Raw genomic sequence first — 1,153,433 nt, forward strand, 5'->3', positions numbered from 1 at the left:
GACACACACACAGGCAACAAACTGATTTAGGCGTAGCTATCTATTAGTGTGCCGCACCTGCTCTCGCAGTGATAATGGCCATGTGTCATGACATAACTTCCACAAGATACTGAGACGCCATCCTGATCCATGGCCACTCATCTACCACCCACAAGTGAGGGACATTGTTCAGGGTCATGTCACAGTACACAAATATCATTCAGTCACATCATGGACTGGACTTGGTATTGAGGTCAGGTGATCTAGACAGCTGAGTGTGTACTCTCATTTTCATGGAGTGTTCATCAAACAATTCAAGAGCAGTGGAGTAATTTATTGTCTCATTGAAGGTACAGGTCTTGTCTGTGAGGTGTAGCAGACAAACAAATGGATGTACAGTATCAGAGAGTGTTCCATTTGCCACTGATTGGCAGTGGCTGACAAAACAGGGTTACCATTTCATACCATATTGACATCCCCCCACATGTGAATAACCCCATCACTTGCTTGAATTGTTTCCTGCTGGAAAGTGCAGTGCATCAACTGATATGGCTTTCCATATACTAGTACTAATGTATGAGAGATAGAGGGGGGGGGGGGGGGGAATAAACTTTGCACAGCTTTTTGGAAATTTCTGAAGACGTCTGACTCTACGTTGCCTAACCGCACAGCTACTTGCATGGCTTGCACAGCCGCACTGATGCTCATAGGCTGAGAAGCTGCGGTGTGCACAAGCTCATTGCTCTTCTGTGTTTCATGCTGTGACATGACGGAGCTAACTGCCTTGTTTCCATTAATGTGTGAAAGGAGCCACACATTTGTTAGGTTGCATGTAGCGAGTGCTAAAATGTTGAAAGGTAGTGAGACTGAAACTCTTAGAGTGCAAGTGATAAGAAACAACTGCCTCTCACTTGGATTAGCCATGCAGATGTAGTGCTGTATCACATCGTTGTGTGTGAAAGTTTGCAGAACTGCCAGTTAATTATCTGGGTCACATAATTTTGGTCAGTGGAGTCTGAACCAATCTACAGCTAACCAATGCAGTAAAAGACATTCCCTCCCCTCCTAACATGAAAGCATTACAATTTTTTCTGGATTTAGTGAACTATTATTGTCATTTTGTACTAGAATATGCCACTACTGGCAAACCTTTCACCAGACAGCTAAAGAAAGTAATAGTATGTACATGGGTCCTTGAGTGACAAATAGCCATGTTAAAAAATTGAAGAACGTCTAACTCAGTCACATGTTTTGGCATATTCAGATTTTGAGAAACCATTGACATACTCCTGTAATGCCAGCAGTTTTGCAGTTAGGTGTGTTCTCAGTCAAGTTCATAGGGAATTTGTACATCCTATTGGTACAATCAAGCTGTGTTTAATTACAGCACAACAGAGAAGAAGCGATTAGCTCTTGCATGTGGAGTAAACTTACTTATATGGGAGAAAGTTTACAGTCATGTCACATTAATGTGGTTATTAAGCCTCAAGGATCCTAGTAGTAGACTGCCTAGGTGGACTCTTTAAGTTTAGCAAATATGATTATTCAGCTAGGCACAAACCAGGAAATCTCCATCAAAATGCTGACATCTTGAGTTTAGAAGTTCGGTGTAATCAGGTCGATGAAATTCTACATACTGAACTAGAGAAAGAGCAACAAGAGGACAAAGAATGCAAGCATCAGTAGACTTTATGGACATTGATAAAATCCATTATCATAAAATACCACAAGGCAGTTGGCTGGTTATTATGAAATTCCTTAGAGAAAGAATTTTGCACCAATTACATGGCAAAGTACAAACATGCTACAGTGAAAAGAAATCAACAAATGTGCAAGGAGCCACACATTACTGGTGGCCTACTTGTATGTGTGATGTTGAAAGTTGTGTATGGCCTTGTTTATGATCAGTGTAGAGGGCACAATATGTAAAACTAAATATCCCTCTCCAAACACTTCAGAAGCCACTAAACATTCTGATTTGGTTGCCCTTGACATAGTTAGACCATTCGCTATTTCAGCACAAAGCAACTATGTTTCATCAATTATTGATCACTTTTCACATTTCTTAATTATGGTTGCTCTGGCAGATACAATTGCAGAAACAGTGCTCAAAGCTTGCATGACGCATCTTATTTTGAAGTTTGGGCACCATGAGGCCATCATAACAGATCAAGGAAGTAATTTCAACTTATTAAAAATAAAGAACTGACAAACTCCCACCTTCCATCTGCAAAGTAGTGGCTGCGTGGAGCATGTCCATAAGTCTATTCTAAAAATGCTATCATGTTATGTAATCCAGAGCCACACAGACTGAAATATGCTGTTCCCCTACAGTGTGTCTCATATAATGTGAAAGAGCATGAATCAATTGTTTGTACTCTGTACAAGGAGGTGCATAGACGCGAAATGAGTACATCATTCAAATTAGATAATTTCCTCCTAGATGTTCATGCTACATTGGTAAAATTGTGGTTGGTTGGTTGGTAGGGGGGAGGGGACCAAACAGCGAGGTCATCGGTCCCATCACATTAGGAAAGGATAGGGAAAAGACAGTAGCTGTGCCCTTTCAAAGGAACCATCCCAGAATTTGCCTGAAGCTATTTATGGAAATCACGGAAAACCTAAATCAGAATGGCCAGATGCGGGTTTTGAACTGTCGTCCTCCCGAATGCGAGTCCAGTGTGCTAACCACTGTGCCACCTCACTCGGTGGTAAAATTGTGTCCCAACTTAAAAACCATTTGGAAACAGATACCAGCAAGCATTGCAGCTGCTGTTTGCTATAAAAGTAAAACAGTTTCAAAAGAATGAGAGAATTCCAGATTATAAGCCCGGACAATGGGTTCTGCTTAGGAATCTGGCTATAGCAAAGCAGAAATGTAAAAACTGCACTCCTCATTGAGGATGCCACTGCTAAATATTATGACTGACCTCAATAATCACTGCAGAATTACAGCTTCCAGACCAAATAGTTATGATACACCTCCACTGGCTGTAACTTAACCATTGATGACACGGTAGTGATCATTAGAAGTCAACTGTCACAGCAGCAAAGCTCCATAAAATCATATAATTTATGGTAGATATCTCCATATCAGCTCTATTCCAAGGACTGAGCAGCTACTAAGTATAAGAGCAATTGGATTACAACTATTATTGCTAGCAATAGAATGTTACTGTTTACAATGGTATTTAATTACTGACTCATATGTACATGGTTGAATGCATACCGCTGTGGCAGATACTCTGCACCAATGGCACCTCTCACGACAACCCTGCCAGCGCACCCACACAGCAGTGGTTGCACTGCGGCCACAAGGCAAGCATGAGTACAAGTCATGTGCTTTGGTCAACAAAGGGCAGCAGACATGGACTGGCCAGCACTTAGACACTGTAATGAACCTTGCCTGCTCGGAGCGTTTGTATGTCAATTGAAATATTCGATTCCGTATAAATTTTGGCCTGACTTGAGTTCATTTTCATACTGAAATTATATATTCCACATCTGAAAATATTTTGCATATAGCTAATCGCCAAAACACTATTTTTCTGATGATATATTTTTATTTTTCATATTGATCCAAATCACAATATCGATTTTGAACCATGAAAAATAGAAATCAAAAACGTCAACTTAAATGATGCAAGAATTATTAGTGCAGTAAATCTAATACCATTATGGTTCAGTTTTCATATAAACAAGATTTTTGTTTTCATTTATAATTATTCTTATTTTATTATCAATAATACAGTCATCCATGTACAATCACAGGAAGCTGCTATTTTTCAGTTTGTCAACTTTGTTATTAACTATTAGGTTCATAAATCTTCACATGAATAATTATCTGCAGAAAACATTATGTAAGTTGTTTATGAAAAGCAGTTTCAATTGGGACAGTAAATATAATTCTAAATTGACTACATTCTGTTCTAGAAGGATATGGAAGCTGTGTTCAAAATATACAGGGTGTGTCAAAAAAATGTATACACACTTTGAAGCGTCATAGAAAATTTATTCCTCATTCTACAATGTTACATTTCTGGAAACGGAAAGCTTAAAGTCCAATTGGAAAAATAAATGTACTTTGCAAATGTGATTAATGTTCAAACTGGTGGCCTTCAGCATCAATACATTTCTGAGTACGAGTCACCACTGATTCCGTACATCGTACCAAAGTGTCCAATGAGATTTCTGCACACACCGCCTGAATCTCATTCCAAAGTGTGTCCAGGTTGCGTGGTTTACGTTTGTGCACCTCATCTTTTACTGTGCCCCATAAGAAGAAATCCAGCGGCGTGAGGTCTGGAGAGCGTGCAGTAAACTCGATTGGTCCCCTGCATCCTATCCACTGGCCTGGCACATTGTGATCCAGGTACACTCATATGTCCCAATGATAGTGCGGCGGGGCGCCATCTTGTTGGAAATAAAACTCATCATTACCGTATAATACACGAATGGCAGGGAATATGGAGTCAGCAAGCATTGTTAGGTACGTTTCTCCAGTAACGGTACCTTCAAAGTGGAAAGGCCCAATGAGTCCCTTTGCAGGAAACCACACCACACATTTACACCAGGCAAATTCACAGCCTTTTCAACTGTAATGTGAGGATTATCTTCAGCCCATTACACACAATTGTGCCTATTGACAGTTCCATTGAGTTTGAATGGGGTTTCATCCGACCAAATTATGCTACCCATACATCCCAGTTCACGTCTCACCATTTCCTGAACCCATTTACAAAATTCTAACATTCGATCTGGATCGTCGTCACTTAGCTGTTGCACCAGCCTTTGAATGTACACACGAAACTTGCCTTTCTTTAGAATGCGTAGCACACTACTAGCACTTACATTACTCTCACGTGCCGCTTGCCTTGAAGATTTTTGAGGCGAATGCTAAAACACTTCCAAGACCGCAGTTGTGGAATCACCACTTGTAGCTGTACGAGGTCGTCCTGATCGACCTTTATGCACATCACACACTGTTCCATGAGTTTAGAATTTGTCTCGCAGATGTGTAGTTGTTAACCTTGAAGGTGGTTCTGTACTATACTCACTTCTCCACTGTCTTCGAACCGCAGCTACATTCTCAAACTTCCAGTACCACTTAATTATCTGCTTCCGCGCTTCAAAGCTCAAACGCACGTCCACCATGTTGCAGTTACTTCCTTGCCACTGCTGCCACCTGTTTAAGAAACACGACATTACTTTCTCACAGATATTTAACCTTGTAGAACGGGAAATAAATTGTCTATGACAGTTCAAAGTGTGTATACATTTTTTTGACGCACCCTGTACATAGAAATTTTAGGCACAAAGCATGCCGGTGTGGTTTCAGTAGCTGAGGAGGTTGACCCAGGGAACAGTCTGATGAATTACATTCTTTGTCTTGTGTAAAAAATTGCACAGCTTTGGTTGTGAACAAGTATGGTTGTAAAAAATGTTTCAAGAACTTATAAATAAATACAAATGATGATAAAAACAACAATATTCCAGCAACTTTCATTGAAACACCTTGGACTAATAATTTTGGAAAGGTTATACATGAACAAAGAAGATACCCTAGACAACAAAACAGCCATAGCAATATTTGTCTGCTAATATATTATTCTAACCTTCTATCTTTTATAAACTTTGATAAGACTACAAAAGAAGTAGTCAGTACAGCATTCTGTGTATCCGTTAACGTTTAATGAAAGAGAGGAACTTCATATGTGCGATCGTCATCTGGGATAAAGACAGTATTAGCTGGAATATTAATACTGCTTTCATTTCAGAAAAGATGATACCAAATAACCAAAGAAACATAACATATGGATCCAGACAAAGTAATGGTGCAAATGGGAAAGGTGTAACGAAACCTCAATTGTACATTGACTACGAGTAAATGAAAATCAAGAAAAACGATGCTCATCGTCACCAGAGGCAACGGAGGAAAAGACAAGATAAGTACAATTTGTAAGTAAAAACTACAGTGCTATAAGGAAGGTATCTCTGCATAAAATAAAAATGCTACAATCAGCAAGTGAAATTATGGGGGGGGGGGGGGGGGGGGGTGAATGCAGATGCTAGTCAGAATATGATTTTTTGACAATACAAGTGACAGTGCAATGGATAAGAACGTAGATCAGGGGACTATTTTAAATATAATGTTGGGGAAATAGGGAGGAATGGTCACACAACAGGAAAACATGAAAACAGAAAACAAAAATAATATTGACAGTTTAAAAGAAAGTAATAAACAGTTAACCTCCAATTTGAAAAATCAAATATTAGAAATGAAGAAAGGATTAGAGGCTGGGCTGAAGTTACAGTATATAGAAGGCACATTCGGACAGTTGCTGCCTTTTTAAAAAAATTCTACATGGTTTTTATTAGATTTTGATGACATTTTGTTACGAATAAGTGATATGGAATGATATACTGAATTTTATATATTATAGATAAGTTTTTATTTTGCAGGAATTTAACTAAAAATTTTTTACAGTTCTTAGCTGAAATATTAGAAACAGACAGAAACAAACAAAGTAATTTAACTAAAAGGCCAAAATAATTTTTCTCTTTCATCATTCTAAATTAAATTGCAAACACTTTAAATAAATGATTGTCTTCGAGTCTAAAGCACATCTTCTCGAAAAATGAACATTCCTCTTTTCTCAACTGGTGTGGGAAGCATTCTCGAAATTTGCAATTTTTGTATTGTATCTTCATCAGGGACATTAGGAAACACATATATGTTTTTACTGTTCTCGTGTGGGCGCAAGAATTTCACACTTACTTCCGTCACACCAACATTTGTGGCCACTCCAACATACTCCCTTGTTTGCTCCTTGTTTCCATGTTTATATTTGTACTCTGCAACAAGAAAAGCCTCTTCTTTCAGCAGTATAACTTCACTGGATGATGTGTCGTTTTCACTTTCACTACTGCTAGAAGCACTGTCACTTGTTTCAGCACTGTTTTCGTTTCCTTGAAAATCTCGGCCAGTGATTGATTTTCCAGGCTGAACGTCTAGTTTGCAGCGGCGGCGGGAGCTACCAAGCTTATTTGGTGGATAACGAATTTCTTTGAGCATTTCTTCAAAAATGGAAGACAATGCATCTGCGTCGCTTTGCTGGCTCTTCTCATTATCAGGCAATTTTCGTAAGACATGATATGGATCAAAAGGGATTAGGCCCATGGCGCGAAATCCACCCTTTATGTTTTCCTTGGAGTTTGCAGAAATCTTAAGTCAGTATCTGCTTCAGAAGATATAGGAAGGCATCCTTGGAAATGGTCCCACGAGTGTGTTTCTTCCAATCAGTTAATACAGCTTGCCACGCTGCTTTCATTGGCCTGAAGAAGCTTACATCGAGCGGTTGGAGGAGGTGCGTGCTATTGGGGGGAAGAAGAATGAATGAAATATTGTTCTGTTCACACTCTTCAATACCACGTAAAGACATGTGACTGGATAAGTTGTCTCCAATCATGACTGTTGGCCCATTTTGCCTCTTCAAATAGGGCAAAGACATTGTAAAGAACCAGTCTTCAAATTCTGGCAGGTCACACTATCCACTTTTTTTCCTATTGAAACGGGTTCCTTGTGGTGTACCTTCTTTCCCACATGTCCCACAAATGCTCCGATTTGTAAAGGACATACGGAGGAAGCGATTTACCCTCAGCACTAGCTGCCATCATTATTGAGACACTAAATTTTGATGAGTCAATCACTTTTTCAGCATGCTTACTCCCTGCTTGCCTGGATCATCTGACATGTTGGTTTCATCATAGTTGATCATGTTGCCAGGTGGGAGATTTTCCAGCTTTGCCTTGATATTGGAGAAAAACATCTTAACAGTCTCTTTGTTCACTTCTGCACGAGCTCGTTTAATATTTTCGCTTAAGTGAATGGAAAGATATTCTGACTGTTGTTTGAGGAGTAAATGCACCCATTCTTCTCCTGCCAAATTGTTACGAAATTTCTTCTCTTTTCGGCCAGATTTATTAAGGTAGCCCTTAACTAGATATCTAATATCCAATTTAGCGAAGAAAATCCCCAATGTGCAGCCCTCAAGATACCTTGCTTCAACATTTCTTCTTCTTCTTCTTCTTCTTCTTCTTCATTTAGCACTGGCTGTCCTCCCATTTTTTTCGGGTGTGCTTCCTGCAATTTATTTTGTAGGGTTGATTTAGGTATATCATACAAATCACACACTTTTCTGAACAATAATTTACCACTCTGAATATCATGAACAGCTTTATCTAAAAGTTCTGGGTCATAATTACACCATACTGTAGCACCTCTCCTGCTCTTATACGTTCTTGGCATTGTCCAAAATCACCCCACACAGTACACAGTTTTACAAAAACCGTCATTATTTTATAACCTTGCACGGGAAACTCGACAAACTTGTACAGAAATTGTCTCAATGCTGTTAGCTACTGAGCGCATCAACAATTACAGTTACAATAACTTCCCGCTAGGCGCACCAATAGAAAGTTTCTACTTTACGATAATGCATGGATTTTTAACACTGAGAGTGTTCGTCAATTATTCACCCAGGGAAACAATTGATGCAAAATAAAAGGTGTGGAAAGCAATAAATGCAGTCTTGCACTTAAAATAACTGGTGCACAGATGTTAAAATAAGTAACTCTTTGTTTCTATGCAGTGGCAAAGAGAAAATAAGCCATACTCTCCGAATTCGCCCCGGTGTCCGAAATCACCCCGTTTGGTGGTACTGAAACTGATGAAGATCGTTGTCTCCATCTCTATTATGTTGGTGACTTATTTGGTTTCCTAATTAGTTCAAACTGTGTACTTCTTCAATTATTCTGTTACTGATAAAAGTTTCTGATGCAACTGGCTCAACTCCTTTAAATGTCATTACCTTCATTTTATTAAATGAGATTTCTGTTTTTTATTCTTTGCCCAGCAGGTACAACTTGTGTGTGGCACATTATAATTTTTTTCTGTCCACCTAGGTGAGACCTGCGAGTAGGTACACTACCAACATTATAGATCTCAGCTTCATCAAAGCACACACACTCCTGCTTGCCCAACAGTGTTTAATAAGGCAATGCTCTCTCTCTGTTGAGTATTTGTAGTATAGAACAACTACTTCCTTTTAAGATATTTCTATCATGAAATCAAAATATGTGGTTTCAACATGTGTATTTTTTTTTATCACATCTGATTTGTACAGTAATGTCAGACCTACAAAATAGCTAGCTGAATCACTATCACACAGATTTTTTTTGAGTGACACAATAATACTTTCAAGATTTACCTATAACTACACTGTTAAAATAAGATGTTTTTTTCCTTATTTTCCCCTGAAGAGCAGAAATAAGATGCATCAATTAGTAGAAATCACTGAGTATGTCGAATAGCTGTTTTCTATAGCAATTTTCAATGTTGTGTTTATTTGATGTATGTATGCCACACTTACAGGCAAGTTGCCCAGCACTGTTAGGTCAGAGCTGTTATGCAAATCAACTGATTGCAAATGCTGCACCAATGCACGGAAGCACTGTGTCACTGTTACACTACTGTATCTTGTTCCAGCTCAGCTACTCTGGCATTGCTAAGTATTGTTGTACAATCCCTAGCAGCCACCTACTCCTACTTCACTTTCACACAGTTTCTACCACATTCTTGCATCATGCTAACAATACTAACAGTGAAATTCTCTTCCTTCACAGTCACATACTTATGAGAATACAGGCAATCACCAGTCTAATACTGGAGAGTCAAACAGATGGCCTTTTAGGAATAAGGATATTAACAAAAATCTTTTTGTAAACTGTCTATACTACTTCATATCATTTTAACAATTTTAATTTATATTCTCTGGCCCTGAATGTGTAGTGCTGTACATTGTCTCTCATGTTAGCATGCCACTGATTGGTTGTTTTGATATGATATTGTAGACAATTAAGCATTGAGATAGTGATAAACATGGGTTTGTATTCAGGAATTGATTTACTCTTAGCAATATATCTATCAAATACTCTTGATGTTGACACAATTTATATACAGGGTGTTTCAAAAATGACCGGTATATTTGAAACGGCAATAAAAAGTAAACGAGCAGCGATAGAAATACACCGTTTGTTGCAATATGCTTGGGACAACAGTACATTTTCAGGCAGACAAACTTTCGAAATTACAGTAGTTACAATTTTCAACAACAGATGGCGCTGCGGTCTGGGAAACTCTATAGTACGATATTTTCCACATATCCACCATGCGTAGCAATAATATGGCGTAGTCTCTGAATGAAATTACCCGAAACCTTTGACAACGTGTCTGGCGGAATGGCTTCACATGCAGATGAGATGTACTGGTTCAGCTGTTCAATTGTTTCTGGATTCTGGAGGTACACCTGGTCTTTCAAGTGTCCCCACAGAAAGAAGTCACAGGGGTTCATGTCTGGCGAATAGGGAGGCCAATCCACGCCGCCTCCTGTATGTTTCGGATAGCCCAAAGCAATCACGTGATCATCGAAATATTCATTCAGGAAATTAAAGACGTCGGCCGTGCGATGTGGCTGGGCACCATCTTGCATAAACCAAGAGGTGTTCGCAGTGTCGTCTAAGGCAGTTTGTACCGCCACAAATTCATGAAGAATGTCCAGATAGCGTGATGCAGTAATCGTTTCGGATCTGAAAAATGGGCCAATGATTCCTTTGGAAGAAATGGCGGCCCAGACCAGTACTTTTTGAGGATGCAGGGACGATGGGACTGCAACATGGGGCTTTTCGGTTCCCCATATGCGCCAGTTCTGTTTATTGACGAAGCCGTCCAGGTAAAAATAAGCTTCGTCAGTAAACCAAATGCTGCCCACATGCATATCGCCGTCATCAATCCTGTGCACTATATCGTTAGCGAATGTCTCTCGTGCAGCAATGGTAGCGGCGCTGAGGGGTTGCCGCGTTTGAATTTTGTATGGATAGAGGTGTAAACTCTGGTGCATGAGACGATACGTGGACGTTGGCGTCATTTGGACCGCAGCTGCAACACGGCGAACGGGAACCCGAGGCCGCTGTTGGATCACCTGCTGCACTAGCTACGCGTTGCCCTCTGTGGTTGCCGTATGCGGTCGCCCTACCTTTCCAGCACGTTCATCCGTCACGTTCCCAGTCCGTTGAAATTTTTCAAACAGATCCTTTATTGTATCGCTTTTCAGTCCTTTGGTTACATTAAACCTCCGTTGAAAACTTCGTCTTGTTGCAACAACACTGTGTTCTAGGCGGTGGAATTCCAACACCAGAAAAATCCTCTGTTCTAAGGAATAAACCATGTTGTCTACAGCACACTTGCACGTTGTGAACAGCACACGCTTACAGCAGAAAGACGACGTACAGAATGGCGCACCCACAGACTGCGTTGTCTTCTATATCTTTCACATCACTTGCAGCGCCATCTGTTGTTGAAAATTGTAACTACTGTAATTTCGAAAGTTTGTCCGCCTGAAAATGTACTGTTGTCCCAAGCATATTGCAACAAACGGTGTATTTCTATCGCAGCTCGTTCAGTTTTTATTGCCGTTTCAAATATACCGGTCATTTTTGAAACACCCTGTAAATATCTTCCAACGGATTTTGCAGTGATTAAAGAGGCGACAGTTATTTGATCATTCAATGTTGACCAAAACCAGTAAGAAATCACATTGCAGTTAGCCAAAACTGCAATTCCCTTTGATCGATAAGTGATCACTGCCTTAGTTCAGTCAGTTTTTACTAATATTGGTAATAGTTGGGGCTGTACACCACTGTCTGTTGCCTACAAATTTAAATAACTTGTTATGAGAAAGTAGAATTACACATACTTATTGCTTGTCCCCAAGTGACAGTGGATTGCTTTTCAACAGATATAAGTGTTACATTGTCGACACTGGCTTCATGTACTCTGCCTTGCTGGGACACTCTTTGAATAATGTTGTGCCGCCATTCTTGTTATATGTCCATATTTTTATATTCAGTTTAGAGTATCATGGGCCTGTTGTCATAATTGCCTAAGTCTACTAATAATAATTAATTATTTCTGTTATATAAAGACAAAGAGCAAATATCATAGGAAAGGACAATTATCTGTACTGTAGATTTGCATTAACACAACAAAATACTCAAATCAAAGCTACATGATACTTCATTTACAAATGGAATTTTATTAACTGCAGGATTGTTTGGTTATTACTTACATAAAGAATCAGCAGGTACTGGTACTAGTGTTTAACAGTATATGATTAATACAAAATTGCCTATGTATATTATTGGAGTGTGAGTAAAAGACTTGTGAAATGCAGCCCCACATTTAAGTTTTTTGAAAGATATAACCACAATCTGACTGTACAACAGGTTCTATTTCACAATCCAGATTTCGGCCTCACACCATTATCGAGTGTTACAGCTTGTAGTATCTGGTGCAAATTCTTCTGCGTTTCAGCTTAAGACTGTCGCTAGAGAAGTCCAGGATCTTGATCATAATGCACATGGAGATTACCAGCATTATTGATACTGCTTTGTTACACATGTATGAGCTCTCGTAACATATATTTATCTCTGATGCGCAACAACGTGTCCATTAATTTGAATTATGTATACATTTTGTACTCAGTGTTCACAAATCAAGTTTTGAACCCAACTCTCACCCCACTGTCTTGATTCACAAGTATATCACAAATGATCACTTAATATCTACAGACATAGTTTCTTCCAATGCAACGCAGTCTCGTCACAATGCACAGCCTTTTGATTCGTCACAACAAAAGTACCACCAATAAATAAAAGTACGAAGAAGACACCTGTCACAATGTCCTGCACAACTACAAGAAAAAGGACGGTGGCTCACAACAAGAACAGTAATTGCACAATTCTAATAAAAAGGCAGTCTGGAAGCGGTCCCATGACAAACATTAACCAACAGCTGCAACAACTATGAAAGTCAAATACTCTTCTAACATTAGACAGTCCTATTCTTAATTCGATAAAAAATGTCCCTAGACAGTGCATATGCAAAAAAATGCCAGTGACAAAAAAAAAAAAAAAAAATGTAAGTACTGTCCCTGAAATACAATGTTTATCGGAATAAAACAAATTTTTCTCTTTTTGTACACTGATTAACCCAAAACATCTCTGAAATGTGCGTAACTAGAAACATGCGGTCTCTCAGACCACCTAATATTTTATATCACAGAACTCCACATAAGTTGACAGAAATCAAGTAAATAGTTAATTTATGTTATAAGTAAATTTAATACTTATAAACACTTTGTTGTTTAAATTATGGTATATAAAATAAACACGAAATATCACAAGTACGTGCAGTCATTCAGTGTCAGATTTCATATGGTTTTCACCACTGTTATAGTAGACAATATATTCCTAAATATCAATAAAATATTGCAAAAAATGTAAAAAACGATAATAATCAACTGAACTGAAGTATTAAATCACAACTCTTTTGCACAGTCGACACACATCTTTCTGCTGCATTCCAGGCAAACTGGGTGACCACATTTGATGCACTTATATGCCGTTTTCCTCTTCTTCTATGCAGGGCACTTCATAAACGCCTTCCTTTTGTCCATTCTATCACTTGGTATGCCTTCGCTTGATTGCTGCGTATCTCCCAGAACTTTGTGGATCATTTCCTTGATATTTCTAGGTAAATTTTGAATTTACAGGCGTCTTCTTAGACGTGGCTCTATCAGTTCCATGGCCAGACTTTTGATGAATCTGAGATGAGTGGGGTTTCCCATGTAGCACAAATACAGAACAAAACTATTCATGCAACTGATGTTCACAACTGTGTAAAATACTGCCATTGGTCAGCACCTTGTACGTCTGTTTGATGAGAATTGGCATATTTCATGTCAAGCAAATCTACTCCAGATTTTGTTGCATAGTAGTAACAAATAATTTCTGGCTCTTTTTTTATGGTTTCATTTTCAGTGGAATGATGCACTGAGGACACAAGAATTACTGCCTTGTTTCTCTTAAGAACAAATGAAACCAGTGTTGTATTCTCAGAGAATCCATATAATGCTGACCCTACTGTCCTACTTTTATCAGCCAAAAACTCTTGGGGAATTTTGTGTTCGTTCTTTCTGACCGTTTCTACGTGTTTTTCCTCTCTTTCTCAGCTCATGAATGAGTTGTATAGATGTAAACCAGTTGTCAGCAGTAATGTTTCTGTTTCTTCCTTCTATTGGTTTGCACTGTCGTAAAACAGCCTGAGTTTGTTTGGCAAGCTTTTTCTTCTCTTCTGTCAGGCCACATCCATCACTATCTTTTCCTGGATATATGTAGGCATTGAAGAGGTACGCACTTCCAGAGTCTGCTAGGCACATAATTTTTTTGCCGTATTTGGCTGGTTTGCTACGCATATAAACGCGGAAAAGACATTTTCCACTGAATGGTACTAACATTTCATCCACTGTAACGTTGCCTTTTACACGGTATAATTGCTGAGAATTGAAAATGAATTTATCAAAAATGTTTTGATATTGGAGCTGCGCGATCTGACTTCTTTGTTTCATCTCTGGGAGCCGCATTCTCAAGTCTCAGGCTGCTTATAAGTATTTCAAAGCCTAAGAAATAAATCTCGGGTGAACAGCCTTGTAAGAGTGTGCATAGGACACAATATTTCGCAATCGACCACGTTGCCAACATCAGGTGCACTGAGGTACTGACCGGCGGTGGGCCGGCACCATGTATATATAGGACAATCCCCCTCCCGCTCCTCCCTCAGGCCCTTCCTGTGAGTCGGTGTGGTCCGTGCCCTGCGCGTGGTCCAGGTACAACGTCTTTTCTCCCGCCGTCTGGGCACTGCGTCCTAGGTCTTCTCGTTCAGGAGGGTCTGCCGGCACCATTCTCGCTATTCTTCCCTCCTCCCCCGAAGTCGGTACACTCTGGGAAATATCCTTTTTCTTCTTAATCCGGGTGATTGCGGGTTCCCACACCTTGCTAAGGATGTAACCGCTGTCACAATTTAGTTGTGGCTCCCTTAGTCTGATCTCTACGGTTTCTTTGATGACACAGTCCCAGTATTTGGAAGTCTGTGTCAGGACTTTGGTTTGGTCATAATCCATGCTGTGGAGTTCCGACAGGCAATGCTCAGTGATTGCAGACTTACTGGGCTGCTCCAGTCTAGTATGCCGTTGATGTTCTCAGGATCGGTCCTCAATGGTACGAATGGTCTGCCCTATGTGTACACTACCGCATCGGCAAGGTATCTGATAAACCCCTGATTTACGTAGACCAAGGTTGTCCTTGACACTACCAAGAAGGCTCTTGGGTTTGCTTGGAGGACAGAAGATGGTTTTCACTTGGTGTTTACGTAAAATGGGTCCAATTTTTCCGGATAAGGCCCCACAAAACAGAATAACAGCCAAGGCTGCCTCCTCCTGAGGTTCATCCTGTTTCCGTGAGTGCTGCAGGTGTGGGATGTAGAGCCTACCAAATTTGCCCTTCCTTGTAACCGTTCCTCCGAAACACGTTCTTCAGATGGTCCAATTCTTGTTGGAGACTGTCCTTGTCGGAGATGGTGTGAGCTCTGTGTACAAGAGTTTTGTGCACGCCATTCTTTTGTGCCGGGTGGTGGCAGCTATCCACATGTAGGTACAAATCAGTGTGCGTCTTCTTACTATACACACTGTGGCCCAAATTGCTGTCAGCTCGTCTTCTAATCAAAACATCTAGGAAAGGGAGCATCCCATTTCAAAGCTCTTTGCCGACATTGTCACTACAAATATAGGACAACCAGTCAGATCCTTTTCGAAAAGAGACAACATATGTTCATGAGATGATTTGAATATTGATCTCATCATTAGAAGGCCTATGGAAGCTTTGATTTCAACGTTGTCAGTATCTCTGTAATTGAACGGATTAGTTGTTTCCTACAACTTTGCCCTTATTGTATTCAGTTTCACATTTGTCTGTAAAACTGTTTTATTTATCGTGTCACCGTCAAATAAACTTTCCCATATTTGAGATTTAGTAGGACTTTGCCCCAAACTTCAACTTTTGGCTGTTAGGCCAGGCATTCCTCCTTTCAGAATGTTGTGCTCTGGTGTTCCCATTGGAAATTATTTTTACCATAAAAGTACTGTGTTTGCTGTGAGGTACTATCTGTAGTATAAACCGCTCCAGGCTCTTCTTCCAATAAAACACTTTCATGGTGACTATCAACTATCACGAAATCTGGATCATCATCATAATCGTTAAATGTGTCGTCATCGATCCCGTTTTCCTCTTCATCTAAATGCTGTAACTGCACTTGTACCCAAGCTTCCAAATCTGGATTAGCTGCAGATATGTTACTCTTAGAAAGTCGATCCTGTTATACCTGAAATATGACAAATTCATGCATAGAAGAAGATGCTATAAAATAACAATAACTGAAAGCAGAATACATTGTAATTAGAAACATGCGGTCTATTGGACCTACCAAATTCGTGTACATAATACGAAACATGCGGTATCTCAGGCACACAACTTCGCGCACTCGTCTAAACAATACTCTGGACGTCTTCACTGATGAAGTAAAACTGATTGTTGACTGCTGCTTTATACGCAGCAAGCATTGCGGCGAAGGTATTGGGAAAGTGAAGCCGCACTTTTTTACACTGCTACCACACTCGACATTTAAAATAAATGAGGGGCTGAGAGACAGATGTTTTGGGTTAAAATAAGTTATCATAGCACTATATCACAGGCCTGCCTTGCGCATTTGTACTTTTTTTGTTTCTAAAAACGACAGTCACTCTCTATTTTTCCGTTGACAGTTTTGTGAAGTAATGTCTTTCAGCTGTGCAAAGACAAAAAGAGTGTACGAAAACACTGGTGTATAACAGTCTGAAAAGCTCTGGTGAAGACATATGATGAAATGCTAGCCAGGCTAGTCGACTGTCAGCTCCTGCTGACAGTGGGGTTGCGGGTGAGGATGCACACAGTAAGTAAAATCATTAACATTTAAGTTTGTTCCCACGTATGTTAGTTGTCGCACCTGGAAGATTTTTTTCCCGACATATTTTATTTTGGTACTTCATTTGCTAGTGTATGTGTTTCTCTATTAACCTTCGAGTGGGCACGCTGGTTTTCACAACACAAGTGGATGCAAGGAGCATATTGTACACTTGTAAAGAATAGCTGTCTTTATGTTATGAAGGTAAACAAGTATGAGCGAAACCACAGTTTAATCTTAGTTTAATTGAACAATGATAAAATAAATTTACTTTACATAAGATAAATTGCTGTTTAATAAATCAATAATATAATAAACTTTTCACTGTATCACCCTGTTGCTGCATATAAGTGTTACCCCACATTAAAGACCCACTCGAAGCATTAAACAGTGCAGTTGTGTCAGACCCTGACAATGATTTACTTGTTTACTAATTATTTCGTAGCTAGCTGCCTCATTGTGAGATTGTGCTAATGACAACACAACTTATTACTGTGTTAGCTGAAGCAATTATAATGGAATACATGTGGGCTCACAGTTGTAAAGCAGCAATGAGGCAGCAGAAGACAATATTATTTGTGATTGGTATACTTTAGGGTTAAGGTACAGACCGTGCTGCATTACTTTTAATGTACCTAGCACCACCTTACTGGCGTACTTCTTTGAGAGATGGGTGTACTTAAACCTGCAGGCATGGTATCGAAAAATCAATGTTAGCATTATATTATCTGCTTTTCCCTTGTCACCCGAACTAATGTGGGATGCTGAGTGCATGTAATGCTCGAATACAGGAACCTACGCATATTCTACTAGTTTCAAACTTACGTTAACATTGGTCTAACCTCAGACTTATTTCTACATCCATGTGCTTTCCAACACTGCCTCATTGCTGATGAGGTCATTTCTTACATTGTCTCATGATTGATTTTCTGTGAGGATGAGTAACTAGAAGAGAACACTATGGCTATTATGGTAACTGCAATAGGAAACCTCTCACCCTTTTTATCAGTTTAATTATAAACATAAGATTGATCATTTTATTACACTAATCTATTCTTAGATATCTACAAGAGATCAGTTTAGTTTCTACTTATTTTCTCAGTTTCAGTCAGAGTTCTGACACTAAAAGGACACTGGGATTGTGTGCCTAGTTAGGTGACCTAATCTGTCACATTATTGTTAATTACCATAAGTAGATTTAGCTGATGTCACTTTTCCACCATTCCAGTTAAGTTGTATGATTTATTTAGCTGAGATCTTGTTATTGCTATTCTTAACACGTTTTCATCTCATTTTTGAAGCAGAACAGTAAAAATTAGAGCAATTACTGTGAATTTATAACTTCTCTGGGTCAGCTAAAAGCTCACAGAAATGGATCTTGTGAATGTTTTAAACCACAATGTTCTACAGTACTCCCTGTAGGCTGATAGTATAGCGATTCCTTAGCTGCAATGCTCATTCGAGTTCCAGCAAATTTTGGTGCTCAAATGTAACACAATCCAACTTTTTCTTTTTTATTGTATCCTTCCTCCATCAGTTGTTTGCTACCAATCAGAGCATAATCACCATGTCACATGTATTTGTGAAGTGGGAGGAACTTAAGATTAACTGTCAATAACAGAAGTGTAACATTCTCAATACCTTCTGATCCTTTCATCCAGGCCAAGACAGGGACCCGTATGCCCTACTGCCAGTGCTGACGGAATATCAGCACTGATCTTGCAGCACTACACGGATAACCAATTAGCTTCCCGCAACCAAATCTTTTGATGTTTGCTCATAGCAGGCCCGTGAGGCTGCTTGCTCTTTTATTCTTGGCCGCAACCCAAGACCAACCTCACATTCAAGAGACTGAAGTCTTCCATTATGCTTTCCTCTAAGTAGGGTCCTTGTAGCCCTCTCTAAATAAACCACCTGTGTGTCAGGTATACATTCTTATAAACCCTAAACCGTACTTCTATTGTTGTGGCCCACTGTCTAACTTGATCGCTTGGTACACTGCTTTGAACTGCATAGGTAAGAACCGTGTGCATTGTTACATCACAAATATCTGCAGGCTTCAGTAATTCCTATCCTATTCCTACACATATGCTCTGTAAGCTACCTTATGGTAGCTGGCAGATGGCATTTGGACACCCCTATTGTCCCCGCCCCCTTTCCAGTTCCATTTGCAAACTTTGTGTGAGAAGAATGACATTCAGTAAGCTTCTGAATAAGCTCAAATTCCTCTGATGTTCAGTATAGGCCATCTCATAACTGCACCAAAAATGCTGCTTGGCGTTTTTTTTTTTTTGGAATGTGCACTCTCATAATTCGAATAGTTAGCCTCTCCATGAGGCACAATGCCTGTCTAATGAACCTATGATGAAATGTGCCACACTTCTTGCGATATTTTCTAGTTCCTCTCTTAATCTTGCCTGATAGTGTGTCCAAGGGGGAGGGGGGAGAGAGATCAAATAGTGAGGTCATCGGTCCCACTTTTTAAGGTGACAGAAACTAAGGGAGGAACAACACAAACAGCACTGTCCAGTCGACAGGAAAATTAAAACAGGCAAAGACAGAGACAAAAGTAACATTTGGGCAGCAGGAAGAATAAAGAACAGGAGGGGGGAAGGGAGTGAAGGCCAACCACAAGGGTCCCCCCAAAGGCACTAAGCACAGTGGGGTGCCAGCACTGTTACCAATCCATCCCAGTCTCCACAGCATACCATACTGCATGGCACAAAAGACAAAACAGGAAAAGTGGAGGAAACATGGCCAGCACGGAACCAAGACTGAAGGCCTCCCTAACCAATGCCAGTACTCAGTCACAGCTGTTGTGTAAAAGCACAAGAGCATATAAACACCCTAACTTTTTACACCTTGCAATTTTATTGGTTATTTTTCTTTGAATGCTGTTAAACGTAATGTAGATGCAGTAATCTGAAATAACATGGCACTAAATCAACTGCGCTGTGCTACATTGCTCCTCTAGACTCAGTGAAACTTGGCATCAGGGTCGTGAGCACATCTTCACTTGTACACTTTTTAAGGAGCTTCTGCGCATGAACAACTGACGTGACATAATTGTCTTACAGGCCATATACATATGGATTTGATAAGCAATGTGCACAGTTCGTGGCATGCACTGCTAGCCCTTACCACTCAACTACAAGTTTACGTCATGCCAACAGGTGGCAGGGCACTGCAGAAGACTTTTATCCATGTTTGCTTGCAATAAATCCTGCTAGGCAGCAGCACACTCCGCAGATATGCCAATTCACTCACTATATAGTAGCATTAGACTGGACATCAGTTTATGTTACAGTTATACTGAAAGAAAAACCTGTTTTGTATATCGATTCTGAATGAGATATAGTACATTAAGGTTTGGATTTTATCTCACAGTAATCCATTTGAGGCTCTGAGAACCATAAAGCACATCATTGATTAAGGGAATGTAGCATTTATTCATGCTTCTGATGTCTGTTGATCTTATGGTGGGTCAGGTTTATCTGTACTGTAGGCCCACATTGTATGTATATCTGAACATTCACAAAAAGCTGTCTCATTGGTTTCTTTGATATTCACTTAAATATGGGGGTCGAAGATGGTGTGGCTCAAATGGCTCTTAGTACTATGGGACTTAACATCTATGGTTATCAGTCCCCTAGAACTTAGAACTACTTAAACCTAACTAACCTAAGGACAGCACACAACACCCAGCCATCACGAGGCAGAGAAAATCCCTGACCCCGCCGGGAATCGAACCCGGGCGGAAGATGGTGTGCATTTGTATTCTAGTCAAGTGAGCTTGTTGAATTTAATAGTTTCTGCAAACATTGGTTTGTGTTTGGAGTTGGTTGTTTATTGTACAGGAATCGGCTTTCCTGTGCAGTGTCAACATGAACTCTGTTGAACCTGTATTGAGTGCTATCAGAATAGAAAATTACTTGGAAAAGTTAGCCGTAAAGGAAGTAGGGCCTCACTGATGGAGATCCGTTGTTTGAGAAAGTGACGAAATCAAGGAAGCAGGTAAGCGAACATTTAACATAGCAGTGTATAATAAGTGTAAGTTGTTGTACAGATGCAATGTAAGAATGCCTGATTTTCAGTCTGGAAGTTAATTCATTAACTACTACATGAAAAGGGATCAGCACATTTTTCGAAAAAAATAAAAAAGCACGAGAACTCCCATATACACAAAAATGCAAAATGGAGAGCACTGAAAGCTTAAACATTATTTCATTCTTGCCATAAACTGTACTTAATTATGCACAAAACAACAAAATTCCACAAAAATGATTCTTCATTTTTTCAGACAAATTATGCATGTTATTAATTATTGTTGTTGTTATTATTATCACCGACAGCAAAGAAAGCTGTATAAATATGTTAATAAGCACAAGTGTTATACAGCAGATGCTATTAATTTTGCACTCCCGCATTTATCTGAAATTAAAAATTTGTGAACACCCAGAACATATACCTAAGAGCCACCACTGCCAGTACTAAATGAGGGACTCCAATTCCAGAAGGAAATTCAGGTACCCAAATCTGTGAGGACAAACCAGTTTTGTGTAGGAAACCAAGGATGGGTGTAACCATACGAGGGTCGGCTGCTAACACGCATGCCAAGAAAGGTGAGAGGGCATACTGAGTGCAGCGGACTAAAAGGTGGCGGCAGCCCAGCAACATATGGATCACTATGAGGGGGTGGGGGATGCAGTTACAAAGGGGGGAAGGGGCAGCTCATTACAGAGTAAAAGACAATGGATTAACCATGTATGGTCGATACGAAGATGGCCGAGGATGATACGACTCCTGCTGGGAGAGGCATAGGGAAGAACGCCACATGGTAGGAGTCGCTTTGTTAGCACAAATTTTATTAGACATGGGTGGCCCTAATGCCACATGGTAGGAGCCCCTTCGATCGCACGAAGTTTACTATGCATCTGAGTGATCTTCCAAGAGTCAGCTCATGACAGCAAAAAGGAATATGACCTGAAGCCGCAAATCTGCCCCTGGAGGGGTCGCGGAGACCAGGCTGTTATAGGTTGCCCTCCAGTCAGACGACTGGCAAGCTCATTAACCAGGATATCCACATGGTCAGGAATCCAAAGGAAATCAACCGAACAAGCAGCACAGTGAAAATTGGTGAGAAGGTCATGAATGACAGAGATCGATTGGTGGTGGGAAAAACATTGGACGAAAACCCGATGACCATCGAGTCCGTACATAACTAAGGAGGGAAGACTGTTTAATAAATCATAGGCCTCAATAAATGGCCATCAATTCTACAGTAAACAACACATGGCAGACAAGAGATGGTTTTCCATGCCAACAGAATATGTGAAGGCATATCCCACGTGATCAGTGGAATTAGGGCCATTTTGTAAAAACAAATAGCGTCCCAAAAACCCATAACAGTGGGCAGAACAAACAACAGAGCACCACTCCATGGAGGCTTTTGCACCCATTCAAATCCAGGGCTGGGAAACTAAGAAAAGGGGGCTGGTGTTTAGGAGAGAACGTGGGGAAGAGGGCAAAGAGGAAACATGGAAATTACAAAGGAGAAAATGAGGTGGAGCCCAACTGATAAACCCACCCGAGAGAGGGCAGGGGTTGGTCAAGGTCCCAAAGCCACGAGAAGAATAGACTAGGAAGAGTGAACAGAGGAAGAGCAAGAGCAGATAATGATGGCTTAGGAAACCAGGAGTTGGGACCACTACACTGAAAGGGTGGGAGGGGGGATCCATTATCAATAGGGCCAGTGCAAGAGGCACTGGTGGCTAAACGGAAACTACATGTTGGATCAAGTCCAAGAGAAGCAGTGTGGAAGGGGCAGCTGAGCCATAAACTTGACAACCATAGACCAGACAGGACAGAACTAAAGCCAGAGGAAGGCCGAGAAGAGTCAAACGACCCTCACCCAAAGAGGTGTAGGCTAGGAAGCAAAGGACATTGAGTTTACAGAAATGCCAATCTTCAGAAGGTGGACATTGGGCAACAAAATAGCTTGTTGACTTAAAAAAAGGGGCCAAGATATGAAACTGGGGGCCCACAGCCAGGCACTGGGTGTTGAGGTAGGGCTCTGATGGATGGACCGTAGTATGGCGACAGAAATGCACCACCCCCGGTTTAAGGGGGGGAGGATTGAAAACCATGTGAGAATGAAGATGCAGAAGTGTGCTGGATGGCACTCTGGAGTTGTCATTCTGCAGATATCACCTAATGGGATCCAGCACAGATACACAAATCATTCACATACAGACAGAGGCGACCAACAGTCCAATGGAGGCTACGAGTCCATTAATAGCAATGAGAAGAAGGCAGCTCAATACGGAGCCCAGTGGAACACCATTCTCCTGGGTCTGAAGACAACTGATAACATTGCCAACCCGAACTCTGAACAACCAGTGGGACAGAAACTGGCGAATAAAAATTGGGAGGGGGCCTTGAAGACCCAACTTTTGGAGTGTAAAGGTTCATTGTAGGATTCTGCCTGACAAGGAGTAAAACGTAAGTGGGAAGCTTCAGCACTGTGTTTCCGGAGGAGAAAGGTGGTGGCTGGTTAGGAGGCTGACACCACTGTCATTGCAAAATGGATCACAAAGGGTTCTGTGAAATCAGATGGATCCACACAAAGGCCACCTAGAAGGGCAAGGCCCGGGATGGAAGACTGCCATTGGCAACCTTGGAGGGTGTGGAGCTACCTGAAGCCCATGACAAAGGTACAGAAGAACCTAGAGTGGAAACAAAGCATTCCCAACACAGTTGCTTGCTCTGTTGGATTATGTAATGGGCTTTGGCATGAAGACATTTAATGGCAATAAGGCTGGTGGAGGACGGGTGCCAGCTAAGGCATTGCAAGGCCCGATGGCGATCACAGATGGCAATGGCAATACTCCACCATGGGACAGGCCTGCAGCAAAATGGGCCCATCGGGTGGGGAATGCTAATGCTGACAGCACGAATAATTGTATTGGACATGTCACAGACAACTTCGTCAATATAACCTGACAAAAAGAGGTTAAACATGACCTGGGAGTTATGCAGAAGCCAATCAGCATGCTGGGAAGCCTAGGGGATAAACTGACCACAGAGGCAGGAAGGGAATGAGAGAATTAATGTGAAGTGGTCACTATTGGGGAGGTTATCATGCTGTGACAACCGTATTGGATGGAGAAGGGGAGAGGAGTGAGCGAAAGATCTATGGGAGGGAAGGTGCCGTAAGTGGCACTGACATGTGTAGGGGAACCATCATTAAGAAAGCACAGGCCGTGGTCCACAAGAAACTGGGCTATGAGGAGGCCCTTCTAGATGGGGAGGCACTGCCTAACAAGGGATCATGGGCTCTAAAATCCTCAAAGAGAAGAAAAGAAGGGGGTAGTTGCTAAAGGAGGGAAGTTAGGGAGGTGGGCATATGTGACCTGTGAGGAGGGAGAGAGCGATTGCAAAATGTGACTGCAGAGTCCAAATGGACATGGATTGCACCCGCTTCCAATTCAGTATGAAGGGGGATCTGTATACTAACAGCGTCCATACGGACCAACACACAGACGCCACCAGAAGCCCTCCAAGGACTGACCCACTTCCGACAGAAAGCGTGAAACCCACACAGGGTCAGTAAGTGCACATCAGTAAAACGAGATTCCTGGAGAAGGATACAAGCTGTTTAGTAAAAATAAATAAGAGATTGCAACTCCAGAAGATGATGGTAGTATTCAGTACAATTACATTGAATAAGCATTGGATAGGGATCCAAATGGGAGGCAAATGGGTCAAAGCCGTCATACTGCCGGGTCACTATCCATCACCAACAAGGATGGGGTGACACCCATAAATACAAGGGTGGTTTGAAAAGTTCTCGGAACCGAATAGAAAAAAAGTACTTGCATCACTGAACCTTTTTTATTTTTCAGTGTAGTCTCCTTGCAGGTTAATGCACTTGGACCAATGATCTTCCAATGCCTTGGGTTGTCAACTCTGGCTATCAGTTCTTCGTTTGCAGTGAATCTTTGTCCACCAACAAAAATTTTCAGTTTTGGGAAGAGATGGAAGCCTGACAGAGCCATATCAGGTGAATAAGGTGGGTGTGGCAACAATTCATACCTTAGTTTGTGTAAATTTGCCAGTTGCAATTTTTCCAGGAGGTTAGCATAGTATTCTCCAGTAACTGTTTGCCCAGTGGGGAGATAATCTACAAACAGAATCCCCTTCACATACCAGAACACTGATGCCATGACCTTTCCCACTGAAGGAATTGTCTTTGCTTTCTTTGGTGGTGGAGAATCAGCACGTTTCCACTGCTTTGACTGTTGTTTTGTCTCTATGGTGTAGTAGTGCACACAAGTTTCATCTGTGGTCACAAACCGGCGTAAAAAATCTTGTTCGTTTCTCCTGAAATGGGCCAAACATTGTTCCGATATGTCCATTCTCATGCATTTTTGATCCAGCATCAAGAGTCGCGGTACCCATCTTGCAGATAATTTTTTCATTTCTAATTCTTCAGTTAAAATGTGATATACCCTTTCAGATGACATCTGGCAAGCATGAGCAATTTCATGTACTTTCAATCAGCGATCCTCCATGACCATTTTTTGCACTTTTGCAATGATTTCTTGGTAAGTGACACATCTTGGCCGACCACTGCACGGATTATCATCTAAGCTCTCCTGACCAAATTTAAATTCATTTGTCCACTTGGCAACAGTTGAATATGAAGGAGCATGAATGCTCTTTGCTTTCACATCTCTCTTTACAAAGTACTTAATCACTGCTCGAATCTCAATTATTTTCCATCTTCGCAAATCACTATGTGAGAACAACTACAGCTCTCTTCCAAGAGCACTGATGTGACATGTGTTTATAGGCAACAGTCCAATGAATATCACGTGAACAACTCGTTGCGCTAGCGCTGACCTCTCATGGTAATTACAAGGATTTTTCAAACCATCCTTGTAAAAGGTCTGATGCACAGAGGGAGTCGTCACCTAGAGAGAGAGAGAGAGAGAGAGAGAGAGAGAGAAATGTGAGCCTCAGTATAGGATAAACGATCAAGGGTTTATACTCCTGTATCTTCTTCTCCTTCTTATAAACTGGACAATCTGGCGAGCGTCGAGAGTGATGGTCTTGACAATTAACACACGTGGGCAGCGAACACAGGGGCTTCTGTCATGGAGTGGGTATCCATGTTCACCATGCGGGTTGTCCGCTGTATTGTGGGGAGACATCCCTGAAATGCAAACAACAAAAACACCTCATGGGTGGTGGGATGTACGATTTCACATCACACTGATACCACATAACCTTGCCCTTCTCCAAGAGGGTATCCCCCTCCAATGTCAGAATAAAGGCAAGATGGTATCAATCCGATTGTCCTTACAGCCTTTCTGAACACACTGAAAAAAGTGAATTGCCTGCTATTTCAGATTGGCCTTTGGACCCTCATCAGTTTGAAGTCCCTATGAAAAATGACACTCTGAACCATATTCAAAAACTGGTGATGAGTAATAGCAACTGGGAGGTCACCCAAGATGGTCACAGGCACAAAGGCCCGCAGGCTGGGCAGCAGAGGAAATTCTTATCAAAAGCCACCCTGACTGCACCTTACACTGAGAGTCCACTTTGCCAAACTTGTCTTCAATAATTTCCACGAAAAATAGCGTCTTGGTGCTAGTGCAAGTGTCTGTCAGTGCTGATGCAGACCAGGTAGCAGGGAAAGGGTTTCACCCCAAGCTGTTGAGCTTTGCACTCCTCCCAGGCTGTAGCCAGGAAGGGAAAGGTTATAGGAAGCAGCATTAAAAGGTCCATTGCCAACTAAAGAGATGACAGTAGAAAAACAGCCAGCTTGAAGCTTAATGCTTTTCATTTGCAAATTGTCTGCCCGCATGGTGGCCTTTGCCGGGAGTTTTGATGCTCCAGAATGACAAACAACCAGTCTAGGCATGCACAGAGAGGTATCAACTAAGGCAGGGGCGGGCAAACGTTGCACGCGGCTCATGAGCGCACAGTGCCGCACGTGTGCTGCTTGCGTGCAAATGTCGACTGGGGCAGTGGCGACAGCCGGCAGGTTGTGGCAGTGTAGTACCATGCTAAGCTGCGGACGTTGATGCGAAGCGACCACTACATAATGAACGTTGTATTTCAAGAACCGGAAAATGCAGAGTGAATCAAGGAAACAGAGAAGTGGAGATTTGCTATCTTTTAGAAAGGAATGGGAGAATTCTTTTTTCTGTGCAAAAACATGAAAATTCGAAACATTTAATATGTAGCAGTATTCTCGCTGGTCAGCGGAAGTTTAATATTGAACGCCATTATAATAAATTTCACAAGGACGGGTACAATTTATTGTCAGATTCTGAGCGGATGGGGCAATTGACTGAGCTTAAGAAGAACGATCTGACAATACTAGATGAATCTGACGTAAGTTGCTGTTGCCACGAGAGATCTGCGACTTTGTTTCATCGTGTCTCTCATCTAACTGATTTAACATTTTATGGAGCACTGTTTTCAATTTTTCAGGACGACAACAATGATAGCCCAGCGGTACGTGCAAGTTATAAGATTGCGCTTAATACAGTGAGAGCTGGAAAACTATTAGCCGAAGGTTAGTTTATAAAGTAGTGCATCAATGATGCTGCTGAGTTACTTTGCCCACTGAATGCAAATCAGTTTCAAGCTATTAGTCATTCTCGACGGACTGTAAGTAGTCGTATAATTGCCATGGCAGGTGACGTTTACCCTCAGTTAAGGAGTGCAGTGCAGGAGTTTATTGCATTTTCCATCGCACTCGATGAGTCCACAGGTATTTCAGACACCACGGAATTAGTGGTTTATGTCCACAGCATGGACACTGCTCTGCACATAACAGAGGATTTTTTAGATATGATATCTTTAAAAAGCACGACCACTGGCGAGAACATCCTAAAAGCCGTTGAAGAAGCTGTCGATTCAGCTGGCTTAAACTGGGAACTTTTGGTGTCAGTGACAACAGACAGAGCACCTGCAATGATAGGGGAACAAATGGGATTTGTTGGATTACTAAGAAAAATGCTACAGTGTGCAGAAGAATCATTGTACAGCATCCACTGCATTTTGCACCAAGAAGTACTCTGCAAAAGCAGCAAAACTGGGGGACGTCATGCAAGTGGTTATTCGGGCAGTTAGTTATTTGAGATCCCACAGGCTTACACACAGACAGTTTCACACAAATTTAGCGGAAATTGGGGAAGAGTACGGCAACATACGATACCACAGTTAAGTCCAATGGCTTAGCCGCGGTAATGTACTCAAAAGATTTTTTGAGCTGAGAATACCAATAAATCAGTTTTTAAAGGACAAAGGAAGGTACGACCCCAAGTTAGAAGAGCCAGATTGGGTTGCCGATCTCGCATTTTTAGTGGACATTACCGGACACATGAATGGATTGAACACAAGTTTGCAAGGAGAATATGAGCTAATTTTTGAAATGGCTGAAAAGTTGCAAGATTTCACTAGCAAGCTTGAGCTGTGGGAATGACAGCTCTTGTCAGGGAACGCAGTGCATTTCCCTATTCTGTCTACTGTGCGAGAACAGAATTGCAAAGAATATGTTTTCGTACTTTGTGCAATAAAAGAGGAATTTCTCAAGCGATTTGGGGATATATCATATTTATCCAAAGCTTCTGAATGGTTCTCGAGACCATTCGCTGTTTCTGTAGATGATATTCATCCCAATTTGCAAATGGAATTAATAGATCTACAGTGTAATTCTTGTCTGAGAGACAAGTTCCTCTTGGCAAGAAGTGAAAAGGACTTTTATCACGACTTTCCACAGCAAGAGTTTCCTCGTTTCCATCATGAAGCCGTGAAGATAATGTCAATGTTTGGCTAGACATTATAACGATATGTTTACGTAATGTGTATACATAAACATACAGTTATAAATGTCCCCGTTCATAGTCTCTAATTATAACAATATGTTACTTTTGTGCTGTAACATATAGCTATAATCAGCGGTGGAAACATATTTGCGAACGCCGACCGTGTGCGGCTGTTTCTTGTTGGATCGTCTGATCAGTCGGAAGTTGCATTGCAGAGGAGAGTAAATGCCTATTCAAAATATAATTATTTTGGATAGCTCAACATGAATTTCCTAAGGGACCGTAGTTTATCATGCATTTACCAGTAGAATATGGCGCGGAGAAAATATTTCGCCGCATGCAACTTCCGTCCGAACTCGACGAAAGAATTCGTGATTGTGAACTCTCTATTTGGCAGAAACATATAGAAAATTAAATAATTTCATGAAGAAGTGAGACATAGATTCTATAGTAAATGAATAGTCCATACACCAGCTCCATTTAACCCTGAATTTATGGCAAGTAATAGACAAACTTACACTGCAATGACGGATTTAACATGGATGCCGTTTTGACTGGCGCTTCTCTTAATGAAAACAATTCCTTTGACGTTTTCACATACACGTCGCACAATAAATCTACTGCTAGGCACGGGTCAACAGAAAGGTCCGATCTTACTCGTCGGCTTTGACCCGTGACGTAAGCGTGTTGTGGTGTGTGACGCCATTACGGCGCGGAAAACCTAATACATGGTTTGATGTACTCTTGTTTAAAGAACATGTATACGTAATATGAAGCAATTTGATGAACATATTGATCTGTAGCGTAGCCCACTTGAGGTTAGGTTGGGAGTTTTTTTTTTGGAATGCGGCCGCGGCAGCGGCCGCCTATGATTCGAAAATATTGATTTGACACTAATGAAGCCTGTGGGGGGATGGGGGGGCACTGCAGACTCCCCCCACCGCATAACGACATATTTAGTTTCTCCCCACCCAAAAACCCCCAATTTCCCACGCTTGTCCCGTTACAGTCATTAGGCTTTTTGTGAAACTTGTTTATTTCAGTGTTTACAATACGTATTCGATGTTTTTATATCCGCCATATTGGAATTGTTGTTTATGGTCGTTTCCGCGGTATTTGTGACGTCATGGGTCAAAGCCGACGGGTAAGATCGGACGCTTCTGTATTTCCCTAGGCACTTTTAGTATTACACATTTACTTTACACTAGAACAATATTAATTTTGACAATAATAATACGGCGGCAAGACATGCGCGTCCGACACAAGTTACAGGAGACAAGAGAAGAATGAGAAACTGTTCATCGAGAATATCTTGTACCTCAAAAAAAATGTGTAAAAAAGTGTTCTTCTTCTGTCCGTTTTTCGCGCCGCGGTTTTCAAAGTCAATAACTCACAGCATCTCTGACGGCGCTTCGACAATAAACAAGTTACGTCACAGGTCGTTCACCTTTTACATTCTCGCAACATTATTTGCTAACTGTAGCTGTTGCCGAGCGACTGCTCGATTAGTGAATGATTTAAAATGATTAGGCAATCACATAATGTTACAACATACGTATGTGAGAGATTTTTTTCTGTTATGAAAATTAATAAGTCTCGGTTAAGAGCAAACATCAGTGATGAAAATTTACGTAACTGTTTGCATTTGTCTGTATGTAGAAATTTCTTATGCTTAAACTGGGATTTTCAGTCTCTTTCAGAAAAAAAATGTAACTGGCAAAAATTCAAAAATTCAGATTCCTGTGAAAGTAGTGATGCTGTTAATTACAGAAAACTTTACCTGTCTGAAAATTAGCCCATATTATCTTACCTACTTCAGTGTAATTATTGCTCAGTCTCCCTTCCTTCAATCACAAGAATATCATTAGTTGTTGTGTCTGAATTTAGTGACTTCTTTGTCCAAGCATTTCCACTTGGAGGCATTTGGCTACTCCTTGAAACAGAACCAACCTATGCATTCGTAAGTCACCAAAAAGTCTGCAGTTCAACAAAACATCCATTTGTTTGTAGTGAGACAACCTTTAAGCCCCCTCCCCCCACTCAAGTGCCTCAGGTCCTGAGACAGCTTGGCAGTGGGTCTCAGCTGTGTCAGCCTTCGAGCATGACATCACTTTCAGAGTGAAGCACATTTGTAAACTACATGTACATATTGTGTGGCTTGGTGAAAGTCTCATAACAATGAGGTGCAGCTTAACTGGAACCATTTTGTTCAGAGTGTTGGATTGTAGAGACATTGTAACTGTGATTTCAAAGCGACAGTTGTAGTATGCGCATGCACGTGTCTTCGCTTGAAGAAAGCATATACCTTGCAAATTAAGTCCCTCACTTCCTTATGTGGAATGTGTCACTTACCACCAACATCAATGATGACAGCTTGCAACAGATGGAACAAAAATTCACCAAACAACTCGCTGTGATAATGTTTAATGCTTGCATTAGCTACGGCATTCACAGTAGAGAGCTCAGAATACTACAGAATGTTCACTGGGTGTCGGAGAATGCATGACGTAGGTGTGCAGAACAAGCCTAAGCTCGGCCATCATTGTTCGTGACTCCAACTATAGTTTGGTAGAGGTTAAGGGATTTCTAGAGATAGGAGCCAAGCGAGGAGGGGCTGATTACTACAGTGGGAGGAACAAGAAGTTGTAAAAGGGTGGAGGCTGTATAAGGTGGGGAGTGGAACTGTCAAATTTAAAAATAGGTAGACACATATCCTAAGACAGTATTATAGGGATGGAACTGTTAATGGTGCAAATAAATGATTTGGTGGATTTTGGCTGTTTGCAGGTGATAATACACATAGGAAACTATAGCAAAATGCAGGAAGACCTGCAGAGGATTAACATCTGGTACAGGAACCAGCTGCTGGTGCCCAGTAAAAATAAATATAAGTTTTTGCACATTAATAGTTCGAAAGACCCAGTGTGATTTGAAGATACAATAAACAATCAAACACTGGAAACAGCAACAGCCATTATATATAGGAGTAAATATCTGGAGTGAACTGTAACAGATGAACTGCATAAATGTAGTTGAAGGAAAAGCAGTTATAAGACAGAAATTAAATGGAAGAACACTGGCACCTACTTCGCCTTGTTGCGGACCATCGATGGTCGAACCTGGGACTCCAGTTGGCAGAGCTGAAGCCTGGGCCCACCGTGCTGGTTCTCGTCAGGAGGCGAAGCATATTCAATAGCGTCAATGGGCAGTGCAGAGTGATACAGTGGTATTCAGAAGTATTCCTTTATTCAGCTAATTTACAGAAGCGTAATGTCAGTGTGCCGCCCGCGCACTGTTCCGCGAGTCTGGCCGTCTCAGCACTCCTGGACTGCCGACATCCCTGCTGCGGTCATCAAGGCTGCCCGACGATGAGAGTCAGCCGCACTCGCCCAGTTGCTGCCCGATGAGGTGTAGCGACAGGTGCTGCTCTACTGCCCATGATTCCAGAAACTGTACAGTCCCTGGTCCCCCCCTTCGCCCCATTTGGCCTGCTCTGTCCGACCGTGGGACGAAGGTCGTTGTACTGGTCACCTGTGGCCCTCGGCCCCTGCTGCTCCCAGGACGGGACCGGACTCGAACCTGCGCCCTCCTGGACGCTGTGCCACAACTTGCCGCTAGTGGTGCTTGCTGGTTGGCAACACCCGCCACCGTCCCTAACGCTGTTTCAGCGCTGCTGCGCCTCCTGTAGCGTACGCCTACCCGGACCCCGGTACACCAGGTGGGAAGCGAACATCGTCCGTCCTGGACACGCTGCAGATCCCTGTCACTGCCCTCCTTCAGGCAGACCGTGCAATCTCCAAGTATCTGGCTGCCATTTCGTCCCGCCCCGGTGTTGCGTTACCGGAGGCGGAATACAGCCCAAACAAGTACAAGTTTACACAGAATATTTAACACATCGCTGCCAGACTGGCCCCTATAAGTGTAGACCAGCACAGGTCCGACCTGAGTCTCGACTGACCTGGCACACTCCTCAAGCTAAAAGTGCCTGACTGTTTATACTGCTTTTCCCCTCGCTTCGTACATAGTGTCTACCTATTTTTAAATCCCAGTTTAAGCATCAGAAGTGTTGCCAGGAAATACAGACTAAAAAAGGACTTGTTAGTTCCTCTTCTCAAAGATCAAGAAGATGACTAAGCTTTTTATTATGATTTGGTTAAAGACAAAATGGAGTGACTTGCTATAAACGGCACTGCAAAATGTATTTACAATCTTGATGAGACCAGTTCTACCTAGATCCAACTGCAACAACAGAAACATTTGATGACAGCTGAAATGAGGTTTTTAAAGTGGTTATGTTGGGATAGGTTTTGGTGACCACTGAAACAACAAGATTATGATGTTTCAAAATCTTTCTTGTTTTTTGGGCTAATCAAGACAGAGTTGATTGACCTGTTTAATATTAAAGCCATTTATGATGTGAACACTCCAATGTCAAAAGGTATCTCAAAGAGCTCTTTGAAGCTTAGAAACATTAAATTGTGGTTCCGAAATACTATTTTTCTGTTTTATACTCATTTTATCTTTTTATACTCATTGTTTCACAAGTGCCTGATAAATACCTCAATATAGTGTTTTGGCTGTACATATTTTGTCTTGCAGTTACTGCAATTGATACTTGAAATGATTCTTTAAAAAATGCAGGAAGTAGCTGTCTGAAAATTACTCCACGAATTTCCGACATTCTTCCATGGTGTTATTTTCAGACACATTATTATTTTTTTATGTAGCAACTTATGTGTTTTAATAGTGTCAGATTTTCTCCCGATAATCATTAAGTCATGTGAGGACATCACACAAAGTATTAGAAAAAAACGATTGGTATCAGAGTTACATTTCAGTCTGAAAATAACCCAAGACTACCCTACATGAATGAGATCATCTCCTGATTTACTGTTGCTAGGGTTGTTTCACTTGGTAATCAAAACATTATTGTCAGCTAGGGGAGAGAGGGTGAGTGTGGAGTGGCAGAAAGTACATGAGTTTCAATGCTACTCTTTTCAGTATAGCTCCTGTTAATCTACTGACATGAACTTTATGGGAGTCATTGCTTTTCTTCCCTTTTATTTTTCACACAACACACTTCCTTTACACACAGAGCTTCACTTTGATGATAATCATTTTGGTGCTTGGTAGAGCACCAATGTGATAATACAGAAAAAAGTAGTGTTTGTACTTACCAGGAACAGTAAAAATCTTTGATTTCTATTTCCAATGATATATCAATCTCTATACTGATCTGTATCAAAATATGTAGATACTCAAAACTTTGACAAATTCTCGACTCTGTCCACAGACCCTCATGGACCCATCTGTACCGTCTTGACTGTCATGTTATCCTCCACCAATGGCATCATTGGATGTGGTATGGAGCGGTGTGGGCAGTTCAGCACACAGCTCTCTCAGCCATTGTCAGTTTTTGTGGCCTCGAGCCACTGTTACTCAGTCAAGTAGGTTCTCAATTGGCATCGCGAGGCTTAAATGCATCCCATTTGAGTCCTCCCACGGAAAAATCCCTGGCACTACTGGGAGTAGTGAGAGTGAGGGCAGACAAGGATCTATGTCTTATCAGCAGGACTAAACATTTTGCCTCCTGAAGATAAATAAAGGCCAGTAATCTTGTCTCACAATTCGTTAGCTTTCTCAACTGAGTTTTCAATAATGGAAATTCTGGGATGCAAAAAAAAACACACACACACACACAAAATAAATTCCCATGGCCACGCTAGTGCATATTTGGGTGTGTGTGTGTGTGTGTGTGTGTGTGTGTGTGTGTGTGTGTGTGTGTGTGTGTGTGTGTGTGTGTGTGTGTGTGCTCGTGTGTACTTTTGCTAGGAAAAGAGCAAGAGCTCGAAAGCTACTGTGAAAACTGTTTTCTGCTCCATGTCTCTGTGCTCCACACATTAGTCTGCTATATGTGAGTGACTGCCTTTCAACTGAAATACTACAAAAAATACTTTTATTACAAAGATCTTCACAGTTACTGAAGTACATAATAATATACATATGTACAAAATGCTGTGTTTCACCAAAACTGATACAAAATAAAATATTGTATTGGATCTGGCAATCATGAGCACACTACAGCATAGTGCAAGTGGAAGTTAAGCAGAATCTGAACAAATTTTGCCACTTTGAATCACATTACTCTCCACCTCTCATTCTACACAGCAGTTATTTATGTGATTACAGTAAAGGATGCACAATCTGCTATGAGATATACATTCACTACAAATCAGAATTAGTGATGGTTCTCTCATTACATACACAGTCTCACATAATAACAAGGCTTTTATTCATCACAGTGATCTCCTCTTCACAAATTCTTCCAAAAGCCTCTCTGCCATTGCTCCAGGTGATTCTTCCCTTTGGGAATTTCCCCCACTGTTGTCACTTTCATGGGACGACATAACATTCCTTTTCTTTGGACTGTCCTTTTTCTTGATTTTAACTGGGGTTTTAGTCACTGGTCTGGAGTTGCTTGCTTCCGTCTCTGTAGTACTCTTTCTTCTAGGTGTCTTTCCTGAAATTTTAGCTTGCACTGTAACAGGACTTCCTTCTCCCAAATTGTTTCTATTCCTATCAATTACTTGCTCTCCAGCTTGGGCTGTGGAAATACTAGAGAGTTTTTCAGCAGAAGGTTTGAAGTAAGCTGTAGCATCCAGCTGCTGCATATTATCTACTTCTCTAGCAGCACTTTTCATTCCTTTAAGTTTGTTGCTCTCCTTTCTTTTGTGACTCTTCTTGGATTTGGAGCTGTCTAGCTCACTATCTGACACAGTATCCTCCTGTTTACTTTTTCGCCTTGCTTTGACAACTGAAGAACCTAATGGTTTATGACTTTCATCTTTCATAGAAAGATCTTCTTTATTCCCATATTCTAACTTTTTGATCATATCAGCAAGAATTTTCATCCTTTCAGCTTCCAATGAGCCATCTTCTCTTAAAGGTCCTATACTGTCAGTTTCATGTCTCGAAGGTTGAGAAACAGGACTTTCTTTTTCCTTCTTGATCCTATGTTTGACAGTCAGATGACTACCACCTTCCTCAGCATCCGCCATTTTCTTTCTTTTAGGTGTCTTTGGTAGGATTTTGGTCTGCTCTTTTACATGTCCTCTATCTTTGGAAAATTCTGCACTGTACTTGTAATGAGCATCTCTTTTGCTGTCTCTACTTGTTAAATTAACTGAATCTTTTTCAGCAGATGTTGCTGACAAACTCAAACCACTGTCAGGGCTACATGCTCGATCAGAATTTTTTATAGTCTGGCTGGAGGACTGATTAATTGCAGCTACTCGCTTGTGTTTGGGAGATCTTTCTGATGATGGAGTTCTATTTAATTTGAGAATATTTTTTAACACATTATCCTCATCTGAGTTGTTCCCTTCCTCTGATGTATTTTCACTCCGTACCAAGCTAGATGTTAAACTTTTCCTGGTAAAGGAAGGTTGTTTTTTAATATTTGTCATGTATTCAACTAGTCTATTGGACATTTGTGTTTTTCCAGGTTCTCCACACTGAGCAACCATCTGATTATAGCTATTATTTCCATAATCTTGATTATCACAACTGTCATTAATGTTACTATCTGTTTTCATTGTTCTCTTGGGTTCATTTCCAATACTATTTTTCTTCTTTGCAGATAAATGACTCTCCTTCTTGCTGATTTTCACTTTACTTTCTACAGGTGACTCCAAAACACTTTTTGACAGTTGTTTACTAGACTTATCAGCACTCTCTCTCATCTTATTTTTGTGTTCTGTTTCTTGTATATCAGCTACTGATTTGTTACTCGAGTTTAGATGTGTAGTTGCACCTTTCGTCTGATTTTCTATGTCTGAGCAAGGTAAGTTGCTTTCTTGGTGATACGAAACACAATGGCTTCCAGAAAATTGACAATCCTCTGAAATTTTATCTGGACTCTGCTGAGTCGAACTAAGCCTCTTCTCTTTCTTTAATTTTTTTACTTTTACTGGGACATTATCACTTTGAACAGCAGGACTACTTTCTTTCTCCTTCTTTGTGTGTTTTGCTTTCAAAATAGGAGAATGCATGAGTGAAAAAGGGGCCATCGACTCTGATAAATTTGTTGGTTTGAAATCTGAGTGACTTTCTGTGCTACTAGTAAAAGAAAATTTGTTCTCTTTGTTGGTTTTATGTTCAACAGGAGTTGATGTTACAAGTTCAGTTGTCACAAGTGGTTTCACTTTCTTACATAATTTTTTAAAATGTTCTTGGCTGAATTGCATTTTCAACATCAGTTCTTCAGGAGTGTTATTAACATATGGACTAGTAGTTTCTTCACTCAACTCTGCAGGTAGTTCTTCCGTAACGTCCCTTTTATTTTTCTTTTTTCTCTTCTTGTCCTGATTTGTAATTTCTTTTGATGTATCTATGCTAAAATCATCTTCAACAGGTTCATCAGCATTAGCTATTTCAATGACATGTTTTTCTTTCTTGCTTTTCTTCTTTCTATGCTTTACACCTTCATTTTGTGTACTGACAGTATGATCATCATCATCATCATAAAATGCTTCACCATATTTTCTCTTTTTCTTCTCCAAATTAACAGTACTATTTAAATGATCAAATTCTGATAAATGATAAGAGCTATCAATTTGTTTTTTACTGAGTAAGATCTTTTCCTCATATTGTTGTTGCTCTTCCTCTTGTTGATTTTGGTACAAAGTGCCCCTATCATTGTCTAGCCTATATGTCTGCTCTTCCTGTTTTATTGGATCAATCTGGTCAGCATTTTTCCTTTTCTTCTTCTTGGGTGTTTTCAGGAGACTGCCAGATTCGTTATGCCCCTCATCATCCTTCTCATGAATACTATTGTATTTTTCATGCTTCACAAATACTGAGTCTTGGACATTTCCTCTACTTTTTAAATCTTCATACTTCTTATGTTTCTTTTTCTTTTTGTGTTCTGTTGTGGGTACAGATGCATGAGTGTCTTCATGCTGCTCCAGAAATCCATTACATTTACTAAAGGGAGCAAAAATTTCTTCATTTTCTGTGGTCTTTTGCTCATCAAATATTTCACTGGGAGGGCCGGACAATGACCTGTAGTGAGAGAGAAAGATCACTATGGAGAGACGACATAAAAATTTTAGACTGCACTACAGCCAATAACAAATAATGATATGTTCCCACATTCTGATATACGCAATTATAAAATACCAAGTTAATGCTATGAAATATTTCATACTGTTAATCTTTGTCTGCTACACCTTGACAAAAATAATTACTGGCCAAATAATAATCTATCATGCATCAGTAACTACATTGTTCATTAGTTTTTCTGGGCAAAGGAAAAGAAACAAGCAATGTTCTGGTTTTATCAGGCAAAGCATGTGTGCAGAATGCTACACGTACTGTGTGATGTAACCGCATGTTTTTCCATAACGGGTATGAATGAAGTCATCTTACAAATTGCACTATTATTTACTTATAATAAGAAAAGAAACACAATCCTACTCCTACATACAATTTCTAAACTGAATATAGCTGCAAGATAAATAGTAATTACAAAATTTGTGAAACATACATCCATTCTGCCATACAAACGGTCCATACAGAAATAAATTAAGGGAAAAAAAAAAGAGAGAGCGAGAGAGAGAGAGAGAGAGAGAGAGAGATTTGGAGGGACAAAAATACTTTACTCTGCTTGACAATTATCTAAGGAAAGAAAAAAAAAATGGGTATGTTAGCATCCATACTGTGTTTAAAGTCTATGTACAACAAGCATATTCATCCAACGTGACTTGCATGAAAACACAAATGGCAACCACAGACATATATTAACAATAGTCGCTAAAGAAGGTGAACATACAAGCCAAAAACAATATGAGAAAAATAGTTCTGGGAAACGGAAATGTAAAAATAAAATACAAGATTAGCTGTCGCCACAGCGAAAGAAACTACATGTTGACGAAATAGTTCACAGGTGAAGGTCTGCATGTCAGTGTCCAATGGGCACATTGCTTTGGTAAGCGACCACATTGCCGACTGTTTAGGGGTCAGCTTGCTGCTTTTATCTCTTCTCCCCCCCCCCCTCTCCCTCCAACCTGCCGCTCTATCCATTACCTGCTCCCAGTGTCTCCCTCCACCTTCCTCCTGCCAACACATTGTTCTGCCCTTGGCTTGTGCCCAGGGACACATGATGGTGGCATATATGCTGTTACTCCACCCATGCCCAAACTTAGTTCATTGAGGAATATCTCCTTCTGCTTCTTAATCAGACCAGGTGTATATTCCTGGGCCTTAATAAGGATGTAGCCACTATCAAGACTGATCAGAGGTTCCCTTCCTCAAATTTTGACAGATTCTTTAACGAAACAGTCCCAGAAGTTAAACGTCTGTGTCAGAATCTTAGTGTGTTCGTAATCCATTTTGTGTACTTCCGATAACAATGTTCCATGACTACTGACTTGCTAGGCTGCTGCAGTATGGTATACTGTCAGTGTTCTTGGCAACAATCTTCAGCAGTACACACCATTTGACATATGTATGTCCTGTCACATTACCAGGGTATCTTATAGATCTCAGGTTTTCATAATCAATGGTCGTCTTTGATACTACGAAGGAGTTCTCATGTTTTAGCTGGTGGGAGGAAGACTGTCTTCACTTGATGTTTGCAGAGAATTTGTCCTGTCTTTCCAGATAATGCACCACGAAATGGAATAAACACAATGGCCACATCCTCATGAGCTTCCTTCTGTTCCTGCCAGATGTAAAGTCTGTGTAGGACACAGTGCTCTCTGAATTTGCCACTCTGTGTGGCTGCACTTATGGGCAATCATCCTCAGATGTTTAAGTTCTTGTTTGAGACTTCTACTGTCATTTTTTGAGCACCGCATTCTTCTGCACTGTACGGTGGCAGCTGTCTGCATGTGGATATATGAAGTGTGAGAGGAAAGTGTGACACATTTTTTTTATCTATCTAAATTTTTATTTTCTTCAAACAACAACATCACTCCCTTCAAAGTAGTTCCATTTGGCAGCTATATACTGGCAGAATTGTTTTTCCCCATCTTGGTAGGCTTCTACTGGTAGGACCTTTAACATGTTGGTCACATTCTTTAGAATGTTCTCCTGAGTCCCAAAATGACATCCTTTTAAGGCGTTTTTCAATTTTGGGAAAAGAAAAAAGTCACAAGGACTCACACCAGGTGAACAGGGGGGCAGTGGGACAACAGGAATGCCTTTTGAGGTAAAAAATTCCGTGATGAAACTGACTGTGTGACATAAGGCGTTGTCATGATGCAGCATCGACTTGTCTGCAATATCCAGGCTCAAGTGATTCACCCTTTTATTGAGCCTTTCAAGGATATCTTTGTAATACACTTGCTTGATAGTTTGTCCTGGAGGAACAGATTCTTTATGCACAATACCCCTTACTGTCAAAAAAAGAAAATCAGCATTGTTTTGATCTTTGATTTGCTGATTGAGCTTTTTTTGGTTGAGGAGATGTCTCAGTGTGCCACTCCTCACTTGGCCAATTTGTCTTAGGATCATATTAAAAATTCCAAGATTCATCAACTACACTGCAAAAGTTTCTTCGATCGTCATTTTGCTCAGCATCTCTGCACAAAACTTTCACATGTGCATATCTTTGGCCAAAATTTGAAGTAGGGTGAAAGTGTTCAAGTTTAAGTGGTCACCCATCATCCTTACTGTTAAATGTTGGTCTGATCTTAAAAGAGCAAAAGCACGTTTGGGTCTTTTCAAAGTTGAAGTTCTCCCTGAGAGAAGTTCATCTTCAACGTGTTCTCAGCTTTCCAAAAATGAGTTGTGCCAGCAAAAAACATGTGCTCTTGATAAGAAATGTTAGTGGAAACTAGGAAGCACCTGGAAGTGAGGAACACACCGGTCTGCACAAGCAGAGCAACACGGCATTGCCAGATCGCTCACAGTGTTCTCAGGCTCGTTACTTTTCTCACATATCTTATATGTCACTGCATGTTTTCTTCTGGCATATGTTGTGGCCCAATGTTCCATCTGTTCGTCTCTGCACCAGAACATCCAGAAAGGGGAGCATCCATTCACTTTGACTTCCATGGCAAAATTGACGTTCTGGTGTACAGAACCGAAATTTATGAGAAAGTCATTCAACTTGTCTCTTCCATTTGGACATATGTTGAAAGTGTTGTCTACATACTGGAAAAACAGGTAGATTCCAAAACTTATTCCTCAAAATGTTCCGTGTACACATTGTCAACAACTAGTGAAAGTGTACTCCCCGTGGTTACTCCTTCAGTCTCCCCGATGTAACCACCGTCAAAATGAAAGTATGTCAATGTCAAGACAAGCCTAAAAAGTTTTGTCATCTGTATGTTAATTCTGGACAATAAGTTCCAAGGATTCTCATAAAGTCATTTTGGTGAAAAGAGAGACAACGCTGAATCTCACAAGGATGTCAACGTCTTAAGCTTAAGGTCATTAAAGCTTCCAATAAATTTCACACAGTTGCGAATATGATGTGAAAACTTTCCGATGTAAGCTATTTAGTGAGAGAGTATGTTGGGGCATCAATGCTGCGAACAGTAGGACATAAAGACACCCCATCTTTGTGAACCTTCAGGTGCCCAGGAAGTCTTGGCAGAACTGGTACTCTCTGTCACAGCTTCTTAATACATAGTCTGGTAAGCCAGTTTCTTTGGGATGCACCATAGTCTTCCTCTACACCCTCTTGTTTGGATCAGAGTCTTCTAGTAGACTCCACATCTTCACAATGTAATCTTGGTGTGATAAGACCACAGTTGCTTTGTCTTTGTCAGTTGGTGACAACTCATCATCTGGATCTTCTCTTAGTTTCCACATAGCCACCATCTCCCTGTTAGAGATTTTTTAAACTTTTTTCTTTGCATATGAGCATAACAGGTTTCAAAACATATTTCTTCACCTGCTTCATATGAAAGATGATGATGTCCATGGTAGATATGGATTTAGGAGTGAGTGCAAAATTGAGGCCTTTTTTAAGAATGGAAATTGGGTGTCATCCAGTTGCTTGGCCGTAAGATTGATGGCAGTCTTGCTGGGAGCACCAGAAGGCTGTCTCTCTGATATACATTCAAATTTTATTTGACATGCAGAGTTCAGTGTGGACCATTTGACACCATCAGTCTATTCCCACAATCAGAGAATGAACTGGCTGGCCTGTTGTAGATGTAATTTGAATAGTTCTCTGAGTCAATGTGATGCATTACCTCGACAAAGTTCGGCACCACATGTTCTTCATGGAATCTCATAGGGAATGCAAGGCACTCAGCAAACAACTCATCAGGTGTTTCAGCTTGTCAAGTTTTATTGTGCCGCAAAATATTTGCCACCTTAGCTGAGAGGCCAGCTTTGCTGTATACCAGCAAGGAGAATGGGTTTGATTCCTAGCCGGATCAGATATTTTCTCTGCTTGGGAATGGGGTGTTGTGTTGTCCTGATCATCATTTCATTACCACCAACACGCAAGCCACGACAGTGACATCAAATAAAAAGACTTGCACCAGATGGCCAAACTCTCTGAAAGGAGACTCCCAGCAAAATATGCCTTACCCACATTTCATTTTCTCCCCATATAGGTGGTATGAAAGACAATCACACACTATGGAAATCTGGGGTCTATCTGATACCCTGCCAATGTGGCAAGACATACGTAGGACAGACGGTGTGTACTGCCGAAGATCGTTTCTGAAAACACCAAGAGTGCACCAGACTGCAAAAGCCTAACAAGACAGCCGTCGTAGAACATTGCCTATTGGAAATACACAGAATGGATTGATCATACTAAGGTTGACACAGATGTCGAACTTCTGGCCCTGTGGCATTCAAGAATCTATCAAGATTCAAGTAAAAGAACTGCTGATCAATTGTGATAGTGGCTACATCCTTAGTACGGCCTGAGAACTGCATTCTGTCTGATTAAGAAAGGAAGGAGCTATGCCATAACGAACTGACTTCAGAAGCAGGCGGAGCAACAGCAGAGGTGCCACCAGCACACTTCCCTGGCTGCAAACTGAGAATGTGTCAGTGGGAGGAGGGGTAGACGAGATGTTGGCTGACAGGTCAGAGGTCGGGAGGGAAAGAGAGAAAACTTGCCAACTGCTAAGTCATCTGTTCATCAGTGCACCTGATGATGGCAACATAGTCAGTTACTAAAATATTGTGCCCATTAGACCCTGATATCGGGCTGCTCATCATGAACTATTTTGTTGTGAATTACACTGGAAGGTGGTGATGAATCACAGCTGTCATGGTGACTGCCCATTAAGCCATCAAGTGGACCGAGACAAGGATTAAAGATTAGGGTTTAATGTTTCATTAGCAAATAGATCATCAGAGATGAACTGAAGCTCTGATAAAACAATCAACTGTAGCTCTTTCAATGGAATCATTCTAGCATTTGACAGAGCAGCTTAGCAAAAACACTGAAACCCTAAATCTGGATAGTAGTACAGAGATAGACTGATTTAATTTTTGCTCAATCATCTATTTCTATCATGAAAGTCACGAACACATTTTATCGAAATATGAAACCCTATAATGAAAAGGGCAATGTACTTGAGGACAATATTATGGAAATGGAAGAGGATGTAGATGAAGATGAAATGGGAGATACGATACTACGTGAAGAGTTTGACAGAGCACTGAAAGACCTGAGCCGAAACAAGACCCCGGGAGTAGACACAACATTCCATTAGAACTACTGACAGCCTTGGGAGAGCCAGTCCTGACAAAACTCGACCATCTGGTGAGCAAGATGTATGAGACAGGCGAAATACCCTCAGACTTCAAGAAGAATATAATAATTCCAATCCCAAAGAAAACAGGTGCTGACAGATGTGAAAATTTCCGAACAATCGGTTTAATAAGTCACGGATGCAAAATACTAACGCGAATTCTTTACAGATGAATGGAGAAACTGGTAGAAGCCGACCTCGGGGAAGATCAGTTTGGATTCCATAGAAATATTGGAACACGTGACGCAATACTGACCCTACGACTTATCTTAGAAGCTAGATTAAGAAAAGGCAAACATACGTTTCTAGCATTTGTAGACTTAGAGAAAGTTTTTGACAATGTTGACTGGAATACTCTCTTTCAAATTCTGAAGGTGGCAGGGGTAAAATACAGGGAGCGAAAGGCTATTTACAATTTGTACAGAAACCAGATGGCAGTTATAAAGAGTCGAGGGACATGAAAGGGAAGCGGTGGTTGGGAAGGGAGTGAGACAGGATTGTAGCCTATCCCCGATGTTATTCAATCTGTATATTGAGCAAGCAGTGAAGGAAACAAAAGAAATAAAAACTCTGAGGTTTGCCGATGACATTGTAATTCTGTCAGAGACAGCAAAGACTTGGAAGAGCAGTTGAACAGAATGGACAGTGTCTTGAAAGGAGGGTATAAGATGAACATCAACAAAAGCAAAACAAGGATAATGGAATGTAGTCGATGATGCTGAGGGAATTAGATTAGGAAATGAGACACTTAAAGTAGTAAAGGAGTTTTGCTATTTGGGGAGCAAAATAAATGATGATGGTCGAATAGAGAGGATACCAAATGTAGGCTGGCAATGGCAAGGAAAGCGTTTCTGAAGAAGAGAAATTTTGTTAACATCAAGTATTGATTTAAGGGTCAGGAACTCATTTCTGAAAGTATTTGTATGGAGCGTAGCCATGTATGGAAGTGAAACATGGACGATAAATAGTTTGAACAAGAAGAGAATAGAAGCTTTCGAAGTGTGGTGCTACAGAAGAATGCTGAAGATTAGATGGGTAGATCATATAACTAATGAGGAGGTATTGAATAGGATTGGGGAGAAGAGAAGTTTGTGGCACAACTTGACTAGAAGAAGGTATCGGTTGGTAGGACATGTTCTGAGGCATCAAGGGATCACCAATTTAGTATTGGAGGGCAGCGTTGAAGGTAAAAATCATAGAGGGAGACCAAGAGATGAATACACTAAACAGATTCAGAAGCATCTAGGTTGCAGTAGGTACTGGGAGATGAAGAAGCTTGCACAGGATAGAGTAGCATGGAGAGCTGCATCAAACCAGTCTCAGGACTGAAGACCACAACAACAATAGCATAATGAAAAGAACACTGAAAAGAGTAACAATGATACACACATCTCAACAATGAGTCTGCAAAGGTGATGAAGTGAATCGATAAACTGGTAAACACTTCCTAAATGGAAATTTAGTTTAAGTTCACTGGACAAAAATATAGTTGCCCCAGTGCATGTGCAAGCACAGGTACCTGTTATGCCTTTACAGATGGCACAGCAATCAAGTCATGCTCAACCATGCGTGCACTGTCTCTATGTGAGCATAAGTAAGTAGCGATCAGCTAGACATTTATGTTTCAAGTGGACATTCTATGTAAAAATGGGTAAATGTAAGGATGTGACAAGAGTGGCATAAACTGCAAATCTTGTTTGGCCATGTCCGTGACCATACAGTGTGTAAAGTTGCTGGATTTGTTGGTGTTTCGAGGCAGACTGTTCAATGTACCTACAAGTTGTGGTGTAATAAATGTGGCCACAAAACACAATGTCAGAATTGTGGTCAGAAAAAGATTCTGACTGAGAGAGACCAAAGACACATCACATGGCTCGTGAATCAAAATCACTTTCAAACATGATTGGAATTGCTGCAGGCAGTGAATGAAAGTCCATCCCAACCTGTTAGCAAAAGAATACTGCAACGGGAACTGAACGCAATGAACATTTGGAGTTGATCACCTCCAAAGATCACAGTTCAGACAGGCACATAAAGCTGCACATTTTCAATGGATTATAAATTATCAAACTGGACAGTGGCTGAGTGGCAAAACATAATGTGGTCTGAAAAATCATATTGTTGCCTTTATTCAAATGACACATCATCGAGTGCACCACAGGCCGAATGAAACATTTCTGTCTGTTTGTATGCAAGGTCACATGCAACCACGAGGTAGGTCTGTGATGTTTTGGGGGTGTTTTTCTTATTATGAATTAGTCCCACTCACTGAGATGGTCACTAGTTGAAGTAGCGTGTTTAAACATTCTGAATGATCATGTGTTGCCTTTCAGTCAACATCTGGATCATGAGTATGTACTGATGCCCCTATTTCTCAAGTAGACAGTAACAAAGTTCTTTAGGCTGGAAGAATATTTGACTGGTTTTCCGAACACTCCCCCACCCTATTACATCTCAACTGATCTGTAAAAAATGTTCAAATGTGTGTGAATTTCTAAGGGACCAAACTGCTGAGGTCATCAGTTCCTAGACTTACACACTAATTAAACTAACTTATGCTAAGAACAACACACACACCCATGCTCGAGGGAGGAGTTGAGCCTCCGGCTGGAAGGGCCGTGCAGTCTGTGACATGGTGCCTCTAACCGCGAGGCGACCTGTAAAATCACCTGGTTTGAACCCCATAGAGAATCTGAGGGACATATTGGAACAATGGGTAAAACACCAACTTCAGAATTTCCACAATCTGCTGGAGTTGCAAGAACAAATCCTCAGGTGATATATCTGCACAGCCTTGTGCACTCACTTCTATAACTGTATCCAGGTGTGGAATTACACAGATTTAACGATACTTGTAGTGTTTTCCCTATGCTTGCTAATCAAAATCACATTCAAACATGACTGGAATTGCTGCAGGCAGTAAATGAAAGTCCATCCCAATCTGTTAGCAATGAACATTTGGAGTTGATCACCCCAAAAGAGCACAGTTCAGACAGGCACGTAAAGCTGCACATTTTAAACACTGTGGCACCTTGTTAGGTAAGGATAGTACAAAATACCTAAGATACTTCTGTAAAAAATGACAAAGCAACAAACTGTTAAATGAAGCAAAATACAGGATATTGGACAACAATAAAATGGAAATTAAGTAATTTGAAATACCCCATGAGACAGAAGATATAATGTAAATTGTGGGAAAAAAAAAAAAAAAAGCGGATTTACTACATACTATAGATGTTCAGTTGTACTGGAAGGAAAGAGTGGGTGAGGGGGTTGGAGAAGCATACAGTATGAATACAGTATGATATCTATCTCTCTCTCTCTCTCTCTCTCTCCCCCCCCCCTCTCTCTCTCTCTATTTCTCTCTTTGGTTTTCTTGGCATGACTGAATATTGGTGTGACTTCAGGTGCTCAGCCGACTTCTTGACTCCATATTCCAGCAGAAAATGGACTCAGCAGCTTAACTGACCAATCGAAAACACATCATTAATTACACATATGGTAATTACTGTAAGCTGAATATACAACTAACTAGGGTTTATCCTGAAAATGCTCAACACAGATCTCATGTATTACAGAAATCCCAAAGTCTTTTCAAAATGTTTACAAATACATGCTAATACAAAATTAATCATATGACAGCAGGAAAGTCCAATAAACTTGTTTCACAGAATACATACTGAGGTGATGTGACAATCTATCATGTCCTATATGAGTACTATATCTGTAAGCTTTTAAATATTTTGGAAAAGTACTGATTTTTACAGTGGCTGTATGCCACTTTCTTAAAACTAGCAATTTTGGTCAAACAACAGACCATCGTCACTTACAAAAATTACAGGGCATGTGTTTTTTATGACAAAATAGTAATTTTAATAAATACACATACAGCCATTCCACAAATCATTATTTTTCAGAAATATTTACAAGGTTTAAATGATAATCTTGTTAAAATAATGTTAAAAATAAAGTGAAGCAGTCATGTAAATTAGGTTACAATGTGTAAAAAATAAAAAGTGTCTGTCGACCTGCCAGCATTTTCATTTGGTAATTCACATCATCTTTCTTTTCTAGCGCTGGCAGGTCGATAGAAACACAAACAAACACATATATACACACACACACACACAAAATTCTAGCTTTCGCAACCAATGGTTGCTTCGTCAGGAATGAGGGAAGGAGAGGGAAAGACGAAAGGATGTGGGTTTTAAGGGAGAGGGTAAGGAGTCATTCCAATCACGGGAGCGGAAAGACTTACCTTAGGGGGAAAAAAGGACAGGTATACACTCGCACACACACACATATCCATCCGCACATACACAGACACAAGCAGACATTCCAGGCACACAAATATATTTTTCCCACGTGGAATGTTTCCCTCTATTTTATATATATATATAGCGCTGGCAGGTCGATAGACACACAAACAAACACACACACACACACACACACACAAAATTCAAGCTTTCGCAACAAACGGTTGCCTCATCAGGAAAGAGGGAAGGAGAGGGAAAGATGAAAGGATGTGGGTTTTAAGGGAGAGGGTAAGGAGTCATTCCAATCCCGGGAGCAGAAAGACTTACCTTAGGGGGAAAAAGGGACAGGTATACACTCGCACACACACACATATCCATCCACACATACAGACACAAGCAGACATATTTAAAGACCTGCTTGTGTCTGTATGTGTGGATGGATATGTGTGTGTGTGCGAGTGTATACCTGTCCTTTTTTCCCCCTAAGGTAAGTCTTTCCGCTCCCGGGATTGGAATGACTCCTTACCCTCTCCCTTAAAACCCACATCCTTTCATCTTTCCCTCTCCTTCCCTCTTTCCTGATGAGGCAACCGTTGGTTGCGAAAGCTAGAATTTTGTGTGTATGTTTGTGTTTGTTTGTGTGTCTATCGACCTGCCAGCGCTTTCGTTCGGTAAGTCACCTCATTTTTGTTTATATATATATATATATATATATATATATATATATATATATATATATACAGAAAGAAAGTGATGAGACTTACCAAACAAAAGCGCTGGCAGGTCGATAGACACACATACAAACACAAACATACACACAAAATTCTGGCTTTCGCAACAAACGGTTGCTTCGTCAGGAAAGAGGGAAGGAGAGGGAATGATGAAAGGAAGTGGGTTTTAAGGGAGAGGGTAAGGAGTCATTCCAATCCCGGGAGCGGAAAGACTTACCTTAGGGGGAAAAAAGGACGGGTATACACTCGCACACACACACATATCCATCCGCATATACACAGACACAAGCAGACATTGGAATGACTCCTTACCCTCTCCCTTAAAACCCACATCCTTTCGTCTTTCCCTCTCCTTCCCTCTGTAATGTCTGCTTGTGTCTGTGTATATGCGGATGGATATGTGTGTGTGTGCGAGTGTATACCCGTCCTTTTTTCCCCCTAAGGTAAGTCTTTCCGCTCCCGGGATTGGAATGACTCCTTACCCTCTCCCTTAAAACCCACTTCCTTTCATCTTTCCCTCTCCTTCCCTCTTTCCTGACAAAGCAACCGTTTGTTGCGAAAGCCAGAATTTTGTGTGTATGTTTGTGTTTGTATGTGTGTCTATCGACCTGCCAGCGCTTTTGTTTGGTAAGTCTCATCACTTTCTTTCTTTTTAGATATATTTTTTCCACGTGGAATGTTTCCCTCTGTAATATATATATATATATATATATATATATATATATATATATATATATATATATATATATATATATATATATATATAAAAAAGATTATGTGACTTACCAAATGAAAGTGCTGGCAGGTCGACAGACACACAAACAAACACACAAAATTCAAGCTTTCGCAACAAACTGTTGCCTCATCAGGAAAGAGGGAAGGAGAGGGAAAGACGAAAGGATGTTGGTTTTAGGGGAGAGGGTAAGGAGTCATTCCAATCCTGGGAGCGGAAAGACTTACCTTAGGGGGAAAAAAGGATGGGTATACACTCGTGCACACACACACATATCCATCCACACATATACAGACACAAGCAGACATATTTAAATATGTCTGCTTGTGTCTGTATATGTGTGGATGGATATGTGTGTGTGTGCGAGTGTATACCTGTCCTTTTTTCCCCCTAAGGTAAGTCTTTCCGCTCCCGGGATTGGAATGACTCCTTGACCTCTCCCTTAAAACCCACATCCTTTCGTCTTTCCCTCTCCTTCCCTCTTTCCTGACGAAGCAACCGTTGGTTGCGAAAGCTAGAATTTTGTGTGTATGTTTGTGTCTGTTTGTGTTTCTATCGACCTGCCAGCGCTTTCGTTTGGTAAGTCACATCATCTTTGTTTTTAGATATATTTTTCCCACGTGGAATGTTTCCCTCTATTATATTCATATATATATACATATATTGATAGAGAGAGAGAGAGAGAGAGAGAGAGAGAGAGAGAGAGAGAGAGTGCGAGTGGGGCGAGAGAGTGCGAGTGGGGCGAGAGAGCGAGAGAGAGAGAGAGAGAGAGAGAGAGAGAGAGAGAGAGAGAATAAAACACTACAGCTATGGGACCCACTACCTCTATACACCTGAAATAGCATGTTACATGAGCATTCATTTTGTTTGTTTCCTTAATATTTGCAATTACTTACCCCACATCAAGCAAACAGCCTAACATATATGGAAGGCTACCAGTAAGGTCCAACGATTCTACTCTAAAAGTGACTTCCTGTCCAATTTCAACATAATATCCTTGCCAGTCTCCATCTGTTTCACATTCTGGTCTAGGTATAGACACGTTGAATGCCTTGTGCACAAGACATCCAACATGATCTGCACTTCTTTTATTTACAATACCTGCATACAACAAATAATGTAATATTATTCAGCAACAAATAATTTAATAAGCAATTTAATAAGCAGCAGGATTACATGAAAACAAAATAATTACCACGTAGAACACATCCTACTTCAGGCCTAAACAGATAAAAATCAGCTTGGATAGTAAGGTAAAGTCGAGAATCATCGTATAACACATTTGCAATATTCTTCACAATTTTTATGTTCTTGTAGCTCAAAAGTATTCCTTTCAACCTGAAAATAAGTACTAATGAGAGCACACATTTCAGTATTTCATAAAGTATCAATACAAATATATTATTTACACCAAGCTGCAGTGTGAATGTCAGTAAGTGCTCCTGTACAGAATCAGTAAGGAGACGTGAGGTAACTGAGCGATAATTTCACAACATGAACGTAATTAATCCTTTTTATTTTAAAGCCAGGCATTTCTTATGTTTTATTCAAAATAGTCTTTAACATAGTGTTTTATTTTAGAACAATTCGTTCACACTGAAATTTTCCCTGAGTGTCTGAGTTAAAGAAGAAATCAAAGAAAAAATTCTTTTCAAGTGGGCATAGTTATTTCAAGATACTCCATATAAACAGTGTTATTCTGATTTGGGATATCTTTGCCTACTGAAGAACATTATTAACTTAAACAGAAAGATCACACTTACTTCAATAATTGAGTTATTACCAGCGTCAAAGAAATTGCAGACAGACAGTTGTTTATAGCAACATGATGTCGAGGTGCTATAAGACATGTGATGTGATGCGGCAGGTTCAAGATGGTTGCAAATTGGAAATTTGTGGTAAGTAGTATGGGACCAAACTGCTGAGGTCATCAGTCACTATGCTTACACACTACTTACTCTAACTTAAACTAACTAACACTAAGGACAACACACACACCCATGTTCAAGGGAGAACTCGAATATCCAACACGGGGAGCTCCACGAATCGTGGCAAGGCGTCTTAGAATGCATGTGTTCCTGAGCTATCCAGATCAATTTATTTTATTATCGATTTACTTGAAATGTAGGTTGTGTATCCACCATACATCAATTATGCTGGCTTCTATGTTCATTTTCTGACATTGCAGTCTGTGCAGGTACTCTGTTGATCCAGTTTTCCATTAGCTACATTTCCTTTAGTCAAACAAAACATTTGGCATCATTTCATTATCTGCTGATGAACACAATAAGACTAGTGTTTCCTCATCCAGAAGAACCCATCTTATGTTTGCTCTATGTGCCAACTGCTCCAAAAACTCTAGCTTAAAGGAGCCATGAAAAAAATGAGGTTTAAATCACTATGTGATCTAGCTTTCCTGGCAAATTTAGTTCCATCACAGTGGCAGTAAGCTTTTAAAAAGTCATAAATTACCCATAAGTTGGTCTGATCAAAATGATGATGTTCAATACTGCAAAGTGTCTTTATAAAAAGCAAGTGCCTATCCCTGATGGAAAAAGCATTCCATGCCCAGTCATTGATGTTCTAATTGTGACTGAAGTTTGTTTTGTTTGGTATAACACTCAATGGTATTCAATCTTCTGATTCTCAGCACAAATCCAGTTTTGTCTCTTGTTTGATTATATCTGCCAGTTGTCCTTCATCTTTTGGAGATAGATATGATGACATGACCACCGCCACTGCCTCCTTGTGGTGTTTGCCCCTTCCCTTGTTTATCATTAAAGTAATGATTTGAAGTAGGGTGAGGGATGTTGCAGAAATGTCTTATTTCCATTTTTCACAACATCTAGTGCATGCATCAGGTCTCCAGCACTGTTAGTAAGTTCAGCTTACTTTGAGTTTTACTCCTGTATATCCACACAATGACCTATGCTGGATGAAAGTTGTGTTAATTTTATTGCTAAGGTTATCCTTAAATTTATTTTTAATCCACATTTACTAATTGCAGTAGAGCTAAATAAATTACTTTTTTAAATGGGGTAACTGCCAGGTGCTCCATTTCATAAATCTGTAGATGAAAAGTCAGGCATGCATGCTAGAATTATCTAAAGAGTCAGAAACAAACATTCATGTGAAAACTATTCTGTCTAGCCTATATTTGGAGGGGGGGGGGGAATGTGGAGGGGGAAACCTGGGGAAATGTGAGTATGACAGACACTACAAGGGTCTCATACAAACTTAATTATTTATAATATAGATAGTTCATCCATCCTAGGAATCGAGAATGTTCCCATCCTAGGAATCAAGAATCTTGATGATTTTTGCCATTACTGATATCAGTAGTGTCAAGATATCCGCCTTAGGAATTCCAAGACTTTCCCGAATGTTTTAATTTTAGGTCTCAGTTTGAAAGTTTGTCTAATTTTACATTCACTATTGTAAATTTTCATTTATTTTATTAATTTTGGTTTTATATTAACACACTATGCTAACTGGCAATCACAGGCATTAAGCTTGTCTGCTCCTGCCCCTACTGTGGTTCCTGGTAAGACCTGGCAAAAGTCTCCAGAAACGAAAATGGTACAGTCGGACCATTGGGCTATTGTTACACAAATGTCAAATTGTTCTGTGGAATACTTCAATGGAGTTTTACAGGACGTAAGAACCTCATACCAAACAAGGGAAGTGCAATGCTACACCAATTACCAGTGTTAGTTTGCTTTGAAACATTTCAGATGATGCATGTATCATAGGCACAGACTGTCACAGAATGTTTTGGATGCAGAATGAGTGATTCATCAAGGTCCTGCAATGCTAGTGCCGGAGATACATAATAGGGCAGCATTATGCCTATCACTACTACAGGGCAAAGGCATCGTTTTCACAGCAGCAGGTGACTTCACTTCATTGTAGTTCAGCCAATTAGGATGAAACATTTGTAAATTATACACACAAATCTTCCTTATTAACCCTTTAACTGCTCTGGACGTGTTAACGCGCGCGCCTTTGTACCTGTCCCTGTGTGCTCTGAATGTGTTTACACGGGCCACGTGTCTGTTCAGAGTACCACGTAGAAGGACTGGTGGCACGTGTAAACACGTTCAGAGAACACAGAGACAGGTACAAAGGCGCACGCGTTAACACGTCCGGAGCAGTTAAAGGGTTAATCACCCCATCAATTACTGAAAACCAGATCAATATCTCTCAGAATTTCCCGAGATTTTTAATGGATTACAAACACAATGTAAGTTTGTTATGGCAAAAAATATGTTTGTGTGGTTTAGTTCATATAAAGACCATATCTTTTGACTGCACCAAGTTAGAAGCTTAAATTTTTACGCAGCCAAGGGACCATATATCTTATAAATTTCAACAAGCCTCGACTCGTTCCTCAGAAAACTAGGTCTTCACAGGCAGTCAGACAGACAATGAAGTGATCCTTAGGTTTTATTTTGACCAACTGAGTAATGTAACCTTAAAAATAAAAACAGAGTTAAAATCTTGCACAGAACCATGTTGTTATGGAGTAAAACAAATGAAAACTTTACTATGCCTGGCAAATGCTTTTGGATGAGATCCTGTGTATTGTTTTAAAGACAAAACACTTAATTCTGCTCTGGCAACACCGTCAGAATTAAATATCCATCTCCTACTTAGGGAAGATACTGTGATCCAGGTACCTTACACTTCCTATATCTTTCAGACTACAGAATAACGTTTTGCATGGGTTCACTAATGTAAATCGTAACACAGTTTGTAAGGTTCTCTTTCTCTCAATTCTTCTATTCTTTTTACGGAAATACGGAAGCGTCCGATCCCGCCCGTCTGCTTTGACCCATGACGTCACAAATATGGCGGAAACAAAAAGAAACACACACACTTTCCACAAGAAGCCTAATGACACTAACGGGACAAGCGCGGAAAATGGGGTGTTTTGGGTGGGGGGCAAACTAAATGTAAACAAATTTAGACGCCTTGCGTAGCTACAACGTGTAAGTGAAGACAGCCATGCATGAATACCCACCCACCTCCCCAGGGGTCGTAACCCCTGCAACCCATAGAAGACAAAGATGCTTCAGTAGCTGATTAGTGTTTTTTTGTCTTTAAAAAAAAAAAAAATTCTCACGGGATAGAACGAACAGATCAGAAAGATAAATATAATAAACTAAAACAGAAATTGAAGGAAACAGATAATTAAAATAAGCAATAAGTGTTTTTAAATTAAAAAAAAAAAAAAAAAACTCACGAGATAGAACGAACAGATCAGAAAAGTAAATAAAATAAGATAAAACAAAACTGGAGACAGCCACACTCAAACCAAACTCCGCGCCGTCATGACGTCACACACGACAACACCCTTACGTCGCGGGTCAAAGCCGATGCATGGGATCGGACGCTTCTGTCGACCCCTTTTTACTTATAATAGTGTTACCAAATGGAGAGTACCAATTTCTTCCCATTTTTCAAATTCTTCCTGATCCAAAACAGATGAATTTCTTCTCCCTTTTTTGCAGTGTTCTCTCACAGTAAATCTTCAGTTTCTCAGCTACAGTTATGTTTTAGCACTGTCTACCCCTCACCATCTAAGTTTTTTTGCAGTGCAAAAAAGACCACCCTGCCCTTATTTCCCAATTACCCTTTTATACCACAGAAAGTTTGTAATCGCATCTCCAATGTCCTCGAAATAAAAATCACAATTATCCTAATTATCTTTCTTCCCACAAATCACCCCTTTAAAAGTACTTTAAATAAACAGACTACTGAGAGAAACTATATCTTTCACAAAAAAGCATGCTTAACTATACAAAATCTCCATCACTAACTAGCTAGAAAGTGTAATTTTAATAACATAATGCTAGACTTCGTTCTGCAGCATTAGCACTGGTGATAATTTTATCAGTGAATTGTTCACAAACTTGTTAAGTGGTCTTAAGCAGCTGAAATGCAGTCTAAATAACATAAACTGATTCATAACTAATTATTATGAGACTGGTCATAATGTGCCTAAGAGTTGCAAGACCAAAATATCAGTGTTCAACTTTACATGACTCTACATACCAACAAGGTCTTTTACCAGAAAACCATGCAGTACCAATCTTCTATGAAATAGAACCTAGACAGGTAAAGCAACATTTGCTCCAAGTAGCTGTAATTACTGATTTTGGAGCAGAAAGTTCCAGTTCTAGCTACACTTATACCAGTCATTGATGACATAGGAAAGAATAATTTGAGGCACGTGTACTGTTATACAAGATGCTGTTGTGACAAATAGACTGTAGACTTATCTGTTACTAAAACCTATATTAGCATTCACCTTCGTGGTTTGCCATCCCATTAAAAATTATCACATTTCAACCTAACCTAGACCTTGGATTAACAGATCGGTCTGTAACTAACAACAAGATTTCAGGGAAAGGAGGAGGAAGGGGAAGAGTCCTAATACCACACTCTGCCGAAATTTTTATGGGGCATGCACACACTGCAACACTAAAAAAGTGGATAGTAACTTGAATACCACATATCAGTTAACAGATAAATAAATACATTAATGTTCGTTCCACATCAGTGATTAACATAACTACAATATAATAACGACAGTAATATTTATAACAACGTCAAAAGTCTAGAGAAAAATCATTTCCATTACCCACTTCTTAACCTTCCTGGGTACGTACGGGGTCATTCCATGTCAAGTCACCCAGGCCTTGACACCAACCATGTCATATTTTGATGAAACTTTGTACAATTAATTCTTTTATCATCCTGAAAGCACTTGTAAAATTTTTTTGCTCTATCTCTTATAGTTTTCTTTTTTTAATAAATTTTTAAAGTTTTTAGATTTGGTGTTGTTTCAGCAGTCAGAAATCGTAACTTAAACATGGCCTCACAACTAAAAAAATTTGTATATTAAAGAATACTCAAGATATCAGTATGAAATTTTGGAATAAGTTTGTGTATTATATCTAAATGTTAAAAATATTACCATAAAGATATATTAAAATCTTCCAAATGAAAACAAATTTACAAGTTTTTTTTTTAGCTAATGGATGTTTAGTTTTACAAAAACTGCAATATCTAGAGTCTCAGACCTGATAGAAAGCTCAAATTTGTTTTAAAATACTCTTAATTGTATAGGCTATTAGATAAAAGAAAAACTATGTTGGCTTTTTAACCTGTTTAATAGTTATCTAATTTTTAAAATAATATTAATTATATTATAAAAATAAAAAGTACCAAGTAACCGAAAATAAGTTTTTGTCTTCTTGGAGTAACAATGTACGCTTGGATTTTGTTTTGTTACTCCTGCGTTTTGAAGTAAAAAATTATTACAGTGTTAAATAGTGCTTGGATAGTATTTTATTAAGTTTATTCGAACTTTCAGTAAGAACAGAGATTCTTTTCCAATATCCTATAAAAGTAACCAGAACAGTAATCAGACCAAAAGTGAAATCAGTATGTCAGATATTCAGACCTGTATCGTAGGGTTATTTAAAAAATCTGACTGTTTCCAAACAACCTACACACCTTCAAAAACGTTACAACTGGTATCTGAATTGAGTGAGGAAGAAAAAGATTTGATCCACTTACGATCTGGAATTAATCTGTGTGAATTTAAGAATATATGTTCACACCACAGCTACTACTTTTTAAATGTTTTTGAAAAGTATCAAACAACATGTGTAGACCCACTAAAAAACACAAAAAGCCCATCAAAAAATTGTTGAGAAGTGTAGGCTTGGATCTTTCTAAACAATTACTGACAAAAAATATTAGCATAAAACCTGGTCAAAAGCTTTGCTCAACATGTCGTAACTTTTGTGAGGAAAATTTAAGAGTTGAAGTCAATGAAAGTGAAACAGATGATCAAGTCATGGTTGAATTAGAATCATTGGAATCCAGAAATGCATCCCTCGTACAAACAAACATTGCTCTTTATAATTTAGGTTTAACACCGATAAAGCTTCATGGCTTGTCAGAACAAAGTAAAGGGTCTTATTTTAAAAGGAAGGTTGGCAGTATTGAAAAGACTGCAAAAAAAAGGTGGCTTCAAAAGCATTAAAATATGATGCACCAAGTTCTGATGATGACGAAGAAGATACAAGTGTGGTTGAGAAAGCAAAGGATTTTGATGTAATGATTCCTTTTATGAAAGAGAAGATTTAATCTTTTGGGAGGTCTAGAAAAATCCAGATTCTGACCTTGGCTCCAGATTCTTGGAGTCGAAATAAAGTGATGAAAGAATTTAATGTAAGTGAGTACATGGTGCGACAAGCTAGAAAGCTAAAATCTGAAAAGGGTATTTTGGAAACTCCTGGTCCAAAAAAAGGTAAAACTCTTTCTGAAAATACAGTAAGACTTGTAACAGATTTTTATGAAAAGGATGAAACTTCCAGAGTGCTACCTGGAACAAAAGACAAAGTAAGTGTCCAAAAAAATGTGTACATGCAAAAAGACTCATTTTGTGTAACTTGAGAGAACTCTATTATTCTTTCAAATGGGAGAATCCCGATGTAGAAGTAGGATTTTCAAAATTTTGTTTGTTGAGACCTAAATGGTGTATCCTTGCTGGTGCCGCAGGCACACACACTGTATGTGTATGCAGTATCCACTAGAATGTTAAACTATTACTGGATGCTGTGAAAATTGAAGAATCTTATAAAGGCCTAATTAAGATGCTTGTGTGCAACACGGAAAACCAATACTGCATGCTACATCATTGCGACAGCTGTCCTGCAAATACTGCACTAACTGAGTACTTAACTGAAAAACTAAGTGAAGATTATGATTTAGAAGAAGAAATTGTAATCAGTCAGTGGGTTAACACAGACAGGGCAGAAATGATCAAACAGTCTATCAGTGTTGAAGACTGCATTTCTTTATTGGTTAGGTCATTGGAAAAGCTCACCCCACACTCGTTTATAGCAAAATCCCATTGTGATGGATTTCAGTGAAAATTATTCCTTTGTTATACAAAATGAGATCCACAGTTACCACTGGAATAGAGGTGGCTGTACTCTAAGAAATGAGGAAAACAATGTTTTTGTTTTCAACCACTGTTATATTAGTGATGACCAAGAACATGACACTGGTTTTCAGATGGTTGTGCTGGGCAGTACAAAAATAGAAACAGTTTTAAAAATTTGACTGAACACTTGAGAGACTTTAATTTGAAGGCCCAACACTTTTTTTGCAACAAGTCATGGGAAGTCAATTTGTGATGGCCTAAGAGGAACTATTAAAAGAATTTTAAGGAAAGCCATTCTACAGCTTTCAGATGAACAAATAATGACAGAAATCGATGTGTACAAGTTTTGTGAAAAAATTATTGAAAACATTGATTTTCACTTTATTGACCAAAAAGAAGCTGATTTGCTATGGTTAAAACTAGAAAAACGATTTTCAGCAACCCAAACCATTCCTGGAACAAGAAGTTTTCATAACTTCAAACCACTTCCAAGAAACAACTTTGAAATTAGAAGAACTACAGATAGTGTAAGACCCTCCTTAGTCTTTTCTTTCCATTCTTCTTCTGATTGGGTTCGTGTTGAACCATCCATAAATAGCTATGTGGCTGCAACTTATGATGGTAACTGGTACTTTGGACTGGTAAAAACAATATTCAATGATGAAGAAGATGCAGAAATCCTATTTGTACATCCTTCAGGACCAGCTGCATCATTTTATTGGCCTGAAAGAGAAGATTCTTGCATAGTGCCTTTGGAGCACATAGTCTGTGTAGTAGACGCACCTCAATCAAGCGGCACTGGAAGAATGTATTAAACTTCAAAAAAGAATGTATCAAAAGAACTGAAAGCTCTTGGATGAAGTGGAAAAACAGTTTGAATCAGCATTAATGTTCATTAGAAAGACAAAATTACTCAAAAAATTCAATGTTTCAAGCAATCAGTTGGGTTATACATACGTGTCGTAAGTACACTATCTTTGTACATAATTCTAATGTAATCTACTATAATTAATAAACATGTTAAAAAGCCATCATTATTTTTGTTTTATCAAGTAGCCTATATGTTTAAGAGTAAATTAAAACAAATTTGAGCATTTTATCAGGTCTGAGACTCTAGATATTTCAATTCTTATAAAACAAAACATCCGTTAAGAAAAAAAATACATATATATTTTTTTTCATAGAAAATATTAATATATTTTAATAGTATCATTTTTATCTTCAAATATGTATAATAAATAAACTTGCTGCAATAATTCATGATGCTATCTAAAAGAGTTTTAAAGATAAGCAATTTTAAAGTTTTGAATACAAATTAAATTTACAATTTCCGAAGGTTCGGAAAAAGCAAAAGATAAAAAACTTTAAAAATTTATTAAAAAAAACTATAAGAGATACAGCAAAAAAAAAATTTTGCAGGTGTTGTCAGGATGGTATTAGAACCATTTGAGCCAAATTTCATGAAAATCTAAGGAGGTGGGTGTAAATTTTTTTTTTTTTTTTTGGGTGATTTGATATGGAATGACCCTACGGGTACGCTTGTATATCGAGGTAAAAGGGCTGAGGGACAATAGCAATATTTTTATAATGAAACTAAAATCAATTCTACGGAGAAATAATTTCCAAAACAGTACTTACTCGTGGTCAAACTTGGCCAAGTTTGCATCCAAAACCTCGTGTATAGAACCTTGCAAATCACTTAAGCTGTAAGGTTGGAGAGGTAGTTTTCGGATACTCCTTTGCAGCACAACACGGGCCTTTTCATCCTGTATCAAAGCATTCAACTCCTTCAGCGTAAAGCGTAAAACAGATTTTTTCGACATTATTTTGACCACCAAAAACAATAACAAACAACGGTGCTTCCCGATGCAAACATCTCCAATACGAAGAAACGTCACTAAACCTAAATTATATTCCTTGAAATTTCACAATGGATCAAAGTTTTATTTCCTAAATTATATTGCCACGATACTCAAAAATCGTAATAAAACTCAAATAAATACAATGGTGTCATTAATAGGATGAGAGAGATGCTGCAACGCTCAAGGCGCTAAAATCTTATTTGGGAGGAGCACAGTTCAGTCACCAGGAACTCTATTAAAAAATAATAATACAACCATTATGAAGAGCATGGCAGAGGGTACTTCCAAATGAACTCAATAGTAAGGTTTTTTCCTGTGGCTGCTTAAATGCCTCTGGGGGCACTGGAATTGATCTGGTCTCTTCCCCACTGTCCCTACAGAAGCGAACCGAATTATATTTTTTGAGTTCTAACTTAATGCCTGTTCCCGAATCTTTGAAAGCAGGTTTGCACGGGATTGTTGAAAGCTTCGTAACAGATTAGTGTGTTCAGCATTTTCGTGACGCTTTTCTTTTTGTCGAACAAGCAAACCAGTGACCATATGTCCTGCTCTTCTGTCAATACCTTCAAATATACCCTGACAGACATACTTCCTACTGAGCCCACACACTAGAGCAATGTTCTTGGAGGGAATGCACAAGTGTTTTGTAAGCAATCTCTTCTGCAGGCTGAATGCATTTTCTTTACAGTAGAATTGAATTGATTTATTCACCTTTGAGCATTATATCGGCGTTGTCAAAGTTTACATGCAACTATGATTACAGAAATACTTGCTGTTTATACATTAGACTTTAGACATTTGTAGGTGACGATACTCATTTTACAGCTGTGTATCTCATGAAAAATGAATCGGTAGGACTGGAATATATTGAACAGTGTGAACCAATGGCAACTGCTCATTTCAGTTTGAGGATCACTAGCTTTCACTGTGATACCGGAGGTGAATATCTGTCAAATGAGATGAAAAACTTGTTTAACTCAGGATCGCACGCACCTACTGTTGCCCACATTCCGGTGATACATTTTTTTCTAACAAAGATATTTATTTACGCTTTCGGCTGTCGGTGCCATACAGAGATAAAATTAGCAAGTAAATTACTTATTTATTATTACCAAAAATTATAATTACATATAAACATTAGATGAAAAATATATTTTGCTGTAGTTTTAAAAATTCAGTATGTAGTGGCTACACACAGTTTATCATTACATCACAACACATCTCCTAACAGCACTTCGAAACAATGACTGAAATTGAACATCCAGGGTCACCATGAGACCCGTTTCACTAATCTGAGTCAAATCCAGCTTCATGTGACGAACAAACATGGCAAGTAAAAACACTCGTTGCTGTATGTTCCTTACGAATGGAAGTGGAAAAAAAATGGCAGCGATGCTGTGTGTATCTGTTTTTTCTTTTAGGGCAGTAGTGACATCTTGTTTTTTCTCTTGATTCACTTGCTTCTTCTGCTTTTATTTTCTCCTTCAAGTGTTGTGATTTGCTAGGAATTTGCATACGTTTAATCACATGTGCTTTCGTAAGCATCACACTCTGTTCTGTTACGACTCTTCTCTTGGCATTAAGTCATTCGTATTCATCTTGCATATTATTTGAGCATTTATCGCCCCTATGTTCAGCAAGGTGAAAACAGCTTAAGGAGCTAACAATTGCTTATTTTTGTAACAGAATATTACGATTTCAGACGGTCGACAACATCTGCGCCTCCTTTTCTAAGATTTTAAAATGTAATCACTTCAGGTTTATTTGATTCGCCACTTTCCACATCTGTACTATCGTCTCTCTGCATGGTAGATATCATTAGCACAATCTTTTTCTGTTTCTTGTTCTAAACATATGAGCAAAGGAGACAATTGTTACCTGGCTTCTCTACAAACGCGAAAATGATGCTTTTTATTGACCTATTCTTTACAGACAGTAGTTCTGGTGGAATTTATCTCTTATTTGTCCGTAGAGTACCTACTACTGTCAGTCGATGATTAGTGTATAGTTCGTTAGCGACTGGCATAGACGTAAAATAACTGTCCAACGTCACTGTGTTTTAAATGGGTCGAATTAATTGTAACATCACATTCCTAGCATCATTAAGTACTTGATACGGACCAGCAGGTTGTTTGCCTGCATCAAGCGTCACATAGGGGATATACTTTTATTCCACATTTTGCTGGCTTATTGGGAATATACTGCCTGAATTTGCAGCGTCCACGGAAAGCTCCCAGCATTTCATCTATTGTTTCAGTGCTCCTATATCGTAACTATCCTTGCAGACGTCAGCAAACGCGTCGAATATTTCCCTAATCGGTGCCAGATTATCTGCTTCCATCGTCCGCACCCTCGTAGACTTGTCATCAAATCATACAGCTTGTAGAAGAGTATAAGATCTTCGTCTGCTCAGCTATACAATTAAAAAAAAAAAATCTGGGCAGTTCCATCAGTGGCCCATAGTTCATAGGTATTGAGGTGCTGTGACTTTTTTACTCAAGCGAGATATAAAACACCTAGCAAAGCAGATAATTCTTCAAAATCTGTCTGTGGGCAGTTTCGAGCACCCTGTGAATAACATGCTGCCATTCTGTCTAGTTCTTGGTTTGTGTACTTTACAATGCGATCAATTACACACTGTCTAGAAAAAATACTTTCCAGCAGTTGAGAGCAGTTTCCGATTTTTTTGCTTCCCCCTTTATACCTCGAAGTTGTACCACAATATTCTGACGATCAGTTTTTGATGGAGGGGCTTTATGTTTGAATCATTTTGTTTTCCTATCCCTACCATGATAAACATCACGATAAGCAGATGTTGGGGCCAGTGTAGAAGCAGTTTCAGATTTGCTGTCAGACTGCTCTGTTGTTGTGTCTTATCTCTTCATGTTCAGACTGTTCATCGGTATCTGAATACAGGCCTTCTAAATGGACAGTCTCATCCAGCAGATCCTCTACCCACATCAATATCGTTTCGTCTGATGTGACACCTATCCAGGGACATTTTATGTACACAAATCAAAAAAACGTTTGCATCACCTTGGTTCTGAGAGTTCCAGAACCTGTACAGAAAATAGAAATCAACATAAACATGATTTCTGCCCTTTTTATGGCTCACGAAAACCACACATTGCATGTTGTATCACCATCCAGCGAGACCTTCAGAGGTGGTGGACCAGACTGCTGTAGACACTGCTTCATCTATACCCAGTAGCACGTCCTCTTTCATGCATGCCTGTATTCGTCGTGGAATACTATCATCGAGTTAGTGTTGGTCCAGATTGTTCACTCCTCAACGGCGATTCGGCGTAGATCCCTCAGAGTGGTTGGGGGGTCACGTCGTCCATAAACAGCCCTTTTCAATCTATCCCAGGCATGTTTGATAGGGTTTATGTCTGGAGAACATGCTGGCCCCTCTAGTCGGGTATGTCGTTATCCTGGAGGAAGTCATTCACAAGATGTGCACGATGGGGGCGCGAATTGTCGTCCATGAAGACGAATGCCTCGCCAGTATGCTGCCGATATGGTTGCACTATCGGACGGAGGATGGCATTCACGTGTCGTACAGCCATTACGGCACCTTCCACGACTACCGGCGGCGTACGTCGGCCCCACATAATGCCACCCCAAAACAGCAGGGAACCTCCACCTTGCTGCACTCGCTGGACAGTGTGTCTAAGGCGTTTAGCCTGACCAGGTTGTTTCCAAACATGTCTCCAACAATTGTCTGGTTGAAGGCATATGTGACACTCATCGATGAAGGGAACGTAATGCCAATCATGAGCAGTCCATTCGGCATGTTGTTGGGCCCATCTGTACCGCGCTGCATGGTGTCGTGGACCTCGCCATGGACGTGGACTTGGCCATGGACGTCGGGAGTGAAGTTGGGCCTCATGCAGCCTATTGCGCACAGTTTAAATCGTAAAACGACGTCCTGTGGCTGAACGAAAAGCATTTTTCAACATAGTGGCGTTACTGTCAGTGATCCTCCGAGCCATAATCCGTGGGTAGCGGTCGTCCACTGCAATAGTAGCCCTTGGGCGGCCTGAGTGAGGCATGTCATCGACAGTTCGTGTATTTCTGTATCTCCTCCATGTCCGAACAACGTTGCTTTGGTTCCCTCAGAGATGCCTTGACACTTCCCTGTTCAGAGTCCTTCCTGACACACAGCAATAAATGCGAACGCAATCGAACCGCGGTATTGACCGTCTAGGCATGGCTAAACTACAGACAACACGAACCGTGTACCTCCTTCCTGGTGGAATGACTGGAACTGATCAGCTGTCGGACACCCTCTGTCTAAGGAGGCGCTGCTCATGCATGGTTGTTTACATCTTTGGGTGGGTTTAGTGACATTTATGAACAGTCAAAGGGACTGTGTCTGTAATACAATATCCACAGTCAACATCTATCTTCAGGAGCTCTGGAAGCTGGGGTGATGCAAAACTTTTTTGATGTGTGTATTTTCACATCTGACAGAACATGTCATACTCTGTGTACAGAGCTGCTTCATTCAATATATAAAACCAAATAAGCATACTTACCTTTTTCATAAAATATGTAATATCTGCAGAATACGTCCAGGAGAAAAAAATTAATCCAAGCTCACGTCACTAGCACTGGCAAACAGACTAAAAGAGGAGCAAGACGGTGTTTCACGAATGTACAGGCATTATTACACGAGAACTTCGATGTGAGAAGTAATCAAACAATGCGCACCGCTTCAAACAAAGCCGCTAATAGCAGGCTTTACTTGTAATTAAACCGACGAAAGCCATGTGAACTGAAAGTAGAGATATCAACACTTCAACATCTTTAAAATATATTGTAATATTTCAGTAAAATCATGAATGATAGATTTTTTCTCACTCGTGAGTAATCCTGGATTAACAAGAAGGGAATTCAATACAAATTGACGATGAGATACACACCGTCTAGGCATGGTTGAAATACAGACAACACGAGCCGTGTACCTCCTTCCTGGTGGAATGACTGGAACTGATGGGCTGTCGGACCCCCTATGTCCAATAAGCGCAGCTCATGCATGGTTGCTTACATCTATGGGTAGGTCTAGTGACATCTCTGAACAGTCAAAGGGACTGTATCTGTGATACAATATCCACAGTCAACTGCTGTCATCAGGAGTTCTGGGACCATTATGGAATATGGGGAGTAGCTCACAATTGATTCACCACTTACTTTAGCAACAGACAGCAAAAGATCATTATCCATTATGTTGAGAATGGCTGAGATGTGAGGTCTGAGTGGGGTACGGTCAAGTGGGGGTGCCCCAGGGAACAGTGTTAGAGCCACTTCTGTTCCTTATGTATATAAATGATGTGTGTTCTAGTATTACTGGGAACTCTAAAATATTTCTGTTTATTGATGACACTAGCTTGGTAGTAAAGGATGTTGTGTGCAACATTGGCTCAGTTTCAAATAGTGCACTTCATGACATAAGTTCATGGCTAGTGGAAAATAAATTAACGCTAAATCACAGTAAGACTTGGTTTTTACAGTTTCTAACATACACTTCAACAAAACCTGACTTTTAATTTCACAGAATGGGCATATAATTAGTGAAACTGAACAGTTTAAATTTCTAGGTGTCCATGTTCAGGATCTTGTTCAAAGACATAATGCTGCCATTTTTACTATTTGAACAGTATCTGAAGTGAGTGATTGTTCGACACAAAAATTAGTGTACTTTGCTTATTTCCATTCGCTTATGTCATATGGTGTTATATTTTGGGGTAACTCCCATTCTAAAAGGATATTTTTGGCTCAGAAATTGGCTGTTCTGGTAATAAGTGGTGTAATTCATGAACCTCTTATCGACCCTTGTTCACGAGTCTGGGTACTTTGACATTGGCCTCTCAATACATATATTCCTTACTGTCATTTCTTGTTAACAATACTAGCTTATTGCCAAGAATAAGCAGCTTTCACTCAGTTAATACTTGAAGAGTTTCCTCATGGGTCACTCCTATTCTGTCGAGGAGTTTCTTGGAGAAGTAAGCTGATTGTTGTTTTATTGTTGATTGTGTTTATTTAAACTTATGAATTGACTTTTTTGGGTTCATACACATTTTATTTTTATCTGTTATTAATTTTATGTTTTAATTTCATTTACTGACACATTCCATGACCTTGGAGATTTGCTCCACAATTTGGTCCTACGGAACTTATCGTGTAAATAAAAATAAAATAAAACTGAGTGAGTGAACGTATGAATAGGAACATTGTTGTTGTTGTTGTTGTCATCTTCAGTCCTGAGACTGGTTTGATGCAGATCTCCATGCTACTCTATCCTGTGCAAGCTTCTTCATCTCCCAGTAACTACTGCAACCTACATCCTTCTGAATCTGCTTAGTGTATTCATCTCTTGGTCTCCCTCTACGATTTTTACCCTCCACGCTGCCCTCCAATGGTAAATTTGTGATCCCTTGATGCCTCAGAATATGTCCTACCAACCGGTCCCTTCTGCTTGTCAAGTTGTGCCACAAACTCCTCTTCTCCCCAATCCTATTCAGTACCTCCTCATTAGTTATGTGATCTACCCATCTAATCTTCAGCAGTCTTCTGTAGCACCACATTTCGAAAGCTTCTATTCTCTTCTTGTCCAAACTATTTACCGTCCATGTTTCACTTCCATACATGGCTACACTCCATACAAATACTTTCAGAAACGACTTCCTGACACTTAAATCTATACTCGATGTAACAAATTTCTCTTCTTCAGAAACGCTTTCCTTGCCATTGCCAGTCTACATTTTATATCCTCTCTACTTCGACCATCATCAGTTATTTTGCTCCCCAAATAGCAAAACTCCTTTACTACTTTAAGTGTCTCATTTCCTAATCTAATACCCTCAACATCACCCGATTTAATTTGACTACATTCCATTATCCTCGTTTTGCTTTTGTTGATGTTCATCTTATATCCTACCTTCAAGACACCATCCATTCCGTTCAACTGCTCTTCCAAGTTCTTTGCTGTCTCTGACAGAATTACAATGTCATAGGCAAACCTCAAAGTTTTTATTTCTTCTCCATGGATTTTAATACCTACTCCGAATTTTTCTTTTGTTTCCTTTACTGCTTGCTCAATATACAGATTGAATAACATCGGGGAGAGGCTACAACCCTGTCTCACTCCCTTCCCAACCACTGCTTCCCTTTCATGTCCCTCGACTCTTATAACTGCCATCTGGTTTCTGTACAAATTGTAAATAGCCTTTCGCTCCCTGTATTTTACCCCTGCCACCTTTAGAATTTGAAAGAGAGTATTCCAGTCAACATTGTCAAAAGCTTTGTCTAAGTCTACAAATGCTAGAAACGTAGGTTTGCCTTTCCTTAATCTTTCTTCTAAGCTAAGTCGTAAGGTCAGTATTGCCTCACGTGCTCCAGTATTTCTACGGAATCCAAACTGATCTTCCCCGAGGTCGGCTTCTACTAGTTTTTCCATTCGTCTGTAAAGAATTCGTGTTAGTATTTTGCAGCTGTGGCTTATTGAACTGATAGTTCGGTAATTCTCACATCTGTCAACACCTGCTTTCTTTGGGATTGGAATTATTATATTCTTCTTGAAGTCTGAGGGTATTTCGCCTGTTTCATACATCTTGCTCACCAGATGGTAGAGTTTTGTCAGGACTGGCTCTCCCAAGGCCGTCAGTAGTTCCAATGGAATGTTGTCTACTCCGGGAGCCTTGTTTTGACTCAGGTCTTTCAGTGCTCTGTCAAACTCTTCACGTAGTATCGTATCTCCCATTTCATCTTCATCTACATCCTCTTCCATTTCCATAATATTGTCCTCAAGTACATCGCCCTTGTATAGACCCTCTATATACTCCTTCCACCTTTCTGCTTTCCCTTCTTTGCTTAGAACTGGGTTTCCATCTGAGCTCTTGATGTTCATACAAGTGGTTCTCTTATCTCCAAAGGTCTCTTTAATTATCGTGTAGGCAGTATCTATCTTACCCCTAGTGAGATAAGCTTCTACATCCTTACATTTGTCCTCTAGCCATCCCTGCTTAGCCATTTTGTACTTCCTGTCTATCTCATTTTTGAGACGTTTGTATTCCTTTTTGCCTGCTTCATTTACTGCATTTTTATATTTTCTCCTTTCATCAATTAAATTCAATATTTCTTTTGTTATCCAAGGATTTCTACTAGCCCTCGTCTTTTTACCTACTTGATCCTCTGCTGCCTTCACTACTTCATCCCTCAAAGCTACCCATTCTTCTTCTACTGTATTTCTTTCCCCCATTCCTGTCAATTGTTCCCTTATGCTCTCCCTGAAACTCTGTACAACCTCTGGTTCTTTCAGTTTATCCAGGTCCCATCTCCTTAAATTCCCACCTTTTTGCAGTTCCTTCAGTTTTAATCTACAGGTCATAACCAATAGATTGTGGTCAGAGTCCACATCTGCCCCTGGAAATGTCTTACAATTTAAAACCTGATTCCTAACTCTCTGTCTTACCATTATATAATCTATCTGATACCTTTTAGTATCTCTAGGGTTCTTCCATGTATACAACCTTCTATCATGATTCTTGAACCAAGTATTAGCTATGATTAAGTTGTGCTCTGTGCAAAATTCTACCAGGCGGCTTCCTCTTTCATTTCATAGGAACATTATAAGCAAGGATCTTTGCATGTTGTTGAACAGTAAACTTGAAAAATGTTTTTGGTAAGAAGTAGTGAAGACTGCTGTTTACTTGATGAACAGAACACTGACATGTGCATTAAGAATTACAGTTCGTGGTACTTTGCAGTATGGTGAAATGCGATAGTTGCAGAAACTTAGAGTGTTTGGCTGTGCGGCATATTTACGACTTCCTGCATAAGTGATTGCTGGTGAGTTTAATTCGAGAAAAAAAGTGCTTCATGGTTGGATACTGTGTTAATGGATATTGGCTATAGTGTCTGGAAGAGATACGAATCATAATTGTAAAATTTGTCAAATGTCAAGTTTGATGAAAATAGTTTTGATTTCAATAAAGAAGATTGGTTTTCTTACAAAAAAGAGACAGACAATGAAATTCTCATAGATGAAGAGAATATCTATGCTTGCAGAAATGACTCCATATCAACTGAAAATTAAGCTGAGAATGTTAAACTTCCTGAAATCTGGAGAAGTGCCAGAGGAGGGGAGTGTCCTATGCCAATGTAAGACTGTGCTGCATTAGCATTAAATGCAGGCATGTACGTTGACGTTATTGTGGTGATTTTCAGTGACATTTACAGCAGATGGGATGAAGAAAAATGGTTTCACGCTGTAAGAGACGAGATGGAAGTAATAAAGGAAAACAAGACCTGGACAGCATGTGAAGTACTCGAAAACAGGAGGGCGATTGATACTAAGTCGGTCTTTAAAGTGAAACGTGATTATGTAGGCAACATTAGTAGTTATAAAACTGGACTAGTTGGCCCAGGTTGTTCTCAAAGAAAAGAGTGTGACTATAATGAAATGTATACTCCAGTAGCAAGGTTGATAATTCTGAGGACAATATATTGTTGATAAAGGGCAGCATCAGTCATAAAGATTTATGTAATTTATTTTACAAATCAATTTCTGTAAATTAAAGGATTTCAATCTTTATGACCAATGCTGCCATTAATCCAAATTATACTGACAACAATACAGCCATGGTGCACGCAGCTCCCAGTGGAATTAGACATCAACTGTGAGAACATTACTTGCTGTTATGAATCAAGAATAATTGGCTGCACATCTGTTGGATGTAAAATATGCCTTTCTTCATGGAAATGTAGATTAAGAAATTTATCTAAAGATACCAGTGGAATTTAATGTGGAACAAAGTACTGTAAGTAAGCTCAACGAAGGAAGTTATGGATTAAAGAAGGCTTCAATATTTGAGAATTTAACATTTGAAAAATTTGGTACAGATTCAGGTATTTTTTCCAGAGCAACACTTAAGGGTGTCTGTATACTTACAGAAACTTAAACACAGGTATGTTTTGTCATATGAAGGTGACATTGTCATTTTAGGTAATGATAAGATGAAAACTGAAGAATCCAAATTAGCTTTAAGAAGTAAATTTAGACTGAAAAAATTCGAGTGATTTGACACTGTTGTTGGGAAGTGAGATAGATAAGAGGGAAAATGGAATAATTTTGGTCCAGAAAACTTATTTGCAAAATCTGTTGAAGACTTTTGGTATAAATGAATGTAATGCAGTCAACACACCTGTGAAACTGAATTAGAGAGACGTAGAAGTTCGCGAGAGATTCCCTGAAAAAATACCATACAGAGAATTAATAATATGTTTGCTGTATGTAACTCAAACAAGACGACCTGGTTTAAGTTATGGTGTTATTTATTTCAGATGTTATTAAAGTGATCCAAAGGAATCATATTGGAGCATTTTAAAGAGTATACTGCATTATATATAACGCTCAGTTGATTATTGGATGCATTATAAAACTCAAGAGAACAATGAAACTTTAGTAGCTTATGCTGATGCTGATTGAACCAAATGTTCAAAAATAAAATCAAAATCAGGGTATGCTACCAAGTTCCTTCGTAACATTAGAAATTCGAAACCTAAACGACAGAGTGTTGTAGCTTTGTCTTCCACAGAAGCAAAATTCGTATCACTTGCAACTTGTACAGTACTTGCAGTTAGGGAAGCTGTTCCAAGACTTAAAATTTTTAAAAAATGAAAAACTTATAATCGATGAAGACAATCGGTGTTGTATTGCCTTTTTTTTTAAACGTAAATATAAAAGACAAACACACATACATATTATATAAGAGTTTGTTAGGCAATGAAACCAGATGTCAAGTAGGTTTGTATTGCTACAGAGAATCAGTTAGCTGATATTATTACAAAATCCTTATGTACACAGAAACTTGATTAATGATCACAATGATTGGAAATATGCAAAGCTGTAAATTAGCATTACACAGAATTGAGGCAGAATGAAGGAATAGTAATTTTAAATCACGTTCCTTGTGAGCTCTTTGATATCTTAAATCTCTGGTCATCAAGAGTCTTTGCTTTTTGCCTTTCTTTGTTATAAAGCATACTTGTAAGTATATTGTTGTTATGCATGTCAAGGGCTGCCAACTCTCCCATATTATATAGGAACTACCATATTCCTCTGAATTTTTAAGCCTACTCCCGTCTCCGCATTTAATTTTATACGGGAGATTAATCGATAATGTTGTTGTGGTCTTCAGTCCACAGACTAGTTTGATGCAGCTCTCCATGCTACTCTATCCTGTGCAAGCTTCTTCATCTCCAAATAACTACTGCAGCCTATATCCTTCTGAACCTGCTTAGTGTATTCATCTCTTGGTCTCCCTCTACGATTTTTACCCTCCACGCTGCCCTCCTATACTAAATTGGTGGTACCTTGATGCCTCAGACAATCCCTTCTTCGAGTCAAGTTGAGCCATAAATTTCTCTTCTCCCCAATTCTATTCAGTGTCTCCTCATTAGTTATGTGATCTACCCATCTAATCTTCAGCATTCTTCTGTAGCACCACAGATAGAAAGCTTCTGTTCTCTTTTTGTCGTGCTATTTATCGTCCATGTTTCACTTCCATACATGGCTACACTCCATACAAATACTTTCAGAAACGACTTCCTGACACCTAAATCTATACTCGATGTTAATAAATTTGTCTTCTTCAGAAATGCTTTCCTTGCCATTGCCAATCTACATTTTATATCCTCTCTACTTGCTCCCCAAATAGCAAAACTCATCTACTAGTTTAAGCATCTCAGTTCCTAATATAATTCCTTCAGTATCACGCGATTTAATTCGACTACATTCCATTATCCTCATTTTGCTTTTGATGATGTTCATCTTATATCCTCCTTTCAAGACACTGCCCATTCCGTTCAACTGCTCTTCCAAGTCCTTTGCTGTCTCTGACAGAATTACAATGTCATCGGCAAACCTCAGAGTTTTTATTTCTTCTCCATGGATTTTAATTCCTACGCCAATTTTTTTTTTTTGTTTTGTTTCCTTTACTGCTTGCTCAATAAGATTGAATGACATCGGGGATAGGCTACAACCCCATATCACTCCTTTCCCAACCACTGCTTCCCTTTCATGCCCCTTCACTCTTAGAAGTGCCATCTGGTCTCTGAACAAACTGTAAATAGCCTTTCACTCCCTGTATTTTACCGCTGCCACCTTCAGAATTTGAAAGAGAGTATTCCAGTCAACATTCTCAAAAGCTTTCTCTAAGTCTACAAATGCTAAAATCGTAGGTTTGCCTTTCCTTAATCTATTTCCTAAGATAAGTAATAGGGTCAGTGCTGCCTCACGTGTTCCATCATTTCTATGGAATCCAAACTGATCTTCCCTCAGGTTGGCTTCGAGTTTTTCCATTTGTTTGCAAAGAATTTGTGTTAGTATTTTGCATCTGTCACTTATTAAACTGATAGTTTGGTAATTTTCACATCTGTCAGCACCTGATTTCTTTGGGATTGGAATTATATTCTTCTTGAAGTCTAGGGGTTTTCCACCTGTCTCATATGTCTTGCTCAACAGGTGGTAGAGTTTTGTCAGGGCTGGCTCTGCCAAGGCTATCACAGTTCTAATGGAACGTTGTCTACTCCCAGGGCCTTGTTTCGACTTCGGTCTTTCAGTGCTCTGTCAAACTCTTCATGCAGTATCATGTCTCCCATTTAATCTTCATCTACACCCTCTTCCATTTCCATAATATTGTTCTCAAGTACATCGTCCTTGTATGGACCACCTTTTTTGCTTTCCCTTCTTTGCTTAGATCTGGGTTTTCATCTGAGCTCTTGATATTCACACAAGTTGTTCTCTTTCCTCCAAAAGTCTCTTTAATTTTACTGTTGGCAGTATCTATCTTACCCCTAGTGATATGTGCCTGTACATCCTTGTCCTCTAGCCATCCCTGCTTAGCCATTTTGCACTTCCTGTCGATCTCATTTTTGAGATGTTTGTATTCCTTTTTGCCTGATTCATTTTTATATTTTCTTCTTTCATTAATTAAATTCAATATTTCTTCTGTTACCTAAGAATTTCTACTAGCTCTCGTCTTTTTACCTAGTTGATCCTCTGCTGCCTTAACTATTTCATCTCTCAAAGCTACCGATTCTTCTTCTACTGTATTTCTTTCCCCTGTTCTTGTCAATCGTTCCCTAATTCTGTCTCTGAAACTCTCTACAACCTCTGGTTCTTTCAGTTTATCCAGATTCCATGTCCTTAAATTCCCACCTTTTCGCACTTTCTTCGAGTTTAATCTAAAGTTCATAAGCAATAAATTGTGGTCAGACTCCACATCTGTTTCTGGAAATGTCTTACAATTTAAAACCTTGTTCATAAATCTCTGTCTTACCATTGTATAATTTATCTGAAACCATCCAGTGTCTCCAGGCCTCTTCCATGTATACAACCTTCTTTCATGATTCTTGAACCTAAAGTGATAGCTATGATTGAGTTACGCTGTGTGCAAAATTCTACCAGGCGGCTTCAAAAATGGTTCAAATGGCTCTGAGCACTATGGGACTTAACTACTGTGGTCATTAGTCCCCTAGATCTTAGAACTACTTAAACCGAACTAACCTAAGGACATCACACACATCCATGCCCGAGGCAGGATTCGAACCTGCGACCGTAGCAGTCGCGCGGTTCCGGACTGCGCCCCTAGAACCGCTAGACCACCGCGGCCGGCCCAGGCGGCTTCCCCTTTCATTCCTTACCCCCATTCCATATTCACCTACTACTTTTTCTTCTCTTCCTTTTCCTAATATCGAATTCCACTCACCTATGACTATTACATTTTCGTCTCCCTTCACTATCTGAATAAATTCTTTTATCTCATCATACATTTCATCAAAGTAATCGATACGGCATAGTATTATCTATAGTTACTACATAGATATGTAGGAAACAAAACACAACACGGTGTCGCGAGTCACATTGTGATTATGTTTTTTGTTTGTCGTTCCCTGTAATCAGAGTTACGCGAAATGGAAGTATTCAAAACTCTACCTAAAAACAGAGGAAAGAACTTCTGTACGTATCAGCAGAAATGGGAAGAAACTCATTTATGGATTAATCCTGTATTATACATGACAATCGGACTAAACTATTAATTGGGTCGTTTTACCGACACCCCGACTCACAAGACATAGTTGCTGAACAGTTCAAAGAAAACTTGAGTCTCATTTCAAATAGGTACCCCACTCATACAATTATAGTCGGTGGTGACTTTAATCTACCCTCGATATGCTGGAAAACTTATATGTTTAAAGCTGGCGGCAGGCATAAAACGTCATCCGAAATTGTACTGAATGCTTTCTCAGAAAATTATTTTGAACAATTAGTTCATGAGCCCACTCAAAGCCTAAATGGTTGCGAAAGCATACTTGAACTCTTTGCAAAAACTAATCCTGGACAAACAGTCAGTATCGTGACGAATACAGGGATTAGCGACCACAAGGCAGTAGCTGCTAGGCTGAATGCCGTAACTCCTACAACCATCAAAAAGAAATGCAAAGTATATCTGTTTAAAAAAGCTGATAAAAATGCTCTTAACGCTCTAAGCGACAGTCTGCACTTCTTCTGATCTGATCATGTAAGCGTAGAAAAGTTGTGGAATGATTTCAAAGAGATAGTATCGACAGCAATTGAGAGATATATACCACATAAATTAATAAGTGATGGTACTGATCTCACATGGTACACAAAACTGGTCAGATTGCTCTTGCAGAAGCAGCGAAAAAAGCATGCCAAATTAAAAGAACGCAAAATCCCCAAGACTGGCAAAGTTTTGCAGAAGTTCGAAATATAGCGCGTACTTCAATGCGAGATGCTTTCAATAATTTCCACAACGGAACTCTGTCTCGAAATCTGGCAGAAAACCCAAAGAGATTCTGCTCATACATAAAGAACACCAGTGGCAAGATGCAATCAATACCTTCACTGCGTGATAACAACGTTGAAGTCAGTGGTGACAGTGCCACTAAAGCAGAGTTATTAAACACGATTTTGAGTTATTAAACACGATTTTCCGAAATTCCTTCACAAAAGCAGACAAAGTAAATATTCCTGAATCCAAATCAAGAACGACTGCCACGATGAGAAACATAGAAATAGATATCCTTGGTGTCGCAAAGCAGTGTAAATCACTTAATAAAAGCAAGGCTTCCGGTCCAAATTGTATACCAGTCAGATTCCTCTCAGAGTATGCTGATACACTAGCTCCATATTTAGCAATTATATACAACCGCTCGCTCACAGAAAGATCCGTACCTAAAGACTGGAAAATTGCTCAAGTCACACCAATACTCGAAATGGGAAGTAGGATTAATCCGTTGAATTATGGCCCATATCACTAACGTCGATTTGCACTAGTGTTTTGGAACATATACTGCATTCGAACATCATTAAGTACCTCGAAGAAAACAATTTATTAACACGTAGTCAGCACGGATTCAGAAAATATCGTTCTTTTGAAACACAACTAGTTCTTTACCCTCGTGAAGTAATGAGTGCTAACGACAGGGGATGTCAAATTGATTCCATATTTTTAGGTTTCCAGAAGGCTTTCGACACCGTTCCTCACAAGCGTCTTCTAACCAAACTGTGTGGCTTTGGAATATCGCCTCAGTTGTGCGACTGGATTCGTGATTTCCTGTCAGAAAGGTCACAGTTCGTAGTTGTTGTTGTTGTGGTGGTCTTCAGTCGAGAGACTGGTTTGATGCAGCTCTCGATGCTACTCTAATGGACAGAAAAACAGAAATAATATCCGGCGTTCCCCAAGTAAGTCCTTTAGGCCTTCTATTGTTCCTGATCTACATTAACGACATAGGAGACAATCTCAGTAGTCGTCTTAGATTGTTTACAGATATGCTGTCATTTACCGTCTTGTAAAGTCATCAGATGATGAAAACGACTTGCAAAATTATTTAGATAAGATATCTGTATGGTGCGAACAGTGGCAATTGGCCCTGAATAAAGAAAAGTGTGAAGTTATTCACATGAGTACTAAAAGAAATCCGATAAATTTCGATTATGCGAAATGTCACACAAATATGAAGGCAGTAAATTCAGCTAAATTACAATTAAATAACCCTAAATTGGAACGAACACATAGATAATATTGTGGGTAGAGCCAACCAAAGTCTGCGACTCATTGGCAGAACACTTGGAAGGACAACAGGTCTACTAAAGAGACTCATTACACCACGTTTGTCCTCCCTATTCTAGAGTACTGCTGCGCGGTGTGGGATAGGCATCAGATGGGACTGACGGATGACATCGAAAAAGTACAAAGAAGGCCAGCTCGTTTTGTATTATCGCGAAGTAGGGGAGAGAGTGCGACAGACATGATACGTGAATTGGAGTGGCAATCATTAAAACAAAGGCGTTTTTCGTTGCGACGGGATCTTCTCACGAAATTTCAATCACCAATTTTCTCCTCCGATTGCAAAAACATGCTGTTGGCACCCACCTATATAGGGAGAAATAATGAGCACGATAAAATAAGCGAAATCAGGGCCCGCACAGAAAAATTTAAGTGCTCGTTTTTGCTGCGCGCCGCTCGAGAGTGGAATGGTCGAGAGACAGCTTGAAGGTGGGTCATTGAACACTCTGCCAGGCACTTTATTGTGAGTAGCAGAGTAATCAAGTAGACGAAGACGTATTGCACCCTTTGTATGCGTGAATTCAGCTTAGCACATGGTGGTAATACAGACTGTCAGCAGCACGCCAACACCGAAGGACACAAAAGCAGAGCTAGGGAAAGTAACACATAACCAGCTATTTTCACTGCCTAATTAATAGTCCCACTATTGGTGAATCCGACAAAGTTGCAGTGGGTGAGTTGTCGTTTGTGTGTCATACAGTGAAACACAACCTATGTTATATTAACGTGGACTGTGCAAATAAATTTGTAAAGATCATATTTATGGATTCGGATGTGACCAACAAAATATATTGTGGTCGGACGAAAGCAGAGTCTATTGTAAGAAACGTATTAGCGCCTAGAAGTGCAAGTGATTTCTTAGATGTGCTTAATGATCCAGAGATGTGTAGCACCATTTTTTCTGTGGGTTCAGATGCGTTGAATTTCAAAAATAGGAAAATGTTTCCTGTAGTAATCAGGTACTTTGAACCTTGTGTTGGCATCAGAAATAAACTCTTAAGTTTTTTGGAACAAGCAGATGAGAGAGAGGAGGGGGAGCTCACCATCTACAATAAATTTGAAAAAAATGCAGACTGCACTCGTAAGAACATTACCCCCAATGCTGCACAATGCTTGCGCTTTATTGTACACATCTGTTAGGTTTAAACTGCCACTGACTAATTAATGTCAGTGTTTCATATTTCACTTTAAAGACATATCTGCAGCCGACAATGTGAGCAAGAGTGGATGAGATTCTTTGGCCGTGATCCACCCCACTGCCTCCAAACTACCCCCTGTTAACTTTCCAGAATTTCTTAACCTCGAACCTTGTCTCAACATCATTCCCCAAATCCCTCAACATGCAAACTAACCTAACATCCACAGAAAGAACCGCAGTCCACCATCTAAAAAGTGATCCTGACCTTATAATCCTACCTGTTGACAAAGGCTCCACCACCGTTGTTTTGAACCGCAAGCATTACGTGGCAGAAGGACTCCTCAGCTGTCATATATTTCCACCTACAAATCATGCCATAGTGATCCCATTCCAATAGTCCAGCAGGATCTCCAGTCACTACTCAAATCCTTAGGCCCATGCCAGAACCTCTCCCCAGAGTCCATCTCTCTACATACCCCTGCCACTCCCCACACTCCCACCTCCTACGTGCTTCCTAAAGTCCATAAACCCAACCACCCAGGACGCCCCATTGTGGCCGGTTACTATGCCCCCACTGAGAGAATCTCTGCTCTCGTAGATCAACACCTTCAACCTATTAACTGGAACCTATCCTCCTATATAAAAGATACCAACCATTTCCTCGACTGACTCTCCACAGTTCCTGCCCCTTTACCACACGGTGCCCTGCTTGTCACTGTTGAAGCCACCTCCCTGTACACTAACATTCCTAATGCCCGTGGCCTTACTGCTGTCGAACACTACCTTTCCAGACGCCCTGTGGATTCCAAACCAACCTCCTTCCTAGTCTCCATGACCAACTATATCCTCACCCACAATTACTTCTCCTTTGACGGCATTAACTACAAACAAATCCGTGGTATGTCTATGGGCACCCACATGGCACCATCCTATGCTAACCTATTCATGGGCCATCTAGAGGAATCCTTCCTAAAAACCCAGAATCCTAAACCCCTCACCTGGTTCAGATTCATTGATGACATCTTTGCTATCTGGATTGAAGGTGAGGACACCTTATTCACATTCTTCCAGAACCTCAACAACTTTTCCCCCATTTGCTACACCTGGTCCTACTCAACCCAAAAAGCCACCTTCCTAGATGTTGACCTTCACCTCAGAGATGGCTACATCAGTACCTCCGTCCATATCAAACCTACTACCCACCAGCAGTACCTCCACTTCGACAGTTGCCACCCATTCCATACTAAGAAGTCCCTTCCGTACAGCCTAGCCACCCGTGCTCGTCGCTGCAGTGATGAGCAATCCCTCTCAAACTATACCGAGGGTCTCACTGAAGCCTTCACTGACCGTAATTATCCTCCCATCCTTGTACAAAAATAAATCTCCCGTGCCTTATCTTTCTAGTCTCCCACCACCTCCCAAAGTCCCACAGTCTGGCCACAGAGGAGCATTCCCCTTGTAACTCAGTACCATCCGGGACTGGAGCAACTGAATTACATTCACCGCCAGGGTTTCGACTTTCTCTCGTCGTGCCCTGAAATGAGGAATGTCCTGCCCACTATCGTTATCACCCCTTGCACAGTGGTATTCCACCGCCCACTGATCCTACACAATATACTCGTCCATACCTACACAACCCCTGCTCTCAACCCCTTACCTCATGGCTCATACCCCTGTAATAGACCTAGATGCAAGACCTGGCTCATACATCCTCCTTCCGCCACCTACTCCAGTCCGGTCACTAACATCACCTATCCCATCAAAGGCAAGGCTACCTGTGAAACCAGTCATGTGATTTACAAGCTAAGCTGCAACCTCTGTGCTGAATTCTATGTAGGCGTGACAACCAACAAGCTGTCTGTCCGCATGAACGGCCACCGACAAACTGTGGCCAAGAAACAAGTTGACCACCCTGTTGCTGAACATAGTGCCAAACATGATATCCCTCATCTTAATGACTGCTTCACAACCTGTGCCATATGGATTCTTCCCACCAACACCAGCTTTTCTGAATTTTGCAGGTGGGAACTTTCCCTGCAATACATCCTTCGTTAGTCACTGTCCTCACCCATCCAGCCCCCCCTCCCCCCCCCCCCCCCCCCGTCCATGGTCCCATTCCAGCACTACACAGCCGTCATTTCACTGCCACACCCAGTCTTTTCTTTTATTTCTCTCCTTTCCACTACTTACCCGCTTCCCCCTCCGCACCTTCTCTCCTGCCCTCTGTCTAAACTGCAACACTTGACTGTCTGCCACTCCCACCATACTATCCCTCCCCCCTCCCCACCCCAGCCTCCTCCTTACCCCCCACCCAGTCGCCACTCCCATCATGCACTGGTACTGGTGTTCGCAGTGTGGTCTCAGCTCTCTGAGACTGCAGACATGAGTGCAAGTTGCTTTGTGTGTGTGTGTGTGTGTGTGTGTGTGTGTGTGTGTGTGTGTGTGTGTGTGTGTCTACTGTTGGCAAAGGCCTTAATGGCCGAAAGGTTTAATTGTGTGAATCTTTTTATTGTGCCTATCCCGACTCAACATCTCTGCTACATGGTGAGTAGCAACTTTCCTTCGCTGGTACTGAAACAGCTATTTAGCTAGGTAAAAAATGCACACCATACTTGATAGTTCTATTCCCTTGCAGCTCCATCTACAATGGAAATCATGTGTGCTCATCAATAGCTATGCTTTTTCACTGTAGATGGCCTCAGAAAAAAAGAATAACTAAAGATTTATATAATCTTACACAAGGAAACAGCTCACACTCAAATTAGTTGTATAGCAGGGTTGGTTGGTTGGTTTAAAAGAGAGGGGAAGAGACCAGACTGCTAGGTCACTGGTCCCTTGTTCTGAATAAAACAATGCCACAAGGGTGAGAGTAAAACAAGCAAGACTGACAACACAAAATGAGAGAAAGGAAAAATCACAAGAATGACAGAAGGGCAACAAACACTTAAATGGACAAAAGGAGAAAAGAAAACCGCCGAAAAGCAAAAAACAGGTAGAGGAGATTAAAACGAAAAAACAGATTACCATGGCTGGCTGACCATGAGAATAAAAGGGAGAAGCCAGCCACTCTGCAACACATTAAAACCTCCACCACTCTGCAACACATTAAAACCTCCACCCTAAAAGCACTAGGGTGGAGGACACAGAGGGACAAAGGACACGTGCTAAAACTCTGATCAAATGATAAAACCCACCCTCATGAATCAAATGTAAAACTAAATCAGCCCATGAGGCTTTGTCAGATGAAATTAGCGGCAACGAGTTCGGTAACTGAAGATTTCGTCGCAGGGCTGTCAAAGTGGTATAGTGCGTCAGAATATGGGCCACTGTCAACCAGGCACTGCATCAACACTGAGGCGGGTCTTCAGGGTGCAGAAGGTAGCTGTGGGTCACCCAAGCATGGCCAATGTGGAGCTGGTAGAGAACCACAGAGTCCCTGCGAGAGGCCTGCATGAAGGACAGCCACACATTTGTTGTCTCCTTAATGGTGCACAGTTTGTTGTTTGTGCTGAGACTATGCCATTCCACCTCCCAAAGCCGAAAAACCTGGCGGCGTAAAAACGAATCCAGGTCAGTTATTGGAATGCCGATCTCCATAAGTGGTTTCCGTGTATCCTGTTTGTCCAGCCTTTCACCAAGTTCATTGCCTGGGATTCTGATGTGTCCTGGGGTCCATACAAACACCACTGAACGACCGGACTGTTCCAGGTCATAGATGGACGGATGTGCTCAAGAGTATGAGATACAGCTACAAGCTCTGCAGTGAAAACACTGCAACCATCGGGTAAGGAATGCTGTTCACTATGTCCTCCATGGACATACGCAAATCCGAAGTGACCCTCAGCCATCAAGCTGTCAGTGTAAACCACTTCATGGCCTTGGTACATGTGAAGAATCGAGAGGAAGTGACAGCGGAGAGCCATGGGGTGAACCGAGTCCTTTGAGCCATGTGAAAGATCCAGGCGAAGCCGCGGCCTAGGTGTACACAATGGAGGTGTACGCGAATGGACCTCGAGTATAGGTGGTAAAGGCAAGGACTCCAGTTCAGATAGAAGGGATCTGACACAAACTGCAATTTTAAGCCCCGACCTGGGCCGCCAATGCGGGAGATGAACCGCTGTGGGTGGGAAAAGGAGACAGTAGTTCGGATGCACCGTAACTGGCAAGCAATTGCCCACGCCTGACCTGCAATAGAGGAACTCCAGCCTCCGCCAGGATGGTAGTCACTGGACTCGTCCTAAAAGCTCCCGTCACTAGTCGAATGCCACACTGGTGCAGTGGGTCAAGTAAATGCAACGCTCAGGATGCCACCGAACTGTAAACCAGACTCCCATAGTCAAGACGAGATTGAACAAGGGCTCTGTAGAGCTGAAGCTGCCTAGAGCGATCTGCAGCCCAGTTGGCGTTGCTCAGGCAGCGGAGGGTGTTGAGGTGCTGCCAGCACTTCCACCTAAGCTGACGAAGATGAGGAAGCCAATTCAGTCGGGTGTCGAAAACCAGTCGTAAAAATCGATATGTGTCCACTAAAGAGAGGATACCATCAGTAAGGTAAAGTTCTTGTTCTGGATGAACGGTACAATGCCGACAGAAGTGTGTAACACACAATTTTGTGGCTGAAAACTGGAAGCTGTGGGCTACAGCCCATGACTGCACATTGTGGATGGCTCCCTGTAGGCGTGGCTCAGCAACACCAGTACCGGTGGAGCAGTACGAAATGCAGACCGTTAATGGCCACTAAAAAAATAGATGCACACTCAATACAGAGCTCTGCGGGACCCCATTGTCCTGGATATGGGGGGAACTATGGGAGGCACCAGCTTGGACACAGAAAGTACAAAGCGACAGGAAATTCTGGATAAAATTCGGGATGTGGCAAGGATAATGTATAATGTGGCAAGTATATGATGTTCCCAGGTGGTGTCATACGCTTTTCATAAATCAGAAAAGACAGCAACAAGGTGTCGGCGTCTGATAAAGGCTGTTCGGATGGCTGACTCGAGAGACATAAGATTATCAGTGGTAGAGTGACCCATGCAGAAACCGCCCTGGCACGGAGCCAGAAGGCCACATGACTCCAGGACCCACCCCAACCGCCGACACACCATACATTTCAGCAGCTTACAAAGAATGTTGGTGAGGCTGATGGGCTGATAGCTATCCACATCAAGCGGGTTTTGCCGGGTTTGAGCACTGGTGTGATGGTGCTATCCCACTAGTGAAAGACACAATCGCACCAGATCCGGTATAAGATCATGCGGAGATGTCGTTTGTAGTCAGACAAGAGATGTTTAATCATCTGACTGTGGATCTGATCTGGCCCAGGAGCTTCGTCGGGGAAAAGTGCAAGGGCACTGAGGAGTTCCCAGGGGCGTTAAAGGGTCCACTGTGACACGTGGTGAACAAGAGGAATTCCCCTTCCATCCGCCGTTTGAGAGTGGGAAAGACTGGGTGGTAATTCTCCGATGCAGAGGCGCGAGCATAGTGCTCGGCAATCGTGTTTGCGTCGATAGATAACACACCATTTATATTACCACGGGGAACACCTGTTGTGGTCTGGTACCCAAAAACTTGTTTGATCTTTGGCCAGACTTGGGAAGGTGATGTATGGCATGCAATGGTCGAGATGTATCTCCCCCAACACTCCTGTTTCCATCTTGTGATAAGCTGGTGAACGTGGGCACGGAGCCGTTTAAAGGCTATGAGGTGCTCCAGGGAATGGTGCCACTTATGCCATTGTAGAGCTAGCCGACGCTCCTTAATTGCCTCAGCGACTTCCGGCAACGACCAAGGGACTGTCTCTCGCTGGGGCACCCGAAAGAATGAGGGATCGCAGAAACGATTGTTGTAGTTACCTGCTCAACCACTACATCGATGTTACCATGTGGGGGAGATTCAATGGTGACAGCACAGGTGAAAGCATCCCAGTCTGCCTAGTTTAAAGCTCATCTGGGCAGGCGTCCGTGGGCATGACGCCTGGACAGTGACAGGAAGATGGGGAAGTGGTCACTACCACACAAGTCGTTATGTGCTCTCCAGTGGATAGATGGGAGAAGGCCGGAACTGCAAACCGAGAGATAATGGCCAATTATGTGCCATGTGCCACACTAAAATGTGTTGGGGCACCTGTATTAAGAGGCAGAGGTCGAGTTGTGACAGTCAAGTTTCGACATCTCTGCCTCGGCCAGTAAGCATGGTGCCACCCGAAAAGCGTTATGGGCATTAAAATCTCCCAAAAGTGGGAAAGGTTTAGAGAGTTGATCAATCAGTGAAGCCAATGCGTTCAGGGGTACTGCACCATCTGGAGGAAGGTATATGTAGCAGACAGTTATTTCCTGTGTCGTCCTTATCCTGACAGCCACAGCTTTAAGAGAGGTTTGAAGAGGCACCGGTTCACTGCATACTGAGTTCAGGACATAGACACAAACTCCTCCTGACACTTTATTATAGTCACTATGGTTCTTGTAATATCCCCTATAGCTGCAGAGGACAGGGGTCCGTATTTCTGGGAACCAGGTTTCCTGAAGGGCAATGCAGAAAGTAGGTGTAAAGCTTAACAGGTGCCATAGCTCAGCCTGGTGGCGGAAAAAACTGCAGCAATTCTACTGGAGGATGACGTTATTGATAGGCTGGGAAGGCATGAAACATGCAAGGAGGCAGGTTATGCCTCAGGGTCACCTGCTGCCACCAATTGAGTATTTGTAGCCATTTCTATGGTGGATAAGACATGAGTGAGATCCAGGTCTACAGGGGACACTAAGATCTCCATCACATCCTCAGATGAAGAATTGATAGGGAGTGGTGGTGTTAGGGCCACCAGAGGGGCCTGTTTTATAGCAGACAACTACTTAGTTTGCTTGCTCTCTCACTTCTCTTTAGGGGCTTGCTGAATATTTCTCCGAAGCAGCTTCAGGCCACGGAGGAAGACCATGAAGCTCTTCGTCCAGCAGCTTTTGGCTCCTTGAGCCACTAACCAAGCAACCCCTTCCGCACAAAAAGAGCTGGAGGAGGCTGTTGCTTCTCTGGCAGGGAGGAGGGGACCGATGTCCCCTGCATTTGAGAGGGTAGGGGGGCGCCTGCTCCTGGAAAGTGCAGCAGGAAGACATGTTCCCAAACTTCCAGCACTTAAAGCACTGCATAGGGGGGAGGGACATATGGTTTAACGCCACAGCGGTAAACCAGCACCTTGACCTTTTCAGGCAAGGCATCATTGTCTTTGGGTCCCCTGTAAATGTGCTGCATGAAATGAACACCCCGCCCTTCTAAATTGGCACATAGCTTGTCAGACTGCAAGGGGAGATTGCAATGGAAAATTATCCCCTGGACCATGTTGAGGCTTTTATGGGGAGTGATGGAAACAGGAATATCGCCCAGCTTGTCACAGATGAGTAACCCTTGGGATTGGGCTGGGGATGCTGTCTGAATCAAGACTGTGCCGTTTAGCATCTTGGACAGCGCTGACACTTTTCCAAACTTATCCTCAAGGTGTTCAACGAAAAATTGAGGCTTCATAGGTAGAAAGGAGTCCCCATCAGTTCTGCTACAGACTAAAAACCGAGGTGAATATGGCTCTCTCCGTTCTGTAGCCCTATGTTCCTCCCGTGGTGTAGCGAGCAAGGGAAACGATTTAGGGTCATACCTGTTGGCATTATATTCGATCTTGCCCTTGTTAGAGACTGCTGGTGCCATATGGTCACCAGCAAGAGATGACTTAGTCCAGTTCATTGTAGGTCACCTGCCCTGATGCCGCCCACCCAGATCAGGAGCTCTCCCCATGGGCACTACCCAGCCACAGCAAAAACCACCTGGCTTGATGGCCATTGCCAGGAGTCCTGATGCCCCAGGAAGACAGTCATCTACTCCTTGGCATACGTGGGGAGTTTACAGCTCAGACATCAGCAGTGCGATCCCTGTGTTGTCAGGCGGCTACCACCAAACGGGTACACAGTGGCCCCACCACAACCGACTGGCTAGTATGCTGGATGTTGTGCGCAAAGAAATCCAATAGTCGCGGGGGCGAAAGAGGACAGGAGACAACGGAAGAAGATGACATACCCTGGAAAGTGTCCTCGCCCAAATAGGTGATTGCAGGTGGAGATGCAAAGCAATGACAAGAGGTTCAGGATATCGAATCTAGGGGCACTATGGATGACTCGTGCACCACATGAGGTGTCCTTCCGCAGATGGCCCGCACTTCTGTAGAATTTGGAATGTGGCAGGTCAAATCATAAAATGGGACCTGAACTTACAGGGCCAAAAAGTGAGACACTCGTTTTAATCACCTCTTACGACAGACAGGGATGCCTCGGGCCTATTCTAATGCCTGGACCCGCAGGGGGGGTGGATAGCAGAGTGAACATAGTAATGTCAGATAGTGTGTTGTGCAATTAAATATGCTCCTCTCTTGGGTTAATTCTTTGAATTTCAAGTGTAAATTGTAACTTTCTTGTGAAGACTCTGTGGGCATTTCCCGAAGTCTTTAACTATGTACTTTAGATTACTAAAATGTGTTATCTAGTCTTAAGGGAGAGCAAACAACTACAGTCAACGGAAAAACTATTTGTCCATAATGTCTGATGAAGAGAGGGCTATGTCATCTTTAACACGTTGACTGCCATGTGGTTGTTGGCAGCCACAGCAGAGCCTCACATCTTAAGCTGTGTGCCTGGGATAGCCTGTTGGTGAAAAATCCCTCATCATCGCCTATTCCCAGTACCAGAAGGTGCATAGATGTTTACAAAAATGCATAACATACATGATGCCCGCTATGCATCTGGCGTTGGTTCGTTTCTCTAAATTCTTTACCATGATACCTTCTTTAGTAAAGTATCCGTTCCGAGTTCACTACTGTTTCTTGGTTTTATAACAGAGTTATATTCTTTTATTGTGTCCAGTATAGTATGTTATTTTCAAAACAAGCGAACAACAAGGTTTAGTAGGCTGTGGATTAATCACATGATTCTTAAGCTTGCACTGAAGACGTGATGAGTTATTTAAGTTCATTCTTGCAGTTTGTCATCAATGACTACTCATATTATTCATTTATTATATTTGAACATCTCCTCTTCTCGCAAGGCAATAACATGCCCCTTTTCAGATTTGTGGTGAGACCTGCATATCTGATGAGTCAGTGTGCGGAGTGGCATTCAGCTGGGAGGACGTGTTGCGTGTCCACAGTGATTTCAGTAATCCTCTGTGTTTGGTGTGAGCAGAACAGTGCATGTGTATGAAACTCTGTGCGAATCTCTGGAAAAGTGCTACAGAGACCCTCGCTATGATTCAACAAGTGTTTGGGGGACAGAGCATGAGCCGTACGCCTGTGTTTGAGTGGCATGCTCTGTTCAGGGCTGGCCGTACAGACATCAAAGATGATGCTCACACTGGAAGGCCTATTAGCCGCACAGTACCAGACATTGTTGCCAAACTTCAACAACTGGTTCGTGCGGATCAACGTTGAACCATTCAAGACCTTGCAGATAAAGTGGATATTGGTTATGGGACGTGTCAACAAATGTTGACAGATGAATTGGGCATGCATCGTGTCACCGCGCAAAATTTGTGCCAAGGATCTTGACTGCCGATCAGAAGGCACAGCATGTTGAAGTGTGCACGGACCTCCCTCAGACTGAATCTGATGATCCGACCTCCTTGCCATGGGTTATCACCGGCAACAAGATCTCGATTTACGGTTATGATCCAGAGACAAAGCAACAATCATCCCAGTGGAAGATCCCGTGCTCTCGAAGACCCAAAACATCAAGACAAGTGAAGAGCATGATCATTGTTTTCTTTGATACCAAGGGAATTGTGCACAAAGAACTTGTCCCACCCAACCAAACAGTGAATTCCATGTACTACTGTGATGTTCTGCGATGGTTCCGTGAAAACATGTGGCGACGGCGGCCTGAACTTTGGCGTCAAGGGAACTGGCTGCTGCATAACGACAACACGCCCTGTCACATGTCCTTGCTCACCAGGACCTTTTTGGCAAAAAACAACACAGCAGCTGTACCCCACCCACCGTACTCGCCAGATTTGGCACCTTGCGACTTTGCGCTATTCCCAAAACTGAAACTGAAGTTGAAAGGCCGTCAGTTTGACACTCTAGAGAGGATTCAAGAAGCATAGCTGGTGGTGATTAACCCCCACAAAGAACAGTACTTCCAGAAAACGTTTTACTAGTGGCAGAAGTGCTGGGTTCGGCGGATGGGAACTACTTTGAGGGTGATGGTGACCATTAGTCCAGAGGTAAGGTTTTTAACAGATAGCAGCACCAGTCCCGATAATTTTGGATAGCACCTTGTATATGTTGTTGGCAACATTGACACCTGCATTGAAGTCAGGCAGCAAAGAGAGTGGTGACCTGTCAAAACAGTGAATGGCTTGCCAAATAGATATGGCTGGAACTTGTTAATGGCCCGGACAACTGCAAGGCATTCCTTCTCAGTTACACAGTAGGTCATCTCAGACGTGGAGAGTACTCTGGGAGTGTAAGATATCACCAATTCAGCACCTTCCTGAATTTGTATTAGAAGGGCCCTCTCCCAGTGTGTTAGCACCAGTGATAAGTTCTGCCTTGGCACTCTTGTCATATAATATTAAAACGGGAGATGTTAGCATGTCCTAAATCACAAGGAAAGATCCTTCTTGTACCTGGTTCCAGGAAGATTTGGTATCTCCTGCATATGTTCTTGCAAGATATGTGCCTTTGTACAAAAGTCCTTTATGAATTGCCGGTAGTAAGTGTAAATTCTGAAAAAATTTCTCACATCAAGAATGTGGCAAGGAGTCGGAAAAAAAAATCTGTCACTACTCTCATTTTCTCTGGATCTGGATGGACTCCATCATCATTCACTAGATGCCCCAACATTTTTATTTCTTGGGTGACAAAAAGGCCTTTCTTTGGATTCAGATGGAGCCGTGTTGGCTGAACATACTTCCTACAAGGTCTTGAGGCAGCTTAGATGTTGTTCTGATGTCTTTGAAAAAACAATAATGTCATCCAGACAGCAAAGACATGTTGTCTGTTTAAGGTGTCACAGCAGGTTATCTCCATCACAGATTCAGACATGGCTGGAGTGTTACACAGTCCAAACAGCATAACTTTGACCTCATAGTTATGAAGGCAGACATTTCCTAGTCAGCCTCATTTTGCCAGTAGCCTGTCCATAGTTGCTCATTTCATGCAATCTAGTGTGTGACCAACACACAACAATGGATAGAAATATTTCTTTGGGACTTTGTCCAGTCATCGGTAGTCAACACAACAGCTGTGTGTCATCCTCCTCCTCCACTAGGACCACAGGCTAGAGCAAGAATGCTCTGAAGGATCAATGTCGTCAGAGCAGCATCTTCTCCACTTTCTCCCTGACTATTCATCCTTCAGTATAATCTCCAGCATCCCAAAGATTGTTGCCTTGCTTACTTTTCTGAATCTGGCAGCTTGATGAGCAGCTGATACCTCTGTAAGGTGACAATAAATGAGTAGGGTGCATTGGGGAGTGGCCTTGTCCAAGATATGGTGATGGGCTTTATACCACAGTTGACTGTACACATCTGCAATCAGCTGGCATGGACAGGAGTGTTGTTATGTTTGACATCTTGCCCTGTAACAGTCGTCGAAAACTCTCCTTTTTCTGCAGTAGGGCACAATATGTACATGGCGTTCCAGCAGAAACAGACTCACTTTTTATCTTCCGGTCTCCAAACATCTGTTCTTCTCCAGGGCATTTCACTTGATGGAAGAGTTGGTTGTACCTGTGTTGGTTGGACATAGGGTTGTCATTTGACAGTAGCAGTGTAATTTCAAGTTCTGCATGACATAGTCGACTGGTGGTGAAGATTGATGCCAAAAATTGACACACCATCTCTTCAACATTCTCTATTACCTCCTGAAGTATAGGGTCAATGTTGATGGCTGCATCTCTTGTGTGCTCAGTCCAACAGTTCTGGCTGCCATGAAAAGCTGTATCTCTTCTCTTACAACCTGACATGCTAGAAAAGCGAGGTCACTGCTGTCTTTCGTAACTGCTATAGCGACCACACTCAGGAGACGGTCGTACCTCTTTTATCTGACTCTTCTGTTGCATTTCCTCGATGTACAGGCGTCACTTCTTTTGTTATGAAGTCCTTTACCAGAGCAGCTTGGCATGTGTCTTCTGCAACTCCTTTCATCAAATGTGAGATTTTGTGACTGTCATCTTCGAATTCACAATGTTTAAATGACCAAAACATTCTTCATTTCCCCACGACACTGGGACCTATTCTTTAATTGTCCTCCTGCTAAGTAAACTTGTTGATTGAGGCCAAACGTTTTTGTTCCAGCTATAGAACTTCTCTTTGTTACTCTTGAACCATTACTGGATTGCACTGGTAAAAGTATACATTTGTCAAACACATGTAGTCCAACCTGTTGTATTTGGCAACTCTGTGGAATCTTTACAACCATTTTGTCAGGTCCTGACCAGCATCTCCAGGAAACACTGAAGGATGCCTGATGTGCAGCTGACTTAATGATGTTTTGGAATCCATCTCTTTCCTGAAAAGCAGATATTATGAATGATGTATTGCTTCTATTCCAGTTCCTCTCGAAGTGTGCGACATCTTTTACATTTCATAACTGGACCTACAGCAATGCAGATGTATTTAAGAACACGGCATCTCCAGAAAACAATGTCACGTCAAAACTGCAATCAAGTCCAAATCCAATGGCAGAATCAGTGAATTACAACACCTTACATTCAAAATATGTTCATTACGGACACAAACGTACACCCAGAACAGAACTGACTTCGTAGTTGGAGAGTGGGACTATTTATACAAACAAACTACTCCAGAATTCTGGTATTTATACAAACATCAAATATATCAGAAAATATAAACATTAAAAAAATGAGATATTTCAAGAATCTCCCAGAAATGATAATGGCGCCTGCAGCACATTAGGCAGTGACACTAACCACTCCATTACACTGCATGCACAACAGCCCACCACAATATTACTTGAATTAAAATTTTTGCTTATCCATCAGTTTTTGTTTTAGAAGGTTGGTCCCATATCCAAGGACCATTCGGCAGATCTACAAAGATATTCAGAGAGAGAGAGAGAGAGAGAAAAAAATAAATAAATAAATAAAAAAAAAATAAAACAAAAAAATTCTGGTAGGTGTACTTCAATTCTTTTGAGGTAGTCAGTAATCCATTAAATAATGCTTTATAAAGTAGTTTATTCAAGGGCCACAAAATGTTAGGTATGAGAAAAATTGTGGATCAAAAGTGGTATATGGTGGGGTCAACTAAAGAATAAAACATTATGGGGTCCACAGTCCATTCTGAAGCACGTATGTAGTGATCTGCAAGGTCCCAAGCTATAGCAGTATTATTGCCTGTGGTTCTGCTGTATTACACAACTAAAAATAAAATTCTTATACTATTGACTGTCATAGAAGGAAAAAGACTTAAAGGTTAACCTAGAGACTAAGAAGTTGTATAAAGAAAGAATGTTAGGAATATACATTGAAGTGCCAAAGAAACTGGTATAGGCATGTGTATATGTGTATTCAAATACAGAGAGATGTAAATAGAATACACCTGTGCTGTCAGCAATGCCTATATCAGCCAAGTGTCCGGAACAGTTGTTAGATAGGTTACTGCTGCTGATATGGCAGGTTATCAGATTTAAGTGAGTTTGAACGCGGTGTTATAGTTGGCGCATGAGCAGTGGGACACAGCATCTCTGAGGTAGCGACGAAGTGGGGATTTTCCCTTATGACCATTTCACGAGTGTACCACGAATATCAGGAATCTGGTAAAACATCAAATCTCCAACATCACTGTGGACGGAAAAAGATCCTGCAAGAACAGGGCCAATGACAACTTAAGAGAATCGTTCAACATGATAGAAGTGCAACCCTTCCACAAATTGCTGCAGATTTCAATGCTGAGTGATCAGCAAGTTATAATGTGCGAACTATTCAATGAAACATCATCGATATGCACTCTCGGGGCCTAAGGCCCACTCGTGTACCCTTGATGACTGCACGACACAAAGCTTTACACCTTGCCTGGGCCCATCAACACTGACACTTGACTGTTGACTAGAAACATGTTGCCTGGTAGGACGAGTCTTATTTCAAATTGTATTGAGCAGATGGATGTGTATGGGTATGGGTATGGAGGCAACCTCATGAACCCATGGACACTGCATGGAGGCTGTATAATGGTGAGGGGCATGTGCAGTTGGTGTGATATATGAGACCCCTGATACATCTCTGGCAGGTGACATGTTTGTAGGCACCCTGTCTTATCACCTATATCCATTAATGTCCATTGGGCATTCCGATGGACTTCTGAGTTTAAAAACTACTTCTGGCCACCAAAATCCCCAGATATCCAGGATTCATGGTTTCAGTTTCCTCCAGCACTACTTCAGACATTAGTTGAGTCCATTCCACATGTTGCAGCAGTTCTGCATGCTCACAGGGAGCCTACACAATATTAAGCAGGTGTACCAGTTTCTTTGGCTCTCCAGTGTAGATAGAAATAACAGACGTAAAGTAATGACCTGCTGAGGATGGTATGGTCCCATGCTGGGTGCCAAAATGTAATGAATTAAATTCAAAAATCATAAATATGTGAATACATAACTAGGAAAACTCAGATACTTGAAGATTCAAGTGTTGGACCACAGCAACATCCACCTGACATCGAATGGCACGTGATGTCATATAGTGACAATACACATTGGAATGAATGCAGAAATCTGACAGTTTGAAAACTACATTGTCAATAGGCTGATATGAATCCATAAGGCAAGTTAGAATGCTTTGTGTGAAGTAGCATGTCAGTCTCTTCTTCAGGCATTTCTGGGGCCACCTCTCACTGACAGATTGTCATTATCTTCACACACTGATTGACACCATGGCTTCCCTCACTCAGCAGTTTTGTTCATTTTCCCCCACTCTGCCCTCCATGGAACTGAACTGCTAGTCATATCATCTATCATTTGAAGGTAAATTTGCAATATTTCCCGATGAACAATTTTGGGACTAAAGGAAAACTGGTAGGTGTGGTTATGCTGAAATAGCCACACCTAACATTTCAACTTTTGCAATTCGTAAATCTATTGGGAAGTGGCTGGCATATACTGTGGGAACTTCCACACTGTTCTCATGCTTTATTGTGTTGCGACACTTTATGCTGTGTGCTGCATGTTCCCTAGTGGCTTCCATGGCAGATTTTGTCATGAACACCACTAGAAATTACTTAAAGTGTTCATCTACATTCTTGAATTTTCGAAACGACTAACCCAACATAAATATCACTTGTTTGTAATGGAAATACCTATAAGCATTCACTCAAGTGTCATAGTGTTTGGGGACTCAGCAGCCTCTGCTGTCAATCTGTCTTAAGTGAACCAACACTTTCAGAGCAAAGCAAACACTTCAGTTAACGTGTTGACTGCCACGATTCTGCCGGCAGAGACAGCAGAGCCAGAGAAGTGCTGTCTGAATGTATAAACACTGCTTCATTTTCAAACTTATATTCTGTGTTATCAAACAAAATTGTTGACTTATGCATGAAAAAAGGATATATTACAAAAGGCATAGTTCTACAACTGTGACAACAGAAATATGGGTATATTTGCAATTTTGCTTTCAAATCTGAAGTAGGCTAGCTTAAAATCGAAATGAAGAGACAGCTATAGCACAAATGAAAATTGACTTTCTATTGTCACTTAATCGATTTTTGATATGACCAGAGGAAAAATTTATGTTGGTGTCAAAAAAGTTTAGAAGTACAGGCAGGTTTGTGATAACATGACCGCAGCAGGTTCATAATATAGGTAAAAAAAGTTTTGGAATGATATCTGCTACTGCAAAGGTTATATTAATATCAATCAGTGATAAAAGGTATTTTCAAAAGTTAGACTGAGATTTCTATAATGTAGAAAGATTGAGTAATTTTAACACTTCAAAAAATATTTATTTACACCCTATGAAAGTAATAGATGTGAAGACAGGAATGGCACATATAAGAAGTTTATCACCAAAACTTTTATTTGCACATCAAAAAAGCTTCGGTATTGTCTCCTGCCTTTGACTTTTATTATTGTGGAATGTGCTTTTTTCATTCGAAGAGGTTGTGTTTCCTCATGCAAGTTATAGGCAATCCCCTGATCCCTGAGTGAAGATGTTTAGGCAATAAACAAACTAGAAACTGTACACACAAAAATCAGAACGAACAAATCTGCACTAATTACCATCTCTGTTTAGTCTTTGCAATGCTGTTTAAGTTTAGGGGGAAATCCCAAGTGGACTGAGATGAGAATGGGAATTTGGACCATGGAAGGAGGCATGCTAGGGTAGTCTCTGCAGTTGTGCAAAGTCACTGTGCCTGGGTGTGTAGTGGTTAACATATCTGTCAGTGAGCAGGAGATGCACATTCGAATCTCGGCCTTGGTACAAATTTTCATAGACCTGACAAGGTCTTTGGAGCCATATAGTTTCATTTGGTTAAATCATTTTAAGTTGATAATAACAAGGCAAATATTTGACTAATGATGTGCAATATCTATATGGGCAACATGAAAGATGAATAATTACTTGTACGAGGTGTGATTGGAAAGTTTTGAGAATGGATCCACTACTGCTTACTGGTTTGGTGGGCAGGTACATGGAGGGTGGGGAGTGAGTCATTGCCTTGTCCTTGAACGCCCACTGACAGGAAACTGCATTTTCTTTATTCAGTTCGTTGTGGCAGCTGGTTGATTGTGGGTCTGTTAGGGTTTGTTGCCAGATTCTGTCTGCGTGAAAATGGACGTGAAAACAGAGCAACGAGTTTGTGTGAAATTTTGTTTTAAAACCGGGAAATCAGCTCCCGAGACTGACGAACTACTAAAAACAGCTTTTGGAGATAATTATATCAGCCAGCCAAACGTTTTTGTCTGGTTCAACAGATTTAAAAATGGTTGTGAATCATTTGAAGATGAACTACGGTTTGGCCGTCCTTCCACCTCAAAAACGAATGAAAATGTCATGAAAGTTTGTGACAGTGTGCTCTGATCATAGGCTTACAATTGGGGAGATAGCTGATAAACTAAATTTAAGTTTCTATGCAGTTCAATAAATTTTAACTGAAGAGCTGAACAAGCGTCAAGTGTCTGGAAAAATGCATTTCAAAAGTGTTAAGTGACCAGACACAATACCAACTTGAAGTGTGCCAAGGACTGATTAATTGGGCTGAAAATGACCCAGATTTGTTAAATTGGGTAATTACAAGTGACAAATCATGGGTACATGGATACGATCCTGAAACCAAAGTGCAGTCTTCGCAGTGGAAGACTCCAGGTTCACCACGAACAAAAAAAGCAGGGCAAAGTTGCTCAAAGGTGAAGACAATGTTAGTGACTTTTCGATTCTACCGGTATTGTGCATCACGAATTTACCCCTGGAGGACAGACAATTAACCAGGAATACTACAAATGTGCCCTTTAGCGTTTGCACGAAAAGGTGTGGAAGAAAAGACCTGCATTGTGGAAATACAGGAGTTGGGTGCTACACCATGACAATGCTCCGGTTCATCGTGCCTCTATCATTGAATTTTTGACCAAATTCAAAATTCCTGTTCTTCCACAACCACCATATTCCCCTGATTTGGCCCCTGCAGACTTCTACCTGTTTCCTAAACTGAAATTTTCACTGAAAGGGAAGTGATTTGACTCTAAGGCAACCAGGCAATTACGGAAAGCGTCATTAACACACTTCAGGAAAACAATTTTCAGGAATGTTTCCAAAAGTGGAAACACTGTTAGAGTCTGTGTGTTCAATCAGAAGGGGACTATTTTGAAGGAGATGAATCACAATAGCTTGTAAGTACCACCATTGTACAATTACAAGCCACTCTTAAAACTTTCCAATCACATCTCGTACATGTAAAAGGTAGCAATCATAGGCAAAAGTGCCTCATGACATGTATGCGCCTTAGTAATGAGACAATTTATTTGTGGGTCTGGGTCCTTGTGGTTAGTCCATGAAAATAAATTCACTAGCTGAGCAGCAATTTTCGATTTCTTGTTTATAAGCCTACTCACTTCGATACCTCTGCTGTAAGGTCAGTAAAGGTGTTTCCTCATGTTGCATTATATTATTTTAATCATTACTACAGACACATCTTGAGGTCCACATAATTTTTTGTGAGGTAATAATAACATGAAAAGTCTACATTCATATGCTGTCTGCCAGTTCTCTTACCTTTGTATAATGTAATCTTAAACAAGCACTAAGAAATGCAACTCTTGTCCAACAAAATGAATAAATTTATTTTTTTCGCACATTGTCTATGAAATATGTAATCTACATATGAAACATATTTTCTGGACATTTGAGGTAATGACTTGAATAGATCTCAACTTTCGAAACAACAGATGACAAGGTTCTTACTATTTACAAAGGTTATAGTCTGCACCAGAGTTAAGTGGACATGATTTCACATCATGAATATTTATTTCAATACAGAAATTCATTTCTTTACAGGTTTGCCGTTTTGCACAGCAATAATGCTATAATTAAAAATACAATCTTGCCAATCACATTGAAGATTTGTGGTAAGTTGTTCTCAAAGTTAAGAACTAATGATGCCACAGTACAATCCAACTGATTGTTTTACATGCTTTTAAGCCCATCCATTTCAGTCAGATACCACAGAAAGAGGTACAATAGTATATTCTGTTAAGTGTTTCATAACATTTTGTACAGTAAAAATAATACATAGGCTTGACTCACTGTTGTTGCACTCATACCAGCACACAATGACATGAAAAATGGAAATAAAATATATAATTAATAATAAGTGACTTTGTGATGGATATTAAAAATAAAACGAAGTGGAACTCTTCACTCACCCAATTTCATGAGCTGCTATCATCACAGACATTGTTCACATTCTTACACTTAATTTCACTGTTGTTTCACAAGTTCACTTCATCACAGTCTTTGCTACTCTATCATAGACACACTTTACATCTGATGTGCACGTAGACCCATGAGGCAAGAGGAAATTGTCCAAAAGGAACCTTTATTTGCGATTTTGAAGGGCATTTGACAACCAGTCCATCGCCGCATCAAGCCCTTCACCTTTTGTTGCTGAGGTTTTAAATATCTGGAAAGTTCTGTTCTTCAGAGCATCGAGCCCAAGTGCCTGATGGACTTCTGCTACACTCAGTGCTCCTTCAATATCCTGCTTATTAGCAAGAACTACTAAAATTGCTCCCTGTAGTTCATCTTCCTGCATAATAATGCAACAATATCATTTATGGGTATTAAGATACTTAATAAATGAAAAATTTAAAAAGTAAAAGTTTGAGAAGTGTCACACTGGAATCTACTAATCATAAGTAAAGATTAAGATAATGTATATTAGGAAAATATTAATATAATGAAGTGTCTTATGACAGCCTGTTAATCCAAAAACTAGCATTAAAAGCACAGTATCACACACCCAACATCATTCCTACAGGAAAAATTCGTTAATTTGAAAAATTACCAAGCGAGACATAACTGACAACATAGCTGTTATGTTGTTAAGCAAATATTTACAACTAGTTTTAAGAATGGGAACATGTTATTTCAAGTAACAGTTACACACACATTTCATAATGAGTTTATGTAACAACTAGCTATTCCTGGCCATGTGTTGTGGATCAGTATGGTTAAATAAAAAAGACGGAAGAGAAAGCACACATTTCTAATATGCATGGGAATTAAATATGTCCTAATCTTCTCCCCCTGTCTCTTTCCATCTCCTCACCCTCTCTTTGTCCACCCCCTCCTCCTCCCTCCTCTCTGTCCATCTCCTCTTTTCCACTCTGTGTCCATTTCCTCCCATGCCTTCTCAACTTCAGCCTTGTTTGTTGTTATTGCCAATTCAGATTATGTTGAGGCATTCAAAATCATAGGCTGATAAAGCAGAATTACAACTTCCTTGTTTTCTGTGAAAACCATCTGTGAGGAAGAAAAAACAGCTCATTGTTGTAGATACAAATTATGTTGAAAAATATATATATAATGATAAAGAATATATATGGGAGAAACAATTTGACTAACAGTTCAAATGCCCCATGATCTTGGTTTAAACTGCCTGTGATAAAGGAAACAAAACTGCACATTCCTAAAGCAGAACATTTTCTTTCTTGAAGCTGGTTTTAGCAGAAAACCTGGACACTGTTGTTGAAAAAATACATCTACACGGATACTATTCAAATCACATTAAAGTGCCTGACAGGGGGGTTCATCGAGCCTCCCTCACAATTCTCTGTTATTCCAATCTATTACAGTGCGCAGAAAGAGCAAACACTTATATCTTTCTGTACGAGCTCCAATTTCCCTTATTTTATCATGGTGATCGTTTCTCCCTATGTACGTCTGTGTCAACAAAATATTTTCGTATTCGGACGAGAAAGTTGGTGATCGGAATTTCGTGAGAAGATTCCGTCGCAATGAAAAATGCCTTTGTTTTAATGGTGTCCACCTCAAATCCTATATCATTTCAGTGACACTTTCCCCCTAGTTCGTGATAATACAAAACGCACTGCCCTTCTTTGAACTTTTTCAATGTACTCAGTCAATCCTATCTGGTAAGGATCCCACACTGCACAGCAGTATTCTAAAAGGACAGACAAGTGTACTGTAGGCAGTCTCCTTAGCAGATCTGTTACATTTTCAAAGTGTCCTGCCAATAAAACACAATCTGTGGTTAGCCTTCCCACAACATTTTCTGTGTGTTCCTTCCAATTTAAGTTGTTTGTAATTGCAATTCTCAGGTATTTAGTTGAATTTACGGCCTTTAGATTTGACCGATTTATCGTGTAACCGAGTTTAACGGATTCCTTTTAGCACTCATGTGCATGACGTCACACTTTTTGTTATTTAGGGTCAACAGCCAATTTTCGCACCATACAGATGTCTTTTCTGAATTGCTATGAAATTTGTTTTGATCTTCTGATGACTTTACTAGTCAATAAATGACAGCATCATCTGCAAACAATCTAAGATGACTGCTCAGATTGTCTCCTAAATCGTTTATATAGATAAGGAACAGCAAAGGGCCTATAATGCTACCTTGGGGAATGCCAGAAATCACTTCTGTTTTACTCGATTTTCTGTCAATTACTAGCAACTGTGACCCCTCTGACAGGAAATCATGAATCCAGTCACATAACTTAGACGATATTCCATAAGCACGAAGCCATTTGTGTGGTGCAGTGTCGAAAGCCTTCTGGAAACCTAGAAATATGGAATCAATTGCAAATCCCTTCTCAACAGCACTAAATACTTTGTGTAGGTAAAGGGCTAGTTGTGTTTCGCAGAACAATATTGTCTAAATCCATGTGGATTATATGTCAACAGATTGTTCTCTTCAAGGTAATTCATAATGTTCAAATACAATATAAGTTACAAAATCCTGCTGCATATTAATGTTAATGATTTGGGATTGTAATTTATTGGATTACTCCTATTCACTTTCTTGAATACTGCTGTGACCTGTGCAACTTTCGAGCCTTTGAAATAAATAGGTCAACAACTTTGAGATGTTTGCCAACAACTTTCCAGAGTGTGAGTGTAAGTGAGAGAGAGAGAGAGAGAGAGAGAGAGAGAGAGAGAGTGTGTGTGTGTGTGTGTGTGTGTGTGTGTGTGTGTGTGTGTGTAAGCGCGAGCGCATGCGCGCACATTTAAAAATTTGAAGTAAATTAATTAAGTACTTATTGAGATGTTTGGAAAAGAGTTTCTCATTTATATATTACACATATATTTAAGTGTTATATATATTAAAAATATACAGCCTACTGTCCATCTGAATGTTCCATTAGAATATCATGTAAAATTTTATGAAACTGTCAAGACTGTTTCGAGATTTTTGGTAACAACATTTCCCTATATACCGTATATTACACATTTATTTCTATACACAGGGTGTATCAAAAATAATCATCTGATTTGGCATGTCTATATTTCCGAAACAGACGAAGATATACAATGAATTTGTTTTTTGGTGAATGGGAAACTCAAGAAGTTATTTTTTCATATCTTCTCATTGTTATTGTTGTTGTTGTTGTTGTTGTTGTTGTCTTCAGTCCAGAGACTGGTTTGATGCAGCTCTCCATGCTACTCTATCCTGTGCAAGCTTCTTCATCTCCCAGTACTTACTGCAACCTACATCCTTCTGAATCTGCTTAGTGTACTCATCTCTTGGTCTCCCTCTACAATTTTTACCCTCCATGCTAAATTTGTGATGCCTTGACGCCTCAGAACATGTCCTACCAACCGATCCCTTCTTCTTGTCAAGTTGTGCCACAAACTCCTCTTCTCCCCAGTCCTATTCAATACCTCCTCATTAGTTATGTGATCTACCCATCTAATCTTCAGCATTCTTCTGTAGCACCACATTTCAAAAGCTTCTATTCTCTTCTTGTCCAAACTTTTTATCGTCCATGTTTCACTTCCATACATGGCTACACTCCATACAAATGCTTTCAGAAACAACTTCCTGACACTTAAATCTATACTCGATGTTAACAAATTTCTCTTCTTATGAAACGCTTTCCTTGCCATTGCCAGTCTACATTTTATATCCTCTCTACTTCGACCATCATCAGTTATTTTGCTCCCCAAATAGCAAAACTCCTTTACTACTTTAAGTTAAGCTCTGTGCAAAATTCTATCAGGCGGCTTCTTCTTTCATTTCTTAGTCCCAATCCATATTCACCTACTATGTTTCCTTCTCACCCTTTTCCTACTCTCAAATTCCAGTCACCCATGACTATTAAATTTTCGTCTCCCTTCACTACCTGAATAATTTCTTTTATCTCATCATACATTTCATCAATTTCTTCATCATCTGCAGAGCTAGTTGGCATATAAACTTGTACTACTGTAGTAGGGGTTCCTGTCTATCTTGGCCACAATAATGCGTACACTATGCTGTTGGTAGTAGCTTACCCGTATTCCTATTTTCCTATTCATTATTAAACCTACTCCCGCATTACCCCTATTTGATTTTGTATTTATAACCCTGTATTCACCCGACCAAAAATCTTGTTCCTCCTGCCACCAAACTTCATTAATTCCCACTATATCTAACTTCAACCTATCCATTTCCCTTTTTAAATTTTCTAACCTACCTGCCCAATTAAGGGATTTGACATTCCACGCTCCAATCCGTAGAACGCCACTTATCTTTCTCCTGATAATGACATCCTCTTGAGTAGTCCCCGCCCGGAGATCCAAATGGGGGACTACTTTACCTCCGGAATATTTTACCCAAGAGGACGCCATCATCATTTAACCATACAGTAAAGCTGCATGCCCTCGGGAAAAATTAAGGCTGTAGTTTCCCCTAGCTTTCAGCCGTTCACAGTACCAGCACAGCAAGGCCGTTTTGGTTAGTGTTACAAGGCCAGGTCAGTCAATCATCCAGACTGTTGCCCCTGCAACTACTGAAAAGGCTGCTGCCCTCTTTAGGGACCACACGTTTGTCTGGCCTCTCAACAGATACCCCTCCGTTATGGTTGCACCTACGGTACAGCCATCTGCATTGCTGAGGCACGCAAGGCTCCCCACCAACAGCAAGGTCAATGGTTCATGGGGGTAGGATCTTTTCATAGGTGTTCAATATTAGATGCACAGTATGTGTCAATGCAGTATTCAAATTGTTCCCACACTGCAGCAAGCATGTCTTGAGTTACAACTTCCACATCTGCTGTTCTGCAATGTGTCTGTTGATTCATTGTTGCTGGTAATGGAGGCACATAAATAGTCTTTATAATCCCCCCACAAGAAATAATCACACACAGTCAGGTCCAGTGACCTTGGAGGCCAATAATGTGTGGGCTGAATCATTTGGTCCACTGTGAGCGATCCATCATTCAGTAATCCTTTGATTTAAAAATTCCCACACTTCCAAATGTCAGTGTGACGGTACCTCATCCTGTTGATTAATGAAGTCATTCAAATCAGTCTAACTGTGAGAAAAGAAAGTTTCAAGCATATCGAGATATGTGCTTCCTGTAACAGTGTTCTCAGCAAAGAAAAATGGACCATACACCTTTTCCTGTGAAGCTGCACAAAACACATTAAATTTTGCAGAGTCCCTCTCATGTTGTACAACTTAATGTGGTTGTTCTGTACACCATATTCACACATTAAGACAGTTCACCTTTCCATTTAAATGGAATGTTGCCTCGTCACTAAACGTGAAAGAAAACTGTCATCCTCCATCCTGCCAAGAAAGAAATTACAGAACTCCACACGTTGTTGTTTGTCACCTTCACGAAGAGTTTGCAGTAGGTGAATTTTGTATGGTTTCATGTGTAAACGTTGATGCAACACACGACAGATGGACACTGGGGGCATGTTGCCCTACTGAGCTGCACGGCGAACAGATTTCTGCAGATTCCTTGTGAACCTATGGCAGATGTGTTTGAAGTCTATGTCAGACACTTGGGGACAGCCTGGCAATTTGCCTTTACACAAACCAACTTTCTCAGAATTGTTCATGCCAAAGTCTAATGCTCTGTGCTGTAGGAGGATCCACACCATGATGATGTTGTTGTTGTTGTTGTAGTGGTCTTCAGTCCTGAGACTGGTTTGATGCAGCTCTCCATGCTAATCTATCCTGTGCAAGCTTCTTCATCTCCCAGTACCTACTGCAACCTACATCCTTCTGAATCTGCTTAGTCTATTCATCTCTTGGTCTCCCTCTACAATTTTTACCCTCCACGCTGCCCTCCAGTACAAAATTGGTGATCCCTTGATGCCTCAGAACATGTCCTACCAACCGATCCCTTCTTCTAGCAAGTTGTGCCACAAACTCCTCCCCAATTCTATTCAATACTTCCTCATTACTTATGTGATCTACCCATCTAATCTTCAGCATTCTTCTGTAGCACCACATTTCAAAAGCTTCTATTCTCTTCTTGTCCAAACTATTTATCGTCTATGTTTCACTTCCGTACATGGCTACACTCCATACAAATACTTTCAGAAACGACTTCCTGACATTTAAATCTATACTTGAGGTTAACAAATTTCTCTTCTTCAGAAACACTTTCCTTGCCATTGCCAGTCTACATTTTATATCCTCTCTACTTCGACCATCATCAGTTATTTTGCTCCCCAAATAGCAAAACTCCTTTACTACTTTAAGTGTCTCATTTCCTAATCTAATTCCCTCAGCATCACCCGATTTAATTCGACTACATTCCATTATCCTCGTTTTGCTTTTGTTGATTTCATCTTATATCCTCCTTTCAAGACACTGTCCATTCCATTCAACTGCTCTTCCAAGTCCTTTGCTGCCTCTGACAGAATTACAATGTCATCGGCGAACCTCAAAGTTTTTATTTCTTCTCCCTGGATTTTAATACCTACTCTGAATTTTTCTTTTGTTTCCTTCACTGCTTGCTCAATATACAGATTGAATAACATCGGGGAGAGGCTACAACCCTGTCTCACTCCCTTCCCAACCACTGCTTCCCTTTCATCTCCCTCGACTGTTATAACTGCCATCTGGTTTCTGTACAAATTGTAAATAGCCTTTCGCTCCCTGTATTTTACCCCTGCCACCTTCAGAATTTGAAAGAGAGTATTCCAGTCAACATTGTCAAAAACTTTCTCTAAGTCTACAAATGCTAGACACGTATGTTTGCCTTTTCTTAATCTAGCTTCTAAGGTAAGTCGTAGGGTCAGTATTGCCTCACGTGTTCCAACATTTCTATGGAATCCAAACTGATCTTCCCCGAGGTCAGCTTCTACCAGTTTTTCCATTCGTCTGTAAGGAATTCGCATTAGTATTTTGCAGCTGTGACTTATTAAACTGATAGTTCGGTAATTTTCACATCTGTCAACACCTGCTGTCTTTGGGATTGGAATTATTATATTCTTCTTGAAGTCTGAGGGTATTTTGCCTGTCTCATACATCTTGCTAGAGTTTTGTTAGGCCTGGCTCTCCCAAGGCTGTCAGTAGTTCTCATACATAGTATGAAAGTCACGGTAAACAGTTATTACTGACCCGCACTGTGCAAAACATAGAACACCAAATGCTTTTTACTTATAATCTGTCTTGATTGAAAAAATGTTTATTCACATGACTGGTTTTGGTTCCTCTAGAACCATCTTCAAGATCTGAAATGACAATGATACTAATTTACTACTTCACAAATGCAAGCCTATTTCGTCCAACCTGATGAACATCAGATGTATCAGAATGTACCTGCAATTTCTGCTTACAGGAGTAACCGCCCACACTCAACAACGTTCACATGCTGCGTCACATTAAATTGGTTGGCACAGTACACGTCATTTATATTAATTATAAAACCCTTACCGACAGGTGGCGTCTGGTACATTTGTTACTTTACATATGCACATACTGTATTAAGTAGATTTTTCTAATTTGCTTTTAACTCTAAAAATACTTAGTTAAGATCTATAGTTGTCAAGGTTAAAATCTGTGCTTGTCAAAATTAAAATACACAATAAAATTAGCGGATTTGTATGATCGCTCGACGGCACAACACCGAAATAGCGGGAATCATGGAAACAGACCATGGAGCAAAACACATCTGCATCAGCGCCATGGATATAGAAATCGCCCTCTGTTTTCAATCGTTGTTTTCATTTGTGAAATAGTAAATTAGTATCATTGTCATTTCAGATCTGAAGATGGTTCTAGAGGAACCAAAACCAGTCATGTGAATAAACATTTTTGCAATCAAGACGGATTATATGTAACAATTATAAAAAGTGATTGCGGTATCCCTGCAGATATTATGCCTGTTTTTGCAAACAAAATGCTTTGTTGATCCGACACCATTTTTACTAGAACTGGAGTGGGCGCACACTGCTGCTACCTAGCAGGAACCATGTACAACTCTAGAGCTTGCTCTTTCTAACAGTACGTTGTTTATACATGTATCTCTAATAACATAATAGTTATTATTTTTTAAAATCTGATGACACATCCTGTACTTAAAAAATAGGTATATAAAAATGTGCGTATTCACATGCACATTCACACTGTGTCAAAATTTCAAAGCATCTGAGTGACAACTTTTCGAGTTTTGTGAGCATGAACATATGCAAGCTGAATTTTATATTACAAAATCATACTGATGAACCCATTTCTATGAGTACTTTTGGAAAAGAATTTTATACTTCATTTCTTTCTGAACAATTTTAGATTCACTAAAGCATAGTTTAGATCATTTTTGCTCTTAGTAACTTATCTGTGAACATTATTCAGACCCAAATGAGTTTTGTAACCAAATTAGTATGAGTGATAATTTTTTTTCCTGAGATGGTTAATTATCTTTCTTGGATTCTGACTGAAAAATCGAAACATCCATTTATCAAGATACACTTCAAAGGTTGCAGCCAATACAACTAAGTATATCTATTACACACAGTTCTAAATATGTTCTCTTGTGTAATGTCCGAAGTTAGAATTTACTGCATAATATAATTTATTCTATATGAGATAACTGAATGAAAATTAGTTAATTTACTAATTTCTACTGTCGCCAACTTGACAGTATAAAAAGTAGATGAAACTAAACCTTTCAGTGAGCTTAATCCATGGTTTCATCAATAAGCATGAAAATGGACCTACAATTTCTACGTTTATAATTTCTTATTAAAATGTTACACTAAAGATATCTGACAGAACAAAGCTAAATGAAATGCATTTTTCACATTTTAAAGCAAGTTGATTTCTGCAAAATCTGATTTCCAAAAAAAAACTTTTTCCTATTTTTCTTTATTGAGTATTCTTTGCTCAGCTTAATAATAATACTTTTATCGCTTGTAAAATAACTACTCTATGCTCCAATTCTAGCAAAGTGATGACACATTGAGAACAAATGATGAAATTATGACAGATAAGTGTCCACCTGTGATTAATATGGTTACAATACACAAAATCAACAGTTGTTGCTCAGTGTGTGCATGCTAAAGAATTACATAAAAAACTGAGTTGATATAATTTACCTAAAAACAAGAGAATTACACCAAAAACTCCAAAAATCACTTATATTCGATATGATACTGGCCCTCAACGGATCAAAATAAGGTACTCCACCTAATAGTTTGATTAGAGTACACACAACATATAATTTCTGCGTGTACTTAGTATACGACATCCTTCTGCAAATAACCATCTGAACTACCTAACCCAACTCCTTGTATTATTTTATTTAAAAAAGAACGAAGTAGCCACATGTTCAATCATAACCAACATATCTAACAACCAATGGCATTATGAGGGTTTGACATAGTACTCTTTTCTGTCAATGCAATTGATACAATGTTTTCGTGTGGAATAAGTCATGACTCAAGTTTTATTAACTTAAGATGTCATGACTGTCAAATGCTATTAATGTAAAAAGTTTCACGGACCTATGAAAACTAACAAGTTGGTGCAGAGCTGGGAAGGCATGATGCGAGTAATGTTGGGTCAGTGAGAGTGGAGCAAAAGTAACAGTGTTCCCACACAGAGCCAAAAGTGAATAGTTCACAGCCATGGTCACTGACAGACTAACATGCTTGGCATGCAATAGCTATAGCAGCAGTCACAACGCTGAGGCAAACACTGAAATCTTAACAAGACTCACGTTTGACAATCATTTCAACTGAGGATGGAAGCCTCCAGAAATTAGGAAGACCTTCAGTAGCATTAGGCAAAAGCAATAGTGCTAGAGTAACTTGGCCAGAAGTCCCTGAAAACAGCACATCAGCAGCTAGCACACAAGACCATGTCAGTTAGTCACAGTCTGCATCAGTACCAGGAAGCAAAAGAAGCAGTACTACAGGACAGCCTCGGAGTCACTACAGCGACACTTAAATGCTGCTGCAGTAAAAACTACGAGTAAGTCCATAGATATTTGAGAGCATCTACATCAACACAATTTCTCTGCAATTCACAGTTGAATGGCTGGTGGAGGGCTCAACAAACCATCTTCAAGTATTCTCTACTGTTTCACTCTCTAAAAGTGTGCGAGAAAGACGAGCACTTAAATCTTTCTGTGCAAGCTCAGATTTCTTTCATTCTATCATCATGATCATTTCCCCCTATGTAGGTGGGTACCAACAGAATATTTTCACAGTCGGAGGAGAAAGTTGGCAATTGAAATTTCGTAAGAAAATCCTGATGCAACGAAAAATGCCTTTGTTTTAATGACTGCCACCCCAATTCATGTATATTGTCCATGACACACACACACACACACACACACACACACACACACACACACACACACACACACACACACACACACACACACACACACCCTTATTTCCTGACAATACAAAACGAGCTGCTCTTATTTGAACTTTTTCGATGTCGTCTATCAGTCCCTTCTGATGTGGATCTCCCACTGCACAGCAATAATCCAGAAGAGGGCAGACAAGTGTTATGTTAGCAGTCTAGTAGACCTGTTGCACCTTCTAAGTGTTCAACTAATAAATCGCAGTCTTTGGCTTCCTCTACCCGTAACATTACGAGATTATTCAAATTTAAATTATTTGTGATTATAAACATTAAGTATGATGAACTGGATGACTTCGCACTTTTCATTATTTAGAGTTAACTGCCACTTTTTGCACCATAAAAATAGCTTGTCAATCATTTTGAAATTTGTTTTGATGACTTTATGAGATGGTAAATGTATGCATCATCTACAAAAAAAAATCAAAGAAACACTCAGATTGTCTCCTATGTCATTTATGTATATCAGGAACAGCAAAAGGCCTATAACACTTCCTTGGGGAATGTCAGATATTACTTGTGTTTTACTCAATAACTTTCCATCTATTACTATGAACTGTGTCCTTCCCGCTGGAGAAGCACAAATCCAATCACGCAACCGAGGCAATACTCCATAAAAGAAATTTGCGTAGAAGATGCTTGTGAGGAAGAGTATCAAAAATTTTCTGGAAATCTGAAAATATGGAATCAATTTGGCACATCTGCTGATAGCACTCATTACATCACGACAATAAAGAGCTGTTGTGCTTCACAGGAATGGCATTTTCTGAATCCATTCTGATTATTTGTCAATAAATTTTGACTAAGAATGTAAGAAGGCAAAGCATCATGGCAATAACATCCAACAAAATATACTCAGGCTTTCAGCTGTATCATGTGACTAAAATGCCAAAAGTTTTCGGCCAAGTACTCTTTAGCCATCAGCATGCAGAACAGCTGCTGATGCACTGCTGGTACACCATATAAGGGGCTATGCAACAACACGATTGAGTCACCAGACCTCTCAACAACTAGATCCCACACCACACTGAGCTGTAAACTGCTGCTATTGCGAGTTATCTGTGTGTTTTTTTTTTATTACACTGTTCCAGAAACCATTGGGATGAGCATGAGAGCTCTACAAATAATGTCTCAAAATTTGATCTGGTGACCGTTTACTACAGCATGTTTAGCTAAGGCAGAGATTTCGGTGTAGTGTAAGTGATAAATCTCTCATGTTCCTTCCTGCGTTGTTCTAGAGAGTGCACTGTATGTATTACTTAAGGTTGGCTGCGCTCTCAAGGCATCTGTACATCCCAAGTTTTCTAAAGTCTGCTGGATCTTTAACATGTCTAATTGCCAGAGTTTCGACAGGACGTTTATCTTACTCAACACTGAGCTACAGAGTGGCTGATTCTCGTCAGTGATCATACTGTGATCCTTACTTGATGTCTTAATTTATTTTGTTATTGTTTTAACTACTGTTCCTGAAGACCTTGAATAGACGGCTCAGCTATGGGACAGGTTATCAGTATGTAATATCATTCTGGCTCTGCACTATGTACCAATGTTTGTATCACCGCCACTTTCAAAGAACTTCAATGAGAATCTTTTACAAACAATGCCTCTACATAAAAAATGACCACATCACCACTATCAGCAAGTCAAAGACTTAATTCAACTGATAAATTTGACCAGATTCTTTATGTGGTGTGCATAGTCACACACATGCAGACAAATATTAGCCAAGCAGTACACTAGTTTGTTCATCAGTGAACCAACAATGGATGCAATGAGACTGGCTAGACGGAGACTAGACATAAAATTGGCATTCTTTATATAAATGAATTGGTCATTTTCAAGACATGTCATGCCACAAGAAATATTTTGCAGGAGACAGACAAAATATTTTATCCTAGAGAATTGACGATTATCCGCTAACTTCTAGAAGTGTAAGAGTTCTGTAACAAAGATACTGTAGTCCTCATTCCTAGTGGACAGGGGAAAAGTTCCCTCTCAACCCACACACATCACCAAGTGGGTGCCTATGCTAAAAACATTTAATGCTGCCACATTTTAGTGCCTAACTGTAAGATTTGTCCAAGTCTGAGACTGTTTCTGACTTTGGAAGGAGCAGTGCGAGAAGCAATGAAATTTATGGAATTTGCCAAGTATAGATTTACATTTTTCTGACTATTCTAACCAATTACCTCACCCATTTTAAAAATATAACCACTATAATTGCCACCAGAGAAGAACTGTTGTTCACAATGTTCTTACCTTCTTTAACAGAAATAATTCCTTTCCAGTAACATACCTTAGCAAGATTTCGTGTAACACTAATTATCTGTGTTGTCTATTTTGAAAAAAGTTACATACTACTACTTGACTTTTTCAGCTTTTTGCAGTATGGCTCAACACTAAAAATTTATACAAATTCACCTAATATGCATAAGCCTTTGAACAGAAGTCCATTTAAACCTCACATAAAATTCAGATAATTTTTGTGCAACACTACAAACATTTTAGTAAAAATAATCTCTTACCCTTAACATATAAAGTAGCTCGTCCTTAGAAATTCCTATTCTGTCTCTATCTGCTGAATCAACTACATAAATAATTGCATCAGTATTGGAATAGTAGCAACGCCAGTAGGGCCTGAAATAGTCAAAATTAAATTACAATTAATGGCTGGAAATAGGTTTTTAATATCAATGCTTAAACACTGTAGTGCAATATTTTTACTCTATGGAAGGAACATATGATTTTATTCTAAGATGTGCCTGTGGGATACCCACACTTCAACAGTAAGTAAATGCTTGTCTGCCTTTTTTTTTTTTTTTTTTTAAAGTTATTTCTATTTTTTCATAGAGAGCACCAGAACAAGAGGAATGTTTGATATGAGTCGTTGGCTTTTGACAGTGACATAATATTAATGGCTCCTGTCATGTCACCTTACAGTGCACATATTCACAGTTTTGTTGTTAGCCATTGAAGCCAATGTGATACTAAGAAAAAACTGGTTGGGGTGACAGACTGACCTGTGGTTTAGCCCATTTGGGGGGGGGAGGGGGGGGGGGGGAAGGGCCACAATCAAGTTATAGTCACCATACTGTTTACGGCATTTGTCGCATGTTTCCGATGTTACTGGTCAAAGCCTACAACTAGTATCTAACATTCCTCTACATTCGTGTGCATCAAATTCATTAAAACTGAAGAAAATCTGTGACCCAAAAATACAGCAAATGTCAAATCTTTGTCAAACTACCCTGCCAAATGCTGTAACTGACAACAAAATTTAAATATTTTCAGAAAAACTTATATTAACAGGACATTTCAAAAACAAAATTTAAGACTACAGATGTTCATCACATTATGAAGGCAGTTATTAATCAACAGAAACTCTCAAATGAAATATCAACAACATAAGGTAAATATTTCAAAAAGTATAGTTGCTACTCACTATATAGCAGAGAGGCTGAGTCACAGACAGGCACAACGAAAAGACTGTCAAATAAAGCTTTCGGCCAAACAGGCCTTCATCAGAATTACACACCACACACAGTGAACATTATTAAAGTCAACAAACTGCAGGGACGAATTCCTGACTGTAAGAGAGAGGAGAAAAAAAAAGACGACCTATGAACATGAATCTGGAAATGTATCGTTGCCATGGAGGATGGTGCTGATGGATGAAAGTTCCTTTTAGCATGTACCATGTGTCCCTTGTGTGCTGCAGACTGTGTGATTGATGCAGCGTACTGTAAGCAGCAGAATGGTCTGGTATTCATGTTGCAGCAACAAGCCGAGATGATGATTATGTACGCCCATGCAGATGGAAATGGTCAAGAGGAAGCATGGCTATACCAGAAGAAGTATCCTAACAGCCACCAACAACATCACACATTTCAAGCCCTTTCTGGGCTTTTGTGTAATGGATGAATGTCCGGGAAGTGACGTGACGGACTGTGTGTACACCAGATTTAGATGACTGGGTTCTGCCTCTCGTCCATTTCCTTGGCCACACACACACCAGGTCAATGGAAGCGTCCGATTCCATCCATTGGCTTTGACCCGTGAGGTAAGGTGGTGGTTGTGTGTGACGTCACGTTGGTGCGGAATTTAGTTTGCGAGAGTGGCGTGTTTGTATGTGTCATTTTTATGTGATTGGTGGTGCTCTCTGGTAGTGTGTTTGTGTGTTAGGTGATGTTTATGGTTTATCTTGCTTGTGTGGCGTGTTTGTAGGTGAGGTGGTGTTGCGGTCAGAGGTTCTCTCTGGTGGTGTGTTTATTGGTAGCGTGTTATGTAGTGTATGGGATTCACTTGCATGGTAGCATTGCACGTGTGTGGTATCGGTAGTGACTGTGCTTTTAGCAGAATATTTTTCAGTGAGTTAACAATTTTGGTTTTGTTATGTCGACATTATTGTAGTTTTTTCTGTTCATTGTGTGTGAATTTTGGTAAATTGCTTTGTTTATGTCTTTGGTAGGTATGGATATGACTGACAAGGTCAACAGTATTCGGTTGTCGGCGATGATGGGGGACAGTGCGTTGTTTCTAATAAAATTTTTTTCAACTATCCGGATTGTTGGATGAAGTTGTGAAGTGTTCAGTGTGACGTGAAGAAATTGGGCTTACTAAAGTTTCGGTGTCTTGGACCAGGTACTTCTATACGTGGAGATGTTGTAAGGATAGCAGGTCAAGTGAAGTGTTCGATTCCAATTTTGATTTTCTAGGGCTTTTTTTTGTGGTAGGATTAAGCATGGTGGTGGTGAAATTGAGATTTCCAGTGTGGTATCGGTTGCTTCTGTTGACATATATAGGTCAAGGGAAGTGATTGATTCCGGTGGATTTTGTGTGTAGTGGAATTTGGGAAGATTGTGGGGTCTTGTTATTTTAGTGTTTTTTATCATTTGGTGTAGTGGCGTGTGTTTATATTTAGTTTACCCCACTCAAAAACCCCCAATTTCCCCCACTTGTCCCGTTAGTTTCATTATATATTTGGATGAATACCTGTTTGGTGGTTTTCGATCTATTTTCGTGTTTGTTGCCAAGTTTAAGTGATTATGTCATAGGAACGGTATGGGATTAGTTGTGAACGGTCGTTTCCGCTATATTGGTGAGGTCATTGGTCAAAGCAGAGGGGTGGAATCTGACGCTTCCATGAATATTGGACCATTCTGCTGCACACAAGGAACACTCAGGACGTAGTCAGAGGAACTTTAATTTGTCAGTGCTCTCTACTGTGGTACTGACTGATTTCTGGATGCATGCTCAGAAGACCTTTTTTCCTTCATTTACAGTCAGGAATACATCCCTGCAGTCTGTAGGTTTTATTAACATTCACCCTATATTTATTCACATAAGAAAGCACATCTTGTGCACACTGGCTGAAAGCTAAATGTGTAGCTGTATTTTTTTGTGCCTATCTGCAACTCAACATGTCATCTTTATAGTGAGTAGCACTATCTTTTTCTTATACTACTGAAGGCATTTGGTAGTAACTGATGAACTGTAAACATATTTAGGCCTACACAATTTAAATATGGCCCTGAAACGAGAAAGCACTGCTATGTAAACATAACAGAGAGAATATGTGCGATTTGCAAAAGTTGTCATGGCACATTTACAGTTCCAGTGATACGTAAGTAATTTCTCATACGGGAGCCCACAAGAAGATCACTATGATCTGTATAGGCCTACTTTATATAAAAAAGCTTTTGCATCCTAATACTGTACAAGGACTTTCCATAACAAAGACTTCCTCAAATCTAATTTTGATAAATGTAGTTCACATATTCTTTCAAAGCAACTACTGCACGATTTTTGGCATGTAACCATTACCATGTGAAGTGTTTTTTTAACTGGAAAGAAAAAAAAATGTTGCATGATGTAACACAGCAAGCAGAAAAATGCAATGTTCAGCTGTTGAAGTAATGCATAAGATACCAGTATTATAGATATATGAAAACAGTGATTAAGTACATTTAACTCTGAGCATCAGTTTTGAAACGCGCTACTTAGTTACAATGTGCAACAAAATTTTATTTATGTACAAAGTATCTATACTGTACCCAAATGAAGATAGCCACACTGATTTTACATCCTCTGAAGTAATAACTTCAAAACAAAAACAAAGGCATGCAAATAAACTGCTTTAATAAACAAACACTCTTGCATAAGCATTGATCATAGTAATTTAAAACTAGTGACCAAAAAACAGAGTGTATAGGCCTAAACAGTTTCTGCTGTCTAGATCACTATGAATCTCTTCTTATAGCTTTTCGAATAGCAGGACACTAATAAGTCGGAGGCAAACATTAAGTCTATCAGAAACCAATATGCTCAAAGTTCAATCCAATTCTTGAAGAACTTGACATTCTTCTCACCTTATACTCGTCTGTCCACCAAGATCCCACACTTGGAATTTCAAGTTCTTGTATGTAACCTGCTCTACATTGAATCCAATGGTAGGAATAGTTGTCACAACTTCGCCTACCTGTAATCTAAAAGGAACATCCTAAATACAAGATGCAGAACATAGTAATCATCAGTTGCTAAATAGAAAGCGTGCAGAAATATTTCAAGCATGTGCTAACCTGTACAGAATAGTGGTTTTGCCAGCACCATCAAGTCCTAATATGAGGATTCTCATTTCACGACTGCCTAACAGGTTTCGAAAGTAACTAAACAATCCACCTAAACAAAAGGAGAAAACAATTATCGATTTCAGATGCCGGCAAATTGAAAAATTTACTTCAGAAAGGTGTGTCCACACAATAACACCGCCGCGCTAGTAGTAGATCATATACTTCTTTAACTTTACGGGCTGTACAACACAGATAACATGTAACTATCTTAATCCACAACGCACGCTTAAAACAGTGAAGAAAGACTTACCCATGGCGCAGAAAACTTGTTGCGCACTTTAATTAGTAGTTTCTTGGGCTAACTCCTGGCTTCACCAACAAAACTGCGGCTCACACCTCCTAGGCGTCAATATATTTATCAAAACCAACACATGCGATTTGACGTGTCTGCAACACTATAACCAACTGTGAACTGTGACAGCAAGCTTGTCTCAAAGAACTTCCACTTATTACACAAGTATAGTTGGCTACACTGTCTCGGCACAATGTAATTTCCATGGAGGTAAGAATAAGTTACCTCCATGGTAATTTCCATGGTAATTTCTGTGGGGACACACGAAATGTGTCTCCAGAGCAGTGTTGCCGTTCGAGCGACAAGGTTGCTAGAACTAGACGATTGTATGAACTTTTAGCGGGCAAAATTGTGGCTTTAGCGGAAAAAAATTATAGCGACTCTTTAGTCAGTCAAGACTAAGTTACCTTTTAAATCTTCTGTGCATATGAGTTGGTCTTAAAACTCAGATACTTTCGGCTATGAGCCACCGCTACATCCTAAGTGTTGTGCTAATTTTCTCTTCCTAATAAATATCAACATTCATTTACTTCCCTAATTCCCCTTGTGGGGAGCGAAAATAAAAGATTAATCTACGGAGAAAAACTCAACGCATGCATATTGTACAGCAAAATACTTTTACACCACCAGTATCCGCTAGAGACTTTAATAAACTCTTCGTTTATACTCGCATAATGTAGTCAATTGAGATTCAAAAACCTTCCTTGTTATCATGAACTTTCTTACAACCTGCTAATTATGTCCATTATAATTATCCGGGCTGTTATGCCGTGGTCGGTTGATGAATTCTGAGGTGATTCCCAACGTTTCGTCTCCGACTGCGGGAGACATCTTCAAGGGGGTCCGTAGCTTGATGGAAGGTCCAACACACACACCGGCTCGCTACTGACTGAGTAGCGAACTAATTCCTCAAAATAAGCAGCTGACATTTTCTGCAGTATCAGTGAAAACATGTAATTCATGTGCAAGAGCTGAGTGTATGTTAGCGTTGTACATTGCTGAACATTGCTCAATTTCCAACATTGATCACTTGACTGACGTGTGTAAAAAATGCTTGAAGGATTCGAAATCAACAAATGACATGAAATTACATAGAACCAAATGTACGGAGCTAATAAATTATATTCTAGCACCTCATTTCAAAAGGAACTTTTAAGTGACATAGGTGACCAAAAATATTGTTTATTATTAGATGAATCAACAGATGTAAGCATCAGGAAATATCTCGGGATCGTCGTAAGATATTTCAGTTTAAATAATAAAAAAGTAGTGTCTGCGTTTTTAGCTTTGCAGTCCCTGGAGAGTTATGATGGCGTTGGAATGGTATCGGCACATTTACAGTGTTTAAAAGCTGAGGGCCTCAAACTACAAAATTTAATTGCAATAGGAGCCGATAATGCAGCTGTTATGGTTGGTTCCACCCACAGAGTGTTTACAATTCTGAAAAAGCAACACAATCTTCCACATCTCATTATGATACCTTGTTTGTGTCACTCATTACAGTTGGCAGTAACGCACGCATCAGAAATCACTTTGCCATGAAACGTAGAGTTTCTGGTCCGTGAAACCTACACCTGGTTCTCACACTCATCAAAGCACCAAACTGAGTATAAAAATATTTTTCAGCTAATTAATTGCGGTGATGCACCGTTAAAAATACTGAAAGCGTGTGACACTCGATGGCTATCTATCGATCTGGCTATAGCAAGAATTTTATCCCAGTGGGATGAATTAAAATTGCAATTTAAGACTACTAAAGATCGATGTTACACAGTGGAGATGCTTTATAATATGTACTCAGATGAACAGAATCCACTCTATATGTACTTTTTGAAAACAATTCTTGGTGAGGTACAACAGACAATTAAAATCTTTGAGAGTGAAAAAGCAAACCCCGTAAAACAGTTAAGTTATCTGATGGCTTTGCTACGTTCAGTCTGCCAAAGAATTCTGTTGCCGACGGCAGCAACAACTGACCAAGACTACATAGATCTCAAAATAAGAGATTACCATAATCCCGTCCCCTGCCTCGGATATCTTTTTGAGTCACATGTGCAGAAGCTTCCAGTAAATCATAATGTTAGTATTGCTGATTTTAATGTAAAGTTAGGAGAAGAAATCCAAAAAAGACTTCCAGCCGACTACAAAACTTAAGAAAAAATGACACTCTTGAGTGAGGAAGAAACTTTGAAACAATCAAAAGCCACGTCATTAACTAATCTTGTAAAGGAAATGGGATACCCTGACGAAGAAACTGACAAAATCTTGCAGCAGTGGCAAACCATTCACTTCGTTGATTGGAATCTGCTAAACGGGGACACTATTAGCTTCTGGGCGAAAGTAGCCGAATATAAAAATGCGATTGGAATAAACACCTTCAAGGATTTAAGTGATTTCGCTATTGCTGTTCTCTCTTTACCACATTCAAACGCCGAAGTAGAAAGGGTGTTTAGCTCCATGCATATTGTGAAAAATAAGCTTCAGAACAGACTTTCTGAACAAACTGTAAATTCTCTTCTTCTCCTCAGAAACCAACTCAAGATTAAAAACATGAGTTGCTCGACTTATGATCTCGCAGATGTTATTAACCAAGTCGGCAAAGGAAGACCAAGAGAAACTGGAGAGGCTTCAACTTCTTCTTCAGTTAACGCAATTGCTGATCCTGGAGACTTCTTACATGATTTTGAAATTTAGGTAAAAGCATTCAGCTAATAATTATATTTTATTTCATGAAAGTGCAGCATAATACATACATCGTGACATGTTGCATCAAAAGTCGAAATAAAGTTGCTCATCGTTGTGAACAACTTCTGCTATGGGACCAGCCATGAAATCGCAAAAAAATTAGCTATTCCATATATTTTTTGAGTGGCATTGGTCTTTTTATGTGAATCAGCCGATTTTTTCCACGGTTTCAGGAATTGTCTCATAATAAAAGTTGGAGTTACGAGTAGCTACATTATTTGGGCTTTCAATGTAACACTTTTAAAATTTCACAGTGTATGTATTTTATTTTATTAATAATCTCATGTACATAGTTACAAATACAGAATTTTAATAGCTAAAAACATACTTTTCATTTTGTCTTTTCAGATCGGAAGCTTGAGGTACAAATAATTTCGATTGAGTGGAACATTTAATAGCTTCACTTACAAATTTAATTTTTTTTCAGATTTTTCTAACTGTGGATATGTCAGACTAATTTTGTTGTTGAAAATAATAAACTTTCAGTACCATTTATCAATAAATTAATGTGATTTATAGTGTTTCATACCAAGTTTATAAAATATCGCTGGAATAAAAGCAAAAAGGACCATTAAAAATATGTTGTAGGCGTTGTAGTACATTATTGTCTGTCAATACCCAAGAGCTGAAAATAAATATAATAATCCGCCCGCCGACATATCTTTGCATTTAAGAAAGTTTAGCGACGTCTAGCGGAGTTTTAGTGACTTTATATATTATGCAATGGCAACCCTTCTCCAGAGTCCAAACTGTGTCTCTGAAGTGTATCCAAGATGACTTTTTGTAGGAACCAAATTAGTACTATCTCTCTCTTTATTAAGGGTCCCGCAGACGTTCAAAATATATTGACAATACTAGTTTATCAAACCATCAATATATTGAAGTTATCTCACACCATCAATAACATTGACAAAAACTGTCAGTTGGAATCGCGATTTCAAAAGTTAAGATGTCGAATGCCCAGAAGAAAGCGTATTCTGCATTTATCCTAGCTATAGCTTGCAAGCAACACAAAACAACGAAAAACAGGAAATGGATCCGAAATTGATTGAAAAAAGGAACCACTGGTCGCATGTTAATTTACTGACAGAAATCAGTTTTACGGACCCCAAAAGATTTTATATATTATTTTCCGATGAGTTCTGTATTGTATGACAAGTTATTAGTGTTGATATGAGATAAAACAAAAAATCAAAATATGTTAATGAAAGAGGCAATCACATTCGACAAGGAGTAACTTAGAGATATCTGGCGACAGACAGATTCTAATACTCGATGTTTAGTTGTCTAATATCAGCAAGCACAATTAGTGAAATTCTATGGAAACATATGAAGCAATTCTATCTGTCTAGCAATAACTTGGTTGGGAAACTAACATCAAACTTTTTGCACTTTCTGATAATTCGGTGAAACTGACATGCATTTCCAAGTCACATCAGATATAAGGCATATTTTTTGAAGTGGGTGAGTTATTCAAAACTGCTACGTAACAAAACAATCTATACTATATTTTCAAATTAATGATGTAAGTAATGTTATAGAGAATCCTCCATCAACCATCCAAAAGTGGCATATACAATAATTACCCCTGCATACGCCTATTAAAAATCTATTGTGTTAAAAGACTCCTTAAAAATTGACCCTACAATATGATATACACCACAGCTAGTTGAAAAAATAAGCAATGATATACACCATGCCGAGTTGAAAAAATAAACAGTGCACACTAACGCCACGTGGCTGGTTCTTGAAGCTCTGGCAACATCTGAATTGAAAATATTGTTAAACAGTCAATATTTGACCTCAGACGTTCAATGTGTATTGACAGTATTGAGAATACATTGATGTCCATCAATACTGCTCGTCAAAATTTCTAGGATTGACAACACATCAATACACGCCCTCAGGCAGTCAATATATTGACAGATTGACTATATTATTGAACATGTGAGGGTCCCTATAGGAACCCATTCTGCAGATTTCTGCGGCGAAAGATTTGCCTAAAACCAGCGAATTCCTTTAAAGTGCAACCTTCAGTATTTCATCAGATAGAAAGAAACCACAGACATACATTACATGTCTGTCTGTAAAAGAAACAAACTCATCTTGAGTAATTTGTCGTTCGAGATATTGTTGGACTATAGAAATTGATGTCGACAGTGATTTGTTACTTATGTTACTCTGTGGTTGTGTGTTCGTGAATATGTGTAGACATTGTGGTGTATGCGCTGATTTTTCATTTAATGAAACGTTCCTTCACAAAGCTTTCACTTTAATTAACTAAAAATTCACCACAAAATGCTATATCCCAGGTGTGAAAACAATGTTTTGTGTTACATATATGTAGAAGCAATGGAGCCATGGGCGGAAATCCGGGTTCAGGTTCTAACTAAGGAACATGTGTGCCGATCTTGCCTCCACCCAGTACACACACCCGATTGATCATTCACGCTAGCAAGACTGCCTGGTATTTCGCACACACAGACCGAAAAGTGATTGGCACAGTTCATCTGTACTTATGACAGCTGACTGGACATGAAAATATTCGACGTGGCAGTTTGCCATGAAAGATAATCCATGATGGACTGTGGAATGTTATTCAAAATTCTCCTTTAGATTCGACGAAACTCGACGATTCTAGGAAGAAAAGAGACAAGATAATTAATCCCTTATGATAGAAATGAATACGACAGTAGAAGCTTGAATGATCCTATAAAAGCATTTGGACACTCTGGACTCTTATGTAGAGTGGGCTTGCTTAGAACAATTTTCACAATGAAGTTAAGGCCAATCCACACTGGCCATCATGTTATGTCAAAACATTCCAAAATACGTTTCTAATGGTGGCATTGGCGCAGACCTTCAACGGGCAGTCACGTCACGGCAGGGTATCTCAGGAAAAAAGTTTTAACGATTGTGTCGCCTGCTAATATTTGCAGTTAACCCTTTTTCGCCGTGCTCACTCATGTGAGCTTCCATACTTTTGTGTCTTCTTAATCTATATTTTATTACTGTGCTTTATTTTCGCGATAAATTGTAAATGTTCCATGATGACTTGTGTATTTTTTCCACTGAAAGACGCCATGTATATCAACAGAATAGAGCTAACACCCACACTCTATATAAATAAGAACATAAGTTGATAAAGCAACTGTCATTAAATAACATTTCACATGAAAGAGGTCAGCTCTAGTGGAGGATAAAAGTACAGTTGTTTATAACATTATCAGTTATGTGAGAGAAAAAATGCAATGGATAAAACAAATAGGTTATATTTACTTCATTATAAATATTGTTTGATATATTGTCGCAGGAGAAGCTGAGTAGCACCGTGATGTACTGGTTATGGTACTAAACTGTTGCATGGAGCGTCATGAGTTCAAAACTCACTTCGACTGTACAATTTTAATTTCTAAATTCGGTTCGAGTACATTCTAGAAGTATCCACAAATGTCAAGAATCATTGTACTGGAATGTTCTGCAGCTGCATACAGGGTGGTCCACTGATCGTGACCTGGCCAAATAACTCACGAAATAAGCGACAAAAGAAAAAACTACAAAGAACGAAACTTGTCTAGGTTGAAGAGGGAAACCAGATGGCGCTATCTTTGGCCCGCTAGATGGCGCTGCCATAGGTCAAACGGATATCAACTGCGTTTTTTAAAATAGGAACCCCCATTTTTATTACATATTCATGTAGTACGTAAAGAAATACGAATGTTTTAGTTGGACCATTTTTTTCGCTTTGTGATAGATGGCGCCTTAATAGTCACAAACATATAAGTACATGGTATCACGTAACATTCCGTCAGTGCAGACGGGATTTGCTTCATGTTTCATTACTCGTGTTCTTTGTAGTTTTTTCGCTTGATACTTATTTCGCGAGATATTTGGCCCAGTCACTATCAATGGACCACCCTGTATACACTGTATGTGTTCTGGCCGGAGGCAGTTTGCTCCGCGCTCTTGTATGTTCAAGTGCTGAATAAACTTTCGCCAAGTGAAGTTAGTGTTCGTCATTCATCTAATTACACCTTCTTCTACGTGACATTATTCTGGTGGAGGCGCTGGGTACTGGAACTTGTGATAGCGCACATTATCGACGACATAGTGGCTCCCATCAGGCCACGACAGAGCCGCCGTTTACGTGGCGAGAAACCAGAGTTCGAGCCGTATTCAACAGATCGCAATCTACCGGAGACAGAAGAAGAAGAGGACGTTACGACGAAAGCAACTGTGTGCTACCACATGAGACATCCTTCCGTGTTCTCTGGTGACGATGGCCAATATCTAAACAAGTGGCAGAAGGAATATGAGCGTATAGCGAAATTTAACAAATGGGATGACACCATGTGTTTGGCTAACATATTTTTCTACTTGGAGGGCACTGCCAAGCAATGGTATGAGAACAACGAGGAGAAGTTCACAAACTGGTAAGTATTCCAGGTGGAACTGCGCAAGTATTTCTGCGACACACAACGACAGAAGTGCAAGGCTGAAGATAATTAAAGTGCATGCACAGCGTCCAGGAGAAACTACAGCATCCTAAATTCAAGACGTCTTGGAGCTGTGTAAAATAGTTGATCCTAGAGTGAAGGAGGAAGATAAGGTTGCACATCTCATGAAGGGTGTTGCTGAGGACATGTATCAATCCCTACTTATGAAGGAGGTTTCGACAGCAGACGATTTCATAAAATGGTGCCACTATATCGAGACAATGCATCAAAAAAGAATTAAACACAAGAAGTTTGAACGGCTTCCAAATGTCGTATCGATGTTTGTGATGGAGGAAGCGACTGATTTCACAAGTGTTCTTCGTCAGATAGTGAGAGAGAAAGTTCAGAAGGCACTTGGATTCCATGGCGAGCAAAAAACTGAGACGCTTCAAGACGTTATAAGAGAGGAAGTGGAACAGACATTGAACCCAATCTCTAGTCCTTCATTTCCCTTTAAAACGGTGAAAACTTAGAGACCCAGGCGGAGGTACGTTCCTACAATGAAGCATGAGGAACCTGTTTGGGCACCAAGGAAGACTGACGTCTGGAGGACCCAGGATAACCAACCAGTATGTTTCCACGGCAGACAACGGGGACATGTGGTGCTTTATTGTCGAGAAAGGCGGTGGATATTTGATGAAGCCCGCGCCAGAAGACAGCAGACCGATCTTAGCCGATGCCAACTCCATGGCAACGAAGATGAACAAGAAGATGTGAGTACAGGACGACATATGTCACCATCGCTGCAAGCTAGCCGCTGGATAGGACGTCCCCCAACAAGCCGATCTAGGTCTCCATCGCCATTTACAAGCTCCAGCCGATCACCTAGCCGCCGCAACCAGGAAAACTTCAGGGCGTGACCTTCCTTGGAGGTGAGGCTGCCGAAGAGAAAAATCCTCCGCCGTCGATCACTACAAAAATGATAGGACACTACGTCGATATTCTCATGCATGGCAGACCAGCCCAAGCTCTTGTGGACTCTGGAGCATCATATTCAGTCATTTCGGAGAAGTACCGTTGCCAGTTGCAGAAAACCGTATTCGTCGACAGGAAAATATCTCTGCTGGAGGTGGCTAATCGGAAATACGTAAAACCTACAGGAAGATGTACCATTCGTGTGGGTATAAGTGGCCATACACAGCACTTGGAATTCATCCTCTTACAAGAGTGTAGTCATGACGTCATTCTCGGATGGGACTTTTCGAAAGCTTCTCAGTCAATTATAGACTGTGGTCGCCCGAAGATGATGCTAGACGGGATGAGGCAGGAAGATGCGCATCCGAGTGTGTGGAGACTATGTGTGCTGGATGAAGTGATTATTCCTGCAGACAGCGCTAGAAAGGTGGCTGTCATGTGTCATGCCATGCATCAACCCATGGCTCTTATAGTGGAATATAAGAGAAGCATACCACTGAAGAATAACCTGGTCATCCCAGCCCCTGTCGTCTCGTTTATAAACGGATTAAGTGAATAGTTAACGGTCGCTGAGAACTGCAGATCCTTCCAAGATCCATCTGCAAAGCAAACGCTGAGCCGTTAATTGAAGAACAGCTGAGCATCATAGAAACCTCCCATGCCGAGTCTGTGGGCGAAATTAGCGCTACCACTATGAGACAAGATTTTCTAGCTCGACTATCACCACATCTCACTAAGGAGCAACAGAAGAAGCTACTTGTCATTCTTCAAGAGTTCTCAGAATGCTTCAATCCACAGATAAAGAACAAATTAGACAAATCGACGATGAAGCACCCGATTAGCACTGGAGACCATCAACCAGTAAGCCAGAGAGCATACCAGGTTTTTATGTTGGTAACACCACGTAGCGCTCTGTATGAAAATCACTGACTGTGCTGTGTGCAGTCTGTGGCTGGTTCGCATTGTTGAAATATTCGCTATTGTAGTGTTGGGCAGTTGGATGTGAACAGCACGTAGCGTTGCGCAGTTGGAGGTGAGCCGCCAGCAGTGGTGGATGTGGGGAGAGAGATGGCAGAGTTTTGAGAGCGGATGATCTGGACGTGTGTCTATCAGAGAGAGTAAATTTGTAAGACTGGATGTCATGAACTGATATATATATATATATTATGACTTTTGAACACTATTAAGGTAAATACATTATTTGTTCTCTATCAAAATCTCATTTGCTGACTATGTCTATCAGTAGTTAGTTCCTTCAGTAGCTAGAATCTTTTATTTAGCTGGCAGTAGTGTCGCTCGCTGTATTGCAGTAGTTCGAGTAGCGAAGATTTTTGTGAGGTAATTAATTCATGAAAGGTATAGGTTATTGTCAGTCAGGGCCATTATTTTGTAGGGATTTTTGAAAGTCAAATTGTGTTGCGCTAAAAATATTGTGTATCAATTTAGTGTTGATCAGAATAAGTAAAGAGCGAAATGTCTGAGTGCGTTCAGTTCTGCTCAGCTGTTTGAAAATCAAATAATGTAAGAGGTTTATCAGCACAGTAATTCACTAATTTTTCTAAGGGGACGTTTCATATGCCGACCCTTAGCCTAGGATACCTCACTGGAATCGTCTGATTTTTCTTGTAGTTGTGTAATTAGTGTAGCTATTGTTTTTTGCTAGTGCGTAATTATAGAGAGAATTTCCTTTGTAGTTGTAGTTTTTCGTTGTTGTACAGTAAAACAGTTGTGGCATGCATGTAGATTTGCACCATGTATTTTGCAGCTGCGCTTGCAATTAACTAGATATTACTTTCAGTGCTATATTAATGTGTTTTCTTATTTTTGCTCTTCAAATTGTGCTTTTCTTGCTATCATGTGAAATACGTGATAATTATGGCGTGTGAAAAACGTAACACTAAGCTCCAAAGTAAATTGAGAAATGATAGTGACGACGAGCGTAGCTTATCAGCACCACCGTGTAATGAATTAACAGACATTCAAAGTAGTAGTTTGGTAATTGTGCATAGGGAAATGAAGCGGGCGGCAAATAATGGTGTAGACAGTGAAACAATTAGTGAAAAGGAAAGCATTATCAATCGATCGGTCGGCAACAGCTCGCCTCAGGAATCCGAAATGACAGGACACAATCTTGCAAATACTGTAGATTCAGGTTTTGCGTCCTCACCATTTTCTCAAATAAGTCAAGACACATTTTCTGCTTTTCAAAATGCGATTATTGCCGGTTCAAATGCACTGCCGAATAGCACTGAGGAACATGTTTCAGACACCAGTGCATTGTTATTACAATTAATGCAACAAATGGGACAAAAGCTTCAAAAGTTAGACACAATTGAACAAAATCAGTGACAAACACAGCAAAAGTTAGACACAATGGAACAAAATCTTCAAAAGTTAGACACAATGGAACAAAATCAGAGACAAACACAGCAACAGCTTCAAAAGTTAGACTCAATGGAACAAACACTTGAACAAACACGTCAACGTTTAACTGCTGAGTTACTTAAAATCGAATCGAAATGTCAAAAAGTCTGTAATGACACAAATTTGTGAGCATTTTCAACCTATTTTTTCGCGTCATGAAAATGCATTACAGAATCACGAAGCAGCCATAAAAGGACTGCAAACTATTCTTCATGAAAATCACAACACCTTGCAAGCTAAAATCGACTGAGTTGCATCTACTGTTTCGGTTACGTGACTTGCAAAACCTCAGGAAAACTTAAAGGACGTGGTAGATACGCTTTCAACACAAATGGACACTCTGAAACTTGGTTCAGAAAAACACATTGAGGAAATCAGTTCACTATCGGAAAAGGAGCCGAACTTTCAGATCAGTTCACTAACTTATCTACAAAGGTAGATGACGATCTGAATGACACAAGACCCGTAGCCTTCACTGACACAGTAGAGTATGAACAAATTAGAAAATTCAAACAAAATCAAAATCAAATCAATACACAGTACAAAAGAGAAATCCGTGGAGTACAAGATCGGTTGACACAGGTGATACAAGAATCACATATTTCAGAGGACACTCGCACTGCAATACGGGAGGAGGGACATAGAAGTACGGAACAGCCACAAAATACGAGGGCTATTCACAAAGTACATTACGTATTCTTTTGTGTCCGTTAGGGGCGGGGCTAGCGCGGCCATCTTGGTGTCATGGCATTCCGCCGCTCAGTCGGCATCCTGCCGTGCTAGTGAGAAGTTCGTGCTGTACTCCGTTGAGTTACTGTGACAGTTTGAAATGTCAGCGTTAATTGAAAATGCCGTGAAGTGTGAAGTGCGTGCTGTAATAAGGTTTCTGACTGCAAAAAACTGTACACAGATAGAAATCTATCAGCAGCTTTGTGAAGTGTATGAGGACAACATAATTGCTGAAGGTGGAGTGCGTCAATGGGTCATAAAATTTAAAAATGGCCGAACTTAGTTCACGACGAAGAGCGAAGTGGAAGACCCAGCATAGTGACTGCCGAACTTATCGAAAAAGTCGATTCCGCGGTCCGTGAAAACCGTAATTTCACAATAACGGAACCCTCTATGAGTTTTCCACAAATTTCACGAAGTTTGTTGCACCAAATCATTACCGAAAAGCTTGGTTACCACAAGTTTTATGCAAGATGGTTACCAAAAATCTTGACAGAGATTCACAAAAAATCAGCGAATGGCTGCAGCATTAACGTTTTTGGACGCTTACGAGAAAGATGGCGACTCATTACTCGATCGCATCGTTACTGGTGACGAAACATGGGTTAAGCATGTGAACTGCGAGACAAAATTGCAGTCAATGCAGTGGGGGCACACAAATTCCCCCCAAAAACACAAGAAATGCATGCAGACAATGTCGGCAAGGAAGATGATGGCGACTGTCTTTTGGGACAGAAAAGGTGTGATTTTTTGTGGATTTCCTGGAAAGAGGCACTACAATAAACTCTCAAAGGTATTGCCATACTCTGCACAACCTCAGAAGAGCAATACAAAACAAGAGCAGGGGAGAGTTGGGCTCAAAGATCTTGCTGATTCAAGACGACGCCCGAGCCCACACAGCAAATGCCACTCGTGAAGTTCTCGAATCTTTTAAGTGGGAGTTTTTCCTCATCCGCCTTACAGTCCCGACCTGGCACCGAGCGACTTCCACTTATTCCCAGCAATGAAGAAGTTGTTGGCTATGCAGCGTTTTGATGACGACGCACAGCTTCAAGAAGAGGTAACCACGTGGTTGAAGGCGCAGGCGGCCGAATTTTACGACGAAGGAATTTCCAAGCTCGTCCATCCCTTCGATAAGTGCCTTAATTTAAATGGCAACTATGTAGAAAAGAAGTATTTAAGTGTGGTTTTCATCTGTATATAATAAAAAAAATTTCCAATACTTTATTTATTTTTAATTCCAAAACGTAATGTACTTTGTGGATAGCCCTCGTAATAACACAGGGCACTTCGGAAATTATGAAAGAAATTGACAAGGTACACCGAATTTTGAGATGGAACCGCCGAAACGACGTAACAGTGACCGACATGCGATTCGCCGACATGATGATTTTGGCTATAAGCTGTTCATTACTACACGTAAATTCAAAACATTTAAGAATTCTGGCAACGACATTCATCCACAAGCATGGCTTCATCAATTCTCTCGTTGTTTTCCTCCCAACTGGTCATTAGAGCACAGATTAGAATTTATGTGTGGCTATTTAGAGAATGAACCAGCTGTAAGAATGCGATCGGTCATCCACGATTGTCACAGTGAAGGAGAATTTTATCATGCCTTCCTCTCAGCATATTGGTCTCAAGCTATGCAAGACCGAGTAAAACATAGCATCATAATGATGAAACATTTCGAACAGTCTTAATTCTCCAGTCTTGTGAAATATTTTGAAGACATGTTGCACAAGAGTCAGTACCTGTCAAACCCATACAGCCCCTCAGAACTCATCCGCATTTGCTTAATCAAATTGCCTGAACATTTACGACATATTATTTCGGCAGGACGTTGCAAAGACGACATTGAAGCGTTTCAGGGACTCTTACAAGAATTGGAAATTGACACTGACAGTCGCGGGACACGAAAACAGGAAAACTATCATTACAGGTCACATCCGTCACAATTCCGTGACGACAGAAACAATAACTGGGCACGACAAGTCTATTCTTACAACGCAAATCGTGACCAAAACAGACACCACCCGTATGACAACCGTTGGCAGAATAATAGTTACAGAGAAAGATCGCGTTTCTGTAGTAATGAATATCACAGAGGTAGCCATAGAAACAGACAATATGGGAACCAAAACAATTATTATCAAGGGAGACATAATAACTACAGACACAACGGTCCACCGTGCAGTTACGACTCATGGAGAAATTCTCCACCACGTGACTGACAAGAAAGAAACTATGGAATCTACCAACATGACGACAGACGATATAATCGTAACGATAGACCTGAATTTCATAAGAACTGGCGGGATTCAAACAGGGCAGAGCCCTCTCGCGAAGGTGAATTTGTAGAAGTTAGATCTCCAAATCCCAGTAACGACGCGCGACAACAAATATAACAGACAATGACTCGCACCGCAGGCATCCAGGTGCGCCGGCTGGGCTTGAGAAAAATAACATAAGCCAACCTTGAGAAAAATTCCAGTATTGGCTCTGAGCACTATGCGACTCAACTTCTGAGGTCATTAGTCCCCTAGAACTTAGAACTAGTTAAACCTAACTAACCTAAGGACATCACAAACATCCATGCCCGAGGCAGGATTCGAACCTGCGACCGTAGCGGTCTTGCGGTTCCAGACTGCAGCGCCTTTAACCGCACGGCCACTTCGGCCGGCAATTCCAGTATTCTTTACCGACGTATACCGCATGATAAATGCGTTCAAGTTGAAACTCTGAGTACTAGGAAGAGTAAAAGATTGCACCACATTTGGCATGTAAAACCGTTGATTGAAAGATAATCTGCTTTTTAACTTAGTCTTTGCTATAAAATTTTTCACTTCACGTTACAAGTCTCTTTGTCACACTTAGAGACTGTTAACATGCAAATATGTTTTAAAATTAACTATCCAGTCAAGAACCTAGGGAACTTATTTAGACAAGTAATTACAAATGCACTATTATAGTGAACAGAGGACACAATGTAATTGTGTGTGTAGATTCTTGCTTGTTAGTTGCACGATTACGTAACGACTATAAGGCTTACATACTTAGAACATATACCGGTACTGCTAATGAGATTTTAATGCAACATTTTGGTTTACTTGAAAAGATATTCTTTATTTGAAGTACTGACAAATTTACATTGTTGCTTTTGCGGTGTATCTGTTTTATATCTACACAGTTTTTCTGTATTAGTCTGGAAAGTAAAACATGTTTTATTAGTAACTTTGTGGTATAGCTACAATGAGACAGCCTTTTCCGTAGCACAACAATATGTTACAGTACAGTACTTACTTCATCACGGCAATAAGCGTTATAGCTACGATATCTATACGCAAAGCATTTCACTTTTGTTTATTACGAGGTAAGTACATTGATTTCTACATAACTTTGCTTACGGACGACGATAATTACGACACTTGGCACATTTTTTACCCTTAAGTAATGACAGAAATTATCTTACAACAAGACGCATAGTTTAGCTCTACAGTATTCGCATTTGAGTGATTAATTTTGTACTTAAAACATTTATTTTTAAAGATTTTTGAATAACAAAGATACAAAGGTTTTCTGTGATACATTTCATTCCATTGCTGTAATCGGTAACACCTGAGGGTATAATTACATTAATCTTCAGGGGGTACTTGCTGCTTTGTGTGCTAAGCGTATAGCGAGCGCTAGCAGCCCTAGCTAATATGGTATTTGCTTATACAACTTTACACATCGGTACCATATTTCTCTAACACAGAATTACACAGCTATCTGATTATTTAACAGAGAAACAAACATTTTTTTACTACGTCGGTGACACATGTTTACACAATTACACAGTTGAGTAACTTCATACTTATGAAATTGTATTTTGTCTGTACTTTGTGAACTGCTCATATTTTTTCGGAACCATTGTGATACTATGAGAGCTTTTTAAAGTACGTTTGAGGTAGATGACACTATTAAAATGAGCAGAGAATTTTTTTTAGGTTTTGAAATTATTGCAGAAAGCTACGACCTTTTTGAGATTTCGCTGAGGTGTTATGATGTTATTATTATGACGACGATGTGTATTATGCAGTTGAGGTACGTTTATGGTTCAAATGGCTCTGAGCACTATGGGACTTAACATCTGTGGTCATCAGTTCCCTATACCTTAGAAATTCTTAAACTTAACTAACCTAAGAACATCACATACATCCATGCCCGGCAGGATTCGAACCTGCGACCGTAGTGGTCACGCAGTTCCAGACTGAAGCGCCTAGAACAGCATGGCCACACCGGCCGGCCGTATGTTTATGATCAATAAGCTGATGCTATATGAGGAATTTGATTATACTACGTATTTATAATGATGAAATATTGAAGAAGTGTTGATGAATATGTATATGTGTAATAAGGTAAGGAATAATGAGTAGTGGTTAGGGACTCTGATTTGTAAAAACGGATATTGGAAACGAAGAATCGTACTTTAAGAGTTATGAAATGTGTATACATGCGTGAATGTTTCACAATGCCGTGAAATTTTTTTTTACACTGTTATATTTATAGGATTTTGTTTCTACACATTTGTAGCGCAAATTCTCAACCTGTGAAATTTTTTTATATGGGACTGTCACTGCTGTCGTAAATATTTCGGCAAGGAAACTAAGTGACATTGACGTCATGTGTTATGGGCGCCCAGCTGTGCCAGTCGCCTGGAGAAAAAGCCATTAGGTGAAAAAAAAGAGGCCATTAACCTCGCTATTGACATTTCTTTGTAGAAAGCATTTCAAATAAGACACACTCATACTTGAGACGTATGATTACAGTTTTGAGCTCATACTTTCTGATATTTACTGAAATGCCTAATGAAATGATGAGAAATATTTTATGTCTATACACCTGATTATGACTACTGTCTTTCTAGTTGAGAGATTTTTTAACTGCCTTATGAAATGCCATATGGATAGTGAATGATGTTTCATGCTTTGATTTGTATATATATTTGCCTATTTTGTTTAATATCTAGTTTCTAGCTGCACTGCAGCATCGGTTAAAATAAAATTTAATAGATGTACTAATGTAAATATTTTCTGTCTACAGATCCATTAAACAATAATTTTATGATCTACTTTCTTAAAAAAAGGGAACACAAATAGACATTTCTCTTCACAGGAATTGCATAAATAATTTTTTAACGATTTGGTAACTTGTCTGCTAGAGTAAGTTATTGTGATGCATCTCTCTAGTGTTACAATGTGACATAGGTATTAGACATGGCCATCTTACTGTAATATTTTTTCTGCTTGAGCTCTGTCATGTTTAGGTATAAGTTAGAGCATTTGCTGCTGCTGTTTGCCAGGCATAGTGCTACTGAATGTTACTTTGTATTACTCTGTTAAGCCAGTTTTACTACTGATTTATATTTCTTGTTTCTCCACATTGGCTCATATTAGTTGTGATGATGCATTTGCTCTGCTAATTTAGATTTACTGCTGCTAGCTTTGCCAATTAGCATTTTTTTGTAATTGCAGTTTGTGTTAATTGTTTTGTGCTGCTGCATTGCCTCATCCCTTAGTATATATATCTGAGCACAGTAGATTTAAGTTAGCTTAAGAGGGGGTAGACTATATAAGAAACTAACGATGAAGAATAGGGATAGAATGCAGTGAGAAGTAATGTGAAAAAGATTTGGACAAAACTGAGTATTGTACAAATAGAAATATTTATTTTGAAAGAGGATATGAACCAAACAGTAGGGTTTAGGGATGACAGGTTCAGGTAGGATTTTCTTGGAAATAAATTATGAGGTAAGATAATGAAAAATAAATAATGAGGTAAGAAATAAGCGAACATATAAATACAGAAAGCATGTTTGGACAGGATTTTTTTGGTGGAAACAAATGTTGAAATAAGAGGAAAGATCTATGGAATGAAGTTTTGTATTGGACTGCAGTACTAGACGTCTCACTGAAAACAAACCCTGTCCTTTCCTTTTGTGTTATTCCGCTATGTGTTTGTGTACCCTTGTGTATTCGTGTTCATCCTGTCTTTATATGTTTAGTGATAAGAGTTATGTTGTAGAATTTTTCTAATAATACGTTATTTTCTTTGTAAAGATGTTTAGACACTATTTAACTGTTTTGTTTCAAAGCTCATGTGTGAAATTAATGTTTCGAAAACTATTCTCATTATTTTATTTATTTACTTATGTCATAATTCCTGTAACACTGATGTACATGTTTATTTCTATTCTTTTGTAAAGCCTGTATTACTACAAATGTTATCTGTATTATTATGTTTTTAATGATGTTTTCTGTACCTTTGTGATTGTATTCTCATGTTATAAAATTATAATTGACACCAGTTCATCAAATTAAGTAACTTGTAAGCATTCATTTCACTGGACACATTTCTGTTGGTCATATACATGCACAATATGTGAGAAGTCCGGACTGTTAGTGTTTGCACATGTGTTAATAATTCAGCAAGGGACTGGTTAACAGCATTGCTGGTTCTAAGGACAATTCCAAAAACTTTGTGAGTGCACTAGTGGTGGTTTATGGACTTGCTAAATTGTCTGCAAGACTTGTTAATGGTGATTGTGCACCTGCACAGTCGCAACAGATGGCTGCTGGCCACCTCTACAAGGACTACAGTGGGTCTACACCTTTGATGACCCACCAATACCATAATTTCTACAAGGACTGCAGTGGGTCTACACCTTTGATGACTCACCAGTACCATTATTTCTACAAGGACTGCAATGGGTTTGCACCTCTGGTGGCCTACCATTACCATACTCTCTACCAGGACTACATTGGGTCTGCTCTGTGATGACCTACCTACCAATATTCTTCAAAACTTCGACTGACTCTGTTGTGGGTTCCTCTGTTGTGGCCCATTACCTGTCTGCATGTCAACAGTCAGCATTATCTTTCTGTTGGAAGGACAACACTACTTCTTCAAGACTGCATGGAAATCCACTACTTCCATTTGCATTTTCTTTTACTGCTCAGACTTTGTACATAAAATTGTAATTAATACTGTGATGAATGATCAGGACTGTCTTTATGGACTGTGAGAAAATCTTTGCTTTTGACCAACAGTATATCAATAAGTGTGTGCTTTTGATATCTTTGTTATTGTAATTATGAAAATTTTTATCAAATTATTATTAGCCACTGCCCAAAACAATTTGTAAAATTTTTTGTGGGGAGCATGGGCGGTATGTAAGTAGGCTGTTCAGTTTTTTATGTTGGTAACACCACATAGCGCTCTGTATGAAAATCACTGACTGTGCTGTGTGCAGTCTGTGGTTGGTTCGCGTTGTTGAAATATTCGCTATTGTAGTGTTGGGCAGTTGGATGTAAACAGCACGTAGCGTTGCGCAGTTGGAGGTGAGCCGCCAGCAGTGGTGGATGTGGGGAGAGAGATGGCAGAGTTTTGAGAGCGGAAGATCTGGACGTGTCTCTATCAGAGAGAGTAAATTTGTAAGACTGGATGTCATGAACATATATATATATATATATATATATATATATATATATATATATATATATATATATATATAATGACTTTTGAACACTATTAAGGTAAATACATTATTTGTTCTCTATCAAAATCTCATTTGCTGACTATGTCTATCAGTAGTTAGTTCCTTCAGTAGCTAGAATCTTTTATTTAGCTGGCAGTAGTGTCGCTCGCTGTATTGCAGTAGTTCGAGTAACGGAGATTTTTGTGAGGTAAGTGATTCATGAAAGGTATAGGTTACTGTCAGTCAGGGCCATTCTTTTGTAGGGATTTTTGAAAGTCAGATTGCGCTGCGCTAAAAATATTGTGTGTCAGTTAAGTGTTGATCAGAATAAGCAAAGAGAGAGATGTCTGAGTACGTTCAGTTCTGCTCAGCTGTTTGAAAATCAAATAATGTAAGAGGTTTATCAGCACAGTCATTCATAAATTTTTCTAAGGGGACGTTTCAAAAGTATTAGAGATGTGAGAAGCTTCCTCAGATTATGTTCTTATTACTATCGTATTATCTAAGACTTTGCATCAAAGCCAGGCCACTCGAAGAGTTGTTAAAAGCTGATGCTAAATTTATCTGGGTGGTGCTCAACAAGATTCTATCTACATCTACATGTACATCTATGTGACTACTTTGCTATTCACAATAAAGTGCCTGGAAGAGGGTTCAATGAACCACCTTAAAGCTACCTCTCTACCGTTCCATTCTCGAACGGCATGCGGGAAAAACGAGCACTTACATTTTTCTGTGCGAGCCCTGATTTCTCTTATTTTATCGTGATGATCATTTCTCCCTATGTAGGTGGGTGCCAATAGAATGTTTTCGCAATCGGAGGAGAAAACTGGTGATTAAAATTTCATGAGAAGATCCCGTCGCAACGAAAAACGCCTTTGTATTAATGATTGCCACTCCAATTCACATATCATGTTTGTAACACTATCTCCCCTATTTCGTGATAATACAAAACGAACTGCTCTTCTTTGTACTTTTTCGATGTCATCCGTCTGTCCTACCTGATGTAGATCCCACACCGCGCAGCAATACTCCAGAATAGAGCGGACAAGCGTGGTATAATCGGTCTTTTTATTAGACCTGTTGCACCTTCTAAGTTTTCTGCCAATGAATCGCAGTCTTTGGTTTGCTCTACCCACAGTATTATCTATGTGATCGTTCCAATTTAGGTTATTTGTAATTGTAATCCCTAAGTGTTTAGCTGAATTTACAGCCTTCATATTTGTGTGACTTATCGCGTAATCGAAATTTAGCTGATTTCTTTTAGTACTCATGTGAATAACTTCACACTGTTCCTTATTCAGGGTGAATTGCCACTTTTTGCACCATACAGATATCTAAATCATTTTGCTAGTCGTTTTGATCATCTGATGACTTTACAAGACGGTAAATGACAGTATCATCTGCAAACAATCTAAGACGGCTACTCAGATTGTCTCATATGTCGTTAATATAGATCAGGAACAATAGAGGGCCTATAACACTTCCTTGGGGAACGCCGGATATTACTTCTATTTTACTCGATGACTTTCCGTCTATTACTCCGTAGGCACGCAGTTTGGCGTGAAGACGCTTGTGAGGAACGGTGTCGAAAGCCTTCTGGAAATCTAAAAATATGGAATCAATTTGACATCCCCTGTCGATAGCACTTATTACTTCACGAGTATAAAGAGCTAGTTGTGTTTCACAAGAACGATATTTTCTGGAACCGTGCTGACTACATGTCAATAAATCGTTTTCTTTGCGGTGAATGATGTCTGGAATGATGTCAACCTTTCTTTCGATGTGCTGCGAAAAGCTCTGACGACTGACCCTGTACTTGGTCTGTATGATGAGAGAGCACCTACAGAACTACACACACAGATGCCAGTGGGCATGGGATCGGTGTTGTTCTGGTGCAAATTTCGGATGGAAAAGAGAATGTTATAGCCTATGCTTATAGGACACTTAGAAAATCCGAGAGAAACTACTCAACTACAGAAAGAGAATGTCTTGCTGTGATCTGGGCCATGTGCAAATTTCGACAGTATCTCTATGGAAGGCCATTCACAGTTGTTACAGACCATCATTCACTTTGTTGGTTGACAGGTCTTAAGGATCCAACAGGACGACTCGCCAGGTGGCCACTACGTCTTCAAGAGTATGACATTACCATAGTGTACAAAAGTGGAAGAAAACACCAAGATGCCGACTGTCTCTCAAGAAACTCTGTGCAAGACCATCAAGACTTTGATGAAGATAGTGACTGTCTCGCTGCACTCTAGGATCTCTCTGCTGAGCAGAAGAAGGACGCCAAGATATCTCAAATTACGCTTGCCTTTAATCGATCAGAGGATGTGAAAGGACAATTTGAGGTAGTTAATGGATTACTTTGCAAGAAAAAGTTTGATCCGTTTGGAAAGAGGTGGCTACCAGTGATTCCTAAACACATGCGCTTAGATGTTCTACAGAAATTCCATGACACACCTGAGGCCGGACATTTAGGATTTATTAAGACCTACGATAGAATCTGCAAGAGATTTCTCTGGCCAGGTTTATTTAGGAGCGTCCGTCACTATATGTTGCACTGTAGAGAGTGCCAGAGGAGAAAGGCAGTTCCTCAGAAACCAGCTGGCCGACTCACACCAATTTCACCAGCCGAAACGCCTTTCCAGCGTGTTGGGATTGATCTCCTCGGACGATTTCCAACGTCTGCTAGTGGGAGTGGATGGATTATTGTCTGCACTGATTATCTGACACGCTACGCCATTACAAAAGCCGTGAAAACAGCCGAAGCATCCGAGGTAGCCAAATTCATCTTGGAAGACATTGTATTAAAACACGGTGCTCCAAGGTCGTTAATTACGGATCGAGGGAAAGTTTTTCAATCGAATCTTGTGACAGAGATAAACCGTTGGTGTAACATTACTCATTACATGGCGACTGCCTACGATCCTCAAACTATCGGGCTTACTGAACGCCTTAATAAGACCTTGGCCGACATGCTATCAATGTTGAGCAGAGCAACTAGGATGAGGTGCTATTTTTCGTGACCTTTGCCTACACACCCTCAAACAAGACACCACAGGATTTATGCCATTTTTCCTGGTGCATGGGCGTGAGGTGACTACGACGATGCCGGCCGGTGTGGCCGTGCGGTTAAAGGCGCTTCAGTCTGGAACCGCGTGACCGCTACGGTCGCTGGTTCGAATCCTGCCTCGGGCATGGATGTGTGTGATGTCCTTAGGTTAGTTAGGTTTAAGTAGTTCTAAGTTCTAGGGGACTGATGACCACAGATGTTAAGTCCCATAGTGCTCAGAGCCAACTACGACGATGGACACTGTGTTTCCGTTACACCCTGATGACGCGGACGACGACTACATCGGCCAGGTGTTAACCAGAGCTGAGGAAGCTCGGCAGTTAGCTCGACTCCGCACGCTGCAGGCTCAAGAAAACGATCACCGAAGGTATGACGCGAGCCACCGCCCCGTTTACCAGCCCGGTGACCTCGTCTGGATCTTCACTCCTGTTCGGAAGGTTGGTCTCTCTGAGAAGCTCTTCAGGCGCTACTTCGGACCTTATAAGGTTATAAGACAGTTGTCTGATGTTACTTACAAAGTTGAAGATTTCGACCCCGACGTAAGACGACGAAAGATCAGAGATGCGGTCCATGTCTTTCTAATGAAGCCCTACAAGGATCCTGCAATCCAGGGTAAATTCGAAGCTCCAGCGACGGGCAACAAGCGGAAAGGTGACGAAGAGCGTAGTGTCAAAAGAAGTTATGAGAAGATCACCGCCATAGCGAGCATCAGCCATCAGGAGTCAAGAGTATGCAGGACCAATGACTCGTTCCCGGACTAGGACGACGTAACACCGAGACGCTGTTCTATGAAGGACGGAACAAGTTCGCAGAAGAAGCTGAGCAACACCGTAGTGTAGTCGTTATGATACTTAACTGTTGCATGGAGGGTCGTAAGTTCAAAACTGACCTGGACTGTACAATTTCAATTCCTATATTCGGTTCGAGTACATTCTAGAAGTAAGAATCATTGTTCAGGAATGTTCTATAGCTGAATATATACCGTATGTGTTCTGGCCGGAAGCAGTTCGCTCCGCGTTCTTGTATGTGCAAGTGCTGAATAAACCCTCGTTAAGTGAAGTTACTGTACGTCATTCATCTAATTACACCTTCTTCTATGGGACATTATTTCTACGCATATATTTGCTTATGTAATTATTTACATACACTCCTGGAAATTGAAATAAGAACACCGTGAATTCATTGTCCCAGGAAGGGGAAACTTTATTGACACATTCCTGGGGTCAGATACATCACATGATCACACTGACAGAACCACAGGCACATAGACACAGGCAACAGAGCATGCACAATGTCGGCACTAGTACAGTGTATATCCACCTTTCGCAGCAATGCAGGCTGCTATTCTCCCATGGAGACGATCATAGAGATGCCGGATGTAGTCCTGTGGAACGGCTTGCCATGCCATTTCCACCTGGCGCCTCAGTTGGACCAGCGTTCGTGCTGGACGTGCAGACCGCGTGAGACGACGCTTCATCCAGTCCCAAACATGCTCAATGGAGGACAGATCCGGAGATCTTGCTGGCCAGGGTAGTTGACTTACACCTTCTAGAGCACGTTGGGTGGCACGGGATACATGCGGACGTGCATTGTCCTGTTGGAACAGCAACTTCCCTTGCCGGTCTAGGAATGGTAGAACGATGGGTTCGATGACGGTTTGGATGTACCGTGCACTATTCAGTGTCCCCTCGACGATCACCAGTGGTGTACGGCCAGTGTAGGAGATCGCTCGCCACACCATGATGCCGGGTGTTGGCCCTGTGTGCCTCGGTCGTATGCAGTCATGATCGTGGCGCTCACCTGCACGGCGCCAAACACGCATACGACCATCATTGGCACCAAGGCAGAAGCGACTCTCATCGCTGAAGACGACACGTCTCCATTCGTCCCTCCATTCACGCCTGTCGCGACACCACTGGAGGCGGGCTGCACGATGTTGGGGCGTGAGCGGAAGACGGCCTAACGGTGTGCGGGACCGTAGCCCAGCTTCATGGAGACGGTTGCGAATGGTCCTCGCCGATACCCCAGAAGCAACAGTGTCCCTAATTTGCTGGGAAGTGGCGGTGCGGTCCCCTACGGCACTGCGTAGGATCCTACGGTCTTGGCGTGCATCCGTGCGTCGCTGCGGTCCGGTCCCAGGTCGACGGGCACGTGCACCTTCCGCCGACCACTGGCGACAACATCGATGTACTGTGGAGACCTCACGCCCCACGTGTTGAGCAATTCGGCGGTACGTCCACCCGGCCTCCCGCATGCCCACTATACGCCCTCGCTCAAAGTCCGTCAACTGCACATACGGTTCACGTCCACGCTGTCGCGGCATGCTACCAGTGTTAAAGACTGCGATGGAGCTCCGTATGCCACGGCAAACTGGCTGACACTGACGGCGGCGGTGCACAAATGCTGCGCAGCTAGCGCCTTTCGACGGCCAACACCGCGGTTCCTGGTGTGTCCGCTGTGCCGTGCGTGTGATCATTGATTTTACAGCCCTCTCGCAGTGTCCGGAGCAAGTATGGTGGGTCTGACACACCGGTGTCAATGTGTTCTTTTTTCCATTTCCAGGAGTGTATAAATATAGGCCTATTTTGATCATGTTTTTATGTGGTATGAACTAATAAAGGTTATATAACAAACAGTTCAAAACAATTCCATTATACTGATTATTGGCTTCTTATCTGGGCCCCACAAGCGAAAATGGGCACTAGCTGCCACTGCGCGATGCAGAAAGTTGGTGTATACTATCGGAATAGAGGTACTAAAAACGACAAAGTTTATTAATGGCCAAAAAGAACTTCATAGTGTGTGTTCTTGATCAGTTTTGCGTGGTAAAGTGCTAGAAGTAAAATAACATTTCAAAACATCGACATTGATGCAGAAGAGAACTCAACAATTTTTTGTTTCTTTTCGTGTAGTGCATGTAATATTATATCTGGTTGATATGCAACTATCTGCTTGGTGTATAGCTTCTCTTCCATATTTAGTAAATAAAAGGGCATTTTTAGCAAACAATCTACTTTATTCATTTTAAAATCAGTGTAAGAATACTTGAGTTTCAACAAAACAGCGCCAAAATATGGAAAGTGATGTGAGTGAAAATTAGGTCTACAGGCAGGGATGTACCAGGGCCGTGGCGAGATATGCCCCCCCCCCCCCTCCCGCAGGGGCGCTAACATAGAGAGGACAAAAAAAACTGACAAGTTAAAAAAAATGAGGACAACGATTTAAGAATTAACTGGTAAAGGCATGTGAGTTTTCCTACCTCACATATTCGTATCTGCGGCTCTAGATAAGAATCCCTTTCCTTAGCAGGAGAATGGAAATGTACACTGTTGTCACTATGTCATTTCGTCCAAGCAGCATGTAAAGAACACGCATCACTTGGGTTGTGAGTCAACAGTATGCTTGGTTCATACGGCTGTTGCCCAAGGGTGTCCATACCTGGGGCAAAGGGGTGCTGGCCCTCCGCAACCCCTCCCAGCTCTCAGCAAAAGGAAAAAAATATAGTGTAATTATTTGTTTTTCGTTCAAGAAAATGATTTAAATGTCGGTAGTTGGTATAAGGTAGGTTTATGACAGTGGTGGAACTAGAACCCAACAAACTACCTTACAATCACTTTTTCTGTTGGCATCACGTTCAATAACGGAATTTTTGCTTTTACTTTACTACATTTTTGTAGGATATCAAAGATTGACCTCTGGGTCTTCAAGCAAATTAAACGTTGTGTAACTGAAGGCTTCCAAGAGTTGCTGATTCCTGCGAGCTGAGGACTGGAGTAAATCTTTTTAAGCTAGATTGCTCAAAAATACTTGAAAAAATAATAGGTGAAATGAGAAACAGATATCACATACATACACCATTTCATCTCAAATTAATTTCCTACCAGAAAAGTGTTAAACGAAAGGTCAGTATCTTATTTTTTAAAATATACAACAGACTTTGCTGTCAATATAACAGAAATATGAAAACAGCAGATGTAATTAACGAAATAGCTGCTTTCAGATTCCAATAGAAAAAGCTGGTGAAGAACACTACGCAGACTTCCATTTGGGTATTTCGAATTTTCTTTCTTGCAAGGTACGGCTTAAGAGGTGTCTATCCAAACATCGAAATAGCTTTGAGGATATTTATGACAATTTCAATGCAGTTTCAGCAAATTAAAGGTGATGTGAAGCTAGTTAAGGTCGGGTATAGGTGAAGCAAACAGTCAAATTTAGCTATATTGTCGGTAGAATATGACACAGTTGCTAAATTTGACTTCAATAACGATATCAGTGAGTCTGCTGCACTCAAAGCAAGGAAACTGAAAGAAAAATTAGAATAAGAACATATTTCTTGGAAAGAAATGTGTTCTCAACATTTAATAACAGTTTCTTTTCTTTTATTACCTGTTAATGATTCTTACTTGGTTAATAATTTAATAGGAGCAAATAAAATCTGTTCTTTTTTATACATTATGATAAAATCAATATACAATAACTGCCACAAATAATAAGACATAGATTTTATTATACTTGCAACAGTTCTTTTATATTGTTTGACAGTTCCTATTTACTACAATGATAGATTTACACTACTGGCCATTAAAATTGCTACACCAAGAAGAAATGCAGATGATAAACGGGTATTCATTGGACAAATATATTATACTAGAACTGATTACATTTTCACGCAATTTGGGTTCTTAAATCCTCAGAAATCAATACCTAGAACAACCACCTCTGGCCATAATAACGGCCTTGATACGTCTGGGCATTGAGTCAAACAGAGCTTGGATGGCGTGTACAGGTACAGCTGCCCATGCAGCTTCAACACGATACCACAATTCATCAAGAGTAGTGACTGGCGTATTGTGACGAGCCAGTTGCTCGGCCATCATTGACCAGACGTTTTCAATTGGTGAGTGATCTGGAGAATGTGCTGGCCAGGGCAGCAGTCGAACATTTTCTGTATCCAGAAAGGCCCGTACAGGACATGCAACATGCGGTCGTGCATTATCCTGCTGAAATGTAGGGGTTCGCAGGGATCGAATGAAGGGTAGAGCCACGGGTCGTAACACATGAAATGTAACGTCCAGTGTTCAAAGTGCCGTCAACGCGAAGAAGAGGTGACAGAGATGTGTAACCAATGGCACCCCATACCGTCGCGCCGGGTGATACGCTTCCAATGTGCGTTCACCGCGATGTCGCCAAACACGGATGCGACCATCATGATGCTGTAAACAGAACCTGGATTCATCCGAAGAAAGGACGTTTTGCCATTCGTGCACTCAGGTTCGTCTTTGAATACACCATCGCAGGCGCTCCTGTCTGTGATGCAGCGTCAAGGGTAACCGCAGCCGTGGTCTCCGAGCTGATAGTCCATGCTGCTGCAAACGTCGTCCAACTGTTCGTGCAGATGGTTGTTGTCTTGCAAACGTCCCCATCTGTTGACTCAGGGATCTAGACGTGGTTGCACGATCCGTTACAGCCATGCGGATAAGATGCCTGTCATCTCGACTGCTAGTGATACGAGGCCGTTGGGATCCTGCACGGCGTTCCGTGTCACCCTCCTGAACCCACCGATTCCATATTCTGCTAACATTAATTGGATCTCGACCAACGCGAGCAGCAGTGTCGCAATACGATAAACCGCAATCGCGATAGGCTACAATAAGATCTTTATCAAAGTCGGAAACGTGAAGGGACGCATTTCTCCTCCTTACACGAGGCGTCACAACAACGTTTCACCAGGCAACGCCGGTCAACTGCTGTTTGTGTATGAGAAACCGGTTATAAACTTTCCTCATGTCAGCACGTTGTAGGTGTCGCCACCGGCGCCAACCTTGTGTGAATGCTCTGAAAAGCTAATCATTTGCATATCACAGCATCTTCTTCCTGTCGGTTAAATTTCGCGTCTGTAGCACGTCATCTTCGTGATGTAGCAATTTTAATGGCCAGTAGTGTAATTTGTTGTGTGCACCTGCCTGGCTGTACTGATGGAACAGGCCAAGCCAAAGAGGAAAATATCCGGTTTTTATACCGTTTAGTAGCCGATCAGTGGGGTTATGTTCGACTCACCTCCTAGATCGACTCAGTTAGTGCCATATGGTCACATTTTCAACAATATTTTCACCATCCAGCACGTTACCAAAACAACCTCAGTTCCTGCCAGAACAACCACAAACTTTGTTCGCCATTGTGGAATCTGTGTTTTCCATTCACAACATCAGTGACAAAACTGCAAAATATTTTTCAGTACTGTACCTTATAGGTGAGCATCAATCCATTATCAGCAATTTAATCCTATAATCACCTGTCTTTTGCAAATTTGAGATAGCTAAGGCACCATTATTACAATTATTATGCAAGTCATTTTAATAACAAATCTACGAAGTAATTTTCTCACAGTATTTGAACAGAGAGATACCTTTGCTATTTTGGCACCTTGTATGTACTACTGAATCATAAACCAATATCAGACAGAGCACTGCAGCCATAATGGTATGGAAACTGCTTCACAGAACCCAGTTTCCTTACTAACTAATAAAGGACTCATGCAACAGGTGACCATGTTTTCGCACTACAAGACGAATGTCCTTGTTACCCTGCAGCCACTAGTGGACATGCACCTGGTAGCCGCACTGTGCTACGACATGACAAGCAGTAACCGTGCAGATCCAAATGCTCCAGGTGTTTCATAAAAAACTGACTACAGAGCCACGGCAGCTATCTTGGCCTACACCGCGGCTGGTGGTAACCGAGCAGGACCAAACCTGTCCAAAGATTCATGACGCTCCCACCACATAACAAGGATTGCTGGTTACCGAGATGAACCACGGTCGGCTGACAATAACGAACTAGCCAGCACCACACACTACCAGGGGAGTGCTAGCGGCAACTGACAGATTACGCGATAATGCTTATTCCGTACCTGTTTCAGTGCATCCACGCGCAAGTTCACATCTCCATGCGAGCACGCAAATGCTACTGGTGATCTTCACTAGGCGTCAGAGGTCGCGAAATTATTAAAGTACGCTAAGCCTCCAGACATGTGAATCACGCTAGTTTGCTTCTCGCACCTTACCATTCTGGCCACCTCTGCGTATTTGACATTAGTACCAACCATCATTTTCTGATCGTGTCGGGTTTCGAGATAAGCACGATTCCAGACAACATTATCTGTCCTCACACTTCAGAATCTTTGCCTCATGTCAAGGTAGCAAGTGGTCTAATTATTACGTCGTATGGCTATACTACCTGCACCATTGACTTCGGCCTTGGAAATACATTTACGTGGGCTGTTTGCTGGTAGAAGACAATGAAACCATTTAGGGACAGACTTTCTGCTCTGCAGTCATCGGCGCCCTGATTTGAAAGACGGAGTCCTTTTCAACAGGCCTGTGGCTAGAGCATTCGGCACCAGTTGTTCTGTGGCACACAGAAGCATTCAAACCTCTTGTTCGAAAACTTCAACTGTTACAGCCCTCAGTGAGCAGTCAGGTGATAGCAACAAGTCAGTTATACACAGACACCAAAAAAGAACGTCTAGCATTGCAAGAGGAGAATTCCTTTTTACGCGAGACCCTTCTAAACGTAAGCTATCATTATCGAAAAACTCCTCAGTCACCAACACTAATCGTCAACCATGACATCACTTTCACCACAGGCATTCTGGAAACAGTAGAGAGCTTATAACTGCGCAGAGAAACATCTATGAACTTCAGTGGGTCCAAAATGAATACCAGACAAAACACTGCGGGCCATAAGGATGAGCAAGAAGCCTCACAGAATTCAAGTGTCCTTACTAAGTGAACCGAAAGTACTCTACAGTTTCCGATGAGTGAGTTTTCGAGTATCAAAATATATGGCTTAAAGGGTGTTATCTTAAGATTGCGTTGACTTAGAAGTGTCAATTTTATACACCGCCAAAGGACGATAGACTTTAGTATGTGACCAAAGTATTAAACCTGATACCTCTACCTATTCCTGAAGGCGTGTTAACTGATAGACGGACAGACCGACAGTCAGACAACAAATGACAAAAGAGATTGCTTTTTCGTATGGTATCATTGTAAATTAACATTTTTTGTGTTTTCTGGCGTATTTTTGCTGTTGAACTATGTTTCTTTCCAAATTTGACGATCCTTGGTCAACTGACAGTACCCTATAGGTTTCGGTGAGTGAACAATCGACGATCGAAATATGTGACATAAATGGCCATATCTTTTGATTGCATTGACTTCGAAGCTTCAATTTTGTACATCATCAAGGGGCCGTAGACCTTAGTATGCGACAACAGTTTCAATTTGATACCTTTACCGATTCCGGAGAAGAACGAGTGTTAAATGCTGGACGGACAGACAGACGGACAACAAATGACAAAAGACATACTTTTTTGTTTGATATTTTTGCAAATTAACGCTTATCGGATTTTCTCACGTATTTTCCCTGTTATACTTTCTTTGTTACCAAATTTGAAGATCCTAGGTCATCCAACAGTACCCTATAGGTTTCGATGAGTGAGTTTTAGAGTATGAAAATATGTTACTTAAATAGCCGTATCTTTTGACTGGACTGACTTAGAAGATTCAATTTTGTACACCACCGGCGGAGCGTAGACATTAGTAAGGGACATAAATTTCAACTCGACACCTCTATCCATTCCTGAGAAGAAACGGTGTTAGTTCTTGGACGGACAGAACGGACGTCGCGCAACAATTGACGAAAGAGATATTTTTCGTGTGATATAATCACGCACTTTACATGTAGTTTTGCAATTAAACCTTACTTCTTGTCGACTTTGACGATCCTAGGTCAACTGAAAGTACACTGCAGTTTTTGATAAGTGAGTTTTCGAGTATGAAATACGAGACGTAAATAGAGATAACTTTTGATAGAATTGACTTGGAAGCTTCAACCCTGTAAACCACCAAGGGACTGTAGGTCTCAGTATGCGATATAAATTTCAACTTCTCTATTCATTCCTGTGAGCAAGCCGTGTTACCTCATGGACAGGCAGATCGACAGCCGGATAATAAATGACCAAAGAGATATTTTTTCGTATGATGGACCTTGTTGTGGTGTGGCTTGCGTGCCTCAGCAATACAGATAGCCGTACTGTAGGTACAGCCACAAAGAAGCAATATCTTTTGAGAGGCCAGAAAAACTTATGGTATCTGAAGAGGATCATCAGCTTTTTCAATAGTTACATGGGCATCAGTCTGGATGATTGACTGGTATGGCCTGGGAACATCAATCAAAACGACCATGCCAGCATCTCGTGGTCGTGCGGTAGCGTTCTCGCTTCCCGCGCCCGGGTTCGGTTCCCGGCGGGGTCAGGGATTTTCTCTGCCTCGTGATGGCTGGGTGTTGTGTGATGTCCTTAGGTTAGTTAGGTTTAAGTAGTTCTAAGTTCTAGGGGACTGATGACCATAGATGTTAAGTCCCATAGTGCTCAGAGCCATTTGAACCATTTGAACCAAAACGACCTTGCTGTGCTGGTACTGCGAACGGCTGAAAGCAGGCAGAAACTACAGCTGTAATTTTTCCTAACGACATGTAACTCTGTTCTTTGGTTAAATGATGATGGCGTTCTCTTGGGGGAAATATTCTGAGGTAAAATAGTCCCTCATTCCGATCCCCGGGTGGTGACTACTCAGGAGGATGTCGTCATCAGGAGAAACAAAACTGGCATTCTATGGATCGAAAGTGGAATGTTAGATCCTTTAATCGCGCAAATAGTTTAACAATTTAAAAAGGGGAATGGATAGATTGAAGTTAGATGTAGCAGGAATTAGTGAAGTTCGGTGACAAGAGGAACAGGACTTCTGGTCAGATGAATACAGGGTCACAAATACAAAATCAGATAGAGGTATTGCCGGGGTAAGTTTGATAATGAATAAGAAAATAGGAATGCGGATAAGCTAGTATGAACAGCATGGTGAATACACTATCATAGCTAAGATAGACACAAAGCCCACACTTACCACAGTAGTGCAAGTTTACATGCCAAGTAGCTCCGCAGGTGATGAAGAGGTTGAGGAAATGTGTGATGAGATAAAAGAAATTATTCATAAATTTAATGGAGGCGAAAATATAAATATGATGGGGGAAGACTCATAAAAAAAGTTTGTATATGTGGAAGAGACCTGGAGACATCAGAAAGTTTCAGATTAATTATATAATGGTTAGACAGAGATTTAGGAACCAGATTTTAAAATTGAGATATTGGAAAAAGGAAGGAAATTAAGGAGTGGGATCTGGATAAGCCAAAAGAACCAGAGATTGTTGAGAGCTTCTGAAGGGACGTTATACAACGGTTGATTAGAGCAGGAGACAGGAATATAGTAGAAGATGAATGGGTTGTTTTAAGATATGAAATACTGAAGGCAGCAGAGGATCAAATAGAAAAGAAGACAAGGCCTACTTGGAATTCTTGGATAACACAACAGATACTTAATTTAATCGACGAAAGGAGAAAATTTAAAACTGCAGCAAATTAAGGAGGCCAAAGGGAATACAAACGTTTAAAGAATGAGACAGGAGGTCAAAATGGCTAAGTACGAATAGCTAGAGGAGAAGTGTAAGAGTTTACAAGCATACATCACTAAACCAGTCCTAAGCAAAAACGGGGAAGCTGAAAGGTCGAAGGGAGATGAAATTGAAAGCAATGTTATAGAAAGGGAAGCGGACATAGATGAAAAGGAGATGAGAGACATGAAACTGCGAGAAGAATTTGACAAAGCTCTGAAAGATCTAAGTCGAAACAAGGCCCTGGGAGTAGACGATATTCCGTCACAACTAATGATAACCTTGGGGGACTAGTCATGACAAAAGTCTTCCATACAGTGTGATACATGTTTGAGACAGGCAAAATACCCTCAGACTTCAAGAAGAATGTAGTAACTCCAATCCCAAAGAAAGCAGGTGTTGTCCATAGCTCGTGGTCGTGCGGTAGCGTTCTCGCTTCCCGCGCCCGGGTTTCCGGGTTCCATTCCCCGCGGGGTCAGGGATTTTCTCTGCCTCGTGATGACTGGGTGTTGTGTGCTGTACTTAGGTTAGTTAGGTTTAAGTAGTTCTAAGTTCTAGGGGACTGATGACCATAGATGTTAAGTCCCATAGTGCTCAGAGCCATTTGAACCATTTTGAAAGCAGGTGTTGACAGGTGTGAAAATTACCGATCAATCAATTTAATAAATCACAGCTGCAAAATATTAGCACGAATTCTTTATGGAAGAATTCAAAAACTGGTAGATGCCGACCACGGCTCATTCAGAAATTAGGAACACTAGAGACAATACTGACCCTACAACTTATCTTAGAAGATAGGTTAAGGGAAGGCAGACCTACATTTATAGCATTTGTAGACTTAGAGAAAGCTTTTGACAATGTTGACTGGAATACTTTCTTTGAAATTCTGAAGGTAGCAGGGGTAAAATAGGGAGCGAAACGCTATTTACAGCTTGTACATAAACCAGATGGCAGTTATAAGATGGTTCAAATGGCTCTAAGCACTATGGGACTTAACATCTGAGGTCATCAGTCCCCTAGACTTAGATCTACTTAAACCTAACTAACCTAAGGACATCACACACATCCATGCCCGAAGTAGGATTCGAACCTGCGACCGCAGCAGCAGCGCGGTTCCGGACTGAAGCGCCTACAGCCGCTCGGTCACAGCGGCCGGCGCAGTTATAAGGGCAAGGGGCATGAAAGGGAAGCAGTGATTGAAAATGGAGTGCGAAAGGTGTTGTAGTCTATCTCTAATGATATTGAACATGTACATTGAGCAAAAAAAAACATTGAGGTTTGCCAATGACATTGTAATTCTTTGAGAGGGGGCAAAGGACTTGGAACAGCAGTTAAATGGAATGGGCAGTGTCTTGAAAGGAGGAGACAAGATAAAAACCAACAAAATGAAAACAAAGTAATGGAATCTAGTCGAATTAAAACAGGTGATGCTGAGAGAATTAGATTAGGAAACGAGACACTTAAAGTAGTAGGTGTGTTCTGCTATTTGGGCAGCAAAATAACTGACGATGGTCGAAGTAGAGAAGATATAAAATGTAGACTGGCAATGGAAAGAAGAGTATTTCTGAAGAATAGAAATTTGTTGACATCGAATGTGGATTTCAATGTTAGGAAGCATTTTCTGAAGATATTTGTCTGGAGTGTAGCAATTTAGGAAGGTGAAATATGTACGAGATACATTTTAGGTAAGAAGAGAATAGAAGCTTTTGAAATGTTGTGCTTCAGAAGAATGCTGAAGATCAGATGGGTCGATCACGTAACTAATGGGGATGTACTGCATAGAATTGGGGAGAGACAGAATATGTTGCAGAATTTGACCAAAAGAAGCAGTTGATAGGACACATTTTGAGATATCAAGGGATCACAAAATTAGTACTCGATGGAAGTGTGGGGGTAAAAGTCGTAGTGGAGATAAACAAAGTAATCAGATTCAGAAATATGTAGGTTGCAGTAGTTATTCAGAGATGAAGAGGCTCACACAGGATAGAGTGGCATGGGGAGCTGCATCAAACCAGTCTTCAGATTGAAGACCACAACAACAACATTACTTTATTGCAGACTAGCACTTTTCGGATTTTCTAGTGAACTTTTGCTGTTAAGTCTTCCTTCTTGCCAAATTTGACGATCCGAGGTCAATTGACAGTACCGGTAAGCTATAGGTTTCGAGGAGTTTGTAGTCGAGAACAAAATACGTGACTGAAATGGCCATATATTTTGATTGCATTGACGTAGAAGCTTCAGTTTCGCACGACCTTACTACACAATAGTTCCAACTTGATACCTTTACCCATTCTGGAAAGAAGGCGTGTAAGGTGATGGATGGACAGATCGACTGCTGGACAACAGATGACATAAGAATTTTTTTCGCATGATAGTATTGAAAATTAACATTTCTCGGATTTTCTCATGTATTTTTCCTGTTAAACCTTCTTTCGTGCCAAATTTGAAGATTCTAGGTCGACTGTCAGTGCACTATAGATTTAGATGAGTGAGTTTTCGAGTGTCAAAATATGTGACTTTAGTAGCTGTACCTTTTGTTTGCGTTGGATTACAAGCTTCAATTATGTATATGTGACACAAATTTCAATTTGATACCTCTATCCATTCCACCCCCCATGAACCATGGACCTTGCCGTTGGTGGGGAGGCTTGCGTGCCTCAGCGATACAGATAGCCGTACCGTAGGTGCAACAACAACGGAGGGGTATCTGTTGAGAGGCCAGACAAACATGTGGTTCCTGAAGAGGGGCAGCAGCCTTTTCAGTAGTTGCAGGGGCAACAGTCTGGATGATTGACTGATATGGCCTTGTAACATTAACCAAAACGGCCTTGCTGTGCTGGTACTGCGAACGGCTGAAAGCAAGGGGAAACTACGGCCGTAACTTTTCCTGAGGGCATGCAGCTTTACTGTATGATTAAATGATGATGGCGTCCTCTTGGGTAAAATATTCTGGAGGTAAAATAGTCCCCCATTCGGATCTCCGGGCGGGGACTACTCAAGAGGACGTCGTTATCTGGAGAAAGATAACTGGCGTTCTACGGATCGGAGCGTGGAATGTCAGATCCCTTAATCGGGCAGGTAGGTTAGAAAATTTAAAAAGGGAAATGGATAGGTTAAAGTTAGATATAGTGGGAATTAGTGAAGTTCGGTGGCAGAAGGAACAAGACTTTTGGTCAGGTGATTACAGGGTTAAAAACACAAAATCAAATAGGGGTAATGCAGGAGTAGGTTTAATAATGAATAAAAAAATAGGAGTGCGGGTTAGCTACTACAAACAGCATAGTGAACGCATTATTGTGGCCAAGATAGACACGAAGCCCACGCCTACTACAGTAGTACAAGTTTATATGCCAACTAGCTCTGCAGATGATGAAGAAATTGATGAAATGGATGACGAGATAAAAGAAATTATTCAGGTAGTGAAGGGAGACGAAAATTTAATAGTCATGGGTGACTGGAATTCGTCAGTAGGAAAAGGGAGAGAAGGAAACATAGTAGGTGAATATGGATTGGGGGGAAGAAATGAAAGAGGAAGCCGCCTTGTAGAATTTTGCACAGAGCATAACTTAATCATAGCTAACACTTGGTTCAAGAATCATAAAATAAGGTTGTATACCTGGAAGAATCCTGGAGATACAAAAAGGTATCAGATAGATTATATAATGGTAAGACAGAGATTCAGGAACCAGGTTTTAAATTGTAAGACATTTCCAGGGGCAGATGTGGATTCTGACCACAATCTATTGGTTATGAACTGCAGATTGAAACTGAAGAAACTGCAAAAAGGTGGGAATTTAAGGACATGGGACCTGGATAAACTGAAAGAACCAGAGGTTGTAGAGAGTTTCAGGAAGAGCATAAGGGAACAATTGACAGGAATGGGGGAAAGAAATACAGTAGAAGAAGAATGGGTAGCTCTGAGGGATGAACTAGTGAAGGCAGCAGAGGATCAAGTAGGTAAAAAGACGAGGGCTAATAGAAATCCTTGGGTAACAGAAGAAATATTGAATTTAATTGATGAAAGGAGAAAACATAAAAATGCAGTAAATGAAGCAGGCAAGAAATGAAAGAGGAAGCCGCCTTGTAGAATTTTGCACAGAGCATAACTTAATCATAGCTAACACATCTCAAAAATGAGATCGACAGAAAGTGCAAAATGGCTAAGCAGGGATGGCTAGAGGACAAATGTAAGGATGTAGAGGCTTGTCTCACTAGGGGTAAGATAGATACTGCCTACAGGAAAATTAAAGAGACCTTTGGAGAGAAGAGAACCACTTGTATGAATATCAAGAGCTTAGATGGCAACCCAGTTCTAAGCAAAGAAGGGAAGGCAGAAAGGTGGAAGAAGTATATAGAGGGTTTATACAAGGGCGATGTACTTGAGGACAATATTATGGAAATGGAAGAGGATGTAGATGAAGATGAAATGGGAGATAAGATACTGCATGAAGAGTTTGACAGAGCACTGAAAGACCTGAGTCGAAACAAGGCCCCGGGAGTAGCCAACATTCCATTAGAACTACTGATGGCCTTGGGAGAACCAGTCATGACAAAACTCTACCATCTGGTGAGCAAGATGTATGAGACAGGCGAAATACCCACAGACTTGAAGAAGAATATAATAATTCCAATCCCAAAGAAAGCAAGTGTTGACAGATGTGAAAATTACCGACCTATCAGTTTAATAAGTCACAGCTGCAAAATACTAACGCGAATTCTTTGCAGACGAATGGAAAAACTGGTAGAAGCGGACCTCGGGGAAGATCAGTTTGGATTCCGTAGAAATGTTGGAACACGTGAGGCAATACTAACCTTACGACTTATCTTAGAAGAAAGATTAGGAAAAGGCAAACCTACGTTTCTAGCATTTGTAGACTTAGAGAAAGCTTTTGACAACGTTGACTGGAATACTCTCTTTCAAATTATAAAGGTGGCAGGGGTAAAATACAGGGAGCGAAAGGCTATTTACAATTTGTACAGAAACCTGATGGCAGTTATAAGAGTCGAGGGGCATGAAAGGGAAGAAGTGGTTGGGAAAGGAGTGAGATGTTATTCAATCTGTATATTGAGCAAGCAGTAAAGGAAACAAAAGAAAAATTCGGAGTTGGTATTAAAATTCATGTAGAAGAAGTAAAAACTTTGAGGTTCGCCGATGACATTGTAATTCTGTCAGAGACAGCAAAGGACTTGGAAGAGCAGTTGAACGGAATGGACAGTGTCTTGAAAGGAGGATATAAGATGAACATCAACAAAAGCAAAACGAGGATAATGGAATGTACTCAAATTAAATCGGGTGATGCTGAGGGGATTAGATTAGGAAATGACACACTTAAAGTAGTAAAGGAGTTTTGCTATTTAGGGAGTAAAATAACTGATGATGGTCGAAGTAGAGAGGATATAAAATGTAGACTGGCAATGGCAAGGAAATCGTTTCTGAAGAAGAGAAATTTGTTAACATCGAGCATAGATTTAAGTGTCAGGAAGTCGTTTCTGAAAGTATTTGTGTGGAGTGTAGCCATGTATGGAAGTGAAACATGGACGATAACCAGTTTGGACAAGAAGAGAATAGAAGCTTTCGAAATGTCGTGCTACAGAAGAATGCTGAAGATAAGGTGGGTAGATCACGTAACTAATGAGGAGGTATTGAATAGGATTGGGGAGAAGAGAAGTTTGTGGCACAGCACAGATGAAGAAGCTGGCACAGAATACAGTAGCGTGGAGAGCTGCATCAAACCAGTCTCAGGACTGAAGACCACAACAATAACAGGTAAATATATATACAAAGCAAAGCATGAAACATCATTCACTAGCCATATGGCATTTCATAAGGCAGTAAAAAAATCTCTCAACTAGAAAGACAGTAGTCATAATCAGATGTATAGACAAAATTTTCTCGTCATTTCATTAGGCATTTCAGTAAATATCAGAAAGTAGGAGCTCAAAACTGTAATGATATGTTTCAAGTATGAGCGTGTCTTATTTGAAATGATTTCTACAAATAAATGTCAATAGCGAGGTTAATGGCCTCTTTTTTTTTCTCCACCTAATGGCTTTTTCTCCAGGCAACTGGCACAGCTGGGCGTCCACAACACATTACATCAAGGTCACTTAGCTTTCTTATGAAATATTTACGACAGCAGTTCGCGCTACAGTGACAGTCTCATATAAAAAAATTTCACAGATCGAGAATTTGCGTTACAAATGTGTAGAAACAGAATCCTATAAATATAACAGTGTACAAAAAATTATCGCCGGCTTTGTGACACATTCACGCATTTACACACATTTCATAACTCTTAAAGTACGATTCTTGGTTTCCAACATCCTTTTTCACAAATCAGAGTCCCTAACCACTACTCATTATTCCTTACTTTATTACACATATACATATTCATCGACACTTCTTCAATATTTCATCATTATAAATATGTAGCATAATCAAATTCCTCATATAGCATCAGCTTATTGATCATAAACATACCTCAACAGCATAATACACATCGTCGTCGTAATAATAACATCATAACATCTCAGTCAAATGAAAATGAGACACTTACAGTAGTAAAGGAGTTTTGCTAATTAGGGAGTAAAATAACTGATGATGGTCGAAGTAGAGAGGATATAAAATGTAGACTGGCAATGGCAAGGAAATCGTTTCTGAAGAAGAGAAATTTGTTAACATCGAGCATAGATTTAAGTGTCAGGAAGTCGTTTCTGAAAGTATTTGTGTGGAGTGTAGTCTAGTACTGCAGTCCAATACAAAACTTCATTCCATAGATCTTTCCTCATATTTCAACATTTGTTTCCACCAAAAAAATCCTGTCCAAACATGCTTTCTGTATTTATATGTTCGCTTATTTCTTACCTCATTATTTATTTTCCATATTCTTACCTCATAATTTATTTCCAAGAAAATCCTACCTGAACCTGTCATCCCTAAACCCTACTGTTTGGTTCATATCCTCTTTCAAAATAAATATTTCTCATTGTACAATACTCAGTTTTGTCCAAATCTTTTTCACATAACTTCTCACTGCATTCTATCCTTATTCTTCATAGTTAGTTTCTTATATAGTCTACCCCCTCCTAAGCTAACTTAAATCTACTGTGCTCAGATATATATACTAAGGGATGAGGCAATGCAGCAGCACAAAACAATTAACACAAACAGCAATGACAAAAAAATGCTAATTGGCAAAGCTAGCAGCAGTAAATCTAAATTAGCAGAGCAAATGCATCATTACAACTAATATGAGCCAATGTGGAGAAACAAGAAATATAAATCAGTAGTAAAACTGGATTAACAGAGTAATACAAAGTAACATTCAGTAGCACTATGCCTGGCAAACAGCAGCAGCAAATGCTCTAACTTATACCTAAACATGACAGAGCTCAAGCAGAAAAAATATTACAGTAAGATGGCCATGTCTAATACCTATGTCACATTGTAACACTAGAGAGATGCATCACGATAACTTACTCTAGCAGACAAGTTACCAAATCGTTAAAAAATTATTTATGCAATTACTGTGAAGAGAAATGTCTATTTGTGTTCCCCTTTTTTTAAGAAAGTAGATCATAAAATTATTGTTTAATGGATCTGTAGACAGAAAATATTTACATTAGTACATCTATTAAATTTTATTTTAACCGATGCTGCAGTGCAGCTAGAAACTAGATATTAAACAAAATAGGCAAATATATATATACAAAGCAAAGCATGAAACATCATTCACTATCCATATGGCATTTCATAAGGCAGTAAAAAAATCTCTCAACTAGAAAGACAGTAGTCATAATCAGGTGTATAGACATAAAATATTTCTCATCATTTCATTAGGCATTTCAGTAAATATCAGAAAGTATGAGCTCAAAACTGTAATCATACGTCTCAAGTATGAGTGTGTCTTATTTGAAATGCTTTCTACAAAGAAATGTCAATAGCGAGGTTAATGGCCTCTTTTTTTTCACCTAATGGCTTTTTCTCCAGGCGACTGGCACAGCTGGGCGCCCATAACGCATGACGTCAATGTCACTTAGTTTCCTTGCCGAAATATTTACAACAGCAGTGACAGTCCCATATAAAAAAATTTCACAGGTTGAGAATTTGCACTACAAATGTGTAGAAACAAAATCCTATAAATATAACAGTGTAAAAAAAATTTTCACGGCATTGTGAAACATTCACGCATGTATACACATTTCATAACTCTTAAAGTACGATTCTTCGTTTCCAATATCCGTTTTTACAAATCAGAGTCCCTAACCACTACTCATTATTCCTTACCTTATTACACATATACATATTCATCAACACTTCTTCAATATTTCATCATTATAAATACGTAGTATAATCAAATTCCTCATATAGCATCAGCTTATTGATCATAAACATACCTCAACAGCATGATACACATCGTCGTCGTAATAATAACATCATAACACCTCAGTCAAATCTCAGAATCATCGTAGCTTCCTCCAATAATTTCAAAACCCAAAACATTCTCCGCTCATTTCAATAGTGTCATCTACCTCAAACGTACTTTAAAAATCATGATCGCATACCAAATACATCATTCAAAGCTCTCATAGTATCACAATGGTTCCGAAAAGAAATATGAATAGTTCACAAAGTACAGACAAAATACAATTTCATAAGTGTGAAGTTATCCAACCGTGTAGTTACGCAAACATGTGTCACAGACGTAGTAAAAAAAAATGTTTGTCTCTCTCAGTTAAATGATCAGATAGCTGTGTAATTATGTGTTAGAGAAATATGGTACCGATGCGTAAAGTTGTATAAGCAAATACCATATTAGCTAGGGCTCATTGTGCTTGCCAAACGCCTGGTAAACAAAGTAAGCGTGTTCCCCCCTGAGGATTAAAGTAATTATATCCTCAGGTGTTAAAGATTACAGCAATGGAATGAAATGTATCACGGAAAACCTTTGTATCTTTGTAATTCAAAAATCTTTAAAAATAAATGTTTTAAGTTCAAAATTAATCACTCAAAGCCGTGTCCTGTAGCACTAAATGTGCATCTTGCTGTAAGATAATTCTGTGGAAGTGTCGTAGTTATCGTCCTCCGTAAGCAAAGTTCTGCAGAAGTCAATGTACTCACCTCATCATAAATAAAAGTGAAATGCTTTGCGTATAGATATTGTAGTTATTACGCTTATTGCCGTGATGAAGAAAGTACTAACTGTAACGTATTGTTGTGTTACGGAAAAGGCTGTCTCATTGTAGCTATACCACAAAAGTTACTACTAAAACATGTTTTACTTTCCAGACTAATACAGAAAAACTGTACAGATATTAAACAGATACACCGCAAAAGCAATAATATAAATTGTGTCGTGGCATAATCGTGTAGCTGTCAAATAAACTAACCACTGTGTCATCTGGTATCTCTCAGAAAGTACTTTAAATCCAGAATGTATTTTCAAGTAAGCCAAAATGTTGCATTAAAATCTCATTAGCAGTACCAGTATATGTTCTAAGTATGTAAGCCTTATAGTCGTTACGTAATCGTGCAACTAACAAGCAAGAATGTACACACACAATAACACTGTGTCCTCTGTTCACTATAACAATGCATTTATAATTACTGTCTAAATAAGTTCCCTAGGTTCTTGACTGGATAGTTAACTTTAGAACATAGTTGCATGTTAACAGTTTGTAAGTGTGACAAAGAGTACTAGTAACGTGAAGTGAAAGATTTTATGGCAAAGCCTAAGTTAAAAAACAGATTAACTCTCAATAAACGGTTTTACATGTGAAATGTGGTGCAATATTTTACCCTTTCTAGTGCACAGTCTCAACTTCAAAGCAATTATCATGTTGTATATGTCGGTAAGGAATGCTAAAATTTTTCTCAAGGTTAGCGTCGTTATTGAGATTAGGAGACCTAACTTCTACAAATTCACCTTGCCGATAGTGCACTGCTCTGTTTGAATCCCGCCAGTTCTGATTGAATTCTGGTCTATTGCTAAGATTATATTGTCTGTTGTCATGTCGGTAGTTGCTGTGATTTCTTTCTTGTCGGTCACGTGGTGGAGAATTTCTCAATGAGTCGTAACTCGCGGGGGACCGTTGCGTCTGTAGTTATTCTGTCTCCTTTGATAATAATTATTTTGGTTCCCATATTGTCTGTTTCTCTGATTGTCTATGCCATAGTCATTACCACGGAGAGGTGATCTTTCCCAGTAATTATTAGTACTCTGCCAACAGTTGTCATATGGATGGTGTCTGTTTTGGTCACTATTTGCGTTGTAATAATGGCCTTGTCGTGTCCAGTTATTATTTCTTTCATCGCGGAATTGTGACGGATGTGACCTGTAATTGTTGTGTTTCTGTTTTCGCGTCCCGCGATTCTCAGTGTCAATTTCCAATTCTTGTAAGACTCCCTGAAAAGCTTCAATGTCGTATTTGCAACGTTCTGCCAAAATAATATGTCGTGTCGGTGATTCGCATATCGGTCATTGTTACGTCGTGTCGGCGGTTCCATCTCAAAATTCGGTGCACCTTGCCAATTTCTTTCATAATTTCCGAAATGCCCTGTGTTATTATTTTGTGGCTTTTCCGTATTTCTAAGTCCCTCTTCCCGTGTTGGAACGCGAGTATCATCTGAAATATGTAATTCTTGTATTACTTGCACCAACTGATCTTGTACTTCCCGGATTTCTCTTTTGTGCTGCGTATTAATTTGATTCTGATTTTGTTTGAATTTCTTAATTTGTTCATACTCTTTTGTGTCAGTGAAGGCTATGGGTCTTGTGTCATTCAGATCATCATCTACCTTTGTAGATAAGTTAGTGAACTGATCCGAAAGTTCGGCTACTTTCTCCGATAATGATCTGATTTCCTCAGTGTGTTTTTCTGAACCAAGTTTCAGAGTGCCCATTTATGGTGAAATCGTATCTACTGTGTCCTTTAAGTTTTCCTGAGTTTTTGCAAGTCGCGTAACCGAATCGGTAGATGCAACTGAGTCAATTTTAGCATGCAAGGTGTCGTGATTTTCATGAACAATAGTTTGCAGTTCCTTTATGGCTGCTTCGTGATTCTGTAATGCATTTTCATGACGCGAAAAAATGGGTTCGAAATGCTCACAAATTTGAGTTTTTACGTCGTTACAGACTTTTTGACATTTCGATTCGATTTTAAGTAACTCACCAATTAAACCTTCACGTGTTTGTTCAAGTGTGGAGTCTCACATTTGAAGCTGTTGCTGTGTTTGTCTCTGGTGTTGTTACATTGTGTCTAACTTCTGACGATTTTGTTCCATTGTGTCTAACTTTCGATGATTTTGTTCCATTTGTTTCTGATTTTGTTCAAGCGTTGTGTCTAACTTTGGTAGCCTTTGTCCCATTTGTTGCATTAACTGTAATAACAATGCACTGGTTTCTGAAACATGTTCCTCAGTGCTATTCGGCACTGCATTTGAACAGGTAATATACGCATTTTGAAAAGCAGAAAATGTGTCTTGACTCATTTCAGAAAACTGTGAGGATGCAAAACCTGAATCTCCAGTATTTGCAAGATTGTGTCCTGTCATTTTGGAATCCTGAGGCGAGCTGTTGCCGACCGATCGATCGATAATGCTTCCAAGTTCACTAATTGTTCCACTGTCTACACTATTATTTGCCGCCCGCTCCATTTCCCTATGCACAATTACCAAATTACTACTTTGAATGTCCGTTAACACGGTGGTGCTGATAAGCTACGCTCGTCGTCACTATCATTTCTCAGTTTACTTTGGAGCTTAGTGTTACGTTTTTCACACGCCACAATTATCACGTATTTCACACGATAACAAGAAAAGCACAACTTGAAGAACAAAAATAAGAAAACACATTAACATAGCACTGAAAATAATATCTAGTTAATTGCAAGCGCAGCTGCGAAATACTTGGTGCAAATTTACATGCATGCCACAACTGTTTTACTGTACAACAACGAAAAACTACAACTACAAAAGAAATCCTCTCTACAATTAGACTCTATAAATAAACAATAGCTACACTAATTACACAAACTACAAGAAAAAATCAGAAGATTCCAGGTTCGTATCCTGGAAGGGTCGCCATATGAAACCTCCCCTTAGAAAAATTTATGAATGATTGAGCTGATAATCCCCTTACGTTATTTGACTTTAAAACAGCTGAGCAAAACTGAACGTACTCAGACATTTCTCTCTTTACTTATTCTGATCATCACTAAACTGACACACAATATTTTTAGCGCAACACAATCTGACTTTCAATAATCCTTACAAAAGAATGGTCCTGACTAACAATAACCTATACCTTTCATGAATCACTTACCTTGCAAAAATCTTCGTTACTCGAACTACTGCAATACAGCGAGTGCCAATATTGCCAGCTAAATAAAAGATTCTAACTACTGAAGTCACTAACTACTGATAGGCATAGTTACCAAATGAAAGATTTTGGAAGAGAACAAACAATGTATTGTGTTCAAAAGTCATAATATATATATATCAGTTCATGACATCCAGTCTTACAAATTTACTGTCCCTGATGGGCACACGTCCAGATCATCCGCTCTCAAAACTCTGCCATCTCTCTCCCCACATCCACCACTGCTGGCGGCTCACCTCTAACTGCCAAACATGACAATAGCGAATATTCCAACAATGCCAACCAGCCACAGACTGCACACAGCACAGCCAGTGATTTTAATACAAAGCGTTACGTGACGTTACCAACATAAAAACCTAAACAGCCTACTTACAGTTCGTAAAGAAATATGAATGTTTTAGTTGGACCACTTTTATCGCTTTGTGATAGATGGCGCTGTAATAGTCACAAACGTATAAGTACGTGGTATCACGTAACATTCCTCCAATGCAGACGCTATTTGCTTCGTGATACATTACCCGTGTTAAAATGGACCGTTTACCAATTGTGGAAAAGGCCGATATCGTGTTGATGTATGGCTATTGTGATCAAAATGCCCAACGGGCGTGTACTATGTATGCTGCTCGGTATCATGGACGTCATCATCGGCATTATGAGAGGAAGGATAATTGGCCCCCATTTTATCGATGGCAGTCTAAATGGTGCAATGTATGCTGTTCTACCGATGTTACTACAAGATGTTTCACTGCATGACAGAATGGCGATGTACTTCCAACATGATGCATGTCAGGCACATAGCTCGCGTGCGGTAGAAGCGGTATTGAATAGCATATTTCATGACAGGTGGATTGGTCGTCGAAGCACCATACCATGGCCCGCACGTTCACGGGATCTGACGTCCCCGGATTTCTTTCTGTGGGGAAAGTTGAAGGATATTTGCTATTGTGATCCACCGACAACACCTGACAACATGCGTCAGCGCATTGTCAATGCATGTATGAACATTACGGAAGGCGAACTACTCGCTGTTGAGAGGAATGTCGTTACACGTATTGCCAAATGCATTGAGGTTGACGGACATCATTTTGAGCATGTTGTTGTGTTGTTGTGGTCTTCAGTCCTGAGACTGGTTTGATGCAGCTCTCCACGCTACTCTATCCTGTGCAAGCTTCTTCATCTCCCAGTACCTACTGCAACCTACATCCTTCTGAATCTGCTTAGTGTATTGATCTCTTGGTCTCCCTCTACGATTTTTACCCTCCACGCTGCCCTCCAATGCTAAATTTGTGATCCCTTGATGCCTCAAAACATGTCCTACCAACCGATCCCTTCTTCTAGTCAAGTTGTGCCACAAACTTCTCTTCTCCCCAATCCTATTCAATACCTCCTCATTAGTTACGTGATCTACCCACCTTATCTTCAGCATTCTTCTGTAGCACCACATTTCGAAAGCTTCTATTCGATTCTTGTCCAAACTGGTTATCGTCCATGTTTCACTTCCATACATGGCTACACTCCATACAAATACTTTCAGAAACGACTTCCTGACACCTAAATCTATGCTCGATGTTAACAAATTTCTCTTCTTGAGAAACGCTTTCCTTGCCATTGCCAGTCTACATTTTATATCCTCTCTACTTCGACCATCATCGGTTATTTTACTCCCTAAATAGCAAAACTCCTTTACTACTTTAAGTGTCTCATTTCCTAATCTAATTCCCTCAGCATCACCCGACTTAATTTGACTACATTCCATTATCCTCGTTTTGCTTTTGTTGATGTTCATCTTATATCCTCCTTTCAAGACACTGTCCATTCCGTTCAACTGCTCTTCCAAGTCCTTTGCTGTCTCTGACAGAATTACAATGTCATCGGCGAACCTCAAAGTTTTTACTTCTTCTCCATGAATTTTAATACCTACTCCGAATTTTTCTTTTGTTTCCTTTACTGCTTGCTCAATATACAGATTGAATAACATCGGGGAGAGGCTACAACCCTGTCTCACTCCCTTCCCAACCACTGCTTCCCTTTCATGCCCCTCGACTCTTATAACTGCCATCTGGTTTCTGTACAAATTGTAAATAGCCTTTCGCTCCCTGTATTTTACCCCTGCCACCTTCAGAATTTGAAAGAGAGTATTCCAGTCAACATTGTCAAAAGCTTTCTCTAAGTCTACAAATGCTAGAAACGTAGGTTTGCCTTTTCTTAATCTTTCTTCCAAGATAAGTCGTAAGGTCAGTATTGCCTCGCGTGTTCCAACATTTCTACGGAATCCAAACTGATCATCCCCGAGGTCGGCTTCTACCAGTTTTTCCATTCGTCTGTAAAGAATTCGCGTTAGTATTTTGCAGCTGTGACTTATTAAACTGATAGTTCGGTAATTTTCACATCTGTCAACACCTGCTTTCTTTGGGATTGGAATTATTATATTCTTCTTGAAGTCTGAGGGTATTTCGCCTGTCTCATACATCTTGCTCACCAGATGGTAGAGTTTTTTCAGGACTGGCTCTCCCGAGGCCATCAGTAGTTCTAATGGAATGTTGGCTACTCCCGGGGCCTTGTTTCGACTCAGGTCTTTCAGTGCTCTGTCAAACTCTTCACGCAGTATCTTATCTCCCATTTCATCTTCATCTACATCCTCTTCCATTTCCATAATTTTTTCCTCAAGTACATCTCCCTTGTATAAACCCTCTATATACTCCTTCCACCTTTCTGCCTTCCCTTCTTTGCTTAGAACTGGGTTTCCATTTGAGCTCTTGATATTCATACAAGTGGTTCTCTTCTCTCCAAAGGTCTCTTTAATTTTCCTGTAGGCAGTATCTATCTTACCCCTAGTGAGACAAGCCTCTACATCCTTACATTTGTCCTCTAGCCATCCCTGCTTAGCCATTTTGCACTTCCTGTCGATTTCATTTTTGAGACGTTTGTATTCCTTTTTGCCTGCTTCATTTACTGCATTTTTATATTTTCTCCTTTCATCAATTAAATTCAATATTTCTTCTGTTACCCAAGGATTTCTATTAGCCCTCGTCTTTTTACCTACTTGATCGTCTGCTGCCTTCACCACTTCATCCCTCAGAGCTACCCATTCTTCTTCTACTGTATTTCTTTCCCCCATTCCTGTCAATTGTTCCCTTATGCTCTCCCTGAAACTCTCTACAACCTCTGGTTCTTTCAGTTTATCCAGATCCCATCTCCTTAAATTCCCACCTTTTTGCAGTTTCTTCAGTTTCAATCTGCAGTTCATAACCAATAGATTGTGGTCAGAATCCACATCTGCCCCTGGAAATGTCTTACAATTTAAAACCTGGTTCCTGAATCTCTGTCTTACCATTATATAATCTATCTGAAACCTGTCAGTATCTCCAGGCTTCTTCCATGTATACAGCCTCCTTTCATGATTCTTGAACCAAGTGTTAGCTATGATTAAGTTATGCTCTGTGCAAAATTCTACAAGGCGGCTTCCTCTTTCATTCCTTCCCCCCAATCCATATTCACCTACTATGTTTCCTTCTCTCCCTTTTCCTACTGACGAATTCCAGTCACCCATGACTATTAAATTTTCGTCTCCCTTCACTACCTGAATAATTTCTTTTATCTCGTCATACATTTCATCTATTTCTTCATCATCTGCAGAGCTAGTTGGCATATAAACTTGTACTACTGTAGTAGGCATGGGCTTTGTGTCTATCTTGGCCACAATAATGCGTTCACTATGCTGTTTGTAGTAGCTAACCCGCACTCCTATTCTTTTATTCATTATTAAACCTACTCCTGCATTACCCCTATTTGATTTTGTATTTATAACCCTGTAATCACCTGACCAAAAGTCTTGTTCCTCCTGCCACCGAACTTCACTAATTCCCACTATATCTAACTTTAACCTATCCATTTCCCTTTTTAAATTTTCTAACCTACCTGCCCGATTAAGTGATCTGACATTCCACGCTCCGATCCGTAGAACGCCAGTTTTCTTTCTCCTGATAACGACCCCTCTTGAGTAGTCCCCGCCCGGAGATCCGAATGGGGGACTATTTTACCTCCGGAATATTTTACCCAAGAGGACGCCATCATCATTTAATCATACAGTAGAGCTGCATGTCCTCGGGAAAAATTACGGCTGTAGTTTCCCCTTGCTTTCAGCCGTTCGCAGTACCAGCATAGCAAGGCCGTTTTGGTTAATGTTACAAGGCCAGATCAGTCAATCATCCAGACTGTTGCCCCTGCAACTACTGAAAAGGCTGCTGCCCCTCTTCAGGAACCACATGTTTGTCTGGCCTCTCAACAGATGCCCCTCCGTTGTGGTTGCACCTACGGTATGGCCATCTGTATCGCTGAGGCACGCAAGCCTCCCCACCAACGGCAAGGTCCATGGTTCATGGAGCATATATTGCATTAATGTGGTATTGACAGGTAATCACGCTGTAACAGAATGCGTTCTCAGAAATGATAAGTTCACAAAGGTACATGTATCACATTGGAACAACGGAAATAAAATGTTCAAACGTACCTACGTTCTGTATTTTAATTTTAAAAACCTACCTGTTACCAACTGTTCGTCTAAAATTGTGAACCATATGTTTGTGACTATTACAGCGCCATCTATCACAAAGCGAAAAAAGTGGTCGAACTAAAACATTCATATTTCTTTACGTACTACACGAATATGTAATAAAAAAATGGGCGTCCCTATTTTAAAAAAACGCAGTGGTCCTACGGCAGCGCCATCTAGCGGGCCAACCATTGCGCCATCTGGTTTCCCCCCTCAAGCTAGACAAGTTTCGTTCTTTGTAGGTTTTTTCGTTTGACGCTTATTTCTCGAGATATTTGGTCCGGTCACGATCAATGGACCACCCTGTACAGTATAGTTTTCCCTCCACCAGGAACTCCACGTCACGCCAGTAAGTTTAAATTTCTTGCTGGTACAGAGCATATAATTTAGATCAGTGCATTCCTGTTTGAATGGTTACCACGTGCAGCAGCTTTTGGATAAGAAGAGTTTGTAGTAACAGGTAACTGGAGATACAGCCATTTCAGCAGAGAAATTTATTTCTATTAAGAACTTGCCATCTCAGGGTATAGTGACAAATGGACAGAGCAGTTTTTGGTGTTTCTTTATTCTGCTAGGTATATTTTGCGACATTCCAAACTCAATAGCGCCATTTCAGATCGTATATCTATTTTTTACGCACAACGATATGGCTAGGGATTGTGCTTGTTGTGAGCGGACCCAAGGATAATTGGGTGCTGATTGTAAACAGCTGGAAGCTGCCTTCGCTACTGTCGACACGCTTCTGGCTAATGCTCGAAGCTGCAGTGACATCGGGGCGCTAGTGACGGGACCTGTGACACCTTTGGTGCCGCTGGAATCCCCTGGTGACCCAGCTGTTGCTGCATCATCTGCCGTGCAACATCTGACTGGTCTGACTTGATTTGAGAGTGGGTGGCAGACAGTTGAGAGTTCGCGTAAGTAGTGGGGAGATGGCTGTACTGGCGCTATTTTGACATCAATTTGATATTAGATATGCAAATTAATTAAATTGATCAATTAATTACCCCCACCCTCACCCCACTCCCACCCTCACCCCCAGAAGACTTGATGTATTTTCCTCAGATAGCAAGTGGGTTCCTGCCCCCCTCTACCTCTCCACCCCTGCCCCTCCCCCATCTACCTTATTGGCGGGAATTTCCATTTTGGCAGAAATTACGAATTTTCGTCGTAAAATTCAGTTGTCGATTCAGAGACGAAATATTACGGAAACTGTTTATAAAACAGAGATAGGTGATAGAAATCGAAAAAGATTCAAAGGTCGGGAAATCGGGGAATTATGCACTACAGAGGTCATAATTTGCATTTCATAAGACAGCGATACTCTTATTTATCTTCTGATCGCATCGTATACTACAGTCGCTCCCATAGGTGTTGCACTTAGCCTGCCACGCAGTAGTGATTGTCAGGCGAATGTTCTCACTCGCAGGGCGGCTAGCTGTCAAGAAATGAAGCGGGCTGGACCACAGCTTCCCTGCCTTGTGTGACATTATGGACCACGCATACTGGACCCATCTACTGCCTCTCGCTTAGCCTCACCATCCTCTGATACTGCTCAGCACCACAGGGGTGCCTGCAGTGGCCAGTTAGCAGTCAAAGAGAAACCGGTAGATATTTGTAATGTGAGCTGCCGTTCTCTAGGCGCGCGGCAGCGGGTACCTACCATGGACAATAGACTTGTTTTCAAACGTTAGGGCCTTCCTCCCACAGCTGAGCCATAATGAACAACATCTTTTTCGAGGGATACAGCTGATGTGGGAAGTGTTTGTTCCAGAATGAACAAAGGGTATTTCTCTAAACATGGCGTATGGGGCCAATTTTCCAGTGACATGCAGTCACTTGCCAGCAAACAAAGGAAGTCATTTTCCCAAAATTTTTCTTCTCGCCCACAGCAGTGTTCTGTTTCTCCGTCACCTGCACCAAGCCTGCTTCAGCCTGCTTGAAGAAAAAGAAGGCAAGTTATAACTTGCTGGTATGACATTCTGAGTTCCTATTGGTCCTCTGCAAAATAGAGGGTGGAGTCTGAAGGTGTATAAAGCCCAACCCCCCCCCCCCCCCCCCCCTCAGAACGATCATAAGTCTTTGACAGTGTCTAGTTGCGTCCATGTGATTCTCACAATATGAAAGGGTCATCCAGTAGCGATGGCAGAGGCAGTGGTGATGGGAAACAGTCAAACTTGGGGCAATTGCCACGTAAGTGTTTATAAAAAAAATTATGAGTTCAAATTGCGACAGTTATAAAATTTTGTAGCAAAGCCTAAGAGTTTGTGCTACCATCATGTAAGTACACCTCAAAATTTTGTGTGTGATAGTTTACATGTTCAGAAAATGTCACTTAAAGTGTTCAGATCGTAACAAGCGCTTATAACATTCCTACTGTTCTTCTAGCATTAGAGCAGCAGCAGCTGGATAGTGAAAGTCAACAGTAGCAGCAAGCCGAAGAGGTTATGCTACCATCGTGTGAGTACATCTACAAATTCTGTGTGACGGTTTACACGTGAAACGTCCCCTTTTAAACATTTATACACGACTGTGCTTAAACTGACGCACAATATTTTTTTTTTTAGCGCAACGCAATCTGACTTTCAACACACAATATTTTGTTAGCGCAACGCAATCTGACTTTCAATAATCTCTAGAAGAGAATGGCCCTGACTAACATTAAACTATCTCTTTCACAAATCACTTACCTCACAAAAATCTTCGCTGCTCAAGCTACTGCAATACAGCGAGCGCCACTACTGCCAGCTAAATAAAAGATTCAAACTATGGAAGGCACTAACTACTGATAGGGATAGTTAGCAAATGAAAGATATTAATAGAGAACAAACAATGTATTTACCTTGATATCATGACAAATTACAAAACTCCGCCATCTCTCTCCCCACATCCACCACTGCTGGCGGCTCACCTCCAACTGCCCAGCGCTACGCGCTGTTCACAGCCAGCTGCCTAACACTACAATGGTTGAGTATTACAACAATGCAAAGCAGCCACAGACTGCACACGGCACAGCCGGTGATTTTCATACTGAGGTGGCGTTATCAATAAAAAAACCTAAACAGCCTACTTACATAGCCCCCATGCTCCCCACAAAAAATTTTACAAATTTTGTTGGGCACTGGCCAATACATATTTGTTAAAATTTTTTTTCACAATTACAATAACAAAGAAATCAAATGCACACACTTATTGATACAATGTTGGTCAAAAGCTAAAATTTTCTCACAGTCCATAAAGACAGTCCTGATCATTCATCACATTGCAGTGTTTTTCTCAAAGTCTGAGCAGTAAAAGAAAATGCACACGGAAGTAGTGGATTTCCATGCAGTCTTGAAGAAGTATCGTTGTCCTTCCAACGGAAAGACAGTGCTGACTCTCGACATGCTGACAGGTAATGGGCCACAAGAGAGCAAACCCACAGCAGAGTCAGTCGAAGTTTTGAAGAGTATTGGTGGGTAGGTCATCACAGAGCAGACCCACTGTAGTCCTGGTAGAGATTACGGTATTGGTGGGCCACCAGAGGTGCAGACCCACTGCAGTCCTTGTAGAAATAATGGTATTGGTGAGTCATCAAAGGTGCAGACCCACTGCAGTCCTTGTAGAGATAATGGTACTGGTGGGCCACCAGAGGCGCAGACCCACTGTAGTCCTTGTAGAGATGGCCAGCAGCCATCTGTTGTGACTGTGCAGGTACACAATCACCATTGAAGAGTCTTGCGGATAATATAACAAGTCCATAACCACCACTTGTGCACTCACAAAGTTGTTGGAATTGTCCTTAGAACAAGCAATGCTGTTATCCAGTCCCTTGCTGAATTATTAACACACGTGCAAACACTATCACTCCCTACTTCTCACATATTGTGCATATGCTATGACCAACAGAAACGTGTGCAGTCAAAATATACTTAATTTGAAGAACTGGTGTCTATACAATTATAAATTTACAACATAAGAACAAAATAACAAAGGTACAAAATACATCATTACAGAACATAACAATACAGATAACATTTGTAGTAAAACAGGCTTTACAAAAGAATAGAAATAGACATATACGTCAGTGTTACAGGAATTATGACATGAGTACATACATAAAAGATCAGAATAGCTTTTGAAACATCAACTTTACACATGAGCATTAAAACAGAGCAGAATTACTAAAGTCTAACATCTTTACAAAGAAAATAACATATTATTAATGCCAATTATAGTTGAGGAGAACAGTATTCCTCATCATAGTGAATGTAGCTTAGTATTAGAAGAAGAAAAAATTCTATGAAACTACACAGAGACAGGAAGAAAACAAATACACAAGGGTACACAAACACATAGGGGGATAACACAATGGAAAGGACAGGGTTCGTTTTCAGTGTAACTTTTGGTACTGCAGTCCAACCCAAGACTTCATTCCATAGATCTTTCATCTTATTTCCACATTTGTTTCCACCAAAAAAATCCTATTCAAGCATGCTTTCTGTATATATAGGTTCACATATTTCTTACCTCATTATTTATTTTCCATTATCTTACTTCATCATTTGTTTCCAAGAAAATCCTACCTAAACCTGTTGTCCCTAAACCCTACTTTTTTTGGTTCATATCCTCTTTCAAAATACTGTTTTGGCCAAACCATTTTCTTATAGATTTTCAATGTATTTCTTCCAATTCATCACAACTTGTTCTCTTATATAGTCTACCCCCTCTTAAGCTAACTTAAATCTACTGAGCTCAGATATATATACCAAGGGACGAGGCAATGCAGCATCACATAAAACAATTAATATAAACAGCAATGAAAAAAAAACGCAGATTTGCGAAGCAAGCAGCATTAAGAAATTAGCAAAGCAATTGTAATATTACAACTAATCTAAGGCAATGTGCAACAAATAATAACAAGAAATCATTAGTAAAACTGGCTTAACAGAATAATACAAAGTCAAATTCAATAACACTATGCCTGGCAAACAGCAGCAACTTATACCTAAACATGACATAGCTCAAGCAGAAAAAATATTACAGTAAAAATGGCCATGTTTAAAACTTACGTCACATCTTAACACTAGAGTGATGCATCACAAAAACTTACTCTACGAAAAAAAATTAACAAGTAGTTGGAAAGAAAATTATGTAAGCAGTTCCTATTATTAGTCCTTTCTTATTGTTCTTTCCATTCCAAGAGCTCCTTTTTCGAAGAATGTGGGTCATAAAATAATTATTTAATAGATCTGTTGACAGAAAGTGTCCACATTAGCAAATGAAATTTTTTTTTTTTATATATAAAACCCATGCTGCCACACACCTGGAAACTAGATATCAAATGAAATAAGCAACTATGAAAGGCAAAGCATAAAAATATCATTCAATAGTCATGTGACATTTCATAAGTTAGTAGAGATTCCCACAACTCTCGTAGAAAGACGCTTGTCGTAATCAGGTGTGCAGATGTAAAAATATTTCTCGTCATTTCATTAGGCATTTCTGTCGCCATATGGCATTTCTCTCAACTAGCACGACAATAGCCGTGAACTGTTGCGATGCTTTCTACAAAGGAACGTCAATAGCTCGGACAATGGCCTGCCCCCCCTTTTTTTTTCTACCTGTGCCGCTGGAAGGCTAATGGCCTTTTTTTTTTTTTTTTTTCGTGCGGCTGTCGCCCAGCTGTGTGCCCGCGACGCATTAAGTGCAGGTGGTCACTGAACTTTCTTACCGAAATATTTACGACAGCAGTTTCCGCTACGACAGTCTCACATAAAAATATTTCACAGGTCAAGAATTAGCGTTGCAAATCTGTAGAAACAAAATCCTATGAATATAAGTGTCCAAGAAATTTTCGCCGTCATTGTGATACATTCACGCATTTACACACATTTCATAACTCTTAAAGTACGATTCTTGGTTTCCAACATCCTTTTCCACAAATCAGAGTGCCCTAATCACTATTCATTACTCCTTACCTTATTACACATATACAAATTCGTCGACGCTTCTTCAATATTTCCTGTTAATAAATACATAACATAATCAAATAACTCATATAGCATCAGCTCCTTGACCATAAACATACATCAGCAGCATAATACACATCGTCGTCATAACATCATAAAACCTCAGCCAAATCTCAAAATCGTCGTAGCTTCCTGAATATTTTAAAACCTAAAAAAAAATTCTCTGCTCATTTCAAAAGTGTTATCTACCTCAAACGTACTTTAAAATCATGCTCCCTTACCAAATATATCATTCAAAGCTCTCATAGTATCACAATGGGTCCAAAAAAATATGAACAGTTCACAAAGTATAGACAAAATACAATTTCGTAAGTGTGAAGGTATCCAACTGTGTAATTACGTAAACATCTGTCACTGATGTAGTAAAAAGAATGTTTGTTTCTCTGTCAAATAATCAGATAGCTGTGTAATTTATGTGTTAGAGAAATATGGTACCGATGTGTAAAGTTGTATAAGCAAATACCATATTAGCTAGGGTTCCTTGTGGTTGCCACACACATGGTACACAAAGTAAGCGTGTACCCCCCTGAGGATTAATGTAATTATACCCTCAGGTGTTACAGATTACAGCAATGGAATGAAATATCTCTCGGAAAACTTTCTTTGCAATTTAAAAATCTTTAAAAATAAATGTTTTAAGTACAAAATTAATCACTCAAATACGTGTCCTGTAGCGCTAAACTGTGCGTCTTGTTGTAAGATACTCTCTGTGTAAGTGTCGTAGATATCGTCCTCCGAAAGCTGAGTTCCACAAAAGTCAATGTACTTACCTCATGATACACAAAAGTGAAATGCTTTGCGTATAGATATCTTAGTTATTACGCTTATTGCCGTGATGAGGAAAGTACTGTCCTGTAACGTATTGTTGTGCCACGAAAAAGGCTGTCTCATTGTAGCTATACCACAAAAGTTACTAATAAAACATGTTTTTCTTTCCAAAAGAATTCAGAAAACTGTGCAAATATAAAACAGAAACACCTCAAAGGCAACATTGTAAACTGTCACTCATTAGTAGCGTCGTGATAACATCGTGTAGCTGTCACATAAACTAACCACTGTATCATCTGGTATCTCTCAGAAACCACCTTGAATCCATAATGTATTTGCAAGTAAACCAAAATGTTGCATTAAAAAAAAAGCAGATTATCTTTCAATAAACGGTGTTACATGTGAAATGTGGTGTAAACCTTTACTCTTCCTAGTACGCAGAGTTTCAACTTCAACGCAATTATCATGTGGTATACGTCGGATTCTGTAAGGTCCATTGTAAACTAGAAAGAATTTGTGGCTCAAGTGTTTCTTCTTATGTGACAATGAATGAGCTTTAATGAGAACTTTCTGACCCATATACAATTTCTTTGCATTTGCTTTTCCGTGTAGTTTTCTCCTTTTGTCTGCTGCAGATTTTATATTTTTAAGAGCCAAATCAATTATGTCTTTGTGTCGAAGTTTACGTGTATTCGGGAAAGGTACAAGTTCTCTGATTCTGTTCGGTGGTTTTTCATTCTTCAGCACAAGAGTAGGTGGTAAAGCAGTGGAGTCATGAGGCATTTCATTCAGCACGTTTTGAAATAAGTGTAAATATCTGTCCCAATGCTGATGCTTTCTGTGACAATAAAGTCTGCAAAGCTTATTGATTTCTTTCATAATCCGTTCGGAGGGGTTACAATGTGGTGAGTACAATGAAATAAAAACAGGTTTGATTTTATGGTTGCGAAGCATGCGAGACCAAACAGCAGATCTGAATTGCGGTCCGTTATCTGAAATGACTTTAGCAACGTGGCCAACTTCACGTAAGAAATTTTTAACAAAGGCGTTGGATACAGATCGTCCAGTGGCTTTACGTAACGGAGTGAAAGAAACAAATTTGGAAGTAAGTTCAACAGCGACTAGAACATACGAAAATCCATTCGATGTTCTGACAAGGGGTCCCAATAGATCAACTGCAGCAAATTCTTTTAATTTAGAAGGAACAATAGGAAACAACGGAGCACAATGTGAGACAGTAGATGGTTTCGCCTTTTGACAAAGTTTACAAATAGACAAGACTCTTCGAATTCTCTTTTCCATATTGTTAAAATAACAAGTCGTTCGAAGAATATGATAACATTTTCGTGGACCAAAATGTGCGTAGCTGAAATGAATGTACCAAATGAGCTTATTAACAAAATCGTCAGGAATGCAAAGTACCCATAGCTTGTCATCAACAGTGCAGCGTTTGAACAGTATGTTGTTTCTAACCAGATAATAATGCCGAATCTGTGTGTGTGTCTTTTCATGCCATTTGCTTTTGATATCTTTCCAAATCGGATCTTTATCTTGTTCATGAGCAATGTCCTTTAAAGATGTGGTGATGAAGTTTTCAAAGGCGACTTTCTGAATGTAAAGAATACTGAAATTTTTCTCGAGGTTGCCTTCTGTGTTACTTTTCTCAAGCCCAGCCGGTGCGCGTGACAGTGCGTCCGCAACAATGTTCTCCTTGCCGGGAATGTAGACTATTGTGAAGTGGAATTCTTGCAGAAACAATGCCCAACGTTTTAACCTGTCATGATTTAATTTTGAAGACATAAGAAATTGTAATGCCCGATGATCACTGTATACTTTTACGTGCTTACCAGAAAGAAAGAAACGGAATTTGTTAAATGCCCAAACGATAGCTAAAGCTTCTAATTCAGTAACGGAATAATTTTTTTCAGATTTTGTTAGCACTCGGCTAGCAAAAGCAATGGTTTTCTGAACAGTAGTGTCATTTTCTGTGGCTTCTTGAAATAAATGGGCACCAAGACCGACTTTAGAAGAATCCGTGCTAAGGCAGAAATCTTGTGACAGATCTGGATGAGCTAGAATTGGCGCGTTAAGTAGCGATTCTTTCAAAGAATTGAATTCCAACTGTGCTTGTTCGTCCCAGTTCCAAATAGTATTTTTTCCAGTGAGAGAACAAAGTTTTGGTGTAACAAGGATTTGCATATTCAGAAAACGACGGTAAAAATTTACGAGGCCTAGAAAACCGCGGACTTGTCTTTTTGTGGATGGAACTGGAATGGTTCTGATTGCTTCTAACTTTTCAGGATCCGGCTGAATGCCTTCAGAAGAAATAATATGTCCTAAAAACCTCACCTTTGACCTACCGAATTCAGACTTTTCCAAGTTAACTGTAATTCCAGATTCTGCAAAAATACGTAACAAACTGTTGAGGATGCGATTATGTTGTTCCCATGAAGCTTCTGCTATTAGAATATCGTCCACATATAAGGTGATGTGACGTTTTAAGAACTCAGGTAATATGGAATTTAGACCGCGAATGAATGCTGCTGAAGAAATATTCAAACCAAAAGGAAGTTTCCGAAACTGATAACAAACGCCGAAACAAAGGAAAGCTGTGTATTTTCTACATTCTGGATGAAGTTCGATCTGATAAAAGCTGGATCTGAGATCAATGGAAGACAACACGTTTACACCATTGAAATTTTGAAGAAGTTCTTCCAACGTTTGCGGCCTGTCTGTTTCAGGAATAATGATAGTATTAATTTGTCTCGAATCTAAGACAAGCCTGATTGATCCATTTTTCTTCTCAACAACATGTAATGGATTGTTGTATGAGCTTACTGCAGGCTCAATAATGCCCTCGTCAAGCATAGATTGTATTTCTGTTCTAACACGGTCCCTATAATGCGCCGGAATTACGTATGGTCTAACACAAAATTTAGTATGCTCACGAACACGAAATTGGTATTGAAATCCCTTGATTGTTCCTGTTTTATGAGTAAAAACTGTGGAATGTGCTTGTAAAATCTCAAAAAGGTCTTGCCTATCATTGTCATTACAATTCTCAATTGTTTGAATTTTATTCTGAATTAACTCATTAGTATCAAATGCGCCGTCGATATCACCCCTGTCAGTACTTGCAGAGTGATTGTTAGTGTCTAGTTCCGTAGAAAATTCCGAACTGTTGTCTAACAGAAGGTAAAGCCGATTAATTTCCTCGTCATGGTTTGAGAGCCAATCTTCAAATTTCAAAGCTAATGACTTACCTTCTTTTTCTAAACTTATTTCAGCATCGTGAAAGTTTAAGATTGCTTTGTATTCATTCAAAAAGTCTACTCCCAATATAATTTCCGTCGACAATAATGGAACAATAAGAAAGTTCATAAAGAAACTGTGGCTTTGACAAAAGAATTCTAAGTTGGTTTGTTGGCGTACATCTACACTTTTTCCAAAGATTGCACCTTGTAATTTAATCTTACGTAACGGAAGTGTGGGGCAATCGTTCGATTTGTTGCATTTGCTAAAGGCTGTTTCACTAATTACTGAAATGGGACTGCCAGAGTCAAGTACTGCCGTAAATTTTACGTCATTTACTGTAATGTGAATCACAGGATATGCAATGTTGTTATGTTTTACGTCGTGTTCTTGGAGTAAGATGTCCCTAATGTCTTCCATTTTTACGTAGTTACTAGCTACGGCAGCTGCGTCGTTAGTCTCATACGAACGTTTTGTGGCTGCCTGTGGTATGAGTCATTGCCTATTGTCTCTCTGTTGGCGTGCGTCGTTATTGGGATTTGGAGACCTAACTTCTACAAATTCACCGTGACGAGAGGGCCCTGCCCTGTTTAAATCTCGCCAGTTCTGATGCAATTCAGGTCTGTCGTTACGATCACATCGTCTGTCGTCATGTCGGTAGTTTCTGTGGTTTCTTTCTTGTCGGTTAAGTGGTGGAGAATTTCTCCCGGAATCGTAACTGTGCGCCGAACTGTTCCGTCTGAAGTTATTCTGTCTCCCTTGATAATAATTATTTTGGTTCCCATATTGTCTGTTTCTCTGATTGTCTCTGTGATGGTCATTACCGCGGAGAGGTGATCTTTCCCTGTAATTATTACTACTCTGCCAACGGTTGTCATACGGGTGGTGTCTGTTTCGGTCTCGATTTACGTTGAAGGAATAGCCTTGTCGTGTCCAGTTATTACTTCTTTCATCGCGGAATTGCGACGGATGTGATCTGTAATTGTTGTGCTCGTGCGTTCCGCGATTGTCAGTGTCAATTTCCAGTTCTTGTAAGAGTCCTTGAAATGCTTCAATGTCGTCTTTGCAACGTCCTGCCAAAATAATATGTCGCAAATGTTCAGGCAGTTTGATTAAGCAAATGCGGATGAGTTCTGAGGGGCTGTATGGGTTTGACAGGTACTGATTCTTGTGCAACATGTCTTCAAAATATTTCACAAGACTGGAGAATTCAGATTGTTCGAAATGTTTCATCATTATGATGCCATGTTTTACTCGGTCTTGTGTGGCTTGAGACCAATATGCTGAGAGGAAGGCATGGTAAAATTCTCCTTCACTATGACAATCATGAATGACCGAACGCATTCTTACAGCTGGTTCATTCTCTAAATAGCCACACATAAATTCTAATCTGTGTTCTAATGACCAGTTGGGGGGAAAACAATGAGAGAATTGATGGAGCCACGCTTGTGGATGAATGTCGTTGGCAGAATTTTTAAACGTTTTGAATTTACGTGTAGTAATGAACAGCTTATAGTCAAAGTCATCATGTCGGCGAGTCGCATATCGGTCATTGTTACGTCGTGTCGGCGGTTCCATCTCAAAATTCGGTGTGCCTTGCCAATTTCTTTCATAATTTCCGAAATGCGCTGTGTTATTATTTTGTGGCTGTTCCGTATTTCTATGTCTCTCTTCCTGTATTGGGGCGCGAGTGTCCTCTGAAATACGTAATTCTTGTATTACCTCTGTCAGCTGATCTTGTACTTCCCGGATTTCTCTTTGGTGTTGATTCAGATTTTGTTTCAGTTTCCTAATTTGTTCGCTCTCTTCTGTGTCATTAAAGACTACCGGTTTTGTGTCATTCAGATTTTCATCTACCTTCGTAGATAAATTAGTGAACTGATCCGAAAGTTCGGCTACTTTCTCTGATAGTGTACTTATTTCCTCAGTGTATTTTTCTGAACCAAGTTTCAGAGTATCTACTGTGTCCTTTAAATTTTCTTGAGTTTTTGCAAGTTGCGTAACCGAATCGGTAAATGCAACTGAGTCAATTTTAGCCGACAAGGTCTCATGATTTTCATGAACAATGGTTTGCAGTTCTTTTATAGCTGCTTCGTGATTCTGTAATGCATTTTCATGCCGCGAAAAAATAGGTTGAAAATGCTCACAAATTTGTGTTTTTACGTCATTACAGACTTTTTGACATTTCGATTCAATGTGATGTAACTCAGTAGTTAAATCTTCACGTGTTTGTTCAACCGTGGAGTCTAACTTTTGAAGCTGTTGCTGTGTTTGACTCTGATTTTGTTCCATTTGTTTCTGATTTTGTTCGATTGTGTCTAATTTTTCAAGCTTTTGTTGTGTTTGTCTCTGATGTTGTTCCATTTGTTGCATTAGCTGTAATAACAATGCATTAGTGTCTGGAATCTGTTCCTCTACGCTTTTCGGCAGTGCATTTGCACCGGCAACATTCACATTTTGACAAGCAGAAAATGTGTCTTGACTTATTTGAGAAAACGGTGAGGATCCAAAACCTGAATCTACAGTATTTGTGAGATCGTCTCGTGTCATTTCGGATTCCTGAGCCGCGCTATTGCCGACCGATCGATCGATAATGCTTCCCTGTTCTCTAATTGTTTCGCTGTCTACACCATTGTTTGCCGCCCACTCCATTTCCCTATGCACAGTTACCAAATTAGTACTTTGAATATCAGTTAATTCATTACACGGTGGCGCTAACACACTGCTTTCGTCTTCGCTGTCATTTCTCAATTTACTTTGGAGCCTAGTGTTACGTTTTTCACACGCCATTATTGTCACAGTATTTCACACGACAACACAGAAAAACACAATTTGAAGAGCAAAAATAAGAGAACACATTAACATAACACTGAAAATAATATCTAGTTAATTGCAGCTGCGAAATACTTGGTGCAAATCTACATGCATACCACAACTGTTTTATTGTACAACAATGAAAAACTACAACTACAAAGGAGATTTTCTCTAAAATTACGCGCTAGCAATAAACAAAAGCTACATTAATTACACAAACTACAAGAAAAAATCAGAAGATTCCAGTGAGGTATCCTAGGCTATGGGTCGACATATGAAACGTCCCCTTTTAAACATTTATACACGACTGTGCTTAAACTGACGCACAATATTTTTTTTTTTAGCGCAACGCAATCTGACTTTCAACACACAATATTTTGTTAGCGCAACGCAATCTGACTTTCAATAATCTCTAGAAGAGAATGGCCCTGACTAACATTAAACTATCTCTTTCACAAATCACTTACCTCACAAAAATCTTCGCTGCTCAAGCTACTGCAATACAGCGAGCGCCACTACTGCCAGCTAAATAAAAGATTCAAACTATGGAAGGCACTAACTACTGATAGGGATAGTTAGCAAATGAAAGATATTAATAGAGAACAAACAATGTATTTACCTTGATATCATGACAAATTACAAAACTCCGCCATCTCTCTCCCCACATCCACCACTGCTGGCGGCTCACCTCCAACTGCCCAGCGCTACGCGCTGTTCACAGCCAGCTGCCTAACACTACAATGGTTGAGTATTACAACAATGCAAAGCAGCCACAGACTGCACACGGCACAGCCGGTGATTTTCATACTGAGGTGGCGTTATCAATAAAAAAACCTAAACAGCCTACTTACACACGTTCAGAAAACAGCTCTTGTATTAAAATCATAACAAGTGTTTATAAAATTTTTGATCTCGCTGTTGCAGCATTAGACCGACCTCGAGCGGCTGCTGGATGCCAAAATGCAGCAAGAATATTTGTAAGATATTGCTGTTAGTCAGGGGACTTCATCTAGAAGTTCGCGGATATTCACCTTGCGCCAACTACAACAGAAATGCCGCGAACACGGAGCGCCATTATATGTGGCTTTTGTTGACCTCAACAAAGCCTTTGACACCGTCAGTAGGGAAGGACTCTACAGCATATTGGAAAAAATTGGATGTCCCCCAACTTTGCTGTCTTTAATAAGATATTTTCATGACAATATGCGTGGCTCTGTAATCTTCGATGGCAGTACATCTAAACCATTCAGTATGATCTGTGGCGTAAGATAAGGCTGTGTGTTGGCACCTACACTTTTTGGAAATTTCCTCTCGGGTCTGTTCCAAGTGGCTTTCGAGAATTGCAATGTTGGAGTACATCTGCATACTAGGAAAGATGGAAGGCTTTTCAATGTCAGTCTTCTGAAGAGTAAGACAAAGCGCTACGACATAGTCGCTCGTGAACTCCTGTATGCTGATGATGCTGCAATTGTTGCGAACTCCGCAGAAGAGCTGCAAGAGCTAGTATCAAGATTTAGTCACGCATACCACCTATTCTCGATGAGTGTAAACAGCAGTAAGACCGTAATTATGGTTCAAGGTACACTAGATGGCACTACTCTGCAAGTCGTAGATAACTTCTGCTATCTTGGATCTACTATAGAATCGAACATGTCTGTTGACAAGGAAATTGATGCTCGCATTTGAAGAGCTGCGACAACTTTTGGCAAACTCTCTACACGCGTTTGGAAAAACAACAAACTCTCTTTGACCACCAAAATTCGTGTATATCAAACTTGCGTCCTCAGCATCCTTTTCTATGCATGGGAAACATGGACTACCTATGCCAAACAAGAACGTCGCCTTAATGCTTTCCACATGCGGTGCCTGAGATCCATCCTCGGAGTAACGTGGAAGGACCGAGTGACGAACGAAGCAGTGCTATCTAAAACTAACTGCAACAGTATTTCAGCTATCTTGAAGTAGAGACGACTCCGCTGGCTGGGACACGTCCACCGTATGGATCCTGACAGATTACCACGTGAGGTGATGCTTGGAGAGATCTCTATAGCCAAAAGACCTGTAGGACGTCCTGTATTGAGGTTCAAGGACTCCTGTAAACGAGATATGGAGAGCTTTGGAATCGACACAGACAGATGGGAGGCACGGGCTAGCATGAGACCAGAGAGGCGTGATGATATATCATCTGGAATGTCGAAGCATGATGAAGGCTTGTTAGACAGATTAAGGCAGAAAAAGCTTCGCAATGCTACCACTGGTCCTGCCTCAGCAGCCAGATACACTTGTGACAATTGCGGCAAGAGATGCCATTGGCTTGACAAGTCATATGAAAAAATGCAACCCATAAACACACAGACACTGCAACAATCATCTACCAAGATGTCGTGGCTGTTAGGCATTCTTTTAATCGTATGCAGTTGTGCGAGGCATATATTCTTCGTTGTTGTAGATGTTTCTGTGGGGCAAGAGGAGGATGAGAATCTAGAAGGAGTGTGGCTCGAGAATGATGACCAGAAATCATAACTTCTTTCTGCTATGAACTTTTTATTTTAATTTTTTTCATAGTTATGTGTAATCAAAATCTCATTGTAGGCAAATTCAGTAGAGATGTTTCTTTGTTGCTGTTTCTTACAATCAGTATCTTGTTGTAGATGACTTCTGTAAGATGAATCAGTGGCTCCACAACAACAATTCTGGCGAGGGTGAAATATTGGTGTGGGTGCCTGAGTTGGCGGCTGCTGAAAGGCAGTACCATGTCGCTCTTTTGAATGAGGAAGAGGAAATAGTTAATTGGGTGGGAGGACTAGCAGAAAGATCGACTGCTCAATCCTGCGACCCAGAGTGTAAAAGGTGATAATAATGCAACCGTCGTCGTTACAGAGTGTCTTTATTATTCTGGGATGCTGAGCTACTTAATTGTTATTTGTTTACAGCATATATTTAAAAAACTCTTGAGCATTGTATTTAATTTTTTTCAATATTCGTATGTTACAGAGGTGCCACCAACAGCTCTCGATGTATTCAAATCATTACAATTATTTATAAAATTTTTGATCTCGCTGTTGCAGAATTAGAGCGGCAGCCTACGGACCTTGAGCGGCTGCTGGAGCCTGAAATGCAGCAAGAAAGTAACTACATTTGTAATATATTGCTGTTAGACATTTTCATCGTATACACTTGCGTGAGGCATATATTCTTCATTGTTGTAGATGTTGCTATGGAGCAAGAGGAGTATGAGAATCTAGCAGGCGTGTACGTCGAGAATAATGACCAGGGGTCATCACTTCCAACTGGTACGAACTTTTATTTATTTATTTTTTTTTCACAGTTGTGTATAGTCAAAAGCGTACGTTACAGAGGTGCCACCAACACTACCACCGCAACATGTCTCTGTGGCACAGAGGCACTTGGTGGTTCGGAGAGGGGGGGGGGGGACATGCACTGGAGTGACATGCACTGCCAAGCAAAGCACTGCTCATAGCTGCACGAGAGGCAGCAGAAGCAGCTGAGGGTGCTGCAGTGTCGGTCCCCACACCATTGTATACCCTCTGGCATCCATGGGTGGTTCGTCCAAGCAATGATCAGCCACCCCTCAGGCTAGCTGGTGAAGGCTCCAGCATGCAGCAGCATCAATGAGCGTCCTCTCCACAGCCTGAGTGTTCCCACAGGAGCTCACCACCGCCACCCCCTCCTACTCCCGCTCAGACTGTTCAACCTTGCTGGCCGCGTAAGGTAAATGTATCTTGAGGCATACCCCTCACCTCAGAGGGCACCTCCTCCTGGTCGCCGTCATCCACCAAGTGAACACAGTCGTCTCCTAGATGGAATGTTATTGATAACGAACCTGTGGCTAGCAGTAGCGATCTCTCCCGACCTGATAGTGATGGACATTAGATTAGTGGCATCATGACCCTTCTCGAATTCTCAGCGGTTGCTAGGGGCTTTGAGGAGCACATCTCATTCACTAGAGTTCAGAATTCAGCTGGGGGCTATTGTGACCCAATCAGGATTCTAGAAGCATGCCTCCTGGTGCTGGAGGCAGAGCTCCTCAGAGCCCTAGGTGATCCGAGATTTAATGCCATTAAATATATTGTATGTACACTACTGGCCATTAAAATTGCTACACCAAAAAGAAATGCAGATGATAAACGGGTATTCATTGGATAAATATATTATACTAGAACTGACATGAGATTACATTTTCACGCAATTTCGGTACATAGATCATGGGGAATCAGTACCCAGAACAACCACCTCTGGCCGTAATAACGGCCTTGATACACCTGGACATTGAGTCAAACAGAGCTTGGATGGCGTGTACAGGTACAGCTGCCAATGCCGCTTCAACACGATACCACAGTTCATCAAGAGTAGTGACTGGCGTATTGTGACGAGCTAGTTGCTCGGCCACCATTGACCACACGTTTTCAGTTGGTGAGACATCTGGAGAATGTGCTGGCCAGGGCAGCAGTCGAACATTTTGTGTATCCAGAAAGGCCCGTACAGGACCTGCAACATGCGGTCGTGCATTATCCTGTTGAAATGTAGGGTTTAGCACGGATCGAATGAAGGGTAGAGCCACGGGTCGTAACACATCTGAAATATAACGTCCACTGTTCAAAGCGCCGTCAATGCGAACAAGAGGTGACCGAGACGTGTAACCAATGGCACCCCATACCATCACGCCGGGTGATAATGCCAGTTTGGCGATGACGAAAACAGGTTTCCCATGTGCGTTAACCGCGATGTCGCCAAACACGGAGGCGACCATCATCTACATCTACATCTACATGATTACTCTGCAATTCACATTTAAGTGCTTGGCAGAGGGTTCATCGCACCACAATCATACTATCCCTCTACCATTCCACTCCCGAACAGCGCGCGGGAAAAACGAACACCTAAACCTTTCTGTTCGAGCTCTGATTTCCCTTATTTTATTTTGATGATCATTCCTCCCTATGTAGGTTGGACTCAACAAAATATTTTCGCATTCGGAAGAGAAAGTTGGTGACTGAAATTTCGTAAATAGATCTCGCCGCGACGAAAAACGTCTTTGCTTTAATGACTTCCATCCCAACTCGCGTATCATATCTGCCACACTCTCTCCCCTATTACGTGATAATACAAAACGAGCTGCCCTTTTTTGCACCCTTTCGATGTCCTCCGTCAATCCCACCTGGTAAGGATCCCACACCGCGCAGCAATATTCTAACAGAGGACGAACGAGTGTAGTGTAAGCTGTCTCTTTAGTGGACTTGTTGCATCTTCTAAGTGTCCTGCCAACGAAACGCAACCTTTGGCTCGCCTTCCCCACAATATTATCTATGTGGTCTTTCCAACTGAAGTTATTCGTAATTTTAACACCCAGGTACTTAGTTGAATTGACAGCCTTGAGAATTGTACTATTTATCGAGTAATGGAATTCCAACAGATTTCTTTTGGAACACATGTGGATCACCTCACACTTTTCGTTATTTAGCTTCAACTGCCACCTGCCACACCATACAGCAATCTTTTCTAAATTGCTTTGTGATTGATACTGGTCTTCGGATGACCTTACTAGACGGTAAATTACAGCATCATCTGCGAACAACCTAAGAGAACTGCTCAGATTGTCACCCAAGTCATTTATATAGATCAGAAACAGCAGAGGTCCCAGGACGCTTCCCTGGGAAACACCTGATATCACTTCAGTTTTACTCGTTGATTTTGCCGTCTATTACTACGAACTGCGACCTTCCTGACCAGAAATCACGAATCCAGTCGCACAACTGAGACGATACCCCATAGGTCCGCAGCTTGATTAGAAGTCGCTTGTGAGGAACGGTGTCAAAAGCTTTCCGGAAATCTAGAAATACGGAATCAACTTGAGATCCCCTGTCGATAGCGCCCATTACTTAGTGCGAATAAAGAGCTAGCTGCGTTGCACAAGAACGATGTTTTCTGAAACCATGCTGATTACGTATCAATAGATCGTTCCCTTCGAGGTGATTCATAATGTTTGAATACATACAATTCTCCAAAACCCTACTGCAAACCGACGTCAATGATATAGGTCTGTAGTTCGATGGATTACTCCTACTACCCTTCTTAAACACTGGTGCAACCTGCGCAATTTTCTAATCTGTAGGTACAGATCTATCGCTGAGCGAGCGGTTGTATATGATTACTAAGTAGGGAGCTATTGTATCAGCGTAATCTGAAAGGAACCTAATCGGTATACAATCTGGACCTGAAGACTTGCCCGTATCAAGCGATTTGAGTTGCTTCGCAACCCCTAAGGCATCTACTTCTAAGAAGCTCATGCTAGCAGCTGTTCGTGTTTCAAATTCTGGAATATTCCATTCATCTTCCCTGGTGAAGAAATTTCGGAAAACTGCGTTCAATAACTCCGCTTTAGCGGCACAGTCGTCGGTAACAGTATCATCGGCACTGCGCAGCGAAGGTATTGACTGCGTCTTGCCGCTTGTGTACTTAACATACGACCAGAATTTCTTCGGATTTTCTACCAAATTTCGAGACAATGTTTCGTTGTGGAACCTATTAAAGGCATCTCGCATTGAAGTCCGTGCCAAATTTCGCGCGTCTGTAAATTTGAGCCAATCTTCGGGATTTCGCGTTCTTCTGAACTTCGCATGCTTTTTCCGTTGCCTCTGCAACAGCGTTCGGACCTGTTTTGTGTACCATGGGGGATCCGTTCCACCTCTTACCAATTTATGAGGTATGAATCTCTCAAAATTCTGTTGCTACTATATCTTTGAATTTGAGCCACATCTCGTCTACATTTGCATAGTCAATTCGGAAGGAATGGTGATTGCCTCTTAGGAAGGCTTCTAGTGACACTTTATCCGCTTTTTTAAATAAAATCATTTTGCGTTTGTTTCTGGTGGATTTGGAAGAAACAGTATTGAGCCTAGCTATAACGACCTTGTGATCACTAATCCCTGTATCAGTCATGATGCTCTCTATTAGCTCTGGATTGTTTGTGGCTAAGAGATCAAGTGTGTTTTCGCAACCATTTACAATTCGCGTGGGTTCCTGGACTAACTGCTCGAAATAATTTTCGGAGAAAGCATTTAGGACAATCTCGGAAGATGTTTTCTGCCTACCACCGGTTTTGAACAAGTATTTTTGCCAACATATCGAGGGAAGGTTGGAGTCCCCACCAACTATAACCGTATGAGTGGGGTATTTATTTGTTACGAGACTCAAATTTTCTCTGAACTGTTCAGCAACTATATCATCGGAGTCTGGGGGTCGGTAGAAGGAGCCAATTATTAACTTATTTCGGCTGTTAAGTATAACCTCCACCCATACCAATTCGCATGGAGTATCAAATGGTTCAAATGGCTCTGAGCACTACGGGACTTAACTTCTGTGGTCATCAGTCCCCTAGAACTTAGAACTACTTAAACCTAACTAACCTAAGCACATCACACACATCCATGCCCGAGGCAGGATTCGAACCTGCGACCGTAGCTGTCGCGCGGTACCAGAGTGAAGCGCCTAGAACCGCTCGACCACACTGGCCGGCATGGAGTATCTACTTCGACTTCACTACAAGATAAACCACTACTGACAGACACAAACACTCCACCACCAATTCTTCCTAATCTATCTTTCCTGAACACCGCCTGAGACTTCGTAAAAATTTCTCGAAACTTATTTCAGGCTTTAGCCAGCTTTCTGTACCTATAACGATTTCAGCTTCTGTGCTTTCTATTAGCGCTTGAAGCTCAGGGACTTTCCCAGCAAAACTACAACAATTTACAACTACAATTCCGACTGTTCCTTAATCCAAGCACGTCCTGTATTTGCCATGCGCCCTTTGAGATTGCAGCCCAACCCGTACTTTCCCGAGGCCTTCTAACCTAAAAAACCGCCCAGTCCACGCCACACAGCCTCCGCTACCCGTGTAGCTGCCAGCTGAGTGTAGTGAACTCCTGACCTGTTCAGCGGAACCCGAAACCCCACCACCCTATGGCGCAAGTCAAGGAATCTGCAGCCAACACGGTCGCAAAACCGTCTGAGCCTCTGATTCAGACCCTCCACCCGGCTCTGCACCAAAGGGCCGCAGTCGGTTCTGTCAACGATGCTGCAGATGGTGAGCTCTGCCTTCATCTCGTAAGCAAGACCGGCAGCCTTCACCAAATCAGATAGCTGCTGGAATCCAGAGAGAATTTCCTCAGATCCCAAGCGACACACGTCATTAGTGCCGACATGTGCCACCACCTGCAGCTGGCTGCATCCTGTGCTCTTCATGGCATCCGGAAGGACCCTTTCTACATCAGAAATGACTCGACCCAGAATGCACACGGAGTGCCCACTGGATTTCTTCCCCTCCTTAGCCGCCATATCCCTAAGGGGCCCAATTACGCGCCTAACATTGGAGCTCCCAACTACCAATAAGCCCACCCTCTCCGATTGCCCGGACCTTGAAGGCTGAGAATCATCCTCTGAAACATGGCAGGCAGCTGCATCTGGCTCAGCCAGAGACAGTACCTGAAACCTGTTTGTCAGACGCACTGTGGAGGCTTTCTGATCAGCCTCCGGGGACGTCTTTCGCTGCCTGCCACGCCTTGGAATGACCTCCCAATCAACCACAGGCGAGGGCTCAGCCCCACTGCGGGCAGCAACTGGGGCAACCACAGCAGCAGACCGATCTGGGGACAGATGGGACGAGGTTGACATCCCCGTGATACCCAAGTCTGGCTCCCCACAGTGGTGCCCATTGGCAACAGCCTCAAGCTGCGCGACCGAAGTCAGCGCCGCCTGCAGCTGTGAGTGAAGGGATGCCAACTCAGCCCTCATCCGAACACAGCAATCACAGTTCCTGTCCATTCTAATTGATGTTGAACAACAGTTACTGAAACACGAGTGCGTGCCTAGATAACACAAGGGAAAGACGCAAAGAATGTATGCACTAACCTGTACAAATGCCTAACGACTGCGCTACAATCTTCCTGAAATTACGATTACAGTAACTACAACTCGAAATTACGCCTCATATACGAAACTCACACGCAATTTAAGTAAGAATCTACGAAGTAAACACAGAAAAGAAGCTATATACGTATCTTTCTGCGCTGTCGATGTGCACCAAGTGGGAGCTCAGGCCACATGATGCTGTAAACAGAACCTGGATTCATCCGAAAAAATGACGTTTTGCCATTGGTGCACCCAGGTTCGTCGTTGAGTGCACCATCGCAGGTGCTCCTGTCTGTGGTGCAGCGTCAAGGGTAACCGCAGCCACGGTCTCCGAGCTGATAGTCCATGCTGCTGCAAACGTTGTCGAACTATTCGTGCAGATGGTTGTTGTCTTGCAAACGTCCCCATCTGTTGACTCAGGGATCGAGACGTGGCTGCACGATCCATTACAGCCATGCCGATAAGATGCCTGTCATCTCGACTGCTAGTGATACGAGGCCGTTGGGATCCAACACGGAGCTCCGTATTACCCTCCTGAACCCACCGATTCCGTATTCTGCTAAGTCATTGGATCTCGACCAACGCGAGCATCAATGTCGCGATACGATAAACCGCAATCGTGATAGGCTACAATCCGACCTTTATCAAAGTCGGATACGTGATGGTACGCATTTCTCATCCTTACACGAGGCATCACAACAACGTTTCACCAGGCAACGCCGGTCAACTGCTGTTTGTGTATGAGAAATCGGTTGGAAACTTTCCTCACCGGCGCCAACCTTGTGTGAATGCTCTGAAAAGCTAATCATTTGCATATCACAGCATCTTCTTCCTGTCGGTTAAATTTCGCGTCTGTAGAACGTCATCTTGGTGGTGTAGCAATTTTGATGGCCAGTAGTGTAGTACTCTGATGTGAGATGACTCACCCTCACTAACAGCAGGGAGCTGGTGAGGAGAAAAGCCTGCACTACATCAGGGGTGATAATAGCGTTATATCTCAGAGTATATCAATTGCCGAGTTGTATCATGAATACACCTTGAGTGCTACACTGGAGTAATAGGGCAAAGAGACCATCAGGACAATTTGTTAGTGCGAATTACGTACACGAACGGCAAATGTACATTCAGGGGCAAACCTGTTGTTCTTTTTCGACTGACAGGTCCTTATCCTATCGTTCTGCTAAGAGGATTATGACCCCCTGAGGATAATCCATCATTCAGAGAAACCCTCACCCTTCCCCCTCCTCCTCCCCCACCACTCTGGGAACTCCCCTCACCAATACAAGCTCACATTTAATATGAATTTGATTGTCTAAGTAATTAAATTGATCAATTAATTAACCCTCACCCTTTTGGATACCCCCCAGCCCTCCCTCTCCCCCCTCCACCTGGAATTTGGCGCGGAAAAGACTCAGTTTATTGGCCATTTGGCGGAAAACGATTGCAGTGTACGGAATATTGTGCAAACAATTTAGGCAATATGTGGAATATTGTTTATTGAAGCAATTTATAGGATACAAGGCAGTGTTTGGAATATAGTTTATTTATTTATTTGAAGAAATTGGCGGGAAATCGATTGCACTGTATGGAATACCGTTTACTTAAACATTTTGAGGGCGACAAGGCAGTATGGAATATTTAAACAATTGCAGCGCTTTTTCTATCCTAATCGCACAAGGAATATCATCAACATAGCTCACCGCACATAATTACACTGTTACAAATCTTTCACACCAACTGCGCTGCGCGCCAGCCCAACCGCTTCGTCCATCCACACCACGTGTCAATGTGCAAGAGATCGCACTACACCCACTCGGACCCCTCAGCTGATTGACTGGATGTCGTGCTAATCTCTAAAAAAAAGCATCAGGTAGCGGCAACCATTTGATACTGTCACTGAACAGTTACTGTCGAATCACGTGCTCTCCCTCTCAATTGGCCAAGCCCTGTCACGTGCCGCTGCTGGGCCTGCATGTGCTGTCGGTTGTAGTCCAACCAAAGCGCAAACAAAGCAGTCTTTACGTGGTAAATCACCAGCTGTCGATGTCTTGAAAATATTCCCTCACTCTATCAGATTGATTGGCTAATTAATTAAATCAATATCATTTGCGTGGGACAATTTCTCCTTGCTTCCCATTAGTGGATACTAGGACTGAAGTATTTGCTGGGATTCGATCCTGCAGCTGCCTGGTTTCCAGACCCTACTGGATTTGTTTTCCCCTGCCTCCTACCAGTGGATAGTGAGATAGCTAGGTCATTTGGTAGGAAGTCCGTATGTTGGAGGTAGCTGAAAATTTCACATTTCAGCTCAATTGATTTCTATGTCCTTAAACAATCTCTCGAGGGGTTGGGCATTTCTGAGTTCATAATATCACTACTGGAAACAATAAACTGGTCAGTAGGGAATTTGGTGTTGCGAATGGATTTTTAAAGCACTATATAACCCCTAAGATTGTTCTGTCTGCTACACTCAGAAGGAGGAGGAAGGGTCTACTGCGTGATGGGATAGATACAACAAAAACAACAACAACAACAAGTAGCCGTGCAAGACAGAGTCCACTGCAATGTATTGAGAAGCACTAAACAACGACACACCTAAACCACGATGTAATTCGTAGTAGTAGTAGCAGTAGCCGGCCGAAGTGGCCGTGTGGTTAAAGGCGCTGCAGCCTGGAACCGCAAGACCGCTACGGTCGCAGGTTCGAATCCTGCCTCGGGCATGGATGTTTGTGATGTCCTTAGGTTAGTTAGGTTTAACTAGTTCTAAGTTCTAGGGGACTAATGACCTCAGCAGTTGAGTCCCATAGTGCTCAGAGCCATTTGAACCATTTTTAGTAGCAGTAGTAGTTGTCGTGGCTAGACGTCGTAGATCGCTATCAGTCGGGAACTGAATGTCGCTATTGGGTTTTTAAAGCATTATGGAATTCCTATATTGATTCTCTCCGCTATATTCGAAAGGAGGCGGAGGAGGAAGATCGACTGCATGATTATTTGTACCCAACTGCCTGTCAAAGGCTGAGCTAATCCATTACTTCCGGTTGCCAACTCCTCGTGACCAACCTTGCAGCCATCTGCAGTGCACTGCGAAAAAACAGCGTCAACTTGGATGTATACTGTAGTTCTAACCAATTCCACCCTGACATAGACCCCGCCCCAGTTTATAGAAGCCACTTTAACCAATCCAAGACAGCAATGTCGTTGACCATAAACCTCGAAAATCATGGAATACACGCTTTTTCACATCGCTTAAGTATCGTTATTTGTAATGAAAATCTTGTAACAGTATGGCGTAGGCTACATTTCCTCCCATTTCTCATCAGGTGTAAAAAATGTGTTCTAATCTGTTATGGAATGCATACAAGACTAGAATATTAAACTCGTTTTTGGCTCATAAAGGCGTGCTAAGATCTACCTCTGCCACAGTATACTTCCTCACTTTCGAACTTTCTCTTAAAGTAGCCAAATGCGTCACCACATACGAAGTCTCTTAAGGTAACAGCGCAGAGAAGTTGTAAGTATCAGGTTGATACCATGTATCGCTTTATAAATTCGGTAATACAACTGATTTTAAGACGATGGTCATCTCTCCCTGTGCAGGTGGGAGATTGAAATTTCGTTAAAAGATATCGCCGCAATGAAAAGAAAGCCTGATTGCCGCTCCAAGTCAAGAATCATATCCTTGGTACCCTAGCCATCGCTTCCACCTGCCAGGTGGTATGTCATTGATAAAAAATTGATTGGCTAATTAATGAAATTGATCATGAGAGAGAGTTTGGATGGCGAGTATTTTTTTTTTTTTTCAGCAGTCGGATTACGCTGACCAAGTGGCTCAAGTGGGAATCAAATGGCTCTGAGCACTATGGGACTCAACTGCTGAGGTCATTAGTCCCCTAGAACTTAGAACTAGTTAAACCTAACTAACCTAAGGACATCACAAACATCCATGCCCGAGGCAGGATTCGAACCTGCGACCGTAGCGGTCTTGCGGTTCCAGACTGCAGCGCCTTTAACCGCACGGCCACTTCGGCCGGCAAGTGGGAATCCCTGGAGGGTAGGCGATGTTCTTTTTGAGGAACACTATGGAGAACCAACAGTTGAAGCTGACCACGGAAGGATTCTACCGCCGGCAATATACATTTCGTGTAAGTACCGCGCTATTAAAAGCTCGATCACCATGACTATGTTAGCGACACCCTGGTTATACAGGCGCACAGAAGAGTCTCTGATAGCATTATGGCCTCTGGTAAAAATGCTGTCTGCAATTTCGAATCAAGTCTATACATTCAACCGCATACTTGAATTGGGTCCTACGGAGATGTTTTTTAATGATTACAGCCATCGGAGAATCATATTCGTGCCACTCTTATATATCGAAATGATTCACTTTTTTCGAACCTATCTGCTAAGGATCCATTTCAGCAAAACTCCAGCGTGTTCTTTTGATAGTCCCCACGCATCTTGTAATTGTTCCTCAGTCTCTGCCCCCCCCCTTCCTCCCCTGCAGTTTTGTCATTGTGATAACTCCAGTTTAAGTTAGAACGGAAAGCGTTAAATCTAAGACCTTCTGCAACCCATGGAGAAACATGGTGAGCTGCGTTAATGCGACAGGACCATGTTTTGATCACTCGACGGAAATGGGAACATCATGTCCTAGCTCAGCCAACCGTGTACAATGTGTAACGCCAGTGCCAAACGAAACTTTCTGCTGCAACATGAGCTGGTACAAAAGATATTACGAGCGGTTATGGTGGTTACAGGCACATAGATCGATGAATGTAGGAAATGTCTTAGTATTTTTGGTAGGTTAGCGAATAAGACAGGTAAATATCCTCGTACAAAATATTTATTAACTCCTGCATGTACATTTACACAGAGAAAACAACTCTTTCCTTATTTTCAACTCTTTCCTTAATTCCACTTTATGTGATGTAGCCATAAAGCTGTTTAAGTGTATTAGACACCAACAAGCGGTATTTACAATATGCTCCACTTTACTCTGTGCCAGATGCATCCATGTGGTGTCAGCTAACTAATAATTTACAGAACAGTTGCTGTGTGGTGTTTAACAACGTTCTACAGTTTGTCTACTGGGGTAATAAGAACACCCGAAAATTGACAGGTGTGCAAGTAAGTCTGCCGGACTCTAAGGACCGAGAAAAGCTTATAAGTTATGCTCTGTCTGCATACTGTTTTAATTATCTACCTGTAAACTACGTAGAGGTTCTTAACTCTGACTCCAACAAAGATATTGCCGAATTGGGACTGGTTCCTACAAATAATGTTATACCTCAAGTCTTAAGAAAAAGGACCAATGTACCAAACAGACTTAAACCATTCCCCATTAAATAAATTGCTCCTTTAAGTGCCGTTAACGTATTAAGTGCACGGAAACGAAAACTGGAAATGGACGACGTCCAAGTAAAGAAAAGGAAACTAGAGTATATGGAGAAGACAACTGCTATGAAGGAAGAACATTAGCTGCAATTGGAAAAGGAAGTAGCTATTGTCGCTGTGCAGGCCCCGTTTACGTACGGATTTAAACATTCCATGGAAAAATCTAGGTACGAAAGGGGAATAGAAAATATTGGCACTTACAGTAAACAGCCATGGAAACTGGTCGCGTGTTGGTGTACTGGCTGAAATCAGCTGAATCGAGAACGTTTGCTATATTAAGGGATGCACGAAAAATGTGTTTATTAAGCTCTATTCCCATCTGGATCGGCTTAAAAAGGATGGTTATATTCTAAGTGTGGCGAGCTGGATGTTGCCCACCTAGCAACAGAACAGCCATTTGCCGAATTTAAAACTGATTGAATAACTACATTTAATGGCAACTTGTTTGCAAAGGTTGTAAACTTGAAGTTCTATACAGAAATCCCGCAAGAATGTGGAGCAGAAGAGTTGCCGACATACACACAGGAAGACGTGGAACTCTTTAACAATAGCGTCATGGAGGAGATACGAGGAAAAATTAAAATCCTCGAATGCTCTCACTTAGAAGGACTGCAGAAGGGACCAGAGCTAATGGTTAAAGCCATAAAATAAGTATTTTACAGGAAGAAAATTAGATATGTATTAGAATTCGAGAATATACCTTCTTTGTATTTGTCAAATTACTGGTTGGAGAAAGAAATAGATAATTCTGATGTGGATTTAGGTTATAAGTTAAATTGGACATCATTAAAACTACACCGAACAAAAATAAGGAAAGAGTAGTTTTCTGTGAGTAAATGTATATGCAAGAGTTAATAAATATTTTGCACGAGGATATTTAGCTGTCTTATTCGCTAACCTACCAAAAATCCTGAGAGATTTCCTACATTCATTGATCCATGTGCCTTTGTTTCAGATGTTGGAAGCAAGGGGTAGTTGAAACTAGGTAGTTGAAAATATAGTGAACCCGTTTTCTTACCTATATGAAAGTATAGTGAACCCCTTTTCTTACCTCTATGAATCCTCTAAATTGTTGAAATAAAGAATATTCAACACACAGCAATCGATTTCCCTCAAATGAGGGATCAACTGAGTCTTTTCCCGCCAATTTCCGGGTGGGAGGGTGGGAGGGGAGGGGGGTATAGCAGTGGAGGAGAGGTTAATTAATTGTTCAATTTAATTAAGTAGTCAATCAAACTGGTAAGAGTGAAAGGGGGGTCTATTCCAATAACTGAGACCTGAAAGTGTACCTGTAGCAATGAGGGGGGGGGGAGGGGTTGGGGGAGGGAGTGGTGAGAGAAATAGATTAAGTGCCTGTCAATTAAAAGGTAGGATCCTTTTAGCAGAACAATAGGTTAAGTACCTGTCAATCAAAGGGGAACAATAGGTTCAGTACCTGTCAATCAAAGGAGAACAATAGATTTGCCTCTGAGTGCATACCTGCCCCTGAGGTAGGCAACCCACACCAACAAAATGCTCTGGCACTCTCCTAGTCCCACTACTTACAGTGATGTCTTCGTGCCTCCTGCAGTTGTTCGTGAGAGTTGTGTGCATCACTGACTCTCCTGGAAATAGCCGCAGCACCCCAAGCCTGTGAACCCACTGCTGAGAGACTGGCTGAGGCAGGAATGAAGAAGGTAATAATTCCACCCAACGTCTTGGGTGGTGGTAGAACCCTGGGTGGTTTAGCCGATCTTCCTTTTCTCGCTCCTTTCTGCTACAGGACGCTTTTAGCTGCATATATCGGTGTCAGGGTGCAGTTTTTCATGCGCCATTTGGTTGTCTTCTTCTTCCTTACCGCCCTATGTGCAGTGCTCATAATTTGGCTGAACTTTTTCACTTCCAAGCCCAGCTTAACTTTGCCATGCATAATTTTTTCAAATATAAATGTTGCAATGCGACAGTGTGACGATCTTTATTTGCTGTGCATGCGATGTCCTGTTCCATGCACGCTTCGTCGAGCAGATTTATCTCCTTATCACCACCTGCCAATCATTTCATAAGTTTCGTTCCAGCTCCACAGTAGTTATACACTGGAGGTGTAATTCGACTGGTAGTTTGCCGAGAATACTGCCCCCTTCTCTAATATGTCTCCTATCACGCATGTTATGCTACTGAGGTAGTTGTGGTCTGCACATCCGCCCCACTTTTGAGGTTAACAACTTTTATGCAGTGTAATAACTGACGTATTTAAACGCATTAAATAACTAAAGTATAACAAATGCCATGCACTTTAATGGAATGTGTCATTTTAGGGTATACAATTAACAATTAACAGCTTACCTGGCGTTGAAATTCACCAAACGTTAGAACAACGCAAGCGGTAACGTGACGGACAACAATTCACTTAGATCTCGCACTTCAAACTAAATAAAAATGGCTGCCCTAACTTCCATTCGGAGAAATAGTTACATGTCCATACAACAGGTTGCAGCTCTGTGTAGTCTAGAAAAGAGCAATTTCCTATTGTGCCCTGCTATCCCGTTCTGCCCCGACTTCCCCTAACTCTTCTGTCTAAAAGCATCCTGCAATTTCAGCACCTCTGTTGTCCTTTAACAGGTGGGTTCTGGGATTCGTTCTGTGCACTTTGGAAACCGTGAATATTTCGGTTAACCAGTTTGGCATGTATGACTTCTCAAACGCTGTCTTGTGTGTCACCTACATTAACCTGCTGTTTCTGTGGATCTAACATTTTAATACGATTATATACTGTTTCTAGAAGTCTATTATCACGAATGTCGATTGGTCTCACTTTTATTGTGCGATGTTTGGTTTGATTATACTGTGCAATTATTTGTAATAGGATACCGTTCCATTTGTGTGAGTCACGGAGATTATATCGCATCCACGTTTGGGCTTTCATTGTACTGTTCAGACGTTCCACGATACTCGCCTTCAGGTGGGTGAATGTCGAGTAGTGATGCATTCCTTACAGCTTCATCACACTGTTGAAATATCTGTAGTAAAACTCGTCACCATGATCTGTTTGTAGGTTGTCTGGGCTTCGATTCGTCACCGTGTGCAGCGATCCGTCGCCGTGTGCAGCGATTGCTCAAACACATGCGCGACATTCTTCCCTGCTTCTGTTTTCATGGGTAATGCCCAGGCAAATTTAGAACAAGTATCAATGACCATTAACACATATTTGCATCTATTATTCACACGTGAATATTCCACCGTGTCGACAAGGTCCGCCTGTCACAGTACCTCCAAACCTATAATCATAACATATATTCGAGGGTATGTCGTCCCCAATAGCTGAATGATCAGCGTGATTGACTGGCGTCCTAAGGGGCCCGGGTTCGATTCCGGCTAGGTCGGGGATTTTCTCCGCTCAGGGACTGGGTGTTGTGTTGTCTTCATCATCATTTCATCCACATCCGGCGCGCAAGTCGCCCAGTGTGGCGTCCAATGTAGTAAGACCTGCACCAAGGCGGCCGGACTTGCCCTTGTAATGGGCCTCCCGGCCAATGACGACAAACGCTCATTTCCATTTCCGAGGGTGCTGGTTTGTGCAGTTCTCGAACTACATCTACATCTACATGATTACTCTGCAATTCACATTTAAGTGCTTGGCAGAGGGTTCATCGCACCACAATCATACTATCCCTCTACCATTCCACTCCCGAACAGCGCGCGGGAAAAACGAACACCTAAACCTTTCTGTTCGAGCTCTGATTTCTCTTATTTTATTTTGATGATCATTCCTCCCTATGTAGGTTGGACTCAACAAAATATTTTCGCATTCGGAAGAGAAAGTTGGTGACTGAAATTTCGTAAATAGATCTCGCCGCGACGAAAAACGTCTTTGCTTTAATGACTTCCATCCCAACTCGCGTATCATATCTGCCACACTCTCTCCCCTATTACGTGATAATACAAAACGAGCTGCCCTTTTTTGCACCCTTTCGATATCCTCCGTCAATCCCACCTGGTAAGGATCCCACACCGCGCAGCAATATTCTAACAGAGGACGAACGAGTGTAGTGTAAGCTGTCTCTTTAGTGGACTTGTTGCATCTTCTAAGTGTCCTGCCAACGAAACGCAACCTTTGGCTCGCCTTCCCCACAATATTATCTATGTGGTCTTTCCAACTGAAGTTGTTCGTAATTTTAACACCCAGGTACTTAGTTGAATTGACAGCCTTGAGAATTGTACTATTTATCGAGTAATCGAATTCCAACGGATTTCTTTTGGAACTCATGTGGATCACCTCACATTTTTCGTTATTTAGCGTCAACTGCCACCTGCCACACCATACAGCAATCTTTTCTAAATCGCTTTGTAATTGATACTGGTCTTCGGATGACCTTGCTAGACGGTAAATTACAGCATCATCCGCGAACAACCTAAGAGAACTGCTCAGATTGTCACCCAGGTCATTTACATAGATCAGGAACAGCAGAGGTCCCAGGACGCTTCCCTGGGGAACACCTGATATCACTTCAGTTTTACTCGTTGATTTGCCGACTATTACTACTAACTGCGACCTTCCTGACAGGAAATCACGAATGCAGTCGCACAACTGAGACGATACCGCATATGCCCGCAGCTTGATTAGAAGTCGCTTGTGAGGAACGGTGTCAAAAGCTTTCCGGAAATCTAGAAATACGGAATCAACTTGAGATCCCCTGTCGATAGCGCCCATTACTTAGTGCGTTGCACAAGAACGATGTTTTCTGAAACCATCCTGATTACGTATCAATAGATCGTTCCCTTCGAGGTGATTCATAATGTTTGAATAGAGTATATTCTCCAAAACCCTACTGCAAACCGACATCAATGATATAAGTCTGTAGTTCGATGGATTACTCCTTCTACCCTTCTTAAACACTGGTGCAACCTGCGCAATTTTCTAATCTGTAGGTACAGATCTATCGCTGAGCGAGCGGTTGTATATGATTACTAAGTAGGGAGCTATTGTATCAGCGTAATCTGAAAGGAACCTAATCGGTATACAATCTGGACCTGAAGACTTGCCCGTATCAAGCGATTTGAGTTGCTTCGCAACCCCTAAGGCATCTACTTCTAAGAAGCTCATGCTAGCAGCTGTTCGTGTTTCAAATTCTGGAATATTTCATTCATCTTCCCTGGTGAAGAAATTTCGGAAAACTGCGTTCAATAACTCCGCTTTAGCGGCACAGTCGTCGGTAACAGTACCATCGGCACTGCGCAACGAAGGTATTGGCTGCGTCTTGCCGCTTGTGTACTTAACATACGACCAGAATTTCTTCGGATTTTCTACCAAATTTCGAGACAATGTTTCGTTGTGGAACCTATTAAAGGCATCTCGCATTGAAGTCCGTGCCAAATTTCGCGCGTCTGCAAATTTGAGCCAATCTTCGGGATTTCGCGTTCTTCTGAACTTCGCATGCTTTTTCCGTTGCCTCTGCAACAGCGTTCGGACCTGTTTTGTGTACCATGGGGGATCCGTTCCACCTCTTACCAATTTATGAGGTATGAATCTCTCAATTGCTGTTGCTACTATATCTTTGAATTTGAGCCACATCTCGTCTACATTTGCATAGTCAGTTCGGAAGGAATGGTGATTGCCTCTTAGGAAGGCTTCTAGTGACACTTTATCCGCTTTTTTAAATAAAATCATTTTGCGTTTGTTTCTGGTGGATTTGGAAGAAACAGTATTGAGCCTAGCTATAACGACCTTGTGATCACTAATCCCTGTATCAGTCATGTTGCTCTCTATTAGCTCTGGATTGTTTGTGGCTAAGAGGTCAAGTGTGTTTTCGCAACCATTTACAATTCGCGTGGGTTCGTGGACTAACTGCTCGAAATAATTTTCGGAGAAAGCATTTAGGACAATCTCGGAAGATGTTTTCTGCCTACCACCGGTTTTGAACAAGTATTTTTGCCAACATATCGAAAAATGGTTCAAAATGGTTCAAATGGCTCTGAGCACTATGGGACTCAACTGCTGAGGTCATTAGTCCCCTAGAACTTAGAACTACTTAAACCTAACTAACCTAAGGACATCACACACATCCATGCCCGAGGCAGGATTCGAACCTGCGACCGTAGCAGTCGCACGGTTCCGGACTGCGCGCCTAGAACCGCGAGACCACCGCGGCCGGCCAACATATCGAGGGAAGGTTGGAGTCCCCACCAACTATAACCGTATGAGTGGGGTATTTATTTGTTACGAGATTCAAATGTTCTCTGAACTGTTCAGCAACTATATCATCGGAGTCTGGGGGTCGGTAGAAGGAGCCAATTATTAACTTATTTCGGCTGTTAAGTATAACCTCCACCCATACCAATTCACACGGAGTATCTACTTCGACTTCACTACAAGATAAACCACTACTGACAGACACAAACACTCCACCACCAATTCTGGCTAATCTATCTTTCCTGAACACCGTCTGAGACTTCGGAAAAATTTCTGCAGAACGTATTACAGTCTCCATACTTCTTCGACGATACCTCTCTGTGTAAGCTCAAAAATAACTGTATCAACTTCATTCGAATGAATTGTATTACCAACGGCAGCCGATGCCATGAACAGTCGTAGCCGATCTTTAGCTCATTGGGGTCGTCGTAATATACTACATACTGCAGGAGTCGATTGCTCACTCTTTTATGCTGAATGTTAATACCATCACTGCTGCTATTTTTTTCACCATCCAATACAGGTTTTAAATGGATTTGTATTTCACATTGCTCTTGTTTTTTGCATTCTTATGCAGATCAGTCAAAAGCAATATTTCACGATACATTTCCAGATATTTAGGCGAGTAATTTACAATTTTTGTGGGTCTTAGGAAAATAAAGACCGGGTGTTCTTTGAAACTGTTTATCGCCGATCTTTATTGAGTTCTCAGTTAAAGCTATAGGCTGCGTGCCCAACATGTATGGTTTTTCACCATTGACACCGAATGTTTTGTCTACCCTAACCTCGCTGTGACGGTTTATGAAATCGGCAATAGCGTCATCGTCGTCGTTGTGTAATCTCGCTGAGAGTTCATGGAGAGATTGAGTAACTGGTTTAAAGGTTTCTTGCAGTGTCTGCTCCAACTTCAAATGCTCTAACCTCAGCAACCGTAACTTCTCTCTAACGGCCTTTCATGCCTCGACATCTGGCTGTATACTAATCGGACTTCTATGCAGCTTCTTATGCTGCTCCCCCTTTTCGGTAACAGCTATTTTCCCTTCAGTTAAGTCGCTTACTTTCTTTTAGATTGTATTAACCCCAGAATTCAGTGAATTGTTCAGTCTCAGAAGGGTATGACAACACGTCTCTAGTTTCTTGCGTACGCCACCAACTTTCCATTCGAGAGTTTAAATTTTCGCGTCAATGTACAAGCGAACGTTTCGTCTATGAACGCCTATCTTATCAGGCTGAGCTCCCAGCATTGCGTGTGAATTTATCCATGGTGATGCGTATACTGATGTACTCATCTCTTCCCATGGCTATTACATATAGGAACTCCTGGAAGTTCCGCTTTTACCTGCCATCATACAATTTTCTTGTTTATCAATAACGAGAAACCCATACTGTGAGTGATTCTAGCAATCTGCACATATGTTTAAAACATCATTGAACAACATATAGGTTCCTACATGAGCCTGGTAAACCTATTTTAAATTCAGATAGTCCTAATTAGTGGTATAATTAGGATTGCATTATCCCTCACCAGCTGTTTCGCGATTCTGGAATATGTGTGTCTCAGATAAAATACGTCAACAGTAGTATGTCGACCAAATATCGTTGAATTTGATCTTGGTTTTCCACAGCAACATTGTCAAATATGAACACTGTGTTTGGCTTTACTTTTTCTGGTGGAGGGATGTCTCTGCTCTAACTGAACGTCGTGTATGTCACACCATCTACACCTCGCAATATCTCCTGTAATAGTTGGCATTTGGGCTGAAACAGTGTTTTGAAAGTTAGCATACATGGTCGAAGCGGACTCCATGCGCATGTGTTAGCAGCGACATGAGAATATTTGTCTTGAAGTATTTGGATGGACCTACAATTATTGCACGTATGCTGTCACAAAGGAGTACGCCATTCTTCTGGTATTCTTGCACAACATCACAACTCCAGTCACTTACAACAAAGTCTTGAAGCTTCACCCACCCTGCCATGATCCTGCTACGTCAGGTATTAGCGTGTAATGGGTTTTTATCGAAAATAATGAACACTGTGGCCTGTCATGAAACCGACTATTTCAAACACTGGTGTGCAATGGGCATTTACGGAGGGTTCAGTTAAATGACATAATTTTCTGCTGTTGCCTGTTTGCAGTGAAAATACTGGTAGCAAATCTTCAGTACTTGAAATATGATGAGAGGTAAGAAATAAAACATATACATGGATACACACCGTTTTATTCAGTACTTATACACAGAGTGCACTACATCAACAGGTTCTTTCCTTAATACCAGTACAGAATATAGAAAATTAAGCCTTCTTGCAATCAGAAAATTCAGCATGTATTTCTCTCAAACTTATTGGCAGTATATTAGTTTCCGATGGTACCATATTGACCCACTGTTCGAAGTCGTCTACATGCACACTGTTCATATGGAGACACTCTGCAATGTCCCTATACACAGCTTTAACACAAGGCAGCCATCTGTTCAGTCTTTCCGACACAATGGATAGCACCATTGTAGACCGGGCAAGGTTGTAACAGTGGAGTGCTGTAGATGAATGGATATGTCACCTGATTTCACACAGAGTGCAGAATCACCATACACTGTTGTAATGGATAGAGTTAGAGCAGCACAATAAATGTCAGGAGGTGGACGGCTCAGATGATAATCGACGAGCAACTGCTGCTTGATGTAGGCTTTTGCACCTCCGTAAACCACGCTTTAATACTTTCAGCTGCTTCCTCCATCCCTATCACTACACACCAGTCTCTGTCTATGAATGCTTCTATACTAATATGTAAATGCTTTGAACCACTAGCGGTTAAATTATACACTGAAGTGAACAGAAGTGGTACATAAGGCTTAACTGGCATCTTCTCACCCACTGCATCCTCACTTTGTCCATGCAGTATCACTGGAATATTCTGCGATGGCGCGTACGATGGGCTCCTGCACCAAGACGTGTCATGCTGATTAGGACCCCCAGTGCATCTCTTCACGTCAGGGGGTGGCTGGGTGTCTTCAGCTGACAACAACAGCTCAGTGCCCTGCTCCAACAAGCTGACCAGATGCGCGACAGGATCCCAGGGTGCTGCCGCTGCTGCAGACCCCGACAGGCTGCAGGACAAAGCATCCACTGTTCAGCAAAGAAGAAAAACCGTTACAAGCGATAATAGCGGCACGAAGACTTCATCTTTCTCGTGTGACAGTAATAACATTAATTAAGCAAGGGCTACTTACTCTTCTGCAGCTTCTTCCTATTCTGCTACTGCTGTGGCTGGGCATCTCTGGACAATCTCGGCTGGCGCTTTACGCTGACTGACTGACTGCAACTGAGGCTGCAGAGCTGTTAGGTCCACCATATATCCCGAATGTGATCGAATGCTGCATTACTATTGACTAAACCCAGTTACAAGCGCCTCTGGTGGTGTAATTGTGTTGGGGTGTGCACTTGGTATTTCCGTCCAGAAAGACCGGGGTGCGAGTTGTGGAAAGGGTACCGCCATTTTGGATTTCCTGCCGATTCCCGGATGGGGGTGGGGTGGAAGCTCAGCGCAGGCCTGGGACAAAGAAATTCCCGCCAATATTCGAAATTCCCTCCAAAATTCGAAATGCACGCCAAAATTCGACATTCCTGCCAAAATTCGAAATCCCTATCAAAAGGGTAGGTGATGGAGGGGAAAAGGAGGGAGGAGGGGCGGGGACGTGCCGCGGTTGAAGCGACGGTGGGGGGAAGTTAATTGATCAATTTAATTAATTTGCATATCAATTTGATATCAAAAGTGCCTCTGGAGTCCTATTATTCCTCTACTCGCGTGTCCTTGGGTGCAAGGCGGAAGAGGGAGCAGGTTGCGTGGCTGACTCCCTACGCCTTAGCAACAGGTGCGACGTGCTACCCAGTGTTGATGACAGCTCTGAGCCAGCACGGGATGCCTCTCCTGTTGGGCCAGCGGCCGATTTTCCTGCCGAGTCCGGACAAGAGCAGAGGATGTGTATGCTTGTCAATGGGAGCGCCAGTGTTGGGCAGGTTGATGGACCACCCTTAGGAAAATAGCAGGCAAGGCGGGAAAGAATGTCAATGTCCACTCGGTATGTTTCCTAGGGGTCCCATCCACGATGTGCATGAGGCCTGGCCGGCGGCTATCGAACGCACTGGGAGCAACTGACTGGATGTAGTGGCACATGTCGGCCCAAATGACGCCTACCGCTTGGGTCCTGAGGGCATCCACGGTTCGTTTCGGTGGATGGCTCATTTGGTGAAGGCAACTAGCACTGTACGAGGGGTGCAGGCTAAGCTGTCTATTTACACCATCGTACCAAGGGTTGATCGCGTTCCTCTGGTTTGGAGCAGAGTAGAAGGTCTAAATCAGAGGCTCAGACGACTCTGCGACGGAACTGGACGCGAATTTCTTGACCTCCGCTATAGGTTCCCCTTAATAGGCCAGGCGTGCAGTACACACAGGAAGCGTTTACTAGGGTGCGGAGTACGTGTGGCTTACATATGGGGCTTTTTTTTTCAGATAAGAGGAACCCTCCATTGGGATCAAAGACGATTTGCTTGATGAATTAGCTGTAATGTCCTCAGATAATGTTCGTCGTCGCAGATCAGAGATAGAAAAGGTTAATATATTAGTAAACTGCAGGAGACTCCAAGGGACGGTTTCAGATTTACTATCCCTTTTGTGTGGCGTCCCCGCACTCCAACCGCATGCTGATATTGTCGACGCCGTAGAGCTGCTACTGCCACAGCTCTAGCAGTGGAGTTGAGACACGATGCGCGATGACGTAGGTCCCCGTTGGTGAACGGGATACAGAAATGCGAACTCGTACGATGGATGCTTCTTCTGATTTAAGATTGAATGATTCATTGCCCAGATATACAGTAGTTGTTAAATCTTATCTCATCCGCATCGTACACACCACCAATTGCGAGGTAACATTGTAATTATCAGTCTTCTCGTACGTTGTTGGCTCGTTGCTATGGAGTTGTTGAACCTGTATGAAGCGAGATCCACAGATACTCTTTGATCACGTCTGAGTGAACCTACGCCGTAATGTTGAAAAAAAAAATGTTCAAAAGTTCTCTTTTCAATTAATGAAGTAGGTATTTTGATATTCAGATTAAATTGTCCCTGCTGAGCAGTCGTTGGTTAACTATCATTGATTAAATCACTTAATAATGTAGTCCACGCTTGATAATGCACTTGGAAGGAACAGTTTATTGTTCCTTGGCCACTTAATACTTTATAACTTTCGCGCCACACGCACACGCAGTTGGTTGGTAAAGTCAGTTCTATTAAAATTAAGTTTCTTGACAATTACGACAACTTGACTCTTCAGCGTAATTGTATAATCTTCGTGAAGTCGTGTAATTGTGTCCTACTCGAGACTAATTGAGTGTAGTCCTTTGATATACTATCCACTCTTCTTTTAGTTCCAACTATTTGAAAGTCAAGTCCAATATTCACTAGTTTCGTCAATAAAGTTCAATTAACCCGTTATGCACGGTTAAACGCGTTTATCAGTTCCTGTCTCTGCTTAGAAAATCAGTTTCCGAAGTTCGTGAATCACGTCACGCAAGAAACACTTCTGAACGCAAAACAATCTCGTCGCGTTCCGTACTCTCAATAACTAAGACAAGAATTGTTCTCGCACGTCTTTACAGGACGAGAGCTAGCAAGCGAATTCTTCTGTGAAAGAGTATTGTAGGCTCATTGAATTTCTTCGTTGCGCTTACAACTCTCTTCCTCATAAAAGTTATCTCTGACTAACATCACCTTGGACTTAGCTTTCAAGATATTAATTGCAATTATCACTTGGATATTTGTCCATTAATTAAATCTGAGGTTTCTTCCTCCTCTTTTCATAACAAAAACTCTCAGTGATGTATAATGTTGTTGTATATATGGTTCTCGGGCGAGACGTCGGATGTCATAGTGAAAACTCCACAATATTTCGTCAGCGCAACTGGCCCGTCGGGAAAGCCTCAAGCAACATATAATGTTGTTGTTATCAAAACTTCTTGGTGTTAGCTTATCGGAAAAGATATTGTATTTGCCAAGATAACTCTCCCCTACTTCATATTATGATATTCTGTCTTAATTGACTTTAAGGGGGTCATTGGGGTGTTATACCTTGTAACCTCCCAACAGTTTATATCCGTAACCTTCCAATAAAAATGGTGACTAACCTCTCAATAAAACTGTGACTCATATACACTCCTGGAAATTGAAATAAGAACACCGTGAATTCATTGTCCCAGGAAGGGGAAACTTTATTGACACATTCCTGGGGTCAGATACATCACATGATCACACTGACAGAACCACAGGCACATAGACACAGGCAACAGAGCATGCACAATGTCGGCTCTAGTACAGTGTATATCCACCTTTCGCAGCAATGCAGGCTGCTATTCTCCCATGGAGACGATCGTAGAGATGCTGGATGTAGTCCTGTGGAACGGCTTGCCATGCCATTTCCACCTGGCGCCTCAGTTGGACCAGCGTTCGTGCTGGACGTGCAGACCGCGTGAGACGACGCTTCATCCAGTCCCAAACATGCTCAATGGGGGACAGATCCGGAGATCTTGCTGGCCAGGGTAGTTGACTTACACCTTCTAGAGCACGTTGGGTGGCACGGGATACATGCCGACGTGCATTGTCCTGTTGGAACAGCAAGTTCCCTTGCCGGTCTAGGAATGGTAGAACGATGGGTTCGATGACGGTTTGGATGTACCGTGCACTATTCAGTGTCCCCTCGACGATCACCAGTGGTGTACGGCCAGTGTAGGAGATCGCTCCCCACACCATGATGCCGGGTGTTGGCCCTGTGTGCCTCGGTCGTATGCAGTCCTGATTGTGGCGCTCACCTGCACGGCGCCAAACACGCATACAACCATCATTGGCACCAAGGCAGAAGCGACTCTCATCGCTGAAGACGACACGTCTCCATTCGTCCCTCCATTCACGCCTGTCGCGACACCACTGGAGGCGGGCTGCACGATGTTGGGGCGTGAGCGGAAGACGGCCTAACGGTGTGCGGGACCGTAGCCCAGCTTCATGGAGACGGTTGCGAATGGTCCTCGCCGATACCCCAGGAGCAACAGTGTCCCTAATTTGCTGGGAAGTGGCGGTGCGGTCCCCTACGGCACTGCGTAGGATCCTACGGTCTTGGCGTGCATCCGTGCGTCGGTGCGGTCCGGTCCCAGGTCGACGGGCACGTGCACCTTCCGCCGACCACTGGCGACAACATCGATGTACTGTGGAGACCTCACGCCCCACGTGTTGAGCAATTCGGCGGTACGTCCACCCGGCCTCCCGCATGCGCACTATACGCCCTCGCTCAAAGTCCGTCAACTGCACATACGGTTCACGTTCACGCTGTCGCGGCATGCTACCAGTGTTAAAGACTGCGATGGAGCTCCGTATGCCACGGCAAACCGGCTGACACTGGCGGCGGCGGTGCACAAATGCTGCGCAGCTAGCGCCATTCGACGGCCAACACCGCGGTTCCTGGTGTGTCCGCTGTGCCGTGCGTGTGATCATTGCTTGTACAGCCCTCTCGCAGTGTCCGGAGCAAGTATGGTGGGTCTGACACACCGGTGTCAATGTGTTCTTTTTTCCATTTCCAGGAGTGTATAATGTTTCAATAATTAACTGACTGTGAATCTAAATGTCATCAGTGCTGCGTCATGGCCCTGAATAAACTGACAATTCTTACCTCAGTTATGTCGCCGGATAACTCGTATATACCTGCTCTTATAAGAAATTTTTCTCTCACATCCCAGTGCAATGCTGGCCACTATATTTGTTATGTATAAAAGAAACAACTGATTGTTCTTTATGATAATCGGGATGACCACGGATAGGAGAAATTAGTAAAATCTATAAATTCAGATGAATAATTGTCAAAAGTTATCTTTATAACAAAGATTATTATTAAAAGATTTTTAAAAACATTTACATGGGACTTGATATAACAATAGTACAAAATCAGTTGTTACAAATTACATATGCGCACGGTTATGAATAATAATAATTTTTGCTTTTACCTTATACTAGTCTACATCGCTCAGGCATCGCCATCGTTCTCCACGACCGGCCTCGGTAATTCCATACAGGACACAAGTGCTCTCTGTGAGCTATACAACTCCACAACTGCTCTGTAAGAGCGACCTAACCCAACCGGCCGACTGCGAGCTATTACCACAGTTATATTAGACTGTGCTATTACTACTACTGCTACCGACACTGCTCTCTGGTCTGCGATTCTGTTATAGCACACACATCGCAGGCAGCGAGTGAGCAACCCATTGAAGTTACATCTGCTCGAGTGCGCTAGCAATAAATTCCCTACTCATGGACCTCTTACAACTTACTTAAGGATATAATGTACAGACAGCATTAGGAACAGGAAGTTGGTTGAAACCGGACGTTAATGACAACGAAATCCTAAGTTCAGACTGAAATGTTTATCGTAAGGATAGGGAAGTCGCCAGTGGTGGCGACGTGTTTATTGCAGTAAAAAATCGATAAAATCTACCGAGATTATGAGGGATTCCAGTTGTGAATTAATTTGGGTGAAGTTAAGTATCAAAGAATTGTCGAAAATTGTAATCGGATGCTTTATAGACCGCGTGGGTCAGGAGATCTAGTGGTAGAGCGCTTCAGACAGAACTTGCAGAATATCGGTAATAATTTTCCTGATCATGCCGTTGTAATAGAGGGTGACTTCAACTTGCCAGGTATAGAGGGGGAGTGTCGTGCTATCAAAACTGGTGTCAGCGACAGGGATTCGTGTGACATGGTTGTGGATGTCTTCACCGCGGAAGATCGTAACACGGTTCCCTCCTTTCAATTGTCGTACTAACATCGAAATGGCAGATACTGAGTAAACCGATCGCTTGGTAGTAGAAAGACAAGGTACCAATAAGGATCTACAAAAATTATGCGAAAGAACTTGCTCCCCTGCTAGCAGTAATTTATCGTTGATCGCTTGAGCAACGAAGGGTAACTAGCGCCTGAAAGAAAGCGCAGGTCATTCCCGTTTTCAAGAAGGGCCGTAGGACAGCACACAATTGCAGACCTATATCGTTGACGTCAGTCTGTTGTAGAATTATGGAACACGTTTTATGCTCGAGAATTACGACTTTTCGCGGAATGAAAATCTCCTGTATAAAAATCAACATGGATTATTCAAACAGAGATCCTGCGAAACACAGCCCGCTCCGTTCCTACATGAGAACCACAGCGCAGTATACTATGGCGCTCATGTCGCCGTTTTCCTTGACTTCATGAAGGCATTTGACGCCGTCCCGCACTGCCGTTCAGTGAAAAAATACGAGCTTCTCGAGTATAGGAGCAGATTTGCGACTGGATTCAAGACTTCCTTGCAGATAGACCTCAACACGTCGCTATTAACGGAATAAAATCGACAGATTTAATTTCCGGAGTACCCCAACGAAGTGTGATAGGACCGTTGCTGTTTACAATATTGTCACGTAGAACATGGTGTAAGTAGATGAATGACGAACACTAACTTCACTTAACGAAGGTTTATTCAGCACTTGCACATACAAGATCTCGTAGCGAACTGCCTCCGGCCAGAACACATACAATATACTGTATATACAGCTACAGAACATTCCCGTACAGTGATTCTTCACATTTGTGGATACTTCTAGAATGTACTCGAACCGAAAACAGAAATTGCAGGCTCTGGCAGTTGAGCCTGAACGTAAGTAAACGTAAAATTTGCGCATACACAGGAAAAGAATTCCACTACTGCACAGGTACCCTACTGATGACAAACCGCTGCAAAAAGTATCTGCCATAAAATATCTAGGAGTAACTATCCAGAGAGACCTTAAGTGGAATGACCACATATAATAAATAGTGGGAAAAGCTGAAGTCAGATTCAGATTCATAGGAAGGATTTTGCGGAAATGTAACTCATCCACGAAGGAAGTGGTTTATAAGGCTCTTGTTCGACCGATTCTTGAGTATTTTTTATGCATTTGGGATCCGTACCAAGTAGAACTGATAGAAGAGATAGAGAAGATGAAACAAAGAGCGGCGCGTTTCGTCACGGGATCGTTTAGCTGGCGGGAGACCTTTACGGAGATGCTCAACAAACTCCATTAGCAGATGTAACAAGAGGGGCTTTGTACATGACGTCGATGTAGATGTAAATGGACGGACAGACCGAAACTCGGAGAATAAATGACAAAAATAGATTTTTTTCGTTTGTTATTATTGCAGATTAGCACTTTTCGGATTTTTCTGGTACTTTTGCTGTTAAATCTCGCTTACTGCCAAATTTGATGATCATAGATCAACAGAAAATACTCTACAGGTTACGGTGAGACTGTTTTCGAGTATCAAATGCGTGACAAAAGTGGCCGTACCTTTTGATCGCATTGACATGGAAGTTACAGTTATGTTTCACCACCTAGGGAGCGTAGATCTTAGTACGTGACAATAGTCCCAACTTAATACCTCTACCTGTTGATGACAAAACGGCGTATTAAGTGATGGGCGGAAGGACCGACAGTCGGACAACAAATGACATAGAGATTTTTTTCGTATGATATAATTACAAATTAACACTCTTCGGTTTTTCTCGTGTGCTTTTGTTATTAAATCTTGCTCCTTGCCAAATTGACAATCCTATAACAACAGATAGTGCCCTGTAGGTTACGGTAAGTAAGTATGTGATATAAATGGCCGCATCTTTTCATTCCATAGACTTAGAAGCTTCAATTTTGTACACCACCAAGGGATCCTATACATTAGAAGATGACATAAATTTCAACTTGATAACTCTAGGGGCGAGAAGAATGCGTTTTAAGTGAGGAATCCATAGTGCGAGTTTATTTATGAACTTGAGTTGCAAATTTCGTGATCTTCTGTGGAGAGCTAGAATTTCATAGCCACCTTCGGACTAGTTTTTGTTTTGATGATCGATAGACTTGCTTTACAGGTCAAATCCAAACATTCAGATTAAAGCCTACAGTAATTAGAAGGCTTATCCAATGCCAAATGCCGCCAGTTAAGATGGATGTTATTGTCGTTCTGAATACTAACAGTCGGAAACAAAGCATAGTTATCGGTAATTTCGTAGTAGTCGTAATTTTATAATAGTGCCCGGTAACGTTTTCCACGGAATACTTTAACACTTGATAAAATAAGTGGGTGATAAGGACAGACAAGCAAGCAGTTGTTCCCATGTACTTCAAATTATATTTGCTGAGTCTGTTAGCCGTCTTTGTCAGATGTTTTCAAATTTTCGAAAGTTGTAGGCTTATATCAGTTTTTCAGTTCTGAAATTTGCGTTACGTTACTGGTTTTCATGAATATGACATAGTGGCGCACCTATGAAATATGTAGGGAGCAAAAAAAATTCGCGCCTTGCCCCCTTCGTCCTATCTCGACCAACCGCCTGCTCTCGACACTCGGGAGTTACCGACTAGTGCTGCCATCAGGTGGACGAGGTGGAAACAGTGCTGCCGCCCACCGCGCGAACTAGCAGTGCGTTTGCCGCCTGCTGTCACGAGGACTGCTGAATCGCTTTAGTTGTTTTCATAAGTAATAACGTGTTATAGGTGTGGATGAACATTTTGAAAAAAGGAAAACCGTTTTTAGTAGGATACACTTTGATTTCCGTGTTTCGAAGAAGTGTCCGCTGGCTGCTCTTGCAAGAGCACATTGTTTACATCCATCGTTGTCAGTGCCTCCGCAACTGCATAGGGTGACAACCCGACATGGTTGCATGCGATGTATCGCGAAACAAAGTGCCCGTAGTTTCTTCTCACACCAGCGAGCCAGGCAATACGTGTGATACGAAATTGCAGAAAACACCGACGATGGCCCTAGCAGGACGCAGAATATAGACGGTAAGTAATTGTGAAATAATAATTCACTGCGCAAATAGTGTTTGCGGTGCTGCGTTTACTTAACGCACGGTAGTAGTTAACACAAGATGGTGTGATTGCATTAGCGTAAGTTGTTCCTCGTAGCAAATAATTACTGCTCGTGCCTTTGGACACCCCTGTGGAATGTCTTGCCTCGGGGCACAATCAACCCAACGGAGGCAGGCTGTCTTGGGGCACGCACACGGAAAATTCCTGTTTCGATTAAAACATATTTCGAGACTGCACTTGGTGTATGCACTGTGTATTGTTATTGCACTGTGTTTTGTATTGTTATTTCGAGAGCGACGATCTTCCTAAGTGGCATCGCATACTGCAGTTGCTGTGGTGATTATTTAACTTTATTTTCCGTACTCAACAGTCTTCATACGTCGAGTTATTAGGTTGCGTTAAATACTTTGTACAGTGCCTGTTAGCAACATCAGATTTCTGAGAAGAGACAGAGCCGACTTCAATTCGTATAGTCAACCTACTATGCAAAGGTAGTTTTGAAATATAAGACATGAATATACGTTCGTGGATTGTTTGAAAGCGAGAGTTCTGATGTTAAGGAAGATTTCTGTACTACCCTCTCACGTTACTGCCATTCAGATGCATAACCAGACGCGCAAACGTGTACACATGCCACTCAATAATTTTTATGACAACTGTGTATTTTTTCTCGATAACAGTTTACTAGCCCTGTGGTAATAAGTGCAACAGATTGTGCAATAGACAGTACGCAATAAGTGCAGTAATTGTTGCAACAAAGAAAATTGTGTCAGTGTCAGTACAGAATAGCGCACCCTGATGTCGTGCTCGTTGCTAACAACACTGATTCTAATCGTCATCCAAAACTTGGAGCAGACGAGACTGTAGATCATGTATAGCGGTGGATGCAATTTTTCTTAACTTTCGAAGAGCATTAAACTCAGTAATACATAAAATCGCACTGAAGATTTGCACCAGTATGGGACACCTATGTCAGCTGTGAGACTGTGTCGAGAGAATTTGATTAGCAGAACAAAACGCATTATCCCGAGGCAGATTATTACCAACAGGCACAGACGTAACTATCGACGCGCTCCAGGAAAGCGTATTTGGACCGTTTCTCTTCATAAATTACATTTATGGTTTAGTCAGTAAAATTATTTTTATGATTTAAATAATGAAAAACTGCATCAGTTGCTTATTTTTTCATGCTTAACATACATAACACGTTTCGAGAATTTATTCTCATTTTCAAGTGCATTTGTTTACATGAATATTCTGCTGGTGTTTGCAATATTCATGTAAACAAATGCACTTGAAAATGAGAATAAATTTTCGAAACGTGTTATGTATGCTAAGCATGAAAAACTTAGTATCTGGTGCAGTTTCTCATTATTTAAATCGTGAATGACACAGTTGCAGACTTCCCTAAAACATCGTTTATGATTAACGAAATTAAGCAATTGGGTTATTTTAACTGTATATGGGCCACAGTAGAAGCGTAACTCAGAAAAACACGTTATGGTAACTTAAAAATGTAACAGCATTACAGGATTAGAGAATCACAACTGGATACAGGCCACTTCACCCGTATATCTGAGAGTAATAGTACTTAAGGATATAAAATGTGGTGAACAAACAGATTCATTTGTGGGCTGAGCAAATGATGTCGTAAATATAGCATTGAGGTGCTACAGATTCTGTACGAAGGGGACTGGGGAAAACAAAAGAGAAATCACCAGTGCAGTGTATAACAGAGTCCACAGGTTTGCTACTTAACAGTGTATCTGCAGGGGGTCTCGTGTGCATACAAAAAATGGCAATACGGTTGATAGCTAGTTTGACACTCGAGACAGTTTCAAAGAAATGTAGAAAAGTTTGAACTGGGGCGGGGGGGGGGTGTTTCTATCAGAAGAGTGCTAAATTAGATGCGAACGTAATTACAAAATTACAAGAACCAGTGACGAACATTTTGCAGCCACCTCCACATTATAATGATCGTAAAAAAAATTGGAACAACTACAGCTCACACCCAAGCATTTTCTTGTTATACCCCAACCTTGAATGCCGAAAGAACCGTTAAGAAAACAAGAAATTCTTTGTGGCACGGAAACTCCACATCGTTGGCACATAATTGCCAATGTACTGAGCACCTATTGCCCACGTACATTTAGCGGAGATTGGAAGTTGGTGATTTGTGACCTGTCATGCTGGAAAATGCCATGTTCAGTGGGGAAGGAATTAGCTACGAAGTGTCGTAGTTGAGAAGCTAGAGTATTGACGCCAGCAATTTTTTATATATCTTCTGTAATACTGGTACACTAAGGCCCCACAAAAACGTAATGCAAAGTTGTGTCCCTGGCATGTATATGCTCATGGCGCACGTCTCCCAGAAGACAGTGTTGAATTGTAGACACTTCCTGACACTTCCATCGAAGTGACTTGACACTAAAAGAGATTCACCTAACAGGGCAACTCGTCTTTGTTGCTCAATAGCCCAATCACAATATTTTTTTCAGTACCGCAGTGGTAACACCGTTTCCCATCAGATCACCCAAGTTAAGCGCTGTCGGGCTTGGCTAGCACGTGGATAGGTCACCATCCCGGTGTGCCGAATGCTGTCGCAAACGGAGTGCACTCAGCCCGTGTGACGCCAATTGAAGAGCAACGTGAGTGAGAAGTAGTGGTGCCGGTCACTAAAACTGACAACAGCCGGGAGAGCGGTGTGCTGATCACAAGCCCCTCCGTATCTGCATCCAGTGACGCCAAGGATGACATGGCAACCGTCGCTACCATTGGACATTCAAGGCCTGTTCAGGCGGTGTTTGTTTGTTTTTGTCCATTGAACTGAAAATTGCCGGTGATGTTTGCTCAACATAAACTAGCTCCATTTGCCCACAGACACTGAAGCGCCCAAGAAACTGGCATAGGCATGAGTATTCAAATACACAGGTATATAAACAGGCAGGATACAGCGCTGTTTCGACAATGCCTATACAAGACAAGTGTCTGACGCAGTTGTTAGATCTGTTACTGCTGCTAAAATGCCAGGTTATCAAGATTTAAGTGAGTTTCAACGTGGTGTTAAAGTCGGCGCAGGAGCGATGGAACACAGCATCTCCGAGGTAGGCATGAAGTGGGGATTTTTCTGTATGACCATTTCAAATGGCGCTAAGGACTATGGGACTTAACATCTGAGGTGATCAGTCCCCTAGACTTAGAACTACGTAAGCCTAACTAACCTAAGGACATCACACACATCCATGCCCGAGGAAGGATTCGAACCTGCGACCATAGCAGCAGCGCGGTTCTGGACTGAAGCGCCTAGAACCGCTCGGTCACAGAGGCCGGCACGACCATTTCACTAGTGTACCATGAATATAAGGAATCCTGTAAAACATCAAATCTCCGATATCGCTGCAGCCGGAAAAAGATACTGCAAGAACAGGACCAACGACTACTGAGGGAAATCGTTCAACGTGGCAGAAGTGCAGCCCTTCCGAAAATTTCTGTAGAGTTCAATGCTGGGCCATCAGCAAGTGCCAGCGTGCGAACCATTTAATGAAACGTAATTGATATGGGCTAGAGCGACATTAGACTGTCGATGACTGGAAACATGTTGCATGGTCGGACGAGTCTCGTTTGAAATTGTATCGAGCAGATGGAAGTGTATGGATATGGAGACAACCTAGCCGGCCGCGGTGGTCTTGCGGTTCTAGGCGCTCAGTCCGGAACCGCGCGACTGCTACGGTCGCAGGTTCGAATCCTGCCTCGGGCATGGATGTGTGTGATGTCCTTAGGTTAGTTAGGTTTAAGTAGTTCTAAGTTCTAGGGGACTGATGACCACAGCTGTTAAGTCCCATAGTGCTCAGAGCCATTTTTGAGACAACCTAATGAATCTATGGACCCTGCATGTCAGCAGGGTACTGTTCAAGCTGGTGGAGGCTCTGTAATGGTGAGGGGTATGTGCAGTTGGAGTGATACGTCTAGATATGACTGACAGGTGACACATACAGTGGGAGTGATACGTCTAGATGTGACTCTGACAGGTGACACATACGTATCCTGTCTGATCACCTGTATCCATTCCATGTCCATTGTGCATTCCATTGGACTTGGGCAATTCCAGCAGAACAATGCGACACCGCACACATCCAGAATTGCTACAGTGTGGCTCAAGGAACACTCTTCTGATTTAAAATACTTCCGCTGGCCACTAGACTCCCCAGATATGAACATTAATCGGCATATCTCGGATGCCTAGCAACGTGCTGTTCAGAAGAGATTTATGGGCAGCTTGCAGGATTCATGGCGTCAGTTCCCTCCAGCACTACTTCAGACATTAGGCGGGTCCAGGCCCCGTCGTTTTGCGGCACTTCTGCGTGCTCGCGGGGTCCTACACGATTTTAGGTAGGTGTACCAGTTTCTTTGGCTCTTCAGTGTAGAAGGCAGCGGTTCAGGCCGTAATCATTGACGTCTGCAAGGTATTTATTGCAATTCCAGGCTGATGCCAAGTGAACCAAATGCTAGAGTACAGGATATCGGAGCAGTATTATTATTTTATTCAGAACTCTCTAGTAGATAGAACTCATCGCATCATTGTTGCGAAACTTACTGTTGTAAAAGTAACTTCGGTAATACCCCAAAGGCTGATACATTTCACGAAATATTTAAGTGACCTAGTGGATAATATCGAATGCTCTAGGAGGCTCATTGTGGTGATTCTGCTGTGCGTAGGAACTATGCCCAATACAGGAAGATTTGCAGACAGTCGAGGCTTTTTGCAGGGACTGACAACTATTGAGCTTCACCAAAATTATACAGTACTGTACAAACAGTAAGAATAGTAAGAAAGACTCCTTATTGTTACTTACACTATTTGCGAAAGGCTCTGCATATAGCACCAATAGTTACTTCCTTAGTTGCATGAAAAGTGAATGCTAAACTGAGAGTCATTAGGAGATTCGTAAGGGAGTGTAATTCATCCATGAAATTACATAATCGATCGAGCCTTGTTCGTCCGTCTGGGATGTTTACCAAATCGAATTAATTGGGAAGACGCAAAGTGCCCAAAGAAGATTAACGCTTTTCCTAATGTGTTTGTCTGATAAGCGCGAAAACGTCACGTTGTGCATCTTGTAGGAGAGATTTGCATTTAAAATTCCGAGAGCTTATATCCCGAGATTAATCAGGAATCATGTTACATCCTCCCACGATTATGTAGCGAAATGACCATGACCAGAGAACACCAAGTACTTACCGGCCGTAAGGTGGCTCCTGGAGTATATACGTAAATATACACTGCCGCCGGCTGCTGTGGCCGAGCGGTTCTAGGCGCTTCAGTCCGGAACCGCGCTGCGGCTACAGTCGCCGTTTCGAATCCTGCCTCGGGCATGGATGTGTGTTATGTCCTTAGGTTAGTTAGGCTTAAGTAGTTCTAAGTCTAGGGGACAGATAACCTCAGATGTTGAGTCCCATAGCGCTTAGAGCCATTTGATCACTGCCTGACAAGAATTAGTACACCCTTTCAGAGGTTTCCTGTTCACTCAAAATTTATTGTTGCAACAGTGCATATGAAGTCCATGAAATGATTACATTTACAGATCAATAGCATAAGCGGCTCTGAGGTACCAGGTATCGACCCACGCTGAAATACCAGTATTAGTACGGGTGGCATGGAGGTGCTGGCTCTGATATCCAGTCGATTGTACAGATGGCGAATACTGTCCTGGGATACGTTATGCCTCGCCTGCTCGACTTGTTCACGTAGTTCTGTAACACTTGTTGGTTGACGAGTCACATATGTCATTCTCGTCCCATCATATCCCACACGTGCTTGAGTGGAGGCAGGTCAAGAGACCATGCTGGCCAAGGAAGTTGCAGAACGTCATGCAGAAAACGTTGAGTGTCATGGACAGGGTGTGGGTGAGCATTATCCTGTTGGAAAAACACATCGCCTTCCTGGGGCAAGAATGGCAAAAGAGCAGGTCTGAGAACATTGTGCATGTACCCGGCGCTGGCTAGCGTCCCCTCCAGAAACACCAAAGGTGAACCACAGTCAGGCCCCCACAACCGCACGAGTGGTCGACTGTGAAGATCGGACAAATTGAATAGCTGGCCGGCGGCCATTAGAGTGGTAAACTGACGCGCGGAGTTCGAATGTTTATACATCGCTTTTGGTTATAAAACGCCTTCCCTTGAGTTAGGTCACAAACATAATGCCTCATTTAAATACGTTACTACAATATACTTTTTAATTTATGAACAAACAGCAACTAGTCACTGTTTATGAATTTATCTTACGTACTACATGGAATCTGCCGTAGCTAAAAAGTTACGTACTGGACCCCTAGCATTTTTCGTAGTTCATTTACGATAGATGTACGCAAAATGCATCAAAATACTCGAAGATTTGCCCACTATATTAATAGATATTTTCTGACTCTACCTTGCTTTAGATTTTATGACGAGAAGTGCGTTATATATGGCATAGTGCTTTGGCAACTCACGACCAAATTATCAAGTTTCAACCTAACCTAGACCATGAAAACACTACAGATCAGCCAACTTTCTTCAAAATGATCAGAACATATAAAATGGTATTCTGCCGGTCGGAAATATTGCCCCCTGACAGCGTGTAACCATTTTTTGTAACAGCTGTGGTTTTGAGAAAGGAAACCTGCAAATAGATGCACAGACCTGATACTAATACCGTGTTACAAAAACATTTATTAAGCAAGTGCACTGACATACAAAACAATTTAAAATATTCACTTACCTGTGAAATGTAATATTCGTTCCTTTCTCGAATTTATTTGTACAATTAGTCGCTGCAAGACTCTTCACCATTGTACTTCTTTTGATTGGAACGTACAGACAGTAGAATTACGAGTAACAAATACTGTATGTTCGTCTCAACAAATATACAACGTTGAATCAGGGTCTTCGTAAACAACAGTACTACACAACACATCAGATTACAACCACTATAATGGCGTCCAGCCGAAGGTTCAAATTATCCCGCGACTGCAGCGCCATCAGTGAGTCTAGTTATTTTTTACAAGGTCTTTGACCACAGTTGTAGCTCATCGCACTCCAGACCACACGGCATGGGGCGGGGGCCAGTGCGTCTTGGGTTAGTGCACTCAACGAGACAGTGCGCACCAGGTCCATGTCGTACACGCAGGCAGAATATGCGTTCATTGCTGAAAACCAGGGCGTGCCATTCCATCTTCCAGTGATCCTCTGACAGCGCCAATCGAGCTCTCCAAGTCGATGCCGCGGCGTAAGTGAAGACAGGCTATAATCCGTTCACCATGAGGATAAACCTGATGAAAACATTGTATTATGTATTCTTGCGCGTTTTCTGGAACCTCGTTGGATTTCCGTTTCACTTGGGCTGCAGCCAAGCTGTCTCGAGTACTGTCAAGTACGGGGTACGTTTTGTACTCTGCTTTAGTCGCACAGCGGCTTAGCGATAATACGTGACAACAGCTTTACCGGCTCATTTAACTTGGACAGCACTGGCCGGTCAGCTGGTACAGCTACCCTGCAGTGGCGTGGCCAGCTGCAGTTCACACGCAAAAAGAGACAAGCAGAGGTGGAATAAAGCTTCGAATGTCATTTAATTTTTAAGCAGAATGAAATAATACACTGCAAATATCCCACAATACGCTCCTTAGACGACTAGACGAAAACCGCAACACGTTATCGTTTTTAGCTAACGTACTATTGTAATTAAAAACAAGAATGATGAGAATTTCTGACTTAATCATAGGGTAATTTTTCTGCATAAGCTGTGTGTAACGTAAGAGAGTACTGAAGGATTTCACTGGTAATCTCTTAGCTCCTTATCCGAAACAGAGAAATACATTTCAGTTCTGGAAGTGTCATCTGCTACGTTGTTAACGAGCCTATCAACAACAGAAACCATGAAGCCAACCAGGCGCAGCTTTTTCTCTTCTTCTTTTATGACGAGCCGTTCTATATCCCGCCAGAGTTCGGCAGTGACGTGTGAAAAAGCTGCGTGCGTTAGTTCCAGTACGTCTGGCAGCTTAACAGTCTTGTTACTTCTCGGGTAAAATCCCGCAGCTTGGCTCCAGATCAGTTCTGTTGGGTTCATATTGTAATGGTATAGCAGCAAATGTAAAAATGCAGCGTTAGTACAATGTGTTCGATGCTGTGAAAATCATTGTCGTTCATGTTTCTACGATACGCATCTACCTCTGTTGTATCAAACGATGGGCATAGTCAAAATAAAGAGGATTTGGTTGTTCATTTTTGCTTTAAAAATTAAATCGTTATGTTTTCTTAATTTCAACAACTTATACGAACAGTCTTTCATAAAACATCGATAGTTAAGAATTCGTATTGGAAATGAAAACATGAATTTCGCGTCCAATATGTAATTAGAAACAAGAAGTCGTGCATTATTCATAAAAAATGATGATGAGTTTTATAATTACGAGATGTAGGTATTACAAATCGAACGAGGAAAAAAAATGATATCTCGAGGTTTTAAATCACAGGAAGAACATCTGTAATTGGATCACGTTCCATAACGCTACCGGCTGAGCTACAGTTTCAACAAAAGGTAGTATATTAAGTGCTGTATATACAACTGGGAAAACTTCAGAGCCGATTATCTCCGTAAATTTATGAAAAACATTAAGAACAGCCTATTTCTCTGCACTTTTAACCGTGTTCCACGCGCGTGTTTCACTACGGAACAGCCGGCCGCTGTGGCCGAGCGGTTCTAAGCGCTTCAGTCTGGAACCGCGCGACCACTACGGTCGCAGGTTCGAATCCTGCGTCGGGCATGGATGTGTGTGATGTCCTTAGGTTAGTTAGGTTTAAGTAGTTCTAAGTTCTAGGGGACTGATGACCTCAGATGTTAAGTCCCATAGTGCTCAGAGCCATTTGAACCACTACGGAAGAGAAAAGCAGCCTCAGCCATTTTCATACTGCACATTATCAGCGCGACAATCAGAGCACAAAGCGGCAGAGGCTGTGACTACACGATTTTTTAAATAAAAACTACGTAGCTAAAGCGTGATTAAGGAAAATGTTGATTGCTATTAATACATTTGAATATCTTAAAGTTTCATTTAACGTAACTTAGTAATAAGATATCTAATACATAGGTAGGACCTACTTCCAAGAGCGTAACAACACCAGTGTACGTGTGCTACGGCTTTTGACCAATCATCGCGATTGTGTTACGGCTTCTGACCAATCATCGCGATTGTGTTTGTTTACATCAGGTTTATTCTTATGTTGAACGTATTAAAGAGGTGTGTGTGTGTCCGTAGTCCGACTCAGTTGGCTGTAGGAAGCCCGAGCACGACTGCGTGGTACGGTCGCCTACTCGCTTCACACGTTCGCACGACACTGAGCATTATGGCCGTGAGCATTCCGTATTAAAGGATAGACACAGATGGCGCTCTACGCTCTCTGTTGGGGGACTACGCTGAAACCGTTATCAGTACATCTACTATCCCCCAGGTGGCATGTGCCGTCATCGGATCGAAATATACGTCAGTTTTCCAGGTGAACAGAATTTTTTTCCGGCAGTGTAGATATGCACACATTCTGGCAATAAGATGTGGAGATTATGTAGTCAAAAAAGCAGAAGATTCGCATGTATAAAACCGACAGCTGCTGTCTGAAAATGATCGAGATGGGTCTTTTTTGGGCTCCTAGTCGCTGCTTCTGTCTGCCGAGATTGGAGGAGTCAAGAGTGGCCACCACCAATGCCTGGTCGACCCATACCGTTACCTGAGCTCGTCACGTGGAGGCCCCTTTCTTTTACTCTTTACTTTCTTCTGTTTTTTGTTGCAACAAATTTTTGCTTACTTAAAACAAAATAACCGTTCGTGAAATGGTAATATAATTAAATTGTGTGACAATTTATAAGGAGAAAGAGAAGGTAAGCTAGATGACATGTTAGAATTTCCACCTTGGTATCTTTGATACCTGAGGGTGAATACCTCGTATTTGTCATCGAGCCGTTGATCCGCAGACACCACACCTGATTGTGTGTTAGTGGTAGATAACTTGATTAAGGTCATCTAATTTGCTGGGTGTAATATACTTAGAACTAAGGTTATGTCGTTGTTCTTGTTGTTGCTGTTGTCTTCGGTCCAAAGACTGGTTTAATGCAGCTATCCATGCTACACTACCCGAGTAACTGCTGCAAGCTACATCATTCCGAATCTGCTTAGTGTATTCATCCCTTAGCCTCCCTCTACGATTTGTACCCTCAAGCTTCCCTCCAATACTAAGCTGGTGATCCCTTGATGCCTACCGAGCGAGGTGGCGCAGTGGTTAGACACTGGACTCGCATTCGGGAGGACGACGGTTCAATCCCGCGTCTGGCCATCCTGATTTAGGTTTTCCGTGATTTCCCTAAATCGCTCCAGGCAAATGCCGGGATGGTTCCTCTCAAAGGGCACGGCCGACTTCCTTCCCCATCCTTCCCTAATCCGATGAGACCGATGACCTCGCTGTCTGCTCTCCTTCCCCAAACCAACCAACCAACCTTGATGCCTCAGAACGTGTCCTACCAACTAATCATTTCTTCTAGTCAAGTTTTGCAACAAATTCCTCTTCTTCCCAATTCTATTTAGTACCTCCGTATTAGTTACGTGATCTACCCATCTGATCTTCGGCATTTTATGTAGCATCACGTTTCAAAAACTTCTATTCTTACGTAACAATACGCGGACACTGTTTAAAATACTACCTTATACTTATGTACTGTTTAAAAGCGACCTTTCGGTAACAATGACCGATCTCTGTTTAGCCTAATATGTCAGTATGTAACATATCTGTCGTCCAGAGTTCATAGTCGGTTAATTTTTCGGTGGGTTTTCGTCCTCCTCCTCCTCCTCCTTCTTGTTCTTCTTCTTCCACCCTATGAAGTCCCACGTTTTGTTGCATATTGACTTGCTCTCTGTGTGGCCAATTGTGTAGGTATCCTTTGTAAGTTATTTTAGAAATTTTATCTGCTAGTTTTTTAGATGCTTCCACTGATCAACATTCCTAATGGCTTCATGTATTTCGCGTTCAGTGGTTGTGTTGTGTACCTGTGATGTTCCCCTGGTGTTTTTGTAATACCCGCTGATTAGGACTGTATGTTCTGGGTTCTTAATACCCCACAAGTGCAATTTTGTGTCTGACCTTGTGGACCCACGCGGTTGAGATAAGGTCTGTTTCTAGTTAGTAAGTGCAACACGCCGCTGGTAGGGTCGACATGATTCGTTGTCAACCGCTCCGAGATGTCGGGGAAAATTGCGTCGGCTCTTCTTCCCTTATTGCTGACCTCTCGTTCACCTTGCTAGGTCTCCTTACGCCAGAGTTTAAGTTGGTGCTTGGTATTTAGAGGTACACTGGTTACCGCTCTAACCTGGTCCAGACCAGCCATCTTTAACCAGTACGTTGCATCCTGGTATCTAATAGTAATATCAATCGAGTATCTTTCAAGTACCATCACTGAGTGGTTGCTAATCCCCCTGATAGTCTAAGCAAGACACTCCTAATTCCTTTGTCTCGTCTAAATGGCCCTTTACACACTCAGGTTTGTCTGAGCAGACCATGTTCTCAACGACCGTCTACACATCTGGTCTGCGGTGTAGTAGTCAATTCACATTTACATCTCCCAACTATGTGTTGTTGCGGTATGTTACACCATGACATAAGCAGAAATGCCACAGAAATGAGAAAAACGATAACTTCTTTTGAAAGAGTTTCAGTAACAATTAGGCAGTAACACCGAGGTACGTGGCAGCTGACTGAAGCAACGGTTTGTCTCTACAAACACTGTCAGTGCAAATATCTGAACGTGTAAAGGGCCCGTTTAACAGCTGTTCTGTTCGTGATGAGAGTTAGTCGGTGCGTCCATGTACTGGCTGCAAAAGCAAAGTACTGATTCGAAGATTGCACAGTTATAAGTTCTTGTAATTGATAAAGGTGGTCTTCAGGTATGCCACATCCCTCTGAAGACACTCATTGTTAATTCGATCCCACAGAGGTGCCTGATTGCGGGGATGTTCGTGATTACATTTCGGTATTAAAAAGAAGAACACTCCCACTAATGTTCTCCAAAATTACATCTATTTGGTCACGAACCAGCTTTCGACTTCTCAGGCCCATCTTCACGTGACAACTGAAAGTCGCAAACACAGGTAAACATGATGTGCGACTTACACAGATATTATGTGTACAGAAGATACAAAATGACAAAGTGTGTACCTAATATAATATTACAATAATTACATTAACTAAAAAGGGGGGTAAACAAAGTTTTTATTTGGAAATAGGTATAATTAATTATCAGAAATGAAATGAATTTACAGTTTGAATCTGGTATTTGTAACGAAAACATAATTTAACAAAAACGGAAATTGAGACTGATTATTTTGTACTAGACTGACTTTCTTCATTCTGTTTGTGTCATCTGTTTGTGGATTTCCCATGTTTCCCGTAGGGTAATCTTTCTGGACCTTTTTTTTTTGACAGAATGTAGAACTTCAAGTTCTGCTAAAGATGAGCAGCAGAAGTCGACTCTTTCTTCTTTAATGGCCAGCATCTCTCTTGTTTACGTAGCCTTATTGCCACAGATCTGCCTGACTTACCAATGTGCACTTTTTCAAACTGCTTGCAAATTATTGTACATACAGCACTCTTCGCCAAGGGTTGCATTTTTCTTTAATATTCAATAGCAATTTTAATATGTTATTGGTATTGTAAAATGCAGGTCTGTAGCTACGAGACTTTAAACTTCTTTGCAAAATTGTAAAAAATGTTGTCAAAGTATGGAATTTTGCACCAGGCTTTGAAACTATCGAGCGATTGTTGTTGACCAGCGCACAGAAGTGGTGCAATTCTCTGCTTTTTGTAGAATATTATCAATCAAGGTAGAGCCATACCCATTGCTGGAAGCGATTTGTTTGATGGTTGGTAGTTCTGTTTGAAAGGCTGATTTGGATAATGGAACAGATGTGAGGCGATGCACCACTGAATGGAAAGCTGCCTGTTCGTGGCTGTGTGAACGCTGTGAGCTTGCAGGGATTACTGTACAGGAGCTACGTTTTTCCTGTAAGTGCTGAATACGTGTTATCTTGTATTAAAGGTACGTTTACACTGGGATACATGTATCGCGACATGTATGAGCGACATGTCAATTTGACATGTCGCGATACATCACCTCATACAAAAATTCACGGAACTTGTATGCGGACCCTCGAGCTCATACATGTCGCGTATACATTTTGTATATCGCTTTTTGGCCATATACGCGACATGTATGAGCGACATTTGAAGAACTCGCGCATGCGCAGTACTATCATTTCCTGTCGCCTTGTCGACTGCCGCTTATTTCGACGATTAGCGCATGCGTAGTACCAGGCTCTTTGGCGGCTGTTTGAGTTTTGAAGGTGCCGACTGTCGTTTCGACGTTAATGTATCTGCATAGAATATCAAAAAGTGCCATATGCAACATTATTCTTCATGTTTGCGAGGCCATTGTGCAAGTTTTATCCCAAGAAGTGAAGGTAAAAGTTAATATATATCAGAGTATGTAATACATTATATAATTTTTTCATGCATCTGGCACGTATATCAATGTTTTGCTGTTATTCCGGCGGCCTCGCGTGATAATGTTGACAACGGATGCCGACAATCGTGTGTGAGACGTTGGCATTAGCAATCGCACGACAATGCAAATGTTTTGTCATGAAATCTTCGTTTTACGAGGAATCCCCAGTGGCTAAAAAACGGAGTGTTACTGCCAACTTATCCTCTGGTGGAATCGCTTCCCGAAAGTTTGTGTTGGTTTTGGACACAAGAGGAGCCACAAGTGATAACAAACCGCGGAAATCCTCCATACTCATCCTAACATAATTTCTAAAATATGCGCCATCCTCTAGCGTTAATTCGCGAGAAACTCTCTGTGCCACCATCTACGCTTCCTCCGCCTTTTCTTCCTATCATCTTCCAAAAGAGCAAGTGTATCAGCACATAAAAATGTGAAAACTTCCAAATCGTCGTCGGAAGCTATCGCACAGTGATACATATCAACCAGTGTAAACGCACGCTCATACATGTATGAGGTTGATACTTGTCAACTCATACAAGTCGCGATACATGTCGCAAAGTCGCATATACATGTATCTCATACATGTGCCGATACAAATCGCAGTGTAAACGCACCTTAATATCTACATTAAGCAGAAATATGACCGTACTGGACATGAAAAAAACACATGCCGCGTAATTCCAGCCTAGTATTAAATGATCAGACTCGATTTCCGTTTTCCCATTTGTTAAATTAAGTTTTCGTTACAAATACTAGATTGAAACTGAATAAATTTTATTTCATGTTATTTGTTATATGTATCTCCACATAAAAACTTTGTTTACCCCCTTTTTAGTTAATGGAATTAATGTAATATTTTCGCTATGTAAACACTTCGTCATTATTGTATCTTCTGTACAAATAATATCGGTGTAAGTGGTACATCATGTTTATCTGTGTTTGCAACATACAGTTGTTATATGAAGATGGTCTGAGAAGCCGAAAGACGGTTCGTGACCAAATAAATATAATTATGTTTTCCTTTTTTTAATATTCTTATCATGTTCTGCCAAGCATCGACGGAAAAAAATCAGTTAATGTTACGTTTCACCTTCTGTTTCAAATAGTTACAGACGTTTTCTATGGCATTCAGATTGCATCATTATTTAGCGAGCCAATCGAAGTGCAGTAGGATTTCTCAGTGTTCGTCAAACTAGGAACGTAAACTCTTTTCTGCCATTGCGGAATTGTGTTTTATTCATCTCACGACGCACATTTGCAATCCATTTGGTTTGCGTACAGGAGGCATGTCAAAAATTTATATACAACTACAACGATTCTTACACTAATAAATAATAGCACTAAAATAAATAATAAAACTATAAGGATATTTCTTGGAATGTGTACACATTGTTTCCAGCACAAATTTCCAGTTTGTCCCGCAGGAATTCATCCACTGAGTAATAACATTTCAGTGTCAGTGCGTCAAATAGCTTTCTTTTAAGTGGACCTTAATTCATCTGCATTAACTTGTTCTCTTTTAATTTATTACAAATTTTCATTCCCATGTTTTGAAGCCCCTGGGAATACAGTCTGAGGCGGTAGGTGGGCAGCATAAAATTTTCTTTGATTCTAGTATCAAGTGAATGTAGACTGGCAATGGCAAGGAAAGCGTTTCTGAAGAAGAGAAATTTGTTAACATCGAGTATAGATTTAAGTGTCAGGAAGTCATTTCTGAAAGTACTTGTATGGAGTGTAGCCATGTATGGAAGTGAAACGTGGACGATAAATAGCTTGGACAAGAAGAGAATAGAAGCTTTCGAAATGTGGTGCTACAGAAGAATGCTGAAGATTAGATGGGTAGATCACATAACTAATGAGGAAGTACTGAATAGGATTGGGGAGAAGAGGAGTTTGTGGCACAACTTGACCAGAAGAAGGGATCGGTTGGTAGGACATGTTCTGAGGCATCAAGGGATCACCAATTTTGTACTGGAGGGCAGCGTGGAGGGTAAAAATCGTAGAGGGAGACCAAGAGATGAATACACTAAGTAGATTCAGAAGGATGTAGGTTGCAGTAGGTACTGGGAGATGAAGAAGCTTGCACAGGATAGAGTAGCATGGAGAGCTGCATCAAACCAGTCTCAGGACTGAAGACCACAACAACAACAACAACAATCAAGTGAATGGACAAAATGGATTCCTTCAAATAATTCATGTCTGGTGTACAAAAATATAATAATCTCATATATGTATAGGGATGGTAGAGTTAATATTTTGTTTTCTAAATAATGGACGACATGGTTCTCTGTGATTTACAGTGGATATATTTTGAATGATTTTTTTTCTGTATTTTTAGTACCTGTACTATGTTTGTTGAGTTACCCCATAAAACAATATCATATCTAATAATGGATTCAAAGTAGCTTGTATATGCTACTTTTCGTGTGTCCATGTCAGTTGCAGTTGATAATATTTGCATTGCAAATGCAAAGATGCTCTGTTTCTTTGCTAGGTGTTCAATGTGTTCCTGCCAACTCAAATTTTTATCTACATTTAAACCTAAGAAACTGACTGAGTCAACTTCTATATCTTGGGTGTTGTGAACAAAATTTTGACTGTCTGATTTTGAATTGCATCATGTGAGTCTTAGATACGTTTAGATTCAACCCTTTTAGCTGAAACCAAGTTTCTAAGGTCCTGAGAGTATTGATCACAGATTTGGGAATTTTTTCCGAATCCTGATTTTCAACTAAGACAGAAGTATCATGTGCGAACAGAAGTGATGGGGAGCTGATGTTTAATGCTAAGTCATTAACATAGAAGAGAAATAGAACTGGACCTAATATGGAGCCTTGTGGAACACCCTGAGATATTTTTTTTTTCCAGTCAGGAAAATAATATAAGCCATTAAAATAGATGCTAACTCTTTGCTTTCTGTTTGATAAGTTTTCGCGCCGACCCTTCTTATTGCCCTGATTCCATACAAGTGACGCGCACGTACACGCCACTTCACTGTTATGATTTACGCCGGCAGTGGAGGATCACTTTGAGTGACACCTACACCATCAGCAGCGCTCCAAATTTATCAGTGAATTCTTTGAATGGGCAGGTGGGTGGGTGGGCGGAGATTAAAATTTTGTACGGTGAACTTACGAATCCAAAGCGAGGTTCAGTTCTCCATTGGTCCGGAGTAGAGTTGGAAAACTACAGGCTACTGTAGACTATCACAAGTAAGCGTAGACTGCGGCAGTTCTCCTAGTAGCTTCGTTCAGTTAAGTGTTGCGTATCTATCGGATGGTACTTCATTTCGATTGCTTTGTTTGCGTATGTCAGTGTCTTACTAGATTTCCCTGGAAATCGGAATATTTATAATTAAACTGAAATTTTCAATATTTAATTCGTATTTTACCTGAAAATTGTTGATTTGTAGCGTGAAACAGATGAATGTTGTATCAAAAATAAATAAATTTACAGATTTATGATCTAGCGCTGGAAAACGCAATTTCCTCGAAAAACGGTATAATTAAAATGCAAAAGAAAAACATATCAGATATCGCTTCAAAACTTCGTCGCGCCTATATGAAACATGTTTCGCATTTATCAGTGATAAAAGGAAACTCTTGCCTTCGATCATGATGAACGTTCTGTTGAGTACAAAAGTCAACAATAATAATAGATTTGTTTTATGTTTGTGCATGTAAACTGTACTTACAACAGAAGCGCGGAAGTTTCGGTATCAGATAATTTTTATTAGTTATAAAACGGAATTTATATCTTAGAAAGAAATAGAATACGCAATGGAACGAAACGCGGTTGTAATTATGTGCAAATCAAACAATAAAAAAAAAGTTGTTGGCTACATGTTTCTACCTCACACATTCACTTATCCTTCTTTCTCTACCAGCGCTACCAATTCTACCTGTAACCGTAGCATTTACTATGTCAATCATGTATTTGACCAAAACGACCGCACCGCAATTTTGATAGAGCGCAACTCTAGTCCTGAGACATTGTCACTTACTGTTTCTTCCACTTCTGGAAATGACTAGATAATTTCTGGAAATGACTAGATAATGTAAAACAGGCTTACTTGCACCGTGGTACGAAACTCGCCTTAAATTGTAGCCCCCGTCCATAACTGGCTGGCTGAGTTCAAATGGTTCAAATGGCTTTGAGAACTATGGGACTTAACAGCTGAGGTCATCAGTCCCCTAGAACTTAGAACTACTTAAACCTAACTAACCTAAGAACATCACACACATCCATGCCCGAGGCAGGATTCGAACCTGCGACCGTAGCAGCAGCGCGGTTCCGGACTGAAGCGCCTAGAACCGTTCGGTCGCAGCGGCCGGCCTTATGCCGTTCGTTGGCAGTCGAGCAGCAAATTATTACTACAGACAGAACGCAAAGCTCCAGCCTCTATGTGTCTCAGATGACAGAATTTCGCTCACGAGCAGCATACTGTCGCAGAATACTACAAAACTACACTGGTGTGCAAAACTCTCTCTCTCTCTCTCTCTTTGTGTGTGTGTGGGGGGGGAGGGGTGGGGTGGGGGGTGGGGCGCTCAACTTCGAGATTATCAGCGACCATACGAAAATTGGTAGAAACGAATGTGGATAAAAAGTAGAAAATAGGACAAAATTAAGAAGCAGTCTGAGCTAAAACTGCTGATACTTTCTCCCAGTTCACTAATGGTCACTCGCACAATCACACTAGCCTATATCCTATAAGATAGGTTAAAATGTTCATATGTTCTAAAACTGTCACTTAAAACACTAAAATAGATTCACAGGACTATGTGGCTGGCTGACCACGTAAAAAAAAAAAAATGAATGAACCAGCCACCGTGCAAAACTTAGGGAGGAAAGTAACTTCGCGCGATATGTCACTGCCAAGTAACACTGCTCGATCAAACTTGGATCAAATGGTTCAAATGGCTCTGAGCACTATGGGACTTCTAAGGTTACCAGTCCCCTAGAACTTAGAACTACTTAAACCTAACTAACCTAAGGACATCACACATATCCATGCCCGAGGCAGGATTCGAACCTGCGACCGTAGCGGCCGCGCGGTTCGAAACTGTAGCGCCTAGAACCGCTCGGCCACCCTGGCCGGAAAGCTTGGATCATACATGGAAAGAAATGCAACAATGTACTACAGGAGGTAACACAAAGAAACACGCCACATGAAAGTACGTAATGCACCCAGGAACATTGTCGAACATTATCGTTTTGGCGGCTCAGGTGTTATGATGCGTGGAATGATAATGTTGCATGCGTGTACTGACCTCCAAATCTCTCACTGGTCAGCGTTACTGTAACACTGTACTCCTTGCCCATGTGTGCCTTTTGAGGGGTGCATTCAGGCCTGATTTCACTCTTAGGGATGACAATGCGTTGCCGCATCGGACAGCGCAGGAGTTCTTGGTACAAGATGATATTCGGCGGATATACTGGCCTATCCGTTCCCTCGACTTAAATCCCAATGAGAGACGTGTGGGATGCGTTGGGGAGACGTATTGCAGGAAGTTCACATGCAACAACGATCGTCCAGCAATTGTCAAGTGGAGCGCCCTAACACAAGAACTCCTTACTAACTATGTGACCATCATGAAAGCACATCCCAGGGCATGCATTGCCGTCCTTGTTGATCACACAATCTATTAAGAACCATGTCCCGCCTTTTTTTATGTCCAGGAGACAATCACAAATCGCACTGACTCCAGTGAAATTGTTGTTGTGGTCTTCAATCCAAAGATGAAGCAACTCTCCATGCTACTCTATCCTGTGCAAGTCTCTTCGTCTCCGAGTAACTACTGCACCCTACATCCCTCTGAATCTGCTTATTGTATTCATCCCGTGGTCTCCCTCTACGATTTTACCCCCACGCCACCCCACCCCACCCCTCCACGCTTCCCTCCAGTACCAAACTGGTGATCCCTTGATGCCTCAGAATGTGCCCTGCGAACCGATCTTTCCTTTTAGTTAGGGTGCACGACTAATTTCTCTTCTCCCCAGTTCTATTCCTCCTCATCAGTTACGTGATCGACCCATCTAATCTTCAGCATTCTTCTGTAGCACCACATTTCGAAAGCTTCTATTCTCTTCTTGCCTAAACTATTTATCGCCCTTGTTTCAGTTCCATACATGGATACGCTCCATACAAATAGTTTCAGAAAGGACTTCCTGACACTTAAATCTATACTCGATGTTAACAAATTTCTCTTCTTCAGAAACGCTTTCTTGCCATTGCCAGTCTACATCATATCCTCCCTACTTCAACCATCATCCGTTATTTTGCATCAAAAATGGCAAAATTCATTTATTACTTTAAGTGTCTCATTTCCTAATCTAATTCCCTCAGTAGCACCTGATTTAATCCGATTATACTCCATTATCATCGTTTTGATTATGTTGATGTTCATCTTATATAGTCCTTGCAAGACACTGTCCATTCCGATCAAAAGTGTCATGTCTGTTCGTCTCAAATGGTTCAAATGGCTCTAAGCACTATGGTACTTAACATCTGCAGTCATTAGTCCCCTAGAACTTGGAACTACTTAAACCTAACTAATTTAATGACATCACACACATCCATGCCCGAGGTAGGATTCGAACCTATGACCGTAGCGGTCGCGCGGTTCCAGACTGAAGCTCCTAGAACCGCTCGGCTACACCGGCCGGCTTCTATTCGTCTGACTGCATATATCTTCCAGTTGCTTTCTGTACTATACTGCAGCAGTTCTTCCTATGTATGGACAAGTTTCATCGAGCTACGTTAGTTGGCAGTGGGAAAGTTACTGTCGTCTTTAAGTTTTGCTCACAAGTGGTAAAAAACATTAGGACCTATTTGCAACAAAATAATATTCTCCACGGAAATCAGCTTGGTTTGTGTAAACACCGACCACGCGAAAATCAACTCGCCCTCTTCTAACATAATGTTCTGCAGACAGAGCCAACTAGTTTGATTCGATGTTCCAGAACTTTAAAAAAACTTTTGATTCAGGACCACATCGATGCATTTTAAAGAAAATACGTATCTGTGCTAAGTCTGTCCTGATTTACGACTGGATCGAAAATTTTCTAACAAGCAAGACGCAGCACGTCATCAAGGACAGACATTGTAGTAATATCTGGTGTGCCCCAGCGGATTGTAACAGGACTGTTGTTTTTAATACATGACTGATTTAATGCATGTTATTAGTTGCAGTCTCAGCCTTTTCGCAGACGATGTTTATGAGAGAATTCTATCCCGCAAAATTTCGTGTAGTAAGACAATATCCTGGTACAAGAACTGGCAACCTACTTTTAATGCAGAGAAACACAAAGTTGAGCTCTTAACGAAACTTAGAAGTGTAGTATCATTTGACTGCCGAATTAGCCCTGTCGATGCCACCTCTTTTTCAGGAACGCGTACCACAGTGGCGGGGGCTATTTTATGACCACCACGAGAATAAATTTAAAACAGTACAAATTTCCACTAATTATATTTCGCTTTTATTAACAAGGAACTGTTTAAAGGGTTACTGATGTCTTATGTACGGTCCAGAATTAAAAAAAAATTTCAGCGCTGTCTTAACAATACCAAAGCATTTTCAACAACGTACCAACGTACCAGTGAACAACCCCCCCCCCCCCCCCCAATCACGATCGAACTTTCATGTGTAAAACAGCTTCAAACGCCTGAAGCATGTAAGCAGAAGTAGTTTAGAAAATGTTTGAAATTATGTTTAAAGTTTGTTGGAAGTGGGTAAGTGCTCTCATTACAAAACACTTGATGAGTAGTTAAAGGTAGAGGGGCGTTCAACAAGTAATGCAGTACCTTTCTTTCTCAGCCAATTTCGGTTGAAAAGACGCTGATGTTGCGGGACGTCCTGTAGTATTCCCGCTTTGGTCCCTATAGTTTCATAAAGTTCCGATAGGTGGCAGCGCTGTACGTAGCCTTCAAAATGTTTTTTGTAACGAAGGTGCTTTCCAAGCAGAGAGCTGTCTGAGTTTCTTTTGGCGGAAAACCAGAGCATCACAGATCTACCTGGGCGCTTGCAGAATGTATACGGAGACCACCCTACAACCTGGATCTCGCATATTCCGACTTCCATCTGTTTGGCCCAATGAAGGATGAAAACGGGAAGCAGTATGTGGATGATGGGGAGGTTACAGATGCATCAACACGTTGGCGCCAACGTCGACCAGTAGAGTGGTACCATGCGGGCATACCGACCTTCACGGTAACAAGGCGTAAGGTCGTCGCATTGAACGGACATTATGTTGAAAAACAGAGTCTCGTAGATCAAAATTGTGGGGAATAGTAAGATGTATTGGAATCCGAATAAAACCAACTTGCTTTCAGAAAAATAATGGATTGCATTACTTATTGAGCGCCTCTCGTAAAGTTCCGCCCTCTGGCGCTAGACGGACCGGTCGGACTGGACCGACCATCGTGCTGTCTTCTGCCAAAGGCGCCATTGGACGCAGTGTGAAGGGACCTGTGGTTATTGCACCGCTTTCCCAGTCGTTGTCAGGTTTCTTGACTTTGGAACCGCTACCAATCGCTCAAGTACCTCCTAAGTTGGCCTCCCAACGCTAAGTGCTCCCCGAACCATTCCTCCCATCAGTGGCAGTACCGGGAATTGAACCTGGCTTACCCGCGTGGGAGTCAGCCGCGCTGACCGCTCAACTGCGGAGGCGCATGCTGGCTGAGTGCAGTCTGGGTAATTTGCGCTAAACTAAAGTTACGTTTCATGCATGTCAATGTTTATTATGTAATATCTCCTAACCTGTGAGGGAGGATCGGAAGGTACACACAATTATTTTTTCCTCCCCTAGCACTGCAGCTAGAATATTGAAATTTTACGACGATATACACACTCGCCATCAAAATTGCTACACCAAGTAGAAATGCAAATGATAAACGGGTATTCATTGGACAAATATATTATACTAGAACTGACATGTGATTACATTTTAACGCAATTTGGGTGCATAGATCCTGAGACATCAGTACCCAGAACAACCACCTCTGGCCGTAATAACGGCCTTGATACGCCTGGGCATTGAGTCAAACAGAGCTTAGATGGCATGTACAGGTACAGCTGCCCATGCAGCTTCAACACGATACTACAGTTCATCAAGAGTAGAGACTGGCGTATTGTCACGAGCCAGTTGCTAGGCCACCATTGACCACACGTTTTCAGTTGGTGAGAGATCTGAAGAATGTCTGGCCAGGGCAGCAGTCGAACATTTTCTGAATCCAGAAAGCCTCGTACAGGACCTGCAACATGCGGTCGTGCATTATCCTGCTGAAATGTAGGGTTTCGCAGGTATCGAATGAAGGGTAGAGCCACGGGTCGTAACACATCTGAAATGTAACGTCCACTGTCCAAAGTGCCGTCAATGCGAACAAGAGGTGACCGAGACGTTCACGCATACCATCACGCCGGTTGGTACGCAGTATGGCGATGACGAATACACGCTTCCAATGTGCGTTCACCGCGATGCCGCCAGACACGGATGCGACCATCATGATGCTGTAAACAGAACCTGGATTCATCCGAATAAATGACGTTTTGCCATTCGTGCACCCAGGTTCGTCGTTGAATACACCATCGCAGGCGCTCCTGTGTGATGCAGCGTCAAGGGTAACCGCAGCCATGGCTTCCGAGCTGATAGTCCATGCTGCTGCAAACGTCGTCGAACTGTTCGTGCAGATGGTTGTTGTCTTGCAAAAGTCCTCATCTGTTGACTCAGGGATCGAGACGTGGCTGCACGAGCCGTTACAGCCATGCGGATAAGATGCCTGTCATCTCGACTGCTAGTGATACGAGGCCGTTGGGATCCACACGGCGTTCCGTATCACCCTCCTATACCCACCGATTCCATATTCTGCTAACAGTCATTGGATCTCGACCAATGCGAACAGCAGTGTCGCGATACGATAAACCGCAATCGCGATAGGCTGCAGTCTGACCTTTTATCAAAGTCGGAAACGTGATCCTGTCAACTGCTGTTTGTGTATGAGAAATCGGTCGGAAACTTTCCTCATGTCAGCACGTTGTAGGTATCGCCACCGGCGCCAGCCTTGTGTGAATGCTCTGAAAAGCTAATCATTCGCATATCACAGCATCTTCTTCCTATCGGTTATATTTCGCGTCTGTTGCACGTCATCTTCGTGGTGTAACAATTTTAATGGCCAGTAGTGTAGTTTGAAGTTTGGACTACAGAACGTATTTTTTCTTTATGTGCAGCTCTAGTGAGAGGATTGTGAACTATGGAACGAAAATGGTGCGCATGTTACCGTGGTCAGTTTGAGAAGAGCAGCGAAATGTATTTCGATACTTAACTCAGTGAAATTTACAGGGACATGCGTGGCGTGTATGAGAAGAACTGTATGAACCGTAGCACGGTCTCTAGGTGGTGTGCATTCTTCCAAGATGGCCGCGCGGACGTTAGTGATTCGCCACACACCAGGCGGCCGGTAACACCTGCAACCCCGCATACTGTCGGAGCTGCTGGCGCAGCAATTTTGAACGATCGGTGTGTGCAAACTGCGAACCTTATCGCAGCGGTTCAACTTTTCCTCTGGTGCGGCGTTCTATATTGTTGTCGACACGTTGAAATTTCCTAAAGTTAATGCTCGCTGGGTGCCTAAGAACCTGACAGACAACCACAAGAGCCAGCAAATGATGACAAGCTTCGGTCACTTAGTGCGTTACGCCGCAGAAGGACGTGACTTTTTCAAAGGAATCGTCACCGTTGACGTTATACGCCCGAAACCAAGCAGGCCCCTCTGGAGTGGAAACATGCTGGTTTCCCAGTACGAAAAAAATTCAAAGTGACAGTCTGCTAGGAAAGCGGTTGTGACAGTGTTGTGGGATATGCAGGGTGTGTTATTGGAGGACATTGCTAAACACGGAATTTGTGAATGCTGCAGCCTACATTAAAACTTTGGTTAAGTTGCTCTGAGTTCTAAACGCCACGACACTGATGCTGACGGTGTCAAACTTTATCACGACAGTGCTCGTCCCCTTGCAGCTGCTCCTATTCTCGAGAAAATCGCCAGATTTGGGTGGGAGGTACTCCAGCATCCACCACACAGTCCGGATCGTGTACCGTCGGACTTTCACCATTTTAGTCCCATGAAGAAATTCCTGTCCTGCCAACGCTTTGTGACAGGTGCGAAAATGAAATCAACAGTCCACAGATGACTATACTTCAACCATACGGACATCTACGAACAGGGCATATTGAAACTTGTACCACAATGGGAGAATTGTGCTGAGAACGTTGGTGACTATGTACAAAAGGAGGTAAAAGATGTAAGTTCGTTTGTGATTTTTTTGTTTTGTTACCTATGTAACTTTTTGGTGATAAAATTATTCTGCGTTACTTTCCGACCTTGCATCGGATGTGACGTAAATGTTATACTATTGCAGTTATGTTCAGTGGTATACATGGATAGCATGTGGTAAATGTGTTGCGAATAGAGTTAGAAACAAAGAAGTAACGAACTGACACGTTATGCCTGATGCGGCGTCTTACTGCATTAACAGTGGAAATGATGTAATGAGCGATAAACTTTTCTCCTGTCATCACTTTGTGGGGGGAGGGGGCGGGGGAGAGGTGTTAGCGACAAAAAGTTTCGTAAAGGTTTGAAATTATAAGGGCAAACAAAATGAAAAGCGGGAACATAAAGACATGCTTATATTTCGTAAATAGAGATGCAATGCGACGCCCGCATCTCGTGGTCGTGCGGTAGCGTTCTCGCTTCCCACGCCCGGGTTCCCGGGTTCGTTTCCCGGCGGGGTCAGGGATTTTCTCTGCCTCGTGATGGCTGGGTGTTGTGTGATGTCCTTAGGTTAGTTAGGTTTAAGTAGTTCTAAGTTCTAGGGGACTGATGACCATAGCTGTTAAGTCCCATAGTGCTCAGAGCCATTTGAACCATTTTTTGCAATGCGACCTCCAGCATGTGACCGGACGAGAGGAAACGCAGATACCAACCAAAACCGAGAATAACTTTAAGTAATCATTTGTTTACATAAAAAAACGAAACATGAACTGTTTTATAATCTGCAAATAACACATGTCAAAATAAAATTGTATCGTTCTAGGTACCGCTGAAGATGCCTTAAAGTGAAAAAGGCTAATCACGTCTGGGAGAAATAAAATACAGTGCAGCAAGAAAAGGCTGTTTTTATTTATAAAACAAATATTTCTGTGCTTACTGCGGATAATGGCTACGGCAAACGAACTCATTAGGACACGACTAGATTACGGTATTTACAAAACACGGTCACAAGGTTTTCCCACAGTCCTTGAGTCATTTCCGTAAAATGCAATGCCCTAAAGATACATTTTCAGGAAAGTCCTCCTCAAATTAAGGTTAATGTTTGATACTAATAGACTTTGCCTGTGCCAGTCTGCTTTTTATGTCCTTTTTGCTCCTTCCATCATGGGTTATTTTGCTGCCTAGGTGGTTACTTCAAGGTTCCCAATTTTGACGTTAAGTTGATCGCTGTTCTCATTTGTGCTGCTCCTCATTGCATTTTTCTCTCTTTGGTGTACTCTTAGTCCCTAGGTGTGCGTTCATTAGCCTGTTCATTCCATTCAACAGATCTTCCTCACTTTCACCGAGGATGGCAACGTCATCAGCTGATGTTATCACTGATATTCTTTGACCTTGAGTTTTAATCCCACTCCTGAACCTTTATTTATTTCTGTCATGGCTTCTTTGACGTATGTAGGGGCGCAAAACTGCCTCACTGATTTAGGTTTTCCGTGATTTCCCTAAATCGCTTCAGGCAAATACCGGGATGGTTCCTTTGAAAGGGCACGGCCAACTTCCTTCCGTAATCCGATGGGACTGACGACCTCGCTGTTTGGTCCCCTCCCACAAATCAACCAACCAACCTGCCTCACTGTCTTACGCACTTTCTAGTCCGAGCATTTCATTCTTGGATTTCTACTCTTATTTTTCCCCGTCTTACTTCTTACACATATTGTATATTAACGCCTCTCCCTACAGCTTACTCCTATTTGCTGACGGTTTCAAGCATCTTGCACCAGCCTTTTTACTTTGTCGAACACATTATTTAGGACGATAAATCCTATGAACTTTTCTTATTTTTAATAAATCTTGCTTTCATTATCAAGCGCAACGTCAGAACTGCCTCTCTACCTTTCCCAAAACCAAAAGGGTCGTTGTCAGATTCTCAAGGTCCTTTCCTGTTCTTCTAAATATTATTCTTGCCAACAACTTGGATGCATGAGAATTTAAGCTGGGAACTGCTACCTTCGGGATTGTCTGAACAATATTTTATTTGTTTCCGGAGGTCTGATCGAATGTCCCCAGAAAAGAGCAACTTGAATAAATCTGACGGTAAAACTTCCTCGGGCTATTTTTCGACATATGTACTTGTTAGGTTATCCACGTTTACCCAACATTTTATCCAGAGATAAGATCATGAAAGTCTAAAATATTCACGTAGAGCTGTGGTAACATCTGGACTCAAAATGTTTCTCTACCATACATTTCCTCACGTGGGAGTAAGTGTAAGTCAAGAATGCCAATTCTGGTAACGAAAGCCGGTGGGTGGGTGGGGGGGACACCTTCTGATCGGAATGAGCGAAATTCAGATGGCGCGAGTAATGAGTGGATGGGCAAATATCTATTAGAAACATTACGTATGTACATTGTGGACACTTGGGAATGTGGGTCTCACGGGAAGCGTGCAAGGGGTAAGTCCCTGCAGTCGCACTATTCATCTGTGTCCTCGGTGGCTCAGATGGATAGAACGTCTGCCATGTAAGCCGGAGACCCCGGGTTCGAGCCCCGGTCGAAGCACACATTTTCAGCTGTCCCCATCGAGGTATATCAACAGCACCTGTCTGCAGTTGAGGGTTTCAATTAGTTGTCATTTATTCTAGAGAAGCTGCACGCTCATCAGTGGTACCTGTTCTTTCGACAACAGCTACTATCTTCATACATCGGTACACGTCTGCGGTGACAGTTCCAAAACAGCTACAGGAATGCAGGTGTCAACACAAACGATACGAAATAGGCTCCTGTGAACAGGGATTACGTGCCGGAAGATCGCTCAGGGCTCCTCCCCTAAACCTGGCTCGGAGAAGGGCTCGTGTCGCATGGGCACCAAACGACTCTTTGTGGACTAGGCTATAATGGGCCACAACCCTGTTTGCTGATGAGATCCGTATCAATCTCCACACTAACAATATGGATACCCTAACTGTATCGTAGATCGCCGGCCGGGGTGGCCGAGCGGTTCTAGGCGCTACAGTCCGGAACCGCGCGACCGCTACGGTCGCAGGTTCGAATCCTGCCTCGGGCATGGGTGTGTGTGATGTCCTTAGGTTAGTTAGGTTTAAGTAGTACTAAGTTCTAGGGGACTGGTGACCTCAGAAGTTAAATCCCATAGTGCTCAGAGCCATTATTTTTTGTATCGTAGATCGCCACTCTCATCAAGGCAGTTCAGTCCTGTTTTGGAGTGAAATCAGGCGTGACCGCAGGACACCACATGTGCCAATACACGGGAAGATGACTGGTGTGAAGTATCGGGACGACATTCTTGCACACATTGTGGCCCCATTTTGTGAACGTACTGTGGAGCAGGATCCACGCTGATATACGACAATGCACGTCACCATCGGCACAATATGGTGAACACCTTCCTAGTGAAGCATAGAATCATATGGATAGCAAGGATACCATATTCTCCACATCTCAACTGCATTAATAATGCATCGGCGACGCTAAAACGAGCGGTTTGCTATCGTTCTGTGCCACTAGAGACCATACAGGCCATCACAGACACCGCTGTCGAGGAACGGGACAGGCTAATCTGTACAATTTGGTAAGGAGTATGCCTAACTGCTGTCAAAAAGTGCCTCCAATTACGAGGAGGACCAATTGGTGAGTAAACTGTGTGTTATGCAAGATTGCGGCGAGTAGAAACTGTAGTGTTTGTAGTGGAATCTCGTGGAAGCTATTGTTTTTGTCTTTTTGGTTGTGTTTATAAAGTGGAAATGGGGTTATCTTCTTTGTTTTTGTTTTCTTATGATTGTGTGTGTGACAGAACAAAACCAGTTTTGTTTCCTATTATGCCCAGTACTGACACGAAACAATGTGCAACACTTATTTTGACTACTGTAGGTTTACTGCTGAAGGGTTGAGCGATATGCAGCACGTGTGAGGGTCGACTGAATCCAGTGGAAGAGCACCGCAACGACGTATCCCGAGTTGTCCTCGGAGCAGTGACAACGACATCACAGTAGAGATTTCTCATCCACATTTTTACTTCCGTTGTACATTTTAGAGGCTGAATACTGCTGCGTTCTTCATTGTGCTAAAGGTATTTTCACAGAAACAAAGGTAACTCAGATGACAAACAGAATAAATCAGCCGGACGGGGTGGCCGAGCGGTTCTAGGCGCTACAGTTTGGAACCGCGCGACCGCTGCGGTCGCAGGTTCGAATCCTGCCTCGGACATGGATGTGTGTGATGTCCTTAGATTAGTTAGGTTTAAGTAGTTCTAAGTTCTAGGGAACTGATGACCTCAGAAGTTAAGTCCCATAGTGCTCAGAGGCATTTGAGCCAAGAATAAATCATAATTACATTATTATTCTACAACGATCCACCGGAGACTTGGCGTCGATTATACGAAAATACTCGGAAAATATGCCTGAACGATCTCCAAAATTTTGCCAAAGGAGTTCGTCTTCTCCCTGTATATGAATACAAACTGAAGTTCTTTAACTAATTCCTATGCTTTCTTTCATATTCACATATTAAGTGTCCTCAATTTCTTATTTTTGTCCTCAATTTTTGAAAATTCCAAAAATAATTGAATAGGAAGAATGTGCTGAACATTTTAAACTAGAACTCAACTGAATATAGCAGTGCAACTAAATTTGGCATCAATTACTTATTTTATTAAATTGCAAGAAAATGGACTAATAAAGGTATGGCACAATTCTCTGGTGTGAACGACTTTAGAAGCTGTGCCATACTGATGCGAGACATGCCGAAGCATCAAACTTAGGTCATCTGGATAATAGTGATGTTATTTCGTTTAAATGAAATATTTTTAGAACGAGAAGAGAATCACATCTTTTTCAACATTCACTTTCTTGCGATTAAACAAATAATTGAAGCATTGCTTGCATTTTCTGTTAAGAGTTCTATAACTTTTATTGGCCGCCCGGAGGAGAAGCTGTCTAAGTGATTTCCGTTTCGGACTCAGTAACCGCTGTTTTAGCTTTCAGGTTGATAGAGGCGATGTGTTTACTTTTGTCAAACTAAATAAAGACTTATCAGGCAACTGTTCCGTATGCTTTTAAAAACAATTCCAAGTTTTAATTTTTCTCTTTGCCATTTTCTCTCCTCATTTGCTAAATTCTCTCGATGTATGATTTTAAATTAATTTTTTCCGCCCCAATATTTTGCCGCCCTATGCGCCGCCTAATTTTTCCTAATGGCAGAAACGCCCCAGGCGTTCTGTGTATGTGCTCATAGAACATCAATCGTCTCTTTCTTATTGAGGATGTTATTGTTTCTACGCTTGTGTATAATTCCTCATTAGATGAATCGCAGCTGTCGGTCTACCCAATTGTTACCCCTTTTATCAACTGAGTGACTGCTAGCTTTCTGCTGATAATCGAGGTCTCTTCGTGATCCTTCTGGTTTGAAAACCGTATTGTGGCGTCTTGACTTGGTTCCATTGTGATAATGACCCCCTGTTATAGCCGAGGACGAAAAGTTTCCAATGCTAATTTACGCATTACTTACTTGCATATTACTGCATGATTGCGTGCAGGAGCCCAAAACTAGGAAACTCAGTATGTGATATTGTTAGTTACATATACGTCAATTGGTTCTCTTAAGAAGTTCATCAGTGGTGTAGGAGTCGGCTACCAATAAAGCAATAAATATTTCAGGTTATGCTTATCCATTACGGATATTTTAGAACCGTGACTGTATATTGAATGTAAATAAGTTTTACACAACTGCAACCAGTCACTTTTTTTAAATAATAATGCTTTATTCCATGAAACGGTTTTCGAACCTTTTCAGATTCATCTTCAGATGGTTTCGGGAGGATCCGGAAAGTTACATCATTACTGGTAGTAGCATAATGCTGGGTGCTGGTTTGCGACAGTATATAAAAAAAAGCCGCCTATACTGTCGCAAACCAGCACCCAGCATTATGCTACTACCAGTAATGATGTAACTTTCCGGATCCTCCCGAAACCATCTGAAGATGAACCTGAAAAGGTTCGAAAACCGGTTCATGGAATAGAGCATTATTATTAAAAAAAAAGTGACTGGTTGCAGTTGTGTGTAACTTATTTACAATATTTCAGGTGTTCCTTAACTATGTTATTAGTTAAATTTTTAATGGTTTCAGGTGGTTACTTAAAATGTGCATTCTTGAATAATGGGCACCTTTCTAGAGCAAACTGCGTTACTTTGTCTTTATGCAGACTCTTCTTTTTACTGGTATGGATTTCGTGATAGGTGCTGTTGATTTGAAAGAGAGACTTGCGACAAATTTCATTAATTAATAAACAAAATGGTTCAAAAGGTTCTGAGCACTATGGGACTTAACTGCTGAGGTCATCAGTTTCCTAGAACTTAGAACTATTTAAACCTAACTAACCGAAGGACATCACACACATCCATGCCCGAGGCAGGATTCGAACCTGCGACAATTAATAAACAGCGTCATAATCAGTAGTAAGTAGGCCCAGTTATTTAAATAGGTTTCTGGAGGATGTTCTTGAATTCACAACACAGGTAATTAGTGTTACACGCTATTGGATTCGGGAGACTTTAGTGTGGTGTGATGGGCCGCTCAAAAGCCTTTATTATAGACGTTCTATATCTACATCTACATCCATACTCCGCAAGCCACCTGACGGTGTGTGGCGGAGGGTACCTTGAGTACCTCTATCGGTTCTGCCTTCTATTCCAGTCTCGTATTGTTCGTGGAAAGAAGGATTGTCGGTATGCCTCTGTGTGGGCTCGTATCTCTCTGATTTTATCCTCATGGTCTCTTCGCGAGATATACGTAGGAGGGAGCAATATACTGCTTGACTCCTCGGTGAAGGTATGTTCTCGAAACTTAAACAAAAGCACGTACCGAGTTACTGAGCGTCTCTCCTGCAGAGTCTTCCATTGGAGTTTTTTCGCGATTACTAAATGATCCTGTAACGAAGCGCGCTGCTCTCCGTTGGATCTTCTCTATCTCTTCTATCAACCCTATCTGGTACGGATCCCACACTGCTGAGCAGTATTCAAGCAGTGGGCGAACAAGTGTACTGTAACCTACTTCCTTTGTTTTCGGATTGCATTTCCTTAGGATTCTTCCAATGAATCTCAGTCTGGCATCTGCTTTACCGACGATCAACTTTATATGATCATTCCATTTTAAATCACTCTTAATGCGTACTCCCAGATAATTTATGGAATTAACTGCTTCCAGTTGCTGACCTGCTATATTGTAGCTAAATGATAAGGGATCTTTCTTTCTATGTATTCGCAGCACATTACACTTGTCTACATTGAGATTCAATTGCCATTCCCTGCACCATGCGTCAATTCGCTGCAGATCCTCCTGCATTTCAGTACAATTTTCATTTTTACAACCTCTCGATATACCACAGCATTATCCGCAAAAAGCCTCAGTGAACTTACGATGTCATCCACAAGGTCATTTATGTATATTGTGACTTGTGACTTCTCTAAATAACTCCGGAACGTATCCTGCAACAAGATCAAGGCCCCTTCTTCAATCCTTAGCTCATTCTAGTTAGTGCTTAGTGCTACGTCTCAACTGACTACAGTGTCGACGGCAAGATCGTACCAAGGATATAAACTAGAGGATGGAGGGGGAGGTGGGGGTGGGGGGAAGGACGCGACAAGTCATCTAGTTTTGCGATGCGCGACGAAATGGTTGTGAGATTTCACAATAAAGGGCTCTGCGTATATTTAGTGCTATGTAGTCTGTATCCGTTAAGTATTCTGGCTTTCTTCAAACTAATGTTGAAAGAGTACGTCCGTATGTTTGGCGGGACAGGATACGAGTTCAGTTTGAAAGGGGGGGGGGAAGGGTAGTGACCTCCTCTGCCTCTCGTTGTGTACTGTACGCCCGTGGTCTCCAGATTCCCTTCCTTCGCTTTCCGCGTCATTTTATTCTGTTTCCACACCGGCAGCCTGGTACCGAGAGACGCCGGTTCCACAGACGTGTGTGTCTGCCGCGTGTCCCCCCGCAGCTGTGGAGCGCGGAACTGGCCGCAGCCTTGAGTCTGCGTCGCGGGGCATTCACCCCTGCCTGGTGCCGCCTCTCCAGTTGCCGGGCCCAAATTTCGCTTCAGAAACAACCGCCTCTTGCAGACCGAGCTCGCAGCTGTATCTAAATAGTACGGATGTCCTCGTATAAAAACCTCGTTCCTGGAGCTAGCTACTCTGGGGTAACACTCGTTTCACAACACTCCCCGTATACGTGACGTCATTCAAAAGATACTGTGGTGACCAAGACAGTTTCATACGACAAAGTATTAGCGTGATGGATAACGTCGTGGCTTCTGGAGTCGGAAGATGTAGGTTCGCAACATGCAGTTATTATTATTATTTTCCATGTTAGCGTTGTTAGCACGTGCTGGGAGTTTCTCATGAATGTAATACAAGTGTGTTCTGCAATATTCGATATTATTTAAATTTCTGTCTGACTAGAGAATAAACGATAAAATAAATATTTAACGATTTCCAAGTACTGTCTTAGGTCAGGCAGGAACCTAAGAGGAGAGATTGAATTGCTGCGACAGAAAGGTGCAGCAAAAATATCGTATTCTTCCTTCTCAAAACATTTGGGTCTTTATTTCTGACTATGTGGCGACTTCCAATATGGGGCTAGGGAAGAACGTAAGAGGACGCCTTAAATTGCTGCGAGTGAAACGAATGTGTGACAATTTCCGAGTTTGTAGTTAGGCAGGGACCTAAGACGACAGCTTAAATTGCTGCGAGTGAAACGAGGAGCAATAATATTCATATTCTTCCTTGTACAAGTATTTCGCTGTTTTTTTTTTTCGAATTTGCGGCGATTTCAAGAGTGTGTGGTTAGGCAGGAAACTAAGAGGACAACTTAAACTGCTGCGAGTGAATCTAAACATTCTTATTCGTGTCACGAAGTTGATATTTTGCATGATGTCAAAATGACGTCACGTTTGCGGGAAGTGTTTTGAAAAAAGTGTAGCCTAGCTCCTCTGACTTTTCTATAACACATTAAGCGTTTCTATTATTTCCCCCTTTCTACTATCTCTGGAAATGTCCGTTGAGTAGGAACATTTATGCAGTGAACGTAGAATACTGCGTATGCCACCAGCGTCTACATGAAACTATCACTTGATGTATGTATAACCACATCTAAAGTTAACAATCAGGACACTCCGCCTCGTTTTTGTTTTGTTACTAACGGCAACAGCAGCGCCCCAGACGACCACCAAGCAATACTTCTGAATACGGTATCGGATGACTGCGAGTACTAACGTTTGTATTGATTTGTAACAATGTTTACGATAGGGAGTATGTGCTGTGTCAAAAAAATCAACAGTAACAAAAAAAAAAAGACACCACATTTGTCGTTATCTAATTTCCTAAAGACTTTGGGACGTACGAAACGATACATTACTGGTCAGTGTATTTAAAATACTTTGTAACGTGGAGACATTTGCTGAATAATGTCTTTTTCCTTTAATAACAAAAAAATTGCTAGTAAATACCAGAAGACACGACCTTTTGCAGAAAAATGTCGTATATCTATCTCTCAAACCATGGTTTTGTGCGATACACTTTCAGCCAAATTATTGAATGTGGAATGAAGGAAACCTATATGGAATGTAAGATTTACATTATTTAACGCACGAAGTAAGCCACTACTGTAGCTTAAGGAAAAACCACACACACGTGATAATAAATCCACAAGAGCAATAAAGCTGTTCCCCAGCAGAGAAGAAAGCAATTCCACAATTGTTGCTAAATCTGAGGCACAAACGGCAAGAACGTTCAACTCATTCGCGTTTCCTCCAAAGTCAGAGTTGCAGATTCTTGTTGTGCGTCTAGTTGCAGAGTATCCATGACGTCAAAGCCGAGGTCGGGAAGACAAGCTCCCAAACGACCTGAGCTCTGTCCTTGTCCCCTTGGTACACAAGAAGGTGGACACGTCATACCCTAACAGCTGTAAAGGATTCTCTTTCCTTTCAGTGACCTACATTATCTTCCTAAAGGCAACACTCACAACAGAGGAGGGTCAAATATACTCTGGCGTAGCACGGTATGAAACCAAAAAAAGGAAATGCAGACCAGCCACTGAACCTCAAAACCATCCTCACATGCAAGAAGAGCCTCTCTTTACGTAGGAATCTTCGTCGACTTCCAAAGGCCTTAAGAATCGTTAAACAGCCATTCCTTCTTTCAGACACTATTCGAACTGGGTCATGATAACAAAACCTCCAACCTCATAAAAGCAACGCTTGCTAATACGATGTCCAAAGGAAAATTCAGAACAAAGTTGCCAAGGAATTTAGAGTTTAAGAAACGGTCTGCTTCCAGTTCTCTTCAACTGCCTGGTGGAGAAAGTTTTTTGCGAATCGACGGTGACACAGATAACAATGGACTGAAAATCGGTTTCAGAAAGGACAAATTATTAGTCAATTACCTAGCCTTCGTAGATGACCTCATACTTTTACCATTCAGTGTAGAAACAACTAGTTATCAATTCTTCTCCCTCCCCCGTATAACAGCGGTTTGTTGGTTTCAATATCTCCATCAACAAGACAGAGTTAATCACAGCCGGCCGCTGTGGCCGAGCGGTTCCAGGTGCTTCAGTCCGGAACCGCGCTACTGCTACGGTCGCAGGTTCGAATCCTGCCTCGGGCATGGATGTGTGTGGTGTCCTTAGTTTAGTTAGGTTTAAGTCTAGGGGACTGATGAACTCAGATGTTAAGTCCTATAGTGGTTGGTTGGTTTGTGGGATTAAAGGGACCAGACTACTACGGTCATCGGTTCCTTTAAGTCCCATAGTGCTTAGAGCCATTTGAACCATTTGAGTTAATCACAAACATCAGAGATGCATCTGACACGATCCCATTGGGTAACACGTTAATACAGAAGACTAACTCCTTCGACGTTTCAGAGCGTGGTTAACCTCTAAAATCATTAAAGATCAGGCCATCAACAATAGGGCACCAAATTGGAGAAAGCCTACCATTTCTATAAAAAATTTACCGACATAATCCCTTTGCTTAACCTAAAATTCTGGCACGTCTGTCAGTCTGCCTGAGGATTTCGTCTTGGCCCAGAAGGACTTTCGGCCTCCTGTGGCATGTGTCCAAAACCGAACGCTCCAACTTAAGCGCCGATGGCAATGTAATGCTGCCCTACCCAAATTTCATTTAGCTTGAACCGAAAGTGGCTTGAATCTTAGACAGGTGTGGCATTGTCCTTTAGAAGTCCCGCGATGCAACCTCGACGTTCAACAAGTTTCCTGTCCCCTGGAAAGCGCCCGGACGACCTCGGGAAGTTAGCTCTGCCGTTGCTGATAAAAGTAATTACTTGCACGCTTGCCCTTCGCAGTGCCGGTGGAGACTCTAGATCTTCCTCGGCTGCAGGCGACAGAGTCAGGTATTTCAAGGGCATTTCACTACACCAGAAGAAGGAAGACGGCCCATACAGGTTCGATGTAACTTAATAAATTCCCAGGTTCTTAATTTTTCAGAATATCTCCATTCGAACGCTAAACTGGTACATTCCAGTGCTATGTGCGTAGTCAGTAGTGTAAAATCTGAACGCTGTTACTAATATTCTACGGAAGTTCTGCATGTTATGTTTCAAGTGTGCATACGGGTCGCGTGAACACTGCTGACTGCGCGAGCAGATTAGCGTTTAGTTTGTTTTGTTATGTGTGATTATGGAATGAAGAAAAATTTGATTTAAATTGATTCAGACACGATTGGTTTAAATATATCAACTACACGATAGCGAAAATACGTTCTGTTAAAAAATTATAACTAGTTGTTGTAACTGTCTGGAAAACAACTAAACAAACTATGTTCATAACTCGGCACGGAAAGATACGTTTCTTGCATTTACTTGTTTCAATAAGTATTTCTTTCACTTACTATTTTGTATGTTAAAAAATGACGAAATGTCTCCAGCTGTATTAAGGTGTTGGGTTTATTGGCAACTAGTTTCGATGTTGTTTCATCATCATCTTCAGGCCCATACTTGTCTGACAGCAACCGCATGGAACACGCCCATCTCACCACTGACTACTAGTGTTACACACATACGGTTGCTGTCAACATGTATGGGCCTGAAGATGATGATGTAACAACATCGGAACTAGTTGCCAATAAACCCAACACCTTAATACAGCTGGAGGAGTTTCGTCATTTTTTAACATATATTATACTAGCTGACGTCCCAAGTCGTCCGTTTCAATTATGGATATACGAACATTACTATTTTGTAAGTTAACAAAAAAAACCACCTTATCTAAAACACCGTTTATACTCCGTAAACCTCTTTAGAATTCCAGCTGAAGTTCCCTAGTACATGTTACTTGTGTAAAGAGCGACAGAAAAATTACTGTTGGTATGGCTCGGTAAGTGTTCTAATCTCTCTCATCTGTGCTGATCCCTGGCGAGCGATGGACGCTGTAGAATTGTTGCACAATCTTACCTCGACCACTAGTTCACTTTCAGCAGCAAATTGAAAAGTAAGAATGTAGGGAAATCATTAAAGAGAAAGAAAGTGTTGTTGTTAGGTAGTTCCCATGGAAGAGATGCTGGCTAACTTTTGCAGGATGAAATAGGATCAGAATACCAGGTCACTTATTTTTTTAAACCTAGTGCTGGTCTGGAGCAGGTGACAGAGGATTTAGGATCACTTTGCAAAGATTTCACTAAGGAAGACATTGTGGTTATAGTGGGTGGGCTAGGTAATAGTATTGACAGAGATCCTGGGTACAGTATAGAGTGTGACCTGGCAAAGATTGCATCAGCATCAAAGCATACTAGTGTTGAGTTTGTATCTGTTCTTGGGCGCCATGACCGACCCCATGAGAACTCTTCTGTCAAGAGAGTTAATTTGGAGTTGGAACGGCTGCTAATGTCTGGTGCAGCGTCACACATAGGTGTGGTTCCTGTTGGTTCTCTCAGTATGTGGGATTATACTAGGCATGACCATCACCTCAAAAGGAAAGGAAAAGGTAAACTGCCTGGGAAAATAGCAGGAAAGTTAAAGGGGGGAGGCACTATCATGAGTGATAAAATACCAGTGGTTATAGGGTTCAGAAAAGACCTAGTGGGTATGATGAAATATCAACAAAGTTAATTAAAGAATGTGATTCTAAGTAACATATTAAGCTATCTGTGTAGCCAGTCGTTTATCAGTGGAATATTTTCTGAATGGTTGAAATATGCTGAAGTTAAGCCACTGAGATAAAGAAATAGCTTCAAATTTCCTTCCAATTTCACTTTTGCCAGCATTCTCAAAGCTTTTAGAAAAAGCCATGTACAATCGGCTTTATAACCATCTTATCTCAAATATAATTCTGTCAAAGTCACAGTTCGGATTTCTAAAGGATTCTGATATTGAGAAGGCTATCTACACTTACAGTGAAAATGTGCTTAATTCATTAGACAAAATATTGTAGGCAACTGGAATATTTTGTGATCTGTCAAAGGCATTTGACTGTGTAAATCACAATATCCTTTTAAGTAAATTAGAACATTATGGTGTAACAGGAAATGCTGCAAAATGGTTCAAATCATATATCTCTGGCAGGAAACAAAGGGTGTTATTAGGAAAGAGACATGTATTAAGCTATCAGGCATCATCCAACTGGGAACCATTTACATGTGGGGTCCCACAAGGTTCCATTTTAGGGCCCTTACTTTTTCGTGTGTATATCAATGACCTTTCATCAGTAACATTACCAGATGGCCAAGTTCGTTTTGTTTGCCGATGATACATGCATGGCAATAAATAGCAAATCAAGTGTAGTCTTAGAAAGATCGGCTAATATAATGTTGTGGACATTAGTCACTGGTTCCTAGCAAATTCTTTGTTACTAAACTTTGAAAAAACACACTACATGCAGTTCAGAACTTGTAAGGGGTGTCCCAGGAGTATATGCCTAACATACGATGACAAGCAGATAGAAGAAGTGGACAGTGTTAAATTCTTGGGATTACAGCTTGATAATAAATTCAGCTGGGAGGAGCACACCACAGACCTGCTGAAGCGTCTTAACAAATCTTTATTTGCAGTGAGTACAAAAAAGTGCAGTAAGAGTTATATGTGGAGTGAACTCAAGAACATCCTGCAGAAGCCTGTTTAGGGAACTAGGGGTACTAACTACTGCTTCCCAATATATTTATTCCTTAATGAACTTTGTCATTAAAAATATGTCACTTTTTCAAACCAACAGCTCAATTGATGGACTCAGTACTAGAAATAAGAATAATCTTAACAAGAATTTAAAGTCAGTTACTCTTGTACAAAAGGGTGTGCATTATTCAGGAACACACATTTTCCATAACTTGCCAGCAGCCATAAAAAGCTTAAAAACCAATGAAATTCATTATATATATATATATATATATATATATATATATAGCACAAATTCAGTGCAGTAATGTGTTCATTGTAAATAAATTTTTTAGTAGTTCTATTACATGTTTATTACCTTATAAATAAATAAAAACGTTTTTATTTTAAATTCAGTGCATTAGTGTTTGTAAAATGATTCTTTCATATAGTGTTCATTTAAAAAATGACGATCATTCCACTTGGGACCTGTGGAATGGTACATTAGCTTATTTGTTTGAGCTGTAAATATTTGTCAAGTATTGTTGTTTTTCTGACATGTTCTACATCCTGGAGGACCTCCTCACTACGGATCAACTGGAATGAAAGTAAATCTAATCTAATCTTATCTACCTTTGGCCGACAGATATCCACGTGAATGTCGTCTTTCTCCTCACTATTCCCGTTTAGATTCCCCTACCATTTCGTACAATTTGGAATGGACTATAACGACCTGTTTGATCCGGACAGCGCCCGTATGAGGAAGTTTAACTTATCCTTTTAAGTTGACTTGACAGCGATTTTTAACACAAGTTGATGACAGTGCTGTTACAGAATATTGCCTACAAATCAAAGTCTGCCATGTGCCTTCCCACTCTTCGTCAGCTGTTCGCCTTCCCTACAACTGATCTCGCTTCTTTTGATCATATGGATGATGGTGGTTGTGGTGGCCGTGGTGGTGGTGGTGCTGACATCAATTTTTATTGATCCATACCCATCTCCGAAGTAAGATGAGAAACTGCGACGTCCACTTTTCAAGACTGGGATGCTACACTGAGAATACGAAAGATTTCTTTTATGGTCGGCTGCCGTTAACACCAACGAGCGTCTCTTCATCAACGAGTGTCAGTTTGGGATAAGTTACGTAAATTATCACTGGTTTCATAGACATAAATTGCAGAAGGATGGGATAAACACAACCACATCGCTCAAAATGGAAGGAAACTATCTCAGGAATCGAACCTTACTCGCTTTTGCAAGGGAAAAAGGGTTCAGCACATCCTGGGCTTGGGTAATGTCTCGTCCTAGGGAAATCAACACGGTCGTAACAGTCATAAGAAAGGAATTTTCAACTGTTGGTCCAAACGTAATGTCACGCAGGTTCTTGTTCGTCGCCAAAAAACGCGAAGAACATGTACAGGCGACTCTGTCAAAGGATGAACTGACGTCGCTTTCTGTACCTGTTGCATTTTTCGTGTAAATAAATGTCTGCAACGACGCTTCCATTATACCGGCTATCAGCTCAGAGGGGCGTATGGCCAGGCCGTCATTATTCGTCGTCCTCTGAGGCAGTTTTATTACTAGTTACAAAGTGGCACCATGGCATGTATGACAGCAGGGACCGATGACCTCAGTAGTTTGGTCCCGCAAGACCTCACCACAAATTTCCTATGCGGTTGGGAATCAGCATAATGACTGACCCGGCGCCGCAGCCTCCTCTGCCACGGCTGTTATGCCTGACAGCAAGTCACCTTCACGGTAGCTCAGAGCAAGCCTCCAAGTCTTCAGCCCAGTCCTGTTTACCATCCCTCTTCTGTTTTCGAAAATGACATTGAAAGACAGTGTATAACACATCGTCAGTTAAGTCCTCAATTGAGATGACGCTGCAACTCTAAAACATATTCTACAGTGTTTCGTGTGATTAGGAATTTACCCATGGCGTAGGGTTGCCAACTTCTGTTACACCACAATACAGGACACCAATGGTAACTTTGACAATTATTACGCCGATCAGCTCCTATTTTATTAAAGGGCGGACATACTCGATTTAGTAACTAGAAAACATACGTTAACCACTTTTGTGTAAAATATTATACAGTGTGAGTCAAAAAGGACTTTGAAAGGTGGCTACACTGAGCCACAGCGCCAGAGATCGCGCTAGAGAGTATTGTTCCGCCGCCTCCACTGGCAGTGATTATTGAGATGTCGTAGTGGGCAGTGGTTGTTGGGAACTCATAGTAGTCAGTGCTTGTTAAGAACTCGTAGCAGAGAGTGTTTGTTGAGATGTGCTAGTAGGGAGTGCTTGCTGAGATGTGATACTGAAAAGTTCTTGTTGAGATGTGGTAATAGCGAGTCGGTGTGGAGATATATTGTAATGATTAGAGTGATTTTGGTCAATATATGAAGGTAACGAAACTTGATTTATTTTCCATTATTTAATGTCGTAAATAATGCTTCATTACAGGTTCAGTCAACAAAGCATCTGGCTTGTGTTCTGGGGTTAGAGTGTAATTCTGGTTTTCTTGAGTAATTATGGTATTTCTATTTCCTTTAATTAATTCAGTATAAATGATATTTAAAATTTCTTGTGTTGTTGAAGAAGAACCGTGCCAGATGCGTACGTTGAGTCATACTCCCACACACAGAACAGTTACACTTGTGCTTTGGTTTCGTAGGTTTTATAGTTGCTGGGGACTTAATTAATTAATTGTGTTAACGAAAATTTTCATTTCAGTCTTTGTTGTTGTTGTTCTATGCAGTCAGATTGCGTAATAATACTAGTCAGGGCCAACCGTTTACGAGACTTCGTAATCGAACAGACAGCTACTAAATCAAAAAAATAAAATTATTGGCATTTTATTTTAATTAAGCCCCCATGCACGTGGCGACCGCTGCTTCGGATCGTCCCTTGGAATTCTTCTGATTGTAAAAATAGTAGACAGTAGCATTGTTGTAGTAATTTGTAGTTTAGTAATTGTAGTCTATATTGCATGTGTAGATTGGGTAATTGGCATTCTTCTAATGGTATTTTGCAAAATTTCATTTCTGTTGTCTTGTCTATGGGTTGACAATTTAGTGCAATTATTTCAATTGTTCGATTAATCGTGTTTGAGGGAAACATTTCGTGTGAATGGTATTGTTGGAAATATAGTGTCATTGTGTGTAATTTTCGTATAGTGACGAGTTTTGTATATTTTGTAAATGATTACGCGATCGATGAAAAAGGCAAAAATGATGGATAGTGAGAATGACGAAATTGTTAACATGGCGAACTCGCCAACAGAGGAAAACAGTATCATGAATAATGAAGTTGAAAACAATTTAATAAGTCGGGAAAATAGTCCGGAACCATTTCAAAATTTTTCTCAATCAGAAAATTTTCAGAATACGAGATTAATGACAGAAGATTCTGGAATAGTATCGAACACAGATAGCTTTACAGCTATGACGAAGGAAGCTGGTTTTGTGGGAAATGTTAGGGGCGAAAAGAATTTTGAAACAGTTAACATGGAGCAGTTGATGAATGCAATATTAAATTTGGGATCTCGGTTAGACTCACAAGGATCTGAATTAAAAACACGGTTAGACTCACAGGGATCACAAATAGGAACAATTAAAACAGAGATAGGAACAATTAGAACTGAGATGGGAACAATGGAAACACGGTTAGACTCACGAATAGGGACATGTTTCAAAAATATGAAGGATGAATTAAAGAAAGAAATTAGAGAAGAAGTACAACCGATTTTGAATGCTCACAATAATAGATTAATTGCGGTAGAGATTAGACAAAGGGAACAGGATAGAGAACAGGAAGAAAGAGATCGCGTGATAGTACAAAAATTTTCAGAGTTAAATTTACTACGTGCACATGATAAGGAAGAAATATTTGAGAAAATCGAGGAATCCGTACCAAATGACAGATTAAATAACCTAACACAACAATATGAACAGTTAACTACCAAATGTGTCAATACTGAAACCCGAGTCGCGACACTTACGGAAGACGTAAATAAACAGAAAGAAAAAATAGGTGACTTATCGGAAAGAGTTGAGGAGATTTCAGATAAATTGACAAGTCTTAGTTTAAATGGGGATAGAGATTCAGATGATACAGCTCCATTACCATTTGCAGAAACCGAAGAGTACCAGAACATAAATAAGCATGTTGAAAATCAGGGAAAATTTAATGAACGCGTTAAAAGGGAAGTTGAGGCATTACGAAAGCAAGTCAAACAAATTGAAGGCGAAATCGTAGGAAAAGACAGCAAAAGAAATTTTGAATCACAGGTAGCGGAGGGGTTTGAAGAAAATAATTTATTTCATTTACGGGATGCAACAAGAGAGCGCCAGGCGCGTGAATTTAACAATAATCGTCATTGTGACTGGGACAGACGCGGTAGGTCTTTGTCGCCACGAGGCGAAAACTTTGACTATAAACACTTTTTGACTGTTCGGAAATTTAAGATCTTCCGCAACTCTAAGAATGACATACATCCATGTGCATGGTTAGATCAATTTATGTATGCACTCCCACCAAATTGGCCACAAAGTCACAAACTGGAATTTATGTGTGGATATTTAGAAAACGAACCGGCGACGCGGATGCGCGCACTCATTAGAGATTGTAATAATCTGAATGATTTTTATCATGCATTTCTATCGGCATATTGGTCCGAAAACACACAAGACAGAGTCAAACATAGTCTGATTATGCAGCGTAATTTTAAACAGTCTGAGTTCCGCACGCCGGCAGAATACTTTGAAGACATGATTCGAAAGAATCAGTTCCTGTCCAACCCTTATAGCCCGACTGAATTAATTCGCATTTGTTTAACTAAGCTGCCACAATCCATACGACAAATTGCTTTAGCTGGAAGATGTAAAGACGACATTGAGACTTTTAAGACTTTTTTACAAGAACTTGAGTATGACAACGACGACGGGACTTCTTGTAACTTTTTCAGTAACAGTAATTATAATAGATTTTCAGAGAAAAGGGATAGTGATCGGAACGGGCGTTATATGGGTAATTTTGAGAATGACAGACGTAACAGACAGGACAATAGATACCAGCCTTATGACAATAACAGACGTTCTAACAGAAATTACACAGACAATTATAATAACGGTAATTCCTACCGGAATGATCAATCATACGGAAACAGTAATCGGTATCATCAAGACAGAAATTATTCATACAGCAATAGAAATTCTTACTACAGAAATAACCAGGGTAGTAGATACAACAATAATTTCAGAAGTGACAGTCGAAATTATACAAGAAGTAGCTATGCAGACAGACAGGAAAACAGAAATTTTAATAACAGACACAACCAAGAATTTGCATCTAACAGACAGGAAGGACCTAATTGGCATCCTCCGCGTGACAGAAATTCAGAGAGACAAGTGGAAATAGTAGAAATTGATCCGCGAAATGACGGGAATAATCAAAGACGTGACGCAAACAATCGACCATAACTTGCAGCTTCGGCTTCTGGCAGCAATATAGACGGGTCAGAAAGTAATGACACTACGACTTTACACTACGTACGCCTGGAAGATATGAGAGACATTTTGCTAGGCGAAAAGGAAAATAATGTAGACGCATTTTAACATCCTGTTATTGAAGTATGTGTGGGTAAGAATAAGTTCACTGCAGTTTTAGATTCTGGGAGCCCATTGAACGTCATTAGTGAATCAGTTTTTCGTATATGTGAAAGAACTATTGCCTGTCCTGTGTTACCTATTTCTAGAACTACAATTCGAGGAGCGATTTCTGGAAAAGGTGTGGAAGTTAAACAACAGACCAACCTAAATTTCATTTGTCAAGGATACGAATTGTCTGCTAATTTTATTATTGTTCCATTACTCAGTACACAGATTATATTAGGTATGGAGTGTCTTAACACACATAAGGCAATTTTGAACTTTAAAGAAGGAAGTGTGAAATTGACTGTTGCCGGAATGCCGAAATGTTTGAAATTTTTCGAGTGTTTAGCAAGATCTGAATCAGATACAAAATGTTTAAGGTTTCTTACTTCTGATGTTTTCGTTGAGCATTATGACGACAGTGTGTTTATTCATGACAATGACAATAGATACAGAGACGCGATGGAGGATATAATTAGTAGCGAAGAATTAATTAATGAAAAGGTTAAAAAAGCTGAAGTGCCAGATGACGTTGCAAGAGAAGAGCTGCACCATATTTTGACTTCACATGCTACAGTGTTTAGTCATCACACAGGAACTATACAAGGCTTACAATATTTATTTAAAGTAAAAGAACACACACCATTTCGAGGAAAAACGTACGCTATTCCTTTGGCTTACAGAGACAAGGTTAAGAATGAACTTCAATACATGTTAGATCAGGGCATTATTGAGCCAGCAGTCAGCCCTTATACCAGCCCATTACATGTCGTTCTTAAAAAGGATGGGTCAATTCGTTTGGTTCTGGACTCCAGACAGATAAATAATATTATTATTCCTGAAACTGACCGTCCACAAAATTTAGATGAACTTCTTCAACATTTCCATGGAATTAAAGTTTTATCCACGATTAATATGCGCGCAAGTTTTTGGCAAATAGAACTCCACCCTGATTGTAGAAAATATACTGCCTTTTTAGCCTTTGGTAACTGTTACCAGTTTCGGAAATTACCGTTTGGACTTACTGTATCTTCTGCAGCATTCATTCGTTGTTTAAATGAAATTTTACCTGTTTATCTTCGTGACAATATTACTTCATATGTTGACGATATTCTTATTGCTAAACATTCTTGGAGTGAGCACAACAAAATTTTGGATTCATTATTACGTATTTTTGCAAGAGTTGGCATTACAGTGAACTTGGAAAAATCTGAATTTGGTCGTTCACAGGTGAAATTTCTCGGTCACATTATTTCTACAGAAGGTATTCTTCCTGATCCAGAAAAGCTAGACGCTATTCGTAATTATGCTGTTCCTACCACAAAACGTGATGTTCGTAGTTTCCTTGGTGTCTGTAATTTTCTTAGACGCTTTGTTAGATTGGACAATTTGGCCACACCTCGTTTATGTGAACTATCTGGAAAAAATTCTAATTGGTGTTGGGATGAGGAAGCTCAGTCAGAATTTGAACAACTTCGTGATGCTTTAGTTGCTGCTCCACTTCTTTCACATCCGGATTTATCTAAAGATTTTTGTTTGGCGACGGACTCATCATACAAAGGCCTAGGTGCACATTTATTTCAAGAGATAGAAGAAAACGGCGTTGTAGTACAGAAGACTATTGCATTTGGAAGTCGTGTTCTCTCTAAATCCGAAAAGAATTATTCGATTACGGAACTTGAAGCTTTGGCTGTTGTTTGGGCTTTCACAAAATTTCCCACATTTTTGTTCGGTAGACATACTAAGGTTTACACTGATCATCGAGCTTTGGAATTTCTTATGTCGACAAAATTAACTCATGGCAGATTGTCATGATGGGCGTTGTACCTACAGGAATTTGATTTTAGTATTGTTTACATACAGGGATCTTCAAATATTGTTGCTGATGCTTTATCACGTGCACCTATGGGTTTGAAACAAAGTGCTGAAGAGGACTGCAAAGAAAACCATTATTGTTTGATGTACATTCAAGGTGTTGCGTTTGAGAATTTTATTTCTTCTTCGCTCCAGGACATCGCTAAGGAGCAAAATAAGGATCCCATCTGGAAGGACATTAAGGAGAAGTGGAGGAGAAAGGAAAGCGTAGCGATCAGACAGTATTATTTAGTTCGCAATGACATTCTTTTCAAACGAAAATCGGTCGACAACTCTGTTTGGTTAGTTTGTATTCCTGATGAGTGGGTCAATAAATTGATTTGGTACACACATTTCAGTTATGCGCACTTTGGTCCCAGAAAGTGCTTTCATAAATTACGAGAAAATTGCTATTTCAGTAATATGGAAAAACGTATTCGATCTGTTCTTGCCAAATGCAAATTATGTCAAAAGGCTAAGCCGCCAACTGTTTCTCACAGAGCACCGTTGTTTCCTATCATTCCAGCGAAATTAAAGGAGATGGCTGCAGTTGATTTGTTCGGTCCAGTGGTTCGTTCTACTAATGGTTTTGCGTACATTTTCGTAGCAGTGGAATTGACATCAAAATATGTGTGTTTTACACCTTTACGCAAAGCAACAGCTCGTTCAGTATCTAATGCTTTCATCAAACATTTTCTTAAAGAAGTTGGTCATGTTGATAAGGTTATATCAGATAATGGATCACAGTTTCGCTCTAAAATTTGGCTTCGTACTCTACGGCGTCGTAAGATTAAACCAATTTTCATTTCACTTTTTCACCCTCAATCTAATGCTTCAGAGAGATGGATGAAGGAAATCAATAAATTGTGCCGTCTTTATTGTCATCAGAATCACAGAACTTGGGATCAGTATCTTCATATTTTTCAAAACATTCTGAATGAACTTCCTAATGACTCAACTTCTTTACCGCCTCTATTGATATTAAAAAATAAAGCACCGATAAATCGCATTTCTGAAATCGTTCCTTTTCCGCCTTCACGGAAACTGCGGCATTCTGAAGTTGTCAACCTGGCTCTACAAAATATTGCATCTGCGGCTGCTAGAAGAGAGAAATCAGCTAAACGTCCTGGTCGTTTAAAAATTTTGTCAGTTGGTCAAAAGGTGTTAATTAAGTCTCATCGTTTGTCTCATAAAGGAAAAGGCTTATGTCGCAAATTTTTTCTGCTTTATAACGGTCCATACAGAATTCGCAAAATTATCCATGATAACACTGTTGAAGTAGAAACTCTTAAATCTCGACGCTCTAAGGGAATACATCACATATCTAACGTTAAACTTTTTGTGGAATGACATACTTTTGAGAAACCAACGGTTATACGTAAACATGCGGAGAATGCAAGGATACCGCGCCGTGTTCCGGCGGCGGCAGATACTCAAAGCAACAGTGAAGTCTGCGCGCCGCACAAGGCAGTCGTTGACCGCAAATAATTACTTCCTACGTCACGCGTCTACAGCTGATCGAGCGCTCAGTGCGAATGCACTGACAGCCGTAATCAAATACACAGTCTAAATTCTCCGAATAAGTTCTGTATAAAGCTATGGTGACTTTATAAATTATGTTATTAACGTTCAGTATTTTTCAGGATACGGTTGTGTAAAATATTTAAGACCTTCAGGTAAATTCTGTGCGTGTCCGACGTTAAGACGACTTGCTTTGGAGAAAATTTCAGGAAGAATGTAATTTCGAAAAAAAAGTAATAAATTAAAAAGGGTAACTATTAATTGAGTTTATTTTTCAGGTAACATAATTCCACTTAGGTACGTATTTTAGACGTAATTTGCTGCTTGCGATTACGTGATTCATTCTTTGTGCTAATTTCATGTTCTATGAATTTACTTGTGAAGCGACGTGCTTGTGTACATTTGCTGATTTTGACAATTATTGATTAATGAACAGTGTTATTACTTGTGTATATTATGCATCGCTTGGCTGCTATGCTTTTTCACTGATGTTATATTTTTTTATTATGTGCCTGCTGTGCTTATTTATTTAAATTGTAATTGTCAACTGATTAATTGTGCTGACTGTGGTTATGTATGTAAGTTATACTTTGTGATTTATCTGCTTGCGCCTTCATGTTTACTTATTAAGATTACGTATGAACATTTATTTGCTTATGCTGATATGATGATAATGGCCTGTTTATTATGTAAGATACATATTTGCTGCTTTGCGTATGGATTGTATATTAACACATTTCCTTTTGTTGTCATAACTACTCTTCAATTTAGAATATAGCAGTGCTGATGTACAGTGTACAAACATAAAGATTAGGTTACACTATTGTATTAATTGTAGATTGTTCGCTTGGCAGAGCCTCGTTATAGGGATTGTGCTGCATCCACTTGTTGACATTCTGTTCGCTACTGGTATATTGTCGCGATATTGCATGTATTGCTTACGCTCAGTGCCTTATATTTTTAAGATAAGAAAATGAACTGCTATAATTCGACGAACGACATTAGTACGAGAAACTTCATAGAATTCACATGAGCTGGAGGTTTTATGGAAGCTGTATAAATTTATGCTAATAGGAAGGAAGTTAACGACATGACATACCAACACTAGGTTAGACCATTGACAGTTATTACACTGCATTCTTCGTGAGCAATTGAAATAGGAAGTGACACTTGACACAAGAAATACTCCACATGTTTGCTTCTGTTTGCCATAATTTTTGAAGTGGTGTACACACTGAAATATCACGATCATTAACACTTCGTAATCGTACTTAATTACTGAGAGTTATTCGAACTAAGTCTGTTAGAGGTCATGTATGCATTTCTTTTATTTAATGATGGACAAGGAACCAAAATGTATCTTATAATTTATAATGAGTAGAAAATTTGGGTCAGATGGATTACACAGAGGTTGTGTGTGGACACTGTGTCTTCGGATTGTATGGGATGCTGAATTGAAGTTGCACTAGGATTTTGTCTGTACTTGTTCGAGGAGACTGACTAGAGGAAAGAGTTCTTATGGAAGTGACATGATATTGGTGCTGAGGTTTATATATATCGACGTATTGAAGAGGTATGATTGAGGTATTGAGATTATGTGAAGTTGATGATTATTGGAGTTTTTGTGGACAAGAGGTAAGGTAAATGATATTGATGATCGACGTATTGAAGAGGTATTATTGAAGTATTGAGATTATGTGATGCTGATGATTATTGGAATTTTGGTGGATAAGAGGTAAAGTAAGTGAGGAGCATATTTATTTTTGTTGGTCTATATGGAACAAGGAGGATGAAGATAGCAGACTAGAACACTAAAGTAGAAGGAAGATAGTCTATACACACACTTTGTTAAATAACTAAGCAGTATATACTTTTTTTAAAGAGAGGAAGTATTTGCATATCTTGGCTCACTGACTGTTGTTCAGCAACAGTACATTTGATCTGGCTTGGCAAACATTGGTCTTGACATGATGACTATGACGTTGACTTAACTACTATTGACTGTTATACATTGCTGCCACTACTACTTGATACACATGATGAACATCAAATTTTGACAGAATTACATTTACACAGTTAACACTATTCAATTACACAGTAGCACTAATGTGGATGAAAGATGAGTGAGTGTGTTTTGTGTGTTTTCCTTTTATAATCCCAGAGAAGTGATCCCAACCTATCTCCTAAATATTAGTTTACTTGTTTGTTGTGGCTTGCACTGACACCCATAAATATTATAGGTTTACTGCTATTTGTGTATTGTAATAGTTAATGTGACAATTATCTGATATCATTTGTGTGTTTGTTATGATTTGTATGTTTAGTGTAAAAGCATTGTATGTGTATTCAAACTATTGTTCATGCCTGAACTGTCTGATTAGTGATGGTGCTGCACTTTTCAACATGATGTGTGAGATTTAGTCATGTTTAATTTCTGCTGATGAACTGTGTGATTAGTGATAGGGAATATTATGGACTGTTATTTGCACTTTTTCTACATGATTGGTGCCACTAGAACATGTTTAATTTCTGCTGATGAACAGTGTGATTAGTGATAGTGAATTTTATGGACTGCTGTCAGCACCTGGTCAACATTACTGGGTGCCACTGATGGACTGCTTCTACCGAAATGGTGTTACTTGTTGATATCTGCACCTGTTCAACATTGCTGGTGCCACTAATGGAACTGCTTATACTGAAATGGTGTTACTTGTTGATGTCTGCACCTGCTCAACATTGCTGGGTGCCACTGATGGACTGCTTCTACTGAAAAGATGTCACCTGTTGATGTCTGCACCTGCTCAACATTGCTGGGTGCCACTGATGGACTGCTTCTACTGAAAAGATGTCACCTGTTGATACCTGCACCCGTTCAACATTGCTGGTGCCACTAATGGAAATGCTTATACTGAAATGGTGTTACTTGTTGGTGTCTGCACCTATTCAACATTACTGGGTGCCACTGATGGACTGCTTCTACTGAAAAGATGTTACTTGTGGGTGTCTGCACCTGTTCAACATTGCTGGTGCCACTAATGGAACTGCTTATACTGAAATGGTGTTACTTGTTGGTGTCTGCACCTATTCAACATTACTGGGTGCCACTGATGGACTGTTTCTACTGAAAAAATGTCACTTGTTGGTTTTTGCACCTGTTGACCATTGCTGGGTGCTACTGCTGGAACTGTCAACTGCTTATTCTTGAGCTATGGAAAGCGTTTATGTGAATATTTGTATAAACTGATTTTTTGTGTATTACTGTTTGTGAAAAGTTATGAGACTCTTACCTGCACATATTCGTCATTGCTGACGCTATTGATTGAACTGTTTAACCATGTAATATTTGTGTTAACTGTTATGTAAAGTCACATGTATGAAAGAATTTGTATTGCTTACTGTATTTTATATATTAGGTTATTGAAAGGTCAGTGCAAAGCCAAAATTTTATCTAGTTATATGATATTTACGCATTAATATTATCTTTTATTTCTGTCTGTATTTTTTTGACGAATTTGGTGGTATTTTCACCACCAATGCTGGCAAAAATACTATCAAATTCTAGCCTGTGGAGGAAGGGCATATGAAAGGTGGCTACACTGAGCCACAGCGCCAGAGATCGCGCTAGAGAGTATTGTTCCGCCGCCTCCACTGGCAGTGATTATTGAGATGTCGTAGTGGGCAGTGGTTGTTGAGAACTCATAGTAGTCAGTGCTTGTTAAGAACTCGTAGCAGAGAGTGTTTGTTGAGATGTGCTAGTAGGGAGTGCTTGCTGAGATGTGATACTGAAAAGTTCTTGTTGAGATGTGGTAATAGCGAGTCGGTGTGGACATATATTGTAATGATTAGAGTGATTTTGGTCAATATATGAAGGTAACGAAACTTGATTTATTTTTCATTATTTAATGTAAATAATGCTTCATTACAGGTTCAGTCAACAAAGCATCTGGCTTGTGTTCTGGGATTAGAGTGTAATTCTGGTTTTCTTGAGTAATTATGGTATTTCTATTTCCTTTAATTAATTCAGTATAAATGATATTTAAAATTTCTTGTGTTGTTGAAGAAGAACCGTGCCAGATGCGTACGTTGAGTCATACTCCCACACACAGAACAGTTACACTTGTGCTTTGGTTTCGTAGGTTTTATAGTTGCTGGGGACTTAATTAATTAATTGTGTTAACGAAAATTTTCATTTCAGTCTTTGTTGTTGTTGTTCTATGCAGTCAGATTGCGTAATAATACTAGTCAGGGCCAACCGTTTACGAGACTTCGTAATCGAACAGACAGCTACTAAATCAAAAAAATAAAATTATTGGCATTTTATTTTAATTAAGCCCCCATGCAACTTTAAACTTTGGAGGATGCAAAAATTTATTGAGATAACTTACGGAATCGGTAGATGTGCCAGTTTGTAGCAAACAACCTCAAGTGTCGGTTTGGTTCGATGTGACTACCATTTGTGATGCGGTAAAATCCCATCGGTAATCAAGTTCGAGTCCTCCCTCGGGCATGGGTGTGTGTGTTTGTCCTTAGGATAATTTAGGTTAAGTAGTGTGTAAGCTTAGGGACTGATGACCTTAGCAGTTAAGTCCCATAAGATTTCACACACATTTGAACATTTTTTGGTCGGTTCCGAGTTGTCCATCAGGGCCAGAACGCGGAACTTTTCTTTCGTTCTAACATTTAACATGACATTCCACATGAGACTAACTGTGACTATATCTTACAACTAACGCATTCCATTAGTTTCTGTGGAAATTTGAGTTTGGTGTTTTTGTGAGCCTATTTTTCATTGAAACTTCCTGGCAGATTAAAACTGTGTGCCCGACCGAGACTCGAACTCGGGACCTATGCCTTTCGCGGGCAAGTGCTCTACCAACTGAGCTACCGAAGCACGACTCACGCCCGGTACTCACAGCTTTACTTCTGCCAGTACCTCGTCTCCTACCTTCCAAACTTTACAGAAGCTCTCCTGCGAACCTTGCAGAACTAGCACTCCTGAAAGAAAGGATATTGCGGAGACATGGCTTAGCCACAGCCTGGGGGATGTTTCCAGAATGAGATTTTCACTCTGCAGCGGAGTGTGCGCTGATATGAAACTTCCTGGCAGATTAAGTGTGCCCGACCGAGACTCGAACTCGGGAGTTCGAGTCTCGGTCGGGCACACAGTTTTAATCTGCCAGGAAGTTTCATATCAGCGCACACTCCGCTGCAGAGTGAAAATCCATTCTGGTTATTTTTCATTGTCCTGAAAAGGTTATCTTGTTTTGTTCTTGTGGATATTATCGGCGGAAGGAGGTGGGAGCCAGTTGGAGGCGGTGTATAAACTGTCAGCGGTGTATCTTTCCAGTCCTGTGCTTGGATCTCGGTAGTTTTACCTAAAGTAGTTAGTTTCAGGGCTTTAGTTATTGAGTAATTGTTAAGTTTAACGGATTCTCGCGTGTCAAAGAGAGGCTAGCGACCGTTTCATAATCTGATGTAGCAGAATAGCAACTCAGAAAATTAAACCGGGTCCGCCAGTAAACATTGCCGAGTATGTAACAGTACATCACGTAATTCGACTCGCGCGCCGCACGCTTCTGGCAACGGCCGTGATCGGGACTTCGCGCCACGCCACGTACTGAAGGACGGACGAAGGGAGGGGAGACCTTGAAACTTCCTGGCTGATTAAAGCTGGTGCCGAACCGAGGCTCGAACTCGGGATCTTTGCCTCTCGCGGGCAAAGTGCTCTACCATTGGGTAGCTCAGTCAGTAGAGCACTTGCCCGCGAAAGCAAAGGCCACGAGTTCGAGTCTCGTCCAGCATACAGTTTTAATCTGCATGGAAGTTTCATATCAGCGCGCATTCCGCTGCATTGTGGAAGACCCATTCATGGGAGACTTGTTTTCAGCCGAATTGCAAGTGGCAGCGACATCACGCTGGTGTCGAACGTTCTCGATGTGCTACATGAAATGTATTCGCAGTTGCGAATGTGGACAACCATTAGCTGTTGAACGGAATGACGAAAAGGAAAATTGTGCCGGATTTCCCGGTTATCGCGAGCGGTCGCATTACCATTTAGCTATCCGAACACGACTCACGGCCACACCCGAACTTACGTATGTCGTCAACCATGTGTCTGTAACATGTACTTGTACATCCATTATGTATATTCCCGTACAGGGAGACATTTTACTTGAAAGTCGTTTGCCCGGTATCGGCGAATAAATATGATATTGCAGCGCCTGTGTTATTCCGAATTACGATGCATGTCCGAAGGAACATTGCATCGTAATTCGGAATACAGGCACTGCAATATAGTACCTGTCGTATAGTTCTCGACGTGTGTTGCCGCGCGGGGTTCCCGCGCAGTCTAGGGCGCCTACATACGTAAGTTCGGGTGTGGCCGTGAGTCGTGTTCGGATAGCTAAATGGTAATGCGGGGTTCCCGCGCAGTCTAGGGCGCCTTGTCACGATTCGCGCGGCTCCCCCCGTTGGAAGTTCGAGTCATCCCTCGCGGCCTGGTTGTGTGTGTTGTCATTAGCGTAAGTTAGTTTAAGTTAGATTAAGTACTGTGTAAACCTATGGAACGATGACCTTAGCAGTTTGGTTCCATAGGTACTTACCACAAGTTATCAAATTTGTGGCCGAAAGGCGTCGACGTGTGTCGACTGGCGAATGCAAGTGGAGATAATGTGAAAGTCGCATAGGCGGGCTCCGGACTGTCTGTTGACCAGGCCGTATTAGTTTTCCGTATGTGAAGTGCTTAGTCATTATTATTTTTACTGTGTTACCATTCACAAATAAAAACGAGTGGGTAACACGTGGGCAAATCATAATGCCTTCTCTCGTCGTATTCGTATTAATTAGACTGTCTGTTGATTGATCCGTGGTACAATACCCATTCTACATATGTCTTCCAGTTGTAATTACAAAATTCTGCGTGCTCTCCATGCCTGAATAATGAAATGCTCGAACTCGAGAAACAGTACATATAGAATCCATAAACGTATGCAACTGCTTTGGTACAATGTGACAAGGCAATTTGTTGCTAAGTATACACTTCAGTCAGATTAAAAAACGAGAGTTGTCACACAATTCAAGTACTTTTATATAAAACTGCTAGTGAACATATGAAACTACCTGCATCAGCATGTGATTTATAAGATTTATTGTCACTCTGTCTTCGCAACTTTCGCAGTTAATGTTTGTGTGGTTGAGATGACCATTCTTGCATCTTCACAAAATCGAAACCACTCGCAGCTGAGGCAGGACCCTCTGATCGTACATCACACAGAATATTACAGAATGTATTTCTATTAAATTAATAAGATAGTCCCACAATCTTTTAGAAACGCAAAAAAAAAAATCTTTGTATTCTGCCTTCCGGCAGGTCTTGTCATGGGGGAAGCCTCGTCAGAGAGGTCCACCGCATGAGCGTCTAGGGAAGTGATTCCAGTGTTGGTTTCCCGTTGCCTCCCGCTGATGATGAGGAAATGATAATGAGGACTACACAACACCCAGTCCCTGAGCTGAGAAAATCTCCCACCAAGCCGGGAATCGAACCCGGGCCCCTTGGCGTGAGAGACCGCCGCGCTGACCACTCAGCCATCGGGGTTAGAAACGCAAAGGTACATAAAATAATATTTGGAAATAGCAGAACCTGAACGATACGCTGATCAGCCAGAGCATTATTACGATCTACCTAATAGTGGGTATGCCCACCTTTGGCATGGATGACAACGGCGATGCGTCGTGGCATGGAGACAATGAAGCTGTGCTAAGTCCATGGAGGGAGTTGGCACCACATGTGTGCAAACAAGTCACCTAACTCCCGTAAATTTCGTGGAGGGGGGCTATGAGCTCTGACGCCACGTTCAGTCACATCCTAGACATGTTCGATCGGGTTCAGACCTGACGAGTATGGGAGCCAGCACATCAACTGGAACTCGCCACTCTTCGAACCACTCCATCGTGCACCCGGCGTTGTGACATGGCGCATTATCTTGTTGAAAAATGTCACTGCTTTCAGGAAATATTATCGTCGTGAAGGGGTGTACGTGGTCTGCAACCAGTGTACGATACTCTGTGGTCATTATGGTTTTTCTGGAGGTTTCAGCCAAAAATATTTTCTAAATATTCAATCTAAACAGGCTGAAGGCCTTAGCAATTTAATTTTAATGGAACTTGCCTGGAGGCCGCATATTAGGCAATAAGAAGAGTTTCGATAAAAAGGCAGAAGGTCTTATCTTAAAACAAAAGCATAACAATCTTAGGCCTTAAGGGCAAGACAAAGACAATAATTTAAGAGACATTAAAACTCAGCTGAAGGCCACACATCAACCAAATAACAGGGAAATTACTACATTACACACAAGGAACGGCGCTCATAAGTTTCCAAGGGTCAGCCTGGGATTGTAACACTAACGCCCGTTTAGGCGAGACAGGCAGCCTGTCCAACGACTTCTTAATCTGAAGGCAACCCAACCGACAGACAGCCGACCGATCAATCAACAAATCGGTTCCGCTCCACGCAACCAGCAAAACTACCATAAGATTTAAATACAACGACACACAGAATATTGGCGCCCACAACGACCAAGAACACCTCAGCTGTCGAACTACACGTCGTGCTGGACAGCAACAACACGACGAGGAAAATACACCGCGGAAAATTACATCAACGACCAATGCAGGTAACCGGAACGTCAACGGCCACAAGGCAGAAGATACCCCTGGTCAACTTCAATAACAGGGAATAAATTAAGTTAAACTCCACAGTAAGACGTCTGGAATCTTAGCCGGCTTAAATACACACACGTTATTGCTGGCGGGAATGTCCCAAAGCGACAAGCAGGATCAAACGAAGAAATGTAAACAGTTGAGACTCGATAGTAGAGGCTTTCATGCCCAAGATCAGTGGGCGACGCACTTCGTAGCACTCGCAAGCAGCACGTCACACTCCAACCGCGTGTGCACGCCGCCAGTGGCTCCGGCCCGACTCCGCACGACGGGGACTTCCTTGCTACTCCACGCCAACTGACCGACTGCCCAGCCGCGGAAACGGTGGAAGGACCAAATTTGCGTCGGCCGATGAGACGACCAACCGAACGACCAACCAACGGTCGTTCTGCTCCAATCTCCCTCCGCCGGGCAGTTCATGCGTGTCTCCAGCGTGGGGCGACCACTGGCTGCCCGTGCCTCACTGGCGCTCTGTCCCCGACTTCACTGCTGCTGCATCCCAACTGCACTGCTGGTCCGTCTCCAGCTTCCAACTCCAACCGCTCCAGGTCCGATCTCCCACTGACTTCCTTCGGACGGACGACGTACCGGAGACACTGCCTCGGACCCAACCATGCAGAGGGAACGCAACCGACATTTCTGCACAGGAAGGAACCGACCCAAACACACGTCGTTGATGAGGCGACCGACCGAACGACCAACCCCGCTGGTACTAGCTGTGCGGACCTCCATGGGCTCCGTCCCCGACTTCACTGCTGCTGCGTCCCAACTGCACTGCTGGTCCGTCTCCAACTGACTGCCAGACACAGAACGACCGGAACTATCGGTCGCTCCAGAGATGGTACGACAGTGCACTTATTGATACGTGCTGCTGCTGCTGCTGCTCACGGGCAAGTAAGGCAGGAAGTTAGTGACGCCAGTAAATCGAATAAGAAAACGAAGCGGCAGTACCGTAATAGAGGATGTCAAACAATAAATGGCATGAACACGAGCCGTGAATGGGTCAACCTCCCCGCCCCCCCCCCCTTAAACATCGACCCGGGGGTGACATAGCAAAATGAAATAGACCGGCAGCTCCTTAACGAAAGAAAAAGACAATGGGCATGAGAAAGCCGCAAGCGATACGCTCACTCGGACCCGTCCATACAGAGGGAACACGCCCACTGGCTAACGACATCTCTGCACCAGGAACGGGAAACAAGCTCGTGTTTGATTCATGTAGTGCATCAGTACCCCATTCCACCACCAGGAGTGGTCACATAGTGCACAATTAAAATGGCTTCTTTCACTGGTGCAAAGCGTGGTCACTGTGTGGTTTGCCGGCCGGAGTGACCGAGCGGTTCTAGGCGCTACAGTCTGGAACCGCGTGACCGCTACGGTCGCAGGTTCGAATCCTGCCTCGGGCATGGATGTGTGTGATGTCCTTAGGTTAGTTAGGTTTAAGTAGTTCTAAGTTCTAGGAGGCTGATGACCTCAGCAGTTGAGTCCCATAGTGCTCAGAGCCATTTGAACCATTTTTTGAACTGTGTGTTTTGGTTTCATGAAACGAACTCTGCAACAACTGTTCAATGTTAATGTCGCATCGAATACATTAAAGAATCTCCGGCCACGTGCTAATTTCCTCTCGGAAGTTCGAGGTTTGCTCGATAATCGCTTCTCAGGTCGGTGGATTCTGACTTCGCTCCTCAGACTCGACACCGCTGGGTTTCTTTCTCTGGGGTTCCATTAAAGACAATGCGTATGTTCCTCCCCTACCAAACAATTATCCGACCTGAAAAATCGAATGTAGGCTGCCGTTGCGCAAAATACGCCCGGTTTGCTGCAACGAGTGTGGGGAGATATTGATTACCGGTTGTTTGTTTGCCGCATCGCAGATGGTAGTCATAAATGACACATCTACCTATTCTGTAAGTAATCTCAATAAATTTCTAAAGCGTTTCAAAATTGTAAAGTCCTTTTTCACGCACCTTGTATAAACATTACCAACTATAAGCTTCAGCTATAAATGAAGAAATCCAATATGGCGTCTCCGAACTTCTACAGAGTAATAGATACAATCGACGTAAAAGTCGAACATAAAGTGCTACCTTAAATGGCTGTTTCCCGGAGTGCAGGATATGACGCAGGAAATGAGTATTACGTGTGGTTTGGTAGTTGCCGTTTGCTGTGAAGGGAGCGAGGCGTGGCCGTCGGCTCTGTGCGCCGGTGAGCGCGTTACGTCATCGCCTTGCCATAGGCGCGGCGCACCACTTGGTCGAGGCAGCACTCCACTCACTGTGTTTCCGGCCCAGGGCGCCGGAAAGTGAATCACTGCTCAGCAGTCATGCTTCCCTTCTCTCAGCAGCCATGTTCACTGCCGCGGTTTTCTGTGAAACCCCAACACGTAAGCGGAGGAGGGATGCCGTCTTATCATTTTCACAAACTTCTATCGTACGTACCAAATAGTTTCGGAACAAAGTCGCTGGAGTAGACAACACTCCCTCAGAACTGCAACTCTAATCATTTACGTACCCGCCGATGGTCTGTGGGTGTACGAAGTTACATTTCTTTATATATTTACTCTTTCGGCATTTCCAAAAGCATTCATCTCGTAATAAATTAACTAAAATGGCCTTGCCGCAGTGGACACATCGGTTTCCGTGAGATCACCGAAGTTAAGCGCTGTCGGGCGTGCTCGGCACTTGGATGGGTGACCATCCAGGCCGCCATGCGCTGTTGCCATTTTTTGGGGTGCACTCAGCCTCGTGATGCCAATTGAGGAGCTACTCGACCGAATAGTGGCGGCTTCGGTCAAGAATACCATCTTACGACCGGGAGAGCGGTGTGCTGACCCCACGCCCCTCCTATCCGCATCCTCCACTGAGGATGAGACGGCGATCGGATGGTCCCGGTAGGCCATTCGTGGCCTGAAGACGGAGTGCTTTATTGTAGTAGCTCTATACTGACTTACAATATTCTTTACAGATGTTCTTACAATCTATACGATATTACAAATATTCTTGAATCACTCTATGGCTGAGTCAGATAGTCTGTGTATGTCCTTCAGATCACCCTCATAGCTACGCACAACACACACAAGCAAATGGTCCATTGCTCGGATTTCCCCGCACTCGCATCCAGTAATGTCGGATAGGACACATTTGATCATTATGTGCTTACGCCTATCAACACTCGTCCTGACACGGTTCAAAGTTGTCCACATTTGCCTCGGGAGGTTGAATCCATGTATATTCCTGCTGGTGTCGTCCACCAAGTTTAGGTTCTTATGTCAACTTACTCCAAAGTTCTTTCCAAGCTGTCTTCGAGTTGAAGCCTTGAAGTTCTTCGGCGATTTACCATAACGGTGACCTGCACTTAATTCTGTTTGGAAGTGCTATATCTTGATGAGTAGTAGGGAGTTCTGTGATGTCTAGGATTTTACTGTATGATATTGTGGCTAATTATGATCGCCTAATTTGAGTTTGGCTCTGAGCACTAGGGGACTTAAAATCTGAGGTCATCAGTCCCCTAGAACTTAGAACTACTTAAACCTAACTAACCTAAGGACACCACACACATCCATGCCCGAGGCAGGATCCGAACCTGCGACCGTAGCGGTCGCGCGGTTCCAGACTGTAGCGCCTAGAACCGCTCGGCCACTCCGGCCGGCTTAATTTGAGGGGGCCCTGTGTTTGCTAGGACGGGGAGCCAGGCACATGGGGTGGTCCGGAGTGTTCCAGAGATTATCCGCATTGTCTCCTTCAGTTGAACGCCCACTTTAGCTACATCTGCATCCAGACTGGCGAGCAGTATTCAGCCACGCTGTAGACAAGGACTACTGCTCAAATCCTCTATGTACGGGCTCCACAACCTCATGTCTTTCCATATAGTTTCCACTGGATAACATAGTTTCTGTTTTGTGTCTTCTAGATCTGAGCTATACGTTAGAGTGCGGTTTAATTTCCCTCCCAAGTATACAGGTTTACCCTCATCACTGATGCTTTGGCCATTCATAGAAAATTGTAATTTTCCGTTTCAGTCTCTACTGTTAAGGTACTGGTCATTTTGTTGGGATTTGGATGTAGTTGCCACTTGGAGTTGTAGGTGTTCAGTACTTCCAGGTCTTCACTCAATATTTTGTCGAGGTCCTTAAAATTTTTACTTTGATGTGCGATGGCCACGTTATCCGCATACGCAAATTTACATAATTTTGTGTCTGGCATGCCGGGAGTATATAGAGGGAAAATTGAAAAGAAGGGTGCTAGTGCCGAACTCTGTGGCGGGCCATTATTCAGAACCATGCTCTTGCTGTTCATCACATGAAGTGAAACCTTGATTATCCTTTGTGTCAGCATGCTTTTGAGTAAGGCGTAAGTCTGTCTACATTTAATTACTCTAGTTAGCTTAAGCAGTAGCCCCTCAGTCCATATTGTATCCTACATTGACGTAAGATCCATGAGAAGGAACAGCACTTGATCGCAACAATTTCTACCTGCTCGAAAACCCGCTTGGTATGTTACGAGCGGCCTTTGGAAAAAAAAAAAAAAAAAAAAGGAAGACTGTTTGGGGTAAACCTTTTTTTTTTCGACATAGTCTCCTTTTAGAATTATTCACTTCGTCCAACGCTGTTCTAATTTGTTGATCCCTTCCGAATAATAGGAATTGTCCAAGTCTGCAAAATAGCTATTAGTTGCTGTAATCACCTCCTCGTTTGAATAAAATCTTTGTCCCCCAGCCATTTGTTCAAATTGGGGAACAAATAGTAGTCCGAGGGAGCCAAGTCTGGAGAATAGGGGAGATGTGAAACTAGTTGGAATCCTATTTCGATTAATTTTGCGACGACAACTGCTGAGGTGTGTGTTGGTGCATTGTCGTGATGGAAAACGACTGTTTTGCGGTCCAATCGCCGACGTTTTTCTTGCAGCTCGGTTTTCAAACGGTCCAATAACGATGAATAATATTCACCTGTAATAGTTTTACCCTTTTCCAGATAGTTGATGAGGATTATCCCTTGCGAATCCCAAAAGACAGTCGTCATAAACTTTCCGGCCTAAGGAATGGTCTTCGCCTTTTTTTGGTGAAGATTCTCCCTTGGTAACCCATTGTTTAGATTATTGTTTGGTCTCAGGAGCGCTACGGTCGCAGGTTCGAATCCTGCCTCGGGCATGGATGTGTGTGATGTTCTTAGGTTAGTTAGGTTTAAGTAGTTCTAAGTCTAGGGGACTGATGTCCTCAGATGTTAAGTCCCACAGTGCTCAGAGCCATTTTTTTGTTCAAATGGTTCAAATGGCTCTGAGCACTATGCGACTCAACTTCTGAGGTCATCAGTCGCCTAGAACTTAGAACTAATTAAACCTAACTAAACGAAGGACATCACACACATCCATGCCCGAGGCAGGATTCGAACCTGCGACCGTAGCGTTCGCTCGGCTCCAGACTTTAGCGCCTAGAACCGCACGGCCATTCCGGCCGGCCATTTTTTTTTCCTCAGGAGTATAGTAATGTATCCATGTTTCATCCACAGTGACGAAATGACTCTTAAAGTCCTGCGGATTCTTCCTAAACCGCTGCAAACCATCCTTGCAACACTTCACACGATTCCGTTTTTCGTCAAGCGTGAGCAATCGCGGAACCCATCTTGCGGATAGCTTTCTCATGTCCAAATATGTATGCAAAATATTATGTACCCCTTCATTCGAGATGCCCACAGCACTAGCAATCTCACGCACCTTAACTCTTCTGTCATCCATCACCATATCATGGATTTTATCAATGATTTCTGGAGTCGTAACCTCCACAGGGCGTCCAGAACGTTCAGCATCACTTGTGCCCATATGGCCACTCCGAAAATTTTGAAACCACTTATAAACTGTTCTAATCGAAGGTGCAGAGTCACCGTAATGTTTATCAAACTTCTCTTTAGTCTCCTGAGCCGTTTTGCCTTTCCTAAAGTAATGTTCAATCACCACACGAAATTCTTTTTGGTCCTATTTTTGACAATCATTCGACTTCCTTGATTCACACGAATGCCAAACAAAACAAAAAATAGGCCAATATGGCTGAAACTTGGTGTGCGTTCTTTCTAAAGATGCTGCTAACTAAACATGACCTCGATACGCGCCAGTGGTGCCATATCTCGGAATTTTCAAACGCCCCTCGTACATTGACATCCAACGATGTCTTCTGGATGGTGCACTTTTGCGTTCCTACAAAAGAGATTCTTTGTCTCCAAAGGGCCATAATATATGAGCAAAAAGCTTGTTCGAAAATTCTACGACAGATTGACGTCAACGATATAGACTTACAGTTGTGTGTGTCAGTTAAACAACCCATCTTGGAAAAAGGAATGACTTGTACACTTTCCTATTACTTGCACGCTTTGTTCTTCCAACAACCTACGATAAGAAGAGGAGAAACTTCTTTCTCGTAGTCTGTGTAGAATGGTATAAGTTGCTCACCAGGCCACGTTCTTTTTGCTGAGCGTTATATAGACATACACTCCTGGAAATGGAAAAAAGAACACATTGACACCGGTGTGTCAGACCCACCATACTTGCTCTGGACACTGCGAGAGGGCTGTACAAGCAATGATCACACGCACGGCACAGCGGACACACCAGGAACCGCGGTGTTGGCCGTCGAATGGCGCTAGCTGCGCAGCATTTGTGCACCGCCGCCGTCAGTGTCAGCCAGTTTGCCGTGGCATACGGAGCTCCATCGCAGTCTTTAACACTGGTAGCATGCCGCGACAGCGTGGACGTGAACCGTATGTGTAGTTGACGGACTTTGAGCGAGGGCGTATAGTGGGCATGCGGGAGGCCGGGTGGACGTACCGCCGAAATGCTCAACACGTGGGGCGTGAGGTCTCCACAGTACATCGATGTTGTGGCCAGTGGTCGGCGGAAGGTGCACGTGCCCGTCGACCTGGGACCGGACCGCAGCGACGCACGGATGCACGCCAAGACCGTAGGATCCTTCGCAGTGCCGTAGGGGACCGCACCGCCACTTCCCAGCAAATTAGGGACACTGTTGCTCCTGGGGTATCGGCGAGGACCATTCGCAACCGTCTCCATGAAGCTGGGCTACGGTCCCGCACACCGTTAGGCCGTCTTCCGCTCACGCCCCAACATCGTGCAGCCCGCCTCCAGTGGTGTCGCGACAGGCGTGAATGGAGGGACGAATGGAGACGTGTCGTCTTCAGCGATGAGAGTCGCTTCTGCCTTGGTGCCAATGATAGTCGTATGCGTATTTGGCGCCGTGCAGGTGAGCGCCACAATCAGGACTGCATACGACCGAGGCACACAGGGCCAACACCCGGCATCATGGTGTGGGGAGCGATCTCCTACACTGGCCGTACACCACTGGTGATCGTCGAGGGGACACTGAATAGTGCACGGTACATCCAAACCGTCATCGAACCCATCGTTCTACCATTCCTAGACCGGCAAGGGAACTTGCTGTTCCAACAGGACAATGCACGTCCGCATGTATCCCGTGCCACCCAACGTGCTCTAGAAGGTGTAAGTCAACTACCCTGGCCAGCAAGATCTCCGGATCTGTCCCCCCTTGAGCATGTTTGGGACTGGATGAAGCGTCGTCTCACGCGGTCTGCACGTCCAGCACGAACGCTGGTCCAACTGAGGCGCCAGGTGGAAATGGCATGGCAAGCCGTTCCACAGGACTACCTCCAGCATCTCTACGATCGTCTCCATGGAAGAATAGCAGCCTGCATTGCTGCGATAGGTGGATATACACTGTACTAGTGCCGACATTGTGCATGCTCTGTTGCCTGTGTCTATGTGCCTGTGGTTCTGTCAGTGTGATGATGTGATGTATCTGACCCCAGAAATGTGTCAATAAAGTTTCCCCTTCCTGGGACAATGAATTCACGGTGTTCTTATTTCAATTTCCAGGAGTGTATATACATGGCGTTTGTTTTAATTTGAGACAGCTTAATGTTTCGAAAACGGCGCATCGTTGTAGGCGAACAGCTAATATTACTAAAGGAGACATCTATCTATGTTACAACTGGCCACCGGGACACCCCCCCCCCCCCCCAGTTTTTATTACATGTTTGGATCCTACGCCATACCATTGCTTTCCATTCATGGTAGATGGCGATGTGGGCGATATATATTAAGTGAGGCTGTTTATGCAATTAAGAATCGAGAATCGACACATTTCATTCTAAATTTCATTTACGATGTAAATGTAAGTCTTGTATTCTAACGGTTGATATTTATGTTCGACATTTACTTCTGTGTTGCATATTTGAATGTACAGTACAATATGGTTAGCCGTTTCAGTGTCTGGTTAGAAACTACGTTTAGCGTGATCCAGGAAAAACAACGTGGATGTAATAGTTTTCTGTTGCCGTCGGGATGCTTGATTTCGGTGAGTCCCCTTGCCTCTCACCATTGAGGTGCTTGATTTCAGTGAGTATCCATGGTAGGATCATCCTGGACAGTTTAACTCATTACAGAGGTTGTGTTTTGTATTCCGCCGGTAGCCACGTAGCGGCTAGCGCGAGAGTTACGACGGCTGGATGGAAACACACACCGAAATCAGTCACGATGATGGCGGGGTTCAAGGGCGGACACCGAAAAAAGCATCCCGATGGCTTAGGGTCTCACCACAATCAACCCCGTAGGGAACAGCAAAATACATTACCATACAAGTTGAAACTTTCTGGCAGATTAAAACTGTGTACCCGACCGAGACTCGAACTCGGGACCTTTGCCTTTCGCGGGCAAGTGCTCTACCATCTGAGCTACCGAAGCACGACTCACGCCCGGTACTCACAGCTTTACTTCTGCCAGTATCTCGTCTCCTACCTTCCAAACTTTACAGAAGCTCTTCTGCGAACCTTGCAGAACTAGCACTCCTGAAAGAAAGGATACTGTGTGCCCGACCGAGACTCGAACTCGGGCGTGAGTCGTGCTTCGGTAGCTCAGATGGTAGAGCACTTGCCCACGAAAGGCAAAGGTCCCGAGTTCGAGTCTCGGTCGGGCACACAGTTTTAATCTGCCAGAAAGTTTCATAACAGTGCACACTCCGCTGCAGAGTGAAAATCTCGTTCTGGAAACATCCCCCAGGCTGTGGCTAAGTCATATCTCCGCAATATCCTTTCTTTTAGGAGTGCTAGTTCTGCAAGGTTTCGCAGGAGAGCGTCTGTAAAGTTTGGAAGGTAGGAGACGAGATACTGGCAGAAGTAAAGCTGTGAGACCGGGCGTGAGTCGTGCTTCGGTAGCTCAGATGGTAGAGCACTTGCCCGCGAAAGGCAAAGGTCCCGAGTTCGAGTCTCGGTCGGGCACACAGTTTTAATCTGCCAGAAAGTTTCATATCAGCGCACACTCCGCTGCAGAGTGAAAATCTCATTCTGGAACCATACAAGTTGCTTATTTGCCACAAATGTCAATGTCTAGCATATTATCTGTACTGTACATCATATTTGTTACGCTAAACTGACGTTTGAATATCAATATCAGTCATTAGAACAGCAAGGTTTACATTTATGCCGTAAATGAAATGTAGGATCAAATGCGTCGGTTGTTAATAGCAAAAACATGTAGACTTGATATTTATCAATTACAGCGCCATCAGCCACGAATGGGAAACACTGGTTTGAGCAAACCGTACGCGATTTTTGGAGTAGAATCCGAATATGCAGTAAAATGGGGGCTTCCGATCTGAAAATTCAAAGTTGACTCCACCCACGCAGAAGAGGTGGGTAGGAGGTGGCCAGTTGTATCACAGACAGATGTCCACTAGCATTAACTTTTCACATGGAACATTTTTTTCGTACGATGCTTTGTTTTCCGGGTGTTTAGTTGGTCAAATTAAAACAAATATGTTGTGTAGACCTATACAAGGCGGTCCATTGATAGTGACCGGGCCAAATATCTCACGAAATAAGCATCAAACGAAAAAACTACAAAGAACGAAACTCGCCTATCTTGAAGGGGGAAACCAGATGGCGCTATGCTTGGCCCGGTAGATGGCGCTGCCGTAGGTCATACGGATATCAACTGCGTTTTTAAAAATAGGAACCCGCATTTTTTATTACATATTCGTGCCGGACGTAAAGAAATATGAATGTTTTAGTTGGACCACTTTTTTCGCTTTGTGATAAATGGCGCTGTAATAGTCAGAAACGTATAAGTACTTCGTATCACGTAACATTCTTCCAGTGCGGACGGTATTTGCTTCGTGATAAATTACCCGTGTTAAAATGGACCGTTTACCAATTGCGGCAAAGGTCGATATCGTGTTGATGTATGGCTATTGTGATCAAAATGCCCAACGGGTGTGTGCTGTGTATGCTGCTCGGTATCCTGGACATCATCCAAGTGTCCGGACCGTTCGCCGGATAGTTACGTTATTTAAGGAAACAGGAAGTATTCAGCCACATGTGAAACGTTAGCCACGACCTGCAACAAATGATGATGCCCAAGTAGGTGTTTTAGCTGCTGTCGCGGCTAATCCCCACGTCAGTAGCAGACAAATTGCGCGAGAATCGGGAATCTCACAAACGTCGGTGTTGAGAATGCTACAACATCGATTGCACCCGTACCATATTTCTATGCACCAGGAATTGCATGGCGACGACTTTGAACGTCGTGTACAGTTCTGCCACTGGGCAGAAGAGAAATTAAGGGACGATGACAGATTTTTTGCACCCGTTCTATTTAGCGACGAAACGTCATTCACCAACAGCGGTAACGTAAACCGGCATCATATGCACTATTGGGCAACGGAAAATCCACGATGGTTACGACAAGTGAAACGTCAGCGACCTTGGCACGTTAATGTATGGTGCGGCATTATGGGAGGAAGGATAATTGGCCCCCATTTTATCGCTGGCAATCTAAATGGTACAATGTATGCTGATTTCCTAAGTAATGTTCTACCGATGTTACTACAAGATGTTTCACTGCATGACAGAATGGCGATGTACTTCCAACATAATGGATGTCCGGCACATAGCTCGCGTGCGGTTGAAGCGGTATTGAATAGCATATTTCATGACAGGTGGATTGGTCGTCGAAGCACCATACCATGGCCCGCAAGTTCACCGGATCTGACGTCCCCGGATTTCTTTCTGTGGGGGAAGTTGAAGGATATTTGCTATCGCGATCCACCGACAACGCCTGACAATATGCGTCAGCGCATTGTCAATGTATGTGCGAACATTACGGAAGGCGAACTACTGGCTGTTGAGAGGAATGTCATTACACGTATTGCCAAAAGCATTGAGGTTGACGGACATCATTTTGAGCATTTATTGCATTAATGTGGTATTTACAGGTAATCACGCTGTAGCAGCATGCGTTCTCAGAAATGATAAGTTCACAAAGGTACATGTATCACATTGGAACAACCGAAATAAAAAGTTCAAACGTACCTACGTTCTGTATTTTAATTTAAAAAACCTACCTGTTACCAACTGTTCGTCTAAAATTGTGAACCATATGTTTGTGACTATTACACCGCCATATATCACAAAGCGAAAAACGTGGTTCAACTAAAACGTTCATATTTCTTTACGTACTACACGAATATGTAATAAAAAATGGGGGTTCCTATTTAAAAAAACGCAGTTGATGTCCGTTTGGCCTATGGCAGCGCCATCTAGCGGGCCAACCATAGCGCCACCTGGCTTCCCCCTTCAAGCTAGACAAGTTTGTTCTTTGTAGTTTTTTCGTTTGAAGCTTATTTCGTGAAATATTTGTCCCGGTCACGATCAATGGACCACCCTGTATATTTACTCTTTCGGCATTTCCAAAACCATTCATCTCGTAATAAATTAACTAAAATATTGTAATAGCTCTATACTGACTTACAATATTCTTTACAGATGTTCTTACAATCTGTAAAATATTACAAATGTTCTTGAATCACTCTATGGCTGAGTCAGATAGTCTATGTCCTTCGGATCACTGTCATAGCTACACACTTCACACACAAGTAAATGGTCCATTGCTCGGATTTCCCCGCAATCGCATCCAGTAATGTCGGATAGGACACATTTGATCATTATGTGCTTACGCCTATCAACACTCGTCCTGACACGGTTCAAAGTTGTCCACATTTGCCTCGGGAGGTTGAATCCATGTATATTCCTGCTGGTGTCGTCCACCAAGTTTAGGTTCTTATGTCAACTTACTCCATAGTTCTTTTCAAGCTGTCTTCGAGTTGAAGCCTTGAAGTTCTTCGCCGATTTTTCATTACGGTGACCTGGACTTAATTCTGTTTGGAAGTGCTACATCTTCTTTGTAGTTTTTTCGTTTGACGCTTATTTCGTGAGATATTTGTCCCGGTCACGATCAATGGACCACGCTGTATAGGCAAGTGGATGACTCTTTACAGAAATGTATATCAGACGTCCTACACGCCATCATTTCTCCTACGGTTATAGCTTGTGCAGCATCGTGCTAGAGCCGGTGTGGAGAGTGGAAAGCCGTCCTGGGCTAACTTTTCTGGTAGAGGGTGTTCACGACAAGGTCAATGTCAGAATGCGGTCTGGTGCGTAACCTTAATCGAAACAGAGCATAGACCCCGGTGTCCGAGCCCGCGCTGTGCGAGGTCGGGAGCTGGTGCCAGCTGATCGCCCGCGGCATCCTGTCAGCCTCAGAAAGGCGCTGAGTCGTCTCTGGTGCCTTAGCAGTCCGACCACAACTACGACCGGAAAGTGACTGGTTGCTGGAAATTTCTTGCTTATTCATGCACCCCCTCTGCCCTCAATCCAAAAGCGTTCGTGACGCATTTGGCCTCGAAAATCGGGAAGGAAACGCTACTGCGTGGCGTTCATTCCGCGTTAAGGCACCGTCTTATTATCCGATCCAATTTGATTCTTGTGCATGTTACAGCCTGATATCTTCTCTCGATAAAGGACCGAATTTCTTTTCGTTATTCGTCGTGGTTACTTGCTGTAGCGCATTTACGCAAACCCTTACGCGAAATTTTAATGCGTGTGCAGAGGTAAAAACGCATTGCGTGGACTTTCCGTACAGTTCATTTTAGGTAATACATTATTGCTTATGAAATTTAGTCAACATATCGAGATTGTTTTTAAAGCTAAGAGCAGAACGATAGCTATCACCGTTCTCGAGATATTGAATGATATGTCGGCGGACGGGCTGTGCGGTGGCCGCGCGCGGGTCGCTCGCTACGCGACCGATACTTTCGTCCTGCTCGCCGTAAACCATGTGGTTGTATCAACTGGAAATTTCGTAAACGGCTCAAGAAATCGAAACGTGTTTTTTTGCAAACGATAACTTGTAAAAAGTCATGTATTTCGTCGCATGATAAATATCCAAAATGTGTTTATCTACCGAGATATGAAAGAAACTACAGTTTTTTCGGAAGGGATAGATGAATTTCTTTAAACGGCATATAATAGCATGTGGAATGAGAAGTTAAACGGAAACTAATTTGCTGGTATGTCATACGATGTGATTTGCTACGTATCTACAGCTATTGATTATTTCCTTTGGTAAGTAACAAACGTTTTTTTCTTGATCCAGTGTACTTTATTGGTTCAAGACGCGTTTCGCCTTTTACTTTAAGGCATCTTCGGTGGAATCTAGAATGATTCAGTTTTGTTTTGATATGTGATACTCGCAGATTATAAAACAGTTCACATCTTTTTTTTACGTGAATAGCTGATTACTTACAGTGAATCGAGTTTTTGGCGGACATATACGTTTCCCCTCACCTGGTCACATGCTGAAGGTTGAACTAAAACTTAGATTATGGAACATACGCACATTTTCATGTTCGCTCTTTTTTCTTCTGTCACTAGCAATAGACATTTTACCGAAAACTCTGGTTGAAATGGCTCTGAGCACTATGCGACTTAACTTCTGAGGTCATCAGTCGCCTAGAACTTAGAACTAATTAAACCTAACTAACCTAAGGACATCACACACATCCATGCCCGAGGCAGGATTCGAACCTGCGACCGTAGCGGCCGCTCGGTTCCAGACTGTAGTGCCTAGAACCGCACGGTCACTCCGGCCAGCCCGAAAACTCTGATTTGAAGTCGCAACTACAGTGTGTTCACCTCATGTCCCTTCCTGTTTGGTTTGTTTATGTAATATTGGCAACCTAAAGAATTATATGCTGAAAACTAATGTTTGTTTATTTCTGTTCTACTTATATCTGTATGTGTGTGGCTAGCCAGTGATAACAACACAAACCCTTTTATTTCAGAGTTATGCCTCCCCTCCCCCTTTTAAATTTAATACCCTTAACACATCTAAGACCTCAAACAAGTCATTCACTCCTTACAGCTCACTATTCAAAACTCTTACAGACAGACCCCGATAACAAGCATAAAGTCTAGAGAAGTTAACAGCCTGCCGACCCAAGATCATAAAAACTCATAATACAAGACACCAAAGTCACGGCCCCTACAAACGCAGACCACAGAATAAGTCATAAGACAATCAAGTAAGATTACAAGCACACTGTCTTAACACTAAACATGACCTGCGCACTATCCTAGAATGACTCGTGCAGCGACATACTATTCACGCTTGGTGCTCCCGTCACTGAGCGGTGTTTTACACTCTTAACACCACTACTCAACATACACCGAAACAAAGGGTGAATTCCTTATTCCCATCACGGCGGGGATAATCACATACAAATCATTGTTTCCGCTCTTGAACACAAATGACAATCAGATTCAGCACAAAACAGAACTTCAAAGAAATAGTAGATGCCCACCTTTAGTAGCAGCAAACGACGAGTATCCCCATTACATACATAGGCATCCAGCATCAGGTAGTACAATATACTCACTTGCTAGTGCATTGGTGGCCATCACCGCCAGCCCGCTGACGACACACTCCTCTAATGATAAAACAGCGCCGGGAGCAACCACGCCCCTCCGTAACGGTCACTCCAAGACTCCCCAACACATTTATCCCGAGAAACGCGCAAGCACGACCACTAGGGCCCCGGAGCGGACAAACAAGAGAGCGTAGCCGGAAGCGCCGCGCTTAAATAGCGGCCAGAATAGGAAAACCAAAGAGAAAACGCGCATGCCAGAACGAACGGGATTACTAGATAAGAGACTCACTGGCGCCAGCGACTCCCACAAGGCTCACGGCCTACTTTCATAATATGCAAGTTACAATGATCCCGTAACGACCAATAGGACGTTACCCGTCGTTTTATTACAACAAATCTTGCAATTAACTACGGGGTTTCGAGAGATCTCAATTTTCTGATGCTTAGAAACGGCGTATATACGCATGGGTTTCGACTGAAAGTCAGTATGGCATCCCGCGTGTCTGTACTGAAGAGAGATGACGTTTTTCCATCTCACTGATCGACGTTCAGAAGCATGTTCAGAATATTTTTCATGTTAGATATTGCTCTGCACATTCAGAAAGTCTCCCCAACGTGCTTTTTCCACACTATGACGTCAGAGACACGGCACGCTCAACGCCAACGTTCGAATGCACGGTTCGTGTGCCGACGCACGTTTTAAAGCAGGCGACGCAGGGCAGGCTGGGCGCAGGAAAAGCTGCGACAGTCAGGGAAGAATTCTGATGAGGAAACCGCCTGCCGATGTAGTTATATGACACTTTAAGACAGAAGATATCAGAAAGTATAGGCAGATACAGCCGGCCGGTGTGGCCGTGCGGTTCTAGGCGCTTCAGTCTGGAACCGCGTGACCGCTACGGTCTCAGGTTCGAATCCTGCCTCGGGCACGGATGTGTGTGATGACCTTAGGTTAGTTAGGTTTAATTAGTTCTAAGTTCTAGGTGACTCATGACCTCAGAAGTTAAGTCGCATAGTGCTCAGAGCCATTTAGGCAGATATATGTTGTCGAGAAAAGCTCTTGGTTAAAACCATTTTCGTGTCTTAATTTCCTGATAAACGGTTCATTAAATGCTTTCATTTAGATCGGAGTCAATTCCACGAAGTTCAGGAATCTGTGCAGAAATCTGACTTCTCTGAGGGCTGTAATCAAATACCAGTTGACAGTAAAGAAAAACCGGCTTTGTTCTTCATATAAGTTTGACATCAATTTCTTGCACAAATCACCCCAATATGAAATACTGAATATGGAGATCCGAAAAGGCTTCACATGCGGCGGTCACCAGCCCGCAGCCGGCCGGTGTGGCCGAGCGGTTCTAGGAGCTTCAGTCTGGAACCGCGCGACCGCTACGGCCGCAGGTTCGAATCCTGCCTCGGGCATGGATGTGTGTGATGTCCTTAGGTTAGTTAGGTTTAAGTAGTTCTAAGTTCTAGGGGACTGACGACCTCAGAAGTTAAGTCCCATAGTGCTCAGAGCCATTTGAACCATTTGAACTATTTTTTGAACCAGCCCGCAGCCTAGTGTTCACAGTGCGTGGCGACCACGCGCCCCCTCGCTTCTTGTCCAGAAGAAGATGGGCTTATAATCGCCCGAAATCTGGCATATTGTTTAACCAATAAAACTGTCTACAACTGGAGCGGTTAATTGTCTGATTCTACTGTGAAACTGAGTTGCTAGTGTCCTTTCTACCAAATCTTACGCATAGATGTGAAAGTTATTTTCACATATCGGCATTTGAAAAAAAAATTACTTATCTAGCTTTAGAAAGCTAATTACGAAAATTGTTGACTGTTTAAGAATCAAGCGTGAGGTCCAGTAGATAAAGTCAGGCACGTCTGGGGAATTGATAAGTTAAAGGATGAACAGCTGTGTAACGTCGTAAGACCAAGCATTTAGGTTGAGAAGGAAGACTCTGGAATACCCAGGACGAATATTTTAGTTTGCGACGTATCATACATGTTATTTCTCAAGTCAACATCGCTTTTTCTCAACACATACTAACCATACAGGGATGAACGAGATATCGTTAGAAAGGTTTTTCAACCGGCTCCTTACATTGCATACCGTATTTGCGCTAAAACGTACTATTTGTGGAAAATTTTAGTATAAAAGAGACTTAGAACTATCATAGGCAAACGGTCATCATGGATGCCCAGCTTCATTCCTATATTTACGAAGCTAAGTTATTAATCAGGAATAAGAGACTCCCTTTTCACATCATCTTGTTATAAATACTGTTTTACTTGTTTAAAGTCCGCCTCCGTAGCTGGGTCGTCAACGCCGCTGACTGCCATGTAGGAGCCTCTGGTTCGATTCCCAGTCGGGTAGGAGATTTTATCCGATTGGGGACTGTGTCTTATGCTGTCTTCATCATAATTTCATCATCATCGACACGTAAGTCATCAAATTGGAGTCAAATAGAAAGACTTGCACTAGGCGGTCGAACAACCCCAGACAGGTGTCCCCTGGCCAATAACGCCTTATAATCATTTAATTTCATTTGTTTTAGAGTACTTATTAACGGATAATTTGCAAACAGAATTATCATAGATAGTAACCGTGACCACTGCTATAATCCATTATCTCAGCCCGTGGTATAAGTTGACTTTCCTAAACGATAAACATCTTGTAGAAATCTTACACTCATTACGTACGTCAGGATTACCGTCACACGAACTTGTACTAAAAATAAACATGATAAACATTGTTATGATGTTGCTAAGAAACCTGAACGCTAAACACGACTTAGTCAGTGGAGCACGTATGGTTGTAACAAAACTCAATGAAAATACAATTCATGCTCATTTGACTGACACCGCCAAAACTCCTGTAATACGACGGATAAACTTAACACCCAAGCATGTGTTTTCAATTGACAGAAAGACAGGTGCCTATTAAAGCTGCCCGCATCTCGTGGTCGTGCGGTAGCGTTCTCGCTTCCCACGCCCGGGTTCCCGGGTTCGATTCCCGGCGGGGTCAGGGATTTTCTCTGCCTCGTGATGGCTGGGTGTTGTGTGCTGTCCTTAGGTTAGTTAGGTTTAAGCAGTTCTAAGTTCTAGGGGACTTATGACCACAGCAGTTGAGTCCCATAGTGCTCAGAGCCATTTTTGAGCCTATTAAAGCTGCATTCGCGATCACAATGAATAAGTCGCAGGGCAAACGCTACAAGAGCAGCATAGGAAGCTTCATATCAGCGCGCACTCCGCTGCAGAGTGAAAATCTCATTCTGGAAACATACCCCAGGCTGTGGCTAAGCCATGTCTCCTCAGTATCCTTTCTTTCTGCAAGTTTCGCAGAAGAGCTTCTGTAAAGTTTGGAAGATAGGAGACGAGGTACTGACAGAAGTAAAGCTGTGAGGACGGGGCTTGAGTCGTGCTTGGGTAGCTCAGATGTTGCCGGCACGGCAACTCAGCTTGTTCGGTCAGAGGGTTAGCTGCCCTCTGTAATAAAAAAAAAACTGTGTTAATAAAAAAACTGAGTTAATGGGTCAACGACGAACTGAAACGGGTGTCTTGCGACGTTCGCCCCGAGCAGATACAACGAACGAAAACGAACAAAATGAGATTAAAAAAAAAAAAAAAGATAGAGCACTTGCCCGCGAAAAGCAAAGGTCCCGAGTTCGAGCCTCGGTCCGGCAAACAGTTTTAATATGCCAGTAAGTTTCACAGCAGCATTGTGTTTACCAAATCCCATCTTTGCTCACGGGCAACTGTCTGTAGCCTTTTCAAGGGTAACTAAATCCAGTAACATTTTTGTATACCTTAAAGCAGGGATCCCCAAACTATTTTGGACAAGCGACCCCTTTTCCAAAATGAACTGTTACCTCAGACCCCCATGGCCAAATTACCTACTTTTAAGATCAACCCCCTTATTCATAATGGTCCGCTAACTTAAAACAGCTGCTACAGTGTTATTTTTCATTCTGACTAAGTCAATAGAAGAAGACAGAGTGAGAATTAGCAATGCTTTAAGTTAGCAGACTATTATGAATAAGGGGGCCTATCTTTAGTTTTTTACTATTGATACAAAATACCTAGGTACTAAGGTACCAATTGGAAAACTTTGCACTTGGTTAAGTGAGTAAAGTTGACTTCATTTTCTCATCAAAATTTAACAAAATAAAAAGACATACAATTCAGTAAATATCAAGTTTAATTTATAATGATTATTACAAATTAAGTACTTAAAGAATCTTAAGTAGGTAGGAAATTATATTTAAAAAAGTATTAATTCGCAAAGAGAAAATAACATTCAGTGTGATGGATGAACCTGGTGACTATCTACCTATCTAGCTACATCCGGTTCAATATTGGTGAGCTGCAGCCTTAAATCTCCACGTTCGTTGATTTTCAAACGGTTTCTTTGTTTCGTCAAAATGTTTGTTACCACACTGAAGCTTTTTTCAACTACGTATGATGATGGAAAAGCGATAAGGTATTTTTCAGCAATGTTCCACAATGTAGGGTACTGTGTTTCAATGTTGCGTTGCAAACAGAACTTCTGATAGCCTTGGTTGAACTTCTGCTTAAGCTCTTCGTCTGTGCTGATGGTAATCAACTCTTCTTGCATTATCTCATTGGCTTCTTCTATGGCTGTGGTATTGTACGGATTTATTATCCATTCAGGAATTTGTAAATTTAAAAGATCCTCAAACCTCTCCGTAAAATCCTTGTGTAACGCGTCCAAGTGAGTGACATATAATAAAATGTCATCATCTTGAAGCATTTATGGTAATTTTGACAAATGCGGAAACTGCGAATATTCTTTTCTGCCTAAATTTTGTTTATAAAGGATTAGTTTACCCACGAAGGCCGATATTATTGATTTTGTTTTAATCAAGTTAAGATCGACACCCTGCAGTTGCAAATTAACTTTGTTGAACATTCCAAAAATATCAGTCAAGTAATAAATATCTGTTTTACAATTGTTCAGATTTTCTTTCAAATTCGAATCTTTTTCTTGTAAAAACTCCAACACAGATTCAAAAATGGCTGAAAATCCTTCTAAGCAATAGCTTCTTGGTAGCCAGCGAACTTCAGTGTGCAGAAGTAATCGAGTAAAGGCTTCGTCGTTTTCCTCACATAGCTGAGCAAATAACGGAGAGTTCAAAGAATTGCTTCGAATCTTGTTGATTTATTACATATTGTAAAGACTTATGCAATCTAGGACTCAGCTTTTTTGCTACTAAATGCTGCCTGTGAATCACGCAGTGAATGACCAGTACATCAGGCAGTTGTCGCTTTAAGTGAGCTATAAAACCACGATGACGACCAACCATAGACGGTGCACCATCAGTCGCAACAGAAACAATGTTCTTCCATGGAATAGCTTTGTCAGTAAAAAAATGTTCCACGGCATGAAAAATCAATTCTCCTCTGGTATCAGTCTCTAAATATGTAGCAAAAAGCGGTTCTTGGCACATATTTTCATCTTTGATAAATCGAACATATCCTAATAACAGAGCTTCATTGCCGGGTAATGTAGACTCGTCCAACTGGAGAGAGAATCTGTTGGTCTGTAAGAACTTGCATAAAATGTTTTCCACATCGCGTCCCATCTCGTCTATGCGTCTCTGAACGGTGTTATTGCTCAAAGGTATTCTCTTTAAAATATCATGTGCGGGTTTGTGCAATACATTGTTAAGGACCTCCGGAATGGCTGGTAAGATACGCTGCTCTCCAATTGTGTGGGGTTTCCCCGACTTCGCTATTAGTAAAGATATATTATAGCGCGCTCGTAAACCATCATCGTCTTTAATAGATGACGACGCAAACATCGATCTTATGGATGGCCTTTTGTCTAGTTTTTCTTTAAGTGCTTGAAAAAATGACAAGGGCTTACTTTTTATGTCAGCATGTACTCTTGATAAGTGGTCATCCATTTTTGAAGGCTTCATGGCATCGTTAGTGAATACTTTTTCACATATGAGACACATCGGCAAGTGTTGATTTGGTGGAGATGCAATAAATCCGAACTTCAAGTAGTCCAAACTGTATTGTCTGCATTTTTTTTCGTGTCCGCCATCATAAAACTCTCAGTAATCCTGCAAATAAAAAAACTACCTAAATAAAAAACAATAATAAACTGTTAAATTTGCTCACTATCTTATTTTTATCACACCCAGGTAATGGATTCTTGTTAGGTATTACTGACTTACTCATTGATAAACTTGGTTCAAATGGCTCTGAGCACTATGGGACTCAACTGCTGTGGTCATAAGTCCCCTAGAACTTAGAACTACTTAAACCTAACTAACCTAAGGACATCACACACATCCATGCCCGAGGCAGGATTCGAACCTGCGACCGTAGCGGTCGTGCGGTTCCAGACTGCAGCGCCTTTAACCTCTCGGCCACTCCGGCCGGCCGATAAACTTGGATACCTATATTAGGTAAGTAACTATAGTAGGTAATTAGGTGTAGAAAATTCGTATTAGGTAAGTAGGTATCTATCAGCATAAGAACGAAAACCAAAGCAAACTGAACACTTCAAAGTTTAGGTACCTACCTACTTAACAACTTAAGTGTAAGTAATTTTTACAAACACTTTTATACCTACCTATTTAAAATATGTTGTATGTTGTGTATACCACTTTTTCAGTCACTTTACTCCACTTAATTTAGCTATGTAATAACTTTGTAATCTCTTGAAATAAATGGGTACTTATATGAGTTATTATCGTTCAAGCTCCAACGAATTTCAAAACGCAAATGAACTTTCAACCTAAGTGCAAGCTCGTTAAACAGTAAAATATCAGGAACATGTTTGGACTTGATCATGAATTCGTTCGTGTTAAATCGCGTAAGCGTCAAATAGAGAGCAAGTCAAAACGCTCCTGAAAGACGTACGCTCGAACTCATTATCTTGCACAAACTTGTCAAAAAATGGTTCAAATGGCTCTGAGCACTATGGGACTCAACTGCTGTGGTTATCAGTCCCCTAGAACTTAGAACTACTTAAACCTAACTAACCTAAGGACATCACACACATCCATGCCCGAGGCAGGATTCGAACCTGCGACCGTAGCAGTCGCACGGCTCCGGACCGCGCGCCTAGAACCGCGAGACCACCGCGGCCGGCACAAACTTGTCCACACAGACTTGCCGAGTTTTTCATCTTGTACGAACTTGAGACTTTACATTACTACAACAATGCTATTTCCTACAAAATATTAATTATTCTTAGTACACGTAACACAACAACTTGAGTTAATTTAATAGGGGTCGATTTTTAGACCTCATCGACCCCCAAAATCAGTTTTCGTTTATGTCGACCCCTAGGAAACCGATATCGACCCCAAGGGGTCGATATCGCCAATTTGGGAATGTGTGCCTTAAAGAAAATGAAAAACAAAAAGTACACGAAGGTTACACTCATGCGTCAAATGTTGTTTACAGAGGTACTGTAATGCTCTGTAAAGACGTTTGTACAAAATTATGTGTATGGAATTGTATGTACAAGGATGTATCATAAATTCATGATTATTGTTTCACGTCGTTCGTTTTTATTTTTCAAGATATGTTCTCTTTATTTCCAGAACTACCCTTATTGCAACGACTACTCTTATTCCAAGTACTGTATTATTTAAAAATATAAAACGGCGTAAGTTTCGCACGGGTCCCGTAGTCTTCATATCATTTCCCTAGCACGAAAGTCTACAAGCACGCACGCGGTGAACTGTGTTGTCTTGCCTGCGCGCCACTCGCGCTATTGCATCGAAAGAAACCTGCCCCTAGCTCGCGTCCCAAAGTGCGCCTAGCCTTATATGTTGTATGTTGTGTGTTAACCGGGGGCCTAGAAACGACGGAGAGGCTCCATCCCCGCCGCAACCTCAGTGGTCCACAGCCCCACGACGACTATCGCAGTCCACTTCACCCTTCCGCCGCCCCAAGCCGAACCCAGGGTTATTGTGCGGTTCGGTCCCCGGGGGACCTCCCAGAGAACGTCTCACACCAGACGAGTGTAACCCCTATGTTTGCGTGGTAGAGTAATGGTGGTGTACGTGTACGTGGAGACAGTGTTTGCGCAGCAATCGCCGACATAGTGTAGCTGAGGCGGAATAGGGGAACCAGCCCGCATTCGCCGTTGGAGATGGAAAACCGCCTAAAAACCATCCACAGACTGGCCGGCTCACCGGACCTCGACACAAGTCCGCCAGGCGGATTCGTGGCGGGGACCAGCGCCTGGTCTTACTGCGACGTGGGCGGAGAACTCTGCAAGCAGTGCGGCCGCAGCTCGCCGGCGAACCGTGGCCTTTGCTGGATGCGCAGCTCGTGACAGGCCGGCCGGAGATATTGGTGCAAGCGGGTAACCTGCCGCGTCACGGTTCGGCAACTGGGCGCGCGTCGCCCTGGCCAGTTTACTGAGATACTGCTCCCATACTCTGCTGGGAACCGCACGGGACTACTTCGTACAAGTTTCACTGAACGTCCCTCGTGTTGATCCTACATCTATATGGCTACTCTGCAAATCACACGTAAGTGTGGGCGCGTGTGACCCCAGTTGTTTTTTGCGCCCTAGAGCAAAATAAAACACCTAAGTGTCTGGCAGAGGGTTCGTCTGTCTATTATTCCACTCTTGAAAAGCGCGCAGAAAAAAAAACACCTATACCTTTCTGTGCGAGTTCTGTTTTTCCTTGTTTTATTATGATGATCGTTTCTCCCCATGTAGGTCGACATCAACAAAATATTTTCGCATTCGAAGGAGGAAGTTGGTGGTTGAAATGTCATGAGACGATCCCGCCGCAACAAAAAATGCCTTTGTTTTAACGAGCCCCACCCGAAATCGTGTATGATATCCTTGACACTCTCACCCTTATTTCGCGATAGTACAAAACGTGCTGCTTGTCTTTGAACTTTCTCGATGTACTCCGTTAACCGTTTCTTGTAATGACCCCACACCGCACAGCAGAACTCCAAGAGAGGACGGAAAAGCATAGTGTAGGCTGTCTCGTTAGTATAACTGTTGCATCTTCTAAGTGGTTTCTCAACAAAACGCAGTCTTTGGTTCACCTTCCCGACAACATTTTCTATCTGTTCTTTTCAGTTTAATTTGTTCGTGATCGGAATTTCTATGTACTGACCTCTTAAGTAATAGAACCCAGTACGTTGTCCTCGATGGTGAGTGTTCATCGGAGGTGAGGGTATCATCTGGAGTGCCCTAGGGAAGTGTGGTAGATCCGCTGTTGTTTTCTGTCTACATAAATGATCTTTTGGATAGGGTGGATAGCAATGTGCGGCTGTTTGCTGATGATGCTGTGGTGTACGGGAAGGTGTCGTCGTTGAGTGACTGTAGGAGGATACAAGATGACGTGGACAGGATTTGTGATTGGTGTAAAGAATGGCAGCTAACTCTAAATATAGACAAATGTAAATTAATGCAGATGAATAGGAAAAAGAATCCCGTAATGTTTGAATACTCCATTAGTAGTGTAGCGCTTGACACAGTCACGTCGATTAAATATTTGGGCGTAACATTGCAGAGCGATATGAAGTGGGACCAGCATGTAATGGCAGTTGTGGGGGAAGGCGGATAGTCGTCTTCGGTTCATTGGTAGAATTTTGGGAAGATGTGGTTAATCTGTAAAGGAGACCGCTTATAAAACACTAATACGATCTATTCTTGAGTACTGCTCGAGCGTTTGGGATCCCTATTGTGGTGTCACCGCCAGACACCACACTTGCTAGGTGGTAGCCTTTAAATCGGCCGCGGTCCGTTAGTATACGTCGGACCCGCGTGTCGCCACTATCAGTGATTGCAGACCGAGCGCCGCCACACGGCAGGTCTAGAGAGACTTCCTAGCACTCGCCCCAGTTGTACCGCCGACTTTGCTAGCGATGGTTCACTGACAAATTACGCTCTCATTTGCCGAGACGATAGTTAGCATAGCCTTCAGCTACGTCATTTGCTACGACCTAGCAAGGCGCCATTACCAGTTACTATTGATGCTGTAAAACATGTACCGTCAAGAGCGATGTTCACCAATTATGGATTAAAGTTAAGTATTCCAGCAGCTACGTACGTTTTTGGCTATTCTCATTTCCGTGTCCTGTTCCAGACCTCACGCCAGCCTGCGTGAGCTTAAACGCGTGCCTTTCGGCTTCCTCCTAGTGGATTGGCTGTCTTGCCAATCCACAACACCTATCAGGTCGGATTGAGGGAGGACATAGAAGCAATTCAGAGGCGGGCTGCTAGATTTGTTACTGGTAGGTTTGATTATCGCGCGAGTGTTACGGAAATGCTTCAGGAACTCGGGTGGGAGGCTCTAGAGGAAAGGAGGCGTTCTTTTCGTGAATCGCTACTGAGGAAATTTAGAGAACCAGCATTTGAGGCTGACTGCAGTACAATTTTACTGCCGCCAACTTATATTTCGCGGAAAGACCACAAAGATAAGATAAGAGAGATTAGGGCTCGTACAGAGGCATATAGACAGTCATTTTCCCCTCGTTCTGTTTGGGAGTTGAATAGGGAGAGAAGATGCTAGTTGTGGTACGAGGTACCATCCGCCACGCACCGTATGGTGGACTGCGGAATATGTATGTAGATGTAGATATTTAGTAGCACTCAACACGTTGTGTGAGTATAGAGCTAGTTGTGTTTCACAAGGATAGCGTCTTTCACTGAGAGATCGCACACAGTAAGATGTACCGACATGAGGACGTGCCAGAATGACAGAAAGGAGCAATGGTGTTTGGACGTGCCCATTCCCACACGGGGAATGAAGTAGTACGATCTGTTGGTGTGTATCAACGTGGACTATCCAACGTGTCTCCAAGGAACAGTATTAACATTCGCAGCCATATAAGTCGGCGTAAGATAAGTCGTCGTTAAAAGATTCTTAACCGACAGGGACCGTAGACGAGTAACACGTCTTGTAAACGATACTCGGTTTCAAACCCGACAGGTATTGCCGCTGTCAGTGAATGCAAGTCTATCTCAATCAGTATCCGAGCAATAACTGCGAGGAGAACTGCATGCAGCGAACATTTGGAGTCGGATACTTCGTGAAAGGCCATCGCTTACGTCGTCACATAAGTTGCAGGTCTTCAGTGGGCCAGGCACACAGAAACAGGACAGTAGTTGACTTGTGGTCCAACAAGTCGGGTTTTTGCCTCATTTCCAAATGATGCAGGGCGTCCAGGATGCAGTATGCGCAGGATGCAATTTTTAGCCTCAAGAGAAATTCCTGACGAGCTAAGTAAGCCGTTTCTCAAGGACAACATTGGAAGTTGAATTAATGGCGAACATGAAATACTGATTTCTTAATTTACGTGCCAGTAATTTCATCGTTTTCTTGACAGGGAAGAAGCGGAGGTTGCACTAATAAGATTGAAAAGCGAGCAGAAATATCAATAAGATAATATGCAGTGCATTGCTACAGTTCAGAATTGTTATAGTGTTATCTGTGTCATCATAATACTTCAAAGATTAAATACTGAAACGATATTTGTAGGAAATATATTCTAATTTTAGCTATGTATGTGTTAATTGTAATCTGAAAGACGTCAGTCTCGAAAAAATCTCGGCTTCGTTCAGTTTACAAGTGTCAACACACTTCGTAGAACAAATCTTATTGTGTCTTACACTTTTCATAAACTCATATTTCTCGAACCACAAGTTACTGGTTACTTCACCTTGTGTGAAAAGACTTATCCTTAAAGTAGCCAGTGTGATCCCATGTTAACACACTGCTTGCCTTCTTCATTCTCATTTATCCTAGTTATCCACCATTTTAAGCTCTTTTCAGCGGAGAGTTCGCAGGACCTGAGTAACGATATGGGCAAATTAATGTGATACGAAGCACACATGTTGTTACTATTAGCAACAAATTCGGTGGTATTTCAGACACCTTGTTCATTCGTTTTTAACCCTGCGGCCCAATGCCGACCCAAACGTCCACAGGCTCCAGCGCTACCTCATCTTGCACACCGCACACCTTTGACATTTTCGTAATGACGTCAGCAAACCGAGTATTCGGTGGGGGCTGAGTGCCTTTCTCCAAGAGCGACTACTGGTTAAGTAAGCTTTATAGCACACGCCTGCTTCGTTCATTGTTCATAACTTCATTTAATATAAGTCTGAAAGAACTGAACATATTTAAGGGCACGTCTAAGTGATACAATGAGTAAGACATTGGATTCGGGAGTAGCGACTTCATATTCTCAACCGCCCATCCTGATGTCGGTTCTCCGTTTCTTTCCTAAACATAATGGTCGTATTCGGTGGTATTTCCTCCTAATGCTATGATTTATTTCCTCGGTATATGTCAACGAAACTTGCAGCTGACCTTATTCCCTCTATTTGTGCCCCATCGGTTACACAGATACAATAATATTGTTTCTTGTGCAGAACTAGAACAGACCAAAGACAACGTCTTGTTTCTGATATATTATACTTTTATTGCCTTCCGAAAGGAACCGAGGGAAGGTCGAAATCGAATTATTTTGTAGCATAAGGCAGTCAGAATGTCACTGGAATTTACTTTTCTGTACAGTAAAAAGCAAACAAACTGTCTTTCGCTCCAATAATATTTGTTTATTACGATCCTGTTTTCGGGTTGATACGCCATCATTTATGACAAGCCGGCCGAAGTGGCCGTGCGGTTAAAGGCGCTGAAGTCTGGAACCGCAAGACCGCTACGGTCGCAGGTTCGAATCCTGCCTCGGGCATGGATGTGTGTGATGTCCTGAGGTTAGTTAGGTTTAATCAGTTCTAAGCTCTAGGCGACTGATGACCTCAGAAGTTAAGTCGCATAGTGCTCAGAGCCATTTGAACCATTTATGACAACTGATTAGCGACCACAAAAACACTAATGTGCGAGAATCCAAACCTTGAAATTAAAAGCATTACCGGTTACACAAAACTTCTGATCAAGACATTACGCAAGAAGTGACATATCTAGTACTCACAACTGTTTACTGCATCTGTAACCGCGGACAATAACAGAGGAACGTGTCCTCTTTAGTTTACTGCACTCTGTAGGTCGTTTGCAATAGCTAAGAGTTTACATTAGGAGGGATGTATTTCGCAGTAGAGAAGATGAAGTGTGCTCACAGATCTCAAAGCGTGCATTTTAGAACGCATGTACACTGGACTTTTTTTCTTGGTTTGGTCCATACTACCACTTCTGAAAGTTGGTATGCGGCGTTCTGGTTCACCCCGTATAACACATCACAACGTATAACGGCAGTATCACAGTTGGAAACACGCTAGATTCCCGCAAAGAGGTGAAAATACCATAAACATCCCTATAAATATTTACGATATTTATTTATAAATGTCGAGTGTTAAATGGTACCTTCCTTTAGTAATTGAACAGGCTGTCAATTTGCAAATATATTAATTTAATATACTATTTCTGAGCTCAACATCTCACTCATTATGGAGGGATGCTGACTCAGGTTTTCAGGATAGCAAATGGGAAGTTACGGTACAGAAAATGGCCCAGAGATCACCAGTGTGTGTGTGTGTGTGTGTGTGTGTGTGTGTGTGTAGTGAGTGAAGTGTTATGAAACAATGTGTGTATAGTGTGCGCAGTGAATGATAGTGAGAGATGAGTGAACAGTGTGGCATTACACTATTTAATAAGTTATTTGTAAAAAAAAGTATACCAGGAGTAAATCTAATGATTGTCTGTTACTAGAAGTCTGTAAATATATGTGCATACCAATTAGCTTATTTTAAATTGATCTAAATTTGTAAATACTTTGACATGTTCTACATCTTTGTAAAAAGAGATCTACGGATGAATAAAGCTAATACTACTACTACTACTACTACTTTTATAAATAGTTTCACAGAGAAGGTACATAACAACGAAGGATTTCTGTAAATTTTCTAAGAGAAGAGTAACATCGATATTTGCACAACATTGTCGACTTTAAAATTTTGTATTGACATCAGCTGACACAGCCAATAAATATGTGGCTAGCGTCTCTTCTGTCAGTCACAAAATCAGGACACAAGCAAGCCACTGAGTGATAAATTATACTCGCAAGGCCAACGACCCAAGTTGCGTTTCGATAGGATGGTGAATTATGGCGCTGAGCTAATGCAAACCATTCTTCAGCTGATTGATTATTCAGCGAGAGATGCTTGATTGGAGTCGTTATTGATAGAGAGGAAAAGAAACAAAAGCATCCGGGAATAACCTGGAATGGAAGACAGCAGGCAAGATAAGACGATGGTAGACGTCTTTGCTTTATTACAAAATATAATTAAAGGTGGAGACGAAGATCTAACAGAACTTCGCAGATGCGCAAGCCTTGGTAGCTCAGTGTGTTAGATTTCATACAGTAGATACAGATCTGGACATAATCGTTCTGGCTACAATGAAGTGACATAAAGTTCAGTACAACCGATTATTCAACCGTTTGATCACAATTTCCCAGATCTTTGCAAACCGTTTAAAGTACTGTTTCTATTTCAGGCTTCAAGACTTTGTAACTAAAAGTCTAAAAAGTCGACTTCCCTTGGGTAATGGACGGGGTAATGGACGGGTCACAGGTGGCGGATAGTGAATGTCCTGTCAGATATGGTGGACAGCTCCGAATACAGAATAAGCAGTCCCGGACCAAGGCAAGACAAAACCAAATCCATTTTGCGTCTGTCTTGTAGCAAGTGGCGAAGTGATCAGCGTCTGTTCACCAGTGGCGCGGCTGAAATGTATATTCTGGAATTAACCCTTCCACTCTTAACACTCTGAGTTCATTCAGTGGATCTACTCAACTCCATCCGATTCCAGGCACAATCTTCATGAAGCATTTTGATAATCACAATATTACGCCAGGTGGTCAACCCACCGCCAGTGTTACTGGGGAAACTGGTCTTTCTGATTCTGGGGCGGCCAGGTTAAATACAGTGTGATTCAACAGAGGAAATCGGAGTCCTCTGGCCAACATAAAACCAAAACAAATACATTTTTTGTAAAACTGAACATAAAAACACTTTTGCAACCAAGTAAATTTCATAAATTGGGAGATACATTAAAAGATCAGAAGATTCAGATTTTGGCACTTCAAGAAACACGAATGACAGACAATACCACCATGGATTTCGGCAATTTTTAACAGCAATACTGATAAAAGAATACTTAATTATACACAACATCTCGGAGTTGCTTTTGCAGTCTCCAAAAATATTTTAAATTCAATAACGGAGGTAAAACCCATTAATAGTAGACTAATGACAATTTCTCTAAAATGCGTAAATAAATCATACACTTCAATTAATGCCCAGATGCCAGTCAATGCGGATAACCGTAAAAAAAAAAAAAAAAAAAAAACGTGAATAAGCTAACGAAGCTTGGGAAACGTTCGAAAGTACCATCTTGAAAATTCCCTCAAACCACGTTAAAAATTTTAATGGGTGATTTTAATGCTCGATTACGTAAAGATAAAAAATATAGGAAAACTGTGGGTGGATTTCCTGTGCGTAAATGTACAAACTAAAATGGCTAAAGACTTGTTGAAACGAGCAAAAATTTTAACCTTAAAATGATGTCAACACATTTTGAAAAGAACCCTTCTAAACAAAAAACTTGGCGGGCACTCGTTACATTTATTGGGGAATTTCAAATCGATCATGTAGCAACTTCATACCCTAACTACAAACAAATTTTAAATGTCCAGGTTGGAAAGAGGCTAATATTTAATTCTGACCATTATTTAATGCAAAATTAACCTCAAAAAACTCTTCAAAATAAAATGTTATCCCAAAATTTGACACTGCTAAAATAACCCCTACTCTAACAAGCGAACCTGACAAAAAACAATCCAACAATTGTAAAGCGTAAAAGAAAAGTTCATCAAAACAACACAAAATTTAATTCCGCTTCGAAAGAAACAAAAACATCCTTGGTGGAACGCGGATTGTGTAACAGCAGTTAAGTCTAGGCATGAGGCATTCAAAAACTGGAATAGTAACAAAATTGAAAATACGTATAACACATTTGTAACTGTTACAAAAGAAACATCTAAATTAATCCGACAGACTCAAAGAAACTACGAAAATGCCCAACTTTTAGAAATCGAAAAATTCTTCCAATTGAATGGCACAAGAAACCGGTTACCGACCTCAAAATCTTTGCTTCAAAAATGAAAATGGCAGTTTGGCTCTTAACAACCAGGAAAATTTTAAGGAATTTGGTAATTATTTTGAAAAACTGTTCAACTATCCAGAACAAGCCAACAAATTCCACCCTCATCAAAGTAATAACACAACCCTAACTCTAAAGAACCTGACGAAATCGAAATAATTGCTGAACTACTAAAATCAGTTGGCCCTAACACTATAAAAGAGATCATTCAACTAACAGGGCATATCAGGCCAACTGAGAAAATACCTGAGGGCTGGAAAACTGCCCTAATTCAGCCATTGCATAAAAAAGGGATGGAACCGATGTTAATAATTATCGAGGAATCTCTCTTCTCCCGGTCACATATAAAATCCTCTTGCAATGTTTACTTGATCGAGCCCAAGAACAGTTAAAACCTACAACTGGTGAATACCAAACTGGCTTTAGACCATACAGATCCCGTCCAGAGCAAATTTTTAATTTAAAACTAATCCTTCCGCACCAAATGATTTCTAGTAGCGATATTGTATGTAAATTTATGGATTTTAAAAAGGCTCATGATTCAGTTGATCGTGAATCTCTTTTACAGATTTCAAAGGAACAAGGGCTAGACAATAAAACTCTAACACTGATTAAGGAAATGTTAACCGACACTGGCTCTAAAGTTAAATGCATGGGAGAAATTTCTGAGCCGTTTGATATAAAGACTGTTGTAAGACAGGGAGATGGACTCTCCCCATTGCCGTTTAACTGCGGTTCGGAAAAGGTAATTACAGAATGGCGAGAGCATAAGTGAAGTCACAATATAGATCAATCAATCAAGTTAGATAGAAATAATATTGCCTCGCCTTTGCAGATGACTTGGCATGTTAATAAGGGATATTACCACAGCTCAAAAACAAATTGAAATTCTTAAAGAAGTTGCAGAACACGTAGCAATACAAATATCATTCGAAAAAACGGAATATATGACATTCGACTAACAAGCACCAAAGTTTTTGAACACGAAATATGGGAAAAATAAGGAGGATTTCTCAATTTAAATACTAGGGGAAATCATACAAGAAAAAGGTATGGAAAAAGCTGCACACGAAGTTCGCTGTCAAAAAATAGCAAATGTATTCAGATTAACAAAAGATATTTATAATAAAAAATCACTTTCTAAAATCAGTAAACTTAGACATTACAGCACTGTAATTAAACCTGAATGTCTTTATGGAGCAGAAACTTTAATTTTGAAATAGAAAAAGGAATACTGAAATAATTCAAAAGAAATAAAGAGAATTAGGAAAATATTAGGCTCCAAAATTACTGACGAAGAAACTTATAGGGTGAGAAGTAATAAGGAAATAGAAGATTACAAACTAATTTTATGGCCACATTAAAAGAATGTCACCCACTAGGTTGACAAAATTCTACGACAACAGCAGTAAGACCAAAACCGGGCCAATTAAATGGATCGCTGCGATTAAGGAGGATCTTAAGGCAGCCGGTATAATTCAGGCAGACGTTACGGATAAAAAAAAAAACTTTCAGACAAAAGATATGTAATTGGAAGTTGGTCAGTGGCAAATTAGAAAACAGACTGGAACACCGTGGTCTGATAAAAAGAAAGAGACTTCATTCTGAAAGGATGAAACAGATTTGGACACAAAGGAAGGCCAACCATCAAAAGCGACATTGATTGATTGTACCTCTGGTGGTCCTGTTGGGCCCATACGTGAATAATAATTGTTTCTATTTCATCTCATAAGTTTAACACGATGTGGCATTATACCCAGCAAGATTTTAAGATTTTGTTCAAGTTCACACTCACCCTTGTAAGTTCATGGTAGGGTCTTATATGGTTCTAAAGTGGAGGGGGGGGGGGGGAGTCTCTCTCGTACAATTTTTTTTTTTCCAGCAGCAAAACTGCTGACACGCGAAAAACAAGTAGCGAAGTGTACGTGGTTCTGATGTCATATAAAACGATACTACCCAAGTAATCTTTCATATCTGACTGGGTGAAACTGTTCTCAGTTCGGAGAGCACCTTCGCCGTGGAGACTACTTTGCATTACTTACATGCATATGCGGTGTCTGTTCTCTCGGACATGTCCAAACGAACAGACACCACTTTTGATCCAGTAGCCATTGTGAATAAAGACACAAATGAATTACAGACACTGATTGCGAGCGGACATTGACTGATATCAGTGGGGAAGTTGAAAATTTGTGTTGGACCGGGCCTCGAACCCGGGTCTTCTGCTTACTAGGCAGATGCTCTGATCACTAAGCCATCTTGACAAAGTGGTCATCACAACTGCACGAATTACCCTAGCACGCCTGCCGTCAGACCCAAATTCTCAACTTATCCTTACACCACTAATGTATTCCGCCCCTGGTAACTGAGTGGTCAGCGCGACAGAATGTCAATCCTAAGGGCCCGGCTTCGATTCCCGGTTGGGTCGGAGATTTTCTCCGCTCAGGTACTGGGTGTTGTGTTGTCCTAATCATCATCATTTCGTTTCCATCGACGCGCAAGTCGCCGAAGTGGCGTCAAATCGAAAGACTTGCACCAGGCGAACGGTCTACCCGACGGGAGGCCCTAGCCACACGACATTTACATTTAGCACTAATGTACTGTTCGTAGCCCATTATCCTCTTTACACGCGGCATTTCGCCAATTCAAATGGCTCAAATGGCTCTGAGCACTATGGGACTTAACATCGGAGGTCATCAGTCCCCTAGAACTTAGAACTACTTAAACCTAACTAACCTAAGGACATCACACACATCCATGCCCGAGGCAGGATTCGAAACAGCGACCGTAGCGGTCGCGCAGTTCCAGACTGAAGCGCCTAGAACCGCTCGGCCACACCGGCCGGCATTTCGTCAATGCCCGTAAGATTTCGAACCTGGTGTATCTTAATTCTATGTATCTTGAAATTGAGGGAGTTAAAATTTTTAAATGTTTATCGATTTCTACGTTGATTGCAGGAAATAATAGCAATAAAAAAACCGAAAATCGTTTCTTTCTGAAACCGGTTATTCTGAGAGTTGTTAACATTCGGGTTAAACTGGCGTTCCAAAAAGAGATATAACTGAAAATAGTTGTTTCAGCGATAACCGACATACTTACAATATCGTATACCGTTTCCACACACCACGTCTGGGCAGTCTGAACTAATCCATCCACTGCATATTGGATTCCTAGAGGACAGGATATCTATTATTATTGTTACTGTTATTTCATGGTTGTTGTATCTTCAGTCCGAAGGCTGGTTTCATACAGCACTCCAGCTAGTCTGTCCTGTGCAAGTGTCTCTAATATCTGCAAACCTGCTATCCCTCTGACTTATTTTCTGTATCGATTGAAACATCATGTTTACTGTAACCAGATGCGAATTAAGATATTTCCACTGCGCGTTTCAGAGATTTAAACCATCATCAGCAGGTGGATGTACGTCGTTAACACGACTTGTATTTGCTGTCTTCGCGCCTTGTGGTAAACTGGGACTGTGTCTTGCAGAAGAAGATAAAACAAAACACTTATTTCAGTACGTGGCAAATAGTTTTGTGGAAGTCTTTGATTGAAGGCATGAAAAAAAATATAACTGCAGAAAGTCAAAATAACTCCAGTGCCGCCGGCCGAAGTGGCCGTGCGGTTAAAGGCGCTGCAGTCTGGAACCGCAAGACCGCTACGGTCGCAGGTTCGAATCCTGCCTCGGGCATGGATGTTTGTGATGGCCTTAGGTTAGTTAGGTTTAACTAGTTCTAAGTTCTAGGGGACTAATGACCTCAGCAGTTGAGTCCCATAGTGCTCAGAGCCATTTTTTGAACTCCAGTGCCCACAGTCTCTTTTTTGTCGTGTTACATCACGTTTAACACGAGATGCACTTCATAGATACTGAAATGAGGAAAGATGGCGTCTAGAATCTAATAAGTGGAAAAACGACCAAAATAAAAATGTTGCCAACTTAGGGGATTGATGGAAGTTTAGACCAGTGAACCACATAGTGGAGATAAAACAAAGAGTGACTGGTAATAGTAAACTTATTCTTTGAACCGATATCAATAACTGTCACGGCAAAGTTTAATTTCTGTTCCTTGATGTGTCCTACCAAGCGACTCTTTCTGTTAGTCAAGTCGTTCCAGAAATATCTTTTTTCCCCCGATTCGATTAAATATCTCTTGATTAGTTAGCCGATCTAGCCGTCCAATCTTCAACAATCTTCCGCAATACCACAAAGTAAAAACTTCCGTTGTCTTCTTCGCTGTACTTCCTATATCCGTGTATGTACTCCAAATACATTGTACAGTTCATGGCGGTGAGAACTTCATACTGTTAGTAGCCATTTTCTGTCCTATTAACGTATTATTCCAATATAAGATATCCATCCAGCAGGATGATCACGTAGTCTATTTCGAATACAATTTCTCTAAAGTTATCCTAACTGGGTATTGCTAGAACAACGTCGCCTTTCTCGCAAAGATTCCTATTTAAGTTTTTCCAACAAACGTAGGGCCTGATGAATTGATGGTACAACGCCTGACTGGAAACCAAGCGGTCACGGGATAACTCCCAGTTATATGGCGATCCATAAAGAACGGGACTTGGTTCTGATTCCACGTTAAACTGACGGGCCCCTTTCACCGGTAGGATTATTGGGGTAGATTAGACACACTCAAGTCACCGAAGTTGCGGCCGATTGAAAGACCAGGTCGTTCAGCTGCAAGAAATTGTTATACCTATCTCTGTTACACTTACGTATGGGCTTTTACGGTCCTAACAGGGTCGCTTAGAATTCTTCTGACGCCCGTTGGCATGCCTTCTTAATACAGGCTGCAAACGCTGAAATAATACTACAGCTTCTTTTATGCTATTTCCTTAACAGATGCAATGCAGTATTCTACCACCCTTCATCCTAATCTAAGTCTTTCTTTCGTTTGCGCTAATACTGGTTTTACGTGTTCGCCTCATCTCGTACTGATTCTTCGTATTACACCTGAATATTCGAACTAAGTGGCCTGCTCCAGACGTTCGACAACAATCCTGTAATGGGATACTATCGCCTTGTTTCTGCTTGGTACGGGTATTATATTTACGCAAATTTAAAGAGAGTTGTCATTCTTTAAACCGAATGGAAACTTTGCCCAAATCTTTTTGTATTTCCGTACGAACTTTTCTGTAAGTAACAGCAATGTCAGCGAACAACCTGACAGTTCGGTTGATCCTATCTCATAAATTGTTTATGTACATTGAGAAAATTACAGGTCCCTTGCTTCCTTGAAGCGCATCGGACGTTACTTTCGATTCTGCTGAATATTCGCCGTTCAGTATAACGTTATGAAAAGTTCTGGGAAGGGTTGTCCCAACTGAAGACATGCTGTGCATGGCGACATTATGTTGTGGCCAGATGATACGTAAGCCGCGACTGCAGCCTATACACAATACCTGAGCCGTCTGTTGCAGACAGCTGCGTAGTGAACGTGTCAGAAATTTGCGAGTTAATCGGCTTTGCAATTAGGATGTTAATCACTACAAGAAACATGGTTCCTAGCCTATCGTAGATAACATAATAATTCGGCTTTCCAAGCTGAATACCGTCTAGGGTGGACTTTCAATGTTACAGAGACAATGTTTTCACAAGCGCATAGCCATATATTTGCTTTCCTATATCTCCCAGTAATTTGCAGCCAGGAGCTATCTATTAGTTGATGAGCCATCCATGTTTGATGGTCATGAGTTAAAACTGTTAATGCGAACTGTTTGTTAACATTTAGTTTCATACACATTAAAGGCTTCGTTTTGCAGAGTTACTCAGTTTACCAACAGTACTCAAGGTCAGATTAATCTCCTATTTATTACTTTTGCTATCCATCCAGTGCTAGTAATCACGTACCATCAGTAATAAATTCCAAAAGCAGGTATATTTTCACAATTACAAAATTGAGCTGGGATTTAAGTCCAGTTTTAGTGGACGAAGGAGTATTTTCAGGTTGCGAAATTCGCGCCAAGGTACACTTTCTTGGACATTTCAGAACTGGCATTGTTTTAGCGAACGGCCTATCGTTAGTAGCTGTTATTATTGGAACAATTCTTAAGAATACTAATTCCATTCGCCACAACTTACAGGTGTAAAAATAGACTTTCGGCTACAATAGAGCGGAGAAAACATTAGTGGAGAACCAAATGAACTTTGTACATGACTTCCGATGTGAAATGGCGAACACCAAACCAAATATCAAAAAGGATTGTTAGAAATAAGCAGAACCAAACATCCCACTGACTGATTATTTTTTGGTTTCATTAAAAACGTATGAGTTTATTTTCTTTGACCGTTAATTAAATATTATGAATAACTTGTCACTTTAAGAAATAAGATTTGTATTTCTTTACATTCTAACCTCATTAGGTTCCAAACTTTGTTTATGGTGTTAGATGGTATCTGACCTCGTTCGGGGGTAATGGTCGCAGAAAGTTTGGGAACCTACGTTCCACGGTGAGACTTGCCGCCACTGATTTCATTGGGTGATCATCTCAGAGTAGCACTTGCAATCTATTTGCTGGATATATTCCGATCTCTGTCTTTCTCTACAGTTTTTGCCCTCTACAAATGGCTCTAAGTACTATGGGACTTAACATCTGAGGTCATCAGCCCCTGAGACTTAGAACTAGTTAAACCTAACTAACCTAAGGACATCACACACATCCATGTCCGAGGCAGGATTCGAACCTGCGACCGCGGCCGGCAATTTCCACATAACTCTATCAAAACGCATATTTCCTCCACTGGCCATAGGCTAGCCAGCTAGTTACGTTGTTCTATATAATATACACAAATAAAAACTTCAGTATCCATGTACATGTTTTAAGACGAAAAGGAAAGTACCATGCCCAATAAGTAAGGACACAGGCCTATAAAAGTTCTATTCCAAATAGTGCGATACAAATTTGCAATAGTTCTCCACATAAGATAAGCATTATTTCAACATTCCCACATTTTAGAAAAACTCTAAGCACATTCTTACTTGATCACTGTTTCTACCCAGTAGGAGAAGTTTTGCAACATGTGAAATACGAAACGTAAAAGAAAAAGGAGCAAAATATCGTTATACAAGTAGCGCAAGCTGTCCAGTAGATTAAGCCAATCGAACAAACGCACTCCTCAAAAAAATTTGAACTTATATTTACATAACGTCAAATGCTATAGTATATACTTATATTAATCTTATAATAATGCGTCAGAACCTATTACGCGAATGTTAGGAAGAAAAATTTAGACGTGGTGAGACACGAACCAGCAGCATTTCATACATTTCGACCGCAGTCGGTAACGCTACTCACTACGCAAAACCGACGATAGTCTTCCCACACCCAGTCTTAATATATTCCCACTTGCTAAAAGCGTCAATCGTAGCTATGTTACTAACTGAAATGGCATACTCTTAAAACACGCAAGTTACAATAATACTTTTGCCACGGAATATGATGTTCCTCATTATTTTTTTTGCAACGAATCACACAGTTAACAACGGGTTTTCAAGTGATTCTCAATTTGCTGGTCCTTGAAATGAATGCCAATATGGTGCCTCAAAACTCTGTGCTGAAGGGAGATGGCGTGCATGTGACGTAGGTGGCATTATGCCATCTCCTTGGTCAACGCTCAGACGCACGCTCAAAATATCTGACCTGCTAGATATTGTCCTGTACGTTCAGGAAGACTCCCGAACGTACTGTTCCACGCTATGACGTCAGAAACTCGGCACGCTCAACGTTCGGATGTACGGTCCGATTGCCGACGGCTTAAGGGCCCAGGTTCGATTCTCGGCTGGGTCGGAGATTTTCTCCACTCAGGGACTGAGCGTTGTGTTGTCCTAAACATCATCATTTCATCCCTATCGACACGCAAGTCACCGAAGTGGCGTCAAATCGAAAGACTTGCACCTGGCGAACGGTCTACCCGACGTTTACCTTATCAGTCCACCTATTTTTCAACATTCGTCTGTAGCATCACATCTGAAATGCTTTGATTGTTGGAGGAAACGGAATCGTTCTGCCGTCAGCTTTAAATACCGGTTCTCTAAATTTTCTCAATAGCGTTCTTCGAAAATAATGTCGCGTTCCCTCCCGGAATTCCCATTTGAGGTCCCAAAGAATCTCCGTAACACTTACGTGTTGTTCGAATCTATCAGTACTCAGCCCGCCTCTGAAGCGCTTGGTGTCTTCCTTCAATCCGACCTGGTAGGGTACTCAAGAATAGGTCGTACTTGCGTCCTGTATGCGGTCTCCTGTACAGATGAACCACACTTATCCAGAAATCTCCCAATAAAACGAAGTCGACCTATCGTCTGGCCTACCACAATCCTCATATGCTCGTTCCAATTCATCTCGTTTTGCAGCGTTACGCCCAGGTATTTGAAAGACGTGACTACGTCAAGCAGGATACTACAAATGCTGTATCCGAACATTACTACGAGTTTTTTTTTTCCTACCCATCCCATTAACTTAAATTTTTCTACATTTAGAGCTAGCTCCCATTCATCACACCAACTAGAAGTTTTGTCTAAGTCGTGTTGTATCCTCACACAGTCACCCAACTTCGATACCTTACTGTACACCACAGCATCACCAGCAAACAACCGCAGATTGGTGCCCACCCTGTCCGCCAAATTATTTATGTATATAGATAATAATAGCGGGCCTATCACACTTCCCTGTGGCGTACCTGACGATACCCTTGTCTCTGATGAACACTCACCGTCGAGAACAACATACTGAGTACTATAACTTAAGAAGTTTTCGAGCCACTCGCATATATGTGAACCTGTTCCATATGCTCGTACGTTCTTTAATAGTCTGCAATGGGGAACGGTGTCAGACGCTTTCCGGAAATGTAGACATATGGAAACTGCCTGAACCGTTGTTAGGGATATTGGCCTGTAATTTAGCGGGTCCGTTCTTTTGTCCTCCTCATACACAGAAGTCACCTGCGCTTTTTTCCAGACGCTTGGGACCTTGCGCTGGGCGAGAAATTCGCGGTAAGTGCAAGCTAAATATGAGGCCAACACCGTAGAATACTCTTTGAAAAATCGAATTGGGATTCCATCCGGAGCTGTTATCAACTCCTTCAGTTGTTTCTCTACGCCATATAGACAATCATTTGTCCGTCTCTCCATATGTGAACAGAACATGGCAGAAAGTAGCTCATAATCGTATGCGAGATACCCTCCATGAAGCTGTGCACAGTTACTCGCTGTGCGTATGTGTAAACGTCGAACAGAGATGAGGTATAAAACTACGTTTAAATGTACTCAAAACGAAAAGCTTAAGGCCTGTGAATGCGATATTAATACGGCAGAGAGTCGGCCTTGACTTTAGAGTCGAGGCAGATAAGAAAGGACAGCCGCGCTTGCGCAGAAGCTTCGTGCCGGGGGCCAGCCGCCCTCGTGACAAAATCCCTGGCGAGCGCGTCCCGTCACGGACGGAGCTTCTTCCAAAAAGGCCAGGGTCGCCGCTCACTTCCGCCCCGGTGCATCATCTGGCCAACCCCTCTCTCTCCCTGAATGTTCTGGCTGCAGCAGCACAAGAGGGTGCCACTCAGCGTCAACAGTCTCAAGTAGGAGCGGGGGTTTTCCCCGTAGGAAGCACCAACCCTTAAAATTCTTCCAATCCATATCTGGCATACAGCAAACCAGTTTTTACTGAGTTTAACGAAGGCGATGTTTGCCTGATGTATTCGACGATGCCCTTTGGCTACACTGTCTAAAAGATCGCTCTAAGAAATACCAAATTAAGGTATTTGCTTTTTCAGTATTTGATCTGTTTATACATGCTTTTATGTTATCCAAGTCTGCAAAACGCGATCGCGGTTCTTAAATAGATGTATTTGTTCTCTGTTTTTTTTTTATGTAGATCAACCTGAAGATGCCTAACTAAGGCGAAACGCGTAGTTGAAAAATAAAAAAACTAAAATTGCAACCAAGACTGTTTTTAACCAATTGCCAACCCATAAACTTTTCGTATTGAACACGTTTGAAGGTAGTTTTACGCTTCATCTCCAGTCCACATCTCCATAAACGCACAGTGTGTCACTGTGCTTCACTTGGTGGAGGGTACTTCGTAAGATTATTAGCTACTTTCTGTCACATTCTATTCGCATATGGAGAGACGAACAATTCGACATAGATTTGCAATTGGAAACCAACTGCCATTTTTAGATTTCTGGGTCTATGTTGCAAACTGTGATGGAAATGTAAAGCATGTTATGCAAAATAGAACGAAGTCCATTCCATAACTTGCTGCTCTCTAGAGAGGTCTGAACCAACTACCAGTTGCTGTATCCAGGTGGCAGTTATTTGCTATATGGAACCAAATCCACTTATGAATGTCACACGTTTTTCTTGTGTACGTGTTGGAGTTGAAACATAAGTTATTAAGTGGTAATTACCAACAGTTTATTTTCTTGTATGTTATTGTTTAAAAAGACATACTGTTTTCATAGAGACGTTATCCAGAGGAAATCCTTGGAGTCTTTGTGTTCGGCAGAAAATACGAGTTAAATAACTAATTTGTGGTATGGTTCTTATGGAGGGCAGAACAGAAACATAAAAATTGCTTCGGTGTTAAAGACTGCCACCCACCCTTAAAACGATTACCCAAAAATTTCTTATTTCCGGTCATTCATTCTTACCGAAAGACAGTGGCTCCGGTGGTATAGAAAGTGCACTAAAATGCAACAAAGTCACATTCCTCAGGAAATTACGTCACTGTCAAGCAACAAGCCAGAAAAAACACCCTCTTCAAATACAATGGGAAAATTTTTGAGTGCTTCACCGTTAGAAAAAAACATATAGTCAACAGAAAGCATGCGGTACACAACAAAAAAGTTAATTGGCCGGAGCTTCGTCAAATAAGAATAACCAAGGAGGAACCTTATTCAATATTCATCAACAAGAACTTTGTTGAGAATTTCGTTCATGCAAAATTCAGGACTTTACTGCAGAGCACCCGAAGTCTTCGCCAGACCTAACACCACTCTTGGTACCTTTACGTCCGAATAGTAAACCAGTATCATTGCCAAAATTACGGGACATAAAATAGATAATGCATCTCATTCAACGGGATGCCAGACAGTTTTATGAAAACTGAAGTTCAGCCCCTGACATTGTGGTTGATATTGATGGCATTCATGGTAAACTTGATTTCACTTTGGAGTAATTTTCAAGCATGTTAGTGTATAAAAGAATCATATGGGCATAACTTATTTATACAATTAACAATAGTAATAATAATGTTACCTTAAGTGTTGAAGTATCTACTTTCGTAAAACTGTTTCAAAAGCAATAAAACAGTAATGAATGTGACATAATGTTCCAACTATTTTTGTATTTACTTCCTCATCTAGCTGCTTTTGCATTGACAATGTGAATCAAAAATTGTTCAAACGTGAATTCTGAAAATTCTGAAGTGTAGTTACCTCTGTTATATAAGTGTTGCTTCGTTTTTCTTCTTTCCAGCCACAAACCACAAGAACCAAATCCAGGTGTTAAATTTTAAGATCGCCAATAAAGAACCAATTCTAGTTTCGGCCTCCTACCCTCGGTGGAGCAATAAGTATTGAGATCTATAGTATTAACCTGATAGACCATAAGAACATTTTTATAAACCGACAGTTGCTTTTGGGATAATGTCAAGTTTGAATTTTGTATGCAAAGTTGTGCTAAAATACCATTAACTCGAGATGTAGATTTTGTAGGTGGTTTCATATTGAAAAACCACCTCCAAATGATTGTCTATATGCCTTGGTGCACGAACTTATCTCTCGCACGTTATTCTCATGATTCCTGCGCGAGACATGTTGATACACAGTCTTCCTCGAATACCCAGAGTGTTTACCCAAAACTGTTTACTAACAATGTCTCTTTTCACCCTCACATATCTTGCAAAAATTAAAATATTATGAGATAGTAGACACAGCACAGCACCATTGTTGAATTATGGGATGAGCACGCTGTTTGTATGCAGAATATTATCCAAACCAAAGCACATTTGCTGCCGTGGGTCGTCGTCCCGTGAAAAGGGCACATTAGAGGTTCATATGGTTCAAATGCATTTCTAGCATTTGTAGACTTAGAGAAAGCTTTTGACAATGTTGACTGGAATACTCTCTTTCAAATTCTAAAGGTGGCAGGGGTAAAATACAGGGAGCGAAAGGCTATTTACAATTTGTACAGAAACCAGATGGCAGTTATAAGAGTCGAGGGACATGAAAGGGAAGCAGCGGTTGGGAAGGGAGTAAGACAGGGTTGTAGCCTATCTCCGATGTTATTCAATTTGTATATTGAGCAAGCAGTAAAGGAAACAAAAGAAAAATTCGGAGTAGGTATTAAAATCCATGGAGAAGAAATAAAAACTTTGAGGTTCGCCGATGACATTGTAATTCTGTCAGAGACAGCAAAGGACTTGGAAGAGCAGTTGAACGGAATGGATGGTGTCTTGAAGGGAGGATATAAGATGAACATTAACAAAAGCAAAACGAGGATAATGGAATATTCTGAGGCATCAAGGGATCACCAATTTAGTACTGGAGGGCAGCGTGGAGGGTAAAAATCGTAGAGGGAGACCAAGAGATGAATACACTAAGCAGATTCAGAAGGATGTAGGTTGCAGTAGGTACTGGGAGATGAAGAATCTTGCACAGGATAGAGTAGCATGGAGAGCTGCATCAAACCAGTCTCAGGACTGAGGACCACAACAACAACATGATTCAAATGGCTTTGAGCAATATGGGACTTAACATCTGAGGGCATCAGTCCCCTAGAACTTAGAACTACTTAAACCTAACTAACCTAAGGACATCACACACATCCATGCCCGAGGCAGGATTCGAACCTGCTACCGTAGCGGTCGCGCGGTTCCAGACTGAAGCGCCTAGAACCGCTCGGCCACAAAGGCCGGCCACATTAGAGGGAGATTTCCATACTTGAGGTCTACCACGGAGTGTGCGCAATCCTGGTTTTGAGTAAGGAGTACTAAAAATGTTCGACTACAATCCTTCAGATAGCTAACGCTCCGTTGCTCATGCTGTAAATGCTAGTTCCAGCAGTGTTCGGAGAACTCTTCGCGATGTTCATCGTCATCCCGATGAGTTGTCGCCTTACATTCTTCCACGCCGTCTAACTGGTAGAGCCGGCCAGGGTGGACGAGCGGTTCTAGGCGCTACAGTCTGGAACCGCGCGACCGCTACGGTCGCAGGTTCGAATCCTGCCTCGGGCATGGATGTGTGTGATGTCGCCGGCCGGAGTGGCCGTGTGGTTCTGGGCGCTACAGTCTGGAACCGAGCTACCGCTACGGTCGCAGGTTCGAATCCTGCCTCGGGCATGGATGTGTGTGATGTCCTTAGGTTAGTTAGGTTTAATTAGTTCTAAGTTCTAGGCGACTAATGACCTCAGAAGTTGAGTCGCATAGTGCTCAGAGCCATTTGAACCATTTTGTGTGATGTCCTTAGGTTAGTTAGGTTTAAGTAGTTCTAAGTTCTATGGGACTGATGACCTCAGAAGTTAAGTCCCATATAGCTCAGAGCCATTTGAACCTTTTTTTTTTAACTGGTAGTATTTACCGTGTGTTTCTCGAGCACGTACTTCACGGTGTTCTCGAAGATGTGCCGCTTCAAACCAGAAGTCGAATGTTCTTCAAACATGATATGGTACAGCCTCATTTCACAAATCGAGTGAGAAGTTCTCGGACAGACAACAGTCTGCACGCTGGATTTGACGTTAAGAACCTGTTCACTGGCCCGCTAGATCCCCGGATCTCAGACTGCTTGATTTTCACCATTGCAGCCACGTGAAGGCTCTTGCGTATCAAAGTGCTGTAAACACTGTGGAAGAACTCGTAGCTCGAATTACTGTTGCTGCAGGAGACGTCCGTGATCAAGCAAATGAAATATTACCCAATGTCCTCCGTTCCGTGGTCCGACGACATGAGTTATGCCATCAAGTCAGTGGCGCACAGTTCGCGTATTTACAGAAGTAAACACGATGTATAGTGATGTTTCCTCCAGGCAAAGCGAATGCGCTATGTCGGAGTCTAGCGCCCTAAATACGAGTCAGAGACCCCGTGCTCGTATGCTTAAAATGGTTGCCTGTATCCGGCCTATCATTCCACAAAATTCTACACATACACAACTGGTCATAAAATTGTTACACCAAGAAGAAATGCAGATGATAAACGGGTCTTCATTGGACAAATACGTTATACTACAACTGATATGTGATTACATTTTCACGCAATGTGGGTGCATAGATCCTGAGAAATCAGTACCCAGGACAATCACCTCTGGCCGTAATAACGGCCTTGATACGCCTGGGTATAGAGTCAAACAGAGCTTAGATGGCGTGTACAGGTACAGCTGCCCATACAGCTTCAACACGATACCACAGTTCATCAAGAGTAGTGACTGGCGTATTGTGACGAGCCAGTTGCTCGGTCACCATTGAGCAGACGTTTTCAGTTGGTTAGAGATCTGGAGAATGTGCTGGTCAGGTCAGCAGTCGAACATTTTCTGTATTCAGAAAGGCCTGTACAGAACCTGCAACATACGGTCGTGCATTATCCTGCTGAAATGTAGGGCTTCACAGGGATGGAATGAAGGGTAGAGCCACGGGTTGTAACACATCTGAAATGTAACGTCCACTGTTCAAAGCGCCGTCAATGTGAACAAGAGGTGACCGAGACGTGTAAGCAGTGGCACCCCATACCATCACGCCGGGTGATACGCCAGTATGGCGATGACGAATACACGCTTCCAATGTGCGTTCGCCGCGATGTCGCCCAACACGGATGCGACCATCATGATGCTGTTAAACAGAACCTGGATTCATCCGAAAAAATGACGTTTTGCCATTCGTGCACCCAGGTTCGTCGTTGAGTACACCATCGCACGCTCTCCTGTCTGGGTAACCGCAGCCATGGTCTCCGAACTGAGAGTCCATGCTGCTGCAAACGTCATCGAACTGTTCGTGCAGGTGGTTGTTGTCTTGCAAACGTCCCCATCTCTTGACTCAGGGATCGAGACGTGGCTGCACGATCCGTTACAGCCATGCGGATAAGATGCCTGTCATCTCGACTACTAATGATACGAGGCCGTTGGGGTCCTGCACGGCGTTCCGTATTACCCTCCTGAACCCACCGATTCCATATTCTAACAGTCATTGGATCTCGACCAACGCGAGTAGCAATGTCGCGATACGATAAACCGCAATTGCGATAGGCTACAATCCGATCTTTACCAAAGTCGGAAACGTGATGGTACGCATTTCTCCTCCTTACACGAGGCATCACAACAACGTTTGACCAGTCAACGCTGGTCAACTGCTGTTTGTGTATGAGAAATCGGTTGGAAACTTTCCTCATGTCAGCACGTTGCAGGTGTCTCCACCGGCGCCAACCTTGTGTGAATGCTCTGAAAAGCTAATCTTTTGCATATCACAGCATCTTCTTTCTGTCGGTTAAATTTCGCGTCTGTAGCACGTCATCTTCGTGGTGTAGCAATTTTAGTGGCCAGTAGTGTAATATGTGAAATACTATGAAACATTAAAATATGTACCCTAACTTATACCTGAAAACCTCCAGTACTTCAGCGCGAACGATAAACACGTGTCTTTAGAAGACCTAGAGATTATCAACTGCCTTTAACAGCTTCCGTAGCGGAAGCGAGAGAAGGATGATCCCAGCAATGGGATGCGCTCGCACCGTTAATCGCTGTTGCTGGGAAGTTACAGGAGTGTAGCGTGTAGCTGACCAACCCTGTGGCCTTCGAAACTGGCGCCTGTCACACTGACAGCTGTTTATGTCTTGAATTCCACACGGGTGAACTGAGTTTTACAAGTATGACGTATGCCCGCAGCTTTAGAAAAAATATGTACCAAGTATATTTTAATGTAAACAAAAGTGTCTTATCTATAACGCCACGCCCCTGGCTTTGCCTCAGTGATATGGAGCATACTGAACTCGGGTACTAGTCGAACTCCTGGTGCGCGGTGTGTCGCGAAGTGCACGTGTGGGTGTGAGAGGGGCTGCGGCAGGTGAGGTCGGAGCGCGTGTTTTTTGGTGACGGACAAAGGCCCGTGCCCGCCTGCCCCGCCCCGTCGCCGGAGCACAGCTGGGCCGGCGAGTCCTCTGGCAACGCCGCGGCACAGCCAGCCCCGGGCTGCGGCACCGCGCCGTCTCCCAGCGCGCACTGCGGCCGTCCACCGCACAGCTGCCGAGTGCGAACCTCCCGAGCCCGGCGTCTCGCTATGACGGCGCCGTGCATCTGTTCTGACAGTTCTTTAATTCTGGTCTACTCTGTGTCTGTCGCACTTTACCGTCCCCAGGCGTCTCGGATGATTATATTGGCTGTTCCAGAAATATACTACTGCCCATTAAAATTGTTACACCACTAAAATGACGTGCTACAGACGCGAAATTTAACCGAAAGGAAGAAGATGCTGTGATACGCAAATGATTAGATTTTCAGAGCATTCACACAAGGTTGGCGCCGGTGGCGACAGCTACAACGTGCTGACGTGAGGAAAGTCTCCAACCGATTTCCCATACACAAACAGCAGTTGACCGGCGTTGCCTGGTGAAACGTTGTTGTGATGCCTCGTGTAAGGAGGAGAAATGCGTACCATCACGTTTCCGACTCTGATAATGGTCGGATTGTAGCCTATCGCGATTGCGATTTATCGTATCGCGACATTGTTGCTCGCGGTGGTCGAGATCCAATGACTGATAGCAGAATATGGAATCGGTGGGTTCAGGAGGGTAATACGGAACGCCGTGCTGGATCCCAACGGCCTCGTATCACTAGCAGTCGAGATGATAGGCATCTTATCTGCATGGCTGTAACGGATCGTGCAGCCATGCAGCCACGTCTCGATCCCTGAGTCAACAGATGGGGACGTTTCCAAGACAACAACCATCTGCACGAACACTTCGACGACGTTTGCAGCAGCACGAATTGTCAGCTCGCAGACCGTGGCTGCGGTTACCCTTGACGCTGCATTACAGACAGGAGCGCATGCGATGGTGTACTCAACGACGAACCTGGGTGCACCAATGGCAAAACGTCATTTATTCGGATGAATCCAGGTTCTGTTTCCAGCATCATGATGGTCACATCCGTGTTTGGCGACATCGCGGTGAATGCACATTGGAAGCGTGTATTCGTCATCGCCTTACTGGCGTATACCCGGCTTGATGGTATGGGGTGCCACTGGTTACACGTCTCGGTCACCTCTTGTTCACATTGACGGCACTTTGAATAGTGGACGTTACTTTTCAGATGTGTTACGACCCGTGGCTCTACCCTTCACTCCATCCCTGTGAAACCCTACATTTCAGCAGGATAATGCACGACCGCATGTTGCAGGTCGTGTACGTCCTTTCTGGATACAGAAAATGTTCGACTGCTGCCCTGGCCAGCACATTCTCCAGATCTCTCTCTCTCCAATGTCTGGTCAATGGCGGCCGAACAACTGGCTCGTCACAATACGCCAGTCACTACTCTTGATGAACTGTGGTATCGTGTTGAAGATGCATGGGCAGTTGTACCTGTACACACCATCCAAGCTCTGTTTGACTCAATGCCCAGGCGTATCAAGGCCGTTATTACGGCCATAGGTGGTTGTTCTGGGTACTGATTTCTCAGGATCTATGCCCCCCAATTGCGTGAAAATGTAATCACATGTCAGTTCTAGTGTAATATATTTGTCCAATGAATACCCGTTTATCATCTGCATTTCTTCTTGTTGTACCAATTTTAATGGCCAGTAGTGTATTACTTATTGATTATAGTTTTAGTGAAGAGGTGCATTTGTTAATTATTTTAAATTAGTTCCTGCGGAAGTGTGAAGTTGAATTGCTATATGAATATAGTCGAAGTAACGGGCTCCTCAGAAGATACAAACATACCACATTGTAAAAATGTGCTAGAAAGTCTATGGACTCCCATTTGGAGAGCTTAGTTTTAAGGGCGAACAGGGACGGCCTACACGAAATCTTCGACATTTAAATACGAACTACGTGAGACATTTTCAGGAACCTTGGTACTCCTCTAAGGAATGGTATGTGGCTGTAAAGAGAGACAAATATTGTACTGCTGGCCTTACGTTGTGTTTTCTTCCGATGTGTTGTGGAAAAAAATGGCGTGCTGACACGAACAATTGCAACTTAAGAAAAAGGTACGAAAATTGCAAGGCCCATATTACATTTGTATCGACACTCATTAAATTTGGCTGAACAAGTATAGATTATTTTATTTGAACATTACCTTGATATTAAATGTTTACATACTTCCGAGATGCACAATAACTTTCCTTCAGAGGACACGATGAAACAAATGGCAGTGATATGTTGATCTCGTAATGGCACAAAAAGATGAATGTTTGTCAAATCACTTGCTGACTTCAGCTGTTTTTCAGGTATCTCAAGTAACATACAGAATGACATCATCGATTCAATTGTTAAAATCATTCGTCCAGAAATTTAGAAAGAACTGAAAGAGACGGCATTTGTTGTGGTTATTATGGATGAATAACGACACGTCGTGTTAGCCGAGAGCGCTAATGCGTTGCTCCCTGGACTCAAAGTTCTTATTTTTATTCTCTCTATTATTTAATGAGCGTTTTATTAATGTGATTGCGTATCATTATTAATTGATTTTTTATTTATAGTTTGTGGTTTGGTCTAGCGATTCCTTTTCACTGTTTGCACCTTTTATTTGAGTCCTTTTAATTATGTTTGCGGTGGTTATGAAGTCTATATTGCTTAATGTTCTCCGTAAGTTAAAGAATACGGTAATACCATATGCGGTTCGCAGCAGCAGAACTCGTTGAGTCTGCTTACTGGAACTTCTCCACCTGAAATCGCTAAAGATAATTTATCGCTCTACGGAAATCGATCGGTGCAGCCGAGTGCTGTGCTGTGTTACGTGTATGGAATGTGGCGTCCAGCATTAGTTCGTGAAATTATTTAGGTCTTCGGAGAAATATTCTCGACGAATCCCAAAACCGTGTAAAACTGCAGGTTCGCACCATCAAACCACACAACACTTCCGAACGACCTGCATAATCACTGAATATTTCTTTTGAAATGATTAAGGGTTATTAACTCTACACACCTGATACTCCTTTTGTGCTTTTATAAGTATTTATTTTCTTCAATACCATAAAACATAGATTACTGCCTTAATGGCGGCTTCCAACAATCTCCTCTCCATCCGACATAGAACATCTCTCTTCCAATGCATAGAGTAAACATCTCTGGAGTGAGCATTGCGTTCTGCGCATGTTGTCAACATGAAACCAGGATTGTCACGTGTTTTCGGGACTTCGCTGTGCGTGTGCGCTTTCTGCAGCGTTTGAAGTTTATAATTTCAAGAGTTTTTGTTGTGTTTCACCGTTTGTTGATAGTGTAATAGCGATGGTGAATTACTGCTGTTGCTACGGATGCAAAGAAAAATATGTGAAACGAGGGATAGTAACTTTTCATGCGTACATACCATGTAGCTCTAATTATAGTTATCATATTATTAAGAGACACTGTATATGTTTAAAAATTTCGAGACGCATTATAACTAAGGCTTGATTCTGTAGATCTATTTTTCTACGATTTTATGACTATATAATAGATATTACAGCTCGTACAAAAGCATACAAATAATCGCTTCCTCTCGTAAATTTGCTAGTGGAACAGGAAAGGGAATGGTTTGTTGTTTCAGCAAATACTATCCTCCAAGCATTTATCAGTGACTTGTCGATTGTGTATATAGATCACGCAGTCTACTATTTATTTAATAAATTGGGAGCAAGTACGTAAAATGCGTTAAATAAGTTCAAATGGCTCTGAGCACTATGGGACTCAACTGCTGTGGTCATAAGTCCCCTAGAACTTAGAACTACTTAAACCTAACTAACCTAAGGACATCACACACATCCATGCCCGAGGCAGGATTCGAACCTGCGACCGTAGTGGTCGTGCGGTTCCAGACTGTAGCGCCTTTAACCGCTCGGCCACTCCGGCCGGCGTTAAATAAGTACTTCAAAATGTCACCTGTAAGAAAAATTGTGCTTTAGGTCGCAAAAACGAGAAAATAAATACGAATAGCAGAAAAAAGGACGAATTAGCGGGGATATAATCGCTAATGTGTGGCAAATTCGGTGTTTTTCGGGCACTTGCAAAAGTGTGCTAGCGTACTGTCAAGTCGTTTTGCAAGACTGCCACTGCAAAAATGTACGTCAGGCTCTGTAATACTATAAAGTGCCTATCATACCGAAAACTACAAAAAATCGAGTGTATCTGAACTGTGACACCTATCGCAAAGAAGCAGGATGTAATATCACTTGCCCTTAAACGTTACGTAGCTGGTTCATTCCCGGTATCAAATAGATACTGTTAAAATGTCTGCGCAACATATATAAATAATGCACGACACGTTCGAAAAGAATCCGTTTGTACTGGGGATGTAGTGACGTTCTAAATATACAGGGCGCCATACGGACAAACACACGAAGTCCCGAGATCACGTGACCAGGCCGGCAATGTATGTTGACAACACAAAATCTGTTTTACGCATGTGAATGCTCACTCCAGAGATATTTACTCTATGTTCCAATGGTCAACATGGAATAATTATCTCTTTGCCGTAGCTTAATACGTCTGTATATCTTTGTTATCGAGTTCGCACGGAGATGCTTAAATTCCACAGAGTATTTATCTCTCGCGATGGTATTTTACATTTATCGTCGTATTGATAGTCCGTCGCACATTATATTTGGGTTTTTGCATCACGAAACGCTACATCTGGTATGCGTGACGGCCCCGGATCGGATTAACGACGTGGTCCGGTGTGCTGGGCAGCCTGGATGTGATTTTTCGGAGATTTTCCACATCTCACTAGGTAAGGAGGGGAGTAAGGCAAGGATGCCCATTATCACCATATTTGTTCAACTTATTTATTGAAAAAACCATTGAAAAATTGAAAAGAATAACCAAAGGAGTAAAAAGTAACGGGGAACGAATACACTGAATCCGTTTTGCAGATGATATAGTAGTACTTGCTGACTCAGTAAAGGAAATTGAGTTTATGTTGCTGAAATTTTCCAAAATCCTAAGAGAATTTAATCTAAAAATAAATAAGAAGAAAACAAAAACTATGGTAGTAGGGGAGACAAAAAAATGGTAAAGTTAATATTAAACTAGAAGATGATGTTCTAGAGCAGGTTGAGAACTTCTGTTATTTGGGGGGCACAATCACTGACGACAATAAATATATCACAGATATAAAGAGAAGAATAGCCTTGGCAAAGCAAGCTTTCCAAAATACAAGGAATTTACTAACAGACAATCATATAAGCCTAGAAAGTAAGAAAGAATTTGTCAAAACTTTTGTCTGGAGTGTCTTAACATACGGATGTGAAGCGTGGACTCTGGGAAAGGCAGAGAAAAAGAGACTGGAAGCAGTGGAAATGTGGATATGGAGAAGAATGACGAAAACAAACTGCGTAGATAGAAAAAGTAATGAACAGGTCTTAAGAGAAGTGAATGAGAACAGAACGTTGCTAAATTACATATGAAGAAGAAAATCAAAAATGATGGGGCACATAATGAGACACAACCAGTTCCTAAACAATGTATTTGAAGGAAAAGTTTTAGGGAAAAGACGAAGAGGCAGGCCAAGAGCAACGTATTTTAATAATATCAGAGAAGAGAAGGGGATATAATCGTATGAAGAACTGAAGAGGATGACAATGGAGAGAGGAACGTGGCTAAATCGACAAGGCATAGCCTTTAGTTTATGATGATGACTAGGTGAATACCGGGCTGGTCCCCACATTCCGCCTCAGTTACACGACTCGCAGACATTTCGAACATGTTCGCGCTATTTCATGGTTTACGCTAGACACCGACAGCTGCGGTACACTGGATTCCGTCCCAGGGGGTATGGGGTGGCAGCAGGAAGGGCATCCGGCCACCCCTTTAAATTAACCGTGCCAAATCCGATTATAACAATGCCGACACTGCGAAAACTGTGGGACAAGGCACAAGAGACAGACAGGATTATGGACGAATGATTTACTCACAACAACCGTACTATTACTTCTATAGTCGGAAACAATAATATAATAATAACAATGACAATAATAATAATTACAGTAACAATACTGTTACTTTTAACAATTTTTTAAAAGTGATGACTGGTACGAATACCACACGCCTCGCCACAGAGCAGACACTTATGCCTTAAAACGTAAAGACCTCGTATAACATATAAAATATTTCGTAAACAAGAAAATCGTGAATGTTCTGTTATATTATTGCAGAAAAATTTGAAATTTTGACAAGAAATCCTCTCTGTGTCTGAATGTGGGTTCAGGCCCAAAACCCTGGGTACAGGGAAATAAATCATCAGTTCATAAAGTGTGTCTGGTAGTAGGTTTTTCTTCAGCGATATTATGAAACTATTATTATTACTAGAAAATATTTAATATATTTAATTGTTCTTATTATTAAAATGGTACAGATCTGTGTGCAAGACATAGTTACCTTCTGAAGTGTCTCAGCTTAGGTGGTGAGTCCGTAGAAGACTGTACGAGCAAAAGAAGCGAACACTGTGACCGCCCGTGCTTTTCCATCGGAGATTTGCAGCGATTAAGACAACCCGTCCATGGATTATCTTAGTGAGTCGTCGCGTAGGATTTCTGCCTACCAGTTTTGCCGCAAAGCTCTCGTGGCTGATGTCCCTCGCAGAAATAGTATCAGCGCCATCGGATTCTCTGGAAAGAGCAATTCTGTATCCTGTCCTTTAATTCTAAGTCATGATGCGGGAAGCTGTATTACTTGAAATAATGTTCGTGGATGCCCTTATGATGTGTACACCGAAATCTCATAATACTGAGACAATATATCACTTATTAACTCAAAACTAGCAATTTCTTGAGAGCACAGTCTTACGACAGAAGACAGAACAGTTTGGAAGGCATTCCATCGGCGATTGGCGACTATGGCACACAGTCCAGATCTCGTAATGTACAACTTCGTTATCTTAAGCGTTGTTCGTTTTCTTACTGAAACGACTACATTCTCGCGTTGTAATATTGTCATAAGAAAGTGCTTATAATCAGTAGGTATCTCGAAGTATCTGTAGTGAAAAAAGTGACTTTCATTAGTAAATATTTATTAAAAAAAATTCTTGCTTCACGCCAGAATGGCTGTCGTTTCCCTACGTATCGTACGCTGATGTAACTGTCTTTCTCACAGCTAACCACAGTGTCTCAGCCCACCATCTGCTGGTCAAATGGTCCAGCGGCATCTCAGCCAACATGCGAACTGAAATCTTATACCCTGATATGCCTTCTGCAGTACTGCCTATACTTACTAAATCTACTGATATCTGCAGACGCGATATAAAATGTAAATCTCGAAAATGAGGGAATAATGATGGTTGAAAATAATGGGTGCCTTACATGTGGCACGTTAAGTGGGGATGACGGCAAATAATATTTGTGAGGGGGGGAGGGGGTGACAGATATAGCTGAAAGAATGCTGAAGTATAGTAATCATAGTGAAGGTAAAGTTTGTCAATTGAAACCTGTTGGTATGTTTAAATACATAGATAATTTACTAGTAAAATTTGAGGGAGATTGATTAACTATTGGTGGAAAAGAATCTTAAGGTACAGATGGTATAATGAGTCTGTTAACTCAAAAACACATTACTGTCAATGATATCGGTGAGAAATTTGATGTATCAAATTATGCAGATATATTATTCAGTTCAGGAGCATTATATTCTGACATAATCGAAACAAAACAAGGTCAAGTAAAGGTAAGAAAAATAAAAGTTTGATAAAGGAAATTGCTGAAGAATAGATAAATAGATATTCAGCGATTATAGGCCCTGTAGACCACGCGCTGATTCCACAAAATGCCTCCATTCCTTCCTGTTTTGTGCCCGGTTCCTCCAGGTGTCTTCAATTCCTAGGGCTGCTAGGTCCTTAGCCAGGTCGTCCATCCAGCGCTGCCTTGGTCGTCCAATGGGGCGTTTGGTGTTTGGTTTCCCCGCCAGTCCCATCTTCACCTGTCTTCCATCTGGCATACGGGCTACATGGCCCACCCATTGTATTCTTTTGCTCTTCATCTTCTGTAGGATAGTTGGTTGTTGCATCAGAAGATAGATTTCCTCGTTTTTCCTTCTCCTCCATTCTCCGTTATCTGAAGAATATGTTCCGAAATTAAGACAACGATTTTAAAGTTCAGATTATTCAGATTCAAAAAAGAAGGTGAAGGCTAAATAAAAAATACACAGAAAACTAACTGAATATGTATGGATGCATGATGTGTGTCATTAATCAATAGATCAGCAGTAATTTATGGTGTAGAATTAGCCGGAAATAAGACCCAAATATATTGCAAAAAACAGTACCAAAACATCACGTATAAAGACTCAACATATTGTGAGAAACGATACCAAAGTCATCATCTCAATTCCACCTACAATGACCTTGAAAACAGTTTGCCAACACAGCTACCATGCACCACAAATGGAGACTATAATAACACTTGCACCGTCTGCTAACAGCTGCGAGCAGATGCGCGGTGCTAGAAAACACAGTTACTGCACTGCACCAAGAGCTGGGACCGCTGGCAGTTCCGAACAGAAATACCCTTAGTGCACTGCACCGGACCACAGACAGGTTACCGCAGGTCTGCCGACCACCTGCGGTAACCGCCAGCGGTCTGGAAGTGCAAGAGACGATTGCCACCGATGTGGCAGGTAGGTAGTATTATTCTTACAGGGGAACCTCCCCATCGAACCATCCTCAGATTTAGTTATAAGCTGGCACAGTGGATAGGCCTTGAAAAACTGAACACAGATCAATCGAGAAAACAGGAAGAAGTTGTGTGGAACTATGAAAAAACTAAGCAAAATATACAAACTGAGTAGTCCATGTGCAAGATAGGCAACATCTAGTAGAGTGCGAGCTCAGGAGCGCCCTGGTCCCGTGGTTAGCGTGAGCAACTGCGGAATGAGAGGTCCTTGGTTCAAGTCTTCCTTCGAGTGAATACTTAACTTTCTTTATTTTTGCAAAGTTATGATGTGTCCGTTCGTTCATTGACGTCTCTGTTCACTGTAATAAGTTTAGTGTCTGTGTTTTGCGACCGCACCGCAGAACCGTGCGATTAGTAGCCGAAAGGACGTGCCTCTCCAATGGAAACCGAAAACATTTGATTGCAAGGTCATAGGTCAACCGATTCCTCTACAGGAAAACACGTCTGATATATTCTATACGACACTGGTGACGGCATGTGCGTCACATGACAGGAATATGTTGTCGACCCACCTAACGTGTACACTTGGTGAATGGGTAAAAAGATTCTTCTATCTTGCCCGATTTAGTTTTTCTTGCGGATGTGATAATCACTCCTAAAAAAGTGTGAAAACATAAGAGTTTGTCACATAAACTGCAACAAATGAATGCAACAGTTTCACAGTCGCACAGTTTTTCCTGTGCTGTGTCAAAACATATGTTTTTAACGTTTTCAAAATTTTCCGTGTGTAGACCGTCAAATCCTGCATATGTCCAAGAAAACCTGCACATGTCCTGGAATTTTGGAGAGCGAAGTTGATTATGTGTGAGTGCCTGAACTTTGATAATTGTCTGAAAATTTTCACCCGACGGAAGACTTGAACCAATGACCTCTCGTTCCGCAGCTGCACACGCTAACTACGGGACCACGGCGCTCCTGGTCTCACCCTATCCTTGATGTTGCTTATCTTGCACATGCACTACTCAGTTTGTATATTTTGCTTATTTTTTCATAGTTCCACACAACTTCTTCCTGTTTTCTCGATTGATCTGTGTTCAGTTTTTCAAGGCCTATCCACTGTACCAACTTATAACTAAATCTGAGGGGTGTGAGATGGGGAGGTTCCCTTGTTAGGTGCACATTGCATGGTAAACAGCACAATGATAGTAGTAATATACCGATGTAATAATGTTCCTTCCGGTAGCCAAACAGATGGGTTTGCAGTATTGTGTACTCTTTCACAACCTCAGTCCGACTGACCAAATTCACAATACTGCCACCAGAGGGCGCTCGAGATTGTGACGTCTGGGGCTTGTGCCACCTCCACTCCCCCTCACCCCTCCCGGAAAAAAATGGCGGGAAATATCGCTGAGGGTGTGTGCTGAGCTGCAGGACTGGGAGAATCTCATGACATTTATTTATATAAAAAAATCAGTTTAATCAGTTTACGGGAGACAAGGCAGAGGATGGACTGGATGGTCGCGTTCAACGTATAATTATATATTTATTATTTAATTTTGGAAAAATTCTTGTGTGTGCGCGCAATACCGCAACGAACAGCTCAACAAGTAACTACAGTGCTAAAAACGTTCAACATAAACATCTAGATCCAGATCTTATTGCAAACAAGGAATGCAAATACATCGCAGAATACTCACATGCAATTACTGTTCTACAGATTGTCAGCATAAACGTCGGTTAGGAAGTGTTACATTTCACGTTAGTGGAAAACGTCTTTACATTTATCCAGTTTACTCTTTATTCTGCAAACTGACTGTCGTGCGATAAGCCTAAATCTACTGTGTTTTATGTTTTTCCGACGTATTTCTCTCGATGTTTTTCCGAGGTATTTCTCTCGCACGGTGGCCTTGGCTGCCAGGTCTGTTGTGTACCACTCAACCTTTCCACTGCGCACCACTGTCGCAAGACATAAGGGTCTGCAGGAAACACTTCTGCGTGTGCTATGTGCCCCGGGGAGCTACCTGCGAAGCTTAAGCCGGAAGGTGGTGCGGAAGTCTCGAGGCCGCAGCAGGGATGGGAAAAACCGAGCAGTTAAAATCGCTACTAGTATTTGAGTTCTGAATAACCGATATTTTCCAGTATTTCTTTGGTCTAGGTTATAACAGGAGTTTTTTATTTGTTCCCAGCAACCGAGTAAAAAACTGAAACGTCAGTTAGCCACAGTAGCAGTCCTAAAACTTTTCGTGTTCCAACAAATCTTTTTTAAATGAGGAGTAATTTTTGTTCGTAAAATTTGAATTGGTTTAAAATATTGCATTATTATAGAAAATGGGAAAAGCGATGAGTGCGATTTTAATAACAGAATGTTGTTGTGGTCTTCAGTCCTGAGACTGGTTTGATGCAGCTCTCCATGCTACTCTATCCTGTGCAAGCTTCTTCATCTCCCAGTACCTACTTCAACCTACATCCTTCTGAATCTGCTTAGTGTATTCATCTCTTGGTCTCCCCCTACGATTTTTACCCTCCACGCCGCCCTCCAATACTAAATTGGTGATCCCTTGATGCCTCAGAACATGTCCTACCAACCGATCCCTTCTTCTGGTCAAGTTGTGCCACAAACTCCTCTTCTCCCCAATCCTATTCAGTACCTCCTCATTAGTTATGTGATCTACCCATCTAATCTTCAGCATTCTTCTGTAGCACCACATTTCGAAAGCTTCTATTCTCTTCTTGTCCAAACTATTTACCGTCCATGTTTCACTTCCATACATGGCTACACTTAAAACTATATTCGATGTTAACAAATTTCTCTTCTTCAGAAACGCTTTCCTTGCCATTGCCAGTCTACATTTTATATCCTCTCTACTTTTACCATCATCAGTTATTTTGCTCCCCAAATAGCAAAACTCCTTTACTACTTTAAGTGTCTCATTTCCTAACCTAATACCCTCAACATCACCCAACTTAATTCGACTACATTCCATTATCTTCGTTTTGCTTTTGTTGATGTTCATCTTATATCCTCCCTTCAAGACACCAACCATTCCGTTCAACTGCTCTTCCAAGTCCTTTGCTGTCTCTGACAGAATTACAATGTCATCGGCGAACCTCAAGGTTTTTATTTCTTCTCCATGGATTTTAATACCTATTCCGAATTTTTCTTTTGTTTCCTTTACTGCTTGCTCAATATACAGATTGAATAACATCGGGGAGAGGCTACAACCCTGTCTTACTCCCTTCCCAACCACTGCTTCCCTTTCATGTCCCTCGACTCTTATAACTGCCATCTGGTTTCTGTACAAATTGTAAATAGCCTTTCGCTCCCTGTATTTTACCCCTGCCACCTTTAGAATTTGAAAGAGAGTATTCCAGTCAACATTGTCAAAAGCTTTCTCTAAATCTACAAATGCTAGAAACGTAGGTTTGCCTTTCCTTAATCTTTCTTCTAAGATAAGTCGTAAGGTCAGTATTGCCTCACGTGTTCCATTATTTCTACGGAATCCAAACTGATCTTCCCCGAGGTCGGCTTCTACTAGTTTTTCCATTCGTCTGTAAAGAATTCGTGTTAGTATTTTGCAGCTGTGGCTTATTAAACTGATTTTTCGGTAATTCTTACATCTGTCAACACCTGCTTTCTTTGGGATTGGAATTATTATATTCTTTTTGAAGTCTGAGGGTATTTCGCCTGTTTCATACATCTTGCTCACCAGATGGTAGAGTTTTGTCAGGACTGGCTCTCCCAGGGCCGTCAGTAGTTCCAATGGAATGTTGTCTACTCCGGGGGCCTTGTTTCGACTCAGGTCTTTCAGTGCTCTGTCAAACTCTTCACGCAGTATCGTATCTCCCATTACATCTTCATCTACATCCTCTTCCATTTCCATAATATTGTCCTCAAGTGCATCGCCCTTGTATAGACCCTCTGTATACTCCTTCCACCTTTCTGCTTTCCCTTCTTTGCTTAGAACTGGGTTTCCATCTGAGCTCTTGATGTTCATACAAGTGGTTCTCTTATCTCCAAAGGTCTCTTTAATTTTCCTGTAGGCAGTATCTATCTTACCCCTAGTGAGATAAGCCTGTACATCCTTACATTTGTCCTCTAGCCATCCCTGCTTAGCCATTTTGCACTTCCTGTCGGTCTCATTTTTGAGACGTTTGTATTCCTTTTTGCCTGCTTCATTTACTGCATTTTTATATTTTCTCCTTTCATCAATTAAATTCAATATTTCTTCTGTTACCCAAGGATTTCTACTAGCCCTCGTCTTTTTACCTACTTGATCCTCTGCTGCGTTCACTACTTCATCCCTCAAAGCTACCCATTCTTCTTCTACTGTATTTCTTTCCCCATTCCTGTCAATTGTTCCCTTATGCTCTCCCTGAAACTCTGTACAACCTCTGGTTCTTTCAGTTTATCCAGGTCCCATCTCCTTAAATTCCCACCTTTTTGCAGTTTCTTCAGTTTTAATCTACAGGTCATAACCAATAGACTGTGGTCAGAGTTCACATCTGCCCCTGGAAATGTCTTACAATTTAAAACCTGGTTCCTAAATCTCTGTCTTACCATTATATAATCTATCTGATAGCTTTTAGTATCTCCAGGGTTCTTCCATGTATACAACCTTCTATCATGATTCTTAAACCAAGTGTTAGCTATGATTAAGTTGTGCTCTGTGCAAAATTCTACCAGGCGGCTTCCTCTTTCATTTCTTAGCCCCAATCCATATTCACCTACTACGTTTCCTTCTCTCCCTTTTCCTACACTCGAATTCCAGTCACCCATGACTATTAAATTTTCGTCTCCCTTCACTATCTGAATAATTTCTTTTATTTCATCATACATTTCTTCAATTTCTTCGTCATCTGCAGAGGTAGTTGGCATATAAACTTGTACTACTGAAGTAGGTGTGGGCTTCGTATCTATCTTGGCCACAATAATGCGTTCACTATGCTGTTTGTAGTAGCTTACCCGCATTCCTATTTTCCTATTCATTATTAAACCTACTCCTGCATTACCCCTATTTGACTTTGTGTTGATAACCCTGTAGTCACCTTACCAGAAGTCTTGCTCCTCCTGCCACCGAACTTCACTAATTCCCACTATATCTAACTTTAACCTATCCATTTCCCTTTTCAAATTTTCTAACCTACCTGCCCGATTAAGCGACCTGACATTCCACGCTCCGATCCGTAGAACGCCAGTTTTCTTTCTCCTGATAACGACATCCTCTTGAGTAGTCCCCGCCCGGAGATCCGAATGGGGGACTATTTTACCTCCGGAATATTTTACCCAAGAGGACGCCATCATCATTTAATCATACAGTAAAGCTGCATGCCCTCGGGAAAAATTACGGCTGTAGTTTCCCCTTGCTTTCAGCCGTTCGCAGTACCAGCACAGCAAGGCCGTTTTGGTTATTGTTACAAGGCCAGATCAGTCAATCATCCAGAAATGTGTTACAAATACATTGCGTACGAATTGGAACAGCTTTATTGAGACACTAATGCTCCTGTTGCCGTGTGTCGTGGCTTAAGGTGTGCTGGATACGAGCATTGTGCAAGACTTGCCCCATCTGGTCTATACTGTCGTCTGTCGCAGTTGTCATTGGACATTAGTTGAATTACAAAGTGCTACCATCCATAGTCTGGACGTATTTGACGTAGTGCGGTATCAATGAAGTACAAACGCCCCATATGCATTAAAAGTTTGAGAACGGGAGGAGCCACAACAAACTTGCGGTATCATACAAGGAGAAAACTTAAAACTTAATAATTCCTTCGTAATATACAATAAAAATAGAAAGTAGCTGATCAGCTGCCTGTGTCCACGTAATATGCCTTTATCTGCTTGTACCTCTTAAAAACTGTCAAATAAACACGACAGACATTCTTCAACCTCAGTTTTCGCACCCTTAGCCCTGACTGTTCATAATGACCAAATAGTGTTACGATCCCCGACGACTGGTACAACATGATTTTTGAGCTGAGTTTCAAAAAATTAGAATCAATAGAAGAAAACTACCGATTTTTTTTTGTAATATTCGACTACTTACCAGTTTTCGAGAAAATCAGCAAACTCTGGACTGTGTAAGTTTTCTTTTATTTTCCTATTTAATTTAATATTTTGATTCTATGTGTCTTGAAACTGATGAGTCAAAACTGTTCAATCTTTGTTCGATTTCTACGTTTATTAAAGGAAATAACAGAGAAACCGGAAATCGGTTACTTCAAAAACCAATCATTTTGAGCGGTTTTAACAGTCAGTGAAATAAAACGATATAACTGAAAACTGGTTGTTTCAGCGATAACCGCCAACCTTAGGCCGCAGCTGTCCACCAACGAGCACTGCAGTGCCTAACAGGGGCCAGGGCATCACTAGCCAGTAGCCGCGCCACACGCCTAGTGCAGTCACTTCGCGAGACGTATGTGCGAGGGAATAATATGTTTGCTCACAACAACTACAGGAAACCATAAAGAGATCACCTCTCAGCCACCCTTTTGTCATAATCCTACGAATCTTCCAGTCTTCGGTATGTAGCGGTATGTGTACCCACAGCCAGCTCACAGACCACTGCTAATTCTCTGGAAATCCTATCACGTTGCGACAGTCCTGTTCCAGTAGTTAGAAAGCTGTCTAGCCCTCTACCCATTGCTGGCTATGAAGAAAACTATTTCAAGGAGAAAAAAAAAACAGCACACTAACTTTCAGGGAGAAATTCACCGCCTTTTGGATGCTCGCGTCCATATATTTTTTACGGTTGGTACTGCTTCTAGTGATTTCTAGTCAATGAGGTAATAGAACAGAAGCAAGCTTCTTCGCCTATTTTAGATTCAATAGTTACATTCAACTCCAACACCCAGCAATCCTCCTCTGCAAATTGCTATAGCCTACCAGTATCGCAAACCTGCTATAAACAGGAGCGCACATCTAAATACCTATCTCGCAAACCACTGCAGAATGTGGACTATGTGTTATCGATTTCTTCGTTCGTTTCCCAGTAATGTGCACAATTATCAAGGAAATATGAATGTCTGTATGCCTCTATATATACCCTAATCTCATCTATAATCACTACGCCAGATGTCGCCAGATGTAGGACTTTAATGACCCCTTACTGCTGTATCTTTACAATACGAGGATTGCACAAAGAAAATCTGGTACATCGGCATATCATCGATATCGAATCATTGTCTGTAAATATCTCCCTGTACGTGCCCTAATTTCCTTTATTGTATTCCAATGATCGCTACGCTAAACATGCGACGGCAAAATGGTATCAGAGTCTTTGTTGATAGCGTAGTGTATCGTGAGAAATAGGCCTACATCATCAGTTTTTCAGTTAAGCTACACTACTGGCCATTAAAATTGCTACACCAAGAAGAAATGCAGATGATAAACTGGTATTCATTGGACAAATATATTATACTAGAACTGACATGTGATTACATTTTCACGCAATTTGGGTGCATAGATCCTGAGAAATCAATACCCAGAACAACCACCTCTGGCCGTAATAACGGCCTTGATACGCCTGGACATTGAGTCAAACAGAGCTTGGACGGCGTGTACAGGTACAGTTGCCACAACAGCTTCAACACGATACCACAGTTCATCAAGAGTAGTGACTGGCGTAATGTGACGAGCCAGTTGCTCGGCCACCCTTGGCCAGACGTTTTGAATTGGTGAGAGATCTGGAGAATGTGCTGGCCAGGGCAGCAGTCGAACATTTTCTGTATCCAGAAAGGCCCGTACAGGACCTGCAACATGCGGTCGTGCATTATCCTGCTGAAATGTAGGGTTTCGCAGGGATCTAATGAAGGGTAGAGTCACAGGTCGTAACACTTCTGAAATGTAACGTCCACTGTTCAAAGTGCCGTCAATGCAAACTAGAGGTGACCGAGACGTGTAACCAATGGCACCCAATACCAACACGCCGGGTGATACGCCAGTATGGCGATGACGAATACACGCTTCTAATGTGCGTTCACCGCGATGTCGCCAAACACGGATGCGACCATCATGATGCTGTAAAGAGAACCTGGATTCATCCGAAAAAATGACGTTTTGCCATTGGTGCACCCAGGTTCGTCGTTGAGTACACTATCGCAGACGCTCCTGTCTGTGATGCAGCTTCAAGGGTAACCGCAGCCATGGTCTCCCAGCTGATAGTCCATGCTGCTGCAAACGTCGTCGAACTGTTGGTGCAGATGATTATTGTCTTGCAAACGTCCCCATCTGTTGACTCATGGTTCGAGACGTGGCTGCACGATCCGTTACAGCCATGCGGATAAGATGCCTGTCATCTCGACTGCTAGTGATACGAGGCCGTTGGGATCCAGCACGGCGTTCCGTATTACCCTCCTGAACCCACCGACCCCATATTCTGCTAACAGTCATTGGATCTCGACCAACGCGAGCAGCAATTTCGCGATACGATAAACCGCAATCGCGATAGGCTACAATCCGACCTTTATCAAAGTCGGAAACGTGATGGTACGCACTTCTCGTCCTTACCCCGAGACATCACAACAATGTTTCACCAGGCAACGCCGGTCAACTGCTGTTTGTGTATGAGAAACTGGCAACCAGCCCACGCGGAGTATCGTGCAGGAAGTACAGGTATGTTCCTTTGTCGAGGCGCTGCGGAATAATAACCAGTCCAAGTATGTGGTCGTCAAGTATCCTTGCCCACACCTTGATGCTGAATCATTGCTGATGAGACGTCTCAGTCAATCCCCGCGGATTATCTATAGCTCACAGATGAAAATTACTCAGATTGATGATGCCAGTATTTGCTAAGGTTGCTTCGTCAGTAAAAATGACTGATGACAGAAATGCCATAATTGTGATGGACTGGTACAAAAGCCATCGACAAAATCCTTCTCGTAGAAGGATAATCCTCGCATCCATTGTAGGTGATAGGGATAGTGCCGGCTGTCATGCAGGATACACATAACCGTACTTTGGCGTACACCAAGTTGGCGGACCACTTGCTTAGTTCTTGTACTAGGGTTCGTCTCAGTATCCTGTAGAACCCTGTCTTCCGAACCTGGACTAAGCGCAGTCCGCCGTCTCACTGCACTTTCGTCTCTCTGAAAGGACTCATGATCACACAAACGCCCAAAAATGACTTGAAATGTTGCATGATGTGGTTGGTGTCTGTGAGGATACTTGATTTAGTGTAGTCGTGCTGGCTTTCGACCGTTTCTATCTGCTTGGCTGTACACAAACACCATCTCGGCTTGTTCCCGACATGAATACCGGACCATTCTGCTGCTTACAGTGTCCTGCGTCGATCGCACAGCCACACAAGGCGTATGGTCAGCGGAACTTTTCATTAGTCAGCGCCATCTACCGTGTCAACTATGTATTTCCGGACACGGGTTCATAGGGCCTTTCTTCCTGCATTTCAAGTCATGAATCCGTCCCTACAGTTTGTTGGTTTTATTAATGTTCACCCTGTATACTTATGAAACCAATTGAAATGGCGTAGACAATTCAAATCCCCGCCCAGCTGTCCAGATTTAGGCTTCCAGTGAGTTCGCTAAATCGTTTAATGTGAATGCTGGGACAGTTCCCCAGAAAGGGCACGGCCGATTTCCTTCTCCATCTTTGCCCAATCAGAGCTTGTACTCCACCTCTAACGACCTGGTAGTTGACAGGACCTTTAACGTCAATCTTCCTTCGTTCCTATGCTATTAGTATGCTGACCTTTTACGTATCAAAGTAATCTACCTTCAAATATGAGCTGCTCAGGGAAGAAAGTGGTAAGTGCTGGAAAAAAAAAAAGGTTCAAATGGATCTGAGCACTATGGGACTTAACTTCTGAGGTCATCAGTCTATCAGAACTTAGAACTACTTAAACCTAACCAACCTAAGGACATCACACACATCCATGCCCGAGGCAGGACTCGAACCTGCGACCGTAGCAGTCGCGTAGTTCCGGACTGCAGCACCTAGAACCGCTCGGCCACCGCGGCCGGCTGGTAAGTGCCAAAATGAAAGTTTAGAGATACAATTATTAAACTTTGCGTTTGAACCACAAATGTGAATAATTTTAGTGTACATCCATTTTCTTTTGGATGGCTTTCAGTATCTATGTTCTTCCACTCATACATAAAAAGAACGGGAAAAAGACTGTAGCATATGACATATACAAAAATATATTCGGCATTGTAGTGGAGGTACCATTATGTTGCCTAAATCAAATACGCTGACAACAAAACATAATGCTGGATAATAATGTGAGAACATTTACACACAGTTACTAGAAGGCTTAACTGTACAGCTCGTTGCTTGAAAGCACTTGATCACTTATCACCCTTGTCACAGATGTGTCCCTTGTCCAAGCGTGTTGGCTTTACTGAGAAGATAAATCCATGATGATCAGGAGGGATGTAATCTGAGGGAACTGAACGTCAGCAACTGTGTTCATTTCAATGAGTCTGGGTTTGTCATATTTTAATCGAAAATTAAATACAGGTTTCTACCTCCCATGTTTCCTGAAACTTACTTTGCGCCAGATGTCATGACATAAAGTCTCACTCGAGAATAAGGCTGAAGAGGACTGAGAAGTTACCTTCCACCTACATAATGCACGTCAAAGTCACCGATTTCCAAGAAGTTTTGAACGTTTGCCTGACAATGTTTTCATCAACTTTCTCAAAAGATTTAAGAGGACAGGGGCAATTATGTCCTAGAGCCTTTTTATTTACGAGGTGCGGCTAGAAAAAAACCGGACTGATGCTGGAAAAAACATTTATTTACAATTATTTACAATTTCATGTTATCTCCTTCAATGTACTCTCCTCCTCGGTCTCTACACCGCTCCATACGAATTTTCCACTGTTCATAGCAATGCTGCAGATCATTTTCGGTAAGTCCATACATTACTTCCGTCGCTTTTTCTTGTACTGCTTCAACAGTCTCAAATCTAGTTCCTTTCAAAGCTGACTTGACTTTAGGGAAAAGAAAAAAGTCACAGGGGGCCAAATCAGGTGAGTAGGGTGGATGATCTAAGATGGGAATGTTGTGTTTTGCCAAAAACGTCTTCACTGACAACGCACTGTGAGCTGGGGCATTGTCTTGGTGAAGGATCCATGACTTTTTTCTCCACAAATCGTTCCGTTTTCTCCGTACTCGCCCACGTAGGGTAGCCAGGACGCTAATGTAGTAATGCTGATTCACTGTTTGTCCCTCTGGTACCCAATCAATGTGCACAATCCCTTTGATGTCAAGAAAAACAATCATCATTGCCTTGAGTTTCGATTTTGACATTCGTGCTTTTTTTTGTCGTGGAGAACCAGGAGTTTTCCAATGCATCGATTGGCGTATAGTTTCGGGATCGTAAGAAAAAAACCACGATTCATCGCAAGTAATAACATTTTGTAAGAAGGTGGGATCACTTTCAATGTTTTCCAGGATGTCAGAAAAAATCATTCTTCGGCGTTCCTTCTGTACAATTGTGAGACACTTTGGAACCATTTTTGAACACACTTTGTTCATGTTGAAACTTTCATGAAGAATCTGCCTAACACTTTCCTTGTCAACTCCTGTTAACTCAGACACTGCTCTGATTGTTAAACGGCGATCTTGTCGAACAAGTTTACCGATTTTTTCAATGTTTGCATCAGTTTTTGCTGACAATGGTCTGCCAGTGCGAGTGTCATCACTGGTGTCTTCGCGGCCATCTTTAAATCGTTTAAACCACTCAAACACTTGTGTTCGCGATAAACAATCATCGCCGTACACTTGTTGTAACATTACAAACGTTTCACTTGCAGATTTTCCTAGTTTGAAACAAAATTTGATGTTAACACGCTGTTCTTTCTGTACACTCAACATTTTCCGACGCACAGACAAAATGTCAACTACTTAAAACAGACGCCACGGGCAGACTGAGTGCAGGAGGCAGATGAAACTCGAGCAGTAGGCGGAGCGAGAGTCACGTGACAGGCCATGCGACGTTCAGCCTTATTGCATTCGTTTTATTGTTTCACCAGTACTAGTCCGGTTTTTTTCTAGCCACACCTCGTACAGTTGTTCCAGTACAAGTTACGTATTTCCACTTGTATTACACCTGTGAGGTGCATACCAACCTCTTCTCTTCGTCTGTTCTTCTGCCCCTTCATGACAGATATCTGAGACAGTGACAGATTGCCCGATATTAAGGCCAATTCGAAATCCTTCGCAGATTACCTGAATAGCTATAAAGATGATGATGATTATTATTATTATTATTTGCACGAATATAAATGAAGAAATATGCGAGATACAAGCCATCAAGTCTTCTACAGCAGTCATTCAATAAAAACTTCATATTTCGTGCATTTGAGGAACATAATGGTGTGTACTTGCACTTATTATGCTAGTGAAACATATTATTTACAACAGACTTGCAAATGTACATACCTCTGAGTCATCTGAGTTATGGGGAGTGTACTCAGGATCGTAGTCGGCGTTACAAGAATCACTAAGAATGTCTTCGTTTTCTTGCTACTCCTCAAATGTGGCTATAATCTCGGAAGACGTACAGGGGCCCCTCTTAGCGCCAGCCATTTTACCTGTCGGCTTCCATCATGTCCTGTGGCAGGCAGACACTGGCATTTATCGTGAAGCTCAGTCCTGACAATTGAGGCTTTGAGATCAGAAGTGCAGCATGTCACTCAACAGTCGTTTTGAGATATATTGAATGAACTGTTTGATCTTGTATAGAATTAGTCTCAAACCTTATAGTTCCTCCCACGTGCTCATCAGGAAGAGTAAAATCTTATACAAAAATCTGTATTCATAGAATAAAGGCAAATAATAGAAAATGATAGTAGAAAGTGACTGACATCCCGTTTTTTATTTAAACAATACTCATTTTATTGTAGATATCGTGTACCTAAAAATTGTATAATTTCAAGCAAAATATTCTTTTTAATCGTTTCAACATGTTCACACACACTCCTATTATTTGTGCCATTCATAATTAAACAATACATATCAAAATAGACAAATTAATGGAAGTCAGTATCCTTTTTAATGCGTTGGCTTGTAACAATGGAGAGTTAATTCCACATTTTTGACTTGCTAAATAACCCTGTTTATTTTTAAAGACACGCATGTTCATAAACTTGTCAATCTTGATCACTGTACGAAACTTCAGCTCTAGGTTCATTGTCTTCCTGTTCACAAATCACTTTATTAATGGCACATTCTTTAGAATATTACAAAAATACTCACGAAAACGCAAAGTGGTAACGTGAATCATGCGTGAAACATCCTGTAATTTCACAGGCTTAAGACGAATGACGTCCACATTCTTGGCACATTCTGAAAATGAGCAACTATCCCAGTCGTAACTAGAGGAACTTCATATTTCACCAGTCCACTGCTACTGTGTGAAACAGTGATGCGTTTTGACAGAACAGTGTACTCAGATATTTTGTACTGTGTAACAGCCTAATCGATAGTCCTATTTTGGTGCAATGTTTCATTCACCAGCAATGTTTCCACTACTACGCTATGTACACAGAATACAAGCGATAAACGTTACATGACAATTTGTGTGCAGTCTGTACCTGTTCCGCTTTACGAACAATGTTTCCTTTCCAGTTCATATTCTCCAAATGTATGACCCTCTTTTATTTAATTACACTTCTCTTCCACAATTCAGGGCGTCGTTTCTTCTTTCTAAATTCATGTAAACTGTCTCTGGACTCGTACGAAGGTTCCATCGCCAAAGCCAATTCGAAATCTCACAGCTGTTTACTGCATCCTGCTACAGTGCTGCCATCACGCCACAGGTTCTTTCGTGCAGTATAGGAACTTGTCTCTGTGACAGCTCTCTTTTTGCACGAAACGAAATTTCAACACTGTTTCGGACAGGAAAAAAGTCCCGTTTTAGAATCGTGAGAAAATAACAACTACATTAATAACTCTTACACCCAGAAAATGATGACAAGTCCCGTTTTTTATCTCAACGCCTCAGTTTTTGAGTGAAATTAGAAAATTTTCCCGGTTTATTGTATTCTGATGCTCATAGATAGCACCAATTGCCCTATAACCCAAGATACAAGGCTGTGGCGCTTACTATTGTTTTCCTCGGAGGCGCTCAAATAATGATTGGAAACTGTCCCATCTCTACCACACCTCCAACTCAAAAAGAAAAGGTCTTTGGGATAGGCAGACGTTGCCCGCCTCGACAGCAACGGCTGTTCATAAATGTGTGAGCTCTGGGAGCACTTTTAAGTGACATACAAGATCTCTCCTTGCTGTGATGTTTCTCTCGAAGGTAGGTTGACGCAATTTGATCGAAGGATTTCCACGCGCTCTCTCGTGTGGATGGAGTCTGGCTGCCGCAGGCGTGTTGCCCCTCCATCTTCAGGGGCGGCCGCCCGTCAGCTGCGGGTCCCACAGCGGGTCGGGTTACGCGGTGGACGAGCATCGGCGTTGAGTCGGCTGCCCGACGCTCTACTCAGTTACCCCGCCGGTAAGCCCAGTTTATCAAATTTCTCGCTAAATCCCCGTTTTGCCGTGGCTCGTGTGAACTTTCCCCACAGAGGGATATTGGAATACAGCAAGAACATACAGGGTGATTCAAAAAGAATACCACAACTTTAAAAATGTGTATTTAATGAAAGAAACATAATATAACCTTCTGTTATACATCATTGCAAAGAGTATTTAAAAAGGTTTTTTTTTTCACTCAAAAACAAGTTCAGAGATGTTCAATATGGCCCCCTCCAGACACTCGAGCAATATCAACCCGATACTCCAACTCGTTCCACACTCTCTGTAGCATATCAGGCGTAACAGTTTGGATAGCTGCTGTTATTTCTCGTTTCAAATCATCAATGGTGGCTGGGAGAGGTGGCCGAAACACCATATCCTTAACATACCCCCATAAGAAAAAATCGCAGAGGGTAAGATCAGGGCTACTTGGAGGCCAGTGATGAAGTGCTCTGTCACGGGCTGCCTGGCGGCCGATCCATCGCCTCGGGTAGTTGACGTTCAGGTAGTTACGGACAGATAAGTGCCAATGTGGTGGCGCTCCATCCTGCTGAAATATGAATTGTTGTGCTTCTTGTTCGGGCTGAGGGAACAGCCAATTCTCTAACATCTCCAGATACTGTTGTCCAGTTACAGTAGCACCTTCGAAGAAAAAGGGACCAAAAACTTTATTGGCTGAAATGGCACAGAAAACGTTCACCTTAGGCGAGTCATGTTCATACTGAGTTGTTTCCCGCGGATTCTCAGTGCCCCATATACAGACATTGTGACGGTTGACTTTCCCGTTAGTGTGGAAAGTTGCTTCATCACCAAACACAATCTTTGAAACGAAAGATTCATCTGTTTCCATTTGAGCAAGGATAAAATCACAGAAATCGATTCTTTTAATCTTATCAGCTGCAGACAGTGCTTGAACCAATTTCAGACGATAAGGTTTCATAACTAACCTTTTTCGTAGGACTCTCCATACAGTTGATTGTGGAATTTGCAGCTCTCTGCTAGCTCTGCGAGTCGATTTTCCTGGGCTGCGAACAAATGCTTGTTGGATGCGTGCTACATTTTCATCACTCGTTCTCGGCCGTCCAGAACTTTTCCCTTTGCACAAACACCCATTCTCTGTAAACTGTTTATACCAACGTTTAATACACCACCTATCAGGAGGTTTAACACCATACTTCATTCGAAATGCACGCTGAACGACTGTCGTCGATTCGATTCTGCCGTACTCAATAACACAAAAAGCTTTCTGTTGAGCGGTCGCCATCGTAGCATCAACTGACGCTGACGCCTAGTCAACAGCGCCTCAAGCGAACAAATGTACAACTAAATGAAACTTTATAGCTCCCTTAATTCGCCGACAAATAGTGCTTAGCTCTGCCTTCTGTCGTTGCAGAGTTTTAAATTCCTAAAGTTGTGGTATTCTTTTTGAATCACCCTGTATTTTGTACTATCTACATGGCTATTCTGCAAATTACACTTAAGTGCCTGGCAGAGGGTTCAAAAAAAAAAGGGTTCAAATGGCTCTGAGCACTATGGGACTCAACTGCTGTGGTCATCAGTCCCCTAGAACTTACAACTACTTAAACCTAACTAACCTAAGAACATCACACACATCCATGCCCGAGGCAGGATTCGAACCTGCGACCGTAGCAGTCGCACGGTTCTGGACTGAGCGCCTAGAACCGCGAGACCACCGCGGCCGGCGGCAGAGGGTTCATCGTATCACTTTTTCACTAATCTTCTATCATTCTACTCTCGAACAGCGCGCAGAAGAAAGAACACATATGCGAGGAGGTACCAACGAAAAACCGTAATTTTTTTTTAGAGCTATATATTTTCAAATTGTTCACAAAACAATCTTATCACCGTCAAAATACTCCTCATTAACTAATACATTTGCCTCTCCGGTGCCTCTACTGTTCGAAACATTTTTTGCAGTCGCCCCTTTTCATGCATGGAAATATGAAAAAATCGCAAGCAGCCAGATCAGGCGAGTAAGTTGCGTGGGGGAGCGGAACCGTGCCATTTTTGGCCACAAACTAACAGAGATGGCTGCGTGTGCAGGTAAGTGATCGTGGTGGAACCACCACTCTCCTGTCTGCCACAGATCGGGTCTTTTTTGACGAACACTGTTGTGCAATCTTCTTAAAACTTCGAAATAAAAGGTTGAATGACGGTCTGACCTGGGGGAACAAACTCTGAATGAACAATGCTCCTTGCATCAGCGTTATTTTGATGTTTGATCTGACCTTTCTTTTTACGGAATGGCGAAGACGTCTTCTATTGGCTTGGCTGTTGCTTTGTTTCCGAGCCGTAACCATAGTACCATGACTCATGACAAGTAATGACCTTTGACACAAAATCTGTATTAGCTTCAAGCTGTTGTCTCAAAGCATGACATGTTTCAACTCGACGTTCCTTTTGATTGCCAGTCAGAACCCGAGGAACAAACTCGACAGCAGCCCTTTTCATTCCTAAATCTTTCATTAAAATTCGCTGAGCCGAGCTTCAAGATAACCCACTAATCTCTGACAATTGATCAATTGGCTGTCGACGGTCTGTGAGCATAAGCTCTCGAATTTTTTCAATATTTTCGTCGATTCGGGCAGTTGAAGGACGTGCACGACGAGGTTTGTTCAAAAAATGGTTCAGATGGCTCTAAGCACTATAGGACTTAACATCTGAGGTCATCAGTCCCCTAGACTTAGAAGTACTTACACCTAACTAACCTAAAGGACATCACACACATCCATTCCCGAGGCAGGATTCGAACCTGCGACCGTAGCAGCAGCGTGGTGCCAGACTGAAGCGCCTAGAACCGCTCGGTCACAGCGGCCGGCTCGAGGTTTGTTATCAATCGACATGTCGCCATTTTAAAATCGAGCAAACCACTCTTACACTCAAATTTTTCCCTTAGCGTCTTCTTGGTAAGCTGTTTTCGACATTAAAACAGTTTCAGCAGCATTTTTACCGAGTAGAAAAAAATTTCGCAACTGCACGTTGTTCACTTAAACTTGCTATCATAAAAAACGAAACAAGAAAAAAACAGCGCTAACAAAAACAATCACTGCAGATGAAAAGAACAAGCCAGGTCAACACAGGAGGCACTGTACTGGCAATGAGTTGCGCTACGCCGGCCGCGGTGGTCTAGCGGTTCTAGGCGCTCAGTCCGGAGCCGCGCGACTGCTACGGTCGCAGGTTCGAATCCTGCATCGGGCATGGATGTGTGTAATGTCCTTAGGTTAGTTAGGTTTAAGTAGTTCTACGTTCTAGGGGACTGATGACCATAGATGTTAAGTCTCATAGTGCTCAGAACCATTTTTATAGTTGCGCTACACACGCCTAGCGGCAGCAGAAATGTGTACTACACAGGCTCCGCCCACGGCAATGTTATACCGGTCTTTTTACCCCCCCCCTCCGCCGTAGCTTCCCGTGCAAGCTCTGATTTCCCTTACTTCATTTTGATAATAATTTCTCCGTATGTAGGTCGGCGTCAACAAAATATTTTCGCATTCGGAAGAGAAAGCTGGTGAATGAAATTTCATGAGAAGATCCCTTCGCAATCAGAAACGCCTTTGTTTTAATGATTTTCAAAATGGTTCAAATGGCTCTGAGCACTATGGGACTTAACATCTATGGTCATCAGTCCCCTAGAACTTAGAACTACTTAAACCTAACTAACCTAAGGACATCACACAACACCCAGTCATCACGAGGCAGAGAAAATCCCTGACCCCGCCGGGAATCGAACCCGGGAACCCGGGCGTGGGAAGCGAGAACGCTACCGCACGACCACGAGCTGCGGACAATGATTTTCACCCCCAATCTTGTTATCATGTCCGTGACACTGTCTCCTTTATTTCTCGATAATACCAAATGTGTTGACTTTATACGAACTTCCTCGATGTACTCCGTTAGTCGTATCTGGCAAGAATCCCACACCACGGAGCAGTACTCCGAAAGAAGACGGACAAACGTAGTGTAGGCAGTTTTTTTAGTCGATCTGTTACATCTTCTTGGTGTCTTCCCCACAGCATTTTCTGTCTGTTCTTTCCACTTTAAGTTGTTCATAATTGTTATTCCTAGGTATTTAGTTGAATTTGCGGCCTTTAGATTTGCTTGATTTATGGTGTAACCCAAGTCCAACGGATTCCTTTTAGTATTCAGGTGGCTGACATCACATTTTTCATCATTTAGGGTCAATTGCCAATTTTCGCAACATACAGATATCTTGTCTAATTCGTTTTGCAATTGGTTTTGATCTTCTGACAATTTTACCAGACGATTAACAACGGAATCATCTGCAAACAACCTAAGACGGAAGCTCAGATTGTCTCCTACATCGTTTATAATAATAAGAAACAGCAGGGGACCTGTAACACTACCTTAGGGAACGCCAGAAATCACCTCTATTTTACTCGATGGCTTTCCATGAGTTGCTACGAACTGTGACCTCTCTGACAGAAGATCACGAATCCATAACTGAGACGGTATTTCATAATCACGCAATTTGATTACATGCTGCTTGTGAGGTACGGTGTCAAAAGCCTTCTGGAAATCTAGAAAAACGGGATCGATTTGTAATCCCCTGTCGACAGCACTCACTCGTTTAAGTAAAGAGCTTGTTGTGTTTCACAAAAGCGATGTTTTCTGAATCCGTGTTGACTTTGTGTCAATATATCGTTCTCTTATAGGTAATTCAATAATATTCGAACACAATATATGTTCCAGAATCCTGCTGCCTATCGACGTTAATGATATGGGCCTGAAATTTAGTGGATTACTCCTACTGCGTTACTTAAATATTGGTGTGACCTGTGCAACTTTCCAGTCTTTGGGTACGGATCTTTCGTCGAGCGAGCGGTTGTATGTGATTGTTAAGTATGGAGCTATTGCATCAGCGTACTCTGAAAGGAAACTAATTAGTGTACAGTCTCGACCGGAATTCTTGCTTTTATTAAGCGATTTAAGTTGCCTCACTACTCCGAGCATACCAACTCCTAAGTTATTCAAGTTGGCAGCTGTTATTTGTTCGAATCGTTGAATATTTACTTCATCATCTTTGGTGAAGGAATTTCGGAAGGCTATGTTTAGTAATTCTGCTTTACCAGCACTGTCATATAGTATTTCTGTTGCTATCGCGCAGAGAAGGAATTGATTGTGTCGTGCCACTGGCATATTTTACATACGTCCAGAATCTATTTGGATTTTCTGCCGTGGTTCGAAAAAAAATTTCGTTGCGGAGACTATTATATAAATATCTAGCATTGAAGTCCTTGCTAAATTTCGAACTTCTGTAAAAGATCGCCAATCTTTGGGATTTTGCGTTCGCTTAAATTTCGCATGCTTTTTTTCTTGTTTCTGCAACATTGGTCTGACTTGTCTCGTGTACCGTGGGGAATCAGCTCCGTCGTTAGTTAATGTATTTCGTATAATAAGAGTCAGCGGAAAGAAGCTCCTATCTCAGCACAAAAAAGGCTAATATGCTCTTGCGTAAAAAATATGTGACTGTAAGTCGAGTACTAGCTGCCTCATTCTTCCTTCGTCAGCGTCTTTAAAAAATTTCCCATAAATTTTGTCATGCGAACATATTCGCGCTCTTTTTAACACGCATCTCACATCTCCCTCTCGCAAGCTTTTCGCAACTGTAATTCACTCACACCCACTAGTTCGTCAGTTCGTCGAAGAAGTCCCCATACCATACCCATCCACTCCCACTTGCCCATTTCCACTCACTCATTCAGCCCAGCTTCTTGTCATTATCTCTTTATCTCCCTCTAACTGTGACTGTCACCTGTCTTACAGTCAGAGTCTGCTTCGTTCTGACCCACTAATATTGTCTCTTCTCACCGTCACTATATCTCTCTTCTTCGTTGTCGTTGTTATAGACTGTCTTTCATTATCAGTGGCTCTCACCTACTTCCACTTTCTCTTCCTCTTTATTCCACTCTCACTGGTACCGTCTCCTTCACTCTTTTCCCAGCTTTGTTGTGTCTTTCTCAACTATGTTCCACTGTCGTTTTGCTTTTGTTGATGTTAATCTTATATCCTCCTTTCAAGACACTATCCATTCCGTTCAACTGCTCTTCCAAGTCCTTTGCTGTCTCTGACAGAATTACAATGTCATCGGCGAATCTCAAAGTTTTTATTTCTTCTCCATGGATTTTAATTCCTACTCTGAATTTTTCTTTTGTTACCTTTACTGTTTTCTCAATATACAGATTGAATAACATCGGGGAGAGGCTATAACCCTGTCTCACTCCCTTCCCAACCACTGCTTCCCTTTCGTGCCCCTCGAGTCTTATAACTGCCATCTGGTTTCTGTAAAAATTGTAAATAGCCTTTCGCTCCCTGCATTTTACCCCTGCCACCTTCAGAACTTGAAATAGAGTATTCCAATCAACATTGTCAAAAGCTTTCTCCAAGTCTACAAATGCTACAAACATAGATTTGCCTTTCCTTAATCTGGCTTCTAAGATAAGTCGTAGGGTCAGTATTGCCTCACGTGTTCCATTATTTCTACGGAATCCAAACTGATCTTCCGCAAGGTCGGCTTCTACCAGTTTTTCTATTCGTCTGTAAAGAATTCGCGTTAGTATTTTGTAGCTGTGACTTATTAAACTGATAGTTCGGTAATTTTCACATCTGTCAACACCTGCTTTCTTTGGGAATGGTATTATTATATTCTTCTTGAAGTCTGAGGGAATTTCGCCTGTCTCATACATCTTGCTCATCAGATGGTAGAGTTTTGTCAGGACTGGCTCTCCCAAGGCTGTCAGTAGTTCTAATGGAATGTTGTCTACTCCTGGGGCCTTGTTTCGACTTTTTTTTTTAATTTTCCAAATCAGTGTCAGTAAACAACGAACACACGTCTATCATGATGAAGCCAACTGATGATCGACGAAATCTTGTTAGTGAAGTAGCAAAACCACTCGAAGCTACAGGTTTTTAATTGGTAGCGATGAAGTTCGTCTTGCTGTAGGAGGGCCTGTTGAACAAACACTAATCCGAATGCCTAGGGAGACTCTTCGCTGGACTTGTAAATTACTTATCTCCCGGACCGGTTATAGTAATGGTTCGGAAATGTCTACATGTTGTGAAGACAGGCTACAACTATCCCGACTGATTCAGCGCCGGTTGCCATTAGGGGATACATTTGCATTCAAAAAGAGGGAACATTTTACATGGCGGAGATTCTGTTGAATAGCCGCAGAGGGAAATAGGCCTAGGTGACTCAAAGGAATTGATTTCACGGCTGCCAGTAACCGAGGCACAAATGTACGTAGGTGTAGACAATGGCTTCATCGCTCACGTGTGTCAGTCATTCACCTGTGTCTGCCATTCACCTGCGAAATAGCTTCGGCAGTTCGTAGCACAATCTGCCCTTCCGTGCTAGGTCAGTTTCGTAACTTAGCGTTCTGCAATATGCGGACGGAATCCTTGGACTTCGACTTTTTGTATAGATTTCGCGCGATGCTAATAGTTGTGTACGCCTGATTCCCTGCGCAGTGAAAAGTGGTTTTAACACTCGTCACTGTTTGGAACGAGGAAGCTTCAGATGCCCGGACGATCATCCCGATTAGGTTGTCCACGGCTTCCATAGGTCTGGAATGGTTTTTCAAACGATTTCCTTTACCCCACCGTTCTTCAACTGAACTGGTGTTCCGTCCTTACTGGCCACGACGCTGACGCTATGTTAAATTCTTGTCTCTTCTGCTAATAACGCTGTTTTACAACATGCGAAGTGAAAATTATTACACTTCGATCTAGTGGGATAAATAATCTCCGTTGCAACTGATTGTAAATGATCCTTCTAAGATTGAAATTGTCAGTGTTCCTACAGCAGTAGTAATTGCTAACTAATTTCATAATTCGTTTGTGACTCAAGCTATTCAACTGCCTGTTGACAAAAATCAGATCGGGGTTGTAAAACTTTCTCCACGGGGCGGAGATCGCGTAGTCATGGATCAGACTCGTTCCATTATCCTCTGCCACCCGCTCGAGTAATTCACCATCTTCATTTGTTTAATTACATCCCCGATCTGTACTGTAGTAATTAAAGTCTCCTCCAAGCACCGTGGGATCGTAGTCAGCGGTATGTGACACGTTTGCGAGACAAGAGTGAAAAGATTCATCTGGGGGCTTGACAAACCCGGCATTTCTCGGGTATCTATTTCGCCAATTTTTCTGTTAGCAACGAAAACAAGAAATGAACTGTATTATTAATGTAATATCAGAAAAAAGTTCATTTCCATTCATTCGTGAAAACACCTATGAAATTATAAAACAGTCGTACAAAGAAATTTGCGTAATGTACTGATGTGTAAGTACAGTATCCAGATTATGAAACATAGTACACTACTGACCATTAAAATTGCTACACCACGAAGATGACGTGCTACAGACGCGAAATTTAACCGACAGGAAGAAGATGCTGTGATATGCATGCGATTAGCTTTTCAGAGCATTCACACAAGGTTGGCGCCGGAGGAGACACCTACAACGGGCTGACATGAGGAAAGTTTCCGACCGATTTCTCATACACAAGCAGCAGTTGGCCAGCGTTGCCTGGAGAAACTTTGTTGTGATGCCTCGTGTAAGTAGGGGAAATGCGTACCATCACGTTTCCGATTTTGATAAAGGTCGGATTGTAGCCTATGGCGATTGCGGTTCATCGTATCGCGACATTGTTGCGCGCGTTGGTCGAAATCCAATGACTGTTAGCAGAATATGGAATCGGTGGGTTCAGGAGGGTAATACGAAACGCCGTGCTGGATCCCAACTGCCTCGTATCACTAGCAGTCGAGATGACAGGCATCTTATCCGCGTGGCTGTAACGGTTCGTGCAGCCACGTCTCGATCCCTGAGTCAACAGATGGGGACGTTTGCAAGACAACAACCATCTGCACGAACAGTTCGATGACGTTTGCAGCAGCATGGACTATCAGCTCGGAGACCATGGCTGCCGTTACCCTTGACGCTGCATCACAGACAGGAGCGCCTGCGATAGTGTACTCAACGACGAATGGCAAAACGTCATTTTTTCGGATGAATCCAGGTTCTGTTTACAGCATCATGATGGTCGCATCCGTGTTTGGCGACATCGCGGTGAACGCACATTGGAAGCGTGTATTCGTCATCGCCATAGTGGCGTATCACACGGAGTGATGGTATGGGGTGCCATTGGTTACACGTCTCGGTCACCTCTTGTTCGCATCGATGGCACTTCGAACAGTGGACGTTACATTTCAGATGTGTTACGACCCGTGGCTCTACCCTTCATTCGATTCCTGCGAAACCCTACATTTCAGCAGGATAATGCACGACCGCATGTTGCATGTCCTGTACGGGCCTTTCTGGATACAGAAAATGTTCGACTGCTGCCCTGGTCAGGACATTCTCCAGATCTCTCACCAATTGAAAACGTGTGGTCAATGGTGGCGGAGCAACTGGCTCGTCACAATACGCCAATCACTAATTTTGATGAAGTGTGGTATCGTGTTGAAGTTGCATGGGCGGCTGTACTTGTACACGCCATCCAAGCTCTGTTTGACTCAATGCCCAGGCGAAACTAGGCCGTTATTACGGCCAGAGGTGGCTGTTTTGGGTACTGATTTCTCAGGATCTATGCACCCAAACTGCATGAAAATGTAATCACATGTCAGTTCTAGTGTAATATATTTGTCCAATGAATACCCGTTTATCATCTGCATTTCTTCTTGGTGAAGCAATTTTAATGGTTAGTAGTGTATTTTTGTACGCTGGGCGCAGTTGTTCGCATGTCTAGAACGCGATTTTATAATAAGTTGACTCGTCTGTACGTGTGTGTGAGTAGTAAAGAATTAACGTATTAAAATTTCATGCATGATACATTTTTTCACATATCTCAGTCTGTATGATGTCATATCTCTAGAACTATGTGCTTAAGTGATATAGGTACATTCGGCGGCATATGTTCATACTACCTGCGAAATATGTTGGGAATAGAGTTAGTAGCAAAAAAAAAAATTGAACCTCTTGGATGATGCGGCAGGTTTTCACGCTTCTAAGAGTTTATGACGTCGTATCTCCTGATCTATTACAATGATATAATTTTGTAAGTATATTCAGGAGAATACGTGGGTACTATCTGCAAAATTTGTTGCGAGTAGAATGAGTAGCAGAGAAGAAAAAATTTAAACATCATCCACAATGCGGTAGTTTTCATGCATCTCAGTGTTTATGACGTCATATCTCCAGAGCCATGTGTGGTACCGTATGATTTCATAGCTGCATTTAGTGGCGTATGTGGATACTGCATCAGAAATTTATTGCGAATAGTAGTAGTAGCACAGATGTAATAAATTTAAACGGCGTGCAAGATGCGGCAGTTTTTCGCGCATCTCATTGTTTATGAAGCCGTATCTCCTGAGCTATGAGAGGTAGGGGGTTCTTAAACCAAAAACATGCATTTTTACAATATATATGGATTACAGTGTTAGTCAATTCCACTGCTATCAGGCCATTAATGCTGTTTGAAGGTGTGACGTTTTAGTATTTGCAGATTTTAGCTTACATGAACATCAACAAAAGCAAAACGAGGATAATGGAATGTAGTCGAATTAAGTCGGGTGATGCTGAGGAAATTAGATTAGGAAATGAGACACTCAAAGTAGTAAAGGAGTTTTGCTATTTGGGGAGCAAAATACCTGATGATGGTCGGAGTAGAGTAGATATAAAATGTAGACTGGCAATGGCAAGGAAAGCGTTTCTGAAGAAGAGAAATTTGTTAACATCGAGTATAGATTTAAGTGTCAGGAAGTCGTTTCTGGAAGTATTTGTATGGAGTGTAGCCATGTATGGAAGCGAAACATGGACGATAAATAGCTTGGACAGGAAGAGAATAGAAGCTTTCGAAATGTGGTGCTACGGAAGAATGCTGAAGATTAGATGGGTAGATCACATAACTAATGAGGAGGTATTGAATAGGGTCGGGGAGAAGAGAAGTTTGTGGCACAACTTGACTAGAAGAAGGGATCGATTGGTAGGACATACTCTGAGGCATCAAGGGATCACCAATTTAGCATTGGAGGGCAGCGTGGAGGGTAAAAATCGTAGAGTGAGACCAAGAGATGAATACACTAAGCAGATTCAGAAGGATGTAGGTTGCAGTAGGTACTGGGAGATGAAGAAATTTGCACAGGATAGGGTAGCATGGAGAGCTGCATCAAACCAGTCTCAGGACTGAAGACCACAACAACAACAATAGCTTACAAAAATAACAGTTCCGTACTTTTCATGAACTAAATGGGTCTGAGCACTATGGGACTTAACATCTGAGGTCATCAGTCCCCTAGAACTTAGAACTACTTAAACATAACTAACCTAAGGACTTCACACACATCCATGCCCGAATCAGGATTCGAACCTGCGACCGTAGCGGTCTCTGCAGCGCCTAGAACCGCTCGGCCACGCCGACCGGCGTTCATGAACTATCTCATCTACTACCTGCATAGTAACAATATTGGGCTTAGTCCGCAAGGGACCCCTAATGATCTCTTGTACATAAAGGATGTCACATCTGCTATTTCGGCTGACTTTCGCGATTAAATCTCGTTTAATTGCTGATGTTCATTCAGTGTCGAGCGAAACAATTGTCATCGTGGACACTGGCAAGAGCCGATTGTTTGCTTAGTTAATTCGGTTAGTCGCCGTAATGGTGAAGAATTTCTAGAATGATACAGCTTAGACTCGGCAGGTGTCGCGAACGGGTTCGCTTCTGCTGTCGCTTCTGCTGTGACCACTGTATTTCCCCAGATGGGGACTCTCGGCCATCAGTACCATACGATCATTCAATTTCTTTGAGAAAACCAAACCAAAAATTCAAACACGTAACGACATACTAAACGAATAAACATCTACAGAGCGGAAGACGACGCTCCACAGCACTAGCCACCCGTTTCTCGATGGCCGAGTGTGGGTGTTCTGTTTTGGAAAGATCTAAAGACGCCTAAAAAATTGACACGGTCGATAATGATACCTGCAGATAGATTACTGTCTGCCTGAAACCAACTAAAGCTGGTCATTTGTATTCATAATCGGGTATTGATGCGCCACATATCTGAATATCGTTCCTGCGCTCAAAAGAACGAACAAACTAATAAATCACAGTGTCGCCCACTGTACCACCATCAACACGTGCCCTAATTACTTAAATCTAGGCGAAGATTTATAAATTTATTGCAATCATCTGTCGTTTCCATAAAATTAGTTTGACAATAAGAACGTTCAAATGCCGTTAACAAGGTGGACTTTCTACTCTTCGGTTCTCATCGGTACAGGTGGCATTGTAAAACTTTGAACCAAATTCGGACAGGCATGGGGTGTTCCAAATAAATTATGAGCAAATGGTGTTAAATAGACAATGATAAATGGGGCTGTGGTAAAGTTCAGCCCAAGGAGCACATTCTGAAATACGTGATGGCGCGCCCTCAGAAGGACCTTATGAAATACAGTAAGACTGCTGCAGTATGCACTGAGCTCTGGATGAGCGAAATACGGCAGCTTTGTAAAATGTGTACGTACTTTATATATTATAAATGTGATTATTCTTCTCTGTATTGTGGTTACGTTTTACATACATATACAAACTTTGTTTTTACATAATACGAATATTACATTATGTTTCTCTACGTAACAGGTACTTTAGAATGAAATGTGTAAGTTTACTTTTATCGTTACAGCGCGGAACAAGTATATCTGGAAAGACTGCACGTAGATTCACGGTCTTGATGATCGGTTCCTATTTGAGCTAGGAATACGGGTAAGAGTATAGCTGGGACCAGCGGTCATTTGCATAGCAATTCAAACATCTATCTTACTGTAGCTATGTTATACACTACTGGTCATTAAAATTGCTACACCAAGAAGAAATGCAGATGATAAACGGGTATTCATTGGACAAATATATTATACTAGAAATGACATGTGATTACATTTTCACGCAATTTTGGTGCATAGATCCTGAGAAATCAGTACCCAGAACAACCACATCTGGCCGTAATAACGGCCTGGTTTCGCCTGGGCATTGAGTCAAACAGAGCTTGGATGGCGTGTACAGGTACAGCTGCCCATGCAGCTTCAATACGATACCACAGATCATCAAGAGTATTGACTGGCGTATTGTGACGAGCCAGTTGCTCGGCCACCGTTGACCAGACGTTTTCAATTGGTGAGAGATCTAGAGAATGTGCTGGCCAGAGCAGCAGTCGAACATTTTCTGTATCCAGAAAGGACGTACACGACCTGCAACATGCTGTCGTGCATTATCCTGCTGAAAAGTAGGGTTTCGCAGGGATCGAATGAAGGGTAGAGCCACGGGTCGTAACACATCTGAAATGTAACGTCCACTGTTCGAAATGACATCAATGCGAAGAAGAGGTGACCGAGAAGTGTAACCAATGGCACCCCATACCATCACTCCGTGTGATACGCCAGTATGGCGATGACGAATACACGCTTCCAATGTGCGTTCACCGCGATGTCGATAAACACGGATGCGACCATCATGATGCTGTAAATAGAACCTGGATTCATCCGAAAAAATGACGTTTTGCCATTCGTGCACCCAGGTTCGTCGTTGAGTACACCATCGCAGGCGCTCCTGTCTGTGATGCAGCGTCAAGGGTAACCGCAGCCATGGTCTCCGAGCTGATAGTCCATGCTGCTGCAAACGTCGTCGAACTGTTCGTGCAGATGGTTGTTGTCTTGCAAAAGACCCCATCTGTTGACTCAGGGATCTAGACGTGGCTGCATGATCCGTTACAGCCACGCGGATGAGATGCCTGTCATCTCTACTGCTAGTGATACGAGGCCGTGGGGATCCAGCACGACGTTCCGTATTACCCTCCTGAACCCACCGATTCCATATTCTGCTAACAGTCATTGGATCTCGACCAACGCGCGCGGCAATGTCGCGATACGATAAACCGCAATCGTGATAGGTTACAATCCGACCTTTATCAAAGTCGGAAACGTGATGGTACGCGTTTCTCCTCCTTACACGAGGTATCTCAACAACGTTTCACCAGGCAACGGCAGTCAACTGTTGTTTGTGTATGGGAAATCGGTCGGAAACTTTCCTCATGTCAGCACGTTGTAGGTGTCGCCACCGGCGCCAACCTTGTGTGAATGCTCTGATACGCTAATCATTTGCATATCGCAGCACATTCTTCCTGTGGGTTTAATTTCGCGTCTGTAGCACGTCATCTTCGTGGTGTAGCAATTTTAATGGCCAGTAGTGTAGTATATTAAGCAAGATTTGAACGACGAACCGGAAATTGCGCCCAGGCAAATTGTGCGAACCGATTAATTCCCTTTGCAAACGATTTTAATTGGGCTGAAATTAATGCTGACTAATGACATCATTTGTATGTCCACCGTTGGGATTTCACTTGAAAAGTCAGTCACCCTTATATATCTTCGGACAGCATGATGACTGATGGTTCACTTTTGGTCCACTGGTGTATCGGATCTTATTCTAAGATATGTTTTAACCGATAAAAAAAATCTTGCATCGTTTGCATCTTACGTGCAAAAAACACGTTCTTTCTGGGAGGTTTTGAAACGCGCCACTTCGGTGCACTTATACAAGTCGATCAAATTTTACACGACATTTCACAAATGAATAAAGGTAAAACAATTTTTGTTAATCCAATAATATTTATTCATTTTCGAGATCGATAGTTGAAAGTCGAGTTAAATGTCGCACGTAAAATTCGTTCTTACTTAAACTGAATGCCCGGAGATTGTTTAAAGTGAATCAGATAAACAAAAAAATGCATTTTTACGATAAAATTGAATACTCATTTTCAAAAATCTAGCTTCATTCGGAATGTACGTGAAAAAAACAAGTTTTTGTGAATATTTTTTACGCATGCCACTTCTGTGTTTCAAATCTGCGCGAATCTGTCCAAATATTTGAAGAAGATGAACAAGCACATGTAATCAAAGGTCATCCTGTTGTTTTGTGAAAGCTTTATCCGTTACCACAATATAAGCAACATGGTTCGAAAGACAACAAGGAAACCTGTATCGGATCAGTCGTCGCACGAGTCAACAAAAATCTACATCGGCTGCCAAACTGTGGCGGTCTAATGTCAGAATTCTGGTAGAGTAAAATTTGAGAAACAGACTGAAAAATGCACCTATCGTAGCACGAGAAAGGCGAATATCTCCTGGGCAGAGTTAGGGACGTAAAAGAAGAGAACCAGCTTTTTGACTCATTGGCAGCTTCCGAGACGTTTAAATCAAAACATTTTTACATATTCGTGCTTTTTACGAGTTAACCCTAGCGGAGTGAAATCTCTTAGATCTACTCCTGTCACATCTATTATGATGGGTATGAGAACAAATAGACACAAATTTGTGCTTTTAGATGGTTGATAGCATCTACAGTAGGAAGTATCCGAAAGTCGAGGTGCATCTGTAATAGGAAGCATGCCAGAATAGGGATGCCTGCATACTAAACCTTAATGATACGTTTCGTCATATTGCACGACGAGACAAATGCCTTGTTGGATGACGTGACGGCATGTGTCATGTTATACGACGTGACATGGTGTATCATGTTACTTTACTTGACACGATGAATTATATTACATGACTTGGGTACTTAGACTAACAAATAAAAAAGAGCGAATATGTCAAGACATTTTGATTAAAATATCTTTGGAACTCACAGATAAGTAGAAAAGCTATTTCCCTTATTTTACAACCCTGACTCTGCCCAGGACATTCGCCTTTTTTCTGATGCAAACGGAGCCTTTTTCATTCTAGTGTTTGTGTTTGTTCGTCTTTTGTTAGTGTATGTATGCCATTTTCGGAAGGACTTTCAGACCCGAACACTATACTGGAACACATGTGTGTGTGTGGTTTGAGGTTTTCGGGCACTATGGAACACATACACAGCAAACAGCCATTACACCGCCTCCAACTGGTTTCTAGCAAATGGCGTCAATAAACTCCTCCATATATATATATATATATATATATATATATATATATATATATATATATATATATATATATATATACTCCTGGAAATTGAAATAAGAACACCGTGAATTCATTGTCCCAGGAAGGGGAAACTTTATTGACACATTCCTGGGGTCAGATACATCACATGATCACACTGACAGAACCACAGGCACATAGACACAGGCAACAGAGCATGCACAATGTCGGCACTAGTACAGTGTATATCCACCTTTCGCAGCAATGCAGGCTGCTATTCTCCCATGGAGACGATCGTAGAGATGCTGGATGTAGTCCTGTGGAACGGCTTGCCATGCCATTTCCACCTGGCGCCTCAGTTGGACCAGCGTTCGTGCTGGACGTGCAGACCGCGTGAGACGACGCTTCATCCAGTCCCAAACATGCTCAATGGGGGACAGATCCGGAGATCTTGCTGGCCAGGGTAGTTGACTTACAACTTCTAGAGCACGTTGGGTGGCACGGGATACATGCGGACGTTCATTGTCCTGTTGGAACAGCAAGTTCCCTTGCCGGTCTAGGAATGGTAGAACGATGGGTTCGATGACGGTTTGGATGTACCGTGCACTATGCAGTGTCCCCTCGACGATCACCAGTGGTGTACGGCCAGTGTAGGAGATCGCTCCCCACACCATGATGCCGGGTGTTGGCCCTGTGTGCCTCGGTCGTATGCAGTCCTGATTGTGGCGCTCACCTGCACGGCGCCAAACACGCATACGACCATCATTGGCACCAAGGCAGAAGCGACTCTCATCGCTGAAGACGGACACGTCTCCATTCGTCCCTCCATTCACGCCTGTCGCGACACCACTGGAGGCGGGCTGCACGATGTTGGGGCGTGAGCGGAAGACGGCCTAACGGTGTGCGGGACCGTAGCCCAGCTTCATGGAGACGGTTGCGAATGGTCCTCGCCGATACCCCAGGAGCAACAGTGTCCCTAATTTGCTGGGAAGTGGCGGTGCGGTCCCCTACGGCACTGCGTAGGATCCTACGGTCTTGGCGTGCATCCGTGCGTCGCTGCGGTCCGGTCCCAGGTCGACGGGCACGTGCACCTTCCGCCGACCACTGGCCACAACATCGATGTACTGTGGAGACCTCACGCCCCACGTGTTGAGCAATTCGGCGGTACGTCCACCCGGCCTCCCGCATGCCCACTATACGCCCTCGCTCAAAGTCCGTCAACTGCACATACGGTTCACGTCCACGCTGTCGCGGCATGCTACCAGTGTTAAAGACTGCGATGGAGCTCCGTATGCCACGGCAAACTGGCTGACACTGACGGCGGCGGTGCACAAATGCTGCGCAGCTAGCGCCATTCGACGGCCAACACCGCGGTTCCTGGTGTGTCCGCTGTGCCGTGCGTGTGATCATTGCTTGTACAGCCCTCTCGCAGTGTCCGGAGCAAGTATGGTGGGTCTGACACACCGGTGTCAATGTGTTCTTTTTTCCATTTCCAGGAGTGTATATATATGGTGTTACAAAAAGGTACGGCCAAACTTTCAGGAAACATTCCTCACACACAAAGAAAGAAAATATGTTATGTGGACATGTGTCCGGAAACGCTTACATTCCATGTTAGAGCTCATTTTGTTGCTTCTCTTCAAATCACATTAATCATGGAATGGAAACACACAGCAATAGAACGTACCAGCGTGACTTCAAACACTTTGTTACAGGAAATGTTCAAAATGTCCTCCGTTAGCGAGGATACATGCATCCACCCTCTGTCGCATGGAATCCCTGATGCCCTGATGCAGCCCTGGAGAATGGCGTATTGTATCACAGCCGTCCACAATACGAGCACGCTCTACATTCGGTACCGGGGTTGCGTAGACAAGAGCTTTCAAATGCCCCCGTAAATGAAAGTCAAGAGGGTTTAGGTCAGGAGAGCGTGGAGGCCATGGGATTGGTCCGCCTCTACCAATCCATCGGTCACCGAATCTGTTGTTGAGAAGCGTACGAACATTTCGACTGAAATGTGCAGGAGCTCCATCGTGCATGAACCACACGTTGTGTCGTACTTGTAAAGGCACATGTTCTAGCAGCGCAGGTAGAGTATCCCGTATGAAATCATGATAACTTGCTCCATTCAGCGTAGGTGGAAGAACATGGGGCCCAATCAAGACATCACCAACAATGCCTGCCCAAACGTTCACAGAGAATCTGTGTTGATGACGTGATTGCACAAATGCTTGCGGATTCTCGTCAGCCCACACATGTTGATTGTGAAAATTTACAATTTGATCACGTTGGAATGAAGACTCATCCGTAAAAAGTACATTTGCACTGAAATGAGGATTGACACATTGTTGGATGAACCATTCGCAGAAGTGTACCCGTGGAGGCCAATCAGCTGCTGACAATGCCTGCACACGCTGTACATGGTACGGAAACAACTGGTTCTCCCGTAGCAGTCTCCATACAGTGATGTGGTCAACGTTACCTTTTACAGCAGCAACTTCTCTGACGCTGACATTAGGGTTATTGTCAACTGCACGAAGAATTGCCTCGTCCATTGCAGGTGTCCTCGTCGTTCTACGTCTTCCCCAGTCGCGAGTCATAGGCTGGAATGTTCCGTGCTCCCTAAGACGCCGATCAATTGCTTCGAACGTCTTCCTGTCGGGACACCTTCGTTCTGGAAATCTGTCTCGATACAAACGTACCGCGCCACGGCTATTGCCCCGTGCTAATCCATACATCAAATGGGCATCTGCGAACTCCGCATTTGTAAACATTGCACTGACTGCAAAACCACGCTCGTGATGAACACTAAGCTGTTGATGCTACGTACTGATGTGCTTGATGCTAGTACTGTAGAGCAATGAGTCGCACGTCAACAAAAAAATGGCTCTGAGCACTATGGGACTTAACATCTGTGGTCATCAGTCCACTAGAACGTAGAACTACTTAAACCTAACTAACCTAAGGACATCACACACATGCATGCCCGAGGCAGGATTCGAACCTGCGACCGTAACAGTCGCGCGGTTCCAGACTGAGCGCCTCGAACCGCTAGACCACCGCGGCCGGCGCACGTCAACACAAGCACCGAAGTCAATATTACCTTCCTTCAATTGGGCCAACTGGCGGTAAATCGAGGAAGTACAGTACATACTGATGAAACTAAAATGAGCTCTAACGTGGAAATTAAGCGTTTCCGGACACATCTTTTCTTTATTTGTGTGTGAGGAATGTTTCCTGAAAGTTTGGCCGTACCTTTTTGTAACACCATTATATATATATATATATATATATATATATATATATATATATATATATATATATATATATGTTGTTGTTGTGGTCTTCAGTCCTGAGACTGGTTTGATGCAGCTCTCCATGCTACTCTATCCTGTGCAAGCTTCTTCATCTCCCAGTACCTACTACAACCTACATCCTTCTGAATCTGCTTAGTGTATTGATCTCTTGGTCTCCCTCTACGATTTTTACCCTCCACGCTGCCCTCCAATGCTAAATTTGTGATCCCTTGATGCCTCAAAACATGTCCTACCAACCGATCCCTTCTTCTAGTCAAGTTGTGCCACAAACTTCTCTTCTCTCCAATCCTATTCAATACCTCCTCATTAGTTACGCGATCTACCCACCTTATCTTCAGCATTCTTCTGTAGCACCACATTTCGAAAGCTTCTATTCTCTTCTTGTCCAAACTAGTTATCGTCCATGTCTCACTTCCATACATGGCTACACTCCATACAAATACTTTCAGAAACGACTTCCTGACACCTAAATCTATACCCGATGTTAACAAATTTCTCTTCTTGAGAAACGCTTTCCTTGCCATTGTCAGTCTACATTTTATATCCTCTCTACTTCGACCATCATCGGTTATTTTACTCCCTAAATAGCAAAACTCCTTTACTACTTTAAGTGTCTCATTTCCTAATCTAATTCCCTCAGCATCACCCGACTTAATTTGACTACATTCCATTATCCTCGTTTTGCTTTTGTTGATGTTCATCTTATATCCTCCTTTCAAGACACTGTCCATTCCGTTCAACTGCTCTTCCAAGTCCTTTGCTGTCTCTGACAGAATTACAATGTCATCGGCGAACCTCAAAGTTTTTACTTCTTCTCCATGAATTTTAATACCTACTCCGAATTTTTCTTTTGTTTCCTTTACTGCTTGCTCAATATACAGATTGAATAACATCGGGGAGAGGCTACAACCCTGTCTCACTCCTTTCCCAACCACTGCTTCCCTTTCATGCCCCTCGACTCTTATAACTGCCATCTGGTTTCTGTACAAATTGTAAATAGCCTTTCGCTCCCTGTATTTTACCCCTGCCACCTTCAGAATTTGAAAGAGAGTATTCCAGTCAACATTGTCAAAAGCTTTCTCTAAGTCTACAAATGCTAGAAACGTAGGTTTGCCTTTTCTTAATCTTTCTTCCAAGATAAGTCGTAAGGTCAGTATTGCCTCACGTGTTCCAACATTCCTACGGAATCCAAACTGATCTTCCCCGAGGTCAGCTTCTACCAGTTTTTCCATTCGTCTGTAAAGAATTCGCGTTAGTATTTTGCAGCTGTGACTTATTAAACTGATAGTTCGGTAATTTTCACATCTGTCAACACCTGCTTTCTTTGGGATTGGAATTATTATATTCTTCTTGAAGTCTGAGGGTATTTCGCCTGTCTCATACATCTTGCTCACCAGATGGTAGAGTTTTGTCATGACTGGCTCTCCCGAGGCCATCAGTAGTTCTAGTGGAATGTTGTCTACTCCCGGGGCCTTGTTTCGACTCAGGTCTTTCAGTGCTCTGTCAAACTCTTCACGCAGTATCTTATCTCCCATTTCGTCTTCATCAACATCCTCTTCCATTTCCATAATATTGTCCTCAAGTACATCTCCCTTGTATAAACCCTCTATATACTCCTTCCACCTTTCTACCTTCCCTTCTTTGCTTAGAACTGGGTTTCCATCTGAGCTCTTGATATTCATACAAGTGGTTCTCTTCTCTCCAAAGGTCTCTTTAATTTTCCTGTAGGCAGTATCTATCTTACCCCTAGTGAGACAAGCCTCTACATCCTTACATTTGTCCTCTAGCCATCCCTGCTTAGCCATTTTGCACTTCCTGTCGATCTCATTTTTGAGACGTTTGTATTCCTTTTTGCCTGCTTCATTTACTGCATTTTTATATTTTCTCCTTTCATCAATTAAATTCAATATTTCTTCTGTTACCCAAGGATTTCTATTAGCCCTCGTCTTTTTACCTACTTGATCGTCTGCTGCCTTCACTACTTCATCCCTCAGAGCTACCCATTCTTCTTCTACTGTATTTCTTTCCCCCATTCCTGTCAATTGTTCCCTTATGCTCTCCCTGAAACTCTGTACAACCTCTGGTTCTTTCAGTTTATCCAGGTCCCATCTCCTTAAATTCCCACCTTTTTGCAGTTTCTTCAGTTTCAATCTGCAGTTCATAACCAATAGATTGTGGTCAGAATCCACATCTGCCCCAGGAAATGTCTTACAATTTAAAACCTGGTTCCTAAATCTCTGTCTTACCATTATATAATCTATCTGAAACCTGTCAGTATCTCCTGGCTTCTTCCATGTATACAGCCTCCTTTCATGATTCTTGAACCAAGTGTTAGCTATGATTAAGTTATGCTCTGTGCAAAATTCTACAAGGCGGCTTCCTCTTTCATTCCTTCCCCCCAATCCATATTCACCTACTATGTTTCCTTCTCTCCCTTTTCCTACTGACGAATTCCAGTCACCCATGACTATTAAATTTTCGTCTCCCTTCACTACCTGAATAGTTTCTTTTATCTCGTCATACATTCCATCAATTTCTTCATCATCTGCAGAGCTAGTTGGCATATAAACTTGTACTACTGTAGTAGGCATGGGCTTTGTGTCTATCTTGGCCACAATAATGCGTTCACTATGCTGTTTGTAGTAGCTAACCCGCACTCCTATTTTTTTATTCATTATTAAACCTACTCCTGCATTACCCCTATTTGATTTTGTATTTATAACCCTGTAATCACCTGACCAAAAGTCTTGTTCCTCCTGCCACCGAACTTCACTAATTCCCACTATATCTAACTTTAACCTATCCATTTCCCTTTTTAAATTTTCTAACCTACCTGCCCGATTAAGTGATCTGACATTCCACGCTCCGATCCGTAGAACGCCAGTTTTCTTTCTCCTGATAACGACGTCCTCTTGAGTAGTCCCCGCCCGGAGATCCGAATGGGGGACTATTTTACCTCCGGAATATTTTACCCAAGAGGACGCCATCATCATTTAATCATACAGTAGAGCTGCATGTCCTCGGGAAAAATTACGGCTGTAGTTTCCCCTTGCTTTCAGCCGTTCGCAGTACCAGCACAGCAAGGCCGTTTTGGTTAATGTTACAAGGCCAGATCAGTCAATCATCCAGACTGTTGCCCCTGCAACTACTGAAAAGGCTGCTGCCCCTCTTCAGGAACCACATGTTTGTCTGGCCTCTCAACAGATACCCCTCCGTTGTGGTTGCACCTACGGTACGGCCATCTGTATCGCTGAGGCACGCAAGCCTCCCCACCAACGGCAAGGTCCATGGTTCATGGGGGGATATATATATATATATATATATATATATACTCTATAATACGATATTTTCCACATATCCACCATGCGTAGCAATAATATGGCGTAGTCTCTGAATGAAATTACCCGAAACCTTTGACAACGTGTCTGGCGGAATGGCTTCACATGCAGATGAGATGTACTGCTTCAGCTGTTCAATTGTTTCTGGATTCTGGCGGTACACCTGGTCTTTCAAGTGTCCCCACAGAAAGAAGTCACAGGGGTTCATGTCTGGCGAATAGGGAGACCAATCCACGCCGCCTCCTGTATGTTTCGGATAGCCCAAAGCAATCACACGATCATCGAAATATTCATTCAGGAAATTAAAGACGTCGGCCGTGCGATGTGGCCGGGCACCATCTTGCATAAACCACGAGGTGTTCGCAGTGTCGTCTAAGGCAGTTTGTACCGCCACAAATTCACGAAGAATGTCCAGATAGCGTGATGCAGTAATCGTTTCGGATCTGAAAAATGGACCAATGATTCCTTTGGAAGAAATGGCGGCCCAGACCAGTACTTTTTGAGGATGCAGGGACGATGGGACTGCAACATGGGGCTTTTCGGTTCCCCATATGCGCCAGTTCTGTTTATTGACGAAGCCGTCCAGGTAAAAATAAGCTTCGTCAGTAAACCAAATGCTGCCCACATGCATATCGCCGTCATCAATCCTGTGCACTATATCGTTAGCGAATGTCTCTCGTGCAGCAATGGTAGCGGCGCTGAGGGGTTGCCGCGTTTGAATTTTGTATGGATAGAGGTGTAAACTCTGGCGCATGAGACGATACGTGGACGTTGGCGTCATTTGGACCGCAGCTGCAACACGGCGAACGGAAACCCGAGGCCGCTGTTGGATCACCTGCTGCACTAGCTGCGCGTTGCCCTCTGTGGTTGCCGTACGCGGTCGCCCTACCTTTCCAGCACGTTCCCAGTCCGTTGAAATTTTGCAAACAGATCCTTTATTGTATCGCTTTTCGGTCCTTTGGTTACATTAAACCTCCGTTGAAAACTTCGTCTTGTTGCAACAACACTGTGTTCTAGGCGGTGGAATTCCAACACCAGAAGAATCCTCTGTTCTAAGGAATAAACCATGTTGTCCACAGCACACTTGCACGTTGTGAACAGCACACGCTTACAGCAGAAAGACGACGTACAGAATGGCGCACCCACAGACTGCGTTGTCTTCTATATCTTTCACATCACTTGCAGCGCCATCTGTTGTTGAAAATTGTAACTACTGTAATTTCGAAAGTTTGTCTGCCTGAAAATGTACTGTTGTCCCAAGCATATTGCAACAAACGGTGTATTTCTATCGCTGCTCGTTTAGTTTTTATTGCCGTTTCAAATATACCGGTCATTTTTGAAAGAGCGTCATATATATATATTTATATATATATATATATCAGTTCAGTGTTAAAAAGGAGGTAAAAAACACCACGCTTCAGGTTTCCATGGCAACCAATAGAATTTATTGCTTTCAATTAGAACCTCGCCAACCCCGTCTCATTCAGTAAATAAGATCTCCACCTGGCTAATGGTTCCACACACTGCCACGAGGCCTGTTCGCACCGAGCACGTCCATAGTCACTAAAGAAGATGAGATAAGATTCCACACTGCGCAGGAGAGCACGCTCGCGAATGCTTTCAGAGCTTTCCGTACTGGTACGAGCTGTGTCAGGACGAGCATCCGGCACAGAAAACTACACCGTGCGACACAAAGTATCACATTTTTAAACCCCCGCAATTGATTCTGATTGCGACGCAAATGTTTGAAATTTGGCTCAGAGGTGCCTACAACGATCCTCTGCAACGATGCGAAAGCATGGTGCCCTGCGACGTCACACTCGGGCACGGCGACGCTTCAGACAGCAACGTGTCGACACGTGCGAAAAAGAAGGCCACAGCTCAAAAGTTCACAATGTCACATTAGCGGCGAATTTCATCACCATTCTGTCCAACGCCACCGTGGACGAGTCACACGATGAGGCCAGCAGACCCCACATTTCACCCCTGCTTTTGGCGCCTCCGCGATGTAGATCAGAGACGCGACGTCCAGCATTAAAATCGTGTGGCTTTCTTACGGGTGGCCGAGGAAAAGATTTCAGACACACCGTCATTCAGAACTGGCACGGAAAGGCGTTAGGGCGTGGCATAAAGAGCGTCATTGAAAGCACCCCTTTCGATGGGGCGTTGGTTCCCACACAGTTCGCGATCGACAGAGACACTTAGCAGTCTGATGAACGACGGGACGACATTGTTGACAGCCTGTGACACTGCTGACAGCCCAGACTTTTGAACCGTGATTTATTTTCAAATAATATTCTTAAGAATTTATTTTATTTACTAGCGATTCATCAAGAATATTAACACATTTAATCACACTATGTAAACATAGAAGCAGTTGCCAGGGAGTAACTGATGAAATCATAACCAAATTTCTTTTAACAAATGGGAATTTTATTCACTTTAATAGTGCCTAAAAGTATTTCTTAAAAGAAACGGATTTAAAATTATAATCAGAAAGGACCCTCTAAATATTAAAGTAACAACTTCTTCAGAGGCAGAAAGAAACGAGTTTTGACTGTATGAGCTTTCGGGCAGAGAACCTTGCCGCTCCCTTTTGACACGGCCGTAGTTACGACCGCCCACAACAGCCTCTGAAAGACTACACCGCTGCAAATCTGCAACAAATCAAATTACATTAAACTAAGAGTTTTAACAATTTACACAAGCACACAAACTATGCACCCCCCGTAGGAGGGATGGAAATGGTTCAAAACACTAACAATTAAAATATTAACGTTGCCACCGAAGGAGCAACTTCATTTTAACTTCTAAGAAAAGTCTTAAGGTGAAAGGCTGGCAACTTTATATACTAAAATGATCATTTAAATAAAAGCCTATGAAATGCAGTCTTATATAAAATTCTAAATGGTTGCCAAACAATAGTTAAGATGCTCTACAGTACACAGGTACCGTCTCTCAAGATCATAGGCAATAATATCAAAGATTCCAAAGATCAAAACACATTTCAGGTATTAGGCCGTTACACTCCAAGCAATAAATTCGTTAACACACCAAATCCGACAAACATGACAGAGGCAGCTACTAACGTACGGTAGATTGATAGGGAGATTACCGAACAACCCGAACCGCAGGTTGCTCTAACCCGCCCCTACTCCACAAGGGAAAAACCCAATTTATAAACGAACACCTTCCCGCGGGTGGGCAAACGGAGAAGAATGGTGGGACGACCCCAAAGCAAAACGGCTGGTGACCTCACCAAGAAAACAAGTAGAATTTAACAAGAGTAAATCAAACAACGTATCACCAATCACTTCTAATAAACTGCGATTTCTCGAGAAGACCTGGCGCAGCACCCCCAAATCGCTCTCCCGAACCGTCCGCTGCCAGCCGCTTCAACGGACGCAGGAAGGCGCGCCGATCTCCCGTCTCACGGCGTCGCAGCTCGCACCGGCCAGACTGATGTGGGTTGACTCCTGTTGCTCTCGTATCGACTGCGAAGTCACTACCCCTCGCTATACGCCGCGGCCCACTGGACTCACGTGGCGACATCACATGTGCCGACGCTCAAGACGGACAAGTCATCCTGTATTGTGTCTCAGTGCGCGACCGACCAACCCATCGATCCTACCACCAATGACCATTGCCTGAGCAACTCTTGCAGACTGGCGGCCTAACGCGCAGACTCAGATGCAGGAACTAAGCCCCGTCCGGGCGACCACTCGCTGCTGAGTTCTCTTACTGGCAGAGTGGAAAGACTCTCATTTTGCCGGCTTTAAAGGTTGATCCGAACGACAGACATCTAGCACTCCGAACGACAGACAGACACTAACTGCCTAACAAATGCGGACGAGAGACAGACTAGCAAGATGGGGACGAGAGGCTGACCGACTGGCGAGCTCACAGCGCCCCTTAAATGAACGTGAACAGGTAACCTTTCCACTTTCTCACCAGAGGGAGACACCAAAGCTGCGATTGCCACAGCAGCGCCACCGCCAGAAACGAAGGGCGACTGCTTTACACTACGCGCTGCGGTGCGCTCTTCAAAACAGCAATTTTTTTACCACGTCTCACCTTTCTCTAAGGACGTTGTGGCCGGCAGTTGTGTCCGAGCGGTTCTTGGCGCTTCAGTCCGGAACCGCACGGCTGCTACAGTCGCAGATTTGGGCATGGATGTGTGTGATGTCCTTAGGTTAGTTAGGTTTAAGTAGTTCTAAGTCTAGGGACTGATGACCTCAGATGATAAGTCCCATAGTGCTAGAGCCATTTTCTAAGGACGTTGTGGGGTTGCATCCCCATTGAACGCGGGCGCACCGCTTTGGAGTGCAGCTTTTGCTCGGGTGTACACAGTGCAACCACTGGGGACCGTTCAAACTATTCGACGAAATTTGAACGTTACCCGAAGCAGCAAATGATGTTTATGCTTTTTCAGCCTTTCTGTTTCACGCCGTCCTTTGACGTAATAATAATAATAATAATAATATTGAGCGTATGGCATTGGTGGCCGGGAGACCCCTCGCGGGGCGGTTGGGCCGCCGCTCCACAAGTTCTTTAACGACACTACGGCGACTTGCGAGTGAATGAGGATGAAATGATGATCAAAGGCACACAACACCCAGTCATCTCGAGGCAGAGAAAATCCCTGACCCCGCCGGGAATCGAACCCGGGATCCCGTGCGCGGGAAGCGAGAACGCTACCGCAAGACCACGAGGAGCAGACTCCTCTGACTTGATAACGGTGGGTTGCGTCATTGACGTATGCGTGAATAAAACTGCAAAAGTGTCCCTCTAAGACATCCATATATATTTCGGCAACACACTCGTTGCCACCCGCCTGCCTTTGTGGATCCCTATAAAAGTGTGAAGACAATCTGTGACGCAGATCTAGGTGTTTTAAAACTGGCAACCGCTTCGACACCCCTCCGTTGCCGGATGCCTGCTAGCAGGCACAAGAGCAGCAGCGTAGCCCGCCAGCATGTGCCTGGCATTCTCGTCGTGGGTTTTCCCTCTACATGTACATTTTTAAGGTCCTCAACAGAGGTGGCTGGATGGGACCGAAGGCGCTGCCAAACAGCCGTTTTGCCATTTTATTCACACATGTGTCAATCTCGCAATCCCTCTCCCTGGGGATCACGTCTCAGGAGGACGACTGGAAGGCTGAGAAAATATGACTGGGTGTTGTGTGATGTCCCTAGGTTAGTTAGGTTTAAGTAGTTCTAAGTTCTAGGGGACTGATGACCACAGATGTTAAGTCCCATAGAAAAGCACGCTGAAAAAATGTAAACACCGTTTCCTACTTCGGATCGTGTTCGAATTTCGTCGAATAATTTTGAACGGTCCCAGTGCACAAGAGAAAAAATTGTGGACGCACTGTACTCTATAGAGTGCGATCATGTTACATCTATACAATGGTCTCCGATTCGAACACAGTGAAGTAAAACTCCTGGCTTATGCAGATGATATAGTGTTACTGAGTGAAACTGAAGAAGAACTGAAAGACATGTACAGATCTCTCAGGCAGAGTGCCAGTACAATCGGGCTTTTGATTAACCAAGAGAAAACCGAATATATGGAAATAGGTCTAGTCATAAACCCAAATCCTTACTTTGAAATTGGCCAACATTCTAAATTCAGAAAAGTTCTCCAGTTTAAATACCTTGGATCACGTTTCAACAGCAAAAATATCATAACAATGGATATAGATGAAAGAATAGCCTCAGGGTCAAGATGTCTGTACTCACTAATCAGCCCACTCAAAAGTAAAGCTTTGTCAATCACCACAAAGATGAAGATATACAACACTATTATCTGCTCCATAGTACTGTACGGTTCAGAAAGCTGGACGCTTACAAAGAATGAAAGAGAAAAACGGAATGTTTTTGAAAGAAAAGTAATGAGAAAAATCTGGGGACCTGTGTTGGAGAATGGCGTATGGAGAATTCGAAAGAACAATGAAATTTATCAGCTAATGAAGCAACCCACTATCATCCAGAAATTAAAAAGTAAGAGACTGCAATGGGCTGGACATGTGGCCAGAATGGAAAACAACAGAATCACCAAGAAAGCATTTGAAGGAACTCTCCAGGCAACAAGACCATTGGGCCGACCTCGTAAAAGGTGGAAAGATGACATAGAAAAGGACATCGCAGCATTAGGAATTTCCGCAGGGTTGAGAGAGGCTGCGAGAGATAGAAGGCGGTGTGTGGTGTGCGTACTGTAAGACCTTCGGTACACACACCATCAGATTATTTGACTTGTCGCTCTAACGAAGTAGGCGAGTGTCAGCAATATGTCTCGTGGTCTCATTGTGGCGTGTTTATCTTCTGCCGTTAGGTCAGACGATAGAAATGCCACTTGCACGCTTAGAGTAGCAGATTGACGGTGACCAACTTTAAACACAACTTGATTAATTTTCACACACATTTATTAAAATAACAAAAATCATAGATATTACGTAACTTGTTTCTGGATGCTGTTAACAATTGACAATCTGAAGTTTCTTTGGTCTTGGTACGTTAATCTTATTCTCACATATCTCTGATACTTGAAAAAGTGGCTATACATTTCTCTTCTATGTACAGGAATATGATAATCTTCTTAGGCACAGACTGAAACTTGACTATAGACTGGTACAGACAAATGCAGACTAATGCAGACTGGTGCAGACTGACTCATCGGAGGTCTGTATACTCGTTATAATACCTCGACCGTTCAGGTATCACTGCGCGAGTGGGATCCGCGAGGAGAAAAGGTTCTACGTTAGCAGCAATCTCATTGGCTGCATTACATATTAATACGCGGATCGGCGGAAGCAGAATTTGGTCCATCTCTACGACAGCGCCATCTCGTAGTGCGGAGACGGACGAGCGCTGCGCCTGCGCTGTTGTGCTTAGCGGGGCGCGCTCTAGTGGGAAAGTTGTGTACGCGCTGACTACGCGGAACTATGTACACAACACGGTGGAAGCAGATCGTTGATGCAGCTATTCAATTCCTCATCGCATTGCGAACTGTTCTTTTCACCGCAAAATATGTGGGAATCAACGCACCAAGGGAGGGGTGGTCCCATTGACGCCCTTTATGTCATCCGCCGAGGCCTGTTCGTGTTGATTCTGAGAGGCGGTTCTGTCTGAAATCAAGTTGCTTGGCCACCCGTAAGAAAACAGCGTGATTCAGCGCTGGGCACCGCGCTTCTGACCACCGCGGAGGCGTCAAAAGAAGGGATAAAATGTGGGTAAGAGGGGGCGCGACGACTTTGACGTCGTGTCACTCGTCCAAGGTGCCTTTGGGAAGAATTGTGGTCAAATTTGGTGCCAACTATGACATCATTAACACACCTTACGGTCCACATGAACTTCTGAGGTCTGGCCTTTTTGTCACACGTGTCGACACCTTGGTGTCTGAAGCATCGTCGAACACGACGGTGACGTCGCAGGGCAACACGCTTTTGCACCGTTACAGAAGAACTTTGTAGCACCTTTGAGCCAAATTTCGAACTTTTGCGTCGCAAAGGGAGACAATTACGGGGCTTCGACGCTTCTAGGGCCAACAAAAATTTTACTTTCAATATTTTCTATAATTGCTTTCAGAATTTAAAAATTTGAAATTCTGTCATAATCTACTCCAACAAACTTTTGTTAAGGTTTAACACAGTGAGACAACTGTTATAGTTTTTCTTCATTTTTAACATTTTGGCGTGCATTAGGTAATCTTTGCAGCGAGTAGCTGCCAGAGAAATACACACCTCAAAAAAGGTTTTGCATCACCTCGGTTCCGAGAGCTCCGGAAACTGTACAGAAAAATGCATTATAGATCAACATAAACATCTTTCACGCCCTTTTTATTGCTCATGAAAACCACACATTGCATTTTGTACCACCATACAGCGAGACCGTCAGATTACTGTACACACCAGTACCTCTAATTCCCAGTAGCGTGTCCCCTTGCATTGATGCATGCCTGTATTCGTCGTGGCATACTATCCACAAGTTCATCAAGGCACTGTTGGTCTAGATTGTCCCACTCCTCAACGGCGATTCGGCGTAGATCCCGCAGAATGGTTGGTGGATCACGTCATCCATAAACAGCTCTTTTCAATCTATCCCAGGCATGTTCGATAGGGTTCATGTCTGGAGAACCTGCTGGCCAATCTAGTCGAGCGATGTCGTTATCCTGAAGTAAGTCATTCACGAGATGTGCACGATGGGGGCGCAAATTGTCGTCCACGAAGACGAATGCCTCGCCAGTATGCTGCCAATATGGTCGCGCTATCTGTCGAAGGATGGCATTCACGTATCGTATAGCCGTTACGGCGCCTTACATGACCACCAGCGGCGTACGTAGGTTCCACATAATGCCATCCCAAAACAGCAGGGAAGCTCCAACTCGCTGCACTCGCTGGACAGTGTGTCTAAGGCGTTCAGTCTGACCGGGTTGCCTCCAAACACGTCTCCGACGATTGTCTGGTTGAACGTATAAGCGACACTCATCTGTGAAGAGAACGTGATGCCAATCCTGAGCAGTCCATTTGTCATGCTGTTGGGCCCATCTGTACCGCGCTGCATGGTGTCGTGGTTGCAAAGATGGACCTCGCTGTGGACGTCGGGAGTGAAGTTGCGCATCATGCAGCCTATTCCGCACAGTTTGAGTCATAACGCGATGGCCTGTGGCTGCACGAAAAGCGCTATTCAACATGGTGGCATTCCTGTCAGGGTTCCTCCGAGCCATTATCCATAGGTAGCGATCATCCACTGCAGTAGTAGCCATTGGGCGGCCTGAGCGATCCATGTCGTCGACAGTTCCTGTCTCTCTATATCTCCTCCTTGTCCGAACAACATCGCTTTGGTCCACTCCGAGATGCCTGGACACTTCCCATGTTGAGAGCCCTTCCTGGCACGAAGTAGCAATGCGGACGCGATCGAACCGCGGCATTGACCGTCTAGGCATGGTTGAACTACAGACAACACGAGCCGTGTACCTCCTTCCTGGTCGAATGACTGGAACTGATCGGCTGTCGAACCCCACCGTCTAATAGGCGCTGCTCATGCATGGATGTTCACATCTTTGGGCGAGCTTAGTGACATCTCTGAACAGTCAAAGGAACTGTGTCTGCGATACATTATCCACAGTCAACGTCTACCTTCAGGAATTCTGGGAACTGGGGTGATGCAAATCTTTTTTGATGTATATATATTCAAGTTTGCACGTGGTGCAACATGTACATACTTCATATTCGGTATGTATAAAGAAGTGTCAGAGCACTTAGCTTTACAGTTCCTGACGATATTTTTGCTCTCTTGTCATAATTATAAGAAAATGTGGTTTTTCCTTCTCACCAGACGCGTTTCGCTTTATTGATGTAATAAAGTGTGGTCTGTTCAACGTAGAAAATGCAAAGCAGCAAAAAATTACACTACGTGTGTCAGAGTCTAATGAAGAAGGAAATCAAACACGTGCTAGCAGGCTCTGAGTACTATGCGACTTAACTTCTGAGGTCATCAGTCCCCTAGAACTTACAACTAATTAAACCTAACTAACCTAAGGACGTCACACACATACCCGAGGCAGGATTTGAACCTGCGACCGGAGCGGTTGCTCGGCTCCAGACTGTAGCGCCTAGAACCGCACGGCCACTCCGGCTGGCACACGTGTTAGCAGGCGGCTTTCGTGATGTTGGCGTAAAACCAAGCAGAAATAACCGTAAGTAAAAACCAACAAACTGTCTACAGATTGTTTTTCGATCAAATTATAAACATCCTTAATTACAGACCACTGATGATGCTGTACTCAAGTAAAGCGAAACACGTTCTGGTGAGAAAAAAACACAATTTCTTGTAGTAGTAGTAACGACAGAACGAAAACACTCTCAGGAATAATTTCAGACCTTTCCAAACTTTTTCTCGCTTGCATGCTTAACGTCAAATATTTAACACATAAATTAATGATACGTCTGAAGCTGCGTTATACGTGGGAGTTTCGATTCTTCAAAGAATCGACGGCGGGGGTTTCTAATTCTTCAACCGAACGAATGCGAGTGACATGCAGATTCTGGAGAAAGAGAGACTAACATCATGAAAAACAACGAGAGAAACAGAAAGCGAAAGGTAATCATTTCTCGTTGACAATAAGGAAGTGATCATTGGATTGATATGAGAGAATCTGATGCTTAATGTGAAACTTGGACAGATTACATGTGTTCGTGTGGATTCTCCAGTCTTTTCCTCTCCTGGTTGACATTTTTCTTCTCGCCTCATAAAAATCAGGTGGAGACGTTTTTACATCTGTGCTCTTTCCTCGGGGCCATATTTTCCGAGATCTTCAGACATCTGTTCCTCCATCTGACTGGTAACACGTAAGCGGCGCAGTGTGGTGGACATTTATGTGAAGTTTTATTTTTGTGCATATATATGTCGCCCTAAGGTGGGAGGTTATTTTATTTTCTTTACGATTGTACATTGCCATAAATGCCAGTTTTAACTCGTGCCTTAGTGCAATAAAATCCATCTGACATCTACACTCGCCTACGTCTTTATTATTATAACCCTACAGCTCTGCTCGGAAATTACAATGTTGCTCTAATCCCGACGTGGTCTGGGATTGTTAGAGTCATTGAGCTAATCGCGCTTCTAAAATTCTTGCTTTATGGATGTGAATATAGGCAGCGATTTTAATAAGGCTGAAGGGCGTGTAGAATACTTTGGAAGACAGAGATACAAACTAACGACTTCCGGAGAACTTCGCTCAAATTCCGACGCAGAGAATAAAGATAGAATGGGTACACACAAGAGTGGAAATGTTTTGAATTTTTTATAGCAAAATTGCCGATAAACACATATAACTTTGCTTATTCTGAAGAGGATCTCTGAACGATGTCTTTGGTCTCTCACAAAAACTTGAAGCCCTATCGAACTCAGTATCTGAACTCTGCTAAATCTCGTGGAAGCTTCGTCAGTACATCAGAGCCTTACTATGTTTCCACACAAGTAACCCGAAAAATCGCACATGGTCATATTCGCGTGTGGCTTAAGAAAATCTCATGAAATTTGTTAGTTGTTTTGCAGCGCAGCCGAACCTATTGCTGGAGCCTTCGCATGTTCAAGTGACCAAGAACATCTTAGAAAACTAGCACGCAGAAACGAAAGACGTTTCAGAATCCTAGACTACTCGCGGTAGTAGCCGTCGGCGCAACGTGTGCAGGGAACGACATCTAGCGATGATGACTTCCTCGGCGAACGAAGACCCGTAACTCTGTCGGCCTTACAATGTGCAGAAATTAAGCTTCGGGGAATCGTACTGATGTTCAATTAACGTGACTGCTTGCCGTCAGTCATGCCTGCCCATTGTGCCATTAAAGTTAAATCTCGCTTCGTCATCAAGTGTTCATAAGCGCATGGTCATCTTCTGCCAGTTCTTGCAGCAGACAACGAGAGACGAAGCGTCCGTGTGCGTCATCGTAATAAGAATGAGGAAGTTGCAGTTTGAACCACTTTGTAATTAGTGCCTTACTCAAACCGCGTTTTTTTCTCTTTATTTCGTGTACGTACTAAGCAGCTAGTACCTTATCACGTGACCGCTACATCTGACGATTAAATGAATTTGTACAAGGACACCAAAGAATGATTATGAAGGAAAGTGTGAATATTACTTACCGAAGTACTGTGTATTCGCTGTGGTGGACAGACTGATGGTGATAGATGATTTATTCATGCTATAAGAGGAATTCAAAAAGTCCCCCACCCATTTCAATTTACTTGTCAGTGCATTGGAGGGTGTGCTGTGATACACATAGAACGTCATCTCAATGGGTCTTAAGGCGGGCAACAAATAGCGTTGGTGATGCAAGCGACATGTTCTGCACGTATATCCACCTTAGTAGCGTACACATCCCCCTTTAACCAGCCCCGTAAATAGAGGTCTAATGGCGTTAGACATCTACATCTACATGGTTACTCTGCAATTCACACTTAAGTGCCTGGCAGAGGGTTCATCGAACCATTTTCATACTACTTCTCTACCATTCCACTCTCTAATGGCGCGTGGGAAAAAGGAACACATAAATCTTTCCGTTCGAGCTCTGATTTCTCTTATTTTATTATGATGATCATTGCTCCCTACGTAGGTGGGTGTCAACAAAATATTTTCGCATTCAGAAGAGAAAGTTGGTGATTGAAATATCGTAAATACATCTCGCCGCAAAGAAAACCGTTGCCGGCCGAAGTGGCCGTGCGGTTAAAGGCGCGGCTGCAGTCTGGAACCGCAAGACCGCTACGGTCGCAGGTTCGAATCCTGCCTCGGGCATGGATGTTTGTGATGTCCTTAGGTTAGTTAGGTTTAACTAGTTCTAAGTTCTAGGGGACTAATGACCTCAGCAGTTGAGTCCCATAGTGCTCAGAGCCATTTGAGCCAAAGAAAACCGTCTTTGTTTCAGTGACTGCCACCCCAACTCGCGTATCATATCAGTGACACTCTCACCCCTATTGCGTGATAACACGAAACAGGCTGCCCTTCTTTGCACTTTTTCGATGTCCTCCGTCAATCCTACCTGGCAAGGATCCCACACCGCGCAGCAATATTCCAGCAGAGGACGGACAAGTGTAATGTAGGCTGTCTCTTTAGTGGGTTTGTCGCATCTTCTAAGTGTTCTGCCAACAAAGCGCAGTCTTTGTTTTCGCCTTCCCCACAATATTATCTATATGGTCTTTCCAATTTAAGCTGGTCGTAATTGTAATTCCTAGGTATTTAGTCGAATTGACAGCTCTTAGATTTGTGCGATTTATCGTATATCCAAAATGTATCGGATTTCTTTTGACATCCATGTCGATGACCTCGCACTTTTAATTGTTTAGTGCCAATTGCCACTTTTCACACCACACAGAAATTCTCTCTAGATCATTTTGTAATTGGAATTGATCGTCTGATGATTTTACTAGACGGTAAATTACAGCATCATCTGCAAACAATCTAAGGGGGCTGCTCAGATTAGCACCTAGATCATTTATGTAAATCAGGAACAGCAGAGGGCCTATGACACTACCTTGCGGAACGCCAGATATCACTTCTGTTCTACTCGGTGATTTACCGTCTATCACTACGAACTGTGACCTCTCTGAGAGGAAATCACGAATCCACTCACACAACTGAGACGATACTCCATATGGACGCAATTTGATTACTAGTCGCTTGTGAGAAACGGTATCAAAAGCCTTCTGGAAATCTAGGAATACGGAATCGATCTGAGACCCCTTGCCGAAAGCACTCATTACTTCATGGGAATAAAGAGCTAAGTTGCACAAGAACGATATTTTCTGAATCCGTGTTGGTTATGTATCAATAAGTCATTTTCTTGAAGGTGATTCATAATGTTCGAGTACAGTATATGCTCCAAAATCCTACTGCAAATTGAGGTCAGTGATATGGGTGTGTAATTCAATGGGTTACAACTATTTCCTTTCTTGAATATTGGTGTGACCTGTGCTACTTTCCAGTCTTTAGGAACAGACCTTTCGTCAAGTGAGCGGTTGTATTTGATTGCTAAGAAAGGCGCTATTGTGTCTGCATACTCTGAAAGGAACCTGATTGTTATACCATCTGGACCGGAAGGTCGGGTGATATTGCAGTCTAGTTAATGGGTTCGCCACGGCGAATCCACCGTTGAGGAAATACGTTAATCCGATGCTGGCATACTTGACTGGTACAGTGAATCAGTGATCCATCATGTTGCTGGTACATTTACCGTCGTTGCTCTAATGTTACGTCTTCCAAATGGCTCTGAGCACTATGGGACTTAACATCTATGGTCATCAGTCCCCTAGAACTTAGAACTACTTAAACCTAACTAACCTAAGGACAGCACACAACACCCAGCCATCACGAGGCAGAGAAAATCCCTGACCCCGCCAGGAATCGAACCCGGGAACCCGGGCGTGGGAAGCGAGAACGCTACCGCACGACCACGAGATGCGGGCACGTCTTCCAAAACTACAGGTAAGTCTTCTATCAGGAAATGTGCGTATGCTGCGGCTGTGTTGCGATTTGGCAGGAGCGCAGGACCTATGACCAGATCAACAATCTTACCACACCAGATGTCCACTGAGAATCTAACTTGGAATCTTGTTTCCCTGGTGTCATGAGGGTTCTCTATGGTCCATGTATGAGACTTGTAAGTTTTCATGATACCATTGCGTGTAAAAGTAGTCTCATCTGTAAATAAAGCTCGCTGTACACTGGGTAGTGTTCCAGATTCACGTAATTTTTGAAAAACCCTGGGAAATACCTGGCACAGGGGGTTCGTCAATCAGGGAAACGTCTCTGGTATTCTGTCACAGCTGCACGGACAGTCCCGTACACAGACAACGTGTCTGCATATTCTGCATGAGTGAACATATGTGACACGTTGGCATTCACAGACACAGCAGATTTGCTCAACTGAACAACACTCAAGCAAGACACGCACACTGCCTCAGGACTGCTCAGTGCTCACTGATACAACCCACGATTACACACAGGGTACACTTGCAGCTGTTGCCTCCGTGCGATGTCACAGTGCTGCCATCTGTTGAAGAACCCCCACACCTCTTGTAGGTTGGTTCAGTCATCTGTCTCAACATTATTCTGTCCGACACAGTGCCTACACAGCATTTTGGTAAGTAATATTCACACTTGTCTTCATAATCATTCCTGGATCTGTGTAGTCTTCAAGCCGCTCCACTTCCGTAACGATCGAAAATCGGACACAAGTTAATAGGACTTTTTCGGTTTATTTTCAGATGTAGAATCATCTCACAAGTTACGTGACATTCCTCCTCAGTTAGACTGATAGTGCTATTGTGGAGCAACGTCAAATGATTAAGAAAGTACTTTGTCTGCCTCGTGATGACTCGGTGTTGTGTGATGTCCTTAGGTTAGTTAGGTTTAAGTAGTTATAAGTTCTAGGGACTGATGACCACAGATGTTAAGTCCCATAGTGCTCAGAGCCATTTGAACCATTAAGAAAGTACAAATTGTGTAGATAATTTTCTCAATCATTTGACGTTGCTTCAACATATTGTACATGAGTAATTAACTTTACGTGTCCTTTTATTTATACAAGTTTAATGTTTTGTATTTTATGCAAAACTTTAACAATGGCAGTTTACGATGCTGGATGTAAAGACCTAAGGAGATCGTGGGCTTCAATAAAGAATATACCAGCAACGTGAGCGCCTTTCATTAAATGCTTATTAAAGTGGCAAGTACAGCACATTAAAAGGAATTATCGTAAATTTTATAAATGATTTATACGACTTTCATTTAACAGTAGATGCGATGCTTCTGTTCGATTTCTCAGTGTTTCAGAAATGTTACAAGGAAATTTCACAAACTCCGTTTAATTGATTACTACAGAGATTTGTAACTTATGATACGTATAAAGAATGTGACAGGCTATGTTGTGTTAGACTATTGTCATTATTAGCCCTTACTTTATTTGCCTACGGAATGTAACTTACGAGATCCGACGTCGGCAGATGAAAAGTCACGGCCAAGCCTGCTATGAGAGCTCCGGTCTGCCGAACAGATGTAAGTGCTTTACAAATTTTTAATATCCGCGGATGCAGATAAGAGATTTGCTAGTGCGATGCGGATAGCATTTCTCTTATCCAGCAGATCTTTGCGTATCATGGTAACTGGCGACAAATGCAATTCTTTTAGATTGTTGCGGGTAGAAAGATATACACAGTAAGAATACTCGTGCTGATTCTCTGTTGAAATTGTTGCATAAGATTCAGATTTTAGGATGATTTCCCTAAGATAAAGATGAATATGCGGAGACGGGTACCTGACTGGAAATTGATCAAAAAAGGTGCTGTGAACATGTGTCCGCAAATGCATCGTTGCCACGGTAAATGACGCTGACGAATGAAATTTCCTCTGACCATGCGCCTCGTGTTCCTTATGTGTTGCAGGCTTGTGTGATTGACGCAACGTACTGTAAGCAGCAGTATGATCCGGTATTCGTGTCGGGAACAAGCCGAGATGTGTTTGTGTACCGCCAAGCAGACGGAAACGTTTGAGAGGTAACACGGCTATACTAAAGCAAGTATCCTCACAGACACCAACCACATCACACAACATTTCAAGCCCTTTTTGGGCGTTTGTGTGATCATGAGTCCTTTCAGAGAGACGAAAGTGCAGTGAGACGGCGGACTGCGCTTAGTCCAGGTTCGGAAGACAGGGTTCTACAGGATACTGAGACGAACCCTAGTACAAGAACAAGGCAAGTGGTCCGCCAACTTGGTGTAAGCCAAAGTACGATTATGTGTATCCTGCATGACAGCTGCTACTATCCCTATCACCTGCAATGGATGCGAGGATTATCAGCAGCAGATTTCCCTCTACGAGGAGGATTTTGTCGACGGTTTTTGCACCAGACCATCACAATTATGGGATTTCTGTCATCAGTCATCTTTACTGACGAAGCAACCTTTGCATAATCAGTCTGCGTAATCTTGATCTGTGGACTATAGGTAATCCTCGGGGATTGGCTGAGACGTCTCATCAACATTGGTTCAGCGTCAGTGTGTGGGCAGGGATTCTTGACGACCACATACTTGGATTGGTTATTATTCCGCAGTGCCTCGACAGAGGAACATACCTGGACTTCCAGCGGAATGCTGCGCCTGGGCTGCTTGAGAATATGCCTTTGGCAATACGACCGGTTATGTGGTTTCTACATGACGGAGAACCGCCCTTCGTAAGCATTACAATTCGCCAACACCTCAACATCATCTTCCCCGGACGTTGGATAGGAAGCGCAGGCCCTGTAGCATGGCCTGCTAGATCACCAGACTTAAATCTCATGGATTTTTTCTCTAGAGGCATCTGAAAAGCGTTGTGTATGCTGAACCAGTTCCTGATGTGCAGGCCCTTCAACAGCGTGTACACGACGCCTGTGGCGCTCTTCGGAGAGGCCAGAACGTGCGAAATAGTGCGTCAATCAGTGATGCGAAGTGTGAACACGTGCATTGCATTCCATGTTGGCCACTTTGAGCATCTGTTGTGACGTAGATGCGATGCAGCTCTGTTCTGTGTTCCGGGACGATTTGTTGTTGCACGTGCACCGTCCATTTCCGGGCACATGTTCATACAGGACCTTTTTTCCTTCATTTCTACTCAGGAATCCATCCATGGAGTTTTTCGGTTTTATTAACGTTCCCCCTTGTATTACACATGCGTTATACCGTGACGGACGGTCTATGGAATGGTGTCGAAGCTCTCAGTGGGAATCGACACTCAGTTATACTGTATATACAGGTTAGATCTTTTATAAAGTCCGTGTTGATTCTGAAAGTTGTTGTATTTTCAGATGACACTAGTGCAAAATGTGTTTCAACCTGTTTTTGTCCTTAACTTACATGAATTAGCGCCATCTCGCTTTTTAAAGAAAAAACGAAAAACTAAAAGTATTCTGTAAGAGGTACGACAATTTATCGATATAAGAGGATGTATCCCCTGTACAGAAACAATGGTTTGCCTAAAGACTTTCTGCTAACTGTAAATTTATTATTGTGCTCGAAACTGGGTGTCAAATTAAACTAAAAGCACATCGTTAAGGGAGTAGACAGGTTGTAGTTAAATATTCATATTTACAACAATCTCTAATTAAAAAACGTAGATATAATATTTATTTACGTTCTAGACACGTTTCGCCTTTAATACAAAAGGCACCTTCAGTGGATTTTTTTATGGAATAATACAGCTTTGCGTTTACGCGTGATACTTATTGATTCGAAAGAGCTCAGACCGAATAAAATTTATCTTACATTAGCTCGTCTGACCAGCCAGAAACTGCGTTTGTTTCATCTGGAAGTACGTCCTCTAACCTTTAACCAGATGAGAGAAAACACAGATTTTGGCAGCGCAAATGAGCAGCTGTAAGTAAAATTTTATTCATTTAAAAATTATGGTGTGAACCCTCTCGAATCTTCAACTATCACATGTAGAAATGAAAGTGTAGTATTCTACAAAAAAAAGTCCTCTGAAGATGTCTTTAATGCGAAATGTGAAACGCATCTGGAACGTAAATGAATATTATGTTGCAGCAAGAAGAGGGATTTGAATTTACAAAAGAAATGACTCCATCAAGACTGAAGTTTTCCTTAGTAAGGAGGGGTCTAATGGAGTCGAAGTATACTAAATTTTCCTGAATGATTACACTATTTAGCTTCAACGATTACAGAAGTTAATTTCTTAAGCTTGTAAATGAATATATTGCTTTAAAATAACCAAACAATATTTCTTCACTATAAGCAAAAAAGGGAAAGCTTCTTAATTGGTAAACACAGACGTAATAATTAAACTTTTCTTTAGTTAAAAAAAAGGTTACAAACAGATTTGTAGATTGAGTAATGTTATTAAGAACTTCTTTACTTGGATGTTTTGTTTTTCCATCGTTCCATTACCGTTAAGGAAGCCAAATTGGAACTAACGTTATAATTCATTACTTTGCACCTTTAGCTCTGGACGATTTTTGATACATATATCAAGAGATTTCCCGACCTAAGAGAACAAAACAATTGGTCTAGACCAGGAGGGCATTTTGGCAGTTTTCCCACATTTCGATATAAAGGTAATAATTTCCATCCTCCTCTCCTCCACGAGAGCGGTTTGCTGATCCTATGCACATCCATACCGTATCCGTATGAAGCCATACGGCAGAGGACTACACAGCAACCTGTTGACATCACTTAGCCTTCAGGGACTGATCTCGCAGTTTTATTACTTTGTAAGTTCTCCCCTTCCTCATATTTCACTGAATATCCAAAGAAGCAGTTCCAAATCTTTCGAGCGTAGGTGTCTTATCGCAGGAATCGAAATTAGATGGCATGAATTTTGCTTCAGTACTACTGATACGCAACGCGGCACGCTCTATGTCCTCTGGAATTTCGTTGGTTTCTGGTTACACCGTGTCATCTGCGTAAAAACTATTTCAGTGAGTGGTTATCTGGCTTCTGGAGGTCGTGTAATTCATAGCTAAACGGACAGGAGCGAGTTTAGGGAAACTATGCATAACACAAGTGACGAAGATGGGACACGAATTTGAACCCCGTCCCACCTGCATCCGAGCTAGGAGACTAATCCACTGCACACCCTCGTTCGTTAGAACTGCTTCCAGAATCAACAACAGTGGAATTCTCTGTGGAACTGATTGTGCAGCCTAGTACCTGTGCTCGGAGTCAATACAAAAGAGTAATCTACGTGGATGGAAACTTCTCAAGTCATTTCAGAGATATTTTCTGTAGAAAGTGTTCCACACCTCCCAAATGAGTCAGAAATGATACCTCCAAATCGCCGAAAGTTGACATATAAATAAATTTCTGTGCGCGACAGGTTTCGATCTTAGATCAGTCATTATCAGATCTACATAGTACTGGGTATTAACAAAACTATCCCATTTCATAAGCATACATTTTCTATAAAAATGAAGTGAGAAACTTGTGAATTTTAAGTTGCACATAGGACCGTACTTCTTATTTTCAAAAGAACCATCTGATTTTCAAGGGTATCTCTTTTACATTCATGCACGTGCGTCCTTGGGTATTTACACTCCTGGAAATGGAAAAAAGAACACATTGACACCGGTGTGTCAGACCCACCATACTTGCTCCGGACACTGCGAGAGGGCTGTACAAGCAATGATCACACGCACGGCACAGCGGACACACCAGGAACCGCGGTGTTGGCCGTCGAATGGCGCTAGCTGCGCAGCATTTGTGCACCGCCGCCGTCAGTGTCAGCCAGTTTGCCGTGGCATACGGAGCTCCATCGCAGTCTTTAACACTGGTAGCATGCCGCGACAGCGTGGACGTGAACCGTATGTGCAGTTGACGGACTTTGAGCGAGGGCGTATAGTGGGCATGCGGGAGGCCGGGTGGACGTACCGCCGAATTGCTCAACACGTGGGGCGTGAGGTCTCCACAGTACATCGATGTTGTGGCCAGTGGTCGGCGGAAGGTGCACGTGCCCGTCGACCTGGGACCGGACCGCAGCGACGCACGGATGCACGCCAAGACCGTAGGATCCTACGCAGTGCCGTAGGGGACCGCACCGCCACTTCCCAGCAAATTAGGGACACTGTTGCTCCTGGGGTATCGGCGAGGACCATTCGCAACCGTCTCCATGAAGCTGGGCTACGGTCCCGCACACCGTTAGGCCGTCTTCCGCTCACGCCCCAACATCGTGCAGCCCGCCTCCAGTGGTGTCGCGACAGGCGTGAATGGAGGGACGAATGGAGACGTGTCGTCTTCAGCGATGAGAGTAGCTTCTGCCTTGGTGCCAATGATGGTCGTATGCGTGTTTGGCGCCGTGCAGGTGAGCGCCACAATCAGGACTGCATACGACCGAGGCACACAGGGCCAACACCCGGCATCATGGTGTGGGGAGCGATCTCCTACACTGGCCGTACACCACTGGTGATCGTCGAGGGGACACTGAATAGTGCACGGTACATCCAAACCGTCATCGAACCCATCGTTCTACCATTCCTAGACCGGCAAGGGAACTTGCTGTTCCAACAGGACAATGCACGTCCGCATGTATCCCGTGCCACCCAACGTGCTCTAGAAGGTGTAAGTCAACTACCCTGGCCAGCAAGATCTCCGGATCTGTCCCCCATTGAGCATGTTTGGGACTGGATGAAGCGTCGTCTCACGCGGTCTGCACGTCCAGCACGAACGCTGGTCCAACTGAGGCGCCAAGTGGAAATGGCATGGCAAGCCGTTCCACAGGACTACATCCAGCATCTCTACGATCGTCTCCATGGGAGAATAGCAGCCTGCATTGCTGCGAAAGGTGGATATACACTGTACTAGTGCCGACATTGTCCATGTTCTGTTGCCTGTGTCTATGTGCCTGTGGTTCTGTCAGTGTGATCATGTGATGTATCTGACCCCAGGAATGTGTCAATAAAGTTTCCCCTTCCTGGGACAATGAATTCACGATGTTCTTATTTCAATTTCCAGGAGTGTATTATAATTATGTTTATAATCAAAGTTTTGATTTAAGTTTCACAAGTGTTCAATGTATCTTGAGCAGACATGCGACAAACTTTCAGACGATAGTCAAACTCGTCCCATACTTTTGCGAACATGTCTGGAGTTAATGCATTCACTATTGTTGTTACTCGTTGTCACAGTTCCCCCAAAATGGTCCAAGTTCACTATCCATCAATAAGCCTTATGGACCAGAAGTAGCCGGCTGGTGTGGCAGAGCGGTTCTAGGCGCTTTAGTCCGGAACCGCGCGACTGCTACGGTCGCAGGTTCGAATCCTGCCTGGGGCATGGATGTGTGTAATGTCCTTAGGTTATTTAGGTTTAATTAGTTCTAAGTTCTAGGGGACTGATGACCTCAGATGTTAAGTCCCATAGTGCTCAGAGCCATTTGAACCTTTTTTTTTTTTATTATACCAGAAGTAAACAACGCTTTGGTACGACTGACAGATTTCATTATGTAAAGTTTTAAAGAAGAATACCGTTTTTATTTTTATCTTATTTTTATTCACCACCATACACTATCAGTTCCTGCTTCAGGTGTATGTCGACACAGTATAAATCTCATGTTATCAAATACAGACCATGAGTATAAAGGCCACCGTGCTTCCGCTCTTCCTGTGCAATTTTTTTGCCTCGCATTTGGCGTAGGTTCAGAGCCTACGAAATTTTTCGTATGCTTCAGCAACAGTGATTCCGCTAGCCAACCTTTTTTTTATGTTCAAATGTGTGTGAATTCCTAATGGACCAAACTGCTGGAGGTTATTGACCCATAGACTTACTACTTAACTTAAACTAACGACAACACACACACACACACACACACACACATTCCCGAGAGAGGACTGTAACCTCCGGCGGGAGGGGCCGCGCGACACGCGACATGGCGTCTCCAACCTGTTTTTCAGACTGCGATCTTTTTATTCAGTACTTTCGACGTCCCGTAGATGAGTCACATTTATAAAATTCATTGTTCTCTCATTTGTCCACTTCTCAAACTCACGACAGGCTACAATACTTTTGCAGGAACGAGTGTTTTGGGAAGGAAATAATGAAAAGTTATGAATTAAAAATAAATAAAGATAAGAGTGAAGTAATGGTATTGGGAAGAGAGAAAGGGATCAATGGAAATATTTCCTTGAATGGAGAACCCCTCAAAGTGGTAGAAAGTTTCACTTATTTAGGGAGTGAAATATCTAGGGATGGAAGAATAACTAACGAAATTAATAGGAGGTTACAGAAGGGAGGCAATTTCTACCAAACAATAAAACACCTGATTTGGAATAAGGAAGTTTCAGAAAGAGCAAAACTCCTTATGTCTAAGAATTATTACTTCCCTATTGTCACCTATGTTGGAGAAACATGGAAAATGACAGAAAGGGACTGGAGCAGACTGCAAGCAGGGGAAATGAAATTTCTCAGAGCATTTAAGGGAAAAACAAGAATGGACAGAGTAAGGAATGTAGAGATTAGAAAGGACCTTAATCAAGAAAGTATGAGAGAAGAAGTTGAAAAAAAGAGATTAAGATGGTATGGGCATGTTAGGATGCATGGGCAGAGACTCCCCAAAATTATGGAAGAACTAAAGATGGATGGGAGAAGACCTAGAGGGCGTCCAAGAACACGGTGGAAAATGGGAGTGAGAATATCTGTGGAAAGGAGAGGTGTGTCCTGGCAGCAAGTGGAGGAAGGAGGAAGAAAAGTGGTGGGAAGACCGAGCCAAATGGAGAGGACTCGTCAGCACCCAGACCCGGCAGTAGCTGGAGAGGGATCCGGATGTAGATAGATAGATAGTGTTTTGGGTCATACTGTTCAGCGGACATTGTTCAACATAAGGTTCCGCACCGGACAACCCCCACGTATTCACATGATCAGCCATGACTTCTTCGGTTGCAGTGGACATTTTGTTGTTACACCGGACTGATGGTCGTGTCCGGATATGCAGTCATCCGGGTGAACAGCTGGTCCAAACATGCACTGAGCCACAGACGCAGGCCGTTGAGGGCAGCATTATGCTGTAGAGAACATTCACCTGGGCTATATTCGGACCTATGCTAACAGCTGTGAGCTGTGTGAAAATTATGCGACCCACTTGCATCTCTTTATACCTGATGTCTTCTCCGACAGCGCTGACATCTTCCAAGAGGATAACTGTCCGAGTCGAAAGTCCAGAATCGTGGTGCAGTGGTTTGAAGACCACGGCAGGGATCTCACATTGAAGTTTTAGTCACGTAGTTCGGCTGATCTGAACTCGACGGCCACATCTCGGGCGCTACCGGACGCCAGCTCTGTGCCCAAAAGTCATCGCCTCGTAAATTATGGGAATGGTGTGATATATGGATAGACGTATGGTGCTACATACCCCTGGAACTACTAAGTAGAGTGCAGGCAAAACAACATGGCTGTAGATGCGCAGTCAGCAGGGCGCGCACGCGCTGCGGGGATGCGGGCAGGCGCTGTAGGGAGAAACGCCGATCCCTGACAGGGAAGTGCCGTTCTAAACTGAAGCTTACGCTCTTTTTTTTTTTTAAATATTAAGTGTAGCCCCTTCACATATACACTTGCATGGTAACCAGTCAAAAGGATCTACTGTCACGTCTACTTTGGTTAGTATCTATAAGGAATTCCGCTGAAAATGCAACAAAAGACGCGATTAATTTTCGCCTGATGTATTAACCATTTTAACTTTCCGAGAAGCATCTCGAGTGACGAACTTTGTGCAAAACCTACGTTTCTAATGTAGCCATATTAAAATTTGCTTCTTTTGGCGAAATACAGCAGAGTTTACACAATGTCACCTCATTAACGTTTTGAGCAGACGCAACTGCAAGAGAATTCTGAAACAGTGGTTTATTATGTTTATTACGTGGTTCAAATGGTTCAAATGGCTCTGAGCACTATGGGACTTAACATCTGTGGTCATCAGTCCCCTAGAACTTAGAACTACTTAAACCCAACTAACCTAAGGACATCACACACATGCATGCCCGAGGCAGGATTCGAACCTGCGACCGTAGCAGTCACGCGGTTCCGGACTGAGCGCCTAGAACCGCTAGACCACCGCGGCCGGCCGTTTATTACGTGAGGAACTGAGTATACGTAAGGGCAATAGCTTATGAAAAAGCACATCCTCAGTGCAGAAATAAACGTGTAATGCCTTCATTAAGTCGTTCTAAACACTATTTCTCGTTTCACCGGCTATTGATGGCCCTTAAAAATTACATTCTTTCACTAAAAAGGTCTGTAGTTGGTCGACTAATTATATGGAAAAATATTCTCCTCTTTGCGTCCTCTTGCCAAAATCTCATTTCGATGTTGTTGTGTTGGCAGAAGAGTTACTAATGGAGGCCGAAATGCACGCGTTTTAGCTCAGGCAGGCTGGCGTGAGGAGGGAAGGACTATACTGACGTGAGGTCTGGAACATGACAAGGAATTAGAATTCAGAAAGCGGACATAGCTAGTTTGATACTTAACTTGAATCCATTAACGATGAACTTCGCTCTTGACGGTACATGAGTCACAATATTATCTGTTCAGAATACATTCTTAAAGTAACTGAATATGGCGCCTTGCTAGGTCGTAGCAAATGACGTAGCTGAAGGCTATGCTAAACTGTCGTCTCTGCAAATGAGAGCGTGTGTAGACAGTGAACCATCGCTAGCAAAGTCGGCTGTACAACTGGGGCGAGTGCTAGGGCGTCTCTAGACTAGACCTGCCGTGTGGCGGCGCTCGGTCTGCAATCACTGATAGTGGCGACACGCGGGTCCGACGTATACTAACGGACCGCGGTCGATTTAAAGGCTACCACCTAGCAAGTGTGTCTGGCGGTGACACCACATTAACCATTTGGAACTTTTCGAGAAGCACCTTGAGTGACGAATTTTGTGCAAAACCTACGTTTCTCATGTTGCCGTATTAAAATTTGCTTCTTTCGCCAATATACACGGGAGTTTACACAATGTCACCTCATTAACGTTTTGAGCAGACGCAACTGCAAGAGAATTCTGAAACAGTGGTTTATTATGTTTATTGAGGAACTGAGGAAACGTAAGGGCAATAGCTTATCACAGGCTATCGATGGCCCTTAAAAATTACATTCTTTCACTAAAAAGGTCTGTAGTTGGTCGACTAATTATATGGAAAAATATTCTCCTCTTTGCGTCCTATAGTTTGCCAAAATCTCATTTCGATGTCTCAAATCGTTTATGAAATACGAGAAATATTGTGGATATTTCATTCTGGCTTTATCGTTGGCGTGCGCGACCGCATATGAACGTGCTGCATACGATCAATCTTCTCGAGATTGGTGACAGATAGAGACCTCCACCCAAGTCTGAAGGAATATTCATTATGAAATTTCGTACGCAGCAACGTATTATGTAATATCCACCAAACGCAAATTTTTTCGAACTTCACTTAGTGTCCTGCTTAAAGGCAAACATTTCAATAATTATGACCATTAACGAAATGATGGGCACGTCATCATGAAGCTGACATAAATCTATAAGTAATGCAAAAACAAACTTTTTTAGCGAATAGTTTCTGTAAAATGGTTTGACAAAGATTACAGGGCATGCGCTGCAATTCTGTCATCGGACCGCGTAGCCAAACGGCCGACAGTAGGCAAACATTATCGCCATGCCCTTATACTTCCGAACAAACGAATGACCTCGGCCAGAGCTTTGGACGAAAATTGGTCAGTGCGCATCGGCCACCGTATCCTGCGCGGAATCTAGCTGATCCATTTCGCGCAGAATCGCTTTTGTTTTGCATTCCAAAGCAATGTTTTTGCTCTTCAGTGTAACATAAACTAAAGATGTCTAAATCCGAAGATTGGTTCGAACGGCACAGTGCTTCACTAGGCGTGGTTCTGTTGGAGCTGGAATGATGTTGCCTTCCTCCGACCTTTTGAGCTACCCTACACACCCAGTATTAGAGGAACACACAGTTTAATGTGGTCTCCGGAAATGTGGCGCAATTTGGCATTTTTTACATTAAGAAACATTGCCAGAAGTGAACGAAGTAATTAATCACAGATAGAAATTCCTATAGCAGCCAGGGATCAAACAGAAGGCAAGATACAGAATGAGATTTTCACTCTGCAGCGGAGCGTGCGCTGATATGAAACTTCCTGGCAGATTAAAAGTGTGCCGGATCGAGACTCGAACTCGGGACCTTTGCCTTTCGTGGGCAAGTGCTCTACCAACTGAGCTACCCATGCCAGAAGTAAAGCTGTGAGGACGGGGCGTGAGTCGTGCTTGGGTAGCTCTGATGGCAGAGCACTTGCCCGCGAAAGGCAAAGGTCCCGAGTTTGAGTCTCGATCCGGTACACTTTTAATCTGCCAGGAAGTTTCAGAAGGCAAGATCGTTATATTCATAAAAGAGGTGATAGATAATTCATCATTTTAGGAGTATGTGATAACAAATTCAGATCTAATGAAACACACACGTCCCTGTAAAGGTTGCCCAGACACTCGCATGAATGCACAGTGCACTCCCCTGTGACAGCAACGCAGGCGTGTAATCTCGCATGCAACGCAGGCGTGTAATCTCGCATGCAAACGATTGTAAAGGTGGTGAACGGCATCCTGCTATAGACTGTCCCAAGAATCTTGTGCCTTTTGTTACAATTCGTCAACGGTTCTTGCAGGCCATGGAGAACGAGTTAGTTCCAGCTTGATTATGTGCCATACGTGTTCAATTGGCGAGCCATCTGGTGATCTTGCTGGCGAGAGCAGTTGCTGTGCACCACAAAGAGCACACTCCATCGCAGCAGCCGTATGTGGAGGCGTACTGTCCTGCTGAAAAAGCACGTCACCTTCCTTTCGAAGAAACGGCAGTGGCGCGGGTATAACAGCCTGCGCGTTTTAGCCGGTACTGGTCACTTTCCCCTTCGGAAACATCAGACACGACCGCGCGTGACTGATGGGTCGCCACACCAAGAAGCCTGGGATGGGAGCTGTGTGTCGTTGACAAATGCACTACGGATTAGGCAGCTTTCCAGGCGTACCCCGTGTACATCCACCTGTCCCATTCTGACAGAAAGTACTCTCATCGCTGAAGATAGCAGAGCGCCATTCCACTCTCCAGTCTTTCACGACACCAGATTAGCATGCTTGGCAGTGTCGTAGTGTCTGGCCTGGCCTGGCGGACACGTGATGTTAGTACTGCTGCCAGCAATGGTCCGTGATGACACGGCAGGTGCAAAATGTTACCATATTTCGTCCTTGGATGATTTTCGGTTAGCCACTGCTGCTCGCTCAGTGCCTCGAAATTGACGTGCCTGTGCAACCTCTTTGAAATTGCTGAAGCTTTGATTGTACTACAGAATAGATTGGCAAACACTGTTCACCCCTAAACTCAACACTGTTACTGCCTGCAGAATCAAAACAGAGGCTGCATACACCGGTCACCTGAGCGCCATCTGATCGCCGACAGGAATGACACATGTATCACTAACATTGCCACCACTCAGTATGCACATATTAAAACACGGTGCCAATGAATACACTTCTTGAAGGTGTTGCATTTTTTTCCCCGGCAGTTAGAAAAAAAAAGTGTTGTTTTATGTCTTTGTACAGGGTGTCTGTCCCCAGTAGCTGAGTGGTGAGCGCGACAGAATGTCAGTCCTAAGGGCCTGGGTTCGATTCCCGGCTGGGTCGGAGATTTTCTCCGCTCAGGGACTGGGCGTTGTGTTGTCCTAATCATCATCGTTTCATCCCCATCGGGCCGGCGGGAGTGGCCGAGCGGTTCTAGGCGCTACAGTCTGGAACCGCGCGACCGCTACGGTCGCAGGTTCGAATCATGCCTCGGGCATGGATGTGTATGATGTCCTTTGGTTAGTTAGGTTCAAGTAGTTCTAAGTTCTAGGGGTGATGACCTCAGAAGGTAAGTCCCATAGTGCTCAGAGCCATTTGAACCATCCCCATCGACGCGCAAGTCGCCGAAGTGGCGTCAAATCGAAAGACTTGAACCCGGCGAACGGTCTACCCGACGGGAGGCCCTGGTCACACGGCTCAATCAATTTGTACACGGTCACAATCACATTAATGTGACGACCGCCTATGTTCGACGTCAACGTGCAAGAACCACTCACAGGCGGCAAGTGGCAGCACTAGCAGTGGAGGGTATAAAGGCGTGTCGGGGGAGGGGGAGGGGAGGGGGGGACACGTGGAAAACAGTGCAGTCATTGTCATAAGGCGGAAACGGAGCGATTTACCTGACGTCCAAAAGAGCATTATCATTGGCTTTCGGACCAAGGGTGGAAGAAATTCCGAAACTAAATCTGTAAACTGGTGGCCTGTCGCTGTGGTTAAGTATACCGTGCATAGCAAAATAGCGCTATCCGAAACCGGCGTCAAGGGGCCGTATATGACAGGTGTGAACGACTGCTGCCGAGGTGTGCTCGGGTGGATAGATGTGCAACAGTTGAACAACTGACTGCCCGGGTGAACCGAGGGGCTACCAACAGTGTCTCCTCAACAACCGTGCAGCGAACGTTGCCGCGGATGCTGACTGCTATTCGTCAGCAACGAGGGCTGGTATCTGCACGCCCATACTGCAATCTAAAGTCCGCTGAGTGACGACAGGTGGCCTTTACAGATGAATTACGTTTTATGCTCCATCTGGTACATGGCCTTTGCCTTTGGCGTGTACGGCGTGAAACGTCTGAAAAAAAAAGAACAAAGAGGGAGCGTTATGATCTAGGGAATGTTTTTGTGACGTTCCCTGGGTGATCTTATCATTCTTGAAGGAGCAATGGATTAATACAAGTATGCATCTATCCTTGGGGAACACGTCCACCCCTATACGCAGTTTGTTTTCCCTCAAGACGATGGCAGCTATCAGCAGGACAATGCAACATGTCACACAGCTTTCATTGTACCCAGCACCAGAATGAGTTAAACGTACTCCTCCGGTCACTAAACTCCCCGGATTAAAACCCAGTCGAGAATCTGTGGGACCACCTCGGCAGAGTTGTTCGTGTCATGGATCCTCAACCGAGATAGCCGGCCGGTGTGGCCGAGCCGTTCTAGGCGCTTCAGTTTGGAACCGTGTGACCGCTACGGTCGCAGGTTCGAATCCTGCCTCGGGCATGGATGTGTGTGATGTCCTTAGGTTAGTTAGGTTTAAGTAGTTCTAAGTTCTAGGGGACTGATGACCTCAGAAGTTAAGTCCCATAGTGCTCAGAGCCATTTGAACCATTTGAACATCAACCGAGATATCTAGCGCAGCTGGCCACGATACTGTTGTCGGCATGGCTCGACATCACTCTCGGTACTTTTCAGAACCTCATTTGACTCTCCCCGTGCCCGAATCGTTGCAGTCCGCGCTGCAAAAGGTGTTTTCAGGTTTTTTTACTAGTGGTAACATTAATGTAACTGGACAGTGTATTACTGTTTTCATTCCAACGTGTTAAGTTTCTTTTTTACTTTGTATACCAACTGCTTGTTGTGTTTTCTAAAGCTTCTATGATGATTCTGTGGCGGATAAATACACAGATAAAATCTCGCTCGTACATCTGATGCCAGTGAACTGACTCTCCATGGTATATTTCTTACACTATGTCGTATTGATGGTGATCGAAGATTGAAACCAGTCTTGAATGAAGATATATTAATACAACAGCTAATGGCGGTTTTAAAGATGTTATTTTTAAATTATTTCAAAGAGTTAAGCATATAGACAGTCTCCTTATGCTGAACAATAGGAGTTGCGAGTCTCTGTTTCGAAAGAAACCCCGCTGCTCAAAGAAGTGAGGGGGACACGAGACAACGCAGTAGCTGTGGGAATGCCTGCCAGTTTCCCGAGTGGTTTGCATAAGGGGGCGTCTCTGTCGGAGGTCGTGCGCCGCGCGCTCCACATACTGGGTCGGCAATTTTCTTTATCGCGCCGGTAATTTTAACCGGCCGTGTTTCGCTACCGCGTCATACCGGCCGGAAAGCGGAGCAAACCTGTTCTTACGTCGCCCCTAAGTAGTCGAGTTACGGGCACGGCCTTCCTCCGGTCCGTAACAACGGCGTACGCAACAGACTCATCTGAGGCAATATTGCGGACGCTAGCGAGTGCAGCATAGCTGGAATGTTATGCTTAATATTCCTGCAGCGCCAACCGCTTTTCAGCCATTAGCGCTTGAAAGGTGATGAGGGACGCAGGATTTTCTTGTTGCTCATAGTAGACCAGGTCTGAAAGTATGCCAGCAGACCAATTATAGTAATACTAAAATAAAGTACAGCGAATGAAGAAAGTTGTAAAATAAAAAAAATTAGTCGTTGAACTAGTTATTGAGTTTTCATATGTGCTGTCAGGAATGTCACAGTAGTGTTAATTGATGAGAAGTCCTCTTGTGTAACAGAAGTGATATCTGGTGCTTCCCAAGGAAATGTTACAAACCTTTTGCTGTTCTTAATTTGCCGGCCTGTGTGACCGAGCGGTTCTAGGCGCTACAGTCTGGAACCGCGCGACCGCTACGGTCGCAGATTCGAATCCTACCTCGGACATGGATGTGTGTGATGTTCTTAGGTTAGTTAGGTGTAAGTAGTTCTAAGTTCTAGGGCACTGATGACCTCAGATGTTAAGTCCCATAGTGCTCAGAGCCATTTGAACCATTTGTTCTTAATCTATATAAATTATTTACGTGACTATCTGAACAGCCCTGTTAGATTATCTGCAGATGACGCTGTCATATACCTTCTGGTAAAGGTATCAGAACTCAAAAGGAATTACAAAATGATTAGACAAGATATTTACGTGATGCGAAACGTGGCAGTTGATCCAACACAATAAAAATATGATCAATTGCACGATAGAGAACACAAATTTAAAGTTTGTAGATTTATCTAAATACCTAGGGACTACAGTTACAAACAACTTAAATTGTAACCATGACATAGAAAAAGTTATGGAAAAGGCGAATTAAAGACTACGCTTTATTGGCAGAATACTTAGAAGTTGCAACAGATCTACTAAACAAACTGTCTACACTGCGCTTGGCCGCCCTCTTGTAGAGTACTGCTGTGCGATGTGGAATGCTTATCACCTAGCATTGACAGATGACAGATGACATCGAAAAACGTCAAAGAATGGTAACACTGTTTTGTAATATCGCGAAATAAGGGAAAGAGTATCACGAAGAGGATAAACAATCTCGGGTAGCAACTTTTAAAACAAAGGAGTTTTTTGTTGTTGTGATTTTTTGCCACGAAATTTAAGTCACCAACTTTCTCCTCCGAATGCCAAAATATTTGTTGCCTCTCATCTACATAGGGAGAAATGACCACCGGAATAAAATAAAATCAGAGATCACGCGGGAAGATTTAGAAGTTCAGTTTTCTCACGTGCCAGAGTGAAACCGTCGAAAATTAGTCCGAATGTGATTCTATGAACTGTCTGCCTAACACTTTTCGGTGCAGGTGTAAGGAAAACAATAATTTCGGTGTAGGTGTAAGGCAACTGAAGACAACGAGTGGATAGTCATGAAAAATACTAAACAGTGGAATAAAATTGATCTGGACAGATTTTGATAACGTAAATAGGATTTTAGAAACTAAGCGTATGAATTGCTGAAGTTTAGTCATCGTTCTCGGACCCAAGTCTCACACAAAATAAAGCCATTCAGTGGTTAAGGCATCAGACTCGCATCGGGGGAAGGGGGGTTCAAATTCGCGACTGGCAGCGGCAGTTCAAATTTAGGTTTCCGGTAGGTTTTGTAACACGATTAAGGCGACTACCGAGATGATACCTTTGGGAAAAAAAAAGAACACGAAGCCATTTGCTTGTGTTCCGTTTCTGATTACTTCGTCGGCTACTGCCTCAGATTTATTTTATTTTATTTGCGACTTGAGAGTAGCGAGTTCCTTTGCAGCTTCAAACCAAATGCGAGTTCCTGCTCTGTTCGAGCATTGAAGTCACCATCTGTTTCCTTTAGCTTGGGCGCTAGCGGCTAGGCGATGTACTGTCCTCTGATGAGAAGACTACGCTCTACAGGAATGGGGCAACGAATCGGATGTGTGGTGTGACATACGGGACATTTACACGCTCAGATATTTGCACCGACTTGTCTGTACTGACAGTGCTGCAGTGTTTGCACAGACAACACGTTGTGCGTGAAGAATCACCGCCTGAAAATTTTGTTTGTGCGAAGTTTGACGGCACTTGAATTGACTCAAGATGTATATGCAGACCAGATGAAGTGCTTCAGTACTTCATATATGCCACGACATATTTCCAGCATGATGTGGATCAACGATAAAGGTGATATCACGGCAGAAAATTTCAGATCAGCATAGCTTGTGTCAGTTGACAAGTACCTCAATTTTACTGCCTCCTTATTACTATAACTCTTTCACAGGCATTTATCGAGTTTCTCATTTCAGTAGTAATGTACTGCAACAACACAAAGAATGTCTCTTCATCCTAGCTTGTTAAACTAGGCCTCTTTTTTTTTAATTTTTATCTCTTTCAAAAGATTAACATGCGGAAGCGATACACGATTTGGAAGCCAATTTTTTGTCCTTCTCTGTGCTGATATTTTTTCCTTTCCTAACTTCCGAAATAATGGGACTAGACAGAATAATTATCTTACGAGCAAATTTAATTAGTTTGGCCATGATCAGAAAATACCTGCGCTCTCGGGCCACCGATTCGGCTGTGTGCGAAAGGTGCATTGCGATTGGAAGGTGTAAAGACGAACTGAATACTGCAAACCGGATGTGCGGACGGTTGTTGCGAGCATGTCTGCTCAGACAACATTTTGTAAAAACATTTTCATGAAATTAAAGTCTGTAAAAATTGTAACTGTAATGGTTCAAATGGCTCTGAGCACTATGGGACTCAACTGCTGAGGTCATTAGTCGCCTAGAACTTAGAACTAGTTAAACCTAACTAACCTAAGGACATCACAAACATCCATGCCCGAGGCAGGATTCGAACCTGCGACCGTAGCGGTCTCGCGGCTCCAGACTGCAGCGCCTTTAACCGCACGGCCACTTCGGCCGGCTTGTAACTGTAACTTGGTGAGGTATTAAATCATGTCCTCTAACCTCTTCAGCATTTTGTTATTTTTAGAATAATATTAGTCAGATTCTTCATTCGTATGTGCACGGTGTTCGTCGCTGTCGAGTACGTAGTTTATAAAGACTGGAATTGTGTATGCAACTATTGAATAGCGCTTTTTCGTCATGAAACACATTCTGTTTCAATCACTTAAAATACGGCTAATGGTAGAGTGTTCTCGTCCATTTCTCGTTAAATTGAGATGTGATACATGCATACACGTTTCACTAGATCTCCCCTTTGACACAGAGGCTACGTAAAAAAGAAAAACAACAGCCCTCAACGTAACACAACAGGGCTGACAGAATCTGCTAGTAAGCCATTTTATTCGGACGGGGCAGAAGGTAGCAGGGAGAAGGACTGTTTGTCCGCTCCCCGCCACACCCTTCTTCTCGGCTGCTTGCTGTAAATACTTACTTTGCTCCTTTTTGACAGTGTGTCACTTTACTTAAATTTCCGATTTCATTCCGAGAGTCCAAGGAAGGCCGCTCAGTAATCAAAGAACGGCATCATGGGAGCACCGAAAGCTGGTGTAACATATATTTATTAATAGTCAACCACCTTCCTCAAGGAAGGCTTCTTGGTGTCAAATACATACATTAGTTGCAGCATCTGCCACATGTCTGCTGGATCTAAACTGATTGTCTACGAATATATACACATCACAGCAGCTTTTGGTGTTTCTATGACGCAATTCTTTAAATGCATTGAAGCCGTACAGCACCGTTTATGGGAAATATTTTATATAGCAAACCAGTGGCCTCATACAGCGAGATCTCTTTGTTCACATCTTCATGCAGCAATCTTTAAGTACTTAGTTTCCGTAATAAAATACAGAGAACGCGTGACGAATAGTGTACATGTGATTTCTTCTCCCTTCATATTGCAATCGACCTACTGCTCAGCAGCTAAGTATCTCTGCACCGATGAGGTGAAACTTTAGTTTCTTTTATTGTAAGCGTAAAGATGATCTTGCCATTTAAAGAAATGAGTTGTGGCAGTTGCTCCTGCATTCCGAAATAACTACATTAAAAAGAACTCATCTTGATCATATGAGGCTTAAGAAACATTTCCTTACGAATAGCGGCTGAGTCACCTTTAAAATCCATCGTACGGTATTTTATTATCCATGCTGGATCTCGTCGTGATGATAGAGTTTAGATTTAACTAATTTTATAACTTTTTATTGACATCATAAGCATGTTATTTCTAATACAAACATCAAAAACAGTTTTCATCACCTCGTTTCCCAGAACTCCTGAAGATAGACGTAGACTGTGGATACTGTATCAGAGACACAGTCCCTTTGACTGTTCAGAGATGTCACTAAACCCGTCCAAAGATGTAAACAACCATGCATGAGTAGCGCCTATTAGACGGAGGGGGTCCGACAGCTGATCAGTTCCAGTCATTCCACCAGGAAAGAGGTACACGGCTCGTGTTGTCGGTAGTTCAACCATGCTTAGACAAGGGAAGTGTCCAGGCGTCCCAGAGTGAACCAAAGCGATGTTGTTCGGACATGGAGGAAATGCAGAGAGAGACAGGAACTGTCGATGAGATGCCTCGCTCAGGCCGCCCAATGGCTACTACTGCAATAGATGACCGCTGCCTACGGATTATGACTCGGGTCCTGACAGCAACGTCACCATGTTGAATAATACTTTCCGTGCAGCCACAGCACGTCGTATTACGACTCAAACTGTGCGCAATAGGCTGCATGATGCGCAACTTCACTCCCGACCTCCATGGCAAGGTCCATCTTTGTAAACACGACACCATGCAGCGCGGTAAAGATGGACCCAACAACATGCCGAATGGACCGCTCAGGACTGTCATCACGTTCTCTTCATCGATGAGTGTCGCTTGTAACTTCAACCAGACAATCGTCGGAGACGTGTTTGGAGCCAACCCGGTCAGACTGAACGCCTAAGACATACTGTCCAGCGAGTGCAGCCAGGTGGAGGTTCCCTGATGTTTTGGGATGGCATTATGTGGGGCCGACATACGCCGCTGGTGGTGATGTAAGGCGCCGTAACGGCTGTACGATACGTGAATGCCATCCTCCGACCGACAGTGCAACTACATAGGCAGCGTATTGGCGAGGAATTCGTCTTCGTGGACGACAATTCGCGCCCCTATCGTGCACATCTTCCTCCAGGATAACGACATCGCTCGACTAAAGTGGCCAGCATGTTCTCCAGACATGAACCCTATTGGACATGCATGGTATGGATTGAAAAGGGCTGTTTATGGACGACGTGATCCACCAGCCACTCTGAGGGATCTGTGCCGAATCGCCGTTGAGTAGTGGGGCAATCTGGAGCAACAGTGCCTTGATGAACTTGTGGATAGTGTGCCACGACGAATACAATCATGCACAGTGCAAGAGGACGTGCTACTGGGTGTTAGAAGTACCGGTGCGTAAAGCAATCTGGACCGCCACCTCTGAAGGTCTCGCTGTATGGTGGTAAAAAATGCAATGTGTGGTTTTCATGGTCAATAAAAAGGAAGAAAATGATGTTTATGTTGATCTCTATTCCAGTTTTCTGTACAGGTTCCGGAACTATCGGAACCGAGGTGATGCAAAACTCTTTTTGATGTGTGTATTAATATATGAAAGTTATAATTATGACACATAATTTTCATGAAGCTACTGTTAGTGTACATCGAGAGTGTCAATTTTTGTCTCTGTTTCTTTCCATTTATAGTAGTTCTGATATTAAGTAGTGCAAGTGTTTTTTTGTCGCAATGAGGATATTCTTGTTCTGATTTTTACTTTTGGGGCTTCATGATATGTTTAATTTGCGTCAACAAAAAAAAAAATGGCTCTGAGCACTATGGGACTTAACTTCTGAGGTCATCAGTCCCCTAGAACTTAGAACTACCTAAACCTAACTAACCTAAGGACATCACACACATCCATGCCCGAGGCAGGATTCGAACCTGCGACCGTAGTGGTCGCGCGGTTCCAGACTGTAGCGCCTAGAACCGCTCGGCCACTCCGGCCGGCCAATTTGCGTTAACAGCTCAAGGAAAGATGTATAAATTGTTTAGGAGCTAGCTCCAGTTGCTCATTTAGAATGTATTGGGTTAACTGAGGGTGTGAAATATATATATTTGAAAGTCCCTCCTAAGAGTCGCCAAACGCATTTTCGCTGATATATGTGGTTGCAGGCCTTTTCCGCGTATTGCAATCATAAAATCTTGTCGGGTGACCAGGCGAGTAATAGCGTCGACTTCTCGCAACGTTTCATGAGTTTCGGCCTGTCTTTTCGAGACGAAGATGAGGCGCACGAAACTCACTGAAACGTTGCGACAGGTCGACTTCACCTCTCGGCTTATCATCTGATAATATTTTACCTTTTCTCTGGTGTCTCGGCAGACATCTGCAACTTCTGTTTTGCAATGTGTAGTTGAAGTCTGCCCAACAAATATTGCTCATCACGTCGTTCATGTGACGCCCAGAGTCGACGGAGTGCGTCTGTTTGTTTCCGGTTACAAACAAGACCATTGTTAAAGCGGAATTTTCCGTGCCCAGTCGACAGAACGGTACCAGTGGTCCCAACCTTTCTTAGACCATTACCCATGAGCGCAATCAGACATCAGCTAGTACTCCCGCCCTCTCACCCTTCCCCCGCGGCCGGCCGAAGTGGCCGTGCGGTTAAAGGCGCTGCAGTCTGGAACCGCAAGACCGCTACGGTCGCAGGTTCGAATCCTGCCTCGGGCATGGATGTTTGTGATGTCCTTAGGTTAGTTAGGTTTAACTAGTTCTAAGTTCTAGGGGACTAATGACCTCAGCAGTTGAGTCCCATAGTGCTCAGAGCCATTTGAACCTTCCCCCGCCCTCCCGCCATTTGTTACACCTACCCACCTACCTACCCGCCCCCCCCCCCCCCCCGCCCCGTCCTCCATTTCTCCAACATTATCACCAACTTCAGCACCTAACTAAACTGTAGACTTTTCTTGGAAAACTTTTATTTTTAAAATAAAGAAAGATGAATGATATTTAGTTTGTGTCTGTGTGTGTGTGTGTGTTAGAATGAATGACGCAGGAATTCGTGGCGCATCGCAAGTGCTACCTACAACTCCTTCTCAGAGAAGAAACTAACTATCCACAGTGAGGATACACAAAACATGCTTACCCTGCATTACTCCTCTCCATTGCGGCACTTGCCTGACCTGCACACTACAACCCCACTTAAAATAAAATAGGTTCAGATGTGCGCACTATACTTACTGTTCGTAAATCACTTCACTGGTGCACTCCGTACTTTTGAACTGCCAGGAATTGGACGACTTCAGGCTGTTAATGCTTTGTGCCAAACGACTCTAATAATAATAATAATAATAATAATAATAATAATAATAATAATAAAAGAATAGTGCACACCACTATAATAGTCCTTATATAGTTACTGGTATGTCGTGGTGTCAATTCATTTATCTGTTTCGAAGCAAGCAATTTGTGAACTACTGCAGGTACTATGTACAACTTGGAGAAGACATGTTATTGAGATATTTAGAATTTGTTACGTATGTGTGTCACTTTTATCATCAGCGACGTATAATGCTACTAATTGAGAAAAAGTAATTACTGATAACGTATATAATCAGTATTAGAGTTGTACAAAACTGTGATAACAGGTATGCTCTTCTGAAGATAATCTAGTTTCATGACTGAAACAGACTCGAATCATTTAGTTTTTACCCCTCAGGGTGTAAGTATCCCCTTGCTGCGAACCAATGGTCTAGCGCGAAATCCGTTTTATCGACATATGTTAGCAGTGACATTAAAACACTAATAATAACCAGTACTCCACCAGCGACTAAGTAGCGCTGCTGCATGGCGGTAATAGCTCGGGTCAGGACGGCACTGTGGCTGCTGTAGTACAGGTTATTCTTGATGTTTCACTATCCCAGTTAATATATAGTAACGAATATCGCACTAGAGTAATCTGAGACCACTCTATCGACAGGGCGCGTAAAATTCTGCCTCAAAAATCATTCTGTAACTGTCTACACTTTCCGACATATATATATATATATATATATATATATATATATATATATATATATATATATATATAAACTTGATCAAGAACATCCGTTATGGGGTTTGATTTGACTGTTAATAAACTCCATAGTTACTGGTTCCTTAATTCTGATACTATATTCCCCCTATTTGTCTCACGCGTGGAGTCTCATAACCTCACTTTTACCGTTCGGTACTTGCCTAAGTGAAATTACGTTGTGTCGACGTGTCTTCGAGAATGAACACACCTCCATTTGGCGATGACGTTGCCTTCCGTTCCGTTGACGTCTCTGGCGTCAGTTGACATTTGTAGAGTGGAAATCAATAACTATCGAAGTGCAGACAACTTTTTTTTTTTGTTTAGATAGACGCGATAAACCAAGCTAAGTGCTGTCGCCAACATCCTGAAAAGCGGCCTAAGCGCTACGATCATTTCTAGTGGTTCATACACTACTGGCCATTGAAATTGCTACACCACGAAGATGACGTGCTACAGACGCGAAATTTAACCGACAGGAAGAAGATGCTGTGATATGCAAAGGATTAGCTTTCCAGAGCATTCACACAAGGTTAGAGCCGGTGACGACACCTACAACTTGCTAACACGAGGAAAGTGTCCAACCATTTCTCATACACAAACAGCAGTTGATCGGCGTTGCCTGGTGAAACGTTGTTGTGATGCCTCGTGTAAGGAGGAGAAATGCGTACCATCACGTTTCCGACTTTGATAAAGGTCGGATTGTAGCCTATCGCGATTGCGGTTTATCGTGTCGCGACATTGCTGCTCGCGTCGGTCGAGATCCAATGACTGTTAGCAGAATATGGAATCGGTGGGTTCAGGAGGGTAATACGGAACGTCGTGCTGGATCCCCACGGCCTCGTATCACTAGCGGAAGAAATGACAGGCATCTTATCAGCATGGCTGTAACGGATCGTGCAGCCACGTCTCGATACTTGAATCAACCGATGGGGACGTTAGCAAGACAACAATCATCTGCACGAACAGTTCGACGACGTTTGCAGCAGCATGGACTATCAGCTCGGAGACCATGGCTGCGGTTACCCTTGACGCTGCATCAGAGACAGGAGCGCCTGCGATGGTGTACTCAACGGCGAACCTGTGTGCACGAATGGCAAAATGTCATTTTTTCGGATGAATCCAGGTTCTGTTTACAGCATCATGATGGTCGCATCCGTGTTTGGCGATATCGCGGTGAACGCACATTGGAAGCTTGTATTCGTCATCGCCATACTGGCGTATACCCGGCGTGATGGTATGGGGTGCCATTGGTTACACGTCTCGCTCACCTCTTGTTCGCATTGACGGAACTTTGAACAGTGGACGTTACATTTCAGATGTGTTACGATCCGTGGCTGTACCCTCCATTCCATCCCTGCGAAACCCTACATTTCAGCAGGATAATGCACGACCGCATGTTGCAGGTCCTGTACGAGCCTTTCTGGATACAGAAAATGTTCGACTGCCTCCCTGGCCAGCACATTCTCCAGATCTATCACTAACTGAAAACGTCTGGCCAAATGTGGCAGAGCAACTGGCTCGTCACAATACGCCAGTCACTACTCTTGATGAACCGTGGTATCGTGTTGAAGCTGCATGGGCAGCTGTACTTGTACACGCCATCCAAGCCCTGTTTGACTCAATGGCCAGGCGTACGAAGGCCGTTATTACGGCCAGAGGTGGTAGTTCTGGGTACTGATTTCTCAGGATCTATGCACCCAAATTGCGTGAAAATGTAATCACATGTCAGTTCTAGTATAATATATTTGTCCAATGAATACCCGTATATAATCTGTATTTTTTCTTGGTGTAGCAATTTTAGTGGCCAGTAGTGTATAAGGCCCGAAATGTAGTAGAGCGGTTTGTGTCGGCCCACTAGTGACGCTAAAGCGGGCTAAGTGCCACAAAGCCTCATAACAGTTTTCAGCGTGTGGCAGAGATGTGGCCCAGATTGAAAAACATGGAGAATGCGATACCTAACAATCCATTTGTGGTTACTGTGCTCCACCCTGAGGACTTTTTATTTTAAAAAAGCAGCCGATACATATATTAACACGACGGTAAGAAATATTTCAGAATGGTGTTGGATTCAAGTGAAAAAAATGCACCTGGTGTCGTCAACACGAGAACAATGTTTAACGAACTGGAAGGCTAGAGCACGAATAAGGTTTTCAAGAAAAGGTTTACCACTGGTTTAATAAAGAACTTTGTTTTACCGCCGCAACAGTGCAAAAACAACTTTTCAGCTGAAAAGATAAAGGATGCTGGCGTATTTAAAAGTAGCTAATAGAACATTTCTCTGGCATTTAATGTATTAAAATTACTTTGTGCCCTATAAGATTAAAAGAAGGATTGAAATATTAAATGAATGCCATGTGCTACAGTACATCGTTTTTTACTTTCTACAAAAAAGGCGCCAACAGACGCAGCGAAATAAAATGTTTGTTTTTAAAAAACTGATAATTTTTTTTTAGTGCTTGTTCCATAGATCATGAATACGACACTTCGTAATGATGTCGAACGTGTCAGGTTAATAAAAGGTGTCTATACAACATATTACATGAGACTTAATATTTTTTTATGGGGAGTGGGGAAATCACCCACTTACTATATCCAAAAATTCATCTAATGAGTAGAAGGAGTTGATATTCAGAAATTCTTTTAATTTCCTTTTGAATGCTATTTGGCTATCTGTTAGACTTTCGATGCTATTAGGTAAATGACCAAAGACTTTTGTGGCAGCATAATTTACCCCCTTCTGAGCCAAAGTTAGATTTAACATTGAGTAGTGAAGATCCTCCTTACTCCTAGTGTTGTAGCCATGTACACTACACGAGATTACTTTCGTTGGGACCTAACTTGTTTTTGACAACTCTGTGGCATTTAGCACGTTCTCCGTTTTACATAATGAAATACTTATAATCATTGATAAAAGCAAGGCAACTTATAAAAAACTATAATGGTCGTGTGACTGTTATTGTAGACAATGAATAAAAAATATGCTCAGGTTTTCTCATTAAAATATTTTTGTTAAGACAAAAATAAAACTGAATAACACGGAATCCGTTTTTTGGCAGTTGGCCCTTTATTGGTTTCCAATCTAATTCACTTTACTGTGCGTCATTGGTGCACTCTACAGACGTTGGAGCACAGCAGGAAACTGCAAGTAACGCAGTGTCCACAGCATCTGTCTGCCGAAGTCGAACATGTTGCTGCTGAACTGGTTTTGTACAAAGAGAGTGACTAACAGTGGCTGCATGATGTTTTAATTTAAGTAAGAAACCTCTTGTTGTTACACGCAGCCGCGATGTCGTAATAGCAGTTTTCGACTAGACTGCGTTCATCGATAGCCTCGTGTAGACACAATGGCTAGAAAAAGCTCCGGTACGACCACAATTAGCCCTGTCTGCGCTTGCGTAGCAGTGCTGGGGCGCCGCGTAGGTGCGGTGTAGACCCACTTGTTGCGGTTTGGCAGTGTGCATCGGTGTCGGCGCGTTCGACTGTTGTGGCGCTGCGCCTGGCCACCCCTGCGCCTGGGGAACAGGTTATGCCTGGGCCAGCGCGCCCTTCCGGAAAACACGTGTCGCCAGCTAACGCCGCGAGCCGCCGGCCGGGGTCACGCGGGACGCCCGCCAGGCCTTGACTGCTGTCGCAGCCCCTGTCCGCGGGGGTGACCTTTCGCGCAGGTCACTGCCCACTGGGCGCTCCGAAACACTGTCGCTGCTCGACGCGACGCCCCACTCGAAGCTTTCGACTTACGTGACACTCTTTCGCCACTTCTCTTGTCACTGGCTCTGTCATCATTTTTTGTTTTGTTTTCAGAACTTTGCGGTCTCCATACTACCATTACGAGCCCCCGCGTTTAATATCTCTCGAGCATCGACACTAACAGCAATGTCACTTCCTCTCCTATACCATCTAACAACCCTAGCACAACAAAGGTCAAAATTTAATAATGATTGTGTTTTTTTTATAAATAAATAAATCATCTGCTACCAGTCACGATTTTTCTTTGTTTTACTATTCGCACGACGCGTTTCGAGAAATAATTCCCATTTTCAAGTCAGTGTGTGTGAGTCTGCTTCATTTTGTTGACTTTTACTGTAATACATAAGAAACGCGATTTTTAGTTGGGTATCAATTCTTTTTGTGAAGTTAGTGGCTAAAATTTAGAACAATTTGTACTTACAGTTTTCTAATGGTCCATTTGTGTAGAGTCTCACACACACTTTACATCACACACAACTTGTTGTACACTTAACACATCGAAAATATCTTATATAAACAAAACAGTTACAAAGATTTTCTTACAGGTAGTTCACAGAGATAACATTATCATAATCTATGGAAGACCTATAATGTTACCTCTGTGAACTACCTGTAAGAAGGTCTTGGCAACTGTTTTGTTTATATAAGATATTTTCGATGTGTAAAGTGTACAAGTTGTGTGTGAGACTCTACACAAATGGACCATTAGAAAACTGTAAGTACAAATTGTTCTAAATTTTAGCCACTATCCTCACAAAAAGAATTGATTCCCAACTAAAAATCGCGTTTCTTATGTATTACAGTAAAAGTCAACAAAATGAAGCAGACTCACACACACTGACAACATCAAAATAAATGGCTTAATACACACCAAAAAGAAACGCACTTGAAAATGGGCATTATTTCTCGAAACGCGTCGTGCGAATAGTAAAATAAAGAAAAATCGTGACTGGTAGCAGATGATTTATTTATTTATAAACAAACCTATTGTATCTACAGTCGCAGGCTTTCGAAAACTATTTATAATGGATCAAATCAAATGATTGTGGTGTTGCTCACGCTGCTAAATACCGCATTTTCGGCCAACAACAAAGTTATTATGTGGCAGGTGTCATTAAAGCACAGTTAATAAAAGTCATTTCATGTAATAATGAATAAACTAGGCACTCACCTTTTCGTGTTTCCCACGCTGGTCTCGTTGTAAAATCATGGCTCAATCGTCGAAAATCTAGGTGGTGATGATTCCAAGCTCGGATGCAAAGAGGCCCAGGTTTTATTCTGCTATATTCAAAAGTTTTGTAGATGTGTTTCACAAACCATTCATGAAGATTAAACCTTTGAAAGTTAGCACAATGGTGATGTAAAAAAGTAATCAGTACTCCGAATTTAAGTTACACTTCCTTTTTTATTACTTTTGCTGCAATATTACGTAACACACAAAACATCACTTCACAATACAAAACATACTTGAAAACATCTTCCTCGCTGTTAAAGTTCACATTTTATAAGCTGACTACAATATGCGTCTTTCCAACATGACGTCCAAGACTTTACCTTCTCAAGGCCCGACTCTCTAACAACTAATAACCGCTTACGCGGCCAAAAATCAAGAGTTACAAGTAGGTCAAAGATCATAGTGACAAAAGAAAGAATATGCATGAGAATAATATCATTGCAGCATAAACATATCGATGTATCAAAGTATCTCTACGATAATGAAATCAAATCTGAATGTTGTCTCAGAAATATTTTAACTACTTTACAGAAACACAGTAGAATATTGCTGGTATCGAAAGGTTCAGTTGAGGTGCCGTAATGGTTACGTAATTCAAGTACCATTACAACCTGAACCAGAATACAAAGCGACTGCCAGCTGGTTGCTTACAGGACAGCTACCACAGCAACAACCTATCAGAATGTGAGTTTTTCTAACACTTCGACCTGTTCACAGTTGTCATATCACCAGATCACCCTTGCTGCCGGTCTATCAGTCGTAGTGCTCAACCGTAGGGCCACGTCCATATACGTAGGAACTTTTCGCTCTTTTTTCCAAAATGTAAGGACGCAGGCGCGAATTTCCGGTCCCTCTGTAAAACGTAGGGATTTAAACTACTACTACTACTACTACTACTACGTGATCAGGCCCAGTGGACCGAACGCATCTACAAGTTTCCTCCTCCACTGTATTCTGTCCTTTGCTGCTATCAGCCATCCGTTCACATCTATTGACGGTTTAAATCTTCATGGAGTCCATCCCTCCAACGCTTCTTGGGTCTCCCTGGCGGTCTCTTTCCTGTAGGTGTGAAATCCAGGAGCTTCCGAGGCCATCTGTGATCTTCCATCCGGGCCACATGGCCGGCCCACTGCATTCGTTTGGCTTTGACAGTTCCTGCTATGTTGGGCTGTTTGTATAGTTCCTCAAGCTCTTGGTTGTATCTGATCCTCCATTCCCCTGTATCTGCATCCAGAACCGGACCGAAGATCTTCCGAAGCACTTTTCTCTAAAACAAGGAGCTTATGGAAGTCCTGTTTCCGGATACTCCATGTCTCACAGCCATATAGAACAACAGGCTGGATCAGGGTTTTGTACAGTCGAATCTTGAACTGTCTGGAGAGATATTTGGACCGAAGCAGTTGTGCTAGGCTGTGGTAAGATCGGTTTCCTGCTTGTATTCTGGCATTGATCTCTGCTTCACATGACGAGTTTTCAGCCAAAAGTGCCCCTAGGTATTTGAATTCTTGCACTCTCTTCTAGGAATGGTCCCCAACCTGCAGTGATTGTAGATGATCAGCAGCCTGACAATGACCACGCGTCATAACGAGGTACTCTTTCTTGGCTTCGTTTATGTTTAGCCCAAATTTGCTGGCAGCCTCCTTTAAACTAAGAAAGAAAAATTACAATATAAGAAATTAAAAAGGAAAAAGTCGTCAAACTGTATAAATTTTAAACGCTGTATACGACAGTCACCATTGCCTACGGAAAGTTGACTTATTAGGGCCTTCCTCAGGGACGAAACAAGGTGCAAAATGAAAGTTTCTCAGCCGCTGTCTGGACGGGGTGCTTGACAAGGGGCTGGCCAGAGTGGTCGAGCGGTTCTAGGCTCTACAGTCTAGAACCGCGCCACCGCTACGGTCGCAGGTTCGAATCCTGCCTCGGGCATGGATGTGTGTGATGTCCTTAGGTTAGTTAGGTTTAAGTAGTTCTAAGTTCTAGGGGACTGATGACCTCAGAAGTTAAGTCCCATAGTGCTCAGAGCCGTTTGAACCATTTTTTTGCTTGACAAGGGAAATGCTTGTTTGTTGCTTGGTGCTCTTCGTGCCGATTTGCTGCTGCCTCATAAAACTAAAAATGAGTCTTTTCTTTTCAGAACTACCAATGGAGAATAACTGGAAGTAGTGAGTCATTTCCAAAAGAAAGACTCCATTTCGCTGCGTCTGGTGGCTGCATTAGAAGTAAGTAAAAAACGATGTACTGCTGCACATGGCATGGGGACCAACAGCAGCAAGCTTCCAAAATAACATTAAGAATATTTTGTTCGAAAACAGCGACGTTCAGTGTGCAAATTGTTAATAACGTAGAAATGTTACTATCCAATAAGTGGCTAGTTTTTTTTAATGTGTTGGTAGCACTGCTACCAGTTTTGTCTCGCCGATGCGAGGCTGTGATTCGTGAGTTCCTCGGCTTGCTCAGAAGTGACGTCAAAATGACGTGTCACTGTATCAGGAATGACGCTGAAACAACCGGTTTTCGGTTACACTGTTCTTTTTTTTTTTCAACGCCAGTTTAACCATAGTGTTAAAACCTCTCAAAATGACCGGTTTCTGAAACAACCGACAATTTTCGGTTTTTTATTCTATTATTTCCTGTAATAAACATAGAAATCGAACAACGATTGAAAAATTCTGACTCCCTCTATTTCAAGATACACAGAATCAAAATACTGAAATTAAAAGGCAAATAAAAGAAACTTTAGTCCGTCCGTCGTTCGCTGTTCAAAAACCACGTTGTAACCGAGGATCATACCAATGTTTGGGCATTACGAATAGTCAGTGCATAAGGGTGAAAACTGAGGTTGAAGAACTCTGTATCTCATGTTAATTTGTCCATTTTCACCAAAGCTACAAGTAGATAATGGCATATTATGCAGACGCTGGCAATAGATCAGCTATTTTCTATTTTTATTGTAAACTCTGAATTAATTGTCAAATATTTAAGTTTTCTCTTTATATGATGCAGAAAATATGTTTTGGTCCTCCCCCCACCCCCCCATCCTTAATCTGTTAAATCAAATGGCACTTCGTAAAATACATCCAAACTAGGGATGGTGCAATTTTGTAATACGACTAATGTCCGACGACAACAGCGAGGAATTACTACATAGATTAGTTGGGAACAAATCCGCGCACTGCATGTACGCACCTACCTTCCAAAAGCCCACACCATATTATAACAGGTACATTATTGTCAGAGCAACGCTGTAATACGCGACCACGATATCAAATCATTCGCACTGCGATGCGTTTTCCTCAGTAACCAGTGTGTTTGTATTTGTTTACTGTATCGACACCGCGTGTTTCTGGTAACGGCCACGGGAGGGCAAGTGCAGTAATATCGTGGTCGAGTAGTGCTGCAGTTGTCCTGCCGTAGCCGTTACCAGAAACACGCGGTGACGATACAGTAAACAAATACACTGGTTACTGACAAGGGAACCTCCCCATCGCACCCCCCTCAGATTTAGTTATATGTTGGCACAGTGGATAGGCCTTGAAAAACTGAACACAGATCAATCGAGAAAACAGGAAGTAGTTGTGTGGAACTATGAAAAAAATAAGCAAAATATACAAACTGAGTAGTCCATGCGCAAGATAGGCAACATCAAGGATAGTGTGCGCTCGGGAGCGCCGTGGTCACGTGGTTAGCGTGAGCAGCTGCGAAGCGAGTGGTCCGTGGTTCAAGTCTTCCCTCGAGTGAAAAGTTTACTTTCTTTATATTCGCAAAGTTATGATCTGTCCGTTCGTTCATTGACGTCTCTGTTCATTGTAATAAGTTTAGTGTCTGTGTTTTGCGGACCGCACCGCAAAACCGTGCGATTAGTAGGCGAAAGGACGTGCCTCTCCAATGGGAACCGAAAACATTTGATCGCAAGGTCATAGGTCAACCGATTCCTCCACAGGAAAACACGTCTGATATATTCTATACGACACTGGTGACGGCATGTGCGTCACATGACAGGAATATGTTGTCGACCCACCTAACTTGTACACTTGACGAATGGGTAAAAAGATTCTTCTACCTTGCCCGATTTAGGTTTTCTTGTGGATGTGATATCACTCCCAAAAAGTGATGAAAACGTAAGAGTTTGTCACATAAACTGCAACAAATGAATGCAACAGTTTCACAGTCGCACAGTTTTCCCTGTGCTCTGTCAAAACATATGTTTTTAACGTTTCAAATTTTTCCGTGTGTAGACAGTCAAATCCTGCTTATATCCAAGCAAATCTGAACATGTCCTGGAATTTTGGAGAGCGAAGTTAATTATGTGTGAGTGCCTGAACTTTGATAATTGTCTGAAAATTAAACTTTTCACTGGAGGGAAGACTTGACAAAAATGGTTCAAATGGCTCTGAGCACTATGGGACTCAACTGCTGTGGTCATTAGTCCCCTAGAACTTAGAACTACTTAAACCTAACTAACTTAAGGACATCACACACACCCATGCCCGAGGCAGGATTCGAACCTGCGACCGTAGCAGCAGCGCGGCTCCAGACTGGAGCGCCTAGAACCGCACGGCCACCGCGGCCGGCGGAAGACTTGAACCAAGGACCTCTCGGTCCGCAGTTGCTCACGCTAACCACGGGATCACGGCGCTCCAGAGCTCAGATTTTCCGTGATGTTGCCTATCTTGTGCATGCACTACTCAGTTTGTATATTTTGCTTATATATTTTTTTTATAGTTCCACACAACTTCTTCCTGTTTTCTCGATTGATCTGTATTCAGTTTTTCAAGGCCTATTCACTGTGCCAACTTATAACTAAATCTGAGGGGGGTGCGATGGGGAGGTTCCCTTGTGAGGAAACGCATCGCAGTGTCAATAATTTCAAGACAGTTGTGCATACACTATCAAGTGATCCGGCGTATCCTCGTCAAATGTGACTATAAAAAACTCACGACAGGCCGACCGATGCTCCCTCACTCCCAGGTGCAATAATATTTTGATCGAATAATACAAATTTTTATGCCATGTGTTTGTTGCTCCTATCTGTCGACATTGTTATTAAAATATCAATGATCGCTCTCCCCATTTTCTATAAGAACGTAATATTTCAAAGCAGTGGAAATTTTACGTATAAAAATCACATGGTCTTTTTTTTTAAAAAAAAGCTTTGTTTAAAAACAAAAATATTTAGCAGTGCTGTTACGGATAATTGATATTTCGTCATTTTTACCCATTTATCAGTGAAAAGAAAAAAGCCTGTTACAAGCGAGACAAAAGAAATACCGAAAAATACTGGTTATTTAGAACTAGAATGCCGGCGTCGGTTCTAACCAGTCGGTTTTTCCTATTGACTCACTAAAAGCAACCACGGCAGTTGACTACTTTGGAGACGCCATGATGCTTTCATCGTATTTTCTTCTTTTGGTATTATAAACTGCGTCTTGTGGCAGTATGGCGTTTCAAGTCAGCGGCACATTGAAGATTTATCACAAACACGTCACCTTGACACGTTTTTTTTATATAATTAAATGTCATTTAACGACGCATAGGTGGTAAAAGCCGCCAACAGGTCGTAATATGAAAGACGCATTAACATCTCGCTGTATGCTAATATTTTTCATCCTCTCGTTTCTAACAGATTCTGGGATTTTCTTATTAATGTAATACGAATATGTCCTGCAATATTCGAAGTTCTTTTTATATAAGTGCGCGCTATTTCAGGAATGAGTTTCTTCTATCTTGTGACTTATGTCTGATTAAAAAATGAAGTTTGAATTGCTGCGAGTACAGTTTGGTAGTGTTTTAGTGAAGCCAGCGAAAGTGAATACCGTATCTTAAGCCGGCTGCTGTGGCCGAGCGGTTCTAGGCGCTTCAGTGCGGAACCGCGCTGCTGCTGCGGTCGCAAGTTCAAATCCTGCCTCGGGCATGGATGTGTGTGATGTCCTTAGGTTAGTCAGGTTTTAAGTAGTTCTAAGTCTAGGGGACTGATGACCTCAGATGTTAAGTCCCATAGTGCTTAGAGCAATTTGAACCATTTTTTTACCGTATCTTAATAGTTTGATGATGTTTGGTTTGTGGGGCGCTCGACTGAGCGGTCATCAGCGCCCGTACATAGTTCCAATTTTTACACAGTCCAATTTTTTTTCACAGTTCAAGCTAGCCACTGGCACGAATGATGATGACGAAATGATGAGGACAACACAAACACCCAGTCACAGGGCAAAGAAAATCCCTAACCCGGCCGGGAATCGAACCCGGGCCCCCGTGATCTGGAGGCAGCAGCGCTAGGCACTTGACCACGAGCTGCGGACGTATCTTAATTGTGGCGGCATACTGGATTGTAGTCTACGCCAGAGCCTAGGTTAGGCTGAAAAGCAGTAGTTTAGTTGTGAATTGCCGAAGCGGTTAATTGGATCATCAGTTAATTTGATTTATATTCTTAATGAAGAAAAGTAATAATTTTGTTCAAAAACATAGATACTGAGTGTATAATTAAAGCATTTAACTAAAGCATAGCCGCGCGGGATTAGCCGAGCGGTCTGGGGCGCTGCAGTCATGGACTGTGCTGCTGGTCCCGGCGGAGATTCGAGTCCTCCCTCGGGCATGGGTGTGTGTGTTTGTCCTTAGGATAATTTAGGTTAAGTAGTGTGTAAGCTTAGGGACTGATGACCTTAGCAGTTAAGTCCCCTAAGATTTCACGCACACACTAAAGCATAATAACATAATGCTAATTGACCAAGTCACTTATCAGATTCTAAAGTAAGTGCATCTAAACAACTATATCATGATCATAATTAGTCATTTTCTGAGTACGAAGGAAATGGAGATAATTATAGTGCACTCATCAGTCTTCTAATAAAGCTGACAACTAGACTACAGTGTGTGCTGCAAACCAGCCTGTCATTCGACTAATAATTTGTACGTTTACCTTCATAGCATTCAGGTTATTACCTTCCAGTCAAATCTATACCTGCAGTGTGGATCAGTCTGTATCTACATTCGAGATTTGTTACATTCGAATCTTGTTTCTTAACAGATTTCAGTTACTCAAAGCTGAAGCTCCATTGATTATTGATAGGTCTTCTACTGTTTACAAACTGTGGTCGAGAGGTGAGTGACATCACTAGCGTCAAAAGACTAGTTTCGGACGGATTTCACCAAATGACGCTAATTACAGACTCAAATGGCTTCCGTATGACGTCGTGAAAGTTACCCAATCAGCATCAGATACTAACGCACAGCCTCGCAACAGCGAGACGACAATGCGGCCTGTAACACAATGTTTTTGATTTGCTCTTTTATGCGTTATTTAGTGCGTTATTTTTCTTTTACAGAATGTGTGAAGCTAACTCTGAAAGTGCTTAGGAAGGTGATAAGACTATTACGATCCTGCAAAGTGTACTAATTACTGCATATTAACGGGGAACGTATGGACGTTCTCTGTTCACAACTGCACAGCTGTTGCTGCCGGGCTATATTTGACTTAACACAATACTTGAAGAAACTGTAAAGTAATTTGAAGCCATATTGACCATTAATTGACCGTGACTGTTTCAAAAATATTCAAAGGTTTTCAAATACCGCTACCAGTCACAAATTTGTTGACTACTAACTTACATATTTGCGACATGTTCGGAGGTGATATCTCATCGTCAGGCTACAGTGGCGTTACGAAAACAATTAAAGTAAGTGTATACAGAAATTAAAGTTTCTTTACATGACCGCTGTGGTCATCTTTGTTCTTATGGCGTGGCAGTCTCTTTGTGGTGTGCTGTGGTATCGCAATTTCCATGGATCTGTTGTACTTCTTCAGCATTTTTCACGACCTTCACAAGGTTGACTTTGAAACACGATAACATAAAGCAAACAAACAGTGCGAAAAGTGATTGCTACTGTCAGCTGTCTGTGTAATTTCCAGTTCTGACATGCTTACTCGGTTCGGTCTCTGGGTTTAATAATTTAAGACGGTCGATATAAGCGGAGTGTCACAATGGGTGCGTGTCTGTGTGTGTGTGTGGGCAGGTGAGTGAGTGTATCAGGAAGGGAGGGAGGGTCTTTACTTAAGGGGCTCCGGAACGCCCTATACTTGCAATGTTAAAATAACGCTTATAAATTACATCTTTCCTCACAAAGTATTTGAGGTAGGAAGTTGAACTTTTTACAGATTATTTATTGGAATATGGGCTACAACTTAACACAGGGATTTTACAAAATTTTAGTTCAGTTACTAAAGATGATTTTTTTCAATTGTAATGAAAATTCACAACATTTTTTTGCAATTTTTTATTTATATATTCAAAAATATACAGTTTTTTTTTGGAAAAAGGCTGTGTTAAATTATGCAGAAGGTACTGTGTAACATTTACTGAAAGTTTGAAACAAATATGTTTGGAAGATCCTTAGAAAACATGTAATAAGTATGATAAAATAAAAGTTTTGGGAATCGAGCGACAAAGATTGGATTAACTTTTTAATGCATTCCAGGTCCATAGGATGGATTATCTTCATTCTCTGCAAACTCCTCCTCCAGCTTCCTCTTGTTCCTCCTCCTGTTCACTCTTGCTTGTATTTCTAGACTCTTTACAGCCCTGTCTGCAGCCCGAAGGCGTTCCTTGTCTAAAGCAAGCATCGCTCGTACCATGTTAGAACCTATCTTCATTCCCATATTTCTAAATACCTTGCACCTTACAATGTTGCCATCAATGAAAGTCGCAACAGCATCATACACACCAAAGTGAAGTGTTTCTATTCCAACAAATACAGTCTTGGGGATTCTCGACCATATAACACTATTTACACTTTCATTGGGGTTTTGAGTTTTTCCGTGAATACACTTTTTCAACAGTTCAGGTGCTGCTAAGTCTCTGAAAATAGGTTTTATCACCTCCATTATTGCATGACGCAGACTATGCTTATGAGTGTACACTTCACCAGTTAGCAATCCTTTGTTGTATTTACACCAACTGTCTTCTTCTTTGGGACACAAGCTATGTTGGGGATTTTCATCGTCTTTATTGTTTACAGTAATAACACATACCTTTGGCTTTCCAACATTTCTCCTTTTCTTAAAAGCCTTCAGAGGATTTCTAATAACTTTACTTTTACTCATTATTATACTTCAACAAAACAGAGACTCAAGAAACAGAATTAATTAGGAATATTTTCGAGATAACGACAGAGTAAATAAACATGAAACAATCGACAATCACACCAGCGATATATATTTAACCATCACAGGTTAGCCACAACACATACTTTATCTCACATCACTAAAATGTACCTGATGAACACGGACGTTAATAATAACACCATTTGACAGCAGTTTAACAGCGCCACAGTGGGTCACGCCCATGTAGAACACATTTCAAAAAAAATTTAAAAATAGTTGTAGTCTTCGAAATTGAATAAATTATAAATCTATTAAAAGGTAATAGTCTGCAGATTCAGAAAACGCAAAAAAGTAAAAAATTGAACTTTTCATGATTTTGAGCCTTTCAGGAGCCCCTTAAATGGTGATAACGCATTTTTCAGTGCCGAATATACTGAAACGAGCTACTTCTCTCCGGAAATGTTCTATAAGCTTCAGGTATCTTCCTGAATTTTCTAGTAATTCAAGGAACGTTTTCGAATATTTGTGGATGTTCTGATAGGTTCTACAATGTTCTAGAGTGTACTGACTCGGAAATATGATGTTTTAATACAATCTTGAGTGATGGCCAACAGCAGCTAATGATTATTATTATCAGCAGGGCCGTATTTAGAATCTGAACCTGTGGTGCGCTCCATACCTTTGCAAAAACACGCAAAAATGGCGTTTTAGTTTCCACCTAAAAGCCTGTAACGCAGCATTTAAGGTTTATTATTGTATTACATAAAATTTTCCTATACAATTTGTAATTTAATGAACTGATGAGTTAACATAATGAAAATAAGTTTCATTTGGCACTTCCGATTTTAAATTCCTCTTTCTTTTGATGGCGATTAGTTTGTATTTTACAACGGTCTATAATAATAGGTTACTCTGGAAAATATTTTTAAAAAAAATTCTTATTCTAATGACAGTTCTACTTTGCTGTTTATTATTGTTATTCGCTTACGATGGCAGAGACAGCCATCACGGCAGTTCTGTGTTTTGCGCTACAGTGTCGGGTAATAGGGAGTTTCAGGAGTTGTTTCCAGACGGCAGTCAGCTTCTGGTGGTCTAGTGTCTAACATTCCTGACTCTGGATCGAGGGGGCTCCGGGTCCGATTCCCGGCCGTATCGTGGATTTTCTCCGCTCGGGACTGCCTGTGTGTGTCGTCCTCATCATCATAGACCCACAAGTCCCGTGAAATAAAAGGACTTGCATCAGGCAGGCGAACATCCCAAATAAAGTCTCCCGACCAGTAATGCTACACGCATATTTCGTTTTTTTTTTTTTTACAGTTGATACTAGTGTAATTATTCCAACAAAAATATTTTATAAGCATATCTTTATATTCAAAATGCAATAATTTATTTCACTTGTTTTTCCCATTAAAAAGAAACGGTGGTCGTATGACGTCACGACTCACTACGCCAGTGGTTGTCCTCCTCCCCCCCCCCCCCCCCCCCCCCACCTCATCCCTCACCAACATCAAATTAGCGCCAAACTAAACTTTAAAATGAAAAAGAATTTTCATTGAACGTTATCGTTTTAAAAATAACTAAAGATAGATGATATTTAGCTTATGTTGGTGTTTTATTAAACCACGCACTGTGAATCGACGAGATGGTTCGCACTGCTTGTTTCTAATGACCTTTTTTATACAATGGTGAAGCAGTTGTCAGTGTATCGTGAGTGCTATGTACAAGTCCTCTTCACAATCAGAAAAGAAAGCTAACCGTCCACATTGAGGATAGACACTTGTTCCAAAATATGCTTCCTCTGTAGCACTCCTATCCCTAGCGTCGAGTGCTTCACACACACCTTCATTTAAAATCAACCAAGTACGAATGTGTGTACTATACCCACTATTTGTAACTAATTTGAATGCTGGGGTGGTGGAAAGCGCAAACACTTAAAGCTGCCAATGGTCTGAATGCGGCGATTGACAACAATATCAATAATAATAATACTCAGTAGGTCCTACAGAAGTGCCGTAGACATTAAATAGCTACTGTTGTGATGGCAGTTGGTTCGTTTGTTGTTGTGAAGTGAAAAATGAAGCAGTTTCTACTGCGGGAACTAGCTACATCTCGGAGAAGGAGTTTTCAGGAGATATCTGAAAGTATGTGATGTATATGTCTCGATTTTAGTGTCATTGGTGCATAGCACGAAGTACAAAGCATGTGTGTAGTGGTGCACTATGTCAAGAAGATTTTGTTCATACATTCGTTTCAGAAGCTGTAACTTCGACTACACTGCGTCATCCGTTCATGTTATTATTTTTTTTAAAGCAATTGTTGGTAATTTACACTGAGGTGACAACAGTCATGGGACACCTCCTAATATCTTGTCGGACTTCATTTTGCCCGGAGTAGTGAACTAACTCGACGTGGCACGGGCTTAAAAAGTCGTTGGAAGTCCCCTGCATAAATATTGAGCCATACTGCCACTATAGTCGTCTACAATTGCAAAGGTGTTGCAGTGCAGAATTTTGTTCACGAACTGACCTCTCCTTTACGTCCCATATATGTCCGATGGGATTCATGTCGGACCATCTGAGTGAACAAATCATTCACCCGAACTGCCAAGAATGTTCTTCGAACCAATCGCAGACAACTGTGACACGGTGACATCGCGCATTGTCATCAATAAAAGTAAAGCCCATGAATGGCTGCAAATGGTCTCCAAGAAGCCAAACGTAACCATTTCCAGTCAAAGATTGGTTCGGTTGTACCAGAGGATCCAGTCCATTCCATGTAAACACAACCCACACATTATGGAACCACCTACAGCTTTCACAGTGTCTTTCTGACAACTTGGTTCCATGGCCTCGTGGGATCTGCGCCACACTCGAACCTTACCATCATCTCTTACCAACTGAAACTGGGACTCATCCGACCAGGCCACGGTTTTCCAGTCGTCTAGGATCCAACCGATATGGTCTTGAGGCCAGGAGAAGCGCTATAGGCGATGTCTTGCTTTAGCTAAGGCTCACGCGTCGGTCGTCTTCTACCATAGCCCATTAACGCCAAATTTCGCCGCAGTGTCTTAACGGATACGTTCGTCGTACGTCCCACATTGATCTCTGCGGCTATTTCACGGAGTGTTGCTTGTCTGTTAGGACTGATGCTCTTGGTCGTTAAGAGCAAGCCGTCGCCCATTGCGTTGTCCGTCGTGAGAGATAATGCGTGAAATTTTTTATTCCCTGCGCCCTCTTGACACTGTGTATCTCAGAACATTAAATTCCCTAACTATTTGCGAAATGGAATGTCCCATGCGTCTAGCTCCAACTACCATTCTGCGTTCAAAGTCTGTTAATAAGTGCGACCATAATCACGGCAGAAACCTTTTCGCATGAATCAAATGAGTACAAATGACAGCCCTGCCAATACACTTCTCTTTTATACCTTGTGTACGTGATACTACCGTCATTTGTTTATGTGCATATTGCTATCCCTTGACTTTCGTCACATCAGTGTATGTATTCAGTATTACGGACTTACAAAATAGTGTTAATACAATGATCTTCTGGAGATACTGACAAATTTCAGATAGATTATATAATGGTAAGACAGAGATTTAGGAACCAGGTTTTAAATTGTAAGCCATTTCCAGAGGCAGATGTGGACTCTGACCACAATCTATTGGTTATGAACTATAGATTAAAACTGAAGAAACTGCAAAAAGGTGGGAATTTAAGGAGATGGGACCTGGATAAACTGACTAAACCAGAGATTGTACAGAGTTTCAGGGAGAGCGTAAGGGAACAAATGGCAGGAATGGGGGAAAGAAATACAGTAGTAGAAGAATGGGTAGCTTTGAGGGATGAAGTAGTGAAGGCAGCAGAGGTTCAAGTAGGTAAAAAGACGAGGGCTAGTAGAAATCCTTGGGTAACAGAAGAAATATTGAATTTAATTGATGAAAGGAGAAAATATAAAAATGCAGTAAATGAAGCAGGCAAAAAGGAATACATACGTCTCAAAAATGAGATCGACAGGAAGTGCAAAATGGCTAAGCAGGGATGGCTAGAGGATAAATGTAAGGATGTAGAGGCTTATCTCACTAGGGGTAAGATAGATACTGCCTACAGAAAAATTAAAGAGACCTTTGGAAAAAGGAGAACCACTTGTATGAATATTAAGAGCTCAGATGTAAACCCAGTTCCAAGCAAAGAACGGAAAGCAGAAAGGTGGAAGCAGTATATAGAGGGTCTATACAAGGGCGATGCACTTGAGGATAATATTATGGAAATGGAAGAGGATGTAGATGAAGGTGAAATGGGAGATAAGATACTGCGTGAAGAGTTTGACAGAGCACTGAGAGACCTGAGTCGAAACAAGGCCCCGGGTGTAGACAACATTCCATTAGAACTACTGAAGGCCTTGGGAGAGCCAGTCCTGACAAAACTCTACCATCTGGTGAGCAAGACAGGCGAAATACCCTCAGACTTCAAGAGGAATATAATAATTCATATCCCAAAGAAAGCAGGTGTTGACAGATGTGATAATTACCGAACTATCAGTTTAATAAGTCACGGCTGCAAAATACTAACACGAATTCTTTACAGACGAATGGAAAAACTAGTAGAAGCCGACCTCGGGGAAGATCAGTGTGGATTCCGTAGAAATACTGGAACACGTGAGGCAATGCTGACCTTACAACTTATCTTAGAAGAAAGATTAACGAAAGGCAAACCTACGTTTCTAGCATTTGTAGACTTAGAGAAAGCTTTTGACAATGTTGACTGGAATACTCTCTTTTAAATTCTGAAGGTGGCAGGGGTAAAATATAGGGAGCGAAAGGCTATTTACAATTTGTATAGAAACCAAATGGCAGTTGTAAGAGTTGAGGGGCATGAAAGGGAAGCAGTGGTTGGGAAGGGAGTGAGACAGGGTTGTAACCTCTCCCCGATGTTATTCAATCTGTATATTGAGCAAGCAGTAAAGGAAACAAAAGATAAATTCGGAGTAGGTATTAAAATCCATGGAGAAGACATAAAAACGTTGAGGTTCGCCGATGACATTGTAATTCTGTCAGAGACAGCAAAGGTTGGAAGAGCAGTTGAATGGAATGGATAGTGTCTTGAAAGGAGGATATAAGATGAACATCAACAAAAGCAAAACGAGGATAATGGACTGTTGTCTAATTACGTCGGGTGATGCTCAGGGAATTAGATTAGGAAATGAGACACTTAAAGTAGTAAAGGAGTTTTGCTATTTGGGGAGCAAAATAACTGATGATGGTCGAAGTAGAGAGGATATAAAATGTAGACTGGCAATGGGAAAGAAAGCGTTTCTGAAGAAGAGAAATTTGTTAACATCGAGTAAAGATTAAAGTGTCAGGAAGTCGTTTCTGAAAGTATTTGTATGGAGTGTAGCCATGTACGGCAGTGAAACATGGACGATAAATAGTTTGGACAAGAAGAGAATAGAAGCTTTCGAAATGTGGTGCTACAGAAGAATGCTGAAGATTAGATGGGTAGATCACATAACTAATGAGGAGGTGTTGAAGAGGATTGGGGAGAAGAGAAGTTTGTGGCACAACTTGACTAGAAGAAGGGATCGATTGGTAGGACATGTTCTGAGGCATCACGGGATCACCAATTTAGTATTGGAGGGCAGCGTGGAGGGTAAAAATCGTAGAGGGAGACCAAGAGATGAATACACCAAGCAGATTCAGAAGGATGGAGGTTGCAGTAGGTATCGGGAGATGAAGAAGCTTGCACAGGATAGAGTAGCACGGAGAGCTGCATCAAACCAGTCTCAGGACTGAAGACCACAACAACAACAACAACAATGATCTTTCGAAAATAATGTCGTTTAGTGACCGAAACACAGTTGAACCTTTTGTTTTTACCTCTCAGAAAATTACACTTTACCCCTCAGCTGGTAATTGCTCTCGGGCTGTGAAGGACTGCACTACACTCTCTTGCTAGACAATGTGGATCTTGAGACATCTAGTACATTTCTCGCAGTATCTCGTTAGCGAGTAAGTTGTCTGAAAATACACTCCTGGAAATTGAAATAAGAACACCGTGAATTCATTGTCCCAGGAAGGGGAAACTTTATTGACACATTCCTGGGGTCAGATACATCACATGATCACACTGACAGAACCACAGGCACATAGACACAGGCAACAGAGCATGCACAATGTCGGCACTAGTACAGTGTATATCCACCTTTCGCAGCAATGCAGGCTGCTATTCTCCCATGGAGACGATCGTAGAGATGCTGGATGTAGTCCTGTGGAACGGCTTGCCATGCCATTTCCACCTGGCGCCTCAGTTGGACCAGCGTTCGCGCTGGACGTGCAGACCGCGTGAGACGACGCTTCATCCAGTCCCAAACATGCTCAATGGGGGACAGATCCGGAGATCTTGCTGGCCAGGGTAGTTGACTTACACCTTCTAGAGCACGTTGGGTGGCACGGGATACATGCGGACGTGCATTGTCCTGTTGGAACAGCAAGTTCCCTTGCCGGTCCAGGAATGGTAGAACGATGGGTTCGATGACGGTTTGGATGTACCGTGCACTATTCAGTGTCCCCTCGACGATCACCAGTGGTGTACGGCCAGTGTAGGAGATCGCTCCCCACACCATGATGCCGGGTGTTGGCCCTGTGTGCCTCGGTCGTATGCAGTCCTGATTGTGGCGCTCACCTGCACGGCGCCAAACACGCATACGACCATCATTGGCACCAAGGCAGAAGCGACTCTCATCGCTGAAGACGACACGTCTCCATTCGTCCCTCCATTCACGCCTGTCGCGACACCACTGGAGGCGGGCTGCACGATGTTGGGGCGTGAGCGGAAGACGGCCTAACGGTGTGCGGGACCGTAGCCCAGCTTCATGGAGACGGTTGCGAATGGTCCTCGCCGATACCCCAGGAGCAACAGTGTCCCTAATTTGCTGGGAAATGGCGGTGTGGTCCCCTACGGCACTGCGTAGGATCCTACGGTCTTGGCGTGCATCCGTGCGTCGCTGCGGTCCGGTCCCAGGTCGACGGGCACGTGCACCTTCCGCCGACCACTGGCGACATCGATGTACTGTGGAGACCTCACGCCCCACGTGTTGAGCAATTCGGCGGGACGTCCACCCGGCCTCCCGCATGCCCAATATACGCCCTCGCTCAAAGTCCGTCAACTGCACATACGGTTCACGTCCACGCTGTCGCGGCATGCTACCAGTGTTAAAGACTGCGATGGAGCTCCGTATGCCACGGCAAACTGGCTGACACTGACGGCGGCGGTGCACAAATGCTGCGCAGCTAGCGCCATTCGACGGCTAACACCGCGGTTCCTGGTGTGTCCTCTGTGCCGTGCGTGTGATCATTGCTTGTACAGCCCTCTCGCAGTGTCCGGAGCAAGTATGGTGGGTCTGACACACCGGTGTCAATGTGTTCTTTTTTCCATTTCCAGGAGTGTAGTTTTCCCCAGCTTTCAGAGCTTCAGGATCTGCGTCTGGCGACGACAAGTAAAAAAGAAAATTATCAGTCCTGTTATGGATGAAAGGTATGGAAGAAAATTGATTTACCGGCCGCTGTGGCCGAGCGGTTCTAGGCGCTTCAGTCCGGAACCACGCGGCTGCTACGGTCGCAGGTTCGAATCCTGCCTCGGGCATGGGTATGTGTGATGTCCTTAGGTTAGTTATGTTTATGTAGTTCTAAGTTCTAGGGGACGGATGACCTCAGAAGTTAAGTCCCATAGTGCTTAGAGCCATTTGAACCATTTTTTTTTTTAATTGGATTTCCTCGAAATCGAACTCACTTCAAACTGACAAACTTCCGTTAGCCATTCTTTCTCGAAAATCTTAGCGATTTTTCCAATTGGAATGCCAAACGTTTGACCAGGTGCCACTGGGCATTTGACGAGAGAGGCTCTGAGAAAGAGATGTAGATGCTGACTTAATTCAAATCAGCTGCCCAGTGGAAAATTGAGGCCAATAAGACCGTACACAATTATTAAGTCCACATCTCTTATTATGATAGGAAGGGTGGCATCATGCTGATAAAAAGAGATGATCTTCGAAATTTTTGTGGCGCATTGTCGCAGGCTTCAACCCAGACAACCTTGATTGTAAGCTGTATTCAGCCAAACAACAGTTTTGCGCTCACGGTCACGCTAACACCATCAAAATTATTCAACGATGAAGCGCGTGGAGAAGGTTTAATGGACGGAAATTCCAATCATCATTATTAGTTTAACGTGTTTTCATGCTTCAGTTAACATTACCAGGATACTTTTCGGCATTTTGGGGAGAGTAGCACCCAAGTACGAGGACAATTTATTTATGATAATAGCATATTTGACTCAGCAGAGTTTTATGGTGGCATAACGTTGAACAGTCTGCACCCTTGATGCTTCTGCAGACTGTACCTTTCTAATGACTCAATAAAATTTTCAACGAAAGGTGTTCTTATGCTACCTGCTGCCTTGGTCCTGGTTATCCACAACTCTTATCTTATCCTGGTTTTCAGGAAGTAACTTACCTGGACTGAGAGAGCTTCGATCCTTTTTAAAAAGAACGTGAAAAGTATTTCTGATATTAACTATGTGTCAAATATAAATTTAATAAATATAGGAGCAGGGGTAAAATACAGGGACCGAAAGGTTATTTACAACTTGTACAAAAACCAGAGGGTAGTTATAAGATGATGATGATGATGATTTTTGATGATGATGTTTGGTTTGTGGGCGCTCAACTGCGCCGTTAACGGCGCCCGTACAAGTTCACAAGTTCCCAACCAATCCGCCACTTTCATGAATAATGATCTCGAGACAGTAGTTAGAAGAGACGAGGAGCATGGAAGGGAAGCACTGGTTGAGGCGGGAACGAGACAGGGTTGTAGACTATCCCCGATGTTATTCAGTCTGTACACTGAGCAAGTAGGAAAGGAAACGAAAGAAAAATTTGAGATAGGAATTCAAGTCCAGGGAGGAGAAATAAAAATTTTGAGGTTTGCCGATGACATTGTAATTCTGTCAGAGACAGCAAAGGACTTGCAAGAGCAGTTGAACGGAAAGGACAGTGTCTTGAAAGGAGGATATAAGATGAACATCAACAAAAGCAAAACGAGGATAATGGAATGTAGTCGAATTAAGTCGGGTGATGCTGAGGGAATTAGATTAGGAAATGAGTCACTTAAAGTAGTAAAGGAGTTTTGCTATTTGGGGAGCAAAATAACTGAGGATGGTCGAAGTAGAGAGGATATAAAATGTAGACTGGCAATGGCAAGGAAAGCGTTTCTGAAGAAGAGAAATTTGTTAACATCGAGTATTCATTTAAGTGTCAGGAAGTCGTTTCTGAAAGTATTTGTATGGAGTGTAGCCATGTATGGAAGTGAAACGTGGGCGATAAATACTTTGGACAAGAAGAGAATAGAAGCTTTCGAAATGTGGTGCTACAGAAGAATGCTGAAGATTTTATGGGTAGATCACATAACTAATGAGGAGGTATTGAATAGGGGAGAAGAGGAGTTTGTGGCACAACTTGAAAAGAAGAAGGGATCGGCTAGTAGGACACATTCTGAAACATCAACGGATCACCAGTTTAGTGTTGGAGGGAAGTTTGTGTGTGGGGGGTGGGGGGGGGGGGGGGTGTAAAAGTCGTAGAGGGAGACAAAAACATGAATACAGTAAGCAAATTCAGAATGATATAGGTTCTAGTAATTACTCGGAGATGAAGAGGCTTGCACAGGGTAGAGTAGCATGGAGAACCGCATCAAACCAGTCTTCGGACTGAAGACCTCAACAACAATAATGGAAAAATGAAAATGAGCGTTTGGCGTTATTGGCCGGGAGGTCCCTTACGGGGCAAGTCCGGCCGCCTTGGTGCAGGTCTTATTACAGTGGACGCCTCATTGGGCGCACTGCGCGCCGGATGGCGATGAAATGATGATGAAGACAACATAACACCCAGTCCCTGAGCGGAGAAAATCCCCGACCCAGTGGGGAATCGAACCCGGGCCCGTAGGATGGCAATCCGTCACGCTGACCACTTTTTTTTTTCTTTACTCTCGTTTTGTTCATTTTCGTTCATTGTATCTGTTCGGGGCGGACGTCGCAAGACACCCGTTTCAGTTCGTCGTTGATCCATTAACTCAGTTTTTTTATTACAGAGGGCAGCTAACCCTCTGACCGAACACGCTGTTACCGTGCGGCCATCCACTCAGCTATTGGGGCGGACAACAACAATCATGAAAAACAGTAAAATCAGAAAATTGAGTCCCCCTTGATGCAAAACACCAAGGACACAGAACATAAAGCACACACACGCAAAAGAACCACTTCCCCATCACACACAGAGACATAAATAATGAACAGAAGTCGTCGTAATTCGCGCTACAGTTTTTCATAGTCTTTCTCGCCACATGCGATACACCTCTCTCTACACACGCGAACAGCAAGATGGCGTAAAATTATGGATCAGAAACAAAATGCGAAAGTTTTGTTTTTCTGTGTATAAAAGCAGCTACATACCATCCAACGAACGTGAGTACACGAATAGCTAAGTAACAGCTCAGTACACATCAAATAACTAATTTCCACAACACTCCACAACCCCAAGTATATATTGCTGACATACGAAGTTCACCTTTCAGTATTTCGTTTACTAACAGCCGCTCACATGGTTGCAGATGACATGATGTTCGCTAAGTAAAAAACTGCAACAGAAAAAGCAGAGCTCAGAAAATATGTCGCAAACAGCGACAATAATTGTTTAAAACATTTAGTAACATACAATAAATAAGGTAGTATGAAAGTATCCATAGAAAACTATATTTAAAAAAACGAATAGTAAAAATGTAATAATGTGCTACTGTGTTTGTATAACCATGCTATTTTCTCCATGTTTCAGATTAAAAAAAAAACCATTGATGATGGTGATATTTGTCGCCGAAACTAGTTCGGGAGAATAAATAAATAAACGAATAACAAGGTATTTTGCATCTAGGCGGTTTCAATTTCCTGATATTACTGTTTTTCTATGCAAACACGGACCAAATGGAAGAGTTCCAAGACAAAAGAACAATAATGAAGCTAGGGAAATGATTATTAAAAAATTCTTTCAAAAATTTGAAATGGTGGAAGTGATTTAAACTAAATGAAAGACAAAAAACTAATGAAATTGCAACTACCAAATGATCGCTTCCCATCACTTGTTTTATAATAAAGAAAAAATTGAGATCTTTTCCAATCTTTTCTTTTCCACACTTGCACCTTATCATTATCTCTGGCACACGGAACGTGGAATTCAAGAGACAGGTCAGCCACCTGCAGAGGAACATGTCCTGTATGTGATCCCGCACGCCAGATCAGAAAAGAAAGAGCGCTCGAGGATATATACACGAATATATGAGAAAACGCACGTAGCATTAACCACGGGGCGGGATGACGACCTGGCGCCTTTTTATTTTGTTATTTCCAGTCTCCGCCTCGGGTCGGTAACACGGCTGCTATGCTAGTTAGACGCGAGCTGCGGACAGCAGTTTTTGCTGCGTTGCGGTGGTTAGGAAGACCGCACGTCCCAGATTCTGCAGCTCCATTTCTGTTCCCGTTATCCGAGGAGCGCCTGTCGCGTCACTGACGTTGAGTTGCCGGCTAATCCGCAGCGATGGCACTTCCTGCACACTGCTGCCCGCCGTGACTCCACAGAAGCCGAGGGTTTTCGGCTAATGTCAACAATTTCTGGTCCTTTGTCCTACTTCGTCGTCTAGACAGAAAGGGCAATTTGTTTTGGAAAGAGGCAATGTATATATCTCCGCAAAATGTTGATTATTAAAATTCTGAAAAACAGAAGAATGTTAGCTTATTCCTAGCGCGTCTACTAAATCTCTCCGCTGCAGCAACCCACACATGTCTCGCCTTACGGGGCGCGTTATGTTGGCAGCACACCTATGTCACTGTGTAAGCTAGGGATCGGGATTCGCTGCTAGAAACTGTAGTTATTTTGGGAGAGGGGATTCAGCATTATTACAATTAAAACAATGAAAATAATTATATTAATTACAATTAAATACACTTTACTCACCACTATCACAGTAGGTGCTGGAAATGTTTTCCTCTTTCGTGATGCCATAGTTCAACACGTTTACAATTTACACTACTAGCCATTAAAATTGCTACACCAAGAAGAAATGCAGATGATAAACGGGTATTCATTGATCATATATATTATACTAGAACTGACATGTGATTACATTTTCACGCAATTTGGGTGCAGAGATCCTGAGAAATCAGTACCCAGAACAACCAACTCTGGCCGTAATAACGGCCTTGATACACCTAGACATTGAGTCAAACAGAACTTGGATGGCGTGTACAGGTACAGCTGCCCCTGCCGCTTCAACACGATACCACAGTTCATCACGACGGATTAACGACGAGGGCCGATGTGCCGGCCAGCCTGGATGTGGTTTTTAGGCGGTTTTCCACATCCCGCTAGGTGAATACCGGGCTGGTTCCCATGTTCCGCCTCGGTTCCACAGCTCACAGACATCTGAACACATTCGCACTGTTCCATGGATTACACTCGACGCAGACAGTTGGGGTACACTAATTCCGTCGCCGGGGGGTAGGGGGTGGCTGCAGGAAGGGCATCCGGCCACCCCTTAAACATTAACATGCCAAATCCGATTAATGATGGCTGCCCCTGCGTAACTGCGGGACAAGGCTCAAGCTATAGAATAGTAATGGTCTAGCTGGTTAGAAGGTTTTGTTTGACAATCAGGAACATTAGGAAACATTTACATGGAACATAGTACAACTGCGAGGACACCCTTTAGACACAAACTGCTTCATATACACACATAATATCATGTTAACACCGATAAAGAAATATGCTTATGGTTTTTGTCTCCCTGCCCTCTGAAGTTCTCATTATTGGCACCTTAGGGATCCACCGAAAAACCCGCCAGAGTAGCCGAGAGCGCTAACGCGCTGCTTCGTGGACTCGGTTAGGCGCGCCGGCCCCAGATCGAATCAGCCCGGCGGACTAACGACGATGGCCGGTGTGCTGGCCAGCCTCGATGTGGTTTTTAGGCTGTTTTCCACATGCCGCTAGCTGAATACCGGGCCGGTCCCCACATTCCGCCTGTTACACTACTCGTAGACATTTGCAATATGTTCGCACTATTCCATGGATTACACTAGACGCAGTCAGTTGGGGTACACAGTTGGCCATTATGGCCGAGCGGCTCTAGGCACTTCAGTCTGGAACCGCGCGACTGCTACGGTCGCAGGTTCGTATCCTGCCTCGGGCATGGATGTGTGTGATGTCCTTAGGTTAGTTAGGTTTAAGTAGTTCTAAGTTCTAGGGGACTGATGACCTCAGATGGTAAGTCCCATAGTGCTCAGAGCAATTTTTTTAGGGTACACACATTCTGTCCCGTGGGGGGGGTTATAGGGTGGCGACAGGAAGGGCATCCGGCTACCCATTCAAAGTAACACGCCAAATCCGGTTAACCATAACAGCAGACCCCGCAAGTCGGGATTAATGCTTGGAAAGAGAGAGAGGGATCCACCGAAAGTCCATCTCCTCATCCTGGTGTATCAATGTGACAAAAACTTGGAGTACTGTTTACTATCGACAGTTCGCTGCCCATCATCTGTTTCACGGAATTCGTGTGATTTATACACTGTTTTATTCCAGTGTGTGAGAAATGTGAAGTAATATATCTGAAGTGCAGCATCTCAAGTCGTATTGTTGGCTCCCTTCGCTGACACTGTGAAGGCAGTTATGTGGAAAAGCACGTTTTTGTCAAGAGAAGTTTTCGAGATTATTGAAAACAACGTTTCCCCTTTGCGGTGTCGCCGAGTATCGAGAGCTATGCAAGAATTATCGATCACCAATGAGATACTGCGCAGCAAAGCGGTATCACGAGTCGCCATTGAGAGGCTAGGAATAAGCCGTGCTTCCCGGAATTCCGAGACGCCCCGCCGCGCCACTGCCACGGAACAGCGTCGCCAGAGGACAGAAGGGTAGCTCTGCTCGAGGTCGGGACCTGCCCCCTTCCAGGAAGTTCCCGTCGGAGTAACGTCGTTGTGCTGCCTACTCGCCATGATACAGCCCGTGTCAATCGGAGGGGAGTGAAGAGACTCCCGTCTCCTGTGAACTGTGTGCTACGCGCCAACGCTCTCACAACTGTGTCAACTTAAGGTTTCTGGTGACAGTACTGAAGCCACAGTACGGCCATTCTGAACGTGTGCTCAGTAATCGTGGCTCATTTAGTGTGCTTTGAACCAAAGGTGCACGTGTGCAGTACCGTAGCTACAGTCGAGCCTGGCGAACAAAGATAAGTTTCGTTGTAATTAATAAAGTATTACTTATTCAGAGTGTTCTAATTATCTGTATTAATACTAGACACCTCAGTGTTCAAGAAGTCGGCCACAACAGGTTTATGTATTATATGTGTGAAACAAATGATAACCTATGTCCGTTCGAATTTTCATTAGAGTACTGTGAAAAAATTTGAAGTAAATCGGTCCAGAACTTTTCGAGATTTGTGGCGACAATTTTAAACAACGACCAGAGTGCTTAAACCATCACCTTAGTTTTGTTTTTGTTCATGTGCCTGTTATAGCCATCAGACAGCACAGGCTCTCTATAAGCACTCTACTCAATTTACGTTCACATTCGCCAGCCACTGCTGCAGGTGTTAGCACGGAATGCCGGACATTTGCCACGCCGGACATTTGCCACACTTGCCCCTTCGCCAGGTAGCGATCCCTCAGGTAAGGGACGCCCTTCCTCGTACTACTTCTGTCCGCTTTCAAACCGCCGTCTCCACATTTTACTCGATACAACCAGTATGTAAGGGACCTTCTTTTCGTCGACATCTTGGCGAAATACAGAGCTTCTTTTCCGAAATCGAAATATTTATAACTTTTGGGAAACGAAAGCAATACCGACGATTTTGTCAGTATGTAATTAGTTCTGCCAAGTATAAATATAGATCCCTCTGTCTGTACGGTAGCTTCCTTTCACGCTTACTGATTGCGATAGAAACAGTCCATCGGTATGGGAGCAACAAGAAAGGAACGATGTAAAGAGAATGCGAATGTACGCTAATCATTTCTTTTTGATCACTGCATTTGTGCCTACTTTAATTACTACAACTGTATGCCCAAAAGACAATAAGGAAAGAAGACATGGAAATGTGAATGTTTGAAAAGAAGAACGACATACTCGATATTAATTTACTCTCTAAAATCCGATATCCCTTGCGGCGAAACATTAATTAGTAAAGTGTAGCGGGACAATGTTCAAAACATGACTGAAAATACGTTCACTAAATAGAATAAGAACATCTATGATTGACATGTCATCTAAAGTCGACATACAATTTTAAAATGTTAGAAATAAGGAAATGAACTAATACAGAATGCTATGCTTGTAACGTACGTTGTTGTTCTACATTTTTTAGCTCTGGTATTAACAGGGTCACAGAGAAAGCATCCTAGGTTTTGGAGGGAAAAGCCGTAATTGTGATGATCTCCACTACAACAGAAACAAGAAGCACAACTTAAGGAAAAATAATGTAATGTATGTTCCAGCTCACAAGCGACATTGAAACAGGTAGTTCCTGTGACTTAGTATGGACAGAGGTTATATTCGACAACCGGAATAAATTAATAACTTGCTCCTTTTACCGACCCCCGGTCTCAGATGAAACAGATGCTGAACATTTCAAAGAAAACTCGAGTCTCAGCGCAAATAGGTATCCTACTCATACAATTATAGTTGGCAGTGACTTCAGTCTACCTTCCGTATGTTGACAAAAATACATTTTCAGACCCTACTGTAGATAGAAAACAACTTCCGTAATTGTTCTAAATGCTTTTTTTAAATTATTTTGAACAATTAGTTCACGAGGCCATTCAAATTGTAAATGGTTACGAAAACACACTTGACCTCTTAGCCACAAATAATCCTGAGCATCACGACGGATATAGGAAATAGTGAACACACAGTCGAGCGAGGCTCAATTCCGTAACAAAGAGATTCACCAAAACTAAACGCGAAATATATCTATTTATAAAAGCAGCTAAAAATTCGGTTGACGTCTTTCTAAGAGACAGTCTCCAATCCTTCCAAACTATGTAAGTGGAGACCGTATGTCGCTAAGTTCAAAGAAATAGTATCAACAGCACTCGAGAGATTCATACCAAATAAATTAATAATAGATGGAACTGATCCCCCATGGTACACAAAACACGACAGAAAGCTGCTGCAGGAGCACCGAAAAAGGCATGTATAATTTAGACGAATGAAAAATCTCCAAGATTGGCGAAGTTTTACTGAGGCTCGAAATTTGGTGCGGATTTCAATGCGAAATGTATTTAATAGTTTCCACAACAAAAGTCTCTCTAGAAATGTGGCGGAAAATCCAAAGAGATTCTGGTCCTATGTTAAGTAAACCAGCGGAAAGGCTCAGTAAGTACCTTTACTGCGCGACAGCGATGAGGAAGAGGAGGGGGAGACAAGGGACCCAGCCCTTCCGAGCTGGTAAAATCGTGGCAAATGTCCGGCGTGGCAAATGTCCGCACACCGTTAGCACGTTGCCAAAGTACTGGATACATATTAGTCTGTTGCACATTTTCAAAAGCGTTTACCAACTATACGAATGCAATGTGAGCACACCGAAAAAAATATCGACGAACACCGCCTCTGGTCTTGATAATGGCCTCAGTTAGGCGAGGAAGGGGAGTCCACAACTTTCTTCAGGAACGCAATACCCAGCTGAAGCCGCTCATTGATTATTAAATACCATAGCTCTAACAGTTTTTCGAAATAGTCACAGGTAATTTCAGACGACGAAGTGATTTAACGGGTTATTCGGTGGTCTAGGGGTAGCGTCTTCGACTGCTATCAAAACGTCCGGGGTCTCGTGTTCGAGCACACTCACTGCTCGAATTTTGAATATTCACGGTACATTCGTGAAATGGCCGTACGAGAAAATCCCCACTTCAAAAAAATGGTTCAAATGGCTCGGAGCACTATGGGACTCAACTGCTGAGGTCATTAGTCCCCTAGAACTTAGAACTAGTTAAACCTAACCAACCTAAGGACATCACACACATCCATGCCCGAGGCAGGATTCGAACCTGCGACCGTAGCGGTCTCGCGGTTCCAGACTGCAGCGCCAGAACCGCGCGGCCACTTCGGCCGGCTTCCCCACTTCATCGTTACCTTTGAGAAGCTGTGGCCTAACGCTCGTGCGCCGACTATAACACCACGTTCAGACTCACTTAAATTTTGATAACCTACCGTTGTAGCAGCAGTAACCGATCTAACAACTGCGCCAGGCACTTGTCTTATATAGGCGTTGCCGACCGGAGCGCCGTATTCTGCCTGTTTACATATTTCTGTATTTGAATACTCGTACCTATACCAGTTTCTTTGGTGCTTCAGTGTATAATTTAATGATGTCACGGTATTTTCTGTAAGCACTCCAATGTATGACTGCCGTTGCTATTTGTAATTTTGAAGTTATTTGTTATAGTTTTTAACTGACTTCTCTCCCTCTCCCTCAACATTATTCCAAATACACACTTTTCATGATCGTCAACCAAAGGCGCACCCAAGTACGAGAAATTTAGTCTTTAACAGTTACCACCATGTATTCTTTAAGCAAATAGTTCTTGTTATATACCAGTTCTTTGTTTCACTGTAAGGAATTTGCTCCTGCATTAGTAGAGTGTTGTAAAAAAAAATGCAGTGCATCATAGTGTGTTAAAAACAAAGACGTCCCTGTAAGAACGCCTTACAGAAGATTATTGTAAATAATGGCGCGAAGTCCTTGTAGGAACGTTACTACAGACAAGTATTTTACGCTAAAAGACCTTACACAAGTCAGCGCTAAACTGCCCTGTAAACAATTTCCCCACTTCTGGCGTTACCGCCACCACTGGCATTATATAGGAGTGGTAGAGGTATGCACTTTATTTAAACAAACAAAAAATGCCTTCCGTTATTCAGTCCAGAAGCGCGCGCAACCTCTGCACTGTCCGTCCGCACCGTACTGGCCCGCCTCACAACCACTGCCTGGGCTACGGTCCTCCCTCTGCAATGCTAGTTACGCTGCTGGAGTGGAAAGAGGTGCAGAATGGCCGCTCTCTTTCGTCTGTCGCACGGACAGAATCAACCACACACCTGATAGCTACAGGGTCGTCTCTATGCGAGCGGAGGGGGAGGGGGGGGGGGAGGCGACCGTGCCCCTGCCCGGCAGGTTTTTGGGGGCGGAATAAATCTCTTAAATTTTAATGTGGTTCCAAAAGGATGAGTCATACAAGATAAAGAAATTTTTGCATAAATAAATAACTATAAGAATAAGTAAGAACTACAAATCATTTATAAAATCTACTGTATTACTAGAAATTTTCTGTGGTATTGTCAATCAGATGGCAAATGAAGGGCTGAAGTTGGTCACCTTGGGTACGAATTTCAAAATGGCAAACCTTGCTAGTGGCGGTTTAGCCAACTCAGTTTCAATCAGGATTCTACACAACACTTGAAATGTACCTACGTCAACTAGAAAGCCCCTAAGAAGCGAAAAACTTTACAATAAAGAAATAAAGATAAGTGTCGGCATATGATGGTCTGGTCCGCAGCTCGTGGTCTTGCGGTAGCGTTCTCGCTTCCCCGGGTTCGATTCCCGGCGGGGTCAGGGATTTTTCCTGCCTAGTGATGACTGGGTGTTGTGTCGTCTTCATCATCATCATTCATCCCCATTACGGTCGGAGGAAGGCAATGGCAAACCACCTCCACTAGCACCTTGCCCAGTACAGCGATGCGGGTGTCCCGCATCGTCCCCTACGCTCCTCGGAGTATGGGATCTCATCATCATCATGGTCTGTCAGTTTCCATATAGCAACCTCAAACACCAATAGCAGTAGCACTGAGAAAGGCACTGTGTAATAAACAACATAGACTAGCCTAAGTACAGTATGCACTGTCACATGCTATACCCTTTTGGACGCAGACGTTGTGATTAAGCAGCTTTTACACGTAAAGAGATGCGTTTTCTGCTTTGTCTGTAATTTATTTTAAGTCTTCCTTCATTCCCTTTTCTTTCTCGGTTTTGAAGCCATACTCCATAGATGTTGATATTAAGATCGTATCCGAGCGGGATAGCGGAGTGGTTAGCACACTGGACTCGCATTCGGGAGTGCGACACTTCAAACCTGCTTCCGGTCATCATGATTTCGGTTTTCCCCAAATCGCTTAAGGTTAATGACGGGGTGGTTCCCTCAGAAGAGCACGGCCGCTTTCCTATTCCATCCTTCCCTAATTCGAGCTTGTGGTCCGTCTCTGATAACTTTGTTGTGGACGGGATGTTAAACACTAATTCCTCCTATTAAGATTATACGAAAAAACATATCAAACCTTATTTTGGAGCTGAAACTACTAAACTGCACTGCACAATCTGTTTATCCAGTTGCCTCATATGAAGGGCTTATTTCAATAATGGTACAAGTCCATTACTTCCACTTTTATGCCTAAAATGCTTCCGAAATTAATGATCCAAACCAACAGAAAGAAAGGTTCATCTCTAGCAAGAAGCCATATACTTGATAATTTCTGGTATCTGAACTGCAGACTTTTCAGCTCTCTTTAACTTTAGGACTCTGCATCTCAAAATGAAAAAATGGACTTGTACCACCATTGAAATAAGCCCTTCATATGTCATAATATTTACGTTCCAACAGTTTTATTTAGGTTTTAATTGTTACTTTCGTTACAGCCTGCTTTCAAAACTGCTTATTTTGAGCCACAAATTGTGGTCGTGGCACATCGGAAAGCACGCCTTCCAGATATCCACCCATACATATTTTTCCTTTATGTATTACGGACACACTAAGGAAGTATTAGCGATATGTGCACTTTTTTCAACAAACAAAACATTTATACCGGGTGTTTCTAAAATGACAGCTGGTGGAGTGGACGATAACAGGCAACTATTACATAGCAACGCATGTCCGCACCCCTTAAGTCGTCGGCACTGAGGGCGAGTTAGCTAAGATTGATGTAACGCTCTACGAATTTAGTGACGTCACTTCCTATTTCTCGTTGAGAAGCCATTTCGCCACGTGCAGTAAAATATAAGTTCTGCGACATTTCGGCAAATTGCCAAGTAAAGTAGAACCAATAGGAAGCAATAAAGTTCCCTACGTCACAAGCAGAAAACAAGACACCGCACTGTGTTTGTCGTGTTCAGCAGAAGCCCATAATCGACGGGTTATATGTTATACATTACACAATATGCGTATAGTCTATGCTGTTTGTAAGCACCAGCACTGGATGTTGTGTGATGTCCTTAGGTTAGTTAGGTTTAAGTAGTTCTAAGTTCTATGGGACTGATGACCATAGATGTTAAGTCCCATAATGCTCAGAGCCATTTGAAGCATTTTATTTAAGCACCAGCACGTTGAATGTCTCGAGAACGAATCGTTATTGGTATGATTTGTTGTAATAAAATGAGGGGGAACGTTATATTTGTATTTAAAAAGTTTTCCTATTTAGTTATTTTCGCGTTATAACTCGCATTTTATGAAAGTAAACCGTTTTAAAAAACGACTCATTTAAGATTCACGAAAACGTGTCTTCTTCTTAAAATTTGTTACAATTAAATGTCAATAACATTTAGGCGATGGAAGTATAGAAAGCGGGGATGGTATAATTTGATTTCCAGCAGAGCGTAGTTGGTTGACGCACCGCCATAAATGCACACTCTGTCAGGAGTGTGTTTGATTTGATGAACTTTCATAAGCTGATGACTTTCCTGAGTGGACATGTAGCTTTCGTTTTTGTCTTATTACGCGTTTACGAATATTAAAGATTTTATTCTTGTATATCACAGACAACAACATGATCAGCATATGGTGAGGAAACGAAATATTTGTCTTAATAGAGCTAACGTAGTAATTCTAAACGCGTCAATTTTTGTAGAGAAACTGTATGGTTTGCGAGCCATATAAAATCGACAACCACCACTGGAGAGCCCTGATAGCGAAAATCACGTCAATCAGCTCGTGCCGTGTGCCGCCGGGACTGTGTCTCGTGACGTGGGATATCCCTTCTGCGTGTAAGTCAACGTTTGTACCTCATTCCGTGTGCCGACGCCTTTAGCATTCAGCGCTAGGCGTCATTTAACAGCACCGCGCGCCGCCGGAGAGGTAGGCATACAACTCACCATCCTAATCGAAATGGTCGCAGGTTTTCTGGGCGTGACAACATCACGGAGTTCATTCCGACATGGGCAGCGCAAAGGGCTGTTTGATACGACGCCGGGTAGAGGTCGGCATCTGTGCTCGTGCAGTCAGTTTCGCCCTGCGTCAGTGCATCAATAAACGGGAACACACCTGTGTTTGGTACTGTGGGGAGAGGGGGAAATGGAACGTTTGTCTTCGGAGGAAAGGGTAGAGCAGTGTGCTCACGAGGCGGCGGATGGAAATGCTGTTGCTGCTCATCAGTTGTATGTTCAGTGATTTCTGAATCGTAGAGTACAAGGTCTATGCACGTTCATCGCCATCCACAGCTCGCCAAGAGACACATACGCACATGAGGTGAGATGTCCACTGACATGACATCGTAATGGGGCATGTGCATTTAACGTATGCATTGATCCGGATGCATTGATTTTGTGATACAAGTGAGAAAGCCGGAAGAGGCAGTCAACACTCAGTGCACACGCTAGAGTTTGAAGAGGAGGCGTTAGCACTGCTGCAAAACACGGCCTAAACAAGCTCGCGGAGTGTTGCTCGAGGAACGAGTGCAAGAAATTCCTCGGTCTTGTCTGTATGGAGTAAAGATGATTTGCACCTTTACCGTCTTCAGAAAGTTCAAGCCCTTAACCCAGAATTCCCACCTCGCATTGACTTCCCTGTGGTTTTTGGGGAAGTGTGCCATTCAGCCTGAATTTCCACATTTTGTACTTTTCACGGATGAAGCACCGTTTACAAGGGAAGGTATGTTCAACAGCCACAGTCAACAATTGTGGATATTGGAAAACTCTCACGCCGCCTTTGTTCGTGGTCATCGATAGCGCTTCGTCTCAACGTTTGGCCCTATTTGGTTGCTGATTGGTCCATACAAGCTTCCCGACGGCTGAACGCAAATAGATATTTAATCTTCTTTAAGGGAAACACTGCCAGAGTTATTTGAAGACATTCCACTCAACGTGCGACCGTGCATGCGGTACCAGCACGATGGTGCATCTGCGCACTTCGCTCGTGCGGTGCGAAATCATTTGGATGACACCTTTGGTGAGAAATGGATAGGGCGTGCAGGCCGGTGGCGTGGCCCACTCGTTCCCCCGTCTTGACGCTTCCTTGTTTTTTGCGTGGGAATACCTGAAATACACTACTGGCCATTAAAATTCCTACACCAACAAGAAATGCAGATGGTAAACGGGTATTCATTGGACAAATATGTTATACTAGAACTGACATGTGATTACATTTTCACGCGATTCGGGTGCATAGATCCTGAGAAATCAGTACCCAGAACTACCACCTCTGGCCGTAATAACGGCCTTGATACGCCTGGGCATTGAGTCAAACAGAGCTTGGATGGCGTGTACAGGTACAGTTGCCCATGCAGCTTCAACACGATACCACAGTTCGTCAAGAGTAGTGACTGGCGTATTGTGACGAGCCAGTTGCTCGGCCACCATTGACCAAACGTTTTCAATTGGTAAGAGATCTGGAGAATGTGCTGGCCAGGGCAGCAGTCAAACATTTTCTGTATTCAGAAAGGCCCGTACAGGACCTGCAACATGCAGTCGTGCATTATCCTGCTCAAATGTAATGTTTCGCGGGGATCGAATGAAGGGTAGAGCCAGGGGTCGTAACACATCTGAAATGTAACGTCCACTATTCAAAGTGCCGTCAATGCGAACAAGAGGTGACCGAGACGTGTAATCAATGGCACCCCATACCATCAAGCCGGGTGATATGCCATAATGGCGATGACAAATACACGCTTCCAATGTGCGTTCACCACGATGTCGACAAACACGGATGCGACCATCATGATGCTGTAAACAGAACCTGGATTCATCCGAAAAAATGACGTTTTGCGATTGGTACACCCAGGTCCGTTGTTGAGTACACCATCGCAGGCGCTCCTGTCTATGATGCAGCGTCAAGGGTAACCGCAGCCACGGTCTCCGAGCTGACAGTCCATGTTGCTGCAAACGTCGTCGAACTGTTCGTGCAGTGGTTGTTGTCTTGCAAACGTCCCCATCTGTTGACCCAGGGATCGAGACGTGGCTGCACGATCCGTTACAGCCATGCGGATAAGATGCCTGTCATCTCGACTGCTAGTGATACGAGGCCGTTGGAATCCAGCACGGCGTTCCGTATTACCCTCCTGAACCCACCGATTCCATATTCTGCTAACAGTCATTGGATCTCGACCAACGCGAGCAGCAATGTCGCGATACGATAAACCGCAATCGCGATAGGCTACAATCCGACCTTTATCAAAGTCGGAAACGTGATGGTACACATTTCTCCTCCTTACACGAGGCATCACAACAACGTTTCACCAGGCAACGTCGGTCAACTGCTGTTTGTGTATGAGAAATCGGTTGGAAACTTTCCTCATGTCAGCACGTGTAGGTGTCGCCACAGGCGCCAACCTTGTGTGAATGCTCTGAAAAGCTAATCATTTGCATATCACAGCATCTTCTTCCTGTCGGTTAAATTTCGCGTCTGTAGCACGTCATCTTCGTGGTGTAGTAATTTTAATGGCCAGTAGTGTATGTTGTATACGGAACACCTATTGAGGCAGATGTGATGCGTCCCCATGGATGTTGGTGCTGGTGCAGTCGACTCCAGCGATATCGCCGGTGCGTTAGTGGAGGAAGCGTGCTCCGTGGCGAGACAAAAGGCTGTTAAGCAGAGCACTGGACGAAAGGCGGTGGTCGGACAGAGCGGACAGAGCGGACAGAGCAGGGTGGCGCGGAGGGCCCTGGTGCCGGCAGTGGCTTTGTGTGTGGGGCGGTGACGAGAGGCCGTGATGACTGCGTCCCCCACGGAGGATGGAGATGATGCACTGTACCGTGCAGAGGAGGACACAGCGGAGGAATGGGAAGCTATTCGGGGCGCCCCGACTATTACTAAGCCGCAGCTGACAACGCCGGAGGAAATTCGGAGGATTATCAAGTATACCAAACACACCTCACCCGGAACCGATAGAATCGGCAATACGGAATTGAAACACCTACCGAGAAAGCCTGTCGTGCTTCTCACCCGGATAGTGAACAGCTGCCTCAGGACTGGATACTTCCCCGAGGCATGTAAGATTGCCAGAATAGCGCCAATACCAAAACCGGGCAAGGATATCTCACACCCTGACAGCTATAGACCCATAAGCTTACTGCCGACGTTGGGAAAGGTGCTGGAACGTGTCCTCCTGAAACGCATGCTGGACATCCTTGTGGCACACAACATCATCCGAACGGAGCAGTTTGGTCTCCAGGCGAAGCTATCGGCTGAGTTAAAACTACTACGCATCACGGAATCTACCCAAGACAATTTCAACAAGAAAATTACCATTGGAGTCTTTCTCGATGTAGAGAAGGCTTACGATAAAGTATGGCGACGCAACGTAATCGTCAAACTCCGACGTACCACTCCCCTGCCGGACTGCTATTTAAAACTTCTCGACAATTTTCTCCAGGATCGCAGATTATATGCCCGCATTCATGACAAGAATTCAACAACACGGCCTGTCCTTGAAGGACTTTCACAAGGATCGGTCATATCTCCACTGCTGTTTAATTTATACATTAACGACCTCCCGACGGTGCCACATGTTACTGCCAGTTTCTATGCCGACGACACAGCGCTCCTGACTGCAGGCACCAGAATGGACCACCTCGTCACACGGATGCAGCGCCAACTAGATTTAGTGGACCACTGGACCCACAGGAACAAAATAACGGTCATTGTAGAGAAAACCAAAGTTATTTTCTTCACACGTCGGAGACCCATTGTCAATGAACGCCTACGGATATCAGACCAGCCACTCCTCTGGGCAACAACTGTAAAATACCTTGGAGCGCATCTGGACGCCAAAGTGCTGTGTAGTCATCACATTATGGAGAAGAAGACGTCTGGCCTCAAAATGCTCTCCTCCCATTTCTGAAGAACTCGTACCTCAGCCAGCTGTACCACGCCACAGTCGAACCATCTATTGTGTATGGATCGACCTCCTGGGGTACTACGTGTGTCACTAACTACAAGAAGTTACAGGTTATACAAAGCAGATGCCTACAATGGATCACTGGAGCCCAATGGTGGATCCGGAATCATGATATTTATCGACCCTTAAGCGAATCTTACCTCTCAGACAAGGTCAAGAGAAGGCACGAACCTTATTTCGGAAGTTGGACATGATACGCGATAGTACACCACAACTCACCACAGTAGGTACGGTAGAACCCTCACGCAACCACAAATATAAAGTACCGAAGGCGATAGTATTTGAGCCCCCGTAAATGTTATTCCTACGTAATTCTACAAAATTTACGGACATAAAGTCCCTTAGCACTTCTACACACTTTTCAAACACGCACCAAAATCAACGAGTTAAAGGACCCCTCTGTGTGCCCAAACTAAAGCTGATAGAAGAGCAAATAAATAAAGCGAAAAGGTTTACCCTTTCCTTTCCAAATAGAAGAAAAAATCAACGAAGATGATCAGACTTCAGCACCACCACACACAACAACAACAAAAAAGTAAAAGAAAAAACGAGAAACCGTTGGGGATGACGGGAGTGAGCGAGCACCGATGGCTGCACTAGACGAGTTGTTCTGATGACATCAGTATGCGGGCGTCCTGTGAGGAGTGACACGTTCGGTAGCAAAGTTGGACAGCTGTTTCTATAGTGAGCTGGCATCTTGAGCTTTGAGAGACTGTGTTCGCGTCGCGGCTCATTAGACATGCTATGCATTGCCTTCGCTGCAGGCGCTGGGTTTTCAATTTATGTCCTTGTGTGCATTTGAAGACTTTAATTGCTAGTGCTAATCTCACCTCACGCTCTGTTTAAGTGGCTGCTTGCATACTTTTTCTTTGCCAGAAGTTGAAATTGAAAAAGAACCTGTTTTGGCAGGGTTGACATATTTCACCGCTAAGTATGATATTTGTGGAATAACTGTTTTAGATGGCTATGTTTTCCATTGTGCACATTGCACCTGCTAATTAGGTGCACATAGTGAAGTGTGTGTTACTTGATTTAGCTAATTTCACTTCTCTGTTTGTTGTAGAAGCACTGGTTTTCCATGCTACCACGGGTTTGTTTTTTAATTCACGTGGCCTGCAGCAGGTTTGCCCGCTCTTGACCAGCGAACGGGATTGTGCATATTCTGGCTCTGATCCTGTAACGTTTAACTGAGCTCGATGTCCTGGTATAGTGGTACACGAATTTTCCGTGGTACACGAATTTTCCGGGCTTCAGATTTCGAAGGTATTTTACTGCTTCATTCTTACGTGGTGTTATTGTCGTTTATTGATGACAGTATAGTTTTCGTCCTTTGGAAGATATATGATTTTGTTTGTACTAATAGAATGGTGGTTAAAGCTGAGCTTATGCGGTATTTGTCAACGATAACATTTATGTTGAATACTTTAGAATTTCCTTCAGTAGTAATGTTGTAATGTCTTATATTATTTGATGTACGAGGAGTACAATGAAATTTTTCTCTTTTAAAACATAACTGTAGGTTAACAGGTGCCGTTTGACGTAGGTTTCCGTTTTACTTCAGTGTTATTTCTACTGGGACTTGGTTATGTGTGCTTTGGTATTTAAGGAGTAATACATTTTCTGAGTATTTGAGTTGAAGCATTATGAATGTATATGTTTTGAGTAACAAGGTTGGTTGGTTGGTTGTGTTGGGGAAGGAGACCAGACAGCGAGGTCATCGATCTCATCGGATTATGGAAGGACAGGGAAGGAAGTCGGCCGTGCCCTTTGAAAGGAACCATCCCGGCATTTGCCTGGAGCGATTTAGGGAAATCACGGAAAACCTAAATCAGGATGGCCGGACGCGGGATTGAACCGTCGTCCTCCCGAATGCGAGTCCAGTGTCTAACCACTGCGCCACCTCGCTCGGTGCGAGTAACAAGGAATGAAAGCTTTGATTATAGTAAAGTTTGCGTTAATGAGTCTAAGATCTTGTGTGAATGTTCAGCAGCTCTCCACTGAAGGAACCCTGTTTCCCAGCCAACCTGCTCAATTAGTGTCAAATCTTAATAGAGAGCGGATGAAGAGCTGATAGCACAAATTATGACAGCCTCTGAAGAAATCCCCACTTTGCCAGGGATATTTGAAAGGGCGTGACAATCACTTAGGCGTCGCTGCAAGACGTGCATTCGAGCAGGAATGCGTAATTTCGAGAAGTTTTAATAACTGTTTGCAAATAAGGGTCATGTAACGTCAACCCCACATCGCTTATACCTCGATATCACAAAGGAAGCTATAAACGTTGGCCTGCAGATCTGTTACCATGTTGACTTGTATGGCGAGTTGTATGCCTACATTCCAGGCGTTGCGCAACGCTGTTAAATGACTGCTAGCGCGTAACGCTAAGGGATGCGGACATGGGTTGCTATACGAAAGTTTCTTGTTATGACCCAATCTCCTAGACCTCTCATTTCGTACATTCATTTTAGAAACGCCCTGTATATAACTCACAGACCTTCCCATGACCTTCCATTTTCTGCAGCAGAACTGCTGACTCGGGAGCTTTGTGCTGGTTGCTAACTGTCGCGCCGCAGTTGTTGTCTCCGATATTGCCACTCCATCTCCGCAGCCGTTTTGCAGAGTCTCCTCTCCCGGTTGCCAGCAGCCAACTGGAAATGGTGTTGTTTCGCATTTTATTTTAATTGCATGATTAATATACTCTGTTGAATCGAAGATCCATATGCAATTTCTTTCACGGACATTCGGAATGAATCCAGATAACTGATATAAGGGCAGTCAACGCACTGGGCGACAAGATAGTCAATTTCTTCATGGAAAAATCTGTGCTGTTGTTTACACAACCATGTTGCCCACCCATATGTTGCCAAGACTGTTTCGACTACGCAGCAGAAGTTTCGATAGGAATGCTCTACACATACGCCACATGTCCCGATTTCTCACCATGCGATTTACATATTCTTGGAGCCCTGAAGAAAAGCATTTTTAGCCGCCGATTTGCTTCGGGTAAAGAGGGGCACGCATGTATATAATCATCGCTAGCATTTTTCCATGAAGGCATTAACCGTCTTGTCTCACAGTGGGATAAATGTATTACACGTGATGGTGCAATACTGGGGGAGTAGGTAGGTGGGGGATCTGTAAGGGATGCACTGATGTGTCTGCACGACATCTGGAGTCCCATAGTGTGCATTAGAACTGAGGGGTCTCGCACTTGTTCAGTTGGCTTAAGGCTCGGGGGATTTTGGGGCCAATAAAATATTTTAAGTTCTTGGCTGTGATCTTCAAGTCAATTTCCAGCCATGTGGCCTGGCAGTTCTGTCAAATATGTCCTACTCTCCACATTTTATGTGTGAACATCACGTCTGAAGACGTATTCGAAACAGAATCAACGAAGAGTGCCATTTAAACGGCACGAAAACATTTCCCATGGTGTAATGCCGTCCTCACCGCCTTCTGTCCGTCCTCAACATCAACCTTTGAATAATACTTCGAGCAATTGTCGCAAAAAGCTTTTCTTCCGATATTTTTGCGAAGCACATTGATGCCATTCCATCCTACGAAGCAGAAAACGTGAGTAATCGGAGAAGGCCATCTGTCTCAAACCAACAGCAATCCAACAGTCCGACGTCAAACAGTTTCAAGTGTTTTCTGTGTACGTACCAACACTGACATTTTTATAAACACCTACTGTCCGCTTCGCAGCAGCACGATTATCAGAGTTCTCAGACCTGCTGTGGTAGACGCGAGACTGGTTAACTCCTCGTTGATTTGGACAGTGAACAGCTCCGTTATAGCAATGATCAGGCGTCGCACAACATCGTAGGCTTGTTTCGGACGCCAGTGGAACGTGGAGTTGTGCACTTTGATGGAAAATTGTTCAAATGGCACCGTTGATCTACTCACGATACGTTCCAGCGCAGGGCATGCGGGAGAAAAACCTCTTATCCGGGGTAACTTAATAAAGAAACAATGTTAAATCATTCGTTATTTCGTGTTTTTTCTCGTCTTTCATTTGTTCTTCTCGAGAGCAGGTGAAGTGGCGCAGAGTTTTGTTATTTACCGGTATGCCATGTAACAGCAACACTGATTTTCTTGTTCTCTGATCGTCTGCCGCGAGAGATAGAACTAGATAGTGAGATGCGGCCCATTGATGGCAAAACTGTGTTATTTTCAGCCAAATCCCGGCACCCTGAGGGCACCAGAAGGATTCCCATTTTGGGGATATTACAAAAGGGGAAAAACGTCCGAAAATCTTCGCTGGAACTGGAGAAGGGAGCTACTTTTATTTTACTTCCGAGAAATTACGTCTCAGAGGTAAATATGAAGCACTAATTCGTGTAGGTGCACCAATAAATTCGTGCAACAGAGTAAAATCTGTGGCTTGCTCGATATCTGAGGCAGTATAGCCCCCGTGTATATTAGTAAGGTCGATAATCCATGATAGTCTTTTTAAGTACGTTTCATTATCTTCCCTGAAGCATAAGCCAGTTTATTTGTAGAGCTTGAATAAAATTAGCGCACAGAGTATTATCAGCTTCTACAACAAACAGAGAAGTGAAATTTGTTAACTCACATAAACTACATTTTAATATGTGCGTCTAATTACTAGTTACAATGCACTATTGACAAACATAGCAGTCCAAAACTGTTCCTTCGCAAATGTCATACTTGGCGATGAAATACATCTACCCTGCCAAATTAACTTCTTTTGCGATTTCAATCTGTAACGAAAAAATATACAAGCAGCCATTTAAACAGAGCATAATGTGAGACTAACACTAGCAAATGAAGCTTTTAAATGCCCATAAGGACATAAATTCAAAATCGAGTGACTGCAGTGGAAGCGCTGCATAACATGGCTGACCAGCCATGACGCCAACACAGTCTCCCAAAGTTCAAAGTTCCAGCTCACCGTAGACACAGCCGTCCAACTTCGCTATCGAACATCTCACGCATGATAGGGCGTCCGCACACGCCATCTCATCAGAACAAGGCGTCCAATCCAGCCCGTGGTGCTCGCTCACTCCCGTAGTCCGCACCCCGTGACTGCACCGGACAGTTCTACTGCCGGAGAGCTAGTAGTGGACAGATATGAACGGCGGTCCCAGTTATTATTTTCTACTTTTACTCTCAATCCCGAAGGTTAGAGCGTTCGAAACCATTGTAGAACCCAGATCCTACCAAGCAAACTCTAGGTTAGCTGGTATTGGGCCAGAGGGAATCCATGGTGGGAAAATTTTGGAGGAAATTTCCAGTTTCAGCAAAATATCGCTCAGAACCAAGGGATGGCAAGTGTTTTAATTTGATGCTGGGATAATATGTCAGAAACAAAAAATTAAAAAAGCCTAATGTATCTGAAACTGTAATTGCTTGTGTGTTCGTGTACACTGTCGTGACAAAGTTATGGCATAGTGACACGCACATACAGGGTGTTACAAAAAGGTACGGCCAAACTTTCAGGAAACATTCCTCACACACAAATAAAGAAAAGATGTTATGTGGACATGTGTCCGGAAACGCTTACTTTCCATGTTACAGCTCATTTTAGTTTCGTCAGTATGTACTGTACTTCCGTCAGTTGGCCCAATTGAAGGAAGGTAATGTTGACTTCGGCGCTTGTGTTGACATGCGACTCATTGCTCTACAGTACTAGCATCAAGCAGGCATTGTTGGTGATGTCTTGATTGGGCCCCATGTTCTTCCACCTACCGTCAGTGGAGCACGTTATCATGATTTCATACGGGATAGTCTACCTATGCTGCTAGAACATGTGCCTTTACAAGTACGACACAACATGTGGTTCGTGCACAATGGAGCTCCTGCACATTTCAGTCGAAGTGTTCGTACGCTTCTCAACAACAGATTCGGTGACCGATGGATTGGTAGAGGCGGACCAATTCCATGGGCTCCACGCTCTGCTGACCTCAACCCTCTTGACTTTCATTTATGGGGGCATTTGAATGATCTTGTCTACGCAACCCCGCTACCAAATGTAGAGACTCTTCGTGCTCGTATTGTGGACGGCTGTGATACAATACGCCATTCTCCAGGGCTGCATCAGTGCATCAGGGATTCTATGCGACGGAGAGTGGATGCATGTATCCTCACTAACGGATGACATTTTGAACATTTCCTGTAACAAAGTGTTTGAAGTTCGTTGGTACGTTCTGCTGCTGTGTGTTTCCATTCCATGATTAATGTGATTTGAAGAGAAGTAATAAAATGAGCTCTAACATGGAAAGTAAGCGTTTCTGGACACATGTCCACATAACATATTTTCTTTCTTTGTGCGTGAGGAATGTTTCCTGAAAGTTTGGCCGTACCTTTTTGTAACACCCTGTATACAGATGGCGGTAGAATCGCGTACACAAGGTGTAAAAGGGAACTGCATTGGCGTAGCCGTCATTCATGTGAAAAGGTTTCAGACATTATTATGGTCGCACGACGGGAATGAACAGATTTTGAACACGGAATGGTAGTTGGAACTAGACGCATGGGACATTTAATTTCCACAATTGTTGAGGAATCCAATATTCCGAAATCCAGACTGTCAACAGTATATTGAGAATGTCAGATTTCAGGCATTACCTCTCACCACGGACACCGCAGTGGCTGGCGGCCTTCACTTAACGACCGAGAGTAGCGGCATTTGCGTTGAGTTGTCAGTGCTAACAGACAAGCAACGCTGCGTGAAATAACCGCAGAAATCAATGTGGAACTTACGACTAACCTATCCGTCAGGACAATGCGCGGAATTTGCGTTAATGGGTTATGGCAGCAGATGACCTTCGCGAGTGTCATTTTGCTAGCAGCACGACATGGTTTGCGGTTCCTCTCCTGGTCTCGTGACAGTATCAGTTGGGCCCTAAACGACTGTAAAGAGTTGGCACAGTCAAAAAAATGGTTCAAATGGCTCTGAGCACTATGGGACTTAACATCTGAGGTCGTCACTCCCATAGAACTTAGAACTACTTAAACCTAACTAACCTAAGGACATCACACTCATTCACGCTCGAGGCAGGACTCGAACCTGCGACCGTAGCGGTCGCGCGGTTCCAGACTGAAGCGCCTAGAACCGTGGCATGGTCAGATGAGTCCCGATTTCAGTTGGTAAGAGCTGATGGTATGGTTCGAGTGTGGCGCAGACCCCAGAAAGACATGGACCCAGGTTGTCCACGTACTTTTCAAGCTGGAGGTGGCTCCATAATGGTGTGGGCTGTGTTAACATGGAATGGACTAGGGCATCTGGTCCAACCGAACCTTTCATCGACTGGAAATGGTTATGTTCGGCTACTTGGAGACAATTTTGCAGCCATTCAGCGATGGAGTTTGTAAGGATGACAGTGCTCCATGTCATCAGGCCACAAGTGTTCGCGATTGATTTGAAGAATATTCTGGACAATTTGAGCGAATGATTTGGCCATATCGCCCAACATGAATCCCATCGAACATTTATGGAACATAACCGAGAGGTCAGTTCGTGCACAAAAACCTGAACAGCAACTGTGGATGGCTATAGAGGAAGCATGGGTCCATATTTCTGCAGAGAACTTTCAACGACTTGTTGAGTCCAGGCCATGTAGAGTCGCTGCACTATTCCGGGAAAAGGGATGTATCCCTTGACTTTTATCACATCAGCGTATATAGAGTAGAGTGCACCTGAGTCGCTGGGGATAACCAATTGCAGTGTATGCGAAAATGTTAAAATTACACACGCACACTGATTAATTCAGATTCTGCTTTCTTACTATCGAGCGAAGCTATAAAAACTATCGTAGGCAGGCTTACTTCGTCATATGCGGAAAACTTCCAGGGCGCCACTTACATCTTTGATCAGGCTAAAAATCTTTTATAGTGCATTAACAGTATGGTGGCGTGTGAAATCATATTTCATTGAACACATAAAACGTTGTTCTACACGCCAGAGATGCAGCATGAATAAGATAGACTGCTATTCTGATAAAAAGAAACAAACGAATTCGATAAGCAAAAGATATTCTGTACAAGCAGGGAGTTAAACTAAATAAATACTGAAGCACCAGAGCTAGAATGTTCGCAGTCTCGTAATAAAGTTCGTTGACTCTGAAAATTTATTAGAACAAACTCCAAAACTGACCATTGCAATTATAATTAATGTCAGTCTATAGAGTCTCACCCTTCATGTCTGAATATATTCGGTGCAGGAGTACAATATGGGAACCAGTTATCCAGAGCATGCCACCCGAGTAGCGGCGCACTTAAGCACCCTTCCGGGGTTCGGAGAGAATCGACGACCCCAGGTCTAATTCGCTTGGCGGATTAAGGACGAGGAGGGTCTGGATGTGGTTCTTTGGCTATTACACGGTTCGCAGACACGGCCAGTGTCTACTACAAACATGCTGTCCCTGTGAGGAAACGGGATAAGGTCAGGGAAAAGGAGGCATTCCAATCATAGAATAGGAATATTTATGAAGTGATCATTCACAGGCGCAGACAGGATTTTTTTCGTCAGTGTCCATTGCCTATGGTACTTGCCTAGGAAAATAAACTTTTCCTCCTTTCGCGTATTTCAGTTTGCATCCGTAGCAACAACAATTATTCATCATTGCAGCTGCTAATGATGAATTTGTAAAAGCGAAAACATTTATCTAATATTAACGTTTCAGTCTTAATACAAAATGTAAACAAATGGCATTGTACTGAAGTCACGTGAAAATTCCAGTTTGATGGTGACATGCGCACACTACGCCATGCTTACTCCATAGGTTTTTCTACTCGTGTTTCACACACACAGTCATACATTCGCTTCGTCTGCATCACTGGGAAGGTATTCCATTTCGAAATGTTTAATCCCATTTGGTTCAGGCCTCGATCCAAGGCTGAGTTTGGTTTGTCCATATACAATCAAACCCAGAGTGGTTTTTTTTTTTTTTTTTTTTTTTTTTTTTTTTTTTTTTTTTTTAAGGAAGATGACCTTACTCTCAACCCTCCAGCAATTTTCATTCCGCTCAGTCTTGTGGGCACACATAACAACGAACAGCTGCTACCATTCATTTGTTTCACAGATAAATTTGAATGTGGCACCTCCACGAGAAAGTCCTAGTTCACAAATATCATTACAAACAGGAAATAATTTTATTCATATTTCACTTTTCCGATTCACAAATACACAATCATCACATTTTACATATAGACTTTCACAGTTTAATGAATCTTAGGAATAAATTACAGGAGAATTACACGAACATGGGGCAATTACTTCTGTGGAAATGAAAACTGTTGCTTTGAAATATCTGAATTCTATTGTATAAGTTTGCTGTCTCAACTGTAAGTGAATTCTCTAAGTTTGGTGTCTGAGCTGTAACTGAATTCTAATATATAAGATTACTGTTGTAACACTAGTATCTATTTCACTTGTACTTAGTTCATTTAACTTCTTTGTCTGCTTATGTCTAATGTTTCGATGTAACATTTATGTAAACATACTGTTAATTATTTATGTCACTGTAGTTAATGTATGTATTTAATTGTAAAAGCAATGTTCTGCTAGAGTATTAGGATGTTAAAACTATTCTTGTAGAACTGGTTCATGCGTAGGGAAGGTAGGTCCGTAACTATGTAAAACCTGGAGGAATCCCCTTCCGCAACGAAACTGACTTGGGGGGAATGGAAAAGATGGATTTAGCGGTAGGACTGCAAAGCTCTTTTAAGACACGAGTTAGTCGGTGGCTAGCTTCCTTTACCAGGCTACAGCTTCTCTGGCTGTTTTCCTAGGAGCTATTTGTGGTGTGGAGTGGCCATGTACATGAAAAACGGTATTCCACTTGAGTCCATTGATGTTTCAAAGCACTGCACGGAACAGGTTATTGAATGTTGTGGTTAAATTTAGTAAAAGTAAACTTCTAATTGTTTTTGTTTATAGGTCCCCTGACTTTGATTTCAGATCATTTATGCTCAAGCTAAATAAGGATTATGGTTCACTTTATAGGAAGTACAAATAACTAGTTGTATGTGGTGACTTCAGTATCAGTTGTGTAAGTGTGTGAGAAAGAGGATGCTGGTAGACTCCGTAATTCATGTCATCTGATGCAAACTGTATTCTTTCCAGTGAGAGTGCAGGGGGACAGTAGCATAACCAACGACAACATTTTTGTTCATTCTTCATTACTAGAGGGGCATTCTCTTAGCGAAAAGGTGACCGGCCGAAAGACTATAAATCACAAATTTTAACGCCGAACGGTTTTTGTGCTGTCACATGTCAAATATAGTTCTAAACTATTTAGGAAAGCTAATCCAGTTGCAACAGACACCTTTTTAAATCTCATTAAGGAACAAGAGTGGCAAGATGCTAATAGTGCTGATAACCTAGACGATAAATATAATGCTTTCCTCAACACATTTGTCATGTTCTTTGAAAGTTGCTTTCCATTAGAACGTTCAAAACAAGATACTGGCACTAACAGGCAGCCTAGGCTGTTGACTAGGGGATACGAATATCGTGTAGAACAAAGTGGGAATCATTTCAAAATGTTGGAAGCAGTCTCAGTGGAGCTCGAGCACCTCATTACAGACATTATTGTAAGGTGCTTAAAAATGTTATTAGGAAGGCAAAAAGTATGTGATGCAAAAATAGAATAGCTAATTCTCAGTATAAAAATAAAACCATATCGTCAGCCGTGAAGGATGTGTCTGGTCAGCATCACAAGATTGAGGATATAAAGTCAGTGCATAATAGAAATGTTTTCAGTTACTGATAAGTCGGTTATGTGTACAGTATTTAATAATCAATTTCTGGATACAGCAGGTGAACTAAATAGAAACTTTGTTCCTACAAGGAATCATATAACTAGGATAGAAAGTGGATATTACGAGGTATTGAGCAGACACTAAAGTACACTACTGGCCATTAAAATTGCTACACCAAGAAGATGACGTGCTACAGACGCGAAATTTAACCGACAGGAAGAAGATGCTGTGATATGCAAATGATTAGCTTTTCAGAGCATTCACACAAGTTTGGCGCCGGTGGCGACACCTACAACGTGCTGACATAAGGAAAGTTTCCAACCGATTTCTCATACGCAAACAGCAGTTGACCGGCGTTGCCTGGTGAAACGTTGTTGCGATGGCTCGTGTAAGGAGGAAAAAACCGTACCGTCACGTTTCCGACTTTGATAAAGGTCTGGTTGTAGCCTATCGCGATTGCGGTTTATGTAGCAGTCGAGATGACAGGCATCTTATCAGCATGGCTGTAACGGATCGTGCAGCCACGTCTCGATCCGTAAGTCAACAGATGGGGACGTTTGCAAGACAACAACCATGTGCACGGACAGTTCGACGACGTTTGCAGCAGCATGGTTGGTTGGTTTGGGGAAGGAGACCAGACAGCGTGGTCATCGGTCTCATCGGATTAGGGAAGGATGGGGAAGGAAGTCGGCCGTGCCCTTTCAGAGGAACCATCCCGGCATTTACCTGGAGTGATTTAGGGAAATCACGGAAAACCTAAATCTGGATGGCCGGACGCGGGATTGAACCGTCGCCCTCCCGAATGCGAGTCCAGTGCAGCAGCATGGACTATCAGCTCGGAGACCATGGCTACGGTTACCCTTGACGCTGCATCACAGACAGGAGCGCCTGCGATGGTGTACTCAACGACCAGCCTGGGTGCACGAATGGCAAAACGTCATTTTTTCGGATGAATCCAGGTTCTGTTTACAGCATCATGGTGGTCGCATCCGAGTTTGGCGTCATTACGGTGAACGCACATTGGAAGCGTGTATTCGTCATCGCCGTACTGGCGTATCACCCGGCGTGATGGTATGGGGTGCCATTGGTTAGACGTCTCGGTCACCTCTTGTTCGTACTGACGGAACTTTGAACAGTGGACGTTACATTTCAGATGTGTTACGACCCGTGGCTCTACCCTTCATTCGATCCCTGCGAAACCCTACATTTCAGCAGGATAATGCACGACCGCATGTTGCAGGTCCTGTACGGGCCTTTCTGGATACAGAAAATGTTCGACTGCTGCCCTGGCCAGTACATTCTCCAGGTCTCTCACCAATTGAAAACGTCTGGTCAATGGTGGCCGATCAACTGGCTCGTCACAACACGCCAGTCACTACTCTTGATGAACTGTGGTGTATCGTGTTGAAGCTGCATGGGCAGCTGTACCTGTACACGCCGTCCAAGCTCTGTTTGACTCAATGCCCAGGCGTATCAAGGCCGTTATTACGGCCAGAGGTGGTTGTTCTGGGTACTGATTTCTCAGGATCTGTGCACCCAAATTGTGTGTAAATGTAATCACATGTCAGTTCTAGTATAATATACTTCTCCAATGAATACCCGTTTATCATCTGCATTTCTTCATGGTGTAGCAATTTTAATGGCCAGTGGTGTATTATTCTGCAGTTGTTAGCCCAGTGGTTAGCCATATCTGTAACTTTTCCTTTCGGAATGGTCAGTTTCCTGACTGATCAAAGTACTCATTAGTGAAGCCATTTTATAAAGAAGAAGAAATGGATAATGCAGACAATTTTAGACCTATTTCTAACCCGTTGGTGTTTGCTAAAATTATTGAAAAGGCCGTATATACAAGTGTAATTAACCATTTCAGTTCACATAATTTGCTCTTACATGTACGATTTGGTTTTATGGACGGATTAAATAAGAGGTTGCGTACGCTAAGCGTCTTCTTTGGTTTAACTACAGCGTTTGAATGTGTTGATCACAAAAAGTTACTGCAGAAGTTGGACCACTATGCAATAAGGGGAGCAGCTCGTAATTGTTTCACCTCTTACTTTAAGAACAGACAGCAGAAGATCATTCTCCGCAGTACTGAGAATGGCTACGACGTGCAATCCCTGTGGAGCACTTTGAAATGGGGGGTGACCCAGAGGTCGGTGCCAGGGCACTACTGTTTCTTATTTATGCCTTCTAATATGACTGATGAATCTCAAATATTTCTGTTTGCTGATGACACCAGCTTGTTGGTGAAGGATGTTGTGTGCAATATTGACTCATCGTTAAATAATGCAGTTCAAGACTTTAGTCCATGGCCTGTAGAAAATAAATTGGTGCTAAATCAGAGCAAGACTCAGTTTAAAGTTTATAACACACAATTCAACGTAAATTGACATTCTAATTACACAGAATTATGATTGGTGAGACTGAACAGTTCAAATTCCTAAGTGTTCAGTTACGTAGTAAGCTGTTGTGAAAAGCCCATGTTCAGGATCTTGTTCAAAAACTAAATACTTCTTTATTTAACATTAGAGCAGTATCTAAAATGAGTGCTAGTTTAACACGACAAGGAGTCTACTTTGCGTAGTTTCATTCACTTATGACATATGGTATAATTTTGGAGGTAACTCTTCTGATTCAAAAAGGGAATTTTTGGCTTAAAAACGGGCGGTTCGAGCAATATGTGGTGTAAGATCGCTAACCTATTGTAGACTTCTGTTCAGTGGTGTGGGAATTATGACAATGGCCTCTCAACACGTATTTGCTTCAATGGCGTTTGTTGTTAACAATATCAGCTCATTCCCGAGAGTCAGCAGCTTTCACTCAGTTAATACTTTGCAGAAATCCAATCTGCGTCGGCAGCGGTGACCGAGCGGTTGTAGGCGCTTCAGTCCGGATCCGCGCGACTGCTACGGTCGCAGGTTCGAATCCTGCCTCGGGCATGGATGTGTGTGATGTCCTTAGGTTAGTTAGGTTTGTTCTATGTTGTAGGGGACTGATGACCTCAGATGTTAAGTCGCATAGTGCTCAGAGCCATTCGAACCATTCCAATCTGCACCTCATTGACTCTTGTGCATAAAGGTGTGCAGTATTCTGCTGCATCCATCTTCAGTAAGCTGGCACAAGAATTCGAAAATCGTAGCAGTAATCCACGCACTTCCAAGTGTACACTGAAGCGTTTTCTCGTGGATCACTCCCTTTATTCTGTAGAGGAACTCCCCTAAAAACATAAGCTAATTCCTGTGTTACATTGTTGATTATATTTCTTTAAACTTTAAGCTTATCGTCTGCATCATTTTATCTGTTATCACTCTTCTGTTATAACTTCACGCATTGACTCGTTCGAAGACCATGGAGACTTGCTCCTCAACTTGGTCCTAAGGAACGTGACATATAAATATAAATAAAATAGCATGCAAACTGTTCCCAACTTGAGTGCTGAATGGGGCAAGAAGAGCAGCAAGATTATTCAATATAGCCTCCGATGTGGAGGAATTTTAGCTTATTATTCATGGTATACATTGGTTAGCTTCGAACTACGAAAATCCGACGCTAAGAAGAGAATTTTCAGAGCTTCTTATATAACAAGTTGTCAGTTTTTAGTTGCCAGAGAAGATAGGCACACACCCCACCTTTGTCTTAAATAATCGTTTGAGTACTGTAAAACTGCAGGGACTAGTTATTTGGTTTCTCATCCAAATAATAATGTTGTTTTGTTCATACTATATATTTTATCCTTAATCATTCACCTACACAGAGCCCTCTTCCAAGTGCTGCAATGTTTCCGAGAATCCTATTTTATTGACCTGATTAGTAATTGATAACTGTAACAACTTTTAATAACTACTGAGGAATAGTGAAGTTCTTAAATATTCAGTGAGATTTGTGTCTGAAGCACTCCACGCATTTTTCATAGAATGATAGTAGAAAGTTTCACTAAAGTATAATTGCCAAGAAAAGGTCGAAAGTGCTTTGCTTAAATATTGTCCTTATTGAAATCTCAATACAGTATTAAAGATACCTCCATAAAATTATAATTATTCAGAGCATTTATTGGATAGGAAATCTGAGGTGCCAACTTGAGGAGTAATTAATGTGCAGGTTTGAAATAATATTTGTATTTTTCATAAGTTTGTCGGTAAAAGTGTTTTTCATAGTTTCACAGTTTCTGTCGTCCCTCCCCTGCCTCCCCCCCCCCCTTTTCATAATTGTTGAGCCAGCTTTGCATTTTATGTTACAACTACAGTACTAATGAAGTGTAACTGCCAGTTTTATAACAATGTGTGCTATAATAAGCAGCTGGCTACAACATTTCAAACTGTAACATATCTAGGGACAATGTGTTTCATTTGAGCTAAACAGCATAAAGAAGTGAATGCTCCTTGAGAAAACAAATAGTAATCAGAACAGAGAAAATAAGTATCGGAAAACCATTTCAATGACAGTATTTTCCAATAATGAAACTGATAAAAGAATCTCATGTCCATGTTAATAGTGCTCCACCATCAGTAATCCATTGCATGTGCGACCATTAGTGGTCCTACCTCAATATGCAAGTAGTAAGTGTTACTGAAGGCCAGTTGTTGCCAAAACGTTTAATGTTACTTCTGTACTGTTCACGTCAAATCACTGGTACATTGCTGCTATCTGCTATCCCATTTAGGAAACATAATTTCAGTGTCAAGTAACATAAATACCAATAGTTAAATTTCTTTATGAACAGCGCAAATACTTGGTATAAATTTGTATAATTAGGCTGGCGACAGTTTTCTTTTACGTAATTGCAGTTTACTTATAGGTAACAGAACCTTGGTTCGAATCCCGCTTGTTCTGCTCTTGCTTCCTTTCAGTATAATTCTTTCGAGAAACGAGCCTCTCACAGATGTAAAATTAACGGGTATTGCTAATTTAATAACAGCCGGTAGCGTTATACTGTCTTAGCTAAATATGAAGTAATTCCACCACAACTGTTACATTTAGTACCGTATTACAATCAAAAGGAAAAGGTATAAGGGGTCGCCAATTAATTACGTGAGTTCAAACTGGTGGAGGGTTCAGCAAAATCTTACCAAATTTCATTTAAAGGGGAGGGGGGGGAGGCTGTGAAAATTTCACGTCAACTACACTCATGTTCATAAATTAAGGATAATGCTGATACATGGTGAAACAACGCTCCGCTCTTGTGGGCGGTTTGCGGGTTTAAATAACCTCGGGGTATGACCATGCGGTGCATTTGACCTGCGGTCGTCGCACGGTGGCGCTGGCAGCAGTCCATATACGCAGAGGTGTGTTGGTGCATGTCAGAGTACGGTGCAGCGAGTAGGTGTGCAGACGTTTTTAGACGTGCTAATGGTGACTGTGTGTTGAAAATGGCTCAAAGAACACATATTGATGACGTTATGAGGGATAGAATACTAGGACAACTGGAGGCTGGTCAAACACAGCAGATCATAGCACGGGCCCCCCGTGTGCCACAAAGTGTGATCTCAAGATTATGGCAATGATTACAGCAGACAGGGAACGTGTCCAGACGCTACAGTACGGGACGTCCACAGTGTACAACACCACAAGAAGACCGATATCTCACCATCAGTGCCCGCAGACGGCTACGAAGTACTGCGGGTAACCTTGCTCGGGACCTTACCGCAGCCACTGGAACAGTTGTCTCTAGACACACAGTCTACAGACGACTGAACAGACATGATTTATTCTCCCGGAGACCTGTAAGGTGCATTCCACTGACCCCTGATCACAGGAGAGCCCTGTGTCAAGAACATAGTACATGCTCTTTGGAACAGTGTTCCCAGGTTATGTTCACGGACGAGTGCAGGTATAGTCTGAACAGTGATTCTCGCCGGGTTTTCATCTGGTGTGAACCAGGAACCAGATACCAACCCCTTAATATCCTTGAAAGGGACCCGTATGGAGGTCTTTGATAGAGGAACTGTAACAGGTCAGGTGTATCGGGACGTCATTTTGCACCAGTATGTCCGCCTTTTCAGGGGTGCAGTGGGTCCCACCTTCCTCCTGATGGATGATAACGCACGGCTCCACCGAGCTACCATCGTGGAGCAGTACCTTGATACAGAAGGTATCAGGCGAATGGAATGGCCTGCCTGTTCTCCATACCTAAACCCTATCGAGCACGTCTGGGGTGCTCTCGGTCGACGTGTAGCTGCTCGTCTTCAAACCCTACGGCACTTCAGGAGCTCCGACAGGCACTGGCGCAAGAATGGGAGGTTGTACCCCAGCAGCTGCTCGACCACCTGATCCAGAGTATGCCAACCCGTTGTGCGGCCTGTGTACGTGTGCATGGTGATCATGTCCCATATTGATGTCGGGGTACATGCGCAGGAAACAAAAAAATGGTTCAAATGGCTCTGAGCACTATGGGACTCAACTGCTGAGGTCATAAGTCCCCTAGAACTTAGAACTACTTAAACCTAACTAACCTAAGGACAACACACACATCCATGCCCGAGGCAGGATTCGAACCTGCGACCGTAGCGGTCGCGCGGTTCCAGACTGTAGCGCCAGAACCGCTCGGCCACCAGCGGCCGGCGCGCAGGAAACAGTGGCGTTTTGTAGCAGATGTGTTTCGGGACGGTTTTCTCAACTTATCACCATTACTGTGGACTTACAGATCTGTGTCGTGTGTGTTCCCTATGTGCCTATACTATTAGCGCCAGTTATGTGTAGTGCCATGTTGTGTGGCAGCACATTCTGCAATTATCCTTAATTTATGAGCATGAGTGTATTTAATTCAAAGAATATATGTCGTTATAAAAGATAACGTCTTGTTTTATACACTGTCCAGTCATATTAATGTGACCACCAGTCAAACGCCTGAATAACCACCTTTTACAGCACGAGACAAACAGGACGAGAGTCAACGAGGTTCTGGAAGGTGCGGACAGGGACGTGGAGCGTTCCCAACTCCAACGCTGTGGCCAGCTGCTCCGGGTTTCTCGGCTGACGATCAATGGGACGAACAGCTCGATCGTCGTGGTCCCACAGAGCCTCGACAGGGTTTAAATACGGGAAATATGGTGGCCAGGAGAGTACAGTAAACAAATCGTGCTCTTCGAACCACGCACATACACTGTGACACATTGTACTGTTCTGTTGGTATACGCCATCGTGGCAAGGAAAACAAGCATGTAGGGGTGGACATGGTCGCCAGGGATAGAAGCATATTTGAGTTGATCCATTGTGTTTTCCAGAATGTCGAGATTATCCAGGGAGTGCCACGAAAACATTCCCCAGACTGTGACGCTCCCTCCTGTTTGCAAGGTGTTTGCTTTTAGATCTTTCAAGACGTACACGTCATCTGTCCTATGGAGCATAAAACGTGATTCATCTGAAAAGGCCATCTGTGGCCACTCTGAGGACGTCCATTTGCGGTATTGGAGAGCAAATTCCAGCCTTCGTTGCCGATAAATAGCAGTCAGGACGAGTGCACGAACCAGGCTGCTGCGGAGGCCCATACGCAGCAACGTTCACTGAACAGTCGTTGAAGAGACAGTGTTGGTAGCCCCTTGGTTAATCTGAGCAGTCAGTTGCTCAACTATTGCACGTGTGTTCGCCCGTACACCTCTCCGCAGCTGTCGTTGGCTTCTGTATCTGTGGCTTGTGGTGAACCACAGTTGCCTCGGCGCCAGATTTGGATAGCGCCATTTTGCCATGCTCGGCATACTTTAACCACAGCGGCATGCAAACAGTGCACAAACTTAGCCATTTTGGAAAGGCTTCCCTTGACCCAAAAGCCAATGATCATGCCCTTTTGGACGTCAGAAAAGTCGCTGCGTTCTGCATTACGATGATGACGGTACTATTTTTCACATCCTCCACGATGGGCTTTACGAGGATTGTCCAGAAAGTAAGTTCCGATCGGTCGCGAAATCGAAACCACAGTAAAAACCAGAAACGTTTTATTTGAAACAGTTAGGTACACCTTCCACCTACTTCTCTACATAGTCGCCGCTCCAACTTTGAGTTTTGTCGTTGTGTTGTATCAACTTTCCAGTATCCTCGTAATAGAAAGCAGCCGCCTGTGCTTCCGACCAGTTATCTCCACTGGTCTGCAGCTCGTTGTCTGTGGAAAAATTTTGTCTTCATAGCCAGCAGTTCTTGTGAGCAGAGATGTGACTCAGGGGAAGCCAGTTACGGACTGTATTGTGGGTGATCAAACACTTCTCATCGGAAACGCAACAGGAGCGTCTTCATTGCCCCTGCAGTGTGCGGCCGAGAATTGGCATGAAGAAGGAACTGCTCGAAAAAAATGGCTCTGAGCACTATGGAACTTAACTTCTGAGGTCTTCAGTCCACTAGAACTTAGAACTACTTAAACCTAACTACCCTAAGGACATCACACACACCAATGCCCGAGGCAGGATTCGAACCTGCGACCGTAGCGGTCGCGCGGTTCCAGACTGTAGCGCCTAGAACCGCTCGGCCAGCCCGGCCGGCGGAACTGCTCGACTGTTGTGTTATATGAGCTGCATGACACGGGCGAAATCTCTAACCAGGCACTCATACTGGGCGGGAGACGCTATTCCCTAAGAACGACGCGACACGATCGACGGGCATACTAGAGACACTGCCCAACACATCTGTGCAAAGCTTTACCTGGTTTTCTCAGTGGTTTCCATTTCGCGACCGATCGGAACTTACTTTCTGGACAATCCTCGGAAATACCTCCACTGCTATTGCTGCCACTTTCCGTATCTGATTGGTTATTGCATGCTGACGTCGAACTTTGACGTTGCTCACATTAATGTTACGGCAGCGTGTATAACTGATAACAAGCATGGCCAGTATTAAAGTGCCCATCAGTCTTTATGGCCTCTCTGAACTGAACTGAAAACTTTACACCCATGCTTGTCCCGGATTCACCATTTTGAAACAAGTGCCGCACAAGTGTCATTTGGGGAGGTGTCTGAAATCACTCGGCGTCAGTTAGTGAGTCTATCGTGATATTCTGCAACGCATATGAAGTCGATGTTAATGTGTTCAACACGAATGTGTGTCAAACCTTTTACATTGCCTCTGTTAAGCGCATGCCAACAAGTCGAGACACACGCCTGAGCAAGAAATTAATCGTTTCTGGAAAGAAGCTAAACTGAAGTTCACCGACAAGAATTCTCTTAGAATGTATATAAATCAAGAGACTGAAAAGCACCGTAATCATACTGTTCAAAGGAAGGTACAAACATTGTTGTCTTTCCTGTGCAAAGTAATAAGAGAAGTTTCGAGACATTTAATGAATGTAATATACCAGTAAGAGGTCAGTTCTTTAACGAACCGTCAAAACGGGTGTATTGTATTCGTAGAGCATTGTCTCTGGCTGACTGTCCAAATTCTACTCAGAGTTGGCATGTTTAAAATAAATTGTTTTTAATCACTTGTTAAAAGCACTAACACAGTTTATAAATAAAACATGGTTTTTAATAATGTGTTTTAATTAGTCTTAAAACAAGTAAAAAATTAAATTTTACTTATTTTTATCCGACTAGGGTAAGCCTCAAGTGGGATGGAGGGAGGGGAGAGGGTACACCACATCTCGCCAAGGGGGCAGGGAGGCCAAAAGAAAAGATGTCACATAGTTAGTGGACTCCCCCTAAGGATAAAAACGAACGAACTGAATTTTCATTCCTTTATTAACATAACAAGAAAGTACATGCGACAGTTTGTTTCTTACAAACTACTTGAAACGAAGCTAGGAAAATAATACAAATGCAAGTAGTGAAGGAAATAAACTAACTCATTTCAGCTCAATTGGAATGTTCTGAAAATGCTGATAATTCAGTATCTGTTGGTGATGCAACGCGGTCTTGCGAAACCGCAGCCGACTGTTTGGTTGCGGACGCGCTTCTTTTAGGATGATGCTGTTGAGACGGCATCTGTCCTAACTGAGGAGCTGCTGGTTGGTTGTAAAAATTCCCAAACGTATGTAGCAATGGAAAGTATCCCGGACTTCCTGGATGCACCGGTACATGTTGCAAAGGTGATTGGTAAGGCGCATAAAAACCGTGAATTGTCTGTGATTTTGAGATTCGGATGCGCTGAAGTAGCCGTAAGGCCTCCACACGGAACTCCAGTTTTTGATCCGTATCAAAACTTCGAAGAGTGGGCAACAAGGAATCGAGGAATGATTTGTCTTCGTCCTCAGTAGAGGGGCCACGAGCAGCAGTACTATCCAGAAAGTTCGCATCAGGGTCAGGTTTGATACTTCCGTTTATTTTCCTCCGTGTAGCTGCTGAGCCCACCGAGGGCTGGTCGGGTGTTAATGGGTCATCTGATGCTATTTGATTATCCGTGTTGTCTTCTGTCAGGGATAATTCCAAAGCCTGCTCCACGTACTCCATACCGTCTTCCTGCAGACTTGGAACTGGGTCCGGAATTGAATCCCTTGATTCTAAAACTGGATCCAAAAAACCCAGTTGGTCGGCATAAACATATTTAAATCTTTTTAATGCTACCGAACCAGGTTTCCTCACTTTCTTTGTGTATTTGCGGTAGTAGTCTCTGATATTACGCCATTTTTGTTGAGCCTTCTGGCCTGAAAAAGTAAAGAAAAGAGTCGGTAAATTAACATCAAAAATAAAATATTTAACACGACAAAACTTTTAACAGAAAATATTATTGTACCTACAAAATTTCTCAGATTGTTGAGATGTTATACGAGTATTCGCTATAGGGGATCCTTGGTCTCCGATAAGGCGTTAGAGTAATAATGTAATTATGATTTATTTCATTTGTTACTTCAGTTACCATTGCTTTTGTGAAAATATCTTCACCACAATGAAAAAACCTGTAATACGCCATCACCATACCTAACATGAAAGCATCTGTTTTATCGTAGATGCTTTTGTTGTTTGTTGTTTTTATTTTATTTTATTTTATTTTAAGTCTGGAAACTGATTTGATGCAGATTATCACGCTGATTTATCCTCTAAAAGCCTCTTTATCTCTGCGACCTACGTCCACTTGAATTTGCTTTCTGTGATCTCCGCCTCTACAATATTTATCGCCCCCCTTTCCCATCCCCTACCTCCATTACCGCACTTCCATCTGGTACGCGAAAGTACTGGGACATGGTTGCTCGGTATGTCAAGAGCTCAACATTGCGTCGGTCATCCGTTGCATTCAGTTAGTCTATACATTAAGTGCATGTCGGTCAGTTCTTCATCAGAACACCTATCCGTATTGCTGTGTATCACTGTTAACGTACAAGCAACACTACGGTAAAACATACCCGAACAGAACCTAGCAGTACTTCAGAGCGAGAAGTCAAATAAGCATTACCGTTGTCAACAGCACGCACCGTGAGTGAATGGAACAACTTTTGTTTCCGAATAAGACACACAACGCACACCGTCTACATTTGCCCTGTTGTGCGGAGGTTTTCTTGCAATACAGTTACAAAGATAAATGTGTGCAAAAAATCAAACAAAATTCAGTTACTCTGCAACAGCCCACCAGAGACCAGTGATCACTTACGGTAACATGGAACGTATCGCTGAAAAATCTCCGAAATTTCGTCGGTGAAGTTTTGATCGGATAGTTACGGACAAAGCACTGTGTCGAGCAATGTGATGCTGCTTGTATGGCAAATTTGGCTTGATTTGACCGACGAGGCGTGTAAGGATGCAGCAAGTGGAATTCGAAACAATATGCAGAGTGGAAATGTCAAATGTTCTAGTAAGTGCCAAATCTCGGATTTATCATAAGAATAAAAAAATAGTATTTCTTTTTGTGCGTGGCTATTTGTATTCAGAAAAATTGAGAAAATTTAGAATTATTCTACTCACCTCATCATTGTAAAAAACAAGGAGACAGATTAGTAAATAAGTACACTGTCATGTCACATTAGTTGACCACCTGTCAAAAGCCTGAATAACAACCTTTTGGAGTGCGGACCGCTGTGAGACAAGCGGGAAAAGAATGATTAAGGTTCTAGAAGCTATCGACAGGGATGTGGAGCTAAGCTGACTGCAGTGCCATGGTGAGCTGCGCTAGGTTTCTCGGTTGAGGATCGATGACGCGAACTGCCCCATCGAGGTTGTCCCACTGATTCTGGACTAGGTTTAAATCCGGTGAGTTTGGTGGCTAGGGGAGTCCGGTAAACACATCCTGGTGCTCTTCGAACGACGCACGTTCACTGCGAACTGTGTGATACGTGGCATTGTCCTGCTGGTAGACGCCTCCGTGCCGGCCAGGGTGGCCGTGCGGTTCTAGTCGCTACAGTCTGGAACCGCGTGACCGCTACGGTCGCAGGTTCGAATCCTGCCTCGGGCATGGATGTGTGTGATGTCCTTAGGTTAGTTAGGTTTAAGTAGTTCTAAGTTCTAGGGGACTGATGACCTTAAAAGTTAAGTCCCATAGTGCTCAGAGCCATTTCAACCAGACGCGTCCGTGACTAGGAAAAATAAACTGCATCTGGCAGTGGAAATGCTCCCAACAAAAGATGAATACTTGTGTGTCCCCCAGAATAACGAAAACATTCCCGAGACCGTAACGGTCCCCCCTCCGGCCTGGACCTTTGCGACTATTGTTGCAGGGAGTTTTCTTTCAGACGTTTCACGCCGTACACACTAACAGCCATCTGTCCGATGGAGCAGAAAACTTAGTGGACGTCCAGCAGCCGTTCACCCCTGTCACCTATATGAAGATGGTATCTGTTCTTTCGGACTTGTCCGAAAGAACAGATACCATCTTCATGCAGTTAAGGCTAACCGGCCACTGACCTTCTTCTTCAATGCTGGATGCACACGCATTGCCCAAACTCTTACGGGACTCCGTAAGATTGTCTGCCGCGAATAATGAGTGTAATGGGCAGGGGCACCACGAATGTAGTGTGTGGACATTAAGTTGGGAATGTGGGTCTCACACGGAGCGTGCAAGGGATAAATCCCTGCAGTCGCACTATCCTCTGTGCCCTCGGTAGCTGGTTAGCACACTGGACTCGCATTCGGGAGGACGACGGTTCAATCCCGCGTCCGGCCATCCTGATTTAGGTTTTCCGTGATTTCCCTGGAGAGCCAGGCAAATGCTGGGATGGTTACTTTGAAAGGGCACGGTCGACTTCCTTCCCTAATCCGATGAGACCGATGATCTCGCTGTTTGGTCTCTTCCCCCAAACAACTCAACCCAACCCTCGGTAGCTCAGAGGGATAGAGCGTCTGCCATGTAAGCAGGTGATCCCGGGTTCGAGTCCCGGTCGGGGCACACATTTTCAACTGTCCCCGTTGATGTATATCAACTCCTGTCGACAGCTTAGGGTCTTGATTTAATTCCTGTCACATATGTCCTGTGATGCATCATAGTTGCCTCGGCGCAAGTTTTGGATAGCCCTTTTTGCCATGCACGATATGGTTTAACCACGACGGCACGCGAACAGTTAACAAACTTAGCCATTTCGGAAATGTTTCCTCTCTTGGCCCGAAAGCCAACAATCATGCTCTTTTGGACGTCAGATAAATCGCTACGTTTCCGCATTACAACTATTGTACAGTTTTCCGTTGTCCAGCGACACGCTTTATATTGTCGTCATTGCCAGTGCTTCCAGCTGCCGTCTATGATCGATTATTGGACATAGATTTCGAACGTAGGCGGCGCTCATATTAATGAGACTGGACCGCGTAATTTGTTGAGAACGTTCCAGGTGCCGTACCGGGAAACTGGATCTGTGTGCCAATAAGGAAGTTTTGTTTCAAGCGGCAGTAATACTGAGGCACAATATTTTATTTGTGATAATACAAGTACAGAAATACGGCAATAATGTTTTAACTAGCTGAACTGCTGTCAACAGAACCCACTTCTCACATCTTTTAAATTTTTTTCACGAGAATAACAAAACTAATTTCAAGAAAAAGTCTCTCGGCACTGAAATCTTCATCTTTCACAACTCCATCCTTGGAATCAAATATTGCGAAGTGTACTATAGAACTCCCTGTGCTGTTAAGGAAATTGGCATTGATATGAAACGATCGTATGGCGTTGTTGGCAGGGAGTCCCCATGCGGGGGGAGCCGGCCGTCAGTTTGTGGTTAGTTCCTATGGGACCAAACTGCTGAGGTCATCGGTCCCTAGGCTTACACACTACTTAATCTAACTTAAACCAACTTACGCGAAGGACAACACACACACCCATGCCCGAGGGAGGACTCGAACCTCCGATGGGGGGAGCCGCGCAAACCGTCGCAAGGCGCCCTAGACCGCACGGGCTATCCCGCGCGGTTCGCTGTTAAGGAAGCAATGGCAGGTCTTTCTGTTTTGCAACCGATAAGCATGATTGATCTTTCAGATGAAGCACGGCATGGCATACATCGGCCATGACCTTTACTCTGTTGGATATACACAGATATTTTTCCATTCTTCTGTTTCAGTGCAAAGGTTACTAATAGTTGTTTGAGAGGCATTAGTAAGAGACACTGATATAACTACGTTTGCATATCTTACACGTCTGCATTGACATCAGTGTTCCAGAAGCTTCTTTAAAAATCAGAACAATCGTTTGCATGCACTGGAATTAAACGAAATGGGTATTGACTGTAAGTGCAGATACTTTTATTGGTGAATGAAGACAGTGTAATACATCAGCATTTACTCCATTTGCAGATTAATAATTATAGCTATTAAGAGTAGAATGTTTTTAGGTTGGTTACTACCTCCAAGTACACGTTGCAAGAGCAAGCCATTAATGTTTATTTTCCCCTGGGCAGCAGGTGAGGTATGCAAGCGTGGACGCAAAACGGTTAGTCTGTACTGACAGCCATAATCCACTTAGTGCTGCAATTATGACCGTGCAGAAAACATCAGATAGTATATTACGTGACGTGTTTGCGGGAATACTATTAGACACAGAGAAAAAAACAAGTAACACGTGTAAGTAGGCTGTTTAGGTTTTTTTATTGGTAACGCCACCTCTGTATGAAAATCACTGGCTGTGCTGTGTGCAGCCTGTGGCTGTTTTGCATTGTTGTAATACTCGCCATTGTAGTGTTAGGCAGCTGGCTGTGAACAGCGCGTAGCGTTGCGCAGTTGGAGGTGAGCCGCCAGCAGTGGTGGATATGGGGAGAGAGATGGCGGACTTTGGAAATTTGTAAGATATACAATGATCTGTTATGTATATTATGAGTTTTCAACATTATTAAGGTAAATACATTGTTTGTTCTCTATTAAAATATTTCATTTGCTAACTATGCCTATCAGTAGTTAGTGCCTTCAATAGTTTGAATCTTTTATTTAGCTGCCAGTAGTGGCGCTCGCTGTATTGCAGTAGTTCGAGTAACCAAGATTTTTGTGAGGTAAGTGATTTGTGAAAGGTATAGTTTAATGTTAGTCAGGGCCATTCTTTTGTAGGGAATTTTGAAAGTCAGATTGCGTTGCGCTAAAAATATTGTGTGTCAGTTAAAGCACAGTCGTGGATAATTGTTAAAAAGGGGACGTTTCACACGCTAAAGTGGGTACATATTAAGGTACCAAAGACCACAGTATCTGCGCTTAATACCCTTAATACCTTGTATAAGGTTAAAGAATACATATGGGAGAAACAGTTTGCATAAAGGTTTAAATGCCCTGCTATCGTCGTTGAAACTGATTCCGAGAAGGAAAACAAAAACGCACATTTTAGCAACAGTGCACACCACACATTTTATTCCTTACATTCGGTTTTAACAGGAAATCTGTACTTTTTTTAAAAGACTTTTAGAGCATCTGACAAAATCTTACGTAAATCGGTCAAGAAGTTTTCGAGCTTTTTGCCAACACCGTTTCCCTATTATTTATTATATACTGTATAATGTATACGAGTATAGCCTATGCCTGTCTAAACGTTTATTAGGGTAATAAGTAAAAATTTGAAGTAAATCTATCAATAATTTTTCGAGATTTTTGCTATCAACGTTTCGTGGGTATAAAACGCCTTCACGGCAGGCGTCCAACCTATCTTTGCTCTGTACAGTCGGAGTTCAGAATGTCATTGCTATTAACATCTGGTTTCAGTCACCTTTTCTGCCCCTATACTATGTGGAAATTGTTGCTTTTATAAGAGGGATGAGCTCTCGGATCTTACCATGGATGCTCCTACAGCTACGTAGCACTATACTCACATTCCTTTTTCCGATGTACGATGACAAATGCTTTTCTGTGTGATTATTGGAGCTGCTGTTCTTCGCTCTCTGAAGTCAGAACATTTATCGGGCCTGTGGATTCATTTCTGTGCCCTAAATCCCCTACATTTGCACGCCACTCATAATGCACACCTAACCTATTAAGAGAGATCCTGCAAATCTGTAACTTAAAGCGGCGGTCGACAAATCTGCAACCAAGTTCGTTACAGGGAAAACAGGAAACGTTAATGAGCATTTTTAGTAAATTTTTTAATTACGTTGTCCTTGTTTGCTTACTAGTTGTGATCTGTCTGAAATATTCTTACCGACTACAAGCATCTATCTATCTACATGACTACTCTGCAATTCACATTTAAGTGCTTGGCAGAGGGTTCATCGAACCACAATCATACTATCTCTCTACCATTCCACTCCCGAAAAGCGCGCGGGAAAAACGAAAACCTAAACCTTTCTGTTCGAGCTCTGATTTCTCTTATTTTATTTAGATGATCATTCCTACCTATGTAGGTTGGGCTCAAGAAAATATTTTCGCATTCGGAAGAGAAAGTTGGTGACTGAAATTTCGTAAATAGATCTCGCCGCGAGGAAAAACGTCTTTGCTGTAATGACTTCCATCCCAATTCGCGTATCATATCTGCCACACTCTCTCCCCTACTACGTGATAATACAAAACGAGTTGCCCTTTTTCGCACCCTTTCGATGTCCTCCGTCAATCCCACCTGGTAAGGATCCCACACCGCGCAGCAATAGTCTAACAGAGGACGAACGAGTGTAGTGTAAGCTGTCTCTTTGGTGGACTTGTTGCATCTTCTAAGTGTCCTGCCAATGAAACGCAACCTTTGGCTCGCCTTCCCCACAATATTATCTATGTGGTCTTTCCAACTGAAGTTGTTCGTAATTTTAACACCCAGGTACTTAGTTGAATTGACAGCCTTGAGAAATGTACTATTTATCGAATTCCAACGGATTTCTTTTGGAACTCATGTGCACTGTAACTATTCACAAGATATGTCATTGATAGGAGTTGGGGGAATCGCGTGCCTTCCGTGATAGGGCCGTAACGCAATTTCTGTTCGTGTACACTGCAAATGTCTACTGTATTTTTTGTTAGGAAAGTTGAAAAAAGGAAAGTGAGTAACTTGGGGTCACACTCATCTACAATAAGGATAGGAAAAGTGACGCTCAAAACTGCTTCCAGTATCTCTTACATACTCTGAACATCTGATGAAGAATCATATTCTGAGCTCATACGTAATGAGATATTTCTAACAAAAACATGCCAATCAGCAGGGATTCAAAAATATTTGTCATGTGAAACCCAACTCGCAGTTTTCTCACATGACTTCTTGCGGAATATAAATCAAGGTAGTCAGATAGATGCCGTATTTGTCGACTGCAGGAAAGCATTCAACGCAATACCACACCAACAATTATCAACGAAATTACGGTGATATAGGGTAACAATCGGAATTTGTAACTGTATTGAGGATTTTATGGTAGGGAAGATGCAGCATGTTACATTTGATGGAAAGTTTGTGGACAGATGTAGAAGTAACTAGTAGCAGTAACTTCAAGCGTGCCTCAGGGTATTGTATTGGAGCATTGCTATAAATGTTGTATATTAATGAGCTGGCAGACAATATTAATAATAATTTAAGACGTTTTATACATGATGCAGTTATCTAGGAGGGACGATCCAGCTCACTGGACAAAAAATTACTCATCCCTAGAGAAATCATTACAAGCGTCGTTTAACACCACGTAATTCCGCCCTGGACTCTATAGCTACCTGGATTCGATTAGGAAATGAGTCAACAACGTTGTACAAATACGTCATATCCAGGCTAAGCCGCTCGCAGAGGATTTAATTGCGTAGTTCCACGAAATTGCGGCGATGCCGATGTCGATGTTTTCATCGCTGTTCCAACATGCCCACAGATTTTCTATGAAGCTCAAATCAAGTGATTTTACAGGCCATTCGAGTTGTAATAGGGTGGGGCAATGTTCAGAAAAGCTGTCTCACATTCTTCCAGCGCGACGGAGTTTGCTGTCGTCGTCTTGGAAAATAGCGGCATCAGTAGCATATTCGTCATGCAAATGTTGACTGAAAGGCAGCACCTGATCATCATGCAGAAGGTTTAGGTAACTATGCTGGTTCATGATAGTGGTCACCTCAATGTGTGGGCCCAATTCATGATAAGAACCCCTTCTCCCCCCCCCCCCCCCCCAAAACACCACAAAGCCATATCCGGCTTGCAGCTGACCTTGCACACATTCAGGATGAAATGCTTCGTTTGCTCCTCGGTGCACTCGACGAGCGTCACTTGAATGTAAGTAAAAACGTGATTCGTCAGACAACATTACGTTCCGCCAGTCAGCTAACGTCCGCTTGCGACGATTTCTGGTCCACAGGAGACGTGCAGCTTTATGTGCCTGTGTGAACGATGCCCTGTTGTTAGGCGACCGACTTCAAATCTTTATTGCGTGCAGTTCCCGTCGCAATTTTCTCTTGCTAACAGGCTGGGATGGGCCTCTATTCACTGTCTGCAGCAATTCCTGTCGGGTTGGGAAGCTATTTTGATTCACAAGCCGTGAAACGCATCTCTGGTCCCTCCTAGTCAGCATCTCTTTCCGATAACAATTCGAACCTCGTACTGCTTATAGACACGTGAACAGTCTGCCGTGAAACAGCAACAAATCCAGCAACTTCACGCACCTTATGGCTATGGGACGGCCAAACACAATTGCCTATTTTTGCTACTGTCACGTCCTTACATTTACCCACGTTGACGTACAATGTCCGCATGAAACATAAATGTCGCACTGATCGCTACTTTCGTATGCTCACGTAGAGGCGACTGAACACGTGATTCGATCACTGCGACATCTGTAAAGGGTTAATGACGCATCTGCGCGTACGGACTGGGGAGACTAAAAGTTCTGTCCGCTGAGCTTGTGTAGTACTTTGGCTTAACCGTAGATGGCAGGACGATCACTAGAAGTGTAATCCATGTCCATTGCATCCCATTTTCCCAACTGATGTCATTACGTGAGCGAACAACATGGAGTGTGGTCATCAAGAACAGCGCCTGATGACGTGATTTCTGGGGAAGGAGGGTGTAAACACTGCAGATATCCATAGGCGATTCGTGACAGTGTGTGTACCGTTACCAGAAGTTCCCTTGCACGAGTCTGAAAACCACGGTCGCCATCGCTGGAATGGGATTCCAGGTACCGCCACATGCATTCTATTCTCCTGACTTGGCTACTTCCAATCACCATCTAATCAGGGATACGAAGAAACCTCTGCGCAGACATAGTATCGCAGACTTCCAGGAGCTACTAGCAGCTGTCCTGCGGTGGATGCTCCAGATTGTTGTTTGAGGAGGGCGTACAGAAGGTAAAGGGGCTGAGTCAGGAGAATATGGTGGGCGTGGCAGTTCCTGGAACGCCATTTCAGCGATGGCAGCCGTGGTTTTCCGAATAGTGTGTGACCGTGCACACTCTCCACACACACTGCCACCAATCGTCTGTTAATATCTGCATTGTTTAGCCGGCCAAGGTGGCCGAGCGGTTCTAGGCGCTACAGTTTGGAGCCGCGCGACCACTACGGTCGCAGGTTCGAATCCTGCCTCCGGCATTGATGTGTGTGATGTCCTTAGGTTAGTTAGGTTTAAGTAGTTCTAAGTTCTAGGAGAGTGATGACCTTAGAAGTTAAGTCCCATAGTCCACAGAGCCATTTTTTGCATTGTTTACACCCTCCTTCCACGGAAGCCACATCGTCCAGCAGTGAACCTGATGATCAAACTCCATGTCCGCTCACGTAATGACAGCAGTTGAGAAAATGGGCTGTACTGTGCAGGGATATCACTTCTAGTGATAATTATCCTGCAATCTCCAGTTAGGCCAAAGTACTACACACTTGCAACTGTAATGACGAGTCAAATGGTGCACTATGAATGTTGGGAAAATATGAAGTGTAAATGATTAAGGAATGGCCCTTGTACACTGAGGTAAAAAAAAGTAGATTTCAAAGTGGTGCACAGTCACTCATCTCTTGCAAGTAACTGGGTGTAACAATTTGTAGGAATATGAATAGGTATGATCCCATAAGCTGACAAGGAAACTTCACCAACTGGACCTCATATTTTAAGGAGAAAAAAGATATGAGCCCCATCAATCAGACCCGCCCGAAAATTTGGGCCATAATTCTGATAATACGCAGTTATGACCTTCTGAAAGTACAGCTTTTGAACTTAGGCGCAGCGTTCGTTTATCACTCACTTTGCCCCACTACAGTCGCCTAACGCCCGAGCGCGATGTGTTACACAGTGGAGCGAGTAAGGAGTTTGCCATTGGTAACACGCATTCGCCAATGTGTCAGACTGTCCTGTTCCTAACTTGCTTTGGACATTTTTATGTTGCGATACACAAATGGAGTGTAAATGAATCAACCGAATTAGTACGTCATTAAAAAAGCAGCGCAGCACTATTTAATTATTAAAATTGCTCGTTTGCGCTACTTTCTTTGGATTTTGAAAATGACACTGTTAAAATTAGGTACATTTGCAGGAGATGCGCTGTTCTTCAACGTGATTGGTATGATTAAAATGTAATTCGGAAATCGTTAAGTTCATTTTATAATAATTCTTCAGTTGCTTAGGTTTACACATTTTGAGTTTGAAGCGTTTACGGGGTGAGTCGCGTAAGACGTAACACCCCCTTTATTCCGGGGGCGATTGCACGTATCGGAATGCGGTTTTCGGCGAATCATAGCGGACTATGGGACACATACGTTGGTAATGCAAAATAATCACAACGTTTATATTGACTGAGATAATGAGGCAAGTACATGTTTTTTAAATGGGACGCTGTACTTTTTTTACCATCATTCGAGCGCTCTGGAAAAGACGCGTATAGTGATGTAACGCATGTTGCTATTGTGATTCAAACTTTGCTTAAAAGACGCTGGGAAATATTGTACGATTGAAGGTCGAGGCGGTCTGAAGCGGCTGCAGACTGTAAACACGCCTCGCGCGACCGCAAAGCAGGCCGCGTCGTACAACTAGCAGGTCGTGCGACGTTGAACCAGTAGGACGTGCGTCTCCTATCCACACGTAGTTGCTTCTGGAACATTACGTCCAGATATGTACACAAATCAGGAGAAGTTAGACATGTTGCTTCTGTATGGCGAATGTCGTACGAATGCTGTCGAAACCGTACGGCGGTACAGGGATATGTATCCTGATCGTCTGTGTCCTACTCGCCAGGCCATTGCAAGAATGATTACTACGCTAGTGCCAACAGGCAGCTTTAACAGCAAACAAAGAAGGAGGAGGAAGACTGCGACCGACAGAGACCACGAAGAGGCTGTTCCGGCCATGACGTTTATCGATCCTCATTGTGGCACGAGACGTATTGCCGCAGAATGTGGGGTCAGCCAGACGAGTGTCATGCGCGTTCTGCACCGGCATAAGTTCCGCCCGTATCACCTTTCACTCCATTAGGCACTCGAAGGACGCGATTTCGAACGTCGTATGGAATTTTGTCGGTTTGCTCTGCGACGCCTGCGAGATGATAATACATTCTTCAAACGTGGATTCTTCACCGGCGAAACAACATTCACTAATCACGGGAATATAAATTTACGTAACATGCAGCTGAGGACCCACATTGGCTGCGTCAGGTACAGCACCAAAGGCCATGGCGCGTCAACGTGTGGTGCGGCATTGTAGGAAATTACATCGTAGGACCTTATTTCATTACAGGAGTATTAAATGGAAATAAGTATGAAGACTTTCTTAGGAACGTTCTACCCGTTCTGCTAAAGGAGATACCACTCAATGAGCGTGTGGTTCCAACACGACGGCTGCCCAGTCAAATATTGAACGAGACATTTCCTGACCGCCGGATTGGACGGAATGCTGCAGTACAGTGGCCTGCCAAGTCCCCCGATTTGACTCCACTTGATTTCTTTTTGTGGGTAACACTGAAAGATGCAGTCTACCGCGAAGCCCCAACAACGCCAGATGACATGCGCCGCCGAATCGTCACAGCTTGCTCCGCCATATCATCCACTGACCTTTCATTTGTTACCCATTCTCTTGAACGTCGATTACAGATGTGTCTTACAGTCGGGGGTAAACTGTTTTAGTACATGCTTAAGTAAAATACAACGCCACGTTTTGTTAAGAACACTATGAATTGTGAATGTTATCAGTAGGTACCAATGTATTAATAAACGATATGTGTCAATGACCAGTAACATCCTTGAAGTATAAATGTAACGTGTGATGACAATTTGTATACCATGTAGGTTGTCCTTCTGTCGTATTGTTTGGTGGGAGGTGGTCAGGGTATGAATGAATAAAATGATTATCTTATCAAATGTGTATTCCCTCTAATTATAATGTCCAATACTATCTGTGGTAACAGTAGTTTCACTGCAGACACTTTGTTACCCCACAGACACACTCAGGCGTCACCCGGAGAAGAGTTTCCCATGACGCATCCATCAATGACATTATCAGCGGCTTATTGTACGTCAGGTGTGACATGTAAGCAGGAAGGGGGCAAAGCTTAAATGAGAAACTGCGTGACAAAGCGGTTGCAATGTCCACACAATAACTATTCATTTCAGCTTGGAATGTCCATGCACTTGGCATAGTTCTCCTAATCCCGTTTTGATATGCAATTAGCTGGCATGTGCCACAGTTAAATACGAAACGCGACTTGCCACCCTTGTACCTATGGCGTATCGTGAAGAGGGCGGATAAGAGTTTACCTACGTAGCGTAGGTTGTGCTGCATAGAGCACGGCAACTCGGTCTGCGGGTCGCGTGTTTACAGTCTGCAGCCGCTTCCGACCGCCTCGACCTTCAGTCGTACAATATTTCCCAGCGTCTTTTAAGCAAAGTTTGAATCACAATAGCAACATGCGTTACATCACTATACGCGTCTTTTCCAGAGCGCTCGAATGATGGTAAAAAAAGTATAGCGTCTCATTTTAAAAAAACATGTACTTGCCTCATTATCTCGGTCAATATAAACGTTGTGATTATTGTGCATGTGCCGGCCGAAGTGGCCGTGCGGTTAAAGGCGCTGCAGTCTGGAACCGCAAGACCGCTACGGTCGCAGGTTCGAATCCTGCCTCGGGCATGGATGTTTGTGATGTACTTAGGTTACTTAGGTTTAACTAATTCTAAGTTCTAGGGGACTAATGACCTCAGCAGTTGAGTCCCATAGTGCTCAGAGCCATTTTATTGTGCATGTACCAAAGTATGTGCCCCATAGTCGGCTATGATTCGCCGAACACCGCTTGTCGATACGTGCAATCGCCCCGCCGGCCGGAGTGGACGAGCAGTTCTAGGCGCTTCAGTCTGGAACCGCAAGACCGCTACGGTCGCAGGTTCGAATCCTGCCTCGGGCTTGGATGTGTGTGATGTCGTTAGGTTCAAGTAGTTCTAAGTTCTAGGGGACTGATGACCTCAAATGTTAAGTCCCATAGTGCTCAGAGCCATTTGCACCAATTTTTTTTTTTTTTTTTTTTTTTGCAATCGCCCCAGAATAATGGGGGTGTTACGTCTTACGCGACTCATCCTGTATGTAGCTACAGAATATGAGTACAAGAATACTGTTAAAATAATATTGGACGTATACAGGGTGTTACAAAAAGGTACGGCCAAACTTTCAGGAAACATTCCTCACACACAAAGAAAGAAAATATGTTATGTGGACATGTGTCCGGAAACGCTTACTTTCCATGTTAGAGCTCATTTTATTACTTCTCTTCGAATCACATTTATCATGGAATGGAAACACACAGCAACACAACGTACCAGCGTGACTTCAAACACTTTGTTACAGGAAATGTTCAAAATGTCCTCCGTTAGCGAGGATACATGCATCCACCCTCCGTCGCATGGAATCCCTCATGCGCTGATGCAGCCCTGGAGAATGGCGTATTGTATCACAGCCGTCCACAATACGAGCACCAAGAGTCTCTACATTTGGTACCGGGGTTGCGTAGACAAGAGCTTTCAAATGCCCCCATAAATGAAAGTCAAGAGGGTTGAGGTCAGGAGAGCGTGGAGGCCATGGAATTGGTCCGCCTCTACCAATCCATCGGTCACCGAATCTGTTGTTGAGAAGCGTACGAACACTTCGACTGAAATGTGCAGGAGCTCCATAGTGCACGAACCACATGTTGTGTCGTACTTGTGAAGGCACATGTTCTAGAAGCACAGGTAGAGTATCCCGTATGAAATCATGATAACGTGCTCCATTGAGCGTAGGTGGAAGAACATGGGGCCCAATCAAGACATCATCAACAATGCCTGCTCAAATGTTTACAGAAAATCTGTGTTGATGACGTGATTTCACAATTGCGTCAGCCCACTCATGTTGATTGTGAAAATTTACAATTTGATCACGTTGGAATGAAGCCTCATCCGTAAAGAGAACATTTGCACTGACACATTGTTGGATGAATCATTCGCAGAAGTATACCCGTGGAGGCCAATCAGCTGCTGATAGTGCCGGCACACGCTGTACATTGTACGGAAACAACTGGTTCTCCCGTAGCACTCTCCATACAGTGATGTGGTCAAAGTTACCTTGTACAGCAGCAACTTCTTTGACGCTGACATTAGGTTTATCGTCGTTATCGTCAACTGCTCGAAGAATTGCCTCGTCTATTGCAGGTGTCCTCGTCGTTCTAGGTCTTCCCCAGTCGAGAGTCATAGGCTGGAATGTTCCGTGCTCCCTAAGACGCCGATCAATTGCTTCGAACGTCTTCGTGTCGGGACACCTTCGTTTTGGAAATCTGTCGCGATGCAAACGTACCGCGCCACGGCTATTGCCCCGTGCTAATCCATACATCAAATGGGCATCTGCCAACTCCGCATTTGTAAACATTGCACTGACTGCAAAACCACGTTCGTGATGAGCACTAACCTGTTGATGCTACGTACTGATGTGCTTGATGCTAGTACTGTAGAGCAATGAGTCGCATGTCAACACAGGCACCGAAGTCAACATTACCTTCCTTCAATTGGGCCAATTGGCGGTGAATCGGGGAAGTACAGTACATACTGACGAAACTAAAATGAGCTCTAACATGGAAATTAAGCGTTTCCCGACACATCTTTTCTTTATTTGTGTGTGAGGAATGTTTCCTGAAAGTTTGGCCGCACCTTTTTGTAACACCCTATATATTTACAAATGATTGAAGCGATTTCACAGCACTACAATAACTTTATTATTTGAGATATTTTCACAATGCTTTGCACACACATACAAAAACTCAAAAAGTTTTTTTAGGCATTCACAAATGCTCGATATGTGCCCCTTTAGTGATTTGGCAGACATCAAGCCGATAATCAAGTTCCTCCCACACTCGGCGCAGCATGTTCCCATCAATGAGTTCGAAAGCATCGTTGATGCGAGCTCGCAGTTCTGGCACGTTTCTTGGTAGAGGAGGTTTAAACACTGAATCTTTCACATAACCCCACAGAAAGAAATCGCATGGGGTTAAGTCGGGAGAGCGTGGAGGCTATGACATGAATTACTGATCATGATCTCCAGCACGACCGATCCATCTTTTTTCCAATCTCCTGTTTAAGAAATGCCGCACATCATGATGGAAGTGCGGTGGAGCACCATCCTGTTGAAAAATGAAGTCGGCGCTGTAGGTCTCCAGTTGTGGCATGAGCCAATTTTCCAGCATGTCCAGATACACGTGTCCTGTAACGTTTTTTTCGCAGAAGAAAAAGGGGCCGTAAACTTTACCGTGACATTGCACAAAACACGTTAGCTTTTGGTGAATTGCGAATTTGCTGCACGAATGCGTGAGGATTCTCTACCGCCCAGATTCGCACATTGTGTCTGTTCACCATTAAGAAAAAATGTTGCTTCATCACTGAAAACAAGTTTCGCACTGAACGCATCCTCTTCCATGAGCTGTTGCAACCGCGCCGAAAATTCAGAGCGTTTGACTTTGTCATCGGGTGTCAGGGCTTGTAGCAATCGTAAACGGTAAGGCTTCTGCTTTAGCCTTTTCCGTAAGATTTTCCAAACCGTCGGCTGTGGTACGTTTAGCTCCCTGCTTGCTTTATTCGTCGACTTCTGCGGGCTACGCGTGAAACTTGCCCGCACGCGTTCAACCGTTTCTTCACTCACTGCAGGCCGACCCGTTGATTTCCCCTTACAGAGGAATCCAGAAGCTTTAAACTGCGCGTACCATCGCCGAATGGAGTTAGCAGTTGGTGGATCTTTGTTGAACTTCGTCCTGAAGTGTCGTTGCACTGTTATGACTGACTGATGTGAGCGCATTTCAAGCACGACATACGCTTTCTCGGCTCCTGTCGCCATTTTGTCTCACTGCGCTCTCGAACGCTCTGGCGGCAGAAACCTGAAGTGCGGCTTCAGCCAAACAAAACTTTATGAGTTTTTCTACGTATCTGTAGTGTGTCGTGACCATATGTCAATGAATGGAGCTACAGTGAATTTATGAAATCGCTTCAATCATTTGTAATAGCCCTGTATATATAACAGTTCAGTGTTTAAAAGGTAAAAAACACCACGCTTCAGGTTTCCATGGCAACCAATAGAATTTGAGGTCTAACAAGGAAATTAAGCTTTTCCAGACACATGTCCACATAACATCTTTTCTTTATTTGTGTATGAAGAATGTTTCCTGAAAGTTTGGCCGTACCTTTTTGTAAAAGCTTAGACAACAGTTGTACACTGTAGTCATTCAAAAGTGCACAAAGTATTAACGTAAAATCATTCTTGAGGATGATTTAATGAAATCCTCGAATGTCTAATTACTTTCCCTTTCTATGTATTGATTAGACAGTTAACGAAGCGCATTCGTAACTTTTAGAATTGTCTATGAGACATACAAAAATAATTCACAAGGCCACAGTTCCTTGCAAAGACGCGAAAATTAACTATGGCGTTCTAGTATAACTACATTCTTCGCTTCCTGGAAGAGAGTGTAAATAAAAGCAACAGCTGGTCATAATAGTGCTCAACCGTTGAAATATATTAAGGCATGTCTGTGAGCACTGTGAACATGATTTTAAAATGCGTTTTCTGTTTCATAGTTACCTACAACTGTAACCAAATCTAATCAGACTGATTTGGAACATAATCGAACCAAAATTCAGCAAGACACTGTAATGGTTCAAATGGCTCTAAGCACTATGGGACTTAACTTCTGAGGTCATCAGTCCCCTAGAACTTAGAACTACTTAAACCTAACTAACTTAAGGACATCACACACATCCATACCCGAGGCAGGATTCGAACCTGCGACCGTATCAGTAGCGCGGTTCCGGACTGAAGCGCCTAGAACCGCTCGGACACAACGGCCGGCAAGACATTGTAATATTCCTGGCTTTAAAACCATCGTATTCAGCTACAAGAAGCTCTTAGAGCAGTTTATCGTCAGACAGACCGCTAAAACGTGGTCCTTTTCCGCGCTTGGCTGCTGTGCTCGGAAGTAGCGCGCCAAAATGATAAACTTCTGTTATTAATATTAGAAAACTAAACACTAAATTTACTTGTCTTTCATATAAAAGTATCTCTAATAACAGGCATCATTCCATTATTTCAAGAGGGTTAATTACTCGCAGAATAATAAACAATTGTTAAACGTAAAGGCAGGCGAAGCACCTCGGAGACCTTCGGGCCGCGCCTAACTTGAATGGCGAGCGAGCTGCTGGCTCGGATCAGAGCTCTACCGCCAGTCGCCGATGACAGAGATGTCTGTCGCGCTCGGTATTGATTAAGAACTTGATTGGTAATCTCTGATTTTTTGAGATGTAACTGAGTACTAGTTTGACAGTAATTACGCTAACACGAAGTTCATTTTTCTTGTTTATTCTCTGAGAAAATATGAAGGATGGAAATTATTTCTGATTTATTAAGTGGACTATAATTGTGCAGTTTCTGATATTCTGCTAATAAAAACCGAGTGGCATCCCGTAGAAACAAACGAATTCAAAAATTAATTATTTATACAGTACCAGTTCTTCGCTAACAGTTTGTTACAGCCTCAAGATAACGGATTCACGACCTATGTGCTGTTTCCTGCGCATGGGACAACAACTATAGAAGAATGCAAGTTGGTGAACGTTACTGAGAACTTCAGCATTCCACTCAGGGCGGTGGAAGCAACTAGGCACCTCGCGTGTACTGCAGCCTTAGTACAAATGACGTCAATAACACGTCATGTATGGTAACACACAAGAGGTAATGATGCACGGAAGTTTTTCAGGGAAGGGTTGTATCAGACACACGTTAATCCCTTTCGCTATCTCTCTCTCTCTCTCTCTCTTTCTCTGTCTCTCTTTCACTTGCCCTATTATTTCTATTAATCTTGGGTTGAAAATTACTAAGAGGGAGACATAAATTTAAAGAAGCAATTGTAGACGGCAGGGCGAAAGCGTGTGCGCACGTTGAAAACACTAAACATTTAACATCTTCGTGCTTTAATGCAGCGCGAGCTAGAAAACGCAGTAATACAGGCTGGACATGGAAGCAGTGACGATGAGAGTCACCCAAACTCTGTCTATGTTTCAGCTTCCAGATGAGAGATGCGATACGGCAGATGGTGCAGAATCTGGCAGTTGAACCTGAACGAAAGTATATGTCGCGTACAGGCTAAGAAATCCACTACTGTTTCACTGCAACAATTCACTGGAAACAGTGAAGTATCTAAAAGTAACCATTCGGAGCGACCCAAACTCGAAGGGCCACTGAAACCAAACTGTAGGAAAAGCCGATGCCAGCCCCAGATTCATTGGGAGAATCTGAGGGAAAAGTAATTAATCAACGAAAGAGGAGGTGCACAACAACATTGTTCGACCGATTGTTGAATATTGCTTATCTGTATGCGATCTTCACCAAGTTGGTTTAGTAGGCGAGAAAGAGAAGATCCGACTAAGAGCAGCGCGTTTAGTCACGAGACAGTTTAGTAAGTCCTAGGACGTAATGGAGACTCTTAACAAATCTGTGTAAGACGCTACAAGAATAGCGTTTCGCAGCGGGGAGAGGTTTCCTGTTGAAATTTCGAGAGCATACGTGCCATGAAGAGGTTGACAATAGACTACTTTCTCCCAAAATGTGTCTCGTGAAACGCCCAAGACGAGAAAACTGGAAAAATTTGGACTCTTACGGAGGTTTACCAATAATTCCTTCTGTTCGCGTGCCATTCGCACATGGAAAAGGAAAGGAGGAATCACTTGTACCAAACGTACCGTCCCCCACGCACGGTATAATCTAGAAATAAAGGGAGATAGTGGTACATCTCATGGAACTGCAATTTAACCTTTAAGATACACCATACGTTTTACTACTATGTATAGCAATCAGTAAGAAGCCATATGGGTAGCAATAAGTTAGTTAATTCGAATTCCAGGTATGCGATGTGTTCGCTTGTTTTTCCAACGTCAATAATCGGAGTGTACTTGCAGTGCCACCTCCCTTAGCCGTGACGCAATGTCTTGGCAACACACACACACACACACACACACACACACACACAGGCAACCTCGCACCCCAGCGCTATGAAGTTATTTGAGACAATTGTTGCCGGTTCTTGGTGCAGGAACTAAGACTAACATGAACGTAACATACGGTGCATAAACTGGATACACGACTGACAGCTAGCCCATATAAACAGTTTTAGCAGCTAAATACGTGGGAATATGCGACCGGAGCGATTTAAAGTAAAACGATATAAATGGTGTTGCAGCAGGAACAGTTGCTCGAGACTCAGTGGAAGAATTTGAAGGAAATGTGTAATTCAGCTATGAAGGGGGTAGCTCGTAACACTCTCGTTCAGCCAATTCTTGAGCATTCCTCGTGAGTCTGGAATCCTAACCAGGCATTTCTTCCTGCCACATGCTACACCACGCGAAAAGACGTTATACGAAGCCTTACTGCAGCAGTCCTTCCCACGCAGCTTCTGCGAATGGAACAAGAATGGGAATACATCATAAGTGTACATGCAGTACAGTACCTTGCACCATACACCGTAATGTAGCTTGATGAATATACTGCGTGCTAATTATTAAAGTGCAGCTACTCACAGAGATCCAGTGCGGGCTGAAATTATCATATGACAGGGAAACTTGGTAAATATTCTAATGCGTAAATGCGGAACCGATTTATGCTGGAAAACGATTATTTCCAATTTTAGCCCCAGGTGTAAATCTGTCCGTATATAGCATCTCATCGGCGTCTTTTATTGGAGAAATTGTGTAAGCGGCGGTTAATAATAACATAAACATTATCCCTATCTCATTTGGTTGACCTTTCCCGCCCAGGCCCTGTTCCTAATCCTTTACATATATTTCTATGTGCCTTTCTTGCATTCGCAGCGCCAGATTTGCGCCTGGTGGCTAAAATTGGAACTAATGTTTTCCCTGTTAAATCGGTTCCGCACTAGCACATTAGCATAGCTACAAAGTTTCGCTGCCATACGATAATTACAGCCAACTCTGGACCTCTGCGAGTAGGTGCATTTTAACTATAACCACTCGGTAGATATTTTCGTACACGTGTCGGATTCGATCGAATCCCAGCGTATTAATTCGACCCTGAGCTGCATTTGCGTTACTTCGTGCTACTAAAGAAACGAGGTAGGTTTCTCAAAACTCGCCACTGGTGACACTTCTCAGATTTAAAAACAGAGAGTGAAATATCTTTGTCTAGAATAAACCTAGCAACACTGATTCCGACGAGGCCGTAACGAATAACAAACAGATGAAAAACAACACTTACCAACGGATTTCCTTTCAGTCCTCGTATGCTCTTTGAAATCCGGAAATAATTCGCAACAAATATCGCGCCATGCTGCGTCTTTCTTGTTTCTGTCCTTATAGTCTTCGATCCGTATGTCCCAAATGCAGGCCCTCTTTTCCACCGCCAAAATTAAAATCTCGCCCTCTATTCTCTCTATGTCGAGGGGACACATGGTGTCCTCGTACGGTAGTGCCGGCGATAAGAGAGGTTATGTAGTTGACCAGCGCCTGCGCCCAGCCGACCCCTCTCCGCCCAACTGCCGCAGCGGCCACGGCAGCTGCGCACGGCATGGCGCTGTTGCCGCGCGTTTTCCGCTCCGCCGTGAGCGCCGTGGCCGGCGGGCGGCGACGTTCCGCAGCCGCGGGCTCCCCTTCCCCCTCCCCCTACGACGCCGCCCCCTGTGACCGCACTTCCCCACCCTGGCTAACTGCCGCATCGACTCCCAGCGCCCTAGCAGTGCGTCGACTCACCGCGTAGCTGCAGTTCCGCAGACATTCCGTTCGACAGAGCGAGGTGGCGCAGTGGCTAGCACACTCGACTCGCATTCGGGAGGACGACGGTTCAATTCCGCGTCCGGCCATCCTGATTTAGGTTTTCCGTCTATCTATCTATCTGTATCCGAATCCCGCTCCAGCTACTGCCGGCTCTGGGTTCTGATGAGTCCTCTCCATTTTGGCTCGGTCCTCCCACCACTTTTCTTCCTCCTCTTGCTGCCAGGTCACACCTCTCCTTTCTACAGATATTCTCACTCCCATTTTCCACCGTGTTCTTGGACGCCCTCTAGGTCTTTTCCCATCCATCTTTAGTTCTTCCAAAATTTTGGGGAGTCTCTGCCCATGCATCCTCTTAACGTGCCCATACCATCTTAATCTCTTTCTTTCAATTTCTTCTCTCATACTTTCTTGTTTGAGGTCCTTTCTAATCTCTACATTCCTTACTCTGTCCATTCTTGTTTTTCCCTTAACTGCTCTGAGAAATTTCATTTCCCCTGCTTGCAGTCTGCTCCAGTCCCTTTCTGTCACTGTCCATGTTTCTCCACCATAGGTGACAATAGGGATGTAATAATTCTTATACATAAGGAGTTTTGCTCTTTCTGAAACTTCTTTATTCCAAATCAGGTGTTTTATTGTTTGGTGGAAATTGCCTCCCTTCTGTAACCTCCTATTAATTTCGTTAGTTATTCTTCCATCCCTAGATATTTCACTCCCTAATAAGTGAAACTTTCTACCACTTTGAGGGGTTCTCCATTCAAGGTAATATTTCCGTTGATTCCTTTCTCTCTCCAAATACCATTACTTCACTCTTATCTTTATTTATTTTTAATCCATACCTTTTCATTATTTCCTTCCACGCATCAAGCTGTAACTGTACATCTACCTCTTTATCACCCCATATTACCATATCATCTGCAAAAATCATCTTTTTGTCTTTTTCTTTTACTGTATCTTTAACTGCCCTATTCATTCCCTCCATCACAACATTAAGAAGTGAAGGAGATAGAATACTTCCTTGCTTAAGTCCTTGTCTTATTTCAAAGTGTTCTAATTCTACAACTGTGTCCTCTGTACATTGTCTTTATAACATATGTACAGAGGACACAATTGTAGAATTAGAACACCTTTGATTGTGGCACCATACACAATCATTAACCCGGCTTCAGGGAGGTAGGGTGCCCTTCCCTATTCCTCCACTGGGGTAATTCCTGTCTGGCGCGTCCACGTCGCGGGGGTGGGCGTCCTACACTTCAGTAGGCCGGAGTGCTAGGATGGCTGAGTTCAGGCAGGGACCCAATCCCGTGGGGTATAACACGGAACCCATGCCCAGGGCTACGGGTGAAGACCTTAATGGCAGCGACGGCGGAGAAGGAAGACTTCGGAACGGCGTAGCTGGAAGATGAGGCAACCCTCCTTTCTGGGGATTAAATGAGAAGGGAACCATTGCCTTGTGGTGGAGGAGAAACTCCAAAGGCTAAGGGAGACAATCCCAACAGAAAATCCTTTCTTCCGTTAGGCCTAGCAAGCCAGTAGGAAAGTCTTCATATATTGCTTTCAAAACACATGAGGTTTTCCGTGATTTCCCTAAATCACTCCAGACAAATGCCGGGATGGTTCCTTTGAAAGGGCACGGCCGACTTCCCTCCCCGTCCTTCCTTGATCCGATGAGACCGATGACCTCGCTGTTTGGTCTCGTCCCCCCAAACAATCCAATCCAATCCATTCCGCTCGTGACAACCCAGCGTTCTGGGGAGACGACATGTTTGGGGCTCATGCCCTTGTAACTTTGAAAATCAGATTCCTTTCCTGCCTTCTGTCCCATCTAGCAGTTTTCGAAGTAAAGGCACAGGGACTAATAACATACCTTGAGGTGAAGAAAGTTATTGCATAGCGATACGTACATACATACTGGCCATTAAAATTGCTACACCACGAAAATAACGTGCTACAGACGCAAATTTAACCGACAGGAAGAAGATGCTGTGATATGCAAATTATTAGCTTTTCAGAGTATTCACAAAAGGTTGGCGCCGGTGGCGACACCTACAACGTGCTGACATGAGGAAAGTTTCCAACCGATTTCTCATATACAAACAGCAGTTGACCGGCGTTGCCTGGTGAAACGTTGTTGTGATGACTCGTGTAAGGAGGAGAAATGCGTACCATCCCGTTTCCAACTTTGATAAAGGTCGGATTATAGCCTATCGCGATTGCGGTTTATCGTATCGCGACATTGCTGCTCGCGTTGGTCGAGATCCAATGACTGTTAGCAGAATATGGAATCGGTGGGTTCAGGAGGGTAATACGGAACGCCGTGCTGGATTCCAACGGCCTCGTATCACTAGCAGTCGAGATGACAGGCATCTTATCCGCATGGATGTAATGGATCGTGTAGCCACGTCTCGATCCCTGAGTCAACAGATGGGGACGTTGGCAAGACAACAATCATCTGCACGAAGATTTGGACGACGTTTGCAGCAGCATGGACTATCAGCTCGGAGACCACGGCTGCGGTTACCCTTGACGCTGCATCACAGACAGGAGCGCCTGCGATGATCTACTCAATGACGAACCTGGGTGCACGAATGGCAAAACGTCATTTTTTCGGATGAATCCAGGTTCTGTTTACAGCATCATGATGGTCGCATCCGTGTTTGGCGACATCGTGGTGAACGCACAATGGAAGCGTGTATTTGCCATCGCCATACTGGCGTATCACCCGGCGTGATGATATGGTGTGCCATTGGTTACACGTCTCGGTCACCTCTTGTTCGCATTGACGGCACTTTGAATAGTGGACGTTACATTTCAGATGTGTTACGACCCGTGGCTCTACCCTTCATTCGATCCCTGCGAAACACTACTTTTGAGCAGGATAATGCACGACTGCATGTTGCAGGTCGTGTACTGGCCTTTCTGGATACAGAAAATGTTCGACTGCTGCCCTGGCCAGCACATTCTCCAGATCTCTCACCAACTGAAAACGTCTGGTCAATGGTGGCGGAGCAACTGGCTCGTCACAATACGCCAATCACTATCTTGATGAACTGTGGTATCGTGTTGAAGCTGCATGGGCTACTGCACCTGTACACGCCATGCAAGCTCTGTTTGAATCAATGCCTAGGCGTATCGAGGCCGTTATTACGGCCAGAGGTGGTTGTTCTGGGTACTGATTTCTCAGGATCTATCCACCTAAATTGCGTGAAAATTTAATCACATGTCAGTTCCAGTATAATATATTTGTCCAATGAATACCCGTTTATCATCTGCATTTCTTCTTGGTGTAGCAATTTTAATGGCCAGTAGTGTACATAGATGGCGGTGGTATCACGTGCACATGATATAAAAGTCCAGTACAATGGCGCAGCTCTCATTTGTACTGAGGTGATTATGTGAAAAGGTTTCCGACGTGGTTATGGCTGCCCGACGGGAATTAACAGACTCAGAACGAATCGTAGTTGGAGCTAGACACGTGGGACCCTTCATTTCGGAAATCGTTAAGGAATTCAACAACGCGATATTCACGGTGATAAGAGTGTGTTGAGAATATGATATTTCAGGAATTACCTCTCACCACGGGCAGCACAGTGGGCGACGGCCTTCATTTAACGACCGAGAGCAGCATCGTTTGCATGAAGCTGTCAGTGCTAACAGACAGCAACACTGCGTGAAATAACCGCAGAAATCAACGATGAACGTATCCGTTAGGACAGTGCGTCGAAAATTGGAGTGAATGATTTAGGGCAGCAGACGACCGACGCGAGTGCCTTTGCTAACAGCACGATATCGCCTGCAGCACCTCTCCTGGATTCGTGACCATATCGGTTGGATCCTAGATATCGGTTGGATCCTAGACGACTGGAAAACCGTCGCCTGGTCAGATGAGTCCCGACACCAGCTGATAAGAGCTGATGGTGGGGCTCCAGCGTGGTGCAGAACCCACAATGCCATGGACCCAAGTTGTCAACAACGCACACTGCAAGCTGGTGGTGGTTCCATAATGGTATGGGCTGTGTTCGCATGGAATGGACTAAACCGATCATTGACTGGAAATGATTATGTTCAACAACTTGGAGACCATTCGCAGCCATTCATGGACTTCATGCTCCCAAGAAGCACTGGAATTTTTATGGATGACAGTGCGCCATGTCACCGGGCCACAATTGTTCGCGGGTGGTTTGAATAACGTTCTCGTCAGTTCGAGCGAATTATTTGGCCATCGAGATCACCCAACATGAATCTCATCGAACATTTGTGGGGCATGATCGAGAGATCAGTTCATGCACAAATCGTCCACCGGCAATCTTTCACAATTATGGACGGCTATAGAGACTGCATGGCTCAATATTGCTGCACGGGACTTCCAATGACTTGTTGACACCATGCCACGTCGAGGTGCTGTGCTACCCCGGGTAAAAGGAGGTCCAACACGATATTAGGCGGTATCCCATGACCTTCGTCCTCAGTGTGTTCTCCGCAAGCAACTGCGTACTGTATAACTTAATACCAATATCGTTGAGTTTCTGTCCTATTTCAATCGCATATTGATCTTGGGAAAAATTATTCTTCAGACGCCATGATCTCTCTTATGCTGTTTTTGTGATTCCTAAAGGGACCCTCACACGCTCAGTAACATTGTCAAATCGTCAATATTTTGGCGTCTGATGACGTATATTGACGTACTGTAAATTCTAGAAATAACGATGAGCAGTATTGATGGTTGTCAAAATATTCTCAATATTGTCAATGTATACTGAACGTGTGAGGTCAAGTGTGGGGTCCGTTCGGATATGTCAGAGCTTCGTGAACCAGCCACAAGGCGTTAGTGTGCACTGTTTATGTTTACAATTTGCTTTTGTGCAAATCGTTCAAAAATGTTCAAGTGTGTGTGAAATCTTATGGGACTTAACTGCTAAGGTCATCAGTCCCTAAGCTTACACACTACTTAACCTAAACTATCCTAAGGACAAACACATACACCCATGCCCGAGGGAGGACTCGAAACTCCGCCGGGACCAGCCGCACAGTCCATGAATGCAGCGCCTTAAACTGCTCGGCTAATCCCGCGTGGGTGCAAATCGTTCCTCAGATTCAATTTTTCAAGTAGTCTTCTAATGATTGTATAAACCACTTAAGGACAGTTAGCGAATGGTTCAAATGGCTCTGAGCACTATGGGACTCAACATCTGAGGTCATCAGTCCCCTAGAACTTAGAACTACTTAAACCTTACTAACCTAAGGACATCACACACATCCATGCCCGAGGCAGGATTCGAACCTGCGACCGTAGCGGTCGCATGGTTCCAGACTGAAGCCCCTAGAACCGCTCGGCCACACCGGCCGGCGACAGTTAACGAAGGGTTCTCTATGGACCTGCTCACTTTATTAATTTGGAAATAAATTATAGGATGGTGAATTACATAGCAGTCACAAAAACGCTTCCATTTCGAAATATACGTCATACCAGTATATCTGCAAAGACTAGTAAGAGGTCTCCGAATTGCACGTCAGTTTCATCAAGTTCTGACAAAACGTAAAAAAAAAAGTTTTACGTTAACTACCTGAACATGTCCTTGTCAGACAGATATAATTGCTGTAAAGAATTTTACTAATTTGTTTTGCTGGTATTACAGTACTAAACTTTGAGCGCTAGAATGAACTGCCTGTCGCCAGAAATCTCAAAGTTACCCCTAATATCTCGTCGACTGCAATTGCCTCTCTCATTAACGTATTTTGGTCCTCTATTTTATCTCGTATCGACATTAATAACTTGCCATACGATTCCGGACTCATTGGAAAATAATTTATGGAATCTTCTGGGTCCGTGGTTCTGATTTCAATCAGTAAATTGACATGTGACCATTCGCTCCATTTTTCAACCATTATCGGACTCATTTCCTTTAGTCGTTTTCTGTTGCTTGCTAGGTACAGCCAATGTAACTGCAACACACGCTTTCTTTTGGGTGTTGGACGACTTAACATAGTAAAACCACGTTGTCAACTAACAATTTTTGTTAGAATTATTGATAATTGGAGGTCGCTTCAATATATTGAGCGTGAGTAGGCGCCGCGAGCGAGATACACGATGCCAGCAGCATAACTGTCGCATACTTTCTCGGAATACAGGTTTTCTAAATCTACGCAAGAGTGTACCGTGAGAAGCAAGTCATCTTTCTTCCAAGGGTTTTCATTTAATTCCCTGAACATTTCCGTTACACCGACCTGCTACGATCCTAGCAGTGCGCCTCGCAATTCTCGCGATGTCTGTTGTCATGCCTACTTGATAAAGACACCAAACTCTGGGACAATATTCCGGAATTCGTCATACTAGTGTCTCGTATACGATTTCTTTCAAAGATGCACTGCTCTTTCTCGGAACCCTTCCAGCACATATACGTCGTTCGTCTGCCGTACCCTGACACTGATGGTATGCGTCTCATTTCATTTCTCTGTATTACGCCTAAACACTTACACGATTTGACGTGCTCAGCGTGTACACCAACAACATTCAAATGGTATACTATTGCGTTATTTCTATTTGTTGCAGACATTACGTGGCATTTGCCCACATTTAAAGTGATCTGTCATTCACTACACCAAGCGGAAATTTTGTTAAAGTCTCACTGAAATTCCTTAGCATCGCTCAGTGTACTGCTGTGGACAACAGCATAATCAGCAGAGAATTTTAAATACTACTGATCAAATCTGATAAACAGTCTGTGTTTAATGAGAAGATTGGAGTTCCTATTGTGTTCCCTTGGGACACATCCGATGTTACTTACGTTTATGTAGACCATTCGCTATACAGGGTAGTGTACTGTTGTAGAACAAATACATACACATGTTTTTAATGTATCCTGTTAACGCTTACACCACCAATGGAACTTATGTGTCCTACGATAGGTTATCAGAGAACCAGTGCGAATTTGCTGTATGTTATTGCTACAAATGTAAGGATGTAGAGGCTTATCTCACTAGGGGTAAGATAGATACTGCCTACAGGAAAATGAAAGAGACCTTTGGAGAAAAGACAGTCAATTGTATGAATATCAAGAGCTCAGATGGAAACCCAGTTCTAAGCAAAGAAGGGAAAGCAGAAAGATGGAAGGAGTATATAGAGGGTCTATACAAGGGCGATGTACTTGAGGACTATATTATGGAAATGGAAGAGGATGTAGATCAAGATGAAATGGGAGATACGATACTGCGTGAAGAGTTTGACAGAGCACTGAAAGACCTGAGTCGAAACAAGGCCCCGGGAGTAGACAACATTCCATTGGAACTACTGACGGCCTTGGGAGAGCCAGTCCTGACAAAACTCTATCATCTGGTGAGCAAGATGTATGAGACAGGCGAAATACCCTCAGACTTCAAGAAGAATATAATAATTCCAATCCCAAAGAAAGCAGGTGTTGACAGATGTGATAATTACCGAACTATCAGTTTAATAAGTCACGGCTGCAAAATACTAACGCGAATCCTTTACAGACGAATTGAAAAACTGGTAGAAGCCGACCTCGGCGAAGATCAGTTTTGATTCCGTAGAAATGTTGGAACACGTGAGGCAATACTGACTCTACGACTGATCTTAGAAAATAGATTAAGGAAAGGCAAACCTACGTTTCTAGCATTTGTAGACTTAGAGAAAGCTTTTGACAATGTTGACTGGAATACTCTCTTTCAAATTCTAAAGGTGGCAGGGGTAAAATACAGGGAGCGAAAGGCTATTTACAATTTGTACAGAAACCAGATGGCAGTTATAAGAGTCGAGGGACATGAAAGGGAAGCAGTGGTTGGGAAGGGAGTGAGACAGGGTTGTATCCTCTCCCCGATGTTATACAATCTGTATATTGAGCAAGCAGTAAAGGAAAAAAAAGAAAAATTCGGAGTAGGTATTAAAGTCCATGGAGAAGAAATAAAAACGTTGAGGTTCGCCGATGACATTGTAATTCTGTCAGAGACAGCAAGGGGCTTGGAAGAGCAGCTGAACGGAATGGACAGTGTCTTGAAAGGAGGATATAAGATGAACATCAACAAAAGCAAAACGAGGATCATAGAATGTAGTCGAATTAAGTCGGGTGATGCTGACGGTATTAGATTAGGAAATGAGACACTTAAAGTAGTAAAGGAGTTTTGCTATTTGGGGAGCAAAATAACTGATGATGGTCGAAGTAGAGAGGATATAAAATGTAGACTGGCAATGGCAAGGAAATCGTTTCTGAAGAAGAGAAAATTGTTAACATCGAGTATAGATTTAAGTGTCAGGAAGTCGTTTTTGAAAGTATTTGTATGGAGTGTAGCCATGTATGGAAGTGAAACATGGACGATAAATAGTTTGGACAAGAAAAGAATAGAAGCTTTCGAAATGTGGTGCTACAGAAGAATGCTGAAGATAAGGTGGGTAGATCACGTAACTAATGAGGAGGTATTGAATAGGATTGGGGAGAAAAGAAGTTTGTGGCACAACTTGACTAGAAGAAGGGATCGGTTGGTAGGACATGTTTTGAGCAATCAAGGGATCACAAATTTAGCATTGGAGGGCAGCGTGGAGGGTAAAATTCGTAGAGGGAGACCAAGAGATGAATACACTAAGCAGATTCAGAAGGATGTAGGTTGCAGTAAGTACTGGGAGATGAAGCAGCTTGCTCAGGATAGAGTAGCATGGAGAGCTGCATCAAACCAGTCTCAGGACTGAAGACAACAACAACAACAACATATTGCTACGTATCAGTGTCCCACCGGAAAAGCGAAACTTGTTACTGATTTGTAGAATTCTTACAATTACAACTTACACAGGTAGAATTGCTCTGTCTTGAATTGTTTCTGTGAACGCTCTGCTCCACGCTGCTCCGTATTGTCGTGTCGAATTAGTTCGCGTCTGCAGGTAGGCAACTCGTTGAACAGATTTGCAAAGCGGGTTGCTGTCGCGTCTTCCCAGACTATTGGTGTCACAGATGGCACGCACGTATTGTCACAACCGGTGCCCATATTGAACACTTGAAGAGTGAGTTAAAAACTTGGACCATTGCTCAATTCACTGATGCGTGCCTGTTTTCTTTATGTCTTGTAATTTTTGTGCAGTCGCCTGGTGAAACCCTGGATATACCTGTCTATAGCCCTGCATGTCCCACCTCGCTCCCTGTTAGAAAACGAAAAGACAGGAAATACTTTTTCCGTATTGTTACTTCTGACTAGACATTAATTAAAATCATCATGCATTAATGTCCTGCACTCCGAGCTGTGACTTGATAATTCAGTAAGAAAAAAAAAGCTGAATAAAAAGAGTGTAACTTCTGAAATTTTCCAGGCGTATTTCTGCTTCTAATAATTTTCTGGTGTGTAGCCGGATGCTGTCAACATTCTGTCACGACATTTCAGCCCAGAGACGTCTTGCCATCTTCAGGTGAGCAGACAACTAATGAAGAGCCCAGGTGTACCCATAGTATTTATGAGGAATCTCGGGCTTGCCAAATGTGCTGGTGTCTTTCGCCGCATGCGTCAGGTGATGACATGCGCGGGAACAGCCGATTTATGTGTGATGCCTGCGGTGAAGTGAGATATGACCTAGTCGTTGAGTATCGAATGACCCCGTCGATTCCGCTGTGACTGGATAATTTTAATTATAGGATTACAATTTTTATCCACTTGAAAGCCCATGTCACGATTTATAACATTATCGGCAAGACGTGTTTCCACCGATTCTTTGATTACTGAATTCCAAAAACTGGAAACTGGAGCTAAAATTTTTGTTATGTTGTATTCCATGCAGTGTCGCATGGAAATACAGTGTTCTGCTACTGCTGATTTTAACGGTTGCCGAAGAGGAGTGTATCTTCCGTGTTCTATACGAAGCTCCCGGACAGTTCGTTTGCTCAAGACTTTTTTCAATTCTAAGTCGTCTTTAACGGATCCAGCCATGGCCAAGCTCTTTGCTGGTGGGCGGATGATTTGTATAAAATGCGTATTTGAACCAACGTCTGTTTTTATTTTACACCCAAACATCTACCGGTTTCGGTCTTGGACCATCTTCACGGGTGAAGGACTAAAATGGTTTAAACCACCATATTACATTAGTCATTACTTACATTCATGTCCGACACATTCTAAATAATGACTAATGCAATATGGTGGCTTAAACCATTTTAACCCTTCATCCGTGAAGATGGTCCAAGACCGAAACCGGTAGATGTTTGGGTGAAAAATAAAATAGCTGATGGTCCAAATATGCATTTTATACATTAGTTAACGACTGTTGACAGTAATCTTCCAAAAATGTTTAAAACCTTGATTTTATGTTTCCTAAGCACTCTACTTATTTTAGAACACACATTCTAGGCATGGAAGGATGCGGTTGATTTATAGTCGTCATTAATGTCCTCAGTGCTTTGCTTCTTGTTATTATAGCGATGCATGGCCTCCCTTATTTGGCGTGAAGTGTAGCCATCTTCTTTAACAACCTTCTCCAAGTGTTCTAATTCTGCTTGGAGGTTTTCATCGTCCGATATTACGTGCGCCCGATGTTTTAAGGTACTAAGAACACCGACGGTTTGTGCGGAGTGATGGCAGCTAGACGCCTGGAGACACAGATCTGTGTGCGTGGGTTTTCTGTATACAGAGTGTCCCAAGGACCAACCATTCTTACGGCGTATTAGCACGTTTAGGAAGGGCGAAGTCCCATCTTCCTCAATCTCCATCGTAAACTTGATGTTTCCGTTTAATGACTTTAAGTTACAATGGAATCTCTCCAGTTCTTGTTTGCCATGAGGCTGTACAACAAAATTGTCATCTACATAATGCGAGAAAACCGTGGACTTTAAAGCAGCAGAGTCAAGTGCTTTCTCCTCAAAGTCCTCCATAAAAAAATGGGCCAACGCAGGGGATGAAGAGCTCCCCACGGCAACGCCGTCTGTTTGTTCAAAGAATTCGTTATTTAACAAGAAGTAGCTTGAGGAGAGAGTATGTTCAAATAAGGCCGTGAGGTCAGTGCTGAGTAAGTTACCAATAAGATGTAAGGAGACCATTAAAGGCACTTTGGGAAAAAGTGAGACCACATCAAAGCTAACTAGTAAATCCGAGCTTCAAGCGGTTGACAAAGTCCACAGAATCACGTATATGGTGGCAACACTTACCCACATACAGCTTGAACAGAGAGGCCAGATGTTTTGCAGTAGAATAGGTCGAGGCACCAATATTACTCACTGTTAATCGTAGTGGAACACCATCCTTGTGAATCTGGGGCGACCGTAAATCTTTGGTGTTACTGCATTGTGTGGTCTCAACCTCTTGATAACTCGTTTAGGCAAAGAACTGTCGTTCAGAAGAGCAGCGTTTTTTTTTTTTTTTTTTTTTTTTTTTTTACTGGAATCCAATGATATTAAAATTATCCGCTCACAGCAGAATCGACAGGGTCATTCGATACTCAGTGGTCATATCATCTCTCACTTCCACCACCGAGGGCAGCACACACAACTCGGGTGCTCCGCCTCGGGTGCTCCGCCTAAAGACGCCAGCACATTTCGCATGCGCGAGGTTCGGCATAAATACATGAATGCACCTGGGCTCTTCAGTAGTTGCCTACTCATCTGAAGACGGCCGGATGTCAGTGGGTCGAAATATCGTGGCAAAAATTCGACAGCATACGGCTGCACACCCGAAAATTATTAGAGGAAGTGCAAGAGTATAAATATAAGGCTTCGGGATTCGATACACAGTCACTCCAACAGATTTTTTTTTTCAGTCGCTTATGTTCTGTTTCATCTCTAGCAATGACTCGAAGTTCCAGGTAAACTATAGGTATTACTAACGGGGTAAGTCAGTTCAAAGGTCGCAGGAAGGGAAGGGCTACCCCTCGCTGGGTACGGCGTTGTGTAGAAGGCCGAGTTTGAGTTATTTCCTAATAAGTGCCTTTGGCTTTAGCGAGGAAGCATCTATAATGATTTTGAGGGCCTCATTTTATTAGTTTTGGAGCGTCATGAGATGTGAATCTCCGGTCTTGCGCTAGACTTCAGAGTCGTAAAATATGATTGGAAGAACCGCATCTATCATCGTAACAGTTTCGAACGACTTCAGATAAAGTGGCATAACATACTTACACGAGCATTATCAAGTTTCTTGCAGACTGTGACGTTATGCAGGTGTCCTACCTGAATGTGATTTGTTTGCAACAATAGAAGTTGAAGCTGTTGTTCAAACGAAATGTGCAACAAATTACACACACATTAATCCATGGAATGCCAGAGTTTTAATTTAAAATCATGTTTAAGTTTTTCTATCTAGTGTGAAATATATATAACAACAAATCAAAACAATAGTTCCTCTTGCAATATTTTTCGTCCCTGCTGGAGCAGAGGCATGCTTGGTATACGTCAGTTATTGTTTTCGTCTTTTGTTTCCCCAAATTACTCAATAAGAATAACGGTTGCAACGTCCCAGTAAGGGTTGTCCGTAACTTTTCTAGCAGCTGTAACAGAATTTGAATTCTTTGGTTCAGGACTGACACAGGCTTCCTCTCATTGCTTTGACTGCTGTTTCGTTCCTACCGTAAAATGGAGGACGCACGTCTGATCTTTAACATCAAATCGCCATAGAAAATTAGCTGGATACTTAAAAATATATTAGTAAATAACGGTCCACTGGTAAAGAATACGCTTCTGCATTTGCTTTTGGACAGCATTCAACAAATCGACAAAGACTACTCATATGTACTTCTCCATGTAAAGCATCCCGTAATCTTTCTTCATGTATGCGTATGGCGTTTGCTGTTTCTAGAAATCACTGGTTGTTTCACACACGCCGTTCAGTACCGTTACCTGCATTTTTTCGATGTACTCAACCACTGTTATCTTTTTAGGACGCTCTTCACGTTATGATACAGCCTTCTGTTTTTTAACTGTTGAATAAATTAAGCAAAAGGTAATCAGCTTAGAAAATAAAGATACACGTGCACAGAGAAATGACCTGTTGCAGTGTTACTTATGAAACGATAAAAGACATTGTAATTATGAAGAAAGCAAAAGAAAATAAAATCTCATATAGAACAACGCAGCTGTTAAAGGGTAGACGAAAGTGAAAATAGATATAATAGGAATATGAGGAATTAAACAAGACACTTCAGAAATGTCTTCGATAACATTTGAGAAGATATGATAAGAGAAACAACTGAAACGACATGCGACTGAAGGAGAAAAGAGTGTGGTAGAAATCGGATTTAATCTTTCAAGATGATGCAGTATCTAATAACAGTCAGGAAATTATAAAAGAATTCAGAAATTCTTTAAATATTCGTATACGTCAAGAGATGACTTGACGACACAGACAGCTAATATTGAAAATAATGACGTTCCGATAAAACTAGTAAGAGGGTGTATAAAGTTATTCGTTGTAAAAAGGAAGGAAAGACGTCCGGAGATGCTAATATTTCAGTAAACATGGTTGAAAGAGGTACCATCAGGAATGGCTCTGAGCACTATGGGACTTAACAGCTATGGTCATCAGTCCCCTAGAACTTAGAACTACTTAAACCTAACTAACCTAAGGACATCACACAACACCCAGTCATCACGAGGCAGAGAAAATCCGTGACCCCGCCGGGAATCGAACCCGGGAACCCGGGCGTGGGAAGCGAGAACGCTACCGCACGACCACGAGATGCGGACGGTTCCATCAGGAGTGCCCCAGGGAAGTATGATAGGACCGGTATTATTCTCTTTATACATGTTTTGGCGGACAGGATGAGTAGCAATGTGCGGTTGTTTGCTAATGATGCTGTGGTGTGCGGTAAGGTGTCAAAGCTGGGTGACTAGGAAGATACAACATAACGTAGAGAACATTTCTAGTTGATGTAATGAATGGGAGCTAGCTCTAAATGTAGAAAAACCTAAGTTGATACGGATGAGTACGAAAAGACTAGTAATGTCCGGGAATAGCATTAGTAGCGTCCTGCTTGATACGGCCACGTAGTTTGAATATCTAGGCGTAACGTTGCAAAGCGATATGAAATGGAAGGCAAATGGCCAACATATGTGTATTGGGAGAACTCTACGAAAGTGTGGTTTATCTGTAAAGGAGACCGCATATAGGATGCTACTCGAGCTATTCTTGAGTACTGCTCGAGTGTTGGGGATCCGTGCTAGTTCGGATTAAAGGGAGACATCGAAGCAATTCAGAGGTAGGCTGCAAGTTTTATGGACATGCTTCGGGAACTCAAATGTTATGGACAAATGGAAATACCTGGAGGGAAGGCGACATACTTTTCGAGGAACAGTATTGAGAAAATTTAGGAAACCAGCATTTGAAGACCGCAGGACGATTTTATAGCCTCCAACGTACACTGCGTGTAAGGACCACGAAGATAAGATTCGGGAAATTAGACCTCATACGGAGGCATATAGACAGTCATTTTCTCTCGCTCTATTAGTGAGTGGAACAGGAAAGGAAATGACTAATAGAGGTACGGACTACCCTCCGCCACGCTCCGTACGGTGGATTGCGGAATATCTATATAGATATAAATGTCGATGTAGGAGCTAGAGGAAAAGTAGTACAGTATATAATAGCAAAATTATTTACGGATCCACCGTAAATAGAATTTTTGTCATAAGGTGTCTTGATTATGTCATCTGCATATTTCAAATACAATCAAATCACGAGGACTGATATCACACGTACATTATTATTTTTTTACAAGAAATGAGACACAAGACAAGAAGAACTGGACCTATCAGCCTATTTTCCTAAACGTAGAAGACATTCACGAAAATTGACACCAGCTGCGGAGAAGAAACATTGGATTTTAATCAAGCAAATAGACTAGCTGATGGTAGACAGGGATATAGCATGGCGGACCATTTGCAAGTACAGAACGAAACTATACAACGGAAATGAGAGTGTCAATTGCTGCTTTGTGTAAGTCATATATTTTGCGCTACGCTGTTGGCTCAACTTAAACAAAACTGCATTGACAGCCGTTCTGAAACACAGCACAGATTATAAACACACTTTTTTGATATCACTATGTTTTTCCCTATGAGTCTGTTAATTGCATGCCACCTCCTTTCTCTTTTTCGAATTCGTAACAGGTACGTGCCGTTTGTAAATTCATTCATAATAACCCATCTGCATTTCTACTTTAATATATTTCAGTACAATCCACCGTAAATAGAATTTTTGTCATAAGCTGTCATGATTATGTCATCTGCATATTTAAAATACAATCAAATCACGAGGACTGATTTCACACATACATGTTAACTGTGATCATAGTTCGCTTTATAATTGTGGATAATTCGCCCCTGTCGCACGTACTTCGCCACGAATTAAAGAAATGCTTGCAACAGGCCAGCCGTTGTGGCCGAGCGGTTCTAGGCGCTTCAGTCCGGAACCGCGCTGCTGCTAAGGTCGCAGGTTCGAATCCTGCCTCGGGCATGGATGTGTGTGTTTTCCTAGGTCAGTTAGGTTTAGGTAGCTCTAAGGCTAGGGGACTTATGACCTCCGATGTTAAGTCTCATAGTGGTTAGAGCCATTTGAACCATTTTGAGCTTGCAACAGTATTTTCACGCCATGCTAACAGTATTTTCCGCCATAGGATATAGCTACAAAATGTGACACGACGGCTGAGATATAGTGGTCCACCATCAGGTATGAATCGATGCAGCCTTATCCGATGACAAGCTGTCGCCGGATTTCACAGCCGTCGATTCCCCCTCCCCCCCCCCCCCCCCCCGCCCTCCAAGGTGTTCATTAAGGGGCCGGAAAACTGGCGACACTGAGAAAAGCATAAGCAAGTCATAAGAAAAGCTTTTCTGCCATCAAGTATCGCACGCTAAACTGACTGCTAGCAACGTGAGCAAGAAAGAAACAACTGGCCAGCTTATTTTTCAACAAATAGATGGTCCAGTCACATTATTGTGGCCACCGCCTATGTTCAACGTCATCATGCACCGAAAGCAGCGCAGTCGTTATCGTAATGGGGAAACGGGGAGATTTATCGGACGTCAAAAAGGGTATGATCATTGGCTTCCGGGCCAAGGGTGGAAGCATTTATGAAATTGCTGACTCTGTAAGCTGTTTGCGTGCTGCGTGGTTGAAGTATACCGTGCATGGAGAAATGGTGCTATCCAAAACCAGCGGCGAGTCAACTGTGGTGCACAACGGCCCGTAGATGACAGGGGCGAGTGACAGCTGTGGTAGTGTGTACGGGCCGATAGACGTGCAACTAACTGATCACCTAGATGAACCAAGGGACTTCCAACAATCTATCCTGATCACCGTTCAGCGTACGTTGCTGCGTATGCGCCTCCAGAGTAGGCACCTATTTCATACAACCTTGCTGACTGCTGTTCGCCGGTGACAGATTGTCTTTTCAGATGAATCACTTTTGATGCTCCATCGGATAGATGGCAAACACCCTGTAACTATTGTCGGAAGGTTCCTTGCCGGATGAGGGAGTATTATAGTCCGGGGAATGTTTTCGTGCCATTCTCTGGGTGATCTTAACATTCTGAATGGCACAATGAATCAACCCAAGTACGCATCATCCTTGGATTCATGTCCACCCCTACATGCAGTTTGTTTTTCCTCGGCATGATGGCATCTACCAGCAGGACAACGCAACGAGCCACGCAGCTCGGGGTATACGTGCACGATTCGAAGAGCACAAGGATGATTTTACCGCACTACCCTGGCGATTAGACTCCCCGGATTTAAACCAAGTCGAGACTCTTCAAAAAAATAGCTCTGAGCACTATGGGACTCAACTTCTGAGGTCATGAGTCCCCTAGAAATTAGAACTACTTGAACCTAACTAACCTAAGGACATCACACACATCCATGCCCGAGGCAGGATTCGAACCTGCGACCGTAGCGGACGCGCGGTTCCAGACTCGAACGCCTAGAACCGCTCGGCCACACGGGCCTACTGGTCGAGACTCTTGTGGACCATGCTGATCGGGCTGTTCGTGCCACGGATCCTCAACCGCAGCTGACGGTCTTGCTCGGTGCGACCCATGGGTTACTACGTTATGCATACAGGATGTGAACGGTACCTGTATGCGACCGTGGTGTACTGGAAGTCGAGATGACCAGTTCAATGTAGGACACGTCATGTGATCTATCAAGCCAGGAAACAATCTCAAATTGGCCTACAAAAAACTAAGCTACAGCGCATGGCGCCACGTGAGTTTTTGAGTATAAAAAAATGGTTCAAATGGCTCTGAGCGCTATGGGACTTAACAGCGGAGGTCATCAGTCCCCTAGAACTTAGAACTACTTAAACCTAATTAACCTAAGGACATCACACGCATCCATGCCCGAGGAAGGATTCGAACCTGCGACCATAGCGGTCGCACGGTTCCAGACTGAAGCGCCTAAAACCGCTCGGCCACAGTGGCAGGCTTTTTGAATATCCTCCGCCGTCATACGGCTTGGGCTAAGTCAGACTAAACCGTTAGAAACTCATTTCTTTGTCTTTCTAAAATCATCTTTGAATAATAAACACGGCTTGTTCACGCTGTAAGAGGTCCGAGCAGATGTAATTTCGATGTATTGCTCATGCGCTGCCTGCGATATGCAAGGTATAAGAAAATCTCTGACCAGAGAGCAGTGTTGACTGCATTAGGAACTGTGTAGCTGTAGCAGTAAGTTGTTGCTAGTCTGGAGTCTGCTCTGGTCTGGTATGGTGTATCGTGTTGGCTGGCCCGGTCGCGGTGCAGCGATGTCGGAGCCTGAGTATTATTGTTTAAGGTGCCTCGCGCATATGTAGAAATGTTATCTCAAGTCGCATGTAGATGTTTTAAAACTCTCGTAGTAATAATCTTCCTCATAAAAAGTAACTTTTAACAACCATTCATTTCAATTTAAAGAATTTACGAATTTCTCCCATCCATGATCATCCCGATTGTTGCAATAGAAAAATCAGTTGCTTCCTTTCATAAATGACAGATAGGTCGGCCAGCATTGCACAGAGCTGTGCCGGAAAAATTTATTGTAAGAGCAGATATATCCGGCGACTTCATTGAGGTTAGAATTTTTCCTTTTTTTTATTCAGAATGATCTTTCAGGGCCATGACGCAGCACTGCTGTCGTCCAAAATTTACCAGGTTAAATTCACAGTGAATTATTGAAAAATCATAAGTGAGCGACAATTTAATTGAGAGGTTAGTTACATTGTTTTATTACCAGGTTACTGAATTTATTTTTTTATTGGGACGTCACACTGAATGTGAAAGACATAATTATAATTTTTTACTGTTGAGAGATTTAGGAATTTTTCTGTTTTGAGCTTACATTAAATGGGAACGAATTTTGTGGGGAGATTAAATGTAAATGAATTTTGTGGGCAGGTTACACTGTGAAAGAATTTTGTTTTGAGGTTACATTAAATTAGAATCATATTCATATTATTTATTATAATTTTGTGGGGAGGTTACAGCGCTCTTAGAGATTCTAAAAGCGACATTTCTATATATTTTACCTAATTTTTTGTGAATATTAACACAAGTGACTAAAATGAGGACATTACAATTGCGTTGGGCTGGTGTTCGGAAATCGGTCACGAGACGTCCTTCGCCCGTACCTTGGAGACACCATATTGCATTTAATCGTATTTCGCTGTTCCCGTATTATAACTTGCGCGTTAGGACAGTATGTCGTTTTAGGATAACGGCACATTGAAGATTTATCAATAACTCGTACGACTTGTTACAATGAAATGTCAGTTAATAACCCGTCGGCGGTAAAAGCATTTAGGAGATTCTCAGATGAAAATTAATATTGTTCAGAGTTGTACGTGTTCATGTTGGGTTTTGTGGCTAGAGACGTGCAGTTATGGAGTCGAAGGAAGCAGGTTCGCATCTTGCTACATGCTATTTTTTCTTTATTTTTCATCTTGACTTTTGTAACAGATTCTGGAACTTTCTTATTCATGTAACAGTAGTACGTTCCGCAATATTAGAGCTTGTTTACATATACGAGTGTGCTTTGATTTGTTCAAAAAATGTTGAAATGTGTGTGAAATCTTATGGGACTTAACTGCTAAGGTCATCAGCCCCTAAGCTTACACACTACTTAACCTAAATTATCCTAAGGACAAACACACACACCCATGCCCGAGGGAGGACTCGAACCTCCGCCGGGACCAGCTGCACAGTCCAAGACTGCAGCGCCCAAGACCGCTCGGCTAATCCCGCGCGGCTGTGCTATGATTTTGGCCGGATGGAGTGACCGAGCGGTTCTAGGCGCTTCAGTCTGGGACTGCGCGACTGCTACGATCGCAGGTTCGAATCCTCCCTCGGGCATGGATGTACGTGATGTCCTTAGGTTAGTTAGGTTTAAGTAGTTCTAGGTTCTAGGAGACTGATGACCTCAGAAGTTAAGTCCCATAGTGCTCAGAGCCATTTGAACCATTTTCTTTCTTTTTTTTTTTTTTGCTTTGATTTTCTGACTTCAGTGCGATTAGAAAAAAACGAAAGATAAAAACTGCTACAAGTGACGACCAGCAGTGACATTTATACCAAGAATATAACAGGAAGAACAGTTAAAATAAATTTGCCAAATCATGAAAACAAAAGCCTCTATACGACGGGGTAAAACTCAACACGCTCGCCTGCATATGTCAACTCACCATTGATTTACGACGAGCATATCGTCATGAAAGTTGTAACGTTCATTTAAGCAGTTAAATGTAGACAAAACGTGCCACTAAAATAAGGGCAAAAACCTTTGCTTAGAGCCCCTATTGTCACGGGTGCCGCAAAAACGTATTATATGAAGGCTTGAAATACAGTGAATGATTACGCATTTCAATGAGGAAAAGGTCCCAAAGGGCTGCTGATTTTTCAGGGACTGTGGTCAACACAGTAGATCTTGCTGTGGAGCAGAGCTTCACTGGGGAACGCTCTGACAAGAGACGGGCCCGCGGCAGTGAGAGTAGCAGAGGAAACCTGGACTTATTTTCGTTCTTTCCAGCTTTCTGTGAGATGTGGAAGCAGACGACCGGAGAAACGAATCGAGTTGTTTGAGAGTTGCAGTGACTTTCACTGCTGTAGTCACGCAACGCTGTCGAGATGCACGTCGAGTGATAAAAGCTGGTACTCAATTAGTGCTAGTGATCGTGTCACGTTTTGCCTTCTGTACTAAAGCACCAGTACTCAATTATGGCCACGAACAGACACAATCAGCTATTCAGTCAATTAATTGTATATTTTCTTGTTATTTCATTGCTGAGGCGAGCAAAAGGATTAACATCATAACTGTTAAAGCATCGCTCAGGGCACTGGAGGCTATTTCATTGTGACAGAAAATTACAATACCTTTAGCATAGCGCTTAGATTTACAGTTAAAACGCCAAAATAATCGCACCAACTGTTTTCATACGCCCTGATCTATTTTTCAACAAAAACTGGTTTTCTATCCATGACTATTGCTTGATTTTTATCATATGTATACATATTTGTATATAGGGTGTAAACTATACTGTTTACTACGGACCTCAGTGATGTGGGGGAAGTCGTGACGAACAGTTTGATATAGGACGCTTACGGTCTGTCAAGCCAAGGAAATAACTTAGAATTGGCCTACAAAAGCTGTGCGAGATTTCGAATCTTCTCCGATCTCTTAACGGCATCCGCATAGTCGGTTAGATATTTGAAATATTTTATTTCGTTAACATTAATAAATTAAAGTTTCCCATAAGGGTAATGAGCAAAGAGTTTTGTGAGAGTTATACAAAAACTTTTTACTTTTATAATTCGATCTAAATTTTACCCTTACAATCGCAGTAGTCTCGTAGTAAAAAGGCGAGAGAAATAAAATGATATAACTGCAAAATCTTACGCTGTTAAAATGCGAATGGCTAAGATGAGGACGCTACAGCGGCGTTCGGATGGCAGCGGAATCAGTCACGTGATGTCCTTCGCTCGCTGCTTCGGAGGTACAATATTGTATTTCATCGCGTTTAGTCTTTTCCGCGTTATAACTTGCTTATTATGACAGTATGCCGTTTCAAGGCAACGGTGCATTGAAGATTTATCACAAACATGTCACTCTTGGTGTAGTTTAGGTCTACATCTGCACTCTGGTTCCGTAACCAAGGAACAGATTTCTATGGTCGAGGAACTGGATGATTGGTAGAACGTTCCGACTGTTGTTTACAAAGGCTTGGTGACTGTCTTCAAAAATAGTGTCATATATCTGTGTAATCTCAAGTGTAGTGCAGTATTCTATAAAATTACTCATCCTCCCATAATAATGCGTAACTTATTTTTTGAAGTTCCCTCGCACTTTACATTTGGTACTTATTCTACGTTGGTCCATCTTCACCTCTGTCGCCGGCCGAGCGGTTCTAGGCGCTTCAGTCGGGAACCGCGCTGCTGTTACGGTCGCAGGTTCGAATCCTGCCTCGGTCATGGATGTGTGTGGCGTCCTTAGGTTAGTTAGGTTTAAGTAGCTCTAAGTCTAGGGGACTGATGACCTCAGACATTATGTCCCATTGTCCTCACAGTCATTTGAACCATTTTTCGCCGGCCGGGGTGGCCGAGCGAGTCTGGGCGCTACAGTCTGGAACCGCGCGACCGCTGCGGTCGCAGGTTCGAATCCTGGCTCGGGCATGGATGTGTGGTGTGATGTCCTTAGATTAGTTACGTTTAAGTAGTTCTAAGTTCTAGGGGACTGATGACCTTAGAAGTTAAGTCCCATAGTGCTCAGAGCCATTTGAACCATTTGAACCATTTTTCACCTGTGTCACGGTCGTCCGATCTGCTATTGTCTGTCTCTTTAATATTGCCAGTGGCGTCATTCGTAGTCTGTGCTCGTTGCCACCTGTGCTCTTGTCTCTGTAAGCGCTCAGTATGTTTAGGTACACTACTGGCCATTAAAATTCCTACACCACGAAGATGACGTGCTACAGACGCGAAATTTAACCGACAGGAAGAAGATGCTGTGATATGCGAATGATTAGCTTTTCAGAGCATTCACACAAGGTTGGCGCCTGTGGCGACACCTACACGTGCTGACATGAGGAAAGTTTCCAACCGATTTCTCATACACAAACAGCAGTTGACCGACGTTGCCTGGTGAAACGTTGTTGTGATGCCTCGTGTAAGGAGGAGAAATGCGTACCATCACGTTTCCGACTTTGATAAAGGTCGGATTGTAGCCTATCGCGATTGCGGTTTATCGTATCGCGACATTGCTGCTCGCTTTGGTCGAGATCCAATGACTGTTAGCAGAATATGGAATCGGTGGGTTCAGGAGGGTAATACGGAACGCCGTGCTGGATTCCAACGGCCTCGTATCACTAGCAGTCGAGATGACAGGCATCTTATCCGCATGGCTGTAACGGATCGTGCAGCCACGTCTCGATTCCTGGGTCAACAGATGGGGACGTTTGCAAGACAACAACCACTGCACGAACAGTTCGACGACGTTTGCAGCAACATGGACTGTCAGCTCGGAGACCGTAGCTGCGGTTACCCTTGACGCTGCATCACAGACAGGAGCGCCTGCGATGGTGTACTCAACAACGGAGCTGGGTGTACCAATCGCAAAACGTCATTTTTTCGGATGAATCCAGGTTCTGTTTACAGCATCATGATGGTCGCATCCGTGTTTGTCGACATCGTGATGAACGCACATTGGAAGCGTGTATTTGTCATCGCCATTATGGCATATCACCCGGCTTGATGGTATGGGGTGCCATTGGTTACACGTCTCGGTCACCTCTTGTTCGCACTGACGGCACTTTGAATAGTGGACGTTACATTTCAGATGTGTTACGACCCGTGGCTCTACCCTTCATTCGATCCCCGCGAAACATTACATTTGAGCAGGATAATGCACGACTGCATGTTGCAGGTCCTGTACGGGCCTTTCTGGATACAGAAAATGTTTGACTGCTGCCCTGGCCAGAACATTCTCCAGATCTCTTACCAATTGAAAACGTTTGGTCAATGGTGGCCGAGCAACTGGCCCGTCACAATACGCCAGTCACTACTCTTGACGAACTGTGGTATCGTGTTGAAGCTGCATGGGCAGCTGTACCTGTACACGCCATTCAAGCTCCGTTTAACTCAATGCCCAAGCGTATCAAGGCCGTTATTACGGCCAGAGGTGGTTGTTCTGGATACTGATTTCTCAGGATCTATGCACCCAATTTGCGTGAAAATGTAATCACATGTCAGTTCTAGTATAATATATTTGTCCAAAGAACACTCGTTTATCATCTGCATTTGTTCTTGGTGTAGTGTAGCAATTTTAACGGCCAGTAGTGTATTATTCTGTCTTCACACTGCCGCTGAGGCCGACGCGCAGGGTGTAGAATGTCCTCACGGCGGGTACTGTTCGCCGGCTAGACAGGCTAGCGCAGATTGGACGAGATGGTGGCCGAATCGTTGTCGCCCGAGGCTCAGTAACCATCCCAAGAGGTTCTGCAGCCACTGGTCAATTCTTGTGCCACCGCGATCGTGTGATTCGACGGGAACGATTGCATCCAGTGTCTACTGCCGAGAGCAACAGATTGTTTATACGGTTCGACGTCGATTATGGTGAAATGTAACCTTAGAGCAGGAATATCTAATGAGTGCGTAAGTGGCCAACATCACATCAAAATAATCATGTGGTACTGGTATGACACTGTCTGCGTTTTGCGCTAATACATAAACTTTAATGCTCCGCTTATTTGCTGTGCTTCTACACATTTACTCATTAGTAACAGCAGTGATGCTGAATTGGTGCTGCTAAGAATGCATTTGAAAATCCAACAAAATAGGAAAAGTTTATTTCTAAAGATGCGTATCCCAGAGGCCTGATTATAGTTATCATACTAATAAGAAGTGCTTTATATGCCTATTAATATTGAAACACAGTGTAGTGAAGGCATAAAATCGCAGGTCTAATTTATGTGACTGTATGACTATATATTTTTGATGTAAGTGCTAGATAAATTGTGTTAGTTATGGGCTGTGCTGTCAGTCAGTAAGTTGAATGAATAAACATTCTGAGCAATTTTCCACTATTAAAAAATTATACATGACAGTCTGAGTCATTATCCCTTAATTATACGTATCTACAAACTAGTATGTTTAAAGAAGTAGCCTCACAATAGCAACGGTTGCACTAGTACCTATTACATGCAGAATGAGAATGTACGATTAATACACTCCTGGAAATGGAAAAAAGAACACATTGACACCGGTGTGTCAGACCCACCATACTTGCTCCGGACACTGCGAGAGGGCTGTACAAGCAATGATCACACGCACGGCACAGCGGACACACCAGGAACCGCGGTGTTGGCCGTCGAATGGCGCTAGCTGCGCAGCATTTGTGCACCGCCGCCGTCAGTGTCAGCCAGTTTGCCGTGGCATACGGAGCTCCATCGCAGTCTTTAACACTGGTAGCATGCCGCGACAGCGTGGACGTGAACCGTATGTGCAGTTGACGGACTTTGAGCGAGGGCGTATAGTGGGCATGCGGGAGGCCGGGTGGACGTACCGCCGAATTGCTCAACACGTGGGGCGTGAGGTCTCCACAGTACATCGATGTTGTCGCCAGTGGTCGGCGGAAGGTGCACGTGCCCGTCAACCTGGGACCGGACCGCAGCGACGCACGGATGCACGCCAAGACCGTAGGATCCTACGCAGTGCCGTAGGGGACCGCACCGCCACTTCCCAGCAAATTAGGGACACTGTTGCTCCAGGGGTATCGGCGAGGACCATTCGCAACCGTCTCCATGAAGCTGGGCTACGGTCCCGCACACCGTTAGGCCGTCTTCCGCTCACGCCCCAACATCGTGCAGCCCGCCTCCAGTGGTGTCGCGACAGGCGTGAATGGAGGGACGAATGGAGACGTGTCGTCTTCAGCGATGAGAGTCGCTTCTGCCTTGGTGCCAATGATGGTCGTATGCGTGTTTGGCGCCGTGCAGGTGAGCGCCACAATCAGGACTGCATACGACCGAGGCACACAGGGCCAACACCCGGCATCATGGTGTGGGGAGCGATCTCCTACACTGGCCGTACACCACTGGTGATCGTCGAGGGGACACTGAATAGTGCACGGTACATCCAAACCGTCATCGAACCCATCGTTCTACCATTCCTAGACCGGCAAGGGAATTTGCTGTTCCAACAGGACAATGCACGTCCACATGTATCCCGTGCCACCCAACGTGCTCTAGAAGGTGTAAGTCAACTACCCTGGCCAGCAAGATCTCCGGATCTGTCCCCCATTGAGCATGTTTGGGACTGGATGAAGCGTCGTCTCACGCGGTCTGCACGTCCAGCACGAACGCTGGTCCAACTGAGGCGCCAGGTGGAAATGGCATGGCAAGCCGTTCCACAGGACTACATCCAGCTATTCTCCATGGGAGAATAGCAGCCTGCATTGCTGCGAAAGGTGGATATACACTGTACTAGTGCCGACATTGTGCATGCTCTGTTGCCTGTGTCTATGTGCCTGTGGTTCTGTCAGTGTGATCATGTGATGTATCTGACCCCAGGAATGTGTCAATAAAGTTTCCCCTTCCTGGGACAATGAATTCACGGTGTTCTTATTTCAATTTCCAGGAGTCTATTTCTGTTTCGCTGAGAAAGAAGGCAGATTAAGCACATAAAAACATAGTGAAAATAAAAATGTTAGAATTTGCCGCACGCCATAATTCTAAATTCGATGTTTTTCGGGACCCTGTCACTTTGCTACACTAGGAACCCATTTCGCGATGCCACCGCAACATAATATATAAAAACAGAGACCCACCAATGTGATAAAGGGTAGCACAAAACCAAAAAATGGCGGTGGCTATCCGTTCTTTTCCTATATCGAAAAAATAGGGACTTCTGAGCTGTGACATGTCACATACAAGGGAAATGACGTTGCATTCATCTCTTAAAAGCTTTAAGCAAGTCCATTCCACTTATCAAGTACTAATTATTACGACCTGGTTGACGGCATATAGAAGTTTGGGTCTGGTCGTGAGTCTGCTCGTATATTCACATGGTAAGGCGAGAGCTCGCGATAAGGGGAAATCCGGGTTCGAGTTCCGGTCTGGAGCAAATTTTCATTGACGTCATTCCATTACACGGCTGATGGTGTCCATATTCACAAATGCGAACGCTTTTCGTGCATGGTAGTTGTTAAGATGGCTATGAAACGTAAACGTCATGGCCGATCCGTCTGTACCGACCGACCACCGTGTCGTCCTCCGCCAATGGCGTCACTGGATGCGGTATGGAGGGGCTTAGGGTCAGCACACTGCTGTCCCGGTCGTTGTCAGATTTCGTGAGCAGTAGCCACTACTACTCGCTCAAATAGATCCGCAATTGACAAGAAGCCTATGAAACGCTTGTACAAAATACACGATACTTATGAGTGGTATCTGCGTGTAGTAGCAATTCAAAATCTGCAGGGCAGTTGCGAACAGACCTCATGCCGCTCCATAGTCATGTGACAGTTGGAGTCGTCCTGTGCTATTGAAGAAATTCCGTCCTGCTCATCTGAATGCAAACTCCATAGATATCCTTGCTACGGGGCTGTAAAAATCGGATGAACGGGTTATGCAGAAGCAAATCATTCGACAATTGAATCTTCGACAACATCAGTCGAGCAGCTTATTTCAGGTACAGAAGCCACTGCCCAAATTTATAGTTTGCAAACATACAGCACCGCCGTCGGACGCTTGAAATATACGAGGAACGTTCCGAAAGTAAGTTTCATCACTGTTTTTGGAAGAGAAGATAGTACGCCAGGTGACACAAACAAGCGCCATATGAATCCACACCCGTTGCTGGTAAACGACGGAAAGGCTTAGCGGAATGACGCAAGCGCAAAGCGCCGAAGACGAGACAGTAGCAGCAGAGACCGGCATACCCGCGGTTATTCGAGTACACGTCACGATGACATACGGGAGTGTACTGACAACGTGGTCGTGAGCACGTGGTGCTAGTGAGTACGCCATTCATGAACGCCTACAGACTGTGTATCGTGAAGAGGTCAAGTCAAATAGTAGGTCGCTAGTGTTGTATGTTCAGTGGAAGGAAGGCAGAATGGGGAGGATGAAGTTCGAAGTGGGCACACCTCCAGTGAAAACAACACTGCTAGAGTACAGAACATGATGTTAGTGTACAGGTGCAGAGCGGTGTCAGATGTGGCGTCCACACTGCATATTGGCCGTGCTCAGCCTACCACATGCTCCATGATGTGTTGGGTTACCAGAAAGTTTCTGCTAGATGGTTGCCGAGAAAGGTGGCACCGGAACACTAGAATGCAAGAATGGGCGTCAGCCTCGATCACTTGGTGCAGTACACAAGAGAGGGAAATTAGTTCTTGTTCAGAATGGTCACAGCAATTAAGGCATGGGTTCACCGCCTTACCTGAGAATCCAAGGCCGCCTCAGCGACGTGAAAGAATCCCAGGTCACCAGTGAGGAAAATATCGAAGTGTCACCTCCGCAGGAAAGATTTTGGCCACAGTGTTCTGGGATGCCAAACGTGTCATTCTCCTTCATTTCTTCCAGCAAGCGACCGTAACTGTTGCATGCTAATGCTACGCTATCATCAAATTCGGGTCCGCCATTCGATGAAGAAACCAGGGCTCTTGAGTGAAGGTATTGAGCACTTGGAGGACAACGCGAAACCACACACAGCACGGCTCACACAGGATCAGATTTGTCACATCGGACGGGAGAGACTGGATCACCCGACCTACAACCCTGATCTTGCCCCATCGGACTTCACCAGTTCCCTTCATTTAAAGCTGCACTCTCCAGACGTCATTTCCACACCAATGATGAGATGGAGTAGCCTGTTCGACAATTCCTTCTGTTGTAGGGCACCGGGTTTTTCCAGAGTGGTTTCTTTTAACTGACTGCCCGCTACGACAAATATCTCAATGTCAGTAATGATTAAGTCGAAAGATAGTGTGGGGTATAGTTCATGATGCCACGGTGTATTTGCTTTAGGCATTAAAGTTTTCATTTGAAAACCAATGAAGATACTTACTTTCGGAACATCCCTCGTAGAAGTTCGCTTGGATAGAGACGACGGTTCAATCCCGTCTCCGGCCATCCTGATTTAGGTTTTCCGTGATTTCCCTAAATCGCTACAGGCAAATGCCGGGATGGTTCCTTTAAAAGGGCACGGCCGATTTCCTTCCCCATTTTTTCCTCACCCGAGCTTGCGCTCCGTCTCTAATGACCTCGTTGTCGACGGGACGTTAAACACTAATCTCCTCCTCCTCCACCATCCAGTCAGGTGGTGAAGGCATTCTCATATGCGGGATGTCTACACGGATCCTTATACGTCTGTTTATGGCATCTTACTGGCACGATACAGCACCTACTGTCCCATCATGTGCACTGTTGGCTATCAAAATTTCAGCTCCGGGAGATATGGCAGACAGCGAAATGTTGTTTATTGCGCGTGTACAGTACGGTATGAAGAATGCATTCATGTAGGTGAACGGGATATATATGGGGTGCAAAATTTAGTACACAAAGCTGTCAGCTGTGGCAGCAACAATGGCTCTAAGCCGGCAGGTATCGTGTCTAAGCATGGACGACAGATACGTCATTCCATTGTGCTTCAACTCCAAACCTGTGTTCATCAATTGCAGGGGCTTGAGAGTGGTGGCTGCCAGTTTCTCAGCAACCTGTGACCAGACGTTATCAGTGGTGGTCTAGCATTAAAGAGCACGCCTGGAGACTTAATGTTACAGGATCAAATCCCGGTCAGACATAGGATTTTTCGGTCTGCCTTCACGTTAGCATACACCTTTCAGTGAAGTACAGATATGCCAGAAACGGACGCGGTTCGGTTCCATGTTAAACTGTTGATCCCTTTCTCCAGTAAGATTACTAGGATAGGTTAAGGGCGCGCAAATCGCCTATGTAGCTTCATATTGGAATAATTGCAAACAGGTGGCTGAACATTCCTCTTGAGGAGCTCTCAACCAATCATGCTATCTGATTTTACTCAACTTCAGTGCCTAAGACTATTGTAGAATGTACTGGCCTGAGAAACAGTTGAGCACACACTGTATTGAGTGAGGTCAGGATGGCATGGGCAACGTAGTCTGGCGTTATCTTGTTGAAAGATTTCACAGAGACTACTAAGATTGGCCACAGTCATAGGCCTTAACTCATCAGAAATGTAACACCGGCTATCCAAAATACCAATGTTTGTCGGATTTAGTACCCAACTGCACCCCATATCATCACACCAGGTGCTGTTCAGTTCAGACCGGCAACATTCGTTCTCCCCAATGCTGTATGCAGGATAGAGAGTCACCTGAATAGACTTTGTGGTGCCGCTCCTGCGTGTAGCGGTGTCAGAGTACACCCTTGTAGGCGCGCCTCTCGCTGCTGCATCAATACTGCTCGCCTTGCTGACAGTCCATGGAGCTGCAGACATCATCGCACTGTCCGTGTGGACTTCATTCATGTTGAAAAATAGCCAACTTCCTGACTCAAGGTACATGTCAAGGTTGTACGATCCTGCACTGTCAAGTGAACAATGTGTGTCCTCTCGGGCGCTACTCGCGTGGGATCACTGGGATCCCTCCCCCATCCCACTCTTGGACGGAATTCGTCTACCACAACTATCTGCGTATTGTGTTATCCACGTGAAAGAGTGTAAATATTTTCTAAACGTTTGCGAATTATGTAACTGAGGCGGGGCGTGGGTGGCACCCCGGTATTCACTTAATTGGACGTGAGAAATGGCCTAAAAACCACATCCAAGCTGACCAGCATACCAGCCATCGTCGTTAAGCTGCCGAGTGGGTTCGATCCGAGACCAGTGCGCCTGCCCGAATCTTGAAAGCGGCGTGCTAACACGCCCCGCAGGACTAACAGGGGATATTGATACCGGGTGGTTATAATCAAAGTGCCATGTTGTTAGAACCAACAGTGAATACTGAATGTACTCGATGGCTATAATTAAAGTGCAGCTACTCACAGAGGTACAGTTTGGGCTGCAAATATCCTTTGGCAGCGAAACAGGGTGGATATTCTAATGTGTTACGCTGGAAAAAATTAGTTCCAAATTTGGCCACAAGATGCGAATCTCGCACTGTGAATGCGAGAAAGTCGTGTAGAAATGTTTCCATATGTAACGGGTTACGAATGGTACGTGGGCAGAAAAGCAGAAAAGGTCAAAGAAGTGAGAAAGGCATAATGCTGATCTTATTATTAACTGCCATTTACATAATTTGGTCAATATGAGCTCTGGAGACGTCGACGAGATGCTGTACAGCGCCAGATTTGCACCTGGTGGCCAAAATTGGAACTATTTTTTTCCCTGCCCAAACTGCTTCTACATTAACGCGTTAGTATATCTACCTTGTTTCGCTGCTTTACGGTAATCACTAGTCCACACTGGCTCTCTTTGAGTAGCTGCACTTTCATTATAACCACCCGGTGCAACCATTCCTCGTTCCCCATCGAGAAAACAATGAAACTGCCGGCACGTAAATGAGTAAATCAGTAGTTCTGCTTCAACATTAATTCAACTTCCAATGTAGCCATTGACAAATGGGTTCTTTTAGCTCGCCAAGAGTTCCTCTTGAGGCAAAAAATTATTTGCGGAGTAGCATTAGAATGACACACAGAAAACACGAAATATACAACTTTAAGCTGGTTATCTCACCTTGCATGAAAGCGAAAAACTCTCATCCATACCTCATCTGACTTCAGCTTAAAAAAACTCTCATCCTCTCCAGAAACACTGCCAACGACCAGTTGCTTTGATTGGCTACTGACTTTGTACTGAATGGGTGCAATAAGAATAAGAATGGTTTGCGAATGGTCACAGATTTGTTGCCACAAGGATGAGCACTGCATAAATACTAAAAGGACGAACTGGCAGACGCCTGAAGATAGACGTCAACTAATGTGTCAAAGCCTACTTACAAATTCTGAAGAATCAGTGTTGCGTGAAGATTCCAAGAAGATACTTCAGCCTCATACCTCTCCCTCCCGTAGGGGCTGCGGAGATAAGATCAGATTAATTACTGCAGGCGCAGACATTCAGTCAGTTTATCGCCTCCTTGCGTGAATGGATCGGGACGGATAGACTGGGAAGTACCCTCTGCCGAGCACGTCACAACGATCAGCGGAGTACTTGTAGCACCCCCCTCCCCCCTCCAAACAGTCGATCTACTATGTGTAAAACAGTATCAAACTTCTGATTTCTGTACAAATAAATTAAAATCTCACGTCTCATGCGCAAGTTTTACTGCATCCTCAGCGAAAATATAGTAATTCACAAACATTTTTCATTTTATAAGGTTTTGGGCGGTGTCAGCGAGAAAACGTTCCTTAAAAGTTTCTCAATTACCAATTACGTGTAATGTTTGTTATAAATCACTAAGTGCTGCCATTCTCAAATCTGGATCAGTATAATCTGAGTGTGGTGAGTTAACACTGTTTCAAGATATACTCACAGTTTCTAAGGTAATCCTGGTCTTGCTGTGTTAAACCTTTATCATAAGATTACAGCTATTAATAAGTAGTTATTCTTAACAGTATCTGAGGAAATAGACGTTGGTGATGACCTTGCAGCTGTAACAAATTTAAATAATTAGAGGTAAGTATTTGAAGCCTCGACGATCAAAATGATGATTGCGATACGTCTCGTTGAAACTCTATGACGGGAATCCAAGTAAAATTGCGTGCAGTGGGGTTGAGGACAGTACGCCTCAGGCGTGTAAACGTGCTGGAATAGCCGTAGTGGCTAAGGCGCTCGCTCGGACAAGCGAGAAATCCGAGTTCGAATGCGGCACAAAGTTTCGTGTCACCACTAGGTAATGTCTTCATTCCTAACGCAGCTAATATCTGAAATATTACGCAGTTGTTATATTAATGAGTAGACTATGAAAGCAGTTAAAATTTTTAAATTAGGTCAATAATTACGTGAACTGCTCATAATAAAACTTTTGTTGGCCTTGTAAGCCGTCATATAGGCAGCCTGCAACTGGAAGTGAGTCCATGAACCGTGTTAGCCGTGTATGGATGGAAATGTAGATGAAGAACGGAGAACTGAACTTTTCGGATCGATGGCCCAAACAGCAATACTGACAAGGATTTTAACATATCCAAAGTTATTGCTTTACGTTAATTTTCTCTGGGTTACCCGGTCTGTTCTTATCACAAAATAACTGGTGCCATCGTTCTACATCTACATCAACATGGATACTCTGCAAATCACATGTAAGTGCCTGGCAGACGGTTCAACGAACCACCTTCACAATTCTCTATTATTCCAATCTCTTATAGCGCCCGAAAAGAACGAACACCTATATCTTTCCGTACGGGCTCTGATTTACCTCATTTTATCATGGTGATCGTTTGTCCCTATGTAGGTCGGTGTCAACAAAATATTTTCGCATTCCAAGGAAAAAATTGGGCCGGCCTTTGTGACCGAGAGGTTCTAGGCACTTCATTCTGGAACCGCGCGACCGCTACGGGCGCAGGTTCGAATCCTGCCTCGGGCATGGATGTGTGTGATGTCCTTACGTTAGTTAGGTTTAAGTAGTTCTAAGTTCTAGGGGACTGATTACCTCAGATGTTAAGCCCCATAGTGCTCAGAGCTATTTCAAACTTTTTATTTATTTTTTTTTTTTGAAAAAATTGGTGATTGGAGTTTCGAGAGAAGATTCCGCCGCAACGAATAAGACCTTCGTTTTAGTAATGTCCGGCTAAATCCTATATCATTTCAGTGAAACTCTCTCCAATATTAGGCGGTAATACAAAACTTGCTAATCTTTGAACTTTTTCGATGTACTCAGTCAATCCTGTTTGGTAAGGACCCCGCATCGCGCAGCAGTATTCCAAAGGAGGACGGACAAGCGTAGTGTAGGCAGTCTCCCTAATACATCTGTTACGTTTTATAAGCGTCGTGGCGATAAAACGCAGGGCCGGCCGGAGTGGCCGTGCGGTTCTAGGCGCTACAGTCTGGAACCGGGCGACCGCTACGGTCGCAGGTTCGAATCCTGCCTCGGGAATGGATGTGTGTGATGTCCTTAGGTTAGTTGGGTTTAATTAGTTCTAAGTTCTAGGCGACTCATGACCTCAGAAGTTAAGTCGCATAGTGCTCAGAGCCATTTTGATAAAACGCAGTCTTTGGTTAGCCTTCCCCACAACATTTGCTATATATTCCTTCCAATTTAAATTGTTCGTAATTGTAATTCCTATGTATTTAGCTGAATTTACGGTCTTTAGAGTTGACTGGTTGATCGTGTAAGCGAATTTTAACGGATTTCATTTAGCACTCATGTGGATGACCTCACACTTTTCGTTATTTAGGGTTAATAGCCAATTTTCGCACTACAGAGATATCTTTTCTAAATCGTTTTGCAATTTGTTTTGATCTTCTGATGACTTTGTTAGTCGATAAATAACAGCTTCATCTGCAAACAACATAACACGGCTGATCAGATTGTCTCCCAAATAGTTTATATAGATAAGGGACAGCAAAGGGCCTATAACACTACCTGGGGAAGGCCAGAAATCACTTGTGTTTTAATCGATGACTTTCCGTCAATTGCTACGAACAAACCTTATCGATGACCTATTGCCACCATTTAAGTTTTTCACCTCGTAACGACTGGCGTCATGTAGCTTGTCTAAGACGTTACTTCTGTTTCGCTGTCTCTCGGCCTGGTCGTCTTATTTGGGAAAACGCAAAGGATGAAAGCGGAAAACGCCGGTTTGGTAGCGGAATGACTGCGCACTTTGGTGTTGCCGGAGGCTGCGAGGGCTGTGCCGCGACCGGCCCACATCGCTGTCGTGGTGGTCGCGCTGTGTGGCATTCCTGCCCCTCATTAGCTCGCGTGGCGTGCCCTCACGCCCCGACGAGCCGACAGCTGCACACCTGCCCCCTGCCGCCGCTCGTCATAGCCACGCCGGCTTCCGCTCTGCACTCTGTATTGAAAGCGAGCTTCACCTAAGAGTGCTGCTTGCCGACATTAATCGCATACAGCGATTCTCCCCAAGCCACCTTACGGGGTGTGACGAAGGTGTCACTTCCTGATTTTATATATAACTCGTGAATGGTGCGCGGCAACAACTTCTGTTGACAGGCTTGGGTCCAGGTTTCAATTCTGGGCGAGAGGGGGGTCTCAGTTTCTTACTGTCTCTCTGTCTCTTAACTTCTCCCCTCTCCCTCTCAATAGAACTTGTCGCCACCCCTCCAATACCCCCCCCCCACTTTTAAGGTGGCATAAATATACACTACTGGCCATTACAATTGTTACAACAAGAAGAAATGCAGATGATTAACGGGTATTCATTGGACAAATATATTACACTAGAACGGACATGTGATTACATTTTCATGCAGTTTGGGTGCATAGATCCTGAGAAATCAGTACCCAGAGCAACCATCTCTGGCCGTAATAACGGCCTTGATACGCCTGGGCATTGAGTCAAACAGAGCTTGGATGGCGTGTACAGAGACAGCTGCCCATGCAGCTTCAACACGATACCACAGTTCATCAAGAGTAGTGACTGGCGTATTGCTCGGCCACGATTGATCAGACGTTTTCAATTGGTGAGAGATCTGGAGAATGTGCTGGCCAGGGCAGCAGTCGAACATTTTCTGTATCCAGAAAGGCCCGTACAGGACCTGCAACATGCGCTCGTGCATTATCCTGCTGAAATGTAGGGTTTCGCAGGGATCGAATGAAGGATAGAGCCACGAGTCGTAACAAATCTGAAATTTAACGTCCACTGTTCAAAGTGCCGTCAATGCGAACAAAAGGTGACCGACACATGTAACCAATGGCACCCCATACCATCACGCCGGGTGATACGCCAGTATGGCGATGACGAATACACGCTTCCAATGTGCGTTCATCGCGATGACGCAAAACACGGATGCGACCATCATGATGTTGTAAACAGAACCTGGATTCATCCGAAAAATGACGTTTTGCCATTCGTGCACCCAGGTTCGTCGTTGAGAACACCATGCTCCTGACTGTGATCCAGCGTCAAGGGTAACCACAGCCATGGTCTCCGAGCTGATAGTCCATGCTGCTGCAAACGTCTTCGAACTGTTCGTGCAGATGGTTGTTGTCTTGCAAACGTCCCCATCTGTTGACTCAGGGATCGAGACGTGGCTGCACGATCCGATACAGCCATGCGGATAAGATGCCTGTCATCTCGACTGCTAGTGATACGAGGCCATTGGGATCCAGAACGACGTTCCGTATTACCCTCCTGAACCCACCGATTCCATATTGTGCTAACAGTCATTGGATCTCGACCAACGCGAGCAGTAATGTCGCGATACGATAAACTGCAATCGCAACAGGCTACAATCCGACCTTTATCAAAGTCGGAAACGTGGTGGTACGCATTTCTCCTCCTTACACGAGGTATCACAACAATGTTTCACCAGGTAACGCCGGTCAACTGCAGTTTGTGTATGAGAAATCGGTTGGAAACTTTCCTCATGTCAGCACGTTGTAGGTGTCGCCACCGGTGCCAACCTTGTGTGAATGCTCTGAAAAGCTGATCATTTACATATCACAGCATCTTCTTCCTATCGGTTAAATTTCACGTCTGTAACACGTCATCTTCGTGGTGTAGCAATTTTAATGGCCAGTAGTGTATATAATTTTAACAGTTATGTTTTTCTCGTCTTCAGCCCGAAGACTGGTTTGATGCAGCTCTCCATGCTACTCTGTACTGTGCAGGCCTCTTCACTTCCAAATAACTACTACAAACTACGTCCTTATGAATCTGCTTAGCGTATTCATCCCTTGGTCTCTCTCTGCGAATTTTACCCTCCACGCTTCGCTCCAGTACTAAATTGGCGATCCGTTGATTCGTCAGAATGTGTCCTGCCAACCGATCCCTTCTTCTAGTTGCCGGCCGCGGTGGCCGTGCGGTTCTGGCGCTGCAGTCCGGAACCACGGGACTGCTACGGTCGCAGGTTCGAATCCTGCCTCGGGCATGGGTGTGTGTGATGTCCTTAGGTTAGTTAGGTTTAAGTAGTTCTAAGTTCTAGGGGACTTATGACCTAAGATGTTGAGTCCCATAGTGCTCAGAGCCATTTGAACCATTTTTTGAACCTTCTTCTAGTTAACCTGTGCCACAAATTTCTCTTCTCCCCAATTCTGTTCAGTACCTCCTCATTAATTACGTGAACTACCCATCTAATCTACACCATTCTTCTGTAGCACCACATTTCGAAATCTTCTATTCGCTTCTTGTCCAAACTGTTTATCATGCATGTTTCACTTCCCTACGTGGCTACACTCCATACAAATACTTCCAGGAAAGACTCCCTAATATTCGATGTTAATAAACTTCTCCTCTTGAGAATCACTTTCCTTGCTGTTGCCAGTCTATATTTTATATCCTCTCTACTTTGCCCACCGTCAGTTATTTTGCTGCCCAAATAGCAAAGCGCAGCTACTACATTCAGAGTCTCGTTTCCTAATCTAACTTCCTCAGCATCACCTGATTTAATTCGACTACATTCCATTATCATTGTTTTGCTTTGGTTGATGTTCATCTTATGTCCTGCTTTCAAGACACTGTTCATTCCGTTCAACTGCCCTTCAAAGTCCTTCGCTGTCTCTGACAGAATTATAAGGTCTTCGTCAAACTTCAAAGTTTTTATTTATTCTCCTTGTACTTTAATTCTACTCCAAAATTTTCTTTTGTTTCCTTCACTGCTTGCTCAGTGTGATTATTGAATAAAATTGGGGATATGCTACAACCCTATCTCACTCTCTTCTGAAACAATCCTTCTCTTTCATGCCTCTCGACTCTTATACCCGCTGTCTTGTTTCTGTGCAAGTCGTAAACAGGCTATCGCTCCCAGTATTTTACCCCTGTTATCTTCAGAATTTCAAATAGAGTTTTACAGTCAACGTTGTCAAACGTTTTCTGTAATTCTACAAATGCTATAAACATAGGTTCACCTTTCCTTAACATATCCTCTGAGATAACCTGTAGCATCTGTACTGCCTCGTGTGTTCGTAAATTTCTACGGAATCCAAACTGATCTTCTCCGAGATCGGCATCTACCAGTTTTACCATTTCTCTATAAAGAATTCGTGTTAGTATTTTGCAACCATGACTAATTAAACTAATAGTTCCATAATATTTACACCTGTCAGCAGCTGCTTTCATTCAAATTGAAATTATTACGTTCCTCTTGAAGTCCGAGTGTATTTTGCCTGACTCATACATCTTGTGCACCAAATGGAAAAGTTTTGTCATGTCCGCCTCTCCCAAGGTATCAATAAAAATGTTCAAATGTGTGCGGATTCCTAAGGGACCAAACTGCTTAGGTCATCGGTCCCAAGGCTTACACACTACTTAAACTAACTTCCGCTAAGAACAACATACGCACCCATGTCCGAGGGAGGACTCGGACCTCGGGCGGAGGAGCCGCGCAGTGCGTGATATGGCGCCTCAAACCGCGGCCACTACCCGCGGAAGGTATCAATAACACTGACGGAATGTCCTCTACTCCAGGGGCCTTGTTTCGACTTGAGTCTTTCAGTGCGCTTTCAAATTCCTCTCGCAGTATCATATCTCCCATCTCAACATCTATGCCCTCTTCCGTTTCTATGATACTGCCTTCATCTCGCTTGTATAGCCCCTCCACATGCCCCTATCTTTCAGCTTTCCCTGCTTTGCTTAGGACTGGTTTCCCGTCTGCGCTCCTGATGTTCCTAAATCTGCTTCTTTTCTTCTCTAAAAGCCTTAATTTTCCAGTAGCCGATATCTTCATTCCACTAGTAAAATATGCTCCTAAATTCTTACATTTGCCCTCTAGCCATTCCTGATAAGACATTTTGCAGTTCCTGTCAATCTCGTTTTTAGATGTTTTTTATTCGCTTTCGCAGTTTTATATTTTCTCCTTTCTTCAGTTAAATTTTAGTATCCCCCGTGTTATCCAAGGATTTCAGTTAGGCCTTATCTTTTTACCTATTTGATACTCTGCTGCCTTCAGTATTTCATATCTTAAAGCTACTCATTCGTCTTCTACTGTTTTCCTTTCCCCTGTTCTAGTCATCTGTTGTATAATGCTCTTTCTGAAGCTCTCAACAACCATAGGTTCTTTCAACTTATCCAGGTCTCGTCTCCTTAATTTCCTACCCTTTTCCAGTTTATCAGTTTAAAATCTGGTTCGTAAATATCTGTGTATCCATTATATAATCGATCTGAAACCTTTCGGTGTCTCCAGGTCTCTTCCATGTATAAAACCTCCTTTCATGATTCCTAAACCGAGTGTAAGCTATGATTCAATTATGGACTATGTAAAATTATACCACGCGGCTTCGTCTAGTTTTCCATCTCTTCCTTTTCCTACTACCAAATTCCATTACTTCATCACAATTAAACTTTCTTCTCCCTTAACTATTTGAATAATTTCTTTTATCTCATTGTACATTTCTCCTATCTCTTCATCATCTGCGGAGCTAGATGGTATATAAACTTGTACTAATGCGATGGGTGTTGGCTTCGTGCCTATCTTGGCTACAATAATGCGTTCACGGTGCTGTTCGTTGTAGCTTAAGCGCATTCCTATTTTCTTATTTACTATTAAACCTGCTCATGCAGTATCTCTATTTGATTTTGTATTTATAACCCTGTATTCACCTGACCAGAAGTCCTGTTCCTCTTGCTACCGAACTTCACTAACTTCGAATATATCTAATCTCAACCTATCCATTTCCCTTTTAAAATTTTGTAATCTACCTGAGCAGTTAAGGGACCTAACATTCCACGCTCGAATCCGTAGAACGCCAATTTTTTTTCTCCTGATGACGACATCCTCCTAAGTTGTCCCTACCGGAGGTCCGAATGGGGGTTTATTTTATCTTCGGAATATTTTTCCCAAGAGGACACCATTATTATTTAATCATACAGTACAGTTGCATACCCTTGTAAAAAATTGCGGCTGTAGTTTCCCCTTGATTTCAACCGTTCGCGGTACTAGCACAACAATGCCGTTTTGGTTGATATTGCACCTGCAACTACTTAAAAGGCTGTTGCACCTCTTCAGGAACCAGTCCTAAGCAAAGCCTCTCAACAGATACCCATCCATTGTGGTTACACCTGCGGTACGGTTATCCGTGTCGCTGAGGGATACAAGCCACCCCACCAACGGAAAGGACCATGGTTCATGGACAAAACAACTATAAAATACATGAAATATTTTTATTGACTTGGCCTACTGAGGACTGCATGAAATAATGTATGTCTTCTTTCTTTCCTCCTTTGTTTCTTTACAGTAGATGTCATTCTTTCTCTATGTTGTTTTTTTTTCTTCTGTCCATATTGGGTCTGTTTTTTTGTTTTCTTCTGTTGCAACATTTTTACTTTTGCTCTGAACTTTTATCTTTTCCTATTACCTTCTCTGTCACTTCCCTTACATCTGCTTTTACATCTTTGATCCCCGCAATTCATATTTTTTGAATTTCTGTCAAAACAATTAAGAATGCTTTTTATTGTTCGTTTCTCTTCCAGCCTTTTAGGTGTCCATGGTACAGAACTGTTCTCTTTGCCATTATGTCTAATATTCGTTCTATTTTTTCATAAACATCTTTATTACTTCTTAAGTCCCATTTCCCATGTTCATGTTTTGGTCTCAAGATTTTCCTAATTGTTTTCCTTTCCTTCTTTTCTATTTAAGCCAATGGTTTGACAGTGTTTGTTGACAGGCATTTTGAAGCATAAAGGCATCATGATCTAATGACAATGTTGTAGTGCTGGAGCTATGTATTTATGGATAAATCATTCTTGATATACAAGTTTTTTGTTTATTGAGAAAGCGCTTGCATTTTCCTTGCCCTTGGTAAGTTAGCTTCTTTGTCCAAAACTTTTGGTTGTATTGTTTCACTGAGATATTTCGATTTTGTTGGTTTTTTTTATTCTTTCATGGTTATTTTCTATGCATTTCGGTGCATCCTCCTTGCTTTTCACATACCTTGGTTTTTTTATTTTTATTTATTTATTTATTTATTTATTTATTTCAATATACATAGCCCTGCTTTTGAAGATGTCTCATGTAGGAGATTGATCTGCATTGTTGCATCGTCTACAAATTCAATTTGTATGGCAACATCGTCTACAAAAGCTAAACCGTCAGCTCATAGATTAGCCCCTTTCTACCGATATTATGACTTTTTAAAATTCCTTCTTCTTCTGTTCTTTTCCTCCACCCTGATTTCCTATTCTAGCACGGAACTGAATAGCAGTGCGACGATCCATCTCCTTGTCTTACACCAGTTTTTATCTCCAAAACTTCAGGGATGTCATTAAAAATTTAATTTTCCATTTTGCATTTGTTAGTGCGTCTTTTACAATAGCAACCGAGAGAGGTAGCGCAGCGATTAGCACATAGGACTCGCATACTGCAGGACGACGGTACGCACGCTCTCGGGATTTTAACAGTAAACCACACCGTGATGCCCAACGCCTCTCTCGTAGCGCTTACTAAACGAACCTGTGGCGAAACGCACTGCTCTTCTTTGGATCATCAGTATTTCCTCTATCAAAATTCTAATCTCAAGAATTTAGATGTTAGGATTTGTCTTCTTTTATAGGAACTACGTTTTGACTTGCGCAGTCCCTACTAAAATTAGTTCTTAATCTGTTCTACTTCCGAGACGCAAAATTCACCAACGTATTCGGGAATCACCTGTCCAAGCTTGGGCGCTGTGTCCACCGGCTTTCTTTTTGTTTACGAGCATATCGCAACCAACATTTAGCGTATTTGCCTTTTCGCTAAGCACCTGGCCAGTTTCGGCGACCACTGTCCTGTGATCAGCGCCGATTTTCTGCCTGTGACAGACGCCAACTCCGGAATTGAGATTGTCCTTGACATACGTAATTTCATCTTAGATATACAAATTAAATATCATTGGTGACAATGAGTGCATCATGCCTCACACTTTTGCCGAGTTTGCCCTCTCGTACCATCCGTCACTGCTGACTTCCTGACAGCGGAAAACTGTATACTGGACCGGGACGTGAATCCTGACACCTGTCTTTCTCAAGCAGTGCTCTTATCGACTAGGATGGGAACTGTACACTCGCACAGCACAGCTGTAGTACATACAGGGTGTCCAGAAAAGGGCTCCCTGATTTCAAAATAAATATCTCGAAAACAAAGATCGATAGAGGAATGCAGTAAACGGTATGTTTATTGTGAAAGCTGTAAGAAGTTTATTCAGCAGTTTGAAATAATAGTTACAAAAGCTGCTAACAGATGGCGTTGTACGCTGTACAGCTCATATCAGCATACATAAGTGAAATAATCGTATGAAAACAATCTTTGCAAACAATCACATCACAATGTTTTCAAAATGTTCACCATTGGCCCTACAGAGGTGGCGCAAACGAAGAATGAAATTCGCCATCACATTTCGTAGTGTCTCAATCGAAATGGATTCACATGCCACAGAGATCGCCGATTCAAGCTCGTCCAGCGTGGCTGGATGCTTCGGGTAGACCATGTCTTTCACTGTGCCCCACAAAAAAAAGTCACAGGGAGTTAAATCCGGCGAATATGGAGGCCAATCCATGCCTGCACCAGTAAATTTGGGATATTCCAAAGCAATGACTCGATTCCCGAAGTATTCCTCAAGAAAGCGAAACACTTGTTCGGTCCATGTGGTCGGGCTCCATCTTGCATAAACCATTTAGTACCTGGTCGATCCTCTAATGCTTGCTGTGTGGCGACAAATTGTTCCAAAATTGCAACGTAACGTGCACCAGTGGCCGTTTCTCGAATGAAAAAAGGGCCAATAATGCCTCTGCTGCATACTGCAGCCCACACAGTAACTTTAGGAGAATACAGGGGTTTCGCTTCACACCAATACGGCTTTTCGGAACCCCAAAATCGCCAGTTCTGCTTATTCACGTATCCATTCAGGTGGAAGTGTGCTTCATCTGTAAACCAGATGCAGCCAACATCAAATCCTTCACTATCAATCATTGTGAGCATCTGATTAGCAAAGGCAACGGCTCTGAGCACTACGGGACTTAACTTCTGAGGTCATCAGTCCCCTAGAACTTAGAACTACTTAAACCTAACTAACCTAAGGACATCACACACATCCATGCCCGAGGCAGGATTCGAACCTGCGACCGTAGCGGTCGCGCGGTTCCAGACTGTAGCGCCTAGAACCGCTCGGCCACTCCGGCCGGCTTAGCAAAGGCAACCCTTTGTTGCACAGCTCGTACGGGTATGGCCTGGTGCGTTTGAATTTTGAATGGATACATGTGTAGGCTCTTTCTCAGTATTTTCTGCGTGCTGGAACGCTTCAAACCAGTCTCAGATGCAATTCTACGGACGGATGACATTGGATTTCGCTGAATAATTCCAGAAACTGTGGCGATATTTTCAGGCGTAACTGCGGTTTGCTTGCGGCCAACATCCCCCACTAGAGCATCAGTTACGCTGCCTGTTCGTTGAAATTTTGCGAAGAGCGTACGAATGGTTTTCGCATCGGGTCCTTTTGGAACATTAAATCGTGCTTGAAAACTTCGCCCTGTTGCCGTAGGACTCTCTTCTAACCTGTGGTACTCCAGCACCAGAAAAACGCGTTGTTCAATGGAGTGCATGGTTTTAATCTCTTCCTTCGGTACGCTAACCTCCTTTCACGTTTCAATAGTGGAACTGATCGCTCTGGGCTTCGGATCACTATTTGTACTAGGCATTACGTATGGCGATTACAGCGCCATCTGTTACCAGCTTTTGTAACTATTATTTCAAACTGCTGTATAAACTTCTTACAGCTTTCACAATAAACATACCGTTTACTGCATTCCTCTATCGATCTTTGTTTTCGAGATATTTAATTTTGAAATCAGGGAGTCCTTTTCTGGACACCCTGTACGTATAATGCTGGTCTAGTCCGATGCGCTTCTGGAGCGTTTCCAACAAATCTAGGATCAAAGTTTTACAGACATGTTGAATACCATACGAGAGCGCCATCTGTTGAGGATCAGCGCCAGCGTAGCTGGCTAAGCCACCAGACTAGAAGTCTGCTCCTACCGCGTTCGAACCTCGCCATTGTTTTCCTAATGTTCCACAAAACATATGATGATTCTTCAGTCGGCATTGAAGGTCCTGGTAACGGCTCCATTTAAAAAAAGGAACAGTTAACGTATCTTTGCAGTGTACAATAAGGAACGAGTCGTTATGAACAGTCGTGGGAAATGTCTGGATAATGTGACCACCGTCGCTTTGATATTGGACTGCTAACACTGTCTAAGTGGTATAAAAATAATTTAAAACTGTTCAGCCAACCGCATAGTGACCACTGTCATGGTCTGCGTAAATAATCCTCAACATCTCGAGAAGACATACAAGAGCAGTGAATTAGCTTTATGTGGTATAATAATTCCAAAATCACGTAAATATTTTTGTTAAATTATCTTCATTGCTTCTATGTATTTTTCTTGGTGTTACTCATTGTCACCGTATATCTAGACGTACTTTCCATGTTTGAAGAGCAGAGATCCAGAATCGTGATTTTGGTTGTGTGTCAACTATAGAAATGAGTTTTTGCAAAACCTTTTCTCATGATTATTTACATCTCTTTATAGTTTGTTTTTAAGGACGCATCACAACGCAGAAAATCCTGCATTACACAAAATTTCTGTAAAAATGTCAGTCTTGACACCACATCCACTCACAGTGCATCTTTCCCAAGAGTACTGAAAACGCACCAAAAAAGGCAAAGAGATCAGTGTTGCACACAGCTGTACACAGATGTTGTTTGAAATAGTTCTGTACATGCAAAGAAACTTTTGTGTAATTTATAATTTTGATAATTAACATTATAAATTTGACTGGAATACTCTCTTTCAAATTCTGAAGGTGGCAGGGGTAAAATACAGGGAGCGAAAGGCTATTTACAATTTGTACAGAAAGCAGATGGCAGTTATAAGAGTCGAGGGACATGAAAGGGAAGCAGTGGCTGGGAAGGGAGTGAGACAGGGTTGTAGCCTCTCCCCGATGTTATTGAATTTTTATATTGAGCAAGCAGTAAAGGAAACAAAAGAAAAATTCGGAGTAGGAATTAAAATCCATGGGGAAGAAATAAAAACTTTGAGGTTCGCCGATGACATTGTGATTCGGTCAGAGACAGCAAAGGACTTGGAAGAGCAGTTGAACGGAATGGACAGTGTCTTGAAAGGAGGATATAAGATGAACATCAACAAAAGCAAAACGAGGATAATGGAATGTAGTCAAATTAAGTCGAGTGATGCTGAGGGAATTAGATTAGGAAATGAGACACTTAAAGTAGTAAATGAGTTTTGTTATTTGGGGAGCAAAATATATTATGATGGCTGAAGTAGAGAGGATATAAAATGTAGACTGGCAATGGCAAGGAAATCGTTTCTAAAGAAGAGAAATTTGTTAACATCGAGTATAGATTTAAGTGTCAGGAAGTCGTTTCTGAAAGTATTTGTATGGAGTGTAGCCATGTATGGAAATGAAACATGGATAATAAATAGTTTGGACAAGAAGAGAATAGAAGCTTTCGAAATGTGGTGCTACAGAAGAATGCTGAAGATTAGATGGGTAGATCACGTAACTAATGAGGAGGTATTGAATAGAATTGGGGACAAGAGGAATTTGTGGCACAACTTGACTAGAAGAAGGGATCGGTTGGTAGGACATGTTCTGAGGCATCAAGGGATCACCAATTTAGTATCGGAGGGATGTGTGGAGGGTAAAAATCGTAGATGGAGACCATGAAACGAATACATTAAGCAGATTCAGAAGGATATAGGTTGCAGTAGGTACTGGGAGATGAAGAAGCTAGCACAGGATAAAGTAGCATGGAGAGCTGCATCAAACCAGTCTCTGGACTGATGATCACAACAACAACAACAACATTATAAATGTTATAAGGAATCACACAGAATTGGAAGGATAATAACAATAATAATAATGATAATAATAATAATTACCTATGTTATTTAAAATTATGAAATATGCTTAACACACTTTTAACATTACAATCTTCTGTCTGAAACAACATTTCATTACATATTTCTACATTTGAATGTAAAACAAATTATTCATGTTCAGTCACATTAATCTGATCACGTGTCAGAAGTTTGAATAACTACCTGTTGCAGCGCGAACCGGTGCGAAAAGTTCAATAAGAGAGTCAGTGAGGTTCTCTAAGGTACTGACAGGGATCTGGAGCTTGAATGCCGGACATTTGCCACGCCGGACATTTGCCACACTTGCCCCTTCGCCAGGTAGATTGAGTAGCGATCCCTCAGGTAAGGGACGCCCTTCCCCGCACTACCTCTGTCCGCTTTCGAACCGCCGTCTCCACATCTTACTCGATTCAACCAGTACAAAAGGGACCTTATTCTTCGACATCTTGGCCAAATACAGAGCTTCTTTTCCGAAATCGAAATATTTATAACTTTTGGGAAACGAAAGCAATACCGACGATTACGTCAGTATGTAATTAGTTCTGCCAAGTATAAATATAGATTCCTCTGTCTGTACGGTAGCTTCCTTTCACGCTTACTGATTGCGATAGAAATAGTCCATCGGTATGGGAGCAACAAGAAAGGAACGATGAAACGAGAATGCAAATGTACGCTAATCATTTCTTTTTTATCACTGCATTTGTGCCTACTTTAATTACTACAACTGCATACCCAAAAGCCAATAGGGAAAGAATAAATGGGTTTGTGAACGTTTGAAAAGAAGAACGACATACTCCATATTAATTTACTCTCTAAAAACATTAGTTAATAAAATGAAGCGGGACGATGTTCAAAACAACTGAAAACACGTTCACTAAATAGAGATAAGAACATCTATGATTGACATGTCATCTAAAGTCGACTTACAATTTTAAAATGTTAGAAATAAGGAAATGAAGTAATACAGAATGCTACGCTTGTAACGTACGTTGTTGTTCTACATTGTTTAGCTCTGGTATTTACAGGGTCACAGAGAAAGCATCTTAGGTTGTGGAGGGAAAAGCCGTAATTGTAATTATCTGCGCTACAACAGAAACAAGGAGGACAACTTAAGGAAAAATAATGTAAGATCACAATCGACTTTGAAGCAGATAGTACCTGTGACTTAGTATGAGCAGAGGTTATGTTTGACAACCGGAATAAATTAATAACTGGCTCCTTTTACCGACCCCCTGTCTCAGATGAAACAGTTGCTGAACAGTTCAAAGAAAAGAAAACTTGAGTCTCATCACAAATAGGTACCCTACTCATACAATTATAGTTGGCAGTTACTTCAATCTACCTTCCGCATGTTGACAAAAATACATTTTCATACCCTTTTGTAAATAGAAAACAACTTCCGTGATTGTTCTAAATGCTTTTTTAAGAATTATTTTTAACAATTAGTTGACGAGACCATTCAAATTGTAAATGGTTACGAAAACACACTTGACCTCTTAGCCACAAATAATCCTGAGCATCACGACGGATACAGGGATTAGTGAACACGCAGTCCTAGATAGGCTCACTCCGTAACAAAGAAATTCACCAAAACTAAACGCGAAATATATCTATTTATAAAAGCAGCTAAAAATTCAGGTGACGACTTTCCAAACTACGTAAATGGAGACCATATGTGGCGTAAGTTCAAAGAAATAGTATCAACAGCACTCGAGAGATTCATACCAGATAAATTAATAAGAGACGGAACTGATCCCCCATGGTACACAAAACACGACAGAAAGCTGTTGCAGGAGCACCGCAAAAGGCACGTATAATTTAGACGAACGCTAAATCTCCAAGATTGCTGAAGTTTTACTGAGGCTCGAAGTTTGGTGCGGATTTCAATGCGAGATGCATTTAATAGTTTCCACAACGAAACTCGCTCTAGAAATGTGGCGGAAAATCCAAAGAGATACTGGTCCCATGTTAAGTAAACCAGCGGAAAAGCTCAGTAAGTACCTTTACTGCGCGACAGCGACGGTAATGTTACTGATGACAGTGCCACTAAAGTGGAGTTAGTAAATACATTTTCCGAAATTCCTTCACCAAAGAAGACGAAGTAAATATTCCAGAATTCGAAATGAGAACAGCTGCAAACATAATTTAGAAGTAGATATCCCTGGTGTTGCAAAGCAACTGAAATTACACTGTCAGTGACAGAGGAAATGATCAAATATCTTTTCAAAAAGTCTCTAATGTATAAGAAAAGTAGGTCTAATACATTTGTTTCTGATGTTCTTCAGTAACAATTTTCAGTAGTAAACTCATTGCTTTTACTGACCTGTTTAAAGATAATCAACAATTCAGTAAGAAATTTTAATTTTTAAAGGACTATATCTAAATGTACTTAAGTAGATTTACATCTACTATAAATGTTTGCAGCTAAACTTAAATAAAAAATATTTGAGGTGCCAAAATTGTCTACCTTAGCATCTGATCAGTTTTGGGATGTCAATTTTAGGTGCAATTCAAAGGTTCAGTTCCCATTTTCTTTTACGAAAGCTTATACTATCAGTTTAACAAACCATGATATTTTAGGTGATAGTTGCGATTCTGAAGCTTCAGAAAATTATTTTAGAACTCACAATTATTTAATAGTATGGCCATAATATTGGAAGGCAGAAAAAAGTTATCTTAACGTGACAACAATAGGGATACTTTTGTGAGGCTTGAAACACTTTTTAATTTTTACATTAAAGGCTGATCCGCATCACACTTTGCACAGGCTTTGGACCGTGATAATGATAAATGACCATCTACCATTCTGGCGTGTGTAAAATCAGCCTAAACACGCTGAACTAATGTACACTCTATTTACAATTACAACTTAATATTAGCTCCGATAATGCTGCTTCAGTGTTTTAATAATTTTATCTCAGTAACCTGCGAGGACTCGGTGGTCTTCATAGTTTTTAATACATTAAACGTATTTTAGTCCAGTTTCTGAATATGGGCTATGGCTTTCAAGCAAGGCCTAATGTTGCCAGTCTCTTCATAATTCTTTACGATTCTCTCTATCCTGTCGTCCAGCTTCAAGTATTTCTTCTTCCTCTTCTTACCTTCAAGATTCATTTCCAATTTCATGTACATGCAGTTTGTGAGCTCTGCTTCCTTTGTCAAGCACTCCACCAAATAGCTGATTTTAGGGTGAGGGTTTCCAATAATACTATTTATTTTGTTGTGCCATCCTTCAACAGCATTCGTCGTTCGGTGCCTTTTTCCGTAACAGTCCCACATTTCTATTGCGATATCCTCATTCTCTAGCCAGTTATCCACAAAGTAGTCAAAAAATTGAGAGAACCTTCCGTTATCAGGAGCTTCTGCATGAATCTCAATCCATCCATTGCTTACGTCCTCCGGTTTTACAACCACCAGCGCTGCACACATGCTGACGTGAAGTATTAAATCCTCGTTCTAGCGGTACTCCTCAGTTAGACCGAGAACTCGAGTTCTTCTCCATAAACTCTTCTTCATATGGAAATAGAATCCATTTATTTCAGTTGTGGGAAAAACTTGACGAATGGCCGATGTCGCAGCAGCCTCAAAGTCCATATTTACTTGTTTAGGACACCACTCAGAGACTGACTGTTTTATCAGACGAACATATGTGTCTTTCTTCTTATTAGGGAGCAGTGCAAATACAGTAGGAAGAATGTTTGTTTCTTTAATCGGGCCTCCTAAGTCTACGTGTATGGTGTAGATCTGTGCAAACTGCTTGCTGCATCTCTTAAATGTTCCATCCATAAAAAATGGAAACATGTTTTTAAACTTTCTTTTCCTTTGCTTCCACTAAAAATCATTATTCTCACCTCTAATCTATCGTCTTCCTGAAGAAAACTAGTGCCATCTCCCATTTTTAACAGATCTTCATGAAGATCAATTTCATAAGAGTTCTTAGGCTCTTGTTGGTTCCCCCACTCTTGACTCCATCGACGACGCATGGTTCTCTTCATAGATTCTGAATTAGGCATCACTGTAACAAAGTCATGAACTTTATTATGTAGATTTCCCATTTCATCCACGTATATCTCCGATAACTGTGTAGTTTCTTCTCGAGACCTTCTCTTCGCTCTTTCCACTTGCTTTCTCACTTTCAGAGCTGCATCGTCAGGTGGTCCACAGAGATGTTCTAATACGGTCAACACTTCTCCGTTCCTCGAAAGCAGCTTTCCCTTGCAATGATGCGCTTTTCGGCGTAAGCTCATCCATGTAATAACACCTTCTTTAGATTCCCTCTGTTTAAGATACGCGTAACCTTTGTAATGAGCAGGAGGCCTGCCCTTGTTCGTTGTAATAACTTCCATACTGATGGTCACGTTAGGAACTTCGAAAGCAAACTGAGCGGGCGGGTGAGGAGGAGGAGGAGGTGGAGGGGAAGGGGAGACAAGGGACCGAACCCTTCGGAGCAGATAAAACCATGGCAAATGTCCGGCGTGGCAAATGTCCGCACACCGGCATGCTTACTCCTCTGCCGTGGCCAGCTGCGCTACGTTTCTCGGCTGAGGATCGATGGCGCGAACAGCCCGGTCGAGTCGGTCACACTCATTCACGATTGACTTAAATGCGTGGAATTTAGCGGCCGTGGGAGTACGGTACCAACGGCCTTGCCGTAGTGGTACCACCGGTTCCCGTCAGATCACCGAAGCCAAACTGACCCATAGATAATACCAGAATAACAACATCCCAGAGTGCCCCAGAGAGCATCCCAGGGTGCCCCAGTGAGCATCCCAGAGTGCCCCAGTGAGCTAAAACACCAAGAAGAATCGCTTCTCGGCTTTTGGCAAGATCAATGTGTATCTTTGTATGAAATAACAAACTAATGGATGGGTGACCATCCGGTCTGCCGAGCGCTGTTGGCAAGCGGGGTGCTCTCAGCTCTTGTGAGGCAAACTGAGGAGCTACTTGATCGAGAAGTAGCGGCTCCGGTATTGTAAACTGACATACGGCCGGGAGAGCGGTGTTCTGACTACATGCCCCTCCGTATCCGCATCCAGTGACGCATTCCGAGGCCTGTCCGGACGGAGTACGGTAAACTCATCCTGGTGCTCTTCGAACCACGCACGTACACTGCGAACTGTGTGACACGCTGCATTGTCCTGCGGGTACATTCCGTCGTGCCGGGGAGAAACACTGCCTGTTCGGGTGGACATGGTCCCCAAGCATAGACGCATACTTGTGTTGACCCATTGTACCTTCCATAATGACGAGACCACTCACGGAATGCCACAAAACATTCATCAGACCATGACGGTCCCTCCTGCTGCCTGGACCCGTACTATGATTGTTGCAGGCATTTTCCATCTGTCCAGTGGCAGAGTCAATGTCCAGTTGCGGTGCGGGTGTACACATTCCATTCGTCGCCGATGAGCAGCAGTCAGCAGGTTGCATGAAGTAAGCGAGTGCTGCCGAGGCCAATACGCGGCAATGTTCGATGAACGGTCGCTGAGGGAGACACTGTTGGTGTGCGACCTGGTTCCTCTGGGCGGCCGGCCGGTGTCGCCGAGCGGTTCTAGGTGCTTCAGTCAGGAACCGTGCTGCTGCTTCAGTCGTAGGTTCGAATCCTGGCTGATTCAAATGGCTCTGAGCACTATGCGACTTAACGTCTGAGGTCGTCAGTCGCCTAGAACTTAGAACTAATTAAACCTAACTAACCTAAGGACATCACACACATCCATGCCCGAGGCAGGATTCGAACCTGCGACCGTAGCGTACGAATCCTGCCTCGGGCATGTATGTGTGTGTGATGTCCTTAGGTTAGTTAGGTTTAAGTAGTTCTACGCGTAGGGGACTGATTACCCCAGATGTTGAGCTGCATTGACAGCCTTTCTGAAACACAGCACATATTATAAACACACTTTCGTAACAGGTACGTGCCGTTTGTAAATTCATTCATAATAACCCATCTGCATTTCTACTTTAATATATTTCAGTACAATCCACCGTAAACAGAATTTTTGCCATAAGCTGTCATGATTATGTCATCTGCATATTTAAAATACACTCCTGGAAATGGAAAAAAGAACACATTGACACCGGTGTGTCAGACCCACCATACTTGCTCCGGACACTGCGAGAGGGCTGTACAAGCAATGATCACACGCACGGCACAGCGGACACACCAGGAACCGCGGTGTTGGCCGTCGAATGGCGCTAGCTACGCAGCATTTGTGCACCGCCGCCGTCAGTGTCAGCCAGTTTGCCGTGGCATACGGAGCTCCATCGCAGTCTTTAACACTGGTAGCATGCCGCGACAGCGTGGACGTGAACCGTATGTGCAGTTGACGGACTTTGAGCGAGGGCGTATAGTGGGCATGCGGGAGGCCGTGTGGACGTACCGCCGAATTGCTCAACACGTGGGGCGTGAGGTCTCCACAGTACATCGATGTTGTCGCCAGTGGTCGGCGGAAGGTGCACGTGCCCGTCGACCTGGGACCGGACCGCAGCGACGCACGGATGCACGCCAAGACCGTAGGATCCTACGCAGTGCCGTAGGGGACCGCACCGCCACTTCCCAGCAAATTAGGGACACTGTTGCTCCTGGGGTATCGGCGAGGACCATTCGCAACCGTCTCCATGAAGCTGGGCTACGGTCCCGCACACCGTTAGGCCGTCTTCCGCTCACGCCCCAACATCGTGCAGCCCGCCTCCAGTGGTGTCGCGACAGGCGTGAATGGAGGGACGAATGGAGACGTGTCGTCTTCAGCGATGAGAGTCGCTTCTGCCTTGGTGCCAATGATGGTCGTATGCGTGTTTGGCGCCGTGCAGGTGAGCGCCACAATCAGGACTGCATACGACCGAGGCACACAGGGCCAACACCCGGCATCATGGTGTGGGGAGCGATCTCCTACACTGGCCGTACACCACTGGTGATCGTCGAGGGGACACTGAATAGTGCACGGTACATCCAAACCGTCATCGAACCCATCGTTCTACCATTCCTAGACCGGCAAGGGAACTTGCTGTTCCAACAGGACAATGCACGTCCGCATATATCCCGTGCCACCCAACGTGCTCTAGAAGGTGTAAGTCAACTACCCTGGCCAGCAAGATCTCCGGATCTGTCCCCCATTGAGCATGTTTGGGACTGGATGAAGCGTCGTCTCACGCGGTCTGCACGTCCAGCACGAACGCTGGTCCAACTGAGGCGCCAGGTGGAAATGGCATGGCAAGCCGTTCCACAGGACTACATCCAGCATCTCTACGATCGTCTCCATGGGAGAATAGCAGCCTGCATTGCTGCGAAAGGTGGATATACACTGTACTAGTGCCGACATTGTGCATGCTTTGTTGCCTGTGTCTATGTGCCTGTGGTTCTGTCAGTGTGATCATGTGACGTATCTGACCCCAGGAATGTGTCAATAAAGTTTCCGCTTCCTGGGACAATGAATTCACGGTGTTCTTATTTCAATTTCCAGGAGTGTATAATCAAATCAGGAGGACTGATTTCACACATACATGTTAACTGTGATCAGAGTTCGCTTTATAATTGTGGATAATTCGCCCCTGTCGCACGTACTTCGCCAGGAATTAAAGAAATGCTTGCAACAGGCCAGCCGCTGTGACAGAGCGGTTCTGCTGCTTCAGTCCGGAACCGCGCTACTGCTACAGTCGTAGGTTCGAATCCTGCCTCGGGCATGGACGTCTGTGATGTCCTTAGGTTAGTTAGGTTTAAGTAGCTCTAAGTGTAGGGGACTGCCGGCCTCTGGTTGCCGAGCGGTTCTAGGCGCTTCAGTCTGGAACCGCGTGACCGCTACGGTCGCAGGTTCGAATCCTGCCTCGCGCATGGATGTGTGTGATGTCCTTAGGTTAGTTAGGTTTAAGTAGTTCTAAGTTCTAGGGGAATCATGACCTGAGATGTTAAGTCCCACAGTGCTCAGAGCCATTTGAACTTTTTTTTTTTTTTTTTTTTTTTTTTAGGAGCTTGATGACGTCAGATGTTAAGTCTCACAGTGCTTGGAGCCATTTTTTTCGTCTGGGCGGTCAGTTGCTCCAACGTTGTACGTCTGTTCGCCAGTGCACATTTCCGCAGCCGTCGTTATATCATTATAAATATTTTGAATAGGGGGGGGGGGGAATTGGAGAGAGTATTTTGCTGTTAACTATGGTACCTGATGTTTTAGAAGATGTCGTTTTTTAGCCTCGTGCGAGTTCGCCCGATTTCGACATAAGCGCACCTTTTTTCGTGCAATAACGTGTCGGATACATGAAAGAAGCGATCAATACTTTTGATACATTTTTCTAGGAAACAAAAACGGAGACTGTAATCAGATTTTCGCCGGATGGCTTCTGAACCTGGATCTCATCAAGATTACCGAAGGGGCCTACATTTGGAAATAAAGTACAGCGAATTACCATTCAGAGACGAATAGTAGAATGCTGATTACGACAAATTCTTGCAAGTTCCGTCGTCCTGTGGAACTGTCGATGATTTCTGTGAACATTTGTACTGAAATGACAATTAAACATTTATGAACAAAGGGCATGAGAAATTGACTGTTGATTGCTATTTAAATAAAATGTCAAATAACTGCATTCAATTTAGAATTATTTTTTTAATAAACTAAAGAGAAACTTACTTTAAACATTTTTTCACACATTATCGTGGGTGACGATGCCACATAAACCAGCTATTGTGCTAATAATTATAATTCCCCAGAAACAGGCAAATATGCATTGCTTTTTTTTTATATGTCGTACTTCTTGATATATTGAGACGTTTCACATCGAAAGTATTCACATTACATATTTTTAATTATAAATTACAATGAACGGTAATAACGTGCGTCTACACATACAGACAGACAAAACATAAGTGCTATACTATTTAGTACACATTTTGTATTCATATTGTATCTCATATTTTGTTTCACCACGGTCGGGCTTAAAAAATGTCTTTGACCGCTTTTGAGCATATCGAATAGCAACAGTAATCTTTGGCGCTCTGCGCCAGAACAGGTCACGTCATATCACGCGACTTTTACAATTTCACTCAGTCTTTCATTCTCTGGAGAACTTATTCAGTTAAATTCGGTCGATGGACACACATAATGTTAAATCTTTCATCCTGTCATCTATGGCCCAAGGTGCACCACAATTGCCTCCGTGCCGGTTTTGAATAGCGTCATTTTGCCATGCACGGTATTCTTTAACCACCGCGGCATGCGCACAGTTTACAGACAGCCGTTTCGGAAATGCTTCCACCCTTGGCTAAAAGCCTTTCGGACGTCAGATAAATCGCCCCGTTTACAAGTTACGACAACAAGTGGAACGTAGGCGGTGATGATATTAATGTTACTGGACCATTTTCGAAATATGTTTAGCATACATTGTTTCAAACAAATGTTTAGCTTTTTTCAAACTATTACGTCATTTGCGACTATTGTTAATCTCTCGGTTGTAACTGTCTGCTGTTGGATCTTATTTCTTCATCCACTTGTGCTGCAGCAGTTTTAGATCCGTTAAAAATGGTTCAAATGGCTCTGAGGACTATGGGACATAACTTCTGAGGTCATCAGTCCCCTAGAACTTAGAACTACTTAAACCTAACTAACCTAAGGACATCACACACATCCATGCGCGAGGCAGGATTCGAACCTGCGACCGTAGCGGTCGCGCGGCTCCAGACTGTAGCGCCTAGAACCGCTCGGCCACTTCGGCCGGCTAGATCCGTTAACTTCAAACATCAGTTGCAGACAAATTCAGAGTTTTACAAATAAATTATTTTTTTGAGTGGCGGGACAAACACATCTTCGTAATTTCAAATAATTTTTATTCGGTTTAAGCCTTTGAATCGGCAGTGCTTCCCTTGTCTGAGTATAGAGCCCAATCCTACTGCAAAGTGAAGGTGGTTGACGTATGCCCCATTAGTACTCATTCATTTTTCGTTTTCCTAGTTATAAATTCAAAACTATTAAATATGCTGACCTTTATTTTTCTGTGGAAGTTACTGCTTTTTCCACATTTTGTAATTTTGCGTGAACAAAGGAGCTGATGCACCTATGTTCTGATACGTCTAATTATGAAAATAGTTATTTTATAATAAGTGACCAGAGCGGTATGCGAGAATTTCACTTTTACACCGCTCAGGTGGGTACCTGAGACCGACGGAAAAAAAGTATGGCACGAAAGCTGGCTCCGTTATTAACTTTCATTCCGTGCGAAAGTAGCGTACTTGTATGTTCCCAGGGGACGGCTCTCAGGGCCGAGCATTGTTGCCGTGGCATCGGGTTAGCGGCGCTCTCTCTCTGCCGCAGGGAGGGGCGAGTGCTTCTGGGGCTGGCGGTGAGGCGGGATGCGTCGTGTCCACTCCGCACACCTACGTAGACGGCTTATGAACTTAGTTGTTAACCATCTGCAGTTACATAGCTACTCTGCAAATCGCACTTAACGGCCTGGCAGAAGATTAATCGAACCACCCTCACAATAAATCTCTGTTATTTCACTCTATAGCAGAGCACCGAAGAAACGAACACCTATATCTTTCCGTGCGAGCTCAGCTTTACCTTATTTTATGATGATCGTCTCTCCCTACGCTGGTCGGTGCCAACAAAATGTTTTCGTATTCGGAAAAGAAAGTTGGTGATTGAAATTTCGTAAATGGAAACGCTTATATTTTGATGATGTCCACCCCAAATCTATTAGCATGTCCGTGACACGCACTCAACTATTTCTCGATAGTACAAAACGTGGTGCCTTTATTTGAACTTCCTCGATGTACTTCGTTAGCCCTATCTGATAAGGATCCCACACTGCGCAGCAGTAATCAAAAAGATGTTGATGATGTTAGGTTTGTTGGGCGCTCAACTGCGCGGTTACCAGCGCCCGTACAAATTCCCAACCTTTGTTCAGTCCAGTCTCGCCACTTTCAGGAATGATGATGAAATGATGAGGAGAACACAAAACACCCAGTCATCTCAAGGCAGGTGAAATAATCAAAAAGAGGACGGACAAGCTTAGTGCAGGCAGTCTCTTCAGTAGATTTGTTTCATTTTTAAGTGTTCTGCTTTTAGATTTGAATGGTTGATCGTGTAACCGAAGTTGAACGGATTCCTTTTAGTACTCATGTGGATGACTTCACGCTTTTCATTATTTAGGGTCACTTGCCTATTTTCGCACCATGCAGATATCTCATCTAAATCCTTTTGCAATTGGGTTTGTATCTTCCGATCAGCTGATCACTTTACTACACGATGATCGTCAGCATCATCTCCAAACAACCTAAGACGAGTTCTCAGCTTGTCTCCTAGATTTTTTTTATATAAGCAAAAGGAACAACCGAGCGCCTATAACACTACCTTGCGGAACGCCAGAAATCATTTCTATTTTACTCGATGACCTTCCGTGAATTACTTCGTACTGTGACCTCTCTAGCAGGAAATCACGAATCCAGTCGCATAACCGAGACGATATTCCATAAGCACGCAGTTTGATTACAAGCTGGTTATGAAGTACCGTGCCAAAACCCTTCTGGAAATCTAGAAATGCGGAATCAATTTGAAATACCTTGTCAATAGCACTCAACACTTCGTGTGAGTAAAGAGCTGTGTTTTACAAGAACGATGTTTTCTTAATCCGTATTGACAATGTGTCAATAGACCGTCCTCTTCGAGGTAATTCATAATGTTCGAACACAATATATGTTTCAAAATCCTGTTGCCTACCGACGTTAATGATATGGACGTGTAATTTATTGGATTATTGCTACGGCCTTTCTTGAATATTGATTCGACCCGTGCAGCTTTCCAGTCTTGAGGTATGGATGTTTCGTCGCTCGAACGGTTCTACACCTATATCATTGTTAAGTTTGGAACTATTGCATCAGCACACTCTGAAAGGAAATTAACTGGCATATACTGTCCGGACTGGAAGACTTGCTTTTATTAATCAACCACATTTTGAAACTAGCAGCAACATTCAAAAATACAGGGTGCTTCAAAAATATTTATCCGATTTTTCAAAAATACCGGCGATTCAGTTTCCCAAACAGCTGTCGTTTTATGCAACCCTCAATGATATAGATGGCCTTCATAAATCACGCGCGACAGTTTCATATTATCTGGGTCGCTGTGCTCAAATTATTAGTCCTGCAGAAAAATGAGGAGGACCTTTCTGTAGGAAATTTTATGTAGTTACATCTTGTATTGTGATACTTTCTCGCTGGAGGTCACGGTTTTCGAGTTATTCAAGAAAAATATACAAAAGTGACCTTCAAACGCACCTCCACCCACACTCATCCCTCACCAGTCAGGATTTTTAGTATGCTGTTTGTAACACTCCCTCCTGCCACTGTACAAAAACTTAAGGCTACACGAACTATCCCAGATACTCGACCCTTTCTGATCTCTTTTGATTGGGATCTTACGTCACCAGCATAGACGGCTACTTCGTTAACATTCTTAATTTGAACGTGCCTGTAAGGGTTGTTGTTGTTGTTATTGTTGTCTTCAGTCAAGACAGTGGTTCGATGCAGCTCTCCATACTGCACTATCCTGTGCAATCTTCTTCATCTCCGAGTACCTACTGCAACCTATATCCTTCTGAATCTGCTTAATGTATTCGTCTCATGGTCTCCATCTACGATTTTTACCCTCCACACATCCCTCCGATACTAAATTGGTGATCCCTTGATGCCTCAGAACGTGTCCTACCAACCGATCCCTTCTTCTAGTCAAGTTGTGCCACAAATTCCTCTTCTCCCCAATTCTGTTCAGTAGCTCCTCATTAATTACGTGATCTACCCATCTAATCTCCAGCATTCTTCTGTAGCATCACATTTCGAAAGCTTCTATTCTCTTCTTGTCTAAACTATTTATCGTCCATGTTTCACTTCCATACATGGCTACACTCCATACAAATTCTTTCAGAAAAGTCTTCCTGGCATTTAAATATATACTCGATGTTAACAAATTTCTCTTCTTCAGGAAAGCTTTCCTTGCCATTGCAAGTCTATATTTTATATCCTCTCTACTTCGACTATCGTCAGTTATTTTGCTCCCCAAATATCAGAACTCATCGAAAAACTACTTTTGTAAACGTTGCACTAAATTTAATTACGTTGACATTTCGGTCTAAACCATCCCTTACAAGCTCAGTAGTTTCGTAGTTCGAAGACGTGACCAAGACAACGATGCAACTGTTTGTTTTATGCTGTTAAAATTCAAAATACTCTTAGGTAAAATTTTCACAAACGTCAATTTTAAGTGCTTGACTAAGCCAGTCGCGTAATAAGGGCAGTTAGTGTACACCCAAAAAAGGTCGAATGTGGTAAATAATTCGTGCAGCCGCAAATACTTGTACATAGGGAGTGCCGTGAACAAGTACTGAAATCCTGACTGGTGGGAGCTGAGTATGGGAGTGGGGGTGCATTATAACTAAAAATAGCATTTGTGGATGGGGTCGAGAGAGGCATAAGTCATTTCTGTAAGGACGGTGTTAACACTATCAAATTTCTTTGTCAAAGATTTGATCAGAGATATTATCAAATATTCGTCAAATTTATTTGACAAAGATCCGACGTGACGCTAAAAAGGGGTATTACACTGTCATCATATTTTTCGTCAAAGTTCAAGATGGCTGACAACAACAACAACAACTTGTTACTAACCGCAGAAGTTGCATGCACCACAATTGCACAGTATGCATATGTGGAAGAGAAGCAGGGGAAAAAAAGGAAACGTACCTGGGTGAAGCCGTGAGTTTTACGATGAGACGATAAAAAATGGCTCTAAGCACTATGGGACTTAACATCTATGGTCATCAGTCCCCTAGAACTTAGAACTAGTTAAACATAACTAACCTAAGGACAGCACACAACACTCAGTCATCACGAGGCACAGAAAATCCCTGACCCCGCCGGGAATCGAACCCGGGAATCCGGGCGTGGGAAGCAAGAACGCTACCGCACGACCACGAGCTGCGGACTAAGACGATAAAAGCTTTCAACAAAACTTATTACGTGGGCTTGTAGTGAAGGACGTCAAATCGTACATAAATTACTTAAGAATGGATGAGCATACATTTCAGTATTTGCTCTGAACTGTTGGCAGAAGAGCCAACACCGTGTTGCTAGAGGAGGCCGAAATGCACGCGTTTAATTACACGCAGACTGGCGTGAGGTCTGGAACAATTAAAGGAGTTGAGTCTAATAAGAAAAGAACATAGTTCTTGGAATACTTAACTTTAATCCATATTTGGTGTACAGCGCTCTTGACCGTACATGTTTTATAATTTCAATATTAATTGAATATGGCGCCTTGCTAGGTCGTAGCAAATGACGTAGCTGAAGGCTATGCTAACTATCGTCTCGGCAAATGAGAGCGTGGTTGTCAGTGAACCATTCCTAGCAACGTCGGCTGTACAACTGGGGCGAGTGCCAGGACGTCTCTCTAGACCTGCCGTGTGGTGGCGCTCGGTCTGCAATCACTGACAGTGGCGACACGCGGGTCCGACGTATAGTAATGGACCGCGGCCTATTTAAAGGCTACCACCTAGCAAGTGTGGTGTCTGGCGGTGACACCACATGCTCAGTGAAGTATCCTCCTATAACAAAGGGCAATATTCACTTAAGAACTGCTGTATCTGCAGAAGACAGGCTCACTCTAACACTCCGATTCCTTGTTACAGGAGAGAGTTACGTTAGGTTAGATTAGGTCTCCAATATTCTTAAACTACTTTTTATTCAGGGTGCCTCACGTTGTAAAGCGCCTCATCAGCTTCATACATCTTTCTTAATTTTGTAGTTGTCGGTACACACCAATTGTATTTACCGGCCATGTTTATAAACACACTACAGATGACAGAACGCTGCAGCGATGCTAGCGCTCCACGTGGTAACATGTCACTTTGCAGTGAACAGAAGACAAGCGACTTTTATAATCAAATCTACAGCGAGGCCCTAGATTTGATCAAATTTATTTGACGACAGACGAGATTTGACAAAGTGCTCTATTACACCATCAAACTTCTTTGACATAAATATTTGACATATCAACTTTGACAAAGAAATTTGACAGTGTAATACCGGCCTAAACGTAGGTTCCGGGCAGCGGTTAGCCCAACAGATAAACTACAGAAGAGTAATCAGAGGGACGCGGACTCGAGTGCTCACGCGAAAACATTTTTTTCTTATTTTTATTGTCAGGTAAACAATTTTATCAAACAGATTCCAAACCGTTCGTATCACGTCGAGAGAGGAAAAGAAAACGCATTCCGAGAAATCTACATCAAAATATATCCTGTCCTCGCCAATGTTAGGCAAAATGGTGCGCTATGTGTGGTTTGCTGCCGAACTGTCCGCTGAGGGAGAACCTTCTATGAATGTAAATCAGTGTGTTCTTCTGTCGTAACTTTAAAATAAACATTATAACGTGTGCAAGATGCCGAAAAAATTACTGCCTCCCCTATTTTTACCCCAGCGCTTGTAAAACGGCACCTGTTAAATAATAAAAGTACCGAATTTTATTTACGAAGTGCTCGTAAGCGCCTTACAGTCCCTGCCTGGAAATTTATTTGCAATCCTAAATTTTCTTTCTTTCTTTTCATACCTTTCATGAAAGTATTAATAAATAAAATATGTTGCTCATTATTTCTGTTTAATTGTGGTGTAAGTAAGGTGAAAGTTGAAAATAATAAAGTCGAAAAGGTTTCACCTAGGAAATCGACCCCACGACCCTCGGATTACCGTTCTGCTCTCTTTCCGCTGCGCCAACCGCTGTCTGGAAACTAGGTACGGGAAAAACGGACCGGTTAAAACCGATACCGATGTTTTAATTCTGAATAATAGGCATTTTTCGGTATTTGTTTGGTCTCAGTTAGAACAGGTGTTTTTATTTATTTTTTCTAATTACCGGGGAAAAAACCGAAATGTCAATTAGCCATAGTTGCTGTGCTAAAGTTTTTCGGTTATCAAATAATACTTTTTTAAGGAATGAGTAATTTTTACTCGTAAAATTTGCATTGCTTTGAAATACTGCGTTATTATAAAAATATCTGCCTGTAGCCTTGAAAACGGAGAAATTAACACGAAAAGTAGAGTTCTTCAGCATCAGTTTTCACCTATTACCACCGACTTATTGTAATGTCCGAATAGTGGTATGATCCCCAATTACAACATGATTTTTGAGCAGAGTTTCAAAAAATTAGGATGAGTTGGAGAATACTGCTGATTTTTTGCAGTAGTCAGCCACTTGTGACTTTTCGAGAAAAGCAGCGCACGGTGGTAGCACTAAGTTTTCTTTTATTTGTGTATTTAATTTAATATTTTGATTCTATATACCTTGAAACTGAGGGAATCAAACTGAAATCAATCTTTGTTCGACATCCACGTTTATTATAAGAAATAATAGGAGTAAAAAAAACCGAAAATCGGTTATTTCAGGAACCGGTTATATTGGTCGATTTTAACATTCCGACTAAACTGGCCTTGAAAAACCCGATGTAGCCGAAAACCGGTTGTTTCTGTGATAACCGCGATCCCTACTGGAAACTACGCTAACATAAATGACTCATTCCTGAACGCCTGGCCATCTGGAGCTTTCATTTCATTTCTGGCCAAGTCCTGTATATACCATAAATTTAGCTGAAATCAGTGATGACGAGTAGGTGCACCACGACCCATTGCGCCCGCCGAGGGAAAATCCGTGGCAGGAATCAGGAATCGAACCGGGGTCCCGCGCATAGCAGTGAGCCACGCTGACCAAACAGCAACGGAGGCGGACTATGTCTTCAAAATAACTATCCGATTTTACAAGGGCGTATCTTTTTACCTGCAAGCACATAGAACCTTAGGCACTTTTTGTAATTAGGTTTATGATCGAAGCTTCCATTCAACTCTCACAAATTGTTAATGTGCCCTCCCCAGGAACCACGGCAAACCAGACGATGGTCAAACTCGTCCCATACGTTTGTGAGCATGTCGTGAGTTACTGCCTTTACTGCTGTCGCTTTTCGATGCAGCATTTCACCCAAAGCTGTTAGCAGACGAGACACGTAGAAGCAGTCGTTGACAAACTTTTTTTTAAAAAAAAAAAAAAAAGACTGTGTCAGGTACCAGTGGTATGGCGCGGCCAGTCCGTTGCTGAGACATCTGTTATGAAATGCTCTTACTTACAGATACAAGTGCCTGTGCGGTGGCGCTCCATCCTGCTGCTACCGCCGACCATATGAACTGGTCTTTTGCAACTGGCGCCAGCGTAAACTTTTAGTTTCGATGCTTGAGTAAAATTTCATCGCAAGTTTGTATCTTCATTCATGTAGGACATACAGGGTGTTAGGGGAATAGGAGGAGGGGATTAGAGTTTAATGCCCCGTCGACAACGACGTCATTAGAAACGGAGCAGCCGGCCGAAGTGGCCGTGCGGTTAAAGGCGCTGCAGTCTGGAACCGCAAGACCGCTACGGTCGCAGGTTCGAATCCTGCCTCGGGCATGGATGTTTGTGATGTCCTTAGGTTAGTTAGGTTTAACTAGTTCTAAGTTCTAGGGGACTAATGACCTCAGCAGTTGAGTCCCATAGTGCTCAGAGCCATTTGAACCATTTTTTGAGAAACGGAGCACAATCTCGGGTTAACGAAGGATGGGGAAAGAAATCGACAATGCCATTTTCAAAGAGACCATCCCAGAATGTGCCTGGAGTGACACAGGGAAATGACGAAAACCTAAATCCGATTGGCCGGACGGGAATTTGAAGTATCGTCCTCCCGAATGAGAATCCAGCGTGCTAACCACTGCGCCATCTCGCTCGGTGTCAGGGGAATAGGTACAGATATTGTGATAATTGCTACCTTAATATGTACCCACTTTAGTGTGTTAATTGTTTTTCCTCTGCGTCTAACAGTCTTCACGCAAACACATCACATAATCTACCACCCGATGTTTTCCGCACAGTCGTAAACAGGCCACGAAGTTGACTACGTGTGTCGGTGTAGACTACCCGTATTGCGTCCATCCGTCCATTTCAATACCTGACCTGCTGCCCAGTGGAAAATAAACATTAGTGGCTTGCTTGTGCCGTACTTACTTCGATTTACTAACCAACGTTAAAACAATACCAGTAATAGCTATAATTATTAAGTCTGTAAACGAAATAAATACTGATGTTATGTTGTTCAATACACTGTCCTCGATGATCAGTAGAAATATCTGCACTAATACCACTGACACCATCAAATTGGTGAATCATTTTCAACACATTGTAGAATATAAGAAAGGAACTACCCGACCCCAATGTGCCACGGTGAGGAGTGAGGTGTGCAGGCGTGTAAATCATTGACCACTTAACCAGTGAAGTGAAGAATAAACCAGCTCAAAAAGGTTTTGCACATCTTCATACTTCCTTAGTTTGCGTTTTTTGTTCGGAAGGCAGTATGGAGAGCTACCTATCTAATGAATGCCACGCGTGAACTGGACAATGCAGCTTCTGTAGACTGTTCTATCTAGCAAGTTACCGCTAAGATTTGTCTCGAGCTTAGACTATGCGCGCATTGTCACTTTACAACAGGAAGGAGTGTCAGCGTGGAAAACCGTCCACCGAATTGGCATACACTACAGCGACGTCATACGAACCTTCAGCCGGTATTGTAAGAGGTGCTGGAAGGAGATGGGAAAGAGAACACTTGGGCCAGTGGCGTTTGTTCTCTTCACTGACGAGTGCCTATGACGTCTGCCTCGTTACGCTGGCCTACGTTAAGAAGTACCATATGATAGCCTCTACAAATTATGAATCGACAAGAAGGCATCACAACTGCGAGCAGCTTGTTTGGTGGCAAATGGGAGGGCTCCGCCGATCGAGAAAGTATGCTACCATTCACAGGCGATTAGTTCGTTCTCTCGGCGTCCATAGTGAACAACAGTTGCATACTTATCAGCACAGAGGTGCTCGAAGGAGATGGGAAAGGGAACACTTGGGTCAATGACATTGGATCTCTTCACTGACGAGTGTGTAATGATATTCGTAGAAGAGTATGGAGGCGGCCTTTGAAAAAAGAAAGAAAGAGGATGGAGCCCCTCTACGCCCACGCCGACGTGGTGACCACCACAGAAGTTCATCTGTCACCGCCGTATGGTCAGTTACAGTCGAGGAGTTCACAGGATTTGGGGCCGTGATGTTGTTCATACGTCCCTCTGTTACCCTCTAATAAGGGCGCATGGAGGAGACGGAAATGGTCGAAAAGCGAACGAAGGGTAGCGGTTTTAAGGGCAGACGGTGAGTGGGAAGGGGGAGGGGGAGTGCCAAGGCAAAAAAACCTCTGCGGTAGTGTGGACGGGCGGTAAGAGCAGTAGCGGTTTCTTACTGTCTGTGACAGATTGTGCAAGGGTGTTACTCTGGGCACTGTGCAATGCTCGGTACCGTTGTCATAGCTTAGGTCGTCATAATGAGTGTCAGTCTTATCGTGGAGAGGCACTGCTGTGCTGGACACCTACGGAATACCCTGGGCCACCTGCAGCGTCTGTAGCTGTAACGAGCCAAGGTTGCCATATGAGCGGTCGGTTGCACTATGTAAGAGGTTTGTTTGAGTTTAGTCTGCAGTACGGCTCCCCTGAGCTGCCGGTTGGTCGGCTAGGTATTTGCAGCTGGCAGTTCAAGTTAGTTTTGCTGTAATGTAGGGGTTCATCAGTATTTGCTTTGTCTGTGAGCTTGTGCAGTCCATGGATGGCTAATTGTCCCTATCTAGAAGGGTTTTTGGGCGGTTGTGTTTCCACCTATGGTATGGTCGTAATTTCCCAGATTAAGGATGAAGGGATTGTTCAAGTGTTTCGATTTCCTGTACAATCGTGTGGCGACTCTCACGTCCGTGAGAGTCTCAGGGCGGTATTCTTAGTTTAGGTCACGGTGCGTGTGTATCGTAGAGCATTGCTAATGATACGAAGCACTTCGGAGGCGGCCGTGTGGCAGTGAGCTTGCAAGATAACCAGTGCCGCAGGTTCAGCGGGGAGACAGGTCGGTCACGTTTGGGGCAGTATCATGTTCGGACGTCCTATGCCTCTCATCGCTGCCGAGTGTAACTTGAGGGCTGCGCCGTATCTGCACAAGATCCTCCACTCTAACATCCGCCTCTCCAACATTTCGGCGATGGCTTCGCTTTCCGAGATGGTACTGCAGGAGCACATGCAATGACAAACTGCGTGATCTAAAAAATGGTTCAAATGGCTCTGAGCACTATGGGACTTAACTTCTGAGGTCATCAGTCCCCTAGAACTTAGAACTACTTAAACCTAACCAACCTAAGGACATCACACACACCCATGCCCAAGGCAGGATTCGAACCTGCGACCGTAGCGGTCGCGCGGTTCCAGACTGTAGCCCTAGATACGCTCGGCCACCCCGGCCGGCCAAACTGCGTGATCTCAGGAGGATCACTGTCATCGAGTGCAACAATCTTGAGCAACCACGTCTCCATCAGCCTCTAGATCAGTGGTTCACAATCTGGGATAATTACCCCTGAATGTTCTTGTTGTTGTTGTGGTCTTCAGTCCTGAGACTAGTTTCATGCAGCTCTCCATGCTTCTCTATACTGTGCAAGCTTCTTCATCTCCCAGTACCCGCTGCAACCTACATCCTTCTGAATCTGTTTAGTGTATTCATCTCTTGGTCTCCCTCTACGATTTTTACCCTCACGCTTCCCTCCGATACTAAACTGGTTATCCCTTGATGCCTCAGAACATGTGCTACCACCCGATCTCTTCTTCTAGTCAAGTTGTGCCACAAATTCCTCTTCTCCCCAATTCTATTCAGTAGCTCCTCATCAATTACGTGGTCTACCCATCTCATCTCCAGCATTCTTCTGTAGCACCACATTTCGAAAGCTCCTATTCTCTTCTTGTCCAAACTAGTTATCGTCCATGTTTCACTTCCATACATGGCTACGCTCCATACAAATACTTTCAGAAACGACTTCCTGACACATCTATACTGGATGTTAACAAATTTCTCTTCTTCAGAAACGCTTTCCTTGCCATTGCCAGTCTACATTTGATGTCCTCTCTACTTCGACCACCATCAGTTATTTTGCTCCCCAAATAGCAAAACTCCTTTACTACTTTAAATGTCTCATTTCTTAATCTAATTCCCTCAGCATCACCCGACTAAATTCGACTACATTCCATTATCCTCGTTTTGCTTTTGTTGATGTTAATCTTATATCCTCCTCTCAAGACACTATCCATTCCGTTCAACTGCTCTTCGAAGTCCTTTGCTGTCTCTGACAGAATTACAATGTCATCGGCGAATCTCAAAGTTTTTATTTCTTCTCCACGGATTTTAATTCCTACTCCGAATTTTTCTTTTGTTACCTTTACTGCTTTCTCAATATACAGATTGAATAACATCGGGGAGAGGCTACAACCCTGTCTCACTCCTTTCCCAACCACTGCTTCCCTTTCGTGCCCCTCGACTCTTATAACTGCCATCTGGTTTCTGTACAAATTGTAAATAGCCTTTCGCTCCCTGTATTTTACCCCTACCACCGTCAGAACTTGAAAGAGAGTATTCCAGTCAACATTGTCAAAAGCTTTCTCCAAGTCTACAAATGCTACCTACAAACATAGATTTGCCTTTCTTTAATCTGGCTTCTAAGATAAGTCGTAGGGTCAGTATTGCCTCACGTGTTCCAATATTTCTACGGAATCCAAACCGATCTTCCCCGAGGTCGGCTTCTACCAGTTTTTCCATTCGTCTGTAAAGAATTCGCGTTAGTATTTTGCAGCTGTGACTTATTAAACTGATTGTTCGGTAATTTTCACATCTGCCAACACCTGCTTTCTTTGGGATTGGAATTATTATATTCTTCTTGAAGTCTGAGGGTATTTCGCCTGTCTCATACATCTTGCTGACCAGATGGTAGAGTTTTGTCAGGACTGGCTCTCCCAAGGCTGTCAGTAGTTCTAATGGAATGTTGTCTACTCCCGGGCCCTTGTTTCGACTCAGGTCTTTCAGTGCTCTGTCAAACTCTTCACGCAGTATTGTATCTCCCATTTCATCTTCATCTACATCCTCTTCCATTTCCATAATATTGTCCTCAAGTACGTCGCTCTTGTATAGATGATGGTAAAAACAAAAGCATTCAATTGAATATATCGCGAACCTAAATTTTTTTCAAACGGTCATTACTAGTAGTGTATCACTATTTCGGAAGAATGTAATAATGAGTACTACGTTTCATATTGTCAGCACGACTGCCGTTGCGACTCGGTTGAGACATGCGAAGTAAATATCTCAGCTAGATGTATCCTCTTAAAGAAGAACCGCAATACTAGGGGTGTATGTGTCTACTGGTTCATTTAAGGAAACGTGGGAATTTTTGCAAATAAGTTTCCTGGCGTTTCCATATCAGCAAAGAGCAGTAATATAGGGCTTGGCGGCAAAGTGGCGTACTACAGGGTCATTGTCCGCAGCTCGTGGTCGTGCGGCAGCGTTCTCGCTTCCCACGCCCGGGTTCCCGGGTTCGATTCCCGGCGGGGTCAGGGATTTTCTCTGCCTCGTGATGACTGGGTGATGTGTGCTGTCCTTAGGTTAGTTAGGTTTAAGTAGTTCTAAGTTCTAGGGGACTGATGACCATAGATGTTAAGTCCCATAGTGCTCAGAGCCATTTGAACCATTTGAACTACAGGGTCAGTTGCAAACGCAAGGAATCGAGCGCCGTCCATTCGTACACATGCTGCTATCGCGCATATTCGAACACGAATGGTCCAGAGTCCAAAGAAATCGACACTTAAAATTGTCGCAACAACATTTCGGGGTACGTCTTGTTAACGTGTTTTACACTAATAGGGATGTAGCCTTACAAGTCAAAGAACTCAAGGAGAAGATAAGGCAACACGTGTGAATTACTTACGTGGCTATGTGAAACAGGTGCGAATGGAATGTTGGATATGCTGGTGTATTTCATAAGTGATGAAGCCTGGTTCCATCTGAAAGGACATTTGAACTTCCAGAACACCAGATACAAGTCAACAAACAATCCCTATGGGATTAATGACGAACTTTTGCTCGGTGAAAAATGAGAGTGTGGTGTGCTGTGTCATCAAGTCGGATTGTGAATCCCATATTTTTTGAATGAACAGTAAACACTGCTGTGTATATGCGAATCTTTGAGGAATGTTACAGGAACAGTGGACGCCATGTGAATGTACGTATGACGTGTTTCAACAGATGGGCCGACTTTTCACTCTTTGCCCGAGTCAATCTCACGAATTCACCAAAGATTCACAGCAAGGACTGTCAGCAAAGGATTGTGACCGCCGCGTTCGTCGGACCTAACAACTTCTGACGTCTATATGTGGGGCAGTCGAAAGGGAAAAGTGTAACAACGTTAGAAGACCTGAAGGGCAATATTCATGATGAAATACTGAGATCTAATGCCGCAGATTGCGGAAAGTGTGTATTAACATGTTAGGGCCAGCACAAAAGTCCATTGAAGGACAAGGTCATTTTCAGCACCTAATGTAACGTAATATAAAAGACAAGATCAATTCAGAAAACACAGACCTTTGCATTAGCTTATTTTGTTATTTCTTTATCATCTAATTATCCCATGTTTATGTATTTGTTGTTGTATCTGCTCGTGGTGAGCGACAATTCGTGCGTGATTGGCGAGTAGTCTGTACTCAGGGCCGGTTTTTCTTGCGCCACCTTGTACTTTGAAGCATGCTTGTATGACAGTAGAATTGACGTACATATCACATATGCTTCAATATCACACGAAAATACCTTCGCCGTGATGTAGGTAGTACCTGCAATAGACCACAAATGGCTTCATTATCCACTTCGCAACAATAAGCGAACAAATTGAGAGTATAACACAACAGTAACTGTGTAATGATTACTACAATGCTGTAGGGCCCACACATTATTATTGTTGTTTTTATTGTTATTATTATTATTATTAATGACAGTGGTCATACGCAAAGGATTGACGCCTGATGTCTTCCCGTTTTTGCCGTTTCAGAAATAAGGAGTCCGAGTCCAGCAGTCAACGAATTTCCTAACAGTCACTAAAGTGTACAAATTTAACTTGGCTGGTATTAAATGACGGTGTAAGGTGTTGGTGAAGCAGTGTCGCTAGGGAGAGGGGTTGTGCAGAGCATGCATGTTTTGTAGCAAGTGTCTACCATCACTGTGCGTAGTTAGTAGTTACCTCTCTTTTCTGAGAAGGAGTTGTAGGTAGCACTCGCGATTCAACGAGAATCGCTTCCTCATTCTAAAAAAAAAAAAATTTTTAGAAAAAAGGAGTACCAATTGATGCACGACTCATTAGCTTGGTGTCTAATAAAACACGCACAACAACTAACAATCATTTATCTTTCGTCTTTTATACAAAAAAAAAAGTTAGAAACACTGCCACTTGTCCCACTGTCTGGTTAGCTTGTGGTTTAATAAAACAGACACAACAAGTCAATAATCATTTAACTTTCCTCACTTAAAAAAATAAGTGTTTAAAGAATATTCTTGTTCATTCTAAAGTTTAGTTAGGTGATATCGCTGATCATATTGGGGGGGGGGGGGGTTACTAGCTAATATCTGATTGCCATCATGGTTAATGGCCTTAGAAAGGTTGTGAAGCACTGATTTAAAGGAACCATAAGAAATCTATATGTGGACCGTGGGCGGGTATTTGAACCTTGGTCCTTCACTTTGCTGGTCCCGTGCTGGTTCTCTACCTCTAAAGACTTCTCGTCGCCGACGGGCCATTGAACACCAGGTGTACTTCTTACTAATGAAGGAAATCGAAGACCCGAAGTATGAGATCGAAGCTCAGAGTCATTCGGAGAAATTTGCGGTCATTCCCTACTCTGTGACAGTGAAACTCATAGTTGCAGGTAATTTAGCCAATTCAGACGAAAGGAACTGTCTCCGTTCCGGCAGTGGAAGGGAGCAAAGGACGCTGGGTTAGACGTAGTTTCAAATCGACGACGTCACCAAACCTGTGTTAGACTTCAAAGCTGAAGAAGAGAGAGAGAGAGAGAGCCTAAAAACACTTGGAAAACCTGTTTGATGACTTTTCAGCGTAATGACACGTTCCACAGCATAACGATTTAGTCTGTACGCGATCCATAAAACAAGCAACCACGTACACTGATACGTCATGCTATATAGTTCATGACTGTCGGGATATGAGTCTACAATGTATTACATCAATATAAATTTCTTTACTCACAGTAGTACTAAACTGAAGTGATGGAAGTTCGGCAATTAGGCTGATAACACTGTAACAGTATTTGGCTCAAAACTCCTAAAATTCAATGACTGGAGATTAGTAAGTCCCAAAGAACTTACAAGTAAAGAGAGCCAGAGGCAAAGAAACAGCTGGCTTGAAGTATGTCACCCAACTTCCGGGCACGTTAGACCATTTCCGGGGAATATCTCAAGAGGTTAGTGTAACGATGCGACAGTCGTCTATCTTCGTTTCGACACCTTACATCTTTTCTCGCAGTACACCTCACTCTGTGTCTCAGGGGGTACATTGTGTACCACTGTCCAAGGGCGCCCATACGTTAGTTGTAGGACAGTGGGGTGCTGGACCTAGGGGTATAGAGTATTTTTAATATTTTGGAAGACGAATGGCGACTTACAAGTAACCATAAAATTTTCTTTTTCCGATCCTCTAAAAACCTCCATTATACCGAATTTTTCATTTCCCTGAAAGAAAATCACATGACTACATCTTGTTGTTGTTGTTGTTGTTGTGGTCTTCAGCCCGAAGATTAGTTTGATACAGCTCTCCATGCTTCTCTATTCTGTGCAGGCCTCTTCATCTCCGAATAACTACTGCTTAGCGCATTCATCCCTTAGTCTCCCTCTGCGATTTTTACCCTCCACGCTTTCCTTCAGTACTAATAGAGATGGGGCCCCTCCACGCCCGCATCAACGTGGTGACCAAACCAAAAGTTATATTGTCACCTCCGTCAACATGTTAGTTATCTAATAGGTGGATCACAAGATGCTGGGCTGTGGTGTTATCCGTGCGTCTGGGTAAGACTACGCATTAGCACGGTCCATCAGGTGATAGATAGTGGACGAAACGCGAGTGAGAATAGCGATCTGAAGAGCAGAGGGAAAAAAGTGCCAAGGCTCGTGCTGGGGGAAAAAAAACCTCTGCGACAGTGGGATGGGTAGTAAGAGCAGTAGTGGCTTACTAGCTGCGATAGTTCATGCAAGTTTGAGTTTGTTAGTGTGGGTATCATGCATCATTACTGTGGCAGGCGATGGCGATGTATCCCGGTTTGCTGCAACCGCTGCATTCCTGGAACAATCAGGATCGTTATATAGTAGTGGGAGATCGGCCATAGATCATCTCACTGTGTGGGGGGCGTGTGGAGGTTGTCTGCATGTAGTGTACGGTACAGCTTCCCTGCGTGGTGCCAGTTATTCGGCAAGTGTGTTCCCACTGGGTATCCAGTAATGGTGGCTGATTAACAGGGGCTCACCTGTACCGTTGTGTTTGTTTAGGCCTATACTTGGCCATAGATGTTAGGTCCTTGCAAGTATGTCTTTTGGTCTGTTATGTTTAGATCTATGGTTGTGGTGATTCAGAATGAACGGGTTCTGTGAGTGTCTGGAGTTTCTGTATAGTCTTGTAGTGAGTTTGTGGATTACCTCCGTGAGAGTCTCAAGTTGGTATTCCCTGTGAATATCCGCGATGCGTGTATATCGTACTAAATTGGTGATCCCTTGATGCCTCAGAACGTGTCCTACCAACAGATCCCTACTTCTTGTTAAGTTGTGCCACAAATTCCTTTTCTCCCCAAATCTACTCAGTACCTCCTCTTAGTTACGTTGTTAAGTTGTGCCATAAATTCTTCTTCTCCCCAAATCTACTCAGTACCTCCTCTTAGTTACGTAATCTACCTATCTAATCCCCAGCATTCTTCTGTAGCACCAAATTTCGAAAGCTTCTATTCTCTTCCTGTCTAAACTGTTTACCTTCTGTTTCACTTCCATACATGGCTTCATTCCATACAAATACTTCCAGAAAAGACTTCCTAATATTCGATGTAAATAAATTTCTCTTCTTGAGAAACGTTTTCCTTGCCAGCCACAGGCAGGCAAGAGTGTTATGCATTGTGAAGCAAAACACATCTGACAGGCATTGCAAAGCAGAGCCAGTTGCGGTATAGCAACAGCTGGTGCTGCAATACGTGGCAGAAGGGCAGAAGCCTTTCCTCGCTTGTCACCATAGAGGCGTTTAGAGAATGTGCCTTAAGCCCTAAACGAACATAGACTGGACAGTATAAGTACGCAGCCCATCATTATACTAAAACATTCTTGTCTCAGTATCACAGCCTACATCATGAGCATGTGGTGACGCCCGGAGTGACATCCCGGAATGCAGTATGGGGTCCACTGTTTCATCACGGGATGGGGCACCCTGCCCTGAGTCATGAGAGCCACCCGCTCGCTGGAGAGAGATCACGGCCGCCTCCATGGTATAGTCAGCTGTGTTGCTCACTATGATCGCAGCTGGAGACGTCTCTGACAATGGCATTCGAGTGACGCCACGCTCGGCACCGCTCTTTGTGCTGCCAGCAATGCCAGATGTCTATTGTTTCGCATGAGAGGCAACTGCACGCCTCCGCTAAGCCGTTCCTGATGAACTGAGGCTGAGGGCCAGAATAAAGAAGTTAATTAAACAGATCTAGTGTCTTGACAAGGTGACATTAAGTTCTTCATTTGTGTGGCCATAGTGTCCGTAGTTGCTTTACAATTCTTGAGGGTATTTGATAGCATTAAAAATGGACACAAAGAAACAATGGTCGACAAACTAAACAAAAAAATAAAGAGACAAATAGGGAACAAAACAACAAAATAACTTGCATTACAACAAAAAATGGCATACTATGACCTACCACAACAAATTCACACATAAAATAGGTACCATATGCAAAAAACAAGGCATCAACATTGCTTACGAAACAAACAACTCAATACAGAAGCACGTCCCAAAACTGAAATCAAAACCAGACAGATGCCAACAATTTGGTATCTATCAGCTCAGTTGCAGAGATTGTGAAAAAGCTATACATATGAATGACTGGCAGGACATTCGACACAAGATACAAAGAACACATCAGAGCATTTAAATACGGTACAAACCACTCAACGCGTGCAGATCATCTAAAACAAGAACACCATGTTGTTGTTGTTGTGGTCTTCAGTCCAGAGACTGGTTTGATGCAACTCTCCATGCTAATCTATCCTGCACAAGCTTCTTCACCTCCCAGGCCCTACTGCAACCTACATCCTTCTGAATCTGCTTAGCGTATTCATCTCTTGGTTTCCCTCTACGATTTCTACCCTCCAGGCTGCACTCCAATACTAAAGGGGTGAACCCTTGATGCCTCAGAACATGTCCTACCAACCGATCCCTTCCTCTAATCAAGTTGGGCCACAAATTTCTCTTCTCCCCAATTCTATTCAACACCTCCTCGTTAGTTATGTGATCTACCCATCTAATCTTCAGCATTCTTCTGTAGCACCACATTTCGAAAGCTCCTATTCTCTTCTTGTCCAAATTAGTTATCGTCCATGTTTCACTTCCATACATGGCTGCGCTCCATACAAATACTTTCAGAAACGACTTCCTGACACATCTATACTGGATGTTAACAAATTTCTCTTCTTCAGAAACGCTTTCCTTGCCATTGCCAGTCTACATTTTATATCCTCTCTACTTCGAGAATTATCAGTTATTTTGCTCCGCAAGTAGCAAAACTCATATATTACTTTAAGTGTCTCATTTCCTAATCTAATTCCCTCAACATCACCCGACTGAATTCGACAACATTCCATTACCCTCGTTTTGCTTTTGCTGATGTTCATCTTACATCCTCCTTTCAAGACGCTATCCACTCCGTTCAGCTGCTCTTCCAAGTCCTTTGCTGTCTCTGACAGAATTACAATGTTGTCGGCAAACATCAAAGTTTTTATTTCTTCTCTATGGATTTTAATTCCTACTCCAAATTTTCTTTTGATTCCTTTACTGCTTGCTGAACATACAAATTGAATAACATCGGGAATAGGCTACAACCCTGTCTCATTCTTTTCCAACCACTGCTTTCTTTTCAGGCCCCTCGACTCTTATACTTGCCATATGGTTTCCGTACAAATTGTAAATAGCCGTTCGCTCCCTGTATTTTATCCCTGCCATCTCAGAATTTGAAAGAGAGTAATCGAGTCAACATTGTCAAACGCTTTCTCTAAGATTACAAATGCTAGAAACGTAGGCTTGCCTTTCCTAAACTAATCTTCTAAGACAAGTCGTAGGGTCAGTATTGCCTCGCGTGTTCCAACATTTGTACGGAATCCAAACTGATCTTCCCAGAGGTCGGCCTCTACCAGTTTTTCCATTCGTCTGTAAAGAATTCGTGTTAATATTTTGCAACCGTGACTTATTAAATTGATAGATCGGATACTTTCGCACCTGTCAACACCTGCTTTCTTTGGAATTGGAACTATTACATTCTTCTTCAGCTGTGTCACACATCTTGCTCACCAGATGGACGAGTTTTGTCATGGCTTTCTCTCCCCAGATTATCAGTAGTTCTTTTGGAATGTCGTCTACTCGCTGAGCCTTGTTTCGACGTAGGTCTTTCAGTGCTCTGTAAGATTCTTCACGCAGTATCATATCTCCCATTTCATCTTCATCTGCGTCCTCTTCCATTTCCATAATATTGCGCTCGAGTACATCGCCCTTGTATAGACCCTCTATGTATTCCTTCCACCTTTCTGCTTTCCCTTCTTTGCTTAGGATGGATTAACTATCTGATTTCGTGATATTCATACAGGTGGTTCTGTTTTCTGCAAAGAAAGCTATCCCTGCTTAGTCATTTTGCACTTCCTGTCGATTTCATTTTTGAGATATTTGTCTTCCTTTTTGCTTGCTTCACTTACTGCATTATTATACATTTTCTCCTTTCATCAATTAAGTTGAATGTCTCTTCTGTTACCCAAGGATTTCTACTATCCCTCGTCTTTTTATCTACATGATCCTCTGTTGCCTTTACTATTTCATATCTCAAAGCTACCCATTCTTCTTCTACTGTATTTCTTTCCCCCTTTCTTGTCAATCATTCCCTAATGCTCTCTCTAAAACTCCCTACAACCTCTGTTTTTTTTTCAGTTTATCCAGATCCCATCTCCTTAAATTCCCACCTTTTTGCAGTTTCTTCAGTTTTAATCTACAGTTCATAATCAATAGTGTGTGGTCAGAGTCCACATCTGCCCCTGAAAAGTATTACAATTTAAAACCTGTTTCCTAAATCTGTGTCTTACCATTATATAATCTACCTGAAACCTTCCAGTGTTTCCAGGCATCTGTCACATATACAACCTTCTTTCATGATTTTTGAACCAAGTGTTAGCAATGATTAATTTATGCTCGGTGCAAAATTCTACCAGGCGGCTTGTTCTTTCATTCCTTACCCCCATTCCATATTCGCCTACAACTTTTCCTTCTCTTCCTTCTCCTACTATCAAATTCCAGTCCCCCATGACTATTAAATTTTCATCTCCCTTAACTATCAGAATAATTTCTTTTATCTCATCAAACATTTCTTCAATCTCTTCGTGGTCTGCGGAGCTAGTTGGCAAATAAACTTGTACTACTGTGGTAGGCGTGGGCTTCGTGTCTGTCTTGGCTGCAGTAATGCGTGTACTATGTTCGTAGTAGCTTACCCGCGCTCCTATTTTTTTATTCATTAACAAACCTACTCCTGCAATACCGTTGTTTGATTTTGAATTTATAGCCGTGTATTCACCTGACCAGAAATCTTGTTCCTCCTGCTACCGAACACTAATTCCTACTGTATCTAACTGTAACCTATCCATTTCCCTTTTTTTAATTTTTCTAACCTACCTGTCCGATTGAGGAAGCTGACATTCCATGCTCCGATCCGTAAAACGCCAGTTTTGTTTCTCCTTATGACGATGTCCTTCTGAATAGTCCCTGCCTGGAGATTCGAATGGGGGACTATTTTACATCCATAACATTTTACCCAAGAGGACGGCATCATCATTTAACCATACAGAAAGCTGCATGCCCTCGGGAAAAATTACGGCTGTAGTTTCCCCTTGCCTTCAGCCGTTCGCAGTATGAGCACAGAAAGGCCGTTTTGGTTGATGGTACAAGGGCAGATCAGTCAATCATCCAGACTGTTGCCTCTGCAACTACTGAAAAGGCTGCTGCGCCTCTGCAGGGACAACACTTTTGTCTGGCCTGTCAACAGGTACCCATCCGTTGTGGTTGCACCTACGGTGCGGCTGTCTGTATCGCCGAGGCTCGCAAGCCTCCCCACCAACGGCAAGGTCCGTAGTTCATTGGGGGGGGGGGGGGGGGGAGGAATTACATCATATTTTTTCCATTTCCTGAGAGCTAGGGTGTCCACTTCCCCCTTTTCGTGTTCTACGCGCGTATGGTTGACCTGAAGAACGATTGCTGGTAAGCCTCTGTGTGGGCTCGAATCTCTCTCTTAATTTTATCTTCATCGTCTTTTCCCGAGATATACGTACGAGGAAGCAATATATTGATTGACTCTTATAGGAACGTACTTTCTCGTTATTTGAGTAGTAAGCCATAGATTGATGCAGAACACCTCTGCAGTCATGGACTGTGCGGCTGGTCCCGGCGGAGGTTCGAATCCTCCCTTGGGCATGGGTGTATGTGTTTGTCCTTAGGATAATTTAGGTTAAGCAGTGTGTAAGCTTAGGGACTGATGGCCTTAGCAGTTAAGTCCCATAAGATTTCACACGCTTTTGAACATTGCAGCGTCTGCTTCTTGAGTTGCCTGAGGATCTCTGTGACGCTTTCGCGCTTTCTAAATGAACCTATAATGAAACGTGCTGCTCTTCTTTCGATCTTCTCTTTTTGCCTCTGTCAGTCCTGTCTGGTACATAGAAATAACGAGCGATATGAAAGTATTGGTGGAAGGAGTGTTTTGTAATTTACTTCCTGTGTTGACAGTTCCTCAGAATACTCAGAATGAATCTCACTCTGGCATTTGCCTTATCCACAGTTAATTTTTTGTGGTCGTTCCACTTGAAATCGCTCCGTACACGTAGTCCCAGGTATTCTATTGATGTACTCTTCACTGCTTCCAGTTACTGTTAAGCAATCGTGTAATCATACAATAAAGCCTCTGAGGTATTTTCACATGCTGGGCTTAATTTGTGTCTGTTGAATAGCGCGCCTGCAAGAGAAGAGATGATGGTAGTGTGCTTTCAGCGAGGATCTGACTGAACGCCATTATTGTACTCGTATGTTCGTTTCATGTCTCCCAGGGCAGAGCCTCATGTGGTGAGGGCGTTAGATGCTAATACATTACGTGGCGGACGGGGCTATGTCTTGTTGCTTTGTTCCATTCCACATTCGAACGAGCGAGTGAGGTGGCTCAGGACTCGTATTGTAAAGGATTAGAGTTCAAACGGGTGTCGAGTCAAACTTATTTATATTTCTCGTACATTACCTTAAAAACGCTCAGGAGAGCGCCAGGGCGGTTCTTTCTGCAAGGCAATGGACGACAGCCGGTATTATCCATCTTCTCCGTCACTAATGATCCTCGCATCTACGGGACGTCAAAATATTTCGGCTTCCATTCTTTCTTCTCCATCTTGGTCCCAACACAAACAAGCTTTACTCTGCACAAGCGCTAATCGGTCACCCACAGTACACAATCACAAACCGGACACAAGAGCCACAAGTAGGAAGAGGGCAACAGCAAGTTACCTTCGCAACAACCTCTCCTGGGACAAGAATGCAGGATTCTCGCCACGTTCTCCCTAACGCACAGAACAGCAGTGGGATAAACGAAACGAAGAAAAAGTTTTGAGAAGCGTTTGATGTGTAAAAGAACTACTCATCCGTGAGAAAAAGGCAAAGGGGAATTTCTCAGCTACCGTCTAAAACGTAACGGCGTTCTGCATCTGTGCGCCCCTTCCGCTTTGATCGTCTTATACTCAAGGAAATTTGACGTCTCTCGCTGAGCGAACGGGGAAGAAATCGTAACCGAAGAGGGGACAGAGAGAGAGAGAGAGAAAGCATGGAGAGGCTGAGGAGCGTTATCGCGTTATTCAGCGCTCCATGCGCTGCCGGACTGTATTATTAGCCGCCATATTTTATGTAGTCACCCTGCAGTTGTCTACAAATTAAGATAGTACGTTTTTGGTTTTGTGAACTGAACAACTTGATGTTCGAAGTCATTCCTGTGTATGCTCAGCGTGTAGCTGCAAACACAAATCAGGACATAAGATTGAAGATTGGGCCACATACATTGCCAGACAAAAAAAGATTGCAGCACCGTCAGGGACAGTGTTCTGTGGCACAAGGGTGTCATAAGTGCATACCGAGTGGTTGTAGTGTTATCGAGTCATTTGTCACGATGATCGGCGTTCGGATGGTGCTCAGGAGGCCCAGCTGTGTGCCCTCTGTTTTGACTATGCAGGCAGTAACTGTGCTGAGTTTAGAGGTGAACAGTGTTCGCAACTTTCATTCTAGGGTGCAGCTATGCCCCATCGACGAGTATGTACTTCTGTGGAAATAGCTTCAGCCATTCGGTTGGGGTCACGTTGTGGGCCTGCGGGAAGATGGGTGGACGTATCGATGGATTGTTACACGTGTAGCTGTTTTCAGCAGTGGTCTGTGTAGCATACCCACGCCTGCTGACCAGGTTACGGACGTTTGCATTGCACAGACGCACGTTAAGATGGAGGCACTGGGCGAACATTGTTGGCCGACTGAAATTCATCCAGGGACGAAATTCAGACACATGCTTCACTTTCTGTGTCATCAGAGACCATTGGGAGTCATCTGCTTGCAGCAACGTTAAGATTATAAATACCTCTGCCCACACTACCACTGACACCCTGACACTTCCAAGCATGGCTGCACTGCCATCGTGAAAGAGTTGACCGGAGAGTGAAATGGCGTTCTGTTGTCTTCAGTGATGAGAGTATATTCTGTTTGTATGCGAATCATGGACACCCGCCTTGTTAGCCGAGAGCACTAATGCGCTGCTTCCTGGACTCGGGCAGGCGCGCTGGCCCCGGATCGAATCCGCCCTGCGGTTTGACGACGGAGCCGGTGTGCCGGCCAGCCTGGATGTGGTTTTTAGGCGGCTTTCCACATCCCACTAGATGAACACCAGGCTGGTCCCCACGTCCCGCCTCAGTTACACGGCTCGCAGACATCTGAAGACATTTGCACTATTCCATGGATTACACTAGTCACAGACAGCTGGGGTACACTCATTCCGTCCCAGGGGGGTACGGGGTGGCGGCAGGAAGGGCATCCGGAAACCCCTTCAATTCACCCTGCCAAATATGATTAACCATGGCGACCATGCGTCATTACGGGAAAAAGGCGTAAGCACAACAAAGAAAGAAAGTATGCGAATGATGGACTCACACGTGTATGGCGCAGACTTGGTGAGCTGTCTAGTGTAGAGTGCACTTGCCCACAATACATGGGTCCCATCCCCAGCTTGTTGGGGGGGGGGGGGGATGTCATCAGTCATCAGTTACAACTCGCAGTCACATTTGGTGTGTCCGCGGAGTAAAGCAGTGCCCGCTGCTTTGCACAGGTTTGCCAGGGACCTGATGAAGCTGGAACTTACTCGTCCTCCAGGGCCTGCAAGAACCATTGCCGAATTGCAACAACAGGAGCCAGATACTTGGGACACTGTAACGCGATATGCCATTCAGCACCTTCATGGCCAAAGTTGTAGAGTTTGCGGGGGACCTGATGAAGCTGGAACTTACTCGTCCTCCAGGGCCTGCAAGAACCATTGCCGAATTGCAACAACAGGAGCCAGATACTTGGGACAATGTAACGCAAGATGCCATTCAGCACCTTCATGGCCAAAGTTGTAGAGTTTGCGGGGGACCTGATGAAGCCTGGAACTTACTCGTCCTCCAGGGCCTGCAAGAACCATTGCCGAATTGCAACAACAGGAGCCAGATACTTGGGACAATGTAACGCAATATGCCATTCAGCACCTTCATGGCCAAAGTTGTAGAGTTTGCGGGGGACCTGATGAAGCTGGAACTTACTCGTCCTCCAGGGCCTGCAAGAACCATTGCCGAATTGCAACAACAGGAGCCAGATACTTGGGACAATGTAACGCAAGATGCCATTCAGCACCTTCATGGCCAAAGTTGTAGAGTTTGCGGGGGACCTGATGAAGCTGGAACTTACTCGTCCTCCAGGGCCTGCAAGAACCATTGCCGAATTGCAACAACAGGAGCCAGATACTTGGGACAATGTAACGCAAGATGCCATTCAGCACCTTCATGGCCAAAGTTGTAGAGTTTGCGGGGGACCTGATGAAGCTGGAACTTACTCGTCCTCCAGGGCCTGCAAGAACCATTGCCGAATTGCAACAACGGGAGCCAGATACTTGGGACAATGTATTGCAGGATGCCATTCAGCACCTTCATGGCCAAAGTTGTAGAGTTTGCGAGGGACCTGATGAAGCTGGAACTGACTCGTCCTCCAGGGCCTGCAAGAACCATTGCTGAATTGCAACAACAGGAGCCAGATACTTGGGACAATGTATTGCAGGATGCCATTCAGCACCTTCATGGCCAAAGTTGTAGAGTTTGCGGGGGACCTTATGAAGCTGGAACTTATTCGTCCTCCAGGGCCTGCAAGAATCATTGCCGAATTGCAACAACAGGAGCCAGATATTTGGGACAATGTATCGCAGGATGCCATTCAGCACCTTCATGGCCAAAGTTGTAGAGTTTGCAGGGGACCTGATGAAGCTGGAACTTACTCGTCCAGAGCCAGATACTTGGGACAATGTATTGCAGGATGCCATTCAGCACCTTCATGGCCAAAGTTGTAGAGTTTGCGGGGGACCTGATGAAGCTGGAACTTACTCGTCCTCCAGGGCCTGCAAGAATCATTGCCGAATTGCAACAACAGGAGCCAGATATTTGGGACAATGTATCGCAGGATGCCATTCAGCACCTTCATGGCCAAAGTTGTAGAGTTTGCGGGGGACCTGATGAAGCTGGAACTTACTCGTCCTCCAGGGCCTGCAAGAACCATTGCCGAATTGCAACAACGGGAGCCAGATACTTTGGTCAATGTATCGCAGGATGCCATTCAGCACCTTCATGGCCAAAGTTGTAGAGTTTGCGGGGGACCTGATGAAGCTGGAACTTACTCGTCCTCCAGGGCCTGCAAGAACCATTACCGAATTGCACAACAGGAGCCAGATACTTGCGACAATGTATCGCAGGATGCCATTCAGCACCTTCATGGCCAAAGTTGTAGAGTTTGCGGGGGACCTGATGAAGCTGGAACTTACTCGTCCTCCAGGGCCTGCAAGAACCATTGCCGAAATGCAACAACAGTAGCCAGATATTTGGGACAATGTATCGCAGGATGCCATTCAGCACTTTCATGGCCAAAGTTGTAGAGTTTGCGGGGGACTTAATAAAGCTGGAACTTACTCGTCCTCCAGGGCCTGCAAGAACCATTGCCGAACTGCAACAACAGGAGCCAGATACTTGGGACAATGTATCGCAGGATGCCATTCAGCACCTTCATGGCCAAAGTTGTAGAGTTTGGGGGGGACCTGATGAAGCTGGAACTTACTCGTCCTCCAGGGCCTGCAAGAACCATTGCCGAATTGCAACAACAGGAGCCAGATACTTGGGACAATGTATCGCAGGATGCCATTCAGCACCTTCATGGTCAAAGTTGTAGAGTTTGCGGGGGACCTGATGAAGCTGGAACTGACTCGTCCTCCAGGGCCTGCAAGAACCATTGCTGAATTGCAACAACAGGAGCCAGATACTTGGGACAATGTATTGCAGGATGCCATTCAGCACCTTCATGGCCAAAGTTGTAGAGTTTGCGGGGGACCTTATGAAGCTGGAACTTATTCGTCCTCCAGGGCCTGCAAGAATCATTGCCGAATTGCAACAACAGGAGCCAGATATTTGGGACAATGTATCGCAGGATGCCATTCAGCACCTTCATGGCCAAAGTTGTAGAGTTTGCAGGGGACCTGATGAAGCTGGAACTTACTCGTCCAGAGCCAGATACTTGGGACAATGTATTGCAGGATGCCATTCAGCACCTTCATGGCCAAAGTTGTAGAGTTTGCGGGGGACCTGATGAAGCTGGAACTTACTCGTCCTCCAGGGCCTGCAAGAATCATTGCCGAATTGCAACAACAGGAGCCAGATATTTGGGACAATGTATCGCAGGATGCCATTCAGCACCTTCATGGCCAAAGTTGTAGAGTTTGCGGGGGACCTGATGAAGCTGGAACTTACTCGTCCTCCAGGGCCTGCAAGAACCATTGCCGAATTGCAACAACGGGAGCCAGATACTTTGGTCAATGTATCGCAGGATGCCATTCAGCACCTTCATGGCCAAAGTTGTAGAGTTTGCGGGGGACCTGATGAAGCTGGAACTTACTCGTCCTCCAGGGCCTGCAAGAACCATTACCGAATTGCACAACAGGAGCCAGATACTTGCGACAATGTATCGCAGGATGCCATTCAGCACCTTCATGGCCAAAGTTGTAGAGTTTGCGGGGGACCTGATGAAGCTGGAACTTACTCGTCCTCCAGGGCCTGCAAGAACCATTGCCGAATTGCAACAACAGTAGCCAGATATTTGGGACAATGTATCGCAGGATGCCATTCAGCACCTTCATGGCCAAAGTTGTAGAGTTTGCGGGGGACCTGATGAAGCTGGAACTTACTCGTCCTCCAGGGCCTGCAAGAACCATTGCCGAATTGCAACAACAGGAGCCAGATACTTAGGACATTGTATCGCAGGATGCCATTCAGCACCTTCATGGCCAAAGTTGCAGAGTTTGCGGGGGACCTGATGAAGCTGGAACTTACTCGTCCTCCAGGGCCTGCAAGAACCATTGCCGAATTGCAACAACAGGAGTCAGATATTTGGGACAATGTATCGCAGGATGCCATTCAGCACCTTCATGGCCAAAGTTGTAGAGTTTGCGGGGGACCTGATGAAGCTGGAACTTACTCGTCCTCCAGGGCCTGCAAGAACCATTGCCGAATTGCAACAACAGGAGCCAGATACTTAGGACAATGTACCGCAGGATGCCATTCAGCACCTTCATGGCCAAAGTTGTAGAGTTTGCGGGGGACCTGATGAAGCTGGAACTTACTCGTCCTCCAGGGCCTGCAAGAACCATTGCCGAATTGCAACAACAGGAGCCAGATACTTGGGACAATGTATCGCAGGATGCCATTCAGCACCTTCATGGCCAAAGTTGTAGAGTTTGTGGGGGACCTGATGAAGCTGGAACTTACTCGTCCTCCAGGGCCTGCAAGAACCATTGCCGAATTGCAACAACAGGAGCCAGATACATGGGACAATGTATCGCAGGATGCCATTCAGCACCTTCATGGTCAAAGTTGTAGAGTTTGCGGGGGACCTGATGAAGCTGGAACTGACTCCTCCTCCAGGGCCTGCAAGAACCATTGCCGAATTGCAACAACAGGAGCCAGATACTTGGGACAATGTATTGCGGGATGCCATTCAGCACCTTCATGGCCAAAGTTGTAGAGTTTGCGGGGGACCTGATGAAGCTGGAACTTACTCGTCCTCCAGGGCCTGCAAGAATCATTGCCGAATTGCAACAACAGGAGCCAGATATTTGGGACAATGTATCGCAGGATGCCATTCAGCACCTTCATGGCCAAAGTTGTAGAGTTTGCGGGGGACCTGATGAAGCTGGAACTTACTCGTCCTCCAGGGCCTGCAAGAACCATTGCCGAATTGCAACAACAGGAGCCAGATACTTAGGACAATGTATCCCAGGATGCCATTCAGCACCTTCATGGCCAAAGTTGTAGAGTTTGCGGGGGACCTGAAGAAGCTGGAACTTACTCGTTCTCCAGGGCCTGCAAGAACCATTGCCGAATTGCAACAACAGGAGCCAGATACTTGGGACAATGTATCGTAGGATGCCATTCAGCACCTTCATGGCCAAAGTTGTAGAGTATGCAGGGGACCTGATGAAGCTGGAACTTACTCGTCCTCCAGGGCCTGCAAGAACCATTGCCGAATTGCACAACAGGAGCCAGATACTTGGGACAATGTATCGCAGGATGCCATTCAGCACCTTCATGGCCAAAGTTGTAGAGTTTGTGGGGGACCTGATGAAGCTGGAACTTACTCGTCCTCCAGGGCCTGCAAGAACCATTGCCGAATTGCAACAACAGGAGCCAGATACTTGGGACAATGTATCGCAGGATGCCATTCAGCACCTTCATGGCCAAAGTTGTAGAGTTTGCGGGGGACCTGATGAAGCTGGAACTTACTCATCCTCCAGGGCCTGCAAGAACCATTGCCGAACTATAACAACAGGAGCCAGATACTTGGGACAATGTATCGCAGGATGCCATTCAGCACCTTCATGGCCAAAGTTGTAGAGTTTGTGGGGGACCTGATGAAGCTGGAACTTACTCATCCTCCAGGGCCTGCAAGAACCATTGCCGAATTGCAACAACAGGAGCCAGATACTTGGGACAATGTATCGCAGGATGCCATTCAGCACCTTCATAGTCAAAGTTGTAGAGTTTGCGGGGGACCTGATGAAGCTGGAACTGACTCGTCCTCCAGGGCCTGCAAGAACCATTGCTGAATTGCAACAACAGGAGCCAGATACTTGGGACAATGTATTGCAGGATGCCATTCAGCACCTTCATGGCCAAAGTTGTAGTGTTTGCGGGGGACCTGATGAAGCTGGAACTTACTCGTCCTCCAGGGCCTGCAAGAATCATTGCCGAATTGCAACAACAGGAGCCAGAGATTTGGGACAATGTATCGCAGGATGCCATTCAGCACCTTCATGGCCAAAGTTGTAGAGTTTGCAGGGGACCTGATGAAGCTGGAACTTACTCGTCCAGAGCCAGATACTTGGGACAATGTATTGCAGGATGCCATTCAGCACCTTCATGGCCAAAGTTGTAGAGTTTGCGGGGGACCTGATGAAGCTGGAACTTACTCGTCCTCCAGGTCCTGCAAGAATCATTGCCGAATTGCAACAACAGGAGCCAGATATTTGGGACAATGTATCGCAGGATGCCATTCAGCACCTTCATGGCCAAAGTTTTAGAGTTTGCGGGGGACCTGATGAAGCTGGAACTTACTCGTCCTCCAGGGCCTGCAAGAACCATTGCCGAATTGCAACAACGGGAGCCAGATACTTAGGACAATGTATCGCAGGATGCCATTCAGCACCTTCATGGCCAAAGTTGTAGAGTTTGCGGGGGACCTGATGAAGCTGGAACTTACTCGTCCTCCAGGGCCTGCAAGAACCATTGCCGAATTGCAACAACAGGAGCCAGATATTTGGGACAATGTATCGCAGGATGCCATTCAGCACCTTCATGGCCAAAGTTGTAGAGTTTGCGGGGGACCTGATGAAGCTGGAACTTACTCGTCCTCCAGGGCCTGCAAGAACCATTGCCGAATTGCAACAACAGGAGCCAGATACTTAGGACAATGTACCGCAGGATGCCATTCAGCACCTTCATGGCCAAAGTTGTAGAGTTTGCGGGGGACCTGATGAAGCTGGAACTTACTCGTTCTCCAGGGCCTGCAAGAACCATTGCCGAATTGCAACAACAGGAGCCAGATACTTGGGACAATGTATCGTAGGATGCCATTCAGCACCTTCATGGCCAAAGTTGTAGAGTTTGCAGGGGACCTGATGAAGCTGGAACTTACTCGTCCTCCAGGGCCTGCAAGAACCATTGCCGAATTGCACAACAGGAGCCAGATACTTGGGACAATGTATCGCAGGATGCCATTCAGCACTTTCATGGCCAAAGTTGTAGAGTTTGCGGGGGACCTGATGAAGCTGGAACTTACTCGTCCTCCAGGGCCTGCAAGAACCATTGCCGAATTGCAACAACAGGAGCCAGATATTTGGGACAATGTATCGCAGGATGCCATTCAGCACGTTCATGGCCAAAGTTGTAGAGTTTGAGGGGGACCTGATGAAGCTGGAACTTACTCGTCCTCCAGGGCCTGCAAGAACCATTGCCGAATTGCAACAACAGGAGCCAGATACTTAGGACAATGTATCGCAGAATGCCATTCAGCACCTTCATGGCCAAAGTTGTAGAGTTTGCGGGGGACCTGATGAAGCTGGAACTTACTCGTCCTCCAGGGCCTGCAAGAACCATTGCCGAATTGCAACAACAGGAGCCAGATATTTGGGACAATGTATCGCAGGATGCCATTCAGCACCTTCATGGCCAAAGTTGTAGAGTTTGCGGGGGACCTGATGAAGCTGGAACTTACTCGTCCTCCAGGGCCTGCAACAACCATTGCCGAATTGCAACAACAGGAGCCAGATACTTAGGACAATGTATCGCAGGATGCCATTCAGCACCTTCATGGCCAAAGTTGTAGAGTTTGCGGGGGACCTGATGAAGCTGGAACTTACTCGTCCTCCAGGGCCTGCAAGAATCATTGCCGAATTGCAACAACAGGAGCCAGATATTTGGGACAATGTATCGCAGGATGCCATTCAGCACCTTCATGGCCAAAGTTGTAGAGTTTGCGGGGGACCTGATGAAGCTGGAACTTACTCGTCCTCCAGGGCCTGCAAGAACCATTGCCGAATTGCAACAACAGGAGCCAGATACTTAGGACAATGTACCGCAGGATGCCATTCAGCACCTTCATGGCCGAAGTTGTAGAGTTTGCGGGGGACCTGATGAAGCTGGAACTTACTCGTCCTCCAGGGCCTGCAAGAACCATTGCCGAATTGCAACAACAGGAGCCAGATACTTGGGACAATGTATCGCAGGATGCCATTCAGCACCTTCATGGCCAAAGTTGTAGAGTTTGCAGGGGACCTGATGAAGCTGGAACTGACTCGTCCTCCAGTGCCTGCAAGAACCATTGCCGAATTGCAACAACAGGAGGCAGATACTTGGGACAATGTATTGCGGGATGCCATTCAGCACCTTCATGGCCAAAGTTGTAGAGTTTGCGGGGGACCTGATGAAGCTGGAACTTACTCGTCCTCCAGGGCCTGCAAGAATCATTGCCGAATTGCAACAACAGGAGCCAGATATTTGGGACAATGTATCGCAGGATGCCATTCAGCAGCTTCATGGCCAAAGTTGTAGAGTTTGCGGGGGACCTGATGAAGCTGGAACTTACTCGTCCTCCAGGGCCTGCAAGAACCATTGCCGAATTGCAACAACAGGAGCCAGATACTTAGGACAATGTATCGCAGGATGCCATTCAGCACCTTCATGGCCAAAGTTGTAGAGTTTGCGGGGGACCTGATGAAGCTGGAACTTACTCGTCCTCCAGGGCCTGCAAGAACCATTGCCGAATTGCAACAACAGGAGCCAGATACTTAGGACAATGTATCGCAGGATGCCATTCAGCACCTTCATGGCCAAAGTTGTAGAGTTTGCGGGGGACCTGATGAAGCTGGAACTTACTCGTCCTCCAGGGCCTGCTAGAACCATTGCCGAATTGCAACAACGGGAGCCAGATACTTAGGACAATGTATCCCAGGATGCCATTCAGCACCTTCATGGCCAAAGTTGTAGAGTTTGCGGGGGACCTGATGAAGCTGGAACTTACTCGTCCTCCAGGGCCTGCAAGAACCATTGCCGAATTGCAACAACAGGAGCCAGATACTTGGGACAATGTATCGCAGGATGCCATTCAGCACCTTCATGGTCAAAGTTGTAGTGTTTGCGGGGGACCTGATGAAGCTGGAACTGACTCGTCCTCCAGGGCCTGCAAGAACCATTGCCGAATTGCAACAACAGGAGCCAGATACTTGGGACAATGTATTGCGGGATGCCATTCAGCACCTTCATGGCCAAAGTTGTAGAGTTTGCGGGGGACCTGATGAAGCTGGAACTTACTCGTCCTCCAGGACCTGCAAGAATCATTGCCGAATTGCAACAACAGGAGCCAGATATTTGGGACAATGTATCGCAGGATGCCATTCAGCACCTTCATGGCCAAAGTTGTAGAGTTTGCGGGGGACCTGATGAAGCTGGAACTTACTCGTCCTCCAGGGCCTGCAAGAACCATTGCCGAATTGCAACAACTGGAGCCAGATACTTAGGACAATGTATCGCAGGATGCCATTCAGCACCTTCATGGCCAAAGTTGTAGAGTTTGTGGGGGACCTGATGAAGCTGGAACTTACTCATTCTCCAGGGCCTGCAAGAACCATTGCCGAATTGCAACAACAGGAGCCAGATACTTGGGACAATGTATCGTAGGATGCCATTCAGCACCTTCATGGCCAAAGTTGTAGAGTTTGCAGGGGACCTGATGAAGCTGGAACTTACTCGTCCTCCAGGGCCTGCAAGAACCATTGCCGAATTGCACAACAGGAGCCAGATACTTGGGACAATGTATCGCAGGATGCCATTCAGCACCTTCATGGCCAAAGTTGTAGAGTTTGCGGGGGACCTGATGAAGCTGGAACTTACTCGTCCTCCAGGGCCTGCAAGAACCATTGCCGAATTGCAACAACAGGAGCCAGATATTTGGGACAATGTATCGCAGGATGCCATTCAGCACCTTCATGGCCAAAGTTGTAGAGTTTGAGGGGGACCTGATGAAGCTGGAACTTACTCGTCCTCCAGGGCCTGCAAGAACCATTGCCGAATTGCAACAACAGGAGCCAGATACTTAGGACAATGTATCGCAGAATGCCATTCAGCACCTTCATGGCCAAAGTTGTAGAGTTTGCGGGGGACCTGATGAAGCTGGAATTTACTCGTCCTCCAGGGCCTGCAAGAACCATTGCCGAATTGCAACAACAGGAGCCAGATATTTGGGACAATGTATCGCAGGATGCCATTCAGCACCTTCATGGCCAAAGTTGTAGAGTTTGCGGGGGACCTGATGAAGCTGGAACTTACTCGTCCTCCAGGGCCTGCAACAACCATTGCCGAATTGCAACAACAGGAGCCAGATACTTAGGACAATGTATCGCAGGATGCCATTCAGCACCTTCATGGCCAAAGTTGTAGAGTTTGCGGGGGACCTGATGAAGCTGGAACTTACTCGTCCTCCAGGGCCTGCAAGAACCATTGCCGAATTGCAACAACAGGAGCCAGATATTTGGGACAATGTATCGCAGGATGCCATTCAGCAGCTTCATGGCCAAAGTTGTAGAGTTTGCGGGGGACCTGATGAAGCTGGAACTTACTCGTCCTCCAGGGCCTGCAAGAACCATTGCCGAATTGCAACAACAGGAGCCAGATACTTAGGACAATGTATCGCAGGATGCCATTCAGCACCTTCATGGCCAAAGTTGTAGAGTTTGCGGGGGACCTGATGAAGCTGGAACTTACTCGTTCTCCAGGGCCTGCAAGAACCATTGCCGAATTGCAACAACAGGAGCCAGATACTTGGGACAATGTATCGTAGGATGCCATTCAGCACCTTCATGGCCAAAGTTGTAGAGTTTGCAGGGGACCTGATGAAGCTGGAACTTACTCGTCCTCCAGGGCCTGCAAGAACCATTGCCGAATTGCACAACAGGAGCCAGATACTTGGGACAATGTATCGCAGGATGCCATTCAGCACCTTCATGGCCAAAGTTGTAGAGTTTGCGGGGGACCTGATGAAGCTGGAACTTACTCGTCCTCCAGGGCCTGCAAGAACCATTGCCGAATTGCAACAACAGGAGCCAGATATTTGGGACAATGTATCGCAGGATGCCATTCAGCACCTTCATGGCCAAAGTTGTAGAGTTTGCGGGGGACCTGATGAAGCTGGAACTTACTCGTCCTCCAGGGCCTGCAAGAACCATTGCCGAATTGCAACAACAGGAGCCAGATACTTAGGACAATGTATCGCAGGATGCCATTCAGCACCTTCATGGCCAAAGTTGTAGAGTTTGCGGGGGACCTGATGAAGCTGGAACTTACTCGTCCTCCTGGGCCTGCAAGAACCATTGCCGAATTGCAACAACAGGAGCCAGATATTTGGGACAATGTATCGCAGAATGCCATTCAGCACCTTCATGGCCAAAGTTGTAGAGTTTGCGGGGGACCTGATGAAGCTGGAACTTACTCGTCCTCCAGGGCCTGCAAGAACCATTGCCGAATTGCAACAACAGGAGCCAGATATTTGGGACAATGTATCGCAGGATGCCATTCAGCACCTTCATGGCCAAAGTTGTAGAGTTTGCGGGGGACCTGATGAAGCTGGAACTTACTCGTCCTCCAGGGCCTGCAACAACCATTGCCGAATTGCAACAACAGGAGCCAGATACTTAGGACAATGTATCGCAGGATGCCATTCAGCACCTTCATGGCCAAAGTTGTAGAGTTTGCGGGGGACCTGATGAAGCTGGAACTTACTCGTCCTCCAGGGCCTGCAAGAACCATTGCCGAATTGCAACAACAGGAGCCAGATATTTGGGACAATGTATCGCAGGATGCCATTCAGCAGCTTCATGGCCAAAGTTGTAGAGTTTGCGGGGGACCTGATGAAGCTGGAACTTACTCGTCCTCCAGGGCCTGCAAGAACCATTGCCGAATTGCAACAACAGGAGCCAGATACTTAGGACAATGTATCGCAGGATGCCATTCAGCACCTTCATGGCCAAAGTTGTAGAGTTTGCGGGGGACCTGATGAAGCTGGAACTTACTCGTTCTCCAGGGCCTGCAAGAACCATTGCCGAATTGCAACAACAGGAGCCAGATACTTGGGACAATGTATCGTAGGATGCCATTCAGCACCTTCATGGCCAAAGTTGTAGAGTTTGCAGGGGACCTGATGAAGCTGGAACTTACTCGTCCTCCAGGGCCTGCAAGAACCATTGCCGAATTGCACAACAGGAGCCAGATACTTGGGACAATGTATCGCAGGATGCCATTCAGCACCTTCATGGCCAAAGTTGTAGAGTTTGCGGGGGACCTGATGAAGCTGGAACTTACTCGTCCTGCAGGGCCTGCAAGAACCATTGCCGAATTGCAACAACAGGAGCCAGATATTTGGGACAATGTATCGCAGGATGCCATTCAGCACCTTCATGGCCAAAGTTGTAGAGTTTGCGGGGGACCTGATGAAGCTGGAACTTACTCGTCCTCCAGGGCCTGCAAGAACCATTGCCGAATTGCACAACAGGAGCCAGATACTTGGGACAATGTATCGCAGGATGCCATTCAGCACCTTCATGGCCAAAGTTGTAGAGTTTGCGGGGGACCTGATGAAGCTGGAACTTACTCGTCCTCCAGGGCCTGCAAGAACCATTGCCGAATTGCAACAACAGGAGCCAGATATTTGGGACAATGTATCGCAGGATGCCATTCAGCACCTTCATGGCCAAAGTTGTAGAGTTTGCGGGGGACCTGATGAAGCTGGAACTTACTCGTCCTCCAGGGCCTGCAAGAACCATTGCCGAATTGCAACAACAGGAGCCAGATACTTAGGACAATGTATCGCAGGATGCCATTCAGCACCTTCATGGCCAAAGTTGTAGAGTTTGCGGGGGACCTGATGAAGCTGGAACTTACTCGTCCTCCTGGGCCTGCAAGAACCATTGCCGAATTGCAACAACAGGAGCCAGATATTTGGGACAATGTATCGCAGGATGCCATTTAGCACCTTCATGGCCAAAGTTGTAGAGTTTGCGGGGGACCTGATGAAGCTGGAACTTACTCGTCCTCCAGGGCCTGCAAGAACCATTGCCGAATTGCAACAACAGGAGCCAGATACTTAGGACAATGTATCGCAGGATGCCATTCAGCACCTTCATGGCCAAAGTTGTAGAGTTTGCGGGGGACCTGATGAAGCTGGAACTTACTCGTCCTCCAGGGCCTGCAAGAACCATTGCCGAATTGCAACAACAGGAGCCAGATACTTGGGACAATGTATCGCAGGATGCCATTCAGCACCTTCATGGCCAAAGTTGTAGAGTCGCCACCAATCGTGTGTAACTTTTTCGTTATTTTACATCTTTGCCTCGACCGACAGGAACATCTTTAGAACTGTTGAAATACAATGTGTTACGCCAACATACGATAAGATAAATTAACGGATTCTACTTATAACGTGATAAATTACATAACGTTGCCGAGGTTGTGTATAGAAAGTTGTTGAAATGGCTCTAAGCACTATGGGACTTAATATCTGAGTTCATCAGTCCCCTCGACTTCGAACTACTTAAACCTAACTAGCCTAAGGACATCACACACATCCATGCCCGCGGCAGAATTCGAACATGCAACCGTAGCAGCATCGTGGTTTCGGACTGAAGCGCCTAGAACCGCTCGGTTGTGTATAGCGCCGACATCATACATAAAATGAAGTAAATTGGTTGTATACAGTTAACGTAATTTCTCTGGTCAGGCGCATCCTAAGATTAAACAATAAGAGATACCATTTCTTGTTGAGCTCGTAAAAGACCTATAGACACGCGCTTTCGTTGGAACTACCTCATGAAGCCTTATGTAAAGCCATGTAATACAAAAAAAACTAATGTTACTAATCTACGGCAAATACCCCCCGCTTTTTCGGGCGTTCATACATACAAGTCTAAAAACATACCCAGATACTAAAATTTTAAAGAGACGTAGTAAAATTACAAATTAACGCCCGAAAAAGCGGCAGATATTTGCCATAGTTTAGTGATATTAGTGTCTTATTGTAGTACATAACTTTATGTTAGGTTTCATGAGGTGGTTCCAACGAAAGAGCGTATCGATAGGGCTTTGAGTCGTTCAACAAGAAATGGTGTCTCTTGCTGTTTAATCTTAGGATGCACCTGGGCAGGGAGTTTACATTAACTGTACACAACCAGCTTACTCCATTTTATTTATGACGGCGGCGCTATACATAGCCCAATACTTGTAACGAGTGGCCCTCGCCCACGTAATGTAATTTACATGTTGTAAGTTGACTCTTTTAACTTATCTTATGCAAGATGGTGTAACACATTGTATTTCCATAGTCCTGACGATGCTCGCATTGGTCGAGTGAAACATGTAAAATAAAGGAGAAGTTACATGCGACTTGTAGGCGGCTCTTCAGTATTACTTCCTAACGGCCGCTGTTCTCGTTCAGGCAAATGCCTGCGCTCGCTACCTTTATGCTCGTTTGCATGGCAGAATACACTCCTGCGTTGATGCCAGAGATACACTGTGTATTCATGCGAATGTTTGCACCCTCTTTACTGTGACATGTGAGTTTCATTTGGTCTGAATTTGTTATCATGTACTCCTAAAACGATGAAATACCTATCACCGCGCTTGTCATTAAAATTAACGTGTCCTTGAGCGTGTTGCGCCGGCCGTGGTGGCCGAGCGGTTCTAGGCGCTTCAGTCTGGAATCGCGAGACCGCTACGGTCGCAGGTTCAAATCCTGCCTCGGACATGGGTGTTTGTGATGTCCTTAGGTTAGTTAGGTTTAAGTAGTTCTAAGTTCTAGGGGACTGATGACCTCAGCTGTTAAGTCCCATACTGCTCAGAGCCATTTGAACCATTTGAGCGTGTTGCAATTTTCCCGGCAGTGTATTATTTTTACACATGTTCTGTAACTTCTATACTCTGGGAACCAAAACATTTTATACACCTGATTAGAAGCATGTTGGTCCACCTACGGAACGGCATGCACCAGTTATTCCGTGTGACATGGATTGCTCGGAAGGTGTCGGGAGGTATATGGCACCTGATATCTAGACACAGATCACACAGTTCCGTACAGTATGGGCCGGCGTGTTATCACCGCGCAGCTGGCGCCATGTAGCTTCCCAGATGTGTTCAGTCGAGTTCAGGTAAGGCGAATTTAGTGGCAAAGAGGTTAATGTGCATTCACTGCCTCAAACCATTGTAGCACGATCTTGGACTTGTGACATGCACAGTTAACTTGCTGGAACATTCCATCGCCATCGGACAAGACATCACGCATGAAGGGGTGCAGGTCGTCCGCAATAATGATCACATAGTCCACAGATTTTATTACTGCCGCAGGTCCCATGGAAGCTCAGGTGAATGTCCCTCGTGTACACTGAGGTGATAGAAGTCGTGGGATATCGATGCGGACTTAATACATACGGGGTACAAAAGGGCAGTGCATTGACGGAGCTGTCGTGTGTACTCAGATTACTCATGTGAAAATGTTTCGGACGTGATTGTGGCCGCATGACAGGAATTAACAGACGATGAACCCGGAATGGTAGTTGGAGCTAGACACATTGGACACACCATTCCAGAAATCGTTAGGAAATTCAATATTCTGAGGTCCACAGCGTCAAGAATATGCCGAGAATTTCAAATTTCAGACGTTACCTCTCACCACGATCAACGCAGTGGTCGACGGTCTTCACTTAAGGACCGAGAGGAGCGGCTTTTGCGTAGACCTGTCAGTGCTACCAGACAAGCAACACTGAGTGAAATAAGCGCAGCAATCAATGTGAGACGTACGACAAACGTATTCGTTAGGACAGCGCGGCGAAATTTGGCGTTAATGGGCAGCAGACGACCGACGTGAGTGCCTTTGTTAGCAGTACGACATCGCCTGCAGCGCCTCTCGTGCGCTCTTGACCGTAGAAAACCGTGGTCTGGTCAAATGAGTCCCGATTTCAGCTGGTAACAGCTGATCGTAGGGTTCGAGTATGGCGCAGACCCTACGAAGCCATGAATCCAAGTTGACAAGCCACTATCCAAGTTGTGGCTCCATAAAGGGGTGTGGGCTGTGTTTATTACATGGAATGGATTGAGTCTTCTGGTCCAACTGACCCGATCATTGACTGGAAACGGTTATGTTCGGCTACTTGGAGACAATTTGCAGCCCAATAAGCATGGAGTTTTTACAGATGACATATTACCGGGGCACAGTTGTTCGCTACTTGGTGGAAGAACATTCTGGACAATTTGAGCGAATGAATTGGCCACCCAGATTGCCCGAGATGAATCCCATCGAACATTTATAGTACGTAAGCGAGAGGTCATTTCGTGCAGAAAATCCTGCACTGACCACACTTTCGCAGTTATGGACAGCTATAGAGGCAGCATGGCTCATATTTTTGCAGGAGACTTCCGACGACTTAGTGAGTCCATGCTACGTCCAGCTGCTGCACAACGCCGGGCAAAAGGAGATTCCGACACGATGGTAGGAGGTCCCTGCGACCTTGGCGCGGTGCATGTTTCGTGCAGCTGTTCCCGTGGAAGACAGCGTACCCAGAAACGACCATCAGCATGGTGTATCAAGATACGTGAGTCATCCTTCCAGGTCGACAAGTTTCCATTGATCCACGGTGCTCATTAATGAGAACGTGCCCTCTGCGATCGCAATAGACGATGTCATTGGGTCAATATGGGAACACGTACAGCTCCTCTGCCGTAGAACCTTGTGTTCAAAAAATTTGCGCTGAATGGTGTGCTCCGAAACAGCTGTGCCAGCAACAGCACTGATTTCATACACGTGAAATGTATTCGCAGTTGCGATTATGAACAACTATCAGCTGTTTAACCCTTTCGGGACGGAGCGCATGCCCGCATCTCGTAGTCGTGCGGTAGCGTTCTCGCTTCCCACGCCCGGGTTCCCGGGTTCGATTCCCGGCGGGGTCAGGGATTTTCTCTGCCTCGTGATGGCTGGGTGTTGTGTGCTGTCCTTAGGTTAGTTAGGTTTAAGTAGTTCTAAGTTCTAGGGGACTGATGACCATAGATGTTAAGTCCCATAGTGCTCAGAGCCATTTGAACCATTTGAACCACGGAGCGCGTTTCCCCAAAGCGGAGCAATTTGGCGGTGCTGTGAGGGTTCCATATCCCTTAGGTTTCTTTTATCGCTTATAAAATCTACAGCTTTTGACTTATCGGTGTAATTTTTTTAAAATGAAGCTTAAAACACGCTATTTTCATTATTCTATATCGCGCACTTTTTGACTTGGCGATGGTGTCAAAGCAAAAAAAATTAAAAATTTGATTTTTTTTACTTTTTTAGTTGAGAGGTGATGCATTGAATTAGGCATATTAAAATTAGTTGTATCTTATTCTTTAAAGTTTTAGATTTAAAACGACATTCCCTCCCTAGGCCCGACAAGACGCCTCCGGAAACGCGGCAAGGTAGGAGTAGGCAAAATGCAACAGGGAATAACAATATTAATGTGCTAATAGTAAACTGCAGGTGCGTCCATAGAAAGGTCCCAGAATTGCTCTCTTTAATAAACGGTCACAATGCGCACATAGTACTGGGGACAGAAAGTTGGCTGAAACCAGATGTAAACAGTAATGAAATTCTAAACTCAATTGGAATGTATACCGCAGAGACAGGCTGGACAGTGAAGGGGGAGGCGTGTTTATAGCGATAAGAAGTTCAATAGTATCGAAGGAAATTGACGGAGATCCGAAATGTGAAATAATTTGGGTGTGTCTATAGGCCCCCTGGCTCAGCAGCTGTTGTAGTTGAGCACCTGAAGGATAATTTAGAAAGTATTTCGAGTAGATTTCCCCACCATGTTATAGTTCTGGGTGGAGATTTTAATTTGCCGGATATAGACTGGGAGACTCAAACGTTCATAACGGGTGGCAGGGACAAAGAATCCAGTGAAATTTTTTTAAGTGCTTTATCTGAAAACTACCTTGAGCAGTTAAACGGAGAACCGACTCGTGGCGATAACATATTAGACCTTCTGGTGACAAACAAACCCGAACTATTTGAAACAGTTAACGCAGAAGAAGGAATCAGCGATCATAAAGCGGTTAATGCATCGATGATTTCAGCCGTAAATAGAAATATTAAAAAAGGTAGGAAGATTTTTCTGTTTAGCAAAAGTGATAAAAAGCAGATTTCAGAGTACCTGACGGCTCAACACAAAAGATTTTTCCCAAGTACAGATAGTGTTGAGGATCAGTGGACAAAGTTCAAAACCATCGTACAATATGCGTTAGATGAGTATGTGCCAAGCAAGATCGTAAGAGATGGAAAAGAGCCACCGTGGTACAACAACCGAGTTAGAAAACTGCTGCGGAAGCAAAGGGAACTTCACAGCAAACATAAACATAGCCAAAGCCTTGCAGACAAACAAAAATTACGCGAAGCGAAATGTAGTGTGAGGAGGGCTATGTGAGAGGCGTTCAATGAATTCGAAAGTAAAGTTCTATGTACTGACTTGGCAGAAAATCCTAAGAAATTTTGGTGTTATGTCAATGCGGTAGGTGGATCAAAACAAAATGTCCAGACACTCTGTGACCAAAATGGTACTGAAACAGAGGATGACAGACTAAAGGCCGAAATACTAAATGTCTTTTTCCAAAGCTGTTTCACAGAGGAAGACTGCAGTGTAGTTCCTTCTCTAGATTGTCGCACAGATGACAAAATGGTAGATATCGAAATAGACGACAGAGGGATAGAGAAACAATAAAAATCGCTCAAAAGGGGAAAGGCCGCTGGACCTGATGGGCTACCAGGTCGATTTTACACAGAGTACGCGAAGGAACTTGCCCCCCTTCTTGCAGCGGTGTACCGTAGGTCTCTAGAAGAGCGTAGCGTTCCAAAGGATTGGAAAAGGGCACACATCCCCGTTTTCAAGAAGGGACGTCGAACAGATGTGCAGAACTATAGACCTATATCTATAACGTCGATCAGTTGTAGAATTTTGGAACACGTATAATGTTCGAGTATAATGACTTTTCTGGAGAATAGAAATCTACTCTGTAGGAATCAGCATGGGTTTCGAAAAAGACGATCGTGTGAAACCCAGTTCGCGCTATTCGTCCACGAGACTCAGATGGCCATAGACACGGGTTCCCAGGTAGATGCCGTGTTTCTTGACTTCCGCAAGACGTTCGATACAGTTCCCCACAGTCGTTTAATGAACAAAGTAAGAGAATATGGACTATCAAACCAATTGTGTGACTGGACTGAAGAGTTCCTAGATAACAGAACGCAGCATGTCATTCTCAATGGGGAAAAGTCTTCCGAAGTAAGAGTGATTTCAGGTGTGCTGCAGGGGAGTGTCATAGGACAGTTGCTATTCACAATATACATAAATGACCTTGTGGATGACATCGGAAGTTCACTGAGACTTTTTGCGGATGATGCCGTGGTATATCGAGAGGTTGTAACAATGGAAAATTGTACTGAAATGCACAAGGATCTGCAGCGAATTGATGCATGGTGCAGGGAATGACAATTGAATCTCAATGTAGACAAGTGTAATGTGCTGCGAATACATAGAAAGAAAGATCCCTTATCATTTAGCTACAATATAGCAGGTCAGCAACTGGAAGCAGTTAATTCCATAAATTATTTGGGAGTACGCATTAGGAGTGATTTAAAATGGAATGATCATATAAAGTTGATCGTCGGTAAAGCAGATGCCAGACTGAGATTCATTGGAAGAATCCTAAGGAAATGCAATCCGAAAAAAAGGAAGTAGTTTACAGTAGGCTTGTTCGCCCACTGCTTGAATATTGCTCAGCAGTGTGGGATCCGTACCAGATAGGATTGATAGAAGAGATAGAGAAGATCCAACGGAGAGCAGCGCGCTTCGTTACAGGATCATTTAGTAATCGCGAAAGCGTTACGGAGATGATTGATAAACTCCAGTGGAAGACTCTGCAGGAGAGACGCTCTGTAGCTCGGTACGGGCTTTTGTTGAAGTTTCGAGAACATACCTTCACCGAGGAGTCAAGCAATATATTGCTCCCTCCTACGTATATCTCGCGAAGAGACCATGAGGATGAAATCAGTGAGATTAGAGCCCACACAGAGGCATACCGACAATCCTTCTTTCCACGAACGATACGAGACTGGAATAGAAGGGAGAATCGATAGAGGTACTCAAGGTACCCTCCGCCACACACCGTCAGGTGGCTTGCGGAGTATGGATGTAGATGTAGATGTAGACATATAAAATACAATTTTATCTCTTATGGGACGTCCGTAGGAAGAAAAATAAAAAGTTCATTTTGAGGGATGAAAAATTTAATTTATGTCAATAAACTACAGAATTTCATGAAATTCGCTTAAAACAAACTTTTCAACTTTGGCATGTCGATTTTTCGATAGGCAACCATATTTTACAAGTCCTTTCGATGCTTTGCTACTTTGTGATACCTGTTGAAGCACTCAAGCACACGAAGAGAAGGGTTGGACGGACAAGTTTCGCAAAAAAGGGGGGACCGTTTTCGCCCTCCTGGCTTGGAGTGATTACTGCAAACGACACAGTCACCCTCTATTCTTGCGATAGCATGCTACAGGCCGTCCATGCTGTGTGGGTCACGATGATCAGAGCGTGGCCTCTTCCTCGATGGGCCACAAGCTCCTTGACGAGGCTCTTCCAAAACTGCAAAAGACTCTTTTCTTTCCTATGATCACATATACACTACTGGCCATTAAATATGCCACACCACGAAGATGACGTGCTACAGACGCGAAATATAACCGACACGAAGAAGATGCTGTGATATCCAAATGATAAGGTTTTCAGAGCATTCACACAAGGTTGGCGCCGGTGGCGACACCTACAACGTGCTGACATGAGGAAAGTTTCCAACCGATTTCTCATACACAAACAGCAGTTGACCGGCATTCTAGGCCAGACGGAGTGGCCGTGCGGTTCTACGCGCTACAGTCTGGAGCTGAGCGACCGCTCCGGTCACAGGTTCGAACCCTGCCTCGGGCATGGATGTGTGTGATGTCCTTAGTTCTAAGTTCTAGGTGACTGATGACCTCAGAAGTTAAGTCGCATAGGGCTCAGAGCCATTTGAACCATTTTTGACCGGCGTTGCCTGGTGAAACGTTGTGATGCGTACCATCACGTTTCCGACTTTGATCAAGGTCGGATTGTAACATCGCGATTGCGGTTTATCGTAACGCGACATCGCTGCTCGCGTTGGTCGAGATCCAATGACTGTTAGCAGAATATGGAATCGGTGGGTTCAGGAGGGTAATACGAAACACCGTGCTGGATCCCAACGGCCTCGTATCACTAGCAGTCGAGATGACAGGCATCTTATCCGCATGGCTGTAACGGATCGTGCAGCCACGTCTCGATCCCTGAGTCAACAGATGGGGACGTTTGCAAGACAACAACCATCTGCACGAACGGTTCGAAGACGTTTGCAGCAGCATGGACTATCAGCTCGGAGACTATGGCTGCGGTTACCCTTGACGCTGCATCACAGACAGGAGCGCCTGCCATGGTGTACTCAACGACGAACCTGGGTGCACGAATGGCAAAACGTCATTTTTTCGGATGAATCCAGGTTCTGTTTACAGCATCATGATGGTCGCAGGTGTGTTTGGCGACATCGCGGTGAATGCACACTGGAAGCGTGTATTCGTCATCGCCATACTGGCGTATCACCCAGCGTGATGGTATGGGGTGCCATTGGTTACACGTCTCGGTCACATTTTTTTCGCATTGACGGCACTTTGAACAGTGGACGTTACATTTCAGATGTGTTACGACCCGTGGCTCTACCCTTCATTAGATACATGCGAAACCCTACATTTCAGCAGGATAATGCGCGAGCGCATGTTGCAGGTCCTGTACGGGCCGTTCTGGATACGGAAAATATTCGACTGCTGCCCTGGCCAGCACATTCTTCAGATCCCTCACCAACTGAAAACGTCTGGTAAATGGTGGCTAGCAACTGGCTCGTCACAATACGCCAGTCACTACTCTTGATGAACCGTGGTATCGTGTTGAAGCTGCATGGGCAGCTGTACCTGTACACACCAACCAAGCTCTGTTTGACTCAATGCCCAGGCGTATCAAAGCCGTTATTACGGCCAGAGGTGGTTGTTCTGGGTACTGATTTCTCAGGATCTATACACCCAAATTGCGTGAAAATATAATTACATGTCAGTTCTAGTATAATATATTTGTCCATTGAATACCCGTTTATCATCTGCATTTCTTCTTGGTGTAGAAATTTTAATGGACAGTAGTGTAGCTTGTTTTATCCTAAGTTTTGGCCATATACCTTAAGACTCAGAACTTTGTGACCATGGATAATCTTGACAAAGGTGTGCAGTTCTAATGTTTATGAATCTTCTGAATGATAAGATCAGAAGTTTTCATTCTAATAGTTTTCTGGCATCACTTGCCATCATGTCACATTTCTTTTTGTTGCGACTGAAAACGTCGTTGCTGGATGGAAGGAATGGTTAGTTACTTCAATTCCTTATGAGTATACTACAAAAACTCATTCAGTTTTTGACGATTGCAACAGGTATTATTGCGCCAGTAATTGTTGTTATAGCTTTCTCTTAAATATTAAATGAACTATCCGTTCAAATTTGAAAATACGGATTACAGATAGAAAGGCCTGTAATTGCCTGAGAAGAGATTGTTACTAGTTTTAAATTATTCCATTCTTAAATGGAGCGCTTTGTATGTTAAGTACAAAGCACAAAATGTAAATACTCCGACATCGAATCTTCCTATTTAGATGTACGTACACGTGTAGTCAACTTGCAGATGTTTGGAGCTACATAATGAATAGATGAATAACAGATTGAGGAGAAAGTCTTTTAGCTAGATATATAGCTAGATATATGTACCACATATGTCTTTGGACGACATAAAACATGTAGTTCAATTTACTTCACTATCTTGCCGATCATGCCTCTATGGTTTCTAAACTCTTTGGTCGTAACAGCAATGGTTTTCATTGTACAAGTAAAAAAGGTTTTACCAGGCACCTACCAAATTTGTTTATTTGTATACGGGTTTCAGAGCATTTAAACTTCAGTTTCATTGATTTGTACAAATATTCTGTTGATCATCACAAACGCAAGTTGTTCTGTATAGCTTGACTGATGTGTGTGAACTACGATTCGGAAAAGTCTCAAGCTATGGTTTTTACAAAACTATTCTATGTCCTTCCAACTTGAGCATCCAAGGAATCATTCTTCCTGAGCTCCAATCGCGAATGGAATGAGAAAAAATCGTAATTCGTGCCACACTGGAATCTCATCTGCCCGGTCATCCGTGGTTTCCCTTAATTTCTGAAGACAAATTCTAGGTTGGTTATTTGAGACAGACACGTCTGATTTTATTCCCAACCTTTCTCAATCCGAGATTGTAATGCATCTAAAATAATCTCATCTTAGACGGGACGCCTTTCTTTTTATCGTGATCCATTGTAGCAAAAAACCTAGAGGTTCCAGAAAATGTTCTTTATTTACATCCTGTCGAGTTTTACATTCATCGTTTTACTATGTACACAAGTTAAAAGGCGTGGTAGGGAAGGAAGACGTAGCACCGACTGAACGATATGATTCTGAATTCGCGGTGACGTTATTTTGGATTTAAGCAGAACCTAAAGTCAAGTGTGTCATACTAGGCCCGATAAAATTATACTTGTATTACCTTTGATAAGTGATGATATCTATATCCTGCTTCCCTAGGCTTCTGTGCCATACTCAAGAGAGACAAAAACTTTCTGTCAGTCCTCTATCTCTACGAGACGTGTTTTTTAAGTAAATACCGTTTTGAAATTTAAAAAAGACGTGCTAAGATGTCTCAATAACTTTATTTTTACATGAAAGCCTGTACCTTAATCTACTTTTCTACATAATATCCGTCAATATTGAGGCACTTGTCATAACATTGTACCAGTTTTTGAATACTCTCCTCACAGAAGTCTACCGCCTGACTGCTGCATCATCACTGTTTTGACTTCGTCATCGTCTTGAAGACGCTGACCGCCCAGGTGTTTCTTCAAGTGCAGGAACAGATGGTGGCCACTGGGCGCAAGATCGGGGCTGTACGGAGGATGATCTAGAGTTTCCCATCGAAAAAATGTGATGAGATCTTTGGTCTGATTCGCCACATGTGGACGGGCATCGTCTTGCAGTAAAACGATGCCCTTGCTCAACTTCCATGGACTGTTGCTTTGATTCTGGTGTAACGTAGGCCACCCATGTTTCATCGCCCAAGTCAATGCACTGTCTGAACGTTTGGTTTTGTGCACATCCGTCAACATTTTCTGTACCCAACGTGCGCACAATTTTCGGTAATCCAATTGCTCGGTCACAATGCCATACAACACACTACGAGAAACATTAGGAAAGTCATCCCGCAAGGAGGAAATCGTAAAGCGTCTGATTTCTCTCACCTTATTGCCCACTTCCTGCACCAAACATTCATTAACGACCGTAGGACGCCCACTCCGTTGTTCACCATGCACATTTGTGCGGCCATCTTTAAATACTCTCACCCACTTTCTTACCATTCCATCACTCATAATGTTTTCTCCGTAAACTGCACAGATCTCACGATGAATATCGATCGCTTTAAGGCCTTTAGCGCTAAGAAATCTTAGCCCGTACTTCACAGTCGGCGGGACTCAACGATTATCGGAGGCATCTTAAACACTCAGTACACAACGTAAACAAGGAAGAATCAGACTGTAACGGCATCAGTGCGTAGATTAAGGTACAGGCTTTCATGTAAAAATAAAATTATTGAGATATCTTAGCACGTCTTTTTTTTAAATTTCAAAACAGTACTTACTTAAAAAACAAGCCTCGTACCTTAGAACTAGAACACTTGAAGAGTTAACTCGACGTTTACAAATGTGATTTGATTTCGGATAAACGCAAGTCTCAGAAGTTAAGAGGCGGAAATCTATGTCAGCGACTTTTGCCAACTGTCCAGTTATGCAGTTCGCCCACGATTGCCGCTAACTGATCTAGGCCAACAAGCTCTTGCACCTTTGGCCTTTCACTTTCTCGGCACTGGTGTTAAATGTAGCGTATACCACTGCGTACCGCGTAACTGGAGCGGAAACACTGCGTATAAAAAGAAGCACAACACAGGATCATTTGCTGTCAGCCGCAGAAGAAATGAATTACACGCGTTAGAAATATATCGAGCGAAGCGGCCGTTAAAACTGCAACAATATGAAGACTGTATGCGACAATCGTCAAAGTGGCTTCAAGTGTACTCATGCTGGGATATGCAAATTATTAGTATTTCAACGCAACCGGACAAAGTACAGGGTGGTTATAATTAAACTTTCGCTACTTGAAGCAGCATAGACGGAAAACTATTTACCGTATGGGTACCCAACTTTGTAGGAATGATGTTCAGACAATGCGCTGCATTGTGAGTAGTATCAGTGTCATTACTGCCGGCCGGAGTGGTCGTGCGGTTCTAGGCGCTACAGTCTAGAACCGAGCGACCGCTACGGTCGCAGGTTCGAATCCTGCCTCGGGCATGGATGTGTGTGATGTCCTTGGGTTAGTTAGGTTTAATTAGTTCTAAGTTCTAGGCGACTGATGACCTTAGAAGTTAAGTCGCATAGTGCTCAGAGCCATTTGAACCATTTGAACCAGTGTCATTACTTGCCATTAGGCGCCGGTTCTGGTACGACGACGTGCGACTGAAACACAAGCATCAGTGTGCATTACAGCTGCAGTCAGTCAACATGGGTCTGGACAATGTGATCTGGACTTTACGCGTACAGCTTTTTTACCATAACAGCGACAGTGCTGCTGTCCTTCGATAGTATTGGCGCATTAAAGGAATACGGAGAGATTATCTTTCCGCATCGGGGTTGAAGGGCGTGATCGGAAGTTCGAATTAACTGGCGATTTGAGAATTGTTCCTGATAGAGACAGAGGGCAAATTGCTCCTCAAATTGTTGTAGAAACTACTGTAGCCATGGCTGAGAATGCTGGATGCAATATGCATTCTTCAAGCGGTGCACGAGCTGTATCATGACAGCTGAACATTCCATAGCCCACTGTTGGTAAGTGCTGCGAACAATTACGAAATGGTACCTGTAGTGAGGTTCAAAGCTGTCGTAGATGCAAATGGTCGTCACATTGAGCGATGTTTGCAACCTGGAACGTAAACATGGTACGCAATTAACAAATGTGTCCTCTCGTGTGTAAATTAAAATGTGTTTCTTTCAATGGTTCATTCGTTATTTCTCTTCCGCATGTCCCTACAAAAATTTTCGTGAAGTTGTGTTCTCCTGCGATCAGTTATTTTTTTATTTTTCATGGGACCTCTCTCAAGTAGGGAAAGTATAATTATAATCTGCCTGTAAGTAGGAGTAACGCCATCTACCTATAGGGGGGAGGGGGGGTTTTTTGGGGGGGGGAGGTAAAGTCACACATTTTCATTTTTCCTAATATTGTGGTCAATGACAGCTATATTATCCCGCGATTTCATAATGAAGTCGTAGCTTGGGTTGATACTATAACCCATCCACATTACAGCTCTATCTGACTACTAATTACAGAGAAATTTACAGTTTAGCTGAAACAAAAACCGCAGGGTTTTACCCCACTAAATGGGGTAAAGCCTCACAGTATGTGAGATAAACATGTATAGCTGCGTAATAAAAACACTTTAAACAAGCCTTTATAACATTAGTGTGTTGTAGCCAAGTGACGCAACAAAATATTGAACTGAAATGTTTCGTAAATTTGAACATAATGCTTAAAAATACTTGTACAAAAATAAGACTTGCTTCTCCACGAAAGGAGGATTCATAGGGTAACCTGAAAGAGTTCAATTACTGAGGCTAAGCTATCTGGTACCTAGTAAATACTGTAGAGTAGGATAACATGAAAGAGTTCAGCTACTGAGGCTAAGCTATTTGCCGGCCTTTGTGACCGAGCGGTTCTAGGCCTTTCCGTCCGAAACCCACTCTGCTGCTACGGTCGCATGTTCGAATCCTGTCTCGGACATGGATGTGTGTGATGTCCTTAGGTTAGTTAGCTAGTTCTAAGTCAAGTGGACTGATGACCTCACATGTTAAGTCCCATAGTTCTTAGAGCCATTTGAACCATTTGATAAGCTATCTAGAACCTTGTAAATACTGTAATTTTGTTAATTTCTCTGATTCTTACTTGAAGTCCCAGGCTCTTTTTCTTATTCTTCGGATACTTCCACGCCAAATAGCAAGTCCATATCTGTATTTGAGCTACTGTCATAATATGGTAAATCTGACTCTGAAGAATAATCAGGCAGCTGTTTTATCTACAGTCTTCCTTTTTTTGCACTAATGTAGTGAAATGCAGCTTACGTCGTTTTGTTTGTATAGTACACTGTTTTGTTTCTCGGGCACTTCATTCCTTCTCGGTGGCAAGTTTTTCTTTTCGCATGCATTATTCTTCTATTCGTTCTTTACGGGGTGTCGACGTTAGAAGCACAGATTCCAATGCTCTGCCAGAAAGTTTCCCTCACATCTTAATTTTAGTCGGCGAAATTATATTCTCAGTAGAGATAATCTCACGCAGTGTGTGTTGGATGTCATCTTTTGCGGAGATTATTATTGAAGAATTGTCGTCACATTGTTGGAGTTGCTGGGATTTACCCCAAAACACTTGCGGGCATTTGCGCCATTTCGTGTTTTTCTGATAATGCGGCGTTGTTGAGTTTGGGGACCAACTTGAACAATATTATTTCCACGCGAAAGTGAAGCTTAAATGCAGTAGCATCAACGAGTAATTCGTTGATTCTTCTTTTTGAAATCCTACATTATACAATGTTCAAGTAAAACTTCGGAAACATGTAAGTAGTAAAAAACTGACTTACATCATTTTCCCACCTCTGGAGCGCCGTGCTGCGAGGCACTTACGTGGAACAATAAGTTAAAACCAGGGTTGTCACGTCCTTCCATTCCTCTGTAGCCAATTGTTGAAAGAAATAGCCAAAATATCGCCATCTTTTTATGGTAAAAATAGCCAAACTATATCAATTTTAATCAATTAACTTAGCTGTACCAGTTTCAGATTAAACTGTCATATAACTCGACAGCGACAATCCTGAAATAAGTTAAATGAGCTGTCTGCTAACACACGCTCCAGCAGGCTCACATTCACACACGCCACACTGGACACAATGAGGAACCTTCTTCTTCAAAAACATATTTCTCGAATGCAGGCACACGAACAACAGAGCTACGAAGCCAGTAAAATATATTCACATTACACGAGAATCTGAAGATACAGTAGTTACTAAATTCAAATATAGTTACATTTGAAACTTCCTGGCAGATTAAAACTGTGTGCCCGACCGAGACTCGTACTCGGGACCTTTGCCTTTCGCGGGCAAGTGCTCTACCATCTGAGCTACCGAAGCACGACTCACGGCCGGTACTCACAGCTTTACTTCTGCCAGTACCTCGTCTCCTACCTTCCAAACTTTACAGAAGCTCTCCTGCGAACCTTGCAGAACTAGCACTCCTGAAAGAAAGGATATTGCGGAGACATGGCTTAGCCACAGCCTGGGGGATGTTTCCAGAATGAGATTTTCACTCTGCAGCGGAGTGTGCGCTGATATGAAACTTCCTGGCAGATTAAAACTGTGTGCCCGACCGAGACTCGAACTCGGACCTTTGCCTTTCGCGGGCAAGTGCTCTACCAACTGAGCTACCGAAGCACGACTCACGCCCGGTACTCACAGCTTTACTTCTGCCAGTACCTCGTCTCCTACCTTCCAAACTTTACAGAAGCTCTCCTGCGAGACGAGGTACTGGCAGAAGTAAAGCTGTGAGTACCGGCCGTGAGTCGTGCTTCGGTAGCTCAGATGGTAGCAGATGGTAGAGCACTTGCCCGCGAAAGGCAAAGGTCCCGAGTTCGAGTCTCGGTCGGGCACACAGTTTTAATCTGCCAGGAAGTTTCATATCAGCGCACACTCCGCTGCAGAGTGAAAATCTCATTCTGGATAGTTACATTTAATTATCAAATTTATTACTTTGAGAACTTAGAACAGTTATAACATAAAACGATATATGAATCATTATACCAAACTTGCGCAAAGGATATTCTCATGCATAGCTTCGATTACAAAAAAATCTCTTTCATGTTCTTCAAAATTGCTGTTTAAAGCTGTTGAATACGTTGAGTTATTCAATCTTTCTAACATTTCTTTAGTACACGAAAAATTAGTACAATAGTTAGCGTGGAGATGAACTTTAATTCGTAACAATGCAGTAAGCATTTCTGTTTTCATTCTGTTTCTTTTGTTTTTGTTGCATCTACAATGCTGAACACACTTCCCACCGCAGCATTAAAAACAGGTAGTGACATCAGCAGTAAACGCAGATGCAGCTTACTCTTTGTAAACTACAAAGCCTCCAGCATTTCTGTGGTGTAAACCCGTTGGCCAAAATTTGTACGAACTTGTCAAAATGTCGCGTCCATAAAAATCAGCCCAGTTAACTTGATCAATGGACGTATACTGATTCTCAATAATATCCATATCATTTTTGTGTTAATATCTGTGAATGGTAAATCTTTGAAATTCACTGAAATTCACTTCTGGTGCTTATGACAGGTATACCTTAGCACTGAAATACTGGAGTTTCCTAAAACGATTCAAGTTTGTGGGCTACCTTTTTAGGAGATGGTAAATTAATATCGTAATTTATTGCGTTGCTCCGATCGGCAATTGAAGCAACTTTACCTCTTCGAGCTTAATTTTTGACAACACACAATAACATTCTGCCCCTAGATCTTTATCGTCTAGATCGTTTTCATCAGTACTAATTATTTCTTGCAAACCATCTTGCGCAAAAACAAGTTTGAAAACCATTCTAGCTAGTAACATGATCAATATGTTAACATCCTTATAGGCAAGCCCAGTTTCGACATTTGTGTGCTGAAAAATTGGATTGACGTAGTTACCTCCAAAAGAATAGGTTTCAAAAATATACAGGGTTTTTCCGAAGTGATGGTCAATATTCAGAGAGATGACAGGAATGTTCATTCGAAATAAAAAAGTCAAGTAAACTTGGGCTCTAAAACGCATACCTTAAGAGCTATAAGCAATGCTTGATCTTCAATTCTATGAAACAAATCTCTTCTACATCAAACTCTTTGATTTCCACATTTTGGGAAGTAGTTCAAATGGTTCTAAGCACTATGGGACTTAACATCTGAGGTCATCAGTCCCCTAGACTTGGAACTACTTAAACCTAACTAACCTAAGGACATCACACACATCCATGCGCAAGGTAGGATTCGAACCTGCGACCGTAGGAGCAGCGCGGTTCCGGAGTGAAGCGCCTAGAACCGCTCAGCTGGGAAGTAGTGGTATGTACCAAAACAAGAATAAAATGTTCAGTAAACATGTGCTCAAAAATGCATATCTCAAGAGTTATGAGCACTTGTTCATCTTCGCGACTTTGAAACACAACTCTTATAATGAACAAGTGCTCATAATTACACACGGCTCGGATGTCATAGCGTTTGTGATTTGGAAGGCAATGAAAACCATAGGAGAGAAGAGGAAGAACGAACACTGAGTAACGTATAGCAAATCTAAACTCAAATGACAGAAATAAAACCACTACGATAATAGTAAACAGCGCAAACATAATTCATGTATACAAAAGAAGATATTGCTTGAATGGCTCCACTATGATTCCTTTAAACTTTAGACTACGATTGGATTGATTAGTACATCCATAAACAACGCAAGCTGACATTTTTTGATGAAACAACTACGTCTCCACACAATCAAAGCGCTCAACACGGTTGAAACTGGGCACGGGCATATCAGGGTGACGTCAAGGGGGAAGTATCATTGCGGTGAACCACGGAGGTATGAATGCGGCGTATCTAATGTTTTAGGCTACTTCAAATGGCAGAGGTCGGCTTCAAGTTTGTGACGTAATGACAACTTCCTTCATTTTCTACCTCCATGAGCAAAATCGATCAACCCTCCATATGTAAGCTGTCAGCATAGCACGGTTCCCGAAATTTTATTTCCGTCTTATTGAAATTATGCCGCATGTAAACCATACAATTTAAAGATAGAACAATGCTTCAGATTACTGCAAAACCAAGAAGGGCACATGTAGAGGGAATAAATATAGTACGACATACTGTTGTTGATGTCATTGTTGTCTTCAGTCCGAATACTGGTTTGGTGCAGTTCTCCACGCCCAGCCCTGTTCGTCTCCAGATATTTACGGCTACGTACATCCTTTTGACCTTACTCACTATAGTCAAGCCTTGGTTTGCCATTGCTCTTCTTACGTCAATGTTCCCTTCCTTATCAAATTAACTATTCATCGACGCCTCAAAATGTGTCCTATCAATCAACCACTTGCTTTCGTCAAATTATGTCATAAATTTCTTTTCTCTCCAATTTGCTTCATAAATCTTACCCACTGGATTTACCCATACAATTTTCAGCATTCTTCCGTAGCACCACATTTAAAAGTTCGTATTCTCTTCTTGTTTGAACTGCTTATTGTCCATGTTTCTTTCCGTACAAGACTATATTCCAGACAACTACCATCTAAAACCCCTTCATAGCAATGAAGTTAATATTAGATGCTAACAAATTTCTCGTAAGAATGATTATGGTTGTAGAAATGCATATAATCTCTGATTTTAAAGCCAGTATGTTTCGGGAGCCGATTATTGCCGACTTGGTGTCGGCGTTCCAAAACATCCTAAAGGTGACCTACAGGATTCAGGACAGGATTCTATGCAGGCCAGTCCATTACAGGGATGTTATTGTCGTGTAACCGCTCTGCCGCAGGCCGTGCATTATGAACAGGTGCTCGATCGTGTTGAAAGATGCAATCGCTAACCCCGAATTGCTCTTCAACAATGGGAAGCAAGAAGGTACTTAAAACATCAATGTAGGCCTGTGTTGTGATAGTGCCACGCAAAACAACAAGGGGTGCAAGCCCCCTCCATGAAAAATGCGACACCATGGTTCAAATGGCTCTGAGCACTATGGGACTTAACATCTACGGTCATCAGTCCCCTAGAACTTAGAACTACTTAAACCTAACTAACCTAAGGACATCACACAACACCCAGTCATCACGGGGCAGAGAAAATCCCTGACCCCGCCGGGAATCGAACCCGCGACTACACCATGACACCACCGCCTCCGAATTTTACTGTTGGCATCACACACGCTGGCAGATGACGTTCACCGGGCATTCGCCATATCCACACCCTGCCATCGGATCGCCACATTGTGTACCGTGATTCGTCACTCCACACAACGTTTTTCCACTGTTTAGTCGTCCAATGTTTACGCTCCTTACTCCAAGCGAGGTGTCGTTTGGCAATTACCAGCGTGATGTGTGGTTTGTGAGCAGCCGCCTCACTACGAAATCTAAGTTTTCTCACCTCCCGCCTATCATAGTACTTGCAGTGTATTCTGATGCAGTTTGTAATTCCTATCTGATGGTCTGGATAGATATCTGCCTATTACACATTAGGAGCCTCTTCAACTGTCGGTGGTCTCTGTCAGTCAACAGAGGAGGTCGGCCATTACGCTTTTGTGCTGTAGGTGTCCCTTTACGTTTCCACGTCACTATCACATCGTAAACAGTGGACCTAGGGAGGTTTAGGAGTGTGAAAATCCCGCGTACAGACGTACGACACCCAATCACCTGACCACGTTCGAAGTCCATGTGTTTCGCGGAGCACTCCATTCTGCTCTCTCACGATGACTAATGACTACTGAGGTCGCTGATGTGGAGTACCTGGCAGTAGTAGCTCAATGCACCTAATATGAAAAACGTACGTTTTTGGGGGGTGTCCGGATACTTTTGATCACATAGTGTATGAGACTGGCGAAACACCATCCGACTTCAAGAATAATCTAGTTATTCCAGTTCCAAAATAGGCTGGTGCTGACAGGTGTGAATATTACCAAACCATCGTCTTAATGAAACGTGGTTACAAAATATTCACACGAAAGATTTACGGAAGAATTGAAAAACTCGTAGGGGCCGACTTTGAGAGAAGTAAGTTCTAGAATGACGCCAACGTAATTTTCGACGTGGAATATTTCATGGAGATGCAAAATGCTGTCTTTTACAACGAAAGTCTTTGCCATCTAATCCACTCTGAAAAAATGTTTCGCATCGAAGAATAACTACGAGGACGTGCTGAATAGTGATGTCTACGATTGAAAACTCTTAAAGCCTCTTAAATAATACAAACGTTGTTACCGTTATCTTTATTCTTCATCCCTACATATTTATTTCTCAACGTAGTCACCCTTGCGACGAACACATTTCTCGCAACGAAAACAGTTTGTTGATACTGTCACTGTCTCGCGGTTCTAGGCGCGCAGTCCGGAACCGTGCGACTGCTACGGTCGCAGGTTCGAATCCTGCCTCGGGCATGGATGTGTGTGATGTCCATAGGTTAGTTAGGTTTAAGTAGTTCTAAGTTCTAGGGGACTGATGACCACAGCAGTTGAGTCCCATAGTGCTCAGAGCCATTTGAACCATTTTTTGATACTGTCACTGTGGAATGTTTGTTGACGGAGCCACAATCTCACCTCCGCTTGTACTGCTTCAGCACTATCAAAGTGGGATCCTTGAAGGTATTCTTTAAGTGCTGGAAAGAGATGATCATTGGGTGGGACTAATTTGGGACTGTTTGGAGGAAAAATGTAAACGAGAGTTTTGGCGTCATTGAATGGGAGGCCCCTTGCGGGGCAGGTCCGGCCGCCCTGGCGCAGGGGTTATTACATTAGACGCCACATTGGGCGACCTGCGCGCCGGATGAGTATGAAATGAGGATGAAGACAGCTTAACACCCAGTTCCTGAGCGGAGAAAATCCCCGACCCAGCCGGGAATCGAACCCGGGCCCGTGGGACGGTAATCCGTCACACTGACCACTTTTTTTTCATTTTGTTCAGTATTGTTCGTTTCGTTTGATCTGGGCGGACATCACAAGACATCCGTTCAAGTTGATCGTTGATTCCTTTACTCAGTTTTTTATTACAGAGGGCGAGCAGCTACCGTGCCGGCATCACTCAGCTACCGGGGCGGACTGTTTGGAGGAAGAACGATGACAGCTCTCCTGTGTGTTCTGGCATTCTCGTGCTGTCCATGTGTGGATGAACTCTTCGAATTCGAAACTCGATTACAGCCCGCTGTTTCTCACGCACCGACATCGTTATGTTACGCACCGTCATGTTACGCGTAACAATTCAGAGTCCTCTAGCGGCAGAGAGCTGCAAGTATGCAGACATGAAGAATAAAGATGTAGAATGAGTTGCAAATACGCAGACATGAAGAATAAAGATGTAGAATGTTTCTAGAAAGAAATTTTCACTCTGCAGCGGCGTGTGCGCTGATATGAAACTTCCTGGCGGATTAAAACTGTGTGCCGGACCGAGACTGGAACTCGGGACCTTTGCCTTTCGCAGGAGAGCTTCTGTGACGTTTTGAAGGTAGGAGACGAGGTACTGGCGGAATTAAAGCTGTGAGGACGGAGCGTGAGTCGTGCTTGGGTAGCTCAGTTAGTAGCCTTTGGATATTTCGTGTCATCAGGGGCAATCTTCAAAGTCCGCTACAGCACTCTTTAACACTGCCTCCTGCAAAAGGTGGCCTCGGACTCGTCAACGTGCGGGCACGATCTTCTGCACTCTTTGCCCGTACTGTGTTGCGGCACTGGAGGGGGCCGGTCCCGTCCTTAACACGCAGTCTCTTAGATATCCTCCGACCAACTTCTCTTGCTCCACCGATCAATGTGGCACCTATTTCTCCATTATTGTACCACGTCGCCAGTTGTTTCATAGAACTTAGCTACGTTCGGGCCGATCTTCCAGTCACCCGTCCTCCCCGTACAAAAGATTATTATCGTTTGTTTATGCTGTCCAACCCTTGCGACCCTATGGTGCTACAGCATCCTGACATTAACTGGCGAACAGTTTGGCGGTGTGTGCATGCATCCTTTTTACCGTCGTCTGTGTCTGCACTCTGGTATATTTTAGTCTATGGCAAATTCCCGACTAATAGTCGACTTCATCGCATAGGACTGGCCACCTCCCTACTCTGCCCTGGCTGTCAAATCGAAGACACCGACGAGCACCGTCTTACGTGCCCCCTCAAACGAAACGTATGGCTCCTCGTCCAACGAATCGTGGGCTTTTACCTCCGTGTCCCGACAACGACGGTAACCCCAGATTTCTTATTGTTGTCCCAGACATTTCACTACCCTCTTGCTAAGCACCACACACTAATCTGGTTTCGAGGACAGGCTTTAGAATACCTCTTTCAGAGTGGTCCGCATACAGTCCTTGACTTCTGGTTCAAAGTTGTGACCGCGCATAGCATCCTTACCTCTAATGTTTTTGTTTAACTAACAATCATTTGTATATGTTTAAATGATGGTACCTTGAAGAACTGTTGCATTATATATATATATATATATATATATATATATATATATATATATATATATATATATATACTGTTAGTTTGTTCAATAAAGATTACTGCAAAAAAAAAAGTTGGTAGAGCACTTGCTCGCGAAAGGCAAAGGTCCCGAGTTCGAGTCTCGGTCCGAAACACAGTTTTAATTTGCCAGGAAGTTTCATGTAGAATGTTATTAACGTTCGTTTCATTTAAAAAGCTTTAAGAATTTTCAAATAAAAAGTAAGGTGGCATTACTTTTGAGCACGCCCTCGTAATTAGAGATCAGAAGGTTTCATGGTCGCCAGTCCAGAGTTCACCGTTGTCGTTGGGCGCACCAGTCATCGAACCACTCTGCTGCCGCCTCAGAGGAAGCCAGACGTCACTGCACTATCCATCTGGATATGTGACTTGCTGAAAACAGTACGAGAGATATATCCGTCTCAAACAATGCAACAAATCTGCGGTGGAAGAGCACCAGGAACAATGCAGGATGGAGATTGAATCCCGAGAGGCCCGCTTGTTGGCGAAAGAGCCGTTTAGCTTGAGGAGGAAGATTAGAGAGGCAATAGAAATACCCAAGTGACCCGACAACATGAATAGAGAAGACGGGTAGTGACTTCCAGCGTCTTGGCTGCCAGCAGTGACAGCTTCGCGGGACAGCTCTCACAAAGCAACAGGCGCGAGGCAGGCCACAGCGGCGGGGGGTTCAGAGCGCCGACGCGCCCTAGCCGACCTAGCCGACACTAGGCAGCTAGTAAACAGCGCTACGCCGGCCGCAGTGGCCGAGCGGTTCTAGGCGCTACAGTCTGGAACCGCGCGATCGCTACGGTCGCAGGTTCGAATCCTGCCTCGGGCATGGATGTGTGTGATGTCCTTAGGTTAGTTAGGTTTAAGTAGTTCTAAGTTCTAGGGGATTGATGACCTCAGAAGTTAAGCCCCATAGTGCTCAGAGCCACAGCGCTACGCTGCAGTCGCCGTTCAATTTCCTATCCGCCGATTTCACCGGTGGCAAGCAATAAAGGAAACTCCAATGGAAAACGCCTATTTCCGCCAATGACAAGACGCAACGCAAAGACCAATAAAAGAATACCTAATACCCTTCCTCCTCACCCCCATAACCAATGATAGCACTCATCCACAGTATATAAGTAACTAAACTAGCGCCCATTCAGCAGTTAGCAATACACCCTGAGGAAGGCGTCTTGCAATAGTTGCCGAAACGTCGGAATTTTATAGTTGACAATGCGGTCACACACCCAGAAGAATTTATTGACTGTGACAACGACCGCGGAAGCCTACGTTTACACTCTAAAATGGAATATTTACATGACCAGTCAGAATCGATATTGAGAAACCGACTTCGTGAATAACTCGTAAACGTGGTAACTGACGCCAGTGTCAGTTGTAATGACTGCCAGAACTCATCCCCACCGCGTCGTTATTACCGGGGCCAAATCGGCACGCGTAACCACTGGTTGTTTGTGGAAGTGTCTTAAGAATAAGCACTTCTTGTTCGCTAATCCGAGATGCGTTCATGTTCTTAGGTCTCCCATTTTATTTTTCGCAAAATAGCCTCACAGAGTCTCCGTAAAGCCGTACATACTTTCCATGCCGCGAATAATCTGTAGGAGCCCCTTTGGCCAATGGAAAGTCGCTTACGAAATAGTGGCACGGCTGGAGAACGTGCAACCACGGAGAGTCTTTCACCATTGAAAACATCGAAAAATCACTAGGAGCCAGGTCAAGTAAGGAGCATGAGAGATCACTTCAAATGTATTTTCACGAAGATACTCGTGTGTACGTTTGCCCGATTCGATGGTACATGGTCTTGAAAGATCACACGTGTAGCCTTTTCGCTCATTTTCCTCTAAATGCTGGGCAAGGCTTATTCCTCAGAACATTTTGGTGGCTGGCATGTAAAGCTCTATCGCACCTGTAACTACGGTGTCTTCTGGCGACATCTACATGGATACTATAAAAATCACATTTAAGTGCCTGGCAGAGGGTTCATCGAACCACCTTCACACAATTCTCTATTATTCCAAACTCGTATAGCGCGCGGAAAGAACGAACACCTTTATCTTTCCGTACGAGCTCTGATTTCCCTTATTTTATAGTGGTGATCGTTTCTCCCCATGTAGGTCCGTGTCAACAAAATATTTTCGCAATCAGAGGTGAAAGTTGGTGATTGGAATTTCGCGAGAAGATTCCGTCGCAGCTAATAACGCCTTTATTTTAATGATGTCCATCCCAAATCCCGTATCATTTCAGTGACACTCTCTCCCATATTTTGCGATAATACAAAACGCGATGCCCTTGTTTGAACTTTTTCCACGTACTCCGTCAGTCCTATTTGGTAAGGATCCCACACTGCGCAGCAGTATTCTAAAACAGGACGGACAAGCGTAGTGTAGGCAGTCTCTTCATTAGATTTGCTGCATCTTTTAAGTGTTCTGCCAATAAAACGCAGTCTTTGGTTCGCCCTCCCCACAACATTTTTTACGTATTCTTTCCAATTTAAGTTGTTCGAAATTGTAATTCCTAGGTATTTAGTTGAATTTACGGCCTTTAGATTTGACTGATTTGTCGTGTAACCGAATTTTAACGAATTCCTTTTAGCACTCATGTGGATGACCTCATACTTTTCGTTATTTAGGATCAACTGCCAATTTTCACACCATCTTTTCTAAATCGTTTTGCAATTTGTTTTGATCTTCTGATGACTTTCCCCAGTCGATAAACGACAGCGTCATCTCCAAACAACCTAAGACGGCTGCTCAGATTTTTTCCCAAATCGTTTATATAGTTAAGAACAGCAAAGGACCTATAATACTACTTTGGGGAACGCCAGAAATCACTTCTGTTCTACTCGATGACTTTCCGTCAGTTACTACGAACTGAGACCTCTGACAGGAAATCACAAATCCAGTCACGTAACTGAGACGACATTCCATAAGCACGCAATTTCACTACAAGCCGCTTGTGTGGTACAGTGTCAAAAACCTTCCGGAAATCCAGAAATACGGAATCGATCTGAAATCCCTTGTCAATAGCACTCAGCACTTCATGCGAATAAAGAGCTAGTTGTGTTTCACAAGAACGATGTTTTCTAAATCCATGTTGACTGTTTGTCAATAGACCATTTTCTTCGAGGTAATTCATAATGCTCGAACACAATATATATTTCAAAATCCTGCTGCATATCGACGTTAACGATATGGGCCTGTAATTTAGTGGATTACTCCTACTACCTTTCTTGAATATTGGTGTGACCTGTGCAACTTTCCAGTCTTTGGGTACGGATCTTTCGTCGAGCGAACGGTTGTATATAATTGTTAAGTAAGGAGCTAATGCATCAACATACTCTGAAAGGAACCTAATTGGTATACAGTCTGGACCAGGAGACTTGCTTTTTTAAGTGATTTAAGTTGCATCACTACTCCGAGGATATTTACTTCTACGTTACACATGTTGCAGGTGTTCTTGACTCAAATTCTGGAATATTTATTTCGTCTTCTTTTGTAAAGGCATTTCGGAAGGCTGTGTTTAGTAACTCTGCTTTGGCAGCACTGTCTTCGATAGTATCTCCATTGGTATCGCGCTAAGAAGGCATTGATAGTTTCTTGCCGCTAACATACTTCACATACGACCAGAATCTCTTTGGATTTTCTACCAGGTTTCGAGACAAAGCATCGTTGTGGAAACTGTTATATGCATCTCGCATTGAAGTTCGCGTTAAATTTCGAACTTCTGTAAAAGATCGCCAGTCCTGGGGATTTTGCGTCTGTTTAAATTTGGCATGTCTGTTTCGCTGTTTCTGCAACAGTATTCTGACCCGCTTTGTCTGCCAAGGAGAATCAGCTCCGTCCTTTGTTAATGTATTTGGTATAAATCTCGGAATTACTGCCGGTACTATCCATTTGAATTCAGGCCACATCTGGTCTACACTTATGTCATTAATTTGGAAGGAGTGTAGATTGTCATTCAGGAAGGCGTCAAGTGAATTTTTATCTGCTTTTTTGAATAGGAATATTTCTCGTTTATTTTTGGAGGATTTGGGGGTTACAATATTCAATCTCTCTACAACAACCCTGTGTTCAGTAATCCCTGATGCTCGTTATTAACTCAGGATTATTTGTTGTAACAGGTCATGTGTGTTTTCACAACCGTTTACTATTCTCGTGGGCTCGTGAACTAACTGCTCGAAATAATTTTCAGAGGATGCGTTTAGTACAATTTCGGATTATGTTTTATGCGACCCTTCGAAACAACTCCACTCTTGCTTCCATGATGTCCAACCGGCAGGTGCGAGGCCGAGTTGGTTTCGGGTCGTTATCATATGTGGTCTTCTTTGAGCTGCCGCACTCTTGAAAGCACATTCTTCACATGTACTAATGGGTGTCCCACCAAACAGGTGGAGAAGTGAAATATTATTCTCTGCTCTTGTAATGAAGCCGTAGCTATTTCTAATATTAAAAACATTCCTCAGTCTCGCCGCAACCGCTAGAGTCTTGTCGGATGAACAATGCTGCCGCTTATGGCACCTCATATAACAGGAGTGTCCCCGTATTTTAAGCCAGATTGCCTATTTCTATCTGCTCTTATTGCTGAGGAAACCACGGAGTCCTTTGAACTTGGACATACTGGGTGCATATAATTAAAGTGCAGCTACCTACCTAGGTCCATTGTGAACTGTATGGCACCGGAACTCGGGAGGCATGCTACGTGCACTGTTAAGTCTAGTTTACACGACACTAGGTTGCAGGCAACTGCGCCACTGGCCACTGCGCATGCGTGCCGCGTGTTGCGCAACTCGTTGGTGAAACTAAACACTTCCGGCGTGTTCCAACTTTGGCGACGGTGGTTGCATGAGTTTTGAGGTTGTGTGTGTTCGTAGAGTGTAGACAAACTGAAGTATGAAGTGGGGAACGGACACTAATGTTCGCTTTTTGGATATCTATGCTTTGCATAGGTGTTTGTGGGATTTCAGTGATGATGATTACAAAAATAAGCAACATATTGCTGCTCCTGAGACCGTCATGTGCGATCACAACACAAATGGTTTGACAATATCTGAGCTGCAAGGCAAAATTTATTGAATTAGGAGCACATATACAATTGAACCCCCCATGAACCATGGACCTTGCCGTTGGTGGGGAGGCTTGCGTGCCTCAGCGATACAGATGGCCGTACCGTAGGTGCAACCACAACGGAGGGGTATCTGTTGAGAGGCCAGACAAACATGTGGTTCCTGAAGAGGGGCAGCAGCCTTTTCAGTAGTTGCAGGGGCAACAGTCTGGATGATTGACTGATCTGGCCTTGTAACATTAACCAAAACGGCCTTGCTGTGCTGGTACTGCGAACGGCTGAAAGCAAGGGGAAACTACAGCCGTAATTTTTCCCGAGGACATGCAGCTCTACTGTATGATTAAATGATGATGGCGTCCTCTTGGGTAAAATATTCCGGAGGTAAAATAGTCCCCCATTCGGATCTCCGGGCGGGGACTACTCAAGAGGACGTCGTTATCAGGAGAAAGAGAACTGGCGTTCTACGGATCGGAGCGTGGAATGTCAGATCACTTAATCGGGCAGGTAGGTTAGAAAATTTAAAAAGGGAAATGGATAGGTTAAAGTTAGATATAGTGGGAATTAGTGAAGTTCGGTGGCAGGAGGAACAAGACTTTTGGTCAGGTGATTACAGGGTTATAAATACAAAATCAAATAGGGGTAATGCAGGAGTAGGTTTAATAATGAATAAAAAAATAGGAGTGCGGGTTAGCTACTACAAACAGCATAGTGAACGCATTATTGTGGCCAAGATAGACACAAAGCCCATGCCTACTACAGTAGTACAAGTTTATATGCCAACTAACTCTGCAGATGATGAAGAAATAGATGAAATGTATGACGAGATAAAAGAAATTATTCAGGTAGTGAAGGGAGACGAAAATTTAATAGTCATGGGTGACTGGAATTCGTCAGTAGGAAAAGGGAGAGAAGGAAACATAGTAGGTGAATATGGATTGGGGGGAAGGAATGAAAGAGGAAGCCGCCTTGTAGAATTTTGCACAGAGCATAACTTAATCATAGCTAACACTTGGTTCAAGAATCATGAAAGGAGGCTGTATACATGGAAGAAGCCAGGAGATACTGACAGGTTTCAGATAGATTATATAATGGTAAGACAGAGATTTAGGAACCAGGTTTTAAATTGTAAGACATTTCCTAAGGCAGATGTGGATTCTGACCACAATCTATTGGTTATGAACTGCAGATTGAAACTGAAGAAACGGCAAAAAGGTGGGAATTTAAGGAGATGGGACCTGGATAAACTGAAAGAACCAGAGGTTGTAGAGAGTTTCAGGGAGAGCATAAGGGAACAATTGATAGGAATGGGGGAAAGAAATACAGTAGAAGAAGAATGGGTAGCTCTGAGGGATGAAATAGTGAAGGCAGCAGACGATCAAGTAGGTAAAAAGACGAGGGCTAATAGAAATCCTTGGGTAACAGAAGAAATATTGAATTTAATTGATGGAAGGAGAAAATATAAAAATGCAGTAAATGAAGCAGGCAAAAAGGAATACAAACGTCTCAAAAATGAGATCGACAGGAAGTGCAAAATGGCTAAGCAGGGATGGCTAGAGGACAAATGTAAGGATGTAGAGGCTTGTCTCACTAGGGGTAAGATAGATACTGCCTACAGGAAAATTAAAGAGACCTTTGGAGAGAAGAGAACCACTTGTATGAATATCAAGAGCTCAGATGGAAACCCAGTTCTAAGCAAAGAAGGGAAGGTAGAAAGGTGGAAGGAGTATATAGAGGGTTTATACAAGGGAGATGTTCTTGAGGACAATATTATGGAAATGGAAGAGGATGTAGATGAAGACGAAATGGGAGATATGATACTGCGTGAAGAGTTTGACAGAGCACTGAAAGACCTGAGTCGAAACAAGGCCCCGGGAGTAGACAACATTCCACTAGAACTACTGATGGCCTCGGGAGAGCCAGTCATGACAAAACTCTACCATCTGGTGAGCACGATGTATGAGACAGGCGATATACCCTCAGACTTCAAGAAGAATATAATAATTCCAATCCCAAAGAAAGCAGGTGTTGACAGATGTGAAAATTACCGAACTATCAGTTTAATAAGTCACAGCTGCAAAATACTAACGCGAATTCTTTACAGACGAATGGAAAAACTGGTAGAAGCTGACCTCGGGGAAGATCAGTTTGGATTCCGTAGGAATGTTGGAACACGTGAGGCAATACTGACCTTACGACTTATCTTGGAAGAAAGATTAAGAAAAGGCAAACCTACGTTTCTAGCATTTGTAGACTTAGAGAAAGCTTTTGACAATGTTGACTGGAATACTCTCTTTCAAATTCTGAAGGTGGCAGGGGTAAAATACAGGGAGCGAAAGGCTATTTACAATTTGTACAGAAACCAGATGGCAGTTATAAGAGTCGAGGGGCATGAAAGGGAAGCAGTGGTTGGGAAAGGAGTGAGACAGGGTTGTAGCCTCTCCCCGATGTTATTCAATCTGTATATTGAGCAAGCAGTAAAGGAAACAAAAGAAAAATTCGGAGTAGGTATTAAAATTCATGGAGAAGAAGTAAAAACTTTGAGGTTCGCCGATGACATTGTAATCCTGTCAGAGACAGCAAAGGACTTGGAAGAGCAGTTGAACGGAATGGACAGTGTCTTGAAAGGAGGATATAAGATGAACATCAACAAAAGCAAAACGAGGATAATGGAATGTAGTCAAATTAAGTCGGGTGATGCTGAGGGAATTAGATTAGGAAATGAGACACTTAAAGTAGTAAAGGAGTTTTGCTATTTAGGGAGTAAAATAACCGATGATGGTCGAAGTAGAGAGGATATAAAATGTAGACTGGCAATGGCAAGGAAAGCGTTTCTCAAGAAGAGAAATTTGTTAACATCGAGTATAGATTTAGGTGTCAGGAAGTCGTTTCTGAAAGTATTTGTATGGAGTGTAGCCATGTATGGAAGTGAGACATGGACGATAACTAGTTTGGACAAGAAGAGAATAGAAGCTTTCGAAATGTGGTGCTACAGAAGAATGCTGAAGATAAGGTGGGTAGATCACGTAACTAATGAGGAGGTATTGAATAGGATTGGAGAGAAGAGAAGTTTGTGGCACAACTTGACTAGAAGAAGGGATCGGTTGGTAGGACATGTTTTGAGGCATCAAGGGATCACAAATTTAGCATTGGAGGGCAGCGTGGAGGGTAAAAATCGTAGAGGGAGACCAAGAGATCAATACACTAAGCAGATTCAGAAGGATGTAGGTTGCAGTAGGTACTGGGAGATGAAGAAGCTTGCACAGGATAGAGTAGCATGGAGAGCTGCATCAAACCAGTCTCAGGACTGAAGACCACAACAACAACAACATACAATTGAACTAAGAAAAATACAAGCAAGTGTAATTCTAGGTGTGGCAGTGCTCTCGTCTACAAGACTAAAATCCCATCGCTCGAGTTGGCGAACTCTTTGTTAAGGAATATTGTTGACAGGAGGGAAGGCTATGCAAATTGAAGAAGCGGCATTCTTTATTCAATATTCATGTATTTAAAACGTCGCTGCAGTGGTCCCCATTCACATATGTTAGAATTTTGAAATATTGCCACTGTAAAGATCTCTCTTCAAGAGAATAGTTTGCAAACCATTCCCTTCTTGATGCTTCGAGTAATTATTGTTGCTAATGTTAATAATTATTACTGTTAATGTTGATAATTATTGGTTTTAATGAAATAGCGTCATCACCAACTAAAAACCGTATCTTATAGTATGCCGAGTGTTCTCGATTGTAAAGCACACAATATGATATGTAATTTCAGTTCTGGCGATAGTGTTTCAGTACCTTTATTCCTTATCGCATAATTAACTCTATTTAGAAGAAACGTGAGAAGTTCTGGTGACATTCTAAGATAATTAAAAGAACTTCCTAGATCTTCAGTTATAAATTATTTCAGCAAGGATGCTGAGCAAACGAGCTAATGTATTTTCTTCATCCAGTTACGAATCGAAACACGTTTCTTATTTTTTTTCTTATGCAGCGATTTCACGCAACAAGCTTTAACTCCATCACAACTCGTGCGGCCAGCCAGAGTGGCCTAGCGGTTCTAGGCGCTTCAGTCTGGAACCGCGCGACCGCTACGGTCGCAGGTTCGAATCCTACCTCGGGCATGCATGTGTGTGATGTCCTTAGGTTAGTTAGGTTTAAGTAGTTCTAAGTTCTACGGGACTGATGACCTCAGATGTTAAGTCCCATAGTGCTGAGAGCCATTTGAACCACCTCGTGCGACGTGCAGCTGCCAAAACTTCCTTTTCAGACACGACTCAGGGACACACAAAACGACGAAACTGAAGTGTATACTGGTGTCGCCGTCTCTACAGTCGTATATGAAACCACTTGCGTGCAACTCATTCCACGCAATGAGTGTCGCAACCCAATGTCGTCGTGTAAACTAGGCTTCAGTGAAACTGTTCTGAGCGGCAGCAGTTGCAGTACAGCATTGAGAGAGTATCGCCGACTGTAAGATCTGAGGATAGACCCAGTGTCATTAAATGGGTTAAAGAAGATGATAATGAAATTCGAAAACATGGATGAGCTCGGTGTGGTGCCTTGCAGAGGAGGGCTTCCTGTCCGCGTGGAAGTTATTGGCTAGGTTGCAGTTGTTGTAACTGACCGTACAGCACTTGTGCCGGCCATTGCCATTGCTCGTCCTTGCCACAAGAATTGTCCGTCCCATGGTCAACAGTATGGAAAGTTTTGCAATCTATTTTACACTGATACAAGATCCAGACGATGTAGCAACTGAAACTTCACGGTCCGCAGCAACGTTCTGAATTTGCTCTTCGATTTCGAGCGCAAATAGAACTTATTACAAGTGGCGGAGCAATATTCTATGGAATGATGAGGCATATTTTACGCTACTGGGCGCAGGGAATATACGAAACTGCAGAATTTGGGGTACTGGTGAAACGCATGTTACGCACTCGTCGTATTTGACTGTGTGGTTTGGTCTCAAAGCTACCTTCATTGTCGGCCCGTTCTTCTTTGGGGAGAATCCACTCAAGAGAGCCTGTCAGGTGCAACGTGACGTCTGCACGTTGTCAAGACCTCCTTGGACAGTGTGTGATTCCTGCTTTGGAAAATTCAAAAATGGTTCAAATGGCTCTGAGCACTATGGGACTTAACTTCTGGGCCGGCCGAAGTGGCCGTGCGGTTAAAGGCGCTGCAGTCTGGAACCGCGAGACCGCTACGGTCGCAGGTTCGAATCCTGCCTCGGGCATGGATGTTTGTGATGTCCTTAGGTTAGTTAGGTTTAACTAGTTCTAAGTTCTAGGGGACTAATGACCTCAGCAGTTGAGTCCCATAGTGCTCAGAGCCATTTGAACCATTTTGAACTTAACTTCTGGGGTCATCAGTCCCCTAGAACTTAGAACTACTTAAACCTAACTAACCTAAGGACATCACACACATCCATGCCCCAGGCAGGATTCGTACGACCGTAGCGGTCTCGCGGTTCCAGACGGAAGCGCCTAGAACCGCTCGGCCACCCCGGCCGGCGCTTTGGAAGAGCGCGACTGAGTGGAAACCATTGTTTTCATGTGCAAGATGTGGCAACACCTCATGTCGCTCGCCCGGTGAAAGATCTGCCTAATGCAGCGTGTTATCTGTAGATGTTTTCGAGTTGCATGGTCTGTTAAATGACCTGATCTGAATCCGTGTGACTTTTGACTTTGGGGATATCTAAAAGAACGCGTTTACCAGGGACACGTTCGGTCTCTACCTGATCTGAAGGCCAGTATACAAGAACACATTTGTCAGATTCCAGTGGAGCTGCTGCAAGGAACTGTTCATCCCGTCAGCTTACGGATGCAGCATCTCGTCGAAGTGTCCAGTGCCCATATCGAACAAATTATGTAAGCAGCGGTTAGTAATAAAATTAACATTATTTCTTTGTTACATGTTCTTCATTCCACGAGCCGTTCGTAACACATTACCCATGGGAACATTTCTATACATCTTTCTAGCATTCACAGCGCCAGACTTGCACCTGGTGCCAAAATATGAACTAACTTTTTTCCAGTGGAAATCGGTTCCGCATTAGAATATCTACCAAGTTTCGCTACCATACGATACTTAACAGCCCACACTGAACCTTCGTGCGTAGCTGCACTTTAATTATAGCCACTCGGTACCTTACATGGGTATATTTCGCCGCGTGTGGCCCGACGTTGTGCCCTGTTCCTCATTGTTGGTAGCCATAAATCAGTCCGACGGCGGAAGACTGTTGTCTGCTTTCTCTTTTCCTCTCCAGTGGCGCAGAGCCCGCGCCGTAAGACAAAGGTGTACAGCAACCCCCAACCGGCGACGGCGTCACACGCGGACGGGCAGAAAGCCCTGCCCCGGAAGTTGGCGCCGAGCCGGAAGCTGTAGCGAGGGATTGTCGACAAGTCCACTGCCTGCCAACGACCCAAAGAGCTCTAGCGGCACACCGCGACGACGTCTATATGCTGCCGATTCCAAAACCTTGCGGAGATCGTACCACATGTGCGCTGCATTATAGTTGCTACACCACGTAGATCAGCAAATACAGGGCGATTATAGAGGGACTTTGCAACTTTACTTACATACAGAATTTTATTGAGAAGGCTTATTCAGCCTATAGTGGTCTCGTCTTACAGCAAAATTTTGCAAGTTTTATCGAATACGTTCGATTCAACTTCGACTGAATGTGACACATTGGTCACACAGCAATCGTCCCATGTGTAGTCAATTTCTTGTCACACTTCTGCTCAGCATATCTGGAGTCACTCCTGCAGCTGCGACAATAATTCAGCCTCTTAGCTTTCGGGGATCCACTGGTAATGGTGTGACATAGACTCGGTCTTCAATGAAACCACAAAGAGAAAACTAGACACAGCTTCTTCCCATTGAGCGCCAGCATCATCCGCTAACCTATCGCCATTGTCTGAAATCGAACAAATACCAGCTCTCTTGTTATTAGAAATTGTACATTGTCATTTTACAGCTAATTATTTGCATCATTAACACCTATAACTGAGCATTCTGGAATGTTTGTAAACGCATCAAAGAAATCGTGCGCGTCGTCATATTCACCAATTCCCCTTGTCTTCGTGCAGACTGAGTCCACGGGCTCACAAATATCTCGCCGTTGAGATTCCACCACCACATTTAGCAGCAACGTTTTTCGATCTTTTTGCACATGGCTGTCTTTGGCATCATTTTACACTCGCAACAATAGGGGACGATATGGTACTGTACTGCTCAGTGTCAGTGTTTTAAGTGAAACTATGCCAGGATCCGTGTATGACGGTTGGCTAAATTTATTTAGATTTAATAATTATCGTCGCCGATTAAAAAAAAGTCCTGATTAGTGAGGGATGGATAATAGGGTTTTCGCTGTACATGACTAGGATGGTGAGCGAAATTGGCTGTGTCATTTTCAACGTAGTCGAAAACTACTACTATTACTATCAAATCCAGGTGATCTGGCAGAGATATTTTGAATGTCCGATTGTTTCGCTTAGAGGCTATCATCATTTATAACAAAAATATAGTACAAGGGTATATCAACAAACGATTTTTAGGGGCTGCTCGTTAAAATATTAAGTAAGCCACTTCTTTAACAGTATTTTGGAATAAGTTCGTAATATTTATGACTCTCAGCACTTAAATCGAGCCGCGCGGGATTAGCCGAGCGGTCTGGGTGCTGCAGCCATGGACTGTGTGGCTGGTCCCGGCGGAGGTTCGAGTCCTACCTCGGGCATGGGTGTGTGTGTTTGTCCTTACGATAATTTAGGTTAAGTAGTGTGTAAGTTTAGGGACTGATGACTTTCGGAGTTAAGTCCCATAAGATTTTACCACATTTGAACATTTGAACTTAATTCGATTGGACGAAGTTTTCGAAAATGTCGCACATTGGGTGAAATCAGAGTACTTTTCCGAGCACATAGACACCGCCGACAATCGCGCGGTGAGGTGGCGCGTTGCATGTCGTCGTCGATTGTCGGTGGCTTCTCGTTGTTGTTATTGTGGCCTTCAGTCCTGAGACTGGTTTGATGCAGCTCTCCATTCTACTCTATCCTGTGCAAGCTTCTTCATCTACCAGTACCTACTGCAACCTACATCCTTCTGAATCTGCTTAGTGTACTCATCTCTTTTTACCCTCCACGCTGCCCTCCAATACTAAATTGGTGATCCCTTGATGCCTCAGAACATGTCCTACCAACCGATCCCTTCTTCTAGTCACGTTGTGCCACAAACTCCTCTTCTCCTCAATTCTATTCAATACCTCATCATTAGTTATGTGATCTACCCATCTAATCTTCAGCATTCTTCTGTAGCACCACATTTCGAAAGCTTCTATTCTCTTCTTGTCTAAACTATTTGTCGTCCATGTTTCACTTCCATACATGGCTACACTCCATACAAATACTTTCAGAAACGACTTCCTGACACTTAAATCAATACTCGATGTTAACAAATTTCTCTTCTTCAGAAACGCTTTCCTTGCCATTGCCAGTCTACATTTGATTTCCTCTCTACTTCGACCATCATCAGTTATTTTGCTTCCCAAATACTAAAACTCCTTTACTACTTTAAGTGTCTCATTTCCTAATCTGATTCCCTCAGCATCACCCGACTTAATTCGACTACATTCAATTATCCTCGTTCTGCTTTTGTTGATGTTCATCTTATACCCTCCTTTCAAGACACTGTCCATTCCGTTCAACTGCTCTTGCAAGTCCTTTGCTATCTCTGACAGAATTACAATGTCATCGGCAAACCTCAAAGTTTTTATTTCTTCTCCATGGATTTTAATGCCTACCTCGAACTTTTCTTTTGTTTCCTTTACTGCTTGCTCAATATACAGATTGAATAGCTTCGGGGAGAGTCTACAACCCAGTCTCACTCCCTTCCCAACCACTGCTTCCCTTTCATCTCCCTCGACTGTTATAACTGCCATCTGGTTTCTGTGCAAATTGTAAATAGTCTTTCGCTCCCTGTATTTTACCCCTGCCACCTTCAGAATTTGAAAGAGAGTGTTCCAGACAACATTGTCAAAAACTTTCTCTAAGCCTACAAATGCTAGAAACGTAGGTTTGCCTTTCCTTAATCTTTCTTCTAAGATAAGTCGTAGGGTTAGTATTGCCTCACGTGTTCCAACATTTCTACGGAATCCAAACTGATCTTCCCCGAGGTCGGCTTCTACCAGTTTTTCCGTTCGTCGTACTTACATACAGAATTTTATTAAGAAGGCGTATACAGGCAGTAGGGGTGTCGTTTTATAGTAAAATTTTTTCATCCTATACGTTCGCTTTAACTTTGACTGAATGTGACTGACATTGGTCACGCAGCAATCGTCCCATGTGTAGTCAATTTCTTGTCACACTTCTGCTCAGCATATCTGGAGTCACTTGTGCAGCTGCGGCAATAATTCAACCTCTTAGCTTTTGGGTTCAAAATGGCTCTGATCACTATGGGACTTAACAGCGGAGGTCATCAATCCCCTAGAACTTAGAACTACTTAAACCTAACTAACCTAAGGACATCACACACATCCATGCCCGAGGCAGGATTCGAACCTGCGGCCGTAGCGGTCGCGCGGTTCCAGACTGAAGCGCCTAGAACCGCTCGGCCACACCGGCCGGCTAGCTTTTGAGGATCCACTGGTAATGGAGGGACATACACTTGGTCTTCAGTGAAATGACAAAGAGGTAACTAGAGACACAGAGTCTTCCTATTTAGCGCCAGCGTCATCCGCTAACCTATCGCCATCGTCTGCAATCGAACAAACACCAGCTCTCTTGTTATTAGAAATTGTACATTGTCATGTTACAGCTAGTCATTTGCATCACTAACACCTATAACTGAGCATCCTGGAATGTTTGCAAACGCATCAAAGAAATCGTGCGCGTCGACATATTCACCAGTTTCCTTGAACATATAACACGTCAGCCTTAGTTGCTAATAGAAACCAATCTTTACCCAGGTTTCGGCCAAAATAATTTGGCCCTCTTCAGAAGCCAGTGCCACTAAACTATTGCATGCCAAAGTTTGGCCATGTCAAGTATAAAACTGTAGCACCATAGTAACCAGTCATAAATCTACACCGAACGAGGTGGCGCAGTGATTAGCACACTGGTCTCGCATTCGGGAGGACGACGGTTCAATCCCGCGTCCGGCCATCCTGATTTAGGTTTTCTGTGATTTTCCTAAATCGCTCCAGGCAAATGCCGGGTTGGTTCCTTTGAAAGGGCACGGCTGACATCCTTCCCCAATGCGATGAGACCGATGACCTTGCAGTTTGGTCTCTTCCCCCAAAAACAACCAAACCCATAAATCTACATTACTTGGGCTGATGAGAAACAGCAGGCCCCACTGCGCGGACGAGGTCGGTAGGCCGCGAGAGCTGTGCCGGAATATGTAACACAAACTTTGGCATGCAATTGTTTAGTGTCACTGGCTTCTGAAGAAGGCCAGATTGTTTTGGCTGAAACCTGGGTAAAGACTGGTTTCTATTTGCAACTGAGGCTGACGTGTTACACGTTCAATTATCACAGTTTGCTGACAGGGCTGCACAATGTTAAAAATTCACTAGTTTCCCTTTTCTTCGTGCCGACTGCGTCCACGGGCTCACAGATATCTCGCCGTGGAGATTCCAACACCACATTTAGCAGCAACGTTTTTCGATCTTTTTGCCCATGGCTCTCTTTGGCATCGTTTTACTGTCGCAACAATAGGGGTCGATATGGTACTGTACTGCTCAGTGTCAGTGTTTTAAGTGACACTATGCCAGGATCCGTGTATGACGGTTGGCTAAATTTATTTAGATTTAATAATTATCGTTGCCGATTAAAAAAAATAGTCCTGGTTAGTGAGGGTTGGATAATCGGGTTTCCACTGTAAATGACTAGGACGATGAGCGAAATTGGCTGTGTCATTTTCAACGTAGTCGAAAACTACTACTATTACTATCAAATCCAGGTGATCTGGCAGAGATATTTTGAATGTCCGATTGTTTCGCTTAGAGGCTATCGTCATTTATAACAAAAATATAGTACAAGGGTATATCAACAAACGATTTTTAGGGGCTGCTCGTTAAAATGTAAAGTAAGCCACTTCTTTTGACAGTATTTTGGAATAAGTTCGTAATATTTATGCCTCTCAGCACTTAAATCGAGCCGCGCGTCATTAGCCGAGCGGTGTGAGGCGCTGCAGTCATGGACTGTGCGGCTGGTCCCGGCGGAGGTTCGAGTACTCCCTCGGGCATGGGTGTGTGTGTTTGTCCTTAGAATAATTTAGGGACTTATGACCTTCGCCGGCCGAGGTGGCCGAGCGGTTCTAGGCGCTACAGTCTGGAACCGCGCGACCGCTACGGTCGCAGGTTCGAATTCTGCCTCGGGCATGGGTGTGTGTGATGTCCTTAGGTTAGTTAGGTTTAAGTAGTTCTAAGTTCTAGGGGACTGGTGACCTCAGAAGTTAAGTTCCATATTGCTCAGAGCCATTTGAACCATTTTTGATGACCTTCGCAGTTAAGTCCCATAAGATTTCACACACATTTGAACTTACATAGATCCGACGAAGTTGTCGAAAACGTCGCACGTTGGGTGAAATCGGAGTACTTTTATGAGCACATAGAGCCTGTCGACGATCGCACCATGAGGCAGCGCGGTGCATGTTGGCGTTGATCGTCGGTGGCTTCTCATTGTTCTCAATAAACAAGTATGGAAAATATCACTGCGTTTACTTACAACAAAACTTTCGAAAGTCAAAAATCGAATTTCGGAAGCGTTTATCGCTGACGTGTTTACATGTCTAGGTCTGAAGCGTATTTGCTAGCCCAGTTAAATAGGGCGTCTGTTAAACAGCTGTTCCAATTCAATGGCGGATACGTATAGGGGGCGCGCCTTGCGTGGCCGATCGCATTCGCTCGTTTCTTTCGTCAGTCGACTCGACTGGAGCCGGCCGAAGTGGCCGCGCGGTTCTGGCGCTGCAGTCTGGAACCGCGAGACCGCTACGGTCGCAGGTTTGAATCCTGCCTCGGGCATGGATGTGTGTGATGTCCTTAGGTTAGTTAGGTTTAACTAGTTCTAAGTTATAGGGGACTAATGACCTCAGCAGTTGAGTCCCATAGTGCTCAGAGCCATTTGAACCATTTTTTGACTCGACTGGAACGAGTTATCGAGTAGTTGTACTTATCTATGTAGCATGCGCGACCGCGTCATTGTATTTTATACGTTTCTGTCTGGCACATAGGGATCGACTATGTGGCTTAGCTCTGTTGAACACTCACCCTGACATTGATTGTCCAATTGACGATTTAATTAACCGATGTGCCAGGAAGCATGTGCGCATAGAATTCATCATTTAAGGAAGAGTACCAGAATTGCAACTTTTTTACGTCGTAAGATGACATTGTCTTGTATAAGCGTATAATTAGTTTAAATAAAACTTTCTTTAACTTTGCATGTGACTGATTATTTTTATTACGGTAAAAATAAAGGTAGCTCAAGATATCTTTAGCGCCCCCTCCTTGAGGTTTTTCTGTATCCGTCACTGTTCCAGTTTCTGATTTAGTCAGCACAATTGCTATATCTCGTCACTTAAATAATCGACGTAGACGTCTTCGTGTGCAGTCTAATTTCCTGCTTCTCCTTCATTGCACAATGAGTCATTCCGTCCGTATTGGTCGAATATTTTGAAAACAAGATGTAACCTGACAGCCCAAGCGTAACCTGAGAGCCCAAGCACGTTTCAGAAACGGTTGTGCGTTTACATGGGAGCGAGAATGGATTGTGGCAGTTGAAAACCGGCAGCTAGTAACGGATTTCCAGAATCGCTTTTGAGCTGTTTGCACGATCAACCAGAAGCGATATTGGTACATCGGTTTAAGAAATCCGGTTTTAGGATTGGTGGTGGTGGTGGTGGGTAGTGTTAAACGTCCCGTCGACAACGAGGTCATTAGAGACGGAGCGCAAGCTCAGGTTAGGGAAGGATTGGGAAGGAAATCGGCCGTGCACTTTCAAAGGAACCATCCCGGCATTTGCCTGAAACGATTTAGGGAAATCACGGAAAACCTAAATCAGGATGGCTGGAGACGGGATTGAACCGTCGTCCTCCCGAATGCGAGTCCAGTGTGCTAACCACTGCGCCACCTCGCTCGGTTTTTAGGATTGCATGTAAACATAGTATACGTGTATAGGAGAGCGTCTAAGCGTGCTTGCCGCTGTTTTTTTTTTTATATAAAACGAATGAAATGCCAATGCGCCAGTCCTCAAATGTTCAAATGTATGTAAATTCCTAAGGGACCAAACTTCTTAGGTCATCGGTCCCAAGACTTACACACTACTTAAACTAACTTACGCTGAGAACAACACCCACACACCCATGCCCGAGGGAGGACTCGAACCTCCGGCGGGAGGGGCCGCGCAATCCGTGACATGGCGCCTTAAACCGAGCGGCCGCCAATCCTCATTGATTAAATTTTAAATAAGATTTATTCAAATCTATTTATTTCCAGTGGAACGAATTTGTCCGGACACGAAAAAGTCTGAGTTTACCTCGGACAGTTGTACACCCCCAGGACATTGGGACAAATCCGGGGAGACCCGAACGTCTGGCAGCCCCAGTAACATTGCCCAATAGAGCAGAATGGAAGAGAATTTGCAATTAAAACCCTTGTATCGATTTCTGAAACTTAAAATTTTGTTGTTTAATACAGTGGAATTATGACGAAAGTATTCGTCAAACGTTCGAAAATATGCACAATCTTAAGTTAAGGATTTTTTTTTTTTTTACTTTCACTGTTTCAAAAATTATGTGCAATAATCGTTAACAGTATTATTATATTCAATACAGAACGGCTTTCAGGTATTTTTATTTTCCCCGAAAAACTGGCCAAAAAGGCGAGGCAAGAATTCTCGTTAATGTCTGAAGCAAGAAGCCTCGTTTCAGGAATGAGTGACTAACAGAACGAAGACAGCTGAACCGTTTAGATATATACCAGTAATATATTCCTGACGTTACCAGAATGGGGGCGATCTGAAGTAAAACGAATTCAGAAAAAACTCGAAACAGCTAGTAAAGCATTTTTTGAGATAAATGGTTTTATTTAAATAAAGAATTTACTAGCGATCTTAGCTGTTTAGAGTTTTTCCTGATTTCATGTAGCAGTATCAACTAAGCCTAAGTAATTTGTAGAAGAAACGGAAGAGGTATCGAAAAATTTTGTGTGTGACTCGGAACGCCTGTACATTGGACGTAAACTGGGAAAGAAGTGCTGTTGTAAAAGACCAGAGAATGCAAATAAAGACTAAGGAAAATCAATGACAGACTGCAAACCATTGCTGATAGAATGCAACCGGCTACAATAGCGACAGCGAACCAGCCAAAGTCTCGGACGGCGGTGAGCAAATACTTTAATTGCAAGTGTATTTAATATATTAAATAAGTTCAGTGTCCCGCATGCTATTTACGGAAATTTCTGGACAAGATTCTGAGACAAGTGTGTCATGTTGTTGGGTGCCCAGCGCCTGCAAAAACGAAACCAGGGCGAAAGGACGTCGTTTCATTAAGAACTTCCTTGCAGCAGTGTCGGGAAACGACCCGAGGAAGCAGGTATCCGGAACCGGTCCATACGTCCCTGAAAATTCCTGCGTTTATGTCCGTACCGGTGCTGCAAAGGTCATTGGCTGGAGCACCAAGGGGTTGATTTGGGTCGCATAACGCCTTGCCATACAATCCGCAGAAATGTTTGCGTCGAGCTACGCCTAATACGATCAAAGAAACGTTTCTGAAACATGCAGTAGAAAGGCCGTAAATTCTCCGGAGTAATGTGTGTGTGTGTAGATAGCACACTTGATGACATGCGCAGAAAAACGGGCTAAACCTCAAATGTAAAAGCTTAGAGATAAGTATTGCCATCTGTTGCGGGATAAGGGAACTATCAAAATTGACATTCGTCGCACCCATGGTGTTTACATTTGAGAGTTTTTCCGCGCATGACTTCAAACGAAGCAATTGTTAACGTGCACCTCCCACTTCTCTCGCCCCCCCCCCCCCCACCCCTCTCACTCTCTCTCTCTCTCTCTCTCTCTCTCACACACACACACACACACAGATTTCTTACATGCAGGGGCTTGTGTATAATAGATGTGCAGCAAAACATGGAAGTATTTGTTTTTCAGTTAGTTTTTATTACTAACTAAAAAGATTTGAGAGGTGTTCTGTTTTCCTGATACCTAATGGTGTTAGGCATAGTTATAAACGATTACTGCAGCTTTCTGAAGCATTAACATCTGTAGTTTTTATTAAGCAATTGGTAGATGAAGTACCTTCAGCCATACAATAACGAATCACGTACCACACATGTAAACCAAAAGAAATTTGTACAGTATAACAGTAATACTAGCTGTTTTGATCGCTAGCTGTTGTGATCAAAGTGAATCAAGTATGATGCATTAACAATCTTATTCATCATATTTTGTATCTGTTGTGAGGTTTTAAGGGATTTATATTCCCAGTATCTAGATTATTTGTTAATTTAAAGCTACAGGAAATACATTAAACATATTTCCTAATTCTTGGACATCTCAGTTTTCTGGTTCATTGGTGTGAGTAATTAAGGGAAAAGAAGTCTTAGTACAGGACTCCATAATGACGATTTGAGTAAAGTACAAAGCCTATGTGGCAATTAAGTTTGCAACTATACAGTCACCAAAAAAAAAAAAAAAAAAAAAAAAAAAAAAAAAAAAAAAAAAAAAAAAAATGTTAGAACTGCCATTCATCCGAAACTGATTCCTTAAAACTGTAAGTATCATTTAGGAGTAAATGTTCTGTCATGTAAGTTTATGCGTTCTTAATATCCATGAATAGGTCATAAACATCCCTGATCATCTCAGACTTCCAGCTTTCACAGTTCAGTACAAGCACCCATAATGCTTAAGCTTTCTTCGGTGGCTGCCGACAACTAATGATATCTTTGTCAGTTTGCAGTACAGCTTGTAACCTGATGATGGGCATTCTACGTTTCAGGCAGAGCAGTAGTCATGTCTACACCTGTGTCGGCTCCCTGCTCCTCTGGAGGACCCACCGCAGCCTCTGGCCCACATTCTCAACCAGCACACAGCCAACCGGTTGCCGAATTTAGGGATGCCGACCACTACCGCAGTGCGCTCAGCCCACTGTGCATGACCGAAGGCAGTCATGAGATCGTTAGGCCGAAGCCCAGAAGGTGAGTAATACTTACAGTATAAAGGTTGATAAAACAGAATACAGTGATAGGAAACATAAGATGCTTACATCTTGACATCATTTCTATTGATATCATGGCAGTACAAAAGAAGCGAGGAAAAAATAAGTTTCTTTCAATCAATTCATCCAGTGTTTCATATTAAAACCCAAAAGAAAGGGGTTCATGTAGTTTCAAACTCATTGGAACAGCAGGGTGGCTACAAATATCATTTCAGTAAATTTTTTCAAATTTTTGTATATTTGTAGTATTAAGTCTATAAACTCATGCAACGCAAATTTTTGTAAAACTGTAATGAGTCATATAGGAGAACAGTTCTGGCAAATAATTATTTAAAAATAATTGTATTATATTTTCATTATTTTCTTTATTTTAATATAACTACTAGATTTTACTTTTGTTAAGCGTGCACTGACACTTTTTGATACAATATGCTAAAAAACGAACTATACACAGTTTACTTTTTGAAACTGTATTAGTCTGCAAGGTTCCAAAACAGATCACTGATGTACTTCTAAGAATCAATCAACATTTAACAAAGAGGCAGAATACCTAGTATAAAACATCTCCACTTATCTGGACAGTGTGAAAAGATAAGATAAAGTTATAAGCTAATGACGTTCAAATTCGAATGTGAGCTTCAGACTTAATTTACTTTTTACCTCTTTGCAGAATTTACAAATCAGCTTCATTTGCAGTACGCCATTGTGACTTAGATGAATTATAGTTTTCCTAAAGTAATGTGAGAAAGTGACTTTTGTGAAGTTGTATTGTTATTTATGGAGGTAGTGAGCAACAATTGTTGACATTATGAGATTTACTTGGCAAGTTTCTCTGTTACAAGTGTAGTGGACTAACTTGCAAATGTGAAGCAGTCAGGCAGCTGATTAACTGTGAGAACTAGGAGGAGAAACACACTGCTCTGGTTTCTGTGGGAATCTGCCAACACGACATGAAAAGAGAAAGGCATAGCTTTTCCTCTGCAGTATGACCAGCTGAGATGAGTAGAAGTGCCTAGTGTCATGTGACAGGTTGGATGAAAACACTCTTATAGCAGATCTATGCAAAACTGGAAATGTTACATGCTGAATGATAATTTTGTGAACTCTAAAAGAAGTCAGTATTTGTTGTTAGCTTCTATAAACACAACCATTGAAATTGGAGTAAATATTCAGCTACCAATTGGAAATAAACTACAGCTATTTAGTATAACTAAGGAGACACAAGCTTTTTTTCAAAGTATTACTTCTCTTTCTCATTTATCGGATGAAATTTAGCTGGCATAATTATGAATAGTGTTTAAGAGGGATAGTGAGGTTTACTGTTAACACAGTAGGCCTACACAGACTAAGTCTCAGTTATATTTGTCTTTTGTTACTGTATAATTGATTTATTTCATATCCCTGTTGGGATCCACAGAACACAACAAATGAATGAATTAAGATTATAGCTCTGAAAAATCTTCAGCATGTGATCTTTGGACTTGGTATCATATGTTGCAAAACTGAACATTTACTTTCTACTGTTTATCTTCAGCCAAAAGGAATGTTTTAAAAGATTATGAAAGCTAGAGATTCAAATTCTGTATTCTTCTTCTCCTTTTTGTTTGTGTACTAGCCACATATTACCAGTCAGTCACTGTTTCAGCAGTTGCTACATACAAAACATGTATTCTTTCAGATACATGATTCATATCAGTTTGCAATTGGGAGGAGTGTTACTCAAATTTCCCTCCAGTGATGCAGATTTAGTTTATTTTGATTTCCATGAATCATTTAATACATATGCTAGGGTGGTTCCTTCTAAAGTATGTAGTCTGTTACTTGAATCTTTTGAATTCCCATTAATGGATATGCTAGGGTGGTTCCTTTGAAAGTGACAGAGTCAGTTTCCTTACTTATCCCTCTCCTACTGTAATTTGTCCCCTCCCTCTAACAATACCATCATTGTCAGAATGTTAAAACCTCCTTTTCCTTCCTTCAAATTAATTTTTACTACTATACTTTGAATTAGGATTTTCATTCAATTTACATTCTGTTTAAAACACGTCTGTGCATAGCAGTAATGGATTTGTAGAATTATGTATAGCTCCGAGAACATATACACTATCTGAATGAAAGTACCCAGACACTGCTATGCAGTGTGAAATTGAACACTAGATGGCATGAGAGGTGGACCTGCAAGTGTAAAAGGAGGCAGGGCGTATTGTGTTGTCAATAGAGATCCAGTAACAGCACAGTGGGTGAGTTATGAGATCTCAGCGATTTTGAATATGGACTGGTCATTTACCTGAATAACAAATCCATCAGGGACACTACAGTCTTCCGAAAACTGTCCAAGTCAATTGTTGGTGATGTAATTGTGAAGTGGAAAAGTGAAAGAACAACCACAGCTAAACAAAGATCAGACATACTGACAAATATGGACTGTTGTGTACTGAGGAGGATGTTTATAAAAAATCCATGAAACCAGTCAAAGGAAACACCTGAGAGTTTCAAAGTGCTACTAGCATCCATACAGTACAGTGACTTTACATAGTGAATTAAAAAGAATAAGGTACAATGGTTGAGCAGCTCTTCATAAGCCTAAGTTTGTGTGTTCGGTGCTACATGATGCTTGGGGTGGTGTAAAGAGTGATTCCACTGGTTGGTGGATGACTGGAAAAGAGTTGTTTGGAGTGATGAATTACACTATACACTGTGGCAGTCTGATGGAAGGGTTTGGGTTTGGTGTATGTCTGAAGAACATTACCTCCCAACATGTGCAGTACCATCTGTGAAATATGGAGGAAATGGTGTTACAGTATGGGGGTGCATTTCCTGGTTAGGGTGTGGTGCCCTTATTGCACTTAAGAAAATGCTAAATATGGAAGAATGTCAAGACATTTTAAAACATTGAATTCTGTGTATGGTAGAGAAACAGTTTGAAGATAATGATTATTTGTATCAGTGTGACTGTGCACCCTATCGCAAAGTAGCATCTGTGAGGCAGTGGTTGGTGGTTAGTAACATTCCTGAAATGAGTTACCCTGCCCAGAGTCCTGACCTCAATCCAATGAAATACCTTTGGGTTGAGTTAGAATGCTGATTTTACTACAGATCCCAGTGCCCAATATCACCACTTGTATTCATTCTTGAAGAAGAATGGGATGCTGTTCCTTTACAGACATTCAGACATGCCATTGGAAGTGTCCCCAACAGAGTTCAATCAATCATAATGGAGATGGGTGGATACAAGCTATATTATGTTCACTAATAAATGTCTGGATACTTTTGGTCAGATAGAATATAATATTAAATATTTGTAACTTACCCAAAAATAGTAGGAAACGTCTGAATAGAAGGTGGAAAACTGATAAAGACACACAGTTTACTTTTTTGTACTCATAAAAGAACCTGAATATATAATGTAATGATAAGTAAAGTGGTAATTAAAGGCTTGGGAAGAAAAGATGAATACTAATGCATTGAAATGCGGCTGCATTGTTGATTACTGGGAAATATGCCATATGTGTTCAACAATAGTCGTAGACGAAATATACAAAATATTTATTGTCTTTCAAGTTGGTTACATCACAGAGAAACATTAAGTAATGCATAATGGAATCAAGTAAATAAAGACAGTAACAATACTGGAATGTAAATTCTAGAAAGTAAGATAATAGAAAACAATCAAGGCATGGTTATAAGACTATGTATGACAGATTAATCTCAAGTGACAGGCACTCAAAGAAAAACATCTTGCAAATAATTATGTTGATAAATCAAAGAACAACTTTCAGGATGGGTTGCACAAACATTCTTCAGACCACTACAGAACACTCATGTAGAAGACTGCTAATTTAAAAATGAGACTGGTAACCTAGTAACATTGTGCATACACTCACAAATGCTATAATTTATCTCATGCCTCATCGAAATAGGAGAGAAAATACAACACATAATAGAATAATAGTATCTTCTGCCACACTCTTTTTAGTGATTAATGAAGTATAGATGCAGATGGAGAAAAAATAATAGAAACAAAGTTCTATGAGTTTGTGTTCAAAGCCAAAAAATGAAGAGCATTGAGAAATTCAGTATTACCTTGCCACCTATGAGCACTTCTCTGAGAGATAAACTCAATCAATTTAAATGGATGGCTAATCTTTGAAAATCTGAACTGTGCTCTGTGTTTGACAAATAATTAACAACCATTTTCGACTACAGTGCTAGATGTACTCCTTAGCTTATTACAGGGTTTGACACTTTTCCCACAGATGCATGTAACACTGCAAGTGTTGTTCAGAAGGAAGTGTACTTCCTCCTCTGTAATTACAGTATAAGTGGTCTGGCTTCCTTTCCTGAATGCCCCCAAGGTCTGGGTCTGAGGAGAAACCTTGAGTGAGTGTAGAACTGGAAGCAGGGCATCACACCGGGAGAAGCCAGCTGCTGCACAATGGGAGGAAGTTGAGACCTTGAGTAGTCCTGCTTCTGACTTCAGCCAGCAGTGAGCTCTGAGAGCTCAGTGGCAGGAACAGTTGCCAGTGCAGTGCACTCAGCAGTGTGGTGTGACAGTGTCAGTCTCTTGCCGGTGCTAATGGATTGGGAATTTGTGTAAATGATTTTTCAGTTTTTGGTTCATAATATGAAGGAAATAATAACGACATGTGGCTTTCTCAAGATTTATGTTAAATGTGACTATTGTAGGAAATTGTAGTTGTGGTTATAGTGAAGTGAATGTACCATTTGAGTGGAAATGAAAATTTTGATTCAGATCTGTTTTTAAGTATAGCTGGAGCATTTTACAAAAATGAGATTGTTGTTGTTAACCAGAGATGTCTTGTAATCATAATTGCCAGTGTGTATTATGCAAGGAACTCGATGGATTTTATCTTCATGGAGATTTTATGCATTCACAAGTGTCAAATAGTAATTTCATCCTTAGACGACCTGAAGAAGGCGTACAGCATAAGGATATTATCCATCGAGACAGGCAAACTAGTTCATTTTCGTCTATTTTGGACAAAACATTTTATTTTATAAAACCCCAAAGGAAGTTTTTACCTAAAGTGAAACTGTCAAGGACACCTAAAAAATGTCAACAAAGGCTTGGGGTGGATATGGGCAGTAATATGTGGCATTTGTGTTCAGGCTGGTCTTCTTCCAGTCCTGTCGATCATAGAACACGAAATTTTGCAACAGACTTTAAAAATCCACTAATAAGTGGAACTTACAATGCAGACAGTGAGAATACTAGTTGCGTGTCAATGGCAAACTGTGAAAGTGAAATCAATCAAGACTGTGAATCACAGGGTGGGTATTCTTACAATCCAGAGACTTCTTATGAACAGTTGAACATAAATAGTGAAAGTGAGAAAAGTAGTTCAGAAACAGATTCAGCTAGTGTAAGCAGTATCACTTACTGTGAAACAAAACGTGACAATTTCTTTAGTTGTGAGTGCAAATGTAATTTTTTAAATGAAAACATACTTAAAATACCTAGCATTGATCGTATAGAAATTGGGGACAGAGTTATAGTGAATGATTCTCATGACAGAAATATTGATCATTTAATGGAGAAGCTACAAAGCATAGAACTGACAGAATCTCTTGCAGCTACTGAAGATAAATCAGTGGTCAGCAGTCAAATTTCACCAGACATTGGGTAAGTTTTTGAGAAATAAGCAACAAAAAAAATGTAAATTCAAAGAAATTAAGGAGGGCATCTACAACCTGGCATAACAATTAATTTTTATTTCATGATTTGCTAGATCACTGCATGAGGATGTAACTTTTTAAGACTAATGCCAGATGGAAGCTTTCATGTGAGTGTTCATAGTTTTGAATCCTGATTGTGGTGGATTACATATTTTGTAGTTGGTATTATAGAATCTGCAAAAATGTAAATTATTTGAAAAGACATCTTTTGCTGTACAGCTTAGTAGTAGTGGGTATTTTTGAACTACTGTTTTAGAGTTAATTATATTTTTAACTATATGTTACATATAATGAATGTGAGTTCAGCACTAGCTGTAATCACATTTCAGCTGAAAAAAAGTGGAAAGAAGGGAAGTAAATATGTAAGAAAGAGACAAAGCTTAAAATTGGAGGGGTGAGTCAGTTAATGGCATTTATTTTTCATAGGAGAGTGGTGGTATATTCATGTGTATGACTTTTGGAGGATGTCATCTCATCTTAAATTGTGTTCTTTTCAGTGAATATGATGATAAAATGTGTGAAACATTACTGATTTCGTATATGGAAGAGTCATACACTATGTCAGTTTGAAAACGTGGAACCATCACATCCCTTAGACACATTTTGGCACTCATATTATATGAAAACTGTTCTCTTATGGGCTTTAGGCAGTTTTGAAATGTGTGTAGATGTAGGTTATCCAACAAGTGCTCCTCAAAGTCTTCTAGAACATGTCTTGTTTCTGGAATTTTTTGTGTGCAATGGGAATTATTTATCTGAATTTCATGTAAAGGGACCAAGCAAATGCTAGCACCCTAACATTTTATTTCCCACACATTTCACTCAATGAAGGATATTACATGTTAATTGTACAACTGCAATCCAGATGAAAGTGAACATGGATGTCTGATATGTTTACTAGGGCCTTTCTGATGTATTTGGATGATGGCATTTATATTACAGTGTCTTATTTTATTGCACTCCATCGTGTTGGTAATGTACTTGAAAGTACTTCATGCTTGTTTTATTGAGGTTTGAGCTTCATAAATTACTTTTGCAGTAATTCTTCAAGCAGTTTAAGACACTAGAACGTTTCAGTGATAGATTGTTTTCATTGAGTTCCCATGTGACAGTTATTCAGTCATCTGCATAGTTAACTGCCTTGCTATTGTATACTGAAGATAGATCGTTAATATATAATAAGAACAATAAGGATCCTAGAACTGACCCATGGGGCACACCACACATTACCATAGCTGGACTAGACTTGTACTTCCTAATAACACTAGCCCCTTTGTGTTCAGTTTGTGTAACCTGTATCTGTCACTGAAATAAGAGACTTTTACCTGTTCTTCTGATACCATAAGCTGAAGTTTATTAGTAGCAGCTCATCAGAAACTATCAAAGGCAAGTGATAGATCAAGGAACAAACATACCACTCTTTCTTTATAATCTTAATTTCATTAATATTGTATGTACTAGGTCTAGTTCACATATGGTAGTTGGCATCGCGTAAGCTTTTCTAATAGCTTGCTGTGTTTCTTGTGATACTTTCACTTTGACAAGAAAGTTTTCTTATCAGTAAATAATTTTTCTAACCTTTTAGTGACCAATTAATTTAATTTCAATTTTAAGTAGTTTTAAACTTTGTTGGTAGTGTTTTTTTGTGCAATGGCTTAATATTAATTTTAATTCTCATGGAAACGTACCTTCATTTAAACTTTAATTGAACAGATGAACTAGAACAAGAATGAGTTAGTGTTTGCTTTTTTTTTTAAAGTAATTGAAGACTTCATTTCACATTTTATTTATGACTGTCTTGATTTCCTTTGTATCTGTTTCATGCATATACACTGACTTTTGCACTCAGAATTCATACCTATGAGCTACCTGAATTTTTTAAATGATATTACTGGCTATACAAATGTTTGCCATCGTTAACACTTTACTCTGTGGTTATAAATTGCTAATGCTAGGTGGAAATATGATACCATCCACACAAGGAGGATGCTACATCTTTTTAGTTTCCATAGTAAGATTTTTGTGATCTGTCTGTTGTAGAATCTTATAGTGTATTGAACTCAAACGTAACAAGGTATCTCAAACATAATGACCTCCTCTCTGCCAACCAGACTGGATTCCAAATACATCAGTTGTGTGAAAACCAACCTGTGTTTGTCGGCTATGATATCCTGAGAAAAATGAATCAATGCAATATGATAGCTGCTGTAAATTCTTGAAACGTGGAAAAGCATTGGACTCAGTACCTCTCCAACACTAATTAACAGAAGTAATATGATAATGTTATGAAAAGGATAAATTGCTACTCACCATATACTGAGTCACAGATGGGCACAACTAAAAGACTGCTATGCATTTGAGCTTTTGGCCAAAAGGCCTTCTTCTAAAGTAGAAAGCACACACACAATCCACATAAGCACAGTTCATGCACACGTGGCCAGATTCAGCAGCCAGAGACAGTGTCATGTTTGTGTGAGTTGTGCTTATGTGAGGTGTGTGTTTTCTATTTTAGAAGAATGCCCTTTGGCCAAAAACTCAAATGTATTGCAGTCTTTTTATTGCACCTGTCTATGACTCAATGTCTCCACTGTATGGAGAGTAGCAATCTGTCCTTTTCATAGCATTGCCATAAATGTAATAGATTTTCTTTTTGGTGTTCCATTTGTTGCCCTGTTTTTTCTGCTAGCATTAGCGAGAATTCATTGAATTTTGTGGTCAAAGATTTGAATCTAATATCATCACTCTCGCAGCTGTGGAGTTTATTTATTTAATGCCTGACAAATTGCATGTGATTTGTTCTTTGAATTTTTTTTAATTTCTGATAGATACTTATTATTTTTGTTGACATGGTCAATAATTTGGCAGTGTTACATATAGCTTAAATTTTGATTATACTGAGTGTCCCTCCTAAGAGTCATTAGGCACATTTTCTCTAGTGTTTCAGCAGATATTTGCAATTTCTTTTTTATGTTGTGTAGCAGGAGTCAGCCCAAGTAATTACTGCTCATCACATCTTTCATACGACACCCGGTCTCAAAAAAAAGAGTGTGTTTGTTTCCCATTACAAACAAGATCATTTTTAAATCAGAATTTTACGTGCCCATTCAATAGAGCACTCCTAAGTTGTCTAATGCTGTATTTGGCATAGCCATATGTATTACTAGGAACAGTAAAACATGAAGAAAAACAGCAGTCCTGCGGCGACTCAGCAGCTCTGCATGCTTGGCAGTAACTGTCAGCACAGGCCAGGGCTATTCTGTCACTGCTGAAGTGCTGGTTATTCTTCATGTTTTACTGTCCCTGTTAATATAAAGCAATAAAATTAATACCACACTACTCTAATCTGTAACTGCTGTGTTGAAAGGACACATAAAATTTCTGTTTAAAAAACATTTTGTTTATAATGGAAATAAATTGACGCTTTTTGTTGACAATGGCCTTCATGTGAAAGACACAATGAGCTTTATTTGTCTGCGCTGACTCCAGATACACAGTGAAAAAATGAAATTGCAAATATCTCCTGAAACATGAGAGAAAATGCTCCTGATAACTCTTAGGGGAGACACAATGTGTAAAGCTCTCTTCATGGCACAAGATACTTTGATTCCAGATGCTGTTGCCGTTTGTCTTGGCTTCCACCATAATTACTGCAAAAGAAAACTGAATTCATATTTGTGGAAGAATATTTTCATGTAAGAAGTAAATTTCTAATCTATGTGTCCTTGGCAAGATCACTCCCATTGTTCACCTAGTAAATTCTCTCTAGTTTGACTGAATCCAGCTTTTGTGATTCTATGAAACTATACTTTTACCTTCTTAGCTAAATCTAATTGAATGAGAGGGATGCTTTAATACTTCAGTTTGACCATCATGGCCAAACAAACCATTTATTCTGTGGCTAACAACAATTTCATGAAGGATAGTTGGATTTAGAACTACATTATCAATTTCTGTAGAGCTGTATCCTTCTACCCTTGTTCTGAACATTACTGTAAGGGACAAAGCAAAACTAGATATCGACAGATATAGTTGCACTTGATCAGTGTTTTATGTTTTCTTCCAAACATAAATGTGATTAGAAGATCATTATCTACAATGAAATTGGATATTTTGTTTAACATGATGTTGTGATTGCTGTTGTGGTCTTCAATCCAGAGACTGGTTTGATGCAGCTCTCCATGCTACTCTATCCTGCACAAGCTTCTGCCTCTCCAAGTAACTACTGCAACCTACATCCTTTAGAATCGGCTTAGTGTATTCATCTCTTGGTCTCCCTTTGTAGTTTTTACCCTCTACACTGCCCTCCAATACTAAATTGGTGAGCCCTTGATGCCTCAGAACATGTCCTACCAACCGATCCCTTCTTCTAGTCAAGTTGTGCCACAAATTCCTCTTCTCTCCAATTCTATTCACTAGCTCCTCATCAATTACGTTATCTACCCATATAATCTCCAGCATTCTTATGTAGCACCACATTTCGAAAGCTTCTATTCTCTTCTTGTCTAAACTGGTTATCATCCACGTTTCACTTTCATACATGGCTATACCCCATACAAGTACTTTCAGAAATGACTTTCTGACACTTACATCTATACTCGATGTTAACAAATTTCTATTCTCCAGAAACGCTTTTCTTGCCATCGCCAGTCTACATTTTATATCCTCTTTACTTTGACCATCATAAGTTATTTTGCTTCTCAAATAGCAGAACTCATCTACTACTTTAAGTGTCACATTTCATCACATAATTCCCTCAGCATCACATGATTTAATTCAACTACATTCTATTGTCCTCATTTTTCTTTCGTTGATGTTCATCTCATATCCTCCTTTCAAGACACTATCCAGTTCGTCCAACTGCTCTTCCAGGTCCTTTGCTGTCTCTGACAGAATTACAGTGTCATTGGATTTTAATACATGCTCCAAATTTTTCTTTGGTTTCCTTTACTCCTTGCTCACATTGAATAACATCGGGGATAGGCTACAACCCTGTCTCACTCCCTTCCCAACCACTGCTTCCCCTTCATGCCTCTTGATTCTTATAATTGCCATCTGGTTTCTGTACAAATTGTAAACAGCCATTCATTCCCTGTATTTGACCCCTGCCACCTTCAGATTTTGAGAGAGAGCATTCCAGTCAACATTGTCAAAAGCCTTCTCTAAATCTGGAAATGCTAGAAATGTAGGTTTGCCTTTCCTTAATTTATCTTCTAAGATAAGTCGTAGGGTCAGTATTGCCTCACATGTTCCAACATTTCTACAGAATCCAAACTGATCCTTCCCGAGGTTGGCTTTTCCCAGTTTTTCCATTCATCTGTAAACAATTCGTGTTAGTATTTTGCAGCCTTGACTTACAAAAACCGATAGTTCAGTAATTTTCATACCTGTTAGCATCTGATTTATTCGGGATTGAAATTATTATATTCTTCTTGAAATCTGAAGGTACTTCACCTGTTTCTTACATCCTGCTCACCAGATGGTAGAGTTTTGTCAAGGCTGGCTCTCTCAAGGCTATCAGTAGTTTTAATGGAATGTCGTCTATTCCCAGGGCCTTGTTTCAACTTAAGTCTTTCAGTGCTTTGTCAAATTCTTCATGCAGTATCATATCTCCCATTTCATCTTTGCCTACGTCCTCTTACATTTCCATAATATTGCCCTCAAGTACATCACCCTTTTATAGACCCTCTATATACTTCTTCCACCTTTCTGCTTTCCATTCTTTGCTTAGAATTGGTTTTCCATCTGAGCTCTTGATATTCATACAAGTGGTTCTCTTTTCTCCAAAGGTCTCTTTAATTTTCCTGTAGGTAGTACCTATCTTACCCTTAGTGATATATGGCTCTACATCCTTACATTTGTCCTCTAGCCATCCCTGCTTAGCCATTTTGTGCTTCCTGTTGATTTCATTTTCCAGACATTCCTTTTTGCCTGCTTCATTCACTGCATTTTTATATTTTCTCCTTTCATCAATTAAGTTCAATATCTCTGCTGTTACCCATGTAGTGGAGATGCGAGATGCTGAGTTACATTACATTCCATCCTGGATTTTCCATTGTTTAATTTCTTCTGTTACCCAAGGATTTTTACTATCTCTCATCTTTTTACCTACTTGATCCTCTGCTGCTTTTACTATTTCATCTCTCAAAGCTACTCATTCTTCTTCTACTGTATTTCTTTGCTGCGTTCTTGTTAATCATTCACTAATGCTCTCTCTGAAACTCTCTGCAACCTCTGGTTCTTTCAGTTTATCCAGAACCCATCTCTTTAAATTCCCGCCTTTTCACAGTTTCTTCAGTTTTAATGTACAGTTCATAACCCATAGATTGTGGTCAGAGTCCAAATCTGCCACTGGAAATGTCTTACAATTTAAAACCTAGTTCCTAAATCTCTGTCTTACCATTATATAATCTATATCTGAAACCTTCCAGTGCCTTCAGGCCTCTTCCACATATACAGCCTTCTTTTGTGATTTTTAAACCAAGTGGTAGCTATGATTAATTTATGCTGTGTGCTAAATCCTACCAGGCAGCTTCCTCTTTCATTCCTTACCCCCATTCCATATTCGCCTACAACTTTTCCTTCTCTTCCTTTTCCTTCTGTCTAATTCCAGTCCCCCATAACTATTAAATTTTCATCTCACTTCACTATCAGAATAATTTCATTTATCTCATCATACACTTCTTCAATCTCTTCATTGTTTGCTTAGTTAGTTGGCATATAAACTTGTACTACTGTGGTAGGCATGGGCTTCATGTCTATCTTGCCTATAGTAATGCGTTCACTATGCTGTTCGTAGTAGCTTACCTGCACTCCTATTTTTTTATTCATTACTTAACGTACTCATGCATTACCCCTATTTGATTTTGTAGTTATAAGGCCACCAAACTTCACTTGTTCTCACCATATCTAACTTTAACCTATCCATTTCCCTTTTTAAATTTGCTAATCTACCTACCCGATTAAGGGATCTGACATTCCACATTCCGGTGCGTAGAATGCCAGTTTTCTTTCTCCTGATAAAGACGTCCTCCTGAGTAGTCCCTGCCCAGAGATCCGAATGGGGGACTATTTTACCTCTGGAATATTTTACCCAAGAGGACACCATCATCATTTAACCCTACAGTAAAGCTGTTTGCCCTTAGGAAAAATTATGGCTGTAGTTTCCCCTTGCTTTCAGTCATTCGCAGTACCAGCACAGCAAGGCCGTTTTGGTTAATGTTACAAGGCCAGATCAGTTAATCATCCAGACTGTTGCCCCTGCAATTACTGGAACTCTTCAGGAACCATACATTTGTCTGGCCTCTCAACAGATACCCCCAATTTTGGTTGCACCTATGATACGGCTATCTGTATCGCTGAGGCACGCATCCTCCCCACCATCAGCAAGGTCCATGGTTCATTGGGGGGTGGGGGGGGGGGTTAATATGATATGCATTAACATACCTCATGACCTCATCTTTTCTTCTGGCAAGTGTTTTTCACACAGACTTAGTTCCTCCCTTATTCTTTCTGGGACCTGTTCATTTCATGCTTTATCTACCGACATAACTACTAGTATTGTCTGCAATTCCAGAGGCTATTTTGGAGTGGCAAATTATTTACCTTTAATGGAATTTACATCATTCATTTTCAACGTCTCATTTTGTGCCACATTCTAAACAGTTATTAACTCATTGTTGGCGTAGCTTATTTTTCCTTGAAAGAACGTACACATTAATGCTGTGATAAATTTACTTGGAATTTTGCTGTATAGTTTGTAACATGATGTAAGCCAGTCATCATTAATGTCCCTTGATGTAAATAGTTAATCTTCTTTTAGTTTATCATGATATTCTGATGCCATTTATTACCCGCAGTTTTGTTTTGCTCAACTAGCCTTTCTTTTGGACCGCCTGAGCACTTATGCTTGGAGATTTCACGCTTTGTCTCATTCTTTCTAGAATTGTCAGTTTCTCTCTTTGTCACATGCCCTGTAATCTTTATAGGTGCAAATTTCTACTTGCTCTTCATTGTTACTAGGTATTCTGGGTATGCAGTATAGCTAGCACAGACACTAATAAATGACAGCTAAACCCATTGTAAAATGGTCATGTTAATGTGAAAGTAGAACAAAAACTAAATATTGATTCTTCATTGTGTTACTTTGGGTGTGATAGAGAAATGGTGAAGGTAACACATTAGTAGCAGTGCTGAGAGGAAAACATTTGTCCTTAACTTTGAATTTCAGAAGAAAAATATACAAAATGCACCTGGCAAGTACCAAATAGAGCTAACAGTTATGCAGGATGTGATTACTTTAAATAAAATTTGCATATAAAGTGATTGTAGGCTAGTAATCTGGGTAAAAATAAACACAAAATTAGAATAAACAAAGTATACAGGTACCAATCTGGAAATCTGGAACATAGTGTATAATTTATTAGGGAACAGAGAGTACAGCAGATGAAATTAAGCAAAAAGGTCAGCATCTTGCAAAATAAAGATTATGCTGACACTGGCAAAAGACACAATTATAATTTACTGTAAGCAAGCAGCAAAAAACGTTGTAGCTATGGAGAGAGTAAAAGAAACTCTCGAATTGAACAAGGCAGCTATTAAAGATAAACTGAGACATTTGAGTAAAAGATAATTATAACTTTATAGAACAACCTGAACTAAACTAAACTGTCTGGAAATATCTCTGAGAGCATGTAAGAATGTACAACAAAAATATGATTAAAAACAAAACTCAAAACAATAAGAAGGCACAGAAAACAAAACAAAAACTTATTGGACATGCATTGTGTTTCGTTAGTTATAATGGCAGCTGTTACAGTAGTTAACAGCAATGACAAAATTGTCCAAATATTCTAAATATTGTAGAGTTTGTATAGTTAGAGAAATGAATCAGAAATAGAGCTAGGTAATAATAAAACCAATATCATTCTGAAAGTAATGCTAGTTGGAGTTTATAAAGTCAATAGTGATGTGAGTAAAGAAATTGTTCTGGGAGGTTATGATGTTTCAGTAGAAATAATTAAAATTGGAGACAAAGTAATGTGAAAAAAACTTGAGAACTTATTTACTAAATTTTTGCAAAAGGAGACAGTTCTCTGAAACTAGAAAAAATCTGAAATTGTTTGGCTCGCAAGAAAGAAGATAGAAACTTGTAGACTTATTAGTGTCATGTGCATGAGGTTCAACATATCTCTTATAATTGTCATAGAGTGTACTTAGTATTAATTTACCATAGGATGTATTGTTAATGAAAGTATGATCACATACAATATCAAACAAGATTTGGAACTGGATTGATGATTTCTTGGTAGAGAGGATGCAGCGTAGTATCTTGGACTGAGAGTCACTGAAGGGTATTAAAGTAACTTCAAGTGCACCCCAGAGAAATCTGTTGGGACTCTTGATGTTCATGTTGTGAAATAATGAACAGACAGACAATATTTACAGTAACCTCAAACTTTTTGCACATGATGCAGTTATCTATAATGAAGTACTGTCTGAAAAGAAACTGCGAAAACATGCAGTCAAATCTTGATATAATTTTAAAGTGATGTATAGAAATGTAAAAATTGTGCACATACAAAAAAGTAGTTGAAATCAGTCAACTATGTGCTTATATACCGAGTGTAATTAATTGATATATAAAACAAAATAAACACATAGATCCAGTTGTAGCTAAAACAGGTGGTAGACAGTGATTCATTGGTAGGATATGGGGAAATTTTATCAGTCTACAAAGATTACTGCATACAAAACAATTGTGGAATCCACACCAAATGGGGTATATTAAAATTATACAAAGAATGACAACATGAATGGTCAGATGTTTGCTTGACCCACTAGAAAAATGCTGAAAAATTTGAATTGGCCTACTTAAAAAGCTTCAAGAAGCAGCATTTGGTGTGGAATATAGAACTGTACTGCAATCCCATATGTATTGCTCTCTTAGGGACTGCATAGACAAGATTAGACTAATTACAGTGCAGATAGAGGCATTTAAGTGGCCATTCTTCCTGCACTTCATATGTGAATGGAACAAGAAAAAGTCCAAAAGGTGGTACAATTAAAGTACCCTCTGTCATGCACTTCACAGTCGTTTTTCATGGACTGTTGTAGCTATAGAATATGTATGTCAGAGTTGAAATTTTTATTAGGCTTCATCAGGACGGTGGGAAATTCAAAACTGACAGAAGATCCAGGCAACGTTGTTGTTGTGCTCTTCAGTCCTGAGACTGGTTTGATGAGCTCTCCATGCTTCTCTATCCTGTGCTAGCTTCTTCATCTCCCAGTTCCTACTGCAGCCTACATCCTTCTGAATCTTCTTAGTGTATTCATCTCTTGGTTTCCCTCTATGATTTTTACCCTCCACGTTACCCTCCAATCGTAATTTCTGATCCCCTGATGCCTCAGAACATGTCCTACCAACCGGTTCCTTCTTCTAGTCAAGTTGTGCCACAAACTCCTCTTCTCCCCAATTCTATTCAATACCTCCCCAATAGTTACCGTATGTGATCTACCCATCTAATCTTCAGCATTCTTCTGTAGCACCGCATTTCGAAAGCTTCTATTCTCTTCTTCTCCAAACTATTTATCGTCCATGTTTCACTTCCATACATGGCTACACTCCATACAAATACTTTAAGAAACGACTTCTTGAAACTTAAATGTATACCTCATGTTAACAAATTTCTCTTCTTCAGGAATGCTTTCCTTGCCATTGCCAGTCTACATTTTATATCCTCTCTACTTCGACCATCATCAGTTATTTTGCTCCCCAAATACTAAAACTCCTTTACTACTTTAAGTGTCTCATTTCCTAATCTAATTCCCTCAGCATCACCCAACTTAATTCAACTACATTCCATTATCCTCATTTTGCTTTTGTTGATGTTCATCTTATATCCTCCTTTCAAGACACTGTCTATTCCGTTCAGCTGCTCTTCCAAGTCCTTTGCTGTCTCTGACAGAACTCCAATGACATCGGCTAACCTCAAAGTTTTTATTTCTTCTCTGTTGATTTTAATACCTACTCTGAATTTTTCTTTTGTTTCCTTTACTGCTTGCTCAATATACAGATTGAATAACATCGGGGAGAGGCTACAACCCTGTCTCACTCCCTTCCCAACCACTGCTTCCCTTTTGTGCCCCTCGACTCTTATAACTGCCATCTGGTTTCTGTACAAATTCTAAATAGCCTTTCGCTCCCTGTATTTTACCCCTGCCACCTTCAGAATTTGAAACAAAGTATTCCACTCAACATTGTCAAAAGCTTTCTCTAAGCCTACATATGCTAGAAACGTAGATTTGCCTTTCCTTAATCTATCTTCTAAGATAAGTCGTAGGGTCAGTATTGCTTCACGTGTTCCAACATTTCTACAGAATCCAAACTGATCTTCCCCGAGGTCGGCTTCTACCAGTTTTTCCATTCACCTGCAAAGATTTCGTGTTAGTATTTTGCAGCTGTGGCTTATTAAACTGATAGTTCGGTAAAAATATATCTAAAAAGAAAGATGATGAGACTTACCAAACAAAAGCGCTGGCAGGTCGATAGACACACAAACAAACACAAATATACACACAAAATTCAAGCTTTCGCAACAAACTGTTGCCTCATCAGGAAAGAGGGAAGGAGAGGGAAAGACGAAAGGATGTGGGTTTTAAGGGAGAGGGTAAGGAGTCATTCCAATCCCGGGAGCGGAAAGACTTACCTTAGGGGGAAAAAAGGACAGGTATACACTCACACACACACACATATCCATCCACACATACAGACACAAGCAGACATATTTAAAGTTCGGTAATTTTCACATCTGTCAACATCTGCTTTTTGATTGGAATTATTATATTCTTCTTGAAGTCTGAGGGTATTTTGCCTGTCCCATACATCTTGCTCACCAGATGGTAGAGTTTTGTCAGGACTGGCTCTCCCAAGGCCGTCAGTAGTTCTAATGGAATGTTGTCTACTCCCAGGGCCTTGTTTTGACTCAGGTCTTTCAGTGCTCTGTCAAACTCTTCATGCAGTATCGTATCTCCCATTTCATCTTCATCTACATCCTCTTCCATTTCCATAATATTGTCCTCAAGTACATCACCCTTGTATAGACCCTCTATATACTCCTTCCACCTTTCTGCTTTCTCTTCTTTGCTTAGAACTGGGTTTACATCTGAGCTCTTGATATTCATACAAGTGGCTCTCTTTTCTCCAAAGGTCTCTTTAATTTTCCTGTAGGCAGTATCTATCTTGCCCCTAGTGAGATAAGCCCTTACATTTGTCCTCTAGCCACCCTGCTTACCCATTTTGCACTTCCTGTCGATCTCATTTTTGAGACGCTTGTATTCCTTTTTGCCTGCTTCATTTACTGCACTTTTATATTTTCGCCTTTCACAAATGAAATTCAATATTTCTTCTGTTACCCAAGGATTTCTACTAGCCCTCGTCTTTTTACCTACTTGATCCTCTGCTGCCTTCACTACTTCATCCCTCAGAGCTACCCATTCTTCTTCTACTGTATTTCTTTCCCCCATTCCTGTCAATTGTTCCCTTATGCTCTCACTGAAACTCTGTACAACCTCTGGTTTAGTCAGTTTATCCAAATCCCATCTCCTTAAATTCTCACCTTTTTGCAGTTTCTTCAGTTTTAATCTACAGTTCATAACCAATAGATTGTGGTCAGAGCCCACATCTGCCCCTGGAAATGTCTTACAATTTCAAACCTGGTTCCTAAATCTCTGTCTTACCATTATATAATCTATCTGATACCTTCTAGTGTCTCCAGGATTCTTCCATGCATACAACCTTCTTTTATGATTCTTGGACCAAGTGTTAGCTATGATTATTTATACTCTGTGCAAAATTCTACCAGACGGCTTCCTCTTTCATTTCTTACCCCCAATCCATATTCACCTACTATGTTTCCTTCTCTCCCTTTTCCTACTCTTGAATTCCAGTCACCCATGACTATTAAATTTTCGTCTCCCTTCACTGCCTGAATAATTTCTTTTTTCTCATCATACATTTCATCAATCAGGCAAAGGGATTTCATCACTGCTCTTAGCAGCACTAGTGGAAATTATCAAACTTGTTAACTGTGATAAGGAAGAAGAAACTCATGTTACAGGAATATTTAGTTGTGTGTCTCTGTAGACATACTTCTGTAACTGATGGAAGAACGTGATGAAGCAAATGTGCTTGTTCTAACATAAATTTTTGTTTCATCATTAACATTACTAAATTTTAAATACTGTGAAAAATTTAATTCGGTGGCTGATTTTGTTTGCAAATCATCCCAAATATATCACCACATACCAATGATGAAATGGATATCGTTACAACAACAATAAAAATCATACTTAACTTGTATGTTGAATGAACATATTCAAGATCCTTAAATCAAATAACCTAACTCAGATGTAGATCTTTCCATTTTTATTCTAGATATGACAGATAAATTCACAACTTTCCACCAATTCTGTTTTACACACAAATTCGAGACCAATCTGTACCTTCATAAAACAGTACTAAACTGAGCAAAACCGAGCGAGGTGGCGCAGTGGTAACACACTGGACTCGCATTCGGAAGGACGACGGTTCAATCCCGCGTCCGGCCATCCTGATTTAGGTTTTCCGTGATTTCCCTAAATCGCTCCAGGCAAATGCTGGGATGGTTCCTTTCAAAGGGCACGGCCGACTTCCTTCCCTAATCCGATGAGACCGATGACCTCGCTGTCTGGTCTCTTCCCCCAAAACAACCCCCCCAACTGAGCAAAAATATAATCAACCATAATCTTTTCTCAACTGATCATTGCAGATGTCGCCATGTCAGCCTGTGTTCGTTTTTGAATCTATTTCTTTGTTAAGATCTAATTAATATAATTAAGGTAGAATTTTGTAACTCTAGTAATTCCACTATAAGAGTCACATTGTAATTTACTCGATGTTTTAAACTATCATAATTGCAATGACTGTTTGTAATTTTTGTTTTGCCGAAGTTACCAGGACTAAACCTTTCACATTTGTTTGTCACTTCTCTCAGTTTAACATTTTTCTTATTTGCTATATAAATTTAAACATTTATTAGTGTGTTAACCTTTTCAGTAAATACAGCTTTTACAAAACTGATATCTTTTTATGCAAGTTATATAAATTAAATGATGTTAGCAATGCACTGTTTCACATGTGCTCGTTGTTGAGTGACATTATTAGTTTCTGAAATTACTTAGTGAAGTATACAAATGATAGAAAAATGAGAGAAAATTAGTTATAACTGGAACGTACTAAAGTGAAACTCAAATACAGTGCAAGGATTACAAGGTGAATCATAAACGGGAACATACATGTGTATTGGATTATATCATGTTTTCCAATACTACACAATATTAGCCATTACATTACAGAGTCAGCCTGAAAATAAGTTATAATAAGGCATTGAAGGAAATTAGTGCACACTAACAATGAACACATAGGATGAGTCGATGAAATTTTTGATTTATAATTTCTTAGGCCTAAAATGTTCTATAAAAAATAAAAAAAAGAAATTCCTACAGTTTTGTGAAATCATTTGTCTAAAAATAAGAAATAAATTACAGTAGAGACATATTTCATACAACTTCGAAAACTGTTTAAAATCATTTCCTTTTTTTATTGGGAAAAGTGAGAGAGCAGGAACAGTGATGATGACACGAGCTTTTAAAGGAGACATTACTTTGTGCACTGCATGCATAATCTTTCCTGCTATTTAAAGGATTCTCTATTGAAGCATTTTTTAGATTGAAAACTGTTGGAACTCTTTTAAACCTTTGAGCATAGATAATAGAAATACGTCAAGGCCACAAAACAACAGACTGCATTATTTACATAATCCACCAGATAAACATCCTCTAGTACTTTTTAAAATTCTGATAATATAATGAAACAATGGAAAATCCAGGATGGAATGTAACAATATCATGAAAAGGAAAGTTGCTAGTCACCATATAATGGAAATGCTGAATTGCAGATAGGCACAACAAAAAGACTGTCACAATATAAGCTTTCGGCCAACAAGGTCTGTGTTGAAAATAGATGACACACACACACACACACACACACACACACACACACACACACACACACGTGTGTGTGTGTGTCGTTTATTTTTTATGAAGGCCTACCAGAGACTGCAGTCATGTGTGTGTGTGTGTGTGTGTGTGTGTGTGTGTGTGTGTGTGTGTGTGTGTGTGTGTGTGTGTGTGTGTGTGTCTTGTCGTCTATTTTCGACAAAGGCTTTGTTGGCTGAAAGCTTATATTGTGACAGTCTTTTTGTAGTGTCTATCTGCGACTCACTATAAGGTGAGTAGCAACTTCCCTTTTCATAATATTGATATTATAATTTAAAAACTGAACATTAAATTTTCAGCAGGCACCTTATTTGATAAACACAATTTGGATTGTCAAATATTTCTCTAATTTGTGTTATTTCTTTCTTTTAGACAAATGGTTTGACAAAATGTTATACTATTTTTCCAAACTTTTTATTTTCAACTTTTGTTCAGAAAGCATGAAGCCAAATGAAAAGATGGGAAAACATTGGCAATCACAATCAGGGCAAGACTTGGTAGGGAAAGTGTTAATGTCAGTAAAGAATTTTCCCAATATTCTTTCATGTAATTCCAAGCTTCTGAACTATCTTATCTGTTGTGGTCCTTCTCACAGATTTCTCTGCCTTCAGTGTTGCTGGAAGATCTTCCAGGTTTACCAGGCAACTTTGGTGGTTGGCCATATTTGTGCACCTCAGGTGATGCTTGAGAAATTCTGTGCTCAAGATGGCATAAGAAGATCCCTGACAGCTAGCAGCACTTTTATCAGCTTTTAACTGTGATATGTTAATGGCTGCAGGAAGAACAATACTCACGTATAGAGCTGCAACTGAGATGTTACTATAGACACATTTACAAAATCACATTCCTAGCGTCTTCTGTTCTCGGAATGTTCTGAATTTAGTACTTGTTTCATAGGATGTCAATTTGACAGTTAAATACCACACTGATGTAACTTTTTATGTGCAAAACGGTTAGGCCTTGAAGAGATGAACTTTTTTACATTTCATTTACATAGGTAGCAACAGTGTTCATGAAATGTTTTACTGTTCCCTCAAATAAATAATTAAGTTTTTCTTAATTACCCTGATTTCTTTCAAGCAATTAAATCGTTTTTGCAAAACTGGTCTATTTGATGTCCCATTCATGCAATTCCCACTCCTCATTTGGTTATGAAAATACGACAAAAATTTACTTTAAATTAGTAATTACAACTTTTTTAATTATCTTGATTACTTATAAGCAGTTAAACACTTTTTTTGCAAAACTTGGACTTAGGCTGGTCCATTTGATACCCCATTTGTCCATTTTCCACTCTTCTTCGACTATGAAAATTCGGAGAAGAATCCATGCACAGTTCAATTATGCTGATTGCTTTTAAGGGGCTCTGGAACGCCCTATACTTGCAATGTTAAAATAACGCTTATAAATTACATCTTTCCTCACAAAGTATTTGAGGTAGGAAGTTGAACTTTTTACAGATTATTTATTGGAATATGGGCTACAACTTAACACAGGGATTTTACAAAATTTTAGTTCAGTTATTAAAGATGATTTTTTTTCCAATTGTAATGAAAATTCACAACATTTTTTTGCAATTTTTTATTTATATATTAAAAAATATACAGTTTTTTGGAAAAAGGCTGTGTTAAATTATGCAGAAGGTACTGTGTAACATTTACTGAAAGTTTGAAACAAATATGTTTGGAAGATCCTTAGAAAACATGTAATTAGTATGAGAAAATAAAAGTTTTGGGAATCGAGCGACAAAGATTGGATTAACTTTTTAGTGCATTCCAGGTCCATAGGATGGATTATCTTCATCCTCTGCAAACTCCTCCTCCAGCTTCCTCTTGTTCCTCCTCCTGTTTACTCATGCTTGTATTTCTAGACTCTTTACAGCCCTGTCTGCAGCCCGAAGGCGTTCCTTGTCTAAAGCAAGCATCGCTCGTACCATGTTAGAACCTATCTTCATTCCCATATTTCTAAATACCTTGCACCTTACAATGTTGCCATCATTGAAAGTCACAACAGCATCATACACACCAAAGTGAAGTGTTTCTATTCCAACAAATACAGTCTTGGGGATTCTCGACCATATAACACTATTTACACTTTCATGGGGGTTTTGAGTTTTTCCGTGAATACACTTTTTCAACAGTTCAGTTGCTGCTAAGTCTCTGAAAATAGGTTTTATCACCTCACTGAACCAAGCTTCTTCTGTGAAGTATTTTCTTTCCCACTTTGACTGCTATGGGCAGGTGTACTTGAGAGGTTAGGTTCACTCACTTGGTTATCGTCTTTATTGTTTACAGTAATAACACACTCACTTGGTTATCGTCTTTATTGTTTACAGTAATAACACATACCTTTGGCTTTCCAACATTTCTCCTTTTCGTAAAAGCCTTCAGAGGATTTCTAATAACTTTACTTTTACTCACTATTATACTTCAACAAAACAGAGACTCAAGAAACAGAATTAATTACGAATATTTTCGAGATAACGACAGAGTAAATAAACATGAAACAATCGACAATCACACCAGCGATATATATTTAACCATCACAGGTTAGCCACAACACATACTTTATCTCACATCACTAAAATGTACCTGATGAACACGGACGTTAATAATAACACCATTTGACAGCAGTTTAACAGCACCACAGTGGGTCACGCCCATGTAGAACACATTTCAAAAAAAAATTAAAAATAGTTGTAGTCTTCGGAATTGAATAAATTATATATCTATTAAAAGGTAACAGTCTGCAGATTCAGAAAACGCAAAAAAGTAAAAATTGAACTTTTCATGATTTTGAGCCTTTCCGGAGCCCCTTAAGCAAATTTAATATTTTGTTTTTGCGAAACTAGATCTCACAATCATCAATTTGCCCATCTCTCATTCTTTCTTTGGCAGTGAAATTTTGGACAAACTTTTTTCCTCAAATTACTGTATACGTATTTTTTTTTTAAAATACATTGCTCACTTTCAAGCAAATAAACCCTTTTTTATAAAATTAGACTTCACAGTGCTCAGTCTTATACCCCATTTGTCCACTTCCCACTGTTTGTTTGGCTATGAAAATTCAGACAAAAACCATTTGCACTGATATGATCTATAGGGAGTTATTTTCTCTTTACATTCAAATTTAGATCAAGAATTTTACAAATTTTCTTTCTCATTTCAGTGTGGATAATTGTATTGCTGTGCATAATTTACAATGGGAATAAATTGTAAGTTTACTCAGCATATTATTTTCTTTCTTATTGTTGACATTCTCCTGATTATTTGAATTTTTGCTTTGCCAGATTGGCACTGAGCAAGGCAGTGCATTCATTAGGACACTGGACTTGGGAGGATGACAGTTCAAATCTATGACTAGGTATCCAGATGTAGGTTTTGCACGATTTCCTTAAATTGCTTTCTGCAAATACTGGAATGGTTCCTTTGAAAGGGTATCCTTCCCTAATCCAATTGTCAAAGGGAGATAAAACCCTAATCTTGCTTCCTTCTTTTTACTGATCACTTCTAGTCGCACATACTCAGGGTGGAAAAGATTGTATTGTACTCACTGTAAAATGCTGTTTCTTTGAAAAACATTATTGACAAGTTACACCAATCAGGTACACATATTCAGACCAGGTCCACACAACATTATCCCAATGTCATCACTATACTGCTGACTGAAGTGAAGTACAATCCTGTCTGAGTAAACAGCCAGTAGTCAACCTAATAGAACAAGTCGGCATATCTATTGTGTATCATTTGCTCAAAGCTATTATAGATTGCTGTTTCTGGAGCTGGACTTCTTGTTTTAAACCCAGCCAATGGCAATCAGTTTACATCATGTGGGATAATGTCTTCCCATGGGAAGGGGGCTGAGAAGAGTTGTGGTGCCACCTGTGATGTATGATATGACTGATGGTCGATATCCTCAGAGAGCAGTAACAGATTATTTTCTGCATCTCTGGTGGAGGACGAAATGATTACAGCACTCACATTTAAATCTTTAATTTATCATCTATTCACATTACTTTGCTGTCACTATGAATGTTCTGGCAAAGCCACAGACAGTCCCAGCTATTAGTGTGTTTATTACCATGTTACTGATTCTGTGTGAAGTCCTAATAAATATGATAAGATGCAATATAAGAAATATTTTTATTGTGTAACGAATTGATGCCCACAGCACACTTCATTTTCTTTAATTGTAAGGTTTGGTAGCAAATGAAGAAGAAATGTGAAACAGATGTTTTTCAGCTTCTGATGAAAGCAGTTATATGAAGCTGAGCAGATTAGAAGAACATGAAGTGAAATACAGTGTTTGCAAATTGTGTATCAGTTGTTCGAACATATTGAATTTGGAGCAAAAACTGCTATAATCAGTGGCACTGATGTATGCTTTTTGCTATGGCACTTAAAAATTCAAGTACTACTTTTGTCTCACAGGTAATTGTTTCATATTGCATGCCAAGATCAGCTTATACAGTGAGGACAAGATTAGAACAGTAGCGGCACACACATAAGCATTCAGACTATCATTCTCCCCACACTCCATATGTGAATGAACAGTAAGGAACCCTAATAACTGGTACAATAGGACATACCCTCAGCTAAGCACCTGGAGCGTTGGATACCTAATTACCCTAAAAGTATTTCCCTTGCACCACACAGCATCGTGTAGGTGATGGAGGGCATCCCTGTAGTACTCTTTTGTGGTTGTTTGATCCTGTGGTGTGTATTGCATCACACAAGCCGAAGAAAGCAGTCAGTGTCACTTTGACATTTCTGTGCCCTTGGCGGGCCTTCTTTGGTCTTGGTGATAAGGAATGCTTTCACTGTGATGACTGGGATTTGGTTTCTGGGTTGTACTTATACACCCAAGACTTGTCAGCAGTGATTATGGCATTCATTAAGTCAGATTCACTGTTTGTTGAGTCCAGCATGGCCTGTGAGACTTCAACACAAAGTTGCTTTTGCTCTGTCATCAGCAGCTTAGGCACGAATTTTGCTGACATCCTCTTCATGGCCAAATCTTTGGACACAACGGAATGTGCTGAAAAAGTGTTGATGACCATCTCTGCCACAATTTCCCCTATAGTCACATGATGGTCCCGCTTCACCACAGCATGCACTTTGGCAATGATATGGTCGTTTTGGCATGTTGACAGCCAACCAGAGCATGGCTCACTCTTCACTGATGTGGAGCCGTCTTTAAACTGGTTGTACCACTCCTTACTCTGTTTAATGCCCATAGCATCAGCACTCAAAGCTTTCTGAATCTTCCAAATGGTTTCCACGTAGCTGCAGTTTCTGGCAGAATTTGATGCAGTAACACTTCTCCAGTAATTCCATCATTTTCCTTGCAATGAGAAACCAACACAAACACTATGCACTACTTCACTGAACTGCTGTTTGCCAACAACTGACGCTATCAACATGTGGGAAAAGTTCACACAAGTGCATGAAGGTTCAAGGTCTGCTCTTGCAAGTGCGCTAGATTCAAATAATCAGGTGTTTGTGGGAGAGGGGGTGGGGTGGGGGAACAAAGTTTGATGCTTTTCTAACAGACCTTGTAGATGCAGTATTACAAGATCCAGATGCAGATGTGTTTTCACTGAATACTTTCAGTATTAGAAGATAGGAGTAAGCATTCTGAAATCATTTGAACTATGCTGATGAGATAGTATTTAAATTTGCTAAATAATTTTGAATTATTTTTAACAATTGATTAGATGTTCAGTCAGATTACTCTCTGAATGTGTTTTAAATGGAATATTACTTTTATCTGTAGCATCACATAAAAATAAAACAAGATTTTAGTTTTCTTTCTTGAGAATTGAGTGAGTGATGAGTTATGAAAGTTAGCTTTGTAACAGGCATATGGTGGAGGACAGAAGTCGTTTACAGGTCAAATTTTATATGGATAGAGGCAAGTGAATTTATGATTCTGTATTAGAGTTAAAACTGATACAAATTCTGGCAAACGAAATGTTTGGAAATTGAGTGAAATAATTGATTGTTCATTGCAGTTCCTTCTTTTTTCAGGCCGGGAGGTGGAAGCAGAGAAATCCTTCCAAGTGGAGGATATGCAGTGTATCAGCACCAACAGCAACAGCAGCAGGCCAGCAGTACTGTGGGCCACCACGAATTTTCGCAGGTCCTTATCTTATGAATAACTTTCATCATATTAATCACATTTGTTTCTCTTATGAAATTTTCCATTAGCTTTAGATAGGTGTAATTGTTCTTGCTGTAAAATTGGACCTTTTTTTTTTTTAATCTTGTTATGAAGAAGTTGGATTACTGTTGAGATCCAGTTGCTGTCAATTTTCTTGAATATCAGATCAGTCAGTGGAGTCAAGTCAAAACTCAAATCCCTGCTTGGATGTATCCACCTATAAAAGGTTTAAAAACTACTATCTGACCACTCTGTGAAGAGAAATAGATTATTTTCCAGTTTATTTATAGTATGTATTCTACAAGTATACTTGTTATCCACTTTCCTGCACTTTTAATGTCACAGCAATAGATCAAATGATTGGAAATTATGAGAGAAAAAATGAAATTAGTTTGTTTTGTATTATTATTCTGGATGTAAACTCTTGCAACAGTATTAAGGAAATGAAAACATTTAGCTAACAGAGTAAGACAAGATGACTAAAGTGACCAATGTTGAGAAAGAGCTTTTGAAATGTTCTAGGAAGGAATAGACGAGGATAGGTATATGCAGCTTTCTACTGATAATCAATAATCATCCATCTCTACAAAGTTTTAAATATCACCCTCAATGTTTGTCTACTTGGAGCTTGCCAATGGGAGAATGTATACTATGTATTATAGATTCTATATGTATAAGAATATAACTTGCTAATACTATAGCAAAGCATAGAATAGTTTGCTTTCCACACTGTAAAATAGGAATGAAAATTGTTACATAAAACTGTGAAGTAAATATTCACTTGAAAAGCTGAAACTTTACACATCATGAAGCTCCCACACAAATTGGCTTCCATTTTAGAAGAGCCTGACCTACCAAGTGACAGAGTACACAAACTGATCATACGAAGAATGAGACCATTCACTGGGTAGAAACAGCAAGAGAAATAAACAGTAGATGACAGATATAATAGTGGCTCTGATAGATGAATCATATTATCACTTGCAAAGGAGGAGAAACAAAGAGAATATTAGAGAGAAAGATAAAGAAAACAAGGGAAATTTAAGAATAAAGAAAACAATATTCAATGACATAGAGAATCAAGCAAAAAAATGGATAATCATAAATGACAGTAGAATAAAACCTCAGGCCATCATAAGTGGTGCCACACACAGATGGCAGAGAATAATGAAGGTGGCTTCTTCATATACATGAGGATATGATAGAAGTCTGGAGAAAATATTGTATAAAACTGTACAAAAAAGTCACTAGTTATATCACAACCAGAATTACTCTCCACATGAAAACATTGTAGGTTTTATAGGATATCTACTGCTTGTTATCAGCTTCCTGAATTATAACTTACCTACATTTTGCATCTTGCATGAAGTCATCCACAGTTTTATGGAGTCCTGCAATTGTAGTTTCAGTGTACAAATACTTTCTGATTGCTTTTTCTAGGTGCTTAATACTTATTCTTTTTTCACTGGGTTCTTAGTACCACTTTTCAAGCTTATCTACATCAACATCTGCATCTACTTGGATATTCTGGAAATCACACTTAAGTGCCTGGCAGGGGACTCACTGAGCCACTTTCACAATAAGTCGCTATTATTCCAATCTTGAACAGTGCATGGAAGTAATGAACACCTGTCTCCTTCTGTGCGAGATCTGGTTTTCCTTATTTTATTATGATGATCATTTTTCCCTATGTAGATCATTGTCAATAAAATATTTTTGCATTCGGAGGAGAAAGTTGGTGATTGAAATTTCATGAGAAGATTCTGCCACAAGAAAAAATGCGTGTGTTTTATGTACACCCCAAATCTTGTATCATGTCAGTGACACTCTCTCCACTATTTCTCAATAATACATAATGTGCTTCTCTTCTTTGAACTTTCTTGATGTACTCTGTTAATCCTATTGGGTAAGAATCTCACACTGTGCAGCAGTACTCCCAAAGAAGATGGACAAGCATAGTATAGGCAGTCTCTTTAGTAGATCTGTTGCATCTTCTAAGCGTTCTGCTACTGTTCTTTTCAATTTAAATTGTTCGTAATCTGCAAACGGTTTATTTCCACAGTACATTTTTGTTCTGAACTTTCATTTTTTTGCTCCCTGATTAATGTTGTTTTAGTTCTCATTTAAACATTTAAAAGACTTCCATCCAAGCACCAAACTGATTGATGCACAATCCTTTGCTCTTCGTAGACAATTGCTTTTTGGAATTAGCTGCTGTGCTTCCTACATGAGTGATTCTGTTATCTTCCATGGAACCTGAATTTGTTAATGAAGTCAGCTTATTCTTGATTTTAACCAGCATTCCCTGCCCCTTCTGTGTGAGCTATTTTTACAGCTATTGTTAATTGTGCACAATAAGAGAGAACTATTCTTAGAGCCACCCAATAACCTAATACCGCCAGTACAATTATTGTTCTTTATTCTCCAGCTCACACTGGAATTATCCAGTGATGCAGCACCACTTATTTATGTACTGAAGTGCTTTATTTTAGAATCACTGTTTTTGATGCATCAGAAGATTTATAATGTTGTTAGCACTCATATATGAGAATAGTAACACCCAGTTATTTGTTTACCCATCCATTAATGAAAATGTCATGGTGCAAGATTTCAGCTGTTCAACCAGAAACCCATTGTGAAAAGAATGAGGGATATGGATTTATTGATGTTGAATTAAATTGTAAGACATCAATTAATTCTCTTTATGTCTATTAAATTATGTAAACATTAATTTGACTATGTGGCATTACATGAAAACTATTGTGGCCAGGCCAGTGACCTGGCCACTGTCACCATCGACAGATTCACCCGTGGCCAGTGGGTTGCCGTACTCCTGGCATTGTCTGCTAGAGTCAATCACATGCAGCTGAAGACACCACATTCTTACTAAACATTGGTGGACCACAACAGCAACCTGCCAATTTGTGTGCACAGCAGTACATCGTCTGGTACATAAGCCAGACTTCAGCGGGCTCCTGTAGGGCCATCAGCATCACCCGCCATCAGAGCACACATCCAGCCAAGTTTTTGTGAGCACAGCACTATGTTGCATCTGTATGTCATGTATCACCTCATGGAAATCCTTTTGCCTGGACGCTGGGCCAGGTGCATCTTGCAGCCCTTCTGTCGGCAGCATTCCCCAGCAGCAGTTCAGCACAGCCCTGGAATCTGACTGGACATCAACCCAGTGCAGCCTAGGGCTTCAACTGGACTCCATCCTAGACACGAGCTGATGCTGCTCGCCTTTAGTCATAAGCTTGCATCAATTGCCATCCTTCTATCAGCATTTCCGAGGCACTTATCTGTTACCGCTAGCTTTGGGCTCGGCTGCTACCGTTTCTTTCCTGGGCATTGATGCCCTGACTGAGCCTATTGGCACCATTATGAATCCAAAGGCTGTCATAGACTTGAGTCCTCATCTCCTGTTGTGTGTCAGTGCTCTGCCGACATCCCACTGCCTAGCGTGCTTCCACCCATGCTGACGGCACCATACACCACACCACTGTTTCTGGTCACCGTTTCCTGTGCCTTCCCAGACTATCCAGTGGCTGCCATCACTCACTCACTCTGTCTTCAGCTCACAAGTGGCCTACTGGGACCATCCGACCTCCATGTCATCCTCCGAGGAGGATGCAGATAGGAGGGGCAAGCGCTGTTGGGTGTGGCCAGCACTTGGATGGGTGACCATCCAGTCGCCAAGTGCTGTTGCCATTTTTCAGGGTGCACTCAGCCTCGTGATGCCAATTGAGGAGCTATTCGACCGAATAGTAGCGGCTTCGGTCAAGAATACCATCATAACGACCACATCAGAAATTTTGGCCCATATTTCTCTCCATCTGGAACTGCTCTTCTGCCACCAGCACAGCCTTCTCTTCTGCCGCCAGTGCCACTCTCCCTACGGCTGCAGGTGCAGCTCATTCTGCTGCTGATGTGGCTCTCCCTTCTGCCGCCATTATGGCTTTTCCATTCTGCCACCAGCATGGCTCTCCTTTCTGCTGCTCGCACGGCTTTTCCATTCTGCCTCCAGCACGGCTTTTCCATCCTGCCACTGGTACGGCTTTTCCATTGTGGCACCAGTCTAGCTCATCCATTCTGCTGCCTGCACAGCTTTTCCAGTCCGCCATCCACATGCCTTTTACATTCCGCCGCTAGCATGACGTTGTCCATTCTGCTGCTGGCATGACCTTTTCCAGTCTGCTGCTGGTACTGCTTTCTCATTCTGGACTGCCACAACTTTTTCAATTCTGCCAGTGGTATGGCTTCTTCTACTCTGCCACTGGCATTGCTCCTACTGCCACCGGTACAGATCTTTACCTGCTTCAATGTTAACTTTCAGATGGGTCTTCAGATTTCAATTTTTGTGTCTACTCAGTACACATGTTTGCCACTGGTGTGATCCCTTCTGCTGCCGGCACATCTTTATTTTGCCACTGGCATGGCCTACTTACCTGATCTGACACTGTCTTCTGGTCAAGTCTTTGTGTTCCTGTTGTCTGCCTCATCTGTGCACAGGTGCTCATCTCTAATTTTGGTGCCAATTTCTGTGCAAATTTCCAATCTGATTCTTCCTTCTGTGTCACATGGACTGGCTCTGCCACCTCTGATGTCTTGTTTCTCTGGCATGTTCACATCACAGACCCATTCTCTTCTGGCACCTGTGATGTGCCCACTGCCCTGGACTGTCTCCAGCCCACAAGAGCATCTTCTCTTTGGCTGAGCCTATCAGTGTTGTGGCTTTGCCAGCAGTCAAGCTCATCTCCCAAAGGCCATTGATGCCTCGACAAGATCCCAGTGGTCCTTCCACTGTAGCTACACCCATCAGTACCTTGATGATTTTACCATCTTTTTAAGAGGAAAGGAGTATTGTGATCAGGCCAGTCACCTGGCCACTGCCACTGCCGGTGCATACACCTATGGCCAGCAGGTTGCCATACTCCTGCCGTTGTCTGCTGAAGGAGGCCACACATAACTGAAAACACCGCACGTTTGCTAAATGTTGGCGTACCACAACAACAACCTGTGGATTTGTAAACATTGTACCACATCACTCGGTGTATGTATCATACTCCAGTGGGCTCTGCTAGAGGCATAAACATAGCCTGCCAGCAGCACGAGCATCTGACCACATCGTACCTGCACATCATGTGCCATCCATGGAAATCCTTCCTCCAGATTATTTAAAGCACTGCACGACCACTGCCCAATAACATTTGCTTACGCTCTGGGCTCTATGCAGGTACACCCTGCAGCCCATCTATCATTAGCATTCACCAGCAGCAGTTCAGTGCAGCCTGGATTCCAACTGTGTGTCAACCCAGTGCAGCCTAGGACTCCAGCTGAACTCCAACCTAGACACCAACTGCACATCACCTAGGATGTTGTCGCTTGGCCGAGCCCATTGGTGCACTGGCATCCCTGTGGCTGCCACTGGTCTGAGCACTGGTTTCCCATCAGCTGCCAGCAGTTAACAAACTAGCAATATTCTGGGCATTTTTAAAAATTTTCTCCAGTATCTCATATTAACTAATGGGAAAGAAGGCAAAAGTGTAAGAAGAGAATATTATTTCAGGAAAATAAAAATAACATAGCCTTATTTTTTGAAATGTAATATTGACTCTTGCCACGAATCAGAACTTTAAACGCTTAATTGGCTAAACTAGTCTGAAATGTGAGTGATAAAGGATTACTTGAAAAGAAATTCTCAGCTTCAACTGAGGGATTAACAGTTTCTGATGAGTAAAAAGGTATTAACCTGGACAGGAGGAAGTTTGGCTCACATTTATTGGGAAAAAGCCACACACGTGCATGCATCCAGATTGACTGCAACAATTTTAACAAAACTCGGGTACGATAAGTACCATGTGAATAACACATCTGTATGTTCTCTATTTGTAGGGGTGGGGGTGAGAAAGTGGTGATATATAAGCATGATTTGGTAACAGCTGAAGCAGTTTCAGCCAAACTAGGTACACATATGTTTTAGTATCTATTGAGATAAAATATTGCTTCCACCTTTAGGGGATTGTGTGAAGGTTTGATTTGAAAACGATTGGCTTTAGTGTTGAGTGCATAGTTTTGGTGACACTAGTCTGATTGCCCAACATTCCAATGACATTTTACCCATAGGGGTTTGGTGTGGGATATGCGGTGGAGATGGGTGATGCAAAAATAATCAAGAATGGTGAGTAAATGGTATTCAGTTTTTCCAGGACTAAACCATAGCAGTGCTGATGAAATTTGACCTCTAATGATGGGAATTGTGGTGAGGGTGGGGGTGGAAAGGGGCTGACATTTAAAGCGTGTGGAACAATTTCATCCAGACTTGATACACATATAGATAGCTTACTGTCTGTAAAAAGCACTGGCACATGACATGCGTAATACTCCTATGTAGGAGGATGGATATGGGAACAAAGTGATTTTAGTATCTGACAATGACTTGGATTATCTGCCAAATGTGAATATCAATTTGGAGAACAAATCAGAGACACTCAGGCTTAGCAGCTCTGTCATAGCTCATTCCTGTAGCGAGTGTTACCACTGAAGACGTGGGATTAGGCTCGTCTGCTGAAGCAAGAGTACTGGTAAATACCGCAGCCCTGCAATTGTCCAGCTGTTCTCTCATTCCTCTGAAGCCTTTGATTTGAGCCTATGATAATAGAGTGACTGATCATGCCTGTGTTTACATTTTTTATTTGGATTGTTTCCTGGACTGTTTGCGCACGCTTTGACATTTCTATTATGCTCTAGAATTTGCTCTTGGGTAGCTCCGCCATTGTTGGCCACAGGAACTGGCTGACTGGTCCAATGATCTTTGTGTGAACGGCAGTGTGAATGATCATACTGAGTGAGGTGGCACAGTTGTTAGCACCCTGTACTCACATTCGATAGGATGGCGGTTCAACCCACGTCCGGCCATCCTGATTTTCCATGATTTCCCTAAATCGCTTCAGGCCAATGCCAGGATGGCTCCTTTGAAAGGGCATGGCTGATTTCCTTCCCCCTCCTTCCCTAATCTGATGGGACCAATGACCTCGCTGTTTGGTCCCTCCCCCAAATTATCTGACCAACCAATCAACCAATGATCATAAATTGTATTCTTCTTATTCCAAGTAGGACAGAAATGTGGTGATAAGGACACTCTCACCTATGTCTATATCCATACTCTGCAAACCACCACAAAGTGCATGGTAGAGGGTTCATCCTATTGTACCAGTACACTGTACAGTAATGACCTTGCAGACAATACAGTAATAACCTGAGATAGGTTTCTTTGCATTCCATTCACATATGTAGCGTAGGAGGAATGGTTATTTGAATTCTTCTGTGCATGCCGTAATTATTCTAATCTTGTCATCACGATTCCTATGTATGGGATACATAAGGGGTTGTAGTATATTCCTAGAGTCATCATTTAAAGCTGGTTCTTGAAACTTTATTAGTAGATTTTTTCAGGATAGTATACGTCTATCTTCAAGAATATGCTAGTTCAGTTTCTTCAGCATCTCTGTGACATTCTCTCATGGGCAAAACAAACCTATGACCGTTTGTGCTGCCCTTTTCTGTATATGTCCAATATCCCCTGTTAGTCCTATTTGGTACAGGTCCCACACACTATAGCAATATTCTAGAATGGGTGACATGAGTGATCTGTAAGCAATCTCCTTTGTAGACTGATTGCACTTCCCCATTATTCTACCAATAAACTGAACTCTACCACATCCCTACGAAGTGTTATACCAAGGTATTTGTACGAGTTGGCCAACTCCAAAAGTGATTCTTTGGTATTATAGTTATAGGATACTACATCTTTTCGTTCCGTGAAATGCACAAGTTTACATTTATGAACATTTAAAGCAAGTTGCCAATGTTTGCACCACTTTGAAATCTTATCAAGACCTGACTGAATATTTATGCAGCTTCTTTGAGACAGTACTTCATTATGGATAACTGCATCATCTGTAAAATGTCTGAGGTTATTACTGTATTGTCTGCAAGGTCATTAATGTACAGTGTGAAGAGCAAGGGTCCCAACACACTTCCCTGGGGCACACTTGAAGTTACTTTTACAACTGACAATGACTCTCCATCCAAGAGACCAAGCTATGTCCTCCCCACCAAAAAGTTCTCAGTCCTGTCACAAAATTTTGCTTGACACCCCATATGATCAAACTTTTGGCAATAAACACAGGTGTGTTACTGAGTCAAATGCTTTTCAGAAATCAAGAAATGCTGCTTGTCTATCTTGATCCAAAGTTTTCAGAATTTCATGTGAGAAAAGGGTGAGTTGGGTTTCACATGACCGATGTTTTCAGAATCCATGCCAACAGGCATTGAGGAGGTCATTCTGTTCAAGATGCCTCTTTATTTTTGAGCTCAGAATATGTTCTAAGATTCTGCAAAAAATTGATGTCTCATGGTGAACCTATTCACTGTAAAGCAGATATCCCAAGTTTCTAAAGTTATGGCAGCAGCAGTCACAGTTGCAGCAGCAACAGTTGCAGCAATAGCAAGGAAAAAAATGAGAATTCTAACAGCAGCAGCAGCAGCAGCAGCAGGAATTACTGAAAAAGCAACAATAGTCTGCAGCTGCATCATTACACCCCCCTCAACCATTTGCTTACTTCGAAAAGGCAAACAAGAATTGGGAGGTCTATTTATGTCATTTTATTCGTCACTGCAAGGCAAGTCACATAACAGACCCTGAATGTCAGAGAGCACTCTTACTTCTAGTAATAAACTGTACAAAGTAATGCAGAAACTATGCCCTATGTCTGACCACAATACAGGGTGTTTCATAAAGGACTTTACAGCATTGAAAATTCATTTAAATTAATTCACAGTACCTACAGAGGTGATTGCAGTGTCAATTTGTAGGGAAATATACCACGTTTTGTCTCATGTAGTTCACTAGTGTCGAATCACACCGTAAGGAGCATTAGCGGCAGTTGCATTAAAAATGGCTGCCTGCACTGGACCCCGAGTGAGATAGCTGTGTGTTTTGGTTTGAAGAATCAAAGTTGGCAACAACAGGTCAGCATAATTTCCACACCAAGTATGCTAAAGATCCTCCTAGTAGGCCTAAAATTTATAAGTGGCATGAATGTTTTGTACAAACAAGGTGCTTGGTAAGACATGGGAAATCATCAGGTCAACCAAGCACATCTGACGATGTCTTTGAGCAAGTGTGAGAACATTTTGTCAACAGCCCTATAAAATCAACCTCATGTACATTTCGTGAACTGCAAATCCCACGTATGACTGTTTAGCATGTGTTGAGGCAATAAAAGACACTGATAAAATTGCTCATAAGAACTTGTGTGCGGATATGTTAAATCTATAGGAAACGGGAATATGGATAACTGTATATGCAACAAACTGTTCCCATAAATGTGTATACATACATATATTTCAGCACAAAGAAAGATACACATGTACACTGTACAAGGCACAAAGGCTGACTAGCACATTAACATGGTGGCTCGTCAGAGCAGTTAGAGTTCAAAGATCATGCTTTAGATGGTCGATGTGACCTATTGACGCTACACAGCCCCACCTCCCTGCAGTACGGAGTACGGCCTTGAGGCCTGACGGGAGGTCGTGTGGGCATCAGTGTCAGAGTGAGTAGTGCGAGGTGGCAGGCGCATGACTGGAAGCTCCATGTCAGTCAGGGCAGCATGCAAAGGTGCAGTGATGGGTTGCAGGTCCACATCGTAATCAGACAGCCAGCGGGGGCGGACAATGCGTCAGGCCGGCCCGGGAGCAGAGGTGTAGGGAGAGGTGCGGCCGTCGAGTGTGCCTGCCCCTAATGCAGATCAAGCAGTCCGAGGAGATGAATGCACTATCTTGACATCTAGTTCCTCATTGAGTGTCGAGTCTGCAGTGTCTGTAAGGAGCACGAGCACACTGTCGTCGAAAGCGACAATCGACATGTTGTCGACGCGGTTAGATGGTACATTGCAGCGCAAGTTGAAAGTCAGGGAGCAAGTCTCTCCAGTTGATGAAACGTCATCAAAACCTGCACATGGGGTGGATGACAACATGCTTAGGAAACCTGTGAATGTGGTGACGAATCATCAGAAGGAGAAGACCCTACCATGTGATGAGCTAACTCATTATCCGGCTCGGCAGTGGAAAATTTGTCCGGATGGTCCAACTGGGATGGCAGAGGGGTTGTCCTTGTATAAAGGAGGTAGCTTTGGCAGATGGCCAGGGGGGGGGGGGGGGGCTACAAGGGTGGCTTCGACATATCTTGGAAGGCCTGCTGTCCCATGGTAGGATAGGCTGTCCTGTAACTCGCCACTACTGGTGTGGGCATGTTACTAGCAAACACGTCCCGAACAACAGCCTGTTGCAATGTCCTGATGAGTCACAGAAGCACGACGTAGCAGGCACGGTCAATACTGTGGGAACGAACGGATGAGTGGTGCGTGAGGTAGGCCCGTAAACTGGACTAGAGGTTAAAGGCACAGTACTTAAATTGTCCACCTCAGGAATGACAGGAAGGCCGGTGTGGCAGGCGCAGACAGTACTGCGGAAGGAGCGAGCGGCTGTGTGGTTGGAATCGGGGCTTCCCGTGAGTGAAGGGGTGGTAAGGGGGGGGGGGGGTGGTTTGGTACTTGGTGTGGCAACAACGAGAGTTTTCTGTGCACTTCCGAGATGCATCCTGTGTGGTAGGACCATAAATCAATGGTGAAACCTGCTGGTGGTCACATTGTCGTGGTATGACGTTCCTGGTTGGCGAAGTGCCATCGAGTGTGCTCAAACCCATGTGGTAGAGAAATTTGGTGATGGATCTGGTGGTTGAGCCTGGTGAACTTGATGTATAAAAATGTACATTATTAAATTGTGAGGAAGGCAAAACTGGCATAAATTGATAGCAGTTGACTGCATGTGTGTTTTGGATGAATGGCAGCATTGCACACGGCACTACTGTAACTGACCTTGCAAAGCACGTGTGCGAATTTGGGTCCCTTTGAACGCTACATGAGCGATTGATCATTACACGATTTTGGAAATTGTCCACTTCATGTGCATGTTGGCATGCACAGTGTGCTGACACGAAACCGGAGTCCATTGTTTGAGGTAATGACGTAACACTCAGCCGTTGTAGAGCTGCAAAGTTTGAGGTTAACTTTGTTGGAGATCGCGAATGACTGTCCGTTAGCGGCAAAACAACCATTGGCAGGGGATTGGAGTGGCCTGGTAGTAGTAGTTGAATCTCCAAATCCTCATATAAAACGTCGGTTGAGGCAGCCATGGCATCAAACGTAAAACCTGTTGATTCCACACAGCTGGCGCGGAAGTCGTGGAAGATGTAGAAACTTCAGGGTCACCAATATGGGTGATCGGGAATACGGATAACTGTATATGCAACAAACTGTTCCCATAAATGTCTATACATACATATATTTCAGCACAAAGAAAGATACACGTGTATTCTGTACAATGTACAAAGGCTGACTAGCACATTAACATGGCGGCTTGTCAGAGCAGTTAGAGTTCAAAGATCATGCTTTAGATGGTCGATGTGACCTATTGACGCCACAAATCCATTACATGAAGATGAACATTTCTAGGGCAAAATCATATTTTCTGATGAATAGACTTCTCATTTAAATGGCAAGGTTAACACACATAACTGTAGGATTTGGGGCAGTGAAAGTCCACATCAAACATTGAAACATGTTTGTGATAGCCCTAAACTGAACATTTTTTGTGCATTGAGCAAGAACAAAGTGTACAGCCCTTTTTTTTGGTTAGAGAACGATCAATGGGATAGGGTACCTGGATATATTACAACAATTTTTGATACCACAGATCGATGAGGATGACCAAGAACGAAATGTTGAAATGTTTACCTCATTCAATATGATGCACCACCCCACTACCTGGCTGACATCCGGGATTTTCTCACTGACCACTTTGCAGGTCAATGGATTGGCTGTGATGCGCCAATTGCATGGCCCCCACATTTCCCAGACCTGACACCGCTCAAGGTTTTTTTTTTTTTCCCCCTCACAAGGATATCCTGTTTTTACCTCCTGTGCTGGCTTTTCTACCTGAACTTAGAGCAAGAATTTATGCTGCCACTGAACAAGTTACACCTGCAATGCTACAGTGAGTTTTGAGAGAAATTGACTTCCAATGGGATGTGTGCAGGATAACCAGCAGAGGCCACATACAACATCTTTAGTTTAAGGTAAAAACACTTGATGTGTTTCCCTACAATAAAGTTGTGAAGTCCTTTTTGAAATGCCCTGTAGTTTGAGCCTTACTGATGTTTGTAGTCTGCTGTATGATTATTATGGTCACCAGACCCATGTAGTTTGCAGCTAGGCACACATTTAATCAATGTGTTAAGCAGTGTAAGTACAAACTGTATAACAGCACGGATTGCTGACTTCCAAGGCTTAATATGCAATTATGATTTTTTCCTGTAAAAAGTGTGGTGCATCATATACAGAATCATTAATCCATGATGTTGTTATACATCTAACTACTGACAGAGAAATTAGTTTGTAGACATTAGAGTCATCTGATCCACCCCTGAAAAAATTGCCAAGGCTCACGAAGTAACAGCATGAGTTTCTCAGTACTTCTGGTGCCAGCTTTCATGCTAGTATAGTCACTATCACTGACCGACTGAAGACAACCATACAGTATCATCTGATTTACTGAGTACCTGATTGTGCGGTACTCCCGTCCACCACCCTCATCACTGGTAGTTGTGCACAAACGGAAGCTCTTCCTTTGCTGTCCGTATGCCTCAAAATGAGTGGAACCTTGTACAAAAGTTCCCTCCATGTCATTATCAAAGAGTCCCAGAAATGTTAGTGCAATGAAATTATCTCCAGGTTGTGGCCCAAGGGATCAAGGATGTCACTGCCCACTCCATAATGTCACCTGTTTTGCATACCACAAACTGGGGCATCTAGCAAGTGTCTGTCCTGGCCACTGGGTTATGAAAACAACACAACAAGAGCCACCATCATGCTACACAATATTTTGCCAGAGCCAATAGCAGCAGCAGCTGGGATGCAGAAGTTCATACAGGAACTGGAACTTGTTGGAGCAGTGGCGGAATTCCAATTCAACAAAGGCGCGGCAGTCTCTTGCATTTAATGTGAACACATACTGGCATATCAGTTCCCCATAGCTGTGGCATCCTCAGCATAATATGTTGACATGCACTGAAGTTTCAAAGAAACTGGTATAGGCGTGCATATTCAAATGCAGAGATATGTAAACAGGCAGAATACGGCGCTGTGGTCAGCAACGCCTATACTAGACAACAAGTGTCTGGCGCAGTTGTTAGATCAGTTACTGCTGCTACAATGGCAGGTTATCAAGATTTAAGTTAGTTTGAATGTTATGTTATAGTTGATGCATAAACGATCGGACACAGCATCTCCAAGGTAGCGATGAAGTGGGGATTTTCCCGTATGACCATTTCATAGGTGTTCCGTGAATATTAAAAATCCAGTAGAACATCAAATCTCCAACATCGCTGTGGCCAGAAAAAGGTCCTGCAAGAACGGGACCAATGATGACTGAAGAGAATTGTTCAGCATGACAGAAGTGCAGCCCTTCCACAAATTGCTACAGATTTCAATGCTGTGCAGTCAACATTGTCAGTGTGTGAACCATCCAACGAAACATCACCGATATGGGCTTTCGGAGCCGAAGGCCTACTTGTGTACCCTTGATGACTGCAGGACACAAAGCCTGGGCCCGTTAACATTGACATTGGACTGTCGATGACTGGAAACGTGTTGCCTGGTCAGAGGAGTCTCGTTTCAAGTTGTATTGAGCGAATGGACATGTACAGATATGGAGATAACCTCATAAATCCATGGACCCTGCATGTCATCAGGGGACTGTTCAAGCTGGTGGAGGCTCTGTAATGGTGTGGGGCATGTGCAGTTGGAGTGATAAGGGACCCCTGATGTGTCTAGATATGACTCTGACAGGTGGTATGTACGTAAGCATCATGTCTGATCACCAGCATCCATTCACATCTTTTGTGCATTCTGATTGACTTGGGGAATTTCAGCAGGACAATGCAACTCCCCACACATCCAGAATTGCTACAGAGTGACTCCAGGAATACTTTCCCGAGTTTAAACACTTCCATTGGCCACCAAATTCCCCAGACATAAACATTTTTCAGCATATCTGGGATGCCCTGCAACATGCTGTTCAGAAGAGCTCCTCCCCCCTCCCCCCACCCCTTGTACTCTTATGGATTTATGGACAGCTCTTCAGGACTCATGGTGGCCATTTCCTCCAGCACTGCTCCAGACATTAGTTGAGTCCATGCCACATCATGTTGCAGCACTTCTGCGTGCTCGTGGAGGCCCTACACGATATTAGGCAGGTGTACCACTTTTTTTGGGTCTTTGGTGTACAATGGATAGTCAATGTCACTGTGTGGTCAGATTACATAGCCCAAGCCAAATACAAAAATATTTGTTTGGGAACAAACCCTGCTGGTAGTAAACTCTTGGTCTGGGTGCTTCTGCATTTTTTAGTTTTCAAATTCAAGACCAAGTAAATCCAGTTTCAACTGAGTTTCATTTAAAAGAACTTGATACATTATGTACACAGTTTAAGCAACTGTTTGAACCTAAATTAGGTTGTGTAACAGACTTTCAAGTCCACATACCTGTAGAGCCATGTGTGAACTGGATAAATTGTAAAGTATGGGAGTAGTATACCCAGAATCATCTTGCCAGTGGGCAACATCCATGATAGTAAAGACATCAAATGCATCACTCATCATTTGTGATCATGATGGAGGAATTGTTGGATAAATTAATTGGGTGCTACTACTTTTCCGAGATAGATCTCAGCAATACCTTTCTTCATTTACCTGTAGATGATCAGACAAAACATTTTTTAATCATTAATAACCCATTTGGCATGTTTCACCTCCCACAGTATTTCATAGATACGTTGAGCAGCTCATCCAAGTATCTCCATTGTGTTATGTATGTAAATGAGTTGCTAGTTACCTGCAAACTCTACAGATGTTGTTTGAGCAGCTTCAGTCCCACAGGCTGCCTTTTTGCCTCACGAAATGTAGTTTCTTTGAACCAAATGTAAAGTATGTAGACATACATTAAGTAAAAAGAACTCACATTCATACAGGATCATGTGGATGCAATCAATAATTTACCAGCTCCCAAGAACCTTAACCCCTTAATACCTGAAAAAGTTTCTTCATGGGAGAACACAATTAAAGTTTGTGTCTCTAGAAGTAACCAAAACTCTCAGGAGATGGCAGCACTTGTCAGAAGTGTTGGTAGTTTCATGTAGAATCTGCTCCTGCTGGCACTGGCACTTGAAAACAGTTACCTTTCCACTTGTTATTGTCGCATTGGTATGACGTGAATTCTTGACATCTGGTGTTAAGGGGTTAAAGAATTACAGTTTTACCTGATCAGAGTTAATTATTATGTGAAATTTATTCCCAAAGCAGCCTAGATTTCCTATCTGCCTAATTAAATGCACAAAAAGTAGTTAAATTTGTGTGGCCCGAGGTGAGCCACAGAGCATTCTTACAACTTAAAAAAGGGCCTTAGATTAGTCTCTTGTTTAGCAATGTTCAGTCCAGGAAAATGTTTAACACTGACAACTGATGCCTTAGATTGTGGCACTGGAGCAATATGTTGTTGTTGTTGTGGTCTTCAGTCCTGAGACTGGTTTGATGCAGCTCTCCATGCTACTCTATCCTGTGCAAGCTTCTTCATCTCCCAGTACCTACTGCAGCCTACATCCTTCTGAATCTGCTTAGTGTATTCATCTCTTGGTCTCCCTCTACGATTTTTACCCTCCACGCTGCCCTCCAATACTAAATTGGTGATCCCTTGATGCCTCAGAACATGTCCTACCAACCGATCCCTTCTTCTGGTCAAGTTGTGCCACAAACTTCTCTTCTCCCCAATCCTATTCAATACTTCCTCATTAGTTATGTGATCTACCCATCTAATCTTCAGCATTCTTCTGTAACACCACATTTCGAAAGCTTCTATTCACTTCTTGTCCAAACTATTTATCATCCATGTCGGGTGATGCTGAGGGAATTAGATTAGGAAATGAGACACTTAAAGTAGTAAAGGAGTTTTGCTATTTGGGGAGCAAAATAACTGATGATGGTCGAAGTAGAGAGGATATAAAATGTAGACTGGCAATGGCAAGGAAAGCGTTTCTGAAGAAGAGAAATTTGTTAACATCGAGTATAGATTTAAGTGTCAGGAAGTCATTTCTGAAAGTATTTGTATGGAGTGTAGCCATGTATGGAAGTGAAACATGGACTGGAGCAATACTGTCTCATAAATATGCCTGTGGTACAACAGGCCATTGCATTTGCATCTAAATAAATTGCAAGTGGCCCAACAAAATTACTCCCAAATAGAGAAAAAGGCATTGGCTATTACACATGGTGTCAAGAAGTTTCACATAGATCTCTGTGTTACTAAGTTTCACCTAATCTTCTATGACAAGCCCATCATTTTGCTATTTGACCCTCAGTTGGGGTTACCCAATAAGACAGTAGAGTGGCTCCAATGGTAGATAGTGTTCCTTAGTAAATATAACTCTGCTTGTTTGTTCTACTGGTCTCTGGGCCACTGCCAGTGCAAGTATTCATAAGCCATGCTCTACCCACGCTGAATAGCATGGAAAAGTGACGCAGAAAATAAATGAGAGTGGCTATAAATTTAGCCATTGTCATATTCTATGCCTTTGTCATTGTTGTACTGATGAGAGTTCTGATAACATTTAATCTCCATTGGTTGGTGGGGTGGAGGTGAGAAGAAGGTGACAATAAAAAGCCTATGCTCAATACATTGAGTTTAAAATTTAGCTTCCATAGCTGTCAAATGAGGACCCGCTTCAATTTCTTGTACTGCTAGGGATTTTTCAATGTTAGAAGGACTGGAACCAGGTGCATATGGCTTTGTTAGGTCAGTTGAGAAGCTAATTGAATGAGAAGTAGTGGCTCCAAAGAATGAAAAGCTGACATCAGGTGAGAGAGCAGTTGGCTGACCCCATGTCTCTGCTTACTACTTCCAAATGATACTGTAAAGTGGAGGATGACATGGCAGTGCTCAGCATTATGTGGTTCTCTGGATCTGATTGTGGAGTTACCTTTTTTGGGCTATGATACACTGATGCATAGTGCATATTGACAGTTCACCAATTTTTTTTATGTAAATACACTACTGTTTGTAAAAAGGAAACACTCAGAAGCAGTGGTCTGTAACATGCCATGATACGAGGATTTGTAGAACAGCAAAACCACAATAAGTGATTTAAATGGCAGAGAGGTGGAATGCATGTAGTTCCAGAAGTTTCCTCTTTTGTGTAACTGAGCAAGTCAATGTTACACAATGCTCATTCAGTACAGAGCCATCATATGAAGTGGAAATGTCTAACCAAGTGCCACTATGGCCCGCTAATGTTACATGATGGAGTATCAGCATGTGAGTGCATTCAAACGGGTCAGAATAATTGGTCTCTGGGAGGTGGGTCTGTCGTTCTGTGACATTGTGGCTGATACAGGGCATGCTGCTTGAACAGTGAGGTGTATGTGGAACCAGTGGAGAGGAGAGGGCCGTACACATTGCCGACAGGGTGCTGGATGACACAATGTCACAAAAGCACAAGATTGCCTTCATCTTGTCCACTTGGCCATAATGCTCAGAACAGCTTTGTCTACAATGTTGGCATGACGTTGGAGCAGTGCAACAGATGTGGACATGTCTGTGGTAATGGGTCAATGCCCTCTTCTGTGGGCTGGATGGGTGGCACGCATGCCATTGCGTTGGCTTCCATTGACCAGAACCCACCAATGCTGTAGACTGAAATGGCCACATGAACACCAACACTGACATGCTGAACAGCAAAATGCAGTGTTTTCAGATGAGTTCTGCTGCAACTTGCCCTACAGTGATGGCGGCATGCGCATTCAACACCACCGTGGTGAACGCAATATGGCAGACTATTTTGTTGAGCAGCATAGCAGATGAATACCAAGTGTGATGGTTTGGGCAACTGTTTCCTGTAAAATGCGATCTTGCTTCCTATGTCTTGAGGGCAATCTGAACAGTTACCACAATTTTAGGGAGGTTTTTCAGGTTGAGCACTGCCCTTCCTGCAGGCCATTCCACATAACATATTCAGCAGGACAATGCCCTGTTGCATGTGGCGAGGAGTGTGCAAGACTTCTTCAGAGAAAGACGGTTACCACTCTTCTCTGGCCTGCCCATTCATTGACATGTCGCCCGTTGAACATGTCTTGGATGCAATTGGTCAGAAACTCATTTCTTCAGCTCCTCCTGCAACCAAAGCTGATGCTTTCTCAACATGCCTACAAACTGTGCAGCAGAGTATTCCCCAGGAGCATATTCAGGTGCTCTTTGATTCTGTGCCATGACATCTTGTGGCTCTGATGGCAGCATGTGGCGGCACTGCCCCGTACTGAGTTTCCACAGTCAGATTGCATGTACAGGTCTGTAATGCTAACTGTTTACATAGTGTCATGTCCCTAATAAGTGGGAATAAGATTCATTGTGATCACATATCTTGGTCTCGGTGTTTCACTTTTCTCAAAGAGTAGTGTATAATTTTTGTTTCAAGTTGGATTACGTATCAAATATTATGCAATTTTGTAAATGTAATTTCTTATTAAGCTCACTCTCGGGACAACAGCAGTGCTGCCTAAAATATCAATTACTGTACAAAACAATGTTCATTGATTTTCATGAGCTTATTTCTATCAACTCAACATATTTTAATGTACTCACTTTTGTAGCACTATTGTGTAATATTAGAAATGTGGTGTTAATTTTTTTTTTTCTGCAGAGGCTCTCAAACAGTCAGCCTCAGAGCCAGTTGACACCACTGCGATCTCAGAGCAGCAAACTGTCGGATGAGAAGAACTTCAGCCTCTGCACAACGGCAAGCCCAGCCCCACCACCAGTGCTGTTGCGGGGATGTCCTACTCCTTCGAAGACTGTTACTGCACCTACCTCGCAGACACCATTACCGGGAAAGTCAGCAGATACTTCTGTTGAATCTGTTGTTGAGCAGCTGGTACCTGAAAGAGATACAAATACCAGTGCTTCAGGTATAGCCAAAGGTATCATATTTTCTTGCTGCATATAATTTTTGATTGCCTGACTGCTTCGTACCAAAAAGTGAATTTCTGTAGTCTGCTTTCAGAGAATGTATTACTGTAAGTTAAGGAGGAAAACACCATCCCTTTGTATAAATAAGGTTATCAGTTTAAATTAGGACTGCATTATTTTCAGAGTTATGGAGCTGTCAACATATAAAGTCATACAAATAGATTAGATGTTATACTGTTCTGTGCAACATTCATGCAATATTCACTATTTTGGTGTTACAAACTGAAGCACTGAGTGCTAACTAGTAGATACCTTTGGCACTTTTACACAGTGCCATACTAGCAAGCCTTTGTAACATTCATGAGAAATATTAAAGTAATAACTGAGGTGACAAAAAGGCAACACGTCTTTCCTTGCATGTTGCTGTTCATGAACTTTTTGTGTTATTTTTCACTCAAAATTTTGGGTTCAGAACAAATCTTTTGCTCTGCAGTGGAGAATCCACTGTTGTTCAGACTCTGTCTTTTGTGGACAACATTCATACCAGCTGACCGTCTAGGCACCATGTAAACACTTTCTTTGTCTGTTGTTACAAGATTGTAAAACTGTACTTCATTCACTTCTCACAAATATGCAACCAAAAATACTTTGTCAATTTATTCCTTTCCCCAAAGAAGAGTTAGTGACCGTTATATAATACTGACCAGTGTGTATATGACCCGGGACAACCAGGAGATCCAGGAAAAACCCGGGAATTTTTTCATCCGGGAGAAAACCGGGAAAACCCAGGAATTTGTTAGGATTCCAGGAATTTTTCATTGTTTTATTTCTCTGTTAAATTTTTGTAATTTTGGCTGGTAAGAACCGATATTCTGTATCCTGCTACAGCAGAATAATACTGCAGCAATAAAACATGAACGAGAGAAAAAACCAAAAATAAAACTTCAGTTGCAAAGGAAATGCGCCACAAACAACAAACCACAGTGCTCATACAAGCATCTGCCAACAGCAAAATGTTCCAAAGGCTTTAGGAACACTATGCAAATGCTGCTTCGTAACAACAAACTGCCACCAATGGGTGTGATGTCCTAACTATATACATTAAATTCTTTCGAGTAGTTGTGAGCGGGCTCATGCACATGCGCAATTGAATCACATATGAGTAGTATCTTCTCCTGCTTGTGGCTACAGATTTGTGGCTGTTAGCTGCATAAGCAGTAGCAGCAAGCATTCACGCATGCGCAGCAGGCCGGGTTCTAGGGAGTGGGGCGAATCGGGGTGTCTGCCCCAGGCAGCAATTTCACGAGGGGGGAGGGGTGCCAAATTCGTATTCTTGAGGAAAAAAACCTTGTTTCACAAAGCGCCTAGCATCCAACGCACTTTAGTCTAACGATTATTCATATAATTTTGAAGTGCATCCACGTTGATTTTTTAACATTTTTAACGTATTCCTTGTTGATTTCTTAATAAATCATAAGTTGATTTTTGAATAGGTGCATAGTGTATGTGATGTCTCTGCCAGAGGAATCCCGGTCGCATATAGAAATAAACTTTCCTGCAGACAAAAGGGGACGGGGCTGTACAAGCTGAACGGAGTGAAGCCGAACGGGTGAATACCAATAGCTGTTTGTTATGTGGTGGACTGGGTTTGCGAATGATCAGCTTTGTTATAATTACTAACAAAATCCATAGATTCGGACTACCAGAGTGGAAATAAATGACAAACAGGAATAACAGATAAGAAAGATCACGGTGTCTCCAAGAAAATGAAATTTTGACAGAAAGGTTTTGGCCAGATCACTACACTAGTAAGGGCCAGTTGTACAGTCTCGGGCTAGCAGCTGCTTAATTTCAATTCTGGGAGTAGCGCGGAAAATGCGTTGTACGAACACGTAATAACGCCTAACCAGAGAATAAAAGCAGGATAACTAAACCGGTGATTGTGGCAGGGTTGGTGAAGTTAACCAGAGAATGAGTCTTGACACTGGCAGGAATAGTTACGAAATTAGTAATGACAAGATTGCTTATTAGAATGAGGAAGGAGAAGAAACGGGGACATCACACAAATTATGGAAGAATGTGACGATTCCAAATGTATACAAAAATTTCGTACTACTACTTTTTGATCTCATGCTTGAGAAGCTTGAGCGTATGAATGAAATCTGAAACTATTTCCTAGCATAAAGATTTTTGCCTTTATCAGGCCTAATAGGCATTTGATGTTGGTACTTCGTGAATTATACTCTGTCGTGTTGACAAAAAGTGACAGTTTCTGCTAAAACAGTCTGTTTATTTGGTGTGTGTTACAGTTGCTACAATATTGGACAGGCCTATTTCATTTCATCTAGCAAACAGTGACAAAATAGGCATAATCAGATCGAAAAATCACACCTGTCTTGGGTACTACTTGTATTAACAGCTTTTTCAGTATTGGACAACGACATTTCAATTTTTCATGTAGCAAAACGTTTGATGATCTTTGATGAGGTAATAGTAGGAAAGCACACCATGTAAAGCTATAGCAATATTAGAGAGGAAAAAATGCTAGGACCTAAGGATTGAAGAAATGTGTACTATATTGCTTGTCTTTTGTCTTTATGGTTTTATGTATCCCATATTTAATTTTATGTCACACAAAACAGTAAGTTATTAGCGAATAGGCAATAAAGAGTGCAAATTTTCTGAAGAGTTCTTGTTCTCCTGGCTACAAATAATCCCATCCAGTATTAATTGCGAGGTTTGTATTATTATTATTATTATTATTATTATTTTTTTTTTTTTTTTTAAAAAGAGGGGTAGGATGTCAAACGGGCCAACTGGTAAAAGGAGAACCTCCACAGGACATTTCAATTTCCACTGTCGTGAATATAATTTGATGGCATCCATTACAAAATATACACATTTGAATTCCAAGAGCGAAATACAGTGACGTGCGATAGAAGAATGCTGTGTGGAGAGGCGTGGCACTGCAGTTTGGCACACTTAAGACCAAATAACATTTCTTACATTTTCTCGAACATTTTTGCTTTATGTGTCAGACTGTTCAGAAAGATGTGCCTACAAAATGATGAACATTTTTGGAAAAGTCAGCTTTTTATTTTGATGTCCTATCTCAAACACTGGGGGGTGGGGTTCGGAAATATTGTAGATCCGTGGCAGATGCACAGTGCAGTCTGAATTGTAGTGGGGAGGTGGGTAGTCTCCACGTGACCCGTGTTTACATTTAGTGATTTTGCTGTTTTCTCTTCATTTACTGCTCTCACGTCAAATGAAAACAAAATGAATTTCTGTGGCCGGGAGCTATCAAGTGAATTAAAATACATTCACGTAATTATGAAGGGCTAAAATGTTATTAGTTTCAGATCTTATTTTGTTTCCACCTTTCTGACAGTCAAGCATTAATCGCTTTGCAGAACATGAAGTTATTTTTGTCGGTTTGCTGAAGAAATTTGGCTTTTATTAATCCTTTCCGCTGAGACAGTCAATTTATTTAAAACTAAGTGTTTAATTCCATGCTGTTGGCTAGTTTCAACTGTTCACTGCATTTCAAGTGCATGTTTTCATCTTATAGCATGTATAGCAGTATGTCATAATAACCAAACAGAAGATAATACAGTACTGGTACTCCAAGAAAATTTACATCCCGAAACCCACACTGAAAAGCTCAATGTCAGGTTGAGGCCTACTTCATTGGGAATCTGGACATGCGAATGTGCACTATAAGCCAAATTATGCTTTTTAGTATGGTTCACAAAATTCTGATGCTCTTGGAATATCCTGTGATGTCTTGTTCATTTGGGACATAATGTAAGATCTGTAACGTACAAACATATGGGCTTCCTACGTCATCGTAGCTGCGCAAGCACAGTGATGCCTGTTATCTGGAGCTCTCTGCCTACAGCTGTAATAATCCTATTTCTGACAGGTCGTGGGAAAATATTGCAAATGGTGGTTTGAAAAACGTTAAGCCTAGTTTATAAGACGACATTGGGTTGCGCCATTCGTTGCGTGGAATGAGTTGCACACAAATGGATTCATATAGGATTGTAGACCCGGCGACACCAATATACATTTTCGTCATTTTGTAGGTCCATGAGTCGTGTCTGAAATGAAAGTTTTGGCAGCTGCATGTCGCACGAGTAGTGATGGAGTTAAAGTTTATTGCATGGAATCGCTGCATAAGAAAGAAAAAAGAAATGTGTTTCGATTCATGACTGGATGAAGAAAAGATGTCAACTCGGTTGCTCAGCAAACTTGCTACAATAATTTATAATGGAAGATCCAAAAAGTTCTTTTAATTATCTTAGAATGTCAACAGAACTGTTCACTTTTCTTCTAAATAGAGTTAATTATGCAATAAGGAAAAAATACTGTAATACACGAAGCACTGTTGCCAGAACTGAAATTACGTATCACATTATGTGCATTACAATTGAGAACACTCAGCATGCTAGAAGATGCAGTTTTAGTTGGTGATGATGTTTTTTCATTAATACCAATAATTATTGACATTAACTAAGCATTATTAATATTAACAGCAATAGTTATGCGAAGCAGGCCGCATTAAGAAGAGAATGGTTTGCAAACTACTGTCTTGGAGGTAGATCTGTACAGTGGCATTATTTCAAAATTCAGACGAATGTGAATGAGGAGCACTGCTGCGACGTGTTAAATAGATGAATATTAAATAAAGAATGCAGCTTCTTGATTTGTGTACCCTAACCTTCTGTCAACAATATTCCTCAAAAACAAGTCGGTCAACGTGAATGATGGGAGTCTTGTAGACGACAGCATTTCCACAGCCAGAATTGTACTTGCTTGTATTTTTCTTAGTTCAATTGTATATGTGCTCCTAATTCAATAAATTTTGCCCTGCAGCTCAGATATTGTCAAACCATTTTTGTTCTGATCGCACATGACGGTCTAAGGAGCCGCAATATGTTGCTTATTTTTGTAATCAGCATCACCGAAATCCCACAAACACCTATGCAGAGCATAGATATCCAAAAAGTGAACATTATTCTCTGTTCCCCACTTCATATTTCAGTCTGTCTACACTCTACGAACACACGTTACCTCAAAGCTCTTGTAACTAGTGTCGCCAAAGTTGGAACACACCGAAAGCGTTTAATTTCACCAACAAATTGGGCAAACAAGCGGCGGGCATTCGCAGTGGCCCATAGCGCAGTTGCCTGCAATCTAGTGTCATCGTGTAAACTAGGCTTTACTTTCAAAGTAAATTTACTTTTGCGCAAGATGAACTATGTGCAATGTATCTTAAAGTGTAACTCTAGGAAAAAAATCAACATTATATGTGAAAGCTTAGCTTCTCTTGCAGCTTATTAATCTGTAGGTAGTGGAGAGCGGGCGTGGTAATTACTTCCGTCAATTACTATGAATACTTTTACTCTTGCAGTGTATATACAATACGTGTAGTGTAGAGCCTGTACTGCAGAGAACTGATCTGGCAAAGTTATGATTGTTCTCGCTGCGGTAGGGTAGCAATATTATTGGGGGGTGAGCCAGTGGTTCTACGTCCCCACAAATCTTAGAGATCAATATTATATGTGAAAACGTTTCTTTTCTTGCAGCGACACTATGTATATTAATTTAAATCATTATCTTTTCCTATTTGTGTGTTCGTACTACTTAACAGTGGTTCCAATTGGCTGACTACATCACATATCCTATACTCTGAACATCCGCTGTCATCAGCTGGCGAGATCACTTGACATGAGCTGTGAAGCTTACAAGAGCACACCGCAATCTCAATTTCAATGCTTCAGAAAGTAACATGCGGTATTTGGTGGAATTCGCAATTATACTTTCGTAATATGAAAATATACAGCGTACATGTTGCTGCACATCAAAGATCCCCCCCCCCCCCCCCCCCCGCCCCCTCCCCGAGTTTCGCTTTCTAAAGTACTGAGAAATTATACGCCGGTGTATAAAACCATAGCCATTCAAAGGATTGATACCTTTTGCAGTTCAAAGGGAAAGTATACTGTCACTTAACATGGAGAAAGTGTATTTTCAACCGAGAGAAAATGTATTTTTAACCGGGAAATCCGGGAATTGTTTTTTCCTTGTCCACGTATACACCCTGCTGACAAATGTGCAAATGGTTGACTAAAAACATTAGCATGGGCATTTACTTAATATGATACTGGGAAGACCTGGGTGGATAACATTAGCATGGGCAGTTACTTAATATGATACTGGGCAGTCCTGGGTGGATAACAAATAGTGGATGGAGTCGAGATAACCACTCAACATATATCTGAGGCATTCAGCAGCCAATATGGGCATGTTATTTGTGTGTCTGTAGACAGATCAATTTCTCAGATGTATGGTGAGTGGTTACCTTTACTACTTCCGTTATATATGGGTAATAACTTATCTGCTCTTCTTCTTCTTCAGGCATTTCACTTTTTCATCCATCTCTTCACCATTTCCTGAGTATTGTTTGTCTTCTTTTCATTCATATTCCAGAACTGCACATACTGCTTGCTTGTTTTAACTTTTCACATTACTTAATATAAAAATTTTTATGGTCTGTGCTTTTCATTTTCTTTTAAATCTCTGTGGCTTTTAATCCATTTAAATGGACACACTTTACAAATTGGTATAACAGTTCAAAAGTTTGTTAGTTTCACTGAGATTAGATGTTCAATTGTAATAACACTAACAGTTAAAAGAACAATACTATTATCAGAGATCATCACAAATTCATCAATGTATCTCAGTTCATGGTAAAGAACATTATTAATACGCATGGCACTGACTTGCACAGAGTCAATCACATGGTTTGTGATAGCTCCTTATTACATGAGAACTTCATAACTTTTTCCATGTTTGCCAGTCATTATATAAGACAACTCATTATTTACACATAATATCATATTTAGTATAGTTCTAGTTTCTTTCATATACATCAGAAAGCAAATGGGAGGGGGGTTCAACAAGTATTGCAACACACTTTTTTCTTGGCCAATTTCAGTTGAACAAATGCAGAATTTGTTATAGGATATCATGGAATATTCCCACTTCAGCTGCTATAATTTCATGAAGTTCCAATAGATGGTGGCATTGTATGCAGCTTTCAAAATGGCTTCTGTAATAGAGGTGCATTCCAAGCAGAGAGCTATCACTGAGTTTTTTCTGGCAGAAAACCAGAGCATCACAAATACTCATAGGAACTTGCAGAATGTCTATGGAGACCTGGCAGTGAAAGAAGCACAGCGAATCATTGGGTGAGGCATCTATCTATCATCATCATAACAAGGTCATGTAAACCTGTCTGATCTCCCGCGTGCCTGTTGGCCACGCAGTGTTGGAATGTGCAAACACTATCGTGGAACTTGCAGACACTCTCAGCCAGGATGATCAACAGATCACAATCAAACACTTCGCTGCACAGTGCAAGTCTGTGCTCCCGAAAGGAGATGCAAAAATTCATTGGACTGTTCTTTCTCATTCACCCTACAGCCCAGATCTTACACCTTCTGACTTTTATCTGTTTAGCATAATGAAACATTTATTCTATGGGAAGCAGTGTGTGGATGATGGAGAGATTATTCATACAGCAAGAAGATGGCCCTGATGTTGACCAGTAGAGGGCGTTGTGTGCATAGAGGACCTCCCAGTATGATGGCACAGGTCGCACTGAATGGAGATTATGTTGAAAAATAAGGTTCTGTTGCCAAAAGAGTTGTGAATAATGTAATGTATTGGGCTCCTGAAGAAAACCAACTACTTTCTGAAAAAAAGTATTGCATTACTTAATTGAACACGCTTCATATTTATATTGTAGTTTAAATTTTAAATTTTACAATTTCATATTAATGTGTGAGTGGCCAATTTCAAAATTATGTGAAAATACGTATTCTTTGTAATTTAGTTCATGGTTTTTGAATTCCCTTTTTTTTCTGTTTAGGGTTTTCAGCTTCAGACTTATGTGGCTCACCTGGCAACCATGACATGAAACGTGTAGCAGCTACTGAAGATACTGCAATGGTACGGAATTTTAAGCTGCAGCATCATCAGCCTCAACAACAGCAGCAGCACCAACAACATAAACTTGCTGTACAGGGAAACATTTCTAACTCTGCAATGTGTAGGCAACAGACTATTAGTGGATCAGCTACAGGTACACCTGTTGCAAGAACCATGGGAATGGGAGGAACTAGTCATCTCCATCATCATCTCAGTATAGAAGAGCTTCGCCTGGTGCAGGTACAGTACCCAATGCTTTGATTTAAATTTGCTGTACTATAAACATTAATATTAAACTTATCTCATTAATTCATTGTTGCACAAGACTTGTATCTAAATGAAAATGTATCTAGTCAACTTTCTTTCAAAGATATTTACTGCATAGATCAAACAATGGAAAATCCAGGATGGAATGCAACAATGTTATGAAAAGGAAAGTTGCTACTCACCATATAGTGGAGATGCTGAGTCGCTGATAGAAACAACAAAAAGAATGTCACAAACACAAATAAAGCTTTTGGCCAGTAAGGGCTTTGTCAACTATAGACGATAACCACACACACACACACACACACACACGTAAACGCAACTCATACAGGTGACTGCAGTCTCAGGCAACTGAAACCACACCATGAGTAGCAGCACCAGTGCATGATGGGAATGATGACTGGGTGGGGTAAGGAGGAGGCTGGGGCAGGGAGGGGGAGGGATAGTATAGTATGGGTAGCGGACAGTGAAGTGCAGCCATAGAGGAGTACTCCCCTTGTAACTCAGTACCACCCATGACTGGAGCAACTGAATTACATTCTCCACCAGGGTTTTGACAACCTCTCATTGTGCCCTGAAATGAGAAATGTTCTACCCACTGTCCTTCCCACCCATCCCACAGTGGCATTCCACCATCCACAGAACCTACACAATATACTCATCCACCCTTACACAACACCCGCTCCCAATCCCTTACCTCATCGCTCATATCCCTGTAATAGACCTAGATGCAAGACCTGTCCCATACACCCTCCCACCACCACCTGCTCCAGGCTGGTCAGAAACATCACTTATCCCATCAACGGCAGGGCTACCTGTGAAACCAGTCATGTGATCTACAAGCTAAGCTGTAACCATTGTGCTGCATTCTATGTGGGCATGACAACCAACAAGCTGTCTGTCCACATAAATGGCCACCGACAAACTGTGGCCAAGAAACAAATGGACCACTCTGTTGCTGAGCATGCTGCCAAACAAGACATCCTTCATTTCAATGACTGCTTCACAGTCATTGCCATATGGATCCTTCCCACCAACACCAACTTTTCTGAAATGCGCAGGTAGGAACTTTCCCTGCAATGCATCCTATGTTCCTGTAACCCTCCTGGCCTCAACCTTCATTAGTCAGTGTCGTGACCCATCCAGCCCCTTCCCTGTTCCCATTCCAACACTACACATCCATCACAATGCCATCACACCCAGGCTTCTTACTTCTCTCCTTTTCCGCTACTCCACCCCCCTCCCTCCCCACCTCTCCTCTGCCCTCCATCTAACCTGCAGCTCTTCACTGTCTGCCATCCATACCATACTATCCCTCCCCCTCCCTACCCCCCAGCCTCCTCCTTACCCCCACCTTGTTGTCACTCCCATCTTGCACTGGTGCTGCTGCTCGCAGTGTGGTTTCAGTTGCCTGAGACTGCAATCGTGTGTGTGAGTTGCATTTGTGTGTGTGTGTGTGTGTGTGTGTGTGTGTGTGTGTGTGTGTGTGTGTGTCTATGCATGCACCTGTCGTCTATTGTTGACAAAGCCCTTACTGGCTGAAAGCTTTATTTGTGACGTTCTTTTTGTTGTGCCTATCTGCGACTCAGCACCTCCGCTATGTGGTGAGTAGCAACTTTCCTTTTCATAAAGGCTATGTAGAGGTAGATTCCCCAGACACTCTTCGATTTTATGCCATAATGTTTGGAGACTAACATCATACTGAGTTTTAAGAAGCAGAGGCTATGTTCAGTTTGATATGATCTCTGGAGTGAACAAAATTTGTTGTGGCCTATTCATAGAAATCATAATGTCCTTTATTTAATAGGTTAAAGGAACTGATAAAAAAGTAAATCACTGGATAGTGGTTTGAAAGTTTTTCCTCTTTAGTTCGAGTTCAGAGTTTTAACAACTGAGAGTTCTTATTTGGTTCATGGATGTAACATGTTATCTTTCATTTTTCTTTTACTTTTTGTGAGTCCTCAGTCTTGTAACCAGTTTTGTGTGGCCCACCACAAATTCCTCTCCTGTGCCAATCTTTTCACCTCAGAGCAGCACTTGCAATCTATGACCTCAATTATTTGCTGAATGAATTCCAATCTCTGTCTTCCTCAACAGTTTATACCTTCTACATTTCCCTCTAGTACAATGGGCATTACTCCCTTATAACTTACTCTGGGATTCTCTGGGCACTCTGGGAAAGTCTGGGTTACTCTGGGATTTACTCTTGCGATCTCTGGGATTCTTTGGGTACTCAACTATTCTCTGTGTACTCTTTGAATTTGTTACTATATTCTGTGCTCTTTATGTATTTCTGATTAATTTATCAACTATGATCTGCTCGTTCTATCCCGTGAGATTTTTTTTTTTTTAAAAGACAAAAAACACTAATTGAGCTACTGAATGGGAAGAAATTACATGTGGTGTCCCACAAGGATCCATCTTAGGGCCATTGCTTTTTCTTGTGTACATTAATGATCTCTCATCAGTTACACTACCAGAAGCAGAGTTCGTTTTGTTTGCAGATGACACAAGTATTGCAATAAATAGTATGTCAAGTGTAGCTCTATAAAGATCTGCTAATGATATTTTCATGGATATTAATAAATGGTTTAAAGCCAACTCACTGACATTAAACTTCGAAAAGACTCACTATATGCAATTCAGAACCTGTAAGAGGTTTCCACCCAGCATATGCATAAAATATGAAGAAGAGCAGATGGAAGAAGTTGACAGTCTTAAATTCCTGGGATTACAACTTGATAATAAATTCAGTTGGGAAGAGCACACCACAGAACTGCAGAAACACCTTAACAAATCTGTATTTGCAATTCGAGTGTTAGCAGACATAGGCGACATAAAAATGAAAAAGCTTGCATACTTTGCCTACTTTCATTCCATAATGTCATATGGTATAATATTTTGGGGTAACTCTTCAAGTCAAACAAAAGTTTTCAGAGTCCAAAAGCGTGTAATACGTATTATTTGTGGAGTAAATTCACGGACGTCCTGTAGAAACCTCTTCAAAGAACTGGGTATACTAACTGCTGCCTCTCAGTATATTTACTCATTAATGAAATTTGTCCTAAATAATATATCTCTTTTTCCAACAAACAGCTCAGTTCATACATACAATACCAGGAACAAAAATGATCTGCACAAGGACTTAAAAGCACTTACTTTAGTTCAAAAATGGGTCCACTACTCAGGAACACTCATCTTCAATAATTTGCCAGTAAACATAAAAAATTTAGTTACAAATAAAGATCAGTTTAAAAGGAGCCTGAAAGACTTACTAGTGGCCAACTCCCTCTACTCCATTGACGAATTTTTTAATAGAAACAAATGATGTATTGTATATATTCATACTATTAGCATTGTTATTTCAGCTTTTTTTTAAAAAAAGAAAAGACATGTTCCACATCCACGAGGATCTCCTCAGCACGGATCTATGGAACGAAAACTAATCTAATCTAATGTAACTTAACTGATGTCCTATCATCCCCTCCCTTCTTCCTGTCAGTGTTTTCCATGTATTTCTTTCCTCATTCTGTACCTTATCAGTCCACCTAATTCTCAACATTCTTCTGTAGCACCACATCTCAGGTGCTTCGATTCTCTTATGTTCTGGCTTTCATATCTATATTTCTCATGTAAACAATGGAAAGCCCAAGATGGAAAAAAATGATATTATGGAAAAGATAGATTGCTACTCATCACATAGAAGGGGTATTGTGAGTTGCAGCCAGGAACAATGAAAAGACTACTAAACATTTAAACTTACAACCAAAATGCTTTCTTCCTGTGCGTGGAACCCCCCCCCCCCCTCCACACACACACAAAAGTGCAACTCACACATATTTAGCCACTGTCTCTGGCCACGATATCCTGACCAATAGTCATTTGTGTATCTGAGTCATTGTGTTGAGCTTTTGTGAATATGTGTGTGCTTTCTATTTCTGAAGAAAGCCTCTTGACCGAAAACTTAAATGTTTAATAGTCTTTTCATTATGCCTGTCTGTGACTCAATGACTCCTGTATGCAGTGAGTAGTTGAGTATCCTCCCCCCAGTGGATGTCATAATGGATGCAAATGAGCTGACGTGGGTAGCACAACAGGATAGTGTGGAAACATGCCATGGAGAGAGCACATGGTGCGTAATATGTGCAGACCTGCTGGCGTAGGTGTGTTCGTGCCAGTAACAGCAGGCCAGGAGGGCCAGGGCTAATGCAGAGTTCAACTACCATGGACTTGGCCTTGCACTTTGTAACATGTATTATTGCCAAGTGCTTAGCCATTAGCTGTCCATGCTAGTTGGACACTGAGTTATTCCTGTGCCCATCTCTAATCAGTTCATACTCTCTGCTTCCCATAGATTGACTGTTAGGTAGAGTTTTTTCTCATGGGGTTCTGTTCCCCAGCTTTTATTGAGCCGCCATTGACCTGTGAAGTATCTGTGCCAACTGTGCAGTGTGCAGATACTAAAAGTAGCAATCTATCCTTCTCGCCATGCGGTGACAGGAGAACACACATATAAAGGTATTAAAGTTTGCAAGCTTTCAGACTCAGTGCCTACTTCTTCTGGCAGAAGGGTTGAAGGGGAAGGAAGAGGGGTGAAAGGAAAGGACTGAGGAAGTTTAAGAAAAGGGGCAGAATTCAGAAAAGTCACCCCGAAACCTGTGTCAGGGGAGATTTATCAGATAGGATGAGAAGGAAAGACTGAGTGTTGGGGATTGGACTTGATGAGATTTGAAAACCTGAGAGGTAGATAGGATAATATGCAAGGTGGAGAGTGCCTACTTCTTCTGGCAGAAGGGTTGAAGGGGAAGGAAGAGGGGTGAAAGGAAAGGACTGAGGAAGTTTAAGAAAAGGAGCAGAATTCAGAAAAGTCACCCAGAAACCTGTGTCAGGGGAGATTTATCAGATAGGATGAGAAGGAAAGACTGAGTGTTGGGGATTGGACTTGATGAGATTTGAAAACCTGAGAGGTAGATAGGATAATATGCAAGGTGGAGAGTGCCTACTTCTTCTGGCAGAAGGGTTGAAGGGGAAGGAAGAGGGGTGAAAGGAAAGGACTGAGGAAGTTTAAGAAAAGGGGCAGAATTCAGAAAAGTCACCCCGAAACCTGTGTCAGGGGAGATTTATCAGATAGGATGAGAAGGAAAGACTGAGTGTTGGGGATTGGACTTGATGAGATTTGAAAACCTGAGAGGTAGATAGGATAATATGCAAGGTGGAGAGTGCCTACTTCTTCTGGCAGAAGGGTTGAAGGGGAAGGAAGAGGGGTGAAAGGAAAGGACTGAGGAAGTTTAAGAAAAGGGGCAGAATTCAGAAAAGTCACCCCGAAACCTGTGTCAGGGGAGATTTATCAGATAGGATGAGAAGGAAAGACTGAGTGTTGGGGATTGGACTTGATGAGATTTGAAAACCTGAGAGGTAGATAGGATAATATGCAAGGTGGAGAGTACTGCCAAAACATACAGCAATAGTTAACACTTACAGCACCAGTCACTTATTTAAACCTCCTTACACCTGCGCCAGCCTCTTATCCCAGTGTCCTTCCTCCATTGCTGTATATTTTCATTGTACTTTGATTTTCCATTGCAAGCTCAGTTAGATACTTGAAACTATTTTCTATAGTTCGAAAAAAAAGTTTATTAATTCCTCTTTAGAAAAACGTCAAATATATTGTTGTTCTCACAAATGTTTCATCATCACCAGGTGAGAAAAATAATGATGTTTTCAGGATTAAAAAAATTTCTTGTACTGTTTTATTTACAATATGTGAATAAAATGATGAATTTATGAGTCTTTATAAAGTGAAATTGAAAAGTATATCAAACAGAATGACTTATTATTTCAGGTAGTCCATTTTTGTGTGGTAGAGTTGGAAGCATTGTTGAACACAAAACCCCACTTTACATACACCGCACTGAAAAGATGTATCTATCCTCTTGCTTTCACCTTCTTCTTTCTTGCCCCTTTCTGAGCACATTCTGCACATTTTTTGTGCTTTCTTTTTTCTTGTTGGTATTGGTATTCTCTCCATGAAATGATTCTTATGAAAACAACATGAAATGTTAGCACCATTTGTGGAAGATTGGGGGTTAGTACTGCATGCCATACACAGGTTCTTACATACAGCAATAATAAAGTGGCTGGTAGTAATATTCTTTTTTGACATGCATATACAGTATACAAGCATTGGAAATAGCCTTGCGAAATAGATGAAATGAAAGTTTTCTACAGCATTTCACTGAGCGATGGTTAAAAATTCCGTGTGATAGTCTCTGGTCACGTAGATCAACACCAATCTTGTTTTTATTGTTATGGAGGACTGCTGCTGATTCAATATTTTCTCTTCCTATCCTGTCAGTATAGGAAATTATGTCTCCTCTCTACCTTGTGATTATCATGAAAACATCTCTTTTGTCTATTCATTGTAAGGCTAAACTGTTTTCCTTGTGACAGAAAATCATTTCATTCCACTGAAGAGATGTAGCATTCAAGTCAGATGGTATTTCTCTTCTGTTCTTTTCGACAGTGCCAGCACGACCAGTGCCTTTTGTTTCGAGATCTGTTGCAAATGAAACACCACTATAGTACCAGTCAGTGAGCAGCATGTGACTCTTACCTGCTAAATTGTCAAGCAGATGTAGGACAATACTGGTTACAGCATTGTCCTGCCCACAGAATGCTTTAAAGTTCCAAATGTACTTTGATTGTGCCTTTGAAAGCACATATAGGTTTGTTCCATATCAGTGTAGTTCCTGTAGCATATACTGTTTGGAACTAAGACATCCATGGTATACACATCTCTTCATCAAATTTAATGTTATACTTTGGTTGGTACCCATTTCTACACTGCTGATGTATCTTCTCATACACAGGCTGTACTTTAAATAATGGATGGAACACTGGCTCACCTTCAGCTTTCATTTGGTTACTGTCATTTAGGTGAAAGTTTGAAATTATTAGCAGAAACATGTTTCTGCTCATAATGTTTGGACAAAAACTGCAAGACACCACTGTATTTGCGCTCCAGTGATATGCAGTTGATGGCTGCTCATAACACTCACATGCAAAATGACAGCAATAAATTTTCGTTTGTCATCCAGCTAGTCTGCTGTTTGTCGGAAGTTGACTGTGGTGTTGCTTTTTTGTGTTTGCTGCCCAGCATATAAATTTGTTTGCTCCTTCATGTGGCAAATTCACATGTTGTCAAAGAAATAACAAAAGAAATTCCCAGATTACAGTTTCTCTTCAAGTTTCTAGACTGGAATAGTATTTGGGACATCGCCGCTCTCATTCCAATTGTCATTTCTCTCCACTCTTGCCTGTTTCCTACCACTGAAATTTGCAGTCAGTGAAGTTTCTGAGGGCCTAGGAGCTGCTGGTGTCATATTTTCAGTCACATCACTGGATTCTGAAATAATACATAAATTATAAGTGAACAAGAGTGCTTATGAAACATGATTATAAAAAGTAGTGACACAAAACTTTTGTAATACATCATCTCACTGTACACATTACGCTGAAAATGTATATAATATTATAAAATTTACTGAAATTTTTATACCTGAATCAGGTAAAACATAAGTTGGATCTTCATCCATGTCATCAGCATCAAAAACATTACTAAGATCATCTTCAGACTCCTTGAGAATGTGAAGAATTTTAGCATTGCTTAGTGAACTACTTCCAGACATACTGCTACAAATTCGTGATGTGCTCATGCTAGTGTCTCACACCCAAATTGCTGTCTTTGTTGTTTTGATTATCATACTACATTGTGGCAATCCCAAGTGACAGAAATGTGAACTAGAAGTGTTTATGCACTTTCCAGTAGCTGACAGACCCATCGTATTACTCATGCAAGTTAACAGTGAAGTGGGGCAACCTAACAATTGACGGGTGAGGACTGCCCATAATATTATGGGCCTGGAAATTCTTAAAAGGGATGCTGCCCATAATATTACAGGTAAGGCATTCTTCTGCACTCTGTTACCAACGTAATATTATGGGCATTTCACAAGAGTGGAAAGTCAAGTGCATTGTATGTGACAGAGGTGGGAGGAGGATGGTGAAAAATAAACAGTTCAGAAAATGAAAGATATAGAAAACTACAAGGGAATTCAGAAAGGAATAGTTACTGTGAAGAAATGCTGATGCCGAAGAAATTAACATAAATTAAGCCCAGGTAGAGCGCAAGAACGAAGGAAATTTTTTAGTGCCAGTTCCCACTGGTGGAGTTCTAAGAAAGTGGTGTGTGGGGGAAGAATGCAGATGGCATGTGTGTTGAAACAGGCACCAAGGTCATGACTGTTATGTCGTAGAGCATGTTCTGCAACATGATATCATGTGTTGACAATATAAAACCTTGCTTATGTTCATTCATCCTAACTGATAACTTGGTGGTAGTCAAGCTAATGTAAAAGGCTGAGCAGCGTTTACATAACAGCTGTTATACAACATTATCACTTCATCGGTGGCTGTCCCTTTGATAGTATTTTTTGTCAGTTACAGGGCTGGAGTAGATGGCAACTCTTACAGCGAAGATGGTCACAGGGTAGGAGCCTTTGGTAGGGAGACAGGTGCAGAAGGAACACTGGGTGTGACAAGAATATTGTGGAGATTGGGAACTGGAAGTGTGACAAAAAGCTATTCTAGGTGTGGTGGGCAAAATGTTGGAAAGAATGTACCTCATTTCAGGGTAAGACCAGTTTCTCAGAACTCTGTCAGGGGGAACTGCTGCTACAAGTCCTTGGTTCTTGCCATCCACCTGGCATTAATTTATGTTAATTTCTTCAGTTTTGGCATTTCTTCACATTATTCATTCCTTTATACACTCCCTTTTAGATTTCTATATTTTTCATTTTCTGACCTGTCTATTTTTCATTGCCCTCTCCCACCTCTATCACATACAATCCACTTAACTTTCCTCTGATATTAACTAGTGTTGATTGTTTTGGCAGTGATCTCTGTCTTGTGTAGTACCCTATCTACCACTTTAAGCTCTCAGGTTTTCAAATCTCATTTGGTGCAATTCCCAAAAATCAGCCTTTCCTTCTCATCCTGTCTGTTAAGTCTCCCCTGACCCAGGGTTCTGGATGACTTTTTGAAATTGCACCCCTTTTCCAAAACCTCACTAGTTGTTCTGCTTCACCTTCTTCCTTCCCCTTCAGCCCTTGTGCCAGAAGGAGCTACTGGCTCCATAAACAGTATAAATTTGAAAACAGAATAAATCATGGAATAATGTAGATAGAGGGGTACAAATTGGACACACATGTTTGGAATGACATGGTATTTTATTAGAACCAAAAAAATACAAAAGTTCAAAAAATGTCCGACAGATGGTGCTTCATCTGATCAGAATAGCAATAATTAACATAACAAAGTAAGACAAAGCAAAGATGATGTTATTTACAGGAAATGCTCAATATGTCCACCATCATTCCTCAACAATAGCTGTAGTTGAGGAATAATGTTGTGAACAGCACTGTAAAGCATGTCCGGTGTTATGGTGAGGCATTGGCGTCGGATGTTGTCTTTCAGCGTCCCTAGAGATGTCGGTCGATCATGATACACTTGCGACTTAAGGCAACCCCAAAGCCAATATTCGCATGGACTGAGGTCTGGGGACCTGGGAGGCAAAGCATGCCGAAAGTGGCTGCTGAGCACACGATCATCAGTAAACGACGCGCGCCAGAGATCTTTCACGCATCTAGCAATATGGGGTGGAGTGCCATCCTGGGTAAACATCGTACGTTTTAGCAGGTGTTTATCAGCCAGGCTGGGGATGATGCGACTATGTAACATATCGGCGTACCTCTCACCCGTCATGGTAGCAGTTACAAAACCAGAATCACGCATTTCCTCGAAGAAAAAAGGTCCGATAACGGTAGATGTGGTAAATCCAACCCATAACGTTACTTTCTCGTCGTGCAATGGAGTTTCCACGACAGCTCTAGGATTTTCGGTAACCCAAATTCTGCAGTTGTGGGTGTTGACAGACCGAAGAAATGAAGAAATGAGCTTTGTCAGTCCACAACAGTTTACTCAACCAATCGTCATCTTCCGCCATCTTTTGAAATGCCCACACCGCAAATGCCCTCCGCTTCACTAAATTGCCAGGTAACAGTTCATAATGCTGATGGATTTTGTACGGATCGCATTGGAAGGTACACCTCAGTGCCAACCAAACAGTAGTGTATGGAATGCTGGTGCGACGTGCGACTGCACAAGCGCTGACTTCCCCATGCATAGACGAACCTGCTACAGTCTCCATTTCTTCCTGAACTGTCTCAGCAGCATTACGCCTTGTGCTCGGTCGGCCACCACAGGGTCTATCGCCTAAACAATCTGTGGCTTCGAACTTCGAAATCATTCTCGCCACAGCTGCATTTTTCAACGGACCTTTACCTGTTCGAATTCCCTTCCAATGGCGATAGGATTGTAACGCTGAACTAGCACATTCCCCATTCTGATAATACAGCTTCAGTAAAAGCGCCTTTTCAGGTAACGTCAACATGCTGCGACTACTGGCGCATCTGATTCCCTCTCTCATTACAGCTCCTTTTATACACGATTGTCATGCGCAGCCACTGATGTTTTGCTGTCCAGCACCATCTGTCGGACATTTTGTGAACATTTTTTTTTTGTTTTAATAAAACCCCATGTCATTCAAAGCATGTGTTTCAATTTTTACCTCTCTGTCTACATTATTCTGTGGTTTATTAAGTTTTCAAATTTATACTGACTTTAGACTTTAGACTTTAGAAAGATTAAAGAAAGGCAAACCTACATTTCTAGCATTTGTAGACTTAGAGAAAGTTTTTGACAATGTTGATTAAATACTCTGTTTCAAATTCTGAAGATGGCAGGGATAAAATACAGAGAGTGAAAGGCTATTTACAATTTGTACAGAAACCAGATGGCAGTTATAAGAGTGGAGGGGCATGAAAGGGAAGCAGTGGTTGGGAAGGGAGTGAGACAGGGTTGTAGCCTCTCCCCGATGTTATTCAATCTGTATATTGAGCAAGCAGTAAAGGAAACGAAAGAAAAAATTCGGAGTAGGTATTAAAATTCATGGAGAAGAAATAAAAACTTTGAGGTTCGCCAATGACATTGTAATTCTGTCAGAGACAGCAAAGGACTTGGAAGAGCAGTTGAACGGAATGGACAGTGTCTTGAAAGGAGGGTATAAGATGAACATCAACAAAAGCAAAATAAGGATAATGGAATGTAGTCGAATCAAGTCGGGTGATGCTGAGGGAATTAGATTAGGAAATGAGACACTTAAAGTAGTAAAGGAGTTTTGCTATTTGGGGAGCAAAATAACTGATGATGGTCGAAGTAGAGAGGATATAAAATGTAGACTGGCAATGGCAAGGAAAGCGTTTCTTAAGAAGAGAAATTTGTTAACATCGAGTATTGATTTAAGTGTCAGGAAGTCATTTCTGAAAGTATTTGTCTGGAGTGTAGCCATGTATGGAAGTGAAACGTGGACGATAAATAGCTTAGACAAGAAGAGAATATAAGCTTTCGAAATGTGGTACTACAGAAGAATGCTGAAGATTAGATGGGTTGATCACATAACTAATGAGGAGGTATTGAATAGAATTGGGGAGAAGAGGAGCTTGTGGCACAACTTGACTAGAAGAAGGGATCGGTTGGTAGGACATGTTCTGAGACATCGAGGGATCACCAATTTAGTATTGGAGGGCAGCGTGGAGGGTAAAAATCGTAGAGGGAGACCAAGAGATGAATACACTAAACAGATTCAGAAGGATGTAGGTTGCAGCAGGTACTGGGAGATGAAGAAGCTTGCACAGGATAGAGTAGCATGGAGAGCTGCATCAAACCAGTCTCAGGACTGAAGACCACAACAACAACAACTGACTTTTTAATCACCCGGTATTTTTAAAAATTGGCAATTTTTGTTGATATGATATATCCTTTTCATAATATTGCTGTAAATCTCTGATTTGTGTTTCCCGTGTGTTTCTGTTCTCATGTGTTCATCAATTTTCACTTATTGATTCCATAACGGTGTACTTCTATGGATACAGAAGGTTCCTAAGAATAGATTAAGAGAGAGAAATAAGTATCGTAAACTGCCACTTTTGATACTACATTATCAGCATACATTAATTTTTGTAAGCTTATGTCATTTATAAACAATGTTGGTTGTAGTCTATACACACTTAAAATCCTGAGTGCAACTTTTCCACTCTGCAGGGGAATGTTCATTATGCTGATGTGTATTGATAGATTTAAATTGGGCCTAAGGATACAATCTGAAGCAGGGCATTTGACTTTTGCATGCAGGAGACTCTCTGCAGAGTTTGGAAAAGTTCTGACTGATGAAAGCTTTTAGTTAGCCTGGGGGCTCAGTATGGATCAAACAATTGGCACGTGAAAGGCAAAGATCTCAACTCAGGTTCCATTTCTAACCTCCCTCCTATTTTATTACATAAAATTACAATTTAAATAATTTATTTTGCAAACCTAACAAATATCTGCTGTGACTTAGAGTACATTTTCTCACACCTTGAAAAGAAATAAGAGGTGAAATGAGATTATCTATGTATTGAAATTGACTTTATAATAGATGAATATTCCTTACACCTACCTCAAGTTAACTGACTGTCAGTAGTCATTCTTGTTGTTGACACAGTAGTCTGGCGATTTCTACTTGCAAAAAAGGACTGAAGAATTCTGATTAATTTCATATACGTTACTAAATGAATTACGTAGGCCATTTACTTGAATCTTCCAGAATTTATTCATTCCTTTCACTTTATTACACCACCGTATACACACGAATAATCTGTGCCATCAAATAATCCACACACCCTAATTAAGAGGGAAGAGTGGAGTGGGGTGTGGGGAGAATAGTGGCCTTAATTTGTGTTTGGGTGTGTGTGTATGCCATCCATTGTGTATATTGCTGTTCAAGTGCAGCTTTGAATGGCTAATTTATTCACAAGTGTAGTGATTGCAGAATGGGCATTAGGCTTACCAATATTTCTTTCACTGATATTTTTGGAATAGTTTTCCTTTAAAATATCTCATAAGATGATAACTTTCATCCAGCATCAGTACACACATCATTGTACACCTTTGCATCTCATTGCCATCGGTTTGTATCATGACTGTGAATTCCCCTTCTGATCCATGTTACCAGTTTGTGATGATAAATAGGAATGTTTGCAGCACAAATTTACCATTTAGCAATGAAAAGTTGCTTCTTTTTTCTCATAATCGCCTGGAAGGTGTTGAGCAATGATAGTTTCCTTCAGAAGCCTTATCCATTTTGATTGAAAAATGTTGATACACAGCTCCAGCTGTCTTCGAAGCCGATGGTGCCAAGTTCTTTCGCTGAAACCATTGCTTAGAGTTGGTGCATTCACAAGTCATCATGCGCCCATATTGCCTCTTCTTATCTACATAATTGCAGAGCAATTTTTCCAGGTGTGGATGCTTCACCTTTTCGCCATGAAGTACCCAATGATTATCATTTGTTTCTTGAAGCCATATTTTGCTTTTTGCCAGTTGTGAATACAACCCTTACTCACATCTTACTTACTTCCCACTGCACTGTTTACAATGTTCTTTGATTCATCAATAATTTTAAGTTATTCTTTAGCTGTGTATGAGTGATATGAAAAACTTGTAGCCATAATTAACAAGTTAAAACATGGTTCATACTTCACTTATGGCATGCTAGTGACATGTCACAGACTGAGGCCACAACTACACTATAGTATAATGGGATCTATTATTGGAGATGGAACAGTACCAACCTTATTGCAATTAATATGTGAATCCCTGTTTTTCGTCCTTAAAGTTGGGAAAAAATATGTGTGGATTATTTGCATGTACAGGGCTATTACAAATGATTGAAGCGATTTCATAAATTCACTGTAGCTCCATTCATTGACATATGGTCATGACACACTACAGATACGTAGAAAAACTCATAAAGTTTTGTTCGGCTGAAGCCACACTTCAGGTTTCTGCCGCCAGAGCGCTCGAGAGCGCAGTGAGACAAAATGGCGACAGGAGCCGAGAAAGCGTATGTCGTGCTTGAAATGCACTCACATCAGTCAGTCATGACAGTGCAACGACACTTCAGGACGAAGTTCAACAAAGATCCACCAACTGCTAACTCCATTCGGCAATGTTATGCACAGTTTAAAGCTTCTGGATGCCTCTGTAAGGGGAAATCAACGGGTCGGCCTGCAGTGAGTGAAGAAACGGTTGAACGCGTGTGGGCAAGTTTCACGCGTAGCCCGCGGAAGTCGACGAATAAAGCAAGCAGGGAGCTAAACGTACCACAGCCGACAGTTTGGAAAATCTTACGGAAAAGGCTAAAGCAGAAGCCTTACCATTTACAATTGCTACAAGCCCTGACACCTGATGACAAAGTCAAACGCTTTGAATTTTCGGTGCGGTTGCAACAGCTCATGGAAGAGGATGCGTTCAGTGCAAAACTTGTTTTCAGTGATGAAGCAACATTTTTTCTTAATGGTGAAGTGAACAGACACAATGTGTGAATCTGGGCGGTAGAGAATCCTCACGCATTCGTGCAGAAAATTCGCAGTTCACCAAAAGTTAAGGTGTTTTGTGCAATCTCACTGTTTAAAGTTTACGGCCCCTTTTTCTTCTGCGAAAAAAACGTTACAGGACACGTGTATCTGGACATGCTGGAAGATTGGCTCATGCCACAACTGGAGTTCGACAGCGCCGACTTCATCTTTCAACAGGATGGTGCTCCACCGCACTTCCATCATGATATTCGGCATTTCTTAAACAGGAGATTGGAAAAACGATGGATCGGTCGTGGTGGAGATCATGATCAGCAATTCATGTCATGGCCTCCACGCTCTCACGACTTAACCCCATGCGATTTCTTTCTGTGGGGTTATGTGAAAGATTCAGTGTTTAAACCTCCTCTACCAAGAAACGTGCCAGAACTGCGAGCTCGCATCAATGATGCTTTCAAACTCATTGATGGGGACATGCTGCGCTGAGTGTGGGAGGAACTTGATTATCGGCTTGATGTCTGCCAAATCACTAAAGGGGCAGATATCGAACATTGGTGAATGCCTAAAAAAACTTTTTGAGTTTTTGTATGTGTGTGCAAAGCATTGTGAAAATATCTCAAATAATAAAGTTATTGTAGAGCTGTGAAATCGCTTCAATCATTTGTAATAACCCTGTATATGGTACTTATCAAACACATCCAAACAACACAAAGTCCAACTCACAATTCCTCCTACAAATAGAGGCTTTTTATTCCAATAACTTACATTAAAGATTTTCCAGTAGTTTAAATGCCAGCCTTTTAACAGAAACAATAGTAGTTAATTTATGGGACATATTTTTGATTTATTATTTTCAAATGTTTCAGTTAATAATAATATTAGTTACAAACATGTTATTATAAAGAAAATTTCCAAAATAATGAAATATATAAATAAATGACAAAGTATTTGGGTACAGGCACACCCCACAAAAGCATTTCATGTTGATACATAAGTGTACTGAATTAAATGACTAGATTGTAATAAGTAACGAAACACATAAGCAAAAAATTGTATATGAAATATTAATGTATTTTATAGTTCACTGAAATGGTATATTGTGTTGTTTACTGAAAAATGAATGTGAGGCAATGAATAGTTTCATAACACAGTCTACCACAAACTTTACCGTTTTAGCAAGCAATATTAAATTTAAACTGGCTGTAAACAATAATCTTATCTAATCATTAGGAAGGCCATTACATTAAAAAACACTACATGCTTTGTCTGGGTTAAAGTACACCAATACTTGTCTAGTTTCAATACTTACACGTGAATGTTCGTGAAAAATTTAAACATCTGTAATAAAAAATACATATGAATCCTAACTTAGAGTATGAGTACAATAGCATTCTATAGAAATCTGAAACAGTAGGATGTAAAACTCAATATATTGATTCTGGTGCCTAAAAACATATGTATAAGTCTTCCACAATGAGGTGTTAGCAACTTTGGATGATAGTAACATCAATTGCGCTCAAGTATTCAAAACACGTGATGTCACCCCTCTGCTTGGGAGCATGTGGAAATGGAATTTCACTTCAGTTGGTAGCGAGCCAGGGTGTGCAGCAGACCTTCAGAGAAGCTACAAAGCCCCTTTCCCCCTCCTCCATGCACCCTTTGAGATTTGAGGTTGTCCTCCACAGGTGAGAATGAAATGTTGGGTTTCAGTCTGAAACTCCACAGCTTAAAAGCCTAGAATATTGTATAAGTGTGAGAATAGTATACTGTAATTTATCATTAAGGTTGCAAAGATATTATCACATAGTAACCTGTAATTTATTATTAAGGTTGCAAAGATATTATCACATAGTAACCACAATCAAGTCCATATTCAAAATCAGAGTTGTCAGTGCAGTACAACACTTAACAGTGAAAGTGCATTTATTACAAATATCAAGCTACAGATGGAACAGAATTCCCATATAGAGGGTACTGCTACTATGTAAACAAAGAATATTCCGGAATCTACAAACATTATGTAGCCCATAGACTTTTTATGGGCAAATACAGCAGGTGGTGAGCCACAAAGACTGCTTTCTCCAGTGCCAAAGACAAAGACAGAGAGTGTTATAAAATTAACTTAAATAAAAATTAACTGATCCATATTGCTGCTGAGATGATGAGTTGATTGATACCAAGTGTGGACCTGTCAGTTGATTAATTTTAAAGTTCATTGATTTAAACATCAATTTGAGCTTGAAAGCTAATTTTCTATGAATATTAAACCACACCGATGCCATATCTTCAATAGGCTAAAAAGGGCTAAATAATACTCCTTTTTCTTGATTAATTAATATTATGATTCTGCAAGATGGCTGGTTGCCTTGAAGTTTCTAGCCATCAGCTTCAAATATGTCCAGCAGGAATGTAGTCATTCAGAAACACCAATTTGATGTTTCCTGTGATGAGCTGGCACCCAAACAAGTCCAGCAACCTAATCTTCAGATGACCGAGCCATGCCTCCCGTCTGGAACACAGGAACTGTTAACCTTTCCCCCTCCTGTTAAATTTGCATTGTGCACCTTTTCACATATCATGGAAGTGCATTGTGTGGAGGTACCTGTGTTATCAGAAGTCCAGAGAAACCAGCTCTCTCCCTCAGTTGTATGCAGTTGTTTGGAGATACAAAATGTGTCATTTTGTAAGTAGCAGTAATGTGGAAGTGGACACTATATTAACCCAGACTGTACTTTCAACTTGTGGAAGCAGTCTTGTGTATCGTTCAATTGCTATCATGTACTATTGATACCAGCTGGGATATTGCAGTGACTGTGGCAGTCATTCACTCACCATTATGCAAATTTCTTTTCCCACAGGGGGTGATGGCAGTACTGAAGTCAACTACATCTAGCCACCTCTGCTCTCCTTATGCATATCTCAACTCTCATGTTTTACTGTTAATATGATTGAGGTGGAATTCTCACCAGTATTATTTACATTTTCTGTCTAGGGTTCAGTTCTCAGTTGTGCTGCTTCTGTGAGCTTCATATGTCTTTGTCATTAATACATCATGGCCTACAGCATGATGGAAGCTCATCATTTACTTCAACTTTCATGGTGATATTGTCTTTTTGTTAACAGGTCTGCCTCTATTTGTATTTTTATGGTTACAATATATTTGCAATTTAACTTCTAAAAAGGACTCTGACTTTCTGTAGCTTTCTCATATCCACTTTCAATTAAAATCTATCGACATCTAGACAGCTGCACTTCCTGCAAGTGCAAGAAGAAACTGACAGCTTGTGGGTCACCAGCATTCATTTAGCAGGTGAGTGAATATCTCTCTAGTTCTTAGAGAAAGGGTACAAGGTCTTTCAACAAATTTTGATCCAGTTACCACAGATGCATCACTTGTCTTAAACATGGCAACTCTTCATTACATTCAGGTAATAGAAACAAATTCAATTTGCCACAGAATGATCCAAAGATTGCAGGTTCAAATCCTGTCATGGTTGCCACATTCTGCAGCAATTGGAGTTTGTGCCTATAATTTGATTGTAATGAAGAGTTACCATGATTAACACAAGCATTGCGACTGCTGCAACTGGACCAAAATTTGTTGAAGGGCCACACATTCTTTCATGTCAGCCAGAGAGGCATTTACTCACTTTCTGATATAATGACCATTGACCAGATAGCCTGTCAGATTCTTCACCTGCTTGCTAGATGCTGACAGGTCTTAACCCTTAATGAGCTGTGGTCTCTTAGACCACTTGAAAATTTTCGAACTTGCTCTCCAAGGTCAGTCGAGGCAGAATGCTTCTATACTCTGCCTACCCTCCTAAAATTGGCAACCCAACAATGTTTTGTTGTCAGTTCCATTATCACCTTCTTTGTTTGTTTTGACACATGTTATTGACAGGTGTTCGGGTCTCCTAGACCATGCCTTGTGAACTAAGTACCAAGAGTATCATTCAGAGGTAAAAACTGTCCGGCAGGGATGCAGTTGCACAGGAACACTGTGTGTCCTGTGACGAATTGGCACCCAAACAGCCCCATCAACCTAATCTTCACATGGCTGATGCATGCTTCCAGTCTGTGACACTTTGTTTCTGCTACTGGAGACACATCCTGGATCTGGCCACAAGAAGCCTATGGGTTACAATTGTGAACATAAGAAGTTTTGTTAACCTTCCAGAAATGATAAATGCTAAATAACAAGTAGTTTCTTCTGGTTGAGTTTGAAATGGTGATATGCAGTGGGCCAGCCAGCAACACTAACTGATGTGCCACACTTCTCATGGAATTACTCCCATTATAATGTTTTCTGTCCTTTTGGGTCTACTGGGCCCATGTGCGAGCCAGTTGTTTTCTTCTGTCCTGATGATGAAGCTTTTTGTCTAATGATTCTGTGTATTGTCTGTTTGAAATGTGAACAGTGTATCCATTGTTGTTTTGGTTCCACCACTGTGGATCAGAAAGAATGGTGTGAAGCCTGTAGTGCCTTGTTTTGTGGTGTTATATGCAAACATGATGATGGGCAGTATTGTGTCTCATTCTCTCTGTTCAACATCAGTGTACATAGAGAGTATAACTGCTCAGTGAGGCCATTTGTCTGTTGGTGCTATGCAGTTGCCATCCTCTGGGTGATCTTGCAATGTAAATTATCTTTGATACTAGTCTCCACTGGAAAACTTTCCTGAGATAAGAGATAATCACTCAGGGTGCTTGGTGTTTCAAAATGATGCCTTCTACAAGGAGCTCTCCAATTCCTGGGATTTGGAAGTCAGCACATGTTTTGAGAAAGCATAGTGGGTGAGGTAGTGCAGACTATTATCCACAGATTCCCTTATGTTGACCTCAGGAACCTCCACGAGAGGTGGATTCCAGTTTGGTAGAATGGCACTATTGCAGGCATAATTGATATCAGATGCCCTGCAGATAATTCCAGCACATGTTTCTTTCGCTGGTAGTCTTTACAGTGGCTCACATAGTATCTAACAGATCAGCAGGGACCTGACTAGAGATATCTGTATCTGATTCTGTTCAGAGAGTTCATGCAGCCCAGGTAACCAGATGTTGGAGCCTAATGGAAAAACTTCTAGATATCTGGCTGTAGATGAGCTGGGATGACGAACAACTATTTCCACCCTATTGGATCATACTTCCTCTTATATACTGCTCCATTAATTAACTGGCATACACTTTTCTGCAGTTCCTTGTTCTTCCAAGTTTCTATGGTTTTCTGTAGTGCTAGATCTTCCCTCTGTTCCATAACAATGTCATTTCATGAAGTGCTGACTGAAATTTAATCCACACTGCTGTTCTCTACCAAGTATTCCTTGAAAGGCAGCCAGCATCCTGTGTTGTGTCTGTTTTTATATACTGCTGTGACTTAGTGCTTCTGGAACCTCATTGCCCACCTCACCAGTCAACCCAATGGATCCTTCAGGCTAGTCATCCACTATAGTGAATGATAATCTGTCACAACTGTGAGTGGGTTGCCAAATAAATATGGCCAGAATTTGTTGATGGCCCAGACAATTTAGCAACACTCTTTCTTGGTTGTAGAGTAGTTCATCTCAGACTTGGAGAGTACTGTGGAAGCATAAGTTATTTCCTTTTGAACACTTTTCTGAATTTGTACTAGAACTGCACACCTATCCATAGAAGCACTAGCATCAGTGTGAATTTGTGTCTCAGCATTCTCATCACACAATGCTAGGGCTGGAGAAGATGTTAGTGCTTCCTTAGGGACAAGGGAAGATCTTTACTGCTTTTCATTCCAGGAAAATTTGGCATATCTCTGCAGTAGTTTTGCATGGGGGCATCCCTCGGTATGGAAGTCCTGTATCTTTCACTGGTAGTGTGAGAATATCTCAGATGTGCCAAGAAGTCAGAAAATCTGTGACTGTTCTTATTTTCTCTGGACTGGGATGGTCTCTGTCTCTGTTAACTAGGTGCAAGGGCAAAGGGGAACTGCAGCACCCCCCTGACTGTCAGAGAAAGAAAAAAATATAGAGTAGTCAGGTGTTTTTCTTTCAAGAAAATGATTTAAAAGCCAGTATCATGCAGGTTTTTAACAGTGTCACAAATGAAACTTTTTATGCCTCACAGTTAGTCTTCCAGAATATTATAAATAGTTCATACACTCCCCTTACAAACTATGGGAAATGATCTTCACTAGATGCCTCAAGATTTTTATTTCTTGTGTGATGAGGAGGCACTTTTACAGATTCAGGCAGAGGCTAGCATTCTAAACACATTTCAGTGTGACTTCTGAAATTTTCCCGGCGTATTTCGTCTTCTAAGACATTTCAGTGTGATTGTCAGGTGCTTAGATGTTTTTAAAATGTTTTCAGAAAAACAATAATGTCATCCAGATAACGAAGATACTGTCCATTTAATGTGTCTGTCATGCATACAAAGGTAACTGGAGCATTATGTAATCCAAACAGCATAACTCCGATGGCATTATGAAGGCAGTCTTTTCCCTGTCAGCCTCTGGGTAGACTGCCTTCATATCCATTGTTGAGAAATACTTTGCTCCTTCCACACAGTCTAGCACGTCCTCAGTGCACAGCAATGGGTAGACATCTTTTTTTTGCAATTTTGTTCAGGCACTGGTAGCAGAAGCAGAAACGCCATGTCCTGTCCTTCTGCTTCACAAGAACCACAGGAGCTGAGTTAGAACTCTCTGAAGATTCAGTGATGTCATCTTGCAGTATCTTCTTCACTTCAACCAAAATTATCCTATCAGTGCACACTCCGCTGCAGAGTGAAAATCTCATTCTGAAAATTATCCTTTGTTCAGCCATTGACACTCATTAGTAGATCTGGCCAACTGATAGATTAACCCCAGTGTCGATACATTGTTTTACTATGGGCCATTTGGTCTGCCTTTCCTCCAGTCCAAGTTTGGAAGCAACCTAAAATTGGTACGCTGTTCTTCAGTCGGACTAGATCCTATTTTAAATGTCAAACAACTGCTCAGAGTGTCTTCGTTATGTGTGCATGTTGGAATAGCTTCATCAGTTTGGAGTTATGCCTGCAAGAAGCTCCATCCAAGAACAACATTATAACTAGGTCCTGTTAAATAACAAATTTGGAGGGCTGTGTTCTGTCATTGATGGTTATTCTTGCAATGTATGTTCTTGTCCACTGGACAAATCTGTCTCAATGTACATACTCCACAAGTCACCATATGGTGTGTGACGGAGGGTACCTTGTACCACTAGTAGTCATTTCCTTTCTTGTTGAACTCGCAAATACAGCGAGGGAATAACAACTGACTATATACTTCCTTATAAACCATACATACATAGTTTGCATTTGCGACTTTCAGCACCATTTATTTCATATTATGGAACATGTTCCATAGTCCTCTTCAGCTGCTGACGATAAGCATCCAACTTTATAAAAAAGGAAGCCTTTGATTTGGCTAGCACAGCTGACTGGCTGTCAGTGAGATTTCCTGACCTGATGCCTTAGTGACTGCTGTCCATTTGAGGACTTTATCTGTGGTGGCCTCACTTCCAAGGATGGTCATTTCACCTACTTTTCCTGAATTTGGTGAACCGAGCGAGGTGGCGCAGTGGTTAGACACTGGACTCGCATTCGGGAGGACGACGGTTCAATCCCGCGTCCGACCATCCTGATTTAGGTTTTCCGTGATTTCCCTAAATCGCTCCAGGCAAATGCCGGGATGGTTCCTTTCAAAGGGCACGGCCGACTTCCTTCCCCATTCTTCCCCAATCCGATGAGACCGATGACCTCGCTGTTTGGTCTCCTTCCCCAAACCAACCAACCAACCAACCTGAATTTGGTGGCTAGGCAAGCAGCTGGTACTTCTGTATGGCAATGAGGAGAGGCTGAGGCATGCTGAAGAGTGATCTTGTCGGGGATTCTTCTTTCACCTGTCTCTTTTATGTTGCATTTCCTCTATAAACTGCTTGATAAATTCCTTGGTTGTTATAAAATTTCCTTCTAGAAGAACTCGGTACATCTCTTTTATGACTCCTTTCATCAAGTGTGAAATTTTGTAGGCTTCTCCCATGTTAGGATTCACAATGTGGCGTAGGAACAGAACATTCTGTATGAAAGACAGCATTTCTCTATGACTTTGGGCCATTCTTCAGTTGTGCTTCTACTATGTGGACTTGCTGCTGATTGTCACCAAATGGTTTCTCCAGTTCAGCCTGGAGTTTGTCCCAACCATCAAGCTTCTTTTCATTGAGGAAAGAAATGGTTGTTCTCAAGTAAAAATACACACCTGTTGTATTTGATGACTTGGTCCTTTCAGCCATTTCCTTGGCTCCTTACCAACATCTCCGGAAAACACTGATGCATGCCTGATATGCAGTTGACCTTAGTAATCTATTGGTTTCCTAAATACACAGACCTTGGGAAAATGTATTACTTTTGTTCAGGTTATTGTACAAGTTGACTTTTACGTTGCAATTGGAAAAACAGTAATGTATTTGTTTTGAAGTAACTGTTGACTCCACAAACAAGTCCCAACCCAAAAGTGGAATCATCAATGAAGCACAACACTTAGCACTGAAAGCATGTTTATTATGAGCGCGAGTGTACAGACAGTACGGAAATGAACTCTTGGACACATGGTGCTGCTATTTATACAAACATTGAATATTTTAGTATATACAAACATCACAATCATAAGTAATTTTGAGAACCTTCCAGAAATGAAAAATATTAAATAACAAATAATTTCTGATGATCGAGTTTAAACTGGTGGCCTGCAGTGTGCCATCGAGCGAAGCTACACCACAAATGCTATTAGCTCAGCTTACTGTACATGTAGGTTTAGCACCACCCTCTCCTGTGTTTTCAGGAAGGTTAGTGTTTTGTATAGGTCACCCAGTAAAAAAGTAGCAAACAATGTGGAAACATTGAAGCAGGGGCCAGTGTGACTCATCAGCACAGAAAATAAACAAAAAATGGACACAAACATTAGCAACCTTGTTGATAACATCTCAGAAGAACAACAAAAGACACTGAGAAGTTAAAAATATGACAAAGCTGCACCCCTGGGTAATATGAGAGAGGACCAGATTAGAAAATTTGTTATCAAAGCAAGAAAGTGGGTCAGTGAATTCCCAAGTGATAAGGGAAAATAAATAACTAATTTTGTGGAAACAGTCCTGAGCAATTGCCTTTTGAAATCCAGGCAGAGTCCTGAGCAATTGCCTTTTGAAATCCAGGCAGATACACACCAGACCATAAGAACTATAAGCTAGTAATGTTACTTTGTCATATGAATAAGATATTCTAGAGGATACTCTTTTAGTGACTGGCACTGGAAGTTGAGCAACATCTTATCTTGGTTGATGTTATTTTGGACGTCAGTGAAACTGCATGTCAGCTATAGATCTCACCTAGGACATTTGAGTGTAACTTTGTGAGCCAGAAGATTACTGAAGTGGCACTTCCCAGGCTGTTCAGGAATTTATGACACTTTGTTGAGCACAGAAAATTATGAAGCTCTGTAATATCATGAAAGAATCTAGTTTCTTGACTATTATTGAAATATTTCTACAGTATTGTGAATTCATTGTTGAATTACAAGGCAGAAAAGTGTACCTCCCTTTTGACCATCCAGATCAATATCAATTTGAAGACCACCTCACACCAAAAGTTTCATTTTTAGGAATGTTCTGGTTTCTGCAATAACTTTCAGACAACAGAAAGACTCCTGGCAACTTTACTTAATGATATGTCAGAACATTACCAGAAGCAGATAGTACCGAATCCTACAAAAACCCAGGTGCACGCGTTAGTAGATAGCTTCACATGGTTTAGAAGGGTAGGCAACAGGATTAGTGCTGTCTTCTAGGGTATTAGGTAATCATGTTAACTCAGACTTAAACATATAGTAAATGCTGTGTTGATATCACGCAATTCATCTTACCTTTTCATTCTGTGAAAATACATATCAAAAAAGTTTAGCCCATCTATATGTTTTAATGATCTCAGAGCTTGCTTTACATTTCTTGATGACTCTGTGTCATTCAGTTCATCTCATACAAACCTGTTTGATACAGCCTTTAATGAAATCAACAGAGCTATCACTGGATGTATGTAATCAACACATGTTGATAAAGAAAACCATGTGGCTGGTATCACACCTACAAACATATAATGAGAAGTGGCTGCAAGGTGTGGGAGAAAAAAAGTAGACCTCAATAAAGCTTCCTGACTGCTTTGACATGCAGTGTGGTTAGAAACAGTAGAAACAGTCTGGAAAGCTTGTAAGGGTGTTTCAGGGGAGGTTGTGCTGAGAAATAATTGTTAAGAAAAAAATTCAATATGTTGTACCATTTACGAGTTAAAGTTAGCCAATTGGGTGATTACGTGCACAAATTCAAGTATTTGCACACACTAAAATTTGGTAATTCACAAGCATCTGTGGGTCATGAGTTTTCACTTGTTCAAATGCTCATTACCAGTTAAAATGTTCCTTTTTTGGAAGTATTAAATTTAAGCTAGGTGAGCAAAACCTATGTTTGTTTGGTTTGAGTAAACCAAATGAAGAACACATTTGGAGACACTGGCTCTGGCAGACTGCTTGAATTTGCATGCACAACAACATGATTGGTTAACTTCAATGTTAAATGACATGGAAATGGCCAACATATAAAAAGTTTTTTAATAGTTATCTCTCAGCACAGCTTTGGTTGCAACATCCTTACAGGCCCTTTCAGACTTCTTCTAACCATCCTGTGTTTGCAGCTCAGAAGACACAAGTCCAGAAAAAGTTTCTTTAATACCTCCAGTATCATGGAGACAAAATGCTGAAATCAGCATGCTAGTCCTGTGTTGAGCCAAACAAGACACCTTTCCCAGTGAACAGTAGCTTACAGATCTTCTCCCAGACACCAGCTAGTGGACAACTTGGAAGATATTGAGTTGTTTGAGAGGGAATACTTGCTTTATTTCTTGAGATTCTTCTTGGATTTTCTATCTGAAAGTCAATAATACAAAGAAAAAGATAAATTGCTACTCACCATAAAGATGACACATTGAGTTGCAGATAGATGCAACAAAAAGAATGTTACACATGTAGCTTTCAACCAAAGTCATCTTCAGAAAAGGAAAAACACACACATACATTCATTCACACAAGCAAGCTCACCTCATGCACACATGACTGCTATCTCCACTGTTACACTTACAACACACAGTTACATGACTGCACAGATTGTTGATGCAGCATCTGATACCACAAATTCTTCTCACTGATAATTATTATTATTCCAATGATCTCACTTCTTTCCTCATCCTCAGATTTTTTGCATTTTATTTTTTAATCTACCTATGCCACTTGAACAAGTGATCCTCAACCTATCCACTCCCCTTCCCCCTCTCTTCCCTTATCCCAACACATGCCTACTCCCATATCTCACCAGTTTCTTTTCTCCCTCTTTTTTGTACATTTTTAACCCTCCAGCGCCTGTTGTTGTCATGTGAGCTGGCGTGCATTATGAAACATGGACATTTGTCAATAAAAACAAGCATTTACTGAACAGTCATATTTATTTTAAAAAAAAGTTCACATTTACTATCTTCAACATGTGTAACAAAAGCTTTTGCTCTTTTAGTGCTTTTAATAACAATTTAGCCAATTATTCTGACATATGTTCACTTTTATAACACCTTTCACAGACAATTTGTTTTTTAGTGTGCTGTTTATAGGCAAATATATTACATCTGTCACATTTAATTGATGTGGGTGGATTTTTTTGACATCCACAAAGGATACACAACTCACATTTTTTCACTGGAAGTCAGGGTGCTGATCTTCAGAAGTTGATGCTTCAGCATAAAACTGCATAAAAATACAGTGAGATCGGCTGGCAATGATCTAAATTGAGCTCTAGATATGAGTTATTCTTTCATATGACCTCCTGCTTCTTGAGACAAATATGTCTTCATGAAGTTATCTGTGGTTTTTGGAGGAAAAAAAAAATTTGTGAATTAATTCCTGCAGTGTTCAAAAAAAATGAAAAAATAGCCAACAGCCACTCAATGTAATTCTTGAAATGGAGTGACAGGCACACAGTTTATCTACAATGTCAACTCTGCCCTTTGTCACACTGTAATCAATGATGATTTGAGGTTTGTGTGTTTCTTCATCAACTGTCCCCATGTCATGCATGGTAGACAAAGTATGACAGCGTGGTTTCTACGAGCAACAAATGGAACTAAGGCCTTATCCAGCTGAAATTCAAACATTGCACTTCCAAATTCTCTTGTTTTGTTAGGGAGAAATTCTGGAGGAATTTCACATCCACTCTTCCTCATTGTACCAATGCATCTGAATTTTTTCTGCAGCAAATATTCAGAAATGAGGTAGCTTGTGTATCAGTTGTCAGTTAGAAGGTTTCTGTTAGAATTTTCTATAGGCACCACAAGTCTTTTCACTATTTCCTAAAGTTGCATGCCACAGTGAACCTCCAGATTACTGCAATACAATGTTTTTGCATCATATAGTTGAAACATTTTATCCCATATGTAACTGGTTTGCTGGTTGTGTACTGGATCCACCCACAGCAGGCTCTGAGCGGGTGAAGCATTTTGTCTATTGTGGTGAATTTACTCAGGATACAAGAATTTTGAAGTTGCCCACAAAAGCATCCAATACTGTATGAATGGCAGCCAATATACCAGTTTTTCTCCTGTCTTCCTCATTTCCATGTCATCAAACCACATACAGGATAGAAGAAACAGAAATCTTTTATAACTCACCAGAGCCCTAAGCAGTTTCATTCTTGTTTCTACCTCCCAGAGTTCCAGTACCTTAGCACAATGGCCTTATTTGCACCAACTAAAAAAAGCTATTGTTTTGTGTCATAATGTCATTTTATTACCTCTTCTGCATGAGAATTGGTGTGTGTCTTGCTGTTGTTGTTGTTGTTGTTGTTTTTTTTTTTTTTTTTTTTTTTTTTTTTTTTTTTTTTTTTTTTTTTTTTTTTTAATTTATATATACGTATTTGTAAGGTTTACAATTTCATCATGATGTTCAGATCATTTGTTTTCAGAAAAGTACTAACTTTGTCGGCCATATCTATCACAGTTCTCTTTGCACCTGGTAGAATTTGCTCATTGTTTTTTCTCTTGGTTTGTGATGTTTTAGCAACCTCGCTTTTGTACCAACACTTAACTTTATCTTTTACAATAAAGAACTCCTGCACATCTGCTACCTCTTTGAGATCGTCACCTTCCTCACTGCCTTGGTCCTCATATTCAATGTGTTCATCACTCAATCCACTTCGCTTCCCTTCAGGTGTGAAAAGTCTGGATGGACTTCATTGTGGCTGTCTTCGAGTGGTTTGCGAATTTCCTTCTCTGATACACATTTGAACTGAAACAAAACATCAAAAGAAATGCAATAAATAAGTTAATTCAGATGGCAGTATAACCAATTTTATCCAATTCCCTTACAACTACCCTGCACCTTCATTTGCCCATTTCTGCATCATTCCTTTTTCCCCAATGCTACATTGGACACCTGATCCATCTTTCTGCACCAGCCTAACATCCTGTTTCTTAAATGCTACCTAAAGCACAGAATCCCTCCCCCAGTGACCCAACCATAAAAATTTGTTTCTCTGGATCTGACCCCTCCTTTCACAATGATCTTCACCTTTTCAGATTCCACTAGTCCTGTCCCTCACAAACCTGGTACTGCAAAAACACATTTTCATGGGACAGACATTCCAGAACCATCTCTGCTCCCTCCAAAAGATGCTGCTAGTATGCAATCCCTGGGGCACTACTATCCAGCCACTATCCTACCCATAGTGTTCTTCCTTGTACAACTGTCATAGCACCCAGACCCTGCCTAGCAGACCTTTTCAAACTGCCACATTCCGCAAAACTCCCTAACAATTCTCCAAATCCAAATCCAGAGCCTAAACAATTCTTGAATGCTGTTGTTAACCTTTCTACCAAAATCCTCAGCCCTGTAGAAGTTTCAGTCCTTTCCAAAGGCCCCACCTTTAGCCTTACACCCAAATTTAACCATTTGGGCTTGTCAGAGACCTACTCTTCTTCTGCTGATCTGTGCAGTGGAAACACTTCTTTGCCACTAGTACCTCCAACCAAAGCCAACCTAATTCCAGCATAAAACAGCGCCTCTCCCATTTCCTACCACCATCCAAATGTGACCCTCTACTCCTTCCACCTAACCACCCCTGGTCACGGTCCAGGAATTCCTTACCTCACTATCCTTCCCCGGGTCCCTTTCTGAGAACACTAACATTTCAGCAGAGGAAAGGACAGCCTTGAAACAGCTCCTAACCTAATCATCCTCCCTGCAGATGAAAGCTCCTCCACTGTCATGATGAGTTGTAGTGACTACCTGGCAGAAGGCATCTACCAATTGTGGCCTAATCAACCATCCTGCAGACAAAGGCCCCTCCTCTGTCGTGATGAGTAGCAGTGACTACCTGGTGGAAGGTTGTCTGACTTATCCACCTATAAACTCTGCCAGAGTGATCCCACCCTGGAAGTCTAACATAACCTCCAATCCCTCCTTAAAGCCTTACGCCTTTCCCAGAAACTCTTCCCTCAATCCATTTCACTCCTCACTGTGCACACCCACCTTCTATATGCTCCCCAAAATTCACAAACTCAACAATCTTGGACACCCATTGTAGCTGGTTGTTGTGCCCCACTGAAAGGATTTTGGCCTACACTGACCAACACCTCCAACCATTTGGCCATAATCTAGCCTCCCACATCAAAGATACCAACCACTTCCTTCCCTGACTCTCCATCATCCCCACCCATTTACATCCTGGTCTTCTACTGGTCATCACTGACAGCACTTCCCTGTACACCATCGGCTCCCATGCCCATAGTCTTGCATCTATTGAACACTACTTTTCCCAATATCCTTCAGACTCTGAACCCATTATGTCATTCCTGATACACCTAATTAACTCTTTCTTAACACATAACTACTCTTTTAGAGGGAAGGTATACGAAAAATCCATGGAGCAGCTGTGGGCAACTGCACGCTAACCTGTTTATGGGTCATCTAGAAGAGACCTTCCTAGCTTTCCAAAACACCAAATCACTAGTCTGGTTCGGTTCATTGACGGTATCTTCATGATCTGGGCTCAGGGCTAAGACACCCAATCCTCATTTCTTTACAACCTCAACACCTTCTCTCCTATCCACTTCATCTGCTCCTCCTCAACCCAGCCTTCCACCTTCCTGACTTTTACCTCCACAGTTCTGATGGCTCCATTCACACTTCAGAGCATATTAAACCCACCAACAGTATATGCATTCCAACACCACAGCTTTCATCCCTTCTACTCCAAAAAATCCCTTCTATATACCTTGGTCACCTGGGCATGGATCTGCAGTAACAAGAACTCTCTTGCCTAGTATGCTGAGGGTCTCACCACGGACTTCACAGACAGGCATTACTCCTAGACCTAGTCCACAAACAGATCTCTTATGCCATTGCCCCACACACCCCCAATCCTCCCACCACTCCTTAGAACCAGCTATAAGTAAGTGCCCCCTTCGTCACCCAGTGCCACCCTGGACTGGAACAGCTGAACCACATCCTTTGTCAGGCTTTTTATTACATATCATCATGTCCTGAGATGAGGGACATACTACTTAAGATCCTTCCCACCCCTCCTGAAGTGGTGTTCCACCACCCACCCAACCTCCATAACATCCTCCAGTCCCTACCCCTTGCCACAGGGATCATATCCCTGTGGAAGGCCTAAGTGCAGTACCTGCCCACTCCATCCTCCAAGCACTTCTTATTCCAGTCTTCTCACAGGCTGATCCTACCTGATTAGAAGCTGGGCTACCTGTGAAAGCAACGATGTTATGTACCAGCTCTGCTGCAATCATTTGCACAGCTTTTTATATTGGTATGACTACCAACCAGCTGTCCACCAAGATGAACAGCCACTGCCAAACGGTGACCAAGAGCAAAATAGACCACATTGTGGGACAATATGCAGCTGAAAATAATGTGCTTGATTTCAATAGCTGCTTCACAATTTGAGCAGTTTGGATCCTCCCCTCCACCATCATCTTTTCTGAACTGCACAGATAGGAGTTATTCCTACAACACATTCACCGCTCCCAAAACTATCCCGGCCTCACTCTATGGTAAACTAGTGTCCTCTACAGTTTCTGCCCCCTCTGTCTTAATGCTTCCTCCCAGTTCATGCCCCCTTACACTCATTGTGTGCCACTCTCTGCCAATACATCCTCCTGCCTTTCCTCTTCCTGTTCCTTACGTTTTCTGCCCCCCCCCCTCCCATACCCTCCTTCCTCCTCTGTCTTCTGTCCCTTCCCTTTCCCCATCCCCTCCAGATTGCTGTTTCTGATCAATGTGACAGTTGCATTCTGGTTCGAGGTGCCAGGGGTGGTGGTCATGTGCATGTGAGATGCACGTGCTTGTGTGAATGAATGTGCATGTGTTTCCTTTTCTGAGGAAAGTTTTGGCCAAAAGCTAAATGTGTAACAGTCTTTTCATTGTGCCTGTTTGCAACTCAATGTGTCATCTTTACAGTGAGTAGCAATGTCTCTTTTCCTCATATTGTTTATATTACAACCTGGTTCAAAATGGTTCAAATGGCTCTGAGCACTATGGGACTTAACATCTATGGTCATCAGTCTCCTAGAACTTAGAACTACCTAAACCTAACTAACCTAAGGACATCACACAACACCCAGTCATCACGAGGCAGAGAAAATCCCTGACCCCGCCGGGAATCGAACCCGGGAACCCGGGCGTGGGAAGCGAGAACGCTACCGCACGACCACGAGCTGCGGACTATTACAACCTGGAGTTTTCATTACCTGAAAGGTTAGTTAGATGGTTGTGACAAGGAGGAATTGAAAACTATACTACATGTGTATCAGAGTCTACTCTTACCAGTCTGGCACACACTTTAAGAAGTAACTCAAACTTCTGAAGAATAAATCATTGCTGCTTACTTCTAGGTAAGCTTCCTCTGAAATACACTTAGAACAATACACTTAGAACATGAGCTTTATTTTGTCTTTGGAACCTTGTATGTGCTTACAGTTTGTATTGTTCAATATTCTAACAAAATAATAACCACACTGAATTTTGAAAGTCCAGAATTATGTACAGCTCTGTAAGCCGACTCATTTGTTGCATACAAAATGATATTGTGTCCAGGGAAGAATTATGATCACTTTTTATTTAAACATAATGTTTATTAGCCATCAGGACCATACATACAGATTTTGACAATAGTTTATTATTATTTTACAAACCAACTTCAAATCTGCTTTGAAAAATGAATTTTTAAGTAGCTTCATGACCTGTATTGAAGCTCAGAAATAAATATGGTAAAAGTATTAAAATATATATCAGATCATGCATTTCAATAAAACTGTAGCATGTCAGATCAACAGGCTTGTTGTGCGGCATGCTATGTCCCAGTGTATCAGAGCATACCATATGAAATGCTTATGGATTAGATGTACTAGTCGTAATTGAAGGTATGATTAGTTGTATACAGGGTGGGCAAAGTAAAACTGGTCTGGAAAACATTTGCAGTAAGACTGACTTGGATTTGGCCCTTGTTAATAAACATCACATAAGATACTGGAAATTGCCACCATTGACATCATGCAGTGCTATATTCAATTTATCAGACTGTGACACACGCATAGATGCTCTGCCTAGATTTTACAGTGTGTGAGGATTATTTGAGTGCCTGAGACCTCTCATGCACCCGTGAAAGCTTGTCAAAGTAGTGTGTGCTGTTACTCCATCTTGGTGAAACTACCCAAACAGCCATTCATCTTCTGTGGTTTAATCCATATAATTATGGATCAGACTGTTTCTGGACAGACCAGTTAGCATTAACAGTTTGATGAAAGAATTGTTTTATGATGCGGACACCAGACATTGCACATCAGACACTTCTTGAGATTATGCAATAGCTCTTCAAAGTTCTGATGGGAATTCTCTGATAAATAATGGAACGTATTCTGTGAGTTCACATACCCAGACAGGATGAACCAGGACTCACCTGTAGAAATGAAAAACTGAGGATCCAAAAATCCTGACACCACTTCTCTCAGGAATCACTGGAAGAATGAAACATGTGAACATTCATCTGGATGCTTTAACTCGTGCGTAACAGCAAATTTGTAAGGATACTGATGCAGGTCCCTTTTATATATATATATATATATATATATATATATATATATATATATATATATATATATATATATAAAAGCGCTGGCAGGTCGATAGACACACAAACAAACACAAATATACACACAAAATACTAGCTTTCGCAACCAACGGTTGCTTCGTCAGGAAAGAGGGAAGGAGAGGGAAAGATGAAAGGATGTGGGTTTTAAGGGAGAGGGTAAGGAGTCATTCCAATCCCGGGAGCGGAAAGACTTACCTTAGGGGGAAAAAAGGACAGGTATACACTCGCACACACACACATATCCATCCACACATACAGACACAAGCGTGTCTGTATGTGTGGATGGATATGTGTGTGTGTGCGAGTGTATACCTGTCCTTTTTTCCCCCTAAGGTAAGTCTTTCCGCTCCCGGGATTGGAATGACTCCTTACCCTCTCCCTTAAAACCCACATCCTTTCATCTTTCCCTCTCCTTCCCTCTTTCCTGACGAAGCAACCGTTGGTTGCGAAAGCAGTATTTTGTGTGTATATTTGTGTTTGTTTGTGTGTCTATCGACCTGCCAGCGCTTTTGTTTGGTAAGTCTCATCATCTTTCTTTTTAGATATATTTTTTCCACGTGGAATGTTTCCCTCTGTTATATTTATATATATATATATATAACAGAGGGAAACATTCCACGTGGAAAAAATATATCTAAAAAGAAAGATGATGAGACTTACCAAACAAAAGCGCTGGCAGGTCGATAGACACACAAACAAACACAAATATACACTCAAAATTCAAGCTTTCGCAACAAACTGTTGCCTCATCAGGAAAGAGGGAAAGACGAAAGGATGTGGGTTTTAAGGGAGAGGGTAAGGAGTCATTCCAATCCCGGGAGCGGAAAGACTTACCTTAGAGGGAAAAAAGGACAGGTATACACTCGCACACACACACATATCCATCCACACATACAGACACAAGCAGACATATTTAAAACAACTTTTAAATATGTCTGCTTGTGTCTGTATGTGTGGATGGATATGTGTGTGTGTGCGAGTGTATACCTGTCCTTTTTTCCCTCTAAGGTAAGTCTTTCCGCTCCCGGGATTGGAATGACTCCTTACCCTCTCCCTTAAAACCCACATCCTTTCGTCTTTCCCTCTCCTTCCCTCTTTCCTGATGAGGCAACAGTTTGTTGCGAAAGCTTGAATTTTGAGTGTATATTTGTGTTTGTTTGTGTGTCTATCGACCTGCCAGCGCTTTTGTTTGGTAAGTCTTATCATCTTTCTTTTTATATATATATATATATATATATATATATATATATATATATATATATATATATATAGTTTTGACATGATGATCATGATCTCTTAATTCCCTGTTGGGCAGATAGGAGTTTCCTTCAGGTGAGCCTTTTTTTTTATTTTTATTCCAACTCTTTCTCGATAGGTATGTTTTTTATTAACAAGATATCTTGTTGTTGTGGTCTTCAGTCGTGAGACTGGTTTGATGCAGCTCTCCATGCTACTCTATCCTGCACAAGCTTCTTCATCTCCCAGTACCTACTGCAACCTACATCCTTCTGAATCTGCTTGGTGTATTCATCTCTTGGTCTCCCTCTATGATTTTTACCCTCCACGCTGCCCTCCAATACTAAATTGGTGATCCCTTGATGCCTCAGAACATGTCCTACCAACTGATCCCTTCTTCTAGTCAAGTTGTGCCACAAACTTTTCCTCTCCCCAATCCTATTCAACACCTCCTCATTCGTTATGTGATCTACCCATCTAATCTTCAGCATTCTTCTGTAGCACCACATTTCCGAAGCTTCTATTCTCTTCTTGTCTAAACTATTTATTGTCCATGTTTCATTTCCATACATGGCTACACTCCATACAAATACTTTCAGAAACGACTTCCTCACACTTAAATCTATATTCGATGTTAACAAATTTCTCTTCTTCAGAAACGCTTTCCTTGCCATTGCCAGTCTACATTTTATATCCTCTCTACTTCGACCATCGTCAGTTATTTTGCTCCCCAAATAGCAAAACTCCTTTACTACTTTAAGTGTCTCATTTCCTAATCTAATTCCCTCAGCATCACCCGACTTAATTCGACTACATTCCATTATCCTCGTTTTGCTTTTGTTGATGTTCATCTTATACCCTCCTTTCAAGACACTGTCCATTCCGTTCAACTGCTCTTGCAAGTCCTTTGCTGTCACTGACAGAATTGCAATGTCATTGGCGAACCTAAAAGTTTTTATTTCTTCTCCATGGATTTTAATACCTACTCCGAAATTTTCTTTTGTTTCCTTCACTGCTTGCTCAATATACAGATTGAATAACATCGGTGAGAGGCTGCAACCCTGTCTCACTCCCTTCCCAACCACTGCTTCCCTTTCATGCCCCTCCACTCTTATAACTGCCATTTGGTTTCTGTACAAATTGTAAATAACCTTTCGCTCCCTATATTCTACCCCTGCCACCTTCAGAATTTGAAAGAGAGTATTCCAGTCCACATTGTCAAAAGCTTTCTCTAAATCTACAAATGCTAGAAACGTAGGTTTGCCTTTCCTTAATCTAGCTTCTAAGATTAGTCGTAGGGTCAGTATTGCCTCACGTGTTCCAATATTTCTACGGAATCCAAACTGATCTTTCCCAAGGTTGGCTTCTACTAGTTTTTCCATTCATCTGTAAAGAATTCGCGTTAGTATTTAGCAGCTGTGACTTATTAAACTGATAGTTCGGTAATTTTCACATCTGTCAACACCTGCTTTCTTTGGGATTGGAATTATTTTATTCTTCTTGAAGTCTGAGGGTATTTCGCTTGTCTCATACATCTTGCTCACCAGATGGTAGAGTTTTATCAGGACTGGCTCTCCCGTGGCCGTCAGTAGTTCTAATGGAATGTTGTCTACTCCGGGGGCCTTGTTTCGACACAGGTCTTTCAGTGCTCTGTCAAACTCTTCACGCAGTATCATATCTCCCATTTCATCTTTATCTACATCCTCTTCCATTTCCATAAAGTGTCCTCAAGTACATCGCCCTTGTATTGACCCTCTATATACTCCTTCCACCTTTCTGCTTTCCCTTCTTTGCTTAGAACTGGGTTTCATCTGAGCTCTTGATATTCATACAAGTGGTTCTCTTTTCTCCAAAGGTCTCTTTAATTTTCCTGTAGGCAGTATCTATCTTACCCCTAGTGAGACAAGCCTCTACATCCTTACATTTATCCTCTAGCCATTCCTGCTTAGCCATTTTGCACTTCCTGTCGATCTCATTTTTGAGATGTTTGTATTCCTTTTTGCCTGTTTCATTTACTGCATTTTTATATTTTCTCCTTTCATCAATTAAATTCAATATTTCTTCTGTTACCCAAGGATTTCGACTAGCCCTTGTCTTTTTACCTAGTTGATCCTCTGCTGCCTTCACTACTTCATCCCTCAAAGCTATCCAGTCTTCTTCTACTGTATTTCTTTCCCCCATTCCTGGCTCTCCCGTGGCCGTCAGTAGTTCTAATGGAATGTTGTCTACTCCGGGGGCCTTGTTTCGACACAGGTCTTTCAGTGCTCTGTCAAACTCTTCACGCAGTATCATATCTCCCATTTCATCTTTATCTACATCCTCTTCCATTTCCATAAAGTGTCCTCAAGTACATCGCCCTTGTATTGACCCTCTATATACTCCTTCCACCTTTCTGCTTTCCCTTCTTTGCTTAGAACTGGGTTTCATCTGAGCTCTTGATATTCATACAAGTGGTTCTCTTTTCTCCAAAGGTCTCTTTAATTTTCCTGTAGGCAGTATCTATCTTACCCCTAGTGAGACAAGCCTCTACATCCTTACATTTATCCTCTAGCCATTCCTGCTTAGCCATTTTGCACTTCCTGTCGATCTCATTTTTGAGATGTTTGTATTCCTTTTTGCCTGTTTCATTTACTGCATTTTTATATTTTCTCCTTTCATCAATTAAATTCAATATTTCTTCTGTTACCCAAGGATTTCGACTAGCCCTTGTCTTTTTACCTAGTTGATCCTCTGCTGCCTTCACTACTTCATCCCTCAAAGCTATCCAGTCTTCTTCTACTGTATTTCTTTCCCCCATTCCTGCCATTTGTTCCCTTATGCTCTCCCTGAAACTCTGTACAACCTCTGGTTTAGTCAGTTTATCCAGGTCCCATCTCCTTAAATTCCCACCTTTTTGCAGTTTCTTCAGTTTTAATCTACAGTTCATAACCAATAGATTGTGGTCAGAGTCCACATCTGCCCCTGGAAATGTCTTACAATTTAAAACCTGATTCCTAAATCTCTGTCTTACCATTATATAATCTATCTGAAATCTGTCAGTATCTCCAGGCTTCTTCCATGTATACAACCTTCCTTTATGATTCTTGAACCAAGTGTTAGCTATGGTTAGTTATGCTCTGTGCAAAATTCTACCAGGCGGCATCCTCTTTCATTTCTTAGCCCCAATCCATATTCACCTACTACATTTCCTTCTCTCCCTTTTCCTACTACCAAATTCCAGTCACCCATGACTATTAAATTTTCATCTCCCTTCACTATCTGAATAATTTGTTTTATTTCCTCATACATTTCTTCAATTTCTTCGTCATCTGCAGAGCTAGTTGGCATATAAACTTGTACTACTGTAGTAGGTGTGGACTTCGTGTCTATCTTGGCCACAATAATGCGTTCACTATGCTGTTTGTAGTAGCTTACCCGCATTCCTATTTTTTTATTCATTATTAAACCTACTCCTGCATTACCCCTATTTGACTTTGTATTTATAACCCTGTATTCGCCTGACCAAAAGTCTTGTTCCTCCTGCCACCAAACTTCACTAATTCCCACTATATCTCACTTTTACCTATCCATTTCCCTTTTTAAATTTTCTAACCTACCTGCCCGATTAAGGGATCTGACATTCCACGCTCCGATCCGTAGAACGCCAGATTTCTTTCTCCTGATAACGACGTCCTCTTGAGTAGTCCCCGCCCCGAAATCCAAATGGGGGACTGTTTTACCTCCGGAATATTTTACCAAGAGGACGCCATCATCATTAACCATACAGTAAAGCTGCATGCCCTCGGGAAAAATTACAGCTGTAGTTTCCCCTTGCTTTCAACCGTACACACTACCAGCACAGCAAGGCCGTTTTGGTTAGTGTTACAAGGCCAGATCAGTCAATCATCCAGACTGTTGTCCCTGCAACTACTGAAAAGGCTGCTGCCCCTCTTCAGGAACCACGCATTTGTCTGGTCTCTCAACAGATACCCCTCTGTTGTGGTTGCACCTACGGTACGGCCATCTGTATCGCTGAGGCACGCAAGCGTCCCCACCAACGCCAAGGTCCATGGTTCATGGGGGGGAAGCTATCTTATTTTGTTCTATTTTGCAAGCAAGTTTTGCATTGCAGTCTTTGCTGGAGGTTTTACCAAAATACTTTGTCTTAAACTCTTACCCACACAGTTCCCCAGATGTTTTGCACAAATTGTGCTTTGCATAACACTCAACAGTGAACATATACTGTTTTATCATGAGCACTATTTTGTGTTGCATTGAAATGGTCACTAAACATGTCTGTTCCTTTTACTCACTCAGACATAATGTCCCAGCAAAGTACTCAGAACAGAGCATGCGGCAGATGTGCATTTCACTCCGAATATCCACATAATTAACAGGAGGCATGGCTGGTAAGAAATGTTTTTCAGTTGTTAATGAACTTCAGAAAACTGCTAGTTTCCTGCCTTATGTCTGTCTCTAGTATTTACTGGTATTGTGGATTTGGAACAGATACAGATTCTTAAAGTATGTTGACTACCTGTAATTATTGGTCCTCCCTAGAGCAAATATTAATGCCAATTTTATAACAAGCTGCTGTTCAGTTTGCAAGCACAGCCTGTATGTTTTGAATGGCATTTATTTCTTAAACCACTAGTTAAGGTTCACACAAACTCATAACTGTGTAACTCTATGTCTTACAGAAACTCTTACTATGCATTTCTATAAAAATAAAAATTGTTTACAGTTGTGAGACATAGATGTCGATGGCCGCAAATTAAATGAAGTTCTGTATGTAACATTCCTAGTCATTTGGGTGGTAACATATTTAAATCTCACCATCACATGTTACCCAAAAAGTTCAGATTTTCCAGCTTTCCACTTAAACTTTGACATCAGCGGTAAATAAACAGCTTGGTTTCTGAAAAGTATGAACACAAATGAAGTTGTGTTTTCTTTCTGGAACTCGGTACTAGTATCCGTAGGGAAAAAAGGCTAATCAGTGTTTATTTTTATTTATTTGTTTATTTGAGATACATACTCCATAGATTCAGCATGGCATGTTTACACAATGTATGTGGAACGAGTCAAAGCAGATACAATATAGATATCATACAATACAATACATACTAGTATATTACACATGGTAGATGAATGATTAAAAATTGGTACAATACAATAATATAATAGAGATAATAAACAAAACAATACAAAATTGCAGTAGTGATAAAAAAAAAACAATACAGATCAGTGACAAAGGAAATAATCTGAATTATTACTCAAATTATTTATCTCTGATGAAGAATTCATCTAAAGAGTAGAAACATTTTTCCAGTAGGAATTCCTTTAGCTTTTTTTTGAATAGTGTTTTATTTTCTTTTAGACACTTTATATTACTTGGGAGTGCATTAAAAGATTTTTGTACTTGTGTACTTTACCCCTTTTTGTCTGTTCACAGTGCATATCACCTTTCTGTCGTGTGTTATAATGATGGTATGCCTCATTTGTTTCATATTCGAGAAATTGAGAAGTGTGAAAGCCATGAGTGAGAGGAGATATTGTGAGATAGTGGTTAATATACCTAACTGTTTAAAAAGATTGCAACATGAGGTTCTTGGAGGAACATTACATATAATTCGGTCTACTTTTTTCTGGCTTACAAAAATTTTTTAAAAAAATGGTGAGTTGCCCCAGAAGATTATTCCATAGCACATCACTGAATGAAAGTAGCCAAAATATGCAGACTTTGATATGTTGAAGTCTCCAATTTCGGAGATTATTTGGATGGCAAATGTTGCTGAGCTAAGCTTTTTTAGTGTTTGCTGTATGTGGAATTCCCAGTTGAGCTGGTTATCTATGTGAACACCTGGGAACTTTGTGCACTGAACGCTCTGTAACTGTTGGCTCTCGTGTGCAATGTTAATCTCTTCTGGGCTTATGTAACTGGATTGGAACTGCATGTAATTTATTTTACTGAGGTTTATTGCTAGAGAATTTGCTGTGAACCAGTTCAGAGCATTTGCAAGTGCTTGGTTGGCATTTAACTCTACGTCAGTGGAGGTTTTGTTGGCTGTCACTATACTTGTGTCATCTGCAAACGTTGTGATATTGCTAGCACTGTTTGAGGTCACGGGTAGGTCATTAATATATATAATAAATAGGAGGGGTCCAAGGACTGATCCTTGTGGAACTCCATGATGTACTGTTCCCCAGTCAGACTCTACCTCTCCTACTTGTAGACTGTTAACGCCTAATACTATTTTTTGTTGTCTGTCTTCTAGATATGATCTGAGCCAGTTACCCATTTGTGCACGGATTCCTTATTGGGCTGCTTTTCCTAAAAGTATTCCGTGATCAATGCAGTCGAAAGCCTTAGTCAGGCCACAGAATATGCCAACGGCTAATTTTTTCTTGTCAAGACATTCTAAAACGTTATTTGTAAGTGTGTAAATTGCTTCAGTTGCAGATATACCTGATCTGAAACCAAATTTTTGTTTACTAATTAGTGCAAATTTTTCAAGGTGATTGACAATCCTGATGTATATTAATTTTTCAAAGACTTTAGAAAATGCTGTTACAAGAGAGATAGGATGATAGTTGGAAACACATGTGGGATCACCTTTTTTGTAGAGGGTCTTCACAGTAAAATACTTCATTCTGTCAGGGAAGATACCTCGATTTAGAGATGCATTGAATTTATGAGCTAGAACTTTTGGAGTTGATTACAGCTGGCTTTTATCAGTTTGCTGGAAATATTGTCTACACCCAATGAATTTTTACTTTTTAGAGAAACCATGGTTTTTCTTACTTTTTGCACAGTTATGGGGGCCATATGTATCATGTGTATAGAGTTAGGGAAAAGTTCTTTCAGAGTTTTTATTGCCTTTTCTGAAGAGCCTCTGCATGCTGTTTTCTCCACAACAGTTAAAAAGTGCTCATTAAAGATTTTAGCTACAATATCTTGATTTTGAACTAGTTTACCTTCATTGTTAAGAGCAATATTTTGGGTCTTGTTGGGGTAATTCGCACCAGTCTCATTTCGTATCACTTCCCATATAGTTTTGATTTTATTAGTGGAGTTATTAATTTTTGAGCACAGATACATACTTTTTGATTTCTGAATGACTTTGTTCAATATTTTACAGTATTTTTTATAGCTATTTAAAAGATTAGGGTCATCCGATTTTTTTGAGGCAATGTACAACTCTCTCTTTCTTTTTGTATTTTGTAATCTTTCTAAGGTTTTTGACTGTGTGTCTCACAAAAGATTTCTCAATGAAGTACGTCACTACGGCATTAGAGGAGCAGTGGGAAATTGGCTAAAACATTACATCTAAGACAAGAAGGAGAAGTTTGACTATTGGGTGTTGACTTCTAACACAAGGTTTACATTTTGATAGCTAACTGCAGAGTGGCTGATTGATTGTTGTGTGATGCGCATCCTTATAAATGTGCTTAAGATGACAAATCAAAATTTGGTTGTTACATTTTTAATACTAATGTAAAAGGTAGCAAAATTAATGGGCACAGAATTACAACTTACAGAAGAGTCTATTTAGCTATGAGCTATACAATTTGTAAAAGGTAAATTATAGGTATTTTTTTATGAAAATGATTTCCACTTGCATAGGAATTCTTAAAGCCTGTCAAAAAGTTTCTAGAACGTGAAATTTTCCACACTGAATAATTAACAAACTGATAATGTAGGAAAAGATAGATTGCTACTTATCATAAAGATGACACATTAAGCTGCAGACAGGTATAATTAAAAGACACTTACACATAAGCTTTTGCCATAGCCTTTGCCAGAAAATGAAAGAGAAACACAAATCATTCATTCACACAAGCAGGCACACTTCACGCACACCTGTCCACCAACTTTGACCCCTGGAGATTCTGTTGTTTGTTTTAGCAAACTAATAAGTTATCGTAGTGAAACTGTGCATTTTGGAATTGAAAAAATCTGGACTACAAAATTATGGTATTGAATTTTGGAAATAATCGGTATTTATTATTCAAACTTTCTGGAACACAAAATATAGAATATGAATAAATTTTCAAATAGGATGTCTTTGAGAAAGTTAAGCATTTTCAGAGAAGTGGAATAGGGTGTTCAAATAAACTAACCCATTTAGAAATAAACAGCTGTTTGCTCACTGACACTTCATCCTCACATGTTTTGTATGGATCGTAAATGACGAATATTTCTTTAGAAAAAATATTTCCAGGTGAACTAACTATAATATTATCATTGGTAATCATGAAACTGTACAGTAAATAATAAAGTTCAGTGAAATAAAGCATGAATAATAAATTAGCTATTTTATGTAACTGTTGTGTATGTGCTATTAACAAAGCAAGATTAAATAAAGGAAAAACAAATATATTGATGTCAGGAGGGCTATAGGAACAAGTAAGATAGTCCCACCATGCTATGTTACAAACTTATAAGATGGTTCAAAGTAAATTGTCTCAGTAAACCTGAGCAAAAGTAATTATATCCATTTCAGCTCCAATCACAAAATCACTCAGGAGATATCTATTGTACAAGATAGCTGGCAAATACAAAGAGTATACTCCATCAAATTCTTAGGGCCTCCATATCAATAGCTGGGTTAGCTGGGTGCATCATAAAATAGTTTTTCTCAGATATATTTGCTGTTAGGACAATCCCACATATTGCATTGTCACAGGGTCATATACTTTGGGTACTTCCAATATGTTATGTGCAGTGGAGTTATTTTATTCATCCACGTCAAAGAAAATGATAGTTCTACAAAAAGAAAAAAGATTGTCTGAAGTATATGCAGTTTTTCTGAGAACCATGTACTGCAATCCTTTTAAAACTTGGGATATGTACCACCATTTTCCAATATGTTTATTCCACTATGAACTTCATGGCTGATAATCCGGTGCACTGTGAAACTAATAGCCTCAACAGAAGAAGAAAGATTACCCTCAATTGTGAATTCAAAAATCTAAACCAGTTACAGAAAGGTGTACAGTATTCCATTTCTCTTCATCATTGTTTTCATATCCTTCCAGCAAGTGAGGTAGTATGTTTAGGAACAATTTACATCCATTTTGCTCCATCTTGATGTACTTCTTGTCTGGGTATTGTTTCCCTGTTTTCCCCTCTAGTCTTCAGATCTTCCTCAATCTGATCCAGCCATCTTTTTTTGGGTCATCCTATTGGTCATTCTGCCGCACATTTCTGTCTGAGTTTTGTTTTGGGCAAGTAATGATCCGTCATCCTCTTCGCATGCCTAAACCACTTGAGCCATCCAGTACTCAGTCTCTCAGGCATTGACAGATCCACTTGCATCTCTCCTCTGATGTCTTCATTCCTAATTTTATCTCAGCCAGTCTTCTGCAAGGCTTATAGAAGTAATTCCATTTTGCATGCTTGTAACTTGTTCAAATCTGCCTTCAGCTGCATGTTGTGCCACCGGGTGGTCAGCTTTGTTTGGTAGTGGCATTTATCCTGGTGAAGGATTACTTTGAAGGTAGCAAGTTTTCTTTCTTTTGGTGTGTGCCTGTTGATGGCTCAATGCTCCTGCTTTTCAGTGAGTTGTCTCTTGTAATTCAGAAGCATTTGCTTTCTGCCAGAACTTTCCTACAACATTCAAAACTTTTCATTCATTAGATAAATTTTTGACAAAGGCATATGCACTGTTTATGCATATACTTTCATTATTGTTTTATGTATTGTTGCTCAGCATGTGCCAATACTTGAAAGACATCTTTTTTCCCATTGCTTTTGTATTAGTTCTAGTTTTATATTTTTGTTTCCCTGAAACTGTCTCTGTAAATCAACTTCGCTTTCCTGTATTACAAGTTCTGTGTGATATACATTTATTTATTTTTGGACTCATTCCACATCTGAGCTTCTCACACGCATGAAAGGATATACAGAATATGTTTATAAATAAATAAATAAATAATTTCCTCCTTCACGACTGGATTTATATAATGCAGTGAATGAATGAACAACTGTTCTGCATAGACACATATATGGAACATTTAACTGTATTTGAAAATATTATGAAAGGGTAGTTGCTACTCACCATGTAGTGAAGATGCTGAGATGCAGGTAGAAACAACAAAAAGACCGCGGTCGTGTGTGTGTGTGTGTGTGTGTGTTTTGTCTATTCTGCTGAAGGCCTGTATGGTCAAAAGCTTTGTTTGACATTCTTTATTTGTGCCCATCTGCAACTCAGCATCTTCACTTATATTATGAATATTATGAACAGCAACTATCCTTTTGTAATACTGTCATTATTCCATCCTGGATTTCCCACTGCTTGATTTACCTGTATTTTCTTACAGCGGAGACAAGATTCTAATGGGAGCTCATCTGATGATGGTGCACGAAGTTCTGGGCATGCTAGCATGTCAGATGGGCATCTGAGTTCATCACCATCTTCTGAACGTCATCAGCATTACAGGTCACCATTGAACTCTGTACCAGAAGATGAGAGGTGAGGCAACTGTCTGAATTACTTCAACAGCTCTCTTTTCTTTCAAGATGCTTATTATTCTTTACGGGTATGTAAGTAAGTCAGAATGTTGTGATGATATAATCAGTTTATAAATTACATTTGGAATATAGTTATTAAAACTGAAGTTAATGTATAAGTCAGAAGAAGAATGCTCATTTATTAGTCACTGAAACTGGGCATAGCTGGTAGACATTCAATAAAAAATAATGAATTTTAATTGTGGAGGAAGTGAAACTGGAAAAGACTGAGAGAGAATTGATTTATTATTATTGTAAGTAAGAGACACTTAGAATTCCAGATTGAGAAAGGCTCTTGAGGTACACATAAGTAGTCACATATTGTGTGTGTTTATCTTGACTTAGGGTTCTGGATGGCTTTACTTTTCTATATTTTATGTATGTTCTGACCATTTCTCATTTGCTGTATGAAGTTTCCTCCAGCCAGGGATTCTAAAAGCTCAATTATTTCAGCTTTATTTATTATTAAATAGGGTCCTTCTTGTCAAAATACTGTTGATACTCACTAAAAGAATAATGGTGTGTGTGTGTGTGTGTGTGTGTGTGATCAAAAGAATTGAAGATATAAACTCTATGTAATTTTGTACATTTTTTTCAGAGTGCTCATTTCCATATAATTCTTCTGGATTGTAGACTATATAGTCTTGTAAAATTGTGTATCAATATTCTGGATACTGTAGTGGATTCAGACCACATCACTGTACTTTTAAAACAACAATGCATTTTGCTCATGGATCTCATGTTTTTTTAATTTTTTTATTTCATATTCCAAATGGTTCCCGTGGGCACAAAGTCTACTGGAAGCCCATAAGCACTGATAGATGCCTGCAGCCTGTATACCACCACCACCCACTTGGTTTACTAAGAGAGCTCAACGAATCTGAAGCACTGACACTGCAGAATTAGAACTACAGAAGCCGTCAATCAATTTCAGAGCCAGAACATACAGTTAAGAGACTAAGTTAAGAAACTGTGAAGAAAGTGATGTCCACAAAGAGCAAGAGCAACGAAGATGAGGTGGAATAACAACACTCTGTCCTTGTACATTACCAGGAAGGAATCTCAACCATACGAGGAAAATTTTTCATTGGGTGGACATTAAATCAAACTATCAGAGGAACAGCAAAATTAATGGTTTCATCAGTTCACTGAACATGCTGGGAATTTTTTCTGAGTGTATAGTAGTGTACATTGGGAAGACAAGGCTACCTATCAGAACACATGTAAAAAAGCATGAGGATTCTGTACAGCACGGAGACCATCATAAATTCACAGCGGAAGAATACCGAACTGAGTGTGGTAAAAGTGCACAGTTTGGGGAGACTCACATTTTAAACTACAGTCATTGAAGCTGGTCGACCTAACCCCTTCTTCTCCATTTCCAACATCCAATCACATGCCAAACTGTATTTATGTTCTCTCTAATAAAGTAGTGTCAGTATAGTGGAGTTAAAAGTTGTGTTGCCCACTAGTATCAAATGTCCTGATGAAGACCATTAACAACAGTGACTGAATAGGTTTTACATAATTTTACAACATGCTATGATCTACCAGAAGAATTTTATGAAAATATAAACTTTATGTTAATTGCTTTCAGGATAGACTGTACACAAAGCCCACTTTTAACTCAATGTGCATTGTCCAACATTTTTTGTTTTGGCTAGTGATGTCCACTCCTAAAATGTGACTTTTGAAGTTCTTTAAAATTCACATCTACAACAGTCTGATAACTTCTTTGGTGGATTCCAAACATTTACCAACCATAAATTCCTTTAGATGTCAAAGCTAGCAGGTGCCAAATCCGGTATAGAGGGTAGATGTTTTATCCACTTAATCATATTTTAGTATAACAGAGGGAAACATTCCACGTGGGAAAAATATACCTAAAAACAAAGACGATGTGACTTACCGAACGAAAGCGCTGGCAGGTCGATAGACACACAAACAAACACAAACATACACACAAAATTCAGGCTTTTGCAACAAACTGTTGCCTCATCAGGAAAGAGGGAAGGAGAGGGAAAGACGAAAGGATGTGGGTTTTAAGGGAGAGGGTAAGGAGTCATTCCAATCCCGGGAGCGGAAAGACTTACCTTAGGGGGAAAAAGGACGGGTATACACTTGCACACACACACATATCCATCCACACATATACAGACACAAGCAGACATATTTAAAGACCATTTTTGTGTGTATGTTTGTGTTTGTTTGTGTGTCTATCGACCTGCCAGCGCTTTCGTTCGGTAAGTCACATCGTCTTTGTTTTTAGATATAATCATATTTTAGATTCCTTACCATTGCACTGTTAAAGTAAATTTGTGGGCAGGTGCATTATTCTGGTGAAAGATGATTACATTACACTGTTAAAGCACATTTGTGGGCAGGTGCATTATTCAGATGAAAGATGATTTTCTTTTGCGATCCAGACCTATATTTGTGGACTTTTTTGTACAGTTTATCTAAAACAGTTCACTAATTATTTCATCCAATTGGCCCAGAAGACCTCACTCAAAGGTAATTAATTAGAAGAATCAGTTTTGCCTCTCAAAAAATACTCTGTATTCTTTCATGAAAGCACTGCCTCCTCTCTCCCACATGGCCACTGTCTCCCATCCATTGGTATGAAATGGTGTCATCCACAGTGACAAATCAGCATATAAAATCATTTGTTCATTTTAAAATGTTGCAACCATTATTGTGTAATTCATCTTTGCATTTCTTTTGGGCAGGATCCAACAAATGCATCACCCATCTTGTCTAAATCTTTCTAGTAGTTAATTCTTCATTTGTACTCTACTTTCTCATACAACTGTGGCACCAGCTATTCCACCAATTCTCTATGAATTTCTGAATGGAGTAAACTTTCCAAAATGTAAAGTTCTGTAGTGAAACTATTTGCCAGTTTATACAACTGAGCAACATACACACAACTACATTAAAAAGCTGTGTTAAAAGACTGTTCTGCATATCATTTTGATACCTACATTATTGTGAAACATATCCAGAACCAAGAACAGAGCTTTTCCCCTTGTCCTCATCGAAATTAGAAAAAGTAAGCTTGCAGTGACACATTTTTTGAGCAAGTACAGATTAGATATGAGAATACGAAACAAAGGAGTACTGCCATTGGAGGTTATTGAAAAGAATTAATGGGAAAAATGGATCAGAGAGGAACAACAAACAGAAGAGTTATTCAGACTCAAGATAAAAATAAATATACAAGTTCCTCAAAGAGATCTGCATTTTTTCAGATCATTGCTAACTGCTCAGCAGGAAGAATTTTTATTTCATATTATTTTTGAGCCTAGTTCTCAGGAACTGTACTTCCACTTCTTAGACTCTAATTTTATTTTCTGTTCTCTCGTGTGACTCCTCTGACATAGGTTTCAGTACTGTTTGCTTGCCTCCACAATGTATGTAACTATCCTCCAGCCTCGTCTCATATTTTCTTTTCTTTTAGTTTCTGATGGGGGAATTTTTGGTCATTCAAGCATACTCAAGATTCATCTTTTGTTTCTATGGCTGTTAACCTTATTCCAGTTTTGTTAATTTCTATCTGCATGTAGCCCATAGCTCTTATTCTTTTAAATGGTGCTACAGTGATACAGATCGACTTCATGTTAAAATGTTCTCTCCAGGTAAATTGTTTTCCCAGGGAAATATTTCTTTTGTCAGATAATTAACACAACATGTTTTAGCATCAATTTACATACAGATGATAGCATGATAGTGGCTTCATTAAAGCCCAAAATAGTGAAAGCACTTGAGATGAGGTTGATAGCTACAGTGTTTTAATATTATTCCAAGTATGTCTGTATAATTAAATGAACTTGTTAAATGGAAATTAATGAAATGTTTGTTATAGGTTGTCTGCTAGTGTGATGCCAAATCAGTCACGAACAAATCGAAAAGCTACCCATAACCGAAGTCGCCACAGAGCTACCCCAGCCAAGGTATTTCTTCTTTATAAAAATTACACATTTTCACTTAGAGCATGCCACAAAATCAGATACTCTGCAAAAACAAATTTCTGATAACAGTTGGTTCCGGCTGGCTCAGGGCTGGAAGACATCAAACTTGCTATCCAGCAGCTGACAATGAGATCACACACATCTAATACTGGGTATTCCACATCTACGTACTCCAGTCTTAGTGGCAGTGAGTCCAGTGAGCCAGCAGTACGTCGGCTGATGAGGCATTCTTCTCTTGAGACAATAAACACTAATGTTACCAGTGCTGATGAATTTGTTTGGGTGGATTCACACAACAGGTAACTGCTATTGTTCAGTGCTTTTAATCATGTTGTGTACATACATATTATAAGTGTCCTGTCATGTTTTAAAGGCCAAGTCTCATCTTTGCAACCATTGTCTTCTGTCTTCCATTTCAAACTTTTGTTTCTTGATAGTTTTTGAATCTCATTGCACTTCCAAGATCTTAGTGTAATGTCTCCTTTGTTTACCACTTGTTGTGTCCTCCCTCCCCTCCCCCACCACTCGCCCCAAAGATGATGTTTGCAAGGAAGACAGGGTGTCTGAGAGCATAGCCTATCATTTTTGCTTTGCTTCAATTAATCTCCTTTGTGTGCTGTTCAGTTTGGTTATTTTCTTCCATATCCACATTTCTGTTGCTTATACATGACCTTTGTATTTTGTCCAGCTTTCCCTTTCATGTAGGAATATGTTCCAGATGTGTAAGCCTTGGCAAAAGTATTCCTTATCTTGATGTTCACAGGGTTACTTGTTGATAAGCTTCTTTTTTCTGGAAGGTGTTCCTGCCAAGGGCAAGTATTCTTTTAATTTCTGAGTTGCACCTTTTATCTTCCAAAATGGTGCTTCGTGTCCAACAAAAATTTTTCATTTTTATCAATTTCAAGTTAACCAATTTTACATAATGGTAGTTGAACTGTGGCACTTACTTATACCAAGACCTTTTGCCTTATTTTCAATTAATCTGTGCCCTGTGTTTTCTGAAAGAAGTAGTGCAAAAGGAAAGCACTGAAATCTCTCTCTCTCTGTCTCTGTCTCTCTCTCTCTCTCCCTCTCTCCCTCCCTCTCTCTCCCCCTCTCCCTCCCTCCCTCTCTCTCTTCAATCAAAGTAGATGTTTTCCACAATATACAGGTTGAATACTAATTCCACTGCCAAAACTCTGGAGGTTGTTCAAGAATATTTTCTGTTTATTTTGGTACAAGGAGCCAGAGTCTCCATGGTTCATTACAATGTAATTGCATTTCATTTGATATCTTAGTATCATTTATCTTTGTAGTCCACTGAAAATATATGCACAACATTGAAAATGTTGAGAATACCAGTATGCACTGTGTGTCTTGTTTCGGAACATTCTTGTTCCATTCAAACATGGTCCTACTTTACTTTTTGCCTTCAAGCTTGCATTCAGTACAACTCATAACTGTTCTGGATTTGTTGTTGTTTTTTTTCCCAAGGTACCTCATGTATGGGTTCACTGAATGCAATGGAAGAGTGACACTGTGATAAAAATGTAAAAATTTCATCTGAGGAGTGTTGCATTACTCTATTGTTTGGTGACTGCATATTACAGGTTTTTTTCACCATTGTCATGATGTTTACGCAGAAACAATAGTTGGGTTAAAAACTGAATAAATAATAATTACACTGATTCCTTATGCTAAAATGCTCAGAAAATATCCCTGAAGAACCTTTGAAATTTTTTCAATGGAGTTTAGGTTCACCCTATATACAGGGTGAGTCAGGAGGAGTGGTTATTATAGTATTAGTGTTTCTGAACAAAATGCTTCATATGGACTTATGCCCTATTCCAAATTATTCTGAGATAGAATGCATTTAGTGTACATTTTTATTTATTTCCTGTATTATTCAAACATTGTCATTGTTTATGACATACCACAGTAGTGGAGAGGAAGCTGGGACAAACAATTTGATACAGGAGATTTGTTGTCTATCAAGTCGAGAAACTACCTCAAACTGGCATACAAGAGCTACCTAAGATACAGCGAATGCACGTCAAGATTTTCAGTATTCTCGCACTGTCTTCGTGCAGCCTATTAGCCCTACAAAACAAATGAATGGGACCTTTCTTGTAGGAAATTTGATGTAGTTTAATTTTGTACTGTGAAACATTTTTGCTGGAAGCTGGTGTTTTCTAGTTATTCAAGAAAAATGTACGAAAGTGATATTAAATGTGTTCTATCTCAGAAAGCATTCAGAATACAGCATATGTCGATATAAAGATTTTTGTTCAGAATCACCGTTTAAAGCATGTACCTTTCCTCCTGACTGACCCTTTATAACCATTAAGTAATATAGAAGTAATTCTCATAATTATCAATGCGAGTAGATTAGCACTAATTGTAATTGGTTGTTAGTTTACAGAAGTAGCCTGCAGTGGGATGATGGGAATTGTATAACGTGGTGAATGAATGAATGAATGAATTGATGAAGCATCTAGTACATCCAGCATCCTGTTCATGTCCGTTTCTAAGTCCGCAGCTAGTGCAATAACATCATCAAATTTTATGCACTGAATTAGCTCTCCATTTATCTTTTTCTTTGATTTTCTATCTTAAGTTGTGAATCCCTTTCTCAATAAACATATTACATGGATATGATGAAAGGGGGCAATCCTGTAAAGAACTTGTTTTCCTATTTGCAATTACTGATGTGAACTGATGCTGATGCAGTTCCAAGTAAGCCTTGTATTTTTTTCAGTGAGTCCCCATCTTTGTCGTAGATGGAAACAGAAATTTTCGGTATGGCAGGATACCTGTCTTTCCCAGCTCTTTGAAACTGGCAGTGGTATTTCTGTTCAAGTGCAATACATCTTCTAGGGTCATTTGCAAGGATAAAATTGCTTCTCTAGTTCCTCTTCCTAGTCCAAATCTAAACTGATCTTCCTGTATGTAACTGTCTATCTTATTTTTTAATCTATAAAATTATGAGATGGAATTACTTTAGGAGATAAAATATTCAATACTGCCAATAGGCATGAAAGTGCATGATACTAGCCTAGCTTTTGTCTGAGAACTGTCTTGTAGCAAGCATGTCTCTCTCATCCTTGGGCCTGAGAGACTGCCCTTCCTTTTTAAACTTTCTCAAATGACTGTTCTCTCTTCCTTGAGGAAGGAGCAGAACTGTGTTTGCAGGAAATGGAGAACATATACTCTCTTCAGGCAATACACTCTTTTGTTGCTCAATGGCCTTAGTGTGGGATGACATGTAATGTACTTTTTGATGTCACCACATATTATATCTCTCTTTCAAACCAACAGTGAAGTTCACAGAATCAGTACTAGAAATAATTAGATTCTTCATAAAAACTTAGTCATTCATTTCTGCCTAGAAAGCTGTTCATTATTCAGGAACACATATTTTCAGTAGGTATCCAGCAACCATAAAATTTTTTGAAAGTGCAGTTTGAGAAAAGAGTAAAGGATTTATTGGTGCCCAACTTCTCCTACTTAACTGGTGTATTTTTAGAAACATCAGTTACTGTACTTATTAGTACTGTAAATTGCACGCAACATAGCACCAAAATTTGATTCAACTGCAGTGTAGCAATCTGGCCATGCAAACTGTTTTTGTGAATAGTGCTTTATTAGTCTCATATGACACACAATGTAAATTGTTTGATTCAGGTATAGGAGACATGTGAAACATTTGTTGTAAAATTTCACCACAAACAAAGAACTGACGCTAAAAACAATATCTTGTTGTCTGACATTTGACATCCAGTGGGCTCCCATGAGCTGTACACCTATGGGAGCTGTACTAGCATTGTCAGCTTCCGTTGCTTTTCCTCTTCACTGTGCAAAACATTGTGTCTGCGAGTTTTCAGTCAACTGTTGCAGGAAGAGATTTGTGTAACATATAGTTCTGCATACCTTACAGTGTGCAAGGAGAGTAGTCGGAAGAGGAGCACAGGGGAGACAACATGGAGTTTTACACTATAGAGATAGAATGTTTAAATTTTTATGTAATTTTTGTAGTGGATAGAGACTTAAAACATTAGGATTGTTAAGAGTTAATTGTGGACAAACTTGCAACAAAAGGGCACTTTCTGAAGCTTACACATGTGAAATACAATGTAACACACAACTTTGGATGGATATGTTACCAAACTAGGTATTTAGATAACCAAAAGGAATACAAAGAAAAATCATTATGTCAAATAGTTTTTGAGAAATGGTATAATAAGTTTTAAGGTGTTCCACATTCAGAAAAATTTCATGCCCTACAAAAAATTAATAAAATGTGGCTCTTATTAAAATTAAGAATAGGTTTCTGATATGCTGTGAAGTTTTTCTGCTTGTTTACTGTGGTACTGGTGGGCAATGTAAAATCTGATCCAGAGCTGAGACTTCCTATTATTCAGTCTTGCTCATCTTATTATATCCTCACACTCGCCAATATCTTATTGCTGGAAGTTAGGAGTACAATCCAACATCCAATTATCAAAATAAATACAATACTTCTCATAAATGACATAATGTATATTGTACTCTCATTTATAATGATTATGCAAAACAAAGTTGCTCCATTATTCAGAACATCACAAATACATTGATAAGGAATATGTCCAGAAATTATCTGTGTTAGTTAACAGTTTCCAACTGAATATCTGGTTGACAAGTTTTTGCTTGACCCCATGATGTCACAGGCATTGTCACAGCCGCTATTCCTCCACGGCTCACATCATATCTCTAAGGCAGGACCTAACGACATGGAATAAACCATGCAACCAGCAAATATTGTAAACATGGTAAGATGTCTATCATTGTCCCAGCTTGCAGATGTGCTGCGTCCATCCATTTCATAAGCATGTGCATAAATAAATATACATCAAACAGTAGATTATATTAATTCATTACGAAAAAAACTTTTGATAGTGGTGATCATATTCGTTGGTTCGATAAATGCTTGTGCAACACATCACTTCACCAAAGTGATTTGTTACACTAACAAACGAAATGATCATATGGCATTAATGGGTGGGAATCCCCACCTAGGAAAGTTTGGCTGCCGAGTTGCAAGTCTTTTCAGTTGACGCCACATTGTGTGAGTTTTATTTTATTGATGATGAAATGATGATGAGCAGAACTCAACACCTAGTCCCTGAGTGGAGAAGATCTCTGACCCGCTGGGAATCAAACCCAAACTCCCAGCATGGCAGTCAGACGCCCACACCACGCAGCTAAGTGAGCTGACATTACGCTACAGATTCCTTCCTTTGAGCAAATGATTTCATAACTACTGTGAAATGCCAACAAACAATTAACATTCAAAGTCCAAAACTAGTTTTAACCTTCTTAACTACAAGTATCAATATCTTGTGTCAATTTGATGTATAATCACAGCTGTAATTGCATCTCATTTGTAGTAAATATATTTATTTGCATTTATCATATGTGAAATACCCCACATTGAAGTATTAACCATTAATTATAGACATGTATTTGCCTTAACTGTAAGTTTGTTAACACATCTACCATTCTCTTACTGTGGATATGGAAACTTTGATAACAAATGTTTATTACCAATACAGTCCATTAAACTGTTTTATGAAATTTCTTTGTTGTGTCTCATGAAATATACATTACTAGGACCTACAGTCTAGTAGCCATTTAATTTAATCACTCATATTTCATTTAATCAACTATATCACTGCCAGAAGTCAGGTTTAAGTAGCCATACCTGCAACACTTTCGTAAATCACTGGGGATGTGCTACCCTTTGGGCAAACCTGTGAATACAGGTTTTAATAAGCAGATTAGATTATATTAGTTTTTCGTTCCATAGATCCGTGCTGAGGAGATCCTCGTGGATGTGGAACATGTCAATTTTTTTTAAAATGAAATAACAATACTAATAGTATGAACATATACAATACATCATTTGTTTCTACTAAAAAATTCGTCAATGGAGTAGAAGGAGTTGGCCACTAGTAAGTCTTTCAGGATCCTTTTAAACTGATCTTTATTTGTAACTAAATTTTTTATGTTTACTGGCAAATTATTGAAGATGAGTGTTCCTGAGTAGTGGACCCCTTTTTGAACTAAAGTAAGTGCTTTTAAGTCCTTGTGCAGATCATTTTTGTTCCTGGTATTGTATGTATGAACTGAGCTGTTTGTTGGAAAAAGAGATATATTATTTAGGACAAATTTCATTAATGAGTAAATATACTGAGAGGCAGTAGTTAGTATACCCAGTTCTTTGAAGAGGTTTCTACAGGACGTCCGTGAATTTACTCCACAAATGACATGTATTACTCGCTTTTGGACTCTGAAAACTTTTGTTTGACTTGAAGAGTTACCCCAAAATATTATACCATATGACATTATGGAATGAAAGTAGGCAAAGTATGCAGTTGTTAAAGAGAGCACAGCATCCATTGTCATGAAGCATGTTCTTCATCAAACACTTTCAGTTTTTTAAACAGTCACGGAACCAGAGAAGACACATATTTTGAACAATTAATAAGCCTCTGTTGCTGAACCTTCTGTAACAAGTTACCTATCTTTTCAGTCCTGAAGAATAGCATACAAAACTCAGACATTTGCCTCTTTATTATTTCATATTAAAACTACTATATGGAAAAGGTTTTCAAACTAATGTAAATTCATCTACTTTGCTACTTTGGTGCAATCTCTAAACTAATGAGACCAACTTATTTAGTAACTAACAAGATACACCTCTTTCTTCAGGAAGATTGTCCTTTCACAGTTTCACATTTCTTGTGGCGCATGTCTTTCGATCATGTCTATATTTTTGTTCCATTGTCCTATCCTCTTTCTCCAGCAAATAGATCATCCTTTTCCTCTAGGTTCACCTGTCCTTTCCAACACACCATACATACATACAGATTACAGTTAATATCATTTACAACTCTGCCTTCACCTCCAACACACAGATATCAAAGTAATCTACCTCTACCATATCCTGTACCCATACCTTGTTTCTAATCTGTCTTCTGTACTGTATTTATTGTGCTCCTATGTACTTAATCGCTCACTACGGTAACTCTGAATGCCCTGCTGTTATATTTGTCAACAACTTGACACAGATATTACCCCATCATATTTATACGTTGTGGTAAAGGGTGTATCCCACTGGATTTCCCCAGTCAAGTGTGATGTAGCTAACAGCTAGTACCACTTGTTCTGCAGTACATTTGCTGACCAAAGTGTGTTAACATCTATTGTTTGCCACATACTACACTATGTCAGTCATTACATATAATTATCTCATTTTGTATCCATTAATTATCTTATCATGTTGCTCATGAAGTACTGAATAGTTAAGAGGTATTACAGTTTTAAATAACATAGGGAAAGAAGTAAGTAAGAGACCGCTATATGGAAATCTAAAGCTGAAGAAATACAGCAGACAGCTTGATAGCTCGTGGGCATCAATCCGGTAAATTCAAGCTGAATGTGAATTTATCTGAGGGGTGTTTCTTGTGGTTCATGTCTTTTGATCATGTCTATATTTTGTTCCATTGTCCTATCCTGGACCCAACATTCATGAATTACCGACAACTGATCCCAAATTGAATGGTCTGATAGTGTATAAGTACAGGGTTATTACAAATGATTGAAGCGATTTCACAGCTCTACAATAACTTTATTATTTGAGATATTTTCACAATGCTTTGCACACACATACAAAAACTCAAAAAGTTTTTTTAGGCATTCACAAATGTTCGATATCTGCCCCTTTAGTGATTCGGCAGACATCAAGCTGATAATCAAGTTCCTCCCACACTCGGCGCAGCATGTCCCCATCAATGAGTTCGAAAGCATCGTTGATGCGAGCTCGCAGTTCTGGCACGTTTCTTGGTAGAGGAGGTTTAAACACTGAATCTTTCACATAACCCCACAGAAAGAAATCGCATGGGGTTAAGTCGGGAGAGCATGGAGGCCATGACATGAATTGCTGATCATGATCTCCACCACGACCGATCCATCGGTTTTCCAATCTCCTGTTTAAGAAATGCCGAACATCATGATGGAAGTGCAGTGGAGCACCATCCTGTTGAAAGATGAAGTCGGCGCTGTCATTCTCCAGTTGTGGCATGAGCCAATTTTCCAGCATGTCCAGATACACTTGTCCTGTAACGTTTTTTTCGCAGAAGAAAAAGGGTCCGCAAACTTTAAACCGTGAGATTGCACAAAACATGTTAACTTTTGGTGAATTGCAAATTTGCTGCACAAATGCGTGAGGATTCTCTACCGCCCAGATTCGCACATTGTGTCTGTTCACTTCACCATTAAGAAAAAATGTTGCTTCATCACTGAAAACAAGTTTTGCACTGAACGCATCCTCTTCCATGAGCTGTTGCAACCGCACCGAAAATTCAAAGCGTTTGACTTTGTCATCAGGTGTCAGGGCTTGTAGCAATTGTAAACGCTAAGGCTTCTGCTTTAGCCTTTTCCGTAAGATTTTCCAAACCGTCGGCTTTGGTACGTTTAGCTCCCTGCTTGCTTTATTCGTCGACTTCCGCAGGCTACGCGTGAAACATGCCCGCACGCGTTCAACCGTTTCTTCGCTCACTGCAGGCCGACCCGTTGATTTCCCCTTACAGAGGCATCCAGAAGCTTTAAACTGCGCCTAACATTGCCGAATGGAGTTAGCAGATGGTGGATCTTTGTTGTACTTCATCCTGAAGTGTCATTGCACTTTTATGACTGACTGATGTGAGTGCATTTCAAGCACGACATACGCTTTCTCGGCTCCTGTCGCCATTTTGTCTCACTGCGCTCTCGAGTGCTCTGGCGGCAGAAACCTGAAGTGCGGCTTCAGCCGAACAAAACTTTATGAGTTTTTCTACGTATCTGTAGTGTGTCGTGACCATATGTCAGTGAATGGAGCTACAGTGAATTTATGAAATCGCTTCAATCATTTGTAATAGCCCTGTACATGTATTATTTATATTATTTGCAGGAATTGTTGATGACTGATTATTCTATAGATTGCTTTATCTGTGAGAATTATGCTTCAGCAATGTAGGGAAATGCTATATACTGTAAAGACAACACATAAAGTTGCAGACAGGCACAATTAAAAGGCACTTACACAAGGCTTTTGACCACAGCCTTTGTCAGAAAAAGAAAGAGAAACACACACCATTCATTCACACAAGCAACCATTACCTTTGATTATCTCTCAACATGCCCTGAAATAAGGTACATCCTATCCAAGATCCTCCCACTCCTCCTAAAATAGTGTTCTGTTGCACACCTAACTTCCACAATATCCTGGTCCATCCCTATGCCACTCCCAATCCCAACCTCATGCCACAAGGATCATATCACTGTGGAGGACCCAGGTGCAACACCTGCCCAGTCCGCCCAACCAACACTTCTTATTCCAGTCCTGTCACAGGTTTATCCTACCCCATCAGGGGTCAGACCACCTGTAAAAGCAGCCATGCCATTTACCAGCTTTGCTCTAATCATTGCACAGCTTTCCGTATTGGTGTGACTACCAACCAGCTGTCCACCAGGATGAGCAGCCGCTGCCAAACTGGCCAAGAGCAAAGTAGACCACTCTATGGCACAACATGCGGCTGAACATAACATGCTTGACTAGTGGCTGCTTCACTACCCAAACTATCTGGATCCTTCCCTCCACCACCAGCTTTTCTGAATTGTGCAGACAGGAGTCATCCTTACAACACATTTTCTGCTCCCGTAATCATCCTGGTCCACACCCTCCACTCCACAGTCTCCACCCCATCTGTCACATCACCTCCTCCACAGTCTCATCTCCCATCCACTTCGTTTGCCATCCTCTGCCAATGCACCCACCCATATTTCCCTCCTCCTCTCCTTGTTTCTTCCGATTTGCCCACCTGTCTGCCCACATCCTTCTGAACTGCGCCTGTTGGCATTCTAGTTCTTGTCCATCCTGTCAGACAGCGCTTCTCTCTCCCCCCCGCCCGCACACTGCTATCTCCCCCCCCCCCCCCCCCCCAACCCCCACAGATGGCTGCTTCCATCCCACTTGCCACTTGCTAGTTGCATTCTGGCCTGAGCTGCTGGAGTTGGCAGTCATGTGTGGAAGGTATGCTTGCTTGTGTGAATGAATGGAGTGTGTTTCTCTTTCTTTTTCTGATGAAGGCTGTGGTCAAATGCTTACAAGTAAGTGTCTTTTAATTGTACCTGTCTACAACTTAATGTGTCATCTTATGGTAAGTAGCAATTTATTTTCTCCTACATTGTTGATATTCCTACCTGAAGTTTCCATTGTTTGGTATTATGCTTCCTTACTTTCCAATATTTACTTTTGTTTTCTTTTATTGAAATTGTGGTGGATAACAGTTTCTTTCATTGTTATCTGTTGGACTATTATCTCCTGGTGTATATTCCCCATGTTCTTTGACAAATGTCAACAAGTCATTAACTGCTGACCAACCCCTATACCAAATCTCATTCCTTACATGAAAAGGTAATCTACACATCAAAACATTAACTAAATGACTCTCCTCTTGTCTTAAGTATTTAGACCTTGTTAAGTGCCATTCAGCTTTTTATTTCTTGTAAGTTCCCCATATTATGAGAATATTGTGGGTCAAGAAGCTTAAGTGTCAATTTCTCTTGAGTTCTAGGAGACCAGTATTTCTTTTTAAACTTTTTCTGAAAATCATCACAGGACATAAATTCTTCAGCATGACCAGTTTCCCCACTCTACCACATCACACACTGAAGAACTTAGTGTGAAATCAATCCTCTTTGAATCATCCCATTGCTTGGGTAAAGATTTAGAAAATATTTGTAAAAAGTGTGTGGGGTCAATCGCCCCATCTGGCTTAAATTTAGGGAATTGTTGGGATAGCTTAATTCCACTTCCAGCTGTAACTCCTATACTTGCTTGGCTGACAGTCCACTATTCCCCCCCCCCCCCTTCCACCCCCAAGATTTCTCTTGTACAGGGTGAGTCACTAACTGTTGCCACCAAGAATAACTCTGAAAGTATGATAGGAGCTGAAAAGTTTGTGGGACAAAAGTTGCATGGGACAATGGGGGCCATAATATGACGTTGGTTTTTTGTTGCCAGGTGGGGTCACTTCAAAGATATGAAGGTCAACTTTTTTTTTATGGGATGCTGTAGTTTGGTACTTATTTTCTGATAGCGACTATTGAGACGAATCCAATGATGTGTAACAGTAAGGTCTTGGAAGTTCAATGAACGTCAAAAAGGTGGCACAAGTGTCCATTTACAGAAGGTATTCAAAGTGATGACCATCGGTATCAATGCAGTGCTGCAATCTTCTTATCATGGATTGAATGGTATTTCTTACCACTTTGGTACTTATCAAAGCACATGCTCTGACAATTCTCTCTCATACATCATGCAAATAGTAAATATTCACCGAATACGACAAAGGGACTGAGCATCCTCTTCCAATTACTCTCTGCCCAGTGGCAGTTATATATTGGGGGGGGGGGGCATACGGGGCACGTGCCACCCCTTTGGGGGGCTGCCCACATTGCCTCAGTCGACTTGACTGAATTGAGTTATCGAGTAGTTGTACTTTCCTATGTATGGAAGCGTGTCCGCGTCATCATATTTTATACATTTCTGTCTGGCACATGGATAGCTAACACATACCTATGAGAAAAGTCGCGGCCATTCTAGTGATCTCGATATGTTATTCTGTCTGTTCTGTTGAACACTCACCCTGACATTGATTGTCCTATTGATGATGTAATTAACCAATCTGCCAGGGAAAATAAATTCATAGAATTCATCATTTAAGGAAGATAACCAGAACTGTAACTTTTTAATATCATGAGGTGGCATTGCCTTGTATATGTGTATAATCAGTTTAAATAAAACTTTCTTAAACTTTGCATGTGACTTGATTATTTTTTATTACGGTAAAAGTAGAGGTAGCTCAAGATATCTTTAGTGCCCCCTCCTTTGAGGTTTTTCTGTATCTGCCACTGTCTCTGCCTGAAGTCGTTAGTGATATATGCACTGGCTTGATGATCAAAATGTGCTGGAGCACCCAGACCTCAAAATATTTTCAAGAGGACATGTTTTTGATAAACAGGCAGAAATAAGTCACCATTGTGTTGAAACCATGAACAAGTGTGCAATTGCAAGTGAATGTCTTCCAGAAGTTCGGGATTAGATTAGATTCGATTAATTATTTATTCCATAGACTCATAAAAGAGGGAATCCTCCTGAGTGTGAAACATGTCAGATAAACACATTACAAAAATGTAATTAGAAAAACTTGTGTTTCATTAATTTTAATGATCGTAAGTCAATAAACAGTAAAATTATGTGCATGAATTAAATTTAAACTTCTAATATTTACAGGTTTAATACTTACATCTGCTTTCATTAAATCCATCTTTCAGACATTTGCTAGTTTCTTGGCTACTACAACCAAGTATTGTCAAAAATTAAAGTAAATTATTCATTTCAGTGATCCTCAGTTAAGAACAGTCAGATTATGTACAAGATTTAAAAACAAACTTCCATTATTTACAGACTTAAGACTTACATCTGCTTTCCATACATCCATCATTCACACAGTAGGTAGTTACTTGGCTGTTACAACCAAGTATTGTCAAAAATTAAAATACAATAAATTTTCATTAAATTGGTCTAATGCACTTGCTGAGAAACTCATGGATGGAATAGAAGGAGTTGGCCATCAAAAATTCTTTTAAATTATGTTTAAATTGTGCCTTGTCTGAAACTAAATTCTTAATGGTTGCTGGTAACTTATTGAAAATTTGTGTTGCTGAATTGAACTCCTTTCTGGGCAAGAGTAAGTGATTTTAAATCTTTGTGTGTATTCTTCTTATTCCTAGTATTGATACCATGTACTAAGCAGGTAGTTGGAAAAAGAGATGTATTATTTACAACAAACTTCATTAAGGAATAAATATACTGAGAAGCTGTGGTTAATATGCCAAATTCTTTGAACAGGTTTCGACATGATTTTCTTTGATTTACACTACTCATTATTCTTATTATACGCTTCTGTAGTCTAAAAAGTTTTTCTCTGTTTGTGGAGTTACCCCAAAATATGATACCATATGACATAATGGAGAGAAAATAAGCAAAATATGCCAGTTTTTTTAATATTTATATCTCCTATGTCTGACATCATTCGCATTGCAAACACAGACTTGTTTAGGCACTTTAGCAGTTTGTTAGTATGTTACTCCCAACTGAATTTATTATCAAGTTGTAATCCCAAGAATTTTACACTCTCAGCTTCTCCTATTTCCGTGTCATCATATTTTATACACACACCAGAAGGAAATCTCTTGGAAGTTCTGAACTGCATATAGTGTGTCTTTTCAAAATTTAATGACAGTGAATTGGCTATGAACCACTTATTAATGTCAGTAAAAATTTGATTACCTGCCCTTTCTAAATTTATATTTGATTTACTATTTATTGCAATGTTTGTATCATCTGCAAATAAGACAAACTTGGCATCTGGTAATATAACAGATGACAGGCCATTAATATACACTAGAAACAGTAGTGGACCTGGTATGGAACCTTGGGGAACACCACATGTAATTTCTTCCCAGTCAGATGATGTCTGATTGCCCACTGCTGAAGTGTTACGTAAGACACCCTTTGTTTTCTATTAGTAAGATGTGACTGAAACCGCTTTGCAGCACTACCAGTGACGCCATAATATTTTAATTTACTTAAAAGAATGCTGTGATTCGCACAGTCAAATACCTTTGACATGTCACAGAATATGCCAGTTGCCTCTAATTTGTTGTCCAATGAATTAAGGACATTTTCACTGTAAGTGTAAATAGCTTTCTCAATATCATAACCCTCAAGAAACCCAAACTGTGACTTTGACAGTATGTTATTTTCACTAAGGTGCATAAGTAGACACTTGAACATAACCTTTTCAAAGATTTTTGAAAAAGCTGGCAAAAGTGAGATCGGTCGGTAATTTGACGGCATTTCTTTGACCACTTTCTTGTGGAGAGGTATAACTTCAGCATATTTAAGCCAATCCGGGAATGTTCCTGTGACAAGTGATTTATTTCACAAATAACCTAAGATATGACTAAGCTCACATGAACACTCTTTTATTAACTTTGTTGATACATTATCATAACCACTAGAATGCTTTGATTTCAAGGACTTTATGATGGATTCTATTTCTTTGGGTGAAGTAAGTGTCAATTCTATTTTACTGAGATTGCTTGTGTGCACTGGTCTCATATATTCCATTGCATTATTTACTGAACCTGACAATCCCATGCTATCAGTAACAGAGACAAAATACTTGTTTAAATGGTTTGCAACACAACATGTGTTTGTTACCAGGGTTTCATTTATTTTTAGAGCTATTTGTTCCTCCTCATTTCTGGGCCTACCTGTCTCTGACTTAACTGTATCCCATATTGTTTTTATTTTATTGCTGGATGTATTATCTTCTTCTCATAATCCAGGTGTTTAGATTTCTGGATAACCTTCTCAATATTTTGCAGTAATTTTTGTAATGAGCTATAATGCTAGTATCATAGGTGTCCCTACGTATCAGATATAGTTTCCTTTTTGTCTCGCATGATATCTTTATCCCTTGTGTGATCCATGGTTTCTTATTAGACTTCTGCTTAATTTGAGTTACCTTCAGGGCAAAACAATTTTCAAATAAGGTGCTACCTTTATTAATGAATGTTTTGTATTTTCCATTTGTGTCTTGGATGCTGTAAACATCCATCCAATTAATTTCATTGAGCAATCTCCTAAATTTCTCAGTTTTTGACTGTTTTATTGGCCTTCTGTACTCATTTCTGATAGCTGTTTTACCCTGACAATTTTCAAAATTTAATGTTAGGTGTTGCATGTCATGGTCAGGTAGCCCATTTACTACTGGTTTTGTAATGTGGCTTAGTTGCCTAGAATTGTCTATAAATATATAAATATATTATCAATGGCAGTCTTAGAACATTTGTATACCCTAGCTGGGAAATTTACAGTAGAAATTAAATTGAATGACAATGTAACTGATTTCAGTAACTGTTCACTGACAGTGTTTTTCAGGACATCTATATTAAAATCACCACCAACCACTAGTTCTTTGTTTTTTAATTTTAGATGAGATAATAAATCTTCAAGACCATTTATAAACAGGTTGAAATTTCTTAAAGGTGCTCTGTATATGGCTACTATTATAAAGGACCAATTATGAAATTCTATCTCTGTTGCTGCTCTAAGCAAAATTTATTAATGTCAATATTTAAAACTGTTTTTAACGGATGTGGCAACTCCTCCTTTCTCCATCTTTTGTCTACAGAAGTAGGAGGCTAACTTAAATTCTGTTAGGTTTAACATATCTATACCAGTGGTCACATGATGTTCAGAGAGGCAGATTATATCAACTGGTTTGCTCAACTCTAATTCTCCAACACAAATAAGCAAATCATTAAGCTTACCCCTTAGTCCTTGGATATTCTAATGCAATAACGATAACTAATTTTGTGCACTGACTGAATTAAAACTGGATGAACCTAATTTTCCTGCAAATTTTTGAGTATCTCTAGTTTCAATCAGAATTGTGTACATTAAAATTTGCTTTCTACCCTAAAAAAACCGCTGATTTGTCACTTGTAACCACTGGTACTGCTGGTACCACTGGTACTTGCTGATAGAGTCAACAGGAACTACACAGATGTGAGATCCCGTATCTGATCCCAGCAGCCGTTCAACCTCTAAATTTACTCTCTTAACAGAAGAGTTTAAATGAGGCCCGTCATGCCACCTCAGATCAGACACAAGCCCAATAGCATTATGTCTCGTTGCTGAGGCTTTCTTTACCAGGTCATTCTCAATTGAATAGAGTTCCTATCTTTGCTTTTGTCTGCCCCTCCCACTATTACCATGGTGTCTTCCTATGTAAAGTCTTTACATAGTGAACCTAAATCCTCTATCACCTGACCCAGACTTGCACTAGGTTTTTGTGATCTGGTAACCTGGCCCTAGTTCATCGTGCAACAGTTGGCCAACACCTCTACCATGTGAACTACCTAACAACAAAACTTTCTTCTTCTTCACAGCTTTTTCTGACTTCTTACTTTTCAAACACTTTTTGAAAGTTAGTTGTGTCCTGTCTACTCCTATATCTATTTGTGGCTCATTAGTTTCCAACTGTGTCAACAGATCAAACCTGTTTTCCACATTCACAACTACACTGCCTGAGAACGTCCTATTTCTTCTATAACCTGTTGTCACTTCCCACCTGTCTTTTCCCTTGTCTCCCCTTAACCTTTCCGGATCTTGTTTCACTTTATCTAGTTCCACCTCAAGGGCAGCAATCTTCTTCTCCTGTTCCAGTATCTTCCTATCTCTACAGCAAATCCTACACAACGGATGAGAATTGTTTATTTCTCCAATTCCCACACCACTACAGTCACCCACATGAAAGAACCTGCAACAACCCTCACACCACATCCCAGAACTAATAATCCTACGGCAAGTGTTTACATCCCAGCACCAGTGGATGAAAGGGGTGAACTGAAGGGTGGCAAGCACTAAGTAAACAACTTCCTCCACACAAACTCAGGTAGACTCCTGTAGTTGTGTGTTTACAGTCTTCCATCCACAACAATAATATGACATCATTGACTGGAAGGGTAGCTACAAAGTGGTAGGAGGCCTAACACCTTCTACTGCAGTGGAAACTTTATTTCACATTTCCAAATGTGGGTTTGTTATTGAAAAATGTTTCAGTTTTCTTCATCTACAATCTCTCAAATTTTTAAAATAGCATTCTGTTACACCCTGTACAAAGATGTAACAATACAATATTGTAAGAAAAACAGTTGCTTTAGTTACCTTATTATGAAATATTACTTATTCACAAATATTTAAGCATAAACTTGTGCTTTAAGAAAAAGGAAGAAAATATTTAACATAAACAGAATTTTAACAGGAGTTGATTTTATATGCAAAATTTTGTAGAATATGACACTTAAACAATTAGCTTCAAAAAAACTTGACTGCATAATTATTTCAGTTACTAACATTTACACGTGATATGACTGATTAATTGTATATTTTAGTTTGGTTGGTTTCTTAGCTGTTATGTTATAAATTACTAAACAGATCTACTATTACTTTGTCATTTCTGTAGAACATTCAAAATGGTAATTTTACAAGAAGGTAGGTGCACTACGAAATTGAGATAATATTCTTTTAAATTTGACAATACTCATTTCGTTAATTATAAACTCATAAAAATGTTATTACAAATCATTAAAACTTGTGCTTTTGCTAATGGCTCTTCTTCTGTATCATCAAAATTTATATAATTCACAGTATTTCTATACAACATTAAATAACAAATAATAAATGTGAAATGTGGTTATAAGATATTACAACACTCAGTACTGTGTTTGCATAATATGTTAAAAAGTCTGTATTGTGATGATTAGAAATTATGTGCGTCGTATACTCCAATATGTGAGATTAAGTCTTACATACAGAACCTACATTGATGAAGACTCTTTTGTGATTCTTCCTAGGTGTGTCTGTTGAACCACTTATTATGTTTATGAACTTCCAGCATGTGCTCTAACTCTTAGTATGCACATTTTTGACATGGTTTTTGCATTTTCGGATTTGACTATGTTACTGTTATTTGTCAAATGGGTCTCGGCCTGTAACTAGTCATAAAATGAATCAAAAAAGTAAAATTTGCAGTTTTGGCTGGTTCTTCATTGTACTTATTATGTTGATGAAGTGTTTGTTCATCTAGCAAATCCTGATTCCTGGGTGAATATCTGTTGTAGAATTTGGCACTATCACAATTTTTGGAAGGAAATCATCTATAAGAAGTAATTCATATTTTTAATTATTTTCTTCATTCCTATTACATTTTGTTTCATTTTTACTTGTTTTGCTAAACTTGGCTAAAATTACCTTAGAAGTATCTTATGCTCTTCTGTAAGTATACATTTCATGATAGTGGTAACATTCTTAATTATGAGTAAATTAAAAAGTGTAAATTTTTTTACTTTTTTTTGTGCCCTTGAGGAACAACTCACATGGGATTTGAAGAAGGAATATGTGTGTGTCAGCTCTTTGCTTGGATATGTACAGGGTTATTACAAATGATTGAAGCAATTTCACAGCTTTACAATAACTTTATTATTTGAGATATTTTCACAATGCTTTGCACACACATACAAAAACTCAAAAAGTTTTTTTAGGCATTCACAAATAATTGATATGTGCCCCTTTAGTGATTCAGCAGACATCAAGCCGATAATCAAGTTCCTACCACACTCGGCGCAGCATGTCCCCATCAATGAGTTCGAAAGCATCGTTGATGCGAGCTCGCAGTTCTGGCACGTTTCTTGGTAGAGGAGGTTTAAACACTGAATCTTTCACAGAACCCCACAGAAAGAAATCGCATGGGGTTAAGTTGGGAGAGTGTGGAGGCCATGACATGAATTGCTGATCATGATCTCCACCACGACCGATCCATCGGTTTTCCAATCTCCTGTTTAAGAAATGCCGAACATCATGATGAAAGTGCGGTGGAGCACCATCCTGTTGAAAGATGAAGTCGGCACTGTCGGTCTCCAGTTGTGGCATGAGCCAATTTTCCAGCATGTCCAGATACACGTGTCCTGTAACGTTTTTTTTTTTTTTTTTTTTTTTTTGCAGAAGAAAAAGGGGCCATAAACTTTAAACCATGAGTTTGCACAAAACACGTTAACTTTTGGTGAATTGCGAATTTGCTGCACGAATGCGTGAGGATTCTCTACCACCCAGATTCGCACATTGTGTCTGTTCACTTCACCATTAAGAAAAAGTGTTGCTTCATCACTGAAAACAAGTTTCGCAGTGAACGCATCCTCTTCCATGAGCTGTTGCAACCGCACCGAAAATTAAAGCGTTTGACTTTGTCATCGGGTGTCAGGACTTGTAGCAATTGTAAACGGTAAGGCTTCTGCTTTAGCCTTTTCCGTAAGATTTTCCAAACCGTCGGCTGTGGTACGTTTAGCTCCCTGCTTGCTTTATTCGTAGACTTCCGCGGGCTACGCGTGAAACTTGCCCGCACGCGTTCAACCATTTCTTCGCTCACTGCAGGCCGACCCGTTGATTTCCCCTTACAGAGGCATCCAGAAGCTTTAAACTGCGCATACCATCACCGAATGGAGTTAGCAGTTGGTGGATCTTTGTTGAACTTCGTCCTGAAGTGTCGTTGCACCGTTATGACTGACTGATGTGAGTGCATTTCAAGCACGACATACGCTTTCTCGGCTCCTGTCGCCATTTTGTCTCACTGCGCTCTCGAGCGCTCTGGCGGCAGAAACCTGAACAAAACTTTATGAGTTTTTCTATGTATCTGTAGTGTGTCGTGACCATATGTCAATGAATGGAGCTACAGTGAATTTATGAAATCGCTTCAATCATTTGTAATAGCCCTGTATATGTTTGTGACTTCTTATGCTTTCCAGACGGATCTGTTGCAAATGCACTTCTTTGGTTTTCCACTGGATCGTATTGTGTAAATGTCACAATATTTCATTGTTGCAACTGCTCGACATCATCAGGTGGTGGTAGTTGCTGCTGTCACTACTACAAGGCATGACTGATCATAATTGTGTGGTGGCACTGAAATTTATCAGACCAGGCCCAGTAATACATGTGGGTGGGAAGAATCTTGCAGTTGGAAGAAAGCGGTGCTCCTAGTGTCCCCTGGTGGGAGCCATAAAAAGGCCTTCCATGCGTGCACTGTGGGCCATGACTGTGCTGCCAGATGCTCCTGTGGTTGAAGGCCGTGCAGTCTTTGGGGAACTGCAGCCTGTTGTCATAGGCTCTTAGTCATTTTAGAAGAAATAGAACTCTTCTGGTTCCACAAAGACTGTACGGCCTACCAAAGATGCATAAGGATGGGACTCCTCTTTGCCCAATAGTGAGCAACATTGGAGCTTCAACCTATTTTCTGGCCAAACATCTTACTACGGGATCTCTCATAGGCAACTGTGATCACCATATCTAGTATTCAGAGGACTACATAGGACTCCTGAAGACACTTAAGCTACAACTATTGAGCCTTTAGGTTAGCTTTGATGTTGTATCTTTATTTGTGAAAGTACACTAAGTGATCAAAAGTATACGGACACCTGGCTGAAAATGACTTACAAGTTCATGGCACCCTCCATCAATAATTCTGGAACTTAATATGGTGTTGGCCCGCCCTTAGCCTTGATGACAGCTTCCACTCTCACAGACATACATTCAACCAATCAGGTGCTGGAAGGTTTGTTGGGGACTGGCAGCCCATTCTTCATGGAATGCTGCACTGAGGAGTGGTATCGATGTCAGGCGGTGAGGTCTGGCACAAAGTCAACCAGTCCATTACAGGGATGTTATTGTCATGTAACCACTCAGCAACAGGCCATGCATTATGAACAGCTGCTCGATCATGTTGAAAGATGCAGTTGCCTTCCCCTAATTGCTCTTCAACAGTGGGAAGCAAGAAGGTGCTTAAAACATCAATGTAGGCCTATGCTATGATAGTGCCATGCAAAACAACAAGGAGTGCAAGCTTCCTCCATGAAAAACATCACCTCACCATAACACCACCGCCTCCGAATTTTACTGTTGGCACTACACATGCTGGCAGATGAGGTTCACCGGGCATTTGCCATACCCACCCTCACCCTTCCATCAGATCGCCACATTGTGTACTGTGATTCATCGCTCCACACAATGTTTTTCCACTGTTCAATCATCCAATGTGTATGCTCCTTACACCAAACGAGGCATCATTTGGCATTTATCGCCATGATGTGTGGCTTATGAGCAGCTGCTTGACCATGAAATCCAAGTGTTCTTACCTCCCACCTAACTATCATAGTACTTGCAGTGGATCCTGATGCAGTTTGGAATTCCTGTGTGATGGTCTGTATAGATGTCTGCCTATTACACATTACGACCCTCTTCAACTGTGGCGGTCTCTATCAGTCAACAGACGAGGTCGGCCTGTATGCTTTTGTGCTGTACGTGCCCTTTTACGTTTCCACTTCACTATTACATCAGAAACAGTGGACCTAGGGATGTTTAGGAGTGTGGAAATCTCGCAAACAGACGTATGACACAAGTGACACCCAATCACCTGACCACATTCAAAGTCCGTGAGTTCCGCGGAGTGCCCCAATCTGCTCTCTCACAATGTCTAATGACTACTGAGGTTGCTGAAATGGAGTACCTGGCAGTAGGTGGCAGCACAATGCACCTAATATGAAAAAGGTATGTTTTTGGCGGTGTCCAGATACTTTTGATCACATAGTGTACCTCTGCAGGATTCATTAGAGCGTATTAGCAGGCAGTTTGAGGAAGACATTGTGGCATTGTTTAAACAAGTGCTTACCTCAACTTATTTCTTATTCAGTGACCAGTATTTTGAACAAATCGACAGTGTCGCCATGGGAAGTCCTCTGTCTCCCATGGTGGCCAACTACTTTATGGAAGACTTTGAGGAATAAGCACTGCAGTTGGCAAGTCGCAAATCTTTCTGCTTTTGGCAGTATGTAGACGATACATTTAGGGTGTGTCCCCATAGGATAAAGACATTACCTGTGTTTCTCCGGCATCTGAATTCACCATCCCATATTCTGTTCACAATGGAAGTGGTAAAGGATGGTATTTTACTTTCATGGACATCATAGTTAGAAGAAAAGCTGATGGTATGCTGGGACACAGCACTATACGGAGCTATATTTGCAAGCCACAAGTTGTTATCACCCTGCACAATGTGGTAGTGTCTTACGCTTTTTGGTGCATAGAGCACATGTGATCTTAGATGCTGACAGTCTACCTAGTGAACTACAACACCTAATAACGGTATTCCAACAGCTGGCCATTCTGATAGACAGCTATGCCATGCATTCAGTTTACAAACCAAATTTGAAGCAGGGATGTACATGAAGATGTGGAGGCACCCACTGCAATGGCATTCTTGCCATATTTTGGTGGTTTGTCTTCAGTAATAGAATGAATCCTCAAAAGGCACGACAACAAGGGCATTTTTCAGCCACTGGCAAAATTGAGGAGTTTATTGTACTCAGTCAAACATGATGTTGGCCTTAGGAAATGTGGCGTGTATAATATACCATGCCAGTGTGGAAAATCTTATACTGGGCAGACATGCTGAACCGTGCAAGAATGTTGTGTCGAACACCATCGTCATACATGCCTGGGCAGCCTGATAAATTAGGAGTAGTGGAACATTGCTTAAAAATGGGTAATTGAATGTTTTACAAAAAGACTGAAATCTAGTCCCCAGCATCATCTTCCTGCTCTGATAAATTTCATTGCTATCGCATGGTTATCATCAGTCATGCCTTGCAGCAGTGACAGCAGCAACTACCACCATCTGATGATTTTGAGCAGTTACATTGATGCAATATTGTACGATTTACACAATACAATCTGGCAGCAAACCCAAGAAGTGTATATGCATGTATATTTTTTGTTTTTATGATATGTTCCTCACTCCTGAGGATCTCCTCACTATGTGCCAATGGAGCAAACAGTGTATCTACTCTAATTTAATCTAGCAGTATCAGTTTTTCATGATGAAAGTTGTTTTGTTGCTTATTTACACACAGGTTGACTTTATTCTGTATTGACTGTTTGCAAGACACCCTTTTGTGTTTGGTTTGCTTTCTCTATAAGAAATTCTTGTGTTTTATCAATGCTTATTGTATTGTTATCATCCTTAAAAACAATTTGGCCTCCATATGTGTGCTGTCTCTGAAGTCAACAATATTTACATGTTATTACTTTTCTGTTTACTTGGGAAATGAGGAATGTAGAGGCAGAGGTAACACAATTCAGATGTTTTCAGTTACTTTAAATTTACACCACAAATAATGCTCTGTTATCCAAATGTATACTTACGACTGACATGTATCACGAGGTGTCGGGGGGGGGGGGGGGGGGGGGGGGGCAAAGGAAGAGGAGGATTAGTGTTTAATTAGCTTTATGATGTATTGAAATACTCAGGAGATTAACTACTCGTTCAATTGTCTTGTGCAGACTTGTGGAACTCCAACATCTTCCTTGGTCAAATCATGATGTACTAAAAGTCATACAGAATGGTCGATTAAAGGAGCATATGGAACGTGTCAGCATGGAGACTGTCCCTCGTCTGTCATACCTGTTACAGAGAGCACTAGTGCGCATCGGCCGTGAGGCACAAAGGCTCTCTCGCCCTCTTGGCATGTGCAGCAAACAAGAAGTCAGTTCTGCTCTCCGAATCACCTTATGTCCTGCACTTGCTGATTCCTGTACTAAGGTATTAACTGCAGTTTAAATGGTGCTTTATCATCATTTGATATTTTTTATAAAATATTTGTATTTCATTGTACTTTATTTAATGCGTTGAGAGTATTCAAATTAGAAAAAAAAGGAATAACCATGAGGGCAGTCTGAATATTCAAAAGGTTTTATTTATTGTTTTCATTCATTGCAAAGCTTGTGAAGCTTCAGTTGTGCACAGTTGCTTGACTTACTGTGTAATTGTATCAATACGAGAAAGTATAAGGATTGGAACTTTAATAGTGGCAAGTATTTATTTACAACTCATACAAAATAGATACATGTTTCAAAGTTTTACTGACCTTCAAAATAGTCACCAGCATTGTGCATAACCCATTGCCAGCGGTGTGGGAGTCGTAGGATACTCTTAGCAGTGCCACTTGTGTTGACAGTTCGAGTGGCACGGTCTATTGCTCAACGAATTTGTAGCAGCTCTGAAGCAAATGCCATGAAGTGTTTCCTGCAGTTTAGAAATCAAGTTGAACTCACGAGGGCTTAAGCCAGGGGAGTGCAGTAGGTGGTATAGCACTTAGATGACCCATCAGTCAAACAAATCAATAACAGCTTGCACTGTATGTGCTTGAGCATTGTTCTGCAAAATGATGGTCAGGTCCTGCAGAAAGTGTCATCTCTTCTGTCTCTATGCTGTTCATTTTTGGACAGAAGCGATGACACTTTCTGCAGGACCTGACCATCATTTAGCAGGACAATGCTCAAGCACGTACAGTGCAAGTTGTTACTGATTTGTTTGCTATACCACCTACTGCACTCCCCTGACTTGAGCCCTCATAAGTTTAACTTTATTTCTAAACTGAAGGAAACACTTCACAGCATTCACTTCAGAGCGGCTACAAATTCATTGGGCACTAGACTGCGCCACTCGAACTATCAACACTTGGCACTGCTAAGAGTATCCTACGACTTCCACATTGCTGGAAATGGGTTATACACAATGCTGGTGACTACTTTGAAGGTCAGTAAAAATTTGAAACACGTATTTATTTTGTGCAAGATGTAAATAAATAGTTCCCACTATTAAAGTTCCAACCGTCATATGAGTAATCATTGAGAGACGCTGCTGGTGCTGATTATCTGTTAGTTTTACAATGATGTGTGACATATGATTTGTCATATTATAAACTAGAAATGTATAAATTCAGAATACACAGTGCAATTACTCAAATGTAGCATGCTATAAACATGTGCTTGACAGAGAAGATTAGACCTCAAACCGCACTGTACAGAACTACAACATATTGTCACTGGGCACTGTTTGTAATTGATTTCTGCATCATAACATTGGATGGATTGTGGCATTGACCGTAATTGAATTTACAGTACCCTAACAATAGCAGCATTCAGTAGGTTATTGGGCACAGTGAACACCATGTGTGGAATCACCACCCTTTAGCTAACTTGTGAATTGGAAGAACAGAACTGTCTATATTAAAATTGTTTCTAATCTCCTCCCACTAAGAAACTTGGTACAGTCAACCAATTAAAATAATGATTAAGAATCCAAATTACTTTGTTTTATTTTTTGAGTACAGTGCTAGTAATTCAGTGCGCTCCTAATTGTAATCAGTCCCTTGGAACTAAGACCCTCATCACATCTTCTAGTTCTACAAGTTCGAACAAAACTATACCTATACAAACATTTACGTACCGAAACATTAAATTATTACTGTACTGCTCAATACTATTTATGCTTACGCTTGCTAAATTTTATCAATAAACTTTGAGAAAAGCTGCTGCCTTCTCAGGTATATTAATTCACTGGTAAGTAGTGTGTATTGTTAGCTGCAGATGTATGTGATTATAGTGATGGTTTTCAAAGCAATTAACTACCCACATATGTAAATACTGAATCCTGTTTGCATAACAGTTTCCAGAATTGTTCTACATAATGTAATACCTTAAAACAACAATTTTAGCTGCTGGTGATTTATTGTGGGTTCCATAAAGATTCTGTAGTGATACACATGGCAGAAAAGGTTTGTAACTGGAACAAGAGCTATCAATTTGGTAACACATTGAATCCCATTGTTTCTATGATTTGCTTGGACTGAAGATGAAAGAGTACGCTGAGGACCACGGGGAGCAGCAACCAACCTGACATCTACATTTTGCATTTCCACCATTGAGCGCTTTGCCTGCTGGCAATGTCATTGGTCTTGCAGTTATGATCATGATGCGTACACAAAATGCATACAGCATATTAATAAATTGTGTGACTTGGGCAGCCAATGTCAATTAAAAACTGGAAACTTTTCGTAGGTACTTTCCACACACATGGGGAGGTACTAGCAACCATTTCATCATGTTCTTAAAAAAAAAAAAAAAAAAAAAAAAAAAAAAAAGAACCTCATCTGTTAACTGATGTAAAATCTAGTCACAGATTCAGATAGAAGGGGAAATGACAAATTCAGTGACCATAATCACTGGTTGATCATCTGCAAATTAAATGAGTTGGAAAACTTAATATGCAAATTTCTTATATTAAATCAATTTTGCTCGAGATTGTGTGCCCACTGATGTGTTGCTTATTATAGAACCATTGGATGAGTAGTTTGGATACCTGTGAAGCATTTTATTGAAAAAAATTCATAGATAGTGTGGACAGTTACAGGAAGAAAAGCTGTTTTGTTCAGATTTGGCTCATAGTGCAGAGGAGGACCATTTTTCTATACATCCTTCAGTGGCATCACTTTAAAATAGTCAACTTAAGAACCTGGAAGTCACCTCCACTCCACTGTAAAAAAAGCAGTGGGAGAGGCCAGCACAGTCTTCCTATATTTTAGTGCTGGAGGCATACCAACTAGACAATAAAACTAATGGAGACATACTCTCCAGCCCCACTGTCATGCACTCTGTCATGTCATCCATTTGGTTTTGAATGGTTTGTGAAGATTGATGCAGAATTCTGCAGTCATCTCAGATAGCATCTTGTTCTTGTCACCATGGACAGATCTGCAAAGAGTAATCATGGTAGCAATCCAGTCACATTGTGAGAGGATGCGCTCAACTACCACAGTCACTGAAATTCAGTGCATAAGCAGCATGCTTTGTAAGGAGACCACAGACTGTATGCCGATGCTACTTCAGTAAGAATTGCAGAATGCTTTGCATTCAAAACTAGTGGTCAATCAATATCTCCTTTCATTTTCTCAGAGCAGTTTCCCTCAATTTTCACCATTTAGAACACCCCAGAGACTGGAAAAATTTTTCATTCATCTTTTGTATCCTTCTTTTATAAATTCAGAATCCTTTGGAGGACAGGCAGTTACTACAGACAAATCTGGCCTTGCAGAGTGGCATTTTTCCACTCTGTAAAGGCTGCCACAAATTTCTTTTGTTTTTATGGTTTTAATAAATTTAAAAATTAATTGACTTTTTGATAAATTTAAAAATTAATTGACTTTCTGCCGCTCTGCTATTTTCTGTGGCCTTTCCTCTGTATCTAATTCTCCAAGCACTTTCTGGCTGACATTCGCTGAAGATTCCATTCTTTGAGGCTGCCATGGTCAAGGGTAAGCTATTATTTATATGGAGACAATGGGAGAAAGTTGCAGTTAGGGAAGCAGGTTCGATAATCACCATCAATAGTATTCCACCATTTCATTTTGCTGTCTGTTTAATATGATTCAGTGGAGTCATACAAAGCTAACCTTTGTTAAATACTTGCCTCTTCAGTTGCTGACTCACTGGCAAACCACTTATAAGCTACCCAAGGTTATATAAAACACTGTCATGATCAACCTTTAATGGCTCACCTGAATATGACTGGCAGGTGCCCAGATATATGGTAATAGACAATGATCTGTTGCACTTGTGGAACATTGAGTATTCTCTCTCTCTCTCTCTCTCTCTCGCAACAACAGTTATGGGTTGGAACCCACTAACTTGTCTATACATTGTAAATGAAAAATGCAGTATTGTGTATGTTTTACAGATTTAATAGCTGGCCGTTGTGGCTGAGTGGTTCTAGGTGCTTCAGTCCAGAACCACACTGCTGCTATGGTCACAGGTTCAAATCCTGCCTCGGGCATGGATGTGTGTGCTGTCCTTAGGTTAGTTAGGTTTAAGTAGTTCTAAGTCTAGGGGACTGGTGACCTCAGATGCTAAGTCCCATAGTGGTCAGAGCCACTTGAACCATTTTTTGAACAGATTTAATTTATTTTATTAACCAGTTTTTGGCTTAGGCTGTGTTCACAGTAACACTGACCAGGATTGGCAGGCATTGTCATCAGTGATCACCCGATTACATTAGCCAACAGACATTGCATCTGATCTCCTTCATCAATTTTCGGAGGGATCAAGGAGGTTAAGTTAGATTAGAGACTATTCTATCAAGGAGGTTAGAATCTATTTTAACCTTCTTAAGTGGGGTGGATGCCACATGCCTCTGCCTGCTTGAAGGAGAGTGCTGCATTTTGCTGTTAAAAAGATGTCGTGTGTGTGAATGAGCTATGTCTGTCGCGAAAGAACATGGTAAGTGCTGTACACTCCTCCCCCAGTTATTCAAATAACCAGACAGATTTTATGGTATATATGTGATGAAGATAGAAATGTTGTGTTACATACTCAAGGCAATTTGTGGTGACATTGAAAAGCAAAATTTCAAACACTCTGCACAACTTCAATTAAATTCAGCAAAATAGACAAGGGTGAATTAACCTTCAATGACTCTCCTTCAGCATATGTGTGAGAGACAAACATAAATTTTAGAATAAGTTAGTCTAAATCATTAAAGCACTGAACAGTGGAAACACATACACCACATTTGCAAACCACCTTATATAACAGAATTACCACTCTGCTGGCATAAAAACACCAGCAAGCAATAATAATTCTTCTTAGACAGCTAATGCCCACCCATCTCATCCCAAAGTAAAAATACTACAGTAACTTCATGTATCTGAACAGACACATGCCACATTTCTCCCATGAATCCATCATTTTTTTTAGGTCTAGGCCAGAAATTTCTGGTACAGTTTTGTTTGTATTGTAGATTTGTGCTGCATAAAGTATAGACATAGGCTGAAATGTCAAGACACCCACAGAACATGCATAATGTAACATAAGATAACATTCAATAAATTATTATTTAATCTTTAAGTTGTTCAAAGCTTGTGCATTCCAATAAAGTGGCGATTTGGGACCAAAATGTGGAGAAATATTCCTGTTATTATCTTACTTATTCTCAGGAAGCCACAGACTCCTATTTCTTTTGGTCTAAACTTAAAAATTTCTCACAATTCGTGCTTTTCATGTAGGATCATAGACCAATTTGACTGAAGAAATCAAATTGGTCGAAATTCCACCTACTGCCATCTGACGTCTGTATGTACAGACATTGATTGGTTACAATGATACTGCACACATACTGGTGTATTGATTTGAAAAGATCAGTAGTCTTTGGCCGATGTCACTCATAGGCAGAATCTCCCGATGTCAGAACCACTGTGATCATTGCCTTACAAGGCCCTCATCAGATATTAACTGACCATCGTTGTCAAGGAAAGTACAACATTCAGGAACAACACTGAAAAAGATATTATTCTTCAGTGTTGTTCCCAAATATCATACCTTCTTTGACAACAATAGTCAATTAGTCTGATGATGGTCTTGTAAGCTGGGAAATGGTTAACAAAATAAATTAATTCTGTCGAACACTCACAATATTGTGTTTTTCATAGATGGTTATGATGTTCTGCTAAGAAGTGACAAAAGAATTAGTTAACATGGCTGTAGATTATTGAGTCATATTCAAGTATAAAGTAATTAACATAATACTTATACATAAAGGTTTTATAATTAAACATTCTTAATTCTTCCTCATAATAATTATGTTGAATAATCTAGTTCATATGAGGTACACAACATTCGTAAAATTAGTTTTAAAACTATGCCCTGATCTCCCATAATTACAGAAGCAGACACCAAGACACATTGCAATGTGACTCACATAAACAGTGCATCCAAAGTTCTTCTATATCAGTAAGAGATAGTCATTTAATGGAAACTCCAGGTAGGAATATCAGCAGTGTAGGAAAAGAAAGATTGCTACTTACCATAAAGAAGATATGTCAAGTTGCAGACAGAAACAATTAAAAGACACTTGCATAAAGTTTTCGTCCACAGTCTTCATCAGTAAAAGAGAAACACTCACCGTTCACACACACACAAGCAAACATACCTCACGCACACACTACCGCCAGCTGCAGCATCTCGGGCTGGGTGTCTGTCTCTCTTTTACTGATGAAGGCTGTAGTTGAAAGCTGTATGTAAGTGTTTTTTAATTGTGCCTATCTGCAACTTGACATGTCTTCTTTACGGTAAACTGCAATCTTCTTTTTCCTACATTCTCAATAAGAGATAGTATTTCCACCTTCAAAGCTACAGGAACTCTGATTTCATGGATAGGACAGAATATTAACCATTCTATAAAATTCATCAGAGGTATACCTGTTCTCACCACCCCCCTCCCCCCCCCCACACACACACACACACTCCAGTCCTCCCACTAACACCAAGAATTAGCTACAAAGGTGTACCTCCCTTGGCACATAATGTCACCCTGGATTGGAACAACTGAAGCACAGACTGTGCCAGGGCTTTGATTATCTTTCATCTTATCCTGAAATGAGGGACATCCTACCCAAGATCCTTCACACCCCTCCTAAAGTGATGTCCCATCGCCCATCCAAACTACACAACATCCTGATCCATCTCTATGCTGCTCTTGCTCCCAACCATTGCGAAAGGGGTCATAGCTTACCTCCTACTCCAGACCTGTCACAGGCTTGTCCATCCCATCAGAGGGTGGGCCACCTGTGAAACCAACCATGTCATATATCAACTCTGCTGCAAACATTGCACAGCATTTTATGTTGATGTGTCTACTAACCAGCTGTTCACTATGATGAATGACCACTGCCAGGCTGTTGCCAAGAACATCTTGTAGCACAGTATGCAACTGAGCACAACATGCTCAATTTTAGTGACTGTTTCGCAACCCGGACCATCTGGATCCTTCCCTCCACTGCCAGATTTTCTGGACTACATGCATGGGAGTTATCTTTACAACACATCTCTGCTCTCCTAATAATCCTGGCCTAGTTCAGGTAACCCACTGTCCCTGTACACTCCACCCAATAGCTTCCCCTCTCTCCATCCCAACAATCCCTCCCAATTTATGTCTCCACATCAGTTTAATGTCACCACTCCCCCGCCAGCCCACACAATCATGCATCATTACATGCCTAGCCCATATACCTGCCACCCCTCCCTCTCACGTTCCTAGATAGTAAAATGACTGCCTCCCTCTGAGCCGCTAGCTACACTGGTCCTCCCCAGTCCCTCTCCTTGCCTCACACCTCTCTCCCCCTGTACCCAGTCCACATGCGCCACAACCAGTCCACCTGCTGAGAAACAAAGATTGGCACTGTTAGTCCAACAGGCATCACATAGAGGCAGAGGCATCTATGTGTGTGCTTGTGTTTTATGTCTGTATTTTTCTCTAGTTTGTCTAAGGATAACTCCGAAAGCTAGAAAGGTTTCTTCTTTTGTGTGTGCCTATTGATATCTCAATGGTTCTGCTTTTCTACAAGTGGTCTCCTTTAATCCAAAGATATTTATAATGCCTATTTCAACTGCGAAATGTGAACCAGTAATAAATTTCAGTTGTAACCAAATATTTGACAAAACAACTTAATGCAAGCAATCATTGCTAAATTCTTAAGTAACATATTTTTATATTTTAGTTAGATGATAAATGAAAATGGCTAATTAAAGTCATTATAACAATGCTTCAGTGTTCAAAGATAAGAAATACTTCATAATAAATTATTCACAGCATTTAAATAACAGGCTGCATACAAAATTGCAGGCTTGTCTGCGTGCTGCTGCTATGTTTGCTGTATCTGGTGATTCACAACTCAAGCAGAGCAAGTCATGCCGGGCCGGTCTGCAGTTATCTGTTGGCAAATTTCAGCGCTGGATGGCTGATGTGAGACTGGGAAAATTTATCCATGAGTAAGTTTTAAACTTATATTCAAATATTCTGTCTGCCAAAGGTACTGTGAAAATAATTTTTGTGAATGCACGTATGAAATTAAGAGACGGAAGTATGAATCAGCTTCTTAACAAGTATGTTGTCTTTTAATTGAGTGTATTGCATGGGTTATGTTGGTGCTAAATTTTTACTTGTATGTATGAATGTTCGGCTTCTGTTTCCACTTTCTAATGTTCACAATGGTAGATTCATCAGTGAAGTGCAGATACAGTTATGTTTGCTGTTCATGTTAATGACCTAGTGGGGAATATCAATAGTAACTTGAGACTTTTTGCAGATGATACATTTATCTGTAACAGTTTTCAAAAAGCTTCACATATATCAAGACAGATTTTTATAAGATTTCAAGGAGGTATAAAAGTTGTCAATTTACAATGTACAATAATGTAAAGTTATACATTTTGCAAAGTGGAGAAATGTAGCAATCTCTGACTGCACCTTCATGGAGTCACAAATGGATTCAGTCAACTCAAATTAGTACCTGTATGTGACAATATGTGGGTATATGAAATGGAATGATCACATAGGCTTAATCATAGGTAAGGTAGGTAATATACTTTGGTTCATTGGTAGAATATTGGAAAAATGCAGTCAGTTTATGAAGGAGATTGCCCAAGTGTGTTGTATCCATACCAAACAAGATTAACAGGAAATACTGAATGTGTACAAAGAAGGGTGGCATGAATGATCATAGGTTTGTTTGACCCATGGGAGAGTTTGATGGAAATGTTGAAAAAGCTGAACTGGCATACTCTTAAAGACAGATGCAAATTATCCCACAAAACCTTACTAAATTTCAAGAACTATTATTAACTGAAGAATGTAGATATATTCTTCAGCCCCTCGAAATCACCATTGTAAGGCCTGTGAAGACAAAATTAGATAATTACAGCATGCACAGAGGCATTTAGGCAGTTATTCTTTCCACACTCTATATACAATTGTAACATGAAGAAACCCTAACATTTTTACCATTGGTACCCTCTGCCATGCACTCCACAGTGGATTATGGAGTATGCATGTAGATTTAAAATTGAAGGCAGAATCTGAAGCAATCACAGTTGAGTTGTTATATCACACTTAAATTTGGATGCAAGGTCAGGACAGACATCAGATCATGGTCTTGGTTAGTATTTCCACAGAATAGTACTGAACTGTTGATTTACATGTGTGTGTGTGTGTGTGTGTGTGTGTGTGTGTGTGTGTGTGTGTGCGTGTGCATGTGCATGTGTGCATGGTGCTTGTGTAAGTGCGTGCACACGCGCTGAATATATACACACAAGGTCATGGGTTTGCTTGACTCACATTGGAGTATCACAGAAATCCTGAAAACCTTGAATTGGCAGACACTTGAAGTTAGATGCCTGTTATCCCACAGAAGCATCTTTATAAAGTTTTGAGTATCTTAAGTGAGGAATCTAGGAATATGCTAGAGCCCCATATGTGTCATCCCCATAGGGACCACAAGGTTAAGTTATTTAAGTTTGCCCAGAGGCATTTAGACATCACTCTTCTCACACTCCATGTCCAAATGCAATGGGAGGAAACCTTAAAATGTGGCACTATGTCAAGTATCCTGTGCCATGAAATCTGGCATGCCCTTGAATGTGGTTTCCAGGTTATCTACATAAATGTGGATGTCAATATTGGTGGAAATTATATGAAGATAATAATGTAGATGGTATTAAACAAATCTGACATACAGAGAAGTGGTTGTATAAATAATTAGAAGTATGGAGAGTTGGTAATTGGTACAAGCATGGGCTGAAGAGCACATCCCGAAGAGCAATGTTACATACGTATGCAAGACGTCTTAGAAAGAATGGTCAGTATATCACAAGGCAACTTAAACTATCTTTTGTAGCAAAGTATGTTCATATGACCATGTACTTTGTTTTTAAAGTGTTTGCGAACCAGAAGGTTGTAAATGTTTATTTATATTATACAACTGGTTTTGTTGTCTTATTTATTTCACTGTATTTGTTATTAATGTTTTTATGTGACAAATTATAAATTTATAACAGCTTGTAAGATATTTTCAGCAGTTCACAGTATGATTACCACATACTGAAATCAGTATAAACAGCTGACAATCAGTTTTCAAAAAGTTGAATATTAACATCAGAGCATATTTGTGTTTCTTGTCTTTGTGTACACTGAGATGACAAAAGTCATGGGATAGTGATATGCACATCTACAGATGGTGGTAGGATTGCAATTTCAGTTGGTGAGAGCTGATGGTATGGTTCGAATGTGGTGCAGACCCCACAAAGCCATGGGCCCAAGTTGTCAACTAGGTACTGTACAGGCTGGTGGTGACACCATAATTGCGTGGGCTGTGTTTACATGGAATGGACCAGGTCCTCTGTTCCAATTGAAGCATTCATTGACTGGAAGTGGTTTTGTTTGGCTACTTGGAGACCATTTGCAGGTATTCATGAACGTCAAGTTCCCAAACGACAATGAAATTTTATGAATAACAAGCATCGTGTCACTGGACCTAAATTGTTCACAGTTGGTTTGAAGAACATATTGGACAATTCGAGCGAATGATTTGGCCACCCAGATCTCCCAATATGAAGTCCATCGAACATTTGTGTGACATAATTGAGAGGTCAGTTCATGCACAAAATCCTGCACCATCAAGAGTTTTGCAATTACAGACAGCAATAGAGGCAGCATGGCTCAGTATCCCTGCGGGTGGCTTCCAGTGACTTGTTGAGTCCATGCCACAGTGAGCTGCTGCACTACACCAGGCAAAAGGTGGTCCGACATGATATTAGGAGGTAACCCGTGACATTTATCACCTCAGTGTATATCAGTGTTGCTTAATGGGAGGAGCAGTATTCATGATGCAGCTTATGTTTCATCTGAGACATCTATCTTTTCTCATGTACACTCTGATCATCATCCAGCACCATAAATAAAAAACTAAGTTTTAGGTCTGGAAAACTTAGTCTTCAGACAATGGTACCAGGTTTAGTAATCCACTTATTACAAAAACTGTAGTTGACATGTTGCCTCACATATAGAGTAGAATATGGAGAGGCTGTATCATGCTGGAGACACTTTGATTCTATGTGCCAGTTATGTGTTCTCTATTTGTTCAGTTAAAGTATCTAAAAAGTAATTGTGTAATGAAAATGTGATTTGTACCCAATCCAGCAAATTGGTGCACATACATTCTTCTAGCATCAGAAGAGCTACACATCAGTGAGGCAACTCAAACAATACTCTACACTGCTACTATTACTATTACTGCTGCATTCTGCAGTGTCAAATAACTGAATTTAAAAAGAGATATAAAATTCATCTACTAACTCCCAAACATACAGCCTATGTATGTTGATAAAGACTTCACTTTGAATTGATAGAGAATTGAATTCTGTACACTGCAGTGAGTGTACCACATAATATCAGTGCCCACAGATAGCCTGTAGGGTCATCTTGGTTCACAGATTTATTTCTCTTCCTCTTCTTTCATAGGAACTTTATTTACATGCATAAATTTCTTCATGCATAAATTAGTCATTTCAGTACTTACACTGAGAGCTTAACGTTATGACCACTGCCCACCATGAGATTGAATGCTGCCTGGCAGTGTTGCCAGTATGTGATATGGCAAGGAAAACATATAAAAGAGCAGAGACAAACTGGGAATCATTCTAGCAATAATACAGGTCACAAATAGGGGGTAAAAAGGAAAATGGCTTTATGGTATTAATGACCAGGAGATGCCATCTGGAGTTGTCTGGCTGCCTGATTCAAGTCATTATATTGGATGCCACTTTAGTGACTTGTGTATAGATGAAGATGGCATGAAGTGATAAGGAAAACACAAACACTTAGCCCCTGATAAAAAAAAAAATCTCTGGGTTGACTGGCAATCGAACCTGAGACTTCGCGACCTAGAGGCAGTGACACTAACCACTGGAACATGAGCTGTGAGTGCAAATAGTGAAATTCACTGACATAAGTGACTTCAACAAAGAGCTGACTGTTATAATCCAGTGCCTGGTAATGAGCATTTCAAACATAGTGAAGCTAGTCAGCTGTTCACGAGTTACTGTGATGAGCATCTATTGGAAAGTGGTTGAAGGATAGTGAAACCACAAATAGGTTATAAGTTTGTTGGACACTACACCTCATTACAGGATGTGGAGGTTGCAGGCCTGCCCACCCTGTAACACAGGATAGATGGTGATCTTGTGGCAGATCTGATGACAGAATGCAATGTTGGTGCAGGCACAAATGTTTTGGAACACACTGGTCAGCACATATTGTTGAATGTGGGGGCTCTCAGCAGGTGAACCCTAAATGTTGCCATGTTGACTCAATGACATGAGGTCATTGAGATTGAAGGATCAGTGTAAAAGTGTCACCTGGTCAGATGAATGACATTTCTCGTTACACCGAGTCAATGGTTGTATACAGGTAGGCAACATCCAGGCACATCACTCCAAGAAATATGCACCATGCCATGGACACAGGCCAGTGGAAGCAATGTTATTCTGTAGAGGATGTTTACTGGGGCTTCCAAGGAACCTGTGGTAATAATCAAAGGCACCGTGACAGTTGTGGATTATGCAAACATTATTGATGTCTTCCTTGATGGTGATGGCATCTTCCATTAGGATACCAGTCCCTGTCTCAGTTCCACAATTGTGCTACAGTGTTTTGAGGAGGATGACAGTGAATCTATGTTGATATCTTGGCCATCAAATTCGTGTGATCTGAGAACACCTGGGACTCTGTTGGGCACCAGCACTGTACCCACTAACCCCCAAGCCATAATTTGTGGGAATAGACATTTGGTATCACATACCCCCAGAAAATCTAGGATGGAATAATTACAGTATTATAAAAAGGATAGATTAATACTTACCATATAGCAGAGATGCTCAGTAACAGATCGAGACAACAAAAAGACTATCAAATAAGTAAGCTTTCCGCCATAGAGGCCTTTTGTTGAGCCTATCTGCAACTCAGCATCTCTGCTGTATGGTGAGTAGTAATATATCCTTTCCATAATATAGTAATTGTACCTCCAGAAACCTACTTTTCAAATAAGTATTCATAATGAAACTACCTGGCAGATTAAAACTATATGCCAGACGGAGACTCGTACTCACAACCGTTGCCTTTTGTGGCCAAGTGCTCTACAGACTGAGCTATCCAACCAAAATTCACAACCTGTCATCAGAGCTTTACTTCCACCTGTACCTCATGTCCTACCTTTCAGACTTCACAGAACCTCTTTTGTGAAACTTGCAAGTCTACCATTCCTGGAAGAAGGGCTATTGCGGAGACAGTTTTAATCTGCCAGGAAGTTTTATATCAGCACACACATCACTGCAGAGACAAAATTTTATGCTGGAAAGTGTTCATTATGTTTTAGGTCATCAATGTATACAGTTAAGACGTTTGCCCAACATATCACTTGATATAATAAAGTATTTTTTATCCCTGAGAACAGTAAATAATTTGATACCATAAACTATCCACAGATATGCTGCTGTCTACTTGGCTGCTGGTATCGAAAATCTGCTAGAAGAAATAATTTTGCAGTGTCTGCCAAATGAATGTGACACTATACTTTCTGCAACAATGTTTGAGCATGCTATAGCAAATAATGGTGACTTGTGGGGTCTTCTACAGCCATATGCTCATCTTAATGCTGGAAGAATTGCTTCAGGTAAGATAAAACTAGATAACAGAGAGTAATGTATCCCATAGAGTAGCAATGAGGTGCTTATCTAAAATTCTTTACAAAAATAGAATTTAAGTTCTTTGTGATTGACTTGTGACATTTCATTACACAAACTGCATTTCATGGAGCCCACAAAAAGAAGTTTTTAGAATATGGAAAGGAGTCATAAATGTCCATTGTTTAAGTGCAATATCAAAGGTCATGAAATATTAGATTGCAATGATAATACAAATTATGTTGTAACCTACTACGTAAGTTTTAAGAATTCCTACAAAATTTTCCTAATTGAAGTACAATGTGTTGACTGGCCATCACAAGGGTTTTTAAGATATTGTTAAAATTCTCTTATTTCAGACACTAAACAGGCTATGGCAGGTTATTCAGTACATGTGCAACTATATACCTGATTCCCTCATACTAATTTTAAGCCTTGGAGTTTATGTATAGCTTAATTATAGTACTATTTCCATAATCATTATTAGTACTATTTTTAGAGAATGGAGAAATATTGATAATGACAAAGGACATTAATCAATATGCTTATTGTAAAACAGTTGTTTATGAAATGACTTTCTCTGTGGTTTTCTGGTTGCAATAGGTGGCTACTGATACAGGGTCAATAACCCTACCACAACAAAGGTAAAAAATTAATTATGATTTGTAGTGTTGCTCACACTGCTAAATATTGCATTTTCGGGCAACAACAATGTTATATTATGTGGCAAGTGTCATTAGAGCACAGTTAATAAAGTTATTTCATGAAATAATGGATAAACTAGGCACTCATCTTTTCGTGTTTCCCACGCTGGTCTCGTTGTGAACTCATGGCTCAATCGTCGAAAATCTAGGTGGTGATGATTCCAAGCTCGGATGCAAAGAGGCCTAGGTGTTGTTCAGCAATATTCAAAAGTTTTATAGATGTGTTTCATAAACCATTCTTGAAGATTAAACTTTTGCAAGTTAGCACAATGGTGATGTAAAAAGTAATCAACACTCCGAATTTAAGTTACACTTCTTTTTTTATTACTTTTGTTGCAATATCACGTAATTCACAAAACATCACTTCACATTATAAAACATACTTGAAAATATCTTCCTCACAGTTAAAGCTGACATTTTATAAACTGACTACAATTTGCGTCTTTCCAACATGACGTCCAAGACTTGACTCTCCAATAACTGCTTATGCGTCCAAAAATCATAGTTACAAGTACGTCAAAGATCATAGTGACAAAAGAAAGAATTCACATAAGAATAATGTCATTGCAATATAAACGTATTGATGTATCAAAGTACCTCTACATTGTTGTTGTTGTGGTCTTCAGTTCTGAGACTGGTTTGATGCAGCTCTCCATGCTACTCTATCCTGTGCAAGCTTCTTCATCTCCCAGTACCTACCGCAACCTAAATCCTCCAGAATCTGCTTAGTGTATTCATCTCTTGGTCTCCCTCTATGATTTTTACCCTCCACGCTGCCCTCCAATACTAAATTGGTGATCCCTTGATGCCTCAGAACATGTCCTACCAACCGATCCCTTCTTCTAGTCAAGTTGTGCCACAAAATTCTCTTCTCCCCAATCCTATTCAGTACTTACTCATTAGTTATGTGATCTACCCATCTAATCTTCAGCATTCTTCTGTAGCACCACATTTCGAAAGCTTCTATTCTCTTCTTGTCCAAACTATTTATTGTCCATGTTTCACTTCCATACATGGCTACACTCCATACAAATACTTTCAGAAACGACTTCCTGACACTTAAATCTATACTTGATGTTAACAAATTTCTCTTCTTCAGAAACGCTTTCCTTGCCATTGCCAGTCTACATTTTATATCCTCTCTACTTCGACCATCATCACTTATTTTGCTCCCCAAATAGCAAAACTCCTTTATTACTTTCAGTGTCTCATTTCCTAATCTAATTCCCTCAGCATCAACCGACTTAATTCGACTATATTCCATTATCCTCGTTGTGCTTTTGTTGATGTTCATCTTATATCCTCCCTTCAAGACACTATCCATTCTGTTCAACTGCTCTTCCAAGTCCTTTGCTATCTCTGACAGAATTACAATGTCATCGGCTAACCTCAAAGTTTTTATTTCTTCTCCATGGATTTTAATACCTACTACGAATTTTTCTCTTGTTTCCTTCATTGCTTGCTCAATATACAGATTGAATAACATCGGGGAGAGACTACAACCCTGTCTCACTCCCTTCCCAACCACTGCTTCCCTTTCATGTCCCTCGACTCTTATAATTGCCATCTGGTTTCTGTACAAATTGTAAATAGCCTTTCACTCCCTGTATTTTACCCATGCCACCTTCAGAATTTGAAACAGAGTATTCCAGTCAACATTGTCAAAAGCTTTCTCTAAGTCTACAAATGTTAGAAACGTAGGTTTGCCCTTCCTGAATCTAGCTTCTAAGATAAGTCATAGGGTCAGTATTGCCTCACGTGTTCCAACATTTCTACGGAATCCAAACTGATCTTCCCCGAGGTCGTCTTCTACCAGTTTTTCCATTCGTCTGTAAAGAATTCACGTTAGTATTTTGCAACTGTGACTTACTAAACTGATAGTTTGGTAATTTTCACATCTGTCAACACCTGCTTTCTTTGAGATTGGAATTATTATATTCTTCTTGAAATCTGAGGGTATTTCGCCTGTTCCTTACATCTTGCTCACCAGATGGTAGAGTTTTCTCAGGACTGGCTCTCCCAAGGCCGTCAGTAGTTCTACATTAATGAAATCAAATCTGAATGTTATCTCAGAAATATGTGAACTACTTTACTGAAACACCGTAGAATATTGCTGGTATCGAGAGGTTGAGGTGAGGTTCCGTAATGGTTACGTAATTCAAGTACCATTACAAGGGACACCAGGATACAGACCTAAATTTCACAGAACCATTCTGCAATGTTATGTCTTACCCTTGGAGCTGTCATTTAGATGTATAAAATGTGGCATCACCCTTCTTGTAAGATCTGGAGTGTGTTCAATTACCACTTTCTGTCCCATGCTGCCACCATGGCTAGGTCTTCAATTCACATTTGCTGGCAACAACTGTGTCCATGTTCTGACAGTGACTCCTTCAATCTTCCATATTCAGTATTTAAACAATGGAAAATCCAGCACAGAAAGTAACAATATCAGAGAAGGAAAGTTGGTACTCACCATATAGCGGAGATGATGAATTGCGATAGGCACAACAAGAAGATTCACGCAATTTTAGCTTTCGGCCATAAAGACCTTTGTCAGCAGTAGACGCACATATACACACGCATACACACACTCATGTAAACACAACTTGCACACACATCTGCAGTCTCAGAGAACTGAAACCAGACTGCGAGCAGCAGCACCAGTGCATGATGGGAGTGGCAACTGGGTGGGGGTAAGGAGGAGGCTGGGGCGGGGAGAGGGAGGAATAGTATGGTGGGAGTGGCTGACAGTGAAGTGTTGCAGTTTAGATGGAGGGTAGGGAGAAGGTGTGGAGGGGGAAGGGGGTAAGTAGCAGAAAGGAGAGAAATAAAAAGAAATTAAAAGACTGGGTGTGGCAGTGAAATGATGGCTGTGTAGTGCTGGAATGGGAACAGGGAGGGGGCTGGATGGGTGAGGACAGTGACTAATGAAGGTTGAGGCTAGGAGAGTTAGGGGAACGTAGGATGTATTGCAGGGAAAGTTCCCACCTGCGCAATTCAGAAAAGCTGGTGTTGGTGGGCAGGATCCATATGGCACAGGCTGTGAAGCAGTCATTGAGATGAGGGATAACATGTTTGGCAGCGTGTTCAGCTACAGGGTGGTCCACTTGTTTTTTGTTTTTTTTTGCCACAGTTTGTCGGTGGCCATTCATACGGAAAGACAGCTTGTTGGTTGTCATGCCTACATAGAATGCAGCATAGTGGTTGCAGCTTAGCTTGTAAATCACAGGACTGGTTTCACAGGTAGCCATGCCTTTGATGGGATAGATAGAGTAGATGGAGTAGATGATTGTAGCAGAATGTATGGAAAAGGTCTTGCATCTAGGTCTATTACAGGCGTATGAGCCATGAGGTTAAGGATCGGGAGCAGGGGTTGTGAAAGGATGGACAAGTATAATGTGTAGGTTCAGTGGACGGCAGAATACTACACTAGGAGGGGTGTGAAGTAGAGTGGGTAGGACATTTCTCATTTCAGGGCATGACGAGAGGTAATTGAAACCCTGGCAGAGACTGTAATTCAGTTGCTCTAGTCCCAGATGGTACTGAGTTACGAGGGGAATGCTCCACTATGGCCAGACTGTGGGACTTTGGGAGGTGATGGAAGACTGGAAAGATAATGCATGGGAGATTTGTTTTTGTACAAGGATGGGAGGATAATTACGGTCAGTGAAGGTTTCAGTGAGACCCTCGATATATTTGAGGGGGACTGCGCAACACTGCAGATGCGACAAGCACTGATGGCTAGGCTGTACAGAAGGGACTTCTTGGTATGGAATAGGTGGCAGCTGTCGAAGTGGAGGTATTGCTGGTGGTTAGTAGCTTTGATATGGACGGAGGTACTGGTGTAGCCATCTCTGAGGTGGAGGTCAACATCTAGGAAGGTGGCTTGTTGAATTGAGTAGGACCAGGTGAAGCAAATGGGGGAGAAGTTGTTGAGGTTCTGTAGGAATGTGAATAAGGTGTCCTCACCTTCAGTCCAGATAGCAAAGATGGCATCAATGAATCTGAACCAGGTGAGGGGTTTATGATTTTGGGTTTTTAAGAAGGATTCCTTTAGATGGCCCATGAATAGGTTGGCATAGGATGGTGTCATTTGGGTGCCCATAGCCGTACTGCGAATTTGTTTGTAGGTAATGCCTCCAAAGGAGAAATAATTGTGGGTGAGGATATAGTTGGTCATGGAGACTAGGAAGGAGGTACTAGGAAGGAGGTTGTTGGTTTGGAATCCATAGAATGTCTGGAAAGGTAGTGTTCGATAGCAGTAAGGCCATAGGCCATGGGCATTAGGAATGTTAGTGTACAGGGAGGTGGCATCAATAGTGACGAGCAGGGCACTGTGTGGTAAAGGGACAGGAACTGTGGAGAGTCGGTCGAGGAAATGGTTGGTACCTTTTATATAGGAGTATAGGTTCTCGGTAACAGGTTGAAGGTGTTGGTCTACGAAAGCAGAGACTCTCTCAGTGAGGGCACAGTAAGGTGAGGACACCTTATTCAGATTCCTCCAGAACCTTAACAACTTCTCCCCCATTTCCTTCACCTGGTCCTACTCAACCCCACAAGCCACCTTCCTAGATGTTGACCTCCAACTCAGAGATGGCTACATCAGTATCTCTGTTCATATCAAACCTACTAACCACCAGCAATACCTCCACTTTGACAGCTGCCATCTATTCCATACCAAGAAGTCCCTTAAGTACAGCCTAACCATCCGTGCTCATCGCATCTGCAGTGATGAGCAGTCCCTCTCAAAATATACCGAGGGTCTCACTGAAGCCTTCGCTGACCGTAATTATCCTCCCATCCTTGTACAGAAACAAATCTCCTATGCCTTATCTTTACAGTCTCCCACCACCTCCTGAGGTCCCACAGTCCGGCCACAGAGGAGCATTCCCCTCGTAACTCAGTACCATCCAGGACTGGAGCAACTGAATTACATTATCTGCAGGGTTTCAATTACCTCTCGTCCCGCCCACTCCCCTTCCCACCCCTCCTACCGTGGTATTCCGCCGTCCACTGAACCTACACAATATACTCGTCCGTCCTTTCACAACCCCTGCTCCCAATCTCTTAGCTCATGGCTCATACCCCTGTAATAGACATAGATGCAAGACCTGTCCCATACATCCTCCTACAACCACCTACTCCAGTCCGGTCACTAACAACACCTATCCCTTCAAAGGCAGGGCTACCTCTGAAACCAGTCATGTGACTTACAAGCTAAGCTGCAACCACTATGATGCATTCTATGTAGGCATAACAACCAACAAGCTGTCTGTCCATATGAATGGCCACCAACAAACTGTGGCCAAAAAACAAGTGGACCAGCCTGTTGCTGAACACGCTGCCAAACATGATATCCCTCATCTCAATGACTGCTTCACAGCCTGTGCCATATGGATCCTTCCCACTAACACCAGCTTTTCTGAATTTCGCAGGTGGGAACTCTCCCTGCAATATATGCTACATTTCCGTAACCCTCCTGGCCTCAACCTTTGTTAGTCACTGTCCCCACCCATCCAGCCCCCTCCCTGTTCCCATTCCAGCACTACACAGCCATCATTTCACCGCCATACCCAGTCTTTTAATTTCTTTTTATTTGTCTCCTTTCTGCTACTTACCAGCTCTCTCCCTCTATATCTTCTCTCCTGCCCTCTGTCTAAACTGCACACTTCACTGTCTGCCACTCCTACCATACTATTCCTGCACCTCCCCGCCCCAGCTTCGTCCTTACCCCCACCCAGTTGTCACTCCTGTCATGCTCTGGTGCTGCTGCTCGCAGTGTGGTTTCAGTTATCTGAGACTGCAGATGTGTGTGCAAGTTGCATTTGCGAGAGTGTGTGTGTGCATGTGTGTATGTGCGTCTACTGCTGACAAAGCCCTTTATGGCCGAAAGCTGCAATTGTGTGAATCTTTTTGTTGTGCGTATCGTGACTCAGCATCTCCACTATATGGTGAGTAGCAACTTTCCTTCTCTGGTATTTTTATATTCAGTATTTACATACAGGTAGATCTTGTTATGCATGGGTTTATTGTCTGCATTTTTGCATACAAGCGATTTTAGGTTTGAGTCCAATGCTGCCCTCTGTTAACAGTGCAAAAATGGTTCAAATGGCTCTGAGCACTATGGGACTTAACATCTGAGGTCATCAGTCCCCTAGAACTTAGAACTACTTAAACCTAACTAACCTAAGGACATCACACACATCCATGCCCGAGGTAGGGTGCGAACCTGCGAACATAGCGGTCACGCAGTTCCTGACTGAAGCGCTTAGAACCGCCTGGCCACAGAGTCCGGCATTAACAGTACATGGAGGCAGTAATGCGTTCATCTTGACATGCATGTTTTGTCTATTTGTCCTTATGTGCATCATCAGTTCATGTCAGTAGAGCTGTGAAGTTGCACTTGACAGGGTCTCAATTTAAAACATCACTTAAAGAAAAGAAATTGTGTCCCTCGAGGGAAAGAAATGTATATGAAAGTCATATTCAGTAGAAACATAGTTAAAGTTTTGGATTGCTTTGACATTCAACATGCCTCAGTATTTAGTGAATCCAGTGTGAGAGCTATTCATGACAGTGTGCAATAAATTTGAAAAACTGCTCAATCTTCAACTAACTTAAGTGTGACTGGAGTGATCAGATATTGCTTGGAGGTGATGGAAAGAATGCTAATCCATTGGACTGAGCACCACAAGCAACAGTGCATGCCTCTCTCTGTAGCTGCTATTCAAGCTAAAACCAAAACATTGTATGCAGATGTAATAAAAGAGTATGGCAGTCCAGCATCTTTCTCAGCCAGCTCATGTTGCTTTGATCACTTCAAGCATCAGTTTGGTTTTCACTGCATTACAATTGCAGGAGAGGCAGTTGCAGCAGATGAAGTTGGAGCCAATGAATTTAAAAAGACATATAAAGAAATTGTGACAGAAAGTTACTGTACTATGAAGCAGGTTTTCAACCTTGATGAAATGGGCTTATTTCTGAAATGAATGCCCACCCACACATTGATTTCTATTGAATAAAAAAGAATTAGCTCCATGATTTAACACTACCAAGGACCAATACACCCTTCTTTTTGGAGGAAATGTTGCAGGGGATTGCAGATTAAAGCCCCGTATCACTTGCTACTCTCAAAATCCTAGGTCGCTAAAGGGTTTTGAAAAGAGCAAGCAAGGAGTTCATTGCAGATGGAATAAAAAAGTTTGGATGACTTCTGCTAATTTCAGTGACTATTTTTTAATGAACTATGTAGAGAATTGGAGACCTGCTGTGAGAAAGGAAAAAATCTGTTTCAAAATTTTTCTGCTCCTTGATAATGTTCCCGGTCACTCACTTTCCATTATTGATTCAAATGGAAACTCGGAAGCTTTGTTTCTGTCACCAAACACTACATCTATCCTGCATTCTATGGACAGGAAGTTATTTCTACATTCAAGGCATACTATTTAGCATAAATTTTTTTCCCAACTCATAGAAGAATGTGATTCGAGTGACATAGATTTTCTGCTGACAGTTTAATATTAAAATGGCAATTGTTGTTATTAGAGATGCGAACTGACATCATGCAATGTATGAATGGTACATGGAGGAAAATGTGCCCCAATGGTGTGCCAATGCTAGAAGATGAACTGATCACTGCTGCGATGAGAGAAATTGCAGACATGGCACAGCAGATTGGATTCACTGATGCTTATGAAGAGGATGTGTGTGCCCTTCTAAACTCTCATTCCTAGAGTTTGAGCAACTAAGATTTGATACTTTTCAGTAAGAATAGTAATAAAGAAGAAACAGAAGTCAAGTAAGTTCAGCCTATTAGAAAGCTGACAACAAGGAAAATGGCCAAGTCCTTCAGAATGATAGATGCTGCACTGAAAATTTTTGAGGAACGTGATCCTCAAGAAATAAGGAGTACAATAGAGAAGAGAGAATTTGAACATCCTCTTAAATGTTGTAAAGAGTTGAGCAATCAGCTGGCAAAGAAGACTACACAGTTGAAAAAAATATATATATCTTTGCAAAGAGCCTGGCACTTCAAATAAATGTCAGGTGCTGAAAACATTCCAGCTACAGAGGATCTGAATATAAGGAAATCTGTCACAGAAACTAAGCTGATTGTAGCACCATCAAATTCTCAGAATGGGAAATGTAACTTTTGGGGTGCAACAGATACTGATATTGGCCCATTCTTGTTCTTTACCTACGTAAATGAAGATGGTTCAAAAACTGTGATGTTCTCTGATGACACAAGCATACTAATCAAGGATCCAAACTCAACCTTGGCAGATACAGGTTATGTGATAACTGGACAGGCTTACAAGTGGCTAAGCTAACAGTTTGTTGGGTCTTGTAACAAGATATTTATTTCCAACATTTAACAAACATAGCATACAGAAAAATGTGAGTGAGTCTTATCTCCGGTTCATATGTTGTTGTTGTTGTGGTCTTCAGTCCTGAGACTGGTTTGATGCAGCTCTCCATGCCACTCTATCCTGTGCAAGCTTCTTCTTCTCCCAATACGTACTGCAGCCTACATCCTTCTGAATCTGTTTAGTGTATTCATCTCTTGGTCTCCCTCTATGATTTTTACCCTCCACGCTGCCCTCCAATACTAAATTGGTGATCCCTTGATGCCTCAGAACATGTCCTACCAACCGATCCCTTCTTCTTGTCAAGTTGTGCCACAAACTCCTCTTCTCCCCAATCCTATTCAATACTTCCTCATTAGTTACATAATCTACCCATCTAATCTTCAGCATTCTTCTGTAGCACCACATTTCAAAAGCTTCTATTCTCTTCTTGTCCAAACTATTTATCGTCCACGTCTCACTTCCATACATGGCTACACTTCATACAAATACTTTCAGAAACGACTTCCTGACATTTAAATCTATACTCAATGTTAACAAATTTCTCTTCTTCAGAAACGCTTTCCTTGCCATTGCCAGTCTACATTTTATATCCTCTCTACTTTGACCATCATCACTTATTTTGCTCCCCAAATAGCAAAACTCCTTTACTACTTTCAGTGTCTCATTTCCTAATCTAATTCCCTCAGCATTGCCTGACTTAATTCGACTATATTCCATTATCCTCGTTTTGCTTTTGTTGATGTTCATCTTATATCCTCCCTTCAAGACACTGTCCATTCCGTTCAACTGCTCTTCCAAATCCTTTGCTGTCTCTGACAGAATTACAATGTCATCGGCGAACCTTAAAATTTTTATTTTTTCTCCATGGATTTTAATACCTACTCCAAATTTTTCTTTTGTTTCCTTTACTGCTTGCTCAATATACAGATTGAATAACATTGGGGAGAGGCTACAACCCTGTCTCACTCCCTTCCCAACCACTGATTCCCTTTCATGTCCCTCGACTCTTATAACTGCCATCTGGTTTCTGTACAAATCGTAAATAGCCTTTCGCTCCCTGTATTTTACCCCTGCCACCTTTAGAATTTGAAAGAGATTATTCAAGTTAACATTGTCTAAAGCTTTCTCTAAGTCTACAAATGCTAGAAACGTAGGTTTGCCTTTTCTTAATCCAGCTTCTAAGGTAAGTCGTAGGGTCAGTATTGCGTCACATGTTCCCATATTTCTACGGAATCCAAACTGATCTTCCCCGAGGTCGGCTTCTACCAGTTTTTCCATTTGTCTGTGCAGAATTCGCGTTCATATAGCAGCCAAGAAAAAACATAGAGTAAACAACAATAGTGGTCACACAAACACAGAATAGCATGCATTATCACAATAATTTTCACTATGTGCACTGTCACCACAGCATTCTCCCCAGTGTTAATGATATCGTCAACTGAATCTCATGTGGTACCCCGGCCATGAAATAGTGGGCTTGGTTTTGTCCATTTAGGCATAACTGGCATTGTTGCTTGCTGGTGATTGTGGTTTGCTTGCAGTAAGATGTGGAATGGGGAGAGGTTTGGTGTGTCTGTGTCGAATTGTCCTGGTGCTCTCTCTCAGATGGTGTAGGGGTTGCAGTAAATGAGCTTTAACTTGTCAATTGAAACTGTAGTTAGAATTCCTCCAATGTCAAACTTAAACTGCTCCCGGTATTGGAATGACTCCTTACCCTCTCCCTTAAAACCCACATCCTTTCGTCTTTCCCTCTCCTTCCCTCTTTCCTGATGAAGCAACCTTGGGTTGCGGAAGCTTGAAATTTGTTTGTGTGTTTTTTATTGTGTCTATCAACATACCAGTGCTCTCTCGTTTGGTAAGTTACAGCATCTTTGTTTTTTATAAGTATTAGGAAATCTTTTGTTAATGTACTTGTGTGGAGCACAGACTTATACCAGAGAAAAACACAGTTGATAAGCAATTCAAACAAGCAGAGAATATAAGCTTTTGAAATGTGGTGCTATAGAAAAATGCTGAAAATTGGATGGATCAAATAACAAATGAGGAGGTACTGAATTGAATTAAAGAAAAAGAAAATTATGGACTAAAAGAAAGGATTGGTTGATAGGACACATTGGGAGGGAATTTCAGTTTGCAATTTGGTAAGGGAAGGATCTTTTTTTTTGGGGGGGGGGAGGGGGGGGAAGTATTGTTGAGGGAGACAATGAACTGAATACAGTAGCCATGTTCAGATGGATGTGGTTGCAGAGATGGAGAAGCTTGCGGAGGATAGACTGGTATAGAGAACTGCATTGTATTAGTCTTTGGACTGAAGACCATGACAACAATGTGTTTTAGTATTGCTCCTAGCATCATCAACTTTATTAACTCTGAATGTAAAAGATCTATTACATTGCCTTACTAAAAAATGTGTTTCTGTAGGTGCTCTGGCAATGCCTCGCTGGCCAAGTGTGTCTAGTGTGGGGTCAGATGCCACTCAGGTGAGTGGTAAGTCTGTGGAACAGTCACTGCTGACCACATGTGTTGGATCAGCACAGGAGTTGACGGAGCTGTTGGCACGCACTGCTGGCAGTCGACCACTCACTTGGACACCTGCTGCTATACAAGCTCTTTTCTACTTCATGAGGTGCTCCCAGGTGTGTTCTGTTGGAATATCAAATGCATTTCACTCCGTGAAACTAGCCATTTCATTATTTCTGATCACTTTAAGACCAGCAGTATTTATGCATGTGCCTGTAATTGTGCTGTTTAAACTATAATTCCATATAGGATGGAAAGTTTCATTTGGAAAACAAAAATGACAGACTGCATGAATAATTATACTTCTTATTCTATAAACTCATGCTAGTCCCATGGGATAAGACAAATAAGTTGTTATTTAACCCTAGGATGCATGGTGCTGAAAACACACATGAATTCATATGCAGGGCCTCTAAGGCCCTACCCTAATTTAAAATTTTCCTCTTTTCATATAATCATTCTTTGGAGTTAAATTTATTTCTGTCAAATTTATTGTCGTATTGAAAGATTCATAAGATACAGTAACAGGATCTGGTGGACCTGATTAACATTTTATTAAGTTTTTAAAAAAACTCTAAGAGTGAATTTTTATTAGTTACATCCATTTCATACAACATATACAAATAATTTTATTAATTCACTTATAAGTTGTAGTTTACATTTTATAACATTTATTACAACCAATCTCTTCAATTAAAACATACTCATTATTCACAATATTATGTATATAGGCAATATTTTGACAAAAAGTTATTATTCATTTTTCACATAAAATTGCATTTTTCTTAGTTTTCAACATGTGACAAACAAGAAGCACAAATAACACCACTATGTTCCTTACAAATGTTGGTTTTTCACTTAATGCATGTCATAGCACTTTTTCTGTGTTTATTGTATGGACAATAATTGAATCTTCTTCTTTTTCCTGAAACAGTTAGTTGGTTTGGCAATATGACATATTTTTGAACACCACATCTTTGCATGTCATCAACGATTTTCTTTGGAAGATTAGGGATCTGAATACGAAGTTTCATTAGTGGTCTTACCATTTCCTCTGCTAAATCTCTTAGGAACAATTGCCTTTTATATATGGTTTCTTTTTTGCATGAGTTTCATCAATGTTTCTGTCATGATGCCTTGTGCTAGTGAGAACTACAGATCTTTTCTTTTTGGGAACATAACTCACCATTGTAATGACACCTCTAAATGCAAAGAAAGAGGAATGAATCGCTCTTGAGGCAGATGGTGTCATCTCATTAGAATTTCTGGTTTATTTTGTTTGATTGTTCCCACCACTGTAATTCACTTCTGAAGCATCTCTTCTGCCAGCTGCACAATAGTAAAGAAGTTGTCAACAGCAATATTTTTTGATGATCCTTCAATGTTTTTAGCAAGATCTTTCACCACATTCAATCCAAGATTTTTCTGAATAGGTTCATGGGGCTTCTTTCCTGTGTAAGCAATTCCGTCTAAAGCATATGCAGATGTAGCATCACATAACCAAAATATTTTTATGCCATACTTGGCTGGTTTAGAGGGCATATACTAAGTGAAGCTGCATCTTCCACGGAATGGGACTACCTGTTCATCAACTGTGAGCGAATCATTGGGAATCATTCTATTTCTACACTTGTCAAGAAATAGTTCCCATACATAGCGAACAGCTGCAAGTTTGTCATCTGCAGATTGAGTTTCACAGGTACGCCTGTCATCAAATCTAATCATTCTCCTTATATCCTCGAATCTATTTACTGATATGGTGGCCTTATATGTAAGATTTGCCTTTTCATCCAAGAATAATTCTCTAATAGGGACATCCCAAATCTTCCCAACACCAGAAAGCAGTAAAAGACCAAAAAAATCCTTCATTTCAGCAAGCGAAACATGTTTCCATGTTTTACCACATAAAGAAGCCACTCTTCTGCCTTCAATATTTGTGCAGTTGCTGATTTCCTCTAGTATTTCCTTGAAGATGAAATAGTCCCAGGCATCCTTAGGTTTACAGGTTTTCAAACCACGGGCTGGACCAGGTGCCTTCTTTATGATATTATGGACAGGCGTACGAAAAGTTGCAGGAGGATCTAATTTCCAAATCATTCCATTCCGACTAATGTATGTGTGGTGTGATCTTCTATACCTTTTTGTTGTGGTTCTTCATTTTCAGACTCTGATGAAGTAATATTATCGGAAGGACTGTCATCTGCCTCAATATTCACATCTGCAGGTTCATTGGCTGATTCTTCAGTACTTGCATCTTCAAAAAATATTTCCTTCCTTGCAAGAATAATCTTCTTCAAACCACTGAGCCACAACACTTTCAAAATTAGCTGCATTTGCACGTACTGACTCTCTTGCTTTGCATGTCGAAGCCATAGCAAAAGGCGTGTCTCTCAAACAGCAGCTTGTGCAGCACTAAAAGAGTCATACTCGTAACAATATGGGCCTTGCAGCAACAAACAAACTACAGTAACAATGAGGCTGACAAGAGCAGCACAGGATAACAATACTATGCAATAATAAAACATTTGATAGCAAAAAGATCAATAATACACCGACATCGCCAATATGTGGAAGTAGTGTGTATTATTTTTTAGTTATACTATTTCTACTACAGCTACTGCCGCTGTTGGCACTCCTGCTGCTGGAAATACCACTACAGTTATTGTTGAATTAATAACTGCTCCCAAACAAATGTTGAAGACAATATAGGCTAAAGAACATTTATAAATGTGTGAGGGCTTCTGAAGCCCTGCTTATGCATTCACGGTGTATGGGTAAACATATTGAATTATACAAAAAACTTAAGAAGGTATCTTGTTCAGACTTGATACGAGGAATGTCACAGTGTCAGTGAAAGAGTACTGGAAAGCTGTTTGAAATCCAACAAAAAATTATAGAATTTTTTTAAAAATGAGGACATACAAGGGCCTCGGAAGCCCTGTATATGCATCCTAGGGTTAAAAATGTGAAGTTATTTTGTACTCCATAAGGAATCCATTCACCAGCTTGTTATGCATAGCACGACAGAAATTTCATATGTCTGATATGTTGTTTGAAACATGTTGTTGCAATAGCTGGAACATGCTGAATACTCAGCCCCAATCCAGGAGCTTGTTTATGAGCGAGCATATGTTGTGCTACCACCTTTGGTTGAGTGGCTGCGAGTGGCATCTGCTCATGCTGATCATCGTCATGCTCTTCATGTGGATCACGATGATGTATTTCAGGCTGCTCGACTTTTGCTACCTGGGGTAGACTGCCCTGTACGACAAATTGGGTAAGTCTTTAGGACTTTGTGGTATTATTATTGTGATATTTCATTTTATTATTCTTATTGTTATTATTATTACTGCTGCTGCTACTAATAGTATTATTATTCAGGAGCAGCATTAATGGTGAAAAATCCGAAGTGACACTGTTAAGTGGAGGAGCAATTTCATGTGTGTGTGTGTGTGTGTGTGTGAGTGTGTGTTTGTGTGTGTGTGTTTGAGCATAGAGCTGAAATGCCTGAATGCCTGTAGTAATTTTATCCAAGCTTGGCACACACACACACACACACACACACACACACACACACACACACGTATTTGTACTTGAAAATAATTAACATGAGAGTAAGATACCCCTTAAATCCCCATTCATGGGGATTGTAATTGGAAATTGGTGATGTGTATACACAATTATAAAACATGTGTTGCACTTTCAAATGAACTTTGTACATGAGGGAGTGTGAGGTGGTGACAGAAACCCTTTTGCGTGGGGGCGAGATATCACTTACTAATTGGCAGAAAGAAATGTGTTTGCATGGTGGTGAACATGGGAAGGTCATGATATAGAAAATAAAAGATTACTGACATTAGTGTCATATCGAAAGACCATGGAATCATTGACAGACGGGTGACAGCAGCTGGATAATGACAGGTAAACCATCAGTTATGATCTCATTGGAGCCAACTACACCATCCTATGTATTGCATAAATGTCAATTTGGAGAGTGATCATGTGATTGCATAGTTTCTTATTTAACTGTCTTGACCACAAAGATCTTGAACAGAATTACTGGTTTTGACTATACAATAGATGTATTCAGAATCTAAAGTAGAAGTAAGCTACTGACAGCCTTGGGAGAGACAGCCATGACAGAATTCTTCCATCTGGTGAGCAAGATGTATGAGACAGGCGAAATACCCTTATACTTCGAGAAGAATATAATAATATCAATTCCAAAGAAAGCAGGTGCTGACTGGTGGGAAAATTACCGAACTATCTGTTTAAAAAGTCACAGTTGCAAAATACTAAAACACACTCTTTACAGAAGAATGGAAACCTGATAGAGGCCGATCTCAGGGAAGATCAATTTGGATTCTAGAGAAATGTAGGAACATGCAAGGAAATACTGACCCTACAACTTCTCATAGAAGATAGGCTAAGGAAAGGCAAACCTACCTTTGTAGCATTTATAGACATAGAGAAAGCTTTTGACAATGTTGACTGGAATACTCTCTTTCAAATTCTAAAGGTGGCAGGAGTAAAATACAGGGAGCGAAACACTATTTACAATTTGTACAGAAACCAGATGGCAGTTATACAGTTATAAGAGTCAAGGGGTGTGAAAGGGAAGTAGTGGTTGAGAAGGGAATGAGACAGGGTTGTAGTCTGTCCCTGATGTTATTCAATCTGTATGTTGAGCAAGCAGTAAAGAAAACAAAAGAAAATTTTGGAGTAGGAATTAAAGTCCAGGGAGGAGAAATAAAAATTCTGAGGTTTGCAGACGACATTATAATTCTGGAAGAGACAGCAAAGGACTTGCAAGAGCAGTTGAACAGAATGGACACTGTCTTGAATGGAGGATGTAAGATGAGCATCAACAAAAGCAAAACGAGGATAATGTAATGTGGTCAAATTAAATCAGGTGATGCGGAGGGAATTAGATTAGAAAATGAGACACTTAAAGTAGTAGATGAGTTATGCTATTTGGGGAGCAAAATAACTGATGATAGTCAGAGTAGGAAGGCTATAAAATGTAGACTAATAGTGGCAAGAAAAGTGTTTCTGAAGAAGAGAAATTTGTTAACATAGAATTTGGTAGAATATAGATTTAAGTATCAGGAATTCCTTTCTGAAAGGAGTATAGCCATGTATCGAAGTGAAACATGAGTGATAAACAGTTTAGACAAGGAGAGAATATAAGATTTTGAAATGCTCTGCTACAGGAGAATGTTGAAGATTAGGTGAGTAGATCATGTAACTAATGAGGAGATACTGAATAGAATTAGGGAGAAGAGAAATTTGTGGTACAACCTTGTTAGAAGAAGGGGCTGGTTGGTAGGACACTTCCTGAGACATCAAGGATCACCCGTTTAGTGGGCAAAAATCATAGAGGGGAAACCAAGAGATGAATACATTGAACAGATTCAGAAGGATGTTGCGGTAGTTACTCAGAGGTAAAGAGACTTACACGGGATAGATTAGCATGGAGAGCTGCACCAAACCAGTCTTTGGACCGAAGACCACAACAACAACACAAGAAATGAAAACAAAGGACACAAAATATTATATATACACTATTATCTCTCATTCTGCTGCACTGCAATAAGTTATAACCATGTAAAATAATGAGTCAAAACTGCCATGCATGCTTCAGCAGGATGTGTAGAGGATGCATAGCTATCCTAGTTAGGTCAATGTCGCATGCATAACATTCAGATAACTGTCCAAAGTAATTAAAAGAAGATTCATTTAAAAGCACAATTCCCTAAAGTATTCTCAGTTGTACTGAGTAAGCAAAATATTTTTATATTTAACAATCTGAAAAATTGTCTTCTGACATTTTCAGGCTTGTCAGAATTTAACAAAATGCTTAAAAATAAAAACTGATTATGGGAATCATTCTAGAATTGAAAAATAGTGTGATGGCTGTAGAATTAGTATTATAAAGGAAGATGGAGTAAACTTTGAGGATATGTATATTGGTCAGTCCTCAGAGTCTTTCATGGTGGCGTGTTTGAATAAAATGTTCTTGGTTTTCAAGCCACGTCAATTTGAATAAAATTTTTGAGCTTTCAGTGGTTATCTCCATCATCGTCATTGTGAACAGAACTACTGATTGCCAGCGCTGGTACAATTTTCTGCTTATATAGCCACAATTACAGCCACTGGCACCAATTAGTGAGGGTGGAAACAACACATGCATGGGAGGTGAGTTGAGCAGCTCACAGTAGCTCTGGCCTGCTGCAGAACCAAATGACATCAGGTGGCACAAGGGACCAGCGCCGCATTTGAAACTGGTGTTCCCGCCTTCCTACAGCATTAAGCATCCATCGTTGCTACCTTTCGACCTCCAAAGCCCGCCCCCATGCCCTACTCAGTGTTTTCTCCTGGTGTCTGTTAAAATTGTTGCTGTTCATTCTAATCCCGGCTGCCTCTTATAAAAGAATCCCAGTATGTTGACGCACGAGCCAAACCTCGTGTTCTCAAACTGTATTTTGTGTGCATTTTCCAGCAGTGATGAACTATGGCTGACTTGTCGAGCTCCCTTTGTTTAATATGTCTCTTGTGCTCGGTACAATTTTCTGCAACTGTGCAAATTGTCTGACCTATATAGATGCTGCCACACTCACAAGGGACACTTTACACACCAGGCACATGAAGAGCTATGTTATCTTTGACAGGGCGCAGCATATCTCGTACCTTGGGGTGGGCCAAAACACTAGTCTCAATCCATGTCTCTGCAGTAGACATCCTAACTTGCTGCTCATTGCCCCACAGTACGGCAGAAAAGCTGCTGGCTGTGATTCTTCTGCCAGTTCACATGGCATCCTTCTTTGGTGACACCCAAAAGCATTTGCTATGTCTCTTTTGGTATATCCATGCTTTCTGAACCCATGTTTCAGGTGCTACAATTCAGTTAGGTAGTCATCACCAAAAATAGCTTTTACTCTGTGTATTAATGTATTGAGGACTGCTTTCTTGTGTACAGGGTGCTGAAAATTATTGGCATTTAAATATCGATCAATCTGCATCAGTTTTCTATACACTGATTGACTACGCTGGCCTCTTGCCATTTGCTCAATTAAAACATTCAGGAACAGTAACTTCCCATCATTCTCCATCCTGGTGGTAGATTTAATGTTGGGATGGACACCATTCATGTTATCGATGAACTATTGCAGTGTATTTTCACTATGAGGCTGTACAAGGAAGGTGTCATTGATGTACCTTAGGAAGCAAGACAGATGCAACACCACAGAGTTCAGACCCTTTCTCCTCACAGTGCTCCATGAAGAAATTCATGATTGCAGGAGACAGTGGTGAGCCCATCACAGTACCATCCTTCATTTCATATCATTCATCACAATACAAGATGTATGTTTTCTGTAGAACACGACAAAACAACTTTACAATTCAATGTAGAAACAGTTGGCCCAAAAGATCCGGCATGTCTTGTACTGGCACTCTGATAGTTTCCACCACCTGGTACACAAGAAAGGGGTCTTGAACACATTAATACACAAAGAAAAAGTTATTTCTGATGATGACCATCTATAGTCTGAATTGTAGCACTTGGGACATATGTTTAGAGAGAATGATTAAAGCAAGAGGAACAGTGCAAATGCTTTCAGGTGGCTTGGAAGAAGGACACTTTGCGAATCAGTGGAAGAAGCTAAGTGGTGGCTGTCCTGCCACGTTGTAGGACAATGAGCGGCCAATTAGGATATGTACTGCAGAGATGTGGATTGAAACCGGTGTTTTGGCTCACCCCCAAGATATGAGATATGTTGTGCCTTGTTAATGATGACATAGCTCTTTGTGTGCCCAGTGTGTATGGTATCCCTTGTGAGTGTGGCAGCATCTATATAGGTCAGACAATTTGCACAGATGCAGAGCATTGTTCTGAGCCGAAGAGACATATTAAAGAAAGGGAGCTCGACAAGTCAGCCATAACTGGTCATTGCCTGGAAAACGGACTCAAATTACAGTTTGAGAACACTAGAGTCTTGATTCATGCGTCAACATACTGGGATTCCATTATAACAGAGAGCAGTGGTGTACACTGAATAGGTCATGGGGGCGGGCTTTGGATGGCACAAGGAAGCAACAGTGGATGCTTAACACTTGTAGGGAGGCAGAAATGGCAGTTTCAAACGTGTCACTGATCCCTCATGCCACCTGACATCACTTGGTCCCCTGGTGGCCCGGAGTTGCTATGAGCTGCCCAACTCACCTTCCATGCTTGTGTCTTTTCAGTCCTCTCTGACTGGTGCCAATGGCTATAATCATGGCTATATAAGCAGAAAATCGTGCCAGCCCTGGCAGTCAGTAGTTTTATTCTTGATGAAGAAGGTGGAGACAGCCATCAAAGGCTTGAGACATTTGTTTGCATTGACACAGCTTGATAACTGAGTATATTTTATTTATGTACAGAGTGATTATAATTAAAGTTAAACTTTCAAACTGCTATAGAAATAACACCACTGGTCACAACAATGTCAACTTGCAGTGGAATATTATCGGAGAAGGGGGAAAATGTATGGCAGAAGAAAAATAAATAGTTACAAAATTTAGCAATAGATGGCACTGTAAGCATCATAATTAATTAGTGGTCGACTAAAGATGACAAATGAATCATACAATAATGCCTAAGGCATGTGTTTGACATTAAACAAACTGTACTCAGTATGCATGGGTGTACAGGTGTGACACTGTTAGTTACATAAGCCCATCCATCACAGCAAGGTCATATCACGTTGGTTGGGAAAAATTGGTTTTTAACTGTCCTGTAGCCAAAAACTGCATAAAAAGCATCACTCACATCAGTTTTTAACTGTCCTGAGGCCAAAAACTGCATAAAAAGCATCAATCAAAATCAAATTGGATTGTTAATTTCCGTGTGACTGTTCAATATGCTGTCCACCATTTTCTGCAGCAAGTTGAAACTGAGAAACAGCATGTTGCACAACTGATCGAAGTGTTTCCGGGGTCACGTTCAGAATGTGTACCGCAATGTGTGCCTTCAGTCCAGCTAAGTTTGCAGTCGAACACAACATCTTTGTGATAGCCCCACAGCCAGAAGTCACACGGATTAAGATCAGGTGATCAGGATGGCCAGGCTGAAGGGAAATGGCGGCTGATAATTCTAGCATTTCCAAAATGGTGCTTCAGCAACTGCTTAACTGGGTTTGCAATGTGCAGAGGTGCAGCATCGCGCATAAAAATTATCCCATCCACACATCCATGCTGTTGGAGAGCTGGAATCATGTGGTTGCACAAGAGATACTCATAGCACTTGCGAGCGATGGTACAGGTAACAGGACCGGAAGCAGCTGTCTCTTCGAAAAAATATGGCCCTATGATAAATGATGTCATAAACCCACACCACACCACAGTTACTTTTTTGGATTGAAGTGTTACTGGTTGATTTGTGTGTGGATTATCCATTGCCTATATTCGACAGTTCTGTGTACTGACATATCCTGTCGGATGGAAGTAGGCTTCATCTGTCGACAAAATCTTCCATGGCCAATCATTGTCCACTTCCATACAGGCAAGAAATTCTAAAACAAAGGTCTCTCTTGGTAGCAGGTCAACAGGAAGCAACTCATGCACATGGGTAATTTTGGAAGGATAGCAAAGAAGGAAGTTTCGTATGATTTTACGCACCGTGCTCCCAGGTATGTCCAATGTTCGGGCAATTCTCCGTGCACTACATGTTCGCACACCAGCACTCATCCCCTCCTACATTGCTGTGGTCACTGCTTCCATTGACGTTGAATCAATTCATTTCCTCCCTCTTCCAGGTTGCATGCTAAAAGAACCCATCTTTTCGAATTTTCAAATCATTTTGTCCAGACCCATGGCAGTCATTGGACCAACACCTTTCTTCAAACCCTTCAATGTCTGGAATGTCTGCAGAGCAATGTGTGCACAGTCATCATTCTAATTACACAGCTTTACAAGCTGCATTGAGACAGTCATGGCGAATGTTATAGACGTGAAAGGAGGAAAAGCCGTGTGCCCGGTGTGTTTATACCAACTTCAATGGGTCGTGCACATTATAGGTGTTTTCATTTACATATTCTGACACATACAGTGCCATTTATTGACTAAATTATAGACTTTTCCTTTTCTTCTGCCACACGTTTTCCCCCTTCTCTGATAATATTCTGTTGCAATTTGACGTCATTCTGACCAGGGGTGTCATGTCTACAATGTTTTGAAAGTTTAACTTTAATTATAATCACCTTGTATATTGACCTGTCTCTCATATTCCAGTATATATTGTGATTAAAACAATAAGTAGTATAAACAAAAATAAAACAAAAAAGTGTGAAGTAATACAAAATAAGAAAATTGCAACATTTCCATAAAATAAATGACACATAGCATAATTTTGTAGCAGGAAAGTAGTGAAGTGCATCAGTTGTTGCTAAATGGTGCAAGCTGTTCGTAGTGTCATGTGCTTACTTTGGCTACAGCCTTTGTTCTGTGATTCGAGGTAACAGATGTTCCTGCAAGGAGCAGCATGCTGCCACTAGTGCTGTGTGTCCACAAGGATCTATAGATGACAGTGACACTGTTGAACTCTTCAAGCGATTGATGGTGCACAGGAGCACTTCAGACTAGAAATTCACAAGTCAGAGATTTTGAAGTAAAAGTTTTGGTTGAAATAACTTTGGTCGTTAAGAAGACAATCGGCATGCTACCTCTCACTGCCAGAAGTTTTGAGCTCCGCCAAAATGCTGAGGCATGCAAAATTTTTGAATTGTATACTGTGTCTGTTATTTGTATTTCTGATTTTTTAAGTGATCACCAAAAGCTATTTTATTTCAAGTATATCTGTGTTGCGTAAATCTTGTTTGAAAAGTACATCCAATCTGCCCAGTGTAAAAGCAATTGCAGTCATCACATGAAATTTTATAAATGCATGAATTTGAAAATTTACTGTGTTTCTGGTCAGTTGTATGACAAAGACACATCTGCAAAGTGTGTTAGTTTGGGGGCATAATTTTACTACTCTGGATTTGCAGGAATAATTTTCCATTTATGGGACACTTGCATTGATGCTCCATCACATCATATTTTGTTTTCTTGCTGTCACTGTTCAGATATTTGTTTCCATTTACTTTCATTTGCCTTTTAGTCCTGTAATACATGTAAATTACATCTTTACCTTTATTCTACTTAACATATGCTATTTGTTTAAGGATGTTGAGTTACTTATCTATTTCTTCTTTTGACAAAGGGAGCCATGTCATATTGTGATGGTTCATTGCATTAAATAAGACTTTTTTTGTATCATTGAGTATAGCATGATTTGGAATGGATTACACGGTCTGTAGTGATGGGTTTTCTATAAATGCCAAATGAGTGCTTACTGCTTTTTTTTTGTTATTTGTGGGTCTAGGAAATTTATGCTGTTCTCTTTTTCTCTTGCTACTGTGAAATTAATCTTTGAGTGCATTGAACTTATAATCTGGCCAAAAATGGTTAATGTCATTTTTTTGTCCTTTGTAAGGAAAAATTATATCATCTACGTATCTTTTGAAATAGACAGTGTTTCGTTTAAAAATAGAGAATTTCCAAATACATTGTTATATTTACAATATATGTATGTTGGAATATGAAAGACAGACCGATATCCATGTTCTTGAACTTTATTCTATCTTCTTCCTTTATAATACTAATTTTAGCACCATCGCAATGTGTTCAGTTTTAGAATGATATATGTAGTCCCTTCTTTCTGTTTGAACATTTTGTTAAATTCTGACTACCTTTAAACAGGCAGAAGACAAACAGATTTTGCAGATAGTTAGATGTATTTAAAAAACTGAACAACAGAAAGTCCAGGTTGCAATATTAACAATTGTTGCAAAATTCTGGCCAGAAATAGTGGCTATGTGTACTGGTGTGAATGTGTGTGTGTGTTTTGCTCAACAACCTCTAGAATAGCTTTGCAGCCTATATATATTTGGCTGAAGCGTGTATGGCAGTTTTGACACATATTATTTTACATGGTTACAACTTGTTGCAGTGCAGCAGAATGAGAGGTATTTCATGTTTATATTATATTTTCTATCCTTTGTTTTCCCCCCATGAACCATAGACCTTGCTGTTGGTGGGGAGGCTTGCATGCCTCAGCAATACAGACAGCCATACCGTAGGTGCAACCACAACGGAGGGGTATCTGTTGAGAGGCCAGAAAAACGTGTGGCTCCTGAAGAGGGGCAGCAGCCTTTACAGTAGTTGCAGGGGCAACAGTCTGGGTGATTGACTGATCTGGCCTTGTAACATTAACCAAAACGGCCTTGCTGTGCTGGTACTGCGAATGGCTGAAAGCAAGGGGAAACTACAGCCGTAATTTTTCCTGAGGGCATGCAGCTTTACTGTATGAATAAATGATGATGGCGTCCTCATGGGTAAAATATTCCGGAGGTAAAATAGTCCCCCATTCGGATCTCCGGGCGGGGACTACTCAGGAGGACATCGTTATCAGGAGAAAGAAAACTGGCGTTCTATGGATTGGAGCATGGAATGTCAGATCCCGTAATCGGGCAGGTAGATTAGAAAATTTAAAAAGGGAAATGGATAGGTTAAAGTTAGATATAGTGGGAATTAGTGAAGTTCGGTGGCAGGAGGAACAAGACTTCTGGTCAGGTGAATACAGGGTTATAAATACAAAATCAAATAGGGGTAATGCAGGAGTAGGTTTAATAATGAATAAAAATATAGGAGTTCGGGTAAGCTACTACAATCAACATAGTGAACGCATTATTGTGGCCAAGATAGACACAAAGCCCACGCCTATTACAGTAGTACAAGTTTATATGCCAACTAGCTCCGCAGATGATGAAGAAATTGAAGAAATGTATGATGAGATAAAAGAAATTATTCAGATAGTGAAAGGAGACGAAAGTTTAATAGTCATGGGTGACTGGAATTCAATAGTAGGAAAAGGAAGAGGAGGAAACGTAGTAGGTGAATATGGATTGGGGCTAAGAAATGAAAGAGAAAGCCGCCTGGTAGAAATTTGCACAGAGCACAACTTAATCATAGCTAACACTTGGTTCAAGAATCATAAAAGGAGGTTGTATACATGGAAAAAGCCTGGAGATACTGACAGGTTTCAGATAGATTGTATAATGGTAAGGCAGAGATTTAGGAATCAGGTTTTAAATTGTAAGACATTTCCAGGGGCAGATGTGGACTCTGACCACAATCTATTGGTTATGAACTGTAGATTAAAACTGAAGAAACTGCAAAAAGGTGGGAATTTAAGGAGATGGGACCTGGATAAACTGGCTAAACCAGAGGTTGTACAGAGTTTCCGGAAGAGCATAAGGGAACAATTGACAAGAATGGGGGAAAGAAATACAGTAGAAGAAGAATGGGTAGCTTTGAGGGATGAAGTAGTGAAGGCAGCAGAGGATCAAGTAGGTAAAAAGACGAGGGCTAGTAGAAATCCTTGGGTGACAGAAGAAATACTGAATTTAATTGATGAAAGGAGAAAATATAAAAATGCAGTAAATGAAGCAGGCAAAAAGGAATACAAACGTCTCAAAAATGAGATCGACAGGAAGTGCAAAATGGCTAAGCAGGGATGGCTAGAGGACAAATGTAAGGATGTAGAGACTTATCTCACTAGGGGTAAGATAGATACTGCCTACAGGAAAATTAAAGAGACCTTTGGAGAAAAAAGAACCACTTGTATGAACATCAAGAGCTCAGATGGAAACCCAGTTCTAAGCAAAGAATGGAAAGCAAAAAGGTGGAAGAAGTATATAGAGGGACTATACAAGGGCGATGTACTTGAGGGCAATGTTATAGAAAGGGAAGAGGATGTAGATGATGAAATGGGAGATATGATACTGCGTGAAGAATTTGATAGAGCACTGAAAGACCTAAGTCGAAACAAGGCTCCCGGAGTAGACAACATTCCATTAGAACTACTGACAGCCTTGGGAGCCAGTCCTGACAAAACTCTACCATCTGGTGAGCAAAATGTATGAGACAGGCGAAATACCCTCAGACTTAAAGAAGAATATAATAATTCCAATCCCAAAGAAAGTAGGCGTTGACTGATGTGAAAATTACCAAACTATCAGTTTAATAAGTCATGGCTGCAAAATACTAACGTGAATTCTTTACAGATGAATAGAAGCCAACCTCGGGGATGATCAGTTTGGATTCCGTAGAAATATGGGAACACATGAGGCAATACTGACCCTACGACTTATCTTAGAAGCTAGATTAAGAAAAGGCAAACCTACGTTTCTAGCATTTGTAGACTTGGAGAAAGCATTTGACAAAGTTGACTGGAATACTCTCTTTCAAATTCTGAATGTGGCAGGGGTAAACTACAGGGAGTGAAAGGCTATTTACAATTTGTACAGAAACCAGATGGCAATTATAAGAGTTGAGGGAACATGAAAGGGAAGTAGTGGTTGGGAAGGGAGTGAGACAGGGTTGTAGCCTCTCCCCGATGTTATTCAATCTGTATATTGAGCAAGCAGTAAAGGAAACAAAAGAAAAATTTGGAGTAGGTATTAAACCCATGGAGAAGAAAGAAAAACTTTAAGGTTCGCCGATGACATTGTAATTCTGTCAGAGACAGCAAAGGACTTGGAAGAGCAGTTGAACGGAATGGATAGTGTCTTGAAGGGAGGATATAAGATGACATCAGCAAAAGCAAAATGAGGATAATGGAATGTAGTCGAATTAAATCGGGTGATGCTGAGGGAATTATATTAGGAAATGAGACACTTAAAGTAGTAAAGGAGTTTTGCTATTTGGGGAGCAAAATATGTGATGATGGTCGAAGTAGAGAGGATATAAAATGTAGACTGGCAATGGCAAGGAAAGCGTTTCTGAAGAAGAGAAATTTGTTAACATTGAGTATAGATTTAAATGTCAGGAAGTCGTTTCTGAAAGTATTTGTATGAAGTGTAGCCATGTATGGAAGTGAGACGTGGACGATAAATAGTTTGGACAAGAAGAGAATAGAAGCTTTTGAAATGTGGTGCTACAGAAGAATGCTGAAGATTAGATGGGTAGATTATGTAACTAATGAGGAAGTATTGAATAGGATTGGGGAGAAGAGGAGTTTGTGGCACAACTTGACAAGAAGAAGGGATCGGTTGGTAGGACATGTTCTGAGGCATCAAGGGATCACCAATTTAGTATTGGAGGGCAGCGTGGAGGGTAAAAATCATAGAGGGAGACCAAGAGATGAATACACTAAACAGATTCAGAAGGATGTAGGCTGCAGTACGTATTGGGAGATGAAGAAGCTTGCACAGGATAGAGTAGCATGGAGAGCTGCATCAAACCAGTCTCAGGACTGAAGACCACAACAACAACATCCTTTGTTTTAATCTCTTACTGTAGTAAATAGTATTTTTTTTCTTTTGCTTCTATAGTAGCACTTGAAGATGGTTGTTTAGCCAATACCAGTAATTCTGTTCAAAAAAATTTGAGATCAAGATAATTACGTAAAAAATTATGATCACGTGCATGGTGGTGCTGCAGATCCCTGCATGCTGGTCATGTTGTTACATCCTCTTCACTGTGATAAGCATTGAAATTATTCTCTTCCGTTGAAGCTTTGTGGTCCTCTCGTGGCTCTTCTGCTCTCTTGAACCTCCCAGCATTGATCTGGATCTCTGGACTGTAGTAGGGTCTCTGCTTCTTCATGTGGATTAAATGGACATCTCTGTGATTTGTCATGTTGATGGTTGGTCATAATCATTGAATTCATATTGATACCTGACAAGCAATGAGGGATGTGATACTGCCTGAAATAGTGCTTTAGTAACTTTTCCAATAGTCCCACTTTCTGCCACGTGTAAAGATCAAACCAAGTCTTCAATAGTCCCACTTTCTGCCAGGTGTAAAGATCAAACCAAGTCTTCAGGGCTATATGTCTCTGGTCAGTGCTTATCCCTGTAGTGAACTCAGTCCTACTGGGCATCCAGGGTCTGTTTATGAGCCAGTTGTCTTGCTTCTTTGGTACTAGTGATGAGTTGTTTAACATTGTCATCCTGAGTATCATCTAGTTGAAATGGAAGCAGTATACCTATTGTCATTTCGCCCTTGCAACCATTGTGTGGAACGATTAGTATGAAGTCGTTCCCCATTAATTGATCAGAATTCTCCTTTGGTTCGATCCTCATTCTTCAGAGCATCCACCATTTTCAGCAGTGCTGGATTTCCATCTGTTCAGCAGCAATGTCATCTAATGCAATAATAACTGAGATTTCATCTGCGATGCTGTGTACTGTCAGAGGATTCCCGAAAAGGCGGTCAACATCCTTAGGTCTGCATCTGTTTTTGTATACCGCTGTGACGTAGTGCTCCTGAAATCTCAGTGCCCTCCTCGCGAGCCAGCCTGACGGATGCTTGAGCCTATTCATCCAGCATAGCAAATGGTGATCTGTCACAATGCTGAATTTGTTGCCAAATAAATATGGCCAGATTTTGTTGAGGTCCCAGACAACTTAAAGGCATTCTTTCTGGTTGTGGAGTAGTTCATCTTGCTCTTGGAGAGTACTCTGGAAGAATAAGTTCTCCTTTTCAGCACCTTCCAGAATTTGTACTAGACCTGCACCTGTCCCATAACTACTATCTTTGGTGTGAAGTTCTGTCTCAGCATTCTCATCATACAATGCTAGGACTGTAGAAGATGTTATAAGGACAAGGGAAGATCTTTCGTTCACCCTGGTTCCAGGAAAATTTGGGGCCCACAGCAGTAGTTCTTGCACCTTGATACAGAATTCCATTGTAAATCACCAGTAGTACAAGCACATTCCAAAAAAATGTCTCACATCATGAATGTGCTGAGAGTTGGGAAAAACTGCAATTGCTGCTATTTTCTCTGGATTGGTACAGTCTCCATTGCCATTAACTAGATGCTCCAAGATTTTTATTTCTTGGGCAATGAAGAGGCATTCTTTTTTTCAGATTCATGTGGAGGCTTGCTGACTGAGCATACTTCAACATGGTTGTCAGGCAGCTTAGACATTCTTCAAATGTCGTTGAAAAAACAATAGTGTCATCCGGATAGCACAGACGCATTCTCCACTTAAAGCAGGAATGTAGGCTCTCTATCACACATTCAAAGTCGGCTGGAGTGTTACAAAGTCCAAATGGCACAACTACAAATTCATAGAGGCCATCAGGGGTTATGAAGGCAGCCTGTTCCCAGACAGCATTGTCAGCCTTGATTTGCAAGTAGCCTGTCTGCATGTCCATAGTTGAGAAATATTGTGCTCCTTCCAAGCAATCTAGGGTGTCATCAGTGCATAGCAATTGATGGATGTCTTTTTTGTGATTTTGTTCAGTTGTCAATAGTCAATGTAGAAATGCTGTGTGCCATCCTTCTTCTTCATAAGAACCACAGAAGAGGATCAAGGACTCTGAAGATTCAGTGACATAGTCTTGCAGCATATTCTCCTTACTTCTGGATTATCCAGTATTCAGCTGCCAGGACCCTGTACAAGCACTGTCTGAATGGTGTGGATCGCCAGTGCTGATATTGTGTTTTACTATGGGCTGCTTCATTTGCCTTTTCTCTGATCTTGATTTGAAAGCAATCAAAAATTGACGCAGAACAGACACTGACATACCTCGGTCAGGCCAGATCCTATTGGTAGTTAAATAGTAGCTTACCCCTCTATGTTGTCTGTTTCAGTAGCAGCACAAGATTCTTCGTTGATGACACTAAGCCACCCTTTCTGGATTGGTCCAGCTGTCCCTACACACATACATTTAGGAATGGGTTGTGGCTGCTTGAACAATTAGCAATCCAAAGTTCTCCTTGACCATATACGATGCTTATGATCATCACTGGCATGCAGATCTCTTTTTTTGAGCCTGAGTAGCTTTTTGCATTCAACAAAAGCCTCACAGTTCAACTCAAAATCTCAATGGAGAGGTGGAATTTTGTGTTATTGATAATGGTGGAATAATAACATATTCAGTGACAGAAAACTGCCCAGAGGAATTTTCAGTATGTGTACTTCTTGGAAAAGCTTTGTCAGTCTGGAGCTCTGACTTGCCACAGTCCATGGCAACCTGCGGTGCCTGCAGAAAATCTGAACCAAGAATAACATTGTAACTATATTCTGCTAAAACAACAGATTTGAAAGGCTACATTTTGTCATTAATGATTATTCTTGCAGTACATATACCTGACGGCTGCACATATTTTCCAATTCTGACTTTCAGCACAATTGCACTTGTATCATTGAATCTAGTCTTCTTGAGCCAAGGCTGTTTTCCATTCCGCCTCACCTCCATAGATGGTTGCCTCGCTCATTCTTCCTCTATTCTGGCACCTCTGTCCAGTGACAGGAAATGCCTATGACCACATACACAGTACAGTGATAGGCTTTGTCCCATAGTTCACCAATAATCATGTACAGTTGAGTGACGTGAGTAGGACTGTTGTGACGGTTGACATTGTGTGACATAATAGGTACTGCACACCAGTCTTCTCCCTCTGCAGTAGCATGCAACAAGTCCAGGTCACCCAAAGGGGAAACATACCAGTATGTTGTTCCCCATTCTCAAAATGTCTGCTTTTCTGTGGGGGTGTTGTATTTTTGGTGGAGGAGTTGGTTGTAAGTGCTTTGTTCAGATGCTGGGTTGTCGTTTGACAGTTGTGGCATAAGTTTGAGTTGGGTGAGTCCACTCCTCAGGGCATGTTCAACTAGCGGCAGAGATTGGTGCTAAGGATGAATATGGGGTCGACATTCACAGGTGCTATATCTTGTGTACTCAGTCTGGCAGTTTTGGCTGCCATACACTACTGTACCTCTTTCCTTACTAAATGGCATATGAAAAGGTGAGCTCACAGCAGTCTTCCATGACTGCCCTAGGGACAACATTCGGCAGTCTGTCACACCTCTTTCATCTGATACTATTTCTGTTCTCGATTCACATGCCCCACTTGATGAATTCCTCTGTTGAGACATCCTTTGCCAGAAGAGCTTGTTCATGTCTTCTGTGACTTGTTTCATGAAGTTTGAAATTTTGTCAGTTTTTGTCATATGTGGATTTATGAAGTGGCATAGTGTTAAAACATCTGCATTTGTGACCGTGTTGTTCCCCCATGAAAGTGAGCCCTGTTATTCAGTTGTCTTTTCGATAATCAGACTAGGTGCTTATTGGCACCAAACATGTTCTTCAGTCAAGCGTGCAATTTTTCCTAGCTGTTTGAGTGCCTCTCCATTGTTCTTGAACCACTGCTGGACTGTGCCAGCTGTGTAAAAGTACACATTTGCCGAGCACATCAGTGTCATTCCATCCTTTGTATTTGGTGTCTCTGTCAAAACTTTTCAGCCAATTCATCAGATCCCAACCAGGGTTTGCAGAAAACTCTGATGGATGCCTGATGTCTTGGGATCTGTCTGTCTCCTGAATATATGGATCTTAGGATAGTTTTCAAATCAAATGATTCTGAACACTATGGGACTTAACACCTGAGGTCATCAGTCCCCTAGACTTAGAACTACTTAGACCTAACTAACCTAAGGACATCACACACATCCATGCCTGAGGCAGGATTCGGACCTGCGACCGTTGCAGCAGCACAGTTCCGGACTGAAGCGCCTAGAAGCGCTCAGCCACAGCGGCCAGCATAGTTTTCATGTTGCATAATTGGAGCCACGGTGATGTAAATGTTTTGAAGCAGCTGGTTGCTCTACCAAAACAATGTCATGTCAAAACCACAATCAAATCCAAATCTGAAGGCAGGGTCTTCAGTGAAGTACAACACTGAACTCGTGGGCAGATAGTACAGCTGTGTATACAAACAGACATATAGGACTCCTGACACACCATTGGGGAAAAAAGGGTCTCTGCTGCCCACCCTCCCCTAACCCCCCAAGACTTGAAATAAATGTATTTATTATTTTACTTAACAAGGACACTGATCAGCCAGAACATTATGACCACTGACCTACTATCAATATAAACCCATCCAGGTGATAGCAGCATCACCCGGTGAGGAATCACTGCTATTCAGGCACACACACACACACACACACACACACACACACACACACACACACACACACGGTGCATGTAGTATCAGTGAGCATGCTGTCCATGTGTAAGAACAAGTACTTCAGAAATCCACGACTTGTTGGGTGTTTGAGGGGTGCTGTGTTGAGTGTCTTCAAAATGTGGTTGGGATGTCGAACGTTGTAGGCTAAGCAGACTAGTAAAACAGGACAGGTGGTGAACAGTGGTGGAAGTAGCATCAAACTTTAATGCTGCGCTCATGACAAGTGTGTCTGAACACACAGTTCTCTGAACACTCCTAACTATGAGCCTCCACAGCTGACAACCCACGGATGTGCCAATGTTAACACCACAACATCGGTAACTGTGACTTAAATGGACATGTGACCTTCAGAGCTAGACGTTGGTATAGTGGCAGAGCAGATGCATGGTCTGATGACTCACAATACCTTCATCGTGCTGATGGAAGGGTGTGAATCTGTCATCTTCCAGGGGAACAGCTCCTTGGCATTTGTACTGTGGGATGGAGACAGGCGGCTCCATTGTGTTCTGGGGACATTCACATGGGCAACCATGGGTCCAGTGCAAGGCACCATGGTGGCAAAGGAGTATTGTACACTGGTTGCAAACCTTGTGCACCTCTTCATGACAGTCGTGTTTCCCAAAGGTACTAGTATTTTTCGATGAGATAAGGCACCGTGTCACAAGGCCAGACATGTGATGGAGTGGTTCAAGGAACACAATGGTGAGTTCCAATTGATGAGCTGGCCCCCCAGTCTGCCATAACTGAATCCAATTGAACACTTCTGGGATGTAATTGAATGTTGTGTCAGAGCTAATCCTACCTCCTCCCCCCTCCCCTCCCTGGAATTTACAGGAATTAAGTGACTTTTGTGGGCAGATTGGTGCCCTCCAGTGACTTACCAAGGCCTCACTGCTTCCATGCCATGATGCATTGCTGCCATTATCTGTGCCAGTGGTGAACATACCATCTATTAGGTAGGTGATCATAATGTTCTGGCTGATCAGTGTTACTTGCATTACATTTAGAAAGGTACTAGGGTCAAAATACTGATTATTTAAATAATGAGCTGTTTTTCTTCCTTGCCCTGTCATTTGCAAACAAGTACTTGATTTCTTTTAGCAACTTGCACAATTCTGGAAGAGACTAAGACTCATTTTCATTCTTTACATCAGAGATGAACTTCTGAGGTGTAAACATTCAAGTACAAATGCTGAATTTTCAAGATCTGAACTGTTGATTTGCTGAAGCCGGGATGACACTTCTTGGATTTCAAGTGGACTTAGCTTCTTCAAGCCTGACAAAAACATAAATGGTTCACTGAAGTCCATATAAGAAGAAACTCTTCGTATTCAGTTCTTCAATCAATTTATCTAAATTCAGAGAGGAAGGATACCTGCATCTTGTCTGATTCATTAGTTTCATTAATGTTTGAATCAGATTCATCAAAGAATTCTTTTTTTCTCTAATGGCATTTCTTACTCACTTGCCATTTCATTTAATAGACTAAACCTAACTGTGTTCAGTTGTCCACTTGAAAATCATTCAGGGTGCATCTGCTACTCTCTGCTGTTAGAGGCCTATGCGTGGTGTAAATAAGTTAACAAAACTGTGATGATAAGTTAATTAATCATTTGACTCCCAGAAATTATAAAATATGCCTGGAAAGTTTAAATAAATACATTATTTTGTTTATGAACAGAGGAAAATGTGCATGAATGTCTTTCCTTAAGGTTTTTTTTTAGCAAAGTTAACAAAACCATGCTGGTAGGATGTACCTAAATGACGCAGTGTAGCATAATTATCAGTCAAAAATGAAACATGTAAGAGTGCTCTCTCATAACTTATAAAAGCAATCGATTAACATCACTATATCAAGCTATTTTTTACCTTTACTAATAGTATCAAGAATAAATGACACTAAGTAACACACATCTGTGTCTGCATCAACTAATATTTGAAGATTCCAGAAATGATAAATGCAAAATAACAAAAAATTGCTGATAGTTGTGTTTGAACTGGAGACCTACAGCATGGCAGCATGGCTAACCACTATGCCACAGTACATGCACCACAGCTCACAGTAGTATGGCTTCTGTGTCAATTTGACCTGCTGTTTGCACTTGAGCTGGTGTTCTGGGTAATGAGAGACGGAAACTGTTGAGGAAAGACTGGAGCAAGTAGTGTAGGATGACAAAAATAGTCAAAAGAGATTAGAGTTGAAGATGAAAGCAACAATAAACAAGGAATGAAATGTAATGTTTTAATGGGAAGAGAGGAGGGGGAGACTGCTGAAGAAATTTAGGTGAGGGAAAGAGAGTGAAGAGAATGTATTGTAATAGGAGGAGAACTGTTATTTTCTGAGTAATGACTAACAATTGTTTACAGTTCCCCCTGTGTTTACTTTAAAGTTGTATTTGTTTTTGACAGTTTCTTGCCTGACCAAATTAATCCATTGAAACAATTGGAGTTCCATATTTTTCAGTTTTAAAACAAGAATTATCAGATATTCATTGGCATATCAGGAATTTCATATGTATTGAATTATTGATTCATTCATTTATGGATACATACATACACACATCATGTTACAGAGATATCAGTGTGAAGAAGAATCTTCATAGTCATGGAACGGGTCAAGAGCACTTTATTTGAGGAGCTTCTGTATGCTAAAATAACTACCAATTATCATTTATGGTAGTTTGCTTGCTTATATGATATTAATTAAGAGTGTGGTTAAAAAAAGGGACGTGTAAGTGAATAAATAAGTGAAGAGTATTCTGGCAACTATCTCACTTGAGTCATATCTGCTTATGTCTGTGAGATGCTACACAAAATTTGTGTAAAAAGTCATGTAAATCCCAACTTGGGGCAAGCTTTTCAACTTAACATCACATCAGTGGATGATGTATTACTTTTACTGTTTGTTGATTTAAGAAACTCCATATTGGACCTCAGAAGACTGAAGTGGATCACTGCACTTCTTCCCACTGCAGAAAATAAGTTCAGATACTAACCTAGAATTGAACATGAGTCATCCTTGTCCTCTGACAGGGTGTATATGCCTCAGAACAACTGGGAAATGTGTGAAAACCCAGCGAATTTTTTCATCCAGGAAAATCCTGGGAATCTTTTAGAATTCTGGGAATTTTTCACTGTTTTAGTTCTCGGTTAAATTTTTGTAATTTTTACTGGTAAGAACTGATACTCCAATAGAGAATTTTACTTTATCCCACTACTGCAGACTAATACTGCAGCAGTAAAACATAAGCAAGAGAATAACACCAAAATAAATCTTAAGTTGCAAAGAAAATGCACCATTTACAACAACAAAATGTAGTGCATACACATGCGTCTGCCAGCAGCAAAACATGTCTAAAGGCTTTAGGATGAAGATTATGCAGTACTTCATAACAACAAACTGTTCTTGATGAGCGTGACATCACAACTGTTTATATTTGTAGCAGGTTCCTGCAAACTATTGTGAATGGCTGTTTGAAAAGCATTACTTTCAAAGTAAATTTCCTTTTATGCAAGATGAATTATGTTATGTGAGAGAATATGAGATGAATTTCTTAAATTGCAGAGCATTTGACTCTCATTCAAAACTTAACACTTTCAGGACTAGCAACTTTGGGCCCAGAGGACCAGCCATTTATGCCATTATTTAAAATTTTACACATACATTTGTGTTTGATATATCTTAAAGTCTAACACTCGCTAAAAGAGATCAAGTTTCAAGGTTAGTTTTCCATATTTCTTTTAATTTTTTGTATATAACAAATTATGCAAAAGGAATGACAAAAAGTATAATTATCCTTAAAAAAGTGTGAGTTGAGGTCTTGAGCAATTTCACACAGAATTAGCTTCTCTCTGGAAAAGTTGAAGTGCTAAACGGAACATGTATTTGGTCAGGTTACCCACAAAATGTTGGGTGCTTAGCACTGAAATTTATAATCCTGCTTGTCAGAAATATTCAGCTGCTTCAATTTAAGCTGTACTTTTAGGATCCTGCCTGACCACACCCTCGAAGAAAAAAACAACAAACAGATTTTTGACGATCAATATTATATGTGAATGCTTAGCTCGTCTTGTAGCTATACTGTATGTATCTTAATTTAACCATTACTTTTCCTAATTAATTGTTCATGTTACTTTAAGGTTTCTTAAAGTGACGGGAAGTTCTACACCAGTGTATGAAACCTTTGATAAATTTTACAGCTCTGAGGGTAATTATATTGTCAATTAACACAGAAAAACCTGACGTATTGCATATTTTCACCCTGGAAAAAGTGTATTTTTAATCAGGAAATCTCTTCTTCTTCTTCTTCTTCTTCTTCTTGTCTCTCTCTTTTTTTTACCTGCGTATACACCCTGGCTGATGTTGACTATTAGATGATGAACACAGTTCATGTTAGAATAATATAGTATCAGTAATAGTATATTCAGTGTCTCTTTGGGCAATGTAAGTCCATCCATTCATCCATCTTTATGATGATGTTCTCACACCAAAAATTTAAAACAAACTGATGAATGGCATGTGGAATATAACAAATTATTCTCGTTTAAGATGATACTGGCAAGAGCATTATTTAGATCAATTATAGGTGAAGGATTCTCAGTTAATGAGAGAAGCAAAAGACAAGCATATTGTTAATGAGAAAATATGAATATTGTTGGTAATATAAAGACTATCTGTTGTTTGAATTTTTAAATCATCTACATCTACATCTAGATCTGTACTCTGCAAACCACCATGAAGTATATGGGAGAGAGTATGTCATGAACCAGTTATTAGATTTTCTTCCTGTTCCATTGATATATGGAGCACGGGACAAACGATTGTTTGGATGCCTCTATGCATGCTGTAATTATTCTAGTCTTGTGCCCATGATTCTTACGTGAGCGATACATAGGGGGTTTTACTATATTCAAAGGGTTGTCATTTAAAAACCAATTCTTGAAACTTCATTAGCGGACTTTCTTGGGTTAGTTACACCTAGTTTCAGGAGTCTGCCTGTTCAGTTTCATCTCTGTGACACTCTCCCACAGGTCAAACTAACCTGTGACCATTTATGCTTCTCTGTATACTTTCAATATCTCCTGTTCATCCTTCTTGGTGTGTCCCACACACTTGAGTAATATTCTAGACTAGGTCACACAAGTGATTTATAAGCAATCTCATTTGTAGACTGATTGCACTTCCCCAGTATTCTACCAATAAACCAAAGTCTACCACGTGGTTTACCCACTGAGCCTGTGTTATGCCCATGTGTTTGTCTGAGTTGGCCGACTCTGACAGTGACCCATTGATATTATAGACATAGGATATTACATTTTTTCGTTTTGTAAAGTACACAGTCTTACATTTATGAACATTTAAAGCTAGTTGCTACTCTTTGCAACTTTTTGAAATATTATCGAGATCTGACTGAATATTTATGCAGCTTCTTTCAGATAGTACTTCATTATAGATAATTGCATCACCTGCAAAAAAGCCTGAGGTTACTATTAATATTGTCTGCAAGGTTGTTAATATACAGCAGGAACAGCAATGATCCTAACACACTTCCCTGTGGCACACTCAAAGCTACTTTTACATCTGACAATGATACTCCATCCAAGACAACATGCTGTGTCCTTCCTACCAAAAAGTATCCAGTCCAGTCACAAATTTCAGTAGATTCCCCACATGGTCGAACTTTCGACAATAACAATAGGTGTGGTACTGAGTGAAATGCTTTTCTGAAATCAAGAAATACTGCATCTATCTGACAGTCTTGATCCAAAGCTTTCAGTGTGTCATGTGAGAAAAGGGCAAGTTGGGTTTCACATGACCAAAGTCTTCAGAATTCATGCTGGTTGGCATGGAGGAGTTCATTATGTTTAAGTTCAGAATGTTTTCTAAGATTCTACAAGAAATTGATGTCAAGGATATTGGATGGTAGTTTTGTGGATCCCCTTCTTGTAGATGGTTATGACCTGTGTTTTTTCCAATTACTGGGCATGGTTTTTTGTTCAAGGAATCTATGGTAGATTAGGGTTAAAAGAGGGGCCAACTTGGTGACAAATTCAGTACAGAATCTGATAGGGGTTCCTTCAGACCCTGGAACTTTGTTCAGTTTTAATGATTTCAGCTGTTTCTCAATACCACTGACACTAATACTGATTTCACTCACCTTTCTGGTTATTTTTTTGTGGGTCATCAGTCTTCAGACTGGTTTGTGAGGCCTGCCATGAATTCCTCTCCTGTGCCAACCTCGTCATCTCAGAGTAGCACTTGCAACCCATGTCCTCAATTATTTGTTGGATGTATTCTGATCTCTGTCTTCCTTTGCAATTTTTTCCCTCTACAGCTTCCTCTAGTACCATGGAATTCAGTCCCTCATGTCTTAAGAGGCGTCCTATCATCCTGTCCTTTCTCCTTATCAGCGTTTTCCACATATTCCTTTCCTCTCCAATTATGCACAGAACCTCCTTAATTCTTACCTTATCAGTCCACCTAATTTTCAAAATGGTTCAAATGGCTCTGAGCTCTATGGGACTTAACATCTGAGGTCATCAGCCCCCTAGACTTAGAACTACTTAAACGTAACTAACCTAAGGACAGCACACACATCCATGCCCGAGGCAGGATTCAAACCTGCGACTATAGCAGCAGTGCAGTTCCGGACTGAAGTGCCTAGAACCGCTTGGCCACAATGGCTGGCACCTAATTTTCAGCATTTGTCTGTAGCACCACATCTCAAATGTTTTGATTCTCTTCTGTCCTGGTTTTCCTGCAGTCCGTGTTTAACTGCTATACAATGCTGTACTCCAGAGGTACATTCCCAGAAATTTCTTCCTCAAATTAAGGCCTATGTTTGATACTAGTAGACTTCTCTTGGCCAGGAATGCCCTTTTTGCCATTGCTAGTATGCTTTTGATGTGCTCCTTGCTCCGTCAGCCATTGGTTATTTTCTGCCTAGTTAGCAGAATTCCTTAACTTCCTCTACTTCGTGACCATCAATCCTGATGTTAAGTTTCTCACTGTTCTCATTTCTGCTACTTCTCATTACTTTTGTCTTTTTACTCTCAGTCCACATTCTGTACTCATTAGATGGTTCATTCCATTCAGGAGATCATGTAATTCTTTTTCACTTTCACTCAGGATAGCAATGTCATCAGCGAATCATATCATTGATTTCCTCTCACCTTGAATTTGGATTCCACTCCTGAACATGTCTTTTATTTCAGTCATTGCTTCTTCAATATTCAGATTGAATAGTAGGGGTGAAAGACTACATCCCTGCCTTACACCCTTTTTAATCCAAGCACTTCGTTCTTGGTCACCTACTCTTATTATTCCCTCCTAGCTCTTGTACATATCATGTATTACCCGTCTCTCCCTATAGCTTCCCCTATTTTTCTCAGCATTTTGAACATATTGCACAATTTTACATTGTCAAATGCTTTTTCTAGTTGGACATTTCCTATGAACGTGCCTTGATTTTTCTTTGGTCTTAGTTTCATTATCAACTGCAATGTTAGAATTGCCTCTCTCGTGCCTTAACTTTTTCTAAAGCCAAACTGATCATCATCACACATCCTCAATTTTCTTTTCCATCCTTCTGTATATTATTCTTGTCAGCAATTTGGATGCATGACCTGTTAAGTGGATTGTGTGATAATTCTTGCACTTGTCAGCTCTTCCAGTCTTTGGGATTGAGTGGAAAATATTTTTCTGAAAGTCAGATGGTACGTCACCAAACTCATACATTCTACATACCAACATGAATAATTGTTTTGTTGCCACTTCCCCCACTGATTTTAGAAATTCTGATGGAATGTTAACTGTACCTTCTGCCTTATTTGATCTTAAGTCCCCCCCATGAACCATGGACCTTGCCGTTGGTGGGGAGGCTTGCGTGCCTCAGCGATACAGATGGCCGTACCGTAGGTGCAACCACAACGGAGGGGTATCTGTTGAGAGGCCAGACAAACATGTGGTTCCTGAAGAGGGGCAGCAGCCTTTTCAGTAGTTGCAGGGGCAACAGTCTGGATGATTGACTGATCTGGCCTTGTAACATTAACCAAAACGGCCTTGCTGTGCTGGTACTGCGAACGGCTGAAAGCAAGGGGAAACTACAGCCGTAATTTTTCCCGAGGACATGCAGCTCTACTGTATGATTAAATGATGATGGCGTCCTCTTGGGTAAAATATTCCGGAGGTAAAATAGTCCCCCATTCGGATCTCCGGGCGGGGACTACTCAAGAGGACGTCGTTATCAGGAGAAAGAAAACTGGCGTTCTACGGATCGGAGCGTGGAATGTCAGATCACTTAATCGGGCAGGTAGGTTAGAAAATTTGAAAAGGGAAATGGATAGGTTAAAGTTAGATATAGTGGGAATTAGTGAAGTTCGGTGGCAGGAGGAACAAGACTTTTGGTCAGGTGATTACAGGGTTATAAATACAAAATCAAATAGGGGTAATGCAGGAGTAGGTTTAATAATGAATAAAAAAATAGGAGTGCGGGTTAGCTACTACAAACAGCATAGTGAACGCATTATTGTGGCCAAGATAGACACAAAGCCCATGCCTACTACAATAGTACAAGTTTATATGCCAACTAGCTCTGCAGATGATGAAGAAATAGATGAAATGTATGACGAGATAAAAGAAATTATTCAGGTAGTGAAGGGAGACGAAAATTTAATAGTCATGGGTGACTGGAATTCGTCAGTAGGAAAAGGGAGAGAAGGAAACATAGTAGGTGAATATGGATTGGGGTGAGGAAATGAAAGAGGAAGCCGCCTTGTAGAATTTTGCACAGAGCATAACTTAATCATAGCTAACACTTGGTTCAAGAATCATGAAAGGAGGCTGTATACATGGAAGAAGCCAGGAGATACTGACAGGTTTCAGATAGATTATATAATGGTAAGACAGAGATTTAGGAACCAGGTTTTAAATTGTAAGACATTTCCAGGGGCAGATGTGGATTGTGACCACAATCTATTGGTTATGAACTGCAGATTGAAACTGAAGAAACTGCAAAAAGGTGGGAATTTAAGGAGATGGGACCTGGATAAACTGAAAGAACCAGAGGTTGTAGAGAGTTTCAGGGAGAGCATAAGGGGACAATTGACAGGAATGGGGGAAAGAAATACAGTAGAAGAAGAATGGGTAGCTCTGAGGGATGAAGTGGTGAAGGCAGCAGAGGATCAAGTAGGTAAAAAGACGAGGGCTAATAGAAATCCTTGGGTAACAGAAGAAATATTGAATTTAATTGATGAAAGGAGAAAATATAAAAATGCAGTAAATGAAGCAGGCAAAAAGGAATACAAACGCCTCAAAAATGAAATTGACAGGAAGTGCAAAATGGCTAAGCAGGGATGGCTAGAGGACAAATGTAAGGATGTAGAGGCTTGTCTCACTAGGGGTAAGATAGATACTGCCTACAGGAAAATTAAAGAGACCTTTGGAGAGAAGAGAACCACTTGTATGAATATCAAGAGCTCAGATGGAAACCCAGTTCTAAGAAAAGAAGGGAAGGCAGAAAGGTGGAAGGAGTATATAGAGGGTTTATACAAGGGAGATGTACTCGAGGACAATATTATGGAAATGGAAGAGGATGTAGATGAAGACGAAATGGGAGATAAGATACTGCGTGAAGAGTTTGACAGAGCACTGAAAGACCTGAGTCGAAACAAGGCCCCGGGAGTAGACAACATTCCACTAGAACTACTGATGGCCTCGGGAGAGCCAGTCATGACAAAACTCTACCATCTAGTGAGCACGATGTATGAGACAGGTGAAATACCCTCAGACTTCAAGAAGAATATAATAATTCCAATCCCAAAGAAAGCAGGTGTTGACAGATGTGAAAATTACCGAACTATCAGTTTAATAAGTCACAGCTGCAAAATACTAACGCGAATTCTTTACAGACGAATGGAAAAACTAGTAGAAGCGGACCTCGGGGAAGATCAGTTTGGATTCCGTAGAAATGTTGGAACACGTGAGGCAATACTGACCTTACGACTTATCTTGGAAGAAAGATTAAGAAAAGGCAAACCTACGTTTCTAGCATTTGTAGACTTAGAGAAAGCTTTTGACAATGTTGACTGGAATACTCTCTTTCAAATTCTGAAGGTGGCAGGGGTAAAATACAGAGAGCGAAAGGCTATTTACAATTTGTACAGAAACCAGATGGCAGTTATAAGAGTCGAGGGGCATGAAAGGGAAGCAGTGGTTGGGAAAGGAGTGAGACAGGGTTGTAGCCTCTCCCCGATGTTATTCAGTCTGTATATTGAGCAAGCAGTAAAGGAAACAAAAGAAAAGTTCGGAGTAGGTATTATAATTCATGGAGAAGAAGTAAAAACTTTGAGGTTCGCCGATGACATTGTAATTCTGTCAGAGATAGCAAAGGACTTGGAAGAGCAGTTGAACGGAATGGACAATGTCTTGAAAGGAGGATATAAGATGAACATCAACAAAAGCAAAACGAGGATAATGGAATGTAGTCAAATTAAGTCGGGTGATGCTGAGGGAATTAGATTAGGAAATGAGACACTTAAAGTAGTAAAGGAGTTTTGCTATTTAGGGAGTAAAATAACCGATGATGGTCGAAGTAGAGAGGATATAAAATGTAGACTGGCAATGGCAAGGAAAGCGTTTCTGAAGAAGAGAAATTTGTTAACATCGAGTATAGATTTAGGTGTCAGGAAGTCGTTTCTGAAAGTATTTGTATGGAGTGTAGCCATGTATGGAAGTGAGACATGGACGATAACTAGTTTGGACAAGAAGAGAATAGAAGCTTTCGAAATGTGGTGCTACAGAAGAATGCTGAAGATAAGGTGGGTAGATCACGTAACTAATGAGGAGGTATTGAATAGGATTGGGGAGAAGAGAAGTTTGTGGCACAACTTGACTAAAAGAAGGGATCGGTTGGTAGGACATGTTTTGAGGCATCAAGGGATCACAACTTTAGCATTGGAGGGCAGCGTGGAGGGTAAAAATCGTAGAGGGAGACCAAGAGATCAATACACTAAGCAGATTCAGAAGGATGTAGGTTGCAGTAGGTACTGGGAGATGAAGAAGCTTGCACAGGATAGAGTAGCATGGAGAGCTGCATCAAACCAGTCTCAGGACTGAAGACCTCAACAACAACAACAAGTCCTCCAAAGCTCTTGTAAATTCCGATTCTAATACTGGACTCCCCCATCTCTTCTAAATTGACTCCTGTGTCTTCTTCTATTTCACCAGGCAAACCTCCCCCCACAGAGAGGCTTTCACTGTATTCTTTCCTCCTATCTGCTCTCTCCTCTGCATTTAACAGAGGAATTCCTGTTGCACTCTTAATGTTAACATCCTTGCTTTTAATGTCACCAAAGTTTTTGTTGACTTTCCTGTATGCTGAGTCTATCCTTCTGACAATCATTCCTTTTTTGATTTCTTCACATTTTTCATGCAACCATTTTGTTTTAGCATTTCTGCACTTCCTATTTATTTCATTCCTCAGTGACTTGTATTTCTGTATTCCTGAGTTTCCTGGAACATTTTTGTACTTTCTCCTTTCATTGATCAACTGAAGTATTTCTTCTGTTACCCATGGTTTCTTCCCAGTTACCTTCTTTGTACCTATGTTTTTCTTTCCAGCAACTGTGATGGCCCTTTTCAGAGCTGTCCATTCCTCTTCAACTGTACTGTCTACTGAGCTATTTTTTATTGGTGCATCTATAGCCTTAGAGAACTCCAAGTGTATCTTGTCACTCCTTAGTACTTCCGTATCCCACTTCTTTGCATATTGATTCTTCCTGACTAATGTCTTAAACTTTAGCCTGCTCTTCATCACCATTATATTGTGATCTGAGTTTATATCAGCTCCAGGGTATGCTTTACAATTCAGTTACTGATTTTGGGATCTCTGTCTGACCGTGATGTAATCTAACTGAAACCTTCCCATATTATCTGGCCTTTTCCAAGTATACCTCCTCCTCTTGTGATTCTTGAACAGAGTATTCGCTATTACTAGCAGAAATTTATTGTTGTTGTTGTTGTGGTCTTCAAGCCTTAGACTGGTTTGATGCAGCTCTCCATGCTACTCTATCCTGTGCAAGCTTCTTCATCTCCCAGTACCTACTGCAACCTACATCCTTCTGAATCTGCTTAGCGTATTGATCTCTTGGTCTCCCTCTATGATTTTTACCCTCCACGCTGCCCTCCAATGCTAAAGTTGTGATCCCTTGATGCCTCAAAACATGTCCTACCAACCGATCCCTTCTTCTAGTCAAGTTGTGCCACAAACTTCTCTTCTCCCCAATCCTATTCAATACCTCCTCATTAGTTACGTGATCTACCCACCTTATCTTCAGCATTCTTCTGTAGCACCACATTTTGAAAGCTTCTATTCTCTTCTTGTCCAAACTGGTTATCGTCCATGTTTCACTTCCATACATGGCTACACTCCATACAAATACTTTCAGAAACGACTTCCTGACACTTAAATCTATACTCGATGTTAACAAATTTCTCTTCTTCAGAAACGATTTCCTTGCCATTGCCAGTCTACATTTTATATCCTCTCTACTTCAACCATCATCAGTTATTTTACTCCCTAAATAGCAAAACTGCTTTACTACTTTAAGTGTCTCACTTCCTAATCTAATCCCCTCAGCATCACCCGATTTAATTTGACTACATTCCATTATCCTCGTTTTGCTTTTGTTGATGTTCATCTTATATCCTCCTTTCAAGACACTGTCCATTCCGTTCAACTGCTCTTCCAAGTCCTTTGCTGTCTCTGACAGAATTACAGTGTCATCGGCGAACCTCAAAGTTTTTACTTCTTCTCCATGAATTTTAATACCTATTCCGAATTTTTCTTTTGTTTCCTTTACTGCTTGCTCAATATACAGATTGAATAACATCGGGGAGAGGCTACAACCCTGTCTCACTCCTTTCCCAACCACTGCTTCCCTTTCATGCCCCTCGACTCTTATAACTGCCATCTGCATTCTGTACAAATTGTAAATAGCCTTTCGCTCCCTGTATTTTACCCCTGCCACCTTCAGAATTTGAAAGAGAGTATTCCAGTTAACGTTGTCAAAAGCTTTCTCTAAGTCTACAAATGCTAGAAACGTAGGTTTTCCTTTTCTTAATCTTTCTCCTAAGATAAGTCGTAAGGTTAGTATTGCCTCACGTGTTCCAACATTTCTACGGAATCCAAACTGAACTTCCCCGAGGTCCGCTTCTACTAGTTTTTCCATTCGTCTGTAAAGAATTCGCGTTAGTATTTTGCAGCTGTGACTTATTAAACTGATAGTTCGGTAATTTTCACATCTGTCAACACCTGCTTTCTTTGGGATTGGAATTATTATATTCTTCTTGAAGTCTGAGGGTATTTCGCCTGTCTCATACATCTTGCTAACCAGATGGTAGAGTTTTGTCATGACTGGCTCTCCCAAGGCCATCAGTAGTTCTAATGGAATGTTGTCTACTCCCGGGGCCTTGTTTTGACTCAGGTCTTTCAGTGCTCTGTCAAACTCTTCACGCAGTATCTTATCTCCCATTTCATCTTCATCTACATCCTCTTCCATTTCCATAATATTGTCCTCAAGTACATCGCCCTTGTATAAACCCTCTATATACTCCTTCCACCTTTCTGCCTTCCCTTCTTTGCTTAGAACTGGGTTGCCATCTGAGCTCTTGATATTCATACAAGTGGTTCTCTTCTCTCCAAAGGTCTCTTTAATTTTCCTGTAGGCAGTATCTATCTTACCCCTAGTGAGACAAGCCTCTACATCCTTACATTTGTCCTCTAGCCATCCCTGCTTAGCCATTTTGCACTTCCTGTCAATTTCATTTTTGAGGCGTTTGTATTCCTTTTTGCCTGCTTCATTTACTGCATTTTTATATTTTCTCCTTTCATCAATTAAATTCAGTATTTCTTCTGTCACCCAAGGATTTCTACTAGCCCTCGTCTTTTTACCTACTTGATCCTCTGCTGCCTTCACTACTTCATCCCTCAAAGCTACCCATTCTTCTTCTACTGTATTTCTTTCCCCCATTCCTGTCAATTGTCCCCTTATGCTCTCCCTGAAACTCTCTACAACCTCTGGTTCTTTCAGTTTATCCAGGTCCCATCTCCTTAAATTCCCACCTTTTTGCAGTTTCTTCAGTTTCAATCTGCAGTTCATAACCAATAGATTGTGGTCACAATCCACATCTGCCCCTGGAAATGTCTTACAATTTAAAACCTGGTTCCTAAATCTCTGTCTTACCATTATATAATCTATCTGATACCTTTTAGTATCTCCAGGATTCTTCCAGGTATACAACCTTCTTTTATGATTCTTGAACCAAGTGTTAGCTATGATTAAGTTATGCTCTGTGCAAAATTCTACAAGGCGGCTTCCTCTTTCATTTCTTCCCCCCAATCCATATTCACCTACTATGTTTCCTTCTCTCCCTTTTCCTACTGACGAATTCCAGTCACCCATGACTATTAAATTTTCGTCTCCCTTCACTACCTGAATAATTTCTTTTATCTCATCATACATTTCATCAATTTCTTCATCATCTGCAGAGTTTGTTGGCATATAAACTTGTACTACTGTAGTAGGCAAGGGCTTTGTGTCTATCTTGGCCACAATAATGCGTTCACTATGCTGTTTGTAGTAGCTAACCCGCACTCCTATTTTTTTATTCATTATTAAACCTACTCCTGCATTACCCCTATTTGATTTTGTATTTATAACCCTGTAATCACCTGACCAAAAGTCTTGTTCCTCCTGCCACCGAACTTCACTAATTCCCACTATATCTAACTTTAACGTATCCATTTCCCTTTTTAAATTTTCTAACCTACCTGCCTGATTAAGGGATCTGACATTCCACGCTCCGATCCGTAGAACGCCAGTTTTCTTTCTCCTGATAACGATGTCCTCTTGAGTAGTCCCCGCCCGGAGATCCGAATGGGGGACTATTTTGCCTCCGGAATATTTTACCCAAGAGGACGCCATCATCATTTAATCATACAGTAAAGCTGCATGTCCTCGGGAAAAATTACAGAACTCAATTAGTATTTCTCCTCTCTCATTCCTTGTCCCAAGCTCAGATTCTCCTGTAACCTTTTCATCTAGTCCTTCCCCTACAACTGCATTCCGGTCCCCCGTGACTACTAGATTTTCATCTTCCTTCACATACTGTATTACCCTTTCAGTATCTTCATATACTTTCTCTATCTCCTCATGTTCAGCTTGCAATTTCGGCATGCATACCTGCATCACTGCTGGTTTGCTGTCAGTTCTGATAAGAACAACTCTATCATTGAACTGTTCACAGTAACACACTCTCTGCCCTACCGTCCTGTTCATAACGAATCCTACTCCTGTTATACCATTTTCTGCTGCTGTTGATATTACCTTATACTCATCTGACCAGAAATCCTTGTCTTCTTTCCATTTGACTTCACTTATGTCTTTCCATTTTCAGAGTTTTTAGTTTTCCCACCATGTTCAGGCTTCTGACATTCCACGCCCCAACTCGTAGAAGTTATCCTTTCGTTGATTATTCAATCTTTTTCTTATGGTCACCTCCTCCTTTTTAGTGATACGGGCATTAAATTGTGGCAATTCTCCTGAGTTTTCCTTTGTAAAGCAACATTTGAAAACAGAATTAAGCATTGATAACATTGACATTGAGTGCTTGTAAGCATCTTTATTAGTTAGGTACTGGATGCTAACTTTGGTGCCACTAACAGCCTTTAATATGATCAGAATTTCTTTGGGTTTTGTGAAATAGCATTTGACAACATTCTGCTATGGTAGTCATTACTCTCTTAACAGTTAAACACATTGCATTCAGCATCTCTCTATCCATGCCTCTACATTTTGTTTTACACCTATTATGCAGTAATCTCTGTTTCTTTAGAAGATTCTTTACAGTGAGTATATACCATGGATGTTCGCTCCCACTGTTAACTGTTCTAGTTGATACATACCTATCCACTGCATGTAAACTAGTCTTTTAAGCGTGAGCCATAGTTCCTCTACATGCTTCTGCTCTACGCCGAAAATTTTAAGTTAATCATTGAGATATGACACTACTGATTGTTTTATCTAGTTTACTAAACATACATATCTTTGTGCTTGTTTTAGTTACCCTTTGTACTCTACCACAATCACACCATGATCACTGATACCAGTTTCAATGTGGACACCCTCAAAGCGGTCAGGTCTGTTTGTTGCCATTGGATCCAATATATTTCCATCATGAGTGGGATTCTGAACTATTTGTTGTAGGTAGTTTTCAGAGAAGGCATTTAGTAATGTTCCACAGGATGTCTTATCATGCTCACCAGTAACAGAAGTGTAATTTTCCCCATTGATCGTTGGATGATTTAAGTCTCAACTGATGATTACGTCACGACTGGGGAATTTACATACGAGGAAACAAAGGTTTTCTCTGAAGTTTTCAGTTACATCAGGAGATGAGTCTGATGGACAATAGAAGGATCTAATTACCATTTTATGCCCGCCCCTGATATTGAGTCTTGCTCAGATAATCTCACATGCAGCTTCCAGTTTCTATCTCAGTGGATTTGTGTTTCTTGTCTACTGTAACTAATATAATACCTCAATTTCTCATTAGCCTATCCTTTCAACATGCACTTAAATTTTCCCCAAAAATCTCACTGCTGTCAATTTGAGCTGTCTGTAACTAGTATTATGTGAACTTCTGCTTTTCAGGAACACTTCAAACTCTGGCACTTTTTTGCGAATGCTTCAGCAGTCAACCACTAGGGTTTCAATACTCTTCCCTGTGGGATGCATTTCTTTTGATCTTACACTGATACTTCTTGGTTTCCTATAGCTGTTGTTATCTTGACTGGGTGGAGAGTCATCCCTTGTGTGCACCCCACACACAGTCAGCTACTGTTTAGTAACAAGGGGTCCCTACAGTTCTCGACACTGTGGCACAAGTCTAGGAAGTTGCAGCCTAGCTAGTCAAGTACCTTTGAAGTCTCTGGTTCAGTCCTCCCACTCGACTCAGAACCAAGGGGCCACAACCAGGTCTGGGAACAGTGCTGCAAAGGGTGAGCTTCATTGAAATTCCACATGCAAGGCTGCTCTTCTTAAACTGCTCTGCCAGTCCTTGGAATGATCCAAGTATGACCTTGGAGCCCAGATGACCCCTGTCATCTATTGTTCTGTTTTATCATCTGTTTGTTCCAACCTGCACCACAATCTGCAGTTGGTTGCACCCTATCCTCTCAGTGGCTACTGGAATAGCCTCTTCAACATGTTTAATGAGGCCAACGGCTTACACACTGAGTTCACCTGTTGTCCTTTCTTGTCTCTTGCAGCCATTTCCTTCAGTGTTACCATCATTTGCAGTATGTTTGAACCGTCAACGATTAATAGACCCCTGCCCTTTTGTGTTTGCCTCCTCTTGACATCAGATGAAACAGATTTCCTGAAAACAGGTAAAGTGAGTCCCACTGGCTCATTTTCAGTTTCATTGAAGGTATCACATTGAACTTGTTGGTTAGGTGGATTGTTATAACACCTTGAGTTCTCTCTGGTCCCTGTACACCATGTACAGGACACCTAAATGTATCATAAAAATGTAACTCATCAGGTGGATGAATAATGACAGATCCCATACTTTCTGCTTAGAAGACAGAATCCACAGGCAAGGATAGTACCTGAGGAGCCATTGATACTGATGCCACAGGTACATGGCTCTTGGGAGCTCTTCCAACATACTGATTTACAGTGGCTGTCAACGTTTTTAACAGGAACTCATCCCATGTTTGAGTACAGCATTCTCAGTGGGGCTGCATTTTGGTTGGTGCAATATATTACAGGACAGTGAACAAATAACGTTAAACTAAGCATGCTGATATCTTTTAATCTGTTGAGCTAAAAAATTACTAATTCCCTCTGAAAATTGAAACAAATACACAAAATGAACTTTCTGTTAAGACAACAGAAAAATCTGTGGTAAAAATTACTAGTTTCCTAAACCTTTTTGAGGTTAATTACAGTTGTTAGCAAACTCAAAAATACAATTAATTTATGATAAATATAGATTTATATACTCCTCTTTAAGGGAAAACCAGATGTAATATGATAAGTTAGTTGCTATACCTGCTACTGTAACTAGATCACAGATGCCAGTTTACTACAAATTAGGTTATGCACAGGACAACAGTAACTTCCGAAATTCTCAAAAAATGCACATTTAATTGCATTGAAATTACAACAAAGTTCAGCATGATATATTTTTTGGCAGTAACTGTAAATCACAAATGCTGATGAAATAGGTCATCCAAAACATCTGTACCAATGAACTAAAGAAAATACAGGTATTTAAATGTCCAAAAATTCTCAAAAATAACATTTCTCATGTAATTATACAGTTAAATTAGAGTCTGAGTGTTTTGAAAGAGGACATGTCTACTGATCTCAAACATTTTAAAAGAGCACAAATAAGTGTAACCTTACAATTGACGATAACAATACAGGGTGTCCCCATAAGAGCATGCAAAAATGTAACAGAATATAGAGAGTGCTTCGCTGAACAATATGAGGTAGGGAACCTGGGGTTGGAGAAGCCAGCTTAAGGAGATATGGAAGGAAACTTGTCTACCACTTTGTCTAGCATTACTGTTTTTCAGCTTATTTGCACAAGTTTGCGTGTACTGTGCTATTTATTTACATGTGTGTTCTTTATTTCCCGCAAGGAAACAAGGAGACGAGCCTGATTACTGGGAAGTCATAATGCAGCTTTTGTTTACTTTGCTTGTTCATAAGGTGGCTCTGTTGTATCGTATTCACATTGTCCCCTTGGTTTTTCATGAGAGGATCTGGATACCACATGATGGTGCATCGCCTCACTTCAGCGTGGATATCTGCAAACATCTCAATGCTGTATTTCCTGAGCAGTGGATTGGAAAGGGAGGTCCTATTCCATGGCCTGTGGGGTCACTTGACCTGAATCCCCCTGATTATTTCCTATGGCGATATCTAAAGTCTCTTGTGAATGAGACTCCAGTGGATACAGAGATGGAATTAGTCGCCAGAAATGTAGCTGTCTGTGTTGTGATTTGAAATACACCAGGGATATATGTCAGGGTGCATTAGAATCTTGTTCACTGATGTCATGCTTGCACTGAGGTTGATGAACATCAGTTTCAGCATATTTTGTAAAATACTGTACAAATTTTGTCAGTGATGGTATTTGCAGTTAGCTGAAACTAATGTAAATAAAAAAGTACAGAGTAAGGTTTATAATTTATATAAAAAACAGCTACCAGCCACATGTATGGTTTTAATAGGTTTATTATCTTTAAACCATACATGTGGCTGGTAGCTGTTTTTTATATAAATTATAAACCTTAAGTACAACAGCCACGTTTCTCAACATGTCGACTTTCAACAAAATAGCAGAGTAAGGTTATTTTATTCCTATTATGTCTTTAAGTTGGCTTCTCTGACCCCAGGTTCCCTACCTCATATTGTTCAGTGGAGCACCCTCTATGTCCTATTAAATTTTTTCACACTCTTATGGAAACACCATGTATATCACAAAACGAAAGGGTAGTGATAAATCAATGAAAGATTATGCAAAAGTAATGTGAACAGCAAAATATACGAATCTAGAATTTCAAATTGACACAGAATCTTGCACATGCACTCTCACACAGAGGAAAATTCTGAAGTCGCCTTGCACATATAAATAAATGTGCAAATTGCTCGAATTTTTTACTTAGCTGTTTCTGAGCCAACTTCTGTATTGGCATTCTGAAGAATAACACTGCAGTGTGAACTTATCTCAGCCAAAATGACAAAAACGTGCAGCACCAACAAAGCATGTCTTCTGTTGCAGAAATCAAATACAAGGCATAAGAGGGCAGTAGCTTTCATTAAGGTTATGATGATATTAAACACTGGAAAGTCCAGGATGGAATGAGGACAATATTATTAAAAGGATAGATCGCTACTCACTATATAGGGGAGATGTTGAGGCGCAGACAGACATAACAAAAATACTGTTAAGCAAATAATCTTTTGGCCAAAAAGTGTTCTTCTCAACTAGATAAAACACACACACACACACACACACACACACACACACACACATTATTCACACAAACATAACTCACACATACGAGGTACTATCCAAAATTTTTGGGACTGGTGCAGCCATCTGTTGAAAACCTTACCTTTGGGCTAATGGTCACCATCACCCTCAAAGTAGTTCCCATGCGCATGTACACACTGGTCCCAGCGCTTCTGCGAATTGTCAGACTTTTCTGGAAGTCCTTCCTTTGAGGGTGTTTATCACTGCCAGCGGTGCTTCCTGAATCCTCTCTAGAGTGTCGAACTGACAGCCTTTCAACTTGAGTTTCAGTTTTTGGAATAGCGCGAAGTCACAAGGTGCCAAATCTGGCGAGTACAGTGGGTGGGGTTCAACAGCCATGTTGTTTCTTGGCAAAAAGGTCCTGGTGAGCAAGGACATGTGACAGGGCGTGCTGTCATGATTCGGCAGCCAGTTCCCTTGATACCAAAGTACAGGCCGTCATTGCCGCACATTTTCACAGAGCCATCGCAAAATGTCACAGTAGTGCGCGGAATTCACTGTTTGGTTGGATGGGATGAATTCTTTGTGAACAATTCCCTTGGTATCAAAGAAAATGATGATCATGCTCTTCACTTTGCTCTTCACCTGTCTCGCTTTTTTGGATGTCGGAGAGCCCGGGCTCTTCCACGGGGACAATTTTTGCTTTGTCTCTGGGTCATAACCGTAAATCCAGCTCTTTTTGCTGGTGATAACCCATGACAAGAAGGTTGGTCATCATATGTGGTCTGACAAAGGTCCGTGCACAGTTCAACATGCTGCGCCTTCTGATCGGCAGTCAAGACCCTTGACACAAATTTTGTGGCGACATGATGCATGCCCAATTCATCAGTCAACATTTGTTGACATGTCCCATAACCATTACCCATTTCATCCACAAGGTCTTGAATGGTTCGACGTCAATCCACACAATCCAATTGTTGAAGTTTGGCAACAATGTCTGGCGTTGTGCGGCTAACGGGCCTTCCAGTGTGAGCATCGTCTTTGATGTCTGTACGGCACCCTGAACTGAGCATGCCACTCAAACATACGCATACGGCTCATGCTCTGTCCCCCAAACACTTGTTGAATCATTGCAAGGTTTTTCCGAGATTCGCACAGAATCTGATACTCATGCACTGTTCTGTTCGCGGATCCATTGTAAAATTGCCACATACCAAACACAGAGTATTACGGAAATCACTGTGGACACGCAACACGTCCTCCCAGCTGAATGCCACTCTGCATGCTGACTCATCAGATATGCAACTCTCGACACCTAGTGGTGCAAAGATCTACTACTCCTACTTTCCAGATGGCAGCACCAGTCCCAAAAATTTTGAATTCCACTTCGTATATAAAGCACTATCTCTATCTGCCAAGGCCAGACTGAGAGCAACCACACATGATGGGAGAAGCAATCTGGCTGGTGCCGATAAGGAGGAGGCTGCGGCAGGGAGGGGAAGGGATAGCAGGATAGGGGAGGGGGACAGTAAACTGCTGCTTGTGGGAACATACAGTGACATGGTGGGGAGAGGGTAGGGCAGACAGGTGATGTTGGAAGGTTAGATGTGGGCTGATGGGGGGAGGGGGTAGGCAAAGGAGTGGGAAAGGAGAGAAGTAGAAAGCTATGGGTGCGTTGCATTGTGGAATAGAAGGCTATGTAGTGCTGGAGTGGGGACAGGGAAGGGGATAGGTCTGTGAAGGACAGTGACTAGCTAGAGCCCAGGGGAGCTATGGGAACTTAACTTAGAATATATTGCAGGGAGAGATCCCACCTGTGCAGTTCAGAGAAGCTGATGTTGGCAGGAAGGATCCAGATGGCACAGGCAGTGAAGCAGTCATTGAAGTGAAGAATGTTATGTTTGGACAGCATGCTTAGTAATTGGCTGGTCCAGCTGTTTCTTGGCCACAGTTTGTCAGTGGCCCTACATACAGACAGAAAATTTGTTTGCTATCATGCCCAGTTAGAACATGGCACAGGGATTGCAGCTTAGCTTGTGACTGCTTTCACAGGTAGCCCTGCCTTTGGTGGAATAGGTAATACTTGTGACCAGACTGGAGTAAGTGATGATGGTGGGAAGATGTGTGGATCAGGTCTTGCATTTAGGTCTGTTGCAGGGGTGTGAGCCATAAGGCAAGGGGTATGGGAGCAGGGGTGGAATAGGAATGGATGAGGATATTGTGTAGGTTTGGTAGTCAGTGGAATACTATTGTGGGAGGGGTGAGAAAGATAGTGGTTAGAACATTCCTCATTTCAGGGTACAATGAGAGGTAGTTAAAACCATTGTGGAAAATGTGATTCAGTTGCTCCAGTCCTGGGTGGTACTGAGTCACGAAGGGAATGCTCCTGTCTGGTTGGATGATGGGACTTTGGCCTGTGAAGGCCTCAGTGAGGCCTTTGATATATTTTGAGAAGAACTGCTTGACACTACAAATGCGATGGCCACACATGGCTAGCCTGTATAGAAGGAACTTCTTGGTATGGAATGGTTAGCAGCTCCCCAAGTGGAGTTATTGGGTGGGTTTAATATGGACAGAGTTACTGAAGAGAAGGTTGCATGTTGGATTGAGGAAGACCAGGTGAAGTGAATGGAGGAGAAGGTGTTGAGGTTCTGCAGGAATGTGGATAGGGTGTCCTCCCTCACCCATGATCCAGATCACGAAGATGTCATTGATGAATCTGCACCAGGTGAGGGGTATGGGATTTTTGGTGCTTCAGAAGGATTCCTCTAGATGACACATGAATAATTCGGCATAGGATGGTGCCATGCAGGTGCCCATTGCCACATCACAATTTGTTTGTAGGCGAACCATTCGAAGATGAAATAATTGTGGGTGAGGGTACAGTTGGTCATGGTGACCAGGAAGGAGGTTGTAGGTCGGAATCTGTTGGCCATATGGAAAGGTAGTGTTCAGTAGCGGCAAGGCCGTGGGCATTATGAATGTTAGTGTAAATGGACGTGTATCAATAGTGATGAACATGGCACTATGTGATAAAGGAAGAGTAACTGTGGAGAGTCATTGGAGTAAATGCTTGGTATCTTTTATATAGGAGCGTACGTTGTGGTAATAGGCTAAAAGTTTTAGTTTACAAGAGAAGAGATTCTCTCAGTGAGGGTACAGTAACTGGTCACAACGTAACATCCTGGGAAGTTGGGTTTATGGATTTCGGGAAACATGTAGAAGGTAGGGGTGAGGGATATGGTAGAAGTGAGGAGTGAGACAGAACCAGGGGAGAGGTTCTGGGATGGGCCGCCTAACAGTTTGAAGAGAGACTAGAGATTGTGTTGGATTTCTGAAGTGGGGTCACCGTGGCAGGGTTTGCAGATGGACAGATCTAACAGCTGGCAGAAGGATGTCAGGTAATCCTTGCAGCTCAAAATCATAGTGGTGACTTTTTCAGCAGGTAGGATTATAAAATGGGTATCAGTTTTTAGGTGGTAGATTGCAGTTCTCTTTGTGGACATAAGGTTAGCTTGCATGTTGAAGGATTTGAGGAATGATGGTGGGGCATGGTTCGAGGTTAAGAAATTCTGGAAAGTTACCAGGAAGTGATTTGGCAGCAGTGGGGGTGGTTCATGCTTGGCTGAAGGAATGAACTGAGTCAGGCAGGTTTCAGCATTGGTTTTGGATTGAGTCTGATTGGTAGGGTTGGTGGTGAAAAAGTTTGTATTGTAGGGACCAAGAGAAGGCCTTTAACAAGTCCAACATGATTGAATTTGGAAGTGGGGCAAAAGGTAAGTTCTTTAGAAGTGGCTGATACTTTTGTGGGACTAAGGCTTGTGTAGGAAAGGTTCATGACTGTGTTTTGGGTCTGTTTAGGTTCTGGATTCTGTATGGTGCTTGGAGGGAGATTTTGAGGCTGTGTTAAATATGGTTGGTCTGCAAGGCAGGGTTTGTCAGCTATGAGGGGATGTGGAGAAAGTTTGGAAGCTGTTGTAGAGGTGGTAGGTACTGGTAGTCCAAGGCAGAAGTAACAGTTGAATAGGTTGGAGAGTTTTTTGAGGTGCATTGCACATGCTGCTCTAGTTCCTGGAGGGCAAGAGTTTCAGTGTGAGAGAAGAGATACAGAAATTTGGAACTGCACAGAAGAAGAATTTTGCAGATGGTGACGAGGTACTGCAAGCAGGTTTGGGCCTGTTTTACATGGTTTTGCAGGACTAGGTTGGTGAGATTTAAGGATTGTAAGAATTTGAACAGATGGAGGTCATTGGGAAAGGAGTTGTTGCATCTGAGATGGGTAGTTTCATGGTAAAGCCATTTGTTGGTATTCCATGATTAAAGCAACAACACATGAACAGTATGTGGGACTGAAGAAAGAGGACAACAGATGTAACTACATAAGATGAGGTTAGTGTGTGCGAACTGGAACAAGAGAGGAGAAAGAGTAAGGGTATGGTACAAGTTCATGTAGCACAGGAAGGTATGAAAAATAACATGCGAAAATACGTTAGAGTGATGTAGGAAGAGCGATCAATTTGAAAGTGTAGCCATGTGTTGTGCATGGATGAGATCGTTGATACAGTGTGGCTTATAAGTCAGAACATGTGGTACACTTTGGTAGCTGACATGTGAAACACAGAAAAGAAGAGAAAGAAAAGGACGGATACTGAGTAAAGTAATTTGTTAGAAAATAATAGCAAAGGAAAACAACACAGTGCTATGGGTTGGAAGAAAAACCATTCAGCAAAATCAAACAGTGAAAAATCCAGGATGATATTAGCTGTTCATCTGTACAGGAAATCTGGTACAGGACAAGTCTTCTCCCACAGGGAGAAAATTATGATTTAGTAAATCTGTTGTTGTTGTTGAGTTTTATGTTGGCTCTTGATAAAATTGTTTCAGAATACATACAGATTTCTCAGCATTTCAGTTATTAATTGCTTGTCAGTTGTGAATTCCTAGGAATGCATGTTGACTCACAGCTTAACTGGACTGACCATATTGCAGCACTAGAAAAGAAAATTGCTACTGCTTGCTATGCACTCCGGATAATTATGTCAGTATGTAATAGTTCATGTGCTAAGACTACATACTTTGCATATGTGCATTCAATAATTAGTTATGGCATAACCTTCTGGGGTACAAATGTGCAGAACATACAAGCAATTTTCAAGCTGCAAAAGAGGGCAGTACGAATAATAACAAAAAGCAGCAAGAGAGCTCACTGTACTGATTTATTCAAAACCATGGGAATCTTGACAGTACCATGTGAATACATATTTCAGACTGTGATATATATAAAGAAACACATTGACCAGTACACACAAAACAGATCTATACACCAACACTGGACTAGATCCTGCCACCATTTGCATCTCATACGAAAAAACAAAACAAAAACCCAAAATAGTTTATTATTTAATGGATTAAAAATGTATAATAGACTTCCAGAGGAGATCAAAGCTGAAACTGGAATACATGCATTTAGGAAAGCTGCAAAAAATTATTTAGCAGATAAATGTTACTATACTGTCAAAGAATACTGTAAATGACATGTGTTCACCTCAATTCATGCAAGAGTACCTTTGTAAATTTATATTTATCTGTAATTAAGATTGGTGTGTATTTGTTTTGTGTAATCCATGCAAGAATACATTTGTAAATTTATATTTATTTGTAACTAAGATTGGTGTGTATTTGTTTTGTGTACAAACGATTAAGTTGCACCATAGAAATATGTACTACCAGAAGTACTATTATGTATATACTCATTCCATGTATACAGTTGATGACATCCATACACCACAAGTTGTCTACGGATGAATGAATAAATAAATAAATAAATTGTTAAATGATGACAGTTATCAATCCCATAACATTTATTGTTCCTGTAGACTGAGAAACAGTAGTAAAGATTTAATGTTCCATTGTAGGTCAAGTTATATTCCATGGTACAGTAAAAATTGTCATAATTGTGCATCTATTGTTCCTTTGCTGTGGATTAACCAAAGTTACATTCAGTGAAGGATCATCTCATGAGTAAAACATATATACAGTAAAAAATCACTTGAATTAACATATTTTATTGTTCTCAGGTCACACTATTAATTACGTTGGATTTAGTAATTCAGTTTATTCAATTTACTGTCCTTCAGCTTAGCAATAAGTAAAACTTGTAAATTATGAAAGACTGAAACGGCTTAATTTTCCTCTTAAATGCATATGTTTTTAATTGTTTGCAACATTTCTATTAACCAAGTGAGAGATCAATTTTTCTCAAAGCATTTATTATTACTATTATTTAATGTCATGCAGAATTGTTAGATTTGTAGTGATGTTTGTGTTCCGTTTACTACACAGAATGTACAGGGTGTCCAGTGAAGGAGTCCTTGATTTCAGAATTAAATATCTCAAAAACTAAGATCAAGAGACAAATACAACAGATGATACATTTATTATGAAAGCTTTAAGAATTTTTTACAGAAGTTTTTAAACAGTCCGAAAAGCTACTGATAGATGGTGCTGTATGCTGTGCAGCTCATGTAGTATCAGTGTGCATAATTAAACATGTCCTCTGCATGCAGTCTTTACAATCACATCACAGTCTCTTTGAAATGTTCACCACTCGTAGTATGGAGGTGGCACAAACAAACAATGAAATTTGTGATCTCATCCTGTAATGTCTCAGTGGAAATGGATTCAGATGACACATAGATTTGCCAATTCAAGCCCATCCGACATGGTGGGATGGTTCCAGTAGACAATGTATTTCAATGTGCCCCACAAAAACTAGTCACAAGGAGTCCCATCAGGGGAATATGGAGGCTAATCCAGCCCTGCACCAGTAAAATTGCAACATTCCACTGCAATGACTCTATTTGAAAAGTATTCATCAAAAAAGCGGAACACCTGTTTGGTGCGATCTGGTCTGCCTCCAGTTTGCATGAACCACTCTGTGCCTGTCCAGTCCTTCAATGCTAACTGTGGAGTGACAAATTGTTCCAAAATTGCAACATAATGTTCACTAGTGATAAATTCTTGTATGCAAAAAGAGAGAATGGTGCCTCTGCTGCATACTGCAGCCCAAACAATAAATTTTGCAGAATACAGCGGTTTCACTTCACACAAATGAAATTTTTGGATCCCCAAAATTGTCAATTTTGTTTTTTCACAACTCGATTCAGGTGGAAATGTGTTTCATCTGTGAACTAGATTCAGCCAACATCAAATACTTGATCCTAAATCATGGTGGAAATCTGCTTCAAAAAGTTAGTTCTTTGCTGCCACACAGCTCATACAGGTATGGCCTGGTTGTCCTCACCTTCGTTTCCCCTTTATCAAGCATCAGACCAGGATGGAACATTAATGGTAGTTCTCCAATTCCCCCTGACTTCCCACCATTCTTCTTTTATAACAGCTTTGTTCCAGTCCAGATTCCTTCTTGAACTAGTCTTTATTGAGTCAATACGTCTTGCTCTAGGTCTCTCTGTTGTTCTCAAATTTGGCCTCCATCATTCGTTTAGGTGTTCTTCCATCCTCCATTCTCTTTTCATCTCCAAACTATTTTAATCTGTTCTTTTCAATTCTTTCATTCAGCTTTTCTACTTGAATTTAGTTCCTAATATCTTCATTTCTCTCCTTGTTTTCCCTAATGTACTTCTTAAGAATTTCATTTCACTACCTTGGATTCTACTCTCCTCTCTTCTTGTAACTGTCTAGGTCTCTGATGTGTATGTCAGTATAGGTGTCAAGTACATTTTGTACAGCATTTCCTTACACTTCAGAGGCACCTCTCTTCCCCCCGACTCATCCCTTCACATATTGGTAAAATGTATTTATCAATTGTAGATTTTGTGGCAACAGCCTTGCTGCAGTGGATACACTGGTTCCCGTGAGATCACCGAAGTTAAGCGCTGTCGGGCGTGGTCGGCACTTGGATGAGTGACCATCCAGGGCGCCATGTGCTGTTGCCATTTTTCGGGGTGCACTCAGCCTTGTGATGCCAATTGAGGAGCTACTCGACCGAATAGTAGCGGCTTCGGTCAAGAATACCATCTTACGAGCGGGAGAGTGGTGTGCTGACCCCATGCTCCTTCTATCCACATCCTCCATCGAGGATGACATGGCGGTCGGGTGGTCCCGGTAGGCCACCTGTGGCCTGAAGACGGAATGCTTTTTTTTCAATTGTAGATTTTCGTTAACTTCTGCTTCCATTCTTGCATTTTCCATTATCAGGTTACCTGGGCATTTAAAGTTAACCACAATTTCAATATCCTGCCCATTAATGTTAAGTTTGTCCCTTGTCTTTTCTCCTCTGGTTTCTGTTATAGTCTTCCTTTCCTATACACGGTATTTCATTCCATATCTCTTGATTTTTTTTTTTTTTTTTTCATTTAAGATGTTTGTTTGTTCTTGTACCTCCTTACTGTTGGTTCCATGAACCACAATATCATCAGGAAATAGCAAAAAGGTATGGCCTGATGGCTTTTGATTTTGAATGTAAACACATGTGGGGTCTATCTCAGTATTTTTTGCAACCTGGAACACTCCAAACCAGTCTCTGTTACAATTGTTCTGATGGATTTCCTTGGATTTTGCTGAATAATTCCAGAAATCTTGGTGACTTTTCCAAGTAACTACAGTTTGGCCAGGGCCAAAATTCCTTGCTAGATCATCAGCAAAGCTGCCTGTCATTTGGAATTTGAAGAAGAGCTTGTGAATTGTTTCTGCATTGGGCCCTTTTAGAACATTAAATCGTGTTTGAAAACTGCACTTTGCTGCCATAGGACTGTCTTCTGCCAGAAAAACTCATTATTCAATGGATGATTTCAAGCTCTTCTTTTGATGCACTAAGTTCCTTTCATGTTTCAATGGTCTTTTGATGCACTAAGCTCCTTTCATGTTTCAGTGGTGTAAAGGGTCACTTTAAGCTATGGTGCACCATTTATAGGCACTATGTATTGTGATTGCAGTAGATTTTCAGACTATTTCAAAACTTTTGTATAAAATTCTTACCACTTTAAGAATAAATGTCCTGTTTGTTGCACTCATCTTCTATCAGTCTTATTTTTATAGATATTTAATTTTGAAATCAGAGACTCCTTCACTGGACATCCTGAACCACAAAGAATGAGATGGGAGCTGCAGTTACAAGCCATATTGTTACAGTGACCTTTTAGCAGACTTATATTGAGGCAGGAGTAGTTCAAAAGTAAATGCCAAAATAAAAACTGATTTAGACATTTAGCTTTTGTCAGTAGATTCTTAGCTGTATTATCTCCTGTGCTTTTTTACTGGTGAAGAGTATAGCATGTTTATCTCATTTCTTTGTCACAGTTGCAATCAGTATAATTATTATAACCAATAATTAATTATTGGTGGTATTCCAGTTGGTCTGCCAAGTTTTTGTCTCAAATTTTGCACAATATTTAGATGAGTGACCCAGCCACCTTCTTCAGGTGCTGTGGGTTGTGGTGTTATGGGTAATCACTGTCTAGGTTAAGTCCAGGCTGCCAGTACACTTAACAGCACAACTCACAGCACCTGAAGAATATGACTGGGATGGTCATCGAAATAACGTGCATAAAATGGAAACAGTGACTCAGTTGAACACCCAAAAGCACACCGTTAATCTATCATGCCAATAAAATGTGAGAGATCACTGTTTGAGATACAATGCAGAGTGAACCTTGATACTGCAGTTGATTAAGAATGAACACATAATTTTCTTATGGCAGATACTTTTAAAAATTGGTTCTTAGTGGTAAGTTGGTCAGTCCAAGATCAGAAATGAAGCACAAGTCTCCGGCTGTCAGTATTTTGATCACTAATACTTTTAATTATTTCTTATACATAAAGATTTTTTTTTATTTCGGCTAAAAAAGGCTTTGTTCGTTGCACATATTGAAATACCTAAGCCACAGAAAGCATCTCTGAAGATTAAAATCTAATTATCAGTACATATTTGTTTAATGCACAGTTATATTTCATTAGTGCAAGGATGTTTCATGTCAAATTACAGTCAGTTTTTGTTTTCTTCATTACAGAATAGAGGAAGCTGTATGTTCAAAGAGACACTGTGATGAGCAAGACTGTGTACGGAAGTTGAAAACAGATTTAGCATTTAAAATGCTAAGCAGTGGCCGTCCAGATCTTATTCCTCATGCTTTGCAGCTTTTGCCAGCAAATAAAGTAAGTCTTCACACTGAGAACTAACTGGATATTTATGTCAAGCGTAAATACAATTTATTTGTTCAACATAATGTAAGCAGTGCATTATCAGCAAGGAATATCCATGTACCATTTGTCTGTAGTTCAGAAGCAGTGCAAAGAGTCAGAGAGTTCACATTGCACATATAAGATGTAGCAGACAATTCACTGTCCATTCACACCCCTTCAAGTGTCTTTGATATCTGGGGTTGAAACATATGCAATGCCCGAAACAAACTGTGATTTTAGGCTTACTTTGTGGCACAGGCTGTGGCAGTGGAAGACTGGATGAGTCCAGTGTCCTTGTGGAATCACCATAGGTAGCATCTAGGTGTTAGCTGCTGTCTCTGTACTGGTCTAAGTCGCAGTTGGGGTAAAGGCTGGCTTGAATCTGTTGTGGATATCTTGATGAACGAGGTATTGATATCAACACCAAATGTTTTGTCATGGCATGCCAGTACCATGTATGGACATTCATATGGTGGTTGGAGAGGTTTGTGAATCGCATTGTGGGGCATAGAAACCTCTTCACATGATTGTAATTTGCAGTAACCAAATGATCACTGGGTAGAACGTTCTTTTGAAGCAACAGGACAGAGCTTACAGATTTGTAAGTGAAGATGTTGCATCAAGCCAAAGGCTTGTACTATTTGATGTGATGTAAACAACTCTAGTGGTAGTTCAAGTATTTGTCCATGCACTAATTCAATTGCTGTTACATTAAGATCTCCTTTGAAAGTTGCTGTTGGCCTAGTAGGCTGCCAGTCCAATGCTCTGTAGCATGACATTGCTGATAGTGCTTAAAGAGATGTGACTCAAATTACACTCCTGGAAATGGAAAAAAGAACACATTGACACCGGTGTGTCAGACCCACCATACTTGCTCCGGACACTGCGAGAGGGCTGTACAAGCAATGATCACACGCACGGCACAGCGGACACACCAGGAACCACGGTGTTGGCCGTCGAATGGCGCTAGCTGCGCAGCATTTGTGCACCGCCGCCGTCAGTGTCAGCCAGTTTGCCGTGGCATACGGAGCTCCATCGCAGTCTTTAACACTGGTAGCATGCCGCGACAGCGTGGACGTGAACCGTATGTGCAGTTGACGGACTTTGAGCGAGGGCGTATAGTGGGCATGCGGGAGGCCGGGTGGACGTACCGCCGAATTGCTCAACACGTGGGGCGTGAGGTCTCCACAGTACATCGATGTTGTCGCAGTGGTCGGCGGAAGGTGCACGTGCCCGTCGACCTGGGACCGGACCGCAGCGACGCACGGATGCACGCCAAGACCGTAGGATCCTACGCAGTGCCGTAGGGGACCGCACCGCCACTTCCCAGCAAATTAGGGACACTGTTGCTCCTGGGGTATCGGCGAGGACCATTCGCAACCGTCTCCATGAAGCTGGGCTACGGTCCCGCACACCGTTAGGCCGTCTTCCGCTCACGCCCCAACATCGTGCAGCCCGCCTCCAGTGGTGTCGCAACAGGCGTGAATGGAGGGACGAATGGAGACGTGTCGTCTTCAGCGATGAGAGTCGCTTCTGCCTTGGTGCCAATGATGGTCGTATGCGTGTTTGGCGCCGTGCAGGTGAGCGCCACAATCAGGACTGCATACAACCGAGGCACACAGGGCCAACACCCGGCATCATGGTGTGGGGAGCGATCTCCTACACTGGCCGTACACCACTGGTGATCGTCGAGGGGACACTGAATAGTGCACGGTACATCCAAACCGTCACCGAACCCATCGTTCTACCATTCCTAGACCGGCAAGGGAACTTGCTGTTCCAACAGGACAATGCACGTGCGCATGTATCCCGTGCCACCCAACGTGCTCTAGAACGTGTAAGTCAACTACCCTGGCCAGCAAGATCTCCGGATCTGTCCCCCATTGAGCATGTTTGGGACTGGATGAAGCGTCGTCTCACGCGGTCTGCACGTCCAGCACGAACGCTGGTCCAACTGAGGCGCCAGGTGGAAATGGCATGGCAAGCCGTTCCACAGGACTACATCCAGCATCTCTACGATCGTCTCCATGGGAGAATAGCAGCCTGCATTGCTGCGAAAGGTGGATATACACTGTACTAGTGCCGACATTGTGCATGCTCTGTTGCCTGTGTCTATGTGCCTGTGGTTCTGTCAGTGTGATCATGTGATGTATCTGACCCCAGGAATGTGTCAATAAAGTTTCCCCTTCCTGGGACAATGAATTCACGGTGTTCTAATTTCAATTTCCAGGAGTGTATTTGCCGTGATGGGTAATGATGCAGAGAGGAGTGCTGAAGCATGTGATCTACTCACGAAAGAAGGTTGTAGCTACAGCTGCTGCCATTGCATCTTTTATAAATTAGATTTCAGATCAATGACAGAAACAGTCATTGTCAGTGGTAAAGGTCCAGTGATGTCAATGTGGACATGCTCAAAACATTGGCTTAGTGGGATGAAAGTACGAAGTAGAGCTGTATCAAGTCGAATTATTTTGTTGTACTGGCGAGTGTTGCACTGCCAAACAAATGCCTTGCCATCATTCTCAGTGTTTGGCCAAACAAATTCCTTCTTCACATATCATACAGTAGCCCATACTCCTGAGTGAGAGAAAATGTGAAGAGAGAAACAAGCTGGTTTGCAAAAATCTACCTTAATGCAAGGTTGCACTTGTGGCATTGATACATTGCAGTATAGCACCATGTTGAAGTTCAATATTTTAATACACCGGAACTGTAAGTTTCAAGGCATGCCTTCAATTCGCTGTCTCCTTCCTAAACATTGGCAAGTGTTATGAAGTCAAGTTCATTCACTGTGGAGTTATTTTGAGATAGTACATCTGCTGGCACATTCTGTTTACCATCAACATGTTAAATATCCATAGAAAATTGCACGATGAAGTCCAAATGATGCAAGTGGCATGGTGGCGCCTTGTCTGGCAGAAACCAAACACAAGGATCTTATGGTCTGTGAGAAGCATAAAATGTCTACCTTCAGGCATGTACCTAAACTTTTTGATTGTAGCATATGCCACATAGAGCTCATGATGGTACGTTGAGCAGTTTTCCCATGAAAGTGATAATTTTTTCCCAGAGAAAATTAGAGGTTGCCAGTCATGTTGCACATGTTGTAAAACACTTCCAGTTGCAGTTGGTGATGTGTCCACCATAACTGCAAGAGGTGTGTCAGGAAGAGGATGAGCTAACAATACAGCCTCTGCAATAGCAGCTTTCACTCTGGCCAAAGATGCTTTTTCTTCAACAGTCCAATGTAGCAAGTCTCCACATTTATGCAAACCTTTTTGCATTTCAAGAAATGGAAAATACAGGATGAAATGTAACAATATTATGAAGAGGATAGTTGCTACTCATCATATAGCGGAGATGCTGAGTCGCAGATAGGCACACCAGAAAGACTGTCAGGAAGTGAGCTTTCGGCCAACAAGGTCTTCATTAGAAATAGACAAAACAAACACACACACACACACACACACACACACAAACACACATGACCACAGTCTGGATGCTGAGGCATTTCATTGAGTGGTGCTAACAACAATGAATGATTGCACACTAAATGTCAATAAAAGTCTGTCAAGCCCAAGAAATGGTGTAATTCTTGTATTCTAGTGGCTGGGGAAACTAAGAAATAACCTCCACTCTGGCTTGTGGGGGCAAGATTTCTCATGCATTGATAAGGTATCTTAAGAATTTTACTTCTTTTATTCCGAAGATACATTTTTTTATGGGTCAGTCACTAAATAATGTTCTTGGTAGGTCATCAATGTAGACATAAAAGAAAGTCTCTAGTTACTTCAGCCATGAAGTGCTGGGAAATCTGGGAAGTGTAGCACAGCCTGAACGGTATTCAGACAAATTTATGAAGTCTGAAGGGAGTTCAAACAGTGATTTTCACTATGCCTTCCAGTGCATTTTGTATATGATGAAAAGCACGCATAAGGTACATCATGGATAAAACAATCTTACCATGAATGTGCTTAGCAAGGTCTTCAATATGTGGCACAGGATAACAATCAGGTATCATTCTGGCATTAAGGTGACGATGATCACCACAGGGGTGCCACCCATTACTCTTGTTAGAGATAATATGGAGTGGAGAGGCCCAACTACTATTTTAAGCACGACAGATCCCTCATGCTAGCTTGAGAGAGAACTCTTGCTTTGTGGTCTTTAGTTCTCCTGGACGCAGACGACAAGGCCATGTTTAGTTCCCACGATGTAGGCAGGTGAACTGATGTTTGTTATTATAGCAGAATAGTGCAGACAACTTGCGGGGGAAGACATGCTGATGGAATTGTTTACCTGTCAGCAGGGCAGTTCTGATGTTGAGTTCAGCCACTGTGGACCTCGCCTTGCACCACGTTGTCGTATGATGTATCCATGTGATTTGTCATCAGCCAGCCACAACTGCTATTTGTTATGCTTACCCCTGTACACATCTCTATACAGTTTCAGACTTTCTGCTTTCCTGTAGACTGTCTTGCATGATGTGTTTTCATTTCCTCTTGCAGGGCTTTCTTTCCTGGCCTGGTGTTCAGCCACCATAAGCCTGTACCATTTATTGTGACAACAGTGTTCTTTAGCAGCATTGTCATGCCTGTGCAGACCTTAAACTGTCCAGGAAATTGTGGTGTTGGTGAGGTGACAGTATGATGTACCGTTGAGTGCCTTACCAGTATTGGAGTATGTGATGTGCAGGTGATTTCAGGGAACTGATGAATCAGGTCATTGTATGATGAATCACCCACCATCACCTTGAAGTCAACATGTTTGTCATTGTATAGGTGCCCAAGTCTAGATAACTGTGTGGTAGAATCAGGCACATGTTGATTACAAAAATGTTGGAAGAGGCTGTACAATGATAAGAAATCCTCTCCAACACTCATACAGTACATCAACAACAATGAATCTCCATATGAACCCAGATTGAACATTGAAATTTAGATGTAAGTTGATGTAGCTGTAAGACATGTCAGAAGATCCATTTGCAGTATGCAGCTAACTACCATCAGTATTCTGTCATGGAAGATGGGGAGAAGGTTTAACTGAGAGATCAGCTCCTGTATCAATAAAAAATTGTAGCTTGGTGGAGTACTCTGTTATAAACAGTCAATAGCTGTCCAGTTTGAAATCAAGACACCATTGCTACCAATTCCCAGCATCATTTCCCTTCTCAAAGATTAATCAACACTGCCAAGCTGCAACGCTAATTTTTTTGTAACATCAGAGATATTCTCCCCTGTGGACAAACACCATTTTCTGCTGGAAAAGCCTCACTATCGCACATGAGGACTGCAGTGTTCATAGGGCCACGACTTATTTAAGTAGTTCAGTTACTTGAGCTTGCAGTGCTTCCAGAGAAGTCTCTGTTCTGGTGGTCACAGTTGTGATGCCCATCAATTGATATATCTCAACCATTTGGTCAGCAGTTTGAGCAGAAGCATCGAGGTCACCAGTGCAAGCTGAGAGTGTTTCCTGTGCATCCAGAGGCAATCGTGGAAACCATGTATTCTGCAGAATATCATCACTAATTGCATTGCCTGCAAGAGTGCAAAGACGATGAAGTAGTTGAGATGGTTACAGTCACTGATTTCTTCAGTGTGGACCAATTTTTCAAGTTGCTTAGCTTCTGTCTGTGACAAGCACATTACAAGTACATGCTTGACAGAGCTGTATTTCTCAGTTCTTGATGGTTAAGCAAGAATGTCTTGTACTTCCATAGACATTAGCTCATTAAGTGCAGCTATGATGTGACTATACTTAGTTTTGTCTGAAGTGATGTGGGCAAAGACAAACTGACTCTCAAATTGGGCAAACCACAACACTGGATTATCAGACTAATGCTCACATTTGCTACTGGTAAGTCAGTGCTTGCAGGTTTCTGTACATTTGTCATCATAGGCATTGATTGCAAGATGTGGTTGTTCAGAAATGGTTCTGTGTGGCAAGGTTGACACAAAAAATTGTGTTTTATCATTCTGGCATGTGATGTGACCATTATGGCATATGATTCGGAAACTTGGGGTCACCAAATATCATGTCTAAATACAAAGGAAAAGGAAGGAAGATTAGGTTTAACATCCCATTGACATCGAGGTCATTAGAGATGAAGCACAAGCTCCGATTGTGTGAGGGGTTGGAAAAGAAGAAGCCCATGCCCTTTCAAAGGAGCTATTCCAGCATTTGCCTGGAGTGATTTAGGGAAATCACCGAAAACCTAAATCTCGATGGCCGTATGTGGGTGTGAACTACCATCCTCCAAATGTGTGTCCCGTGTGTTAGCCACTGTGCCACCTATGTGTAAATACAGTTTGTTTGTTCAGAAACATAAATGATTAATTACAGTGCATGATCATAAGACTGCAAGGAGTATCTATTTATCATTTATTTGTAGTTCAGAGACAGCATGAAGAATCAGAGCATTTCCAGTACATGCATAAAATGCAGCAGACAGTTCACTTTCAACATTTAATAAGCTAAACTATTCTCAAAAATAATATTCTTCTTCTTGTTTTATCTCGTATTGAGTATATTTGAACAACATAAAAATTAATCATTGAAGTTTATTTGCTTGCATAGATTCACTGTTCAATTATCAAGCCTGAACCTTGCGGTGAAAAAAGCCATGATCCTCAATCTCTTAAAATAATATTTGTTGATTTTGTAAAGCACTACTCAAGACGTGTTCAGATTATTTAATTTTAAAGTAATCTGTAGTTAGCACCAACACAGCATGAACAAATGTGTTACCAGCAAAAGCCATACTTTCATTCTAATTAGAATTCAGTAAAATGCATAAATTAATTCTAACTAGAATTCAATATTTAGGAAGTCTGTTCAGCTATAATTCCATGTGCAATAGCACAGCTCAATGTATTATTGCACGAATGATATCTTTGAACTACCAACAGAATCTGCTGAAGATTAAACTTGAATTGCTCTGTTATCTAACTATTTGTAACTGAAGTTAATGAGTTAAATTACCTATGTCCTTTTCCTTGTGCCGACAACTGTTTAATACTCCAGCTGACAGGATAAATCACTTCTTATACAAAAGTGCAATAGAATTAATGTAGGAATCTAAATTAAGCTTGAACTGAAGAAGACTGGCTTTCTGGACTACACTGTGAAATGAATAATTTCTCAAATTAATTGAACTGCTGAAAGAGGCATTAGTAACATTATATTGCAGATCAGGAAAAACTCCATCTTACCTGTTAACATCTGGTAGTCTCAAAACAGAGTGCTTCTGTGTTGCTGCTTTGTCATCTTAGTACCAAAAAAGATTTTAATATCATTTATACTACGGGAAAGTTGATCATAAAAATTAAATGTTGCATTCTTATATCCATTTGTAGAACTCTGCAATATCCATGACTTCCCAGATGGTGCCAAACAAGTCAAAGACACATGGTGTAGATGTAATGCTTATAGTTTGTGATGAATCAAGCTGGGATATTTTGACTTCCCCTCTTGTTTTGTCATCTGCCTCCTTAAAATTCATTTTTTCAGTTTTAATTAATTACCATTAACATACATGAATATTATCTGCATTTCCATGAAAGAGAAACCTTGGCCCTCAGTTTTAAAGAATATAACACCAGATCTAATTTCATGCTTAGTTTTATGTATGTAATTGATTTTCTAATTTATTTTGAGTATTCCTAGTTATTATCTTTATTATCTTTCAGTACAGGGCGAAATCAGTAATTGTTTGGTAACTTAAATTCTATTGTTGAGTTAGAAACAAATATCAATTCTGTAATAATTATAAACATTTGGAGGAACAACTAATTGTGTTCTTAAAGTATCTGTTTGGCTCTATTTGAAAACATGTTATCCAAGCCAGTTCTTGATTAATTTCAAAGTAATTAACAGTTTTGTCAAAAGTATTGTTTGCATAACTATATTTGTTAATTTCATGATTTAAACAGATAATTTGGCTTAACCCTCAGTAGTAGAAGAAACTGTTAAAAACAACCAATTTTTCGATGTATTCAGTTAATCGAATGAGTTAAGTTTTAATTGTAATTTCTGTAAATTAAACATCAAATAGTGTGACGTTTCAGTACCTATTATTGTGATGATATATATGGGCCCGATTTTTGGTGAGGAAACAGTCAGTCCGCAGCTGAGTTTCAGATGAGGAACTGTGTTGGTTAGAACAACAACAAATCATCAACTTAACAGTGAAATAAGTGTTACACCAATAGGCCATGTGTTAAAGCAATGACAGTGACTGTTCAATTTAATGGAAAGGCTGTGAACTGTGTGGTTAGGCTTTTACTGCTCGTACATGTACAACAGTAAACTATTCTAGCAGTATGTGGATGTTCGCCTGCAAACTATTAATGAAGCTTATGTAAAGTTAAACATCAGTGCACTGGCCATATTAAATGGGTGCATGGGGAGGTTGTGAAAAGTGAAAGTAAACATCTGTGAAACGCAGCTGTGCACATGTCGGCTACATTATTTACTGTAGTCAGTGTCCAATTACAAATCCCATTTTTCAGCAAGTGTAGCAACGCAGTACGTCAACACCGAGGACAACGAATGAAGAAAATAAAGCAGGCAAACCGCAACATGTGGAGAATAATTAACATCTGAAGCATGTTGCAGTTTTCCTGCTTTATTTTCTTTGTTTGTTGTCCTCAGTGTTGATGTACTGCATTGCTACACTGGCTGAAAAATGGGGTTTGAAATTTGGACACTGACTATGGTAAATAATGTAGCCGACAGGTGCACAGTTGCATTTCACAGATGTTTATTTTCACTTTTCACAACCCCCCACATACACATTTAATATGGCCAGTGCACTGTTGTTTAACTTTACATAAGCCTCATTAATAGTTGTCGTTCTAACCAACACAGTTCCTCGTCTGAAACTCAACTGTGGACTGACTGTTTCCTCACCAAAAATTGGGCCTATGTATATTATCACAATAATAGGTACTGAAACATCACATTGTTCAATGTTTAATTTACAGAATTACAATTAAAACTTAACTCATTCGATTAACTGAATACATTGAAAAATTGGTTCTTGTTAACAGTTTTTCTACTACAAGGGTTAAGCTGAATTATTTGTTTAAATCATGTAATTAATAAATATAGTTTTGCAAACAATACTTTCGACAAAACTGTTGATTACTTTGAAATCAGTCAAGGACTAGCTTTGCTAACATGTTTCCAAATAGAGCCAAATAGATGCTTTAAGAATACAATTAGTTGTTCCCCCAAATCTTTATAATTATTACAGAATTGATATTTGTTTGCAAGTCAACAATAGAATTTAAGTTACAAAACAATTACTGATTTCACCCTATAATGAAAAATACTAACTAGGAATAGTCAAAATAAATTAGAAAATCAATTACATACATAAAACTAAGTACTAAATTTGATCTGGTGTTATATTCCTTAAAACTGAGGGCCAACATTTTTCTTTTATGGAAATGCAGATAATATTCACGTATGTTAGTGGTAATTAGTTGAAATTGAAGACATGAATTTTAAGGAGGCAGATGGCAAAACAAGAGGGGAAGTAAAAATATCCCAGCTTGCTTCGTCACAAGTTCAGGCTCAATCTAATAAGGCTTCTTCTTCTTTTTGCCTTCTGAAAATGCAAGGACATACCTTCTGCCTAATGGCTGGCTCATCACTGACTTTCATGCATACTTCATGCAAGAACTTCGCATTAGGTATCTATCTTTTTTGTTTACATGCATTACAGAATCTGCACTCTGTGGATATTCTGTCATAATTTTTGTCATATGTTAAATCTTTAGGAGCCAAGTTGTTGCCATTGTTTGTGCCATAGACCTAGTATAAACACTGTCATCTTAATAGAGGTGAGTCACTGACAAACAGCCAATTTGTACTGCCTCATATGAATGTGACATGAATTATTCCATCAAAAGGTAACATTTGGAAGCAAAGCCCAAAATATTTAATTTGTTTCCTGTGGATTTGATTGTTGTAATGTTTGGTAATGAATTTTTGGAGATAATTTCTTATTATATTTTAAACTAGGTTTAGTTGCGTATGTTGTTTTCTCTCTGTATTGCCTAGCTGTCTGTTTTAGTATATGCCGTAATCTTCAATTCTGGAATCTTACTGAAGTGCTTCCTAACCTTTTAATGCAAGGCACTTTATTTCAGTAAAGTTGAGACATTTGAACACATAATAAAATATCATAATTTCTTACTTACAGAAACTGAACAGTGTGAATGAGCATGGAATGACTCCTCTCATGATAGCAGTTATAGCCCATGATGAAACATGTGTACGTAATTTGCTGGATGCAGGAGCAGATCCTGACATTGAGACACCTCCTCATGGTTCCACTAACTGTCCAGCAGTGCACGCAGAGACGCAACACTGGACTGCCCTCACATATGCTGCTCTCCAGGGTGACTGTAATATAGCACGGTTGTTGTTGGAACGTGGTGCTAATGTTGAGGGTGGTGCTCGTCTCAGTGAGGATAAGTGCACACTTACTCCTTTACAGGTAGTTACCAACTGTAATATTGCAAACAAAGTGACAGAATTAATTTTATGTTCAGCCATGGTGACTGAATGTGAGCATTAGGAACATGTATTAATTACAGAATTACTTATTAATTGTGCCACACAAGTCAAATGAGGTTATCATAACTTAATGTTGTAACAATTTGAAAATATGATATGTTTTGTGTTTGTTCTTATCATCAGGCATGTGGTGTACAAAATTATTTGATTAATGAAAAGTGATAATCAACCTACTTAATGGTACAGTAAAGCAATTGCTTGGGGGAGCAAGGTGGGGTTAGGAGTTCCATTAATTATGTTGATATCAGGTTGTATTGTTACTGGTTACCACTGTGTGACTTTATCAACCTGCATAGATTGTACAGAGATTGGTGGTATTGTATTATGGAAGCCAGGAAGAGACCTGACATCATTATCAGCAAATGTAGGACTCCTAACACACGTTCTTCATCATCATGTAATTCACCAATTCCTTTAGCACAATTAAGTAGACTGAGCTTTAATGTAAGATTATTGTACTAATTGTGTGTGTCACATACTTGGTGACAAATGGAACCTACTTGAAACTGTTGTATTTTCATGTTCTTGTAATCTACTGTTATCATAACAAATATTGACTACTGTGCTCCTGTTCATGAATATTGTTTTTTACTGATTTTATCACCCTTAGGAGCCTATTACAGACAATCGGTTCTTTTACATCATTATATCAAACCATTCACTTTATATTTTGTTTATAACCTTTGTTAAACAGGCCACTTTCTTTACCATTAAAGTTAATTTCATTTTAATTTGATATTTGGTTTCAACGAGTTGGAAATAGTTCATGCATTGTTTCATATTTACCAGAAATTAATGATAAGAGTATCTTAACTGTGTCTAGCTGAAATTTGTTGTTGCTCTTTGCTGTCAGTGGAAAACATATTATCTACAACACTTAAGAATTTACCTACATGCAAATGAAATTTTTAAGAGCAGAACTTCCTTGAGCTTATAATGTGTTTGTCTTTCTGACTGTGACAAGAAACACTTACTTTTTGCAAGCTTTTCAACTAAGCTACTACTGTTGACACTAGTTCCAATTTGGAACCCATTCCTGTAAAAACAATTCATTGGCCTTTATATACAGCTGTATCAGATGAATTTTACATGTCATAAATGTGCACACTGTTCTTACCCCCCTACCAAAGCAACATTATCAAGATTTTCTGCGGTACTATTACTGAATTATTTGCAGCACCCAGTCACTAATAAAGTTTTTAAAATCTGAGAGTTTCCAGTAGGTTAGAACTGTGTATGAGACTGGGTCTCTAACTTTGGACTTGTATCTTTTGTGGGCAAGTGTTCTACCACCTGAGCTATCCAAGCATAATGCACAATCTGCACTCACAGCTTTACTTCTGCTGGTACTTCCCTCCTCCTTCTGAACCTCACTTGATTTTTATTTCACTACTCTTGATGCTGAAATTTGTAACGATGCTGATCTGTGGCCCATTGTTTTTTCAATCATCCTTATGAAAGAAAAACTGGTGGCAGTGAGTAGCACTTCATGGTATATGTATGTATGTCAATAAGAAGAAAACCTCTATGATATGCATATAATAGAATGGAACTTGGACTGCTCAGAAAACTTTTGTAAGGGTCTATTTCTGAAGCAGGCAAGAATACTGTAACAAATCAACAAGATTTTTTTTAAATGTGTAATTTGTATTTGTTTATGAACAAAACTTATGTAAGAACACGACAAAGTTTTCAGTACACTGTTAAGGAATAAGTGTAATAAGTAATGTTGATAAACTGTATTTTCCTTCTATGATCATTCAATGAGCTCTTGCACAATTACATGATTAAATATGTTGGCAAACTATCTTCCTTATTGATGATTATATATTAATAATAAATTTTTCATTTCTAATCACAAGTGAAAATACATTGTTGTTATAGGTGTCAGTAGCTAGTGGTCATGCTGAAATGGTGGCTCTCCTCTTGTCACATGGAGCACATACTTTCTTATCCACATTATTGAAGGATACCCTGTGTTACTCAGGTGCAGCTCATCGTGGATGTTACAGGTAAATAACCTTAATATCATAGAAAATGTGCTACATAAAGAAACTGTTGGCAGTTAACAGTGAAAAAAGTTACACTGAGTACTGAAAAGGAAAAATATGAAGAAGACACTGCCAGCATATTATAAAAAAACAAGTGAAGATTAAAAAGAAAATGCTGTAGAGAACACAACAGAGTCAAAAAAGGGACTGGGAACAGGGTTCATTTAACATAAATAAGGAGAAAACTTCTGGCAGCAATACAGGCAGCAAAAAATGCTTTTGTGCTGGAAATGGTAGGAGAAACATTAACTTATAGGGAAAAGATGAGTGGTCTTTATGATTGGGTAAGATATGTTAAAGGGAACTAACAGAATGAGGAGGTAAATCAAACTTTTTTTTAAAACTCATTTATTGACATTTTAAGCACAGACCTTCAACCCCATCAAAGTACTCTCCACTTACACTAATACCCATGCCTATTATTTTGTTCAATTTTTCAATACAATATATATATATATATATATATATATATATATATATATATATATATATATATATATATATATGCTTGTGTCTGTATATGTGTGGATGGATATGTGTGTGTGTGCGAGTGTATACCCGTCCTTTTTTCCCCCTAAGGTAAGTCTTTCCGCTCCCGGGATTGGAATGACTCCTTACCCTCTCCCTCAAAACCCACATCCTTTTGTCTTTCCCTCTCCTTCCCTCTTTCCTGATGAGGCAACAGTTTGTTGCGAAAGCTTGAATTTTGTATGTATGTTTGTGTTTGTTTGTGTGTCTGTTGACCTGCCAGCACTTTCATTTGGTAAGTCACATCATCTTTGTTTTTGGATATATTTTTCCTACGTGGAATGTTTATGTCACATCATCTTTGTTTTTAGATATATTTTTCCTACGTGGAATGTTTGGAATGTTTCCCTCTCTCTCTCTCTCTCTCTCTATATATATATATATATATATATATATATATATATATATATATATATATATATATATAAAAAGAAAGATGATGAGACTTACCAAACAAAAGCGCTGGCAGGTCGATAGACACACAAAAAAACACAAATATACACACAGAATTATATACACTCCTGGAAATTGAAATAAGAACACCGTGAATTCATTGTCCCAGGAAGGGGAAACTTTATTGACACATTCCTGGGCTCAGATACATCACATGATCACACTGACAGAACCACAGGCACATAGACACAGGCAACAGAGCATGCACAATGTCGGCACTAGTACAGTGTATATCCACCTTTCGCAGCAATGCAGGCTGCTATTCTCCCATGGAGACGATCGTAGAGATGCTGGATGTAGTCCTGTGGAACGGCTTGCCATGCCATTTCCACCTGGCGCCTCAGTTGGACCAGCGTTCGTGCTGGACGTGCAGACCGCGTGAGACGACGCTTCATCCAGTCCCAAACATGCTCAATGGGGGACAGATCCGGAGATCTTGCTGGCCAGGGTAGTTGACTTACACGTTCTAGAGCACGTTGGGTGGCACGGGATACATGCGGACGTGCATTGTCCTGTTGGAACAGCAAGTTCCCTTGCCGGTCTAGGAATGGTAGAAGGATGGGTTCGATGACGGTTTGGATGTACCGTGCACTATTCAGTGTCCCCTCGACGATCACCAGTGGTGTACGGCCAGTGTAGGAGATTGCTCCCCACACCATGATGCCGGGTGTTGGCCCTGTGTGCCTCGGTCGTATGCAGTCCTGATTGTGGCGCTCACCTGCACGGCGCCAAACATGCATACGACCATCATTGGCACCAAGGCAGAAGCGACTCTCATCGCTGAAGACGACACGTCTCCATTCGTCCCTCCATTCACGCCTGTCACGACACCACTGGAGGCGGGCTGCACGATGTTGGGGCGTGAGCGGAAGACGGCCTAACGGTGTGCGGGACCATAGCCCAGCTTCATGGAGACGGTTGCGAATGGTCCTCGCCGATACCCCAGGAGCAACAGTGTCCCTAAGTTGCTGGGAAGTGACGGTGCGGTCCCCTACGGCACTGCGTAGGATCCTACGGTCTTGGCGTGCATCCTTGCGTCGCTGCGGTCCGGTCTCAGGTCGACGGGCACGTGCACCTTCCGCCGACCACTGGCGACAACATCGATGTACTGGGGAGACCTCACGCCCCACGTGTTGAGCAATTCGGCGGTACGTCCACCCGGCCTCCCGCATGCCCACTATACGCCCTCGCTCAATGTCCGTCAACTGCACATACGGTTCACGTCCACGCTGTCGCGGCATGCTACCAGTGTTAAAGACTGCGATGGAGCTCCGTATGCCACGGCAAACTGGCTGACACTGACGGCGGCGGTGCGCAAATCTTGCACAGCTAGCGCCATTCGACGGCCAACACCGCGGTTCCTGGTGTGTCCGCTGTGCCGTGCGTGTGATCATTGCTTGTACAGCCCTCTCGCAGTGTCCGGAGCAAGTATGGTGGGTCTGACACACCGGTGTCAATGTGTTCTTTTTTCCATTTCCAGGAGTGTGTGTATATATATATATATATATATATATATATATATATATATATATATATATATATATGGTTATAATAGAGGGAAACATTCCACGTTGGAAATATATATCCTTTTTTCCCCCTAAGGTAAGTCTTTCCGCTCCCGGGATTGGAATGACTCCTTACCCTCTCTCTTAAAACCCACATCCTTTCGTCTTTCCCTCTCCTTCCCTCTTTCCTGATGAGGCAACAGTTTGTTGCGAAAGCTTGAATTTTGTGTGTATGTTTGTGTTTGTTTGTGTGTCTGTCGACCTGCCAGCACTTTCATTTGGTATATATATATATAACAGAGGGAAACATTCCACGTGGAAAAAATATATCTAAAAAGAAAGAAAGTGATGAGACTTACCAAACAAAAGCGCTGGCAGGTCGATAGACACACAAACAAACACAAACATACACACAAAATTCTAGCTTTCGCAACAAACGGTTGCTTCGTCAGGAAAGAGGGAAGGAGAGGGAAAGATGAAAGGAAGTGGGTTTTAAGGGAGAGGGTAAGGAGTCATTCCAATCCCAGGAGCGGAAAGACTTACCTTAGGGGGAAAAAAGGACGGGTATACACTCGCACACACACACATATCCATCCACACATATGCAGACACAAGCAGACATATTTAAAGACAAAGAGTTTGGGCAGAATTGTCAGTCGAGGCAGAAGTGCAGAGGCAAAGATGTTGTTGAATGACAGGTGAGGTGTGAGTGGCGGCAACTTGAAATTAGCGGAGATTGAGGCCTGGTGGATAACGGGAAGAGAGGATATATTGAAGAGCAAGTTCCCATCTCCGGAGTTCGGATAGGTTGGTGTTAGTGGGAAGTATCCGGATAACCCGGACGGTGTAACACTGTGCCAAGATGTGCTGGCCGTGCACCAAGGCATGTTTAGCCACAGGGTGATCCTCATTACCAACAAACACTGTCTGCCTGTGTCCATTCATGTGAATAGACAGTTTGTTGCTGGTCATTCCCACATAGAATGCATCACAGTGTAGGCAGGTCAGTTGGTAGATCAAGTGGGTGCTTTCACATGTGGCTCTGCCTTTGATCGTGTACACCTTCCGGGTTACAGGACTGGAAACCACCTTCCCTACCCTCTGGCTCCTACCCTTAAAACCTGTCCCATGCACCCTCCCACCACCCCCTACTCCAGTCCTGTAACCCGGAAGGTGTACACGATCAAAGGCAGAGCCACGTGTGGAAGCACCCACGTGATTTACCAACTGACCTGCCTACACTGTGAAGCCTTCTATGTGGGAATGACCAGCAACAAACTGTCCATTCGCATGAATGGACACAGGCAGACAGTGTTTGTTGGTAATGAGGATCACCCTGTGGCTAAACATGCCTTGGTGCACGGCCAGCACATCTTGGCACAGTGTTACACCGTCCGGGTTATCTGGATACTTCCCACTAACACCAACCTGTCAGAACTCCGGAGGTGGGAACTTGCCCTTCAGCATATCCTCTCTTCTCGCTATCCGCCAGGCCTCAATCTCCGCTAATCTCCAATTTCTATTTGCCGCCGCTCGTACCTCACCTGTCTTTCAACATCACCTTTGCCTCTGTACTTCCGCCTCGACTGACATCTCTGCCCAAACTCTTTGCCTTTACAAATGTCTGCTTTTGTCTGTGTATATGCGGATGGATATGTGTGTGTGTGCGAGTGTATACCCGTCCTTTTTTCCCCCTAAGGTAAGTCTTACCGCTCCCGGGATTGGAATGACTCCTTACCCTCTCCCTTAAAACCCACTTCCTTTCATCTTTCCCTCTCCTTCCCTCTTTCCTGACGAAGCAACCGTTTGTTGCGAAAGCTAGAATTTTGTGTGTATGTTTGTGTTTGTTTGTGTGTCTATCGACCTGCCAGCGCTTTTGTTTGGTAAGTCTCATCACTTTCTTTCTATATATATATATATATATATATATATATATATATATATATATATATATATATATATATATGATGTGACTTACCAAATGAAAGTGCTGGCAGGTCGACAGACACACAAACAAACACAAACATACACACAAAATTCAAGCTTTCGCAACAAACTGTTGCCTCATCAGGAAAGAGGGAAGGAGAGGGAAAGACAAAAGGATGTGGGTTTTAAGGGAGAGGGTAAGGAGTCATTCCAATACCGGGAGCGGAAAGACTTACCTTAGGGGGAAAAAGGATGGGTATACACTCGCACACACACACATATCCATCCACACATATACAGACACAAGCAGACATATTTAAAGACAAAGAGTTTGGGCAGAGATGTCAGTCGAGGCAGAAGTGCAGAGGCAAAGATGTTGTTGAATGACAGGTGAGGTGTGAGTGGCGGCAACTTGAAATTAGCGGAGATTGAGGCCTGGTGGATAACGGGAAGAGAGGATATATTGAAGAGCAAGTTCCCATCTCCGGAGTTCGGATAGGTTGGTGTTAGTGGGAAGTATCCAGATAACCCGGACGGTGTAACACTGTGCCAAGATGTGCTGGCCGTGCACCAAGGCATGTTTTGCCACAGGGTGATCCTCATTACCAACAAACACTGTCTGCCTGTGTCCATTCATGCGAATAGACAGTTTGTTGCTGGTCATTCCCACATAGAATGCGTCACAGTGTAGGCAGGTCAGTTGGTAGATCACGTGGGTGCTTTCACTCGTGGCTCTGCCTTTGATCGTGTACACCTTCCGGGTTACAGGACTGGAGTAGGTGGTGGTGGGAGGGTGCATGGGACAGGTTTTACACCGGGGGCGGTTACAAGGGTAGGAGCCAGAGGGTAGGGAAGGTGGTTTGGGGATTTCATAGGGATGAACTAAGAGGTTACGAAGGTTAGGTGGACGGCGGAAAGACACTCTTGGTGGAGTGGGGAGGATTTCATGAAGGATGGATCTCATTTCAGGGCAGGATTTGAGGAAGTCGTATCCCTGCTGGAGAGCCACATTCAGAATCTGATCCAGTCCCGGAAAGTATCCTGTCACAAGTGGGGCACTTTTGTGGTTCTTCTGTGGGACGTTCTGGGTTTGAGAGGATGAGGAAGTGGCTCTGGTTATTTGTTTCTCTACCAGGTCGGGAGGGTAGTTGCGGGATGCGAAAGCTGTTGTCAGGTTGTTGGTGTAATGCTTCAGGGATTCCGGACTGGAGCAGATTCGTTTGCCACAAAGACCTAGGCTGTAGGGAAGGGACCGTTTGATGTAGAATGGGTGGCAGCTGTCGTAATGGAGGTACTGTTGCTTGTTGGTGGGTTTGATGTGGACGGACGTGTGAAGCTGGCCATTGGACAGGTGGAGGTCAACATCAAGGAAAGTGGCATGGGATTTGGAGTAGGACCAGGTGAATCTGATGGAACCAAAGGAGTTGAGGTTGGAGAGGAAATTCTGGAGTTCTTCTTCACTGTGAGTCCAGATCATGAAGATGTCATCAATAAATCTGTACCAAACTTTGGGTTGGCAGGCCTGGGTAACCAAGAAGGCTTCCTCTAAGCGACCCATGAATAGGTTGGCGTACGAAGGGGCCATCCTGGTACCCATGGCTGTTCCCTTTAATTGTTGGTATGTCTGGCCTTCAAAAGTGAAGAAGTTGTGGGTCAGGATGAAGCTGGCTAAGGTAATGAGGAAAGAGGTTTTAGGTAGGGTGGCAGGTGATCGGCGTGAAAGGAAGTGCTCCATCGCAGCGAGGCCCTGGACGTGCGGGATATTTCTGTATAAGGAAGTGGCATCAATGGTTACAAGGATGGTTTCTGGGGGTAACGGATTGGGTAAGGATTCCAGGCGTTCGAGAAAGTGGTTGGTGTCTTTGATGTAGGATGGGAGACTGCACGTAATGGGTTGAAGGTGTTGATCTATGTAGGCAGAGATACGTTCTGTGGGGGCTTGGTAACCAGCTACAATGGGGCGACCGGGATGATTGGGTTTGTGAATTTTAGGAAGAAGGTAGAAGGTAGGGGTGCGGGGTATCGGTGGGGTCAGGAGGTTGATGGAGTCAGGTGAAAGGTTTTGTAGGGGGCCTAAGGTTCTGAGGATTCCTTGAAGCTCCGCCTGGACATCAGGAATGGGATTACCTTGGCAAACTTTGTATGTGGTGTTGTCTGAAAGCTGACGCAGTCCCTCAGCCACATACTCCCGACGATCAAGTACCACGGTCGTGGAACCCTTGTCAGCCGCAAGAATGACAGGTCAGCCTTCAGATCACGGATAGACTGGGCTTCAGCAGTGGTGATGTTGGGAGTAGGATTAAGGTTTTTTAAGAAGGATTGAGAGGCAAGGCTGGAAGTCAGAAATTCCTGGAAGGTTTGGAGAGGGTGATTTTGAGGAAGAGGAGGTGGGTCCCGCTGTGACGGAGGACGGAACTGTTCCAGGCAGGGTTCAATTTGGATAGTGTCTTGGGGAGTTGGATCATTAGGGGTAGGATTAGGATCATTTTTCTTCGTGGCAAAGTGATACTTCCAGCAGAGAGTACGAGTGTAGGACAGTAAATCATTGATGAGGGCTGTTTGGTTTAATCTGGGAGTGCGGCTGAAGGTGAGGCCTTTGGATAGGACAGAGGTTTCAGATTGGGAGAGAGGTTTGGAGGAAAGGTTAACTACTGAATTAGGGTGTTGTGGTGCCAGATTGTGTTGATTGGAATTTTGAGGTTTTGGTGGGAGTGGAGCTGGAAGTGGGAGACTGAGTAGATGGGAGAGACTGGGTTTGTGTGCAATGAGAGGTTCAAAATCACCCTCTCCAAACCTTCCAGGAATTTCTGACTTCCAGCCTTGCCTCTCAATCCTTCTTAAGAAACCTTAATCCTACTCCCAACATCACCACTGCTGAAGCCCAGGCTATCCGTGATCTGAAGGCTGACCGGTCCAGCGTCATTCTTCCGGCGGACAAGGGTTCCACGACCGTGGTACTTGATCGTCGGGAGTATGTGGCTGAGGGACTGCGTCAGCTTTCAGACAACACCACATACAAAGTTTGCCAAGGTAATCCCATTCCTGATGTCCAGGCGGAGCTTCAAGGAATCCTCAGAACCTTAGGCCCCCTACAAAACCTTTCACCTGACTCCATCAACCTCCTGACCCCACCGACACCCCGCACCCCTACCTTCTACCTTCTTCCTAAAATTCACAAACCCAATCATCCCAGTCGCCCCATTGTAGCTGGTTAGCAAGCCCCCACAGAACGTATCTCTGCCTACGTAGATCAACACCTTCAACCCATTACGTGCAGTCTCCCATCCTACATCAAAGACACCAACCACTTTCTCGAACGCCTGGAATCCTTACCCAATCCGTTACCCCCAGAAACCATCCTTGTAACCATTGATGCCACTTCCTTATACAGAAATATCCCGCACGTCCAGGGCCTCGCTGCGATGGAGCACTTCCTTTCACGCCGATCACCTGCCACCCTACCTAAAACCTCTTTCCTCATTACCTTAGCCAGCTTCATCCTGACCCACAACTTCTTCACTTTTGAAGGCCAGACATACCAACAATTAAAGGGAACAGCCATGGGTACCAGGATGGCCCCTTCGTACGCCAACCTATTCATGGGTCGCTTAGAGGAAGCCTTCTTGGTTACCCAGGCCTGCCAACCCAAAGTTTGGTACAGATTTATTGATGACATCTTCATGATCTGGACTCACAGTGAAGAAGAACTCCAGAATTTCCTCTCCAACCTCAACTCCTTTGGTTCCATCAGATTCACCTGGTCCTACTCCAAATCCCATGCCACTTTCCTTGATGTTGACCTCCACCTGTCCAATGGCCAGCTTCACACGTCCGTCCACATCAAACCCACCAACAAGCAACAGTACCTCCATTACGACAGCTGCCACCCATTCTACATCAAACGGTCCCTTCCCTACAGCCTAGGTCTTTGTGGCAAACGAATCTGCTCCAGTCCGGAATCCCTGAAGCATTACACCAACAACCTGACAACAGCTTTCGCATCCCGCAACTACCCTCCCGACCTGGTAGAGAAACAAATAACCAGAGCCACTTCCTCATCCTCTCAAACCCAGAACGTCCCACAGAAGAACCACAAAAGTGCCCCACTTGTGACAGGATACTTTCCGGGACTGGATCAGATTCTGAATGTGGCTCTCCAGCAGGGATACGACTTCCTCAAATCCTGCCCTGAAATGAGATCCATCCTTCATGAAATCCTCCCCACTCCACCAAGAGTGTCTTTCCGCCGTCCACCTAACCTTCGTAACCTCTTAGTTCATCCCTATGAAATCCCCAAACCACCTTCCCTACCCTCTGGCTCCTACCCTTGTAACCGCCCCCGGTGTAAAACCTGTCCCATGCACCCTCCCACCACCACCTACTCCAGTCCTGTAACCCGGAAGGTGTACACGATCAAAGGCAGAGCCACGTGTGAAAGCACCCACGTGATCTACCAACTGACCTGCCTACACTGTGACGCATTCTATGTGGGAATGACCAGCAACAAACTGTCTATTCGCATGAATGGACACAGGCAGACAGTGTTTGTTGGTAATGAGGATCACCCTGTGGTTAAACATGCCTTGGTGCACGGCCAGCACATCTTGGCACAGTGTTACACCGTCCGGGTTATCTGGATACTTCCCACTAACACCAACCTATCCGAACTCCGGAGATGGGAACTTGCTCTTCAATATATCCTCTCTTCCCGTTATCCACCAGGCCTCAATCTCCGCTAATTTCAAGTTGCCGCCACTCACACCTCACCTGTCATTCAACAACATCTTTGCCTCTGCACTTCTGCCTCGACTGACAATTCTGCCCAAACTCTTTGTCTTTAAATATGTCTGCTTGTGTCTGCATATGTGTGGATGGATATGTGTGTGTGTGCGAGTGTATACCCATCCTTTTTTCCCCCTAAGGTAAGTCTTTCTGCTCCCGGGATTGGAATGACTCCTTACCCTCTCCCTTAAAACCCACATCCTTTTGTCTTTCCCTCTCCTTCCCTCTTTCCTGATGAGGCAACAGTTTGTTGCGAAAGCTTGAATTTTGTGTGTATGTTTGTGTTTGTTTGTGTGTCTGTCGACCTGCCAGCACTTTCATTTGGTAAGTCACATCATCTATGTTTTTAGATATATTTTTCCTACGTGGAATGTTTCCCTTTATTATAACCATATATATATATATATATATATATATATATATATATATATATATATATATATATATATATATATAGAGGGAAACATTCCACGTAGGAAAAATATATCCAAAACCAAAGATGATGTGACTTACCAAATGAAAGTGCTGGCAGGTCGACAGACACACGAACAAACACAAACATACACACAAAATTCAACTTTCGCAACAAACTGTTGCCTCATCAGGAAAGAGGGAAGGAGAGGGAAAGACGAAAGGATGTGGGTTTTAAGGGAGAGGGTAAGGAGTCATTCCAATCCCGGGAGCGGAAAGACTTACCTTAGGGGGAAAAAAGGACGGGTATACACTCGCACACACACACATATCCATCCACACATGTACTGTGTACTCTTCTTTCAAAGTACAGCATGCTTCCATGTGACCTTGTTTTTGTTCAACAGTTAGCAGTCATAGCAGCCATCCTTTTCATTCACAAATCTTCTGTCATAATTCGCTGGCCCTGTACTCCAAGTCACTCCCAGCAGCTCCACAATTTCTTTAATGGTCGATCATTGATCTTCTCATTAGCGTCATCCTTGTATTCCATTTTTAACATCTTACGAGTTTCTATTCCAGTTTCTCTGAGCAAGAAGCAGAATTTCACCTCTGCATGCTGTTCATGAAAATCAACCATTGCACAAGTGACAATCACACAAAACAGTTGTCACTATAAACTCTACTGAAACTAGTCCTGATCTTATTCAGTGATGACACTCAGTTTACTGGCTCTGGAAAAAACATGGTACTACTAAAGCTCTGCCCACCAAAAAATTAGTTCAGTTTCTTTTGGGTACCCCCTTGTACTTCATATCTGTGGGGGAGGGGGCTGATCCAATTATATACTGTAAGGAGAAAAACAGGCACCTTTAGTCAATTGTTCGAAAATATGGAGGGTAGTCTATGGAGCATAGAACAGACAATGAAAAGGAATTAGAAGGGCAAGTAGCAGGAAACGGCCTGAGAATTTCCATATACCTACTCATATGAAGGAAATAATGAAAATACGGTACTTAGAAACAGCAGGACTGGAAAGGCATGTGGGTAGGGCAGTGTGTCTGCTGATGTCCACAAAATAGCTGATCCAGAAGCTCTACCTGAAAGAATTATTTAGCTTAAGCTTGGAGAGAGGTAAGTGTCAAACGATTAGTGGACAGCCATTATGATCCCCGTGCACAAAGGAGGTGACGCACATGATGCTGGAAATTTCAGGCCTGTCAGTCTAACATCAGTAACCATCATAATGATGGAAAAGTTAGCAGTTAAGTACTATATATCTATACAATATGGAACACAAAGCAATGAATTAAAGACACTTGGTATGGATTTATGGAATAACACTCTTGTGAATCATGACAAGTAGGATTCATTCAGGATGTAGCAGACACATTAGATGTGGGGGAGGGGGGACTAGACTGCATCAACCTAGACCTCTTAAAAGCCTTTCAGATTCCATCATGCACTCTTGTTACATAAATTATGAACTGCTGAAGTAGAAGAAAGAGTAGCAGCTTGGGTAAAAGTATCTCTGCTGAGCAGAACCCAGGATAAAATAACTTGGAGAAAGTGGAGGTGTTGTCAGGCATATCATTGGGAAGTGTGGTGGGACTCTGTTGTTTATTATGTAAATGACATATTTACTGAAATCTATCTAATATTAGAATGTTTGCAAATGATTGGCTGGTGTTAGACAAACATGAGATTGTGGCACTCTCAAGGCTGATGTTGCAACAGTAGAGAAGTGAGTAAACACAAATAGAATGAGCATCAATGTAAGTAATAGCCAGGTGGTCAGTTTCTGACCAAGACAACAGTTGAGTATAAGTTAGGGAAAGATATGCTCTCTGTGTCACTTAATTTTAAATGCTTAGGAGTGACATTTGATAGCAAATTGCATTGCAGTATTCCTGTGAGAACAATAGTTGGCAATGCCAACAGTTTACTGCTCCAAATAATGAGAATGTTGAAGGGCCAGTCAAGGGTAGATCGAGAAAAAGGCATACTGTTCCTTGGCTTGACCTCATCTGGAGTATTGCAGTTCTATATGGAACTCATATCTGATTTCAGACCTGAAGGATGTATAAGAAAAGAGCAGTAAGATTTACCCAGGTAAATTCTGAGCAAAACAGTAGAGTGTCTGCTGTGATGAAGGAGCAGAAATGGAACTTGCTGGAAATTTTGAGAAAAGGTCACATATTGGGTAACATACATAGAGCAGCTGCAGTTGCAGCACATGGTATGGTATTAAAATTAGCTGTATGTGGATCAACGGAGGAGAAGCCACAAGTTAAAGCATTTCCATAAAATAAATGTGTTACACTGTAACAAGTCTGTAAGGTGATTTTCTTTCATATGTAAAGGATAAAGCAGTTTACAGAAAGAGGTTTTAAGTCCCTGGCCTGAGACACTACAGTGTTTTGAGAAAAGATTGAAATAGAGTGTACTGAAACATTAAATGAAAATAAGTGATCCTATAAATCTAAGTATAACATACAATGTAGACTTTCACAGCTGATATTGTCTTAAAACTTCTGTGCTGGTAGGCCATGGTTGATGTATAAAAATCTCATGCCCAACTAAAATGTATACTGCTTTAGAAACGAGAAAGCTTGATTGTAATTTAACATCCTCCTTTTTCCTGGCCCTTATCCTGTATCTTCACATGTTATTTATTGCATCTGGCAATGTTAGTGGTAGAGATTGGTCAGGTGCCCTACCTGACACCACTGCTTTTCCCCGGAGATGTAATTTGTGTAGCCCATCTGTCTGTATCTTATGTTATCTCATGCAAAAGTGTGGGAATGTTTTCTCAATGTTTGAAAATTGTATAACTAAGGTGGAATGTGGGTATCTGTCCAGTGTTCACCTAGTCAGATATGAGAAACTGATTGAACATCACATCAAGGCTGCTTGACACACTGGCCATGATAGGTAATTGGTGAGATGGATTTGGTCCAGGGCCAGCAAGTGTCTCTGATCCCAGAAGCAGCCTGCTAGCATCCCCAGCTCTTCGCAAATAATTTTCATTTGGCTTAACTGCTGCACCATTCCTCATGTTCATACCTTTATCATGTAGTTTCCAAAAATAAATCGTAAATTAAAAACGTCATTTCCGCTTTCATGTTTCTATTCAAACACACCATTTAAAGTTTATGGGACCTTCTGCACCTATGTTGCAACATTATTCTTTTAGTTTTCACCAAATTTTAAAAAAATAGAGAGAAAATTTACTCATAAGTAATGAGATGAAAAATAAATTATTAGATAACTATCAAATAATCATTTCATGGTAACAAGCATTATGTAATTTCTTTTCAAAGATACAGTGCAAACATCTGTTTTGTAACTGTCGCAGCCTCATTCAGTTTTGTAACAGTGGGCAGTGACTGAGTGAGCGTGTCGTATTTCAAGTAAAGATGCTTCAACATGTTGTGAATTAATAATATAAGGATACAGTGAAGATACAAGAAATGAAATACAGCAAATGTCCTTTATATATTGCAGTGCGATCTCAGTTGCAGCAGCTCATGGGCAACGATCAACTCTCCATAAGTTGCTGTCCCACCCTCTGGATGCCAACAACAAAGAAGTTTTGTCACTCGAAGAGATTTTGGCAGAAGGAGCAAACCAGCTAACTGCTGATCGCCGACAGTGTGGGCGTCTTCAGGTACATTATGCTGTAGTAACATGTACTGACTTTGAGAGCAAATTATAAGGAGAAGTCACAAGGAGAAACATAGGCAAATTGTAACTAATTTTGATTGCAGATATCACATTGTAGTTAGAATTTTATTTAAATGGTAAAATTATTTCTTCTGGCTGTTTTGTCTCATCTTGCACAATGCAGGGGAAAAAAACGCAAAATTGTATTACACATTTTCCTTAGCGATCCCCAAAGTGCCAGACATTTGTACTGTATTAACATACACAACTGTTATATTTATTTAAACATTACTTTTTTGGAGCCATGAATCATTTACAAAAACAAGAAAAACAGAACCACTCGGACAACCGAGTGTGAAAATTGCTGGTTTCAGGGTTTGGGTGGTGACCCTGCCCTGGACTGAATTTGCCTTGCAGATTAGCAATGAGGGGGCTGGTGAATCACTCAGGCTTGATGTAATTTTTCAGCAGTTTCCCACATCCAGCTAGGTGAATAGTGGTCCAGTAACCATGTCCCACCTCAGAGACACACTATGCAAACATTTCGAAAACATTCTCACACTTGAAAATGAGATTTACTCCACATGCAAACAGATCGGGCACACGAATTCAGTCTTGGTGTGAGTTGTGGCATCAAGAAGGGCTTCATCAACTACCACTAACATTGCAAAAACCCATCTAAAACAATGCTGACCAACCAGAGGAACAGGAAAAGGCTACAAGGAAGAAGAAGAAGAATCTAACAATGGAAAATCCAGGTTGGAATGTAACAGTATTATGAAAAGGATAGTTGCTACTCAACATGTAGTGGAGATGTTGAGTCACAGATAGGCACAACAAAAAGATTCTCAGAAAGTGAGTGTTGTGGCGTAACAAGCTAGTCACGCCACACTGAGGAGGAAGCCGAAAGGCACGCGTACACACACGCCGACTGGCGTCAAGTCTGGAACAGGATACGTATTGAATACTATAAAGAAAATACGTATCTTTGGAATATACTTAACTTTTAATCAATCCTTGTGATACATCTCTCTTGACTATACAAATGAGACTCGTAAGATACATGCACTGTGACAATTGGCGCCTTGCTAAGTCGTAGTCATTAACTTAGCTGAAGGCTATTCTAACTGTCTCTCGGCAAATGAGAGCAAAGGCTTCGTCAGTATAGTCGCTAGCAACGTCGTCGTACAACTGGGCGAGTTCTCGTGCGTCTCTCGAGACCTGCCGTGTGGTGGTGCTCGGTCTGCGATCACACAGTGGCAACACGCGGGTCCGACATGTACTAATGGACCGTGGCCGATTTAAGCTACCACCTAGCAAGTGTGGTGTCTGGCAGTGACACCACATTCCTCCCCCGCAAATCGGCGAACGGTCATGTTATAAGGCTTCCGCCCGCCGTGGGGAGGACCCCATGTTGACGTATGCGATGAGGTGGGGAGCCTAACAACAGGTGAGGCTGTGCCACCCACACCCGGCCATTCGGTCCGAGGGGAGCTAGGAAACGCCTGAAAACCTAGTCCAGGGTGCACGTCAACATGCGGAGTATGCGCCCGGAGAGAGACAGGAGGGGCCGAAGGGTTGACCTCCATGTGGTCGGTGCACCCGACAGGCGAAGACGACATCTGGTCCGGAGCGGGCAAGAGTTCCATGGTGGAGGACAGCCGGTCATGGGAAGCGAGCGGCGGCGCGTGACCCAGGGAGGCGCCAGGCGGTTGCAGCGACGCGTCCACTGCGGGCGGCGCCGGCGGGAGAACAGGCGGCAGCGGCGGCGGCGCGACGCCATGAGGCAAAATGGAAGGCAGCGTCGGTAACACCTGGGGATGAGGCGAGCCAGTAGATGGGTCCCCAGGGCGCTGACCGGACGGCACCGTCGCTGAAAGCAGACGGGGAGCGGCAGAACCCAGGCGACGACAGAGGCGCAGCTGATTGAGATGCCGACGCACCTCACCAGAGGCCCACAAAACCAAATACATCGCGCGGCCGAGGCAGCGAAGAATGCGCCCTGCGAGCCAACGCCGTGAACCACGATAGTTGCGATAGAATACAACGTCGCCAGCAGCAAAAGCAGTAGTCTGCCGCTGCACTGGAACCTGAGGTGGCGGATGCAGCAAAGACATCAAGGTTCGATGAGGACGACCATGGAGCAACTCAGCCGGCGAGCGACCATCGCGGGGCTGAGAGCGATACGAAGACAAAAAGAGCAACAATGCGTCCTCCCTAGAACACGACTCTTTCAACTTCAACATCTGTGACTTGAAAGTCCGGACCAATCGTTCAGCGGCACCGTTTGACTGAGGCGAAAACGGCGCGGATGTCAGATGTTGAATACCATTGGCCTTGCAGAATGACTGAAATTCTGCGGACACGAATTGTGGGCCATTGTCGGAAACAATAGTCTGGGGAAGACCTTCAATGCAAAAAATAACGGACAACGCTTGGATGGTGGCAGATGACGTCGTGGAAGACATCCGGACAACAAAAGGAAAATTACTGAATGAATCCACCACAACCAACCATCGAGCATTCCAGAATGGACCAGCAAAATCGATGTGCAAGCGTTGCCAAGGGAAGTGGCTTTCAGCCATGCAAAGAATTTCCGCGGCGGGGCGGATTGTTGTTCGGCACACGCCATGCAAGAAGAGCACATATTCGTAATCGCAGCATCGATTCCGAACCAAGTACAGTGCTGACAAGCAAGTTGTTTCGTACGCACTATACCCCAATGCCCTTGGTGAAGAAGCCGTAAGACAGAGGACTGTAATGAACGTGGGACCACGACTCTGGATTGATCATTATCCGAACGCAACAACAAAACACCACGTCGTACAAAAAGTCTCTCTTTGTGAGCAAAAAATCGGCGAACCAGCGGATCCTCGATCCGTGACTTGGACAAGGGCCATTGCGTAGCAACAAAACGCAAAACAGTAGCAAGGACAGGGTCAGCAGCTGTGGCTGTAGCGACACGACGAAAATCAATCGGAAACGATTCGACCACGTCATCGGTTTCCGAATCAATGAACATGCAAGCAAGTTCGGAAGAATCGAATGCTTTATCCTCAGCAACAGGCAAACGGGACAACGCATCAGCGTTTCCGTGCTTAGCAGTGGACCGATACAAGATATCGTAGCGGTACTGCGAGAGGAAGAGAGACCAGCGAATGAATTTCTGCGCTGTACGTGGAGGTACAGGCGTGTTCGGATGAAAAAGCGATGTCAAAGGTTTGTGGTCTGTGATGATGGTAAACTGACGACCATACAAGAAATCATGGAACTTAGTAACACCAAACAAGAGAGCTAAAGCTTCTTTCTCTATCTGGGAATAATTGTGTTGCGCAGACGAGAGCAATTTTGAAGCAAAGGCAATAGGACGATCATGCGATCCATCTTTGTGCGCAAGCACAGCACCGATCCCGAAATCCGACGCATCGACCATCAACAAAAGGGGTTTCCGGGGATCGAATGGCGTAAGGCAAGTATTTGAAAGTAACGCCGATTTCAACCGGCGAAAGGCGCGTTCGCATTCTGTCGTCCAGACGAACGGAACACCTTTACGGCGTAAGCGATGAAGCGGAGCTGAAATGGAAGAAGCGCGCGGCACAAACCTGGCATAGTAGTTAATTTTTCCCAACACATTCTGGAGCTGTTTCAAGTTCTGTGGCGAAGGCAACTCCTGTATGGCACGGAGGTGCTCTGGACTCGGATGTATGCCTTGGGCATTTATGACATGGCCCAGATATGGTAAGTCACGAGCAAAAAACACACATTTGTCCTTCCTCAAGCGAAGACCATTTTGTCGCAAGACCTGAAATAACGTTCGTAGGTTGGCTAAATGTTCGGCTTCTGTCTTTCCGGAGATCACAATATCGTCCAGATAGTTCGCAGCAGTAGGGACCGACGCCCAAACAGTTTGTAAATATTGCTGAAACAATGCAGGGGCGGATGCACACCCGAATGGCAGTCTTTTGAATCGGTACAATCCAAGATGCGTGTTAACCACCAAGACGCGCTGGGATTCTGCGTCCACCGGTATGTGCAAGTACACATCTGCTAGGTCCAATTTCGAAAAATACTTTCCCGGGCACAGTTTGTCAAAAAGATCTTCCGGGCGTGGCAAAGGAAAAGTAGCAGTCACAAGTTGTGGATTCAGAGTTGCCTTGAACTCCACGCAAAGTCTCAATTTTCCGGAAGGTTTTGGCAAAATTACTAAGGGTGAGGCCCAGAGAGAAGCCTGCACACGTTCAATTACATTTTGAGATTCTAAATCGCGTAATGTTCTTGCGACCTCATCACGCAATGCGTGGGGAACATTGCGCGCTCTGAAAAATTTCGGTTGCGCGTCCACTTTGAGTTCCAAATGTGCTTCATAGTTCTTAGCGCAACCAAGGCCCAGTGCAAAAATGTCTGCGAATTCGTCACAAAGACGAGAAACACTGGCGGAAGGCACAGTCTGGTTCACTAATAGGACCTGATTTACGATAGACAAGTTAAACAACTGAAATAAATCGAAACCAAACAAGTTCACTGCCGTAGAAGAATGAAGAACGTAAAATGACACAAGTTTTGTTTGTCCCTTGTATGTGGCAAGAAGGCTGCACTGTCCTAACACAGGTATCTGCTGTCCTAAATAACTATTGAGCTGAACATTTGCGGCACGCAACGGAGGTTTGCCCAGTTGTTTGTACGTGTCGTGATTGAGCAATGAAACTGCTGCCTCGGTATCGAGCTGGAATGGTATTACTTTGCCTCCAAAGTCTAAGTCTACAAAAAGTTTATTGTCCTGCTGACGACAAGAGCGACTTTCACGTGCAATTTGAACTGATACAGGTACAGAAGCACTTGCGACGTTACGGGATTTCCGGCGACGTCGACACACACTTTTTGCGGGACGAACACAGTCACTGTGAGATAAAGTGGCACTGGACGGGGTGGAATTAACGACATGAATGTCCATGGGCGAAGGTCCACGAGCCTGATTGTCCCTGGTTCGATTCCGGCGCGAAGCAAAGGGCCTGGAATGGTTTTGATTGTCTGATCTTAGCTTTTTCTGGCAAACACTTTGAACATGTCCTTTCTTATGACAGTAAAAGCAAATAGCTTGGCGTGACGGGCAATTGTCACGCGAATGTCTAGTTGCACACCGCGGGCATGATTTGAGCACGGCATTGGCCTGCTTATGCGGCACACGTGTTTGCGAGCTAGGCTGCAGCTGCTCGGACGTGCGCGAGGGCCGTTTAACGTCCCGTGCTGCGCGCCCGGCGGACCGGTCAATGCGACACACTGCTGGCGAAGTTTCAAATGATTCCTGAGCAAAGTCAAGTGTGTCTTGCCTATCTAAAATGTCTATCACTTGTTGGAGGGAGGGATTTACTAGTTTCAAAATCTGTTCCCGTATGCGAACATCAGAAACGTTCTGTGCAATTGCATCACGCACCATAGTATCTGAATACGTAAGTCCACATTCACATGCAAAATCACAATCCCTAGTAAGTCCTTGCAATGTTGCAACCCACTCCCTATTAGTCTGACCGGCCGTACGTGTGGTACGAAAGAACGTATACCGTTTTGCAACGACATTGACTGTTTCTTTGAAATAGGCATCTAAAGCAGACAAAATTTCGTCGTAGGACAGAGTTGCTATGTCGCGTCGGGGGAAACAATTTCACTATCACACGGTAGGTGGACACGCCGACACAAGAAAGCAAAAACGGCTGCCGCTCATTACCTTGAATCCTGTAGGCGGCTAGATGGAATCCAAACTGGCGTGACCATTCTGGCCACGTTTCTTGCGTTGAATCAAAATTACGGAAGGATGGTGCAACGGCGTGTTGTGGCTGCGGTAGCGATGAAGCGGTGGCGGCCGCATCATGTTGCAGCGCACATTGACACTGGACGAGCTGTCCAAGGGCATCCAATAACGCCTGCGTCTGCTGATTCTGCAAGCGATAAAATTCGGACAGTACATCTGGAGAATGTGGCGAAGCCATGACACAAATAATTCAGAGCAAAGCAAGCAGAAAGAACACGATCCTGTAATCCTCGTCATCAATCTTTGTGGCGTAACAAGCTAGTCACGCCACACTGAGGAGGAAGCCGAAAGGCACGCGTACACACACACCAAATGGCGTCAAGTCTGGAACAGGATACGTATTGAATACTATAAAGAAAATACGTATCTTTGGAATATACTTAACTTTTAATCAATCCTTGTGATACATCTCTCTTGACTATACAAATGAGACTCGTAAGATACATGCACTGTGACAATTGGCGCCTTGCTAAGTCGTAGCCATTAACTTAGCTGAAGGCTATTCTAACTGTATCTCGGCAAATGAGAGCAAAGGCTTCATCAGTATAGTCGCTAGCAACGTCGTCGTACAACTGGGCGAGTTCTCGTACGTCTCTCGAGACCTGCCGTGTGGTGGCACTCGGTCTGCGATCACACAGTGGCGACATGCGGGTCCGACATGTACTAATGGACCGTGGCCGATTTAAGCTACCACCTAGCAAGTGTGGTGTCTGGCAGTGACACCACAGTGAGCCAACAAGGCTTTTGTCAGAAATAGACAACATACACACAAACACTCATGCAGTCACAAATCGCACATGCACAACCACAGGCTTTGGCTGCTGATGCCAGACTGTCCCACCTGAGTCTGGTCTCAGCAACCAGAGGCTGTGGCCATATGTATGTGTGTGTGTGTTTGTTGTCTATTTCCGATGAAGGTCTTGTTGGCCAATAGCTCATGGGCTAATGAACTGACTTCATTTACTTCCGGTACGATGGACGTGGAGGAATAATGGGCAAATTTTACACACATTGTAAATCATGCATTGGACAAGTATGTGCCAAAAAAGTGGGTTACGGACGGAAAAGACCCACTGTGGTTTAACAGCGCAATTCGGAGAATGCTCAGGAAGGAAAGGCAGTTGCACTCGCGGTACAAGAAAGATCGGCAGAATGAGGACAGGCAAAAGTTAGTAGAGATTCGTGCTGCTATGAAAAGAGTGATGCGCAAAGCATTCAACCACTACCACCGTCATACCTTAGCAAAAGATCTTGCTGGAAACCCAAGGAAATTCTGGTCTTACGTAAAATCGGTAAGCGGGTCGAAGGCTTCCATCCAGTCACTCACTGATCAGTCTGGCATGGCAACAGAAGACAGCAAAACGAAAGCTGAAATTTTAAATTTAGCATTTGAGAAATCTTTCACGCAGGAGGATCGTACAAACATACCGCTGTTTGAGTCTCGTACAGATTCTCGTATAGAGGACATAGTGATAGACATCCCTGGGGTTGTGAAGCAGCTGAATGGGTTGAAAATAAATAAATTGCCAGGTCCTGATGGGATTCCAATTTGGTTTTACAGAGAGTACTCTACTGCATTGGCTCCTCACTTAGCTTGCATTTATCATGAATCTCTTGCCCAACGTAAAGTCCTGAGCAACTGGAAGAAAGTGCAGGTGACGCCTGTATATAAGAAGGGTAGAAGGACGAATCCTCAAAATTACAGACCAATATCCTTAACATTGGTTTGTTGCAGGATTCTCGAACATATTCTCAGTTTGAATATAATGAATTTCCTTGAGACAGAGAAGTTGCTGTCCATGCATCAGCATGGCTTTAGAAAGCATCACTCTTGTGAAACGCAACTCGCCCTTTTTTCACATGATATCTTGCGAACCATGGATGAAGGGTATCAGACGGATGCCATATTCCTTGACTTCCAGAAAGCGTTTGACTCGGTGCCCCACTGCAGACTCCTAACTAAGGGATTGGTTCTCAAGTATGTGAGTGGCTCGAAGACTTCTTAAGTAATAGAACCAAGTACGTTGTCCTTGATGGTGAGTGTTCATCGGAGGTGAGGGTATCATCTGGAGTGCCCCAGGGAAGTGTGGTAGGTCTGCTGTTGTTTTCTGTCTACATAAATGATCTTTTGGATGGGGTGGATAGCAATGTGCGGCTGTTTGCTGATGATGCTGTGGCGTATGGGAAGGTGTCGTCGTTCAGTGACTGTAGGAGGATACAAGATGACTTGGACAGGATTTGTGATTGGTGTAAAGAATGGAAGCTAATTCTAAATATAGATAAATGTAAATTAATGCAGATGAATAGGAAAAAGAATCCTGTAATGTCTGAATACTCCATTAGTAGTATAGCGCTTGACACAGTCACGTCGATTAAATATTTGGGTGTAACATTGCAGAGCGATATGAAGTAGGACAAGCATGTAATGGCAGTTGTGGGGAAGGCGGATAGTCGTCTTCGGTTCATTGGTAGAATTTTGGGAAGATGTGATTCATCTGCAAAGGAGACCGCTTATAAAACACTAATACGACCTATTCTTGAGCACTGCTCGAGCGTTTGGGATCCCTATCAGGTCGGATTGAGGGAGGGCATAGAAGCCATCAGAGGCGGGCTGCTAGATTTGTTACTGGTAGGTTTGATCATCACGTGAGTGTTACGGAAATGCTTCAGGAACTCGGGTGGGAGTCTCTAGAGGAAAGGAGGCATTCTTTTCGTGAATTGCTACTGAGGAAATTTAGAGAACCAGCATTTGAGGCTGACTGCAGAACAATTTTACTGCCGCCAACTTACATTTCGCGGAAAGACCACAAAGATAAGATAGAGATTAGGGCTCATACAGAGGCATATAGGCAGTCATTTTTCCCTTGTTCTCTTTGGGAGTGGAACAGGGAGAGAAGATGCTAGTTGTGGTATGAGGTACCCTCCGCCACGCACCGTATGGTGGATTGCGGAGTATGTATGTAGATGTAGATGTAGCTCACTTTCTGACAGACTTTTTGCCATACCTATCTGCAACTCAACATCTCTGCTATATTGTAATAAGAAGAATCATGTAGAAACAACACAGAGGACGCACTGAGTGACAAACAGGAACAACATAAAGACTGCTAAAATATTTACTCATAAGCTTTTGGACAAAGTCCTTCTTCTGAAGTAGAAGCGCACACACACACACACACACACACACACACACACACAAGCATAACTTACAAACACACCCACACATACACCTGGCTGCTGTCTCCGGGCATTGGTGCCCAACTGTATTATTCCATCCTGGCTTTTCACGGTCTAATCATTTAGAAGCAATAGACATAGGGAAAGATATTACTTGTAAACTCATTGGTGATGCTCTGGCATCATCATATCATCATCACCACCACCACCAACACACCATCAACCAGACCAGTGGAAATTTTGCTCATTCTGCACATGTACAATGCTGTTTTGCCTCCACTTGATTCAAACAATAAAGAGAAACACATTTACAGGCTAATTTATAATGAATTAGCTGCAATCAGTTGCTTTTATAGGTGTTTATTTTTCGGTGATGACATTTCAGAATGCCCAGCATGCCATCTTCAGCTTTTACGTTTATTTATGTGTTGTGAATGATGTTTCCTTACTAACAGCATTGCAGAACTTTACAACAGACGTTTTTAAGGCTGCTGTCATAAAACATTGTAAGTAAAGAAAAAAATAAATGTAATCATCTAAAGATGAAGGGCAAACAAAATGAATGCACTCTCAAAAACAGATGTCTTGAGGGATAATTTGTTGGCGTGGCATACTGGGAAAGAGGTTTCTTTCATATCAGTGTATTACCTTATAAGCATTGGTATCATGGACCATACAGTTTTGACTTTAAATACTAGGAGCTCGGCTATTGCGTCAAGTGATGAGGCAACGCGTGAGCTAACCAAAGGTTAGCCTTACCTCTTTTATGCCATTGCAGAAGGAGACAGTATTTACTAATTTTGCCTCCCAATCCTTGCTGCATCTTTAAGTTAGAAGTGTACTGTTTTATCAATAATTATTTTCCTTCTCTCCTAAACTTTCTCCATCATAAGACTTTGCCCCCTATAAAACTAGTAGTGACTGACACCTCCAAGTGTGGAAACATCTACTCCTATAAAAAATCTGCATGTGTAAGGCATTTGTTGGGACACAAACTGTATCTCCGTATGGGACATGCTTGCTTCATTGAGAGCCCATAGTTCATTAGTAGAAGTTGCCACATTTACTGTAAAACTACTACACTTTCATTAGAATGTAACTGATGTAAAATTTATGAGTTAAAGTATCTACCTTTTGAAATTTTTTTACATACAAGAGTTCTGCACTGCAGTTGATCATCATCAATGTTACTTATTTACAGTTTGTTATTCTTGTGACTGACTATTCTTTTCAGCACAAGTCTATACTAAACACAGCACTCTGTCTGCAACACACCAATGTCCTATTTGAAATTAGTCTTGTCTGAGCCATGCTGTATGATATGTTATATGTTTTTAATTCTGTTTCTAGTGTTATTTTTGTTAGACACTGTTATGCATCTGATAACAAATTTTTTAGTCGCTGTTCACTGCAAAACACTCCCACAAAATTTATTTACAGGTTTCTTGTTCCTCCACTCCTGAAGTTAGTGGGTGCTCTTCTAATGGTGAAAGTGCACAACCACTGAAATTAAGCAAACCACAGGTTAAATCATTACAGGAAGCAATGTACCACAGTGCAGAGAACAATCATCTTGGTGAGTGCAGAAGTTTATCTCTTCTATCTTTTTAAACTATTTCAATACTATACCGAAGACTGATATAATTATTGAAGCAATTGGAAGTCCTCCAAGACAAAATGCTGAATGGTGTGTAGGAAAGAAAAATGTAGATGACCATTTAGTTTGGCTTTGGAAACATTATTAGAATAGGTATTTTGAGACATCTTATTCTGCAACCTAGATAGAGGATTAATTCTTATGCTGCTGCTTGGATAGGTTATTTATTCTTGGGACAGCTTCCCTGGAGAGAGTGCCAAGTAATGAATGGACTGGTGCTTGTTGACATCAAAACAGTACAAGCAGTGATGAAGTGAAGGCTGCCAGGACCTTCTATTGTGATGGATTGTTGGCATCATACATACGTAAGTCATTCGGAAAATAAAGAACATTTTGTTTTGACACATGACTGTATCCCCCCACCACCACATTGACCAACCACTGAACTTGGTACTGGTTCAAATGGCTCTGAGCACTATGGGACTCAACATCTGAGGTTATCAGTCCCCTAGACTTAGAATTACTTAAACCTAACTAACCTAAGGACATCACACACATCCATGCCCGAGGCAGGATTTGAACCTGCGGCCATAGCAGCAGCACAGTTCCAGACTGAAGCGTCTAGAACCGCTCGGTCACAACAGCTGGCAAACTTGGTACTCATTTGCTTGGTATGCATTTGCTTCAGTTTGGCGGTACCTACAAATCCAATATAGTTGATTACTGCTTAGCTGTGTGTCTTTAAAACGTGTGACAAATTGACAATCCCACTAAGTATGAGGTGCACAGTGTTATCTGCTTTTTAAATATGAAAGTCCTACTTTTCCAGATTAATAGACATATAACTGAGGTTTACAGTAATATGATGACTGAAGCATAAGTTCTAAAGTAGTGTGTGATGTTTAATGGCCGACGGAAGAATGTTTACGATGATATCTCAGACTGATCCTCAATGGTGACTGATAGACTCAAAGCAGCAACTGAAACAAAAATCCAAGGCAATAGGCATTTCACAGTCAGTGAAGTGCAGCGGACTACTATCAGATGTTTCAACAACTTTGCTGCACCATTACAAACCAGCAGTGCAGAATGCTAACCCATGGAGTCACTCTCCTCCATGATAATCAATGTCTGCATGCAGCGAGAGTGACACAGGACTTGCTTCAGTGGTTTCAGTGGGAAATGTTTCAACATCCACCATATGGTCTGGACGTAGCCCCCAAGTTATCATCACTATTCCCGAAACTGAAAGGTTTTATTGGGTAGACAGTGCCACAGAAGTAATGATGAACTTAAAGAAGCCATTAATAAGTGGTTCAACACCTGGTGGCAACTGAGTATGGAGGAGACATATAAAAGCTGCTAAAATGGTGCAACAAGTGCCTAAATTTGAATGGTAACTGACTAGAAGAGTAGCTTGGGTATCAAATTGTATGTAAAATACAGTTTCATTTAATTACATCAAATAATAAAGTCCACATAAAAAAAGTTCTTTAATTTCTGAATGACCCTTTTAGAGACATAGATATTGTTGTAAGTTGCTAGCACCAGTTTATTTTGTGTTCTTGTGGTTGTGACTTTCCGTTTGAAGACAAATCTGAGCAGGTCTTCACACTAGTCTATTTTCCACAAATCTTTTCACCTCTGCATAACTACTGCAACCAACATACACTTGAATCTGCTAGCTTTATTCAAACTTCAGTCTCCTATGCTTTTTGCCCCCACATTTCCCCTCAGCTATCAAAGTCCTGATTCTTTGATGCCAGAGGATGTGTCCTATCAAGTGATCCCTTCTTTTCTTCAAGTTGTGCCACAAAAATTTATTTTCACTCTGGCTCACTTCGGCATCCCTTCATCAGTTACCAACTTTATCCATACGAGGTGTGATCAACAAGTGACAGGAATTTTTGTTACTCTTAAAGAATCTTTATTATTATTATTGTTCACGTATGGGCCCAATAGGACCAAGTGAGGTACAATCCATCAATGTCACTTTTGATGGTTGACTTTCATTTGGGTCCAAATTTGTTTCATCATTTCAGAATGTAGTCTCTTTCTTTCATCAGACCATGGTGTTTCAGTCCATTTTCTAATTTCCCTCTGACCAACTTTTCAAGCAAATATCTTTTGCCTGAATGTTTTTTATCTCGTAACGTCTGTCTGAATTTTTATTTATTCATCAACATCAACTTTGTCCCCTTCAAAGTAATCCCCATCAAATATAATTCACTCATGCCAGTGCCTTTTCCACTCTTTTCATGGTTCTCCTTAATCTTGGGAATAGAAAAAAGTGAATACAGTGGCTGAGGTGATGTAACAGTTTTGTTTTTTGTCAAAAAATCACAAGCAAGCAATGAGGTGTGAGTGGGAGAATTATTTTGATGCAATTTCCATGAATAGTTTTGCTACAATTCTGGCTCTATTCTTCAGATTGCTTCACACAAATGGCACATAACATCCAGGTAGTATTCCTTTTTGACTGTATGGTCATAGGCAGGAACTGATGACGCACTATCCCATTGTAAACGAAATAAACAGTGAGAAGAACCTTCACATGTTATCGAAATTGTTGAATTTTTTCGGCGGTGGTCTTTCAGGCAATTTCCATTGGAACGATTGGACCTCAGTTTCAATGTCATACCCACATACTTATGTTTCATCACCTGTTATAACCTTCTTTAGAAGTTCTGAATTATTTTCTACTTCATTCAGCAATTGCTGAGTGATGTCTATGCAACTTTGTTTTTGGTGGAAATTCTCCAGTTTTGGAACAAACATTGCCGCTACACATTTCATGCCCAGAACATCTGAAAAAAATACTTGGCATGAGTCAAAGAATATGCTGACATCACCAACAACATCTCTGATCTGATAAGGCAATTTTCCAGAACCATTTTTGTTACTTCTTCCACAATGTCATCAGTAAGTGATGTGCTAGGGCATCCAGTGTGGTGGTCATCTTCAACATCTTGTCAGTCCTCTTTGAAATGTTAATACAACTTGTAAACTTTTTTGTTACTCATACTAGATTCGCCAAAAACCACAGTCAACTTTTAGAAAGTGGTGTTGCCCTGTATTCAGTTTTTCAAGCAAAATGTAATGGAAATTCATTGATCTATCTTTTCGAGAGTAAAAATTTGCTGAGCACTCGAAAACAGATCCAACCTTTTCAACTGTCAGCAATAAACTAAACACTCAAAACAGCTGAAAATCCAAAAATACATCAGGAACATGTGCACCAACACGATAAAAATGGATGCAAAAAGGGCATGAAATTACTTTTTGATCACACCATATATAATCTTCAGTGTGCTTCTATAGTACTGTGTTTGAGAAGCCTTTATTAGCTTTTGGTTTGTGCTGCTTATCACGCACATTTCACATCATTATAAGCTGCACTCCAGCAGGTGTACAGGATAGGAATGCGGTGAGTTTGTCTCACACATAGTGGTGGTGATGATGATGATGAGGATGAGTGGATTTGCACAAGGTGACTGAGCAGATGATGGGGAGACTGTGGGGAAGAGGGCATGGGTGCATAATAAGTGAAGTTAGGGTCCTTAAGGTGGGTGTCAGATAGGGGATTACCGGGTAGTGGGGATTGAAGTTAGGAGGAGTATGGGGACAAAGTATGTGTTGTAAGCATAACTTCTCATCCATGTAGTTCAGAAAAGTTGGTGCTGAAGTCAAATACCTTGTGCTCAGCAACGTGTTCCACTACTGGGTGGTCAACCTAGCTCTTGGCCACAGTTTGGCAGTGTCTACTTGAATGAACATTAAAGTATTTACTTCTGCTCCCTGAATTTTAACTCCTTTTCCAAATTTCTTCTTGGTTTCCTGTACTAATTTCTCTGTGTATAAATTGAATAACACAGGAGAACACTGCAACACTGCCTCATTACCTTCTTTAACTGTTGCCACCTTTTCATTTCTTCTGACTGTTATAACTGCAGTACAGTTTCTGTATAAGTTGTAGTAAACCTGTATTTACCTGAGTGTTTCCTTTACTGATGAAGGCATTGGCTGAAAGCTAATGTGTAAGTGTCTTTTCATTATGCCTGGCTGGAACCAAGTGAGTCATGTTTACAGTGAGTAGCAGTCTATCCTCTTCTAATATTGTTGACTTTCCTTATCTTATTGATATTCCAACCTGGAGTTTCCATTGTTTGACAAAAGCTGTAAACATTGATTTGTCTTTACTAACCGACAATCCTTCATATTGAACACTACACATAGTGCCAATTTCTAAATTCAACTGTAATTCTTTGGGGAAGTACTGATTTATCCTACTCTTACCTATCACAGTTCACACAGTTAGTTAGCCTAACTGCCCCTAGTACCATCTGATAAGACATGTTGTATGTTGAAGAGATAGTAACACAGACAACTTCTTGTTCTGCATCCAGGAGAGAATGAAAGTAATATTTTAAGAGAAAAAAAAGAGGCAAGTGAAAAGATTACATCTCAGTTTGAAACTACTAACTTATTTCATAGTGGCAATGGATAGGAAAAAGAAGGTTGTAAGAGGAAAGAAGTCTACGATGTAGGAAGCAGGAAGAATGTGAAAATAGATAGCAAAATGCATGGCACATGGTACAGAAACAGACTTGTACAGAAGGAGGAAATAAAATACAGTATATGAAACTCTTTAAAAAAAAAATTATGAGGCATGTTAGACTTAACTGAGCTGAACCTGAAACATGAGGCGTTACAGATACAGCTGCCTCTCTTTTTACTTTAATAAGTTGGTTTTCTCCTTTGGATCAGAGAAATTAAATCCTATGTTTGAAGGACATAATCGTTGATTGTCTCTAGATTTGGAGCTTATTGTGTCATAAGACTTTGTGGTATATAGCTTTAGGTTGTTGCATTTAGAATGAGCAGTAAATAACAGTGCTCATTATTTGTTTGTGAGATGTGGTGGATGCCATATCACAATTATTTTGAGGACATTCTATTTGACTAAAATCCTGGGAATGGCTGCTACGCATGTTTTTCAGTTTATTTGTTTTTGGCGACATATTTTTTTTCCATGAGAATGATAACTAATGTGCAATATGGAAGCAATGAATTACACTCAAGTAGGGAGACACAGAGCCTCCGATTGAATCTGTAATGACAGAAGAAAATGTTACACAGTCATCCATTTTCTGCTATCTCATTAGAATTAATGTAAAATTAAATGAAAGTCAAGATGTGTTGCAGATGTAATGCTAAGAACATTAGCAAATGTTTTAGTTTTCATCTACTCAAATTTTATACTTAGTATCCTTGAATGGATATACACCATTTGACCAATTTTGAAGCAAAGAAGTTAGTATCCCTGATGTGAATCTTCAGGTTTTCGCGGCGCAATGACTGCTCCATTACGTTTCGGGAATGGAGCAGTTAGTATCCCTGTTGGTACAAAATTTAATGATTTTGTTTATCTGTTCCTTCGGTCATCACCTTTTGGTCTAGGCTACATCTAAACTGTAATTACCAAGCAAATGTAATCACATAATCACAGAGTGCTGCAGACGTTGTTCCACAATAATTTTCAGCACTCCATATAGCAGTGTTTGATCTTTTACATTACCGTAAAGCGGGGTGACTTTGAACGGCGAGGGACTTTGAACAGAAATTTAGCGTCTTTTTAAAATAAATGCTGCAGTCTAGTGTGTAACTATGGAACTAAGGCCAGAGTTATTAAATATTGCCAATAATCGATATTTTCAGATGATATTACAGTCAATACGAAATAACATTGTATACCAACGCCAGAAAATAAAATAATTTTATGGAAATGTAAGTTCCTTCACAAACACAAAAACATTTGCCTATTATTAGAAGTATTTTTGAATTTAGAATTTGAAACAAGTTTTTATAGGCAAGTTTAATACTTGAATGAACATTTACAGAAAGCATAAAATGTTGAATGTATTCTTTGGTGATGTAAAAGAAATAAAATATGAAGGCTTGTCTTTCAAGGGGTGACTTTGAACAGTACCTTCCCTATTCTTTGACAGCTCTCAGAGTCCCACAATATGGTCACAGAGTAGCATTCTCCTTGTGAATCAGTACCACCCAGGACTGGAGCATCTGAATCACTTTCTCCACCAGGGTTTCAACTACCTCTCATCATGTCCTGAAGTGGGGAATGTCTTACCCACTATCCTTCCTGCCCCTCACACAGTGGTATTCTGCTGACCACCAAATCTACACAATATCCTTGTCCACACCTACTAAACCCCTCCTCCCAATCCCTTACCTCATGGCTCATATCCCTGGAATAGATTGCATGTCCCATACATCCTCCCACAACCATCTACTCCAGTCCGGTCACAAGTATCACCTGTTCCATCAGTGGGAGGGCTACCTGTGAAACCATTCATGTGATACACAAGCTAAACTGCAAACACTGTGCTGCATTCTACATGGGCATGACAACCAACAAGCTGTGTGTACGCATGAATGGCTCCGACAAAACAATGGCCGAGAAACAGCTGGACTACACAGTTGCTGAGCACACTGCCCAACACAACATTCTTCATTTCATTGGCTGCTTCACAGCTTTTTCCATCTGGATCCTTCCTACAAACACCAGCTTTTCTCAACTGTGCCTGTGGGAACTCTCCCTGCAACTCTTCCGAAACTTTTCCGTAATCCTCCTGGCCTCAACCTTCGTTAGTCATTGTCCTTCACCCACGTATACCGTTCCCTGTTCCCACTCCAGCACTACACAGCCTTCTATTGTGTCAACACACTCACAGTCATTTTACTTCTACCTTCCCCCCACCCCCCACCCCCACCCCCTACCTCCACCCCCTACCCCCACCCCACTCCTCTGCACTCCTTCTAACCTTCCAACATCACCTAGCTGCTCTGACCTCCACCCATCTTATCAATCTTATCACTGTATGCGCCCACAAGCAACACTACCCCTACCCCTACCCTGCCATCCCTCCCTCTCCCCACCCAAGCTTCCTCCTTTACTCCCACCACCCAGATTGCTTGTCCCATTGTGCATTGTTGCTGCTCACAGTCTGGCCTCAGCAGCCTGAGACAGTGGTCATGTAAGTATGTGTTGCATTTGCATGAATACATATGTGTGTGTGTGTGTGTGTACATTGACTAATTCAGAAGAGGGCCTTTTGTCTGAAACATTACTTGTTTAACAGTCTTTTTGTTGTGTCTACCTGTGACTCAACATCTCCATTATACGGCGAGCAGCAGTCTATTCTTTTCATACTTTTTCCTTATTCCATCCTGGATTTTCCATTGTTTGACTGGTATAAATTATCAGCCTATAGTATGAAACACTTAGATACACAAAACAAAAACACAGTGAGCTATTGTTTTAATTAATTATTTATTTATTTATTTTTTAAACTATACTCAAACATCATACAGGTTTGCAGAAATCAATTAATGTAGTGCAGATGGGCTAGTTAATACTGGAAATCACAATTTATTCATGACCAGAACCTTGTAAATTTTCAGATTCACAGCTTTGACTGTGGACAGCACTTTCAGCTTCATTCTGACCTTGAGCTGAATTCTTTTCAGGCATGTTTTTAGACCACTGCAGCATCTGAATGTCATGCCGCATTGTTCCATAGTACTTGGTCTTGCACAGTTTCTTTTCATGGCTGCATGTAAATATGTCAAATTACTAAAATAAGATACGACTCACAATACAGTGTCTTACAAAGGAAGACATTCTGCCATATTGGCTTCAAATTGCAGTGTGGAAACACCAGAGAAGTACTGGATCTTGTTGGAATTGTTCAAATGTGAAACAGAAATATAATGGAGTTACCCATTTTTTTCACAGATCAGGATTTACATTCATTTTAAACACATTTCAGACTATTTTTTAAGCGTGAGAAGATTATAATTAGAGTGCTACTGGAATCAGTTAACATTCATATTTTGTTAAAAAATGTAATTGTCTGTCTTTGCTAATGAGCTCCTCAAATTATTTAGCTACCAAAAGAGGACATAAGACATGTTACTTAAGATAGAAGTTGGTAAAAACACATTACCAGTACAGTTTAATGGCAAGAATGTGCCCCATAAACAATCATTGTAGCGAAACATTCTGGAAGATTAAAACTGTGTGCAAGACTGAGACTCGAACTCGGGACCTTTGCCTTTGGCAGGCAATTGCTCTAACCATTGAGCTACCCAAGCATGACTCATGCCCCGTCCTCACAGCTTCACTTCTGCCAGTACCTCGTCTCCTTGCAGTTGCCCGCAAAAGGCAAAGGACCTGATTTTGAGTCTCAGTCTGGCACACAGTTTTAACCTGCCAGGAAGTTTAACATTGGCGCACACACTGCTGCAGAGTGAAAATCTCATTCTGGAAACATCCTACAGGCTGTGGCTAAGCCATCTCTCCGCAGTAGCCTTTCTTCCAGGAGTGCTAGTTCTGCAAGTTTTGCAAAAGAGCTTCTGTGAAGTTTGGAAGGTAGGAGACGAGGTACTGGCATAAGTGAAGCTGTGAGGACAGGGTGTGAGTTGTGCTTGGGTAGCTCAGATGGTAGAGCACTTGCCTGTGAAAGGCAAAGGTCCCGAGTTCGAATCTCTGTTCGGCACACAGTTTTAATCTGCCAGGAGGTTTCACATGAGTGCACACTCCGCTGCAGAATGAAAATCTCATTCTGGAATCATTGTAGCATCTGATATTTAAAAATTGTCTCCTAACAGTGTCTTGTTCATAGTTCAGAAAGAAGGTGAGAACACAGCCACAAACATGGTTGCCCATTCACTAACTGCTTTAAGGTGATGGCTTAGGATATTTTAGATGTATTAAACACGTAATGCCATGTACTCATTACCTTGTTATTCACTGACAGTTAATAGTAGCCTTCCAAGCTGTTTTAGATTCCTTATTTTCTCAGCAGATATAACTCTGGATCTACGGAACCTGGGTATCCCATGGACTCTTCACTGTTGGATGCATACATTGGCGACAGCACACGAGCAACGTCTAGACAGTGTTATTGATCAACTGCTGCAAGATTTTCTTCAAGTCTGGCCTGATGATTACTCCACTCAGTTTGTCGATGAGTGTTTGCCTCTGCTGTTTAATATATTTAGGTTTAGTAAGGTAAAATATGCATTTAATTACAGTATCTAGCGAGTTATTAATACACATGCAGAACAAATATTCCTTGTCAATTAAAAATGTACATCAGCTGGTAATAAGTATGTGTAGCATAAAATTTTGTCAGATTCAACAGAATTACTTTCTTTTATCAAAAAGTAGAACATTCCAGGTTTTTAGCATTACATTCTTTATATTGCACTGTGTTTTTGAAGTACTGTTACATACTTTCCTGTACATCCCATCTACAGGATGTTGTGGATGGAAATGTTTTATTGGCACATAGCTGGGTTGTTAATTTTTCTTAGTTTAAGTTTTGTTTTTTCAAAGACAACAACGGAGTTATGATAAGTTCTAACAGCAGCAGCCACATACTATTTAAGTAGCCTCCCTCTCTGTTGAAATTCTTGACACGTTTACTACTATTATCTTTTTAAGCAAACATATAGATCATGGCCCACACACACAGACCTTTAATTTTTTTAAAATTAGTTTTCAGTGTATTATTCTTTTTTTATACAATGTAATACTACCACACATAAAAATTCATTAATAATTTGAACTGTAGATGGCATAAAAATAAAAGTTTTTGGCAGCATAGGCTGCAGAAAAGTGTGTGTCATTTAATGATAACAGTGTTTCGCCTACTGTGTATTGTTTGGTCAACTGAAATGAGATGAATGCCATGATTCCTAGATCACCATTGATGTTAATCTATGATATAACTCTGAATGTTTCCTTCTCTGCATTGTCTTATGATACTGCATCATCTCAATATACAGCTACAGTCTGTTAATCATAAGAACAATTCTGATGTAATCATTACACTGTTTGTTCTTCCGTGTTTGCTATTACCTCATTGCCTCAGCTGTGTATAGTCAGATATAATAATAACCTTACTTTTTTGTGGCAGCATAGCTCGGCCACACTACTTCTCCCATCTCTGCTTCAGTGGAACTGCCATCTTTGACACTGATGAGTAGCTGATCAACAACACAATGTATGAAACCAACCAAATGCCACATTTTGTCTTATTGACAGTGACATGGGATGGAGCTTCATGCATTAATTTAAGCACATATGGTACCTTAAATGTTTTATTATTTATTGCAGTGCATCCTTCAACTTGGTTCAAAATAAGATCTGTGAGGTTCAAGTTGCAGTGGTTCAGTAGTAACGTAAAGACACTGTGACCTGCAGACTGTGCTGTTTATCAGTAACATGCTGATCTGCCATGTAAAGCTTCAAACTGTTTCAATAATTCAAGCTTAACCACTGTTTGATCAACATGTGCTTCTTTTCCTATCAGTCAGGTTACAATATCTTCCTTCCTCAAAGATTTTTGTGGCCTACACTCAGCCTGCATTTGAAGGACCCAGGCCATCCACCAAATTTTAGTTTTCAATGGCTTTCTCTGCCATTTTTAACAAATTTTAGGATGAGTCAGTGAAACAGCTGTACACACTTCCTTCTCTTCCAATAAATAAAACTCCATTTCTAATTACCTTACCTATTGACCGGACATAAAACTTCCTTCTTTCCTTCCTTCCTTCCCTCAGGTATGCTTGTATTGGATAGTTCCTGTTGTACTCCATTATAGCTTTTAACAATTCAACTATGAGAAATTAGCTATCAGCATTAAAAAGCATTTTTTACTCTCTAAAATGACATTGTATCCTTAAGTGGACCGCCTAAGATACACAAGCTCACATTTGCAGTTTGGAACCTCTTAAAGTTTTCAGTGCATTTTAATGAATAATTTACTAAGCAACATTAGTGTAAATTTTCTTTGTTCTAGGGTTTCAAATTCAAAATATAAAAAATTATTATTTAATACATATTAAGTATAAAAATCTATTCCTCTTTAGGTACCATTTTCTCAAAAAGTACAAAAGTTATTTTTACAACAATGAAAACAATCAATTATTGATAAAATTATTTAATTGGATGGATAAAAAATCTACTCACCAAGTGGCGGCAGAACACACACGCATAAAACGCTGTTATGTTTGGCAAACTTTCGGAACCAGTGGCTCTTTCTTCAAGCAGAGGGGTTGAAGGGGAAGGAAGAAGAGTGAAGGAAAAGGACTGGAGAGGTCTAGGAAAAGGGGTTGATTTTGGTAAAGCCACCCAGAACTGCATCGGAGGAAATTTGAAACTCTCAAATCTCGTCCGATGCAGTCTCCAACAATCAGTCTTTTCTTCTCATCCTGTATGGTAAGTCTCTCTTGACCTGCGGTTCTGCATGACTTTCCCAAAATCTACCCATTTCCCTAGACCTCTCCAGTCCTTTTCCTCCTCCTTTCTTCCTTCCCATTCCCTTCTGCCTGAAGAAGGACCCACTGGCTCCGAAGGCTTGCCAATCACAACAGCCTTTTATGTGTGTATTCTTACACCACTTTGTTAGTAGATTTTCTATGTATCCAGTTAAATAAAGTTATTTTTCTGATACTTAGCAAGTGATTTTCATGATACTCTCCTCAGAAGAGAAGAACTGTGTGTTTAGCTTAAATAGTTCATCTGTTTTAATATTTATTATTTGATAAAGAAATTATTTGAAAAGTTTATACTGTTTTTCTCTCACAGAAGCCTTATAACATTTAAAATATTAACTTCGGTATTAGGTGTTACAATACACAGTATAGTGTGTAGGCTAATTTGTATGTGATAAACTTTCTTACCATTCAGTTTAAAACTTTTAGGCTTACATCTTTCAGACAGAAATCTTTTTTATTGCTTTGCAGATGACTTCATGAATCTGAATAATTTTAGGAAATAAAACATCCTCAAACACAAAGGAAACATTGATTTAAGGCTTTAATCACATAGTACACAAATGTAGACAGATGTAAGAAGTAGGTTCATCTCCAACTCGTACTATAAGTACTTGAATAGCTGACCAATTACATCAGGGGACAGGGAGGATGCAGAGGTACAACAGCTAAGCAACAAGGGTAGGAGAGAATTTAGAAGCACAAATGATTAGGTGTTTCTTGCTGACCCCTGCCAACTAAGAGGGATTTGTTACACATCAAATGCTACAGTACAAATTTCAGTCAGTAACATAGATTTGTAAATTTCCATTGTAGAGCCAATCAAATATGCCTCTTGTTTGTAGCAAAGAATATGAAATTAAATCAAAGCTGTTGTACAACATAATTAAGTAGGATAAAAATGGCCATAGTGATTGCTGAGGCCGGTAACAATCAGCAACAGAAAATAGCCAACCAGTTCTCCAAATGTGGCTGACATGCAGAGCTGGTTTGAAGGAATTTTGTAGCCCCTTGTGATAATTTCTAGCACCCCTTCCCCACTTCTCACACATGCAAACACTACTTTATAGTATTTTATTCACATTGACATTCCTCAAAAATGTCTTACTTTCACATAAACCATTGTCTTACTCAATACAATGAATACGCCTCAATACATGAATGAAAGTGAAATGGTTGTAGTGTAACGCATCTTCAATTATCCAAAATTTTATGTGCATCAAGATAAAGTGATATTGCCTGAAAAGTGGAAATGGACATGGTATTGAAATAATACATCCAACAATGGATTTGCACAGGGAAGTGGGCGACATTTGGTGGCAAGTTTCATCTTCTCATTTGATTCTTGCTAAATTGGAAGAAGAAAGTTCCAAGACAATTGAGAATGCTTTCATTAATTTACTTCACAGAAGTTTTGATTGATACATTAAATAAGGAATTTCGCTTGTTGAAATTTTCAATGGACACAATGGCACAGAGGTGTGACAGAAAACCATCATTATAATAATTGTAGCAGATCTTCCAGTTATTTCCAAAGAAATGAACTGAAAACTTATTTGCAGTAGTACCCTTCATAAGAATAATTTGAAGGTCTAACTACTGTGTAAAACAGGAAGTTTCAAAAAATTAATTTTAGGTGCTTCAATGTAAAAAGACACCATGAATTTTATAAAACTGGAATTGCTAATCTGATTCAATTTGGAGCTCTTCAAAATTTCACAACTGCATTAAACATATCTGCCATTGTGATTATTGTAGGCGAAATATCGTTTGTTGTTGTTGTGGTCTTCAGTCCTGAGACTGGTTTGATGCAGCTCTCCATGCTACTCTATCCTGTGCAAGCTTCTTCATCTCCCAGTACCTACTGCAACCTACATCCTTCTGAATCTGCTTAGTGTATTCATCTCTTGGTCTCCCCCTACGATTCTTACCCTCCACGCTGCCCTCCAATACTAAATTGGTGATCCCTTGATGCCTCAGAACATGTCCTACCAACCAGTCCCTTCTTCTTGTCAAGTTGTCCCACAAACTCCTCTTCTCCCCAATTCTCTTCAATACTTCCTCATTAGTTATGTGATCTACCCATCTAATCTTCAGCATTCTTCTGTAGCACCACATTTCGAAAGCTTCTATTCTCTTCTTGTCCAAACTATTTACCGTCCATGTTTCACTTCCATACATACCATCAAAATGCTAATTGTTCAGTGGGGGAGTGAATGGGTGGGACTTTTGTGAGGAAAAATGCTGTGGCTAATGATTCCCAAAAGCATCAGGCTGTCACAGAGTGATGGGGGTGATTTGTCCAAGGTTATTATATATGTTTTGTCAGTCTCCCATACAACGCTGCTGTAAGGTGCAGTCAACCAGCAGCTATTGCACACAACGTAACAGGGTATCGTGAAAGCCCTATATAGATCTTTGTATTCAGGTGTATTACTCAGAAGCTATTAATTTGTTTCTGTGGTGGCATACAGACAATACATCAAGACTTTGCCATGCTGCTATAATGCCATAACTGTCAGATCTCTGAAGTTGTTAGCAGTTGCAAATATAAGACAGTATACTGATTTTTACCAACATGTGCCTATCAGAACTAGGAGGCCAAAGCTCACATTCTCCCAGACAAGCAATTAAACTACATGACTTGCCACAAAGCCATTCTATTGGTTAGTAAATAACTAATCAGTCATACAATACCAATATCGAACTAACAAGTACAATGTAATTTCCCTGTTTTTCATAGTGAAAAAAAGATCTCATTTGTACCATAGACATAATAAAACTGTAAATGACATTGTTTGTATGTTTAATTGAGAAAAATCACACCAGACATGCTTATAACATCAACAGAAGCCAAGTAATTGGTTTTTCAAAATTATGAAACCATCCAAATGCCACATTTTGACTTCTTGTTTTGTTATGTATTGTGACAAGCAATTAAACTACATGACTTGCCACAAAGCCATTCTATTGGTTAGTAAATAACTAACCAGTCATACAATATCAATAATGAACTAACAAGTACAATGTAATTTCCCTGTTATTCATAGTAAAAAAAAGATCTCATTTGTACCATACACATAATAAAACTGTAAATGCCATTGTTTCTATGTTTAATTGAGAAAAATCACACCAGACATGCTTATAACATCAACAGAAGCCAAGTAATTGGTTTTTCAAAATTACCAAAAACAATTCTGATGTAAGCATTACACAGTTCGTTCTTCCGTGTTTGCTATTACCTTACTGGATTTTATTTCCCAAGGAGCCTCAGTGGTGTATGTTCGGACATAATAATAATCTTACATTTTATGTGGCAGAGGAGCTCGCCAATACTACTTCTTCCATCTCTGCATCAGTGGAACTGCCTTCTTTGATGCTGATGAGTAGCTGATCAATAACACAATATATGAAACCATCCAAGTGCCACATTTTGACTTCTTGTTTTGTTATGTATTGTTCTGCATGACACCATTTCCAAATATTCCATTTCATTAAAAGGCACCAACAGTTTTTCCTAGCCACAGTCAGGGAGGGGGCTCTCTGCAAAGCTCGTATCTGTGTACTGCATCGCACACATGGGAGGCACGCCCTAGCCACCTGTTCATAGAGAGCTAAAGTGGTTTCAATCAGTTATATGATATGAATGCTTAGTGTAAGTAGTATGTGCAACTAGCAGCTGAGTATTGTAAGGTGAGGAGCAATGCTTCTTCTTTTTCATCTTCTTCTCCTCCTCCTCCTTTTTTGCAATTTTCTCCTTATAATGAATACTTAATTAAAGTAATCTGGAATTAATACCTATGATTATCAATTTGATTAGTACAATTTATCATTAGTATTCACTAAAGTTGCTTTCAGTGGCTGCTTTTGTATGGAAATGTGTATCTTGACTCACTACGAACGAATGAGCATCACAAATGGACAGTGTCCTTTTTCAGTCAGATTTCATTCTTGTTTTCTCTTCCGTTTGTAGACAGTTTGTACAGGGTGTTTCAAAAATGACCGGTATATTTGAAACGGCAATAAAAACTAAACGAGCAGCGATAGAAATACACCGTTTGTTGCAATATGCTTGGGACAACAGTACATTTTCAGGCGGACAAACTTTCGAAATTACAGTAGTTACAATTTTCAACAACAGATGGCGCTGCAAGTGATGTGAAAGATATAGAAGACAATGCAGTCTGTGGGTGCACCATTCTGTACGTCGTCTTTCTGCTGTAAGCGTGTGCTGTTCACAACGTGCAAGTGTGCTGTAGACAACATGGTTTATTCCTTAGAACAGAGGATTTTTCTGGTGTTGGAATTCCACCGCCTAGAACACAGTGTTGTTGCAACAAGACGAAGTTTTCAACGGAGGTTTAATGTAACCAAAGGACCGAAAAGCGATACAATAAAGGATCTGTTTGAAAAATTTCAACGGACTGGGAACGTGACGGATGAATGTGCTGGAAAGGTAGGGCGACCGCGTACGGCAACCACAGAGGGCAACGCGCAGCTAGTGCAGCAGGTGATCCAACAGCGGCCTCGGGTTTCCATTCGCCGTGTTGCAGCTGCGGTCCAAATGACGCCAACGTCCATGTATCGTCTCATGCGCCAGAGTTTACACCTCTATCCATACAAAATTCAAACGCGGCAACCCCTCAGCGCCGCTACCATTGCTGCACGAGAGACATTCGCTAACGATATAGTGCACAGGATTGATGACGGCGATATGCATGTGGGCAGCATTTGGTTTACTGACGAAGCTTATTTTTACCTGGACGGCTTCGTCAATAAACAGAACTGGCGCATATGGGGAACCGAAAAGCCCCATGTTGCAGTCCCATCGTCCCTGCATCCTCAAAAAGTACTGGTCTGGGCCGCCATGTCTTCCAAAGGAATCATTGGCCCATTTTTCAGATCCGAAACGATTACTGTATCACGCTATCTGGACATTCTTCGTGAATTTCTGGAGGTACAAACTGCCTTAGACGACACTGCGAACACCTCGTGGTTTATGCAAGATGGTGCCCGGCCACATCGCACGGCCGACGTCTTTAATTTCCTGAATGAATATTTCGATGATCGTGTGATTGCTTTGGGCTATCCGAAACATACAGGAGGCGGTGTGGATTGGCCTCCTTATTCGCCAGACATGAACCCCTGTGACTTCTTTCTGTGGGGACACTTGAAAGACCAGGTGTACCGCCAGAATCCAGAAACAATTGAACAGCTGAAGCAGTACATCTCATCTGCATGTGAAGCCATTCCGCCAGACACGTTGTCAAAGGTTTCGGGTAATTTCATTCAGAGACTACGCCATATTATTGCTACGCATGGTGGATATGTGGAAAATATCGTACTATAGAGTTTCCCAGACCGCAGCGCCATCTGTTGTTGAAAATTGTAACTACTGTAATTTCGAAAGTTTGTCTGCCTGAAAATGTACTGTTGTCCCAAGCATATTGCAAGAAACGGTGTATTTCTATCGCTGCTCGTTTAGTTTTTATTGCCGTTTCAAATATACCGGTCATTTTTGAAACACCCTGTACATAGAGACAGGAAAAAATTGTTTTATTTTATATCCAAATTAGTTGTTATTTTTTGATAAATTCTGTGTTGTTTTAGGCCAATTTTGGTGATATTTTTGTCAAATTTGTTCATATTTTCCCCTGTGCTAATTTTTTACCAATTTTGGTATTTTTTTTCCTTTTCTGCGTTTTTTATTTTTTTCCCAATTTTGGTGCTGTTTTTGATGTCACATCATAGTTTGTTAAGCAAGAAATGAACTGTCATCTTAAGATCATACACAAACCTCAACCTTGGAGAATAAAGAAGTCAGAATGCAATTTTAGTATTGAATAGCTATCAGTTACGAATATTAGTATATTGTCATCTTGAGATTTTTTTTTAAATGGGAAATGACAAAATCTCCCAGTATTTTGCAATAACATCTAATTTAGCATTATTTTGCTAAAAGTTGCGAATTTCATCACTTTATCATTTATGCAAAATTTTTCTGTCCCTATGTATACATAATATTTGTGTAAAAAGCAATTGCTTCTATTTGCTGGCAAAGGAAAATCTTGTCATCAATTACTCTCGGCTTGGTATAAGCTTTGACATCCTTTTCAATCCCCTCCAAAGAGTGTCAGTTAGACCCCAGAATATACTTCTATTGGTGTTGTTATACTGTGTCTCAAAAGCTAACACTAACCAGATTCAATATGAGAGAGATAGAAGACAGAGGAGGGAGAAGGGATAGTATGCAGGCAATTACTCTCGGCTTGGTATAAGCTTTGACATCCTTTTCAATCCCCTCCAAAGAGTGTCAGTTAGACCCCAGAATATACTTCTATTGGTGTTGTTATACTGTGTCTCAAAAGCTAACACTAACCAGATTCAATATGAGAGAGATAGAAGACAGAGGAGGGAGAAGGGATAGTATGCAGGCAAAATTTAACAACCTACCTTGGCTGGATGTCACAGAAATATAATGTAAACTTTTATTAAGAATGTTATTAAACGCCTAAGACTGGCTTAACAGAAGCAAGATCGGTTTGCAGTGTTGAAAGTTATTGTATTCTGTATACCTGTACAAAAGTATGCATCCAGATGATGCGATAATTTGTAAACAAAAGCTTCAGAAACAGAAAGACAGTGCAAGCAATGGCCTATGAAGAACTCTTGTCACATCTAAAACTATATCAGAAGAGATGATTATGTCATCCAAGGCAATGACATGTACTTCTTGTTTAATTTTGAGAAGTGCCACTAATTAATCAGTGTAGCCACTGAAACTTATAAACACGACAGCAACTTTTATGTGAAAAAATAAACATTGTATAATAAATGGTATGTGGAGGCTGCCATTACATCAAAATTGTCTTGTTTCATATAAACCAAACTAAAGCACAATGTATAAAACTACTGTCTTGTCAACGAACACAAGTAAGAAAGATAAGCAAGAAATAGACAAACCGCAGCCAACAGTGCGCTTACCTTATGTGAAAAATGTTACTGACCGAATAGGCAAATACCTTCACTGCATTGGGGAGCAGCCTGTCTTCTATAGTGGTCGTAGGAGCCAGGATGTGCTAGGCTCCACTAAGGACAAGGTGGATGCATTACAAATTGCAGGCGTTTACAAGGTGGAATGCGAATGTGGAGAGGCATACATCGGCGAGACTGGTAGGCCAATAGCAATGCACATTCGGGAACATGAGCACTATAGTCGTCTAGGGCAACACAACAAATCTGCAGTGGCAGAACATCAGCAAGACTGCGGAAAAGAAATAAAATTCAGCGAAACCTGTGTGTTGGCCAAGCAGCCGGTTATGACGAAATGCAAAATCAGAGAGGCCATCGAAATACTTAAACACCCTAATAACATAAATAGGGAGGATGGACTCAGGCTTGCCCCACCTTGGCTGCCGGCTATCAGAGCCCAACAGACCACTCTGTCAACACGAGGCAAGAGCACTACTGGCGAATAACTGCCGTCGCGCAACCGACGTCCAGCAATTGGTAAACAGTTGCCAACTTCTCATTCGACGGTGACCACTAATCATGGCACATAAACACAAGAGCCAAGAGACGACAGAGGTTACGTTCTCCCTCCATCGCAATAACCTATTAAAATAAAGTTCCCTCTCCTTCTTCCTTAAGTGACCAATGAAACTAACTACCTTTTTAAAATTATGATGTAATGGCATGCACAGCAAACAGTAACAACAAAATATAAAGGACACTGCATAGCTAGAATGCACCATTAGACCCAGAAGAAGGCTGCTGCAACTGTGGCCAAAACGTTGGTTTTTCTCCAGAAGCAGTAGTTTTATACATTATGACGCAGTACCGTACCCAGAAAACTTTTATGTCGAATGATGTTACTTATCTAATGAAAACTGAAACCTTTGATAGAGCTACCCTTCAATAAAATTACAAAGACAGAAAAGCTGGACAGTGTTTACATTCAGGAGTTGTGTCTTGAGCACAAACAAAAGAAACACTTAGACTAGAAAATATTACTTCTAGTATCCTTTCTCATACGAGAGGGGGCAGCAGGTCACTCACACCCATATGTTGAAAAGAGGGAAGGAAGCAAAGGTGGTAGGAGTACTGTTTTCTGTTTTAAGTGTTTCTGCCAGCTTTACTGTGAGTTGCACCTCCTGAGGTTTAGTACTGGCCATCCTTTATAATTTCAACAATTATCTCTACTGATTTTTCCTTATGACAGAATTAACTATCCTCCAATAGAGCTGAAATAAAATATTGTGTGATAACTCTTCATTCAAAAGCTGTGGATGCTCAAATTATATGATCAGAATTAGATTAATTAATATTAAGACAGTTGTACAGTTGACTATATACTGATATCAATATAATAGAGGGAAACATTCCACGTGGGAAAAGTTTCAAATTAATTGTACATTGTCAGTGGATGTTCTTTTTTTACCCCACACTACACTCAGAATCTTGCATTATAAATACCATAATCCTCTGAATTCTACATATGAAACAATATGCAACTTTCAGTTGTATTGTGATATACTACTTTGTGTAAAGGTAAGCTGAGCCCTAAAATACAATATTTCCTCAATGTTTTTAAGTTTTTGAACAGTGATGGTTCTTCAACTTTTGAAATTTTCTAATTGCTAACTTTTCTTGTATTTTTTACAGAATGAAGGCACAATATTATTGTTGGCTGATATATTTTCAACATGCTACGGCTGGGAAGCAATTAAAGCCATTAGAGATACTTCTTTTTCTGGTGGTACAAGAATAGACCCCAAGTTTGTAAATAATCCAGAATTAAGTGACGTGCAGTTCAGAGTGGAAGGACGGGTGTTTTATGGACATAAAATAGTACTTGTCACATGGTCACCAAGATTCAGAGCCATGCTTAGTTCTAAACTCTGTGATGGAAATCCCCCAGTTGTGCATATAAATGATATACGATATCACATATTCCAGGTACAGCAGCAATCACACTAATCAGAAATAATATAGTTCTATTAAAGGCATATGGTAATTTTGTTTGCATAAAAATATGGCCTGAAAATGTGCAAAATTAATTAAAACTGGATAGTCATTCCCATCAATATATATTCTTTTTGTCTTTGTATTCTGCAGTTAGTGATGCAGTATTTGTATCATGGAGGCTGTGAAGGTTTACGAGTAGAGCCAGCAGATGTGCTTGAGCTTATGGCTGCTGCAAACTTCTTCCAACTTGATGGCTTGCTGAGATTTTGTGAAGCACAGTGCTCTGGAATGGTTGACCTAGACAACATTGTGTCTATGTATATACATGCTAAGGTATACTGTTTGTATTTTATTACCTATGTTATAGTTCAAAACATTTGCTCGCTTCTTGCTCCATGCCGCTGCTGCTTGTAGCTTTCCCGATTTAGCACACTGACTGCTGCATGCATAGTGATGGATGTTTCACTGCCTCACATTGTCAGGTGTGAGTTTCTGCTGTGAGTGCCAGTGGGCACACGGTGTCAGGCATAAGGCTTTGCTGTGGCCACCAGGGGCCTTGTGGCAGTCAACATGTTGACAATGCTTTCATTTTATTATTTATGTCCCTCTAATCCTCTCTCTCGCTACTTGTGTGTTGTTGTTAGGTAATTGATAGCTTAAAAGGTGCTACTGTGTTAGATTAAAAGGAAATTAACAGTTTCAGGAATTGTTAGTATCAATTACAACTGAACGCAGAGAATTTTTCTTGAAGGTTCTCCAGAAAAACCATTTATTGTAACAGCTCATATTCATCATTAAAGATAGTCTGTCATCTTGGGCATTATGAATGAAGACTACATATTTCTTCCAAGAGATTCATCCTCTTTCTTTTGTTACCATAACATATACTTTGGAGGCTTCCTTCAAGACGAGTACACATTAAGAACAAGAAAGTGTTAGAAAGAAAACAAATATTGGAGACATCTTACTATGAAAATTTAAATATTAACTTTATTTCTTGAGGAGACATTGTGACACATTTACTTCACCTAACAACTTCAATGGTTTCAGTTTATAGCCACTGAACCAGTTAGCTTAAGATATACTGGCTGATGGCCTTACATTACAAACTGCTAGTTTGTTTGAGTATTACCTATGACAACAGGATCATTACTGCCCCCATTTTTTTTAAAAAAAAGTTAGTTTTATACATACCATAAATTTTTGCTGCTTTTATTGGGTAACTTTACAGTCCTTAGCTAACCATATTTTACAGCTTCTGCCTGTAAAATAGCATACCCACTATAAATAAATATTTTGTGAGATCATGTTTGAGTAACACTTAATTATGCCTTTGCACTGAAGCACATTTTGCATATTAACTGGCAAATCCGCTTACTACTCTATTATTTATACTTCCTGCATTCAACAGAAGCTGACATCTATGATATTCTTTAATTGTCACTTGTTGAATTCTTTTGCATTAGTTCTGGTGCTACTACAACTATATTATTACAATTTGTCTAACTTCACACTTGACAGAATAAATATTTTCATTAATCAAATGAAGCCATTTAATGTTCAGAGGTTCAGCTCTCATGGTCACCTTTTACGATTTTTAATCAAACAATTCCATAACTGATCCAGACGCTTCGAAACTCATCATACTGAAAATCTGAAGCCAACATTTCATTCTTGTATGAGAGAGGCTGCTAAGAAATACCTATCTGTATATTACAGGCTGTCAGTCAAAGATATGTGTCCTTAATTAAATAAATCCTCTGTCAAATATTTTGCATACATCCAACCTGTTGAAGGAAGTCTTTTCAGCTTTTTTTAAATCCTATTTGGCAATAAAAACACAATTGGAGTAATTATTAATTACACAGACTAGGCCTGTAATTCCAGATAGTAGAGCTGGTACAATGGGATGTGTCCTCTACTACTTACTTTCAAGTGTAGATGTAGCTTTCTCGAGACCTAAACTGGAATTAGTATGTGCCTTCACTCTTGACGTGAGTCCAGCACTACCAACTCCATGCTCTGCAAGAAAAACCAAGCCTGCTCATGATACTTATCTTAGCTCTGAGTGTTCTCATTGGCTTCAAAACTGCACATTTGTCTTCTCCATGTTATAGAGCTCAGAATATGTTGTAGATGTTTGCCAGAAATAAGAGATCTGTCATCAATTTTAAAGACTCCTGGCTTATTCGGTCAGCAGACTCCAGACATATTATTTGAGGTGATGAACATTTCATAATAATTGCCAATATTGCACAATACTTTGAACATAAGTGAGCTCTACAAAAATATCTCTACATTCTGTAACATACAAACTGCTTCTCTCTTTCTGGCTTGTTCTTGCAAAACTTAGTTCAGAGTGTTTATATTTTAACCCCCTTACACAGGTGACCACTGAAAGACTAAATTTATGCTGAATACTAAACAGTTGTTGGTGATTTTCACATAATAATTCTACAGTTATGCAGTGATCAAAAAGCTATAAAAGTCTAATTCATCATTCTTGTTTTTAAAAGTACAAGGAATATGAATTCATGAGTTCTTTTGAAACCTTTGAATAGAAGGTCAGCTTTAATGTCTACTTTTCTCTGAAAGTGATTTCCTATCTTTTATGTATTATTTTAGTATTCTAAAAATCCAGATAGGATTCTAGTATCAATATTTGTGAAGATCAAGTGTGTTTTGGAATTTTGATTTACAATGCAGTTTAAATATTTCATATTTGAATTATAACTTACTGCAATAAATTTGACAAAATTAAAGTGCATTGTGAATACTCCATCCTCTGTGCCTTCTAATAATTTGTGAGTTTTATATCCTGACAGTTTAGTGTGCAAACTTTTAATGATGAACTTGGTCCACAGCATGTGACCATATTCAGTATTGAAGTACCCGATACATGGCGTAAAATGTTATGATTGTCACAATGCAGAGATGATTTCTTGGATTATTTGTTCTCTTATTGTTTCTATTTATTTCTTATTATTAATTAAGTACTGCCAAGGCAAACTTTTCTGCAAGTATAAGCATGTACGAGCAATCTGTTCTTCGTAGGCATAGTCTGTCTGTACATCTATATGTGTAACCAAGAAATGAAGATACACAGTATTTTGCCATAAGCATGATCCATTGACCTCATTATATGTTTTTTGAAACAGAGGTGACAATGAGAGAGATTTGCAGTATAATTTTGGTTGCGAAATGACAGATAGTTAGTGCTTCAAGACACTTTGCGTCGAGCTTTGAGAAGATTATCTGCAACATTCAACCATATTCAGGTGATCTGATGATTCTGAGAGTGTAGAGGTCTCTCCCCACTCAGGCCAGCTACCATCATCACCTGTTAATGAAAAGATTACACACCAAAAATTAGTGAAAGTGTGTCAGTGGTCATTCTGTTGTAACACAGAACGATTCTTCAGGGCCGTCTACATCTGCTACCATTCTTACCATACTAGAAGACCACATAAAAATGTGCAACTTTCTTTCTGTTGCAGTGGAGCAGTTGGCTTACTTGCTTTAAAAAAGCTAGAGTTTATGAACAGTAGTGTTAAGTGTAAAGGACCCTTCCCATATGATTAGTTTCTCTCTGTTTGGAGAGTGCTCCTGCTCTGCAATTGTGTACTGAATTGATGAATGACCAGTTGAGTTGTTAAAGAGTTATCCTTTTTATTATTTTACTCCACAACTAATTTTGGCTTTTGTGTAGAAGCCATTTTGTAGGGGAATCTTGACCGTGACATTGTAAATGCAACCTAATGTTGTACATAATAATAAAATGAGGAGGACTATATGAGTTATGACAAGAAAAATCTTTATGTACACATGTGGTGTATAAGTACAGAAAGAGAAAAAATGACTGGGTCATAATCATAAAACTATACAATTTAATGATATGGTTATAATAGAGGGAAACATTCCACGTAGGAAAAATATATCTAAAAACAAAGATGATGTGACTTACCAAATGAAAGTGCTGGCAGGTCGACAGACACACAAACAAACACAAACATACACACAGAATTCAAGCTTTCGCAACAAACTGTTGCCTCATCAGGAAAGAGGGAAGGAGAGGGAAAGACGAAAGGATGTGGGCTTTAAGGGAGAGGGTAAGGAGTCATTCCAATCCCGGGAGCGGAAAGACTTACCTTAGGGGGAAAAAAGGACGGGTATACACTCACACGCACACACATGTCCATCCACACATATACAGACACAAGCAGACATATTTAAAGACAAAGAGTTTGGGCAGAGATGTCAGTCGAGGCAGAAGTGCAGAGGCAAAGATGTTGAATGACAGGTGAGGTATGAGTGGCGGCAACTTGAAATTAGTGGAGATTGAGGCCTGGTGGTTATCCAAAATTCTACCAGGAGGCTTCCTCCTTCATTCCTTACCCCCGTTCCATATCCACCTACTATGGTTCCTTCTCTTCCTTTTCTTACGATCAAATTCCAGTCACCCATGACTATTAAATTTTTGTTTCCCTTCACTATCTGAATAATTTCTTTTATCATACATTTCATCAATCTCTTCATCATCTGTGGAGCTGGTTGGCATATAAACTTGTCCTATGGGGTAGGCGTGTGCTTCATGTCTATCTTTGCTACAATTATGTGTTCACTATGCTGTTTGTAGTAGCTTACCCACATTCCTATTTTCCTATTCATTATTAAACCTACTCCTGCAGTAGCCCTATTTGATTTTGTACTTATAACCCTGTATTCACATGACAAGAAGTCTTGTTCCTCCTGCCATCGAACTTCACTAATCCCCACTATATCTAACTTTAAACTATCCATTTCCCTTTTGAAATTTTCTAACCTACCTGCCTGATTAAGGGATCTGACATTCCACACTCCAATCCATAGAATGCCAGTTTTCTTTCTCCTGATTAAGATGTCCTCCTAAGTAGTCCCCACCCAGATATCCAAATGAGAGACTATTTTACCTCCACAATATTTTACCCAAGAGGACGCCATCATCATTTAACCATATAGTAGAGGTGCATGCCCTTGGGAAAAATTATGGCTGTAGTTCCCCTTGCTTTCAGCCGTTCACAGTACCAGCACAGCAAGGCCATTTTGGTTAATGTTACAAGGCCAGATCAGGCAATTATCCAGACTGTTGCCCCTGCAACTACTGAAAAGGCTGCTGCCCCTCTTCAGGAACCACACGTTTGTCTGGCCTCTCAACAGATACCCCTCCATGGTGGTTGCACATACGGTACATCTATCTGTATTGCTGAGGCGTGCAAGCCTCCCCACCAATGGCAAGGTCACAGGTTCATTGGGGGTGTGGTGGGGGGTAGCATAGGAGGTCGAATATCATATTGGCATCCAAATATGCAGTCAGGGTTCATGTGATAAACATGAGAGTGCTCGTGCTGCTACACAAAATTACACCTCAGACCATAATTCCAGGTGTAGGTCCTGTCTGTTTAGGATGCAGACGGGTTGGTTGCAGGCCCTCAATTGGCCTCCAATGAGCTGTCACTTGACACCACTGAAGCCACGAATGGTGGTGACTTTTGGCCAGTGGAATACACAATACAGGCTGTTTGGCTCAGACCTGTCCTTGAAGTAACTGATCTGTAACACTTCATTGTGTCACTGTGGTGCCAATTGCTGCCCAAACTGCTGCTGCAGAGGCAGTGCAATGAGCCAAATGCCTAACACGATAGTCTTCCATCTCGGTAGTATCATATGGCTGTCCAAAGCCCAGTCATCTTGCAACTGTACATTCTCATCCAATGGCACTAATCACATACAGTGGCTACATTCCTGCCAAGTCTTTGTGCACTATCACAGAAGGAACACTCACCTTCTCACAGCCCTATTATGTGATCTCGTTCAAACTCAGGGAGGCATTGAAAATGGTATCTTTGTCACCTCGAAGGCATTCTCGATTAAAATTCACCACATTCAATCTCAAAGGTAAGTAATGCTCAGAACTGTTACAGTGTGTATTTAAAGCAGACCTGATTTGCCTCCTCATAGTGGCACTGCTATTGCCACTGTCATGGAACTGGCACAAATTTGAATATATATCATCTTTCAGGTGTAAAAACTTGTCTACCAATTTCTGATTATGTTGCACAACTCCTTCTTGGTGTTTGTAGATTAAAACTGTAACAGCAATTGTGAATGCAACAAGGCATTAAAGTGAAAATGGGTGGCAGTATAGCAGGATTAATTATGTAGAGAAACTACTCAGATAAGATAGTTACAAAGTATGATGAAAGACATCAGAAGAGAGGATATGTTAAATGAGCTGGTCACTTCTTGCCCATTATACCACCTACAGAATAATATGGAACTTCTCACACTAGTAATATGTTGAGAAGCAAAGTTTCCTTCACTTTCTCCCCACCAACACTGCATTTACCACAGGAATGTAGATACTAATTCGTCTTCTCACACTATTGGTACCATTACATATGAATATTTAACTTTCTAGCATCTCGCACTTTCACAGGTTCAAAATAATTGGGACTGACTTATTATAGTCAGCTGTGCAAAAGCTGCCTCGTGTGCTATACTAAGATAAAAGATGCAAATTGAATTAAAGTTTTACCACCTTACCTCAAAGTATTGGTGTTAGACTAATTTACATCCTTATCACTAGTTTCTAGCACTGCATTGCAGAATTTAAAATTGACATAAAAGTTGCCAAACAAAAGCCAAATCACAAAGTTTGCACTCACCTACAGTTACATTGCACATTGATGTTTAATTAAAAGTGCAAACAGTATATTAAAGTTTAAGTGTGGTAAACACCGTATTAATTCTTGACTAACAGCTGCTTCTCTTTATTAATGCATACCCTGACTCATTCCACATTTTTGGAGGATTTTGTTCGTAATATTGATAGTTGAGCAATTATAAAGACAAATAATATAATTATATGCTCTTTTGCATCAATTTTGATGAAATCTCCATTCTCACACTAAATTGGCTTTTTACATTTTTCAGGTTTATAATGCTAGTGAATTGCTGGAGTACTGTCAAGGCTTTCTGCTGCAGAATATGGTGGCACTGCTAACATATGACGATTCTGTAAAGAGACTGCTGTTTGGCAAAAAACTTCACAGCCATGATGTGTTAGCTGGACTTTTACTTACTCTTCAAGCACGCATCAAAGCTCGTAACATGTCTGCAAGCCCACAGCGACCAAAGGCCAAATAACACCAGTGCTGACACTATGATCCATATACAACTGATGTATTGGAAATAAAAACCATCTCAATAGATGTGGTGCTGATTGTCAGTAAAATTCAGTTGTAAAAGTCTAATACTATGTATACATGTTCAGCCATTCTGAAGGAAGCAAATGTCTCATGGGAACAACAATCATAAAATATAACTGTAACCTCAATCTTGAATCTTAAGCCTGTTTATTGAGAGACTGCTTTGAAAGGAGTCAAAATTATGTGTGAGTGGTCAGTATCATTGTACAGAGCATTAACCAAGGACAGATAAAGAAAGCAGGAATTAAAAACTGGAATGTGTGAATATGTAATAATACGTAAATTGATACATATTTTTAAAATATATTTCTGATAAATGTATATTCATGTATATGTGAGTGTACATAAATGTAACATTTATTATTATTATGTGTTTGAGATGTTTGACCAAGTTCCTATACTTCTGTGTTATTTGTCAACAGAACCAACATAACATAACAAACAATTTTTAGAAATAAAAACAATAATGTACTATAATTATAGCCTTAAATTCATAAAAGTGTATTTGGTGTACAATAAAATCAGAGCATGCCTTTTACTGCCATCATAAAGGAAGAAAATAATATATGATGTGTATTTTTATTTCAAGCTGTTCCTACCTCTCTGTAAGCAATCATTGGACAATAATTACTCTCTTTCTAGTAATTGTTGGGCGAAATAGCTGAGCTTTCCAGAGGGCCCACAGTAAATTTCTGCCTTATTGCCTTCATTCCATCAAAAAGAACCTCAATCCTGAATGTTTAAGAATGTTCTGCACTTCATTTATGGGATACTAACTGAGAAAACTGACACTGCCCAATTATTCATTTTATCAATTTTCTTTTGGAAATGAAACCTTATATGTACAGTACTCCTGCAGTAGAATCGGTATGAGATGATCCCAGAGTGTTTCTGTACACTGGACGCACCTGCCTCACCTGTCTACAACATGACTTTATAAACATCTCTATGGCAACACCTCCTCATAGCTCTATAGATAGCTACTGTTTCCGCTTACACTCATTTGTGGTTCATAGTTGAAAGCTGTCAAAAGCACTGCCTGGTGTCATGGATTTCCTTAAGCTGACTTGACTGTAGGAGAGACTTGTAGAAAAGAATATATCTATTAAAACGTCATTCATGATTTGGCAGTTTTTCATGCATCTCAGTGTTTGCCACGTATCTCCTGACCTGTGTTTCATAGAATGATATAATTCTGTAGATACATTAAGCAGCATCTGGGGATACAATCTGAAAAATGTTTTGCGAATAGGTATTATAGATCCTTGTCCACAACAAGAATTTTCACCAGACCAGCATTTCTACTTGGTGGTAGGAAAACAGGGAATGTTGTCTTCAGAGACGGCAGGCATGCCAGAAGTACTACAGTTGAGCTCTGTGCAAGACAGTGGTAGGATAGATGACACAGATGTTAGCACCCTTGCTGCACTCTATTAGTTTTATAAAAAGAAACAGCATCAATGTAGAAAGTGTTGAGTGGATCCAGTGTTGTAAGATCGATTTAAATTTGATGCCTTCAGTATGCCATATGAACAACCACAACAGGACAACGAAAACATGTTAATTTTTTCAGGGTGTCTAGAACAATGTCTGATGAATTATTGTCCATTTTACAAATTTATCTTCAACTTGAATACACTAATATGCAGATCTGCGTTTCTCTTCCAGAAATGCTTGCAGTGTCGCTGAGGTGAGTACACAATTGAAATTTACTTGCTAGGCAATATTTAATGTCTGTACAGAAATTGTGATGAAGCAAGCTGGGATATTTTTAATTCCCCTCTTGTTTTGCCATCTGCCTACTTAAATTAGTTTTTTTCATTTTTTAACTAATTACCATTAACATATGTGAATTTAATCTGATTTTTCATAATAAAGAAAGGCTTGCCCTTAGTTTTAAAGAATATAACACCAGATCTAATTTTGTGCTTAGTTTTATGTATGTAATTGATTTTCTAATTTATTTTGACTATTCCTAGTTAGTATCTTTTGGTATAGGGTGAAATCAGTAATTGTTTCGTAACTTAAATTCTATTGTTGGCATATAAACAGATATAAATTCTATCTAAAAACAAGGATGCTGTAACTTACCAAACAAAAGCGTTGGTATGTTGATAGAGACAATAACAAAAAACACAAACACACACACAAAATTCAAGCACTAAAGATGGCCTTTACATATGTCTGCTTGTGTTTGTATATGTGCGGATGGATATGTATGTGTGTGTGTGTGTGTGTGTGTGTGTGTGTGTGTGTGTGCGTGCGAGTGTATACCAGTCCCTTTTCCCCCCTAAGGTAAGTCTTTCCGCTCCCGGTATTGGAATGACTCCTTACCCTCTCTCTTAAAACCCACATCCTTTCGTCTTTCCCTCTCCTTCCCTCTTTCCTGATGAAGCAACCTTGGGTTGTGAAAGCTTGAAAGTTGTGTGTGTGTTTGTGTTTGTTATTGTCTCTATCAACATACCAACACTTTCGTTTGGTAAGTTACAGCATCCTTGTTTTTAGATATATTTTTCCCACATGGAATGTTTCCCTCTATTATACTGATATAAATTCTGTAATAAACATTTGGAAGACAAAATGCTAGTAATCTTAAAGTATCTATTTGGCTATATTCGAAAACACATTAGCAAAACCAGCCCTTAATTAATTCCAAATTAAGTCAAAAGTATTGTTTATATAACTATATTTGTTAATTTCACAATTTAAACAAATAATTTGGTCTAACTCTTGTAAGAGAAGAAACTGTTAAAAAGAACCAATTTTTGGATGTATTCAATTAATTCATCGATTTAAGTTTTAATTGTAACTTCTGTAAATTAAACTTCAAACAGTGTGTAGTTTCGGCCCCTATTATTGTGAAGATATATAAGAACCTGATTTTTGGTCACGAGGCAGTCATTCCATGGCCGAGTTTCAGACAAGAAACCTGTGTTGCTTAAAATGACAACAATGCATCAACTTAACAGTGAAATAAGTGTTACACCAGTAGGCTGTGTATTAAAACAATGACAGTGACTGTTCAATTTATTTGAAGGGCTATGAACTATGTGGTTATGTTGTTACTGCTCGTAGATATTCAGCAGTAAGTATTGTAGCAGTATGCGGAGGTTCGCCTGCAAACTATTAATGAGAATTTTGAAAGTTTAAACAATAGTGCACTGGCCATACATATATAACTGTATATTATTGGGGGGGGGGGGGGGTGCAAAATGAAGGATGAAGGTAAACTATGGTGAAACACAAATGATGTGTACATGTCGGCTACATTATTTACAGTGGTCATTGCCGGAATCCACAACCCATTTTTCAGCCAGTGTAGCAACGCAGTACATTGACTCCGAGGACAACAAATGAAGAAAAATAAAGCAAGTGGAACCACTACATGTGGTGCCCTGGGTGAGGAATATTGTACGTAGCCACAATAAAACAAGGACTCGTGAACTTTGAAAAGTGAAATCAACAGCAGATTACAATGAAGAGGTGATACAGGCAATTAGTGCTGGGGTTTTGTAACGAACAAGGTTCAACAGCCATTCAGCGAGCGGGTTCTATAGAAGCAGCCATTGAGTACAAGAACAGCCAATCAGCATGCAGGTGGACACAGCTGACCGCAGGTAAACAAGACGCCTTTCTGAGAGAACTACAACTTGCCGTAGCTGTGCAGACAACGGACGAAGAGGACAACCACAACATCAGAGCAGCAGAACAAGAGTGAATGAGAATAAGGTAATTTCATAGCAAAAGCTCTTTTGTATTAAGTGATAAATAATGAGTAGCCTTAGCGAACAAGACAGTGTGACAGAACAAAGATGTAGAGGTTAAGTTTCTAAGTGAACAGAAAGAACTAAGTGAGACTGGTTTTGTAGACTATTATAAATCAAACATGAATGTAACTTTGAAGGATGGGTATGAAAGTTCTATTGTAAAGAGTGAAATGGACAAAAACAGTACTGAAGTGGATAGGATTGTTAAGGTTAAGGAGGAGGAATCTACTAGCGAAAGTCAGCAAGGACCAAAATTTATGACATACATAGAAGTTGAAGCGATGATAAGGCAAATTATGAGTATTTTGAATGATATAAGCAAGAAGAAGAGGTTAACAGGGTGGAAAAAACCATGAATATGGTGGAAATTAGTATAAAGAAAGTAGTACATAATACAATTGAAATTTAGTACATAATACTAATGATAAATTAACTTTGAGTAGTAAATGTGTAGAAGAGAGAGAGAAACTTTGTGATGATAATAGTAGGAAAGTGGAGGTTTCCGAGAAATTTTGTGCTGAAAGTACAGTGAAACTTGAGAACCATATCGATCAGATTAAAAATGATTCAGAAACTGAGGTAGAAACCAAGTGTTCAGTAGTGGTAGAGGAAGAACCATTAAAAGTAAATGAAAATGTAGATTCAAAATTGACAGAAAAGGAAAAAAACTTGGAAGAGGTACAAAATCAAAAGCATAGTGTAACTGAAAGTGTGTGTCTGATTCTGACTGTAGTTGGAATAATTATAGCAATGACAAATCCAGTAGTGATAAGAACTGGGTATTCAAATCTATAATTAATAATGAGGGCTATGTGTTAAGTAAAGAATGGATTAATGAGGATTTGTTGTATGAAGAAGATCACATGGTAAGCAAAAAGGAGGTGTGTCACCCAGTAATAACAGCAGCTGTACGAGGAATACATGCTAAGTGTTTACTGGACAGTGGTAGTGATTTGAACGGCATTTCACAGGCATTTTTGAATCTATTAAGGATACTGAGGGTATAATAGTGATGCAAGTTTCTGGAATGAAAATTATTGGTGCTACTGTTAAGCTATCAAAGAGTATGAAACAAGAAGTTCTATTAACTGTGAAATTGGCAGGAAAGGTGTTGGAGTGCAATTTTTTGGTAATTCAAAATCCCAGCATTGATGTAATATTTGGGACTCATTTCTTGTGCAAATAGAAAGAAAGGAGGGGGTTCAATATTCTGTGTTGGATTCATTATGTGGCGATAATGCTTACCCCAACTGTCTCTCTCATTTTTCATGTTTCCTGAGACAGTCAAACTGTTCCCCTATCCTATCTGTAGTTTATAAGTGAATCACAAACATTCTATCTTACACTTCCATGTAATTTTGTGCAGTAGGATACTGTAGTATAGAAATATTGTTGAAAAGCTTTCTCTGGTGTTATCTGTGTGTATTTATAGATTCTGTTGTGTTAGTCATAAGAAATGCAATCATAAGAGGATGGAAGAAAGTAAAATGGTACCATGGTTAACGAAATTTCTGTCAAACAAAGAGGTGAGTTAAACTGAAAATTAAAGGTGTCAGCATGTGTGGAGGATAATTAACATCTGAAATAACGAGATTATTGGTGCAGCAGCGGAGACAGTGTGCAGTATAAACCATCTCAAACATGAGATCTTAATATTAATTGTGGTATAGTAGAAGAGTTAGTGTTCGATGCAATCAGTTTATGTGAGATATCCATCTATCTGTGTCATGATACAGCCTTTTCTAACATTAAGGAATTCCAAGATATAGTTGCCCGGAGTAATGCGTGTGGAAAGAGCAAGCAAGATTTGTATGTATATCGCCCTTCAGGCTAGAATACAGTGAAATAATTGTTTTTCTAAGTGAAAATTTTGTCTGATCAGGAATGAGAGTTAAGTTTCCTTTAGCATAAGGATCAGTTACTGTGGAATGTTTTTCAGTAGAGTCAGTTTTGCATTAGATAAGCAGAGCTGGTGTTTATTTATTAGATAATGAAACAATAATGAAATAATAAAACAAAGTATAACGTTAGGGTCTTAATCGTTAGGGAGCCTGTCTCCGCAATAGGGATATTTTTTGAGAATGCTTCCCTCTAGCTAATGAGGTAAGAAATGTAAGTATAATAATGGAGCTGACAGACATGATTGAGTAATGAAAAGGATTACTGTATACAAACAAATGTGATGTAACTGTATTGGGGATCTAATTGAGAACTAGACAACACTGGGTACTGTTTATATTGTGCAATTAATGACATTGCATCTGGAGTGAGAGATTAACAGAAAGACCAATATTTACAAGTCATAAAATGCTGCATCATTGGATCTGTATGTTATCTGAAAACTACTATTTGTGTTCTGAGGAATTATAAGCTTAAAATGGTAATACTAAAATGAAGAACAATAAGTTTGCTGATTAACTGATAACTGTGGTGGTAAACTGATGTGAATATTCTGACAGGTCAACCATTTCATTTTGTGATTTTGTGAGGATTTCATTTTCTGTTCGAATGAGAATAGTTCTCACAGCTGGGTAGAGAAATATGGCAATGATTTGATACAACTTCCATCTGCTTAATTTTGATTTGAATAGTAATTAAGCTATGTAATGGTGACACTATTAATTTTTCATAATGTAATGATTAGTAAATCTATTCTACTGCACATCTTGAGTTTTTACTAGAGGTACTGTACATTTTAGACACTAAGGTAATATTTTTCAAATGGGAAATAAACAAAAGTCTTTCTTCAAGTTTAACCAGTTTCAGACAGTTACGACTTAAAGTAATGTTTTGTAGTGTAATGTGTACTCGATTCAAAATTTTTACTAGTCCACACGTTTCGTACTATAGCCAATTTCAGTGCTATTTCTTGTAAAGTTATGATAACTGTGCAATGTATTTATTTATGATGTAATGACTATCATTTGCCGTTAGTGTTAAACATATTTTTTCTTAGACTTAAGTTGGAAGAAAAAGTAAGTGTACTAAAGTAGGATATTCTGTCTTATTTTTTCATGTACTGTGATGGAGGAGAACAATCTCCAAGGCAACTCATCGTAGTGCATTTCCTAACTAACTGCCATTTTGACCTGTTGAACGTGTGGACAACTTTGTGAGAAAGTGTGTAAAAGCTCATTAAGTGTGAAAGTGCTTGTGGAAAACACTAAAGATTGGGCAAGTGAAATTTTCTGTCTAAAAAGTGAACTGCAAAAGTGAACTGTAATTTAACTTTTTGCAGCCCATGAGGATTTATTCTTTTCAGCAAGACAGGACTTCTATAAAGTGATATGGATCTTAGAATGTAATCTTTGTTTACCCAAAAAGGACATCACTTATGGGGAAGATACCTATTTATATTAAAATTATAACTTGTGGATATATTGTGCCATTGTACAATACACGCTATGTAAATATTTTGTCTGGGGATTTTCGTATGGGCTGTTCATATAAGCATAAATTTGAAAAAACGTATGTACTGTAGTTTTGATAAGATTACGTATGTAATATTTTTTGTGTGTAGATTGTTTAACCCACTTTCTAAGTCACTTGTAGTCACTCCATTGCCCAGTTAGCTATTTGCAATATCTATCTGGTCAATCCAATGAAGGGGTGATGTGTCAAAGCGAGCTGGGATATTTTTACTTCCCCTCTTGTTTTGCCATCTGCCTCCTTAAATTATTTTTTTTCATTTTAACTAATTACCATTAACATACAAGAAGAGAATAGAAGCTTTCGAAATGTGGTGCTACAGAAGAATGCTGAAGATAAGATGGGTAGATCACGTAACTAATGAGGCGGTATTGAATAGGATTGGGGAGAAGAGAAGTTTGTGGCACAACTTGACTAGAAGAAGGGATCGGTTGGTAGGACATGTTTTGAGGCATCATGGGATCACAAATTTAGCATTGGAGGGCAGCGTGGAGGGTAAAAATCGTAGAGGGAGACCAAGAGATGAATACACTAAGCAGATTCAGAAGGATGTTGGTTGCAGTAGGTACTGGGAGATGAAGAAGCTTGCACAGGATAGAGTAGCATGGAGAGCTGCATCAAACCAGTCTCAGGACTGAAGACCACAACAACAACAACAACATGAGAATGAACTGCATTTTCATAAAAGAGAAAGGTTGATCCTCAGTTTTAAAGGATACAGCACCAGATCTAATTCTGTACATAGTTTTATGTATGTAATTGATTTTCTAATTTATTTTGACTGTTCCTAGTTAATACTTTCATTATAGGGTGAAATCAGTGATTGTTTCATAACTTAAATTCTATTGTTGACTTATAAACAAGTATAAATTCTGTACTAACATTTGGAGGAACAACTAATAGCATTCTTTAAGTATTTATTTGGCTCTATTAAAAAACATGTTAGCAAATAAAGCCCTTAATTAATTCCAAAGTAATTACTAGTTTTGTCCAAAGTATTGTTTGTGTAACTATATCTGTTAATTTTGTCATTTAAACAAATAATTTGTCCTAACCCTTGTAGTAGAAGAAACTGTTAAAAAGAACCAATTTTTCACTGTACTCAGTTAATTTAATGAATTATGTTTTAATTATAATTTCTGTAAATTAATCATCAAACAATGTATAGTTTCAGTGCCTATTATCGTGATGATATATAAGAGCCCGAATTTTGGTCCCGAGACCGTCAGTCCATGGCTGAGTTTCAGATGAGGAACCCATATTGGTTAGATCAACAACAATGCATCTACTTAACTGTGAAATAAGTGTAATAGGCCATGTGCTAAAACAATGACAGTGTCTGTTCAATATGTACTGTATTATGCAGCAAGAACTGTGCGGTTAGGTTTATACTGCTCAAAGATATTCAACAATAAACTATTGTAGCAGTATGTTGATGTTTGCTTGCAAACTATTAATGAGGCTTATCAAAAGTTAACAAATAGTGCACTGGCCATATTAACTGTGTATATTGGGGGGTTGTGAACAGTAAAAGTAAAGAACTGTGAAAGGCAAATGTGCACCTGTTGGCTACATTATGTTGCGAAAAATGAAGCAGATGACTGCGTAAAAGTGCTTTAGAACTTTCTAGAAAAAAATAAATCAAGGAATACAGTTGTTGCTACAGTGCCCCATAGGCACGATCTAATCTATAGTTCGTGTGTTAATAAAGAAATTCGAAGAACGAATATTAAAATAAAGAAACTGTGCTCTGAATGCGCAAATTGTGCTGTGGTCAATGTAAGTAAACTGCAGCGTAACCTTCACACCAGACATGGGCACCACCTAAACTATGAAGGGAAAAAGTTTGTGTGCGAACGTGTCAAGGAAATAATTAAAGAAAGACTCACACGGAATAAAACAATCTACGAAAGTAGCTGTTTGAATAATACCTGGAATGTACGTCATTTTTTAGTATAAAAGTCTGTGAAATGACAGGTAATAAACCTCCTGTACTTGAACTAGGTGCTAAAAGTGACATTCGAATGAGAGAGTGTTCACAGACAATAAACAATAAAGATAAATCTGTTACTGTGATGCAAACGAACATTCACTGCATTAGGAAAAGGGGCTCTGAGCACTATGGGACTCAACTGCTGAGGTCATTAGTCCCCTAGAACTTAGAACTAGTTAAACCTAACTAACCTAAGGACATCACAAACATCCATGCCCGAGGCAGGATTCGAACCTGCGACCGTAGCGGTCTTGCGGTTCCAGACTGCAGCGCCTTTAACCGCACGGCCACTTCGGCCGGCCCACACTGCATTAGGAACAAAGTATTACAATTAGAACATTTTTGCAGTATTGAAAATGTTGATGTTGTTTGTATCTCAGAACATTGGCTGACAGAAGATCAAGTGCAATATTTTGTTCTTCAAGGGTATGCTGATGGAGACATTGTGTGTAGAAGTGAAAGAAAGAATGGAGGTGTCCTAATATTTGTTAAAGATAGTATAATGTTTACTAAAATAGATGTTAGCTCTTGCTGTGCAGAACTAGATGGAGAATTTAGCTGTATAAGACGAAATGCAGAGAATACTATAATTGTTAGCTTATGTAGATCACCAGGAGGAGATGTAAATACATTTTTCAAAAGATTTGAGCTGCTTATGAGGAAAATACTAAAATCTAACATAAAACTAATTATCTGTGGCGATTTCAACATTGAAATGGCCAACAGTGATGAACATGTTACTAGAACGTTTTCTAATATCTTAAGATCACTAAATTTACAATGTACAAATTACACGCCAACACGGGATAATGCGTGCTTAGATAATATCATAGTAAATTTTTCTAGAGATATGTATGACGTCAGACTTGCCAGTGGAGCCCTAGCTGATCATGAACCATTGATTTTAACATTCTCCTGTGATCAGTTGCCTAAATCAGACAAATCAGTCAGAATCAAGTCTAATGCCACATGGGTAAGAGGGCAGAAAGATGAATATATTAATTTATTTATTGACAGAATATCTGATGTTAACTGGGACTTTGTATACAACACACAACCTGAGAAGGCTGCTGGTGAAATGGTGTTTAACAACTTCCTGGAAATACTCAGAGTCATGGTACTCCTGCTCACCATTAATCAAAAGTAGCCCTAAGCATAAACAGAAAAACAAACAGCTAAAATATTATACAGATGAGCTAGCTCTCACTAGGGAGGAGATGCTCAGACTGTACAGAATATATAAAAATTCTTGTAAACAAGGACCTCAGCTAGATAATACTTCTTATAGAGCTTATCTAAAATGTAAAAAAATCTACAAAGACAAACTGTCCTTGGCCAAAAAACAGGTATGTGAACATTACATTGAAAGTGCTCCCAAAAAATGTAAAGCAACATGGGATATCATCAACCAATATAATTCACAAACCCATACACAAAATGCAATGCTGGTCCCAGAAGAAGTAAATAATTACTTCCTAACCTCAGTGAGTGAGCTGAAAAACAAAATCAAGCAAAATGGCACTTGTGCACTAGATCATCTTGGTGCTGTGCCCCGTAGCAGGTATACTTTCCACTGGAATGTTGTCACCCCAGAGGACATTGTAAAAGCTGTGGCAAGGTTTACCAACTCCAAAAGTATGGACTGTTATTGGTTTTCTAACTATGCAATGAAAAAAGTAATGCACCTTATCTGTCACCCTCTTTCTTTTGTTTTTAATATGTGTTTAGAATCTGGAGTTTTCCCAGATGCACTCAAAACTGCTAAAGTGATACCAGTCTTTAAAAAGGGAGATAAGCATCTGCCCCAAAACTATCGACCAGTTTCTATTGTCCCAATTTTCTCTAAGGTTTTTGAATACCTAATGTACAGTCAACTAAATAACTATTTTGATAAGCATGATCTCTCCAACAGACAGTTTGCATATCAACATGATAAAAATACCACTACTGCTGTCACTGAAGTTGTTAACCAGGTGTTAACTGCATTTGAAAATAAGGATCTAGTATCAGTTGTACTTTGTGATCTTAGCAAAGTCTTCAACTGCATACCATCTAACACCCTCCTTGCAAAACTGGAATTTTATGGCATACACAAAAAATATTTAGATGTAATCAAATCATACTTAAGTAACAGGAGATAGTTTGTATCAATTAAAAATAGCTGCTCCTCGCTGAAGGAAGTTCGGACTGGAGTGCCTCAGGGCTCAGTCGTAGGTCCTTTTCTGTTCATCATTGCAATTAATGACTTACCTTACCATGTAGGAGCAAATTCAATTGTGTGTTACGCAGATGATATAACATTGCTCAATACACACCATGACACAACAGAACTGCATCAGGCAACACAGGAAAAACTAGAACTAGTAATGAATTGGTTTTCTTCTAATGAACTCCTATGTAATCCTGATAAAACACAAGAACTATTTCTGGGTTTAACTACAGCTGCTGAAAGCAAATCAATAAAATTGTTAGGATTCCACTTTGATTCAAAATTAAACTGGGAGGAACACATTAGCCATATCTGCAAGAGAATAGCAAGAGTGTGTTATCTTATCTGGAGACTGACAGATGTAGTCACTGATGAGTATCTAAAGGTGGTATATTTTGGCCTCTTTCAGTCACACATTTCCTACAGCATATTGTTATGGGGACATTCTTGCTTTGTCAGTGAAATTCTGAAAATTCAAAAAAAAGTAATCAGAATAATGAGCATAGTTAAGCCCAAGGAACATTGCCGCCCCCACTTTATCAAGCACATAATATTAACTGTTGTGAATCTATACATCTACACAGCACTGCTTTATGTCAAAAGCAAGTTGAATGAGTTCGAGACCAGAGAGAACATACATCCCCACAACACCAGTGGCAAACTGGACTTCAAAATACCAAGACACAGACTCACAAAGACTGCAAACTCACACAAAATAATGAGTTTAAAACTCTTCAAGAAACTTCCAGCATCTGCTCAGTTACTGACCAGTAATATTTTCAAATGTAAGATTCATGACTGGCTACTCAAACACCCATTTTATAAGATAACAGAATATTTTGAAATAATCATTGACATTAGTATATAAGAATATTCCTAAAAGAAAAGGAATTAAATTGTAAAAACTTTACTGTAAAGTTATTGTTAATTGTATATTTAATGTTCAGCCCTATTCCGCTGTAAGTGGTCAATGGTGAATAAACTGAATAAATTGAATACATCATTTAAAGTAGTCAGTGTTGAACTTCCACCCCCGCCCCCCATTTTTCAGCCAGTATCACAATGCAGTACGTCGACACCAAGGACCATTAAGAAAGAAATAAGTCTCAATTAGGTGTCCGAAATCATAAACAAGACATTTTAGAAATCAAACTTAAGGAAAAATCGGTTGTAAATCCAGCTCAAATATCTGAGTGCTTCAATGAAGACTTCATAAATGTAGCAAAATCTTATTTAGACACAGCAAATTATGAGCAGAAAGTAGTTTTGGGTTAAAAGGCAATACCAGTGACTGTCTTAAAAAATTCAACACAGTCTCAGCAAAATTTGTTAAAAATGTCATACTCTCCTTAAAAGACAAAAACTCTGCTGGCTTGGATGGGATACCCACCAAAATAATTAAAAAAGTTTACAACATAATAGCTCATCCTATCTCTCTCATAATAAACAAATCCTTTGAAGAAGGTTACTTCCCTGATCTCTTGAAATATGCGGAAGTAAAACCATTGTTTAAAACAGGTTCAAAAGATGATATGGGAAATTATCGCCCCATCTCTGTACTCCGAGTCCTATCAAAAATATTTGAAAAAAATTGCTGTTTTACAGATACAAAGCTTCATCACACAGAATGCTATCATTTCATATAACCAATTTGGCTTCCAACAAGGCAAAAACACAGTAGATGTGATAAATGAGTTTATCGAAAAAATTACTTCATCACTAGATAGGAAAGCTAAGGTCCCAAGAATATTCTGTGATCTTACGAAAGCATTCAACTCTGTAAACCATGCCCTGATGCTTTTCAAACTCAACAGGCATGGAATAAGGGATGTTGCTTTGAAATGGTTTGATTCATCTCTCTTTGAGAGGAAACAAAGGGTAGTAATCACATCAAATGGAGCAGATCGCTTCTCCGAGTGGAAAACTGTGTCACAAGGTGTTCCTCAAGGCTCAATCCTTGGACACATTTTATTCCTGTTCTATGTAAATGACTTGCCTATCAATATAAATACTCATTTAACTTTGTTTGCAGATGATACTTCTGCCCTAATTGAAAACGAAAATTCTGACAATATACCACAGAGAGTCATGAGTATGTTAAGTAACCTGGAAACATGGCTCAGTCAAAAGGGCTTAAGGCTAAACATTTCAAAAACCCAAGTGACGAGTTTTAAAACCAAACATTCAAAAACTGAAGAAATCTGTGTCACTCACAACAATCAAAAAATGGAAGAACTTGACTCAGTCAGGTTCATGGGAATAAACTTATACAGAACTCTGAGTTGGAATTCTCATATAGAATATCTAGCAAATAAATTAAACAGACTTGCATTTGCAATGGAAATTTTAGCCTGTGCTATTGATAGGGCCACCAGGAAAATAGACTATTATAGCTACTTTGAATTGGTTATTCGATATGGCATAATTTTTTGGGGAAACTCGGGAAATGTTACACGAATTTTAAAGTTGAAAAAAAGAATCATTTGCAACATGTGCTCCGCACAGCCGAGGGCATCATGTTGACCATTATTTAGAGACCCAAAAATATTAACTGTCCTCTTTTTATACATCTTTGAGGTGGTTCTTTTCCTACACAGCAGAGCTGATATATTAAAAAAATCATTTTGAACACTCATATGACACAAGACATAAAGAGAACTTTATGCTCAACTCTAATCGCTTAAAACTGTGTGCTCAGACTCCTCAGTATGTAGCCATGAAAATTCACAACACAATAAAAGGGTGTGACATAATAAATATGAAGATAAATACTTTAAAAAGCAAGTTACATGATTTTCTAATTGAACGATGCTACTACTCCGTGGAAGATTTCATGAAGGATGAAGTGATACTTTGAGCTCGGTCCCTAAAATGTAATAAAAATTTATGATCATTATAGTAGGTGTAAATACTGTAAGTTTGACAAATTTCAAGTAAGTAAACGATCCACAAAGTATTATTGTAAGTGTGACAAAATTTTAAACAAGCAAATTGTAACCTTGACAAGTGTCCTGTATATCAGACATATGTTCTGAAATTTTTGACGTTATGACATGAATAAAACACATGACATTACAACCTCTTCTCTACTTTCCAAACTCTCCAGCATACCATGCTGGACAACATTCCTATGGGAACAGTTCCTGCAGAAAATGGTTTATAAACAGGCTATAGTTTTTTTTTCTTTTTTTGTTCTTTTTTTCTAGAATGAACCATTCATTCCATAGTGTCTGCTAGTAAAAGAGAGGTACAAGCAGGATTTAAATTGTGAAAATGGATTTTGTATCTTGTCTGAACAGTTGCACTTGTAAGAGAAAGCTTGGGTTCAAGGACTGGTGTAGGCCTACTACACAGTTTTAATTGGGAGGAGGGAGGCGGTGTTTCACAACAGTGCACGCAGTGCTGAACAATGAAAGAATTATTCTGCCAATAACTTATGGGTTGTGGACAAGCATTTAAAAATGTTTCTAGTTCAGGAAAGAGTTGTTAAAACAATCTGAGGTGCTATCTTTGTACAGGCTGGTGTCGTATAGTTTTAATGTTGTAGAGTTGAATGCTGCTACTTCGTTTGATTGTCTGACTCAGCAAAATGCAAATGTTATATCTTACACGGCAGATTAAGTTTTTTTTGTTTTCATGAAATAGTTTAGTACATTGTTACACCATCTAAGAGTCACCAGAACTCTCTTTCTTACCTTGTTTTTATTCTATTTAGGTTGTCAATTTTAGTAGAGTGGCTTTGAACTACCTGCAGCATAGTAGTCTTGCATTGTAAGCTCTTTTTGTTGCAATCCCCTTCCAATTTTTCAGGTAGTCTCCAATTTCTTGGGTTAGTACATTCTTTTGTGTCATTATATGAATAGGAAATAGATAGGGACTGTGCTCGATGCTCACGACCTGGTAAATTCTTCATCATTCACGGGTGAATGTTGGATCATAGTGAGTTTATAAATTTTTGGGAAAGGTCACAGCTGTCCCCTTTTAAATTAGCAACAGACGTGAGGTGTTACCCAGTGTTCATGAGACTCGACACATATGAGCCAGAATGGGATATCTTAGCTTGAGAATAGAAGCCATTGTGCTCTCAATATGTTTGCCAGGAGCTCTGTTTCATGATGTGGAAAAGGCAGATACTGAATGAACAAATTCTAACATCTAAGTGAGAACATTGTGCCTTAAGGAGTTCTGTGCTGAATCCATACCAGTCTAACTTACTGGTTGTCATATTCTATCAGTGAATGGGCTACTCGATGCATATCTTTTTGTAAAAGGAACAGATATTACACAGCTTTTTGTGTTGAAACAAAAAAAAATTAATGTTTTTGTTTTCTACAAACAATATATGTGGCTGTGCAGTGTTTGTTTATCACATTTTTTTCCTTTCATTGCTGCCATAAGACACCCATCTGGCACGAATGCCAGCATATGGAAAGACACAAGCAGTTTAGCAGATTTTCATCTCTCAGGTTGCCACATAATTGTGGTTTATTTAGTTACATTATCAAAAAATAAAAGCCTTTCATGAACATATGTTGATCAAAACACTGATATCACATTCACGGCCTCATTAGGAAGTAGCGGAAATTCTGCCAGCGGAAATATGACATAACTCCTGGACAGTTTTAACCTTAAAGTATCTGTATTTCGAATTGGAACTAGACTGCAGATCAGTCAGTTACATTAGCACTTACACAGGGCTGCTTTCAACTGAAATGGCAAACTGCCTTGAAAACAGCTCAAAAAACATGTGTAAGATAGTCAGTACCCTCAAAACTTTCAGAAAACCATTCCTGTAATTTTTTAAATACCATAAAGAATTTTTCAAAATTCACTATGTGTTGTTTTTAATACCAATAAGTTTAGGTAAATGCACAGAGTGTCTTGTCAGAAATCAGTCCTTCCACAATTCAGTTTCTTTTTAAATGCATCAATTTCCCTGTCCAATATAGAAATAAGTTGCTTCTAATCTTGTAATGTCTAACTGAGTTAGACCTTGTTTGAGCTTCACTACTAGAAGGTCGTGTCACCCATTGTACAATAAATTTTATTGTAGTATTTTATTGTAAAATCTTTAAGTCATTTATGACTTTATTTTAATAGTTGAATGCATAACCATGTACACCTGTAATAATGAAATCTTTTGTATATTTTTTCAGTGTTTTAAATTATTTGGAAGTGATCAATTTGGTGACGTAATAATCGTACACCATAAGACCGCTATTTTATTCACATTTTAACATTCATACATGAAAACCGCAGACTATTTTTTAATGAAGCCCTATTATTATTATTATTATTATTATTATTATTATTGTGCAAACTATTTCTTTTCATTTATGATTAACAATAAATATGCTCTTGTGTCACCATGTTTACAACTTTCCAACAACGACTTTTGGCACTGTAGCAAAGCTCGTAAGAGTAAAGAAATACTGTCTTGCAGAATTATTTTATGCCACAAGAACAGTGTAGGTTCAATGCCTTCCTAACCCTATATTTTCTCTTCTTTCCAGCAATGTGACATTTTCATCCTTCATCAACATTTCACTTTCTTATTTAAATTTAAAATAACAGAAATTAACACCCTAGGAAGGAGATAACGTTACATTGGTGACCATGACAGGACAATCTGACAAATTTTATATCTATGAAATTTTATTGTCATTGCATTATTGCAAATTACTTTTTTTCTGTGTCCATCTCAGTAGCTGAGCAGTTAGCACAGCTGACTGCCATGCAGGGGGCCCATGTTCAATCACCGGCTGGGTTGGAGATTTTATCCACTCAGGAACTGGGTGGTGTCTTGTTGACATCATCATCATCAATGTACATGTCATCAGAGAGGCATAAAATAAAGAGACTTGGCACTAGGCCATATTAATGAACAAATAACTAATATAAAATTTCTAAAAATTAATGTTAATGATCTTCATTACAATTCAACATATAAGATAAAGGTAAAATTACTTATTTGCCTTTGTTTGTGTGTATCATAATTGCCAGTCATTCATGGCCCATTTTCATTCAAAATTCCGGTATTTAATTTTTTTGTAATTACCTGGAGTAATTATGAAGTAAGTTGCAGGAGGTGGCTGACTTTGTGTCACATGTGCACAGCACGGCACAGCACTGCTACATTGTTTTAGCAAATTAATATTGTCCTTCTGTGAAGTTTATATTCAGCATTTATTATTATTTCTGCCCTATTGTTCAACAAAAATATGTGAAGTTACTCAGGTAATTTCAGCCATCTCTGAGTTGTGGTAAAGATAGGAAAGTCGGTAAAAATGGAATCTGAAGCACGTGATGATGCAGAATCATATGCCAAAGCTAAAGAATTCACTGATAAGGGTATCGAAAACACTGATGCTTCAGCACACGAAATGGAATCAGAGGTTGCAAATGAAGATTTTATTGCACCAACTACTCCTATTTAAGACCCACTTACACTATTGGTTAAAAACAGTCTTGGTTGCAATTTTATTTATTTTATTTTTCAACAACGTGTTTCGCCTTATTTAGGCATCTTCAGGTTATCTTTTCGAGATGGACGCGAGAGGCACCAAGATCTGCATAATGTGTTCCTGTTTGCAGGAGCTCCTGTGAACGAGAACACATTATGCAGATCTTGGTGCCTCTCGTGTCCATCTCAAAAAGATAACCTGAAGATGTCTAAATAAGGCGAAACACTTCGTTGAAAAATAAAAAAACCAAAATTGCAACCAAGACTGTTTTTAACCAATACTGTTAAGCACTGGTTTGCTGTATGCCACATATAGATTGGAAGAACCGACTTACACCATTATATCATAGTTCAGTATAAAATTTTAGTGCTGAACAAGAGTTAAAGATAAGGGAATAGCCTGACACAAAGAGGAAAAGTATCTCATGCAATTTCGCAGGAGAACACCCAAATTAATGAAAAATTAGATTCAGAATATTACAGCTTGTTATACAACAGTCTGCCGTTGAAGTGTTCTCTCATAGAGGCACTTCAGAAGAATCAGTTAAAACACAATTACATCAAATGAAAACTACTTTAAGGAAAGATCTGCCTGAATGGTATGACAGCATCACATTTCAGAGTAGCATTATGCATCAGGAAATGTCGCTGTCAAACGATTAATAGTACATGACATTCTGAGCTTTGTTATAAGGGCAAGAGGTGACAGTAATGATCCTGCACATTATGAAATATCTTGTTTGTCTGTCACCCAACCAAAATCATATGGAGTGGGAGCAGCCTCTTCTTTGTCATCCATTTTGATAGAAGAAAGTCTATTTAGACAATGGCAGTATGGACATAAGAGAAAAGTTAGTCCACATTCTAGGGGCAAACTTAGAACACTTCATGTTCATACCAGATTCTATCAATTTACTACATGAAGATTCTAAGGTGAATAATAGCAGTAACAATAATGATGATTGAGGGAGGGGGGGGGGGGGTCAGTCAACTGTCATGCACACAGTTCTACAATCTAGGCAGATCGAGTGATTTGTGTTATCTTTATGATGCAGCCTGCTGACAAGTCTGCCAAATATTAACAAAAGAAGAAGATCCGAACAGGTTTCATCAAGGACTCTATAGTAACAGAGTAGATCAATGGCAATACAACAATAATAATCAGTGGAATTCCAACATAGGAGACCACAATCAGTCAAACGTAAATGGTATTCACCAGCAAAGTGGTCCAGTACAAAACCGTGCTGTTGACACAACCTGGTGAACACAAAATCCAACAGTAAATGTTACTGCGGTGACGGAAGAACCCTGCCCAAATGTGACCAATTCAACAAACTAGATCTGGCCACATTATGAACTTCAATTATGGTCGTGTGCTGGAGTGGTGGCAGAGAGCATAATTCAGTGAACCTGTTGAGGTATAATGAAGACCTGAACATTAGAGATGAGTTAGGTACTGACCCATATAAATGCCGTGATCAATGTAGAGATATAGTTCAGGCCACTTTTAATGCTATTGTAGGAAAAGTTCCAACTACAGTTATGATTGAAACAGGTGTTCCTGTGAATGCAATGTCAGCGAGTTTATTTAGTAAGGTTAGTGAGGTTGCGAGTGTGTCTACTTACCCAGTACAAAACAGCAAGATAACTGAAGTGGTCCGAGTCAGATCACAATATATCAAAGTGTAGACACAAGCTGAGGTGGTTACAGGAAATGGAGCCATAGTCTTTTCAGTGATTGGTCTTTTGACTGGTCTGACACAGCCTGCCACAAATTCCTTTCTTGTGCCAGCCCGTCATCTCAGAGAAAGCCTTGAAACCGACACCCTCAATTATTTGCTGGGTATATTCCAATCTCTGTCTTCCTCTGCAATTTTTACCCTCTACAGCTCCCTCTAGCACCATCACAGTTGTTCTGTGATGTCTTGACAGGTGTCCTACCAACATTTCCCCCCTCCTTGTCAGCATTTTCCATGTATTCCTCGCCGATCCTGCAGAGAACAGCATCATTCCTTACCTTATTGTTCCACTTAATTTTCAACATTCTTCTGTAGCACCACTTCTCAAATGCTTCAATTGTCTTCTTTTCCAGTTTTCCTGTAGTCCACATTTCACTACAATATAATGCTGTGCTCCAGTTGAACATTCTCAGAAATTTCTTCCTCAGATTAAGGCCTATGTTTGATACGAATAGATTTCTCTTAGCCCAGGAATGCCCTTTTCGCCAGTGCTAGTATGATTTTGATGTCTTCCTTGCTCCATCCATCATGGGTTATTTTGCTGCCTAGGAAGCACAATTCCTTAATTCCTTAACTTCATCTACCTCATGATCACAATTCTGATCTCAAGTTTCTCGCTGTTCTCATTTCTGCTACTTCTCATTACTTTCATCTTTCTTTGATATCCCATCAATCCATATTCTGTTCATATAAGACTGTTCATTCCATTCAACATATCCTGCAGTTATTCTCTTTCACTGAGAATAACAATGTTCTAAGCAAATCTTAACACTGATATCCTTGCACCTTGAATTTTAATCTCACTCTTGAACCTTTCTTTTATTTCCGTCATTGATTCTTCAATGTATAGATCAAACAGTAGGGGCAAAAGACTACATCCCTGTCTCAACGCTTTTTAATGCGAGCACTTCATTCTTGGTCTTTCAGTCTTACTGTTCCCTCTCGATTCTTGTGCCCACTGAATATTACTGTCTTTCCCTCTAGCTTACCACTATTTTTTCTAGCTTACCACTATTTTTCTCAGAATTTTGAACATCTTGCATCATTTAGCATTGTCGAACACTTTTTCCAGGCAGACAAATCCTATGAACATGTCTCAACGTTTCTTTAGTCTTGCTTCCATTATCAATCGCAACATCAGAACTGCATCTCTGGTGCCTTTACCTCCCTAAACCCAAACTGATCATCATTCAACACATACTCAGTTTTCTTTTACATTCTTCTGCACATTATTGTTATCAGTAACTTGGATGCATGAGCTGTTAAGCTGACTGTGCTGTAATTTTCACTCTTGTCAGCTCTTGCGAACTTCAGAACTCTGTGGATGATGCTTCTTTGAAAGTAAGGTGGTATTTAACCACACACACACATTTTACACATGAGTGTGAATAGTTGGTTTTGTTGCCACTTCCATGAATGATTTTAGAAATTCTGATGGAATATTATCTATCCCCTCTGCCTTATATGATCTTGAACTTCTGTTAAATTCTGATTTGGATACTGGACCACCTGTCTTTTCTATATAGACTCCTGTTTCTTCATCTATCACATCATCAGACAAGTCTTCCCCTTCATGGAGGTCTTCAATCTACTCTCTCTACCTACCTGGTCTCCTCCTGTGTGTTTATCAGTGGAATTCCCATTTCATTGTTAATGTTACCACCGTTGCTTTTAATTTCACAGAAGGCTGTTTTGACTTTCCTGTATGCTGAGTCAGTCCTTCTGACAATCTTTTCTTTTTCAGTTTCTTTTCATTCAGCCATTTTGCCTTAGGATAAAATAAATAGGAAGTGCAGGGAAGGTAAATGTTTCTGTAATCCGGAATTTCCCTGAACATTTTTGTACTTCCTTCTTTCATCAATCAACTGAAGTATTTCTTCTGTTACCCATAGGTTCTTCGAAATTATGTTCCTTGTACCTGTGTTTCTCTTTCCAGCTTCTGTGAGTATCTTTTTTAGACATGTCTGTTCCTCTGCAACTGAACTGCTTTTTGAGATATTCCTTATGACATTATCTATAGCCATAGAGAACCTCAAGTATATCTCTTCATTCCTTAATACTTCCATATCCCACTTCTTTGCAATCTGGTTCTTCCTAACTAGTGTCTAAAATTTCAACCTTTTCTACAGCATTACTAAATTGTGATCTGAATCTATATCTACTTCTCGGTATGCCTTACAATCCAGTATCTTATTTTGGAATCTCTGTCTGACCATGATGTAACCTAATTGAAATCTCTACACGTCTCCCAGCCTTTTCCAAGTATATCTCCTCCTCTTGTGATTCTTGAACAGAGTATTCACTATTACTAGCTGAAATTTATTGCAGAACTCAGTTTTTATCCTCTCTAATTCATAGTACCAACCCGATATTCTCCTGTAACCCTTTCTTCTTCTCCTTCCCCTACAACGACACTCCAGTCCCCCATGACCATTAGATTTTCACCTCCCTTTATGTACCTAATTACATGTTCCTCTTCTGCTTGTGAACTATTATTGTCTGTGTTGGTTTGCTGTTGTTCAACAACCCTACCACTGAATTGTTCATAGGAACTCACTCACTGCCCAACCTTTGTACTCATAATGAATCCTACTCTGCTGTTTATATTACCTCTACTCATCAGACTAGAAATCCTTGTCTTCTTATCCATTTCACTTCACTAATCCCCACTGTATCTAGATTGATCCTTAGCAATCCCCTTTTCAGATTTTCCCACTTCCCTTCCACATTCTAACTTCTGACATTCGAATCCCTGACTCGTAGATGTTATCCTTTCATTGGTTATTCAATCTTTTTCTCATGACCACCTCCCTCTTGGCAGTACCCTCCCAGAGATCCAAATTTGTGGTATCTCTTGTCAATAGAGAGAAGATCATCACACTTCTTCATTTAGAGGCCAAATGTCCTGTAGATACACATTATGTATCTTTAATGCAGAGGTTTCCAATGCCTTCTGCAGCATCATGCCATTGATCATTGCTGATTCTTCTGCCTTTAGGGGCAATTTCCCACACCAAAAGCAAGGAACCTCTGTCCACTCCACGCCCCTCTTTGACAACGCTGTTGGCTATTTGCAAATGGTTTCATAATCAAATGCATGTTAAAAGCAGACCAAACTAAAACATTTTTTATTGAAGTACATGTTGGTATTGTTGTTGTCATTGTCTTCTTCAGTCCACAGGCTAGTTTGATGCAGCTCTTCATGCTACTCTATCCTGTGCAAGTCTCCGAATAACTACCACAACCTACATTTTTCTGAATCTGCATACTGTATGCATCTCTTAGTCTCCCTCAATGATTTATAGCCCCGACACTTCCCTCCAACACTATATCAGTGATCCGTTTATGTCTCAATGTGTCCTATCAACTGATCTCTTATTTTACTCAAGTTGTGTCACAAACTTGATTTTTCCCCAATTCTGTTCAGCGCTTACTCATTAGTTATGTGATCGACCCATCTAATCTTCAACATTCTTCTGTAGCACCCCATTTTGAAAGCTTCTGTTCTCTTTTTGTCTAAACTGTTTATCGTCCATGTTTCATTTCCATACAATGCTACATTCCAAACAAATATCTTCAGAAAAGACTTCCTAACACTTAACTCTGTATTTGATGTTAACAAATTTCTCTTTTTCAGAAACGCTTTTCTTGCCATTGCCAGTATACATTTTATATCCTCTCTATTTTGGGTATCATCAGTTATTTTTCTGGCCAAATAGCGAAACTCATCTACTACTTTAAGTTCTTTGTTTCCTAATCTGATTCCTTTAGCATCAACTTACTGAATTTGACTACATTCCATTATCCTTGTTGGGTCATTCCATGCCAAGTGGTCTAGAGGCTCCCACATGACCCTCATGGATTTTGATGAAATTTTGTATGAACATTCACACATGTTCTCAATGAACACTGGTAAAGTTTCAGTTTCAGAAATTCAATACTTTTGGAGATACAGTCACTTGTTTAAGACCATAGCACAGCTTTCTATAGTGCGTTCTTGAATTTTCAGCAACTTTGAGATGAGATATCTCTGTAAGTATTTGCACGAAAGAAACAAAAAGTGGCCATCTTATACAACTTTTAGAGCTCTTTAAAGTAAAATATTAAGAAAAGGATTTCTGAGCAATTTTCATATAGATAATTTGAAACAAAGTTGGGCGAAAAAATAGCTGTTTAAAAAAAATGCAAACTTTAGTTTTTACATCTCCAAAAGTAATTGGGGGATGTACATCAAACTTTGCACACCATACCTCACCAACACAAGGTCTTAGAATATAAAATTTCATTCTCCTATTGCTTTCCATTATTTCACAAATCTAGGGTAAAGTTGACGATTTTTCAAAGAGTGCTAAAAATGGGTATTTTTAGTCAAACTTTTCAAAACAGTGTTTTCTCCAAACTCTTCTAAACTATGGTCATTAGAAAGAGCATATTCTAAACTATCTAGAAAAGTGGATTTGGTTTTGCAATGCGAGCATATAAGGCCCTAAAAAGTAGCATCATCAAAGAGGCACACTGTAAGTTTGAACACATTTTTCTGGCACTCAAATTATACCTGAAATCTTTTATTTTGCCTTATACATGTTTATTAATGTCTGGGATAAGTGAAATAAGAAGTCCTGATGAATAGGACCTAGCTGAAGTCCGAATACCAAAAGAATAAAAATAGAAACAATGTTATTTCTTAATTGTCACCCCCCCCCCTCTCTCTCTCTCTCTCTCTCTCTCTCTCTCTCTCTCTCTCTCACACACACACACACACACACACACACACACACACACACACACACACACACAATTATTATTAAGAATGAATGTAAATCATAAAATTTATTTGCATAATCATCTAATTATTAGTTGCCTGTTTAATGAACAACACCAGCTTACTGATGGAAAAGTGTATAAATGAGTTGCTATGGTCCATGGTGGCTTAACCACTGATAGTTTCATTTCACCTGAGAAAACCAGCATTCCCATTGCCATAGGGGCCACGCCCGATAGCTTATCAACAACAGCCACAGGTAGGTTTCTTTACCACAGGATCCGAAGCCTGATAAGGGTTTCTTTACACAGGTTCCCAAGACTGATAGCAAAATTATTTAAGTGCCCTGTGTAAAATTAGAAGGCACTCTTGGGTTCCTTAGATTGTTTCCTCTAACCTATTTCAATTTTTGATATGCTACATTAATTTTCTGATGAATATCTAGTGGAATAGTGTATTGCTGGCCAGACGATTTTACTGATGGAGTTTGTCGGTTTACTCCCATTGCATTTACAATTCTGTTTTTAATCACATTTTGAGCCTTTTGAATTTTCTTCTTCACGTATTGGGGCTTATCTCTGTAGCTTACTGTTCTCTTCAGGGGTGAAATACCGATAGACAATAAGCTACTATTTAATTCTTCTTTTGGTGTATAGTCCTCCTCAGAATGTGATGATGAGGCTGATAACGCTTCGTCCAAGTGTTTATTTAAGGTAGTCCTGCAAGCCGGACAAATTTTCTGATCTGGCTTTATGTTATTAAGAAGCTGCTTCTTCAACATATCAGAAGCCTTATTAGGTGTTTCAGTATCAAGAGTGTGAATTCCTGCCTTAACATTATGATTCACCTTCCCAAAGGGATTGAAGCATTTTTTTGTAACCTCTCATATTGTGTCAATAACAGGGCTTCATGGTGTAGGTGAACTTCAGAGGTATTGTCCAGCTTTGCTTCAGAACGTCGGACCAACAACTCTTTTTCCTCATCATTAAAATCCGCAAACCATTTTAAAGCAGCTTTTTTGGCAAACAAAGTGATATGACACTTTGTTCCACTATCTCCTTGCCCAATTGAGCAGGAAGGTATGCTGTTCCCTTCTGCATCCATCTCTAATCAGTAACTAAATAATGTATTTGACCTCTAAGTGCAAATTATAATCTGCTTAAATTTCAGACAAATTGCTACTGAATGAAATTATACACAATGTATAATACCAATGAAAAAATCTAATAAGAAATGTATGCTATACAAGACACAATCAAAACAATTTTTTGTAAATTAGATTACAAATTTTGATGGTCTTACGAATCACTTAACAAGCCACACTCAGTCAAGAGAACCCACTCACTATGCTGCAAACACACCACTGAAATACTGATTGTTCAAACAAGGCTCACAACAATGAAACAATCTGATTGTTAAAGTAATTATTGCCATTATATTTTGTATAAACAGTGAATCTTGTGAATTTTCTCTGTGAAACTAGTGGTTACGTATTTACCAAGGTTGTAGGCTACATTTAAGTGTGATTAAATACAAAATTAACTCTCTTAGATGTTTAACCAACCAATTTCACATGTTTCCCTAATAACTTTAAGACAAAAATTCACAGGTTACAACACCTCGGTATTAAAATCTCTGCATTATTGATTGGAAAATTTACATCACTTGATGCATGATTCAAGCAAACCGATTCTTTTTTGGAAAAATGTTTTGAATCCAAAAATTAGGTCTTCATTTTCCACTTGCAAATATTTACAATTTTGAGAAGTACAAAGAATATGAAGCTATTATTCATTGAATTCTTTATGAGCTCTCTCTCTCTCTCTCTCTCTCTTTTTTTTTTTTTTTTTTTACCAAATGAGAAGAGTTTTATGCAGATGAACACTTACGATAAAAGCAGAAGGGCTACTTCTCATAGTTTTCAAGTTTTTCTGACAGTCTCATTGCCTGTTTACCAGATCTTTTTATTTCAATTATTCAAGGCACTAATAAACATTTATTAGGCATAATAAAAGGTTTCAGGTATAATTTGAGTGCCAGAAAAATGTGTTCAAACTTACAGTGCGCCTCTTTGATGATGCTACTTTTTAGGGCCTTATATGCTTGCATTGCAAAACCAAATCCACTTTTCTAGATAGTTCAGAATATGCTCTTTCTAATGACCATAGTTTAGAAGAGTTTGGAGAAAACACTTTTTTGAAAAATTTGACTAAAAATACCCATTTTTAGCACTCTTTGAAAAATCGTCAACTTTACCCTAGATTTGTGAAATAATGGAAAGCAATAGGAGAATGAAATTTTATATTCTAAGACCTTGTGTTGGTGAGGTATGGTGTGCAAAGTTTGATGTACATCCCCCAATTACTTTTGGAGATATAAAAAACTAAAGTTCGCATTTTTTTAAAACAGCTATTTTTCCGCCCAACTTTGCTTCAAATTATCTATATGAAAATTGCTCAGAAATCCTTTTTTTTAATATTTTACTTTAAAGAGCTCTAAAAGTTGTATAAGATGGCCACATTTTGTTTCTTTCATGCAAATACTTACAGAGATATCTCATCTCAAAGTTGCTGAAAATTCACGGATGCACTATATAAAGCTGTGCTATGGTCTTAAACAAGTGACTGTATCTCCAAAAGTATTGAATTTCTGAAATTGAAACTTTACCAGTGTTCATTGAGAACAAGTGTGAATGTTCATACAAAATTTCATCAAAATCCATGATGGTCATGTGGGAACATTTCTCGATATTAGACCACTTGGCACGGAATGGCCCTGTTTTGCTTTTCACGATTTCCATGTTACATCCTCCTTCACGACATTGTCTGTTCTGTCCAACTGCTCTTCCAAGTCCTTTGCTGTCCAACAGATTTACAATGTCATCAGCAAACCTCAATTCCTACTCCAGATTTTTCTTTGATTTCCTTTACTGCTTGTTCAATGTACAGATTGAATAACATTGGGTCTAGGCTACAACCCTGTCTCACTTCCTTTTCAACCACTGCTTCTCTTTCATGCCTCTACTCATATAATTGCCATCTGGATTCTGTACAACTTGTAAATAGCCTTTCATTTCCAGTATTCCAGTCAACATCATCAAAAGTTCTCTCTAAGTCTACAAATGCTATAAATGTAAGGTTGCCTTTCTTTAACCTATATTATAAGACGTAGGGTCAGTATTGCCTCACACATTCCTACATTTCTCCAGAATTCAAACTGATCTTCCCCGAGGTCAGCTTCTAACAGTTGTTCCATTGTTCTGTAAGGAATGCGTCTTAGTATTTTGCAACCATGACTTATTAAATTGACAATTCGACAATTTTCACCGCTATCGGCAACTGCCTTCTTTGGAACTGGAATTACTACATTCTTCTTGAATTCTGAGAGTGTTTTGCCTGTCTTATACATATTGCACACTAGATGCAAGAGTTTTGTCATGGCTGGCTCTCCCAAGGTCATTGGTAGTTCTGACGGAATATCGTCTGCTCTCGGGGCCTATTTTCGACCTCTGTCACATTCTTCTTATAGTATCACATCTTCCATCTCATCTTCCTCTACGTCCACCTCCCTATTTATAATATTGCTTTTAGGTTCATCTACCTTGTATAAACCCTCTATATACTCCTTCCACTTTTCAGTTTTTCTTTCTTTTCTTAGGACTGGTTTTCCATCTGAGCTCTTGATATTCAAAAAACTGTTTCTCTTAGAAGCAGCTGCATGAATGTCAAAAGCTCAGATGGAAAACCAGTGCTAAAGAAAAAATGGTTCAAATGGCTCTGAGCACTATGGGACTTAACATCGGAGGTCATCAGCCCCTAGAACTTAGAACTACTTAAACCTAACTAACCTAAGGACATCACACACATTCATGCCCGAGGCAGGATTCGAACCTGCGACCTTAGCAGTCGCGCAGTTCCGGACTGAAGCGCCTAGAACTGCTCGGCCACCGCGGCCGGCCCTAAAGAAAGAAAGGAAAACTGAAAGGTGGAAGCAGTATATAGACGGTCTATACAAGGTAGATGTAAGCAGTACCTCTGTTTCTCCTTGTGAAATATGCTAAAATATCTTTAATTTGTGCTCTAGCCCTTTCTGCTTAGCTGTTTTGCACTTCCTGCCAATCTCATTTTTTAAACTTTTGTATTTCCTTTTGTCTGCTTCATTTGTTGCATTTTTAAATTTCTCCTTTCTGCAGTTGAACTCGATATCTGTTGTGTTATACAGGAATTTCTACTAGGCCTTGTTTTTTTAACTATTTGCCCTCACTCCTTTATCTCTTAAAGCTACCCATTCACCTTCTACTGTATTCCTTTCCCCCGTTCTAGTCAACTGTTCCCTAATGCTCTCTCTGAAACTCTCTACAACCTCTGGTTCTTTCAGTTTATCCTCATCTCCTTAAATTCGTGCCTATTTGTAGATTTTTTCTGTTTTAATCTACAGTTCATAACCAATAAATTTTGGTCATAGTCCACTTCTGCCCTCAAAATGCCTTATAATTTAAAATCTGGTACCTAAATCTCTGTCTAAGCATTATCTAATCCGAGTTGGCAAGTAAACTTGGCTTTGTATCTATCTTGGTTACAATAATACATTCACTATGCTTTTCATAGTAGCTTAACTGCAATCCTACTTCCTTATTCATTATTAAACCCTTTCCTGTATTACCCTTATTTGCCTTTGTATCTATAACACTGTATTCACCTGATCAGAAATCTTGCTCCTCTTGCAACAGTAATAATAATAATAATAATAATAATAATAATAATAATAGCTTTATTCAACATCGAATGGTACACTGCACATGTACAAAGAAACTGTAACGATTACAGTTATTTGTACAATACACAAGACACATTCTTCTGAATACGTCATTAATTTACAACAAAATTACAATAAGATGTTTACTGATGTCTATTCACATAATTTCACAAAGCATTTGTTGTTCTTCATATAAGTATGGTACTCTTCTAATGTGTAGAAAGGGTGTTTTACTAAAAATTTCTTAAGCTGATGTTTCAGTTTAATTGTAGGAAGAGCCATGACTGCACTAGGCAGTGCATTAGCTAATTTTATACCTGCGTACTGAGGCCCCTTTTCGTAAAGTGCTGTTCTGTGGCTGCCAATGTAGAATCTTTCTTTATTTCTAGTATTGTACTGGTGGAAATCTGAATAAGTGTTTGGGTGCAGTCTTTTCACAAGCAATATGGCTTTTAGAATGTATGTGTTTATAACAGTTAACACCTCTGTTTTTGGAAACAAGTTGCGACAAGATTCCCTATATTTTGCTCCACAGATTATTCTCACAGCCCTTTTTTGAAGAATGAGTAGCTTATCTAGATTAGCTTTGGTTGTTGCCCCCCCCCCTCCCCTCCCCAAATTTCAATACCATAGTTCAAGTGAGAGGAGAAAAGAGCATGGTATGCAGTCTTTAGGACTACAGTGTCTCTACAGAACTTGCTAATAGTACTGATAGCAAATATATTTTTTGACAACTTAGTTGCTAGGGAGTCAACATGTGTGTCCCATTTCAGGTTTCTTTGGATTGTTATGCCAAGGAATTTTACACTAGACTATTTCTTTACTAATTCGTTGCCAATGTATAATTTAATTTCATTATTCAAACTACTTTTGTTAAACTACATCAAACATGTTTTACTGGTGCTTACATTTAAGAGGCTTTCATTAAAAAACTGAACAATTTCTTTTGTCACATTATTACACTCGGCCTCTAGTTCATTAGATGATTCCTTTTTACACACAATGGACATGTCATCGGCATACAGAACAATTTTGGAATTTATAATACAATATTTAATATCATTTACATAGATCAAGAACAGAAGGGGGCCCAACACCGAGCCCTGGGGCACGCCATATTTTATGCAAGTGATCTCTGATTTGTAGACACCACTTTCCGTTTTAAGTAGAACAAACTGTTTTCTATTGCTCATCTAACACTTTATTAGGTCATAAGCAGCGCCTCTAATGCCCATGATCCATAGCTTGTCTAATAGGATGTCAACATTCACACAATCAAAGGTTTTTTCGAGGTCTAGGTATACACCTGCCACGTGTTCCTTGCATTTGATACCCCCCTAACACCTCTTCAATTAGTTGAGGAGCTGCAGTGCTCGTTGATTTACCTTTTAGGAATCCATTTTGATTTTCAAACATCTGGTTGTGTTTGTTAAGAAAGTTTATAATTCTGTTGTATATAACTTTCTCAAGAAAGACAGGTACGATTTAGACTGGTCTGTAGTTTTCTATTTTGTTGTTGTCACCTTTCTTAAAAATGGGTGTTACCTGTGCTATTTTTAGTCTGCCTGGAAAGGTGCCTGATTCTATTATATTGTTGACTGCTACAGACAGAGGTACAGAGACATTTTGGCTACAGGCTTTTAAAAAATTAATATTTAGGCCACCATGCACAGCTGAATTAGAGGGTTTTAGAGAGGTAATGATGCCCATTATTTCTGCGCAGTTTGTGGGGGCTAGATATATACTATGCTCACATGTATTACCTTTAAAACTGTAGTGCATGTTTTTATGTTTGTCATTTATGGCTTACCCTAAGGAAGAAAAATATTCATTAAAAATATTTACAATTTCCAGTTGGTCTTTTATGAGCATGCCATTGCGGTTAATAGTAAAGTCCATGCAGGATTTGTCATTGCAGGTTCTAAAACTGTTTATGAGTGCCCAGATGCCAGCAGTTATGTTGTGTGAGTTCTGAAGCTTATTTGCAACATAATTGCTCCTTGTCTGTGTGAGTAAGTCCTTATAGTGTGCTTGATATATTTTGAAGGCTTCCTTTAGCTAACGAATCTCTCTATTATTCAGTATTGCACTGTGCAGTAGTTTTAATTTTTCCCTTGCTTCAGTGACATTACTATTTACCCAAATATTTTTGTTAATATTTTTTGTTTGTTTATTTTTTGTGATTACAACTGGGCATGTGGTATCAAAGCAGTAATAGAAGTCAGCAGCAAAGCTATCATATGAAAAGCTATTATTTTCAAACCATTTTATTTGTGCTAGCATGCAGTTTAGTCTACTTATGTTGTCATTATACATTATTCTTTTAGTTACAAACTGTTGCTTTGTGGTGACAGTGGGACCTCATGGAGCTCCAGTTTAAACTGTACTGCATGGTGATCTGAGATGGCTAATTTTAAAATCGATGCACTGTGGGATAGGTGGGTCATGTTTGTTATTATGTTGTCAAGACATGTTTTACTATTGCCAATTTCTCTAGTGGCTTTCCGAATGAGTGGGGTCAGGTTAAATTCGTTACACAGGCGATGTAACTTTTTGGTGCTGACATCATTTGTTAATAAATCTATATTTATATCTCCTGTAACTATAATATTTACATGACCATTTGGCCCAGAAAATGTTGTGTCTATATATACAAGCAGGTCAGAAAGATTTACATAAAAGGTATCTGTATTTGCTGCAGGTGGCCTGTAAACACCGATAACTGTTATGTTCTCCCATTTTAGGTTTATTGCAGCAAATTCTGAGACTCCTTCCAAGCAGAAGGTACTCACATCAATAACATTAAAATTACTTTCATTTACAGTGAAAATTGCTGCACCTGCCCCAGTCTTGTCTTTTCTACTGAAGGCTGTGCAGAATTTCATACACAGTGGTTGACTAATGCTAATCAGAGCTTCATTGTACCAATGTTCAGTTACAACCTGTTATAAATGGACTATCAGATCATGACATGCAGCTCCTTGTTTTAGATGTAAATTCTAAGCAGATTATCAAGACTGCTAAATCTGAGTACATGAGAGTAGTCAATCAACCAAAAATTGAGTGTTTTAGAAAACTGCTCAAACTTATGAACTGGAAAGATGTTTATATTGCTCATGACATGGATGAAAAATATAACACATTCATGAACAATGTCAGTACCATGTTTGAAAACTGTTTTCCTCTAAAAGTTACTCAAATTAAACAGAAGTCTATAATAAAACCATGGATTACACAAGGAATAAAGATTTCCTGTAAGACAAAAAAGAAAATGTATCTGTCGACCAAGAATAGCTCCAATGCTGATGATTTAACTAAATACAAGGAATACTGTAAAACATTAAAAAAAGTAATTCAGACGTCTAAACAAATGCACTACGAGAAGAAGATAGCAATGTCAGGGAACAAAATAAAAACAATATGGGATATAGTGAAAGAGCAGACTGGTAGAACCAGAAAGGAACAGGAGCAAATAGCACTAAGGGTAGATGACACATTAGTAACTGATGGGCATAGTGTGGCAAATCTATTTAACAAGTACTTTATATCCGTTACTGATAGAATGGGACTTTCAGGATCAGTAAATAATGCCCTTGAATATCTGAAACTAGCCTTCACAAATAGCTTCAAGTACATGAATATATCACTCACTTCACCAAAAGAAATAACTTCCATCATAAAATCTTTAAAAACAAAGCATTCTAGTGGGTACGATGAAATATCAACAAAGTTAATTAAGGCATGTTCTTGTGAGTTTAGTACAATTCCAAGTTACTTGTGTAACCAGTCAATTATAACTGGGACATTTCCTGACTGGCTAAAATATGCAGATGTTAAGCCTCTATTCAAGAAAGGGGATAAAGAGATACCATCAAACTACAGACCGATTTCACTTTTGCCAGCATTCTCAAAAATTTTAGAAAAAGTAATGTACAGGCAGCTTCTCAACTATCTGACTACAAATAACATATTATCAAGAACACAGTTTATATTTCTGAAGGGTTCTGATATTGAGAAGGCTATTTACACCTTCAGTGAAAATGTACTTAATTCATTAAATAACAAATTACAAGCAGCAGGTATTTTCTGTGATTTGTCAAAGGCATTTGATTGTGTGAACCACAACATCCTTTTAAATAAATTAGAATTCAATGGTGTCACGGGCAGTGCTGCAAAATGATTCAAGTCATAACTTGCTAACAGGAAACAAAGGGTGTCAGTGCAAGGGACTAGTGAATTAAGTCATCAGTCATCATCAGAATGGGAAGAAATTACATGTGGTGTCTGGTGTCCCACAAGGATCCATCTTAGGGCCATTGCTTTTTCTTGTGTACATTAATGATCTCTCATCAGTTACACTGCCAGAAGCAGAGTTCGTTTTGTTTGCAGATGACACAAGTATTGCAATAAATAGTATGTCAAGTGTAGTTCTAGAAAGATCTGCTAATGTCATTTTCATGGATATTAATAAATGGTTTAAAGCCAACTCACTGACATTAAACTTCGATAAGACTCACTATATGCAATTCAGAACCTGTAAGAGGTTTCCACCCAGCATATGCATAAAATACAAAGAAGAGCAGATAGAAGAGGTTGACAGTCTTAAATTCCTGGGATTACAACTCGATAATAAATTCAGTTGGGAAGAGCACATCACAGAACTGCAGAAACACCTTAACAAATCTGTATTTGCAATTCGAGTGTTAGCAGACATAGGCGACATAAAAATGAAAAAGCTTGCATACTTTGCCTACTTCCATTCCATAATGTCATATGGTATAATATTTTGGGGTAACTCTTCAAGTCAAACAAAAGTTTTCAGAGTCCAAAAGCGTGTAATACGTATTATTTGTGGAGTAAATTCAGGGACGTCCTGTAGAAACCTCTTCAAAGAACTGGGTATACTAACTGCTGCCTCTCAGTATATTTACTCATTAATGAAATTTGTCCTAAATAATATATCTCTTTTTCCAACAAACAGCTCAGTTCATACAAACAATACCAGGAACAAAAATGATCTGCACAAGGACTTAAAAGCACTTACTTTAGTTCAAAAAGGGGTCCCCTACTCAGGAACACTCATCTTCAATAATTTGCCAGTAAACATGAAAAATTTAGTTACAAATAAAGATCAGTTTAAAAGGAGCCTGAAAGACTTACTAGTGGCCAACTCCTTCTACTCCATTGACGAATTTTTTAATAGAGACAAATGATGTATTGTATATATTCATACTATTAGTATTGTTATTTCAGCTTAAAAAAAAATTGACATGTTCCACATCCACGAGGATCAGCACGGATCTATGGAACGAAAAACTAATCTAATCTAATCTAATCTAACTAATATATCGGGTTTGTCAATCTGTGAAATTACATCAAGATCATTATGCTTATTTCTAAGACTGCCAAGATTCTGGTGTATGATTTTTAAGGCTGAGTTTTACCTGCTGGACCTTAGAGGATAACTTTGGACTAGCAAAGAGGCCAGCAGGCTTTACAAGTTTCCCTGGCTTGCCAGCGGTGGCTGGTGTTGTGGCAGATTTTGTTGAGGTAGGTTGTACCACCCCATGGAAATGGACTTCTTTTCATCACTTTATGAACAATGTCACCTGACTTCCTCAATAATTTTGCTACTAAATCTTTTTGCCTCTTTTGTTCATGTGCAGACCATGAGATGTGTCCAGCTCCCTTTCTAGATTGCTGACATCTACTAGAGACACATTCTGAAATTTACTACATAGAATTTAATCCTATCATTTGTTTCATGAACTTCCCGGTTCACAATAGACTGTTTCATAAGATCATGCCTCTGTGGAATGTTGACAACAATTGTTTTGGTGTCATTTAACTTACCCAGTACCATTTTCATATGTCTAACTGCATCATTTGCTTGATTTCTTGCTACATCATATGAACCTCCCATAATAACGACACAGTCATTGGATGAGAAGGAGTCACAATCCTGCATGCACGGCTTCTTCACAGCAGAAAGAGGGGCTCCAGGCTGGATGTGGCCTACTGTTGCAAAGTTGTCTTGCATATTTGCGATGTTTTGCACTATTTCACATCCTTGGCTGTCTCCATATAATAGAATCCAGCCCTGCTTGTGTTTCTGATTGTCGTCATTTCTTCTGTTTTCTCTAGGGACGATTTCTTGCATGTACTTTCACAGATTCCATTTGCTTGGACAGTTTGCTTACATTCAGTTTCACGTTTTGCACACGAGTTTGGGACTTCGTGTTTTCCGAACTTATCACTAACAGTTTTTTTGCTGCTTGAACGATTACTTCTAGTTTGCACAGACTGAACTTGTTCTCCTCTAATTCCCATTGTATCTAAACCAGGTCTCTTCCACATATACAACCTCCTTTTATGATTCTTAAACAAAGTGCTAGCAATGATTAAATTATGCTCTGAGCAAAACTCTACCAGGTAGCTTCCTCTTTCATTCCTTTTCCCCAATCCACATTCACTCATTATTTTTCCTTCTCTTCCATTTTCCTACTATCAAATTCCAGTCCCCCACCACAATTACATTTTCATCCCCCTAACTATCTGAATAATTTCTTTTATTTCGGCCTACATTTCTTCAATCTCTTTGTCATCTGCAGAGCTAGTAGGCAAGTAAACTTGGCTTCATATTTAACTTGGTTACAATAATATGTTCAGTATGTTGTTCATAGTAGCTTAACCACAATCCTGCTCCCTTACTCAGTATTAAACCCTTTCCTGTATTACCCCTATTTGACTTTGTATCTATTCACCTGATCAGAAATCTTGCAACAGTACTTCTCTAATTCCCATGATATCTATCTTCAACCATCTCATTTCCCTTTCATAATTTTCTAACCTACCTGCCCAATTAATGCATCCAACATTCCATGCTCTGATGCGTAGAATGTCAGTTTTGTTTCTCCTGATGATAACATCCTTCTAAGTAGTCCCTGCCCAGATATCCCAGTGGGGTACTACTTTAATTCCAGAATATTTTACTCAAGAGGACACCATCATCATTTAACCATACAATAGAACTGCATGCTCCCAGGAAAAATTACGGCTGTAATTTCTCTTTGCTTTCAGCTGTTTGCAGCACAAGCACAGCAAGGATGTTTTGGTTGTGTTACAAGGCCAGATCAGTCAATTATTCAGATCTCTTCTCCAGTAGCTACTGAAAAGGATGTTGCCCCTTTTTAGGAACCACACATTTGTCTGGCCTCTCAACCGGTACCACCCTGTTGTGAATGCACCTACCATATGGCTAACTGTGCCACCCTGCTGGCAGTAAGGTTAATGGTTCATGGGTGGGGGGAGGGAGTGAGTACATATGCATCTTTAACAAGAAGCCAGGTATCATATAGACTTATCAATGTCACAGGAACATATCTCCACACTATAGCTAAACCTGCTGGTAATATCTTTGTTTTACTAGATGCATGGAAAATTAAAATGTAGACAGCAGCTACATGTGTTTCATGCTGTTAAGCTCTTTACAAGTATTGATCTGAGAGCTTTGTAATGGAAATGAGTTTCTCAGAAGAATATAGAAAACATACAACAGTCATATTTGCAGAAAGAAGCTATCAATTATGTGTGTTACATTTTAGACTGAATGTAAATTCAGGAGTCTTTACCAATGCATTAGACACTGTATATTAGGGCCTGACCCATTGGATAAAGTAACTATATGTAAACAATGTATTAACAGCTGCCCCTACTTGGAAAGAACATATTGATTTATTAGAGAGGATATTACAGAAGTTTTCACATACAAGAATAATGTTTGCACATGAAATCCACACAGACTGGAGGCAGTCTGCATCAGCAGTGTTATTTATACTTAGACGCACATTGCTAGTGGATAACTTGCACGATTACTGCATAGATTAACCAGTCTTTGCCACAAGGTTTTCACTCTTCAGATGGACTGAATACCAGACACTGCACACCTAACTGACACGTATGTATGTGAATACCATCTAGTTGAGACACAAGGCGAAGTGACATTCCTGTTAGTATGCATATTGTATGGACTACTATGGCGCAGAATTACCACAAGCTGTGCGTACAGAGTCATGATCTGAACAAGGGACATAGTGTAGTAGAATTACTGTGATATCTTATTTAAAGTTACTCAAATAGTTCACAAAAATAGAGATATTCATGTATAAAGCTAGATCCTTTAATTTGTAAATAATTTATTCTATCTCCTTTCATAGCACTACGTATTTCCTTGTTAGAAGTAATTGTTTTTCCTTGCACCTCTGCATTTGTACAACACTAATATCTCTTTAAATAAACAAATAACGTCATCCTGGCCAAACTGAATAGTAAAACACAAAGGGATATCAATGTTCAGTAGCTCAGGCCAGAGCTGTAAAAAAATTATTTTTTATTCTGAACTATGGGTATGATTCCTATTGAAAAATGAATGTATTTATCTCCAAGTAGTTAGCCTGAATTTTATTTCACCAAAATACAGAGACCTGTGGCAGTGACAATGTATGTGTCTGTAAGATGCACATACTGAAAGACTATGGTACAGTGACCTCAAGTTTTAAAAAAAGTTTTTGCATTAGTGAGTGCATAGTGCAACTATAAGACACTGGTAAACAAGTATAGTGCTAGCAAATGCTGAAATGAAGAACCAGACTAGTACACCAACAACAACAAAACTCTGAAGAATTTTGCAATTACCTGGGTTGAAATCAACTAACTGTTATCCCACTTGAGGTGCTGTGTCAGAGGCTGAAGTCCTATTCAAGTAAGATAAGAGTGTTGTATGTACATTAGCAACCAATGAGTGACACTGATGGATGCATGACAAACGCTGTGTTTTAGCTAGAGCACTTGACAATCCCATCTGCCAAAAGCAAAACTTGATTCTTAACGTGGAGTGCACTGTGCACTGTCATTAGTAATTTAAGCTGTACAATACACATAAATGAAAGTTGCCAGACGGAGACACTTTCTCAGTACACATTGTGGACATTGTGGACATTGACTATACAAAACTGATATTGTTTCATTCACAGTATACTGATCCATTCCACATATTTAAATTCATCTCTGTTATTCTTATCAATGTGAAAGATTACTTGTGTGTCACCAAAGTTATTCTTTTCAGCACAACTCTTGTCATGCATTATGCAGTTCCAATTCCTTTGTACAACAGTTGTATGTAACCTGACTAGAAGGGGCTACCTGATGGCTCCAAGACGCAGCCAAATTATTCTGGAGCATCCTACCTGCTGTTCCAATCATTGACCTTACTGTCTGGATCCTTGCCATCATTAAGGGTCCTACTACAGCTGACGATTGTCACTTACATCCTGTCCTTGGGTCCATCAAGTAAAAGAGTCAGTCATTGTATTGCATTTTGTATAAAATTCTGAATGAATATGAATTCACTGGAAATGCACTACAATGTTTTTGATTCAAAATAAATTCACTGAATGATAATATCTTAAATACAACCTTAACACTAAGTCAGGACACCTAGTTTGAGGTGTGATCAAAAAATATGGTGAATGTATTTTTTCAGCAGCAACTGCTGATGCTACAACCATTTAATGTAATTTGTCCAATGGCTTGAGGTGTCGTGACAGGTAGCGCTAAGTTGGAACACATTCTAACTTGTCAGTCAGCATCCAGAGTCACTAGAGTGTGATGGTGTTTACTGTGTCTGTTGCACATCACATCATGGTTTTTTAACAACGCGTGAACATTAAGATCCATTTCAAGTTGCAAAGAAATGCTAAAGAAACTCATGAAGTGTTGAAACTGGTGTATGCTGATAATGGTATACCTCTGAAGACTATTCACAAGTTGTATGAATGATTTAAGAGTGGAAATGGGTCAGTAGAAGATAAGCACTGTTCAAGATGTCCATTAACTTCAAATAGAAGAAAATGTGAAAAAGTGGCATAAATTATTCATTGAAACAGGTAAATCACTATTCAGGAGCTTACTGGAGAACTTAGCATGTTGTATAGGTCTGTGCAAAGCATTTTAACCAATAATTTGCAAATAAGATGAGTGAATGAAAAATTTGTTCCCAGAATTTTGCGTGAAAAACAGAAGGAACATCAGGTGTCAGTTTTAATGGAGTTGAAGAGTAGTCTTCATTCAGTTCCAGGCTTCATGTCCAAAATTGTAACTGGATATGAAATTTGGGTCTATGGGTATAGCCCTGACATGAAAATTCAGAGTTCCCAATGGAAAATCAGCGAATCTCTGTGCCCTAAAAAGGCATGTCAGTGAAAATGGAATATCAAAGTCATGCTCATTCCCCACCCCCCAGTATCAAGGGCATAATGCAATCAGAGCTTGTTCCAAGGGGAACAGCTGTAAACATCAAATTTTACAAAGGCATACTGCTACATTTGCGAAATGATGTACAAAGGAAGAGGCCAGAAAAATGGGCCAATGGTTTCCTTCTTAATCAAGACAATGAGCTGTGCCACACCTTTCTTTTGATTCATTAGTTTTTGGCCGGAAAAAGTGTTCCTGTCTTCTCACATCAGCCTTACTCACCAGATTTACCACTGCACAACTTCTGAATCTTCCTGAAAATTCAAACTGCGCTTAAAGGAAAACATTTTGACACCATTCCTCATACTCAGAGGGCCACAACAGACCAGTTGAACACCCTTCCAAAAGCAGCTCTCCAGAAATGCTTCCAATCACGTATTCAATGTTGGAATAAGTGCACTGATATCCAACAACAGTGAAGGAAATTAAATCAGATTCCATGTAAGATTTTTACTTTGTTTCTATTGAAATTATTCACCTTATTTTCTGATCACACCTCACATTACATTGCAAAACTTCTGAAAATATGTGATCCTCATATCACCTGCATGAATGTCATGACAAAGAGATCAATCCTTGTCATGTTGATTTACCGAACTGTTTCAAGAAACTATTATTAGTCTATAACAAGACAATTGTTTTAATAAAACTACTCCATGTTCCTTCAATACTGGCTAAGCGATTACTCTTACTGTATGTCGACTGTTTCCAACTCACTGAGTAAAGTGAGTAAAATGATGTTGAATGGTATATCCATGTACTATAACAGACATTGTCTCCACTATTCAAGGGGGTAGTGTAACCAATCACAGTGTTTCAATAATATTAGCGATAAGATTATACACTCCTGGAAATGGCAAAAAGAACACATTGACACCGGTGTGTCAGACCCACCATACTTGCTCCGGACACTGCACGAGGGCTGTACAAGCAATGATCACACGCACGGCACAGCGGACACACCAGGAACCGCGGTGTTGGCCGTCGAATGGCGCTAGCTGCACAGCATTTGTGCACCGCCGCCGTCAGTGTCAGCCAGTTTGCCGTAGCATACGGAGCTCCATCGCAGTCTTTAACACTGGTAGCATGCCGCGACAGCGTGGACGTGAACCGTATGTGCAGTTGACGGACTTTGAGCGAGGGCGTATAGTGGGCATGCGGGAGGCCGGGTGGACGTACCACCGAATTGCTCAACACGTGGGGCGTGAGGTCTCCACAGTACATCGATGTTGTCGCCAGTGGTCGGCGGAAGGCGCACGTGCCCGTCGACCTGGGACCGGACCGCAGCGACGCACGGATGCACGCCAAGACCGTAGGATCCTACGCAGTGCCGTAGGGGACCGCACCGCCACTTCCCAGCAAATTAGGGACATTGTTGCTCCTGGGGTATCGGCGAGGACCATTCGCAACCGTCTCCATGAAGCTGGGCTACGGTTCCGCACACCGTTAGGCCGTCTTCCGCTCACGCCCCAACATCGTGCAGCCCGCCTCCAGTGGTATCGCGACAGGCGTGAATGGAGGGACGAATGGAGACGTGTCGTCTTCAGCGATGAGAGTCGCTTCTGCCTTGGTGCCAATGATGGTCGTATGCGTGTTTGGCGCCGTGCAGGTGAGCGCCACAATCAGGACTGCATACGACCGAGGCACACAGGGCCAACACCCGGCATCATGGTGTGGGGAGCGATCTCCTACACTGGCCGTACACCACTGGTGATCGTCGAGGGGACACTGAATAGTGCACGGTACATCCAAACCGTCATCGAACCCATCGTTCTACCATTCCTAGACCGGCAAGGGAACTTGCTGTTCCAACAGGACAATGCACGTCCGCATGTATCCCGTGCCACCCAACGTGCTCTAGAAGGTGTAAGTCAATTACCCTGGCCAGCAAGATCTCCGGATCTGTCCCCCATTGAGCATGTTTGGGACTGGATGAAGCGTCGTCTCACGCGGTCTGCACGTCCAGCACGAACGCTGGTCCAACTGAGGCGCCAGTTGGAAATGGCATGGCAAGCCGTTCCACAGGACTACATCCAGCATCTCTACGATCGTCTCCATGGGAGAATAGCAGCCTGCATTGCTGCGAAAGGTGGATATACACTGTACTAGTGCCAACATTGTGCATGCTCTGTTGCCTGTGTCTATGTGCCTGTGGTTCTGTCAGTGTGATCATGTGATGTATCTGACCCCAGGAATGTGTCAATAAAGTTTCCCCTTCCTGGGACAATGAATTCACGGTGTTCTTATTTCAATTTCCAGGAGTGTATTTCAGAGTATGAACTTTATGTCAATATCACAAATATTAATGAAAATTTTGATATTCTTTAGTTAAAAAATAAGAACATATGGTCAGTCTTCCTTCTTGTTCAAGTGTCACTAGCAGCATGGATTCTGAGCAGGGTTTTCATGAGAGACAGCTAGCTGGTTTTTAGCGGGATATATCGCAGGTAATTGACAGGAGAGGTCAAGTCGGCTGTTTAGCAATTGATCTCTCCAAAGCTATTGATAGGGCAAAAATACACAGTACTTTCAACAAAACGTCAAGGGTCTGTTCTTGATGAAAAAGTATTATGTCGCGTGACAAAACATGTAGACCACAGAAAACAGTAGGTGAGTTTGGAGAAACTTCACATCAGTGGTAGTGATGGTAGAGAGATGTATCACAAGGCAGTACATTAGGGTAATTGCAGTTGATGAATAATGACAACAGTATTAGAGAACAGGTAAACTCTCAGATGAGACTGTTTGCCGATGCTGCAGTAGTTTACAAGAAACACAGCAATGGAAAAGAAAGTGTTCTGACTCCCTAGTTGACCAGTTCCACTGACAGGTATCAGTTGCTCTGCTTGTGACCCAAGGATGCGCACATTACTACAGCAATCACAGTGCATGAACTCATTCATTCATTCATGAACAGAAATTTATGTAATGAAATGAAAAAGGGTTTAACTAACGTATCTCAGTGAACACTGATTGTCATCTAGTTTAGACAGCTTCTGGACAGATGTCAATATTTTTGAGGACTTCATGTAATGAATAATCAGCTGATATGATGTTAACTCACCAACTTCTAATCCTTCAGTTTTTCCCCAAAAGAATATTGTGTAATTTGCTGCTGAGTTACTGAAAAACTGCAGAACTAATCTTACATTATTTGTTGAACTGACATCTGATCTAAATGATGGGAAGTTAACTTGTGGTGAACTTTCAGTCCTGTGAATTCTTGGGAATTATCCTGTTGACAAACTCATCAATAAAAATTATAATTAAATTGAAATTTGAAAATGCCCATATTCTTCAAGTTTTTAAATTGTATAGAACGAGTTATTTTATAAGCCACCATTTCCTAGACATCACAGACCTTTTTAATCAGTTGACTGTCATCGGGATTGTTTGCAGTAATTCTTTTTTCAGCTTGCTCAAGCTAGACAATCACTTGAATCAGTACCTGCAAGGTGGCATCACCAGAAATGGCATTGCAACTTGCATACACTGCAACAGGTTGAATTTACTTATGAAGCAGAGCAACAAACTAGCTCTAGAGCATGATATGCAAGTTTATTCTTACAACTGTCTGGAGTATTCTCCCAAAAATTACAGGAAACAACAAGTTTTACACCAAAGTGTTAGTGAACTGCAGTTCTTCTTGAAATATTAGCACGCCCATGCATTTGTTTCATCTTTAAATAGTAACCAATTGCTTCCACAGCACCTGTGTTAATTCTGTGTGTGCATTTTAGCCACATTAGTAAATTTCAGGGATGTTTCTGAAGGAAATGGCAACTATCCACGCCACAAAGAACATCTGTGTCCTTTGGGCAACTAATTTTTAAGAGTACATTGTCCAGATGAAACACATTTTCATACCGCATCCCCTTATTATTTTTCCAGTTGCTTTCACAATAAGACTGATTTTGGCATTCACTACTCTCAGTTTATTATGGGAATTTGAACTTGTTTACCATCAATGATAAACAACTCTGTTTTTATTGTAAGTTCATCTGTGAAACATAAGTCACACACAACACAACTGTCAGTTAGATCTCTGTAATTTATAGGACTGCTCTCCCTGATTTTAAAAACCCTACTCCATGTTTTAATATAACAACAAAAACAATTAATATTTGACACAATAATCTAATTAGATAGACAAAAAATTACTCATTGAGTGGTGGCAGCGCGCGCACACACACACACACACACACACACACACACACACACACACACAAGAAACTTATAATTAGGCAAGCTTTCGGAGCCAGTGGCTGCTCCTTCAGGCAGAAGGGTTGAAGGGGAAGGAAGAGGAGTGAAGGAAAATGACTGGAGAGATCTAGGAAAAGGGTAGATTTTGGAAAAGTCACCCAGAACTGCAGGTCAGGGGAGACTTACCAGAGGGGAAAGCCTGACTGTTGGGGACTGCGTTGGATGAGATTTGAAAGTCTGAGAGCTTAAAGGTGAAAGACAGGGTAATATGCATGACAGAGATTACTGCTTAAACAATGTGCATTAGTTAATAAGAGTGAAAAGCCAAGTGCACTGTACGTAACGGAGTTGGGGGGGGGGGGGGGGGTATGGTGAAATAGGTGGGTAAGGCAATGAAAGATATATAAAACTAAAACGGAGTGAAAAAAAGATTAGGTACTATGAAGAAATTCTGAGATGGAAGAAACTGACAAATTAAGGCAAGATGGGTGAAGAGAACCAAGGACAAGTTCTAGCCCAAGTTACCACCTGCGGAAGTCTGAGAAACTGTTGTGTGGGGGAAGAATCCAGATGGCACATGTGATGAAACAGCCTCCAATGTCGCAAGTGTCATGTTGTAGAGCATGCTCTGCTACAGGATATTGCATGTTAACAGTATACATGCTCTGCCTATGCCCATCCATCCTAATTGATAATTTGGTGGTAGTCATGGTCATGTAAAAGGCTGTAAGTGTTTTCATAACAGCAGATATATGACGTGTTGTTTCACAGGTGGCTCTCCCTTTGATAGTATATGTTTTGCTACTTACAGGGCTGGTATAGATGGTGGTAGGAGGGTGCATAGAGCAAGTCCTGCAGTGGGGACAGTCACTTTCCCTATGCACCTTACCACCACTTCCTATACCAGCCCTGTAACTGGCAAAACTATACTATCAAAGGGAGAGCGATCTGTGAAACAACACATCATATACCAGCTGTTATGTAAACGCTGTTCAGCCTTTTACATCAGCAGACTACCACCAAATTATCAATTAGGGTGAATGGGCATTGGCAGAGCATGTATACTGTCAACATGCAATATCCTGTAGCAGTGCTCTACAACATGACAGTCATCTGAATTCTTCCCCCACACACCAGTTTCTTGATCTCCGCAGGTGGGAACTTGGGCTACATGATGTCCTTGGTTCTTGCCATCCACCTGGCCTTAATTTACATTAATTTCTTCTGTCTCAGTATTTATTCACAGTAACTACTCTTCCCTTTAGTTTTATACATCTTTCATTGTCTTACCTGTCTATTTCACCGCCCCCCTCCCATCTCTGTTACTACAGTACACTTAGCTTTTCGCTCTCATTAACACACGCACAATGTTTAAGCAGTACTCTGTCTTGCATATTACCCTGTATTCCACCTTTGAGCTCTCAGGTCTTCAAATCTCATCCGATACAGTCCCCAACAATCAATCTTTCCTTCTCATCCTATCCGATAAGTCTCCCCTGGCCCTTGGTTCTGGGTGACTTTTCCAAAATCTACCCCTCTTCCTAGATCCTTCCAGTCCTTTTCCTTCACCCTTCTTCCTTCCCCTTCAACCCTTCTGCCCGAAGGAGGAGGCACTGGCACCAAAATCTTCCCTAATTATAACTTTCTTTTGTGTGTGCGTTCTGCCACCACTTGGAAGTAGATTTCTTATTTATCCAATTTAACTAATCCATATTTTGGAGGTCTAAAAAAATGTTTATCTTTACTGTCTCTATAACTGGATCGGTAGGCTGGAACTTAATAAGTGGACATGTTTTCTGCCGCTTCTCATATAATATGAATAACTAGAAGCCTTAACACCATTTTAGAATCACACACTTCAACTCCTCAATGTTCACACACAATACTGAATGCAAACACACAAAATAAGGACACAAACCACACCATCCAATAAAGCAGAGTAATGCCAAGGTGTGCCTAAAGTGAAAGACCTGCTCATGCTTCATAGGCACGCTGCCTGTCCTATGCTATGTGCGTTAAAGTGTGAGAAGACAGTGCACTTCCTCTCTCTTATTCACTGTGCAAAGAACTAGAAAACTTCGAAGCCTGTGAGATTCTACAGAAAGAACTACAAGTCATAAAAAACTGGATCCACACAATGGGATGTTGACAAAAGCACAGAAGTATAATCACATTCTCAAATAGCAGGAATGCTATAAGGTGTGATTACATGCCGGGAACTGACATCACAGTACCAACAATGCTGTTACCTACAAGAGTTGTTTGAAAAGTTCTCGGAACAGAATAGAAAAAAAGTACTTACATCACTGAAACTTTTTTTTATTTTTCAAGGTAGTCTCCTTGTAGATTATTGCACTTGGTCCAACAATGTTCCAGTGCCTTGATCCCATCTCGAAAACTGGTTTCCTCCAGGCCTGCAAAATAGTTGTCAACTCTGGCTATCAATTCTTCGTTTGAAGTGAATCTTCATCCACCAAGAAAAATTTTCAGTTTTGGGAGGAGATGGAAGTCTGACAGAGCTATATGAGGTGAATAAGGTGTGTGTGGCAACAACTCATACCTTAGTTCGTGTAATTTTGCCATGGTGGCGGCACGTGTGCGGGCACGCGTCAAGAGTCGCGGCATCCATCTTGTAAATAATTTTTTCATTTCTAATTCTTCAGTTCAAATGTGATATACCCTTGCAGATGACATCTGGCAAGCATGAGCAATTTCACACACTTTAATCGGTGATCCTACATGACCATTTTGTGCACTTTTGCAAAGGTTTCAGGAGTAGTGACATATCTTGGCAGACCATTGTGCGGATCATCATCGAAGCTCTCCCCACCAAATTTAAATTCATTTGTCCACTTGGCAACAGTTGAATATGAAGGGACCAGAGTCCCCTAGTGTATTCTGGAAATCGACATGAATGTCCTTTGCTTTCATACCTTTCTTTACGAAGTATTTAATCACTGTTCGGATCTCAATTTTTTCCATCTTCGCAAATCACTACGTGGGAACAACAACAGAGCCACATCACCACCACAGCTCTCTTCCAAGAGCACTGACATGGCACATGTTTACAGGCAACAGTCCAATGAATATCACATGAACAACTTGTTACGCTAGCGCTGATTTATCGTGATGATTCCGAGAACTTTCCAAACTACCCTCGTACATGTGACACAGAGTGCAGTGAAATTACACTGGAGACTACATTAGTGAGGCAATACATGAGGCATGTAAGTCTCGACACATGTTAATGTGAGTCCACATCGAAACTGTATCAGTGCCTACGACACGGTTGTGGCAACAATGATTACCAAAGTACAAAGGACAACTAGAACAAGCAGAAAGATATACATGTTCAATAAACTAGATAAAAAAATCAGTAGTATCATATCTCACTGAGGAACTTTAAACTTTCAGCACAAGTCACAAGCAAGTACAGGAACTCTGGTTCAAGTATAAAAGAATAGTTGACCACACACTGGACAGACATGTACCCAGAACAGCTCATAACTGGAGGGAACCTCCATGGTATACAGCCACTATAAAGAAACAGAGATTACTGCATAATAGATGTAAAACAAAGTGTTGGGCCATACATAGAGAAATGATGAATGAAATGTGTTTGGCTTTCAAGATAGCAATGCATGATGCCTTCAATGACTACCATAGCAAAATATTGTCAAATGATGTTTCACAGAACCCACAGAAATTCTGGTCGCATGTATAGGCTATTAGTGGCACTAAAATTAGTGTCCAATCCCTAGCGATGTACCACTGAAAAGATGAATGAAATAAATATTACTGTCAGTGCTGTTGAAAAACAGCTGAAATCATTAAAATTGGACAAATCTCCAGGCCCTGATGAAATCACTATCAGATTTTATACTGAATTTGCGAGTGAGTTAGCCTCTCTTCTCACTATAATCTGTAGAAGATCCCTCGGAGGGGGGGGGGGGGGGGGAAGGGGGGGGGACATGCACAGTTCTTGGAAGAAGGCACAGGTCACACCCATCTACAACAAGGGTTGTAGAAGTGATCCACAAAACTAGCAGCCAGTATCCTCGACATAGGTTTGTTGTAGAATCTTAGAACATCGTCTGAGCTCAAACATAATGAGGTGTCGAACAGAATGAACTATTCAACACCAACCAGCGTGGTTTTCGAAAACACCGCTCAGGTGAAACACTACTCACACTTTTCTCCCACGACATACTGAAAGCTTTGGATCAAGGCAACAAGGTAGATGCAGTGTTTCTTGATTCCCAAAAAGCATATGACTCAGTACTGCACCTACATTTATTGTCAAAAGTTCAATCCTGTGGGGTAGCAAGTGAAATTTGTGATTGGACTGACTTTTTTTGGTAGTGAGGACACAGTATGTTATCTTGGATGGAGAGTAATTGTCAGTTGTAGAAGTAACTTCTGTTGGGACTCTTGCTGTTCATGTTCTATATTAATGACCTTGCAGACAAGCTGCATAAATATTGTCAGATCTTGATAAGATTTCAACATGGTGCAGAGATTTGCAACTTGGTCTGAATGATCAGAAATATAAAATTTTGCTCTTCACAAAATGAAAAAACTTAGTATCCTATGATTATAATGTCAACCCGTCATTGTTGGAATTGGCCAACTCATACAAATACCTGGGTGTAACACTGGTGGTAGACTTCGGTTTATTGGCAGAATACTAGGGAAGTGCAATCAGTCCACAAAACAGATTGCTTACAGATCACTCATGCGACCCACCCTAGAATATTGATCAAGTGTGTGGGACCAGTGCCAGACAGGACTAACAGGGGATACTGAACATATACAGAGAATGGCAGCATGAATGATCACAGGTTTGTTTAATCCATGGAAGAATGTCACAGAGATACTGATGGAACTGAACTGGCTGACTCTTGAAGACAGGTGTAAACTATCCCAGGAAAGTCTGTTAACAAAGTGTCAAAAACTGGCTTTAAATGATTACTCTAGGGATATACAACACCCTATGTATTGCTCACACAGGGATCATGAGGATAAGATGAGAATAATTACAGCATGCACAGATGCATTCAAACAATCATTCTTCCAACGCTCAATCTGTGAATGGAACAAGAAGAATCCCTAATAACTGGGACAATGGGAATACCTCCGCCATAAATACCTATGCCATACACCTTACCGTGGTTCGCAGAGTACAGGGTTATTACAAATGATTGAAGCGATTTCACAGCTCTACAATAACTTTATTATTTGAGATATTTTCACAATGCTTTGCACACACATACAAAAACTCAAAAAGTTTTTATAGGCATTCACAAATTTTCGATATGTGCCCCTTTAGTGATTCGGCAGACATCAAGCCGATAATCAAGTTCCTCCCACACTCGGTGCAGCATGTCCCCATCAATGAGTTCGAAAGCATCGTTGATGCGAGCTCGCAGTTCTGGCACGTTTCTTGGTAGAGGAGGTTTAAACACTGAATCTTTCACATAACCCCACAGAAATAAATCGCATGGGGTTAAGTCGGGAGAGCGTGGAGGCCACGACATGAATTGCTGATCATGATCTCCACCACGGCCGATCCATCGGTTTTCCAATCTCCTGTTTAAGAAATGCCGAACATCATGACGGAAGTGCGGTGGAGCACCATCCTGTTGAAAGATGAAGTCGGCACTGTCGGTCTCCAGTTGTGGCATGAGCCAATTTTCCAGCATGTCCAGATACACATGTCCTGTAACGTTTTTTTCGCAGAAGAAAAAGGGGCCGTAAACTTTAAACCGTGAGATTGCACAAAACACGTTAACTTTTGGTGAATTGCGAATTTGCTGCACGAATGCGTGAGGATTCTCTACTGCCCAGATTCGCACATTGTGTTTGTTCACTTCACCATTAAGAAAAAATGTTGCTTCATCACTGAAAACAAGTTTTGCACTGAACGCATCCTCTTCCATGAGCTGTTGCAACCGCACCAAAAATTCAAAGCATTTGACTTTGTCATCGGGTGTCAGGGCTTGTAGCAATTGTAAACGGTAAGGCTTCTGCTTTAGCCTTTTCCGTAAGATTTTCCAAACCGTCGGCTGTGGTACATTTAGCTCCCTGCTTGCTTTATTCGCCAACTTCTGCGGGCCACGCGTGAAACTTGCCTGCACGCGTTCAACCGTTTCTTCGCTCACTGCAGGCCAACCCGTTGATTTCCCCTTACAGAGGCATCCAGAAGCTTTAAACTGTGCATACCATCGACAAATGGAGTTAGCAGTTGGTGGATTTTTGTTGAACTTCGTCCTGAAGTGTCGTTGCACTGTTATGACTGACTGATGTGAGTGCATTTCAAGCACGACATATGCTTTCTCGGCTCCTGTCGTCATTTTGTCTCACTGCGCTCTCGAGCGCTCTGGCGGCATAAACCTAAAGTGCGGCTTCAGCCGAACAAAACTTTATGAGTTTTTCTACGTATCTGTAGTGTGTCGTGACCACATGTCAATGAATGGAGCTACAGTGAATTTATGAAATCGCTTCAATCATTTGTAATATCCCTGTATATAGGTGTAGATATAGCAGAGGTACAAAGGAAAAAGCCCACCTGCCATATGCTGTGCACAAATGGGATCCCCAGCAAAGGTACCTGTCAAGTCAGAAGACAGCTAAGTATATAATGGGAGTCTACTGCAGAACAAGTAGTGTCACTGAAATGACTAAGAAATTGAAATGGGAAAAATCTCTCACAAAGAAGAGGAAGATATAATGTAACTGAACAGATAAAAAATTTACTCCAAGGGAGCAGGAGAACACACATATGATTGTGTTAAAGTTTGCAAGTTTTTCTCATCCTAGCAGAAGAGTTGAAGAGGAAGGAAGACGGATGAAAAAAAAGGACTGGTGAGGTTTAGGGAAAGCGGTAGAGTTCAGAAAAGTTACCCAGAATCATGGGTCGAGGAAGACTTACTGGATGGGGTGAGAAGTAAAGACTCATTGTTGCATACTGCACCAGACCAGATTTGAAAACCTGAGAGCTTAAAGGTGAAAGATGGGGTAATAAGCAAGACAGAGATTACCAACAAAACGTCGTGCAAGAGTTGTTAAGAGTGGGAAGCTTCAGTGGAGTTCTGAGAAATCGCCATCTTCAGAAGAATCCAGATGGCATGTCTGGTGAAACATGCACCGAAGTCATGACTGTCATGTTGCAGAACATAGTCTGCAACAGGATATTGTGTGTTGCCAGAGCACACCCTCTGCCTACGCCCATTCATCCTAACTGATAATTTGGTGGTAGTCAATCCAATGTAAAAGGCTGAACAATGTTATGTAATAGCTGGTATATGACATTTGTCATTTCACAAGTGGCTCTCTCTTTGATGTTATATGTTATGCTAGTTGCAGGACTAGTTTAGGTGGTGGCAGACTGGTGCATATTGCAAATCTTACAGCTGTGATGTTTACAGGGGTAGGAGCCATTTGGTATCGAAATGGATGCAGGAGAAGCATATTGTCTGACAAGGATACGGTCGACATATAGAGGGCGACAAAAAGCGATTCTAGGTGTGTGCAAAATGTCAGACAGAATGGGTCTAATTTCAGGGCATGATTTTGAGAACTAACAGCCTTGTTGAAGCAGCTGATAAATTCATTCAAGACCAAGATAACATTAAGTGACACCTGGTGTACTCCCAAGTTGTTTCTTGGAGGGATCAGCAGTACTAACATTGGATGTGGTCTTCCAGGAAATCTGCTTTTGAACTAGGCTGGCAAGGAAATTACGTCCAGTGATGGACGAAGTGAGAATGGTTGTGTTTTGATGTAAAGAGTCTGCTGACTGCATCTGAAAAATCCATTTGCCACAAATATCAAGGCTGTATAGGATGGAATGTTTGACATGGAAATGATGGCAACTGTTAAGTGTAAGTACTGTTGCTTGTTAGTAGGTTTAATGTGAGCAGATGTTTGTAGCTGACCTTCGGTGAAGATGAGAAAACTGTCCAGGAAAGTGGCATGGTATTTGGAATAGGACCACGTGAAATTTAATATGGAGAAGGTATTTAGAGATTCCAGGAATTTTAACAGGTCAGGTCAGCCAGGCACAGGAAGGAGCCATGCTGGTTCCCATGGCTATGCCCCTGATCTGTTTGTATGTCTGCCACTCAAAGGTAGAGTAGTTGTTGATAAGTATAAAGTCAATTAAGGTGAGCAGGAAGGATGTCATAGGTTTGGAATCAGGTGGACGTTGACTGAAGAAATGTTCAGCAGCAGACATACCAGGTATACGGGGGATGCTGGTACAGTGAGAGGTAATCAATGGTAACAAGCAAGTTGTGCGGTGGGAGTGGAACAGGCAGAGATTTCAGATGGTCTAGTAAATGCTTGGTGTCTTTAATATAGGAGGGAATTCTTTGTACTATGGGTTGCATGTGTTGATCAACTAAGGCATATATATGTTCGGTGGTTGCTTTGAAGCAATGATGAGACAGTCAGGGTGACTGTTTGTGAATCTTATGCAGAAGGTTAAAGGTGGAGGTGTGTGGGGTAAGAAATTCTTGTAAAGGGCCTACAGTTTTTATGAGGGACTGCAGGTCAGTTTGAATCACAGGGATGAGATCTTGATGGCACATGCTGTATGTAGAGGTGTCACACAGCTGGTGTAGACTTCAGTTTACATCCTCCAGTTAGCTACATACCACAGTGCTAGACCCCTTGTCCGTTGGGATGATAATGATGAAGTCATCAGCTTTTAGTGAACGAAGAGCCTGGAGTTCTGCAGCAGACAGTTTAGGGTCATGTTGTAAGGACCTGAGGAAGATTGTGAAGCAATGCTGGATGAGGAATTCTTGGAAGACTAGCAAGGGATAATTTTGAGGTAGTGGTGATGGATTAAGTATTGATCACGATCGGAACTGTTCGAGGTAGGATTCAACGACAGGTTATAGAGATAGACTTATGTGAGAAGTGGAGGGCACTATACTGTTGTGGCTCGTTCTGGTATCATGAGTATTCCTTGGTCTGGGAGGCAGAGGTGAAGGTACTGTTGTGGCTCGTTCTGGTATCATGAGTATTCCTTGGTCTGGGAGGCAGAGGTGAAGGCTGGGAGATGGTTAAGGAGGTTGGCCAAGCCTGGTTTGTAGGTGAGGAGCATTGGTGGATGGAGTGACTGTTCAGTGGACTGCAGATGGGCAGGAAGAGAAACATCACTGTTGAGACAGTTTAGGAGAAGGTGGGGCAGTTTTTTGAAGTGAAGTCTGGCAGACCATATGCTCCTCCTGCACCCATCTTCCTACCATATGGCTCCTACCTCTGTGACCATTCCTGCTGTAAGACTTGCCCCATGCACTCTCCTACCACCACCCATGCCAGCCCTGTAACTGGCAAACATATGCTATCAAAAGGAGAGCCACTGACACATGTCACATACCAGCTGTTATGTAAAGACTGTTCAGGCTTTTACATCAGCATGGCTACCATCAAGTTATCAGTTAAGATGAATGGGCGTAGGCAGAGGCTGTATACTAGAAACACACAATATCCTATTGCATAGCTTGTTCTACAACATGACAGCCATCTTCCCCAGATACCAGTTTCTCAGAGCTCCGCAGACAGGAACTGGTGCTACATGTCCTTGGTTCTCGTCACCTATCTGGTCTTAAAATATGTTAATTTCTTCAGTCTCAGCATTTCCTGAGAGTAACTATTCCTTTCTTGACTCCCTTTTAGCTTTTTATATCTTTCATTTTCTGATTTGTTTATTTTTTGCCACCTCTATCAAATACAATGCATTTAGCCTTCTTCTCTTATCAACTAAAGCATGATGTTTTGGCAGTAATCTCTGTCTTGGCAGTAATCTCTGTCTTGTTGGCCACCTTTAAGGTTTCAAGTTCTCAAATCTTGTCCAGTGCAGCCCACAACAATCAGTCTTTTCTTCTCATCCCATCCAGTACGTCTCCCCTGACCTAGGGTTCTACATCTACATCTATGTGATTACGCTGTTATTCACAATTAAGTGCCTGGAAGAGGATTCAATGAACCACCTTCAAGCTGTCTCTCTACCGTTCAACTCTCTAACAGCGCACGGGAAAAACAAGCACTTCTGGGTGACTTTTCTGAATTCAGCCCCTCTTCCTAAAACTCACCAGTCCTTTTTCTTCACCCCTCTTTCTTCCCCTTCAACCCTTCTGCCAAAAGAAGGAGCCAATGGTTTTGAAAGCTTGCAAACTTTAATACATCTGTGTGTTCTCTTGCGGCTGCTTCATGAGTAGATTTTTTCTAGCCAAGTATGTGGTTTTTTCTATGAATGGTAAAAGCTAGAGTTGAGGGCTTTTACCAAACATACGTGATGAGGATGCATTTGAAGACATAGGACAAATACATGTTACTGTTGAAGTACATAAGGTAACAAAGGACCATCAGGACGAAAGTGTAAAATCATGGAACAATAAAACACATAAATACTGTTATGTTGGTAATAGAATAAAGGAGTGGAACATGTTACCAGGATATATCCTCAGTCAATTCCCAGGAAGTATCATTAAATTAAAATAGCTTGCCCAACAGCAGCAAAACAGTAAAGATTACGGATGATAGGAAAACGATAAATGTAGTTTTATAGTAAGTTATTTTATACTAAGTGATATAATGGAATTATGTAATATGAAGGTGTTATGTTCACCACCTTGGCAACACCCATATTTGTGGGCAAATAAAACCACCTTATCCTATTATTTGTCTAAGCCCATTTGATCAGTCGAGCAAGAGCCCATGCAGCACAACAGACAGTTATAGATTGAAAGTATTCAAATTAAATAAGATGGAATCATAAACAGTTTACCAATACTTAATTTATTTTGATATTTTTTTCAATATAAAATGTTTTTCATGGAATACATACTTTAATACACTATGCACACTCTCACAGTAAATGGCTTTAGACAAAAACATACTTTTTCCGGTGTGTGTGTGTGTGTGTGTGTGTGTGTGTGTGTGTGTGTGTGTGTGTGTTTTCTATATACAGTCTTTTGGATGCTCAAGCTTGGCACAATCTTTAACAAAGCAGTATGATGCTATATAAACAAAGAACAATATTTAGAATACAAGTAAAAAGTGTTTAAAAACCTTATAATCACTATGTTACAAACTATTCTCATGTTATAAACATATAACTTTCAAAATGCATGCCACTTGGATTACATGATTGTTTCCTAGCAAATTCATTCATAAAAAATACAGTTATCTGAGAGCATTACTTTGACTTGACTTCTACAGCGATAACAACTGCCAATATGATGCTGATAACCAATGCTATAAAGACCAGCACACATATTTTTCTGCGATATTTTGCCTAGGAAAAAGAAAATTGAATTCTATTAGAGAAATAATTGTAGACAATACAAATTTCAAGCAACAAATTTCTGTTATGACTATAATGATTATCTACCTGATATCCTTCAGCTTTCTGCAGTTCTGTTCGTCCACCCTCTACATTACCATGGACATTATCTATATTGCCTTCAATTGTATCTGTAAAGAAATTTTAAGTTATTGAGTTAACAATTCATAATTTAAAACATTATCCCAAAAAAAGTGTGCACGATAAACAAACAGTAAATCTTAAGATTCTTCTGCAATCCCTCCTGCATTATTTATCCAATTATAACTGCTTGTCATCCTCTTGTGATGGCATCAAAATATCTTTCTCCTCATGTAAGCTTTAACATGCTTCTACTGGTTTCAATATAATTTCAGATGGTTGTCAAAAAATGACAAAACTTTTTATGTGAACTGCCACTTTAGTTCCACATGAAAATAACTGCTTTCTATTGAACTGAAGGCAAGATAATTTTCGTTACTAGACTGGCATACTGTCTACAGATAACAAAGTGGGGAAGTGTTCACATCATATTTGTGACTCCAGTGACTTTGTTAATAAAATGAAGTAACTTTGACTCAATGAATCTAACTTATTCGTAAGCTTGCATGTTGTCTCACTTATCATTAGGGTGTGTCTCATCGATTCATTGTTGCTCATTGGCAGCAAGTTCAAAGTTGATGTAACAGCCCTATTTCAGCATGCCCTTTCCTCAACTTTCTTTTCATTCAACACTGAATATTATGAGCAATTTGGCAGTGTTGCCATGGGTAGTCCTCTACCCCTCTGGTAGCAATTTTTTTTTTTACAGAAGACTTTAAGGAGAGGACACTTGATTCAGCTGACTTAAACCAAATGTCTTCTGGCAATATGTGGATGATACTTTTGCAGTGTGGTCCCACAGTTAAGGAGAACTGTAACCTTTTTGCAACAACTGAATTCTATCCATGAGGATATCAAATTTAAAATGAAAATGGAGAAGATGGCAGCCTCCTGTTTTGGACAACTTGGTCAGTCAGGAAGTGGATGTATCATTGGGGCATTCCATTTACCATAAGCCCACAGATACAGACCTATATTTGCAGGTTTTTGGCTGCCACCACCCATCACACAAACTATGGTCATCCTTCAAATGTTGGTGCACCAGGCACATGTGTCTGAAACAGGCAGCCTTGCAGAGGAGCTGGAGCACCTACAATCAGTGTTCAAACATAATGGATATTCTCCACATCAGATCAGTACAGCTTTAAGGAGGAGGAACCCGACAACCCACAAAATCAAGAGAAGGAGCAGTGCAAGTCCAGGGCATTCCTCCCGTATGTCAGCAATATTTCATTGAAATTAGGCAGAATCTCTAGGAAACTCATGTCAAAGTAATCTTCCACCCACCTACAAAGATCTGTGTTCTTCTCAGTTCGGTAAACTATGATCTACGATTGTGGAAGACTGGAATCTACAGAATGCGTTGCCAGTGGAGGAAAGCTTACATTGGTCAAACAACGTGCACAGTTTGTGGAAGATGCATTGAACGTGATTGCCACACTTGTCTTTTGCTGCACAGTAAGTCAGCCATTGCTAAGAAGTGCATCTCCACAGGACATTCCATGAATTATTCTGCCATGGACACATTGGCCTTGATGAGAGCCTTCTAGGATTCAATCATTAGGAATTGGTGTAAGTATGTTTAGCCCAAGATATTATTAACAATGATGGTGGCTTTTAACTGGATAAGGTGTGGGACTCAATGGCATTTTTAATTTCAGAAAGAAATTTTATTTAATTTCAGAAAGAAATTTCAGAAAGAATACATTTTATGACCAGTGACTCATCTAGTAACAGTTAATTTTATTAATTCTGACATCTGAATTACAACTCAGCAAGTGTGCATTCCAAAAGAGTAAGCATGTAACATTACCGATACACATGCGCCTGCGTGCCACAGATGGAGCAATATTTGAAGAGGGTGCAAAACTCGAGAAAGGTCAATCATGTAGTGGCTGACTTTGCGCATGTGTGTCTGCATCAGTTTTTGATATAAAGTAAATGATGTGCACTAGTAATCTCCCGTGAAAAACACTCACCTGAAGATGGCTGAGTGGTTGTCAGCCGAAATATTGTACAAGTTGTGCAAGCTTATGAACAAATCATTCTCTCTCTCTCTCTCTCTCTCTCTCTCTCTCACACACACACACACACACACACACGGCTACTTTGTTCTTGACAACTACATCTTACAAATGTACCAAAGAATCTGAGATTACTGTGCATTAACTGTCACAGTACAGCTAGAATACTGTAGCACCAAGGAATTTTGGGACACAGTGATCCATTCACCGTGCCGAAGGCACAGGGTTCATGAAACAGCTGAACTGACTGACATGTTACACCAACCTATGGCAAGACTCCAGCAACATCGTGCCAATGCAACATTACGTCAATTGATTGTGCAAGCCACCACTGATGAAACATCTGGTCATTTTTAACAGGGCAGTCTGGCACCAATATGACATGCAGAGTGGTGCTGAGTCAGGATTGCATTTAATTCTCTGTGACACTATGAGGTCCCTCCTCCCCTTCTGCAGTAGACAAACAAATGCTCACTGGGAGTCATATACATCAGAGATGTTTCAGACAGTGACTGTAACTAGGTGGCTGCCATGCTGCTAGACCCTCCAGAATCTGCCGAACAACCAACGTGATCAGCAGCCCATCACTTGTATGCCGAAGTTGGGAGTTCAGGGCATCGTGCCACTCTGCCTCCATGCTGCTGTGGATGACACTGGCCAATAACAGGCAAGCAGTGGGAGTCCGCTATCTTAGCCTACACACAGGCTGCACCCACTAGATGAGGGTGTATGTCTGTATTTGTCCTAATGTGATGAGTAATTAAGAAGTCATCTTTAACACTATCAATCTTATGCCGAGCATCTCTGAAACGATGGACAATTATAAACCCTACTGTTATATTTGGTGGCAGAAGTGGGATAAGTGGTGTTATTACCAACATCATCAATGCCATCATGAGCAAGTGGCAGCTTGTACAAACTTAAGATGCTCGTGAGTTTTCTGTTCTATTTTTCTGATTAAGTATCTCTCCACTTTTTCCTTTTCTGGCTAGAAATACACCATAATCCAGGATTAAAGGTGTGAGAATGTTGTGGAGGTATAAGCAAGTGTAAATAGCAGATAAGTGTCTGCACTGTCATGTAAGTTCCATAGTTAACAGTCCTCCAGAGATCTATGCTAGTAGTTATGTAGGTTGAATATCATAGAGTGCCAGAGCTGTGTGTGGACCTTTTATATACATTTCTAATTCTGTGCTGTACTCCTTGTGTTTCTCTGCACAGTTGCAAGTGTCTTATGATAAGAATTTTTGTCTTTTCATCATGCAACGTCTGACTCAAAACAGTACAGCTTGGAGCTGAGATACTGCATGCATAAGAGATGGCTCACTGATCATGACACTATCGCTATTGCTGTACCACTCCTGGTCCCTCTATGATAGCAAACAATCTGCATGAGATAATTGTCAGAACCAGTGTAGGGCATTATGGGCAAAAGATCAAGACTGTCATTAAGGAAGAAGTTAGCAAGTTTCAAGGACAAAATGTGATAATGAGAAAGGGATAGGTGTGTAACAGTAGTTGAAATAAGGTATCAAAGGTTGGATCTGAAAGAGCACAATATGCTGAATGGTCCTCTCTGGGAAGATAGGTGAAGCTTTAATGTTCAGGAGGTAGTTCAAGTGTTATGATTACATTTACAACCAGTTGTTCCCTTTCCTGTTCCACTCGTAAATTGAGCAAGAAGAAAACAACTTTAATCGGCTTCATACAAGCTTTTAAGTTCTGTTACCTTATCTTTGTGATCCTTACACAATGCATACGTTTGTGCAAGTAGATTCATTCTGCAGCAGTGGGAGATTAAGGGGGGGGGGGGGGGGGGGGGGGGGGGCAGCCCACCCCTGGCCTCTAATCTTGCGATCCAGGAACAGACCATTTTTCATTCAATACCCAAACAAAGCCAAAATACACTCCTGGAAATGGAAAAAAGAACACATTGACACCGGTGTGTCAGACCCACCATACTTGCTCCGGACACTGCGAGAGGGCTGTACAAGCAATGATCACACGCACGGCACAGCGGACACACCAGGAACCGCGGTGTTGGCCGTCGAATGGCGCTAGCTGCGCAGCATTTGTGCACCGCCGCCGTCAGTGTCAGCCAGTTTGCCGTGGCATACGGAGCTCCATCGCAGTCTTTAACACTGGTAGCATGCCGCGACAGCGTGGACGTGAACCGTATGTGCAGTTGATGGACTTTGAGCGAGGGCGTATAGTGGGCATGCGGGAGGCCGGGCGGACGTACCGCCGAATTGCTCAACACGTGGGGCGTGAGGTCTCCACAGTACATCGATGTTGTCGTCAGTGGTCGGCGGAAGGTGCACGTGCCCGTCGACCTGGGACCGGACCGCAGCGACGCACGGATGCACGCCAAGACCGTAGGATCCTACGCAGTGCCGTAGGGGACCGCACCGCCACTTCCCAGCAAATTAGGGACACTGTTGCTCCTGGGGTATCGGCGAGGACCATTCGCAACCGTCTCCATGAAGCTGGGCTACGGTCCCGCACACCGTTAGGCCGTCTTCCGCTCACGCCCCAACATCGTGCAGCCCGCCTCCAGTGGTGTCGCGACAGGCGTGAATGGAGGGACGAATGGAGACGTGTCGTCTTCAGCGATGAGAGTCGCTTCTGCCTTGGTGCCAATGATGGTCGTATGCGTGTTTGGCGCCGTGCAGGTGAGCGCCACAATCACGACTGCATACGACCGAGGCACACAGGGCCAACACCCGGCATCATGGTGTGGGGAGCGATCTCCTACACTGGCCGTACACCACTGGTGATCGTCAAGGGGACACTGAATAGTGCACGGTACATCCAAACCGTCATCGAACCCATCGTTCTACCATTCCTAGACCGGCAAGGGAACTTGCTGTTCCAACAGGACAATGCACGTCCGCATGTATCCCGTGCCACCCAACGTGCTCTAGAAGGTGTAAGTCAAATACCCTGGCCAGCAAGATCTCCGGATCTGTCCCCCATTGAGCATGTTTGGGACTGGATGAAGCGTCGTCTCACGCGGTCTGCACGTCCAGCACGAACACTGGTCCAACTGAGGCGCCAGGTGGAAATGGCATGGCAAGCCGTTCCACAGGACTACATCCAGCATCTCTACGATCGTCTCCATGGGAGAATAGCAGCCTGCATTGCTGCGAAAGGTGGATATACACTGTACTAGTGCCAACATTGTGCATGCTCTGTTGCCTGTGTCTATGTGCCTGTGGTTCTGTCAGTGTGATCATGTGATGTATCTGACCCCATGAATGTGTCAATAAAGTTTCCCCTTCCTGGGACAATGAATTCACGGTGTTCTTATTTCAATTTCCAGGAGTGTATATTCAACAAGTAAGAGACAGTTTAGAGTTCAAGGCCCCATGCATATGCAAATTACAAACATAAATGACTACCTATTGTTAAGCCGTCGCCTTTGTCAATAAGTGTTTCCAGAATTTTAGAATTCTTGTGAAGCATTGCATGAAATTTAAAAACTGTACAATTATAACAAGTTATCTGCTAGATGCCATTAAGAATAATGGCATGAAATGTTTTTGACACTTGTTCCACCTAAACAGGTGTACTGTACGTACAGTTTAAGAAGTAGACACACAAGTGCAGTATAGAACTTCATCATGATTTATTAATTTTTCAACTAAAGTATTATAGACAAACTGCCTATTGGCTTCTGTCTCGGGTTCTTCGGCCGACGTTCATCTAATGATTTTTCTGACGTTTCGCCAGCACGAGTGGCTGGCATTGTCAAAGCTTCACCCTCCATTGCCGGTGGTGAACTGGAGGCGAGCTCGCGGCCGCAGACTATATGTACCTGGCGCGCCAACGTCCGAGGGCTTCTCCGCGGTCATTTCCGGTGCGGTTCTCCTCTTGCTACCTGTGACGGTCGTTCGCTGCAGTACGGGAAGCCAGGATCCATTTACCTTAAGGCTTTCCTCTTTCTTGTTGCAACTGTTCGCGTGTTTTTGGATTTCTACAGCTTCTCTGAACAAGCGCGTGTGATAGTGCTTCTCTACAGCCAGAACTTCCGTGTCGGCGAATTTTATTACGTGGTCGGTCTCATTCAGTGCGTGCTCTGCCACGGCCGATTTCTCCACCTGCCCCAACCTGCAATGTCGCTTATGCTCTTTGATCCTGGTGTTAATGGATCGTCCAGTCATTCCGACATAAACTTTTCCGCATGTGCAAGGTATACGGTATATTCCCGACTTTGCAAGTGGGTCTCTTTTCTCCTTCGCCGATCTAAGACACTCTTTGATCTTTCTTGTCGGTTTGAAAATCGTCTTTACGCCGTGTTTGCGCAATATACGGCCGATTCTGTCCGTCACTGGCCTTTCTGCCATACATTCCCAGAGTGACGGACAGAATCGGCCGTATATTGCGCAAACACGGCGTAAAGACGATTTTCAAACCGACAAGAAAGATCAAAGAGTGTCTTAGATCGGCGAAGGAGAAAAGAGACCCACTTGCAAAGTCGGGAATATACCGTATACCTTGCACATGCGGAAAAGTTTATGTCGGAATGACTGGACGATCCATTAACACCAGGATCAAAGAGCATAAGCGACATTGCAGGTTGGGGCAGGTGGAGAAATCGGCCGTGGCAGAGCACGCACTGAATGAGACCGACCACGTAATAAAATTCGCCGACACGGAAGTTCTGGCTGTAGAGAAGCACTATCACACGCGCTTGTTCAGAGAAGCTGTAGAAATCCAAAAACACGCGAACAGTTTCAACAAGAAAGAGGAAAGCCTTAAGGTAAATGGATCCTGGCTTCCCGTACTGCAGCGAACGACCGTCGCAGGTAGCAAGAGGAGAACCGCACCGGAAATGACCGCGGAGAAGCCCTCGGACGTTGGCGCGCCAGGTACATATAGTCTGCGGCCGCGAGCTCGCCTCCAGTTCACCACCGGCAATGGAGGGTGAAGCTTTGACAATGCCAGCCACTCGTGCTGGCGAAACGTCAGAAAAATCATTAGATGAACGTCGGCCGAAGAACCCGAGACAGAAGCCAATAGGCAGTTTGTCAACAAGTGGCCACGAAAGCCTTAACAATTTTGTAAAGTATTATAGTTTAAAAACTATTTTTGAGATAAGCAATTGTTATATAGTTTATTTTATGAATACGAGAATCAAACCAGAAAAACTAACATACTAGCAGACTCTTTTAGATTTGAGCAACAGTGTTCACCATTACAATCGTTTGGACTTTATAAGCCAGAACTAATTGTATAAAAACGTTTTGTAATTTTTTTCCCACTAAACACACCCTAAATCGCATAAATTTTTATAAAGTTATAGTCAGCCCCTTAAAGGGGTGCACCCCACTTTCTCTTGGCAGCTTCACTGTTAAACATAAATAACAGATCTGAACAACTGAGAAATTATGTGATGATTTCTTTCACAAAAGGAAAATCATATCTATTAAAGAATAGCAACAAGTGCAATCAATTTGAACCTTATTGCCATAAAATTATGTTATTTAAAAAATTATGTTATGACTTGTAATGACACCAAATGAAGATAATAGCCATTGCTGGATACAACAAAGGCTAAATATTACCAAATAATTTTCGACAGCATTCAATACCGAATAATTTTTGACAGCACTCTTGAAGGAAGCAGTACTGACCAAATGAGCCATATAATCAGACAAGTCCATATAGAAGATAACATTGAGGAAATTCAAGAATTCTTCCTAGTTTTTTTCTATGTCAGAAAAGACTGCAGAGGATAAGTCAAAAGATATTCAACAGCAACTGGCAAAAGATGGGCTGGATATTATGTTTGCAAGCCTCAAGGTTAAGAAAATGACATTTCACTGTTAGCTATAAATTGAGGAATACAATGAAAAATTCAAGAAGTCAATCCAAAAACTTTGTTCAATCCCTGTGCTAATCATTCCTTAAATCTTTATGAACTTCATGCATTCTCATATATTCCCTCCAGCATTACCTGTTTTAGATGTGTAGAGTAGTTATAGTTACGTGGTTGTGGAAAAACCCGAGAGGGAGCTTGGCACGGGAGTACATGGTCGTGTTTGCACACTTGGAGGAATTTATATGCCAGAGAAAAATTAATAAAAACAGAACTAAGAGTGACACGGAGGTGTGTGTTGGCACCCATGGACAGAAAAATATGTGAAGCTAAATTATATAGACGTACCACAAAAATATATAACAGCTTAAAAGTTATTGTTGTCATAAAAATTGTAAATTATGTAAGTTCAAAAGCTAATATCTCAGCAATGTTTCAGCCGATTAATATGAGCAAAGTGTTTACAGATGCGGCTAGTAGAGCTGCATCGAGCAATCATGGCTGATTTTGCACAATATGTACCATTTTTGAATGAGAGGTCAGAATATGGTATTCGACAGAGAAAATGTGATTTGGTAATAAATAAATTTAAAGAAAATGGTGTTTTTAGTAATAAATAAATTTAAAGACATGAAACAAGCAGCAGCATTCTAAAGTTTAAAGAGGTAGGTGAATAATTATGTATGTATGTTTATTTGTTTGTTTATGTTTAGTATAAAAAATCCGGGAAAAGCAAAATCATGCAAGAACATTATTTGTGAAAAAACAGTGGCAGATACAAAAGTTTAGTTTTAGAACATTCGTAATTTTTTTGTCAAACATTGTTTTCAGTTAGGCAATCGTTTGGAGGGTGTATAGGGTGACCATATTTGGGGCAGTAGGGTTCGAGCGACGCTAAGAGCCACATGTGCTGCCCATCTGGGGGTAGTGTTGGGTTGGTAGCCATGATCGGAGACAAGTTTGTAGTGACATTCGAAAACGATCAAGTTGAGCGCAACATAGTGATTTAGGACAGCAGACAACAGTGTATTTTGTGAATTGTGAACAGAATGCTGACTGCTGTGATTAGACATATGAATTTTATAGTGAAGTTTTGTACCATCTGCCATTAACGGTCGCTTACGTAAAAGCACCTCAGATTGCATTTTAAGTGTTTAGTCAATATATTGAAGACTATTCATGGAAAAATAGAAATTAACCACTTGTTCACAATATAAATGAACAATAGTAACATAATATTTTAAATTTCACTGCAATACCTGCCTGCATTTTTTATTATTTTTTATTCCAGCTTGAAAATTGAGTTTACGACACGTGGGAGCTGGCACACTATGACAAAAAACGTAGCCAAACACTGAGACCAGCCCCATCTCTGGAGTCACTCAATTAAGCCGAGTGTTGAGTGTACCAATATATATATATTTGTGCCACAGCATGTGACACTCGAGCTATGTATTCAATCTAAACCAACTTTTTTTTATCAAAAATTGAGGAACAGCACCAACACAAACCACATGAATATTTTCATCATTTTCAGCATATTTTTACAGTTCATAGTGCCCAGTACAGTCGTACTATGGGGGCTCATCCAGGATCTTCTTAACTGAACAGGCTCAGTAAGCAGATCAGGACTGTGTTTGAAAGTGAAGAAGATTGGGAGAAACACGCTGGAGATTGCCAAGCAGTACGCTGAGTCTGACATCGACCAGCAAAGTGGGAGTTGAAGCGCTGCTGGCTGTCAAACATCGATGTGCTGACTTCGCCACCACACTCCACAGCTGGGACCGCTTCTGCTGCCAACCGCCCCACCCCGCCTCGCCTCGCCTCGCCTCACGCCAGTCGACAGTGTCAGGCAACAGTCATCACGCAGCAGCAGTCTCAACAAAGTTAAGTGTTGGCAGCAGGCGCATTAATTTCTCAGTCTTCTATCCCACAGGCAGTTTACCTATGGAGTCTGAATTTAGTGAGATTGTGATACAGAAGTCAGCTAGTGATGTTGGTCTACAGGGAGTGGGAGTGAGCCTCAGAGCCCACATGGACAGGGAGAAGAAGCAGAAGCTAGAGCAGTGGCTACGCTTAGATCATTAATGAGCCAAATGAGGGAATTCAGAACTGAATTAAAACTGATATAGGGGATAAGGAAAGTTCTTTGGGGACAAAAATCATGAAATTAAATGATCAATTCGAGGATATCAGAAAAATTTGAGGAGGGATAATGATTCAAATAGTATTGGCTTGGCAATTATGTTAAGTGATGAGCATGCATCAGCTGTGCAACCTGCGAGAGAAAATGTGTGCTGTGATGTTAAGAGTGTGTATGTGAATGACAGCAGAAATAGCAATGTGTTAAATGCAATGGAACTTTCACCAGTGGTAAGAGGTATAAATTAAGTGGAGGCCACAGTGCCTGATTCAAATGTTGTTGTAGATGGAGATATACAGGTAGGTACATGCTCCAGCAATGTGAATGTATTAAATAGTGAGCAGGCAGTAGACCCTGTATCAGATGATGTCATGGGTCATGTAATGGAACTGAAAAATAGACCTCATTTTGTTATATTAATACACTAAAGTTCTGTTAAAAAGCATTTGCTTAATATGATATTAGGATAGGTGTTACAATCAATAACTGATACTGAAATTGTATGTTCTTTGTAGCTATGATGGTGATCTTTGCTCATCAACGGGCTTTCGGCCACTTGAGTTTTGGCCGTGGTGGAATGTGTTCGTTTTCAAGTTCTGGCAACAAATATGTGTTTTTGTTTTAAACAAACTGTGGAATACTGCATCATGATTTCGTTAGTCCACTGATAATTAAAAACCCACACCTTTTATTGGACCCAGAGCAACAAAGCAATCATCACCTAGACAACGAGAAGCCAATTGGACAATGAAGACCCAGCAGCATAAACAAAGGAGACATCATGGCCAGCTCTACAAAGTATTACACAGCCATTGGCCAGACTGTAATGGTGTCCTTATGGAGATAACTTTTCCAGCATAGTAGAGAGGATTCATGATAATCATGATGTTGATATGTGGCACAGGGCTGCAGAATGTGTTGTTAATGATGTGGAGGCACTCACACCAGTAATGATAGGGAAGGTACCAGTGAGCAGGCTATAGTTCCTGTAACTGATGAACAAGCAGTACTTATGTGTGAAGTTTTTAATGTGCAGAATGGCGCTGCAGGTGCTGATATTGGGGTTGAAACTGTGAGGGATTCTCTTGATTCGAGTAAGTTTATGTATGTTGCTAATGGTATGAGTGAAGAAGCTGGGCAGGCACATTTTTTCAAGGAAGCATGGGAGAATAAGGCAGAGTGATTTTGATTCTGAAGATTGGGTAGCCAGGGCAAAATGGTTTCAGAAGTGGGCAGCTGAGAATTGGGAGATAAGCGAGCACGATTCTGCCAGGCAAATCAGGGATTTATGTAGTGAAAGTGCAATGTTCAAACACGCTTACAAGGAAATAGTTAATGGGGATAAAGATGTTAAATCACTCGATGAACAATGTATATTTATGATGGGAAAAGATTGTGTAGGTGATAATAACACTGTGAATAATGATACATTTAGTGAGTAAGGTGAGGATGTTGATGAAATCCAAAATTTCATAGTGTGTGATGATGAACAACAAATAACCATGCATGAGGAGCTAAACACTGAATGGATGGGGAAAGATGAGTGTGATTATGATGCTGATGATGGTTAATTTTGCAAATTTGTACCAGCGGCTGATACCAGATACCTGGGAGGAAGAAAAATAGAGTTGCTAGAAAGCTAGGGTGGTTGAGTGTAGGAAACTGTGGAATTAAAGAGGCCTTTGATTTAATATTTTCAGGGGATAAGGATATTTAATCTTTTAGTGAAGAGAAGGTGTGCACAATGACTAAAGATTGTATACATGAGATAGAGGAGGATTTGTTGTCCAAAACAGAATTGAGGCATGATTTTATTGAAAAGGTGCAGCCGGTAATAACTGTTGGTGTGGCAGGGGTCTGTGAAACTGGTGTGGTGGATACTGGAAGTTGAGTGTCTGGGGTGGCAGAGAGCTTTTATGATCATATTAAGAACAGGGAAGCTGTGGAATTTCCATTCACAGTGGTGAGAATTAAAAATGCTACAGGAACAGGGAGACCAAGAGATGAATACACTAAGCAGATTCAGGAGGATGTAGGTTGCAGTAAGTACCGGGAGATGAAGAAGCTTGCACAGGATAGAGTAGCATGGAGAGCTGCATCAAACCAGTCTCAGGACTAAAGACAACAACAACAACAACAACAACAACAACAACAGGAACTTTCAGTAAACCAGTGAGAAAGGAGGTAGTTCTAGATGCACACATTAGAGGTGAAGTATTTAGTCACTCATTTTTGGTGATCCCAAATTTAAGTATGAATCTGGTGTTGAGGATTGATTTCCTGAGTAAATATGAGGCATATGTAGATTGTAAGGACCAAATGGTGGAACTAAACACTGTTGAGGGGAGAAAAAGGGTTAAATTCAAAAATGCACTCAATGATGAAGAATTTGTGGTTAGTTTGTATGTAGCACAGTGCTTAATGGATGAGATGGAGGTTGAGAAAGAGAGGAGTAAAGTAAATGGTACGAAGGGGATTTCTGAGGTTGAGAAGGCAGAATTATATCAATTATTGAGTAAAAACAAAGAGGTGTTTTCTGAAAAACCAGGGAAGGTGACTGATTTTGAGTATTCACTCAGGGCAAATCCATGTGAACCCATTAAAGTCAGGCCATACCCTAGAGCACTGGCAGAAAGGGGGGCAGAGAGAGAGAGGAGAACTACAATGTAGGCTGGAATGGGGAATCATGGAACAGTGCAGAAGTGAATATTGCAACCGAATAATAGTTATCAAGAAGAAGGAAAAATTGGTGCGCTTCATTCTAGATGCTAAGAGGTTGAACAAAATAATTGTAAGGGAAACTGAACACCCTGAGAACATGGATGGATTGATTTTAGGGTTCAAAAATGAAAAACTCTTAACAACAATAGATTTGACACATGGGTTTTGGCAGGTGCTTTAACAGTGGAAAGCAGAAAGGATATCGCCTTCTTGTTTGAAGGCAGGGCCTGTCAGTACAAAGTAGCCCCTTTTGGACTATGCATATCTGTATCTGTATCTGTATTCATGAGAGCTCTCAGTTATGTGCTGGGAAGTGAGCTCATGAGAAGAATGACAATTTACGTAGACGATATCCTGATTGCTACATCAACTTGGAGAGAGCACTATGGTTTGTTGCAAGACGTGTTTACAGCTTTGAGAAATGGGGGGGGGGGGGGGGGGGTGACTCTGAAATTGAAAAAGTGTGAGTTTGAGAAGGCAGAAATAAAATATTTAGGACATATATTGTCATCAGAGGGTCTTGTACCCAATGAAGAAGAGATAAAGGCAATAGCAAAGTGTGCCAAACGAAGAAATCGCAAGCAACTGAAACCATACCTTGGAATGGTAGGGTTCTGCTGAAAGTTTGTAGATGATTTAAGCCTTAATTCACCAAACCTATCACGATTGTTAAAGAAAAATGCACCATGGGTGTGCACTGCTGACTGTGATAGGGACTTTAATCAAATCAAGAATAGTTTAAGTAACGGTAGAGTACTCTGTTACCCAGATATGTCACTCCCATTTTACCTTGCCACTGACAGCTCAGACTATGGGATAGGTGCTGCTCTATTTCAAAAGAAGTTGGTTGATGGAAAGATGGAACACCGTAACATATCATTTGCACGTAGGATGCTGATTAAGCATGAGTGAGCCTATGGTATATCTGAAAAGGAGTGTTGGCTGCAGTGTGGGGGTTCATGAAGTTCTGGGTATACTTGGAAGGGCATAAGACCACTGACCATAAGGTCCTCAGTTATTTGCAGGATTGTAGCCTGTTGAATAAGAGGCTCACTAGGTGGGCAATGTTCTTACAAAGGTTCTAGTACCAAATAGAGTATGTTAGGGGCACTGAAAATGTGGTTGTGGATGCTCTCTCACTCTTGCCAAGAGGAAGTGAGGGGAACAGTGAAGAGGAGGAAGAGAGTACAAAATTTAAGATGATATATATGGGGGGTGTGGAAGGAAAAAAATGGATTAGGAGCATTGAAGCTAGTTAAGACCAGACTGGCCAAGAGGAGTTGGAGAGATTTTACACGATATTTAAAGGGGTGTTGTTCCGCAAAAAAAAAAATGAAAGCAAAGAGGAGTGGCAACTGTGCTGGCGTGAGGAACATGTCCAGTCACTAATTAATTATGTGCGTCTGAGCCATGGGCAGTGTGGGGCCCAATCATGTATAGGGGTACTACAAGACTATGTGGTGTTCAATAACCTGGGTCATAGGGTGAGAAAGCAACTAGGTGCTTGTGACAGGTGCCAGCAAGTAAAACACAGCACAGTTGCCAGTCAAGGGGAAATTCAAAACATCTTGCCCAAAAACTCTAAAGAGCTCCTAGAAATTGATGTGTTCAGCCCTTTACCAACAAGTAGGGGTGGGCAAAAGTACATTCTGCTGACAGTTGTATTCTCCAAACATGTGAAGATGTATGGGATGAAAAAGGCCACTAATGGGACTATGATTACAAAACTAGAGTCCTACTACAACGAAATTGGTAAACCGAAAGCATTGCTCTCTAACAATGGGTCCCAATTCACCTTCAAGGTATGGGAGAACTTCATGGAGCAGAGAAGTGGGAAACATATAAGGATCTCAGTTTATTACCTGGCAGGAAATACAGCTGAGAGGTACATGGAAGAGGCAGGCATACTGCAGCCACAGACATACCATCTGGGCAGAATATGTGGCCAAGTTTGAGGACATCACGAACAGTGTCAAAAGCAGTGTCACTGGGTTCATGCCTCATGAAGTAATGTGGAATAAAAAGGCAGCCAGCCTGATGGCTGAGGCAGTGAACTTTCCACCAGGCACATCTATTTCTGAACAAGAGAGACAGAAGCTAACTACTGGATAACTGGAAAAAGGGGCCTTACAGGGAAAACATAGGCATGATTTAAGATACAAGCCTACAAAGTACAAGATGGGTGACCTAGTATTAGTAAAGACAAAGGAACGGTCAAAGTATTTAGATGGTGAGATCAAAAAGCTTTTTGAATTGTACCATGGCCCATTTGTTGTGGTAAGCTGCCCTCCCAAATGCTTACAGGTTGGAGTATCCTAAGTCACATAAACCCTTGGGACTCAGGAATGTAGCTGAGATGCGACTGTACAAACAGCCACTGTAATGGGGTTGAATCCTCTTTTTTTATAGTAAGAATAGGTGTTTACTTAATGGTGCTTATATATTGATATTATCATGTGTATGTTAGCTAAGTTTTTTTCTTCTTTCAAGGGACTCCTTGCTGCATACTATTCACATGTGTGTTTAGTTTTAAAAATTTTCTGGATGGCTTAGAGGTTTTCATGTTTATCTTGGTAAAAGTACAGTGGTACTGGAAGTTGTGGAACAGCTGGTTGCCACAGCTAATTCTCTCATGACGACGAGTGATACAGGCTACAACATTTGTAGTTACTGTACAGCACTTATATGTACATGACAGGATGTGAATGTGAGAGAGGGGCATTGGGTGGCATTTTTACTATTGTTTATAATGATACAAATATTGATTCAATTTTTCTTGAGTGGTGATTGTGATTTGGTCACACACCAATTTTTGTGTGTGTGTGTGGGGGGGGGGGGGGGGGGGGGGGGTGGAGATAGTTCAGCGTGGGATTGACTGATGAGAATATGGAATTGAATGGCACACATATAATATGTTCTTGTATTGACTGAAGAAATGTTTGGATTTGTGGGGGACATACAATGTTTTTATTTTTGTTTATATGCTTAGGATTACTTAGTTTCAGGGGAATATAGGCTGATTTGTGGGTTAGTTTGTGCCATGGGGTATTTTATATATTTTATTTTATTCAGTTTGCAGTGCTGTAATTTTCATTGATCATTGAGCAGCAGTTAGATTATTGTTTGGGTTAAAACTAGAGACAGGATTGTTGCTGGAACCTACCGCGGAACCCATCATACAACAAGTTTTTTAGTACTATTCTGGTCATATATTTTCTTAGTTTCACTTTGGTTAGAGAAACGTTGTCTCAATGTGGTACAGTTGCAAAGATTTGGGCTGTTTCTGTTCTTGAATGGAACAATTTGTTGCTATCAAAGAAAAGACTGTAGCCAGCATGTATTTCTTGGTAACACTACCATCTGTATGTTTTTGTCAGGTTTCATCCTGAAATTTGGCTTTAACTGTGTCAAGTCTGGATAGCAGAGGGGGTGGGTTTCAATCCGACCGGTCCTTGGTACCCTCACACCTTTGCTGATAGGAAATTGATCTGGTGAATTTTGTTTATTCCTGGCAGAATCGGGTTAGCTGACAGGCATGAGAACATGAGAAACAGCATCTGAAGTCTGAGCTGCAGCCACTGATGCAGGTCAGAGGCATGCCACAGAGGACAAGAAAAGGTGTAGTGCTTACTGTATGTGGTGCATAATTTCTGTTAAGAAATACAGTGCATCAAAATAAAATTACAATATTTAGAGGACTTTAAAAAAAATTGCTGGTCCACCTTCAATTCGTTTATGTTTTGTTACTTACAACCTTTGGCCAATCACATCAGCATAATGGAAATGCTGATGAATAAATGTATTAGTGTAAGTTTAGTTAAGTTGGGGTAGGAAGTTCTGCTGCATAAGGTAATATAGGGACTTGTTCATTTCGATTTTTCCATTATCATATGTAGAGTTTCCTTTTGTGTATTATTTTGTTTCTGAGGCCACAGAATGGGTCTGGTGCTACTTGCGACACCATGCACTGCATTTATGGAGTAGCAAGTGGGGGTAATTGTGAGCGTACAAGCTTTGAGGGAGATTAGAGCGGCATTTTTCTGTTGCTGAGAATGTGGCTGGCTGTTGCTGCAGGGCCGTGGTGAGCAGCTACTAATTACGCGGCAGTGGAAAAACCTGAGAGGAAGCTTGGTAGAGGAACACATGGTCGTGTTTGTGCACTTGGAGGAATTTATATGCCAGAGAAAAATTAATAAAAACAGGACTAAGAGTGACACAGAGGTGTGAGTTGGCACCCATGGACAGAAAAATATGTAAAGCTGCACCACAAAAATATATAACAGTTTAACAGTTATTATTGTCTTAAAAAAATTAAATTTATGAAAGTTCAAAAGCTAATATCTCGGCAATGCTTCAGCCGATTAATATGAGCAAAGTGTTTATGGATGCTGCTAGTAGAGCTGCATCGAGCAATCATAGCTGATTTAGCAGAATACGTACTATTTTTGAATGAGAGGTCGGAATATGGGATTTGACTTAGAGAAACTGTGTTTTCAGTAATAAATAAATTTAAAGAGATGAAACTAGCAGAAGCAATCTAAAGTTTATAAGAGGTAGATGAATAATTAAGTATGTATTTTTATTTGTTTGTTTATGTTTGGTATCAAAAATCTGGGAAAAGCAAAATCATGCAAGAACATTATTTGTGAAAAAATGGTGGCAGATACAAAAAAATGGACTTTAAATTGTTATTGCCTGGAAAATTTACATATTTTTCAATGTATCATATGAGTTTTGTGTTTAGTTTTAGAATATTCATAATTTTTTCCTCAAACATTTTCAGCTAGGCAGTTGTTTTGAGGGTGTATAGGGAGGCCATCTTTAGGGCAGTGGGGTTACAGCAATGCTAAGAGCCAGATGTGCTGCCCATCTGGGAGTAGTGTTGGGTTGGTAGCCGTAATCGGAGACAAGTATGTATGTAGCGACATTCGAAAAAGATCAAGTTGAGCGCAACATAGTGGTTTAGGACAGCAGACAATTGTGTATTTTGTGAATTGTGAACAGAGTGACGAGTGCAGAGATCACGACATATGAATTTTATAGTGAAGTTTTGTAGCATCTGTTATTAACGGCCACGCTTACGTAAAAGCACCTCAGATTGCATTTTAAGTGTTAAGTCAATATACTGAAGACTGTTCGTGGAAAAATAGAAATTAACTACTTGTTCAAAATATAAATGAATATGAGTAACTCAATATTTTAAATTTCACCCCAATACCTGCCAGACTTTTTTTTTTTTTTTTTTTTTTACAGCTTGAAAATTGAATTTACGACAGGTGTGAGCTGACACACTGTGACAAAAAATGTAGCCAAACATTGGGACCAGCCACAGCTCTGGGGCCACTCAACTACACTGAGTGTTGAGTGTAACAAATAAATATATTTTCGTGCCATAGGATGTGGGGGCTCGAGCTAACTATTCAATCTAAACTAACTTTTTTTTATCTAAAATCAGCAAACAGCACCAACACAAACCATATAAATATTTTCATCATTTTCAGCAATTTTTTAAAGTGCCTAGTGCCCAGTACTGTCGCATAGTCATCCTTATCTTCTACAAACACTGGAGGTAGAAATTACTTGAAAAGAGAAGTTTGAAATGATTATCTAAAACTGGATTGCTCATTACAATTCACTTAAAGTTACAGAACAAAACACAGAAACAACTATTAGTATTTTGGAAGATATGCTAGATAACCCAAGGCAAACACTGATACTAGATTTGCAACAACCTATATTTGGTTTTCCCATTTTGACCTACATCAACTTTTGGCACATGATACTGGAGGAAGTAAATTTAGTCCAACAGTACCTACAGTCTCCATAATGACTTTGGATAAACGACTTGCCAAATTAAAAACCCTCAATGAGTTTTAGTGATGGAACGAACTGCAACTATAGACAATGCTGTTACTTTTGGCACTAAAAAATATAATGATCTGGACATAAATACCGACCAACAAGGAAGAAGGGAGGGGAGTAAAACAGTGCTGGGTGAACTAGCTCATGACAGTGGCTTATCAGTTCAAGAAGTAGTTCACAAATCATTTTTTGAATGCATTGTAGGAAGTGCTCCAACAATAAAAAAAAAAAGACAGCCATGAAGCAAATCACCAAAAATTTCCAAATTGTTGAAAGAAAATTTGTGCTTCAACCTTTCTATGACACACTCGCTGTACCATTGAAGAAATTGGTCAGAATTTACAATGAAATTGATGAGGAGGAGGTGCTTCAAGCAATAAAAAGTTATCATAGGCATCTAAGTGCAGCTGATACCAGTGTGGACACTGCTACTAGATGGGACAGCCCAAACAGCCTTCAATTTATAATTAAATAGAACTTCCAGGCACTGTTGCCCATAAAATCAGTTATAATACAATTATTTCATGACTATTTGTGTCTCAGCTGCATCATGCAAGAGAAGTTTTTCTAATCTGAAAGTAATAAAAAATTATCTTCGCTCTACGATGAAACAATAACAGCTAGTCAGTCTGTCCATTTTATCAACTGAAAGAAAAGTTTGAAATGAAATAGATTTTAATGAAGTTATTGAGAATTTCAGTAAAATAAAAGCATGAAAACATATACTATAATAATAATAACAACAACAACAAGAATAAGAATACCGATAATAACTGCTATCTTGTATCAAGGTTATGAAACTGATATTATTAATGTACAAGCTTTGTTTCCAGACATACAAAATAAAAGCTAATTTTCTTATTACATTCTTTATTAATTCTTTCCTATCTACTTAACGTTTTCTGTGGTAAATGCTGAATCATATTCTAAGTTTCTCAGCTGTATGTTTAAGTATGTATATTACAATTACTAGAGCATAAAGTGTTGTTGTTGTTGTTGTTGTGGTCTTCAGTCCTGAGACTGATTTGATCCAGCTCTCCATGCTACTCTATCCTGTGCCAGCTTCTTCATCTCCCAGTACCTACTGCAACCTACATCCTTCTGAATCTGTTTAGTGTATTCATCTCTTGGTCTCCCTCTGCGATTTTTACCCTCCACGCGTCCCTCCAATACTAAATTGGTGCCGGCCGCTGTGGCCCAGCGGTTCTAGGCGCTTTAGTCCGGAACCGCGCGACTGTTATGGTCGCAGGTTCACATCCTGCCTCGGGCATGGATGTGGGTGATGTCCTTAGGTTAGTTAGGTTTAAGTAGTTCTAAGTTCTAGGGGACTGATGACCTCAGATGTTAAGTCCTATAGTGCTCAGAGCCAGTTGAACCAGTTGAACTAAATTGGTGATCCCTTGATGCCTAAGAACATGTCCTACCAACCGATCCCTTCTTCTAGTCAAGTTGTGCCACAAGCTCCTCTTCTCCCCAATCCTATTCAATACCTCCTCATTAGTTATGTGATCTACCCATCTAATCTTCAGCATCCTTCTGTAGCACCACATTTCGAAAGCTTCTATTCTCTTCTTGTCTAAACTATTTATCGTCCATGTTTCACTTCCATACATGGCTACACTCCATACAAATACTTTCAGAAACAACTTCCTGAAACTTAAATCTATACTCGATGTTAACAAATTTCTTCAGAAACGCTTTCCTTACCATTGCCAGTCTACATTTTACGAGGGCAGTTCAATAAGTAATGCAACACATTTTTTTCTGAAACAGGGGTTGTTTTATTCAGCATTGAAATACACCAGGTTATTCCCCAATCTTTTAGCTACACAACACTATTTTTCAACATAATCTCCATTCAATGCTACGGCCTTACGCCACCTTGAAATGAGGGCCTGTATGCCTGCACGGTACCATTCCACTGGTCGATGTCGGAGCCAACGTCGTACTGCATCAATAACTACTTCATCATCCGCGTAGTGCCTCCCACGGATTGCGTCCTTCATTGGGCCAAACATATGGAAATCCGACGGTGGGAGATCGGGGCTGTAGGGTGCATGAGGAAGAACAGTCCACTGAAGTTTTGTGAGCTCCTCTTGGGTGCGAAGACTTGTGTGAGGTCTTGCGTTGTCATGAAGAAGGAGAAGTTCGTTCAGATTTTTGTGCCTACGAACACGCTGAAGTCGTTTCTTCAATTTCTGAAGAGTAGCACAATACACTTCAGAGTTGATCGTTTGACCATGGGGAAGGACATCGAACAGAATAACCCCTTCAGCATCCCAGAAGACGGTAACCATGACTTTACCGATTGAGGGTATGGCTTTAAACTTTTTCTTGGTAGGGGAGTGGGTGTGGCACCACTCCATTGATTGCCGTTTTGTTTCAGGTTCGAAGTGATGAACCCATGTTTCATCGCCTGTAACAATCTTTGACAAGAAATTGTCACCCTCAGCCACATGACGAGCAAGCAATTCCGCACAGATGGTTCTCCTTTGCTCTTTATGGTGTTCGGTTAGACAACGAGGGACCCAGCGGGAACAAACCTTTGAATATCCCAACTGGTGAACAATTGTGACAGCACTACCAACAGAGATGTCAAGTTGAGCACTGAGTTGTTTGATGGTGATCCGTCGATCATCTTGAACGAGTGTGTTCGCACACTCCGCCATTGTAGGAGTCACAGCGGTGCACGGCTGGCCCGCACGCGGGAGATCAGACAGTCTTGCTTGACCTTGCGGCGATGATGACACACGCTTTCCCCAACAACTCACCGTGCTTTTGTCCACTGCCAGATCACCGTAGACATTCTGCAAGCGCCTATGAATATCTGAGATGCCCTGGTTTTCCGCCAAAAGAAACTCGATCACTGCCCGTTGTTTGCAACACACATCCGTTACAGACGCCATTTTAACAGCTCCGTACAGCGCTGCCACCTGTCGGAAGTCAATGAAACTATACGAGATGAAGCGGGAATGTTTGAAAATATTCCACAAGAAATTTCCGGTTTTTTCAACCAAAATTGGCCGAGAAAAAAAATGTGTTGCATTACTTATTGAACTGCCCTCGTATATCCTCTCTACTTCAACCATCATCGGTTATTTTGCTCCCCAAATAGCAAAACCCCTTTACTACTTTAAGTGACTCATTTCCTAGCCTAATTCCCTCAGCATCACCCGACTTAATTCGACTACATTCCATTATCCTCATTTTGCTTTTATTGATGTTCATCTTATATCCTCCTTTCAAGACACTATCCATTCTGTTCAACTGCTCTGCCAAGTCCTTTGCTGTCTCTGACAGAATTACAATGTCATCGGCGAACCTCAAAGTTTTTATTTCTTCTCCATGGATTTTAATACCTACTCCGAATTTTTCTTTTGTTTACTTTACTGCTTGCTCAATATACAGATTGAATAACATCGGGGAGAGGCTACAACCCTGTCTTACTCCCTTCCCAACCACTGCTTCCCTTTCATGTCCCTCGACTCTTATAACTGCTATCTGGTTTCTGTACAAATTGTAAATAGCCTTTTGCTCCCTGTATTTTACCCTTGCTACCTTCAGAATTTGAAAGAGAGTATTCCAGTCACACTGTCAAAAGCTTTCTCTAAGTCTACAAATGTTAGAAACGTAGGTTTGCCTTTCCTTAATCTAGCTTCTAAGATTAGTCGTAGGGTCAGTATTGCCTCACGTGTTCCAATATTTCTACGGAATCCAAACTGATCTTCGCCAAGGTCGGCTTCTACCAGTTTTTCCATTCGTCTGTAAAGAATTCGCGTTAGTATTTTGCATCCGTGACTTATTAAACTGATCGTTCGGTAATTCTCACATCTGTCAGCACCTGCTTTCTTTGGGATTGGAATTATTATATTCTTCTTGAAGTCTGAGGGTATTTCGCCTGTCTCATACATCTTGCTCACCAGTACTGTTTTTGTCAGCCATTATATCTATATCATTTGTTTTTTTACAAAATGTATGCAACAAATACATCAATCTCTAAGCAGACCAGGGGCCTCATTAAGTTACACTGCCCTGGGCCTCCAGCAGCTTAATCTACCACTGTTCTGCAGTCAGGTCAGTAACAATGATTGCATTTACATTACCTCTATTTTGCTCTTCTTGGAATGGTACTTTCTTGACAGAAGGCCTTCCCCTTCCTGCAGGTCAAGCAAGTAAATTCTCCTCTTAAATTTTCCTGAATCAGGTTCTTCTTTGTGCCCACATGCTCTTTCTTCCAGCCTTGAGACAAAATTGCTGACAGGAAATTGGACACCTCCTCCATGTCACTCAATCATTTTTCTTCGGAGTTGAGCCACTCTTGGAGTTTCGGAATCATTTGCTGATCCTTGGGCACAGTGTCCCAGGACATGGAACTTCATCAGAAGGCTTCTGAGGATCTCTGCTGTGATTGCTACATCTGATGGTTTCACCCATGCCCTTGAGCTGACTTGAAATGTTCATGATTTTCACAATACGCCACAACACTGGATGACTCAGGCAAGTCATCAAAAATTTGAGTTGCGAGTACTCTATTGTGGTCAAAATGCAACACATGGCAGGAGCATTATCTTTTACCCTCAGTTTCCCACCAGATCACATCAAATCCTCAGGTTTTGCTCTGTGGCCACCCACCACATCTCTAATGGTGTAGGCATTCGACAAAGCCCTAATTTGAAATTTCCACAGCTAGAAATTCGATCTGTAGATTTCACAATGCTTCTTGTGATTCCTTCACCTGAATAGGCATAAAAATGAAGCAGAAGGCAATTCCAATCATGTATCAAACAAAAGATGTAAAAAACTTCTGTGCTGAAATTTTGCAATTAAACTGGGCCCATAACCTATTAAGATTTATGGAATTCAAATTCAGATATAGGAATATAAGTGAACACCTTCAATAGGTCTTAATACAAAGCAACAACCTTGAAACATCTAAAGAAATGCGACTGTGGCATTATCAGTATCTTAGGCAGTGAGATTTTAAAAGTGAAAATAGCATTTCAGTTTCAATAGTATCATGTCAGAAAAGGGCAACCTGAGTTTCTACATATGTGCCAATTTGTGGGCAGAAGCATTTCTATTTCAAAGGAATTTATTATATTTTAACTCAGCATAAGTTCAAGAATTGTGCAGCAAACCAATGTTAGGGATACTGGTCTGTAATTTTGCTTGTGTGCTCTTTTATCATCTTATATACAGGAGTTACCTGTGCTTTTTTCCAGTCACTCGGGACTTGGTGCTGGGCTAGTGATTCCTGATAAATGCAAACCAAGTACAGGGGGTGATAAATGCAAAACAAGTACAGGGGGGCAAGACCATAGAGTACTCTCTGTAAAACTAAACAGTGATTCCATACAGACCTGTCAACTTATTTGTTTTCAACTCTTTCAGCTGCTTCTCTACACCAGGGATGGCTATTAATAAGTCATCTATACAGGAGTTTGTGTGCTGGTAAAATGACGGTACATTTGTATGATCCTCCTATGTGAAAGATTTCTTGAATGCAAAATTTAAAACTTTAGGTTTCCTTTTGCTGTCTTCTACTGCACCAATAGACTGGTGAATGACAGACTGGAGAGAAGACTTTGAACCACTTAGCAATTTTATGTACGACCCAAAGTTTTCTCATGTTCTTCACAAGATCTTTTACTAAGGTATGATGGTGGAAGTAGTTGTATGTGTTACACATTGGCCTTTTTAAAGACATGAATTTCTGCTAACTTCTGTCTGTCATCATTTGCACATTATTTTTGAACTGAGAGTGCAACAGCCTTTGCTTTTGCAGCATTTTCTGAATTTTGTGGCGAGTGATGTGACTGCAGTGATACTCTCAGAATGTTGTAAATGGCTTATGAGTAAGTTCTGAGTGAATTCTTCTCCTATTACCTGAAGTAGCATATTTTACAACCATGATAAGATGCAATCGATTAATAGGATGATATATAATGTGGAAAGGAATGAAAGAGGAAGCTGCCTGGCAGAATTTTATACAGAGCAACAGTTAATCATTGCTACCACTTAGTTTGAGAATCATGAAGGAAGGCTACATATGTGGAAAAGATTTGGAGACATTGGAAGGTTCAGGATTCATTATGTAATGACAAGAAAAATTTTGGAACCAGATTTTAAACTGCAAGACATCTCCAGGGGCAGATGTGGACTAGGGGCAGATGTGGACTCTGATCACAATCTATTGGTTAAATACTGTAAATTAAAACTGAAGAAATTGCAAAAATGTAGGAAATTAAGGAGACATGATCTGAATAAGCTGGAAGACACAGAGGTTGTTTAGAATTTCAGAGGGAGCACTAGGCAACGACTGAGGGAGCATTAGGCAACAACTGAGGGTGCATTAGGCAACAACTGAGGGAGCATTAGGCAACAACTGAGGGTGCATTAGGCAACAACTGAGGGAGCATTAGGCAACAACTGACTGAAACGAGAGAAAAAAATACAGAAGCAGTTGAATGGTGTAGCGTACCATATGACTTTGCTAAAATGTTATGTTGTACTATGTCGATAGTACCAACAGGTGATTAGCAATGACGAAAATATTTTCTACTTGGTAAGATTGTATGTGCTTATTGCGCGTGGGAAATCATTTCTGTCCATGTTTGTAACTGGCTGGAGATGGATGCAGTGTTTCTATCAGATGGGGTGATTCTTGCTGTGATGATTTCTCCTTGCAGCTGACCCCCACCTTGGTGTTACACCATCCTCCATGGAGTAAGGATGCTCATGATAATCACTAATTACATCATGAGACAAAAGAAGTCTCATAACATAGGTAATACTGATTTATCATATGGCACAAGCATTATATGAGGTGTTTCTAAATTGTAAATGTTGGACAAATATAAGCAGATAAAATAAATATTTTGTTCTATCATTTTGTAGAATATGGAAGATAAGAGCACTTGCGTCCAATTTCCAGCACAAGACCAACTGCATCAGAAACAAAGTCAACGGAAAGAAGGAAGAGAGGAAAGAGAGAGAGAGAGAGAGAGAGAGAGAGAGAGAGAGAGAGAGAGGAAATTTACTAGTGTCAAGTTCATCATCTCAGACAAAATTATAACGTCTGAACCTGTCAACAACCCCCGAGATAAGCTATGAGAGATGAAATAGTAGAGGCAGCAGAGCATCAAATATGGAAAAAGACAAGGCCTAGTAGAAATCCTTGGATACCAAAGGAGATACTGAATTTAACTGTTAAAACAAGAAAATTGACAAATGCAGCAAATGAAGCAGACAAAAGGGAATACAAACACTGAAAAATTAGACTGACTAATCAGGAATGGTTCGAAGACAAATGCAAGGCTAAAAAACTTTGTATAACTAAGGGAAAGTTACAAGCAGCCTATAGGAAAATTAAAGAGGCTGCTGGACAAAAGAGAAACACATTTATGAATATCATCAGGAGCTCAAATGGGAAACCAGTATTTAGCAAACAAGGGAAAGCTGAAAGGTGGAAGGACTACACTGAGGAGCTATACAAGGGAAACAAACTTGGAGACAATACTGTAAAAAGGAAAGAGGAAGCAGATGCAGATGGAATGAGTGATTTCTCAGAACAACTGATAACCTTGGGACAGTCAGCCAGGATAAAACCACTGCACCTGGTGTGCAAGATGCACGAGATGGCAAAATACCCTCAAGACTTCAAGAAGTATATAACAATTCCATTTACAAAGAAAGCAGAGTGTAACCAAGGGTGTGTATCATTTTGCTGCCACTATTGATAATTATAAACCAATCCTTTGAGCAGAGTTATTTTCAAAATATATTGAATATGCTGAGATAAAATCACTATTCAAAGAGAGATCAACAGAAGGGCAGGGTGAATTACTGCCTTATCTATCTTCTGCTGGTCCTCTCCAAAGTGTCTGAAAATATCGCAGTCCAACAAATTCAAATATTTCTTACTATAAATGACAATTTTAAGAAAGGTTTGAATTCCAACAACGTAAGGCACTGTAAATACCATCAATGAGTTTACTCAAAAGATATGCTCTAAATTACATAGGGAAAAAAAATATAAAAAAACATGGAGGAATGTTCCGTGAACAGCTCCTTACTTCTCCATAAATTACACATATATGGAATCAGGGACACTGCTTTACAATGGTTTAACTCTTACTTAACAGATAAGAAACAATGAGTACACCTAACTTCAAATTCAAGCAATTACTCCGAAAACTGTGAAATTATTTCCCAAGAAGTCCTGCAAGTTTTGATATTGGGTCACTATCTGTTCCTTGTTAACCGTTGTCTAATGCTCCCTCTGAAACTCTCGACAACCTTTGGTTCCTTCAACTTAGCCAGGTCCCATCTCCTTAATTTCCTTCTTTTTCCAATTTCTTCAGCTTTAATTTACGTTTCATAGTGGTCAGAGTCCCTGGAAATCTTTTGAAAGCACAAGAGATATTGAATTTAATGGATGAAAGGAGAAAATTTAAAAATACAGCAAATGAAGCAGGGGACAGAAATACAAACGTTTAAAGAATGAGATTGAGAGGAAGTGCAAAAACGCTAAGCAGGAATGGCTAGAGGAGAAATGTGAGGATTTAGAAGCATACTGCACTGGAGGAAAGACATACCACCTTCAGGAAAATTAAAGAGGCCTTTGAGGAAAAGAGAAGCAACTTTGTGAATATCAAGAGCTCAAATGGAAAACCAATCCTAAGCAAAGAAGGGAAAGCCACAACATGGAAGGAGTATATAGCCGATCTATGCAAGAGAAATTAAATTGAAAGCAATAGAATAGAAAAGGAAGTGGGTGTAAATGAAAATGAGATGGAACATATGATACTGTGAGAACAACTTAACAGAGGTCTGAAAGCTCCAAGTAGAAATAAGGCCCCAGGGGCAGACGATATTCCATCAGAACTACTGATGACCTTGGGAGAGCCAGCCATGACTAAACTCTTCCATTTGGTGTGCAATATGTATGAGACAGGTAAAATACCCTCATATTTCAAGAAGAATGTAGTAATTCTAATTCCAAAAAAAGCAGTTGCCGACAGGTGTGAAAAAAACTGAACTATCAGTTTAATAAGTATTGGTTTCAAAATACCAGCATAAATCCTTTACTGAAGAATATAAAAAGTGGTAGAAGCCGACCTCAGGGAAGATCAGTTTGGATTCCAGAGAAATGTAGAAACATGGGAAGCAATACTGAAGCCTTCTCTTAGACGACAGATTAAGGAAAGGCAAACCTGTGTTTATAGCATTTGTACACTTAGTGAAAGCTTTTGACAAAGTTGACTGGAATACTCCCTTTTAAATTCTGGAGGTAGCAGAGGTAAGATGCGGGGAGCAAAAGCTATTTACAACTTGTACACAAACCAGATGGCAGTTATAATGCTCAATGGGCATGAAAGGGAAGCAGTGGTTGAGAAGGAAGTGAGACAGGCTCATAGCCTATCCCTGATGTTATTCAATCTGTACATTGAACAAGCAGTAAAGGAAATGAAAGAAAAATCTGGAGCAGGAATTAAAGTTCAGGGAGAAGAAATAAAAACTTTGAGGTTTATCAATGACATTGTAATTCTGTTAGAGACAGTAAATGACTTGAAGAGCAGCTGAATGGAATGGACAGCATCTCCAAAGGAGGGTATGAGATGAACAACAACAAAAGCAAAACAAGCATAATGGAATGCAGCCGAATTAAATCAGGTGATGGTATGGGAATCAGATTAGAAAACGAACACTTACAGTAGCAGATGAGTTTTGCTATTTGGGCAGCAAAATACCTGATCATGGCCAAAAGAGAGAGGATAGAAAATGTATAGTGGCAATGGTAAGAAAACTGTTCTGAAGAAGAGAAATTTGTTAACATTGAACATAGATTTAAGTGTTGAGAAGTCTTTTCTGACGGTATTTGTCTGGAGTGTAGCCTTGTATGGAAATGAAACATGGATGATAAACAGTTACGATACAAAGAAAATACAAACTTCTGAAATGTGGTGCTGCAGAAGAATGAAGAAGATTAGGTGTTTAGATCATATAACTAATGAGGAGGCACTGAAAAGAATTCAGGAGACAAGAAAGTTGTGGCACAGCCTCACCAAAAGAATGGATCGGTTGATAGGACTCTTCCTGAGACGTCAAGGAATCACCAGTTTAGTATTGGAGGGAAGTGTGGGAGGTAAAAATTGTAAAGGGAGACCAAGAGATGGATACAGTAAGCAGATAGAGAGAGATGCAGGTTGCAGCAGTTATTCAGAGATAAGTAGCTCGCACAGGATACAGCAGCATGGAGAGCTGCAACAAACCAATCTTCAGACTGAAGATGACCACCACCACCACCACCACCACCACCACCACCACAACAACAACAACAACAACAATTGTTCCTTTCTGCATAAATGACCTACCACTCGCTACTGATGCTCATTCAGTTTTCTTTGCTGATGACACATCTGTTCTAATTGAAAATGAGGTGCCTCAATAAAAAAATCTTGAAGCTTGGTTTCATCAAAATGGACACAAACTAAATGTCGCTAAAATTAAAATGACACAATTTAGATGGTTGGTTTGTGTGATTGAAGGGATCAGACTACTAGGGCCATCGGTCCCTTTTTCCATGAACTTGAAACTCCCACAAGGAATAAAAACAAACAATGGAGATGACAAGAGATGACACAGGACAAGAAAGACACAGACAGAGACCAGACACAAGCAATTAAAAACACTCCGAGTGCGACAGTGGCTGACAGACCATAAAAACCCCAGTCTAAAATCGTAGGCCAAAGGCCAGACTCAACACAAAAAAAAAGGACAATCACTTAGATCAAGCGATAAAAACCCCCTGCATGAATAAAACTCGAAACTAAATCTGCCATCGCAACGTCACCTGATAAAAGTGCAGGAAGCGTATCAGGCAGTTCAAACGTCTGCCTGCGCGGAGTTAAAGGCGAGCAGTCCAACAAGATGTGGACCACAGTCAAAGCTGACCTGCAGCGACATACAGATTGGTCCTCGTGGCGCAATAAACAGCTGTGCATTATCCAGGTGTGGCAAATGCGCAGCCGGCAGAGGACAACAGAGTCCTTGCGAGAGACCCGCAAGGAGGAGCGCCACGCACCGGTAGCCTCCTTGATGGCCCAAAGTTTGTTGGGTGAAGGCAGGGCACACCATTCTTCACCCCAGGTGCGAAGTACCTTCTGCCAAAAAACTGACCTGAGGTCACTCTCCAAAAGGCCAATCTCCAACGCTGGTGCACCAACAGCCTGTTTGGCCAGCGTGTCATTTCCCGGGATGCCTACATGACCTGGGGTCCGCACTAAGACCACAGAGCGGCCACAATGGGCAAGAGTATGAAGGGAATCCTGGATAGCCATCACCAGACAAGAGCGAGGGAAACACTGGTCGGTAGCTCGTAAACTGCTCAGGGAGTCACTAAAGATAACGAAGGACTCACCTAAGCAGGAGCAGATATACCCTAGGGTGTGAGAGATGGCAACCAGCTTGGCAGTGAAAACACTGCTGCCAGCCGGCAATGAGCGTTGTTCATAATGATCCCCTAGAGTAAGAGCATAACCGCCACGACCAGCAACCATCGAACCATCAGTGTAGACAACGTCAGAGCCTTTAAACGCGGCAAGGATTGAGAGAAAGTGGCAGCGGAGGGCCTCAGGATGGACTGAGTCCTCCGGGCCCTGTGCCAAATTGAGCCGAAGGCACGGACGGGGTACACACTACAGGGGTATACGCAGAGCGGCCTGCCAAAAAAAAAAAAAAAAAAAGGTAGAAGACGAAAAACCTCAAGCCCAAAGAGAAGAGCTCTGATGCGAACCGTGACCGTACACCCTGACCGGGGCTGCCGTTCCGGAAGATGGACAACCGACTGAGGGAACAGGAGACAATAATTGGGATGCCCGGGCAAACTACAAATGTGTGTAGCATAAGCAGCCAGTAATCATTAGTGCTGGAACCGCAATGGAGGGACACCTGCCTCCACAAGTATGCTGCTGACAGGGCTTGTCCAGAAAGCTCCAGTAGCAACTCAGATCCCGCTGTGAAGGACGGGGTCCAGCAACCGCAATGCGGAAGGGGATGACGAACCATAAGCCAGGCTCCCATAATCTAGATGGGACTGAATTAACTCCTGGTACAGCCTCAGTAGGGTGGACCGATCAGCACCCCAGCTGGTGTGACTCAAGCAATGAAGAGCATTAAGATGCCGCCAGCACGTTTGTTTAAGTTGCCAAATATGAGGCAACCAAGTCAACCGGGTATCGAAAACCAATCCCAAAAACCAATGTGTCTCCACCTAAGCAAGAGGTTCGCCGTCAAGATAAAGCCGTGGCTCAGGGTGAACAGTGCGTCGCCAGCAGAAATGCTTAACGTAGGTCTTGGCAGCCGAAAACTGGAAGCCATGCACTACAGCCCAAGACTGCGCCTTTCAGATAGCGCACGCCCTGCAGCTGCTGTTCAGCAGCTGCAATGCCAGTGGAGCTATAATATAGGCAGAAGTCGTCAGCATACAAGGAAGATGAGACAGACGTTCCCACACTGCAGCAAGCCCGTTAATTGCAATCAAAAAGAGGCAGACACTTAAGACAGATCCTTGCGGTGCCCCATTCTCCTGAACTCGGGAGGAACTATGGGAGGCTGCAACTTGCACATGGAAGGAACGAAGCAACAGAAAATTTTGTATGAAAATCAGGAGCAGACCCCGAAGACCCAAACCATGAAGCTTAGAGAGGATGTGATGTCGCCATGTCGTATCTTATGCCTTCCGCATGTCAAAAAAGACAGTGACCAGATGTTGATGGCAGGCAAAGACCGTATGGATGGCAGACTCCAGGCACACCAGATTATTGGCGGCAGAGCGGCCCTTACAGAACCCACTCTGAGACGGAGCCAGAAGGCCCCGAGACTCAAGTAGCCAACTCAACCTCTGGCTCACCATGCCTTCGAGCAACTTGCAAATAATGTTGGTGAGGCTAATGGGGTGGTAGCTGTCCTCCTCCAGTGGGTTCTTGCCAGGTTTCAACACGGGGATTACGACGCTTTCCCGCCATTGTGACAGGAACTCACCCCCAACCCACATACGGTTGAAAAGGTCTAGGAGGCATCGTTGGCAGTCCACCGAGAGGTGTTTGAGCATCTGACAGTGGATGCAATCTGGCCGGGAGCCATATCAGGGCAAGCATCTAGGGCACTTTGGAATTCCCACTCACTGAATGGGGCATTGTACGATTCAAAGTGGCGCGTGTGAAATGAAAGGCTCCGACGTTCCAACCGTTCTTTCAAGTAGCGGAAGGCCAGTGGGTAATTCGCAGAAGCGGAACTCTGAGCAAAATGCTCCGCTAAGCGATTTGCAATTGTGTCGAAGTCAGTACAGACTGCTCCATTCAGTGAAAGCACAGGTATGCTGACGGGGGTCTGATAGCCATAGAGTCACCTAATCTTGGCCCAAACCTGCAATGGAGAGGTACGAAGGCCAATGGTGGAGACATACCTTTCCAGCACTCCTGCTTGCGTTGGCGAATGAGGCAGCGGGCTCATGCACAGAGCCGTTTAAAGGCAATGAGGTGTTCCAATGAGGGATGCCGCTTGTGACGCTGGAGTGCCCGCCTGTGATCTTTAATCGCCTCAGCGATCTCGGGCGACCACCAAGGCACAGTCCTCCGCCAAGGGGACCCAGAAGAATGGCAGATTCTGCGGCAGTAACAATGCCGGTGGTGACTAAGTGAATCACCGCATCAATGGCGTCATTGGAAAGAGGCTCAATTGTGGCAGTGGAGGTGAACAAGTCCCAGTCAGCCTTATTCATAGCCCATCTGCAGGGGCGCCCAGAAGAGTGACGCTGCGGCAGTGACAGAAAGATCGAAAAGTAGTCACTACCACACAAGTCATCATGCACACTCAACTGGACAGATGGTTATAGGCTAGGGCTGCAGGTCGAAAGGTCGATGGCTGAGTATGTGGCATGCACCACACTGAAATGTGTGAAGGCAACAGTATTTAAAAGAGAAAGGTCGAGCTGTGCCAATACTTGCTCAATGATGCTGCCACGGCCTGTTGCCACTGATCCACCCCACAGAGGGTTATGGGCTTTGAAGTCGCCCATTAACAGAAAAGGTGGCGGCAATTAGGCTATCAGCGCAGACAGGACATGCTGCAGGACATCACCATCCGACGGAAGATAGAGACTGCGGTCAGTAACAGCCTGAGGTGTCCGCACCCAAACAGCAACAGCCTCTAAAGGTGTTTGTAGAGGGACAGACTTGCTGTAAAGGGAGTGAAGGATGTAGATGCAGGCACCACCAGGTACCCTCTAATAAGCTGCCCGGTTCCTACAATAACCCCGATAGCCACAGAGGGCGGGGGTTCACATTGCCGGAAACCAATTTTCCTGAATAGCAATGCAGAGGAAAGGGTGAAGGCTGAGAAGTTGTCAGAGCTCAGCAAGATGGTGGAAAAAACCGCTGCAGTTCCACTGGAGGATGACACTGTCCATGGTCGAGAAAGGCATGAAGAGACTGATGAGACAGATTATGCCACTGGGTCACCTGCTGCCAATGATTGAGTACCTGTGAGAGTGACATCCATTGTGTCTGAGAGTCCAATGAGATCTGGGTCCTCAGCAGACGCCAGAATCTCTATCTCACATTCAGACACACAGCTTGTACGTTGCGGTGGGGTGGGTGCCACTGCAAGTTCCTTCGTCTTAGAGGTCTCCTTCTTGGACTTTTCTTGCTGCTCCTTGAGTTTCACTGGCTGGGAGGGCTTCACTGATTCAGTCTCCGGGACAGAGGAGGATCGCGAAGCCCTATGACCAGCTGCTTGTGGGCACTGCCGGGCGTCATCCTTCCCACTTGTGAAAACCTGGGAAGGGAGGGACCCAAGGGACCCCTTGCGAGCGAGAGGAGCCGAAGAAGTTGGACACTTCTCCGGCTTAGAAGCGGGGATGGACGTCCTCGATGTGTGTGTGTGTGTGTGTGTGTGTGTGTGTGTGTGTGTGTGTGTGTGTGTGTGTTGCTCCCAAGGTAGCTGGTGCAGGAGCAAGAGGGTGGATAGTGCCCCCCATGGGCAAGGGGGCATGTAGAGTTGTACGGCTCGGTGAGCCAACTGGAATTTGCTGAAGTGATGGGGCTATCATGGTTGTCACTGCAGTGGCATATGAGGAAGTCATTTGCACAGGATTGAGTCGTTCGTATTTCCTCTTAGCCTCAGTATAGGTCAGCCGGTCCAGGGTCTTATATTCCATGATTTTCCACTCTTTCTGTAAGATCCTGCAGTCTGGCAAAAATAATACCCTGGACCACATTTAAACTCTTATGTGGTGTGATGGTAATTGAAACATCCCCCAACTTGTCACAAGCAAGTAACCTTTGTGACTGGGCGAGGATGCCGTTTTTATCAATACTGACCCAGAGCGCATTTTGGACAAGCCCTCCACCTCTCCAAACTTGTCCTCTAAATGTTCTACGAAGAATTGAGGCTTTGTTGACATGAAAGATACCCCATCAGCTCTCGTACAAACTAGGAACTGGGACAAATAAGTGTCACTGGATCCTGAGCCTCACGCTCCTCCCACGGTGTGGCCGGGGAAGGGAACAATTTGGGATCGTATTTCTGAGCACTGAATTGTACCCAAGAATGCTTAGAGACTGCTGGCGGCTGGCCACTAGCAAGAGATGATGTACCACGCTTCATTGCAGGTCATCCGCCCTGATGCCACCCACTCCGACCAAGGGCCCTCCCCACGGGTGCCACCCAGCCTCAGCAAGGGCCACCTGGCAGGATGGCCATTGCCAGGAGTCCTGATGCCTCAAGGAAACAGGCATCTACTCATTGGCATATGTGGGGAGTTAACAGTGCGGGCATCAGCAGAGCGATCCCTGAGTTGTCAGGGGGCTACAACCAACAGGGTACAGGGCGGCCCCACCACAACGGATTGGTTACAGTGCTGGATATTGGGTGGCAAATGGTCCATGGTCATCGACAGCGCAGTAAGCGACACTGCAGAGTGCATGGGGGAAATCGCACCCAGAAATGTATCCTCGCCCAAGAGATGGAGAGTGAGCGGGGCTGCAATGCAACGACGAATAAGCTGGCTAAAGGTCTCAATATATGATGAACACAATGCACCATGAAAGGCGCCCTTCCCCAATTGCCTCGCTCTTCTGAAGAATTTGGAAATATGGAGGTCAAACCCAAGAGGAGACCATCACATATAGGCTAAAACGTTTGTGACTCCTTTTAGTCACCTCTTACAACAGGCAGGAATACCGCAGGCCTATTCTAACACCCGAACCCACAGGGGGGTGATGCAATTGAGACTGAACCATTAAACAGAGAGAAATGAAAATAACTTCCAATCACCAGGATATCAGACAAGTAAACCATGTAATATTCTTAGGCCTAGATCTTGATGAAAATTTAAACTGGGAGTACACTTTGACTACTTGGCAAATAAACTGAATGGCTTATCATTTGTAATGTGTATTTTGTCATGTGCCATAAACCCAGACACCAGAAAGACAGTCTATCACTGCCACTTTGATTTGGTTATTCATCATGGTATAATCTTCTGGGAAGTTCAGCAAATGTCACAAGACTCGCAGTATTATAAAAGAAAACAATTAGAAACATGGGATGCCAACCAACAGGTATACTGCTGACCAGTGTTCAAAGCTTTAAAACCATTACCCATTCACTCCCTTCACATATATGAGGTGCCGACTGTCTTATACGAAAAGACGTATATTCTTGACACTTTCTGTTTTCACCACAACTACAGCACTCACTGCAGAAATAAATTTAAACTTTTGACACACCATTTAAAACTCTATGTCCAAACACTACAGTTTTGGATTAAAATTTTACAATAAAACAAAAGGAAGTAGGCCTAACATATTTAATATGAAGATTGGTTCACTGGAAAAATTTCTCTTTACTCTTCTGGTGAAAAAGTGGTGGTGTTCTATTGAATTCAATGAGGGCAGTTTCACAGTTTGGATGACATATTTTGTGTAATGAAAACTATAGTAAGTATTTGTGTAGGTGTATCTCAGAAAAGTATATAAAATAAACTTTTGTATTTCTCCTAATAAAATATTCTTATTTGTAAAACTGGACATGTTTCCTACACATCCGATCAAATGGTGTGAAAATTGCATGCAATGAGATGAACAAATCACATTTCACATGAATACACTGATAAGTGATATGTTGTTGAAAACAAGTACAGATACATTATTCTATGCTTTTAGACGTGTAGAATAGGTATGGTGTAAAGATTACATGACAGGACAAAACCTCCTGGAATGCCAAAACTCTACCTCTAGGAGCAGAACGAACAACAGAATTTTGTGGACTGCCTATGTGTTATGGACTAGCTTTACCTAGACACTCAGGGGTACAACATAAGCAGTAAGCAGATTACATAAAACACGGACCCATGCAAGAGCAGGTGTACGCAAGTAACCATTGGAGTCCAAGTGCATAAATGAATCAGCTTTTCCTACTGTCTGTTCACAGCACATGTATGTAGTTTTCGGAATGAGCCATGATTAGAATTATACAAACTATAGAGAGACTTGCCATTTCTAAATATCCCAGAGTGTACGTTCTAGCTAGCTTTTATCAGTAACCAAATTCCTCTGATGAGAAGATGTATTGCCGTGGAGCAGTGTGTTGTGATGCTAAGGAACTTCAGGACATAGTGATCCACTTTCTGCTCCAAAAGCTTGCACCTGATGACAGTCCATCTGGAAATTGCTCCACACACAACATCAGTGTGTTGCAAGACTTTGGTAATGTTATATCAACACCGCCTTATGTCAATTGGCTGTGGGTGCCACCATCACCAGAGCAGCTTGCCATCTGTTGCAGCAATGTGATATGGAGGGTGGCACTGGGGCAGTGATGAGTCAACTCTGCTATGTGACACTACCACCAGCGGCAGCTGCCAAACAAACACTGGAAAGCCATCTCCATTATCAGCCCACTACTCATAAGCTGAAGTCCAGAGTCTGGAACACCTTGCTGCTCCACCTCCACACTGCTTCCTAATGCTGTGGATGATGTCTGCCAGTGACAGATAAGCCACAGTTGTACCACCAGTCCCAATCTTAGCAGGAGGGGGGTCAGAACTGCCAAGCAACCACACTACCTACCAGCAGTCAAGTTACTCTGGACCACTACATAATGAAATAGTTTATTACAATGCACCATCTTCCAAAAGCAGTTTGCATCAACAGAGAACATTTACAAAAGTTTGAAATTAAAGGTTATTCTGAAACTTTTCTTTAATGTGAACAAATCAATTAATGTACGATGGTCATTCATAAAATAAAGAACATTTTTTCCTACAGTAATTTTTATTTAATAAAATTAAATGAAACTGTATTCTACATACAACATTTTGATACACAAGCTACCTTTCTACGTAGTCACCATTCAAATTGGCACTCCTTGTACCATTTTACCGGCTTTTCTATGCCATCTGCATACTCAGTTGCCACCAATCTTTTGAACAACTGATTAACAGCTTCTTTAAGTTCATCACCACTTCCACAGTTTTGTCCATTCAAAAAAATCTTTCAAGTTTGGGGAATATTTGATGATCACTTGGGCTAAGTCCGAACTGTATGGTGGATGTAGAAACATCTCCCACTGAAACCGCTGTAGCAAGTCCTGTGTCACTGACTGCATGCGGGCTTGTATTATCGTGAAGGATGATGACTCCACTGGTTAGAACTCCATGCTAGCTGTTTTTAATGGCGTGGCAAAGTCATTGAAGAATCCGACAGTAGGCTTCTGAAATTTACGATCTCACTTCTAGGCACGTAGTCAATGAGCAGGACACCGTTTCGATCCCAAAATGCTGAAGCCATAATCTTTCTGGGGCTCAAAATTTGTTTTGCTTTTTTGGTTTCATTTGGGATTGTGAGTGATGGCATTCCATTAATTGGCACTGTTTTTAGAGTGAAATGTGATATCCAAGTCTCATCAGCAGTGACAATGTGATCAAAAAAATCCATCACCATCATTTTCAGAGTGAGTGAGATATGTCAATACAGCTGTCATTCATTTTGTTTTGTGTTCATCTGATAAAATATGAGGAACCCACCTGAGACACACTTTTTATAGCTCAGATCTGCACTAACAATCTCATAAAACATAGTTCTTGAAATGTGTGGAAAAATGAGTGGAGTCCACTAATTGTGAAGTGCCTATCTTCTTGGATTTTTGTTTCAATCCTTGCTCTGAGCCCGTCAGTCAACAATGAGGGCTGACCCCAGCGATGTTTGTCTTGAATTATCTTTCATCTGCCAGTAAACACGATATACCACTTCTGAATTCACGTAAATCTCATTTATTTGTTTATAAATTTTGATGGTACTGAGTTTTTGCTCATTTAGCTGATAACAATGCACATCTAATACTTGGTGGAATTGTCAATTTTGTCACACATTTTAAAGTCACACAATTAAGCAGTAAGTGACCACATTGGATCTTAGCTGCCACCATACTGAAGCGGATGAGTACCAATGTCAGTGTCGGTCAGCAGTGGTACTGGGGAGATGCGATTATGTGTCAAAACAAAATGTCCTTTACTTCCTGAATGATCCTTGTAACTAGGTGAAAATTCCCTTTGCATAGTTTGAATATGGAGATAAGAGAACCACTTGTATGAACATCAAGAGTTCAGATGGAAACCCAGTTCTAAGCAAAGAAGGGAAAGCAGAAAGGTGGAAGGAGTATATAGAGGGTCTATACAAGGGCGATGTACTTGAGGACAATATTACGGAAATGGAAGAGGATGTAGATGAAGATGAAATGGGAGATACGATACTGCGTGAAGAGTTTGACAGAGCACTGAAAGACCTGAGTCGAAACAAGGCCCCCGGAGTAGACAACATTCCATTGGAACTACCGACGGTCTTGGGAGAGCCAGTCCTGACAAAACTCTACCATCTGGTGAGCAAGATGTATGAGACAGGCGAAATACCCTCAGACTTCAAGAAGAATATAATAATTCCAATCCCAAAGAAAGCAGGTGTTGACAGATGTGAGAATTACCGAACGATCAGTTTAATAAGCCACAGCTGCAAAATACTAACACGAATTCTTTACAGACGAATGGAAAAACTGGTAGAAGCCGACCTTGGCGAAGATCAGTTTGGATTCCGTAGAAATGTTGGAACACGTGAGGCAATACTGACCTTACGACTTATCTTAGAAGAAAGATTAAGGAAAGGCAAGCCTACGTTTCTAGCATTTGTGGACTTAGAGAAAGCTTTTGACAATGTTGACTGGAATACTCTCTTTCAAATTCTAAAGGTGGCAGGGGTAAAATACAGGGAGCGAAAGGCTATTTACAATTTGTACAGAAACCAGATAGCAGTTGTAAGAGTCGAGGGACATGAAAGGGAAGCAGTGGTTGGGAAGGGAGTAAGACAGGGTTGTAGCCTCTCCCCGATGTTATTCAATCTGTATATTGAGCAAGCAGTAAAGTAAACAAAAGAAAAATTCGGAGTAGGTATTAAAATCCATGGAGAAGAAATAAAAACTTTGAGGTTCGCCGATGACATCGTAATTCTGTCAGAGACAGCAAAGGACTTGGAAGAGCAGTTGAACGGAATGGATGGTGTCTTGAAGGGAGGATATAAGATGAACATCAACAAAAGCAAAACGAGGATAATGGAATGTAGTCGAATTAAGTCGGGTGATGTTGAGGGTATTAGATTAGGAAATGAGACACTTAAAGTAGTAAAGGGGTTTTGCTATTTGGGGAGCAAAATAACTGATGATGGTCGAAGTAGAGAGGATATAAAATGTAGACTGGCAATGGCAAGGAAAGCGTTTCTGAAGAAGAGAAATTTGTTAACATCGAGTATAGATTTAAGTGTCAGGAAGTCATTTCTGAAAGTATTTGTATGGAGTGTAGCCATGTATGGAAGTGAAACATGGATGATAAATAGTTTGAACAAGAAGAGTATAGAAGCTTTCGAAATGTGGTGCTACAGAAGAATGCTGAAGAATAGATGGGTAGATCACATAACTAATGAGGAGGTACTGAATAGGATTGGGGAGAAGAGGAGTTTGTGGCACAACTTGACCAGAAGAAGGGATCGGTTGGTAGGACATGTTCTGAGGCATCAAGGGATCACCAATTTAGTATTGGAGGGCAGCGTGGAGGGTAAAAATCGTAGGGGGAGACCAAGAGATGAATACACTAAGCAGATTCAGAAGGATGTAGGTTGCAGTAGGTACTGGGAGATGAAGAAGCTTGCACAGGATAGAGTAGCATGGAGAGCTGCATCAAACCAGTCTCAGGACTGAAGACCACAACAACAACAACAACAACAACTACAACAACATAGTTTGAATATAACATCAGGAATGATAAAGTGTCAAGTAACTTTGTATGGTTATTTGAATATTGTGGTGAATAAGGAAACATAGTTCTCTGAGAGGATTATGGAGATAAGGTTTTCTTCATATCGTATGGATATGAGTAATGTACCTTGTGCTACGACACAGACTCTTGGCAATGATACTTAAGCTAGCTGCACTTGTGGTAGCAATGTTGTACTCTAGAAAAGTACATAAGTGCAGGAGTAAAATTTTGTTAGAAACTGACTGAGACATCTCATTGTGCACTCTGCATCTGCTTGGTACACAATGGGGTCATAACAGAATGTCCACATGGAGAACTGAAGTAAAAAACAAGCTGGGAGTTCATTTCATCAGACTATTCGAAAGGGAAGCCACGAATAACTGATTCAGCATTTTAACCCTGAAAAACCCTGAAGCAAAACACTTGATCAGATGAGAGTGCGCACATGCACATGTGTGTGCTCTGTCTCCCTCAGGCTCATTTTGAGGCCATTACATCTCCTTCACAGATTCTGATGGAAGACAAGCTCTATTAAGTTGCAGGATACTCTGGTGAACACAAGTGTCTAGAAGCTGCCACCAACTTGGATTCCACGACTTCAAGTCCTCAATCATCCGGCTGTGGAGGGGACTTCTGCTCTGCAAGCCACAGACTTGACAGTCACAATGATGACTGACTGAGGATGGGGCCAGGCCAATCTTCTGTGGCTGTAGAATCGATCTGTCCACCTGAAAGCTATTTAACTTGGGAACTGGCGGTCTGTGGCACCACTATTGGGGAAGAACAAGTACTGAAATACTGGTAGTATCTTGGGATTGCAACTCGGGTTGTCCCTCGTGTTGTTGTTGGGTCTTTCATCAACACACCATCTCAACAACCAGCTGTAGACTACAGCGGTATGCAGTATTCTGGGATTGAGCCTAAGCACAGTTTCACTCATCGAGAGTGCTAAGGTTCAGACAGGTATCCACAACCAGTGTAGGCTGTGGAGACACATGGCCAACACCCCCTCCTATGGGCCATGGCACTGAACACAGGCAATGCTAATACCTGTGCTTAGCGAGTCCTTCATCACACAATGATGTACTGCTTTGCACTTTCAAGGAGTGCAGACTCAGCATTGTCACTACTAAGCAGCTCTGGAAAGAAGACTGAATGATTGTTAAACTCTCACCAATAAATAACTATTAACTGAATGATGTTTTATTATGTGTTAGACACATGGCAAATGTACTTTGATTATTTTAATCTAATCTGAAAATCCCTACCAGTTTGTCAAATACATTATGCTGCAGTTGTCACATGTAATTTTATTTAATGGTTCTGTTTTGTGTGTGGTGTGTCTTATAATATTTTAATATTGTTTTCTGTGGAAATATTTGGCAGCACTACACTCTATGATGATGATGATGAATAAGAAGAAGAAGAAGAAGAAGAAGAAGAAGAAGTAGTAGTAGTTTGTTCCTTTGTGTGAAGTTCTTTGTCATTTGCCATACTATTCTCTTGCTCTCAGCCCTACTGTATCCTTTGGACTTGCTTTAGTTATGTTCTGGGCTGGTTATACTAATAAATTGACAACTTTGGCCCTAAAAAGCAGTGGAGCTCAAAATACTAGATACAGAGAGCAGGTTAAAATCCAAAATAACAACAGTGAGATTTTTTGGCAAAATCTTAGCATGTATAGAGAGGATAGACTAATGAGAAGTAAAAATGGTTGTGGTTGCACTGGTGGTGGTGGCGGTGGCGGCGGCCTGTGGTGTGTGTGTGTGTGTGTGTGTGTGTGTTTCCAAGAAGGTAGAAAACTAAAATCCAGAGAAACTGAAGTTACGTGAGATATTATCTGGGCAAAACTCAGTATCAAAGGTGGGCGCGAACTTACTTTGGATCCTTTTACTGACCATTGCTCAGCTCAAGATGTAATGGAAAGCTTTAGAGAAAATATTAGTTCACTATTAAGTATGTTTCTAACATGCTGTCATTAATGAGGGAGATTTAAATCATCAAACAATCAATTGAGATAATTAAAGTTTTGTTAAGTGGTGGGCATGACAACCTGCAAAGCATTACTAAATGCCTCCTCTGAAAACTACCAGTTTGGAAGTCTACTCTGACAGAAATTTATTAGATCTAATGGAAACAAATAGACTTGATCTCTGAGGATTTTGATGAAGTTGGTATCAATGAACATGAGACAGTTGTAGCAACAGCTATTACCAAAGTACTAGGGGTGACTAAAGCAAGTAGAAATATTTATATGTTCAACAAAATAGATAAAGAGGCATGAGGAACTTGAAACATTGACAGGAGTCTGTAGAGGAATTGTAACAGACATTTAGAAAAATACACTAAGGAGACAAAGGTCATGGGGTGCCTCCTGATATCATGTCCAGCCTCCTTGTTGAGTGCACAATGTGGCATGGACTTAACAAGTTGTTGGAAGTCCCCTGCAGAAATACTGAGCCATTCTGTCTCTAGAGCTATCCATAATTGTGAAAATGTTGCCAGTGCAGGAGTTCGTGCATGAACTTACATTTAGATTATGTCTCATAAATGTTCGATGGGATTCATGTTGGGCGATCTGGATGGCCAAATCATTTGCTTGAGTTGGCCAGAATGTTCTTCAAACCAATCATAAACAATTGTGACCCAGTGAAATGGGACACTGTCACCCATGAAAATTCCATTGTTTGGGAACATGATGTCCATGAATGGCTGAAAATGGTCTGCTAAATGAAACATGTTTGGCTGTCAAAAGAGCAATGTGTGTAGCCTTCAAATTCTAATGTAGCAGAATGTTACTGTAAGATCTCACATAACCCAAAGAAATTCTAGCCATACGTAATGGTGGTCAGTGGCACCAAAGAAGTGTCCAGACACTCATGGCTGACAAAGGCATTGAAAAATGAGGTATCAAAGCAAAAACAGAAATACTAAACTCCATTTCCAAACACTCCTTTACAAAAGAAAATCCAGAAGTGTCATCCAAGCTTAATTCTAGAGCCACTGCAAAGATTAATGGTGTATATATTAGTCAAGTGGCTTTAAGAAGCAGCTTAAATCCCTAAGACAAAGTTCCAGGACCCAATGGAATACTTATCACATTCTGTACAGAATTTGCAGCCATGTTGCCCCCCCCCCCCTTTTTTTTAACCATAATATACCCTAGACCACTCTCACAAAACAAAGAGTCTCTTAAATGGAAGAAAGCACCAGTCTGCAAGAAAAGCATCTGCAATGATCCACAAAACCAGCTGGACAACTTATCTTGTTAACAGCAAATTTGTTGATGGCAACCAAAATTATAAGTTTTGCATTTTTGGTTTCCGAATTTAAGAGCAAGTAATCTAGTTTCAACTATGATTCCATTCCAGGAACTTGAGACAATATGTGCACAATACAACAAAATGTTTGAACCTATATTAGTCTGTGATAGTAGGTTTTGAAATGCACATATCATTGAAACAATAAACATAACTTAAGTTGCACAGAGCACATCCAGTGCCACATGCCAAGCACAAGCAAGTCAAGGTAGAAATAGATAGCTTACCAAGCACGGGAGTAATATCCACACATCTTAATATATATGGGCATTGCCAATGGCAGTTATAAGAAAAGCCCAATGTGTCAATAAGTACACATAATGAATTAAGTCACCCATTAATGCACAATCAAACATAGATTTGTTTCCATCCCTAGACCAGAGGAGATGCCAGCTAAATTGGCTGGGGGTTATCATTTTTCTAAGACAGATCATGCTCACACTTATTTGCAGTTGCCTGTAGATTATGAAATTAAGTAACTTTTAGTGACTATATTTTAGATTAACCATGAACAACTGATTTAGGATATCCCCAATTGCATAAACTATTTATATGATTGCATGAGGGGCCACCAGAAGCAGTAATTACAACATCTACGAGCATTATTTCAGGAACTTCAAACCTATGGCTTGCTTTACTGCCTCAATAAATTATTTTTTGAAAGCACAACTTAAAATATCTGTCACACTTAGATAATAAAGAAGGGCTAACAAACTCACAGGACCATGTGGATGCAATTTCCACTCCATATGAAATTAAAGGAACTGCAGTTCTTAGGTAAAAGGGTCATTCCATATCAAATCACCCAATAAAAAATAAATTTTACACCTACCTCCTGAGATTTTCATGAAATTTGGCTCAAATGGTTCTAATACCATCCTGACAACACCTGCAATTTTTTTTGCTGTATCTCTTACAGTTTTTTTATAAATTTTTAAAGTTTTTATGTTTTGCGTTTTCTGAACCTTCGGAAGTGGTCAATTTAATTTGTATTCAAAACTTTAAATTTGCTTATCTTAAAAACTCTTTTAGATAACATCATGAATTTTTGCAGCAAGTTTATTTATTATACATATTTGAAGATAAAAATGATGCTATTAAAATATATTAATATTTTCTATGAAAAAAAATATATGTATTTTTTTTTCTTTTTTTCTTTTTTTAACGGATGTTTTGTTTTATAAGAATTGCAATATCTAGAGTCTCAGACCTGATAGAATGCTCAAATTTGTTTTAATTTACTCTTAAACATATAGGCTATTTGATAAAACAAAAATAATGATGGCTTTTTAACATGTTTATTAATTATAGTAGATTACATTAGAATTATGTACAAAGATACTTACGACACTTATGTATAACCCAACTGATTGCTTGAAACATTGAATTTTTTGAGTAATTTTGTCTTTTTAATAAACATTAATGCTGATTCAAACTGTTTTTCCACTTCATCCAAGAGCTTTCAGTTCTTTTGATACAGTCTTTTTTGAAGTAATACATTCTCCCAGTGCCACTTGATTGAGGTGCGTCTACTACACAGACTGCGTGCTCCAAAGGCACTATGCAGGAATCTTCTCTTTCAGGCCAATAAAATGATGCAGCAGGTCCTGAAGGATGTAGAAACAGAATTTCTGCATCTTCTTCATCATTGAATATTGTTTTTACCAGTCCAAAGTACCAGTTACCATCATAATTTGCAGCCACATAGCTATTTATGGATGGTTCAACACGAACCCAATCAGAAGAAGAATGGAAAGAAAAGACTAAGGAGGGTTTTACACTATCTGTAGTCCTAATTTCAAGGTTGTTTGTTGGAAGTGGTTTGAAGTTATGAAAACTTCTTGTTCCAGGAATGGTTCGGGTTGCTGAAAAACGTTTTTCTAGTTTTAACCATAGCAAATCAGCTTCTTTTTTGTCAATAAAGTGAAAATGAATGTTTTCAATATTTTTTTCACAAAACTTATACACATCGATTGCTGTCATTATTTGTTCTTTGTCTGAAAGCTGTAGACTGGCTTTCCTTAAAATTCTTTTAATAGTTCCTCCTAGGCCATCACAAATTGACTTCCCATGACTTGTTGCAAAAAAAGTGTGTTGGGCCTTCAAATTAGTCTCTCAAGTGTTCAGTCAAATTTTTAAAACTGTTTCTATTTTCGTACTGCCCAGCACAACCATCTGTAAAGTAGTGAACTGAGTCAATGTCAGTATGATGTAATGACAGCGACTTTGTAATTTCTTTTTGTACAAAGTTAACAAAACCAGTGTCATGTTCTTCGTCATCACTAATAAAACAGTGGTTGGAAACAAAAACATTGTTTTCCTCATTTCTTAGAAAAACTCCAACTGGGTGTAGAGTACAACCACCTCTATTCCAGTGGTAACTTTGGATCTCATTTTGTATAACAAAGGAATAATTTTCGCTGAAATCCATCACAATAATTGCTGTTTTGGGTGGTGGGTCTTCTTTCAATCTTTTAAAGGCTGCTGATTGGGATTTTGCTATAAACAAGTTCGGGATGAGCTTTTCCAATGACCTAACCAATAAAGAAATGTAGTCTTCAACACTGATAGACTGTTTGACCATTTCTGCCCTGTCTGTGTTAACCCACTGACTGATTACAATTTCTTCTTCTAAATCATAATATTCACTTAGTTTTTCAGTTAAGCACTCTGTTAGTGCAGTATTTGCAGGACAGCTGTTGCAATGATGTAGCATGCAGTTTTGGTTTTCTGTGTTGCACACAAGCATCTTAATTAGGTCTTTATAAGATTCTTAAATTTTCACAGCATCCAGTAATAGTTTAACATTCTGGTGGATACTGCATACACATACAGTGTGTGTGCCTGCAGCACCAGCAAGGATACACCATTTAGGTCTCAAGAAACAAAATTTTGAAAATCCTACTTCTACCTCGGGATTCTCCTATTTGAAATAATAATAGAGTTCTATCAAGTTACACAAAATGAGTCTTTTTTGCATGTACACATTTTCTTGAACACTTACTTTGTCTTTCGTTCCAGGTAGCACTCTGGAACTTTCATCCTTTTCATAAAAATCTGTTATAAGTCTTACTGTATTTTCAGAAAGAGTTTTACCTTTTTTTGGACCAGGAGTTTCCAAAACACCCTTTTCAGATTTTAGCTTTCTAGCTTGTCGCACCATGTACTCACTCACATTAAATTCTTTCATCACTTTATTTCGACTCCAAGAATCTGGAGCCAAGGTCAGAATCTGGATTTTTCTAGACCTCCCAACAGATGAAATCTTCTCTTTCATAAGAGAAATCATTACATCAAAATCCTTTGCTTTCTCAACCACACTTTTATCTTCTTCGTCATCATCAGAACTTGGTGCATCATATTTTAATGCTTTTGAAACCGCCTTTTTTGCAGTCTTTTCAATACTGCTAACCTTCCTTTTAAAATAAGAGCCTTTACTTTGTTCTGACAAGCCATGAAGCTTTATCGGTGTTAAACCTAAATAATCAAGAGCAATGTTTGTTTGTACGAGGGATTCATTTCTGGATTCCAATGATTCTAATTCAACCATGACTTCATCATCTGTTTCACTTTCATTGACTTCAACTCTTAATTTTTCCTCACAAAAGTTACGGCATGTTGAGCAAAGCTTTTGTCCGGGTTTTATGCTAATATTTTTTGTCAGTAATTGTTTAGAAAGATCCAAGCCTACACTTCTCAACAATTTTTTGATGGGCTTTTTGTGTTTTTTTAGTGGGTCTACACATGTTGTTTGATACTTTTCAAAAACATTTAAAAAGTAGTAGCTGTGGTGTGAACATATATTCTTAAATTCACACAGATTAATTCCAGATCGTAAGTGGATCAAATCTTTTTCTTCCTCACTCAATTCTGATACCGGTTGTAACTTTTTTGAAGGTGTGTAGGTTGTTTGGAAACAGTCAGATTTTTTAAATAACCCTACACTACAGGTTTGAATATCTGACATACTGATTTCACTTTTGGTCTGATTACTGTTCTGGTTACTTTTATAGGATATTGGAAAAGAATCTCTGTAAACTAAGTAACAGTACTTACTGAGAGTTCGAATAAACTTAATAAAATACTATCCAAGCACTATTTAACACTGTAATAATTTTTTACTTCAAAACACAGGAGTAACAAAACAAAATCCAAGTGTACATTGCTACTCCAAGAAGACAAAAACTTATTTTCGGTATCTAAGTCACTTGGTATTTTTTGTTTTTAAAATATAATTAATATTATTTTAAAAATTAGATAACTATTAAACAGGTTAAAAAGCCAACATAATTTTTCTTTTATCTAATAGCCTATACAATTAAGAGTATTTTAAAACAAATTTGAGCTTTCTATCAGGTCTGAGACTCTAGATATTGCAGTTTTTGTAAAACTAAATAACAGTTAGCTAAAAAAAAAAATAAAAAACTTGTAAATTTTTTTCATTTGGAAGATTTTAATATATCTTTATGGTATTTTTTTTAACATTTAGATATAATACACAAACTTATTCCAAAATTTCATACTGATATCTTGAGTATTCTTTAATATACAAATTTTTTTAGCTGTGAGGACACGTTAAGTTACAATTTCCGACTGCTGAAACAACGCCAAATCTAAAAACTTTAAAAATTTATAAAAAAAAACTATAAGAGATAGAGCAAAAACATTTTACAAGTGCTTTCAGGATGATAAAAGAAGTAATTGTACCAAGTTTCATCAAAATCTGACATGGTTGGTGTCAAGGCCTGGGTGACTTGACATGGAATGACCCAAAAGTTAATTATTATGAAAAGTTCATGCAACATTGTGTCTGAATCTGCTATCCACTTAGTCTCATAAAAGAAATGGTGTTAAATTTGTACATCCCAGAAAGCCTTCCTTCAGCTTAGAAATTGCCCTAGAACAGCCCGCTGTCTAGTGGCATTCACCCCAAGCAAATGCCTTCCCATAACGACAGAACCTTCAGATTTTGGCAATGGTTGTCAAATAAATGCACAAATGGTACAGTGCAGTCTATTTCATTTGCGTTTAAATGTTACTGGAGGCCCATGGGTACTATCCAAAAATTGAGAAGGCGACACTAGCAATAATATAGGACAGCAGGAAATTCCATTTTTAGCTGTATGGGACAAAGTTATACTTGATCGCCAATCATAAGCCAATTACACTTAGCGTTTCCCACTCTAAGCTTCCTGATAAGACAGTGGAATGGCTACAACTGTATACACTGTTTCTTAGTGACAAAATTTACATTAGAAATTATTGGCCCACCACTCAGCATGCAAACACACATTCTGTTCCCCATCTGTCTTGCAGATCAGACATGAAACTTGACAGGCACAAAGTACTGTGTTCTCTCTTTAACTCCAAACAGCCCTTGATGAATTCCCAATCAAGGTGAGAGAAGTAATGACTGAAACAGACCATGACCTGTAATTTTATGGGGTAGTAACTGCTGGTGAGCATGGCCAGCCACAGAATTTATCTCAGATGATGATGATGATGATGATTGGATTGTGGGACACTCAACTGCATGATTATCAGCGCCCATACAAATTCCCAACCTTTGCTCAGTTCAGTCTCGCCACTTGCATGAATGATGATGAAATGATGGGACAAAACAAACCCAGTCATCTCGAGGCAGGTGAAAATCCCTGACCCCACCGGGAAATCGAACCCGGGACTCCATGCTCAGGAAGTGAGAACACGATCTGGTATGGTGTATGTTTTTCTCACTGTGTCACCACAATTAGCTAGAAATGGCTCAATACCAGGTTGTTATTCTGCTCACATACTGTCCCAGCACACTTGGGCTGCTTCATACAGCAAATGGGGTATGTACAGATGAAGGCACCAGTACAGTTTCATATTTACTAGCCCTCCATTCACGCACATATGGCCCAGAAGTACGAGGGCTGCTCCCACAACCACGTACGCATAGAGTAACACCTCAATGCCTGGTCCCAGTCTGAGCTAAAAGGGCACATCGATTCCAGGGAGCAATGAGGTTCCTAGTAGTCGATGGCCTCTCTTACTTCCCAAACGTAGCACAGATGGTTACAAAACACGACATCAATGACCATCTGTGCAATATTCGCAACAGAGGGGACACTTGCTGCAATAATTTTCACATAACAAGAGTCCTGCATCTACAGCATGCGCACTTCAGGATTTCTGCTACTGTTAACAAGCCAACACACTGTCCCACCAAGTATCACATTCTGAAGAGAAGTTACTCATGAGGACATTCCAAATGCAAAAGTGCAAAATTATAGTAACAAGCACTTCTTTGGAAGCACTCACTAACTCCCTCACAATTTAGGATTCCATCAAAGTTAATGATCATATACTAGTCAAAGTATTAAATGGGTCCACATCATAACCCTCTTGGACATGCTGCACCCGACCTGATGTGCCCACCGCTCACATATACGAGCATATTATTGTGTACGCTCTTGTGTATGGACACACACTTTCAGCCAGAATCCCGAGCAGACCAAAGGGGAAAATGTTGACAATAGGCAGAGACAAGAGTTTGAAATCACAGTGAATCAGGTGCAGATGGTCTAAAATGAGAACTAGGTTGGGCCACGGTAAGTCACAATGCAAGTTATGAGGGTAGTGAGGAACTAAGTATTTAAACTTTATAAGATTAAGAACTGTTGTCTAAGCAAAACATGTAACAATGATGCGGAAGTTACTTTTATTTCAAAGCAGTATTGTGACATCAATTAACAGAAGACAGAAGTTCATCATCCTTCTCTAAATCCTCGCACAAACGAAAAAAATGGCTGACATCGAAATAAGTGTCCAAGGAATAGAAAAGCAACTGGAATCACTCAACAGAGGAAAGTCCACTGGACCTGATGGGATACCAATTCGATTCTACACAGAATACGCGAAAGAACTTGCCCCCCTTCTAACAGCCGTGTACCGCAAGTCTCTAGAGGAACGGAAGGTTCCAAATGATTGGAAAAGAGCACAGGTAGTCCCAGTCTTCAAGAAGGGTCGTCGAGCAGATGCGCAAAACTATAGACCTATATCTCTGACGTCGATCTGTTGTAGAACTTTAGAACATGTTTTTTGCTCGAGTATCATGTCGTTTTTGGAAACCCAGAATCCACTATGTAGGAATCAACATGGATTCCGGAAACAGCGATCGTGTGAGACCCAACTCGCTTTATTTGTTCATGAGACCCAGAAAATATTAGATACAGGCTCCCAGGTAGATGCTATTTTTCTTGACTTCCAGAAGGCGTTCGATACAGTTCCGCACTGTCGCCTGATAAACAAAGTAAGAGCCTACAGAATACCAGACCAGCTGTGTGGCTGGATTGAAGAGTTTTTAGCAAACAGAACACAGCATGTTGTTATCAATGGAGAGACGTCTACAGACTTTAAAGTAACCTCTGGCGTGCCACAGGGGAGTGTTATGGGACCATTGCTTTTCACAATATATATAAATGACCTAGTAGATAGTGTCGGAAGTTCCATGCAGCTTTTCGCGGATGATGCTGTAGTATACAGAGAAGTTGCAGCATTAGAAAATTGTAGCGAAATGCAGGAAGATCTGCAGCGGATAGGCACTTGGTGCAGGGAGTGGCAACTGACCCTTAACATAGACAAATGTAATGTATTGCGAATACATAGAAACAAGGATCCTTTATTGTATGATTATATGATAGCGGAAAAAACACTGGTAGCAGTTACTTCTGTAAAATATCTGGGAGTATGCGTGCGGAACGATTTGTAGTGGAATGATCATATAAAATTAATTGTTGGTAAGGCGGGTACCAGGTTGAGATTCATTGGGAGAGTCCTTAGAAAATGTAGTCCATCAACAAAGGAGGTGGCTTACAAAACACTCGTTCGACCTATACTTGAGTATTGCTCATCAGTGTGGGATCTGTACCAGATCGGGTTGACGGAGGAGATAGAGAAGATCCAAAGAAGAGCGGCGCGTTTCGTCACAGGGTTATTTGGTAACCGTGATAGCGTTACGGAGATGTTTAACAAACTCATGTGGCAGACTCTGCAAGAGAGGCGCTCTGCATCGCAGTGTAGCTTGCTCGCCAGGTTTCGAGAGGGTGCGTTTCTGAATGAGGTATCGAATATATTGCTTCCCCCTACTTATACCTCCCGAGGAGATCACGAATGTAAAATTAGAGAGATTAGAGCGCGCACGGAGGCTTTCAGACAGTCGTTCTTCCCGCGAACCATACGCAACTGGAACAGGAAAGGGAGGTAAATGACAGTGGCAAGTAAAGTGCCCTCCGCCACACACTGTTGGGTGGCTTGCGGAGTATAAATGTAGATGTAGATCCTCTGCCTCAGTTATGTCACTGCAGCAAAATGTACAAAGGTATCTGCTCAAAGTACAGAGGATTAGCAAACAGTGTTCCTTGTCAGTAGATTTAGCAAAACTTAATGGTTGCCCCTCCACTACACTGTCAACAGGCTATCTCTGTAGCAAACAAAATAGTAAAACTTAACACAAAAAATTTCTAGACTACTATATCAGGAATAGCCACAGACACTGGCCACATTAAGACAGAGTGCTATGTCTGCAACAGAAAGGAACACCAGAATGCTGTCTTGTCTGGGCTCCCCTCTCCACAGCATGATGCTGGTTAACACAGCAATTGATAAAAATACCAGAATTCTAATGATCACTTTAGATGTTAACATCAAGTACACAATGGGGGTGCTGTGACATTCAGACACAAACATGTACAGATATCTTGACTCCCAGGTGCCACACAGACAATTTTTTTATGCATAGGGAGTGTTTGCAGTACTCAGTAGGGAGAGTGCTGTTATTATGGGCCACTGTGGCCACATAGATAAACTGATGATAGAGAAACAATACTTTATTAACTTCAGATGCACAATACATAGTTAGCAATATGAGGCAAACTTGCCCCGATCCAGCAACCCAAGCCGGCAAAGGCTTGCATGCGTTTGCTCCTGCCCTGGCAAAAAGGAACAGTGTAAGAGCCCTGTGATGCCAATGTTGGGTTGAGTGGCAGCCGAAGGCCTGACAGTGCGCCTTGACACCAGCGAGGCTCCATGTCATGCTGCAACAGTGTACTGCAGTGGCAAATGCAGGCACTCAGGTTTAGCAAATGCTTACTTGCATGAAGAAACTCAGCATATCTCAGTCTTAAACACACCTCATGGAATGTACAGGTAAAAAGGCTACCATGTGGAGTCATGATGGTGCATGCCAGGTTCCAAGAATATTTGGAACAACTCATCCAAGAGATCACAAAATATGCAAACTATTTGTATGATACAGCCACAGGGACTACGTAGAAGCAAAATTTGAAAAATGTAACCCTTTTTAATAGATTAATAAATAATTATCTATGCAGCTGACTGAACAAATGCATTTTGTTCGATGCTAGTCCCTAGTGTTTATCGTTAGTAAAGTGAGTCTTACCCAGTGAGAAGCATGTCAACGCATTTGATTACCTGACAATTTATAAAAATCTAAAAGAACTGCACTAATTAGAGTGACATACCATGGAAAATTTATTCCTGGTTTGGCCCTATTAGCCTGCCCAATGAAACACCTACATCTCTGAACTGCCCTCAACCAAGCAGACAATCTTTCCCCAAGTTTCCATTTTTGCTGATGACCACTTTCCGTTTTTATAATTTTGTTCTATTGGACTGACTTCACCTGAAGTGATTTTGTGCCCAAGAGCTTATGAACTTCTGCTAGAACAGACCCAATATTTGGATTTATTTTTATAATCTACAACATCATTTTATCGCTTCTTACAGCACATTAGAGAAACACCATCTTCCCCCAGTAGTGAGCTTGCCTTAGAGGATTTACCAATAAAGTGCCATCACTCGTGTGTAGGATGTGGCCAATTCATCTGTCATACTGAAACACCCTACTTTGTTACAGTGATGTGCTGCACAATGTATTTAGGACTGATAAATGAAGATTTTCGACTGCTGAAGAAACTTAATTTAATGTAGTTTGGAAGTGAGACAAGCACTCTGAGCACGGAGTTTCTCTGATGTCCATTTTAATAGAATGGCAATGGAGACAACAATGTTACTGTTTGGGGCAACACTGGCAGTGGCTCACTTTTGGCCACACTTCCTATTCTTAATGTTTCCTCTGTGCAGCAGACCCCCCACCTCGTAGTTGCTGCAGCCTCCACAGAAAAAGATTGCCATGACAATACATGAAAATGTCAAGGAATAACAGAAGTTCAAGTCAGTAGCGTCTGCTATGAATTGGGACTTCAATCGTTGCTAATGCATTTGAGGTACCGTATTTACTCGAATCTAAGCCACACTTTTTTTCCGGTTTTTGTAATCCAAAAAACCGCCTGCGGCTTAGAATCGAGTGCAAAGCAAGCGGAAGTTCTGAAAAATGTTGGTAGGTGCCGCCACAACTAACTTCTGCCGTCGAATATAGTAACGCTACACAGTCATGCTTTGTAGGCACAAAGATAAATACTGGTGCCAAAATCTCTGCGTCAGTAAATAAATTTAAAAAAAGGTGGAAGACGAGCTTTTTTTTCTCCGCCCCGAGTTTCAACCACTACATTTTCATACATTATCCAACGAAGTAAATGCAAATTCCGTATTGTTCATCTTTGAATGTAGCAGAATTTCAATGTACTACGAAAATCCGACTGGCAAGACTGTTTGGGATGTTTGTCAATATGGCCAACTCTACGTTCTGAATTTTTTCCTACCTGTGAGAAGAGATGGTTGCTAATAGGAACCTGATGAAATGTGAATCACATACAGTATTCTCTTCGCCATAAGAATAATATGAACATAAACATTTTGCCATGTATTCTTTCGTGTTTGCTGCTATCTCATTTAAATCCTGTCTGCCTAATAAACTACGAAACTAGAGTGAGACAACAGCAAACGCGGAAGAATATACGTATCGTGTCATGTTTATATTCATATTATTCTTATGCTTAATAGTCAGAAATGAAGCATGGCAACTGACTAGATTTTTAAATCTAAGATGATTCTAATTTCTGTGCAGAATTTGATGTTCTAAAGAAGCGGCCGCAAAGATTTTCAAACGGAGAAAAATTTTCGCCTAACTCTCGTTCAGAACATGTTCTATCATATGCAGTCTATTATTTGGTTCTTGTTGATAATTATCAAAGAAAGCAGCAGTGTAAGTAACAACAAATAGCAGTCTCTTGCCGTTGTTTCGCTAATGGGATGATTCCTCTTTTTTTTTAATTGTAAGCGGCGGTAGCGTGCACAAAAGCAAGCCATGCCGCAAGCAGCGACAGGCCGTAAACACACACTATAAGAATGCCACAAACAATGCATGACACAGTACAGTAATGCATTTTCAGCTTAGAGTGACGTTAACGCCTATAACAAAGAAAACGGCACTTATCTGATAAAAGCAAAATAAACAATCGATTCAAACCAGACGAAGCACGTGAAAAAGGAAGGGTACCCGTATAAATACGGACGGAGCACCTGACGCATAGCAAGGGTTACCTGGTAAAGCTTAACGGCTAAGCTTGCGACTCGAACCAAACTACTGTAGGTGTATCGTCATTCATTCGACCTAAATTGTGTCTCATATTACAATGGACCAACTTTGTTCGATTTGGAGGTGCGGCCTAAAACGTTTCTCTCTCCTTGAATTTCGAGTCTCAAATTTCAGGTGCGGCTTAGATTCGGGAAATTTTTTTTCCTTTATTTCGAGCCTCATTTTTTAGGTGCGGCTTAGATTTGAGTGCGGCTTAGATTCGAGTAAATACGGTACACTTGTCACCCAACTAGAACTGTTTGAAGTTGTTTCAAGAGTATAAAAAGTTGACATTAGAAGCCTACCCTCTGGCCCATAGTATTGCACTACTTAGCAAAACTGTCGCGGAGATACCCAGGAAACATTTCACCATACATGTCATTATTAGTGATGGTGGCTTTTATGTTGTTCATTTGTGCACTTGTCAGAACTGTAACACTATCGATCAGTTATGCAGAAGGTGCAGAAAGTAAAAGTTCTTAAAATCCTCATAACACCGCTAAGTCTAGAGTGAAAGACTTTTCTAATTCATACAACACAGGGAGCTGCATTTTTTGCTGTTCTCTGGACATCTCTTGTAGCTGTCTGCCACAAAAGATTGCGTAAATATACCACTGGTTAGTTGGTTATTTGCAAGCACAATGGACCATAATTGCAAATTCTACAAGTGGACAATGATTTTTATAACTGAATATCTCACTCCCTTCTGTAAACGTAATGTAATTAGGCAGATGAAAAATCTACTCACCAAGCAGCAGCAGCAGGAGAACACACAAGTAAAAGGTATTACAGTTTGCAAGCTTCCAGAGCCAGTGGCTCCTTCTTCTGGCAGAAGGGCTGAGGGTGAAGGAAGAGGGGTGAAGCAAAAGGAGTGGCAAGGTTTAGGAAAAGGGGTAGAGTTCAGAAAAGTTACCCAGAACCCCAGTTCAGGTATGCATGAGAAAGCATGAGGCGCATTCCAACTGGTAATCCCACCCAAGGGCGAGCACCAGGAGGTCAATACAAAAAGAAGGGGACACACAGGGTGAGCAGAGGATTGACTAATTGTGATTTAACAGCAGTCAAAGAGTTGGTACTGAAGAAGCAAGATACCCACTTCACCAAAAAAGTCTGTCTACAGGACTAGTCAGGAAGGCACCAGTGGACTGATGGACTCCACAATGATGGACTGGGTCTAACAATTTCAAAGTCGAAGGCATCACAGAGCCATAAACATGGCAACCATAGTCCAGTCAGGATGAGACCAGGGCCCAGTAAATATGAAGAAGTGCTTGATCTGCATCCAAAAAGTGTGGGCAAGGAAACAAAGTGCATTACGCTTCTGCAAGCAACTGGTCTTTAGCTGATGAATGTGTGGTTGGTTGGTTGGTTTAAAGGCGAGAGAAGGGACCAAACAACGAGGTCATTGGTCCCTTGTTCCTAATAAAACAATGCCACAAGAGAAAGAATAAAATGGACGAAATATATAACACAAAACGGAAAGAAAGGAAAAGCCATAAGAACGAAGGGAAGGCGACCAATACTAAAAAGAACAAAAGAGGACAAGAAAACAACAGAGGGACGCTAGAAACAGAAGGGAGTAAAACATGAAAGCAGATTACAGTGGCTGGCCAACCACAAATATAAAAAGGGTAAGCCAGCCACTCTGCAACACATTAAAACCTCCACCCTAAAAGCACTAGGGTGGAGGACACAGAGGGACAAAGGACATGCGCTAAAACCTACATATACATATAAAACCCACTCTCACAGATAAAACGTAAAACTAAAGCTGCTGTGGAGGCATTGTCGCCCAACACCAAAGGCAGGGTTCTGGGAAAGTTAAAAGTCTGTTGCAGAGCGGCTAAAAGTGGGCAGTCCAGCAAGAGGTGGATGACTGTCATTCGGGAGCCACAGAGACACTGAGGTGGGTCCTCGCGACAGAGGAGGTAACCATATGGTAGCCATGTATGGCCAATGTGGAGCTGTCAGAGGACAACTGATTCCCTGTGAGAGGCCTATATGGAAGACTTTCACACATTCATGGTTCCCTTAATGACATGCAGTTTGTTGTGCGTGCTGTTATGCCATTCCATTCCCAAAGCTGGAAACCCTGCAGTGTAAGACAGAACGCAGGTCAGCTTCGGAGATGCCTATCTCCAAAACCAGTTTCTGCATCGCCTGTTTGGCCAGCCTGTCGACAAGTTCATTGCCGGGAATTCCAACATGTCCTGGGGTCCACACAAACACCACAGAACAGCGGGACTGTTCCAGGGCATAGATGGACTCCTGAATGGACAATACCAGAGGGTGGCGAGGGTAGCATTGGTCGATAGCTTGTAGGCTGCTCAATGAATCAGTACACAGGAGGAATGACTCACCAGGGCACGAGTGGATGTACTCACGAGCACAAGATATGGCCGCCAGCTCTGCAGTGAAAACACTGCAGCCAACTGAGAAGGAGTACTGCTCAGTACATTGTCCAAAAACATATGTGAAGCCTATGTGACCATCAGCCATTAAGCCGTCGGTGTAAACCACTTCAGAGCCCCAGAAAACATCAAGAATCGAGAGGAAGCGACAGCACAGAGTGGTGGGGTTAACGGAGCCCTTAGGGCCATGCAAAAGGTCCAGATGAATCTGCGGTTGAGGCGTACACCATTGAGGCATACGTGAATGGACTGTAAGTAGAGATGGTAAAGGGAAGTTCTCCAGTTTGGAGAGAAGGGACCGCTCGCGAACCCCAATTGTTAGCCCCTATCTGGGCCGCAGATGCAGTAGATGGACTGCCGCAGGAAGAAAAGGAGATGGTAATTCGGATGCTCAGGGGAACTATGAATGTGTGCTGTGTAACTGGCAAGCAGTTGCGCACGTCTGATATGCAGTGGAGGGATACCATCCTCCACCAGTACGCTGGTCACCGGACTCGTCCTAAAAGCTCCTGTCGCTAATCAAACCCCACAGTGGTGCACAGGGTCGAGTAAATGCAATGCTGAAGGTGCTGCCGAACTATAAACCACACTCCCATAGTCAATTCAGGATTGGACAATGGCTCTGTAGAGCTGCAGCAGGATACAGCGATCTGCACCCCAATTGGTGTTGCTGAAGCAATAGAGGGCACTAAGGTGCTGCCAGCACTTCTGCTTAAGCTGACAAAGATGAGGGAGCCAAGTCAATCGAGCATCGAAAACCAGTCCTAGGAGTTGATATGTTTCCACTACAGTGAGTGGATCGTCATTAAGATAAAGTGTGCATTCCAGATGAACGGTACAACGCCAACAGAAGTGCATGACACACAACTTTGCGGCTGAAAAAATGGAAGCTGTGGGCTAGAGGCCATGACTGTGCCTTGTAGATGGCTCCCTGGAGGTGCCGCTCAGTAACAACAGTACTGGAGCAGCAGTAAGAAATGCAGACGTTGTCTGCATACAGAGAAGGTGAGACGGAGGGCCTGACAGCTGCTGCTAGACCGTTAATGACCACTAAAAATAGACACACACTCAATACAGAGTTCTGCGGGACTTCATTCTCCTGGATATGGATGGAACTATTGGAGTGACCAACATGGAGATGGTAAGTACGGAGCGACAGGAAGTTTTGGATAAAAGTTGGGACTGGTCCTCGGAGACCCCACTCATACAATGGGGCAAGGATATGTCGTCGCCAAGTCGTGTCGTATGCTTTACGTAAGTAAAACATGACAGCAATCAGGTGTTGCTGTCTGGGAAAGGCTGTTCGGATGACAGACTCTATGGACAAATAATTATCAGTGGTAGAGCGACCCTGGCAGAAGCCGCCCTGACATGGAGCCAGCAAGCCACGTGACTCCAGGACCAAACCGCTGACATACCATATTTTCCAGCAGCTTACAAAGAATTTTGGTGAGGCTGATGGGCTGATAGCTATCCACATCAAGCAGGTTTTTACCAGGTTTGAGCACTGGAATTGATGGTGCTCTCCCACCATTGGCTTGGAAAGACGCCATCGCACCATATCCGGTTGAAGATGATGAGAAGATGTTGCTTGTAGTCAGATGAGAGATGTTTAACTTCTGGCTGTGGATGCGATCAGGCCCAGGAGTCATGTCTGGGCAATGTGCAAGGGCACTGAGGAGCTCCCACTCTGTAAATGGGGCGTTATAAGATTCACTGCAGCATGTAGTGAATGAGAGGACGTTCCCTTCCAGCCACCGTTTGAGTGTGCGAAAGGCTGGGGGTAATTCTCTGATGCTGAGGCTCGAGCAAAGTGCTCAGCAAAGTGCTCGGCAATCTCGTTTGCATTGGTACGTAACTCGCCATTTATGGTAACACCGGGGACAGCTGTTGGGGCCTGGTACCCGAAAAGACGTTTGATCGTTGCCCAGACTTGGGAAGGTGATGTGTGGCACCCAATGGTGGAGACTTATCTCTCCCAACACTCCTTCTTCCGTTGTTTGATAAGGCAGCGAACACAGGCATGGAGCCATTTAAAGGCTATGAGGTGCTCCAGGGAAGGGTGTCACTTACGCCGCTGTAGAGCTCGCCGACGTTCCTTAATTGCTTCAGCGACTACCAAGGGACTGCCTTACACTTCGGGCACCCTAAAGAGCGAGGGATCACGTTTTCTGCCACAGAAACAATAGTGCTAGTCACCTGCTCAACCATCACATTGATGTTACCGTGTGAGGGAGATTCAGCGGTGACAGCAGAAGTGAAAGTTCCCCAGTCCACCTTGTTCAGAGCCCATCCGGGCAGGCGTCCGTATGCCTGATGCTGGGGCAGTGACAGGAAGATGGGGAAGTGGTCACTGCAACACAGGTCGCCATGTGCTCTCCAGTGGATAGATGGGAGAAGTCCTGGGTTGCAAAGTGATAAATCAATGGCCAAGTAACTACCATGAGCCACACTGAAATGTGTGGCACCCCAGTATTTAAGAGGCAGAGGTCAAATTGTGACAGTAAAGTTTCCACATCTCTGCCTCAGCCAGTAAGCACGGTACCACACCACAGGGGTTACGGGTATTAAAATCTCGCAGAAGTAGGAAAGGTTTGGGGAGCTGATCAATCAGTGCAGCTAATACATCCAGGGGTACTGCACCATCTGGAGGAAGATATACATTGCAGACAGTTATTTCCTGTGTTGTCCTTATTCTGACAGCCACAGCTTCAAGAGGGGTTTGAAGGGGCACATGTTCACTACAGACAGAGTTTAGGACATAAACACAAACTCCACCTGACACTCAATTATGGTCGCTATGGTTCCTGTAATATCCCTTATAGCCGCAGAGGGCAGGGGTCCGCATTGCTGGGAACCAGGTTTCCTGGAGAGCAATGCAGAAACCAAGAGTAAAGCTTAACAGTTGCCGTAGCTCAGCCAAGTGGTGGAAAAATCCACCGCAATTCCACTGGAGGATCACATCGTGAGACTGGGAAGGCATGGAACATTCATTCAATGAAGCAGTTTACGCCTCAGAGTCGCCTGCTGCCACTGATTTATTGCCTGCGCAGTCTAAGTGTCTGAGGGTCTGGTGAGATCTAGGTCCTCAGCGGACACCAAAATCTCCATCCTATCCTCAGCCGCAGAGCTTGTAGGCAGCAGTAGTGTGGGTGCCACCGCAATTTCCTTGGTCTTTGGGGTTTTCTTGCTGCAGGCGTTCAAATTTTCTCTCAGCCTCAGTGTAGGTCAGTCTGTCCAGGGTCTTGTACTCCATGATTTTCTTTTCTTGCTGGAGAATCCTACAGTCAGGCGAGCAAGGTGAATGGTGCTCTCCACAGTTGACACAGATGGGAGGTGGGGCACATGGAGTATTGGTATGTGATGGGTGTCCACAATTGCGGCATGTGATGCTGGAAGTACAGCAGGAAGACATACGCCTGAACTTCCAGCACTTAAAGCACCACGTCGGGGGAGGGATATAGGGCTTTACATCACACCGGTAGACCATCACCTTGACCTTCTAGGGCAATGTATTACCCTCGAAGGCCAAGATGACGGCGCCGGTGGCAACCTGATTATCCTTTGGACCCCAGTGGACACGCCAGATGAAATGTACACCTCGCTGCTCCAAATTGGTGTGCAGCTCATCATCAGACTGCAAAAGAAGGTCTCTGTGAAATATGATACCCTGGACCATATTTAAGTGCTTATGGGGCTTGTTGGTTACAGAAACATCCCCCAGCTTGTCACAAGCGAGTAATGACTGTTACTGGGCAGAGGGCGCTGTTTTTATCAAGACTGACCCTGACCGTATTTTGGACAAGCCCTCTACCTCCCCGAACTTGTCCTCTAAATGTTCAACAAAGAACTGAGGTTTCATCGTCATGAAAGATTCTCCATCAGCTCTCGAACATACAAGGTACGGGGGTGAATAAGATCTGCTGCCATCCTTAGTCTGACATTCCTTGCATGGTGTGGCCAGGGAGGGGAACGATTTGAGGTCTTACATCTGTGCATTGAATTGAGCTCGTGATCGCTTAGAGACTGCTGGTGTTTCACCACCAGCAAGTGATGATGGACTACACTTCATCGCGTGTCATATGCCTTGATGCCACCCACTCCAACCAGGGCCCTCCCCACGGGCTCCACCCAGCCGCAACAAAGGCCACCTGGCAGGATGGCCATTGCCGGGAGTCCCGATGCCCCAGGGGGATGGACATCTACCCCTTGGCATATGTGGGGAGTTAACGGTGCAGGCGTCAGCAGAGCGATCCCTGTGTGGTCAGGGGGCTACAACCAACACGGTACATGGCGGCCCCACCACAACGGACTGGCTACCATGCTGGATATCAGGTGCAAGGAAGTCCATGGTCATCGTCGAGGCAGAAATTGACACTGCATAGTGCATGGTGTAAAATGCACTCAGGAAGGTGCCTCGCCCAAGACATGGAGAATGGGCAGGACTGTAATGGGACGATGAGAACATGGGCGAAAGATCTCAATGTACAATGGACACAGTGCACCTTGTATGGTGCCCTTCCCCAGTTGGCTCGCTCTTCATGAAAATTTTGAAGAAAGGTCAAACCCTACAGGGGACGATCACATAAAGGCCGAAACGTGTGGAACGCCTTTTAGTCGCCTCTTATGACAGGCAAGAATACCTCGGGCCTATTCTAACCCCCGGACCCGCAGGGGGGGATGAATGTGTGAAGTCAAGTCAGCTTTTTATCAAAAAGGAGGCCAAAAACAATGGAACTATGCAACAACTTTCAAGTGCTGGTTACCAAGTATAGTTCTGGGTGAGGATGGACCTCAGTACGATGACGGAAATGCTTGACCTGTGTTTTTCCCAGGAGACAGCTGGATGCCTTGGGACAGGGTCCACACTGAGGCCTTTTGGATGGCACCTTGCAGCTAGTGTTCAGCCATTGCTACTGAATGAGAGCTGTACCAAATGCGAAAGTCCTCGACATGCAGTACAGAGGTCGCTAACACACTGGTAGTGGTGAGGAAGGACCCTTAGGATAAAGGCCTGTGGGATGCCATTCTCCTGTACCTATAGAGAGCTGAGTGAAGTATGAACCCAAAACTCTGTACAACTGGTGGAATAGTGGAATAAAAACTGATGAATAAAAATCGGTAGGGAGAAATGAAAACCCCAGCCATGAATGAGAAGTAAAATGTGATGGCACAAAGTGGTTTCGAATATCTTGTGCAGTTATTTGTTGTCATTTATAAAAAGCCTATTGGATTGCTGTTTCCAAATGGAGCATGTAGTTGGTTGTGGATCACCCCTCCCTGAAACCACACTGATAGGACGACAAAAGTCCCCGAGACTCGAGAACCCGGCATAATCTGTGGGCAATGATCTTTTCAAGCAGTTTGCAGAACATGTTGGTGAGGCTAATCCGTCTGTAGCTGTTGAGAGATGTTGGTTTTTGCATGGCTTGAGGGGACAACACTACTTGCCAATATGAAGGGAAGTCAGCTTCGAACCAAATAAAACAGAAGGCCCTGAGTGGATGTAGTCCTTGAGTAACATTCAGATGTTGGATTATCTGATTATGAATTGAATCAGTGCCTGAAGCAGCAGAGTGAGATGAGGCAAGAGCCTGAACCACTTCCCTGTCAGTGAAATGTTCATTATATTATTTGGCTTGGTGAGGGTAAAATGGTTGAGGTCTTCAACTTGTCCTTTCTGCAGTAGAAAAGTACCTGGATAAGAAGAGGACACTGATGCTGCCCCAAAGAAGGTTGCAATGTGTTCAGTAAGAACTCGCACATTGTTGCAAAGACCACCTTGAAGGACAAGACCAGAACAGTTCTTGATCAATCAAGACTATGGAACTTCGTCAACACCTGGAATGAAGAGAGAAATGTTTTCAAAGAGGAGATGTAGTGTTCCTAGTATTTATTCTTACTGCATTTAATTACACAGTGAGCCTTAGCATCAAGTCCCTTTTTTAGTAATAACGTTGATATGTTAAGGATTTTGCTTGAAACATTGCAAGGCTCTTGCCATTCCTGAACAGTTATTGCAATGTCTTTGGTCCATTATGGTACCAGCTGTTGGTATAGGGGACCTGTAAAATGGGAACAATAGTTTCAACGGCGTGGGTGATCACATCATAAACATCTTACACATCCGCATCAATACAATCCAACAGAGGGGGCAAAGGTAAAAGCAGAGGCATACAGTTGCCAATTGGCTCTTCAAAGCACCCATTGAGATAGTTGATCCATCTGGCAGTGGTAAGGAAGTGACAGGATCATCAGAAAGTGGTCACTCTCACAAAGATCATCATGTTATTACCAATGCAATGAAGTCAAGAGACTCGGGAAGGGATCATTAGATCAATACCTGAAAAATTGCCACAGTTGGCACTGAAGTGGTTAGGTATAGCATCAATGAGGAGACAGATCTTGGTTGGTAAGAAGCTGGTGCACACTGAAATCCCCAAGTAGGAAAAAGGGAGGAGGGGATGGGGGGGCGGGTAGTTGTTGGATTAAGGTGATCAACTCAAGGTAAATTAGTGGCCCGCTTGGAGGTGTGTAAACTGAAGTTGCTTGCACTCACACTGCAATTGCTTTCAACATGGTACAATAGGGAATCCACTAACTGACCAAATTTGTACAAACCAACATGTAAACACCTCCAGATGGCCTATCAAGGCTAGCCCAATAACCAAGTAGCACTGGGGAATGGTCATCAGTGAAGTGTGTTTCTCGTAGAGCAGTGCAAATTGCAAAAGTGGAAGAAATAAGGTGGTGTGGTTCCAGCAAGTGACAGTAATATACATTACAGTTCCACTGAATGATCACATTACAGGAGTCCAGGTTAAGTGTGAAGAGGCCAGGCACAATGGTCAACTGCATCAATTAGCATTGGTTCAGAATCCGACAGTTCGGGGGAGGGGGAGGGGGGGGGGGGTAATCTGGTGCCTCTAGAGTCACCAGGGCAGCGTTGTACCAATTATTCTTTTTCTTCTTCTCCTTCACAGCCTTAGTGACCAGGATTCTTGCAAGGCCTATCCGCAATGAGTGTGTGGATGGATGAAAAGGGGGCAGCCTGGGAGCCGCAGGTCACAGTTCCTACTGCCACTGGCCGACATTGGATATCTAAACACCACAGGAGGAAGCTATACCTCCGGCCGAGTGTGGGAAGTGGATCCTGAAGGCGTGCCAAAGGAACCACAAGAGAGGAGCAAGGTGGGAGAACTGGTTTCGAAAAAACTGTGGGTAGCAGGAGAGATGGCTGTGATTTTCACAAAACTGGACCTCAGCATATGACAGGTGGTCAACAGATTTATATTCCAATACTTCCTTTTCTTTCTTGAAGACTGGGCAAACCACTGAATGTGGAGGATGGTGTTCCGTGTCATTTACGCACCTTTGTGAAGTGATCATCCACAATTATCACATTTTGGGTCCACGATGCAGCTGGATGACATTACCAAAGCACAAGCATTGAAAACACGTCATGGGCAGTCAGACAAAGTTTCAAGTCACACCTGCACATAAGTCTTTTTCTGGGAGGAAATTCCCTTCAAAGGCCACGATAAAAACAATTGTATCTACTCTGTTATGCTTGGGACTTTTTTGGATGCAGTAGACAAAATGTATGCCTTATTGCTCAAGATTAGCCCATAGCTCCTCATCGCTCTGGAGTGTAGGGTTTCGATGGAATATATCTCCTTGCACCGTATTCAGTCTTGTGTGTGGCACTGGTTACTAATATCTCACTTAGATGTTTACATGCCTGAAGAGCAGCAGATTGTCCAGCAGAAAAGGCTTTAAATAATAGTGATCATTGCTAATTTTTCCTAATTATTCAATTTCTCCAAATTTACGTTAAACATTTTCCACAAAAGACAATGGTTTTATCACAGTAAAAGTATGCCCATCAGCTTGAGTATGTAAATACTGGATAAACTGTTTCACCCCTTGATGTGTGACTTGTTCCTCTTACCATGGGAGAGCAGTGATATGGAAAACAGTAGGGCTGTAACTGTCCGCACTGAAGTTTTGATACCTATCTGGAAGAGACAACCAAATGAGAATGGCTTTTGTTTTACTGTGATTTAATATGTTTCCTGTGCAAAATGTCTGCCCTGATGCCAGCCACTCTGAACAAAGGCTGTGCCTGTGGACACCATCCAGCTGTAGCAAAGGCAGTCTGCCACAATGGCCATTACCAGGGGTCCCGATGCCACAGGAAGATGGGCATCTACTCCTTGGCATACATGGGGCTGTGAGCACTAGCAGCTCAGGCATCAGCAGTGTGATCCCTATGCTGTAGGGGGAGATTGGTGGGGACAGGGGGGGATGTTCAACCGAAAGGGTACATGACAACCCCAGCATGTTGGATTGGCAACTGTATTAGCTTTGAAGTGAAAGTAAGGACCTAGAGAGATATTTGTGTAGATCTTTAACTCTGCATGCAGTAGTCACTATTTAAGGTGTTTCCCTAGTCAGTCCACACTATAGAAAATTTGGAAAATTAAGGTCAGGTCCAGAAAGCACAACTACTTCAGTGAAAGGTGGTGAATGAAAGCATGTTCCAGGGGGAAAAAAGGCAGGGAATAGCTGGGTTGACATCAAAAGCTGCTACCATGAAAAAGAGAGCAAAAGAAGGATGCAGAGATGAGAGATTGCAGCACAGGAAAGGAAGTAGATGCTGTATTAGCTTGGGACTGTGCACTTAGTACATATGTAGTTGCAAAAGAGTTGTGAACCCCCTGAAGTGTAAACATCTAAGAATTTAGAATAGTCTGTTTCATTTACTGATCTCATGTATTACTTATAATAGTGTAGACAGACATTATGCAGTACACAATATGTTTGATCTATGTTCAGCAACACTCCATTTGCAGAGTAGTTGAAAGCTTTATTTACAATTTCAAGTATAAAAGTTTCTCAATTAGGCTTGGTTATAATACTTGCATTGTTAGCAAATAGAACTATCAGTGCTTTTTGGAGGAATGAAACCCACAGTGATAGTTATCATCAGTATACAGAATTTAAAGAATGAGAGTGGACACAAAACTTGTTCCACGTGATGAATGATAATGCCTAACACAAGGCTAGCCTTGTGGATAAGTATATGCAACATGAAGACAGCATGTATGTAGAATGGACAGATTACTACTCTGGTCTTAAACCCAAAAGAACATGCATTGGATACTAGGCCAGAAGACTGTAGCTCTAGGTCAACTGAATGTAGTGATACAAGAATCAGTTTTGGCCCATAGCACAAAGATGATATGGCATGTTAAGTCATACATGTAAAAACATAAAAAGAACAGAACACTGACAATATTTCTTTTGTGTCTATATCAGCTTTTGGAATGTAGTTGGTGGTGACACAAATTTTTGCAGTGCAGCCCTATGGGCCAAGCTCTAGGTTAGGTTGGAAGGTGACTGGTTGTAAGTTAGCAAAGCCAATGAATGTGAGAATGAAACCATAGATGTGTTGATATAATGGTCGTTAGTGCAGGCGCAAATCCGAAATAGATAGAAATACAACAGTTTTGTTCAGCCATAGCACTGCCACCAAGGACCAACGCTGACTTTCATGGTGTGCCTGTCCAGCAACAAGAAGCATTTCATAAGGGGATCAAAAGGGGGAGCAGCAATTGGGGATTGAGGATTTGGAGAGGGGAGGGGGGAGGGGAGGGAGAAATAGGGGAAATAATGGGGAAGGAGGAAGACAGAGCAATGAGGGGAGGGGAACAGGGTGTGAGAGAGAAAAGACAGACAGACAGACAGAGAGAAATCGCATCACTATCTCAAAATGTGGCACTTACCAATAGTTTCACCTTGCTCATGCACCATTGCACCTAATTCTCTCATTATTTCATTTATATCCAAAACATCTTCTTCTATCTTTCTCATTGTCTGTTCCCTTTCCAAAAGCATTTCTGTTTCAAATTCCAAATTTTTCTGTAAATTCTTCTGGGCTGCCAGTTTTTCTTGTTGCTCAAAAAAGGCTTGTTCTGTATCCTCATTATAACTGGTTGTTGATGTCTGCCTTGTGAGCAAGTGTATCTTCATCTTTTCTGCAACTTGCTAATACAACACAATTAGAAAGCAAAATAAAATATAAATTACAAAAGAGAGATCCTTTTTTCTTACATCATCAGCATACCTTCTGGAATTTACTGTAACATTGTAATGCTTCCTTAAAATCACTTGTTAATTTCTCAACACGAAGCTTATTTTGCTTGTCTCCCTTTCTCACAAGAGATGTAAGTTTATGAAGATCTTTTGTAGTTTGTGCTACTATCTGATTACAACTCAACTGTGTGACATGCCTGGAAGGAAAAGATCACGCAATTACAACCTAAACTAATGTTGTCACCTAATTTTTATTTATTTTTAATACAGCTGCTGATGGGATATCTAAACTAATTTAAGTGATCACTATTTTCTTACACTTTGTCCCTAAGGCCTTGACTGTCTCTGTCAGTTCCAATACTTTTGTATGCTTGTTCCAGATTTTTCCAGCCATTGTTAATGGTGTATATATTTGTTGCAACACTCTCTGATAAATGCTTTACTGCTTCTGAATTGAACTGCTGACCTACAATTTCAACATTCGGTAAAGTACTTGTTGATCCATAGTTTCTCTGGTAACCAGATGCCAGTGATTCTGACATTTCTGCCACAGATTCTGCAAAACAAAAATACAAGAAGGGCTGTACAACATACAGCAAATCTATGGAAATCTTTATTCATAATTGGTATTCATCCCTTGGAAAAGTTCTTTACCATGTCTTGCTAACTTCAGTTATTATTGGTTTATAATTAGTATTTCTTGTGAGCTTGTTACTTGTGTGTCAAAGTTTACAGCTCCCACAGAGAATGTCAAATTTCCTACTATAAGCAGGCCACTTAATGTTTTCTTAACTTTTCCCCTTTAATTTCTGAATTGAAAATATACCATACACAATTTTTTATATACGTATAGAAAGTTTCTGACAATTATGAAGTATAACACTGTAATATACCAAATTCTGTATTGAATTTCAGTCATCAGAGTAAAATGCTTGCATGTTGTCTTCACCAGTGATCTAACATTATTTTCAGAGTAGAAATACTTGCAGACCAAAGCATAGTTGGAGGGATTTTGGTTGGCTGGTGCTCGAGGGCACAAAGCTACTACGGTCATAACCACCCATATCATAACACAAGAAAAAACAATAAATAAAAAACTAAGATGTGAAAGGCAAAAACCCAACTGAGCAACTTTAAAAGAGGATCAGATAATGACAAGGATGCCACAATGGAAACTTTCTCTAAACATCAAGGAGATCGCTGAGGACACAGAGGTGGGCATCAAATTTGCTCCACTGTGGCAAATAAAAAGTAAGACACGATCAACAGAATGCTCATCATCCACTAAAACATCTGAGTAAGTAGACGGCAAACACAGACGTAAACATAAACAGTTAAAAAGTGGGAACTGGATCAGACAGTGGTGCACCGTCAAGGGTTGAGAGCCTCTCCGGGGGGACACTACCTTGACAGAGCACTGTTCGTGTGGCTGGAGAGGCTTGCATATCCATGTGAAGCTGAGGCTATGCTGAAGGTAGAGAACCTACTGCCGGAAAGGCCTTAGCTGATGGATCAGACTAAGAGTGTCCCACAACATACTGTCCTCCTTATCCACTCTTAGTCCTTACCCAATTCCCCTCCCCAAACCAAGGTGCGATGTGAACCATGGTGAGGCATGCATGGCACATGGGAAAATGTGTCACAAACGGAGCCTCAGGGAAACTGGGCGACCTCCCTGAGTAAGTAGCCTTACACCGCATGGGGTTTCAGTGGTGTGGACCATGTAGATCCCCGAATCTTATGGGACCAAGATGGACACAACTGACAAAAATAATTTAAAACAAACTGAGGGGCAAACTGAGACCTCAGACACCCAAACATCAGGGTCAGGACCAATGGAATGCACTCCCACTACTGAATCAGGGTCTAAATCTGAATAAGAAGTGGGAAATGTAACTGAGAAGTTGGATTAGATCAAGATTAAAGCCTTGTCTGGGGCCCAGAGGAAGAAACTTCACAGGGAACAGAAACAAAAGGCAGAAAAAGCATGGCTTCCCAAACAAAAGTGGAGGGAATTAAAAGGGCTCGAGCCAAAGACCCCCCAAGAAAAAATTGTCTCAGGTTGAAGGGGATATGCAGACCCTTCAATGTCAAAGACAGGTAACAAGATGATAAGGGTGGAAGCTACGACTCCCTCCTCTCAGGATAAGCGAGTCCAGAAAAAGCCGAGGCAAGAAATTGGGAAACAGACCTATAGTATTGCAGTCTCAGTTTTTAAGATGGCAGTTATCCAAAAAGGCTCTCCACTGATAAGCTTCACATCACAGTAGGAGGAGCTCATGCAGATGGACCTCTTTGAAAAGATTGGGGGGGGGGGGGGGGGGGATGCTGGTCCAGGACCCAAATTCAGGAGGTTCTATCTAGATCATGGTGCCCTCATTTCTGTCTGTGATGAGGTGCATACGATGGAATGGCTCAAGGACAAGGTCCTCGTGGGAGGATGCAAAGCTGCTCGTCAAGATGGCAGCTGAGCTTCTTAAGACTGCAAAGGAATCAATAAGGGTACCAAAGATCTCTAAGGATGTCTCTCCAAAGACTCTGTTTGAGAAAATAGGGGTCCAGACCCCAAAAGTCTCGACAAGGGATTGGAGAGTAGTCAACCAGAAGGCTGTACCGGAAGGATGAACCCTGGTGGTGGAGGTCGGAGAGAAGCCCCTGAAGGCAAAGCAAAAGCAAGACCTGAAATTGTTTTTAGGGTCCTCACAGATTGCCGTCAGTGTTATCAATTACCTCAAAAGCAATGATGGCAGCAAGATGGAGACTTGAGATGCTGCAGATTAATCTGCAGCACAGTAAAGGAACCACTACTGCCCTGAGCCGTCACCTGGGGTGACAGGAATTGGACATGACCCTAATACACGAAACCTACTTATGTAAAGGGGGTGTATCGGGCCTCGGTGGTATTGGAGGTAAGTTGATTTATGCTAGAAATCTAAGGAACTCCAGAACATGCATTTATGTGAGAAATGGAATTTCTTTCATGCCAATGGTGGATTTCGGTTCCCAGGACCTGGTGACAATCAGGAAGCAGCAACATAAGGAAGGTATCATGAGGGAAATTGTTTTGGCCTCAGCATACCTTCCTTATGAAGACAGCTCTCCTCCTCCTCCTCTGGAGGTGAGAAGACTGATAGAAGCTTGCCATCGGCAAGGTGGCCAACTGTTGGTTGAATGTTATACCCATGTCCACAACCTTGTGAGGAGCAGCAAGGACACCAACAGTAGAGGTGAGTACCTTCTTGAGTTTCTCTCGTCTAACAACTTGGGGGTCCTGAATAGGGGTGATGACTACATTCAGGAACAGCAGAAGGGAAGAAGTAATTGACATAACCTTTGGTTCCATTATGATGAGCAGCTATGTCGAACAATGGCACAGGGCATTACAGCTGTCCTCATCGGACCACATGTATATCAAATTGAAGGTTGAAATGGGAATCAGACAGACCATGGCCTATAGGAATCCCAGGAAAACAGACTGAGATATATAGGAGGGACCTTGACTTAAGATTATCAGAAATTAAAACCTCTATAAGGAATTCAGCAGAGTTTGAGGAAGTAGCAGAGGCTGTCACCTCTGCCACAGTCACCTGGCATGAGGTCACCAGGACAACTGTGCAATCACCAATAAGTGCACAAATAGGAGTGTGCCTTGGTGGAACAACAACTTGGAAATGCAAAGAAGACTGGTACAAAGACTGTTTAACATTGCGAGACAAAGAACAATGGGTAAAATATCATGAGGCCCTTGTTAACTACAGCCTTAAAATTAGACAAGCAAAGGAGGCATCCTGGAAGGCATTTCTGTGAGGAGGTGGAGGGCACAGCTGCTCAAGCCAGACTTCAAAAAACCCTCACTAGAGTACCAACTAAGCCAGGAGTTACATTGAGGAAGGAAGATGGATAATATACAAAGACAGCACATGAGACACTGGAATTGCTCCTCAAAATTCATTATCCTCAATATGCTCTGGTGGATAACACAGACCAGAATGCGATCCACGAGAGAGAATGTTTCTCAGGCATTTGAAGAGAGGACTGGGAATCGGCCAAGGAATGTATCGACTTCAGTAAAATCCAACGGGCAGAGGGAACATTCCAACTATTCAAGTCACCTGGCCCATATGGAATCTTTCCAGCTCTTCTGCAACAAGCAGGAGAGAATCTTATAAGAGTCCTATGCAGGTTATTCAGGGTTAGCCTAGCAACAGGAATCATTCCCAATGCCTGGAGGACAGTGAAGGTTGTCTTTATTCCAAAGCCAAGGAGAACTGATCATACCAAGGCATATGATATGAGACCAATCAGTTTGTCCTGCTCCATTCTTAAAACATTGGAAAAAATGGTTAATGTATATTCTGAGGAGAGGAGGCTAACCAGGGCTCCTCTACATTCTAACCAACATGCATATCAACCAGGTAAATCATGTGAGACAGCTCTCCACCAACTCATTGGGAAGGTGAAGAGAGCACTTCACTTTCAAGAAATAGCCCTCTGCATCTTCCTGGACATCGAGGGGGGCCTTTAGGAATACAACCTTTGATTCCATGGTTAGGGCAGCAGAGGTGCATGACCTCGGGACCACTATATGTAGGTGGACTAGGGCCATGCTTAGTGGAAGGAAGGTAGAGGCCACCATGATGAATAAAAAGATGGTAATTAACACCGCTAGAGGTTGTCCACAAGGAGGCATTTTGTCCCCTTTATTGTTGAATCTAGTGGTGAACGAAATCATTGAGGAACTAAATTCCAGACAATGCTTTTCCAAGGATACGCAAATTTACTGACACAGTAAGGAATATGGCACAAGGTGCAATGGACATTGTGCAAGACTGGTGCAGGAAACAGGATCTAAGGGTTAATCCTAAGGAGACTCTTGTGGTACCATTCACGAAGAAGCATATCCAAAACCCAAATTGGAATCTAAAGCTTTTCGATGAAACTCTACCAGTGAAGGGGATAGTGAAATATCTAGGGGTAATCTTATAAGAGAAACTAACATGGAACCCTCACTTTAAGAGCATTTGCTCCAAGGCGAAAGGTACTCTAGTGAGTACTGGAAGAGCTTGTGGCAACAAAACTGGGCCCTAAGCCCCAGAGGTATGCACTGGATATACACCACAGTGGTTAGACCTAGGATCTCCTACAGGGTCATAGTGTGGTAGAAGAAGGTAGAATAGCAGGTTACAGCTAAGGATCTCGCTAAGGTGCAGAGACTGGCCTGCATAGCCATAACAGGCAGAATTAGCAACACACCAATCACTGGGATGGAAACCATGCTGGACATGCCTCCATTACACCTTTGAGTCATGATGGGGGCAGCAGCTGGTGCATATAGAGTGAGAACTGTTAAAAACTGGATCTCGTTGGGATATCCAGAACCACACACTAAAATACTGAGTGAGGTAAATATAGGAATGGTTGCGGAAATGCCGGCCAACTACATAATAACTCCCAACTGCTTCAACAAGCCTTACAATATAATAATTGGAAACAGGGAGCACTGGGAAAAAACAGTTCAACACTGTACGGGAGACTTTGTCTGGTTCACTGATGGGTCGAAATCAGACCAAGATGCTGGACCAGGATGTACAGGGTTCAGCCAAGACTGGAGGGCATCATCTCTCTAGGAAAACTGGCCTCATTATTCCAAGCTGAAATACTGCAATCAGGGCGTGTTTGGAGGAGAATATGCATAGGTGCTACAAAGACAGCCAGACATCCAGGCACCCGTGAAATCATTGGCAGCTCCTGCAACAATACCTCAGATTGTTGCAGAATGACACAGGGCTCTGGTGGAGCTAGGAGGAAGCAATAGGGTAAACCTAGTGTGGGTCCCTGGCCACTCAGGGATCGGTGGCAGTGAACAAGCCAACAGATTGGCCAGGATGGGGGCAAAGACTCCATTCATCAGACTGGATCCTGTCCGGACAATAACTAAGGCTGTGATCAAATTAGAATTACGATACTGGCTCAGAAGACAGCACATACAATACTGCACCAAGGTCTATAAACAAAAACATGGCAAAGTAATGTGTTTTAATAGAAGCTCTGTAATACTGGGCTTGAACAGGAAAGAGATTAAACTCACAGTTGGACTGATGACCGGCCATGGGAATTTCAAAAAACACCTACATATAATGGGTATAATGGAAGAAGACCCTAAACATAGGATCTGTGATGACAGTGAAGAAACTGCATCACACCTAATCTTCGAATGCACTGCACTGGAGAGCAAGAGAGAATTTTCGAGACAAATGGACCCGAAGAAATTGTGTCTAACAAAGAACTGATAAAGGGACTCCTTGCACTATTTAAGGGCATTGGTTGGCTTTACTAGATATACAGAGAGTGATACTGCACAATAAACTCTGTTTTGGTGCGGGAAGTGGCGGGTCAGACCAAAGCTGTTTAGCTGAAAGCAAAATGAAACAAATCAAATCAGTTGAGAGTAGTAGGCACAAAGTGAGGCAGAGTTGTCACTTAATAAATGGTGGTGACTAAAACGACAGTGAACTATACGCATCTGGGCTAGAATGACCACCTACCAAAGTGAGGTTTGAGAAGATGATGACCATGCTACTGGGAGAGGTTTAATATTCTGAAGCTTGTTGCCTTGGAGTGAAGACCATTGTGTACTCCAAAGTGATACTGCATGCTGACAGACAGCGAAATGAAGACCATCTGAGGACAAAGAATGACTAGTATTCTGAGGGAGGAGAGCAGCAGCTTTTGCAGCAGCATCAGCAGCCTCATTCCTTGACACACCGACATGACCAGGAACCCACAGGAAAACAATGTTGGCTCTCCCCACAATAAGTGGGTGAAGGCATTCTCAGATCCATTGTACTAAAGGGCAGACAGAGTACACCACGCAAAGGCCCTGAAGAGCACTGATAGAATCTGAGCAGACAACACAATTTAGAAGCCTATGTCACTGGATGTATTGGGTTGCTTAGTAAAGGGTGTAGAGCTCCACGGTAAGTCAATTACTGGTCAAGATGCTGATACTGAAAAGGATCATCACTATGTACAACGCCGCACCTGACACTGTGATCGGTCTTGGAACCATCAGTGTAGATGAAGACACTGTCCCCAAGCCACAGGTGTAGTGCAAGGAACTCACTATACACCAGGCCAGGAGCAGTGTCCTTAGGATGTGAATGTAGTCTGAAATGAACAAGTACCTCAGCACAAAGCCAGGGTGGTGAAGAGTTCACACCCACAGGGAATGTGGCAAAGAGCGTAGAGCAAAGCTGTTGAAGCAGAAAATGAAAGAAACTCCAGAAGGCAACACAGAGGATGGGTGCAGCCCATACCAGTGGTCAAGGGAATCATCAAAAAAGGGGGCATAGGATGGCTGCTGGGCTTAGAACGTGACTGAAGAGAACATACCACCAGTAGGACAATGGTAAGTCATAGTAAAGAAAGCACCAGTGGCTAAATGTATCCTGCAATGGTGGATGGTGTTAAGACAACATAAGATAGACAGATGTGATGGTGAATATACGATACATCCGTAATCCAGTTTTGAATGAGCAAGGGACCAGTGGAAACAGAGGATGATGGTCCGTCCGCTCCCCATGAGGTACCATATAAAACACGTAGAACGTTGAGGGATCAAGTACAACGAGCTGCCAGGTGAGGGATGTGGGAAGACCAACAGAGTTTCCTATCAGATGTCAGTCCCAAGAATTTTGTTGTGTCATTGAATGGAAGAGGGAATGAGCTGAGATGTAGGGGTGGGGGTAGAAACTTCTGACATCGCAAAAGTTCATACAGACAGTCTTGTCAAAAGAAAAGCAAAGACATTGTTGATGTTTCATGAGAAAAGACGATCAAGACATTGCTGAAGACGCTGCTCAAGTAGACAGGTTCATTAAGAGCTGCAATAGATCACAAAGTAATCAACAAAAAGAGAGCCTGAGATACCTGGTTGAAGGCAATCCATAACAGTGTTAACGGCTATTGCAAATAAGATGACGCTGAGCACTGAACCCTGAGGCACCCAGTTCTCTCAAATAAAAGCGTATGACAGAGCTGAGCCCACACTTATCTTAAAAACATGATCTTTTAATAATTTCCAGATAAAAAGAGGCAGGCAACCCCGGAAGCCCCACTCATACATAATACAAAGGATACCAGTCCTCCAGAAGGTGTCATACACCTTCTCCAAATCAAAAAACATGGCCACATTTTTGCCCGTCCGAGAAAAATTGTTCATAATAATAGGAGTTGACAAGGTGACAAGATAATCAACTGCAGAACAGTGCCTATGAAATCCACATGTGGCGTTAGTGAGGAGACTCAAACTTGAACCACCACACCAGCTGACCATTAATCATATATTTCATGACATTGTCAATGCTACTGGTGACAAAACTTGGCGGTAGCTGAAAGGAAGGTGTTTGTCCTTACCAGGCTTAGGTATGGGAATGACAACAGCCTTAATACGCCAGTGACTGGGAAATGTGTCATCTGTCCAAATGCAATTATATGTATGGAGGAGAAAGTGTAGGCACTCAGGAGACATGTGTTGCAACATCAGAATGTGATCTCTGTCCGGTTCTGGAACTGATGACCAGGACGAATAAAGTGCACGTTTAAGCCCACTCATAATAAAAGCAGTACTATAACATTCATGATTCTGGGACGAGAAAGATATCTTCCTTGCCTCCACCGCCAGTTCCATAGAAAGGATGGCAGGATGGTAGTGGGTGGAACTCATCGTCTGCAAAATATAGACCCAAGGTGTTGGAAATATCAGAAAGATCTACAATGACTTTGTTCACGCTGTAGTCAGACCAGGAACCCAGGAATAAACCACAGTTCCTGAAAACCGATGGAGATTACCTCAGACAACGGAGGGGGGAGCAAAACTTAAAACTTTGAAAAGAAAGCCAACCAGCCTTTTTGCTGTCTCGGAAAATGTGGCGACACTGCACACACAGCTGTTCATAATGGATAAAGTTTGGATTGTGGGATGGCATTAAAAACATGGAGAGCTCATCTCCATTCGTAAACTGCATCTTGGCATGCTTCAGTCCACCAGAGGATGGGGGCACATTCTGCCGAGGAAGGGGTTTGAAGTATGGAACATTCAGTGACAGTAAGGACAGCATTTGTAATGTATCCTACCTGGCCATCATTGCACAGGAAATGGTTCGAAAGTGGCCAGTGACGAGTAGAGCTGGCAGTCACCTTTAGAAAGCTGCCCGTTGGTTGGATGCACAGATGGGATAGGCATAGCAAACAAATGACACAGCATAAATGGCCACTTGAATGTGCGTCTGGAGAGAAGAGACCACTTGAGACAATGAGCAAGCTCAGCAGTACAGATCGAAAGGTCCAAGTGGGAAAAGGAGTGTGCCAAATTGGAAAGAAATGTGGGTGTACTCGTGTTCTAGCAGATTAGACTGGGCTGGTTGAAGATGTCTATTAGGAGAGAACCTCTCAGACAGGGGTGTGGAGAGCCCCAAAGGGGATAGTGGGATGGAAGAGATGGGTCAAAATAAGGGGCCAGTCACCACAGTAGCTGCTGAGTGCCAGAATTCAAATTTACACAATGACCAGGTTCAGAGAGTGGAGGATCCTGGTCCATTAGTTCGACAGAGCAGTTGGTATTCCCCTTCAGTTGGCCAGTGGACTGGTTTTTGGCGGTGTGACCCGGTGAATTGGAGATTGGCAAGGTGAGGGTATCTCATTGTGACACCTTTGAAGAAGAATGTTGAGGTGGAGAAGGTGAAGATCTTTTGTCTTTGTTTGACTGCTTAGAGCCTTGTCATAAGTCGGGTGCAGACTCAGATGTTGGCTGGCTAGAAGTGCACAGAAAGTCATCATAGGAGTACTCCTTTTCAGATTTCCGAGCTTCTGTTTCTGAAGCACATGATTTCACTAGCACAGGAGAAGGTTTGTTGGCACAGCATGCACCTGTAGCAGGTGCAGATGAGTTTGTGACACTGGAGCTGTATAATTGGCATTAAACTAGAAGTCACAAGTCTTTGTAGCCATGTTCTCCGTAGGTTGGGGTGTGGTGTCACCGCTAGACACCACACTTGCTAGGTGGTAGCTTAAATCGGCCGCGGTCCATTAGTACATGTCGGACCCGCGTGTCGCCACTGTGTGATCGTAGACCGAGCGCCACCACACGACAGGTCTCGAGAGACGTACGAGCACTCGCCCCAGTTGTACGGACGACATTGCTAGCGACTACATGTACAAAGTCTTTCTCTCAATTTCCGAGAGACAGTTAGAATAGCCTTCAGCTAAGTCCATGGCTACGACCTAGCAAGGCGCATTAACCATATCTGGAGAGTGTCTCCCTTGTATTATCAAGAGCGATGTACCGCAGAAGTGAATAAAAGTTAAGTATACGAGAAGCTCCGTTCTTTTCTTTATAGCTTTCATCACGTATCCTGTTTCAGACTTAACGCAAGATGGCGAGAGTTGACGCGTGCCCTTCTGGCTACTTCTCAGTGTGGCGTAGCTAGCTTGTTACGCCACAACAGTTTGGCGACGAGTGTAAACGTGTTCTTTCTAATTTGCACTAATTTGCTTGTGTCATGGCTTCGCCACAATCTCCAGATGTACTGTCCGAATTTTATCGCTTGCAGAATCAGCAGACGCAGGCGTTATTGGATGCCCTTGGACAGCTCGTCCAGGGTCAACGTGCGCTGCAAAACGATGGGCCGCCGCCGCTTCATCACTACCGCAGCCACAACACGCAGTTGCACCGCCCTTTTGTCCATATAAAGCGGACGACGAAAGCTGGACAGAATGGTCCCGACAATTTGGATTTCATCTCGCCGCCTACAGAATTCAAGGTAATGAGCGGCAGCCGTTTTCGCTTTCGTGTGTAGGTGTGTCCACCTACCGTGTGATAGTGAAATTGTTTCCCCGACGCGACGTCGCAACTCTGTCATACGAAGAAATTTTGTCTGCTTTAGATGCCTATTTCAAGGAAACAGTAAATGTCGTTGCAAAAAGGTATGCGTTCTTTCGTACAAAACGTACGGCCGGTCAGACTAATAGGGAGTGGGTTGCAACTTTGCAAGGACTTACTAGGGATTGTGCATTTGAATGTGACTGTGGACTCCCTTATTCAGATACTATGGTGCGTGATGCAATTGCACAGAACGTTTCTGATGTTCGCATACGGGAACAGATTTTGAAACTCGTCAATCCCTCCCTTCAACAAGTGATAGACATATTGGATAGGCAAGACACACTTGACTTTGCTCAGGAATCATTTGAAACTTCGCCAGCAGTGTGTCGCATTAACCGGCCTGCCGGGCGCGCTGCGCGGACCTGTAAACAGCCTTCGCGCACGTCCGCACCGCCACGTGTCCCGCGAAAGCAAGCAAATGCAGTGAAATCATGCCCGCGGTGTGCAACTAGACATTCGCGTGACAATTGCCTGTCCCGCCAAGCTATTTGCTTTTTCTGTCGTAAGAAAGGACATGTTCAAAGTGTTTGCCAGAAAAAGCTCAGATCAGACAATCACAACCATTCCAGGCCCTTTGCTTCGCGCCGGAATCGAATCAAGGACACGCAGGCTCGGGAACCTTCACCCATGGACATTCATGTAGTTAGTGCCACGCCGCCCAGTGTTCCTCTCGCTAACAGTGACTGTGTTCGTCCCACAAAAAGTGTGCGTCGACGTCGACGCAAATCCCGTCACGTCGCACGTGATTCTGTACCAGTGTCTGTTCACGTTGCACAAAACAGTCGCTCTTGTCGTCAGCAGGACAATAAACTTTTTGTAGATTTGGACTTTGCCGGACAAGTGCTACCGTTCCAGCTCGATACCGGAGCTGCAGTTTCACTACTCAATCACGACACGTACAAACAACTGGGCAAACCTCCGTTGCGTGCTGCACGTGTTCAGTTAAATAGTTATTCCGGACAAGCTATCCCTGTGTTAGGACAGTGCACTCTTCTTGCTACATGCAAGGAACAAACAAAACTTGTGTCATTTTACGTTCTTCGTTCTTCTACTGCAGTGAACTTGTTTGGGTTAGATTTATTTCAGTTGTTTAACATGGCTATAGTCAATCAGGTCCTATCAGTGAACGAGACTGTGCCTTCAGCCAGTGTTTCTCGTCTATGTGAAGAATTTGCAGACATTTTTGCGCCGGGCCTTGGTTGCGCTAAGAACTATGCAGCACATTTGGAACTCAAAGTGGACGCGCAACCGAAATTTTTCAGAGCGCGCAATGTTCCACACGCATTGCGTGATGAGGTTGCCAGAACATTAAACGATTTAGAATCACAAGGTGTCATTGAACGTGTGCAGGCCTCTCTCTGGGCCTCACCCTTAGTAATTTTGCAAAAACCTTCCGGACAATTGAGACTTTGCGTGGACTTCAAGGCAACTGTGAATCCACAACTTGTGACTGCTACTTTTCCTTTGCCCCGCCCGGAAGATCTTTTTGACAAACTGTGCCCGGGAACGTATTTTTCAAAGTTGGACCTAGCAGATGCGTACTTGCAAATACCGGTGGACGAAGAATCCCAGTGCGTATTGGTGGTTAACACGCATCTTGGATTGTACCGATTCAAAAGACTGCCATTCGGGTGTGCATCCGCCCCTGCATTGTTTCAGCAATATTTACAAACTGTTTGTGCGTCGGTCCCTACTGCTGCAAACTATCTGGACGATATTGTGATCTCCGGAAAGACGGCCGCAGAACATTTAGCCAACCTCCGCACATTATTTCAGGTATTGCGGCAAAATGGTCTTCGCTTAAGGAAGGACAAATGTGTGTTTTTTGCTCGTGACTTACCATATTTGGGACATGTAATCAATGCCCAAGGCATACATCCGAGTCCAGAGCACCTCCGTGCCATACAGGACTTGCCTTCGCCACAGAATGTGAAGCAGCTACAGAGTGTACTGGGTAAAATAAATTATTATCATCGCTTTCTGCGCAATGCCTCTTCCATTTCAGCTCCGCTTCATCGCTTACGCCGTACAGGTGTTCCGTTTGTCTGGACGATGGAATGCGACCGCGCCTTTCGCCAGTTGAAATCGGCGTTGCTTTCAAATACTTGCCTTACGCCATTCGATCCCCAGAAACCCCTTTTGTTGATGGTAGATGCATCGGATTTCGGGATCGGTGCTGTGCTTGCGCACAAAGATGGCTCGCATGATCGCCCTATTGCCTTTGCGTCCAAATTGCTCTCCTCAGCGCAACGGAATTATTCACAAATAGAGAAAGAAGCTTTGGCTCTCGTGTTTTGTGTTACGAAGTTTCACGATTGCGTGTATGGTCGTCACTTTACCATCATCACCGACCACAAACCTTTGACATCGCTTTTTCATCCGCACAAGCCTGTACCTCCATGTACAGCGCAGAAATTCATTCGCTGGTCTATTTTTCTCTCGCAGTACCGCTACGATATCTTGTATCGGTCCACTGCTAAGCACGGAAACGCCGATGCGTTGTCCCGTTTGCCTGTTGCTGAGGATAAAGCATTCGATTCTTCCGAACTTGCTTGCATGTTCATTGACTCGGAAACCGATGACGTGGTCGAATCGTTTCCGATTGATTTTCGTCGTGTAGCTACAGCCACAGCTGCTGACCCTGTCCTTGCTACTGTTTTGCGTTTTGTTGCTACGCAATGGCCCTTGTCAAAGTCGCGGATCACGGATCCGTTGGTTCGCCGATTTTTTGCTCACAAGGAGAGACTTTTTGTCTGATGTGGTGTTTTGTTGTTGCGTTCTGATAATGATCAGTCTAGGGTTGTGGTCCCACGATCGTTACAGTCCTCTGTCTTAAAGCTTCTCCACCAAGGACATTGGGGTATAGTCCGTACGAAACAACTTGCTCGTCAGCACTGTACTTGGTTCGGAATCGATGCTGCGATTACGAATATGTGCTCTTCTTGCATGGCGTGTGCCGAACAACAATCCGCACCACCGCGGAAATTCTTTGCATGGCCGAACGCCACTTCCCCTTGGCAAAGCTTGCACATCGATTTTGCTGGTCCGTTCTGGAATGCTCTATGGTTGGTTGTGGTCGATTCTTTCAGTAATTTTCCTTTTGTTGTCCGGATGTCTTCCACGACGTCATCTGCCACCATACAAGCGTTATCCGCTATTTTTTGCGTTGAAGGTCTTCCGCAGACTATTGTTTCCGACAATGGCCCACAATTCATGTCCGCAGAATTTCAGTCATTCTGCAAGGCCAATGGTATTCAACATCTGACATCCGCGCCGTTTTCGCATCAGTCAAACGGTGCCGCTGAACGATTGGTCCGGACTTTCAAGTCACAGATGTTGAAGTTGAAAGAGTCGCATTCTCGGGAGGACGCATTGTTGCTCTTTTTGTCTTCGTATCGCTCTCAGCCCCGCGATGGTCGCTCGCCGGCTGAGTTGCTCCATGGTCGTCCTCATCGAACTTTGATGTCTTTGCTGCATCCGCCGCATCAGGTTCCTGTGCAGCGGCAGACTCCTGCTTTTGCTCCTGGCGACGTTGTCTTCTATCGCAACTATAGAGGTTCACGGCGTTGGCTCGCAGGGCGCATCCTTCGCTGCCTCGGCCGCGCGATGTATTTGGTTTTGGGGGCCTCTGGTGAGGTGCGTCGGCATATCAATCAGCTGCGCCTCTGTCGTCGCCCGGGTTCTGCCGCTCCCCGTCTGCTTTCAGCGACAGTGCCGTCCGGTCAGCGCCCTGGGGACCCATCTACTGGCTCGCCTCATCCCCAGGTGTTACCGACGATGCCTTCCATTTTGCCCCATGGCGTCACGCCGCCGCCGCCGCAGCCGCCCGCAGTGGACGCTTCGCTGCTGCCGCCCAGTGCCTCCCTGGGTCACGCGCCGCCGCTCGCTTCCCGTGACCAGCTGTCCTCCGCCATGGAACTCTTGCCCGCTCCGGACCACATGGCGTCATCGCGCGTCGGATACCCCGACGCAATGGAGGTCGACTCTTCGGCCCCTTCTGTCTCCTTACGGGCGCATACACCGCATGTTGACGTGCACCCTGGACTAGGTTTTCAGGCGTTTCCTAGCTCCCCTCGGACCGAATGGCTGGGTGCAGGTGGCACAGCCTCGCCTGTTGTTAGGCTCCCCACCTCATCGCATACGTCAACATGGGGTCCTCCCCACGGCGGGCGGAAGCCTTATAACACGACCGTTCGCCGATTTGCGGGGGAGGAATGTGGTGTCACCGCTAGACACCACACTTGCTAGGTGGTAGCTTAAATCGGCCGCGGTCCATTAGTACATGTCGGACCCGCGTGTCGCCACTGTGTGATCGTAGACCGAGCGCCACCACACGGCAGGTCTCGAGAGACGTACGAGCACTCGCCCCAGTTGTACGGACGACATTGCTAGCGACTACACGTACAAAGCCTTTCTTTCAATTGCCGAGAGACAGTTAGAATAGCCTTCAGCTAAGTCCATGGCTACGACCTAGCAAGGCGCATTAACCATATCTGGAGAGAGTCTCCCTTGTATTATCAAGAGCGATTTACCGCAGAAGTGAATAAAAGTTAAGTATACGAGAAGCTCCGTTCTTTTCTTTATAGCTTTCATCACGTATCCTGTTTCAGACTTAACGCAAGACGGTGAGAGTTGACGCGTGCCCTTCCGGCTACTTCTCAGTGTGGCGTAGCTAGCTTGTTACGCCACAAAATGGGGTGTACTGAGAACTGTACTGTAATTGCCAGAAGATGGTGTACAAGGTTTGCAGTTAGCCAACACTTTCCGAAAATGTGAGTAGGAAATTTTTCCTTTACCTGGATCTCCTGAACAGCTCTCCCATTGAAGTACATTGTCCAACCACAGAAAGAAGCAGCATGATCACCCTTGCAGTTGATATAATAAAGCGAAGGAGGTGGACATCACCCTCATGAGCATCCCTGCCACATGTTACACATTTGGCTGCATTTTCACAAGATTCATGGGTGTGTTTCTAATGCTGACATTCACAGAAACATGTGGGATTTGGGATATATGGTCCGACAGTAATAGCTTCGTAGCCAGCTATAATTATTTTATGAAAGTACCACATGGTCAGAAGTAAGGAACAGCATGTATGTTGGCACTAATTTTATATCAACCCTTTTCATGATGCGGTGAACTGCAGTCAGTCCCTGGCTGTTATTTCAGCTTCGGTCAGGCCATCAAGCAGCCGAGTGTATATGACAACATGGGAGGAATTCACAGTGCGGGGAGCTTCTGCTATGTGAACCTATATTGAGTTGGCTGAACACAAAATGTCAGGCCTGCAATTTGGCATGTGGACTGGGGTGGGGATTGTGTTGGATGTGGTGGGTAGAGGGAGAAAGACAACAGAGGAAGAAGGACAAGGTCGGGGGGAGGGGGTGTTCAGGGATGGTTAGGTAACAGCTTGCAGGGAGACAGGAAGTGTGCATGCTAGGAACTTGGGAGTGTGGGGTGGGTGGGGTGGCAGGTGCATGGGCTAGGAATGTGACTAATGAGTACTAGAGCTAGTGAGGTGCAGCACACAATGAAGGTGACATGGAGGTGTGGATTGGAAGGGGTTGACAGGACAGAGAAAGGGGAAGTTGTTGGGTAGAGGGTATGGTGACAGTGGGTTAGTAGACACTGAAATTAGGATAATTATGGGAGTGAAGGATATGTTGCAAGGATAATTCCCATCTATGTAGTTCAGAAAAACTGGTGCTGGAGGAAAGGATGCAGCCATTGGACTCAAGCATGTTGCAGCACTGGGTGGTCAACTTCATTCTTGGCTACACTGTGGTGGCGGCCATTTGTTCTGGTAGACAGATGGTTGGTGGTCATGCCCCTATAAAATTCTGTGTAGCGATTGCAGCAGAACTGGTGTATAACATGGCTGCTTCCATGGGTGGCTCTGGCTCTGATGGGATAGGATAAGCTAGTCACTAGACTAGAATAGGATGTGCTGGATGGGCAAATCAGGCAAGTCTTGCACCTGGGTCTTCCACAGGCATATGACTCTTGTGGGAAGAAGTTGGATGTGGCATAAGGATGGACCATGAAGTTATGTTATGGCCACTGGTATACAACTTTAGGAGGGGTGGGAAGGAACTTGGGCAGAATGTCTCTCATTTCTTCTCATCATGATAAAAGCCCTGCGAAGGACGTGGTTCAGTTGTCCGAGGTGATATTGGGTGATGAGGGGTGCTCCTTTGCAACTGATTCTTGGAGGTGGTGGGAAGATTATGGCTGTGTGAGGATACAGTACAGGAAATCAGTTTACAGACTAGGCTCGAGGGGCGGAGGGATAAAGTGTGTCTGTAATGGCCTTCATGAGACCTTCAGCACATTGGGCAAGCCAGTTCTCATCACTGCTGAGACACCATCCACGGATGACCAGATAAGATAGTATGGGAGTGACCTTATTTTTTGTGGAATGTGCAACAGCTGTTGAAATGCAGGTCCTGTTGGTGGTTAGTGGGTTTAATATGGACATGGTATGGATGGAGCCACCAGAGGGGTAGAGGTTAATGCACAGCAAGGTTGCACATTGAATTGAGGAGGATCAAGTGAAGTGGATGGGAAAGAACGCACTGAGACTGTGGAGGAATGGCGATAGGGTTCTTGGCCCTGGGCCCAGGTCATCAAGGTATCATCAATTAACCTGTGTCAGACAATGGGTTGAGAGTTTTTGGGAGGCTAGGAAGGTTTCCTGTAGATGGCCCATGAACAGGTTGCCAGAGGAAAGTGCCATGCTGGTATCTGTGGCTGTGCCATGGACTTGTTTATATACCTTCCCCTCAAAGGAGAAGTAATTGTGTGTGAGGATATTGTTTGTAAATTGAATGAAGTAGCGGGTTTAGAGTCTGAAGAACATGGGAAAAGATAGTGTTCGAGAACAGCAAGACCATGAGGATGAAGGGTGTTGGTGTCAAGGGAGGAGGCATCAACAATGATGAATAGGGATCCAGATGGTAATGGGATGGGGATAGTCAAGATCCTGTGAAGGATGTGGTTAGAGGTGTTAGCAGACATGAACAAAACTTTCTTCAATGGGAGCACAATAACCAGCTACAATAACGCATCCAGGATTGTTGGGTTCATAGATTTTGGGAAGCATGTAGAAGGTGGGTGTGTAGGAGGGAATCATTGGGTGAGGATGGGGATAGATTCAAGGGAGAGATTCTAGGACAGGTCTAAGGATTTCAGTAGAGGCTGGAGATTATGTTAGACTTCTGGGGTGGGATCATTCTGGCAGAGCTGTAGGTGGAGCAGCCAGGCAGTTGCCAGAAGTCTTCATCAGGTAGTCACTGCAGGTCACCAATCTTCTAAAAGAAAGACAGCAAATGTTTCATTATCTTTTGTATGTGCCTATTGACAACTCAATGTTTTTGCTATTTGGTGTTTGGTCTTTCTTACTCATAAATTATTTACATTAGTATAGTACAGGAACTTGAGCTCAAGATCAAAGAAAGAAATTTTTTTAAGTTTAAGCTTCTGAGGGAAGGGGAGAAAGAAAGAGAGCGAGAGAGGGAGAGGGGGATGGGGAGGGGGGAGTGTGGGAGGTTGGTTGGCTGGATTAAAAGAAGGGGGCAGGGACCAAACTATGAACTTCCAAATAAAACAATGCAATAAGTGTGAGAATAAAACAAACGAGACTGACAACGCAAAACAGAATGAAAGGAAAAATCACAAGAACGATGAAGGGCAACAAACATGTAAATGGACAAAAGGGGACAAGAAAACCACAGAAATGCAAGAAACAAAATGAAGATATTAAAACAACAAAGCAGATTACCATGGCTGGCTGACAATGAGAATAAAAAAGGAGAAGCCAGCCACTCTGCAACACATTAAAACCTCCACCGAAGAAGCACTAGGGTGGAAGACACCGAGGGATGAAGGACAGGTGCTAAAACTTAGATCAAATGATAAAACCGACCCTCACGAATAAAACGTGAAATGCTTGGGTAACGAGTCCGGTAACCCAAGATTCTGTCGCTGGGCATTTAAAGTGGGTCAGTGCGCCAGAAGATGGGCCACTGTCAACTGGGCACAGCACACATACTGAGGCAGGTCTTCACGGTGCAGCAGGTAACTGTGTGTCGCCCAAGTGTGGCCAATGCAGAGCCAGCAGAGTACAACTGATTCCCTGCGAGAGGCCCGCATGGAAGACTTCCACACATTCGTAGTCTCTTTAATGACAAACAGTTTATGTGCGTACTGTTATGCCATTCCGTCTCCCAAAGCCAAAAAACCTTGCGGCGTAAGCCAGAATGCGAGTCAGGTTCAGAGATGCCCATCTCCGAAAGTGGTTTCTTCGTCGCCTGTTTGGCCAGCCTGTCGGCAAGTTCGTTGCCTGGGATTCCGACGTGACCTGGGGTCCAGACAAACACCACTGAACAACTGGACTGTTCCAGGGCATAGATGGGCTCCTGGATGGTTGCTACCACAGGATGATGAGGGTAGTATTCGTCAATAACTTGTAGCCTGCTCAAGGAGTCAATACGCAGGAGAAATGACTTACCTGAGCAGGAGCGAATGTGCTCAAGAACACGAAGTACGGTCGCCAGCTCTGCAGTGAAAACACTGCAGCCACAGGGCAAGGAGTTCTGTTCTATATGTCCTTCATGAACATAGGCAAAGCCAACATGACCATCGGCCATCAAGCCATCAGTGGAAATCACTTCACCACCCCAGTAAATGTCGAGAATTGAGAGGAAGTGGCAGCAGAGAGTAAGGGTTAACTGAGTCCTTAGGGCCATGTAAAAGGTCCAGGCGTAGCCGCGGTCTACATGTACACCACGGAGGTGTACATGAATGGACCTCAAGTACAGGTGGTAAAGGGAAGGACTCCAGTCTAAACAGAAGGGATTGCACGCAAACCGCAATCATTAGCCCTGACCTGGCCGCCGATATGGGAGACGAGCTGCTGCAGGTGGGAAAAGGAGATGGTAATTCGGATGCGCAGAAGAACTACGAACATATGCAACGTAACTGGCGAGCAGTTGTGCATGGCTAATCTTCAATGGAGGGACTCCAGCTTCCACCAGGACACTGGTCACCGAACTCATTCTTAAAGTGCCCTGTTGCTAGGCGAATGCCACAGTGGTGCACTGGGTCTAGTAAATGCAATGCCGAGGGTGCCACCGAACCATAAACCTGACTCCCATAGTCAAGACATGATTGAACAAGGGCTCTGTAGAGCTGCAGCAGCGTAGAGCAATCTGTAACCCCAGCTGGTGTTGCTCAGGCAGTAGAGGGCATTGAGGTGCTGCCAGCATTTCCACTTAAGCTGACGAAGGTGAGGTAGCCAAGTCAATCGGGCATTGAAAACCAGTCCTAAGAATCGATACGCCTCCACTACAGTGAGCGGATCATCAGTAAGATAAAGCTCTGGTTCCAGATGAACGGTACAATGCTGACAGAAGTGCATGACACACGACTTCGCGGCTGGAAACTGGAAGCCGTGGGCTAGAGCCCATGACTCCGCCTTGTGAATGGCTCCATGTAGGCGCAACTCAGCAACACCTGTACTCGAGGAGCAGTAAGAAATGCAGAAGTCATCTGCATACAGAGAAAGGGACACCGACAGCCCTACAGCTGCTGCTGCTATGCCGTTAATGGCCAGTAAAAATAGAGGCACTCAATACAGAGCCCTGTGGGACTCCATTCTCCTGGATATGGATGGAACTATGGGAGGCACCTACTTGGACATGGAAAGTACGAAGTGACAGGAAATTTTGGATAACAATTGGGAGTGGTCCTCAGAGACCCCACTTGTATGATGTGGCAAGGATATGATGTTGCCAGGTCGTGTCATATGCTTTTCGTAAATCAAAAAGATGGCAAATGACAGACTCAAGGGACACAAGATTATCAGTGGTATAGCGACCCTAGCGGAAGCCACCCTGACATGGAGCCAGTTGACTCCAAGACCCAATCCAACCGCCAACACACCATACATTCCAGCAGCCTACAAAGAACATTGATGAGGCACCAGAATGATGGTGCTCTCGTGCCATTGCGATGGAAAGACGCCATCGCACCAGATCTGGTTGGAGATGACGAGAAGATGTTGCTTGTAGTAAGATGAGAGATGTTTGATCATGTGGCTGTGGATCCGATCTGGCCCAGGAGCTGTGTCAGGGCAACATGCCAGGGCACTGAGGAGCTCCCACTCTGTAAATGGGTCGTTATAGGATTCACTGTGGCGTGTAGTGAACGAAATCACTTTCCCTTCCAGCCACCGTTTGAGAATGCGAAAGGCTGGGGGGTAATTCTCCGATGCAGAAGCATGAACACAGTGTTCAGCAAAGTGCTCGGCAATCGTGTTTTAGTCGGTAGATAACACACCATTTATGTTAACAACGGGAACACCTGTTGGGTCTGGTACCCGAAAACACGTTTGATCTTTGCCCAGACTCAGGAAGGTGACATATGGCACCCAATGGTCGAGACATCTCTCCCAACACTCCTACTTCCATTGTTTGGTAAGATGGCGAACGCAGTCATGGAGCCGTTTAAAGGCTATGAGATGCTCCAGGGAAGGGTGCCGCTTATGCTGCTGTAGAGCTCACCGATGCTCCTTAATTGCTTCAGTGACTGCCTTTCGCCGCAGGCACCCTAAAGAGCAAGAGATCGTGTTTTCTGCTACAGAAATGATACTTGTAATCACCTGCTCAACTATCACATCGATTTTACAGTGTGGGGGACATTCAATGGTGACAGCAGAGGTGAAAGTTCCACAATCCGCCCTGTTTGAAGCCCATCTGGGCAGGCATCCTTGGGCCTGATGCCGGGGCAGTGACAGGAGGATGGGGAAGTGGTCACTACCACACAGGTCATCAAGTGCTCTCCAGTGGATGGATGGGAAAAGGCCAGGACTGCAAACCGAGAGATCAATGGCCGAATATGTGCCATGTGCCACAATGAAATGTGTGAGGACACCAGTATTTAAGAGTCAGAGGTCAAGTTGTGACAGTAAATTTTCAACGTTTTTGCCTCAGACAGTAAGCACAGTGCCACGAGCCATGAGCATTAATTGCAGACAGTTATTTCCTGTTTCAGACAGTTATTTCCTGTGTCGTCCTTATCCTGACAGCAATAGCTTCAAGAGGAGTTTGAAGGGGCACAGGTTCACTGCATTCTGAGTTCAGGACATAGATGCAAACTCCACCTGACACTCTATTATAGTCGCTAAGGTTCCTGTAATATCCCTTATAGCCATGGAGGGCAGGGTTCCATAATGCCGGGAACCAGGTTTCCTGGAGGGCAATGCAGAAAGCAGGTGTAAAGCTTAACAGTTAGTGTAGCTCAGCCAGGCAGTGCAAAAAACAACCGCAATTCCACTGGAGAATGACGTGATCGTGAGGCTGGGAAGGCATGGAACATTCAATGAGGCAGTTTACGCCTCAGGGTCACCTGCTGCCGCCGATTTATTTCCTGAGCAGTTTGTAACCATGGTGTCTTAGGGTCCGGTGAGATCTAGGTCCTCAGCAGATGCCAGAATCTCCACCTGATCCTCAGAAGCAAAGCTTGTAGGTAGCAGAGGTGTGGGTGCCACCGCAAGTCCCTTGGTCTTGAGGGTCTTTTTTTTTATTGTTTTCACTGCTCCTTGGGTTTCTCTGGCTGGGAGAGCTTGACTGATTCAGTCTCTGGGACTGAGGATGATCGTGAGCCCAACAAACAGCTACTTTCGGGCACTTCAACCACTGGCAGGAGTCATCTTTCCCGCTAGCAGAAATCTGGGAAGGGAGTGACCTCAATGGGCCCCTTCCTAGCAAGAGAATCTGAAGAAGACTTACACTTCTCTGGCTGAGAAGTGGGGACTGGTGTCCCCAATGGTGGAGGGGGAGGCAGTGCTCGCGAGGTAGGTGGTGTGGGAGCAACATGGAGGGAAGTGCCTCCCACCATCAAGGGGGCAGGTGTAGTCTTCCAGGTCAGTGAGCTGACCGGAATTCACAGTACAGATGGGGTTACAACTGTTCTTGTAGTGGCGGCATAAGAGGTGGTCACAGCCAAAGGATGTAGACACTCAAATTTCCTCTTAGCCTCAGTGTAGGTCAGTCGGTCAAGCGTCTTGTATTCCATTATTTTCCTTTCGCACTGTAAAATCCTGGAGTCTGTCGAGCAAGGAGAATGATGCTCTGCACAGTTGAGTATTAGGATGTGATGGGCATCCACAATCGCGGCATGTGATGCTGGAAGTACAGCGGGAAGACATATGGCCGAACTTCCAGCACCTAAAGCACCGCAAAGGGGGAGGGATATATGGCTTTACATCACAGCGGTAGACCATCACCTTGACCTTCTAGGGGAATGTGTCACGCTCGAAGGCCAAGATGAAGGCACCGGTAGCAACCTGATTATCCCTCGGACCTCGATGGACACCCTGGACAAAACGAACACCTTGTCACTCTAGTTGGCGTGCAGCTTGTCATCAGACTGAAATAGAAGGTCCCTGTGGAATATAATACCCTGGACCATATTTAAGCTCTTATGGGGCATGATGGTAACAGAAATATCACCCAGCACATCACAATCGAGTTATGTCTGTGACTGGGCAGAGGATGCTGTTTTTCTCAAGACTGACCCTGACTGCTTTTTGGACAAGCCCTCTACCTCCCCAAACTTGTCCTCTAAATGGTCTACAAAAAACTGTGGCTTCATCGAAACAAATGAGTCCCCATCAGTTCTCGTACATACAAGGTACCGGGGTGAATAAGGTTTGTTGCCATCCTTAGACTAGTGTTCCTCCCATGGTGTGGCCAGGGAGGGAAATGATTTGGGGTCATACTTCCTTGCATTGTACTGAGACTTAAAACACTTAGAGACTGCTGATATTTAATCACCAGCAAGTGATGGTGCAGTATGCTTCATCCCACGTCATCCGCCCTGATGCCACCCACTCTGACGAGGGGCCCTCTCCATGGGTGCCACCCAGCCACAGCAAAGGCCACCTGGTAGGATAGCCATTGCTGGGAGTCCAGATGCCCCAGGGTGACAGGCATCTACTCCTTGACATGCGTGGGGAGTTAACATTGCAGGCATCAGCAGAGCGATCCCTGTGTTGTCAGGGGGCTACAACCAACAGGGTACACGGTGGACCCACCACAACGGACTGGCTACTTAATAGTTGATTCTTCACATAAAATACATAATACTCTTTCTCCTGAAGAGTGTGATTTCCACTATTTCAAAGACACTTAATAACCCATCAGACAACACAATATTGCTGATTATAGGTCTGGGACATCCTTCTATGTACCATTGTCAACGGAACTATGACATACTTGAATTAAGCCACACATTTTTTAACTGCTGGAAATGAAAGCGTGCACTCCCTATAAATCTTCTGAAACATTACTGCTGTGTAACAAGTAAGAGATCAAGAATTAACAGTTAGACCTTCCATCAGAATGGGAGGCTGTGGGACAAAGAGTGACATGGATGAGACATTTCAAGCCAAATCAGGGTTGTAATTGTGAAGTTTATGGCGGCTCATCAAAACAAATGTCATTCTTACAAGAGTGTAAGGCCACGTAAATATGATATTGCTAGGTTAGTTGGCATGGACTATGGGGAGGATGATAAAGTGTTATTGTTGATGATGTTTATGGTACATATACATGTATGTGCTGACTGTGCTGCACCTCATGTTCCACACTACTCCAGCCAATATCATTAATCCTAGACCTTCAGTTGGATCACTCTTACTCTGTCACTTTCGTATGTTATTTTCTCTACTTTCTTGTGCCACGAGAACTTTTACCTCATCCTACCAACCCCATGGCCACCCCCCATTCTCATTCTCTCCCCCCCCCCCCTCCCTCCAGTTGCACTTACTAACCTAACTAATCTAGTCACTTCTGCTGCTCCCTTTCCTCATTCATAACCGCCCACTGACCCGCAATCCACATTATAGCAGTTTCATTTATTTCTATCTTTGATCTCAATGTGTTTTCACTTTGATTCCAGTTCATTTTCGCCTTTCACTGTCAGCCCTGCTGCATCAGGTTTCATCTTGTTTTCCCATACTTCAGCTGTTTGTGCTGTCTGAGTTTTTCCCACATATTTTTGGTATATTTTCTTAAATATTTTTGTACTGTTTCCTACATTATTTATGCAGTTTTATCCTCCACCATGGATCCCTGCTCCTTCCATCTGTGCCAATACAGAAAAGTTTCCTGATCTCTCCGCAGAACCCAGTCCCACATACTATTCCTGCATTGCTGCCCTGCTCATGGAATCCTTCCAAATGGTCTTACCATGAAATTATCCACTTCTGGCAGTAATCCTTCCTTCCACACAACCTCCACCTGTTCAGATCCTGCCAGGCCTTAACCCACACCAATCTAGTCCTGCAAAACCACGTAAATCAGGCCCAAACCTCCTTGCAGTACCTCCTCTCCAGCCATATTATCTGCTGTGCAATCCCAAATTCTTGTATCCCATCTCTCACACAAACTCTTGCTCTTCAGGAACCATAGCAGTCCCAAGAAACTCCCCAACCTGTTCACCTCCTGACTGAAATTTTCACTCTGCAGCAGAGAGTGCGCTGAGGTGAAACTTTCTGGCAGATTAAAACTGTGTACTGGACCAAGACTCGAACTCAGGACCTTCGCCTTTCGCGGGCAAGTGCTCTACTTTCGGCAGTAACTCATCTCCTACCTTCCAAACTTCACAGAATCTCTCCTGTGAAACTTACACAATTAGCACTCCGAGAAGAAAGAATATTGAAGTGTCATGGCTTAGCCATAGCCTGGGGGTGTTGCCAGAATAATATTTCAACTCTGCAGCAGAATGTGCACTGATTAATAACTTCCTGGAAGATTAAAACTGTTCACCACCTACTCTCACCTTGGACTTCCACTATCCATCATCTCTACAACAGCCTCCAAAGATCCTCCACAGCCCCTCATAGCTGACAAAACTTACCTTTCAGACCTACTGTATGTACAACGCTTTCAAAAATGCCTGCGCCTGCCAACATATAGAATCCAGAACCTCAACAGACTTGAGACATAGTCATGAACCTTTCCTCCAAAAGCCTTAGTCCCACAGAAGTATCTGTCTTTTCCAAAAGTCTTACTTTTTGCCTCACTCCCAAATTAAATCATGCTGGACTTGTCAAAGACGTTCTCTCTTTCTCCCAACCCCTACCATGGAAACTTTTTTGCCACCAATCCTTACCCATCAGACTCAACCCAAAACCAATGTTGAACACTGCCTGACTCAGTTCATTCCTCCATCCAAGTGTGATCCACCCCACGGCCCCCAATTACCCCTGTTAACCCTCCGGAATTTCTCAACCTTGAACCTTGCCACACCATCATTCCCCATATCCCTCAAAATGCAAGCTAACCTTACATCTGAAGAAAGAACTTCAATCCACCACCTAAAAGCGGACCCTGACCTTATAATCCTATCTGCTGATGAAGGCTCCACTACTATTGTTTTGAACCGCAAGAATTATGTGGTGGAAGGACTCTGCCAGCTATCAAATTCGTGCATCTAGAAAACCTGTCACAGTGACTCCATTCCAGAAATCCAAGAGGATCTCTAGTCTTTCCTCAAACCCTTATACGCACTCCACAACCTCCTTCCAATCTCCCTCCTCACCCCTGCCACTCCCTGCACTCCTGCCTTCTACATGCTTGTTAAAGTATATAAACCCAACCACCCAGGACACCCCATTGTGGCTGGTTACTTTGCCCCCACATCTCTGCCCATGTGGACCAACACCTTCAGCCTGTAACATTTAACCTCTCCTCCTCTATAGAATACATCAACATTTCCTCCACCAGCTATCCAAAGTTCCAGTTCCTTTACCACCCAGCTCATCACTGCTGATACCACCTCCCTACACACCCAACACCCATGGCCTTGCTGCTATCTAACACTACCTTTCCCAATGCCTGACTTACTCCAGACCTACAACCTCATTCCCGGTCACTATGGCCAACTATATCCTCAACCACAATTACTTCAGCTTTTAATGTAGCATCTAAAAACAAATCTGCAGTACAGCAATGAGCACCCACCTTGCACCATCCTATGCCAACCTATTCATTGATCATCTAAAGAACACCATACCTACATACCCCCGAACCTCAACATCATCTCCCTCATTTGCTTCACCTGGTCCTCCTCAACCCAACAAGCCACCTAACTCTACTCAAAAACAGCTATATCAGCACCTCCAGCCATATCAAACATGCCAACCACCAGCAATACCTCCACTATGACAAATGCCATCAATTCCACAACAAGAAGTTCTTTCCGTACAGCCTTGACACAAGTGACCATCACATCCATAATGATAAGCAATCTGTCTCATAATATACCAAGGTTCTCACTGAAGCCTTCACAGAATAAAATTTGCATCCCAATCTTGTACAGAAACAAATTTCCCATATCTTATCTCTCCAGTCACCCACCGCCTCACAAAGTTCCATCACCTGGTCACAGACGTCATTCCCCAGCATTGCAGCAACTGAATCACATTCTCCGCAAGGGTTTCAACTACCTCTTGTCATGCCCTGAAATGGGGAATGTCCTACCCACTATCCTTTCCACTGCTCCCACAATGGTATTCCACTGCCCATCAATCCCACCCAATATCCTTATTCATCCCTACTCCACCCCAGCTACCAACCCCTTGCCTCATGGCTCATATCCCTCTAAAACAGCTAGATGCAAGAGCTGTCTCAAACAGCCTCCCACCACCACCACCACCACCACCACCACCACCACCACCACCACCACCACCACCACCACCACCAATAGTCTGGTCACAAGTATCACCTACCCCATCAATGGCAGGGCTATCTGTGAAACCAGTTACATGATCTACAAGCTAAGCTGCAATCCTTGTGCTGCATTCTACGTAAGCAAGACAACCAACAAGCTGTCTGTCTGCATGAATGGCAACTGGCAAACTGTTGCCACAAAACAGCTGGACCACCCAGTTGCTAAGCATGCTGCCCAACATGACATCCTTCATTTTAATGATCGCTTCGCAGCCTGTTACATTTGGATCCTTCCTAACACCAGCTTTTCTGAACTGTGCAGGTGGGAACTCTCTCTGCAATATATCCTATGTTCCCATAACCCCTCTTGTCTCAACCTTCATTGGTCACTGTCCTCCATCCCCTTCCCTGTTTGTACTCCAGCACTACCCAGTACCAAGCCTTCTATTCCGCCAAAGCACCCACAGCCTTTTTACTTCTCTCCTTTACTGCTCCCACCCCCCACCCCTTTCTAACCTCCCGACAGCACCTAGCTGTCCTACTCTCTCCCCACCTCATTCATGTATGATCCCACAAGCAGCACTTGACCGTCCCCCGACCCCTAGCCTACTATCTGTACCCCTCCCTGCCCCAGCCTCCTCCTTACCCCCACAGTCCAGATTGCTTCTCCCATCATGCACAGTTGCTTGCAGTCTGGCATCAGCAGCCAGAAACAGTGGTCATGTGTGTGAATGTAGAACGAAGATCATGACATGGTTGTCACATTCAAAATGAAAGAAGGAAAACTGAAATTAATGCCTCTCCAACATGTATGTCTCATGAAGTGCACAAAATGGGTCGACAGAAGCGTCCGATCCCACGCGTCGGCTTTGACCCGTGACGTAAGGGTGTTGTCGTGTGTGACGTTATGACGGCGGGGAGTTTGGTTTGAGTGTGGCTGTCTCCAGCTCTGTTTTATCTTATTTTATTTACTTTTCTGATCTGTTCGTTCTATCTCGTGAGATTTTTTTTTAAATTTAAAAACACTTATTACTTATTTTAATTATCTGTTTCCTCCAATTTCTGTTTTAGTTTATTATATTTATCTTTCTGATCTGTTCGTTCTATCCCGTGAGATATTTTTTTAAAAAAGACAAAAAACACTAATCAGCTACTGAAGCATCTTTATCTTCTATGGGTTGCAGAGGTTACGACCCCTGGGGAGGTGGGTGGATATTCATGCATTGCTGTCTTCACTTACACGTTGTAGCTACGCAAGGCGTCTAAATTTGTTTATATTTAGTTTGCCACCCACCCAAACCACCCCATTTCCCGCACTTGTCCCGTTAGTGTCATTAGGCTTCTTGTGGAAAGTGTGTGTGTTTGTTTTTGTTTCCGCCATATTTGTGACATCATGGGTCAAAGCAGACGGGCGGGATCGGACGCTTCCGTATTTCCCACAAAATAGCTAGAATTGAACTGGCAGACACGAAGATAGACCAACTATCCTGACAAAGTCTACTAACAAATTTTCAAGAACCAGATTTAAATGGTGACTCTAGGAATATACTACAACCCCCTACTTATCACTCACATAGGGATTGTGAGGAAAGGATCGGAATAATTACAGCACACGTGCATTCAAATGATATCTTCCTGTGCTCCATACGTGGATGGAACAGGAAGAAATCCTAACAACTGGTACAATGGAACGTACTCTCTCCCATATACATCACGGTGGTTTCCATGGTATGGATGTAGATGTAAAAATTTGAGTGAAGGCATGTGCATTGGTTTTGTTGAAGGAACTATTTCAACATTTACCACAAGCAATTCTGGGCAAACAACAAAAAGGCCTTGCTCAGAACAGTAGAATGCGTACTTCAACTTAATACATATACCAGAATTCAATATTTGAACCATTGCTGCATCTCAATGAATTTGATCAAAGGTGTCAGTAATTTTGAGGTGGCAGGAAAACCTGTGCACTACTTGATATTCTCGACAATACGATATACTTCTAATGAAACTGGTTTAGATTAAGTTTAATACCTGATGAATTTTTTATGTATCGCTATACTGATGCAATGATTTTCACTTCAAAACACGTATTTTTGCAGTCCTTATATGCTATAGGGCATTGTAAGAACTAAACGATAATTCAATAAGATCCGTTATTTTCATGTTCTTCCTTGTGACATAACACACACAATCTACAGGATATACTGGGTATACCAAGTGTCAGTCACAAAGGTTTGGATATTCATAAAGTACTTTGAATTACAGTCCATGTGTGTGAAAAATGTGAATAACGCAGCATTAAAACCATTTGGCTGACTATGACGACTAGCAAAATGTCAACGTCTAGCCTATTAATTACAATTTCTCTGGGGGGTGGACATTGTTAATAAATTATGACAGCTACAGTGTCATAGTTCACTCCTTTTTAGTTGCTGGGGAAATGGAAACTACTAAAAGGTTACTGTGTCAGGAAAATTTTGAACAAGAATATTCGCTCATGTCTTTTTATTCACATGTCGTTCTGTGTGAATATCTCGTTAACAACCAGCTAATTAATATTACCTTCCCAGGCAGGTTAATTTACAGCATCAGATCCTCAACAACACTGTTCTTAAGTACACGCCGACGAAGTCTCTTAAAACATGAACGTTTTGACACCAAAACATTTCCCTCTCCCCTACTTGTCGACTTGTCTTTGCATCACAACATTCCACTCTACTTCCAATTCCAGTTTGCAGGCCGCACTGACAATCGATGTTTATAATATCGAAATATCGCAGCTGATGTAAATTTTCGATGAGCTGTGTCACGCGGTATTCCATCGACACTCGAGAGTCGGGAGGAATTGAGACTATGAGTTTGTTGTGGAGCACTTGAAATTGACGAAATAGCGCAAGGGAACAAGTGGACAATGCATAACATTAAGGATATAAGTTTCGAACCTCTAGTTCAATCCAACTATGTCAAACCTTTGAGAATGCTCTATACACAGGTATTTTTGACAAAAATATGGAAAGCAAAAAATAATTTGTTTCTCTGAGTAAAACAAAATTGGGTCTGACAAGTATGCTGAGGACTGAATGACAATAAATAACTTTATTTCAGTTTGCGACTAGACAAATTTAGGTTGACAAATGGCAAGAAATACAACACAGAAAATGTGTTGAACAGGCATCCAACTTTCCTTTAGACTGACATAGTTTGTTGCGGGTAGGCACTGTTTTGAATATTTTATTAAAACTGTAGTTTATTTGGCGGTCGAAACAATAAATCCAAGCAACAAGAAAGAATGATCTAGACAACATTGCACATAGTAACAATTAAATTTCTCGCTACAAACTGATAGAATTATAGGGAATATGCAACTACTACTCCGTCGCTTATACAACAAAATTGAACTGTACTCTGCACATTTATTCGTCATCGGTTCGTTGAACAAAATCGTTCGTCCGTTTCCCATCACAATGTAACTATTACGGTATATAGTCGTGTCACAGTTTTGTACGTAGCATACATATTATTATTACAATTTTTTTTGAACCTCAAATGCAACAAGAATTGCCTGTCCTTTACAAACAGTTTATAGTTATTTCAGTGTTCTTGGAATCCACAATACTATGTGGACAAACAAACCAAGAAACATTTGTTATTACAGGTATGAAACAATCAGTGTATTGGTAAGTCTCAAAAGGAAGTTTTGTATGTGCTATAAATGAGGCTGCAATCCCTTATTGTGATGTTATGGAGCTGCACATTCCTATTTCATAAAGTTTTGCAATTTATTTTCAAAAACATAAGTATCTTATATATGTATTCTACAGATATAATAAATAATCAAGCTCTCTGAACTGATTTCTGAAAAACAGCTGTATAGACGTTCTTGCAATACATTCATTGACATTTGCTTGTGAATTTCTAAGTGTCAGTAAGCATTTATTTATTTTATTTATCTTTATTCATCCAAGGATCATATCACAATATAGCATATGTCAGTATAATACAGTGCCAATCAATACACCAAAATATAGGACACAGTATACATAAGATGCTTTAAGAGGGTATAACTGGTAATTAGATGGAGGTGCCATCCATTTACCTTAGTGATCCAGAAAACCCCAAATCAAGATGATGGGACAGAGTTGCTCCATCCTTCTGAATATGAAGTCAGTGTCCTAGCAACTGCACTACCTCATTCGGTAATATCTATTGTGTAATGTTCCTTCATTTATACATAAATTGTTTCAGGTAACTTGCAATATAAAACAGTTCCTTTCTTTGCTGCCCACACACTGATGAAACCTGCTGATGACGTCTGTACTGTTTATGCTCACTTGAAATTAAGGGTAGTTGGAACGCCCTATCTTGACAATGTTAAATTTAGTGACTTGGATTCCTGTATTTCAGGAATCCCTGTAGCCGTTGACATCAGACTTTTACAGGTCATTAAACTGTATTTTCTGAGTCTGATAAACTGCAATAATTACATGTCAGCCACTGCTTTCAGAAATACAATTTTTTAATCACACGGTTAAAATTTTGTGGACTTTTTTTGTATGTTATCCTAAATAACATTAATTACATGTAATAATATATTCTTATTTTAGTTCAGTAGACTCAGGATATGTGAGTTTTACTCCCTAAACATTTAAATATTCTACTCGAAGTGGTTTCTGAAATTTAGGGAAAAATGCAATAGAAAATGTAAATTTTCAGGAATGGCTTCTAAAGTTTCAAAAGAGTGTAACTCACTTAATATATGGTTATTTTTTTTTTTTATTTTTAGTCACTCAGAAGCACCCTGCACCACACTGTATATCATCCTCCTGATCTTTTTCCAAGTTTTTTCTTCTTTCTGGACTCCTTAGTGGCCAACTGTGCTGTATACTCTGCTTTACCAATGTGTATCTTGTCCGTCGGTTCAAGTTAGTTTGCTCCAGGAGTAATTCTGATATGCTGTAGCTCTTTCACCCTACCAATGTTGCCATCATTAAAAGCAATAACAGCATCACTGACACACCACTTTAGTGTCTTCATTCCAACAAAAACATTTTTTGGTATGCGAGATTATTGAACGACTCATTAGGGGTTTTGAGTCTGACCATGTAGACACTTCTTCAGTAACTCAGGATTTGCCAGGTCTCTGTAAACAGGTTTTATGCTATCCATGACTGCTGCTGGGATGGAATGTTTATGGCTGTGTGAACTGTTTGAGTACTGGGCATTGTGGTAATTGCACCATGAATCAGGTCCAGGTGGGCAAAGATGGGGTACTGGTTTTTCATCAGTGGACAGGCTGTGGAAGAAGGTAGACCATACTGTTGTAGTTCATTAACCATTTTGTCTGTCAGCCTGCCTCTTATGGTTTTACCATCAGAAAGTTTTTGTTGTTCAAACTCTGTTTCAACTTCCTCAACCTGGTGCCCATCCTCTTCTGGACATGACCAATACAAACACAAAATTTAACCTTTATAACACAGCAATCCACAGTAAAATACTTCCCATTTTTATTTGAAAAACTGTAAATGTTATAATCAGATAAAAATCTAAAAAAAAATTTTTTTTCTGTTCTAACTCCCCTTAAATCATAGTTCCACTCTTTATCACTGCCACTCTCCCTAAGACACCCACCAATGACTCTTGGACTGAGAACATGCTACGATGCCCCCTTGCCTCAATTCCGTACTCCAAATTACTGCCCACCTGAAAAACTAAGCCAATGAACATTACTATCATGTGTTAGACATCTTGGCACACGATTCTTGTGAAAGCACTAAATCATAACCATGTACTGAAATATGCCAAGGTGCTGTAGTTATCCCCTTTCATTACTATCCACTTCTCTGAGTCATCTAAGTAATTTTTAATTACGTAATATACATTACTTGTGAATAACATTTTACCTGCCTGTGTAAAGAAATATTTTTATGTAATCTTTTTCACTTCCTTTGGCAATTTATTATACAATTCTACCCCTCTGATATAAAATGCTGTTTTGAGTTTTTTGTTTCTTTTGCATGAGTAGATATTACTCCAAAATAGCTCTTCTTCCATGGTTATGTAAAGAACTATTAGTGCAGTATTTAGTAATATTTTCCATCATATGAACTCACTTGCCACAAGAAGGATGCCCAATTTCCATGTTTTGTGCCTTTAAACCATACTGCCTAAAGTTCAACACCGAAGGAAAAAATATAGGCACATTAGCTGACACTACATTTTTAGTAGTCTGTTGTTAACTGTAATTGACACATTGTGCTAGATTTTGTTTCTAAGCCTACATTAACTGCGTGGTGGGCTCATTTTCACCTTACACCTAGCTGTCTTTACATTTAACATTCCTCCCCGGCATGGCACCAAATAAGCAACACTGCATAGTACTCAACAAATAGGTTTATGTTTGTGTTTGGATTGTTAAACCTGGATTCCTGAGCTAGTGAGTTGTCAGTACTGTTAAGAAGCCTTTCTGTTACTGTAAAATCTTGCATGCTTTTGATAAGATTAAACAATTTTCTTGCATGTTGGACTTGGATCATAAGGAAGATATAATCCCCTGTAAAATCTGCTATTATTAACAGGGTGTATATGTGCCAAGTAGTAGTTGGATGTTGACAGTCATTAACCAGAAACTCTAGAACACTATCCCCCGCAACATGTAAGTGAGATTTGCTCAGGGGTTCTACTCAACTTGATCATCATTTTCATTGCTATATACTGGAGAAGAAATGCAATGATGAGCCAGAATATTAGGATCATTGTCGGGACAACCGAAGTGTCCGATTCCACCCATCTGCTTTGACCCATGTCGTTTGGGTATTGTGGTGCGTGACATCATTATAGCGCGCAGTTTATGAGCTGGTTGTGTTTGTAGATGTCGTCCTGTTATATTTGATGTCTCTCTCTCTCTCTCTCTCTCTCTCTCTCTCTCTCTCTCTCTCTTTGTGTGTGTGTGTGTGTGTGTGTGTGTGTTTGGGATGGCCGACCTACTTCACAGTGCTGAAATTTGTTGCTGGTAATTAATTGTTTTTTTGGGTCTGTTTTTCTCGAGTTGTAATGTTTCATGTATTTATTGTGTATCGAATGTGTTAGTTTACATAGAGATGTTTGACTGTTGAATTTTTGAGGTGTCGTGGTTTTGGTTCTGTTTTTCGTAGTTGAAGGTGTTGGTGTTTTCATATCAATAGTTATGATTGACCTATATAGGTCAAGGGAAATGACCAATTATAATTTTTGTACAGTTTTATATGCGGGTATTGGTGTTTTGGTATCATCAGCTGTGGTCAAGGGAATTGTCTGATTCCAATTTCTGTAGTTTTTGCTGTAAGCGTTGGTGTTTAGGTATCGTCATCTGCAGTTGACCTATATAGGTCAAGCGGAGTGTCCAATTCCTGTAGATTTTTGTAATGTTTATTTTGTTCATCGGTTTTTTTTTTTTTTTTTTTTTTTTTTTTTTTTTTTTTCCTAAAACCCCCAATTTCTCATAGTTGTCCCATTAGTTCAATTTTATTTTTGGAGGGAGATGCTATTGTCTTATTTATACGTATTTTCCTGTTTGTTGCCATGTGTATGTAGTGAGATCATAGGCGCCTTATTGGAGACATTTAGAATAGCCACTTCCGCCATATTGATGACATCATGGGTCAAAGCAGACGGGTGGTATCGGACACTTCCATAATCCCAGCTCCAGAACCACAAACCACTGACTTAAAGTTTATAGGAATTGTGTGACCTATGCATAGCCATCTGGTGAGACATAACTTTGGAAACCCATTTAGGACTTGTCAACTCCATGCAGTATAGAGTCACTGTTATATTGTGTTTGAAATGTGGACCAACATCCTGTTAATTAGGTGATCATAATGGTGTGGCTCATCAGTATATACATTCTCAAGGTTCCCTGGTACTGAAGGCAGCAGTTGCTTAGTGGTTGCTAGATGGGGTCGACCGAAGCGTCCGATCCCACCCGTCGGCTTTGACCCTTGACGTAAGGCTGTTGTAGTGTGTGACGTCATGACGGTGCGGAATTTAGTTTGTGAGAGTGGCGTGTTTGTAGGTGTCGTTTTGATGCAATCGATGGTGCTCTCTGGTGGTGTGTTAGGTGATGTTTTTGGTTTAGTTTGCGAGTGTGGCGTCATGTGTGAATTTTGGTAAATTGCTTTTTTTATGTAGGTAGGTATGTATATGACTGACAGGGTCAACAGTTTTCAGTTGTCAGCTATGATGGGGGACAGTGCATTGTCTCTAATAAAATTTCTTCGACTATTTGGATTTTTGGATGAAGTCGTGAAGTGTTCAGTATGTCGTAAAGAAATGAGGCTTACTTAAAGTTCCGGTATCTCGGACCAGGGACGGCTGTATGTGGAGATGTCGTAAGGATGACAGGTCAAGGGAAGTGTTCGATCCCAATGTGTGGCTGTGAATGTTGGTATTGGTATCGAGAGATGTTTTTGAGCTATATAGGTCAAGGGAAGTGTTAGGTCCTAATTTATGGGATCAGGAGCTGCTGTTGAGCTATATAGGTCAAGGGTAATGTCCGATTCCAGATGATATTGTGTTTAGTGGTATTTGGGGAGTTTTGTGATGTCGTTTTGCGTGGTTTTGTATGGGGTGGGTGTTTAAATTTGTTTATATTTAGTTTGTCCCCACCCAAAACCCCCCTATTTCCCACACTTGTCCCATTAGTGTCATTAGGCTTTTTGTGGAACGTGTGTGTGTTTGTTTTTCGATGTATTTTCGTCCCCGTAATGTGTACGTAACGACTTTATATACGATATTTTGGAATCGTGGTTTATGGGCGTTTCCGCCATATTTGTGACGTCATGGGTCAAAGCAGACGGGCAGGATCGGACGCTTCCATATTTCCGCTATATGCAATTGAGCAGTTATCCCACTCTATCAAGAAAGATATAGAAATAAAATAGACGTACCAATTGTTCTGAAGAATGTGGCCAGTGAACTACAGTCAGTGACATATTTCAGATGATGGTGAAATTTTATTGTGATTTCATATCCTCTGATGGCATGAATCCCAGATTTCAACACTATCAGGCATTCTTTGGGAGGTAAAGACATGAGGGAATATCCTCTAACAACTGGAAAGTGTACAAGTGATCTTGTCTCCCGAGTTCCTTGACTAGACTTGCATCTGTGCTGAACATTGACTTGGCATGTCAAAGTGTCTAGAAGTAATCAGCCATCTTTGCCGCTTTTCACTAACTGTGATAGTGCGACTCTGTCATCGAGATGCCCTGATGAACATAGTCACTGTATGAACCTTGGTTCTTGGAAAACAGTGTAAGTTGTGAGTCAAAGATTAATTTTGAAAACATGTCGAACCGAGTGTTTATGTACCCTAATACTCTTCTGCTCAACATCCACATAGCTAGCAGCTTTATAATTTCTAAGGAGCTTGGATAGACTGGCATGAATGCCACCTGTGCATGTCTTTTAACACTACTCAGTGAGTCTTTGAAGCAGCTGTCAACAATGATCTTCCTTATTTTTGGACCTATGAACACATTTTCTTCAAATTTTGCATAAACCAACTCTTTAAAATAGATGTACAGGTACCAAAAAGTAGCTGAATCTATGCTTGGCACTTTCGTAAAATTCATGTGCCTCAGCTGTATATGAGTGGGGCTTGATATCTTTGTCACACTGAATGAACACTTCATCAAGGAACTATTTACTTTCTGGCTGCATCCTGTGTCTGGCTTGCCATTTCTTCCTTATGTTCAGGTACCTTTTACCTGTATTACCCCACTTGCAAGTGGAATTTCAGTACATTGTGTACCCTGTTTGCATTCTCATGAGAGTAGTGATTACTTTCAAATCACCACAGGTGCGCAAGCAATATTTGTAACGGCGTGTATTTTCTAGAAGTAATGATATGCTGACGTACTTCTCTCCCATGTGGGCAAAATATCCAGCCAGTACTGATGACACATATCAGTTTCTGTTGTGTCAGTACAGCCTTAGATGAGAATAGCCATAAGGAAACTTAAGAGGAGATCCTGATATTGTGATCTTACCAGCCAACAAAGGCAACACAACTGTGGTTCTGTCTCGCCAGGATTACATTGAGAAAATGCTGGGCCTGTTAGAAGACAGTGCATACCAGAAGATCGACACTGACTCGACCAAGAGGGTGGAGAGGAAGACCGTGCCACTTCTCAGAGAATCTGGCTTGCCAGAAGAGGTTGTTAAAAAACTAAGACAGAGAGCATCAGTTCCACCAGGACTTTATGGTTTGTCAAAGTTTCACAAGGATGGAGTTCCTTTACACCCCATTATCAGCAACATTGTTCTTCTGACATACTCACTAAGTATTGAAAGGATTTGCTTAGTCCATATGACGGGAAGTAGTCGTATCATATTTGCAAGTCTGTAGATTTTGTGGGATTCCGTAATAATAAGCTTAAAGATACCTATATCCTTTAGATTTTTGACATGGTTTTTTTTTTTTTTTTTTTTTTTTTTTTTTTTTTTTTTTTTTTTTTTTTTTTTTTTGCCAGAGTTTCTTTACAGGAATCCGCAGAACTTATTGGCAAGAAAGTTGACACAGAGACAAGCAGCCTTTTTAGGTACATTTTGATGTTGACATACTTTCTTTTTGACGATGGCAACTATGATCAGATGGAAAGAGTAGCCATAGGGAGCCCATTTTCACCAGTTGTTGCCAATATGTATTTGGAATATTTTGAGGAGGAAGTTCTGGAATTAGCCCAGACACTTTCACTGTACAGCCACATGAAGAGACAAGCTGAGTGACTTCCTTGTACACCTTAGTTCCATACACCAGAACATCAACTTCACCGTGGAAATGGATGGAGTGCTCCGCTTTCGGGATGTCCTGGTTAAAAGAAAAGCATACAGCACTTTGGGTCACAGCATGTACCAGAAGAAGACGGACACTGACCTGTACTTACTTACAGACAGCTGCCACCACTCAGCTCAGAGGAACAGTGTGCTCAAAACTTTGGTGCATAGGACTCTCACCCACTCTGACAGCAAAAGTATCAACAAATAACTTGAACATCTGAGGGTAGTTTTCCAGAAGAATGGCTACAAGGAGTGGGAAATTTGGAGAGCCCTGCTTCCTATACCCTCTGTACAACTGTTGGAACCAGAAGAGGATTCTCAGGAGGATGCAGCCATTGCATTTATTCCTTTTTGTGGCACATTATCTGGGAAGATAGGATGAATACTCTGGAAAAACCAAGTGAAGACTGTCTTCTGCCTACCAGCCAAAACAAGTTGGCAGTCACAGAATATTGGCTGATGGAGTCACATGGAATGGGCTATGACCACACTAAGGTTCTGAAACAGACATGCAGCTTCTGAGACTGCATTATTAAGGAATCGATTGAGATTTGATTAAGGGAACTGCTGATAAATTGTGATAGCAGATACATCCTGAGTAAGGTATGGGGCTCCATTACTAGAGTGATCCAGAAGAGATATCAGACATCGAACTTATGTCGCCAGCACGTGCACCTGGGCACGAACCTAGAATGGAGCACTGTGTCAGCAGAAGGATTAGGGGTTGGGATGCTGGGTACAGGTAGCCAATAGAGCGGCTGATCGGAGGGAGAGGGGCAGGAGATAAAAGTGAGTACTGGCCCCATCAGTCAGATCATCAGCACACCCGATGATGGCACGTGGTTGTTTGCCAAAATATATGCCCATTGGACAATTGCCATCTGGCAGTTCACCCATGAACTATTTTGACATAAGACTGTAATGTTACATCTGCTGACATAGACTGCTTAGGAGTGTTGCTTTCAGTCTGTGAAGGTTCTATGTCAACATCGAATGATTCATCCTGTGTCCCTCTTTGTATCGTCCTGATCTCTTTGTCAATGCATCCACATTTTGTTTTTAGAATACATGAAGAGAAAATCACTGTGCTGCCAAGCTCGATAAGCAGTAAGATGTAAAGTGTAGTCAAATGTGGCAAAACAAAAATCACTCCAGACGAAGTATCTGAACACAACTAGTGTCTAGAATGTGAAGAATTGCTGAGGTAATGGGCAGAAATGCTGCATTGTGCTTTAACTCATCCATACACTGAGGTACTGTAATGGTGGCATATCTGTAATCATCAGTAGTACTCAGGGGTTGGCAGGAAGGTCTGAGTTAACTCTTCGGTAGCACAGAAGAAAAGCTTTGAGTCCAACTAATCATCATGTCCTGAGCAGCAAAGGAGAATGATGAGCTAACTCATCAACGACAGTCAAAAGGTTAATAGTGTTTTCTTCTCACAATAGTACCACTGACGCTATTTGCTGTTCAAGGTGATCCATTGTTTTCTATTCTTCCTCCAGCATGAGAATTATGCTTGTCAGTTACAATGACTTAGAATGCTTCAGAAGGGGTGTCATAAGAAAGGTTTTAAGCTCTTTACAGAAAGAAAACTGTTTTTTTATTCATGGTAAATTTTGATAAGATAACTGTTCAAAGTTTTAGAAATACACTCGTTACTGACACATATCTGTTCTGTTACAAAAGTTGAGGGCACTAAAATTCTTAAAGTGCAACAGTGATAAGAATTGGGGTGCAGATCAAACCAGTTTGTTGCTATTTTATGGAGCATTTATTTGTATGCAACTTATTTATGACTGAGTAGAGTATAGCACTGCAAGACTTCCTGTTTTATGATCTCAAACACTATCCACCACGATGAGATCATTATTGTGGCTATAGTGCTTGATATAACAGTACCATAACCAGCCTCTGTACTGATACTTTGAAACAGCTATTAATTGTGTGCTGCATATTGGTCAACGTCAGAGCCCTATTTTAGCTATCATTCTACTACACAAGCTGAGCATCAGATGTTTTGTTATTACCTTCAAGCAACAAAGCTATTTGTCGTGTTAACAAAGGAACCGAGAGAGACTTCATGTTGCATTTATATCTACCCTTAAGTGTGAATGGAAAGAATATCCTCGTAGATGTTTGCGAGGCCCAGTCAGCATTCAATACAGTGCTCATTTGTGTTAGCTCATATGTCAGAAATGGGCCGTAAATACTGAAAAGTGTTGCATTGGCCTAGTATTCTGGAAAGCAGAAGCAAGTTGTAAGGAAAACAATGGTACGTGGTGTTCCCTCCTCCATACTGCCTCTCAAAACAAGAAAGGTCAGTTGGTCAGTAGCTATTTTTAGAAGTGGTAACCCTCAGTATAGAATATACAAAGGCCCATAAAACACTTAGGGAGGGCTTAACTTTGCCAGCCATTTGTACTTCTCAATGGCAACAGTGAAGGAAGAAGTTGGGGGAGGTAAGAAAGGAGATGAAGAGGGAGTGGGTGACAGAGAACTTCAGATTCTTTGAGAATGATGGTAATAGCAGCTGTGTCAGGTTACACTTAGGTAAGTAAACATTAGTCCACCATAAGTAAAAAAAGAAAAAAAAATCATAGAAGATGGCACAAAAGGAGAGAATGATGTGGTGGGATTTTGTGAGAATGTATAAGTGGATTACGACAAAAGGACAATTAAGTGAGGTGGAGCAGGAAGGTTGTAGGTTGTACTGGGTATAAAAGTGGGGAAAGGACAACAAGATAAGGCGAAGGAGATAAGTAAACAAGTGCAGAGAGACATACTTTGTGCCAAACAGTAAACTAAAATTAAGTATCTTGAAAATTAAGATTTGATAGACAAGTGCAACAAATGGTGTGTTTATTGTGAAAGGTGTAAGAATTTTATACAGAAGTTATACATAAGTTTTGAAATACGTCAAAAAGCTGCTAACGGATTGTTCTGCAATTACAGTAACTGCTGAAACATGAAAGGAGGTTAGTGTGCTGAAGGTAAAGGTTGAAATTGTATTGCAATGAACAACGTGTTTTTCTCGAACAGGAATACCAGAAGTTAGAACACAGTCCTACGGCAACAAGACACTGTTTTAAAACATTGTTTAATGTTCACAAAGACCTGATGCCAAAACTATTCATAAGCTCCTCGCCACATTTCAGTGGGTAGGCAGCATGTCTGATGATCTAGTGGGGAATGTTGACCCAGCAACCTTTAGTTACACCTGACATTGCTGCCACAGCTTCTGGAGTTATTCAGCAAAATCTAAAGAAATCTGTTGGAAGCATTGCAGCAGAAAATACTGAGGAAGAGTCTACACATGTTTCCTTTCAAAGTCAAAAGTGACCAGGCTGTAACTGTTGGAGCTGTGCCACAGAGGGCTGACTTTGTGAACTAGATCGTCACAACAGTTGATTATGAAGAATTTGATATTGGCTGCATCTGGTTCACGTTTTGGGGTTCCAAAATTCCCCATTTGTGTGAAGCAAAACCACTGTATTCTTCCAAAGCTATTTTTTGGGCTGTAGGGCAGAGTCATTATTGGCTCTTTTTTCATGCAATAATGATCACTAGTGAACATTACGTTGCAATTTTGGAACAATTTGGCACCACACAGCTAGCACTGGAGGCTCGACTGGGCACCGAGTGGTTCATGCAAGATGGGGCCAGACCACTTGGCACCAAATAGATTATTTTTCTTTTTTGATGAATAGTTTAGGAATAGAGTCATTCTGTTAGATTATTGTGAATTTAAAAATGAACACGTACAGTCACAACTGCAAGAATCTTCTTTTTTAATGAGGTTACTGGTTTCAGTGTGCCCTAGACCATCTTTAGACCTCACACCATGGTGGTAGACAGTGGCTGTCAACGGAGCACTGTCACATCATGCTGTATGAGCTTGAATCGGTGATCTGTGTGGCATCTGAATCCACTTCCATTGGGGCAGTACAAGATGTGATGAAAATTTCATTATTCATGTGCACCTATATATACATTTTCCATGAGGGCAACCGCTATTTTCTCTGTTGAGTGTTGCAAAGCATTTTTGGTATCAGAAAGAAAGATGCTTCCACTCTCCATCGTTGTGTACACTGTAATGAGAATGTCTGATAAACTAAAACTGTGTGCTAGGCAAGGACTCGAATGTAGACCCTCTAGTTGTTTCCAGAAGGAATCATTTATCCATTGGTATTTGTTCAGTAAGATACACTTAAGATAGTGTGTGGGGGTACAGAAAGTAGGAGACTGGTACTGACAGAGTGAAGCTATAAATCAGGCTGTGAAGTATGCCCAGATAACTTACTCAGTAAGAGCATTGCCCATGCAACAAGGGTTCTTGTTCATGTCTTAATGTATCACACATTTTTGACACATTAGGGAGGTCTGTGTTTTGTGCTCATTTCTGAGGGTGCTCCTAAAAAAAGTCTCCTATTGTTTGGAGCTGTACAGAAACTGTTAACACAGTTGTTGGCCACACTGTTGTGAGTGGTGCTTGTTCCGCTCAAAAATAAGCACGCATAAACTTCACAATTGTGAATTTCCCACAGTTATTAGATTTTTGAATGCAAAGTGCATTAAACTAGTTGAAATTAATTGCCAGTTGACAGGTATTTATGGACAGTCATGCATGGGTATCCAAAACCATTTGGAAGCAAAGTAGATAGTTTGCAACCAGTCTTATTGAGATTCACCACAAAGAAAGGAGCAGTAGGCCGTCAATTTCTGATGAGATGGTCATAAAATTAGAGGAAACTTTGCACAAAAATTGAAGGAGCACTCTAGGTGCTCTCTACATTTTGGATTCTTAGGTTTCCTGAAGTGCCATCCACAGGATTTTAACTGAAAAGTAGTAATTTCAGAAGGTGTGTGCAAGACATATACCATGCATGCTAACAGGAAACCACAAATGGTGACAAATTTATCTTCCCGTGAATTTCTTCATCATGTAAGGAAAACTTCTTGGACTCGATTGTCGTGGGTAATGAAACCTGGACATTTCACTCAACACTAGAGACAAAACAATGGTCATGAGAGTGGTGCCATCCCTCTTCTCCCAAGCTACAAAAATTCAAACAAGCACAGTCTGCCAGTAAGCTAGTGGCGACAGACAACAATAAATGCTGGCATGTACTGTGAAACGCCCAAAAAACTCAGGACCACTCAGAACCTGAGAAGAGGAATGTTGAGCAATGGTGTTAGCATGGTGACTGGAATGTCATCACCCTCCCACCTTATTGTCTGGACTTGGCATCATGCGACTACTACCTGTTCCCTGAGTTGAAGGAACATTTGTATGGGCAGTGGTTCTGCTCTGATGATGAGCTGAAAGATGAGGTTCATCATTTCCTGAAGGACATGGCAGCGAGTTGGTATGGCATGGATGTTGTAAAACTGCCACAATGTTTACAAAAATGCATCAACAAAATGACGTTTATGTGCAAAAATAAAGAATTCATCTATTCGTAAAATGATGTAACTATTATAGAAAATAAATGGTTGGTTGTGTACCTAAAAAAAAAAAAATCAAATATTTTGGAACTGCTCTGAAAGAACCATTATTTGATGCCAGCATGGACAGTGTTCCCTGTAATTAACTCAGTATATTTAATGGAAAATCCAGGATAGGATAATGTTATGAAAAGGATAGATGCTATTCACCATATAGTGCAGATGCTGAGTCAAAGAGAGGCACAACAAAAAGACTGTCAAATGAAGCTTTCGCCCAAACTGGCCTTCATCAGAATAGACAACACACACAAATGCAACCCACACATACAGAACCACAGTCTCTGGCTGTCAGGACCAGACAGAACTATGTTTGACAGTCTTTTTGTTGTACCTAACTGCGACAGCATCTCTGCTATACGGTGAGTAGCAACTATCAGTATATTTAATCGTGTTACCGATGAAACATTTTGTAGGTAGCAAACTAATACAGAACTAGTTATAAAATTAATCAGTTGAGTTTCTGGGAGCTCGTGTTACTAGCAGATATTTCTTTTCCTGCAGTATGAATATAATCTATCCCTAAGATTGTTAAAAGTACTTAGAAAACTTCTCTGACAGAGAACAGTGTGATCACAGAATTCATCTTCTTTTACAGAATGGCATTCGCAAAGCTTGGGATTTATTGAGAATTCATGACAGGTACAGATGCCCTTCTCTTACTATATGTATTTAGCACTTTTATTGCTATATTTAATTAAATGTTTTCTGATTTTCAGTGTAGCAGTTTTACTATTCAACACGACAAGGAAAGTGTTTGTATTTGTTAGACAGTTTCGACCAGGTAAGTATTCAGTTGTCACAACCAGTAAAAAAAAAAAAAAAAAAAAAAAATGTGAATTAGCTGGTTAGATTTTGCAAGATTGATTTGGTTACATGAATAAAAATGTTGATTTACATCAATGAAAATCCATGGATGGAATTGAAAAAGGAAGATGTGAAGGCAACGGTGCACCACGTTACTGAGGTGTTAAGCAGTCAAAAAGCACATAAACAAGATTTTTGAATTTATGGTGTAGCATTTGGACCATATGTCCTTTAGAGGTAACAAACAATGTACTTTTTAGAGAAATTGTCCTTGCTTTCAGTTTAATCAATTCAGGGACACCACCAAAACCTTAAATCATGCTGGATGTATGTCTGCTAGAGCCCTTAGGAATGTAAGTTCAGTATACTAACCACTGTTCAGCTCACTTGGAGCAGCAGTTTACATTCCCGCATTCTGAATTTGTATGATGCGGTCTGTCAGTTGGCTGCTCAGCTTTCTGCTATGAGAGTACGATTGCATCACTGTAAGAGGGAAGCCACTAATACTACATTTTAGTTTATCCAAGCATAGTATTATGGAATACACAATCAGAGTTACATAACATACCGACAGGACAGTTTTGATAATGATTAAGCATGTTTTTGTAGGTCTGTTTGCTCCAAGGAAGGACATTGTATGAAAGCTTCGCTGTGAATTCAGTCTTATAATGCAACTGATTTCAACATTAAGTATACAGCCAGCGGTTACCTTTACCTCTGCTATCGTTCGATACTGATTCATAAATATACAAAATTCATTTTTTAATGACAATGAAAAATACTATTTGTGTTACAGTATTTCTACAATATTTTTGTCAGTGATTTACAAATTGTTGACTTGTTTTCTATGATCAAGATGTTTGGCTTTTTCAGTGCCTTTACCTAGAATTCATTCACATTTGACATTCTGCCAGTTTTCTACTAAACTTGGGCTTCATGAAGTCAACAGTCCTGCAGTCTGGGTACCTCTAACAGCGTTAGTAATTTAGAGATTGTGGACGAAAGCATTGAGACATTGCAGCAAATTTAGAAGCAATCTGCCAATATAAAGCATAAATTGCAAGCTAAGTGTAAAAAGAAAGCCTTAAAAAGAATGTGAGCTCCTTACTGCTACATTGTGTTCATTTAAGGACAATAGGAAAACACATATAACACCTTAGGTGATGGTTAGTAGGTCACTAGTATTCAGTTTTGGGGAAAATATTTTAAAGAACTGTAGACAGAAAATAGAGAAGGATTTTTGGAAACAATTAGTAGTGAAACAGAAATAACAGAAAATTATGGAAACATTTCTAGAGATGGTAAAAGATTCAATCAAATCTTTACAGACTGGAAGAGCTGCAGAATTGGAGGAACCGTAAATGAAGTGTTGAAATATAGTACGATAAATAATATGAACTTTTAAGAAACCTTTTTGAAACATGTTTAAATAGTTAGTCCACCCCAGAAGATTTTGATGTAGGATTTACATCAGCAATTCATAAGAAAGGAAAAAAAGGATGAGTTGACAGTTATAGAGGAATAACTGTGACTAATATATTTAGCAGACATTATGCAAAGATTATTAAACATTTTTAGAGAAAGAATATAGGGAAAATGAGGTCAAAAAACAAGCTAGCATCAGAGCAGGAAGATTTAACTATAGACCATATATTTTGTTGCAACAAATGCTGTAAAATAAAAGTATTTGATATCAACCCTTCACTTAGTATTTGCAGACACAGGAAGAGCTTTTGATGATATACCATTATGCAGCTTGTGGAAGCCTTTAAAGTCGTGTAATATTAATACTACCATAAATAAAGAAATTCAGAACCTATATGAAAATGCTACTGCAGGAACAAAAGTACAAAACTATCTCTCACCTGGATTTAAACTTACAAAGGGATTACATCAGGGATTTAGCCTATTGCTGTCTCTTTATAAAATATATTCAGAAAAAGCGTTGGAAAATTGGAAGAAAACATGTAAGAACATGGAATCCCAATAAATGATGGTACTATATCTTCACTACAGTGTGATGATGACCTGCTAATTTTGACACAAAATGAAGAAAACATTGAATATATCACCCATAAATTAATGGAGTAGTTTAAATATGGGGCCTTGAACGCAACACAGCTAAAACAAAATAAACATTAATAGCAGGAATAAATTGAGATTTGGTACTGGAAGGATGGAGAGGAAAAATTGCACATACTGAAGAGTACAAATATCCAAGAGTAAAAATCATGTAAGATGATAGTCAAGATAAGGAAATTAATTCAAGAATAAATGCTGAGAAGCTCATTATTCTAACATTAGATATTATACACCTGTCAAAAAAAGTTTTGCATCACCCCGGTTCCTAGAACTCCTGAAGATAGATGTTGACTGTGGATATTGTATCACAGACACAGTCCCTTTGACTGTTCACAGATGTCACTAAACCCGCCCAAAGATGTAAACAACCATGCATAAGCAGCACCTATTGCGGGGGGAGGGGGGGGGGGGTGTCAAGCAGCTGATCAGTTCCAATCATACCGCCATGAAGGAGGTACATGGTTCGTGTTGTCTGTAGCTCAACCGTGCCTAGACCGTCAATACTGCAGTTTAATTATGTCTGCATTGTTACTTTGTGCCGGAAAGGGCTCTCAACAAGGGAAGTTTCCAGGTGTCTTGGAGTGAACCAAAGAGATGTTCTTTGGACATGGAGGAGATACAGAGAGACATGAACTGTCAATGACATACCTCGCTCAGGCCGACCAAGGGCTACTACCACAGTAGATGACAGCTACCTGCGGATTATGGCTCGGAGGAACCCTGACAGCAATGCCACCATGTTGAATAATGCTTTTTGTGCAGCCACAGGATGTTGTGTTATGACTCCAACTGCGTGCAATAGGCTGCATGATGCACAACTTCACTCCCAACATCCGTGGCAAGGTCCATCTCTACAACCACGATACCATGCAGTGCGGTACAGATGGGCCCAACAACATGCCGAATGGACCGCTCAGGATTGACATCACATTCTCTTCACCGATGAGAGTCACATATGCCTTCAACCAGACAGTTGTCAGAGACGTGTTTGGAGGCAACCCAGTCAGGCTGAACGCTTTAGTCAAACTGTCAAGCAAGTGCAGCAAGCTGGAGGTTCCCTACTGTTTTGGAGTGGCATTATGTGGGGCCGAGGTACGCCGCTGGTGGTCATGGAAGGCGCGTAACGGCTGTACGATACTGGAATACCATCCCTCGACCAATAGTACAACCATATTGGCGAGGCATTCGTCTCCATGGATGACAATTCGCGCCCCCATCGTGCACATTTTGTGAATGATTTCCTTCAGGATAACGACATCGCTAGACTAGAGTGGCCAGCACGTTCTCCAGATATGAACTTTATCCAATATGCCTGGGACAGATTGAAAACGGCTGTTTGTGGATGACGTGACCCACCGACCACTTTAGGGATCTATGGCAAGTCGACATTGAGGAATGATCCAGACTTGACAAATAGTGCCTTGGTGAACTTGTCGATTAGCAACCACAAGGCAATTGATGCTAGGCTGAATACCATAACACCTGCAACCATCAAAAAGAAACAAAAAGTACATACATTTAAAAAAGCTGATAAAAACGCTCTTAACGTCTTTTTAAGAGGCAGTCTCCACTCCTTCCAATCTGATCACATAAGCGTAGAAAAGATGTGGAATGATTTCAAAGAGATAGTATTGATGGCAACTGAGAGATATATACCTCATAAATTAATAAGTGATGGTACTGATCCCCCATAGTACACAAAATGGGTCAGATCACTGTTGCAGAAGCAACAAAAAAACCATGCCAAATTTAAAATAATGCAAAATCCCAAAGATTGGCAAATTGTTGCAGAATTTCAAAATATAGTGCATACTTCAATGCAAGATGCTTTTAATGATTTCCATAACGAAACTCTCTTGGAAACTGGCAGAAAACCCAAAGAGATTCTGGTCATACATAAAGCACACCAGTGACAAGACGCAGTCAATAACTCCACTGCGCAATAACAATGGCGAAGTCACTGATGACAGTGCTAAAAAGCAGAGTTATTAAACAAGGTTTTCTGAAACTCCTTCATCAAAGAAGATGAAGTAAATATTCCTGAATTCCAGTCAAGAACAACTGCCAAGAGGAGAAACATAGAAGTAGATATCTTCGATGTAGCAAAGCAGCTTAAATCACTTAATGAAGGCAAGGCCTCTGGTCCAAATTGTATACCAGTCAAGTTCCTTTCAGAGTAAGCTGATTCAGTAGCTCCATATTTAGCAATTATATACAACTGCTTGCTCACAGAAAGTTCCGTACCGAAAGACTGGAAAATTGCTCAAGTCACACCAATATCCAAAAAGGGAAATAGGAGTAATCCGCTGAATTACAGGCCCATATCACTAACGTCAATTTGCAGTAGGGTTTTGGAATATATACTGTGTTTGAACATTATGAATTACCTTGAAGAAAACAATTTATTGACACATAGTTAGCATGGATTCAGAAAACATCGTTCTTGTGAAACACATCTAGCTCTTTATACTCGTGAAGTAATTTTTAGATTTCCAGAAGGCTTTCAACACCGTTCGTCACAAGTGTCTTTTAACCAAACTGCATGCCTACGGAATATTGCTTTAGTTGCATGACTGGACTTGTGATTACCTGTCAGAAAGGTAATCATGAAAGTCATCGAGTAAAACAGAAGTAATATCCAGGGTTCCCCAAGGAAGTGTTATAGGCACTCTATTGTTCCTGATTAACGACAGGAAACAATCTGACCAGCCCTATTAGATTGTTTGCAAATGATGCTGTCATTTGCCGTCTTATAAAATCATCAGATGACCAAAACGAATTGCAAAATGATTTAGATAAGATATCTGTATCGTGCAAAAAGTGCCAATTGACCCTGAATAAAGAAATGTGTGAAGTTATTCACATGAGTTCTAAAAGAAATCCACTATATTTCGATTATGCGATAAGTCACACAAATCTTAAGGGTGTAAATTCAACTAAATACTTAGGGATTACAATTACAAATAACCTAAAGTGAAATGATCACGTAGATAATATTGTGGGTAGAGCAAACCAAAGACTGTGATTCGTTGGCAGAACACTTAGAAGGTGCAACAGGTCTAGTAAAGAGACTGCTTACACCACGCTTGTGCGCCCTATTCTGGAGTATTGCTGTGTGGTGTGGGATCCACATCAGGTGAGACTGACGGATAACGTCAAAAAAGTTCAAAGAAGGGCGGCTCGTTTTGTGTTATTGTGAAATAGGGAAGATAGTGCCACAAACATGATACGTGAATTGGAGGGCCAATCATTAAAACAAAGGCATTTTTATTGTTCTCATGAAATTTCAATCACCAGTTTTCTCCTCTGATTGCGGAAACATTCTGTTGGCACCCACCTATATAGGGAGAAATGATCATCACGATAAAATAAGAGAAATAAGGGCTCACGCAAAAAAATTTAAGTGCTCGTTTTTTCCCTGCACTGTTGGAGAATGGAATGGTAGAGAGACCACTTGAAGGTGGTTCATTGAACCCTCTGCCAGGCACTTTATTGTGAATAGCAGAGTAATCATGTAGATGTAGATGTAAATGCATACACCCACACATTCCCGCAAACACAACTGACACACATATGAGTAATGTCACAGACTTGCCTTGGCAGCCTGAGACAATGATCGTATGTGTGTGTGTGTGTGTGTGTGTGTGTGTGTGTGTGTGTGTGTGTGTGTGTTTGTTTGTTTGTTTGTTTAATTTTATTTCAGAAGAAGGCCTCCTCACTGAAAGCTTATGTGTTTAGTAGTCTTTATGTTGTGCCTGTCTGCAACTCAACATCTCCGCTGTATGGGAAGTTGCAATCTATCTTTATCATAATATTGACAATACCATGGGTCACACAGTCAGAAACCTTACCCAAGTCACAGTATGTTTGCATGATGATAATTTTTGGTTTATTGACTAGTATACCATTTATCAAAGTACATACAACCACTTCAGTTGATAGTCCATTTTAAAATCAAGACTGGTTACTGCTGAGAATGATTGTTATGTCCTGTGAGTTTACAAATAATTTTGCACATTTTCTCAAAAATTTTTGTACGCTGGAAATGATGAGATAAAGTAGAAAATCTTTATCTACTTTTGTGTGAAGCGGCCTAGTATCATCATGTCTTAACTCTTTCTAGGAAGATAACAATATGTAAAATATTCATTACATGAGCCTCTTAAAGCCCAAATGGTGCAACTGTTTGACTCACCATGGGTTATAGTGATAAAGATAGCATCCGGGAACCAATTATGTTGTATGTTAATGGATCCAGCAATGAATATTTTCTATCACATTCGCATTAGCATATTAGTTTTTCTTTGTAAATATTTATTGTTTATTCTTGTTTCTCTGACATGTTCTGTGTTCTGGATGATCTCCTCACTATGATCTATTCAAATGTAAAGTATGTCTAATCTAATCCATTCTAATTTAACGCTGATCAGTGTTTTTTTTATTTTCTTGCTAGCTTATTACTAAATGTTAAAATTTACAGTTGCTTGTGTGGAATCTTTTATGAGTATAAAACACATCACCTTACACATAGTAAGGTAAATTCTACAATATTACATGGCTTGAGAAACAGAAAATGCCTCAACAACATCAATCAACACATGGCAGTACAATTAAAAATAAATTACAGTTAACAATGTAAAAAAAGGCAGATTACTACTTACCGTAGAGAAGACACGTCAAGTTGCAGACAGGCACAATTAAAAGTCACTCACATATAGCTTTCAGCCACAGCCTTCATCAGTTACAGAACACACACACACACACACACACACACACACACACCACACAAGCAAGCACACCCACCTCACACATACTTGACCGACAACTCCAGCATCTCGGGCCAGAATGTGACATCACGTAGGATGCAAGTGGCAATCTGGAGGCGGTGGGGAAGGGGAACGTATAGTAATGAATGGGTGGGGAGAGAGACGAACACTCTCTGGTGGAGTGTGCAGGGACTAGGCTGCCAGCAGGTGGAACATCTGGAGGTTTTGGGGCAAGGAGGTGAGGGAAAAAGGAGAGGATCGGGGAAAGATGGGCAGTTGCATTGGTAGAGGGCTGAAATAAACAGGATGAGATATGAGAATAAGGAAGAGATAATAGGACAGAGGGGATGGAAACTGTTGGGTGGAGTATGTGGGGACAATATGATACTGTAGGTTGACGCCGGGATAATTATGGGAGAGGAGAATGTGTTGCAACGATAGCTGCCATCTATGCAATTCAGAAAGCTGGTGTGGAGGGAAGAATCCACATGGCCTGGGTAGTGAAGCAGCCATTAAAATCAAGTGTTTTATGCCACGGTGGTCGTGTGTGTGTGTGTGTGTGTGTGTGTGTGTGTTACTTACTGATGGAGGTTGTGGCCGAAAGCTATATGTGAGTGTCTTTTAATTGTGCCTCTCTCTCTCTCTCTCTCTCTCTCTCTCTCTCTCTCTGTGTGTGTGTGTGTGTGTGTGTGTGTGTGTGTGTGTGTGTGTGTGTGTGTGTTTACTGACAAAGGCTGTGGCCAAAAGCTATATGGCTGTTGACCAGGTATTATGAAGGCAGATCCAGTACTGCAAACAACCACCTACAGTTAAAATGTAATCTAATAAATGAACAAAATCAGAACAGATTCTGTAACGCTGACAATAGTGTTAGTAGGTGGGTAATTGATTAAGGTCTTTATTGTACATAGTGGTAGAAAGTAGTTGTATACTGCTTGACAGTTGCTAAGGAACAACTGAAGCTTGCTAAAGAACAGCTGCCAGTTGCCATGGAGCAACTGACATTTGCTAAGTGACACCCTACCAGTGATAGTAAAAGGAAACGTAGAGGGCGGGACATGTTAACTTCAGCGAAGCCTGTGCACAAAAACTCTGTATGCATCAACAGTTCATGCATTACAGTGTTTGACGATCATTGTTGAGGAACTGATTCATGCAACATTCTGTGTGGTACGTCAACATGTCTGCAAGACATCATTTTGAGTGCTTACAATAGTGAACGAGCAGTTGAAAGGCTCAAAGCTGGTCAAAGTGTCACTACTGTGGACAACAGTAAAGGATACATCCAAAGTTTCATCTTGGTATTAAAAAAGGCCATTGTATGTGGAAACGCTATGTGAAAGCATGCCAGTAGTTATAGATGAACCACCACCATAAGGGGATTGATACGTAATTCTAGTGACAAAAAGGAACAGACATCTCCCTCCTAGGCAGATCGCAGCGGACCTTTCAACTGCTACTGGCACACATTTCTCTGTCAGAACCATTTTGCAGCAATTAAATCTAGCTGGTTTGTCTTCTTGGAATTCTGTTAAATGCATCCGACTTCAACCATACCATTGTTGAGAAAGAGTTAATTGGTGTAGCAAGTGTGTAGCTTGGAGTCAACTACAGCGGTCCAGAGTGATGGTCTCTGATGAATACCACTTCACTGTGGCAAGTGATTCTGCACACCATTTAGTGTGGGGAGATAGGCTAACAGGTTACACACCACCGAATGTTCAGGAAGTCACTTGTATGGCCTAGATGTTGTGGTTTGGGCAAGCATTATGCACAATGGCTGAGCACTGCTGCATGTATCGGCGCGGGGTGCCATTACGGGACAGCGGTATTGCAGGGAGATCATTCCAGACCATGTCCATCCGTTTTAGGAGTGTGGTAGTTGCCAACTTCCTGTTTATGGGCAACAATGCCTCCCCACACAGCAACACTAAGGTCTCGGACACACTGGAAAGTGAAGATACTGAACATATAGAATGGTCTACATACTTCCTGGACCTAAACACTATAGAGCACGCCTCAGAGACTCTTGGCAGACATGTTTCTCAATGAACACACCCTCCCTGAACTATGCAAGAAGTGAAAACTGCCTTGAGAGAGGAGTGGGACAATATCCTTGAAAGACTCCTCAATAGTTTGGTAGCTAGTACAAATAACAGCTGCAAAATGTGCATTAGTGGCTGGGGAGGGCATATTCATTGCTGAGAGTTCATTATTGATCTTTATCTCGGGAGTCTGATCTGAGTCAAAGATGAACGTTATATCTGTCTGCCACCCTGTATTTTCCATATGACGAAATGTGTACCTTTTTTTGTTAAATTTACTACTACACCTCATTGCCTCTGATTATACCTGTCCTACGGTGTGTGTGTTCCTTAGCAGTTGTCAAGCAGTATAGTATTAGCATTTTAGTATTACAGTTCTTTTTTAACTACATACCAGAAATAAATAATTAATACATATATTTACTATCATCCACAAAAAATGTGGAATGTATGGCCTATTTTAGCTTTTCAGGTAACAGACTGCACTGAAGAATAAATAAATCTCTCACCTGTTCTCTCGGGATTCCATTCAAATACCTTATTCTAGATTGCTGTCTCTACTTTCGTAATGTGTGCTCCTGCTGTCTCTAGTTTCTGTCATGTATCAGGTCTTCTAAACATATCTGATTTCTTGTCCTCCAGAGCTCCTCATTACTATTCTATTTGACCACCAGATATCCAGGATGTGACAGAGATATCTATCTTCATGTCTGCTTTCTAACTTTCACTGCAGTACAGAAAGACAGTGTTCACACTTGTATTAAAAATACAAATTTTTGTTTTGCACGTGATGATTCTGTTTTGCCATAATGTTCTTCTGGCACCACATTAACCGTATCCCCCCAAGGGACTCTCCACTCTTTGGTGGGTTCGTGCTTGGCTACCGTGGGGTCCCAGCCTTTGCAGCATTTTTTCCCTTCCGTGTGGCATGTCTATCCTCTTACTATTCTTTTTCCCCACCCTTGGGGAACACGTCTGGGGTATAATTGAGAATGTTCTGCATTCTGTCATTGATGTACGAACAGTCTCACCTTTGTTTTTCACTCCCTTTTCCTTTCTTTGCTTCCCTTCACCTCTCGTTCCTCCACTTCGGTGTCTGAGGGTCCTCTTTTTTTTTTTCTTCTTCCTCCACGTGCACTCACGAAGGCTGACCCGTGCATCTGACACATAACAGGTGACTGGGTAATGTGTAGTTCCCAGCCCCAGGTTGACAGGTAGGGTTTGCACATACCCCTGGTACAGGCCAAGCCCATGGAGGAGTGGCTGCCTGAGTTGCAACCTTCCTCTGTCAGGTGTTCAGGTGGTGTGACCTGAGGTGTGAATAATCACCTAAGGTGGGTGCACCCCCTTGTGAAGGGAGCCCCCAGTTGGAAGGAGAGCACCATTGGAGACGTTGTCAATCGTGGGGGATTTCCTCGTGATGGGTCAATCATCTTCCCATTCGACGTCTACAAAACATAAACATAATGAGGCTAATAATTCAAAGACCTTTCACGCTCCACCGAAGTTCCTCATGGTTTCCTGTACTGAAGACGGTCAGTCCTTCATCACAGTAAACCCGTTTATTATTCAGAAAGGTGTTGATGCAATTGCTGGCCCTGTGAAATCCTGCTCTCATTTATGGAATGGCACTTTGTTTTTGGAGACCACTTCTGATCCTCGAGGACAACAACTGCTCGCTGCGTCACTTCTCCACAATTACCCTGTTCGTGTCGAGTCCTGTAGAACTTTGAATTCTTCCCACGGTGTAATTTACGCTAGGCTGCTTGACAGTCTAACTGAGGCCAAAATCCAATCTTAACTCTCTGATCAGGGTGTTACTGCCATCCGTCATCTAATCAAAAAGGTAGATTCCTCTGTAGTGCCCACCCGCACCCTCTTTCTCCCCTTTGATAGAGTGGTGCTTCCATCCAAGCTCAAAGCAGGCTATGAAATTACGACAGTCCGGCTGTACATTCTGAACCCGATGCACTACTAGCAGTGTCACCAATTCAACCCCACTATAATGTCTTGACGACACCCAGCCAAATGTGTCACCTGTGGTAGGGATACACATGAGGGCGATTGTCCACCTCCTTCTCCCTGCCATATCAACTGCAATGGCGGCTTTATCGCCTCCTCTCAGGATTGTCCCATGTATCTCGATGAGCGGGCTGTTCGAGTTACCCGGGTAAAGGAGAAAGTGCCTTACCCAGTCACTCGCAAGTTACTGGCTAGTCACAAACCCTGTGTTCTCCCACCTGGTACCTGTAGTTCTGTTCTCATTACCCCATCGCATCGTCCCCTTGTACTCTGCCTTCAGGAAACGAAATTGCGCCCTCGTGACCACTTTGAGCTTTCAAATTTCTTACCGATTCGTTTTGACCTTCCCCCCTGAGGTCGGCATTCCATCTCGTCGGGGCATCATGCTGCTCGTACGGGATGACATTCATAGTCATCCCATCTCCCTGACTACCCATCTTCAAGCCATTGCAGTTTGCCTTTTCCTTCCCCACCTGACTTTTTCCCCCTGTACTATTTATGTCCCTCAGTCATTCGCTGTCACCAGGGCAGACTTCCTTCAGCTTATTGGGTAGCTACCTCCCCTGTTTTTGCTACTCGGTGACTTTAATGTGCATAATCCTCTTTGGCGTTCTCCCAGGACATGTCAGAGAGGTGCCCTCTTGGCTGACCTTCTTAACCAACTTTACCTCTTCTGCCTGAACACTGGAGCACCCACTTTCCTTTCCGACTCCTCGCGCACCTATTCCCATTTGGACCTATCCTTGGGCGCTGCCTAGTTTGTCCCTCATCTTGAGTGGTCTGTACTTTCTGACACCTACTCGAGCAACCATTTTCCGTGTGCTATCTGTTTGCTGACTCCTACCCCCTCCACATGCACGCCCAAATGGCAGCTTCCTAAGGTTGACTGGCAGCTTTACTTCTCCCTGGTGACCTTCGAAGAACAAGATTTCCCCAGTTGTAATGACTTGGTCGACTATCCCGCAAGCGTTGTCCTTACTGCTGCAGAACGTTCCATTCCTCGCGCTTCCTCTTTACCACATCATGTCCCAGTCCGTTGGTGGATTGAGGCGTGCCGCGATGCAGTTTGCGCACGGAGATGTGCTCTCCGCATTTTTAACCACCATCCTACGATGGCAAACAGCATTCGTTATAAACAGATGCGTGCAAAGTCTCGTCACGTTCTTCAGGATAGCAAAAGAGCTAGCTGGATTTCATTCACTAGTTCTTATAACAGTTCCACACCTTCCTCTGTCACGTGGGCCAACCGCTGACAGCTCTCTGGGCCACGATCCAGTCCCTAATTTCCGGCCTGACAGTAGCAGACGATGTCATCGTGGACACTATTGTTGTCTCCAAAACCTTGGGCCACCATTTCGCAGATGTTTCGAGCTCTTTCCACTGTCACCCTGCCTTTCTCCATCTGAAACGAGCAGAGGAGGCTTGGGCGATACCCTTCTTTTCTCCGAATCGTGAATGCTACAATGCTGCCTGTACTATGAGGGAGCTAGATCATGCTCTCAGTTCATGCCGATCCTCCGCCCCAGGGCCAGATGCCATCCACATTCAGATGTTGCAGCACCTTTCTCTTGTGGGCAAGCACTTTCTGCTTAACAGATACAACCGCATCTCAGTAGAGGGCACATTTCCCAGACGCTGGCGTGAAGCCACCGTCATTCCCATACCTAAGCCTGGTAAGGACACAAACCTTCCTTCTAGCTATCGCCCCATCTCTCTTACTAGCTGCATTTGCAAGGTAATGGAACGTATGCTTCGTGCCTGGCTGGTGTGGTGGCTGGAGTCTCGCAATTTATTGACGAATGCACAGTGTGGCATTTTTAAAAGACTGTGTTTTCAAGGTGCGTGTGGGTTCTGCCTTGTCGGACACCTTTAACCAGGAAAATTGTGTGCCTCAGGGTTCCGTCCTATGTGTCATCCTCTTTGCTATTGCCATTAACCCTATAATGGCCTGTCTCCCGCCAGGCATCTCCGGCTCCCTTTTTGCTGACGATTTTGCCATCTAGTGCAGTTCTCCATGGACCTGTCTCACAGAGTGGTGTCTTCAGCGCTGTCTTGATCATCTTTATTCCTGTAGCATCGACAATGGCTTTCACTTTTCCACTAACAAAAACCGTCTGTATGAATTTCTGGCAGCACAAATCGTTTCTCCCACTATCTCTACATCTTGGGCCTGTTGCCTTTTCATTTGTATAAACTACGAAATTCCTGGGGCTCATGTCCGATAGGAAACTCTCTTGGTCCTCCTATATGTCTTACATGGCAGCCCACTGTACTCAGTTCCTCAGTGTCCTCAATGGTGCTTCCTGGGGTGCTGATCAAACAACCCTCCTCCATTTGTACCGGACGCTTGTCCGTTTGAAACTCAACTATGTGTGCTTTGTTTATGTGTCTGCTCGTCCATCCCTCTTACGTTATCTCAACACTGTCCATCGTCGTGGCATCTGTGTGGCCATGGACACCTTTTACAGTAGCATGGTTGAGAGTCTGTATGCTGAAGCTGCTGAACTACTACTGTCCTACCGCCGTGACTTTCTCCTCAGTAGGTATGCATGCTGTTTGTTTGCCATGCATGGCCACCCATCCTAGGCCTGCTTCTTCAGTGATTCCTTTGGTCACCAGTACGGGGCGCATTCCTCTTCCCTGTTACCTCCTGGAGTCTGCTTTTGGCACTTGCTATGGCGGATTTACTTCACAATACCTGCAACTTTCCCAGTCGGTGTGAACCTCCACCACCTTGGCTTCATGTAGTGGCCCATGTTAACTTTGGCCTTCATTCGCTTCCTAAGGACACTACTCCAGCCTCAGTTTATCACCTTCAGTTTCACAACCTTCACATGCAACTTCACAATAGTACCTTTGTATACACTGATGGCTCTCAGACTGACTCTGGGGTCAGATGTGCCTTTGTCTTTGGCACCTGTGTCTTTCAATATCGGCTGGCAAACTGCTCAGTATTTACAGCCGAGATCTTCGCCCTTTACATACGGAGTACATATGGCGAACCAGCCTTTTCAATTATCTCCTCTGCTCAGACTCACTCAGCACCCTTCAAAGTCTGTGTGTGCTGGACACCACCCATCCCTTAGTGCAGGGGGTCCAGGAAAACTGTCATTTGCTCACTCTTGTTGGAGCCAGTGTGATGCTTCTGTGGGCTACTGGTCATTTTGGTCTGTCAGGAAACGAGGCTGCTGACGATGCTTCCCAGGCTGCAGTCCTCATACCTCAGCCCGAGTTCCTCTGTTCCCTCCAATGATCTCATGTGTTGCCGTCTGTCAGGAGACGGTGTCCTTTGGCATCGCCAGTGGTTCTCCCTTCATGGTAATAAGCTCAGGACTATTAAACTCTCCCAGCGGCTTGGACGACCTCCTCTTGGCCTCCCGCCGGGAGGAGGTCATTTTAACTAGACTGCGTATTGGTCACTGCCTTTTTATCCATTTCATAAGTAGCATTATCCCACCACTTTGTACACATCGTGCCCAAGTTTTAACTGTCCGCCACTTCCTAATGGGATGCCATTTTTTAACCATTTGCATTCCTGCTTAGGTTTGCCATCTGAGTTATCGGCCGTTTTAGCAAATGACACACAAGCTGCTGACTGCATTTTACTTTTTATCCACCAAAGCAGTATGGTGATGGCCATTTAATTTTTAGTTTATGACCTCCATTTCAGTATGGTGTCTTTTTAGCCCTCTTTCCATGTGCCTATTGTTTAGCTGTCTTCTATTATGTCAATCGGGACTGACGTATAGTTGAAACTTCCTGGCAGATTAAAACTGTGTGCCGGACCGAGACTCGAACCCGGGACCTTTGCATTTCACAGGCTAGTGCTCTTCCATGTGAGCTACCCAAGCACGACTCACGACCCGTCCTCACAGTTTCATTTCTGCCAGTACCTCCTCTCGTACCTTCCAAACTTCACAGAAGCTCTTCTGCGAACCTTGCAGAACTTGCACTCCTGGAAGAAACGATATTGCAGAGACATAGCTCAGGCACAGCCTGGGGGATGTTCCCAGAATGAGATTTTCACTCTGCAGCAGAGTGTGCACTGATATGGAACTTCCTGGCGGAATTGAAGCTGTGATGAAAAGTGTCGAGTTCGAGTCTCGGCATGGCACACAGTTTTAATCTGCCAGGAAGTTTCATATCAGCGCACACTCCACTGCAGAGTGAAAATTTCACTCTGGAAACATTCCCCAGGCTGTGGCTAAGCTTTGTCTCCGCAATATCCTATCTTCCAGGAGTGCTAGTTCTGCAAGGTTCGCGGAAGAGCTTCTGTGAAGTTTGGAAGGTGGGAGATGAGGTACTGGCAGAGTTGAAGCTGTGAGGATGGGTTGTGAGTTGTGTGTTGAGTAGCTCAGATGGAAGAGCACTTGCTGCGAAAGGCAAAGGTCTCGAGTTCGAGTCTCAGTGTGACACACAGTTTTAATCTGCCAGTAAGTTTCATATCAGTGCACACTCTGCTGCAGAGTGATAGTCTCATTCTGATGTGTAGTTATTTTTAACTCCTCTCTGTCTTCGTGTTCTGTAATTTTGACGTGGGCGTGTGTGACCCCAGTTGTTCCTTGTGCCCTAAAGCAAAACAAAAAACACAAACCATATACAAGAATGAGTTGACAGTGTCCACTTGCCGCTCCCTTGGAAACAGATGCGCTTCCATGATCCCAGAATTTACTAAAAATGGTTCAAATGGCTCTGGTCACTATGGGACTTAACTTCTGAGGTCATCAGTCCCCTAGAACTTAGAACTACTTAAACCTAACTAACCTAAGGACGTCACACACCCATGCCAGAGGCAGGATTCAAACCTGCGACTGTAGCGGTCGCACGGTTCCAGACTGAAGCGCGTAGAACCGCTCGGCCACCCCAGCCGGCCCAGAATTTACTCTTATTTCTTTGTTTTACCTATATTTATCTTGAGGCCAGCAATCTCTGCTTTTCCAGAGACCTTAGTTGAGCTTTCTTACCTGTCAGCCTTTGAGCTAATAAAACTAAGTCTCTGAAATCCAAATCGTTGAGACATTCACAGATCCCCTGTATAATTCATCTTCTGCTGCATGCTGTACCTCTTCTCAGATCTGAGGCAAGGACAAGGAGGAAAATGTTGGTGACAAAATACAGGCCTGCTGTACTCTGGCTGTTAACTGTGTTGGCTGTGTGAGTTTTGCTCTGTGTAGCACACAACATTTGTAGACATTATACAGTTCTTTGATGATGTTTAGAATCTTCTGTGGAAGTTTCACAGAATTGAAGATCTTTTCAAAATCAATGAATGCCAGGTAAATGGATGCCTGGAATGCTTTACTGAGTGCTAACAGCAATGTAATACCACACCAGTTGCCAAAATTGAACAAATTTCCCTTTTTTTAGGAAGCTCTACCACCAACCCATTTTTCCACTCCTCAGGGGATGATTTCTTTTTGAGTCAAATATTTTTCATTTTTACAGTAATTTAATATTGGCCTATAAGAACTCCAGTGCTATGTTGCCTAAACATGGAGCATTTCATTTTTCAGGTGTATAAACCATTGCCAATTTAGTCCATTGTGGGGCACTGCAGATTTATATCTTGATCCACTTTGATTTTTCTGGAACATCTCTCACATGTACCTCTCCATTGTCTTCAGGATTTAACAGCTCCTCAAAATACTCTTCCCATCTTTGTAGCTGTGGTTGTTGGTTCATAATTATCACCTTATCCTTATTAACTGGATCTTCATATCGAAAGTTCTTCACTGACAACCAATTAGCGATATCGTACAGCCCCTTTCTATTTCCTACCTCCACTGGCAACTGTGCCTGATCATTCTATCCATTTCCTTTTCTCTTTCCTTCTCCCTATTTTCAATTTTTCATCTGCCTTAGTGTAATCTTTATGCACTTCAGTTTTCTCATTATCATTTTAAAAAGATTTAACTGTTGTTTTAGTTCATTTCTGTAGTTAATTTCATTTGACATGTCATGGGAGATCTATTCTTTCCTTTGATGTGCCTTAAGGGAACTAGTTGGATTCATTTTGAAAATGGCATCTTGAGATTTCAGCATAAAAAAAGTTCTCAATTCCTTTCTGTGCACTTTGTGTCTATTTGCACAATTAGCACTGAAAAAAATAATTTAAATACACTGGTATCTCTTTAAACTACTCATTTGCCTCACACCTTTCTTTAAAATGAAGTATCTCCACCAATTTTAAGGTAAATTCAAGGAGGAGATTCTGTTTTACGTGTTAGATGTGTGGCTAAACTGTTTTATGCATCATTCACTTGGTGTCTGTGCATTTCTTTTTAGCTTGTAAACAGAAGTTTGTTGTGTTTGAACCTGTGCTGTGACTTGTTTTCTGTGCCAGTGTATTTGGTCTTTCTTAAGTGTTTCCTAAAAGAAAATTTTGAGTTAATATGTACACAAAAACAAAAGAATGTGCAGCAACTAGTCAACATAATGAAAATAAGAATCTAGTGTGTTACAAGAAACAGTTCCATGTGATCTTGCTTCTCCACCAAGCATGTTGAGGAAGAAGCTTTATAATTCAAATAAAAATGTAAATTGGCATACCGTGGAATCCCAGTCTGTAACTAGGAATAATGTCATTATTAGTACAGGTATTCTTTTGACATCCTAAATAATAATATTAGTCATAAATATTGTTTAGCCACAGGTTCTTCGTACATAACACAGGATAAAAGTTATAGATTTGGACTGTGAAGCATGTCAGTGATTACATGTAAAGTTTGCAATGGTTATAATTCAAGAAGGACCTCAGAGCCTGTAAGACCCAAGCCCTGTGATATAAATTTAATGATTATTTACAGTATTAGGTGGATTAGCAAATGACACCGTAGTGCAGAATTATTTTGTAGAATAATGGATTTACCATCATTACCACCAAGTTTTCTAATTACTTTGGTATAATTTAAAGAAACTTGAAAGATGCAAATGAAGGGAGTAGGAAAATTGCTGTGCTAGAAGCTATGTCAACAAATGATAACATGAAAGGTATTAGTGAATCTGTCAATGGAACCAGGCTGAAACATGGCCACATGTCTCATTATGGTGTTGTTGCTGCCACATCGGTTGATACCAGTGAAGCTATTGATGTAGAGATCCTAACAGACTATTGTCGAGGGTGTAGTAATGAAATGCCTAATTATTAATGTGACAAAAACTATGTTGGGCCTAGTGGAAGTATGGAGGTCCAGGGTGCTGTAGAAATTTTCAGACAATCAGTGCTTCAGTGATGTTTACGGTAAGGCTTACAACCCCCCCCCCCCCCTCCCCGTCCCCCCCGTCCCATGAACCATGGACCTTGCCGTTGGTGGGGAGGCTTGCGTGCCTCAACGATACAGATAGCCGTACCGTAGGTGCAACCACAACAGAGGGTATCTGTTGAGAGGCCAGACAAACGTGTGGTTCCTGAAGAGGGACAGCAGCCTTCTCAGTAGTTGCAGGGGCAACAGTCTTGATGATTGACTGATCTGGCCTTGTAACGCTAACCAAAACGGCCTTGCTGTTCTGGTACTGCGAACGGCTGAAAGCAAGGGGAAACTACAGCCGTAATTTTTCCCGGGGGCATGCAGCTTTACTGTATGATTAAATGATGATGGTGTCCTCTTGGGTAAAATATTCCGGAGGTAAAATAGTCCCCCATTCGGATCTCCGGGCGGGGACTATTCAAGAGGACGTCATTATCAGGAAAAAGAAAACTGGCGTTCTACAGATCAGAGCGTGGAATGTCAGATCCCTTAATCGGGCAGGTAGGTTAGAAAACTTTAAAAGGGAAATGGATAGGTTAAAATTAGATATAGTGGGAATTAGTGAAGTTCGGTGGCAGAAGGAACAAGACTTTTGGTCAGGTGAATACAGGGTTATAAATACAAAATCAAATAGGGGTAATGCAGGAGTAGGTTTAATAATGAATAAAAAAATAGGAGTGCGGGTAACCTACTACAAACAGCATAGTGAACGCATTATTGTGGCCAAGATAGACACGAAGCCCACGCCTACTACAGTAGTACAAGTTTATATGCCAACTAGCTCTGCAGATGATGAAGAAATTGATGAAATGTATGATGAGATAAAAGAAATTATTCAGGTAGTGAAGGGAGACGAAAATTTAATAGTCATGGGTGACTGGAATTTGGGAGTAGGAAAAGGGAGAGAAGGAAACATAGTAGGTGAATATGGATTGGGGCTTAGAAATGAAAGAGGAAGCCGTCTGGTAGAATTTTGCACAGAGCATAACTTAATCATAGCTAACACTTGGTTCAAGAATGATAAAAGAAGGTTGTATACATGGAAGAACCCTGGAGATACTAAAAGGTAACAGATAGATTATATAATGGTAAGACAGAGATTTAGGAACCAGGTTTTAAATTGTTATACATTTCCAGGGGCAGATGTGAACTCTGACCACAATCTATTGGTTATGAGCTGTAGATTAAAACTGAAGAAACTGCAGAAAGGTGGGAATTTAAGGAGATGGGACCTGGATAAACTGAAAGAACCAGAGTTTGTACAGAGTTTCAGGGAGAGCATAAGGGAACAATTGACAGGAATGGGGGAAAGAAATACAGTAGAAGAAGAATGGGTAGCTTTGAGGGATGCAATAGTAAAGGCAGCAGAGGATCAAATAGGTAAAAAGACGAGGGCTAGTAGAAACCCTTGGGTAAGATAGATAGTGCCTGCAGGAAAATTAAAGAGACCTTTGGAGAAAGGAGAACCACTTGCATGAATATCAAGAGCTTTGATGGAAACCCAGTTCTAAACAAAGAAGGGAAAGCAGAAAGGTGGAAGGAGTATATAGAGGGTCTATACAAGGGTGATGTACTTGAGGACAATATTATGGAAATGGAAGAGGATGTAGATGAAGATGAAATGGGAGATACGATACTGTGTGAAGAGTTTGGCAAAGCACTGAAAGACCTGAGTCGAAACAAGGCCCCCGGAGTAGACAACATTCCATTAGATCTACTGACAGCCTTGGGAGAGCCAGTCCTGGCAAAACTCTACAATCTGGTGAGCAAGATGTATGAGACAGGCGAAATACCCTCAGACTTCAAGAAGAATATAATAATTCCAATCCCAAAGAAAGCAGGTGTTGACAGACGTGAAAATTACTGAACTATCAGTTTAATAAGTCACAGCTGCAAAATACTAACGCAAATTCTTTACAGACGAATGGAAAAACTGATAGAAGCCGACCTTGGGGAAGATCAGTTTGGATTCCGTAGAAATGTTGGAACACGTGAGGCAATACTGACCCTACGACTTACCTTAGAAGAAAGATTAAGGAAAGGCAAACCTACGTTTCTAGCATTTGTAGACTTAGAGAAAGTTTTTGACAATGGTGATTGGAATACTCTCTTTCAAATTCTGAAGGTGGCAGGGGTAAAATACAGGGTGCGAAAGGCTATTTACAATTTGTACAGAAAGCAGATGGCAGTCATACGAGTCGAGGGGTATGAAAGGGAAGCAGTGGTTGGGAAGGGAGTGAGACAGTGTTGTAGCCTATCCCCGATGTTTTTCAATCTGTATATTGAACAAGCAATAAAGGAAACAAAGGAAAAGTTCAGAGTAGGTATTAAAATCCATGGAGAAGAAATAAAAACTTTGAGGTTCGCCGATGACATTGTAATTCTGTCAGAGACAGCAAAGGACTTGGAAGAGCAGTTGAACAGAATGGATAGTGTCTTGAAAGGAGGGTATAAAATGAACATCAACAAAAAGCACAACGTGAATAATGGAATGTAGTCGAACTAAGTCGGATGATGCAGAGGGAATTAGATTAGGAAATGAGACACTTAAAGTAGTAAAGGAGTTTTGCTATTTGGGGAGCAAAATAACTGATGATGTTCGAAGTAGAGAGGATATAAAATGTAGACTGGCAATGGCAAGGAAAGCGTTTCTGAAGAAGAAAAATGTGTTAACATCGAGTATTGATTTAAGTGTCAGGAAGTCGTTTCTGAAAGTATTTGTATGGAGTGTAGCCATGTATGGAAATGAAACATGGACAATAAATAGTTTAGACAAGAAAAGAATAGAAGCTTTCGAAATCTGGTGCTACAGAAGAATGCTGAAGATTAGATGGGTAGATCACATAACTAATGAGGAGGTATAGAATAGAATTGGGCAGAAGAGGAGTTTGTGGCACAACTTGACTAGAAGAAGGGATCGGTTGGTAGGACATGTTCTGATACATTGAGAGATCACCAATTTAGTATTGGAGGGCAGTGTGGAGGGTAAAAATCGTAGAGGGAGACCAAGAGATGAATACACTGAGCAGATTCAGAAGGATGTAGGCTGCAGCAGGTACTGGGAGATGAAGAAGCTTGCACAGGATAGAGTTGCATGGAGAGCTGCATCAAACCAGTCTCAGGACTGAAGACCACAACAACAACAACAACAACAACAACAAGGCTTACACCAAGGTTAATGAGTCAAGGCACTATGGTGATCAAGTTGAAAGTGTAAAATTTTAGTATGTAGGGCACATAAAAAACGATGGGAACAAGAAAAAAAAAACTGAAGTCACAACTAAGTGGTCAGAAATTGGGTGATGACAAGGGGCTTGGTGGGGCTGGCCAACTTACAGGAAATATATTGTGGTAATGGCGTTATAAATAATGTAAATGATCTAGAGGCTATGAAAGTTGTGGTATTGGTTTCCTTTTTGCATGAAGCAAATGCAAAACCTCAACATTTGTTGTGCTCTAGAGGAAGTGAATCTTGGTGTGGTTTTTAACAGGCTGCTGTTGCTGGTGAAGAGTACAAGCATTATTACTCATTTTGTTATGCTTTCCTTCTGACAATGAAACCTATGTATAAGGAACTGAGTGATGAGAAGTTTTGAAAAAAATGACATTATGTTCGAACCCAGACTTAAACGAAAGCTTCAACAGCTGTGTATGAGAGTGACCGCCAAAAACTGTGTTTGTTGCACTAAAAGCTACACATATTGTAGTGTTTGATGCAGCTTTGTGCTTCAGTAGCAGTGCCATAAGCAGGACAAAAGTTTTCCATGAACATGGAATGAAGTTTGGAAAAAACACTTCGGAAGCTCTTCACAAGATTGATGAAGAGTGAGTTCTATGCAGAGCAAGGTGCAGGGGCTTCTTCAGAGGAAGAAAGAGTGAAGAAAAGACTTTAGAGGAGCCAAGAACCACAACAGGGTGCAAATCAAAATATTATCGAACAGGAATGTTGTGACATAACAAAAACGATAAGAATATTTCTTTAAATTGTCTCAAAAAGCCGGCCGCGGTGGTCTCGCGGTTCTAGGCGCGCAGTCCGGAACCGTGCGACTGCTACGGTCGCAGGTTCGAATCCTGCCTCGGGCATGGATGTGTGTGATGTCCTGAGGTTAGTTAGGTTTAAGTAGTTCTAAGTTCTAGGGGACTGATAACCACAGCAGTTGAGTCCCATAGTGCTCAGAGCCATGTCTCAAAAAACATTTCTGTTTATTGAGGAACCATATTGTCAAAATCTATAAAAGTTACAAGACTGAGGTGTGGCAAAATTATTTTAGACAACCCACAGTATATTTGCCCCAACTTTTACATTTTTAAAGTTAATACCTTAGGTATTATACAATGAAGTGAAAAAGTCAACAGATACCTCCTAATGTCGTTTTGGTCTTCCTTTTGCCCGGCGCAGTGCAGCAACTGAACATGGCATGGTCTCAATAAGTCATTGTAAGTCCTTTGCAGAAATATTGAACCATGATGCCTCTGTAGCTGTCCACAGTTTTGAAATTGTTGCTGGTGCAGAATTATGCACACAAACTGAGCTGTTAATTATGTCCCATATGTTTGAAGGGATTCATGTTGAGCAATCTGGGTGGCCAAATTGTTCACTTGAATTGTCCAGAATGTTCTTCAAACCAGTCACAAACAGTTGTGGCTGGGAGACATGGCACATTGTCACCTATAAAAATTCTATCGCTGTTTGGTAACATGAAACCCACGAGTGGCTGCAAATGGTTTCCGAGAAGCTGAACATAACCATTTCATCAATATTCAGTTCCGGTGGACCATAGGACACAATTTGTTCCGTGTAAACAGAGTCCACAGAATTGTGGAGCCACCACCTGTTTGCACAGTGCCTTGTTTACAACTTGGGTCCATAGCTTCATTGGGTCTGCACCACACCCTGCTGTCAGCTTTTACCAACTGAAATCAGGACTCATCTGACCTGGCCATGGTTTTTCAGTCCACTAGGGTCCAACTGATATGGTCTTGAGCCCAGGAGAGGTGCTGCAACTCATTTAGTGCCAGCAAAGGCAGTCGCATCAGTCGTCTGCTGCCATAGGCCACTAATGCTGAATTTCGCTGCATTGTCCTAACGGATATTTTGTTTGAATGTCCCACATTGATTTCTGCAGTTATTTCATGCAATGTTGCTTATCTGTCAGCACTGACGACTGCACAAACACTGCTGCTCTCGATCATTAAGTGAAGGCATTGGCCACTGCATTGTCTGTGGTGTAATGTAATTCCTGAAATCTGGAATTCTCAGCACACACTTGACACTGTGGATCTCAAAATATTGGGTTCCATAATGATTTGTGAAATGGAATGTCACATGTGTCTACCTCCAACTACCAGTCCACATTCAAAGTTTGTTAATTCCCTTCGTGTGGCCAGAACCATGTCGGAAAACTTTTCACGCGAATGACCTGAGACCTGAGTATAAATGATTGCTTTGTCAGTGCACTGCCCTTCTGTACATTGTGAATGTCATACTACCGCCATCTGTATATGTGCCTATCGCTATCCCTTGGCTTCTATCAGCTCAGTGTATGGTGCTTTGTGAGAGAGAAGCTATACAAGATTTTCAGGTAACTTCCTTATCAAACAAAAAATATTATAACTGGTGAACTATTTGTGCTAAAGACATAATTCTTCCCGCACTTCTCAAGAATATACCATACAAACCACAAGTAAAGATTCATAAAACTGGCATATATACTTTTTGAGAAAATGGTGCCTAAAAAGCACTGTATTTTTATGCTTAAAATTAATATTTATTAACTAATTATTTTTGGCTATTGAATTTAACTGCCTATAACCACAAAGATTTACAGCAATTTTGCTTAAGATATATTATTTGTATAGTCAAATATCCATTGAAATGCATTAAGAATTTCAAGAGGTATAACAATTTATGTTTGGAACTGCAGGTGCAAGCTCGTGTGTCCTACCAGTTCCCTTAAATCCAAAGATATGCTCTCCAACATCTAGATAATTGTCTCTAAATTTTTGCCAACCTGCTTCAGTTCCTTCTTGCATAAAGTTTTCTTCACAGAGGATCTGGAATCTGTCATAGTTCAAGGGGAAATCTTTCTTTGATTTGTCGGGTTTTTTTATCTTCCCACATCTATGTTTTTGCTCTGTGATTAAGTTTAGTGTATTTGCCACTACTAGGTGGTGGTCACTTCCAGTGTCCACTTCTCTCTTGTTTCTCACATTTAACAGATAGTGTCAAAACTTATGGCTCACAGCTATGTAATTTATGTGATTTACAGAAACACGCTCTGGCAGATGCCACACTACTTTGTCATTGTGATGTGGAAACATAGTACTTCCAATGACTAGGTCATGCTCAGTGCACATACCTATCAGCAGTGTTTCTGTTCCCATTGTTGTGAACACCCAAGGTGTGTTCAAGCCCTCCATTATCTGAACCAACTTCTGTGCTCAAGCCTCCCATTAAAATTTTTATGTCCCTACAGTTAGTCTGCCTAGGGACTCCATTTAGCTCTGTATAAAATGCTTGTTTTAACTTTCCTTCTGTAAGTTCAGTAGGTTTGTTGCACTGAATTACAGTGATATTTTGCACATTTGTTTTAAAGAGTGCAGCTGTTGTCCTTCCTGAGACTGGTTTTCACCCCAGTAAGTTCTTTTGCAGTTTTTAGATAATAATAGCCCTACATCATTCCTGTGATTTGCACCATTCTTCTCTGTCTTACATACAGTAGCACTCTGCCTCTTTGTATTTGAGCTTCCCACAATTCTGGCCACCTTATTTCATGTAGCCATAATATATCCTACTGGCAGTTCATCTCTTTTTCGACTTGTCTTAACCTTCGCGTCTTTCTATGTTTTTAGATTCCAAAATATAGGTTTTACTTTTCGGGGAGACGGTCATATCCTCAAGTTCCATCCAGTTATTTCTCCATTTACTTTCCAACAAAGGCTCCTTTCAGACTCTTGTCAGGTGCTGATAGTGCTGTCTCATACAAGTACGCAACATATCCATGTCCTTCACAGTGATCACTCAACATCTGATGCTGTTCTGCCTGTTACAGAGGACTGCAGCTCTAATCCTTTACATACTTGTCAATGGCGTATATGTTTAAGAAGTTAATTAACATCTGACAACATATATGGGTGCTTCAGTTTTTTTGTCGGGCATTGTATATTTCCATACTGTGTTCTGCAAATATTTTTTAAATTCCTCAATTTATTTTTCATTTATTAGCTCTTTAATTTGTCAGTTTTTTTATTTATGTTGTTAATCCTGATAACAAATATCATCAGCTGAGTATAATGATGTGAAACATAAAGAACTACAGGACTTGTGCTATGACTTTGCAGTCTTGACATATCTTTAAGAATAATATTAATGGAAGTGATGGTGATTCCCGTAATCTTGTTGTAAATTGTATGAGAAGAGTTAGACTGTAGTGTCTGAACTGAGTTGAATTTTATTTGATCTTGTAAGATTCAATTGTGTACAGCAAGTGTACGTGTAGCATAGAACACGTCAAAAACTGAAAACATTCAGTATCACTTATTTCCCAAGTTGCAACCATTTTTGTGCCTCTCTAACACCATTTAATGGAAAGAACAATTTATGCAAATTTAATTTGCAACACTATAAAATTTGTAACACTATAAAATTAGCAAATGTGAGCAAATCAAGTGTTCAAGTGTTCAGAACATTTTAAAGCAAGCAAAGTGGAAACCCTACATAGCCAGGTTGTTTCACATGATGCATGAGGAAGATCCCAATAGGCACCTTGAATTTTGTGAATAGATTTGTGACAAATAACAATTGACTGGTGTCATTGTTTGGTCTGATGAGGCAGCATTCAAATTGTATGGAACCATTAGTCATCATAACTGCATGTACAGGGCAATATATAATCTCCATTTTATGGAAGAACGAGCTGGTGATCTTCCTAGGTTATCAGTGTGATGTGATATATCTGTCACATGACTTGAATGGCCATTCTTTTTTTAAGGAATAATGACAGATGCAAAACACCCTACCATGTTGCAGGAACAAACTGTACTGAGATGAGGATTGTGTTTTTCAATAAGGCGGTGCACAATCACATTACCATTGTGATATGTGGCAATTCCTAAATGAAACACGTGTTGAGAGATGGCTAGACCAACAAAGAATTATTGAGTTTCCACTTAGATCTCCCAATGTAATGCTGTTAGACTTCTTTTTGTGGGGAACTCTGAAGGACACTGTCTAACCACAAAGCCATGTACACTGGATGACATGGAATAGGCGACTATGAATGTCTGCGAATCCATTACAATGGCAACCATAACACATGTTGACCTGTTCCCCGGTGTTGGAGACACAATATTGCTGCTGATTGAGGACATTTTGAACGTCTTCAGCAGTAAAACATCAGTAATGTCATGACCCTCTATGCGACTTCAGAATTAATAGTTGTTGTTTGAGTTATTAAGGTTCAGATTGTGTAAACCCCTTTGTGGGACACCGTGTATAGTGCACTCTAAGTATTCTGTGCATGTGTCAAAATCAAGTGGTGAAAACGCCTTTGCTTGGTGGAACTACAGAACTTAGCAGTCCTTAGGGTTGCCACTCGGAGCAGCCATCAGTGTACTCTGTTGTACTTGGTTAGAGCCAATCATGGACATGATAGGGTTCCTCACTCTGTGCAACTGGTAGATGCTATCATGGTTCATCAGATTTTCGGCCAGGAGTATTTCCGTGGATTTTTTAATAATGGAGTCTCAAAAAACAATGTTTCTGTAGTCAGAATCAGTGTGTTATGATTCTCCATTGAATGTCAGCATTGAATGTTCAGCAATACCAGGTTTTCTTGGTTGCAAAAGGCAAGTGCAGTGTTGACGTTCAGTACTGTATTCTTTCAGAGTGTGTGTGGTCAGACCTATGTAAGCTATTAAGCTATACTCTGCAATAACAAATTGTCCCCCACTAAGCCCAGAAGTACTGAAATCTTAAATGTAGATCTCTGAAATATTTAGCAAGTCTTGGAATCTACATCAGAAAGACAGATTAGATGTCATAGGAGTATCAAATTTGTGTTACTGAAGTTATCTGGATGCTTATAACAGGTGTAAGTGTAATCAGTTTAATTGTTGAATGTTTTTACCAGCTGCCTGATCCTGCCATGACAGTTTTGGACTCATTCAAAGAAAGACTATGCACAATAGAGTGGAAGTATCCAGGTCATGAAATATTAGTCGGAGGTCACTTTAACCTTCCAAGTATAGAGTGGGATGTAAATGGATTCATTAGAGGGGGTTACAGAGAGACAGTCTTCTGAAGTACTGCCTTGAGCAACTAGTTCTAGAGCACAAACACAGTGGAAATATTTCAAACCTTGTAATTAGAAGGGCATACTGAAAAGTAATGTCTCATGTTTGATGTAATGTCTCTATTTTTAAATAAAACAAACTTTATTAACATTCTACATTTTTATTTTTCACGTCTGTATGTTTATTTCTCAACATAGTCACCTGGTGACAGTCACATTTATCTGATACAGTCACTGCAGAATGTTTGACTTTGTTGATGCAGTCACAGCCTCACTTCCACTTGCACTGTTTCATCCCTGTAGTAGTGGAGTTCTCGAACTGTTCTTTAAGTTTTGGAAACAGTTGAAAATCAGATGGGACCACCACGCAGGGTAGCCGCGCGGTCTGAGGCACCTTCTCATGGTCTGTGCAGCTCCCCCCCATCGCAGGTTCGAGCCCTCCCTTGGGCATGGGTGTGTGTGTTGTCCATAGCATAAGTTATTTTAAGTTAGATTAAGGAGTGTGTAGGCTTAGGGACCGATGACCTAAGTAGTTTGGTCCCATAAGGCCTTACCACAAAACATTTTCAGGTGGGACCAAGTTGGGACTGTATGCAGGCTTATCAGTGACAGTGAACCGAAGGCGTCGAATTGCTGCAGTTGTCGCAGTCCTCGTGCGTGGCCTGGCATTGTCATACTGAAGGAGAGGATGCTCCATGTGTGGACAAACTCTTTGAAATTGTAAAACTCGTCTACAGTGCGCTGTTTCTGACACACCAACATACTTAAGCTACACACTGCCATGTTACACTGCAATTTGGAGTCCTCTAGTGGCAGAGGGTTGCAATTTGCATCAGCAAAACTAGAAAGTTGACAAAGTAATATGCATGACATCTAATGTCTCAGCCAATATTGAGAACAGAATAAAATATTCAGAGCCGTTACTCTTCAGCACATCCTTAAACAGGCTGACCTTATTGATGATGTCAGTATAGACACACGGATTAGTGATCATGATGTCTTAGTGATGATGGTTACTAAAGTTAATAAATCATTCAAGAAGGCTAGGAGAGTAGTTATGCTAGAGAAAGCAGGTAAGGAGTTGTTAGCATCCCACTTAGACATTGGGTGGACATCATTTAGTTCCAGTATGATCAGCATAGAGGAATTAGTGGCAAAGTTTAAATGGGTTGTTAATTGTGCTGTGGAGAAGTATGTGCAGAGTAAGAGGATTAAGGATGGAAAAGACCCACTGTGGTTTAATAACAAAATTCAGAAAATGCTGAGAAACCAAAGATTGTTGCACTCTCAATTCAAAAGAGAATGCACGAATGATGACAGGCAAAAGTTAGTAGAGATTCATGCATCTGTAAAAAGGATCGATGCAGGAAGCATACAACAACCACCATCATACCTTTGCAAAAGATCCTGCCTTGAACCTGAGAAAAACCTAGTGCTACATAAAATTGCTAAGCCGGTCGAAACTTTGTATCCAGTCACTTGTTCACAAGTTTGTTGTGACAGTGAAAGATAGCCAAAGGAAAGCTGATGTTTCAAATTTCACATTTAAGAAATTACTCATGCAGTAGGATTGTACAAACATAACATTGTTTGAGCATAACACAGACTCCAGGATGGAGTACTTAGTAACAGAGAGCATTCCTGGCTTAGAGAAGCAGCTGAAAAAGTTGAAAACAAATAAGTCACCAGGCACAGATGGAATCCCAGTTCGGTTTTTCAAAGAGTGCCTATGGCATTGCCCCCTTATTTAGTTTGCATATATTGCAAATCTCTTAAACAGCACAAAGTACCAAGTGACTGGAAAATAGTGGAGGTGGCTCCTGCATGTAAGAAGTGTAAGGGAACAGACCCACAAAATCACAGACCAATATCCTTAACACTGATTTGCTGCTGAATTCTGTAAAGTATTCTCAATTTGAATACAATAAATTTCCTTGAAATCAAACAATGGAAACTCCTGGTGGGAAATCAACAATGTAGGAAAAGAGAGATTGCTACTTACCATGAAGAAGACATGTTAAGTTACAGGCAGGTCCAAGATGCTGAAGTTGGCAGTCGTGTGTGCATATTGCGTGTGTATATGAATGGTGTGTCTCCCTCTTTTGAAATGAAGGCTATAGCTGAAAGTTTATGTAAGTGTCTTTTAATTGTGCCTATATGCAACTTAACATATCTTCTTTACAGTAAGTAGCAATCTGTCTCTTCCTACATTGTTGATAAATTTGCTTGAGATGGAAAAGCCTCTATCCACAAGTCAGCATGATTAAGAAAGCATTGCTTGTGAAAAACTCAGCTTTCCCTCTTCTCACATGACATCCTGTGTATCATGGATGAAGGGCAACCAGCAGAGTCCATATTCCTAGATTTCATAAAAATGTTTCATGCAGTGCCTCACTGCAAACTTATTATCAAAGGTCTGCCCATACAGAGTAAGTCTCAGGTATGTTAGTGGTTTGAAGACTTCTTACGTAATAGAACACAGTATGTTGTCCTTGACAACAAGTGTTCATCTGAGACAAGGCTATCGTCAGGAGTGCCCCAGAGAAGTGTGAGAGGAACACACTTCTTCTTTGTATACATAAATGTTCTGGTGGACAGGTTGAGCAGCAATCTGTGACTACTTGCGATGATGCTGTAGCGTACAGGGAGGTATCACATGAAGTGACTTTTAAAGGATGCAAGGTGACTTAGACAAAATTTCCAGTTTGTTTCATGAATGGCAGCATGCTCTAAATGTAGAAAAATGTAAGTTAATCCAAATGAGTAGCAAAAACAATCCTGTAATGTTTGAATACAGCTTTAGTTGTGTGCTGCTTGACGCAATCAGGTCAATTAAATGTTTAGGCATAACATTATGAAGCAATATGAAATGAAGCAAGCACATCACGGCATTAATAGGGAAGGTGAGTGGTTGACTTCAGTTTATTGTGAGAATTTTAGGAAAGTGTAGCACATCCATGAAGGAGACTGCATGTAGAACACTAGTATGATTCATTCTTGAGTACTGCTAGAGTATTTGGAACTCCCACCAGGTCAGATTAAAGTAAGACATCAAAGAAATTCAAAGGGAAGCTACTAGATATGTTATTGGTAGGTTCTATGAACACACGAGTGTTACGGATATGCTTCTTGCTCCTCAAGGCAAGATGACATTCTTTTTGTGAAAGATAGTTGATAAAAGTTTAGAGATATGGCATTTGCAACTGACTGCAGAATGAAGTTAATGCCACCAAAGTACATTTTGTATAAGGACCACAAAGACAAGATAACAGAAGTTAGGTCTCATTCAGAGTGTATAAAGTCATTTTCCCCCCTTGCTTTATTTGGGAGTGGAACAGGAAAGGAAATGTCTAGTAGTGTTACAAGGTGCCCTCAGCCACTCACCTTATGTTGCCTTGTGGAATGTGGTACGTGGAGGAGTAGCTGTAGCTGTAGATGGTGGGCCCAAAGAGCTCACCCAACTAAAGACTGTGTTCAGGGAAAATGGATATTCTACCTGGAAGATTAACATGGCACTATTAGAAAAAATGAAGAACCAGGATGTGCATAAAAAGGAGAACAGGCAGGCAACATCTTCAGCTTTTCTTCCTTCTTTTTGACCACATTTTCTGTAAGATAACAAGACTACTCTGTGAATTTTAAGTGAAAGTTTTCCACACACCATCTAAGATTGAAGGCCTTCTGGGCTCAGTTAAGGACAGTTTGTTATTGCGGATGGCCAGACTTTACATAATACCATGTCAATGTGGTATGGATTACATAGAACAGACCACATGCACTGTGAAAGAACGCTGCATTGAACATCAATGTTGCACTCACCTTTCACAACCAAGCAAGTCCACTATTTTCAATCATTGTATTTACACCTGACATTCAATAGAGTATGGTAAAACAATGATTCTGACCATGGCAACATCCTTTTGGGATTCCGTTGTTAAAGAATTTGCAGAAATACACCTGGTCAAAAATCTGATGAACCAGAATAGTGGCTACCATTTTGACGATGCATGGAACCTTGCCATCTCCACAATTTGTTCAGCTTGAACACGACAGAATACATTGATGGCTGCACTGAGCAGCATCCTAAGGACAGATGAGACCCATGGTTCCACCAACGATGACACTGCTGCCAACTAGTGTGGTCTGTCTGTCGACTTGATGCTTGCGCAGAATACTCACTGAACACTACATATTGCAGAACAGAAGATGGCTTACCTGAGGATAACTGTTGGCTGTCCTGATTAAATATTGTGGAATGTATTGAACGATGACTGGCTATAAGCCCAAAATTTGTTTGAATGTTCAGTTCTCTGGGAAAATTTTAAAATCATAGTGCAACAATATGTTTAATGAATAATTGGAAATTGCCAGCTGGATAGCTGGCAGCACATACAGTCACAAATTTTTTGGGGAGACAGGAGAGTGCCATAGAAACACTGAAAAACCTGATCTGGCAAACACTGAAGATAGATGTCAACTATCTTGTGAAAATCTGTTTACAATGTTTCAAGAATCAGTATTTAGTCAGCACTCAAGGAATAGACTACATCTTCCTGTGCATTACTCACAGGAACTGCAAAGACAACATCAGACTACTAAGAGTGTGCACAGAGGCATTTAGCTGTTATCCTTCCCATGCACCACACGTAGATGAAACAGTAAGAAGTCCTAATACATAGAACAAAGGAAGTTACCCTCTGACATGCACTTTATATTGGTTTGCAGTGTGCAAACATAGATGATTTATTACTATCAAATTTCCATGAATGTCTGCTTCTGCAACATAAGCTTCAAAATGCTGACATACAATAGTGTAACTTTTTATATTCTTTGGTCGTGTAGGTAGAAACTCCTTCTTTCTCCATATCTGACCTGCAGTAATTGTATGTTATGTCCATGCATATTCAATACTATTGTTTCAATGTGTATTATATCTCCATAATTTGTGTTCAAGTTTGTCCAAACAAATAAGAAGTTTGTTGACTTCATTTTTTTTTTAATCCTCTATTTTTCTGGTGCAGTAAGAGTACTAATCTGGCCATGATGGTCAAATGATGATATAGGTCACACTCAGAAAAATAGCATACAACAGAAGTATATAAATTACTCAATCACTAGATTTAGAGGAAACTTAAGACAAAGACAATGATACATCTAACTTGTGAATTTATATATCACTTTTTCAAAGAGAAAAGTGGAAGTCATTTAGGAAGGATGGGAAAAGATGGGTGGGGAAATATCTACTCAGATCCTTTGTTGATAGGGATTCACCATTAGTGAGGAAGAACAGAGGCTTAGATACAGGAAGCGGCGGCAGAGAGAGAGAGAGAGAGAGAGAGAGAGAGAGAGAGAAGGGGAAAGGAGGAAGTGAGGGAAGAATGAAAATTGAGAATAAATGATCAAAGGAGTTTGCTGACATTAGGGTGACAGCATGAGTTGATTTGTTGAAGATCAAGTTGCCATCCCTGGGTTCTGGGGAATTTATTGCTATGTGAGAACATTGTTGTGGTGTAGCTGACACTCATGTTTGTTGATTCATTCTGTAAGTCTACACAGAAACTGGACGTCTACAAGGTGTGCAGTTTTGTCTTCATTCATGTGTCCAACTTGTTTGGTCGTGGTCAGACTTTGTAGAAAAAGTCAGGCTAGCAGGAGACGAAAACATGGAAAAGGTTGTTGGTATAGGTGTTGAGAGATTTGGTGTTGGAGTAGCATAGGGCCACAAAAGCCTAAGGTTGTAAGGAAAGGGTGTTTGGTGAGAAAAGCAGCTGCCGATATAGAAATATTGATGCCTGATGGTTGGTTTCACATGGACCAAAGTTTGGACATGAGGCCTAATGAGATAGAAGTCAATTCTATTCACAATATGAGCCAAAACATGAAAAGTGCTTTAGTAAACTTATTTTGCAATCTAGATAGAAAATATATATTAATGCAAGTAATGTTAATGGACTTATCTAAAGAATTTCTTTCCTTCAATAATGAAGTAGAATATACTCCCAATTATTTGGGTTAGAGTGGGGGAGAAGATGCACAAATAACTAATCAAAATATTTTCAAATATGTATTTGTTTTTTGAAAGTTTATCCAAGTTCTGTGCATTGATACTGCAGGCCAGTTTATTTTGTAAATTAGTCTGTGATTTTGGTTTGCTTCTGAGAGGAGTTGACATTTTTTTGCATGATACTTCGAATTTTTCTTACAGCAATAATGCCATTGTACTCAAACTCCTCAGTCCTATATTCTCAGTACACCAGCCTGCAGCGCCATTTACTGGCACAGTTATATCCTGCTCCATTGGCTGTTTAAAGCAGTCACATTAGAGGTGCATTGGCTGTGTAATGGCAGTCACATTAGAAGGTAAAAACTTAGTTAAGATGAGGTCATCATCTGATATGAGAATCCTCCCATTGGGATGTGAAAGGTTGTTATCAATCAGGGGTGTTATCAGGCATTGTGTTTACATTTCACAGTGTGCAGTTGCAGCTGTAGTGATTCTAAAGCTAAGTACTGACAAAGTTGTTTGTACACTGTGTTCAAATATTGAATTTAGTAGTTGTCAATTGTTCCTCCAAATATTAGCAGTAGTGTTTACATTTTGCAGTGTGCAGTTGCAGCTGTAAGAGTTCTTAACTAAATTCTGACAAAGTTGTTTGTGCACTGTTATTTGGTTATTAAATGCAGTAGTTTTCAACAGTGCCTCATGCTCTTTCTGGTGAAATAACAGTTTAATAAACTTTTGGAAATATTCACCCACTGTGTTTTATAGAGTTGTTCGTGTGTTGAAGTCATTTACTAAATTTAGTTTGGTAGTTTTCAGCTGACATTTATTATTGTTTTTAGTGAAATATTTCAATAAAACTTTCTTTCACTGTGTTTAATTTCATTGAGTGTTACAGTGGTCGCTTGAATTTTTGGTTTTAGACAAGAAATTGTGTGAAGTTTTTGTGGTATTGATATTAGTTGTGGTTTGGTGCCATTAATAAAAGCAGTCGCTTTTCTTAGTAGAAACTAAGAACTAACCATTGTTAGTTTTTTAAATGGTTCTACTGTTGTAATTGAACTTGGGTAACATAGACATTTAGTTCTTTCAGTTACTGTTAACATTTTGCCATGAGTGAGAAGTGTGGGCTTTGTCATAGATTTGTGAGTAGTAGGCAATTATTTCCAGTGGGGAAGCCAGTGAAGATTCTAGTGAGATCCTCTTCTGGAAACGCTGAATTTTTTAGCTGAAATAAGTTGAAGAGGAGCAGGAGTGTAAGGTCTGTGCCCTTCAGGTGCAGTTAGAAAACACAAAGCAGGTACTAGATATGTTGAGGACGGTGAAGGGCACTGGGGAATGGGAACTGGCAGTTGGTAAGAAGGCAGCTAAGAGAGTTAGTAAGAAGGCAGCTAGGAGGGAAGATGTTTAGACAGTTGTACTTTATGTATAACCAATAGATTTGACCAACTCTCAGAGTTTAGTGGAGAGGAGCCTCTTGTAGCTGTAGGTGCAGGAAATATGCAACAGTCTTCAGCAGTTAGGCAGCCTAAGTCAGTTGCAAATTCTAACAGATAGAAGGTTCTGCTGCTAGGTAGTTTACATGGCAGAGGCATCAGCGAGCAGATGCAGGAAGTGTTGGGGAGTGAGTACCAGGTCACTAGCGTTGTGAAGTCTAGTGGAGGATTGGTTCAAGTGACTGTTAATATAGGGGAGTTATTTAGGAATTTTACGAAAGAGGATCAAGTAGTGATTTTGGGTGAAGCTGGGAGTCTTGATAGAGACAGAGAGTATGATATAGGTGGTGACCTGGTAAAGATAGCTACTCAAACTGGTGGCACTAATGTGCACTTCGTGCCACTGTTTCAGCATCATGAGGCCTCATCTTAATGCTGCTGTTAGGTGTGTTAACTTGGGGCTGGAGAAGGTGCTGATGGCAGAGGGCATGTCTCATATTGCAGTGGTGCCAGTTGAGTCTATCAGTAGATCGTATATCACTAGGTGTGGCCTGACCTTGGTAGGTATGGGAAAGAGAGGCTGGCAAAGCTTATAGTGGGTGGTGGTGGGATCACACATAGGAAAATTCCTGTAGTAGTTGGTACTAGAGCTGTACCTTTCTTATATTGAAATCAACTGATAGGTATCCCTGCTTAAAGAAAGTCCTTCTAACAAAGGAATCGCCTTCAAAGGAGGTCAGGTATCCAGGGAGTGAAGGAATTAGCATATTTTATCAAAATATAAGAGGGATTAAAGATAAAGATAGTGAACTGCTTATAGATGTTGACTCTGACGTGACTGGTATATTGGAACACCACATAATAATTGGACGGTTCAGAGGCGTCCTTTACCAGGATACATATTATCTGACTGTTTATCAAAGAGTTGTTTGTGGTTTGGGGGAGTGGTGAATTTTGTGCAGCGGCAGTTGAATTTAGTGAAACTAAACTTCTAGTTGTTATTTATAGGTCCCCTAACTCTGACTTCAGATCATTTCTTCTCAAGCTAGAGAGGGTTCTTGGTTCACTTTATAGGAAGTACCAAAAATTAGTTGTATATGGTAACTTCAATATTAATTTTATATGTGATTGTGCAAGGAAAAGAATGTTGGAAGATCTCCTAGATTCATATGACCTGATGCAGACTGTTTTTCCCAACCAGGTTGCAGATGGACAGTAGCACAGCCATAGACAGTATTTTTATTCATTTTGCATTAATAGATGGGCCTTCTGTTTGTAAAAGGGTGAACGGCCTTTCAGACAAATTGTAATGCTAAAAGGATTTTGTACTCAAACGAATGTCACATATAATTACAAACTATGTAGAAAAGCTAATCCAGTGGCAATACAGAGTTCTTTAAACCTCGTTAAGGAACAAGAGTAGCAGGACGTTTAGAGTGCCGATAACATAGATGACAAATATAATGCTTTCCTTAATACATTTCTCATAATCTTTGAAAGTTGTTTTCCATTAGAACATTCCAAACAAGTTACTAGCAGCGAAAGGCAGCCTGGGTGGCTGACTAGTGGGATAAGGATATCATGTAGAACAAAGTGGGAATTATATGAAAATGTTAGAGGTAGTCACAATTGAGCTATAGTAGCCCATTACAAACACTATTGTAACGTGCTTAAAATGTTATTAAGAAGGCAAAGAGTATGTGGTATGCAAACAGAATAGCTAATTCACAGGATAAAATTAAAACCATATGATCATTTGTCAAGGAAGTGTCTGATCAGCAGCACAAGGTTGACGATATAAAATCAGTTCATAGTAAAAATATTTCTATCACTGATAAGTCATATATGTTTACTGTATTTAACAATCACTTTCTGAGCATTGCTGTTGAATTAAATAAAAAACTTAGTTTCTACAGGGAATCGTATAAGTCTCTTGGCAAATGCCTTTCCAAGATTGATGTCTGATATACTCCTCTGTGATACTGACAAGGGGGAGATTGAGGCAATAATTAAATCACTGAAGACTAAGGACTCTCATGGTTATGATGGAGTGCCTAGCAGAATATTAAAGTACTGTGCTGCACATATTAGCCCTGTACCTAGCCATGTTTGTAATTTCTCCCTTAAGAATTGTCAGTTTCCTGAACGATTAAAGTACTCAGTAGGGATAATGTAGACATTTTTAGACCTACTTCTATGCCAACAGTGTCAGCTAAAGTCATTGAAAAGGCTGTGTATGTAAGGATAATTGATCATTTTATTTCATATAATTTGCTATCAAATGTACAGTTTGGTTTTAGAAGTGGTTTAACTATTGACAATGCTATATTCTATTTTCTCTGTGAAGTACTGGATGAATTAAGCAAAAGGTTTTGAACACTAGGCATGTTTTTTAATTTAACTACGGAACTTGTTTGTGTAGATCACAAAATATTGCTTCAGAAGCTGAACAATTGCAGAATATGGAGAGTAACTCACAATTGGCTCACCTCTTACTTTAACAACAGACAGCAAAAGGTCATTATTCACAGTGTTGAGTGGGGCACGGTCAAATGGGGGGTGCCCCAGGGATCAGTGTTTGGGGCCACTCCTCTTCCTTATTTATTTAAATGATATGCCCTCTAGTATTACAAGTGATTCTAAAATACTTCTGTTTGCTGATGGCACTAGCTTGGTAGTAAAGGATGTTGTGTGTAATATTGGCACTGTTGCATATATGGCCTTTACAAATGTCTGCTTGTGTCTGTGTATCTGCGGATGAATATATGTGTGTGTGTGTGTGTGTGTGTGTGTGTGCGTGCGTGCGTGCGTGCGTGCGTGCGTGCGTGCGTGCGTGTGTGGGTGTGTGTGTGTGTGTGTGTGTGTGTGTGTGTGCGTGTGCGTGCGCGCGCGCGAGTGTATACCTGTCCTTTTTTCCCCCTAAGGTAAGTCTTTCCGCTCCCGGGATTGGAATGACTCCTTACCCTCTCCCTTAAAACCCACATCCTTTCGTCTTTCCCTCTCCTTCCCCTCTTTCCTGATGAGGCAACAGTTTGTTGCGAAAGCTTGAATTTTGTGTGTGTGTTTGTGTTTGTTTGTGTGTCTGTCGATCTGCCAGCGCTTTCGTTCGGTAAGTCACATCATCTTTCTTTTTAGATATATTTTTCCCACGTGGAATGTTTCCCTCTATTATATATATATATATATATATATATATATATATATATATATATATATATATATATATAGAGGGAAACATTCCACGTGGGAATGCTAAATGCGTGGCACACACACACACACACATATCCATCCACACATATACAGACACAAGCAGACATATTTGGTCTTTAAATATGTCTGCTTGTGTCTGTATATGTGTGGATGGATATGTGTGTGTGTGCAAGTGTATACCCGTCCTTTTTTCCCCCTAAGGTAAGTCTTTCCGCTCCCGGGACTGGAATGACTCCTTACCCTCTCCCTTAAAACCCACATCCTTTTGTCTTTCCCTCTCCTTCCCTCTTTCCTGATGAGGCAACAGTTTGTTGCGAAAGCTTGAATTTTGTGTGTACGTTTGTGTTTGTTTGTGTGTCTGTCGACCTGCCAGCACTTTCATTTGGTAAGGTCGATAGACACACAAACAAACACAATCATACACACAAAATTCTAGCTTTTGCAACCAACGGTTGCTTCATCAGGAAAGAGGGAAAGACGAAAGGATGTGGGTTTTAAGGGAGAGGGTAAGGAGTCATTCCAATCCCGGGAGCGGAAAGACTTACCTTAGGGGGAAAAAAAGGACAGGTATACACTTGCACACACACCCATATCCAACCACGCATACACAGACACAAGCAGATTTGCTGCCTGTTCGCACAGCCCCAAGAAGAGGAACCAACACTCACATCTACTGCGTCTTCACACTACATTGCTCCTGTGTCGAGCTCTCCTCTGCCGGCTGCCGTGTCTGCTTGTGTCTGTGTATGTGTGAGCCACAGGGTGATCCTCATTACCAACAAACACTGTCTGCCTGTGTCCGTTCATGCGAATGGACAGTTTGTTCTGTACCAGAAGCAAATAACCAGAGCCACTTCCTCATCCCCCCAAACCCAGAACCTCCCACAGAAGAATCCCAAAACTGCCCCACTTGTGACAGGATACTTTCCAGGACTGGATCAGACTCTGAATGTGGCTCTCCAGCAGGGATACGACTTCCTAAAATCCTGCCCTCAAGTGAGATCCATCCTTCACGAAATCCTCCCCACTCCACCAAGAGTGTCTTTCCGCCATCCACCTAACCTTTGTAACCTCTTGGTTCATCCCTATGAAATCCCCAAACCACCTTCCCTACCCTCTGGCTCCTACCCTTGTAAATGCCCCCCGTGTAAAACCTGTCCCATGTACCCTCCCACCACCACCTACTCCAGTCCTGTAACCCGGAAGGTGTACACGATCAAAGGCAGAGCCACGTGTGACAGCACCCATGTGATTTACCAACTGACCTTCCTACACTGTGAAGCTTTCTATGTGGGAAAGACTAGCAACTAACAGTCCATTCGCATGAATGGACACAGGCAGACAGTGTTTGTTGGTAATGAGGATCATCCTGTGGCTAAACATGCCTTGGTGCACGGCCAGCACATCTTGGGACAGTGTTACACCGTCCGGGTTATCTGGGTACTTCCCACTGACACCAACCTATCAGAACTCCGGAGATGGGAACTTGCCCTTCAATATATCCTCTCTTCCCGTTACCCACCAGGCCTCAACCTCCACTAATTTCAAGTTGCTGCTGATCATACCTCACCTGTCATTCAATAACATCTTTGCCTCTGTACTTCTGCCTCAACTGACATCTCTACCCAAACTCTTTGCCTTTGCATATGACTGCTTGTGTCTGTTATGTTACCAACAAACACTGTCTGCCTGTAACCATTCATGCGAATGGACCGTTTGTTGCTGGTGGTCATTCCCACATAGAAAGCTTCACAGTGTAGGCAGGTCAGTTGGTAAATCACGTGGGTGCTTTCACACATGGCTTGCTCTGCCTTTGATTGTGTACACCTTCCGTGTTACAGGACTGGAGTAGGTGGTGGTGGGAGGGTTTTACACCGGGGGCGGTTACAAGGGTGGGAGCCAGAGGGTAGGGAAGGTGGTTTGGGGATTTCATAGGGATGAACCAAGAGGTTACGAGTGTTAGGTGGACGGCGGAAAGACACTCTTGGTGGAGTGTGGAGGATTTCATGAAGGATGGATCTCATTTCAGGGCAGGATTTGAGGAAGTCGTATCCCTGCTGGAGAGCCACATTCAGAGTCTGATCCAGTCCCGGAAAGTATCCTACCACAAGTGGGACCCTTTTGGGGTTCTTCTGTGGGAGGTTCTGGGTTTGAGTGAATGAGGATGTGGCTCTGGTAATTTGCTCCTATACCAGGTCGGGAGGGTAGGTGCGGGATGTGAAAGCTGTTTTCAGGTTGTTGGTGTAATGGTTCAGGGATTCCGGACTGGAGCACATTCGTTTGCCATGAAGACCTAGGCTGTATGGAAGGGACCGTTTGATGTGGAATGGGTGGCAGCTGTCATAATGGAGGTACTGTTGCTTGTTGGTGGGTTTGATGTGGACGGATGTGTGAAGCTGGCCATTGGACAGATGGAGGTCAACGTCAAGGAAAGTGGCATGGGATTTGGAGTAGGACCATGTGAATCTGATGGAACCAAAGGAGTTGAGGTTGGAGAGGAAATTCTGGAGTTCTTCTTCACTGTGAGTCCAGATCATGAAGATGTCATCAATAAATCTGTACCAAACTTTGGGTTGGCAGTCCTGGGTAACCAAGAAGGCTTCCTCTAAGCGACCCATAAATAGCTCGCTGTACGAGGGGGCCATCCCGGTACCCATGGCTGTTCCCTTTAATTTTTGGTATGTCTGGCCTTCGAAAGTGAAGAAGTTGTGAGTCAGGATGAAGCTGGCTAAGGTAATGAGGAAAGAGGTTTTAGGTAGGGTGGCTGGTGATCGGCGTGAAAGAAAGTGCTCCATCGCAGCGAGGCCCTGGACATGCGGAATATTTGTGTATAAGGAAGTTGGTTGGTTGTTTCGGGGAAGGAGACCAGACAGCGAGGTCATCGGTCTCATCGGATTAGGGAAGGACGGGGAAGGAAGTCAGCCGTGCCCTTTGAAAGGAACCATCCCGGCATTTGCCTGGAGCGATTTAGGGAAATCACGGAAAACCTAAATCAGAATGGCCGGACGCGGGATTGAACCGTCGTCCTCCCGAATGCGAGTCCAGTGTCTACCCACTGCGCCACCTCGCTCGTATAAGGAAGTGGCATCAATGGTTACAAGGATGGTTTCCGGGGGTAACAGATTGGGTAAGGATTCCAGGCGTTCGAGAAAGTGGTAGGTGTCTTTGATGAAGGATGGGAGCCTGCATGTAATGGGTTGAAGGAGTTGATCTACGTAGGCAGAGATACGTTCTGTGGAGGCTTGGTAACCAGCTACAATGGGGCGGCCGGGATGATTGGGTTTGTGAATTTTAGGAAGTAGGTAGAAGGTACGGGTGCGGGGTGTCGGTGGGTTCAGGAGGTAGATGAAGTCAGGTGAAAGGTTTTGTAGGGGGCCTAAGGTTCTGAGGATTTCTTGAAGCTCTGCCTGGACATCAGGAATGGGATTACCTTGGCAAACTTTGTATGTAGTGTTGTCTGAAAGCTGACGCAGTCCCTCAGCCACAGACTCCGGACGATCAAGTACCACAGTCGTGGAACCCTTGTCCGCCGGAAGAATGACGATGGATCGGTCAGCCTTCAGATCACGGATAGCCTGGGCTTCAGCAGTGGTGATGTTGGGAGTAGGATTAAGGTTTTTTAAGAAGGATTGAGAGGCAAGGCTGGAAGTCAGAAATTCCTGGAAGGTTTTGAGAGGATGATTTTGAGGAAGAGGAGGTGGGTCCCGCTGTGACCGAGGACGGAACTGTTCCAGGCGGGGTTCAATTTGGATAGTGTCTTGGGGAGTTGGATCATTAGGAGTAGGATTAGGATTGTTTTTCTTCGTGGCAAAGTGATAATTCCAGCAGAGAGTACGAGTGTAGGACAGTAAGTCTTTGACGAGGGCTGTAGGTGAGGCCTTTGGATAGGACAGAGGTTTCGGATTGGAAGAGAGGTTTGGAGGAAAGGTTAGCTACTGAATTAGGGTGTTGTGGTTCCACATTGTGTTGATTAGAATTTTGAGGTTTTGGGGGGAGTGGAGCTGGAAGTGGGAGATTGACTCAATCAATGGGAGAGACTGGGTCTGTGTGCAATGAGAGGTGGCTGGGGTTTGCTGGAAAGGTCGTGGAGGGTGAGTGAGTGAGTTGACTTTCCGGAGGTGGGAAACCAGGAGATTGGATAGTTTTTTGAGGTGGAGGGTGGCATACTGTTCTAATTTGCGGTTGGCCTGTAGGAGGATGCTCTGAACAGCCGGTGTGGATGTGGGAGAGGAAAGATTGACGGGTGAGTTCATTGGCTGAGTTGATGGGTAGGTGAAGGATTAGGTGGGTGAGGGCAATGGATTGTTCAGTTTGGAACTGGTGTAGGGACTGATGGAAAGAAGGGTTACAGCCAGATGTGGGAACTTTAAGTGTGAGGCCTTTGGGGATAATGCCAAATGTCAGACAAGCCTGAGTAAATAAAATATGGGAGCGTAATATGGCTAGGGCGAAGGCATGTTTGCGGAGGGAATGTAAATAAAACTTAATGGGGTCCTCATGGGGATGTTGTGGGGATGTTGTGAGGGTGACATGGTATTAGAAGGTGGAAAGTGTAACATGAGGCTGAAATGAAAATGAAAATAACGATATATGGGGAGAGATAAAGGTGAACTAGAAAGCAACTGGAGATCTGGTGTGAAAAAAGTCGAAAAATTGTTGGTTAAAGCTGAGCTATGTTGATCCTGTGGTGAACTTGGGTTGGTAAACAACAATGTGCACAAAGGTTAGATGGTTGTGTTGCCACCAAAACACGTTAAAGGGTGGAGAAATTTGGGAAAATTTCGAAAAAACTGCGTGTAAATGTATTAAAAAGAGTGGTTTTGTGGTGACAGATTATGAAAATGAGGCTAACAATTGTCTGATGAAGAAATAATGACGTTAAGACTTCCTCATCCCATGAAACCCAGAACCTCCCATAGAACCACCCCAAAAGTGCCCCACTTGTGACAGGTTACTTTCCAGGACTGGATCAGACTCTGAATGTGGCTCTCCAGCAGGGATACGACTTCCTCAAATCCTGCCCTGAAATGAGATCCATCCTTCATGAAATCCTCCCCACTCCACCAAGAGTGTCTTTCTGCCGTCCACCTAACCTTCGTAACCTCTTGGTTCATCCCTATTAAATCCCCAAACCACCTTGCATACCCTCTGGCTCCTACCCTTGTAACTGCCCCCGGTGTAAAACCTGTCCCATGCACCCTCCCACCACCACCTACTCCAGTCCTGTAACCCGGAAGGTGTACACGATCAAAGGCAGAGCCACGTGTGAAAGCACCCACATGATTTACCAACTGACCTTCCTACACTGTGAAGCTTTCTATGTGGGAATGACCAGCAACAAACAGTCCATTCGCATGAATGGACACAGGCAGACAGTGTTTGTTGGTAATGAGGATCAGCCTGTGGCTAAACATGCCTTGGTGCACGGCCAGCACATCTTGGGACAGTGTTACACCGTCCGGGTTATCTGGGTACTTCCCACTGACACCAACCTATCAGAACTCCGGAGATGGGAACTTGCCCTTCAATATATCCTCTCTTCCTGTTACCCACCAGGCCTCAACCTCCGCTAATTTCAAGTTGCCGCCGGTCATACCTCACCTGTGATTCAACAACATCTTTGCCTCTGTACTTCCGCCTCGTCTGACATCTCTGCCCAAACTCTTTGCCTTTACAAATGTCTGCTTGTGTCTGTATATGTGAGGATGGATATGTGTGTGTGTGCGAGTGCATACCTGTCCTTTTTTCCCCCTAAGGTAAGTCTTTCCGCTCCCGGGATTGGAATGACTCCTTACCCTCTCCCTTAAAACCCACATCCTTTCGTCTTTCCCTCTCCTTCCCTCTTTCTTGATGAAGCAACCGTTGGTTGCGAAAGCTTGAATTTTGTGTGTGTGTTTCTGTTTGTTTGTGTGTCTATCAACATGCCAACGCTTTCGTTTGGTAAGTTACATTTTTCTTGTTGACAATATCAGCTTATTCCCAAGAAATAGCAGTACACAAAATTGTAATGCATTCTTTAGATGATTCATAACCAGGAGCATGAACTTCTCTCTTAAATGCAAGGATTCTGGTTGGCAGACATTTCCGATAGAGATTGGCAGACATTTCCGATAGAGACCACTTTCGTCTGCATTATAAATTTTGTTTGGTATGACATTCTTCTTCCAAAAATTTCTGGAACTCTACTCGGAAGCAATCAGCTTGTGCAACATTTGAACTAAACCACTCTGCTTGCACAGAAACTTTGCAAATCCCATGACGACATTAAATCTGGTAAACTATCCAGATGAGGCATTAAATTCTACATCCAACCCTAAAGCTTCATGAAAAAAATTTAGTTTTTTCGGCACACATCACGTCTGAAACATTGATATCTTCTGCTCATTTTTGGCTTGAACATTGCAAAAGAACAGCATTAATTCATCAAATGTAGATCTCCTCATGGTTCTTTTGTGGAGATGGTCCAGAACCAGAGTCACATTTCCTGAGAAAATCCTGTATTTTCTGCTTATTCTTTTTAATGCCATGAACTGTCTTCATTTCAGTACCATAGTCAACACTTAATTTTACAGCAGTTTCCTTCAATTAATTCTAATTTTTATTTTAATGTTAGCACATGTTTTTTAATTTCCCCATCATCTTTTGTACAAGTTTCTTTCAGCTTGCTTCATTGACACTTATATGCCAATTAACATAAAAAAACTGAGTTTGTTTTCGATTTGCACGGAACAGACTGACCAATAAAAATGGAAACGATACTCTGTTGTCACACAGCAGTCATTTAAATAATGTAAATGCCACTTACTATTTCATTGAGAGTTCTTTAATGGTTTTTGCTAGACAAAAGTATTGCTTTTTTTTTTCATGACTAATCTGCATACGAATAATTGGGAGTACACTGTAAGTAGAAACTCTTCACATTATTTTAATTAGTTTAACTAATAGTTCCACATAAAACTAAGACAGTATTTCAGCATTTAGTTGTATCACAGCAGTTTATTCTGCAGAAAAATTAGTGCTTAAGGATAGAAATTCCCAAGAAGATCATTGAATTCAGCAGATCATTAGGTGTCTCACTGGATGACAAATAAAACTGGAACTCTGGTTACTTTTGTAGTACACACAGGAAGCAGCAGCTACTAATACTATGTTCCTTATTTATAGAAGGATGTAACACAGAAAGAAATACGTTCTTTAAACCACCATAAATAAAATTTGTTATTCTGATTCTATCATTGCAATACCAGCATAATATATGCTAGCAGACATGTCTGTTAGTTGACTTAGTTTCAGTTTGTAGGGAATCAGCCTACTCACGCTGTAGTAAATTCACATCAGTCTTTCCATTGTGTGCCAGCCAGTCTGCTGTAACTAGCTCTGACGTCATAAATGTTGTGCAATACTTTAAAAATCAAGCAAATAACCTAAAACTTTTCTAGCATGTCAGGTGTAATACTAAATTAATATGTGTTGAATATCAGTTCGATAACTTTAGCCATTTTCGAAATTTGGACGTTTTTCTGTAAAAATCATTGGCGCAACAGAAAAGAGCTAGAGACTTCAAAATTTATATTTAGATTCATCTTTCATAATAATTTAATAAAAACAGTACTTTGGATTTCACAAATTAAGATTTTAGTGGAAATTCATGATTTTCTGGTTTTCGTCTCAAAACTTAAGGAAGCAAGATAGATTAAGTAGGCTAATAAATAAGGCTAGGATGTTTAGATTTAAATAGGTTGGAGATTCACTATAGCTATGAAGATGTGAAAAGTTTCATTTAAATACCTATAAAATTATAGCGATAGCGTATCTCCAAAGGGCCAGTTCAGAGCTCATCTACTGCGTGCAGTGTAATTAAATTAATTCTCTCGCCCAAAATATTTAACTTAGCCACATCAAAATTTTATTATCAATACTTACCTACGTGCTGAATGCACATTTAAATTAAGAGCTTCATCGGCCTTCAGCAAGAGAAGCTATGATTTATTAGGTAACTTAAAGTGGTGCATTACTAGCCCAGCGGCTAGTCGGGAGAGCCGATTTGATCAGGCGTTCCCTTAGCCATCCGCACCGCAGTTTTATATATAAGAACGCTGCGCGAGGAAGAAAGGCCCCAGTTCTCTCCAGACGCTGAATAACACGCCATCTGTGTCGGGAGTCGCGTCGCGTCGGTATCATTGCTACAAACAGCCTCGGATGCCGTATTCAGTTACTCGAGATGCGCGTAACCAGGAGATCATTTTCAAGTGAAGTGTTAATTCTGGGATGATTTTCATTATCTAGCTTCAGTTTGCGTATTGTCGTATTTTCACGTGCCGTCGCGGGACAGACATTCTACCATTATTTAGCGTGGCGTTTGATGAAATATTATCATCAAATTATGGCGAGCATTCATTTTAACATTTAATTCGGACATTTATAGTTGCATCAGCGCATTAGACTCTGAACTGCTCTGTTAGTTAGGTTGTATGGATACTTGTGTTTTTTATCTGTGACTTTCAGAATATACTCAACTATTTTGGAATATCGTTTTTGATTAGAAATCCCGGAAATCTCCTAATTCCTCAGAGCTATAAGCTGCAGCTATAATTGTATTCTCAGATGAAGTGGGCACTAGGAATTCTAATTACAGGCTTCACGTTTTGCTAAATCACTTTCTGGTTGCTAAAGTGTAATTAGAGAGCCAGTGTTGAGAACGGCGAAAGACAGCATAAATAACATTAAAAATAATAGGAACTGATTCAACATTCAAACTTTTATACAGCAACCATATTTTCCTCAATACATACGCCGCCCCACAAGTTGTGTACACTTATTCTCAGGTCCCGTGGGTCATACTCTAGAGCAGAGTTGGCCATGGCATACAAAAATTTACTCATGAACAATGTGCTGCATGTGTGTGATCCAAGGCTCAGCCTGTAACAGCTTTGCAGCTTTTCCTTTTCTGAATTACTCAGGACAGCACAACATTTCATTCAACAGTGCGGTGCAACACTGTTTCTTCCAGCATTTGGTGTGGCATTTTGCAGTTGGCACAACTTCTTTCAGTTCTGCAGAATCATGGTGTAAGAGGTATTATCCTTCACTATTTATTTGTGGTATGAAGGAAGTTCATATGTCCATTAATTGCTTACACAGAAACATGCAATCTAGTGATCAACCATCCCAACCTTTAAAAACAAATGGGACTTACACAAGAAAAGGATGAGAGTTTCCAATATCTATTGTGCAGTTGCATAATCAATGGGTACTACAGATTTACTATGGAACAGCAATGTGACACAATGCAGAAAGAATTTAAGGATTTAGTTGACAGTGAAAAAGCAAAAAAATTACAATGGTTGAGAGATGATTTGTATGCCATTCATTTTTCAGTACATCCGAAAGTAGAAGGCATGGAGCATGTAATGAAATTGATGGTAACAGTAGTAAATTTTATGAAGTCCACATATTACTACACTGTCACTTGCAGTAGTGTTTGATAAAGTTGAGCAAAGTATGGAAACATTAAATATTACTGCAAAGAACATTGGTTAAGTCAAGACGCATACCTGTTTTTGTTTTTTTGAGACCCGCTATTGTTGAGTTTCTGAAGAAAAACAGACAGCAGGACCGAAAATCAGAACATCTAGAATGGATTGCAGACATCTTGATTTAAGTGGACTTGACTGCACACCATCTACGATAAGATGTAGCAGAGTGAGAAATAACTTATTCCTGATTTTACGGGGATGCTTTTAAAAAGTAAACTGCATTATGGAACGGGCAACTTCTGACTAAAAAAGAAGTCCATTTCCCTGATCTCCCACATGTTACAAGAAAGCATTAATTTTGAAGAGTTCATTGTGGCACTGGAAGAATCATAGGAATAGTTTTGTAATATTTTGAGGACATTGCCAATCTTACATCTGTTTTCGAGTTGCCATTTCATTTGCAAGAGCCCCTGTACATGTGCAGATGGAACTGATCAATCTCTAATGCTATTCCTGTTTAAAAGATAAATTCTTTTACAATAAAATTTTCCAGAAGTTCTACATTGTTTTCACCCTGAAGAGTTTCCACATCTCCATAATGAGACTGCAGACATAATATGTACAATTTTTCAATCAACATATGTGCATGAAAGGCTTTTTTCAATTATGAAACTAATTGAGTCACGGTTATGTGGCAACCTGATTGAAAAAAATTTGTGAAATTATCTGTGTCTATCAGTATGCTGATAGTTCGTGCCAAATATAAATTTTATTATGTCTTCAGCACATCCAAAGTAATTAACTCTCTGAAGCCAGCAACCTAGAAGAATTTTGGGCCTAGAAAAACAGCTACCTAAAAAAGCAGCTATTTATGCCACTATTTAAAGTGCTACTGGGACATAAGTGTTGATACGTCTTAAAGAGTAATACACATTAAACAAGACCAAGCTTCAAGTTTTATTTTTCACATTTAATTTAGTTCTTTGATAGAATACAAATCTTAAAATAATTATGATGGACTGTGTAATTATCCTTGCGAAAAAGTGTGTACTTTTATATGTAATTTGCATTTGTATGGAAAACTCCGAAGTATTTTAGCAAGCAGAGAGGTTTGCTACAGTCAGAGAAATACTAGTTTGTTTATTTCCTGCTTGTTTTGCCAGTAAATTGTCTTGTCTTTTACAAATAAATCTTGGAAACCTGTATTGGAACATGTTGTATTGTCATGAGATTCATCTGTAAAAAAGACAAGATTAAGACAAATAAAACAGAACTATATTGTAATTACAGCAGCAGTATATGAACAATAATATTAGTGACAAAAAATTATAATAGACTGCAGTTTATCTGAATATCGATCTTCTTCATTCTGTTTCCACTCAAATATTTGTGCTTCTGATCCAGAATCATTGAATTCTCCTTCCTGAGCTTCCAAAATTTCTTGCTCACTCATCAGATGAGACATACATGTACGACTGCAAACCGTGAGACCTAATGCACAAATCTAACAATGCAGTCACACATGTCTCTGTGGTCTACCAGTAGCGACAGCAGCTGTTACATTTACCACTGTTTTATATTAAGTAATTCTAGAAACTAATAAAAACAAGGCTTCCTGTCCAGATTGTATACCAGTCAGTTTCCTCTCAGAGTATGCTGATACAATAACTCCATATTTAGCAATTATATACCACTGCTCGCTCACAGAAAGATCCGTACCTAAAGACTGGAAAATTGCTCAAGTCACACCAATACCCAAAAAGGGAAGTAGGGAGTAATCAGTTGAATTACAGGCTCATATCACTAACAGTTTGCAGTAGTGTTTTGGAACATATGCTGTATTTGAACATTATGAAGTTCCTCGAAGAAAACGATTTATTGACACATAGTCGGTACGGATTCAGAAAATATTGTTCTTGCGAAACACAACTAGCCCTTTATGCTCATGAAGTAATGAGTGCTATCGACAGGGAATGTCAAATTGATTCCATATTTTTTTATTTCCAGAAGGCTTTTGACACCGTTCCCCAAAAGTGTCTTCTAACCAAACTGCATGCCTATGGAATATTGCCTCAGTTGTGCGACTGGATTTGTGATTTCTTGTCAGAAAGGTCACAGTTCATAGTAGTAGACAGAAATTGATTGAGTAAAACAGAAATAATATCCAGTGTTTCCCAAGGAAGCGTTATAGGCCCTCTATTGTTCCTGATCTATATTAACGACATAGGAGACAATCTCAGTAGCCGTCTTAGATTGTATGCAGATGATGCTGTCATTTACTGTCTTGTAAAGTCATCAGATAACCAAAACGTATTGCAAAATGATTTAGATAAGATATCTGTATGGTGCAAAATGTGGCAATTGACCCTGAATAAAGAAAAGTGTGAAGTTATTCCCATGAGTACTAAAAGAAATCCACTAAATTTTGATTAGGCGATAAGTCACACAAATCTGAAGGTTGTAAATTCAACTAAATATTTAGGGATTTCAATTACAAATACCCTAAATTGGAACAATCATGTAGATAATGTTGTGGGTAGAGCCAACCAAAGATTGCGATTCATTGGCAGAACACTTAGAAAATGCAGCAGGTCTACTAAAGAGACTGCTTACATCACACTTGTCCACCCTATTCTGGAGTATTGCTGTGCGGTGTGGGATCCGCATCAGATGGGACTGACGGGTGACATCAAAAAAGTACAAAGAAGAGCAGCTTGTTTTGTATTATCATGAAGTAGGGGAGATAGTGCCACAGACATGATACGTGAATTGGAGTGGCTATCATCAAAACAAAGGCATTTTTCATTGCAACGGGATCTTCTCATGAAAGTTCAGTGACCAATTTTCTCCTCTTACTGTGAAAACATTCTGTTGGCACCCACCTACATAGGGAGAAATGATCATCACAATAAGATAAATCAGGGCTCGCACAGAAAAATTTAAGTGCTCATTTTTCCCGCACGCTGTTCGAGAGTGGAACGGTAGAGAGACAGCTTGAAGGCAGTTCATTGAACCCTCTACCAGGCATTTTATTGTGAATAGCAGCATAATCATGTAGATGTAGATGTAGAAATTGACAACAGAAGGTAGCATCTATCAAGAGAGAGGTAGCAAGGAGTCCGTACATTGTTCTCATACAAAAGTGTTCAGTTTTTAAGCAATAGGTAGCTCGCACATCATGAAAATGGCATTCCAGGTTATACTCAGTTGCAGTATTTTGAACACGTCATTGTGGCCCGAGCTATGTTTGGGCGTGGTCACTGAAGTGTTAAATAATACTGAATTTCTTTTTGTATGTGATCTATGTTATGAAATATGAAACCAAACCACATTCAAAACATTCAGTGTGTGATTGCATTGCCATTGAAATGTGATGCAATGGCAGTTTCTCCCTTTTCCAGTTCATACAGTGTGGCATGATAGTGGGGGAAGTGTACAGCTAGGCGACAACCTCGAACCAGAGTCAGAGCACTGTGCACATAACCGAGCGAGGTGGCACAGGATTCACATTTGGGAGATCATTCTGATTCAGGTTTCCTGTGATTTCCCTGAATCACCTCAGGCAAATGCCGGAATGGTTCCTTTGAAAGGGCACAGCCAACTTTCTTCCTGATCCTTCCCTATTCCGATAGGACCATTGACCAAGCTGTTTGGTCCCTTCCCCTAAATCAACCAACCAAGTGCACACATGCAAAATTCTTGGCTGTCCTTGCTGTAGCACATGTTCAGCAATTGTGTACTGCGTGTCCCCAAGGTGGACAGTTGTTCCATGCTCATTCATGCATACAAGCCAGTGTAGAGGTGGTGTTTGCTATCTAACAGGCTGTACGATGGACACTTGTTGGTTAGTAAACAATGTACATGGTGTTGTAAGTTACTTTATTTTTGAGGTTGTGAACTTTATCAGTGGTTAGACTGGATAAGATGGTAGTGGGTGGGCACAGGGGGCAGGTTTTACTTATAGAATGATTGATAGGGTAGGAATGTTAAGCTACTACTAATGAGTCTGCCACCAATGACTTCAGTGTGCATCAGTGCAGAGCCTTTTTCTCCAATTGTCTGTCTCTGTCTGTATATCTGTCTGTGTGTCTGAATACTACTCAGGATTCACGTGTTTAAAATAAAGTGTTTTTAACCACATGTTAAAAATACTGTTTATCAACCTTTTTCAGTCCAGGTACTGTATTTTTTCTGTGAAATAACACACCGCCACCACCACCACCACCACCACCACCACCACCTTTTTTTAAAATCTAATCCCTACTATTGGGACTCCGTCATAAAAGACGTCATCCAAATATGAACCAAGTACTAACTGATAAACTTTGATTATGTGAGGCCTGGGGAACTGCCCTCAAAAGAGCACCAGAAGAGATGCTGCTGAGTCTACCTCTGTAGTTGCACATCACACACTGCTATCAGCCCAGACATGGCATATGAAACATGCTCCAGAGATGTGAGGGATGGAATATAAGTCTCCCACATGATGTTTGTGAGAACATCTAATGATGATAAGGTTGCACACTGAAATATTGTGGCTGTTGAACACAGAACCAGGAGTACATCCAGTGACTGTCAAAGAGTTCAAGTGTCAAAGAATTCTTGCGCTCTCTGTCACATACATGGTTTTTTTTGTTGGTTTAGCTCTTTAATGGGTTTAGCACTGCTTGATTAATGTGACTTTCTGATATAGTTGTTCTTAGAAACTGATTCTTTCTAGTTTTTGAGACAGGTTGCATACTACTATTAACTTCTCAGTTGCTAAGAAATACTGATTTCCATACAAGATTGTGTTCTTCTTTGTGTGGTAAATAAAGTTCTTCCTTTCCTGTGATGTCGGAATGTATGTTTTGTATTACGGCTAAATTTCAAGAACGTGCACAAGTGTTTGTCGTACAGCTAATGTTCTAGAAGTTTTGAAACTTGTGACCTCTATGTATTTCAGCCGCATTGTACATTGGAAGAAAAGATTTAGCATGACTGAACCACCGACAGAAACTGTACCTTCACTCTCCTGGCTCGCCGTGCATTTACCGCCCTTCTGGCTGCACAATTCAATACTGTGGTTCATGCAAGTTAAGGGCAGCTGTCTCTCTGCAGAAATTATGGTGGACTCTGTTAAATCTGCAATCATAGCAATCTAGCTAGAACATAAATTTGCTGCAAGAATTGAGGATGTAATCACAGCCCCACTTGCGACTGATGCTTATGAAAAATTGAAGACAGAACTGATCCTCACGAGAGGAATGAGTTCAGCAAGTTTTGATGTAACAGGATATCAGTGAAAGGAGGCTGTCACAGTACTTGAGGCACTTACAGAGTAAAGTTGATACTGATACACTGCCTGATAGCCCACTATGTACCTTGTGGAGCAGCTGTCTACAACCTCAAGTGAAAGTCATTTTTGCATCACAAATTGAAATGGTCTCGGGTGCAGTGGCTGAATTAGCAGACAAGATATGTGACAAATAATGTCTGCACCAATAAGAGCAGTGGCAGTGTCATGTAACAGCTTGTTGTCACCAGTGGTTTCACATATGGATTACGATGTTCTGGCTGCCAAGGTCAATTTGTTGATGAAGCAGATTGGTGAATTGTTGACTCATCATGGCCACAGCAAGGATAGAAACTCCTCCGGAGGTGCTCGAGAAACCACTCTTCTACTTCTTCTTCAACCTCTGGGACTGGCCAACATACCGTCTGCTGGTATCACAGAATGTTTAGAAAGTAGGCACATAAATGTAAAATACTGTGTGCTCATCCAAATGCCAAGGCATGTCGACCGATTGCCAGATTACATTACAGAATAAAAATACATAGTGGACACTGAGTCAGACCTATTTGTTCTTCCATGCACACACCTACACAGCAAGCATCCATCAGCCACTTTCTGCCTTATTGCAGATAATAATTCAACAGTAACGATGTAGGGCATGCTGCATATCGTGCTTCACCTCAGACTGCCATGTGACCTGGGGTGGGATTTTATATTCACCGATGTATCGGAATCCATAATTGGGGCAAATTTCCTGATTTGATTTGTTTTTGGCAGAGAAGCTAAAACAGTTTTGATCCAACCCGCCACTGCCCACACAGAAACCAAGTTTTTGTGTGCTATCACTCCCTGTATATCTAGTAAAGCCAATCAATGTCCTTAAATAGTTCACGGAGTCCCTTTACCAGTTTTTTTGTTAGACACAATTTCTTCACATCTAGTTGTCTCGAAAATTCTCTCTCTCTTGCTCTCCAATGCCGTGCATTGGAAAATTAGGTGTGATGCAGTTTCTTCACTGTTGTCACAGATCCTACATTTAGGGTCTTCTTCCATTATACCTATTGTATGTAGGTGTTTTTTGAAATTCCCATGGCCGGTCATCAGTCCAACCATGAGTTTAATCTGTTTCCTGTTCAAGCCCAGGATTACAGAGTTTCTTTTAAAACATGGCTTTGGCATCATTACCTTTCCATGTTTTTGTTTATATACCTTAGTCCAGTATTCTGCGCACTGTCTTCTGAGTCAGTATCATAATTCTAGTTTGATCACAGCCTTGGTGATTGTCAGGTCAGGTTCTGGTCTGATGAATGGAGTCTTTCCCCCAATCTGTCTGCTTGTTCATTGCCACCGGTCCCTGAATGGCCAGGGACCCACACTAGGTTTACCCTATTGCTTTCTCCTAGCTCCACCAGAGCCCTGTGACATTCCGCAACAATTGTAGATCTTGTTTCAGGAGCTGTGATTGATTTCAAGGCTGCCTGGGTGTCTGAATAGATGTAGATGCTACCGTCTTTGTAGCGCCTATGCATATTCTCCTCCACACACACCCTGATTGCAGTAATTTCAGCTTGGAATACCGAGGCCAGTTTTCCTAGGGAGATGATGCCCTCCAGTCTGAATCCTGTACATCCTGGTCCCCATGTCTTGGGCTGGTTTCAACCCATCAGTGAACCAGACAGTGTCCCCTGTACAGTGTTGATCAGTTTTTCCCATTGCTCCATGTTTCCAATTATTATATTGTAAGGCTAGTTGAAGCAGTTGGGAGTTATTATGTAGTCAGCCAGCATTTCCACAACCAGTCCTATTTTACCTGACTCACTATTTTAGTGTGTGATTCTGGATATCCCAATGAGATCCAGCTTTTAACAGTATGCACCAGCTGCGGCCTCCATCTTGAGCCAAAGGTGTAGTGGAGGCATGTCCAGCATAGCTTCCATCCCAGAGGTTGATGTGCTGCTAATTCTGCCTGTTATGGCTAAGCAGGCCAGTCTCTGTACCTTAGCAAGCGTTTTAGTTGTAACCTGCTGTTCTACCTTCTTCCACTACACTGCGGCCCCGTAGGAGATCTTAGGTCTAACCACAATTTTGTATATCCAGTGCATACCTCTTGGGCTTAGGGCTCAGTTTTTTGCCACAAGCTCTTCTAGTACTCACTAGAGTACCTTTCGCCTTGGAGCAAATGCTCTTAATGTGAGTGGTCCATGTTAGTTTCTCATGTAAGATTACCCTTAGGTATTTCACTATCCCCTTCACAGTTAGAGTTTCATCGGGGGCTTTAGATTCCAACTTGAGTATTGGATATGCTTCTTCGTGAATGCTACCACAACAGTCTTCTTAGGATTAACCCTTAGATCTTGTTTAATGCACCATTCTTGTACAATGTCCAATTCACCTTGTGCCATATTCCTCACTGTGTCAGTAAATTTTCCAAGTATTACTATGCCAAGATCATCTGCATATCCTTCTCGAAAGCATTATCTGGAATTTAGATTCTCAGTGAGTCCGTTCACCACTAGAATCTACAATAAAGGGGACAAAACTCCTCCTTGTGAACAACCTCTAGTGGTGTTAATTGCCATCTTTTCAGTCATCGTGGTGGCCTTTACCTTCCTTCCACTAAGCATGGCCCTAGTCCACCTACATATAGTGGTCCCTAGGTCATGCACCTCTGCTGCCCTAACCATGGAATCAAAGGTTGTGTTACTTAAGGCTCCCTTGATGTCCAGGTAGATGCAGAGGTCGATTTCTTGAAAGTGAAGTGCTTTCTCCACCCTCCCAACGAGCTGATGGAGAGCTGTCTCACTTGATTTACCTGGTTGATATGCATATTGGTTTGTGGAGGAGCCCTAGTGAGCCCTAGTTAGCCTCCTCTCCCCAACATCTACATTAACCAGTTTTTGTAATGTGGTATGGAGGAGGACAGACTGATTGGTCTCATATCCTTGGCCTTGGTATGATCAAATCTCCCTGGCTTTAGAATAAAGACAACCTTCACTGACCTCCAGGTATTGCGAATGATTCGAGCTGCTAGGCCAACCCAGAAGAACCTGCATAGGACTCTTTACAAGATTCTCTCCTGCCTGTTGCAGGAGAGCTGGAAAGAATTCATCTGGGCCAGGTGACTTGAACGGTTGGGATGTTCCCACCGTCCATTGGATTTTGTTGAAGTTGACAGACCCCTTGGCTGATTCCCAGTCCTCTCTTCGAATGCCTGAGATCCATTCTCTCTCAGGTATGGGATTCTGGTCTATGTTATATGCCAGAGCGTATTGAGGAAAGTGAGTTTTGAGGAGCAGTTCCAGCATCTCATGTGCTGTCTTTGTATATTCCCATCCTCCTTCCTCAACATACCTCCTGGATTAATTGGTACTCTAGTGAGGATTTTGTGAAGTGTGGCTGGAGCAGCCGTGCCCTCCACTTTCTCACAGAATGCATTCCAGGATGCCTCCTTTGCTTGTATAATTGCTAGGTTGTAGTTGACACAGGCCTCACGATATTTTGGCAATTGCTCTTTACATCTCATAACGTTAAACAGTCTTTGTACCTGTTTTCTTTGCATTTCCAGGTTATTGTTCCACCAAGGCATGCTCCTATTTGTGCACTTCTTGGTGGTTGCGCAGTTGTCCTGGTGGCCTCGTACCATGTCACTATGGCAGATGTGACAGCATCTGCTAGTTCCTCAAACTCTGCTGGATTCCTTTTTGAGGTTTTAATTTCCAATAAGCCTAAGTCAAGGTCCCTCCTATATGTCTCTCAGTCTGTTTTCCTGGGATTCCTATAGGCCATGGTCTATCTGATTCCCAACTCAACCTTGAATTTAATATACATGTGGTCTGATGAGGATGGCTCTAATGCTACATGCCATTGTTTGACATAGCAGCCCATCATCATGGAACCGAAGGTTATATCAATTACTTCCTCCCTTCTGCTATTCCTGAATGTAGGTTCATCACCCCTATTCAGAACCTCCAAGTTCTCTCCTTGGCATGAAAGAAATTCCATTTCTCACATAGATGCATGTTCTGGAGTTTCTTAGATTTTTAGCATAAATCAGCTTACCTCCAGTACCACCGAGGCCCCATATGCCCTCTTTATATAAATAAGGTTCTTGTATCAGAGCCACGTGAACTTCCTGTCTCCCCAGGCAATGGCTAAAGGCTGCAGTGGCCCCTTCACTGTGCTGCAGATTAATCTGCAGCACCTTCAGTCTCCGTCTTGCTGCTATCACTGCCATTGAGGTGTTTGATTACCTTGATGACAACCTGCAAGAACACTGACAAAACAATTTCAGGTCCTGCTCTCGCATCGCCTTCAGGGACTTCTCTCTGACCTCTACCACCAGAGTTCGTCCTTCCAGTACAGCCTTCTGGCTGATTACTCTCAATTCTCTGTCGAGAATTTTGGTTTCTGGACCCCTATTTTCTCAAACACAGTCTTTGGAGAGACATCCTTAAGGATCTTTGGTACCCATATTGATACCTTTGTGGTCTTAAGCAGCTCAGCTGTCGTCTTGACCAGCAGCTTCGCATCCTCCCACAGGGATATCATGGGAACCTTGTCCTTGAACCATTCCACCGTATGCACTCCCACAGACAAAAATGAGAGCACCTCAATCTAGATAGACACTCCTGAAATTGGGTCCTGGACCATCATCCATTGTCGTGTCCCCCCCCCCCCCTCCAATTTTTTCAAAGAGTGCCATCTATACAAGCTCCTCCTGCTGTGAATTGGTGCCTACCAGTGGATAGCCTTCATGGATAACTGCCATCTTTAAAATCAAGACTGCATTACTATAGGACTGTTTCCCTATTTCTTGCCTTGGCTTTTTCTGGGCTCGTTTATCCTGAGAGGAGGGAGTCAGATTCCTCTCTTATCCACTTGTTACCTGTCTTCGATGTTGTGGGAGTCTGTGTATCCCCTTCAACCTGAGACAGTTTTTTCTTGGGAGTCTTGAGCTCAAGCCCTTTTAATTCCCTCCACTTGTGTTAGGGAAGCCATTCTTTTCCTTCCTTTTGTTTCTGTTCCCTGATAAGTTTCCTCCTCTGGGCCCCAGACAAGGCTTTAACCTTGATTTGATCCAACTTCTCAGTCACTGTTCACACTTCTTGCTCAGGTCTAGCCCCTGATTCAGTAGTGGGAGTGCATGTCATCTGTCATGACCCTGATGTTTGGGTGTCTGAGGTCTCAGTATGCTCCTCAGTTTGTTGTAATTTATTTTCTTCTGTTGTGTCCATCTTGGTCCCACGAGATTTGGGGATCTACACAGTCCACACCACAGGAACCACACGTGGTGTAAGGCTACTTTCTCAGGGAGGTTGCCTGGTATCCCTGAGACTCCATTTGCGACACATCTTCCCACGTGCCATGCACCCCTCGGCACAGACCGCATTACACCTTGGGCTGAGGAAGGGAATTAAGTAAGGACAAGGAGTAGATAAGGAAGACACGATATTGTGGGACGCTCTTAGTCTGATCCGTCAGCTAAGGCCTTTTTGGCAGTAGGTCCTCTACCTTCGGCATAGCCCTCAGCCTCATGCAGATGCGCAAGCCTCTCCACCCACACAGACAGTGCTTCGTCAAGGTGGTGTCCTCCGGAGAGGAGATTTCCTGGCATATTACCAACCACTGCCAAATGTGGTGAACACATGACACCTGGATGGCATCAGTGGCTTATTGACATCAGGTTTTCAAAGGAACACAGCCATGCACATGGCCAGGCACATACAATCCAAAAGCAACTTGTTGCAGACTTACTGCAGAAGTTCCCAGCCTTAATGTGACGTGACTACATGGAGTGCTGAAAGAGGTATGTCATGACATCACACACTAAATTAAAACTGCCAATGCTCCACCCATATCCTTCGACCTGGATGTTTGGCCCCAGACCATCTGGCCATAGCAAAAACAGTTTGGTGGCATGTTGCATGAAGGTTTTATGTGACAGTCAAATAGTCGTGGTTTTTCGCACTTCATTTGGAACCTAGCAAGTCCAGTGCATGTGGAAATTATTGAGCTCTCAGTGCCAGAACTCTGCCAGGTCTTTACCCTATACCCTTGCTACAAGATTATAAGTATGCGTTGATTGGTGCCACCCTTTTCAGCTTCCGAGACTGTGCCAAGGCAAACACTCAGATTCCTGTAGCCAAGGCAGACATACCAAAGACGGCCATATAATCACTCCATTTGGCCCATTTGAGAGTCATTCCATAACATGTGGCCTTCTTAATGCAGCACAAACCATGGTAAAGGTTTATAGACTCTGTGTTACAAAGAGCCTCATATTGTTTTGCATACCTGGCCAAAATTCTTATTTTCTCAGCCTTGCCAGAACAGCATCAGCAGCATCTGACAGAGATGTTTCAACAGTTACAGCCGTAAAGGGTAGTCATGAACACCACTAAGTGCATTTTTTGTCAGACAGAGATCAACTTACTGGGCCATAAAATCTCGTTGTCAGGTTCAATACCGTTACCTGTTGTCTCACAACTCCCATGACCAAGCACTTTTAAAGAATTGCATATGTTCCTCAGTGTTCTTAATTTTTACTGCCAACATCTGCCACATGTCCCAAAGAGTATAGGCAATTCAATTCAACTGTCTCGTGCTCAGATAGTATGATCTCCACTTCTGAGGTGGCCAACAGAGCATAACAGATGCTGCATTACCTGCCCAAATCTTCCCTTGGCATTAGTGGTCAATGCAAGCCAGGCAGAAATTGGTGTGACACTATAACAACATTGTGATGATACATAGCTACTAGCTTTCTCTTCTCACATAAATGGTCACTGTTACAACAAGAATGGAGTGCCAAAGATGGAGAGCTTCTAGCAATCTCTGAGGCCACTAAATACTTCAGACCTCAACATGAAGCCAGTGTGTTCACCATTTATACTGACCACAAGCTACTGACGTACGCCTTTCATCAAAAGAACATCAGTTGTTCACATCAACAGCACAATCAGCTGGTCTACTGTAGCACAGTTCTGGACATATGTGAGGCACATTTCTGGGGTCAAAAACATTGTAACTGACTACTTTTCCTATGGTAACAGCACCTCACAGTCACAGTTGATTGACTTCAGTCAACTTGCAGAAGCGCAAGCGACTGGCCAAGAACTACACAGTCTGCTCAAGGATTCATCTTTATCATTAGACCTCCACTTAGTTACAGTTCCTGTAGCTGATATTGTGACATGTCCTGTGATAAACTGTATGCTTTTTTACCTTACTTATTTTGAAGACAGCTCACAAATCTGTGCCACCCTGGAGTCCAACCAACATCTCGCCTAGTCTCCAGCTATTTTCTGTGGCCGGGCATCCATAAAGACTGCCAGGAATGGGCACAAATGTGCGTCGGGTGTCAATGCAGCAAAGCTCACCACCACATGTATACACCTAAGGTGGCTTTCTGGACATGACTGCTCACATCCAGATTGATGTAGCAGGCCATTTGCCTCCCTTCAGTGGCCAATGCTACATATTGATAGTTAACAATTGCTTCAACAGATGGCCAGAAGCAGCACTGGTCGGTAACATTTCAGCAGAGATTTTAGCTTCTGCCTTCGTATCCACTTGGATAGCACGTTTCTGCCGCTCTCTGCACATTATGATGGACCACAGACTTGCACAGCTTAACAAATTCTGTGGCACTATACACCATAAACAAATTATCACCTGGTCAGTATTTAGAAGGTAGAATGTGGGCACTGTTCTCTAATGGCCATGCTTGTATGTCATAATTCAAACTGGACAATAGCAGTACCATTGGTCTGTCAAGCATGTATTAATTGGCCCTGGACTCTTTGCCAGCTGAACTGGTTTATGGAGAAACACTGTGACTACTGGATGAATGTACTGATTCACAGGCAGTCCACATAGATGATATCAACCATGCAGATTTTGTTTTTTGCCTCAGGGAATGAATTGTTCAAATCTGACCTCATCAAGCATCAAGCTATGGCAGTTCATCCACCTATGTGCACCATGAGTTGCAATCATGCATACATGTCATGCTATGGGCAGATGGAGTGAAACCAGCAATGAATCATCTGTACTCAGGCCTTCACTGCGTAATCAACAGAGGCAAAAGAACCATCAGTGTCCTTGTTGACAACAAGCCCTGTACCATTTTGTTGGACCAAGTGAAGCCTGTATATGTATTCCAAGGAGAACCTACTGTTGTACCATGGCACCCATCTACTGCAACACTTGCACCAGCACCAGCATTCACACCAGCTACACCACCAGCCAGCACAAACAGCCATACAACAAGATCAGGACATTGGATCCATTTTCCAGCATGATTCTCTCTCTCTCTCTCTCTCTCTCTCTCTCTCTCTCTCATTACAATTATATGTAGTTGGTCTGAACATTTGTTAAAATATCATGTAAAAATGTGAAGTAAATCTGTCAAGAATTATTTGAGATTTTTGGTAAAAGCATTAAACTACAATTTGTCTTAATTTAGAAGTGTTTGTATACTGTATATATTTAAACAAATATCCATCTGTCCAAATGTTTATTATAGTATTGTGTAAAAATTTGTAATAAATTGGTCAAAAACTTTTCAAGGTTTTTTGTAACAAAGATAAACAACAACTTTTCTTTATATATTAGTGTACATATAGATATAAACAAAGCAGTTGTGTCTGTGTATGTGCGGATGGATATGTGTGTGTGTGTGCGCGAGTGTATACCTGTCCTTTCTTCGCCCCAAGGTAAGTCTTTCCGCTCCCGGGATTGGAATGACTCCTTACCCTCTCCCTTAAAACCAACATCCTTTCGTCTTTCCCTCTTTCCTGATGAAGCAACAGTTTGTTGCGAAAGCTTGAATTTCGTGTGTATGTTTGCGTTTGTTTGTGTGTCTATCGACCTGCCAGCACTTTCGTTCGGTAAGTCACATCATCTTTGTTTTTAGATATATTTTTCCCACGTGGAATGTTTCCCTCTATTATATTTGTACATATAGATATTTATATACAACATATATTGAAACATGTGTAGTCCATGTTCATCCAAACATTTTCTTGAATAATTTGTAAAAATCTGAAAAAAATAGGTCAGAAACTTTTCGAGATTTTTGTTAGCAATGTTACACACCATATATATTTAAAAAATATGCAACCTATGTCTGTTTAGATTAGATTAGATTAATACTAGTTCCATGGATCATGAATACGATATTTCGTAATGATGTGGAACGAGTCGAATTTTCCAATACATGACATAATTAGGTTAATTTAACAACATACTTAAGTTAATATAACAACTTTATTTTATTGTGTTTTTTTGTTTTTCTTTATTTTTTATTTTTATTTTTATTTATTTTTTTTAATTTTTTAATATTTTTTTTTTTCTTAATTTATATCTAAAAATTCCTCTATGGAGTAGAAGGAGTTGTCATTCAGAAATTCTTTTAATTTCTTCTTAAATACTTGTTGGTTATCTGTCATAGGTTAGGTTAGGTTAAGACTTTTGATACTATTTGGTAAGTGACCAAAGACTTTAGTGCCAGTATAATTCACCCCTTTCTGTGCCAAAGTTAGATTTAATCTTGAATAGTGAAGATCATCCTTTCTCCTAGTATTGTAGTTATGCACACTGCTATTACTTTTGAATTGGGTTTGGTTGTTAATAACAAATTTCATAAGAGAGTATATATACTGAGAAGCTACTGTGAATATCCCTAGATCCTTAAATAAATGTCTGCAGGATGATCTTGGGTGGACTCCAGCTATTATTCTGACTACACGCTTTTGTGCAATAAATACTTTATTCCTCAGTGATGAATTACCCCAAAATATGATGCCATATGAAAGCAACGAGTGAAAATAGGCGTAGTAAGCTAATTTACTAAGATGTTTATCACCAAAATTTGCAATGACCCTTAGTGCATAAGTAGCTGAACTCAAACATTTCAGCAGATCATCAATGTGTTTCTTCCAATTTAATCTCTCATCAATGGACACACCTAAAAATTTGCAATATTCTACCTTAGCTATATGCTTCTGATTGAGGTCTATATTTATTAATGGCGTCATACCATTCACTGTACGGAACTGTATGTACTGTGTCTTATCAAAATTCAGTGAGAGTCCATTTACAAGGAACCACTTAGTAATTTTCTGAAAGACAGTATTGACAATTTCATCAGTTAATTCTTGTTTGTCAGGTGTGATTACTATACTTGTATCATCAGCAAAGAGAACTAACTTTGCCTCTTCATGAATATAGAATGGCAAGTCATTAATATATAATAAGAACAACAAAGGACCCAAGACTGACCCTTGTGGAACCCCATTCTTGATAGTTCCCCAGTTTGAGGAATGTGCTGATCTTTGCATGTTACGAGAACTACTTATTTCTACTTTCTGCACTCTTCCAGTTAGGTACGAATTAAACCATTTGTGCACTGTCCCACTCATGCCACAATACTTGAGCTTGTCTAGCAGAATTTCATGATTTACACAATAAAAAGCCTTTGAGAGATCACAAAAAATCCCAATGGGTGGTGTTCAGTTATTCAGATCATTCAAAATTTGACTGGTGAAAGCATATATGGCATTTTCTGTTGAAAAACCTTTCTGGAAACCAAACTGACATTTTGTTAGTACTTCATTTTTACAGATGTGTGAAGCTACTCTTGAATACATTACTTTCTCAAAAATTTTGGATAAAGCTGTTAGAAGGGAGATTGGACGGTAATTGTTGACATCAGATCTATCCCCCTTTTTATGCAAAGGTATAACAATAGCATATTTCAGTCTATCAGGGAAAATGCCCTGTTCCAGAGAGCTATTACACAGGTGGCTGAGAATCTTACTTATCTGTTGAGAACGAGCTTTTAGTATTTTGCTGGAAATGCCATCAATTCCATGTGAGTTTTTGCTTTTAAGCAAGTTTATTATTTTCCTAATTTCAGAGGGAGAAGTGGGTGAGATTTCAATTGTATCAAATTGCATAGATATGGCCTCTTCCATTAACAGCCTAGCATCTTCTAATGAACACCTGGATCCTACTATATCCACAACATTTAGAAAATGATTATTAAAAATATTTTCAACTTCTGACTTTTTGTTCGTAAAGTTTTCATTAGAGTATTGTGTAAAATTTGAAGTAAATTGGTTATGAATGTCTCGAAACCTTTCCCCTTTATATATTATGTATACATTTATATACCAGACATATTAGAAAACATGCAGCTTATGTCTGCCTAAACATTTATTAGAGTAATGGGTAAAAATCTGAAGTAATTCAATCAAGAACTTGTCGATATTTTTGGTAACAACATTAAACAACAACTTGTCCTTATATGTTAATATAGATAAGATTATTGGGTAAACCTCATGTGTAGTGGGGCGGGGGGTAACCCCACTACATCTCACCAAGCGGGGCGAAGGAGATAAAAAAACAACCCCACATGTAATTATTAGATGTCCCTTTATGTCACTGAAAACCAGCAACTTATATGATTACTACAAAGGAATTTCAAACCAAGCACTGAAATCTAGAGTGTACTTGATAATACTTTCTTGAGTTACATTTATAATTAGTCAATGAGTAAACTGTATTTCCTGCAAGACTGAAATATGCACTAGTACCACTCATTTATAAACTGAAGAGAAACAAATTACCTCTAATTCTAGTCCCATCCACCTCCTTACCATTTTTTGAGAAGGTCATAACATGATTCTGAATTACTTTTCTGATAATAACCATTTAACAACAGCTCAGTTTGGCTTTCATAAGGGAGTATCAAAAAAAGAACTAAACGAGAAAAATTACCCTGTTGGCATTTCCAGTGACGTTGCCATGACCTCTGGATACCTTAAAATCATACTAGACAAACTAAAACATTACAGTATTAAAGGCATTCCTCTTGCATGAGTATAGCCATACCTTAAGTCTCTCAATAAACTTGAAAATTTGAACAAGGGGATGTAAATTTCAGTTAACGCTGATGTTGATATTAAAGAAGTTTTAACTTTTATAGTGTATGGAGAGGCTGATAGTATTCCGATAACATGAGGGTTGTTCCGAAGGTAATACCTCCTATTCTTATTCATGGAAACTACAGGAGGTACACAAATCACAACAGCACAGCTAAATAGAGCATTCAGTTACAGACTGTCATTTTTCCACTTAGTCACCATCATTATTTATGACTTTTGCCAACAATGAATCAGAGCCTGCATGCTGCGCTTGTAAAAATCAGAACCAGCTGAGGCTAACCACTTCCTAACAGCTTTGACAACAGCATCTAGTTCTTGAAAATGTTCACCACATAGTCCATCTTTCAGAGGTCTGGAGGTGCTAAATTGCGACTGTACAGTGGATGTTGTAAGGCAGTCCAACCGAATTTTGCAGTGAGTTGTGTGGTCACAAAACTGGTGTGGGGCCTTGTGTTGTCATGTTACAGGTGAAACTTAGTCTTTTTCTCTGGCCGTACCCTGGAATTTCGGGCTTTCAGCTTAGCCAGTGTTGTCTTGTAGTATGATGAATTGACAGTTTCTCCAGGCTCCAGGACATCCAAAAGAACCACACCGTGGCTATCCCAGAAGACTGTGCACACTGTCTTGAATTTCTTCTTTGACAGAGAATTTGCATGTCACCATTCCATGGACAGTCTTTTGGTCTCCAGCTCGTAGTGGTGACACCATGTCTCATATCCGGGGACAATGCTATTTAGAAAATTGTCACCTTCAGCTTCATATTGGTCCAGCAAGTCCCAACAAATTTCCATTTGATGAGTTTTTTGTTCTGTGAGCATCTATGGCATCCATCTCACATAGACTTTGCGATAACCAAGATGTTCCAACACTGTTTCCAAGGCATTACAGCTGATATTCAGCTTTGCACACAATTCTCTGGTTGTTATCCGTCAATCAGCATGGATGGATGAGTTGATCAAGAAGCTCTTCATTGCAAGGGAAGACAGTTGTGCAGGGCCTACCAGACCATGGCTTGTCGTACACCCTTCCCACCACCTTGAAAATGCTGTATCCATCGCCTCACATTGCTCATTGTATGTTGTATCATCTCCATACACTCTTAGCAAACATTGATGGATTTCAATCAGCACAACTTCTGTGGCAGTTTCTGCAAGAATTCAATTACACATTGCTGTTTTGTACACGCATACAAATTAGCTGTTGTTCTGCTAATATATTAATCTAGAAAGAATTCCTTTAGTTAATGTAAAAACTAACTTGTTCCACATCCCTAAATTTTCTTATCTATGACTGGATGTACAAAAAATTGTGTGTGAGTTAGATATGTTGTATGCTCATTTATTTGTTTATATATCATGATAACTTTGTGAACTGTTTTTAGCTGTTTACTTTGATGATATTGCGGATTCTGATGTAAACAGCCCAGTTGATACCGATAAGTATCCTGTAGAAAAGGGCTTTACAATTGAACTCTGTGCTGGCATTGTGGACAAGCAAAAAAGCCTAGAAGAGATTGCAAAAGATGAATTACTAGAGGAATGTGGCTATGAAGTACCACTTTCAGTTCTCCACAAGATCAGTACTCACAGGTATGCAAGACAATAACATATAGTCACTTCATATATTTTCATTCATCCTCAAGGTTCTGATATTTTACTGCTTATGTTACCCAAGATCTGATTTACTCATAGCATTACTTTTACCATTCTAAATCAGGCTCATCAAATTTGTTAAATACAAAGTTCATTTAATTAATAATACACACATTATTTTCTCATTTTTTCGTTTTATTCTTGCCTCCATATTTATTTCATAGTACCTCATGACAGTAGTTCAATATAAACTACCTGTTTCTCAAGGACTAAGTTCCAGTGTCTGTGTAGACGTGGAAGACACATTTCTGAACGTGTGTGTAGTAGTAGTAGTAGTAGTAGTAGTAGTAGTGTGTGTGTGTGTGTGTGTGTGTTTAAGAGAGGGTTTGAACATAGCAAGTATAAATCAATGTAAGCACACAAAAAAAGAAAAAATCTTAATAAGTTGTGTAACCAGTCAGCATGTTGCTATATTTTCCACTGAGAAAGTGTACTCTAATTGTAAAATGAAGTCATTTCACGTCATAGTGAGAAGTCACAATTATGATCCATAGAACATAAATAGCTAACTAACTCCCTAACTGCAAATTTTACTCGAAGAGTTATAGCTTTGTATCAGCTTTTTGCATATCTTCTTGTTCTCTTCATACACAAGACTTGATAATGACAGTAACTGTGAAAACTTGATTTGAATGGTACACATGAAACAAAACAGTTCCTTCCTCTTTAAATAGCATTACTGCAACTTACATAAATTTTCTTCTGTTTTGTCATACAGTCATCACTGATGACAACCCATGCATTATTTATTAAAGGACCATAACATTTCAAAATACCTGTTCATTACACAATACCTGTACAATACTACCACAATACCTGTTCACTCTCCATAGGTGAAAGCTGCGGATATTGTATTCTAGTGGGTCGAGCACTCAACTCCGGCCTTTGAGGACCCGTGTCCAATCCTTGATAGGGGTGGGGAATTTTTTTCTCGTTCCATGCCCTCCAGAACATTTCCACAAGCACTCGGCCTGCAGTCAAATGAGCATCGAGAATCGTTCTTGGGAGTAAAAGGCTGCTAGGGGAATAGGCCTGCTACCTTCTCCTTCCTGCTGCCACAGTGAAGAAAGGATTCACTCTGCGTGCAGTCAGGCCAATTATCTGGTCAGGGGCTTGCACCACCGACTTTATTGTAAATTTTCAGGTTTCACCTAAATGGTTCCTTATCCCTGATAAAGCCATACCTGGGGGGACAAGGAGGGCCCGTGCCCCCAATCTAGCTCTTTGGGAAAGGAAAAAATAATAGTACAGTCAGTTGTTTTTCTTTCAAGAAAATGAATTAAAAGTTGGTATTATGCAAGTTTTTAGCAGGCTCAAAACTGGAACTTTTTATGGCTACTTACAAGTCACTATTTTTATTAAAAATACACCATACCCACAGATATAGGTCCACCCTACAAACTATTGTATGAGCATCCTTGTCCTGATTACCTGTGGAAGACATGTTAGAAGAACACTGATTTCTTGGACCTTGGCTGAGACTATCAGACAAAATACCATAGCAGTCTTTAATGAGAAGACTGTTGACCCAGTTTTACATTTCCTGTATTATTTCACAAGCATCTAAATAATGTTGACTAGGCTGAACATTTACCACTTACCACACAATGTGCATTATAATGGAATGCCACAAGAAATACTTGAATGTACTATTGCAAAATAAACTGTCTTTAATGTAGTGATGGCTTCAAAAAGCATAGCACTGACTGCTCAACCTTCCATTATAAGTTATTGGCTGTCCATACACCAAGATATTTTATTTCCTTGCCTTCTGTTGTTTCATCATTTACCAGTATGAGATCCATACAGGTAGGATGATTTTTGGAGCCACTGAGTAGCATATAAGTAGTTTTGCTTTTATTTAATAATAGTCTGTTATTGTAAACCAGGAAATTAGTTTCTTAATGGAGTCAGTTAATTCATCTCTCCATATTTGAATCGACGGATTTTAAAAAGAGGTTTGTATTATCTGCAGACAGTATAGGTAAGGCTTCAGTCATATTCAGAGGTAGATCATTGATAAATAAAAACGAGGAAATGAGGCCCCTCCAGGTAAGGCTTCAGGCAGTTTCAGAGGAAGATCACTGATAAATAAAAAGGAGGCCCCCTAGAACTGAGCAGCCATGAGGGATACCATACCTCATCACAGTTTCATCGGACAGAACTTTAGTAGCTACTTTATTAGAATTTTCAACCAACTGTCTTCTGTTTGTGAAATTAAACTGAAACCACTGATTGCAAGTATCTCTAATACCAAATGAATCCATTTTTTGTAGCAGCAATGAGTCACTGACTTATTCAAGGCCTTAGTCTGAGCAATGATCGGATCAAAAATATGATGTTTATTATTAAAAGCACTAAGGAAGTGATCTGTAAATGAAAAAAAGCACTTTGTTGCTGGACTTGTTTCTGCAAAACCCAAACTGATGTGTGAGCAGGATATTAGTATCATGGAACACTGTTACATGGTTGTACACCACCTTTCCCAGTATCTTTGACTTGTCAAGACGAGCAGAGATTGTATATTATTGTTGGAATCATTTGTGTCTCCTTTTTTATACAGTGGAATTACTTTTGCAGTTTTGAATATGACTGGGAAACATCCTGTGATTAGTGAACTGTTAATTACATCACAAAGAGGCTTTTTAATGCTACAGCAGTCTTTTTATTAAGACATCAGACATAGTATCAAGCCTAGATGAAGACGAGTTCTTATTTTCTCTGATTATTCACAGTACCCCTTTTGCTGTCACTGGTGTTAGGAAAAGTGATATGTTTCAACTTGTAAGCTCAGTGGGAATAGAGAGTGATGGTTAAGTGATTTGAGATGAGAGCTTAACTTCAATGTTTGAAAACATAAATTAAAAGTGTCACTATCTCCTTTGCTTCTAACATTTTTGTTCCAAAGGTACCATTGACAATCCATATTGCATTATTTATGGTGCTAGAGTATTTCTCTCTCTCTCTCTCTCTCTCTCTCTCTCTCTCTCTCTCTCTCTCTTTTCTTGTACTTGCTAATTTGGATTTTTCTTTGCCTTGCTTATGACTTGACTAAGGATCTTTTTGTAAGTTTTAAAATACAGTACATATTAAAATTGGAATAATTGTTTTCTTTGCTTTCTGCGTATAATTTTCTTTTCATTGCATGGGAGATGATTATCCCCTTTGTAATCCATTCTTTATTAATTGTTCTTCTTATGCTTTCAATTTGCAGTTTTTTGAGGGGACTGGAAAGTCAAAATAATGACTGACATTGTCATCAAATATTTTTGTTTGCATATATCATCATTGAACACCTCAATCCAAGATTCTTGCCTCAACATGTACTTTAACACATTTGAATTACTAGGATCTTTAATTTGACACATGTTGCTAATTTCTGGATTGTTGAAGTTGTGGGAATAAGGCAGCTTCAGCTTTAAAAAAATCCCTTGATTGTATGACAGCTCATTCAAATATTTTGAACAGTCAGTAGTGTAGTTAAGATGTGGTTACTTACATCAGATGTATTTTGTGATTCAGCAACAAAATTAACATTTGTGCCCCAACACAAACTAATTTTCTAATAGTAATTATTATTATTATTATTATTATTCAGCACCAAGTAATCAAAAACAATCTCTAGAAATAATACAGTTTCCTTTGAAGTATAATATTCATGACACATTCCAGATTGTCAAGTGATGTACATATACAAATAATGATTAATTTTAGATATTTAAGTGCAAGTCTCCATTTTCTTACAAGCTTTAAACTTGTGTGTATGTGTGGGGGGGGGGGGGAGGGGGGGGGGCATGCGCCCATTTTATTTTTTTATAATTCTTAACTGCTTACATTAATGCATATTTTGTTTATATTATAGATCTGGGATAGGTGTTACTGGAGACAGACAAACACTTTTCTATGCTGAGGTTACTGATGACATGCGGAAAGGCCCAGGTGAGATTTTAAATTATGAAATGCTTCATTGTCTTGTTATAAACTTTTCAACAGTCTTCAGTGTATTGTAATGTATTTCTTATCTTAGAAATAAGTACATCGTCTTTGTTCATCACTTATCTGCACTGTTTTTCCTGTGAGCTTCTTATATCTCAAAAGATTTTTAATTTTATATTTGCAACATGTGAATTACACAGATACACACTTGTGAGAGACATCAAAGTAAATGTGTTTGATAAACATTTCTGAATAAACCAGGAAAGTCTATTTTTCATCTAGTTTCAAAGCAATTATGAATTGTGGTTTATTCATCTCATGGTATACATTTGCAATCTGTTTAGTTACATGTCAGAAATTTACATTATAGTTACAATAATATTTACAGTAATAAATAATAATAGAACACTAAAATGAGATTTGTATGAACTGCTAGAATCAATGTCAGATGTAGCTTCCTCTTCAGTGCTGTTAACTTCATCTGCATTAGCTTGTTCCCTTTTGATTTATCATAATTTTTTATAATTTATTATAAATTTTGATTCCCATATAGTGAGCGTCTTGTCCGTGTGGTTTGAGTTGGTGAGTGGGAAACTTAGTCTCCTTTATTTCATGTGTCTTATATGCAAACAAAATTATATTTCTTAAATCATTCCAGTCAGGTGTACAGAATGATGATAAGTTCATAAATCTATATTCTGAGGAGAGTTGATACGTAACTGTATGTTTTTACATAATGGGTAACATGCTTCTTTCTGATATACGGTGCATGTATTGTGAATAATTTTCTCTATATCTTTAGTATCTACTCTATGTTAGCCGAGTTTCCCCAAAAAATAATACTGTATGTAGTAATAGATTCAAAATAACTTCTGTGTGTTACTTCTCACGTGTCTGTGTCCGTGTTCATGTCAGTTTTAAGCTGATAATATTTTCACTGGAAATACAAAGCTGCTTATTTTGTTTCCTAAGTTCTCAGTGTTTCCTAAGTCTCAGATATTTATATAAATTCTTTACTAAGAATTGAGATTCAGTTTCTTTTATATATTGGTTCTTGTGAATAATCTTAATTTTGAACTTCCTGGCAGATGATAGCTGTGAGCTGAACCAAGACTCAAACTCAGGACCTTTTCCTTTCATAAGCAAGTGCTCTACCAACTGAGCTACCCAAGTAAGGCTCATGACCTGTCCTCACAGCCTGACTTCTGCCATTACCTTATCTCCTACCTTCCAAACTTCACAGAAGCTCTCCCACAAAATTAGCAGGACTAGCACTTCCGAAAGAAAGGGTATTGTGAGTCACAGCCTGGGGGACATTTCCAGAATGAAATTTTCACTATGTAGTGGAGTGTGCCCTGATATGAAGCTTCCTGGCTGATTAAAACTTTTGGTAGAGCACTTGCCCGTGTAGGACAAAGATGGCAAGTTGGAGTCTCAGCCCAGCACACGATTGTAATCTGCCAAGGAGTTTTATATTAGCACACACCCTCCTGCAGAGTGAAAATTCCAGTCTGGAATCTTTCTAGCAACATTCAGACTGTTTGGTTCTGAACTCATTGTGAAATCCTTGATGATTTTTGTTATATGGGCATTAGGTCATGGTCTAAGGAATGTTTCTATGCCTTGGATATTGTCTCCTAATGCTGGAGACATTCTTAGAGACTTTATGGATTCAGACATTTGTTTCAAACTCAAACGAGATCAGAAAACTGAACTACTTGTATGTATCCTTGCAACAGTCAGCTTGTGGTGTAATAAGGCTGCTTCCCAAGATCACAGATTCAGCACTGTTTGCAATGTTTAGCACTAAGGCCTACAACTTGTTAATTTCAGTACTCAACAACTTTAACAGAAAAGCAGGAGGATTGAAATTAGACAAGTTGTTGGCGTTACTGCTAAATATAGCAAACAGTGTTGATTCTGTGATCTTAGAAGCAATCTGATGTAATCACATCCTTGACTGTTAAGTGGATATATGTAAACAGTGAAGGCTTTTGAGGTTGTTTCAGTCTGAAAATACTATATGAGCTTTTAGAGCATCTGATGATGTCTCCAGCATTAGGAGACAAAATGTTAGACACAGAAACATGCCTTAGAGACGTAATATCCATGCAAGAGGCAGTTAATGGAAAACCTAACACCCACCACATTGGATCCATGGAATGGTTCCATTCAAAAGTAGTCACCACACACATTAAGATATTTATCCCACTGGGAGATGAGATGATCCACCCATTCTTTCAGTTCCTCGTCTAACTGAAACCAATGCCCACACAACTTTCTGCTGGTTGCCAAAGCTGTGAAAAATCACACGGTGAAAGATCTGAGCTGTAAGGGGGATGTTGCAGTATTTCCCAACCAAATCACTGAAGTGTAACCTTTGTCCCATTGGCAGTGTGGTGGTGGGGCATTATCATGCAACAGGATGATTCTCTCCAACAGTAATCCTGGGCGTTCAGACTTTATGGCACATCACAGTTTTAGCAAAGTGTCTTTATAGTGCTGCACACTGATTGTGGTTCCACACTTGAGGAACTTGATGAGCAAAGGCCCTCTACTGTCAAAGGACGAGGTCATCATGACCTTACCAGAACTTGTGCGAGCAGGTTCAGATTTATTTGGTGGGGAAGATGTGGGATGTTCTCACTGTTGGCTTCACCATTTGCTCTTTGGCTGTCAGAATACTGTCAGATAGAATCATCCTGTTGCATGTTGATGCCCATTCCCCTGGTTGGAAAACACTGCAACATTCTCCGTACAACTCTTATCTTTCACCGTGTGGTTTTGAAATCTTTGGCAACATGAAGAAAGACATGCATGGACATGTGTTTCAATTGGATGAAGAAGGGCAAGAGTGGGTGCAGTTATGTAACTATCAGCAGCCAACCGTGTTCTACAGAACAAGAACTGATCATTTTATCTCCCAGTGGGATAAATGTCTTAAGGCATGTGGCAATTACTTTTGAATGAAACCATTCCATGGTCCAGTTGTGGCAGGTGTGTGGTTTGCATTTGACTGTCCCTCATATAACAAAAATCATCAAGGCTGCAAAACTGGTTGTGAAAACCTGTATTGTATGCATCATGTGAGTTTTAGATATGTTCAGATTCAACCCATTTAGCTGAACCTACTGAGAATATTGATTAATAAATCAGGATTTTTTTTTTCTGCATTCTGATTTGCAACTAACACACAAACAAGTAAAACTATTGGGGAATTGATATTTACTGGTAAATCATTCACATACAACAGAAAGTCCTATTTTGTTGTATGTGTTTGATTTACCAGCAAATATCAAATATTACCTACCCCCATGAACCATGAACCATGGACCTTGCCATTGGCAGGAAGGCTTGCGTGCCTCAGCGATACAGATAGCCGTACCATAGGTGCAACCACAACGGAGGGGTATCTGTTGAGAGGCCAGACAAATGTTTGGTACCTGAAGAGGGGCAGCAGCCTTTTCAGTAGTTGCAGGGGCAACAGTCTGGATGATTGACTGATCTGGCCTTGTAACACTAACCAAAATGGCCTTGCTGTTCTGGTACTCCGAACGGCTGGAAGCAAGGGGAAACTACGGCCGTAATTTTTCCCGAGGGCATGCAGCATCACTGTATGATTAAATGATGATGGCGTCCTCTTGGGTAAAATATTCCGGAGATAAAATAGTCCCCCATTCGGATCTCCGGGCGGGGACTACTCAAGAGGACGTCGTTATTAGGAGAAAGAAAACTGGCGTTCTACAGATCGGAGCGTGGAATGTCAGATCCCTTAATTGGGCAAGTAGGTTAGAAAATTTGAAAAGGGAAATGGATAGGTTAAAGTTAGATATAGTAAGAATTAGTGAAGTTTGGTGGCAGGAGGAACAAGACTTTTGGTCAGGTGAATACAGGATTATAAATACAAAATCAAATAGGGGTAACGCAAGAGTAGGTTTAATAATGAATAAACAAATAGGAGTGCGGGTAACCTACTACAAACAGCATAGTGAACGCATTATTGTGGCCAAGATAGACATGAAGCCCACACCTACTACAGTAGTACAAGTTTATGCCAACTAGCTCTGCAGAAGGCGAATAAATTGATGAAATGTATGATGGGATAAAAGAAATTATTCAGGTAGTGAAGGGAGATGAAAATTTAATAGTCATGGGTGACTGGAATTCGATAGTAGGAAAAGGGAGAGAAGGAAACATAGGTGAATATGGATTGGGGCTAAGAAATGAAAGAGGAAGGTGCCTGGTAGAATTTTGCACAGAGCATAACTTAATCATAGCTAACACTTGGTTCAAGAATCATGAAAAAAGGTTGTATACATGGAAGAACCCTGGAGATACTAGAAGGTATCAGCTAGATTATATAATGGTAAGACAGAGATTCAGGAACCAGGTTTTAAATTGCAAAACATTTCCAGGGGCAGATGTGGACTCTGACCACAATCTATTGGTTATGAACTGTAGATTAAAACTGCAGAAACTGCAAAAAGGTGGGAATTTAAGGAGATGGGACCTGGATAAACTGAAAGAACCAGAGGTTGTACAGAGTTTTAGGGAGAGCATAAGGGAACAATTGACAGGAATGGGGGAAAGAAATACAGTAGAAGAAGAATAGGTAGCTTAGAGAGATGAAATATTGAAGGCAGCAGAGGATCAAGTAGGTAAAAATACGAAGGCTAATAGAAATCCTTGGGTAACAGAAGAGATATTGAATTAACTGATGAAAGGAGAAAATACAAAAATGCAGTAAATGAAGCAGGCATAAAGGAATACAAACGTCTCAAAAATGAGATCGATAGGAAGTGCAAAATGGCTAAGCAGGGATGGCTAGATTACAAATGTAAGGATGTACAGGAGCATATCTCTAGGGGTAAGATAGATACTGCCTACAGGAAAATTAAAGAAACCTTTGGAGAAAAGAGAACCACTTGCATGAATATCAAGAGCTTCGATGGAAACCCAGTTCTAAGCAAAGAAGGGAAATCAGAAAGGTGGAAGGAGTATATGGAGGGTCTATACAAGAGTGATATACTTGAGGACAATATTATGGAAATGGAAGAGGATGTAGATGAAGATGAAATGGAAGATATGACACTGTGTGAAGAGTTTGACAGAGCACTGAAAGACCTGAGTCGAAACAGGCCCCCGGAGTAGACAACATTCCATTAGAACTAATGACAGCCTTGGGAGAGCCAGTCCTGATAAAACTCTACCATCTGGTGAGCAAGATGTATAAGACAGGCGAAATACCCTCAGACTTCAAGAAGAATATAATTCCAATCCCAAAGAAAGCAGGTGTTGACAGATGTGAAAATTACCGAACTATCAGTTTAATAAGTCACAGCTTTAAAATACTAACGTGAACTCTTTACAGACAAATGGAAAAACTGATAGAAGTCGACCTCGGGGAAGGTCAGTTTGGATTCCTTAGAAATGTTGGAACATGTGAGGCAATACTGACCCTATGACTTATCTTAGAAGAAAGATTAAGGAAAGGCAAACCTACGTTTCTAGCATTTGTAGACTTGCAGAAAGCTTTTGACAATGTTGACTGGAATACTCTCTTTCAAATTCTAAAGGTGGCAGGGGTATAATACAGGGAGCGAAAGGCTATTTACAATTTGTACAGAAAGCAGGTGGCAGTTATAAGAATCGAGGGGCATGAAAGGGAAGTAGTGGTTGGGAAGGGAGTGAGACAGGGTTATAGCCTCTCCCCGATGCTATTCAATCTGTATATTGAGCAAGCAGTAAAGGAAACAAAAGGAAAATTCAGAGTAGGTATTAAAATCCATGGAGAAGAAATAAAAACTTTGAGGTTCGCCGATGACATTGTAATTCTGTCAGAGACAGCAAACGACTTGGAAGAGCAGTTGAACAGAATGGACAGTGTCTTGAAAGGAGGGTATAAGATGAACATCAACAAAAGCAAAACGAGGATGATGGAATAAAGTCGAATTAAGTCGGGTGATGCTGAGGGAATTAGTTCAGGAAATGAGACACTTAAAGTAGTAAAGGAGTTCTGCTATTTGGGGAGCAAAATAACTGATGATGGTTGAAGTAGAGAGGATATAAAATGTAGACTGGCAACGGCAAGGGAAGCATTTCTGAAGAAGAGAAATTTGTTAACATCGAGTATTGATTTAAATGTCAGGAAGTCGTTTCTGAAAGTATTTGTATGGAGTGTAGCCATGTATGGAAGTGAAACATGGATGATAAATAGTTTGGACAAGAAGAGGATAGAAGCTTTCGAAATGTGGTGCTACAGAAGAATGCTGAAGATTAGATGGGTGGATCACATAACTAATGAGGAGGTATTGAATAGAATTGGGGAAAAGAGGAGCTTGTGGCGCAACTTGACTAGAAGAAGGGATCGGTTGGTAGGACATGTTCTGAGACATCGAAGGATCACCAATTTAGTATTGGAGGGCAGCGTGGAGGGTAAAAATCGTAGAGGGAGACCAAGAGATGAATACACTAAACAGATTCAGAAGGATGTAGGTTGCAGTAGGTACTGGGAGATGAAGAAGCTTGCACAGGATAGAGTAGCATGGAGAGCTGCATGAAACCAGTCTCAGGACTGAAGACCACAACAACAACAACAACAACAGACTTGGCATTTTGGCCAAGTTGCTGTGTGTTTTTCAACATTTTAGTGATGACAGACATTTATAATGTGCTGAGTTTTATCCACTGGACTTCTTGTGGACATGTTTTAACTTAAAAAAAAATTAATATCTGAAATTTGTTGTCTTAAATGAAAAAAAAATTTGTGCATTCTTGGCTTTTGAATGGTTTTTAACCTTTTTATAGAGACATTCTCAAGGAAATCAGTAAGTCTATTACATTTTAATTATTGTCCCAAATACTAAGCGGAAATGTTTCAATGAAAATACCTAGAAAACTCTTGAGGAATTTGTCAAAATATGTGATACTTGAGATACAGTGATTGAAAGTCCATTCTATCCATTTTAACTTATTACTAAGCATGAACAAATCTTTTCGCTGCAGTTTCTTCGTATGTGTGGGTTTTTAATATGTGAAATGTTCCTGCCAGTATACAGCAGTTCAGTAGACAATGCAAAATGACCTCAGATACCTAAATCTATACACATCTGAAAATAGGGCATTCAAAACTAGTTAAAAGATTATTGATACAGTTGGTCTTGGGCATTTTCTCTTGTTGATTCAAAGAAATTCAATTTGAAACCATACTTTTTTCTTTTCTACATCAGTGACCCTCGAAGCATAACTACACTAGTGTGCAAAATTTAAGGAGAAAAGTAACTTTTGCGTGCAATGTCACTGCCAAGTAATGTAACTTGATGGCACTTGAACCATACATTGAAAGAACTGCTACATATAGTATAGCAGTAACTGAAGAAAATACACAATGAGATGAATAGAAATGATACTTTTATTCAAAGACAATAATTACATTTATGATGGTCCCATGGCCTTCCCAGACAGCAGGATATGCATCATAATAAGATGTGTGATCACCGTGGACAACAATGCATGCTCTGCTACAAGCTCTGATGCTGGCAACAAGATTGGTAGGAGTTCTGTTGTAGGGCATTCCATTCCTCCAACAGAATGGTTGACAACTGCTGAATAGTCATTGGTGCATGTGGACATGCTGCAATATATCTCCCCAACATATCTCACATGTGCTCGATGGGATTTAAGTTGGGGAAGTGGCTAGGCCAGTCCATTTGCCAAATAGCCTCTCATTCCAAGAGCTCCTCCACCTGCACTGTTTGATGCAGTCACACATCGTCATCCATAAAAATTAAGTCGGGCTGAATGCATCCTTGAAAAGACACTAATGTGGAAAGAGTAAAGTGAATAATGTTGACCAGTGAGTGCAACATGCTTGACAATGTTTGTGGCTGCATTGTGTGATCCCACCTCTTACCATATTAGGGTACATCCAGAATCGCTACCCAGACAATCTGCTGTCTTTTGAGAAGAGCACATGGTCGAGTCTCACTGCTCTTGGCTCCATCACAAATGGTGTTGCCAAGGTGCCGGTGTCCACAGAACACAACATACTGGTCATCAGGCAGAGAGGTTGCCCCCATGTAGTCACTATGTTACTGTGGAATTTGAGACTGTGTGCTTGTTAAATGTGATTGCAATTCCCCTTCTTGCCTGTTGCACCATGAAGCAGTCATCTGCTGTTGTAGTTGACCGTGGTTGACCACCTCCTCTCCTTTGGGCAGTGGCGGCTATATTTCGGTCTGCTCCCCACGCACTTGAAACAGTGGTTTTTGAAATACCAATCCCCTGGGCTACATTCATCCTCTTTCCAGTTTCCTGATGTCTTCACCATTTGAGATGATTCAAATGTTGTCTCCTAGCCATGTTGTAATGCAGTGCACCTTAACCTCTTGCTGATTGACACATACACTGTCTTTTCCCTGTTTCTTCAACTGCATTGTTTTGTGGAGCCAACGATTTTTCGCACTGTAGTCTCACTGACATGCCATACGATTTACAGCTTTCTATGCACTCCAAGGAGACCTCCAGCAGCATCTCTTACACTTTCTTTCATTTCCACCAAATAGTTAATATGTTATGGTACTTTATCTCGTCCTTAAGTTTTACAAAGCAGTGTACTTTCACTTATGATATCAATGTCAAAATCAGTTGGTATTAGATTTTTTATTCTGATATTCATTGGGTTCTGTGGTTGTGTATCAAAATTACTAAAACATTTATGTCCAGTTAATTCTACACCATAGCTCTCAAATACACATTCTTCATTTAAAAAGTTAAAATTATTTTTTGTTTCGTAATTTGTATCACTGTGGAGAAGTACACGTGAACTTCCTTGTGACACGTTTCTTCTGCAAAAGCTGTTTGCTATCTTGAAACTTTCAATTTTGCTCAAAATTTTAGTAGTGTCCATAGTAAACCGGTCCTCATTTTGACAAATAACTCTAATATTTGCACATACTGACAGAATAATTTCCATTTCATCAACTTTGGAGTCTTTTTTTGTTTGTAGCATCAGTATTTAAGCTGTTTACATTCAAATGTATAATATATGTCCTGTCTTCTACTTATGCACTTAAGCATATTTTTTTCCATGCCTTTTTTATTGTCACACATTTTATCACTCTGTTAATATTTATGAACATATAGATTAGGGTAGTGGGTTGTTTAGTACAATCCTGTGAGTGGATATTAGGCATAGATGTCCCCTGTGAAATATACTGAGAAGCTGCCCATAGCTAAAATCCATTAGTGTAAGTCTGGAAGGAGTTGGCGAGGAATGACAAATCCTTGAGATAGTTAACAGAAAAGAATAAGATAAGAAAACTGACCTACTTTTTTTAGTTTAATGATGCAAGGGAGTTATAAATTGTGGGGGAGTTAGATAAAATAAGTGAGAGAAGTCAAAGAGAGAGAACTGCAAAGCTGAAACAGAACTTTGCTGATTATTTTATTAATTATTATGATATGTCTGTACTTAGCCATGTTATTTTTACAGTAGTATTCTGTTTGTTTTATGTGCAAAAATTTTGTGAAGCTGTAAATAGTACAGTATTTATCATGATACAATTTTAATATAGGTGGTGGAATTATAGAAGAAGGTGAATTCATTGAAGTTATTGAAATGACGGTGGATGAAGTAAAGCAGTATTTGGCCAGTGGAGATGTCAGAAGTCCTGGTGGTTTTTTGTTTGCAGTAACATGGTATCTTCATAACCGCTTGCCTGCATCACATAAAAAAGATGCAGTATAACATTTATCAATGAGGTGTTTTTTACCTTGAGTGAATAATAGGTCGAGTATAACCTTTCAAATGCCGTGAAATGAATAAAAGTCCTGATTTGTACAAGTATTGGATTTGATTTTTTTTATGACAGTGCAACATTTCTGCTGAAAAATGTGAAAGGCAAACTGTGCCTGGTTATAAATCTATTAAGCAGATAAAATAGTTGATTACTGATAGCAGAATGCAACATTGTTCCACATTAGATGCAGTCTTCATTTCTGTAGTTTTCTATAAGGAAGCAAGTAAACAGTAAACTCATTAAACTACTGAGATATTCATTGTTTTGGCAAAAGTGGCATGAAAGAGATTATACTAAACATCTTGTTTTCAGGATCTACATTGTAGAAAAAGAACTCTGGAAAAAACTGCTGATTAGCCACTGAATTTGTGAAAACTTCTAATTAAATTAAATCATTCCTTTTTTACTTTGTCCTTTCATTTGTTTTGTGTCATCACTGCTAAAGCTATTATATTACTTGCATTTAAACAATATTTTTGTCTCATAATAATTAGTAATGATCACAGCATATTTCAAAATAGTAAAATGATATTTGCGATATAGGATATACTGCTCATATTTCATTACTTGAGTGTTCATTGCAAGCAGAAAAAAACTGTCTGTAATGCTTCTGCTGTTCATTCTTTGTCTTTTTTTTCCCTTAATATTCCTTTAAGTCTAATTATTTGACAGCTCTAAGTAGAAACAATTATGTTCAATTTTTTAAGTAAATTTTGTACTGTCTGATTACTATTATTGTATTTTCATTATGGCATATGCAGTTCCTGCAGCAGTTTATAAATGAAATAAAATCTTTTTTTATAAAATATGGAAAATTAATCTTAGTGTAAGTGCTTTGTACACAGTCACTGTAATGCTGTTTTCATTACCGGATCTTTTGCCCTGCTTTAATGTTAATGTGTAGTATGATAAGAGACCTTCAGATATAGTAGAAGGCATTCACTGAACATGTTCGCACACCTGCACGTGCGTGCCCCCCCCCCCCCCTCCACACACACACACACACACACACACACACACACACGTGTAATGACAGATCAGTGTTGTATTCAAAGAAATTTGACCTAAGTGAAGAAGAAATTTTACAGCAGAAACAAAACACGAAAATGCAGTTCCCAACAAAAGACTTTATTTTTACAGGCTTGGACTGTACACTATGGATGTACAGTGTGATATAAGACAAATAAAATCAATACAGAGTTTGATTACCCTGAGCAGTAACAAGTTTTCCTATTAATGATTGTGTAGTGAACTTTGAAGTAAATAATACTATTTTTGATGAAAACTGGCTCTCACAGTGACAGAGATTAGGGAAGGGTACTGCAACCAATGACACACCTCCCTTAGTCACCCTAACCATACTTCACGGTTTTTTGGTCGAGAGGTGAAGCTAATTACTCCATTATGCTTATATTTTTTGTAGAAGATTACTGTCCAAGTGACAAAACCTCTATAATTGAATATTTTTGGTCTTGCAACACAAAGTCATCACCTGTTGTATCAGAATCAGTTAATTTCTCTTCAAATCTTTCTTGTACTGTTAATCAGTTTTCAGTCTAATCTAGGGGAAGAATGAGGGATGAAGGAAAAGGACTAATGAGGTACAGGGAATGGGGAGATTTATGGAAATGTTAACTAGAAACCCAGTCAGGGAAGACTTACCAGATTGGATGAGAAGGAAAGACTGGTTGTCTTAGACTGCACTGGACAAGATTTGAAAAACTAAGAGCTTGAAGGTGGAAAATAGGGTGATATAACAATTATTATAGAAATTCTGAGTATTCTATTCAGAGTCTGTATTTATCAATGGCATTATGGCATTTACTGCAGAGAAATGTGTATACTGCGTTTTCTCAAAATTTAATGAGAGTTCACTTGCAGGGAACCATTTAATAATTTTCTGAAAAACGTTATTTACAATTTCCTCAGCTAATTCTTGTTTTTTGGGTGTGACCATTATACTTGTGTGATCAGCAAAAAGGACTAGCTTTGCATCTTCATGAATATAGAATGGCAAGTCATTAATATATTTTAAGAACAATAAGGAACCCAAGACTGAACACTGTGGGATACCATTCTTGATACCTCTGCTGACTTTTGCAGGGGATGCCACATTGGCCTCCCGCGCAGACTGCTGGCGAAATAGCATCATGTCATTAGAAATACGAGAAGCGAGAACACTAAAAGGGGTGGAGTGGGGTACACTGTCTACCTTAGAAGCTTTATCTCTGAAGAAAATTATATTGGATCAGTCGATCAGCACAGAGGTGGTTCTGGACCTATATGTTACTGCTGAATATGAAACAGAGAGATTAAAAACTGAGATACAACTGCGGAGGTGAGAAAACTACGCATTGAAAAGAAGTAACTAGGTCCTACCGACCAAGTACTCCACGAGTGTTGTGGAGTAAATAGATTTACTTCTTCTGCACATCCACACGACAACTCTGCAAGTCAGAATTAAGTGGCTGGCAGATGGTTCGTCAAACCATCTTCAAGCTATTTCTCTACCATTCCACTCTCAACCAGCTTGGTAGAAAAACAAACACTTCAATCTCTCCATGCGAGCTCTGCTTTTTATTTTATGATGATGATCGTTCCTCCCTATGTAGGTGGATGCCAACAAAATGTTTTCACATTCGGAGAAGAAAGTTGGTGATTGAAATTTCATGAGAAGATTCTGCCCAATTCGCCTATCATACCTGTGACACTCTCTCCCCTATTTTGCAATAATACAAAATGAGCTGTCCATCTTAGAACTTTTTCGATACGTTCTGTCAATTCTGTCTGACACAGATCTTACACCGCACAGCAACACTCCAGAACAGGGTGGACAAGCATAGTGTAAGCCACCTCTCTACCAGATGTGTGGCATTTTCTAAGCACTGTGCCAATAAATTGCAGTCTTCGGTTTGCATTCCATCCAGCATTATCTATCTAGTTGATCCAATTTATTTGTCCCCAAAGTATTTAGTTGAATTCACATCCGTTAGACTTGTGTGATTTATCATGTAACCGAAATTTAGCAGATTCCTCTTAATATTCATATGGATGACCTCACACTTTTCATCATTTAGAGTCAATTGCCAGTTTTCTTCTGCAATAAAACAACAAATCAGAAAATTTTTCACAGCAGGCCAGATTTTATTTTACATTGATAGTTGCCCAGTCTCAGAGAAAATTCTTCCCGATTCAGATTCCACCACTGGTAATGACTAGATCTCCATAGTATCCAGGTGGGGGCTCACTTCTCCTTCAATTGACTGGTTCAATAAAATAAAGGAGTTTTAAGTGATATTTTGCAGTTTTCACGGGCAACATGTTGGTAATTGCGATGGAGTAATGCAAAAGACAATTTTTACAATAACTTCGAAGTTTTCCAAAATGTATCACAATATCACAAAGTGGTTTCTCTCTATTTAAGGCCAAGAACCTTCATTAGAATAAGTCATCTGAACATACAAGCTAAAACAAGAAACACAAAACTTGTCCCAAAGAAAAATCTTCAGTGGGCTGCATCGTGATTTTCCTGAGCTATGATGAGTATTTACAGGGTGACAGTTGTTGAACTATACAAAATAAAATAGTCATAATTTCTAAATGGTTTGCATTAGGATGTCCAAACTGCACTGTTTGCCATGGGGAATGATGGGAATTAGTATGCGCTGTATGATTTGGTTAAGTGACAAAGCCCACTTTCATTTGGATGGGTTTGTCAATAAGCAAAATTGGCGCATTTGGGGGACTGAGAATCTGCATTTCATGATCGAGAAGTCTCTTCACCCTCAACAAGTGACTGTGTGGTGTGCAATGTCCAGTCCCAGAATAATCGGTGTAATATTCCTTGATGACATGGTGACTACCGAATGGTACTTGAAAGTTTTGGAAGATGATTTCATCCCCATTATCCACAGTTTCAACAAGATGTGGTTCATGCAAGACAGAGCTCAGCCCCGTTGTAGCAGGAGAGTGTCTAATGTCCTCGAGAAGCAGTTGGAGGAGCGCATTCTAGCTCTGGGGTACCCAGAGGCCACTGGCATACACCTCGATTGGCTGCCATATTCTTTGGATCTGAACACACATGACTTCTTTTATGTGAGACTAATTTAAAGACAAGGTTTAGAGCAATAGCCCAAAACTGTTGCTGAGCTGCAAACAGCCAGTCAGGAGGTCATCAACAGCATCGATGTTCTGACACTTCAACAGGTCATGCGGAATTTCACTATTCGTCTGTGCCACATCATCGCCAATGACAGCAGGCATATCGAACATGTCATAACCTAAATCCAAATATCTGTAGCGATGTTTACATGTTGAATAAAGTGTGTGCACACTGTAGTTTGCAACTAATTTACCTTTTTTTCAAATTGCTCAGTATTGTTACCCTGTATGAACGCAGTAAGATGTTCCAGCTCTTTATATAATGTCTTTGAGGGTGGCATATGAATGTTTATTTATTATAATTTTTGAATTAAGCGAAGCTTAATAATGTGCATAAGCACTTAACAAGTTACAATTTATGATGCTGGTGTTAAAACCCTCGCGCACTGCGATAGAACAGTGTTCCCACTGACAACATATGCATTAGCCAATAGCAGTGCTCCCATAATGGCCTACCTGATTGTTTCTAATTGTCTTGCTGTACTGTTAATTTCAACGTTCTGCATTCTTCCAGTTACACATGACTCAGACCATTTGTGCGTTCATACAACAATACCTAAGCTTATCTTGAAGAATTTCATGATTCATGCAGTCAAAGGCCTTTGAGAGATCACAAAAGTCCCAATAGGTGATGTTCAATTATTCAGAGCATTTAACATTTGATCAGTTAAAGTATATATAGTGTTTTCTGTTGAAAAACCTTCCTGAAAAGCAAGTTAATACTTTGTTAGTACTTCATTTTTACAAATATGTGAAGCTACTCTTGAATACAGCACTTTTTCAACAATTTTGGATAAAGCTGTCAGAAGTGAGATGGGCTGTAGTTTTTAGCATCACACCTACCCTCTTTTTTATGCAGTGGTTTAACAACAATATATTTCAGTCTGTCATGAAAGATGACTTGTTTCAGTGAACTACTACGTACACGTGTGGCTGAGAATCCTACTCATCTGTTGGGAACAAGCTTTTAGCAATCTGTTGGAAATACCATCAATTCCATGCAAGCTTGTACTTTTGAGTGAAATTATTATTTTTGTAATATCGGAGGAGATGTGAGGTGAATTGCAATTTTATCAAACTGCATAGGTATTGCTTCTTCCATACACAGCCTTGAATTTTCTAGTGGACAGCTGGATCATATTTTCTCTCAACACTTAGTAAATGATTATTAAAAATATTTTCTACTTCTGACTTTTTGTTAACAAACTTTTCATTGAGTTTGATAGAAGTACAGTTTTCCTGTGTTCTCCATTGCCCTGTTTCCCATTTAACAATATTCTGAATTGTTTTAATTTTATTATGAGATAATAATATTATCAGACATAATGCACGTACTTCTGGATGCTTAATAACTTCTCTTAATACAGTGCAATAGTTTTTATAATGTTTAACTGTTTCTGGATTGTTACTACTTCTAGGTATAAGGCACATCTCTCTTTTCTGTTTACAAGATATTTTCATCCCTTTAGTAAGCCACGACTTTTTAGATGGCGTCTTACAGTTATGTTCACTGTTTTCTTGGGGAAACTATTTTCAAATATACTCACAATGCTATCATGAAATTGGTTAAATTTTTAAATAGCATCAGATCCCCTGTACACCTCATCCCAGACCAACTGTTGCATGCTTTCCCTAAAATTTGCAACTGTTAAATCGTTAAATGAATGCACAATTGTGGAGGGCTGTTTTTGTGTTACTATATGGAGCTATGTCGTATACTGTAACTAGCTGTGCTTCACGAGCTGAAAGACCATTCTTAATAGGATAAGTTTTTATTTGATTTAATTTATCTTGATGTATAAAAGCATTCTCTCTCAGTGTGATGCTTTCCTTTACTGCCCAAGTAGGAAAATCAATAACTGATATCAAATTGAAAGAACCAAGTAATACTTCAAAGTCATGTTTTCTGTCAGACTCTTTCAGAAAATCTACATTGAAGAATAACTGAAAATTTCCCAATGGGGACGTATACACGACTACAATTATCACAACATGACCCTGTTTTGTAAAACACTTGCACAACAATCCTACATCCTCTATCACTTAGCATAGACATGCAATGAGCTTGAAAAGACCATTATTTAATTTAAGCTCACAGGCACATGCTTCTATATGTTGCTCTACACAATTTTTTTTAATTTCTTAATTTTTCACACTATGATAAATTTTAACATAGATAGCAACTCCTCCTCTCTACATATTGTCTCTACTTACATGTGCTGAAATCTTATATCCACCTACATTTACCGTTTCCACGTGTATGACTATATGATGTCAGATAGGTGTACTACATCTGTCCCATCCTCAGTTTCTAAGTCTTTAAAAACAAGCAAGAAGCTCATCTACTTTGTTTATTAATACCCTGATATTCTTATGCAATATGCTAACATTATTTTTCACTGTACTTTTATGAGAATATTGTGATATTTTAACATATCTAGTACCTGCCTGTCAGAGTTTCTCATTAAGCATAATTTCGTTCAATGTCTAATCTCTGGACATTGATCTTAGCCAGTCCCCTTAAAAATTTTACTACCATCCCAGTCTGTTTACCTTTCCCTTTCCTACTGAGATGCAGGCCATGCCTCATGAAGTCCCACCAACTTATAGCATCAACAGGAACCAAACCTATGCCTGACAAATTAGGTGCCAAAGCAGCTGATCTAACTCCATATTGACCCTCCTAACAGAGCTGTTTAATTGGGGCCGATAATACTGTGTGAAAGCAGGAATGAAGCCAACATCTGTATGATCTGTTGCAGATGCTAGTTTTAGCTGATCACACTCAACATTGTAGCCCTGATGCCTATCAGTACTATTTCCTACTCCACCCACTATCACAACAAGATCCTGCTTTGTAAAACACTTGCACAACAATCCTACATCCTCTATCACTTAGCATTGACATGCAATGAGCTTGAAAAGACTTGTGACCAGATACCGTATTTACTCGAATCTAAGCTGCACTTTTTTTCCAGTTTTTGTAATCCAAAAAACCGCCTGCGGCTTAGAATCGAGTGCAAAGTAAGCGGAAGTTCTGAAAAATGTTGGTAGGTGCCGCCACAACTAAGTTCTGCCGTCGAATATATGTAGCGCTACACAGGCATGCTTTGCAGGCACAAAGATGAATACTGGCGCCAAAACCTCTGCGTCAGTAAATAAATTTAAAAAAAAAAGGTGGAAGATGAGCTTTTTTCTCCGCCCCGAGTTTCGACCACTGCATTTTCATACATTATCCAACAAAGTAAATACAAATTCCGTATTGTTCATCTTCGAATGTAGCAGCATTTCAATGTACTACAAAAATCCGACTGGCAAGACTGTTGGGGATGTTTGTCAATATGGCCAACTCTACGTTCTGAATTTTTTCCTACCTGTGAGAAGAAATGGTTACTAATAGGAACTTTTATGTATTGTGAATCACATGCAGTATTCTCTTCACCATAAGAATAATACAAATATAAACATTTTGCCATGTATTGTTTCATGTTTGCTGCTATCTCATTTAAATCCTGTCTGCCTAATAAACTACGAAACTAGAGTGAGTCAACAGCAAATGCGGAAGAATAGACATATCATGTCATGTTTATATTCATATTATTCTTATGCCTAATAGTGGTACAGTCAGAAATGAAGCACTGCAATTGACTAGATTTTTAAATCTAAGATGACTCTAATTTGTGTGCAGAATGTAATGTACTAAAGAGGCGTCTGCAAAGATTTTCAAACGGAGAAAAAATTTTTGCTAAATTCACGTTCAGAACATCTTCTATCACATACAGTCTATTATCTATTATTTGGTTCTTGTTGATCACTCAAAGAAAGCAGCAGTGTAAGTAACAACAAATAGCAGTCTCTTGCCATTGTTTCGCTAATGAGACGATTCCGCTCTTTTGTTTTTTAATTGTAAGCAGCGGTGGCAGGGAGTGGCAACTGTCCCTTAACATAGACACATGTAATGTATTGCAAATACATAGAAAGAAGGATCCTTTATTGTATGATTATGTGATAGCGGAACAAACACTGGTAGCAGTTACTTCTGTAAAATATCTGGGAGTATGCGTGCGGAACGATTTGAAGTGGAATGATCATATAAAATTAATTGTTGGTAAGGCGGGTACCAGGTTGAGATTCATTGGGAGAGTGCTTAGAAAATGTAGTCCATCAACAAAGGAGGTGGCTTACAAAACACTCGTTCGACCTATACTTGAGTATTGCTCGTCAGTGTGGGATCCGTACCAGATCGGGTTGACGGAGGAGATAGAGAAGATCCAAAGAAGAGCGGCGCGTTTCGTCACAGGGTTATTTGGTAACCGTGATAGCGTTACGGAGATGTTTAATAAACTCAAGTGGCAGACTCTGCAAGAGAGGCGCTCTGCATCGCGGTGTAGCTTGCTCGCCAGGTTTCGAGAGGGTGCGTTTCTGGATGGGGTATCGAATATATTGCTTCCCCCTACTTATACCTCCCGAGGAGATCACGAATGTAAAATTAGAGAGATTAGGGCGCGCACGGAGGCTTTCAGACAGTCGTTCTTCCGGCGAACCATACGCGACTGGAACAGGAAAGGGAGGTAATGACAGTGGCACGTAAAGTGCCCTCCGCCACACACCGTTGGGTGGCTTGCGGAGTATAAATGTAGATGTAGATGTAGGTAACATGCACGAAAGCAAGCCAATAAGCCATGCTGCGAGCGGCGACAGGTCATAAACACACATTATCAGAATGCGACAAACAATGCATGACACAGTACAGTAATGCATTTTCAGCTTAGAGTGACGTAAACACCTATAACAAAGAGAACGGCACTTATCATATCAAAGAAAAATAAGCAGTCAATTCAAACCAGACGAAGCATGTGAAAAAGGAAGGGTACCCGTATAAATACGGACGGAGCGCCTGACGCATAGCAATGTCTACCTGATAAAGCTTAACTGCTAAGCTTACAACTTGAACCAAACTACTTTGGCTCTATCGTCATTCATTCGACCTAAATTTTGTCTCTTATTACAATGGACCAACTTTGTTTCAATTTGGAGGTGCGGCCTAAAACTTTTCTCTCCCCTTGAATTTCGAGTGTCAAATTTCAGGTGCAGCTTAGATTCGGGAAAATTTTTTTTTCTTGATTTCGAGTCTCATTTTTCCGGTGCGGCTTAGATTCGAGCAAATACGGTAACTGTCATCTAATTTTTCTTGTAAGATCTGGTCCGCACCGCTTCAAAAATGGTTCAAATGGTTCTGAGCACTATGGGACTTAACATCTGAGGTCATCAGTCTCTAGAACTTAGAACTACTTAAACCTAACTAACCTAAGGACATCTCACACATCCATGCCTGACGCAGGATTCGAACCTGTGACTGTAGCGGTCGCGTGGTTCCAGACTGAAGCGCCTAGAACCACTCGGCCACTCCGGCCGGCCCGCACCGCTTCCATGCCTACTACCTAACAACAGAATTTTCCTCCTACTTTCTACCTTTCCTTGATTTAGAGTCTCATTTTTCAGGTGCGGCTTAGATTCGAGTGCGGCTTAGATTCGAGCAAATACGGTAACTGTCATCTAATTTTTCTTGTAAGATCTGGTCTGCACCGCTTCAAAAATGGTTCAAATGGTTCTGAGCACTATGGGACTTAACATCTGAGGTCATCAGTCCCCTAGAACTTAGAACTACTTAAACCTAACTAACCTAAGGACATCTCACACATCCATGCCTGAGGCAGGATTCGAACCTGTGACTGTAACGGTCGCGTGGTTCCAGACTGAAGCGCCTAGAACCACTCGGCCACTCCGGCCGGCCCGCACCGCTTCCATGCCTACTACCTAACAACAGAATTTTCCTCCTACTTTCTACCCTTTTTTGTTGAAACAGTTGGTTTCCTGGTGAGGATCTGTTGAGTATTAACTTTAACTACACTTACATCTACCTGAGCTCCTTTCTTAGTTAACTGAAGTAGCATGGCAAATTTATTGTTCGTGCCAATGATGAAACTGTCAGATACTGTTCTCTTTCTTTGACCCCTGTCCCTGGCTACGATTTCCCACCTGTCTTCACCTTTCTCCCCTCTTAATCCTCTCATCAGTTTGTCCCTAACACTAACCATTTCTCCTTAAGGGCTCTAATCTTCCCTTCCTGTTCAGCTATTTTACTACCCTTGAACATGCTTTGTAATACCATGGAAGAGATCCATTTACTTCCCCAATTCCCATGCCACTACATCCCCCACCCCCCAATGTAACCATCTGTCATAACAGCTGCATAGAACCCCAGAACTAACTTTCCTATGACAGCTCAGACACTTCTGACTCATGGTTGTTTACAATCTTTTTACAAAATTTATCTGGACCCTAACAGTAATATTCTATTAACTATAGATCACAGCAGCTGAAGTTATGTGGAACACTAATATATGTGTATACTATTAATATAGAAGCATAAAGCACTTAAGATACGTTAAAACTCATAACTTGTGTATCGAAAAATTAGGCCTACAATTGCGTGTATGCGTGATATGGACTTCACGCATTTTGAAAAGAAACAAAAGATAGAAATTAAAACCTTTAATTTCCCGAATATATATGGGACTACCAAATATATGTGTAATGGAAACAACCTAAATTCTTCACTTCATACTTATGCAAACGTCTTTAATTCGTATGAAAACCTATGTGTAAAGTAAGTGGAAACTGGCCCTTAGGATATGTTCTTCCACCCCCTCCCCCTCAAGAAATACATTGAAACAATAGAAACTTCGATAGGATGAAATAGGCTCTTATTAACTTTGTTAAAGTATAATATTAAGTTAATTGACAATTATTATAGAATTAACGACTTGTCTCCATGAGCTCAATATTCCCGTCTGAACGTTTAGTTGCACTATATCCAATAGGGTAGGCAAAACATGTGAGGTAGATAGGCCCTATTTGTCTGTTTGGCAGTAGATATGGTCACCAATTATTCTAGTCCACATGGTAATATCCATCCTGTTTTGGTGATTTTAAATCAACTGCAATGCAGATTTTCATCCACCCAAACACGCATGTTGTGGACGTTTAATACGCCAGCTCCAGTAAACGTGTATTTATCCTTGAACAGCACCAAGCTCAGGAATTGTGGCTGGAGTATGCAGTGTTGTAAGTACCACTGCACAAACTGTACCCTCCCGTAATGCCTGGACTTCTTGCAGATCGTATGGATGGAGCCAGTGTTCAGGGACAACATGCCACATGGCATTTACACCCATGTACAGAGCCTATGCCAACTGCTGAGTGCTGGTGGCTGGATCCTCTTGAAATGTTGTCAGCATATCTTCCTCCATCTGTAGTGATCAAGTGGAGCATGGACGACCCACATCACATTTCAGCACTTACCAGAGGAAAAACGGTAGACTGGGGTTAGCATTCACAATTACCAAGAACAAAGTACTTCTACTTTATTGTACGGTGAACACATCTCAAACAGAAAATACCTATTTGCAACTTTCCAGCTTCTCTGAGGCATCTCTTGAAGGCCACGAATATGGAATGATGTGGGCGTATATCTGTTTGGAAAGCATTCAGGATACAATCTTGCAGCAGCTCTCCCAACGCAGTCTGCTTTGCTACACAGCTATGTACTGGTACATGTTGCACTGCTGTCAATGACATTACTGCTTTGGCAGACAACACAAGGTCCAAAGTAAGAAGCCCACACAGGAAGTGTGGAGGAATGCAGCATATGTGCAGAAATGTTATTAGGCTCAGATTGTCAATCCACAGTACACAGGTGGCTAAAGTGTTGCATATCTTCCAAAATGAATCAGAACAAACTGAGACAACCATTCACTCTCAGACTTTGACAGTCTCCAGTGCCCAAGCTGTGCGTTTCCGGATGTGGGTTCCTTCTCGAAATCTGATCAGTTTGCCTTCAAGCACAACATACTAAGCACTATTGGCGTTTTTTGAGGCACTCTACATATAATTCTCTTACTTTTAATATGCATATTGACTCATTTTACATCCTGAAAGTTCTGCTTGAATGAATGGATAGAATGTGCTTCTATCCCAGGAAAGGTAATAATAAAGAGCCATTGGTATCTGCATGTGGGCTGTCACACCTCATAAGAAAGAGATATGATGGAGTCACAACAAACAATCAATCACCAAGTTACCATTGGCAATAATACAGTATGCAACCTCCACCAATAAAGTAAAAGAAACAATTTTTCTGTATACCATCAAAATGTGCAGTCAATAACAAACCAGTTTGCAGACATTGAACTCTTATTGTCAACACAGTTGAAATACGCAAATGTCATATGCGTTACAAATCAATGGCTGAAGTCATACCAAATTCCCTCAGTTAGCATACCTGGCTATACTTTAGAATCTGCCTATTGCAGTAAAAGTCAGAAAGGTGGTGCCTTGCATACTTTTACCATTTCCCAACAGGCAATGTAATGTATATGTCTTCCTCAAAAATCTTGAAGTACTCCTAAAACCAACTTCTCTAAATCAAAAAAATACTAATTTTCTATGGCAACTTTAATGTCGATATCCAGTCTACAAGGCATGTGAGAGAATCTCCACTGAATCTCACAAAGCTACAGTAACCTTCTCCACAAGGTGCAAAAATCATTCCAATACAACTCTGGACCAGATTAACTATCTCCTCCTGACCACAGTGTCTGTGGATAGAGACTATAGTGACCACAATGTCAAGCTCCTCTACAAATGTCCTCCTGTCTGCAGCAAAAAATACACAACTAAAGTAAGAAATTACAGCAGTGAAAATAACAGAAGTTTCAATTCTCTAGCATACGCGCACTTCAATATTGCTTTTCCTCTCAAACTGACACATATTAAATTAAAAGAACCCAAAAGGAAGTCTTGGATAACAACCAACATAAATAAATCCTGCAGAAGGAAGAGAGAGATGTTGAAATACTTAAATAACAATCCCACCAATCACTTAAATGAGAAATTCATCAAATATACATTAATTAACTGATATTTAACCGTCATTTTTCAAGAACATTCGTCTTCTAGTTTCTAATTATGTATTGCACACAAAATTCTGATTGTCATTGTAAATGTACATTCTTAATTATTGATATTTTATAAAAGATTATGTAAGTAAAGGAAACATTACACAATTGAATTTTTTGGAGAATAATGAAAAATCAAATACTGTCAAACGGGGTGATTTCAGACGGTTTGGTCATTATTTTGATTGTAACTTCCGTATATATTGTTAGATTAAATTGATTGTTATGGAAGTGGTAGGGTATATGTGTAACGAATAAAATATCCCAGAACCAGAAAGTGTATGTGTAGGTATATTTATCTGAGGCAGTTAAATAAAGTGTCCGAAGTCACCCCATGGATTGGGGTGATTTCGGACACGTGTTTTTTAAATCTCTGTCCTAAGTTACAGTATATAGAGGGCGAATTTGGACAGTTACTGCCTTTTTTTTAATTCTACATGCTTTTTATTTGATTCTGGTGACATTTTACACATTTTAAGGTAGCCCTTTTGTACGAATAAGTGATATGGAATGATATAATGAATTTTATATATTACAGATAAGTTTTTATTTTGCAAGAATTTAAATAATTTTTACAGTTATTAACTGAAATATCGGAAACAGACAGAAACAAACAAAGTAATTTAACTAAAAGATCAAAATAATTTTTCTCACTCATTATTCTAAATTAAGTTGCAAACACTTAAAATAAACTATTGTCTTCAAGTCTAAAGCAATTCTTCTCGAAAAATGAATATTCCTCTCTTCTCAACTGGTGCGGGAAGTAATCTCGAAATTTGCAATTTTTTTATTGTGTCTTCATTGGGGACATTAGGAAACACAAATATGTTTTTACTGTTCTCGTGTGGGTGCAAGAATTTCACACTTACTTCCGTAGCACCAACATTTCTGGCCACTCCAACATACTGCCTTGTTTGCTCCTTGTTTCCATGTTTATATTTGTACTCTGCAACAGGAAAAGCTTCTTTTTTCAGCAGTAAAACTTCATTGGATGATGTGTCGTTACTTTCACTACTGCTAGAAGCACTGTCACTTGTTTCAGCAATGTTTTCGTTTCCTTGAAAATCTCGGCCAGTGATTGATTTTCCAGATTGAACATCTAGTTTGCAGCAGCGGCGGGAGCTACCAAGCTTATTTGGAGGATAACGAATTTATTTTAGCATTTCTTCAAACGTGGAAGACCATGTGTCCGTGTTGCTTTGCTGGCTCTCCTTATTATCGGGCAATTTTCATAAGACATGATCTGGATCAAAAGGGATTAGGCCCGTGGCACGAAATCCACCCTTTATGTTTTCCTTGGAATTTGCTAAAATCTTAGACAGTGTCTGCTTCACGAACAGCTTTATCTAAAAGTTCCGGGTCATAATTACACCGTACTGTAGCACCTCTCCTGCTCTTACACGTTCTTGGCATTGTCCAAAATCACCCTACACAGTACACAGTTTTACAGAAACCGTCGTTATTTTATAACCTTGCATGAGAAACTTGACAAACTTGTACAGCAATTGTCTCAATGCTGTTAGCTACTAAGCGCGTCGACAATTACGTTTACAATAACTTCCCACTCGGTGCAACAATAGAAAGTTTCCACTTTACGATAATGCATGGATTTTTAACACTGAGACTGTTCGTCAATTATTCACCTAAGGAAACAATTGACACAAAATAAAAGTTGTGGAAAGCAATAAATGCAATCCTGCACTTAAAATAACTGGCGCACATACATTAAAATAAGTAACTCTTTGTTTCTATGCAGTGGTGAAGAGCAAACAAGTCATACTGTCTGAATTCGTCCCAGTGTCCAAAATCACCCCACTTGACAGTACTCTTTATTTGAATATGCCCATTGTTTTGTAGGAGAGATGTGGTTTCACATGAACCAGAGTGATAAGCATCATAGAAATATGGGAAACAATTTTCACAGTGTCAAGCACACTGTACAAATGCTGCATTTTTACAGTTCTTACCGTAACACAGCAATCTGAACCCAACAGAATTGATCTGGAGCCCAACTAAGGAATTAATCATGAGAAATAACAAGACATTTAAGCTGCCAAACATACTGGAACTGATGCATGAAGCTTTGTGACACATCTCTGCCAAATGACTGTGAAGTGCAGAACAGCACATCATAAAAGAGGAGGTGGAAATGTGGATTGTTTGGTGGCTTGGGTTTCTATTGCTGATCGCCTCATTATCAATGTAGCAGTACTGAAATGTAATGTATTCCTTGGAGTCTGATATGGAAGGAGTTCAGAGATTACCAAACGACTGACTGTAACACCTTCAGTGGCTTCAATATTTAACTACATAGCAAATCAGCAGTGCACTTTTACACCACACGTAGCTCATGCAGAAAAATCACCCTTGTTAATGTCAATAATTTTCATCACTCTTGTTTTTATTTACAATAAATGTTAGCTAAGATCAAGAGCATGTCATGTTCTCTCTCCGGTCATGTAAGAAGCGTATCGCCTGAGTTTTGCCATAAACCATTTTCTTCCGTTTAAAAATTAAATGACATTCAAAGCTATATTGTTTCTCTGCTCGTTTCTTTTTATGTCTTTACTGCAACTGTTTACATCACTGCATGTTAACTGGATCACTTGCCTGGCCAGTGCTATCCTAGTTAAATGCACTGGTAAAGCTGTTGACCCATACCATTGCGGAATTGATGTACACATAACGGACAGCATAAAATGTATCCTCGTTATTGTACTTGACTGTACCCGAGACAGCTCAGCTTCTGCTCCTTGTGAAACAAAATCCAGTGAGGTTTCAGCAAATGTGGAAGAATACATAGTGTAATGTTTACATCAGGTTTATTCTTATGATGAACAGAGTATAATTCACAAAAAGTTGCAAATATATTTAACAATTATGACAGTATTGTAAAGAGACTACTGTATCAACAAACCCACATCTAGTAAACAAAACAAAATAAAACCTTCAGCAGACTCTATATTCTTCTGGAAAAGTACTGCTGATGAAACTGAATTAGTGAGTGCAGAAACCACTTCTGTCACAAATTGCAAATTTTTAAGGAGAGAGGAAAAAATGTCATAACTCGTCCAAATTATGAAATATTTTAACTTTTCTTCCCTCTGTCAGAACATGCATTTATGTGCTGTCGTGCAAAAATTTCCTAATTTCGACATAAATTAGGCTCAGAAAAATACAAAATTTGATCTGGACTTATGCTGTTTCTGCACTCAACTGGTTTTTACAGACAGCTGAAAACTTGGAAAAAGGTAATCATTCATTTAAAGTTAATATTTTATCGTATTATATCAAAACCGAAGCTGCAGTACTGCAAAGTTATCAGATAACAGGAATATAACAAAGTAAAACACTCTTAAAATAGATCATTCTTGACCACAGCATCATTGTCATGTGCAGTGGTTGGCTAGGTAAATAGTACATCATAAAAAACTTTGAAGTTTTCAGGAATATGAATTATCGTCTTACATTTTCTTGATGTTGATTGGAACTTTCCTCGATGGGTAGGCTGCAATACTTGAAGGAAAATCAATATCTATGTTCCAGGAAGCAGGTTCCAGCAGCTGACAGCTGTGCTTTTGTAATCCATCAATGGAAGTGTATGCTGCAATTACCCCTTTTTCTTTAGAGTTATAGCACAACTCTGAATATCGAGTGGGAGCAAACTTGAAATTTGCTTCATTTGGCACTTCTCTGGCTAATGGGTTTTTTGTGTGATATTCCTTCGACCAACCATCAACATCTTTTACGTCAGTGCTGAGTAGCTTGGTGACGTGAAAGCTGTTACTGGACTGAGCACACAACTCTTCATATTCATCAGGTGTATATATCCGATCATTTTTACATATCATCCTCTTATTCGTACCAAAATCTTGATAGTTTGGAAGATATGAATGTCCTTGAACCAGAAAGTAATGAAAAATTTGTTCAAAATGTCCTGTGTCTGCAAGAGCAAGGCAGAATCTTATCATGGTGTGATTCCAATTCTGTCCGCAGGTGCCATCGGAAAAGAAATACAGATTTTTAACATTTGATGGAATATTAGTTTCAATGTTTTTCAATAGCATGCTGCCTATCTCATTGGATCCTTTGTGGGCTACTCCTTTGTGGTACAGGAATATTTCGGATTTCATAGTTTTTATCCCAAAACAGTTCACCCAGAGTTTTCTCAAGTAAAATATGTACTGAACTGGGATCATGGGAAGGGGGAGATTTTGCATAAAATCAAATGAAAGTGCGACTGTGTCTTCACATTCCACACATAACTTGGTGACACTTTGAAGTTTATTGTAAAATTTCTTGTCTTGTCTTTTGTGGATAGTAAGTTTAGCAAGAGCAGCCTTTTTAGCTGCATCACCAAGAGAGGAGCTCTTGATTTTTACATCAAGTTCTTCACATTTTATGTAGGTACCTACCTGCAGACATCCGAATCATAATGAAAAGTTGTCATGAAAATATGTAAGATAAAACTCATATTTTGCACTCAAATGAGGGTACTTTTCTTTAAACAAGGAATGCATTTTTTTGTACAGCGAGGCGGGCATCAAGATCACTGATATCTTTGGTGCCATAGTGGGTAGTCTTGGTGGGGAATGATGAAATATGCCCATGTACTTTAGAACAAACTTCGGCAGAAGTCATGTTCTTCTGGAGAGTTTTACCTCATTCATCTTGAGGTGATTTACTCTCTTATTAGGAGATGAGTAAGCCTTCGAACCCTACCCTTAATAAAGCCATATAATGAAATAAATGCTTTCTTACATGCCCTTTTCCATTCTCTTCTGTATAGTAAGAAATATTCGAAACTGGCTGCTACTTCAGTAGGCTGTTCAGAATGAGGCCTACGAAGTTTAATGGCATGTTTTTCAATCAGTTGTTGTAAGAAAGTATGTTGCTTGTCTTTTGATTGCCAACAAATTCAGTTTTTCATCATCACTAAACTTAGTAAAGCATTGTAATTTACAGTTACAAGCAGCACCTCTTGTTCTAGACGGGATGAGATGCCCTTTCCAGTTGATGTGTTCAACCCCACGGACTTTAGAGGTTCTTTGATGGTTTTCTTCATTTATCCTCCTCATCTTAGGAGCTGTTTGATGATCACTTTCACTGCTTGTGGTACTCACAGACATATTGAAAACAGAACAGGAAACGTTAAGCACAAACTTGGAACACGTTGAAAACATTCAACAAAATAAAGACTTTGATAAGAGCAGCTGTTTAGGCTGGTAAAAACATGGCGCATGCTCAGTAAAAGGGGCAAGACTGATCATGGGATCTAGCGGTGGGAGCAGAAACCACGTCAGTCACTGACTCATGTTATTTCTGCACTCAGCATTCGAAAAAGACACCCTGTATCTACAGATCTACTCAACAGACTGACGTGGTTCTTGCACTGAACACGCATTTTGCCTTTCTAAACATCTTTTCATCGAAAACGATTTTTCACATTTTTGTGACTGAAGTGGTTTCTGCACTCACCGATTCAATTATATTAAGCACAAAGAGCCTTAAAAATATATTATCACCTGTAATTGATGAAATTTTTAATTTTATAGTTAAGAACTAGATAAATAATACAGCTGCCCCCCCCCCCCCCTCTAATGTGTACAGTTCATCACTGATGACAGATATGTTTCCTGATTGTATGAAAGTGGCAAAGTCATTCCAGTCTTTAAGAAAGGTTAAAAAAATAATATGGAAAAGTACAGATCCACATCATTGATACCTATATTTGGTAAACTTCCGGACAGATTAATTTATCAAATGTTAACTAATTTTCTGGAAAGGAACCAAATTCTCTGAAGCTCAGTATGGCTTCTGGAAAAATAAATCCACAACAATTGCTATATATGAGTACATACACTCCACCCTAGATGCTCCAGGGGGGGGGGGGGGGGGGGGGGGGGAACACACAGTTGGGTTCTTCCTATTGTCAAAGGCACATTTGACATCTTAGACTACAAAATTCTCCTAGATAAACTGCAGTTGTATAGCATCAGAGTATCCCTCTAAACTGTTTCAGCTCATATCTCACAAAAGGGGGAAAAATGCTCAAGGACATATCAAAATGTGTAACAAATAGATTTGGCTTAAAGCGATGCGTTATACCTTGCTCTTTCAATCTGAACATGATGTCCACAGTTTTTACAAAGAATTCTCTATTTCATTTTACTAGACATTTGTGACCTGCCTTCCACGTACAGAATTTTTGTTTTCTTTGTACATGTATCCTGAGCTGGAGTGCAGCATATCTGCCAAATGGGGTGGCGTTATTAATGTGTGTTGCAGCACTTGCTGCAATGAGTGATTATTCAATGCCACTTACATCCCACCTAGGAGGTTTGCTCAGGCCTATGGAATACCGAGTGGGAGACTTTGCTGTTTATGTCTCTAGGAAGAAAAATCAGCTGACAGCCCTGATGTACAACAGGTGTTGTAAAAGGCTAATGTTAAATAACTTGGATTTGTAAGCAACTGTAAACTATTTTGTACACAACTGTAAAAATGCAATGTATCCGTTGTAATGGGAATTAAATACATGCATTGCAAAGAAGAAGAGTCCAAAATCATTCAGTAGCAGTTGCTCTTTTAAGTAAATTTGCGGGCTGACACAGGCATCACAACAGAGGAAAAAGAGAGTGAAGCCACGATATGTGGGCCTCGGTACTTCTGCAACTGCTTCCAAGTTCAAGAATGTAAAATTTATAATCTATACCAACTGTAAAATATATACTCAAATAAAACATTACAATTGCTTGATACATTCCATATCTGGTGACTACGACAGCATGAACAGATGTGTCTGGGTCAATGAGTAATGCAATTTGACTGAGAAGATGAGGAGAAGAAGAAGAAGAAGACAAAATTAAATGGATATCATTCTCTTAGGAAAATTTGGGTTATATTACTAGCACAGCAGTTGAAATGGAAAATTTGCATCAAGGAGTCAAATGGTTGAAGAGTTGGTATCAATATCCGAGAATCAGAAGGGCATATTAAGTCTACAGTTCGGGAGATCTGTGATTATGCGTCAATGTTTGGTGACTGATTATGGTCTGGTCAGCTGTTCACTAAGCGACAACAACAGCAGAGTAGCAGTTAACCCATTGTGTTGCACTAGCACCTCTTTGGCGGCGAGTTCTCACAAACCTTTGGTGAGCTGTGTTTGACTCAAATGTGTGTGTGTGTGTGTGTGTGTGTGTGTGTGTGTGTGTGTCATTGCAGTGTTGTGGTGTATTGGTGAGATAATCAGGAGTGCAATTGTCTTACAAAGTTTGTTAGTTTGGTGCCGTGTAATGTCAACAAATGCTGAGACAATTGACCACAGCGAAGGTTTAACAGTAAATTTGTTTTTGTTTGGTGTATGCCTATAGTCACCTGAAGTATGTCACAAGCTGTGGAAGAGGTATGAAAGTGTGTTTACAGAGATGACTGTGAAATTCTATGGGGCAATTGAAGGGTTAAATACAAACATGGTAGATCTTAGAACAGAACTATCTTCTATGGTTGATATGGAAATGGCATATCTTAGAACATAAATATCTGCAATGAATTTGAGTTTAGAAAAACATATAAAGGAATCTAGACATGGGAAAGAGGAAATGCATAATATGGTTTATAACTTACAAACAACAGCTGAGGAGTTGTGGTCAGAAAAAACTAAGCAATGTGATGTGAGAAATGAAGTTGATAAATAATTTTGAGAGGTTAATGATGATATACAATTGAGTGTGGTTAACAAATGGAAATTTAAAGTGATGGCTAACTTGAAGGGGAGAGTGTGTGAGATAACTGATGAAAAGGTAGATCTGACTGTCCATACACTCCATTCTGCAGAAGATTTGGAAAGTGTGTAGGGAATTTCAGAAAAATTGGGAGGAACTCAAAAAGACAAAAAAGAAATTAAACAGAAAGAAAGCTAGTGTTGGCAATGGATTGTCAGCAGACTTGCTTGAATAATTAAAAATAGGAAATGTGTCAAATTTATCCAAACGATTTCCAAAGTTACCAACCATGGAGAGCTGCATCCCACTTAATACGTAAGGGTATCCTCTAGGTTGCTCCCTAAATGGTAGGAGGATTTGATAAAGGTACATTTTGTGCTCAGTTATTTAGAGGGTATTGCAGCTGAAGGGGGGAATAATACACGCTGAGGAATTTAGTTCTTGGGATGACTTTCAAGAAAAATTTGAAAGAACAGAGGGCATCAGATAATATGTATTCAGAGACAACTACACAGACTGACCACTGTACAATAATAACATGATCTTTTGCAAATTCACTGAGCAGAGGAAATGGGGATAGAAAACTAGTGAATACTGAGAATCATTTCCATGTAACATGAACCCTTCTAAAACACAATCTACCATTAAAAACAAGATGTGAGGAAAGTAAAAGACATACATAATAGTAAACCCCTATTATAAGATAAAATGATAACAGTATATTAAACAATACCTATGCAGCTATGGTTACCAGAGCTACATGTTAGCACTGTCACATTCACTAGGGGAGTGGGATGTAGACGTCCATCTTGGGAAGTAAGTGATGAACTAAATTCTAGTTATGCTTGTTACCACAGTACAACGATAGTGCATGAGTATAAGTTTCTAACACGCACCCACGGAAGGGGAAAGCATTTGAGCCACAGCTAGGCAGTCCAGTAAGTTCTTGCTATAAAGGGGAATAAGCTGCTGTGAGACTAGAAAAGTGGTCGAAGGTAGAAAAATACTCCATGATGTATGGTACAATGCACCTTGATATGAACTGGCTTGGTGGACTCTGTTGAGGAAAGACCTATACCCTAATGGTAGTAAAAGGAGATAAGGGCACAATATTGCCATAACAATTTAGGATCGTGCTGGAAGTATTTTTCTGCAGTAAGCAGTGTCTTTGACAGTCTCACAATGGTATGACGCTGTTGGTATTCAAAGACTTACTCCACGATAGTAAGGCAGAAGAATTTATCTGGATAGGGCAGCTCCTTAAGTTACACAGTATGCGATCCAGCCGCATTAATGTGACCACCTTCTACCATCCACATCAATGTGAGATAATCACTCACAGATGGCAGGTAGCAGCCCTAACAGTGGATGGTATTATAACACATATTGGGGGAAGCGGAAAACAGTGCAGTTGTTATTGCAATTTATCTGACATCCAAAAGAGCAAGATATTTGGTTTTTAGGCCAAGGGTGGAAACATTTCCCAAACAGCTAAGTTTGTAAACTGTTCCCACACCACCATGGTTAAAATGGCACAATCCAAAATCAGCACCAAGGCAACTTTGGTGCACCATGCGCCACAGATGACAGGGGTGAGTGATGGCTGAGGAGATATGTACAGGTGAATAGATGTACAGCTGTCGAGCAGCTGATTGCCCAGATAAAGCAAGAGGCTACCAACAGTGTCTCTCCAATGACCGTTGCTGCATATGGACTGCCACAGTGGGCACCTGCTCATGCAACCCTGCTGACTGCTGTTCATCAGTGACAAAGTTAGGAATTTGCACACTAGTATCACAACTGGACACTCACTGAGTCGGGACAGGTTGCCTTTTCAAACGAATCATGTTTTATGCTCCATCAGACAGATGGCTGTTGGTGTGTACAGCAAGGAACGTCTGAAAGCGAACACCTTGCAACAATCTTCAGAGAGCGTTTTGGTCTGAGGAATGTTTTCGTGGCATTCTCTGGGTAATCTCGTCATTCTGAAAGGCACAATGGACCAACCAAAGTATTTATCTATTGTTGGGGACCGTGTTCGTGGTTCGATGAGCACTCCCCTGACCACCAAATTCCCTGGATTTAAACCCAATCCAGAATCTGTGAGACCACCATGGTCGGACTGTTGCACCATTGATCCTGAACTGAGAAACCTAGCGCAGCTGGCCATGACGCTGGAGTTCCACGTCCCTGTCAGTACCTCACTGACACTCTTCCTGCACGTCTTGCAGAGGTTCGTGTTGCAAAAGGTGGTTATTCCCGCTTTTTATAGGTTGTCACTTTAATGTCACAGGATAGTGCATTTGGCTAAACAAATGAATAAGCACGTGCATGCCTGAGCTTCACTGTCTATATAAGAAGCAGGGAACTTGAGTATCGGGTAAGGAACGACAGATGATTGTGAATTGCTTTATGCCTGTAACTCCTCAATAGAAAGATTCACGGTTTTGTAAATTATGTCATGGAAGTAAGAACCATTCACTTGTGACCGTAGCATAATCACAAATAGTAGTTAGATCTATAATGTGTCAAAGAAAGGAACAAATTAATGAATAAATTTCCTTGTGATGAAATACATGTAATCTGGCTTAGTAGCTCACTGGAAGATAGATTAATTGCTAGTAATCGGGAATTTTACACAGTTTTGATAATAGTATTGAATTACATGGGTGGGTTTGTAAATGTTCATATGGGATGGGCTTTACTTTAAGCATAATTACTCCTTTTCATATATTATGTGGGCTAGTAACTTTAAACAAGAAGGGTAACAGCAATCATTTACTCTACTGAAGAATTGCTTAACTGTTTCATGAGTAGCCAGCAGCGGTGAAGTCAGTAATTGAACCTGGAATGTACTTGGTGGCCAATCTTGTGTGTGCATAGCACACACATTCCTGATAATAAACTTAATAAAGAATCATATGGTATAAAGAACAGTAGTGTGAAAATAGGATTGTTGTTACTGGATTTGTACGTTAAATCCATGGACTGATATAAGCACATGTACACATAATAGATTGAATGTACACACAAGGATTTGAAAGAAAGCCAAGATGTTCAAATATTGTTTAAAACTTAAGAAACTATTTGACTGTAAAGCAAGGTGCTATGAAGTCTATCATTTTGTTTCAGATGGAAGATACTGTTGCTATGACTTACTGAAGATGTGAGTTGAAAAACAGTTAACGTTGATTTAGTTTTTCTGAACCATAGGATTGTCACATCATCATCTGTCTCTGGGGACTTTGAGGTGTAGCAGATTGCTTTGGCTTAAAGCAACATGTTATACCTTGCTCTTCAAACAGATGAACATTATCCAAGGTTTTCAAAAGGAATTTTCTGTTTCTCTTTAGTAGATGTTTATGACTTTTCTTCTGTGCGCTCTTTTTTCCCCTGTGTGCTGGGTGTGAACACAGCATATCTGCAAAACAGGGAGGCGATATTATGGCACATTGTATGACATTTCGCCCACTTTATTTATTTTGTTTGTTGTCCTCAGTGTCAACATGCTGCGTTGCTATACTGGCTGAAAAACGGGGGTGAAAGTCGAACACGGACTACTTTAAATGATGTAGCCAACAGGTGCACATTTGTGTTTCACAGTTGTTTACTTTCAGTGTTCACAACCCCCATATACACATTTAATATGGCCAATGCAATATTGTTTAACTTTGGATAAGCCTTATTAATAGTTCGCAGGCGAACATCCACATGCTGCTACAATAGTTTACTATTCAGCATCTATGAGCAGTAAAAACCTAACCACACAGTTCTTGAAGAATAACAAGGTACGTATGGAACAGACACTGTCATTGTCTTAACACACAGCCTAATTGTGTTACACTTATTTCACGGGTGCATTGTTGTTGATCTAATCAATACAGGTTCCTCGAGTGAAACTCGGACATGGACTGACTGACTCGTGAGCAAAAATCGGGCCCTTATGTATCCTCACAATAATAGGTACTGAAACTAAACATTGTTCGAAGTTAAATTTACAGAAGTTACAATTAAAACTTAACTCATTAAATTCACTGAATACATCAAAAAATTGGTTCTTTTTAACAGTTTCTTCTACTACAAGGGTTAAGCCAAATTGTTTGTCTAAATCATGAAATTATCATTTATAGTTACACTAACAATACTTTTGACAAAACTGTCAATTACTTTGGAATTAATTAAGGCCTGGCTTTGCTAACATGTTTTCGAATAGAACCAAATGGCTGCTTTAAGAATACTACTAGTTGTTCCTCCAAATGTTTATAATTAGTACAGAATTTATATTTGTTTATACATCAACAATAGAATTTAAGTTACGAAACAATTACTGATTTCACCCTATAACAAAAGATACTAACTAGGAATAGTCAAAATAAATCAGAAAATCAACTACATACTTAAAACTAAGCACAAAATTAGATCTGGTGTTGCTGTTGTTGTGGTCCTCAGTCCAGATACTGGTTTGATGCAGCTCTCCATGCTACTCTATCCTGTGCAAGCTTCTTCATCTCCCAGTACCTACTGCAACCTACATCCTTCTGGATCTGTTTAGTGTATTCATCTCTTGGTCTCCCTCTACGATTTTTACCCTCCACGCTGCCCTCCAATACTAAATTGGTGATCCTTCAATGTCTCAGAACATGTCCTACCAACTGATCCCTTCTTCTAGTCAAGTTGCGCCACAAGCTCCTCTTTTCCCCAATTCTATTCAATACCTCCTCATTAGTTATGTGATCTACCCATCTAACCTTCAGCATTCTTCTGTAGCACCACATTTCGAAAGCTTCTATTCTCTTCTTGGCTAAAACTATTTATCATCCATGTTTCACTTCCATACACGGCTACACTCCATACAAATACTTTCAGAAACGATTTCCTGACACTTAAATCTATACTCGATGTTAACAAACTTTTCTTCTTCAGAAACGCTTTCCTTGCCATTGCCAGTCTACATTTTATATCCTCTCTACTTCGACCATCATCAGTTATTTTGCTCCCCAAATAGCAAAACCCATTTACTACTTTAAGTGTCTCATTTCCTAATCTAATTCCCTCAGCATCACCCGACTTAATTCGACTACATTCCATTATCCTCGTTTTTCTTTTGTTGATGTTCATCTTATACCCTCCTTTCAAGACACTGTCCATTCCGTTCAACTGCTCTTCCAAGTACTTTGCTGTCTCTGACAGAATAACAATGTCATCGGCGAACCTCAAAGTTTTTATTTCTTCTCCAGGGATTTTAATGCCTACTCCGAACTTTTCTTTTGTTTCTTTTACTGCTTGCTCAATATACAGCTTGAATAGCATTGGGAAGAGCCTACAACCCTGTCTCATTCCCTTCCCAACCACTGCTTCCCTTTCATGTCCCTCGACTCTTATAACTGCCATCTGGTTTCTGTACAAATTGTAAATAGCCTTTCGCTCCCTGTATTATACCCCTGCCACCTTTAGAATTTGAAAGAGAGTATTCCAGTCAACATTGTCAAAAGCTTTCTGCAAGTCTACAAATGCTAGAAACGTAGGTTTGCCTTTCCTTAATCTTTCTTCTAAGATAAGTCATAGGGTCAGTATTGCCTCACATGTTCCAACATTTCTAAGGAATCCAAACTGACCTTCCCCGAGGTCGACTTCTATCAGTTTTTCCATTTGTCTGTAAAGAGTTCACGTTAGTATTTTAAAGCTGTGACTTATTAAACTGATAGTTCGGTAATTTTCACATCTGTCAACACCTGCTTTCTTTGGGATTGGAATTATATTCTTCTTGAAGTCTGAGGGTATTTCGCCTGTCTTATACATCTTGCTCACCAGATGGTAGAGTTTTGTCAGGACTGGCTCTCCCAAGGCTGTCAGTAGTTCTAATGGAATGTTGTCTACTCCGGGGGCCTGTTTCGACTCGGGTCTTTCAGTGCTCTGTCAAACTCTTCACACAGTGTCATATCTTCCATTTCATCTTCATCTACATCCTCTTCCATTTCCATAATATTGTCCTCAAGTATATCGCTCTTGTATAGACCCTCCATATACTCCTTCCACCTTTCTGATTTCCCTTCTTTGCTTAGAACTGGGTTTCCATCGAAGCTCTTGATATTCATGCAAGTGGTTCTCTTTTCTCCAAAGGTTTCTTTAATTTTCCTGTAGGCAGTATCTATCTTACCCCTAGAGATATGCTCCTGTACATCCTTACATTTGTAATCTAGCCATCCCTGCTTAGCCATTTTGCACTTCCTATCGATCTCATTTTTGAGACGTTTGTATTCCTTTATGCCTGCTTCATTTACTGCATTTTTGTATTTTCTCCTTTCATCAGTTAATTCAATATCTCTTCTGTTACCCAAGGATTTCTATTAGCCTTCGTCTTTTTACCTACTTGATCCTCTGCTGCCTTCACTATTTCATCTCTCTAAGCTACCTATTCTTCTTCTACTGTATTTCTTTCCCCCATTCTTGTCAATCGTTCCATTAATGCTCTCCCTGAAACTCTCTACAACCTCTGGTTCTT

General features: G+C 41.6%; 7 protein-coding genes and 1 pseudogene across 11 annotated transcripts; 3 read left to right on the plus strand and 5 right to left on the minus strand.

Annotated features, from left to right (window-relative positions):
• Positions 1–34,710: 34,710 nt before the first annotated feature.
• Positions 34,711–60,064, minus strand: LOC126252048 (uncharacterized). Of its 2 annotated transcripts, XM_049952844.1 has the most exons (4): positions 59,835–60,064; positions 50,427–50,569; positions 50,128–50,332; positions 34,711–37,839 (listed from the first exon to the last, which is right to left on the minus strand). In XM_049952844.1, exons 1-4 carry the CDS (start codon positions 60,017–60,019, stop codon positions 35,073–35,075), a joined length of 3,300 nt encoding a protein of 1,099 aa, XP_049808801.1. In that variant the 5' UTR covers positions 60,020–60,064; the 3' UTR covers positions 34,711–35,072. The 2 variants fall into 2 exon arrangements, with proteins under 2 accessions (XP_049808801.1, XP_049808802.1); XM_049952845.1 differs by lacking the exon at positions 50,427–50,569 and having other exon boundaries at positions 59,835–60,000.
• A 35,776-nt stretch (positions 60,065–95,840) lies between these two features.
• On the minus strand, positions 95,841–113,718 carry LOC126251576 (ADP-ribosylation factor-like protein 1). Its single transcript, XM_049952101.1, has 5 exons — positions 113,552–113,718; positions 113,251–113,350; positions 113,041–113,157; positions 109,198–109,309; positions 95,841–96,640 (listed from the first exon to the last, which is right to left on the minus strand). The coding sequence occupies exons 1-5, from the start codon at positions 113,553–113,555 to the stop codon at positions 96,431–96,433; spliced, it is 543 nt and encodes a 180-aa protein (XP_049808058.1). The 5' UTR covers positions 113,556–113,718; the 3' UTR covers positions 95,841–96,430.
• Positions 113,719–207,794: 94,076 nt separating this feature from the next.
• Positions 207,795–879,192, plus strand: LOC126251924 (ankyrin repeat and BTB/POZ domain-containing protein 2). Of its 4 annotated transcripts, none has more exons than XM_049952673.1 (23): positions 207,795–208,160; positions 402,962–403,046; positions 612,478–612,676; positions 639,516–639,627; positions 658,519–658,795; positions 666,721–667,019; positions 711,364–711,515; positions 715,419–715,506; positions 715,594–715,823; positions 738,611–738,869; positions 746,784–746,929; positions 752,477–752,664; positions 764,172–764,386; positions 767,345–767,547; positions 814,417–814,561; positions 824,799–825,095; positions 827,060–827,187; positions 840,339–840,501; positions 850,921–851,056; positions 859,963–860,171; positions 871,106–871,399; positions 871,559–871,741; positions 878,381–879,192. In XM_049952673.1, the coding sequence occupies exons 3-23, from the start codon at positions 612,492–612,494 to the stop codon at positions 878,591–878,593; spliced, it is 4,122 nt and encodes a 1,373-aa protein (XP_049808630.1). In that variant the 5' UTR covers positions 207,795–208,160; positions 402,962–403,046; positions 612,478–612,491; the 3' UTR covers positions 878,594–879,192. The 4 variants fall into 4 exon arrangements, with proteins under 4 accessions (XP_049808630.1, XP_049808631.1, XP_049808632.1 ...); XM_049952674.1 differs by having other exon boundaries at positions 859,966–860,171; XM_049952675.1 differs by having other exon boundaries at positions 658,519–658,783.
• On the minus strand, positions 455,564–477,075 carry LOC126251926 (uncharacterized). The gene is made up of 2 exons (XM_049952677.1): positions 476,804–477,075; positions 455,564–456,437 (listed from the first exon to the last, which is right to left on the minus strand). The coding sequence occupies exons 1-2, from the start codon at positions 476,994–476,996 to the stop codon at positions 455,650–455,652; spliced, it is 981 nt and encodes a 326-aa protein (XP_049808634.1). The 5' UTR covers positions 476,997–477,075; the 3' UTR covers positions 455,564–455,649.
• Positions 812,226–812,343, plus strand: LOC126253745 (5S ribosomal RNA; annotated as a pseudogene).
• A 53,880-nt stretch (positions 879,193–933,072) lies between the features above and the next one.
• On the minus strand, positions 933,073–1,031,463 carry LOC126251927 (syntaxin-7). Its single transcript, XM_049952678.1, has 6 exons — positions 1,031,267–1,031,463; positions 1,001,345–1,001,582; positions 1,001,058–1,001,223; positions 1,000,717–1,000,978; positions 933,691–933,773; positions 933,073–933,594 (listed from the first exon to the last, which is right to left on the minus strand). The coding sequence occupies exons 2-6, from the start codon at positions 1,001,566–1,001,568 to the stop codon at positions 933,496–933,498; spliced, it is 834 nt and encodes a 277-aa protein (XP_049808635.1). The 5' UTR covers positions 1,001,569–1,001,582; positions 1,031,267–1,031,463; the 3' UTR covers positions 933,073–933,495.
• Positions 1,031,464–1,031,515: 52 nt separating this feature from the next.
• LOC126251928 (uridine diphosphate glucose pyrophosphatase NUDT14-like) lies at positions 1,031,516–1,126,832 on the plus strand. Its single transcript, XM_049952679.1, has 6 exons — positions 1,031,516–1,031,696; positions 1,045,626–1,045,669; positions 1,045,747–1,045,811; positions 1,112,020–1,112,227; positions 1,116,153–1,116,229; positions 1,125,802–1,126,832. The coding sequence occupies exons 1-6, from the start codon at positions 1,031,616–1,031,618 to the stop codon at positions 1,125,972–1,125,974; spliced, it is 648 nt and encodes a 215-aa protein (XP_049808636.1). The 5' UTR covers positions 1,031,516–1,031,615; the 3' UTR covers positions 1,125,975–1,126,832.
• Positions 1,126,833–1,142,217: 15,385 nt separating this feature from the next.
• LOC126251934 (uncharacterized) lies at positions 1,142,218–1,150,193 on the minus strand. The gene is made up of 2 exons (XM_049952688.1): positions 1,150,091–1,150,193; positions 1,142,218–1,143,622 (listed from the first exon to the last, which is right to left on the minus strand). Exon 2 carries the CDS (start codon positions 1,143,425–1,143,427, stop codon positions 1,142,672–1,142,674), a length of 756 nt encoding a protein of 251 aa, XP_049808645.1. The 5' UTR covers positions 1,143,428–1,143,622; positions 1,150,091–1,150,193; the 3' UTR covers positions 1,142,218–1,142,671.
• Between the last annotated feature and the right edge of the window lie 3,240 nt (positions 1,150,194–1,153,433).

Source organism: Schistocerca nitens, chromosome 4 (genome assembly GCF_023898315.1).
Source record: "Schistocerca nitens isolate TAMUIC-IGC-003100 chromosome 4, iqSchNite1.1, whole genome shotgun sequence".
In the NCBI taxonomy this organism is placed as follows: domain Eukaryota; kingdom Metazoa; phylum Arthropoda; class Insecta; order Orthoptera; family Acrididae; genus Schistocerca; species Schistocerca nitens.

What these genes read in the sequence shown, in the direction of transcription:
- LOC126251934 (XM_049952688.1), bottom strand. Translation starts at nt 1,143,427, where the DNA reads ATGCAAAATCTCCCCCTTCCCATGATCCCAGTTCAGTACATATTTTAC.
- LOC126251928 (XM_049952679.1), top strand. Translation starts at nt 1,031,616, where the DNA reads ATGCATAACATTAAGGATATAAGTTTCGAACCTCTAGTTCAATCCAAC. An exon ending in TGAGAATGCTCTATACACAG is followed by an intron (nt 1,031,697 to 1,045,625) that starts GTATTTTTGACA and finishes CTTCTTTTACAG; the next exon opens with AATGGCATTCGCAAAGCTTG. An exon ending in TGACATGCGGAAAGGCCCAG is followed by an intron (nt 1,116,230 to 1,125,801) that starts GTGAGATTTTAA and finishes ATTTTAATATAG; the next exon opens with GTGGTGGAATTATAGAAGAA.
- LOC126251576 (XM_049952101.1), bottom strand. An exon ending in GGTGGACAGACGAGTATAAG is followed by an intron (nt 109,310 to 113,040) that starts GTGAGAAGAATG and finishes TGACTATTTCAG; the next exon opens with GCCCTACTGGCGTTGCTACT. An exon ending in AGCTACTTTATATGTTAAGG is followed by an intron (nt 96,641 to 109,197) that starts GTAAGAGATTAT and finishes ATTATTATGCAG; the next exon opens with GAAGATGAACTACAGGGAGC.
- LOC126251926 (XM_049952677.1), bottom strand. Translation starts at nt 476,996, where the DNA reads ATGTGTCCCCTCGACATAGAGAGAATAGAGGGCGAGATTTTAATTTTG. An exon ending in GACTGAAAGGAAATCCGTTG is followed by an intron (nt 456,438 to 476,803) that starts GTAAGTGTTGTT and finishes TTACTTTTTCAG; the next exon opens with GCCAGAAGGCTCAACAAAAA.
- LOC126251924 (XM_049952673.1), top strand. Translation starts at nt 612,492, where the DNA reads ATGTCTACACCTGTGTCGGCTCCCTGCTCCTCTGGAGGACCCACCGCA. An exon ending in GTTAGGCCGAAGCCCAGAAG is followed by an intron (nt 612,677 to 639,515) that starts GTGAGTAATACT and finishes TTCTTTTTTCAG; the next exon opens with GCCGGGAGGTGGAAGCAGAG. An exon ending in TGGGTGGATTCACACAACAG is followed by an intron (nt 715,824 to 738,610) that starts GTAACTGCTATT and finishes TGTCTTGTGCAG; the next exon opens with ACTTGTGGAACTCCAACATC.
- LOC126251927 (XM_049952678.1), bottom strand. Translation starts at nt 1,001,568, where the DNA reads ATGTCAGAATCACTGGCATCTGGTTACCAGAGAAACTATGGATCAACA. An exon ending in GTTACAGTAAATTCCAGAAG is followed by an intron (nt 1,000,979 to 1,001,057) that starts GTATGCTGATGA and finishes GTGTTGTATTAG; the next exon opens with CAAGTTGCAGAAAAGATGAA. An exon ending in TGAGCAAGGTGAAACTATTG is followed by an intron (nt 933,774 to 1,000,716) that starts GTAAGTGCCACA and finishes ATTTCTTTACAG; the next exon opens with ATACAATTGAAGGCAATATA.
- LOC126252048 (XM_049952844.1), bottom strand. Translation starts at nt 60,019, where the DNA reads ATGTCGAAAAAATCTGTTTTACGCTTTACGCTGAAGGAGTTGAATGCT. An exon ending in TTGGCCAAGTTTGACCACGA is followed by an intron (nt 50,570 to 59,834) that starts GTAAGTACTGTT and finishes ACTTATTTTCAG; the next exon opens with GTTGAAAGGAATACTTTTGA. An exon ending in AGTAGGATGTGTTCTACGTG is followed by an intron (nt 50,333 to 50,426) that starts GTAATTATTTTG and finishes TGTTGTATGCAG; the next exon opens with GTATTGTAAATAAAAGAAGT.